The sequence below is a fragment of the Thermobia domestica genome, chromosome 6 (genome assembly GCF_964235325.1).
Source record: "Thermobia domestica chromosome 6, izTheDome1.hap1.1, whole genome shotgun sequence".
NCBI classification, from domain to species: Eukaryota; Metazoa; Arthropoda; class Insecta; order Zygentoma; family Lepismatidae; genus Thermobia; species Thermobia domestica.
The window spans coordinates 166,218,561-167,371,993 of record NC_137459.1 but is presented as its reverse complement, the minus strand read 5'-3'; the positions used below and the strand labels follow the sequence as shown (position 1 = coordinate 167,371,993).

The following is a 1,153,433-nucleotide window of genomic DNA, read 5'->3' as shown; positions in this document are numbered from 1 at the left end:
ACTATTGAAATGTGATTTCACATAGACATCATACACTTCATTTCTTACATTTTATTTGTCATAATGCACCAGGCTTCCGCCTCAAGCGTAAACGTGTTCACGAAAAGGCACATGTGTCCGAATTGATTAAAATAATTTAAGCTGAACTCTTGGCAAAGTAAAACGTTCTTTGCTTTCCAGTTTAAAACGCTGTCTTTAACGCACTTTTCATCTACAAAGTCACACTTCCACTTGCACCTTTTTCTTTAGAGTGCACAGATAAATCCAATGGAAACTTTTGGGGTGAAGTTGGAAAATCCAAAGGTGAAACACTTGCTGGTGGAGTGTTCGGTTTGCAATCATCTAGCTCATTGAATAAATTACAAATTTCTTCTTCCTCTTCTTCATTAAATAAATCTGGGGAATGTGATATTTCTTCTTCTTCAACTATGGTCCACTTTATCGCTAGAACTTGAAGACTTTGTTGTAATGTTCCTGCTGCTGTTGCTGCAACTGCTAAAGATGATCGTGGTACTGGTGAGGATGTTCTTAATCCATCAGGTGATGTTCCTGCTGCTGTTGCTTCGACTGCTGAAGATGGTTGTGGTACTGGAGAGGATGTTCTTAATCCAACAGGTGACGTTCCTGCTGGTGCTACTGCAACTGCTAAAGATGATCGTGGTACTGGTAAGGATGATGGTGATCCTATTGGAGACGTAGGAATTAAAACTGTTTATTTTCTCAAATCTATGATTTCAGTACCTATGATGACATTTCGCGATGCTGGTGAACACTATGTGTGTTCTTCTTCTTCTATAAAAGGTCGGGAGAATCCCGTAAACCCTTAAACCTTTGGGGATATTATGGTACAATTTGTACCATACGCGTTTTTCATGGTACATTGCGTTATAACTCTCCTATTTGAGCTTTTTCTTCCGGCGTTTTTTTGGATTTCAAGTCCAGAGGCATTGTAGAAGACATTACGTGTGGACTCGCACCCTCCAGCGTCCAGACATAGGAGGTGATGACGTCATAAGTCTAAAATATATTTTTTCATTTATTATGCCTATGTTCAATATTTTTGGCGCGCTTGTTTTTGCACGTAGAAGATTCAAATTTTGCACAAACATTCAGTGCACCGAGTAGTATTTACCAGATATTTTTCAGATTTGTGAGTTAAAACAAGGGGGGATCCAGAGGCTCAAAAGTTTGAAAAAGGGATATTTTTTACCACCAAAGTCCCTTTCCTCCCACCTTATATACATGATGGAGACACGTGAGTCATACCGTCTGAAAGGCAATTTTATTCTGAGGAGAATGATGTGCGAAACATGACCTTAGGGTAATTATGGATGTCTCAGGGAACTTAAAAAACTCCCTCTGTATACGGGAATATGGTACATTGTCGGTATATATATTTTTGGTGGGCTTACTTTTTACCTAGAAGATTGAACTTGTGCATAAACATTCAACCTACCTAGCAGTATTTATCGGATTTTTTCAGATCTTTGCGTTAAAACAGGGGGGTCCGGAGGGGCTAAAAGTTGAAAAACGGGACATTATACCCAAAAAATCCTTTCTTCGGGATTTTCCCGCCTTATATACATGACGGAGACACGTGAGTCATACCGTTTGAAAGCCAGTTTTATTCTGAAGAGAATCATGTGCGATACATGACCCTAGGGTAATTAGGGATGTGTCAGGGATTTTTTATCAAAATGTACTTCTGTATAGGGGAATATGAGGCAATGTCGGGATATATATTTTATGGCGGACTTATTTTTGCACCTAGAAGATTGAAATTGTGCGCAAACATTCAGTCCACCGAGTAGTATTTAACAGATTTTTTCCGGATTTATACGTTAAAACAGGGGGTTCCAGAGGGGCTAAAAGTTGAATAAAGGGAGTTGAGTTGATTTTGAGTTTAACGTCCCGTTCAGTTGAAAAAAAGGATATTTAGAACCAAAAATCCTTTTTTTCGGGAATTTCCCGCCTTAGATACATGATGGAGACATGAGAATGGTACCGCGTGAGAAGCACTTCTATTCTGAGGAGAATGATGGGCGAAACATGACCCTAGGGTAATTCTGGATGTCTCAGGAATTTTTTCCCTGAGATCATAGTGTTTTGTGGTAATTTGGGGCATTGTGGGAATTCTTCATAAAATTTCTCCCGCCGTTACTATTGAAGATAGAAACTTGAAGTTTGGCACACACATTCAGTATACCAAGTACTATTTATCAGATTTTTATGGCTACGTTCAAACAGGGCCGTTCCAGAGGGGGGGGAATTGCGAGAAAAAAATCCCTCGAAATTTTCTCTTTGACCATTTTTCCCGCTCCTGGTATATGGTATGAGCATGCAAGTGGTACCAGTTGAAAGCAAGTTCTATTCTGAAGAGAATGAGGTATGAACCATGATCCTAGGATAAATAGTGACGATGCAGTAGCTGCTTGACTGAAAGTCTAAAAAAAATAGCCCAAAAAGCCGGAATCTGGAAAGGGTTAAACTTTTTCTTTGGAGATTCAAGAAAGTCAAACAGAGAAAACCAATCAATTTCAGACCAAAATGCTATCTCATGTTGTGTTTGACTGTAAAACTCCATGACGATTCTATGCTCATGTTCTCTTGAAACTACATATATATGTAAGAAAATTTTACCAACGATGTCACACCCAGTGATACTTTAAAAACTTATTTTTTTCCAACGGTTGCCTATTACTACTTTTAAACTAATTTTTCAAAAACAAACAAAACTTTCACTTTTCTAATTTTCATAACTATAAGGTATAAGGAGAAACATATATCATGTCATCATATGTTATTCACGTGATCATTTATTCTCTTAAAATAACATCATAGCCTCATGTTCTGGTCATTCACATCTTCTCAAAAAATAAATTCATGTTACAAAAAACTTTCCTTTATTGATGATATTCAGGTAATCACATCATATACCGTTCATTCACATCTACTTTCAACAAGAACAATATTTCATCAATAGTGTTATTCACCTTATCATTCGAATGCCATTCATTTGCAAATAAATGGTTTATATATTTTCAAAAAGGAAATGTACGATATTTTATTCCAACATTAATGTTGTTCAAGTACAATATAACACATATTTGCTATTCTAGGTCAGTATTCTCTAATGTCTACTCATCGTGGCATCGAAGTACTTTTCTATCATGTTGTCGGTTTCTGTGATTTTGAATTTGATTTTACTTCTCACCGGTATTTTCTGATGTCTACCCACCGTGGCGCCAAACTTGTTTTGTATTACGTTGTCGGTATTCTGTGATGTCTACTCAGCACAGCACCAAACTTGTTTGCTAATGCATCGGCGGTATTCTGTGATGTTACGTAGTAGTAATGTTAATAACCTACACCAACAGCTTTCACTTCCGCCCATCCATCCGGGTTCCAAAAGCGCACGAAAAACTCAGTTAGTCTCCTGACTTCGCCCAAGAAGGACCTATCTGAAGATTAGTGTGCATTGTGCTATAGCTGTGTTGTTCATCCAAAGAATAAAAAATATGCATACAAAGTAATAAATGTTCCTTCCTTATCCTGTATTCGATTCCTGTTGAATTCTCTTCCAACAATCACAAAATCCCAACGTCTTTCAGACGGAAAATGCACAATACTCCACCTCCTCCTTCTAATCCGACTTTCCACAGAAAATGCGATGGGAAAATGTTACTGTGCAGGGGTTTCACATAGGGGTCCCGGGTTCATTTCCTGCTTTTAGTACACTCACACAAACTGTTCGAATAATTATGAGGGAGTTAAAATATTTTAAATCCCAATCATTCACTGTTCGAGTATGCATTAGCACACAAACTATTAAAATTACAAGCTGGTTAAAATGTTAGTGTGCACGCCCGTAACCTGGTAGTACCAAGTTCAATTCCCATATTTTATTTCTAGGAAATTTAGTTTCTAATCTGATTTTCCATAGGAAAGGAGATGGCAAAAAGACACATATGGGTTCCTGGAAAGCCAGGGACTATAGGAAATCCGTGGAAAGTCAGGATATTATTTGAGGACAAAAAAGGGTCCTGGAACCATTGGAGGTGCCTGAAGCCATTTTACCAACGAGTTTTGTTACTACGCTAACACATATTTAACAACGAGCATGCCTTGCCATACGATCCAATTAAAAATCATTACGAGTTTTAGTATTTTCGGAATATAATTCCTCTAAATTTAAATATAAATACGGGGGCAATCTTCTCACAACCATTTTAAAGGCCCAGAGCAATACAGGATAATACAAACCAATACATAAAAGACGGACAAGTTCCTGGATGGCTCCTGGATAGGTCCTGCACAGGGACATATTTCAACATCAAGTATTTAAATTTTATTACATCACAATCAGAGATTTTTCATCTAGTAAATTACGAGGGTATTAAAAGATTCTCAAACCATAGGGGCCATGTTCGTGTGGGAACACATCAAAGGTCATTCAACTTTTTCCAGGAAACACTCAAACCGTTTAGAAATCATGACAACATACTTTCTTCTCATGTACCACTTAACGTTACACACTTTCTATACATTATAGTAATTAAGATAGCAACATTAACAACTCAATAGCAAGTACCGTTAAGGCGGCAAATTGCTTTTACGACCCAAGCTAAATCTTTGTACTTTAATGTTTGTACTTGAAATCCAAAAATATAGTTTGGCTACTACATATATTTAAAATTGTAGTACTTTCTTAGTTTCTTAATGTCTGAAAATTTTTAATTTAAGGTTACCGGTACTTATTATTAATAAACATATATAAATACACACACATGTATATATATATATATATATATATATATATATATATATATATATATATATAATGTGTATGTATTTTGTATGTATGTAGATAGATAAAAATATCACACAACTAGGTATACGTAAGCACAAAAATCCTGGCGATGCAAGTGTTTGATGGAGAAATGATCCCAATAAATTTCTTTAAATTGGAAGCATTTCATGTGTCAGTGAAATAAAAAAAAAAAAATCAGTAGTAGTGATCAGTCTTTGAAAAATATGAAATTCATGGGGTTAAATTCTGACTCATTAATCCCCTATTCCTCAACTGTTTCAAATTCAAGAATGTAATTATTCTAGTTGTTTATCTTCATTTTTAATATTCGCGCACAAACATCAACTTGTGTGTGTCTCTTTACTCCTCTCATTTTTCATATCTTTATTCTCACCGTCGTGATTAAACGATTGGGTAGAAAAACGTGATTAACTAACCAAACTCATCATCAAAAAGCTGAATATGTACGTATTTAACACTTTGACCGTTTCTGATTTTGAAAATGCTCTTGTGTACACTGTAAATCATTACTTGGCTGCATGTATGTCACATCGTCATTAAGAAATCATATATAATAGTTTTTTTTAAAGTAATGAGTAAAAACTTGATATGACTCTTATTGAAATGTTTGGATTACGAGCATAGCGAGCAAGAAATTCTTTTAAAACAAATATTTCTTTCCGTACCAACAACAATATTAATTTAATAGGGTGCCATTACTTTTTCGGGGCGACGCTCGTTTATTCATTTCCAATACTTTTGTTCTTGCTCGTTCGGCACCCTCTTGCTATCAGCGCCAGGCCAACCGCCCCCACCCTATCTACGGTTCTTATGGAAACTATTCTAAATATATAGTAATCTATTCTACAGTTGCTAAACGGGTAAGAGATAAAACAATCACTTATATATTTAAAAATTAGTTGTATTTAAAGTAAAGTATTTTTTATCTTAAAAAGATACTTTAACTTCCAAGCTACATATTAATATGAGGAAATGTACTGTCCAATGTAGTGTAGCATGGTGCATTAATATTGTCCGGGAAAGAAAACAGGAGAGTGCATTACTTGCCTCCTTTCATATCAGTAAAGTACAACAATACAATTGATATTATTTTCATTTGGTTATGTTGTACTTCAGATCAAGTGTTAATTCGTTTTTTATATATTAAATTTGAATTATTCTAGATATGCTTTTGTAACTTTTAAATAACTTGTCACACTTCTAAATTAAAACTTCGTTTGTTTGTACTTGGTGACGGTTGACTTTCCTTCTTTTTCTTGACTCTTTCATTAAGAACTAGATTCTACAGAGCAGCAGATGTGCTTAGCATATATTACCCACTAGCTGTGCGCGAATTAGGTTGTGTATATTCGAAGGGGGATAAAATAGTTCTTAACAGGAGATAGTTGGTTGCTTTGTGAGGAATCAATGTTTCAGTTTTTTGCTTTTGGAAGGGATTAACACAAAATAGAAGGAAATTTCGCCCCGGGATTCGCACCCCTCCCTAAAGACATGAGTGGCACAAGCTGGATGGAAGGCCCTGGTTCCATGAGATATGTTACGCCACAGAGAGTAGATTTATTTATTTCTTCGAGAAATAAAAAAATAGTGAGAAAATTTATTAAATTGAATTACTGCTTTCGCAAAATCGTGCATTTAGCTTTTGTTTTCTTTCTTTCTTTTTGTTTAAAAAAATATGTCTAATTTTACTTTGTTAAAACACTCTATGGGAATTTCACATTCCGATACTATGAAAAAGAAACAAAAAGTACTCCTTAATTTGAATATTACTTCATAGTCTAAATCTTTCTATTCTTTCGTTCTTTCTTTTTATTCGTTTCCTTGATAGCATAATGTTTATAGGACCTGCACTTAAAATATAGATGTGTCCTGTTCAAACAACTTGAGCAAACTGGAAAACGACTGCGTGCTCAAACAACAGGCAAGAATAAGAGCGAATAAAGATCACTTTTTCTTCTTTTTTTACGCTCCTATTTTTACGCTAGGTGTATGGGTAACCTTACGGGCCGAAATTTACGACATCATTTTATGCACCGAAATTACGCGCTTGAAAAATACGCTAGTGTATGTTGGCCTTAAGGATGGTCACGAAACACTCCAAGAAGTACCACCTGCCTGAAGACCAACATGTGTACAAAATTAACAACTCCAGGCAGCAATTGAGGCGAACAATGGCCAGACATGTGACGAGTTGGGACTAAAACCAGCCCGTCTTGATCCTCATCCATGCACATAAGGCCGAAAAACGAAATTACGGCGCCAAAAATAGAAAAAAATATTGTGATGAAACTAATCGGAAATGCCTTCAAAATAGTCCCTATATACCAGTCCATGATGTACCGTAAGAATTTGTTTAGTAAACGCAACACAGTAGCCAGTGTGTGTGCGCAAAGTTGGAGTTTATTTTGAACGGCCAACTGCAGTTAGTTTTGCCTGAGTTGCTGACGGAGAAACAGCTCGTGCTAAATTTTCCTAAAATGACAGTAACAAGATTTCAATACGAATATTGAAGAGTTAGATATATATAGTGTACATCTGAAATGACTGTGAACCTAACAAGTGAGCCTAGTGTAAATACAGTACAGGTAGTATGATGGACTAGTGCGGTATCGAAACAAGGAAGAAATATTTACTATACATAGAGTTATAAAAAAAGTTCCAAAGAGTACCGCGACTATTCTTGGACAATTCGACAATATATCTTATATTGAACATAAAACAGGAATACACACGTCCCCCCTTTTCCCCCTTTCCTGATTGGAGCGTATTGTTTACACACAGTTGTGGCAACGATCTGTGAAGAACATGAAAACTAAGAGAAGAGAACTCTTTATAGTGTTATTTAAAGAGCATTTTTACAATATGTCTTCATTAAAATGTAATGAACAATTATTACAGTATACACTAAACTAGTATGGTATCAGTGAACTTGCTGAACAACGTGGAAATAAACTGAAAACTGTAGTGAAAGTATTTGTGTCAAAGGTTTTGGCAAAATGGCGGGCATGTAATTACATGCACGAGTGGGAAATAAGCATATGGAGTTACTTGATCAGAACGTAACACTTCCGGTGTTACAACCATCACAGCGTCCCTCAACATCACGGCTTTCGGAGCAAATGAGAAGAGGGAGATCAAGAAAAGTGTTCGAAGAGAGTTCGCAACGAAGTAAGAAAAGATATGTGAAGGAAATTGTAAAGAATACCAGTTCTGAAAAGCTGTGCTTGTGTGTAGAATCAAGTTTGGTGAAATCTGGCAAGAGTACTGCAGCCGAAGTTGTAAAATTAGCGATCCAGTCTTCGCATAAGAGATTGAAAAATATGAAAGCGATCCATGATACATCATCTGCTACTATATGACCGTGTAGCCCTGACGAAGCTTTAGGCCTTCTAGTGGATCTTAGCTTGGCAAAGGAAGATTATAAAAGGATGAGACTTGGAGCAAAAGAAAGAGGAGCAAATATTTATCCCTCATATCATGTGCTAGCAAAGACAAAGAAGTGTTATCTGCAAATATTACGGTAACTGAAAACGAGGCTGTGGTCCCATTGCAAGATGAGCTCAATCGTACTACACTGCGTTTAGTACAAGTACAGAGTGATGTGATACTGCAGAACATTTCGGAGGACTGTGATATTATCGATAATTATAAATGGGGCGTAGATGGTAGCGGTGGCCACAGCATATATAAACAAACTTCCGCGAATAATTCCTAATACGTGGATTCCAACATACTTTTATGTACCATTGTGCCATTGTACGTGTTTCAATCTAATTGTAAGAACACAACAATATTTTGGAAGAACATGACTCCATCATCGACAAGGTAGTGCCGATCAATTGCTTCTAAGATAAAAAAAGGAAACGGTTCACAATGTGAAATCAGAGTATGACGAAGTACAAACACAAATATTGCAATTGCAGCTAATAATCGTTCTCGGCAATAAGACAATAAAATTTAATCATATTTCGCATATAGGCATATAGGCGTAGTCGTATCATGAGGATTTCTGAGCAGGATATCCAATAAAATCAACTTTTTTATTTTTGGCGTCGTAACTCGATACTTTGGCCCTATGTGCCATGTTACAAATTTGATCGAGATCAGTCGGGCGGTTCAGGAGATTTAGAGTCACAAACATAGTGAATTTCAATTTTATATGTAGAGACTAGCCTTTGGCTAGCTTGGTGCTCCGTCTCCAGACCCCCACGTTTGCTCCGCCTACGGCCTCGCATCTCTTAGGTATCAGCCTTTGCATCAAGAGTGAATTTTGTGCATTTGCTCTTTAATTACATTTCCTGAATTTGGCACAGCTGGAGGCTTCGACCTCTTAACCCTCACATTTACTAGGGATACGGACTTGCACCTCTTAAATGCACAATTCTACAAAATTTCAAGTTTTTGTTCCTATTTCGACTATCTAAAAGATAATATTTTGTATCACAAGAAAACACCCGTTTAAATAACATGGGAATTTCTTCATCCCCCCTTAGCCCCCTTAAAAACTAAAAATATTCACTTTTGGCAATTTTCCTGTCGGTTAGTCCCGGAAGGCTACAATCATGTGAAATTTCATCACTCTAATCCTGCCGGAAGCGCCTAAATATTTTGGGGTTTAGAAGATGTCCCATATAGATAACATCGGAAAGATTATTTAGTTCCCCATAAAACTACTCTACAGTTGAAATTTTTTATCTTTAGCAATTTACTTAGCTAACGCTAACGAAAGTGTATAAGCATACAGAATTTCAAGATTTTATTCCAATTCCAAGTACCTAAAATATGAGATTATAGGTCCATAAAAAGGCACTTTTAAATAACGAGGGATTTCTTCATCTCGTCTTTAGACCCCCTAAAAATTAAAAATATTCACTTTTGGCAATTTTTCTGTCGGTTAGTGCCAGAAAGCTACAATCATGTCAAATTTAATGATTGTAGCCCTACAGGAAGTGCCCAATAATTTGGAAGTGGAAAAGTTGTACCATATAAATGACATGGGAAAGATTTTTCAGTTCTTCATAAAACCACTCTACAGTTGGAAATTTTTACTTATTTAGTTAGTTAACGCTAACGAAAACGTACAAGCGTACCTAATTTCAAGTTTTTATTTCAAGAACCTAAAACATGAGATTATAGGTAAAAAAAACCGCCCGTTTAAATAACATGGGGAAATTTTTCATCCCTCCTTTAGACCCCCTAAAAATTAAAAAAAAAATATTCACTTTTTGGAATTTTTCTGTCGGTTAGTCTCGGAAAGCTACGATCATGCCAAACTTCAACTTTCCACGTCAACCGGAAGTACCCCATTAATTTATGTCAGCTCATGTGGCTTTATATGTAGTTAAGATTTAAAATAAATGTTTCTTGTTGAATCTTTACAGAATAACTGAATTAATTTTCACATAACGTAAACATGATTTTGGTTTACGACCTGCCGTTTGCTTTATTCACATAGATTGAAGTTGCTTATTGAAGATAGTCGGATGAAGTTGATTTTGCTCTAGCTAGCGTACAGCATGTAGTATATTCAACCATTCCGCTTCTGGGTTGTTTTTCCATATTATAGACATTACAGTGCTTCAGTGTTAATTAATAGATCTTTCGTGACAAACTGATAATTAATAGGCTTAAATATTTCAATTTCGCAATATGCTAAGAAAAAATGTGTCGAGAAGACTACCGGAAAAGAAAGTCTTAAAAGGAATGCAATATCCTGCAACAAAATGAGGTTTTGTGTATTTTAAGAAAAAATGAAAAAAACAAAACTGGAGAAGAAAACGCCAATATGATAATGCATTATACATAGACCTACCGAAAACGAAGTCGTGACAAATACTTTTAAAAGTAGACTCAGCAATATCGAAATTACTACCAGTATGGAGGCAGTAATGATGCTTCCTCCATACTTTGTACGTTAAGGTATCACAAACCAGCACGATATGTACAACCTGCCGAAAATACAGAATTATTAATCAACGAAAAGCAGCGAATAGTAGTAGCTGCCTTTCAGATTAACTGTCATTCTCATTACAATGTAACATGTCATAACATGTTACGATGTATTAAAATAGGGTCTCATATTGGACTGGAATGTTACTAGAAACAACATTTATTTCGTACAATGACCGCTAGATAGCAGGAAAAAGACAAACTTTATCTAATAATGATAGATTTGGGTAGGGAGAAAAGTGACCTGTTGTCGGGGAACATGTTATTTCTCCATAACGACAAGAGATTCTTTTTACGAAGTTTGTCCTTACCTCGTTTAATTGCGTTTCCATCGTATTTCTCGCTTCACAATTCATATTTAAACCCAAGGAACTGGTAGAAGACATATCAAGTATCATAATCAGTCAAGAAAAGAACATATATTTTGACCTATTCCTTTTAAAATATCTTCAGTTCATACTGAACTTTTTACTTCTCTGACAAGAGATCCCTTTTCACTTTCCACATCTCAAATATATTATCAAATAGTAGAAAAACACATTTACCCACATTTATCTTAGCATTTGTTTATTTCGTTTCATTAATAAAATAAGTATTTTAAATGGTTTCGTTTTAGAAATCTGAAATAATTAAATATTTTTGAACATGATATGGTAGACCCCACATAATATATTGTTAAGTGTATTTCTCAACACAGAAATGGGCATATGAATCTTGACATTTGGAAATTGTTTAAGAACAGATATTAGAATAATACGTTAAAAGAACTGAGTATTTATAATTTCATTTTACGTATAATTAGTTGGTCAAGTTAATTAGTATTTCTCTAGTTTAAACCAGTTGAGGATGCTCCAAGAGCATTGTGTAAAGGAATCTGTGTGTTTGTGCTGGCTCCCACATTAAAGACTAACAGTAATTAATTTATTATTAATTGATTTTGTAAATATATTTTTTCAGCAAACAATGATGTGGGTTGCCTAATTTTGTCTGTGCTGTTTGTGTTTATTGCGATTTAGTGTATTACAGAAAAGAACAGAGACCTTTGCAATATTATTATGTATTGATATTATATCGTAAAAAAGAAAAAAACGAGCAACATGTGGACTAATTCTCTAAATAAAAGCTAGTAACCAACTGTTCAGTGTTTTGCTAAATTAGCACTCTGAAATGTAATATGTTTTTATGTAATTGTTTTTATGTTTAACAATAAATGTGTGAGATACTTTTTCCCGTCTCCTCCCATTACCTTATAACACACCTCCCGTAACGTCTAAAATTCGCTTCTACACAGAGAAAAATTGTGACGTTCATTCACATGTTTGACTTATAAATAGACGTAACCGTAGAAAAAATATATGTAAAATGGAATGTGATGTATAAATATGGTTTGCTGGGAAAAATGGATGTAATTTTGTTACATTTAAACACCAAAAAGTAAAGTTTAAATGTAACAATCTCGCCTTAAGAGGGACGACAATCTAAGAATATTTTATGTGTCACGCCGTTGCATTAACGGTGACGTATAAATTTTTATAAATCACATGTCGTTACGTTGAAATGTTTGCGAAAATCCGAAAGAAGTCGATCGAACCCAAACGGGAGCCATTTGTATTTCATGAAATTATTTAATGTTGTTGTGTTGTTCAGGGAAATCTAGAGTTATTGTGTGAAAACAAGTCCGCATCATGGACTCCGACGTGGACGCAAGAGGTGTAAAAAGAGGTAGATGCAATGAAGAAACTTGTGACTGCGATTATTACACGAGAGAAGAATCTAAAGGATGGTGTGAATATTGTGACCACCCTCCAACAAAAGACGCGAGGATTGAACAAGGTACAGTATGTGGAAATAACGTATGATATACATTAAGTTGTTAGGAATAATGATGGAAAGGATGTAGGAATGCTCTTTTGATTCTTCCCAGAAGATGAATCATTACGTTCAATACATTATTTCGGAGTGCACACTTTTCACACTCTTTTGATGGATGACATTCTTGTATTATTTAAAAAAAATCTCTAATATAAGTTTTTAGATAATATTTAAACATAGCAAACAAGAATGGTTTTGGTTGCCCTGTAAGGGCAAGGTTCTAGATTACTGGTCCCCCTTCCCATGGAACTTTAATAAAGACATTAAACAAGGCGTAGAGGCTTACTTTTGGCGCACCACTAGAAAGACCGTGTTGGAAAGTTATAAGATGCTGGTTTACTCTTGGCACCCACATTGTGAAAGATTTACAGGCAAAATTCAAAACTTTGCATATTTATGTGAAACGCATATTCATAGAAAACATATTTATATAAAACAAATTTCTGCAGGCGATAAAATTAAATGCAAAGCCTCTTGTGTCTTGCGTCTTCTGTCTTTATTATAGCGACGCGAAAAATTCCATCAATTTCTCTGACAGTTTTTGATGCTCTATCGAATGAAGGACTCAAAGTTGAAAAAAAATCGCAAATAAGAGACAGACGGACAGACAGGCAGGCACACAGACATAGAAAATTTAGTAATGAACTTTTAAAGTTCGTTGAATATTTTAAGATGTAGGGTATTTTATCCTCTTTTCAGAAGCTAGGTGCAAAGGTAGATCCTTGGCAGAAATATACAATACAGCTAGGATTTCACAATCAGTACACTTCATTGTCGTTCACCTTGATTTGAAACGATGGGAGGAAATTGGTAGTCTTCCCTTCCAAGAAATCTACGAACGAAAGTGATTACTTTTAAGAAGAGTTTCTAACAACTAGTTAAGATCTCTTTGTAGTTTAGTGCTTTCGCTTCTAAATTTTCCTCAATTACATGAATCTGAATTACTATAAATAACAATCGATTATCACAGTTTGAATTTCCCATTCTCTCCTGTAGCAACAATACAAAATCATGTGCAGACTTTATACTCTTAAAATGTTTCCAAACAGACACACGCACAAACAGGAACAAAGAATTATACTTTTTGCCCCACTGGGAACAACTTTCATTGGGGACATTTTATTGCGTTTCCATTCGTTTAGCAGTAGCTACACTGACTTACATTTACTAAATTTCTCTGGGAATGTCTAATTTCGAACGGTACAAAATGGTCGTGGTGGCTCAGTGGAAGAGCTTTTACTTCTAGTGTGATCCTAGTTCGCGCCAAATGGTCTTTGTGGTGAAGAAATACCGTGGCTGTAGGTTTTCTCGGATTTTCCACTTTCTTCGTTACACTATATCATTCATTCTTACCATCACCATCTCATTAGCCTACACAGCATAACCATGGAACGTAAAACTGAAAATTTTCACTTTCTGAACCGTACAAGGAAACCATCTGTTGAGAAACGCATCTGCCAAACCTCATTCTCAGCATTCTAAACAATTATCGTGCTTGGGATCACGCTGGCTCAGTAGTAGAGTGCTATTTTCTGATTCAAAAAGTTTCTGTTCAACCCCAGGCTATGCAAGCTTGTGATGGTGGACAACATCGTGTCTGTGGATTCCCTCGAGATGATGCCGTTTTCTCCCACATTCTCATTCCACCCATCTTTTCATAATAATTCACTTTCATTAATCATCCCTCTCCTTTAACATAAAGAGCATAATTGCAGGACGTTAAACAAGCAATGTCATTTCTTCTCAATTGTGGCGGTCTACGAAAAAAGTTGAGTTGATTTTGAGTTTAACGTCCCGCTCAGCAGCGAGGCTATATGAGACGTGGACCTACTGATTAACGTGTAATCCGAACCACATGAGCTCCCACCGGGAATCTACGAAAAAAGAGCACGTAAGCTTATATACTTTTTTTTTTTTACACAGATTCCCTGTTTTTGTTTTTCTGTGTCTAATGTTTCAATGGTGCCAGTTTCTTGTCGACGTCTCAGAAAATGAGGTTGGTATACCTGTTTGAAGTCGACGATGTCAAATGCAGACATCATATCGTAACGAAATGCGTTTCTTGATGCTGACCTACAAATTGAAACAGCCGACTCTGCACTACATTGTTCTTCAGTGTGGTCAAAGTCGCTGAGAAGCCCAACAAAACTTAGTCACTAGCTACTCGTACAACAACATGAGTACTTCAATTTCGGGTGAGTATTGAACACGAAACATGCCAAAGCAGAGATAAAAATTAAATGAAATGAAATATTTCAGGAAATGAATGAAATAAATGTAATGAATGAAATAAATGTAATGAATGAAATAAATGAAATATTTAACGTCCCATGTCTGTGCCCTTTACGCTAAGGGACACAGGTGATTAATGACAGTGAATGATTATGAAAAGATTGGTAGAATGAGAATATGGGAGAAAAGGGGAGAACCTCGAGGGAACCCACAGGCACAATGTTGCCCACTATTTCAAGCATTGCATAGCATGAGGTTGAACCAGCAACTTCTTGCATGAGAAAATAAACCTCTACTATTGAAATCTTGTTTGAAATGGCTAGCTCTTTTATACCAAGTGTTGCCATATTTTTGTGCAGTCCCTAGTGTCATATTAAAGAATCTTTTAATTGGCAACTTTTGTGATGTTTCAGTGCATCAAAAGATGTGCTAAGGATCTCTTTACATTATGCAATTCCTGAAAACAATGAAAAACAGTTTGAAATTATCATGGTAAAAATTTTATTTTCATGCACCCGGCAACACTGCTATTCATTTATATGGGCTATTTAATAAAGCAAGAGGTATACAAGAACAATTCTCGAACTATTCAAGACCTGGAAACGAACATTAGCAGTGCCATTGAGAATATTAACACGTCTAATCTTCGTAAAGTTGCTGCCAACCTGGTGAAACGTGTGAACCAGTGTTTGAGTCAAAACACGGGACACTTCCAGCATCCTCTGTAGAGCTGGTAACTCATTTCTCATAGTAGCAGCGTTGCCGGGTGCATGTAAGTAAACGTTTTATTATGATAATTTCAAAGTTGGTTTTTCATTGTTTTCAGGAATTGCATAATGTAAACAGATCCTTAACACACCTTTTGATGCACTGAAACATCACAAAAGTTGCCAATTCACAGTGTTAATTTATGAAAACTACGATTTCCTTAGCTCCCCCTTACAGAGGTCTCATCCGATTAGTTATCGGTGGAAACGAAAAATTCTTTTTCCTGCTCTATTGTTTTCAAGCTACTTCAATTAAACAAACTGAAAATTAACAACAGAACATCCATACGTATGAGTTGTGAGTCAATTTACATGGTTTGCAAATATATATATATATACCTTCGGTTACATCTGGCAACACTGTGTGGTTCCTAGTGTACTTCAATCGCTGCTTTCTAGTTTAAAAATATATGAATGAACAAGGCTTCATTTTGGTATAAACATTATTCGTGTATCACTTAAATAATAAGATATCATGATCCAGTGCATCAAAAGCTTTACTGAAATCCGTGTATATTGCATCAACTTGATTTCCACTGCCAATTTGCTCCGCAATGAAGTGTATGAATTCAACGAAATTAGTTGTTGCAGATCTCTTCGGCAGAATGCCAGGCTGATATGAAGATATTAAAGGATGAATATGGTTAAAAATTCTTTGATAAACGATAGATTCAAATATCTTAGCTGGAGCAGATATTCAGACAATGGGCCGATAATTTTGAACGTCATGGTTGTTACAGTTGCTTTTTGGTATTGGTAAGATATTCGAAATTTTCCACTTAGATGGGAACAGGGATGGCGATAGCGATTTATTAAATATAGCTAGTAGTGGATATTTTAGGATTTCAGCACATCCTTTTATTACGTATGGAAGTACATCGTCCGGGCAAGGGGAGCTTCTAGGCTTGAGATTTTTAATTGCATTTTCTACTTCGGTCAGATGTATGGGATGAAAATTTAGGTTGTCAATTATTTCAGAAGTTTCAAGATTTGAAGTATTTTGTATGTCATAGGTAGGTGACGAGTTGCTGATGATTTTTTGAAAGTGCTGTTTAAAAGCATTTGCAATTTCTAAGTTATCTTTTAAAATATTGTTTTCAAATCGAAGAGTGTTATGATCTGATTTTTTAGATTTGTATTTTACATATGACCAGAAAGCTTTTGGATTTTCTAGTATATTTTGTTCACAGTCGTGTACATATGTTTTATGAGCTTCGTTGATTTCTCTATTAAGGCAAGCTTTAATACTACAATTTTTTTCGTGATGATATTCTGAACAAACTCCTCCACGTTTCCATTTTTTATGGTGGTATTTCTTACTTTTCACAAGTTTAATAATATTTCGAGTTAACCATATGGGATAGTTACGAGAATATCTTTTTGATGGAACACATTTATCAAAGATTTAGTATAAAATGTTCTAGAACTCTTCTACCGCTAGGTTAACATTAGCGCAATCATTTACCCGTTTCTAGTCAGCAAGCGAAAGTTTATTATACAAGTCGAAACAATTTTCTTTGGAGAAATTGTAATGCGGTTTTATTTCAGAAGTTGAAGATTTGACTGTTGTGCTTGCCTAAATTCTATTAAGAGGAAAGGATGGTGGGGGTCTTCTGGGACTAAGGGGGGTTGTTCGTGAGAAACATTGACATTAGAGATATTGGTAAGGACTAAGTCTAATGTCTTACCGTAGAAATTGGTAATGTTATTAATACTATTCAAGTTGAATTCTGTCCAGTAGTCAACTTACCTTCAACATTGCATGAGTTACTAGTTGTACAGCAATTGAATTCCTCGTCTTTCTTGCTCAGCCTTCAGCTGAACTCCGTAGTTTTACTAATTACTGGAATCTACACGTAGGAAGGCTTACGGAGCTTGCTGCCCTACACTCTCCTCACTTTAATGCAATTAGTTGCCATTTATATATACCCCATCAGGAAGTCGCGGTCGGAAAGAGGGATTGCGCCATCGACCCGTCCGCTGCGGCACGACGATCTACTTGTTCAAAGTTGCCGACCTTTTGCCGAGGCGGCAAGCGGTCGAAAATCGTAAAATAAAATGCCCTTTGCCGACTCTTTTCCGATTGTTGCCGACCGTCAGAGTCGGCAAAACAATCGGAAATACATCTTTCCGACCCTCTGCCGACTCCTTTTGCCAGCCTCTTTTCGACTGCGGCGTCTGCGCATTTACTGCGCCTTTACGGCTGTTTGCCGACTGATCGGCAAGGCAATTATTGATCGCGGTCGAAAATCGCGTGGAAAGACGCCGGTGTCCGGCGCCGGCAAGCCAACCGCGGCATCTGGTCGACTTGGACAAAGAGTCCGACTATAGGCGGCAGATTCCAGATGGGGTATATATATATATATATATATATATATATATATATATATATATATATATATATATATATGAAATGAAATTTTTAAGTTTTACGTCCCACGGATATGACGGTGAGGCTAAAGGAGACGGTGATTATGAGAGATGAGTGAAATGGTGGAATGAAGATAGTGGGAGGAAACGGGAGAATCCCGAGAAAACCCACGAATATATATATATATATATATATATATATATATATATATATATATATATATATATATATATATATATATATATTAGGGAACTGACAGCATTGACGCTTTGACATATGTCTTCGTGAATAACTACATGGGAACCAAGAAGCTACATTAAGATCTATGCGCAGGACTAGTGCTGCGAGATTTAAGGATCAGTGTCTAGACCAGGCGCGGATTTTAATATAGGTCACACGGTCATGTGCCCACCCGTTATCTAAAAAGAGCAGAATTACAACAATAACATATAAACATAAATTGACACATTTTTCTAAATCTTGCACTTATAACTCCACAACCAAGCCAAGCCGTATTTCAAACTGAATAGACTGCTATATTGCTCACGTTCATGAATTAGACAAAACTTGGCAACATAGTGAAAGATGCATTCCGGCTGTAGACTTTGTCTCATGGCGTAATCATTGCCCCTACCTTCAGAGCTGTGGGAGTTGACGGGAATGTTGTGAATAATTCTATTGAGAATGGACACAGTAATACTGATACCTGAATGCTTGGCTCTGTTTGCTGTCTGACGGAACAGAGTTAAACCTTGCATCGAAGGAAACTAGGTATAGAAGTAGCTTCCATGGTTAGCTTTATCACAATAGTTGTGGCTTCTCTCAGCAGATGACATTAATGTCACATGGACTACGCATTCGCATAACGAGACTGAAATCTGCGTCTTATAAAATATAATGAAAACGTGTGGGAAAAGTGAGAATGGATGTAGAACCACAATGTAGTTAATGCACTCTTGCTTTACGATGCATGTACTTTACCTCTAAAGGTACATTTAAAAAAATATTTAAAATTAACTTCTGAATGTAATTTTGTCTTGATGTATAAAGCATATTATGTCCAAATAAGTAATTTTCTATTTCAGGCTGAAGAAGCAACATTAAAAACGGTGTCGCACTGGTAGAACGTTAACATCTGGTGCGTGGGGCCCTTGGTTCGATGTCAGCTTGCGCCAAATGGGCTTTGTAATAAACACCGTGTGCTTGGATTTTCTCGACAATCTCCCATTTCCTCCCATTTTCTTTACTCCAACATTTTCTTTCATTCTCATCACCACCGTCTTCTTTAACCTACACGGCATAACTTGGGAAGTAAAGCTGAAGAATTTCAATTAATTCGAATTTTAGTAATCATTAATTTGTGGTATTAAATCAAGGAAAAGGTATCTGAAAGATTATGTGGTTATTTTGAACTGTCCTACTGCACTCTTGGTAACTTAGTGGCAATGGTTCTAGAGCACTCAAATAAATAGGAGTAGAAAAATTCCAATTGAAACTCGGATGTCCAGCATGCGACAGACCACCATGAGAGGGGCGACGTGCGTGTTCAGAAATAAGGATTTCAATTTAACTTACATTGTTATGAACATCAAGAAAACTTTATTCTTCAGGTTGCGACATAGTCTTCTCCGTACATAGTTTATTATTATTATTATTATTATTATTATTATTATTATTATTATTATTATTATTATTATTATTATTATTATTATTATTATTTTAAGGATTAGCAAGACATGGAAAAAAAATTAACATCTTCAGAAAGAGTAGCAATGTAAAATGCAATAGATATTGCTCAACTGTCAGCATATTTTCACCTCTATACAATTAATACTGTTGTTGACCAAAAATATAATTTGTTTAAATATTTTCAGCAGGATAATTCCCACCGGAATAACTAAACAAAAAAAATCTTATATTGAAGCAACCGAAATTGATGATTTCAGAGAGGATTCCTCCTCATCCTGGAACATTTCTCTGATCGGACTCAATCAGAATTACTAGTATCTTCGCCGCTCTACTTTCAGCCCCGGTTTATTCAAAGTCCCCTCCCCACACCCGGGAAGACCTTCTGAAATCATCACTGATTTTAAGATCGTCACTTTATGTATAGACTTGGTTTTATCACAAAATCATGCCGCATGCTGCTATCTTCTTTGATTATATTCAAAAGAAACATATCGATGCTACATCGATCAGTAAATCTAGTGCTATAAACAGTGTTTGCAAATTGTATGAAAACGGTGTTTCATAAAATGGGGAGTGGAAGAAAAGACAATACATTGAACACGGAAATAGTAATATGATAGGTTGACAGCTCTAGAAGTTCTGTGATATGATTAGCATATGAGTGATTAGAGTATTAAATGTAAGTATGATTAGGACGTTAATGACAGGTTTCAGTTTTCAGTTACTGTTGTGACTCAGAGCTATTTTTCATTGACAAGTTTCATGGATACTTAACGAATTCTCTGACAGTGACTTTCAGACAACTTTGAAAATATATACGAGAATAAATGGCCCAAAATTTTTAATATGAATTAGAAGTACTACACAGATGAAATAGACCCTATTATGCATCTAGTGCAACTCCCTTTTCTGGAGTTTCTTTTTCATGATAAGAATATGCTTTGAATATTTTCAGAGCATGTAATGGTGATAATAATAATTGTCCAGCTATAGAAGTCGAAATATCCTTCTCTACACTCTCTAGAATAAACATATTCTTGCTCGGTATTATACGGAACGAGAATCTATACGCTCTGGGAGTACCGTCATTGGAGTAAAGCATAATAAACAGTTCCGGAGTTCATTAAACACGTAGCTAAGGAATTTGATGCGGCCGAAAATAGAATGCTTGCAATAATATATATAAAACGCAGAACTTTACTTAAGCGACTTCTACCATTATCCTAAAATTTAGATATTTTGGATGTATTCTACTCTTTTAAACTCCACAAGCCACCACTAGTCAAGAGACGCATATTATTTTAATTTTTCTCTCGACTACTTACAGATTTCCACCTTTTGTAAACCAGGCTTTTGCTCAGATGGCTTAGAAGATTTTATCCACTCCAGAATTACACGTTTATACTACTGGGAAAAATGCATAATTTCTATTTGGCAGTACTGTCTTGATAATTATTTGTTTTTAAAGTTGCAGTAGTTTGAACTTGCAGGTCAAAATCCTGTATCAACTTTGCAACAATCAAATTGAATTTCCAATAGTGAAAGAATTTATCTAAAAACAGGAGTAATTGAAGAAAATTAAGAGTAAAGTAGAAAAGTAATGTGAAGATTAAATTATAATATTCAATTATTTTTATAGTAATTTAATCATGCTAAGAAGAACATTAGTCGAGCGACAAGTCATTGAAGGCTAAAGAAACATTAGCCCCATTAAAATATGTTGTGGTATGAAGTTTGATTTCTTTTCCTAAACTTTCACTTTTTGGAGTTTTATTGTTTTTCTGCTTCAAGTTTCCTAAATTATAAGGGTACTAGTTGACGACCTTGCTAACGTTTCTAGGGTAAAACCTAAAAAGTTGTAGCTCTTTTACACAGCAGATCATATACTGCTTAGTTTAATTCATTAGAACCACTTATGGCAAAATCCAGAGAGAGAGAAAAAACTGAAACATGGATGCAATAAGCTACTAGGTATTCAATTACTTTTAATGAAGTATTTGTATGCTGAGTATCATCTCCCTAACCTGAGGAGTTCCTGAGATACTCTATCTTTGGCCTAAATTTTGAGCATATTCCTTAGGAGACACATTTTTAAAAAACGCTGGGGCACTTTGTATTGGAAATTAGTTTATATACCCAGTTACATATCTCTGACTTGAGGGGGCTCTGAGATACTTTAATTTCGGCATAAATTATGAAAACCTCCTTAGGAGACATTTTTTTTCAAATCCGATGTGGCATGTGCCCAATTATTTGTAATGACGATTTTATATAAGAAGTTAAAGTGTTCCTGAGACACATCTTGTTTTTTCACATAAAGTTTGAATTCCATCCTCCTCAGCAGACACAGTTTAATCAAAGTGTAATAATGAAAAACCCAGCTGTAGATGAGTACTAACTACGTTGCAAAATTCGTTTCAATCGGTTCAACGGTGTGAATTTGTATAGCAGAAAAATACACACACACACACACACACACACACACGCACACACATACATACATACATACATACATATATATACAAATAATTGGGCACATGCCACATGGGATTTGAACAAGAAATGTCTCCTAAGGAGGTTTTCATAATTTATGCCGAAATTAAAGTATCTCAGGGGCCCCTCAAGTCAGAGATATGTAACTAGGTATATAAACTAATTTCCAATACAAAGTACCCCAGCATTTTTTTTTAATGTGTCTCCTAAGGAATAAGCTCAAAATTTAGGCCGATAATAGAGTATCTCATGAACTTCTTAGGTTAGGGAGATGATACTCGGCATACAAACACTTCATTGAAAGTAATTGAATACCTAGTAGCTTATTGCATCCATGTTTCAGTTTTTTTCTCTCTCTCGATTTTGTCATAATTGGTTCTAATGAATTAAACTAACAAGGAACATCATCTTAGTGATCCAAGCCGATTTTGATATATATATATACAGTGGCGGATCCAGGATATAATCAAGGGAGGGGCTAAACCATATTTTGCCGTTTTATCCAGTGTATATCTGAGCGTCAAGGGGGTTTATATAGCCCCTATATCCCTCCCCTTGGATCCGCCACTATATATATATATATATATATATATATATATGTATGTGTGTGTGTGTGTGTGTGTGTCTGTGTGTGTATAGATATAGATATAGATATATAGATACATAATTATACACGTGTATCTTCCAATCTAGTACACAAACTGTTAAAACACAATGCATTTTCCATATTTAAAATGTTTCTTATTCATGATGCCATGACACTACTAAAGGCTTCTCAATGAATCAAGAAGTAACTTATAAATAAGAACTTTCTTTTCTTTTTTATCGATATCTTGAAAATTGTTAACATGACGAACGCTTGCTCCTATAGAATTTGCCACTGTAACAACTAATACATATCACAGTTCAATAATATTCAATTTGTTTTCCATAAAAAAATGAAAAATCACATGAACTTGCACAAAATGTATGAAGAGATACTCTTATTCACTAAGGAAAATTTCGCATCATCTTTTATTTTTTTTTTCTTTTCAAGAAGACAAAAGAAAAGCTTCGTTTCCTCTACAACCACCTGCAAGTCAACGAGCTTTCATCGTCATTGAAGAGCGAGCGGTTGCCCCTAGCAACAGGCATCACTAATCCGTCGTTCGCTTCGTCTTCACCAACGAGAAAACGACGAAAATAAGAATATTTTCATCTCTTCTTTCAGAACTTGTGAACTATATAGCTCACATAGCTCGCAGTTTTCATCACATTGTCGGTATGTATCTGTGTTCTTCATGTAAAATAATCCTTTCAATCTCCGTGAGAGCTGAATCAACAACACAATGCATGCTTTTTTTCACAGCAAGCAAATCCCCAAGACAGCTACTGCTTACTTCATGAGATTTCAAGGGAAATGGGGAAAAAACGAAGAAAGAAAAAGAATAAGAAAATAGAAAAAAAGGACATAACCATTCTTCAAGTCGTAGAACATTGGTTTCAAGACAAGAAATTTCTGCAACTACACAGTGTTGATCGTAATATATTGAAGTTTTAGAAGAAAAGTATGTAATCTTTGCTAAATATAGTGTTGCCAACAGAAGAAACAAGATGACGCGTTCGCGTCTCGTTTTTTTTCCGTAGAAGTCACGTCTCAGCTCCATTATTGAAAAGCCTTTCTCGTCTCCTTTAATAAATGTATCTAGGAATCTTATACAGTAAACCCTCCTTAACACGAACTCGCTTAAGCCGAACACCCGGTTAACATTAACAAAATTTCGGTCCCGCTAGCGATGTACGTTATCTTATAGGAAGTTTTATCCGTTAACACGAATTTCGGTTAGTATGAATTATGAACTCACTTTTAGTCCGTTGTGTCATTACAGGTTTTCATTTAATATATCAATATTTCTTCATTTTTTTCTCCAAATCTGTTTTTTTTTTCAGACTTTATTTCAGATCAGTTTTTACAATACAGTATTTATGCAGAAGAATATTGCCTAGTAAATAAGATAGAAACAAGAACACCCTGAAATTAGGTTTGAGGAGTTTGTTAGTGAAGATGATGATGTTGACGTGTGCGCTGCAGTCAGGGGTGGATCCAGGGGGGGGGGCGATCACCCCCCAAGAAGAGGAAAATTTCTTGTTTTATATATATAAATAAAATCCATCCCAGAGTTTGGAGCCCTTAAAAGTAGCATTATGACAACCCACTGTCACCCCCAGAAGCCTGTCCTGGATCCGCCCCTGGCTGCAGTGGAGTCTGGTGTACAAGCAGTTGTGTTTGAGGTGCAAAAAATGTCATCAGAATAAAATGAGGAAGATAATATCCTCATTATTATCTTATATATAATATAATATATATATATATAATATATATAATATATATATATATATATATATATATATATATATATATATATATATATATATATATATATATATATATATATATATATATAATATATATATATATATATATATATATATATATATATATATATATATATATATATATATATATATATATTGGACAGGGCGCTTAAGAAGTAAAACGTTTTATACGAGGCTAAAACTAAAATTTAAGGCATTAATAAATACTTTAAAACGTTTCTTAGATTCATCCATTGCTCATTTGTACTTTTAAGACCTTCTTTCGTGCATTATATGTAATTTCTGCAGCTTCCTTGCTATTCTCACAACGATTTGCTTTGGATTTTGGTATGATGTTCCTCGAAGAAGCAATATGTCTACCTGTGGTCTACTAAGTTGCAGGATAAAATTATCTTTGAAGTATTTCTGATGGAAGCGAGAAGTAATAGTAGTACCAGGATATTTAGCTTTAAACAATGCGTGCATATAGTTCCAACAAAGAAAGCGCATCTGAAAGATACCTGACCACAACGGAAGAGCAACACATCTCTTTTTACAAGGAATTAACTGATACGAAGATGAACTTCCAAAAGTTCCTCCTTGGTTTCTTTAAAGGATAGGGTTGCTTTAAGGGGCGTCATCTAGAGGGGGTAGGAGGGGGCAATTGGCCCCCAAGAGTTTGAGGAATACATATACTTTAATCGATTGTCTACTAATATACTAGTAAAAATCGTGAAAGTCTTATGCCGGTGGTGCTCTTGCCCCCCTCAAGCGAAGTCTGAAATGACGCCCCTGGTTGCTTTCCGCGAGTAGGTCCTGTGAAATCTAACTTGCTACAATGGCTTTTATAAACCCGTATGAAGATAAATGTCAGTGCATAGTTTTCTAGAAAATCGTTAGAAAATCTTTTTATGGCTCTTTATTGAACTTTAATTCGACTTCAAGTAAAATAAATAAAAAGTATAAGTCGGTGCATTAAAATTTTCCGCTCCTATTACTTACGCTAAATCAGGTTATGTTGCAGTTATTAACTAAGATTTTCTTGTCAAATAAGAAATTAAATTATAAAACATTTCCGTGAACCTTCATGCGAAAAAAAAAAAATCCTCGAAACTAAACTACCTCGTTTGGACTTCTCATAAGGAATGACTTATACCATTTGTTAGAATTTTTAAGGAAATATTTGTTTATGTAATACTAACCCTCGCACTATCAACGGGGGTATTTTGTGCCCACCATAGTATGTTTTTTTTTCTTTTTTTTTGTAATTACTATCCTAATCGTTTCTTTAAAATTGTAAAAAAAAATATTGCTGAAAATTTACGGTGGTGCCAATTGAACGTTAGTGTGTCTCATAAATTTGCTATTTTAAGTTGGTGGGCACAAAGTATCCGCCCGTTGATAGGAGATGTGACTGACATTTAGAAGTGTTACTCCTAGATGACAGTATAATAAATAACTGTTAGTCTTATCCCGTATACTGTTCACTTCAGTCAGTGTAGATTTTTGTGAGAGTTTCTTATTTGTTTCCTTTTACATATATATTTAATTTTAACAGGTGGGTACAAAATGACCATTTTTGGTACTCTGCATTACAAAAGGTAACTAGGTAGTGTGAGGGTTAACAAATTTACATGAGTCATATTTGAGAAATCTGTCAGAGAAGAAACACTCAATTTGAAGATTACACTACCCATTGTGAACATTCTTGTATGAAGTAAATTTAATCATCATTATAGAGTTGTTAGTGAAATATTTATTTATGACAGATAAAAAAAAATGCTAAGTCGTTTCTGACGAAATCGTCCAAAAGAATCTCACCACCAAGAATAAAATATCTCACCTGGATTTTTTTTTTCTGGGACAAGCGAATTATGTCGTATTGTCAGGGTGTTAATCAAAGATTTATTTATGAAATATGACCAAAGGGTATTAATCAAAGATTTATTTATGAAATATGAACAAAATTACCTGATAAGGTGTGAGTGATTTTTGAGAAAATATTCCGATAGCACTCGTAGGTTTGTACAGAACTAATATATTATACATTTTGAGGTTTAAATATTCCTTTATGAAAAATAAACTAAGTTATCGGAACATTTTCCAAGAAAATCGTTCGAAAAGTATTCACCGCCGTAAATAAACTACTACTCTTAGACTTTTTCACCAAAAAAAAAAAGACATAACAATATGGAGCTTTTAATGCAATATTTGCAAAATATAAATAAAATCGTTAGAGCCGTTCTCGAGAAAATATGATCGGGTCATCTTCACCCCTCAGTAAACTATCATTTTGGGGATCTAGGATGAAAATTCGAGAAAGTCTCCCAGAGTTTAAAATTTGGTGCAGATTCGTTGAATGGTATGATTACTAGGCGAACGAATAAGTTAAATTGGGAAGGACGAAGCGAATATGTTAAAACTGAAAATCACTGTTTTCGGTACCGTACTCGATGCCATTAAACGTGTAAATCTGCTGAAGTTCCATATTCGAATCTTTTCACGATCCCAACACTTTCTTCTCTTCTGTTTCACACTAGATTTTCTCAGTCGGACGCGACTGAGTTTGCAGTGAATAATCGGAGTTATAGCTCTTGCAACATATAAACATCTCATACCTGATACATTTTATTTTTCGTCACAATAAGTTATGCACAACAGAATCTGTGAACTAATGGAGGTCTGGAGTGGTCATTAATACTACTACTACTAATAATAATATCATAAATAATTGCCAATAGCAATTACCTAAATGATAATATTTGATTGAAGAATTAATAGACACTACAGAACTCTAACCCGTGTCTCCCGACGATACCACGACGCTACAAATCCTTCGTGTGAAGGTGACAAAATAGAGTACTAGTTACGCAGGTAATATGTTTGTTGAAGATATTTTACTCTAAAATATCTCGAAACCTCACTAATATTGTTGAACATCTTGATGCAATTTAAATAATTTCAAAATAACACATGGCATCTTTTCTTCTTTCTAGGCTGCAGAACCAACATTAAAACTTCAACCTCACCTTGAGGAATGTTTTGAGACATTTTCCTCCATGAGAGAGGTCTGTTTGACCTGTTTCTGATTTGAAAAAGGAAATGAAAAGTAACTCAACTAATGATCCTCTCTTCATACAGGTCTTAGTACGTAGACTACTCTTGAATGGAAAGTTTTCAACTAACTAACTTCTTTTAGCAACTCCAATTAACTAGTATGCGCAGGCAAGCCGTAATAGCATCAGTTTTCTACCAAAATGTTCCGGGTTCGAACTGCCGCAAGTCTGAAATTTTTAATATGCTCCAATTTCGATTTCAATCCATACTATGTGAGATATGCATGAAGAAGAAAAGAAATGTTCGAGTGACGGGAAATTGGAGTAGGTCCATGAATAAAGACAAAAATTCACAAACTTATTTCCTTCGATCGTTCCAGATTTGATATTTTCAGTTAATTTCACCCATTTTCTAACTCATGTGTGATCAGTGTTGTTTCTTCTTTCTTCTTGTATGCAGAGTGTACCGAAAAATACATTACGGAGATAACGAATTATGCGCACAAGGGTTTGAGAGTGTTGTTCAATCAATGGTGTATAACACTCATTGGACAACACGCTCCAAACAATAGAGATTAATCTCAAAATGGCGAAATTTCTTCATATATCAAATTCACAGCGATAGCCCCTTTCAGTGCTCTACATGCTTCCCAACTGGCATCTGATGGTTGAAACGTTACGTGTAAATTGGGATGCATCTGTTGAGGCGTGTGTGATAGCAGCAAAAATACTGGACCCGACCTAATGGAGCTATAGTGGTCAGGGGGAGATACTTTTGCTGTTGAATGTATATGAAAACAGTGATTTAGTTTAATACTATTTCTTCTTTATCATTTTGAAGTATCCATTCTAATGTACATAAAATAATGCAAACTGTAAATGTTATAGTGTCAAACGTGTTTCAGTGAAACATTAATTGATAGACTCCTATTCTATTTTCTTCAGTTTCTAGGTGGATAGAGTGCTCATAGAATTTAGGTCTAGAAATAATGCACCATTGTGAAAATGAAATTGAGCCTATTGGGTTAACTGATTTTGAACATATTTCAGTCTGGTTTGTTGTGATGCTGAATTAATCTTCCAAGGCACTACGAAATAAGATAGATTCTGGAGTTCTATCTTCTCTGAAGCAGTACAAAATATACATACACGATATTGAATTTTCTTCAATTACTTCGTACGAGGTAGTAATATTTCTTTTATGTTTTTTTTCTCCCATGAACTAAATGGGAGAAATTACTTTTAATAAAATTCAACAATGTGAACCAATAAATCTAGATAAGTTTGGTGGCCAGACCAATTTTAGAAAGAAACCAAACCTTCAAGTAGGAGGTGTAAAGGACACATATCACCCACAAAGACGTGGATGGACCTCTCTTTACATGTCTATGACAAAATTTCATTGTTTAGTAAGAGTTCTTATGGAAAGCTTGTAAATCTTGCTTGCTCTTATGGAATAAACGCAATCTCCATCTCTTTGACCACCCTTAACTTTTTGCTCGTTCGAACGCTAGCTTTTCGTATTATCTTCAATAGTTGTATATATCGCATATCCCGTATAACACATGTATATCTTATAAATAGTAAAGGTCGTGTGTTTATATGTTTATTCGAATTAATCTCCGAAATCACTTAACCAATTTTGATAATTATTTTGCTATTGCAAAATATGCTTTATTCCGGATGGTAAAATATTACGTATTATAACTCCTGAACTCCACAGGACTAAGCTAAATTTTCATATCCATCACGTTACTGTATTTATGCCAGTAATTTTTGTTTAGACATGAGTAGAGATCAGTTGATTAGCCATAGAGAGAAAGAATGATCAAACATGAACGTTTAGGCGTATGTAATATTTAGTGTAATAAATATGATCCTATTGTTCCAATTTATTTAATTATGTTACTATTACTCTTAATATTGCAACTTTTGTATTGGGAAATGTTGACTGACTGACATTAATATCAAGTCAGGTTTGTTCTTAACTGATTATACTATTTAAATAAAATGGGTGTGCTAAAGTGGAACTGATCAACTGGTATAAAAATACTTTAAAGTTCTACGTCTCTAAATTAATAGACCCTACTATAAGTAAAATAAAATAATGTTGGCAGATAAAATGTTTTTAATGAGATGAATATTACTGGTAGTATCTTGCCGACAGGAGAGGATGAGAACAGAATTCTTGTGAAGTGACAGAAGAAAAGACAGATATCTTCTAATAGAAACATACATACTTATCGAGACTATATAAGGTGCACTTTCCTGACACCTTTCCGAGACAAGAAAGTCCCAAATATGATATCGTGGACAGCAGTAATTATAAATAACATGGAATAATAACACAGCCACATACATACACACATAAATAAATAATAATATTAAAAATCGCTCAAATTTTTCGCCCATATAAAATTGACACGGTCAATCGTCCTGAGTTTTCGAAAGTTAGATTCTGTATAACAAAATACATCGAATACATGTCCTGGGGTCCGCTGCACAGAACTTGTCTTTTGTATTGCTGTGTTACGTGTATACTCCCTGTCCAAAATCGCTCAAATTTTTCGCCCATAAAAAGGAATTGACACGGTGAATAGTTTTGGGATTTTGAAATTTGGATTCTGTGTAACAAAATGCATCAAATGCATATCCGGTCCGGTGCACATAACTTTTATTGTGTGTATATGTGTGTGACTCTGTAATAATATACAGGGTCGTAGGAAACTCCTCCGACAAAATTCGGGAGATGATTCCCGACACCGAAACAAGAAAAAAGTCCTTTCGCACTTTTCTCTAGGACACACAGTTTCGTAGCTACATGATGCCGAAAACGGGGCAAAATACACTTTAGAGCGCTATATCTTCTCTACTTCGAAAGATACAGGCAAGGCGGCATGGTCACCTCAAAGTAACGAAACCTGCTCTATTCAAAGATGGGTATGTCGCAAACGTGAAATCAGTGCACAAGGGATTCCCCAAAGGAGCGTAGGGACTCCCGGATAAACTGTTAGGTAAAGATACGTCAAAATAGGCGTGAATGGATAGGTTTCCCACCTGCTAACCATAATTAGTTGTAACCATGTTGAGATCTCAGAGACGAATTGATGGACACGTCATATTAGGTATGTGTGGTTGCATAACCACCAGGTACTGATGGTGACCAACAATGAAGTTGTGGATATGAAGTGTGGGTGAATACACTTCGGGAGGTGACTCCACAACTGGAAACAAGGAAACAAGTCATGAACAGAAGTCGAAAGAGGCATCGTGTTCCAGCAGGAACCGAGCAAAAGATCGCTCACACACCGTGGGTAAAGTAGAATATCTCCCGAACGAATTAAGATAGTGACGTCGGTCCACAAAATGAGAAAGAAAATCATACTCAAGGGAACTGATAGTGCCAACTGAATGGTGCAGATGGAACTGCGCAATGTGAGTCCATACAGGAAGAAGGGGATTCCGCAAAGCAGACATGGTAAGGGCAGTGAAAAGTGAAACAGACGTACTGTATCCATTATGACGTGTTACGTATGGCTTACGTACGAACTGTGGGGTGAGAGCTGTAAAAGTGGGGATTCCCCATTGCAGCGTCGGGGACCAATTCAAGGGAACACCGTCGGACATAAGTGTTGGTGCAGCGGTTCCGCAACAAGCAGAGTACGCAGACATTGCAGGGCAGAGAATCGCTGTAGGCTCTACCGAGTAGGCAACTGAGACATGGAAGACATGGACAAAAGTAAGCATGCGTACAAGCAAACATGGACTGTATTTTCAAGGATGATACACTACAGCTCGTACTGGTGTCCGTGATGAATAAGTATCACAAAGAATGACACCAAAGGTTTCAGAAGTCTTACAACAGTCTTACCTGTGACAACACTAAAGAATATGCTCAAAATTACATCCACCACTCTGAACACAGGCATTCAGACGTCATCGCACAGACCGGTGTACACGTCGAAACATGTCTGGTTCTTCCCGCAAAGCGTCACAAGCGGCTCGGACGCGTTGTTCCAACGTTTGGATATCAGGTACCGGAGTAGCATAAACAACAGTTTTGAGATGCTTCCATAAATAGAAATCCAGAGGGTTTAAATCCGGCGACCGGGCAGGCCATGACATAGGACCGCCACGGCCGATCCACTTGCCCGGGAAAACAGTGTTCAAATAATCACGCACGTGGCGACAGAAATGCACCAGAGCACCATCGTTCATATAGCACATACGTTGTCGTAAGACCAACGGCACATCCTCCAGAAGTGTAGGAAGTATCTCGCGCAAGAAGTTCAAATAGATAGGCCCAGTGAGTCGTTGTGGAAGAACAACTGGTCCAATGAGGTGGTCACCCAGAATCCCTGCCCAAACGTTGATACGAAACTGGTGCTGGTGGAGGGCCTGCACCATTCCATGTGGATTATCCACAGACCACAGATGACTATTATGAAAATTCTGGATACCATCCCTTCCAAATTGGGCTTCATCTGTGAACAAAATGGGGGAGAGAAAACCGACAGTTGTTGCCACCAAATGGAGAACCTGATTACAAAAGTCCAGCCTGTGTGGAAAATCCCCTGGCGATAGACCCTGTACCCGTTGCAAATGATAGGGATAAAAATTGTTGACATGAAGGGTCGACAACACCCTCTCATAACTGACATTATGCTGACGGGCAAGCTTCCTGGAACTTACACTCGGGTCATCGAGCACATGTCGTAAAATAAGTTCTTCGGCATGCACAGTGCGTTCCTCACGTGGTCTTCCCGTGTCATACATGGCAGGGTGAAACGTTCCGGTGTCTTACACAAACGACGAAACAGCGTTGCTAATGTTGTATGATGCGGTTGGCGTCTATTGGGATATCGTTCGTTGTATAATCGGGCTGCGTGCCTACCATTTCCATGTGCTTCTCCATACACAAAAATCATTTCGGCCTGTTCCTGATTGGTGTAATGGGCCATTGTCACAACACACTACACTATGAACGTGATTCACAACACACAACGTAGTAGTAGCCCACTTCAACTTCACGGATGACTTTGACAGACAAGGTGGTCTGCTCAATGGTGATGTATTGTTTGTTGGTTGTGCATTCAGTGTTTCTTCAGTGCTAACTCCTTGTGCATCGGAATGACGTGGACTGGCAACTTGCGGGTCCTCTCGAGACAAATCAACGAAGTACGTATGTAGTGTGGTTTAGCCGTATGGTAGCTATGGCCCTCTGTTTGTGACCGTGCAATGTTCCCGAAAACAGTCAACGGTTTGCTGTCAGCAGTGTTCGAATAAACAAGGGGATGCAGGGGAAATCAACTTGACGTAAAAGCTTATCTCCGGCTTATATCATGAAAACAACATAGTATTCCTTGCATGAATAATTAATACCACTGCATTGTTCGTTACCATCAGTACCTGGTGCTTATGAATCTTCACCACAACGAAATGAAACTACCGCTAATTTTAAAGTTTTTTTTTTAATAATATCTTGAAAAGAAATAACATTATTAGAAAAAAAAACATAGCGCACTAGATAATATTCTGCATGTGATACCGTTATCAAAATTCACCTATCTTCTTTGGGTGTGCCGCTATTTACAAAACCCGCAAAAATGCTAAATCTCTCGGCAGTTGCAAATGGAAAGCAGATAAGTGAGTTGTGATGAAGGTATCACATGCAAAATCATAATATCTAGCGCACTATGTTTTTGCTTTCCCAATATTTGTATTTATTTTGAACATGTTACAGAAAAAATCATAAAATTAGCGGTAGTTTAATTTTCGCTGTGGTGAAGACCCTTATGCAACCACATATAGCGAATATGACATGTCCATCATTTCGTCTCTGTTTGAGATCTCGGCATGGTACAACTAATTATGGTTACCAGGTGGGAAACCTATCCATTCACGCCTATTTTGACGTATCTTTACCTAACAGTTTATCCGGGAGTCCCTACGCTCCTTTGGGGAATCCCTTGTGCACTGATTTCACGATTGCGACATACCCATCTTTGAATAGATCAGGTTTCGTTCCTTTGAGGTGACCATGCCACCTTGCCTCTATCTTTCGAAGTAGAGAAGATATAGCGCTCTAAATGTATTTTGCCCCGTTTTCGGCATCATGTAGCTACGAAACTGTGTGTCCTAGAGAAAAGTGCGAAAGGACTTTTTTTCTTGTTTCGGTGTCGGGAATCACCTCCCGAATTTTGTCGGAGGAGTTTCCTACCACCCTGTACATATATATATATATATATATATATATATATATATATAACGCGCTGTTTACATATATATCACCGTACCTATATTTATACTTTTTTTCAGAAATCATATTTTTTATAATTCTCCCAGTTTCTGAAGATGGCAAACTTACATCGGTGAATTTGTATAAATCCTGTGGATTTATATGTGCTAAAATAATGATAATTCTAAATTGTTAGTTTAGCAGACCTTGAAATAATATATAAAAATCAAGTGTATCTGAAACAAAGCAATTTCAAGTATTGGGTAAATAATTGATACTAAAATACCCTCAAATCTAAATATCCCATTATGAAACGTTAGGAGGAACAGGAATTTAAGTTTTGACTACAGATAAGATTAGAACAAAAATGTGTTACAAAGGACTGGTGACTTACTAAGCAGAATGGGAATTAGGCAGAACAGGGAGGCACCACTTTCAGTTTACCTTCCTCAAAATGTCCCTTTCGTAAATAAAGATCAGTGAAATATGAAGTATATACATGCGTGTGCGAGTTTCACCTACACAGAAGAAATTTTTAGAAAAAAAAAAAGTGTATCAGTTTGCTACCAGATAATGCTCAAGTGTTCAGAATTTAATTTTATGTTCTATTTGAAACACCATCAGCAGTATTTGTACTAAAATATATGTACTTGGGAACAATATATAAATAGCAAATACAATAAGACGGGATTAAATTACATAAGATTTAAGTAATTTTAAAGAAATTGCATTTACCTTACAAACATAATAATTTAGAACACTGTATTTCGAACATATAACAGATAGATATATAGGGGGAACATTCGTGCAAGTTCATTAGTAAATATTCATTATGAACATCTTCTTTCTCACCTCAACCATGGGTTTGTGGGCAACATGGAAATTTTTAAAAATTCTCTTTCTTGAGAGAGTTGTTTCATACTCTGATAAGGCCTCTTCTTCATAACTACATTTAGATATCCTTGGTCTTTCTCTTCCCGGCTTTCCTTCTGCTTTTCCCTCTATCTACATGGTGATCCAATCGGAGTGCTGAATAAGATGGCCAAGCATGATGTTTCTTCTTTTCTTCCTATTTTCTTCATGATCTATCGCCCTTCATTAGCTTCTTTATTAGTAAGACCATAGTTATTGAAATATAAACTTTGGTGTAAAGTTACCCCATAAGTGGGGATACTTGGCACAACATACAAAAAAAAAAAGTGTGTTTAACGTACGAACATAATGTTTCTATGCAATGTTTTCTCTTCAGTATTTATACATGTCCCTCCCTACACAAAGCTGCACGCAGTCTACAAGTATTAGAATGATGGTACCAGTATCAGTACTTCGTATGAATAATCAATATTTGTAAAGAAAATTATGTATTTTCTGGTACTGGCACATGAACCGCATTCTGATAGTTTAGCATATGCCCCATAAAAATGTCAACTCAGGAACAGAAAAAAAATCCCCGGGAACTGATTTCTCTTGATTGTTCTTTATGTCCAAAAATATCATCTCAAACGTAATTAGTGGAATATTTACGGGGTTTGGGGCTTTCAGGCTGAAGCCCACCCAAATTGCAAGATTTCCTTTTTAATAAATCTAATGTTAGTCATTCCTATGCGTGTAAGCTTCAACCCCCCTCCCAAAAAGTAGTGATTTCTTAAAAAAAAACTAAGCTTTCCTGAGTAGTGAAGCCCCTATCAAACAATTTTCTGGATCCGCCACTGTTGGTAGTCTATATTCCAACAAGAAACCCATTCCAGCATCTACCTAAATAGGAAATTTACCTAAACTTAGAAGGCAGGAGGTACCAGCAGTAGCAATTTCCTATTTAAAGAACCGGTGCAAAGTAACTCTGATTAGAGACTGAAACCTCCTTCTCCCAGTTTTATTACTTTTATAACTCAAACGTTTCGCACTTCAATTTAACTACTGCTTCAAAGTCCCATTATACATAGTAGTATTCTACGAAACTGACTTTGACGGAATTTCTTTCAAATTTTGTCAGCCTTTACAGTGACTACTTACCATACGTCTACAACAACAAACCCGCCGGGTAATTAGAACTGATGTTAACCGCAAAAATTATAGCCACAATACAGTTAGGTGTTCTATCTTGCGGTAGCAGTTGAAACTTTTTCTGTACAGTTCACGAGACAAGGCGAGACTTTATACAGTATCGGCCTCGTCTCGGTTGATAAGTAGCGGTCTCGGTCTTGATCTCGTCTTGAATCAAAAATCGCCGTCTCGGTCTCGTCTCGATCAACAGATGCTTGTCTCGATCTCGGTCTCGGTCTCGAAGGCTAAGTCTCGGTCTCGTCTCGAAAGTCTCGAAATATATAGTGTGAAATTAAAATTGTGAAAGTATTATTATCGTACAGTTTGTCGTTTCCGCTTCTTATTATTCGCCTTCATTCTTGACTTAGAATTATGGTATGATGTACCTCTTCGTAGCTAATTTGCTAGCGCTAATGCTTCCTATGTGTGTGTTCTAGGTTCAATGATCAGTGGGTATAACATAGCCGAGATAAAACCCTAATAGTAACTCATATTTCACTTTCAGCAATAGACTTTTTCTCATATAGCTTCAGTACTGCCTCTATTAAATTAACCCCAGTTCTATACAGTAGTTTATTTTCTTTCTTTGAATCAGAATTGTTCAATACCTCCTAACGGATAACGCAACACATAGCAGCACGAATGTATTTAATCGTACCGAAATTAAAATTTTACAATTTTTCAGTTATTATCCAATACATTCTGCTTTGACTGTCATTTTAAAAGCAGAATATAATATTCATGATCTTAACAAATAGAGTAAATTATTACTACAATATATTTTGTTTCAAATTGGTCAAATGCTTTATTACCGTTTCACATCTCAGTCAGTGTTTAATTGACACTTTAAAACGGAACTTCCTTAACCTTGTTGTGGGAGCTATGGCACTCATCTTTGCTATCAGTGGTCTCGGGTTGGATCACCAAAAATGTTAGATTCAAAGTCCGATGTTTCATACAGTAGTTCGCATTTCACTTTAAGTACATGATGTTTCTTATACAAGTTCATAAGGTCGTAATGTATTACATAAGCATATATCCAGTGCCGTAACATAGATTAAGCTCATTCCTGAGCTCTCATCGTTGTATGTGATCTTTATTCGAGAAAACTAATCGTGCGTTCATTATGTTGAAATTTTATATTGATTGAAAATTATTTGCGAAACATGGACACACATACTATATAAGTATATAGGTAATTCGAGCTATATGTGTCAATTTTCTCTGTCTCGGCAATACGAGTGATGCTTAACTTTCTAGCTTTCTTTTCTATTAATTTTCCTAGTTTTGCTGAAATATGAATAGTGAAATATATATATATATATATATATATATATATATATATATATATATATATATATATATATATATATATATATATATGTATATATATATATATATATATATATATATATATATATGTATATATATATTCTTTTTTTTTTTTTGCTGTACGAATTTCGTTAAATTTTGGATCCGTTTTTACCCTACTTACCCAGTAAAAATATTTATATATATATATATATATATATATATATATATATATATATATATATATATATATATATATATATATATATATATATGAACTAGAGGTAGACAATGCTAAGTCACTTTTTGGTCGAAATTGATTTAACAATACTTTTTTAATAGACTATGCTCTTTCTAGTGGTGTAATAATATGTCTAAAAGCATCCTATTACTTTGTAACTGCTTAGTATAGTTTGAAAAACAGTACTATAGGTCTTATTTAAGGAACCGGTTTTTCGCTTCTCCTGTAAAATTACGAAATTATAACTTGGTTTAGTTTATCTCTGAGGTCCAGACATAATAAAATTATAACCATAATCGCAATCAACCATTATCAACCCACTGCTGGATGAAGGTCTTTCCAAGTCTTCTTTACAACTATTTATCTTGAGCAATTCTTTCTCAGGTTACTCCCCAATTATTCTTGATTTCGTCAAACCTTCTTGTACAAGAACGTTTTCTAGACTGTTTGTATCTCGTGGTATCCTGTCCAGAATGTTTTTGTTCATCGATCATAATTTCTTGCAATATGTTCAGCACATTTTCCAGTCCACATTAAAAATCATTTCATTAGTACCAGTCATTAGTTGCCAAATAATTAATTTCTACTGTATATATTTGTCCTACAAATAGGTCAAATCCGATACTTTTGGAGCACAGACAGGCTAGTTTTTGATCTTCGAATCTGACAACACTGACTCAATGATTTAAATCAACACAATGTGAGGACTCCATTTGGTCTAGTCGCTAGCACGCTTTACTTCGGTTCACATGGTCCCGAATTCGATTTCCGGTGGGAGTACAGTTGAACGACCGAAGTGGTTCGGATTCCATTATAATCATTAGCTCCACGTCTCCTTTAGACGCCCTAGCATAATCGTGGGACATTAAACTAAAACAAACCAACCCAAAGATCAACACAATGTGTATTACTAACTGTAAGTCCTTGAATAACTGCATACAGCTATGGTATGGATCGAGTTTGAGGTGGTCGGTGGCCAAACTAAAACAAGTGAAATGTAACTAGGGCGTAATTAGAACTTTTAATTAACCATGTTTTTTTGTACATCACGTTTAAGGCTTAGGGGAACAACTATTGTTACTGAAAAGTTATCAGTTACATTTAATTTCAGTTACAATTTGCATTTACATGTATTGCTGAAACCAAAACTTTGATATTAATATTAACATTATACAGACTACGAAAAGCATCGTCTTATGAAAACATTCTTGCACCGTAAAACAAATTACGAGCAATTTTAAAACATTTTGCAGTTTAGCTACGTTATTTGCACTATATTTAGAATAATATTTAGCAATTTATTTAAGTCGGCAACACTACTTAAAATAATGGAACTCCGACTTGTAATTAAAATCACTAAAAACTGTTGTTGTAATGTTATAGAAGCAAACTAAAGCAATAATCATTATAAAAATTTAACACAAATACGTTATTTTAAGCAGTACAACAATCACTATCCATGTGTATGGTATCTCTGAAACGGTTTGAAATAACAATTGTTGTAAATGATATTATGATCACTTAAGTCTTTTGGAAGCATCTACATGATGATACGAGATATGTCAGCACGTTTTCGAATTGAAGTCTTTAGAAAAAGTTAAATTTTTCATTTCTTGTAACTTTGATTCTTCATTCATTCGAAATACATTATACCATGATCATAGTATTTGACGCTAAGATACAAATGATGAGCATTGCACCCTCTAGGCCATTTGAGTTATTATAGATCTCTAAAATGTTGATGTTGGTGATACTGTATTGTCCTTTGTTAGACTCAATAATGTATGTGGTATTGTGGTTTTATTTAATATCTAAATTATAAATAAGGAATACATTACATAGTGCAATTTGAGAAAATACAACTTTGTTTTGCGTTGGCAACACTGCTTGTTTATCTAGTGGTATTGTAGAGTATTTAGAAGAATTTGCCCTTCAATATTTCACACAACATGGTACAAATTTTCAGTATTTTAAATATATATATATATATATATACATATATATATATATACAGGGTGGGCCATTTTAATTAATCCACGGAAATATCTGAAAAATGATAAAACATAGAAGAAATTTTTGAAGTATACGTTATATATTGCTAAGGGGGAAAACCAATTTCGCCAAAAGTACCCCTCCCCGCCCCCCGTAAATGAGGGGAACGGGGGGTAACTTTGAAATGTTAAATGGGAACATGGGTCGAGTAATACCTCGTTCGAAAGGTCTTGGAAAACTAAGTAACGCTGTATCAAAAGATGTTTCATATTGTGCACCAGTTTCAAAATGGCCGCCATGATATGGTTCGGAAACTCCAGTACCGGTACCCGTAGTATGAAAACCATGGAAGGTAAATGAATGGAACAAAATTGAAATACGTAAATATCATAGGGCATATCGAATGATGTAATCCCTGTGATCCCAGTGGCCTCCCTGAAGGGGTCTTGTGGGCTAACTTCAAAATTTCAATGTCTGACCGGACAACGGTTCGGGCGTACGCTTGACCTACCCAATGCTATTTGGAAGGCAGACTTCATGCATAGAGAATTGGTGCACTAAGTTAACGCGGATGGCCACAGTTACATTTTGATTAACTATTAGCATTCATGTCATATTGTGAGCTTGAGGGACGAAACGGTGTGTACGTATATCCCCGAAATGCTTTCTGAATAACCAGCACGCATTACCTAAAAATTTCTCTTTTTTTAGTCACTACAGCGTCATCCTTACAAACAAATGTTTCAACCACACCATACCTATTTGTAAGGTTAGCCTTAATTTACGAATTAAAGTAGAGTTCTCGTTTGAACTTTCACTTTACTTTCCACCCCACTCACATACAGAGCGCAGGGAGAGATTATTTTGCAGGACTTGGATTTCTCTCTATACCGGTACATTATGGCAATTTTACTCTAATATTTTTATCTCTATTGTATTATTCTCGAGCCTTGGAACGCCTCCGTGGTTTTCCTATTTAATTTTCGTTATTTTCATTTATGTCTAACCGTATTCATACTATGGGCACTAGACGTTTTCTTAGACACAGTCACCATGTCTTTGCGATCATTTTGAAAACGGTGTCTCATGTCGAAAATTTTCTTGCAGAAGCTGTTTGATATTAATTTGTCTATGTAACGTGATGTTACTCGCTTCAAGCTGCTATTTGAAATTTTCAAGTTGGCCCTGGATACCTTTCAGTTGGCTCTTGGAGTCACCCCGACAACACCTCTCGATGTGCCTTACGTCAGTTAGCTACTCCAGTTTTTCTTTTGTTGATTTATCTCAAATCGCTTTCATACTACGGGTACTAAACATTTTCTCTGACACGGATACAATGTTTCGGCGGCCTTTTGAGAACACTGCCATTTCACATCAATCGTTTTCTCCTGCAATATGTTAGATTTTGCAAGATTTATCGAACGAGGTACCAGTCGGCTCATGTTACTATTTGAAATTTTGAAGTTAGCCCCCAAGACCCCTTTAGGGAGGCCACTGGAATCACAGACACCACACCGTTCGATATGCCCTATGATATTTACGTATTTCAATTTTGTTCCATTCATTTACCTTCCATGGTTTTCACACTACGGGTACTGGAGTTTCCGAACCATATTATGGCGGCCATTTTGAAACCGGTGCACAATATGGAGCATCTTTTGGTACAGCGTTACTTAGTTTTCCAAGACCTTTCGAACGAGGTATTACTCGACCCATATTCCCATTTAACATTTCAAAGTTACCCCCCGTTACCCCCATTTACGGGGGGCGAGGAGGGGTACTTTTGGCGGAATTGGGTTTCTCCCTTAGCAGTATATAACATGTACTTGAAACATTTCTTCTATGTTTTATCATTTTTCAGATATTTCCGTGGATTAATTAAAATGGCCCACCCTGTATATATATATATATATATATATATATATATATATATATATATATATATATATATATATATATGCGTGGATCCAAGGGAAGGGCTATAGGGGCCATATCCCCCCTTAACGCTCAGGTATACACTGCATAAAATGAACTTCAATTCTGCTTTACACTGGATAAAGAGGCAAAATATGGTTTAGCCCCTCCCTTGATCATACCCTGGATACGCGGCTGTGTATATATATATATATATATATATATATATATATATATATATATATATATAGAGAGAGAGAGAGAGAGAGAGAGAGAGAGAGACAGACAGACAGACAGACAGACAGACAGACAGAGAAACACACAGAGAGAGAAGATTATATACAACAGCAGTGGATTTTGTTAATGATCACAAATTTATTTCGGGAGGGGCTTGAGCCCGACACCTACCCCCTAAATACGCCACTGTACATCAGTCAACCGTTCCCATATTATCTCACACAGCAGCGAAACAAATTTTGAGTAAAGGCAAAATAGCTGTTAATATTCGAGGCGAGACCGAGACTTTCGAGACTGACCAAGGTCTCGTTTCGGTCTCGTCTCGATTTATAGAGATCTGTCTCGGTCTCGTCTTGGTATGTAAAAGTCCGTCTCGATCTCGTCTCGGTATATAAAAGTCCGTCTCAGTCTCGGTACCATCCCTACAGTTCATGGTTTTACCGACAGAGGACTGTGCACTCTTTTCATATTTTGTACAAAGTTACCCCTGAGGTACAAAGTAACCTTGTCTTACGGTATATGAAAATGGAATGATGCAGTATGAACGTATGTCCACATGCAATAAAGTAACTTTTATTGTTATTATTTATTAGCCTATTTCCTTTCGAGATAGCTTACAAGATAGGATGAATTCTCATGCAAGCATTACGATTGTCAAATTCAAATACATACATATATAACATATATATATATATATATATATATATATATATATATATATATATATATATATATATATATATATATATATATATATATATATAAAACTCTTGTTAAGTAGCAGAAATAAATAGCAACATAGTCTCTAACTGGAATACATACTCTAATATGAGGTATCCAACAGATTATAAAAAAGTGACATTTACTCTATGTTAAGCAATCACAACGAACTACAGCTTCCCCAAATGTATATATTACCATCTCCCCACTCAAAGATTCTAAAAATTCTGTGGTAGAACAGTAACATTTTACAACCAGTAGGTTAAGCAACTTCTTACGAAAAACAATTACATTTGTCATATTTTTCAAATACATAAGAAGTTTATTATACAACCTAACAGAATTCATATATACAGTTTCACTTAGCAAATACAGTATATATACAGTAAACGAATATATTATTTTATCTTGTAACATTAGTATTATAAGTAAAAGGATGGTTTTATTACAGTGAAAAATAATACTTTTTAAACATATAAACTGTGAGGTGTTAAATGCTTTGCACCAATAAAAGCCGTTTACATGTCGATTTAATGAGTAAAAAAAAAAAAAAAAAAAAAAAAAAAGTTCTAATAGCTTTCTTTCGAAATCGCAAAAATAGACTCGCTTTTCTGCACTATTACCCAATATATTATTCCAAAACAAAATAATGAATTAAATTTGGCCCTTTATAAATGTATTGCTCGGTTAAATGTTAATACAATGTATGAAATGTTTTTTTTTTTTTTTTTTTTTTTAAGTGTCAATGTCAGCTGAAGTATAAAAGCGAAATAAACAACAGTACACGTCTGCAAAATCGGTCTGCGTATTGAATAACCTACAGAAAACAGTTAACATTGTAGGGAGGATTCGAATTGCATGTCATGGGCACACAATGGCAATAAACGAGAAAAAAAGACAGCGAGAGACAGTGGGAGGTACACCGGATATAAATACGAAGGCCAAATTTTCTAACCGTAAATAACGTTAGAAATGCGATACAAAATAGAATAAACCACTGTAATGGACAATATAAGTAGGATAAGGGAAACGAACAAGTATAATGGTGAATTATAATGGAACGTCATTAGTGATTTGCAATTATAAGACGAGATACTCTTTGTAGAATTCGAGACAAGGGGAGAGAAATGTCTAGATCGACTCGAATTTTTTATCGAGACGGTTCGTGAAAAGTCTCGTCCTATCTCAAATATCTCAAAAACCTTGAAATAATTTTTAAAATTATTTCGAGAGAAATATTCACTCAGAAACAATTATCTGCTTTGTAACCAATTACTGCCATTATTTGTTACTTTAGAATGGTAGGGAATACCAAAATTTAATAATTAACCTTTCGAAAACAAACTTTAATCTCCATCCCACTCCATTTAATTAAAACTAAAAATTGTGTTGTGGTACATGATAGTAATTACTTCAAATATATTGGTAATCTTCTATCAAGTTATCTAGTTTTATTATAAAAATAGTGATAAACTGTAGTTCATAAGTTCTCAGAATGAGCAATTCGTAGTCTGTAGAAATTTAGAACTGTTATTCTCTTTCCGTTCCCATGAGAGCAATAGTTCTAAATAATATTTTCTGAACCAACGGCGCCGAGTTTCCAAAATTTATATGGGAGCAGTGGTGGGACGTGTTATCTTATATGTTTACAGGGAAGTATCGATGTTTGATTCATTTATTTTTAGGTAAAATCTTTTATGAACACTGTCATAAAGGGCTGTGCTATGGTAAGGTAAAATATGGCGGTACTATAAGAATAAGTTGGAGAAGCCCTAGCTCAGTCGGTAACACAGCCGACTTAAACGCAAGAGAAATGGGTTCAAACTTGGGTCCAAACTAAAAATCTTGTGGGTGCGGTGCACCCACAAGATTATTTGTGTGAGTGCCGGAGCCGTTGTGCACCCACGTAGTCATCGCCCGTGTTCTGAACTATTCCCTTCCCCAGCAAGTTTGAGATTTTGATATGTTGCAGCGAGTTATGGGGAGATAAATTTATGTATAATAAAACATTTCTTGTACATGATACATTATGACATGGATATATGAATATTTTACATAGATAAAATACTATAAGATAGTTATTTATACTTCAGTAGATACTATAAGATAGTACTCGTATGACATCCTCATTACACTCTAGAGTCATAGTTTGCTGAAAGACCTAGTGATGCTACATCTTCTCAAACAAAAGCTGAACGACTTACTGATAAATGCTGACTACAAAGAAATATTAACGTCACTTAAATAGGTTATCAACTTCTTCCGTCACACACTCAGTATCATTTTTCACGCCTTCTCCACTCCCTCAAATAAGTAAGCATGTATTTAAAGGATGTGTCATACACACATTTGCAGTTTCCTAATGTCTGTAACGTTTCTATATAGATAAATTTTTGTCCTTATTCACTTGATAACAATTCCTTGCATTGCTGGGAGATGGATGGATTAAGTCATTTCTTGTTTCCAGAAATTCAGGTCTTGTCAGAAGCAGTATTTCATTTACTGTGCTAATCTGATCGCTGGTATTTTCTATCTTTTTTTTTTTCATATCGAAGTTCAGATGATTTTGTTTTCTTCTGGCAGGCATGCTTTATATTGACCTAAGAAAATTAACTTGTTATTTTGTAATCAATTCTAAATTTTCAGAAGCTGTCACAACCACATTAAACTGTGCTAATTGTTCAATGCGTTTCAAAAGCTTTTGTCTCTACGCATTTTATTAAGGAAAATACTCTTTCATAATACAGTGAAACCTGCCTATGTTGAACACCATCAGTTTTGTTAAGAACTAGAAAATGAGAGTTAGCGAGTTGTTTTAGACCAGAAAAACACCGTGTACGTGGGTTTTCTCGGGGTTCTCCTGTTTCTCCCACTTTCTTCATTCCACCACTAGATTCATTTCTCATAATCACCATCTCCTTTAGCCTAGCCGGCATAAACGTGGGACGTAAAACCAAAAGATTTCATTTCATTTAGACCAGGACTTCTAATATTGCTTGATAGTAAACATATTTTCCTTTAACTTATCACTTCTTCGTCCATATAATATTTCCTTTCCTTTTCGAAGCTGAATTTTACCTGAGTCTGATTTGAAGCTAATAGTTTCCTAGTTTTCACATTTTGCATCAGCCTTTTAGCTAATATGATCTTAAGTCTTTCTAACAAATTTTATGATGACTCTTTTCTCATTTTGTTACAAATTCCTAATATTTATCGTTTCTATTTCTTATCTTATACTATTAATACATTAAACTGCCTCTTTACTCTTCATTTTGCTACATTCATTCGAACCTATCCCTTGCTATCGCAAATCTTTTGGCATTCTTGTTTACTTTACTTTCCTTTTTAAAGTCTAAAATGTATAGTTCGTTCTTGCTGTCACACAACTTAACTACGTATCCTTTTTATCTGCCTCAAAATGGTTATCGGTCATTAAAATCATTTATATTCTTAGTTTCTATATCATCTTAGTTGTTCTATCTTGATCCCTTCCAGTTCCATTGAATTTAACTCTTCAAAATTGTATTTAAACTACCCTATCATTTTAAATTCTTCTAGCTATTGCACTTACATTTTTTTAATATTCACTGACTTTCTTGACTTTCCTTCTTAATTCTTTGGCCATACATTATTATCCCTTCTTCAGTGCAATGTTGTTTCCATCCTTCTCTATCTCTAAGTTTTCAGTGTTTTTTTTTTTTTCTAGAACCCAAACTTCTTAACTCAGTTCCCTGTATAATATTGCTACGTTGCCTGACGTTCCCTAGGTTCGAAATGCTCCCACAACAAGTTAGTTCTTGTATCTGTCTATTCTCAAGTTATAAATTACATTTTCCTGAAATATCAAACGAGTGATGTTACTTTCACACCTTTAACCTTGGTGTACGGGGTCTCGTGTTCGATCCCAGTGGTACATTCTTGAACTTTAAACGCATCAGTTCTATCCCCATTTTTCAAAGTAGTTCAAAGTGAAATAATAAAATTTTAATTTATTTGTGAACTATCTACAGAACAGCCTCCTAGATGGCACATATTTCTAGTGAATACATATTACTAAACTAACCAATGATATTATTGGCCTTATTTCTTGCTTAGTTCCTCATCTAAACCAATAAAATCATACCTGAATTGAAGACTTGTTCTTTTCAAATGGGGAACATATTGATAACACATACTACTTCGTGGTGGTGATGGCTCAGTGGTCGAGAGCGAACCTCTGGTGGTGGGCTCCCTGGTTCGATCGAATATCGATCCAAATGGGCTTTGTGGTAGACCAACACCCTGTGTATGGATATTCTTGGTGTTTTCCCGTTTCTTCTCACTTTCTTTACCCACTATTTCGTTCATCATCATCATTACCATCTCCTGAGTCTCGGAACATCATCGTGGGACGTTGAAGTAAAGAAATCTATTCCAGCAAGTGAGGTTTTCTAAGTAATAAATAATTATAAAGACAAATTGTAGGATTATCTTTTTTTCACTTTTTCGATATTTTGAAAAAAAAATGTGGGAAAAAATGGGGCGCAACTAAGAAGCAACCAACTATAAACATTTCATAAGACTAAAAACATGTTGATTTCAAATTTGGGCAGCTGAAAAAGACAGAAAAAATATTCCTTCGTCGATTATCCATTCATCGTTCTTGAATTATCCAATTGTCACTTCCCTCCGTCATAATTTGTGAGAGTTGATACATGATGATCAGAATGTTACCAATTTCTGATACTAAATTTTTGATATGTGTTTCATCTCATATTATTTTAGTTTCGACTCGGAAACGAGACGTCTTGTCTTGAAATTCGAGAAGAGTCGAGACAGAACCTTTGGAAACAAGACACGAGTCGAGAGAAACCTCTATTTTCGAGGCGGGACATTAGTCGAGACAGCCTTAAATCTCGACTCATCTTGTGTGCATCCTTCACAGTAATGAATTAATTACTGCCTTTAAAAAAGTATATCGGTAATAATAGGTGCTACTACTTTATCGTCACTATCTCTTTAGCATATGAGGTATAATAGTGGGACGTAAAAAAAACTTAAATATTTTAAGCGTACCGTAATTTATGCCTCTTTTTTTACAACTTGTAATTGGATTTGATTCCTTTGCGGTTTTAAAGATTCGTTATAACTAAGAGAAAAAAAATCATCAGCGCACTGTACTCATTAGTTAGCCCTATATCAAGCAGTAAAGAAGTGTATCGTAATATGAGTTTACTCGCAAGACATGAAAACTAAAGTGCAAAATTTTGTTCTCACTCCATAAAGTTACAAACAAACCAAAAGTATAGTCCTACTGCGATAACTAATGCAATTACCACAGAGTACCTGCGACAATCAAGTGAGATAGGTTTATACGAAAGCGAAAGGAATTTGATTGCCCATGACACAGAACACGTTTTAGGCCAGTTTTCTTTCAACTACGGGAGAGACAGATGCTTTGTTGTGTTTTTTAGTTATATCAGTATATAGACTATATATAATATACACATATAGTATATCAGCTACTTTAAACAGAAAAGCTATGCTTATATTCATGAATACTTAAATACAAAGATGTTACTTAACATGTCTTGTCATTACACAGTTAATGTGCCGTGATTATAGCAGTATAACCTTGAACACCAAATACGTGCTGAACAGCACTAGTATCGGATGCCCCACAAAGTCGTACAATACGTTAGAAACATCAACGCGTAACGGGATTTTTGGGGGGCAGTTAAACTAACTAGTACTACTGTAAAACACAGGTTGACATGAGCGTAACTGGGAAGGGTAAGAATGAAGATTTCCTCCTAAACCATGTCAATAACTAAAAACACTTAACCAGCACTAAAACCAGCAACAAAAGCGAGAGATGCTAAGTTAGTCTAAAATTCGTTTCGTAATTTCTTATGTGTAGCAACTCACACTACTATCCACAGCTTTAATAAGTTATTCTGTTATTAAAGCTTCATATATGTTGTTAACTCGTGCCCACGAGTTGATTTTGAGTTTGTTCCGTTCAGCAGTGAGGCTGTATGAGACGTGGACCTGATTAACGTGGAATCCGAACGACATGAGCTCCCGCCGGAAATCGAATCCGCTCTCCCACGCCAAAGGCGCGTACGGTAACCACATAGCCACGGATGAGCTCCGCCTATGATTATGTATATATTATTAGAATTCTATATATTATGACAAATATCTACTCACGAACAATTGAAGAACACCCCCCTCAAACAAAAGAAAGAACAAATGAAATAATATTTATCATCTGTTTATGTATCTGGGAAGCCATCACACTTTAAACTCTATTTTTCTGAGAAAGATAAATAAATTATGCAAGGCATAAGGATGCGAATTTCAAATGGCAATATTAATAATCCTTGTTAGTAACCAAAGAGTTTCGTTTCACAGTGTGAAACTAGGGTAGACTTCCAAACTATAGGAAATCAATACTCAAATCTGAAGTAGTACATCTATAACTAACTACTGTTTCTATTAAATTAATAAGATCAAAAATAGAAACTGTTCCTTAGCGCTGAATCCTTATGAGGAAGTCATTATTTGGTATGCTTGCTGTTTTCGTTCTGTAGTGATACAGACTGAAACTAGAAATTGTTAATTTGAACAACTTTCGGAATGAATAGATGATAAATGGAGGAAATATGATCTATTCTTGGGAAGCTGGATTGATTGCAAAAAAAAAAAAAAAAAAAATGCATATTGAAATCTCTTATAGTTTTTCCTCTATGGAAATCAGTATTGAAACCGGAAGTTACAATAAATTTCAACTCCTTCCGCTTTGAGTAGATTGTTCTGGGTCGTAATAGTACGTACTCTTGAAACCCTGAATCGTTTCCAGAAAATGGTTTGTCATCATCTATTTTGTCCCATGGCGGTAATTTTAACCACTTACAGTTTGAGTTGAGTTGAGTTGAGTTTGAGTTTAACGTCCCGTTCAGCAGCGAGGCTATATGAGACGTGGACCTACTGATTAACGTGGAATCCGAACCACATGAGCTCCCGCCGGGAATCGAACCCGGGTCTCCCACGCCAAAGGCGCGTACGCTAACCGCTTAGCCACGGAGGAGCTCCACTTACGGTTTGAATACAGCTTCAACGGAGGAAGTGAAATATATTCTTGGGACGCCAAATCGATTGCACAAAACCGCACCTTGATAGCATTTATTGTTTTTCGCTCTACAGAAATCAACACTGAAACCGGAAGTACTAGTAAATTTGAACTATTTCAAGTTTCGGCACAATGTTGTGGATAGTCATGATATGTTGTCTTAAGACGTTGAATTGTTTGCAAAACAAGGCTTATCGTTACAATTTTCGATACCAAAATATTCTTGCAGAAAAATGGTTTTGATCTATTGTTTCGTTTTTACTTCGGCAAGATGCACTTATATGAAATTATAAACACACAAAACATTACTTCTTTCCTGTCTAACGTTTGCAAATTTCTGACAATCAAACTGCAAAAGATATCGAAATCGTCATAAAATGTTTAACAGTCCAATATATTTGAGTGATCCTTCCGTGCCTTTCAGAATTGCAAGCATGATATCGCTGTGGCGGAACAAAACTTAAATTTTGATAAAAGCATAATTCACCATTTACTCATTTCTAATGACCTAAGCACACTGAGCTTCGTTTTTCAAATATGATGGCAAAGTAGTGGGAGAAATTTTATCATAATACTCGACATTATGGAGAGATCACATATTATTTAAAAGAAAATTACCCAAAACTTAATATCAAAGTCATCGTTATAATTCATGAACATAGCTTCTTTGCATAATTTCTGCTTTGGTATTCACATAGTTGGTAATAGTTGAATTTTTCAATATTTTTACTGATTTAATAAGTCCTTCATCATGGAATAATACTTTATGAATAGTAATTACTGAATAATATCAATTGAATCTGCTTCTGTTTAAAAGGGCATATGTAACATTTTTCACGATTCTAACTTTTTTCTAAAAAAAAAAAAAAAAAAAAAAAAAAAAAAAGTACTTCAGAGGTAAATGTAGCAATTTGTGTTAAAAGCATGTGTGTTTCTTGAAACGTGTTATGAATATAAGGCATTTTTCATTTTTTCATAAACCAAACCATCTCGTAAGGAAACAGTTTTTGTCATTTCTCGACAACTTTTTTTCATTGCACATACGCCTTTTTAACAAGAAAGATTCAATTGTGTTTTTATAATGTTTCCTTCGTCTCGAGTGTAACATATTCTTTAATAAGGAAACGTGCCTATGTGACTTTTTTTTTTTTACGAAACTCGGTTTGATCAAGAAATATGAAAAGTATACAAATAACAATTCTTGTATCATCACTGTTTCAGAGTTAAACAAAATAAGGACTTCTTTCCCTTGAGTACGTTGAACAATATCCTCACAGAGAACAGAAATGGTAGTAACAGTGTCATATACCGGTACTTGACTAAAACGTGAAAACTATTGGCGACTTAAGTAAAACTATATTCCAACATGTCTAGGTTATTATTTAAGTCATCTCGTGTAACAAAAATAAAATATTTTCTATTTCGCTCCTCTTTCATACAAAGAAACGCATAAACTTGAGGGGCTAATTTTCAAAACGGAACAATTTCATTTATATTTCGTTCCTAAATTGACATTTAATGGTTTCTGAATCTATGGGATGAACACCCACATAGTACACGGACATCAACGGGAAGTCCGACACTGATCCGCAATGGACAACAGGACATTCCGGGATCATCCGAATTTGCTGCCGGGACAACTATAGGACCTCCGCAGATATCCAGATGTCCGCTAATATCCCGGAAAACGGAATATTCAACGTAACCTCAAAGGTATGTCTATACCTACTGGTAAATCGTGGGATAATGTGGTCCTAGATACGTAAGGCGTGGGATTTCCCTGGGATTTCCTGTCCCCTGCGGGTTGTCCTGTGAACATTCTACGTGGAAATCCTTTAGGACGTCCCATGCAGGACATTCACGGGATATCTACTCATTGTCCCTATAATTCCAGAAACTATATGGGATAATTGGGATCAAAATGGGACGTCCTAGGGGCTTCGCGTACTATGTGGCACTGTCTTACGCGACAGGCTTTATTCAAATGGGAAGGTTTTTGGTAGAAATCACAATCTAAAGTTAGTCGTCTATAAAAGAGGAATTTATCCACTTCTACCGTAAAATTAGCAATTGTGGAACATTTCATTGTAAAGATTGAAAAACTGTTAAAGGTCATTCAGTTTAACGCCCCACAATTATGTCCTTCAGGCTAAGAAAGGCAATGATTAAGGCAAGTGGGTGATGATTGAAGAATCGATGGAATGAGAAAGTGGGAGGAAATGGAAGCACTCGGAGAAAACCCACGGACATGATGTTGTCCATTGCAAGTTTACTTGGCCGGGGATCGAACCAGGAACCCCACGCACCAGAAGGAAGCCCTTCACTACTAGGACACCGTGCAAAGATCAATTTAGAAAATAACTGGATAATAAAGTGTTTTCTATTCAGAAAATAAGCTCCTCACTTGATCACTTGATCTCAGAACAAAAGCATCAAAACTGCTAAATATAAGCCTATTCTAGTGTTCATTTATTTTCGTTTATGTTTATCACCCATAGATTTAAAATTATATATATATATATATATATATATATATATATATATATATATATATATATATATATATATATATATATATCAGGTGTTCTAAAAATGGCGCCCACGGACAACAGAGCCCTATTGTTCAGGTCAAAATGAAGCGAAAATATTACATAATGGTATACTCTCCGGAGCCTCCTTCAGCTGCTATGGGGAATCAAAATTTCAACATGTGGCAGCGTCGCAGATTAACTTGGAACCATTAGCATTGTTCTACGAATCCATCAAGCAATTACATCGATTGCTATGCTAATAACAATAACTGATGCTAGAATAGTGTCAACGTCTATCGACTTTAAGTGCCATCTGGAAGGAATCGGTGTAACTATTTGAAGGATTAGTATATGTTTTCTGTGATTCTTTATCTGCGACGTTGCCACGTAGTGTATTTTACGTCTCCAAACGAGGACCTGAAAGGTATATAATTATATATATCGCTTTGCTCTCACTTCTAGAATAGTGATCTGTAGTACGTGAGTGCCATTTTTGAACACCTTTAATACCAAACTACCACTTGTGACTTACTATATAGATCCGCGGCATCACGTGGGGGCATATGTTAGTATATATATATATATATATATATATATATATATATATATATATATATATATATACTAACATATGCCCCCACGTGATGCCGCGGACAATGCTTTTAATTTGTCCCTCTCCCTGCGTCTTACTGCTCTTCGTCTTCGATACTGAACGCACGTGAATGGCTCATACACCAATTTTGTGTTCTGCACTCAATCGTGTCAAAATTTAAATGTTCTACGTTTAATAGTTTGTGAAATCTGGCGAATGGTTAAATATCATTAAATTCCTCTTAGTAACTGTAATTCAAGAAATCTCGCCTGATCTACAGTCTAGAATATGAGGAAAACATTTATGCAAAATTTAGAGATTCTACGCCTAATACTTCTAGAGATCTGACGGACAGTAAATATTATTGAATGCCTCTTATTCTTTCTTATTTTCCCTTAGGAACCTTATTTCACAAAATACTGTCTTATCTGCAGCTTAAAGTGCAAGAAAAACATTTGTACGAATTATAAATATTCTATGCATAGTAGTGTCGGAGATCTGGCTCACGGCAGAACGTGATTCAAGCCCTTTATCCTCTCTTAGGGTTCCATTTAAAACATAACCTTACCTAGAGCTTAGAGTCCAAGGAAAAACAATTATATAACTTTTTCAAGGTTTTACACTTAAGTTTTGCAGATCTGTCCAATGGCAAGAAACAATTCAAGCCTCCTTATTCTCTCTTAGGGGCCACATTTTGCGAAAGAGATGATCTAGTCATATACAGAGCCTAGAGTTTAGAGAGAACATTTATACAAAATTTCAAGATTCTGCGCTTAATAATTTTAGAGAACTGGCGAACGGAAAAAAAATCATTCAGGCCTATTATCCCCTTTTGGTATTTAATAGATGCATTTCAAAAAAGTCCGTCTTATGTAAAGTCTAGGCTCTAGGGACAAGGTTCTGCGCTTAATAGGTATGAAGCTGTTTATAAATGAATCAGTGAGTCAGTCAGTGGTATATACAGGGTGTTAATGAACTATACCGACAAACTGTAAGAGGTGATTCCGCATATCAAATTAAGAGAAAAAGTTCATATGGACCTATGGCGAAAAGTGTATATATTTCAGAGCTAGAAATGTCCAAAATCTCGAAAAAGCTAAATTTCAATATTCCCTGTTTCGAATTCCAGAAACTGTGGATGGCGGTTCTTATCAGCGTAAAGGAAGTCACGCATACACAATCCAAAAATGCATATTTCATCAATTGTCAATAGGTGTAGAGGGTATACCCTACAGAGTGTAATTCTCAGATATGTTCTCAATAGAGTTTTCAGACTCCTGATTTCAAAGAGGGCCCGAAGTAGGCAGGAGGTAACCCTTGGCAACAATGGACATCCAGTGCTTTGGAGGGAAGTCGGAAGTATTAGAAGCCGGTAGCTCCATGTTTTTTTGTGTTCATAATAACGTGTGATGTGATGTATTTTGTCACGGTATATTTCACGTTTTCTTCACTTATAAGCGTGAAATAAAACATCGCAGCATGCGTTTTCCCGAGTACGTGAGACCGTGTTGCTGACGATCCTTAAGACTTCCGATATTGCGCCAAAGGATTACGTGTTCACTGCTATCAAGGCTTATCGTTTACCTACTTTGGACCAACCATCAAGTCAGAGCATATCTCAAAATTCGGTTGATGGCATGTCTGGGAATTTTACCCTGCATGGAATACTCTGTACACCCACCGAACATTAATGAAATATGCAGTTTTGGATTGCGTATACGTGACTTCCTTTACGCTGATAAAGACCACCACACAGTTTCTCGAATTCGAAATAGGGCCTCTTCAAATTTGGCTTTTTCGCGACTTTGGACAACCCTAGCTCTGAAATTATGCACTTTTCCCCACAGGTCTATATGAACCTTTTTTCTTATTTCGGTGTGACGAATCACCTCTTGCAGTTTGTCGGTATGGTTCATTAACAACCTGCATATATATTGTAATGAACAAAATTGCCTGAGTTGTTTTTGAGACAATCGTTCGCGAAAAACTCACCCCCAAAAGTGAGTTACCCGTTGTGATTCTTTTCAGAACAAATTACTTATAATAGATTTTCAGCTTATAAATGTAGTATTTACTTATTAGATATGAAAAAAAAAATAATAACTTGAGTCGTTTTGAGAGTCTTGTCTGAAGAAACCTCACCCCAAGAGCAAAATACTTCTTCTTATTTTTCCCCCAAAGGAACAATTTATACCACAATATGTGGTTGTTAATGAAATGTTGATATATGAAATATAAACAAAACCGTTAGATATCACTCCCAGAAAGCAGAAAGGTGCTAAGCGCCAAGCGCCAAATGCAAATTTCTCAGGGGCTGAATAAAAAAGAATGAAACACTAATTAATTCCGATTCTTTCTTCTAGAATTCAGTTTCCACTGCAGACCTTTCATATTATCTCCTGCCACTTGTCTCCTTTCTGCACAACATTAAACATGAAATGGGTAGATCATATTATGCACTTAGTTGGAAATCAAGGAAAATGGTGCTTAGCACCTTTCTACTTTCTGGGGGCGATTTGTTTTGCAAAAAAATATTTTTGTTGTTGTTGTTGTTGTTGTTGTTTTTTTTTGTTTACTTTTATCCTTTAGTAAACCACTCTTAATTTTTGTGGTAGAAAAAAAAATCGAAACTCACCCTGGAGAATCTTACGAAAGAAACTTAAGTTTAAAATTTCGTGGCGATACGTTGAACGCTACAACGTCTAGACTGTAAACACATTTACAGGAGAGGAACAGTTGAACAAATGGACGTACATCCATAAATCACTTTTTTGTAGGAGCCATGAAATGTGCAAATCTGTTTAAATCTTAAATTCGGTTTTACTCACAATCACGATAATTTCCTCTCTTTTATTGCTCAAAAGTAAATATATTGATTTTGTGATATCATTGCCTTCGTGGGCACCATTATATCGAACCGAGAGAGAGTAGAGGCCGAACAGAGAGTAGGGTATGTAAGTGATGTAGTAGTGTAGTGATGTTGAAGTGATAAGCAAAAATACCCATTTTAAAGAAGTTGGGTGAATCTCAGATCCTCATGGAAACAAGAGTATATTCTAAAAAAATGTAACCAGCAGAGATCGAACCCGTGCCGTGTAGTTGGCACGCAGACACCTTACGAACTACGTTATCACAGATAAGTTACATGTATGTACAAGACTCTGTCAAATGCTTCCTAATTAATTTTGTATCGCGCCAAGAGATGGCAGCATGACGTTCTCTAGCAGTTTTACTCATCTTCAATCTTGATAAGGCAGAATAAGAAACATCGTTGTTCTGGTGGAGTTTTGTGAGTGCGTGTGACTGACCGTCTCCAATAATATCATGGACAAAAAGTTGGAATAACAAGGAAATGTGAAGCTGAGTTAAACTGAGCAAATCAAAAATAGGAACTGTGAACATGCTGCGGCAAAATTTTAGTGTTGATACAATGAGTCGTTCTCAATGTTTCGAGTGGTACAGATATTGCGAAGGTGAAAGGACGTCCTTTGAAGACAGTGAACGGTTTGGACGATCAACCACAACCATCACCTCCGAAAATGTGAAACGAATTTCGGAGCTTGTGTATGAGTACGGTATCGTCAAAGGACGATCAAGAAGATAGCAGATATTGCTGTTGTGTTGTAAGGGTCACTGGAGGCAATCCTAATGTCGGAATTTAACATGAGACAAGTCTCCCTCAAGTGTGTACCCCGATTGATAATTCCCAAACACAAGGAACATCACGTCGAACTGTATCAATACCTCCTGGAGTGTGCCGAGGATGCTTCATTGTTTACGTCCAGGATCATTACTGGTTAGAGTCTGAGGTCTACGGATATGATCCTGAGACAAAGTGGCAGTAGTCGAGATGGAAAAGCCATTATTTCCACGACTGAAGAAGATGAGAATGAGCCTCACCCCAAAGAGGACCTTGGTCATTGTATTTTTCGACATTCATGGCATTGTTAATCACTAATTTTCCCCTCTCCCGGGCTAGATCCTTTATTAGCGATGATGTCAGAAGATTTCCAACGAGAGTAATTTCAGTACTCAACGCGTTAAAGGGTATTGCGAAAATATTAGTAACTTACATTGGATGCACGATCGGAAATTCGCCCACGATGGTAAATTCGTCGCTCCGGTATAAGTGTCTCCCGTGACAATCCATGAAATCAACACTGCCGTCATAGATATACACAATTTTATTCCAACGTTTTAAAACGTTTAACAAGAAATAATTATGCAAAAGAAACCGAATCCGTGGCACACGAAGAATTGAATTCTCCACAACAACAATGCACTCTTTCACCAAACACTCCTCTTTCGTAAAGTATTTGTCAATCATCACTTCCGCACCCGCCCTACTCTCCAGATTCCAGCTCTGAAATAGAGCTGAAAAATCGCCATTTTCATGCATTCCGTTATCAAAGTCAAACACAAATAGTCCTAGTTTCGATCCCAGCTCGCGCCAAGTGAGCATCCTGGTGGAAAAACACCGTGTGTGTGGGTTTTCTCGGGGTTCTCCCGTTTCCTACCACTTTCTCCATTCCACCATTTCATACATTTCCCATCATAACAGTTTCCTTTAGCCTAGCCGGCATAAAAGTAGCACGTAAAACTTAAATATTTCATTTCAAACACAAATCGCACTAGGTTATGGACTCGCTTACACAAAATGTCTTCCAGAACGTATTCCAGTATTGGTTGGAACGTTTGACGGGTGCATTGGTGTACAAGGTGATTACTCTGAGGAAGATACTGATCAACCTTAGATAGATAACGTATATTTGGGTATCACAAAATTACCCTCGTCGGAATCAAGCTCATTGATGGCGAAGTGTGCCCATAGGTGGATAATAAGGCGCATGTTACGCCCATTTTGGGGAAGGCGTATTTTTGTATTGCAAATAACACAAGGAAAAGCAAATATTCAGATAGGTAGCTACAAGTCTACGTCTACAATGAAAAAAAAAGTTTCGAAACTGAATAAAATTTAGTTTACAGAGCAAACTATTTTGGTTTTCCACAAGTAACTTCGGTCGCCTGTACTAATTTTTGGATACTGGGGAGAATTGTAAATTTGGAGGGATTGCACCCAAGCACTTTGGGGGATGCTAATGTGAGGGAGCATGTTTATTTGTGAGTTAAGTGTTAGTCATTTTTTAACAACAAACGATAGCTACAGCAGTAGGTTTTATGGTGTATGGGTTACAACAAATAGTGAGTCACACTGGGTCACGTACGGTTGACTCACAACCCACCTCATCTCTGCTCAGCCCCTTGCAAATATTGGATGATCCCACTGTGGAATTACGGATTTATCAACGACAAAGGTGGTTAAAAATTCCAACAGTTTTGAATTAGAAATGGTATGCACAATTATTCCATTATTGAAATTTATATTCTTATAACTTAAATGACAAATATTTCAAAAGTTTTGCCCTTTGAGATTACTGCGTTCTGCTGTGTAGGCCGCGATCACGGTAGGGTTGAATAAAAGCAATGACAGAAAGCAGCGTGGATAGGTATCTTACTTTTAGAAGTAAGTTTTGGGACCATTATTCTTCAAGGCATTGTTGATCACAGATACCTTGTCCTTTATGTCCAATGTTATTGTCGAAAGAGTTCGAAAATAGTGACTTCTTCAGTTTCCAAGTTATACAATAAGTGGTAAACAAGACGCCAACACAACTAGGGATGAGCAAATGCAAGACCAAGACCAAGACCGGGGTGGTCTTGGTCTTGCACATCCAATCTTGGTCTTGGTCTTGCATTGGAACGCTTGGTCTTCGTCTTGGTCTTGGTCTTGCACACACAGTCTTGGTCTTGGTCTTGGTCTTGGTCTTGCTTGCAAGAGTCTTGCAAGTCTTGCTTTTAAAAGATCTTATACTTTTCATAGGTAAATTTTACTCTGGACATAAGGGATAAAACAATTCTACAATATGTCAATAATAACAGAAATACAATGTATGTTTCTAAATGTAACATAGTTTACATTCGTGTAAGTATGATGATATTGTACAACATAGACGATGACTTATTCTTTTAATGGGTGTCCACGCTTCACTACTTATAAGATAAATCACAAGGTTTCCTAATTTGTTTTACATTTTTTTTAACAGATCCTACTCTCCACTGGTTCCCAAACTGGAGAGGCTACCCCTAACACACATGAAAGAAAATCAAGACGGCACAGATAATTGAGATACCATGAGCTGCAAAATTATTTTTACACTCTAAAGGCGTTAGACTTTTCTTTTCAACCACGATTAACTAACTCTTGTATTAAACAAACTTCCAATTAAATACTGAGATTTTGTTTTACTGATTCCAATATGTACTCTATGGGGCAGATACATCGACATTATGCAAAAGCGATGAAAAAATTGCAGACTTTCGAAAGGTAAACATGGAAAAAAAAGGAAAGAATTGGCTGTACTGAACGGGAAACGAATGACGAGGTGTTAGAAATATTAGCAATAGGGGGTGGGGGAAAGAAGAATTTTAGATATTGATAAGAGGAGAAAGAGGAACTGGTTGGGATATTGGCTGAAGAGGTCGTGCTAGAGGGTATGGTGGAAGGAAAGAGAGGGAAGGAGTGAAGGAGACTGTTGTTGAAGGAAGATACAGTATTAAAACAGAATATTGCCCGTTGAGACTAAGAGACTAGCTGAGGACCACCGTACATCGAAGTTTCTCAGCTGTAGCAAGTAACCTGCCAATAATGTCAGAATAGCTAGGATGATGATAATGATATGTTTAGCAATATTCACCACAAAAAAGAGAGAGAAAAATAAAATAATAAATATTATAATCAAAAGTCTTAATATTTTAGAATAATTTGAGTGAAAACTGAAAACGACTCAACTGTCTATATCTTTTTTTGTAAACTAAATTTCTATAAATACTTTTGACCTATATTAGAAATGCAAGATAACGGCATCAAACTACAAGTTATTTGAAATAACTGCATATAATCAGTCTCATTTGTGAATATGGATCAATTACCCACTTCATTGGGTTATTTTTTTTAAAAAAAAGTAACAATATGTTTCGTTAGTCAGTCACATTTTACTATTACTAAAACGCTCTCTGATATCCATCATTTTTGGTGATTTTTATATTTCTCTCGCCTCCTGCTCCCCAAGTTGCAGGGCTGAATTTGGATTTAAACGGCATCAGAAGTGTCACTGTTTATCTTAGAGACCTCGAAAACTATGGATTCAGCACTAATATCGTTCATTTTCAATAAATTTATATATCTCCTCCTCCCCATGTTGCAAGGCACGGTATAGGAAGTGTCACTGTTCATCTCAATGATCTCGAAAACCATGGATTCAACATTGCTAACAATAGTCATTTTCGATAATTTTTATATATCTCCTTCCTCCCCCTCCTCAAGTTGCGGTGCTGAATTTGCATATAAACAGGATCGGAATTATTATTGTTCACCTTAGCGACTCCAAAAAGTATGGACTCGGCACTAATATTTGGTCATTTTTTGATCACTTTTATGCATCTTCCCCCTTCCCCCCAAGTTACGGGCTGAATTTGGTCGTAAATGATATCTGGAATGTCAGTATTCACCAAGAGACCTCGAAGACTACGAATTCAACAATACTAGTAATATTCGTCATTTTCAATCATTTTTATATATCTCCTCTTCCCTCCGCCAAGCTATGGAGCTGAACTTGGATTTAAACAGCATCGGAAGTGTCACTGTTTATCTCAGTAGCCCCCAATACTATAGATTCCACTCTAATATCGGTCATTTTCGATCATTTTTAAATATCTCTCCCCTCCCCCTCTCCTAAGCTGCACCGTCAAAGTGATGTGACAGAAACGATCTCAGGTCCGAACCTCATCTATGCTGAAAATATAATCGAGATCGAGAGTTATTAAGTTTTATTTATTTTTGTTCAATTCTCCTCCCCTCCTCCTACTCTAAGTTCTACCGTCAAAGTAATATGTCAAAAAAAAAAAAACCCACCTAAAGTCCGAACCTCACCTAGGTTGAAAATTCGATTGATATCGATCGGATGGTTCAAGAGTAATGAAGTCACTTATATTTTTATGTTTTGCACACACACACACACACACACACACACACACATATATATATATATATATATATATATATATATATATATATATATATCCTTCCCCTCCCCTACGTTGCACCGCCAAAGTAAAATGATAAAAATCGTTCCAGGCCTGAACTTCATCCATGTCGAAAATTTGATCGAGATCAGTCAGATGTCTCAAGAGTTATTAAGTTTTATTTATTTTTACATATACATCTCCCTCCCTAGGTTCTACCATCAAAGTGAATATATATAACTCTTCTTATATATACCTTTCCAGTTCTGAACCTCAGAGGTGTTAAAAATTTGATTAAGATCAGTTGGGTGGTTCAAGAGCTATTAAGTCTCAAATTTAGCCACTTTTGTTTATATTGATTTTTATGTATCTCCCCCTCCTCCTCCCATACGTTGCTCCGTCAAACTGAACTGACAAATAACATTCCAGGCTTGAACCTCGTCTATGTTAAAAATTTGATTGAGTTTTATTTATTATTTTATAACTCGCCTCCTCCCACTGCCCTAAGTTTTATCGTCAAAGTAAAACGATGAAAACACTCCCTGGCTTAAACCTCATCTATGTTGAAAATTTGGTCGAGATCGAGCGGGTAGTTCGAGAGATTAGGAGTCACAAACATAGTCACTTTCAATTTTATAATATAGAGTACCCTTTGGCTAGTTGGGGGCTCTTCCCCCAGATCACCGAGTTCGCTTGGCCTACGGCCTCGCATTTCTTATCAATTGGCCTTTGAATCAACAGTGAATTTCGTGAACTTGCTCTTCATATTTCCTGAATCTGCCCATCCCGGGCCTTCGCTCCCACACACTGTCTTTGCTGGGCCTACGGACTCGCACCTCTTGAACCCACAATTCTATCGTTTTTTTTCCCTATTTCAACTGTCTAGAAGATAAAATTTTGTATCCCAAGAAAATGCCCATTTAAATAACATGGGAATTTCTTCATCCCTCTTTAGACCCCTAAAAAGTTAAAAATATTCACTTTTGGCAATTTTCCTGTCGGTTAGTCCTGGAAGGCTACAATCATGCTAAATTTCATGATTGTAACCCTGCCGAAAGTGCCTAAACATTTTGGGGGTGTAGAAGACGTCCCATATAAATAACATGGTAAAGATTTTTCAGTTCTCCATAAAACCACACTACGCTTATTTTTTTCCTAATGATTCACTTAGGTAACGCTAACAAAAACGTACAAGCATACCGAATTTCAATTTTTTTTAATTCCAATTCTAAGTACCTAAAATATGAGATTATAAGTAAAAAAAAAAAAAAAAGGACCATTTAAATAACATGCGGAAATTCTTCATCCTCTCTTTAGACCCTTAAAAATTAAAAATATTCACTTTTGGCAATTTTCCTGTCGGTTAGTTCCGGAAAACTACAATCATGCCAAATTTAATCATTGTAGCTCTACAGGAAGTGCTCAATAATTTATGTCAACTCTTGCAGTTTTATATATAGTTAAGATTTACTGTTGTAGTGTAATGTTATAATGTCCTCGGTGTGCCGTATACCTAAGGAGGCTAAAAGTTATATTGATAAACAATTATTCAAAGTATAAACATCCTCCCATGAAATCAAACTTCCGGTCACATGCAATAATTTTTTTGTCAATGTCATGAGAATGTTATTTCAATATTAATCTTATGAGCACACATTAAAAATTTCCAACGGTTGTTTGAGTCTCGGAGCCAAGGCCATACCTATGTAGTCGGCACCTATGATTTACGGAATTACCGATGTTCAATACTACATTTCTCTTTAGTTTTGGAAAAAGAACACCACTAATATGCTTTGAAAAGAAATGAAATATCTAGTTTAACGTCCCACGTTTATGCACCAAGGCTAAGCGAGACAGTGATGATGAGAATTACTAAAATAGTGGAATGAAGAAAGTCTGAGAAAACGAAAGAAACCTGAGAAAGCCAACGCACACGCTGTTTGTTCACCAAAATAGCTCACATGGTGCTAGATGGCACCTGTGTCTCTTGAAAATGAGCAATATCTACAGAAAACGCGAAGAAAACGACATACTGTAGCTGTATACTACAGGGGCAGATTGACTTACACTGATTGCATAATCTACTGAGAACACATTCACTCGAACTGCATTTTTATTAAAGCCAAGAAATTCAAGTGAAAGATGTAATGATTTTTCCCTTCCTTTTTACATTCTAAATAAATTCATGTAGTACCGGTACTTGTGCAAGACTTGCGCAAGAGTCTTGGTCTTGGTCTTGGTCTTGGTCTTGCAAGTAAGATTTTGGTCTTGGTCTTGGTCTTGCAACGGGATTCCTGGTCTTGCAAGGCAGGGTACCCAGGTGTAACACGTCGATTGTGATAAGATTGAACAGACATCAAGAACATTGAAGAAGTGACACGTATTTTTTTTTATATCGGCCAACAAGCACATTGAAAGGGTCAAATAGGGGCATAAAAATGGGTCAAAATGAGATTATGTGGAATATAGCGAGAACGAGAAGAGATATCGGAAAAGTTTAAATCTGCGAAATACTACCGATAGTCAACGCAATTCAATGAGGTGGAATGCACCCATGAGAAGAGAGCTGAACATCCGAAAATGGACCATTCACGTGTACAACATTGTCACAATGTGTTACGGAAATGAGCGAAAATGGTGATAAGGAGCAGGAAGAAAGAAGAAACGAAAACAGAAAATACGTGGTTTTGCTTTGGGTGTGTATGCTGCCCGTATGCGAAAGAGACGCAGATTTATCTCAATGTCTGAAGATGGGATATCACGCAGGAAGGATGCAAACGCCGTTCGTATAGGCAGCCAGCGTGACAGTACTGCGCAGTGGGTTGCATATATCGGATAATGGGGACAAAAATTCATAGCTCAGTAGAATATAATAGCAGGTGGTCCACGTACTTGAGATAAACAGCAACATTAATATCAGTACCACACATGAGTAACAACATTATATCACTACAAAACTACGCGTACAACATAACAGTAATAGTAGCATTTTTTTGTGTGTGTATTACTACTGCCTACACACATTTTCGTTTCCAACACCCATCTCATCGTTCTTCTCATTATATAAAAAAAGAATACGTGTCGCTTCTTTTTCGATGTTCTTTATGTCTGTGCAATCTTATCACAATCGGCGTGTTACACCTGGGTACCCTGCCTTGTTGGTCTTGGTCTTGCATGCAAGACTCTCAAAAACTGCAAGACCAAGAGTCTTACGCTCATCACTAAACACAGCTAAGCACTTTAATCGTTCAGCTCAAAAATTAAGTATAACTTACTCAAATTAACTTACCTTTCTCTGCAAAATGTTGAAGTAACATTGAGTTTAAAAACAATATTATTATTAAATTCTCGTTCAGATTGGTACGTTGGATTTTTTTTTTTTTTTTTTTTTAATTTAGCATCTCATACAGCACCAAGGTTATATGAGATATAGGTCTTCAGCTTAGAATGGGATTCGAACAGAGGCGGATCTAGAAGGTAAAAACTGGGGGTAATCAAAACCTGAACTATAATGGGTATATCGGGTCTTATGCAGAGTCGTTCTGACGCGTGATTAGAGCCATACTAAAAAGTTCGACTAACGTGTTTTCTGCTGTAGTCAGGCCATTAATATGGCGCTAATCATACGTCAAAACGACTCTGCATAAGGCACATCATGTTTATTATAAACTTTAAAAAATATATAGTCTACATTATGGCTTAAATTATTTTTATCACTCAGAAAACAGTAGGCATAGCCCCCCCCTGGCCTCGCTAGATCCGCCACTAGATTAGAAACCATATAAGCTCCCGCCGGTAATCGAACGTGTATCTACAATGTCAAAGGCGCGTACGCTAACCATATAGCTACGAGAGAACTCTTCTCATTCAGAGGTAGGCTTATTAATTATTTCTAAAAACAAGAAATTTTTTACTCACAAAGAAAAGAAAAATGTTTATATAATATTAAATGAATGTATGCACAGAAAAAGAAATTGGCGTGGATGTACAAAAACAAGAATCATCACTAGAAATATTTCTTTTTTAAAAAAAGTAAATATATCCTTATTTCAGCATCTTAGGAACATTTGAATTCTCAATAAATTCCCATATAACTTATGGAATATACGATCATATAAAAACTTATATATATATATATATATATATATATATATATATATATATATATATATATATATATATATATATATATATATATATATGTGTGTGTGTGTGTGTGTGTGTGTGTGTGTGTGTGTGTGTGTGTGAATCAAGTGGTCCCTTTACCAGATCAAAATTAAAGTAAAAAAGAAATTAAATATGATCGTCTGACTATATATATGCCTTTTTATTCAGCGACCATTAGGAGAAAATACCATTAGTATTTCTGCATGTAATAAATTCAATGCATTTCCACACAATGATAAGCTTAACTTTAATATTTACAACCCGAAGCATTCCAACAGGTGTCAGTTAGTCTCCCGCTCTTAAGCCAATAACAATCCAACACGAAAACCTCCCATTTTACGAGTTGTTAAGTACGCGATATGACATAGGAAGTGCTAAAGTTTTGTATCTACTTCCTATCATCTCTGAAGCTCGTATAATTAAACGTATGTTTGTGAATGTTGATTTCAACTACCACAATAATTATGTTTGTATTAAGACCTTATGAGTGCAAGTGACTACTATCATTACACGAGAGAATTGCCCCTCTCTTCCCAGCAGCGTGATCAGCAAATCTGAATGGACTACGGATGCAGACGACGTGACGTGTTAAAAGTATCTGAATATTGTTGTAACGCTCTACTTTCTCAACATCATTATAGTGTGGAAATAAACGTGAAAGATATTGTGCTATTCTCTCCGTGTACACGTAAAACATCTGAATAAAACAAGTAAGAAAAATACTTACAATAGCATCTCTGTAGCTTGCGCTTGTTCTTCATCTTTCTCATCTCCGGAATTATTAGCCTTGGCAGGCTCCATTGGAGAAAGTAAATTGAACAATTTCTTAAATCAGAATGTAACACGTGAATGAACTTCCTTTACCGAACACACGCTATAATTTACACCACCTGAGGTGTACAACAGACTGGTGTAGTATTTGTTGATACCCAAGCATCTTATGTCAAGCCATTTCCCGCCCCTTTGTGACGTCACGTAAACAACAACAGGTTTCTGCGTCAGTGATTGCACAGTTCAGAGCCAATTGGGTTCCGGTGATCACATGATGGTAACCATAGAAACGCTTGACGCCATTCTTCTAACGATTGATTTGAATGTTAATTCAAGAAAGGATACTCAACGTAATAGGACCAACATCTCAGAACAAAAGAAACGATACGATCTGTGTCACTGGATCATCTTCAATTTCTCCATAAGTGTAAAATTGACTCTCGCTCCGCCAAGTCAGGCAACTTACCGTAATACTGCCAATTTTTCAATTAGCCGAGCTGTTAACATGTTTGCCTTTGGGCGCGCATAGCTCTGGCTTATTTCTTGTGAAAATTCAATTTATTTTGGTCCAAGTAACATATTCATGAGACCAGTGGCGGATCCAGGGGGGATCGCCCCTCCCCCAGAAGAGGAAACTTTCTTACTTTATATATATAAATAAAAGTCATCCCAGAGTTTGAAGCTCTTAAAAGTAGCTCAAAGTAGTAGTATGACAACTCACCGCCCCACCCCCAAGAAGTCCGTCCCGGATCCGCCACTGCATGAGACAAATTATATCTATATTCTTATCTTCTACTATCATAATTACGGACGTGGAACACTACACGAAACATATTATTTGTCTAGGCAATACTTATGATGCCGACACATATAGTTAAATATTCATCATTCGTGTCATCATCATCATCATCATATATACTATGCCATTATTGGCAGGTCACTTGCAGGAAAGTGAGAAGCTGCCATGCATCTCGGTCTTTAAAAAATCTCTTTCTGTTCATTCTCTGTTTAATACCGACCATCAACTGCAGCCTTTCACCTTCTCTATTTATCGTGTCACCATACCTCCTAGCATGTCTCTCATGATACAGTTTCTTCGAGCCAATACACCAACTAGTTTGTGCCCTTTTTAATCTAGTAGACAATATAAAAATGAAACTGATATTATGGATGATCCGCATGGGAAAACAGTGAATCGTTTGGAGTTAATTTTTGGAAAATATTAAATGAAATGAAATTTTTCTGTTTAACATCCCACAATTATGGCCATTAGACTAACGGAGACGATGATAAAGCAAGTGAATGATAATGTAAGAACTGGTGGAATTAGAAAGTGAGAGGAAACAGGAGTACTCCGAGAAAACAGCACTGTTAAAAATGGTTTCTTAAATTCGAGAAAAAAAATCCTCGTATTTGAGAACATCCTCTTTTTACCTGTGCACCGAGTAATGCATTCTTAAAAGTGAAATTTCGATTTTCTCAAATCATTTTGAGAAATAATGACTCAAATGCGAGGAATTATGTCTCATTTCTGAGGGTGCAAATTCTTTCTCAAATTTGAGAAAAAATGTATTTTTTCTTAAAATTGAGGAGACGTATAACCCCAATTTTGAGAAATACATTTCTCAAAAAGATTTGAGAAATATCTTCCTCAAAACAGAGAAACGGTGCACAGAAAGGGGGTTCTCAAATATGAGAAGAGGTAAAATGATATAAAGAAAACATAAACATAAAAAGAAAAAAAATCAAACTACTAGTACACCCAGAATTTATATTAAATAAACACAGTTATAGATATTGTTTAAAACATAACACATTTAAATCTTCACTTCAACTCAAGAAAATTCCACGAATACCACGACGACTTGTACTTTAGGTGCGTTACTTATTCCTACTGCATCATACCGTTGAACATTTTCCTTTTTATCACTGTTCACTTTCTCAAGTTTTCTTTTTTATCGACGTGGTTTACTCAAGATTCTCCCGTTTCCTCCAACATTATACCAGAGATGGAGTGGGTTAGTGGGTCAAATGGGTCAAGTTTTCTGAGTGGGTCAATGGGTCGTGGGTCAACAGCATGTGACCCACTGTGACCCACCACACACCGTGACCCACCACCCACCATGACCCACTGTGACCCACCACCCACCGTGACCCACTGTGACCCACCACCCACCATGACCCACTGCGACCCACCGACTCAGTATGATCTACCGACCCTCTCTGCTCACTGCATGGTAGAGAGTATCTTCTGAAGACTGGTAAATTTGTCTTCGTTTTACTTTCAAGACCTTCATTTCCCTTCCTTTTCCACTTGTTTCTGTCTACTTACCTCAGGTGAGTATATCTAACCAAGTGAAAAAAGAACTTCAGGCACTTTTGGATATTGATATTTTTAATTGTAATAATAGCAATAGGACATATTGCTACTTGGCTTTCGAGATCTGTGAGTTTTTAGAGGAGCTAACTACTGAAAAAAATACATTTTTGAATCACGGTAATATATAAATTATTATATAAAAAAATTGAATGTAACTATGTGTGCCTGATCATCATGGTCAAATTGCAAAGCAGGGTTGATATGTTTAAAACAAAATGTTTAAAACGGGTGTTTAAAACATGTTTAAAATGAGGGCTGTTGTTTTATTCAGTTTGTTTTAAACGTTTTAAACAAATTGTTTTAAACGTGTTTTTTTTTTCGATGCTGGTTGGACATGTTTAAAACAACTAAAATATCAGATTGAAGAAGCTAATTTAATTTTCTAACAAACAACCCATCCTCCGCAGGATTTGTGTATGGAGTAAATTACAAGCAGAGTTATATTCTTATTATAACAGCAATTACTGAACGAAATTCTGTACATCAGTGTGCGTATAACCATAGGCGCCTACTTGAAGAAAATATTAGAGGGTCCAATCAATGAATAAATATATCATCATCGTATTCAACCGTTTTCAATTAACTGCTTGGTGAAGGTCCCCTCCCCCTTAATCTTGATCCGCTACTCCGCTGCAAAATTCAGACTGCATTGATCTTCACTTGTCAGGTCAGTGTTGCCAGAGTGTTGGTTGAAGCTTCAGTGCTCTATTCAACACCAGTCTGAAAACCGCATTTTCTATCGAATAAGAAGGCTGTAGGGATGGCCACGAGTGACTTCGAGCGAGTTTTCTTTGAAACTCGACTCGACTCGAAACAGACATATTTAAGCTCGACTTGACAACTCGGCTCGAAAACTTTCCTCCAACTCGACTCGAATTCAGGTCGAGTTTCGAGTCGAGTCGAGCCAGAACGAGCCAGATGGAGCTAATATTTATGTAGTTTCAAGTACTCTCTTCAACTATCCTACATAGACAGTGTAATTATTATCAATGATACTACTGTTACTACAAATTATTATTATTATTATTATTATTATTATTATTATTATTATTATTATTATTATTATTATTATTATTATTATTATTATTATAACAATACCGTGTATAAACATGAAATATAGGTGGTTTCTATCTGAATACTAAAAACTAATTGACTGCCGACCTCGGTAGTCGTGAAGTCTAGGAGGCATGGCCATCGTTCACGAGATTCTGGATTTGAGTTCCGGAGAAGCAAGGATTGGCTAAGGCCAAATATTGTTAAAAGTTATAGGGCGCTGGCCAAACATGTTCAAAACTGCTCGGCTCGGGCTTAGGGTTGTTGGCCTGGGTGAGCCGATCTAAGTCGATGGCTCACCCAAACCTAGTCGAACAGAGCTGATAGCTCAGTTTGGGCGAATCGATGGCTCATCCCAACCATGCCGGTTCGAGCATTTCACTCCGTTGAACTGAGCCGAGGAAGTTTACATCACTACCCGGGTTGAGCTTCTGTTTGGGCTCAAAAAATCGACCGTGCGGGTGTCAGCCTTGATGGTAATAAGTAAAGTATATACTTAAATTGGTGCTAACGACATTTGAGACCTCGTTATAAAATCCTTTGTCGTCTCGTTATCGAGGCGAAACGAGATACAAGCAGTGTCCCCTCTCGTGAACAATACTAAAAGTATTCCACTTTATCGCTTACATTTCTCATGGCTTTCGCTTTCCAGTCTAATCATGCTGTGATTTTAAAACTAGTTAAAACGAGCTGGACGAGCGAGCCATTTATCAAGCTCGACTCAACTTGAAACTCGACCTAAAAAACAGCGACTTGGTTCGGTACTCGATTAGAATTCGAGTCGAGTGGAGCTTTAGCTCGACTCGTACCCAAACCTAGAAGGCTATTCCTAACGTTGAATTTAAGGAATGACGAAGTTTACACCAGAAATTCTTGCTCCTCTTTGTTAATTCTTCCTCGGCCGGATTATATTGGAGGGGCGAGGACCCTACCTCTAAAAATTGGGGGGGGGGGGGGGAAAGTGTGCATATAACTAAACCAACAGAAATTCAAGTGAAGTATTTGAACATTTCTTAATTTCCAAGAATAACGGAGGTTAAACACACTATACACTATTCTAAGATCCAAATTCACAAATTCAAAACTTGGGTATTTTTTGATCTCTATCATTTCCATAATAATGAACAGTTCTCACATCATAAACTAGAAGAATTGCTCTGACAAATACCATTCAACTCATAGAAAAGAGCAGTGACTAGCCTACAAGGAGCAAATGACATATTTTAACTAAACAGTTTTCAAGATACATCTCTATCTGCAATTGGGTAGCTAATAATGATTAGTGTCTACGGCATAACAACTATGCACAATTAACTCTAGACACCTGCCAGGGATTTTAACAAAATTGTAGACTCTCACGTTCGGGGCTCTGGTGACCCCCCTAATTAGCACAGAGTCATGAGTTATACACATTGGAAAGCTTATAGACCACAAATTCCAACGGGGTAACATTAGTGAAATTCCCGCCGTATTCGTAGAAAAAGAACAGACATAAACAATCATTAAAAATATGAAAATATTCACTTTGCTGGGCCCTGGCAACCCTTACAATCACCATACGCTGACAAAATGATGCTAATGTGTAGGCCACATACTTGTGACAATAATATAAAAAAATGGCAGCCATTGCGTAATGAATTCGTTTTATATAGGAAATATTTTTAAAAAAATATGCACAGAAAAACATTCATTGAATTAGACATTCTCTCCCCTCCCCCACTATTGTACCACATCCATATGCAAATCATTTTTGCTGCACACATCATGTATACGAACAAGAATTATGCTTCTAGACCACTTCAGTGAAATATATCTTGTGTTATATGGGACCGTCCCGAAAATAAATGTAAATTAACCAAATTTGACCCCCTTTTCCTCTATAAACAACAAGTACACATACAGGTTACTATCATGTAGGGGACTACTTCATTGCTTCACATACTAATTTTTATGGATGTACCACAAAGGGAGGATGAATACCCGCCAAAACTTGATGAAAATTTTTAAAAAATCAACTTCATCCTCCCTCTCTCGGCCGTACATACTTACCCCCTATATACATAAAATGCAACTGACGGAAAGCTTCATCCCTCAAAAATACTTTGATACCAAATCATCTTTCTAGCTTAATTAAGGACTGAACTATTGATGTTTGTTGTAAAAATAAATGTAATTTACGTCAAAAAACTTAAACTCCAAAAATTGGCTAACTTTGTCCCTCCCTGATACCCCATATAAGCAAGAAGTACAAATACACGATATTACCATGTAGTGGCCTACTTCATTGCTTGACGTAACAATTTTTATGAATCTATTCCCCAAGAGGGGAATGGCCACCAATATAACTGTTGAAAAAAAAACACGATATATACCCTCCTCCCACATACATAAAATGCACACCAGCAAAGCTGCATCTTTCAGAAATAAATTGATACCAAAACCATCTTCCAGCCTTAATTTGAGGTTTAAAGCCATGACACAGCAGTTGCGTCAATGGGCGTTTGAAGATTAAGAATGCAGACGACCAGTAGAACGTAACACAAAGAAACTAAACTACATATTCTGTGAACGGAGATCGGGAAAATCCCGATTTCTTTCTCCGGGATTGAACATTTGGGCGGATCGAGATTAGGAAGTTCCCGAAATTTGATCTAGCGGTTGAATATAGATGGCAAGCAATACCTATGAGTGTAAAAATGTAATATATATATATATGCCTATTTAGATTATTGTTTTAAACAAAATAAACATTTTAAACATGTTTTTTTTTGTTTAAAACAAAGTACTTTGTTTTAAACGTTTAAAACGTTTTAAACAAAAAAGCATGTTTTAAACATAAAAAACATTCTTTTTTTTAAAAAAAAAACATGTTTTTTTTCAACCCTGTTGCAAAGTCAAATGAAATTACTTTTGGTATATAGTTAGGCCTTAATCCAAACTGGGATGTTATATTGCTTTCATTATAATACATAATATCCTAAGGAGGTAGTGAGGATCCGAATTCTTAAGAAAAAAATGAGTATCTCGCAAGCCGTTAAACTTACGGAGCTAAAATTCAGTGTATTAACTCTGTATTGAAAATAAACAGAATATGTCCTAGCATTTTTTTTAAATTCTCCTTTATGTGGGGGGTGGGCACTTTCTATATATGGAAAATTGGTAGTGAGTTGGTTTGTAAAAATGATCGAAAACGATCGATGTTATTTAAGAAAAAAAAATCAGAAACAAAAAATACAGTGCTTGGCTTCATATATCCATTGCTTTCTACTATAATAATTGCTGAAGCTTATGTTTATTATATGGAGCGCTTACAGCACAGGGCAATCAACCCAAAAACTTGTGACTAAAATAGGCATAAAATTTGTACTGTAAGCTTAATTACACGGAATTTAAGTTTGGATTATACGTATAATTATATGGAAAATTTTACACTTTTTTCCCTTTACGTTGGTCTACTTACCTTGATTTGGAACTTTCAAATTTCATCCTTTTTTTCACTGAAAAGTATTGATAATTCAACAAGGAAATAATTATACTACGATAATTTAAGTTCATCGTAATTTGGCACATGGCAAACAGCAGTGTGGTAATTGAAGAGGAAGAAGGAGGGAAATTCCCATTCACCTCTGAACACTTTCTAGGAACCTCGTTCCCTTTCGCTTTCTAGACGGGGGAGGAAACTTGGTAATGGCATCAAACCTTCATGTGTAATTACAAAAATTAAATTTATAAACAAATAAGAAATCATCAGTTTATCAGGCTTTAATTGATAATTTATTCACAAGATTCCCTATCAAAGACGTGGTAGATGAAGTTTCTGTTCTACATGGGTCGACATTGCCAACTGACATGGCCGATATGGAAAAGATGTTGTATGGTGATAGAGAGATGATAATTCTTGCTGAGTATTTCAAAACTGACCAAGAAAAATCGTTAGCAGAGTTAAGTCGAACGAGCAGATTGTCGATGAGGAGTTGCAGAAATCGGGTAGAAATATTGTCAATTTCCATGACAGAGTTCGAACGGGGATTTCTCCTTATGAATTTACAGATGACTGATATTAGAAGTAGACTAACAAGTAAGTGCTCAAACATTGTCTAATTTGTTGTTCATCAATGTTAATGGACCACCGCTAGACAAGCTCAAAGTAGACGAGCTAGTTATTTCTTGGCTGAAGGATGGACATCATTCCGCTGCGGATGGTTTACCACGTAAAAGTTACCAACAGGAAATAAACCCGATTTCAGGTTTGTTTTAAGGTGGAAAATTACGAGTTATAAAAAATGTATTCTTGTATTACTAATGGCTTATTTGTGTTATTCAACTTTGAACCTATTTTTTAGTAAGTCTCTTCTTTGCTTTAGATAAACTACTTTGAATAAATATTCATAATAATTCCAATTATGCATATTTGTAACTTAAATTAACGTGGTGTTTTAGTGATTACACAAATTACAATTATGAGCAAACTTTATGAAGATGCTCTCACATAGGGTATCCAAGCACCTTTATATACTATGAAAAACTGATTTTTCAAGTTTTTTTGTGAGAAAAATACTGTGAATTGAGAAACCATAACCTTTTCCATATTGTACAGAGGTATTTTCCTGCGAATAGAAGTTTCTTTTGGAATGCGTTCAGAAAGTAACACTTGCAAGAATACTCTCTTAGTACAAGTATATTTTAGGCACACACCCCCACCTCGAACTGTTTCAATTTCCTCACTGACAAACACTTTACCATTTTATATCATAAAGGTCAGATCCACCGTTATTGTAACAGAGTGGTGCTTGAGCGATTGACTAGAAATTCGAACTCCGATTAGTGACAATTTCACAGTCTTGTTTTATTACAGGTGTAAACTCTTTAGTCAGTACAGAAGAGGCCGTGGATCCTGTTCAGAGTTGATGACGATGGATTTTGGTGAGTCAGAATAGGTCACAGTGGATGATAGTGGGTCACCGTGGGTGGTGGGTCAGAGTGGGTCACCGTGGGTGGTGGGTCAGAGTGTGTCATGGTGGGTAGTGGGTCACAGTGGGTCACGGTGGGTGGTGAGTCAGTGGGTCGTGGGTCAAGTTTTCATTGACCCACGCCAACTCTGCATCATACCAACTTCTTGATAATTCAGATTCAAGAATTATCCGTCTACTTCAGAATAACGGCAACAATTTCTGCTGGAGTGTAACATCCCACGCTTATGCTACGAAGCTCAGGGAGACGGTTATGATGATAATGAGCGAAAATGCTGTAATGAAGAAAGTGAAGGAATACCGAGAAAACACACATAAGATGTTTACTCACACTGCACACTTGACGGAGGTGGAAACGAACTAGGGACCTTATGCATCGGAGGCTAGTTCTACCACTGAGTCATCGCAGTCCAATATACCTACTTCTCTATCATAAGAAAGACTTGCCTACATGAGAAAACACCGTGTTTGTGGGCTTTTCCAGGATTCTTCAGTTTCCTCCTACAAGAAAAGTATACAGGAATTTATTTCGGAGGGGTTCCAAGTTCAATACGAGGACAAATTGTATTAAAAATATGTAAAATTGCCCCAAAAATTAGATAAAATTTACATAAAAGTAGCGATTTCGGGTAAGGTCCGGAGTTCCAGGACTCAGCCCCTACCTTCCACCTTCTTCATTAGGGCAGGGGCATGCGACAGTTTCTGCCCCTCATAAATATGCTGAAACTCCACGGCTAGGGATTCAATTCAGATTGGAAAAAAGGTCACAACGCCATGCAAAAACTGCCAAGAAACGTACGTTCACATTTTCATTACACCGCTGTTATCCATCTCTATAACTGTCTCTCTTAGCCTTAGAGTACAATCGTGGGACGTGAGATTAGAAAATAAATGAAATCTTTGAGTTTTACTTCCCACAGTTCTGTTGGGTAGGCTAAAGAAGACGATGATGATGAGAATGAAAAGATAGTGGAATGAAGAAAGTGAGAAGAATGGGAGAACCCTGAGAAAACCCATGCTCACTGTGTTTATCCACCAGAAATCCCCTTGCCGCGAGCTGAGAATCCTGCAAGGGCCTCATCGCACCAGAGGTGATCGCTTTACCAGTGAGCTACCGCAGGCTCTACGTTAAATTAAGAACAAATGCGTACAGTAGTATGCCTTAAAATAACCTGCAAACGTGTGTCATTAAAACGATTACAGGTGGTGAAAAAAGGAAGCACCAATCTATGCTCGGTGATCAGTACAAAGTGCCTTTGTATTACAATTCTATAATAATAAATCATACGTTGTTTTGCAACGCTGTTTCTAATTACACAGATGACTTATGTATTCTTTGTTTCCGTACATCAGCTATTTTGCACATTATAACGAATGGCGAAGGGTGTAAAACATTGACATGCCTCCCTGCTCAATTGTAACATAGAAAACAACGTGCCCTACGGGGCTGTAACCCGCCTTCACTTGTAATTGCTGCACTCGTTATTATGTGAATTGAGTACTGAGCTTTGATACATAAAGGAGCCAACCTGACTGCTATAGCCTATATAACCTGTATGAAGGGGGGTCAGCGTTCTACACCCCAACGAATGTACTACAGTAACTTTTAGTCTATGGTAGTATGTTTACAATTCACCCAAACTTACTTTCGAATGTTGATATATATGCTGCTCCTCGCCGCTGTCACATGACACGTATCCATACGCCACTCAGCTGGATCACCTACTGCGTATTCGTATCCATTCGCCCTCTGCTACAGCTGAAATCCTTTATCTCGTTTCCTGAATAGTAATTCAGCCCTAGCAATATTACTCCCTAGTAAAATATAGTAATATTATTTCGGTAAGATTGTTACCGTTATTTTTTAATCGTCTATGATATTGCAAGTCACGCACTATTCCATTCTCATTTTTAAGAACTGACAAAATCTCATAAATGGGAACCTGAAAATTTGCCTTGACCTCACAAATGAAAACACATTTGGAAATAATGAAAAATTTTCCCTCAAATATGAGTAAATATTACTTATTTTTTTGAACTTGCATTTTTCTCATTTCTGAGCAAGGAAATTTTTAAGAGTGCAACGGACATAATATTGTCCACTACAAACTTACTTGGCCGGATATATATACAGGGTGTTTCAAAACAACACCGTCAACATTCGGGAAGTGATACCTGACACCAAGATAAGACGAAAAGTATAGACCAATCTGCGTGTACAAATGCTTCCTTTCGGAGTTATAGGCTGCCGAAAATGAACTTTCAAGGTCTATAGCTCCAATACTATGGGACCTAGCGTAGTCGGGCCAAGACTTCACCTAAGAACTAATATGTGCCCTATCTAAATGGCCGTGTTTCAGAATCCTTCGATGCTTCCGCAACAATTTTTATAGAAGTAGTTGGTGAGTACTTCAAATTATACGCCCATAGCCTAACTGCCTCCATAAAATGGTTGCATGAGTACCTTAGGATTCTGAAACATGTATATTTGGTTAGCACGCATATTAGTTCCAATATATATATTGCACACACACATATATATATATATTGCTACATTCAAAGATGTGTTGTCTGCTGTTTATCTGCGTATCACGGAAATACGGCAAAACAGTTTGAACTGAATTTTGAAACACAGCGGATTTCACTAACTCACTAACTCACACACTTATAATGTAACTTTAATTAAAGGACTACCTTATTTGCGTAGGGGTTTGAAAAAGGAATACCAGAAACGCATTATCTTACGAATTTTTCTTATTACGCTTTCATTGAAATCCGTATCCTAAGGGTAGAAGGAGTTCAAACATTTTCTATGAACCTGTTATCCCAGTGCATGAACAGGTATTTCAACTAGTTACATCTAAAATTATTACTTTCTCCCCACTATTTTTAACATTTCCTCGCTCGTTTCCTTTCAGTCCCAGCAAATTCTCTCCATTTTTCTCCACATCCATATCTCAAGAAGCTTCCACTCGTTTCTCATAGCGTTTGCGTAATGTTAATTAAATTATTCGTATGTTTCACTCTTATTAGGAAGAAAAGAATGACGCACAGAAAAAAGAAGTACAAGAATAATGAAACAGAATGAAATGAAATCTTTAAGTTTTAAGTCCCACGATTATGCCGGCTAGGCTAAAAGAGACGGTGATAATGACAAATGAAGAAAGTGGGGGAAACGGGAGAACTCCGAGAAAACACACGCGCAAGGTGTTTTTCCACCACGAAGTTCATTTGGCGCGAGCTTGGGTCGTACCAAGGACATGATATACCAGAGGTAAAAGAATAATGGAATTATGAGTAAAATCTGAATTTATTTAGGGCACTGTAAAAGTCAGAGGTAAATTTGTGAGTTGGTGATCTCGTCATTTCTTATCCATGGTCAATTTCAATTTCTGCTAGCAGGTGTAGCTCACGAGCCACAAAGATAGCTCAACCAAAATTTCACGAAATTATTATTATTTACGAAACCTTTCTGCGGCCACAGTGCTTTAGCTAGGGATGGTACCGAGACCGAGACGGACTTTTATATACCGAGACGAGACGGATTTTTAAATACCGAGACGAGACCGAGACCGAGACAGACCTCTATAAATCGAGACGAGACCGAGACAAGACTTAGGTCAGTCTCGAAAGTCTCGGTCTCGTCTCGAATATTGATATTGATAGATACTAAAATTGCCTTCACACAAAATTTGTTTCGTTGCTGTGTTAGATAATATGAGAACAGTTGACTGATGTACAGTGGCGTATTTACGGGGGGTTATCGGGTTCAAACCCCTCCCGAAATAAATTTGTGATAATTTTTTGCATTGCATATACAACGCAAATGTTTCTTACTCGTTCCTCAAGCATCTCCCGAAACAAAATCCACTGCTGATGCAAATAGAATTCTCTCTCTCTCTCTCTCTCTCTCTCTATATATATATATATATATATATATATATATATATATATATATATATATATACACTTTTGGAGGTGGTTCCATATACGAAATGAAAGAAAACAGTTCTAATAAACATGGGTTGAAAAACGTCTCCTTTCAGAGTTATGAACTACCGAAAATTCGAAATGTCACGTTTCAAAACATCCTGGCTTAGAAACTATAGAGCCTATCCCAAGCGGTTTAAGGAATTACACAGGAACTGGTATACGCTTTATCTAAATATCCATGTTTCAGAATTCACCGGTTCCAGCGAAACGAACGCACCATTAGTACTTAAAGGAGTATCCCTATACTTCAACTTCCTTTTCACAGTTCCTTTCACCGATAACGGAAGATGGTAAAACAGGATATTTAGATAGAAAACATACTAGTTCCTGTGTAATTCCTTAAACCGCTTAGGATAGGTCCTATAGTTTCTAAGTTAGGGAGTTTTGAAAAATTAATTTTCGAATTTTCAATGGATCATAACTCTGAAAGGAGGCATTTCTCCGCCCATGCTTATTAGAACTTTCTTCTTTCATTTCGTATAAGGAATCGCGTCACAAAGTTTGTCGGTGGAGTTACCTACCACCCTGTATATATATATCAACTATTCATTGATTTTAGAAAGGCGTACGACTCGGTTAGGAGAGAAACATTATACAACGTTCTTACAGAACTTCGAATACCGAGAAAGCTAACTAGATTAATTAAGATATGTTTAAATGAATCCCAAAGTAAAGTCCGGGTAGGAAAATTTTTGTCCACGAGCTTTCACGTCGAAAATGGCCTGAAACAAGGAGATGCGTTGTCGCCATTATTATTTAACTTCGTTCTGGAACACGCTATAAGGAAAATCAAAGATAGCAACCAGGGGCTACAGTTGAACGGTATTCACCAGGTTATGGCATATGCTGATGATGTAAATTTAATAGGTGACGATAGGAGAACAATAGAAAGAAATGCAGAGATCTTATTAAACGCTTGCTGGGACATGGGTTTAGAAGTAAATGCAGATAAAACTAAATACATGGAAGTGCGTCGGGACCGGAATACAGTAAATTATGGATGCGTTAAAATATTAAATAATACTTTTGATAAAGTGGATAGTTTCAAATATCTAGGATCAATATTAACAGAGGAAAGTCATATTCACGAAGTAATTAAATGTCGTCTAAAAGCATGGAATTCGTGTTACTATTCGGTTCAAAATCTCTTGTCGTCGCGAATTCTGTCGAGGAATTTGAAGCTTAAAATATACAAAACGGTAATCATGCCTGTTGTTTTGTATGGCTGCGAAACATGGTCCCTTACTCTGAAGGAAGAACATAGACTGAAAGTATTTGAGAACAAGATTCTGAGACGAATATTCGGACCCAAGAGGAACGGGAATGGGGAATGGCGGAAACTTCATAACGACGAACTACATAATTTATATGGTTTACCCAACATTGTTAGGGTCGTCAAGTCTAGGAGGCTTAGGTGGGCGGGTCATGTAGCTAGAATGGAAGAAAGTAGAAACGCTTTCAAAGTCTTGACTGGAAGACCAATCGGAAAACGACCATTCGGAAGACCTAGGCGCAGATGGGAGGACAATATTAAGATGGATCTCGCAGAGTTTGGAATACAAAGTAGAAACTGGATGCAGTTAGCTAAGGATAGAAGTCGGTTGAGAGCTTTTGTGAACGCGGCATTGAACCTCCGGGTTCCATAGGCCATAGAGTTATATATATATATATATATATATATATATATATATATATATATATATATATATATATATATATATATATATAATATGGTCGCAGTGCCACCCAAGTCCGCCCTGTATGGGTTGCCGGAGCCCGACTTTAATTTTAAATGGAAGCAAGGGGGAGTGGTACCTCGTTCGATAGATCTTGAAAAACTAAAAAGCATTGTGGCAAAAGATCTTTCATATCGGGCACTGTATTCAAAATGGCCGCCAAGACATGTTGCCTCTATCAGATACAGTAAAACGTGCAGTACCACTAATATGAAAACGGTTGAACATAAATGAACCGAACAAAATCTCAAATAGAAAATGTCATGTGGCACATCTATTGATATTGTCGCGGAGACTCCCAGGACCACCCTTCATGGGGGCCCAGGACGCAACTTCATAATTGTAAACGTCGGGTGAGTGATACCTCGTTTGACATATCTTTAAAAACTAAAGAGTGCTGTTGCAAAAGATTGTTCATATGGGTTACCGTTTACAAAATGACCACCAAGACATGGTACCTGCATCAGGTAAAACGTCCAGTATCACTAATATGAAAACACCAGAACAAATATTCGAATAGGAAATCACAGAGGGTATTTATCATTTTATAGCTCGGGAATGTTGCAACAGTCGAAAAGATGATTAGAGTGAAAGTGTGATAATGGAGAGAAAGAAATCTAACTTCTAGAAAATTATCGCTCCAACCTCACTCTGTACGTGAGTGAAGGTGAAATTGCAAATGGGAGCCTTAGTTTTTGCAAATTGTATCTACGAAACAAAGTTATTTGAAATGTGTTTTTATAAGAGATAAATGTCTCTGTAATGGGATAAAGTATGTAAAATTCTTGTTAAATGGTACCTTCCATTTTGATTGCGGGCAATGGTTTGATGCAAAAATAAATCAACTGAAATGCGAAACCAATTTGTCGAACAATGCAATTTTAGAACAATGTTTACAAACGTTGGTTTAGTTCAACATTCGTCTGCATGACATTGGTTCGCTTCTTTTCCTTCTATGTCTTCTTGCATGTGATAGAATATGAGTTTCACTGAGATGTCCACAGTTACATTCCGAATAACTTTCAACGGTAATTTCAGTTGTGATCTTTAGTAACGAAACGGTACATACTGATGCAGATATGTCGCAAAAATCTTGCACGCAATGCGTTGAATTATCAGGGGCGAAGAGTCGGATCTTATTTCACTTTACGTTTATTCATTATCATCAAGTGTGTCAGACAAATCATATCTATTGCAAATAAAACTGAGGTTCTCATTTGAGATTTTACCATTCATTCCCGCTTCACCTACTTACAGACAAAGATCGGAAAGATAATTTTCTATCATTTCCCCTTTTGCATCATGTCAATTATACTTTAATAATCTTTTTCTCCGTTGCATTGTACTCGAGCCGTGGAATGATAAATACCCTCTGTGCTTTCCTATACGAGTTTAATTCTGTTCATTTATCTCCAACTATTTTCATATTAGGGATGTAATTGTACTGGACGTTTTATCTGATACAGGCACCATGTCTTGGCGGCCATTTTGAAAACGGTGACCCATATGAAAAATCTTTTGCAACAACACTGTTTAGTGTTTCAAGATTTATCCAACGACGTATCACTTGACCCATATTTCGGTTTAAAATTTCCAACTTTGGCCCCCTTAAAAGGCAGCCATGGGAGCACTGCGAGAACATTACTCGACAGGCCCCATGCCTCTCCCGTTTCACTTTCTGACTGTTAGTTTATCTCCAACTGTTTTCATATTAATGGTACTGGACGTTTTATCAGATACAGGCACCATGTCTTGGCGGCCATCTTGAATACGGTGACCGATATGAAAAATATTTTACCACAACGCTTTTTACTTTTAAAGATCTATGGAACGAGGTATTACTCGCCCCATCTTTCCATTTAAAATTTTAAAGTTTGGCCCTGGTACCCCATGAAAGGCGGCCACGGAAGGTGCCGCGACAACACCATTCAGTGTGCCCCATGGCATTTCCTATTTGAGTTTGAGTTTTTGTTCGGTTCATTTATGTTCAACCGTTTTCGAGATATCTCCGTGGAAAGATTAAAATGGGCCATCCTGGGTATATATATATATATATATATATATATATATATATATATATATATATATATATATATATATATATACATATACATATATATATATACAGTAAAACCTGTGAACTTGGCCACCTCTCTGAGTTGGCCACCTGCTTATCTTGGCCTGGTTCATCTTGAACCTGCATTTTCCCATAAGACATTCGTTACTTATTACTCTCTAAGTTGGCCACCTGTCTATCTTGGAAGTTGGCCACACTGAAGCAATGTTTACCCTATGATGATAATGATAAATTTACCTGCGTATCTTGGCCACGCAAAATACCGTTTTGTTATTTTTCTTAACTTTTTCGTATTCCCATACGAGAGGCAGATGTTATGTATTTGTGACTGGACACAAAGAAGCATAGATTCGCACGATTTGTTCTTGGAAGTCAATGACCAGAACACTACCCTAATAAAGGGGTGGTGAAGGAAGGTGTGAATATGAAAAAGCACGTACAGGAATTCAGGAAATGGCTGTACGTATTTGCTTACCCTGCCTGTTTTGGTATAACCATTAGCTATATCAGCTCCTTTCATCAGTGGGAAGCTTTAGTAATTCCGGAAAATTTTCAAGGTTAAAGCTAATCATGTCAATTGCCAACTATTGGCACCTGACGGCCAGTCGAAACTGATTTACTATTTTTTTTCGAAAGGTATCTACAGAAAATATTTGTTACTGTAAAAAAAAAAAAAAAAAAAAAAAAAAAAGTCATATAAACTGCGCATAAATTGTTCAATTAATAATTTTGCTTTTCTGTTTTCAATCTGAATACCTCAGTGTGCTATAATATCAATTTCAATAAACTGCCTACATATGTTTTTATTTTTATGGTTGTTTGTGTTATTGAGTTTTCAATCTGAATAACTAAGTGTACCAGACTAGTTTTCAGGAAGGTAAAAGTACATATATTAAACATACTGTAGTAATTTTTTCTAGTACTGTACTATATTGTTATGATTACTCTTTATTTAAAACTAGCTGTCGTGCCATTGCTTATTAAAATTTTACAATCAAGTAATACTAGAAATTCTATTCTAAAAATACACCAATCACACTTATTTTCTGTAAGTTGGCCACCTGTCTAAGTTGGCCACTTTTCAATGGAACCGATGGTGGCCAACATAGACAGGTTTCACTGTATATATATATATAGCCACGGACCAGTATATGATCAAAGGAGGGGCTAAACCATGGTTTGCCGCTTTATCCAGTGTAAAGAAAGTAGGATTGAAGCCCATTTTATCCAGTGCATACCTGAGTGTTAAGGGGGGCTATAGTCCCTATAGCCCTCCCCTAGAATCTGCGATATATATATATATATATATATATATATATATATATATATATATATATATATATATATATATATTAACATGCTGAAATTTTGTACCAAGTTGGGAAATTTTTCTTGATACTCTGCAATATGACTAGATAAACAAGCAATGTTGCTAAAGCAAAATAAAGCTGTATTTTCTCAAATTGCGCAATGTCAAGTATTACATATTTCTAATTTAGTTATTTTACAAAAACACAATAGCCCATACATTATTTAGTGTAGCTTGGAAATCTCTACAGTAATAACGCAAATGAGATGGACGGTGCAATGTGCATCAACTGTACCTTAACGTCAAATACTGTGATCATGGCAGAGTTGACGTGGGTCAGTGAAAAATTGACCCACGACCCACTGACCCACCACCACCGTGACCCACTCTGACCCACGACCCACCACCCATCGTGACCCACTCTGATCCACCACCCACCATAACCCACTCTGACCCACCATGACCCACCACCCACGGTGACCCACTCTGACCCACCACCCACCGTGACCCACAACCCACGGTGACCCACTCTGACCCATCACCCACCATGAACTACTCTCATCCACTTTGACCTACTCTGACTCACCAAAATCCTTCGTCACCAACTCTGAACACGATCCACGGCCTCTTCTGAACTGACTAAAGAGTTTACACTTGTAATAAAACAAGAGTGCGAAATTATCACTAATCGGAGTTTGAATTTCTAGTCAATCGCTCAAGCACAACTCTGTTACAATAACGGTGGATCTGACCTTTACGATATAAAATGGGAAAGTGTTTGTCAGTGAGGAAATTGAAACAGTTCGGAGTGGGGGGAAATTAGTGTGTGCCTAAAATATACTTGTACTAAGAGAGTATTCTTGCAAGTGTTAATTTCTGAACGCATTCCAAAAGAAACTTCTATTCGCAGGAAAATATCCCTATACAATATGGAAAAGGTTATGGTTTCTCAGTTCACAGTATTTTTCTCACAAAAAACTTGAAAAATCAGTTTTTCATAGTGTATAAAGGTGGTCTGGTACCCTATGTGGGAGCATTTCCATAAAGCATGCTCATAATTGTAATTTGTTCAATCACTAAAACACCACGTTAAATATAAGTTACAAATATGCATAATTGCAATTATTATGAATATTTATTCAAAGTAGTTTACCTAAAGCAAAGAGACGACTTACTAAAAATTAGGTACAAAGTTGAATAACATAAGTAATTAGCCATTAGTAATACAAGTATACATTTTCTATAACTCGTAATTTTCCACCTTAAAACAAATCTGAAATCGGATTTATTTCCTGTTGGTAACTTTTTCGTGGTAAATCGTCCGCAGCGGAATGATGTCCATCCTTCAACCAAGAAATAACTAGCTCGTCTATTTCGAGCTTGTCTAGCGGTGGGTCATTAACATTGATGAGCAACAAGTTAGACAATGTTTGAGCACTTAGTCTATTTCTAATATGTCATCTGTAAATTCATAAGGAGAAATCCCCGTTTGCACTCTGTCGTGGAAATTGATAATACTTCTACCCGATTTCTGCAACTTCTCATCGACAATCTACTTGTTAGACTCAAGTCTGATAACGATTTTTCTTGGTCAGATTTGAAATACTCAGCAAGAAGTATCATATCTCCATCACCATACAACATCTTTTCCATATCGACCACGTCAGTTGGCAATGTCGACCCATGTAGAACAGAAACTTCATCTACCACACCTTTGATAGGGAATCTTGTGAATAAATTATCAATTAAAGCCTGATAAACTGATGATTTCTTATTTGTTTATAAATTTAATTTTTGTAGTTACACACGAAGGTTTGATACCATTACCAAGTTTCCTCCCCCGTCTAGAAAGCGAAAGGGAACAAGGTTCCTGGAAAGTGTTCAGAGGTGAATGGGAATTTCCCTCCTTCCCCTTCAATTACCACACTGCTCTTTGCAATGTGCCAAATTACGATGAATTTCAATTAAATTATCATAATATAATTATTTCCTTGTTGAATTATCAATACTTTTCAGTGGAAAAAAGAATGAAATTTCAAAGTTCCAAATCAAAGTAAGTAGACCAACATAAAGGGAAAAAAGTGTAAAATTTTCCATATAATTATGCGTACAATCCAAACTTCAAATTTCCGTGTAATTAAGCTTACAGTACAAATTTTATGCCTATTTTTCTCACTACTTTATGGGTTGATTGCCCTGTGCTGTAAGCGCTCCATATAATAAACATAAGCTTCAGCAATTATTATAACAGAAAGCAATGGATATATGAAGCCAAGAACTGTATTTTTTGTTTCTGATTTTTTTTTCTTAAATAACATCGATCGTTTTCGATCATTTTTACTAGAGGTGAGCACGAGTCGAGCTGAAACTCGACTCGACTCGAAACTCGACTCGAATTCGAGTCTAGTTTTGAGCTGTGTGGAAGGTTGTTTTCTCGAGTCGAGTTTCGAGCTGAGTTACTATCTTTGAGATCGAGTTTCGAGTCGAGTCAAGTTTGGTACACGGCTTGCTCGTTTAGCTCGTTTCAGCTCGATTTGAAATCATGGCCTGACTAAACTGTAAAGCGAAAGTCATGAGAAATGTAAGCCGTACTGTGGGATACTTTTAGTGTTGCTCACGAGAGGGGACACTGCTTGCATCTCATCTCGTCTCGATAACGAGAGCACAATAGATTTTTTTTTTTAAATAAAAGGACAGCCTCAAATGTCGTGAGCACCAATATATGTATATACTGTAGTTTTTACCATCAAGGATGAGACCTGCACGGTCGTATTTCTGAACCTAAGCAGAAGCCCAACCCGGGTAGTGATGTCAACGGGCTCGGCTCGGTTCAACTGAGCAAACTCGGTTGGAATGAGCCATCGGCTCGGCTCAATTGAGCCGATGGCCTGAGCCGACTCGTTCGGGATGAGCCACCGAATCGGTTCGGTTCGGCCCTGGTGAGCCATCGGTTTTTGCCGTCTCGGTTAGGTGAGGTGTTGACTCGGTTCATTTCTCGGTTCGGCTCGATAGTTAATGAGCTGTGAGCCGAGCCACTCGATCCGTTGACAACCCTAAATACGGGCGGAGCACCGCGGTGATTCAGATAACTGCTAACTCCAGAACAGAAAAAAAAAACAAGGTTGCCGGGGTATTCTAAGATGGATATAGGCCTATACATGATGTGTCTCATGTAACCCCTCTTTAATCAAATTGATGTGGGCATCAATTTATCTCCTGGTATACACCTTTATGCTATAGCCGTGTTGAAGCAGCTCTCACGTTATGAATACTCGTAATTAATTAATTAATACATAAAATTTACCATATTTTCCAATATTTTATCATATATATCTCAAATAACCCCTCCAACCATAATTATCGACATTAAATCTCCTTGTCTTTATATATGTGACTGTGTATAGCTGTGTTGAAATGGCTCCCATTATGAATGATTAATAAAAGGGATAATTCAAAATTGATCACTTTTCTGAATATCTTATCATAGGCTATGTGGAGAAATTACTAATTTTTCAGTATTAACATATTGGTTTATTAGTCTGTTTTTCTGTTAGTATCAATCATTATAAAGAATTCTAGTGACAGAAGAAATCATACTTAACTTTAAATTATCTTCGTAATACACTTTAGTAACATTCCTATATTGTCTTTAGCTTTATAATTTTCCTATGGTATTTTTAAATTCCTTATATTTAGAATTTCTTGCGAGAAGAATAATCGTCATCTAGTTTCTACATATTATTATTATTATTATTATTATTATTATTATTATTATTATTATTATTATTATTATTATTAACAATATTATAAAAAGCCTATTCCGGATAACAATGTTGTTATTTGTATAATATGGGCAGCTCGTGGAAATATAATTGTATGCCACATTTTCTGACTTTCGAGTAAGTATGAAAAGAAAGTTCATCATTCCTATGCAATTCGATACAATGACACATACCAAACAAGTTTCCCTTGTGGTTTAATACCAATCCGGTCCACCTAATAACTTAATTTTACCAGAAGTGACAATTATCATGATGTTCGCTAAATCCTCTCGTATCATGGTAAAAACCAAAATGAATCTTTAAGTTTTATGTCCCACGGTTTTGCCGGTTAGGCTAAAGGAGATGGTGATGATGAGAGATGAGTGAAATGGTGGAATGAAGAAAGTGTGAGGAAATGGGAGAATCCCGAGAAAACCCACGAGCACGGTGTTTGTCCAAAACAAAGTCCACACGGCGCGAGCTGTCATCGAACTAGGGACCCCAAGCACCGGAGGTGAACGCTCTACTACTGAGCTACCGCACCCCCCTTCCCCCACACACATCATGGTAAATAAAGTGATGACTTCGCTTCTTCATATTTTGTATGGCCGGAAATTCTCTTTTATCTTATTCATTGGAGGCAAACGTTCTTACAGATTTAGACTGGACTGCAACTGAACACGTGTGGTTTATTGTTCAACAGCCCTGCAACTCTGCAAGTAAACAAGTTACCACCAAACGGAATCTGTAATCAGAGGTCCCTCCGTACAGAGGTTCAGACTTTTTCTTTACTGAATAGTTTTAAGCTCTTTCCTTTTTTATAGGAGGCAATAAAAATAGGAGAAGAACAATATTACTTTTCTGCGGCAGTGTGTCATTTATTTGAGCAAAGCTATGGTAGTCAAAATTTGCAGACACTCCTCAAATAACAGGGAGAATCGCACAGCTATTTACAAAGGCAATCGGAAAAACAAGTTCATTTCTCTGCTTTCACGAAAATATTTACATGTGTGACACTTTGCGTGCTGAAATTATTATTATTATTAATAATAATAATAATAATAATAATAATAATAATAATAATAATAATAATAATAATAATAATAATAATAATAAGTAGTAGTAGTAGTAGTAGTAGTAGTGTCATTGATAATAATTGTATTGTGTGTGTATAATACTTGAAGAGAGTACTTGAACTACACACACGATTAGGCTCGATTTGGCTCAACTCGAAACTCGAACCAAATTCGAGTCGAGTTTCGAGTCGAGTTGGAGGAAATTTTCGAGCCGAGTTCTCGAGTCGAGTTCAAACATGTCTGTTTCGAGTCGAGTCGAGTTTCAAAGAAAACTCGCTCGAACTCGCTCGTGCCCATCCCTAATTTTTACAAACCAACTCACTACCAATTTTCCATATATAGAAAAGTGCCCCTCCCCCAAATAAAGGAGAATTTTAAAAATGCTAGGACACATTCTGTTTATTTTCAATAAAGAGTTAATACACTGAATTTCAGCTCCGTAAGTTTAACGGGTTGCAAGATACTCATTTTTTTTCGCAAAAATTTGAATCCTCACTACCTCCTTAGGATATTATGCATTATAATAAAAGCAATATAACATCCCAATTTGGATTAAGGCCGAACTATATACCAAAAGTAATTTCATTTGACTTGGCAATTTGACCGTGATGATCAGGCACACGTAGTTACATGCATTTTTTTTATATATTACAGTGATTCAAAAATGTATTTTTTTCCAGTAGTTAGCTCTAAAAACTCACACGTCTCGAAAGCCAAGTTGTAGTGTAAGTCCTATTGCTATTATTACAATTAAAAATATCAATATCCAAAAGTGCCTGAGTAGTGAATATGTACAAACGTCACCATTTTTGACCTTGAAAGTACTTATACTCTAGGTACATACTGTCGTTGAAGTAATGAATATTGTAATTACTCTAAGTACTCTCATTGAAGTACAAAGGTTTAATTAATTGTAATTGAATTATTACGGCTTTTTTACCGGTACTTTAGGTACAATTACTGACATGTAATTATGCTGTACCGGACCGTAGTCTCATTACTCCGTTGTTGCCTTTTTGCGTATGTAACATTGAAAGTACTTAGTTTTTGTACTTATACTCATTACCTGTAACTAGTATTACTATGTGTACTTACTGTATTGCCCTTTGAACATATGTAACCTCCAAAGTACTTACACTTTCATTGCTTGTATGCAACTTACCTTTTCACGTATGTAGTTTTATTGCCGAACTATAATTAAAGTTCATAAGTACCCGTAATGTACCTTTTATTTGAATTAAACTTGTGATAGTATGCTAATTACTAACCTTTTGCCATTAATATTAACATACGGCTCAAGGACAATTACTCACCCTCCATACTCACCCTTCCAGGACAGCAGGAAACATTATTTCTTCTTTGAAGACCATTAACTTCCAAGGTCAAAACCTGGTCGGTTTAACTGCTTCGTACTCTCTTATATTCATATACGGAGTTGATTTGTATGTAAGAAATATAATTAGTGATCTTTTGTAATTGTTTGGTAGGGATTATTATATTTCTACTTTTACATAAGTTCAGAATAATTTTGTTGCGTGTAATGACAACATTTAAGTACATAGGGTATGTATAAAGAATTAGTAATAAATTAATTTAATATTTAATTGTATTACATGGATGTGATACAGCATAGTAATTCTCTTTACTTGGTTGGAAGAGAGGCGAAAAAAAAACGTGAATGAATTCTTTAGCGATTAGCACGCGGAAAGACGGAACGGAAAAAAAAGGATGAAAAAATCATTTTTTTCTTTGGCGCAACTGAATAAGGTCGCCGAGGGTTTATGTTAATTTATTTTTTGTTTCGTATTGTCTGAGAGGAAACTTACATCTTTGAAATGTCTGCAGAATGTAATTTATATGAATTCATGTGAATGTACCACCATAGTCGCTTAGTTATATCTATTAAGAAAACGATTATACAGGTACAATAGCAGGGACAGCTGATTGTGTTTTCTGTAACAGGTAGCAAGAGTTTTATTCACTTTTTGTTTTTCACTCTCTCTTTCTTTCACTCTCTCTTTCTTTCACTCTCTCTTTCTCTCTGTATGTGTATGTGTGTGTGTGTGTGTTTGACCTTCAGAACTCTCACACAAAGAATTTTTATATTTTTTTTTTACCCGTTAGGAAATATATGTTGTATATTAGCTGGAGTAGTTGGGATATTTTGATTAAAATATATTTCATTATTTAACTGTACATAAACGCACAAATAGTTAATAAGACATATTATGAAGAATGAAAACACACTTATTTCTTACTGATTGTGTATTATTGTTTGACGTAAAGATATGTACGTGTTTGTATTTCGAAAGTGGAATGAAATATTTCAAGTTTTACGTTTAACGAATATACCGGCTAAACTAAAGGAGATGGCGATGGTGAGAAATTAATGAAATAGTGGAATGGAGAAAGTGAGAGGAAACAGGAGAACCCCGAGAAAACCCACGAGCACGGTGTTTGTCCACCACAAAGTCCACACGACGCGAGTTGGGATTGAACCAAGTACCCCTGCACCAGAGACGAAATTTACCACTGAGTATTGCAGCTCTTGCTTGTATTTGAGTTTACTTTTTTACGATTATATTTTCGGATAAATTAGAGGAATTAATAAAGTACACATTTATAATTTGGTGGAACGAGAATGTAGGAGGACATGGGAGAACTATTGGCACAATATTTTGTACTAGAAATACACTCGAAATAAACGAAAGCATTTCGTTTCAGAAGTGACTTAGTTTATGGACAGTATTATTTACTGCTTACGAAGCTTTGGTACCAAACATTTCATAAGGAAAGAAACGTATTGTAGGTAAATAATGTTGCAAGCGTAATATGGCACAGTTAGCGGATAAAATTCTGAATATGGAATTAGATTTTTATGTATGTGTATACATAATACAGTAAGTTCAAAGAAATGGATAGAAAATAATAAATTTTGTTATATTATTGAAGTTGAATTGAATTTCAGTTTAGCGTCCGTTTTAACAGCGAGGCTATATGAGACGTAGACCTACTGATTAACGTGGAATTTGAACCACATGAGCCCACAGGGAATCGAATCCTGGTTTTTGTATGCTTACCGCTTAGCCACGGAAGAGCTTATTATTGAAGTTGATTGCTTGACTGAAGGATATTGCTTTTAACACTGAAAACCCACCATTATTTTCCACTGAGAGTTCAATAGCGACTATATGTATTTAAAAAATAGATTAGTAAAGGAGCTATATGTAATGCACGTTAGGACAACTTTGGTATAATCTAATTAGTGTAGGTAGCGACATTAATAGTGTGTTTGTTTTTATTAGGATTAGCTTTGTATACAAATTGAAATATTCAATTTACAATAAGGGATACCAGTTGGAACACTATAGTTTAGTGAAATTGTTTTACAGCGTCAGGTAGAAGGCAAACAGCAGCACAATTGGCGACTACTATTAGCATGACTAAATTATAGGATATAGTATGAATGAGAGACGGGGATGCCTTGTGTATGTAATAATAATAATAATAATTATTGGGTAATTTTACATCTAGAAAATTATGCAATTAACATTTCATAACTGTTTTGAGGGTTGCATATGATATTCACAGACAGCCTGATACGTTTTTAGTTGAGAAGTGTGCTTAAGTACTGAATGTGTTTTTTTCGTGCTTTTGAATTAAGAATAGAATATGTTAGATAAACTAGAAATATTTTCACCCATTGCTATGCTGTTGGAATGAAATACTGAATTTAATTATTTCAGGAAATTGTTGAGTTACTGTTTTTACTGGTTCTTTGAATGACTAAAATTTAAGATCAAGGCTACATGAGAAGGGTACTGTTGTTTAAAGTGTAATTTGAGCTATTACTGTGATTTATAACCGAGGAACGTATTCCATTTAGAAATAGGAAGAGGTGGACTTAATTCCAAGCAAATGAGAAGTGGCTTGTATTAAGATAGTACTGGATAAAGCATACCCTTTAACTGGCCTACACACCGTCTACATGATGTAACTAGCTCTATTAAGAGTTAGGATGGGTTGCATTTTAGATATAACGAAAGCTTTACGCAGTATACTTAACATTTATGCTACGTAAAAATAACGTATTTTTAAATAATGTTTCATAAGTTTTTTTTTGTAAGTTTGTGATTTTTGTTAAAAATATGCATCAGGAACTGTGCTGCAATCTATTTTGTATTTATATAATTATATTTGCTATACTTCAAACAAAATCGAGACTTAGGCCTAATAAATGACTGCTTAATATTTTTAACAAAACATGTTGCATTTAAATTGTTTTGTTTGAAATATAATTGTGTTCATATATATTTTATATTGAGGAATTTCCGGCTGTACTATGATCATAAGACTTCTAAGAAGGAAGTGAAGAATAGCAAGCGAAACGAAAATGGCCCCAAATGTGTGTAAATCAGCAATTCACAACTTTTAATGCAAGTTGGCTACTAGTATGTAACTGACAGATTGTTAGAATCTAGCAGATGCTCGCTTGCTACTAACTTAGAGATCAGAAAACTTTTAAAAGTTCCGCAAGTCTAGTGCAAGTGAAGCGCAAACTTATGCTATGTAGGTTGTGACATACTCTGCAATGAAGCAGAAACGGAACTGGTGGGTCACATACCTAGAACAGATAGAAGATGGACGAGAAATAACATACATTGGATTTTTTAGAGATAAGGAGCGATGTACATAGAAGACAATCGAATACAAAATGTATAGATATAACCTGCCCTTTAGCAGAAACCGTACAAATGGAAAAGATCAGCTGATGGAAACATGTAGAAGAAAATGATGGAGACCTTTGTTCACCAGATGATTGATATCATTTGAATACATATGAAAGTTACACTTTTATATTTAAGCTGAACGTTACAATTTTTCTACAGCGATAGGAAAATGATCTATCAGTTGGCAACACTGAAAACAACGTTAGAAGCACAAACGGTGGATGGTTTAAATTATTTATTTTTACGTCCTAATAGTTTTTAGTCTCACATACATTAATTGTATTTTCGTTTCTTTATTATAAACATGAACATGCAAAGCATTTTGTTTATACGGTTAGTTTTAATTATTTGGTATTTGATACTGTACTGATTGGTATATTATTTCAATTACTAGAAGATAGTTGAAAAGTTTTGTGTAGCTAGACGACTATGGAAACCTTAGAGTATTGTGATATGAACATGTTTTAAGTTACAGAAGAAGGGTGAAACAGAATTATGATGAAGGAGAATGTGTAAGGAAATAAGAGAATCGTGAATTTAGAGAGACAATTGAAATCATATTTAGTTATTAAACTAAAATATTTGATAAAGATTTTTAAAATTTTCTATAATTTTATCTGGCATATCCAGTTAAAAATGCGTACGTTATTCACAAGTAATGTAGTTAGACACATATTTGAAGACATTTAGTGGTACTTTGATACATTTTTAAAGATATGCCTGAATATTATTTTAATGATATATAATTGTTTGACTACATAGCTGAAAATCAATCATACTGATATGTATTTTGGTTATATGTTTTGTTTTCCAAGGCCCTAATACGTGATATAAGCTATTCAGCATTTTATGAACTTATTTTGTGCATCCACTACTAAATTACATCCATCAGTTGCACATTTAAATAAGTTCATAAAATGCCGATCACTTTCGAGTGTACCTTAAGAATGTATTAAACAGTGCACATATCTACAGTGTTTAAAACTAAGCCATACTATTTGACTACAATTGATATGGAAATTAACAATTGAAATCATTTAGTTTTTTTTTCAGAGTGCTAACGGTCACTCATATAAGATGAACTAAGTGGACATCTTTTAAAATCCCCAACAGTTAATATGGGGAAGCATTTACAATTGAGTATGGCAGTGAAACACGTAAAGTGAAACATCTCTAGTTGAGAGATTTGAAAGGCCTGTAACGTCTTGTAAACAGTGCCTTCCTTGGACTTTTGTACAAGGTTACAAGCATATGTATTTGCTTGTGTTCATGGACATACTATATGTCCACTTCGAGAAACATTATTATCCAGCCTATTAACATTGTGAAGAACACTTAACCCCTGCAGTGAAATGGGAATGTGGAAGGACCTAGTGACGTGGAACTAGAACAGTGCGCTTGAACCCTTGGTCAACAACAGGAACTGTGCCATGAAATAACTATGCTATTTAATCAGTAAATTTTGTGTTTTTTTTTAATAACGTGTTGTTAACATATGGCAATTTGTTTTGATATTATTTACTCCTCTCTGAGACTGTCAGAGACCATAAACTCATCGAAATGAGGAGTTAAAGAAATCTGTATACCATTTTTTTTATGTTTATTTTTCTAAAGGTCAACCAGACCTAAATAATCAAGTTTTCGTCCTCCCCTCTTTTGTTGTTTTTTTCTAATATAGAAGTGCTATATATATCTATATATATATAAATATCTAAATCGTGTATGTGTTTTAGTAGTGCACTACATAGTGAAGTTAAGGTGTTAGTGTATTGGAGTGTAAATATAAATCGACAGCTCCATCTTAATGTGTCATCATATTGGAAATAAACCAACATCTCTACCAGAATTTACCTTGAACTCAATTTGCTGCAGGGTGAGTACCTACTACTAATGAGAATGCTTGTTTTTCAGGAGTGTGAGACAAGGAAACATTTTCCCTTGTTGTGTGTATGTCTGACCGGCTCTCTGAATGGGGCCCGGAGAGAGTATTAATGCCCAGAGAATCATTAATAACAGTCATGAGTATAGTGAGTTCAAAAACAGGCTGCTACCTGTTAACTTAAAAATTATATTTTTTTTTCTTTTTAACCTTTTTTGGTATTTCAAAAACAACTCACTATAGTAGCATCTTGACCATGACTGTTACACAGATAACCCTGAGATCTGTTGTTCTCATTAACTAGAAATTTTTCATGCTCTACCGAATCACTTGTGGCAGTGGCGGCTCTTACAGGAGAGTACCCTTATCTCCAAGAAGAGAAGTAGTTATGCAGATGCCTGCAATTTGCATTTTATGTAAATTTCACTGTGTACTTTGAATATTCCCAGCCACTCCACCTTATTTATTTTAATTTTATTTGTGTTGGTGTTTCTTGGTAACCTTAGTTTCAGCTCTGGCTACCTGCACCTCACAAAAACTTGGCGCCAGCAGCGTTAAGGGCATAGAGTATACTTCATATACTCACTGGTCAGAATACAGTTTAAGTAAAATTTTCGGTATATGTTTTTTTTATTATACCCTGAAATTTCCAAGAACGGCGGTGTCTTGTGTTTTGAATTTATTTTGTGTTTGAATATTTCGTATTATCAACTTTGTGTTAGAGAATTCAGGCTTTTAAAGTTAGGGGGGAAGAAACTTTTGTAACATTTCTTTTCTATTGTAAATGGTCTTAACACGAGCACAGGCTCGAAAAGTTGAAATCATGGACAAGGAGTTCGTGAATGAAGATTTCGCGCAGAGAGCTGGCGAGCTCTCAGATGAGAGTAGTGTTGTAGAAGCGCAGAGCGCTAACGAGCGCACCATCAGCGTAGTGGGAGACGCTGACGTGGTGGATACGGTTCCGCCAGTCACCGGTAGGGAACCGGAAGTGCCGTTACGGGAGGAAAGGGGCGAAACTACTGAAACTCCGGAACAAATTGTTAGCCCCGCCGTTAATGAAGGTAGCTCCCTGGGAAACATAAGTAATGAAAATATAGCAGCCATGCTAATCGAACTTTTGCAAGGTCAAAGGAAATTTGATAAGAAACTTGAAGAAAGTAATAGGAGACTAGAAGAAAGTTCAAAGGGTTTGGAGAAGTTAGAGAGGAAAATGGATGAAAGTAACTGCAATTTAGAAACAAGTTGTCATAGGCTAGAACAGACTATAGAGTCTAGCAATGCTCGTCTTGAACTCCAGCTGGAGTCCGTGAGCTCAAGACTTGAGCAAAGTGAGCGTCAACTCACGGAGCGTTTGGAGCTCACCACTGCTGAGTTAAGGGGGAGATAAATAGTACCCGTGAAGAACTGTCAACTCGTGTAGCAGAAACATCAAGTAGGCTAGACGAAGTGCAGGAGAATGCTAGCAGTGTTGCAAGACAGCTAGAAGAAAATTATACTGACCTCACTGAAAGTATACAACAGGTCTCGTCTCGTGTCGAACAGACCACTATCCAACTCAATAATCAGGTCAGGAGAGTGGAAGTGAGTTTCGCTTCCCAACTAGCCAGGCTCAGGGGGGAAATCGAGCAGGAAACGCCACTCGAGGAAATTCGTTCAGAGTGCAACGGTAGCATCCAGCAGATGCAAGATACCGTACAGGATGTATGCACTCAATTAGAAAAGAAGATGGAGGAGTGGAAGAACTCCATACAGAAGGAGACAAGTGAGGTGATTGAGGGGAGACTCGCAAACATCTCTGTCTCCGCCACCCAAGAACGTCCTCCATCACCAAACAACACCTCGAGTCGCGACTTGCCCGGTTCTCAACCTGAGAACCTCGCTAAAGCCCACGAGACAGACCCTGTTCCGTCGACGTCTCGCTCATGTAATCATGAGACGAGACAAAATCTTGAAACTGCATTAGGTCTCATACACAGAGATGTCACCCTGCCTGTGTATACGGGAAACGAGACAGAAACCGAGACCTATAATTTTCTTCAAGATCTCGACCGGTACTTCGAGGTCACGGGAGTACCGGATGAGATGAGATTAAGTTTCATCCCTCGAGCTGTCCGGAACACCTGTTACCAATGGTTCCAGATGAACCGAAGCAAAATTCAAACCTATGACGATTTCGTGTATGAATTTAGGAATTGCTATCTAAGCGAAGAGCGGTTGGCTAACTTAAGGGCAAACATTCTGACATCTCACTTTGACAGTCGTGTGCACAAATCCCCTGCAGAATATCTGCTGGATTTGCTGCACAAAAACAGCATTTTGGAGCCACGCATGTCAGATGCGACGTTATTGAAGGTACTCCCGCGGCACTTTCCCAATTGGCTATTTAGGGCAATAGTCTCGTCTCGCCCTAAAACCATTGCAGAACTCCTGAATTTGGTCCAAGAACTGCAGTCGTCGATGACGAATCGCGACCAGTTCTACCAACGAAACCCGAGGAAAGGGGTCAACATGCTCCAGGTGAGCATAGACGGCGAGGATAATAACCCCTCTGGCCTTAGCGGTAAGCACGTGGTTCGTAAGAAAAACCGAACTCGAGAGAACCAGCGTCCTTACCAGAGACGGAGACAAAACAACACGAACCAAAACAACCACCAGCGCTCCCCGCCTCGAAACCAGAGCAGCGGAAGTGGGTCGTCTGGCTGGTCACGTGGGGGGAACTCCCACTCCACCCACAACAACGGTCGTGTAGCCCGCGGTAGGAGGGGCGGAATGCGCAGTAAGGATGGACAACGAGGAAATTCCTTCCGTCGAGAAGACGAAGAGATACAATTACTCGAACGTTATGACCGTGCGCCCCCTCCTCCCACTCAGAATACAAACAATACCAGGAGTAACCAATCCTCATCTGCTTCGTCAAGGGAATGAGGATTGTCCGCATATGCTGGGAACAACGGTAGGATGGTCACGGAGAGAACTTGTACACCCGAGTTGACGAAATTAAATTCCAAGTATGTGCGAAATACAGACAATATTTTAGAACCTGAAAATTATGATAACTCTTGCGAAACCGCAGTGAAAGAAATTTTTGTAACTGAAGATGAAAAGGAAGAAGAAAATTGTAATTTATGTTTAGAGATAAAATCCAAGAAGCATTTTAGTGAAGGCATGTTTGAAAATAAATTAACATTACTTAGTAGGAACGGAGAACATATTGACCTAGATAGGGAAATTTACGAAGAAGCGAATGGCATATTTAAGAACTTGTTTGATTCCTGTAATGATGAATTACCTACGAATAACGTCATCTCGCTACCAGAGATAAAAGTTTGTTTGTTTGGGAAAGAAGTAAATTGTTTATTGGACACAGGGGCAACTTGCTCTGCAATTTCGAAAGAAATTTGGGACACTGTCTCAAATAGCCACCCCCCACCCGCATTTTTGAGTGCGAAGAATATACGGGTTACGTCTGCTTTTGGTAGTAAATCAGCGACAATCATTGGCCAAACGCTGTTAGTCATTGAGATACACGGGAAGGAATTTCATACTCTAGGTATTATAATTTCAGGCCTGAACAGGTCTCTGATATTAGGATCCAACTTCTTTACTGAATCTCGTGCCGTGTTAGACTATGACACCGGCCTTCTACATCTCAAACATCCTTATGATGTAGAAGTGGTGTTTAGATCAGTAGATTGCGAGACTGAGGATCTAGTAGTTCGTTGTTTGGAGTTAAATGGAGAGTGCCAGAAACCATTTAGTATTATGGATGAAGTAGATAATTTTGATTGTAATTTTTCCCCGTCAGACGAAAAACGGAAGGCCAAACGGGTTAGTGCACAGAATGAGCCTAAGACCTGCAGAGAAAAGGCAGCTCGTGCCCCAAACTTGGACGATGGAAGATTCCCAAGTGCCCAAGAAATGGCAGTTCACGTATTCCCACCAGAAGAGTGGATGAAAGTGAAAACTCGCGCCTCCCATTCCGAGATAGAGGAGTTTGTATCGAACTACTCAGATCTCTCAGCCTCCCAAAGAGAAAGTTTGAAAGCTGTGCTTCTCAAACATCAAGCACTTTTTGATGTCAAGCCAGGTTGCATAGCTAACTACGTGCATGAGATTGGAGTAACGGACGAACGTCCAATCAAGACAAAACTCTATCCTTACCCGAAGAGATTTAGGAATTTGGTATCCAATGAAATTTCGCGATGGTTGGCCTGGGGGGTGATCAAGAAACAGCCTACGGCGTATATTAACCCTCTGGTAGTGACACCGAAGAGTGATGGACGTATTCGGGTCTGTATCGATGGCCGAGCTCTGGCCAAAATATCTGGTGATCTTTCTGACAGACCAATGCCACCCCTATCTGTTCTCCAGGACATTTGTGACAATTCTTGGTTTAGCTGTGTCGATGCAACCGAAATGTTCTTACAAATCAAAGTTAAGGAAAGCGACCAGAAATACTTAGGATTCCTACATGAAGGCATTTCTTATGTCTTTCAGAAACTTCCGTTTGGGACGAAACCAAGCCTTGCTTCTTGCGTCAGAGCTTTAGATATGCTGATTGGAACTGAAGCTAGAGAGTACTGCGGCGCTTATGTTGATGACCTGATTTTAGCCGACAGGAGCTTCAATGATCATATAGTACACCTCGACAGAGTGTTGGGTTTACTCACTGCGGGCGGCCTAACTCTCAGGCTGAAAAAGTGCAATTTCGCAAGGAAAAGCCTAAACATACTTGGTTTCCATCTTTCTCAATCCGGTATCGGTAAAGATCCGGAGAAAGTGAAGTCGGTGTTGGATTTTAGAACACCCCGGAACGTGAAGGAACTGCGTTCCTTCATTGGCTACTGCCAGTACTATAGATGTTTTAGTAGGAAGTACTCGGAAGTTCTCCATCCGTTGTTCCAACTACTAAAGAAAAACGTGAGGTTCAAGTGGGAACCAGAACATCAGGCAGCGATGGAGAAGATCAAGCAGATCTTCCAGGAAGAAGTAGTGCTGAAGACCGTCCTGCCTGACAAACAGCTGATTTTAGAGTCAGATGCGTGTGACATTGCGTGTTCATCTCTATTGTACCAGCGTGATGATAATAATGACATTAGGGTCATTGCATTCACATCACGTGTGTTTAATGCGGCACAGAAAAACTACTCTATAACAGAGAAGGAATTTTTTGGACTGATAGATGGGATTGTTAAATTTAAACAATATTTAGTAGGAACTAAATTCATAGTTCGCAGCGACCACATTGCTCTTAAGTTCATTCTATACTGTAGGCTTACAAACCAGCGCATCACCCGGTGGGCGATGCTGCTCTCGAATTTCAATTTTGAATTTCAGTTTGTTAAGTCCAACGAGAATTTGAGTGATTATCACTCTAGGTACCCTCCTCACACAGAAGAAGACCTCAGTGTTGCACGGAAGCCTATCCTCCAGGAGTCGCTGATGTCCATCCTGACGGAAATTCCATGTGAGTTGAGGAAGATGATAGTCATACTACCGGAGATGCAGTCTTCAGATCCTGTCTACGGCAAGATCAAGCGAGATGTAGAAGAGAAGACGGACTCACCAAAGGTGAATAGTGCTTGTCACCGTTTTGAAGTATTGAACGGACGCTTATGCAAGCGTGACCGGGAAGGAGTCCGAATATGCATCCCAGAAGTGCTAGTAGTTCCACTGCTCGATTATTACCATACAGATCGAGGGCACTTGTCGGCTAGTAAACTACTACCACTTCTATCAGAATTCTTCGTATGGCCGAAGATGAGAGCAAGTGTGAGGAAATTTTGTTATTCCTGCGAATTATGCCAGAAAAGCAACCCTCCCCAATGTTATCGTCCGGGACCACTGAATCCCGTCGTTGTTGAGAAGCCAGGCTACTTGGCCTGCGCTGACTGGTTAAAACCCTTAACCAAGGGAATTGGGGGAGTCCACTATATCTTAGTGTTCTACGATGCATTTTCGAAACTCATTGGTTTGTATGCGTGTAGGAAAGCCAACACTACCACTGCAATTAGGAAACTTAAAGAGTACTTAAAAGTGAACCCTAGTGTGGAACTAGTCTTGACAGACAGAGGGTCACCTTTCCAGTCTAACCGCTGGAAAAATGAGTTAGCAGACCTTGGTATCAGGCACATCACTTCTACTCCATATTATCCGCAGGTGAGATGGCAGAAGTGGCTGTCAAGGCGACAGTACGTTTACTACGTAAATTGTGCCATGATAACCAAAGATTGTGGCCCAAATACTTGGATAAAATTGAGAAGTGTTTAAATTCGGCGAAACACCTGACCACTGGCGTGTCAGCCTTTGAATGTCACTTTGGACAGTCTATGTCTAGAGACATAGCCAGGCTATTTGAGATCCCAGAAGTGGACCAGCGCCATGACGTGCAGTACTACATTGAGATTGCAAGAAAGAACCACAAAAAGAATGCTGCTGCACGAAAACGAAACTTCGACAAGTCACACCGTACTGTAGAGTACAATGTGGGTGACCTTGTTCTATCTAGAGTTTTCCCCAAGTCGGATGCTCTAGCAGGTGTTTCGAAAAAGCTCTTACTCTTATACTGTGGCCCGTGGCAAATTGTCGCTACCACCGGCCGAAATATATACACACTAGCAGATCCAGCGACAAAAGAGGTCAAGATGACCAGGAATGCCTTCCTCTTAAAGCCGTATATTGCTAGAGAAGACACAACTCACAGTGGTACTGGTGCAATAGAGATGCAATAGATCACACATTGAAGCATCAGACCCCGGATTTGACACAAGTGTACACCTTGTCTCAAAAAGGTTGAGCGCATTCTTTATTGGTGTTTTGAGGCAAAAATTTTCAAAGTCCAGCTTCGGGTATCTTCGGGAAAAAGTAAGCCAGGTTCGAACCTCCAAGCCAGCCTTTGCAAAAGGGTAAAAGTTTGCAGATGTGTTTTTCTTCTTTTAAATATAATAAGACTTGTTACCAAGTGTTTAAAAAAGCAACATTGATTGAAATACTAAATGATACAATATTTCGAAACGTTTTTATTAATGTGAGCACATGCTTGTTTGTCATTTAGCTCTCTATACGTAATGGAACATTTAAATACGTTAAAGAATCTTTCCATATGTAAAAGAATGCTCAAAATTAAGAAATAGAACATAATTATCGCCTGAGTACTAAAATAAAACTCAAAGTAGAGCAGAAACTGCGTTTGTAATGGATATGAATGTCATAATCATCTTGAGATCCGTTATACGTTGCTAGAAGCTTAGTTTTAGAAGTCCTTGTGTTAGCTCATGGGTAAGCTGTCGGATTTCAAATCATATGGTTGAGAGTTCGATTCTCGTCTGGGCCAATACTTTTTTTAAAATTGCATTTTCCGCAATGCATGAAAAATTATATAAAATAATTACATTAAAATACATAAGTTGTTTATATATAACATAATAATTGCAGAACATAGTAATTATTATGTTTAAAATATAACATCTGAGATAATTTTCACAGTAGGTCGGTATTATATATGAGGATGTAAATACAAGTTAAGAAACTCGTTCAATAGCAATAAATAAATCATGTAGTGTATTTATTTGCAGCTATTTGTCATATAGAGAGTAATTCTCAACATTCATAATACAGAATGTCATTTATGTTCTTGAAAAGTTATTCGATGCATAAACAGAGGGTATAAACAGAGAATCCAAAGTCGGAACGCTCGCAAAAAAAATTCATGAACCCCAATGGTCACGTGAGCAGACTGGAATTGTGCTTATGAAGCATGCCACAGCAGAAAGTCTTTACATAGATTTTCAATTCAATTCCTGATATATGCTTTTGCAATGTGGAAGTGGTGATGCCTTGAGTCGCCTCTCTCTCGCTCGCTCGCTCGCTCACTCTCTATTTATACAGAATATAAAAGTGGATTTATGTGTGTGTTTCAACATAATTCTAATATATCTAGAGCAATTTTAACTATATTTCTTACAGTCTGGAAAAAGAGTACTGTCGGGATACATATCAAAAATGCTAGAAACGGTTCGATATTAGTATCGAATCCATAGTTTCGTGGTCGCTTAGGTGAATAGCTCTACTTTCAATTCAAGTCCAATTAAGCTCCCATTAGCACCCAGGGTGGTTACGTAGCGACATAAAGATATCGAAATCAACCGATATTAGAATCGAATCGTAAGTTTTCAGCGCCGCTAACAGTGTAGCATTTCCCATTAGTCCACATTAGTCCCATTGCCTAGAGGGCAACATATTTGCAGAGTGCAAATTTTAAAACTTGAATAATATTTTAATTTTTTCCGTATGAAAAAGTTAAAAATCATGAGCAAATATACTATTTCACGAACAATCCTCTTTTACTATTCTAATATGTTTAATAATTGCGTAAGAAATGTAATAGTAATTCAGAACATGTTTCACAGTTGTTATTTTTGTTACATAGTTGTAGCTATAGCATGTAGTGAGTGGAATTTAACTGTAATAAATTCAGTAATTAACCATATTCGAATTAAGTTTTATTTTTAAGTTCGGAATGAAGGGGCGGAGAAATATGCAGTTATTGGCGGCACCGAGCTTTTCTACATTTTACTTTCAAGATCTCCATTTTTCTTTTGTCATTTGTTCCTAATAAAAAAAGTTCAGTCACTTTTGGATTGTCATAGGATAGTAGGAGTTGGATTTTGGGATGCAGCCTGTGAGATTCTAGAGGAGCTAACTGCTTGAAAAAATATTTTTGAATCATCTGTAACATATGAAATAAGGATATGTATCATAAAAAATTGAAAGTAACTATGTCTGCGTAATCATCACGGTCAAATTGCAAAGTCAAATGAATTGACGTTTGGTATATAATCAGGCTCCAATCCCAACTGGGAAGTTATCATACGCGTGTCACTTTCATTATAATACATATCCTTAGGGGGAGTTGAAGTCCGAATTTTTGCGAAAAATTTGGTATCTCACAAGCCGTTCAACTGAGAGCTGAAATTCAGCATACAACTCTTTATTAAAAATAAAGAGAATATGCCCTGGCATTTTTTAAAATTGTCTTTTATGAGCGGGGGGACGGGGGTGCCTTTTCTATATAGTGGAAATTAATAGTGGGTTGATTTGTAAAAATAATCGAAAACGATTGATATTAGTTGAGAAAAAAATTGAGTAATGCAAACTAAAGTTCTTTTTGAATTTTATACCCACTGCTTTCTATTTATAATTGCTGAAGCTGGTGTTTAATATATGGAGCGTTCCGAGCATAAGGCAATCAAGCCATAAAGTTAGAGAAAATGGCCATAAAATTTGTATTCTAAACGTAATTACATGGGCATTTTCAATTTTTTTTTTTTTTTTTACGTTGGTCTACTTTTCCTTGATTCGAAACTTTTAAATTTCACCCTATTTTCTACTGAATGTGTCTGTAAGGCAACAAAGAAATAATTACATATGATAAATTTAAATTCATTTTAATTCGGAAAATGAGAAACACTTTGCCATTATATATCGTAAAGGTCAGACCCACCAGTATTGTAACAAAGAGGTGCTTGAGCCAATGACGGTAGAAATTCAAACTCCGATAAGTGATAATTTCACAGTCTTGTTTTATTACAAGTGTAATCTCTTTAGTCAATGGAGAGGAGGACGTGGGTCATCGGTCAGAGTAGATGTCGATGGGTTTTGGTGGGTCGGAGTTGGTCGCAATGGTTCAGAGTGGTTCATAGTTGGTGGTGGGTCAGAGTGGATCACGATGGTTGATGGGTCAGAGTGGGCCAATGGGTCATTTGGGTGGTGGGTGATAGTGGGTCATGGTGGGTCGTGGATCAAATTTTCATTGACCCACACCATCTCTGGTTAAAATTGTACTAAAGATAAGAGGCACCGAAGATGCATGTCGGCTATTATGCTCAAATTTTGCGCATGGATAGTACTTTACCAGAAAGCAATAAATCTGAAACGGTTCACGGTATCACCTCCTAGAACTCGAGATGTAGGGGTTTGTCTGATTGGCTAAATTAAGACGTCAATGATTTATCCTTCAACAACCAAGCTTTTTATAATCGTTTCCGTGGGGAAGTCAGAAGAACACGTGCCTAGTAATCGTAATATTGATAGTTCGCGTCCACCCCGGCGTATTTGTTTTGTGTTTTTTTGATTCACCTAAATATAAACAAATCACACATATAGGCATTTTAACATATTTTGGGAGAGTAATTTTTGTGGTTCGTTGGCGTTTCATCGCGTCTCTGCCACTGGTAGTAAAGTTTTCAAAATTGAACTTGGGCCATCACGGATCGTCGCTGCGGGGCCACCAATTTCTGGCGAGAGGTTAATAGTTGACCATCTGTACTCCACCGACGCTTACAGCTTAGGGTAATGAACGATGTCCTTGCCTTGTAGACTTCATGACTACCGACGTCGGCAGTCAACTAGCTTTTAGTATTCCTTTATTAACCATCTATCGTTCATGTTTGTACACGGTGTTGTAATAATAATAATAATAATAATAATAATAATAATAATAATAATAATAATAATAATAATAATAATAATAATTATTATTATTATTATTATTATTATTATTATTATTATTATTATTATTATTATTATTATTATTATTATTATTTGTAGTAACAGTAGTATAATTGATGATAGAATAATTATTGTCTATGTATTGTCTAGGTAGGACTACACACAGGATTTGGCTCGTTTTGGTTCGACTTGACTCTAATCCGAGTCGAGTTGGAAGATATTTTTCGCGCCGAGTCCAAGAGTAGACCTCAAAGATGTCTGTTTCGAGTCGAGTCGAGTTTCAAAGAAAAGTCGTTCGTGCCCATCCCTACTAATGAGAGCTTAATCGGAGTTAAGCGAAATTGAAAGTCTCACTATTTATCTAAGCGACCCCGAAAACTATGAATCTAATATCGATCATTTTCTAGCAATCTTTTATATGTATCCCCCTCCCATTCACCATAGGTAACCCGACAGCACTCTTTTTGAAACTATAAGAAATGTGGTTAAAATTACTCTAGGCCAGTGGTTCTCAATCTAATTCCTATCACGATCCCCTTTTATCACACGCTCTTGCCAGCGACCCTTTTATAATTTGTTTTATAATAAGCTTGTGTGGGATTTTTAACATACCTACTTCTATAATAGTAGAATCCATTTTTTTGGTTTATAGTGAACAGTGCCATGGAAAATCATTGCCCGGGGCGAGAGTATAGTACGATGTCACCGTATATATGAGTGACGTCGACAGACTAGCTACGAAGCGCCACCATGGTTGGCACGAAGCTCAATAACATTTTCAAAATAAACCCTACCTTTCCTTAATTTTGAGCACATTTTATTACGTTTTCCTTCTATTTTACACATGTGCACATGCACTTTCCTAACATGAGTAACACACTTCCTCCGAAATGTGTGGCCCCTTTTTTAGGCGTCCGGCACTGACAGTGGATACAGTAACTGTAATATCTATATTCCCAACGACGAAGGTGATGGTTCAAGATGGATGTTAAACTCCTTCATTGAAGAGGCCATTAACGTATCCGATCTAAGCCCACAACTTCTTGACCAAATAATAGAATGATCATGCGACAAGTCTTTGCAACTGGTTTTCTGTAACGAAGACTTGGACAAGTTCTGCCTGATGAGGAGAGAAGAATATCCTGGTCTGGTGATTGCTGCTTTAAAAGTAATAATTCCATTTGCTATATCGTACTTGTGCGAAAGTGTTTTTTTTATGGTAAACATTAAAACAAAGATAAGAAATCGCTTATCAGTTGAAAATGGCTTGATAATGTTCGTCATGAAGATTGAACCGGGCATTGCTGCACTAGTGAAATTACACCATGCTTAGGTATCTCATTAGGTTTTAATTTTAATTGTATTTCAATGTGCAGGTTTTGTTTCATGTGTATTTTTCTAGTATTTCTATATACAGTTCTCATTAGTTTTATATCATACCTCTTTGATTTAAATTCATTTTTAAACAATTCTACTAACTAACTAACTCTATGGCCTATGGAACCCGGAGGTTCAATGCCGCGTTCACAAAAGCTCTACACTGACTTCTATCCTTAGCCAATTGGATCCAGTTTCTAATTTGTATTCTTATCTCAGCGAGATCCATCTTAATATTCTACTCCCATCTGCGCCTAGGTCTTCCTAATGGTCGTTTTCCGTTTGGTCTTCCTGTCAAGACTTTGAAAGCGTTTCTACTTTCTTCCATTCTAGCTACATGACCTGCCCACCTAAGCCTCCTAGACTTGACGACCCTAACAATGTTGGGTAACCGTATAAATTATGTAGTTCCTCGTTATGAAGTTTCCGCCATTCCCCATTCCCGTTCCTCTTGGGTCCGAATATTCGTCTAAGGATCTTGTTCTCAAATACTTTCAGTCTATGTTCTTCCCTCAGAGTAAGTGACCATGTTTCGCAACCATACAGAACAACAGGCATGATTATCGTTTTGTATATTTTAAGCTTCAAATTTCTCGACAGAATTCGCGACGACAAGATACTTTGAACCGAATAGTAACACGAATTCTACACCCTTTGAAAATGTTCAGTAGACTTATTTTTTATTGTTCTTTACAGTGTGTATAAAAAATAAAAGTATGCCTATCAGAACAAAATTAAAAATAATATTTAAAAATAATTTCTGGTATTAGATTCTAACTATATTTATCTCTTCCGCCTATCTTCGCGATCCCCTAGGGGCCGCGACTCCCAGGTTGAGAAACCCTGCTCTAGGCACACATGAGTTATGATGGAACATACATACATACACTTTTATATGTATAAATGCAGATAAGAGAGAGTTGAGAGAGAGCGATTAAGGAATTACCGCTCTCAATCTCTTCACTTTACTTTTGCGATTCGTGAATTTCTTACGTGACAGTTTGGGGCTAGCTAGTTTTTTTTTTGTCTTGAACCACGATCCGATTTTCGATATGCTCGACCTAAATGCTGTAATGCGAATATTGAGAAGTTATCTGCGATGAAAGTAGCTGCAAATAAATACATTACATAACTTATTTATTGCTATTACACGATTTTTTAAATTTGTATTCAATATTCACACATAACACACCGACGTTCTGTGAATACCTCAGATGTTATATTTTAAAGATAAGAATTACTTATGTCGTGAAATGATATGAATATATATATTCAACTCATATATACAAGTGATGGTATGAAAATATATATACAACTGATGAATTGTAATGTAACTATTTTACATAATTTTCATGCATTGAGGAAAGTAGAATATCATAAAATAATCTCACCTGAACGGGTATCGAACTCACGATTTAAACACTCGGTGGTGTACCACTGAGCTAACATGACCGCTTTTCGGAATCTGCTTCTGAAATATAACTGAGCTCATACGTAAATGCTCTTTTCCGTATGGAAATCACAATGACGAAACGAGAGTGTGAATACATAGTCTCGAAATATTGTATCATTAAGTATTTCAATCAATGTTACTTTTTTCTACACTTAATACCATTTCAACATGTCTTATTATATTTAACAGAAGGAAAAACATATCTGTACATCTTTTCCCGATTACTAAGGTTGGCTTTGGAGGTTCGAACCAACAGCTTTAGTTTACTGTTTTCCGAAGATACCCGAAGTTGGACTTCGAAAGTGTTCGTCTCAAAACAGCTATCATCATATCGCTCAATCTGTTTGGTATATGGTATATGTTTTTATACGTGTAAAGTCAGTATAACAATTCATTCTTTAAACAGCTTTTCGTATGTATTAATATTTCTTTATAAAAACTGTTTTTAATATTATTATTACGGCGCACCATTTTCAGATTTCTTTCGCGAGTCGTTGATCAAGTCGTTCGCCACCAGCGTTGCCAGACTCACAGCTCGGAATTATTCCAAAACCTGATCGAACTTATGCTAGATTCGGTCAAATTATGCTAGATCCTCATAATTACTAATTCAGGAGTTTTAAAAAAAGGAAGTTGAGATACGATAACGTAACTTAAAATACACAGAGAGCAAGAATGCATGGATAGAACTCAATACTTCACGCACCAAAATTTTAACTCAACTAAATTACTGCAGTCGTTGTCAGACTCAATGGCGTATATATCGTATAAATGAATGCAAAGTTTTTCTTTACATATTTTGAAAGAAAATTACTTCGCAGCATAAGCGGAGTTGGGAATCATCTGCTGGGGGGGGGGGCAGATTTTTGGTCGGTCTCGGAGCTGTCATTTCAGGAATAAATATGATCATGAAGTCAGAAATAAAGATGGTGAAGTTGCCGAAAAGTTGGGGAGAATGGCCCCCATAGCTCCGCCCATGCCTCGGAGTTAAAGGATTAGAAAACCCTGGGTGGAGCCACAAAAAAAAAGCCCAAAGCCGTTCCGAACTTACTTCGGAAAATAAGACTGCCTGTATGGTTTACCGAGTGTATGAATCAATGGAAGAGGATACATTTCTGCCGTTCTTTTTCTTCCCACGACCAACTTCTTTCTCATCTCCAGGTTTTACGGCTTTTTGATAACTTGCTGAAATTGTGCTAGATTTGGGCAGGATGCTAAAAGCAAGATGCTAGATGCTAGAGACATGCAAATTATGCTAGATCTAGCATCATTATGCTAGATCTGGCAACGCTGTTCCCCACAATAGGCGTGTCGTGCAAGTAACCAATCACACGCCAGGTACTAGCTTTTACCTTATGCTTCCTTCTCACAGCTCAGAACATTAGTAACTATGGATAGACGTACAGCAGTAATTACTTTATGGGAGTTGGAAGGTTATTCTGCAACTGCAGCTAGCAGGCGAGTAGGTGTCCCGGCCTCTACAGGAAGGCGATGGATTCGGAAATATGGTGTTACAGGTCAGACTGGTAATTTACGATCTCCTGGTCGTCCGCATGTGTCAACCGAAGCCCAAGATGCGAGATTAGTAAACGAAGCCCGGTTAGACCCACTAAGGACGTCTGGACAGCTAAGGGAAGCTTCTCTCTTTCCTGGTAGTAAGCATACAGCTCTGCGAAGGCTTCGTCATGCTGGGTTACGTGGCCGTGTTGCTGCCGTGAAAGAAAAACTCTCAGACGACCACAAAATTTACCGTCTCGCGTTTGCACAGGCGAATGTGGGTCTCAATTGGGAAAACGTAGTTTTCTCAGATGAATCCATATTCACAACATCAAAGGAGGGACGCCGTTTTGTGTATCGTCCGAGAGGCACCCGATATGACCATGGATATGTGGCTGCTTGCAATCGCAGTGGCCATGTATCTATTTTATGTTGGGGTTGGATTTCCAGTCGCGGAGCAGGACAGCTTCATAGAATTGAAGGACATCTGGACAATGCTCAGTACTTAGACATTATCAGTAATATCATGGTGCCATCTGTACGAGTATTTCAGCCTGATGGTGTAATTCAGTTCCAGCAATACCAGTCGCCAATACATACTTCCCATGTGGTTCATGAATGGTTCGCAGGGCACCCTGAGATTGATTTAATCGACTGGCCGCCTCGTGGAGCAGACCTCAATCTCATGGAAAATATGTGGGCAGAAGTGAAGCGTACTCTAAGGGAAAGTTGGCCTGAGGCAGATCCACCAAGAACTCAGGATGACCTGTGGCATCTTGTTTCCGAAGCATGGCTGGAGGTAGGGGAAGGAGATAGATTTGTCACCCATGTAATAGATTCCATGCCCAGAAGAATGGGGCGTGTAATAAATTCAGAAGGGTCTTGGACACAATATTAATGCCCCCCCTTAACTCGCGAAAAAAGCCCTTTTCAAGGCTACCTAAACGCTTCTGAAAATATTTCTAGAAGTAAACCACTCCTTGTATCCGATTTCTGTGCAATCCTACTAACAAAAGAATGATAATTAGCTGTAGGCTTTGAACTCAATACCTCTTCAGTGGCAAGTCCGTACTCTACCAGTGAACTAACATGAACACGCAAACCCAACCTGAAGAAACACGACTTTCAATTTCTGGTATTCGATGACAATGATGCTCATATACTTTGCAAATGTTGTATTCAACTTGGGATATTCCGCAACACACACACACACACATAAACAAAGCGAAAGAGAGAGAGAGAGAGAGAGATGAATACACAAAAGCATATTCAACGTATTCGAATGAGACTCTAAGTAACGACATTCCGTTCTAAAGAGAATTTGTGTTTCTTCCCGTGACGTTAAGGGGATCGGGAAAAGTTGTGTCTTGAAGCAGGATACGACTTTGGATACTCTGTTTATACACTTTCTATATCCGTAGGAATATACTGTATTTCACGAATATAAATAACATACTGTAATGAGAATATTGAGAAGTTAAATCTGTATGACAAATAGCTGCAAATAAATACACTACATAACTTATTTATTGCTATTAAACGATTTTCCTAACTTGTATTTAACATTATCATATATAATACCGACCTACTGTGAAAATTATCTCAGATGTTATATTTTAAACATAATACTTACTATGTTCTGCAATTATTATGTTATATATAAACAACTTGTGTATTTTAATGTAATTATTTTATATAATTTTTCATGCATTGCGGAAAATATAATTTTAAAAAAAAGTATTGGCCCAGACGAGAATCGAACTCTCAACCGTATGATTTGAAAGCCGACAGCTTACCAATGAGCTAACACAAGGACTTCTAGAACTAAGCTTCTAGCGATGTATAACGGATCTCATGATAATTATGACATTCATATCCATTACAAACGCAGTTTCTGTTCTACTTTGAGTTTTATTTTAGTACTCAGGCGATAATTATGTTCTATTTCTTCATTTTGAGCATTCTTTTACATATGGAAAGATTCTTTAACGTATTTAAATGTTCCATTACGTATAGAGAGCTAAATGACAAACAAGCATGTGCTCACATTAATAAAAACGTTTCGAAATATTGTATCATTTAGTATTTCAATCAATGTTGCTTTTTTAAACACTTGGTAACAAGTCTTATTATATTTAAAAGAAGAAAAACACATCTGCAAACTTTTACCCTTTTGCAAAGGCTGGCTTGGAGGTTCGAACCTGGCTTACTTTTTCCCGAAGATACCCGAAGCTGGACTTTGAAAATTTTTGCCTCAAAACACCAATAAAGAATGCGCTCAACCTTTTTGACACAAGGTGTACATATTGATAGTGCTATAGTGTTTAGTTAGTGAACTAGTGTATTAGTGTATTTGTGTATGTATGGGAATTTATGTGATTCATGTTTACGTAAAGTTAGGGAATACTGAATTCTCTGTATTTAGCTTTTGTGTATTGGTATTTCAGTTATGATGTTTACTATGCGATCTACTTTGTTTTTTTTTAACCTTAGATATTTTGTGTAATTATATTTTCAGGAACAAAAATGTGCCCTCTTTATGATCTACGTCCTGTACTAGCAAGTACAGCACCTAGAATCATAGGGGGGAAAACTGTAGAAGGCCTATGTCCTTCTCCATCATCTGCATATCAAAATGCAGATGAGGGGCACATTTACATATCAATATGTAAATAGATTCTCTTGTGATATAATTAATTGCTTGAATATTAGCATACTTATTGAATATTATCTAGGTATTATGATCAAAGATGTTTAAAACACCGAGCGTAGTACGGAAATATTAATACAATATTGTATTATATTGTATTTATTCATTTGTGTTATTTCCTTTATAGGCTAGTTACATTGTATTTACCGCTTGCATCTAATTACTGGGTTATTGTATAATATATAACATACATGGGGATGAAGGAAGAATGATATTAAAAGCCTCTACGATGGATTAATTATTGAAGAAATAGGCAGATTCTATGGGAATCTTGCATTGATTTTTGAATGCTGGAAGACAGAGGGAGCGCTGACAGAAGTTTTTTTTTCTTTCCGACTTCTTGTCGCCTCGACTTCGATATGTGAGGACCTCACAACTCACCATGTAAAGAAATCACTAGATGAGGGACTAAATAAGACTCATTTATACACAGGAAGGATCCTACAAAAATTCCTTAGTGAAACCACGCTGATTTGGAAACTGTGGGCAAACACACTCAACTTCTATTGTTTAAAAAGTTGTAAAAATTTTAGCTTCTACATGTGAGATTTTAGATTTCTATAGGTGTGAGTTTCTATGCAGCAAGCTCAAGCGTCTCTTCCGCCCCCTCTTCACTCATCACCGGTAGGGTCTACGAGCGGACCTATAATATTTTCCCAAAATGCAATATCAGTTTGAAATGTTTTACTCTGTTTTGACTCATTTTCTATGTATAATATTAATATTAACGTATTACGCTCAAATCGTTCTTGGAAATACCGTACAAAATTTCTCATTTATTTTATCAGCGTGTATCCTTTTCGTACAAGACATTTGGATCTTGTATTTGTCAAAAGTATTAATAAACAAAGATGTGTCCTCTATCCCTCTCCATACAAACATGGATTCCATTTGTAGCAGAATGCTTGAAGGACAGCCGCAGGAAATTGGGCTTACTTCTGCTTCTCAGAGAGATGACAGTTTATGTATAGCATAACAATGTATTGTATGATTATTATTCTTTATGTCTGTGTATCATAACGGGTATTTCTCCTATTTATCAGTGTGTTATAAGTGAAAATAATCATAGTGTTTTAAAAACTCTCATAGACTTTTGCTGGGAGCACAAGGTTACAAGGTTGACCGTCATTTACAAAGAGCAGCACCTGTCAAAGGGGTGAAGGGTTGAATTTGCAACTAGATGCGGCTGAACTGGTGTTTTTGCAGAAAGGACCACCCAGAAGATTGCCGCAAGGCACAAAACCTTTTGTTAGAGACTCAAAAGGGAGCGAGTTTCTTCCTTTCTTGGGTTTTGTGCGATACATATACTCGTTTTGGTGGAGAAAAAAAGTTCGTTCTTGTATCCGGGAGTGAGAACACGTTGAAAATATCGTCGTAAGGAAGTCGTCTTGACTTCTCTTACCTATCAGTTACTGCTAACCCAGGGAGACGTGTGGACATTTTTGTCCCCGTGGATATTCCTGTGAAATTCCAGAAACTCGCATGTGTAGTGAACTGTGCTTTTACATATCACTTTCGAGTGTACCTTAAGAATGTATTAAACAGTGCACATATCTACAGTGTTTAAAACTAAGCCATACTATTTGACTACAATTGATATGGAAATTAACAATTGAAATCATTTAGTTTTTTTTTCAGAGTGCTAACGGTCACTCATATAAGATGAACTAAGTGGACATCTTTTAAAATCCCCAACAGTTAATATGGGGAAGCATTTACAATTGAGTATGGCAGTGAAACACGTAAAGTGAAACATCTCTAGTTGAGTGATTTGAAAGGCCTGTAACGTCTTGTAAACAGTGCCTTCCTTGGACTTTTGTACAAGGTTACAAGCATATGTATTTGCTTGTGTTCATGGACATACTATATGTCCACTTCGAGAAACATTATTATCCAGCCTATTAACATTGTGAAGAACACTTAACCCCTGCAGTGAAATGGGAATGTGGAAGGACCTAGTGACGTGGAACTAGAACAGTGCGCTTGAACCCTTGGTCAACAACAGGAACTGTGCCATGAAATAACTATGCTATTTAATCAGTAAATTTTGTGTTTTTTTTAATAACGTGTTGTTAACATATGGCAATTTGTTTTGATATTATTTACTCCTCTCTGAGACTGTCAGAGACCATAAACTCATCGAAATGAGGAGTTAAAGAAATCTGTATACCATTTTTTTATGTTTATTTTTCTAAAGGTCAACCAGACCTAAATAATCAAGTTTTCGTCCTCCCCTCTTTTGTTGTTTTTTCTAATATAGAAGTGCTATATATATCTGTATATATAAATATCTAAATCGTGTATGTGTTTTAGTAGTGCACTACATAGTGAAGTTAAGGTGTTAGTGTATTGGAGTGTAAATATAAATCGACAGCTCCATCTTAATGTGTCATCATATTGGAAATAAACCAACATCTCTACCAGAATTTGCCTTGAACTCAATTTGCTGCAGGGTGAGTACCTACTACTAATGAGAATGCTTGTTTTTCAGGAGTGTGAGACAAGGAAACATTTTCCCTTGTTGTGTGTATGTCTGACCGGCTCTCTGAATGGGGCCCGGAGAGAGTATTAATGCCCAGAGAACCATTAATAACAGTCATGAGTATAGTGAGTTCAAAAACAGGCTGCTACCTGTTAACTTAAAAATTATATTTTTTTTCTTTTTAACCTTTTTTGGTATTTCAAAAACAACTCACTATAGTAGCATCTTGACCATGACTGTTACACAGATAACCCTGAGATCTGTTGTTCTCATTAACTAGAAATTTTTCATGCTCTACCGAATCACTTGTGGCAGTGGCGGCTCTTACAGGAGAGTACCCTTATCTCCAAGAAGGGAAGTAGTTATGCAGATGCCTGCAATTTGCATTTTATGTAAATTTCACTGTGTACTTTGAATATTCCCAGCCACTCCACCTTATTTATTTTAATTTTATTTGTGTTGGTGTTTCTTGGTAACCTTAGTTTCAGCTCTGGCTACCTGCACCTCACACGTGGCTAAGCGGTAAGCATACAAAAAACAGGATTCGATTCCCTGTGGGCTCATGTGGTTCAAATTCCACGTTAATCAGTAGGTCTACGTCTCATATAGCCTCGCTGTTAAAACGGACGCTAAACTGAAATTCAATTCAACTTCAATAATATAACAAAATTTATTATTTTCTATCCATTTCTTTGAACTTACTGTATTATGTATACACATACCTAAAAATCTAATTCCATATTCAGAATTTTATCCGCTAACTGTGGCATATTACGCTTGCAAAATTATTTACCTACAATACGTTTCTTTCCTTATAAAATGTTTGGTACCAAAGCTTCGTAAGCAGTAAATAATACTGTCCATAAACTAAGTCACTTCTGAAACGAAATGCTTTCGTTTATTTCGAGTGTATTTCTAGTACAAAATATTGTGCCAATAGTTCTCCCATGTCCTCCTACATTCTCGTTCCACCAAATTATAAATGTGTACTTTATTAATTCCTCTAATTTATCCGAAAATATAATCGTAAAAAAGTAAACTCAAATACAAACAAGAGCTGCAATACTCAGTGGTAAATTTCGTCTCTGGTGCAGGGGTACTTGGTTCAATTCCAACTCGCGTCGTGTGGACTTTGTGGTGGACAAACACCGTGCTCGTGGGTTTTCTCGGGGTTCTCCTGTTTCCTCTCACTTTCTCCATTCCACTATTTCATTCATTTCTCATCATCGCCATCTCCTTTAGTTTAGCCGGTATATTCGTTAAACGTAAAACTTGAAATATTTCATTCCACTTTCGAAATACAAACACGTACATATCTTTACGTCAAACAATAATACACAATCAGTAAGAAATAAGTGTGTTTTCATTCTTCATAATATGTCTTATTAACTATTTGTGCGTTTATGTACAGTTAAATAATGAAATATATTTTAATCAAAATATCCCAACTACTCCAGCTAATATACAACATATATTTCCTAACGGGTAAAAAAAAATATAAAAATTCTTTGTGTGAGAGTTCTGAAGGTCAAACACACATATACACACATACACATACAGAGAGAAAGAGAGAGTGAAAGAAAGAGAGAGTGAAAAACAAAAAGTGAATAAAACCCTTGCTACCTGTTACAGAAAACACAATCAGCTGTCCCTGCTATTGTACCTGTATAATCGTTTTCTTAATAGATATAACTAAGCGACTATAGTGGTACATTCACATGAATTCATATAAATTACATTCTGCAGACATTTCAAAGATGTAAGTTTCCTCTCAGACAATACGAAACAAAAAATAAATTAACATAAACCCTCGGCGACCTTATTCAGTTGCCCCAAAGAAAAAAATGATTTTTTCATCCTTTTTTTTTCCGTTCCGTCTTTCCGCGTGCTAATCGCTAAAGAATTCATTCACGTTTTTTTTTTCGCCTCTCTTCCAACCAAGTAAAGAGAATTACTATGCTGTATCACATCCATGTAATACAATTAAATATTAAATTAATTTATTACTAATTCTTTATACATACCCTATGTACTTAAATGTTGTCATTACACGCAACAAAATTATTCTGAACTTATGTAAAAGTAGAAATATAATAATCCCTACCAAACAATTACAAAAGATCACTAATTATATTTCTTACATACAAATCAACTCCGTATATGAATATAAGAGAGTACGAAGCAGTTAAACCGACCAGGTTTTGACCTTGGAAGTTAATGGTCTTCAAAGAAGAAATAATGCTTCCTGCTGTCCTGGAAGGGTGAGTATGGAGGGTGAGTAATTGTCCTTGAGCCGTATGTTAATATTAATGGCAAAAGGTTAGTAATTAGCATACTATCACAAGTTTAATTCAAATAAAAGGTACATTACGGGTACTTATGAACTTTAATTATAGTTCGGCAATAAAACTACATACGTGAAAAGGTAAGTTGCATACAAGTAATGAAAGTGTAAGTACTTTGGAGGTTACATATGTTCAAAGGGCAATACAGTAAGTACACATAGTAATACTAGTTACAGGTAATGAGTATAAGTACAAAAACTAAGTACTTTCAATGTTACATACGCAAAAAGGCAACAACGGAGTAATGAGACTACGGTCCGGTACAGCATAATTACATGTCAGTAATTGTACCTAAAGTACCGGTAGAAAAAGCCGTAATAATTCAATTACAATTAAACCTTTGTACTTCAATGAGAGTACTTAGAGTAATTACAATATTAATTACTTCAACGACAGTATGTACCTAGAGTATAAGTACTTTCAAGGTCAAAAATGGTGACGTTTGTACATATTCACTACTTGCCTGAAGTTCTTTTTTCACTTGGTTAGATATACTCACCTCAGGTAGGTAGACAGAAACAAGTGGAAAAGAAAGGGAAATGAAGGTCTTGAAAGTAAAACAGAAACAAATTTACCAGTCTTCAGAAGATACTGTCTACAATGCAGTGAGCAGAGAGGGTCGGTAGACCATACTGAGTCGGTGGGTCACAGTGGGTCACGGTGGGTGGTGAGTCACAATGGGTCACGGTGGGTGGTGGGTCACAGTGGGTCATGGTGGGTGGTGGGTCGCAGTGGGTCACGGTGGGTGGTGGGTCACATGCTGTTGACCCACGACCCACTGACCCACTCAGAAAACTTGACCCACTTGACCCACTGACCCACCGACCCACTGACCCACTCCAACTCTGGATCATGGTATAATATATTTCGAATGAATGAAGGAACAAAGTTACAAGAAACGGAAAAAAAATGAAATGAAATCTTTGAGTTTTACGTCCCACGGTTATGCCGGTTAGGCTAAAGGAGACGGTGATGATGAGTAATGAATGAAATGGTGGAATGAAGAAAGTGGGAGGAAACGGGAGAACCCCGAGAAAACCCACGCACACGGTGTTTGTCCACCACAAAGTTCACTTGGCGGGGGCTGGGATCGAACCCGGGACCCCAAGCACCAGAGGTGAACGCTCTACCACCGAGACACTACAAGAAACGGAAAACCTAATGTTTCTAAAGACTTTACTTCGAAAACGCGCTGACATATCACTTCTCATCATGCAGATGCTTCCAAAAGACTTAAATGATTATAACGCCATTTACAACAATTGTTATTTCAAATCGTTTCAGAGATACCAAACACATTGGTAGTGATTGTTATACTGCTTAAAATGACGTATTTGTATTAAATTTTTATAATGATTATTGCTTTCCTTTGCTTCTATAACATTACAACAATAGTTTTTGGTGGTTTTAATTACAAGTCGCAGTTTCATTATTTTAAGCAGTGTTGCCAACTTAAATAAATTGCTAAATATTATTCTAAATATGTGCAAATAACGTAGATAAACTGCAAAATATTTTAAAATTGCTCGTAATTTGTTTCATGGTGCAAGAATGCTTTCAAGAGACGACGTTTTTCATAGTCTTTGGGCTACTTACGATGTTAATGTTTAAGTCTTCGTTCCAGCAACACATGTAAATGCAAATTGTAACTGAAATTAAATGTAACTGATACATTTTCAGTAACAGTAGTTGTTCCCCCTAAACCTTAGGCCTGGTGTACACTTTAGATTAAGACCGTGCTTAATTAAAAGTTCTAATTACACCCTAATTACATTTCACTTGCTTTAGTTTGACCACCGACCACCTCAAACTCGATCCATACCATATAGCTATATGCAATTATTCAAGGACTTACAGTTAGTAATACACAGTGTTCCCTTTTGTTTTGTTTTGTTTTAGTTTAATGTCCCAAAGTTATGCTAGGGCGGCTAAAGGAGACGTGGAGCTAATGATTATAGTGGAATCCGAACCACTTCAGTCGTTCAACTTTACCTTTACCAGAAATCGAACTCGGGACCACGCGAACCGAAATCAAGAGTGCTAGCCGCTAGACCAAATGGGGGTCCTCACTTGTGTTGATTTAAATCATTCAGTCAGTGTTGCCAGATCTGAAGATTAAAAAGTAGCGTGTCTGTTCTCCGAAAGTAGCGAATTCGAACTATTTCTAGCCCAAATATATAGAAATGAATACTGATAGTGCAAATGAAATAATTTAATATGAGCTGGAAAGTGTGCTGGTCGTATTGCAAGAAGAAATTATGATCGACGGACGAAAACAATTCTAGACTGGATCCCACGAGACAAAAACAGCCTAGAAAACCTCCCCATGCAAGAAGGTGTGACGAAATCAAGAACCACGGAGGAGTAACCTGGAAAAGAATTGCCCAAGTTAGATAGTTGTGGAGAAGACTTGGAAAGACCTTCATCTAGCAATGGATTGATAATGGTTGATTATGATGATGGTGATGATTTTATTATATGTGGACCGCGGAGGTAAACTAAACCAAGTCATAATTTCGTAATTTTACAGAAGCGAAAAACCGGTTCCTCAACTAAGACTAAATATATAACTTTTACTAGGTAAGGTAGGGTAAAAATGGATCCAAAATTTAATGAAAGTCATAGAGCGAAAAAAATATTGTTGACTATTCAATCCATCATGTTGCAGCAAAACTACGAAAATTAATACAAAAGAAAACTAGAAAGTTAAGAATCACTTGTTTTGGCGAGTGAGAAAAAATAGATACAGATAACTCGAATTACCTATTTAATCAATATAAAATTTCAACGTAATGAACGCAAGATTAGTTTTCTCGAATAAAGATTGCATGCACCGTTGAGAGCTCAGGAATAAGATTAATCTATGTTTCGGCACTGGATATGTGTTTACGTAATGCATTACGACCTTATGAACTTGTATAAGAAACAGAATGCACTTAAAATGAGACGCGAACTATACGAAACATCGGACTTTGAATCTAACATGTTTCGTGATCCAACTCGAGACCTCACATAGCAAAGATGAGTGTAGTAGCTTCCACCTCAAGGTTCAGGACGTTCGTGTTATAAAGTGTCAATTAAACACGGATATGTGAAACGGTAATATAGCATTTCATCAATTTCAAACAAAATACGTATATTGTAGTAATTTTACCCTATTTGTTAAGATAATGAACGTTATATTCTCTTTTTAAAATGACAGTCAAAACAGAATGTATTGGATAATAACTGAGAAATTGTAAAATTTCAATTTTGGTACGATTAAATACATTCGTGCTGCTATGTGTTGCGTTATCCGTTAGGAAGTATTGAAGAATTCTTATTCAAAGGAAGGAAATAAACTACTTTATAGTACTGGAGTTAATTTAATAGAGTTTAATTGCATACGCAATTCTGAGGTTATATGAGACAAAGTCTATTGCTGAAAGTGAAATATGGGTTATATTAGAATTTTAGCGTGACATACCCACTGACCATTGAACCTGGAATACGCGTATGGAAAGCATTAACACTAGCAAATTAGCTACGAAGAGGTACACCATACCATAATTCTAAGTCAAAATGAAAGGAAAAAATAACCGGAAACGACAGACTGTACGAGAATAACACTTTCACTATTTTAATTTCACAGTATTTATTTCGAGACTTTCGAGACGAAACCGAGATTTGGTACTCGAGACCGAAACCGAGATCGAGACAAGCATCTGTTGACCGAGATGATACCGAGACCGAGACGGTGATTTTTTACTCGAGACAAGACCGAGACCGTTATTTAACAACCGAGACGAGACCGAGACTGTACAAAGTATCGTCTCGTCTCGATACCATTCCTAGCTTTAGCGGAAGAGATTTACCTCCGGTGCACGGGTTTCTGGTTCCATTTTAATTCCCGTAAAATAGGTTTGTGGTGAACAAACACCGTATCCGTTTTTTTCTTGTTATCCCGTTTCTCCCATTTTCTTCATTCTGTCATTATCATCCACCCCATTATCACTTTCTCTCTTACCCTCGGTGTACAATGGTGGGACGTTAGCCCAAAATCAGTAGTTTAATGATTTTTTTCTTATAATTGGGGGAGGGTTGAATTACCACCTAATCCGCGACCCCAATATGAAGCAATAGGTAATGGCAAATAAAAACATTTTCGTGCAAGTTTCTAGAATAGGTCCATTTAAGGTATATATATATATATATATATATATATATATATATATATATATATATATATATATATATATATATACCAGAGTAGTTCGGTAAGTCCTTATTAAAAGATAAAAACAAAAAATTGTGGATCTTTTTTATTTTTCAATATAATCTCTTTTTAGTTCGACATAATTTTTCCAGCGTTTCACCAACATTTTTGAGCCGTCCAAATAGTAGAATTTCGAAAGGTCCTTAAAATAGCATCTCCTTGAGCGATGATCTCGTTCGTCGTAAATTGTTTTCCATTGAGCCATTTTTTTAAGTTCGTAAATAAAATTCGCTGGGAGCCAAATATGGTGAATACGGTGGATATTGAAAAAATTCTAATTTTGATCCCACAATTTTCGCCTTCAAAACTTGTTTTAGAGGGAGAGATGTTTTTCTTTGCCAAATAAGAACGGTTTTTTTTCTTGATTCCTTCTGTTAACCGGTGCAATAAAGACGCACAATACTCTCCAATTATCGTTTGTCCTTTTTCAAGTAATCGATGTAGATGATTCCCCATACATCGTTAAAAAAGAAAAAACTGTGCCCATCATCATGTTGCTGCTCGATTTTACCGTCTTCGCCTTCTTCGGAGCTGGATCGCCTTTAAAAACACACTATTTCGGCTATTCCTTTTTTTCTGGAGTGCAGTAGTGTATCCATGTCTCAGTCACTGTATGTATCAACACATAAACTCGTCGGGATTGAGACTAAAAAGCGCCAAACCAGCCTCCAAATCGATCACACAATTGCGTTTATTCTTCACTGAGAGTAAAGGCGGCACCCATCTTGCCGAGATTTTTTACAAACACAATTTTTGTGTAAAATTGACAACATTGTACCTTGTAGTTTGCCTGTGCTCTCAACTATTTCGCGCACTTTTATTCGTCGATCACTCAAAACCATATCGTGGATTTTATCAATCATTTCGGAAGAAGTCACTTCCACTGGACGTATCGAATGATGTTCATCATTTGTGGATGTACGATTACGTTTAAACTTATTTACCTAATTGTAAACAGTCGCAAACACAGGAGCAGATGTGCCATGAACTTCATCCAACTCAACTTTGATCTTTTTCGGTGTTAAACCTTTTAAATAGAAGTGTTTAATAACTAACTAACTATCTCTATGGCATATGAAACCCAGAGGTTCTACATTTACCTTTATCGTTGGTCAACTGGATCCAGTTTCTACTTTGTATTCTATTTCTGTGAGATCCATGATAATATTGTCCTCCCATCTACGCCTAGGTCTTCCTAATGATCTATTACCGATTGGTCTTCAGTTTGAAGGCGTTTGAAAGCGAAGACTTTGAAAGCGTTGATACTTTCTTACATCCTGGCTACCTGATCTGCCCAACTGAACCTCCTGGAATTGATGACCCTAACAATATTTGGTAAATCGTATAAATTATGTAGTTCCTCGTTATGAAGATCCGTAATTCTCAATTCCCGTTCCTCTTGGGTTCGAATATTTGTCTCAGGATATTGTTCTCAAACACTTCCAGTTTACATTCTTCCCTCAGTATAACCGATCATGTTTTGCAACCATATAGAACAAAAGACATGATTATAGTTTTATATATTTTAATCTTCGAATTCCTCGACAGAATTTGCAACGACAAGAAATTTTGCAATTATAATAAAACGAATTCCCTACTCTTAGTCGACATTTAATTTCTTTGTGAATATGTTTTTTTCTCTTAATATTAATCCTAGATATTTGAAAGTATCTACTTTGTCAAAAGTATTATTTGCTATTTTAACACATCCATAATTTGCCATGAGCTTCTTCGTGGCTAAGTGGTTAGCGTACGCGCCTTTGGCGTGGGAGACCCGGGTTCGATTCCCGGCGGGACCTCACGTCGTTTGGATTCCACATTAATCAGTAGGTCCACGTCTCATATAGCCTCGCTACTGAACGGGACGTTAAACTCAAAATGAACTCAACCCATAATTTGCCATATTACGATCCCAATGAACTTTCATGTATTTATTTTTCTCTGCATTTACTTCTAAACCCATGCCCCCGCAAGCGTTTAATAAGACCTCTGCATTTCTTCTTCTATTGTTCTTCTATCATCCCGTGGGGTCGCGGTGGATCAGTGGTAGAGTGTTCACCTCTGGTGCTTGGGGTCCCGGCTTCGATCCCAGCCTCCACCAAGTGAGCTTTGCGGTGGGCAAACACTGTGTGCGTGGGTTTCCTAGGGGTTCCCCCGTTTCCACCCACTTTATTCATTCCACCAAAGTGTTTTAATTATAACGCACGAAACTAATCTGTTTCCATTTTCAATCAACTTTGACATTGAAACTGTCACGAATATAGCTGCAACAGTCTAGTGAGGAATGATGCTTACTAAAAGAAAATATTTTTCTATACTACGAGTGTCATCTTTCAGATTTTCTAAGGACTTATTAAACGACTCTCATGTATAATACAGGGTGCATTTACTTCTTGTCTGTGACTAATTTCAACTTCAAACAACAGATTAATTCCTGAGTTTAAAAATATAACAGACTATGTTTCGTGAAAAAAGAACATATTATTATTATTATTATTATTATTATTATTATTATTATTATTATTATTATTATTAATAATAATAATAATAATAATAATAATAATATTGTTGTATGTAATATTTATCGTGAAATACTTCTTTAACTCTAAACTACTAACGCCTCACACGTGTTCCATGGAAAAGTGTAAATAACTTTTTCTTTTCTTTTTAGTTCTTAAAGAAGCTGTTGTCCCATCGGTTCATGTATGACCAGGAGACTATTTACTTTCCAAAACTGACTCTATATATATGTAACATTCTAGCACATTGACAAAAACAGGTAGTCTAAGGATAGGATAGGAATATTAAAAATGTATATACATATATTTAAATTTAATAGACCTAATAATCCTATTTCGCCATTAATGCTCACATACTAAATCTAAATAGCACAATCATTGTACCGCTCGTTTTAGACTGCTTGCTTTTCAGCCTTAAAAGTTCAAGTTCAATCCAGGGTACCAGCTATGTTGAATATTTTTCAACATTTTATTATATCTCGTCATGATGGGGATTGTGTCAACACTTATTTGAAAAGCTTATGTAGACTCAAAACAGAACATACCTAACACCAAAATTGAAATGACACCCATTTGCAGGAAATAGGATTACACTCATAATAGTTCATGTTAATTTGTAGTATGTGATTAAAGCATTTCTCTACCTTTGTGGTGTGGTTACTATCAATTCTTCCCAGATAAACGTTAACGTAAGGTCTATTACCACAAAATATTAAATAACAATGAATATCTGACACTTAAATAATTTCTTTCTCGAACAACTCAATCATTTTACTGAGCTCCTCTGTGGCTAAACGGTTAGCGTACGTGTCTTTGGCGTGGGAGATCCGGGTTCGCTTCCCGGTGAGAGCTCATGTGGTTTGGATTCCACGTTAATCAGTAGGTCTCGTCTCGTATAGCCTCGCTGCTGAAAGGGACGTTAAACTCAAAATCAACTCAATCGGTTTATTATTTTTATAAGTAGCATGTCCATCACTGTCAGGAGAATTTATATAATAATTGACGCAACTTCTTACTTAATAGTGTTATTTTAGTGTCTTTTTACTACTAGAGCTTCGAAATTAATTGATATTTAATTGTTTTCAGTTTCGTATAAAATACAAGTTTGTTTACATTTTTTCTTTTTACTTTCTGCTTAATTCCTTATAACTACGCTTTCTTACAATGAAATATGCCTTATGTAATGAATATAAAAACTATGAGTACTAAAAACATACAATTCGACGGGATCTTTACACTGAGAAAAATGAAAATTTAAAATAAAACAAATCTGTTTATTTTCTGAACCAGTAAATGGAAACTCTTTCGACTTAGATTGCTTCAAATCATTGGTTCATAAGTTGTGAAACAAATGTAATAATAATAATAATAATAATAATAATAATAATAATAATAATAATAATAATAATAATAATAATAATAATAATAATAATAATAATAATAATAATAATAAATTTAAACGAACGAATGGATTTAGTTCAAAGTGTTTTTAATGAGTTAACAGTTTAAACTTCATTTGAAAAAAAGTCTGAACTAAGCTCTCAGGTAATTTTAATAAACAGTTGGATGTTTGTACCAACATGTAGTAAAATTTAAACAAACCAGTCATTCAGAATAGTTTAACTTTGTTTGAAAATAACCTAATCTGAGTTGAATTGGAGAATAGAGACTTGTGAATAGCTTATGTTTGGACCGAATTTGACTACTATAAGTTCGAAACTAAATAAATTAAGGTCTATATTATGGTAAAGCTTCGTGATAATTTGCAAAATATCATAGCTACGCCAAATTCATGAAATAGCTACAATCATTTGTAACAACTCCATATTTTATTATTCGCAGTTTCTTATGTTCCCATATAACATACACGTGCAAACATTTTTTTAGACAAATTTAATATTTAGTATACTAAATAACTATAATAATTTTAATAAAGCGTTAAATTTATCTTACTTTCCGTAATCAATTGTAGTTGCGCAAAAGCGCAGATCTATTCGCTTGTTATGGAAAGTACCAGTGACGCCAATGGGGTACGAACGCTAAAAAGGGGGACAAAACACTACTAATAGTAAGGGGGCATGTAATTAGGTTATAGTGTAAAGCCTAACAAGTGGGGGCAGCAATTACTTCCCTAACCGCCGATGGACAGCACACTTGTTAATAATATTCCCAATTTAAGTGTTGGGGAATAATTTTAGTAGTATTTAATTAGATCTATACGCTTTTATTTGAATCACTTCACTTCAGATCTACAATTAGTTTCAGTATATTTTCATTAACTGTTAAAACTAACGATGCGTTCAAACCTAGAATATTCACTAGTAGTCATTACATTGGCCAACAACTTAAATTAATTTGTTTACAATTAACTAAATGATTAAAAAAAACTCCAAATTTGTTATATTTAATTTGAACATGTGGTTTGGTCCAGTCATTAGAATCAATCTTTTTTTATATATAAATTTAAAAGTTGGTTCCATCGATCAAAAGTGTCTGCTTACTGTGTCACAAGGTTTTCAGTACACCCTACATTGAATGCTGTAAATTTCTTATATCTTATACATTAACATTAGAGGCAGACAGAGGGCGTATTGTGAAATTATACACTGAGAAAAATGTATGTGGAGTACCTAAAAACGTAGGTTACATGTGTAAATCACGTAGTTTTTAGGACTTAACATACAGCAAATGTATAACTGAAAAAAGTACATTTTATACATACTCTCCGCATACATGTTTCCAATAAACGTACTTTCTGTACGAACGAAAGAACTGCATATAGGTGGTCAGGATCTCACATACAGATATACGCATGTAACATACAACTGGCGTATGTAACATACGTATACGTATGTGATATATGGAAAACTGTTAGATGTCATACATCCTGCAACGGCATAATGTAACATGTAAGCAGGGAAAGTCTGAAGTATATGGATAACGTATATTCCGTGCAGATGTCTGTAGTAAACATAATGATTCCGTATATTTGTACAATATACCGCTGTCCGGATAACGGACTTTCTCGGTGTATTAATTAATAAGAATTTGCTTCCGGTGAAAGGGAATATTAAAAGTTCGAAAAATTTTCTCTCTTTCTTTCTCTCTCTCTCGATATATATATATTACAACAATGAGGAGTATCACAGTTGAATCGATAAGTATTAGTAAACAATACTAATGTTTAGAAGGTGGATGAAAAACAGAGCCGTAGCTAGAGATTTCGGCGCCAGGGGCGATGTAGAATTCGGCGCACCTACACTCACCTTATCAAGCTTCCTTTTTTTCTTTCTTTTTTTTTTTTTTTTTTTTTTTTTTACAAGAGAAACAGCTCTTGTTGTTATGCTACGCTGAATTTTTATCATGCTGCTTGCACAGACTATTGTAACAGCCAAAAATGATCATTCTCTATTCTTTTACGAATAAAAGCTGTTTTCAAGAGGCTTATTTTGGACTTTTTGTTAAACTTATAAAACTGCCTTTGCTGTACTCAAATCCACTTTGAGAACAGTTATGAAAATTTACAATTATTTACGTTTCATACTATATATAAGAAATGATATTTTAATACGTTAGAAACTGTGATTCAAAAAATGTTCGAAATGGGCAACAGCATCAATTTCCAGTAATAATTGTAAACTTTTGTAATTTTATTCTGTATGTGACCACACAAAGAAGATTTTAATTTTGATTGTTTTATGGTTAAAAAATATATATATATTTTGTGAAATGTAACCGAAACTCTGAAGGGACTTTCTTTGAGAATTTCTTAATATTGATCGATGGAGGTAAAGAATATGTTTAATGTTTGTACTTGAAATCCAAAATGTAGTTTGGCTACTACATACACTATGTGTGCGTCCACTTCCCAAAACATACGTTTTTCATATTAGGTACATTGTGCTGCTACCTACTGCTAGGTACTCATTATCAGCGACCTCAGTAGTCATTAGACATCGTGAGAAAGCAGAATGGAGCGCTCCGGGGACTCACGGACTTCGAACGTGGTCAGGTGATTGGGTGCCACTTGTGTCAGAAGTCTCTACGCGAGATTTCCACACTCTTAAGCACCCCTAGGTCCACTGTGTCTGATGTGATAGTGAAGTAGAAACGTGAAGGGACACGTATAGCACAGGCCAACCTCGTCTGTTGACTGACAGAGACCGTCGACAGTTGAAGAGAGTCGTAAAGGGTAATAGGCAGTCATCTATCCAGACCATCACACAGGAATTCCAAGCTCCATCAGGATCCATTCCAAGTATTATGACAGTTAGGCGTGAGGTGAGAAAACTTGGATTTCATGGTCGAGTGGCTGCTCATAAGCCACACACCAGGGATGGTAAATACCTCGCTTGATGTAAGGAGCGTAAACATTGGACGATTGAACAATGGAAAAACGTTGTGTGGAGTGACGAATCACGGTACACAATGTGGCCATCCGATGGCAGAGCGTAGGTATGGCGAATGCCCGGTAAACGTCATCTGTCAGCATGTGTAGTGCCAAGAGTAAAATTCGGAGGTGGTGATGTTATTGTGCGGTCGTGTTTTTCTTAGAGGGGACTTGCACCCCTTGTTGTTTTGCGTGGCACTCTCCCAGCGCAGGCCTACATTGATGTTTTAAGCACCTTCTTCCTTCCCACTGTTGAAGGGCAATTCGGGGATGGCGATTGCATCTTTCAACACGATCGAGCACCTGTTCATACTGCATGGCCTGTGGCGGAGTGGTTACCCGACCACAACATCCCTGTCATTGACTGGCCTGCACAGAGTCCTGACTTGAATCTTATCGAACACCTTTGGGATATTTTGGAACGCCGACTTCGTGCCAGGCCTCACCAACCTACATTGATACCTCTCCTTAGTTCACCACTCCGTGAAGAATGGGCTGCCATTCCCCAAGAAATAACCTTCCAGTACCTGATTGAAAGTATGCCTGTAGAGGGAAAGCTGTCATCAAGGCTAAGGGTGGACCAACACCATATTGGATTCCAGCAGTACCGATGGAGGGCGCCACGAACATGTAAGTCATTTTCAGCCGGGTGTCCGGATACTTTTGATCACATAGTGTGTTTAAAATTATAGTACTTACTTAATTTCTTAATGACTGAAAATTTTGAATTTAAAGTTACTTTTTTAATAAACATATTAAAATACACACACACACACACACACACACATATATATATATATATATATATATATATATATATATATATATAATGTGAGTGTGTATTTTGTACGTATGTAGATAAATAAACAACTAGATACGTAAGCACAAATAAGAATCCTGGCGATACAAGTAGTTAATGGAGAAATGATCCCAATACAATAAATTCCTTTAAATTGGAAGCATTTCATATGTCAATGAAATTAAAAAAAAAAACACTGGTAGCGATCAGTCTTTGAAAAAGACGAAATTCGTGGAGTAAAGTTCTGGCCCTATTCTACAACTGTTTCAAATTCAAGAACGTTATTATTCCCCTTGTTTACCTTCATTTTTAATATTCCCGCGCAAACAGCAACTTGTGTGTCTCTTCACTCCTTTCATTTTTCATACCTTTATTCTCACCGTCGTGATTAAAACAATTGGGTAGAAAAACGTGATTAACTAACCAAACTCATCATCATCAAAATGCTGAATACGTACGCATTTAAGTCTGTGACCGTTTCTGATTTTGAAAACGCTCTTGTTTACACTATAAGTCATTATTTGGCAGCATGTCACATCGTCATTAAAAAATCATATATAATAGCTTTTTTTAAAGTAATAAGTAAAAACTTGTTCTGACTCTTATTGAAGCGTTTGGATTGGGCGCAGCGAGGAAGAAAATTTTTAACAAATCTATTTTAATTTCCAATACTTTCTTTTCTTCTTGCTCCTTCGGCACCCTCTTGCTATCAGCGCCCGGGGCAACCGCCCCGCTGGGCTCCAAACTTAGCTACGACTCTGATGAGAACTATTCTAAATATAAAGCATTCTATTCACAGTTGCTAAACGGATAAGAGATAACACAAGCACTTATATATTTAAAAATTAGTTGTATTTAAGGTAAAGTATTTTTTATCTTAAAAAGATATTTTAAGTTCCAAGCAACTTATTATGAGCAAATGTACTATCGAATGTAATGTAGCATGCTGCATTAATATCATCACTGTTAGAACAAATGCTATGCTTCAAAGATCGTGAAAGAAAACAGGAGAGTGAATTAGTTGCCGCCTTTCATATTAGTAAAGTAAAACAATACAATTGATATTGTTTTCATTTGGTTATGTTGTACCTCAGGTCAAGTGTTAATTCCTTTTCTAAATATTAAATTTTAATTATTCTAGATATTCTTTGTAACTTTTAAATAGCTTGTCAATTCACACTTCGAAATTAAAACTTGGTTTGTTTGTACTTGGAGATGGTTTATTTTCCTTCTTTTTCTTGACCCTTTCATTAAGGACTAGATTCTACAAGAGCAGCAGATATGCTGAGCATATATTACCCAAAAGCAGTACGAAAATTAGGTTGTGTATATTTGAAGGGAAATAAAATAGTTCCTAACAGGAGATAGTTGATTGCTTTGTGAGGGATCAATGTTTCAATTTGTTGCTTTTGGAATGGATTAAAACAAAATAGAAGGAAATTCCGCCCCGGGATTCGCACCCTGCCCTAAAGACATGAGTGGAACAAGCTGGATGGTAGGTCCTGGTTCCATGAGATATGCTACGCCACAGAGAGTAGATTTATTTATTTGTTCGAGAAATCTAACAAAGGAGGGGTGGCGAAAAGGACCAAAGTCGGCCCCCTTGATTTTTCAATTCATTTATGCTATAATGGTAGTACTAGAGCAGATATATATGAAAAACAGAATGTTAACCAAATATATTTTGTGATTAAAGTTTTACACAGCACCATTTGTTAACAAAAAATGCACAAGCGTATTATATTGTAGGTAACATGGACAAGAAACTAACATTACTGATGAAAACGAAACAAAATGAATATTAAAAAGACAAAACGTATCCTTCTTTATGTTGTCAAAACACTATTTGAGATATTCCCTATTAGAACTTCGTGATATAGGCCTACTACAGTATGACAATATCACAATACTCATTTTATTAGTTTGTTCTTCACAGACCACTCAGTGCCGTAATACAACATGTAGAGAGACACACGGTTCTATTTTCACTTTCCTGTCAAACTGAGTCTCCTGCTTTGTCATCATCAGCATCTTCGTCATCAGACCAGCAGACTGCAGCATCTTGTATAAAATCTTGATAATGTGCGGAGTGTATTTCTTGTTGGTGATGAAGCTGTCGATAGTAACCAAGAAACCACAACACAGAAGCAATGTGAGCACAGAATCCAACAACACGTGCTCCAACTTTACACTGGCAATACCAAGATCCAACTGTAGCTATATTATACTGTATCTATAGAGTGTGTATCTAGGACGATGTGTGTCGGCTCTGAATTAAAACTCTTATTACATCTGAACATTCTCTGTGTGAGAACTTGTAAAGGCCTAGTTCATCTGTATGTTCAGCTGTATAGAGGTCGCCTGTTTCAGCTGATATATGCCCAAGGTCAGTTGTTTAAGTTCTTCAAGTGTTAAACGAGGGAAGTCGGTCAAAGCGTCAGCAGTCATTTCTTGCCAAATAACCCTTTATCTTAACCATTTTTCTTCAGTCACACGGTTGGGATGGAAGTGCAATGCTAACATTCTTTCTCCAATTAGTTTTGCACTTTCATCATCTTCCATTATTCAAGGAGGCCTAAATGCATTGCAGATGCTACTTACAATTTTGACATAGTCTCCTATGTATGGCACTTGAGAATTGAGCATGACGTGGGCTAGTGCTTGAAAAGTTTTTAGTAAACCATTTGAGGCTTCTACTACCCATCTCACTGATGTAACTAATCTCGACTCAATAGCCTCTTGTGTAGTATGTTGACTTTGTTTCTGTAGGAAATGTGGCATCTTTACTATTAGATTCAAGTCTTCCAAAAGATTCACACTGTCTCTGAATCCTCTATCTACGATGATGATATCATCCTCATTAAGCCAACGTCTTAAACCCTCTGTTTGTTGTCGCATATGCGCTGTGATAATAGAGGCATCGTTGTTCTTCCCATCTGCAAAATATGGATCTAAGACATCCAAAATGTACCCTGCGGTGCTCACAATCAACATGGGCTTAACCAGGGGTCTACCTTTATGGATTGAATATGTCCTCCTCTGAAACTGGTAGTTCGAGATCTTCTCTATATAAATGTAAGTTCCATCCACAACTATTACAGCTTTATCCTATCCTTGTGTGAAGATGGTCTTCGCAAATGCTCTGGTGTGTTTCTAAATAAAATCATCTCTAGTAATATGATTGAAACCGAGATGTTTCGGAACGAATTTAGACATGAGGGCCTTACGAACAGTGTGAATACATTGTTTTATGACATCTTTTGATAAGGCAAAAATTGTAGATAGGATATTATAGGACAAACCACAGCGAAGTTTGGTTAAAAATACCGCTAAACTAGTTCGGGCACTTCTGTTGACGTGTGTTTTACGTGACTACTTATGCTTTCAAGAAGAACATTGAACTGCTCAATTGTGGTCACGGTTAGTCTCCAATAGTCGTCATTATTCAAAACATCAGGAGTGTCAAAGTCTAATCCCTTCTTAGATGCAATGTTACGCAGTCCTTCAATCAGATCTTTTATTGCGGTTTTGTTGAAATTGGTCTGATCATACATTTTCGCGATCACTTCATTACTTCTGAGAAAATCACCAACTAAATGCCGTGAGCAACACCGCACTCCTTTAGGAATAATAACACCATTTTCAACAAAGAACTTGCACCGAGCTCTTGGAGGTATCAGTTTAAGGTTTTTGTCACTGTTGCAAATGATGCAATTTTTATGCGTATTAGCAGTCCGACCCAAATCAAGGCAAATATTTTTGGTGACTCAGGACAGGACGTAAGTATTTCCTGCGATGCGGCAGTAGGCATCTCTTGTGCTGCGGCCGATGTCGATGCGGACGGAGTTTGCGAGGAGCGGTCCTCCGAACGCGAACGTAATCTGCTTCGTCGTTTGTTCTTGTATCCCTCAGTGTAACACTTGCCACAAACTCTCGTATTAACAACCAAATGTTTGTTTTTCGTTTTCAAATACTCTAATATTTCCAAGTTGCGTAACACTTTTAAAGCACGTAATGTCTTTCGAGATCCACAACAGTCACAATTGTACTGTTTAGGCATCTTCGAACAACTGTTCTTTACACTAAACAACACGAACCATTCCCATCCGACCTTCACTCGACATACAACAGCACGACCTGGAAGCAAAGCTGTTACTGAGTAGTTACGATACAGAGTGGCCTCGTCAGCTGTGTTCTCAGTGTGCTGTAGTGGTTGAGGGGGGGAAGGGGATGGGTTTCATTTTCACTATGAGCGCTGTGGAGTACTGTGGCCATTTTTACAAATGTTAACGCTTATCCACTCCTACACAACATACTTAAAAAAATCATTTTCGTACTCCGTTGCGCTATATACGTAATAACTTAGTAAATGTTGAAAAAACAGCCCCTTTTCAAGGATTTTTTTTTTTTTTTTTTTTTTTTTTGCAACAAGCCTCCTTCCACAAATATTTTCCTACAAACCACTCCACACGGTATGAAAATGCTTATTATTTTTTGACGTTTTATATCTTATAGATTGCTCATATAGGTCAAATTCAGTCCGTACCGCTACTTTAAAAACGACCCCCGCGGGGCCAATTTTGGCCCTTTTCGCCACCCCTCCTTTAGTGAGAAAATGTATTAAATTGAATTACTGCTTTCTCAAAATCATGCATCTTTTTTAAATTTGTCTGATATAACTTTGTTAAAACATTCTATGGAAATTTCACATTCCCATACTACGAAAAAGAAACAAAAAGTACTCCTACATTTGAATATCACTTCCTATCCAAATCTTTTCTGTTCTTTCTTTTTATTCGTTTCCTTAATAGCATAATGTTTGTAGGACCTGCACTTAAAAGATAGATCCGTCCTCTTCAAACAACTTGAGCAAAACGACCGCTTGTTCAAACAACAGGCAAGAGGAAGAGCGAAAAATTATCGCTTCTTTTTCTTCTTCTTTTACGCGCTTATTTTTACGCTAGATGTATGGGCCAACTTACGGACCGAAATTTACGACATCATTTTACGGACCGAAATTATGCGCCGAAAATACGCCAGTGTATGTTGGCCTTTATACTTTGTAGCATGAGTATTAGCTGCTATGTAAGGAAATTATCTATAAGTTAAATTTAATTTGGAAATCGATATAGTTGCTATTAGAACAAGTTTATGAAAATAAAATGTATAATAATAGTTGTATTTGAAATAAAATTTGCGCAATGGTGTAAATATTTACACCGCCAGCCTTGCTATACTGTGCAGTTTAAATTGTCAATCTCATCCTTTTTACTTATTTCACTTCAATGTTTATGGAATTTAGTATATGAATTTAGTATTGGAATTTATTACGAAACATTCAACAACTGATCTCTCCTTGATGAACAGAGATGTTCATCCTCGCGAGAGTGGTCCTCTTGAGGGCATCATCACCCTAAAAATCCGTCGCCCACAATGACGCGAGGGCGACGGACAATACCCTTCGAGAGAGCGAGGGAGAACAAAGGCGAAAGTCAACTGCCATTGCGAAGGTGAGGGTGCGCGAGGTGATAGACAACTCCCTTCACGATGGCGAGGGTGAACGAGGGAGGGGATTACCTGTAAGGCCTACCGCTCACTGGCAACATTTTGTCGGGCAACTATCTTGTTGCTCTGGCTAAATGCATTGAGTCTTACGGGAATCCGCTCACTGAGGCGACGACGACAGAAAAGTTGCCGAGGTACCTCCAAATAGAAAGGTAAAAAATAAATGTTTTCTACAAGTTTTTTTCACGTAACACTTCGTTCCGTGTATAGCGCGTGAAAAGAAGTGTTCGCAATGGAAACTAATACATTCTTTGATTAGTGACTAGCATGTCTTTAGTGATAAAGACTATGAAAAATTAATTGAGGATATAGAGAAACGCTCAGCGATAAAGAAGAAATATATATAAAGAAGAAATTATGGAAGGAAGTGTGTTTCCCTGTTATAAGAAACTAGAATGAGCTTTCCAGCCAAGAAAAAACAACACAGGTAGGTACATTTTTTGATAATGACATATCGCTGTCATACTACACACTACTACTTTCATTAATTTCCCACAACTAGAAAAAAATACAGATAAAATTATCATTTTCAAGTTTCTTTCCATTTCAAATATAAAAAAGAAAAAAACTGTACTGTATAAAAATGGCCGATTTTAAAACGTGAAGAATACGCGGGAAGAACGAAGAAAGCCAATTTTTATTTTATGGCTATACGTAGAACATTGAGAGTACAGTTACTGTACAGTGTTGTCGGATTGCCGCTTTTGTTAGTTTCGTTCTGTTAGTTATTTCCAGTCGTTTTATATTTTCGTTGTTATTGTTATCTTTTGATTCGTATAATTGTTCCCGTTCGTATTAGCTTACACAATACTGTTACTTTTGTCACTCATTGACGTTCAGGGACGTCATTTAGGGGGGGGGGGGGCAGGAGGTGCAATTGCTCCCCAAGAGTTTGAGGAATATATATACTTTAAACAATTGTCTACTAACATACTAGTATAAAACGTGAAAGTCTTATGTCGGTGGTGCTCTTGCCCCCTTAAGTAAAGTCTGAAATAACGCCCCTGTTGACGCTACCTTCGATAGTTTATTTAAATTTATTTTTTTAACCATTGGAATGGGCGGTAGTTTTTCTTTATGTCCGAAACCAGCGATTATGTGAACTGTTCCGGTTGCCGATTATGTAAATTGTGATATCAAATGTTCGGCAACTTTTCTGTTGCCGTCGCCAGTGAGCGAGGGTATGGCAACAAAACTGTTTTGTCTCCGTGAAGTTGCTGACTGCAGGCGACAGCGACGAGATAGTTGCGCAACTGTTTTGTCGCCAGTGAGCGGTAGGCCTAACTGCGAGAGTGACAAGCAGTGGCGGCGATAAGGGCCCCGCAGACCCCGCGGCACGGGGGGCGGACCTGAGGGGACCCCTAGGAAGTACGCTCACCAAGGCACTTATACATGCCATTTAGCCTATAATTTTAATACATTTTGAAAGTGTTTCTCCACAGCCTATAACTAATTCTAACAGTTTCACTAAATTAAATAATGAAGTAATCATTAAAATTAAATAATAAGGTAAATAATAAGGAGTATGAACATGAATGTCAGGTTGATCTTTTTTTATTTTCCATTGTAACATTTGTATATTGAAATGTTTTGTAGGTAGAGACAAATAGCGGTCCGGCCGTGTCTGTTCCCTTTCACCAATTTTATTAAAAAAATTCTAAGTACAATGTCTTTAATTTTCAAAGAGTGATTAATAGTGCATTTTCTCCTATTGACCAGATGAAGAAGATTGTGTTTTGCAGTTGCCCCTTCAGCTCATGGCAGCGGGAAAATCCCTCGGCTCATGGCAGCCTCGTGAGTTTTTTAGTTGTAGTTACGATCTGATCCATACTCCAGTGCGACATAGGGCTTAGGAAAGGTGTACCCCTATTCCAGTGCGACCTCGGAGCAGGTAATGGTTAGTCGGTCAGTGGTCAAACTGATGCCAGGCCCCTCTTTATTTGTCCTCTTCGGGTGGTTCGTCCTCCTTGGGATCCTTTCGTTGGTCCGTCTCCTTTCGATTTCCTTCGTGTCTTCCTCTTTAGTGTATCGTCTGCTTTTGTAAATAATGGCACGAGTCGTTATACATGTGCTTTTGTTGTAATGTGGGAATCCTTACAATATTATTTATATTAATCTATTATGCCATATTTTTGTTATCGTGTATCTTAGACTACAATTACCGTGTTTTACAATGAATTATCGCGTATTTCAATAAATTATTGTGTTCGCTGGAAATATCTACCAAGAAAACAATTCAAGACATTGTAACTTGTTAATTGAAGAAGACAGTTGCTTCTTGAGTAGTTTGTCGGATTTGACTATTGACTTACAACTGTACCTCACACTCCTTGTCAAAATTGCTGCAGCAGACAGAAGTTTTTCAAAATTAAAATTTATCAAGAATAATTTACGGAGTACCGTAACAGAAAGTAGATTGCGTGCGCTTGCCATTTTGAAAATCGAACATGAAAAAAAAAAAAACGGATAAAATTATAAACAAATTCTTGCTCCTGAAGAACCGAAGGTTATCGTGTAAACAGTTCTTTAAAAAAAAGTAGTGTTCTATTCCATTCCAAGTGAAATATAGTGATAATGATGCTTACAATACTTCTCCTTAGTTTTATTATGTGTGTTTCTGTGTTTCGTGTTCCGGTGTGACGATACAAGAAGAGTTTCCACTCCGTTTTATTCTAGGCAATGAAAGTACTATATTTTACGCTAGTGGACAAAAATATTATACATTAATTTTTCCTCTGTGGAATGTCATTACAACATAATACCGGATAACCGAAACCCGAATTATCCAAAATCCAAAAAAAACATGTACTGTACAGCACGGGAATAATCTAGAGGACGGGGGCGCGCTAGGCTATGCCTAATCCATATGCTATAAAGATAAACTATTACAGTACTAACTACATATAGATGTACTGTAGTCCTAAAAATGTTCATTTAACCTACAAAAACTAAAACCTGAACCACTGGCGTAACAGACCTTAAGTCCTGAGCCGGCGTCAACGCCATATGTTAACGACTGGTGGACCTACGACCACCTGAATGACGAACATATGGTCAGGCCATTGCGTATCCCTCCCCAGTTTTCCTCACGACACTGGGCAGATGCCAAAAATTTGGAGTACTCCAGCGGAGGATTGAACCCGGGATTACGTGGATATGAATTCAACGCTCTAACCACTAGACTATTGAGCTCCTTAAATTTAATAAACAACATAAGTGTAGCCTACAAAGAGAGCTTTCAAGTTATTTGATCTTCAAAACATTTCAGATAAATAAAAAAATACTGTAATACAGGCCGTTAATAGATGTCCATGACTCAACAAACAAACAAATAAATATATCCGAAATAAGGCCCCTACTTTAGTTCGGTTAATCCTGGTTATACTGTATTATATTATTATTATTATTATTATTATTATTATCATTATTATCATTCGTAGTAGTTGTAATCATAGTCGTAATACTGTTAACAATGTAAAATGGTACAATAGTACCCATATAGAAATTGTAAATGAAGTTCGAGTAACACATGGCCTTTTGATCAGTTTTTGCGGTGGGGGGGGGGCGAAGCCAGTATCGCCGCCACTGGTGACAAGTTCCCAGTATGAGGGCGATGGACAACTCCCTTCGCGAGGGCGAGGACACGTTTCCTGCAAGAGGGCGAGGGACAACTTCCTTCGCGAGGGCGACGGTGAACGATGCCGAGGGTGAGTGATGTCGAAATACAATTAACATCTATGGTGCTGAGAAGTCAAATTTAACATATTTAATAAGATTACCTTGTAGATCGTGTTCGTGTCACACTCCGAACTCCTCCCAGCTTTGCGAGCACTTGATAATATTTTATTATTATATGAGGTATAATATTATGGGGAAAAGCTAATTAAAAATAAAATATTTTTTTTTATTTTTATAAGCCCTATGCAATTGAATAATGTACGTAAGAAACTTAATGTTCATCAAACTTCTTTTTCTTGAAGCTTTTGTAATTAATGTCATAAATCGTCCGATGTTTTGTAATGTCTGTCAAAGAAATAAATGTATGTTTATCGGATAGTAACGTCTATCCCTTGCTGCTATTCATGGTATAAAAATAGTGTTGAATTGATTTTGAGTTCAACGTCCCTTTCAGCAGCAAGGCTACAGGGGACGTGGACCTACTGATTAATGTGGAATTCGAATCACATGAGCTTACACCGGGAATCGACCCGGGTCTCCCACGCCAAAGGCGCGTACGCTAACAGCTTACCACGAAAGAGCTTGGTATAAAAAAAATACCACACATTATCCCATATCACTTCACCGACATATATCTGTTTTTGATTAGCTAAGTACTATTCCTCGAGCAGAGATGGAGTGGGTCAGTGGATCGGCAGGAAGTGATCCACTCTGACTCACTGACCCCCTCTTCTTAGTACATTGTACTCATGAATACTGGTGAATTTGTCCACATTTTACTTTCAAGGCCCCCATTTTCCTTTCTTTTTCATTTGTTTCTATTTACTTACCCGAGATGAGTCAAGGGGAAACCAGACTTTGGTAAATTAACTTAGGGTCCATCTTTCGGGAGGTAGTAGTGCACATTTAAAGTGTTAACATTACAAACTGGGAGAGCGCAGTAGCCACAAATAGCGGCGAAGAAGTTTCCGACTCGCCACATATGATACAACGCGTTATCAAGTGAAGATGTGGCAGAGTAAGGAGCATCTACACCTACCGTGCAAAAAGTCACAGGTTCGATTCCCACTAGAGTCGTTTTTTTTTTTACTTTAACCAATAAAGTAGTCATTTATAACTACAAGAAAAATATTAATTCACCATGTGTTTATAATGCATAAAGCAGTAGAAATGTTCAAATCAAATCTTTCAATGTTCCATCTTAACTAGCAACAAAATGTAACCTATTCCGTATATATATATATATATATATATATATATATATATATATATATATATATATATATATATATATATATATATTGTATCAGTCATTGTAGTCATTACAGTCATTGTGTAAAAAATGTTCTTGACGCTTCGTGTCTATATATGTGGACAGTGTGCAAATTAAGAGAGTGATGAGAGAAAATCCCCCTTGGTAATACTGAATATATGCTATAACCAGAGGCGTCATTTCAGACGACAATAGCATGGGAAAGTATGACAGATGTAGTCAGGGGCATTATTTATTGGAGCAAGTTGTACTCTGGAGTAACAATTGCCCCCAGAGTTTACAAAACTTGAGTCCTATGTCGGTGGTGCTCTTGCCATCCCTGAAGACAAGTATGAAATGACGCCCCTGGTTATAGCATGCATCCAGCATTACCAAATGGGATTTCCTCCTTATACCCCTTGTAATTCGCACATTGTCCACCGATATATAAATAAAGCGTTAAGAATATGTTTTACACAACGGGTGTGGTAACCACTCGCGTCTCTGGCATGTAAAATTTTGGGGGACATCAAAGAAATGTATTCCATTTGTTACATTTCTGTTACCTTCACAGACCCCTGAGGTGTATCAAGAACTCTGTTATAATCGTTTCACAGTCTGGATATTATATTCCAAATAAGTATAATTATTGTTGTTTATATGTTATTCTGTCGTTAGTAACTAAATTAAATTAGAATAAAGTATTGAATATTTTGAATTTCAAACTATTGGGAGGACGCCCCCCCCCCCCGCCAGAGACGCCCGTGGTGCTAACCATGATATAACTCGCGATATCAATATATTTACGGAAAAGGTTACATCTTATTGATAGTTAACATGGAACATCGAAAGATTTTACACAAATTTTACATTTCTATTTTTATGCGATATAAACATATGGTAATTTAATATTTTACTTGTAGTTACAAATGGCTACTTTATTGGTTAAAGCAAAAAACACAAAAGTAGACTAAAGGGGGAATCAAACCCGGGACCGTTTGCACGTGAGTCGAAAATGCTCCTTAGTTTGGCGCGGTGCCATGTGATAACTTTACGCGTCGTATCATATATGTCCGAGTCGGAAATTTTACGACGCTTTTCTTCGTTATTTCTGGCTATTGCACTTTCTTAGATTGTAATATTTACACTTTCAATGTGTACTACTACCTCTCGAAATATGACCCCAAAATTCATTTACCAAAGTTCGCTTTCCCGTGGTGTGATAGATGGTCTTACCCCTACTGGAGGCTGAACTTAAAGATCATCGGAACTAGTATCAAGTCCGAAAGTAATGGATTCGATACTAACATCTGTGATTTTCAATTAATTTTACATGTCACAATTTGACACTCCCCTTTAGGGTGCTATTAGAGGCTGCACTTGAAGTTAAATGACATCTGGAGTGTCACTCCTTATCTAAGCGTCCCCGAAAACTATGGATTCGATACTAATATCGGTCGTCTATTATCATTTTTATGTCTGCCTCTCCCGCTTCCCTCAGGAAGCCTAAGAGGGATCCTGCCATCCCTGGTTGTTGAACTTAGACTCAAACGGCATCAGAACCGCCAGCAATTGTAGCGACCCTGAAAACTGATGATTCGACACTAATATCGGTCGAATTCGATAATTGCGTCACTATGTCACCTCCTCGAGTGCAAATGGGAGCTTAAATCACAGTTAAACGGCATCGGGAGTGTCGCTATTTATCTAAGCGACACCGGAAACTATGGATGTACTTATACATATGGAATGATAAATCCACCATGTGCTCACCTGTATATGTACATAGTTTCAAAATGCTGCATCCTTAAGTATTCCAACGAATGTTACCTTTTTCACATTTAATAAAATTTCAACATATCTTATTACCAGTGGCTTCTCCTGGCGTGAATGTTAGGGCGTTGGCAATAAAGGGATAAAAATTTATTAATTTTCACAACCAAAGGCGAAACTAGAATGTACCCTGTCTCCCCAGGAGCAAAACTTACCCCACCCCCATTTCTTTTACTGATCGAATATAATGGGATAAGTTTACCTCAATTTACGCATAACTGTTTTAGTGGCGTTTGCGTTCAACATATTTAATAATGACTATACCTTGTCCACCCGTCGATTTCTTGATTACAATCTGACGTGAGTCTGAAAGTTCTTGCAATTTTCGGAAGTAAGGAACCATTGCCAAAATGTTCGTTACACCAATGTCTACAGCATATAAATAGCAACTTTGTTCTAACAATTTTGTCTGCAAATTATAAAGATGAATCAAGGAGGAAGTTGTTGCGTAAGCAATACATTTAATTACAATAATTATATAAGTACAATATACCCTCTCAATATGAAACTGAAAATAAACATTCAACTATTTACTTACAATTACTTGAATTTCAGCTCACTGTCATTATAAGAAACTAATGAAAAATGACTTTTCAATAGTTTTTTAACCTTTTCAGGACGGGCAGGGATTTCAAGAAAATCGTAGACCTTTACTTTGGCGGCCCTAGCACCCCTCCTAATTCTTCCATGGGTATGAATTATACCTTGTTGGAAAGCTTATGAAACAAAGATTATAGTAAGATAGCCTTTGAGGCTACCGTACCCAACCTGTAGAAGAAGAAGAAAGAAAGAGAAAAGTGAAAAAAATATTTTTTCGAAATTTGTGAGAGTCTGGCAACACTGTTTCTAGTCGTACGCTAGAAAAAATATTCTGATCTGTAGGCCAGACATTGATAATAATTATACCAAAAAATGAAGGGCAAAGGTACAATAGCTAGGTAAAAAAAAATCGGAAGACAGAATCTAGGTGAATCATCCTGTTCCTATTTTCCCGAGAAATTTTCGTCTACTCTTACGTTGGCAGGTTTGGCGACGCCCCTAAATGTCACACATAAACAAACCATATCTCGTTGGAAACCTAATAGAACAGACATTTCAGCTCGTGTCTCTCGGACCAAATTAGTAAAAGAAGAAGAAGACGAAAATCTTTTTTTTTTTTTTCAAAAATACAATTCTTCAGATTTTGTCAGACTGTGGCAACGCTGATATATACCGTACACAAGCCAAAAAATCTCAGATTTACGCCAGACACTGGAAACAATGATATTAAAAAATGAAGGGTTTAGATTCAATAGGAATGGAGGGAAAAATTCTGAACACCGAGCCTACGTGAATCATTCTGTATTTTTTCGATAGATTGTGGTATGCGCTAACATTGGCAAGTCTGGTGATGCCCCTAATTTATTTATTTATTTATTTATTTATTTGCCTGTTTTGCATACAAATGAGAGTATTCTCGAGCACGCATACAGTTGTCAAAATTACAAAATAATTACATATATGGTATAGAAAAAATTTAGATAAAATAATACATACATAACTATGACTTTTATAAGCTTATACAATCATAATATAATTAACAAAGGAAAAAAACATTTATACATTATCTTCAAAAAACTCATTTACCGAGTAGTAACATTTATGTACTAAGAACTCGTGAAGATCCGATTTAAACATAGAATATGATTTGATTTGTTTTGTTTTAGAAAGTCAGGTAACTTATTGAAAATTTTTGTACAGTTAATATATACACTTTTTTGAAAAAACGAGAAATTTTGGGGGATAACATGCAAATTATTAACGAATCGAGTATTGTATTTATGGACGTTACTGTTTTCAATAAATAAGTGTTTGTTACTTACGGTAAACAAGATAACTTTATATAGATACGCACAAGGTAATGGCAATATTTTTTGTCCTCGAAAGATGAGGCTTGCAAGATGATTTTGGTGACAATCCAAACACAACCCTTAGTGCTTTCTCTTGTAAGCGAAACGTGCTAATACATTCAGTAGAATAACCCCAAAAAATAATACCGTAAGTTATTAAAGAATGGAATTTTGCATAGTACACCGAAACTAAGGCCTCTGTTGTGACATTACCTCTTAGTCTACGGAGGCCGAAACAAATACTACTTAATTTTTTGTTGAGTTGAGAAATATGCTCATTCCAAGTTAGTTTCGAACTTATGGTGACACCAAGAAATTTAGTTGAAATAGAAAAGTCGACTTTTTTGTTATTTACCATTACGTAAGGAATAAATTTATTTTGAAGAGGATAATAAAAATTTAGCAAGGAAGTATTATCATTGTTTAGAACTAACTTATTGTTACTTAACCAGTTACTTAATCGTGAAAACGCAGTGTTTAGATTATATTCACATAGATATAATTGTCACAAGCATATCAGCTATATCTCGTTGGAAACCTTATGAGACACCCATTTCAACAGGGTAACTTTCGTGTCTCTCGGATCAAACTAGTAAAAGAAGAAGAAGACGAAATCAAAATTTTTGCGAAAAAATCTATTTTTTCCAAATTTGTCCGACTATGACAACACTGGTATCTGTCGTACGCAAGGAAAAAAATTCTTACATTTACGCCAGACATTGGGAACAATGATATTAAAAAATGAAGGGTTTAGGTACAATAGGAATGGAGGAAAAAATTCGGAACCCCGAACCTACGTGAATCATCCTGTATTTTGTTCGAGAGATTGTGGTATACGCTAACATTGGCAGGCTTGGCCACTCTCCTAATTGTCACAAACATATCAGCTATACCTCGTTGGAATCCGTATAACACACATATTGCAACAAGGTAAGTTTCGTGTCTCTTGGGCTAAATTAGTAAAAGAAGAAGAAGACAAAAATCAAAATTTTGGTTGGAAAATCATTTTTTTTTTAAATTTGTCGTACTATGGCAACGCTATTATTTCTCGTACGCAAGAAAAAAATCTCACATTTACGCCAGACATTGGGGACAATGATATAAAAAAATGAATGGTGTAGGTGCAATAGAAATGGAGGAAAAAATTCGGAGCACCGAATCTGCGTGGATCATCCTGTATTTTTTCCGATAGATTGTGGTATACGCTAATATTGGCAGGCTTGGCCACGCTTTTAATTGCCACAAACATATCAGCTGAACCTCGTTGGAAAGCTTATGGAACAAACATTCCAACAAAATAACTTTCGTGTCTGTTGGGCCAAACTAGTAAAAGAAAAAGAAGACAAAAATGAAAATTTTGGGTGGAAAATCAAGTTTTTCGAAATTTGTCGTACTATGGCAACACTATTTTTGTCGTATGCAAGAAAAATAATTCTCACATTTACTCCCGTTATTGTGAACAATTGTGCAAAAAATAAACCGTGTAAGTGCAGTAGAAATGCACTCTTACTAACGGCAGAGAATAAACTCGCATTGGTTCACCTAATATTGTTCGTTGCAAGATCATTGCTTTTCTTTCCTTTTGCTTCGTCAGGAAGATTTTTTTCTAAAACTAAATAACTTGTCAAAGGAGGGAGTTGAAATAAATGCATATTTACGACCCTTAGATTCAACTGATAGCTACAGCTGACTCTGATCAGGCTAAAAATAGAACGGTGCGTTCTGAGGTGATAACTGTTTTCCTTTCGCTCTCTCTCTCTCTCTCTCTCTCTCTCTCTCTCTCTCTCTCTCTCTGTGTGTGTGTGTGTGTGTTTGTCTGTTCAATAAGTTATCTTGTTGGAATGTCTGTTCTATAAGCTTTCCAACGAGGTATAGCTGATATGTTTTTGACAATTAGGAGCGTGGCCAAGTCTGCCAATGTTAGCTTATACTACAATCTCTCGAAAACATACAGGATGATTCACGTAGGGTCGGCGTTCCGAATTTTTTTCTTCACTCCTATTCCACCTAAACCCTTCATTTTTCTACATCCTTGTTTCCAATGTCTGGCGCAAATGTGAGAATTATTTTCCTTGCGTACGACAAATAACAGTGTTGCCATAGTCCGACAAATTTCGAAAAATTTTAATTTCCCCCCAAAATTTTGACTTTCGTCTTTTTCTTTTACTGGTTTGGCCCGAGACACACAAAAGTTACCTTGTTGGAATGTTTGTTCCATAAGCTTTCCAACGAGGTATAGCTGAAATGCTTGTCACAATTAGGAGCGTGGCCAAGCCTGCCGATATTAGCGTATACCACAATCTATCGAAAAAATACAGGATGATTCACGTATGTTCGAGGTTCCGAATTTTTTTGTTCACTCCTATTGCACCTACACCATTCATTTTTTATATCATTGTTCCCAATGTCTGGCGTAAATGTGAGATTTTTTTCCCTGCGTACGAAAAATAACAGCGTTGTCATTGACAAATTTCGAAAAATTTGATTTTCCACCCAAAATTTTGATTTTCGTCTTCTTCTTCTTTTACTGGTTTGGCCCGAGGCACACAAAAGTTACATTGTTGGAATGGCTGATTTATAAGGTTTTCAACGAGGTATGGTTTGTGTGTCTGTGATAATTAGGAATGTCGCTAGGGCTGTCAACGTTAGAGTACATTACAGTGGATATTGAATAATATACAGGATGTGTCACGTAGGTGTGGGGTTCTGAATTTCTTTTTCCATTTGAATTGAAGCGATGGGTTTGACTTTTGTGTATCATTGTCTCAAATATCTGTCGTAAATGTGAGATTTTTTTCTTGCGTACGATGAATAACAATGTTGCCAGAGTTCCTCAAATTTGAAATATATTTTTTTTGTCTTCATAAGAAAATATACAATAAGAAAAAGGGTAAATTCAACACCCCTCCTATTCACCCCTCTCAAGCCCAAAAGTCATGGACTGGGTATGGCTAGTTAGTATGTTCATTTGTCTCTATGGATGCCATATTTTATCCTTGTAGCTCCATTAGGGGGGTACCTCCCCCAAATTCTGAAGGGAGAGAGGGAAAACTATAAACACCAAAATTTGCCCCCCTTCCCCTTCACGGAGGTACCCATTACATGAATGATATACACAGGATTAGAAAGTTCCATCCTTTCTGAAGAGATACATACTAAAATCATATCTCTAGGTTAATTAAGAGCTGAGCTAGAGAGGTTTGAATTGCTGGCTCAAGGGTTGAGCCGTTCGTCCTGAAAAGGTTAAATTACACTTTCACTAGTCATTCAAAAAGCTGAAACCACTACAACCGTAAACGCAAAAGACAAGGGGACACCCAGCATTGCCAAATTAGAAAGCCAAAATATCTACAATATAGTGGGGCTAAATTCGTGTTTGAAAAAACTGTAATTATTTTTCTGTATCTGAACTCTTCTCAGCTGCCTACTAATTTCAATACAATAGGCCTATTTAATAGATAATCTCAAAATGAAGACAGTGAAAAAATTGCTTTTTGCAGCATTCAGAGGCAACACAGAAAGCGATGTCTTAAAGAAGGAAAAAAATATGGAGAAATTGTACGAGGGCCCGAAACCGTAAATCTTGAGGATGGCCCACTTGCGACAAAGTAAATGAAAATTTGGGAAAGAAAAAGCAGAATGGAAAACCGTTCTGTAGTTCAACGTCCATACATTTTTTATTTATATATTTTTTGTATCAACTGACACTTTGAACACAACTTGGATCGAGAAAAAAATATGTTTCTTTTTACTGAATGTCTTACACGTATTTTAGGAAGAAGTCGATTGTACCCTTAACTTCTAAATTGAAAGAAATGTTCAGCAATAAAAAAGGTCCGTAGATCATACCAAAAATTTGTATTTCGCTACAATTATATTGTATAAATCTACAGACTTGGGAGCGCTTAAAACAAGCAGAAAACTAAAGATGTTAACTTCTTAAACAACTCCTTGGATAACAGAAACACGAAGCGAATGCGTAATCTTCAGTCTTGTAAACCAGTGATAATGCAGCCAAAGCATTACCAACACGACTCCTCCGGAAAAGTAATACTCCTGGAAGTAGGAACTAAACACACGGTTCTGACTGGTTGGCGTAATTCATTCCTCGCTACGTAACAAATACAGCAGAAAGCAAACGCAATATACTGTTGACCCTCGTAGTCGAGTGTGCTAGTAAGGGAAGTCGCTTTTGGCGTAGGTTCAAACCGAAAGTTATATAATTTTCATAACGTTTTGTTTCATCAAAATAAGATGAAATTAATTTACTTACGTTACGAAACATAGCTGAGCAAGCGGCAAAGAACGAAGGGGGTTAGAGGCCCGCATGGCTCATTTTGTTCCACTTTGACCCCCATGATAATACGTCACACTCTACAGGTGGCTAGGATAGCGAGCAGAAAATAGATTCGGGGATATTACTTCTCGAAAAGGGTCGTTTGCCAACGATACTCGCATAGATGCCTCCTCAAAACATAACGGAGATCGCGTAGCACTATCCGTTCTTCCGCACTCCAACAGTTGATTGTCTCGTTGAAAATAAAGGGAAAAATCCTAGTTCTGACAATCCGTTTAATTAAATTAAAATATGTTTCTTTTTTCTATTTTCGTTTGGCGTTAACACACGACTTTAGGAAAATGAGTAATTTTTATTTTGGACGTGCGGTTTCAGGTATTCATCTCCTAAATCTGTTCTCAATATAACGTGTTAACGTTTCTCATATTAGCGTTTTCGTATTTAAATGGTGGACATGGCGATTACATGTAACTGAGCTTTGAAACGTGACAGATCATCTGATTTTGTTTTCCCAAGCACTTCAAGTAGAAATTTGCATTTAAAAAAAAAAAAATCCGCACTCAGGTTCGAACTGCCGCCCTTCGATTCAAAAATTTCAACAGCACTACTAAACGCACTTGACCACCGCGGCAACTTACCAAAGGGCACATCGTAATATTGCAAGAAGATTGCTCAAAGCACACACAGGCTCACGCTTGAAGTTTTTAGTCGTCATCGTCGTCGGTTTTTTTTTTTTTTTTTTTTTTTTTTGTAATTTCAACTGAAGCTATTGATTGATTTTGCATATCGGGACTGTGCATGAGGTGTGAATTGTATCTTAATGGCAGAAATACATAGCTTTTGATCATCTTTACTTCACAGCTTTACATCTTTGTGAGTGTTCCTAATATCTGTGCACTGTGCCGAGTCACTTTCCCTCTAATTTTCCCCAGAAAATTCTTCGCGTAATTATTTGGCTGACTAAGGTTTTATAACAATAAAGGTTTTTTGCTTATAGTTTTCTTATTTTGCTTTATTTTTGTCTAAAAAAACGTAAATATTCATTGCTACACTGCTTTGTTAAAGAAAGCACTAAGAAGCAATAATAAATGAAGAAAACCGAGTTATTAATGAAAATGTGGAAGTTACAGCATATGTGAACTTTTTTTTTTTTTTTTTTGGTGGATAACGGTACATCAAAGGTGCACCGTGCTGGCCACTAGACCAGCAGTAGGGCCTTTTCTCCTTGGAGACATCATTTAATAATAATATTTGGAATGATTGTCTGTTTTCAATCTGTGGGATTACAGTGAATTGAAAGACTATTGGATTTGAAGCTGAAAATGCCCTGAAAATAGACATTTCCTTTTTGTGAGTGGTAAGAGTTTATTTCGAGGTAGGAAAAAAGAACGAACCGTGATTACAGCACTAGATATATCTGCTATTTTCAAACTTCATTTGATTTATTATTCATTCTGTACATCATATTACATGATCTTTGACTATTGAGTTTTTCTTATTTCAGTTCTTAACTGTAACAAAGACCTAAATGGGAAAATTTGGTGAAGAAAGTAAGGAACCGATTAAGTATAAAAAGAATATGTAGACTTCTGTACATAGTAAGATTATTTCCTAGATTATAAGTTACTTGGGATCCCTGGTTCGATCCCAGCTCGCGTCAAGTGGGCATTGTGGAAGGAAAACACCGTGTATGTGAGTTTTCTTGGGGTTTCCCTCTTTTCTCCTACTTTCTTCATTCCACCATTTCGTTGATTCTCACCATCTCCTTTAGCGTACACGATATAACCATGAGATATAAAACTGAAAAATTTCATTTCATACAAGTTATTTATACGGCAATGAAAAAATACTGACGAGAGACTGTCAATTAATTGGGTTGAATTGGAAGAAATATGGCAAATATTAAGTTTTATTACAGTTTTGTGCACCGTTAGCTGCATTTATACTTGTTTCTCATTAGATCTTCACCCTGGTATTCCATGTTGGAATCTCCTGATTTCATGGCTGGAAGTATGGTAATACCAAAGAATGGAAAACATCTTGCTTGAGCCGACATTAGGCAGGTTTTGAGGATGTGACGATTCTTAAAAACTGCGCCGACATGAGCACAAAATTAAAATACGAATTTCATTTTATATCTTAACAATTTCTGTTTTACCCATAATGAATATTTTGGACCAGAAACGCCCGCAGGATTTTCCCCATCCGCAAGAGGAGCGAGAAGGAAAAAGACTGATACACAAGGAAAGTTGCGAATATATACATCTTGATACAAACAATATTCTTCATGCAATACAGTTATTATTGACGCATCTTGCATAACTTTATTAATTGGGTGACTAAAGTAAATATATTAAATACTATAGGGAATGAGTAAGCAAATCTTAAATGTTTGGGCATGTATTTCGAAGAACCGAATCTCTTTCGAAAATCCACCACGGGGTTTCCACCTCTTTACTCACCGCTGTCGGCGTCTACTTTTAGGACTGTACTATAAAATTACCCCAATACATAATTGGCATCTTTCAACCAGAAAAGGACGAAGTCTGCGGCCATTAAACCAAGACGAGCCTGCCTGCATTACTGGCCCGGAAGTTATTTAGCTGCTTTATATATATATATATATATATATATATATATATATATATATATATATATATATATATATATATATATATATATATATAACTATCCAAGTTTCCTTCCAGAAGCTTTTCGAAAGGCTGGATGAAAATATAAAGGGGCTGGACTGGATAGCAACTTAATTTTTCTTAGCTCCGGCGGGAGCGGGGTGTTGTCCAACTCCGGGAGGACACAGCACCCCCCCCCAAAAAAAAAGAAAAATGCCTGGAAGAAACACTATTACAATCAGACGTGTATTTGTTTTTTGCGAGTTTGTGTTTCGTGAATCAGTCTTCTCTTTTTCCTACCGAGTCAAGTGCTGCCAAATGGAGGAATTCATAACTATTACAGAAGCTAACTATTTACCCACTGGCGAAGTAGCTGCAACTGCTAGGGGCAACACGGAAAGACAGAAGAGATGAGGTACAGATACAGTCACCAATGTTAAGAAATAGGAGTTTTCTGCCATATGTTCAGTTACTGAATCTAGTGGCAACGCTCGTCGTAACTGGAAACGTAAACCTTTCTCTTTTTTTCAGTTTTTTAAGTGATGTTTTTAGAGACGAACTATTAGTGTATTGTGCTCAAAAGCAAAGGTTTATTTTTATTCTGAAACTCTACAATAATTCTTTAAAAAAATCTTTAGTGTTAAAAAAATATCCGGTTGCACAACCATGCAACATACAATACATGTCGTTCTGCATACCTGCCGCTTGAATGGGTCGTGACGTGGGTCCATCAGTGATGTACACAATGGGAAGTAAGAGGGTTCTAGTAGCATTACTACTTCGCAATGCAAGAATAGAAGATTTGTTCGGTCCAACCTGACAGCACGCTAATGCCAGTGCAATCTGAGTGACCATGGCCTTGTATGAGCATACAAACACTACAGCAGATTTCAGATGGGAAGCGGCATGGCCTTGAGTTGGCTTTACGCGGCGTCCAATTGGCTTTGAGCGGTGTTGACAATTCGCGACAAGCAGTTCTGCACGCTGACTTCTCGCGCTACTGCGAATCTTGACAATAGCAGAGGCGCTTATTAGAAATATTGTATTAGCACATTAACTGCTCACTTTACGAAGTAGAGAAAAGAATTACGAACACATACGTGAAAACTACATCTTTTTATGACAACTGGTTGTCATGATACACGCTTTGAAAGGTTTCCATATAAAACAATTAGTAAAACGAGCGTTGAGTCCCGTCTAATTTCCAGTGGATTTTTCTTCGATTTGGAAATGGAATTCAACTTTTATTAAAGGATAATCAGGGGTGTAACCAACAGGTTGTTCTAGAAGAACATTACTTTCAGGGGGAGGAAAGCTTTTCACACATTAAAAACAGAACAAATGACCTCTTTCAGAATATGAAAGCATTTTTAACTCACCATGTATACTATACACATATTATGTTTTCTCGATGCTACCTTAACAAAAGACGGATCTTGACAGTACTGAAGTTGAAAAGCGGATTGTAAGAGATAAATCAATAAGCTATTCATAAGAAAACAAATGCTGTTTCTAGGAGTCTGTTTATCCGACTTTGTGTTTATGTAGGTTAAAATACTAAAAGGAAAAAACTCGAAAAAATATCAACTCAGATATTATTATGCAATAATATAGTAGTGAGAGATCCTGGGGGGACTGAGGGAGCCAGGGCCCCTCATTTTATTTGTAAATGTGCAATATTAGGCATAATTTGAACGCAATTTGTCTTAAAATCATCATATATGCTTTCTGCATCTGAATGCACCCCTCCCCAATTTACAGAGAAATCAGCGTCCTTGTAATTAGGTACAGAAACTGTATTGATGATGTTTTCTTTTTTCTTTTTTTCAAATCTTATTTTATTATAAACGTTCCTAATTTGCATTAACTATTAAATAAAGTTTACTAAACATATACTAGATGAACCTCATTTCGGGGCTGGAAATAGTTTGGAAAGTCAAGGCCCTCTTTTCCCCCGTTTCTACACCCTTGAGAATAGTAAGCGATCGAATTAAATAACAAGCCTCTGCAATTTGATTCATATATATATATATATATATATATATATATATATATATATATATATATATATATATATATATATATATATATATATATATATATATATATATATTGATTCCCGGCGGGAGCTCATGTGGAAGAACAGAAGGTATGGGACATTCGTAATATTGTTTTGAAATTGCCTTCATGCAAGATTCTTCCCTATTCGACAGAAGAAACGCAGTATGATTTTTTTTTTCTTCGTTTCAATACCTTACGTATGTGTGGCCAATTACGTACTCCTTCTTTACTCCTCTAGCAGGGATGCAAAAGCACCAGGCGTCTGAGTGGTGTCATAAATTATTGTAACCCAAAACAAACTCGACCATATCGTGCTGCTTACGAATCAGATGGATTGTTGTTGTGAGACCTACATCAAGTATAAGAATATGTTATTATAGGAATAGACATGGAAGCAAAGGAGCTGATTGTGTGTGTAGGAACGCAACTTCTCTTCTTCTAGCATAAACAGAATTCATCAGTGTCTAGGTTGCTTTCTTTCGTGGTAGTTCATTTGTTCTCCAAAATTATAGTTGACAATGTCTTTAAGGAAACCGAGTACAAGTGCGGAATTTTCTTTAAAAAAAAAAAAGTGCTACGAAGTGAAGCTCGAAGAATTATTTTTTGTGTTTACAATTTTTGGAACTCATAATAAAAAATTTACAAGAGTCAGATTCAGACAATGGCGAAATATTAATTGACATAGACGATAATGAAAGTAGTGTTGAAGACGAACGTTTAGCAGTTCCACTGGAATAAGTTAATAGGTAGGTTATTCAGTTGCTATATATACTTCTAGGATACACAGCCAAAATCTTTGAGTTTGCTGGAATAGTATATTTACATTGTGAATAATGTTGCCAATGTATGTGTAATAATCTCAACTAGAGGAAGAGCGAGAAGGGAAAGGGGAGTCCGAAATCCGGCAACACCGCGCGGAATATCGCACAGCATTGGCTACTGCCCGTGATGCTTTACATCTGAAAAACACAATAAACCAATTGGCTGTTGTAGACAGGTACTGATTCCTTATTGTTCCCACACCAGTATCTTTGGCACTTTCTCATTTCCAAGACAGTATTCGGTACCATGGACAGTGGGTGCAGTCACAGTGTCCATGCAGATGGACGGCAGTGGTGTCCACTGATTAGTTAACTGCTGCTTTGGATGCAGTGACGTCTGCGTGTTTACGCACACATATAGGCGAGAAAGAAAAAAACTTATCACTCACCATACAGGACACATATTTAATATTTTGATATGGAGGAAAAATAAGGTATACATTATGCACGTTACTCGTTTTCATATGGGGGATGCGGCACAGGATCGACACGGCACAGGATCGACACGGCATACGACCGACAATTTAGCTCAGAAACCTGTTTCGGTCCTGTGCCGTGTCGATCCTGTGCCGTTTCGGTCCTATGCCGTGTCGATCCTATGCCGTGTCGATCCTGTGCCGTTTTACTCTCACGCCGCTGCTCTGAAATAATTTAACTTTTAATCATGTGCCTAAAAAAATAATATTTTTATTATCTGTTTAATCTTTGCTCTTACAAATTATAAACTCCTGTCGATTCTATGCCTGTGCAAGTTATATGCATAGAATAGGTACGATCGAAACGGCATAGAGCCGACACGGCATAGGACCGAAACGGCACAGGATCGACACGGCATAGGACCGAAACGGCACAGGATCGACACGGCACAGGATCGACACGGCACAGGATCGACACGGCGCAGGACCGAAACGGCATAGGACCGAAACGACGCACGATCATCCCCACTGCGTAGTATCTATAAAACCAAATATTTATTTCTCATAAAAGCAATCAGAGACTGTCAATTGATTTTAAAATATAAGAATTATAAGATATTTACTATATGAATATTAATAATTGTGAGTGACAAAAGAATGATAGTGCTAAATGGACAAAATATAATTTCTTGTGTGCTTGGTCAAAAGCATTTCTATATGTATGGAATACTTATATTTATTATTATTATTATTATTATTATTATTATTATTATTATTATTATTATTATTATTATTATTATTATTACGTTTTAACTCGTTTTGAAATCATGGCCTGATTCCACTAGAAAGCGAAAGCCATGAGAAATGTAAGCTAAGTAGTAATATGGAATACTTTTAATGTTGCTCACTAGAGGAAACATGCTCGCATGTCTTCTCGTCTCGATATCGAGACCACAAGAGACTTTTTTAATAAGAAGCTCAGTTGGGAAGTAATAACTGAGCCGATGGCTCGAGCCGGCTCGCTTAAGGTGAACCATCGGCTCGAACTGGCTTGGTTGGATGAACCATCTGCTCGGTTCGGCTCATCTGGGCCGAAGGCTCTTGCTGACACGGTTCGGTGAGCTGTTGGCTCGGCTCACTTCTCGGTTCGGGTCCATAGTGAGTGAGCTGTGAGCCCAGCTGCTCAAGTTGTTTACAATTGTAAACCTGGGCCGAACAGTTTTGAAGATATTTGGTCAGTGCCCTATAACTTTTAACAATGTTTGGCTCGAGCCCGAATACTCAACCTAAACCCTCAACCCAAATTCACAAGCTCGTGAACAATATCCTTGGCTCCTAGAATTCACGACTACAGAGGTTAGCAATCAACTAGTTTTTTAGTATTCAAACACAGACCGCGTTTCTTTCATGTTTAAACACAGTGTTGTTATAATTATAATTATAATTATTATTTATTATTAATAATAATAATAATAAAAGTTGTACTAGTAGTAGTACTAGTATCATTGATAACCTATATTGTCTATGCAAGATACTTGAAGAAAATACTCGAAACTACAAACCAGATTTGGTTCGACTCGACCCGAATTCGAGTCGAGTTGGAGGAAATTTTTCGAATCGCGTTCAAAGATGTCTGTTTTTAGTCGAATCGAGTTTCAAAGAATACTCGCTCGTACTCACTCGTGCCCATCGTAGGATGACCACATTCTAACAATCGAAAAGTAGGACACAAGTATAATAGTACTGTATATGATATCTTACTGCGTCGGCAATACGCATATCATTATTTCAATTAATGTTAACCTTAAGTTAATGAACATTTTTGTTAAGAAGAAGCACTGAACAAAATTATTAAAGGAATTAAACACAACTCCAAATGCTTTGATGAATAACAAATTGGTTTATTTTATGAACGTACAGTCAAAGTTCGTGTTGGGCTAAATAATAATAATAATAATAATAATAATAATAAATTTCGAAGCGTGGTATTATTTTAAGAAATGAAAGAAAATTTGGACCGGCACAAAGGAACTTCTATATAACTTGGTTACACTGAGAAAAAAAAATGTAGGTGGCATACTTAAAAACGTAGGTTACATTCGTAATTCCTGTAGTTTCTGGACTTAACGTACAACCGTATATAGCATCCTGCAGCAAACGTATAGCTGAAAAAGTATGTATTATACGTACTGTCTACATAAGTGCAATGACGTCATTCATGTGACGTCATCTACAGTAACAAGTATATACGGAGGTAATATCTAGCTTTGTGACGTCAGGATCGTATGTAGCATGTGGGTTAATAATGACGACACTCACTGACTATCAGGACGGAGCGTAATTTCAAGAAGTATGCAATATACGTTCTGTACGTGTGTTTCTTGCGTTCAATCCCGAGACAGCATCTATATTGTACTTGTGCCCCGTACGTACGACTAGATACAGTGTACGTATTGTACCTATGTATTATACAGATTTTCCTTATGTCGCACACAGCTTGTCCCGATACAGCATACAGAATATCCGTATGCACCATACAGAGTGCACATATGCAGCTTACAGACTGTCTGCATGCGGCATATAGATTACACGTATGTCGCGTACAGGCTGGCCATATGTAATGTATGGACTGGATGTATGTAGCTTGTAGATTGTCCATATGAAATATACGGATTTTACCTGTATCGCATACGTATTGCCTTGTTGTAATATATGAATTGGACATATTCAGGATCTAGATTGTACGTATAGTGCACCATTATTGAAGTGCTGCAACATACTGAGAAATGCATGATACATTCTTACTGTAATGTTGCCACATATTGTTTTTCTCTGTATGGAAACAAAAATAGCTTAAAATATGTCTCCTTTGTGCCAATAATAATAAAATTAAAAATACTACACTTTTCAAATTTTAGTTTGGAGCAGTGAAACTGTCCAGAGAAATGTATTTATCTGCAGGGTGTAAGTTTGGACTTCCTGCTAATTCTTTGGAAAGCTACTGCAAAGCCAAGTGTTGAAAAGTGGCAGAAGAGTTAATTTTAAAATTATTGGCACAAAGGAGGGTAACCATATGTTAAACTATTTTAGTTTTCATACAGAGTAAATCAATATGTGACAATATTACTGTAAGAATTTATCATACCTTTTGCAATAACTTAGTTGCAGCACTTCAATAATAATGCAAAATTCACAGCCATGTACAATCCTATGTTCAAACTCAAAAAAGACTTACGTACAGTCATTTATTAAGCCGTTATCATCCATTGCTTGTACAGTCACGAAAGAAAATATTCTTCAGTTGACAAAATTTGTTTTCCTAAAAACTCAACAATAAATTAACCTATCAGAGTACCGACTTTGGCAGGTTGTCAAGTTATAACTATTCGAAGAATAACAACAAAAAGATCCAAGTTAATTAATTTGTTGCCGACCTATTGGCAAAAGAAAATTTGTCAACTGTCAAATACTTTCTTTTCCGTGTGTACTATATACAGACGACTTTACCTCATTCTTTTCCTTAATAATATCCTCTTCCAAAATGCAGTTGTTACCACAAGAGGCGTGAATAGGATTTTCCAGAAATAACTTCTATGAACATTTTAATTAACAGATAAGTTATTTTTTAAATGAAGCTATAATTAAAAACATGGTGTCAGCTGAAAACGTTTTCCCTCACAAGATGATTCCTAAACAGTACTCCCCATTAAAAATGCAACTTCAAGGAGACAGGGTAGCTACGCCAAAGTTCCCAAGCCGATATCTAATAGTAAGTGTCGAATATGCTTAACCCTTAACATACCAAGCGGGGTACTCTAGGGACCCCAGAGAGTGATATTTGGTGATACTGCCGCAATTATAAGAATCAATTTATTCTCGATTTTTATATGTATCCTGCAACCCTTTGAGATATCAATTACATGATTAGATCAACGATGCGTTTCTTTAAAAAATACAAAAAATAAAAACACACTTCAAAATGTAAAAACTTCATTGTTAAACCTGTGTTTCAGATTTACGAACACACAAGTATGAAATTGTATGAAGAACTGAATAGTGTTCAAATATACATAATATTTGACGTCAACAATGTTCATTTAACTTAAGTATGCTTCTAGACATCCAAAAAATAATAGTTGGAGTAACCCTCTGCAATACTATGTTGAGAAATTAAAATAATACTTGGGGTCCCCAGAAGACTCCAGCTTGGTAAACAACTTTGACGACTTAGGCTTGCTACGTTAAGGGTTAAACTTACCGCTGTATTCGCTGTGTGACAACGTGGTGATAGCAGAGCAGAACTGACCCAACATTGACAACCAGAACGACTGTAACACAGCGAGACATCGAGAGGATGTTCTCTTCTGGTATGGTAAGCCATGCGTCTTACGATCCAATGCCACAGCTCATCAACTGTAGCTGGCGGAGTTCACAGGTATGAGAAGCTGTGCAGCCATCGACCAAACATACTTATCCTTCCCTGCTCTACACATTCTGCAAATTTGGACTTTCCTGGATGTATCCTTCTTAGTTCAACATTTTAAGTAACGAGCAGTGTAATAGTCTCATACATTATTTAAAGAAAGAGCGATGATTCTCAGAATTACTCGGAAGTTTCTAGTTTACAATTATATACATATATATATATATATATATATATATATATATATATATATAGCTATATAGATAGATAGATGTACAATAATTTAAAACGGTTATATCAAAGTTTGCATTCAGAGCACAAAAAGAAGTATAGCTCTCGGAACATTGATTTTAGCCAGATAATACCACTAGTAAACTCAACCACACTCAGTACCGTTAGTTGCTTGGTATTGTCTATGAGGCAGAGATCATCGTATCTCATTGCGTGTAGATTTTTGTATTTGTTTAACACTAAAAATTGTTTGTCGCTAACCGAACCCAGTAACATATATATACCGACAGGACGTATGTTAGTCACAAGGTTACATGAGTGAAACACTAAATTATTCGATTGACACTTGCGGCCTTGTCAACACTAGAGAAAGGTACAAAGTGATTAAATAAATACGAAACATAGTACATACAAAATATAGCGATGTATGAAGTCTCCTTTTCATACGATTTGGAGAAAGGATACATCTGTAGAGAGCAACATAAATGATTTCTCTGGATAATTTGGATTAGTCCAGAATTCGAACAAAAATAATTTTGAAATTCGTTAAGTCCAACATTTTTTCTTTCTTTCTTCGGATTCTCAATAAAGTTGACTACTGAAAAGCTGAGTTACAGATTTTATGTTAAAACATATTCACTATACCATTGCCTTATTCACAGAACAATACATTAGTTATTAATGTATGACTGAAATAATAGTGCTTCGTGCAGATTTACTTTATCCAATCGGAATTGCACAATGATAAAAAAATGTTGCAAGGTATAATGTTCTTATTTACAGAGAAAAAGAGTTGAAAAGACCTTTAACTAACAAACATTTTCTTTAAACAGACATACATTTATTCTAATTTATGGAAGAAAGAAATAATTTTCGGAGCAGTATATTTATTAAGGTTACATATTTGTACAAAAGAATGTAAATACAATCGGGTCTGTCTTCAGAAAGGACGTGCTTTTAGCCACAAATTACACTGCTTCTTTTCGCTGTCTTTCATGCAGAATCCTGGTTTTGTTTTGATACATGAAATACCTGAAACAAAAATCCAAAAATATTTAAAATGTTACATTTTAAAATATTTAACATTTTTTAGATTAAATGGACAAAATCTGTTCGGTCAGGTATGGACTTTTGGGTTTCTGGTAGAAAAATGATGAATTAAAAAAAAGTGTTTGTTGATGCTGAACAACTCGAAATGTATTACTATGCAAAAGTAAGTGGGTACCCACTGGCGTTCGAGGTACCATGGGGTACCTAATATGTCTGCATTTTTAGATATGTGGAAATATATGTCTCTAAAATGTAAAGAACTGATATCTGTTTAGTACAGAAAACCGCAACTCGGTAAGCCTTATGGATACCGAGGTATGGGAAAATAAAGGACAACACCATAGAAGTGTGAGTTTTGCGTACTAGATTGTGCAGTTTCGAAAACGTAATTACTGAGGGCTATCAACAACCTCAAAAGTAGTTTCAATTCAATACACTACACACACGTCCTTATGGGGGTTTTCGGGTACTATGGCATTCGCAGACCTCCCATTTCTAAACATTCTAAAATATATCTTAATAAACTTATAAAGAACGTTACAGGTGTGTGTTTACCGAAACCGCAAGTCGGTATGTTTAACAGTTACCGAAATATGGTGAAATAAATAGGAACACCATAGGTATGTGGGGCTTCCATACTTGACAGTAGTTTAGAAAATTAATGAAAATATGACTAATGGCTATCAAGATATTGTCAAATAAAGGGAGGACCCACACAGTTATGGGGTTTTCGTGTTAGGTGGTGAAATTTCCGAAATCGATCATGAAATCTGAATAAGCACCAGTAGCAATTTCATCCTAAAGTAACTGGGTATTTCCATGGGGTTTTAGAACATCATGGGTCTAAAAAGATTAAGTTTTAAAAGCTTTGGAAAATATAATTTGACATTTGTAAAGAGTATTAGAAAAGAGAATAGAGTTACCCAAAACTTCCAGCCAGTACATCTTACAGCTAGAGAGACACCGTGAAATAAAAGAGTATTAGATCTTGAAATTTCATAAAACAACTTTTGATCTTAATAAAAGTTAAATAAGATGGTACTTATATGGGTTAAGTGAGTACCTCACACTCGTCAGGGCAATTCCGATCGAAAGATTAATTCAGCTCGAAGTTTTCTTCGGGTAAATCCAAGCGTGATAATTCCTAGCGTACAAAAAGAATGAAAATTCTTTGTCAATATCTAATATAGCAACCGAGATATAAGTAATTATGTATTTTACGAGGTCGTAAAAATGGAGACCCACATGGATTTGTACTGTTGAGTCTTTGCTGTAAGAAGAAGAAATTTCAGAAAACTACCGTATACACCTTAATAGACAATTAAATGGGTGGAGGCACGGTGGCTTAGTGGTAGAGTGCGTACCTTTGGTGTATTGGGTCCCTGGTTTGATCCGTGTCCAAGTCAGTTTGTAGTCGACATTGTATTCGTGGGTATTCTCGGTGTACTCCTTTCCTCCCACCTTTACACTCCATCAATTCTATCATCAACATTCACTTGCCTTAATTTCATTTTAAAATTAAATGGGCAGTTAAGTGTGATCGTATCTCTGTGGATTAAGAGAATACTCCAGTGTAGTTTCTGCAAAACATACTACGTACACACCCCACCACTAAGTTACTGTGTCCTCACTGATTTAATTGCATATTAAGGTATATACAGTAGGTTTTTGAATTTCTTTCTTATAGCAAAGACCCAGAAGTACAAATCCTTAAAGATCTCTATTTTTACGTCATAAAATAAATGACTCGTTATATTTTGGTTACTATATTAGATATTCACAGGGAATTTTCACTCTTTTACACAGCTCGATGAACCTTTGGAACTGCCTGAAGAAAACCTAGAACTAATCTTTCCATCGAAATTGTACTGAGGTACTTACTTAACCCATAGAAATACCATCTTATTTTAATTTTGTTGGGACCAATAATTTTTCCGAAGTTTCAACATCTCATACTCTTTTATTTCACGGTGTTTCTCTATATGTTAGATGTACTAGCTGCAAGTTTTAGGTAAATACATATTTCTAATACTCTTTACAAATGTCAAGTTATATTTTCAAAAGCTTTTAAAATTTAATCTTGGTAGACTGTAAGATGTTCTAACACCCCATGGAAATATCTAATTACTTGAAGATGGAATTGCTACTGGTGTTTATTAACTTTCCATGACCGGTTTCGGAAATTTTATCATCTAATACGAAAATCCCATACCTGTATTGGTCCTCTCTTTATTTGACAATATCTTGATAGCCGTTAGTCATATTTGAATTCATTTTCCAAATTGTACCTTCAAGTATGCAAGCCCCACATACATATCGTGTCGCTCTTTATTTTCCCATGTCTCGGTATCCGTAAGGCTTACCGAGTTGCAGTTTTCGGTAAACAAATATCAGTTCTTTACATTTTAGACACATGTATTTCCATATATCTAAAATGCAGAAATTAGGTACCGCATAGTACCCCTCTTACCCCATTGGGGTACCCACTTACTTTTGCATACCAGGGTAAAAACACCAGTGGTCGTTACTTTAAGGTTGAAAACATACTCTTTTGTCTCTTCTGTGAGCACCGTGAATCGGTCGGAGCTGTACCATAGTTGGAAAGAGACACTGATCCTTCCTATATATGACCATGTAGTCAGAATTCAAAATCGAATAGCCGTTGAAGGAAAAACAATATTTTAAAATCCCTTGTATTGCACCGGTAGTAGTCATCTCAAAATCGAAATGTTCCAGTGGTAGTTAGGGTTTTATACCAGTGTTCGTCACTCAAATAACTTGACATAATTTATTCAGAAACGCACTGTTTATCAGTTTAAAATTAAGAATAGAGTATAAAGTACTAATCTTAATAACTGTGCATCACTTTTGGCACTCAAGAAAGAAAATAAAAAAGTTTTTACATACTTTTTAAAGCAATTTCAGTAAGAAAAATGTTAACTGAATTCAAAAGTTAACTGTATATTATTTTAACGTTAAGAGTACAATATTAATTACTATGTTTAATAACTATAGTGACTTTAAGCACTCAAGAATGAAAATAAACATGTTTGTACATACATTTTTAATACAATTTGAGAAACAAAATAAGTTAACCGAATTCAAAACTTAATTATATATCACCTTAAGATTAAGAATGGACAATAAAATACTGAGGTTAATAATAATGCATTAGTGAAGAATGAAAACAAAAATGTTTTTAACTACCTATATTGTATTTACATGTTGTTATTTCTCATTAACATGCTTTTTGATAACGCACGATATGGGCTAGGGGTACGCACGAGAAATGATTTGAGACTGTCACCTCTCGCAAAGGTGTCGCGAAAGTTGTCTCGTCTCGAAAACTGTATCTGTTTCTATTGGAAGAGCTATGTCTCGTCTCGAATTTCGTAACAAAAATTCGTTACACATGCAGTTTTGTGTAAAAAGTGAAATGTATAAATACAGGAGAGAAAACATTGCAGACAAACATTATGTTAGTATATTGAACATACTTTTTTGTATGTGGTGCAAAATATCTTCATCTATGGGGTTACTTTGCACCAAAGTTTATATGAAATGAAATCTTTGAGTTTTACGTTCCACGATTTTGCCGGGTATGCTAAAGGAGACTATAATCATGAGAATGAATGAAATAGTAGAAGGAAAACTGTGAGAGAAAACGGGAAAACCCCGAGAAAACCACACACAGAGTTTGTCCAACACAAAGCCCATTTGGCACGTGCTGGGATCGATCCAGGAACTCCACGCAGGAGAGGTGAACGCTCCATCACTGAGCTACCACGTCCCCAAAAACACAACCTCAGAATATACTTCATATAGAGTAGAAATGAAATGAAATCTTTGAGTTTTACGTCCCACGATTATGCCGGTTAGGCTAAAGGAGACGGTGATGATGAGTAATGAATGAAATGGTGGAATGAAGAAAGTGGGAGGAAACGGGACAACCCCGAGAAAACCCACGCACACGGTGTTTGTCCACCACAAAGTTCACTTGGCGGGGATTGGGATCGAACCCAGGACCCCAAGCACCAGAGGTGAACGCTCCACCACTGAGCTACCGCGACCCCTCATATAGAGTAGAAGTAACAAGATGTATATAAAAAAAAAAAAAAAAAAATTGGCCCGTCTGGAGGACATGTAAGCTAAACACCAATACAATTGTTACAGATTTATTTACTTGCACTGTTTAGGCTGAACATCGCAACACCAATATCATTATGTCACATCCTTTCAAAAGTATGCTAACTGCAACGTAGACCTGCTTTGCTTCGTAATGTCCAAATAGTTGATTACTGTGCTCGAAAGCAGGCAAGTAGCATACAAATTTATGATGTTGAAGTCGTTATTTTTCACAGCTATGGAGAAAAGACATGAAAACGAAAAATAAAAATAAATCTTTGTTTTACTTCCTACGGTTATGCTATGTATGCTGACAGTCACAAATGAGTATTGAAAATTGATGATCTTGGAATACGATTTGGTGGAATAATGAGGGGGGGGGGGGAAATAGACATTGATTAAATATAAAATTGAAAAGAAATAAGGGCCTGACGCTCAAATATTTATCTATCTGGCAGCCATCTTGATCCCTCTAAAATATCATGAAGTACTTGATTGATTCTAAACCCAATAATAGTAATAGTAATTATAACAATAAACACAGAATATACCTAGATATAATTTACGCACCTTGAAGTGTAGAAATTAATGATTGCAATCCTCAGCATTCCAATAGTTCTTTGGTTTCTCCAAATGAAGATTCGGACATCGGTTTTCTTCTCAAGCAATAATGGGGTACAATAATCAGTTGCAGTCCAAAGCCAAGTCACTAAGTTAAGCATGAATATAAAAGATTTTGTGTTAAATATTTCAATGTAAATTTCATGAAATAGAATTCATTAGTTAGTTACATACAAACTCTTACGCATGTAAGTCAGAATCTACTTGTAATAACTTGTAAATTTAAACAAACTAAATTATACTACAGTTATAGGGACATCAAACATATATTCCATAAGATATATAGGGTGTCTCAAAAGTCCCCTGACATTAAGTAACTCGATTATTATCAGAGTTACAACAAAATGTAATTGGGAAACCGTCTCCAAATATGATGTTTCCAATGTAAGTTGAAGGAATTTTCAAAATCGGATGAGCCGTTTGGCTGTACACTCTTTATGCGTCCAATGTTAAATGAAAATGCAACGTTGCCATTTACCTGGACCCACAACATAAGTGAATGAAGTTACTGATTTTTACGCTAACATGTCGATGGCTAGCCCCCATTTCAAACAGTAACTTCATTCACATATGTTGTGTGTCCAGGTAAATGGTAACATTGCATTTTCATTCCACATTGGGCGCATAAAGAGTACAGCCCAAACGGCTCCTCCGATTTAAAAAGTGTTCACTTTAGAATGAAAACAACATATTTAGAAATGGTTTTTCCTCTTACGTTTTGTTGTAACGTCAGAGGACTTTCGAAACACCCTGTATACATCATACGAAGTTCCTTTCTAAATTCTACACGGGTGTAGTTTAATTGAATGTGAGATGGGTGATACACATTAGGCCGTTTGGAAATACTCTCACAGACGGCCGCCATTTTGGATTAAATTTGTTTGTTATAAACTGGTGGGTAATGTGATATATATATGGCCACAGGCTAGAATTTTCTCAGTATGTCAAATATGCAATCAGATTCCATGGAGCTTAATTTGGTGAAAAGTTATTGCCAATTGAACGTTGTATTTACATCTTTCTTCTAGATGTAGAACCATACCGTTAGCACGTGAGGAATGCATCGAAATATTCAAACTGTGGAGCGGGAGGAGTGCCTGTACAGTGGTTACCGATTGCAAACAGAATCATCCACAATGTGACTGTGTTACATGTTGCAGTGTCACAGTAATTAACTAAATTTGAGGAGACGGGCACATTCGTGAACATACGTCGTAGCGGACGATCGTAGAGAGCTACAGATGAAGCAACGCCTACGACAGTGCTGACTTCTTTCTGGATGTGGCCCCAGAGGAGCACACGTCATTTATTAATGCAATGTGGGTTGAGTCATAGGGTCTGCGCGTGTATAAGTGCATCCGTACAAGGTGCAAATGAAGCAACATCTCCACGAGAACGATGTTGATCGCCAAGTGCAGTGAGTAATTATGGTTAACATTTTTATGCAAATACTCTTTTCAGATGAAGCTGACCTCTACGTAAATGGGAAGGTTAATAGGCAGAACATGCACAATTGGTCACCTGACAACCCCGCGTGCAAGACCCCTCCAACATGACCAGCGCAAAGAAAATTAATTATGTTGTTGGCAGACAAATGAGGAATACGTCTAATCAGTCACTTTTTCATTCCATAAAATTAACTGCGGAATAATACCTCACGCTCGTACAGGGATAGATATTGCGAGCTGCGATGCCCGAGGATGGTACATTCTCGCAGTTTTTTCAACACCATGGCGCTTTCTTCATTATGGATTCGTATTGCGTCACTACTTGAACAATTTTCTAGAACATGGGTTGATCGACGAGAGGCAGATGAATGGCTGCTCGATCACCGGACCTAACGCTGTTCAATTTCTAGCTAAGTGGAAAAGTTAAGGCTATGGTTTGTGCAGTAAATATTCATAATTTTTATCATCTAGAACAAAGTATCGCCATCGTCTGTGCACAAATTTGACCCTATATCCTACTTTGTGTCCACAGCAATTGGAAGAAGCTTCTGCAAATGTTTATTGCTCAGTAGGAACATGTAGAACATATACTATAACCAGGGGTAAAAGTGGACCTGAAAAGGTGGGGGGACGGTAGGTAGCGGCATCACTCCACGCCGTTCCTCCTGCCTATCTCTGCCCATTGTACCATTTTAGGATCTGGGGGACGTCCTACATATTTTTCGAGGTGGGGAACTGCGTCCCCCGCGTTCCCCCTCGCTTTTACCCCTGACTATAACAGGGAAATGTGTTCGAAGTGGGAAAAATCAGAGGCGGTGTGTTTTATTACGATTTTGACTCGACATATCGGCTATCTAAATGTTCAAATGCAGTGAGGTGTGAAGCCTACAAGATTGCATTTCTATTTACATAATGTCTGAAAACCACTGGAAAGCTTCTTTTAGTTACGGAGAAAAAACGGAGAGACTGATCGTGAACAACTTTCTGGAAAAAAATAAATAAAAATAAATAAAAATAGCCCTTACCTTGTATCAGAGAATTATACACGAAAGTGCTCAAAAACCGACTTTCAATATTAACAATTTCCAGCGGGAAAACTCCTGGACCACACACTCGAATGAGGGGTATTTCAAACTCCCGTAAGATCTGCCCCCACAGCAATCCCCTAAATCCGCCCATGATCAAAATACGACGCTTATAAGAATTCAGACAAGACGACACATACATACATACGAAAGAAACAATTCAATACGGCACATCAAAATATAAACTAGATGAACTTCTTTGAAAACACCTCATTTTACAAACAAAAGGTAGAAAAAGGTAAAAATGTCAGTATTGTCAACTTAGAATCTACATAAGAAATAAAATCTTTTTATGTGCAAAGCTATTCGTCAATACGTATAAAAAAGGGATTTATTAATGGTATTTAGCATTTATTCTTCCGTGAAGGTTTATCTTGATCACTGAAAAACCAGAAACGGTATGTCTCTATCACTGGAAAAAAAAAAAGAAGGGTATGACATACCACTACATATAGTCTCACTTGGTTCACTGCCAATAACATTTCACCAGAATAAGTTACATGATATCTGATTGCATATTTGACATCCTCAGAACATTTTAGTGCATGGCCATGTATCACACTACCCACTTATCGTCCGTATTACAATTTCGAATCTAAGATGGCGACCGTCCGCGTGATGTAATCCGAAAGTATCCCTCTGGGCCTAATGTGTATCTCTTATCTCGCAATCAATGTAACTACATCCCTGTAGTTTTCAGAAAGGATGACAAGGGACTTCTGATGCATCCTGTATATAATAGTTGTATCAATAATGACGGGTATACCGGCTAGGCTAAAGGAGACGCTGATGATGATATAATGAATGAAATGGTGGAATGAAGAAAGTGGGAGGAAACGGGAGAACCCCGAGAAAACCCACTCACACGGTGTTTGTCCACCACAAAGTTTACTTGGCGCGAGCTGGGATCAAACCAAAGACCCCAAACACCAGAGGTGAACGCTCTACCACTGAGCCATCGAGGCCCGACAGGAATATTTGTTGAAGTCTACTGTCTTCTTCAGTACCAAGGTTACACAAAAATGAGCCTATGGTTTTGATGGAATTCGAACCAACATTATATGTATACTCTCTCAGCGAGAATCAAAGCTGGCACCAAGTTTACATATGCGCGCGCATTGTATTTTACTTATATAGCTCACAGAGCTATGGGCGAGCAAGCAAGGCACGTGCCCCGGGCGTGTGGTTGGAGGGGCTACTAAAAGAGAGGTTATATATTAGTACTTTTCCATTTTGGTGTTTAATACTTTTCATCAGAGTGCGAAATCATGAAATCAAAGTGGGGAAGACTGAAGGACTGAAGAGAGCGAGAGAGAGGGGAAAAAAAAGCTGCGCAGTCTTACACTTCAAAGAATTGTAGTGAAATGAGGTCAGAATTCAAGATGACATTCGGATGCTTGGCACGAAGAAAAACATTGCAAGCAATTTTGAAAAAAAAAAAAAAAGAAAGAAAAAAACTTAAATAATGTGATATATTTTGTAGGCTTTGGATATGTATGTTTTAGTTGGCATCAACAATTATTGGTGTGTTTTGTCACAATTGACAGTTTAGCGAGAGACTAGGCTAACTGACAATTTTAACTTTCTGAAAGAAAAGGAAACAAATGAAAACAGCATGTTTCAAAGGATACGACTGATATTCATAGTTTGGTTTAGTATACAACAGGGGTGGATCCAGGATGGACTACTGGGGGCGGTGGGTTGTAATGCCACTACTTACAAGATAGAGCTACTTTTAAGAGATTCAACTCTGGGTGGGTTTTATTTTATATTAAAATACACAAAGTTTCCTCTTCTTGGGGGAGATAGACCCTCCCTGGATCCGCCCCTGTCTCAGGACAAGCCACACAGACAAGTGGTTGAGGCAAAGGTCAATTAATGACATTAGTATGCTGTTCCGTCAAAATCTCAATCTTGACCTGGATGTAAGTTAGCCTGGTCTCTCACTGAACCCCTCAATTGAATGTTTAATATGTAAATTAGGCACTTCTACATCACAAACAGTAAATATAACCTACCTTATTCTACGTTTTTAAATGCATTTCTACAACTGATTGTAACTTTAAAGGTTCTCGTGAAGATTAGCTGGCGGAGGTTACCTAACATAGCCATGAGTTATCAAATTAACAGTTGTGCTTCGTGGGTGATGATAATGATCCTGAGGTTAGATGTTAAATTGGACTCGAGAGCGGAACAAGGGCTGATCTTATTCGTGTCTCAGACGGGGGGCATGGAATGGAACGAATATGAAAATAAGGTTGCTGTAATAGTTTTTCATAGGGTTTGTAAGATTTTCGAAACACTTGGCATTTTTTTTTATCAAGACTTGACATTTTTTTAAGATAAAAATCAAGACTTGGCAATTTCAAGTTTCATCCCCCTCCCAATCTTGTAATGCTCGCTACGCCGCTGTAAGCAATGCATATTTTCAACAATATTCGTTGTTCATCTGTTTCCGCTGGGTTCCAACGTGGTGAGCTGCATATGGGACTTTTAATAGTGTTATTATAATGAGAAAGAATTGTAAATTATGTTGATGTTCCTAAAAGAGGGAAATTGAAAGAGAAATTAAATTAAAAATAAATAAGGGAGAGAAAAGTAATTACTTGAAAATAAAAATAAAGTCTTTGAGTTTAATGTCCCACTATTATGCTGTTAGGCTAAGGGAGTCGGTGATTAAAGCAAGTTAATGATTATGGAATATTTGGTGAAATGAGAAAGTGGGAGGAAACCAAGTCCCCGAGAAAACCTACGAGCACGTATATGAAAATGAAGTAAAACATACACTGGACTATGCTTTCTTTGTCTAGCAGAGTCATAGTTTGGAATCGAAAATGTGTTTTGAATCCTTGTATTTAGAGATTAAGAGTGTAAGTAACGAAATCACTTAATACATCCATTAAGATTTCGGAAAGCGAAATCTAAATTTAGGTAAGCTAACTCCATGTACTAACTGCTTGCATCCGCTTCGTACATTGTTCGAAGGGTCACGAAGCAAATCACCTCATTTAGTCTACACATACCTAGTACTAGCGTTAATTACCTGCTTCGTTGGGTGAAAATAAGAAAACCAGTAATACATGTATGTTACGTTAGTCAGTCACTTTTTTTACTATTACGAAACGCTCTCTCATATCGGTTATTTTCGATCATTTGTAAGATCCGTCTCCCCTCTTTCCCTCCCCAAGTTGCTTGGCTGAATTTTGATTTAAATAGTATCGGAAGTGTCACTGTCCATTTCTGCGCCCCCGAAAACAATGGATTTAGATTAGGATCAGTTCACTTAACTTAGTAAGCCTACAGCTTTGGCGCGGCTCGACTTGTTGGAAAGCAATCCAAAATCTAAACAAATATATCGATGTCATTGGGGTTTACTAAAGTGTGTCGTAAGTCAAGAAGATTGAGAATCACTGCCTCGATTATTCACTTCAATTAATCATCAAACTCCTTTAACCTGAAGTATATAATCGTGGAATGTTCAATTAAAATTATAATTTTATGGCATCTAGAAAATGCACATATCGCACATTACGTTACATTACCATTCAATCGCAATAGGTTATTACAGACATGTGGTTGGCTTGAAGCTTAGCGTCCTATTCAGCGCCAAGACTGTGTACTACCTACACCTACAGCATAATATGGAATCCTACTCGCATGATCTTCGATCAAGATTTGAATCAACGGGAGGATGAAGATTTTCCCTCTCGTCAAGTAATTTCCCCAACTCGCCAAAGAATTTCTCCCTTGCCGGGAAAATATGTTCCCTCATTTCATATTTTACATATTATATACTATATATTATATCTTGCATCACTGAGAAATAAAAGGCTTGGATTGTATATCTGAAAAGTCGCCCCCTCCCCGCAGGCACGTAGCCACGATTTCGCAATACGGGAGGTCTGTGACGAAATACTGTGGTTATCACACCAGGGGTTCGATCAATCTAAACTATTTTACTGACAACATATCCATATTGATTTGTTAGGACAATAAAATGAGGATATGTTAGTAAGTATTTTAATTAAAGAATTATGAAGAAATCTTGCGTAAAAGAAAAGAAAAAAGTATTGACAAAGACATAGTCTTCCAAGGTCATTCGAACTCGGTTCTTCTCGTCTTCTTTCTATTTCTCTTATCTTAGTTCAATGCCGTCAAGGATAGCAACGAGATCTCTTTCTGGAGTAAAGACATCCTATAAAATGGATTAGTGTTGCCGCGAAATTCAAAATGGTTCATATTATTGGTAATTCTGGGCATTGCTTAAGTTCTGACAGGCTATCTGAAAGAACCGGTTTATCGATCGTCATTCGTAGTCCATAGGGTTACTGGCGCAAGTCCCGGGGGGATGAGGACATGTCCCCTCCAATCTTAGAACTGGGGGGGGGGACTTTCCCCTCAATAATCCGATTTGAAATGCGTTTTTTGGAGAGAAATGTGATGATTTGTGTCCGATTGCCACAAAGGAAAGTAAGATGAAATTGATGTCCCCACCCCAGAATAAGCCTTAAATCTGCCCACCTCACAATTTTGAAGACAACTCTGCTCCCCTGATCCTCCGCAGCATTGTTTTTCAACTTCATAATTTGAACATCCTTAAAAAAATTATGAGAACTGTCTTACCCGTCCCTCCCAATGTTGAAGACAGATTTGCGCCGCTGCATACGGTTAACATGGAGCTAGATGGAATTCGGAATGTTCCGTTATAATAATATCCAATTTCAACTTGATCCTCCCCCCCCCCCTCCCGTTTCCTCCACACAAAGCTCCTCGTAAGAAAGAGTAACCAAAACGCTTATTGTAGCTTTATATTTTTGAGGCTGATTCATCTGTTTCTTTCTGTTTCATCTTTCCTTAATATTTTTCATTTCTGGATCCGAAGGGGGGGGGGGGGGGTCTGGACCCACCCCTTGGCTACGTGCCTGCTTCCCGTAAAAAGCTTCATTCGAACCCTGAATCAAACAACTCCATCTGTAAAGCAGTGCTGAGTTGATTTTAATATCCTTTTCTGCAACGAGGCTGTATGAGACGTGGACTTACTGATTAACATGGACTCCGAACCACTCCCGCCGGGAATCGAACGCGGGTTTCCCACACCAAAGGCGCGTACGCTAACCGCTTAGCCATGAAGGAGCTCATATCTATAGCAGTGTAAGCAACAACAACAACAACAAAAAGAAACACACATACATACTAGAACAACAACAACAACAACAAAAAGAAACACACATACATATTAGAAGTTTGCGCAATTGGGGATCAAAACATTCTCAATGAAGTATGAGAAATAGTAAACGTCAAAGTGGGCTTCTGCTTATTCTTTACTTCGTTAATACTTAATTCCTTCTAGAAATAGTGAAACAATACTATGAAGACACAGTACTTAAACATAATCGAAAGAATAAGACAAGGAAACAGAGTAATTTCCGACTAATTAAACTAGTCATATATACTATACCTAACTGTTACATTGTATTTCTTACCATATTACGAAAGCGATATAACTTTTTTTACCAGCCATAGAAGCTGGACGCAATCCAATACTGCAATTTAGACGCTGTAACGAAAGCTGCAAGTCAAACGCATGACACTCAACTGTGTAATAGCTGTTTCAAGCGGCCTACAACTTATGACCTTGAAACTATGTGCTAGTAACCAAATTAATGCCAAGGTACGATACAAACACCCCAACTTGCCACAATGACGTCAACACAAGGAAAAAAGAAAAACATCTAATTTTTGGTTCGAAAATTATGAAACAATAATAATAATAATGTAATTCTCAGGAACTCAAACATTAGTTAACTAGAGAACATAACAAGCAAAACAAAACAAAACAAAACAAAACAAAAAGAATCTTAAACGTGAGCTCTCCCTGACTGCTGTTTTTAAATTTCAGTGAGGCTGTAAAATATGTTTTGTTTTATTGTTAAAAAACAAAAAGAAAAAGAAAAATAAAGAAAGAAAGGAAATAAATTTTGTTGCAAATATCCTAGTAAAAATAGGTTTCCTAGACACAAGTGGCTCCGCGTAGCGTAGTTGCTAACGCTCTCGCCTTCGGTACGAGCGGACCCAGGTTCGATTCCGGTAGGGGCACTCGGTCGAAAAAGTATCAAAAGCTTTTAAGTCCAGACATCCTGAATGAGGCTTTCTTGGGTTTTCCTCATTTCATACCAGGCAAATGCCGGGTAGTACCCAACATATAGGTCCCAGGCCGTTTGCTTCCTTCCCTTTCCCCGGATAGTGTGCTCACCGAGGGACGTCATAACTCACATGTGACGGGCTAACAAGGTCATTGATGCCGAAAGCCCAGAAATCTAAATCCTAAATCTTCACTACACAAGAAAATGTTCGCGCTGAAAACGGTTTCTTAGCAATTATGTTAAGCAGTCCTGTAGTAAATCTCCATCAAGTAATAAACCGTCACATATAAAAAGGAAAGAATAAACACATAACATTCATTTTGCGTACCTTGAAATGTAAAAAGTTACAGAACATTAATATTCAAAGATTTCTCAAAATTCAGATTAAACCATTTCTTTCTCCTCAACCATTAACGAGTTACAATAGTAAGAATTGTGGTCATAAATCACATTACTTGTTTAGTACTATATTAAAGCAAGTTATACTAAAGGAATATATAATTAATGGAATATTTAACTAAAGTGATAATTTACTATTGCACTTACCCAGGCTTTCCTTCCGCTCTTCTTTTCCGTTTGTAAACAACCTCGTTTATAAACCAGCTCGCAAGCATACGACAGTTGTTTCATGACGTCATCTATGGTGCAAGAAAGAGGTGTCTATAGGCGGTCAGGACCTCACACACAGATGGACGTATATAACATATAGCTGAAGTATTTAACATACGTATACGTATATAAAATACGGAAGATTGTTAGATATCAGACATCCTGCAGCGACATGATATAACATCCAAGCGCGTTAAAGGCAGTAGCTGTGTAGCATATGGATAAAGTACGCTCCGTACAGATTTCCTTAGTAAACATAACGAATCCTTGTATTTGTACAATATACCGCTGTCCGGATAATGGATTTTTCTCAGTGTAGCATCACTGTCATAAGTTCAATAAGAAACCTTTCCTACTTTACCGATATCTCAACAAGGCCTTCTCAGTAAAAGCGATGTATTGTAAAAAATGGTTTGTTGATTGTTCTCCATCCCTAGTCTTCTGAGGAGTGTTAAAAAACACAGCGGTTCATCATTCAGGAAAAGAGTGTGTTTGATTCAAAATATTGTGAATAAAGAATGAAGCATTAAGATATTGCAAATAAATTAACTCTGGACATTTCGCAGGACATTTTAAAGAAGAAGGATATTTCTCGATTTCCTAGACATCTTCGCAACACGCAGGACAGCTCTTTGAAAAACAGTACTGTACTGCGAAAATCAGTACGTCTGGTTACCCTAGCCCATCCCTACGAGTAACGCAGTATGGCATTTTAGCCAATGTTACCTTATATGAAAATATTCATAACTTATAGCTGTCAAGTAAAAATGTGTCCTTGCATTTACATAAAGCAATTCAGAAAGGGCAATAATAATAATAATAATAATAATAATAATAATAATAATAATAATAATAATAATAATAATAATAATAATAATAATAATAATAATAATAATAATAATAATAACAACATTTATAAGACTAACATTAGTGCATCACGCTAACTCCTAATAGTAAATCACGTTGATGCTCATTGCAATAATATAATACAATAATTTAGATTTGAGCATTTATATTTATGTATCCTCAAGTTCGTTGGTCGGCTACCTAAAAAAAAGAAAGAAAAAAGTGAATGCAAACAATTAGAGCTCTTAAGTATTGACTTTAACCTATAATTAGTGCTTGAACTTTTCGGGTAAACTGTATCCGCCCGATACCCATTGCGTTTGGTATACTCGATCCTTAGACCTGATAAACCCGTTTGACCCGTGTTTGTCCTGTTTGGACCGTTTGTACCGATAGACTCGTTATGAGTTCGTACATGATAATTAGAACAATTTGTGTTATGATAATAAAGTGAAACAACACATCATTTACCATAATGACAGACTAAGCTTGCTTTCATAAAAACGGGATTATCAGGTCATCCCTATTCATACGGTTCAATCGGGCAAACCCGATTCATACGGGTAAAAATATAATATCGGTCCAACGTGCGGTCCAGTTTCTATTCTATTTTCCGAGCATTACCGCAAATGCACAGTACCCGAAATGGCTCGGACGTAAAAACTATCATATTATTATTATTATTATTATTATAGGACAACAGTGATGGCTTATTGCTTGCAGTGCCTAGTAGTAGTTGTTTCCTTTCATCTTCTCAGTTAAAACTTCAGACTGCAGGTCAAAGTGAGCTTCATGGATCACCTGCAAATGCATCTAAGAAGATAGTGTAGAATCCTTCAGACGATCTCCTGAACATGTATGGTTCTATCCAAAATCTGGAACTAGAAAACTGACAGCTCGGAAAAGGAAGAGATGTGCTATTCTCACAGACACTCTAGAAAAAAGTACTTTCGAAATGAAAAAGAAGCATCTAAAAGCAACCGAAAACATAAAATCATCAGCTGAGAAGAATTTATTCTCAAGTCGTCTGTTTGGTTTCTGAAGAACCGTACGAAGAACAGGATACAGAAGAAGACTGGGTACAGTGTTTATGTTGTGAGAAGTGGTCTCATTGGTCGTGTTCCGAGAGAAATCCGTACTACATCTGTATAGATTATAGACATTGATTGCCACAGTGAAAATGAGTGAAGCGATGTTCAAGCTGTAGATTTGATAGCATTAAATTTCTGAATCAAGTACGATTGTTGCAACTTACCCCAGATGATGTTGCAATTTACCCCATGGGTGGGGCAAGTGTCAACAGTCGGACTTAGTTCAAAAAGTGGATGCTATCAAAACTGCCGTTCGATGTTTTGCACTTCTCTTTTTTTGGTATGTAGTTAAGGCATGTACCTTTTAGTACACTCAATATAGTTTTTATATCTATAATAATTTTCGAGTAAAAAAACAGACCTGAAAATTGTTGCAACTAGCCCCATCTTCCCCTACAATCACCTTTTCAAAAAAAATGTATAAAGCCAGTAAAGCAATTAACATGTAGGTCTATTTTCGAAGATAATATAGGAATTTTTCGTGCTGCTAATTATTTATTTTTAAAAAATCAGATGCTGAAACCAATCGATATAGCGCAGTTTAAGCAATTCAGTTTGTTTTATTTAAAAAGAAAACTCTCTATTTACAAATTTGATTGTTCCTATGTATTAGAGCAGTCTTCGAAAAATCAGTGCCTATTGTATTTCTAAAATATAGCTGGAGCCGCGGTGGGTCAGTGGTAGAGCGTTCATCCCTGGTGCATGGGGTCTCGGGTTCAAACCCTGCTCCCGCCAAGTGAACTTTGTGGTCGATAAACGCCGTGTGCGTGGATATTCTCGGGGTTCTCCCGTTTCCTCCCACTTTCTTCATTCCACCATTTCATTCATTTCTCATAATCACCGTCTCCTTCAGCCTAACCGGCATAACCGTGGGACGTAAAACTCAAAGATTTCATTTCATTTTCTAAAATATAGCTGTATTGATTTATTGGTATATATTTACCTTCAGTTTGTTTGAGAGAAAATATTACAAGAACTAAAAAGTGTTTCTCTAGTAAATACGTTTTCATAGTTTAGCTATTTACGTTACTAAACAAATTTGTTTTTTTTAATACATAAAATGGCGCCCGTATATATATAGGGTGTAACTTAATTAATATAACAAACGTCGTTAGGTGATTCCTGACACCGAAATAAAACAAAAACTATACAACAACCTGGGTGTAACACCCGAAAATTTGTTGGAAAAATGTATAAACCGCCATAACTCATGAACAAAACGTCGGATTGAAGTCGGGCAAAAGAATGTCCATTGTTTTTAGTCGTAGATTCGATTAGTGTACAGTGACGATGCAAGGATGACTTCCAAAGAAAGTGGAGTATTCCTTTGAGTATTTTATCAAACGTTGAATGAAGAAATGATCAATCAAGTACAAGATTTAACATTAAAAAATAATAGTGCATCGTTCAAGTTAGAAGAACACTCAGAATTCGAAAGAAAGAGAGATACACATGTGTGATTCATCTATTTTGTCTCAGTACATAATGACGTCTCGGAAGAAGATTTTAAATGGAACGAAGTCTTTAACGTATCACACTTATATCTTCTAGGCTAATGGTAACGGATGATAAATGAACGGCTTCCTGTCCAAGAGTGTGTGAAAAAGGAAAAATAACTTTGATCCAGATTAGGTTTAAAACGACTGTGCATAGGACAGTCAGGCGGCATGTAAATAAATATAACATCGAAAAATGCAAAGATCATATGTGATGAACGAGTGTACAAGGAATTCTCCACATGACCCAGGGATTCCAAATATTGTGTGAATAGATATAGGGCAAAAGTAAGCTGCATTAAACGGTTTCTTCCTCGTAATATGTAATTCCGTGGAATATGGTACTTCTGTGCACAGAAGCAACAAAAGTGGAGAAACAAGGGATGTTGTACACGTTGCATAACGATACCAAGAAGTGCGCTGGAATAGTATACTTGATTTATCCGTTAGATGAATCTTCTCCCAGGAATACTTTTGATGGCGTTTTCCCCTTCCTTCGAGTTGGCAAACCTCAACTTTTCCCTGAGCTATGAAAAACTTCATTGCTATTGTGAATATACCAAAATACTATCCTAGTGTAGACCACTTACATTTTGATTTTATCATTGCCGGAGAAATTTTCTCAAAGGAAGCTCGTTGAAAGTACATTTTAAAAAAAGGATAGTCTTTTTTCGACATTCTAATGTACATACCTTAGAGCTGTATGGAATACCTACACGGAGGAATACCTACGGAACTATCGTCCCTTGTGTGCCAATTGCGAGTGGCTTACAGAAGGCTGTCTTGAAGTTTTATTGTGGAATGGCTTCAGTTAGCATGGCTGAGTTGTAATAAGCATCTACGCAACTTGTGAGTGATATACATAGTCAGATGCTCTACTGTTACACGTGTAATTGCTGTATAACAGGATGGGAAATGTTGTGTTCAACGGTAGAGGGTTGTGTCCAGGTATTTAAGGTCGTGCAAAAGTGTAGACGTTGGTGTTTAACGGGATGATCTACCTTTTCTCGGCACAAAAATTTTTATATTGGACCTTATGGGGAGAACATGGCTACCGAATTTCCTCAGTTTCTAAGGAACTAGGTATCTCTAATGGGAAAGAAAAATTTTGCAGCATTCTACACAAGTTTATTAACGGGTTGAAATACTTAAATCGTATATTTGTTTGCTAGTTTAGCAGAAATAAATTATTAAAAAATAAATAAATTAGTATCTTTTTATACAAATTATAATGTCTAACTTTGGAACCAATTATGGTAGAAAGATCAACTTTTTTTTGTTTTATTCCTTGAGAAGAAACGACTCTAATAGTTTTAATCACAACCATATCTGATACGCCAATTAAAAAATAGTATTTTAATATAAGTATTAAAGTCCACCTGTCAAAGTTTGACGAGGGTAAGTCACGCCCCACTCTAAGCTTGGCCGCGGAAAGGGCGGGGTTGGTGAAATGGAGGGGGAAGGGGGTGGATGTCTGAATGAAACAGGTTCTCGACCAGTTTCTGAGATTACCTGTCAGCTGCCAAATACTGTTAGCTTTATAAGCGCGCCATGTATTACCAACATGTATGAAAGGTTTCTTTCATCATGCATCTTGAAAGATTTTTTTGACCACACACGTACCAACGTGCTGTCCAACATACTGAAAGTAGTTTGAGAAATGTGGAGGACGAGGAAACGCGTGCTTTTTCTTTCTGCAACTGCACGACCTTGGCATGCGACGGAGGAGAGACTCACGTGATTTCTTCCGCTGTCGTGATTGGCGGACCTAAATATAAAACAGCCACCTTGCATGAACGAGCCCATACACGGTAAACATGCATGCAGAACGGCAAAAACATCAAACATGTTTTCAGAAGATTTTGAAAACTTTCAACATGAATGAACGAGGCCATACACGATCAACTTGCCTGTGGTTTTATCATTTTTCATACAAGTCGGGCTGTTTCTTCAGGCATGTGTTTACGTGTATGGGCCGCTATAGAGTTTGTCTCCCTCAATGGTTCCATACTAAGAGACTGGAGGATGTGGTGTGAAGTATCCTCTTTTCTCCGTTACCTCTGGAAGTTCATCAAGATGCATTCTAGAGTGCGCGGGAAGAACAGTATATATCAGAAAACGCTGTTATTTTGGGATTTTTTTTCCCTTCCGGACAAATATTACAGCATACAGTAGTGGCGAAGGGAAGGGGGGCAGAGGGGTGCCCCCACAGGATTCCGACAATGTAAAGTCCTGGTCCCCATATATAGGTGTCCGTAAAAAAATGTCCTCTAAGTTCTTTTTAAAATAATGTCTTGGGAATATATTTCAAATTTGAGGTGTTTTTCTGGTAGCCGTCATTTTCCAATATGGCCGCCGCCCTACGTAAATCTCTCTCTCTCTCTCTATATATATATATATATATATATATATATATATATATATATATATATATATATATATATATATATATTATATATATATATATATATATATATTATATATATATATATATATATATATATATATATATATATATATATATATATATATATATATATATATATATATAAAGAGAGATCGTGAACCAAGCCACTTAGAAAGATAATTTTGGTGTCAAACTATAGGTTGCTGAAGCTGATGAATTTAAATATGGCATTGTTTATTGGCACTTAGAAACCTTACAACCTGGCAACACTGTTGTCTAACGATTAACTGTACAAAGTTACAAATGCGTATATGCACGCATTACTCTAGGATGTAGCGTACTTCCTTAGGAGTAAACGAAACCTACTTTTTTTGGTAGCTTTCATCACGACAAGACATATTTTACATGGTAGCATGAGAGAACATTTGTCTAAATCCAATATGGCAGCCAATATGATTGCTAATTACTAGGCAACCAAGTAATGGACTTATTCAAATGCCTGCCAGTCCGAATTGGCCTAGAGCCTAGAGAATGAGAGAAAGAGGCAGGATACGGTCTCATTGAAGAAGCGTCTTCTGAGGTGGCGAGGGAAATTTAAAATACTCCATTTTTTAATGAAAAACACGGTTTTGCCTCCTTGTCCGCAGACAACACTGCACACCAAATGCTCTATAAGACGTTCTCTAAATAGCCCTGTTAGATCCAACCTGTATTGTGTGTAAACCATGCATTTTCACGGGGGAACAGCGGAGCAAAAGCCCTGTTTTTTGTGATATTTCTGGTTTCTCGTGCTCACTTCGCTAAGACTAAGCACTGTAAGCCAATCTCCAATTATCCTATAGCAATGATAATTTCAGATCATTTCCTCCGGAGGCACCACGCACAGAGGGGAAAGCGACTAAAAATTGCGTGCTCCACAGATATTTCTGCGAAGATCTCAAGCACCCGAGGGTGAATTTCGTAGCTCTTGGGAGAATTCCCCCCCCCCTCAGAATCACCCATGAAATCATCACTGTCCTAGGGAGTTGAAACAAGAAGCAGGATACGCAAAAAAGAACAAACTTTCAAAGCATTTAAAGTTTAGGCTCGTTGCGCTAAGCGCCTTCTTAGGACGAGGATATGGGAATTGAAAAATGCACGTTTTCTTTTATTTATTTATTTATTTATTTATTTCTTGAAAAACATGTTTGCCCTTTTTTGTCCCCAGACAACCATGCAGACGACACACACCAATTGTCTTATACAAAAATGTTGCCATGATAGCTACTATAAGACCCATTTGGAACGGTGTCCATACTGTGCATTGTTATATGGGGACAAGGGAGCAAAGCCCTGTTTTCTTTGACTTTTTCGTTTTCCGCGCTTACCCCGCTAAGACTACGCACTGTCAGTTAGTCTCGATTTATCCTAAAGAGTTGAAAATCAGATGTTTGATAAATGTTAACATGGGGCCTTCAGTGTACGAGGGATTCAATTTATTTACTTCTTATTTATTTGTGAACGAGAAGGACACTAGGAAGGGGTCGAGCCTCCAATTTCGAGGTCACATCGGCCCTTTAGGGAAAGCTAGATTTGAAAAGGAAGTGGTCGTGGTCCTGACCGTTTTAGAGAAGGTACCATCCCGGCATTCGCCTGGTGAAACTGAGAAAAACCTCAGCAAGGATGATCAGCATAAGGGGGATTTGAACCCACACTCAACCTACTCAGTGCCGCGTAGCAGGCGGCCGCTTTTCCCCTACATCACCGACTGGGTTAACCACCGGCAGAGAGTTTGCACTATCTTCGTATTAAAAAGAGACATATTTCAATGCTTTTTCATGACACTTGTTTCAAAAAAATAAAAATATGGGATTTGAATTCCTTGTGCACTCACGCCCCCATATATCAAATATGATTTTTTCTTGTGAACGAGCTACCTGCCTTGATTTTAATGGAAAGAAACCAACTTGGTACACAAACTGATTTGTACAATGGTCTTGGATGAGTTCGTTAACCTGAATGACCAAATTGAAAATTTGAAAAGACGCCGTTTGAACCTCTCAAAAATTCTTAATTCCTACAACTGAATCGTTTCATGCTAAAAGAGTGTTAGTCCATAATCAATGTTTATTTTAGTTTATCAAGCCTGGGAGGCATGCAACTATAGTGGTCCTTATGTAAGTTGAATGGTATAACTTCTAGCTACCCTATGGCCACATACCATAAGTAATACATTTAGAGTAGAGGACGGAGGGCATTTGAACAATAAATTTCCCGAAATTCTTATTTTCTCCTTCACACTCAGCAAATTTTCTTATACAAGTGCATCAATGTGCTGAATATGATATACCAAAGTGACCAGAGAATTGAGAAGTTTTTTAAATTTTCGATGAGAAGTAAGCCCATAAGGGATATCGTTCAAACATACTCCCTTGGGAGGTAGATTTAAACAAGGGTAGGGAAGGTTTGAACAAACAATAATATGAACCGAAGGATAATTATGGTGGTCCGCTTCAGAGGGCTACTTTTTACGGTAGAGAACTAATTGCTAATATATATCACTCAATGTGGTTGAAAACAATATGCTATCAAGTCTGAATTATTAGAATTCGATTTTTAGTTTGGTTTGCCCGGAAACTGCCTGAAGTTAATGTTCTGGACTCGGTCTGAAGGACCCTCAAATCTCAATAAATAGACCAAATATCATTCAGTTCGCTAATTTTGATTCAGTTCATCTTATAGACACCGATTTAACCAATTTAAACCTTGCTTAAAATGTGTCCCGCACTCTTCATTCGAAACTGTCCCAATACGTATGACACACACACACACACACATACACCATAAAAGTCAGAAATGAAACCAAATTTGGTTCAAAATTGCCTTACTTCAATGTGAACGCCAGCATGATCCAGAAAAAAGTACAAACGACAGCCTTTTCAATTTTTCAAGGAAAGCTGTCTCTTGTTGCCCTGTGCCAAAAGTTTTCTTTTTAACTCTTTGATTTACTAATGTACTCTCGAAAATATTCATCCTTTCTTTACATACAACATATTTTCTGAGGCAGAACTAGAAATATTTCCTGAGATGACAAAAACAAACAGTAATGAAAAATATTTTCTTTGAAATGTCAAACGAAGTGATACAGGGGAGCGAGGTGGGGGGAGTCTCAATTGAAGTCTCATCAGATCACACAATAACTAACTCGTTAAATTTCATTACAAAAGGTTCTTTTGCAAGTCAAAATAATTTTGCACAATGTACATAAACTTTTTAGTTGTCATTAGAAATAAACAAAATAATAATGTCCTAAATAACTTCATTTCTTCACTACAGCTGTAAAAATTGTTCAAAACTTTGATACTTTTGAGACATCTTTTTGGAATATTATCCTGTTGCTGTTCTTGAGATGATAATAATAATAATATTATAATAATAATAATAATAATAATAATAATAATAGGGTCTAATAATAATAATAATAATATAAATTTTGCCTCCTGAAAATAACCAGATGGTAAAGTTATGGTCAATACATTTTTGGAATTCGAAGGCATTTTAGAATGCTTGTCTATCATCTGGCTATCAGAAATAATTGATCACCATTTTCTCTACATATCTATAATTTTCTTACAGGGTAGAAACACCTCCTCGGAAGAGAGAGAGAAAAAAAAGAGAGAGAAAGTGGCCGAACTTGGGCTATTGAACGTGAGGACAGGATGTTTACATTCGCATTGACGCCTGCTGTGAAAACGGTCCCTTCATATCTCTCGGGACGAAAACAAAAGAAAAGGGTGGGCGCGGATGCCTTACCCTCGTCAAACTTCTTGACAGGTGAACTTTAATACTTATATTAAAATACTATTTTTTAATTTGCGTATCAGATATGGTTGTGATTAAAACTATTAGAGTCGTTTCTTCTCAAGGAATAAAACAAAAAAAAGTTGATCTTTCTACCTTAATTGGTTCCAAAGTTAGACATATTATAACTTGTATAAAAAGAAACTATTTTATTTATTTTTTAATAATTTATTTCTGCTAAACTAGCAGACAAATATACAATTTAAGTATTTCAACCCGTTAGTAAACTTGTGTAGAATGCTGCAAAATTTTTCTTTCCCATTAGAGATACCTAGTTCCTTAGAAACTGAGGAAATTCGGTAGCCATGTTCTCCCCATAAGGTCCAATATAAAAATTTTTGTGCCGAGAAAAGGTAGATCATCCCGTTAAGTAAAATTGATTGTGTTAACCTGTACACGCCTGCGCGATGGAAGATTACCCTGTCCACGAGCTGGCAGATATGCAACTCATTTATGGAGTAGCAAAGGGCAATAGCCCAGAAGTGAGGCGTTTATATCGTGACCGTCGCCCTCAAAAGAGAGTAACTTTCCTTGTATTTTTCCACGCCTCCATATTCGACTTCGAGAGAGGGGTCCCTTCGGTTTCTCGTACGTGAAATCGGAGGAAATAGCCCCATATGGACAGCTGAACTTGAAGACAGCGTACGTCGAATGATCAAAACCGTCTTGAAACTATCATGTGTATGGCGTAAAAACCCACATGCAACTCTAGTAAACGATCAGCAGCAGAAATTTGGTGTGGTGTGGTGGATAATTTTGTGGTAGGATCTTATTATCGGTCTGCCTGTGTGGGAGTACGTATCTTTTATTTTTACGTAATTTTCTCCCAAAATTGATAGAACATGTGCCCTTGAACATAAGACAGCAGATGTGATTTCAGTATGATAGTACACCTGCACATTTTGACAAGAATATGCAGACTTACCTAAATGAAACATTCCCAGATTGGGAGAGAAAAACCTGTGTTATGACAACCTCGTTCATTCTACCTCACGCTGCGTGATTTTTTATTTCGGGGATACGTATGAAACTCCGGCCACGACAGTCGAAGAACTTGTAGCTCGATGTAATATAGCTGCGGCAATCATCTACGAAATTTCAGATGTGCTTGATCACACGCGAAAAAATTTGCTTCGCCGATGTCATCTTTGCAATGTGGTCAACGGTCGACAATATCAGACTGTGAACTGTTATTCTTCATAGCTGTCTCGTGTACACATACTGCATTGCACAAATACTGTACAAGGTACCTCTGAGTATTTCAGTTATCCTACCTTCTCCGAAACAGAATAAATCGATAATTTGAAATTGTATTTCTTTCTTTCCTTGTGCAACACGCGCAAAACCTTGAGTATCGTCGAGTTTCATTCCTTCTGTACTCGTAGTTATTATCTTCCACGAATTTACGCATTACGGGGAGGAAATCTTTTAATCTAGCTTACTTTGGCTCAAATTATATTCACATAATTTGTGGGAATCACTGTTGTTATGTGAAGAATCCCTTATACTCTAGTTCATCGTACATGATCTTTTGCCCCTGACTGTCTTATGCACAGTCGTTATAAACCTACTCTGGATCAAAGTTATTTTTTTCTCACTTTTACACACTCTTAAGTTGAACAGGAAGCCGTTGATTGATCATCCGTTACCATTGGCATAGAAGTTATAATTATGATAAGCTAAAGACTTCGTTTCATTTAAATTCTTCTTCCGAGTCCAGGAATCACCTCCAGACGTTCATTACATTAATGAAGTTACACACTATATATATAATGATAAAAAATAATACCGATATTAGTGTCGATGAAATAGTATTTGGAGTCACTCAGACGAACAATAACACTCCCGATGCAGTTTAAATCCATACTCAGATTCCATTGCCCTTTATGCTCAAAATGAAACTATTCTCCCCGTGCGAAGAACGGGTATTCTGTTAACAGTTTATTATTAAACATCACACCATAAAATACAAAGTGTATCACGTAATGTACACGTTATACTGTTACTTGCTTAATGTATAAATGGAGGATGAAGGACTATTATTGGATCAAAAGATCCAATATATTTCAGACAATAAATTTCTTGTAGGCTTTATATCTGGAGAACAACATATAGTGTACCCAAACCTAAACTATGACTGAACTCAGTATGATGTGCTTAGTGCCTGAATAAAACGAAAGCTCGATTTAGGGGCAATTCAAAAATTCTGTTGCCCTTGATCCAAAAAATCTAATATATTTCATTCAATAAAAAAAAAATCTTGTACGTCTTATATCTGAAGAACTACATATAGTGCAGCCAAACCAAAACTATCACTTAACTCAGCATGATGTGCTTATTCCGAAAGTAATACGAAACCTTGATTTAGGGACCGTCCAAACGTTTGTAGCCCCTGATCCAAAAAGTCCAATATATTTCATTCAATCAATAATTTTATTGTATGTCTTATATATGGAGAACTACATATAGTGTAACCCAACCCAAGATATCACTTAACTCAGTGTGATATGCTTATTGCGTAAAAAATATGAAAAGTCGATTTAGGGACCGTCCAAAAATTTTGTGGCCCGTTATAAAAAAATCCAAAATATTTAATTAATCGAAATTTTTCTTGTACTCCTTATACCTGGAGAACTACATATCTGGAGAAAACTCGATTTAGAGACCGTTCGAATATTTTATGGTAACTGATCCAAAAATTAATATTAGCCAAGATCATAATACTTTGATCCATTTTTTAGATCATTCCTAAAATTCTTGTTTTTATCCAATCTTTCTTTTAAACAGTATCACTCTCTTTGTTCTCAATTTGAAATTTATCAAGCAATTATAAAGCATTGCTTATTATCCAATTTGTATTCGGTGTAGAGCTTCAATTTTCTCAAAGTTTCAAATAAGATAATGAAATATGATTTACTATCGGAATTCGTGTCAGGTATTATTACTTTTATTGGTGTTTTCCTTTCTTTCAATTGTTAAAACAAGAAACTACCTTGCACTGTCATAAAATATGTGCTCTTTTCCAATAGCATAATAAGTGCTCATATAATTTTAAACTTTGAAATTAAGAATTGAATCAGTACAAGAAGTACAATTTGGATAACAAATGATTTATAATTGATATTTAGTGGCTTACTGAAGGAAAGGGATTAAGGACTTTGAAACCCCCCTTGAGCAAGGTATTATGCAAAATTAAGCACGTTTATCATATTAGCACGTTTTTATATATATAAACACTTGATATTATATAAATTTGTGTTCCTAAAGCCCCTGAACCCCCTAAACATTTGCGTAGAGTACCGGTACTGATTGTGTTTCTCTTATTATTTTAACCGTTTTATGCTTTGAACGAAATTTGAAGTGCAGGAACCCTGTGAAGGTGACCACCTTTACTATAAAAATTTCTTTAATGGTTCTTAGTTTTTCTTCAAAACAATCAATAACGAACGAAAAATAAATGATTGAGTTTGATTTTAAATCGAAATTTGAAATACCACCAAAAAGTTGGCCCACCCAACCTTATTTTGTAAATGACTCTTAATAATTTTCAAAACAAACTATTTCCTCTTCAAACCAATCAATAAGAAAGGAAAACATGTTATTAGCTTGAGTATTGAATCGATATTTAAAAGCAGAAAAAACAGTATGAAGTTGACCACCAAATGTATCCTGGAAATAGATATATTTTACTGGTTGTTTTGAAACAAGTGATTTTTTCTTCAAAATAAGCAAACCGCCCCGAAATAAATCATCTTCATCAACATTATTTCTTAATTATATTCTTATGTTTTTCGAATCAAATTACTTTTCTTCCAAACAAGCAACAACAAATCCATATCAAACGATTGATTTTGGTCTTGAATCGAAATTTGTAAGTAAAGGAATCAGATTGAATTTGAGCACATTCTAAATTTATTTTGTAAATCTCTTTCTCTATTTTTTCGAAACAAGCGATTTGCTCTTAAAAACAACCAATAAGAAACGCTTCGCTTCGGTTTTGATTCGAGACTTTAAAGTGGAGCCAATATGAAATTCCATCACCCATTTCTCTTGAAAAGACTCTTTATGTTTTTCGAAACAGACTATTCTTTTTCAAAATAATTAGTAGCATACGCATATCAAACAATTGATTTTGATTTTCAATCAAAATTTTAAGTGGAGGAACAAGGGTAAATTTGGCCATATACCAACTTTTTTTTGTAAACATCTCTTTATGTTTTAAGAAAGATACGATTTTTACTATTTTTCTTCAAAAAAGTCAATAACAAACGAAAAACAAACGATTGGCTTCCGATTTCAATTCGAAATTTGAAAGGAGGCAACTTAACATAGGTGCATTGCTTCGCTTAAAAAAAAAATCCAAACGCAAATTCTAAGCCTACAGTTTTAAAATTGCAGTTACATGTACATACTTCAACTTAGTATACATAAAAAATTACAGCATTATAAAAATATCAGACAAATAATATTATTTATTCGGTATTGAAAACCTCGAATCAACTATTGGAGTTATTTAGCGTATTTTTTTTAATATCACAAAATTAAAGGTGTATTTATTACGGTATGGATATATTACGCACAATATTTTTATAAAATTTGTATATATATATATATATATATATATATATATATATATATATATATATATATATATATATATATATATATAATTTTTTTTTTAAAAAAATAGACCATTTAGAATTATTTATCCTTACAATTTTTTATATCCACAAATTCAAGGTGAGGGATATGCGATATTGATATTTTCAGAAAGTGTTGACCACCCTACAGAATGTCGATCCTGTGCCGTGTCGATCCTATGCCGTTTCGGTCCTGTGCCGTGTCGATCCTGTGCCGTTTCGGTCCTATGCCGTGTCGGCCCTGTGCCGTTTCGGTCCTATGCCGTGTCGATCCTACGCCGTTTCGTTCCTATGCCGTTTCGATCGTATGACGGTTCTCTCCTATATATCCTTGAGAAAATAATTGTTACTTAATATTGCGTAATTATAAAATAATGTATTTTTTATTATTTCGATCGTATGAAAGTTCTGCTGTCGATCCTATGCCGTGTCGATCCTGTGCCGTTTCGGTTCTGTGCCGTGTCGATCCTATGCCGTGTCGATCCTATGCCGTGTCGATCCTACGCCGTGTCGGTCCTGTGCATGTAACCCTTCATATGTTCGTGACAACATGTCTAATGTCCGACTTCACCTAGACAATTTGAGGGACTCATCTTCCAGCAGAATAGTGCAGGTCCTCGTAGTACCAGGGCAATCCGGAGTGCTCTACTCCGTGTACAACATCTTCAGCGTGGGTTACTAGTTCTCCGGATCTAATCCTTATAGAGCACGTATTGGACATAGTGGAAAGAATCCTATCGGTCAGCCTGCCTTAGGTAGCCCATCGCCTAGCTACTCCAACATCTGTAGCGAGCGTGGGAAACCATACTCCAGACATACATTCAACGTATGTACAAACTATTACCTACCCGCGCAGCTGCTTGTATGGTTACACGTCGTAGTTATAGCTGTTATTAATGTGAGTATTGTTTATTAACACCAGTGTAATACTTACGATTTCTAATGGACGCCGATATCAGCTAACACTGCCTTGTTCGCGTGTATTAACTTTGGTTCAAATTCATGATTTTCTGCTGGGTGTGCCAGAGGAACTCTCGTTAGTATATATTCCATATATACGGGAAAATAAAATACATTAGAAGATGGCAACATTGTACAACGTTGGTTTTATCGCGAAACGGAATTGTAATTTCAGACATCGATTCTTGCAAAACACAGGTAGAGTTATAGGGAAAAAATAGATGAAATTGAGTTTTACGTCCCACGGTTGCGCCGGTTAGGCTAAAGGAGACGGTGATGATGAGTAATGAATGAAATGGTGGAATGAAGAAAGTGGGAGGAAACGCGAGAACCAAAAAAAAACACGCACACAGTGTTTGTCCACCACAAAGAGAGTTAGGCTAGTCAGAATAGCATTGAATGGGATGATGAAGAAGCCGTATTAGAGAAGAGACGTGTGTTGCTAAGCATTATTCCCGCTTATACGGAAACAGTAGCAAACATCGTAAGACATGCCTTTAACTTGGTCGAATAAATGCGCAATAAGTCACCTTCCGTCAAGGCATTAATGACAAAATTTCATCAAATTGGACCACGGCTGTGCCAACGCAAACATCGCTCTGGGGCGAAATCGGCTACAGACAATGAACATGTAGGGATACTGCTGGGAAAGAGCATGTAATCATCGAAGGAAAATAGATGACGTATTACTAAAGAACTGAGTATGAAAAGGAGTTCATTACAGATATGTGTCTTGAATTGGAAGCATTTTAATATAGCATCCAAATGTGCCATTAAATATGAGAAGTGAATAAGAAAGGTGTTGTGTGCTTGCATTTCGACCAATCTGTGCAACAACTAAGATTTTCTCTTGAGTATGTATTTTATACGAGTATGCATACGGTTAGATACAAGTATTTACAGATATTTACCAATTTATTGGATACACCTGAAGTTGGAAACATGTTAAGATGCCTGGATTACTAATACTTAGCTGGCACCCACAGCGCCGAGTTGTTGGTGTATTAGGGCTAGAGATGCAAAAAAGCCGGCTTTTTTGAATCGATAGTTTTTTTCACATAAAAAGCCGGCTTTTTTGAAAAAAAAAACGAGAATTTTGGAAATTTTGGCTTTTTTCATTTTCATGATTTTTCTATCCAAATAGCTTTCTTATAGTATATTCTATAGTTAGATAAGATTTCCACGACCTGAATGCCATATTTAGCTCTGTAATTCACCATCATAATGGATGGAGCACATATTTTACGAATTAAAGCTAACATGAAGAATGTAGTATTTGAGGGCAATTTTACAGGTTATTTAACTTTATTTTAACTTTTGAGTTATCGACATTTTTTTTCCTTCTCTAGATCATTTTAGTTTGTCATCCGTGTTTCATTTCTAAGAGCTTAGTACTCCAGCTTCTAGCACGAAAGATAAACTTACGTTTTTCTATATATCCGTCAAAGCATACGTTTTTCAATATGTCCGTCAAACCGTATTTCCACATTTCTGTTATACTGTAGTTGTGCAATGATTTAGCAATAATTTTCCAGATACAACCTTGAATACCAGTTTATACAAATAATCAATAGCGGATTTAGAAAAGTACTTTGGGAGGGGTTTCTTTGATTGTTTCGTTTTCTAAAAAGTCCTAATTTTATTTGGGAGCAGCTTGAAGTTTATGAGTACAGGCATAACTAATATTTCGTTTCGTTTATATGTTTAGCAATAATCTTCCGGATACAACCTTGAAGATCATTTTATACTGAGAATCAGTGGCGAATTTAAAAAAGTGTTTTGGGAGGGGTTTTCTTACTACTAATGTTTAGTTTTTCTAAACATTCGTAATTTTTATTTGACGGGAGCTTAAAGTTTATGAGTAAAGGCATAACTAATAGATATTTCGTTCGTTTTAGACATTCCACAACTTTGGAGAACGGGCTTCAGTCCGAAAGACCGATCCTCTAACCTTCGCAAAACCGTCACTGCTGGTAATTAGTAATAATAACGATTTAAAAACAATAAGAAAGGAAGTCGGCCAACTCCTACACTCCTAGTCGGCCAGTACACGCACTATTTCTACATTCTCAGATGGAATGAAGGAAGGCTTTGTCAGAATTGTCGAATGCTGGGTTGAATCCCGGACTTCCCGATAGAAGCGCAAAAGCCAACCACTCAGTCACGTTTGTTGTGCAGTTGTATTTAGCTTAACTTAAATATATTCCGTAGTCTTTTTTTTTTTTTTTTTTGGTTCCGTAATGATATGTTGAATCCCTCTTGTTAAAAATTCAGAAACCTTGAGGACTGGGTAAACCGTGATGGTGGTCAAGGGCGCCCATGTTGTGGTTTCCAAGGAGGGGCAAGTATAAGCGACGTTTCAAAAATAGTTTCAAATTTTGCTGTAACTAATGTAAAAATCCTATTGGATTTTCAATATTCTGAAGTACATTTTCCTCTAGGGGGGGGGGCAAGCGCCCCCTTAACCCCCCTGATGGGCGCCCTTGATGGGGGTTATAAAAAACTTGACTGTAGAATTTCAAGAATATACAGAACCATGTGCAGCCTTTAATTGTATCATACAAATCTAAGTATTTCTCTTATGTTCTATTTTAATTTTATTTTGTTTCAAAAAGAGGGTATGGAATATTTTGAAGTAAAAATACTACATTCAATTTTGCTAGTTATTTGTGTATTTTTTGAAAGAAGTTTTTACTCTTAGGGTTGGCTCGTTTACACCAGCTTTTTTTTTAAATAACTGGTTTAAACTAAAAAAAAAAATTAAAAGAACAAAAATGCGAATCGTGTGAACTTCATGGTGACGTTTCACATGTCAAACCATCTGCATTAGTCTTATTTCCTTTTCACCTTTTAATCAAGGTGTCCCATGTTCAATTCTCGGTCGAACCACAACCCTTTTTACATGTGTAAACCAAGTTCTCTTTCGGATGTCACTTTAAGCGAAAGTCTTCTCCTTGATAACCTCGGTATTACGTAAGGATGTTAAGCCTAAACATACAAAACGAAACCAAATTATATATTTCTGCATGTCTGTTGTTTTATAAAGAAGCGAAGGTTGCTTAAATATACTGATTAAAATTGGTAAAATTTATCGATTGCCTACTTAGCTTCCAACATTAGCTTGGATTGGACTTTCAATGATACCTATATACTAAATTTGTAATTTAATACCCCAGTTTTAGAAAAATAAACACACTGCTGAACAAGACTGCACTTATTTAATATAAAAACACATTTACACGTGACGTTTCGATCTTCTATCCAAGATCCTCATCAGACGTACACTCACGTCTGATGAGGATCTTGGATAGAAGATCGAAACGTCACGTGTAAATGTGTTTTTATATTAAATAAGTGCAGTCTTGTTCAGCAGTGTGTTTATTTTTCTGATTTTATTCGTAAGACGTTGACTATGATTGTGTGTCTCTCAGTTTTAGCGTACTGATTATAATACGTTGACCTTTAAATTTTACATGCAAATTAAATTTTACAGGATTTTCCTGTTATTGTTTTACATTTAAAAGAATGACGGGATTTTCCCGATGGCTAGGGCGGGAGTTTCTCAATTTAAGAAATTTACTGACCGGACTTCTTTAAGCTTATGGGACCTCTTCCAGCATAACCCCGTTGTTGAATAATAACACCAAGGCGAAACAAACTTATTTCTGTGAATATGTAATATAAATACATAAAGCAAAATATCTAAATCAAAAAACCTGGTTTAAACCCCAAAAAGCCTGGTTTAAACAGCCCCCCCCCCCCAATAAAAAGCGGGTTTTTGGCATTTTCAGAAACAACCATGGTTCTTGCCAGCTCTGCTTACTTTTGTATATAGGAGGTTAAGATGTGTTTATTATATACATTGGTTAATCCTTTGGAATTCATAATGTAAAAATGTTGAAATAAAATTGTTTAAAATATCTTTTCGAAATTTATGGTTTACTTTCGAGGTTTTATATTATTATCGGCATCAACCACTAATTAAATGACTTTCTGTGTCATAGAGAAGCGAAACAAAGTCTGCTTTATCGATTTAAAGCACAATTTTGAAAAAAGCCCAAAATTTCCCAAGCAAAAAAGCAAAGCAGAAAAAACCGAGTTTTTTTTTCAAAAAAGCCGTTTTTTTTTCCGAGCCCTTGCATCTCTAATTAGGGCACATTATGTAGTACATAAGTAGCACTGGAACGGCAGTATGTATGGAGCTGAAGAGACGGTGGTAAAGTAAAATGGGCGAACTATGATATTCAAGGAGGGCAAATTGCCAGTGCTCAGTTATATGTTGCGAGCGTGACAAAGTGTTTAGTGTGTCACGAGGGAGAGTACAAAATGTGATAATGACCTGCAAAACTCCCGGAAGAACCACATCGGCGAAGAATAGTGGTCGAAAAGAAATCCTTGGATGACTAGTTCTGACAAGCATTAAAGTGGATTGTCATCAGAACTGTCGTGCGACCGAGGTGCAAGTAACGCAGGAATTCAATCAGCAATATCCCCCGCAAAGCCTGTGTCGACAATCACAGTCCGCCGCACGTTTTGTCACATGGAAATACGGGGTCGAGTTGCACGAGTGAAGCCGCTTATAAGAGGCTATCACACATTAGCACGACGCCAAGGGTGCCGCGAACATTCAACATGGGGGCCACTAATGACTGAAAAGTGAGACATGATCGGATTAGTTTTCTTTCATCTTATTTGAAACCAAGGACCATGCTTGTGTGTGGCGGATGCCCACAGTAGTATATGATCCGTAGCCTCTCCGCCCCACCGTGAAACATGGCAGCGAGTGTAATGTTGTGGGTCGCAATATCATTATTTTCAGTGTGTCCTATACTGACGTTTACAGGTCGTGTCACTGTCAGTAATTACGTTGTCATTTTAGGGTACAATATACGCCCTATACATCAAATAGTATTTCCGAGCAATGGCTTTATTCCGGAGTGATAATCAACCCATTCACACAGCCAGAGGTATTGTGTCATGGTTTGGGAAACAATGCGATTAAACACCCTCTGCGGTCCGTCCAATCCCCGGTTCTGAACATACATGAACATCTCTAGTCCATTTTGAAGGCATGATTCTGGCGGTTTTCACCCCCGTCCTCTCTCAGGAATCGAGTGATGAACTGCACGCGGAATGGTATAATATTACACTTGCTACCATTTACAAACTCAATGAATTCATTTCACATAGCATCAGAGCTATTATGACGTAAGATAGTCCAGTCAATGTACACATTAACCCGGAAAAAAATCATAAATTTGAATTTTGCACACCTTTAGGAAAGTGTATATAACAACATACTAAAAGTCCTGAAATATCCGGTGACGGGTTTGGCCGCCATATTGAAAAATGGCCGTCAAACTGTATTTTTTTAAGGTAATATCTGGTTCTCACTATAATAGCTATAACTCACGTTGAGTTTGTATTATTGATGTTATTTTTACTTCATTCGAATAACAAAAGATTTTGCTTACAGACCATGCATCACACTTACCAGTCACTGCACATGCGGGAAGTAATGGAGGGATTTCCTTTTCAAAAATCCCCAAAATTTCCCTTCTTTCGATTAGTGTTCTTATACATTAACCCAGAAAAAAAAACAGCTAAAATTTTTGTAAATACCCTGAGAAAAGTGTACTATATAACATACTGAAAGTCCTGAAGTGTCCGGTGACGGGTTTCGCCGCCATATTGGAAAATAGCCGCCAAACTGGTGTTTTTTTAAAAGGTAATAACTGGTTCTCACTTTAATAGCTATAACTCACGTTCTGTTTGGCACTATTGGTGTTATTTTTACTTCATTCGAATAACGAAGGGCTACACATACAGACTATGCATTATACTTACAAAGTTCATTCCACATGCGGGAAGTAACGGAGGGATTTCTTTTTTTAAAAAGTCCCTTTTCTGATTAGTTTTCTTATACAATAACCCAGAAAAAAATATAAGCTAAAATTTTGTACATACCTTGAGAAAGGTTGTATATAACAACATACTAAAAGATCTGAAATATCCAGTAACGGGTTTGGCCGTCATATTGGAAAAAGTTCGCCAAACTGTGGTATTTAAAGGTAATAACTGGTTCTCACTGTAACAACTATAACTCACGTTGTATTTGCACTATTGATGGTACTTTTAGTTTGTTCAAACAACAAAGGACTACGCTTGCAGGCACTTACCAGTCTGCTACACATACGCGGGAAGTAAGGAAGGGATTTTAAAAATATATCCCCAAAATTTCCCCTTCTTCCGTTTAGTTTTTCTTAATCAGTAGACAATCTCGCCCTTTGTGAGTAGTAATTGAACTTACATTAACCCTTATCCGGGCAACCGGGGCCTCCCAGGCCCAGTAGCTTCATTTTTCTAAAATTTCTCAATAACCATACACATTCGAAGACATAAAATACTGAATTCTTTTATCTTTCGTCGAAGTTAAAATCATTGAACATATCGAGTTGGTAAAGCTAATGTTTCTTTTTCTTTTTTTAATTTGAAAATCTTTTCCTGACGTAACCGGGCAACCGGGGCCTAGGAGGCCCCGTATAACTTTAGTGAAATTCCTGTCAAATATTAAATCAAATTGTCACATAATTATATATTGAACACGTGACTATTGTAACCTTTAGTCGGAACAGTATGCGGCAACATACATTGAATTTTGAGTGTTCTGCACTTAAAATATATACTGGGCCTGACAGGCCCCGGTTGCCCGTTTACGTTACAAAAATGTCTGGACCGGATTTGCTATTCTGCTTGGCTTACAAAAGCGTGACACGAAGTTTCGCTACTTGACAAAAATATATACCGGTACATTCTAGACTAGTCTAAACAGTAAGTGACAATAGGCATTGATTTTGTGTATATATACTGGGCCTCAAAGGCCCCAGTTGCCCGTTTACGTTACAAAAAAATGTCTTGCCCGGATAAGGGTTAAATACACCATAATACGCAAAATATGGCCTCCAAGTTTCATTTAGATCATAAAGATAGGAAGGAAATAACAAATATTTATACAACTGGTGTAGCAGGGTTCTATCGGGGGACAGCTTACTCCTAATCTTAGGCAAATCATCTACGAGTCACTAAATTCTCTCTAATTTATCAATAGTAACACTTATGAGAAATAAACAATTCTGATAACGTGTAGTCTAATATAGTTCCAATTAAAGAGGCTTTTACAATGTTTTTATGTATTCGAAATGAAAGGCAATAACAACTGCAGAATTCGTTAACACTTTTTTTCTTCAGTACACAGTGCTTCTAAATGCAATCTGCATTTTCAATACCGATTATTACGTTTCAATAGTGTCCACATTCGTGTTTTCATCGGGATTAATTTCCTCATAATAGGAACTGGTGCAACCACTGCCATTACAATGTCCGACAACGAGGTACATATCAGTCCTGATCTTCTGCACTTAAATAAGCGTTCAGATCCCATCATGCTGATACAATATATAAGTTAAAATAGAGAGTCCGAAGCTCGAGCTTTCACTGTCATGATTGATTCCAAACACGTTTCAGTCCTCTGCGATCCCCAGGAAGTAGGGGATAGCCTGTTACACTTCCTGAGTTGTACCTGGTGGTAAACCCGAAATAGTGCTGCTGCACTGACTTCAAGCTATTTTCACTTGTGACGAGATATTTCGCAAGGGCTTTCATGAATGCTCGATAACGTAGCTCATCTAACGCAAGCACTGACCTTTCAGCACAAAGTAAGAACAATCAATTCAGTAATGACGGATTCAGGTGTCGCATTCGCATCATTGAAAATACCGACTTTTTTTGCAGGTTATTTTGTTTCTTCAGCAAACTGTATGCCTTTTACTTTCCTTGGCAGTAAGGAACTGATGTTGCACCTGTGACAGCATGTAAAAATGGAAAAAGTATCTTCATGTCGTGAGTTTTTTTTTTTTAATTTTCTTGAACTGAAGACTTTAGAAGGAACTTTTCCCCTGCCAGGTTTAATGAATATCACATCTATTTCCTCACTTTCTAATGTGGCCAAAAGTACAAGAAGATCAATATCTTCCCCAATAATTGATACTGGATCTGGCAGTTTGAGAGGGAGTTCTATTGCTGTACGCACAATCTGACAAGTAAACCTTACGTTTGGGTGAATCGAGTTGCTGACTGAGACACATATGAGAAAGTAGTACTAAATGTGATCAGTATTTCAGTGAAGTTGTAGGTGCGAAGCTCCAGGGGTTTAGGAGATACAGCTACCAGAACATCACATGGAAGTACAGAATAGTCTTCATACAGTTGGAGGTAAAAGCTCTGTAAGACCTCTTGTAACGTCAAAAGGTGAATAACAAATATATGGGTACATATTAGGACTAGGGGGAAGTCATATAGTAAGGGTATACCTGACGGCGGCCATCTTGAAATCCGCCATTTTGAATTAGGGTTAAGTTTTTAAAATAGGAATAGGGTCATGTGATACATGATTTAAGGCGCAAATTTAATCAGAAGTACAATGGTGACGTTAATTTTGATTTACGCTCATTTGGATAAAAGTTACAGGGAAATTAAATATTGTTGCAGCGTATCTATTAGTCCTTTACCCCAACCTCGTAAATTTTGTGTTAATGATAATAATTAAATAAAAAGCAGATGGATAAATATTAGGTCTATGGTAAGAGTTGCCTTAATGGCGGCCATGTTCAAACCCGCCATTTTGAATCAGACAAAAGTTTTAAACAAAACGCATAACAGTGACACCTTATTAATAGCAAATTTTACCATAACTCCAACGGTATAACCATTTTTGCTTTATCATTAACCAGCACAAAATTAAATGGATCGCTCCTTACGACTACTGCTTTGACGGAATTGTTAACGACAAATGTGTCAAGTTTAACTCGATTGCCTTTGTCAGGTGTGCTCACTGTGAGCAGAGCATTTGTGCAAGTCATGCACTCTTTTCTGAACTACATATTGATCGTACTAATTGAGGACTTTTCTGGAAGAAAGACCCAAGTTCAATTATGACTCAATTCCATTTTGGTCATTTTTCCTTAAATTAGCAACTTGTTTATGCGATAACAAATGCTGGTTAACGATAAAGCAAAAATGGTTATACCGTTGGATTTATGGTAAAATTTGCTATTAATAAGGTGTCACTGTTATGCGTTTTGTTTAAAACTTTTGTCTGATTCAAAATGGCGGATTTGAACATGGCCGCCGTCAAGGCATCTCTTACCATAGACCTAATATTTATCCACCTGCTTTTTATTTAATTATTATCATTAACACAAAATTTACAAGGTGAAGTAAAGGACTAATACATAAGCTGCAACAATATTTAATTTCCCTGTAACTTTTTACCAATTGCGCGTAAATGAAAATTAACGTCACCATTGTTCTTCTGATTAAATTTGCGCCTTAGATCATGTATCACATGACCCTATTCCTATTTTAAAAACTTAACCCTAATTCAAAATGGCGGATTCCAAGATGGCCGCCGTCAGGTATACCCTTACTATATGACTTCCCCCTAGTCCTAATATGTACCCATATATTTGTTATTCACGTTTTGTCGTTACAAGAGGTCTTACAGAGCTTTTACCTCCAACTGTATGAAGACTATTCTGTACTTCCATGTGATGTTCTGGTAGCTGTATCTCCTAAACCCCTGGAGCTTCGCACCTAAAACTTCACTGAAATACTGACCACATTTAGTACTACTTTCTCATATGTGTGTCAGTCAGCAACTCGATTCACCCAAACGTGAGGTTTACTTGTGAGTATCTGCATCTCCAGAGGCTTGAAGAATACTGGTTCCAGCAGCCTTGAGATGTGACAACTGGCGTTGAAGAAGTAAACATTTTAACACGTTCACTGCCACGTGTATACTTAAGTATACACACGGCGTAGGTAAGTACAGGCCACGTGTATACTTAAGTATACACACACTAAGTTTCCTTCTTGGTCATGTGTGTTCTTAACTATTGACCATCCTACTTTGCCCTTAGGAGATATATCACATGTGGCCTGAGTGTCTTTTATTTTGCTGTCAGTTTATGGAATTTGTTTCCTGGGGAAGAGGGATCAAGTTTTGAATCCAGTACCTAATTTTCTTTTATATTGAAACCTGCTTGTTGGTACAATATCTATATGTATCATTTAAAAACAACAACAACAACAACAACAAAAAATAAACAGCAAGCAAAACTAACTTATAGATATATGTGTATGCTGTTTTCTTTTTACATTTTGTTTGAACAATGTATATAATGTAATGTATTTTTGCACTACAGTACATAAAACATTATTTCCTAAATTGTAATACATGGAGAAAACGCACATAAATCTGATAATTGTCAAACAATTAAAGCTTTCCTGAATTGTAATTACAAAGAAATATGAATTAGTGATTTCCTTCTCATATCTAATATCTGATATGATCACTAATCACTAATATCTAATATGATTTCCTTCTAATATCTAATTCCTGTTATTAGAAGGAAATATGACAAATCTAATGAATCTCATTGAAGCAGTCTCTACACATATATGGACTCTTAGGGCGGGTGCCACAATAGGTCACAACTTGAGGTGCACGCTTCAGTTTGCTATTTATTAGCTGACCACTTCTTCCATACTTTTTAAACACAAAACACATCGCCCCTTTTTGGATTTTTCCCAGAACTTTCTGTCAACCAAATAGTGAGAGTTCTCCTTTCTTGCCGTTGGGGTTGTTTCATGATGTTGGGGTTGGTTGCTTGACGACGGTTGGTTGACGACAGGATAACTTCTTCTCTAAAATCTTTTATACTAAGAGATTTCTCTGGAATAATAGGCGAAGGTGTCATAATGAGCAAGTGGAAAGACATGAGGGAAATATTGATGTCGTCAACAAAGCACTGCAGAACTGTCTGCATCCAAACAAATAGGAGAGGTGAAGGTAAAGCAAAAGCTCAATACATTGTCGACTACAATATAGGGAAGTCTTCAATGGATATATATATATATATATATATATATATATATATATATATATATATATATATATATATATATAATCAAATGGCCTTGCATGATACGTTTTCTGGCGCTGTAGCAAGTGACAGAAAAATCATTATTGTTGGAAACAAGATTAGTAATATTCCTTTCAACAATATATTATGCCAGCAATAAAAAGATAGTATAAAAAAACAACCTACCCATGAAAACTATATTATACATTGTATCATGCTAAAGACACAATAAAAACGTTGAATAAGAGTGAACGAAACAATATATTATCCGTGTATACTTTAGTATACACGTGGCTTGGAAAGGACTATGAACCGTCCCAGGCCATGTGTATACTAAAGTATACACGGCTGAAGACATCTCAAAACATCAAAAACAACACTGAAACCATTAAAAACTGAAAAATCAAATTAAAAATGTCATAAAAGTTAAAAAGTAAAAAAAATGAACCTTTGGCCTGAATCCACCCATAATCCGAAATTACGCTTGGCAGTCAACGTGTTAACAGTTGGGGAATGTAGCTTGACAGAACGCCTTATTCGCTCTATGCGTAAGGAGTAGTACTTAATGAAGTTTTGTTTGTTATTCCAATTTTATCACTATGATTTAAATGAAACTTGGATGTTATATTGTGTGTATTATGGTGTATTTAACGAATATTTAATTGCTACTCTCAGAGAAAGAGATTATCAACTGATTAAGAAAAAGCAATCGGAAGAAGGGAAATTTTGAGATTTTTTTTAAAATCCCTCCGTTACTTCCCCATGTGAGAAGTAGTCTGGTAAGTGTTTGCAAGCGTAGTCCTTTGGTGTTCAAATGAACTAAAAGTAACATCAATAGGCAAATACAAGTGGGTTATAGCTATTAAAGTGAGAATCAGTTATTACCTTTAAAAAATAGTTTGGCGCCCATTTTCTAATATGGCGGCCATACCTGTCACTGGATATTTCAGGACTTTCAGTATGTTGTTATATATACCTTGTGAAAGGTGTGTGCAAAATTTCAGCTTATGATTTTTTTCCGGGATTATTTTTTTTGTCTAATTTGACTGGACTGAGAGTGAATGGTGGTCTATTGCCCATATTAACCTGATAAGTTGCATTCTATTTAAGCATTTCCATTAAATTCACAAGTATATATATATATATATACAGGGTGGGCCATTTTAATTAATCCACGGAAATATCTGAAAAATGATAAAACATAGAAGAAATGTTTCAAGTACACGTTATATATTGCTAAGGGGGAAACCCAATTCCGCCCAAAGTACCCCTCCCCGCCCCCCCTAAATGGGGGTAACGGAGGGTAACTTTGAAATGTCAAATGGGAACATGGGTCGAGTAATACCTCGTTCGAAAGGTCTTGGAAAACTAAGTAACGCTGTACCAAAAGATGTTCCATATTGTGCACCGGTTTCAAAATGGCCGCCATAATATGGTTCGGGAACTCCAGTACCCGTAGTGTGAAAACCATGGAAGTAAGTGAATGGAACAAAATTGAAATACGTAAATATCGTAGGGCATATCGAACGGTGTGGTCCCTGTGATCCCAGTGGCCTCCCTAAAGGGGTCTTGGGGGCTAACTTCAAAATTTCAAATAGTAACACGAGTCGAGTGGTACCTCGTTCGATAAATCTTGCAAAATCTAACATATTGCAGGAGAAAACGATTGATGTGAAATGGCAGTGTTCTCAAAAGGCCGCCGAAACATAGTATCCGTGTCAGAGAAAAGGTTTAGTACCCGTAGTGTGAAAGCGATTGGAGATAAATCAACAAAAGAAAAACTGGAGTAGCTAACTGACGTAAGGCACATCGAGAGGTGTTGTCGGGGTGACTCCAAGGGCCAACTGAAAGGTATCCGGGGCCAACTTGAAAATGTCAAATAGCAGCTTGAAGCGAGTAACATCACGTTACATAGACAAATTAATATCAAACAGCTTCTGTAAGAAAATTTTCGACATGAGACACCGTTTTCAAAATGATCGCAAAGACATGGTGACTGTGTCTAAGAAAACGTCTAGTGCCCATAGTATGAATACGGTTAGACATAAATGAAAATAACGAAAATTAAGTAGGAAAACCACGGAGGCGTTCCAAGGCTCGAGAATAATACAACAGAGATAAAAATATTAGAGTAAAATTGCCATAATGTATAGAGAGAAATCCAAGTCCTGCAAAATAATCTCACCCTGCGCTCTGTATGTGAGTCGGGTGGAAAGTAAAGTGAAAGTTCAAACGAGAAATCTACTTTAATTCGTAAATTAAGGCTAACCTTACAAATAGGTATGGTGTGGTTGAAACATTTGTTTGTAAGGATGACGCTGAAGTGACTAAAAAAAGAGAAACTTTTATGCAATGCGTGCTGGTGTGGCTATTCGGAAAGCATTTCGGGGATATACGTACATACCGTTTCGTCCCTCAAGCTCACAATATGACATGAATGCTAATAGTTAATCAAAATGTAACTGTGGCCATCCGCGTTAACTTGGTGCACCAATTCTCTATGCATGAAGTCTGCCTCCCAAACAGCATTGGGTAGGTCAAGCGTACGCCCGAACCGTTGTCCGGTCGGACATTGAAATTTTGAAGTTAGCCCACAAGACCCCTTCAGGGAGGCCACTGGGATTACAGGGATTACATCATTCGATAGGCCCTATGATATTTACGTATTTCAATTTTGTTCCATTCCTTTACCTTCCATGGTTTTCACACTACGGGTACTGGAATTTCCGAACCATATTATGGCAGCCATTTTGAAACCGGTGCACAATATGGAACATCTTTTGGTACAGCGTTACTTAGTTTTCCAAGACCTTTCGAACGAGGTATTACTCGACCCATGTTCCCATTTGACATTTCACAGTTACCCCCCGTTACCCCCATTTAGGGGGGGCGGGGAGGGGTACTTTTGGCGGAATTAGGTTTCCCCTTTAGCAATATATAACGTGTACTTGAAACACTTCTTCTATGTTTTATCATTTTTCAGATATTTCCGTGGATTAATTAAAATGGCCCACCCTGTATATATATATATATATATATATATATATATATATATATATATATATATATATATATATATACAGTTACAATGGACAATTATATTAATGAAGAGATTAGCTCGACTCCAATGATTTCAGCGAACTGCTGAGGTAATAATAGGATCTTTATACCACAAAAGTTACTGTATGATGTGTCATAACTAATATGAGGCTATCTATGATTGATCAGAAATGGTACAAATGATTGTTGTCATACTGTCTGTCTTTTTTAGATTATCTTAAGGGTCGGATTCGAAATGTGTTTCAGAAGACAGTGGCTTCAGCAAGGCAGAACAACACCGTACCGAAACTTTTATACCTGAAACACCACTTTGACCAATGTGTGATCTCCGAGAGAAAAGACTAACGATACGCTACAAACTTACCTTTCTTACACCAACCAATTCTTATTTGTGAGGAATGTATCTTAATAAAGGAGCGTCTACGAGGATCCAGTGTCTCATCATGATATTTATCAGCTTAAAATGAACATACGAATATTGCATTAAATTACTCGAGACATAATCTTGGACATTTTCAGCAATTTGCTGGATATCTATGAAAAAAGTATTTAGCGTTGAATGGAAGTCACTTGGAACATATTTGGGCTTATGCAGAGTCGTTCTGATGTGTGATTAATGCCATACTAAAGAGATCGGCTAACATGTTTCCTGCAGGAGTCAGGCCGTTAGTATGACTCTAATAATGTGTCCAAAGGGCTCTGCATAAGGCGGATTATGTTTAAATATTGTATGTGTAAGGGTAAAATTAAGAATTTCATACTAAGAGATCATAAGGGCATCAACGTGCATTCAGTTCATAATCGATCCCATATATTCAAAACAAAATACACACAATGTAAAACAAGACGATGTACACCACCCAGCAACCAAGTCCATTTTGCTCTACGTCTGTTCGTGTTAATTGAAGCGAAATCACTCCTTTGTTTTGTTTTTCTTCTCATTAAAATGAATTGTTTACGCCGAAGATTTTTGTTTTATTTTATATAGTCCCTTTCAACACAAGGTTCATATGAAATGTAGACTTACAGCTGACCACGAAAACCAGACAAGCTCTTATTGGGAGTCAAATCCGAGTCTTCTACGTTAAAGGTGTGTACGCTACTCGTATATCCGCGAAGGAGCTCGGAAAATGTCAATAATGATTTATTAATGTTAAAATGCAATGATTTGTTTGTTTGTTTATTCATTTGAAAATGATTACATTTAATAATGGAACGTTGTTTCTAATTTTGCTTTCATTCATTGATTTGACTTTTTTAACGAACACCATCTTAATTTTCTCAGGGACTCTGCCTATAACGTTATCGATTGTGACCTACTAAACAAAAATGAAGTGAAATATTTTAATTTAATGTCCCACAATTATGCATTTTAAACTAAAAAATACGAATGATTAGAGAAAGTGAATGATGGATGAATTGGTGGAATTAGAATGTGGGAGGAAACTGTAGTACTCCAAGAAAACCCATTACAAACTTCCTTGAGCGGGGATCAAACCAAAAACCCTACGCTTACTTCTATCGCTGAGCCACCTTGCCAACCCTGTGATTCACTGGACAGGCTCATGTCTTGTTCTAAAGCTTATGGAGATTAAACGAAAAAATAAAAAAGAAAAAGAAAGAAATGAGATCTTAATTCACATTTGAAAGCACGGTCTCCTAACTGTTTTTAAAGAATGACATGGGCATTTCTGTATTAGATCTTCATATGTCGCGTCGACATGAATTTATCTGAAAGTTTTAAATAACACGCTATTTTTTCCAGGTTAAACGATACTATGCTCATCACAAATATTCAACGTAATACTGCTCTACAACTAAAACGTATCCACACATTCTGAACCCTGGCATTAATAAGTTCCCTATAAAGAGTGTAAATGCGTAACTTTGAAGTAATTAATAGGATATTAGAATGCTTTAGAAATCTACGGTTCTTACGATTAACAAGTATACATTGAGACTGATTGCATTACCCTCTGAAACAGCGCTCTCTTTAAGGTGAAAATATGCAATAGGAATTAGCCTGTCATGTGGGTAGTGATATTGGTGATAACTGTCCTTGTAATATTGGTGATAATTATACATATGTCAACTGCGCCAAATTGAATCTTACTGTGGTTCGGAAGAGTACACAAACATAGGATATCAAGTTCTTCATAATCTGAGCGTTGTATCACGTAAGTGAATAACTAATTCTTCAATATCAAGCTTATGACGACGCGAAATGCCCATGGTTTTATTTCCGGTGGTTATACAAATTGTTGGTGAAAACCTGAGAAGTGGCTAGTGTTTTACTTTAAGCAGTAGGTTTTGTCTCAAACACACACAAATTATTCTTAAACTCCAATAAATGAGTGAATCAACCGAAGTCAAACTCATAGGTGCTCACACTGGTACCTTCACGGAAAGTACACCACTGAAATTTTTGGATGGTTCAGAAATGTAGTCGAAATTAATAAATTTAAATGACTGCATTAAAAATATGTAACTTATAAACAACACATTTTAATCAACACTGTACACAGAGTTAATCAACACTGTACACAGTGTAGGAGAGGAAGTTAGAACCACTGACAAGAGTAATTTTAAAAGATTACAATGAGTTTTTAGTGGGTTTCCTTTTCTTCTATTTAACGTTCCCTGTGCTCAGAAAGCAGATAGTAAACTGAATATTACTGATAACGTATTTTCGTAACACTGTATTTTCCATTATAATGATTAATTGGTTTGTTTCACATCTCATTTAGTACCAAGGTTAAATAACTGAATTCCAACGCACACTACCGTTGGATCAAATTACATTTAGCTCCCACCGGAAAATGAAATGAAAGCTTTGAGTTATACGTCCCACGGTTATGCCGGTTAGGCTAAAGGAGACGGTGATGATGAGTAATGAATGAAATGCTGAAATGAAGAAAGTGGGAGGAAACGGGAGAACCCCGAGAAAACCCACGCACACGGTGTTTGTCCACCACAAAGTTCACTTGGTGGGGACTGGGATCGAACCCGGAACCCCTAGCACCAGAGGTGAATGCTCTACCACTGAGCCACCGTGGCCCCCAGCTCCCACCGGAAATCAAACCTGGGACCACGCACTTTTGCCACTTAAGCACAAAGAGGAATACGCAGTTTTTCGTATTGATTTTGTTACAATATTGCGAATAGGTGTAACATTTAAAATATATTATTTTTAAAAATACGCACCGCCACCGCCGTGAGGGTCTATTACAAAAGAAAGTTAACAAAATATGTTTAATCTGTTCTCATCACATAAAAAGAATGCATGCTTAACGCATGTTTGTTGTAGCCTTTAATATCAGCTTTTTTTTTCAGCATATTGTCTGTAGATACGATTCTGGTTATGTTTTCAAAATACTGGCGTTTCACATATATATATATTGTTACGAAAAAATCCTTCATCTCTCAGCTCATCTGGCAAGATCTCGCCCACCTTGCCTGAGTAGTAATCGGTTTACATAATGCTCTCACGAAGAAAACATGTTTCTAGATGTACTGATCAGTTAAAAAACTCCTCTACCATAATATACCTTCCGCTGATTTGATATCAATGATATTTTCTATTTAATTTACTGTTTATCACATTTGGTTAGTCTGTTTTTATGCTAAGCTTGTATACGTTTCCGTACGGTGCGTGAATGTTTGTCTCGCTCCCTTTCTGGTTGTTCAAGTTTTAAGCTGACAACTGTACAGAAAAGGTAGGAGGAAACATGCATGAGCAAGAAGCGCTGCTGTCGATAGTAGGTTCTCTGATTTAGAATAGACACGCTTAACACTAGAGAGAATTGAACATCTGCTGCATTAATATAAGTAAGTTTTCATTATATTGCATTATACTTACATCATTTCTTTCTTCTTCTTTTTTTTTAATACATACTTATTTCGGCATACTTTATTTCCGGTTATCCGGACAGTTATCAAAGTAAGGTGCTCCTAAGGTACTCATACACTGCAACACGTAATCCTGAACAATTATGCTTTGCAACTGTCTTGTGTTACTGCTGAGTAATACGGATTCGTGCATGTAGTAAAACATACGGCACTGACATGAATGGGTGACCCTTGTTTTCAAGGAGGTCAAATTTTGGGGGTGCGGTCATTTGGACCAACTATATTCAAAACTGCCAGTGCTTTTAGTGTACCAAAGGCAAGTATCCAATGTGATGAAAGCGTACAAAATTCTCTCCAAGACACCATCAGGGGAACAGAAGAATGAACGGAAACAAAGCCTAGATGAAAGGAATCTCCAAACATTGACAAGGATTTTCACAAATACCTAATGTGGCACAATTGACTATAGAGATTTCAACCAGCATTTGGAACGACCTGTTTCTACAATTATAAACCAAAGAGTCACGTAACCTCAACACCCGTGATGTCAGAATACAAAGACATGAACCTACTATGACTGGATGGGTAATATAGTCCGATGAAAAATTATACTTGTTTACAAAAACAGGCCAGACTAACGCACGATGAACGCTCAGGAAAGAATGTACGCCAGGCTGTCTACTTCCTGCCATTAAACATGACGGCAGCCCTGTGTTGGTGTGGACCTCAATTTCATGGTATTCTGTTGGTCCTATTGTTACTCTCAAAAGACCAACTACTGCCAGTGATTTTGTAGACACTTTACGTTTTCACATCCATATTATAGTATAGAGGTCACTTCCTGTACAATAACCCAATCTTCCAATATAACCATATATCAATTACATGGCTAGATCTGTTCAAGAGCGGTTTAAAAGAACATCAGAGTAAATTTCAACATCTTCGTTGGAGCGCTTAATCGTCTGACCATTATTGAAAAGTTACTGTCAGTTTTAGAGCAGCAAATCCAGCACATTTTTTTTTTTCTTTCAGCACCGCTAGCAACTGACTGCATGACGAATGGTCCAAAATTGTTTTGGAAACACTTCGAGTTTTATGCTCGAATTTTGGAAAGAATACAAGTTGTACTACAGGCTAAAAGTGGTCCAATGTCGTAAGAGGTAAAGCGAACTTTGCTATAGTATTTTCTATTACTTTGATAATTATCTGTCTGTATATAAAGAGTGTGATGGACTATAACCTAAGATTTCGAGACCTTAAGAAAAAAAGTTATAATAAACACTGGTCTAGAACGACCCCTTTCAGAGCTGTCTAAGATAACGACAGTTTTAGAAACAGTTTTGAAGAGCTTAGCTTGAACAGGATAGTTCAAATGGTTTGAAATATTATAGAGAAACTAGTACGCCTCCTACATAGTTATCATCACTATTTGCTGCTTTTTTTCTTTTGGTTTGATTTGAATTTTAACACATTTAAGAAGGTAAGCCGTACATAAGAAGGGTTTTCAGCAGTTACTCAATTACTCTTCGTTTGTTTTGTGCATTCTGTAAATACTACAAGGTTTCCAAACGTCGATATTTAGACGAACTTGCGCTAGTACCTGTGTACTTCAACGAACCGTCTGAGTTAAGTTTCATAGTTTTCAAGCAATGGTTCCTCAAAATCTAGCTTTCTGGACTTTCAAGACCTTGTGCCCATATATACTAGAAAGGAGTAGTTTTTCTACCCGTATGTACTAGAACTTCCTTCTTCCATTTTGCATAAGAAATCACCTATAGAAGCTTTTTTCTTTGTATTTTCTTAGCATATATTAAACCAACAAATTTTCATTTATTATGCGCTGTACACTTTAAATTCCACGTAAATAACTCATTCGCAAATTAAATGCATTATAAGACTAACTCGACACATTTCTATCAGACAAAAAAACATAATTCATCGGTCTTTGTAAGAAAGGTGTGAAATTACAATTGGTTTGTGGTCCCAAAATTAAGTTGTTTATTGTACAATATCTTAAGAACATGTGAAATTAGAGAGGGACTCTACAGCATGCAATATCACTTGAATGCACGTATATTTTACAATAATCCAAACGCAGTATGAAAAGGAGAATTATTTAACAACTAATTAACAAGATAAATTACAGACTTCTCTTTCATTGCTTTTATGTTTCTTTTATAATCACTCTTCTTCTGCTGCTATAAAAAGTGTTTCTTCTTTTGAAAATGAAGAAAGTGTCATTTTCATATAATAATTTTCCCACATCTAGCTTACCTATTTAACAAAAAAGATGATCTTCTTACAAATTTCTCTCGCGCATTTTTTAAATAATCTTTTTTTACAATTTCTTCTTTCGATCTAATCTACATATTGAGGAGATATGAGACAGAATTTTAGGTTTTCAATTATTCCATCACTGCAGATAAGAGCTGAAAAGGTGGGGAAGGGACAATACAATTCATGGAAAGAAACAATGAGAGAGTAAGAAAAGGTTGGTAGTTACTACAAAGGATACCAGGAACTGGATAAAAGGAAGTACATTTCAAGACGGTGTGTACAGCCAGATATGACTAAAAGTTCGGTCATTACTATGAAATAAATAAATAACAAGGAACATATTACAAAAAGAATGTATTTTATTTTTTCTTTGCCCTCACATTTGGCTGTACACATGTAAATGTGGTAATATATTTAGATAATACGAAAGTAAAACAGTGATTTTGCACCAGCCTTATTTTTACTCAAAAGTTTTCTACACAACATGTTGCAATACTCTATATGACTACTTTACATAAGGTTGCCTAGGTCTACTCCACCAACAAAAATGGTACAAGAGGCCAAATTCTGTGTTTTTCTTATTTTTTTTTTTTTTTTTAAATTTAAACTTTCTTCGAAACTGACAAAGGAGAGGAATAATAATATACTGTGCTTCGTTCAGAAAGTATCTACTATGTTATGAAGAAAAAAAAACTTGTAAAAATTTATTTTTCTCTTTCTTTCCTTTTTTGTCATGTATATTATTTCTTGCACTGTGTAATATTTGGGTGTAACAAAGAAGTAACAGCCTTTCCAAATATACCTTGTAATGAATTTTGGTTCAGGTAGTGAATGCACAACTCCGATATTTTAGCGATTTAAAACCATATTTGCTATTGCGCATAACAAAATAAAATCGGTAATTAAATAATATCTAGTGCCAAGCTACTCAGAACTTATATTAACATAAAAAATAAACTTAAATTCTTGCTAGAACATATAGTGTGTTTTCGGGTGAAATATTCTGTGATATAGAACTTCGAAGTCATTATTGTCACAAAACAGTTTATTTTTAAATAATGTCCAAATTGTAACTGCCATTCCAAACTCCTCTTTTGTAAGAAAATGCAACTATTTAATAACCACGCTGCTAGCCACGTCTAATGCTCTGAGGTGACACTTTATATACAAAGATACATGTGGCATTTTATATATATATATATATATTTATATTTATTTATATATTTATACTTCTATTTATATATTCCTTTCTTATCTTTCGCCAACCTGAACTTTTATCGCTCGTTCATTTATGATAAACTTGGAAGGACTGACGAACAAGTTTATAGGCGCATTAATAAAGGTACTAAAAAAATAAATAATGAAAGAAAAAACATTCGATCATATTACAAAACAAAAACAAAAACCTCAAATAATACTTGACAATGGTTTATATACACATATACGCTTTTATAATCTACTATATTTTTCAGTACGATTTGTTTTTACGTGATGATGCTCGAATTCTATGCAGTCGACTGCATAATCGAAAGAGAAAGAATAAGGCCATTACTTATTATTTTTTCCAGTGCAGAGAAGTACGTACGAATACAAATCTCTAGTGGAGTTGGGGTCTGGATGTCGAGCTGATATGGCAAGACAAACTGATCAACCATTGATCTGCCTACAACCAGTGGCTGAAAATTGAAAAATACAATTCCTATGAGTCCGAATCCGTTTGCCCTGTACAGAAACTTCCCTGTTCAGAAGGCAGAGCTGCCCACATCTTCCTATGGCAGGAGGTAAGGATACTACAGTAGTGTAGGCAGTGCTGCTATCTATAGAGAAATAAAATATTTACAACGTCGTAAGACCTGGATTCCAAACACATAGGAATTCGATATATATATATTTTTTTTTTTTCTTCCCTTAGGAAATTTCTGTCACAATTTACATTTAGTATTATGTACATAATTAGGATTAAGTTTCCTGAATCACGTAAAATGACAACTGGGCAAGGTGGAATGGCAGGGTTTTACATGTGTTACTTTTAGTTACATGTGTCGTTATTTTTCATATTCCCTACCCTACTTAAAAACTTTATTTTATCAAATACAAAGATCTTAACTGTAAAATTATTACCGAAAATCAATTATATCCTGTCATTCCACTTAACTGCAATGAAATGGGTATGAGAGTCTCTGACGTGTAAAACACCCTTTGTAGTTTATGTCCCGTCCTCAATGAGTTTGTGTACTGCAACTGTTCATGCAAAATAAATTTATCAAGTTCCTACGAAGATATTATATATATATATATATATATATATATATATATATATATATATATATATATATATATGCATGCTTGAAAAGAATGTACTGTAAAATGATTTTGATAATAAAATTAACCAGAAAATAAAATTATATTGTAAGAAAGCATGAACAGTGCCCAGTCAAAGATACGAATATTCTTGTCCTGAGAATTTACATGAGAAGTTTGTAGAAGCAACAAGGCAGAACCATAATTTAAATTAGAAATTCTGAAACCTATCATCTAAGCAAAGGGAATGGACCAATGGTTCAACCGCATTACTTCTAACTTAGGGTGTTCTACATTTTCCTGAATAGTGTATTTAGAGAGAGGAATCTAGAATGCTTTCTAAACTAACAGAAAGAAGTACCTGATAGCGAAAGGGTCGAAAGACAGAAATGGGAAATATACACCAAAAGGTACACATACATGTTGCACAAAAGGTACACAACAGTATTCAGAACATGGATGTATAAACAAGCCTAAAATGTAAAGCGAATTATGTTTCCTCAGTAGACAGAAATATCAGTTTAAATAGGACATTTTTAAAACTTTGATATAAATAATATAAAATTTGATGTAAATCCCTTGAACCCGAAATGCGGCAGAATTCCTGGATTCAAATATTGTGAAATACATCACCTTTTTTTAATAAGGAAGAGACCAAGCAACTTGATAGTTTATGATGACGAAGCTAGTCCAGCTGACTGACACATAGACTATTTATGCTCCACCAACTCTTGAAGTCCAGTTCTGTTTGTTTGATGATTAGAAGTGTTTTGAGTCTAGCACTACAGGGCACCTAATGACCTTTTGATTCCTTCACATGGGCAAATAAGCTCCTCATTTTGTTTTGTCTCCACATTGAAGAACTTTTTTTTTCTTTTTCTTTTTTTTTAACAGTCCTGTTCATTGTCTACCTAACACTTATTTCTACAACTGAATGAGGGTTAAATTGCACTGATACTCCAAGTCACTGAAACCACTTTGAAGGCATTCATCTGTCACTCACACATATAGAATATTTAAAGGAATCAGATTGCGAGCCTGATACTATTTATAGGAACATTGAAAAAAAAATCACGCCATTGAAATAACTGAAAGATTTTAGTGCCAATAAGGAAAGATTTCTTCGTCTTCCACACAGCAAATTTCTTCAAAGGTTGCATTACGCATCGGTTTTCATGATGAAGGGATCATCTGCAAGAACAGAAAAACACTTTGACTAGCCAATATTATGATTGAAATAGAATAGCAGATGAACCCTACTAGAACTAAATACAGACTGCAATCTGATTTTACAACAATCTGATTCTCTCTTACAGGGCACAGGGAGGATTCCATAACATACATGGAGGTAACTTGGGGTTGGAAGGATCTTGGGAGGAAAGGGGGTGTTATTGCATGAAATAGTCCGGATGGTCGGAGTCTTTTTCAAACCTCTTGGCTTCTTCCTGCATGCTTTCCTTAATTTTCAGAATGGCTGCTGATTCAGTTTGGTCCTGGAAGGAAGAAAGTGTTCACTGCAAAGTCTAAACTTCCTACTGGGAAACAGTTTTGCATCTATCTATTGAATCTGTCTTGAAACTAAGTCACCAAATCTATCACAAAAGAGTCTTGAATTCAACCAAAGATCTAATTTCTCTTTTAGAAATTATTCATGCAACACACCCTTCCATTATGTGAGTGTGACGGACATGTTAATTTTGTGACGAAGGCAGCAGGGAGGGTGAGTTTAATTACTATCTTGAGCATTTAAAGCTCTAGATTGCAAAATGTACGAACAAAATGTACAACAGAGTGAGTGCATAAACAACGAAGTCAGTGTGTTACAAGGACTTCCATGATTCGTTTTGTTTTCACAGTTCAACAACCAGTCTTCGAAATAGTGCACTCATGCAACTAGAACCCGAAGAACTGCCTAGAGATTAAAAAAAAAAAAAAATCTCTTTTCTTGAAAAGCTCATAAGCTACAGATAAAGGCATCCTCCCTACTCCCCTGTTTACACAACAACCGAACTACATCCATTACGAAAAGTCCTAATTGTGTGGAGTGATTGTCCATCTATTTGCACAAACTAACTGTATACCCTTCAATGTGACATTATAAGATGTTACAGCATATGTGTTTGGAATGCCAAGCATGCAAACTTTACTATTATTCTTTTTAAAAGAAAAAAATCAACGTGAATTTATTTGCTTAAAAAATCCAGTTCACAATGAAAATGTGATGTAACGAACAAAATCCAAAACAATATAGTCTCCAAAACTTCGTTTAACGACAACTACTATGCAATTATCTAAATGCTACTGTGCACCACCAACAATTTTAGGAATTATTTTACAAATGGTGCTTACATTTAGTACCCATCCCACATCCAACAGATGTTCTACACTTCAAAAAAATCATTTTTTTAAAATACGCTTACTCCTACCCACACAATTGCGAAGAGATTCAGTGATTAAAAAAAATATTTAATAGGTTTTCTTATATATATATATTATGTATTTTTGCTTTTATAAAATCTATTTCATTTTTCTGAAAAGAACACACAATGACTCCTTCACTCCACCTCTGCAGGACTACGATTCAGAGAAGTAGTTTCCACCGGTGTTCATACTCACATTTTCCCCAGGTCCCCCAAATCCCCCCAAGTTGTAGTCTCCCATCCCACTCCCACTGTCTTCTCGGGGAGTGCCTGGGCCACCATTGGCCGGGGAATTCTTCATTCCATCCAGACCATCTCCATTCATGACTGGACCCATTGTGCTTGGACCCATTGGTCCCATTGGCCCACCTTCAGGGCCCCCGCCCATTGGAAAATCCTGTTGAGAAAAAGAGAAAGATGATTAGTTAACACGTAACTCAATTACTTACCTTCTAGACATCGTTATTAAACTCTAGATTTATCCTACTATATTTTAAGATTGAAAAGTCTACATGTTGTTAGCCACTGGTTCAATTTAGTTATAAGATTAATCCTGCAAGATAATGGAAAAGTAATTTTTTACTCTATTTGCACACAAAGTGCTAATTTTATGAGACTATCAAATTCGTAGCAATGAACACTAAAAGAAATTCATTGGAAACATATTTAAAACAGAGTTACCAATATCAGATCTTTCCCAATACAAGAGAGTTAAAAAAAAAAAAAAAAAAAAGCTTCATAAAATCTTGCTTTATCATAATTATCATTATTATTGTTTATGATTCAAAAAACACACATCTTAGAGCAGTGATTTATTACCCATTGTATAAGATATAAAACAATAGGAAAATTATAGAAATGAAGCGTTCCAAGTAGTAGGGGCAAACTCAATAAAAGTTGGATACAGATTGAACGCTAGGAATTTACATTTGAGGTGTTCGAGTAGTAATAATAACTTGCTCTGTGGCAGTCAGTTCTAGAGTTTGTATGTATAGTTTGAGGAAGCAATTCCTCTTTTCTTTGCAAAATACAGTTTGAAAATAAACGGACGATCAATTTGAGAGTTCAGCTTGCATTTTAAGAGACCACGTCTTGAGTTCGCCCTTACTACAGTGAAACCTCTGAATAACGGACACTAATGGGACGGGAATTTTTGTCCGTTACTGAGAGGTTACAAAAATTTAATTTTCTCAACGGTAATTGTATGCAGTAATATACAGTAAATGCATTATGTATGAGCATAAATACGTAAAATTCAATATGAAAATACTCTATTTAGTACGTATTTGAATTACTGGGACGGATGAAGGAGAAAAATGAAATGAAATCTTTAAGTTTTACGTCCCACGGTTATGCCGGTTAGGCTAAAGGAGACGGTGATGATGAGAGATGAGTGAAGTGGTGGAATGAAGAAAGTGGGAGGAAACGGGAGAACCCCGAGAAAACCCACGAGCACGGTGTTTGTCCACCACAAAGTCCACACGGCGCGAGCTGGGATCGAACCAGAGACCCCAAGCACCGGAGGTGAACGCTCTACCACTGAGCCACCGCGCCCCCCATACGGATGAAGGAGAAATTCATTTCTGTTAAATAATATTATTGTTGGGGAATTTGCTAATATGTTCGTATACTGCAAACGATAATGCGTGTATGGTAATTTTCTTAAGGACATGTCATCATCCTGTAAAAAATCCATTAATTCACTTACCGCCTATATTAAATGTAAAAATAGCTTTAAAAAGCATGCAATATTATTATTAAATACTGAAATTGTGGAGAAGAAACTCACCAAATTTCTTGGGGAAAAGTCTGAAGTAGTTGTCTGTCGTGTATATCCTACGGACACTAGTTTATGTTCGAAATTTGCTTGCAACTGTTGGATCAATTGGAGAACTTCTATTTCACCGCGATTAATGGTAAATTTCTTTAATTGTTCAACTGTTTGACACACCAATTTGTACAAAAGAAAAATTTTGCTTTCCAAAAAAGAGGGTGTTGAGTGGCAGACCGTACACAGGGTGGGAGATAAGTGAGGGCAAAGTTCGAACATAGAACGTAGAAAATGTCTAAAAATGCAATGTTAATTGAGGTCAAATGTTAGATATGAAGAATGCATGTAGAGCTCCACTGAATATCCGTAATGTGAATCATGGGGGACATCTGAAAAGCCGCCACGTTGGAATTACCGCAAGAAGAATATACAGGAAAGGGGGGGGGGGGCACAAGGCTCTTGATGCACACAGTCTATTGAAATCAATAGTGGCAAATCCGGTTTGAGACCTTTGTTTAATTGCAACTGTTATGGACCTTAAAAATGATTGATTGTGTGGTTGATGCAAAAATTGAGACAACAGTGGGCGCATTTGAAAGAAAGAAAAAAAAAAAAAAAAGATAAAGATGGACAATCGGGCTCGGCACAGCAGTCGCAGATATTGAAATTGAAGCAGTAGTCGGCAGGTGTCATGAATGCGCCAGGTGTTGTTTGCAACTATCCAGTTTTGTAGGAAGCATATCTAATCATAGCTTGGAACCTTGGCGCTGTAAACTGGAAGTTAATGAAGTTGTCCCGTTGTCATATTTTGAAGTCAGATGACAGGAAAACGGTATACATTATACATGTTACGAAATTCTTTTACGGACGGAAGAACAACACATCCAACGGTTGTGTGAATGACGTGCAACCATATGTGAGGAATAAGGAGTCGGGTAATTTCAACATTATCCGGTTTCTGCGCCAAATCTTCATTTTTATTGGTTCTCCATGAATCAACGAGGAACAACAGTTTTATCTGCTCTGTAGAAGGCCAGAAAACGTCAGTCATGATCTCTTTCAGGTTGTTCTTGGTAATATTTGCACTTTTACCTGGATACCAACGAATATTAGGAGGATCGGGACGTTTGTTGGCTGGAAAGTAGCCCTCATTCATGTCACCTTTACGATAGTATTGCTACATTATCACAGCGCGGAACACCTCCTGTTACGTAGGTCTCGAACTGTAATGTGGGTTCCTGTCACCACGGCATGATGTATTCTCAGATTGCGGATCGAGATGAAGCCCTCAATATGAAAGTTAGCTGCGTATATTTGAATAAGCTGTCGCGGAGAGATGATAAGGGGTTGTCCTCCAACTTGGGGGTAACAACTTTGTAAGAAAGGCATCTGTTGAAAAACATCCACGGAAGCTTCGAATGAGTGGCAACTTGCCATCACCTCAGCAAAGTAAAAGGGGCATGAGATTTGAAACTTAGAAGTCTTTATAGGACCGGCGCATTGAAATCTGAACAACTGAGCTAGAGAAATATACAATACCCTGATAGTTCAGAAAATTAGATAGGAAGGAAAGGTTGTGATGTAGACCAGGAATTTTGCGTTCTTTTATACGAAAGGAAATGAAAATCAACTCGCTACAGTTTTTCGTTCACAAGCTAATAACATAACCAATGAAACGTACTGAATTTGTTAATGATAGACATTTTTATCATTCCTAAAAGGTATTATTGTTCTAAATGTGCATGCGATATTATTGTTCTAAATGTCCATGCTCCAACAGAACACAAAGGATGACGATATAAACGACAGTTTTTACGAAGGAACGTGATCCGACTAACTCCCACAATGCCATATGAAAATTATATTATGGAATTTCAATACGACGGCAGGACGAGAAGACATTTTCAAACCGATTATAGGGAGTGGAAGTATATAATATATATATATATATATATATATATATATATATATATATATATATATATATATATATATATATATATATACGGTGTATATATACACACACACACACACACACAAAAATGATGGCGACGGCGTTAGACAAGCAAGCTTTACAACATCCAGAAACCTTATCGTAAAGAGTACAAAATTTTAACATCGCGATATTCATAAATATACTTGGACCTTACCAGATAGAAAAAAAAAAAAAAATAAATAACACAACAAAATTGATCACGTTTTAGTGGATAGAAGAAGACAGTGTAGCATAATTTATATTCGTTAGTTTACAGGAGCACACTTTCATACTGATAACTACCTGATGGCAGCGAAGAAAGAGGTTATGTTGAAAAGGAGAGAATCTTACAATGCAGAAGTTTAATTTAAAGAAATGAGAGAAAAATCAGACAAGAGGGGGATACCAGACTGAAGTGTGGAAAGCGGATTCTCGGTTTTAGAATATACGAAATCCACTCGTATGGAGAATACTTGGATTAAAATTAGAAATATTGTTAAAATTTCAGGAAAAAAAAAAAAAAAAAAAACTAGGACACGCGGAAATATACAGGAACAAACTATGGTTCAAACAGAGATGAAATTTAAAAAAGCAGAGTGGAGTAAACATTCACAACTACGTTGGATACAAAATCGGAACGATATAACTGTACACAATTTCACTGACATCAGGCGGGACACTTCCAAGACACAAAGAACGTTATGTTTATGAGTACTAAAGTTACTAAACTTGAAGTTAACACTAAAAACAAAAATATTCGGTACATGTATAAAGGCATCAACGAGTTTAAAAAAGGTTATGAACCTCGCGCATATGTATTAAAGAAAGTGGACGGTACAATTCTCACTGGCACGAATAGTATTTTAAATAGGTGTAAATATATATTTAAAAATCTGCTAACGGTGCAGCCAAAACAATATCCACGTAGAAAGTGCAATTCATGCACCAGAACCGTATATTCTAGAACCTAACTGAACAGAGAAAAATTCCTATAAAGATTTTTTTTTTTTTTTTTAATCTCAAGGTATAGGCGAAATTCCCGTGGGGTTTATTTTAGCTGGAGGAGAAAAATTACGAAACGAGATATTACGAAACAAGAAGGAATTGTCACAAGAGTGGAATAAATAAATCATTGTTCTAATCCACAAGAGGGGCACAAAGCTAATTGCAATAATTGTCAAAACACCTCTTTTTTTGTCACAATCCTATAAAATTACCTGAAGCAAGAATGACCCCATACATAGGAGAAATAATTGATAATTATCAGTGCGTAGGCAAAATCAATCGATTATCGACTAGATATTTACCAGTCACCAAACACTCGAAAAGAAATGGAATACAACATTCTGGTACATCAATTATTTATTAATTTCAGAAAGGCCTAAGACTCGGCTCGGAAGAAAACAATGAATAATATTCTTACCGAATTTGATATACCGAGAATCCTGGTTACCTTAATACAGGTATGTTTAAATGATACCCAAAGAAAAGGTCCATGTAAGGAAATACTTGCCCATGAGCTTTCATGTCGAAAATGGCCTGAAACAAGGATATGCGTTGTCATCATTATTATTCAACATTGTTTTGGAATATGCTATAAGGAAAATTGATAAGAAGCCATGGCCTAGGGGTGAGTGGCACTCATCAGGATAGGGTTTATTCTGACTATGTTAACCTGAAAGGGAATGATATGAGGGTAACAGAAAGAAGTGCAGATGTTTTATTAAACGTCTGCAGGGACATAGGTTTAGAAGTAAATGCAGAGAAAACTAAATAGCCTATATGGAAGTTCGCCGTGTCCATAATACTTCAAGCCAAATCCAGAAGAAATTAAATGTCAACTGAAAGCTTGGAATTCGTGTAAAACATTGAATTAAATCTTTCAATTTTACATCACACGGTTATGGAGGCTATGTTAAAGGATATGGTGAAGATGAGAAATGAATGCAATAGTGAAATGAATGAAGTGGGAGGAAACAGGAGAACCCCGAGAAAACCCACGCGCACTGTTTGTCCACTATAAAGCCCACTTAGCGTAAGCTGGAATCAAACCAGGGACCCCATGCACCAGAAGTAACACAGAATTAGTGTTATTGTCCAGTTCAAATTCTTTTGTTATCGCGAATTATGTCGAAGAATTTTAAGCTTGAAATATATAAAACGACAATTACGCATGCTGTGAATTTTGCGAAATAGGGTCGCCTACTTCGAGTTAAGAACGCAGGTTGAAAGTGCGAGAAAACAAAATCCTAAGGCGAATATTCGGATCCAAGAAGGACGGGAATGACGAAAACTTCATAACGAGGAACTGCATAATTTATACGGTTTGCCTAACATTGTTACATTCATTAAGTGTAGGAGACTCAGGTGGACAGGCCATGTAACCAGAATGGAAGACGCTTCCACATTTTAACTGGAAATCCAATCGCAAAGGACCATTAGGAAGACTTAGGCGCAGGTGGAACGAAAATATTAACATGGATGCAAAGTAGAAACCAGATCCAGTTGACTGAGGACAGGAATCAATTGAGAGCTTTTGTAGATGTGACACTCAACTTCCCGGTTGCATAGGAGATAAAGTAAGTTAGACATGCTTAAAATAGTAAAACCTGTTGCTACCAAACTCGATGAAATTTGTGACAATCGAAACTTCTTGATTACTGTGATGTTCAGTGACAAAGTAACATTTTGGACGATTGGTACAGAAAACCACCGTAAATGCAGAATTTAGGGGTTTATACCACCTCGTGAATTAGCAGAATACGAACGCGTTTCACCGAAAATGAATGTGAAGTGTGGACTGATTCATGAACATTTGTTTTCCTTCCAAGAGAACAAAATATGGAAAACTACTCAAGCAATATGACGGAGTACCGTCCCATTTTAGTTCTCGCGTTTGTGTAGCTATGGACAGACGGTTTCCTGGCAGATTAATCAGCCGAGGAGAACGAATTGCTTAACCTCTTCGCAGCCCTCATCTAACGCCTTTGGGCCTTTTCCTTTGGGAGGGCGTAAACATATTTGGTGTATGCTCTTCAAATTCAAGACTTAAATCACGTTAAACAACGAATAGCAAAAATAATTGCATCCTCCCACTAGACAGGCTGACACGAACATGACAGGAGATAGAATATCGGTTGGACGTATGCAAGGTCACCAGAGATGTACACTCATGTCCAAAATTATTGTCACATGTCTATAAATATATTGTTCTAGGAATGTAATTTGATAACGAATTCGCCCGGTATTTCTTATAACGTTAATATGTGTATAATTGACAAAGACATATATGTGGGAAATTTCAAGTCAAAAGAGCAGTAACAAACAAAAACAAAACGAAACAAAATTTTCTTGTCCATTTTGCAACATTTTATTATACTCATCATAACTGTCGTATTTATAATTCTTTTTCTATGAAATTTACCACAAATATACATTTTCCGATTATGCGCATAGTATCAGTATTAAAAGTACCCTGTAAAGTCATTATCCAATTATATTTTTAAAAAAAGACAGTTATAGATATGCGACAATAATTTTGGACATGAGTGTACATATCGAAATATACTAGATTTTTTTTTGTTCTTTCGTCGCATTAGTTTCATAATCCAATGTTTCTCATGTGGACTGTGAGATGAGTGCATGAAGCTTCAGATATATCTTGGGCAGACCCTGTGTTTTGTTAAGACATGTTAATAAGGAAACTATAAAAAGTGGTATATTTCCCTCAACTTTATACTTATTAGCATCTCATGCTTTTAGTGTTGTATGCTTTCAACCATAAAAGAGGCAAATCCCGTTTCTAAAATATAGGAATCTAATACTGAAACAGAAAAATCTGCACTTCTGGTTTCAATAGAGGATATGAGTGAATGGAAACTATCTTTACACATTGAATTTTAAATCACACACATATATATATATATATATATATATATATATATATATATATATATATATATATTACCAGTTTTGCTCTAGTCCCTCTCGACCAGTGGCTGCATTGGACGTTAAAAGTGGGGAGGTGGAAGACATGATCTGAATATTTGTATATCAATGTTAGTTTTCCAGGTTGTTTCTAACACCTTGTTTGACGAAAGGTTATATAATTAATAGAATACTATATTTTTCAGTTAAAATGCCGTATGTTGTATTTCATATTTTATGAAGCAAATTGACAAGAGCAGCAAGTAGGTACTAGCTCTTTGTACTCTCAAACAAGGAAAGTGTAAGAAGAGATTTGATTCCTTGATCATAAACATCTTAAAATTATGTCTGGAAACTTGTATGATCAGATTATTTAATAACAAATTTGCAAACATATAAATAGAAAGGATAATATTAATCATAGTAACGAATAATGAGGCTTGTTTTGAACTGGAAGTTATATTGAAACTGGAGATTAATGAGCAACTTATATTTTTAATTCCACACATACCATTAAGTGTATGTTATTACCCTTAAAAAATGAAAAACAGTAAATACTACAAGCATATGCTACGACATTTAACCTTTATTTTACCGTTTGTCAGTACACTGCCAGAATAGTAAATCCGTTCTTTCCCGCGTGTCACTGTAGTGACACAGGCGAAAGGTCTACTTTGACCCGCGAGCACACCGGTTGAGAACCAACGTTTTTGGTTCCTTTCACTATGGACTATCTCTTCATACAATAAGGCACATCATTTAAAAAAAAATATGTGTGCTCGCGGGTCAAAGTAAACCTTTCGCCTGTGTCAGTACAGTGACACGCGGGAAAGAACGGATTTACTATTTTGGCAGTGTAGTGACAGCCGTAAAATAAAGGTTAAAGAAATACGCAATTCCTGTAGCTTTCTTAACTCCACGAGAAGACAAATAACATATACGTACTCACGCAGTGGCAAATATTATATGGCACCATTTTTTATATGAACCAGTAATACATACAAAAACTTTACATCTCCAAATGAAACTATTTGTATATACTCATTAAGGGATCACTTCAAAAAAAAGTGCGGAAAATTGCCCCTCTTACCCCCTAATCGCCGCCCCTGCTCTCGACTGACGGAAGAACAGACTTCCCATACTTATGCATACCATAGTTTGAGTCTAAAGTTACAGGCTTTATAGAACACCGACCTATTTCGACCACTGCACTCACCTTATTCAGCAAAAATAGTGTGTATTTAATTAACTATCCAATAAGATACTTCACAGTTACTTTGCCTACTGAAGGTATGATTCATGAATCTAGAAGCCGGGGATGCTAAAATATCTGCATTTCAAAGTACCTGACCAATTAAATATTTATACTACGCTCACTCATGTTCAAAATAAATTATGATAAATTTACTCTTGTTAACACTTTGTGAAATGAGTAGTCCCCTGTAAACTAAAAAGGATGTACTACACCTTAAGTGTATTGAAATCTTCATCCAATTTTAAGATGTTTTACATATTACAAGACACAAAACGATAAAAAATGTTCTGCTCACTTTTCTAGTAATAACAACATACTAGTGAGTAGGACAGATGGTCAGGGTTGTCAACATATTTTCTGTTGAGAGAAATGCGTACTCCGCTCAATTATGATGACATTAGCTTTGGTAGGCCAACGAAGTACAACTAACAATTTCATTTTACTAAAAGTTTTATGTGGTAGAACATTATTAATTACTGAATTTAGCAATAGTTTGAAGAAACAGTAAAAATGTGCGCTGACGACTAACGAACACTCTTTAGACATGGAACAATGCAACTAAATTGTGAAATGAAATATTTCAATTTAACGTTCCACGATTATATGTTTTAAGTTAAGCGATTAAGTGAATGATGATGGAAGAATTGGTGGAGAAAGAGCCGCGCACTGCCCGAGAAAACCCACGGACATGATATTGTCCACCACAAACTTACCTGTCCGAGGATCGAACCAGGGACCCCACACACCAGAGAGTAAGCACTCTACCACTGAGCCACCGTGCCCCCAACTAAATGATTGAATCATTAATAGACAAAAATGCATTAAACGCAAGGGGAACATTCGCATCAAAATTAACTGCACATTATTAACCTCGAAAACATTGTAATAAGAGTTCCGACTAAACTACAAATATATATGGCAGCCAGTACGAGATTATATACTACGTCAGAGGTTCCCAACCTTTACCGACCGACGATACATTTTACTGAACGCCCTTGGTATAACGACATACCTATTTCTTTTTGTTTGATAATAATAATAATAATAATAATAATAATAATAATAATAATAATAATAATGGTTGCAATAATAAATAACATCTATCATCTAAGTATCAGCCATCTTGTGTACATAGGCCTATGTTAATACACAGACAGTGTGTTCTTCTATTTACTTTTTTTTTTATACATACTTCTGTGCATTACCGGCATCTTCGACCATATGCGCGTCATGTATGATGGATGACCTCTCTGGGTGAACACAATATTCGGGGAAGAGAAAGGAAGAAATTACCGAGGAAGGAAGCGGCCTGGGACTTGTACGTTAGGTGCCATTACGGTATTCGCCTGGTGTGGACGAAGAAAGCTCGGGAAAATCTCACTCAGAATGGCTGTTCTGAAAACGCTGTTACACTTTTTCGATCGAATGTCCCATCTAAATACAAACAGTCTGTCAGGAGCATCAGACGAAAACAAAACATAAATGCTTGGAATACCAACCAATCTATACGAGAAGTAAGACTTATATACATTATTAACAAAATCAATGTGAAATCTACGCTTGGGTTTTTCACAGTATGTGTGCACATGGCGTTACGGTTGACAGACCAACAAACAAACCATCTTTAACATATATCAATCTGTTCTTCTCTTTACATTTTATTATTTTTTATTGGAGAAAAATGCTGACTAACACAAGTATGACGTTGGAAACTGAAGCAAAAATCCTAATCTCATTTGTGGGACGTTGACATCGCTCAAAAATCCAAACATATTGTGCTGGAACGTCTGGAAATTTTATTTACATGGTAGAATTGCACGACAAGTCGAACAATTCATTCTTTTCATTGACAGATCGTTTTACATGCTAATCTCACCAGATGTATCAAAAGAATAAATTACTTATTACGCCCGTTTCTCTCAAGAAATGTTTTAAGAAATATAACAGAATTAATGTTATACTGGATACTTTTTGCTTTCAGTTGGTTTTATCGCAGTTCTTATATACAAACTTACTCCATTTTAACACGAAACTGGTTTCCAGTAACGAACAGGAAAAAAAAGTTCCCTTTGTCTTCTGAACAATATAAAAAAGTAAGAAGAAAAAAGTAGTTTTCCATCTACGCTTATTTAACTGTAAATCACGTCCAGTTTTTACTCAAACATGAAATACTTCGTTCCTTTAAAATTTAGATGTATTTGTTTCATCTTGTAACTTGTGATTTGAGAAAAATATACATATATCAATCTACATGTCTGATGATTACTTTTAAGCCGCAAACACATTGTGATCGCGAGTTCGGTTCAAATAATGTATTTTATTCTCTTTACTTTATTACATGTATCTTTCCCAAATTTTTACATGATAAATGCTACTTCACGCTTCATTGTATAGATACATTCTGAATAGCATATTATATATATATATATATATATATATATATATATATATATATATATATATATATATATATATATATATATATATATATATATATATATAGGAGTGGGACAAAAAAATCTAAAACATTTGTAAAAGTGTGAAAATCATACCTAGTATGGTTCGGGGCCTCCTTTTGCGTCCAAACCAGCTTGGATCCGACGTGGAATGGACGTATACAGCTCCTGAATCATGGTGTGTGGAATTTTGTACTATTGTTCCTCCAAAACCTGCTCCAGTTCCTTAAGGGATGCTGGTGGAGGGTAATGAGAGCGAACACGCCTTTCTAACTCACACCATAATGGCTCAATAATGTTCAGATCTGGTGATTGTGGGACCCAGGGAAGGTGAGATAGCTCCTGGTCATGCTCCTCAAACCATGATTTCACCGTTTTTGCAGCGTGATAGGGTGCCAAATCATCTTGGTAAATGCCATCACCATCAGGGAACAATATTTGGCCCATGGGTAGAACCTGGTCCCGCAAAATGGCCCCATACGCCTTAGCATTCATCATTCCATGCAGGGCTATGATCGGTTCTGCAGAAAACCACGATATCACTACCCATACTGTAACAGAACCACCTCCATGCTTTACAGTTGGGAGCAGACAGTCTGTATCATAGGCCTGCGACGGTGTTCTCCATACGTAAACATGACCGGTTGTTGGAAACAAGGTGAAGGTTGATTCATCGGACCACATTACGTGTTTCCACTGCTCATGAGTCCACGCCTTGTGGTCCTTGCACCACTGGATACGCCTCTTCGCATTTACTGCTGTGACCAGGGGTATGGCTATAGCGGCCCTGCCATGAATTTTCATTTTATGAAGTTCCCGTCGTACTGTTTTCGATGAAACCGAGTTCTGTAGGCCGGAATTGAGTTCAGACATAATTTTCATTGCAGTGGTCTTCTTTTTAGCTGCTACAATCCGTTTTAATGCCCTCCGGTTATATCTGACAGGATTGTCTTTCGACCACTATTGTGCTTTGCAGATGTCGTATGCCCTCGTGACATTGGACACAGTGCCTTTCGATACTCCCACAATGTTCGCCACTGTTGCCACTGAGGCTCCAACCAGACGGGCACCAACGATCATGCCTCTTTGGAAGTCTGTCAGGTTGCCCATTTACCTCACCACTTTCACACCACGACACTCACAGGTGAACTGGTTACTGCTGACGGAAGAGGAAGGTCCACATGACACATTGAAAACAAAACAAAACGATCGCCAACCGTAACACGTGTTGTACTGTGGAGGGCCAAACGTACGTGTCCTGTATGAAGTGTTTTTAGATTTTTTGTCTTTCCCCTGTATATACATACCAGGGCGCAAAATATTCGGTCGCCAGGTCGCCATTGGTGACTAGACATTTAGAGCTGGTGACCAGTATCTAGTAGTAATGTTTTCTACTTAAACTCACAGGGTTGCGCAGTTTCTGTTTCGTACGATAATAATTGTCACTGAGTGAAAGAAAACACGGAATGTGAAGTCTTCACAACGTTGTAATTCGTCCCTCCTTTCCCACACTCGTTCGAAATGGTTTGCGTCCTGGTGCATCAACGCGAGAGATCGTTTCCCTCGCTGTTTGAAGCTAGAGTAGCTGTGGTACAGCTCACTATCTAGAACAGATCAGCCACTCACCTCACGATGTCAGTGATAGATAAATAACGAAATAAGTAAATACATAATATATTATATATATATATATATATATATATATATATATATATATATATAATAGATATTTGCATGAAATAACGTTATCACTGGTCACCTACGGTAACTGCCTTCTCTTTCTAGCCAATCAATCAGTCAATAAATAAATGAAAATGTAGGGAGAAAATACTAGCCGTGAAATTCATCGACAACTTTGCCTCTAAGCGAATAGTGAAGAACTAATTAAACAAACGCAAATTGAAATAGCAATTCGTGCAACGATTGGAGAAGCACGACATTCTTTGTCATTGTATCGACGCGGTAGTCTATTTCTTTGTCAAACCAAAGGCCGTGGTAGTGGGATCTCATAATTTGTACGTGATAGAAACTGGCGACCATCATTTTTGGATTGGCGAGTGCGTCTGACTGAAATTTTGCGCCCTGATATATACAGTATGCGGCAAAACAAACAGTACTGAAATTCGCGTACGGATGGGGCTCAGATGCTATGTGGTATGAGCTGTGAGTGCCACATGTGTGCTCAGTTGTGTGTGGACTAACGTAGTGTGCAATTGGTGCGAAGATAATGTTACAACAGAGAAGGAGGTACTTATTGTCGAGCAATATTTCCGCTCATACGGTGTGGGGCAGAGTCTCACTGCAGGAGATTAGCGTAGACGTCTACTGTATTGCTCTGGAGTGTTAGCTATAGCATATGAAAATGAAGATTTCATCAGTAACATATGGTTCAGTAATGAAAAGCCATGTGTACTTTGATCATCACAGCAATCGACAGATGATTATTGACCCTGTCTTGCATGATTTGTGCGGCTTTTACCGCATGAAAAATCTGTCGTTATAACAACAATGGATGCAGCAAGACGGAGCTATTGCCCACACTCCAAGTGAGTCACTTACCCTTCTGCTCACAAGAGTTTGGACATCGCTTGATTTCCTGTGGAACAGATTTTTCATATCCTTCCTACTCCCCTCACCTCATGACTCCAGATGCCTACTTACGGGATATGCTGAAGGAAGCAATTTTCCGAACAGATAACTTCCTACCACTATACTGGAGTTAAGAGAAAAAGATTCGGTCATTTGCTTTGTATTCCAGCAAACCGTGTTCACTAACATATTCATCGATCTACAGGACCACTACGAAGAATATGTGCGACATAATGTTCAACATTTTGAACACATAATGTACAGGAATTATTTCTTGTAAATTTACAATATGTGTTGAAACATTTAGTTAACATCCATTTGACAATCTTTCTTGTGTTTCGGTATGTTGTACAACAAATAAATAAATGTCAACGATGTGATTTCAGTACTGTTTGTTTTGTCGCATACTGTATAACTTAAACTCTTAAAATCTCGCGACACACTGGTTGGGAACCAATGTACTACGTAACAATCATGTAAATGGCATAGAAAGCTAAGTAGTTACAACATTCAATATTAACTACATAAACATGTAAACATATGTAGCCTAAAATATTAAAAATTCCTGAGCTTTGTCAGTTATGAGATGAGAAATGAATGAAAATGGTGGAATGAAGAAAATGGGAGGAAACGGGAGAAAACCTACGCACACGGTGTTTGTTCACTCCGAAGTTCACTTGGCGTGAGCTGAGATTGAACTAAGGACCCCATTCCCCAGAGGTGAGTGTTCTACCACTGAGCCACCGCGGCCCCTCAAATTTTTTATTTGTGTTTTCGGTAACTGATTAATCCGGGAAAGTGCAAAGCATGCCGCCACGCACTATCAATGGTGCTTGGCTGTTTAGCTCTAATTTATTATTATTATTATTATTATTATTATTAGTCAATTTTTATCTTATTGTAGGAAATTGCTTAAATTTATTCAACATCTCCTTACTTTAAATTTTACACGTCATTTAACACTAGAAGCATTAAATTCCCAGAAAGTGCCAAGCAGTCAATTTGACCTCTACTTCACTTTTGTATATGATGAAATTCATTTTCGATTTATTTGAAACTGTTACGTATATTTTTATGTTCTTTTATTTATTGACTAGTTACTAAGAAGTTATAATGCATAATTGTATAAAAGGTACCTATCTTACATACTATTTGTAATATACAATCTGCTATATTTTACATATGCATGGTGCATAGCACATCCGTGTTTATTACACTGTCTATATGGACAATATCACGTGGTTCGGATTCCATGTTAATCAGTAGGTCCCGTCTCATATAGCTTCGCTGCTGAAAGAGACATTAAATTCAAAATCAACTCAACTCAATGGGCAATGTGTAACACAATTCTAAATTCTACAAAAAAAAAAAAAAAAAAAAAAAAACGTGAGATGCAATAGTGAATGGTTTTGAATATACAGTTTATTTTTTTCTTTACTATAAAAGCATTATTACTCAGACAAATATTATTCTTTACAAAACACGAAATGCAAATTGCGTAGCAGACCATGCATATCTCATTCACGGCCATGTTATGACAATAAGAGCTACTTTTTGGGCACATTTCTTACAAACTACTTGTTTCTTAAACTTCCTGATACATTTACAACTAACTTTTTTTTTTTTTTTGTATCTTTTACGAACACTTGTTTTGTTGCTTTTGCACAAGAAATTTGACACTGCTTTCGTTTCTTGCATGGCAGCGGCTGTTGCTCGTCCTCCGTGAGGCTGTCACTCACTACTACTATTTTTTCAAGTTCTCGTCCGGTTATCTTCCTTTATGTAGTTTCCTTGCACAATTCCGGATTTAGACACGCTGAACAGCACGTTATACACTACATGCACAGGTCATCTCCTACTAGGTGTTTTTTTACCGTGTATTTGCAAAGTATTTGGTCAACGATGTCAACGATGAATTTAGTTCTACAAAATATGACAGTCTCTGGTTTATTCTTTTTCGTGTCTTGTCAAATTCTCGTTGACTTCTGCATACTGTTGAAAATAACTAAACATTTGTTTCGTTTACATTTGTACATTGTAAGTGTGTTATCACTAGTGTCGTTCTAAACATAATGCACCTTCTCGAGAAAAGTGACACAAGTCAAAAAACCTTGTGGTCCAAGTTCGTATCCCTCGCGAGAAAAGTGACATAACACGAAATTTGTCATTTTTGTTCTAATACACTCTGATTTTTGAATAATTTTAAAGCTTTCTTACAAAACTTTTACACATAAAAAAAAAAAAAAACATTGTGATTATAAAATAACTTTAAAACAAGTTACGAGTTATGTCATTTTTCTCGCGAGGGATACGAGCCTGGGCCTTAAGGTTTTTTGACTTGTGTCACTTTTCTCGAGAAGGTGCGAACAGTTCCTTACTTTTTATCCAGACATGTAACCTTTATTGGGTTCTTTTCGGTACATTGTCGTACCAAATAAGGAAGTATTTATTCTTCAAATACTTTCCTAAGCGCCTTCCCTATATTCACACACACAGTGTATTATATACAGGGTGTCTCAAAAGTATCCAGACAGAGGGTAATGCTGTTGTTATCAGAGTTACAACAAAATGTAAGAGGGAAAACAGTCTCAAAATATGATGTTTTCAATCTAAAGTGAAGGATTTTCTTTTTATTAAATCGAACGAGCCGTTTGGATTGTGCACTCTTTACACGCCTAATGTTAAATGAAAATGCAACGTTGCCACTTACCTGGACCCATAGCATAAGTGAATGAAGTTACTGTCTTGTACACTAACGTGTCGATGGCCAGCCCCCATTTACTTTTGTTCTCGTTCCAGGTAAAGGGCAACGTTGCATTTTCATTTAACACTGGGCGCATAAAGAGTGTACAGCCCAAATGGCTCGTCAGATTCCTTTACTTCAGATTGAAAACATCGGTTTCCCCTCTTACATGTTGTAACTCTGATAATAACAGAGTTACCCTATGTCAGAGCACTTTTGAAACACCCTATATATACACGCCGCAAGTGACACCAACACCTTTTTTCTCCTTCAAAAAAAAAAAAAAAAAAAAAAAAAATCTCCATCAATTTTATCACTGCAAATTCTCTTAGTTGTAAGTGATTTTGGGCGAGTAACACCCTTACCCATGTAAGAGCATCTATTCACAATGCATTTGGATGCAATAAATGTCAGCAACAAACATTTTATTAGAAATATATCTGACTTGTTTCGTATATACTGCATATCGGATCCACTTTGGTGGGGGAAAGCTGCTTGTCAATATAGTTTTTTATTTATTTTTTTTTTTTTTTTTAACTTTAGATTAACCTGTTCCACAACTCAAGCCAGGGCAAATTTGTTGATTTCTAGTCTTTTTGCACCATTTGCAAGACTATCGGTAACTACCGTGCATTACCTGCTAATTATTTCACACGCCTTTCCGGTATACAAGTGTCATTCCACGGTCAAAGTGACAGCTTGATTCTTCTAGAGATATACATGTGTCCGTGGCATCCCATCCCCGCAATACTTACACGCTCGAATTTCAACTCACTTAAGAAAAAAAAAATCAGATTTCTATTTAAAAAAAAAATAAATAAATAAATAAGAAAAGCAATCAAATACTAAATGTGTTAAGTAAACATTTAATGGCTGTCTAATAAGCATTCATTTACAAAACCTATTTTCTACAAAAATGAGATGTTTATTTTAGTTTAATATTAATTGAATGCGACACGTTGTCTTTATAGTTTGCAAAATTCTCTTTAATTTTATAAATATCTTCTGGGTTATTTCCTTAACAACAGCTAATGTACTGTTACTTGTTTTGTATTGTAACTTGTGTGATCTCTTACATTAGAAAATGACCTACACAGATACTTATGTTAGTTCTCTCATGATGAATCCATCAATAATGCATAATAAGTTAGAATAATGGGAAATTAGCAATCATAAAAACATTATTATCATGAAAAGCATTGTTCATACATGAAAAGTAACAATGATTTTGAGGATTTACGATACGACAGATTTGCACTGCAACTCGGAACTTCAAACGATTTACAGATTAAACGTTTGCAAGCAAATAGATACAGCGTTTTCTAAGAAAACGTTATTAATTCAATGTTCCACAGAATATTTTCTATAAAAACACATCTTAGAGGACAAAATCTGCAGAAGAATGATAAATGTGTACTAAACGTATTACTACATTCTTAAGTTGTCCTTGCTTACGAAGAAAGCAAATTCGAGAAATACCTCCTGTTCAGTAGAACTACTTACTTTGGCAGAACACCTCACCTGCGAACACTTCCAAAACATGACGTTTTAAAATACCTCAATATCAACCTTCCCTAGTGAGAAACAAAATTCCTGACCTAATATTTTTTGCAAAAAATTGTAAATGGCCATATATCAGATCAATTTTCGCGTACCCGCTAGAACAATACGGTCTAGTGATCTCTTTTACACTCGAACGTAGAGTGTTATTTTATCCAAAGGTCCCTTCTAAACCGAATTGTCAGTACTTGACAAACAGCTGCCAGAAACTGTAGACGTTTTTTTCAAAGGAGTATACTTTCAGATCATCTATAAGTAAGCAAATTTTGTAATTTTGCTGTTGTGCTGTACCGTCTTGAGCTCAAATTGTTATTCAATTGCTATGTTATCGAAATGTTAAAATGTTTCAGTGTAAAATGACTTAGTGCTGTGTCTGAAACCAATTATAAATAAATAAATAAATAAACATATTTCAAAACACAAACAGAAACATTACTTTCAATAATAATTTTACAAGCCGTGTTAGAAAAAGAATTATTTTGAAAATCGACTAAATAATGTTTAAACAGAAATAGAAGAAAAACCTTTTATATGAACAACTTCCGAAGAATCATTGTCATGAATTATACATATTCTTCATTTTCTGATAATTTTCTTCTAATTTTGTGTCTTCCAGGCGAAAGGAAAGTTGTCAGTGTCTTATCGATTATGCACAATTCATCCTTCTGAAAGCATTGTATGTTTTATGTGTACACAGTAAGTCTATCTTGAACAAAAAGGAATGCGTACTGGGTAATCTCGACTCTGGGAAACTAAAGAGCAGCATTATTTTATTTATATTTTGTTATATGCTATGTATTATGGAATAACAGTCTCTCAATATCAAATTAGGATTTCTTTTCAATAGCTTTTAGGGTTAAATGACGGCAGGCTCCAAAAGTAGTTTCCCCTCTCGCCGAATGATATTAAAAATTTACACCTGTTAAATAACTGTAATATAATTAAACTTTCTTACATAATATGTCGCCATATAATCAAATAGAGAAATTAATAGATGAAAGTAGTATGAAGGTCCAGCCATTTACGTAAAGCCAGACTGAGATTGCTTTTAACGCTTTCGGATCTGATTTTATCTTAATCGTTACGATACATATTTCTGTACTTCGTAGAATCAAGAAGCAAATCGTCAGATGGTAGGTTATCCAATTAATAGTACAACAACCTAACATCCATCTAAGATACTAAATGTTCTTAACTAAAGCGTATAATCATAAAAATAACGTGATAAACTACATGTCCAGTGGAATGGTCATTGGGATAGAAAGGGTTAAATTTCAGGCGCGGGCATTAATTTTAATTCTGACTGCAAATGATTAACTCATCTTCTCCCTCGTGAAACAGAGGACAAAGCGTCGAAGTACGGTGCTATATATAGGTTTCTTTAAAAAAAAAAAAAAAAAAAAGTCCTTGCTCGATATATTTTTATTCTTGTGAAAAATGTGAACCATTCAAATCCCACAAATGTTCTTTAATTTTTTTTTTTTTTTTTTTTGAAAATATTTGCATTTCCTGAATTAAGACAGCACGAAAGTCGAGCAGATACCAAGTATTCTTACGTAACAATTACAAGCCTACAAATTAGCATCAATTATTTTTTATCTTAATGCATAGACAAACTTAAGACACGAATAAAACATCACCACAATCGGAAAACAGTTTACACTCATTCTACAGCAAACTATATGTTATTCAACAACACTCTCAAAAAAAGTTTTTCAATCACCACAAAAGCACTTTACCAAAAGCCTACATTCAAACGAGTAAAAGTGCTGACAACTACTAGGGTCGTAAGAGCAAACAAGAAAATTAGGTGCTCAAAGTATGTTGTTTAGAATAGCTTTGTTAATTTCTCCCACGGGTTTTCTAACCATGTCCAGGGGCAGATAGATGATCTTAAAATCTCAAATCAGGTTGGTTAGCAATAGGATGATCAGACTTATTTATACCTTCAAATCTGATGGACTGAGGGTTATGTGAAGACTCCTTTCATGCGAACAAGAAAATAATAAATCTACAGGAATCTACAAAACAACGTTCTTTCTGCTGACTCAATGGCTGTAGTTGAAAGAGGAGGAACCTTTATACTGTAAAAGAAAGATAACTTTGATGAACAGAATTGAGAGAAGATTACGAAGAGACAAACAAAAATTACAATTTTAATATTATTTTTAAAAAAAAGAAAGAAAGAAAAAAAATTAGAAAAATAAAGCACCCTGTAACAACAAGTTACAGACACGAATAAAACTTTCATTACAATCTAATGATTGTAATTAAACTTCCTATAGCAAAGATAAACTCGGAACTTGTAAGCATGCACATTAAAAATGAATGTATTAATGAACAACAAACGCAGAGTACGAGTTAACATCTTGGATACTTTAAAGTATCACAGTACTTGAATACTGACTATGAATATCGTAAAAAATCAAATTCGTACAATTGTAATTTGAAAATACCAATATCGATGTAGATCATAGATAATACTACCTAGAGCAACAATGTATTACATTGTAATTTGCCACTAGTCACAGATATAGCAAGAACAAATGAATAAATAAACTTTGACGGAACTACTACGAAAGCTCTCAGATTCAAATTGACACTATTTACAACACGTTTTGAAATTTACATGTAACCTCACTTCTAGCATCTTACAGGGTAAATGGTACAGGGTAATAAAGTACCCTGTATCTTCAAGCAGAATTGTATATAAAACAACATCTCTGTTTTACTTTTCCAATCTATTTAACTTTCTTTACTTTACGGTAAACATTCTATTTGAGATGATTATTTTTAAGGCACTTTTACTTGATCAACTTTTGTTGGTTCAGTTAAGATGCACGATATTAAGGTGTATATTCATTTTCTATGAATTGACAATACCCAGAAACTATTAATCTAATTTTAGGTTTCATCGTATAGTGTTTCTTCCAGATTTTTCCGTGGAATTTTTATTCCCCCTTTCCCTGAGCTAAAGTAAATTAAATTACTGTATTCAATATACAAAAGATCGTGTCCTAGTATAGCCATTCACATTTTAAACTCCCCCTCCCCCCTGACAAAACTTGCTGGAACAAAGCCCAATAGGTAGTACTTCTTTAACGTTATAACATATAAATTCACATGCCTATGTGTAAGCTCTTATTGAATTACTTTCTTGTGTGTTTAATTTCTTTCAACTTTTACATCGTCTTTCTACATTCCGTCACACATTTAGTATCAGTTTATTGCACAGAAGTCTAAGCCATTTTCCCGTATGATGAAATTTAGTACAATGATACATTTTACATAGCTCGAATTTATGACACCCAGTTGTCGTTCGAATACGAGTTATTTAAAACAAATAACCAAAAACTGCCACCAATTTTAAAATAACACATGATTAAAGTAATAGCTAACACTTCAAAAGAGAAAGAATTACGATACGGATGTGCTAGATAAAATAAAACCATGAACAAAACTGAATCAAGATAAATTTTGAAAGACACGTATTTTACGTTGTGCTAGTACAACATGACATTTAATGATATAAACTATTCATATGTGTCAAAAATTCCACTTAATACTCCCAGTAGCACAACTCTACTATTACTAGCAAAGTGACACTCAAGGAAATCTACATCAACATATCAATACAAATGTACATAAATAAATTAAATCAATCTTGAACGTCTTTGACAATGCCCTGTAAATTATAGGAGACGTTCGACAATGCAAGCAAATGATGAAAGAGTTTGTGACATTAAAATGGTGGAAGAAAACGAGAGAATCAGCCCTATGTTGTCCACCACAAACTTATCTCAAAGCTAAGCATTCTAACATGTTGTCGCAAAGGAAGTAAGACCTATTCTTCATAATGAAATTTAAGCAAAGGGGATCTTCAAAAGACTAGAGAAAGAGGAGGAAAAAAAAAAAAACAAGCATTGAGCAAGTTAGATAACACTGTTCAATATTAAACATGTTATAGGAATAAGACTAGCTAAACTTTACTAACTGGCGGCCACTGAATTCGAAAACTAAATTAATAATAAAATCTGAAGATAAGCTCTGGTTTACAGCCTTAATCAGTAGTTGTGTTTTCTGAATTAAATGTTAGGTTTTCCACACACAATCAGTTGGCAACATTGCAAAAATGTATTATATTTTTCATAATACGATTTTCACGATTCACGATTTTCACGATTTTCACGTAATATTTAATATACCATGCTGTCTTGTGATAAGGATTGTTAGTTCTTATGAATTGTAGGAAAATTGCATAATTGTGGTTTATGGCGTGCTTTGATGATAATTGCATTGCAATAGCTTCGGTTTCCATTTGTGCGTTATAGACAACTAGAAAATGTATTGGAAGCGCGTCAATATACCGAATAACTTTCTACTATATTTACGGTAAGTAGTATTTATTTCAAAGAAGAGTTAAATTACATTTACACCAAAAACTCAACGCGTGAATGGATCGAAAAGAACTTTGAATGTCATCTGCAATACGCATGACTTATCACTCACACTACTGATTAAGTTTATCCTATTAAGAAACGAATGTATGTGAAGAGAAAATAATAATTTTGTACTCTAATACACTTTCTGCAATTCAACCTGTGTATCATGACAAAGGACTTCTTGCTCCCAAATATCCATTTAATGTTTATATGAACTCTACGACAATAAATTTTTCACCAAATAGCGAAGAACAACATAAAGCAAACTAGTTGCAAAGCATAGACTACTCGAATCATACCACAAGGAGAACTCAATGATCTTATCAAAAATCTAGAATTACCTAAATTTAAAACAACATTTTAGGCACCATGGTTACAACTGACTTATCTATACCACCCAGTGAAAGTGAGTATTTTGCAGTAGCAATACAGCATTTAAACATTTATTTTTAAAATTGAAGATGATTTGAACACTCATTGGAAACACATTGAGGGCCTAGTGAGTGAGTTATTCAATATATATCCTCAGTAATTGACTGTCTCACCTAAACATCATGCAAATTGAAGAAAGTAAGGATTCGTCTTATATAGAGAAAGGAGTATTTATAGTCCTAAACTTCTAGTGCACATATGTATATATTATATACCTTGCAAGTTATTGACGTATGAAGAACGGACAAATTTGCAAGCAAAATTTTGAAAATTTGTAATTACTTCATAGCTATAATGAACAATTTACAAACATAGTGAGACAAAAGTAACGAATTACAAGGAATCTGTAATGACGTACACTTTCACTTAATGCTAGTCATATGCTTTTCAGTATATGATATAAAACCAGTTCTCAGAAATTAAAATACCAAAAAAGAAAGAGAAAAGCTTTAAATGCTGACAAATAAATGCAACTAAAATTAATAGCAGACAATTAAGAGTTTGTCTCAATGATAAACTACAAAATAAAACATCTTCAAAGCCATACCAGAATGCGGCTGGTTACATGGACCTGATCCAATATCCTTTTCAAGTTCAACGTATTTAGCGTAGATGTTGCTTACATGCCAAAGTTTAATTCTGAGTTTGTTTTGTGAATACACGAAAGTCGCTAATTCATTAGTCTATTCAACTCATTCTATATGGCATCAATATTATTTACTTCTTGCTCATGGGACTGCATGTTCAATCGAAACCTTCTTTGGATATTCTTATGATTATTTTCTCACCATTCATTTGTCTCTCTCTAATCTCCATTGGTTTAACAGGACACAATAATGAAATATTATTAACATTAAAACAAAAATCCTAACCACGAAATAACGAAAAATCAAAACTAAGAACAAGCAAGAAAGGAAAGAAGTCCATATTAAGGGAGCTAAGAAGATGAAAGCAAAGCTAGTATCGACTTTCGTAAATCAGCTTTGAATCAAAACCACCAAATTTCTCAAAAGGGTAGAGTGAATTTTAATTTGAGAAACAACGTGTACCAAACTTCTCTTTAACATTTTTACATTGATTACACAACGAGGAAAAAATGATAAAAAGGTACCGGCCATCACACTGAGTATCTCGTCCAAATTTCTTATATATTGAATAATATAGATCTGTAATTATTTCGGAAACATTTATTTATGAAACATTAATATCATAAAAGTCATTTTTGCAGAACTTCGTTAAGAACTCACCCTCAAACGTAAAGCACTACTTGTGGATTTCTTCACGAAAAATTACCTATGACTAATGAAACAAACAATTCTTTATGAAATACGAAGAATCGCCTGAACCGTTTTAGAAAATAAAAAAAATCGTCCTAAGAGAACTCACCCTCAAAAGCAACCATACCTATATATAAATGAAAGTGACTAGGTTTGTGACTGATAACTCTTGAACCATCCGATCGGTCTCAATCAGATTTTCAACATAGATTAGGTTCGGGCCTCGGATTGTTTCAGTCATTTCACTTGGACGGTGCAACTTAGGAGATAGGAAGGGGGAGATTTAAAAATTGTCGAAAATTACTGATAATAGTGTCGAATCATTAGTTTTCGGAGTTACTGAGATAAACAGTGACTTTCCAATGCCGCTTAAATCCAAATTCAGCCCACTACAGTAATATTTCATTTCTATTTATATAGATTACTTATTATTTTCTGATTTTTATTAATTTTTTTTTCTACTATTTGAAAGCACTTCAATACTAGTAAAAAGTGACAAACGAAACGTATTACTATTTTTTCTTATTTCAATTCAACAAAGCGGGTAATTGATGCTAGTTAGTGAATATATTATGTCATGTCACATGATTGTTAATGAAACTGTTATTTCTGAAATATGAAGAAAATCACTCGAATTGCTTTGAAGAAAATCATGCGAAAATAACTCAACTTCCAAGAGCAACGATGGTTTCAAGATAAGTGGATACTGTCATAATAATGCACGAATATTAATGAAATATTTACTTATGAAACACGAACAAAACTGCCTGAGTCGTTCTTTAGGAAACGCGTAATTCATTCCCAAGAGTAAACTACTCTTTTTGAATTTTTCATGATTAATAAACTATGCCACAGTTTAGGGTTGTTAATAACATTTATTTATAAAAAAATGAATGAAATCGCCTAAAGCGTATTTAAGAAGACTGTCCGAAAAAAACATCCTGTGGGCATTTTTAACAGAAATCTTATGTCGTATTGTAGATTTGTTAATTAAACATTTATTATTAATATTTAATATTTATTGTTAATATTTAACAAAATCGTCCACAAAGTACAGTGCTCATTTGCCAGAGTAAACTGTCCTTTCTCTAATTTTTCCCAGAAAGACGAGTTATATCATATTACGGGGGTTGTCACTGTAATATTTATTTATGCAAAACAAATAAATAAATTTAGAAAAAATCATTAGAAGCCGTTTTCGAGAAAATACCAATTTTTGACTTTTACTCTCCAATAAACTATCTTCACATTTGGGTGAGAAAATTCAGGGAAAGTTCAAAAATTTAGTTCGGTTACGTTGAACAGTATGGTCTATAGGTGTATACACACATCGGGAAGAACGGACGGAGAGAGAGATCTAAAAATCACTTTCTCGCTATGTTGTGGTCACGAACCTGTAAATCGGTTGAAATCTTTTTTTCTTTTCTTCTACAATTACCATTTTTTCCTCTCTTATCATTGCTCTAAAGTAAAAGGTTTTATCTAAGGTAGAAATAAACCTATTACGTAAGCGTTTGCTATGTACACGCTAGATAAAAGTAGTGGCAACATTACTGATATGTGAGAAACGCAAGGATGCAACAGATATTCGATAGATAACGTAACGTCACAGGGGTAAATGTGATAAATGGGTATGGTTACGTCTTACACAGTCAAATACTGTAGTGTGGTGTGGAAAAGGTGGAGATTTCAATGGCTCTAACAAGAGTCCAAAAATTCTAATGAGATGTTTCGGAAAGTGCAATCACCTGCGTAGATCAAAATTGAGATGGTAAGTGTTGGAGTGCGTAAAAGGATGTGTTGGAGTGCCTCCAAGTGCTATGTAAAAGCATGTGGCGACGAAGCGTTGTTATCGAACAGCGTGTAATTCGAAAATATGTCCTAAGCTACGAATGCTATCCAGGACGACTCCACACTCACATAATGTAATTCAGCTCTTTTTCTTCCTGATGGAAGCGGATTGCATCCTGAACAACGTTCCTAGGTTCAGCATAATTGCAGCGCGGTAAAATCGCCATCAAATTACACAGGTATGAAAATGTCAACGTTGTTGAATTACATATGACTTGCTGCAATCTTACAAGAGGGAAGGTGGCAACTTCGCTGGACAGATAGTACGTATATAAGAATACCCTGACTCACTCGTATGACAATGTTTGAAGCAACAATCCAATGGATGGAAACATTCTGGATCTTCTCGTCCAAAGACGATGCTTCTTGCGCAGTCCGTTGGTGTGAATGTAATGCTCATTGTGGTATACACCATCAGTAGGGTAATCCTGCACCATTTTATCTTCATGGTCAGACAGTCAATGCAGCCTGCTGCTGCAATTTCTTGCAACATGACCTTCGTCCTTTTCATGGACAAGAATTGGTACTTGCTGACAACAATGGGCATCTTCTTGTATGATAATGCCACTTATCACACTTCAAGAATAGTATTAAGGCACGAGAGAAACAAATCATCATTACTACCACATAACGGTCCTCGAGAAGCACAGACAAAGATGGACGTGCTGACAGTGTACGTCGCTTCTCACAGGCATGGAAGAGGTTCTAGAGATGGTGAGAGATTATACTGAAGCAATGCAATTGATATTTACTCTGCCCATAAAGCTAGGAACAATTACAGCAGTGTTTCCAGTACTTTTTATCCAGCTTTCGAATTATAATAATTTTTATTTCATACAAAACAATCTCTGTACTTCTGAGTTACCTTACGATATATCACATTAACTATGAAATATTCTTCCCCTATCCTTAAAATATTAAATAGAACTATCTACATTTTATGAAATAAATGAATAATTACAGACATTAACTGAAGGATGAAATAATAATAATAATAATAATAATAATAATAATAATAAAGGGCTGATTTTGCTTTACTTCAAATCAGAAAGAAAAAGACGAAAATACTCACTCCTGGTATATTTCCTCCTGGTACAGGCTTCATCATGGTGTACATATTATCACCACCTGAATTAGAGGAGTCTGCAAGAAGAAACAAAAGTACCCAATGAAGTGAGAAGTTACATAATTATATTACAATTAAAGCATTTGAGAAATAAACGACATGTGTATATTATTATTCGCATTATAGTGTGGAAAACTATATTATACTTCTATTACAAACAATTAATTTACTAAAATTAACGAAGATTAATTTTTATCCCGTTTGTTTTTTCAGTGTTGACGGTAAGAAACTGTAGTTTACTAGCAATAAAGCTTAACAAAACCACTCCTCAGATAAAAATTTACTACTTATAAAGATGCTGTGCTCTATTATAAGTATTATTATTAATGAAAAACCGAAAGATATAAGCATCACATTTTCTTTCGATTTTATAAATCAGTCAACAAAACATATCAGTAAAATTTGAAATAATTGCCAACTAAAATACATGGATAATATTACTAATTTCTAGATTACTGAATTACATGTGACATTTGAGAGAAGCGCATTCATGTCTGCTATACTTCTTATTGGTCACTTCTTTGAGTCGTATTTTATGAAGACTCTTGTTCAAAAAATTCTGATCATCAACTTCTTTTAAAAAGCCGTATTCTCCCAACCGTACACAGGAAACTGTAATGATTTAGTAGGAATAAAGATTGAAAAATTTCAATTAAAAAAAAAAAGAAAAGAAAAAGAAACCCTAATGGCTAAGAATGTGTGTGTTTGAAAGCGAAGTGGGTGGCTAGGATTCTTTTGAACAACACTCTACCTACATTTCATATTCTCGAGTCCCACATATTATCCTAATGGTACCAGCAACATTACTTTATCCATGGCACCTAGATCAATTGGCCGATAGCATTATTTAAAATATGAGTTCTTAACAGTCAAACAACACAAAATTATCTTCCTTAACGCAAGGCTAACTAACTAACTAACTCTATGGGCTATGGAACCCGGAGGTTCAATGCCGCGTTCACAAAAGGCTCTCCCCTGACTTCTATCCTTAGCCGATTGGATTCCAGTTTCTACTTTGTATTCCTATTTCTGCGAGATCCATCTTAATATTGTCCTATTGTCTAGGTCTTCCTAATGGTCGTTTTCCGATTGGTCTTCCAGTCAATACTGAAAGCGTTTGTACTTTCTTCCATTCTAGCTACATGACCTGCCCACCTAAGCCTCCTAGACTTGACGACCCTAACAATGTTGGGTAAACCGTATAAATTATGTAGTTCCTCGTTATGAAGTTTCCGCCATTCCTCATTCCCGTTCCTCTTGGGTCCGAATATTCGTCTCAGGATCTTGTTCTCAAATACTTTCAGTCTATGTTCTTCCCTCAGAGTAAGCGACCATGTTTCTCAACCATATAGAACAGGCATGATTATCGTTTTATATATTTTAAGCTTCAAATTCCTCGACAGAATTCGCGACGACAAGAGATTTTGAACCGAATAGTAACACGAATTCCCTGCTTTTATACGACATTTAATTTCTTCGTGAATATGATTTTCGTCTATTAATATTGATCCTAAATATTTGAAAGCATCCACTTTATCAAAAGCATTATTTAATATTTTAACGCATCCATAATTTGCCGTATTACGGTCCCGGCGCACTTCCATGTATTTAGTTTTCTCTGCATTTACTTCTAAGCCCATCTCCCTGCAAGCGTTTAATAAGATCTATGCATTTATTTCTACTGTTCTCCTATCCTCCCCTATTAAATTTACATCATCAGCATATGCCATAACCTGGTGAATACCGTTCAACTCTAGGCCCTGGTTGCTATCTTTGATTTTTCTTATAACGTATTCCAGCACAAAGTTAAATAATAATGGCGACAACGCATCTGCTTGTTTCAGGCCATTTTCGACGTGAAAGCTCGTGGACAAAAATTTTCCTACCCGGACTTTACTTTGGGATTCATTTAAAAATAACTTAATTAATCTAATTAGCTTTCTCGGTATTCTAAGTTCTATAAGAACGTTGTATAATGTTTCTCTCCAAACCGAGTCGTACACCTTTCTAAAAGCAATAAATAGTTGATGTACCGGGGTATTCTATTCCCACTTTTTTTTTTCGAGTATTTGGCGAATGGTAAATATTTGGTCGATAGTTGATCGATTTCGTCTAAATCCGCACTGATAATCTCCAATAATTTAATCTGCATAGGGGTCAATCTTGCTAATAGAATATTTGAAAGGATTTTATAGGATGTTGACAGAAGAGAAATGCCTCGATAATTATTACAGTCAGTTTTGTCGCCTTTCTTGTGAATTGGAACAATAATTGATTCTTTCCACCCTTGTGGCAATTCTTCCTTGTTCCAGATAAGGAGAATGAGTTTGTGTATCTTGTTCCACAATTTTTCGCCTCCAGCTAAAATTAACTCAGCCGGGATTTCATCTACACCCGGAGATTTGTGTTTCTTTAATTTCTTTATAGCGGTTTCTACTTCTATTCGGTTTGGTTCTGGAATATACGTTTCTGCGGTGTGTATCTCTTTTCCTCCACGCACATTAGTTTTTGGCTGCGTGTTCAGCAAATCGTCAAAGTAGTCTTTCTATTTAAGATGCTATCCGTATCAGTGAGAACTGTCCCGTCAGCTTTCTTTAATATATAAGCACGAGGTTGATAGCCTTTCTTAAATTCGCTGATCCCCTTATAAATGTCCCGAATATTTTTATTTTTACTATTATCTTCAAGTTCCTTAATTTTAGCTTTCAAAAAATCGCGTTTTTTTTTCTTCTAAAAGTTTTGGAAGCTTCCCGCCTGATATCTGCGAAATTTTGTGTAGTTATTTCATTCGGAGTTTGTAACAAGCGTAATTTTGCCTGTTTTCTCTTCTCTGCTACTTTAATGCATTCCTGGTCGAACCATGGTTTGTTCCTACGTATTTCCGCGTGTCCCAATTTTTCTTTTGCTGAACTTTTAATGCTATCTCTAATTTCAATCCAAGTATCCTCAACACTAGTGCACTTCGAATCTTCTAAAACCGAGAATCTATTCGAAACTTCAATCTGGTATTCCTCCCTTACCTGGCTCTCTTCTAATTTCTTTAGTATTTAAATTTATGTGATAGATGAATGATGGTAATACCTGTGAGTTTTAAAACAATCTAAACATATAACGTCTTAGAATTTTTGATTTTTGAAATTATTTTCGTTTGTCACCTCTTTTATCAGCAAATTCTACCACAGTTCTACAAACGGAATTGTTTTTTTAAGATTTTTGCGAGAACAGAAATAAACATTTTACCATATTATGAAAGTTCTTCACATTTGGTCTAAAAAAAAAGTAGCGTAGTTTGAACCCTCACATATTATTAAGGTATTGTAAGAAGTAAGGACATAACGATTCATAATTAGTTTCAACAATAGTTAACAAGCATAAGTTTACAGCATCCCCAGAAAGAAAAACAGCACAACGTTTTACCTATAGTAACTGTCTTATTACACTCTTTTCGTACAGGTTTTATCATGAGCAAATGTGACAAGTAAAAAGTGTTGGGTAGCAGATATTAGTTAAGTTTTATTCAAAATAGACAAATCAAACTTACAACTGGCACAGAATTTTGACAAATTTTATGTAAATTTTAAACTAAAAAAATGAAATATTTTAAGAATTACACGTTAATTAATGGGAAGAAATACTCTTACTCTGATATTTACTTTTTCAATTTCATGAAAGCAAGACGTATGGAGCAACTTTGCCTACATTTCTCTTTAGAGACAAATGTAATAAATGAAGAGAGGAATTTATTTAAGTACAATCATATTATATATATTATATATATATATATATTGTACCGTGAATTTTCGTTGATCTCTAAGAAAAAAAAATGTAAATGTTTTTGGAAAGATATTGTATGCCAGCTATTGTGACGGTAAATGCTCGCTTTGATTAAGTGATTCGCGTTTTTAACGCTAGGGTGAGCTGAGTCTAAGCCTTGACAGAAATCTCACTGTTTGACCTGACATCTAGTGGCCAAATCATAAACCTGTTCGACTGGACGTTTCCTCTTCAGTTCTTCGGACAGGTAAGGGTAGAGGAAGATGTGCCTTCCTTTAGCTCCGTTAGATTACATATAGAATGAGTTAAATTGAAAAGTAAAGAATGAGTCAAGTGTAATTAACGATATTCACTATCTTAGGAGGCTACTTATTTAGACTAAAGTCTACGAAATCGTAACCTATTATTTTTCTCCTTCGATTAGTGGATATTCGTAGTTTTGGAAGTTAAATCGTGGAATGAATATTGATATTTTTTGGCTACTTTAACTAGAAATTGATAGTACGTAGTAGTAAATGACTTTCAGAATTTCATTATATTTTTTGCAATGTATATATATTTTTTCTTCGTGTTTGTTGGTTAGATTCCATTTAGTACGTACGATAATACCATTTTAATCAAAACGTGCAATTACTGCAAAATTAAATTTCTTGTTTGTGTCATATTATATAAAATTCTTGCTCCTATAGTCAGTTATATTGAGCTGTCAAAGTTTTTCTCCTTTAGAGCCAGTAACATTGAGCTTTAATCTATTGTTGTTATTTGTTAGTTGTTTGGCTTTACATTATTCGTTTATATTCAGAGATATTCATATTTATAGTTGTTGATCAAATTTGCAGTTTGGAAAAAAAAAGTAAAAATAAAAAGTTTAATAGCATGTATTTCATGGAGTCTCAATGAAACGAACCGAGGTCCCTATGTATGCTGGTAAATTACGCTACAATATATATATATATATATATATATATATATATATATATATATATATATATACAAAATTCATACAGGAAAAAAAAGGAAGTAATATTCGAATACATAAAAGAAATAAATAACGAGAGAACAAAAAGCATTTAAAGAAAAGTGACATTAACAATTAAAAAGTAAGAAAGAAATTTGCGAGGATAACAGTAAGTGTATGAGATCCTGATTGAACGTAGTGAGATGGACATTTTGGATAGTTAAAACCACGGGCGGTATTATACATTGCTTTCACACTTTTATAACCTTCAAATCAACATTAAATATCGATGCTATTCTTCGATATAGATTTTCCTCTTACTGTAGACAAACTGCAGAATTTCGCTGATTAAACTTCAAACAGAATTTTCCACGAAATACATTCAAATTTTACAGGTATGCTTGTTTAACGAAAGAACGTAGGAAAAGCCAAGAAACCTTTAAAAAACATACACAAAAAATAGAAATGTGAATGAAGATAGGAAGTACAAAAAATAAAAAGAATTGTATAAATATTTCACAAATGCGGAATATAATCACTATTACAAGAAGCAAACGTAAATGCTGTTCAAACAACATACAACAAAAACGTTTATTCTCATTTGCGACTGCATTAATATTTATTGAAATAATAATAACTTAAATATTGGTTAATGTACTGATTTCTAAATCTAGAAATTTCTAAGCGTGCATTGTATACTAAGGCTTCAGGTTCCGTGAACTACCATAATTCTACATTTTAAATAGCTCAATTTTCAATAAATTTTATATAAATAAATTTGTTGGAGTTCACTCCAATGGAGATATTTTGGTCTACATTGTTGAAAAGGTATCTACTACAGCAGACAAGAGGATAAAAGACGTTATTTTTATTTATTTATTTATTTATTTTATCCGCTACAAGCTGCGGACACACTTACCTGCAATTTTAGCTATTACACATTTTTTTTTCATGCAATCATGCACACAATCTTACACATAATAACTACAATTCAATCACTTATTTTTACTAAATTAATGTAACACAATAATAATTCACTAACTAAAGTCAGTAAAATATTCTGCTAAGATTCCATGCATCAAATTTAAATCTTCCTAAATATTTACTTTAAAGAAATAATGCTAATGTTTAAATCACAAATAGAAACAAAACAAAACTGCTATAGGTCAAATGGAGAAATCACCCTTACATGAAGTGCCCTGCCCAGTAATAAATAAAAGTATAAATTGTAAATATAATGCCAATGGATGACAATGTGATGCACGAGTATGTTCTGCTCAGGGGTTTATTTCTGAAAACAGCACAAAATTGGGCATGTCATGTAAGCTTGGTTTGTCCTTTTTTTCTCTCTCTTAAAGGGCTCTGTTTTCTATTCACCTTGTCTTGTGACAGGACTGGGAGTAGGCATTCTGTGACTAGCAGGGGAATAGGGGCCCACAGAACCTAGAAAGAAATGAACATGAGTTCTACGAATTTGAGCAAACCAAGCTCTTGTGGGACTAAAAATTTTCTGTTCTTCCTATGTTTCACAGAACACAAACTGTCAACACAGATTTCTTTTCAAGCTCCACAGACACAAAGTACCGTGCATGTTGACAATGAAGCAAGTCTGATTACCACATAACCGTATACAAAGCTAATAATCATTTCAATAAAGCAACAGATCACAAGAGTGAGTGAAAGCTTTTAATAACATACGCATGCTTCAAAAAATAAAGACTTGAAAAAATTGTAACTTAATTTATAATAAAACCGTGAGGTTTATCACAGAAAAAAAAAAGCAAACAATATATATTTTTCAAAGTAATACTGCTATGTAGTAAACAATTAGTGTAAAAGTGAGTGCTTTAGAAGAAAGACAAAAATATTTCACTATATTCTTTAAGTATTATGGTTTTATCGTCATTTGGATGCTTTACGTAATCCTAAATTCAAAGTCAATCCTATATTTATATAATTACACCTTGCGAAACACTTTTGGGTGCTACCTACATTTTACAGTGATTAATCTGGATGAAGGAATCTAGAAAGTTGCTTAGAACTAGTCATATATTTTATAGATTTGAAAAACCAGTAGTACTACAGATAACCCAGATAAACGACGTCTATTTGGTCAGTGTTATATACAAGATTTAACTATTGTATAGCATTGTGAGACAGATGACATCCTAATTACAAGAATGAAACGTCTCATGACTGTGTGTCACGCTAATTCTTAACAGTAAACAGTGACGCTAATGTGTATCGCGATCTGTCTGACGGCAAAAGATGTTGCTACCGTGCAGGTAATTTGCCGATTTAAAACTATTGTAAGGATTTAATTGTAACTGAAAATCTGCATTGTTTCAACTTCATTATTTCAAAATAGGATAATTGCCGTCATTTTTAGATTTGAGCATTAATATTTATGTATTTTTAAAATAATATATAGTGAGTATTTAATTGCGACTGAAACGGTATTGCTTCAATTTAGTTATTTTAAAACATATAGTGATTACACCTAACGTTAATATGGTTTGCTGCTTATTATTTATTAGGACAAGACTAGTAACCACATTTAGATTTGAGTATCAATAATTGTGTAACCGCAAGTTAGTGGTCAGACTAAGAAAAAAAAAAAGTAAGGAATCAGAGCTGTAAATTAACCACGAATTTAACTTACAGTGCACACCGGGTCGAAGGTCCAGGCGCAGGGACGGATTAAGGCTCTTGAGGCTCTGGAGCCGACTATTTTAGGAGGACCCTATTTTACGAATAATTTCAGCGCATAAATTTCCTTTGCTGTCTTCCACAGCCTCATAGGCTTATCGAAACAGCGAGAACTATGCTTTTTAAAGGCCAGACGAGAAATCAATTTTATCCTAGAGGAAATTTTCATAATTATTAGTTTCAAACATCTTTGTCTAGAAACAATTATCAGAAATTTCCGAATAAGGCACAAACACATCACATTTGCTCTTTTTGTGGTCATGGTTTTCATACAGAAGATGCGTGTGTGTTGCGTAAACAGTCTAAACGCATAATGTCTGTAAATGTGGGAAGTACATTTACAGATAACACTATTAGGAAATAAGGGTCATGTAAAATTCTCCTTTACTACACGAAATAATAATATCTTCATGGCATTATTGATTGAAAATAAGAATGCTGATGCTGTATTAGATTCTGCTTCGCAGATATCATTAATTAGGGAGGATTTGGTTTCACCTAATATTGAACATCGACATATGAATAAAAGGAATTCTCTTTTGATAAACAAGATAGCAATTTTACGTTTCAAAATTAATGGGACAATATTTCATCATGCTTTTCGCTTGTTAAGTACCGGTAATTGTTCCCAAGACATGTTGTTAGGGAATCACTTTTTAGTATCTCAGAGCCCAAATTCATTTGAATAGGAATATTTTATTGTTAAGGAGATCTGGAAAACCTCCTAGATTTACTCTAAGTAATGACAGAGATATTTCAAAGGAACTGTCACCAGAAGGTAATAATCTGGTTTGTAATAGAGCCAGAACTAGCTCACTCCCTCACAAAATAAGTATCGTGAAGACACTAGTGGAAGAAGACTTAACTCTAGCGATACCGCGAAGGTAGCGAGCGGGAAAAAAATAGCATAATCCTATAATATAATAAACTGATTGCTATATTTTAGTGTCAGAGGGATTTTTAGGGCCCCCCTGAGCCTCTCGTCCTCGTAATTTAACAAATTATAAATGACTTTTTTTAATACATCGTATTCAGAAGAAAAGAAATAAAGGCACTTTTCATAAAGTGAAGATGTTTGTGTTAGAAATGACTAACATGTCACTGCACAGTTCTTTCATATCATCCATACCACAATTATATCGAATATTTGAATTTTGTATTACAATGTCCAAATATAAGTTTATCTAGGATTACCTGTGGTAACACTCGCTATTGTATATTTGCTGACGTTTCCTTCTAGCAGCAATGCTACTGCAGATGATGACCTACAGTTTAATGCATAATAAACCACCGGAAATTGAACCGATCTCTTGGACCAAAGGCGAGAAAGCTAAATTCATTATACAATTAAGAAAGAAGATACGACGATTACAGAAATTAAAAATACAAATGTTAAAGTAGAACAACGGTTATTTAGCATTTATTAAGCTTGAGAGATGCCTATGTATGAATTGTCCATTTGTAGAGAAAAATGTTCTAAGTAATTTACTGAATGTTGAATGAAACCTTTCAAACTGCACTTCAATAGCCACTTACTTATCAAATACAAGACACTCACTGTATATTTCGGGTGATTACGTATTAGTATTTATAATAAAAATCATAGTTAAACAGGTTACCGTACGCCTCTTGACACAGCACTGAGCTGAGATAGTAAATACGCGTTTTCTTTTCTCAGGTGGCATTTCGAACTACGTAAGTGTTTGAACTATTCTGAACAAGATACGGCAAAATGAAAGAAAAGGCATGTTTTACAAGTGTCAATGGAAGTATTTGCAAAATCTCGTCTAACCATGAAGGGACTACTACACTTTGATTTCGCTATTTCATCTGAAACATTGTACAGAATTTTAATATACTAAGAAAACATGTAATATTAAATAGTGTAGTTAGCTTAGCATTTAAACTGAGTTACTCTCCAATAAATATCCTAATAGTGTAAGCTTGGTGTACAAGTAACTAAACATATTTACCTTGTGGACTTGGCATAATTGGTGTACCAGGACCTGGAGGCCCTGTAGACCCAGGAGGACCCTGTAAAATAAACATAATATTTAAACTATTATTCCATTTTCAGCATAGTTAAAACGATGCAAAACCACACAATGCGTAATTCCAACGTAGAAGACAAATATCGTATTACAGTTTATATGTACAAGGGTTTTATATATTTAACTTAAAACGTTCGGCTGATTCTTTGCAATACGTAGTACGTACATTTCAAATCACGCCGGATTCAAAACAAACAAACAAACAAAATCGATCTTTTTCATATTAAGAGCATTTCTGAAGTAGATTTCAATCACATGCATCCAGTAGTGTTATTCAGCTGGTTCATCCGAATCCATTGTTAAGTCTCTCTCTTCACCTCTTGATCCAGTACTTACGATACTACTACTACTACTACTACTACTACTAATAATAATAATAATAATAATAATGCTCTAGTACTATTCTTGAAAATCAGTATCCAAAATATTAATATAAAGATGCTATATGACTTAAACCTAGTCACTGTTGCTAGCACCAATGGAATAAATAATAATAAAAAAATCATGCAACAATAATATTAATACTAAGCTAACTTACTTTACTAATTATAGAACCGGTTGTTAAATGATTTGAATGTCACCACTGCCTGTATCTATGAGCAAATATTCATAATAGTTGATAAACTTGTTTCTAAATGTTAAAAAGTAATGAGTGCATATTTGGAATGATCACAAACTGCTGAATAATAATAATAATAATAATAATAATAATAATAATAATAATAATAATAATAATAATAATAATAATAAACAAGTTACTGTGTATTTTCTTAGGCCTGAGAACATTTCTATTTAAATCTTGTACAGCTATTTGTACAGGACGACAGATCATGAAGATAACAGGAAAAAAAGAAACGAAGCCAGAGTTACTTAGCCATCTTACTCGGCACTCCGATTGGATCACTGTGTTGATAGAGGGAAAGACAGAAGGAAAACTAGGAAGAGGAAAACCAAGGATAGAAGATCTAGATGCAGTTATGAAAAAGAGACCTTAACAAAGTATAAAACAGCTCTCCCAAGGGAGAGAAAAGTGTTAAAATTTCTATGTTGCCCACCAACCTATGGTTAAGGAGAGAAAAAAGAAGACAGCTTCGTATGAAAATGTACATTCCTACTTTTTTTGGTAATAGCTTCAGAAGAAGAAAGCTAAGCTGGGAATAGTTTTAGGTAAGTTTCACTTGTACGCTGAACAATACTAGAATTTACATAAATTCATTGTTACTTTCATTTTCACCATATATTTTATTTGTTATAGAAACACTCATAACCAAGCATCTAATTATAAAGTTCTAATAAAATAATAAAATGGAATGATTCTAAAAATGATATTAACAGAAGTTAGTAGGAAAAAAAATAACTGTCAGTAGGCAATGCCACAGGTGATCATCCTGAGCGCTGATTGAATTTCTAGATCATAAATGCACAGAGCATCCAATAAGTTAATTAAAAAATAAAAAGGAACGCGCCATAAATGCACTAGAGCTCTTTCAGACTTCCTTTTATTTAATATTTAAAAATTATTCCTATAAAAATCTAAATATTATCGCATTATTATTATTATTTCTTGATTAATAAAATTCAAAATAACTTTGCTGCATATTACTTCTATTCGATTCTTACAAATATTTCTAAAACGAAACTGTGCATTTCCCTCAACCAGCCTTCAGTAGGTTTTTTTTTTAAGGTTGGCCTAAATAACATTTCTGCTGAACATTCTTAACTATTGACAATAATGGAGTTGTAGTTGATTGTAGAGGCAGATGCAAGTATGGATTTTAAAACAAAAAGCATATATGTTACACTTCAAAATTATTTTTTAAAGTGTATAAAAAAGTAATGGACTTTAAATATTTCATTAGGTCGATGCGAATGAAATGTCTGCTTTCAGATCTGTCGGGAAACTTACCTCAACGACACAACACACGGGCGAATTAAAGTCACGCGTCCTAAGACATTCTCCAAAGCAAACCGAAAAAAAAAAAAAAAAAAAAAAAAAAAGAATAGTGCATTTGGACCAGAAATGATGAATGAACGTACTCTTAGACACTGATTTGCCAACTTTGTTCTTGCAACATAGTTTTGCAAATTGAGCTCCGTGGGCACAGAAACATGTTACAATTGGCTCCTCAGCAACACTAAGGAAGCGAAAGTTCGGAGAAGTATTCGTGCCTATGTAAACGAGTTAGACATTCACTACATCACTGTTGTTCGGCGGATCTGCGCAATCGGTAAAGTAGAGAAGTTGAACTCACGCTGTTTCATGAGTTGACGCCAGCCAAGAAGAATCGCCGCCTTGAATTATTTGCAAGGAATAACCAGGAAGTTTTAGGTATCACATTGTCATTTCAGATGAAAAATGAATCTGCTATGACAATCGTAAACGGTCAGGACACTGGTTGGAACGGTTTCCTAAGCCACCTTTTCATGTACAGAAGATGTTACTGCAAAGGTGATCTGTGAAGGAGCAATCCATCATATCTTGCTCAGGCATAATGAGACAATCAGCGTAACCGTTGTACTGCTGAACTCCATGAAATGCATTGCAAACTTGTCAGTAAGCATCCAGCAATGGTCGACAGACAGTGTCCTTATCTTGAACAACACTGCACGCCCACACGTCACTTAAAGGATCGTGCAGACTTTTCATGAATTACAGCATGAAACCCTTCTTCCTCACCGTATTCTGCTGACCTCTCTCCCTTCAACTACCACCTCTTCTGGCATCTTAGTTACTTCTTGCGAGGGAAGACCTTCCCTGATGCTGGTCAGTACAACGTGTGGTCGAGGACCTCTTCGTCTTGCATACTTCTTTCCACACCTCTTTCACCATGGAATCGAATCGCTGATTGAGCGATGACAAATGGTTCCAGATGACGACTATTTTGATTAACCAGAGTATCGTAGTTTCCTATTTTTGGTCTTTGGAAATGAAGCGCCTATTGTAGACATTTTATTCGCACCGTCCTAATATTTCGGTAGGAGGAGGCTAACGCTAAATGTTATAAATTGCTCTTTTTACCTTTATTAAAAATGTCAAATTCTCTACAACCGTAATATTCCACAACGTTATTAGACTGAAATAAGAGCATCCATATCATTCTTTCTTGAAGTCTCACGTACATAAGAAAGAATATCTGCCATTAATGATTAAGTTATCCAATACTACTACTTTGTAGAAAGCGGTCTTCATTACATTCATACTGACACTCGAAACATTCAGACACTTAATTTTTCTTTTGGAAGTAAGTAATTTTAAAAATCAAGAATGCGGTTTTTAGTCACAAACATTCACAAAATATAAAGTTAAAGAAATAAGAAGATTAAATTTCCTTCAACTATGTTGAAAATAGAGTTAACTAAATAAGGACAGTGAGATTGCTCAGGCCTTCGCGCATTACTTTCAATCTGTTTATAACAATGTCTCAGCAAAATATGACGTAGACAGTTTTATATCTAACAAGACGGAATGCATTAGCCTGTTGGACAACTTTCAACTTGGAGAATTACAACTGCGATAAACTGAAGTGGCTATAAAGGCACTCAAACCAAAAGCGTCATTTGGACCGGATGGTATTCCTCCGTATGTTGTCAAAGGCTGTATTGATATATTCAAACATCCGCTCCATACTATATTCAATATGGCCATAAGAACAGGCACTTTTCCTGACTTACGGAAAGAAAGTTTAGTGTGTCCAGTGCCAAAGTCTGGAAATAAAAACGAAATACAAAATTTCAGACCTATAGCTATATTATCACCTTTTGCCAAAATTCTTGAGAGTATTTTATATACACGAATTCTGAATCACGTAAAGCCAGTTATATCTATACATCAACGTGGTGTCTTACACAATAGATCTACTGCAACATACCTAGCAGTTGTGACATTTTATAGCAACGGAGTTAGACAAAGGCGGCCAGGTAGACTTATTTATACCGATTTCAGTAAGGCATTCGATGTCGTGGATCATGATGTTCTCGTGGCGAAATTAGCAAGCCTAAACTTTTCAAAGTCGGCAACAGAATATATTGTATCGTATTTATGTAAAAGGAAACAATCTATTCTATACAAGGAGCACGTCACCGAAAAGTTAGTTACTCTGTCTGGGGTTTCTCAAGGATCTCATCTGGGTCCTCTGCTATTTATCCTACATATTAATGAAATTCCACTTTTTATTTAAAACTCCGAGATTCTCCTATTCGCTGATGATCTCAAATTATATTCTAGAATTAATTCAACTGAAGACTGCATACAACTACAACAAGACCTACAGCGGGTTCAAACATGGTGCGATGACAACAAATTAGTAATAAATGTATCCAAGTGTAAATCCCTGTCTTTTACGAGAAAAAGAAATCCTATCACCTTTGACTATACACTGAAAGAAACTAAATTGTCTAAACCAAGTACTGTCAAAGATTTAGGCGTTCTTTTTGATCCTGAACTAAATTTCAATCAACACATAGATACAACAACAAACAGCGCATATAGAAACTTAGGTTTAATTTACAGAAAAGGGCAAGATTTCTTCAGTGACGAAATTAGGACCTTGATGATCATTACATTTCAGAACTTCCAGGAGACATTCATTTCATGATTTGCTGGATCGTGCAAAGCTGTAAACTTGTACATTGAATAATCAAGGTAAGTTGATTTCACTTGCTATTCATTTATTTTTTACAGACTTACTCTCGTTTCCTAATTGTCATATCGTGTGCCACCTAAGTAGTACCGTGTACACACAAGTAAACAGTAAAATTCACTACAAATATAATAGCTAAGTTCTTCACTCCTTTAGCTAGATCCATAAGACTTTCCGAATAAAATATTTATTGTTTTCCATTTAAAGTAGAAAACAGAAAACAATGTTTGGGAAACGTATCTACTTATTATGCATTTAACTAAAGCATTTACTAAAAAAAACTAATATATATATATGAAAGAATAAACCCACTGATTCACTCATTGCTAGATATTCAAAATTGTTTGGTATAGACACTCACAAATGTTATCCCTATATCCTAGGCTATGAGTAAGACATTATTTTGAGAAACTTCACTTCGAATGCGTGTCGGAAAGAGTTTATATTAACTACTATTACATATTCATATTGAAATGCTATCACATAGGCACGACATTTGGTACGCAAAAACTTCGCTATACAAAGAATATGAGTATCTCAATTACTTGCACGCCAGGAAATGAGGAATGTTATAATTATTACATGATTATTTTGAACCGTAATGTAATTACCAGAGTTGGAACGTAAAGACATGAACTTACGTATATACAAGTTTCTGCGTAACAGTAACAATAGAAACTACTGTAAAATGGAAGTGTAATTCAATTCTCGAATTTAACCCTACTATGAAAGTATATTTTTTTTTTATTTTCTGTCAGAAAAAAAAAGTTTTGCAAGAGAAAACAAAAATGAGTAATTGAAGTACCAGTACGCTAAATAGTGCCATCTATGCGGAAACTTTGAGATTAGAACTACCTTCGAACGTTTTCAATCTGGTTCAACATGCATTAGCAACTACATAACGTTATGCATGAAAGTACAAATTATTTACCACTATGACCCATATCTGTCCCACAATGTATTGCAGGGTTAATGAAAGCCTGAGCATCTTTACCTAGGTAGATCTATCAGTCATAACTTTTGAAATTTGAATGATACGGCACTAAATTTGATATCACCTGGTTTTGCGTTTCATATCATACGAATCTACCATTTATGGGAAGTAGTCTTCAACGTGGACGTTAACGCCCCTCAGGATATGTTCTTGTTTCCAAAGCATGCGCTGGATCAAAAAGGGGAGATTGGGGAAGATAAATTATTCAGGAGGCGTTTGAGATTTCATGACTGCTAGACTTTTGTTCTTATTATTGGACGAAAGCCATTTTGCATTTTAAAATTACCAAAATGTCAAGACTATTTTACAATTATTCTTATTATTCAATTATAACAGCCACCAGGTTATATAAATATTTTTGTGGACGCTCTGTATATTTCGTAAAGACAGTGACTATTATTTTCGATTTGTACTTTATTCTGCGACGCATATAAGTTCTTTCTTCGGTGGGAATTGCTTCTTTCCCACACAATTGGACAAAGAAGTCTTTCATCGCTTTTTCATATATATTTAAAACATTGCTTTTGGTGAGAACGTTTCAGTTAGTGACGAACCATTTCAGTGTTTCGCCCTGACTTATTATATGCACAGTATATATTCTATAGTTATTGGGAACTGAATTAAGTGTTTTCTTTAATCGCTTATGAAACATTGCAATAGATTAGAGAAATACGGGCTGACCAGATGTTCAAGTGACCAAAGTGGCACCAATTGCGTTGTTTTGCAGCTCGTTATCTGTAATTTCTCACGCCAGAGTTATCGCCGTGTCTAGTGCATTGTAGGCAGTTGACTAAAATTAACATAAATTATTTTCCGTATTCTGTTTGCATGTGCACACAGGTGATTTAACTGACTGGTTTTCGGAATGAACTGACAACACTCTTGAGTCGACCATTGCAGCCCGTACCTTGAGCTTTGGTGCTCAGGGAGTTTGACTACGGTACTGTATGCAGCCACCACGCACGTTGGGTTGGGAATCAGGTATTAATTTGTGTTAAGGGGCACAAGCTATTAGCCGGTGAAGGACGTTTTCTTACGGCTAGCCCACAACTAGTGAAGTCCCAGGTTCACAAACCTTGTGCGTTGAAAATGTTATATACGCGCCTTCCAACATCAGCATTCTACTTTGGAGAATTTCTTGTTTAATTTGCTGAATATTCATCTTAACGCTTCAGGATTATTTGGCGCAGCAACTGGATTCCTCGTGGAATTGTCCTAACAACTTTTACCCAGTGCTAATCCCCCAAGTGCGTCAATGGTGTGAGAGAAGCATTTGAAGTGAAATCTGTATTATAATCATATATATATATATATATATATATATATATATATATATATATATATATATATATATATATATATATATATATATATATATATATATATATAAAGGGCTACATTGCATAAAAAGGCAAAGTGATTTCAGTGATGAAAATTATTACACATTCTGTGTTCAGTGTTGTGTTACTTCCTCTTCGTTATTTTTTATATATAAAATAGTGTTCTAATAAATAAGTATAGTGTTATTTAATCCAGTGTGTTTTCGTTGTTTGTATGAGTGATGTTTGTGTGCGTTGTGGTCTGGATGACCGTCTGATCGTCCGTGAGGTTTTCGAGACGAGACACCCGAACCTCTCGGCGCCTAATGCTCATCTCATCATTGAGACCGACGAGCGATTTGGAAACAATTTGTAACGCTTCTTGGAGAGGTCCTTCGTCCTCCTGTCCAGGTAAGTTCCAGTCTCAGGAGAATACTTATTGGTAGGATCACGAATCACGAACAGCGACCAGATCACACGAGTTGGTTACAAATAAATGTTCACACAAATAGAGACCTCGAATTGAAACGGTTACAAATAAATGGCAGCCCGAACAGCGACCCGACCTCCAGCTGGTTACAAATAAATGGCGCCCGAACAGGGACCCGACACTCGGGCGATTACACAATCAGCAGCTAAAGATTTAATGATTCTGACCAAAGAAAAAAGTCACAAAACCTAATTCTTTGCTGCATTTGTATCCTCAGTTTTATATCAATTTCGTAATGACGAAATATACCTAACTGTCATAAAAATTTATTTATTATAGGTTTAACGAAGTCGGTCAAAGCACGCTAGACTCTTTCTTTTGGGAAGTGAGAAGACAAAGCATATTAAAAATAATAAATAAAAGAGAAAAATTGAGAGAAACGACAAATTACAGAAACAAATTTCCTTTCACAGGTATACATATAAACGGGTGTATCAAAAGCCCAGCATCATGCACCAATTCCATTACGTAAACAAACGACAAAAATGTAAAAAGATGAACGTTGTTTGAAATAGGTGGATTTCAATCTACAATAAAGTGGATTATATTTCTAATCGCAGCAGCCATTTGAACTCCATACCGGTAAGGTCCTGTATTAAATGAAAAATAACGTTGCCAGTTCAGCAGGCTGCTCCCTTGGGCCCTTATATAACAACAACACAGCATTGTTAGGAAAGTGATTTTAGATGTTCAAAGTTCTTCTCCCATAACAATATGTATGTTCTCCGTGCCATTTTAGCATGCCCTTACGTTCCGTTCGAACAGCCTGTTGAACTAGAAACGTCAGTTCTTTTTTCAAAAAATATGTTTTACCATTGGAAAAATTCCACCCTCTTAGACTGAAAATCGTGTATTTCCAACAACTTTCCTCTATTTCCAGTTTTACGTATCTTTACTCAAGACTAATTTGGATTATGATCCATGACTTTTGAAACACCCCGTACAATTTTCAATGCTGTTCTCTTATAGATCAATTGTTTTTTCTTGTTCTCAGCCTGCTTAACATCAAATTCGTGAAAATTCATTTCTTACAGTGATGTGTAGGAATGTCATTTAAATACAAATTGTGTTTGGCGATTTAAACGGAATGTTATGAATCTACTGCTTTTACGAGTGAAAAAGTGACAGTTAAGTTTCAAGCTTGGGTTAGGACATTTGGGAAAGTTCATTTCGCACATTCTCATTGGGCAAGAAATTTGATCACAACTTCCACTAAGTGGGAGAATCTTTCGCATCGGGTACGGAAATCGATTTAACTAGGTCTCAAAAATTAAGAAAATTGATTTAGAAGTGATTTTAGGAAAATTTATTCTAGGGGAGGAAGGAGGTAAAGATTTTGCTTATCCATTTTAATCAAACGAGAGAGTTTATAGTTTTCAGATGCGAAAAAGTCATTTAGCTAGGTCTCGACATTATCAAGTCATAGAAGTACGAACTAAGGAAAAATTAATTTCAAGATGGAGCTACTAACACTATCCACGGAAATTAGAAAAAAAATCTCGGCTTTCACAAAATTCATTTCCAAATGCAAATGACTTTTGTTAAGAATTTATGTTAAAATGAGGTGAATCTATCATCTCTGGGCGCCAGAAATCAGTGGCAGTTTTAGCGGGTAAGCCGGATAGACACAGGCCTATCCAAAAATTTTGAAAAATATATAAACGCTAAAAGATACAATAACGAGTAAATATATTTTCCACTATTTATATTAATGGTAGACAATTATTTAACAAATAGCATCAACCACTGCTGTAAAAGTAATTTCCCACTGTAATTAATCAATCAAATGTGTACATGTATCCATAACCGAGGAAGGGGACCTACCCAAACTTAAAATTCTAAAGTCGCCCCTGCCAAAACCAACTGACTACATATCAACGTTGGAAAAAATCATTTAGGGGCAACTGTGTAAAACGTTAAAAAACTTGAGGAAATTTCAAATTGGGCCAACTTGTATCCTGAAACCACACTGTGCATTGTTCCCAAACAACCTCCACCGATCTCTTGTATCTTACAAGGTAATGTAATTATCTCTTTCAAAGAATAGGTAACAAAAATTATACACTTCAAGCACTAATAAATAAATAAACTACAAAACAAATAAAATTATACTATGGCAATCAGGGAGAAAAAACACCTGCGTTTGTGTGTTCAAGTCTCAAGTAGTGGGAGCGTAGTAGGTGGTTGTACTCTACACACTAGACAATACTTATCATTGTTGGTTCTTAATGAATTATTAAGCTTAATTCTAATTCTTTAACTATGTTTCAATGTATGTTTTATTCTTATATCGTTAGTCTAGTTCAATATTTTAAAAAAAAATTATATATATTTCTGTGCCTTGGGTCTAAAAGGACCAGTGTCACATTTTAGCAAAGGTATTTCTCAATTTTAACGTCTATAAATGGATGTTTTCTTGTAGAAGAAGAGCACATAACATGAAATAGTTTGGAATATATCATTCATATTAACATTTGCTTTTCTTGCACAAGAAAGTATCCATTTATTGAGGGTATATATAGATATATAATGTTCCAAACATGTTTCCATTTCTCTAAACGTTTCGAAAACTCCGAGAAACGGTTAGCAAACAATCAATGTAACTAACATGTAATACTTCGCAAGGGTAACACTCCAATCTTGATAAAATTTAACAGGTAGATACTACACATGAAATAAACAAATACGAGCTTTTTTATTTTCTGCGGAAAAACGATTTTAGGGGGCAAGAGCCTCCACACAAAATTTTAAAAATTGACTCCCGAAAGGCAAAATGTGGACCGAAGTGAATGAAATTGTGCATAGATATTGCAGGCGTAAAATGAGGGAATATGCGTTTCGCATTTTCTTGGAAAAACAGTTGCGTTGAGCATGGACCCCTCCAGACCTTTGACCATGAAATGCTAATAACAATACGTCTGTAGTGCTTAAAGAACATGGAGAATTACAACCAAATTTTGTGTAGGGACAATACGCAAAAAATAAACGAATATTTTTTTCAACGGAAAAATGGTTTTAGAGGCAAAAACACCCACACAAAAGTTTGAAAGTTGACGCCCGAAAGGCAAGAAGTGGACCGAAGTGAATGAAATTGTGCACAGATAATGTAGACGTAAGATTAGGGAATAGGTGATTCGTATTTTCCTTCATATATATAAACGGCTGGGTGAACCGAAGTGTTGGGTGGCGGAAAGGGTGGACCTAAGCGAATGAAACTGTAGTTAGATAGTGTATATGTAAAATAAGGGTTTTCGTGTTCAACAAGTGTCTCCATTCGATTTCATCAAATTTGGCACATCAACAGTAAGCACAAACAGTATAGTGTATTGGGAGGCGCCTTTAAGGCTTACAATGTTTTTCCGCATCAACAAAAACACGTGTCAATTTCCTGTTTACTGTTGATATGCCAATTTGAAGCAAATAGGATGCAGACACTTGGGAAACACGAGAGGCCTTATTTTATATTCACAATATCTACACACAATTTCATTTGTTTCGGCCCACTCCTTCCTGCGCTACTACGGTAATATTTACTATTTTCGGAGGGGGCCTTAGCCCCAACACTGTTAATCCGGATAAACTAAAAAACACGTGTTTATTTATTTTTTACGAATTGTCCCTACACCAAGTTTCTTTGCTATTCTTCGTATCCTTTGGGAACTTCTGACGTATACTTATTTGCACTTTTGATGTTTCCTATTCAACGGTGGATCTGTGCCCACCCAACGTACTTTTTTAAAATGATAATTAATAATAATAATAATAATAATAATAATAATAATAATAATATTTTTGTAAAGGAAAATACAAAACACGTATTCCCTCATTTTACGTCTACAATATCTGTGAACAGTTTCATTCACTTCGGTCCACTTCTTGTTGCCTATCAGCAGTCAACTTTGGGAGGGTGCTTTTGCCCCCCTAAAACGTTTTTCTCCGCAGAAAAAACATATTCATTTATTTTATGTGTAGTATCTACTAGTGGTGGGCACAAAAACCGGTTTTTCGGTAAAGAAAAAGAAAAAAACGGACCGTTTTTTAAAAGAAAACCGAAATCGGTTTTCGGATTTCGATTTTTCTAGAAGCCGGTCCCCGGTTTTTATAAAAGCTGGTTTTGCCCATCCCTAGTATATACCTACCAAATTTTATCAACATCGGAGTGTTACGCTTGGGAAGTGTTACATGTAAAAAACAATTTGCTTAAAGTTTTAATATAGAGATACTGATCACTCTCAAGATTTCAATGAGTATTTATACGCTATAATGGATCTGAAGCCACAGTTTATCTCAAGAAAAAGAGAAGTTATATGCCGACTTCAAAAATAAAAACATCGTTATCATCATGCAAGCAATCGCCATTTGCATTGCGCGATTGTACCGAAACTATCGCCTCGCAAGCAAATGGTTAACTTGATGGTGGAACGTCATCAAATTGACGGAACAACTGGTCTGTGTGTAAGAACACAACGCAATTCTTTATCAATGCGAACATTATTTCTAGACAAATTACTCAATGTGCAATGTACACCACCACCATAAGTATGAGATTTTAGCACTATATATTAGTTATGGTGACTCAAGAAACTGTTTTTTTTTTTCTTCGAATACCAATACTTAAAACTCTCACGTTAATAGAAGGTCCCAAAATATCTACATTTTGCACAAAACAGCTTTGATTACTTACACCGTAATTCCCAGGAGACGACGATGAGTAATTCATGGGCTGCAGAGAGAATAAAAAGTATCACTTATTACAAGAATATTTCTATATTTTGACCGATAAAGTTTTAAGACTTTACACAAACGAGTACATGTATTGCATTGTTAAATCTGGACAATGAAAAGAACACTGAAAATGCATTAATAAACAATTATCTCTCTAACTAACTACCACTGAGAAAATTACAATGTAGAAGCAATAACACTCTTTCATCATCCGCCATCAAATATAACTAAATAACAAGAATCATTTATTTTTCGGACATGTATAAATCACGAATTTATGCAAGAACTCAATAAAGCAGTCTTAAATAACAACATTACTAAAAGAAAAAGAAAAGGAACAGTAAAATTCAAAATACTCCATATTTTTTTTTTCCTTCTCCAGTAAAATATCATTTGTCTTCAACAGGAATGAAACGACTAATTTAAGTTCCTTCATCGTTATTTATATCTAGAGATGACACTCTCTTGTCATTAAATCAAAGTAGAAACCATTCACTTCTCAAATACACCGTAGCTTTTCTAGAATCAGAGAGATTACCACAAAAGCAAAACAGTGGCCTGACAAAATATATTATTTACGCAACAGTAACCATACAAATGAGAATTTTGCATACTATCTACATACACTGGAAGCGGAAAATGCTAGAAAAAGTAATAGAAAAAAATGAAAAGAGGATAAACAATCCTCAACAGTAGGTTCAACAGTAGGTACAGTTTTAGTCTTGGGAAAGGATCGATTGAGAAAAAATAGGGTTTCCAATAATACGTAGTATTGTACCAACTGCGAAACCTACTTAATTTTCGAAGATAAATATATTCTATGCTAACTTGGTGTCGTAACAGCAAGTGCTTTGTTAATCAATGCAAATACTTATTTAGAGCAACAGTGTCGAAAAAGATGGTAGCACACATACATACACACACCAAAATTAAAGACCATCTGACGAACGAAGCACAGCCAAAAGCTAATCGGTTAGTAATTTTGGAAAAGCATAATCGCACGGTTAAGCCCTTTAGGTTAAAGGAGACTAATGGTTAATAGAAATGAGTGGCCATGCAAGCATTGGAGGAATGTGAATGTAGGAAGAAACAGGAGAACCTCGCGAAAACCACAGACACAACGCTGTCCACAATATTCAATAATCGTGATCAGCCAACATAATGAGTCGCAGGATGTAGTCATTGTGCCGCAGGTTTCTGTAGAACTGTGAGTGGGAGAGAAGGGCATTTGAATATGATAGTATGGTTGTTAAATATATCTAACAAAAACAACAAGATATTTAATACAAAAGCCCAAGGAAACTCTGAGGGCAAGAACCCTCGACCTCACAAGATCAGTACAAGTGCTTATTACTGCTCGAGCTAATATCGAATTTATTTTCCTATTTCGACGAGATAGTATCAAATCTGATTCCATATTTAAGCTTTACATAACAAGTAGTCGTCAATACGAAACAATAAAAACATATACTGATTCACAATAGTAAGTTGTAAGGCGATTAAGTGTGTCAAAAATATATTTGAAGAATCGGATGTATAACAATTGAAAATGTGTAATATGATTGGATGAAATACTGTCTACAGGAGGGAATGTAAGCCAGAGTACTTAAAAGCTTATTATTCGGATTGTCTGGTTTCAACTAGCGAAATATTGCAACGAGTTCACTGTGCTTTGAGGAGCATCCGAATGAAGTCTTGTATCTATAACGGCCAGAACAATTGCCTAATATCAGTATCATCAAGGACGTAATTTAGATGCACACTGCACGATTTCGTGTGTTCCATATCTCCGGCAGCTTGGAGATGCTCTTCGTAATGAATAGAATGGAATATCATCGATAGCATACAAGGCTGTATATACATTGCTTAAAAGAATACTATTCTTCCCATATTCTCATTCCTACAATATTTCCATAAAGCAAAACTAACTAGGAAATGGTAAATAGTGATGTATACTTCCCAATTATTTAACACATATATAGATTAACGATGGATTACAGGTATCATTGAGCTAGGTATGAAGTCAAAATGATACAAAACGTAGTAGAATGTCTACAGTGCACAAGTAGATTGGCTAGTGTAGTAGGATGTTGAATAGAACCAATGCACGCACAGAACGAACCGGAAGAATATGCAGTGTGGAAATTCATAGGAGAAACAGAAACTGGAAGGTGAAGAGGCCCTTGGTGCATCGCACAATGTAAAACATTCACGTCCATGTATTAAGAGGATAAAAAGATCCACGAACATCAATAATAAGGGACGATCGTTCTTAGGACCTTTACACACTACGCGACGATCAATGTGTTACCAGCAAATAGATGGCGAGATCATTTTCGAGCTAGTATTCCTTTCTTGCTATCCAGTATGCCACAAACAATATCTCAATCACCGAAATAGAGTGGCAGCAGTAGCTATCGTTGTTGTTGTCCTGTCTTGGTTACGTAGTACACAACGATTAATAAAATGATGTGCATACTATGTAAAACTTTTTGGATTTATTCTTCTCCACACATGTGGCTTCATATTTGCTCATATACAGACGGTGATCAGAAAAAATGGAAACACCTGAACGAAATTGCAACTTACCAGATTAATATGGTGTCGGGCCACCTTTCGCCTTCAGAACAGCCTTGATGCGACGTGGGATGGAGACATAGAGCTCGTGAATGGTAGCAAGTGGAATTTTTAACCATTCCTCGTGCAGGGCATCGGCCAGTTCTGTGAGAGAGGATGGAGGTGGAAATGGTCGCCGGAGTCGTGTTTCCAAGACGGACCACAGATGTTCAATTATGTTGAGATCTGGAAATTGGGCGGGTCAGGGGAGGTGTTGAACTTCATCCCGATATTCCTCAAACCACGCTGCAACAACGCCAGCTGTGTGAACTGGTGCATTATCATCCTGGAAGATGGCGTCATTGTCCGGGAACAACATCCGGACTATAGGATGCAAGTGGTCTCCTAAAATTGCGATATAATCGTTGGCAGTGATTCGTCCGCTAAGTGTGACCACAGGACCCAATGAAAACCATGATATGGCGGCCCACAGCATCACCGAGCCGCCGCCATGTTTCACAGTTGGGCGGAGACACTGCAGATCATAAGCTTCTTTGGGCGTTCCCCACACATAAACACGGTCCGTGGTTGGGAATAGGGTGAAGGATGACTCATCCGACCATATCACACGTTTTCAGTTCTCAACGGTCCAAGTTTCATGGTCGCGGTACCACATGTGGCGTGCGAAAGCGTTATGGTTCCTGATGAGCGGTTTGGCCCGTGCAACACGACCCCGTAAGTTTATGTCATGTAATTCGCGGCGGACTGTTATTGTCGAAACAAGGTGGGGGAGGTGCTGATTGAGTTCCTCCGTCACTTGCTCCGCAGTGGCACGACGGTTCTGCGTGACAATGCGCTTTAATACCAGGCGTGACCTGTCACTCATGATTTTTTTCCGCCCACTGTTCCGCTTCCCCGATGTGGTTTTCCCGTGTGTTGTGTAGGCCGTCATGACCTTCGACACTGTCCCACGCGACACACCTAACACGGTAGCCACTGCCGTCACACTCACTCCACATAACCGCGCACCAACAATTTGCTTTCTTTGAAAATCTGAGAGGTCTCCCATTTTACAATACCTCCGTCTGCTGCAGCCACTGGACACTGCTGTTCCACTGTGCCTGACGTAGTATGGAGACCGACCTAACACACCACCACCAGCGGTCCGGCGCTGCGGGCGCCACGACACCACTGCCAACCCATACATCTGACGTGTTGCCAACTACAGGTGTTTCCATTTTTCTGATCACCATCTGTATATATTCACAAGCTCTTCTTCAAGTCCCTGTTTGATTTTTTTTTTCAGCTTTGTTTGATAACGAAGATCTTGTCTGAATTTCGATTAATAATTCTTCACTATCGAAATCCGTATTATACGCCTTAATTTCAGTCACAAAGAAAGCTTCTGAATACTGCGATAAAACTTATGATATTTCTCTATTCTCTTTCATTTTCTCTTTTAATTTATTCGGTCACACCATCATATGCATGACCTGTGTGAAAGATTATCCTTGCAAACTTGCAAATGTGTGTATATGAAGCAACATCAATCAATTGTGTCGTGTATAAAGGCATCGTAGCAGGATGTCAAACTAACCCGCGCTTCAGACTGCAGCCAAGCAACTGATGCGTACTCACTCGATTCGGTAAAGTAGAACTTAATTTTATTCAGCTTATGTGTGTGATTTAGTATTCCAATATAGTACCCGTGGGATTAAGGCGTGGGAAAAATACGCTGATGAACTACGTACTGCCTGCATGTCGTCCGGAGTGGTATGTTGACAATACATCGATGTAAAGGTGAACTCGGAACTACGTATATCTGGTTTTGATCCCAGTGATTGATAGGTCGTTTATCTTTAGGGACGATAATGTTCACATTCACAGAGCGCAGATTGTGTACTGGTTGAGGAGGGGACAGCCAGACTATAATCAAACCTTATGTACTCTCATGAAACTGAGTGTTGCACAAGACGTGAAAAGGTGTATTATTACACTTACTACCATTCATGACCTCTACGACTCCACTCCATGTCACATGTGAGCTGTTCTGAGGAACACAGGTGGTTCAACGTCATATTAGTTTTGTATATTAGGTGCGCAGTTTTAGCTGTTTCTATTAAATTAGTATTTGTTCCTATTTCTTATCAGTAAAAATGAAATGCAAAGATACAAATTAAAAGCAAGAAGAGAAAGGATGAAAAGTCATTAAGAAAAAGTACAATGCATTTTGTGGGTCTTTAGAAAAAACAAACTTAAGGAAAGCGTTTGGAATACCATACTCTACAGAAAAACTGCATGTAGTGTACATCGCACCACGAATTCTTGATACCACATACACGTTGTGAGAAACAACTAGAAGCTTTCGAAATGCAGGTGAGACAAGATATGAAAAAAAGAAAAGCCTGGTCGGCCAGAAAGACAATGATGGCATGCTATGAATAGTAATAACATTGGAGGCAATTAAAAAGAGGGAAAAAATGGTTACCATATTGCTTAAAAAAATTTTTTTTCGAAGATACATGATATAATACATGGTGGAAGGAATAAAATGAAGAGAAAATATTATATTCATAGACGGCTGGTATTAACGCCGGCCAGAATGAAGAGATTGGATGAGAAGCTTGTCAATCTAGGGCAAGTAACCTGGAAATAATGGCGGAAAATATATGATGCTGATCGCAGATTCCGTTCTGTTTTTCCATTTTCCTTACACTAGTGATGGACAACTTTGCGCAGGAATTTTTTATTCATGAGACAGCGAAATTATAATCTGATAGTCTTCGCATATTTTGCACCTTTCTTTAAAACCCACATTATATTATCATACTATCTATTATTATTATAATAAACTATACATTTCATAAAGTAATTTAAACATTTCCTCTTTATCTTAACGCTTTATTAGTTCAACTAGTACACTATCTATAGTATATTATCTATTCCTGGCTCTTTCCTTTGCTTCATTTCCTGCATTCATTTCCCAGTTACAATTGGACGTCAACCATCTTCTCTGTCTTAATTTATTTTTCAACCTATTCCCTAACTGTTTCCTTTGTAAAGTTCGTATGTGTATTCCTTTCATCGCTGAGTAATTTAACTGAAATAAGGCGAAAGTGAATAAGACCACGTGGTTTCCTATTACCCCGTAATGTTGTCGCCAAATTAGCTCTGTTGCTTCTAGAAAACATAAGATGATTGTGGATTCGGCAAATATAGTCCAAATTGTTCACATGAGTAACATTTGCTGGTAATACTTTGTTTTGCTAGAATAAATAAACAAACCACAATACTGACCTGACTACAGTCCGTTTGGGACTAATCCTTCAAATACTGTCCGTAAGAATAATATTATGCTGTGTGTAAAATCTGGGACACACAAATTGCGGTTCCCGTGTTGATTGGTAGCACTATACAGTAAATGGGCATCATGAGTGACCAAGTGCTTTTGTAATTTGTGAATTCTAGGGTCCTTTACCACATTATTTCTAATATGTCAGTGGAAACGATCGCTTTGTTGGTGATGACCATAAATGATTATACGAATCACTTTCCCTACTGTGGATCGACCAGCGAGGATTCAGAATGATTCCCTAGATCTCCAGGTCTGATCTACTTTGGATTTAACAGTAGGATACCCGAGAAAAAGAATTACCTAAAATCTCCAGGGAGTAATTTTGACTCCCTCGACAATTCGTTATTTTCAGGTGGCATCTTGTCTTTGGTAGTTTTTAGTAAACAAATACAAATTTCTAAATTTACCTCGTTTCAAGTACTTCGAATAATACCGCCATTTCGGATTTTGCCGGGGGAACGAGGGAGGGCAAGATTGTACAGCGACATAAAAATTTCAAGTTTTCATTAGTTTAGTAAAATGCAATTTATTAAAAACATATGTTTATTTAACTCAAAGGGGACGCAATTATCCCTCCCCCTCCCAAAAGATGCAGTTGATTTAGATATAAATTTTATAGTTTTAATTTTTGATTTGGGACTATACGGCCAACAAAAGTGTGATATCTTGATATATATTTTTTAAAACATGTGAATATAGAAACAACCCTACTTGTTATTATTAATCATTGCTACGCATCTGAGCTAGAACTTAATGAAATGAAGTACTTCGCAGAGCGTTTCATGAACTACTACTAATAATAAGCAATAATATATATATATATATATATATATATATATATATATATATATATATATATATATATATAGTACAGTCAAATTAGGTTTTAACCCAGACATTTAAAGTAGCGAAACGAAACTTGCTGGAATATGTAGTACTAATTATGCTGTACTTCTGGCAAAAAAAAAAAAAAAAAAAAAAATCCCCAAGAATCCTGTGACGGGTTTAGGAGCTATGACGTCATCAATATGGCTGCCGCCAAATTTATAGTGAAATATTTGAATGCGTACAACTTTTCATGTAATAAAGCCAAGACATTCATTTTTGTGATAAACTGAAGAAAGCTAATTGGAAAATTTGTAGAACAAACTAAAGTGGTTAAATCGAAGGTTTCCTTTGAAATATTTCCACATAAACTGAAAAAATTCACGTTTTTTAATACTTGTTTTGGAGTTTATACGTAAATATATCTTTGACTATAGAATACTAATACGTTTTTTTGCATAATATTATAGGCCATTTTCTTAGCTTTAAAACGACACCAGTTGAATTTCTTTATCGCAAAAATTAAAGGAGCTAAGTGAATTTATGTTGTGCAGCATGCTATCCGCAACGTGTGCTGGATGAGCATAAAGCCCAATTCTATTTACCGATTCATAGCAAATGGTCAGAGGTATTGCAGATTTATTTTACGAAGTACTTGGTTAGAGTGGATAGAGAAGTTACGTACCTGCTATGACAGGTGTTTTGAATTCTATCATTTGGAGTTTCAATAAATTTTTAAACAAGGTTTTGCACTACTTAAATATTTAAACTACTGTTATGAATAACGTACGAAATACTATTGAAGATTAAAATCCATATATTAGCACTTGTGTAGCAATACGTGGAGCTAAAGTGAATGAAAACAGTGTTTAATAATAAAAAGGACTCTAAAGATGATAATACTGTATAAATTAGCGTAGGCAATGGAATACTCTAAATATATATAAGATTACATTACATACAACTTCTGTTGTTTCACATTTAGTTCGGACGCTTACGTTGCGCTGGTGGAGAACTTAACTCGTTCCTAACCTCAATGCCATTTTCATTAGCACGTATTAAATTTATTATGTTTGTCTCGTCATACTCACATTCTTCAATCCCATTTGGAATGTTACTATAATCATAACACGCACACTGGCCGCACATAGATGAACAATCCAGTCTATTGCTTTTACACTCACATTTTTTTTTTCGCATGAAATTTTACAGTTACACATAACTAGCTTCAGAAGGCTTTCAGGAACGGCTGGTTCAAGTGTTGTAACTGGTACAAGTTTGTTGTTTCGTGCTTTCCAACCCCATTCTGTAGGAGGTAGTTCATGTTTCCACTGTTGCAATTGTAAATAAACAGGCAACGAATGATTATGTGTTGTATATGCGATCTTCTTTCCCAGTCCTTCCAAGCAAAATCATAAATACTTGATCTGTCTCATGCGCGATTAACAGTACAAGGAGATTTGTATCTTCTCCAACAAGTACTGATGGACCTCTAACAGCTACTTCCATGGCTTTTGCTACAATAAGTGCATTTGCGTCAGCATCTGCTTGATACATCTGGCACAAAGCGGATGTCAGATGGCGCTTTGAAATATTTGTGAACCTTCTTTGTTGATGTGATTTGAGAGGAAATTCTCGTAAGACATGGAAATCTTAACGTCATCTTCGACCTTCACCTCAACATTAGTACGTAACTATGTTCTTCGTGAGTGGGTCACATCTTTTATGCTGGGTCCTCCTTCATAGCCATCAAACACTATGTGGCAACTTCCGTAATGCTCCATAATGTATGTCACATATTGCGTGCAGATATTTCTGTAAGTTGCTACATGCTACCAAATAACTCCTTGCAACAAATAATCACTGTCAATTGTGTACGTTGCATTGCTTGGGATCTAAAAATAGATATTGTATTAACAATTTGAAGGAGAGAAGATTCATATTTCTTACTCATCGAGATATCGTCAAACAGTGATGGTGGTTGGGATGCTATTTCATAAGACAAGAAGTTTTCCAGATCTTTCTCACTACGCATAATGCAAAACACAGGCCGGTAGCTAGCCCAAAAATGATCCAACCATATTATAGTTCATTTAAAAGCCTATTGTGAAAATTTTAGGAGGGGGCAGTAAAAGTTTGGCGGGGGGGCTAGACCTCGCAGGTACGGGCCTGACACAACATTCTGTAAACAAGCTGATTTGAATTCACTAGTGTCTTCGTTGTTTATTTGGACAATTTTGTTCGATGTAGACAACGACCTGATCATATTCTTCCGCCGGAAATGAACTTCGTTGAAGAGCTTACTAACATTATTCTTGAGAGAAGTCCAATTTCGTTAGCTCGATCGCAATTTAGGCAGTTGTCACCAATAATTACGCTGGAAAGTTCAGTTGAAGCTTTCTTGAAGGGGTAGTGGGCACAAAGATTCACTAGCACTTGTTTGTATGTTACGTTTCGCTCCTGTCTTGACAATCTTAGATCGATGTGTATGTTCTGAAAATGTATGAACTCTGCCGACTTCTTCAATAGCCTCTACTACTAGAGATCCTATTGGCATTGTGTGACAGATACCACAGCAGCTTAGGGGTCCCGGGTTCGACACCAGCCCCCGCCAAGTGAGCTTTGTGGTGAACAAGCACCGTGTGGGGGTTTCCTCGGGGTTCTCCCGTTTCCTCCCACCTTCTTCATTCCACCATTTCATTCATTACTCATCATCATCATTTCATTTAGCCTAACCGGCATAACCGTGGTACGTAAAACTCAAGATTTCATTTTTTTTTACCACACCATCTCAAAATTTGCTTCATCGGCGAATTGTAAAAATAAATTAAAAAAAAAAAAACTTCGCAAATGATCCATTTCCTTCCGTAATCTAGTGACCTACGTTGCATCACATTACTTTTCCTGTACATGGAAACGATATTCCTGGCTTATATGTGTTTGTTTCGATTCATGTAGCTCCCTTACTTTGTGCGATAGAGAAATAAAACTGGTGTCGTTTTAAAGCTAATAAAATGGCCTATAGTATTATGCAAAAAATTTAAAAATGTATTAGTATTCTATAGTCTGAGATATATATTTACGTGTAAACTCCAAAACAAGTATTCAAAAAAGTGAATGTTTACAGTTTATGTGGAAATATTTCAAAGGAAACCTTCGATTTAACCATTTTAGTTTGTTCTACAAATTTTCTAATTAGTTCTTTTTAGTTTATCACAAAAATGAACATCTTGACTTTATTACGTGAAAAGTTATACGCATTCAAATATTTCACTATGAATTTTGACGGCAGCCATATTGATGACGTCATGTCTCCTAAACCCGTAACAGGATTATTGTTTTTTTTTATTTTTTTGCCAGAAGTACAACATAATTAGTACTACATATTCCAGCAAGTTTCGTTTTGTTATTTTAAATGCCTGGATTTGGTACCAAAAATGCCTAATTTGACTGGACTAATATACACAATATAAAATAATAACTTTGCTAAAATACTGACTTGCCATAACGCTCTTCAATTATTATTATTATTATTATTTGTAAATAATGCAGCAACCATAACCCACTTCCCAATTTTGGGCATATCAAAAATTAATACTTGTACTAAACAACATTAGTAACTGAATAGCTATTTTCAAGAGCTCGCAGAGCTCCCTATGTCTAAACGGTTAACGTATGCGCCTTTGGCGCGAGTTACCCGGGTTTGATTCCTGGCGGGAGCTCATGTGGTTCGGATCCCACGTTAAGCTGTAGGTCCGCGTTGCTGAAAGAAACGCTAAACTCAAATCAAATCAAGAACTTGAATATAACGCAGACAAAAAGTTATGTTGATGTCCAGATATATTTAGGTTTGGAAAAAAAAAAAATGAACTAGGTAGTGGCTTGTTTATTTCTAGATTCTCAATAATGTAACTTCTTGTTGCATTACTCAAAAAAAATTCAGAGAAAATTTGCTGGGAGAATGAAAAAGAACCTCAATATTTTTCTCGTTTTATGCTATTTCATATGCATATACTTACTGTTGATGTGTTTGGTTGCCACTGTGGTCGACCACCTGCCATAGACATGGGAGGCATTCCTGGTCCTCCAGGTCCCGCAGGTCCTGCTGGGCCACCAGGGCCACCTGGACCTAATGTACTATTTGGAGGGGGACCGCGCATTCCGGGAGCGTATGTTCCTGGACCCATAGGGCCCATGGTAGGTCCTCTTGGTGGATTCATACGTGGGTTCATGGGACTCATTCCTGGAGGCCCTGAAAATAAAGATCGTGTAGTATTACATACCTATGGGACATATCTTTGTAGCATAGGTTTGTTTCTTAACAGAGTAATACAAACAGCCCTTTATATAACATGCTATAACCCTGAATACTCAAAGGAGCTCCATGATGGTAAGTCAATCAAGTCTTTAATCATTAATGTGAGATGTTTCACATCACATATGTCATAAACACTGATCACTAAAAGAAACAATACAATTGACAGTTATATTACAGACTCTTGTATTTAAACTCAATGACATCTAATGTTTAAAAATTGTATACACCTAATGTATTGTCTTGTTTCAAAGCGGCCACAACGATAATGTAGAAACAACACTATTATTATTCAACTGAGTGTAAATTTATACGTGCAAAAGAAAAGAAAGAAAAAGGGATTTAAAAAGAAAAATCATGAACATACAGTATTCTTCTCGTCGACAAACAGGGTCGCTGTACTGCTATTCAAGAAATGTAGCACACTAATCCAATGGTATTTACTCCTCAATTACAGTTCGAAAATAATTACAATGTTTCTGCTTTTTTTTTTTTTTTTTTTTTTTTTTTTTTTGACAACGGCTCTATTATACAGTAAGAGGTTTGTTGTAATTACAGACGACCTATTGAGATTGCCCTATAAAACCTTTTCAAGAGTAGAAGATAAATCGTTTTCTGGCACCCACAATTAGAATATTAACTAGAAATGTATGGTTCTTCTGACATCACATCTAAATTGCCTTCCTCAAAATCAAGGCCTAAATCGCTTTCTCGCACCTTAAATCTATTTTATGAAAATTGATTGGTGAAGTAATCCTTCTTGCATTCTGTTTTCCTGCAAATGTCCGAACTTAAAAGACAGGTAATTTTCGCATCGATTCATTTCATCCAAATATTTGAAGAAAATCAGATAATCCTTACAAGTTTCATTGCAGAAAATATCTTCGCATTCATTACTCACTGTATCATCCATACTGAATTTTTCAAATGAAAATGAAATGAAATATTTAAGTTTTACGTCCCACAGTTATATCTGCTAGGCTAAAGGAGACGGTAATGATGAGAGATGAATGAAATGATTGAATGAAGAAAGTGGGAGGAAACGGGAGAACCCCGAGAAAACCCACGAGCACGGTGTTTGTCCACCACAAAGTCCACACGGCGCGAGCAGGGATAGAACCAGGGACCCCAAGCACAATTTTTCAAATGAATCAGAGATTCGTATTTTTTGAAACGAAAAGTCTCCAGATACCAAATTTTCGTGTCGTTACGTCATGTTACTTATAGCTATCCATGTCTTTTTACTATTTTATAAACTTCCTACCAACCTAATAAAAATTTTTGAACTCCTGTAATAGAAATTACTTCGCTAAACATTAATATTGGGTAATTAATACAGAAAGCTTTTTCAAAGAGTTAAAATATCGCGCATATTCATGCCTGGACTGAGTATATGATGTAACACTCCCTACGTAATAAGCAAATCAGTCGCAGTTTTTTCAAGTGTAGGAGTAAAATTACAACGATACTGTATATCTGACATCTGTGAATTACTTTCATTTCTAATTGTAGCTATTTTGGACAACGCATCGGTGCTTAAAAGTGCACAATATGTTAAGAAGAAGAAGAAATGTAAATATATGTTGAGATAGATTGATATTCATGTAATGGTAATTGTTTGTTTCGTGTTGCTTTGATAACAGAAAGATTATTATTCATGGAATTTTGAAAATAAAAAAGTTAGTTGTGCTATGCATTTGATGTGTCTAATTTCCAAGGTATGCAATTGTTAGTTTTTGGAATTAAGTGTAAAAATTAAGGTACTCAATCTTGTTGACTTATCTAGTTATCGAACTGTGAGCAATATATGTAACAAAAGGAATAATAAATAACGTTTTAAAATGGTGTGCATGAAAGGTAGCCCTTCACAAAACAAAATCAGATTGTTTTTGTGCATATTTCTGTGCAATTTTTCAATGGTGTTCAGCAATATTCTACTATAACATGTTTTACATTGATCTATTGATCAATAAGATTCCTCATAAATCATAACTGTAGAAAAAGAGACAGGTAGCCCAAGGACAGAAAACGGCAGTCTCACAAACTGACCAAGTTCTCATTGGTCAACCAACTCAATTACCAACGTAACCCCTAAGAAGAAAGTAAAACTAAGGTTAAATGTGCAAGATGAAAGCTGTTGGGTAGATGGCGGGAAATTGTTGGCCAACAAATATTTAAACCACATTGGGTCAACGTATTTTTCAACTTTGCTATTATAATTACAAATTCCCAACCATGCAAACCACTAGCCTAGCGGGGAGGGCAAGGATTATAATCTGATTCATCTTATGCTTGTCATTCTTTTTCTAGAAGGATGGACTTTCCCACTAAGTAAAAACAGAAACAGCTTCGGATGGTCTACTCACCATAACCGCCTCCTTGTGGCGTGGCTACAATTAGCATATGCGCCTTCGGCGCAGAAGATCCAAGTTCAATTCCCTATTGGGGCTCATATGGTTCGGATCCCACGTTAAGCTGTAAGTTCATGTATCAGCCTCGGTGCTGAACAGGGTGCTAAAACTACAAAGTAACCAACAATTTACTTTCCGTGCACGTCACTCAAATATAGAATTATATATTTAATAGGATATCGGTGAAGTTTCGAGCTTTAATACACCTTCAAACACTACAGTGCTCGAGGAACGTAGAAACGATTTCTATTATTCGTCAATCTAGAATAATAATAATAATAATAATAATAATAATGTGTGTCATCAGCTTTTCGTATAGTAAGGGGTCATTCAGAGCCAACATGTTTTGTCCAGATCTAATCACAAATAAATCAGTTTTCCCGATATTGAGCAAGGGGGAGGATTGTCGGGGGTCAAAATTCATGGACGTTTTTGTTGTTTTTTTTTTCTAAGAACGCCTTGACCGCATACATCGTATTCGTTATGAGGGTTTAGATAAGAAGAGAATAAGTATCTGGGCAATAAAGTGGTTGTGCAGACATTCCTTTATGCACATCCTTCTTCCCCTATTTTTATCCAGTTTCTGCATCAAAACCTGCCAACGACGAGTGCTTATAGTAGTTCAAAGTGAAGTACAGAACGGGAGTAACGAATACACTATTTCCCTTCAACTCTTCTACTGCAATTAGGGTTACTTGTCACTGTATAACCCCATTTGAGGTGTTGCCATACTTATGCATTATTTATGTAATGACTCTCATATTTCGAAAACTTTGATGAAGGCTGCAAGAAATTAATGGGGGTTTTAGGACGAGATCAGAGCACACACTTTTCTAGGTCCACTGACAGGAATTTTATTCCGGAAGGTTGTCGTACGACATGCATGTATTCAGTACCAGACGACTTTGTGAAGATGAAATTGGGCTGAAAATAATGAAAATTAGCATTTCTAGTAGCTTATGGATCGAGTGAGACCAGTGCTACGTCCTCATTATTTGGATCATTTAGGAGTTGCACTCATTACAATTATTGTTCCAAAATGAAATAGAAGTTGTACTTTTAACTTCCCACAATTTATCTTTAAGGTTAAGAGAGACGATTCATTAATGAAAGGGAATTATTATGTCTTTTTATTTATTTATTTATTTTTGAATGATAGTGTAGTAGAAATGAAAGAAGCTGGACGATACCATGGCAATAGTATCTACCGCTAACTCACATGGCCTGAGATCAAAGTAGGGATCCCTCATACTGAACGCTTTACCACAGAGTCACCGTGGCCCACAATTACGATTTCAAACTTACGTGAATAATACTGTAACATTAAAGTTTATAGAGTAAATATGTGGGCTTATTTAATTATTGGATCAAAAGATCCGATATATTTCAGGCAAAAAAAAAAAAAAAAATATTGTAGGCCTTACATCTGGATAACTACATATACAGTTCGCGCGGAAAGTATTGACGCGACACAAGTGAAAGCTACAACCACAAATAAAAAGACACCGAACATATTACAAAATAAAAGTTAAAATATTTAGCGAATAGTCAGTATTTTGTTGAACCTCCTTTCCTCTTCTTGCATACTTTCAGTCGTTGTGGAACACTCAAGGCGAGATTTTGGAGGGTAACGAGTGGAAAATTGTCCCAAACCTGCCTGATGGCAGCTTTCAGCAGAGGCAATGTAAATATGTCCCTACCCTGTAAACGTCTCTTCATGATAGACCATACGTTTTCTATGGGGTTTAAGTCTGGACTTTGTTCTGGCCAATCTTCAAAAAATGGGACAGAAGCATCTTTAAGCCAAGATGCCACACTTTTGGCTGTATGACAAGGAGCTCCATCTTGCATAAAAAATACGCTCCACTTTTTGCAAAAGACGATTCCAATACATTGTTTAATAGCTCGAAATAGACAAACTGATTCATGGTCTGGTTTCTAGGGAAAATAACTAACTCCCCTACATCGCCATAATTAAAGGAACCCAAGACCATGATACTGGCAGGGTGTTTTACAGATGGACAGGTGTACTGACAAAGGGTGGGATCAGCACCAGGAGGATGGTACATACGCTGGCAACCACTGCCAGACAAAAAATGTGGCTTCATCAGTCCACAACATCTTTTTTCAGTTATTAACAGTCCAGGTACCACACACACACACACACACACACACACACACACACACACACACATATATATATATATATATATATATATATATATATATATTACAAAAAGCCAGTCAATTTTTATTTTATGATTCTCTGTAAGAATGGGTTTCCGGCGAGCTCTGTAACTTCGTAGCCTTAACTCGTCATGAATTTTCTCCTGCACCATGTGAAGGGACACATTACCAAGCAATGCAGAATTGTTTTCTTTTAATTCCCTAGCTGATAAAGAAGGTTGGTTCTGGAGCTGCCTTTTCATGATTTTTAGCGTCCTTTGAGACACTTTCCTACGCCTACCAGACTTTGGTCTTGAACGGGGCATTTTGACTTTTTCTTCGTCCTTAAAGCGTTTCATGGAACGTTGTACTGTTCTCAACTTCAGACCCGTTTGCCTAGAGATATCTTTGGATTTTTGTACCAGCTTTAAACAGGGTAATCAGCGCCTCAGTTTCACCAGGCTTCAGCACGTAGTAAGGCATTTTGTCACAAAGAAATTAGATAACAAAAAACACATAGTAGGAACTAAATTACACGAAATACCAAGAGTACGTGCACACGCCAAGTAATCCTGTCGAACAACCAAAGCAAGTTAAAACTCGTCACTCCACAGTAAGCAACATAACAAGTGAGTGTTTCTTGCCAGCGAGTGACAACAGTTTACGCGGCGTCATTAAGGAAATACAAGAGTGATGTGTAAAAGTGCGAAAAATATTGACGCTAAGCTTTAGGCGTCAATACTTTCCGTGCGAACTGTAGTTTAGCCAAACCCAAGCTATCACTTAAATCAGTATTATGTGCTTATTCCGTAAAGAATACTAAAACTCAATTTAGGGTCCGTTCAAAAATTTTGTGGTTCCTGATCCAGGAACTAATTATTGGCCAAGATCAATCTTTTAATTAATTTTTGGATCCTTCCTAAAATTCTTGTTTTTAATAAATTTCTCAGTTATTTTTATTTTTTATCAGAGTCCGTGTCTATTCAGTTTTAACATCAAGCCTTTTACAGTTTTATTTGCGTTATGACGATTAATTTATCTGCAAGTAAAAATTTGAAATATACCAAGATCAAGGTACTAAACCTAAATTTCTTTAACCACTACGCCCACTAAAATCTCCAGGTAATTCCTTTCTTAAATATCTGTTAAAGAATGATTCTTCTTCACTAATATCAAACAATTATATTAGAAAATGTGTAGAAGCAACCTTTTATTGAACTAACGTCTTAGAATCTATGTGAAGCACTAACAGACTGGACGTCATAAGGTATCTAATGCCCAAACAATTCAAATATTTAGTTTCACAATGTGTGTATGCATTCTAGAATAAAGAAATTGGAACCGGCATGCATCTGTCTATAATGCAAAATACGATAACTACATACCGAACACTTCTGGCGCAACTTTTTTTTTCGTATCTAATCTACCGGTAGAGTATATCACGAGGCATGATAATTTCTCTCGAGTTCGATAAAAGTAGTTTAAATCTCAAGTGTCTGTCAAAAAATAAATTATTGTTAAGATAGTTGTGTGCAAAGTATAACAAATATATTTCCTTACAACATATATCGTTCATACAGCTCTTACTGACACATCTTATCGCCTGATATTACTACAGCACTTACACTCAGCAACTTTCAAGAATACTATTAGGAACTGTCACATTAAAAATCCCCCCAATCCCCCGCCCCCTCCCAAAAAAACGATGTTATAATAGTAAAGCAAACGACAGAGTTAAAATTTTCACCAGCTCGTGTCAAGATGTATATTCCTACTTGAACACACAATCGTAGCGAAAAGTAAATCAGCACAGTTAAAAACAAACACACACACACACAAAAATAAGTAATTTCGAAGTTACTTTTAATATCTGTAAGTTTATAAATATATCGCCGCATGAGAACCAGAGGAATGTAACTCCAAAAATGCGTTTTTCTTCATGTTTGGACATAATTTTGAAAGCCCAACTTGGTGTAAAAAGAACGTAACGCCATTTGTTCACCTTATCGATCATCTGTTGTAATGTAGCTCAATTATCTATCTATTAAAATGCTACAATAGCAATTAAAAGCGCCTGAGCTCCAACTTATAACTTTAGCTTTCAAATCTCTCATTTACGGTTATGTGTGATTTCACGTTTAACAAAGACAAACATTTTAAATATTTCTACTTTAATTAGTCTAAATTAGTTAACTATATCTTTTTCACAAAGTTTATGATATAAATTATTGTTCAAAGCCTTTGTATTTTTATAAGCCTTCTCCAAAATCAATGCAAATGAACTGTGCTGTCATCTTCGGAGTTCTTTTAAACTATACTAGCTGAACCTGTGCTCTCTACACAGCGCATCATTCGCATATGGGCATAAATCTCCTTATTCCTTACAACATCTGTACATTTCCCTTTACAGACACAAGTGAAAAACGTATTGATTTAAAAAAAAGCCAAGGGGTATGATAAAGGGGAGACTTTTTTCGATTATTTTTTCTCAATATCTCGCACCGTTTGCAAGATTTGAGCCTACTTCCGGTTGGAATTTCTAATTCATATATGACCAGTGTTTTCTTTCTTCTTGCATGCAGTATGTAATAAGCAAATACATTACATAGGCAATTAACTATAATGTCAGTTATACATGGTGTTCATTGGGCAAAACACTCCCCCCCCCCAAAAAAAAGTTCATCTTAGATTGGAGAAATGGTTATCCTTCCTTTTTCATTATTATTTGGCCATGAAACAAACGCCTGAGACATATGAAACCCCTATATCCAACAGTGTGGTGTTGGAATGTATAATGCTTAGGATGTGATGCTTTATTTATTTATTTTTTTTTAATTTCAACACTTCCAATGTACCCGTAAAAATGTAATAAAGAAATAGTGCTCATGGTTTTTTAAATATTCAATTAGAACTGGACAATCTACATGAAATTTGTAATCGATCAGTGAAAACGTCATCTTTCTAGAGCCTGTAGTTTCCGAGATCTCATTGTCGAAAGGATGGGCCACAAACATATAAACGTAGTTTAAAAGAGCTCCAAAGATGGCAGCACAATTCATTTGCATTAATTTCGGAGAAGGCTTATTAAAGGCAAAGGCATTTGAACAATAATTTAAAAGGATAAACTTTATGAAAAATATTAATTTAAGTAATTTATTTAAAGTACACTCTTTTAAAAATATTTGTTTTTGTTATAAACGTGAAATCACAAATAACCGTAAATCAAAAGTTTGAAAGCTAAGGTTATAGGTTAGAGCTCGGTCGCTGTTAATTGGTACTGTAGCATTTTAATAGATAGATGTTTCTGGAAATTTATATGTTTGTGGCCAATCTTTCGACAATGAGATCTCGAAAACTACAGGCTCTAGAAAGATGACGTTTTCACTGATCGATTGCAAATTTTGCATAGATTGTCCAGTTCTAATTGAATATTTAAAAAGCATGGCCATTATTTCTTTATTACATTTTTAAGGGTACACTGCAAGGGTAAGGGTTGAAATTAAAAAAAAAAAAAAAATCTAAAGCATCATATCCTATGCGTTATACATTCCAACACCACATTGTTGTATATTGGGGTTGTATGTGTCTCAGGCGTTTGCTTCATGGCCAAATAATAATGAAAAAGGAAGGATAACCATTTCTCGAGTCTAAGATAAATCTTTATTTTTTGTGTTTTGCCCAATGAACACCATTTATAACTGACATTATAATTAATTGTCTATGTAATGTATTTGATTATTACATATTGCATGCAAGAAGAAAGAAAACACTGGTTATACATGAATTGGAAACTCCAGCCAGAAGTAGGCTCAAATCTTGCAAACGGTGCGAGATATTGAGAAAAAATAATCGAAAAAATCTCCCCTTTATGATACCCCTTGCCGATTTTTTTAATCAAGACGTCTTTTACTTGTGTCAGTAAAGGGACATGTACATATGTTGTGAGGAATGAGGAGATTTATGCTCATATGCGAATGATGCGCTGTGTAGAGAGCGCAGGTTCAGCTAGTCATCTTATTAAAAACACATCTTTCCAAGAAAATAATATTTTTCTCCTCTTGCCTGTAAACCTACAAAAATGGAGTTACGTTCCTCTGGTTCTCATGCGACAATATAAAGTATACTTCATATTAAAATGATAATTATTTGCAGCAGTGCTAAGAGACCCAAACTCGATGTAGGAAGCTAGAAATATTGAGAAGTACGACAAAACATTTTAGACTCGACATTGTAAAACAATATTAAATTCCAACCTAAGGTCCTTTGAGGATTGCAAGAATGGACAAGTATATTACTTGCGTGAGCGCGTGTGTTGCTGGATCTTTGAACTCTTAAAAGGCAGTTTCGGGCGATTGTATTCTAAAATGCTCAAGGTATGTATTCTTTGAATTTACATAAAATGAGATTTGAACAGTTTGTAATAATTCTAACAGCTTTTGGTGTGACCCTTGTAACCCAGAAACCAGATGTACTAACCATGTATAACCGAACTAAAAAGTTTGAAAACTGCAGCAAAGACGACTTTCAGGAAAGCAATGATTTCAAATCGTGCTGATGAATGACAATCTCTCCAATAATATAGATCTAATACACAGGCGATCTCATAGCATACTTTCGCTCACCTCTCCTTACCACTTGAGAACACGTTATAATGTAGCTTCTCTCTCTCTCTCTCTCTGCTACTTGAAAGCATTCCTCACTTAAGTAGCGAGAATGCAAAAGCGTGTTCTAATATGAAAATAATTTTAAAAACACATGGTCAGCGTGTCACGTCTAGAAAAATACCTAAGGTACTTTGTTTCTGAGAATGCTGGTCTGATATGTATGTTAGATCGCGTCTGGCTTTGATAGGCATTACGAATTCTACAAGCAACGAAATGGCAGATAATCTAAACTACGTAATTCATTTATCCTCCTTTTAGACTTTCAAGCTATGCTATGAATAAGTATCGGCAGTTTTACAAAGAAGCTTCGTCCATCCGTTGATCCGTATGTCGATAGATATGAGAGAAAAACGGTAAGCTATATCGAGATGCGATTGATATCGAGATATCGATTCAGCATTCCAAAAATAGATTTTATTTCCTCCGTTAGCTGTCTAAATAGACAATTGGATGTGGTTCAAATCGGTCATTTCCGGTCTCAAGGTTCATCACCATAAAACGATTTTTTTTTTTTTTTTTTTTGCAAACGATGCAACGTCTCAAGACATATCATGACTATCCCGAACATTCTACCAAACCGGAAGTGGTTCGAATTTAACATTTCTTCCAGTTCAATTACTAATTTCCACAGAAGCATTATATTATATATATATATATATATATATATATATATATATATATATATATATATATATATGTGTGTGTGTGTGTGTGTGTGTGTGTGTGTGTTCCGCCTTCTTCATTAACCCTATATTCAAAACAAAAGTGGTTCAAATTAGCCATTCTCGGTTCCAATATTGATTTCCATACAGCAAAACAGGAAGTTATATCGACATGTGGTTCTTCACAATTGATATAGCTTCCCAAGAATAATTTCGCTTTCTTCGTCAAACTTTCATTTAAACCGGAAGTAGTTCAAATTATTTCCATTTTCAACATTTATTGCCATAGAACGAAAATGGTAATTTATATTTACGATGGTTGGTCAATTTCATTTGTTCCATGTGCAAAAGTGATACGAGGTAAAGCCGTGCAATTTGGTCTAACTTTAGACGAAGGACGTAAGTTTTGTTTTGCCATAAAATCATGTCACTTGTACGAAAAATTGAAGAGATATAGGGTCAAAGGTCGCTTCGTTTTTTTTTTTTCCTTATGAGACTACAATGCTAAATTCTGAAAGAGCCTGAAAAAAAAAAAAAAAAACGTAAATCGAAGTGATAACAAAGAAAAAGTTGTATGGTATGATTCTACGTTGCAAGCCGACAAAATATGCGTCAATCAAGTGTCAAGGTCAGAGGTCACGGTCAGATCAAGGTCACAGGTCACCTTGAGAACCCATTTGAATACACTGAAAACAATGCAATGTCTGTATCAAATCATGTTAAACATCAAAATGAATCAGCAGAACAAGCAAGGGACACTCAATAGTAGTAGTAGGTCAAAGGTCACAGGCAAATACAAAGGTCAACAACAAAAATCAAATAGTCGCTGGGAAAACAGCAGTTGTTATAATAAAAGGGCATGTTGAAAGACTAAATAAAACTGTTGAACAATTAAGTCCAGCATCTGCATTTGGCGTACGGTAAAGTTGCAAGCCTGATGAACGAGCTACAAGCAGGATGGCACCACGGGGGACCTTGACAATAGTAGGCGTGGCTGCCTCAGCCGCTGATAGAGAACATCATTTATGCATAGTCTTAGAGACGCCACTCGTGTTAATATTAATCAGTCAAATGCAGTTAAAGTCGAATAAGGACATAATACGAGACACACATTTTGTGTCTACACTCCAAGTGTATCGGCTTATTAATTGGTTTGGTCGTAACTCTGACAAGGTGCATATTCAGAATGAATTCTTTATCGGCAGAAAAACGAGCAGATTTAGTGGAGTGGTATATTCAGTGTGGTAAATCTGCATCAGCTACACGACGAAGAGCTCACGCAGAGTGGAACGTTGTCATAAGGAACATCCAGATATATTGTCTCTATAAACAGTTTCGTAGTAACTGCTTCCATACAAAGCACCTATTGATCGGAAAAGGGCTCGTAGACACGCAACAGTAACGACTCCAAGGAAGAAAAGGGAAGTAGCTGTATTTATTCTTCAATCCCTTCGAGAGTCTCTGACCCGTTGTAGTCTTGCAGTTGGTCTTAATAAGTCAACCTTAAGTAAAATGTTAAAAAGAATGGAATTAAAACCGTACAAAATAAGGGAAGTTCAAGAGCTTCGAGAAGACGACTGCGGTGAGCGTGTGTTGTTTTGTAATTGGTTCATTGATAAGTTGAACGAAAACCCCATGTTCTTATTCCAATTACTTGTAACAGATGAAGCATTTTTTAAATGGTTCCGTTTCGTCTTCTCATGCTCGATATTGTACTCTTTCTCAGTCACGTGTTCGCAGTGAACATTCCATTGACCAGACTGGTGTAATGGTGTGTTTGGGTATCACAGCAATGCAAATCATTGGTCCCTTCTTCTTCGACGCAAAAGTAACACAAGAATCTTATCAGCGTATATTACGTGAGTTTTTTTTCCCAGAGTTGGATCGTGTGAACATGAATGAGGATGATGAAATTTGGTATCAGCAAGATGGTGCTCCTGCGCATCGTACAAATGAACTATGGCTGTTCTGAGGTAACGGTTTTTACAGCGTGTGATCTCTATGGGAAGTGAAGTGCAATGGCTACCAAGAAGTTCCGACTTGTCGCCGTGTGACTTTTTGTCTTTGGAGGTTTCTGAAACAGGGGTGTATAGAAACAAACTCACATCTGTTGAACAACTAAGGCAAGAAATCGAACGTAGTGTTGAGTACATCACAACTACCACGCTTGGGAAAGTGTTCACTAAGCAGTTGATTCACAGAATCAATCTGTGCTTAGCCCATGGTGGCGAACATAAAGAATAAGTGAACTACTGTTTAGTCAAGTGACACTAAATCCTCAAGAAGGATTATTGTCGTTCATGCTAGATAAACCTAGTGCATTTCCGATGACATACACAACGCAGTGTTAACCACACCCACAATGTGCTCACGTTTCGTTTAGAAATAAATTTGAATTTTGTGGTTGACTTTTGCCCTTGTATTTGCCTGTGACCTTTGACCTCTGCGTAGTACGGATTGTTCCTTGATTGTTCAACTGCCTTATTTCGTCTTTCAACATGTCCTTTTATTATAAAAACTGCTGTTTTCCCAGCGACTATTTGATTTTTGTGGTTGACCTTTGTATTTGCCTGTGACCTTTGACTTCCTACTACTATTGAGTATTCCTTGCTTGTTCCGCTGCTTCATTTTGATGTTTAACATGATTTGATACAGACATTGCATTGTTTTCAGTGTATTCAAATGGGTTCTCAAGGTGACCTGTGACCTTGATCTGACCGTGACCTCTGACCTTGACACATGATTGACGCATATTTTGTCGGCTCGCAACGTAGAATCATGCCATACAGCTTTATCTTTGTTATCACTTCGATTTACGTTTTTTTTTCAGGCTCCTCCAGAATTTACCATTGCAGTCTCATAAGGAAAAAAAAAAACGAAGCGACCTTTGACCCTATATCTCTTCAATTTTTCGTACAAGTGACATGATTTTATGGCAAAACAAAACTTACGTCCTTCGTCTAAACTTAGACCAAATTGCACAGCTTTACCTCGTACCACTTTTGCACAGTGAACAAAGGAAATTGACGCACGAATTAATCAACCCTCTGTATATATGCAATCAGTTTTCTGCACTCGATTCAAGCTTTCAAAGGAACATACTATCACAATCTGCAACACCCTACCAAAAGCAGAAGTGGTTGAAATTTACATTTGACTTCCGCGAAGCAGAAACTGTAAGAGACTGACAGTGAGATGAAATTATTATTATTATTATTATTATTATTATTATTATTATTCACTTTTTTATAATGGATTCAGCTTCCCAAGAGTAGGTACTATTATCTCCTCCCTCAACCCTCTATTCAAAGTGGTTAAAATTTATGTCCATGAACCTGACCCTACTCACATCGACATTCATTTTAAAATATATGCCGAAAATTAGTGTCCAATTAGTGCTGACGACCTGTAATGTTTAAAAAAATGTGCCGTTAAACAAACATAAAAAAGAAACAAACAATAAAAAGATTCTGGGTGGGGCTAGGTTCACGCTAGTCCCACCCACTCAACTGATTGGGATGAAACCTATACATAACACTAATTTTCTTTCTATTTGGAATCGTCTGCACTAAGTTTTGGATGTTTGTGTTAACAGCACTAATTATGTAAACTATGCCAAAAATAGTGCTGACGATACCACATACAAAGATAATTAGTGATATGTATATTATCATAAAATGAGGGATGGATTGTTTTCTTTGATGATGCTGTCATTAAATATTTTTGAATATATTTTGGCCTTCTGATAATAGTACTAATTTTTTTTTAATGCGGTATCGTCAGCACTACTTTAACACTAACTCTGTGTATAGGTCTCATCTCAATCGATTGAGTGGGTGAGGCGAGCGTGAGCCCATTTCCATAGTTTGAAAATCTACCGCAGTTTCACACTGTGAAACGTAACTCACTTCTTTAAACAGGAAAACAAGCTCGTTATGCTTTTGATTTTTTGTTGTCTAGTAGCGACTGAGTTACTGAATCTACAAGTTTTTGTTTCTATATGTAAATTATTGTTTTTATAATAATAATAATAATAATAATAATAATAATAATAATAATAATAATAATAATAATAATAATGCATTACTAAAATTTTTGTATTTTAATTTTTATTGATAACTGTTAACATGATTTGTCAAACCTGAATTTTGATAAATGGTGCTCATTTATTTGATCTGCGGTATACTGTCGGTGTATAACAGTAGAAACCAATGCTTTTATCACGAACTACCATGTCTTCACATAGTCTCCTGTGGTATGTCCAAGCGAATGTACAGATAGCCAAATAACGGTACAAACAAAAACGTTTTAGTTTCACGGCCAACAATAATCGATGTACTACAAACGAAAGTGATCATAAATGCAAATAACTGAGTGAGAATTGGTAGACAATGGAAGAAAATGTGAGAACTCTATAAAATCACAGACTCTACGTCCAACACCATGTAATGTAATCAGAGATCAAACCTTCCATACCACATATAGGTGTTCACCACTAACATTGAATAATAATGTTGGTAGATTTTTTTTTTCTAATTTAGAAGTAGGGCAGATTATGATGTGCTTCATTCCGTACCAGTTTTCGAAAAAAAAATGCGTAGCGTAAAGTAACACATATAATGCAAAAAAATCAATTATAACTGCTAAGCCTATTATCATAAACTGTAAAACGGAGATTTTATGTTGCGTTGACGCAAATCATTACAAAATGGGACTCTATGACTGGTTAGTGGGAATAATCATAACTGAGTCTATGAGTATACTTGTATCACGATATTCGACTATGTCATTCGAAATTGAAAGTATCACAGTAGAAATGTATTATTTTAAACATGTTCTACTAAATGATATCTAGCATCACTAACTAAAGATATGATAATAAAATTTGTTATTACAGAATCAAAGTTTGAAAGTCGATGTTGCATAATTAAATAAATAAATAAAATGATTTAACGTTCAACGTTACTCACTAAGTTATGGCAAAAACAACGATGGATGCATTTTTCCTAGTAGTTAGGCTCATTTTACTTCTAAGGATTGCAGCTAGGTAGATTGTATAAACAGGCACATCAGAAGAATTACAAAAAGAAATTTAAAACTGCGTAACACGAAACTTTGATAAGAGGAAACGGCTATTCTGAATGTCTTTGATTATTTTGCTACGGAAGTTAATGTATCTAATGCTACCAGAGAAACCAATCTTCAACAGCATGGTCCAAAATAACCACATATGATATTCAAAAAAAGGACATAAGTAAAAATGCAGGACAATTAGTTCCATGGATAAAAATAAATCCTACAAGAGATGACAATGGTAATTTTCAATAAAATTACATATTATGCAAAAGTGACCTATCCGCGTTATCGACTCCTGACTTCAGTACTGATCAGTTTAAATTTACTTGTCTTAATATTAACATTAGTTATTTAACAAAAGCAGCATTCAAAACAAAGAACAAAAAGAAAAGGGTGTATACTAATTCATTTACAGCATGTACTACAGAGACTTGTAAATATAAAAATAAAATGGTGAGTAAATTATATTTATGACTTGAGCTTACTGCCCAGATTTGCATAACAAAAATGTTACCAAGAAATGTGACGTGCATGGTTCGGAAATAAGATTGTGGTATTGGCTGGATATATTAATCCAAGTAGTACACTTCTTGAAATCTTCCCAACTGACTATATTTTTCAAAACAAATATTTTGATATTTTTCTAATGCTTTCTATAATATTTTTGATATTTAAGCACAAACAAACTAGAATAAAGGTGGTTTTGAATTATTCGCCAAATTGTGCAGAAAGTAAATACATAAATAAAATGATCGGCAATTTTTCATACCCTACGAAATTAGATCTTTCCTGAATATACATACATTTTATACAAGTAAAATCTTTACATTTTTTCCTCATAGTGATTAGCAGTTTTGCTTTAGTTCTTATGGAATATTTGGTTATGAACAACGAGACCTAGAGATCTTAAGCAAAGCGTCATACTCTCTGTAAAGTTTGAAACTGCAACTACGCGCGCAACAGCGGACACTCTAGCTACGAAGCGAAAGAAAGCTTTTTCCTTCCATAGTTTCGTACATTTTCGTGACGCAGAAACTATATTGTATTATATAAATTTACAGATCCAAAACTTTAGATTTTATCCGCTAATTATGCCACTATTTTTAAACAAGTAGCTAGTTTAAAGTTAGGACGCCCTAAAATTTTGCCACAATACTTTCCGTCTGGCAAGAACATAAATTCATTGTTTACTGGTATGAAAATTAATATCGCCTCTATAGGGGAGCCATAGACGCACACACTTACATGACCAACATGCATGAAATATTTGTTTCATCATGCATGTTGGAAGAATATTTTGCCCCAACACGTAAAAACTTGCTGTCCAACTTACTAGAAGAATGAATCGAAGGAAAGTCACGTGATTTCTTCCGCTGTCGTGATTGGAGGATCTAAATATAAAACAACCAACTTGCATGAACGAGCACATACACGGTAAACATGCATGAAGAACGGCAAAACTATCATGCATGTTTACAGAAGATTTTGAAAACTTTCAATATGCATGAACGAGGCCATACACGATCAACCTGCCTGTGGTTTTACCATTTTTCAAGCATGTGGGAAGGTTTCTTCATGCATATGTTTCCGTGTATGGGTCCTTTATCACAGAAACAACATATGTGACACATCTGATTATTTCTAGGTGAGTTAAACTTTGGCCTTTTGTACTAGCAACGATTTAATGTTCGAAATTTATATATTAAAGTTCACATTAATATTCCTTACCTTCTGGAAACGCAAAGTGTTTCAGGAATATCACTGTGAATGAAGAGATTATCTTTACTGAATCGGAACAATGGTTATGTTTCGTGCATATCAATTGCCTAGCTTACTTGTTATACTTATGGTTCCCTATAATGTAATGAATGCAATCTACCTCATCATAACAGTCGATATAAAGTATCAATTGTCTAAATAGTTGAAGTACGATCTTATTTCGGGGCAATTACGAATCACTTTGCTATTGCTGCCAGGTAACGATTTATAAAACTATGCTAATGCATTATATATTTTTAAATAGAAATTTGCGTGCATTTTCTCTGCAACACCCACGTTTCCTCTATTCCACTAATTTTGGCATTATTACCATTAGTTTGTATTACATGTATTTTCAACTGACACACCGGACAAGCATTATTATTCATCCAATTAAGTAAGATGCTCGAACCACTATGCACTATTCGCGATTGACAAATTCTACTAAGAAGCTATCACCTAGCTTCATCAATTTTTTCTTCTATTCAGTCGGATATTGACCACAAATTACAGGTGTTTCTAGTTTACATCGTTGTTCTTATCTATGCACAATTTTGGCAAAATGATAGGTAAACAGAAGAGACTCTTGCATCTTCACTATTTATTTCAGTAGTTCAAAGCGACATTTGCTATAGTGTACATATATCAGAATTATTGCATCATGATACATAAATAAATTATATGACTAGTCACAACCAGGTGTTACTGTTTCACATGTATACGACCTGGTATCCAGATGGAATACAACATGCATATTTTGCTTCATGTTCTAATATTTATACACGTCTTACGTTACGAACAAATAGCTTTTCCATTTCATATTAGATGTATATTACAGGGTGTTAATGAACTATAACGACAAACTGTACGAGCTGATTCCTCACATCAAAATGTTCGTATGTACCTATGGCGGAAAGTGCATAGTTTCAGAGCTAGGGCTGTCCAAAATCGCGAAAAAATCAAACTTCAACAGGCCCTATTTCGAATTCCAGAATCTGTGGATGGTGGTCCTTACTAGTATAAAGGATGAAACGCATACACAATCCAGAAGTGCATATGTCGTCAATTTTCAATAGATGTACAGGGCATTCCCTACAGGGTGTCATTCTCAGATATGATCTCAATAGAGTTTTCAGATATATTCTGATTTCAAGGAGGGTCCAAAGTAGGCAGAAGGTGAGCTTTGATAACAGTAGACATTGAATGCTTCGGAGGGAAGTCGTAAGTGTTAGGAACGGACAGCTCCATTTCTTTTATTTTGTGTGTGTGTGTGTTCGGAATAACGTGTGACGTGATGTATTTCGTCACGGTATATTTCACGTTTTCTTCATTTATGAGCGTGAAAGAAAACACTGGGGTATGCGTTTTCCCGAGTACGAGAGACCGTACTGCTGACGATCCTTAATACTTCTGACACTGTGCCAAAGGATTCCGTGTTCACTGCTATCAAGGCTTATCGTTTGCCTGCTTTGGACCAATCATAAAGTCAGAGCATTTCTCAAAATTTGGTTGATGGCATGTCTGGGAATTTCACCCTGCAGGGAATAATCCGTACAACCATTGAACATTAATGAAATATGCATTTTTCGATTGCGTATGCGTGACTTCCTTTACGCTGATAAGGGCCACCGTCCACAGTTTCTAGAGTTCAAAATAGGGCCTCTTGAAATTTGGGTTTTTCGCGATTTTGGACAGCCCTAGCTCTGAAACTATGCACTTTTCTCCACAGGTCCATATGAACTATTTCTCTTATTTTGATGTAAGGAATCACCTCTTACAGTTTGTCAGTATAGTTCATTAACACCCTATATTACATATATATATAGAAATGCTAAGTTTATATGTCTGTCCCCAATCCTTTCAACAATGAGATCTAGAAAACCACAAGTACTTGAAACCTGCCGTTTTCACTGGTCGATTCCAAATTGTGTGTAGATTCCAGTTCTAATTTAATATCTAAAACAATAAAAAAACAGCTATTATTACATTTTTAGGGGTACACTGGAAGTGCCGAAATTTATTTAAAAAAAAAACATATCCTACGATTTATACTTTCCAACACCACATCATTGCATATATGGGTTGTATATCTCTCAGGCGTATTTGATGACCAAATTATAATTAAAAACGAACAACCTAATATGAATCTTCATTGTTTGTAGTGTTTTGCTCAATGAACACCATATATCACTGACATTATCAATTAATTGTATATGTAATGTATTTGTTTATTACATACTGCATGCAAGAAGAAAGGAAACGCTGGTCATACATGAATTAGAAACTTCAACTGGAAGTAGGTTCAATCTTGCAAATGGTGCAAGATATTGAAAGAATAATCGAGAAAATCTCGCCTATCACCCTATCTCGATTTTTTATGAAGACGTCCTTCACTTGTGTCTGTTAAGGAACATGTACAGATGATGTGAGGAATGACATGCAGATTCATGTTTATATCTGAATGATGTGCTGTGTAGAGAGCGCGGGTTCAGCTAGTAGGTCTATATTATAAAATGGAATGTGACAATCTTTGAACCGCCCGACCGATCTCGATCAAAATTTTGACGTAGAAGTAGTTCTGGCCTGGGAATCTTTGAGCTATTCACTTTGACGGTAGAACTTACGGGAGGGGGAGTTATAAACAATAAATAAAACTTAAATCTTGAAACAAACGACCAATCTTGATCAAATTTTCAACACAGACAAGGCTCAGGCCTGGAAAGTTATATATTCACTTTGAGGGTAGAATGTAGAGAAGGGGGACGGGAGGGAGATATTTAAATATAAAAATAAATAAAACTTAACTCTTGAACCACCCAACCAATCTCGATCAAAGATGACGTTCGGACCTGGGATATTTTTTGTTATTTATCTTTGACGATGCAACGTAGGGGAGGGGGAGATATATTTAAAAATAGAAATGAAAGTGAACTATCTTTGTGACTTCATCACTCTTGAACCACCTGACCGATCTCGATCAAATTTTCAACATGGTTTCAGATTAGGTTTGGGCCTGGGATGGTTTATCTATTCACTTTGACGATAGAAGTTATGGGAGAGGGCAGGGAGGAGTTAAAAATAAATTAAACTTAATAACTCTTGAACCAAACGATCAATCTCGATCAAATTTTAACACAGATGAAGTTTGGGTCTGAGCTATTTTTTTTTCCACTTTGACAGTAGAGCTTAGGGGTGGGATTAGGAGGGGGAGATATATAAAATAATGAAAACTTAATAACTCTTGAACCACCGACCGATATCGATCAAATTTATAACCTAGATTAAGTTTAAACCTGAGATGGTTTTTGTCATATCGCTTTGACATTGTAACTTGAAGGTGAGGAAGGAAAGATAGATTTAAAACTGATCGAAAATATCCCATATTAGTGTCAAATCCATAGTTTTCGAGTCTCTGAGATGAACAATGACAGTTCTGAAGCCGTTTAAATCAAAATTCAGCCCCGCAACTTGAGGAGGGGAGGGAGTATATATAAAAATGATCGAAATGACTAATACCAATGTCGAATCCATAGTTTTCGGGGTCGCTGAGATGAACATTAACCCTTCCGGTACCGTTTCTCGCAACATGGGAAAGGGAGGGGGAATATATGAAAATGATCGAAAATGACCGATATGAGAGAGAGCTTTAGTAATAGTAAAAAGTGACTGACTAACGGAACACATTACTATTTTTCTTCATTTAACCCAGCGAAGCGGATAATTGATGCTAGTATATATATATATATATATATATATATATATATATATATATATATGTGTGTGTGTGTGTGTGTGTGTGTGTGTGTGCATATTGTGAATGGATGTAAATGATACGAGAAACCCTTACAGAACTTAAAAATTTCTGTTGCAATTTAACAGCTCCTACGAGCAAGCATTTCAATAATGTATTAGTACTCTGCAGGTAAGGTATATCTAGTTTGAGGTATATCTATTAGTGTATAAATACATTTCAACAAATCATTCACAATTACTAACAATGAGAACCTATGTTATTCTCTGTAGATGAAAAATGTATACCTATCTTAAATTGTATTAATTTTATTTATTTATTTATTTAAAATCCTGACTGCATTATACTTATAGCAAATACAGTGAAACCTCTACTAACAGACACCTCTGTAAAGCGGACACCTCTCATAACGGACATACTTTGTAATCCCCAAACACTGTAATAGGAAAAACCATGTTGACAAACCTCTCTAAAGCGGACACACTCTAGTACGGACACGGACAGTCTTTTCTGTCTCTTATAGGTATTATTTACCTCCATATTACGGACATTTTCTCTAGAAACAAGTTGAAAAGTACAGAAAAAGTACATTTTCAGTAATGCATACATGTATCACCAAGGAAGCATTGTAATAACATTCTTCCTCGTCAACTGGCTGTTCAGAAACTCAGATGAAGCGTCTTAGTTTAATAACAACCTCATATCCTTTGCTTGCATTCCACTTCCACCCAACCTGTTTTAGAATCAAAAGTGATTGATAGTTGCCTGCCATTTGGGATGACACGTCATTCTACTGTTCCGCTGGAATCAAGCAGAATACATGTTTGGTATTTTTTGTCCGCATATACGCATATTGTCTTACTGCCTCTATTTGTATAAGGAAATCTTTTTAAGTCATTCTGCATCGAATAAGCATTAAGGTGTAAGTTGTTGTGAGCTTTTGAAATGCCACGAGAAGCGCTAATGTTAAAATCGAATTGATTGAATTTTCGAAGAATACTGAGGTGTGTGAAGGATAGCTGAAATTTTTTGTATCAGTAAAACACAAGCACCTGACATAATATAAAACCAAGACAAATTAATAAAGTTGTGGTGTGAAAGTGACAATGAAAATAGTGTATCATTGCTTTGAACGAAGTTGGTGTGCAAGTGAATGGTTTTGTAGAATGCGGAATGAAAAAAATCATGTGTTAGGGTCGATGCTAAAAGCTAAGAATTTGGAGGTAGCAACAAAAATGGATGTTTCAGATTTCAAGGTCTCGGACGAGTGGTTAGAGAAGTTTCGGATTTGACACAAAATTTCTTTCAAAGTGATTTGTGGAGAATCCGCAGATGTCGACATGCCCACAGTCATAGAATGGTTTGGTAAATTACCTTCAAATTTGTAATTACATATCACCTTGTTTACCAATTTACGTAAGAAAATATCGAAACCTCTCTAAGACGGACACCTCTCCATAGCGGACAATTTTTGATTCCCCACGGCTGTCCGCTTTAGAGAGGTTTCACTGTAGCATATTTATTGACTAAAGTTTCAGATAAAACCATAGACCCATTTAGCAAGGAGAACGTTCATAAGGGAGGAGGGAAGAAAATCTCAGTAGTTAAGCCACGGTCTATAAAGTTATAATACCCTCATAAAAATACTGGAAGAACATCAGTAAGAATGGCCAAGTACGAGACCAAAATCCAATAATTTCGACTGCAAAGCAAGAAATGCTAACTGTTTGTGTGTGCTCGATTTCGTACAGGCATGTCAAACAAGTCGTTGTTACTCCATCTTCAATTCTTCCTACTGTCGAAACGTAAACAAATTTACGTTAATTTCTTAAAATACATTTAAAAGCCGATAATACTTTCTTACTAAAATTTTCCCAACATCCTCCCCTCCTAAAACAAGTCTGTATTGGCATAATGATGAAAATTTGCACTATAAAGAAAAAAATGAAAATAGAACGGGTTATTTGTGGTCACAAAAAGGAACGTAGTTTTCTAACAGTTACAGTAGAAAAGATAAGCATTAATTATGCTATTAAAGCTTAACTCCGATGCTATTTTTCTTGTAATACTCATTGTGTAAATATTTCTCACTGGAAAATATGAACACTTAGATCACATACAGTATACGGTTGGTGTATAAACCAATTAACCGAATTTTGTAAAGACCCATCGACTTAGAGCTACCTTGCTTTAATTTTCTTGTACTTCCGACATTCTGGTCCTTATGCAGAGTAGTTCTGACGCACGATTAGTGTCATACTAAAGAGTTCGACTAACATTTTGTTTCTTGCAGTAGTCAGGCCTTTAATATGAGCTAATCAGGTCGTCAAAATGACTCTGTATAAGGCCTTCTGTGTCTAGTACACGACGCATTTTCTTCTGACTTTTTAAAAACATTTTACTCATTCTTGCTACTTTCGAGATTTACCACATGCCAGCAAACCTTAGGTTAGCATTTTTTAAAACCTTTTTCACTGGAAGCAAAAAAAAGTCTGTCAGTTAACGGAGTCAGGTAACATTTGCAATTTGCTAGCATCCACTGATGTAAAACAATGTCACCTTTAGCTGAACCTGATACTTTTTTCCTTTGAATGATAAAAATAAATAAATACATAAAACTGTTAAGGAATACGTAGTTTCAAAACTAAGTCATATTTAAGCTGTCATAAGACCAGGATACTGAAGGCTAATTCTTTATCGACAATTGAACTCGGGATCTCGTCCATTAAAGGTAAGCATTTAACCACACGACTACTCGAGGACCTATTATAAGTGGAACTCGAATTTAAAAGCAATTATAGTGTTATAATAAGATACGTGTAGAAAAATTAATAATAACGTTTCTGTTTAGAAGAAAATGTCTAACTCACAAGACAACTGCTCGCGAAAAAACAATGAATAAATCTCATAACAGTTTTTACAAAAGCATATGACTACTGCTGTTACACGAACTGAAAGTGGAGGAATACATCAGGACAATATTTTATTCCGACATATTAGGAACGGGAATTCCCCATACGTTCTAGAATTCCCCCATTTTTTGAAGTAGTTGTAAGCGATAAATACAATCTCTCCCTAACAATGGCGGCGCAAGCCAAACTGGGGCCCGGGGCCGCCGAAGTAGATCGGGGACCCTTCTCCAACAATCATGATTTATACATTGCTATTTTTGACATTCATTTGCATAATCATTCTTCCTAATAATACATTTAGATACAAATTTACGCACAAAATGTAAGAATGAGCTGATATTGAAAAAACTGCAAATAATTTAACCGATGCGATTTCTAAATGAAAGCTCTAAGTTTTCTAGAATTTTCTTGTTCGGTTCTCGCCTGTGGTGATTTTCCTGTTCAATTTCTCATATGGTTGTCTTATTCATGGTTTCTCATCTGTCTGAGTTTACGCCAAATGGGTTTTATTTGATTAGATTTTTCTCCTACAATTAGCCCCATTCACTTTAACATTTGGTTTCTCTCCAATGATCATACACGATACTTAAACACTTTTTTATTTTTTATTTTTTTTTACCGAACTATTAGTAAATAGTGGCTAGAATACATTTCTCTCTTGCGTGTCTTTTTCATTTATCTTTCACTAGGTTTCTCTGCAGTCATAATATACAATCTATTTAGTCCCACTGCTTTAGTCGAAATATCAATGAACAATTAAGCACTAGAATGTTCCTCTCCAGCTTGTCTTTTTGGATCAAAAGATTCGATATATTTCAATCAAAAATTTTCTTGTACGCCTTATATCTGGCAAACTACATATAGTGTATCCTAACCCAAACTATTACTTAAACTCAGTATGGTGTGCTTGTTCCGTTAAAAAAAAATAAAAAAAAAAAATCAAACAACCAATTTAGATGCCGTTCAAAAATTTTGTGGCCCCTGATCCAAAACTAATTATTTGCCAAGATCTCAATCTTTTGATGCATTTTTGGATCATTCCTAAAATTCTTGTTTACTACTGTTTCCAGATTTCACACTTGATTTATGATTACATAACTTTGTATTTAATAATCCAATCATATTTAAATTCTGTCACTTATCACTGTTTCCATTACCACTTACTAACACACTTAGTATTAAAAAATATTATAACAAGAAAACATAAATGTGATCAGTGTGTGTTTGTGTCTGATGAAGAGGACGTTAGGTCCTTGAAACTGTAACACATTGTAAGTATAGTTTTTAATATATTTCATTCTGCTCTGGTCAGAACTGTTTTATTTGTTACTCTACTTATTCAGAGCCATGGAGTTTGTTCATTAAACATAGCTTGTACTGATTTGTCTACAATTGCTCGAATCGCGTTCAGAAACTTCTTTTTTATCATTTTTTGCAGCTTACAAGTAAATAAGTTTTCTATCCGTGTTAATGAGAACTTTTTTCCTCTCTTCTCCAAAATATAGGTTGATGGTTTTATTTTTTGTATATAATGTGACGTCATTCCCAAATACTTAATAGATTAGAAATTGCACAATATTCGTAGTTCAAGCGTAATACGTGATTTAACGAACGAAATCAATGCAAATAATGCTACGAAATATGAAATTAGTACCGGTATATTATATGTATGAAGGAAAATAGAGCTAGCGGTATTTGATATTTGAATATTAGATTTTGTATAAACATGCAGTTCTACTAAATATCTACATTATTTTAAGACACAAAATTCACTGACGGATTCAGAGTTCACGTTCTCAGTTCTTCTTTGTCCTAGTACGTATAATACTTACTACATAATAGCTGAAATGGTTAGTGCACACAAATGGAATTTAAAACAGTTTATTACACGAAGAAGCAAACTGTCGTGTGACAAATTCTATTGTTGTGTCTTCATTAGGCAGACTTTCATATAAGTCAGGTCAGCATATGAACTACAAACATGTCCACAAACAATTACTTGTATGCGGGAATTTACAAGGACAATGAGACAACATAATACGAAGATAAGGTTAAGGATTGAGGGCACACTGTGAACACTGTGGAAACTATTCTAATCGTGCCCTACGGTGAAAACCCAATTATGTGCATAGGAAAGACGGTACAATATGCTGTGTTACGGGGTATTTTGACACACAGTGAAACATTAACACATGGGTACCATGCAGAATGGGGTTACCAAAACCATACTTTTCGGGACGGTGATAAGCAAAGCAGAGAGCACGAAGACACCAAGAAAACTGGGTAAGAGGAATCAGGAAAAAAGGATAACAGCAACAGAAACTCGTTTAAAAAAGAAGTTCCACTTGTCTCGTGATCCAACGCCATAAAAACCGAAATGTGGAGGGCGAACCGTGAAGACTTACCACAGGAGCAAGTAAACGTCAACTCAGTATCATGAAGCAACAAAGCATCAACTTCATGACATTGTGTTACGAAACAAGGTGAACCTCTGACGAACGTAAATTAAAACGCAAGCATAAAAATCAACACGTTTACTGTCAGCATCTCCTGTGATGAAGTGTCACGACCCACACTAGATAGTGCTAACAGTGAGGGGAGAAACATTGAGGACGAGCAAAAGCGCATACAACAGTGAACAGGCAAAGGACACAGAAGCGGCACATAAAAAAGAACTAAAAAAATAAACTCATATGAAGATAGAAATGTTCGACTCCCTACCTTGCCAACCTACAAAATCTCCTCCTTCACCTGAAGAAGACAAAAGAAAACAACAGGGAATGAATCATTAGTATTTATGTCAACACAATGAGAATACAAAAATGAATCTGATAAGACATTGATTTTGTAAGTAAAACTTAAAAAAAAAGAATAATAAATAAATAAACAACATTACTTCATAAACTGTCACACTGTTTTTGGTATATGTAAGTACTATCACGTCTCTTTCTATATTGAGGGCTTCAAAACGGACAGTATTCAGAGGAAGTAGAAGATATGGGATATGAAGTTGATATTTCTTTTAGAACAAATGAATGCAATATGTGAAATGTCTCAATTGTGCTATACTTTTTAAAAGGAGATACACTATTTTACTCAGCAACAAGGCAACTATTTTGGAAATAAAATTCTTCACTGAACGTTCAAACTACATCCCTCAATCAATGAACTAAACAGTAGAAACAAGTATACATATGTATTACCAACAGCAAAACCTAGAATTGGTTTATGACATTCCAAATCAGTACTACACGGTGAACTGTCCAAACTTTTCATCATCACTGTTTCATAGTACATCTGTGTTCTTCTATGGTATCACAACTGAAAAACATGCTGCCTCTTATGATATTTTATACGTTTTGTTAACTATCGGTAATCTTACGAATATCGAAGACTACCTCTTTTAAAACTAAATTAGATTTAACTGTACAGTCACAAAAAAAAAAAAAAAAAAAAGTTTATACGCAGACTGTAACTGCACACTATATATTTGCAGCAGATTATGCAAATGCTTCGTAAGTCAACAAAGTCAACAGGCTGAACAGTAATAATCACTAAGCTTTCTTCATTGCTTTTATCCAGGCAAAAACACTTCTAAATGTACTCAGATTGATAAACCGACTGAAGTCTGCTCTCCCGTAAAAATACAGAAAGAATCCCGTTTATTTGACACTGTTAAAAAAATAATTAACTAATTAACATTGTGCGACATACATAGTTCGTATAATTAAATACCTGGAAAATAAAAGAATATTCAGAACAATTATTCCCAAGAATAGAAACAAATTAGTATTTTCCATTTAACTAATAATAAACAATGGATAACACGATAGTTTTAAATAGCGAATCTTCAAACACAAAAACGCAACATTTAATTTTGCAGCAAGTGTTAGGATAAAATGAACTAGATGCGTTAGTGTGTTTTGAAATTATTGTGCCTAATGTTTATACAATATTATTTTATAAACGTGCGTAGTCTCGTTTCACGTGCGTAGTCTCGTTTTTCTGCGTGCGTAGTCTCGTTTCACCAGGAGCCCGCTTGTGGCTATACTGCTAGCATACACGCTTCCAGCGGAGAAGACTGACGTCCGATTCCAGGTGGGAGATAGTAGTACTCCCCGGCGTATATTGCGTCGAGTCAGCAAAAATTTTTGTGACGTCATAGGTCAAAGGTCAATGACCTTGGCCCGGGGTCAATGACCTAGGGGTACATAGGACCACCCCCTCTAAATTTTGGCAGGGGTACCATGGCCCACCCCCTAAATTTTGGCAGGGTACATAGGACCACCCCCCTTAAATTTTGGAAATTGCCAAATCTAAAAATTTGGTATGGTAGCCTAGGACCATAGTATGTACCTCTATTAGTATTGGGTGTCTATGTCGTTCCCTTTCATGGGTAAAAAATTGCCAAAAATTCAAATTTCGGGGGTTTTTGACCTAATTTATCCTCTTGGATGAGGTGTTATTACCCTATATGGTTATATGGGTGTATACAGGGGTCCATTCCCTTTCATAAGACATGGGTATATTAATGTACCCCTTGAAAAATTTGGGAGGGGTACCTTGGCCCACCCCTTAAATTTTGGAAATTGTCCAATTTAAACATTTGGTATTATAGTATAGGACCCTAATATGTATTATGATAAATTTGGATGGTCCACCTCGTTCCCTTTTAGGGGTACCAAATTGCCAAAATATAAACGTAAGCAATACGTAGTACCACGTGTTTGGTTTTGACCTAATTTATCCCCTTTGATGAGGTGTTATTATCCTATATAGTTATATGGTCATGTATAGGGGTCCATTACCTATCATAAGACATGGGTATATTAATGCACCCCTTGAAAAATTTGGGAGGGGTACCTTGGCCCACCCCTTAAATTTTGGAAATTGTCCAATTTAAACATTTGGTATTATAGTATAGGACCCTAATATGTATTATGATAAATTTGGATGGTCCACCTCGTTCCCTTTTAGGGGTACCAAATTGCCAAAATATAAACGTAAGCAATACGTAGTACCACGTGTTTGGTTTTGACCTAATTTATCCCCTTTGATGAGGTGTTATTATCCTATATAGTTATATGGTCATGTATAGGGGTCCATTACCTATCATAAGACATGGGTATATTAATGCACCCCTTGAAAAATTTGGGAGGGGTACCTTGGCCCACCCCTTCAATTTTGGAAATTGCCAAATCTAAAAATTTGGTGTGGTAGCCTAGGACCATAGTATGTACCTCTATCAGTATTGGGTGTCTATGTCGTTCCCTTTCATGGGTAAAAAATTGCCAAAAATTTAAATTTCGGGGTTTTTTGACCTAATTTATCCCCTTTGATGAGGTATTATTACCCTATATAGTTATATGGACGTATACAGGGGTCCATTACTTTTCATAACATATGGGTATATTAATGCACCCCTTGAAAAATTTGGGGGGGGTACCTTGGCCCACCCCTTAAATTTTGGAAATTGACCAATTTAAACATTGGGTATTATAGTACAGGACCCTAATATGTATCATGATAAATTTGGATGGTCCACATCGTTCCCTTTTAGGGGTGCAAAAATTGCCAAAATATAAACGTTGTACCACGTGTTTATTTTTTTGGTCCATTTTATCCCCTTTGATGAGATTCTATGATTACAGGGGTTCATTTCTTATCATAAGACATGGGCACCCTTCTTAAATTTTGGCAATGGGGGTCCACTGAAATTGTCCAATTGAAGCATAGTACAGGACCTCAATATGTTTCGGTGGTCCTATTACCAAATTTGTTTAGTACAACCACGTGTTCGGTTACTGACTCAATTAAGGTTATAAGGTATGGATGGGTATCCCCTTTCAATTTGGTAGGACCCTTCGGTTGTAGTACAGTCACGTGATCAATGATTTGGTTTTGATGCGCGACGAGGTCCCTGGTCAATGTTCTCTAGGAATTAGCTGGAAACTTTGAACAAGATTCTTGGCATTTAAAACTTTTTTTTTCAACTTTTCAAACTAAAAAAAAATCAAAACAAAAACTGAAACGAAAACTTTTAAACAAAAATCTTGAAACTAAAAATTTTTCAAAACAAAAATTTGAAACGAAAAATTTAAAACAAAAATTTCGAAACAAAAATTTTCAACAAAAAAATTTGAAACGAAAAATTTTCAAACAAAAAATTTTGAAACAATAAATTTACAAACAAAAAAATTTTGAAACGAAAAAATTTTTAAACAAAATTTGAAACAAAAATTTTGAAACAAAAAAAAATTTTAAACAAAATTTTTGAAACAAAAATTTCAAAACAAATTTGAAACGAAAAATTTTCAAATAGAATTTAAATCAAACAGTGATCAGCTTTCACGGTTAACCGTTAAACTTTATCCGGTTTTTAACTATTCGATTAACAAATAAACGGTTTTCAACTATTCGATTAACAAATAAACGGTTTTCAACTATTCGATAAACACATGAACGGATTTTTCCTTTTCACACCAGTGAGTGCAAGAATTGTTGTACTCGCTTTAAATACGCATCATTTTTGAAACAAGGTGTTAGTGTTCATCATGGATACACAGTGGAAACATCCATTTACCTGTATTCTCGCAGGGCCTAGTGGGTGTGGAAAAACGTATTTTGTGAAGCGATTACTGTCACATCTCCCAACCATGATCAATGCAAAATTTCGTAAGATATACTGGTATTATGCAGAATGGCAAGACGTGTATGCAACAATGCCAGTTCCAGTAGAATTTCACGAAGGACTTCCACGAATGAAAGATTTTCAGCCTCAAGATGGACCACATTTGATTATTATTGATGACCATATGCGAGAAGTGAATAGTGATATTGTTGATATGTTCACAAAAGGATCACATCATCGAAATATTAGTGTGATTTTTATAACACAAAATGTATTTCATCAAAGTAAAGCAAATAGAAATATGAGTTTAAATTGTTCGTATTTGGTGTTGTTTAAAAATCCACGTGACAAGTCACAAATCAAGCATATGAGTTATCAAATCATGCCTGAGCATCCACTGTTTCTACAAGAAAGTTATGCAGACGCAACAAGAAATCCACATGGCTATTTACTGCTGGATCTTAAACAAGATACACCCGATGAAATGCGATTTCGTACAAATATTTTTCCCGACGATTTGCATCATTATGTTTACGTACCAACAAAACATGTTTAAATTATTGTGCATGTGAAAAGAATGACTTAGTCTGTCACGATGTCTCCTACAGTGAAACACGCTGATCTGCTACGTGCTCTGCACAAAGCTAAACCAAGATTGCGTAAAGCTATTATTGCCAATGCAGACGCTTCATTAATTCATAGTATTTGTGAATGTTGTTATAATGTCTTAAAAGGCAATGTTCCACTGACAAGTGCGCAGAAGTCAAGATTAAAGCGTTACAAGAACACGCTCCGCTATCTCGTAGACAATACAAAATCATTGGATAAAAAGAAGAAACATTTAGCCGTACAACAAGGAGGATTCTTACCTGCATTACTTGCACCTATTGTAGGAAGTGTGTTATCCAGTATTTTGTTTAAACAATAAACATCATGGAACATAGCAAGAAGATGGTTTTAGTCCCACCAGAAATGCTTCAACGAATGCATGCATCATCATCCCGTGTGAGTGAAAATCGAGAATCTAATCTTGATCGTGAAATGCAATCCATATTGAATACATCGTATCCAAGTGATGAAGAAAAATGGAATCAGTACAATAGAATATTACAGAAATATCTTTATGTGATACGTAAACAAGAAGAACCAATACCACTTACAATTACATCAATGAAACCTGATGGTGACGTCCCGAATGTTGACGATAGCACGAAACAAGAAATTTTAGCCGCAATACCACAAATGTATCGTAAGAAAGCCGAACTACTATTCCGTCGTTTAAAACAAGATGACGCAATTACGTGGGATCATAAAGGAACAGTGTACATCAACGATAATAAACTACATGGATCCAATATTGTAGATTTAATGTGCGATGTGACTCGACCGAGGAAACATTCTAATCCTCAAGGCTGGGAATTGTTTTGCAACTACCTTGCATCGTCAAACACACCGCAAGAATTGATTGGTAATCCACGAAGATTAAACTATATTGTCAAGCATAATAGTACAACAGCATCTGAAGGATCTGCACCACCAAAACCGGCACCTGAATTATTTTCTTCCGGAGAAGAAGAAGAAGAAGAAGACGATGATGATGTTTTAGAAGTCCGACCAAAAAGAAAACGTATCATTCCACAATGGTCAACGTACAAACCATGAACAAAAAGTTGAAATCCATTTATTACAATCCAGCACATCCTGCATCGTTTTCTACTGCAAAGAAATTATGGCAAGCCACAGGAAAATCTATACCTCTAACCAAAATAAAACTTTGGTTAAACAAACAACCTACCTACACGTTACATCGTCCTGTACGTCGTCGTTTCCGTAGAGATTTTTATCTTGTCAACAATATTGATGATCAATGGGAATGTGATTTAAATGATTTACAATCACTTCAAAACTATAATGACAATTACCGCTATATTCTTACAGTGATTGATGTGTTTAGTCGGTACGGGTGGGCTGTACCACTAAAATCAAAAAGTGCCGAGGATATAGTGAATGCATTTGAAATGATTTTCCAGGAGAGGAAACCAATTGTACTACGTAGTGATCAAGGAACTGAATTTACCAACAAGACAGTACAAAAGTTTCTCAGAAAACACAACGTGCAACATGTTACAACAAAGGATCCAGATATTAAAGCCAGCATCGCAGAAAGATTTAATCAGACATTGAAACATCGTATGTGGAAATACTTTACCAAATATCAAACATACAATTACATCAAAGTATTGCCTTTACTTGTAAAAGCATACAATGAAAGTCGACATTCCAGTATTAAAATGGCACCTGCAAACGTTTCTCAGGACAATTTACTGGAGGTGTGGCATAACTTATACGACAAAAAGCTACAACGTTCAAAACAAGATACGGATTTATCTGTTGGTGATACTGTTCGTATAAGTAAAACAAAACGTATCTTTGACAAGGGTTACCTCGAGAACTGGACTTGGGAAATATTCAGAGTAAAAGCCATTGTTCCAAGAAACCCACCAGTGTATCGACTAGAGGATTTAAATCATCAACTTATCGATGGTGTTTTCTACAGAGAAGAATTACAACCAGTACCGCTCCCTTCGACGTTCCTCATCGATAAAATATTACGTACAAGAACAAAAGGTCGCAGAAAGGAGTATCTCGTCCAGTGGAAAGGATATCCTTCCTCATTCAATTCGTGGATCCCTGCAACTTCATTGAAAAAGAAGAAGAATGGAACCTGATCAAGATTTTTACGTTACACTTCCCAGTAATAGTTCCATGGATTATTTTCCAGAAAATACATTGACTTCATATATTACGAAATTACAACGACGTGTCGAGTTTCGCCAGAAATGGGATGTGGCAATTGTAGAGATTCATTATCCACATTCTTTGCTGAACATTAACAGTAAAAACAATAAAATATATTACAAATCATCAAGTAGTAATGATCAAGAACCGTGGAAGGTTGTAACGATCCCTGTACGCTATTATAACAATATACGGGATCTTATTCATGCAATTAATATACATCATAAAGAAACCAATTTATTTATATCTCATGACGCAACTAATAATATATGCCTCATAAGACATCCCAAAAAGGAAATCCATACTTCTGTACAATTGTCACCAAGTGTTAGTTTAATGCTTGGATTTGACCCGAAAAGTGATTTAAAAGATATGGAAAAGGGACAATATACACCGGATGTACGATTAGGCTTACCATCACAAATGTACGTCTATTGTGACATTATTGAATCTGTCATTGTTGGAGATACAATGGTACCCTTGCTACGAATTGTCAACATGGATCCTGTGAATCATACTTTTGGAAGTCATGCAGTACAAATCTTTAATCCTGCACATTATGTTCCGGTGGAAAAAATGAATTTTGAGCAAATACAAATCGATATAAGGGATAGCACAGGTCATCGGATGCCATTCACCTTTGGAACGGTGTGTACAAAACTACATTTCCGTCGTCGTCGTCATGACTGATCCGTATTTGCAATACTACCAAAAACAAGCGTTATCCGGTATCGGCAACGTCTATGTGGGAAGTCCCTATCAAGCAGGACATGGCATTGGAAGTTTCCTTGGTGGCTTATTTCGTTCAGTGTTACCACTTGTGAAGCAAGGCGCTAAAACTGTGGGAAAAGAATTATTAAAATCAGGTGCCAATATGATTAATGATGTTGTGATCTCGAATCAACCGCTGGAAGAATCGTTTCATCAACGTATGCAAGAGGCAAAATCGAATTTACAAGAAAAAGCTAAAAACAAGTTGAAAACTATGCTGGGAAGTGGATATCATAAACGAAAATGGGATGACTGCTCTCAGTTTGAGGTTGACCTTCCAACGATCAACAACACCATCAATCCTACAAAGAGACGTAAATTATCACATAAGAAGAAGAAGAGATCATTGGCATCGTCACCAGATATTTTTGATTAATTCAACGATGGCTTTCTTACATCATCAATCCTGTGAATGTGTAAAAAGTGAATTGGACATTTTTTCAACGTTGCCCACGCAAACCAGTGTTCTGGACAATCGTATTATAGGCTACAAACCAATTAGTTCAATAGCTGAAAATTCACCAATAGAATTTGTAGTGAGTGGTAGCAGTGATGAATATATTGATTTACCACAAACCTTATTATACATCCAAGCACAAATTGTGAAACCAGATGGTTCCTCCTTCATCAATACGGATAAAGCAATTGCACCTGTCAATGATTTTCTAAATGCTATGTTTAGTGAAGTACAAATCTACTTGAACAATAAACTGATTTCATTTCCGTCACATAATCATCCATATCGTTCGTACATGGAAAAACTACTCAATTATAGTGATGGAGCTAAAAATACACATTTACAAACAGCAATGTGGTTTCAAGATACGGCTGGTCATATGAACGCAACCACAAGTGAGAACAAAGGATTTCAACAACGCTATGAACTGACAAAACAAAGTATGAAATTCGATATGATTGGACATCTTCATTGTGACATTTTTAATCAAGATAAATTTTTAATTCATGGAGTGGAATTACGTGTGAAACTTATTCCTGCAAAACCAAACTTTTGTCTCATGGCCGGTGAAAGTGGTGTCAGTGCAAAAATCAATATTCTAGATGCATCGTTGCAGGTGAAAAAAGTCAGCATCAGCCCTAGTGTCAAATTGGCACACAATAAAATTTTACAATCTACACCGGCAAAGTATCCTCTGACAAGGGTTCAAATGAAATCATTTACCATCCCGAAGGATATACAATCCAAAACTATTGATAACCTGTTTATGGGAACATTGCCAAATCGTATTATTGTAGGATTTACATCGAATGAAGCATCCAGTGGAACTATTACCACCAATCCATTTGAATTTCAACATCTAAACATTAATTTCTTTACATTGTACGTGGATGGAAAAGCTGTACCTCCAAAACCATTGCAACCCAACTTTGAAGAAAATCTCTACATTTCATCGTACCACACATTGTTCTCAGGCTCTGGCATACATTTTACCAATACTGGAAATACAATTTCAAGAGCCGACTACAAGAATGGATATACACTGTTTGTATTTGACCTAACTCCCGATTCTTCTGCTGGAGATTGTCACTATTGGAATTTACAACGACATGGAGCCATCCGATTGGAAGTTCATTTCCAAGAGAAATTAGCAGCACCTGCAAACTGTATTGTGTATGGAGAGTTTTCCTCACTCCTAGAGATAGACCACCAGCGCAACATTATCCTGGACTTTTAAATTACAAGGTACGTATACGTTATGTATCATTTCCATTCACGATGTTGAATACATTACAATTAGCTAGTGCTTTACACGGTAGTCCATTATTCAGAAATCATTTTACCGGGGTATTTGCAAGCGATGAGTTGCCCTCACGGATTTCTCTTCCTCTGGCAATGATTGTAAATACAGATCCACCCACAAAACTAGGAAGTCATTGGATTGCAATTTATATTGATCATCGCGGTGTTGGAGAATATTTTGACAGCTATGGCCTTCCTCCTTATGTACCACAACATGTTGCATTCTTAAAACTTCATTGTATATACTATAAATATAATAATAGCCAAATGCAAAGTCTTGGTTCATCCGTATGTGGCTATTATGCTTATTTTTATTTGTGCTGTAAAGCCCAAGGAAAATCTCTGCGTGAAATTCAATATTTGTTCACAACAGTACCCACGGTTAATGATCGTAGACTGTTGCAATATACCTTCCAGGTAATTTTATCATATTTATCATTGTAAGTGTATTTGTTTTATCATCATCTATTTCTATACTAATCATCTTTTTCCTCGTTCTTTTTTACAGAATTCACAATACGAAGCTTTGCAAACGGGTGCTATGCTGCAAAACATGGAAACAAATCATCGCAATTAAGAAGAGGAGGCAGTCTAATGAAGAAACCCAGCTCAATATACAAACATTGTCAATAAGAAAGAAAAAGAAGAAACCAGAAAAATGAATAAAATAATTTATACTTATTTATGTGTTTTTATTGTCCATTCCATATACAACGTTATCAGATTCTCCTAAAGAACTGTGCGATATAAGACGAGAACCCTGTGCAAAGTTTCCACCTAATTCCTAGAGAACATTGACCAGGGACCTCGTCGCGCATTAAAACCAAATCATCGATCACGTGACTGTACTACACCGAAGGGTCCTACCAAATTGAAAGGAGATACCCATCCATACCTTATAACCTTAATTGAGTCAGTAACCGAACACGTGGTTGTACTAAACAAATTTGGTAATAGGACCACCGAAACATATTGAGGTCCTGTACTATGCTTCAATTGGACAATTTCAGTGGACCCCCATTGCCAAAATTTAAGAAGGGTGCCCATGTCTTATGATAAGAAATGAACCCCTGTAATCATAGAATCTCATCAAAGGGGATAAAATGGACCAAAAAAACAAACACGTGGTACAACGTTTATATTTTGGCAATTTTTGTACCCCTAAAAGGGAACGATGTGGACCATCCAAATTTATCATGATACATATTAGGGTCCTGTACTATAATACCCAATGTTTAAATTGGTCAATTTCCAAAATTTAAGGGGTGGGCCAAGGTACCCCCCCCAAATTTTTCAAGGGGTGCATTAATATACCCATATGTTATGAAAAGTAATGGACCCCTGTATACGTCCATATAACTATATAGGGTAATAATACCTCATCAAAGGGGATAAATTAGGTCAAAAAACCCCGAAATTTAAATTTTTGGCAATTTTTTACCCATGAAAGGGAACGACATAGACACCCAATACTGATAGAGGTACATACTATGGTCCTAGGCTACCACACCAAATTTTTAGATTTGGCAATTTCCAAAATTGAAGGGGTGGGCCAAGGTACCCCTCCCAAATTTTTCAAGGGGTGCATTAATATACCCATGTCTTATGATAGGTAATGGACCCCTATACATGACCATATAACTATATAGGATAATAACACCTCATCAAAGGGGATAAATTAGGTCAAAACCAAACACGTGGTACTACGTATTGCTTACGTTTATATTTTGGCAATTTGGTACCCCTAAAAGGGAACGAGGTGGACCATCCAAATTTATCATAATACATATTAGGGTCCTATACTATAATACCAAATGTTTAAATTGGACAATTTCCAAAATTTAAGGGGTGGGCCAAGGTACCCCTCCCAAATTTTTCAAGGGGTACATTAATATACCCATGTCTTATGAAAGGGAATGGACCCCTGTATACACCCATATAACCATATAGGGTAATAACACCTCATCCAAGAGGATAAATTAGGTCAAAAACCCCCGAAATTTGAATTTTTGGCAATTTTTTACCCATGAAAGGGAACGACATAGACACCCAATACTAATAGAGGTACATACTATGGTCCTAGGCTACCATACCAAATTTTTAGATTTGGCAATTTCCAAAATTTAAGGGGGGTGGTCCTATGTACCCCTGCCAAAATTTAGGGGGTGGGCCATGGTACCCCTGCCAAAATTTAGAGGGGGTGGTCCTATGTACCCCTAGGTCATTGACCCCGGGCCAAGGTCATTGACCTTTGACCTATGACGTCACAAAAATTTTTGCTGACTCGATGCAATATACGCCGGGGAGTACTACTGAGATCATATGGCTCGAGTCACAGGCGTTCAGATTCTACATCTCATGTAGCTTTGGTGCTAAAAAAGGATACTGAAGTTCAAACAAATCAGGTTAAGATTCCAATTTAAACAGTAATTCTCGTCTCATATTGCCTAAATAATAGAATTAACATTACGCAATTAATTAACAATACCTCGTCACACATTTAAGCTATTTCTTCTGATCTACTAAACGTTCGTTTAATGTATACTTATACATAAAATAATGTATGTGCCTGTGATCAAATTTTCACGTAGAAACGAATAGACCTGGAACCACTAGGTTTTATACACGGATGGACCTTTACCAGATCTAATTATATACAAAGCCGTTTTTTTCGACTCGGAAGGTCGGGTTTATGGGGTGAAATGCAGGCATAAAATGAGATGATAAATATCCGGGACAACGGATATAATTGGTGGTAGACTGAAGTTTAGCGTTTCTTTCCAACAACAAGGCCACATGTAGTGGACCTACAGCTTTTCACGCGATTCTAAGCACATGATCTGCTATCGGGAATCGAAACTCTCTCTCGCCCCAAAGGCGCATACACTACCATATAAGTACGAGGGAGCTTCAGACGGATATGAGTGACAACTCCATAGTTTCCTGGATCGGTGAGATGAATAGTGACAATCTCGACGTCATTAAGGTCCGTCACCATCGTCACCGAGAGAGAGAGAGAACGGGGGGGGGGGTTGGAGTATAAATAACGTATCCAAAATCACCAATTCTAATGCTGAATTTTTTTTTTTGTGTGTGTGTGTGTGTGTGTGTGTGTGTGTGATCGTCAAGCTGATTGCTGACAGTCCGGATGATATTTTAGCCTCAATTTATGCAAAACTGGACATGTCAGCTAGCATGAGAATTGACAGGGATAATGCCGAAGGTGTTAATCTTCGTTATTTATTTACTGATTGTATGTATTGTTAGGACGCTTAATTGATTACAGAAATCCACTTATCGCTATCTGTTATCCTTTTCAATCTGTAAAAACTTCAAAACAATTTACCAATTCCGGTTTGAATAGGGAATTTGAGAAGGAATATTATACCTATCCTTACCATGTTAAATCTTTTCCATAAATGCTCCCGCCAAGTGAACTTTGTGGTGGACAAACACCGTGTGCGTGGGTTTTCTCGGGGTTCTCCCGTTTCCTCCCACTATCTTCATTCCACCATTTCATTCATTTCTCATCTTCGCAGTCTCCTTTAGCCTCACCGGCATAATCGTGGGACGTAAAACTCAAAGATTTCATTTCATTTTCTTTTCCATAAAATCGTTTTGCTATCTCTTAGTGTTTTTTTTTTCTCATTCTAAGTATATCAATATTAAAACCGCAAGTCTTAATGGATTTCTACAACTTCCGCTTTTAGTAAAGGTATTGAGTGAAAGTGCAATATATTCTTGGGACGCTTAATTAATTACAGAAAACTACTTCTCGCTATATATTACAGTCTTTTTAATCAATGGCGTTCTACGTTGAAACGGAAGTGATTGATTTATGCCTCTTCCGGTTTCAATAGGTTAAGAGAGAAGACAGTATCTATTCTTAGAACGCTAATAAATTGATTACAAAACAAAAGTTTATCCTTATTTGTTATTGTTTTTGCTGTATGTAAATCAATACTGAAACCGGAAACAGTAATGGATTTCTACCATTTCTATTTTTAGTAGAGGGTTAAGAATAGGTACGTAGTGTATTGTTGGAACGCCTAACCAGTTGCAGAAAACCGCATTTATCTACTCGTATCTATTCCCATTTTTGCTCTATAGCCATCAATGTTAAAAATACAAATGATTAATTTCTAGAACTTCCGGCTTGAATATCGGCTAGAAAAATGAACTCGATTCGTAACTTTCGACCCTCTAGACTCTGATTCAATTTAGTGAGACTGATCAAGTAGTTCTTGAGATATTTGTCTCCCAGAGGGACGAACAAGGTAAAGATATACGGAAGTTTTGGTAAACGCAGCTCCATAAAAACATATATATATCTCGATAAACGGTTGAGGAACTAACCTTAAGGTATGAAGTAACATTCTGTCTATCGTTCGACATAATTATGAAATGTCTGGGATATAGGAAGTACATGCCAACAGGGCAACTTTTCAGTACATATAATTAATTTTCCACCCTTACTACACCTCATAGCAAGTTCTGCTTCTCGAACTACAACGATAGAAACAATCAACTTCCTTACCGTAACTGCTAAACCAAATGCACAAATTCGGCATTATGGTGTTCTGCGTATGTTTCTTCTCAAAACTTATTTCCTTAAATATAGATCAATATTTAAATAAAATGTGAAACACAACACAAAAAAACTGTCAAATAGGTGACCACCCTTTTCGTCCAAAAATATTTTGTCCAAATTACAATTCGTCCAATGGACATTTCGTCCAAAAGACAATTGGTCCAAATGACATTTCGTTCAAAAGACAATTGGTCCAAAAGACATTTCGTCCAAAAGACAATTGGTCCAAATGACATTTCGTCCAAAAGACAATTGGTCCAAAGGATATTTCGTCCAAAGACATTTGGTCCAAATAACATTTCGTCCAAAAGACAATTGGCCAAAGGATATTTCGTCCAAAGACATTTGGTCCAAAAGACAATTGGTGTAAGTGACATTTCGTCCAAGGATATTTAGTTCAAAGCACACTTCGTCCAAAGGACATTGGGGTCCGGTAACACTTAAGGGTACGGAGTTTGTTTCTATTAGAAGAGTAAAAATGTCATGCCTATAACATTATGACTCAGTAGCTTCTTATTTTTAAAGGAAATTTGAAATAGAGATTTATTCCGCAATTTTCATTTCGATAGAACAAGTATATGCTGAGATATTCAGAAAAACGCAAACGTCTGAAAACAAAATGGCCGAACAACAGGAATGAGGAAAAGGTTGGTGTGTGAAGTATGTTGCTGCAATAACTGCTAACGTGACATCTAAAATTTTCATGTTGTAAATGAAATAGTTTTAAAATAAGTATCGGTAACTAAAGCTAATGGAGTTTAAATTTGAATACGTTAAATATTAGGTATTCAAACCCTTGTGTTAGAAAAGTAAAAAAATAATATGTCAAGTGTCTTTGAAGAAATACTGACTAGTGATAATAGAAAAATACCATGTGTGAAATATATTCTTTTTAGCGTTAATAATACTCTTAAACAGTCACATTCTTGGTTGCAACATTGTGATAAGTGATTGACACATATAAAATGAAAGTTGGAACATTTCATGTAGAATATAGGTATCTTTTCAGGTTAACCACAAGTCTGCTTTCTATTCGTAGATTATTCATAGTGTGTAACTTCGGCAGATGTTTCTACATAATTAGTGAGTTATATGAGAAACCAGAATTGTTCTCTTTTCTTGTATTTTTATTTCAGTGTTACTCTTCATGCAAATACAGTATATACTTTGGCTTTCATATTAATTTTCTCGGTACAATACAGTACATTTAAGATATCCATCACAGAGACTCAAACCAAATAGAAGATTGACATGACCATGCTGAGGCAATGTTGTCCTCAAATGAAGAGGGAGTTTGCTCTTCAAAGGGTTGCTTATCATTTCAGGACGAGGTGAATTCCTTAACGAACGAACCTACAACTGTATTTCTGCGAAGCTACAACTATATTTTTGTAAAATTATTAATGAAAGCAAAAAAAGGCGACCATTTGATTTTCAGGCGTTTACGTTTTTCTCAATATCTCAGCATATAATTGTTCTATCGAAATGAAAATTGCGGAATAAATCTCTATCTCACATTTCCTTTAAAAATAAGAAGCTACTGAGTCATAATGTTATAGGCATCACTTTTTTACTCTTCTAATAGAAACAAACCCCGGACCCCCAAGCGTTACCGGACCAAATGTCTTTTGAACGAAATGTGCTTTGAACTAAACATTCCTGGACGGAATGTTTCTTGGACCAACTGTCTTTTAGACGAAATGTCCTTTGGACAGAATGTCCCGGGATCAAATATGTTTGGACTAAATGTCTCTGGACCAAACGACTCCCAACCGTCAAATAATATACCTATTTCATAATGAGATCGTTATTTTTAAAATACTTTACACATACAAATGAATATTTCACAAAACTGAGCACAGACCTAGTAAGATCTAACAGTACGTGCCATCTTGTGTGTTCATTGTAGAATGAATCAAGTTCTTTATTTTATTTGTTACCTTTCTCAATAGCAGAATACAACCAAATTAATCAGTATCCCGTGTTGAAGCTGAAACATAATTCTATTTTATAGTGTAATATTTATAATATGTAACGTTTCATTACATTGTAGTTAAGAGAATAAATTAAAATCTGTAGTGACTTCCGGATGGTGATCCGCCTTGACCTATACTGATAGGGCAAAGTCAAGGAGATTACTCTACTTTATTTAATTATTACACTCACAAGTAAACCTTACGTTTGGGTGAATCGAGTTGCTGACTGAGACACATATGAGAAAGTAGTACTAAATGTGGTCAGTATTTCAGTGAAGTTGTAGGTGCGAAGCTCCAGGGGTTTAGGAGATACAGCTACCAGAACATCACATGGAAGTACAGAATAGTCTTCATACAATTGGAGGTAAAAGCTCTGTAAGACCTCTTGTAACTACAAAAGGTGAATAAAAATATATGGGTACATATTAGGACTAGGGGGAAGTCATATAGTAAGGATATACCTGACGGCGGCCATCTTGAAATCCGCCATTTTGAATTAAGGTTAAGTTTTTAAAATAGGAATAGGGTAATGTGATACATGATTTAAGGCGCAAATTTAATCAGAAGAACAATGGTGACGTTAATTTTGATTTACGCGCAATTGGTAAAAAGTTACAGGGGAATTAAATATTGTTGCCGCATATGTATTAGTCCTTTACCCTACCTTGTAAATTTTGTGTTAATGATAATAATTAAATAAATAACAGGTGGATAAATATTAGGTCTATGTAAGAGTTGCCTTGATGGCACAGACAAGGTGAGCAATAGTACAGTGAGGACAAGAGCGAGCGAGAAATAGATGTGAGCAGGATACAAGAAAAACAACGAAATGGCGTGCAAGTACAGCATCAAACAACTAACATTGTAACGCCACCATTGTATTTCTGATTAACTTCTAGCCCGAAGTCATCTATTGCATTACTCTATTCCCATTTAATTTTGTGCTGGTTAATGATAAAGCAAAAATGGTTATACCGTTGGATTTATGGTAGAGTTTGCTATTAATAAGGTGTCACTGTTATGCGTTTTGTTTAAAACTTTTGTCTGATTCAAAATGGCGGATTTGAACATAGCCGCCATCAAGGCAACTCTTACCATAGACCTAATATTTATCCACCTCCTTTTTATTTAATTATTATCATTAACACAAAATTTACAAGGTGGGATAAAGGACTAATACATATGCTGCAACAATATTTAATTCCCCTGTAACTTTTTACCAATTGCGCGTAAATCAAAATTAACGTCACCATTGTTCTTCTGATTAAATTTGCGCCTTAAATCATGTATCACATGACCCTATTCCTATTTTAAAAACTTAACCTTAATTCAAAATGGCGGATTTCAAGATGGCCGCCGTCAAGTATATAGTTACTATATGACTTCCCCCTAGTCCTAATATGTACCCATATATTTGTTATTCACCTTTTGTCGTTACAAGAGGTCTTACAGAGCTTTTACCTCCAATTGTATGAAGACTATTCTGTACTTTCATGTGATGTTCTGGTAGCTGTATCTCCTAAACCCCTGGAGCTTCGCACCTACAACTTCACTGAAATACTAACCACATTTAGTACTACTTTCTCATATGTGTCTCAGTCAGCAACTCGATTCACCCAAACGTAAGGTTTACTTGTCAGTTCTTTACTTACTTTCAAATATGATATATTCCATCAACATTATCTTCCCCATGCGAAGAAAAACTATACTGCTTTCATTTCTCAAATCAAGAATTCCAATATTCATTCTTAAGAGCGTAGTCAATATTCTCTCTACCTATCTATGGCAAAAAGATGTTAACATTAAATGGGTTTTCTTTTTGGTTTTGTTTTGAAGGCCAAATTATGGCGTGCCGATATTCCATTTAGGAACAAGAAAAATAGCTGCCTGGATGGAGCTTTTTCAGTCCCCGAACATCGTAAAAGAAAAATTCACGGACTGGACCGGGCGGGGTGCACCTTCGCGCCTGACAATTGGTACGATCTATAGTAAGTTTTTGAGGATGGCATTAGTTCAAGATCATTGCAAGGGAAACGGTGGTAGAAAGAGATCCGTCCGAATTGAAAAGAATATCATCCTCATCCAGGGAGCGATGGTGGCCAGTACAACCAAGTTATCGTGCAGATATTCTTTAGAGACTAACATTTCTCAAAGGTCAGTGGTTAAAATTTTACACCGTGATTTAGGAATGAAGCCATAGCACTTGCAGATTGTGCAGCATCTCAAACTCAGAAAAGCAAGCACGTGTGAATGCTGAACAAATTATCTTGGAATTGGTGCGTATGGAGCCGAACATTCTGTTCATGTTTTCTGACGAAGCAACATTCCACATCAGCGGTCGTGTGAACAAACAACTATGCCATCTAGGCGACCGAGTATCCGCAGGAAGTTCGCGAGCACATGCAGGATTCCCCCAAGGTGAACATTTGGTGTACAGTAACCAAATCTGGAATGATTGGACCCTTCTTTCTTGAAGAAGAGACCAACAGGGGAGAGAATTATCTTGCGATGTTCAGCATGTTCATGGAGAAGAACGCGTCATTTGCCATTCTCCAGTGAGGGTGCAATCAGCAAGACGGCGCCCCTGCTTATTACAATCAGATAGTTTGGGATTACCTGAATGACAGGTTCGGTAAATGTTGGATTGCTAGAGGTGGTCCTCTTCCATGGCCAGCACGTTCCCCCGACCTGACACCATGTGATTTTTGGTTGTGGGGCATGGTCAAATAGTATGTATGCCAGCAAACCTAGCAACTTGTACAACCTGAAGCACAGCATCACTCAGGTCATCACTGCTATCCCTGGCCAAATGGTCATACAATCAACAACGGACAGACTCCAGAAGGGCATAGAGCAGGATGGGTTCCAAATTAAAATCTTGTAACCAAATTGTTACCTTGTAATTTCGCGTGAGTAAATCCCCCGTTTTAATGTCGACATCTTTTTGCCCACCCTATTATATATATATATATATATATATATATATATATATATATATATATATATATCCAGGTTGTTAATGAACTATACCGACAAACTGTAAAAGGTGATTCCTTACATTAAAATACGTCAATATGTTCCTATGGGCCTGTGAGGAAAATGCATGGTTTCAGAGCTAGGGCTGTCCAAAATCGCGAAAAAGTTTCAAGAGGCTCTATTTCGAATTCGAAAAATTGTGAGGTGGTGGCCCTTAACGGCGTAAAGGAAGTTACCATACACAATCCAAAAATGCATATTTCATCAATGTTCAATGAGTGTGCAGAGTATACCCTGAATTTTGAGATATGCTCTGAATTTATGATTCGTTCCAAGTAGGCGAACGATAAGCCTTGACACAGTGAACACTGAATTCTTTGGCGCGATCTTGGAAGTGTTAAGGCTCGTCAAAGCATGGCATCTCGTACTCGGGAAAAAGCATGCTGCGATGTTTTCTTTCACGCTTGTAAATGAAGGAAACGTGAAATATACCGTAACGAAATACATATCACACATTATTCCGAACACAAAAAAGATGGAGCTGCCGGTTCCTAACACTTCCGACTTCCCTCCAAAGCACTGGGTGTCGATTTTCGTCAAGCCTTACCAAAAAGTATTTGAGAGCATATTTGAGAATTATATCCTGTACAGAATAACTCCGCACGCCCATTGGAAATTGATGTAATATGCATTTTTGGATTGAGCATGCGTGACTTCCTTTACGCTGATAAGGACCACCCTCCACAGTTTCTGGAATTCGAAATAGAGCCTGTTGAAATTTAGCTTTTTCGCGATTTTAGACAGCCCTAGATCAAAATATGCACTTTTCGGAATAGGTCCATATTATTATTATTATTATTTTTTTTTTTTTTTTGCTTATTTTGATATGAGAAATCACCTCTTACAGTTTGTCGGTATGTCATTAACACACGCTGTATATACACACACATATATATATATATAAATATGTGCAATTTTTAAACTTGAGACTGCAACATATTTGCAGGAATATGTATCAGATGAAATAGTTCGAAATAAAAAGTTAATATTTTTGAGGATAAATTCACCTGTGATAAAGTTAGTCTTTTTCGCCCCCTTGGGGGTGGGAAGTAACTTTGAAAACGTAATTGTGGACCCCATTTTATCACAGATTCGAATTGTACAGGAAAAATAGGTAAATTTTATTAAAAGATTTTTTTTTTTTTTTGAATTGTGCTAAATTGCTCTCTAATCAGTGAAAACTAGTCTCACTATTGTTTCTTCAATTGGGAGCTTCCATCTTTCAAACCAGAATAAATATGCGACAAAAAGTGAGGTTCCCTAATTAAGTTTTCAAACGGTGAGGAAGGCTAATTTTATCACATGCGAATTAAAAACTCCAAAATATGAACTCTTTATTCCTAACATTCTTTCCTCCAGATTGTTTGCAGTCACAAGCTAAAAATCTCACTATACGAAGAAAATAGTTAATCACATATGCACTATTATTCCTCAAAAAAGCTGAAGTTGCATAGAATTTGTCGAGGTTTGAGTTGGTAGGTTGGTTAAATACACCACTTCTATATTCCAAAGCAAAATCCAATTATGTTAGAATTGAACTAGATTCTATAAAAGGTGGTGAAACGGAAATCATTATACCTGTATCTGTTTTAACCTAATGCATTCTTCGCCATGTGTTTAAGATTCTGCATTATTTATGCATATTTATAGTCACGTATTAACTAGGGCAAACTCAAGTAGTGACACAACTGTGTTAAACAAACAAAATGACTTCAATCATATTAATATTATAATGAAATAGTTGCAACGATTAACATTAGCACAACATACATATATTTAAGAAAAAAGTTCGACAATTTAATATGTAACTAATGTTCATTTTATAATGGTATTTTATTCCCTTAAGCCTATTATACATCGTGATACTTTTCCATCAAATATTATATCAAACTTTTCTTTGACGATAATTTGTTCAAATAAGTTGGCTAAAACTTTCGCACCCATTATAAATGATCAAATGCAAAGGTGAATATCATTGCTCAATTGTTTATATTTCTTGATTCAGTTGTTAGGTTACTTAAACGTATATGTGAGTTTTATGGTGGCGCCTGTTGGTGTAACTATAATCAATAAGATTGTAGAAATGAATGGACTGACTATTCACAGTTACTTCTGTCTCACTTCTCTCCTTTATTTCTATTCCCAAATACATCTTACCCTCGTGCTTTCTTTCTTGTTCACTAAATACGTATGAATTTATATTGTATTAGCTAGTCTGATGCTCAAATTTCATCTAATTCAGTTAATTTCCGAGTAACTTTTGTAGCTTTGGGACATTGGTTAGGAATAAATAGTCACTCATAAAAAAAATATTAGGTTTTACAGTTAAAATGAGAGAGTACATATTAAAGAGAATTCTGCAGGACATTAATTTCCGAAGGAATTTTTCACAGAGTAGGAAACTATTAATTTATATTTGGAAATGCGAAAATATTAATGCTCTGACCTATGTGATTTTATGCAACATCAAGTGTTTCTCACACTATCCTTATTTACGCACCCACTCTCAGTCACTCATGTCCTTGCCTCTTGCGAACCCAACCTTGTGCTAAGTCGTGGGTCCCCTGCTGTGCTCCTGCTTTGAACCGGTTAAATATCATCCCCCCTTTTAATGGCCACCTAACGTAAGTTGTTTTTTCTGCAGCTTTTTTAAAATTGTATTCGTCCGACGCGTATTTATAAATTAAAGTCCTCGTAAAGTGAATCTGCACTCATGAATGCAACTCCTATCCTAAAAATATTTTTAAAGACATTACCAATGAATTTCGTGAAGAAATAATTACATATAGTAAGATAGCACATAATCATTCCAAACACATCATATGCATGCATATTGTCATTCTGTACACAATAATCTGAGCATACGATAAAGTAATAACATACCAGAACGTAATAAGAAATCATTTAAATGAAGCAAGGTGAAAGAAAATGCTTTTTTTTTAATTTCATGGAATATTCTCAACCTACACCAATTTTGGGAAGCCACCTGCGGTACTTAGTCATAATATTCTTTAATTTTATAGTTATACAAACAGATTACTGCTAGTATGCATCGAAAGAATGTCAACTGCTTTCCATGTCCACATCATACTCGATTATAGTGCAACCGCATAGCGATTTTCTTTTGTTTTCGTTGATACAATGTTGGATAGAAATAGAATAAGTTCTAATTTAGAACAGTTGTATCAAGTGTTGTAACCAACCCAAGAGTTGCGTACAACTTGGTATCGTACAACGTTCAAATTCCACTTTGATAAAATATTTGATACAATATATGATGGAATATTTGTTCGTCTATAACGGGCTTTAGAGACTGAAATAAAGAAAATGATAGAGGATTAAATATTTAGATCTTTAGTTTACTTCCAACACTTCCGGTGCAAGTACAAGCAATTAAAAGAAAATTAGGTGAATATAATCAAGAGAGATTTAAAAAGTTTACCTGATTCTATTTCTGAAAACATATAGTAATTGAAATAAATTTACTAGAAATCTCTCTACGTACCTATAGTATTTACAATGTATAATAAATAAATAAATAACAGCAAGGAAAATTGGTGTACAACCAGATGGTTTGTATAATAGTTGTAGCTAGTGTTAATCTTTCACCTTTTTCGTGTTCATAGTGTTCTGTTTGCATTAGGCAAATCAAGGGAACGCTCAATTCACAATGGGCGGTATTGGATGGATAAAATCCATGGTATTTCAACTAAAGGAGCACATGTTAGCTACTAACCATACCTTACTTAAAATTAACAAAAACAGAGAATGCTTCCAGCTTACAGAAAAATGGAATGTGGGACTGGACTAAAAAAAATACCGAAAATTTAAAACGCGAAGGAATCGAACAGCTAAACATTTACATCTAATGTTAATTACGTCCAGTTGTTCTAATATTAGAGTTATCTTCAAATCCACATCTAATCTCGCAAATTCTCACTGCGTGTTTCTATATACAATACTTTGTGTTCCTAACCACGTAATCACCGTATTGGATTTGGTTAGTGAATTATACACTTGTACTCTAAAATTAAAAAAAAAAAACATCCATATATTAAGCGCCATATCTTAACACACAACGACTCAAAATAATACTAATGCTAGAATTTATCCCTCTTACTACATTGCTGGGGTGGTATTTGCAAATTCGTTAAAGTCAACGAGCTCTTCGTACATTTTTTTCCTTTTCTACAAAGCGATAAATAGTCTAATATACGCTGCTCTTTATTTAAAAATTCAACACTTAGGAGACAAGATAGCAGCACTAAAGTCGGCAGGGAGAGACCTGATGATATAAGTAGTAAAATATTAAAATCACCACTCTGTGCAACGTGTAACAATGTACCGACAGCGAAGCAGGACTGTGATAAGCAGCAGCTTGTGGGCCCACTCGCAGCAACACGGCCAGGCACTAACAGTGAGCCCTTGGATGTCATTCTGGAGTATGGCATGCCACGCGTCTTCAACACGATGCCACAGTTTATCAACGGTTTGCAGGTATGAGAACCGTTGGGCAACTATCGACGTGTTCAATCGGCGAGAAATGTGGAAACGTACCGCACAAGGAAGCAGAAGAACAGTGTCCAGCCAGGAAGTATAGGACAGTGCGTGCAGCATGAGGACTCGCGTTTTCCTTCTGGAATGTAGTCCTTAGCATGATCTATACTAAAGAAACCATAATCTTGTCCAAATGTACACTTGGCGGAAAAAAATGCGTAAATGCGTAGAAGGCACAATAGCCCACAACATAACACCCGGTGCTACTCCACATAGTGGTGCAAAGTGCAGACGTCGCCCAACCTAGTGAGATGGATGCGGCCATCATGATGTCTCAGACAGAAGCGGAGTTCGCCTGGAAAGATGATGTGTTGCCACTCGTCTCTCCATGAGCGACACAACTGTATTCTCCCATATCTATGTTGTACAGTCAGTGGAAACCTCTCCCAGATACCGTAAAACTGCTCGTGAGGACATTGGGTTCGGTGTAACAGCTTTCAGTATTTGTGCTAATGTGTGGCATGTGGTTGTTCAATCCGCCAGAGTCATGCGCACGAAAACAGCCTGTCCTTAAAGCTCGTGGTCTGGTGCGGTCGTTGGGATTCGCTGTGTAGTGTCTTCATGGAGCCATAGAGCCAATATGCTCTGCATTTCACTATGGTCGTATTCCATCCAATGCGAGCATCAATGTCACAGAAGGGTAAACCAGACTCACGATAGGATATGTCGAAATCTAATGGAAGGACTGCCGCATTGGACGACGATGCATCTAATGACCGTGTGCGCAGCACATACGTCACATGTTTTGTCTAGTACTCAATTGTGCTTCTCTTCCTGGTCTCCGCTTGTTTCACTGAATAGCATATTCGGCGACTCTGTTGTGGACTAGTTAATTGCTGATTCTCCTAAGCTCCACATATTCTACAAATTTAGACTTCTAACGATCTCCTTCTTGCTAATGCATTTGCGATGGCGGGCAATATAAAAGTTCGTCCATGCGTGTTTAACACTATTTTAAAAAATCTCTTCCATTACGACCTACATATGTACCGTGTATCCCTTTCTCTGCCCTTTAGGCTTAGAATTTCCAAAATTCATAAAAAAAGAAGAGATCTTCCTATTGTGTCACATGGTCTCCTTACACCAAATTGTCAAGTCTGTATGTATTTTGTTTTTTTTTTAAAAAAAAAAACAGTTACAACAATAAAAGCTATATCCATCTCTCTGAAACTAGGACATGAAATTTGTACACGTGAATGTATATGTGATACTCTGTGATGCAGGAAGCCCCTCACACCAAATTTCGTTGAATTATGCCCAATAGTTGAAAAGAAAAAAAATGAAATTAAATCTTTGAGTTTTACGTCCCACGCTTATGCCGGTTAGGCTAAAGGAGACGGTGATGATGAGTTATGAATGAAATGGTGGAATGAAGAAAGTGGGAGGAAACGGGAGAACCCCGAAAAAAACCCACGCACACGGTGTTTGTCCACCACAAGGTTCACATGGCGGGGGCTGGGATCGAACCCGGGACCCCAAGCACCAGAGGTGAACGCTCTACCACTGAGCCACCACGGCCCCCAATAGTTGAAAAGAAACAGCAGATAATAGTAAAATGTTTCACTAGATATTTTTTGTATATCTTTAAAGTTGTTGATCTACTCAATGGATTCAAAGCTAGATAGTAGCCTATATTTATTCAGAAGGTATGCATTTTCATTAGCAAAATAATTATTTGTGTACTATTTAAGTATTAGTTGAGTACTTTCGGAAATTATTTCGAACATAATCTCTCACTTTGCGAATAGTATGGACAATCCTAACGGGATGAGATGATTTACCAAGAACTATTAAATCATGGTGTACATAAATGCAAAGATGCAACCAAATTATAGTCCGATCACAGATTTTGTCGCTTTCTCTCTTAAAAATAACTGTATATCAGAGGCGATGGGATGGGAGGGTCGAATGAAGTAGAGAGCATGAGAGAAGTCGTTATTTACTCTATTGTATTCATACTGAAGTGTCTGTCTACTACATTACCAACATCCATCAGAAAGATAAAAATAACTCTCAACATCTATTGCATGAAGTTCTATTTTCAATGTTCTTTCGGGAATTGATTGGAATGGACTTGAATGATACCTGTCCGATTTGAAAACCATTTTTCTTGATCAGGCATGAAACCGTCGGTGATCTCTCTGGGTTACGATTTTTAGCGAACGGTTCTGGTGCCGTTTTGTGTTCATATGCATGTTAGTCGACACACTGGATAATTCACTTTGATACGCCAAAAAATAATCGGAAAATTTTGTTTACTGTGTACCCATAGACATACCTAAAAACAATGATCTTACTTGATACTACTACAGGGGCCGCGGTGGCTACCTGGTAGAGCGTTCACTTCTGGTGCTTGGGGTCCCGGGTTCAATCCCAAGCCCCCGCCAAGTGAACTTTGTGGTGGACAAACACCGCGTGCGTGGGTTTCCTCGGGGTTCTCCCGTTTCCTCCCACTTTCTTCATTCCACTATTTCGTTCATTAATCATCACCGTCTCTTTTAGCCTAACCGGCATAACCGTGGGATGTAAAACTCAAAGATTTCATTTCATTTTTTTTCATTTTTGATACTACTACATATTTGCTTTGATTAATCTCGAGTTATATATATATAACCTGTGTGGAAATTGAAGCACTTCGAGGTGGAGAGAAGTTAGTGTGGACCTAAAATATACTTGTATTAAGAGAGTACTATTGCAGCAGTGGCGTATACTGGTTTGATGGCTTGGTCTACCACTAACCTTTATGACACCTGGACTTTAGTTTCCACGTTATTGTTCAATTTTCAAAATAAGAAAAAAAACACCATCCTTTTATCAAGTAGATAAATATTATTTTCTCTTGACTAGAAAAACTTATATTCTTAGTATTACGGAAAAAGGATAGTACATTTCTACCTTTATTTGTTGCATGAAGTATCACTAAATTTCGCATTGGATAGGTGGTAACCCTCCTCACCAGAGCAAATAGAAGCTGCCCGAGTAATAATGAGCGCTGAAATAGGCAATTAGGAAAGGAGTCTCTCAGTCTGTAAGAGCTACGCAAAAAAAAAAAAAAAAAAACTGTAAAACACAAAGGTCCTTATGCAGAGTCGTTGTGACGCGAGAGTAGTGTCATATTAAAGAGTTCGACTAACATATGTTTCCTGCAGAAGTCAGGCCTTTAGTATGACGCTAATCATACTTCAAAACGACTCTGAATAAAGACCAATATTTTCGTTGCGTTAAACCAAAGCGCTACAGAATGAGGCTTGTGATGTCCAAAACAATTCCCAGAGATCCCAAAAATGCACTGTCATTACTCGTATAATTTCCTTTTACTCTTCATTCACGCCCAAGAAACTAATTTCGCTAGAGGCAACTGCTTTTACCTGGCGGTCCGTTCGTACGCTGTGGTCGGAGGTGGAGTGAGGGGAATGTTCTGATACGATTCCTACTGTAGTAGCTAGAGAGTGGTTTCTGTTGCGTTGTCATATTGAAAACCTCTTAAGTTCGCGAGACAGGTTGCGTGCGAAGACCTATGCAAACTACTGTAAAACACAAAATTTTTGCTGCGTTAACGCAAATCGCTACGAAAACGATACTCATGATGTCCAAAACAATTCCCAGAGTCCCCGAAAATGCACTGTCATTCCTCGTATAATTTTCTTTCTAAATACATAGATATAAGTGGATCATTATAAATACATCCAATTCTCAGAAACTTTTATCATTGAAAGAAGATACTAAAGTATAAAATTATTAATATAATTTAGTTCATATAGCTTTATTTTGTAATATGCTAGGGCTGCTGCCGATAGGCCCGGTTGTCCACAAAATACGCCACTGTCGTGCAGACTGTGTTAATTTCTCAACACATTCCAAAAGAAACTTGTACTCGCAGGAAAATACCCCTGTACAATACGGAAAAGGTTATAATTTCTCAGTTCACAGTATTTTTCTCACAAAAGACTTGAAAAATCAGTTTTTTTTTTTTCAAATGTACATAGTGTATAAAGGATCTTGGGTATCCTCTGTGAAAGCGTCTCCACAAAGTGTACTCGTAATTTGTGTAATCACTAGAACACTACGTTAAATTTAAGTTACAAATATGCGTAACCGCAATTATTATGAATATTCATTCAAAGTAGTTAACCTTCTAGTTTAAAAGAGGTGTATTATACAAAAAAGGTAGAACAGATATTTGTTAAAAACTGTCTTATATCCATTGTTCACAGTAAAATAACTTCAACGAAACATAGAACTTGAGAGACTGAAACATATCTCACTCTGTTCACTGTTCAGAAGGTGTTACTGTTCAGCGTTTCGGATAAACTTGCTTAAAACTTCTCGGAGTAGATTCTATTTCGACACAGATTCTTTATTAGAGAGTTGGAAAACTTATCATTTTTATTTGCATATAAATTTAATTTTTGTAATTACACATGGAGGTCATTGCCAAGTCCCCCCCTACAAAGCACAAAGGGAACGAGGTTCAGGGGAAGTGTTCAGGTGCCTGGGAATTTCTCCCTTCCCCCTTCAATTACCACACTGTATACAACCGAGTTTGCTGCAATTTTTCTGCGTAAGCGGTGGTGGCTCATTCTATCCCGTGTTACCAGCGAAACGACATCTATAATGGTATAATCAAACCGCTAGTGTATAAATCAAACCACATGTGTTTACCAAGATGTTTAAGATTCGCACGTTTGGTGAAGTGCTTTACTTATTTCCGATAATTTCAATTTTCGTTCGATGGTTCCTAACTGGAAAAGCTATCGTGGCAGAGTGGGAATCCAAAGGGTCAGTCAACCGACTGGAAATAGCTACTTTTGTCTTCAAGATAGAAACAGGAAAATAAAACATGCGCGCACAAAATATCCTTTGACACTTTTACTGTTAACAGAAAATGATGGAAAAGGGCAACTTATATAGGAATCTATAAAAGTATAATTCTTCCCGTTGTATCTTACGGATGTTAAAGTTGGTCCATCACGGGGTTATTGAGAAAGCTATGAATGAAATGTTTTGCGAAAAGAAATACAAATAAATGAGTTCAGGTGACACCAGTATAATCTGACCTATGTGAAATGCAATAATAAAAGCATCATGTATCCTTGGGTTACAGAATGCATTGGAACTATTCAGGATCGGCGCAAGACCCTTGTAAAAGATGAGGCCGCATGTGGTGCCGACGCACAGTGGGGCGAAAACGCAAAAAGCTAGCCAAAAGGAAAAAAACGAAAGTTATTAATATAGGATTTTTTATGTAGTTGGCTAGAGTAATGTTAGAAGGGCACAAATCCATAAATAGAATAGGGTTTTTATTATATTCCGACTACCTGAGCCACTCTTAAATAGACCCTTCAGCAGGTCAAATGCGTAGAGAACAATAGAAGAATTGTGACGCGTCCGTTGAAACGGTTGTAACTTTCGAACGCGTTCATAGTTTTTAAATCTGTAAAGTTTTCCTATATCGTACTGGTAAGTAGAATAAGTGTATGAAGTGAAAAATTAATAATAATGATGTAATAATTTATAATTTGAATCGCAAGTCAGGCAAATTTTTCACATTGTTTATATATTTTATTAACTTAAAGCGTTGAAAACATTATGTGCACCCTCGTGCACCACATTCATATTTTGTAGAATGGTAGTCTGAATATTAATTAATGCTGTCGACAAAAACATAGCTGCCAAAACGTGCCAATTACGAAGCGTGTTGATGTTAATTATTGTTCATTTAATATTACAGTGACAAGCCGTTGCAATTATCATAACCGAATCAAATACCAATAATTTGTGTCATTTAAGTAATAATACATTTCTAATAAATAAGAACGTAAGTAACAAGTAATTGTTCATCAAAATATGTGAAAAAAGTGAATGTTGTTAAAGATACATTGTGAAAATTACGAAGTATGTTGACATTCTTTTTATTCCTCCATTTTGGATCCGCATTTTTTTCAACTTTAGTTGCAGAATTGTGATCAGCAACCTCAATAACCCTTTTATGGCCATTTTTGAGAACATTTCTACGACTTTTTCGACTTTTGCAAATTTTATTCCGCCATTTTGGATCCACCATTTTGTTTTTTCTCCTTTAGTTGCAGAATCGTAACCAGCAACCTCAATAACCCCTTAATACTAAATTTCATTCAATTTGAATATAGTTATCATATTTTGGCCAGCTTTTTGCGTTTTCGCCCCAGTGTGCGACGTTAAAGGACCGGTCAAACAGGCGGTCGCAATTCGTATCCTTGTATTTTTTTTTTAAATACAGTACTATTTTTACGTTACTTTTATTATGAATAATTTAGGTCTACAATATATGCACTAACCAGCATTTCTGTAATAACCTCAGTAAAAGTATGAAAACTGGTGAAGATATTTAATAGTTTTCTCTTATTGATGTAAATCTGATGCCGCGGATGAGAACAAAGACAAGCCAGTCTCAGTCTCCACGGAATCATTGATAGGTTGGCTTATACACGTAGTTACGAGGATAGCCAAGTATGTCTAGAATCTAACATAATTTTCCCTCGGTCCGTCGCTGGAACTACTCCGCATCACGAAAGCATCCTGGTAGCGAGATACGTGATGCTGCCAGTCATAACAATGTTAAATAAAACCTGACAAACACAATATAGCTAATAAGTTGTAATACAGTTTCGGCAATTTAGAACAATTGCCTTGAACAAGACGCATTATAAAAGTACAATCTCTACATCATTTCTACAAGTTTTATTTTAAGTTCTATGTATTTACAAAGCTCAAATGAGCAACATTCAGCTAACGATGTTACCAGATTGTAACTCATTATCTATTGAATAGCAAATATCCAAGCACATACACTTTCCTCCCCCGATACTAGGCTGTCATACACGGAAAATGAATTTCTGGCGGTTCTGTCTCTAAACCTGGATTTTTTTTAAAAAAATCTCGACGTCGTTTAAAAAAAATGCACCGTAGATATCGCATGATTGTGAATCATGAATATTTAAATGCATAGACTAGTTTTGCATTCATTCCTTTATAGTCGTACACATTTTCTGTAACTTTTAATATTGCACCTTGAATTGATAACATTATGGATTTTAACACGTATAGAACACTGAAATATTTATACTTCAAGTGCTATTTTTAGAAACATCAGATATACATACGATCATTTAATATTAAATATACACACTTAGTTATGCACAATAAACTATAAAATACCTTACTCTTCATGAGCTCCGAAAGTTCTGAATTTGGAAACTAATGGCAACACTGTTGTTATTTACAGAGAAACGCATTTCAATTTTGTTTCCCGCCTGTGCGAAATTTTCTAGTGACGCCAATATCCATTAACAAATACCAACTAATTTGCATATGTACTATCAGCTAGGACTGTAAAATATAAGCTACAAAAATTTACTCAATGAATATAAAAGTTTTGGATGTTGCTACACTACAAAAATGACAGACACTGGGTACTTACCTTGCCTTGTTGGATCCATACTATTCGGTATCATTTGTTGTCCAGGAGGCTAGAAGAAGAGAGAGATATACAAATAAGTTGCTTATTATTATAATTATTTCACATAAGAAAGACACTATATACACTATACCAGTAGTTCTCAAGGTGGGGTTCGCGGACCCCTGAGGTCCGTGGGACCTAGCCAGGGGGTCCGCGATCCCTAAAAATTAAAATGTGTTGTAATGAAATGGAACTCACATCTGTTAAGCAAGAAGTATTTTTCAGTTACTAAAAAGAAAGCAATTAGAAATTATGCCTACGTTTGTAAATTTAAATGTTTTCCTACTTTACTAAATTTCTGGTCAACCGTTATATAGAACTACTTCAAGTGAGAGAAATTTCTTCTTCTTTGTTAGTGTAGTTTTTCTAAAGCAGTTGTACGTTAACTGCACGACACCTCGGAATTTCATAGGTTTCATCTTCAATTGGCGGAAAACTCCCACCAATTTCAGATTTTTTAAAAAGTAAATGTTAGTAATTTATATGCTTATAAACATCAAGTCTCCCACCAATTCTGATATTAAAAAAAAAAAAAAAAAAAAAAACTATATGAGAAACCCCGCCCAAAATATGTTCCTAGATCCGCCACTGCGAGTAACTCTTGACTCAAATTAGTTTACGTGTGCGCGGCCAGTACGAAGAGTTGTCCAAAAAGGCATTACAACATTTGATGCTATTCCCTACCACTTACTTATGTGAGAATACCTTTCCTACTCTTTGCAATATTAAAATTTTAACCCACAAACGCCCCTTGTGCCACCAGTGACCCACTTTATTTTTCACTACGTTACATGGACTATATCATTCATTTAGCCAAAAGCCCGTTGTTCCACTTCAGGCACACTACCCGTTCTCTTGTTGTACGAATTTCGTTCAGTTTTCTTCTCAGGTTTTCGATGTAACACGGTATTGTTCAATGCAGTTGCTAACGAATAAAACTGGTCTTGGGCGTTGCGAAATCGTCTTAATGTGGAATCGGACCTAAGATTGATAGTGACGAAAAATATTTCAATTTCAATGCAATTATGAAAAAAAAAATCATTTAATTCCTCATGTTTAGCGACCCCATATTTCAGAACGTTGTTTATCTAGTGAACTTCCTTTTTCAAAAAATGATTTTTAGTCTTGAAAGATACTGCATTTTCAATTGAAATTTCCTTCACTAGGAAACAATCTATCTCTAGAGTAAATTACTCACTGCATTATTTTTCTTGATCTTTTTCTTGTCAGTAATAATTCTAATTAGTATGTTTTTAATACCATGTGAAATTTCAAATTAGCATTGCAAGGGAGTCCGCATATCACTTTCCGAATGAACAGGGGGTCCACGTTATCGGAAAGTTTGAGAACCAGTCCATTATACCAAGTGTGGTTCCACAATTTGGTCAATGGGGGAGCTTAACATGTACATGTTACATTCTATCCATTGTAAATTACGATCGAATGCCGTACTATTTTGTCCAGTGTGAACTTTAGGCATCAAGAGGAGGGAGGTTATATACCCCTTTTAGCTTTACCTTGATCTCCCGACGACAATACCCTAACATTGGCGAAAAGACACTCAAAAACTGCACTTCTGTTATTAATACGTACCACTGCATACAATGGAACCATCCTTAAGGATATAATTAACACTTGGTGGAGTCCCTTTAGTGCACAAAAAGCTGCAATTGTACGTTAAAGTTGCATCTCGGAATGCCGTGGAAATTAGAGGATAACACTTAAGCGTCTTCGTGTTTAGTACCCAGTTTCCAGAAAAAAAATACTTAATAAAATAGTAGTAAATCAAATAAAGCGTCATATTATTAGATGATAATCTGAGAATAAAACAACACTATATAAAAAACTGGCTAATTTACTAAGTGGTCTTTCGTTATGCACCTAGAAAATTACGCAGATAAGGGTCAAAACTGAAGATCACTTTTACATGAATCTCTTTCCTTCAAAACTGAAGATCACCTTTACATGAATGTCTTTCCTTACGTAACAACATCCGACAGTTGCTTCTACTCTATAACGGCAAAGCTGCTGGAACGCAACAACATAATATTAGCAGCTGAATAGGCGATTCGAAGACTCTACTCTGTTGATATCGTGAAATCCTTCATACTCAATGTAAAACACTACTAGCTTCATGAGAAGACATTATGTCTGTAACCAACATAATTCTTAAGACATCTCTCATTATCAAAGCGGCCGAAACTGCACATGAAATTCTGAATATCACTGGTAAATAACCTCAGCAAATTAATATAGGTCATTTCAGTAAGATAAATATTACTGAGTCCCTAGTCAAATATATCGAATAAAATAACAAAAGTAGACATCTTATTTGACCAAAGGATGCCGAACCAACAACATCCGAGAAAACGAAGTGATACAGTTCAAACGTTGGTCGAACCCGGTCTAGCCCCTCTGGAATCCTACATTCTCAAATTGTGAATTTTTAACTTACATCTTCATGCTACACCAAGGTTATGAAGGAGAGAATCTATCAATATTAGTATGAGGTCCGAAATTCTGATCGGTTTGTATCCGATGCAATATTTTTCAAAAATAATTAAAACTTGTCATCACATATACCGAAAGTGTTCCAGCTATGAGGCTATGGTAAAGTCCTGATGCAATCTGTTCTAAGATGAAAATAACTTCTGATTAAAACCAGAAAGTGAAGAGAAAGAATGCGTAAAAATTCTGTATTATATATGTTACTGACACAAAGTTCCTATCATGGTCCTGGAAACAATGAAGAATTTGGGTCATATAACGCTACCGAAGTTAATTCCAGTGAATTTTTTGATCAATACTATAAGCTTACATCCAGATGCTGGTGAAACGAAGTACCCCGAGAAAACCCACGAACACGATGTTGTACACCATTAACTTATTTGGAGTACTCCAATTTAAGAAACAATCAATAAACAATATTATATATATATGTAGGTTTCAGAGATGGAGTGGGTCGGTGGGTCAAGTTTTGAGTGGGTCAATGGGTCGTGGGTCAACAGCATGTGACCCACCACCCACCGTGACCCATTGCGACCCACCACTCATCATGACCCACTGCGACCCACCGACTCAGTCTGATCTACCGACCCACTCTACTCACTGCATTGCAGACAGTATCTTCTGAAGACTGGTAAATTTGTCTTCGTTTTACTTTCAAGACCTTCATTTCCCTTCCTTTTCCATTTGTTTATGTCTACTTACCTGAGTTGTGTATATCTAACCAAGTGAAAAAAGAACTTGAGGCACTTTTGGATATTGATATTTGTAACTGTAATAATAGCAATAGGGCTTACACTACTACTTCGCTTTCGAGACCTGTGAGTTTTCAGAGGAGCTAACTATTGGAAGAAAATACATTTTTGAATCACTGTAATATATAAATTATTATATAAAAAATTGAATGTAACTATGTGTGCCTGATCATCACGATCAAATTGCAAAGTCAAATGAAATTACTTTTGGTATATCGTTAGGCATTAATCCAAACTGGGATTTACATTGTTTCCATTATAATATATAATATCCTAAGGAAGTAGTGAGAATCCGAATTTTTGCGAAAAAAAAAATGAGTATCTCACAAGCCGTTCAACTTACGGTGCTGAAATTCACTGTATTAACCCTTTCTTGAAAATAAACAGAATGTGTTCTACTATTTTTTTAAATCTCTTTCTATGAAGGGGGACACTTTCTATATATGGAAAATTGATAGTGAGTTGGTTTGTAAAAATGAACGAAAACGGTCCATATTAGTTAACAAAAAATCAGAAACAAAAATTACAGTGCTTTGCTTCATATATCCATTGCTTTCTACTATAATAATTGCTGAAGCTTATGTCTATTATGGAGCGCTTACACCACAGGACAATCAATCCGTAAAGTTGTGAGAAAAATAAAGTTGTAAAGTTGTGAGACATAAAATTTGTACTGTAAGCTTAATAACACGGAAACTTTAAGTTTGGATTGTACGCACAATTATATGGAAAATTTTACTCTTCTTTTTTTCCTTTACGTTGGTCTACTTACCTTGATTTGGGACTTTCAAATTTCATCCTTTTTTCCACTGAAAAGTATCGATAAGTCATCAAGGAAATAATTATACTATGATAATTTAATTGAAGTTCATCGTAATTTGGCCCATGTCGAACAGCAGTGTGGTAATTGAAGGGGAAGAAGGAGGGAAATTCCCATTCACCTCTGAACACTTTCCAGGAACCTCGTTCCCCTTCGCTTTCTAGAGGGAGAGGAAACTTGGTAATGGCATCAAACCTTCATGTCTAATTACAAAAAATAAATTTATAAACAAATAAGAAATCATCAGTTTATCAGGCTTTAATTGATAATTTATGCACAAGATTCTCTATCGAAGGTGTGGTAGATGAAGTTTCTGTTCTACATGGGTCGACATTGCCAACTGACATGGTCGATATGGAAAAGATGTTGTATGGTGATAGAGAGTTGGTACTTCTTGCTGATTATTTCAAAACTGACCGAGAAAAATCGTTATCAGTCTTAAGTCTAACAACCAGGTTGTCGATGAGGAGTTGCAGAATTGAGTAGAAGTATTATCAATTTCCATTACGGAGTGCGAACGGGAATTTCCCCTTATGAATTTACAGATGACTGATATTAGAAACAGACTAAGTGCTCAAACATTGTCTAACTTGTTGCTCATCAATGTTAATGGCCCACCGCTAGCCAAGCTCAAAGTAGCTAGTTATTTCTTGGCTGAAGGATGGACACCATTCCGCTGCGGATGATTTACCACGAAAAAGTTCTGGAGGTCAACAGGAAATAAACCCGATTTCAGATTTGTTTTAAGGTGGCAAACTACGAGTTATGGAAAATGTAGACTTGTATTACTAATGGCTTATTTGTGTTATTCAACTTTGAACCTAATTTTTAATATGTCTCTTCTTTGCTTTGGGTAAACTACTTTGAATAAGCATTTATAATAATTGCAATTGTGCATATTTGTAACTTAAATTTAACGTGGTGTTCTAGTGATTACACAAATTACAATTATGAGCATACTTTATGGAGATGCTCTCACAGAGGGTACCCGAGCACCTTTATACACTATGAAAAACTGATTTTTCAAGATTTTTGTGAGAAAAATACTGTGAACTGACAAACCATAACCTTTTCCATATTGTACAGGGGTATTTTCCTGTGAATAGAAGTTTCTTTTGGAATGCGTTGAGAAATTAACACTTGCAAGAATACTCTCTTAGTACAAGTATATTTTAGAAACACACTAATTCCCCCCCCCTCACCTCGAAGTGCTTCAATTTCCTCACTGATAAACACTTTACCATTTTACATTGTAAAGGTCAGATCCACCGTTATTGTAACAGAGTGGTGCTTGAGCGATTGACTAGAAATTCAACTCTGATTAGTGGCAATTTCACAGTCTTGTTTTATTACAAGTGTAAACTCTTTAGTCAGTACAGGAGAGGCCGTGGATTGTGTTCAGAGTTGATGACGATGGATTTTGGTGAGTCAGAGTAGGTCACAGTGGATGAGAGTTGTTCATGGTGGGTGATGGGTCAGAGTGGGTCACGGTTGGTAGTGGGTCAGTGGGTCACGGTGGGTGGTGGGTCAAGTTTACATTGACCCACGCCAACTCTGGTACGTATATCAGGCGTCGTGATGGATAGAAACATATTTATGAAAGAAGTATCAATGATGTTGTTAACTGAAAATTGGATGAGTGAGAATGCTACGCCTCAAGGGTAGTTCATAGGGATAATTCCAACTATGAAAATTATCAATATCACAAATTTGAAATATTATGGGATTTTAACATATTTGTACCAATTATTTTAAACTGCAACAATTTTATTCAGTTCTTGAATGAAAGTTATGATTGTACAATCAGACAATATACTTTAAGTGTCTCATGTTTCTCCTTTTAAACTCCCATGATAATAGGTCAAGGGGCAAAAATAGCGAGCGAGAGTATTCAGTGAATGTAATTTGCAACGAACAAACAGTGATTGGGAAAGTAACTGCAAATTTTCTCGTCCAACTCTGAGATTTTGATGATCAATGCCTAAGTTTTATCTATACGGTTTTAATCAAAATTGAACATTCCTGGAGATAAATGACTTACCGAATAAGCAAACGAGACGGAAATGTCCTGTATAAATGCTTACTACCTTCGTCCATCAGAAGTTCTGCGTCATACGAACAAGGACGGGACTCAAAACCTCGTGCTCACGGTTTAGTGTTCTACCCTATGAAATTTAGTTTACACACTTCCTTGTCAGTAGCGTCATTTCAGATTTGGCTTGGGGGGCAAGACCCCTTGATATATATAAAATTTCCCGTTTTTCACTGACTTACTACTATTCTATTGATAAAATCTACATAAATCTCAAACTCAGGGGGGGAATGCCACTCCCTTCCCCCTAAATGACGCCCCTGTTCCTTGTGCACATTTCCAAAATGACCTCGTAAAATTATCTTTTTTTTTTTTTTTTTTTTTTGGTCTCAGAAGGGTTGCTGCAAATTATTAACTGGTTCTAGCAGCCAAATTGTCCATTAACCTCTACTAGGTTACCGCTCATTTTTCTTAGTGTACAGTACACAATTTTATTCTATAAATTTTTACTTTCATTTTCATATATTAATTTTCATTAGAAATGAACAGCTTAAAAGAACGGAGGGAAATGTTGGGAATGGACTATTCGGATAAATCAGCCGAGATGATCTCGTGGAAACTTTGCCTGAGGAAGATCATTAAAAAAATTAGAAGCGAGTGAACACGAAAGGTGAAGTGAGGAGTCTGCGAGCGAGTCTGAAGATCTTAAACCCAGAAATGACCAGCGATTCTCCGAATTTAGTCAGAGCAGGAGAAGACGAAATAAGTGACGACGAAGTGTAGAACAGTGTAAATTTGAAGATAACATAAAATAATTCAATGTAGTGTTGTATAGGTGAAGTTTCAAAATAACAGGACCGTAAAATAATTCAATGTAAATTTGATTAGATTTGATTTCAATTTAGCGCCCATTTCAGCATCAAGGCTATATAAGACGTGGACCTACTGCTTAACATGGGATCCGAAACACATGAGCTCCCACCGGGAATTGAACCCGGAAGTCTCACGCCAAAGGCGCGTATGCTAACCGCTTAGCTACGAGTGAGCTCTAATTGAATGTAAAATGCGCTGCGAAGCTTTGTTTTTTTATGTTTATATAGTATTATAGTTTATATTTATTTTACTAATTCACTATTGCATTTCTAATTTTAGACGAACCAAAGAGTTGCCAAAAACAAAAGATCGTCATCAGATTTAAAATTTTCAATGCAACCAGTGCGTAGTTTTCTATCTAAAGAAATATGTAACGAAAGAAAAAATCATTTTGTTCCAAAGAATTCCATTTTATTCCAAGAAATAAAAAAGATTACATGTCTAATAGTTATTACTGCAAAACTTATTATTATAATAAAAAAAAATATTCCCTCTTAATCAGGAAATATACAATATTACGTTTCTAATACAAGAAAAATGTTTAAAACGATATTTGCAACACATTATGTTCGCGCGGTCCTTTTGACCGCGCGCGACTACCCACGTTACTTTTTCAGCGCGACTTCTCGATTAATTCAAGAAATGTTATTTTTTATTATTTATTTATTTGGAAACACTGGCCCATAAAGAAGGATATTTACTGTACTGGAATGAGTCTGGATGGTTGCATAGAAAAACGATGCGATTTTGCGGCTATGATAACATTATTATACTTCTCAAAAAATATAAATAAATAAATAAATAAATAAAAATAAAAAATAAAATCGACTAATATTAACGAAACTGCGCATTATGTGTGTATGTTCCGGTAGTTTTAATATTTTCCAATGCAAGTTAACTTCTCAAGTCACAAGGTATAGAAAGCGTGTGGTTTGTGGTAGTTTCAGCGCCTTCTCAAACAGAATCAAACTGAAATTGCATGGTTCACATTGAAATTCTAATGAGAATCGTACGGGAATGGTCAATATTCTTTTCAAGGTTACTCGAAAGTTAGAAAATGTGAAATACCATTATCTTTACTGGAGCCGTTTGTATTATAGTGTGGGCGGAAAGTAACACTCTTATTTGAATTGTGAATTTCTATTCATGTTATGTGTACATAGCAATGAAAGTTACCTTGTATTATAGAGTATGACTATGTTCTGACCGTCTGAATTTTCTGTACATTGGTTTATCACACACAGTTACTAGACTGGTACATACGTCAGAATCATATAGAGGTAACCAAACAAAGTTATGTCGCTTTTTGTGGAGGTCTGTGTACCATTGGCTCTCACACGATTAGTTCAATGCGAAAGGAGATAAGGCGTAGGCCAGTTGTTGGTGTCGGTATATCCAACATACTACCTGGTTGCGGCAGTTCAGTTATACCGTGAACTTGCGTAAGGACAGATTGAACATGGGACCTCCGCAAAGCGTTATAAGGGCGTATATGCTGTACTAGTTTAAACTGGGGTCAAACGCCGCTACAGCGGAACGGAAGATATGCCACGCCTTTGGTGAAGGTGTCGTAACTACGCGGACAGCGCAGCGCTGGTTTAACAAGTTTAACGACGGTGACGAAACACTCGAAGACGCACCACGTGCCTGAAGACCAACACATGCACAAAATGAAGGTCTTCAGGCAACGATGATCTTGAAATTTTGCTGGCGTCTATTATTAATCCAATATTCTCGGGATTGCTGCCAGAGTGAACGTTGGTGTGCTAAGCTTTTGTAACCATACAGCGGTAACATCTTCAGAGCTATGCCTTGGAGTAGGAAATAGGAAATAAATTTAGGGATAAAGAGGGCCCCTTAGCAAGAAAGCTCGCCCCCTTGAGTGATGCACCAACCTACGAGGGAGGATCCAAAAGAAACCGGATTGAAGAGCGCTGCCGTTCCTAGACGTAGTAGAGAGTTCTCCTGCTAAGTGGGTCTAGCAGAGACCTTCCCAGTTCAGTTGGCCAAGCGGCGTCTGCGTAGGAGGTTAACGTTTAATCGTATTATTGTTTTTCTCAACTGTTCTCGTTTGCCGCCTGCGAAATCGTTATGGCAGATTCAAAGGAACTAAGAGTGTGTTTGCTTCCTACTTGGAAAATCGGAAACAAAAACTTTCCAAATGCTTCAACAGGCTTTCAAGAAGGATACTATGAACCGCACACAATTTTGAGTGGTTTGGGCGCTTTAAGTGTGGTGGGATGAGTATTGAAGATCATGCTCGTTCTGGGTGCTCTTCATCATTTCAAAACGACAAAAACATCGAACAAATCTGCCCCAAAATCAGCGAGGATTGTAGTTTCATGATCGATGATATTTCAAAATAGTCAGGAGTGAGTTGGAGCTCGTGCCAGCGTGAGGTTTTGCAAATGAGACATGTTGCCGCTAAGTTTGATTCTCGCCTGCTCACACAGGATCAAATCATTCGTCTGAATTTGAGTCAGGATTTGAAAAATCAGACTGAAAGTGATCTAAACTTTTTGACCAACATTATGACATTTTTCAAGAATTAAACAAAATCTAAAAGGAAAATGTTTTGATGGTGTAGGGGCTGTAAAAAAAAAAAAAACAGAGTGCATTGGACAATATAAAAGTTCCAGAGTTCCAGAGGTGCTTCAAATAGTGGGAAAGAAGATGGGAGAAATGAATCGCATTTAATGGAGAGTACTTTGAAGGAGACTGAGAGAATTTTGTAAAAAAAAAAAAAAAAAAAGTAATAAATTATTTTATTTTTAGAACGAAAGCCCGGCTTCTTTTGGGTCCTCTCTCGTATATCTACGTGCACCTCCTACATGCAGCTAGAAATCTAAATCAGCACGTCGAATGTTGTGTCGCGTCACGGTTTTCATCCAGAGACATTTACCGGACGGTGTGCACTAGAGAAAGAAAGAAGGGCAAAATAGAAGATAAGAAAGCGAGTGAAGATTTTTCGCCTTATCATTGTCTTGGGTAGTAGGAGGAAAATCCCCTTTATCTGTCATGTACGTGCTCAAGTATTTACATGGCAAAACCACACTTAGAAGAGGTGGCAAAATCCATGTAAAATCATCTTTACTGTCTGTATTGATTCCGTAACTAAAAAGTTGAGTGTGAGTTAAACTATTGTGTTAAGTTTGTTTGCAGTTTGCTGGACAAGTTTTGTTAGTGGGATTTTTTCCATGCCAATCGGTCGTCTTCTTCATCCTTGGACTGCGTCAGTCTAAAATGAGTTGAGTGGATATGGAATTTAACATCCCGTTTAACAGCGGGGCTATATGAGACGTGGAGTTACTGATTAACGTGGAATCCGAACTACATGAGCTCCCACCGGGAATCGAAACCTGGTCTCCCATCAGTCTGAAATTATATAATTATGTGGTATTTAGGTACATTATACTATCTGTGATAAGTTTAATATTAGTATCCTATTGGACTTGTCAATTTTGTTAATATGTATGAGATTTCAATAATTTGAATAAGATATTCCTGCATAACAGGGCACGTCATACCTTTTTATTGACATATTTACGTTCTTTTTTTCTAATTTTTGTCAGAAGTATTTTTGAATGGATTTTTATTTTAGCGCATGAAGCGGCCGTTTGTATTTGTAGTAGCTTTCTGGAATTATATAGCTACCCAGAGAGTTTACAAGGTCGTTGTCTAATGCTTTCACAGACTGGTAGAAATTCTTTACTAAGCATTGTATGTGGTCTTCTATCAGAGTCAACCCTAGACGTTGCTGTAGGCACAGAACAAGCAAATACCGGGGAGAATTTGTTATGTGCACAGAATTGTTTTGATGTCTCTGCAAAGCCCGCGCATAACAAGGTGCGGAGAATGCCCATGCTGGCGCGGCATAACTTATATGACTATTGGTCTAACAAGCATTTTGTAGAATGTAAATTTGCTCTTCGTGTTGAGGGCAGGTGAGCGGAAAAGTCCTGCTAGGGTTGGTAGTCTAGCTCTAGCTTTATTTCTTTGTGAGTTCATGTAATATTTAAGGGTAAGCATTTTATCTAGTATAACTCCCAAATATTTACCTTTCCATTCTATTGGTGTGTTATATAAAGTTAGTTGGTTATCTGGTTTTCGATTGTATTTCTTAGTAAACTGTATGGCTTCACATTTTTCAGCAATGACTTTGATTTTCCAACGCTTAAACCAGATGGGGCAATTGCCCCCTCCAAGGGTTTGAAGAATACATATAATTTAATCAATTGTCTACTAATATACTAGTACAAAACGTGAATGTCTTATATCCGTGATAATCTTGCCCCTCAAGCGAAGTTTGAAATGACGCCCCTGGAGTTAGATAATCGGGAATCTTATATTGTATCATTTTGTATAGGATTCCCGGGAACCAACACCTATCGAATGCTTTCTCCACGTCTAGCAGGGCCGCACCTGTTATTTGTCTCTTATTATATTTGTCTGTGATATATTCTATTTCACGCACAAGTTGGTGTATCGTAGAATGTTGTGCTCTAAATCCTAATTTTTCATGAGTTATTATATTGTGTGTTGAGAGAAAGCTTCTGAATCTTCTGAATACTATACTTTCGGCTGCTTTGGCCATTGTATTCAGGAGACTGATAGGTCTATGGTTGAGGAAATTTAGCATTGTTATTGGGTTTAGTAATGCTTATCACCTTGGCTATTTCCCACGCATTTGGAAAATAGCAAAGTTTAATTAGGCCTGTATTGTTAATGATACAACCTAAGTATGATATACATGCGTTAGGGAGGTGTTTTAAAATTATATTCTGTATTTGGTCAAGACCTGGGGCCTTTAGTGGCCGAAGTCGTTTTGTGATACTATTTAACTCTGTAGTGTTAGTTTTCCTAATTTTATCTAGTGGGGATGTTTTAGGAATTCTCTTACTGTCCGTTCGACTATTACATCATGCCTACGATCTTCGAGTTCATGATTCGTGTAACGTTCCTCTTTGAGCGTTACATTTTCTCAAAGAGATTATTCGTAGGAATGTTTAATCAGCTCTTAGTTAGTGTTATTTTCTTTTATATTTTCTCAATTCTCGACCCTCGTGAAGGATTTAAGATGGTCGACAATTGGACTAGTGTATGTAATCAGAATATGCTACTTTTCTTTGTATGTCTATGTCTTGCGTTGAGCGGCTTCTGAGAATAGCGCTGACTGTTTGAAATAATTTGAAATTTTGTTTCGTGTAAACAGAGGGATTATTATAAACATACATATATGAACGTTTACTTATATAAATTTTATTTTTATTTAGTCATATATATTTCATTATTCAAATTGTTGTTCCGGTACTACGCTCTAATACGTAGTAAGGAGCGACCAATCAGGAGCGAGCGGGCTGGGGAAGCCTGCTCCCCTTTGTCTCAGCTCTTTGTACTGAAACATGGCGGCAGTTGAGAGGGAGGCGTAGTTTTGCTCATGTCTTTGGACATGAAATTACCGCGAATCGTGCAGTGAGTGATCGTCTTTTTTTATTTTATCACAAATGTCTTTCTAAGAGCTGCCATAGTCGAACAGTATGCTGGACTAGTGTACGTGCAGTGAATTACAAGAAAATTCACCCATAAACACTCAGCTTGTGCGTGTCCAGAATATTGCTGGGATTGGTGTAACACCCGCTAATCACTGCCGTGATGAAAGCTAAAGTTCAATAGTCTTTCTCTAAATTTGTCTCTAGATCCACATTCGATTGTGTATGGCCTCGTCCTCTTGACGTAGTGATTCCTCGTCCTCTGTTTTCCTTAATAAGGGACTCTGTCCTCTGTTACTTGTCGTCAGTTCCGCCTGCTTCTGTGGGACTTAAATGTGCCTGACTGCGGTCGCTGTTGCGAACGTGAGCGTTGCAGCAGCTTTGCAGTGAGAATCTTGTCTACCTGGTGAAAGTAGTAGTGAAATGTACGTTTTTGCTATTAACCAAGAAGAGGTCACCGTTTGATCAACCTGCGCCGAGGTTATGGTTACGATTGCTACATGGTGAGATGTCGAGGAAGTCATCGGAACCGATTGCCACCCTAGGACGCTGTCCCGAATGGAGCCCTATGCACTGGTCCTGGGGGGGCCAATGTTGTCTACTCGTAAAGCGGAAAAATGGTTGGGTGAGCTTTGGTCACTGTTCCAGGTAACTATGTCTTATTATTCTCTATTCCATCTTGTGAAAGAAGTAATGTCGTCCAGGAAGTTGTGAAGGAATTTGTCCACCGTTCATAAATTCATCCAAGTTGTCTCTGTTTACAATATCTAAATGTTATATTATTACTACCGTGTGTTTACTCTACTGCTTCAAGTCGTTTTATAAAGCAAAACAATATACATACATTATTAATCATTGGTTCCTCAGTGTATTTACATACTATGTGCATCAATTCTACAATGTCTATAATATTGTCTAAAGTAAATATTGTCCGTAACATGTCCGAGTAAACGAAAGTGAGTCTCTATCCAGTAAGTCGAATCATACGCCAGAGGGGTAGTCTGATATCAACACCGTTTCTCTCTTGCTTTGAATGGAATCATTTTCCCAGTTGTGTAGATTTATAATATATTACTCGCTACCATCTAGCTCATGTTCGTCCAGTAGCGGGCATTCCGTATTGTTTAATTTCTCAAATATTTCGTTTGATAAAGTAAAGATTGATTAGCGATGGCTAGCTCATGTGTGTCCAGTAGCGGGTATTCCGTATTGTCTATTATACTATATATATATATATATATATATATATATATATATATATATATATATATATATATATATATATATATATATATATAGTTCGGAATTCAAGTATTAAGTCGCCACACAGAAATCTATGTAAATCCTCGAGTTGTCTTTATATTATATCTTGAGCTATAATGCACTAGTTCAGTGAGGCTCGTCAAGACGGTGGGTATACGAAAATACTCGCACTTTGACGCGATGGTGTCAGGGGTAGAGTCTAACTTACTGGCTGGTCTTGTACTTCCTATAATGTTTCTGCAGTGTGTATTGTTATTACCGCCGCTGTTAATGTGTAAGTTATGTCGAGGGAAATGCCCTCTTAACAGTTGGTTGCGGAAGTAGTGGAGACGTTATGTGTTTAGGGAGGAAGGTTAATCGACACAGCCGCATGTTTACTCCCTCTGCGATGAGATGTTTTTTGAACAGTAATGTAATTGGTAATTTCCTCTCTGTAAAGTAGTCCACTGAAGATTTTGTTCTAATATTTAGTCGAAGAATGTAAACAACTCTCTCACTGTTATTAAGGATACTGTTTAAACGTTGTTGTTACTCATCTTTGAGTTGTGTTGGCGCTAGAAGTTTATAACGACTCTATAGAAAAGCGTCGTCAACCTGGTTCGTCTTGTAAAATATCAGTTACGAAGCGATAATTACTTTTCTTTATGCAAAAATCAAATCAGATATTCAAAGATTATTAGTCTCACCTTTATTGCTTGATATGTCTTAAATATTCTTTTTAAGACCGTAAAATACATAAATTCACTTGACTAGGTCAACACATAACATGTACATAGCCACAACTATCCCATAATAATCTCTTACATATATTAAAAACATTCTTCTTTTCTGTTAATTTAAAATGAACATTCTACTAAGTATATTACATATTTATGAGCACTTTTTGCCCACGGTACAGGTAAATATTATACAAACTAAAGTATTTCGTTATAGAAAATGTCGCCCGACAAAGGGACTGTATATAAAAGTCATGAGTAGGCTTGGCTTTTATATTCAAGAACCACTGGTCTGATTAGATTAATGTTCGTACATTACATATGTTCTTTATATTTTGATCACACCTCGTATATATCTTCATTACTTTTTGGTTAACCCTCATATATATAAAATATTTATTATCATTCACATAAATACATTTACAATAAATCTTTGATTTCATTAATATTTCTCTTTTATTACATTATTATTTATTCTTTATCATTAAAAACATCGTCGCTTAGAAATATAATTAACGAGGGTGAAACACAAATTATCAAGATTACTAGTTTCGATCATTATTACAAACGATGATGTGACAAATAATATTTGTTCTTTTCGGGCGCATTGTATAACAAATAAGTTAGATGTTGCAATTGTAATGTATACATAGTAGCACTAAGATGTCCAAAATAAAGAAGAATTTCACTCAAGGTAGTCATTGAATAATTGATTTTATAGAATGGATCTTATTCTTAACATAATCTTTGATAATTAAACACAAATCAATCTGATATAAAATAATTTTTGCCTTTAACTAATTATAAATTGAATTATGATTCTTCACATTAATAAGAAAGAATAAAAATTAAACATAACCTACGTTTGAATAATCAAATGGAAGTAAATAAATTTATTTTACAGAAACAAAAGACACCTTTTTGTTATTAAATAAACACATTTTTCATTACTATTGTTATTTTTCATTCTTATTTATTTGATCAAGAATGTTGGGTGTTACTAACTCTTTAACTAGATGCATTTCAAATATTTATAACCATCGTTTTCATTATTAATGTTAACACAAACTTTAAAACGAAAATTCACAAGAATCTATAACCAACATGGGTTTAACCTAATTTCGTTAACGGTAATCATGTTACATTCGCACTGGCATATGAATCTAATAAAGTGCATTGTACCGCACAATCGTGGTTAGGTTCTACATTAGGTGGTACATGTCTTTCATCGTGATTTGAATTTGGATACGAAGTACCATCTCGTGAACAATGATTATGTCTATACATAGGATTGGTAGCATCTCTAGGATTTCGACATGTATTTCTATTATTTTTGTGTCTACTTCGGTTGATTAGGTTAGGCGGATTCCCTACATAACCTTGTCTATTTTGTTCATTTTGATTGCTAGAGTATACTCGTCTTAGGTTCGGTTCATTATTATTCACACTTCGGATATTCAAATTCCGAACAGGGACCAAATGATCTGAATTATTCTTATTTTTACCCATTCCTGATTGTGTTAGATTCATAGCATGGTATTGAGTTTCGTAGCATTGTACAAGCATTAATAAATGACTGAAACTCATACACTGTGTGGAAAATAAGATCTGCTGTAATTTGAATGGAAGCAAATTGCGAATCGATGCAATTATTCTTGATTCCGATTGCAAGGGATTAACAACCTTTAATTCATTATAGACATTTACAACAAACTCTACAATAGATTTGTGCAATCGAGGATTGAAATGTTGATTTCTAAGAGTGGCATCTCTGTTTGCCAGCAAAAAGTCATTTTCGTAATTCGCGATCAATGCCGCTTTAAATCCTTCATACTGCTTGCTAGCTTCGTTGAATTTCAGTTCTATCTTCTGTTCCATAGTCTGGCTAACTTCGTTAAATTTCAGTTCTATCTTCATTTCCATGGTCTGGTTAGATTCGTTTAACTTCTGTTCCATGGTCTTGTTAGCTTCGTTGAATTTCAATTCTATCTTCTGTTCCATGGCCTGGTTAGCTTCATAGAACTTCTGTTCCATGATCTGGTTATATTCGTTGAACTTCTGTTCTATGGTTTGTTTTATCTCAGTCGTCATTTGCATAATTTGTCGCTGCACCGCTAACAAAAGTCGATCCTCAAATGACAAACTTGGTGTTGCACTAATTTCACCTGGATTACTGGTATTAGATTCCTGTTGCACTATTTCACTATCCATTTTTCTTTTGATGACCTTACCGCTTCGTAATACGGTTAAGTTCGTATTCATAAATGGTAATATCCAAGTAAATTCAGCCCTACTTTCCTTCTTCGGGAACTGAATTTTCAAAAGTCCCGGGTTTGGTAAACCAAATTTTTATAACGACTCTATAGAAAAGCGTCGTCAACCTGGTTCGTCTTGTAAAATATCAGTTACGAAGCGATAATTACTTTTCTTTATGCAAAAATCAAATCAGATATTCAAAGATTATTAGTCTCACCTTTATTGCTTGATATGTCTTAAATATTCTTTTTAAGACCGTAAAATACATAAATTCACTTGACTAGGTCAACACATAACATGTACATAGCCACAACTATCCCATAATAATCTCTTACATATATTAAAAACATTCTTCTTTTCTGTTAATTTAAAATGAACATTCTACTAAGTATATTACATATTTATGAGCACTTTTTGCCCACGGTACAGGTAAATATTATACAAACTAAAGTATTTCGTTATAAGTTTCTGGAATCTTTTAAGGCTGAATACATATATATATATTATATATTTTACAACTGAGTCTAGCTGTCCATGATCATTAATGTTAACGATAATTCCGATATTATACGTTATTACAAGAAAGTTAAATAAATAGAGTTGCAAGATATGTGTTGTCCTGAATGATTTTTTTTCTTTCCATCTCTTCTTCCTCAGCGTCGACGATGCCATTAGTGTGCAAGAGTCTAGCGTTGTGCTTACTGGTCTATAATTACAGCGTAAGAAAGGAATAATATCGGCGACCCAATTTTTTTTCTTTCTTTTCCTTTGGGTCCTTTCCCTTAGCGTCAGCTACGGATACAATTTAAGGTAAATTGTTATGTTTCAAGTTGGCTTCCCGTAGCCTAGGATTGTTTCGCCTCATTCGATTGGAGTGATCCCTCCAGGAAGTTAGTCAAAGCTTCGGCTTTCTCTTCTGAGGAGTAGACCAAGCCATTTTTGCCATGTATACATGGCGTGTTAATATTTCTTGTAGTAAATTTTTTGGTATATTTCCAGAAGCTTCCGTCTTTTAGTGACATTTTTGGAATTTTGTTTTCAAAGATTCGGTTTTTATACGTGGACATTTATTCTTTTATGCATACTCTATACGGTTTAAGGTCGCTTTATATAGTGGGCCTTGAGTTTTATTTTTTGTGAAGTCGGTTCCGCATTCTTATCATTTCTAATATTTTCGGAGGTAGTGTTTTTAAATCCACCTTAATAGTTGTAGGAGGTATAGTCTTTTCCGATGCAGTTTTAATAAGTGTGGTGTGGAAATTAACAGCAGTATCTATATCTTCTTTTGTTTCTATTTCGATCTTTCTATTTAATCCGTCTAGTATTAATTGCTGGAATCTGGTAAAGTCAGCATTCTTGTAATTTAGTCTCTTCAGTGGTATCTTTTTGTCTTGTTCTGAGTTTACTGTCACAACAATTACTGTGTGATCAGAAAGTAGATCATCATCAGCAATTATCGACAGCGATAACTGAATATTTCTATATATTGCAAAGTCGAGGATATCTGGATTATTGTTGCAATTATACGGATAACAAGTTGGTTCATTTTACGTGAATATTTCAATGCTTGAGGTTTCAAGATAATTTTGCAACTTTTTGCTGTTCTCCTTAGCTCTCTTTGATTTGAAAACAGAATGCTTGATGTTTTGCTGGTCGTACAATTTATCTTTTAGTCTTAAGAAATTGTTCTGTTCCTATTGGTTGTTGTTATTCGCCAGTAGCGTGCTCTGATGTTGCCAATGGAAAGTGTTCTCTGATTGCTGTTGGCTCTTTTCCTACTGAGAAGCGGAAGCCAGATGCCAGGTAGAAGATAACCTTCGTTTCTGTTGACGGCGGACTTGTGTGTACGAATGAATAAAACTTCATGTATTCTCCTGTCCCAGAACACTTTTTTTTTTTTTTTTGTACGACCAGCACACTCCAACCCATAGCTCTGAAGATGTTACCGCTCGGCACAGCAACATTGACTCTGGCAGCAATCCCGAGAATATTGGATTAATCTTCACGCAGCAATTGAGGCGAAAAGTGGCCAGACATATGAGGAACTGGGACTACAATTCAGTGTGAGTAGAGAAACCATTCGGCAGTATCAATCAACTTGGGAAGAACTACAAGAGGAGTCGATGATTTGACTCCGGGCCAAAAGGCAACGCAAGCAGACACATGTGTTTCTTTGCTGTCTCGTCTGAGGAAGGAGCCATTTCTGAACAGGGTGTAGACATGTGATGAGAACTGGATCTTGTACGAAGCTCCGCGGCGAGGTAATCATTGGTTAGCATCCCATGAACCGGTTCCAATACAACCGAAACCATAACTGCACCAGAAGGTCATCCTGTGTGTTTGGTGGACTGCTCGCGGCATGGTGCATCGGAAACTGCAACTATATACTCGCAGCAGTTGATCCGTTTTCAAGAAAATCTCAAAACTCTGGAGCTAACACTTCTGAATCGCAAAGGGGTCCTCCTGTTACAGAACAACGCTAAGCCCCACGTGGCTAGGATGACCCGGGACACCATTCTACGCCTTGGATGGAAACACTTATGCATCCGCCTTGCTCCCCGGACATTGCACCGTTCGGTTATCACCTGTTCTATTCCTTGGACAAGCACTTAAGAGGACGCCAGTTCAAATCTTTATTAGAGGTGCAAAATGCACTTGATACCTTTTTCGCTTTACGACCCACTAAGTTCTACCGCGATGGAATCCATGTCCTTCCAGAACGTTGGCGGAAGGTCGTCGATGCTGATGGGGACTATTTTGATCCTCCAGGTACGTCTTAGGTGACACATCGATGTTCGAAGGTGGTGGGTGAAAGGGACAGAATTTACTTGGTTACCTTTATTGTTCCTCCTCCAAAGTGAGGGCACGTTGGCTTAGTGATAGAATGTGCACTTCTAGTTCGACCCCAGACCATAAAAAAAAAAATATGCTGGACATCTCGGGATTATCCAATTTTTAAAACATTCTCATTTCACGATTTTTTCGCAATAATTATTTTTCCCTATTGAATCCGGTTTTCATTATTGAATCGGATTTGTGTTGAGCATCCTTTCGGTAGCAAAGCTATATGAGACATAGAGCTACAGTTTAACGTGGGATACGAACCGAAGGCACACCCGCCGAGAATCAAAGCCGGGTCTCCCATGTAAAAATTGCGTAACCTACCCACATAGCCGTGGGTGATTTCCCTGTCTTCGTCAGTCCAGAAGGCATAAAAGTTAAACGTTATACACTTCATATAACTTCAATGTTTTCTCAATATCTAATTCAGTACAAAATCAAATATGTGTACTTTTTTCCTTTTTCTCGAATTCTAACCATGTTCTAACTTGGATGACATGCTGCGATCTTCGTTGAAATATCGATTTCATTGTAGCTAATTTACCTCACTCAACGTTCGATAAAATATCCCAGGAAAACTTCAGTTTCTTTGAGAGTCACCCTTGCGTCGCCCATAGACAACATCGAATTTTGCATTAATCGAATCTACGGCTAAAAAGAAAGTACATTCCCTTTCACCCCGATTTCAATCCGACATTTAGTTTGCAAGCTATGGCTGTTATTGCCGACAAATTTTCGGCTCGTCATTGCGCCGAAAGGAAGCATTTGTGCATCCAGATTGGTCTACACTTCTTGTTCTATCTTCATGTCACGAATCACCTCCTAAACGTTGCAGGTGTTGTTTTACATAAAGTGGTTTTGAGCAATGGACAAATATTTTAACAATTTATTTTGTTTGATTATAATACCTTTCAACTTCTTCTTTAACAGAAAAGCAACTCAAAAGGCAAATTAAAGACTACGATTGTGTTATATGTAAATTGCATAATTCTGTTATTGACTCTACATAGCAAAGCAGGGTGCATATTTACGTCAATTATTCATTAAAAAAAGTAAAGAAAAATTCCCATTAATATTTCATTACTAAACGGAAAAAAGACGAGTGCATGCCTATTTAATATTGTTTGTACAGCGGGGGACACTTCTAAATGGTACAGCCATATGGAGATTTACGGCTAAAGTGTACCATTTAGAAGTGTCCCCCGCTGTACAACTAGTTATCAAAATAATGGAAATGCGTTAACAAACTGCAATTTCTTTATTAATAATGGCGTTAGACCACATTTAACCTGCCTCTAATACACTTTATATTCGTCACAAACTTCAGGCATATAACTTCTGTATCATGTCACGAGAAACAGCAGACTATTCTTAATACAGTGCAATACTTAGCTGTATCATTATGATGGAACAGGGAAGTTTGCTTGACTTCTTACTCTGAAACTGCCAGTAAAGGCTCAATAGTGTTCAAGTCATGAAATTGGAATGGTCAGGGTGTCTTCTTTACACCATCTTTCAACAAAATTTGGCTATGTTTATTGACCTACTGTCATCTTGGAAGACCGCGTCGTTGTTCGGAAACATTCCTACTATAGGATATAACTGGTCATCTAAAATGTCCACAAAATCACTGGCAATTCATCCTTTGAGAATAATAGGACAAACAGAATATGATAAAATTGCGTTTCATAACACCACATAACAACCGCCATGCTAACGGTAGGAAGTAAGCAGTTCGGAACAAACGTCTCTTACATAAATATGTTCTGTCGTTGCAAATAACGATAAAAGTATCTCATTGGTTATTTTCTTCCGATCGCTGTCGGTTCATGTATGCTCTCGGTACGATATTCTGCACTACTACACATGGTGTGTAATTGCAACCTGGCCACGAATGATGTGGTTATGCAGTTATCAACGGACTTGATTGAAAAACACGCAATTCCGAAAGCAAATCTAGTTCTTACAGTCAGCTATGCTGCACATTAGCTCTACGGCGGTGCTTTATAAATATCCTCTTCAATGTTTGACAATTTCTCTTATATAGCTTTGGTTTCCATCCAATATTATTCTTCTCTGATAATGTACCGTCACAAATTATGTATAATTACGGCCATTACTTCTGATATTATTGCTCCTGATACACAGACACACTGGTAGTGTTGGATACACTTGCTCCAGCTAACCAACCACCCAAAATTTGCTCTCCGGGGAAGTCAAAGAGGACTCGTATTTTGCATCAATGAGATATTCTGGCATATGTTACACGCATCCGTACTACAGTTTCTCGTGTATTACTCACTATATCAACAATACAAAATGGTCACAGTACACTAATGTTCAGCATTAGTTACAAAAATTACGTACCCTATAGTATATGGTAGTTTCCATTAATTTAGTAACTACATACAAATATGCAGGGTGGACTATTTATCTTGTCACACTCTTCTAACTTCTGAACTAATGGACGAAAAACTCTGAAATTTTATCCTGTGCAAATATTGGCATGTTTGGTATATCCTGTGATACCACCTAAGGTTAATGGTGTTTCCAACCAAACAAAAAGTTGTACTTTTAAGTAACACTACGCCACGTTACTATATACTTCAAATCTACATATAAAACGAAAACTTACAATACCGAGTTTGTTCCTCAAGGTTGGAAACTGAGGACGCTACAGTATCACAAAAATCGAAAAAAAAAAAAAAAACGAATTTTGGAGGGTTCTACAACAGTAATAACTCAGGTGAGATAGACAGGATAATTCACATACAAACTACCTTAATGTCGAATACTACGGCAATTATACAACGTTTTTAGGAAATTAGAAACAATTTTACTTTTTTCAAAGAATTTCATCAGCAAAAAATGTTGAGACAAATATCAGATCAAACTGTACACATGGTTTCTAATAGACATAAAGATCATAATCATTTTACAGTAATTTGATACCTCAAACCATTTCAGAGACACGAGAAAATGGTAAATTTCATATATTGCTTAAAATGGTGGATTTGTGGGAACTTCCAAAATCAAATTTTGATTTACGTTGCTTCTATTGCATTACAACAATATTTCTGGTAGGTGTAATTAAAAGTTCTCGGGATTGCGTAATTTTTAGTAGTGTTGCAAACTTTAATTTCTATCGTATCTCCAGAACGGTTATAGGTACCAAATTGCTGGAAACGACATTGTGATCTTCACGTGTATTGAAAACCATCTATGTAATTAGATGAGGTACGTACATAAGCTGTTCTGCGAAACGATGGATTTTGAAAAAAAGTCAAATTTTCAATCAATTGTAACTTGGTTCGAATTCATTCGAAATTAAGCATATTACGATCATGATCTTAGACACTAAAGTACTTTGAATGTGCATTTGTGTTATTACTGTTATAAACGCCACCAAAATTTAAGATTCGTGATACTGTAGTGTCCTTAGACTACAACTCTGCGTAACAAGCGTACTCTTGTAACTTTTCATTTTAAATATGTTTAATAATCTGACGTAATACTATCTACAAAATATGTTGAGCTGGTAAATCTGCTAACCTTGTGGTATTACAGAGTATGTCAAACAATGTTCCTCTGCCGGTATTTGCATGGTACAAAATTTCAATGTTTTTATCCATTAGCTTAAAAGTTACAAGGGCATGTCCACCTATATTATATATAAGCAAAAATAAGTAAGAACTGAAAACTGAAAAATATGTAGTTATGAATTTGTTTAGAGAAATTTACATGATATTCTAGAAGATTTTTTTTTCAATGTGTTCAGGAAAGTATGTATTTATAGACCTAGACCCTATTATTCGATAACATTGTACTTTTCATCCAGAATAAACTCAGTGAACGATATGGTGCAATTTCATATACAAAACACCCAAAATTTGTTTTTGCTTTGCTTTGTTATGGGAAATTGGAAATACAGACAGCTTTAAAGTTAATATATTTTGTTTAGTATTATACATTTACTATTTGACGTATTTCAAATTTCAATCGACGACGTCATGTAACAGATGATGATATTCATCACAAAGTGTCTCAAGTAATGTGTGTTTAGCGGGTCCATGCGGTCGTTTGTGCAGATCTAACTGTAAGGCGTACCAAATATTTCCTACGGAATCCTAGGGAATTGTCCGGGGCACGACAGAATTTGAACTAATTTTGCCTCTTCCAGCGAGCAGTCAGCTTTGCCTTATGACATAGTGCTCCATCATTCTATGAATCCCTTGGCGTTCTGAGACAGTTTTCCTAGTTTAAAGAAGGGTGGGAATTCACATTGTAATACTTCAATCTCTCTCTCAGCATTGGTGTGCCCATCACACGCAAAAAGCGGAGGTTTTTACGAGCATTCTTGCAAACTGCACCCTGCAACACTACACTTACTCCGTTGTATTTCATCGTAGGATGGTAGTGTAGCAAATGGTGATTGCAATGAATCAATTGTTTCCACACCCACTGTAGACGGCTGTCCGAGAATTGGAAAAGTCGTCTTTTATAGAAGAATTATTTTTTTTTAAAAATAATAAAAGTGTTGCAGTTTGTTGTATAGGACAGTGATTCAATTGTCTCTCCGCATCATTTAAGGATTTGTGAACAGAAACTTTGTTTTTTTGGTATATACCACCACTCTGCCAATATTGCTGGACGGTTCGAACTGAATATAATCCCGTAAGAAGTTGTTAACGGTACACATAAGACAGCACTTACACTTTACTGACTTTCGCAACACTCTTAATGCCCAATTATATTACAGGGTTCTCAGCCAAAACCACATAATCGAATTTACAGTTTCTTAGGATTTTCACGGTAGGAAAGTTTATAAAAAATAAACTTTATTAACCGCACAACAACAAACCCCGCCCAATTCGGGACCGAAGCGTTGGCAGAACCCAAGATGCAGCATTACGGTTGGTACGTTGCGGTGGAATAATTGAAATTGCACTAGTTCAACTTTTCGGTATTAACTATACATACAAGAAACGGGTAACACTAAGCAATTAAAATTTATTTTTGAAGTATTTTACCTGTTTTATAATTGGAATCTATTTTGCCTTCTCCCGTCAACCATATACTATCACAATGTGTCGAATTATCCAAAAAAATAAGATATTTTCTAGAGTTTTGACGATCTGATAACGAAATTCATGGCTTATGAATTTTTTACACGGTATACGAAATCTACGGCTAATTCACGGTGGAGAACCTGTATCAGGTATATCACATAAATTCCGTCAGTTCCTTACTGCCACGTCCAAACGCCATTGTGTCACTTACTGCACTGCATGCTCGCACTAACAGTTACATAATACAAGTCGGACATTCACACTTGGGAGTTTACATGAACTAGTGACGTGGGTATCCATATACTTACATCAATATAATGTTAGCGTAGTTACGTGACATCTAAATCACATGATCTCTTATCTGGATTCGAATCTAGTCTCCTGAACACAAAACGGAGACGCTAACGATCTAGAAAGAACTGCTATGATATTATTCTCAAGGGCGGCTTTAGGATTTTAATTTTGAATAGGCCCGCTCCCCCGCTTATAGATACATATACACATTTGATTGATTAATAATGGTAGGAAATTACTTTTACAGAGCTACTTGTTAAATAATTTTATCTACCATTAATATATGTAGTGAAAAATATATTTACTCCTTATTGTATCTTTCAGCATTATTATATTTTTGAAAAATTTTGGGTAGGCATGTGCCTACCCCACCTTCCCGCTAGAGCCGCCACTGATTATTCTGTACGATTACTTCCAACATATGCATTTTAGGTTTCAATTACGCGCACAGTTAAAAAGTCAGAACAAAGGTTTTTAGATTGGCCGATGATTTTGATTCAAGAATTATCTGAATCTCCTGGAATGCTTCTGAATAGTTCCCTTAAACTAATGAGTTTGTGTGTAAATTTTCTGCCTAAAAACAGTTTCTAGAGCAGCGTATATCAGTTGAGCTGCCGGGTTAATGAATCAAATCAAAACTGGTAAATATTTCTGAATTAATTGCCCTTACAACGTAAGTTGTAACACAACACATACTTCTGGAGCAGTGAAACAAAATAAACCATCCAAACACACATACTCACCCCGTTAAATTCGTTCCCGATTTGTGGCATTCTTACACCAGGCCTAGGACCCGCTGGATATCTAGGTCCCATGAACGGCTGAAAACAAAAGAAACAAAAATATATTTATTAGTGAAGTAGTAAAGATTGCTGATCGAAATACATATATAAGAAAATTTCAGTAACATGCCTAGTATTAGGGCCTTAGAAAGAATAAGAAAGAAAGAATGAATGAAGTGTTTAAAGTTGTGTCCACTGGTGCTATTCTAATTTTTTAACAACCGATTCTCTCTCTCTCTCTCTCTCTCTCTCTCTCTCTCTACACACACACACACACACACATATATATATATATATATATATATATATATATATATAGGGTGTTTCAAAACAACACCGACAACGTTTGGGAGGTGGTTCCTGATATTAAAATAAGTCGAGAAGTATAGACCAACTTGGGTGCACAAATGCTTCCTTTCCGAGTTATAGGCTGCCGCGAACATGAAAAAATGAATTTGAAAGGTCCATCGTTTCAAAACTATGGTGCCTACCGTAGTCGAGTCAAGACTTTACTAAGGAACTAATATGTGATTTATCCAAAAATACATGTTTCAGAATTCTAAGGTACTCACGCAACAATTTTTGTACAGGAAGTTTGGTTACGGGCATATAATCTAAAGTGCTCATTAACTTCCTCTATAAAAATTGTTGCGGAAGTACTGAAGGATTCTGAAGCATGCATTTTTGGATAGAGCACATATTAGTTCCTTAGCAAAAAGTCTTGTCCCGACTCGGTAGGCCCCATAGTTTTGAAGAGATGGACCTTTAAAGTTCATTTTTTTCACGCTTTCGGTAGCATGTAACTCCGAAATGAAGCATTTGTGTACCCAAGTTGGTCTATACTTTTTGTCTTATATTGGTGTCAGGAATCACCTCCCAAACGTTGTCTTGAAACACCCTGTATATATATATATATAAGAGATATAGTAACCGGATAGGAAGATACATAGATATAATTCGTTTGTGACGTGTAGCGACCTACACAGCATACAAATTGTGTGACGAAATTATGTACTTCGAATATCTTGGAACAGGGTGCGAAATCATTTGAAAATGGTGGGGGGAAGAAGTTCAGCGATCCACACTAATGCTTCGCGGAGCCTCCAAAAAGTTGAAATTTTAATGGATTATTATTATTATTATTTGACTGTAAGTTATTGATGTTTTTCATTCACTGCCTTTAAGTTTTAAAATAACACTTTTAAACAATCATCAATAAAACACGTGACTGTGTTGGATGATGATGTTACCAATTTTTTTAAAAAAAAATCATTTAATCTCTGACAGATTATTGTAATTTTTTTTAAATCACCAATCAAGGTCGGAAAAGGCAAGTCAAACACAATCTGGAGATTCTACTAATATAACGTGCCAGCTAAGTATGCAGAAACAGAACACTCAAATTTATCGTTGTCGAAATGTTTTTCAACCTATGAATGCGATTTTTAAAAATACATTTGAGTGCGTTTACGTAGAGATCCATGTGTCCAAGCGCGTGCATTGAGGGAAAAAAATGACAAGCCTGCAAAACGTACAGTTTACTGGGCAGGGTTTCTTCACACGTATTAATTTCCTTTCATTATGTGAAACAATATTAATTCCTCTTAATACTTGCCCTAACACTGAACCCAGAATATAAATAAGTCCACTAGATTTTAAGTATTAAATGGGGAGTTACAGAGAGTGATCAGTCACAAGAGATAAAATTGCTTTACAATGCAAAAGATAGTGTTTTAAGTACTGCTTTCGGTAAGCAGAATAAAATGGAACGCAAGAGACGAGGTATAACAAAGAAGTTCCGACACAGGGAATCGGTCATGGATTTTAATTGAATACTGTTGCAGCAATTGCTTGAAAGCAATGAATAACTGATAAAACGGCTGCTGTGGTTTTAAGAATCACGCACTTGTTTGCGTTTATATACGATCACCCGTGCATATGCGGAAGAAATGAATCATAAATTAAGCGTTAAATGCAATTTCAATATCAATCTCTAATTTCATTCGCTACTAAATTGACTTTGTAAAACGTATTCCGACTTTAAACCTTGTACTTTTTAAAAAATGTTCCTATCATAACGTTAATTAATGCAACAGGAGCAAAATAGCGCCATAAAATTCTACAACATCGGATAACTCGTTTTGGCCACATCATATTTGAAATGCATTTAGATAACTTTATCCAGCTTGACGACGGATGACAGTGATTTTAGTATAGTAACCGAAATCTGGACTACTGAATCCAAAAAAATCTCAAAATAGAGGGTAAGAGATATTAAAATATCTTGTGGCAAACGTTCTGAACAAATTGTTAAGAACTAGGAGATACGAGTGAAATAACTTAAAAAGAAAATGTCCTAAAAACTTAATTATTATTACCTGAAATTCCCTTTCTTCGCACTAGAAGAATAGGTTTATGGAAAGTATGTAAAAACCCATTCCGCCTTAGGATAAACTTTTCAATGAAAGTTAATGATAAAATCCGTGGGTATTCACCTCTTTCCACTCATCACCCCTTCTCACTCTCATACCGATGGAGACTGGATTTGGACAGAAGTGGGATTGAGAGTTTCACTACTTATCTCAGCGTCCCCGAAAAATATTTCACACACTAATATCGGTCATTTTTGATTAGTTTTAAGTCATCCCATCCTACTACTTCATTCCCTATGTCTATGTGTGTGTGTGGGCGAGGGAGGGTGAATCTGGATAGGAACAGCATCGGGTGGGTCACTATTGATCTCACGACCCCGAAACCTACGGATTAGACACTAGTGTCGGCTGTTTTTTTTTTAATTATTTTTGTTTGTCCCCTTTCCCATTCCACACCTTCTCGCACACCATGCCAATAATGTGAAAAAAGCTTAAGTTAAGCCATGGCCCACGGGCGTACCAAAAATAAAAAAAAATAAAGAAAAAGAAAAAAAACATCAAATTCAGTATAACAGTCTCGGAGGAGTTGGCTCTCAAACACATACATTTCATTTTCAGTTATATAGAAAATGATCTCCCTTTTCATTCCATCTTAAAACGGAAATTTCCGAAAAGGCTAGGACATGTTTTCCCTTATTTTCAATATGGAGTTTGAATACAGAGTTTCATCTTTCTAACTTCACGGGTTTGTGAAATACTGTATTTTGGTACATATTTTTGGACCTTCTAACCTTCCTTTAGAATATGGCCTTCCGGAAAACTAATGTACAAAGGTCCGCTAAGTAGGAAAGAATCCGCTCATGTACCGAAAGTAATCAAAATCGATCCTGTGGTGTAGCAGGAGTTAACCGTTACAACCGTTTCACTCACAACAAAGTGGACAATGCCAAGAGACTTTTGTCGTGCCATATATACAATTATTCTGAGCCTTATGGCCACACACATAACAGCCATCTTCCCTACAAGTAAAACCATACCAGCAATAACATCTCGGCAATGCTCACGCGTGTTGCTAACTTGCGATCAAATTCATTATAATAAACTTGAAATTATTTTCTGTAACGATATACTGGACGGTATGATCAAGCACATCATTAGCTTCTTTACTAGGGTTATGAGACGTCTCTTTTATCCGAATGAATCTTCTATTTCGGACCCCTAACAATTACCCGGTTGGGTCTTTACCAAAAAGGAAAAATGCCACATTTTGGCGGAAAGCAGAGAACGTCTTCAATTCGAACATAATTGTTAATGTTGCTGCAATGTTCGATTTGTGATTAGATACAATACATCCAGCCTTACGCGCGAAGGAAAGAAACAATATTCCCGTAGTTGACATTATGAAAGTTTAGTTCTATAAATTATATGAAGAATTCTATAAGGGTAAATTCAACAAAAGTTTGTGTCCTGAAAATGCACCTTTAATTGGCAAAATAATCGTCCATTTATTTTGAAACTATTTACTAAGGGAAAGGGGTACGAACGGTTTCTACATATTATAAAATAGGCACAAGAACTAGCTACCAGTGAGCACTTTGTTGTTACTATTTCAACTCCTCATATGCAGTTTCCGAGCATTCAGGTTGCACGCAACCTTTATTTGCCATTATTATCCGAAACACCTCATATTTTCTTGCTATTCGAGATTTGTTAAGTCTGTGGCGTACACACGATACCATCAAGGAGGAGGGGTTCAAGTTCCCAAGTTACTCAATGGCAAATATTTTTTTTCGTAGCAGTTTGTTTAAGGGGGTGGTTAAAACTTGGAAACCACCATTGTATACGCCACTGTGTCGAGTAATTCTTGTGAAATATAACAGTTTTCTTTTTTTCAACTCTGAACTCTGAGAGCTTGTGCTTCGTATTTAGCTTTCCTCTCGAAAAAGAAAACATCACTATATTTAAAATAATTAATAAAAATAACAAGTAAGAAAATATCTGGGGAGAGAGCACAACCCACCCTTTAATAACCCATGAAATTATCACAATGGCAATTTTGTACAAATTTAACTAAATTGTTGTTATATAAATACTATAGATTTATATTCTTCTAATCAGTGTATTCTTTCTAATCAGTTTTCAGTGTTGAGAAATACAGGTCAGGTATTTACATAAACTAAGATCGGACAAGTCCTTTGTTTTATTTTATTTCACATAGAACAATGTGAAACTATGATACCAATACTCAGATAGCAAATTGATAAGCAGAGAGGCTACTATAAAATAAATTGCAGTAAGCATCATGATCGTTTTTCTTCTCTTTTGAAAATGTTATGGTAAGCAGCCAGGAAAGATTACTTATTGAAAATCAAAATACTGATACTATGTCTACAATACAATACAATACAATACAGTGTCTACAGTACAGAAAACAAACGAACTTCTATGCTGTCGATAACATTCAGACATCGACTTACATTTTACTATTTCTTTCTTCCAAAACAGCAAATACGGTTAATTCATAGTCTGATTTATGTTACTTTCTGGAACATGCATAATAGTTTCTGTACTAAGCGGTTTAGTTAGTTGTGTTTTATTAGTTTTCTCTTTCCAAATGAACCACATTTACCATGAATTGTAACTGTTCTCTCGAAAAAGAAAAACGGTCAATTACTTGAACGTTTGAAAATTGAAATTTTCTAGCCGTAAAAATTATATTCTCGTGTTTTAAAAATTTCATTTTATCTTTGTATATCAGAAGACACTAGTAGGAATTGTCAACATATCCTATTCGGCTGCAGATATTTTAGAATTTCGATCTTATGTTGAACATCCGATAACGAGCTGTGATTAGGTTTCTTCTGACAAAAACGGTACATGAAGATGTGACAGTTGTGTATAGTAAAAAAAATACCCATTTCATGGCATGGTGAAACACTGGAAGAGAGAATTCAAATGTGGCTACACAAGCATACAGGAGACCGAAAAGAATGCACTTCTTCAACACTACACACTCAAAGTTTGATGAAAAAAAGCATTTACTGTTTGATGTGTGACTATTAATTGTTTAGATAGGGAGGTGAACATTAGTAGGAGATCCGTTCAAACCATATTACATGACGTTCTGCATGAGCAAAGTAGGTTCTCTAATTACACTGGTCGGAATGAAAATCTTGCCACGAGCATAAAAGGATGTTTATATACTGTATATATATATATATATATATATATATATATATATATATATATATATATATATATATATATATATATATATTTCGTAATCGGCAGACTGCGAATGTGCTATCCAAAAAGTTAATGAAAGTGTGTTCACAGGCCCTCAGAGATATTTTGGAAGACAGTAAGTTTATTTCTACATTGATTGAAGTGGGAAGTGTGAAGTTGCACTCTCATCTTGACTTCTTTGCTGAACATTATAACTTGGAATAAACTTCCGACGAACAGTGATAGTTTTATCAGTAAATTGCAAATATGCGGTAATTCTATATATATTGACAGCGTTTAAATTACATAAAATGAAATTCCCATCTTTGTCGTAGGCAATTACAATATAAAATACTCCCTCTTCAAAAATGTCATGCGTTGGAGGAAAACTGATTTAAGATTTTAACTCAGCGGTGGGCAACAGGAAAATAAATTAGGGATGGCCACAAAGTTCCGGTTGCGGCGGAACCGGTTCCGCGAGAAACCGGTTCTCGGAGATCCGGTTTTCAGAACCGGTTCCGGACCTGGATTCGAAAACCCGGTTCCAGAACCGGATCTTAGGAACCGGTTCCAGGCCTGGATCCGAAAACCCAGTTCCAGAACCGGATCTTAAGAACCGGTTCCAGATCTGGATCTGAAAACCCGGTTCCAGAACCGGATCTTAGGAACCGGTTCCACATCTGGTTCTGAAAACCCGATTCCAGAACCGGATCTTAGGAACCGGTTCCAGACCTGGATCCGAAAGCCCCCAAAGACCCGTAAAGGAGGCATAAAGTTCACCTTCAAAAATAATGCAAAGAGGACCATGCGCTTGTGTCTTCCCCGCCCAGACCCGTTTGTGCCCCCAGAAAAAAAAATTTGGTCCACCAGTGGGTGTTTAGCCAAATGAGTTGGCCAGTTTGCCTGTTTAACCAATGAGTTTGCCAGTTACCCAGTTTATTTAGCCAAATGAGACAAGCTGCCGCCGCCTGGGCGCCTGCCAGTCGCTTCTACCATTTCATCTAGCATACTGTTCACAGCTTGCCAGCAGCTCGGGTTTAGCGTAGGGATGGTCATAAAGTTTCGGTTCCAGCGGAACCGGTTCCAGACCTGGATCCGAAGAACCGGTTCTAGACCTGGATCCGAAGAGCCGGTTCCAGACCTGGATCCGAAAACCGGTTCCGGAACCGGATCTGTTCAGACCCGAAAACCGGTTCCACCAGGAACCGGTTCTGGCCATCTCTAAAAGAAATTGCATATTGCAGGTCAGTGTTATTGACACTTTTCGATAAAACAGCACCGTGTGCTATGTACACAAAGTATTTCGGACCTATGAGACAAGAACAAGAATGCTTTTGTAGACTAATTAGTAACTATGATGAATGCTGGGTGTATTTATTTGACCGTGAAACCAAATAAATGAGTAAACATACCTATTCTACTCCCCGCCAAAAAAAAAAAAAAAAAACATTTATTCAGCAAGGTCATCTTGTCTGCATTTTAGTACCATAAAGGTGTGATATTGACTAATTATTTACAAAAATAGGGCACAATCACAAGAATATATTACAGAAGCATGTTACCAAAGTTACAGGATACTATCAAAAGGAAGATATTGGATTTGCTCTCAAAGGATGTGTTGCTGCAGGCGCACATGGCCCGGCACACAAAACAGCAGAAACACACAAATTTGTGCGCCAATGTGTCTACGCACTTTGCCCCCAGCCACCATATTCACCTAACCTGGCTCCGTCCGACTATTTCCTCTTCCGAAACATTCTCGTAGTAAAAGAGAAGTAAATCATAAGTGTTTATATAGTCCAGAAATACGACTTACTTGATCCTCATTCGAATTTTCAAATAAGTAAAGACGGTTTTTGTTTGATTAACGTCATCCTACATTGTGGATGGCTTACAGGGTTAATAAAACAATATAAAAACCATTGGTCTATAGTAACTTATTCCAAAATCAATAAACAACAAACATACTTGAAATTAAGCTTCTTTAGTAGTCGTCCTGTGAATAGCTCGAAATCAACAAAACCGAAAATTCGTCGATTTAGTGGTCCATATTAAAACTCAGCACTCCAAGAGCTCTAGTGGCAGTTTTGACCCCACGGCACTCATTTGTTATATTAAAGACTGGATTTCAGGAGTGTCCGATCCCCTAGATCCCACCCTCTGCGCACGCCCATGGTAATAATGTTAAATTTAACGTTTCATCTGTACTTCGAAACATTGAAACCTTTCACCCTATTCCTTCTACAATATATTTCTAGATCTTGTTACTATAAGCAAAGGAAATTTTATTTTGAACCATTTCGTATCATATAGTTCTCATAAACAAATGAAAGCTAGTGAAGAATGGTAATCTGCTAAATAGTACGAAGATATAAACTTGAGTAAGAATGTACACAGTACTCGTTCCCTTTGATGATCTTCCGAACTTATTAAACAAGAAGATATTTCACGTGTTTAATGCTACACACACTATTACTTGCAGACAATGCTGTATATTCGGTCAATTGACAAAGGCCAGGGGCCTTGTTTACAAACATCTCATCTTTGTCAACATCTACATTATAACATCAGCAGAAGCCATTCGCAGTTACTGAATAATGTTACCATAAAAAATCCTGAAATATTGTAATATGTTAGTATTTAGATGGCTGTCCTATCCAAAGAAGTGCGATAATTCACCCGTATCGTATTGATTGTACATACTAGAGTAGTTTAAAGAATGTTCACCAAATACCAATAAATTACGAAAAACAATATTTAATGATAATAACGACTGCTCCTGTCTTATGCTTACAATTTCCAAGTATATAAGTACAAAAATAAGTTTTAGCAATCGCAAACCAATATATGAGAATTTTATAATAATTCGGAGTCAAAATATAAAGTCCCTACGAAACGAAAACAAAGCGAAACACAATGTTTAGTGGCAGTTAAGAAGGTAAATCTCTACAACAATTTAATATAATGTGATACTGCAAACTCGTTTATCTCTACTGATTACTCTTTTGTTATCCCATTCCCGATATATTTTGTTTTACAAACATAATTAACATTTATAAACCACGTCTGCAGTTATTATTTTTATTATTAATTATAAAATTTGAGTTGCAAATTAGCTGAGGTGAAACAAAACGTAAGTAAAACTTATATCAAAAATATTGCATATAGCTGAACACTGGAGAAAAATCGTAGCTTGGTAAAGTGTCAGAAAGCGTTAAATTCAAAAATTCAACTTATTTTAGCACGAAAATCCTTTTCTATAGCAATATGTTGCACACACAAATGATTCAGCCCCCAAAACATTTTTGTGATACTAACTAAAGCTCTCTCACTATAAAGCAAATAAACTTGCCCCCAAAACCCTGAGGTTGACTGAAATAATGATGCATATCAGGAGAATTGACTGCAAAATTATTTCTTACACATAACGTTGCCCTCGAAACGAGACGAGACATAAATGTTTTCTCCTCTGGTTTCGTAATACTTTGTAGAACTTTTATTGTATCGATTCTCAGAAAGTCTTTCTTGTCCCACTTTGAAAATTTTCGCGTTTAGCTTTGTAAATTTATGTACAAAACATATGCGTTATTATTGAGTTGAGTTGATTTTAGTTTAGCGTCCCTTTCAGCAGCGAGACTATATGAGACGTATGCGTTATTATTGTTTCGTTATCTAGACGCTATCAGAACTGAACCCAATAGTTACCTGGATCCTTCAGCGTCACCAAAAGTCCGCAAAGAGTGTGATGTAGAATATTTCAACCATATTTTAGAGTTAATATAGGTGTACTATGAATCATGTAACACAAATAGTGTTTTGGGATTTAAGATTTAGGTAAACCAGTGTTGCCCATGAGGCTCGGGGAATGTCTCCTTTTCGGGACGAGAAGTGTCATAATTCTCGTCCCTTCCTGACTTTAAAAATGTACTTCTCGTCTCGTCGGCAACACTATGTTTCATCCAGGTCACGCGCTGGTGAAAATAAAATGAAGTATCCATTTCAAAACAAGTGTTTCGTTTCACATTGTGAAAATATGATAGACTCCTAACCTATAATAATCCAATAGTCTAACCGGAAGAAATATAACCATCATTTATGATTTCCATAAATGTACAATTGCGGAGGCAGAACCTATCCTTGAGGTGCGTACTCTGTATCAAGAAACAATTCAGCGCTTCATGTTTGTTAATTGAAGTTTAGGGTCCCTTTTCAGCACCGAAGCTAAATGAGACATTTAAAAAGGTAGAATCAGAACCACTGTAATCTGTTCGAATTTCAATGCTCTCCCACTGGCAGTCAAACTCGGAACTATATGCACCAAAGGTGTGCGGGCTTACCACTAGACCGACGGGAAAGACGAACTCCTCGCTACCTGTTACCGTTTCTCTAAGGAGATCCAAACTGAAATCGGAAATGGGGTATATGTATGATTTCCGTTTTTAATAGAGTGATACGGGTGAATATGAAATAACTTTGAAACACCGAACTCCTAGATACTAAATTTTAGGTTTCAACTGCGGATATTGGATCTGCTCTTGAAACATTGGCATCACTTTAGAAGAATACATTACTGCTTTGTTCTGTGTGAATTTAATAGATGTGAAATCAATTCTTGGGACCAATTAAAAAAAACCCTTACGGTTTTGTTCGATAGGGATCATATACTGAAACCAAAGAGATAAAGGTGGTATTTAGTCTTCAGACAATCAATCCACTGAAAAACGGATATATATATTACTGACTTTCTCAGTAGGGATCTATCCATAGATTTGTAGCTATATGGTTAGGTTAGGCGCTTTCAGCACTGGAGAGCAGAGTTTTGTTTCCACTGGGAGCTCATGTGGTTACAAATCCACGTTAAATTTGTTTGTTCTCGTCTCATATAGTCTTGGTGCTGAACAGACATATGCAACTGCAAATCAAACAATCAATGTATAGGGATTCGAAGCTGAAATGCGAAGTCTTCAGGTTTCAATGGAGATATAAATGTGGTAATGGGACTTATTCTTGTAAAGCTGAATCAAAATAATAACTCTCCTTAACTTTTTTTTTTAATGTTCAAAATTGATATGATAAGTGGCAGTAAATTTTAACACTTTCTGTTTGAACAGAAGGACTGCGCATTGAATATATTATTCAGATGTTGAATTCATATCAAAAACAGTATCCCATCATTACCATTTTGCTCTAAGGGAAGCATATTAAAATCGAAAGTGTTCGTAGGTTTCAGTAACTTCCGGTTGCAACGTATAAACAACGACGGGATGAAATCTTTTGTTCAGACGTTCATTCTGTTTCTGCTTTAAGGTGATCAACATTTATAAACTTGCTCGATATCTCCTACTTTATTTGCTCTTGTACCTTTGACCAACAAATGGACAGTATAGTCTTGTAACATATTTCATACTTGTGCATGAAAGAGTTTTTAAGTCTAAAAATATTATGTATGAATTAGCCATTTATTTTGCTTTCGCAATATTTATATTGCACCTCTGAAGCCATTTTTAATCGACCTCTACGAATGACATCTATGAACATCCTGGACAGGACGTATCTACGAATTCCTAACTCCGCCTGTGTTAAAGCTCACTTTCGTATTTTCAGTTTCAGAACGGATTAATTTTCGCGCAAAATATTACGTTTCGCTCCTCGCATTCAGCTCAAAATGATTATTTAAACTTCTAATTTTTATAACATTATTTTGCAACATTATGCGGTCTAGCAAACCTAAAAACAAGGCGCACACAACGTATAATTCAACAATTGGTTGCAAATCAACTATTTAGAACAAAAATGTTTTTATTATTGCATTCATGACATATTACGTCTCCAATCAAGCAACTACTTATCCCATGTCACGTAGTCTTTCTGATGAAGTATTCAAACCACAAAAAACATACAGTATATCATATACGTACACTCAACTCCAAAATTATTGTCGCATGTCTATAAATATGTTGCTGTAGGAATATAATTTCATAACGAATTCGCCCGGTATTTCTTATAATGTTAGTATCTCTATAATCGGAAGAGACATGTGGAAAATTTCATGTCAAAAGAACAGTAAATAAGAACAATAAAACGAAAATAAAACTTTCTTGTCCATTTAGCACCATTTTGTTTTACTCATTCTAATTTTCGTATCTTTAGTTCTTTCCTATGAAATTTACCACAAATATACATTTCCCGATTATACACATAGTATCAGTATTAAAAGTATCATGCAAAATCATTATGAAATTATATTCTTACAAGAAGACAGTTATAGATATGCGACAATCATTTTGGACATGAGTGTACATCCATGTTCCTCACTTGAATCTTTTACTTCACGCAAATATTTGGGGAAATCATTTTCCAACCATTTCAACCTCTCATCATCGATACTGAATTAATGCGTCCTATCTGGATTTCTTTGGTTGTATTTTGAACTGCACACATCATGAATATCAAACCACTTTTTTATGTTTCTCATGAATTTTAAAGTTGCACCAGCACTTGAGAAAGTGTGCGCCTTAGAATGAACGGAGTTATCTTTGACGAATTCCACTGCGGCAATCACTTCGTTTGAAAATATTTGCTTAGCCCTTTTAACATTCATTTTCTCCAAATTTGTTTGTGAAACATGTTTTCGAGACAGAAATCGGACAAGTTTCACAATATCTTTGGATTGGAATTCGTACAAATTTTTCACGTGAGTGCCACTAATTTGTTCCCCTCCATCATACATTGTTCTCTCTAAAAACATTGTTCGAACATTTTTAAGTATGTGGCATTGGTCGAAAGCTATGTAGAGTGGTCTGCTTGAATCTTCGGAATCTTATGTCATGTCTTTCTACCCTACGCAGCAATTCGCCGCCGCCGCACGCGGCAGTTTGCTGCCAAATGAGAAAGGGCTGTAAGACCACAACTTACACTTCTTCTTGCCGATTGATCCTACTTTTTACCTGCAATGATATGTTGCACAATACGGTATGTGGAATAAACGAAGGTCAAACAAGCGAGACCATGGCGTACTGGTGTTTCATGCACCTATACCTGTAAAATATTTGTGCAGAAAACATCCTTCACTCACTAGCTAAATTTGTGGATATGATCGCAAATCTTACCTTATGGTCTTGTAAAGAAACTATATATATATATATATATATATATATATATATATATATATATATAAAATTACAGCATGCTGAAAACCGTAGACCAACTTCAATAATTTTCTACAGCTTTCTTTCTTAATAACGGGAAACTTGTTTATTTCATCACGATAAATCACGTTTGGTACTAGGATGTCTGTTTCTGTCCATTTATTTTTAAACTCTTTATTGGAGACAGAATTGTTCTTTTTCCAAAAAAAGAGGATGAGAGAAGAAAATATACAATAGCATAAACTGAAAACAATCGCTATTACTAATAGTACAATTATTCTGAATAAATACATCAGAGAAAACAAAAAATTAATTCATTATTATATTGTTTCGATTACGCTTTCTATAATGTTTTCTAAAAAAAATAAAATGGATGGGATGAGATTCGATCTGGGGTCAAAACAGTATAAGAACTAACAGTCCGCCACTCTAACCACTTGACCACAGAGACTACGTTTTGTTTGTTGCTTGTCTTTTTTTTTAACAAATAAATGCTCATGGCTATAGAGTCTATCACTTCCAAACTTAAGAAAACAGTTTTCCTCTTTGTTTCTATATCTCTGTACATCTTGGTTACAGAAGCTAATTTATATTTAGCAGACAATTTAAACCTTAGATTTAAGCCAATAAATGCAATATTATACTCCCCTTTCCAGTTCCTTGATTCAGTTCCCTGGGCTCTCCCCCTACCAATCGTGTTATTCCCTCTGCAATCGTGCTCTGCTACTGCAAAATTCCTCGGAATAGTAATGCCAGTATACACAAGACCGAGCATAATTTTGTTTTTTGCTTATATTTTTTATTATTTTATCATTTTTTTTTTTGGAAATATATTCTCAGATGAATTACTTTCTATTATCTCCACTTACTAATAACTGAATTTTACCCATAATCTTAAGGAAAATGAAATAATTGCAAAAAATCGTAGGTTACAGTATACGCGCTCTTTTTTTTTTTTTTTTTTTTGCGTGAGGGTAAACACTGTGGTTTGACGTAACTCAAATATCAATAACGGCACGCGCAGGTGGAACAAATTTATACCACAGATTTCTTAGATGGTTATATAAGAAATGATTGCAATTTCAGAACTGTACAGTATTTTAAAATTAAGAAATCAATACTATGCAGTTTCTATATGTTATGGCAACAAATCGAAAAGGCTATAAGAGTTCCTTCGTGGATAAGTAGTTAGCGTACGCGTCTTTGGTGTGGGACCCAGTTCGATTCCCGGCGGGAGCTAATGTGGTTCGAATTCCACTCTGTCAATAGGTCCACGTCTCAGATAGCTTCGGTGCTGAAAGGGACCAACTAAAAATCAACTCAACTCGACTCGAAAAGGCTATGGAAGTGTTTCTGAAAACTGACAAGACGCTTGACATGAGAGTCTACCAGATAGATAGTGTATGCTGGATGACAATGATAAAATGATGAACAAAGTATATATGGAATACCTCACTCACTCGTATGAATATTGAGAACTCCATTCCGAAGAAGTAGGAAAAGCATTTAATATGATTGATGATGAAAATTTTATTTTAAACCACTGGGTCCAAAGGCAGAAAATTTTGCACATAAAATGTTTCTGAAACACAGAACACATATATTAAATTCATTCAGAATATGATTATATATACAGTGAAACCTCTCTAAAGCGGACAGCCACGGGGAATCAAAAATTGTCCGCTATAGAGAGGTGTCCGCCTTCAAGAGGTTTCAGTATTTTGTTATGTAAATTAGTGAGCAAGGTAATATACAAGTAAAAAAAATATTTTTGCATGAATCACGTATTTACGAATATTACATGCATTATCCTCTGTCATCCAATACTCTATGTTCGAGGCACAACATGGAAATAACATGTTATAGTTCTCTGCACTTTACACTTATCAGTACTTCCTTCGTTTTCAGTATGGCGCTATAATTTGTGGGGTAACTGCAGTCCTGAAGTGTCCTTTTTGAGACAATATATTTACCTGAGGGCAAAAAATATTAAACTTGTCTTCTGGTTGGTTAGAGACTCTAATGAGACAGTAGCATAACGTGTCATCCCTAACGGCGGGCTACTGTCAATCACTTTTGTGTCTAGAACAGCTTGGGTGGGAGCGGGATGCGACATAAGAGTGTTGTTAAACAGAGACCCTTCGTCTGGGTTGTTGAGCAGACAGTTGAGGAGGCAAAATGTTGTCACAATGCTTCCTTGGTGACACATGTATGAATTACTAAAAATGTATTTTTACTACATTTTCAACTTATTTCTAGAGAAAGTGTCCGTAATACGGAGGTAAATAATACCTATAAAAGACAGAAAACACTGTCCGCGTCCGTACTAGAGAGTGTCCGCTTTAGAGAGGTTTGCCAATATGTTTTTTCCTATTCCAGTGTTTGGGGATTACAAAATATGTCCGTTAAGGGAGGTGTCCGCTTTATAGAGGTGTCCGTTAGTAGAGGTTTCACTGTATATACACCGTACGTATTTAACCGAACTCATCTAATCGGGACAAAACTTGACATGGCAGTAGACCTTAATATGCAATATCAGCATGTGAAATACAATATATTGAAAAGGCTTTTTGGCGCGAGTTGTGGCCGACCATTTGGGGGGGGGGGAGAGGAGGTAGTCAATACTACAAGCAACTACCTCTATGTAAAATTGAACAGGTATTATTCTGCACCCGAAAATATAATAATAAATTGTAAAATAATTTACCTATATTTTCAGGGGAAGATGATAAATTAGATTGTTTTATACGAGTACAGATGAAGCGTAAGATCAAATTTTCGTGTTACATCAATTATTTCCCTGTTAAACAAGTATAGTTTTACCTGAGAGTGCACGAATGTATGTTGAGTTAGAAAGTTTTTGGAAGCTCTGAATATAGTGAACCCCTGTGGGTGCGCCCCTGTTTTTGATACATATTTACTTGAATTTAATTTTGAAACCCAATTAAAAGGCAATTCGTTACAGAGCATACACATATCTCATTAAGATGCACGAGCAATGGCGACTCTTGGGGAAGTCACATCAGAAAAAAAAACGCAATATAAGGGAAGAAAACGTACTTGCTGTTCTAATTATTATGTACAAAAATAAAACAATACATGAGTTAATTTCTTCATTACGAAATAATACAATTTATTTATTATCTTTTTTATCTATGTGACTTCTTCCTGACCTGCTACTATTTACGAATGTGTGTGTGTGATTCGTTCTTAAATTTTTAACAACTAACAATTTTCTCTAACTAAAAGTAAATCCTAAGATACGAGAGAAAATTTTGCGGCAAATAATATTTACATGTTGTTTGTCAGTTGCTTACTAACCATTCTCTTAGCAAATCAACGTTTAACAATTCAAGCCACGTGTCGCGTTTTATTATTTCACTGGCAACACTGACTTTGAGGGGCGTAGTCAGTTGTCGAGAAACAGCCGACGATGACTGAAGGAGCAACACACTGCTGCTTCAGACCTGTGTGATCTCACGACAATCTCGGAGGATGTGCAAACTATCAACTGTGTATTGTAGTTTAGTATGCACAAGTTCATTCAACATTGAACAGTGATAAAAAAAAAGAAAGAAAGAAAACGCCATTCATTGCTTTCCTGCTTTGGTGAGTTACTTTATTTTCTCACTAATAATTATTACATGCTTGCTTAAAATAGTTTTCTTTTTCTTTTTTTAGTAAAATGTGTGATTATTTGTAAGTGATCAAAGATTTAAGAGAAAACATATTTAATGGGCAATGAATATAGTCGCAAATCGAGGGATGGTCAGCTTAAGCCCAGGTGTCATGAAATTTGATCTTAGAATCGAATCATAAAATGCAAATTGCTTAGAAAAGGATCATTTTTGAGAAGTGAAAAATAAGTGCCAACCACAGTATATTAAATCATTACAAGAAAATTTTCTGAATAAAAAAAAATAACTGTTCCAATAGATCGTTTCCAAAGTCAAGGTTGTCACTTCAGATGACGCTTCCATTACAATTTTTCACGCTTTCGAATTACGATATCAATTACGGACTGGATTGTTTCTGTCAAATTTTGCATCGTTTTAGAGTAATAAAAGCATACGTATACTCAGTCCTTGGTATTCAAATCAAACTGTCAATACTTTTTTTTTTTTTTTTTTTTCACAATGCATATCTAACAAAAATGTTATATTTTGTTCTTGGGAATTTTTTTTCCTACCAAAGAGCGTAAAATATCGTGTCCCTTAAATTTGTGCCAAGAATATGAAAGATTATACTTGCTAGGTTCACTTAATAGATGATGTGAACGAACATCTTTCTTCGTTAAGCATAGTTTCATTAGAACTATGGCCCTGTGAACCATAAACGAATCCACATTCTAAAAGCATCAAGGTAAAATTATACATACAACGACTGAGTGGTTTTTAATATGCTCAACTGTAAATTAAAATGAAGTAAGATACTCTTTTCTAGATAATCTTTATGCATGTAATACCAAAACTCAGAGCGTCGCAACATTTCTTTTTCTTTTTTTCCTACACAGACTTTACTGAAGGCTCACGACATCGCGATATAATTTAGCTTACATTAAGTTCGAATTGGGGCATGTTACAATGACCAGTGTAGTCTCTCTCAAATAGGCTTTAATTTATTGTTCAAGGTTTCATCCTCAAAATGACGTGTCATATAAAGTCTAAGCTTACAGGCCTTCTGGATTAAATTTTAAATTCTAAAATTTCGCAACATATTCCACAGGGAAGCGCGACTTTCATTCTAGGTCTAAAAAGTCTCGAAGGTTCATTGCCACATTAAAAAAAAAAAAAAAAAAAAAAAAAAAAAAATGGCCAGTGGATAATACGTGTTTAAACACTATTCATTTTCCTAAAACATGTTCTACAATATTAGCCTCTTATCTTTCCAAGTTACCCAAAGACATTTTTTTTAAGAGACTATGCATGTAACACTATGCACTGGCGTATATTCCATATACAAGCGACTGTCCCACGACGTTAAATATTTTTTTTTTTAATGATAATAGTACTAAATTAGTGAAAGATAAGGCAAACACACTTGCAGAGGAAGGATGGTAATCATTTTATATATAATTCAACATAGAGTTTCAATCTCAATACATCAGTTTGCTATTCCACTGTAACTACCTCTTTTATCTTTATTTTCTTGGTTTTCCTTCTTCACCTATTATTATTATTATTATTATTATTATTATTATTATTATTATTATTATTATTATTATTATTATTAAAGAAATCCGCCTTCAATCAGAAGCTTGTTCGTGACAAAGACAAGAGTAGTTTTCATATCAAAACTGTGATAACTAACTTACTCAATGGAACAGGTGTTCGCTACTATCGAGACGTCCCACGTCTATGCCGGTTAGGCTAAAGGAGACGGTGATTATGACAAATGAATGAAATGGTGGAATGAAGAAAGTAGGAGGAAACGGGAGAACCCCGAGGAAACCCACGCACACGGTGTTTGTTCGCCACAAAGTTCACTTGGCGGGGGTGGGATCGAACCCGGGACCCCAAGCACCAGAGGTGAACGCTCTACCACTGAGCCATCGCGGCCCCTATCGAGAATTGACTTTTTGCATTTGTCAACAATCAAGCAATTCATGCTGGGATTTGTTATACCATTGCCCATGTGACAAACTAATGAGATCTCAACATGGTTTATGAATGTAGTATTCAAATCGGTCAGCTTAGCATTGGCGTAACTAGGATACTTTCCTACGGGGGAACATGGCTCCTTAGTGCTGAAAATTAGAAGAATCTTATAAAAGACCTTGTTATAGTGCTTATGAATATAATTCTCTGAGTCCCCCATTCCCCGCACTCATTGTAAGCTCTTCAAGTTATTTAGTTCTCCTAACACGAGACTGTCATGTAACAGTTCAGTGAAAACATATTACATCATACATTTGGTTAAAATTGTATATTTCTTATATTCAGTTGCTACTTAATAACTACCTAAAATCTACTCTAATTATGAAAACTCAATTTTTTTATTACTGTTTTACTCCTGCAATTCTGAGCGAAAGTACATTATTCGTAAACGTTAACTATCATGTTGTCACAAGGAAGGGACATGAACCTGTCATCCCGACATGGGAATCAAACCCATTCCATTCGATAAACATAACAAAAATACGTTTATGCACAAAAAAATTAAAGTAAGTCCCTGGGTATCATTAACTCTGTTAGTATATTTAAAAAAAATCGTGGACTCGTAGTGAAATAGGTATTGTGTCAACACTGTTTATTGGAAAGTCGTGGTTTATACTTCATTCTCTTCAGCATGAAACAAGCTTTCCACAGGTGCTATGTATTGGGGTCCATAATGTACTTTAACAGAGAAAATTGGTAGAATGTGGGGAAAATTACCTCCAGAAATTTCTCCCATTGAATTTGGAGTTTTCTGGAGTGGCTCCGGGTAAAAGCACTCAATCCAAATGTATCTCGAGAAATACTATAGAGAATAAGTAATGACTGTACCAAGTTTTATATTGATAGACGGGATAGATATGAGGAAAAAGCTTATATACCAATACACGCTTTCACCTCATACCTATTGTGTCTATGAATGCAAAACTTGCTACAGTAATTTCTTATACTCTATACCATTTTTCGAGATACATTTGGATTGAGTGCTTTTACCCAGGGTCACTCCAGATTGGTCCAAAGTTGATGGGAGGTATTTCTGGAGGGTATTTTCCCCACATTCTCCTAATTTTCCTTATTCAAGTACATTATGGACCCCAATACATAGCACCTCTGGAAAGCTTGTTTCATGCTGAAGAGAATGATGAAGTATAAACCACGACTTTCCAATGAACAGTGTTGACACAATTGGGTCATTCTGTATCAATTCAACACATCGACTTAACCGCACAATTCTCAGATTTTAAAGAAACTTGGCATATACATGTCGTATACAAAGACGAAGAAAAAACCAAATTTCAACTTTATACTATATATCAACCGGTATTGAAGATAGGGTTATGTAAAGTTTGAAAAAATCCCCAAAATAGCATGTTTAATGAATTTTGAAATTGGAATTGCAGCTCTCGTAATTGAGCTAAAGGGATGATTGTCATTTTACAGAATTTTTCATGCCCTTTCCTGTGGTATACATCATATAGGCTAATACAGAATCTGTTTTTTTTTTCTTCTTCAAAATAAAAATAAAAATTTTCTTCCAAAAGTACATATTTTAAAATTTTAAAATTAATTCCATGAATAGATAGTATTGTTGTAAAGTGCCTAGCAAAATATGAATTTGGGATGTTAATGGCTTAATTGTTAAAAATTCAAAACTAACACTTGATTTTTTTTTTTCAAGAATACTCTGTACGTAGGGTAATAACACAAGAATGCTTAGTTTTATAGTTCCATGAAAATAAAAATGAACAGTTACTTGAAGAAAGAGTATAGATGAGTCAATAGTAAAGTTTTTCAATGAGTAGTAGGATATGTTTATCATTTGAAATTTGAAAAAGTCGCATTTTTTTCTTTAGACATCACTTTCAAGAAGAACGTAACTTCTTCCAGTGGGAGCTACAAGATTCACTTTTATTAGAACGTCTACTACAGACATCCAAGAATATCAGCATTTCTTGGATATGAGAATGATGGAGATGGCCTTTTACTTCATTGAGTTCTTCAATTTTCTGTAAAATATACCCGAGCCACCAATTTCCTTCATAGACAGCGGTGACAAAGCCTGATATGTCTTCTAATTGAAGTTTATTTGGAGATTTTGACACTTCCTTTTCCCAACCCTACAAACCACCTGGAAAGTTTAACACAATTTGCCACATATTGAATTTGAACCCTCCCTGAAAAGTTATGTATCCCCCGAAATAAATTCCTGCGTAGGTCCCTGATAACCAGTGCGCTGAAACGGCGTATAGACAAACAACGAATGCTGAAATTTTAAAGTTAAAAATTTAGTATGAGATATCACTCAAGAAAATTTAAGTCTATTTGATAAGCTAGAGATGTAGTAGAAAAAGTCTGCCTACTTCTTATAGATATATTTAAGCAAAGTTAGAAATATTGATAACTATGAAACAGACATTCAGGAAAGGAGATAGATAATATATAATTTGTTTCGTTAGCAAGGGTGGCTTCAAGATTTTAATTCTGAGTAAACCAATCTATTTTAATTTTATTTTTTTTAAATATATAGTATTTGTTCCTTTGCAGTAAATATATATTTATCACTTTTAGTAGTTTATATTTTTCAAAATTTTTGGGTAGGTACTGGCCTACTTCCTGAAGCTGTTTCAGCTCGTTTGGTTTGTTTAGGCTTAACGTCCTTATGTAACAACGAGGTTATGAAGGATTGGAGTTATTACTTGAAGTGGCATCTGAACCGCTACTCGGTTCCTAGCTGGGGGAAATTTTGTGGGCTCATCGGGACCCCTTAATTACAAGGGGAAAATTAGATTCAACTAACACAGATGATTCGAGATACGTGAAAATGTCACTATGAAATTCACACGACTTGTGGCATTTTTTGTTTACACCATTTAAAAAAATCACCTGGTTTAAAACAGCCTACCACCAGTGCTAGATGTATACTTTTTACAAACCACGTTTTTATACAGTAAACATTTTCAATTGTGAAACTTGTATTAGTATTATTTTATCAACTTTTATAAATTAAACTCCAAAATTATGAGCACTTTAACTTAGCTTCAAGTTGAAATTTTTAGAATATGAGCTAATAAGTGTTGCCAGCCGATTAGAGGTCTGAATGAAATATTTTAAACCCATTACTCTACTAAACCCTTTAATTCATATTTATTCCCACAAGTATAAAAAAAAAAACTTGTATACTTGTATTTTTCAGCCATATACAGGGTATTAATGAAAACTCCAGTGTTTGTTTTGACTTTTTTTCAACAATGAACCCATTATCACCCCAAATTCGTGTTTTGAAAGGTCCTTCACAACAATACTATCTATTAATGGAATTAATTTCAAAATTTTAAAATATCTACTTTTTGCAAAATTTTGAAGTACTCTTGCTTTTGATAAAATAATTATGTATTAGCCTATATGTTGATGTACACTCATGTCCAAAATTACTGTCGCATGTCTATAAATATGTTGTTTTAGGATTGTAATTTGATAACGAATTCGCCCGGTATTTCTTATAATGTTAGTATGTGTATAATTGGCAAAGACATGTATGTGGCAAATTTCATGTCAAAAGAGCAGTAAATAAGAACAATAAAACGAAAACAAAACTTTCTTCTCCATTTAGCAAGATTTTGTTTTGGTCATTCGTATTTTCGTATTTACAATTCTTTCCCTATGAAATTTACCACAAATACACATTTTCCTGATTGTACACATAGTATCAGTATTAAAAGTGTCCTGCAACATCATTATCAAATTATATTCTTACAAGAAGACAGTTACAGATATGCGACAATCATTTTGGACATGGGTGTGCGCCACAGGAAAGGGCATGAAAAATGCTGTAAAATGACACCTCAACCAGCTCTCTAGCTGAAGTACGAGAGCTGCAATTCCAATTTCAAAATACAATGAACATATTATTTTGAGCATTTTTTTAAAATTTATATGGTCTTATTACAAATAAAACTCTAACTGACCAAAGCAGTATAAATATATTTTAAGATTATATATTTGTGTTACAGTTTCGGCCAACAACCTTCCTCAGACACATTATCCGATCAGACACATTAGCCGAAACTGTAATGCAAATATACAATATTATATATATATACACTGCTCTGGGCAGTTGGAGTTCTATTAGTATTCTTGTATATAGTCTTATCTACAATACTGGTTAATATATAATAATGAATTTTGGTACTTTTCTTAGTCTATACGAATAGTACCCTTGTGCAAAATTTCATGACAATCTGAGGTGGTAAGATAAATTTTGTCTTCAAATTGTGTTGATTTGACCTGGGATGGCTTAATAGCTATTTCGTTACAACTCTACGATTTTCTTTATGCTAACAGGGTTAATTGGACCCAAGGACTTACAATGGCACCTCATGTTTCGTGAATGAACATATTTTTGTTATGTTTATCTTATGGACTAGGCTTGATTCCCATGTCGGGATGACAGGTTCATGTCCCCTCCTTGTGAGAACATGATAACTAACGTTTACGAATAATGTACTTTCGCTCAGAATTGCACGAGCAAAACAGTAATAAACAATTGAGTTTTCATAAATAAGTAGATTTTAGGTAGTTATTTAGTAGCAACTGAATATAAGAAATATACAATTTTAAGCAAATTTATGATGTAATATATTTTCACTGTACTGTTACATGACAGTCTCGTGTTAGAAGAACTAAATAATTTGAAGTTATAATGAGTGTTGGGAAATGGGGACTCAGAATTTTACTTCAGAAATATATATACACTTCCAATTTTCAAAACTAAGGGGCCATGCACCCCTAGGAAAATAGTTACACCAATTCGGGACGAGTATAGCCACTATTAAATATATCGAATGCAAGCATCACTAAAATTTTTATGCGTAAATTGAGGTAAATTAATAACATTATTTTCGTTCGGTAGCAAAATTCTGGGAAGGGCCAGCCTTGCTTCTAGGGAGCTGGCCCTCCCTGGCCCCCCTCTAGTTCCGCCTATGCAGCTTAGTAAGTTCAACTACTATCACCATGAAGTCTGTTTCCAATAAGAAATATTTATTTTAAATAGTATAGCTGTGACAGATTTTGCCGCCCCGTGCAAATGCCCGTGATGCCCATATGGTAAAGCCAGCCCTGGGCATGCATGTGTACACTTCTTGAATAAACTTAGTTGAGTCCGTCTAGATAAATGTGGTGTAATTTTTCTTTTACAAAGTAACTGAGGAAAAAAAATTACAGAATACAGTGTCCTAGAATTAAAAAGTAGCACAAATCGACTGATAGCAGATTTGTACATGCACACACACACACACACACACACACACACTTGTTCTATATTGCTGCCGTAATGCAATCATGAAAAGCATTTGGCTACAGGTTTTAAAAGCCTTAGTATTCCCTAATTCAGGATAAGACAGATGGGCCTCTTTATTCAAAGACATACATAGCTTTATCCCCTTAATAGTGGTATTTATGATACTGGAAATGTTCATTCCGGAACGCAATAATCTCAATAATTCTGATAAAAAATTCACAAGGTCGGAACTCCGGAATCTCCGAACATTGGTCCGGTATTTTGGAATCTCGAAAATTGCGAATTCTGTAATATCGGCAATTTAGTTCTAAATTTCGGAGATCGGAATTCCAGAATATTGGAATTTCGCTATTTTCTGATACTCGAATTTCGGAATATACAGTGGTAGATTGTAAGCTATTAAAACTGCGGCACCAATGAATAATGGAATTTTAGAACTTCTTAATAGATAACTATACAATTTTATCATATTTTATCTTAAATGAATATAATTAAATGTTCCAAGGCTGGTTCTATCATTTTTACGTTTTGTAAATAGTCCACTACAGAAGTATGGAGGTTGAGCAGTTATCGATTTCTTACATATTTACTTGCACACGCCAACTGATATTACTCCGCAATTGTACTTCTCATTATGTTCAACAGCCAGCAGATTTGAGACATATCTTAATGTAACAAAGCACAAAATCTTTTCCATCATGCTTTCCTTACCCTTATATATATATATATATATATATATATATATATATATATATATATATATATATATATATATATATATATATAGATAGATAGATAGATAGATAATGTGCTTCACCTTTTCAGTAAAACAATGCTTGCTCTGAAACCCATGTAAATAGTATCCCCAAGTAACCTTGGTGTTGCATAAAGACGTAACACACACAAATTGTACTTTACTCAATTGTGCAAATTCATGTGTTTTTCTTTTTCTTGCCTCGACACAAATTAATGACTAGTGCTATTGGAGCTCTCTCGTGGCCATATGGCAACACGACGTTCAACTCAAATAAAAGCTAAATAATAACAATAATGCCTTTAGATTCTAACCATGAAATATTATCTAAATTTTTGAACACAAGAATAAATGTTTTAAATATTAGAAACAAAATGAAATGAAATACCGGTTATACCGGTTAGGCTAAAGGATACGGTAACGATGAGAAATGAATGCAATGGTGGAACGTAGTGGGAGGAACCGAGAAAACCCCGCCAAATCCCACAAGCACGGTGTTTGTCCACCACAAAGTCCACACGGCGCGAGCTGCGATCGAACCAGAGACAACAAGCACCGAAGGTGAACGCTCTACCACTGAGCCACCGCGCCCCCACAATACTAGAAACAGTACCACAAATAATAATGGTGACGTTAATAATATATGGAAATTATTATTAACTAGAAAATCACAGTTGCTTTTGAAAATTTATCTTGTATTTTACACATTAGATTGTATCAATTACTTTACTTTTTTTTTTTTTTTTGAAGCAATAGATAGAGTACAATAAAAATGTGTACCAACTACTCGTTAATTAAAATAAAATAAATACTCCCGGTACGAAATCTAATAAATCTTTTCTAAAACAGCTTTTAGGGTAGTATAGTGTACCAAAAACACTTTGCTAGTTAAGAATTTTTATCGCGATACATACAAAAGACCCCTATGTATACACTACAAGTTAGAAAATTCAGACTGTACCCATACAAAAGGAAAATGTTTACTAGTGCGCCTTTTTAAAATTTTCGGTACTACGTACCGGTGCGTACCTCAACATCATCATCTATTATCTTTGTCAACTAAAAGTTGTGTTCGGTTTTATGCATGAGGTGAACACATTTCAGTTCTTGCAGCGCCTGCAAAGTCAGTGAAAGTGCATCACCTACCATCTTCGGGCAAACTTAGGTAAATTCGCTACATATCTGGCAAATTAGTTAATATTTGAGTATTTATTTCAAGATCTTCGTTTCAAAGAGAGAATTTACTACGATTTAGTCAGCAAAACGGTGGTTTATACAGCTTAGCCAGTGACTTCACACAGCAGTCACTTACACTTTTAAGAAGAATAGTAGCAAATGAGCCTTTGATGCAACACCGTAGATTTCAAGATGGTCCCCAATTCATCAATGCAACATTTCTAAACGCTCAGGAATTCATATATTATCTGTAATTCCTTAATTTCCAAATATTTCATAGTTACAAACTACTTCCACAGTTTCGAAATATCCCAAAACTGCGGCAACAGGAATCATTCAATTCGGTAACGTTACAAATTTCTGACACTATGATTTTGAACACTCCAAAATTCAGAATCACGATATATCTCAAAACTCCGCAAATAACAAAAGTGTGCCACATTCCGCTCTTACAAAATTTTCCGAAATTTCATGGAATTTCAAAATTACGACACATTCCGGAATCCAGAAAAAATCTTCATTACTGGAATTCTGGAATTGAAAGTCGCAATTCCGAATACCCCTACTACTGATCCAGGTTTCATTTCGGGGGAAGTTTATGTGCTTCGGATCTCAGATTAAACTGTTGGCTTGCATCTCATGTAGCTTTGCTGCTGAAAGGAAAGCTATACTCAAACTTAAGTCCTTAACATGAGCTAAAGAGAACATCTGAAACAAACGAAACCTTCTGTTTTCTTAATGGAAACAGTTGTTTCCCAGAATTAAATGTAACAGAATAATTTATAATAATCATAGTGATGGGAATCAACTGAGAATATTTGAAAACTAGAGTTGCTCAATAGAAGAGACAATTTTCGTGTCGAGATTCGAGACGGCACACAGCTCTTCTAATATAAACCGTACACTTTCTGAGAAGCGATATGTTCAACTCTAGTCTCGTAGCCAACCCTACTGGAAGCATTATTATTATTATTATTATTATTATTATTATTATTATTATTATTATTATTATTATTATTATTATTATTGTTGTTGTTGTTTTAGACAAAAGAGGCGACCAAACCAGTGAATAAAGAAAATTACGTAACGGGGAAATTTGCAATGTATACGCATATTCGGATTTCACTGTAGTCTATAGATCCATTGTTTGCAGCAGAAATTTGCCAAGTTATTTAGTTCTTTTTAGAAAGCCTTTCAGTACGCCTAGAATAAAATCGTGCATAACACAGAATAGGCTCTTAGACAGTAGGATATATCAGTTTTGGGTGAACTGTTTCGGCACAGGATAAATACAGTTGCTTCTTTTGTATCTGCAGTGATGAATCCCGCCTTTGTTACGTCATATAGTAGTAGTGAAACATTGCAAAAATACAGAAAATCGGATTAAATTTAGTAATACAGGGTGGTTCACATAAAAGCAGAGATGTGTGCAATTCTCTGAGTAATTCTGACTAACAAACTATAACCAAAGGATTGTGGCCCCCTTGTTACCCGGATTTTTTCTTCTGTTACTGTTATCTCCAGAGATGCTTAAACCAGAATGTGTACGCACAAAACTCCATACCCTGGCTGAACTGCAGCCAAACCCATTCCATCCGGACCGCCATCCGTGAAGAATTGCAAGCGGTGTCAGCTAATAAACTGCGACGTGTGCAGAAGTGTCCCGACGTTAACGTAAATCACTTGCAGCATCTCCTCTAACATGCAGATAAGCCAGTGTATATATTTCCCTGCCTTTTGGTCGATATCCGATATTACCAAGCCGGGTTATTTCCATGTGGTATAACGCTCACGCCTGGTGAACAATATTCCTAGCTCTATTGCACGCTACATAAATTTCTGCCAGGTAACGTATTTTCAATCGTTCAAAGGAGGAGAACTTAAAGTCTTGCTTCTATACTACCTAATTAAAAAAAAGTCTTCCAAATTCATTGGATAAGTATTCGTATCGCATTCCCTGGGCTCCTCTCCTCCCCACAAAAGACCCGTAGCTATAATATCAAGTGAGTTTTAAATCAAGTACACACATTTCCTTACTTCTCCATGAAAAATTTAAAAAAAAAAAAAAACGCATCATCAGTATCCAGTTACTCTACGCAATTTTTCGTTATTTTCAAAGCGAGTGAGTACAGTTTTTGGCATCTCAAACAGACATACGAAATGCATTCAAAATGTGACTACTCATTGGAGTTACTGCGAAGCTAAATGATGGGAACATCTATTTTTGTAAGATAAACATATTTGACAGTAAATTCACTGCATACATAAAATGAAACAGTGAGGTCTAATCAGTAACTTCTGTCCTCACCAACCTGACGTTACGGATTCGATCTTTGGTAGGAGTGAGATTTATTTCTCCGTTCTACCCTCGTTCAAAAACTGACTCAAGGGTTCACCCAACCTCTGCAAAATCAGTACCAGAGACGGTTAAAGACAGTTGAAGCGTGGTACTAACTGCATCACCTTCTGTATGTACCAAAGTCAAGAAAATGTAGAGCTTTACCTCCACAGGCACTGCCCAAAATGAAGACACCTTTATAGTATATAAATGCACATTCAGCAATAATTAACTCATTTGATTTTACGCATAGATAAATGAGAAATTAATTTTTCAAGTAATACATGTGTCACAGTTATGAAAACAGAAATGGCAATCTGCTGGTTAACAGTGTATTTTGTTACGTATACAGCATTTTTTTTTCAGCAAAATAGAAAGTATCACCTATTTTTGGCAACAAACAATACATACTTTTTATCACCACAAAAGTTAGTTTTCTTTTCATTTTCTTCAAAATTACACTTGAAAATTTACCCTCGAGCATACTATCTTGTTCAGCTTGATCTGATTTATCGATTGATGTGTGTCTTATATTTGGAGGATATTTTAGTTAAACGGAATTTTAGGAGTTAAATATAATTCAGGCTATATCTCATTAAACATTCTACATACTGCCATCTTGCTAGTGTCATAGTTCTTGTCTGACACATCACTTTTTAAATTTACATTTTATCTCATCCATTTTCATGAAAACTGTGTGTCATTTTCTTCAGTTCAATATCATCTATTGATTGGTACAAAGTATGTCAGGTCTCTGAATATTTTTCTCGTTAAACGCTAATACTATTGAAGAATTTTCTTCTATAATGATAAATCAGGTTGGATTTTTTATGCAAATTTCCGTATACAAATTACCCCCTTTCTTCTCTTCGGTCTTCCTCTTTCCGGAGAGTGTTTAATTTGCAGGATTACCTTAGCCATATATATTATATACAGTTTAATGTGGCAGTGGGTCATTTGAAAAGGAGATATGGCTTGAAAATAAATTTTGGTAGTAGAAAGGTAGGAAGAAACTAAAACAAGCCAAACTTAACTGTTAATATGTAATTATTGATTCACTATTTCCACACATGTAAGCAATATATATATTTCATAGTATTATTGCCAATACTTCCCTCACAACATTTCTACCATTAAAATTTCCATGATAAATGGACAAATTCCATTACAGTTTGATGTAACTTCGATTTTCTTTTTGTCGTTAGGTTATAGTTTTTCTGTATTTGCAGATGCTAAAATATTTCAATATTTGAACACTCGCTGTAGAAAACAATGTAAGCGCCAAAAACAATAGTTACTGTAGCAATAGAGACAAAAGACAGTAAATTGTGCCCAAGCGTCACAAAATAGAAAATACTATTGCAGTACAACCTAGCTTATAACGAAGTGAAGCTATGTATACAAATCTAAGGGATAAACGTATTTAAGAGAAATAACGTAAGTGAAGCAATTTCAAGGTGGCACTTACATTGTTTTCTACAGCGAGTCTTCATTTAAGGAATTGTTTGCAAAATAAATTTGGCGTAGGCTAACGGCTCTTCCGAATCACTACAAATAATTTACGACTGAACTAAAATACAGATTAGAATTGTTGGATCAAACAGGAGTGCCAATGAGGGATTATAACAAAAAGCACGCCATTGCAATTTTAGGGTGCTATACAGCAAATAGTTGAAGCTAATGAGGAATTTTAAAGTGTAGAACAACACTTTTGATTAGGACTGTAAGAACGATTGTATGAGAGGGAGGACAATTGAAGGTAAGAACAATTAAGTAAGTCCAAAAGTAGATAACAATACACGTTTGTGGAACATGTTAGATGAATTTATGGGGATGCGTCATGGATAAAGTTAGAGGAGTCTTCCTGAGCAAACAAAATTAATCCGGAGAATTTCACTGATGTAATGAAGTGGGTCTGTGTTTCTCCAAGACCTAACAGAACGCCATGAAACTGTCTTCATAACAAAGTTAGTTCGTTAGCATCAGTTATTAGTCCCAATAGGCTTTTCATTATCCTCATGTTCTGTATTTTTGCCTTGTATAATAATACTAAAAAAAGTCGATAACCGAGTAGTTAGTAGACGTGATTGGGTTCACGATTCCCAGTGGGAACGAAAGTTCGGTTAACCAGCTCGTGTAAATTTTCGGTACCAATGTCATTAACTATAGGACAACATTAAGTTGGAAATAAATTACTACCACGATACATAGATGTATCTTAGGTATTACTTCAATATGAGAGAGAGAGAGAGAGAGAGAGAGAGCTGTTTTTTATTTTTTTACAGTTGGTATGATTTCCGGCATCTTTGTTTACAGCCAGTACGCCATACTGGCAGTATGTCATTTCCGATTTTGCCAGGGGAGGAAGGTTGTCCACTGACGTATGTGTCTCAAGCTGTTTGTTAGTATATTAGTAAAAAAATTATTAAAAAGTGTCCCCTTCTCCTGTTCTTCCCAAATGACGTTCCTGAATACCGGCGCAATTCGATCACCGGAATCATCTAAAAACAAGCATATCAAAAGGTACACGGTCAGGTACTTTTTGCCCGAAGACTACAAGTCTACTACTTGACAACTAACACAACTCTAAATTTGGTTTACGCAAACATAACAAAAGCCGTAATCAGTAGTCTATCTTCACAATTCACACAGCCACATGATAAGCTAAGAGAAGACTTGCCCTATATATTGATTCGCTTTTCATTATCAATCGTTTTATAATACATAAAACATCATATTACAAATACTAACATCCGATTGAGCATTATAGATTACAGGTATATCGAATTTAACAACATGATAAGCTGCTTCGCTACATGTTAATGTTTAGTACAACTTTTGAGATTACGTTAAATTTTATTTGATAAAAAAAAGCAAAACTGCGTTGTGGATTTCAGTGCACCATCAGTCATTCTATCTACACCTTCAGCATGATCATGTTATCTCCAATCCTTGTCTTCACGAAGTCTTTATCAAATAGTGGATATCAGTTATGTTTTTTTTATTATTTATTTCAAACGTATTGTATCGTCTTATCCTGCCAGTGTGTCTGTATGATACAATTTCTTCAGTAAATACATAAATTTCAATAATCAATCAATTTCATGTTTATTTTATTTTGAACGAATTGGCAACTAATATACTTCAAAACGACGTCATTGTTCAACCTGTATGTAATTCAGAACACGTCATTACAATGCATGAATAATAAAGTAATTTCATTTTCGCGGCCTCAGACATGACAGCCAAACACTGGACCAAATATTTTACATCAGAGGGAGAGATCATCTGAACTTTTAGAAATGTTTTTTATAGAATTAGTATGTAGGAATACATAATGTACTCTGTTGTGCTACTACCTATAAGCATTCACTATTGAGAATATTACTAAGGGGTATTTGTACACTTTTATTATATTATTATTATTATTATTATTATTATTATTATTATTATTACAGAAATACATGCCGCTCTAAACCTTTGCAGCATACAATGTCCCAGTATAGTTTTCCACATCCTAGTAACATTGAAACCACCCTTGAGACAAATGGTGGTTCATAGCACGTGCGATCACGATTGTTGTAAGGGACTCTGATTAGATTTGATTTTAACCCATCTAAACTTGCAGTAAATATTGGAGTTTCACTTCATTTCATTTTAGCATTTTTACAATTATTTGCTTTCAGCTAGTCTCGAACTCCTTTAGCCTAAATGGCATGATACGAAGTATTTCGTTTCACTTACACTACTCAGTGACAGAATGTCTCGTGAGGGTTTAGAAATCGCTATATTTAAAAATCTAGATCATTTGAAACTGATTTTTTTTTCCTTTGAAATATAATTGTTTGAATAAAGTTTGTTCATCAACTAATGAATGTTGGAGATCTGCAATCTCTTCCACTGCGCCTGCGTAATGTATCTGCATAACAGGTTCATATGATTTATTAAAAGAAATATATACAACTATATAAATTACCGTAACGTTTGTGACTTCCTAAGAAATAATATAAAAGTTTCACATGCTAGCTTTCCCTCGTCCAACTTTATGTTCCACGATACCTTCCATGGTCATCTGCCTCATTCTTGAAGTACAACGTCCCTTTCTTAGCACCGAGTCTATACGAGACTTGTAATCAAAATTACAGTAATGCGACAAAATTTCAAGACTCTCCCACAGGCATGGGGACCCGCCGAAAATTTTCTAGGGGGGCATCTCCCTGAATGCTATATTCCTTTTGGTATTTTTTATTTGTATTAAGAAAACCTTAAGAAATTTAATACATTTTCGTGAGCCAAGGTGGCATTTCTCCTTTGGGCGCATATGTCCACAGGGAATCGATAGTGGGACTCTGTACACAAAAATTGCTCTCAGTAGCCAATAGATCAAGCGAAAGCACAATAAACTTGGGACTTACGAATCATCACTAGGTAAGTTAGGTTTGACAACTGCTAGAAAGAAAGGTGCGAATGTTTCGAATTTTTCTTATTATTGATGTTTTCAGTCTACATGGCAACATTATAAACAAAATTGTTCCACTTTCTCCCTAATATACAGTATATCCATTTTTCCCCACGTACCAATAATTTTACTTTCGTCTCTATAACAGCACTTCAATAATTCTGAAAATACAGAAAATCAATCCCTTACTTGCATGAATGATAAAAATATGGCTTTCTTCAACAAAACCAGAATAAATTAACACATCATTATGCGTTGGTTCTCAGTAACTATAAACAATTCAATAACTGACACTAAACTAATTTTGCCATAACAAGCGCGTAATATGTATGATGAACGAATTACTTCTTTCCTAGGCAAGAACCACTTTTTTATATTCTTGTGTGTCATCTTCTATCACTATAATATCAACAGATTTGGAGTAGCTCTCCTCGTTGTCTACTGGCATCCTTTGGTATATGGTGTCCCATGTTTGGTTCTCGGTGGAAACTGAAAACTGAATATATTACAGTGGTTCGAATTACACCCAACTGTAGGTCATATAGTCTCGACGCTGAAACAGGACGCTAAATTCCAACCAATAAATAGTACAGAGATTCAAAAGACGCAAAGCAATACTGTAAATCAGAAACGGAGACGAAACAGTGGAACAATTTATATCATTAACTCAAGACAGTTTACGATGGGCCTTTCATTTATACGCAAGGAAAGAAATACAAAATGTGTTTACCGTAGAGATTGTATATACCTATTTCCGACGGAGTAAACTTTTCTGAAAACTGAAATTTTCACTTTTTTGACTTGTTACAAATTCCACTCTGTTTCCTTGTGGTGGATTCTATAATTAAATACATGCGTTTTCATCATCCAATATTTGTGAGTCCTATTTTCAGTCCGGGTCTAGCTGTTTTGAATAATTTTCAAACTGGCATTGCATTAGTTTCCAGCTAGTGCACGTTATGCAACCACCATACACCAAGTGTCGTTTTGGTTGCCTAATCATCTTACCAGTTTATAGAAGTTATACATCTTGATTTTAGAATTTTACTGGTTGCCTAGATGTAATGGGAGAGACAAGAAAAAAATACCATAATGAAAAAAAAAAAAAAACTTTTTTAAACAAAAATTTAGTTTCATGAAATTTACTACAATTTCAGGACAGTTATTGCTAACACTGTTAGAACTTTTTTAAGTAGATTTTTGTCTGTGAACGTTTATCTAATGGTTTCATGAACAGTTCATTGGAACTGGAGTATGTCCGCTGATTTGGACACTTTGTCGTACCGAATATCCGATTTTCATTGATTCTTAATTTTTTTCAGGATATTCTTTTTATCGTCCATTTTCTCGCTGTATCTTATCACTTTTGATCTATGAAGATCAAATATTAAAACAGGAATTGTTCAATTCTACCACTTCCAGCTTCTGCAGACGGATATGTGCGAAAATTGAATTTACTCTCGAAACATTTATTCATTGTTAAAAAATATTTTAACAGCTGTTTTGGATTCTTCAATATTGAAACCAGAAGTGGTACAAGGTATCGATAGAATATACTCTTGAGACGTTTTATCTATTTTTAAACTATATTTTCCGCTACCTTTTATTGCCTCTGGCCTATGGGAATCTAACATTGAAACCAGAGTTGTTTATATGCACCATTTCTGGCTTAAATGTGGAGTTAGTATATACACTTCGAATACTGATTCACTTCATAAAACCACTGCTCAGTATAAGTGTATAACTTACTGTTTTTCTTTATTCTCGGGCAGTCATGTACAGTGTGCCTCAATGGAATCAGTGCTGTGTCACGAGAAAATTGAGATATTTAAACTAAAATGCACGATTTATAAAACAGTTTATCATTTATATCTTTCAAAAGGGTATTTTTTATAGATGGTTGCAGTTCAATATGTAAATCAAAAATAAAAGTTTATAGGTGAACCGTAGGTTTTTAAATTACACAATAAACCAAATGCTGAAGAAAGAATAAAAAACACTGCTATAGGGGAACCCGCGGTTGATTCCTAAAATTCAAGGGGATAGGATGCAACCAAGAGCACCGATCCTGGGGGGCCCGGCCCCCCAATGCTCTTATGGCCCCCTCATTGTATTTGTGAATATGCAATATTTGGCATAATTTGAATTCAATTTGTCCTAAAATCCTCATACATATGCCGTTTGCATCTGAATGGGCCCCCAAATTTACAGAGAAATCGGCGCCCTTGGATGGAACCTACTTTTGCGACATTGAAATGTCTTTAAATCATTTTTCACTCTTCCTACCGTTTTTGCTCTGAGGCAACCAGTACTGAAACCGGAAATTATAGTAAACTTATGCCACTTCAGGTTTCAGCAATACTAATCTACATTACCATCATTATTGGCTAATTAATATATTATAGCAGTAGTTCCCAATCGGTGCTGCGACACACCGCGTAGCCCCATAGCGTGTGCCACGCTCAATTTCAGAATCTTAAAAAATCACGAAGCACTTATTAGTTAGTTAAAACCAATTTTGAGACAGAGTACACCAGTTAGCGCTTATATATTCATGATCTCAGGTAAAAATTTCCTGAGACATTCTATTTACCCTAGGATCATGTTTCGTTCATCATTCTCTTTAGAATAGGACTGCGTTTCAAACGGTACTATTGACATGTCTCCATCATGTATCTGAGGAGGGAAAATCGCGAGAAAGGGAAATTTTGGTTAAAATACCACTTTTGTTTATCTTTTTTGCCCCTCTGGACCCCTGTGTTAACGTAAAGATCTAAAAAAAAAAAAAAAAAAAAAAAAAACTATTTTAAGTACTACTCGGCTGACGGAATGTTTGTGCAAAGTTTTAATCTTATAGGTGCAAAAGTAGGCCCGCAAAGAAGAATATACCCACAATATCCTAAATTGTCGTATAAAACAGGATCTTAGATCAAAAATTTCCTGAAATATCCCTGTGCTAGGATCACCGCTCGTGCATCATTCTGTTCAGAATAGAACAGCCTTTCAAACGGTACCATTCGCATGTATCCATCATATAACTGAGGCGTAAAAATTGCTAAAAATGTATTTTTTTGTAAATTATATATATATATATATATATATAGGGTGGCAACGAAAATTCACTTTTGCATTTTTAATGGTCTCAGGGTCAAATTTTATTTCTTTTTATCTCAAATGTTTACTACAAAAAAATTGAAACAAAAAATACTTAGTGATCGCTCAATACATCCACAAATTCACTTAAAACCACTAAAATGTGAAAATTCACGTAAATCAGGTATGGAAAAAAACGTGTATTTTTGAAAAAAAAAAACCCACTTGGGCCCATGTGGGTATTTTCGGGTTTAATTGTTTTTTTCGAAATATTTTAATGACTTTCGGACAAAAATGTTAAAATATGATTTACATTTCAAGATTGTCATTGCCACAACTTGGAACAATTTTTTATTCATTGCTGTTTTGAGAAAATGGCCGTCATTTTGAACTTTTATATTGGATAGCAGAAAAATCTATACAGCAAATTTAGAATGTCTTTTGCTTCTGCCATCAAAATTTCAACTTAAAAAGTCCTGTAGCATGGATACCCACTATTTTGAATGGCCGCCATTTTAAAATTTTATGTCGCCAAATTATATACAGCTAATTTAATCTCCCTTGCTTCTACTTTGAAAATTTTAACTTGAAATACCGAAAACTGGCCCTTGTAGCGTGGATATCCGTTATTTAAAAAAAGAAAAGAAAAGAAAAGAAAGAAAGAAAGGACGCCACTTTGTAATTTTACGTTGGTATGCCGAAAAAAAATCTATACAGAAAATTTAGTGTCTCCAGCTTGTATCCTGAAATTTAAAAGACCAAAAGTTGAACGCTATGTGGTACAGGCACACAAAAGAACAAATGCAGATCGAGTCATCCCAGGAGCCTGTGACGTTCGCCAAATATGAATACCAAATAGCTATATTAATTCATGACGTAATTCATCAAAATGCCTTATATGAAATAAATATTTTTCAACGTTAAATAAATGGTTTTATTGTTGAAGTTCACTTTCGATGCTTTGCGCGTTCAATTACGGGAATTTCCCGAGCACTTGTTGCAAAACGGTTCTTTCCTGAAAATTAATTTAAAACAATTAACAAAGATAGGCCTGTAATTCATATTTTACTAAAGTAAATGTTTCAAAATGATATAATGAAATTAAATATCTTCCAGCGTAAAATAAATAGTTTTATTGTTGAAGTATCCACTTCCGATGCCTTGTGGGTTCAATTGCGGGAATTTCCCGAACACTTCTTTCACGACGGGTTTTCCTTGAAAATGCAGCTTGCTTTACTGTACATCGAAACTTACATTAATACTGAAGTTTGAATCCAGCACTTAAAATAGTAAGCGTTACGTAGTCTTGGGAGCTCCGAGCATTGAGCTTCTTAATTTTGACAAGAATTTTTACGCTATTGCTGGTATTGATTCTACAGAATGCTTATTTGAAGGGTAGCAACAAATGACTGAACTGAACTGTTGTTGGAAAGCCAAATTTTACTGAATACTTTTGTTATCGTGAAAGGTAAGAAATAATACTAATAGTTTTACTAATGCATTTATATATATGCTGTTAGTACCGGCACCTATGGTCTTAAACCTGTCAACGTATGAGGGATAACGTCCCTCGGCGGCGCTGAGTCAGGAAGCACACTATTCACGGGAAGTATTTTCTAAAATACGAAATTGCTTATTTTACTTCAAATAGGCTATAAGCAAATCCACACATTAATTTGTTCTATAATTATCTCAAGCTGAGTTTTTAAAATTCATTCATTCAGTGCATTCAGATCTCAAGTTGAATTTTTAAAATTCATTCATTCAGTGCATTCAGAACTTCATAAATGTCTTATGTTGAATGTTGTTGACTACCTTAACATAAAAGCATATAATTCGCCCAAAGAAAGTTCAAAATCTTAAAAATAACTTTCAATGTGATCACCTTAGTTGTACCAATAATATACTAAGAGAAAAGTCAAAAACCCAGGTGGTTTATTTCAGGTGGGTCCAACCCGAAAAAAACGCTGTTTTTTTTTTCGGACTGGGCCCACTTGGGCAAACCGTGACGTAAATACTATGAAATTCAAAAATATCTTTGGGAACATCCTTTAGTAATATTTATGTTTCACGAATGTATATTATTTTCAGTATTTAAGTTTGCGAAAGTATATTCAACACGAAAAACAAAACAAAAATGCTCTAACAGAAAGAATTTACTTAGGATGAGGAAATTTATTTCTGCTATGCTCTACAACTTGGAGAAGAAATTGGACCTGAACTTCCTGATAAGTCAATTTTTCATTGAACTTGTAAATCAATGCAATTTCTCGTTCTGCCAGATCATTTAGAACATGCAGAGAATTTCCACGCTCTCGAGCCTGAAGGAAACTATGGTCCCCCCCCCCCCCCCATGTTTCAGAGTTTTCTAATAAAAAATTCGTAGAGATTTCCAGTGTTTCAACCAGCTTTGTGGTGTTCCTGGAAACTAAGGGCTTTTCTCCTTCGTGGTCTCCTCATATCTTAAGCACACGAGTTTTTCTCCTTCACTTCCATCCTTAAATAACGCTGTAACCATGTCTTTCATCACTGTTGTGGGGACTTCAGGATCAAAGAAACTGATTCCTATAAATGGTTCACTCAAATACCACAGAAGTCGTGAGAAACTATGCATTGCTGCTTCTGCAACTTTTGCATTATCATTCTTGTAGGAGTGAATGTGCCTTAAGATTTTTAGGTCATTTCTTCCAGCTGAAAGCGCAAGAGGAAAAGAATATCATGCCTCCAAATACGATGCGATGACAAATATGTTGAAGTCGCAAAGCCCGTTCAGCTTATGAGATGTAAAGTGAAGCTGTGACCGAAAAAGATATATCTTCAATTTTTTCATCCATTGTGCACGATGGTAGTCTCCAAGAACGTAGAATGTGATACTTCCTGGAAGAACTTCGCCAAGAAATATGAGCCCAAGTTGTAACATTTCTGCGTAATTATCTCTAGGCTGATAGTGCATCAGTTGCTGCTAGAAGAAAGATATCAGTTCCTTCTTTACTAGGGTCAAAACTTCTACGACAACTTCATCCTGGATTCCGGTGTCGAAATTCAGCTTATCAATTGAGTTCCATGCCTCAGTGAAACGTTGAAAGAGTTTTATGTGTGGACCCATTGAAGCACCGAAAACCATGTCGAACATCCTCAACATAACTAGTTCCAATATGTGATGCCTGCTAGGGACTCTGATCAGATCCTTCTGTATTTTCTGTTTCAGCAGGGTATAAGCTCCATTTTGTGACTCCCTGTTAGATGGTGATGTTGTCAAAGCACATGAAATGCACACATGTGTTTAAGTTCCAATCCTTCAGCAATTTGAAAACATCTTCAGACTGGGAGGCACCACTTCCATTTGGAATAGCAGGCACTCCTAATAGTTTCGTGTCACCGTTCCCAGAAACGAGAACCGCTATGCGATTAATTGATTCCTTCGAAATGAGAGCAGTAACAACTTCTCAGACCAATGCACTGTAAATGGACAACCAGATGTAAAAGACGAACAAATTTCACTGACGATTTCCTTGTGGTTCCCTCTGCGTGCTCTTATAATCAATTCCTTATTAACACACATTTCACGTGAACTGTGGCATAAAGCTCCTGCTGCAGAACTAGAACATCAGTGGCATTTCTGTAGTTGATTTTAACACGATCCAGTGCTGAAGACAGCTGATATAATGGTGTTGAATAGTCGACACAATTTTGGCTTATTTGTAACGGACAACCTTCGGGAAATAGGATCTGCATAATATACTCACAAGCGCCCAATGTAATATACTCGTCACACACTCTATATATGATACCTCTAAATATAACCTCCAAACTTTACGATGCGTGGTGAACACACACGGAGGTCATATACTGTAAGTGTGAAAACTGTACCTCTAAGAAAGTTGGGCTGACCCAGGTTACGACACACTGAGATGTGCATGTAATGCTTAAGTAATGTAAACGTAGCTATAAGTTTGAGCGCGTTGAGCGACCTTTAAATATTAAAATATTTTCATAAAATTTTGCGCACAAGTTTAAGTAACCAAAAGGAATAAATTTAGGGGGTGAGATTCTGTTAAAATAAATTTCGAAATTTTCCCATATAACTGGTTGCTACGCTAGCATATATTAAATGTTATGACGTCATTATTTCCTACTTCTCAACGCAGAGAGGCATGAAACCATACATAACATACTCTATAATACCTGTAGACTTGAAAAAACAAAGAAAACCTAAAGTAAAATGTTTTATTACTTCTTTTTCAATCAAATAATGAAAACACTACTTTACTATCTAAAAATAAGTACTAGAACTCCAAAACAGTATTAGGTTTTGAGGGAGCACGGTATCGTGTATTAGCTATTTTGTGTCGAGCGTTCGAAGATATTTACTCAACGCTGGAGTGGTAGTACGCACGCCGTTGGGTGGCTTCATTTAACCTAGAACAATATTATCCCTCAGACTAAAATAGCCGCGGGCATACTGTCGTTGACATGCTGAGTAGCAGACGGTCGTGTTTTAGGGCAAGTCCCGTCTCAATCTGTCAAATAATGAAGGCTACATACATGTCAGACATTATCTTGAGTGCAATCTTGTAGTGTGCGTTGTTGGATACCACTGTGGCCGAAAGATGGTACAGTAAAACCTGCTATCTTGGCATGGTTCGTCTTGTAACTTAGCTGCATTTTCTCATAAGACATTCATTGGCCACCTGCCTATCTTGGAAGTTAGCCGCGTTGAAGCAATCTTTACCCTATGACGATAATGATAAATTTACCTGCGTATCTTGGCCGTGCAAAATACCGTCTTGTTGTTTTTCTTAACTCTTTCGTATTCCCATATGAGAGGCAGTTATTCTGTATTTGTGACTGCAGACAAAGAAGCATGGATTCCTATGATTTGTTCCTGAAGGTCAATAGCCAGAATACTACCCTGAAAAGGGGCAGTGAAGGAAGATGTGAATAAGGAAAAGTACGTACAGGAATTCAGGAACTTGTGGCACTTATTTGTTTACCCTCTCTGTTTTGTTAACACCATTAGCTATATCGGCTCCTTTCATCAGTGAGGAGCTTTAGTAATTCCGGAAATTTCTCAAGGTTACTGGTAAAGTTAACCATGTCAATTGTCAACTAAGTTACTGGCATCTGACGGTTTGTCGAAAGGTAGCGGAGGTTTTGAGATGTGAATTCCCTTAAGATTTCGTCAAAACGTCTCTTGCTCCGAGGGAAACACTTGTAGCTCATTAACAAGAGGTAGACAAAAGTATACGAGAGCTACCAAATTAGAATGTACATATGCGGCAAAAAGATCGTATTTTGCAATAGAAAAGAACAGTAACAACTAAAAAAAATGTCATATAAACTGCATATAAATTGTTCAATTTATTATTTTGTTTTTCTTGTTTTTAATCTGAATAACACAGTGTGCTACAACACCAATTTCAATAAACTGCGTACATATTTTATAGTTGTTTATGCTAATTCGGTGTACCACAGAAGTTTCCAGGACAAAAGTATGAACATATATTAAACATACTGTAGTAATTTTTCTCGTACTCTATATTGTTATGATTACTCTATATACATTATTTAAAAGTAGGTGTTGTGCCTTTGCTAATTATAATGTTACAATCAAGTAATACTACAAATCTTAGTCTAAAAATACATCAATCACAATTATTTTCTGCAAGTTGGCCAATTTTCAGTGGAACCGACGGCGTCCAACATAGACAAGTTTCACTGTATGAGATACCATTAGGTACATCATGCGATCTCGAATGCCGTGCACTGTAGGTACACTCAACTATGGCAGCTATATTAGGAAAACAAAAAGCAAGTTATATATGTCCTTCCGACAACTCCAGGGGTCATATTTTGGTAGAACAATGCCCGGTCATACAGTATATATACTGAAATGGGTAAGTTTTCTTCGAATAACGAAAAGTACACCGATTTTTCCTCCTGGCCTACAAGGTCGCCTGCATGATACCCATTGAACATGTATGGGTTATTTGTGGTCATCCTTTTGTTCATTACAGTCTTCCACCAGACACTGTCGATGTGAGGACTCATAGACGCGACAGATAATTCGTAATGAGCACATTCAGTGTCTCATTCGATGTCACGACGTATAAAGGGCCTGATTGCAGCACGTGGAGGATTTATGACACACTGATTCCTCAATAATATAGATTGTACAGCTCCAAAATTGTAACAATTTCTATATAATTTTATAATAAATTTCTGTTATACATTTCTTTTTACTCACAATGTATTTCTTAACATTACAATTTTCACAAACAGCAGTGAACATTTTCTTCAAGTAGTAAAAGAATCGAAGCTCACTAAATAATAACATAAAAAAAAAATAATAGTAAGATGCAACAAGTCTAGTGTCACAATACATTTTCTTTCAGAATTAATTATTTAAAACTGCAACTGCTGATTTAACTTCGTTACACGAATGCATTTGTATGGCATACTTTAAACGTACATTTCGAAGTATAAGTCACGTAATGAAATACGCTTGCTATTGAATAGCGACACGATCTGAATTAAAACTTTCGTTGACTTTGCAGGTAATTTCTCTAGTGTGCTGCATCTATACTGAGGTATGATTTCAGAGTAGTTACTTTCGCATTTCAGCGTTAAAAGGTAAGTGACCACTGTAATTACTATATTGCAGAATTTATCAATTTATCTTAGACATAACATTGACAATGTCAAGCATTACTGAAAAAATACATATTCAGCTCCATAGTAATGATTGTTATGCTTCAAATTGTTGACTTTATTGCTATTGCACATATTAAACATATTGTTTACAATTCAGTCTCTGTACAACACACAGACACACAAATATTATGTCATAAATTCCTTGATTTTTGTACAGTTTTCTGCAAAAGAAGAAAGTGCAATACAAGAACTACGTACACCGTACGTTGTAAAGAAGTATCCCCTTACTTTCGCAAAAGTCATGTACTGATACATATTTGGGAACGCAGTGGGGAAAGATCTACAATTAGAATGTTTTCCGAATTGTCAAAATTTTCCTTGAAGAAGATATCTCTGATAAAAAAAAAAGTTATAAATTAAACAGACGCAAATTCTATTCATTAAATCTGAAGTAAATACTAAGTCAGTTCATTCAAAAAAGGAAATTCAAATCTGCTTTGAACTTAATCCAACTAGATAGAAAGCGTAACTCAAAAACAAATTTTATTGTAAACAAAATTTAAAAAAAAAATATTCTGTTGATAACATCATAGTTTTTTGATGATTATAAAAACAACACTGCGCTTTTTTTTTTAACTAAACGCATTATGATATGAAACTCTGATATTCGTTTCATTGTGCTATAAGTAATGTCCGGATTTGTATGTAATTACGTATTTTTTCCTTCATATGTAAGTTCGTCAAATCCTTAAATGTTTGTGATTCACACCTGTAGGGTGTTTCAACTCAAGTTCCATATTACATATTTTGACAAATATTACATATTTCTATGGTTTCTACGTATTTTTTTTTTTTTTTACATAAAACTGTCTTAAAATTTTGCGTTCACTAAAATTTTAATTTAATTAAAAAAAAAAAACCTCCAAATGTGCAAGGCTTGCATCTAGATTCAATTTTGTCATGTCTATATTTTCGTTTCTTTACCGAAAGAGAAATATCTCTTCTTCTTCTTCTTTTTTTTTATTTGTCAAACCATGTTTCGCAGAATTTTTGCCGATAACAAAAGAAATATACGAAGAAATAAGTAAAAATCCTCCCTCCGGGTACATTAACAGCGCCCTATGTTCTCAATTCTGGAGGAAGACAGATCACGTGCCTGACAGGCGACTGGCCAGGAAATTCCTGAAATGAAGTCTATTTGATTGTTATTGGAGGTCGGACGGGTAAAAAGATGAAAGCAAATCCTGCAATTCAAGTTAAAACTGTATGCTAGTGTGCTTCCAAGAATTTACTGCAAGAGTTCGTTCCAAGAAGCTGGCGACAATGGCAATATAGCTGGTAACCTAAGCTTTTAAACAACTTCATTTGTTCAACTGAACGACAGAAGAGCAGTACTCTAGTATTGCAGTTGCAAAACGCACGTGTTCTGCATTAACCGTCGAAGTCAGAAATGGCTCCGGTTGCATCAACTTTATCCGCGAAATTGAGGTTGTGGGTAACTATCGATGATGAGTTTACTACGGACGGTAAAGTGGTGTTGTGCCAAGTGTGTGATAAAAACAAAATTGGATGTTCAATGAAATCTCAGTTAGAACAACATGTACGAAGTGCACTCCATGCAATAAATAAAAATTTGCGAACTGCAAGAAAACGAGTCCTCTTGACACAAATGCATCAGGATACTTCAGTGAGTGAGTTTTTCAAAGTCTTGTGCCGAGCAATTATAGCAGCAAACATTCCTTGGAATAAAATTCAAGTGCCAAAATGCCGTGCTTTTCTGGAGAAGTACTGCGGGCGTCGTATTCCTGACGAATCCACTCTTCGAAAGTGTTATCTCGAAGTTTGTTATAGGGAAGCTATAAATACCGTTAGAGCAGAAATAGGTAGTTCATATATTTCGATTTCTGTGGACGAAACAACAGACGTTTCGGGACGTTACGTAACAAATTTAGTAATTGGAAAGTTAAGTGCTATCCTATCTTATTGCGAGTAAATTGCTGGAACGCATGAATCATTCCACGATTGCTCACTTTGTAAACGATGGTCTTAAAGTGTTGTGGAGGTGAGGAGTTCAGGAAGAGAAAGTCCTTGTCCTCTATACAGACAGTGCAGCGTACATGTTAAGGGGGCAGACTACTGAATATTTTTGAAAAACTAATAATTTTTCTTTTGCCCGTTTTTCGTAAGTGGAAAGAGGTAATAAAATGTAACTTACCACAATAATAGATAATGCTATTTTACACCCGAAAATATGGGTCGAAAGAATTTTCAGTGTTGCCATCCATAGAAATAACAGTGTGACCAGAATTTGAATTACTCAAAAATCTAGGTAAAGGCAGCGACTAGAAAAATAAACTCAACGGTAATTGATGACTTATCATGCTCTCTATCCTTCTTGTTTACTATTTTTTAAATAATATTTCTATTTATTTTATAAACCTTACTTAAATTCTTACAAAATAAATAAGTCATTACAAAATAAATAGAAACATTATTTAAAAAGTAGTAAACAAGAAGGATAGACAGCATGATAAGTCATCATTTACCGTTGAATTCATTTTTCTAGTTGCTGCCTTTACCTAGATTTTTGAGTAATTCAAATTCTGGTCACACTGTAATTTCTATGGATGGCAACACTGAAAATTCTTCCGATTTGTATTTTCAGGTGTAGAATAACATTATCTATTATTGTGGTAAGTTACATTTTATTACCTCTTTCCACTTACGAGAAACGGGCAAAAGAAAAATTATTAGTTTTTCAAAAATATTTAGTAGTCTGCAGCCTTAAAAGCGGCTAGAGCACTTAGTTTTTTATCTTCCTTAATTCATTTCACCTGTATGGCCCATGCTCTTCAGCGTGTTGCTGAAGTGGTGAGAGACAACTTTTGCGAAGTAAATCAACTAGTTTCTTCCACGAAAAAAAATGTTTGTTAAGGCGCCACAACGTGTTCAAGTTTACAGATATCAATTGCCAGACGTGCCACTTCCTCCGCAGCCTTTGCTAACGCGATGGAGCGCTTGGATAAAGGCAGTACATTTCTACAATAAACATTTTCAAAAAAATAAGCCTGTTGTTCATTCATTTCCATCGGAGTCTGCTGTGTCAGTTGGCATTGCTCAGAAATTCTTTAATGACTCAAAAGAAGCGTGTGATGTCGCATACATAGACAGCAATTTGGTTGGCTATCTACAAGCGTTAAAAAGCTAGAGAGTGTTGGGCGGCCTCTTCCGGAATCCATGGAAATCATAGAGGATGCAGAGTGAGTGTTGCAAGGTGTGTGTGTGTGTGTGTGTGTGTGTGTGTGTGGAGATGTAGGAGAAAAAGTTCGAAAGAAACTAAATGCAATGCTGGAAAGAAACCCGGATTACGACAGCCTATTGGCAGTATATGCGATTCTCAGTGGTGAAATAAGATATTTCCTCCAACTACATCCCCCTGTTGAAATACGCTCCTGTTACCTCATGTAATGTGGAGAGATCATTCTCTGTATACAAGAAAATTTTGTCCGATCGCCGACAAAATTTTACTTCTGATCATTTGGATATGTACCTTGTAACCCATTGTGCAACAACACACAGTTGAACTGCAGGCGTATCTTTTGTAAGTACTTTATTTCAAATTAAAAATGTTCATCAGTGGGAATATCCTTCAATCTTAGTTCAGCTGGTATTGTTTAAAAGATATAGGACTGCTTTTCCCTGCATGAAATAAATATAAATAAAACAATACATTTCGTTGCTTTTCATATTTAAATTTGTATATTGCGTATAATTCATTTCAAGATTGGGCCGTGGTGACGGATGCGCATTTAGTGTAAAATGTTCTAGATTTGAAACGGGACCACACCACATGACATTTCTGACGTACAAATCCGTTATGCATTGCTTTTCTCGGGGCTTTCCTGTTTCTCTCTAACCGATTCACAACTTTCTTCATTCAAATCTGATTTTTATTATCCTGCAATCAGTCACGTCAGTGACGTATGGTTGTCTCAGCTGTTCAAGCATTTCACTTCATTGGCGGACTTAAATTAAGCAGAATGAAGTGTAGTAGATTTTCTTTTTTATTTTTCGTTTATTTATTTATTTATTTATTTATGCATTTGTAATTTATGTTTCTCTTTAGCAGTGTCAAATCTTTTCAGGTTCCCATTATCTTAGGTTTCGATTTTCACTTTTCACGTACTAGTATTATATTGCCTCTTGCAACTCGGATTGATAAGGGAGCCAATTCGTGAGCTTTCCCTTCTCCCTGCGTCATTTTTTTTTCTACTGAAGATTTCGTTTTCAGCTAATATATATATATATATATATATATATATATATATATATATATATATATATATATATATATATATATATATATATATATATATCACTATTTTTATTCGTATCTATCACGTTTGGGAGGTGATTCCTGACACCAAGATGAGACAAAAAGTGCAGGCCAACCTGGGTGCACAAATGCTTCCTTTCAGAGATATAGGCTGCCGAAAACATGAAAAAAATACATTTAAAGGTCCATAGCTCCAAAGCTATGGGACCTACTGTGGTCAGGTCAAGACTTCACTTAGGAACTCATGTGTGCACTATCCAAAAATACATGTTTGAGAATCCTAAGGTACGTATGCAGCAATTTCTATAGAGGGAGTTTGGCTACGGGCATATAATTTGAAGTACTCACCTCTATAAAGATTGTTGACTAGGAACCGCAGGATTCCGGAACTTGGATAGGGTACATACTAGTTCCTAAGTGAAGTCTTGACCCGACTACGGTAGGTCCCATAGTTTTGGAGATATGGACCTTTAAATTTATTTTTCTTGAATATTTTTAGACAGTCTATAACTTCGAAAGAAAGCATTTGTGCACCCAGCTTGGTTTATACCTTTTATCTTATTTTGGTGTAAGGACCCCTCCCAAATGTAGTTGTTGTTTGTTGTTTTGAAACACACTCTCTCTCTCTCTCTCTCTCTCTATATATATATATATATATATATATATATATATATATATATATATATATATATGCACTGTAGTGTACGCAGATTCGCAAATTATTTTTTGCTTTATTTTTTCTTTTTTTTTTTTTGGCATTTTTTAAAATTGCAACATAATTCGTATTTCATTTACTTCTTTTAAAATACAAATTCGTGTTGTTATTTTCTCTTAGTTAGAACGAAAGACTTTTTCGTCTTCCCGTTCCGAAGCAAAATTATTCTGTACGACAAATTTTCTTTTCAGAGTTGGAGCATTTATTTCCGAAATATATAAAAATGTGCAACAAAATGTGTTAGGCTACCGTGGCCGTGAGGCATTTGGCGTATGAAATTGCCAAGAACAACAATATATCGATACCCGCTTCGTGGAAAAAAAAAAGCAAAATTTCAGGTCTAGAGTGAATCGTTATAAAGATCTAAGTATTAGAAATCCCGAGCATGTGTTGGAAAGCGTCAATCTTGGACTATCAAGATTGTTCTTATTCAACAAACACAATGTTTAGGCATTCTTTAGTAATTTATGTAACTTATCTACGAAATATCCCAAATTCTGTAGCCTTTCACGTATTTCCAACTTAGACATGAACTAGGGCAGTTCAGACATTCAAGGAAGTAATAGCAGAGAAAAAAGCCAAGCAATTAAATATATGCATGAGTGGCAAAAATGGGGTCCTCGTTATGACGTATGTGACTGTGAGCATCGGGTATATTTTTGTCACCAGCTGTGGTTTATCCTAGGAAATATTTTGAACAGCATATGATCAATGAGGCAACGCCTAACCCACTTAGTTTGAGAACTCCATCAGGATGGATGAATGAAAAATTGTTACCACATTCTAGCAATAAAATACAATCAGTTGGATGTGCCTGTTTTCGTACCATTGAAAGCACATTTAAATTCAGCTGTGGATACTGGATTGTTACAAAACCCAAGAGTGCCCATTTTAATATACGAAGCAGCTCAATCTTGGGAATAGTATTTGCACGAGCAGTGATTCCAGCTAACATCAAAGCAGGCTTTAGAAAGACAGGAATGTCTCCTTATGATCAAAATGTATTTACAGACAATGGTTCCTTTCTACGCTGTATGTACGCAAAAACAGATAGAAGACCAAATCAATATACCTTCCTCAAGCAACAATCCTTTAATTCAAGAAGTAGAGAATGTAGATGCAGATTCGAAAGAAAATGCTTCCCAGAAAGAAGAACTTACACAGTGTTTTTGTGTCACCTCAAGAAACATCGTAGAAAGGAAGGCAGAAGCCTTTTCCGGAAAGAGCCAAACGTTTTGAAGCCAAAGTCAGTAAATAAGGGGAGTCCAAATTCAGCAGCAATCTGAAACAAAAAGGATAAAAGAAAGACGATCTGTCCCGAAGAAAGGGGAAGAAAATGGTAGTTCAACGGATAATGACGATTTTCAGCCAATTGTATTATAAGATTTTTCAGATGATGATGATACTTTAGAAAACGAAATCTTTTAGTTTGTCACACTATTATGTCCCTCAGGCTAAGGAAGACGGTCGATGTTACTTTAGAGACAGAAACTACTACTTATGATGATTTGAAACAGAGTCAAAAAGAAGTTCAACCTGGTGATTACGTTCTTGTAAGATTTCTTTCACGGACACATCACATTGGTCAAATCACGACTAGGAAAAACAATGAAAATGACTTTAGATTTCGTTTCTACGAAGCGAGAAAATATCTGCAAGTTTTATCCAACCAAATAATCCAGATATTTCACTCACATACAATACTTGAATAGTAAGAGGGCTTCCAAAACCTCTTGTCAAATCATCTGCATAATCAGACAAATTGAATCCAGTACAGAAAGTTAAATTCTCCATTCTCATAACAAATTGCTTATGCTATTGTGCATAATTACTTAAACTTCTAAATTTACTAATCCGAAACCAATGATTCTCTGTACAAAATATCAATTTAATTGTCTAAAACGTTTATTTATTTTATAACACTCGTTTGTATTATTTATTTTGGTAATCAATTCCTGAAATTAATAGTATGCTATTAAGATCTTGTAATACTTCAATTCGAACTTTTATTTAGAATTTTAATTTTATTTTTTTTATTTTTATTTATTTTTTTTGTATTGTGAGTAATAGTACAGATTTTGACAATAATGCTTACAATTTTATGTAGATTTGGAGATTTTTAAATGATGGGCCCCTTTATCATACGTTTCTATTCATTACTTTCATTACATTGTTCCTTTGATCCACTGTGTACGCATATATGATCCACTGTGTACGATGGTGGTACACAGTGAATCACTTTACAAGCATTAGCGTTAACTTAACTGTAAGATACAGAGCAGCGATACAAATTAATAAATTACGAATGTAGTGGAGACATGTGCCCATGTTCTACACTAAACAAATTCCAGTAATACTTACATTAAACGGATTTATACTGAAAGTCTTAAAAATTGATCCACTGTGTACTACCTTCTCCTATATTATATATTATATTCGGGTGGATCGAAAAAAAAAAACTTTTTTTCGATATCGATAACTGCTCACACGGGAGAAGTTGCCCACCGATAACAATAGTTCACTCATTTTTTTAACATTTTTCGGACAATGTCTTCTGGTGCCGCAATCGACCTAAAGTTTTGGAAGTCAACATAGGCAACACGCATTACACAGTATGTAGATAATCTGTTTTATCTTCCAATACGGTTTGGAAGTAACATTTTTCTACGTGATTGATGTTCAACTTTATGTGCTGTACTGACATCACCAATATGTGCAGTTCTTTGCCGATTTTAACCATAAAATGGCTTAAAATAACCCAGAGCTCAAACGAACAGGTGACTGCACATCGTGCTCCGCCCACCCAGCACGAGGTGCTAACGATAAGGCATAAAAGGAAAATCACTGCCATTATCAGAAGGACAAATATATTCGAAATCTAATATGGTGGCATCATCAAAGAAAATAATAACATTGTTTCCTTTGATGGTGTCGCCATTAAATATTTTCTAATATATTTCGCCTTCTGATAATGGCACTAATTTTCTTTTTATGAGGTATTGTCAGCACTAATTAAACACTAACTTTGTATACAGGTTTCATCTCAATCGGTTGAGTGGGTGGGGCTAGGTTCACGCTAGCCCCACCCAGATTTTTCTTGTTTTTTCGACGTAACAGCACTAATTTTGTAAATTATGCTAAAAAAATTAGTGCTAAATTAGTGCTGACAATCCCGCATACAAACATAATTAGTGTTATGTTCAGTATCATAATAGTGAGGATCGATTGTTTTCTATGATGGTGCCGCCATATTAGATTTTCGCATATATTTGAATCATTTCCATTAGCTGACGGCGACATGCCGCATCCTGCGCCTTTGCATAAGCGAAGAGTCGCCTAGTCTAGTGATGGGACGAATCGAATTCTTCAGCGAATTGAATACGTATTCGAATACTATGAAAACGAATCCAGTTCGAACTCGAATACTACGAATACACCCTATTATGCTGAATATATATAGTTATTGCTTCACGATTTATCTTTATCGATTTTCACCGCTGATTTGCTAAATACCTAAAAAGTAGGTGCAACAGTATTTATCGAGCTTATTAAAGACAAGATGAGATTGAAACTACACATTCTCACTCTACAAGCTCCCATTTCACACTGAGAACTCGAACTCAGACAGTAGTACTCACAATCAGAACTCGAAGAATTCGAATTCACGGAAAGAAATGGGGATGGCCAAAGACTATTTCAGGAAGAGGGTTCATTCACACGCGAAGTGGATTGGTTGGACGTTGAACTGTTGTTCCTTGTGCTGCACGAGAGTAAACATTACTGCCTTGACAATAAGGGATAATTTTGCAAACAGTAGGAGACGCTGACAAGTACAGGGCGGATGGGAACACATGGTTAAACCGAGTTCTTACTTCTGCTATTGTTGAGGCACAACGCCAGTATTCGGTGTATTCGATTCAAGAAGTGAATTCTTTACCCGAATTCGCACTCTTGCGCAGGCGCAACAGGAACAATATTGCCAACGACAGCTGAATGAAAAAAAAAGTGAAATTAAAAAAAAAAATATTTTCTATTGTATGTTGGCGATCGTTTCTTTCGCTTTTGTGTTCAGAGAAAATGAGGTCTAGAAAGTCAGTAAAAGGATAAATGTCATCACTTCTAGTAGCTAAACTGTGTGGAAAAATAGATAACCTAAAATATGACTGAATTGGTAACATTACAGGTGAATTCGAGTCTGCTTTGCAGGTTGCTTTCATTGCACTCAACTAACATCAGAAGTCTGTTGCTTGCTCGGGATAGAGGCAAGGAAATGAGATGAATAGCCATATAATTCTTTGATATTTGTAATATTCTCATGATAAGGTTTTAGCGTGGTACGGAATATTCAACAACATTTTTTCTTTCGAAAATAAACTGTGAAACTGCAGCAGAAGTAACAAATGCGAATACAAAAAATAAATCGAATACTTTTTCGTACTACTCGAGGTATCTGAATTCTTGGGAGAATCGAATGAATCGAACTCGCTGTTTTCGTTTCGGCCCATCACTAGCCTCGTCCTTCTTTAGTCTGGATTGTCAAATTCATTGTGAAGGTCTACGCAACGATGTGGTTCGCGATTCGACGGCATCCTTCTTGCAGTGACGGGACGCGACACGTGTGGATGATCGACCAGCTTTCATCAGCAATTTTACCGGATAACCTGAAGCAAATAGTCTTTTCGGTGCTCCAAACAAATGGCTTTTTCGCACATCCTGAAAATACGTTGCTGGCGATGATCAAAGACTCTTCTCCAGTTATTCGGATTCTTGGATGGAGACGAATAAAAAAGGCCTGCCCCATTGCACCCAAAAAATCCATTCGAGAGTTTGTCATGCCTGACATTAACCTTGAAACTGAAAACTAGTATGGTATGATAAGCTGGTCCTCCGTGAAAGTCGCCGAACCGCCCTTGGCTAAAGCACTTGCATCGTAAATAGTAGTAGAAAACATCAAAAGTGCAGTAGTCGCAGCTAAGTTGATAACGGAATTTCCATTTCGTACCCAGGCCGTGGAAAGAATGGTACAGGAAGTTACTGTAGCGTCCGAGAAGAAATATGGATTTGAAGAAAGAGACTACTTCATTTGGGCAAGACTGCTGTCCAGGAAAAACATTCCCACTTTTCAGTCGAAACAATACTTCGTCATCTAAACTTTAGGCCTTAACAACATGTCTGTTGTCTACTAGGTAGGTCGGTGAGCGGAGCAGGACATGCAGTCACCTCCACGTTTGAGCTCTGGGTTATTTTAAACCATTTTATGGTTAAAATAAGCTAAGAACTGCACATATTCGTGATGTCAATACAGCACATAAAATTGCAGAACAATTACGTAGAGAAATATGCTACTTCTGCAAAAGCGTCGTCCTTTACGAGTGATGAGTGTGGGAAATTTGTCGGCAAGGAACTTTGGCATGTTATAGCACAAAGACGAATGACCTTGACACAGTCGGCGTGGAACCGGAATGAAATGAAATGAAATTGTGAGTTTTACGTCCCACGATTATACCGGTGAGGCTAAAGGTGACGGTGATGATGAGTAATGAATGAAATGGTGGAATGAAGAAAGTTGGAGGAAACGGAAGAACCCTGAGGAAACCCACGCACACGGCGCGGGGGCTGGGATCGAACCCCGGACCCCAAGCACCAGAGGTGAACGCTCTACCACTGAGCCACCGCGGCCCCGGCGTGGAACTGCACATAGGAAGGTATCGGAGTAGTGTCCAACAATATCAAAAACTTTCAAAACAAAAAAATGAAATCTTTAAGTTTTACGTCCCACGGCTATGCCGGTTAGGCTAAAGGAGACGGTGATAATGAGAAATGAGTGAAATGGTGGAATGAAGAAAGTGGGAGGAAACGGGAGAACCCCGAGAAAACCCACGAGCACGATGTTTGTCCACCACAAAGTCCACACGGCGCGAGCTGGGATCGAACTAGGGACCCCAAGCACCGGAGGTGAACGCTCTACCACTGAGCCACCGTGCCCCCCAACTTTCAAAACAATTGCGCAAAGGATTCTCCAAAGAATGTAGTGGATTCCCTCTTACGTTTGCAAATAAAGGTCGGTCAAAATGAGCTGCAAAGGAAAGAATATGTAATATTAACGCAGAATTCGTCTGTGCTATGTCGACAGAGGAAACAGTCAAAGATGCAATGCAGTATAGAGAATTGTGAGTTGCTTTATGAGTGGTTGCATAACTACCAATAAACACGTTTCAACCATACCCGAAACATTAGTGTATTATTTAAGTTTAGATTAATTTGTTATCAATGTATGCAACGTTGCACTCTCCATTGGTAGAACCACAAACAAGTACGGAGTCTTTTCCGTAACACTTTGTTTATGAACCCGGAAAACAGTATGTTCTACGTTCTGTATTAATGTATTATCAAACCTGTCGTCTACAAAATATGCAGATTATCATGTGTACTGACGCACCCTACAGTGGAAATGATATACCTTGTTTGAATGTTTGCACTAACACAAAACTGCATGAATTGCTAGGTGAAAAAAGTTAAGACGTCTGAAGGACTATTCACTGTGTGTTCGTGCGTCCTGCAAAGGTATGCTGAAGATATGGCCTAACAAAATAGTATACTACAAAGCAAGACGCATAATATGGCATATGGTATATCTTAAGTACTCTAGTATATCTAGTGCGCTTCTAAAGTACTTTCGTATCTAACACTATGATCAAGATATGACGGATTTCGTATGAACACGAACCAAATTACAAAGAACTGAAAATTTGACTTTTCTCAAAAGCGTTTATTTCGAAAAAAAAAACTGGTTAGGTAAATCATGACCGCAGTATTCAACATTAAGGTACTTTGGATGTGCGTTACTCCGTTTGTTTCGCTTGCGTTATTATCGTCTAGGTTCCCTTCAAAATTTGGTTGATTTTCGATGTTCGTGACACTGTAGTGTTCTTAGTTTCCAACACTGCACAAGTGTCGTATTGTATGTTTTAGTTTTGTATGTAGATTAGAAGTATGTAATAACTTGACAAAGCACCGTTTGAAAAGCTACAACTTTGCTGGGTTGGAAACACTATTAACCTTGTGATGACATGGTATGCCAAAAATGTCCCCCTTCCGATATTTGTATAGTACAAAATGTCAGCGTTTTTTGTCAATTAGTTTAAAAGTTACAGGAGATATCAAGATAAATAGTCCACCCCGTACATAAGTAATTTCACTGCCTAACTTACTGATTCATTTAACCATTTACGAAACAATTAGACGTAGAAGCTTGGCATTCTGTATAAGTGTTATTCTTGCACCCTAGGCTGTAGAGAAGATGGTGTTTGGAAAATACGTAACATAAGTGAAGATGAGAGGGGTTTTAATGATCTTTTGCCGTTCGCCGAATCTCCAAAACTATAAGAAGTTGAATCTTGAAAGCTGTGTAAGCGTTCCCCTTTCATCCTAAGCTGCAAATAAGGTAGGATTTTAGGAATTGCACATCCTAAAGAGGGATGGGGCTTATTTATTTATTTACATATTGTTTTTATGTTACTATTTTGTTATTATTATTTATGCAAACTATTATGTAAAATCTTGAAATTTTGGGTAAATATTCTTCTTGGATTCTGGGGTCTGAATAAAGCGAGGTTTGGGGAAAGCGTATTCTAAAGGGGGGCGGATGGGAGCTTAACTAGTTTCTTTCCCGTTCACCAAAAACAACTGCGAAACTATTAGACGCAGAAACTTAAAATTTTGTATAAATGTTCTAACACACTATAGTTAGACTGTAAAGAGGACAAAGTTTCAAGAATTGCATGTCCTACGAGACATGGGGGCTAAAATTGTTGCCACTCACCAGATCTTCGAAACCCTAAGGCAAAGAACCTTCAATTTTGTATATTCACCTTGCATCTGAGACTAAATAACATGAAGTTTTGACAATTGCATATCCGTAGGAGAGATGGAGGTTAAGTATATTGTAGTCCAAAAGTGTATAAAGAATCTAGTACGTGGTAAACGCTGCAAAATATAACCAAAGTAACAATATAAGTGAGGAATAGCGATGGAGAAAAATGTTCGACACATCACAGTGACATCCACCATCTTGAACGTTATGCAATTGTCTTAAATGGAAATCATAGTATGTGATATGCCATTTTAATAGCAAATTTTTGTACAATTTGAATGGCACTGTTGTCTGTGCTCCAGCACTGTCCATTACGAAGATATGATTGTTTCTTAGTGTCGTTGAAGGTGACTTACTAGCAGACGATGACCTTGAGGCATGCAGAGCTGATCTCTGGAGACCGAAACACCAGGTTGATTGTAGACAATTTCAACCGCCATTACTTAGATAGGACTTTCATTAGCAATTGTACTCTATTCAAAGTGCTGAAGAAATCCTAAGAAAAAGGACCTGCGGCAGATTGACCCAAGACTGGTATAGAACACGTACGGCCGCAGATGATGTAATAACTATGGTAGTGTTGGCGTCATTCAGTAAAAGCTCCACGAGAAGTACGCATAGTGAAGCCTGTGAAAGTTGTGTTAGTCGCATCTCAAGTATGCACAATGTCAGTGAATAAGTAGAGCTTTTATAAACTGCAACTTCACTAACATTTAACAGATGATGATCCAGAGTGTTGTCTGGAATTTGCCCAACAGACCAGGGAGCAGCCACGACAAAACTCCACATTTACCTCTGACAGTTTGCTTAGTGATTAGATAAACTCTTGCGTGTTAGGCGAGGTTAACAAACAGAACTTGCGGTACTAGTCGGAGAGTAATCCGCTTGGTCTGACATTCCCTGCAAAGTGATGCTGTGGTGTGGCGAGTGGGGTACTCACGTTGTGGCTCCATTTTTCATCGACAGGACCCTAATGGTCATTGGTTATGAGGCCATGTTTAGAAGACATTTTGCCATTACTACAGTCGGAGGATAGGTCATTCCGTAAGTTTTCTGAGCATCATTAGTGTCCCACCCATTAAGGTAACTGTGTCTGTGAGTACCTTGATTGGGAGTTCTCTAATCATGGATTAGTCGACAGGGTCCAGTGGAATGGCCCACTCATTCCCCTGACCTAAGACAACTGGATTACTACCTGTATCGAATGAATATACATATAAAATCTTACTCTCTTTACTACATAGGTGGTTGTTCTGGTTACACGCAAATATCTGACGCAGTACTCACTTCAAGAAATGCCATTTCACCACCACCATTGTGCGTAATCAATAAACACCTTGAATTCTATTGTAATAAACAGTTCTGGAGAACGAGCATGGGTATTATTTTCCACTCTACTCTACAAGCTTTATTGAGACAACTTATAGTTCGGACCTAGTTCCATGGCAATATTTCAGACATTGTTTTAAGAGTCAAAAGGCACATGCATTGTTGCCATCAGGGTTATTCGCTGGAATTTCAATAAACTGTATAAACATGGATGGTTGTTCCTGCTTCATTTGACAGTAAAATCGAAACTAAGTTAGAGCGTTTTGAGTTGGTGCCATTATTTAGGGTCCCTGTAAGTTTAAACATGGGACATCTGCACGAAAGATGGGATCATACTGTTTGTACGGCATTTACTTTATTTTAAATCTTATAGATCGCTAACTTTTCAAATATATGAAAATATTGCAACAGTGAACATCTCTGAGAAAGCTGCCCTGCAGCAGAGGACAAGGTCGCTAAAGTCATTTTGCATCGTTAGGGTGGTAAGCAATGGAGCATATTTGAGGTTTGCTGGAAAGAGAAATAAATGCCTGTCTAGTGAGGTTACACGTTTGTACTTCTCACCGAGTTCATACATTTACCGGCAGTTTGTCTTTAGTTTGCCGATGTGCCAAGGTTGGAAATGGTACACACGACCCTTACGTTAGGACTGCAAATAGTGATTGATGGGTTTTGTTGACGTCTCTATCTTCCAGACTATCATCCTTTGTGGAATGATTTTTCTTCGCAAGCTGTCCGGCGTATGCCACGCGACACCTAATTCGTGACTTCCATTGAAGCCCCTTGCGGATGCCTTGTATGTGAATGTTTCCCTAGGAACATTTATTGAGTGTAAATAAAGGGTTATTACGGCATGAACACATTCTTCAGACGATCAAACTTTCGCCTAGAAATTATTTAATTCTGCTAAGTTATTTTTCTTTCTGGAAAAGGAGGGGCTGCAGTGGCTCAGCGCTCATTCAAGGCGTGTCGAGTCCCTGGTTGAATCCAATTTCACATCAAGTGGGTTTTGCGGTGCGCAAACGCCGTGTACGTGGGTTTCTCGGGGTTCTCTGGTTTCTACCTATTTTCTTCATTCTCCAGTTTTCATTAATCTCTCTTAGCCTCCTTGCATAACCGTGGGAGGTTAAACTAGAAATTTCACTTCATTTTTCCTGGAAAGGGGCTATGATAAAGCCTTTTCAAAAACTATTTAGCTTCAGTGGCTATATTTTGTTCTGGATCCTGATATAGAAAGCCACAGGCACAAGCAAAGTTCGATCCTTTGCTACAGCTCAATTTTGCAGAAGGTAGTGGGACTTCAACTTATTAACTTTCGTCTGGATCAACTTCAGTATCATGACTTGGATTAGAGAAAAACATATCCATCTCAATATACTGTTAACATGTAAGAGGTAATCTCATTTTCATTTGTACTTAAAGTCACACAGTCAACTATATTATGTCTATAGAATTTTAAAAACTAGGTGAAATGTGTTTATTTCTTGTCTGAATTATGTCATTACATATTGTACTCAGGATAATTCAAATGTATATTTTAATGATTTGCATCACCTCGCGTCTAATGAAATATTGCACCATTAAGCTAAGCACATTCGTACCTTGTTGATCCAGTTCTGAAATCAAGTTAACGATTTGGCAGGTTACCATAGTTCTACAATTTCAGGTAGAACATATCCTCAAAATCTAAAATTATATAATATCTTTCATGTTTGGTATGCACTCAGACGCAAGACAGAATTCTGAGTAGCGAGTGGTCCCGGGTTAGATTCCCGGTGAGGGCACTCGGTCGAAAAAGTGTAAAAAAGCTTTATTCAGGTTAGCTATCTTCCTGGGTTTTCCTCATTGATACCAGGCAAATGCCAGAGTGGTACCAAACATATACGTCCCAGACCGCTTTCCTCTTTCCCAATTCTTTCTTTCTTCCCTTTCCCCGGATAGTGTGCTCGCAGAGACGGGCTAAAATGGCCATAGAAGCCGAAAGCCCAGGAATCTCAATCATAAGAATTCTGAGTAGTGAGGACGACTGTCAGGAAGTCACGTGACAATAAGGCAGGCACTGTGATAGTATGGTCTGTATGTGGCAGAATCCTTTGCTTCCCATGTTTACGCATGATTGCTCAATTTGACATTTAGATGAAGCTACCCTAGCATAATTCCCGGTCAAATCTTTAAGTGCAGCAATAAAGAACCGAATTTAAGATCGAAATCTCGAAATTTATTTCAAGATGCTTTCTTGTACTCAACTCGGTCGTAATTTGTAATAACTGCCCTTCTCGAATTTAAAACAGCGAGTAATAATATTACGAAAACAAAATAGTCATTAACATTTTCTTATCAATTACTGTAATATTTTAAAATTTATGTGGGAAATTACAATATTATATATGGGGAGAGAGTGGACTATTTATCTTGATATACCATTGCAACTTTTAGACCAATGAAAAATGAAATGAAATTTTGTACCAAGCAAATATCAGCAAGGGATATTGCTCGGTATATTCTGCGATACCACAAAATTAACAGTGTACCCAACCCAGCTTAATGCTGTATTTTTCTTTGTGCCACGTTACTACATATTTCAAATCTACGTATAAGCGAAATACATACAATACAAAAAAAATCTATTCAATGGGCTTATGCACTTATCTAAGCAGGTTTTCGAAATAAAGGCTTTTGAAAAAAAAAAGTCAAATTTTCAGTCTTTGTAACTTTGTTCGTATTAAATCGAAATCCATATTATGATCACACTGAAGTCTTTAGATATGTATTGCCTCGTATGTCTGCGTTATTATATGTATATTTGCGTTATTACTGCTGTAGAGGTCACTCAAATTTGGATGTGTTTATCCCTGTAGTGTCCTTAGTTTGCAACACTGCATAAGTATGGTACTGTATGTTTTCATTTTACATGTATATTTGAAATGTGTAATAATCTGGAAGTAATTATCACCGAACCGACCAATGTTTTCCTGCCGATATTTGCATAGTACATTTTTTTTTGTCTTAGTTTAAAATTTAGAAGCGCATCTAAAGATATATTCCGGTATATAGGGTGTTCCAGGAGGAAACCAACAAACTTCGCACATATATTCCTCACATGAGAACAAGATAAAATTTTATGTGGCACTTTGCCCAGAAGTGCCTATTTCGCCGATACAGACAGTTTTATATAATATAGTGATAATGCGTGTAAAGAAGAAAAATGGGAGTATTTAACTCTAGCTCATCTACGATCATCATCACTAAATTGCTCAAAAGTGTATCTGCGAAACTAGGCACTTGGTCTCTTTTTTGATTTGAAGAAAATGTATACCAAGTTTATAGAATTCCTCTTGGAACACCTTGTATATATTGAAACAATCTGGTCGAAACTATGTACATACAGCTGCGCTATGAAGTACTATTATACAATATGATATTTTTTCTTATCTTTTGAGTACGATGCCTAACCGCCTGACTCTCCAAGAGCCAACGCAGGCTGCAGCACGCTATGAGATGCGGAATTCCATGGTTGCTGTGTAGAGACAATGGCATACAGTGAAGGGAAAGAAGTGCAAAAATTTCCCCAGAGACAACCAAGAACTGTCAAAGAAAGCTTACCAGAAAGGCTGACCATCAACACGTGAGGAGAGAGAGTATGACATTGGTGTATGAGATGTTCAACAGTCAGCAGAAATCCACACGGTAGGTTGCTGCCTGTGCTATACTGAAGCCTCAGCTATCACATATGTAATTATAAAGGAAACAAAGAAAGTTCTTCCGCTTTTTGTGGAGGTATGTGTTCCATTGGCCCTCACATGGTGAATTGAAGGCGAATGTTAGTTGTTGGTGTGGATATATCCAAGATACCACCTGGTTTTGGCAGTTCAGTTACATTGTGAACTTGCGTAAGGATACAGTGAATATGAGACCTACACAGAATGTCATAAGGGTGTGTATGCTGTACGAGTTCAAACCGGGGGCAAACGCCGCTGCAGCGGGGCGGAAGATATGCCAGGTCTTTGGTTAGAATGTCATGACTACTCGGACAGTGCACCGGCGGTTTAACAAGCGTAAGGACGGTAACAAAACACTCAAAGATGCACCATGTGCCGGAAGACAAACACATGTACAAAATGAATATCTTCAGACAGCAATTAAGGCTAACAGTGGCAAGACATGTGAGGAACTGGGACTGCAATTCAGTGTGAGTGAAGAAACCATTCCAAAGCACCTCCATCAACATAAGTAGGAAAAAATGAAATTAAATCTGAGTTTTACATCCCACGATTATGCCGGTTAGGCTAAAGGAGGTGGTGATTATAAGAAATGAATGAAATGGTGGAATGAAGAAAGTGGGAGGAAAGGGGAGAACCCCCAGAGAACCCAAGAGCACGGTGTTTGTCCATGACAAAGTCCACACGGCGCGAGCTGGGATCGAACCAGGGACCCTAAGCACCGGTGGTGAACGCTCTACCACTGAGCACCGCGCCCTCACACTACAAGTTGGGTCGATGTATCCGACATGATTTGAATCCGGGCCAAAAGGCAATGCTAGCAGTTCTTTGCTGTCCTGTCTGAGGGAGGAGCCATTTTTGGGCAGGGTGTTGACATGTGATAACAAGTGGGTCCTGTACGAAGCTCCACGGCGCCGTCATCATTGGTTAATAGCCCATGAACCGGTTCCAAAACAGCCGAAACCAGCACTGCACAAGAAAGTCCTCCTGTGTGTTTGGTGGGCTGCTCGCGACATCTTGCATCCGGAACTACTACCAGCTGGTCAGAGAATCAGTGTAACTGTGTGTTGTCAACAGTTGAGCCGTGTTCACGAAAATTCAAACTCTGGAGCCAGTACTTGCGAATCGCCAAGGGGTCCTCCTGTTACAGGACACACTAAGCCCCACGTGGCTAGGATGACCCGGGACACCATTCTACGCCTTGGATGGGAAACACTCTTGCAACCGCCATACTGCCAGACCTTGCACAGTTCGATTATTACCTGGTCCATTCCTAGGACAATCACCTTAGAGGACACTAGTTCAAATCCCTAGTAGGGGTGCAAAATGCAATTGATACCTATTTCGCTTCATGGCCCACCAAGTTCTACCGTGATGGAATCCGTTGTCTTCCAGAACGTTGGCAGAAGGTCGCCGATGCTGTAGGGACTAGTTTTGATATTCCAGGTACGTCTTAGGTAAAATTCGATGTTGGAAGTTGGTGGGTGAAAAAGCGACAAAACTTTCTTGGTTACCTTTATATGTTGCATAATGTATATGTACACAAAGTTGTATTAAGAGTGTTCGTGTGTATTATCTATATCCATCTAAAAGAATTTGCATTGAATTGATGTTTCAAAATACTACAGTGGGATATTAGCCCATTTTGTTTTCAGCTCCTGAATATCTGGTACAATTCTTTACCAGGCACTATTTTCCCCTCTACTACTCACTCTCTGTGATTATGAATCAAAACGTTCTGTTCCCAGCGCTCAAAATCGACTGGTATCAGTCGGTATAACGCAGAAGTAGAAAATTGAGATGTCAAAAAATCACAACACGCGCACACACATTCATAGTTGATGCTATACTAAGTAATTTGAATAATGTTACTTTTAACTGGTTTATGCTCGGAGGTACGTTTTCGAACCACTTCCTATCGTTCATAAACTTTGGTAAATTCGCTTGTTTCCGAGAGTCCATACAATATTATCTATCTATCTATCTATCTATATATATATATATATATATATATATATATATATATATATATATATATATATTATATGTGTGTGTGTGTGTGTGTGTGTTGGATATGATCGATTCTTGTCGACTGTGACATACCTGAATACAGCTTCCAAAATTAGAGGAGAAAATCGGTGGAGTAAAAGGTTAGTTTAATTCATATAGTTTGCAATATGTTATATTTCCTGACAATATGAATAAAATTGTTCATATTAGCTTGACAAAAAATACATTGCCTATTTAAGAATATTTGTTTGGTCTTTCACTTCCGTAATTGTGGGTGTTGGATTTTCCCACCATAGGGTGCGCACAAACTCAAATTTGTTGAATTTTTCAAATGTGTGTACAAATTTGTGTCATTTATAATTGGAGTGTATAGTTGGTGCTCTACTTGACAAAATTATTTCCAAGAACTGATCTTATGGGTTAGGAGTGAAGGTAGCCGCTTCCCCGTGTATCTCGTGCAAGACTGTGTATGAATACAAGCTCGATAATACAAGGGTAAAAATGTTAGAATTAACATGTAAGATGTAAGCAGTATTCGTGACTGGCTATTGCTTCAGTCATCACTTGTACTGTAGCTATACTGTCTTATAACCTGCAAGATTAGGCTAGGTTAAAATCTAACCTAACCTGGGGGACGGGATACCATTGCTGTTACATTTCATAGGGTTTCCTAAAATAGTTACCTGCTTTACCATTACTTACGATATGCATTGTTAGGAACAGGGAATGTTACGTGTTGAAGCAACAATTTTTGCTTACGGTTATAACACTGCATATTGCTATCTAATTTGTTACTACGGAAGATTATTTATACTTATTTTTATGGAACTTATCTTTGGAAAAAGATGCTGAATTTGATATCAATGAATTAAGTGCAATGGATGTGTTTATCACTCTGCCCAGTGTTCGTGAGGACACAGACGAAGACCGTGGAGATTAGGATATTAAAAATTACGTGTAATCGATCCGGTAGGCAACTTACAGCTGAAAGATAACTCGTTTTGATGTGCGGCTCGAAAACAAGATAATTGGGAATGGAGACAGTGTTTGTCATGAAAAGAGAAAGTGTGACTGAAGATGGTTCTACTACTGACACGAAACGGACATGAAGTTGTCAACCGGACATCCGAATCAAACCTGGTCCATTCGATAAACATAACAAACATATATTCATTCACAAAAAGTTAGGTGCCACGGACAACGGAGTAAGCCATGTTAGTATAAAGAAATTCGTAGACTCGCAGTGAAATACCTATTGCATCAACAATGTTTGTTAGAAAGTCAGGTCTATAGTTCATTCTCTTCAGCATGAAACAAGCTTTCCAGAGGCGATATGTACTGGTTCCATAACATACTTGAACAGGGAAAACTGGGAGAATGTCGGGAAAATTTCTTCCAAAAATCCCTCCCAACAACTTCGCCCTCCTAGAGTGGCCCCGGGTAAAAGCACACAATCCAAATGTGCTTCGAAATATACTACAGGGGGATAACAAATGTGTATACCAAGTTTTGTATCAATAAACGGAATAGATATGAGGGAAAAGCTTGTGTATCCATGAAGTTTATTTGAAATGGGGGCTGGCCATCGACATGTCAGCGTAAAATACATTGACTTCATTCACTTATGTTGTGGGTCCAGGTAAGTGGCAACGTTGCATTTTCATTTAACATTGGACGCATAAAGAGTGTTCTGCCCAAACGGCTCGTCCAATTAAAAAAATAATCCTTCACTTCAGATTGAAAACATATTTGGAGCTGGTTTTTCCTCTTACATTTTGTTGTAACTCTGATAATAACAGTTATCCTATGTGATGGGACTCTTCAGACACCCTGTGTAACAAATTTAACCATTTTTTATATCTTCGGTATGCTTTGAAATACCCAATTGCTGCAAATGGTATTATGATATATTTATGCCTATTGAAAACAATTTGCGTAGTTAGATGCCATACCTATAAACACACTTTTCCAAATTGAAGTCATTTGAAAGTCAGATTTTCAATTCCTTGTAATTCTCTTTCTACCGGTTCGGAATAAACATAATGGTGACCGTAGAATTCGACATTACTATATTTTGGCTATGTATTTCCCCGTTCATGTCACTTGTTTAATTACTATTGTAGAACGCTCCAAAAATTCGTTTTTTTTTATGCTTAATAATATAGTGTCCCTATTTTGCAACACTGTATAATAATTGTGAAATTTTAAGTTCCCTTTTAACACGTAGATTTAACATATGTAATAAACTGATTATCAGATATCTGAAAACTACAGCTTTAGGTTAGGCAACAGTGTTAATCTGGTGGTATTGAAGAATATATTAATTTCTGTCAGTTTAAAAGATACCCGGGTGTATCAAGATAAATGGTCCATCCTGTATATATATATATAGGGTGGTCCGGAAGTGGGCGTACTCCCTTAGTTTCAACAATAGTGTGTCAGTTATAGTAGAATGTCTGTACACAGTTACCTTGAAGTCTTAAGAGTCATAAGCATCGGTATGATCACCATCCATGTCGTAACACAGCTGAATTCTGGGACAAGTTCTTGCAGATGTTTTGCGGAGATACGTTGGAGTCACGGGGATGAAGGCGTGTTCCACAGCTGCTCGTAATTCCTGCGTTGTGTGATATCGAATGTGTCTTACTTGTTGCTTTATGAAACCCCAGAGAGCATTGTGTGGTGTAGTTAGATCGGGACTTCTTGGTGGCCTAGCAAAGGGAGCTGGTGAAGATGCAATTAGGGGTACGCCCACTGCCGGACCACGCTGTACAATATGTACGGGTGTGCATACGTTTGTTTATTTAAAAAAAATACTTCTAGGAGAAAACAAAGAACTCAGTGACTATTGTGATTCCTTTGCTAGCGCATTAAGTTCTTTTTTTTTTTTCATTAGAATACTTTAAAATTATACTGCGCATAGATATGGAAGTAGACATAATTTTACTGATATTATATCGTAGGATTCGCGAAATTGTAAGTATTTACAATTGTTACAGTAGAAATTTTGGAATTGTGATTGTCATACAAGAAATTAGAACTATAGTGTTATCTCATTATCTGCGGATCAGAGTGCGGATGCAGATCGATATATTGTGGATGTGATACGGATGTAGATGCGATTTTTTTATATTTGTGCAGACCTTTATTTATATGATATAGATTCAGCATCCCAAGGTTGTGTTGCATTACAGAAATTATCACCCTATCTTCAGAATTCATCATGCAATAATATTTAGAAATTTATTGGATTCTCACAATTTGGAAGGTCTATCGTAGTTTCAGAATGTGTAAGAAAACCGCCTTCTTTCATTTGAAAGGGTAAAACATAACGAGATAAGTATGGTTTTGCTTTCGGTTTATCCATCTATCCTTTTGTAGTGTATCTCTAAACCACTTGATTTTATTGATTTTGAATTTACAGTCCCTTTCTGCAATGAGCTATATGAAACATGGACCTACAGTTTAACATGGGATTCGAACCACGTAAACTTCTGCCGGAAATCGAGCACGGGTCTCCCACGCTAAAGGCGCGTACACTAACCACTTTGCAACGAGGGAGCTCCTATCTCAAATACCCAAATGAGCATCGGCGAACAGATTCGACACTTGAAATAATAATATTGACTCATCCGTCCGTTTTTGAGGTCGTGACCTAACTGCTTGTTTGCCAGTGTGGGTGTCTGCTTGTCTGTACATAGCAACAATGTAGATGAAGAACAGAAATATATCAAAAAATAGACTGTGGATTCGGAAGCAGCATTCTCAATTTACCTGAAAATTTGGAATGTTACGGCATGATGACTGCTCTTCTGAATGCATGTATGTATGCTCTCTATTTCGAGAACGATAAAGTTATCGGAAACAGTGTTCAGATGTGAAATCAACTCTTTTGTTTTGTCTGGCCGGTGTTCATGTCGTGACCATCTTGTCCTGAGATTTGTCGGAACTCTGTACCTGATCCTCTACGGCGTGTTCAATATCAATGAAACCTCCCCCCACACAAAAGTAGTACTCTTAAAATTAGCAACTGCGATGAAACAATAATTTCAAACTCGAGACTCTGTCATATTATAGGTCTTCATAGAGAGAGCAGAGGAGATATCTAGTATTGGGGAAGGCACTGGTAACAGGCAAACGGAAAAATCGATGACTGAGTTGATGGTTTTGCAGTCACAAATATTCCTGAATCCATATCTACTCATATACTCGCAACACTTACCAACTTGTTTCACACATCTCGTCCTTCCTTCGTTCTATCTGTTTCTCTTTGTTGCTACTCAGTGTGAAAGTGTGTACTTCGACATCAAATACCGGCATACATTGGAAATCACAATAATAAAGTTTTATATTTCAGTATAAAAATTCTGAAACACACGTGAGTCAATCCATTCTTAAGTGATCAAGCATGTGCCGCTAGACCATCTCCAAAAAACTTTTTTTTTTTCATGAATGTTTATCCTGTATCAGGGTACTTCAAAAGCACAGTTAATTATTTTTTTACATCCCATGGCGACACAGCGGCTGCCGCTATTTTGTGTTCTTTTCGATGTTAGGCGTTTATGTTGTTTTGAATATCAGCATGCATTTGTCCTACCAAATTGAAAATTGCTGGACGTCCTCAACTCGTCCAGAGCGAAAACTCTGATCTCTTTAATATTTTTGCCTAAAACAACTTGAAGGGGTTAAATCAGGGTTTACAGTAGTAACAATTTTGGACATTGAAGACGTTTGGGAAGACGAAACAACTGACGTAGAGGTCTGAGTTTGTGTGTGCATGTAGTCCGGGGTCGTAAGTTAATACACAAAAATTTACAAATCTGTAGCTGCTCCCAAAGGCCTGAAAAAATCGTAAAGTTGGGGAATTATGCCAATTTGGAATATTTCACTGCCCAATATCTCCAATGGGCCTGGATAAAAAAAAATTGGGAATAGTTAGTCCTATAGTATACCATAAAACACAACAAAGCGTGTTTTATGTTTTTAAGAAGAACGGGGTCAAAGCATTGAGTAATGACATACTGTAGGAGGTGTTTTGTTCATAAATTCAACTAGAAATTTGTTGTTGTGAAGTAAAATAACGTAAGATGAATAGTTAGTCCAGTCAAGGCTCTCAAGCTCGTTTCTTTCCTCTAGTTGTAACACCTAATTCGAGTCCAATGATATTACATACAAGAAGAATAGCATACTTCAATTACAAGTTTGAACTAATCAATAGTTTTAGTTCGTTTCACAATATTTGTTTTCTTCCACCGAGATGAATATTTTGTTTCCGTTATATTGCCGTACGCTGAAATATTACCTATTCAACATAAAGTAATACTAGTCGAACTATAACATTTGAATCTAGTGCGTGGGATCCCCGATTCGATCGCAGTCCGCGCTAAATGAAGTTTGTTCTCGATAAACGTCGTAAGTGTGGGTTCTCTGGGGATCCTTCGTTTCCTTCCGGTTCATGCGATCGTTATTATGCATCTAATCGTCTCCATCTCCCTTCGCTTAAAAATAATAAATAACGAAAAGTCTTAAACTAATATGCTATTTTACTTTTTTTTAAAAATAAATCTCTTTTAACTTCTTTCACACTATTTTTAAATGTTTTAGTTCTCTGAAAATCAATGCTTCAGGACATCTTATTTTATTATTTGTACTAGCATCAATTATCCGCTTCGCTGAGTTAAATTAAGAAAAAATAGTGATATGTTTCGTTAGTCAGTCACTTTTTACTATTACTAAAGCGCTCCTTGATATTGGTCATTTTAGATGATTTTTATATATCCCCTCTCCTCCCCATGCTGCGAACCATGGCATCAGAAGTGTCACTGTTCATCTCATCGAACTCAGAAACGATAGACTCGACACTAATATCGGTCATTTTCGATCATTTGTGAATGTGTTTCCCCTATAAGTTGCATCGTCAAAGTGATATAACAAAAATCATCTCATGTTCGAACTTCATCTACGTTGAAAATTAGATCGAGATCGGTCCGGTGGTTCAAGAGTTATTAAGTTTTATTTATTTTTATATATCTGTCTTCCCCCTACCATAAGGTCTACCATCAGAGTGATGATGATGATAACCAACCCAGGTCCGAACTTAATCCTTATTGAAAATTTCATTAAGATCGGTCCTGTGGTTAAAGCGTGATGAAGTCACAAAGACAGTCACTTTTACTTTTATTCTTTTTACATATATCTCCCCTTCCCTAGGTTACACAGTAAAAGTGAAATTACGAAAACATCCCAGGCTCGAACCTTATCTATGTTGAAAGTTTGATCAAGATAGGTCTGGTGGTTCAAGAGTTATTTTTATTTATTTTTATAGATTTCTCCCCTCCCAACCCCCTCCCCTTAGTTCTACCGTTAAAGTGATATGATAAAATACACCTCAGGTCCGAACCTCATCTATGTTGAATTTTTTTTAAAGATCGGTCGGGTGGTTTAAGCGTGATGAAGTCACAAAGACAGTCACTTTTATTTTTACATATCTCTCCCCCTCTCCCTACCCTTCGTTGCACTGTAAAAGTGAAATGAAGAAAACATCCCAGGCCCAAACCTTACCTATGTTGAAAGTTTGATCGAGTTCGGTCGTGCGGTTCAAGAGGTTAAGAGTCACAAACATTGTCACTTTCAATTTTATAATATAGATTATCGAAGTTTTTCTTTAATCTGAAACAGTTAGCAAGTTTCCTTACTAATCAACTATTGCCAGTTCTAGCCTTATACTTATTTCCTTCACAGTGTAAAGTTATTTTGGTTCTCGCTTCGTACATCACACGTTTATGCTTCTTATTTAAAAGCACCTTTCATACTCCTTGTACCTTGAGAACTCTTCTCTACAATGCGAACCGTATCATCGATACAGTTATAAACAAAGCGTACATGAACAAATTAATTGAAATGCAAAGCATGCAAAATTTCTACGATGGAAAAAACATCGTTTTACAACCAGGACATAAACATACATTCTTCCTGGCTTCTCCCGATAAATGAGCCCTGTAACAAATTTTTATCCAAATCCAATAACGGATTTTACAAAACTGAATATGCTTCGCTCTTAATATATTTATAATACCTTCTTATTGTTGTTTTTATTCCTCTTAGTCATTCAAGCAAGTTTAATAAGAAAAAAATGGAGAAAATAATAGTAACTACTAATTATACTGTACTAGGTAGTATAGTGCTCTTCATCTGTACAAGGAATAATACGTTCCTGTTTCCTTTTCAGGAGATTGTAAAGAAACTCCTTAAGACAATGAAGGGAAAAAACACAGTGAAACAAGATGCTATCGATTTATAGCAGAAATGTTTATTATGGTGATCGTAAATATTATTTCTTGATTTGCTTCATTAAGCAATACTAATAATTATTACATCATTATTTGCATTTCAAATTAGAATGACCGAAATCTTATTTAATATAATGATTTAGTCGAACAGTTGAAGACAGGGATAACACTAGCTGCATCCTTTATATCATGACAATCTAATGATTTATTTCTGATATCAAAACAAAGACAACAGTTGTTTTATGTCAATATAGTTCTCGCTGCATAATAATTACAGTCTTAACACACAGCTCTGTCCCAATACAAAAAGTAAGTATGTGTGACAAAGGAAACGATTAAATTGTAAAGCTAAATATATGCATTTAAATACAAATGTTTGTTCATTTGATGCAATACATATAACCATTTCAACAGAAATACTTCAAATTTGGGATACAGCAATTAACCGTAAGCTAGCAATAAAGGCTTCGATGAACAATTCATATGCACAGTCATTTTACTATTCATTACACATGAATATCAATAATATGTTCCCGATCAATAACAAGCTCAAATAACTTATATTTCTTTGTAACTGTCACTACAAATAACGACTAGTTTTATTAGACTTCGCACAAAATCTTTCATGTATTCCAATGTGAATATATGCAATTTCTATGAAAAAAATCAATAATATAGGAGCGACCAGAACATGTGTACACTACAAAATTACTTGTGAAGAAATATATACTGGAAACTCATAACGTTACTACTTCAACACCTTTTTATTATTATTATTTAATAACATTCCTTCTCATCTTACCAACACTATAAACTAGTTATATATGGCTCCTTTGACGTTGTTACGTTAATGCTGAAAGTCACTGAAATTTAAAGACAACTTTATTACGCTGTTAGTATAAAGCTGGAGTCTACCACAGCTGTGAAAAATCTGTTATTCAAATGTCAGAAGTTCAAAGACAAGCTAGACCACATATTGCTCTTGAAATACATGAGTAAAGAATGTGCAACATACACAGTGCAATAGTGAGTGAACTGTTAATTGTGCTTCTTGTGATAAAGTGTGTACTTAATAACGCACTCAGCCAACGAGATACAAACTAAATTTGTTCCTTTTACACACTGCAAGCGGGAATCCGCTCTTACTACAACTCTTCAATACCACAACCAAACACCACTAAATCCAATTCTACAAAATGTTGACATACATACACATGTTTATTAATAATTAAACACAATACCAGCATTCACAGGAATATCGCGAGCAATTGTTTGAAATCCTAACTACTTTTATTTTTCTTTAGAACCACACACGTTAGTTCAGAACAGGCACACACATTCTTTGCCAAACATGCATTTCTACAAACCACACCCGCGAGCACCTAAAAAAGCATGCACCTCTGGAGGATAACAGGGGGTGAACTCACCTGATTGGACATCATTTGACTATGCGGGGGTGGGGGCTGGGGGTGTGGGGACGGCTGTGAAGATGGATGCGTCGGCGGTGATGGCCTCATTGTCGAGTTCTGGAACAAAGCAGCGCAAGAACGTCAACAAACCAAGTCCTTCATTCTGATAAAAGTCTTTTTAATTAACATTTCCAAGTTTTGGTTCAGCAATAACTGATCGTGAAGATAACCTATATACCAGGAAAGTATATACGCATTACTACTTTTAATCTTTTCAGTAAACCTAATACTACTTAATTTTGCTTAACCTTGGCTGTATATAATTCAGAACTGGTCTCAAAAATAACAAAATAAATTCGAGTTTTGTACTTCTGTATGCAATGACCAAGCTGAATGTGGTTCAGGAAATGAGGGAAAAAGGATAACGGTTGTTGGAGTAGCAATGTTTGTGTAAATGTGGCCTATATATAAATAATTTGGCATAATAAATTAACACTGCGCTACTTAACATATTTCAGAAATATTTTAACAATCAAAATAGGCAAATACACGTAAATTTAAAATACTGGTCTCGTATTCCCTCGCAAGGAAATCATTTTTGAACTGAACCATAGATCATTATCACTATGCCCCGTTTCCATCGTTTTTGGACTGACTAATACCGTATTTCAGATACAATTTGAGTGACGTCACGAACTAACGTTAAGATAATCATTTAAACAATTTGCAGGCTCAGCTGCACGTCGTAACTTAGGCTATCCGTTCATTCCTAATGCTGGTTTTAAATGTGTGTATCATCAAGGTCTTGAATCAATTTCGAGACAAATGTTTAACTGGATGTAAACATTGTCTTACATATATTTACGCTGCTTTGGCCAATGCAGAAGAGGGCAAATAATTTGCAAAGGATGAAGAGGTCTGAAATGGAAGGATGCACTTGCAGTTTTAAGAACAAAAGCACAAACTCAAATATTTTTTTCTTTAAAAGTATTAAAGGAAATGGATGGACAAAGAAAAAGAAACACCATAGTCAAGGCGATTATTTTCCTAATTTATTTATGAGAATTGTAAGTTTGAAGTATAAAACATTTCCGTAAGATGCGAATGTTAAGATCTTGATAAAACGTACTAAATCCATTATTTAGCTCATTCTGAATATCTATACCCCATATCGCTTTAACTGAACAAGGATAAATAAACAACTAATTTGTACGAATTACGTAAAATAGAAAAAAAAAAGTTATTGTGGTTGCAATGCCCATCAATTTATATATAAAATATAAATTTAATATAGATATATGTATAAAAATTCAAACCTGACTATGGTTTTTCGATCCCATCTTGGTGAAGGGAATAAATATCAGGATAAAATCTGAGGCTAAAAATTTCATGTTATCACTAGATTTATATTTAACTATCTTTAATCCCTAAAAGAAATAAAACAAAAGCACATCTAGTTCTTGCACTGTAGTCAAAATAGGGCAAATATATCATGTATGCACTTCACATTTATAACATATACATGCATGAATGTAAACAATTTATAATTCAGCAGGGAGAGCTAAATTCCAGAAAGAACAGGTCAATACCAAGTCAATGTTGTCTGAATAATCTTTATAATGCAAACAAACTGTAAGAACAAATTTGTGGAAATCATTCCTTAACTCATTTACATGCTCTACATGACATGTAACAATTGCAAATTGTGTTTCAAGTGCATACAAATAGGGGAGTATACAGACACACCAATCGTCAAAGTTGATTGTTTTAATAATTTCGTTAGTTATAACAATAAAACTGACCGAAGACGACACCGAAATTAATTTGCGGTAATCATTAGGCACTTTTATTCGACTTGAAACTATTTTTCATCATTTAAATAGGACACAATTTCCGTAGCCAAGTATGCACTAGGAAGAACAATGCATTCAATCTGTGAATATCAAGATTAGCTTATTGTCAAAGTAATTTACTGATAATTATTTCAATTTGATTTCAACAGACAAGACTGGCCACGGAAAGCACACTGACAAAGGACAAAAGGCGGCACACAAGAAGCTTATAATATACTTCTCTAAAAAAATCCACCACCACAACATCAAGAACAACAACAACAACAATTGCAAATTTTGAAGTCTTACACATAATTCATAGCATCGCTGAAAATAAGAATGAGATTATTTTGAAATCGAAAACTGTAAAATCGTACGGCCATGACGTGCCATTTATTTATATATATATATATATATATATATATATATATATATATATATATATATATATATATATATAAAATGCTCATATAGGGAAAAAATTGCGATTTTTTAAAATTAAATAAAGGAAGGACGCTTTGTGTAACAAACGGAATGTACTAACATTGACAAGTTAAATAGCAACAATTGTGTTGATTTAAATAGGCCTATGTTAACTGTTAAATATTTTAAATACTTTCTTAAATGATTAAGACTACCAAACTTAGATATAACACTTCACATTACTGCTTCACTATCTTTCCTAGGACGAGTGGCTAACGTGTGTGCTTTCTGAGAGTGTGACCCCAAATTAAACTATCGGTGGTGGTACTTGCCTCAGATATAAAATCGAGTAGGGCTCGGATCCAACCTTAAACGGTAAGTTCCGTTTCATGTAAGATCGGTGTTGAAAGGCAACTTTAAACTCCAATCTACTAACAGTTCTATACTCTACATGAATACTTATTTCATTTAATACACAATTCTCTATTTAAAAAAAAAAAAAAAAAAAAAAAAAACATATGAACTGTAGAAGTTTCTGAGAAGTCAAAAGCCGCCTATATGTGTGAATTCACACTCATAACGCTAATAAAATTCAGGATCTCCATGAAGAAAACTACTGATCACCTTTAAATAACTTGTTTATAAACATCAGAAATGCAAACCTGAGCTAAGATGTCCTTGTCTAGATCGATGTTAAGTAAACCCCTTCCGGAAAGTCGCCCTGAATGACGTCTCAAAGTTGCAAACTAAGTATATTGCTGCCGTCTTACACAGAGAAGATTGCCTTTCATTATATCCAGAAATTCATCTGCATTTATAAGCCACTAGGATTAGCAGAAAACTTTTTTCGATTTAATATTTCTCGGCCCGAATTTGGATAGCCTATGAATCGAAGAAAACAAAATTCCAGAAAATTCATCCTGATGCAGAGTAACTGTTTCAGTGTGCCTATTAGCAGTAAATTATAACCAAATAAGCAATGACACTAGAAATGACATAATTCTAGTAACTTAGTCACTAAAGAAAGTATAACGTACTGAATCTGTGAATACTAAGATATATCACAAATTTCCATCTCGCCTTGAAACAGTCTACATGGTATCCTCTAAACACAGCGCAGTTTGCTCACCGTGGTCAATTTTAAAACGATTTGCCAAGTTCTGCTCAAACCGCTTTGAATAAGTTCTATCAGCGAAGAGCACAATACAGTTCTTAAGACAACAATCTCAAGGATATGACTGATCAGGGCTATCTGACTTCAAATCTATTTATACTACGACCACCATCAACGTACAAAGTTTAGTTATTCTATCTCAAACAGTCCTGAATAAAACAATACAGCAAGAAACTCAATACGGACATATAAGAACTTCAATTTGCACTGCTTAATAATAATCACATAAATAAACTCCAAGAACAACGTCACCTCAAATTTTGCTTGCTTGTGTACTTTCAAGTACATACGGGGATCATAAAAAATATAATAAATAAATAAAATAAAAATAAAAATGAAATTTGTTATATTAACCGATTTACACGCTTCATGGCCCCTATATGCCGACTAAGTTATTTCTTAATGTGCGTTTGTCTATCCATTTTGCTAGTGTAAGTCTGCCTGAAAGCCATATTGTTCAGACCAAATAGTAAAGTTTTCGTAAGTTTTCACATTTTTTATGTGTTACCGAGTGAGCTCCCCCCTCTTAACTCGAGACCGTAAAATATATGAAAAAATAAGCATCGAACGAAAGACAACTATTTGAAATAAAATGTTAGTATTTTAGAGGGGGGAAATTCCCTTGATAAAATTAGACCTTCTCGTCCCTTGAGGGTGGGGTGAGTTGCCAACCGTCCCAATTCTGTCGGAACTGTACCGACTTTTGACTTACTTGTCCCGCGTCCCCACCAGACACTCGTCGTGGCGTATATTATCCCGATTTATCGATTTTGAAAGTTAATTAATATTTTGCTGGACCATTGTTAGAAAGGAATAACTTATTCTTTTACAGGCACACTTTTATATATAGGATCATTTTAACAAATTCTATATAATGTTCTCTGTAAATTGTTGTTCATATTAAATTGCAGTTGTTTTGCTTTGAATTTGTTGCATATATTGCTTATATCTAGTGATGAACACTGGGTGGGAAAATAAGGTGCCGCATTCATTCAGGTTCGTGTTACTCAGGTGATTATTTACATTATTCTCAACGACTCGCCGTACGTGTATAGTCACCTCCGGGCAAGGGGGGGATGTAGGAAGAGTGCTCCAACACCGATTGTCCTGTCTCGATTTTTCTTCAGAAAAGTGGCAAACTTGGGTGGGAGACAACTTTGAAAACTGATTTGGAGATTCCCATTTTTTTTTTTCAGATTTGGATTATGCATGGAAAAGCAGGTAAATTTAATTAGTTTTTTTTTCGATTCATGGTACAGTCCGCATAAAAAAACTGCAACATGAGCATGTAAGTTTATTGTGAAACTACACCTAACAGCGCAGGGAATCAACATAATGTCTAGGTGGCACGAATCACGCCAGAGAAACCTCGGCGTCCTCCCCTGCAAACTTATTTTGGAGCAAAAGACTTCGTCGTTTCACAATAAACTTACATCTTCATGTTGCAGGTTTTTTGCTGCGCACTGTACGTGGTACTCTAAAAAGGAAGGTTCGAATTCAGATAATTCAAATGTGGTACCATAATTAAGTGCAGCGTATGGTGGTAATCGTAACTGCTGCCAAGCACTTTATCGAATGCATATTATAAGCTGCATCTCTCCGTAGTCAACGCCCGTATTCTATATTATAACATTGAAAGTGGCTATGTGACTCTTAATATCTTCAGCCACCCGACTGATCTTGATCAAGTTTTGAATATTGATGAGGTTCTGACCTGGGAGTGTTTTTATCTATTCATTTTGCCGGTGTAACTTAGGACTGGAGGAGCAGGGGGAGATATCAAAACTAAATAAATAAAATAAAATAAAATAAACTATTGAACCAAACGACCAAATTTTCAACACAGATGAGGATCATGCTTGGTTGTTTTCTATCATTTCACTTTGACGGAGCAACGTAAGGGAGGGGAAGGAGGAAAGATATAAAAAATCAATATGTATAAAAATAAAAGTGACTATGTCCGTGTATTTATAACTCTTGAAATACACGACGGTTCTCAATCAAATTTTCAACATAAATGAGGTCCGAACCTGTGATTTTCTTTTTATAATTTCACTTTGGCGGTTGAACGTACAAAGAGGAAGGGAGGAGGGGAAATATATAAAAATAAATAAAACTTAGTACTGCTTGAACCAACCGACCGATCTCGATCAAATGTTCAACATAAATGAGGTTCAAACCTAGAATGTTTCTTTATATCACTTTGACGGTGCAACTTAGGGAAGGGGGAGGAGGAGAGATATTTGAAAATGATCAAAAATGACCCATATTAGTGTCGAATCTATAGTTTTCGGGGTCACTGAGAAGAACAGCGACACTTTCGACGCTGTTTAAATCCAAATTCAGCCGTGTAACTTTGGGGAGTGAGAGTGAGATACATAAAAACGATCAAAATGACCAATATTAGTGAAGAATCTGTAGTTTTCTTGTCGATAAATTGAAGAGTGGCACCTTCCATCCCGATTAGATACAAATTCATTCCCGCATCTTGGGGAGGGGGGAGGAGAGATATAAAAATACACACACACATATATATATATATATATATATATATATATATATATATATATATATATATATATATATATGTGTGTGTGTGTGTGTGTGTGTGTGTGTGTGTGTGTGTGTGTGTGTGTGTTTCAAAACAACACCGACAACGTTTTCGAGGTGATTCCTGACATCAAGATAAGACAAAAAAGTACAGACCGCCCTGGGATCACAAATGCTTCCTCTCCGACTTATAGATTGCCGAAAACCTAGGAAAATGAATTTTTTAAAGGTCATAACTCCAAGACTATGGAACCTAAACTAGTCGGATCAACACTTCACTTAGAAACTAGTATGTGCCCTATCCAAATATCCAAGTTTCAGAATCCCGCGGTACTTCCGCAACAATTTTTATAAAGTTTGTTGGTGAGTACCTCAAATTATATGCCCGTAGCGAAACTTCCTCTATAAAAAATGTTGCGTGAATACCTTAGGATTCTGAAACATGGATATTTAGACAGGGCACATACTAGTTCCTAAATAAAGTCTTGACCCGACTGAAAAGGTCAGGAATCATCTCCCAAATGTTATCGGTGTTGTTTTGAAACACCCTATATATATATTTGAACTGTGTTCATTTGTTAGTTTTGAACTAGTTTTACCCAGTTTCATGACTAGACAGAGGCGCATGAGAGAAAATGTTTGGTAATCAACTAAGATTACTATCGAAGACGGCACCAAAATCCATGGCCGTATTTGTATTATCTTAATTCCTGCCGAATGCAGAGCCATTTTTTACCACACCTTCCATGAGTCAAGAAAACGTTTAAGATAAACGACTGATAGTTTATTGCTGATTATTTGGGAATGGAATGTGGGAGCTCCCAATTGAAAAAAAACTTTAGTGACACTTGTGTTTTATTGTTTACGACGGTATATATCACGAATAATAATAATAATAATAATAATAATAATAATAATAATAATAATAATAATAATAATAATAATAATAATAATAAAGTTAACACAATTCTTTCTCGAAAAATCCGAATCTGTTATTTAAAAAACGTGGGTCCCCATTTAATTTAACAGAATCGCTATACCCACAGGGGCTCAAAGAGGAGTAATTTTATCACGGACATTATTCTCCCTGATGCTCGTCATTCAGATATTTTGTAGCATCATGTTAAAAGGAAACACATCAATATTCCCACTTCAAAAATAGAAAAAAGAAAGAAAGGTAGTTTACTGAAAGGTGAAGATCCACATATTTATTTTAAAATAGGTTGTAACAGTTTTGTTCACAATTTTAAAATCAATATGTGATTAATAATCCTATAATACAGGTAAGTCATTTTTCCGCAATATATATTCAGAGGAGTACCTTACTCTTGAAGGTAAGTTATTTTCCTACAACCTTCTGAAGAATGTCTCAGGCGATTTTGTTCTTATCTCTATTTATTTAATCTTGTGATGAATTTTGTATGAATGAAGATTTCCTAAAAGATTATTAAAATTTTGTTCACAGCTGCAGTATATATGATTTATTCAGGAAATGGGATAAAGAAATTTTAATGCAGTTGCCCGTACTTTTTTATTTCTGGTTATATACCGGAAAAATCTGGCTGGTTTTAGATGCATGACACATTTGAAAAGCCCGGTAGAAGAACGTTCAAGGAATCTACTGGTAGTAACATCATATTGAACCAAAAATTAGCAAGAAGGTACTAGTAATAATTTTAGAACTTCTTTTCTGCTTTATGCATTTCGTCAAAATGGGTAAGTATATTTCTTCACCGTACGTCCAAAACATGCATAAGATGCTTTCCGTACGTGAATAACTTCTTGAGTTACCTCTTGCAGTACTGGTTGTAGAGTATAACTAACGCATTTGGTTTTATAAGAAGTTTCTAATTTAAGGTATAACTGAATATATGATTGCAGCAAGGATCTGGATCCATTTTGCATAGCTTTGGGGTATTAAATAAAAACTGCTTAAACATCTTCAATGGCCATCTTTCTGCACTCAACCTATCATTCAACAACATTGCATTTGAGACCTTGGACTCCCGTCTTTTCTATACTGAAAATAGCATATAGGGGAGAGAGGGGTGGCCCCGGTCAGTTCGATACAGCATGAAAAAAACTTGTCGTAAATAGAAGCAAATGATGGCGCCTTACTGGCAGCTGTCAGATAAAGTAATTTTGAGAGCGACGCCATTGTAGGAGTGATAGGTATTAAATGAAGGCGTGTTGTTTTTTTCGCTGCCTTTGATGTAATATTAGGCAAAATATTCGACACTGTAAACACTATTCCGTTTGATATTTTTATTAAGTGACTTTTTAGGTAGACATTATGCTTACGTAGTTCTAAAGCAATCTATACGTTAATCCATTCATTTATTTGTATGTTGGTGTTGACCGTGTTTTGCTCAAAACATGTGATTTGGGTAGCCCAGGTCGAACGGATGGGGTAGTGGCAGTCAGTGACCGCGGCTCCCCGACATTAAAATAAACGATAATAAATAAGTCTTGACAGTCAACCCCCAAACAAAGCTCTTCAAGTGTAATCTAACTCACAGGCCAGAGATCATGACGTTGAACAAGAAACTTCCACTGGATCCAGACGTATATATTCATTTGATGATTTTTCACCAATACCAATAGATTTATATTTCAAATCTATAAAGGTTTTGACGAAAAATATCTCAGGAAAGGGAAGGAAGGAAGCGGCCTGGGAGGATGTTAGGTACCATCCGGACAGTTGTCTGATGTGAATGAGGAAAACCTCTCTCAGAATGATTGGCCTGGAAAAGCTTCTACACTTTTCCGACCGAGTGTCCCCACTGGGAATCGAACCCGGACCACTCGCACCAAAGACGAGGGCGTAGCAACTACGCTACGCGGGGCCCTTATTTTTAGTGGAACTTAATACTGCTCTCAGGGCAATTTGTTTGCAAAAATAACATTAAGGGACTATCGTCTTTAATACATAAGGCATTCAAGTAAATATACTGTACTTGCACAATATTACGTGACCGAAAGGAACAAAAGGAACATCGAGACAAAAGACGTCAAGACGAGTACACGAACTTACATAAACCTCTGTCTACGTAAATAGTATTTTAACTACATTTCATATTACAGATACCCATTGTTCAGAAAACTGGCTGGTTATATATACAGACGGTGATCAGAAAAATGGAAACACCTGTAGTTGGCAACAAGTCAGGTGTATGGGTTGGCAGTGGTGTCGTGGCGCCCGCAGCGCCGGACCGCTGGTGGTGGTGTGTTAGGTCGGTCTCCATACTACGTCAGGCGCAGTGGAACAGCAGTGTCCACTGGCTGCAGCAGACGGAGGTAGTGTAAAATGGGAGACCTCTCAGAATTTCAAAGAGGGCAAATTGTTGGTGCGCGGTTATGTGGAGTGAGTGTTACGGCAGTGGCTACTGTGTTAGGTGTGTCGCGTGGAACAGTGTCGAAGGTGATGACGGCCTACACACAACACACGGGAAAACCACATCGGGGAAGCGGAACAGTGGGCGGAAGAAAATCATGAGTGACAGGTTACGCCGGGTATTAAAGCACATTGTCATGCGGAACCGTCGTGCCACTGCGGAGCAAGTGACGGAGGAACTCAATCAGCACCTCCCCCACCGTGTTTCGACAATCACAGTTCGCCGCGAATTACATGACATGAACTTACGGGGTTGTGTTGCATGGGCCAAACCGTTCATCAGGGACCATAACGCTTTCGCACGCCGCAAATGGTGCCGCGACCATGCAACTTGGACCGTTGAGAACTGGAAACGTGTGATATGGTTGGATGAGTCATCCTTCACCCTATTCCCAACCACGGGTCGTGTTTTTGTGTGGAGAACGCCCAAAGAAGCTTATGATCTGCAGTGTCTCCGCCCAACTGTGAAACATGGCGGCGGCTCGGTAATGCTGTGGGCCGCCATATCATGGTTTTCATTGGGTCCTATGGTCACACTTAGCGGACGAATCACTGCCACCGATTATGTAGCAATTTTAGGAGACCACTTGCATCATATGGTCCGGATGTTGTTCCCGGACAATGACGCCATCTTCCAGGATGATAATGCACCAGTTCACACAGCTGGCATTGTTGCAGCGTGGTTTGAGGAATATCGGGATGAAGTTCAACACCTCCCCTGACCCGCCCAATTTCCAGATCTCAACATAATTGAACATCTGTGGTCCGTCTTGGAAACACGACTCCGGCGACGATTCCCACCCCCATCCTCTCTCACAGAACTGGCTGATGTCCTGCACGAGGAATGGTGTAAAATTCCACTTGCTACCATTCACGACCTCTATGCCTCCATCCCACGTCGCATCAAGGCTGTTCTGAAGGCGAAAGGTGGCTCGACACCATAATTATCTGGTAAGTTGCAATTTCGTTCAGGTGTTTCCATTTTTCTGATCACCATCTGTATATATATATATATATATATATATATATATATATATATATATATATATATATATATATATGTGTGTGTGTGTATGTGTGTGTGTGTGTGTGTGTGTGTGTGTGTGTGTGTGTGTGTGTGTAAAAGAGTTCGAATTCTTTGGAGTTCAAAACTCCCGAAATGTTGCGTATAAATACTTTTTTTTTTTCTAAAGTCGAGATACACTTAAATCACTTTCTTGTTCCCAATAATGGTAGTCTTCCTTCGCGTTTGATGAAAGTATTTGGCAATGAAGGAGTTTATTTTATAAGAAGATGCCCCTAATAATGTTTCTTCGAGTTCATACTTAGCTAAATCGCTTTCAGCTACTGAAAAACAGTATATATATATATTCATGCAAATCGTTAGCCGAACTCATAATTTTCCGGCGTTTAGCTGTAGTCAATACTTCATGGCTCTGTGCCTCAGTTATATTAAATTAAACCAAAAACAAATAAATCACGCACTCATATTCCGAAAGCATAATATCATAGGACAAAATTTTACAAATAACGTCCAGCAGTTCAAGAAATGACTTGTAACTTTTCTACTATTGCGTAAATCGTAATTTCTTCTTCTTTCGGACCTCCATAAATCTATGGTGCAAGTAGTATCATAACTGTGGATATTTCTGCAGACTCTTTACATGCAATAGTGTTCAGCACAAAACTTATGAACCGTTCAGTTTATGCCATTCCGAAATACAGACCCTTTAAAAGTGTAATTTTCTGTAGTTTTTCTGGTGATATCATGTATTGGTTTGCAACCCTGCATATTTATTTAGACGCGAAAGTTTTTATTGCCCGTGTACCTCAGTCTCTCCTGTAAACATTCGTTTGTGTTTGGTATTCTTCTGATTTGTACGTCCTGAGCAACTGTAGTTTTCGTAAACGCTTGCAAATGCAAAAATTGGCACTTCACCGACAACAAAGATGGCCGCCATTTAGGAACTCTTGTACATACGAAAACGTGAATGACGTTATTGACCTTCCCATACACAAGGTTCATCACACTCAAAATTTTTAAAATTTTCGGAGATGGTCGAGCAACCATTTTCACCATTTTTGGACCACTTCAGATTGACTGACCCAGAAATAGTCTTAGGTTCAGAAGCTGCAAGTGAATTTCAAAATTTCTTCCCTTGCTGAGATTATCAATCGCCTAGATCATATTTAGTTAGTGCAATAATCCTAATCATCGCCCCAGTCTGTGCATCACAGAAATTCCTAATCGTAAACACTAACAAAAACAGATGTCACTATCTGTGCTATCGCGTGCCTTCATGGTGTTAAACAATGTTGCTACCTATGCTATTGGGTGACAAACTCTACAAACAATACGCTGATTTAAAACAAGTGTTATGTGTAACGAAGTTCTTGAATAATTCACAAATATGTTACGGAATTTGCCGTGGCTGACAAACAAACTAAAAATAAACATATCTATTAGCCTCTATAAATGCGAATGAGAGTTTGTCTCGTCGGATCACGCAATAACTACTGAACTGATTAAAAAAAAAAAAAAAAATACTTGGCATGATTATCAATGTTAGACCTTCCAAGGATCTTATGCTATTAAACTGAATAAAATGCATATATTAAAGGGATATCGGAGGTCATAATTTATGCGAAAAAGTGTAGTACTATAGTCCACGAAAAAAAATAGTGGAGTAATAATAATAATAATAATAATAATAATAATAATAATAAAGACTACAGATATTAATATCCAATCCATAATTTTCGGGGTCGCTGAGATGAATATTGCCATCCCCGACACAGTGTAAGCGGAAATTAATTCCCCATCAGCACAGGGGATGACATTATGGATTTTATCATTACACTGTCATTATAATGCCTATCCCAAGATGGGGGCTCAAGATTGTGGAGGTGCGAAATGATTCAAAGGGGCTCGAGAGATGGTATTGGAAGAAGTAACATCAAACATAATGGAAAACGACATATATTAGTGCCCCATCTATAGTTTTTGGGGTCACTGTTATGAATAGTGACACATCCGATTCCGTTTAAATCCAAATTCATCCCACAACCATTACATTTTCATTGTAATGCATATTGTAATGAACGACCTACTTGTGTTTACAAACATTTTACACGTGTCCCTGTTTATAAACAACAACACGTATACTTTACAATGGAGCATTACATTTCACGTTGGAGTACTGCAAGCTGCAGACATCAGCAACACCTATATTTAATAAAATAAAATAAAATAGCATATAAACACTTTCAGTACAGATGTTGAGGGGGAGAAAGGTATATCAAGTGTATGTTTATAAAGTGTGCCTCGCGTGTTCAAAAGCGTTCATTCTCCGAAAACAATTTCTAGTACGACATATGTAAAACACTTCTTCTCGGCAAACAGTTCGAAAACAAAATGATGATATACATTTTGTACATACATCTGGGACATACTTGGACAACACAGTATCTACAAGGGGTGAATATGTCATCTGGAGGTGTTCAAAAAGTGTCGGTAATGTGTACAGTGTCCTATTGTGTCTAAAACTAGTTTGTATTTTTTGCAGTGTTACATGATGACAAAGGAAGAGCAGCGCCACCGCTTCGCGGAGTGCCTATATACCGGGAAAATTTTATGAGCAGTTACTAATTTGCAACTGGTTACTTTTCTTTTAATTTGCTTAGAGTTTTAAGAAATAACCAACCCAAAGCCTTCAGTTTGAAACTCTAGGCTTTCCTCCTTTTTTTTTCTTCCGCTTAGTTTGCTTTAAAGCTTTGTTATGATTTTTAACCTCAGCTACTTAGTTTGACTTTCAAACCCCTTTTCGCTATCTTTGGAGCACTGGAAATTTAAAATTTATTTTACCTAGTTTACTGTGAAAATTTTGTTTGTGGCTGCTCGGGCCTTGTCTTTTTTTATTATTATTTTTGTATTATAAAAATTACATTGTGTTATTTTTTTATAAAATACTATTTATAGTAAATTTTATAATAAACTAGTAATAAAAAAAGTCGAACATAATTTACTATACTAAGCTCTACCTACCCCTTTACAGGGAAAATTTACATGGGTGGAAGAGGTCCAAATATTTCCATAGGTCTATTTCTCCTGTTCGAAGGGAAAGTTTACTTTAAACAGTTAGAGAGTTTTTAATTAAGTACAATTTTAACTTATAATATACAGCAATTCGAAAGCTTAGGAGCAACAACCAGTTTATTTTAATGGTAAATGAAAATGCATTATCTTACTATAGGATAACTTCGTATATGGCATTTTAAATTCAATGTACTTATGTCGTAATAAATTTCAATTCATGTTCATAAATTATTAGTTCATACACAATCCGATTTCTTTTATTTTTTCGATAATAGGTTGATTAAAATATGCATTTGTATTAGTAATGTCGTTCAATATACTTTGAAAGAAAACATCGTTTTCATGTACCGTGTTGAGTTACGATATTTTTTATGTATTGCGGGGGGGGGGGGGGCTGTTGCGGAATATTGACCTAAGGGGATATCCAGTCTTCCAAGTAAACAACGTTGTCTATACTTTGGGTGTTTAATATTGCAATTAGAAGTGTTAGGCACGGTGGCTCAGTGGTAGAGCGCTTACCTCTGGTATCTACAAAGGATCTTGGTTCGATCCCCGGCCAAGTAAGTCTGTGGTGGACAACATTATGTCCGCGGGTTTCCTCGGCGTATTCTCGTTTCCTCCCACTCTTCCATCATCATTCACTTGGTCTAATCATCGTCTCCCTTAGACTAAAGGGCATAATCGTGGGGTGCTGAAATATTTCATTAAAAAAAAATATAGAAATACGCGTCTACAGTGACATTGTCCTCTTCCAAAAAGGGTAGGCTTCTTAAAAGTTGCATAGAAATGGGAAATCACACACGTCTTGAAAATGTCTCACTCACACGTTTTAAACTTATGCGTATGGTCCTATTCCCATAACCCATGGCAATATGTCTATTCACTCATCGGCACATGGAAAGGAACCTCATCTAGAAACAAATCCATCAGTGGAGTATAGTGTATCATATCGTAAAATTTAATGCGACTGTCGGTAATCTTCCTCGCTAAGATTATCATTCTTGCCTTACACGGTTTAGCTGTGTCATTTGCACATTATTTTGTTTCCAAAGTCTTTCTTATGACATTTTCGTACTTAATTACACTTATCCTCACCAACACTACCACATCCATGTTGGCTGTAGAACTATCACTACGCTATAGTTTCTAAACCATCTTTTAATAGTATCATAGATATTAGTTGAATTTGCAACACTGGTTAAATTTATATAATTGTGAAAACCTGAACCATAAATACGTACAAAGTAGCATCAACACATTACGCGGATGGAGTTGTGATTTCGCGAAGTTTGTTCTTCAGCATTCCAATCACAAATGCTTTGAAGATTGCTTCAGTTTATCAGTAATGTATTTACTAGCGTATGTAATTGACGTATTTAGACCGTATTCGTCAAAATCACACTCTCTTTGCTACCATAGAGGCCAAAGTCAGCCTGTTCTATCTACTAATGTACGATATGTAGTAGTGTCTGCTCTTTGGTAACAGTTTTTGTACATTGTAATAAAGTGGCGCTACTTGGTGTAACTATGTCCCTCTTCCTTTTGCCCTTCATGTCACTATAGAGTCGACACCAGTAAGTTTAGGACCCAAAGCTGAGCCGTGATCTTCACTAAACCAAAATAAAACAATATGAATTAGGAAACTTTCGACTAACGCAATGCAACATTGGTGTCCTAATTTCAATCTAAAATATGTTCTACACTTTTGAGACGCGAAGTAGTGCTTCCGTCACATGCCATTACGAAAAGAGCGAAAACCTTCATTGGAGTCTCAAGATACAGTGCAATCCCAGTAAAATCGAGCACAACGAAAATATCTGGTTTGGTCAGTTGAAAGTAGAAATATGCTCACGCTACTAAATTTATTAATGGACATACACATTTATATTCTTAGTAGCTAACGTTTCCTTTAGGACATAGATGCGAGCGCTCTTGGCTTCAATAACCGGTAGGAACATATTGACAGGAAGTTGTACAACACAATATTGTGTCTGAGTTAGTTTCCTGGTCTCCGTTTGTTACATAAAGCACATACTGAGTGAGACGTTATTTTCCCTCGATACCAGGGAGCTTCCTCATCCAGACAATAGGACATTATGTTAGTTACAAAATGTCTCCCTGACAAGTAAACCTTACGTTTGGGTGAATCGAGTTGCTGACTGAGACACATATGAGAAAGTAGTACTAAATGTGGTCAATATTTCAGTGAAATTGTAGGTGCGAAGCTCCAGGGGTTTAGGAGATACAGCTACCAGAACATCATACGGAAGTACAGAATAGTCTTTATACAGTTAGAGGTAAAAGATCTGTAAAACCTCTTGTAAGGACAAAAGGTGAATAACAAATATATGGGTACACATTAGGACTAGGGGGAAGTCATATAGTAAGGGTATACCTGACGGCGGCCATCTTGAAATCTGTCATTTTGAATTAAGGTCAAGTTTTTTAAAATAGGAATAGGGCCATGCGATACATGATTTAAGGCGCAAATTTAATCAGAAAAACAATGGTGACGTTAATTTTGATTTACGCGCAATTGGTAAAAAGTTACAGGGAAATTAAATATTGTTGCAGCATATGTATTAGTCCCTTACCCCACCTTGTAAATTTTGGGTTAATGATAATAATTACATAAAAAGCAGGTGGATAAATATTAGGTCTATGCTAAGAGTTGCCTTGATGGAGGCCATGTTAATGATAAAGCAAAATTTGCTATTAATAAGGTGTCAATATTATGCGTTTTGTTTCAAACTTTTGTCTGATTCAAAATGGCGGATTTGAACATGGCCATGTTAATGATAAAGCAAAAATGGTTATACCGTCGGATTTATGGTAAAATTTGCTATTAATAAGGTGTCAATGTTATGCGTTTTGTTTCAAACTTGTCTGATTCAAAATGGCGGATTTGAACATGGCCGCCATTAATGCAACTCTTACCATAGACCTAATATTTATCCACCAGCTTTTTATCTAATTATTATCATTAACACAAAATTTACAAGGTGGGGTAAAGGACTAATACATATGCTGCAACAATATTTAATTTCCCTGTAACTTTTTACCAATTGCGCGTAAATCAAAATTAACGTCGCCATTGTTTTTCTGATTAAATTTGCGCCTTATATCATGTATCACATGACCCTATTCCTATTTTACAAACTTAACCTTAATTCAAAATGGCGGATTTCAACATGGCCGCCGTCAGGTATACCCTTACTATATGACTTCCCCCTAGTCCTAATATGTACCCATATATTTGTTATTCACCTTTTGTCGTTACAAGAGGTCTTACAGAGCTTTTATCTCCAACTGTATGAAGACTATTCTGTACTTCCATGTAATGTTCTGGTAGCTGTATATCCTAAACCCCTGGAGCTTCGCACCTACAACTTCACTGAAATACTGAACACATTTAGTACTACTGTCTCATGTGTGTCTCAGTCAGCAACTCGATTCACCCAAACGTAAGGTTTACTTGTGAGACGTCTGACGACCTGAAGTAGTCGACGCGTGCAAAATCCTATTTTGCAAACTTTTTATCACAACACACACTTGTGCAAGAGTGCTTACCTATTTTGGGCGAAGAATGTTCTACAGATTTTCGCATGCGTACTTCAGTATAGCATACATCACCCTGTCGTATTTAGTTGTCTTTTTAATCCGTTACGTCAAAATAATATATTTAAACGAAATCTTTATAGTTTACCATCCTGTGCTATGTCCTTTATCCAAAATAAGGCGCATGGTTAATGAAAGTGAATGACTATGAAAGGACTAACAGAATGAGAATGTGGTACAAAAGGAATAAATTCACAAAAACCACAAACAAGATATTGTCCACCACAAATTCTCAGAGACATGGAATCGAAACCAACGCACTAAGTGACACTTGAATCATCGATCCCCAACAATAGAAATTTGTTACATGCATACATATTATCGATTTGTCACTAATGCGCATCTCCAGTCGTTTTAACTACTAACTCATATTACTCATATTATTAGTAAATATTTTTATTTCGAACACTTCAAATTAGGGACGGCCAATTCGATTATTTTTTTGATTTCGGTCTTTTTCTGAAATTCGGAATTGTTTTCCAAATTTTTAAAGCTTTTCCGAATTTCGATTTTTTCCGAAATTCGGAAAGTGAAATTTCAAATCACGGAAAATTTTGGACATTCCTACTTCAAATTAACTATTTCGGATTTATCATCTTGCTTGAAGAATACATCAGTTTTTGTATCTGAGGTTAACCTTTGCGCCGCTCCCGTTCTACATCAACTGGCACATTAGAGGAACACAAGGGTGAAAACATCTTTTTAAGCCTTTAACGGGCACTTCCTTCTCGAGCAATGGTCCTTTCCAGAATCAACCATCAAATTTTTGGCAGGCTGCAACTACAAATTGACGCATTTGTGCACCTATGATGCTCCATACTTTTTATTTTATTTATTTATTTTTTGTATGTTCGTGTAGGAAATCATTTCCCAAAGTTTCTCCGAATACACTCTTTTGTATATACCGAGTCCCTTTTTTCATTTTTAAGTGGGGAATCATTTGCATCCAGAATTTGGACCTCATATGGCCTCTCACATCATGGATTGGAGTGCTTTTTATTAATAATGTTAATATCAAATGATACCCCAAGCGACCTAAAGTTCTAAACCATTTATAGTAAGCTGAATGAGTCAAAGACAAGAGGGAGTGAGACCATATCTTCGATAGGGGTTATGAAGGCAGTCTAGGCTGTGTAGTATCTTCTTGGCAGCTATCTTCAAATCAGTCATTTTGGATTCAAGTAAAGAAGGCATAATTCACATATCGTTTTGGGGTAGCTTGCCACCAATAACTGGAATTTGACCTTATTTCTAACATAATTATTTAATATTTATTACGTTCATAATATATGTTCAATGTATTCAAACCAGCGAACGAGTGCAAATGGCCGATTTTGTACCTAAAATGTAAACATAAGTGTGGCCAACCGGTTAACTTGCAATTAATATATCAGTTCGTGTTGTTCTGTTTGTAACAAACCACCTCACAAATAAGTTGAAGACCAATACAGTTAAAAAGATTCGGAAATTTTTGACATTTTAAGTCATACACTTTATAAGTATACACACCATTTATATTCATTTGGTAAAAATAACTTACAAATAAAATGACATCAATGTTGCATACACGACTCCAAAAGTGCATTACCATCTGCAATTCTCCTTTTCCTGCAATAGCAGGCAACCCCGAAAACTCGGAGGTTGGGCTGGTTGCGAATTCGAAAGGCGTTGAACCAAACGTTAATTTCGTAACAAATATATCAGTGTGGCAAACTGCAAAAGAGAGAATAAAACATTGTTAAGAATGATAATTTTATTGTCGTGACGGAGTTGGATGACATCAAAAGCTACAAAATGATCTTACTTAAGCAGTTCAAACAAGATGAATGGCAAGAAACAGATATTAGACGAAAGCATTTCTCTTATCCCCCCCCCAAAAAAAAACAATGAAGCCCATAAAAAAGAAAAAAAGTTACATAATGTAAAGGTTTAATGTAAAATTCCCACCCAAAATTTAGAAAGTTGACACCCGAAAGGCAAGAAAAACTGAAACGAAGTGAATGAAATTGTGCACATATATTGCAGACGTAAAGCGAAAGAATACGGGTTTCGTATTTTCCTCGAAAAAAATGGTTGGGTGGGGCACGGGCCCCTCCAAAGATTTGATCACGAAATACAGTATCAAAATTGCTAGTATGTCAGATGTGTGTAAGTGACATGCAGAACTGCAACGAAACTTCACGTATGGACAATACGAAAAAAATTAACGAATACAGGTTTTATATTTTCTGCGGAAAAAACTGTTTTAGGTGGCAAAAGCCCCCAAATAAAGTTTTAAAAGGTAACGCCCAAAAGGCAAAAAGAAGTGAACGAAATTGTGCACAGATCTTGTAGTAAAATGAGGGAATAGGGTTTCGTATTTTCCTGAAAAAAAAAACGGCTGGGTGGGGAACGGACCAAACAAAACTTAGATCATGAAATATCAAAAGTGCTAGTAATAGTATGTCAGATGTGCGTAAAAGACATGAAGAATTGCAACGAAACTTTTTGTATGGTCAACACGCAAAAATACACGAATACTTTTTTTTTTTTAATTTTCTGCGGAAAAACAGTTTTAGGGGGCAAAAGACCCACCCAAAATTTGGAAGTTAACGCCCGAATAGTAAGAACAAGTGAACCGGAGTGAATGAAATTGTGCGCAGATATTTACATATAAAATGGGGGAATACAAGTTGCCTATTTTCCTGGAAAAAGGGTTAGGAAGGGCACAGACCCTTCCAAACTTTTGACCACAAAATATCAAAAGTACTAGTAACAGTATGTCAGATGTGTGTAAAGGACATGAACTGCAACGAAACTTCGTGTATGGACAATAGGCAACTTTCGCATAGGAGACCCGCCTTCGATCGCGGCTGGAGCGCAAGAAGTTCGGATCTCATGTTAATCCGTTGCTTCATGTCTCATGTAGTTTTGCTACCGAACGGATGCTAAACTGAAATCCGATCCAATAAAACAGAGATATAATGGATGGAAGCTAATTTTGGGGAAATAATTCATGAAATGAGAATGGAGAAGAAAACAGGATAATCCCGAGAAATCTCAGAGGTACGATGGTATCCACTGCAAACTTTTAGTCTGGGATCGAAGGAGGTCCATTCCGCACCAGAAGTAAGCGCTCTATTGCTAAGTCATCCTGCCCCTATCTTGGAGGAAACACTATGATTCTGACAGATGTATCGATATACTAAATGTTATGTGTGATAAACCAACATACAAGTACAAACGGTCAGAATGTGGGATACGTGGAGTATCCTTCGTGTGAAAACGGAAAGTACGTTTTTCTGTCAGTTATTCTTAACTGGATGCCCGCGACTCTTAGGGATTGGGGGAGGACACGGTGACTAAGTGGTAAACAGCTTGCCTCTGGTATGTGGGGCCTCTGGTTCGATCCTAAGCCAAGAAACTTTATGGTGGACACAATCGTATCGTGTGTGGGTTTTCTCGGGATATTTCAATTTCCTTCCACATTCTCATTCCATCATATCTTTCTTCAACATTCACTTGCCTTAATCATTGTCCCCCTTAGCCTACGAGCATAATCGTGTTCGTTAAAATGAAGTAATTCATTTTATTTTACAGGGGTTGCTTACAGTTTGTCGCTGGGTTACCGTTAAGATTTTATTATTGGTACTATTACTTGTAAAGAAGAAGGACTTTATGGGGCTCATAATTTTCGAAAGGCTGAGGACTACAATTGTACGTTCATTGTAAGAAATGCTAGAGGTACGAAATAAATTCGATTTGTGAGTCTTTTACCATTATTAGTCGTATCATAGAGAAAAAATAGCTCACATATTTACAAACGAAGAAAACTAAGAGTGAAATTTGATATTCGACAGTGAAATGTAATAATATACAACTTGGAAATCAAATTTCGCGGTTAGTTTTCTTGGCTTTGGATATGTTCAACTTACATGTGTTTTCGTTGTAGTCCAAACTTTCATATTACGAGTATCAAGTTCCTAGATTTTCGTAATTAACTATGAAGATCATCCTATATCTTCCAAATAAGTACAGATAAGGATCACTAAAGCTCATGGTTGACTTTTGAGAACATGCTGGCCCTAACTGATATATCACATCACTGCCTTTCCATTTCCAAAATTATCAGATTTCAAAATGGCGGGTTTCAAGATGGCGCCGGAGGTTCCTATTCTACTCTGTCCATTCTTCTTTTGCCAATATGTGAAACTACCACCGTTTGCATTGTCTATCTTTCACTTTTTTTCAGCATTCAACAGTTTATTTGGTGTATTTCAATAACATAGCATAGCCCTTCTCCCATCAACTTTGACATCCTCCGTTTCTTATGAAGTTCAACCCTTATAACTTTGCACATATACATATTTCCACATCCTCTATCAGTCGCACTACATCTCATCCCGCAACTCGATTCATCCATTTTGACCCTTTACTTGTCAGACAATTTCTTATTGATGGAGGAACAGGGAAAATAATTCTACAATGACTGACAAGTAACACTTCCCAATTGTAACACACCATTTTGATAAAATTTGGGAGATACACATAAAATAAACCAATACGTGCTTCTTTTGTTTTCTGCGGAAAAACTGTTTAGAGGGCAAAAGCACCCACACAAAATTTTGAAAGTTGACGCGCGAAAGGCAAAAACAAGTGGACCGAAGTGAAGGAAATTGTGCAGATACTGAAAACATAAAACGAAGGAATACGGGTTTCGTATTCCCCCCCCAAAAAAAAGGTTAGATGGGGCACGGCCCCCTCCAAAACTTTCATCACGAAATATTAAAGGTGCTAATAGCAGTATATCAGATATGTGTAAAGGACATGACGAATTGCAACGAAATTGTGTATGAACAATTCGCAAAAAATAAAGGAATACGTTTTTATTTCTGCGGAAAAAAACAGTTTTGGGGGCAAAAGCCCCCACCGAAAATTTTGAAATTTTAGGCCCAAAAGGCAAGAAGTGCACAGAATTGAATGACATTGTGCACAGATATTGCAGATGTAAAATGAAACAGTTTCGTATTTTTCTGGAAAAAGCGGTTCAGTGAGGCACTTACCTTCTAAACCGTTGATTACGAAATATGGAAAGTGCAAATAAACATGTCAAAAGTTCGTAAAAAATATGGAGAATTGCAACGAAACTTCGTATAGGGACAATTTGCAAATCAATAAATGATACGTGTTCTAATATTTGCGGAAAAACAGTGCTGGGGCCTACGCCCCATCCGAAAAAAAATAAATATTACCGTAATAGCGCAGGAAGGAGTAGACCGAAGCAAATGAAATTGTGTGTAGATATTATATAGACCCTATGAAAAATAAGGTCTCAAGTGCCCCAGATAAACTGCAAACTGGAAATAAATCGGCAAGTGTTTTTGGTTATGCGCATAACCATTGTAAGGGTTAAAAGGTGTCTCCTGAAATACTATAAAATACGCTATACTGTTTCTGCTTGTAGTTGATATGCCAAATTTCAAGAAATCGGATGGAGACACGACACCTGTGAAACACGAAAGGCCAACATATCCAATATATACATACAATTTCATTCGCTTCGGTCCACTCCTCCCACCACTCAATCCATCGGTCCACTTTTTTTCTTTCAGGAAAATACGAAACACGTATTCCCTCATTTTATGTCTACGAAATCTGTTCACAATTTCATTCCCTTCGGTTCACTTCCTCTGGCCTTTCGGGCGTCAAGTTTCACAATTTTCGGGGTAGCTTTTGCCCCCTAAAACAGTTTCTCCGCAGAAAAAGCAGTATTCCTTTATTTTTTTACGTATTGTCCATACAGAAAATTACGTTGCAATTCTTCATGTCCTTTACGCACATCTAACATACTATTACTAGTACTTTTGACATTTCATGATCAAAGGTTTGGAGGGGTCGGTGCCCCACCCAACCATTTTCTTCTGGAAAATACAAAACCTGTATCCTCATTTTGCGTCTGAAATGTCTCTGTACAATTTCATTCAGTTCGGTTCCCCTCTTCTTGAATTTTGGGGCGTCAACTTTCAAAATTTTGGGTGGGTGCTTTTGCCCCCTAAAGCAGTTTTTCAGCAAAAGATAAAAACCCGTATTCGTTCATTTTTCCGTATTGTCCATACACCAAGTTATGTTGCAATTTTTCGTGTCTTTTACACACATCTGACATACTATTACTAGCACTTTTGATTTTTCGTGACCAAATGTTTGTAGTCTTCCGTGCTTCACCCAACCCATTTTTCCAGGAAAATATGAAACCCGTATTCCCTCATTTTACGTCCACAATATCTGTGTACAATTTCATTCACTTCGGTTCACTTTTTTGCCTTTCGGGCGACAAAATTCAAAATTTTATGTGGGGGTTTTCCCCCTCAAACAGTTTTTTTTTTGCAGAAAATAAAAAAATTATTGATTTACTTTTTTCGTATTGTCCATGCACAAAATTTCTTTGCAATTCTTCATGTCCTTTACGCACAACTGACATACTATTACTAGCAATTTTGATTTTTCGTAATCAAAGGTTTGGAGAGGTCGGTGCCCCACCCAACCATTTTCTTCTGGAAAATACAAAACCTGTATCCTCATTTTGCGACTGAAATATCTCTGCACAATTTCATTCAGTTCGGTTCCCCTCTTCTTGGATTTCTGGCGTCAATTTTCAAAATTTTGGGTGGGTGCTTTTGCCTCCTAAAACCGTTTTTCCGCAGAATATAAAAAAATTGTATTCGTTTATTTTTTCCCTATTATCCATACACCAATTTATGTTGCAATTCTTCATGTCCTTTACACACATCTGACATACTGTTACTAGTAGTTTTGATGTTTCGTAATCAAATGTTTCGAGGCTTCCGTACCCCACCCAACCAGTTTTTTGAGGAAAATACGAAAGCCGTATTCCCTCATTTTACGTCTACAATATCTGTAAACAATTTCATTCACTTCAGTTGACTTATTTTTGCCTTTCGGGCGTGAAAATTAAAAACTATATTTGGGAGCTTTTGTACCCTAAAACCGTTTCTCCGCAGAAAGTAAAAACCAGTATTCGTTTATTTTTTCGTATTGTTCATGAGCAAAGTTTCGTTGCAATTCGGCATGTCCTTTACACACATCTGACATACATTTACTAGCATTTTTGATATTTCGTGATCAAAGGTTTGGAGGGGTCCGTACCCCACCTAACCGTCTTTTCCAATAAAATACGAAACCCGTATTCCCTCATTTTGTGTCTACAATATCTGTGCAAAATTTCATTCACGTCGGTTCACTTCTTACCTTTCGGGTTTCAACTTTCAAAATTTTGGAGTGCGTTATTTTGCCCTTGAAACCGTTTTCCGCGGAAAATAAAAAAAAACGTATTCGTTTATTTTTTGCGTACTGTCCATACGTAAAGTTTCGTTGCAATTCTTCATGTCTCTTACACACATCTGACATACTAGCAATTTTGGTACTGTATTTCGTGATTAAATGTTTGGAGGGGTCCGTGCCTCATCCAACCGTTTTTTCCAGGAAAATATGAAACCCGTATTCCCTCATTTTACGTCTTCAATATATGTTCACAATTTCATTCACTTCGATTCAGTTGTTCTTGCCTTTCGGGTGCCAACGTTCTAAATTTTTGGTGGTGCTTTTATATTAAACCTTTACATTATGAAACTTTTCTTTTCTATGAGATTATTTTTGGGAGGGGTAGGAGAGAAATGGTTTCCTCTGATCTCTTTCTTGCCATTCATCTTGTTTGAACTGCTTAAGTAAGATCATTTTGTAACTTTTGATGTCACCCAACTCCAAGAGAATAAAATTATCATTCTTAACAATTTGTTTTATTCTCTTATTTGCAGTTTGCTACACTGATTCGCAACCAACCCAACCGCCGAGCTTTTTGGGTTGCCTGCTATTGCAGAAAAAGGAGAACTTAAGGTGGTAATGCACTTTTGGAGTCGTGTATACAAAGAGTCAGGTTATCTCCATGACAAAGAAAATTGAACTAAAATTAGTCGATTCGACTCGTTCCAAAGTTATTGACGAGAGAACGTGTAGGGTGTGTGTTATTTCAATACTCGAAGATTGCAGTGATAAAACAATTGGTCCAAAATAACGCGATCGCTTATTCTTCTAATGACAAATACGTAAGTACAGTATCATTAAGAAATAAAAAAAAGAGCCTAATTTTCTTGAAACCGTATGTTGCGCATTTTAATACTTACCAGAACTGATTATAGATTATTTGCCTTTGATTGAATTGTATTCGTACATAACAATACAGGACTTTTTTAAAGAGGGAGGCGGGAGAAGGCAGGTTTCATTAAACAAAACCGTACATCTAATACATTTACGCTATAGACACCTTGTGCTTCCAGGCTTTACCCAGTCATTTTGAGATAATCCACAAATGCGAATACCATTATTTTGTAGCTTCGCTTTCGAAATACAAGTTGCCCATTACGACGCACTATTGACTTTCGAAAATGTTAAATACAATACTGGGCCGCAATAGTTATAATGTATTGCAGCAAGGTGTTGTGTATACAGTTAGTAAAATAGAATACATGAAATGTCAGTGACACGGAGGTGACAGCGTTGCAAACCGTGAATAACATTAAATTGTTACAAAAAAAGAAAAGAAAGAAGTCACTCTGTTACGTTATTTCGTATTTAGTGTTATTTGGTACTGCTGAACAAAGTATGGGAAGGCAATAATTCTGTGTTGCTAACTATCAGGAAAAAAGACATGATCACTGCTTTGCACTTTAACGTGAGTTTTGAAACATGTCGTACTGATCGGTTTCAGCATTAAATTTTGGGCTTCCGAAAGCAGCATCAAAAGACAACAATGAGGGCAAAAACATTTGAACATAAATGACAAAATGCATGTGTTCAACGATGGCACCAATGTTAAGAATATGCACTCGTTCGGGAGCTCAAGAAATATTGCAATGAAAATAAATATTAAAAATGTGAGTTGCACATTGTGTAGAAATTGTGGGTATACACATACACAAAACGATGGGAAGCGGCGACAGAAAATTAGAACAAAATGTCTAGAGCTAGACGGACAGATATAACGCAAGTCAAAGCGGTACAATTTTCCAATTTTCTGAACTATATTGTGATTTGCCGAGGTATATTAGAGCCCACGTATACACAAGTGCAATAAAATGCAAAATAAATATAATTACAATTCTAACCATGTGTTCGAGAAATTGACATTTTTACGATACTTCCAGTATTTCTAATAGATGTGCGATACGCTATATACTGTATCTTGAAAATATTTTCCAATTATTCCTATTCTAATGAGTAAGCAGTTTTCCATGATAAAATCAAACAAAAAGACCTTATTTTTAAATAAGATTGTTTATACAATGAATTTCACACATTTCATCAATCATATCCTTACAGAAAGCACTTCTTTTGGGGGCGGGGGAAATGATGGGAAATTTTAAAACTTACAATAATTGACCCATGGCTACCTTTCCTCCGTTAGAGGTAGAGTTTTCGAAACCACTGAAACACATACCGTATTTTTAATTAAGAGTTTATATGCCATCTTCACTTAAGTGAAGTTTTACATTGGACACTGTCTCAATAAAAATTAAAAGAAAAGAACAAATTTGATATTCTAGAAACGACTCTCTTTTACCTCCTAGGAGAGTAATTTTGAAAACACGTGTTCCACTATTTGAAAAGCTTATATACACAATTTCACATCTGCACCTTAACCATATTTCCACATTTGGGACTTTATGAATAAATAAAGGGGAAATTTCAACATTTATAGGAATTGTCAAGCTTATATGAACATCCGTGAAGTATTCATTGGAAAGGGGTGGATGCATATACAATCTTTAACCCTACGAGCTGGGAGTTAAATACTCATCAGCTGCTGCGAGAAGTGGTAATTTTAAATCACCAAAACACTAGTTTCATGATGTCACAAAACTGAACATATCCCCAAAAAAATACTCAATTGCAATGAAATTTTCAAGATTTCTAAACGAAATTTCACACTACAAAAAAAATTATATAATAATGACATTTACACTATAACAATAATAATAATAATAGAATAAATACTTAAATGTTGACGCTTACAAAGTACTTCTGCGAATTTGTGTGTGTGTGTGTGTGTGTGTGTGTGTGTGTTAGTTTTAAGTTCAACTTTATGTGGTGCAGTTTGCAACATGCTTCGAAATACAGTCCTAGCTCATAATCTGGACAATAATAAATGAAGGGTACACGGGAATAACGATTTTTTTTTTTTTTTTTTGCAAATTTGAGCTATCATCTTATACAACGAATAGTGGTCTTACATATAGTAAACTGTGTATTTCGAAAATGTGACCAATATCACTGGAATTTAGCTTTGGAATTATCGTGTACTTTGGAAAAACAATCAAAGTCCACAGTTCTATCAGAAAAACGATCGAAGTCCTCAGTTTTATAGTTCCACTGATTAAATGCAATGACGAATTCATACACTGGATACACTGGTTCACCTTCGAAAGTCGTATTTTGGTCCATATGAAACATACAAAATAATAGAAACCTCTCAACTTCGAGAACTGAAAGCAGACCCATTGCCTCCAGTAAAGCAGAAACAGTCGATTGAAATTTCCCGTACGAAATTTGAAGAGTTGCAATTTTTGAAGCAATTTTGTGGGCGCGCAACACTACTTCAGTTCATTGAGAGCACGCGAAAATGAGGTGGACGAAGACAGTAAGTAAGTTTCAGTAACCCCCTCCCACAAACAAGAGACAAGGTGAAATATTATCTCTATGCATGTATTGTTTATTCAAGAAAGATTCAGTTATTTTTTATTTGTAAGTTAACAATTTTAATTTAAATGACTGTAGAAATCAATAAAAATGTGCATTACTTAAGAACAGAATAACACAAGTAATAATTTTCGAGAACAAACTGAAAATAGGCCTTACATTTTTAAATCGCTTTTTCTCACAAAGTTTAAAAATGGAGTTAGATCGTTATTCCCGTGTACCCTTCAAATGGTTTCCTTTCTTTTCCCATACTTTGTACCATAGGTGCCGACTTTGAGAGGGCAGGAAATTTTGGCCCCCCAATATTTAAAAGTGAGGTCCTCGCCCCCCAAAATATAATTCAGTCAAGGAAGGATTAACAAAGAGGGCAGGCATTTCTGTCGTCAATGAAGCTTGAACCAACACTCTGGCAGCATTGATATGACAAGTGAAGTTCAATGTAGCGTGAACTTTGCAGCGGAGTAGTAGACTGAGATCTGGGGGTGAGCGGGCCTTCATCAAGCAAACAGCTGAATATGGTGATATATTTATTCATTGTTTGGACCCCCCCCCCAATATTTTGTTCCAGTCGGCGTCTATGCTTTGTACTCCTTACGCATCGTCTTTGAGGCTAAGATTTTATTTCCTGTAGAAGGAATATTTTCAACGAAATTGCCTTTCCAAAGGACGTTGTGCAGGAGATGATGCTACCGCACATAATTTCATTTAATAAGAAGGAAACGTAACAGATGACAGCACATTGCAGTCTGATCTTGAGTGGCATGCGTTTTCGTTCATGTGGGAAAACAACAGGTGGCATAATATGCATCATTTCGTCTCTACTATGCATGACGTATACGTGTACGCTGCATCGCTTCTAGAAGTACTATCAGGTTTTGAAGAGTTAACAAAGACCGACACACACCTCTTTGGAAAGTCTTGCCATCTCACCTACTGTTGGAATTAAATTTGGATTCTCTTTGGTAAACTGCGATCTTTATTTAGAGCCAAAGTATTACATTTTCATTCGTACGGTTGGCGGGATATGGCCTTTAAATCGGAGAGGGTGGCAAAGATTTCTGAACAATACTGTACATAAAACTAGCTGCGGTATATTAACGACACATCTTTAGAGAAAAAAATCAATAGTATTCCAGAGTTTCTTTACTTCTTCAAATGCTTTTCTCTCTCTCTCTCTCTCTCTCTCTCATCAATATGGCGCACATCCTCCGTTATTTCAGTCTTCTTAGCTTCAAGCTCGTTCAGAAGGATAATGTTTATTTTCCTGTCTTCAGCTTTTTCTTTTCTTCGTCTCTCTCCGTTTATTTGTTGCTTCTGGAAAACAAGTACAGGCATTTCGTGCATAATGAATCATAGGTGGATAGTTTCTCAAGGCCAACGAAATAAGCTACTCAGTCTCCGTGCTACTAAAGTTTGTTCTTTTAAATTGTCTACTATGTATTCCGCGTTAATTGAAAATCCTCTTTCTAGATCAGAATTTTCATGAGAGAAAATTAAGACAATTTTAACACATTCTCTTGAGTCACTGCACTCTGAAGTATTCAAATTGTTCAGCTAAAAGTCATCCAAACGCTGACTAGTTCTAGAATACACTCATAAAATAGTTTTACAATTTGGAATTGAACAAAACTCTGTGAACTGCCTCACAACTCTCTGTCTACCCTATTGACATATAACGAATTATTTTCAGCTAGTTCAGGTAAAATATACTTCATGTGATTCACTCCAACATCATTATCATGGAGAAACATTACAATCTAAACGCGAAAGAGCTATTGATAATTTAAAGGTGACTTCTCCAGAAGTTGAATTACAAATTTCTGTAGACATTTTCTGCAATTTCGGCAACAACTCAAAATGCCAAAATCAAATATTAGTTGTCAGCTTTTATTATTATTATTATTTACAGAAATACTTTCTTCATTTTCCCACATCAATTCGTACGCATGAACACCTAAAACTTGTAGTTTTAAGAACTTTTACATCACACTTTTATCAACAGATGAAGTGTTGTAAAGAATTGTACTGATGGGAATGCCAGTCTGAAATTCAGTTAGGAAAGGTTCTACTACTGAAGCAAGTGATTTTTTTAAATGTAAGTTTCGAAATAAACACTTTGCGTTATTCAAACATACTTGACACAATCTGATAGCTTGAAGAGCTGGGAACTTTCTTATCATTTCTTACATCTTAAACATAAAAGATAAGATACGATGAAGGCCAATGTCTTGCTGAGTAACATTACTATTTTCAGGCAAACACAGAATAAAATTTTATTGGAAATTTCTTTTGACTTCTATAGTAAGTGCACTCGGTACGGTGTGCTGGAATATATGTAAATTATTTATGCAGAGCTCCTAGAAACTCAACGATTCTCTACTCGCTTATCTCAATTGCAACCTTAAATGTACCAAGTAACCACAAATGACCAACAGATTCCTATAGTATTACAGTGATTTGGCGACGTCTTGATATCTGACTTGAAGGTATGCAAGTGTTGAGTTTACATTAGGGCCATTCATTGAAATGTGAATGTTCTTTTGTAGGTTCTAGAATGAAAGCGCCTTTTCTGAAGGCGATCAAAACATCAACAGATGTATAATGCCTGAAAACGACGATGTCAAGTAACACATGAACACTTGCCATTACACGTTACTCTAGAATCACACATTTACGTGCACTTGCTTCTTTTGCAAAACTTCGTTAAGAGATTCATCGGTTCAAGAACTGAATTAGTTCACTTCTTAAGTATGATAATAACCCATAAACTAAAGTGTATGCTATTTGCCACGTTGAAGCTGCATTTTCCCGGAAATCTCAGTATCTGTGAACACAAGTTTGAATAATTTGCCATATTTGGCACTGAAGTGTGACTCTGAAAACATCATAGATTTTGTAATACTATATTTCACTAAGAGTCCCTCTGAACTACTTTGTTCCGCCCCCGAACTCGAACCCACTTCCATCAAATAATCCACTTTGAATACATATTACCAGAAACTTGTTTAAAGTTCTGTACTGATAACGTACCAACAAGATTACATTCCAAGTCAAAAAGTAACAAAAAGTGCTATTATAACTTGCTTCCTAAATTCAAGGTGGTACTAATTGTTCCTGATATTGAAATAGACATGGTCATCTGTATATGCTATTTACAGTGGCGTATCTACAAACTCTGAACATGTTTATCGCAGCTTATATCGGATACAATGTTTACAATACAACAGCATTTCTCGATAGCTCAAGTGTTGCATTATGATATTTTATAATACATGCACAAACACTGCTCTCGTAATAATCATGTATCTGCTATAAGTGAAACGTATACCTGAAGCTTCCAAGACCGATCTCGGAACAAATTCTGAAGGGATGCATCTTAATTCTTTTTTTTTTTTTTTTTTTTAATGGAAAACAGAAATGAAACTGACTTAGAATGAAGTTTTATACAATGTAAGTTTGAAATGTACTTTTCCCCTCTCGTAACATCTCTTGATAGGCCTCGGATACTCGAAAACCGTTTTTTTTTTCCTCCCATCTTCTGAATAACATATAAGAAATAACGTTACATTTTGAACATACGCACACTGACGCAAAGAGGCTTGAACTTGGCATTTCAACTTGAGCACACGAATAAAATGGATATTTAAAATCACAATGTACAATCACAAAATTGCAGTCAAAATTGTCTTGTGCAAACTTATTTTTTCGTTTCTTACACAAGTAAAGGGTCCAAATGGATGTATCTAGATGAGGGATGAGGCATAGTGCGTCTGATAGAGGATGTGGAAATATGTATATGTGCAAAACTATAGCGGCTGAGCGCCATAAGAAACGGAGAGGGAGTGGGTCAAAGTTGGTGGGGAAGGCCTATGCTATGTTATAGAAATACATCAAATAAGGTGTTGAGTCGTAAAAATAGTGAAAGATAGACAATACAAACAGTAGTAGTTTCACATATTGGCAAGAGAAGAATGAGCAGAGTAGACCATGAACCTCCGCCGCCATCTTGAAATCCGCCATTTCGAAATCTGTGATATTGTTTGGAATGGAAAGGTAGTCATGTGATATATCAGTTAGGGCCAGCATGTTCTCAAAAAGTCAATTATGAAATTTAGTGATCATTATCTGTACTCATTTGGAAGATTTAGGATCAACTTTATAGTTGGATGTTTTTTTACAAAAATCTAGGAGCCTGATACTTGTATGTTGAAAGTTTGGATTATCACGGAAACAAATTTAAGTTAAACATAGCTCCAAGCCAAGAAAACTAACACTGAAATTTGATATCCAAGGTGTATATTAGTGCATTATTATTTATGACATTACTTCCGATTTGCTTCATATAGTGCCGAAGAGAATTGTTCGGAACTGTCTGGAAGAACCGTTTCCGCTTTGTTTTTCGCTTTTGATTGAAAAGAATGTGGAGTTTATACAGCTACCTTTTGTTAAATGACATACTTACTAATATAGACCATAACACAATAACATAATGATAAATTGAGATGCAGTTATTACGTACCGTATGTAGACCACTATTTTTTTTTCACAACTTGCTATATTTTAACTTTACTTTCTTTCTCCATCTTCGTAAGCAAAAGTAACTTGGGACGAGCGTAGCATGTGATATCTGGATGAAAAGTGGGCTACTCCAGTCGAATGTATTTTCGTAATAATCCAAACTTTCATCATATGAATCAGTCTCCTAAATTTTCGTAAATTACTGTAACAATGATCCTAAATCTTCCAAGTAAGTACAGGTAACGATCACTAAAGTTCATAATTGACTTTTTGAGAACATGCTGACCCTAACTGATATATCACATGACTACCTTTCCATTTAAAGAAATCACAATATCAAAATGGCTGCAAAGGTTCATGATCTACTCTGTCCATTCTTCTCTAGCCAATATGTGAAACCACTACTGTTTTTATTATCTATCTTTCACTATTTTTACGACTCAACACTTTATTTGATGCATTTTATATAACACTAGCTGAACCTGTGCTGCCTACGCAGCGCCTCATTCGCATATGAGCATAAATTTCCTTATCATTCCTTACAACATCTGTACACGCCCTTTTACAGACACAAGTGAAAGACGTATTGATTTAAAAAAAGCCAAGGGGTATCATAAAGGGGAGACTTTTTTCGATTATTTTTTCTCAACATCTCGCACCGTTTGCAAGATTTGAGCCTGCTTCCGGTTGGAGTTTCTAATTCATGTATGACATGTGTTTTCTTTCTTCTTGCATGGAGTATGTAATAAGCAAATACATTACATACACAATTAATTATAATGTCAGTTATATATGGGGTTCATGGGGCAAAACACTCACCCCCCCCCAAAAAAAAAGGTTCATCTTAGACTGGAGAAATGGTTATCCTTCCTTTTCCATTATTATTTGGCCATGAAACAAACACCTGGGGCATATACAACCCCAATATACAACAGTGTGGTGTTGGAATGTATAATGCTTAGGATGTGATGCTTTAGTTTTTTTTTTTTTTTTTTTTTTTAATTTCAACACTTCCAATGCACCTGTAAAAATGTAATAAAGAAATAGTGCCCATGTTTTTTAAATATTCAATGAGAACTGGACAATCTACATGAAATTTGCAATCGATCAGTGGAAACGTCATCTTTCTAGAGCCTGTAGTTTCCGAGATCTCATTGTCGAAAGGATTGCCCATAAACATATAAATGTAGTTTAAAAGAGCTCCAAAGATGGCAGCAAAATTCATTTGCATTTATTTCGGAGAAGGCTTATTAAAAGCAAAGACCTTTGAACAATAATTTAAAAGGATAAACTTTGTGAAAAATATTTCTTTAAGTAATGTATTTAAAGTACACTCTTTTAAAAAATATATGTCTTTGTTATAAACCTGAAATCACAAATAACCGTAAATCAAAAGGTTGAAATCTAAGGTTATAAGTTAGAGCTCGGTCGCTCTTAATTGGTACTGAAGCATTTTAATAGATATATAGCATCGGCCTTCCCCACCAACTCTGACCCCCATCCCTCTCTGTTTCTTATAGCGCTCAGCTGCTATAACTTTGCACATGCACATATTTTCACATCCTCTATAAGATACACTATGTCTCATCCCGCAACTCGATTCATCCATTTGGACCCTTTACTTGTTAGTTTTCTTCTTAGTGTAGTGGTCATCGGGTCCCATATCAAACGCACTACAGTTGTCAGGATCCATTTCATATTCAAACCTTGTCTTCCATTTTATACGCAATTCACCTGCTATATGGGACGTGTTGTATTTCCTCAACACTTTTCCGCGCTTTATATGTTGGTATGTATAGAATGGTTGCTTGCCCTACTGTAGCGTTATACTTGAATGATTTTATTATCCGCTAGATGGCGCAGGTTCTTTTTGGTTTAGATTAAAGCACAGAGGACATCATGAAAGCAAGAAGGATATCTTAAAATTGTATTTTGAAGAGTTTCCACACTAAATTCCTTTGTCTGTTTACCAGAGGCAAACGTGGCAACAAAGAAATCGCCACTAGCTTGTCAACTTTCATGTGATTTGTTGCTACTTGCCTTCGCATGAAACAGCGAAAACACTCTCCGGCAAATGTTGCAGTGAGAACAAAAATTTGTCAACTGGTACTTCCAGATTCAATGTTAAGGAATTGTCTAACAACCAGGAAGGATTGAGCACTCCACACAAGAACACTGGATACATTGAACACCACAACTGTAGTACTTCTTTACTTTCGGTTCGGTCTCTGCAACTTGAACAATGACGCTAAACTACCAGTGTTATTTAAAACAATATTATAACACATCAAAAAGCTTCTACTATGCATCTCCTGCTTCTCAACCGCCTTCTGCACAAGAAGATACCGAGTAAATAAAAGCCTGTTGTTCATGACTGTATAAAAGATGTTTATTTTGCCATGTACGCCGCTTCAATCCATTGCATCAAATCAACTAGCATTTGCTATTTCTTTTCATTTTCGACAAGCCAGTTTTGGTGTTTGTTTGAGCATTTAAGCATTGATAAGTTTCTGAGAAAATAAATAAAAATGATAAACCACGTAAACACTGAAATGATCAACGTAACGCTAGGAGGGCGGAGGTTTTATTATACCTAGAAAAACGTAAGTTGTATAGTGATTAGTAATACGTACTGTGTACTACCTTTAACAATAGTAATATTAGTACGTCTACTTTTACTACTGCTACTACTAGGATGAGTTGAAAGAAACTCTCAGCATTAAATGTTTGTTTTTAACGTGTATAGTGATTAGAATACGCAAACTTATTATTATTATTATTATTATTATTATTATTATTATTATTATTATTATTATTATTATTATTACCGTAATAATAATTGCAGTAGCTTAGATTCTACACCTGAATATAGAATCTTTATTTTCCAGTAATAGATTCATATTGAAGGCTACGTCTTTGAAAAAAAAATGATGACAAAACTACTCGTACACGAATTCTTTGAATATGTTATATCTCCTTTTTCTTGTAATATTTGAACATGATTGCAATACAATTATTCAATTATTGACACTTGTAATATCTAATATTTTTAGCACAGCACTGGAAACTTTTGATCCGTTGACGTCTTAGTGTCTTTGTGACAAGTGTTAGACACAATCATCTTAGCAGAACACTTTCTACACCCATACTGTTCAAATTTGCGCATCTCTTTGCAAAAATATTTGTGCATTTTCTGAAGATTTTACGTTTTCTCTTTGAAGTTCGCTTCTGCATCCTTTAATTTCTTGAACGATCTCCTGCTATGTTTCTGCTCTGCTATCTCCTCCATCTAATCCACAATAAAGATTTTCTACTATTGCGTTTTCCTATGATAGCTCTATACAATAATCGGGAATTTACAGCTTCTAGATCAAAGATGATGTATAGTAGGGGAGAGCGGGGCACATTTGCCAACTTTTTTTAATTGCATGTATGGTATTTTATCTTAAACCATTTAGAGGTAAACAGGATATCATTTTCTTCCTTATACCTTTATAAACGAAGTGAAATAGTATTTTTTCACAAAATGAATATTGAGTTTCACTACCAATGGTTAAGTGTGACCATGTGAAGTTGGGAAATGTGCCCCGTATGCGCGGCAAGTTGGCCAACCTACCAAAACTTTACAGGGCCAAGTGTTCCAACTACTTCACATGCTAAAACACAGGTAATAAATCGTTGCCTTTACTGAAAATGTACCTTTTGTTTATTGTTTGGACAGTATAGAGAAGTGAGATTATGGTAGAACTAATCAACAAGTTAACAAAAGTCATCATTGTAGGAATCACAATGAACGCGAACAAAAAATACATCTCCCTTTGTACAGTTTTCGTGTGCCCAGTTGTTGCATTTTGTGTACCTGACCCACTTCTCCTTTGCCTGAGAGTTGGAGAAAGGTTCAAAGCAATAAATGCATAAACAATCTTTATGATCTTCATCACTCGAATTAACGTTTTTTTACACAATAGACTATATAGTCAATGGCAAGCTCTTATTCAGTATTGTTTTTTGGGGGGAGGGATACGGCCATAGCCGCTTCGATATTTCGAGAGGGTTGTTCGGACGTCATTTTGCAAAAAAAAAGAAAGAAAGAAAAGAAAAAAAGAAAAAATCTCAGCATTGAATAACATTAGCTTTTCTTACGTTCCCCCAGGCTGCGTATCTGGTCACGGGCTACGTATTTTGTACCATACATTGTTATTTTGGAGATTTCCTTACACAGCAGGCCCTAAATGCATTTGTTATAGTCCTACTAAAATTAGAGAAACTGACTGAGACCAGAAAAATATTGGAATACGTGCCCCGTATGTTGTTGAAAAACCTGCCCCTTCGCCAATTTTGAACTTCAACATAACATTGACGAGTAATGGTGTATATTATTTGCAAAACAAACACATCATTACGTAAAGGAAGAACACCATCTTTAGTACATGCAATGTCAAAGCAGTACGTTTAACACTAGTACATTTATTTTGTTTTAATGCAGACCTACTACTTTAATCATTTTCAAACAAAAAAAAATGATTTCACAAGATCTCCTGCTTACGTCAACACGGCTACTCAACCGAAACTTGCGAAGATGGCGTGCCAAGCATTGCTGCTTCAGCCAGTCCACCCGCAGGAGCGATCTACCTGATCTTTTCAGAACTAAAGCCAGTTGGAAAACGTTCCCCAGTCTCCCCTACGTGCACTGGCCAGTTGTACCTGTCCAAACGGAGTACCTTCGACCCATCTGGGCGAGTACGTTAGCACAAACTTTGTTCTTGTTGTACACTCATGTCCAAAATTATTGTCGCATGTCTATAAATATGTTGTTGGAATATAATTTGATAACGAATGGGCCCGGTATTTCTTATAATGTTAGTATGTATATAATCGGCAAAGACATGTATGTGGCAAATTTCATGTCAAAAGGGCAGTCAATAAGAACAACAAAGCGAAGGTAAATCTTTCTTTTCCATTTAGCAACATTTTGTTTTACTCATTACAATTTTCGCATTTATGATTCTTTTCAAATGCAATTTACCACAAATATACATTCCCCGATTATACACATAGTATCAGTATTAAAAGTACATTGCAAAATCATTATAAATTATATTCCTACAAGACGACAGTTATAGATATGCAACAATCATTTTGGACATGAGTGTACCATAACACAGTATATGGTTTCCTCCCTCCTTCAGATTGCAGAAGTGAATCCTAATGTAGAGTGCTATGCAGTAGCACATTACCTTTTTTATTTTGGCAAACTGTTAGTGTGTGACCGAATTAATTTTTGCACACCACAGTTGTGTACAATCCCTTTTCTGACTTTTGTCTTTCCTTTATGTTGATAGGTCTCAGATTTATCCTTTTTTCAACAATACTAATGTCTTCTTTCTTAAACTTTTCAGCAAGGGATTCTGATGTAAAATAACTTTCGGATATTATATTTACACTCGTATTCTTATGTGGTCCCATGGTTCGCAAGACCACATTCTCCGAAAGTGACTGGCCTTGAGGCCATGTCTCATCTTTCCCGACGTAAGGAAAACATTTTGAGATGAACTTACTTTTTACATATACAGAAAAATTACATCACGGAATGACCCGCTGTTTCCCAATAATAATAATAATAATAATAATAATAATAATAATAATAATAATAATAATAATAATAATAATAATAATAATAATAATAATAATAATAATAATAATAATAATAATAAACTTTGTTGTTATAACTGCTGTTGCAATACTAAATATAAGATGAACGATGGAAATCCCATGTACGATTTCCCTACAACAACGATATGTATATGTCAAAACAGGAATTGCACATTTCGCTATTTCCACACTATACTGAAAACATTATTATTTCAGGATAGTTTGAATCACGAATTCTTAACGACCATTTCTCTTTTCTTTCATTTCACTATACATTGCTAAATATATAAATTCAGTTTTTGTTACGTATTTTAGAAGTGGTCTACTAGCATGGGTACCCCTTTGGCGCTACACTTTCTAACCCGTGAAAAGTTTTTACGCCTGTTCTCAACACCTGCATTCTAATGAAATTTTTGAGTTTTACGTCCCATGATTATGCCGGTTAGGTTGAAGGAGACGGTGGTTATGAGAAATGAATGAAATGATGAAATGAAGAAAGTGAGAGGAAACGGAAGAACCCAAGGAAACCCACGCACACGGTGTTTGTCCACCATAAAATTCACTTGGCGGGAGCACGGTTAGAACCCGGAACCCCATGCACCAGAGGTGAACGCTCTACCACAGCCATCGCAGCCCCCACCTGCATTCAAATTACAACATATTTTTATACGTCTTTTCTGAAATAATCTTGTGTTATAAAACTTTGGACATTTCGTATTGGCACTGAACTCTTGAGAAAGTACAAAAAAAAAAAAAAAATAAATAAATAAAAAAAAAAGGTGAAGAGGGATTTAGAGAGAGCGAGAGAGAATGACATTTTATTTGAACTCATGTACCGCAAAGGGGGACGAGTGGTAGATGGATTACTTCTGGTGCGTGGGTCCCCGGTTCGATTTCCGATCAAATAAGTTTGTGATGGACAACATCACCTCTGTTGGTTTTCTCCGGGTACTATTGTTTCCTCGCACATTCTTATTCCATCATTTTCCCGTCATCTTTCACTTGCCTTAATCATCCGTCTCCCTTAGCCTAACGGGCATAACGTGGGACGTTAAATTGAAAGATTTCATTTCATGTACCATGAATATTGCTTGCAAATTTCTGCATCATTTTTAATGTCAGAATAATTTTAAAACAAGAAAAAATATTTTATATAACTTATGAGACGCATCATTATTAATAAATCATTACAAATATACACTACCGGTGGAGAATAATTATGTACCTACAAATACATAATTAATAAAACTGCGTTATAAGGACCAAGTATAAAGTACGCTTTGATGTGTGTAGACTATCCCATATTTAAGAATTAAGAATTCGATTAAATTTGTCCAGCTATGCAGTGAGTATTGACCCAGTACATACACTGATGTACAAATGTATCAGCAATTTTCGTAAAAAAAACTAGAAACTTTCGAAACAAACCACCTTGAGAATTAAAATACATTACACTTAAAACAGAAGCTCAAATACAAGTTACCGTATTCCAAAATCCTATCATCATTTGCGTTAATAGCTACCTACACTTAATGCCGGACTAGGAATTCGGAAGGACAACATCGAATACTAGTAGCAAAGAAAAAGATTACAATAAGCGTGCTTTGAAAAGGAATTTACTACGGAATCATTCATAAAATTGCGTTTTGTGAATGATTCACCAACGCGATATCCCACAGCACATGCCGAACAGCAAAAGGTGATGCTCACACAGTCTTGTGAAGTCATGTAACGCAAGTAACGCGTTACTTTTTAAGTAAAGTTTCCTAGTAACGCGTTACTTTTTAAGTAAAGTTTCCTAGTAACGCGTTAATTTTTTCCAAAGTAACTATAACGGTAACGTGTTACAAATTTTTAAGTAACGTACTAGTTTGCATTACTTTTTTCGCGTTACATTTAGAATGAGTAACTACAATATATACGTAGTATATATATTCGTAAACAAAAGTTTCTTTCCTGTAAGTGAATTTCTCAGAACGAAACAATCGAGCATGAACTACGTATGTTAGTGACCGACAGCCACAGACACACAGAGAAACAGGTAAGTTCGTAGTGCCACTTGCTGTTTCTAAAGATGAGGACAGCCTTAGGGAAATCACGTGTACTGATTGCAAGCACCTGGAAGATTTTGACAGCTCCAAATCAATACATTCAGTGAGTGAACTAGGAGTGCAATGATACCGGTAGTCTATTTTACTTTGATTTGTGTTGTTTTTATAAAGATGGAGAACGAAAATATTTTACCGTTCGAACATTTGAAAGAATACTTTTTTCTTTCTTAAGAACTGAGGATGATGAACAGAATTGAAAAGTAAAGTGTCTGAAGTGCCCCGGCGGAAAATATTTAACAACTAGGGTGCCATAATTAACGATTTACAGTAAGGGGTTAATATAAATAAACTGTGTTCTGATAAGCAGGCCTACTTTATTATTAGAAAATAGTTTGCTGATGGTATGTAATATTGGAGTTATTTCAGATCAGTTTGCTTATCCTAGAGTCCCGTTGATTATAGAGTTTGAAACTAGCTTTAAAAAGCATGTATCGATTTTAGAGTTACTGTCAAGCTTTGATTCACTTCCAGTTCATGTGTTCTCATTTTATTAGTTGTAGTGTAATATTTCTCTATATTCTGTATTTTAAATTTTACATAACATTGTTGTTGTTATATAATTTGTTTAGAAAAATAATAATAAGCAACCATTTTTTCTAACGCATAGGGATGAGCACGAGTCAAGCTAAAACTCGACTTGACTCCAATTTAAGTCGAGTTTCGAGTCAAGTCAAAGGTAATATCCTTGAGTCGAGTTCCGAGCCGATTCAGTTTTTCGCGTCGAGTCCAGTCGAGTTTGATAAATGACTCGTTCGTTTTAACTCGTCTTGAAATCATGGCCTGATTACACTGGAAAACGAAAGCCATGAGAAATGTAAGCTAAACAATAATATAAAATACTTTTAGTGTTGCTCACGAGAGGAGAGACTGATCACATCTCGTCTCGTCTCGATAGCAAGACCACAAGAGATTTTTTTTATAACAAGCTCAGCTCGGCTCGGCTCAACTGAGAAGATGGCTCACTTGGGGTGAACCATCAGCTCGAGCTGGCTTGGTAGGGATGAGCCATATGCTCGATTCGGCTCAAGTGAGCCGAGTCGATTGGGTGAGCTGCTGGTTCAGCTCACTTCTCGGTTCGGGTCGATAGTGAATGAGCTGTGAGCCGAGCTGCTCGAGTCGTTGATAATTCTAAACCCGGGCCGAGCAGTTTTGAAGATATTTGTCACTTGCCCTATAAATTTTAACAGTGTTTGGCTCGAGCCCGAATACTCAATCTAAACCCTCAACCCAAATTCAGAAGCTCGTGAACAATGTCTTTGACTACTCGACTTCACGACTACCGAGGTTGGCAATCAACTAGCTTTTTAGTATTCAAATACAAACTGCCTATCTTTCATTTTTATATACAGTGCTGTTATAATTAATTAATAATAATAATAATAATAATAATAATAATAATAATAATAATAATAATAATAATAATAATAGTAGTAGTACGGAAATTGAAGTCATATTTTTTTCACATTTGTAAAGTTTCGGACCTAGAAGTAACGCGTTACTTTCGAAGTAAAGTAACAGTTACTTGTTTGGGGCAAGTAACGCGTTACATTTCTACAAGTAACTTACCCAACACTGTGCTCACATAAGCAGAACGCAAGTTTGTTGCGCTTTATTAGTAGAAAAACGATAAGTTTCTACAATCAACTACAACTGCATTTGTCCTAAGTTTCCTTATTTATGGTTTTAAAATCTCATTGTTTGCAAATTGAAATTCCGTTACTTTTAGCAGAATTCTCTTACTTTTCCCTGTTTCCTCAAATTCATTGGCATTTCCTAGTTTTCCGAGTTCATCGCTACTTTATAATTATATGATACTTCTACTGTTTCTGCCAAATGTGATTTAACTTCGGAGGGAATCTTAAAGGTTTCAAAGGAAATCATGATTCCATCTCACAACCCTTCCTGACAGTACTATACAAAATCCCAAACAATATATCTGTCACTTTTCGTACCAAGATCTGTTCTGTTACTCGTCAGAACATTATCACCAACTTGACTTTCACGTTCAATTGAAAAAAGAAAAAAAGAAAAGAAAGAAAGAAAGAAAGAAAAGAAAAAAAACACTCCCTCTCCGCTGTATACAAACAAAAGTATATACCATTAATTTGTGGAAATTTCAATTTAAACTTTGCCTTTTTTTTTTTTTTTTTTTTTGTAACAATTCATTTCCACTCAGTCTGTCAACAGCACTTAGTAGTAGCATCTTCTTTTGAATTTTTGCTCAAATTGATACAAGGCTATCACTTGCGTCTTTTATTTGTACCCAAATGATGTAAAAATCATTTGATTTTCTAGGACCAGTGACAGATTGTAGTAATTTGATAGATGTCACTAATAGTAGTAACAAATGCAAACATCAAGGCTATGAAAGTTCTTTGTTCGCACGATATATCAAGTAAGGCAACATAAATAATTTATGTACCCAAGAACTGCAACAACCTACGATTATGCACATACATCCGAGGGCAAACTGGAATGTAAAACATTTTTAACGTATCTGCATATACTCTCACAAATCTAACGAATATGTTTCTTCTCAACAGATACGAATGTGTTTTGGTCAATTAATAGCGGTAGATCCTACATCAGAAAGATTAATGGGAAATCGGAATATACTGAACTTTTAATTTAACACATGTAGCTGACAGAAAACAAAATAATTGTTGATTAAGAGTATCACTTGTGTGAAAATATGTTTACAGTTAAGCAACTGACTTGCGATACAAAGTATCGGTCTGCAGACAGCTATTAAGTCTTCTGTCGATTCGCCTAATCACATTTTGTCATTTGGATAAGGGTATCGACATAACACGGCTGTCATTCGTGAATTTTAGTACAAGTATGTGTGCACACAGTCTGGATGAAACAATGAGTGTCTGCTTACTCACACTTACGTACTGGGGAACAAATTCGAATCAACAACACCCCCTTGAGAAGACAAGACACATTCGGATCTAGTGAGAAAAAACATCCAAATCAAAGGAACTTTATTGGACGAGCACACAGGAAATTGTCCACCAATATCATAGGAAGAAATCCTAAATGTGAATGAACGACTACTAGCGTCTCTCAAGAAATCACTGTGCCGTATTTTACAGGAATCAGTGTTGTCCAGAAGCACTTTGTTTTTGGGCTACGAAAAAAAAAATCAAAGCTTCGTGCGTGTCTCGGTGGACCACGAATGTAAGAGTTGTTCCATGGTTTTGGACATTCTGGACTATACTTGGCTCTCGGGCAAGGGGCGATTTCACCTGTCGAGATACGCCAACTTGCAAAATTCCCATATCTGCGTAAGTAAAAATCCCAACGTGACACATGAAGAACTCCTTCATTCCAAGAAGATTGAGGTTTTGTGTTAGAATATTCCGGGGTGCGTAATTAATCTCATCATCTTCTATCCAACAGTTGCACCTATAGAAATATTCAGCACCTTTGTGAATCGATATGCCAAAGGATTATAGGATATTTCCAGCAGAATGAAGCGACACCACCTACTAGCATGGCCGAAATTTAGTTATTTTTAGGTGATTGCGTCATTCGAAGAAACTCGGCCACTGTGGTTGCCTGATCTGTAGCCACATTGCTTTTATAATATCAGCAGGATAAATTTTACGCAAACCAACCACGAATCGTAGGCACCTTGAAAGAAAACATCAACGAAGCAATCCTGGCAGTGGCAAAGCTAAGTACTGCAGAGGATATTAAAAAAAATAGGTGGCAGGTTTTATTAAAAAATTGGTATTGTCTGGACGCAAACGGTGACTACTTACACCAAATGTTATATCATCACAATCTTTAAAAATGAGGTAAACCTACTTTAAATCTCTTTGTAATACGCTCATTAGTGACAATGTGATATCGGATGCGGTAGCGAGTAGGATACCTCGTATTTTTGTGTATTTTTATGGAATGAATTATATATGATTTTTCCTTCCTAACACTTCTTGGTGTATTGTGTGCGTGTGTACAGACAAGCAATTATTAAAATCAACATTCGAACCTCACTGATTTGAATGTTTACTATAAGTTACCACGAACTACTTTTGTGTATTCATCATATGATGCAAATTCGTAATTTAAATCTTTCGTGGTATTTATGGAATGGTGTTCATTAATAATCCGCAATGCTTGAACTTCTAAATATTACATCTGAAGATGTAACTAACGCTTGCAAAGAGATCTTTTGAATACCAAGCAAACTTCTCGTCAGAAAACTAGTAAATATAACAGCATGTAAGAACAACCAACTAAATAACAGCACTGTTGTGTGATTATCTACACTTGAAACTCATAATATTTCTTTTCTTGTGGGAAGGTTACTTGGCAACAAGAAAGATCTCTTAAATTACAGGATTATTTTCGTCAACAGAGTTGAAGAAACGAACGATTGACAATATAATGACTTCAAAACAATTCGGAAACTCTCAAAAATACCTATACTTACAGGAAAAAAGCCAGGGGGCATTGGTCCACCAGGCATCCCGTCGTTTGGTGGCATCTGACCCAGTGGACTGGGCGCTGGCCCAGCATTCTAGAAACAAGAAATTAACCGACATTAGAATTCTAACTTGAAATCGGGACTAGTTTTACAAGATAATTCTGTAATATAACAACAGTATTTACCGTTCATGCTTTACTTTTCTTTATCCTTTAAGAATTCATTTTTAGTCTATGTTCGGTTCTTACACTATTCTTTTGTCAAGAACCAATAAATTTCTACCATTTGAACACTGGTATACGATCTAAAATAACGTAATTTGCTTAGAACAATGGAAAAGAATGAACACATTGAGGGGATGGCAAGTATATATGCATACTAAAAGTTGTTCGGTTTATACTGGACCGAATTAAAACGCAACTGTCTCATGGGAAATAATAATAGAAAGACAAGTCGTTAGTAGTAGTGTGTCGGAAGTTGCAGGTGGGTGAGTACTGTAAAACGACAGTAAATTAAAGCGTGGGGAGTGGTATAACATGGATCTTTCCATGCACGTTTAATATCAGGAGAATGAGTTCATGCTCGTGGTGACTACTGGAAAATCTGTTGTGGCCCGTTACACAAACCAGAAGTCCATGAAAAACCAGTAGCCGACAAAAAGCACCATGAAGAGCGATCACAAAGAAACTGACACCCGCTGCACTGTATGGGATCTGCCGATTGGCGTGTCAGGAAAATCCACCGACCAAACCTACAATGAGCTAAGACAGACCTGGATCAATGGCTACGATGAATAGGATGGTGCCTCTGGTAGCATAGTTGACTCGCACTCCGCTGCATCATATACATATATAAAATGAAATAAAATAGTGTGCCAAAAAAATCCTATGGGCGTTTCTGTATTGCATACTATAATATGACCTTCGTTTCTTTAGTGGTCCTGCTAAAAATGTGTATTCAACAATATTTTGTCTAGCCGTGCCTGAATCCACTGTCAACGACAATTTTGTCATATTAATTTACAACACAAGAAATAAATATTTTCGGAAGGAGGAGGACAATCCAGAACTACAGCCTAGGACGCCATAGTATATTAATTCGACCCTAGGCGAGGAATTCAATCTAGTACCTTCAACTGTGAACGGAAGTCTTTCGTAAGTTACTTCGACTGAGATACGTCTGTAAGGCTCAAGTACACCACGTGCTCCCGCACCATATTGCAGAATGTAGCTCTCTCGTGGCTATATTATTAGTGTATGTACCTACGGCGTGGAAGAACCGGGCTCGATTCCTGGTAGGAATTTATGTGGCTCGGATACCTTGCTAGGCTATAAACCTAGTTTCACACAGCCTCGCTGCTGAACGGTACGCAAAATCCCGAACTGAAAATCACAGCGTAGAATGGAAAACTAACTTAAAAAATTGTATGAAAATCACCTGACGGAGTCCAAATGACAGTCATCATAGTGGATAAAGCATACACCGATCTCACTGCCTGTGTTCACATTCTGACCCTAAAACTATGACAGCAATGCCAAGAATCGCTGCAACTTTGTTCGCCACTGCAAGAAAAGTTTTCCCAGATCGCTTTATGGTTGTTACAGAATTCAGTTACGCAGGGAAGTTGCTAATACACAAAGTTGACTAACACGTGAAACTGACTGCAAATTACTTCCAGTGATTCATTATTACGCCTATCTTTCGAATCAACATGCCAAAATTAAACAGTACAGACACCAACCAAGTGAAGTCCACATGGGCAAAGCCAACGTTTTCATCAGGAAATGGGACAGGAACTAGACATTCGTGTCATTCCGTTTCAACGCATTTCTGTGAAGAGCAATCATACCAGCCCAATGCATTTCTGAGCTTTGATATGCTGAAATGACGTTTCCAACATGGAGAACCTTGCACCTTCGTTGTTCTCTGGAAAGGCTGCGGGGAAGAGTGAGCTCGAATTTCCTTACCCGTGCCTCATGGTAGTTTGTTCCAATGGAAACTTCGTTCGTTGTTGAGTGATAATCCACAGTGCTGGGTATCCACTGAAACAGTGGTTTATCAGTTGGTGGTCCGCAGACCTATGCCGATTCATATGACATGGTGCCGTATGTTTCATTCAACTACGTACAAATACAGGGTCGTATCCAGAAGTACTAGGACTGATTTTTTTCCCGTGCGCGTGGAGCAATGTAGGGGGGCTGCAAGGCCGGATGTTGTGGAGGGGAGCCTTGGGAACAGGTGTCGACCGGCAGCAGTCGCCTGCGTGCGTTAGTTGAGTGTGGACCACTGTGTTAGTGACCTCCTGTTGTGACGCCTCGTCGTCAGTTGCGATGGAGCATAATTTGGAGCAGCGGTACGCCATCCAAGATTTGCGTCAAACTGGAAAAATCAGCGACCGAAACCAAGGACATACTTACGCAGGCCTACAAGGATGATACCATGAGCCACACAATCACCCCGTAAAAAGAAACTAGAATGTCGAAATCGAAAGTGAAATCGATGTTGATTGCATTTTTTGACCATCGTGGCATTGTCCATAAGGAGTTTGTGCCTTCTGGACAGAGTGTAAATGCAAGATTTTATGTGGAAGTGCTCACACGGCTGCGAAATCGGATTACACGAGTGCAACCAGACCTGGTGGGGAAATGGAAGCTCCACCATGTCAACACGCCGTGCTACGGCGCGTGGATTGTGGGGGATCTCCTGACCAAATTCGGCGTTTCCACGTTGCCTCACACCCCCTACAGCCCTGATGTGGCACCACCGGGCTTCTTCCTGTTCCCCCGTATCAAGACGCAGCTCAAGAGGCATCATTTCGATTCGGTGGAAGCGGTCCAAGTGGCGACGATGAGGGCGCTGAACGGCATCCCGGAGGACGACTTCCAGAAGGCCTTCGCGACCTGGAAGGTTCGCTAGCAGAAGTGTGTGAATGCCCAAGGGGCCTATTTTGAAGAGTATGAAGTCGATGTAGCAAAATGTTCAAAATTAAAAAAAAAAAAAACAGTTCTACTACTTCTGGATACGACCCTGTATTTATGTGAAACAAAATATTCTGCTGTTAGTGCAATTATGATAAAATACAGGAATCGACTGACCGTTCATACTGGTCTACGTCTTGCAGTTTCAACGCTGGATTCTCGAATCAAAATTATTTTGGAAATAAACAACTGTCAATATTACACTGAGTCCACAAAAAGACAAAACGGATTAAATATGGCAGCGGTGCAACTTCAAAATTTCTAATCCAAATGTATAATGTAGTTGTGGGACTAAAACTGGTACTTTTGTATCCATTTTTCAATAATAAATAAATAATAATTAATTTATACTAGAATTAAGGGCTTTCTATATGTCGGTTCCCAATATTTGTCCCTTCCACTGCTGGTCCGCGAGTATCTAAACACTGCCTTAGAACACCATCGGCGGTGGTGGCGAGGTTTTTCGTAAGGTAGGTACCTTCCAAAATCGGTCCGATGTAGACCAAACTACCTTCCGTAGATGTAACGATTCGATATAAAGTATTTGCAATATTACATTCAAATGTTACATTAATATCTGGACCCTTTGTTTTTATCAAACGAGAATTGTAACCTACAATGTACACAAAAGACATACCAATCCAGGTCCAAGCAGTACTATAGGCCTATACAATGAAGTACCTTTGTTAAATACAACACACCTCGAAATACGTTTTCGGAGTTCATATAGCGTACACTTAGCAACTGTAGTGGTGCATGGAAGAAATGTTAGCAGCTACAGAATGTTATTAAATTATATGGGAAAACATGTGGTAACGACATTATCATGTCGGAAGATGGTTCGATGGATTACAGGGTTTTATCGAAACAGTGATAATGTAAGTGGTATGCGTTCATTCGGCTGCCATGCAAGCTCCACTCTGCCTAGTTGGTGGAGGTTGATCAACAATAGGCTCTGAAACAGTTTAACAGACATACGAAGATTTAACACAATTTAAAACGACGGCCTAATGGATATCTGGATACATCGTCTTCCCACCCCTCCAAAAAATATAATACTAGTGTCACGAACAAACAATATAAAATATGTTACTATCGGCATGCCATGTACAGAATGTGATATTCTATTACTCAGTTGATCAGCAGCAGGATCCTATCATTTTCTAGACCCTCCTCCTCGTTCTTCTCTATGCAGAAAAAGGAAATATTTTCAAATATAAATTCATACTCTTCCATAGCAATACTATGACCTACTACTGCTTGTGTGCTGAATCTGTTAGCACGCCACCGGTGAGAGATACATGAACATAAACCATTTTTCCAACATAAACAGCCTTACCAGTTCAAACTGAGAAACCTCTGCTCTGAAAATTAATGGAAATACAATTAAGCTGGAAACTTGAATCAATAACAACTTTTCTACTGGGAGTTGCCGCATAGTTGTTTACAGTTGCTCAGCCAGAAATTTCAGCCATACTAAAACAACGTATTAAAGAAAATAATCATAATGATTGCATATTTCTCTTTAAGAGAATGTAGGATTTCAAAGCATCGAATGTACATAGAACCCTCTGAAGACCAGAAAGCATACAAATCCATCTTGTTTTATTATACAAAATGGCACTAAAACTTTTTTTTTTTTTTTTGCTTAAATATATTCAAGATTAAAAGTAAATATTTTTAAAAAGCCGAGACATTTAGATAACCCGAAAAAAAATATATGGAAACAACTCGCAGAAAAGCTGGAAACATATTGGTAAATCCGGGACGACTGGTCAGCCTGAGCATAAGCCCATTTATTACAAAAAAAAAAAAAAAAAGGTTTTTAAGACCTTAGATCGCTTCCACTCAGGCATTACAAAAGGTTAAGATATTAATTGCTAGCAACTTTCAGATCTAGTAAAATGTTATAATTTGGCCGTTTCAAGAAGTACCTAGCAGCTCGCGTCCTAGTGGGAATATCAATAATTTACATCTGGCCTCATAACACAGATCATAAGCGCTGACGCGCAGAAAACGATAGGGGGAGGGATCGGGATTGCCCAAGTGACGAGATAAGACAAAGGTCTTCCAATAGAAACAGATGCACTTTCTAAGATAAATCTCTTTCACCACACTTTTCCGAGACGATATAGCCTCACCTCGAGTCTCGTAGTGTTGCGGGAATACAATAGTCTGCCAAGTGTTCTCGTATTGCGCAATTCAGTTGCTGCAGCTAGAAAAATTTATGCTTATGGATTTAGGAGAATCAGTTATGTTTGAAGACGGGAGCAAACAGACTCGTGTATGTGTAGGTTCAACTTATACATGACTGGTTTGTTCCACAAGTTAATGCGTAGTTAAAGTCTGTTAAAATTACCTTTGAGTAAAGTAAATTGCTGCTAGATTGAGTTGTGTTTAGTTCTGCTATTATTTTTTAGATACGTAACTAACATTACGTTTTAATTGATTGCGCCCTGTAAACAACACTTGACGCAGTTTAAATGTGAATTCACGTTTCCACACACGAGAAACAACTTATTGATGAAGTGGCATGGCTTTGCTTTCATCATTGGAACTCTTCGATGCTGAAGTTGGTGAAGTACAGTCGTGGTAGTTTCCAACAAATTTACATATAAACGGTCTCGCCATAATATGGAAAAGGGACAACTTTTTGTCAGTGAAAGGATCAACATCTAAACTATTTGTGTGCACTAGATATGTTCTATAATAAGAAATTCGAAGAGTTGATGTTTTTACATTTTGGTGTGGTTACAAAATAAATTTCGGACGTTTTCGCAATATTAAACACGAAAAAATGTCTGATCGTGGCACAGTTTGTGTGAACAATAAGAAAGCAGGCATCCGTACTGCAATGGGGAGCTTGCTTGGAACATGGCTTGTGGGATAAATTTATATTTGAGGCTCGTAACAAAACTCAAAGACAGATGCTAACTGCAGAAATGCTAACATTTCAGCAAGCAGTATGTCTGGTCAGTGCGGTAGAGCACACAAAATCTCAATTGAGTTCTTTAACAGCTACGCTTAAGATGTGTGCCGAATAGAGGTGGGAAAGCAAAAAAGCAAATGCCATAATCATAGAGATAATCAAGATCACTTTTTACAGCTTCATCAGAGTCTATCCAGTAGTTACAAACAGATATTACCAACATGCAAGAAATGTAGATAAGTTCATTTGGAAGGACAGGTGTCCAGCCGAGACAACCCATGTTTCTGCTGTTCAGCATAAAATCATTGTGCTTAAGCGTACAACGTCAAAAAATCAGAAAAACATCAAACATATACACAGAGTTCAACCAGATATGGAAGGTGCAAGGACGTCATGGGGATCCAAGTCGTCCACGATATGCTTAAATTACTACGATTAAATTCGACTGAATTCGTATTGAAGAAAGGTAAGTATTAAATATCTCACACGGATGAAGTACATCATTCGTATCTTTGGGGATGTTTGAATAAGTCGTCACCTGGTATTAGTCGCGGAGAGAACAGCTAGGTAAGAACAGTTAGAGGATCGGCAAATTAAAAGTGCTGGCCAGGAAAAAGATGGAAAGAGGAGAAATGTGAAAAGACATTCGAAGAAGAGGTCCGGCTGCAAGTTGTAGATGGTTTCTAATAGCAGTGAAGAAGAAGGGGGAAATAACCGTAAATAGGAGGGAGGAAACGTAGAAGTAAAGGATCAGCAGATAATTGTAAAATATGGCAGAAGGAATCGGAAATAGAAAATTCAGGAGACCGGAAAGGAAATGAATGTGGAACAAAGAACAAACAATATAGGGATGAAACAATGAACTAGTTGCTACAGGAAATGTGGTTCATGAGTATAATAACGGAGCATAGTAAGTTGTAGAAGTTGGTTTAGAAGAGGAGGAAGAAATGACTTCTTCATTTTGACATAGACCGAGGAGAGTGTTGAGGGACACAAATAATCTGCCTAAGGGTTTTGTAATTGTACGATTCAGTTGTTGTAACTCTGAGATTTACGGTATCCATTTACATTTGCTGATTCCGAAGAATCAAGTTTCTTTCTTTCTTTCTTTTTCTTTTTTTAATGAAGATTTGGAGCAAAGAGGCTTGAGTAATAACGAATAATAAATAATTTTAAGTTCAAATGACTTTTTATTTAACAATGTAAATACGTTACTGAATTCAAGTAAAGAGGATTGATCATGCTAGTTCTATAATTTGCTTAATTCGTAACAAACCCGCGCCTTTAATTCATAGGAAGCTCAGTCCATGTTAATTGAAGCAAGGAAACTTTTACTGCCAGGTTGGTTGATTGAAAACCAACTGATCTTAATAATCAGCGATGGACTTTGACATCTTGCGATCTTAGACAGTTCTTTGTCTAAGCCCCTTTCCTGGAAACAAAAATACCCTGCTTAACTCTGCCTATTCCTAAATTTCTTGACAGTTCTTTCATTAGTTCTCCCCGGTTCTTTTGCATTTCCGTTCCCCGCTCCTGCGCGTATAATAAGGACTGTATCGAAAAGTAACTATCAACATTGGTAGCGCTGGTAGGCACGGGCCAGGCAGCTGAAAGTGAGTCCACACAGTCTGTGGGTTAGTTCGCAAGTTGTACTTAGCTGCTGTACCATGTTGAATGCCGTGTGAGAAGTTGCATAGGCTATGGGACGAATTCCGAGGAAAGTGAGGTGCAAAATTCTGCACAAATGGTGTTCCCAAAAAGGAGCTACCTACAATCAGATAGCAAAACAGATGAAAGTGCAACATGCAAGTGAGAAAACTATTATTGAAAAATTTGGTAATCATTTTACTTTTACAGATTTGCCGAGATCGGGGCGAAAAAAGGGTGCAGGTTACCTAAAACTGGGCCAGAAAGTGGTGAGGTTAATTAAACAAAATCCATCATTATCTGTTCGCGATTTAGCGAAAAAGGCAGGTACTACGATCGCAATGGTTCAAGGAATTAAAACTAGGATTAATTTGAAAACCTACAGAAAACAAATATAGCCAAAGAATCGTCTAAGCAGAAATTGAGAGCACAATCACGAGTTCGCAAATTGTATGAACGATTTGTGAGCAGGGAAGGACAATGTGTTTTGATGGACGATAAAACTTACGTGAAGGAGGACTTTACAACACTTCCTGGCCCTCAATATTATACAAAAGTCAAAGATGAAGATGTGGATGACTCGGTCAAATGTGTTTCAGTTGACAAATGTGGACCAAAAGTGCTCGTGCGGCAAGTAATTTGTTCGTGCGCCTTACGATCTGGAATTTTCTATACACAGGGAACTATTAATGCCGAAATATTTGAAAAGGAATGTCTACAGAAAAGATTGCTCCCTTTGTATAAAAAGCACAGTGTTCCCCTATTGTTTTGGTCGCATTTGGCGACGGCCCACTACGCTAAATCTACGCTAAATTGGTACATTAAACACAAAGTGGATTTTGTTGCAAAACAGGTGAACCCACCAAACTGCCCTCACCTCCGACCTATTGAACGGTATTGGGTACTTGTGAAGAAAAATGTCAAACAGGGTGGTAAAGCTGCCAGGAACATGGCTGAATTCAGAAGATATTGGTCTGACGCAATGAGAAAATGCACCGCCAATATTGTGCAGAAACTATTGGGTGGTGTTCGACGAAAGCTTCGTTTATTCATCAGACACGAACTGTAAATGTATACTTTTTTTCTCTTTGTATTCAACAAGTACCGTAGTGTAACAAATTGTCTTTTTCCTTTGTACATCTCCTTCCATTTTTATTCCTGTTAATGATACATGTTGATAGTTACTTTTCGATACAGTCCTTAATAAACAACTGACAGCTTGGCAGAATGCAGTTGCAACAATGACGATAATTCATTCAACACTTTTTTCCTTCTCACAACGTGTTCATGATTCATGTTTCAGCACTTCACACTGTTCATCTTTGAAGAACCAAATACAAAACACTTCAGTCTTTTTTCAGAAATCAAAGCACGAGCAAATTTATCACAATAGCACCCTTCTTTCAAGTCTATTGTCAAAACGAAAAAAAAAAGTCAAAACAAGAAATCTTGAGTATAGTCTTTCGGAGGGAGAAACAAGTATTTCATTATAGCTTCCATATTAATAAATCGACCAAAATGATCACTAGTAAACAGTTGACGCTGAGAGCACACACACAAACACACAAACGCACACAAAAGCTGTAGAAACAATTTCTAAATCCTTTATCTCGCGTTGATGTATGTGGTTAACCAATCAATCTGTGTGTGTGTGTGTTTATATAAAAGTAAAACATACAATTAGAGTAGGATCGGATAGTATCGGACAGCGTATAGTATCGAACAGAAGATGCTATTCTGAAATTAATATAATTAGAATTTGCTAGCAGGCAAGAAGTGAACACCTGTTACCGTGTCGAAGTCTGGCAGTCATTTGCTTTGAGGCGCGTGAAGAAGATAAATGGAAGCGAGCGTCACTGCATTTCCTGAACGCTCTCTGTGTGTATTCAAGAAAATGTCGGAAGTATGAGCGTGAAACAGGTAAGAGCAGAGAGAGTATTGTACACATTATATAAAACGCACATTATGTGGGAGTAAGTTCATATATTAACCTTTTGTCCAAAACTAATATGTGCAACACAATTCATGAATAATTGAAAACGTGTGAATCGGATAGTATTGGATATTTCATTGGCGTGTAGTATCGGACAAATGTAAAATCATTAAATTCAGAGACAATAAGCTGCTCTTCATTCTCCAGATTGTGCTGTCGTTATAATATGAGAACCTTTTTTACAGTATGAGAAAGAAAATGGGAGGAAGCAAATATGAAAGCCGCTGTGGTCACATGTGTTGTACAAACGTATCATAACCAAAATATTTTCCCGTCCAACATCGTCCTAGAACTCGATGAAGCGACGAAAGGGATGTGTTGCGCAAAGTGAGATATTGACATCTAGTCATTATAAAGCAAGAAAGAAGGGCAACTAGAAGCAAGAGTCCGTCTTGCAACTACAAAGGCTCTAAACACAGAGAACGGCAGATCCAGGTCTATTTAAACCAAATAAGTAAATGTAAATAAGCAACGGATTAACCGACATGGATCCCAGGAAGAACCACAGGAATCAGCTCAAGACGACGAAGATGTGCGTTGCATACTATGCTTTTAATATAAGCTACCTAAATACACAAATATAAAGAAACAAAGGAAAATTCTAATTTGTAGGAAGCCATTTCAAGAAGATTTGATACAATGTTACCGTTGCAGTGGGTGGGCTCATGAAAACTGTACAAATTTAGAGTGTTGTCCAGAGCTTTACGTATACAACAACTGTGAATCAATGTCCTAGAAACGCATAGCTCTATGTTTTACAAACTTAACTGTAGGTAAGTATAGTGTCCGATACTACACGCCAAAAGTTTAGAAATACTTCAATTTTGCCTATTTTAGTTTTCCTTACTTGGCTGTGCAAATGAACGTTTTCCTTAACGAAATTGTATGTATTGTTAAAATAAAGTTTGCACTTGATATTCAACTAGTTGTTTTCAGTTTCTACTCCAAAGCCTATAAAATATATTTTGAAACACACTTAAGTGTCCGATACTACCCGACCCTACTCTATAATTTTAAATAATTTGCGTTTTCCGTTTCATGGCATCAAAAGCAAAATGTAAATGAATGTCATATAATTCTGTTGACATTGCATAAATCTGTTCTGGCAACGAATGCATTATAATAATAAAATTTCTGCGAAAAGTGTTGCCATATTTCTTTATTCTAGACTCTTATTTTTTTTTCTAGGTTGTGAGAAAAAAATTAAGCAAAATTTTCAATCTATATCTTTTTAAACTTTCAAATCTTTTCAACAAGTACAATCATTTTTTACACTAAAACAATTAATTTAAAAAAATTCAGTACGTGCCAAAAATTTTCAAACTTGAAAAATGTAAATAAAGATGTTCAAACAAACAAAAAACAAGAACTAGGATTTTCAAACAAAATTTATAAATTAATATTTCAAATCAAACTTATTGAATTAAAAATTTTAAACCAATGATTTTTCGAACTATTTTTTTTTTCAAATAACTAAAAAAATATTGAAAGTTATCAGCCAATTATATTGCATCAATGATAACTTTTCAGTGACCAACCAATCAGACTGCACCAAGAATAACTTTCCACTAATGATCTTAGACTGTACGTTGACTAAAGTTCAAGGTATGAAATTATTGTATATCAACCGATTTTAATAATAACTTATCAGGTATCATATCTTAAAATTTTCACACCAAATACCTTAGACTATGAGTCGTAGTTACAGACTTAGGATTCAAAGTGTGAAATTGTTAGGCGCATGTTCAAAATTTGAAGTTTGAAATCGAGATCAACCAATGAGGTTTCACTAACGGTAACTTTCCACCAATGACCTTAGAGTATGAGTTGTGACTAAAGTTCAGAGTGTGAAATGTTTCATATTAATCGGGTTTCACTTCTCGAACTAAGTTTTACATCAATAACCTTAAACTATGAGTTGTCTGAAATTTTCAAAATGTTAAGATTATATATTAGTTCAACATATTCAAAATTTGATTTCTTTTTACCCATGAAAGGAAACAAATTAGATCATCCAAATTTACCAGTCCTAGAGAACAATAACAATTTTATATTTATTTTTTTGGCAATTCTAAAATATGAGGATGAATCAAGCTACTTTTCTCAGTCTCAAGGTGCTCATGTTCAATGAAAGATAATGAGACCTCGCATTCATCCATATGGTTATAGTTACAATCCACCTTCGTTAACATTAAACACATTACTCAAAATTTGTGTCTCATGGTAATTCATTTTCCCATCAAAATTTAAATTTCCCGCCAAATATACAGTGTTACTTTTGACAATACATTTTTTTGACAATTTTGTACACTCAAAAAGGGAAATAAGTAGAACAGAAGTGTGTGTGTACTTGAAAATTTCCACATTATTTAAGAGGTCCCAACCAAATTTAATGAGGAAAGCATCAATGTACTCATATCAAATTTAAAGGAACTGACCTCTGCATTCTCATCCATATAAACATATATAGAGAAACCTTATCTAAAAAGAAACAAAAGGTGAAAAACCTGTACATTTTATTTTTTAATATTTTTTTACTCTTAAAATGTAACAAACAATATTTAAAAAATACAGAAATATACATTCGAGTCCTATAGAAGATATACCAATATATATATTTGACAATTCCTAAATTTAAGCGGTGGTTCAACGTACCCATCCCAAAATTTAAGAGGATTGCATCAACGTACGTATTTTCCAAACTGTCTACTTAGTCGACTAACCATACGTGGATCCCTAACAATAGGTCCCTTAAATGAAATCTGCATGTAGCAAGAGACGAATCCATTAAGTTCTGCAATACGAAAAATGTATGAGAAAGCAATTATATTATTATTATTATTATTATTATTATTATTATTATTATTATTATTATTATTACATGTAAGGCCCGTAAGGTAACATTATTATACGACTGAATACAAAATCTAGCCGCAATCCCGCTATTTGTGTACAAACTATCCATCAGTTATCACAAACTCAGGTACCTTCAGTGTTGGAATGAAGCTGTTACAGAAACCATTGGCAATGAAGCAATTCTATAATTTATGTATTAATTTCAGTGTCAAGACGGTGTGAGAGTGGTTAAAGTTAGCTTTAGGAGACGCTCCAGTGCAAGAAAGCTTTTAGGTTGTGCTTGAAATTTAACATCACTACACAAAAATCGCAAAGGAAGACCACGCTATCCAACAACCCCACTAAACAATGAGACGGCTGTGCAAGACGTGATTTATTAAAGATTCAAGATTTGTCACATAGATTAAAAATTTATAAAGATAGATGAGGTCTTCAGATATTGAACTCTCGTCAGTGTCCGAAATTTTACATGAACTGCCTTGAAGAGGGTAAGGTGGTTTTGCGATAGTTCCCCAACAAATTTCAGATTAAAAAAAAAGGAGAGAGAGAGGGGGGGGGGAGAGAAATTAACCCATGGAACTAACAAATATGATTAAACATAAAACTCAGATAGCAATGAAATGACTACGTACGCTGTGTTCTTCCGTGACACTGATCTACTTGCACCTACAAGAACGAGACCGTTACGACTAACGGGTACACAACAAAATGTATGCCAAAGGCTGTCGTATTCAGAAACACTTTAGGCTTTTTTTCTTGATAATGCTTCTTCTTATACCGCAAAGTAGTCTCTAACTACGAAAATTAAGTTCTGAAAGTCACCGTACTTGTTTAATTTAGGGATGACATATTTTTCGAAAAATACTTTTTCGAAAAATGAACGATTTTTTTTTCGAAAAACGAAAAATCGAAAAAAAACGAAAAACGAATTTTATTCGAAAAAAACGAAAAACGAATTTTATTTGAAAAAAACGAAAAACGAATTTTATTTGAAAAAACGAAAAACGAAAAAAATTTTCGAAAAATGAAATTTTTGTTCGAAAAACAAAAAACTATTTTTTTTTTTTTTTTTTTTTTGTGAAACTGAAAACGGAAAACGAAAACTGCCAAGAAACGGAAAACGGATAACTCGTAAAAAAAACTGAATTCATTTCATCTGTTAGGACTTCCAAACTACAGTATGCTATGCATACGTATAGGAAGTCTTATAGAACGGCTATGTTCATCTATATGTCTATCCACCCGTTCATCCGTCAGCTGGCATCAGAGCAAGAGCGTTAAGAAATAGCGAGAAGCATACATAGTTTTGCAACACGAATAGATTCATCTAATCCATTCGACTTTTATTTAATCCGAAGTGGTAGAGATCTGTCGCTTTCTGTTGCATCGTTGATCACCACAGAACATAAACGGTAATATATAGAAAGACGCGGTTTTCCAGAACCAATTCAGTGTCCCAAGAATATATTCAATGTTCGCCGTTATTACACTTGCAGCTTAAGCTATGCATAAGTGTCGGAAGTCTTTAGAATGGCTTTGTCCGTCTGTCTGTAGACAGGTGTCAGAGCAAAAACAGTAACATATATTGAGAATTCGTTTCTTGTGGTCAATTTACAGCCTCAAAATAGGTTCCATCTCCTCCATTAACCCTTCATTCAAGCCGTAAGTGGTTCAAATTCCATTTTTTGGTTTCAACTTTTATCACTATAGAACGAAAAGGGTAATAGATCGCGAGAAGCGATTTATTGCAAACAATTTAGCGTCTTAAGACAACATATAACTATCCGCAACATTCAATCAAAACCAGAAATTGTTTATATTTATTATTATTTCTTATTTCCTATTTACTATTACTACTATTTTTTACTATTATTTTAATACTGAATTACGAGATATAGAGATGTAGATTTTTGCAATCGATTCAGCTTCCAAAAAAATAGGTCTATATTTTCCATTAATCCTCTATTCAGAACGGAAGTTGTTCAAATTAACCGATTTCGTTTTCAACATTAATCGATACAGACCAAAAATAGTAATAGATAGCCACAAGAGTTTTTTTTTTTTAAATCGAATCAATATAGCGTCTCAAGAGTATATAAGCCATATATATCATCACAACCCACACTACTATCGAAACCGAAAGTGGCCTAGTATTTGGTTTCAATACTGATTTTTATAAAGCAAAAACTAAGAGAAATCGTATACTGTTTTTCGTGATCGACTAAGTATCCCAAGAATTGGTTCTATCTTCTCCCTTGACCTTTATTCCTACCAGAAGTGGTTCAAATTAACGATTACAAGTTTCAACATTTATCGCCACAGAATAAAATTGGTAATAGATAGCGAGAAGTGGTTCACCTACAATCGATTCAGGGTCTCATGAGGAAATACCATTATAATCCGCAACACTCCACGAAGGCAGAAATGGTTGAAGTTTATTACTATTTTTGATTTTATAGGTAGTTATAATTTTCATAGAGATATGGGTTAGAGATATCGAGATGCATTTTTGAAAAAAAAATCAATCCAGCGACCCAAGAATAGATTCCACCTTCTTCGTTAACACATTATTTGAACCGACACTGTTCAAATTGACCATTTCCGGTTTTAACACTTGTCGCGATAAAACAAAAAATTTAATAGATAGCGACAAGTAATTTTCTGGAATCAATTCAGGGTTTTAAGACAACATATCGTCACAACCTGCTTCACTCTTTTGTAACCGGAAATGCTTGAAATTTACTACTACTTTAGGTTCCAATACTTATATTCATAGGGCAAAAACTATAAAAGATATACAGAAGATTTTTTTTTTTTTCTGAAATCAATTCAGCATCCTAATAATAGATTCCACCTCCTCCCTTAACCTTCTATTCAAGACGGAAGTGGTTCAAATTAACCATTTCGGCTTTCAATCTGTATCGCCATAGAACAAAAACGATAACTGATAGCTACTTTTTTTTTTTTTTTTTTGATACGTATTCAGCTTCCGAGGAACAGATTTTATCTTTGATCTTATTAATCTATTCTAACCAGGAGTTCTAGTTGTGCTTCTTGTTGTACTGAAGCTTTCAATTCGCATAGATTGGAAGTCTACCGTAGTTTTACACTGTAAAACGAAATTCACATGTTTCTCTACTAAAACAGGAAGTAGGAGAAATGTATCACAACCAGAGGCGGATCCAAGGGGGAGGGCGATCGAGGCAATCGCCCCCACTCAGAAGGACACCTTCTTATTTTATATTGTAATATTCCATGTGAAGTTGTTTATAAACAAATCCACGCATCAAGTGTTTATAAACACCACCATGTGCTTCATCAAGAGGAACTTCCACCAGGGGGACCTGCAATCACCTGCAGACGACATTTAGCCCCTCCCACGGAGCAGAAGACGAAATCGAAGCAGAAGCGCCACCGCCACCCAAGGGACGCTATAAATTAGACAGAAGAATCCAGCTCAGTACCAGTTCTCTGGTGACCCTCCTCTAGTCTGCTACGGGACTCTTGGAGTAACCTAACCCCAGGCCTCTAGTCTGATACGGGGCTCTGTCTGGGAATCCCAACCTCAGCCACTTAGCCTGCTACGGGGCTCTGTTGGAGATCCTGTCTGCGACCATTCGGTCAAAGACTACCTTTTACTTACCCTTTTAAATAGAGACCAAATTGTATAGTATTTTTGTACAAATACTCTTATAGTAGTGGGAGTCGATTCCGGACACACTTTTTATTAACAGCTCTACCTCTTCCTTATATGAGACGAAATCACACAAAGTTTTACAATATATAAATAAAACCCATCCCAGAATTTGGAGCTCTTAAAAGTAGCTCTAAGTAGCAGTATTACAATCCAGCGCCACCCCCCAGAAGTCCGTCCTGGATCCGCCCCTGATCACAACTCCCAGTTTCAGTATTGATCATCATAGAGCAAGCATGGTAATAGTTAGGGGGAAGCTTAAATTCAGTACCTTGGGAAAAGACTATCTTCAAGTTTTATCCTCTGGTAGAAATTTACTGCCACTTCTAATTTCAATAGTGATCACTATAGAGCAAAAATGATAAGTAGATATGTTCATATTATATATATATATATATATATATATATATATATATATATATATATATATATATATATATATATATATATATATATATATGAATCCAGAATTGGAAGATCATCATTTCGATCGCTATTCTTCTATGTAAACCGGAAAAGGTGAGAAGCTACCATTTCCAGTTTGATAGTAAAAGAAATAACGATAGCCGGAAGCAGTTTTTGATATGGATTCTGTGCCACAATGGTAGTTTCCATCTCTAAGTTTAATGCAACCGAAAGTGATAAATGCTTACTAAATCCCGGGTTACAATATTAATTCTCATAGAATGAGAGAGATACTGGGAAGCTACAAACGTTTCTTTTAAACACATAATTTCATAATTCCAAGAAAAGATTTCAAGCCCTGCCCATTGGTCTAGTGGCTAGCGCGTATTCCTTTGATGCATAGGGTCCCGAGTGGGAAAGCATTGAACGTGTTACGGTGGTTCGGAGTCCACTTTAAAATGTAGCTCCACGTCTTGTATAGTCTATCTCGATACTGAAAAGGGACGCTGAACTTCAACAAACAACCAAATAAAAAATATTTCATCTTAGTAGTTCTACTGAAGTTAGTAACAGCAAAAACCAATATGAAAACGAAGACCCACCTATTTAAAATTTGAATTCTCGTTTGATGAAATTATTATAGTCAGATACTTAGTTCTTTGTCCTACCGTATATAAAACATCTTTAGAACAAATAAACCACTCAATAATATTTTGTTAGTATTTAATTGCTCATTTTTCAAAGCAATCAAATTGTTTTTGATACTGACTTAGTTAGTTGTAGAAAATAAGAGAAATGAACGGGGGATCTTAGTGAGGAGTCTTTAGAATCAGTATCAGTACATATAATCACTTTATGATTCATATTTTGTTAAAACGAATTGTTAAAAGTCAATTTATTACAGAGTTGCCTGATACTATCACGATCAGTTTATACAGAATCCCTCTATTTTGTAATTTGTTAGTCTTTTTTTTTTTACATTATAAAATATATGGTCGATAAATTAACTAACACTATTGCTTATGGAACCTGGAGGTTCAATGCCGCGTTCACAAAAGCTCTCCACTGACTTCTATCCTTAGCCAACTGGATCCAGTTTCTACTTTGTATTCCCATCTCTACGACTTCCTACTTTCATATTGACCTTCCATCTGCTCCTAGGTCTTCCTAAGGGTCGTTTTCCGATTGGTCTTCCAGTCAAGACTTTGAAAGCAGTTGTACTTTCTTCAATCCTAGCTACATGACCTGCCCACCTAAACCTCCTAGACTTGAAGACCCTAACAATGTTTGGTAAATAGTATAAATTATGTATTTCCTCGTTATGAAGTTTCCGCCATTCCCCATTCCCGTTCCTCTTGGGTCCGAATATTCGTCTCAGAATATTGTTCTCAAATACTTTCAGTCTATGTTCATCTCTCAGAGTAAGCGACCATGTTTCGCAACTATATAGAACAACCGGCATCATTATCGTTTTATATATTTTAAGCTTCAAATTCCTCGACAGAATTCGCGACGGCAAGATATTTTGAACTGAATAATAACATGAATTCCCTGCTTTTAGTCGACATTTAATTTCTTCGTGAATATGATTTTCATCTGTTAATATTGATCCTAGATATTTGAAAGTATCCACTTTATCAAAAGTATTATTTAATACTTTAACGCATCCATAATTTGCTGCATTACGGTCCCGACGCACTTCCATGTATTTAGCTTTCTCTGCATTTACTTCTAAACCCATTTCCCTGCAAGCGTTTATTAAGATCTCTGCATTTCTTTCTATTATTCTCCTGTCATCCCCTATTAAATTTACATCAACAGCATATGCCATAACCTGGTGAATACCGTTCAACTCTAGGCCATGGTTGCTATCTTTGATTTTCCTTACAGTGTATTCCAGAACAAAGGTGAATAATAACGGCAACAACGCATCTCCTTGTTTCAGGTCATTTTCGACGTGAAAGCTTGTGGACAAAAGTTTCCCTACCCGGACTTTACTCTGGGATTCATTTAAACATATATTAATTAATGTAATTAGCTTTTTCGGTATTCCAAGTTCTGAAAGAATGTTGTATAATGTTTCACTTTTAACCGAGTCGAAAGCCTTTCTAAAATCAATAAATAGTTTATGTACCGGGGTATTGTATTCCCACTTCTTTTCGAGTATTTGGTGAATAGTAAATATTTGGTCGATAGTTGATCGATTTCGTCTAAATCCGCAATGATAATCTCCAATAATTTCATCTACGTATGGGGTCAATCTTGCTAATAGAATATTTGAAAGGATTTTATAGGATGTTGACAGAAGAGAAAACCCTCGATAGTTATTAATATATTGTCGATAACGCATTGATAATCACTACTAGTAAATAATTATATTTTAATATTCTGTAAAATATAAATTTTACACTGTTTACCTTTGTGAATTATTATTTCTAATTTATATCCCTCAAGAACCGAGAACCAAAGGTCTGTACATCACAATATTTTATGCTGAGCTCGCACGCGTACCAGACTCGTTAAAGTCTATGACCGTATCACTTTGGCCAATATCGGATGAGTTTAACGCGTTTTAATGAAATTTCTTGATTTTACTAAGTTCAAGTCCAAATTTTCTGGACAGTATTTTGAGAAAAAATACTGATACCAACTAGTAAGAATATCAATGCAACTGTGTACTGTCAGCAGTTGAGCCGTGTTCAAGACAAAAATCAAAACTCTAGGGCCAGCACTTCTGAATCACACAGTGGTCCTCCTGTTACAGGACAACGCTAAGCTCCACGTGGCTAGGATGACCCGGGACACCATTCTACACTTTGGATGGGAAACACTATTGCATCCGCCATACTCCCCGAATATTGCACCGTCCGATTATCACCTGTTTCATTCCTTGGACAATCAGCTTAGAGAACGCCAGTTCAAATCCCTAGTAGAGGTGCAAAATGCACTTGATTCCTTCTTCGCTTCACGGCCCACCAAATTCTACTGCGATGGAATACATGGGCTTCCAAAACGTTGGCAGAAGGTCGTCGATGCTGATGGAGACTATTTTTGATCTTCCAAGTACGTCTTAGGTTACATATCGATGTTCAAAGGTGTTGGGTGAAAAAGCAACAAATCCTTCTTCGTTACCTTTATAGTTGCTAAGCTCGTCAAGATCTACAACCATGCCAAGTTTGGTAAAAATTGGACGAGTTCCATCTTTCGCGCTTTAATGAAATTTCTTGATTTCACTGATTCTAAACCTAACATTGATAGCTAATAACTCAGGAACAAAAAGTCTGCACACCATAATATTTTATACTGAGCTTCCATGCATACCAAGCTCGTCAATATTACGTTCCTACCAACTTTCGTTAAGATCATTTGAGTTTAGTCAAATGCGTCTTAGTGAAATTTCTTGATATCACTAACTTAAAACACAAATTTGATTAGCAATAACTCTGAACCAAAGTCCCAAACACCATAATATTTAACGTGCGTACTAAATACATCGCAGTCTATACCCATACTAATTTTGGTCGTGATTGGATGACTTTCGTCAATAGTAGGCATTATAGCCTACACTATCCCTTCATTAAATCCAAATCCAAGGGGGTACGGTAGCTGTTAGAACGCTTACCTTTTGTGCATGGGATCCCAGGTCAAGTAAGTTAGTGGTAGGCAACATAGTGTCCGTAGATTTTCCCAGGGTACTCCCATTTCCTCCCACATTATCATTGAACGGATTCCGGAAACTTTTCGAGAAACGAAAAATCATCGAAAAACGAAAAACTAGAAATTTTTCGAAAATCGAAATTTTTTCGTAAAACGGAAAACGAAAAACTAAAAATTTTTCGAAAAAGAGAAAAACTAAAAAACGAAAAATGAAATTTCCGAAAATAGAAAAACAGATTTTTCGAAAAAGGCCATCCCTAGTTTGATCTGACCATGAATGAGTCTGGGTTGGTTTCGTTGGTTAATCTAAAATTTAACGCCTCGTTCAGCTCCGAGGCTATGCAGGACATGGACCTACAGCTTAACAACGGATTCGAACCACATGAACTCCCACTGGAAATATAATCTGGATACCCTACGCTGAGGGCAGATACGCTAACCACATAAGCACGAGGGAGCTACTTGGGTTGTTTTCTAACTTTAAAAAAAAAGAAGAAAAGAAAAAGAGAACAGCAGTTTTGGTCAGATTAAACTGAAATGCAAAAATGAAAATTGTAAATAGCATTCCCAGACGAGAGTGACATATAGTATCTCCACAAGTTAAAAACTAGGCAAATGTATTGTTGCTTAAGGCAATTACTTTGAAACATCCACAAAAGCAATTTCTTCAGAAGACACATATCATGATTATCCTATTGCAACTTCTGGTTGCTTGATTTGGGTCTTTAACTCCTTTTTAGCATCGAGAATATAAAGGTTCGAGTGGTATCGGTATATCCTGCTCGCTTCCCATAGTCAGCATACTTAAATGATTTTGCCTTCTTATACAACATCGAAGTTATGGAAGATATGCCAATACTATTTATGTGGACCGAACCCCACAGGGACTTTAAATTCATATCATTCTGTGGAAGCGGATGATAATTAAATACAATCACTCACGGGTTCATCCCCACTATATTACATAATCTTTACGACAGCGGGATTACAGACTCACGTCACAGGTCCCACCATTTTCTTTCTATATAAAGATATGCGGTATGTAACGCTTAGCCTTTGATTTCCACAGACAAGTGGTCAGTTTTCAAGAGACCAGCATACAAAATTACAATAAGAGAACACACTTTTCGTGTTATCTAAACAAATTAATCACGTACCATCTTAAGTTCAACTCTACTTCTGTATTTGTACCGATCCTCAATGCTAAGTTAAAATACCAATGAACTAATCAATTTCCTACCATCACGAACAGGGCCGTACCCAGGATTTTTTAAGGAGGGGCAGCGCCGTACTTAGAATATTTAAGGGAAAAATTATTAAGTATTCTGCCTTTTGGCAGGTCCTGGGACTAATTACGTTTATTTATTTATTTATTTAGGTTTGAGCCTGGAAATGTTTATTCCACGTTTCACGATCTTTAGCCTCCTCTTTTAACTCCCCATATTTCCTTCTATTCTAAAAATCATCAATCAGTTCTGTTCTTCTTCTTCCCATTCTTCGTCTTCCTTTCATCTTTCTTTCTATGGCGGTATGAAGAAGACAATTTCTTCGCAAGATACGCCCAATCCAATTGGCCTTTCTACGAACGATGATTACTAGAAGTATCCTCTTCTCTCCTGTCCGTTTTAAAACATCCTCGTTTGCTACTCTCTTTGTCCATTTTATCTTCTCCATTTTCCTCCACCGCCACATTTCGCCGCTCTCTAAATATTTCTTCTCTAACTCCCGTAATGTCCAAGTTTCTGAACCATAAATTCCAATACTCCATATATCACACTTGACCAACTTCTTCCTAAATCAAATATTAAGCCTGCTACTTAAGTAATCTTTTCTTGATGAATGCTTCTTTGGCTATGGCAATTCTTGCCCTGATTTCTTTGGTACAGTAAGCGTCTTTCGTCAAAATGCTTCCCAAATACTTGAAATTGTCAGCCTCTTCACGTTCTTTGTGTTCTATCCTGACCTGTAGGGGCGCGTTTCCATAGGATATTCTCATAACCTTTCGATGTTAATTTCCATATCTGCACTTTACGCAGTATCCTAAACAGACGATTCTAAGTGAATCCTTGAGATATTAATTATCACGTGACCACCAATGCTGTATCATTAGTAGCATTTTCCGAGTTTAACAATGAATAATTTTAGATTAAACAAAGAATGTTCGAATCTCAAATAGACATTTAACTTTACATAACATAAACGCTGAAATAAAACTACCTAAAAAGTCATGCGGGACTATAATAAAGGAAACAAAGTCCCTACTCACCTAAAGTTAACTGAGGAAGCCGAGCATTAGATTAACAACAAAAAAATAAAAAAAAAATCGCTCATGTTCACGTGCCGTATATATATAAAAGCTTTAGTCCAGTGAGTCTGTCCTTGCTGGTAGTGTTACCTTACCCGTGAGTACAGTGACAGTCGGCATATTACCGAAACGGCATACGAACGAATAAAAAATAAAATCTTATAATCGGCCAATATTAAGTAACAATCATTTCCTTGCAGATATGTACGGAAAGCTGTAATACGATCGAAACGGGACAGGAACGAAACGTCATACGATTGGAACAGTGTATGATCGACATTGTACGGTCAACACTGTTCGGAATATATCCATATCCCGCACCTTGACGAACTATGGCTTGCTAGATATTGTCGTTCAACTGGGTGGTATGTGCTCAGTATATCGGCTCCGATACACCGTTATTTTTGTCTTTCTGGGTCTGGGTTTGGTACCTATTTATTCAAGTAGCTTCCCCAGTTTCTTTATGATGCTAGGTCAACACCGTTAATTTTTAGTGCTCCGCCGAGAGTAGAGCCAGGAATCACACACTGAAGTCGCGCGCGCTAACAATCTCGACAAGCAGGAGCAAACACGCCTATCCTATCAAGAGAAATCTCAAAGAGATGAAAAATACAATATGTAACAGTGCTGGGCAAATTTTCAATTGAATTAACAATTAATATGTAAGTTTAATTGTTAATTTCAATTAAGTGAAATAAGTAATTCTCAACTCTTTATTTGCAGCTGGTCATTAATCAACGAGAATAAATTGCAATGAATCGATAAATTGTCGTATAAAACAACTGCAATTAAGTTCAGGAATTCAACTGCAACGAATATAGCTTACAACTAACTGAATTGCAATTAATTTCTACATCAATTACATTCAGTTGATAGATTAATTGCAAATGTTTTTGTTATTACTATTATATAATGGCTAACGACGTTGCTGTGTACTGTATATGCATATTGCATTGTACAGCTTTTTTTTTCATACAACAGCATTAATGAACGCTCGACTTATAAAAGAACAGAACCTCTTTCTGCAGTACAGTGCACCTGTATCATCAAGTGCCCCTGTGGAGAGAATGCTCTCTTATGCCACCGTTAAATTTTCCAAAATCAATTAAAGTTTCAGATCAATTGTTTCAACAACCTGTGCTACTTAACAATAATATCTAGCAATAAATGTGCAGGGATTAGGATGTCCATAAATTTGTGATGTCTTGTATTTTGTACGCTACTCGCACATTCACTTATTGTTTGTGCCAATTTTCTTCTACAAGTCATATTTCAGAAATATGATATTGCAAGTCATTTCCTTCACTTTTATAAATCACTTATTACACTTTCACGTATCTTAAAATATGCTATTACCGACTAACAGTAATAGCCTTTGTCCTTTTTACAGAAAAGTATTCATTTTCACGAGAAATATTTCATCTTACTGTTGTTCAGTTTTGGTGTCAGACTTCCATGTTAAGTACAATAAAGTATTAACAACTTCCAATCAGCAATATTCAATAACGAAAGGTCACTTATAACGATTATTTGCACCACACTTCATGTGGTAGGGAACATTTCAACCATTCAGAGGAAACTGTTGCGAAATTGAATTATCCGCTAATTTTATGAATTTTCGTATTGGTAGTCTATTTTGGTAGTCGTTGATCTGGTCGGTCGCTGTTTCAGCAGTTGATGTTTTGTTCGTAAACTGTGTGCAGACAGATAAAGGCCCACCGAAGAGGATAGAACTATAAACGTAATTTAATAATACATGATGGTTGCCCTCCCCACTTTTTCCCCAGAAGGGCGAGATGATGGTCGTTATCCACCACTCCACGTAAGTACCTTATTTCAGATCTGTGGATTAACGGTAAGTAGACAACGCAATATACACATATCTTATAATCTGCACTTTACTTGCAAAATTCAATTGTAATTAACACTAGCAATTAACAATTCAATTTCTCCTTTGCGATTAACAATTACAAGTTGTAATTCTCAATAAACAATTAACAATTCAGGTAATTGCAATTAAAAATTTTAGAACTGAACTCAATTGCAATTAATATTAATTGAAAATGACAAATTGAAATAAATAGCAATTCATTTACAAAACTACTTTGAATTGATTGATTGACTGCAACTGAACTTGGTTAATGCTGAGGATGGTCAATTTAGAAATTTTTATTTTCAAGAATTCAGAAAGTAATATCGGAAAAATTCGGAATCCGGATTCCGGAAAAGTTTGACCATCCCTAGTTAATGACAACACTATGTAATTAATTAGGTAAGTATTTTTCTTTTTTTAACCTGACTGGCAATACTTATTTTTCTATATCTAAGAACGTCGTAATATTGGAGTACACAAATTAATTATACTGCATGGAATCAGAATCCATTTTCGACATCATTGTACTAAAGAATGAGAGCTTGAGTGGGCTGCCTCTCACCATGCTACGCCACTAAGATCCGATTTCACAAAAGGCACATCAAAGATTTTCGGACTTACTATTGCTTATTCTAGTGAAATTATTTTTTCCAAATCACTTCTTGGTAAACTTTAAAACACTTATTTAAACTGGAAACATTTTAGATCACGTGCTCTAATGTATTCCAGTGTAGTTTTAACCTTTGCTTCAAAGGCGGTGTGACCACCCAGCAAAAATACTTCGTACTAACATATGTAGAAAAAAAAAAGTACTAGATCTGGGGAAAAGTACTAAAATTTTATCTGCTCCCGTTTCATCCTATTTATGACATTTTACGATATTAATATCTTATTAGGTTTCTGGCAGCCCCCTCTCCCCTGTGGGTAGGGAATTGATACCTACATTCTTGAAAGAACTCCAAATTTAAAATTGCTTACAGTTAAAATTCGATATAAACTTGCAAACTATTTACACGAACCCAATTTTGGATTTACACCCCCAAACTAAAAATCCTGATGGAATCCCTGCTTAATTATCGTATTAGAATTCACTGTAAAACCACCAAAGTAATAAAACTATGACAAGTATAGAGTATGTCGGGAGAAAACAAGGAATATAAAATGGGCTTGTTGAGCAAATTGTGTTTTAATTCCTTAATAACGTACTGTCTAAACGGATCACCAAAAATGTAATATTGTTTACTGTGGTCATTTGTTAGTTGAAGGAGGCGACCAGACGGTAACTATGTCCCAATTCCGCTCTTGAAAATATCACTTTTTTTTAAGGATTGAAAAAGTTACCAGGAACAGTGAAATTTTCGTACATTGAGAAATTTTCATGGGATTCTTTTTTCTCTCCGAAACGTATTTATGATAAAAGAAAAGGAGAAGAAAAGTACTAGATTTGTTAGTGAACGTACTAGAACACTAAAATATTATAAAATGTACTAGATCTAGTACGAAAGTACTAGCGTTGGTCACACTGTTCAAAGATCGTGCAAAACGCATACACTTCTGCCACCTGTTGGATATTTATAAAACGAGCTAAAAGCGAAGTTAAAAATTTCTCCGATAGATGGAAGAAGCTCCACTGCAATCACATTGCGTTCAGTGTTGCCGCTTCCGACTTCGCGCTGCCAACGAACTGGTCCACGGAGGGGGAGAGGGGTAGTTTGCAAAGTTCAGAAGCGTGGCTTGGCAACGTTACCTGTAGCGGAACGAAATGTTGTCATCTTTATACTGACCTTGGTAATTCACGATATCAGAACCGCGAGAAACACTGGTTGACTGTGGGAGGAAATAAAATACAAGGCTGCTTTTAATGCATTTTTTATGTGAAACCTTCTACCGTTTGTACTGCAACTTAAGCTTAATAATGTAGACTCCCACACCTCCTCTCGATGTTACTAATAGCATGCACTTTTCCCATATTGCAAACTTACAGATAACAAAATCTACTTCTATGGCGATATTACTGGGACACAATTTTCATAGTTTAAGTAAAAGCGTTATGTTTCAAAACAAATTCTGCATTATCGAACATTCTCCAGTTCCTTAAAGGATGCTGGTGGAGAGTAATGAGACCGAACACGCCTTTCTAACTCTCACCACAATGGCTCGAAGGTGTTCAGATCTGGTGATCGTGGGATCCAGGGGAGGTGTGATAGCTCCTGGTCATGCTCTTCAAACCATGATTTCACCGTTTTTGCAGCGTGACAGGGAGCCAAATCATCTTGGTAGATGCCATCACTATGAGGGAACAATATTTGTTGCCATGGGTAGAACGTGGTCCCCCAAAATGACATCATACGCCTTAGCATTCATCATTCCATGCAGAGCTATGGGACCTGCAAAAAACCACGACATCACTGCCCATAGTGTAACAGAACCACCCCCATGCTTTACATTTGGGAGTAGACAGTCTGTATCATAGGCCTGCGACGGTATTCTCCATACGTAAACAACACCGGTTGTTGGAAACAAGGTGAAGGTTGATTAATCGGACCACATTACGTTTCCACTGCTCATGAGTCCACGCCTTGTGGTCCTTGCACCACTGGATGGATACGCCTCTTCGCATTTACTGCTGTGGCCAGGGCTTTGGCGATCGCGGCCCTGCCATAATTTTCATTTTGGGAAGTTCCTGTCTCACTGTTTTCGATGAAACCGGGTTCTGTAGGCCGGAATTGAGTTCAGACGTAATTTACATTGCAGTAGTCTTCTTTTTAGCTGCTACAATCCGTTTTAATGCCCTCCTGTCCCTATCTGACAGGATTGACTTTCGAACACTGTTGTGCTTTGCAGAAGTCATTTGCCCATGAATTGTTGAATTGAGTTGATTTTGAGAGTTGAGTTGATTATGAGTTTAACGTCCCTTTTCAGCAGCGAGGCTATATGAGACGTGGACCTACTGATTAACGTGGAATCCGAACCCCATGTGCTCCAGCCGGAAATCGAACCCAGACCTCTCACGCCAAAGGCGCGTACGCTAACCGCTTAGCCACGGAGGAGCTCTGCCCATGAATTGTGTACGCCCTCGTGACATTGGACACAGTGCATTTCGATACCCCCACAATGTTCTGCAGTGTTGACACTGAAGCTCCAACCAGACGGGCACCAACGATCATGCCTCTTTGGAAGTCTTGTCAGGTCACTCATATTACCGCACCACTTTCACACCACGGCAGTCACAGGTGAAGTGCTTACTGCTGACGGAAGAGGAAGGTCAACATGACACATTGAAGACAAAAAACGGTCGGCAACCGCAACACGTGTTGAACAGTGGAGGGCCAAACTTACGTGTCCTGCATGAAGTTTTTTTTTAGATTTTTTTGTGTACCCCTGTATATATATATATATATATATATATATATAGGCCCCCCGCCCGCAAATAATTAAAAAGGTATACGGATTAAAATTTGAGCATTAGTACAATTTGTCAGACTGGGGTTAAACATGCATCTTTTGAATGTAAACTTTAAAAAAGAAAAAATGTCCCTTGAAAGTAAATTGAAAATATAGGATAATACACACCCATAATCGCCTTCACACTAAGGCGATCAGAATTTCAACTTGCGAAAACGGGAAGCATATGAATCTTTGGGAGGAGGGGAGTAAAAATCACAGATTGTATTTTGAGCGCCAGCACTGTTTTCAAAACAAGTAAGGGTGATACTGTAATGTTTCTTAAGTAATATCCAACAATTGCCAGTTTCAGGCACGGCCCGATAGTTCTCAATAAGCGTCTGTACCAAAATTAGCTCTATACGCAGTCATTTTAACGAAAGTGCTGCAGAATTTGTTCTAATCACTTACATTTTGAGTAACAATCACGGGACATTTTGTTTTCATTTGCCATGAAATAAAAAAGTGACATTTAGGCATCTTGTTTGAGAATCAGAAAAAAGTGGGACATTGGTTGGGAAAAAAAGGACTGCTCCGGCTAGACCGGGACGTCTGGTCACCTTAATTTACACTGGCCTTAAATAACGTTAAGAACCATAGTGTAACATAATCATAGCGTAACATAACTGCAGTACTTTCACGTTATTCCATCATTTGATACATAAATATCGTACTTGGATATAAGCAATTTTCGGTTTCGAAATTGTAAACTTCTGTGTTTATTTGCTCGTTTGTACCTGCATATTTGTGTAAAGAGCCCATCTGAATAAAGTTCACGTGCCTTCAGAAAACATATATTTGCTTGTTCGTTAAAACAGAAATTAATAAAACACTGCTCGAGTTCCTTTGAAACGAACGAATATTGTTTTAATATTGTAACTGAACAAGAGATAAAGCATAAAAAGTCAAGTAGCGAAATACTGTATGCATTACTACGACTGCGTTTACAGACGGATGAGCTCGTTCACAGTCTTTATCTTTTATCTGGACGAGTTAGATGAAATGACTCACACACGTGTCACTACCACAGCGGCGTATGTCACGTAGTTACTCTGGTTTCTAGATTGCCGGTGCATTTTTCCACTTGGGTGTGAAGTTTCAAAACATTTGTACGATTCCTAATCTCCTGCATAGCTCTAGTAAGATAATGAAGGAAAGTCTGATGGCTTATAAATACTGGTCATTTTGTACATATTTCATCTTTAAAATCTTTATATGAAGCTCCTTTCAGACCTTAAAACATTAATCTCCAGATATTGTAAAGGTTTGTGTTGTTATATATAAAAAATAACTTTTCCATATATTTAGACATATCCTATAAACTCTATGGGCCTTATTCAGAGTCGTTTAGAGTAAGAATAGCGCCATACTAAAGGCCTGACTACTTCATGAAACATATCAGTGGAAATCTTTAGTATGGCACTAATCTCGCGTCAAAACGACTCTGCATAAGGCCCTATGTATTTTCTCTTTTGGTCAAACTTTGGTAATTTGATTTGATTCTCTTGAAGTCCCATATGAATGCACATAAAAAAAAGTTCGTTGCTGCACGTGTATTGATCGATTAATTGCAAATATAATTGAAGCGTGGAAAATTCAACATATGTAGCCTACTATCATAAATCAAGATTGTGTAAATGAATAGTGAACGTTGCCATACATTGTTTCCGGAAAGCCGTTTGACTCTGTTGCCATATTCCTTCATAGGCAATAACGCCGATTTTTTTTTTTTTTTCCTTTCTTACTGCACTCATAAGAGGACTGCATATGCAGCAATAAATGAAGCCTTTTACCTTAATAGGGCTGTACAGGGAATGTATAAAGAGAAGGTAAATGTTTAATTGTTTTTTTATCTACTCTAGGAAGGGAACAATAATTCTTATATCAGTCCTTCTCGTTAATCCAGTGGTAAGCGCGAACGTCTTTAGTGCACAAGTTTCCGGGTTCCATTCCAAGTGGAATAGAATAGAACATACTATGGTGGTTCGGGTTGCACTCTAAACTGTAGACCCAGTCTCATGTAGCCTCGATGCTAAACTTCAACGAACAACAACAATTTGTAATCCTTCTGCATCTTCCAAGTCGTCCTCGACATAGTATAGCGTGTCAGGGAAGTCCATATAACTATCTCAAACCTTACTGGTGTTCTTGTATGATGGTAATTGTCTCTCCTGTGTGAGGATGTTCATGAACCCCAACACTCAACTAACCTGTGTCTGCTCAAGGGCGCCAATTTCTCTAACTTTGGAGAGGCTTATTCAGATGTGTGTGTGGTTGCAGGCAAGGGTCTAAGAAGGCACATACGACGATTGAATTCAAATTTGCCAAATATTGTATACTGATAAAAAAAATACATGTAACAATACATAATAAAAATACACATTAAAAAATACATGGAGGCCCAAATGAGCATTACGAGGATCGGTGCCCTTATGTCTGCCATTTCAACCCACAAAATGGCTGAATTTGACTAATTCGGACCAACAACAACAGAACTATAACAATAACAGTCACAACAATATCACAAACATCAACAAACATTAGTAATTAATAATAACATTAATGTTGTTAATAATACTAATAAACATAATATGATATCCTAATAAGAAACTAATAAGGTATAGGGCTACACCTACATCTCGGACGTACTGTACACATAAACACCAAACACATGAACTTTCCTTTAAGTTCGTGACCATCGCGCACTGGTCATTGGTTGAAACCCTCCTTAAAAAATAAAATAAAATGCAATGAAATGAAACTCGGATGTAAAATCAGTGTTACGCATATTACGTGTCGCATAAGGCCCTACAGAAATCTAATGTTTCTGCATAGTGTGCTGCTGTCACTGTCTTGCTTCACATATTATTATCACCATCGTTGAGAGTGTTAGTTCGATTTAGTATTTCAGTTACTGATTTGACACCAGTTGACTCGATGCATTACGTTATTGTTCCAGAAGATCGTAAAGCAAAATCACAAATTGCGATCACTTGTCCAACATAAAAACAGCAGAGGCTTTCTCAGGAGTCTGTATATTGCAAGAAGTAGACTGGAGAGAAGGAAGAAAGAAACCGACACTTTAAATGCAACAGTAACCCTTGGCTGAAAACTCTTGCGTGTGCTAGGCTTTCACATGACAAAGAAAACAGGAGAGAAAAACTGAATACATTTATACTCCCATATTTGTACACAATCCTATTATTTTTATCTTTAATAAGTGGAGATCATAGAAAAAACTTCCTTCACCGATATATTCATCATACTCACCATCGGTGCAGGAAGCAAAGATTTAACTCCCGGTGGGTGCTCATGTGATTCGGTTGATCCGGAATTGACCAAATCAATCGCATGTGCTATCGCTAGGAGGTAAATCTAGAGCCCCAACATACGTCTCATATAGCCTCGGCGCACAGAGACATTACACTTCAAAACAATCGCTCACGTATAGGGTAGATCAACTATATTGAGACTCTTAACGTCGCAGATGCATGGTGCTCGTCGTGTGTATGTTGACAAGATTCTCAAAACACGTCGGGAGCTGCTAAAAACCAGAAGGCACGCTTGGACTTACTGTAAACGTGGCCTAAATATCGTTTGCAGAGATAATAATGCAAAGTCGAGAAGCCAAAGGCAATAATAATAATAATAATAATAATAATAATAATATGTCGGTATGTCAATATAATGTAATTAATTAGTAATAAAATATAAATGATAAGATATGGCTCCGCACACAGAGAGAATCTAAAGATTTTGTTTTTCTGCGACGATGAAACTTCAGGTTCTTTAATCCATACAGTTAGTGGTATACTTGTAAGTGCTAAAGAAAGGAACAAAATAGATGGGCTAGAGAAGCATTCGGATATAGCATGCATATTATATATATATATATTAGTTTTAGTAAAAATTTTAAAAAATACCTAATTAAATGCAAATTAATTCTTAATCTTTTTCGACAGACGACACACTATACTGAACGCCCAGTACATCACAAACCATTGTTTGATTTTTTATTAATAATGGTATAAATTATAATAGTGTAAGCCTAGAAGCTTCTAATAAATAACAACTGATTGTTACTCCCGCTAGGGCGCACAGTCTGTCAGAAGAATAATTTTAGCTAATTACCTAATGTTTCCAACTTGTAAAATTTAGTGAAATATCCCATTGAGCTGTGCGACAAACCAGTGTGTCATGACAACGGTTGGGAGCCACTGACGTAGATGATTCTGAAACATGTATATAAACATCAGAAGATAACAGGGCAAGTTTAGCATAAATGCTCTGATAAATATGGATCCACCAATTCGGTTTTGGAGGTATAGCTTGATCTTCTGAATGTATGGATTTAACCGTTTGTTCGCTAAGGATGATAAATGATGGCTTATTGTCTGATAGCGGCACCTATTTATACTTAAAGCATACCTATAGTAGTCTAGGATCAATCTGATTACAGTCATGGAAGATTCGAACTCTGAAATGACTAAAATTATGTTAACCTGTGTGCAAATGCAGAAAAGAAGTACAAAAGAGAGAGCTATTCACGGCAGGATATCACTCTTGCATCGTAGACCGCAATTGACTACCTTTTAATGCAGAAGTAGCTTTGCCATTAGATGTACATGGTGGCCCAAAAGTAGGTATACGCCCCTTTATTGACCAAGTATAACATTCTAGTTTTTGGGTTTATTTGCTTCGGCTCTTCCGAGCTTCAGACATAAGTAAAAATACATTAAAAACAAATAATAAAGGAACTAAGTCTACCCGATGGATAACAATAACACATAATATAAAAGACAATGAGCTGATCAGTACGGTACTGTATACCTACTTTTGGGCCACGCTGTATAATCCACCTACAGTAAGTGTCCTATAAATCCTTGGTGATTTGGCCTAGTTGAATTTAAGCTTTTCAACACGAAGCAAACTAGATTTCGTATGTCAAATAATCTAACAGTGGTTACCAGGCCCGCAACCAGCCACAGAGGATTGGAGAAGCCATGAATATGTTAGGGGGGCCAAGTCATTAAACAATCTCTTACAAGTAGCTAAATTGTCTTTTTTGTATTAATAATATAGCATTTTTTGTTAAGATCTTCAGGGGCCACGAAAATTTTAGGGGGCAGCCCTCCTCTGGTTGCGGGCCTGGTGGTTACTTGAAATGAAATCTAAGTTTTACGTCCCACGGTTATGCCGGTTAGGCTAAAGGAGACGGTGATTATGAGAAATGAATGAAATGGTGGAATGAAGAAAGTGGGAGGACATGGGAGAACCCCGAAAAAAAAACACGAGCACGGTGTCTGTCCACCACAAATTCCACACGGCGCGAGCTGGAATCGAACCAGGGACCCCAAGCACCAGAGGTGAACGCTCATCACTGAGCCACCGCGCCCTGGTGGTTACTTGAATTATTTTTCTTTCGTAGTTTATTGTGACAAGGTTGGAAAATTTTAAGAACACTAATATCCAGACACATGCTTATAATTGTGGTAAGAAAAAAAAAACACTAGTATAGCGTTTACTTCTATTCTTATGAAGAGTTTCATTCTAGTTTACATCAAATACGTTACTAAGTGTAATCCGGACACACAATTTCTCAAATACACAGTTTTGTTTCACTTTCTCTCTTCCAGTGATGAAAATTTTCCGGAAAATTTTCCGATTCATAAAAACATACTCCACGTATTCCTATATCGTTGTTTAGCCGTGATGTGAGGTGGAAAATTTTCTTCTATATTTTTCCGGAAAATTTTCCGTTCTTAACAAATATCAGTGATCAAGTAACAGTTCCTCAGTACTCATAAGATTGATTGAAACCATGTCTAAAAATGTTCAAAAGTGAAAGATCATTTAAAGAATCTGAAAATTTTCTTGGCTCAGACAATTTTCAGTACTATGTAGGAACAAGTGAAACAATATTTCATAAATCGAAATATTTTGGGTCTTGTATGGAAAAATTGAAGAACTTTTTATGTCGGAAAATTTTCATCATTTTGAAGCAAAAAGTAAAAGCTTTTTGTTGCTCTGTAGAAACAAATGTAAGGATTTTTTTTATGAATCGGAAAATTTTCATCACGATGTAGGAACAAGTGAAAACACTTTTCATAATCCGGACAGTTTTGGATATTATGTATAGTGATGTTAGGTGGAAAATTTTCCACTATATTTAGCTGCACATTGAGATATACAATTCCTGTATAGGAAAATTAGACAGCAACAAATTATAATTTTCCAATTAGCTTTCGGGAACCAGAAAATTTTTCTAATATTTCAAGTTGTGAAGTAAATAATCTCTCTCTCTCTCTCTCTCTCTCTCTCTCTCTCTCTCTCTCTCACCCACTCACTCACTCACTCACTCACTCACTCACTCACTCACTCACTCACTCACTCACTCACTCACTCACTCACTCACTCACTCACTCACTCACTCACACACACACACACACACACACACACACACACACACACACACACACACACACACACACACACACCCCTGTTTGTGTACCCTACAAAAGGTGTATACAAGCTGGGCCATAGGAAAACCGAGTATGCACTCATATCTGCTTTACCAATGGAGCTATTTTCCTGATACGCTCTCAAAAGTTGCGCCAGCGATAAAGCTACATTTCCAGAGGCACCAGAATGATGTATCTCGACCTTTACTGGGTACGTACAAGTGAGCACCCAAAACAACTGGGCATTTGCAAAAGGAGTAATTGTAACAAACGAAGACACTAACAAACAAACAAATATATTGTGTGTAAAATGTGTAAAATGCGAGTTCAGTGAGTAAATATGAGCAATGCTATTAGAGCAATTACTTTAAACACTAGTTAACTTTGTAGCAAATGAATCGCATGGATATATGCTGTTGACTTTTTTGGGTCGTCCAATTTCTTTCCACATTTTCCTTTCCACCAATTATTTCATAATCATTCACTCTCATTAATCACCCGTCGATTATAAGCTATAGAGGATAACCAAGGGATATAAACCTAGAAATTTCATTTGAGTTTAAATGGAATAGTGCATTGATTCAATGCCCGGAGAAGTTAGTTTGTGGTGGACAACATCGTTTCCATGGGTTTTCTCGAAACTCTCATATTTCCTTCCACATTCTCATTCTACTAATTATTCCATCGTCATTCCCTTGCTTTAATCATCGCCTCCCTTAACCTAACAAGCATATTTGTGGGACGTTAAACTGTAAGATTTAATTTCATTTTGAAATGGAATGGCGAGACTAAAGTAGGGTTATATATGTTTGTTCGATGAAGGTTAGTGTTTCTTTTCAGCACCGAGGCTGTATGAGAGAGAGACTTATAAGTTAAGGTGGAATCCGAACCACTATAATAGTTCAGATTTTATTAATGCCTCCATGAGACCATGTGACCAAGAGGCACGTGCTAGTTACAAGGCCAGCGGGAGAACTATATTATATGCCTACAAGGAACACGAGACAAGAAACATTATTCATTCAGGTAGGAGACCCTAGTTCGATTCCCGGTGGAACCTCATGTGGTTCGATTTCATGTTAATCAGTAGTTCTGGTCTCATATAGCCTCGCTGCTGAAAGGGATGTTAAACTCAAAATCAACTTAACTCAACTCTTTGTACCACCGAATTTAATATTTTTGTTATAACGTTGAAAATGAAGTACTAAAGGGCAAGAATACTGCAAAACAAGATATAAAACAAGAATATAAAACAATAAGACGAAAAAGGCAGTAAGTTTAAAATTGACAAAGGGGGATTTTAAGAGGTTAAGAGATTATCATGTTACTTGCATTAACACTTAGCTACAACATACAAATGTACTATTATACTATTGAACGTCGTAATCTTGTATCACTTAAAATTTTTGTTTCTCTAGAATATTATAACATATTTGTCTAATCGAATCAATTTATCTATTTTACTGTTTTAGCCGTAGTAGCTATGAAACAAACCATAGCTTATGCTAATATGCAATGTTGTCAATTTTTGATGCGAATGGTTAGCAATAATCTGTGCCTTCACTTTTCTGATAACTTTTTTATCCATTTGTCTAACATATTTACAGTACTCTTACAGAATTTTTTTCTACTTCGATCTCTTCATGAAATCCATACATATGCTCTTAAAGGATTCAACTGTTAATTTAATGAGAGAATAGCGAGACCATTGGAATCCAAAATTAGTGACCAACAAAACTTGATTCGTGGCTTCTACATGTGCACCATTGTTCTCTCGGTTTTCTGTCTTACCGACATGCTCAGTGTTGCCACAGTCCTAGCTCTGGAGTGGGCTGAAAAATAGTACCAAATTGAAACAAAGAGGGCTGAATTCATTATTTTACCTTATACTAGTGTAATGCATGGCTCTATAACACAAAAGTAAAAGAGGTAAAGTTTTAGAACACCCATCCCTCTCCAGGAGTCGAAATCATGAAAGTGTTATTTTTAAAAATTGCTTTTTAAAAACATCCGAATAGGAGGACCCGAACAACCGTGGAAGAAAATGAAAATTTTCTCGCACGATAGTCTTCTTCAGGATATTCAAAATTTGATTCAACATGTGTGTTCTTTATTTTTTTAAAGATTTCAAGCTAAAATTTCCACTTCTCGTGTCCATGCGCGGCGCGGATGGCCCGTCTAGCGTCATTTGCTTACCGGTATAGTTCGAATTACGAATTTTCCACACAAAGTTCGTAGCGTTATGCGGTGCAACGTCACAGAATGAATGTTCAGCAGCATTTTGTAAGAGTCCAACATACAGTATAAGTAACATGAGATGTAGGAAAATTCTTACTGTCACTTACTGTTACTGAAAATGTAATAAATATTTGTTAAATGGTGGTGAATTGAGTAGAATTGTACCAAGATTTTCACAAAGGGGGCTGAAAATGTCAACGTGGTACCAACGGGCCGATGAATGACAAAAAAGGCTGAATTTGGTACAGTTGTACCAAGTGTGGCAACACTAGACTCACTGCCCTACGAAATATTACGCAACTCAAATGCTACACAATGCTTCATGTAAGCATTATATAACTACCTATGAGATTTCGTAGTTGACTTTCCCATCTTCAGGGAACAAAACCTAATTGCAAGTTTCTATTCAATAATAATAATAATAATAATAATAATAATAATAATAATAATAATAATAATAATAATAAGAAGAAGAAGAAGAAGAAGAAGAATAAGAATGTGTAACTGTTACTGCTCGACTACTGACATTTGTGCTAGCCACTTGATAGACATATACTTTCAGTTGAGTTGATTTTGAGTTTAACATCCCTTTCAGCAGCGAGGCTATATGAGAAGGGAACTACTGATTACCGTGGAATTCGAAACACATGAGATCCCGCCTGGAATCGAACCTGGGTCTCCCACTACAAAGTCGCGCACCATAACCGCTTAGCAACGAAGAAGCATATTTGCTTTCGGCGCAGTTTTCATTTCTCTATTGCAAAAAAAATTCGATAGGATAAAGTTAATGTCAATTTAGCAGTACCTATACAAAATTCTATTTTTCAATATAATCTTCTCTGCTATTGCATACTCCAATATCACCACCACAACTAGAGAAAGATCATAAGTCTAACCTCGACGTCATAGAATCTCGACACCAGGAGAAAACTACTGCTTAAAAATATTTTTCTTCCCTGGCCAATAAAATGGTAGAGCCGTATTTAATAGTTGCACAAACAAGTTTACATAACCAAAACACAAATGGGAATCAAGGGAATAATCGACGAAACAAAAAAGAAACTATGAACGGGGAGAAGTATAGAGGAATCAGGGTCACCACAAAACCTCCAACATAATCCACAACAGAAGATCAAATACTGGACTCCGCAATATGCAGAAGGAGTAGGCACTGTGCTTCTATCTACTTTAAACGCCCAAAAAGCAAGTAGGGCCAATCCTTGTCCTGGAGTCAAATATCAAGCAATTCTAATGACAGAACAAAGTCTATAAATAATCAGTAAATTACGCAACTAACAGTGCTAGTGAACACCGGATCGAGCATTTCCATCTGGCCTTTCAAATATTTACTTCCTGATGTTCAATTGATACAACATAAAACAGCGGTTAAAGGGATATGAAATAAAATTAACTTGAAATATGTAGCAATGATATCATTCAAAGTTGGGAAACGAAATTCTATCATTACTTTCGTATGATGAAGAAATCATGTTTTCCAGTTATTTTTTGTTTAGACTTGCTAAAACGCTTATATGTTACAATCGATTTAACAAAGAATCTTATCTCTCTATTTAAAAATCATAAAAAGCCAACATTACCGGAAAAGAACCAGGAAAACATTTTATCACAACACACGACTCATATACTTAGACAAAGAAAACCAGCTTGCTTTTTTTGTCGACAAACGCATTATTTTAGTTCCACTTTTCTACGCATTTATTCCGATGATAGCCAAAAGACAGATTGATCTTTCTTCGTATCGTTTCTCCACGGCTTCCTTGACATATACAAGCTATTACACGGAAACAACATGACTGGTAATTTCCAATCCAGTTATCCTGTAACTTTAAGGGAAAATACGCCAGTGGTGGAACTTGTGGCATGACAGGATTAATCTTTTGCAACACTGGAAGCGAGCTCAATAGAAGAAAATAAAAATTGTACAGGAAAAGAGATTGGCAAATCTTTGAAGTATAGATAAAAATTTTCAAAATTGATGTTTTTGATATTAATCCTAATTTAGACCAGCCGCAGAAACATGCCATTCAAGAGTTATTATACAAATATAAAAATATTTTTATTCACTTCGGACGGCGTTGGACATTATAGGGGCTACAATCATAAAATAAGAATCCCTAAATCGGCAGTGTTCCAGAACAAATGTCCCTGTTCCAATGCATGTTCGAGATCAGGCAGACAAACAAATTCAAGAACTTATTAATGCTAGAATTACAGGACCCACAGACAATAATAGCTTCGCCTCGCCACAAGTCATTGTCAAGAAACCAAATACGAACGCATTTACAATTGTTTTGAATTTACAGCAGTGTAAAACATACATAAAATACCTGTGGGTGCCATTCCAGTCAATCGAGTATGTGTTAAACACTTCGAAAGGCAAAAAATACATAACCACCTTAGATCTCTCCTCGAGCTACCACCAAATCTTCCTCCATCCGAAAAGCCGTTGATACATGATCTTACAAAATTCTCATATGGGTGATGGGTCATAAAACTAGCACACAAGCTCTATTAATTGCAACGAGAATAAGATCTTTTGCCGATGACATCGTACTGAGAGGCTACACTTTTCAATAATAGCTATCGGAATTTTATTTTAAAAATTAAGAAATTTTTGTGCTTCACCTAAGACAATTTTACTCAGAGTGAATGTTCTCGTATATTTAGTATCAGGCAATTCTGTTAAAATCTCTCCAAGAAAGCCAAAAATACAGAGTTCAAGATTCCACCCAAAGAGAATTTTGCAGTTTTACGGGCATATGTTCCTACTTACTGGCACATATCAAGGATTTTGCCATGAAGATAGAACTTTTTTAACAGATGTTTCCAGAGCAATATTTGTGTTTTTCAAATAATCTTGTGAATTCTGTTCCTGGTGTGGGGGCTGTAAGGTTCAGTATCCCAGGTGTACGCAACTACCATAAAGCATGCTTCATTCACGAGCACGTGTTTTCTATTCAAAACATAAACACCAACAGACGGTGGAAGAAGGATACCAGGAAGACGCGCAGTTGGTTCTGAAGGAAATTGAAAATGGTCAACCCTCTCTTCACCAACTTTGCCTTCAGACGACAGTCATAAAAGAGGACCTCAAGTGGACAGAAGAATAAGTTCCAGTTGCGATCGCTAACCTTCCTAAACTTTTTCTGAGATCGTTTTGTGTTACGGAGGTTTTGTTAAATGCAACTTTTGAAGCCGTAATAGCCAAAGGTGTATTTCTATAATTACCTGCCGTGGTGGTTGCAATAAGCAGAGATACAACTATACTGTCTCCTGAAACTACGATGAGTAAGAAACATATCCTTTAAATCACCAACCTAGACCGCTGTGGGATAGAAGATTTTACCTTTTAATCTTAAGTTACTTGTCACCATAGACTTTGGTAGAGACAAAAGAATTACTGCTAAGCCGCATGGTGTTGCTACTGTCGTTGCAACCATAACACTGATCTGAGAATAAGCTAGCAATTATTTATTCTAACTAATTTACGGCTTTAAACTTGTTTCAGAGGCATATTGAAACGTGTGTCGCATGGATACTGTTCTCAATAGATTAGCGTGCACCGGAATATATTCACTGAACCCTCAGATATTTACAGACCCGGCCATCTGTCCGCAAACTTGATTCGTGTTGCAAGATGATAAACTAGGTCAAACTAAAATGATAAAAGTCATTTCAGCTTCGAACTACATCCATGTTGAAAATTAGAATGAGATCGGTTCGGTGGTTCCAAATTATGAAGTTTTACCAGCATATATTTACCCGCTTCGCTGGATAAAATGAAAATTTAAATGCACAATTCCGTCTCTCATGTGTTTAGTAACCACGAAATATGCTGCTTTCGTTTTTAATGGCATCGAATTAAACGGCATCGGAAAGATCACTGATTATATCAGCGACCCCAAAAATCCTGAATTCGACATTAATAGTAATCGTTTTCGATCATTTTATTATCTCTCCCTCTCCCAAGTTGCTGGGCTGAATTTGGTTTTAAACGGGATCTGAAGTGTCATTCTTCATCTCAGCGGCCCTAAAAACTACGGATATATCGAAAAATTTTGACACTAATATCGAAAAATTTTACCACTTTTATATATATATCCCCTTCTTCTATGTTGCGCGGCAGGGCATCGGATGTGTCACGGGTCATCTCAGCGATCTCGGAAACCATGAATTTGATACTAATATTGCTTATTTTTTATCCGTTTGATTTATTTCTCTTCCCCTCTCCCAAGATGTGGGGCTGAATTTGGATTTTAACAGCATCAGAAGTGTCACTGTTCATCTCGGCGATCCGAAAAACTATAAATTCAAGACTAATATCGGTCATTTTCGACCATTATATCCCCCTCCGCCACGTTGCAGCCCATGTCATTGAAAGTGTCACCGTTCATCTCAGTGACCCCCAAAAATATGGACAGCACTAATATCGGTCATTTTCGATCATTTTAAACCTCTTCCTCCCCCAAGTTGAAGGTTCGAATTTGAATTTAAACGGATCGAAAGTATCACTGTTCATCTAAGCGACCCAGAAAACTACATTCGATACTGATAGTGGTCATTTTCGATCATTTTGATATAACTCTTTCTCCCCCTTCTACAACTTGTGAGGCTGATTTTTGATTTAAAATGGATTGGAAATGTTACTGTTCTTCTGAATGATCGCGAAAACTACGGAATAGACACAAATATTGTTCATTTTCGATCATTACTATATATAGCTCCCCCTCCCTCTCAACAGTGCTGCGGCACACGCCATTAAAATTGTTACCGTAAATCTCAGCTAATCCTAAAACTATGGATTCGACATGAATATTAGTCATTTCCAATCATTTTAATGTTTATTCCTCTACCCTACGTTGTTTTCTCCTCCTCCCCAACTATCAGGGTAAAACTTGGGTTGAAACAGCATCAGAAGTGTCACTGTTTCCCTCATCGACCCCGAAAACTATGGATTCAACGCTAATATCGCCCTAAAGTGAGTAGCCTAAAGCAATCCCTGCCCCAAAATTCATGTAGGTTGAAAATTTGATTGAGATTGGTTGGGTGGTTCAAAAGTTATTAGTTTTATTAATTTTTATTCATGCGTCCCCTTCCCCTCCCGCTTCTCTAGAATCTACCGTTAAAGTGAAATTACAAAAAAGTTTCCACATCCGAACCTCGTGTAAATCGAAAATTTGATTGAGATCGGTCGGATAGTTCAAGATTTATTAAGTTACAAAATTAGTCACTTTCATTCTTATATAAAATGATTTTTATATATCTCCCCTTCCTTCTCTTCCCATACATTGCTCCGTCAAATTTAAATCATAGAAACGATCCGAGGCCTGAACCTCATCTATGTTGAAAACTTGGTCAAGGTCGGTCGAGTTGTTCGGGAGTTATTAAGTTTTATTTATTTTTTACCCACTCCTCCTCCCCAACCCTCAGTTCTACCTTCAAACTGAATAGCCTAAAGCCAGCCCAGCCTCCAGCCTCAAACCTCATCCATGTTACAAATTTGATCGAGATCGGTCAGACGGTTCAGCAGATTTAGTCCAAACAGTGATCTTCAATTATATATATATATTACCCGATTTGCTGGGTTGAAATAAATAATTTAAATGCACACTGTTATTGCTCATTTTGGATCATTTTAATGTATGTCATCCCTTCTCATCCACCAAGTGTCAGGGCTGAAAATGGACTTAAACCGCATCAGAAGTGTCACTGTTCGTTTCGGCTACCGCAGGAACTATAGATTAATCAGTAGTATCTGTCATTTTTGACCATTTATATATATACATTTATATATTTCCCCCAGCCCCATGTTTGCGGGCCATGGCATCGGAAGTGTCACCGTTCATCTCAGTGATCTCAAAAAATGTGGATTTAGCACGAATATCGGTTATTTTCGATGATTTTTAAATATCTCATCCTCCCTTCCCGAAGTTGTGAGTTTAAATTTGGATTTAAACGGGATCGAAAGTACCACTGTTCATATAAGGGATCCAGAAAACTATAAATTCGATACTGATAGTGGCCATTTTCTATCATATTTATATATCTCTTTCTTCCCCTCCCCAAGTGGCGGGGCTAATTTTTGACTTAAACCGGATCGCAAATGTCACTGTTCATCTGAATGATCTCGAGAACTATGAATTAGACACTAATATTGGTGATTTTCGATAATTATTATATGTAGCTCCCCTCCCCCTCCTTCTTGCTGAGACACACGGCACAAGAATTGTCACTGTTAATCTCAGCTACTCGTAAAACTATGGATTCGACATTAATATTAGTCATTTTCGATCATTTTTAATTGTTTATTCCTCTCCACTACGTTGTACACTCCCCCTCCAACTATCAGGGCTGAACTTGGATTGAAACAGCATTGGAAGTTTCACTGTTTCTCTCATCGACCCCGAAAACTATGGATTCAACACTAATTTCGGTCATTTTGAATCATTTAGAAATTTCTCCCCTCCCCCTCTCTACGTTTTATTGTGAAACTGAATAGCCTAAAGCAATCCCTGCCCCAAAAGTCATGTATGTTGAAAATTTGATTGAGATCCGTAAGGTGGTTCAAGAGTGATGAAGTTACAAATGCAGTCATTTTTATTTTATTATTTTTACATATATCTCCCCTCCCCCTCCACTACGTTGGCTCGACAAAGTGAAACGATAAAAAATCTCAAGGCCCGACCCTCATATATGTTTAAAATTTGATCAAGATTGGTTGGGTGGTTCAAAAGTTATTATGTTTTATTAATTTTTATTTATACGTCCCCCTACCCTTGGATCTAGCGCTAAAGTGAAATTGCAAATATGTCTTCAGATCCGAACATCGTGTGTCTTGAAAATTTGATTGAGATCGATCGGATAGTTCAAGAGTTATTAAGTTACAAAAATAGTCACTTTTGGTCTTATATGAATTGATTTTTATATATCTCCTCCCTCCCCCTCCCCTAGGTTACACCGTAAAAATTAAATGACAAAACCATCCCATGCCCGAACCCTATCTATGTTGAAAGTTTGATCAAGGTCGGTTGAGTGGTTCAAGAGTTATTAAGTTTTATTTATTTTTATATATCTATCCCCTCCCCTCCCCTCCCCTTGTTTGTACTGTAAAAGTGAAATGAAGAAAACATCCCCACACCAAACCTTATCTATATTGAAAATTAGATCGAGATCGGTAGGGTGGTTCAAGAGCTGTTTTATTCGTTTTCATATATTTCCCTTTCCCCCTGTCCCTCCCCTACAATCTACTGTCAAAATGAAATGATAAAAAACTTCTCAGGTTTGAATTTCATATATGTTGAAAATCTGATTGAGATCGATAGGGTTGTTCAAAAGTTATTAATTCACAAACATGGTCACTTTTATTTTTATATTTATTGATTTCATAAATTTCCCCCTCCACCCCCTCCCCTAAGTTCTCCGTAAAATGAAATGTTGAAAGTTATCCCAGTCCCAAACCTCATCTACATTGAAAATTTGATCAAGATCGGTCATTTGGTTCAAGAGTTATTAAGTTTTATTTATTTTTCTGTCCCCGTCCTCCCCCGCCCTAAGTTCTACTGTCAAAGTAAACAGCTAAAAACATTTCCAGGCCAGAACCGCATCTATGTTAGAAATTTGATCGAGATTGGTCGGGCAGTTCAAGAGATTAAGTGTCACAAACATAGTCACATTCAATTTTATAATATAGATTTTTTATATACACACACCTCTCCCTCCCCTCAGTTCAAACAAAAACATTTTAGGCATAGGGTTATTTTTACGTGATATTCATATCCTAGTTCGTACTGTGAATAATTCCTCTGTTATAGCTGCTAATTTTCTTTAACATTTCAACAAATACTTGATTGGCAACAATGGTGAACGTTGCTGCAGGGAGTTAGAATTGCTCTAGTTCCTGCTTGGAACACACACGTAGATGGCACTGCGTCGGAATACACACCGATCGAGAAACGAAATTTTTCAGTCTGAACACACACTTTACACACTCAACCGGCTCTATCCGTATAAACGAGCGGAGTCAAAAGAACTCGCGGGGGGACCCCTATAAGGGTTCTGAACGAGTTAAAAGTAAAAAACATTTCGAGCAACCACTAAAAAATGCTCGCTTTGCAAAAATTGCTCACAGTGCTGCTGTGTAGACCGATCGACCTACAAAGATTGGCGGGTTCACCAACGCACACACACACACACACACACACACACACACACTCACTCACTCACTCTCTGTCTCTCTCTCTCTATTATATCTACTTATTTATAAATTATGCAGAATGTAAATCTATAAAAGTATAAAGCTATGAGAAATCCGTCTTATGCGTATTAAACTGATGAAATCTAATATTGTAAGATCAAAGGTGGATTCTGAGGGAAGAACACATTGAAATTTTTGAAACATTCTTGAAATGAAGAATCGTTAGATTTACACTTCACGAAACTTTTTAAAACAATATTTATTACCAATAAATTCTACGGCTAAACAACGATGTAGGAATAAGTGGAGTATGTTTTTATGAATCGGAAAACATTCATGACTTTTAATAAATTGAGATTTTGAGTTCAACGTCCCTTTCAGCAGCGAGACTATATAAGACGGGACCAACTGATTAACGTGAAATCCGAACTACATGAGCTCCCACTGGCAATCGAAGCCAGGTCTTCCATGCCAAAGGCGCTAATGCTAACCGCTTAGCAACGAAGGAGCTCGCAGATGAAGAGAGAGAGAGAAACACTGTGTAAAAGTTTACTTCCCAACTTGAAATATTAGAAAATCTTCCGGTTCCCGAAAGCTAATTGGAAAATTATAATTTGTTGCTGACTAACTTTCCTCTACAGAAATTAAATTTTGTAGCTGAATGTGCAGTTAAATATAGTGGAAAATTTTCCACCTAACCCACCATCACTATACATAATATCCAAAATTGTCCGCCTTATGAAAAATTTTTTCCACTTGTTTCTACATCGTGTTGAAAATTTTCCGATCTATGAAAATTCCTTTCACTTATTTCTACAGAGCAATAAAACTTTCTGATTCACAAAAATTGTTTTACCTTTTGCTTCGAAATAAAAATTTTCGACTCATAAAAAGTTCTTCAATTTTTCCATATAAGACAGAAAATATTCGATTCATGAAAAATTGTTTAACTTGTGCCTACATACTACTGAAAATTAATTGTCTGAGCCATGAAAATTTTCAGATTCTTTAAACGATCTTTCACCTTTTTACATTTCTGTACATGAATTCAATCAATTTTATGATTGCTGAGGAATTGTTACTTGATTACTGATATTTTCCGAAATGGAAAATTTTCTACCTCACATCACTAATCTCTTCACTACTATTCATTCATTCATTCATTTATGTACCATTAGCATATGTAATCCAAAAAGAATAATCTTGAGATAGAAGTGTGAAGTCTACTGTCCGTAATTGTTATCGACATTTGTTTGTTAACTTGTTTTGTCCTTTTGTTGAGAACTTCTGAAGTTCAAGTAAAGGGTAACGATTAAAAAAAAGGCCACGTCAATAAAAAAAATCGCACGTCCCTCTAATAATAACAATACAAACTTTCGTTCGTTTTTTTCTTTCTCAAGTTAAAAGAATTGCTTTGTTGTTTATAACGTCTGACTTTATTGTCTGCTTTACCTTGGATAAGGAAAGTGGCTTTAAACAAATAAAACAAACTCATTAAGTAGGTGAATTTCAAGAAAAAAATATCCAGAAAATGCTTCTTTCCTGGATTCTTTAAGTATCCTACTTTCTCGTTGCAGTATCTCTCGATCGCGAGTTTACTTTTACTGTGCTTTCTAGTTTCTCTCAACTCACCTATAGACAGTAATATTTGAGCAATAACAAAAACATACTATACATATTAGTACTAGTTACACTATTGTTCGTTTATGTTACTCAGGCGAAGCCCCACAAAATTTCGTCCAACAAATCAAACTTACCAACAATGTGTAAATTTAAAATGAACGAATCTTCCGTAGTACGTCTGGGTCTACGTGTACTGGTGGATCTTACCACTTTACCTTTGGTACACATACACATCTTCTTTTTTTATTTCGTATTCCATACCCGAAATAAAGCGCTAGTGTAGTAATTAAGGCGCCTAGGCTACATACCAATTAAGCAGTTCGGGTTCAATCTCCAGTCGAGCCAGCCAACATGGTTGCCCGCAGCGCGGCCAAGAGGGGCAGTTACCCCCATCCCTGTGGATTTTTGAAGGGTGGACAATTCTTCGAAGCACATGTCAAGACATAATAAGTACTCTTCCACTATTGGCAGGTCACTTGCCTCAGCTGAGAAGCTTACATGCTCCACGGTGTTCCGCTAACTTATTTGTCTTCACATACGATTTCTCTGTTTTGACATCGACCATTAACTGTAGTCACCTTCGCCCTCTCCTTTTTATTCCTGCCACCATACCCTCTGAAACGTTCCCCATAATACAGTTCTTTCTTAGCCAATGTCCCAACCAGTTTCTTTTTCTCTTCTAAATAATATCTAAAATTGTTCTTTTCTCCCCCCAACATTTATACTTATATTAAATAGTATAGTAGGCCTATATTTATATTAAATAGTATAGTTAATAAGAGTATATGCGTAAATTATAATAATTTTATATAATGTATTGTGAGTACGTGTGCACCAAAGTGTGTGTGTACTGGAGACTGCACTTGTGTGTCGATCTTTTCCTTCCAATTTCAAACTCAAATTTAACAAATATTTCGTACTATTAGCCATAAAAGAAAGATCTTGTAACCATAAAGGATACGCCAGCAAGTGTTGCTTTTGCACTTCGATTTTCAAAATGCCTATAAATCTTCCAGAAAAACAGAAAATTACCTCTAATTAAATCATAAAACCTTATGAAGTTGACTGTTTTCTTCTTTTTAATAAGTTGATTTATGAAGAAGGTTTCCTAACATTTTTTGATGTTCATCATATTTGAACATGAGAGTTTTGTAACGTTATTTTCTTGAGGGGAAACCAACGGCCGAAGAAAAAGTGAGTCAAGTACCGTGATTTTCACATGCTTTCTATTAACAAGTATATAAACGTACCATTTTACGATACAGATTTTAGAGTGAGTCTGTGGCGAACTTGGAGAAGTGATAAGATAATGCCAAACAAGTATTTTTTTTCTTATAAATACATACAGAGTTATGCCTCATTCGAGCTCTGCAGGCCTATGAGGTATAGACTAAAGTTAAGCGCCTGCAATGTCCGTGAACCCGCTACATGCAACTACTCTACTGGCTGCCTAACACAGGTCTGGAACCTGTTCCCAAGATCCGGTTCTGGAACCGGGTTTTCGGATCCATGTCTGGAACCGGTTCTGAAAACCGGATCTCCAAGAACCGGTTATTCGCGGAACCAAAACTTTGTGGATATCCCCACGCTAAACCCGAGCTGCTGGCAGGCTGTGAACAGTGTGCTAGATGAAATGGTGGAAGCGGCAGGCAGGCGCCGGCCGCTTGTCTCATTTGGCTAAACAAACTGGGTACCTGGCACACTCATTGGCTAAACAGGCAAACTGGCAAACTCATATAGTTAATACCCACTGGTGGACCATTTTTTTTTCTGGGGGCACAAGCGAGTTTGAGCGGGGAGGACACAAATGCATGGCCCTCTTTGCAGTGTTTTGAAAGTGAACTTTGTGCCTCCTTTACGTGTCTTTGGGGGCTTTCAGATCCAGGTCTGGAACCGGGTTTTCGGATCCAGGTCTCACACTTGCGAGGCTCACCCACTGTTCAACCTATTGAGCCATGTATTTGAAACGTACCCTGTATCGCTTTCACGAGACCTTTTGTCTCTTGACCATATTACCCATGTATCCATATTTACCCCACTTAAATCTACATACATATATTACCCCGAATGCCTCATCTCATATTACCCCATCTTGCCATATTTTATTTAGGTTAGCAACACTATTCGTACACGATTCTGCAGCGCGCGCAATGCCTTGTGATCAAAGGAAAACACCTTGGACTCTACACATCAGTAACCAAGTTTTCATAATTGTTTTATATATCCGGACAATATCTTGTTTTATAGGTGCAGAATAACAACATGCATTTTATGGGGCAAGAAAATCGTACATCACTTATCTTCAAACCATTAATATTCTCTTAAATTTCTGTTTCTACGTTTCATAAAACTTACAGTTGCAACGAAGACTCCAACAGTGCTTCCAACCCACGCAACAAGAAATTTCATGTACTTGCTGTGCTACGAGAAGGAAACCTAATTTCCGCGCATATTCCCCATATTTACCTTATATATATATATATATATATATATATATATATATATATATATATTGATTTTCAGTATTGAAGGTCACTCACTGCATTTTCAATTGAAATTACGTTCACTAGAAAACAAATCATTTATCTTTAGAATAAATTACTTATTGCATTTTTTTTAAATCTTTTTCTTGTCACTGGTAATTCTAATTAGTATATCTTTTAATACCATGTGAAATTTCAGATAGCATTGCGAAGGAGTGCGCAGATCACTTCCCGAATGAACAGGGGGTCCGCTATCGGAAAGTTTGAAAAGCACTGTTTTAAGCAATATACCATCACTGCATTTTAACATGTCAAAATCGTAATAAAGCATACCGTCTCTGCTTTTCCCCCCCACTTCGACACACATATTATATATATATATATATATATATATATATATATATATATATATATATATATATATATATATATATATATATATATATACCTTAGATTAGGATCTGAGAATCTTCCTTTCACATTCTTTCCTCCAACTCTCTATTTTTTTTCCCCTATTTTTCAAGTAATCGGTATAAATTGCATTCTTTCTTTTCTTCTTACCCCTCGCTTTCCTTTCACTTTACAGTCGATGGCGGTATTAAGAAGACAATTTTTCCTAAGATTTGTCCAACACAGTTGGCCTTTCTACGAAGGATACTGAATAAGAGCGTCCTCTTCTCTCTTACTTGTTTTAAAATATATTCATTTGTTACATTGAGAAAAATTCGTTCTCCGAACAGCAGTATATTGTACAAATATATGGAATCTTCTTGCTTACTACAGATATCAGTATGGAGCATACGTTATATACAAGGGTCATTCGGAAAGTAAAGAACGTTTTGCGCTAGAGCGTGCGCGTGTTCCCCCACCCCCGCTGCCGCTGGGTTATTGACCTGGGCATGCTTTAGCCTCAGTCTGGCACCAGCTGCGATCCGCTACGGTCCGTTATTGCTTCGCTGTGCGACTGTAAAATGTGCGATACAATTACTGATCCCGCCAAATGTGAGGTTCGTGGTGTGATAAGATTTTTGAATGCAAGAAAAGTGCGTCCGATAGAAATTTATAGACAAATCACTGAGGTGTATAGAAATGTAATGAATGAAGCATCAGTTCGTAAGTGGTGCATTATGTTTAATGACGGAAGGACGAATGTGCACGATGAGGAACGCTCGGGCCGGCCTTCTGTTGTAACTGACGAACTCAAAGGAAGAATTGAGCGGAAAATTCAAGAGAATAGGCGATTCACTATTGATGGGCTGCACGAATTCTTTCCTGAAATTTCAAGAACTTAAGGAAGCTGTTAGTGATTGGTTCAACAGTTTGGCGGCAACTGTGTATGCCGAAGGCATAGAAAAACTTGTACCACGGTATGACAAGTGTTTAAATTTACACGGCGACTATGTCGAAAAGTAACTTAAGTATCATATAGTATGTAACACAAATTTCGCCTTTGTATATCAGTTATTAAAGTGTTTATACAAAAACGTTCTTTACTTTCCGAATGACCCTCGTATATGCTACATACGCACTACCCTTAGATGTTACATCATGCCGTTGCAGGATGTCTGAAATGTAACAGTTTTCTGTATATACACGCATATACTTATGTTACTTTCGTCAGCTATATATTATATACGTCCATTTATATGAGAGATCCTGACCGCCTATATTGTTTCGTATGGAAAGTACGAATAGATGTAATAGTTATACGGAAAGTATTATAAAACATGCGTTTTCAGTTATACGTCTGCTGTACGTTAAGTCCAAACACTACAGGAAATACGCATGTGACCTACTTTTTTAAGTAGGTCACGTACATTTTCTTTCTCAGTGTACTCTTTGTCCATGTTATTTTTTTATTATTTTTTTTACATCTTTCTCCAACAACAGCTTTCGAAGCTCTCTAAATAGTTCTTCTCTACCGTAATGTTCAACTTTGTGAACTATACAATCCCATGCTCCATATGTAGCACTTGAACAGTTTTTCCCTTAGCCCAATATTAAGCCTGCTAATTAAGTGTTAGGAGTTATAATGCCTCTTTCGGTACAGTAATTCTAGACCTGGTATCTTTGATGCAGTTAACGTCTCTCGTCATAATACTTTCCACATATTTGGGTTGATCAATTTCTTTGTTTTGCTCTGATCCTTAAGGGCATGTTTCCACAGAATATTCTCATGACTTCCGACTTTTCATTCTTGATTTCCATTCCCTACTGTTTCCTAGTGTCAACAATTCTTTTCATTTTCTGTAATCTTTCCTGGAGAGATTTGAGAAAACCCTTCGGGTCTCATCCTAAACGAAGGGAAAATCCCAACCTACACCTCGCGGGAGAAAGCGGGCAATGTTTCTGACGACTAACGTCTATGGGGATCAACCGACTCCCGGGATAAGGAGTCAGCTTCTATCAAGTGCCAACGGCCTTCTGGGAGGACGGATGAGCGGGTAGTCAGGACACCTTTTTGCCCTTAAGAGGCGAAACTATCCTAAAAGGCGAATGAACCACAAGGTGGTCAACGGCATGGAGGTGTGGAAAGAAATTATAATACTACCACATTATCTTTTTCTCACAGGGAACGAAGGATGAGAATAAATGAATATGATGGTTCTACCTGAGATTTTAAAAAAAAAAAATCCGGAGGTAAAATAGTCCCCCGTTAGGATCTCTGTTGGGACTACTCCGGAAGAATCATCAAAGGAGAAAATAATAACTTTCATTTCAGCATGGGTATTTGAAACGTACGAACTCTTCGACATGTAGGTGAACTTGATAATTTATAAATGGAAATGAACAAATGTAAAATGGATATAGTGGGCTTGAGTGAGTGAGACTGCCAGGAAAAAGTGAGAGAGTGTCGGGAAATTACAAATATTCCATTCGGGTGTCCTTAAGCCCGAGAATGGTGACGCGATAGCAATGAAGAACAAAGTAGCAAGAAGTGTAACAAAAGTGGAATGTTGCAGTGACCGCTTGATGTTTCTAAAACTATATGCAAAACCAGTGGATACTGTGATAATGCAATTGTATATGCCAACAACCGACCATGATGAAAATGAAGTAGAAGTAATATTTGATGAGATTTGTGACACTTTGCATCAGGAAGGAAGAGGTAAGGTCAACGTAAGGTCATAGTAATGGGACACTTGAACCGCGTAGTAGGAGAAGGAGCTGTGAATAAGATAGTGGGGCCATTTGAAATAGGTAGAAGAAATGAACGGGATGAAATGGTTATTGATTTCTGCAGGCAACATGTTCTGCTGGTGGGGGGTGCGGTGGCTCAGTGGTAGAGCGTTCACCTCATGTGTTTGTCAGTATTTGGTTGAATTATTTGCTGATCGATGCATTGGTCGACGTGGGTCAGAGGATTGGCCTGCCAGACCACCTGACCTATCACCACTGGACTTTTACCTGTGGTGTCATCTAAACGCTATGGTGCACGGGATCTGATGGAACGGATATATAATGCATGTGAACAAATTACACCTGAGATGTTGCTCCACATTCATACAGCTTAAAAGATACATCCATACACATGCATAGCGCAACACCGCCAGCATATTGAACACATTTCATAAGAGATGATCTTTATAACTTCATAGTTATTACAATTGTGTTAAACTTAATTACACCATCGAGTTTCTCTCAAAATTCTAGTCGTATTTCATACATATATCACACAACCTTCTTCCTATTTATAATTTTTGAGCGAATATTCAAAATGATTGACAGCAAGATGGCGGCTGGTAACTTAATACGCAACATAAAGGTTCCCGCTCAGTCTAACGTGTCTTACAATTACCAATTCAGACTATCTACACTCCTTTCCATTTTATGAGGGGTGATATGGGATTTTGACTCACGCTGTATATTTTGTAAACGCACATACACATTATATTATATATATGCATAATATATCTAGAACTAGGCACTTGGAACAAATAATGACAAAATAAACCCACATATATTGGCTTTCAAGAACAGTAACACACAATTTATAAGATTAATCATGTCCCTCCAAATTACAAATAAAATATTGTCCTTATGGGGCACATTGTATTTTATTTCAACAGAAACTAAAAGTTTGTTCATGATCTTTTAAATGATTTATCACATTAAATGAAATAAATCTTTAAGTTTTACGTCCCACGCTTATGTCGGCTAGACTAAAGGAGACCGTGATGATGAGAAATAAATAAAATGGTGGAATGAATGAAGTGGGAGGAAACGGGAGAACTGCGAGAAAACCTACGCACACAGTGTTTGTCCTTCAAAAAGTTTACTTGGCGAAAGCTGAGATAGAACCAAGGACCCCGTGCACCAGAGGTGAACGCTCTACCACTGAGCCGCCGCGGCCTCCTTATCACATTAATTTAAGCATACTGCCTGCAGCGTCATATCGAATACGTTGATGAGAGTATATCTTAGTATCAGTTTCACTTCAATAGGTGGCTTGATTCTCGTACATCACTTTCTAGACTTAAAAAAATAAATAAATAAAAATCCTGATTTTCTTGGAAACTACACGCACGATCATTTTCTTTACCTCAATTATACCTATTGACTGGGATGTGTGTCGCCTTTGGACGTTTTTCTCCCCCCCCCCCATGTGAAATGCTAATGATATAGTAGAATTTATGATATCAGCCAGTATTACCCTAAGACTCAGGTAATTCGTTAATGAAGTTTTAAAAGGGACTGACAAACATTATGTTCGATTGCTACCTTTTAGCTTGTTGCACTTCAACCTTGAATTTTATTAATTTATTTTCTAAATCTTCATAAATCATTTTCATTCGTGCCTGAAGACTTACATTTCATTAAATGGCGCTCTTCTATTAAAGCAAACCTGCCTAGCGTTGATACATCTTCAAAGACTTGAGTATTACAATAAGCACTGCCTATACTCACAACACACAAAACTGCATGACTGGCCCACGGCAGCGACATTCAAATGGCACATGCCATGTTCTTTAACTGGTTTCTTAAGAACTACCAGGAAGAACATTCCAATTCATGACACAGTATGTGAGCCGCCAATACTAATGGCAACACACAGTACATTCTTGCTCATGACTGAATTGAATCACATCGGATAACCATGCATGGGATTAGAGCGAGCACGTGGACGATCCTGAACAGGGGGACAGGACAACACACAGCAGATAATGTTCAAGTGTTGCAATCTATTTCGTATATTGATTTCACCAGAGAATGCATTAAAATTAAATTATAACACGCACGTGTGTGCTGAAGAGGTGGGTTGAGTTTCTTGTCTTTAACGAATGAAGGCACACACACAAACTTTGGGTTGAAACATTTCTACGAACGACTACTAGAATGTTAAATGAAATTATGATATTTTAACGTGTATTATATAGGCCTAGGAAGATATTTCGAGTTATACGTTAAGATACCACTCACTCATTTGTTACATTACAGTATTTGTCTGTATTAGCCACACAAGTAAAAACCAGGAAAGGATTAATACTATTGGTGATCAACTGAGTGTAGGATCAATAGTATGGTCAGCTAACACTTTAACTTCTTACCCAATAAAACTATTTCTAAATGAAAATAATAAATATATTTATTCGTTTAATCGTGAAACGTACAGTCGAAAACTACTAACATTACTACCAACTACCCTCAATTACTAACGTCAGTATTAGATTTGCCTCTGCTAATAACGCCGGAATAAACAGATACATAGCAGTCTTGAATTTAATTTCCCATGTTTGTGTCTTAGGTAAAGGGGACGGATGATAAACGTGACTGACTGAAGAAGGTTTAGTGGAATGCAAATGCAGAATCTTGAGAACACTCACGGACATGGTGCTGTCCACCACAAACTCACACGGCCTAGGCCCGAACCAAAGACTCATCGCACCGGAAGAAAGCGTTCTACTACTGAACCAATGTACTCCCCGAAATTTAATAATTTAATTGACGTAGAAAATGTCATTGTGAATAGAATGGCTTGACTATTGTCAACAGATGGGAGCACGTTTTCCGTATCTACCCAATGTATTTTGTAAGGAACGACAATATTTACATTAATTCAACCAAATTCAAGAGATAAAAATTCAAACTTTGTTCAAAGGATTTAATTTTGCTCATCAGATATTTGTTTCCAATAATCCACAATGAAAGCAAAAAAAAAAAATGTATCAACGAATTGCATGGCTTACTCCCGTGGTTTAATTTGCATTGGGCCGAAGTTTCGAAACCGGTTTGTTCATTTTGACTGAGTTATGAATACTGTCGCTTCCTACCAAGTTCACTGAAATGGTACGAGAATACATACTAAATCTATTAGTGATAATCGATACTTTAAACTTCTTAACATTAATTCAAAAAAAAAAAAATAGTTTGTAGTAACTTCCCGAGAATATAATTTCATAATAAAGAAACAGACAGGCCTTACTGGTGAGTAAATTGTTACCTCTCTCGTATATCAGACCCAGGTCTTATTCCCAATTAAAGTAAAGTTGTACCCTCTATGTACACTTTTCACCCAGCCTAGGTAGCTAAATATATATTATAGAACCAATTCAGAAGTTGCATATATTTTTAATTTTCTTAAAATTGAAATAACTGGAACTAAAGAATGCTAATGTTAGTGATGTTAGATTAATGACGAGAGTAGATTTACTAAGGCTTCCGCATCTTAAAGACTACAAATGAACCATACCATTTTAGGCCTATAAGTGTTTCTAATTGGGACCGGGGATTCCCTGTATTAATGATCGCTAAAGGTGCCCCTTCCCGAAGTTGTTCACTGTTGACTCGTATGGATAACAACTACAGATGAATAGTTCTTCTCGGCATGTCTCTGCTACACAAAAATCTCATATGTGAATGAAATGCTACTGAATCTAGCAACACTACCAGTTCGTATTGATTTTAGTTCAGATTGCTGAGAGACGGCGCTGTAGATATCGGTGTTGCCACTGGCCGATCCTCTGCAGAATTTGGGTTGCTACATCATCAACTTCGAAAGAACTTTGCAGTTCAAAAGGGGGCAGTATTTCATTCATAAAGACGGCAACGTCAAGTTCATGGTTCGACAAACCGAGACTTACCATTGGTCCGCCCGCGTCTTAGATGTGGCAACTATGAGCTCCGTGCTTTCGACAGGAAGCGCACAAGTCCTTCACCGGGGCAACACGTTCCGCGGATCTCACATGGTTACTACCGGCACCAAGATTTTATTTATTTATTTTTTCAGTACAATCTACTTTGTATTTTCCGTGGGATAACCTCAACATGAAACAATCTCAGACATACCTCAGGTACAAGCAGCCTTCACGAGACATGCGACTGTTATTTTTTAAGTAGACCTAATGTGCTACTGTATACCATGCATTTTTTAATAATCTCTAGCTGTATATGAAATAATTTCAGGTTCTCCCTCTCTGTGAAGTCATGTGGTTTCTACCATGGAAATGTTAATTTTAAATTCCTTTTCAGGACTGGTTTCCCAAACCTCATTGTTTATAACTATTTCAGTTATCAATATGCATTTTTTTTTAAATTCACTATTTGAACTATTTAGTCTCAACACCCATCCTGAGAAATATTCTAACTTTCAACTCGATATTTCAAGCAACTTACTGTACTTTCCTGTTTCAAAGTTAAACAATCGATAGCCGGCTACTCCAAATAAGTATTTTACAAGTTTCTGAACAAAAGAAATATTTTTCCCATAGCATCTTAACCATGATTGCATTTACTTAACAAACGATACCACAACTTCGAGGCCATTATATTTAAAAGTTACTTCCGATAACTGCCTGGTAAAACCTGAAAACTCAGAAAGGCAACCACCAATAGTTTTTTTTTTTTTTTTTTTTTTTTTTAACAAAATTTTGTACGGAATCTGTGCATGAGAAAAACGTCTTGGATGTAAAGAATAATTTGAGTTCACTTATTTTGTGATTATGTTATGGACTTTTATTATGTGTATTACGTAGTGCGGTGATATGGACAGTGAGGTTAAATGTGAACACAGCTTTAAACCTCAAAATGAGGAAATTTGTTCTGCTTATTTTTGTAATGATGATTATAAGCTTCACATATGGCTTCCACAGTTAATATATACATGCATGTTCTGCCATAATTCTGGAACATCTTGAGCAATTTTAACTACATTTAGTACACATATTACTTGCATTCTGGACAAGAACACTGTCGGAATAGAATCCTCCTAGCACACATGGGGAAGTGTAAGAGCGGATATATATAAAAATGATCGAAAACGATTGATATAGTGTTAAATCCATAGTTTTTGAGGTCCATGAGTTAAATCCAAATTCATCCCCTATTAGCAACTCGGGGGAAAATTTTAAAATAAAAACAATGAAAATTACCAATATTAATGTCAAACAAATAGTTCCCAGGGTCACTGAGTTGATAGGTGATAATTTTATTGCCCGTAAGTTCAAGGTCACCTTCCAGATGGGATTAAAAAAATAGAACTCTTAGGGGAAGTGGAAAGGGGTAACAAATTTTTTTAAAAAAACGACATATTATAATCCGTAATTTCGGAGGTTGCTTAAATAAATAGTGGCACGCCCGATGTAATTTAAGTCCAAGTTCATCCCTCAGTGGGTCCAAGACCCCCTTACGTACTTCTACGGGGGAGTGGGATTAGGAGACATAAAAATGATAAAAAGAACGACCAAAATTACTGTCGAATTCATATTTTTCGGGGTCCCTAAATTGATTGGTGGTAATTCCGATAACCTTTTATGTTCAAGTTCAGCCACCAGTAAGATCCCTTAGCACACCTCGGGAGGGTAGCATAGAACACTATAGAAAACGATCGACATCAGTATAAAATATATAGTTTTGGAGGTCATTGAGAAGAATAGCAACACTCCCGTTGTCGTGTAACTCCAAATTCAGCCCTCGTTACTACCCCTGGGGGAGGACTATGACATGAAACAGAATAACCAAAGGCGACCGATGTTGGTATCGCTTCCATAGATTTCGTGGTCCTTACTCTGATTTGTAACGCACCCTATAACGTTTAAGTATAATCCCTATTAGCACACTAAGATAGTGGAAAAGGGTTGACATGTAAAACTAATCCGACATTAATGTTGAAACATAGTTCTCGACGTCCCTGAGATTAATAATTATACTCATGAAAACATCCAAATTCATGAAAAATAAAATGTCTCAAATTACTTAGATTAGTGTCGAATCCATAGTTTCGTTTCGTCAAATTATTAGGTTACGATCGTGATGACATTTATTCCGAAGTTTAGACATGAACGAGCAAGCCAGCTGGATTGCGAAGATACAGGGGCAACGGACGTCTTTATATATTTGAATGTATGTGTATGAATGTATGTTTCAGCGTAACTTCGACACGTCTGGAGCAATTTTAACCAAACGTGGTAAACAAATGATGTTCTATCTATCTATGTATTATATATATAGAAGGAATGAGATAACCCAACGGATGGGAGTTGGAAAGGGTGACATGTTTAAGTAATTGAAAACGACTGATATTAGTGTGCAATCCACGGTTTTGGAGTCGCTGAAATGAACAGTGAAGCTCCTAATGTCGTTTACGTCCAAGTTCATCCTCATTGGCAGAGGGAGGGGGTGAAAATTAAAATGTCAAAAATGACTTTTGTGGAATTCATAGTTTTCGGGGCGGAAAACATCTGATCCGTTTATAATAACGTTTGGAAGACAGACAGTACCCACTTCAAGCTGGGATATTTTTCAATGTCAATTTAATAAGTTCTCTGTGCGGGTAGGATATTTCAACATTTATGCCAAACACACCTTTTGCCTTTTCATCATTGCACTTTTATTGAAATAAATATTATAAAGGTAAAGGGGATTCAAAATGTTTACCATAAACTTATTCTCCCCGTGCGAAGAACGGGTATTTCAGTTAGTAAACAAATCCAGAAATATGTGCCCACACTCCGAGTTTGAGAAATACGTATTTTAAACAATTGTATACTAACTAATACAGCATATTATTAAAGAACGCGAAACTTTTATGTCGATGGGGAAACTCTGCTCCCTCCCCTTTCTCACGCAAACTCTGGAGTGAGCTACTGCAAGAAGCAAATAAATATGGTAGAAGTTACGTTCCTATATCATTTCGACAAAGGGCACAAGTTATAAAAACGCTGTCTGAATTGATATCGCGTATTTTAGTATAATCGAAATATTTGTCGACTGGAAACTATTATTAAAATTAAGGGTTATGCGTATTAACAATGCTACTTCATCAGATCGCCCTCAGTAAAGGAAAATGGAAAAGTTGTTCAAGTAATCATACAATTAAGCCTACATACCGATATAGCATCGAGGGTAAAAGTATGTTCCTGTTTTATCTTTCTCCAGTTGAAACTCCTGTTTTTAGATGAATATTTCTTTATTTTTATGTAGATATAATAATATGATTCAAATTTCTTCGAGATTTGTTAATTACTTTTCATTTACTCGTATGACAGGATATGAATAGAATTGTTTACATAAAGCAGTTGATGGAGGGAAATGTTCCCGTAACTGATCACTTTTCACCCAGTTCTTTAATAAAACAAAACTAAATGTGGCAAAATAAGTGGATATTGTTAAGTTACGAAATTCTACATAAGAAGTATTTTACTTTTTTCTAGTAATTATGTTTATTTAATCCAAATTATTTGTACTATATATTCTACATATTATAAAACAAAATTATTGCATTGGTGCAGGCGAGGAAAATGTCTACGACAAATTGTGCGGATCGGAGACTGTGGTGGGGATCTCCAGGATTTCTTGTAACTTCTCAACGCCATGAATACGTCGCAGATCACATGACAGAATTTAGACCCACCTCTTGTAGATTAACCGGAAATGAGACAGTATTTGTTAAAGGATAGGCCCTACACAAGAGTAACATGTAATCATATGTGTTTTAGCTATGGAAGAAACATTGGCCATGAGGTTTCAATTCAGAACCTCCCGACTGCAAGAGTACTAATTCCAGACTCTGTGTACTTGGTGAAATTTCAATTCCAACTATTTTATGCAAATGCTACACAAATGTAAATCCCTGGTTTATATTTATAGATCACGAAAAACTCCGGCTAACCAGATGGGTTTTTGTCAGATAAAGAGTGTGCGATCATACTATCTCACATTATTAAAGGTTTGAATGGATATAGGCCTATGATCCATAACACATCCGCAACACTTTTATTTGTGTCGTTGCGGTCTACATTTAAATAAACATGTATTTACAACTTAATAATTCTATGTATCCGCCTTTTATTTTTTCTACGAAAGATTCGACGAAACTATTTTTCTCTAGCAGTTATCTGTCCCTAAAGGATAATCACACTTTAATACAAGTGTTCAATAATTAAAATCTATGAAGAACGATAACGAATATTCCCTTTAACTACATCTGCAATTTTATCTGTCACCCGGAAATGGCATATTGATGCGGATATCCCGAATACACCTCTACCTACTGTCCTTATTTATGGTTTATAATGATACGTTCACTTACTGCTTGTATTGTTCTGTAGCTGTCTAAGGACTGCGCCGCAGCTACTAAAATAATGTACTTCAATCGGAAAACGAACCTTAGGATACGCATGCCAAAGGCATGCGCGTAACCATTTGGCTACCGCAACTGTGGCATAACAAATGAGCACACCAAAAGTGATAAAGGTGATCAGTTTTGGTATGATCAAGAGTTCGATTCTTCTGGAAGCCAATGGTTTCAACGTCAATGACAACAAAGCACGTGAAACAAACGTATTCTGTTACAAAATATAAAATTTGTTGTTACAAAATTATACTATTCTGGTCATAATTGTGTTTAAACTTGGATGCACTTAATGCTAAAACCAATTAGCGCATGACTTTGGTCTTCGCCGGAGTTTTCCAGAACTAGCTCAAAACCTTGGTAACCCAGTCCTTCATATCTCATCCCTTAGCAGACAACATTCACATAACTTAATTTCGTCCCGCGCACCTCGAATACACCAACTCAAACCAGTCTGCTCCCACACAGCAAGCAAAACTCGCCCTTCTAATCCATCACAACTTGCGCAGTGTACAATTCAATATCGCATTCCACACAGCACACCCCTCCGGGTCAATGAAAAGTGAGGCTACCGTCCGACGTTGCCACATCGTCACGGTTTATTTCAACATACTTTCCTCAACGAGGGAAATCAGTTTGAAAAATAACTTCTGAGCACGCTTTCCATTTATACCTCACATGAGTCACTTCTCCGACCAGCGGTACTGTTCCTAACATTGTGTTAATTAGAACATGTACAGGGAGAGCGCAATCGAATGATGAACTCTACAATAGACTCCTAGCGAAAATACCCGTAATTCCAGTGTAAAGTATGTAACCTAAATACACAAAACGCACTTAATGCAACATTATCTTAATGAACTATCAACAAGCCCTTTTAAAGAAAGAAAAAAGCGAAAGTTTATCACTGCAAACCAGAGATGCAAGGGCTCGGAAAAAAAACGGCTTTAAAAAAAACTAGTTTTTTTCTGCTTCGCTTTTTTGCTTCAGAAATTTTGGGCTTTTTTTCAAAATTTTGCTTTAAATTGATAAAGCAGACTTTGTTTCGCTTCTGTACAGCACAAGAACTCATTTGATTAGTGGTTGATGTAGATAATGATAATATAGAACCTCTAAAATAAACCATGAATTTCGAAAAGATTTTTTTTTTTTTAATTCTTAACATATTTACATTTTGAATTCCAAAGGATTAACCAATAAAAAATAAGTACTTTAAAAAAAGACAAATAACTAGCAAAATTGTATGTAGTATTTTTACTTCAAAATATCACACACCTTTTTGAAACTAAAAGTAAAACATGAGAGAAATACATTTATATGATAATCTTAAAAGCTGCACATCAAGAGTTTGGTTTCGGGTGGTTCTGTACATTACTGAAATGTTTAAGCTTTAACTTTCATATACATTGTATGAATATTTCGAACAAATTTTTCATTAATTGATCACATACGTAATAATGTTACCACCTATCAGTTGTTTGAAATCTGCAAAATCGGTAAAATTCCGAATTCTATAATGCACTGACTGTTCCTTAAGCTTGTTAAGAATCGGGAAAGTACCAAATCTTCTGTTAATGGATCATATGTGTAACAGACTGTTCATCTGATCGTGCGGTTTCCTAGATTTATAACCACCATCACGGTTTACCCAGTCCTGAAGGTTTCTGAATTGTTAACGACAGGGATTCAACATATTATTACGAAACTATTTTTTTAAAAAAAGAGAAAAACTATGGAATACATTTAAGAAGAGTGGAAAGAATCAATCACTGTTCCAATTCACAAGAATGGCGACAAAACTGAATGTAATAATTATCGAGGCATTTCTCTTAACATTCTATTAACAAGATTGATTCCATACGCAGGTGAAATTATTGGAGATTATCAGTGTAGATTTAGGGAAATCGATCAACTATCGACCAGAATTTACTATTCGATAAATACTCGAAAAGAAATGGGAATATATCACCCAGTACATCAGCTGTTTATTGGTTTTAAAAAGGCTTACGACTCGGCTAGGAGGGAAACATTATACAACATTCTTACAGAATTCGGAATACCGAAAAAGCTAGTTAGATTGATTAAAATGTTTTTAAATGAATCCCAAAGTGAAGTCCGAGCAGAAAAATTCTTGTCCATGAGCTTCCACGTCGAGAATGGCCTGAAACAAGGAGATGCGTTATCGCCATTATTGTTCAGCTTTGTTCCGGAGTACGCTATAAGGAAAATTAAAGATAGCAACCAGGCCCTAGAGCTGAATTTTATTCACCAGTTTACGGCGTAGGCTGATGATGTAAACTTAATAGATAGGAGAACAATATAAAGAAATGCAGAGATCTTATTAAACGCTTGCAGTGACATTGGTTTAGAAGTAAATGCAGAGAAAACTAAATACATGGAAGTTCACCGGGATCGTAATATGGCGAATTATGGATGCGTTAAAATATCAAATAATACTTTCGACAAAGTGGATACTTTCAAATATCTGGGATCAATATCACCGGACCAAAATTATATCCACAAAGAAATTAAATGTCGACTGAAATCAGGAAATATGTGTTATTATTCAAAATGAAAATGAAATCGTTGAGTTTTACGTCCCACGGTTATGCCGGTTAGGCTAAAGGAGACGGTGATTATGAGAAATGAATGAAATGGTGGAATGAAGAAAGTGGGAGGAAACGGGAGAACCCCGAGAAAGCCCACGCACACGGTGTTTGTCCAACACAAAGTTCACCTGGCGGGGGCTGGGATTGAACCCGGGACCCCAAACACCAGAGGTGAACGCTCTACCACTGAGCCACCGTGGCCTTATGTGTGTTATTCAGTTCAAAGTATTTTGTCGTTGCGAATTCTGTCGAGGAATTTAAAGCTTAAAATATATAAAACGATAATCATGCCTGTTGTGTTTTATGGCTATGAAACATGGCCGCTTGAGGGAAGAACGCATACTGAAAGTATTTGAAAATAAAATCCTGAGACGAATATTCGGACACAAGAGGAACGGGAATGGGGGAAACTTCATAACGAAGAACTGCATAATTTATACGGTTTACCAAACATCGTTACGGTCATCAAGTCTAGGAGGCTCAGGTGGGCAGATCATGCAGCCAGAATGGAAGAAGGTAGGAAGACTTTCAAAGTTTTAACTGGAAATCAAATGGGAAAACGTCCATTAGGAAGACTTAAGCGCAGATCGGAGGACAAAATTGAAATGGATCTGGCAGAAATAGGAATACAAAGTAAAAACTGGATCCAGTTGGCTAAGGATTGAAGTCAGTGGAGAGCTTTTGTGAACGCGGCATTGAACCTTCGGATTCCATAGCCCATAGAGAGAGATAATATATTTAAGTTAGGCACAACTACACAACAACCATGAGTGGGTGGTTAGCTTTTGTGCTTCCGTCGGGAAGTACGGGATTCAACCCCGCATTCAACCATTTTGACAAAAGTTTTTCTTAATTCTTTCTGTGAATGTAGAGATAATGCGTGTACTGTGAATTCTGGCAGAGTTCCTTTCTTATCGTTTTTAAATCGTTGTTATTACTAATTACCAGCAGTGACGGATTTGCGAAGGAGGTTAGGGTGGAGATGATTTACGGGTGAAGCTTGTACTCCGAAATTACAGAATTTCTAAAACAAACGAAATATTTGTTATGCCTTTTCTCATAAACTTCAAGCTCTTCTCAAATAAAAATTAGGTATTTTTAGAAAAACTAAACATTAATAAAGAAAAACCTCTCCCAAAATACTTTTCTAAATCCGTTATTGATTATCAGTATAAAGTGTTCTTCAAGGTTAAATCTGGAAGGTTATTGGTGAAAATACAAACAAAACGAAATAGTAGTTATGCTTGTACTCATATACTCCTAAATAAAAATTAGGAAATTTTAGAAAAAACAAACATTAAGCAGAGAAACACCTCCCAAAATACGTTTCTGAATCCGCTACTGATTATTTGTATAAAATGGTATTCAAGTTTGTACCCGGAAGATTATTGCTATATCATTGCACAGCTACAGTATAACAAGAATGAGAAAGTACGCTTTTACAGATATACTGACAAACGTACGCTCTGACGAATATATTGAAAAACAAAAATTTAACTTATGTGCTAAAAGCTAGAGTAGATATTCTAATCTCTGAGAAATTAAACGCGGATGACTAGAAAGAAATGATGTAAAAAAAAAAAAAATATCGATAACTCAGAAGTTAAAATAAAGTTAAATATCTTCTACAGTTGCCCTCAAATACTACGTACTTGATGTTTGCTTTAATTCATAAAACATGTGTTCCATCCATGATGGTGAATTCCAGACCGAAATATAGCATTTAGGTCATGAAACCTTATTTAACTTTAGAGTACACTATAAGAAAGCTATTTAAATAAAAAAAATCATGAAAATGAAAAAAGCCAAAATTTCCAAAATTCTCGTTTTTCCCCCAAAAAAGCCGGCTTTTTCTGTGCAAAAAAAAAAAAAAAAACATCGATTCAAAAAAGCCGGCTTTTTTGCATCTCTACTGCAAACCTTTGAACTGAAGTAGACCTACATTACGTACATAAACTTTTTGGAGGACCCATGACTATGAGTTTGGTGGTAATACTACTACTTTTTTTTCCTTTCGAGTGACCGAGTTCCACCAACTGTAATTATTATGGGAACAAGATATATATTCCCAGACAGCATGCTTGCTTGTCGCAAGCTTGCCTGTCGCTTTTATTTGATTTTATTTCGCTTTCGCTTATACAAAAAAAGCTTATTTTTGCTTAGTGTAAGCTGTAGTTCGCTTGCGAGACGCTTTTCTTTAAATTGTGTAAAAAGCCAGCGTGCGTTCGATTTTCAGTTGTTCTCAAAAACCAGGTGGCGCTGACCTCTTAACTTTCTGCGACAAGGTAGTATTCGCGTTGTTAGCATCTTTTTAGCATTCACCTTGAACAAAGGACAAAACTTAAATTATTTATTTTTAAAAATTATGCCGTCTAGTACTCTAGTCCCACGTACCTATAATGTCGCTACTTATTTCCTCATATTTCGGTTACCATGAGGCATAACGAATTGTGGTAGAAAAAAATATTTATGTACGTATAAAGCATAAATGTGAACAAAGAAGGCAGTAGATATGAGCCTACTTATTTCGCGAAAAAAATACAGAACTGTTGCAGATATTTTAATATGAACTTAAAGTTTAACTTACAGTATAAACTTTATCTGAATGGTGTGCTTAAAATATAAACATTTTTCTGCGTTTTTATATAAAAATATAGAAATCTCAAGTACTCGCGGCTAATATATCAAGATATTGGATATTGGCAAGAAACAACGTCGTGTAGCTTATCACAACAAAATTATGATTATTTTGATGTTTTGTCACTGGCGTCTCTGGCATGTAAAATTTGGGGACATCGAAGAAAGTGGTAAAATATTGCTACCTAGCCCAATCTACTTATTATCTTCGATTCCATTTGTTATCTTTCTGCTTACCTTCACGGATCCCCTAAGGTATATCAAGAACTCTGATATTTCTACAATCGTTCCACAGCCTGAATAATATATTCCAAATAATAATAATTACTGTTATTATTATTATTATTATTATGTTATTCTGTCGTTAGTAAATAAATTAGAATGAAATATTGAATATTTTGTACTTCAAAATATTGGGGGGACGCGACCCCCTCGCCTCCCCGCCAGCGACGCCTATGTGTTTCGTAGAAGCAGGTCTCAGACTTGGTTGTTTTCACGGCTGTGCATTTGCTTCAGTAATTGGAAAGGTGAAGGAACATTTATAGGTCATAGATGTTTTTGATGTGCTGAAGGACTGTAGCATGGATTTAGTCAGACGATCGATATATAGGGATTTCTTACTGTTTTATCTAAATTCGCCTCCCGCAAGCTTGCATATGGTTTGTTTGGCGTGCCTTTCGCTTGCAATAAGCTTAACAAGGCTTGTCGTTGATGAGTTATGCTTATACTTGGCTTGCGTTTGAGATAATTTGACTTGTGTTTCATTTGTGAAAACAAGCTTGCCGCAAGCCTTGTCCTGATGTAACTAACTAGCTTCCCACAAGCTTGCAGCAAGCCAATTGACCTGCAAAGGCAAGTTTGCCGCAACCTTGTTAGCCGCAGTTTGTTTAAATTGCTGTCTGGGATTAGAATATATAGATCGTCAAGGGGGCTTATAATCTATGTCCTGACGACCGCATTAAACTTCAACGAATCAATCAATATGTGTCATCAGCTGAAACAGGTGGATATTAGAATTTTTCGGATAGGCCTATAAATTATGCTCCCCATGGAGAGAATATTTTAATGCTCTTAATATAATGATGAAAGAATATAAATATACATACAGATCACTTGAGAGTTCATTAGAATATCGACTAAGCACTTCAAAATCTGATATGAAAATAGGCAACTATAACAGATTAATTATTACTAGCTGAACCTGCGCTATTTACACAGCGCATAGTTCTAATATGAATGTGAATCTCCTCACTTCTCACTATGTTTGCGCAAGTCCCATTTACAACCACAAGAAAAGTACAGGAAAACACAAAGTGAATGAATTGCTAAACAAATGCATGTAGTATTTTTTATATAGGATGTTGGGAGGAGTTTGTGGCAAACTTGGATAATTATAATTGATGATACCAAATGCATTTTTTCCCTTATAATTCCATATCCGAGTACGCTTCATTGTGTGTCCACAAGCATTCGAAATTGCCAGTTTGCAATAGGTTTTGTCACTCAGTTTAAAGCAAAGTGAATAAAATGTCCATCAATCCGCTATATGAAGCCCCTCTTCTGGTTGGCCTTTCACAAGCGTATCATCCCAATTGCAATATTAAACTATTAGGGACAAAACGACGCCTAAAATGTGGAATAGAAAATAAAGCTTTTTTTTAAACTTGAATAAGAATTGGAAAATCTACACAAAATTTGGAATTGACCAGCCAAAACGGCACGTTTCTAGCACATGTGATTTTCGAGATCTCATTGTCGAAAGGGTTTCACAAATATAAAACTTTTCTAGCATTTTATTATTAAATATATTCGTAGATGATTATCTATATTAAAAATGCTAGGTTCATATGTTTGTCCTCAATTCTTTCGACAATAAGATCTCGAAAATCACAAGTGCTAGAAACGTACCATTTTCACTGGTCGATTCCAAATTTTGTGTAACTGTCCAGTCCTCACAAATTTCCAAAAACCGTGTCGTTATTGTTCTATTCAACATTTTAGGGGCCGTTTTGAGCCCATAAGATTAAAACATTATTATATGCCGAAACTACGGTGTTAGACAACCAGTAGAGACGCTACGTATGGCGGATTGAAGGGCACTAGAGGTGCTTTGCTTTGTTAGTATCGTATTTCAGAAAACATCAAACTATTTCTCCCGGTCAGTATTTGGATCGTACAAAATGCCATCGTTACTTCAAATAATAAACGTCTGCCTAATGCATACGGCATCACACAATGGCAACATTGCCGAAGCTGTGACACAATTTAGTAAAACTAATTGTTTGCTTTGGTGAAATTTTACTTTCATTTAACTCGCCTTATTTAAGCGGTCTAGAAGCAAAGGCTATTATCACCGTACAATTTAAAGATTTACATACTGTACGAACGAGTGTAATTTAATCGAGCCCAGTTAGAAAAAAAAATCATGTATATGTATAAATTTTAAGATTCTAAGCTAAACTTGAATCGTATTCATCTGGAGGGGAACAGCGCTTTAAGCACCAGTAATTAGAAAAAGCATTTACGACTACTCTGCATAATACACTATAATCTAATAATACCACTTCGTTAAACATATCTCCAACAATCAACTTAAAGGACCATTGGAACTACAACAGATTATTACAACACTGACTGTATGATTAAAGTAAGTGTGAGCTAAATAAATATACGGTTAACAGTATAGTCCATAACAATGATATAACTAAATTATATTGGCCAGAAATTTGTTTTGAGCTGATATTTCTTTACTTCTTCACATCTGTTGTCTCCAAATAATTCCGTTCTGATCAATTTTATATATATATATATATATATATATATATATATATATATATATATATATATACGGTGCCTTCCATTTCAACTCAGGCAAAAAAATAAAAATAAATAGATAAATAAAATTGTATCATCGCCATGTAAGATATTATTGAAATTTTTTTTTTAAATAGCAACTAGACATGTTTTTAAGAGATCCATACTTTTTTTCTGTTTTGTCGAAAAAAAAATTCCCGACAAGTAATGGGCCATCAAAGACGGGGAGTACAATTTATAAATTGTAGAAGACATGGAAAATAGTAAATTTGGAGCCCCACCATTCAGCTATGGAGACAGATAGAGTTATAATTCTTGTTGTGGTATGTACATAGGTATATAAATAAACTATATTTTGTTATAGTTTGGTTTGCACATGCACACCTTTTTGTACATAAATCAACAAATGAACGTCAGTTCATCTGAAAAGTCGAAGTTTGCGAATTTTTTTCGAGCACTTTCGGTTCGAATTTTAAAATTCTGATTTCACGGTTGGTAAGAGCTAGTTACCCGCTTTCCGAAAAAAAAGTATCGCTTCCGTGTGTAACCGTTTTGTCGCAAAAAAAAAAATCGAGAAATTGCAAAATTTTCAAAAATCTCCATTTTTGGGCACCACTTTCTCGAAAACACCATCTTTTAAAATTCTGAAATTTTGTCAAATGGTTCAACTTTACATGAATAATAAACACACCTAATACCATTCTCGACCAATGCTTCATGAATTAACTACAGCTTTTTGTATTTAGCGAAGTTTCGTTAACTTAGATGTCACAGATAGCAACACTGAAAACAATAAAAGTGCAATGATTTCATGATGACATTTGTGGTTCGCATTCATTAAATGAAGCATAAAAAGTTTTCTTGACTGGTTTTTATTATTTTGATCAAAAAGGCTCTCTGAAACAGTAAAATGAGCCTCCCCCTACTCCTCTGTTTTCTTAAACAGAAGTAATTTCGATTTCGAAATTACGATTACGAAAAAAAACAAATTTGAACTTCACTTACTTAAAATGCTCTTCGGAAACAAAATTTAACTGATTTTTTTTTCACATGGACCAATCATTTGCTTGTTTGGTGACTTCTTCGCTAATAGCACGTAACCGAACAGATGCCCAATAGGTGTTGGTGAACTCACAACTCGTCCAAGATTGTATCCAGTGAGACGAATCCCCCCCCCAAAGAATAAACTTTATTTTTATATATATAAATAAAACCCATCCCAGAGTTTGGAGCTCTTAAAAGTAGCTCTAAGTAGCAGTATTGCAACCCCGCCCCCAGAAGTCCGTCCTGGATCCGCCCCTGCGTAGCACATTGTCGATAGTCACAAAACACTTATTTACACTACTTTTCTTATGCTATTCTGCAAACCTGTATCCTGGTGAAGGTCCATGTGGAAGGCTAAACAGCACTTCAAATTCACGTAATTCATGATTTAGAATATTCATAATATTTCTGCTACGCATCACTGGTTATCATATGTTTATGTATGTAACAAAAGTTCCTTTTTTTCAAACTCCTTAAGTCCACACTTTTAATTGCAGAAGTTCGGTTTTGGGGGAAGCATGAAGTTAGTTCATGGTGACCCATTACTGCCATAAAAACTTCGTCATTTTCCGAAAGCCAACGGAGACTTCGTTGAATACCAGTTATCGGTCGCACACTTTTCCCATTCTTGCTGTTTTTTTCTCTTCTTCTTCCGTAAGTTGTCAAGTTCAGTTCCAGGCAACAAAACGAGAGTTTGTACTTGCACTATACTCACGACTTCTTCTGCGGTTTTAATACTGTGTACCTATTTTCGACTAAGGCTATGACGCGTTGTCTCATTCTTTACACACACACACCCACTTCCAATACCGTCGCAAAGACCCTTGCATGGCCGGTTTCACTGGAAAAACACTGCTTTATAGGGCCTGTCTGCATCTCGATCATCTGAAAGCGATTTTTAAAGTGCGATGCAACACCATCAGAAATCACTTGACACGGTTTGGGAAATTGTAGACACTTATTTTTAAGTATTCGAACCTTTCTCTATAACCTATATTTTCGCTTTTCTTCGAGTATTTTTTAGAATCTTGCCTATGGCTATGAGTATATGAGCTGAATCGTGTGTTTTGTCGTCGCTTATTACAACAAAACCGTCAGTTGTTTCATATTCCGGTGAGGAACTGAATTTCACTTTGCAGATTAACAGTCCAGTTTTCAACAAAGTCAACACGAAGTAAAATAGAATTTGTATCTTGAAATTTTATACGATGCTTTTCGGTAGCAATTAATTCTCTTTGGATTTTCTTGATGTAGTAATGAATTACAATTCTTACAGTTAAACCAGCAATGTACGATACGAAAACAGAAAGTGGCACTTTTTTTTTTTTTTTTAACGAGAACATTGTTTTCCCATATGACATACGTAACACTCATTTTCATCAGGATCAATAATTAAAGACTCCACACTTATTCCTTCCACTCCAGGACATTCACCACATCAGGCCCGCAACCAGCCCAGAAGTTTGGGGGAGGCATGAATATGTTAGGTGGACAAATCATTAAAAATTCTCTTACAAATAGCTAAATTGTGTGTTTTTTTTTTTATTAATAATAGCAATTTGTGTTAAGGCCTGGACAGGCCAAGAAAAGTTTGGAGGGGGAGCTAGCCCCCCTCTGGTTGTGGGCCTGCACCACATTCCTGAAGAAGACAACTGCCATTTTCTACGGATCATACTACTAAAGGAAGGAACGGTAAAAAAATGTTTCGATTTTTTTTAACTTTTTGTCCTTTTTCGATCACTGAAATGAGACTTAATTGAGACTTTTTCTAGAGCATTCCAAATCATCACTGAGGTAATAGTTCAGGATTTTTACAGATCAGAATTTATTGGATGGCCATTTCAAGTAGACTTAAAATTTGTGTATTTTGTAACTGTAATTTCCATCTCAGATTACTTCGGTTTAAGAAAACAGAGGAGTAGGGGGAGGATCATCTTACTATTTCAGAGAGCCTTTTTGATCAAAATAATAATAAAAAAAACAGTCAAGAAAACCTTTTATTCTTCATTTAATGAATGTGAACCACAAACATCATCAAATCATTGCACTTTTACTGTTTCCAGTGTTGTTAACTGTGACATCAAAGTTAACGAAACTTCGCTAAATTCAAAAGGCTGTAGTTAATTCATGAAGTATTGGTCGAGAATGGTATTTGGTGTGTTTATTATTCATGTAAGGGTGAACCATCTAACAAAATTTCAGAATTTTAAAAGATGGTGTTTTCGAGAAAGTGGTGCCCAAAAATGGCGATTTTTGAAAATTTTGCAATTTCTCGATTTTTTTTTTTTTTTTTTCGAAAAGCGGGTAACTAGGTCTTACCAACCGTGGAAACACAATTTTAAAATTTGAGGCGGAAGTGTTCGAAAAAAAAAAATCGCAAACTTCGACTTTTCAGATGAACTGACGTTCATTTGTTAATTTATGTACAAAAAGATGCGCATGCGCAAACCAAACTATAATAAAATACACTTTATTTGTATGCCTATGTGCATATCAGAACAAGAATTACAACTCTACCTGTCTCCATAGCTGAATGGTGGGGCTCCGAAGTTGACCATTTTCTATGTCTTCTACAATTCATAAATTGTACTCCCCCTCTTTGATGGCCCATTACTTGTCGGGAAAATATTTTTCGACAAAACAAAAAAATATGGCTCTCTTAAAAACATGTCTAGTCGCTATAAAAAAAAAGTTTCAACAATATGTGAGATGGTGATGGTACATGCTCTGGCTGAATTGAAATGGAATGTATACTCTTCTCTGATGATTCTTCCCGGACCGCCATAGAAGGAAAGATGGAAGGGAAGCGAGGAACAGGAAGTAGAAGAACACAGCTGATCGATGATTTGAAAGATAGGAGAAAATATTGGGAGTTAAAAGAGGAAGCTGAAGATCGAGAAAATTGGAAGAAACATTTTCACGTCCAAAACTAATAATTCAATAATAATAATAATAATAATAATAATAATAATAATAATAATAATAATAATAATTAAAAATCCTCATTAGTCCTAAGACCTGCCGAAAGGCAGAATTATTATATGTATTATATTATATTATATTATATTATATTATATTATATTATATTATATATATAAAGCAACCTAGCTATTAATTCCCACAATTCATGATTTTTTTTCCATGGATGGGAAATTACGAAACACATTCAAAAACCTTTGGTCATGTTCTGAACATTTCAAACCCACAAATTACGTAAGAAAGCTATTGCATGGGAAACTAGTTTGACTAATGATGCAAACATATAGTAGAAAAAAAATCAGCCCATGTTCTCACGTAACCCGTGACTATACGTCAGCAAAACACTTCACATCCTCAGTTCCCTATTACATGAATGTCCATGAGATTTACCTTCCTTCTTGAATAGTAGCCATTCTCTTGGCTATTACAATTACATAACGGCCCGTTTGTTTTATTTCTTATAACAGTGACGAATCAAATAATGTTCTGATAATATTAAAATTAAGGAACAAAACCGTAAATAATAAATATTGAATAAAACTGGAAGCGAATTTAAGAAAATAAATGATTGATGGCAATTCATTACAGAATATCTTCCTAAACGAGATATGCAATTGAATGAAAGTGGCGCCCATAGATTCTCTATAGAACTACAATATTCATTTAAAAAAGTCTCAAAATGTCCTACTGGCTAGGAAGCGTGGGTTTGGTGTGCATGATACCCAGGTGAAAGAGTCTTCAAATTTGAAGACACTACGGTCAGTGATGGTTTCCAGGGTTGATCCAGAGTGAAATCACTCTTCCTCCAGAACTACGATATAACGCCATCATGCTCAACTTGGATTGCCAGTATAGTGTCCTCCCATCTCGCCCGATGGGAGCTTCTGATATCTCCAAGATAAAATTTTCCGCAATTTGAGTCGAGGTGAGTTTTGATTTTGCTTAAACCAATCTCGCCTAAAACCGTAACAAGGGAATTCGTGTACTAAAATGGTTATTTCTGTACTAACACACTAACCATTACCACTACATAATTGTGAAATCACAATCATTTATTGTTCTTCTGTAAGTATTGAAATGATTCCAGCACTTGCTGGAAGAATAAAATCATAATTAAATACCCTAAGCTTAAGGTGAATCCCTTTTGGGAGCTAGCCTTCGTGCTAGCATTATTATCATTATTCTAATAACTAAATACATTATATTCCCAGCCTACTTAAACAATACATTTTAATACAGTCACAAGAATGAATTCAAATGACAGTTTAAGAGTAATTACAGTTTCAGAAACTAATCACAACTGGAGATTTTAATCAAAGTTATTAGCTGTATAATGCAAACGCATACTATTAAAAGCTTATTGGCTATGGTTACTATCAGTCAAGGGGACAAATTCCTCCAAATTTTGAGGTTGCTTTATTTAAATACTAGCTGAAATACCCATTCTTCGCATGGGCGCTGCATTTGGAAGCCAACGATTGTGGCAGTATCACCATTCATCTCAGCGACTGCAAAAACTATGGACTTGACACTAATATCGGTCATTTGGGATTATTTTTACGCTTCGGTATCCCCCAGGTGACTCCCGGCTCACAGTCGAATGAGATGAATTTGGAAGTTAATGTGATCGAAGTTTCACCACTGATCTCAAGAAACCGCGAAAACTATGAATTCCACACTAGTATCACTCATTTTCTGCTGCTACTTTTATATGTCCCGGTAAACGCCCCCTCCCTCGGTTCGAAATTTAAAAAAAAAAAACGCTTCGTCTTGGTCTCGGCCTGGACCAAGGTACCTGTGACCCAAATTTGGTAACTATGGATCCACTCGTCTGGTCCCTACACTAAAAAATCGTTGTGTTATTTCAACGACATGCCTATGCGTTAAAAGGATTGTGTTAAAATATAAAACAAGCAGGTGGTTAGAACAACTCGGTCTCCATTTGCAGTTGTGTGTCAAATGCCGGTAGTTGAAATGACACACAGTCTGTGTGTTAAATTAACACAAGTGTAAAATCTTCGCTGTTGTTTTCTGCGTGATTGCCAAATATGTTGGCATCTAATTGTAAAGGCTAATGGACTGAAGCTACAGACAAATATAACCGCTACCAGGTTATAGAAGTACTTTTTGTTGACGCCCTGTATATTTCGTAAAGACTGATTATTATTTTCGATTTGTACTTTATTCTGCAACGCATATAAGTTCTTTCTCCGGTGGGAATTGTTTCTTTCCCACACAATTGGACAAAGAAGTCTTTCATTATTTTTTCATATATATTTCAGTTAGTGACGAACCATTTCAGTGTTTCTCCCTGACTTATTATTATGTACAGTATATATTCTGCAGTTATTTGGAACTAAATTAAGTGCTTTCTTTACTCGCTTATGGAAATATTGCAGTAGTTTAGAGAAATACTGGCTGACCAGATGTTCAAGTGACCAAAGTGGCACCAACTGCGTTGGTTTTGCAGTTCGTTATTCGTACTTTCTCACGCCCGAATTATTGCAGTGTCTCGTGCATCGTAGCCAGTAGCCTAAAATTAACATAAGTTGTTTTCTATATTCTGTTTGCATGTGCACACAGGCGTTTAACTGAGTGTTTTTTGGAATGAACTGCCAACACTCTTCGGTCGACCATTGCACCCCGTACCTTGAGTTTTGGTGCTCAGGGAGTTTGACTCCGGTATTGTACGCAGCCACCACGCACGTTGCGTCGGGAACCTAGTATGATTTTGTGTTAAGGGGCATAAGCTATTAGCCGGCGAAGAACGTTTTCTTACGGCTAGCCCCCAACTAGTGAAGTCCCAGGTCCGCAGACCTTGTGCGTACATGTCAGTTATATACGCGTCCTCCAACATCAGCATTCTACTTTGGAGGCTCTCTATTTTAATTTGCTGAAGACTCCTCTTTACGCTTCAGGATTGTTTGGCGCAGCAACTGGATATCTACGCGGGATTGTCTCCGCAATTTTTTCCCAGTGCTAATCCCCCAAGTGCGTCAATGGTGTGAGAGAAGCATTTGCAGTGAAATCTGAATTATAATCTTATAGTGCATTAGAAAGGCAAAGTGTGATTTTAGTGATGAAAATTATTATCCGTACTCTGTGTTAAGTTTTGTGTTCATTTCTCTTCGTTATTTTTTTATATATTAGTATTCTAATAAATAGGCATAGTGTTATTTAATCCTAGGTGTTTTCGTTGTTTGTGTGCGTTATGGTCTGGATGACCGTCTGATCGTCCGTGAGGTTTTCGAGACGAGACACTCGAATCTCTCGGCGCCTAATGCTCATCTCATCATTGAGACCGACGAGCGATTTGGAAACAATTTGTAACCTTTTCTTGGAGAGGTCCTTCATCGTCCTGTCCAGGTAAGTTCCAGTCTCAGGAGAATACTTATTGGTAGGACCACGAACAGCGACCAGATTACGGGGAGTGGTTACAAATAAATGGACGCCCAAACAGAGACCTCGAATTGAATTGGTTACACAAACACAGTAGAAAGAAATACTTAAACAAATACAGGTATACGTAAAATTTCAAAATGCTAACAGCGCGATGTGATTTCAATTGTTTTACATAATGTTTCTAAAGAAATATGTCAACAGCAAGAAACAACATCGTATTGCTGTGTCACTTCTACACTGCACTAGAGCTCAGCAGTCAAGACCGGGGACTGTGCGCCAAAAATGGCGGAAAACATGTAGAATCACGATTAAGAGGCGAACATATTATAAGGATATAGGTAAGAGTTCCCTATCATTCTTGAACAAGATGTTGGTAAAGGTTGTGTTTCGCACCATCAAGAAATACTTCACAATAAATGTTGGGGAGGACGACAAAAATTTTTATGAATATTTTCTATTTGAAGTGTTGTGTAGTTTACTATTCTTATTTTACAATTATAATCTACGGTAAGCGTAAGCATGCACACCACATGGTTTTCCAACTCAGAAAAATGGTTACATCAATACCACGCACGGAGTTATTTCAACACCGAAATAGGTGTCGTAGTAACACAGAAGTGGAGTCGAACTAACACCAAAAACGATGTTAATCTGGTGGTGTGACCTTCAATTATGGCAGACTGTGTGTTGAAATAACACAGGGACTGTGTTATATTGATACTTGACATGGTGTAATATTAACACAAAATAATTAACACTCTACACACTGTGTTTCTTCCTGTTGGTGCAACACCGCCACAAGTAACACTCAACACTTTTCTCTACGCCACCAACCCTGACATGGTGTCGAAACACACCGAAAATACTAACACAGATCCGAATTTAACATCGCTCAACACCAGTTGTGCGTTAAAGGCGTAACACCCCCTGTGTTGAACGCCAACACCACGGGATCTGTGTTGAACCAACACCGCATAGTGGTAGTCACGCTGGAACCACTGACCTGTGTTAAAATTGAGTTGAATTAACACAACCATTCTTTACTGTGTAGGCCGCACACAGACAGAGACACAGACACACAAACTCTTCATTTTATTTATATTAGATGATAAGAAATGTGATGATATATTAGATGATATATGAGACAATCACTTGCAGGGCAATTTTCAGTATATATAAATACACGGGGTGTTAGTGAACTATACCGACGAACTGTTAGAGGTGGTTTTTCATATCAAAATAAGACCCAAAAAAAAATGATAGGAGCCTGTGAGGAAGAGTGCATAACGCGTGCTGTAATATTTTTTTCACAGTATAGTTTTTTTACGTATAACCGCCAAAACACATCGCAGCACGCGTTCCTCCGAACACGATGAACCGTAGAACTCACCATTTAAATCCTAGCATATGTGGGGATTCAATTGGAAAAAAATGAAATCTTTAAGTTTTACGTCCCACGGTTATGCCGGTTAGGCTAAAGGAGACGGTGATGATGAGAGATGAGTGAAATGGTGGAATGAAGAAAGTGGGAGGAAACGGGAGAACCCCGAGAAAACCCACGAGCACGGTGTTTGTCCACCACAAAGTTCACTTGGCGGAGACTGGGATCGAACCCGGGACCCCAAGCACCAGAGGTGAACGCTCTACCACTGAGCCACCGCGCCCCCTAGGGATTCAATTGGAATCATGTCTGGGATTTATGTCCCGTGAGGTACCCGTTGCGCAGTTTTTGCGCATTTCTAACTTAAAATATGCGTCTTTTAATGGTACATATGTGACTTCCGTTACACTGATACAGTGTACTAATTTTACCTTCAAAAGTCTTGAAGGACACATTTCTTACTAGGGTGAATTTAGTTTGGATGATTTTCTCATGAAAGGCTCTAATGATTTTCATATTTCAGAAATATTTCGGAACAATCTTACACCACATCATTGGCAATACTTCTCTCAGAAGCGTTTCCTTATCTGGTGGTTATTTATTTTCTTTTTTAAATGAGATTTTGTGAAAAACCTACTGTTTTGTTCGTATTTCACAAATAACTATTCGATGACTAATCCTTGCTATAAAATCAAAGTTAGAAAAGATCGTTTACTGGTGTAGTGATATTAAACATATTAATATTTCATATACATATTTTAGTACTGTACGGTTCATTATTCAATTGGGTTTAGTGCGGTGACCTTCATGTATTACTTCGGTTGTTACGAGTTTTCTCTTGTATTACTTTTTCGAGACGGGCCAGAACAACACTTTGTCTCGTCCGTTTTGGATACGAGACGGAGGTAGAAACTCTTCGATATGAGAGTTTTTCTCCCCCCGTCTCGTGGTCAATCACATATGGTATTCTAAACGGAACAGGAAAGTTTACAGAAACTATCCAATTCATTCTCTTTTATCCCTGGTTCACAAGAAAAACGAGCTTCAAACAAAAAAAAGTTCTCGTTTAATACCTAGATTTGAACTATATCGTAACCTGTCATAGTGTCACTAAGTCTCTGCCTTAAAACAGGGGAAGGGGTCTACAGAGATCAAAATTTATAAAAGAAAAATATTTTTAACAGAAAATTCCTTTTTTTTTTTTTTTGTGATTTACCCACCCCAGATTCATGAAGGAGACATCTGAAAGGTACCGTTTAAAAATTTGTTTTATTCTGAAGAGAATAATGTACAAATCAGTGGCGTAGCAGCTGCCCCCGCAACCCCCGTAGTGCGGGGGAGGCCCCTAGGTATAGGGGGCCCCGAAGCCTTGCGATGAATAAAGATTTAAAGAAGTAGACCTCCAACCTTACTTCTATCGGCTTTACAACTAGGGCCCCTTCTCTATACTTTGCGGGAGGGCCCGCAAAAGTGTGCTACACGACTGGTACAAATCATGATCCTAGGATACATAGGGATGTCTGAGGATATTTTTATATTACATCCGGGTCATCTGGGGCATTGTGGGAATGTTCTTAGCTCATCGTTAAATAGTTTCCTCACCCTTACTACTCAAGATAGAAGCTTGAAATTTTGTACACACATTTAGTACACCCCTTAGTATTTCCCAGTTGATGTTGAGATCTGTGCCTTAACACAGGGGAATCCAGAGGGAATCATTTTAAAAAAAAGTTAAAAAATGCTGATTTCTCTCAAAATTTCCCGCTTCAGGGACATGATAGGGAAATGTGAATGTTACCGTTTCAAAAGCTGTTCTATTCTGAAGAGAGTGATATATGTACCATGATTATAGAATAAATAGGGATGATGCTGTAGCTGCTTGACCGAAAATCTGTAGTTTACCTTTAAAAAGAGCCATAATTTAAAAGGGTTAAGAAACATTGTTTGGGATTGATATAGGTTAACGATTGGGGATATTTCAAAATTCAACCCCAATACTTTCACTTAAATGGCATAATCAGCATTTAATACTAATTTCTAATGCTTTTTCTTCAGTTAGCGACTTGTATTATACGAGGAGCAAGATTTGATTTAAATCAAAAAAATCGATTTAAACCAAAAAAATCAACAAAATGATTTTTTTAAAAAAATCATGATTTTTTTCCCATCCTGGTAACAGATAGTTGTGTCGCAGGAAATGAAATTATAATGTTATATCCATTTAAAACACACTGACAATTTCTCCTGAAGTGTATGATTTGCACATCGATAATCTGCGTCAGAAGCAGTTAACTCAAGACATAAAGGACGCTACGGAAGAGCTAGATACTAAATAATCCACTCTAATGTGGAGTGCTGTGAATGCCATGATAACAGATTCAAATGTTCCCAAAAAACAAATTTGCTTTCTCCAAGTTCTGCCGTATCCAGTAACGGAATATGATAGTGTATACACAGCAATAAATAAATAAATAAATGAATAAATAAACAAAAGCTTCCAGGGCCTATTTGTACACTTTAACCAGTTTTCAATGCCCGTAGTGTGTGATGAAGGGGTGTATCACACTGCTGCCGAAATTCAACTTACGAGCAGTAAATTTCAAAACGTTGTCCTCATGCTAGAATCATTCCGTAAGTCAGAAATCCTTGCCTGCATACGAAAGTACATGTCTGGTAGTAGTGGTTTGGGGTCATTTTTAATATAAAACTCTATTTTTGGGCCCAAAGCACTTAAACGAATGTTAAGGTAGTGAGAGGCATGTTTATGATTGCAGATGTGCTTATGCTGAAGTGGAAAGCTTTCCTGCAAGAAGAAGGTGACTGTTGTACGTCTGTCATCCAGCAATTCGTTGACACTATGGCTATTATGAAAGAAAGACCAACTGAACGTGCTTCTTATCAGTTCATCAGTTCATGGAGGTGGTCAGTAATTCAGAAGAAATATCGAAGGTTTTGCCGAACTTTTCAGAGAAATTCAACGCAATTTCTGAGCAGTACCGCTACCTTGAACACTTTCTACTCCTAATATTTCTACTGAGAAGCCTTATAAGAGCTGACCAAGAAGGAGACTGACCGCTGTAACTATACACTGTACAGCATTTGCTTCCGGTATTCAGTGCATTTAATCGAGTCAATTACCTGCGGTATGTGTCCCTCTATCTTGAGCAAATGAGGAATTTGGAGATTCAACACCCAGAAATAAATGCTCAATTCATGAATGGTCATTTCGTAGTCAAAAGAACGAACAATGCATTTAGCTATATTGGTGCTGATATGGCATTTGAAGAGGCGATAAAAAGATATAAGAAATCATCGGGAGGAGTTGTGGATCAGACGGGCAAAAAGAACTATATTATGGAGTGGGAATTTTCGTACCAGGAAGTTCTTTCGATATGCCAAACCAATCAGATAATTGATATATCACAAATAGATTGAGACTTGCAAATTCATCATGAGTTCATTGGCAATGTAGGAGATGAAGTTCATAACTCTATTAACAGAATGGTAGAATTTATGGAGCACAGGGAAAACCCGTACAAAGTACACAGTCCTGTGAAGTTGCACCATTCATGTCGCATGAAGTTGTACTAGATACTAATGCAGAAGAAATATTGAATTGACTGATACGTGGCCATGTCGCTTATATGACATTCCGAAACGAACGATTTTTGTATAAAAACAGCTCCGTTGTCGAAGCCCATTCACACGCGAAAAGTTCCACTACTTCGCTAGAATATAAAGCAGTTTTATCTTCCACTTTTTCTAAGATGTCACTTGTCAAATTTTGGCTTCTGCGCAGAAACTGGTAGACATCACTAAGGAGAGAGGGCTACTGTTAGGTGACATATTACGATATGACCTGTGCCACTCCACCACATTGCTGGGCAATTTGAATGCAACCACCAAGTCAAACAAATCGGAACTAATGTCTACTTTACAGAAGTTGTTGGAACCGTCTGGGTACGTCCTCTAAGAACATTCATCAATGAATACAGCAATTATTGTTGTCATAAACCAACTTCCTAAAACTCGAGTGAAAGTCTTACAAACATTTGCTGATCTGTTTTATGTATTCTTCAGGAGCTGCAGCAGTGTTTACACATGTACCCGCGAGGATTTTGTGTGTGATAGTTATCTAACCACCTCAGTGAAAAATGTGGAAAAACAGCAAAGGGTAACCTCCTCACCTATACTAACAAATCTGCCACCTACCACATCGCAACCGGTGCAAATGGACAGATTTTGGTCTGTCTCTGAAAACAAAATTGAAATTCAAGATGTCTTAAAAAAATAGCTCTGCACAAAAGCAAAGTCTATCCCCTTTGAAATGTATCTAACTGGATTACAAAATGAAAATGGTGCAACTCCTGATATATCTGTTACTGCCTCTTCAATTGTTCCAAAATTACATGAAGAGATAAAAAGGCCAATAGAAGAAGCAGATTTGAGAATAATTCATTACATCGAGCATTGTGTCAGGAAAAATATTCAGTGTATTGTAGTGATTTTCAGTGACACAGAAGTTCTTGTACACCTGCTACATTATTTCTCAACCTTTGAAATCCACGAAGCTATGCATGAGAAAATGTGCATCAGAAATTATTTCTATCCATATAATTCTAAAATAGCAGGTCCTCTGAGCGAAATCATTATGCCACTCCTATCTCTGATGTAACAAGTAAAATAAGTACAAAATCAGCAGCTATAAAAGCAGATTCTGCTAAATTGCTTCAAGACTTCGGAAAACAGTGGTCTGAAGAGCCAGAAGACTTTGAGAATGCAGAAAGTACCTTGTTCAAGTTATCACATGTGGGAGGTCTTCGAAATAACTTGACGAACCTCAAAAAGAACAGATTACGCACTCAAAAACAACCAATTCGTTAACTATTCCGTCTACAAGCTCTTCTCTTAGGAATCACTTGCAAAGTTCATTCTTCATTGTACACAGTTATTTAACTGTGCTTGAAGGAAATGCCCCTCTCTCAATCCGTTGGAGTATGGCTGGTAGTTGGACGAAGACAGCTACTTCCTAGTGAAACACACAACTGTTTTCCAGAGAATGTTATAAGTGTATCTGGATGTAAAAGTTGCGGAACAAGAAGATATGCGTCAAAAACATTATGTAGATTGTGTTTCATATTGCAAATGCACTGGCTCGTGTGTGGATACGTCTTTAAGTTCATAGCAAAAGAATGTGATCTAAACAATTTAAGAACGTAGAACAATGGACCGTAGTATTCTATACTAAAATACGTAGAAATAAATAAAAATGTAGTGATTGGAAATATTACATAATAGTATAATTATTGTTTTCCCCATTTCCTATAGGTGATTAACTACAAAATACATTTTAGCATTATTTGTAAGTTATTTCATTATTGTTATTTTTAGGAGTATAGAAATATTCACATCCCCTTATTAGTTTGGGAGTTTGTGTGTCTAATTTTACTTTGTATTCCAAAACACAATATACATACAAAAAAAAATTACATTAAGATGCATTTCTTAAAAATAGCCCTTCATATTTTACGACTTTACGCTGTTGAATGTCAATAGTTTTACTTTATCCTGTAATTTCCCAACTTACAAATATTGATCTCAAGCACAACTAAAATATTTGGAAAATTTTAATTATTTTGAGTATTTCAAGTTGTCAGTAATTTTACATTATATTCTGAAATGACATATGTAAATATTCTCTAAAGCATAGCTAAAGTCATACGTTTGTAAAAAAAAAAAAAATGAACCTGTAAAAAAAAAGAAAAAAAATACGTTAAATGTTACTAGCTCTCACAAGCACACATTATGTTATCAACAAATTAAAGTAAATTCTCCTGACATCCGGGTCTGCAAAATAAAACGCTATAATAATTACATTACCTATATATTATATGAACAAACATGTTAATAATAGTACTTGACAAACGCAATAGCATTATTACTTCATTCCCTGGGACACATCAATCTATTACCTTTAATTTACCAATAAAATGAATGGACTATTTTAATTTGTTGAAATATAATAGCTTTGAAAGTTTAGCGCGTAGTCAATGCTTTGCCTTTAATTTATTAAACAGTCCAAACAAATCGCTACACACTGCGCCACTTAAACTTAAATAGCTCAATCATTTTTAAGATCTACTAAAAATATTAGTAACGAAGGAAATTTAAGAGTATGCTTCTTGAATTAGTTTGGATTGTGTTCTCATATCTGTAATGCTTTCATAGTTATTTGTCATGAAATGAAAAAGAGAGAAGCGGAAAAAAATAAAGTTTGGCTAAAATGACCGTTGCTTTTAAATATGGCGACAACATGTATACAATATACCCAGTTTTCTTACTTTTGCTATCAATTATCTTTAATCTTCTACAAGAACTAAGTTTCTAGCTTGTTACTGTGAGAAGATATTCTAGTTTAAATATGATTTGGTACTTGGCGCGCGGGTGCCATTTTGAATATTAAATTTCACAATGAAGGCCCTGGTTGAGGAAGTGTTACATTCGATTTTTTTTCATTGTTTGATAATCATCTAACAGGTTCTGAAGAATCTGCTGTCATCCCCTACTTTTCTACATGAAGATCTTATGGACAGAGCTTTGATTATTTATTTTTGTGGCATAAAGAGTATGACAATGTTCCCCTGTGGATAGTTATATGTTACAAAATGTAACTGAATTTTACTTTATATATTAGTGTAAAATGTTACATGGGCATTTCAACACAAATGGAACACCCTGTGTATCACAGCTGATCAACAAGTAACACACAGAAATTTATGAAGTAACACATGAAGAATATTTATCACACAATATAAAGGTTCATACTAACGCTACTTTTCAACATAGATATCAACTCTGGACACATTCTTCCCATTGAGGAACAAATTTCAAAATATCCTGTTCATGTAAGTCTGTCTTTTTGAAGTATAGCCATCTGCACACTTCAATCATCGAATTGACACGTTGACCGGACAAGACTCTCCACCGGGCCAAAAAATATTATAGTCTGAAGGTGTGAAACAAAAGTTTACGGCGTGTGTTAAGCACCTCTTGCTAAACTTTGAATTTCTCCAGAACAGAAGCAGCAACATGTCATAGTGTGTTATCCTGAAGGAGTTCGATATTTCCAGTATTAATGTTTGGCAAAGTTGTGTGCTGTGCTTCGTGACAAACGTGCTATGTTGTTTTGTACGATGCAGAGTTCACAATGAAAACACATGTTAGCAAATCCAACGGCGCTTTCTTCTCAGATTGAGTCAGTTTGGTATCCTTCTTTCGTAGAAAATCTGTGTGTTTCCATTCTACGGATGTCTGATTTGTTTCAACCGTTTAGTGGTACGTCCAAGGTATGTCACTTGTAACGATACCATCTAGAGAAGCATGTCCTTCAACGTATCGTGCCAGGTGAACAAGATATATCGTCACTTGCTGACCGCTATGGAATTGTGTGAGCTTCTTTCGCATCCATCGAATATTCGTTTGCCGAAATTTTCGTTTGTCATGCGCACCGTATCATACACTATATCGTATGAAATGTTGAACATGTTGGACAACGTTCGAGGATGGTGGATTCGTCGGTCATTACAAACTGCCTCTTCAATTTTCGTAATATTTCGTTCACTTGAAGCTCCTACTGGACGTCCGGCACTTGGTAAATCCACAAGGTTCACACGACACTTTTCAAAGAATTACCATCACTTGGAGCTGTTGTTACGGTCCATACGGTATTTCCTGTACACGCACACAATTTCCCTGTGTATTTCCTAAATTTTACGACTGTAACACACACGCCGTTACTGTTCAGTAGTTTACATTTATATTGCTAGAAGTCGACAAACTGTCAACTACAGTGTGAACTTAAAAAGTGTATCGTTTTTTGTGTTTATGTCCTCAATCAGTAGGAATACCACGCGGAAAAATAGTATGATTTATTTATCGGTTCTCCCTCGTATATAGACACAGTTAAACCTCCTTTAAAGAATCTCTCTCAACAGCGGACACCTGAATAACAAGGACATTATCTCCTCCCGGCAAATAAATAAATAAATATTATATATATATATATATATATATATATATATATATATATTACTACTTAAAATGCCTGTTCTTTGCATGAGGAGAATAGGTTTATGGAAAATATTTGAACCCCTTCTCCCTCAGGATACACATTTCAATGGAAATGTGATTCTACAAATTTGTATTATAATCTACTATCGTGTTTATCTACATGTGTGTAGGTGTAGATATGCATGTTCCGCCAAAACCCTGGAAATTCTAAAGCAATTTTAACTAAGCTTGGCACTCACATTACTTGCAGTCTGAAAAAAAGAACCCCTTTTGTACATCTAGGAGGAAGGGAGACATACAAATATTATCGAGAATGGCCAATATTAGTATCAAATACAGAGTTTTCGGGGTTCATGAGCTGAATGGTGAGTGTCGATGCCCTTTTCGCTCCAGTTCAGCCCGAGAACTCCCCTTGCACATCTAAGGGAAAGGAAAAAAGATGCATGTAAGAATGATTGAAAGTGGAATATATAATGTCGAATCTTCAGTTTTTGGAGTCGCTGAGATAAGCAGTGACACTTCCGATGCCGTTTAAATCCAAATTCAGCAGTCATTAGTACTTCTAAGGAGGGTAAAGGTGACATAAACATAACAAAATGGCAGATATTAGTGTCGAATCCATAGGTTTTGTGGTCACTATGTTGATTGATAATAGTTCCCATGATCTTCAAGTTCAGCATTCAGTAGGGTAAGATCTCTTAGCACACCTAGGGAGAGAGGAAGGGGGGAAATATTCGAAGTCGACCGGTATTAATATCGAATTCATGGTTTTCGGGGTCCTTGAGTTGATCAGTGACACTCAGCATAGCATCTAAGTTTAGCCACTATTAAAACCGCTAAGGTGACGGGAGAGAGACTGACAGGTAACAATAATGAAAACGAATGATATTAATCTTGAATCCATAGTTGTCGATATCCCTGAGATTAATAATTACACTCCTGATAGGGTTAAGGTCCAATTTCAGCCCCCAAAAGAATGGGGGTAAGAAGATGTGAAAAATGTTTCAAATTACTGAGATTAGTGTCGAATCCATAGTCTGAGTTCGCTATGGCATTTAATCCGAAGTTCAGGCATGAACGAGCACGCCAGTTGCATTGGGATAATATATAGGGCAACGCCGAAGGCGTTGGTCACCCATCAATACACGGATGTGTGTGTAAGAATGTATATTCCAGCATAATTTCGAGAAGTCTGGAGGAATTTTAACCAAATAAGATGGATAAATGATGTTCAATCTGGAAAAAAATGCTATGGAAATGAGACTCCCCATGGGGTGGGAGTTAGAAGGAATGGCATGTAAAAATAATGCAAAACGACTGATTTCTCAAATAGTGTAGTCATTTTGCCGATTATTATATCTAGTACTGTTGTCTATCCAAACTTGGCAATGTTTCCTTATATTATTATTATTATTATTATTATTATTATTATTATTATTATTATTATTATTATTATTATTATTGCTATTTCTCTTCATTCTTAATAATTCAAAACTGCAATACAAAATATGAGTTCGTTCAATACTACATATCCAGTGTTTTCAGGATGCATTTCATTGTTGAATAATATGTATTCAAGTTAATTTACTGTCATATATTTTGGTGACACGCTTTTCAACAATGAATGAACATTTGCATATACTAGTACAAACAAGCAACAAATAATTTCACTGTAGAATAATATGTCAAAACTGAATATAAAAAAGCTAACGCATATAAATTTGCTGAATCTCAGAAAATTATGTATAACACAAAATTCAATATAGAGTCGTGAGAATTACCTTGACACCAGCCCACTATTAGGAAGTGTGTAATCTAAAAACATGCGCCTAAAATACTATGACACTTTCTGAACAAAATCTGGAGTCATCTATTAAACTTTGACCAACACTGCCATAGTAGCAGGTCGAAAACAGAACTGGTCACAATCTTGAAAATCGTGTTATACACAGATACACAAATTTAATAACTTAGTAACACTATATAGAAGGAATCAACAAAGTAACCCTGGTTTATCCGTAAGCTGGAGAAAATTAATAATTTTGACAGAATAAAGAAATGATTGTACTAAGAAAATATATGCTAACTCTTGACATATATCAATCGAACTGTACATTGGATATTCACCAACACATTCGCTCCTGGGCTTATATAGCAAATTCCGCTACCTGTCAGTTTGGTACAGTTTAAAAGATGTGTATCGATAGGGCATTTCAAAAACGAAATACATGACTAATATATAACTCTGAACACTTTTTTAGACATACATTTATTGGTACCTTTCGGTTGAACTGCTACAATATTATTGAGCAGAACTTCGGCATTGTTTGATTGTATTAATACATTGCTCCAAATTCTACATGGAACTGGAAAAATGAAATGAAATCTTTGAGTTTTACGTCCCACAGTTATGCCGGTTACTCCAAAGGAGACGGTGATTATGAGAAATGAATGAAATGGTGGAATGAAGAAAGTGGGAGGAAACGGGGAACCCCGAGAAAACACGAGCACGGTGTTTGTCAACCACAAAGTCCACACGGTGCGAGCTGGTACATGGGATTGGAGTCAAAGCATTAAACCTTATCTAATTTTGTATAACTTCAACTTATTACTTCATATGAACGTTTGAGACAAATTCTCTGTGCTCACAAATATCCAAGGTATTGCTCACCACTCTGATATCTATCGCAACTTAATCAGCTCTGGAAAAAGTTGATATCTTGATATTTCTCTATTCACCTATAACTTTTTCTTTAATGCCGATAATGATCACAGAAGTGTATTAGCATTATTATTTATTATAACATTAGTGAGGCATTTAATTTTTAATTTCTTATTTTGTTTTCTACTGATTTCCCTGTAACTAGTTGTGTGATTTTTGTCATATTGTTAGGTACTTTATTCATCACTGCGCCTATTATCTGAAGTTTTATTTTTTACGTAGCGCAGTATTTAAACATACTTAGGATCCTGCACAATCTTTTACTTTTATTTTGCAACAGCATTGAACATTATACTTTTAAAAAAAAATCAAGAAAGCTATATGAAATATATCCAATAATTTAGATCATCTTTCGAATCTGCCTTAGTGATTTTTACAACTATATATATATATTCCATTTAAAGCTCAAGGTCGCTTTCCAGGACAAAGTGTGCACCGCATGGTCACGCTAAATATGGTGACACAGTATGTACACCTCATACACTCGAACGAAAGCGCATGACCACTTTCGATAAATGAAGGATCAATAAGACATCTGAACCATAGCAACCCATTGATTTACCAACGAAACAATACGTCATTACTTCTTTAAAATAAGAAAGAACTTCAAACAAAATTTTCAGGGAACCATGTGATATATAAGAAACGAAATAAAACTTACTTTAATCAATTCATCTTGAAATAAGTATTTACATATAGTACACGTGATACACCTTTTTAATCCATGATTACATCTAAACATTTTCTCAGAACAATCAGTATGTTGTCAAATTCCAAATCAGTAACAAATTTCCTTAGTACAGCATAAGAGTATAAATGCATTACTACATCATGTTCAATGTCATTTAAATGCTAAGGAGGTCCTTCATTAGAACATATTAGTTGTTCCGCCCAAGCCTTCGACCCACTATACTATAGGTTAAAATTTTGATTAATTGAAAGCTCTTATTGTTTACAATTACTAAACTGATTTATTTATTTATTTGAGCTTCCCACCTGTAGTAGAACCGTAGGTTCTTGAAGGATTTAAAGAAAGTACGTAGGATCTTTTCGCGGCAAATCCCAGATAGAGAAAGCCGTATTTATTGTTGAAAAAAATAAAAGTATTAATTACAGGATTCACATATCCAAGATTTCATAGAATAAAATAATGATATATATATATATTAAAAGATTATATCTTGAAGTGATGTTTTGAAGTATGTTAAGATTTAGAATTTCCAAAAAGACTTCAGGACGAAGAGTTAAATTTCTAGTTGAATTAATCGAAAGAATTAAGACTAAGCAGCCAGCCAGTAAGAACCGTAGTTCTTAAAATATAAGTATATGCTCTGGGTGGATGAGAAAAAGAGTCTTCTTCGGATGAATTCTCGCGGTAGTTACGCGTCTATGATTTTAACACTGAATAATCTATCTGTGAATTTTCATAGTTTATATATTTAACATTAATCTTGTTGTTCTCGCCTTTTGGTGTTAAGAGATTTCAAAAAGGAAACATTTAATCTCTCATGTGAGTGTCTTATCATTGAACTTCAAAACATCACGTACACATAGTCATAGTCATCCATTTGTTCATACATTAATAATACTTCTGGAACCAAGTATTGACTTTGAGTACATAAGATAGTTAACAGAACAGAAAAACAAAACTTTGAAGCTGACAAATTATCGATGTTAACTCAAGAAGTCATGATCATGTGCCTTAAGTAAACAAAAACGGCAACTAGAGAATTATCTACAAAAAGCAAATACAACGTGGATAGCTGAAAGATTATCTATAGCAGTTTAGTTCGAAGTCAACCTCAAGCAATGATTTCATCTTTAAGTCTTATCAGTTTAAAACCAAAAGTTCATTCTTTTAGAATCACTTAAATGAAAAGGAAAAATATACTTGCAATTATATCAGAAACTAAAATATACAATATTAAAAGAAAAAAAATAAAAATATACTCCTGGTACAGCCATATATTACACTTCCCCCCTTATCGAAAACAAAATTTTATATCGTAAAATTTTGTTTTAAGTTACTCTCTGCTTATCTAATTTTGTTTCTAGGACTTGGTACTTTTCTGTTCGTGAGAGGAATTTCTTCTGATTCAGTTACCTCCAATGAATTTGCTATTTTACTCATTATAACCACCTTATCAGCAACATCGTCTCGTTGTTGAATCTTATTTACAATAGTTGGCTTAAAACATATCTGTCTGCAACATGCATCATCTTTGTACCATTTGTAAAATAACTTCAAACATCCGCATCTTTTACAGCAACAACAAATTACAATAATAATAACTATTGCAGCACAGACATACGCAATAATAGATAAATTTGATACAGTATTAGTATGATTAAGTTTCCATTCTTCTTCAGATATTTGCTGTTGAATTTCATCAACCTTGTGACTTGCATATTTCAAGTCTTGGACAGTATTAATTACATGTTTCAAAGGTAAATCTATGGTTATATCTGAAAATGGAACTTTCTCACCCAATACTTCACAACAATCTAAAGAGAGGTTAAATTGAGGAATTATATCTTTGTGGGAAACATTAACTGACATAATACTTTGGGATTGGATTAAAGTACGAATACCATATGCTTTACAACCATTGTTTAAGTAAATTTTGCCAGATCCTTTCAAATTCACATCATAAGGTTCTTGTGATTTACAAACAATTGTTAGTTTTTCATTTTCTGGAGCGATATACAACCAATTATTATTACCTATAGGAACTAGCATTAGTTCTGTTAACTGTACAATTCTTTGATTGCAATCATTAGGTATATTTCGAACATATTGAAGCAATTTAGCTTCACAATCTTCATGCAAATGTGTCGAAAGAATAGGGAAGTTTTGTTTACAAATAAACCAATCATCTCTTAAAATTTTACATTTTTGAAACTCTATTTCACTTATTTTAAAATAGTGTTGTTTCGTGCTATCCATAAGTAACATTTCCTTTTCTGGCTGAATAAAAATGTATTTATCAGTTTCGTCTACTTTAAACGGAAATGGCATTACCTTATAAGTGAAATATTTCATATTTTCCGTGAGGGGTAATCGAATGACATAACCTAATATACCATCATTAATAAAGACATCTAAAGAAAGAAGTTTCAAAAGTAAATACCCATATGAAACGCTAAGGGGAATGGGTAATGATACACCATTATTTAAGTCAACTTGACTAATTTTAAAATGTTGAAGTATCTGAAATGGGGTTATTATGTGTGGTTGTAATATTCCATGTTGAGCATTTAGGATAGCTCGTAGGACTATATCATACTGTGCTTTCAGATCTCTACACAATTGATCTAATTTTTGAATGTGATCATTTAAGGCTACCTTTAGTTTTAAATTTAGAAATTCTTTATTTAACTGAGAAGCACGTTTATTCAGCTCATTCTTTAATAGTTCTATATTTTTACTTAATAACTCTTCATTATTTTCTACAGCATATAAAGTATTATTAATTGAATGTAATGTCGATTTGACCACTACCATTTGTTCTTTGCTCAGTTTCAGAAAATCTTTCTGATCAGTTACTAATTTATGAATCTGCTGTGTGTAATAATCAGCATCATGACTATCCAAAGTCCCAAATAGTACCTTTGAAATTTCACCTACAAAATTGAATATTCCTCGTTTATTTCTATGAGAGTCACTTGTGACTTTTGTAGTTTGATCTATGATTTTACGTAACTCTTGAATTCCTTGTAGTTTTTGAAGAATTTGATTCCCATTTATGTTATCACAACTTGTTTTGTTGGCTTGTACCATATTTAAATTACATATGTGTTTTGTGACAGAAAAATACTTATTAATTACATTATAATTAAAATCTAACATAGACAGATTCACAAACACAACCAGTCGCCATTCTACATTGTATATTTGTGTGAAACCCAAATTATTATAATATAGTCCAGGTGAATCATGGAATTTTTCCACTTCAACGCCAAGGAAAGCAAATCCCAACGGGAGAGAAATAGCCAAAAGCAGAAAGAGTAAACGAACCATACCTGAAAGAGGTATGTTATGATATTAGAATTTCTCAATAGTATAGTTTTAGTCTATTCGCATGCACAGTTGTTACCTTTCCTCCTCTTTTAATCTGACAATTTACACCTTTTGTGTTAATGACTGTATAGGGACCTACCCAATAAGAAGTTAGTTTTTTCGAACGTCCACGACGTACGGATTCATCAAAAAGTAAAACTTCATCACCAGGTTTGAAAAGAAATTCATTGCTATCTTGATCATAATATTCTTTGTTCTTTTCCTTGGATATCTGCAACTTTAATTTGGCTAGTTGATGAATTTCTTGCAGTTTCTGCTTTAACTCTTTGACATAGTCGTCGTAGTTATACAGAGGTTCAAGGGGTTTCTTTTGGAGAATGCCTGGAATATTAGCTTTCTTACCAAACAACAACTCATGAGGTTGAAAATTTGTACTTGTGTGAGGAGTTGTGTTATATACAAAAAGAGCATAAGGAATATAGGTGTCCCAATCTCTTTGATTTTCAGACACAAAATGTCGTAAAAATTCTTTCAGTGAACGATGAAAACGTTCTAGACTACCGTTTGATTGTGGGTGATAGCTAGAGGTATTTATCTTTTCAATTTGCAAAATTTTACATACTCTTTTCATGATATCTGACATGAAATTACTCCCTTGGTCTGTAAGAATTATCTGTGGAATACCGTATTTTAAAACTATATTTTCTACGAAAGCTCTGGCTATTGTATCAGCATCTTGTTGTGGTAGAGGGACTGCAAATGTATATTTCGAAAGTTCTTCTTGGACTGTTAACAAATACTTGTTACCTTTGTCTGTTGTTGTTAGGGGCCCTACAACGTCTAAACATACCTTTTCTAAAGTGGTACTAGGTGTAGTTGTAATTTCGAGAGGCATTTTTACTTTAGAGCAAATTTTGTTTCGTTGACAACTGTCACAGACCCGAATGAATTGTTCTATGTCTTCTCTTAACTTTGGCCAAAGAGATATTTCTAAATCATTTAATTTCATGTATTCTTTTACTTTTTCGTACGTACGACAAACACCTTGATGGCCTCCTATTGCAATTTCGTGAAATTCTTTTAATATGTGTCTTTTGGTATCTTCGTCTAAAAGATTTCTATCTGCTACATCTGCTTCTAATGCATACATTCTACTTAGAGCATCTGCATTTGTATTCCTTTTCCCTTGTTTGTAAACGATTTCATAATCTAGCTCTTCTAATTGAATTCTCCATCTAATTAATCTAGAGGTGGGATCCTTTACCGAAAAAACCCAAGTAAGTGGTTTACAATCCGTGACAAATGTTACTTTTCTGCCTAGAATGTAAGGTTTGTAAATTTTGGAAGCCCAAATTATCGCAAGTAATTCCTTTTCAGTTGCACTGTACCGAGTTTCCGCTTGATTCAATTTTCTACTTGAGTAAGCAATAGGTTTATCTTTTCCTATTTCACCTTGACTTAAAATAGCTCCAATGGCGTTGAGGCTAGCATCTGTGGTTACTATGAACGGTTTTGAAAAATCTGGGTATTCTAAAACAGGAGCTTGAGTTAGTTTTTCTTTCAAAGTTTCAAAAGCAAGTTGGTGATTAGCAGACCATTGAAATTCTGCGTCTTGTTTTAGGAGAGAGGTTAGAGAATATGCGATTTTGGCGTAATCTGGAATATGTCTTCTATAGTATCCTGTCAAGCCTAAAAATCCTTTTACTTGTTTCTTATCCTTGGGGACTGGAAATTCCATGACTTTTGAGATAAGCCGGGGATCTGGCTTCACTCCGTCAGCTGTAATGACATGGCCTAAATAAACTACTTCTGGTCTAAAGAATTCTGATTTGTCTGGTTGTAATTGCAAATTATTTTCTCTAAATCTTTGAAAAATCTCTCGGAGTTGTTTTTCATGTTTTTCTAGCGTGTCAGAATATATTACGCAATCATCCAAAAAAATGAAACATGAAGTACCTTGTAATCCTGATAGAACTGTATTCATCAAATATTGAAATGACGATGGCGCGTTTTTTAGCCCAAAAGGCATTCTAAGATAATGAAAATGACCTTTGTCTGTTGAAAAGGCAGTTTTCGGTCTGTCTTCTTCCTTAACTAACACCTGATTATAACCAGACGCAAGGTCTAAAGTGCTGAAGTGTTTGGCTTTTCCTAAACGGTCCAAAATGTCTACAATGTTTGGGAGCGGAAAACAATACCCAATAGTCAGATTATTTAAATTTCGAAAATCAATTACCACACGATATTTCTTTTTCCCGGAAGCATCCATCTTTTTTGGAATAACTAACATGGGAGAATTGAAAGGACTCGTAGAAGGGGTAATGATTTCATTTTCTAACATTTGTTCTACTTGTTTGTTGACTTCTTCGCGATAAATTTCTGGCAATCGGTAATTCTTTTGGTTTATGATACTACCTTGAAATTCTGGTTTGAACGGAATAGAGTGTTCAATAGCTGCTGTTGCAGTAAGTTTATCTCCAGGGAGATAAAATATATCATTATAGTCTATACAGAGCTGCCAAATTATTTCTTTCTCTTTTGAATCTAAATGTTCTAGTCTGACAAGAGATTTTAGTAGTTCTAATCTTTCACTAATACTACTATTTTTACTATTGTTTTTATCCTGTTCTATGTGAGCAACTAAAGTTTCGTCGACTTCCACAAATTCTTCTAATTCGACTGGAGCAATTTCAATAACCTTTTCTTCATCATTTATATTCATTACACAACTAATGCATTTATTATCTTTGGCTACAGTGAGGCTCTCCGCAAGAAAAATCCCTTCTCCTAAGGATTGTTTTGAAACTATCCCTACGCCATTATTCTTTGCTGGAATTTCAACTAATAGTTGACAGCGACCTGGAATAGTATATTTCGTACTACTTGTTTCAAATGATATGATGCATTCGTGTTTCTCTAAGAAATCTCTACCTATTATTCCTGAATAGGAGCTAGGTAATAATTTATCTACTACATGGAACAAAGCCGGAATAGATTTCTGATCAATTTCTAAATTCAAAGTTAAAGAACCACATGAATATAAAGGGGAACCTGATATACCCTTGATTTTCGTAACTTTACTATGATCAATTTTATTCACTAATTCAGGAGACAGAATGTCTTTATGAATGCATGTAATGTCTGATCCTGTATCTATCAAAAAATGTTTAGTACTTGGTCCTAATTCTTTTATTTGTACTTCAAGACTACCTGGAGGTTTTTCTTTACAGCCCTTTTTCAGAGGAGGAAAGTAAGCAGACTGCTGATTTACTCCCGTCGACCGTTTCCCGCATTCATTTTGATACACTTATTTTGATTCATACTTTTCTCTGTACCTTGTCCCTGTCTTCCTTCAGAAAGACACTTCGACCCACAGCTGTGGCCGGAACAACAATACTCGTACTTACTAGTAGAGTCTTCATGCATCTCCTGTGCATGGCAACACATATGGGATCCCTCTAAACTTTGGTTAGCACTATACCGCACATTTTTATTTTGTGTGCCTTTACTATGTTTTAGTCTACAATTGGCCTCAATGTGCCCAGGCTTCTTGCAAAAATAACAAGAAATGTTTTTCTTAAATTTCCTACTACCTTGTGATTGTGAGTTCTTCCCTTTCTCAGTTCTATCCTTATTAGACAATTGGTTAGATTCCTGTTCCAAACAAATTTCTACAGCCCCACCAAAATTCAACGTGTCACTGTCTTTACTGCGAGCTATCATTTGAATTTTGTCGTCTGAAAGACCTTGTATAAAAGATGCTTTAGCTAAATGCTGAATTAGCTCTACGGCTCCTGGAACATGGTTTTGATGTAATATTCTTACCGCTGCTTCTTTTAATTGACTCTGCAGGGAATCGATGCGCGAACCCCAATCTGCGATACTCTCTGTTTTGTTCTGCCTGGCACTAAACAATGAACAAGCGTAAAAATCGATAGTTCTCCTAATCGAATAATTTTCTTGTAAGACTTCTTTTACTTCGGCCCAAGTTCCAGTGGCACTTCTAACTAACAACTTTGACTTTGCGTCACCAATAATACGTGCTTTCACAAATTTCAATAACTTACTATGTTGGGACGGTTGAACTAGAGAAAAAGCTGCATCGCAGTTATCTATAAACTCAGGAAGAGCACGTTTGTCTCCATTGAATGGGTTATGTATTAACTTTAAAGCTTCCGAAATGGAACAATAATCTATTTCAGAATCGGCGTTACTGTTTGTTTGCGAATGTGCCATGTTTTACAGAAGTTTATGTAGTTATCAATTTACCTTACTAATCCTACAGACAAAAGTATTATTTAGCTTAAGATAACCTTATAATCCTTTCGGACACTCCCTTCTATCGAAGAACGTACAAAAGCGCGTGTACTGAAGTGGGTTTCCTTCTTCGTAAAGAACGCGTATTAATATTCTTTTGTCCTACTCTTAATAACTTGTATTTCTGGCCACGGAAAAAACAGTTATTCACACTTGAATTATTCCAACTGAATCTCGCAAGAAACCTAAGAAATTGTTTTGTACTCACTGTTTGTTGTGGAACTGTAAGTCCTGGGTAGATTGCCGCTAAGCGTGCTGAAACAGATGCTGGTCTCCGCTGAGAGATGAAATCTAGTTGTCCTGGGTACCCTTTGTTAGTTCTCTCCGCTGCAAAACCGGGGTCTTGTCTTCTTGTATACTGGCAACAAACTGTCACATGGGGTGTTCACAAAATGTCTCTGCTTGGCAGGATTCGGTTCTTGCTGTCCCTCAGGTTGCGCCTGCAACCTGGCACTCCGTAGTAAGGAAATTGAAACTTCACACTTCGAAAAATTTGTTAAAATGTTGGCTGCTATTTTTCTTCGTCCTGGCTTACATAGCCACCCAGATGCATATATATAATGAAAACCCTTAGTTTTCTTTTTCTTTTGAAGAAAGACTCAATTTCAATATAAAAATTGCAGAGACTGAGATTTACTACTCTCAGTTCCGCCACAAATTTTTGAAGTTTCCTGGTATAATGGGTTAGTTTGAGATCGAACTCAGGTCGATGTGTTACGGCTCCGCGAATTCCATCGCTGCCACCAATTTATCTGTAGTAGAACCGTAGGTTCTTGAAGGATTTAAAGAAAGTACGTAGGATCTTTTCGCGGCAAATCCCAGATAGAGAAAGCCGTATTTATTGTTGAAAAAAATAAAAGTATTAATTACAGGATTCACATATCCAAGATTTCATAGAATAAAATAATGATATATATATATATTAAAAGATTATATCTTGAAGTGATGTTTTGAAGTATGTTAAGATTTAGAATTTCCAAAAAGACTTCAGGACGAAGAGTTAAATTTCTAGTTGAATTAATCGAAAGAATTAAGACTAAGCAGCCAGCCAGTAAGAACCGTAGTTCTTAAAATATAAGTATATGCTCTGGGTGGATGAGAAAAAGAGTCTTCTTCGGATGAATTCTCGCGGTAGTTACGCGTCTATGATTTTAACACTGAATAATCTATCTGTGAATTTTCATAGTTTATATATTTAACATTAATCTTGTTGTTCTCGCCTTTTGGTGTTAAGAGATTTCAAAAAGGAAACATTTAATCTCTCATGTGAGTGTCTTATCATTGAACTTCAAAACATCACGTACACATAGTCATAGTCATCCATTTGTTCATACATTAATAATACTTCTGGAACCAAGTATTGACTTTGAGTACATAAGATAGTTAACAGAACAGAAAAACAAAACTTTGAAGCTGACAAATTATCGATGTTAACTCAAGAAGTCATGATCATGTGCCTTAAGTAAACAAAAACGGCAACTAGAGAATTATCTACAAAAAGCAAATACAACGTGGATAGCTGAAAGATTATCTATAGCAGTTTAGTTCGAAGTCAACCTCAAGCAATGATTTCATCTTTAAGTCTTATCAGTTTAAAACCAAAAGTTCATTCTTTTAGAATCACTTAAATGAAAAGGAAAAATATACTTGCAATTATATCAGAAACTAAAATATACAATATTAAAAGAAAAAAAATAAAAATATACTCCTGGTACAGCCATATATTACACACCGAACTACCTCAAATTCTGCAGTATATTTTCAATGCAATTATTTAAGAACTTCGTTATACACAACGATCTGGCTGATGTGTGACATTTATGATACCGCGGTACTTGTGGCATCGGCATTTGTGATACTGTTAAAAATAACTCAATATTTGCCGAGCTGAGAGAGGATACTTCAGACATTCCGTTACAGGAAAGGTCTCAACTGTTATCAAACATCAGGCCTTATCAAATATCAAAGTCAAAATTAACCTTCAATGAATTCGTAATTTACGTTAATGTTTTTAAGATAGTTCAATCGGTGCAATAGAAATAGTCAGTGAAAGTTTTGAAATAAAATACAATATCTGAAATTTATATACAGTATTACAAAGAGCTAATAATGAGTACCGTACAATAATTACACTTAAACTTATTAATATATAAAATAATGTGTGTTTGTCATCAGATTTTTGCACAGAAAGGAGTCACCTACAGCCACCAAATTATGTACACATATCTATCTACGCCACATCTGATGAGGCACGTATTTATTTTTCGATTTTCGACACGAAGGGAGATTGGGGGATAACATTTATATGCAAAAATTATACAGCGAAATCATAGTGCCTGTGAAATAGTAAACCCAACCGTGATTCCTGTCATCCATGTGCATACCTGTAAAAAATTCGATAGAGGCAATGCCAAGGAATTTCATATCGTTATATATTTCACTTATTTCTTTACTTTCAAAGATACTGCGTAAATATTATTTTTCCCATGTGAAGAACAAATATTTCTATACTAGTACTGAACAATAATACCTGGGCCCTTTATATAAGGAAAATACATACTCTACCAATAGAAACAGTACATTATACAAAATGCGTCTACCGACTTGTCACCACATTGCACAAGTACAAAACCATAGATACATAAATGCAATACATATACACTTGTGGATACAAATTACAAGTACAATAACCAAACAATCGATAATGCAGTTCCCCCCTAACAAAAAATTACTTCAACTTTTGAACGTGTCAATTTTTTCTCAAGAACTTCTTAACATCATTTGTGGTTACATGTTCAGTTAATGTGTTTATTATTATTTCGTCCAACCTCATGTGCTGATACCGCCTACGTTTCCCTTAAATGGTTTAAATTTTTCTTTCATATATGTAATTGTTGTACACAGCCTCAGTTTTATAGACACTTCACCACATAGTAAACATTAGCATTATCTTATCCATTAATGAATTGATTCTATGATCCCATCCTTCAGAAACATTACTCGTTCTGTGCTGTTGACGTGAGTTGTTCCGTAAGGTAAAGTCAAAAACGCAGTTGCTCAACAAACTGTTCTACAAAATTATAAATTTGAAAGTCTTTCGTGATTATGTGCTATCACCATAATACAAAACCAATCAGCGTCGACATCGTCTATAGGGAGAAGTGCTAAAGCAGAACACATTCTCACATAGAAACTCACCTCTGGAACTGATTAGTAGTCATTTATGAGAAATGGCGTACGCAGAAGTTTGTCATAGGGGGATTCACGCTCCCAAATTCATCTAACAAGGGAAGAGAGGGAGATTACATATTGAAGTGAAAGATGGCTTATACACCAATTGAAAGCACTAATGACGCCTATTAAGAAATTGTAATAAAAATTTTCCGAATGCATATACTGTTTGAGTTATATGAATATACATGGTGTCCAGAAAATCCGTTTCCACTCCTAGAAATCGCAAACGGTGAACCAGATGGCAAAACAGGAAAACACGTATTTGATCGTTTTAAAAGTACAAGGTATCAATGCAAAAAGTGTTGTCAAAGGGCCACCCGCAGGGTTCCAGGCAGGGTTAAACTCAAAAATTGAAAATGGTAAGGGGGTCTAGAAACATATCGTTGGAAACCTGTTGGAAAATGGAAGAAGATGGAACAAGCCTCGACTCTCTAGAATTATCATGTGCAAAATGGCGACCAGTCAAAGGGTAAGTAAAAGCGTCATTGTAAAATATATATATATATATATATATATATATATATATATATATATATATATATATATATATATATATATATATATAAACGGTGAGACATATGTCAAAAGAGGAAAACACATGTGTTATCATTTCAAAAGTACAGTGATTGCAAGTAAATCCTCCACACGGTCACAGATGGGGGTCCTACTCAAAATTTTCAAATGGCAGGGAGGTCAAGTAGCATATTGTTGGAAACCTGTTGGGAAATGAAAGAAGACGGAACAAGTCTTAACTCTCTCAAACTATCTTGTGCAAAATGGTGGCCGGTCAGAATATACATCCTCGTTCGATTCTCCAAACACATTCGCTTTTCATTTAGCAATCGGTACTTGTTGTCATTGTGACACGATTGCACGTATTCGCTGTTCCTGATGCAAGAAATTTCTTTTGTTTCAATCATTTTATACTTGATAATCTACACAACAAGCATAAGTACCACTATTGTACATTATATGTTAGCTAGTCAGTTCTATACTCAAATAAGTTAAATGTTATTTCTTTTCTTTTCTTTGTTTCTTAATTTTCTTTTCTTTATTTATTTAGATATTACTGGGCTCAAAGAGCAGAATCTCACAGTAGGGGCATTTCCTTTCTTTCCGTTGAATAAGAATTGAAGTGAAAACAAACTAAAACCCGACTACATAAAGAAGAACTAAAATGCAAGATGCTTGCACAGTGTTATTGTAGAGCGCCCACACTTTTTCCATCTGGTTTCATTTAACAACAGCTTTCAAACGATATCCTTCTTGAGCCCCCTTGCCATTTGAAAATTTTGAGTAGGACCCCGTCTAGAACCCTATGGAGGACCTGGGACAAATATTTTTACTTTCAATCATTGTACTTTTGAAATGATTACACATGTGTTTTCCTGTTTTGACATCTGTCTCACCGTTTCAGTATTTAAGGTGGCCATAGATTTTACAATGACGTTTTTGCTGACATTTTGACCGGTGGCCATTTTGCACAGGATAATTCTAGAGACCCGAGAGTTGTCCCGTCTTCTTTCATTTCGTTTCCCAACACGCTTCCAACGATATGCTACTTGACCCTCTCATCATTTGCAATTTTTGAGTTGGACTCCTCCTGGGACCTTGCGGGTGGCCCTGGGACAACACTTTTTTCTTTGATACGTTGCACTTTTAAAATAATCAAACACGTGTTTTCCTGTTTTGGTATCTGCTTCACTGTTTGCGATTTCTAAGGATGGAAACTGATTTTCTGGACACCCTGTATATTCATATAACTCGCACAGTATACACATTCGGAACATTTTTATTACAATTTCTTAATAGGCGTTATTAGTGCTTTCGATTGGTGCACAAGACATCTTCCACTTCGATATATAATCTCCCTCTCTTCCCTTGTAAGTTCAGGTGTTTGTATATTATATATGGTAGAAGCTTATTTTTGCAGAATATCTTACTCAATGGGAGTTAAAATCAAATCTCCTTCTGTACGCCATTGTTTGTGAGTCCTAATTTCTGAACCTTCTTCCACAAGAACTAATGAAAATGGAAATTACGTACTCTAATATGAGTTTTCAAAAACAATAGTGGGGCCGCGGTGGCTCAGTGGTAGAGCGTTCACCTCTGGTGCTAGGGGTCTCGGGTTGAAACCCTGCTCCCGCCAAGTGAACTTTGTGGTGGACAAACACCGTGTGCGTGGGTTTTCTCGGGGTTCTCCCGTTTCCTCCCACTTTCTTCATTCCACCATTTCATTCATTACTCATTATCACCGTTTCCTTTAGCCTAACCGGCATAACCATGGGATAGTGAAACTCAAAATTTCATTTCATTTTTCATTTCAAAACAATAGTCTTATTTAGAGGTGTTATTGTGACTTGCTCGAAATTCAATTTGGTTACATTCTGATTCCATTAATTAATATTAACCCTCAATAAGCCCGCAACTAGAGGGGGCTAGGGGGCATTCACCCCTAAACTTTTCATTGCCCCTCTAGACCTCAATACAAAATGTTATTATTAATACAAAAAAAAAAAAAACACTTTTAGACATTTGTAAGATAATTTTAATTACTTCCCCCCCCCCCCAATGCTATTCATGCTCCTCAAACCTCTGTGTCTGGTTGCGGACCTGACCCTCACCAAATTGATAAATTTCTCTTTGAGGAAGATACCTTCATGTTTTTAGCACATGTTGTACGCTCTGTACCAAAAATGGCCCATAAAAATTGGTTTCGTCGTTTTACTATAAATGTGCAGAAAAGCAAACATCCCGACGCGGGATCTTGCACATAGCAAAAATTAGTGTCAGGCAAACAAGTGGTAGAATATACCATCTATTAGCATGTCTGCTTACTACTACAAATTAGCGTGACGCACTGAAATGATTGCCTTTTATCAATATGATTCTCATTGTACCGTCTTTCTACAAGCAACATCACAAATAGCTTAAGCAAGAATGTGTAACATTTCAGAGAAGTGTGCGCACGGACTGACATGTTTGCCTTTTAGGATTAGGACTGACATTACTTGTTTAAGTGTTCTATGGATGAGCAGAGTTAGTTATGGAAACTAGAAATGAAAACTTCAAACAGTTCAATGATAGTAAGGCCCTTTTTAGACGTTATGATAAATCATCAAGGGTAGAGATTTTTTTATCATATGCAGGTGAGATATTTTCTATTTACACACAGCGATATTTTCCGTAGATATCTCTAGCACATGGTCAATAGGGTCTGACATCTTTCGGAGATTATGCGAACTACTTCAGAAACTTTGAGTGTCTCCTAGACAAACAAAAGATGACCACGCTGTTTGTGAGTTTGTGTGTGTGTGTGTGTGAGCACCGTGTCAGTCAGAAAAGGACAATTCCTGTTTCTCCCTAATTTGTTCCCGCCGTAGTGAGATAAAGACCTTGGAATGGAAGACAGGGATGCTGCAACTTTTAGCTTTATCACGTCTGTGGCAATGGTATCATTGTATTTATGTTTAAAAAAGAAAAGAAATCGAAAAGTCTGGGTAAAAGATTGGATTACAAGACGATTCGGACATGGGATTCATGCTAACCTCGTACAGGTAATCAGGACTGAAGACAGTATAATGTACACGAACTATTTTAGAATGCCGGATAAATTATTTGAAGAATTACTTGAAATGATAAAGCCAAAAATTGAAAAGAGAAACACGCTTATAAGAACCATGTGTCCGTAGTATACGATTTCCTGACGTGCTTACAAGTGCAGTATACGATTAAGCTACTGCGTGGAAAGCGGGATCATACAGTTATTGTGGAAGAAGTAGGGAAAATATATGCTTTTTTTTTTTATGAATAAAGAAAACATTATTGAAACTTAAAGGTCACCTATTACACTTTTAACTTTTAAAATATTACTTCTCATTAAGATTTTTTCATTCGTGATACCCGCGGCATTTTCCATTGTCATTTTGTGTTCGAGTTGGTTTGCTGAAGTGGGCAGAAAATATACAGGTAACTTGTATGTGTGATTTTATGCTATAAAAAGAGTCCAATTTGTTTTATAAAAACGCAAAAATCTTTGATTATATTCCGGTGATGACTAAACAACAAAGTTATATCCTCAATCTGGTACACTGACAGACGATATTCATTTACACTAGATTCAAGATTTAAAAAAAAAAAAAAATCAAAACATTCTTCTACAATAATGACAAATTCCACATTAATTGTAAAGCATATTTACCTTCTTCCCGTACGTCCCTGCGAAGAATATTTATCGTAAATTACATGAATTTTGAAAGGATGGCTGTAGCCCAGTATCAGTCACTGGTACATGCAAAAAGCATCGGAATATTAATTTTGTATCATTTGTGATTAATCTAACGCTTCCTGAAATTTCCAAAATAAAATTTGAAATTTTTATAAAGATCCACCAAATTATGCTTCGCCCCCTCTGTCCCTCTAAGATGGTGCGTTATCAAAATAACATTCCAGATTTCATAAACGCATATTTTTTTTTTTGCTACAATGCCGCGAAAGTTTTGATTAATTAACAAAGAAATACCTTCTTCTCGTATGTCCCTACTAAGGATATTTATGGTGTTTTTTTTATTTTTAAAAGGGGGCTATAGCCCCATATAAGTCACTGGCACATGTAAGGAGCATTGGAATATTAATTCTGTGACATTTGTGAATAATCTGACGCTTACTGGCATTTCCGAAACAAACTTTTGAATTGTTATAAAGATCCATCATCTGTTGATTCACCCCCTGTGCCCCCCTAAGACCTGCGAAGAATATTTATCGTAAATTACATGAATTTTGAAAGGGTGGCTGTAGCCCAATATCAGTCACTGGTACATGCAAAAAGCATCGGAATATTAATTTTGTATCATTTGTGATTAATCTAACGCTTCCTGAAATTTCCAAAATAAAATTTGAATTTTTTATAAAGATCCACCAAATTATGCTTCGCCCCCTCTGCCCCCCTAAGATGGTGCGTTACCAAAATATCATTCCAGATTTGAAAAACGCATACTCTTTTGCTACAGTGACGCCAAATTTCACATCAATTAACAAAAAATACCTTCTTGTCGTATGTCCCTACTAAGGCTATTTATGGAGTTTTTTTTTACATTTTTGAGAGGGGGCTATAGCCCCATATAAGTCCCTGGCATATGCAAGGAGCATTGAAGCATTAATTATGTGTCATTCGTGATTAACCTGACGCTTACTGGCACACCGAAAATAAATTTTGGGATTTTGGTAACACATCACCCACCACCTTTTTACGCCCCTTGCCCCCAAAAGGGGGCCTTCCCAAAATAATGTTTGAGACAGCTTTATTAGCTTTGTTAATGAGTGTTTTTGCATTTTGTAACAAATACAATTCACTTGCCCCAAAATCTTTACGAATAATTATTGGAGAAAACTGCTTCCAAAATTTAACATTGAATCTCCCATAAGGAAAATGAACTTTTGTGTTTACACCCCCGAAAGGGAGGCTAAACAGAAATTTTCTCTTATTTCCTTTAGAAATTCAAAAAATTAAGATATTTCTCAATAAGAGTGCCAAATTTTACATTAATAGTTTGAAAACTTCATATTCTCCCAGTGCTGTAGAAAATTGCATGAATTATGGAACAGTATATATATATATATATATATATATATATATATATATATATATATATATATATATATATTGCAAAATTTTTTTCCCGACCTTAATTTTCAAGATACAGGATTGAAATATTGCACACGTATTGTCTACATAACTACGTTTAAAAAAAAAAAAGAAAAAAAAAACATATCCCTACCTGAACCCAAGCCCGGGCCAGAAGGACGCAATAATTTCGAAAAAATCGAAAAATCTCCCGGTTTTCCTCGATTTTTTACAGTTTCTGGTGTATAATACGGACAAATGAGTGGTACTGTTGAAAATGATGCTCTATCAGTGGCGGATCCAGGATATGATAAAGAAAGGGACTAAATCGTAGTTCGTAGCTTTATCCAGTGTAAATCAGAATTGAACCCCATTTTATCCAGTGTATACCTGAGCGTCAAGGCTGGTCTAGAGCCCCTATAGCCCCTCCTTCCAGTGTGCGAATTAAATAATCTATATTCGGGGGAAATAAAATTAGGCCAAAGGACATAGTCTGAAGGTTCAAATTTCAAAATGAGACAATAAATGCCCTACCCCCCATATATATATATATGTCTGTGTGTGTGTGTGTGTGTGTGTGTGTGTGTGTGAGTGAGTGAGTGACATCTGTAATAAATAAGAGATTTATTAATTTAATAAATCTACCGACAATAACTATGCACATATATATTGTCTGACATACACACACCCCACTAAACCTTTCTGAACGTGTTTTAATGTTGTACTCACTCTTGTCCCCGTAGCTCTCTAAGGTTTATTTAGTTAATAATTCGGCTCGAGCGATAGCCATGATCACAAGCATATGCTAATTTTTCCACTCATATTGAAAGCTTCCACTTTGCATTAATACATACAGGTTGCGAAAAGAAATCTACTTCAGTCTTGTGAAAACCACTATAATTATCAGTTAAACCGGACATTTTTTTTTTTTTAAGAAAGTCTAGATATTAGCCTATCAAATAAATGGATTGTTGCTGGTCCCGATTTCTCACATCAAGGTCAAATCGAAGGCCAAATATTTAAAATCTCTCAATTCAAATTTCGAGCTTGTGCTTCTACTTCCAGCTAAAGCTGTGCTCATCACGACTTTTTTTTTCTCCAAATATCGATTCCGTGATGGGCACAGAAAGTCAACACTTAAAAATTACTTTACTGTTAGGTTGAAGATGAGTTGATTCACTATGGGCTACGTTACTCAAATAAAGTAAAACATTGAAGTTTTTCAGATAACATTATTAGCGTGGACAGCAAAATGTACAGCGAAAAGATGGAAAAATGAAGGTTTAACTTTAAAAAAAAAAAAACCGCTCCAGTTGAAATGCTTATACAGACACGGACAATGACACGAAGAACCAGTCGTATTAACAAATGCTGAAACAAATCTTGAATTATTCGCTTATTCACCTAAAAATCACCTTCATTAACATGTCTGCTCACTACGAGCGTATCCCCCAGCGTGTACGTTAACATATACTTACGAGAGAATACCTATATCTCAGATTTTGAGTACAGTTTCAAAAGTTCATTTCCGTAAACTGTAAAAGCAGTGATTATTATGCTAATTATCACAAATTAAATGCAACTTTTGAGTTGCATACACACAACCTACTAGGGAATGAAGACCATGTGCTAACAAAGAGTACACTGGAAAATGAAATAACATGTTATAACAAAAATTAAAATAAGATGATAATCGATACAAATATAGAGGATGAATATGACATATCCGAACTTCGCCAAGTATGGTAGAAGAAGCTATTTGTTTACTCCTTCTTGGCCAACCGCTAAGAACATTTATAAATCTATATGTGGCTTTGTTATACGCAATTAGTACATTCAAATTCACAAACGATGACGAACTGAAGAGTACGAAGGTACAGTTAGGGGTGTTCGATAAGGCTGAGGACCTATCGAACTTCGAGACTGAAAATTTATCGAGTTGTCATCGGTTACTCGAAACCTTTCGAGTATTTGAAATTATCGAAGTTTCGGGTATTATCGAAATTTCGAGTATTATCGAAGTTTCGGGTATTATCGAAATTTCGAGTATTATCGAAGTTTCGGGTATTATTGAAATTTCGAGTATTATCGAAGTTTCGGGTATTATCGAAATTTCGTGTATTATCGAAGTTTCGGGAATTATCGAAATTTCGAGTATTATCGAAGTTTCGGGTATTATCGAAATTTCGTGTATTATCGAAGTTTCGGGTATTATCGGAATTTCGAGTATTATCGAAGTTTCGAGTATTATCGACATTTAGAGTATTATCGAAGTTTCGGGTATTATCGAAATTTCGAGTATTATCGAAGTTTCGGGTATTATCAAAAGTAGTGATGGACAGTTCGGTTCCTTCACCTCTCCAATGATTCCTTCTTGCAGCCAAACTAGTCAAACAACTTTTTTTATCTGATAAGTTATTGCAAAGGAAAGCGAGTAGAAAGGAAAGCGTGCACAAAGGGATTGCTTTTTCGTCTCCTCCCCCCCCCCCACACACACACACAGAAAGGGTTCATTTTTCCCTAAATTTTATCTCTTGTTTGTTATTTGCTAACAGCTAGTGTATTAGTGTTGCCAGAGATACGGTCTTAAACGTACAAATATGGTAATTTGCTCTTGATACGATATAGTATACGCCCAATACCTCAACCATATTAATCACGCACGGTGTTGCTAAAATGTTATAGCAAAATTTTATTTTTAAGCCAAATGTATTATCTTCTGTCGTGTTTGCTTTCTCTTAATGGCCACTAGTTCACACATTGCCGCAATCAGATATGATGATGCTTTGGGCGCAAACTCCCCCTTTAGCCTTTCAGTAAAATAAATGTTAGTCAAATCAGTGGTGATTTCAGGGGTTGTCTAGGAGGAATATTTCCCCACAAACATATCTCTGATCATGTTCACCGTGGTTTACCAGTATTTTTGCTACTTTCACCCTCCGTGTATTCAAAATCTCCCTGGGTAGGATTACCATAATTTCTGGATATTTTTAAAAATGGTGTGTCTGTTTATTGAGAAGTTAAGAAAAGTCTAATCTTAACTTCCTAAAATGCTTATGTTCATTTTCTATACTTAAAAAATATTTTTTTTTATATTATTGTCTTAATTATTTTCCTGAGTAAAGTATTCTTGCGAAGAACATCTCATCGTTATTGATTTTTTCATAAATATCAGCACAAGACAGAATTGCAAGCCAAGCACTTGACCAAACACAGCGAAATTTCCCAGTCTTCCATTTTCCCTAAAATTTCGGGCATTAGTTAATCCCAGACAATTTTCCGGATCGGGCTTGAATCTAGAACGTATGATAAGACTACGCGGGGGAAACCTTGAAATCATCACTAAGTTTAATGAAGGTGAAAAACGGAAATAAATCTATTTCCTCGACAGTGAATATACAGTGTACCATGTTCTATACAGTTGGTTTGTACATTATGATGAATCCACACACTAGCGGATCCAGAAGCGTCGTTTGGCGTCGTTAGATTGCTTCCTGGACGAATAGGCCTAATGTAGGTTTTAAAAACGTAAGAGTTTTGCATCAATTTAGAATAACGTGGTGCATTATTTTATATAGAGTGTTTCCAAACAACACCGCCAACGTTTGGGTTGCCACATTACGTAATTTTAGCGGATATCACCAGATTTTCAGGTCTTATATTCGTCCCCCGCTTAATCATCTCTTAATCATGAAAAACCACCTGCTTTTTCGGATTGGAGGAAAATCTAAGACGACTTTGTTGATAAAGTGTTGTTATATTCAACGTAAACCGCTACATTTCTGTGTCAATTTCAATCGCGAATGGACAGATGACAGAAACAAGATGAACGCAAAAACTGTCAAATTATTACTACTGGTTTTGTACAATATAAAAGACGTATCATGCGTAGAACTTTATGATAAGATTTTATGCCATCGAGATTTTTTAAAGGAAGTTAAAGGGAATGAAAAATGTAAAAAAATTTAGCATAATCATACACATTTTGGTTCAACCCATGAATACTAATGTATGATCTCATGGGTGCGTATTTCTTTGATAACATTCTGTCCAGTTCAACTGAACACGTCTATGTTGTTACGTAATCTATATGTTTAACTAGTCTTTATATATTCAGAAATGATTGCAAATTGAACCTACGGATCCTTAGCATATTGTTTAGATTAGATTCATTATTAGTATTTTTTCTTTTAAAATGTTTATACTGTATTTCATGTATTGTGAAACTGTGGTATTTTCGTATTGTTAGTATGATTTCAAGTAGAAATCTTTGAAAATGATCAGAAATTTTATAAGAGATGGACCAAGACTCCTAAATATGTTTTAGCTTTCTTACGATAAAAGTTTAGAAATTATTTTGTATTCCTTAGAGAGAAAACCGTATGAACAACATCTGCCATATATCGTTTGCTTTTTTTTTTTTTTTTTTTTTTTTTTTTTGGAAACTTGTCTTAGAGAAATTCTTATTAGAGATATTTTACTGTAATACTTATTTAATACTTACTTTACAATTCGAGACTCACATTTGTTGAACTTAATAAAACATTAAAGGCAAAAACTAAATTTTCTTTACTTTAGTTTTGTTAGAAAAGTACATTGGAAGTGTCACTTAACAAAGAAATCACTAAATATATATATATATATATATATATATATATATATATATATATATATATATATATATATATATATATATATATATATAAGGATCGTCAGTATTTCTAATACACAAATTCACATCAGTACTTACGGTTTAGAATCCCCCGCTTTTCTTATTTCAAAATATGGCAACCCTATCCTGAGACCAAGATAATACAAAAAGGATAGACCAACCTGGATGCACAAATGCTTCCTTTTGGAGTTATAGGATGCCGAAGACATGAATAAATGAACTTTATAGGTCCATAGCTCCAATACTGTAGGATCTACCGTAGTCCGGTCAAGATTTTATTTAGAAACTAGTATGTTCCCTATCCAAATATCCAAGTTTCAGAATGATCCAAATATCCCATATGATCTTTTCGCTGACATTTTCACTTCAGTAACTTGAACACACTTTCCAGTACTGTTTCAGCTTGAATTAGCAGTATAACCTTGTTTCTCATAGAGAAATCTGATTACAACCGAAGTGCACTGTAATCGTAATCGGTTTTAAAGACATTGGCTTCTTGTTTCTTAAAAGAAAGAAACAATGATAAGTAGTCTATTGTATGCAGGACACAACTGGAGAGATAGGGTCTAATATTTCTTTCAACAACTGCAAAGCAAGTACAGTAGAGCGTCGATTATCCGAACGTCGGTCAACCGAACGACCGCTTAACCGAACTGTGTACTCGCTCGCACCTGTTACTCTCCCACCCTACCGTCCATCATCCCCCTCACTCCCAAACCAAGTTTCCCACAGTAGTCGCCGCACTGAGCCACCGCTGGCGGAACATTGCTTCTAATGGGGCCTTCATAAGGCGCTGCTGACCGGCCAAGCCGCCAGTCGCTGTGTTTCAATAATCAGCACACTTCTGTCGGTTTGGCCGATTATCCGAACAAACCAGTTTTCCGAACACCCATGTCCCCCAATTACTTCGGATAATCGACGCTCTACTGTAACTGCACGACCATCTTTCTTTGAAAGGCTGTTTGCAACAATATACGAAGCAGCTAAAGGAACTCTTGAGGAAATAATGTTTTCTATTTTTCCTTAAGAAGTGATTGGAAGTTATTTTAATTTGATATGGAAATTGAATCAGAGCCATTGAAATGTAAGTCAGAGGATGTGTGTTTTTCTCCCATTTCCCCTTCATCCCTTTTGTCCCTCCCTGGTTCGATCCCCGACCAAGTGAGTTTGTGGTGGACAACATCGTGTCCGTGGGTTTTCTCGGCGTACTCTCGTTTCCTTCCACATTCCCATTCCACCAATTATTCCATCATCATTCACTTGCCTTAATCATACTTCTCCCTTAGCCTAACAGACATAATAGTAGGTCATTAAACTGGAAGATTTCACTTCATTTCATTTTCCTTTAGTCTTCGTTCTGTCATATGTAAAGTTCTCCCTTGTGCATAGCATCATGCCATGAGGGCATGTAGGGAGTGTGCCTTCAGTCGTAGATGAATGTGGTGTTGTTGGCACCACGCTTCGGCCGCATCCCCTCCTCCCAGGTACGCATTGAATCTGAGGTTGGTAATACCCAGAGCCGCACAGCATCTTATGCACAAAATCAAATATCGTAAAGTAACCAAGAGCAACAGATACCTGACATATGCATTTAGACCAATCCTCTTTAAAATCGAATAATTCATTCGAAAGTTATCGTAGCTTTCACACGCCTACGCCCAAAGTAAGAACAAATACTTCAATTCGGGAAAAATCCCCTTGTGGTGTGGCAACCAAAACAATAGGTGTCTGGTGAAAGCAAAAGAGAGCATTTTAAAATGAGTTCCATCAAAATCGGACAATCCGTTCGAAAGTTATCGCCGGATGCCACATGCAAACAGACAGACAGGACGTCCTGTAATAGGGAGCTTCACACCCAAAATTCTCAATCAATTTGTTTCACGACAATCTGAAATACTCGAAGGCATTCGAGCGCCGGAGAGTAAATTTTCGAAACGGAAGTTTGATAAGTCTTCAGCCTTATCGACTTTCCTTACCTCTACCTATATCAGTACCTATCTCTATACAGAACTTTAAATTAAATCCTCGAAATCATATTAAAATTATTTTTCTGCCTGCCCCGTTATTGGCGCAATCGGCAAAGTGACTATTAGTAGACTAATGGATTCTTGGATTCCAATTCCATTCAGGTGATGCATGTTTTCTCTTTCTCTTTCTCTCTTCTGACAGACTGCTTAAACCTTATACAGATCTGTGGGGGAAAAACTTTTCCTTCACTTCATTGCTAAGGAGAGAAGTTTTAAAATAAATACTCTGCATATATGTAATACATATTATATACAACTATGATAACCTCGAATTCATTGTTTCTTCCGAACACTCAGATAATCCCGCACTTTTCAAAATATTCAAGCGACTCGACAAATGCGATCATATTGATATATTTCTGTATTCGCTGCTTTCAAACAATTCGAGACTCTCGAAGAGTTCGAGTGTCTCGAAGTTGTCTAATGTTTCTTACATTTCGAGTGTCTCGAACACTTCGAGAGTCTCGAACATTTCAAGTCTCGAACATTTCGGGAGTCTCGATCATTTCGGGAGTCTCGATCATTTCGGAAGTCTCGATCATTTCGGGAGTCTCGAACATTTCGGGAGTCTCGAACATTTCGAGAGTCTCGATCATTTCGAGAGTCTCGAACATTTCGGGAGTCTCGAAAGTTCGATAATTCGATAAAATTAAAATTCTTTATCGATGAAACGGTTTTGAAATTTTATCGAATTGTTATCGATTACTCGATTATCGGAACAGCCCTAGGTACAGTTGCAACTAACAACCGTAGTCATAATAATATAGTTCAACTAAACAACATTGAAAATAGTGGGTAATTAGGTGGTAAGTAGAAATTACCAAAACTGAACAGTTTACATCGATCATTTCGAAATACAGCTAGAAGATTAAATTTACAAGAAATAACAAAAAACAGTGAAATTTGGAGTTATACTAAGCATAGTTTGAGGGGGAAAGCGAGCATCCCCGGTGGGGATACTTCAGCTGACTTCTTTGGGGGGGAAACAAAATGTGATTGAGGGGGAAAATCTCCCCCCCCCGGTAATTCGCACCCTGTCTCCTTCGATCCGCCACTGTGCTGAAGAAAATGAAGTATAAACTATGATCCTACGATAAATAATCCCATGATCTTAACATATTTCAGATTCTATCGAGAATCAAATTCATGGTGTATATTTCAAGGCGAAGTTTCCCTATCTGATCAAGAAACTTGTATTTCAGCATATAGGGGCAAACATTTTTGTTAACTTCATATCACCTGCATTTCATTGCAGTTTTATTTTATTATAAATTATTGCTTAATTCCATTATAGAATTGTTCATAATATTTGTCTAATTATCTTCGACATTTTCAAGTATAAATGTACTTTTTTTTTTTCATTTCTTTATATAACGAAATGTAATGCCATAGTGACCTTTTGCACTATGCTCTCTGTTTCGTTCAGAGCTAAAGGTGACTATTTTATTTCTAAACGAAAAATAAAATTAGTTATATTTAGTTCCACAATTAAAGATGATGGATGCCAATGTGCGGACCACACACAAAACAACTTAAATCCATCTTCTTGACCATAGCTAATTATGGACTATAATTGAAGAGCATTCAATTTATTTTTGAGCTGTAAACTTATTAATAGTAAAATCTAGAACAGTTTTACGCTTGTAAAATTCTACTTCATTTTGTTCGCTTGACAATAAATATATAAATAAATACTAGCAGAATATCGAATCACACCTTTAACTGTAACAATATTTTCCTCTTTACTGGAGTCCTATCTGATCGATGAAAAAATAAAAATAAAAAAGTAGTAAAACGAAAACTCGAACACTGGTCGCGGGAATGGGAATTTGCACGGACTCAATGAGCTACGGAAAAAGACACAAATCATACTATATATATGGCAATAATCCTAAGCTTCACGCTGTGTAAGAACGTTGTCACTTTTTTTTTTTTTTTTTTTTTTTTTAAAGAAGGAATTCAAACCTTATAAAACGTTATGACAAGTGCCTCAATTTGAATGGTGAATATGTTGAAAAGTAATGTAATGTGATACTTTTCCTATGTGTATAATAAACATTTTGTATCTGCGAGTGTGTGCCATTGATATCAAACGGCAGTCCTTTTCCGAATTGACCTCATAGTATTTAGTACATTGATCTTAATTTCAATGTGATTGATTACTCAAGCGACTCTCCAAAACCAGCACTGGAAGTCAAATTTATCTTGACATAAATTTGATTTCTCCAGCCATACAAACAAATGGCACAACCGAACAGTGGCGTCTAAAAGCTTGGGCTCTCCCGTAGACAGCGTGGAGTGGGACCCCTTCTCTACGTCCCACTTCACAATTTTGAGCTCCCTGATGGTGTGGGCCCCCCACAATGCGGGGTCCGCGAACCCCTTATTTACGCCCCTGCAACCGAATACTGGAGCTACGATAAGCGCATTAATTAGATTAATAATGCTGTGAGTTATAATGTAGATAGATATAGATATAATCTATTTAAAACAAAACATTTTACTTGATTTTTCATTTCCGAAGTTTAGAATTTTGCAGTATTAGTTTCTCAATGAATAACTGCAAATTAGAACATTAACTTTGAGCATAGAAATGAACTATGACTATTCATTTCTATGAACTATGAACTATGTAAAGCTCTTCAAGCGTTGTGAGATAAAGTTGTAAAATAACCACCAGCAGTGTTTTGTCTAATTCTGTTAATTTTGAGGAGAATCTAACACTCTAGGGGATATTCATGACTTTTTAACTTTTGTTGCAGGTATTTTCAAAAATCTTTAGAGGAATTCTACAACTTGGGGGGGGGGGGACATTGCACTGTAATATATTTGCAAATTGGGTAGGCTATAAGCAATGGCAATAAATTTTTATTTATAAGTTATTTTATACTAGATGGAAAATCAATCTAACAACTCTGTTTAATTTGAATTATCTGTATTATCTGGGGAATCAAAAATATTATATAAAATCATGATAATTATTATTTGTTGTCAATCCAATGTTTGATAAAGATCTTTCAACATTTCTCCAGAACATTCCATCTTGGGCAACCCTCTTTCAAATCATTCCTCAGTGCTTCTTAATTTGACCATACCATACGGTATCAGCGCCTCTTCTAGGTCACTTCTTATCATTTACACAGAAAATAACAGAACATATTATTGAGAGTGGTCAAAAGAACAGGAAATATTTCAGCCCAAACTAATGGAGGAAGTGGCCAGTGGACATCTTGACAGAGGACGAAACGGCAGGTGGTTTATAATTACAAGTACATTGTTATTTAATTGAATTTTACATTATAAAATTTCTAATTTACTGTATGCGCTCATTTAATCATTGTATATATATCTATATCTATATCTATATCTATCTATCTATCTATCTATCTATCTATCTATCTATCTATATATATATATATATATATATATATATATATATATATATATATATATATATATTATGACATGAAATTGCATGAATTATGGAACAGTATATTATATAATGTTATTACATATAATCTTAGAAGTTCTAGGGAGAAGATTAACCCGACTAACATAATGGTTAACGCGGTGACTTTTGGTTCAAATATTTTAATACGATATTTAAAATAAAATACAATTTATATAGAAGTAAAGTAAGTATGAAATAACTATACATAAATTCAAAATTCAAAATTTTAATTATGAAGTATCTATATACAATTTTGGAATTCGAAATTGATTATAATAACATGTGATAAGCACTAAAGCGCTTGATTGACAAACCAGAGTAAGAACCGAAAATAAAACAATATTGAATAGGTTTACAACAGGGGTGGCTAGGCTTTCTAAGGTTTGAGGGCTACTTCTCATTTCCGAATTCTCTAGTGATCTACTAATCAAAATATAGATTAATAATGAGGACGTGATGGACAGTAAAGAAGAAGTAAATACGAACAATAAAATTAAGATTAAATATTTTTTTTAAAAAACCTAATTAATTCATTTTTATTTTCTCAGAAACGTTCATTTGTTATCAGAAACTAGAAATCAGTCCATCGAGACTGATTGATACAGATAGTGCGACACAGACCACCGCGGGCTACCTCTCACGATTGCCGGTAGGCTAGAGACCATGGTTGATGTGTTGGCCATCTCTGGTTGGTTATAATAGCTTGTTTCGAAGACATGAAAAGGGTTTCAATCAAGGACGTGTCGCTTCTGATGTATGTGGTCCAGGTTTCAATTCCCGGTGCTAGTCGGTTTTATCTCATTTTAAACTATGGATCTACCTTTGCTTTAGCCGAGGTTAAACTTCAGGTATCAAAGCAAACCAAATTGAAGCGGTTAATTTGTTGTAGCTTTCGTAGTTTGGAAGTCTCATCGCATTTCATAAACAGAAACCGGGGAAAAGATATTTCTTTCCTTTTTGTCAACAGAACAAACCACTGGACGACAGGTATAAGCAAATTCTTAACAAAACCTGTTTTTAACCAGATATTTCCCGCTTTCCTTCCAAGAAGCTGGCAGCCAAGGAGGGTTGGAAGCGGTGACCTATTCATTCCTTTGTTTCTCTACGGGGGGCTATACCTGGCTTGCATGCGATAAGTTGAACATGTCGAACTTATCGCATCGTATCATATGCAGGAGAGATATCATGAGATAAACTAATTTAGACGTTATGATTTCTGAAATTTATCTCTACCCTTGATGATTTATCATAACGTCTAAACGGCCTCTAAAGCGAACTAATAATAAACACAAAGCATACCAGGGAAGAAAGTATTATATGTTCACAATTGATTTCCCTTGTTCCTATTGTAAAATAAATGCACATTCATTAGCAAAATTACAAACTTTACAAGTTGTTTTGGTAATAGATCAGGAACACATTGAACAAATTTAATTCAGCTTCCTTTGGCACACGGACAACTTAATTATAGGTTCAATACTGGAATACATTTATCAAATTTGTGTGCCGAATGAAACACTCATTTTTGTTGATAACTAAGTGTCAATTTACCTTTTATAATGACCTCTCCTGAAGAAATACTAAACAGTCAAGCCTGGTTAGAACTTCAGGTGCAAAAAACCGATATCAGTTCTTGGGAGAGATTACAAGCGATTCAGATTTCCATATTAAAGTGAGAGCCAACTTCTCACATGTCCTCAGTTATGAACAAGATACAAACAAGCAAACAAACAAACAAAAGCTGAGATTAATGCAATTCTGAAGTTCTGCGAGAGAGTGACAGAAGCAAGATTGAGGAAAGACACCGAAATAACAGAGAGCCAGCTTTATTTCACGCCACGACAGTGGACAACGGATGCAACATTGGCACTTAAATGCAAATGGAAAGTACAGAAAATACCAGAAGGAGCTTCATTTGGTTTTCATCAACCTAGAGGAAGTATATGCTAAGATTGCCACGGGATAGTACTTGATAGGCACTGAAGAAGAAATATGTTCCGAACACACACAAATCGGTATAACTCAAGATATGTATGAAAAATGTTGAACACGAGTGAAGAGTGCGTGTGGATTAAGAGAACAGTTCACAGTTAAAGTGAGACTTCAAAGATCTAGTCTTCAGTCCATATCTTTTTGCAACTGCGATGGACTAGTTTACAAAGGATATCCATTTTGGAATATGCTACTTGCGAACATCCTGCTGACCAGTGGGACCAATGTAGCGGGGATGAAGATGCTGCGATGGATGTGTGGAATGGCAGGGAAAGGCAGAATTAAGAACGAAGTGATCTGGGAAACAGGCAAGGTGAGACCAGTAGTAGAAAGAAAAAGTAGACTGAGATGGTTTAAGCATGTAAGATCTTCGGAATATGTAACTTACTGAGTGGATGCTATTGAACGAATTGGGAAACGAGCGAGAGGCCAGCCAAACAAGAAGGGAGGAGATTGTGTACAGACCGATATGGTAGTGTGATCTCACAGTGAATATGACAAGATAGAAACAGGTGGAGGACGGCGATCCGAAAAGCCGACTCCAGTTAACTGAAAATAAAAATAAAAACTATTAGAAGAAGCTTAAAACAACTAAATCCCAACAATGGTATTTACAAATGTTCAAGTCTGGTAAATATCCTTGTCACTCTTCACACGGACTACGAAATGCATCTGCAACAGCAGCTTACAAAATCAGTCTACCACACCACGTTTCACGATATGAAGACTGATTGGAGCATAAGTTCTGTGGGTATTCACCATACATAAACGGAGTATACTGTTGAAACCAAAGTTAAAAAAAGACTCATCGAACCATAAAAAGGAGTTTCCAATAACCAACAATCCACTTTACAACTTGTTGGCACAATTTTCTTCACGCTAAAACGTTGTTGGCTTTGACCAATTGGTTCAACCTAGTCAAAGATGTTCAGGTTGTGCAAACGGTGTCGGACTGTAATTGTTTAATACTGATTGAGTTCCGTAATCACTTTCGCCGCACTTGGTTTACGATTTTTGGTGATACTTCTGTTCAATGCTCGACAATCTCTGCAATTAAGGGTTTCTCTTCCATCCACTTTACTATTCACCGATGCATTTCCTTCACTAGAGATTCGCAGACAGAAATTCGATCGAGTAATATCATATGGCACCTAGAAACGTCGATCATCTTTTTTGTATCCAGTCAGCTTTCTCCAAATGGTTTAATACAGTTCGGCAACTGATGCCTAAGTGCGATGCCATGACTGCTTCTATGTCGGTCTTCTTCGACTTTTACTAGAATATCATCCATTTTTTGCTCTGATTGGTCGGCCATTGAGAGAAGCATCTTGAACATCGTGATTTCCCTATAATGAATTAGACTGAACCATCTTTTACCTGTTGCTTTTGATCATATATCTTCCCCACAAACAGCACAAATTTCTTCACGAGCCTGCACAGCATTTGAGTCTTTATCCAAATAAAATTGTAAAACGTAGCACAGTTTTGCAGAAAGTTTACTCAACTTCATGAGGCAATACTTTATGTTTAATTATAAGAATTTCAACATTTTTGTACGTTTTATGACTTCGACTGCCAGCTGTCAAATCACGTTACGTTTGATCCGCTCCGACATATAAAGCTTAGGACACTAACGCCATCTTGTGCGCTAAAAAGCTAAATTCTTTTTACACTACCTGATATGTTTATATAGCATCACCGAAAGAGTAAACCAATTTGAATGCTACATGTTCCATGATGATTCTGAAATGTAGATATTTGTAGATATTTCAATGGAAAAGAGGTCCCTCACAAACTCTTTTATCTGTTCAATTTTCAAAATCGATTCCAAGAGAGAAAGGCCCTTTACTGTATATCCTGATTCGTGTACTGGACTCCACAAACATTCATGAAAATATACTATCATTCTTCTATTGAAAGTTCAACTACAATTCTTGTCACATTTCCTCGGTATCATCTGCTGGGGTTCAATGGCAATTGCTAAAGTGGCATTCTGATTAAATTCTTTATAAAGAAACATAGTTCCTAAAAAGGATGTTTATAATTTATATATCGTGGCTATTTAAGCATTCTCTGAAAACACACCACTAATTCACCTGTCAACAATTACTTTAACATATTAGTAAAAAGTTTGAATTACTTGAGACTTAATGCTGCCCACGCTAATGGTGGCTGTAAAAGACCTCAAGTGGCCAGCTGATGTTATTATTTTCAAGAGACAATGTCCTTCCAATTTTCTTCGTAGAACACAAAATCAAATAACCGGTTAAATACTAGGAAAAGTTTTGTCAGTTTTCTACGTGAGATCGCTGCACAAACTCCTTATACCTTTAGTTTATAGATGAAAAACAAAAGAGAAGGTAATATGTTAGCGAGTATTCCCCTTTAGTAGCTTGCTGGGTGTGGTAGCCACACTCAATGGAGTGATCCGTGAAATCAGGTAGAACAGACTTATACGGGTTTTATGCCTTACGAACTGAAAGCAAATGCTAGTAAAACTTGGAGGGGAAAAATGTTTCAAAATCGGTAGGGTATAGGAAATCAAACAACAGTACAGTTATTCAACAAATTTATGAACGACAATGATTTCGTTTCTGATACACAACATACACGACGAGCTAAAGCCATAGACAACAAAACACTCAGTTCATACATATGAAGCATTAGGAAACATTCAAATGAAATGAATAAACAATTCATCAACACCTCACATAGCTTGAGAAACAGTAATAGCTCACCAGCTTGAGAGGTAACTGATGCTCAGAAAGCGATACAAGCAAACTTATGTTTCTTTGTTTACCTCGTCTGGAAAGCTATCTTGTTTGCAGATATAGTGATGATGTAAAACTGATTATTTACGATTGTGCATGACTCCATTCTCACCGACTGGCAATACATAAATCAAACCTAAAGCATTAGAAACCACCTCTGCACCAAAAGGTTGTGCTCTGTTTTCCGTGGACTGTTTTGGTTATCGTGCATCACAAACTGCTGCCACTAAGCAAACAATTAATACAAGTGTATACTTGCAGCAATTGGATCGTGTGTATGAAAAAGTGTTTGTAAATCGCAAATGCTACTCTGCTTCTTGATTTCGTTGCCGAATGCTAATACATCGCGAGCTACAATGTAGCGGTTAGCGTGCTTTTATCGTGAGAGACCCGGATTTGATTATCGGTACGAGTTCATGTGGTTCAGATTCTACGTCAAGCTGTTGATCCAAGTATTACAAAGTATCGTTGATGAAAGAGACCCTAAACTGCAATCCAACCAATCAGTAAATACACTGCTCATATTCCCCGAACATTGCAACTTTGATTACAGATAGTACAGTAACATTACACAAAACCAGTTTGATTTGACTGAATCAGTACTTTTTAATTGACAAAGAGAGTCGAAAAGTAAACTGCCTCCCTCTGGTATGTTTTTAAAGCATCTATTACTGTAAAACTTGAAGTATTCTTTATATATATATATATATATATATATATATATATATATATATATATATATATATATATATATAATCTTGTAAATATTTTTTCACAGGTGTTTACTATATGCATTCAGTTTCTACATTCTCAGACCTTGGCTTGCATGTGTATTGTCAATGTTTTCACGAACTCCTAATCACGAACCAGCGAATGTGCGGAACTTGTAATTTGTTTCGACAGCCTGTGAAGCTTTCATCAAGTTTGTATCGAATGAATATATTTCAGTGATTCGTAGGTAATATAAAGTGTTTACGACTTTCAACGTAGCTTTTCTTCGACGAACGGCGTGACACTCATTAGTTTATCTACTCCCTGTCATCAGAATGTTTGAGCTGTAGCTGAAGATGCATTTTTTGGTTACTGTTATAAACACGCATAAAAGCAAGGTCCAAGACTATAGAAACTGACTGAGTACATACAGTAAACGATCTGGGAAAAAATATTTACAAGATATAATTTCCATCTGAATAATTATCATGTTTGAGGTCAAACATAACTGACGAATACCCATGCCAAAGAATTTACAATTAAATATTAAAAATCACCATCTTCAGATAAACTACCGAAAAAAAGTCCCAAGCGGATAAGAAGGGTGAAAACAAGCTGAATCTGCAAAATAATTCAGCATATGCAAATCAAACATAATTTCTTTAAAAACTATTTTAACACAATGAACATAAATAATAGCTTATTACTACATGCACATCACAGTACAATAGTTCCTTTTGTACTTGTTTCGATTAGATATACTACCTAACAGTACGCACAATCACTGATTTGACTGATCATTATTTTTGGATTATAAACGTAGTCGAAAACTATGAGATGAACTGCCCTATCCTGTACCTTTCCAAAGAGTCTATTCTATGTAACTGGAAATCCGAAATCCGATTTTTAATCGAATTTCATTATGTATATTGATACGATGTGATTTATCATTTTCGCCTATTCGTTAAAACAACAAAAAACTAGTTTAGCATTTCCTACCTTGCATGTTACATCATTTTAATGTAAAGCTCATGACTGCTGCATCTGATACTTACCTAGAAAGAGAGAAAAAAGTGTAGAGATTATCAAGGGAACTTAAGAAAAATAAATAAATTCAAAAATATATTTGCATTACACACATTATATACAGGGTGTTAATGAACCATACCGACAAACTGTAAGAGGTGATTCCTCACATCAAAATAAGAGAAAAAGTTCATATGGATCTATGGTCAAAAGTGCATAGTTTCAGAGCTACGGCTGTCCAAAATCACGGAAAAACTAAATTTCAACAAGCCTTAATTCGAATTCCAGAAACTGTGGATGGTGGTCCTGGTAGAGTCAGTCTCATGGGTGTTTGAAGTCAATACGATGCCTCTACTGACAACTTTGATGTTCACAATACTGGCATAGTGCTTTATTTTCTTGCTGGACTAGTGGATTTAAAAATAAAAATAAAATTCCAAGGTGACGAGATATTGTTTTAGTGAAGGACGTGGATGGTAAACACACGAGAATTACATAACTTTTGAAGTGAGAAACGAGAACGAAAAAAAAATACTACTTAAAGAAGAAAAAACACCTTATACTTGTAATGCGTCCATCACAAGCTCCGTGCGATACTAGAATAGTTATAACAATACTTAATCGTTACAAATCAATGTTCTGATAACTGGGCCACAGTTTTTGATACTGAAAAATTCCAGTAACTAAAAAGTAAATTATTAAAACTTAACCCTGCATTAGTCGCGCACGGAATTCTGTTCCGGATTATTATACTTTAATGAGTACTTTCTTAAAGTTTAAGAAGAAATATGTTAACGTTTGTCTAGCTGCCCTTTACACTTCCATTGTCATACATCATAATATAACTCCTTCCTTTTTCGAACTGAGGATATACAGATGGTGATCAGAAAAATGGAAACACCTGAACGAAATTCCAACTTACCAGATTAATATGGTGTCGGGCCACCTTTCGCCTTCAGAACAGCCTTGATGCGACGTGGGATGGAGGCACAGAGGTCGTGAATGGTAGCAAGTGGAATTTCACACCATTCCTCGTGCAGGGCATCGGCCAGTTCTGTGAGAGAGGATGGAGGTGGAAATCGTCGCTGGAGTCGGGTCTCCAAGACGGACCACACATGTTCAATTATGTTGAGATCTGGAAATTGGGCGGGTCAGGGGAGGTGTTGAACTTCATCCCGATGTTCCTCAAACCACGCTGCAACAACGCTAGCTGTGTGAATGGGTGCATTATCACCCTGGAAGATGGCGTCATTGTCCGGGAACAACATCCGGACCATAGGATGCAAGTGGTCTCCTAAAATTGCGACATAATCGTTGGCAGTGATTCGTTCGCTAAGTGTGACCACAGGACCCAATGAAAACCATGATATGGCGGCCCACAGTATCACCGAGCCGCCGCCATGTTTCACAGTTGAGCGGAGACACTGCAGATCATAAGCATCTTTGGGCGTTCTCCACACATAAACACGGCCTGTGGTTGGGAATAGGGTGAAGGATGACTCATCCGACCATATCACACGTTTCCAGTTCTCAACGGTCCAAGTTGCATGGTCGCGGCACCATTTGCGGCGTGCGAAAGCGTTATGGTCCCTGCTAAGCGGTTTGGCCCGTGCAACACGACCCCGTAAGTTCATGTCATGTAATTCGCGGCGGATTGTGATTGTCGAAACAGGGTGGGGGAGGTGCTGATTGAGTTCCTCCGTCACTTGCTCCGCAGTGGCACGACGTTTCTGCGTGACAATGCGCTTTAATACCCGGCGTGACCTGTCACTCATGATTTTCTTCCGCCCACTGATCCGCTTCCCTGATGTGGTTTTCCCGTGTGTTGTGTAGGCCGTCATCACCTTCGACACTGTCCCACGCGACACACCTAACACAGTAGCCACTGCCGTCACACTCACTTCACATAACCGCGCGCCAACAATTTGCCCTCTTTGAAAATCTGAGAGGTCTCCCATTTTACACTACCTCCGTCTGCTGCAGCCACTGGACACTGTTTTTACACTGCGCCTGACGTAGTATGGAGACCGACCTAACACACCACCACCAGCGGTCCGGGGCTGCGGGCGCCACGACACCACTGCCAACCCATACATCTGACGTGCTGCCAACTATAGGTGTTTTCATTTTTCTGATCACCATCTGTATTTATATATATTATATTCAGTAATGCATTTTGCGGAGAAAAAGATACGCACGCGACTAAATAAGGTTACATTTTTGAACTACACTATTCGGTGCATTATTTAAGTTCACCCGTTCGTGAAAAAACAATTCAGCAATTATTTTACTGCAGAAAGTTTGCTCAGTCACGCATTATTCAGTTCCGCATTCTAGACGTTGTGTTTTCTGCACCAAAAGAAAAATGGGAAGACCAAGTATTTCGTGCAAAATGTAAAAAAAAAAATTGTGTGCAGGTGGCCTAAGGAGAGTATAGCGTAGTGTTTTGTGTTCAGAAAGATTCGAAATACCCATATAAATATAATAATATGTAGGTTCTAAATCTACAGCAGCGTTTCCCAACCTTTCTCAACTTGCAGCACACTATGGGTATAACTTGAATTCTCGCAGCACGCTCACAGATAGTAGTATTGTTACTTGTAAATATAAAATACCGTGGTAATTTCTTTTCTTTGGTTACTGATCTTCTCACAGAGAAGAAACCTCGATCACTGATTCACTCCCTCCGGGTAAATTATTATGCTTATTTTTTCATACTATAAGACTCGGGTTTTTAAAAAATACATTTTGTTTTTTCAAAACAAAAATGCTTCGATTTCCTCGCGGCATACCGGTTGGGAAACGCTTGTCTACAGTTAAATAATATACCGGCTTCTGAATAATCAAAAATAATATATTTATTTTCCTTCTTCATACAAGTAACATTTCTCATGATAAGGAAACTTGAAATTTTGTGCTGCTTGAAAATTTGTTGTTTATTTAACATTTTGTATTTCTTATTTTTGGACCTGATGGTTTCGTATTAAAACTGTCAATAATCGATAAAGGAGCAAAGCACTTTTTTTAAAAAATATTATTTCATTTGTGTAACGTATTATTTTATTGTTGATACGTGTAAGAAATATGTTGTAAATAAATACGCACTCCTCTTACCTAATATTATAATCTATTATAAAATCAAAATTGGAAGAATATTAGCTATTAAAACAGTTCTACTTTATCTCCATTCTGCCGAATAAAATTCCGCACGTGGCCAAATTTGTAACTTTTGGAACACAACTTATGCCGGGTTAATAGTATTAGGTGAGGAAGAGGATCGAATTGATCGACTAATAAAAATATATTTGAATAATATACCAATTACCTACGGGATATTCTTTGTGGCTACAAGATTAGCGTACGCGCCTTTAGCACGGAACACCTGTGTTCAATTCCTGGTGGAAGCTCATGTGGTTCACGTTGCGCTGTAATTTCACGTCTCATTTAGCCTCGCTGCTCAAAGGGACGCTAAACTAAAATCAAAACAAAACCGAATGAAACAAATTACCTACAATTCTCCAAGAAACGCACCTAAGGTATACTTGCTTATGGTAGTTTCGCAATTTACCGAAAAAATGGCTAGAAATTAACATTTATATATAACAAGTAAGAATACCTTCCCGTGGATGCACTTTCTGTCAGTTCATGCCAAGATTCCACCAGGTGCAATGTGTAGTACTCTTTCCACTTTTAAAGGTCTATGTTGGAATTTGCATGGAGGAAATTTCGGAGCGCACACGATGCGTAAGTTCGATCCATGTATCATTCAAAGATTAGGATTACGGTAGTTTTCTTCAATTAGAAAGCTGAATAGAATATCATGTATCTTTCTCTCTCTCTCTCTCTCTCTCTCTCTCTCTCTCTCTCTATATATATATATATATATATATATATATATATATATATATATATATATATTATCGAGAATTGCAAAATAAGTGTTACAACTCTTGGGAGGTGACTCTTGCCACTGAGACAAGAAAAAAAAATCTTTTGAACTTTCGGATATCGGATATAGTTTCGTCTCTACAAGGTGCCGAAAACGTGGGAAAATGACTTTCGGACGTCAATAGTTCGGAAACTATTCAACGTAAAGAGGGCGGGTAAAAAATTCACTGAAGAAGTGATACCTGCTGTATTGAATTTTGCAGGTTTCACAATCCTACCATGCACGCGCAAGGGATTTGCCAAAGGAACGTAGGGAGTCCGGGATAATAAATTGGTCTAAATGGTTATGTATTGATAGGGTTTCTACCAGATAACAATGATTCGTTTGTATTAAGAGCCTGCCTTACTAAATATAATACAAAATTTACCATTTTTTTCTTTTGCTTGTTTATTCATCAGTGGAAGGAGATAATGGAATGCAACATACCGCAATCATAGATAATGTTATTCTATAACAGAAAATATGAACCTGAAGAATGTTCAGTGTTGCCATCCATAGAAATTACAGTGTTGCCAGAAAAACAATTTCCCTAAAATCTAAGTTGAGGCAGCGAGTAGAGGAACAAACTCAACTGCATTTGGTTACGTATCATATTGTTGTGGTTTCCTGTGAACTACTTTTTAAATAATAGTTGTATTTAGTTTATAATAAACAAAATAGTTTTAACATACAGTTATTAAAACTAAATAATAATGTTAATTAAAAAGTATTTCACAAGAAACCAAAACATGATACGTAATTAAATGTAGTTGAGTTCATTCCTCTACTCGCTGTCTTAACTTAGATTTTAGGGAAATCGTTTTTCTGGCAAAACTGTAATTTCTATGGATTGCAACACTGAACATTCTTCAAGTTCATATTTTCTGTTATAGAATAACATTATCTATGATTGCGGTATGTTGCATTATATTATCTCCTTCCACTGATGAATAATCAAGCAAAAGAAAATGGTAAATTTCGTATTATTGTTAGTAAGGCAGGATCTTAAGTCGATATATGGATCAAATACAAAATGGCGGACACCTACATGCCCGTTGGGTGTGGTTGCATAATCGTCAGGTACGGATGCTGTCCAACAGTGACGTTCTGAGTATTAAGTATAGCGAATTTGTACTCAAATGCTCTAGAAAGTCTTCTGGAGTGTCGGTAGAGCACAACAGATGAAGCAGAGTGATTCATATGTGTTGAAACACTTAACGAAAAATGTCCAGAAATGCATTCATACTCAGTAAACGTGAGTTCAAAGCGTCGGAAATGTAAAGATTAGCGTCAAGAACATGAAATCCATTGCCAATTCACCAATAATATTTCATCAATCGGATGCACTGCATGGTTGCATTCCAATAAGGATGCAACAACTGAGGCCAAGTTGAAATTGTGCAAGGGGACTCACTAAGAAACTGGGTAAACTAAATGAATGTCACTAGTGGGATCGCATGATCGATATTGAAATGTGGCCAATGTGTGTATTGATATCAACATGTAGCTAATGGACAAATGTCAACATGTTCCAGTACTGCTGGAACATCGTCCCACTTGCGAAAAATAGGAAAATAACTACTCGGGTCTTGAATCTGAGGCCGTGGGCTCCCGGTAGAATTGGAAACTGCAACCCCGCGAGCGAAAGTAAGCGCTCTAGCCCTGAGACTTCGAGGGAACCTCACTTTCTCTGTATTCATTTCTTTGAGGAGTACCCACATTGTTTGGCAAGCGCTCTTGTACAGCCTCCCGACATGTTTGTGTGTTTCATTTTGTTACTCTTACTGTACAGTTGTAAACAATCAGAGCTTTAAGACATTTGCTCCTATTTCTCATGTCGTTTAATTTTTCATATGTATCGCGTTCAAGCAGTAGTGTTACATATGCCAAATTGGTTAATTTTCGTCTTTGTCTTGGCATGTGCACTGTGTGTAAGATACGAATTTCTGGAGGTATTTTCCTATCTTTCGAGTACGTCATATGTCTCAGAAGACGTGGAACATGATACAAGTTTGTTATTTTCACGCTCTATCAGAATTTGAACCATGGATTAAGAGATTTCTTGTCATATGTGTCGACTGTGGGGCAATGTCCCAAACAGAGAGGGACATTGATACAATCGTGTTCTAGTTACGTTCTACCGAAAAGTGCACCAGATGTTATAGCAGAATGTACAACGTCATTTTCGTAGTTTTCGCACGTGGGACGGTGTCCCAGCAGTGGTGGGACATGTTGACATTTGTCCATTAGCTACATGTTGATATCAATACACCCATTCGACATATTTCAATATCGATCATGCAATCCCACTACTGGCATTCCTTGAGTTTACCCAGTTTCTCAGTGAGTCCCCTTGCACAACTTCAACTTGGCCTCAGTTGTTGCATCCTTATTGGAATGCAACCGTGCAGATCACATTGCATGCGATTGATGAAATATTATTGGTGAATTGGAAATGGATTTCATGTTCTTGATGCTATTCCTTACATTTCCGACGTTTTGAACTCACGTTTACTGACTTTGAGTGCATTTCTGGACATTTTTCGTTAAGTGTTTCCACACATGTGAATCACCCTGCTTCATCTGTTGTGATCTACAGACACTCCAGAAGTCTTTTTAGAGCATTTGAGTACAAATTCGCTATACGTAATACTCAGAACGTCACTGTTGGCCAGCATCCATGCCTGGTGATTATGCAACCACACACAACGTTTGAAGGTGTCCGCCATTTTGTATTTGTTCCATATATCGACCCAATACAAACGAATTATTCTTATCTGGTAGAAACCATATCAATTCATATCCATTTAGACCAATTTTCATTTGGCAGATTATCCAGGACTCGCTACATTCCTTTGGGGAATCCCTTGCGCGTGTATGGTAGGATTGTGAAACCTGCAAAATTCAATACAGCAGGTATCATATCTTAAGTGATTGTTTTACCCGCCCTCTTTACGTTGGATAGTTTCCGAACTATTGACGTCCGAAAGTCATTTTCCCACGATTTCAGCACCTTGTAGATACGAAACTATGTCCGATAGCCGGAACTTCAACTTTTTTTCTTGTCTCAGTGGCAGGAGTCACCTCCCAAAAGTTGTAACACTTATTTTGCAATTCCCGAGAAGTTCTTGAACACTTCTTGCGCCCCCTTTTTCCAAGTCCAAATCAAGAAACTGCTCTTTTTTAAAATTACTTTTTTTAAAAATCCAAATAGGAAGACCCCGAAAAATTGTGGAAGTAGATGAAACTTTTCTCGCACGTAGGAAGTATAACAGAGGCCACAAATTAAAAGGGAAAACAGTAAGGAAATCAAACGCGCCTCTATTTCAAAGTGACCAATAGACCAAAACGGTATTAGGGCCATATATGAAAGAAATATATAAAACAAGGAATAAATCAATCAATCAATCATGAGATGTAGGAAAAGTCTTACTGACACTTTTGAAAGTGTGCCAAGTATCTGTTAAATGGTGCTGAATTGGATAGAATTGTATCAACCTTTTTTCACAAAAGAGGCTGAATTTGATAATTGTACCAAGTGTGGCAACACTGTACGGGAAGAAAATACCCTTCTGGACGGGATCACTTTTTGGTATATTTTTCTTTCTCTGGCAGTTTTTTTTTAACAAAAATTAAATAAAATAAAAAATAAACATATGTTTAAAACAAGCCTTAAAAAATACACATGTTTAAAACGTACATAAAATTTGTTTTAAACAAAATCAATTGTTTAAAACGAGTTTTAATAATTTGTTTTAAACATTCTGTTTTAAACAAAACAACCCTGGTCGCTAGCTGCGCTGCTTCCTACCTGACGTTAAAAAATGTGGGCAGTGTGTAAGAAATCTGCAGACGAGCCAAGGCTTTGGGGATATAACTAGTGTTTAGAAACCAAATTTAACCTACTACTGAAGAAGTCACATTCAACTAAGACTTAAAATCAAACCTTTAAAATCCCTATTCAACACTTCTCCGTATAGGCCTAATCAATGGTCTAGAAAGCTAAGATGTAACGAGGGTTAGCATCTGTACACGGAGGTCTCAGTGTAACATAAGTACGACCTAATAAAATTATTAACACACTCTTCACAATTAATGCATAAAGAAATATCTGATAATAGAACATAATTTGTTTATGGACAAGAATAGTACATTTTCGGTTTGGAATGAAATTAGAATTTCAATCGTATTTTACTTCAAACATTTGAGATGTATATAGAATGACCGTTTCACGTGTTTATTTTTATTACTGCTGCAGTACGATACAACATATTTGTGTTCAAGAGCTATCATCAATGCCACAAAGGCACATCTTTGTATATTATGTATAGTAAAATATGATTTAATGTTTTAGTACTACAACTTTCTTGTTCATGGTTCTGTCAATATTTTCATGATTCATTTAATTTTCAAATAAACTCGCAAAGGCTATTTCTGCTTTAATAAATACTTCTAACTTTTTAAGGGCACAATCTGAATACACTTGTTTAGAACTAAGATGTATTGGTAACAATCAGATCAATCCTTTCATCATCCTCAACGATGGAATATAGTAGTAATATAATTATTTATATTCACCAATGGGATAATATTGGGTGATGCACATACATAGCGTAAAACCGTATACATAATGCACTTACACATCATTCAACAGACTTCCAGCGCCCCTCCACGCTAGTGACTGTGCCTGTCTTACAAACACGTTGTACTGTACTGACTGTCAAGTAATAATTGGCGGGTGGGAGTGTAAAGTGCGTTAAGTCAAAAATCAAGTGTTCTACAGGAATCGCATTTGAAAACTCAGACATAAATCCAAAATTCGGTTTTGGGTTTCAGGCATAAATCCAAACAACAGTCTTATTAACATGAAAAGCTACAATAGCTAATAATTTCATCAAAACCGGACTTTGGATTTATATCTGAACCCTCAAATCCGACTTCTCCAAAACACTACTTTTGAACTTATCGCATTTTACACACCCACCCGCCGATTATAAAACTATTCTTTCCAGTGTATACTAGGGATGAGTAAAACCTGTTTTTATAAAAACCGGAAACCGGTGTCTAGAAAAACCGAAATTGGAAAACCGACATTTCAATTTTCTCCAAAACCGGTTCGGTTTTCACCGAAACTAATTTCGGTTAAAACTTTTGGAAAGCACACAAAACTATTTCTGTGGAAACGGAAACGGTTTCCAGAGAACAACGAAACACTATTCTGATCAGAAATAGAACCATTTAAAAAAAAACGAACCGGTTTTGAAAAAAACCGGAACTAGTTTCGGTGAAAAAGATTTTTTTTTTAATTTTCAAAAACTGGTTTCGATCTTCGTAAAAGACGAGAAACCAGTTTTAGTGCCCACCACTAGTATATATATAAAATAATATACTATATATATATATAAAATGTAAACTAGCTGCCCTCCAAATTCTCTGCTTTCCCTTTTAACCCACCAACAAACTAAAGCTTGCGTCTTCACTTCCATCTACAGCAAATATATATGCTTGTAAACGAATTTTCTGATTCGTGTTGTGCAAAATTAAGCTGTAAATATTATGTATATGTTTGTTAATCTTTCTGCTGATATGTTGTTTTCTTCTATGTTACTGTTGTTACATGTTTCAGTGTAAAATAGCCAATATGCTGTATCTGGAACAGTACACAAACAAATAAATAAAATGTATATTTAGCCAATACCGCCCTCTGTTAAATACGAACTGTATATCAGTAGCATTCCTTGCCACAGCAAAGTATATCGTGCCTGCATTATCCTAGTATTCGCATGTGAAGAAATGAAAGGAGAGGAAAGAAAATGAAAGAAGCGGTGACATCAAATTCAAGGTACAGTTCACTCTGCCCCCTTCCCTTTTGTAAATTATCTAATAAAAATCAAACTTTTTAGAACAAAATATTAGTTAAACAAAGGAAAGCAACTAACTTTGCTGCTTTTCACTAGTAATACCAACAAAAATAATATCATTGAGAAGAGGAATTGTTGTATTGGCAACATCGCACACGATGGTGGGAGAATGTATCCTCAGGCTCACTCCTGTATCAGTCCTAAAGACAAGTTGGCATGGCAACGAGTTAGTTGTGTCTTGCCTCACTGAATTCTTAGAAGAGACGAGAGAAAATGCGGATACATTTTTAACTATACCATAAACTCGATAAACTCACTCGTCTATTATCAAACATATGAGTGAAATAGCGAAAGAGGGGTGGTTAATAATCTTTGGTGAAAGACGTACCTTCTTTAGTGTTCTATTTAGATCGCTGGAAAGTATGGAAATAAAAATAAATAAATAAATGCAAACTCTCATTAAATCAATTTCATATTACTCGCTAGACGGATGATTGTTTTCAAATAATTATTACTTTCCAAACTAGATACACTGATATCAACTAAAGTCTAAAAATTTTACGCGACAAAGATGCACAGTTTGGATGCCAAACTTCCTTAGAGAAAACTCACTTTTTAGGCTTCGATCAGTTCTATTCAACTTCGATTAATTTTCATCTTATTGTTCGAATATTCCCAATACGAATATATTGCTCATAGTCCAAGAAAGAAAGAAATAAAAAAAATCTTTCGGGAATCTCAGCTCCTGATTTCTCACCGCTCACTGAGTTCAGCTTACTCGAACGATAAAAAAAAAATCAATAGTGGGGTATCTATATGCTTTAAAACACGAAAAATGACGATTAAGTTTGTACCTGTAACATTAAGAGAATCAAAAAAGGAAAGAAAGACATCAAATGATGGGCATCATGTAGTGATACTAGAACACGTTATGGTTGCTTCTTCAGTTGAAATACCTAAGTCTGATTTTAAATTAAAATAACCAAATAAAATATAGTCAATTTAACGACTAAAACAAATACCTAGGTATAGCAAATTATTTAGCGTAAAATCCACCTTATTTTCCGCATATCGGCCTACTATATAGCATGGCGTGTTTTCACGACCTCTGTGTCACTGCAAATATACGGTAAAATGAAATAACACCTTTGTAAATCGTGTAATTATCATTTAGAATTAACAAACTGTATATGAAAAATCGGAAAGCGAACATCAGGGACAATTCTAGGAGGAGAAATTTCCTAGACACCCTGCCTGTTTTCGCCAAGATACAGATCGTAGAAAAAGTAACATGTTTAAAATATCATAAATCATTTTTTTAAAATATTACACACAAAAGTTAATTTCCGAAATATTTAATGGAAATGAAAACTATAGCTTTTCCCATTTATCTTACATGTGGCTGCAATACAGCACCACTTGTATTGACAACAAAAGTTCAAATCTTCTTTCTTTTCCTTGTAAATTATCATCTTATGAGACAATGTGTCTACTCCGGTGCAGTCTCGAGCATGTTGCCCAAGTCAGAACAGCAGCAATTAAAAAAAAAAAAAAAATATATATATATATATATATATATACCGAACCATACCAAAAATGACGAAAACGCCGAAACTTACAAAAAATGACTTAAATTAAAAAAAAACCTATCTGAACGCTGAAAATTGAAAAATATGCACTTCAAAGTTACATTTTTTAGTTTCAAACGAGGTGCAATATTATAGAGGAACTGTACCAAACCCGGGCCCGGGTCCATAAAGCGGGCCCCCTCAATTGCTGCTCCGGGTATTGGCGTAGAATGCTAGAAATAAGCTGAATTGTAGTTTACCGTTACTGTTGCATGCAGCGCTAGTTCCTGTGTTGATCAGTTAATCCTTTGCTCTGCAATAAACATCTGACGAGTTTTTATGCAGTGGAAAGTTTTGAAGCTCCGACGAGCAAGCATTGTTTTCCATAGTTAGTAAAGAGATAATTGAACCAACTATTTATTTATTTAATCTTAATGGTAAGAGGTATGTTCTATGTAATTAGCTAGTAATTTAGACGTAGGAGTGACAAATTATTTGCAGCGAAAGTAGAAACATGTATGGTCGTAAAGTGGGCCCCCTTGTCAATCCTAAAGCGAGCCCCTACTATGTTGTGCAAAATTAAAAGATATGTTTCATACCAAATTCTCATGATTCGTGCAATTTATTTACAATCTTCAAGAGGACCAAAATGCCCAAAACAAAGCCGAAACTAATAACTCAATATCGTGGTCGAGGACATGGTAGTGTCAAGTCATTATCAAGATCCTATGATCCAGGAAAGTAAAAGATACCGCTGAAGGTGAAAGGAAGAGCCAAGGAAGACGATTCTAATTGTGGCTCAATCTCTGATATAAGGAAGCATCAGCAATATTCTCAACTTTAAACGTTCCACCGGGGAAAACATCGTCCACGGACAACGATGCCACCTGCACGTTCTGCACTGAAACTTTTTTGAGTGATACGAGAGTTGAACTTTGGGTCCATTGTGTCATGTGCTTTTAGTGGGCCCATGTAGATTGTGAGGAGACTGCCAAAGTCGTTTATATTTGTGACTTTCGCCAGTAGAAGTCTTAACTTTGTGAAACATTTCATTTATCACGCTTAATTTGGAAGTTTTGGTTCTGAAGTTTGAGGATTTTTTATAATGCCAAATAAGTAGGTTGGAGAAAGAGAGATGTTTAGATTTCTTATTTCTACCAGTAGAATATTGAATGTTTCAGTTTTGAAAGTTTCAGTCTATTTGAAAGATTGTTCTAGAGCTTAAAAAAGGAAAAAAGACTTTTTGATCTGCTATTTCCGCCAGTAAAATGTGGAATATTTAAGTTTAGACATTTTCAGTTTACAAGTTTAATCTAGAGTGGAGGTTGTGCTGGAGTTAAGAAAAAGACTCTCAGATTGCATTTCGGCCACTAGAATGTAGAATATTTAAGTTTTAAGTTCAATTTTAGTGTGTTCTTTACTTTTCGGAGTTTGTTCCAATTTCTTCTAATAAAGTCTTTTAAACATTCATATTTCATTTTATTTCAATCCCCAGTGTTTAGGATGTTGTTTTTAGCTTAAATTCGTAACTCATTTAAGTAATACAAATTTTCGTTTTGTGTAATTTATCTAAATTTAAAGGGGCCCGGTTTTGGAACAGTTTTTTCGAATGCCGAAAATGCAGTCCATATGAAAATCTATTTTTTCTCAACCTATTTTTTTCTTGATTGTTATGGGAAGAAACACGCAAAGCAATTACATATCATATTATTTTCAGCCTGAATATTATTTTTTTCTGATCGATATTTTCTTAGATATATGGAAAAAACAAAATGGGGGCCCACTTTTGGTACAGTTCCTCTATATATTTAATGAGCATTGTGTTCGCAATAAAAAAAAAAAATCATATACTTCCTCTCCCTAACCATCAGCTTCTCGCATAAAAAGGAGACACCAAATTATGTACACGCACGATTCTACGCCAGACCTAATCGTGTAGGAAGATTGTTGTTTATTTATTTATTTATTTATTCGATATTCGGCTCGATAGAGGATTGCTGGAGTTGTCAAAAGTTATGCACATTTCTGGTTGAATTTCTACGAACGTCTTGCCGGTATGCATACGTGCAATGCTCTTTTACATAGCATGATAATAAGTTTTGCTCTTCCGTTATTTACTTATTTCAGTCATTTCTGTTCTTTCCGACATTTTGTACAAACATATCCTCCTCGTGTGACGAATTCACATTGCCGCTAGTGGTAAATAAAATAACTGGTGCCGTGGATCAGTGGACAGTTAAGACATATCCTTTCCATTCGTCATTACAAGGTGACTGGAAGAATGCGTTAAAACAAACTATGCTACGTATTGATCTCTCTTATTTAAATGGTTGTCATTTCTATCTTTTGCTAAGGAGAACCGCCATCGATCATAAATTGAAGTGTTTGCGCTTTTGACCTCACGTTAAATTGTTGTAAGTTCAAATTTCAAAGCAGTACTAGAACAAACAGAAGTATGAGGTATTCAACAAATTGGTTGGTTGGGTTCGAGTTTAGTGTTCCTTTTAGCATCGAGGCTATATGAAACGTGGACGTTAATTTCAAGCTCTCTCACTGGGAATCGAACCCAGATCCTACGCATCGAAGGGGCTCGTGCTAGCCAATAGACCAACGAAAAATAGTGTATTTAACAAATGTATGTTATAACAAACCTGCCATTCATAAATGACAACTCAAAGCATCAGAAGAAACACATTATTAAACTACTTACCTCTGTAGATGTTCAATAAATTTAAACGTTAATTATTTCTTGAACAGTTATCTTCGCTCACTCTTATGGGAGTTCAGATATGAAAAGTCCATGCTCCGATAAGAACATGAGGTATTCCGGGTAGTAAGGGCGAATTAAAAAAAAAAATCTGAACATTCGGAATAATTATAAATTTATGTTTAAACTGTATCTTCTACGGGAAAGAAGAAAGACTGCCACAAATTACACATATACTTACACATATAGGTGAGACTGGCTGTCACAGAACAGTATAGTATCATTGCTCTTAACACCTCGATTGTACCCTCCGAGTGTTTAGATTGCACGTCACTTTCGTTTGCTATCAACTTGTTTCTTTTAGAAAATGCCGCAGAAGAAGCGAATTATTTGGTGCATAGTTGAAATCCAAACCCATGTTTGCTTTAAGTTAACAGTGTTGTTTGCTTTAAATATATATAGCCATTTCTCACTCTACAGTTTAAAAAAATGTGAGCAATATGTAAGAGCTGTGTTATTAATTTATTGTGTTTCTCAGTTCTAGCTTCCTGCAAAGTGCAAATCACACTTCAATGATAAAAATGACTCAGTAAAATCTTGACGTTCTGATAATAGAGGTAATAGAGGCTACTGTAAATTTTCAATAACGTCTTCCTAACGCCAATGGCTAAAGCGCATGATCCTGGTTTCAATTCCCACGGGAAACATCGAATGTAAACAGTGGATTTGATTATACATTAATCCACCTATAAACTTAAGATACAGATCAAATCAATCTAAATATTTAGGAGGAAATATCCACAATATGTCTTAAGAGAAGAGTGTGCCAAATTCAAGTAGGCTTTTTGAAGATATGGTCTTATGAATCAGTGAGTTAACCAGTTAGTTATACGCCTTTTAAATGTAATACTATCTTAATTCAAAAGTCAAAACAACAGTACACTCTGCGACTTCGCCAGTTGGTACCACTTCAATCATTTTATGTGGAATTGTCTGAGAAATAAAGCGCTTTGTCATTCGTAAACACAGTTGTAACGAGTAAAAAAAAAATAATAATAAAACAAAAGTTTCCATTTTATAGATGACGTGTGATGTTGGCCTAACAGTCATTGTCAAAGTCGTTCGTTCGCCACAAAGACATTGGGAGTTTATTTACTATGTAAACAATAAAACAAAAGCGAGTGGGCCTAATAGAAGGAAACAATCAGACATAAAATGTAAAGCATTCTCTTAGTGTATTGCTACATATCAACGAACACAGTTCCAGCCAGGGTTTCTTGAAGTGAATTATCTGCGGCTACCCAACGTCACACTTGGCATAGGGATGGGGGAAGGAGGGAATGTGGAGCTCAGTGACCTTGTCCACTTCAAGGCCGCCCAGGGTGATGATAGCTCCCGGCGTGAAAGCGTGCGGCATGAGCCACGAGGAAAACATTACAAAAGGCAAGTTCCCACCCAATGCTCTTGCGTTCCAACTTGTTTGAAGTTCAACAAGCGTCATTGAAAATCCAATTTTTTCTTTTCTAATAGACACTTCTGGCCCGTGAACCAAGAAATATTGATAACACCCTCTGCTTCAAAGTAAACTGCCTCAATCTCAATAGACTCCCCCTCTTCACAAACACAGAGGAGAGAGAGAGAGAGAAGAACTATTACTATGTGTATGCATTATATCAGTGGTTCCCAATATTTGTTTTCTGAGGACCCCTTCATAGACTCGGCAACATGTCTGGGACCACGTAAAATCCCAAATCGATTTCGTTATAAATTAAAATTAATAAGCACTTACTGAACATCATTATTTACTTACTTAAACATAATCGTCATTTTTATTAATTTAGTGTGGTGTTTTGTGAATAGTAATGATGTTTTATTATACATACAATATTTAAAGCAGGACGCTAGGAATACAATTAGGAGGCATAAATTTATTTTATTTAAAAAAATCAGAGTTTTAATTCTTGGTGTGATAAGTGGAAGTACAAAAGTTAAAGTAAAAGAGGAAGTACAAAAGTTGATACCCTGAGGAATTGTATGTATGTCGACAATTACACAATACGTTCAGTACCACCCCTTGGAAACGGCCAGTTAATAATAAAAAGTCACAAGGTGAACCTTGACAGCAGCCATCTTGAAAGCCACCATCTTGATTTCAGGTCAAGTTTTGTAAATAGGGTACTATGATACATGATTTTGGGCTAGAATTTAAGCAGAAAAACAATGGTAGCAATAGTTTTAAGATACGTGCATTTGGTAAAAAGTTACAGGCATATTTATTGTGTATGTTTCCATGTGCACAACTCCCGAATGTTGTCATCAAAACTTAAGGCAGCCCTTGTAGGATCGCTTTTCTCCGGAGTTTGCTTTCTGCATTAGCGCGTGCTTTTTGCGTTAGCTATAGGTGCTACGCTTCAAACTTCTAACCCATCCACTGGATAAGAAAACTACTCAACGTCTCATTGTAATATCGGTACCTGAACAAGAAACTTCAGTTGCATTTGTATATAAGTCTGGTAATATCTTATCGTCTGTCGGGAAGCAATTTCTTCATAGTTTATTGATTTACCAAAAATGTTCCTCCTCTACCATCAATAGTGACGTGTATTGTTAGTGATCTGTTAGTCTACCATGCGCAATAATCAGAACACACTAACAATAAACAAAACTTTACATACAATCAGTGTCAAAGCCAGGGTTTCTATTCAGGGGGTCAGTGTCCTACTCTGGAAAACTTTTTTGTCAATGTGGAGATTGAAAGCGCAAATTTAGGTTTTATTCTAGCAACTTTTAAAAATGTTGGGGCTTGGGAGTCCAGATCCCCGGAAGCTCCCCTTGGATACGCCACTGCATACAATGGAAAAATTAGTACAATTTGATAGACAAAAGCAACTATTATGCTTCTGGCAAGGGACTTATATAAGTGAATAAATAAAGAAAAGCTGCTACTAAAATAAGCAAAATTGCAAATAATTAAATCAATCAAACTACATAATACTCATAAAGTTGCAATATGTTATATCTGACTTCATTGGAACAGTTAGAAGATTATCAGAACGTTAACTCCGCTACGAGCCACAATCTAAATCTATACTGAATCTATCCTCATATTTCTTCATTAAGGCTCGAGTTTAATGGACCGACTCGGTACCCAATGCTATACATTTTAAAAACTATCACTTGACTCACGGAAATAAAAAAAAACTAAAATAACATAATACAAGAACACAACCAGGGAAATGTCATATAATCTCAACACTTACTAAGTCTTAGTAATTATTAAAGAAAGTATGTGTACGAGTGCAATGGACCCACCTGGTAGTCCTAGGGTTAAAAGTGTATCCTTGTATAGATATTAGGTAGAGGAAATACTAGTTCTTGCCGAATTTCTTTTACTATTTGCCATATGTTCCATTATTTTCAAACTAGGGTTTAAAATGTGATTGATTGCGTTTAGGGCGGCTTATAACACTGAAAGGAGTCGTTTTATAACACATGTTTAGTAGAACATTTTATTTTCATTTGATATAAAGAACTACCCAGCAAATTTTGGCAATTGAATTTTTTGACACCCTGTATTTACGATAGGAAATGAAGTTATGCAATGTGCATAAATAATTGCTGTTTTCCATGCAGTAGTATTTGCATTAAGGTGTGTGTAATTATTATTATTTAAAACTATATAAATTTTAAATTTTAAAATAACACTGGCACATGAATTCACATCCATCTCATATGGTGATGCTCTTAAGTCGTAATTAAATTGTACGTAATTACAGATGTACATGAAAAGTCAGTGTGTTAGAGCTGACGGTGGTGAACAGAAGAGGAAGAAAATAACACATTTCTTTCAACTTGTCTACGGGGTTTTAAAAGTGACATGACAATTGTGCAGCAAGAATAGCAGGATCTTTCAAGTGAAAAATCTTTGCTCTTTAGTCATCAAAAGAGAGGGAATGGGGATAGATGATATAAGTACAAAATTACATTTATACATATAAACTAGTTTTCTCTTTGGTCAACCCTAGCACACTGATAAGCATCAAATATTTTCTGGGCGCTAAGTATACGATATTATATGTGGGCGCTAAATCTACGGGCGCTAAGTATACTCCACGGGTTTGATATGTGGAAAAGTCACCATGAAGTTCACACGATTTAAAGCATTTTTCGTTCTTTTTTTTCTTTTTGGTTTGAACCAGTTTTTTTAAAGAGCTGGTTTAAACCACCTTGGTTTAAACCAGCCAACCCTGATTTAAACATCGTCGAAAGTGTCACTGTTCATCTCAGCAACACCGAAACCTATAGATACAATACTAATACCGGTCATTTTCGATCATTTTTAATGTCATTCCTCTTCCGTAAGTTGCACTGTCAAAGTGATATGACAAAAATCCATCTCAGGTCCGAACCTCACCTATGTTTTGACAATATAATCAAGATCGGTCGACTCGTTCAAGAGATTGTGAGTCACAAACATAGTCACTTTCACTTTTTATAATCTAGATTAATTTTAGCGCTTGTTATTACAACTGCGCTCTCTTTCAAGTTCGCGAAGCAGTCCCGTTGTACATTTTGTTTAGGAGTATTTTTGCCTTTGATTCCTGTAACCTGATAGGAGGTGTCATCTTAGACTGTTATGAGGTCCAAAACTTCATCATCATATTTGGTTTCTCAATTATTTTCAAAGTTCTGAAGAAATTTCGAATGAACGGAGTGCTTTCCCTAAGCGCAAACGTGCAGTACCGTGAACAACTTTAGGTATATTGACACAGATCCACGAAAACCTACAATAAATAATAATAATAATAATAATAATAATAATAATAATAATAATAATAATAATAATAATAATAATAATAATAGTAATAATAATAATAATAATAATAATTGTCAATTCACTTTTTCTTCGAACATATACAGCATTGTTGTTTGTTTTCGTGACCAACAGCTAAGAAGTATATTTTCTGTGCGCTTGGTCCTGCGTTTGATATTATTTTGATGCACAAAAGCTTGAATAACACTCTACATAATGCTTTATATTCCACTTTTAAGCAGAAAGCCCCGTCTTACAAATTTTCCTCCATGTTGACAACATACATAAAAACTAATTTATCAAATACATAACCAATATTTATAGCAATAAACTAAAACTGGAAGTTATTTATTGAAATATTTCACTAAGGAAAGCAACTTAAAATTAAAAACATGGATATTTAATTCTGTATCAAAATCATAATTTTTCTTTACTTTTCAGAGTTGCTGATGTTAAGCTCAGATGAAGCCTTCTTGGAAATACAACGAAACAGAAATATCCTGCAAACACTAACTAAAAGAACAATTTTGTGGTCATAGACAGAATAATATTCGTCTGAATATACGTTCACAATTAGAATTTTTCGTTATAAAGTAAATCCAAGAACATGGTGCCTAACTTTCATTAATTGAAACGTAATGCTTTATTTCACAATTTAAATTTTATACTACAATAATAGTTCTTTTTTTTAAAAAAGTTATAGTGGAACATTTCGATGCCAGACAATAAAAGAAACAATTTTTCCTGTTAATTGTGATCCAATTATTGTACCAGCTAATTACATGACGTGTATATGAATCCCATAAGCAAGTACCACTTGTCCTCCCGCCCCCCCCCCTCTCTGTCTCAGCGGAAAGCACTTCAATGTTTCTGTGAGTACGCTTCCTGTAATATACAGGGTGTCCAATGTACAATGAAACCCGAAGTTTGGGATAGTAGAACTTTTGAACCGGAAGCGCTACACAAATAATAGTTATACCAAAATGAAGCCTTGTTCATGAATGTATTTTTAAATTAGGAAGCAACGATTGAAGTACACAGGGAACCACACAGTGTTACCAGATGCAACCGAACGTGAAAGTCATTTTCTTTTACAAAACACGTAAATTGACTCATAGCTCATATGTATGGATGTTCTCAAGGGCGGATCCAAGGGGGGGCTAAGGGGCTATAGCCCCCCTTGACGCTCAGGTTTACACTGGATAAAATGGGCTTCAATTCTGCTTTACACTGGATAAAACGGTAAATTATGGTTTAGCCCCTCCCTTGATCATATCCTGGATCCGCTACTGGATGTTCTGTCGTTCATTTTCAGTTTGAATGCTTGGAGTAGCTTGGAAACTATGGAATGGAAAAAAGAATTTTTCATTTCCACAGATACATGCACCCGGCAACATTGCTATTGATCATGAACTGAATTGTTAGTTCTACGGCAGATTCTGGAAGTGTCCCCGTTTTGATTCAGTTAATAACAGTGTTTGCCAGGTGCATGTAAGTAAAAGTTTTATCACGATAATTTCAAAGTTAGTTTTTCATTGTTTTCAGGAATTGCATAATCTATACAGATCCTTAACACACCTTTTGATGCACTGAAACATCACACCTGTTGCCAATTCAGAATGTTAATTTATGAAAACCACGTTTTCCCTAGCAACCACTTACAGAGGCCTCATCCGATTAGTTATGGGTGGAAATGATTTTTATTCCATTCCTTAGTTTCCAAGCTATTCCAACTATACAAACTGAAGATGAACGACAGAACATCCATACGTATGAGTTATGAGTCAATTTATGTGTTTTGTAAAATAAATAAATAAAATTTAAAAAAATTATTTACACCTTCGGTTACATCTGGCAGCACTGTGTGGTTCCTAGTGCAATTCAATCATTGCTTCTTAGTTTAAAAATATATGTATGAACAAGGCTTCATTTTGGTATAACCATTATTTGTGTACCGCTTCCGGTTCAAAAGTTCTACCATCCCAAACTCCGGGTTGCATTGTATATTGGACACCCTGTAGTACAGAAGTTAAACGGTAACGCGTAAACGGATTATTACATAAACTACATAAAATTTGATTCAAATTTGTTACTTCATTACGAAATGAAAGTTGAGTTATGTTAAATTGGTCTCAGCTTTATGAAACCATGTCGATATACCTACATCTTTACCATTACTCTATATGTTGATTACTTAAAACAAAATGTGAACATCTATTGTTGATAAGGAGGTGACCAATGTCAGTACATATTATATATATATATATATATATATATATATATATATATATATATATATATATATATATAATTGTATACCTTTCGTGTCTTTGACTGGAGACACGAACTGTACTATGTGGGAACGTCGCAAATAAAGAACCATAAAGTGCATCTACTAATATACCAAATACTTGCACTGATTCTTTCCACATGGCAGCTAAAGTCGATACCACCACCACTTATTAGTATAGCAAGCGATTTAACTGTTCCATGTGTTTGTAGAGTGATGCTAATGTTTGCAAGTTAATCTGCGTCCTCGCCACATTGTGAAATTTTGGTTTCCCATAGGGGCCCCGATTATATGAATGCCTTTTTTTTTTTTAAACTACGACAGATAGGTAATGTAGTGTGCCACACGCGCCATCTCAATTGGCGCCAAAATTTTTGCCACACTCCACAATTACTCAAACAATTAACGACAATTATTTTTCTAATTGCGTAGACAAGTTTATTTTTTCTAAAATCTTAAAACAAGGAAAAACGAGAGAACAGGGAAATAGTCATTCTCTTCGCGCATTCAAGTTCCTTCCAGCTGTCTTTATTTTTTTCTTGGATGAAATATTCTGTCTGCTTCATCCCTCCCAGCCAGCTGACTGTCTGCTCAAGAATCAGTTAAACCATAACCTTTCTCGTCTAGAGAAGATAATATTTCCGCCTACAGGAAAGTAATAGATTCCTACATTTGGTTATCACAACTCTTAAATAAATAGATACGACAGCATTAATCCGATTTTCATTTAGTTAACTTAAAGGTTAAAAAGGTTATTTTGCTAGCCAGTAATATATTCAATAACTCTGACACAGAGTCTCATCTTCCCGTAATACAACCACAAGTGTTCGATTATAAATTTGATTATTCACTCTGTTTTTGGACGTTTTAGTAATATAAATTGTCACAGACCTAAGTTATTATTTTTAAGCACACTTGCAAAGTTTGAACTTTTGAACTCTTGAAATTTTATTAGAAATATAATGTGTCTGGAGAGTCATTGTGTAATTAAAGTTGTCTTAGTAAATTGTACTATCTGTAACTAAAAGTGACTCTTTGTACACATGAGGTCAAATGTTAACCTTCTCAGGTTATCAGGGTTTTTGTATCAAGAAATTTTCCCATGTAAAGGAAGCTTTTAGGATACGCCCTCCGCCTGCTTGCGCAGTCGCAGAAACTTAAATTCGTTTCATAAATAATTAGAAATCCAATCAGGTAAAACCCTGACTTACCCCTGCCTTCACACGTCCCTAACCTAGTGCCGTGTGAGAATGATAAGGACAAACAAAAAGTGAGGACATCTCTCTTTAGAGTCATTAAGTGATTGGGAGATTGGGGGATTATTCCATAGTTTTTCGAAGAGGCGCGGGCCTCCGCCCGTTGCCCCCTTCGGGGGAATTCCGATCACCTTTAGGAGTGGCACAAGCTCCAGCTTGTTGCTTCCTTCAGTTAAAGTTCCATCAAACTCCACGACATGGACTTATCGTCCACAGTCTAACTTGGAACTACGCCGGAACGTTGACACTCTTGTTATAGCCCGTTCTTCGGTCGGGAGAAACTTTGTTACATCCCTCACCGACTTGTGCTATTGTGTCGGCAGTGACTGTTAACTTCCATCATACGGCGTAAGGACGGTATTCCTTCCACCACGGATATTTCATAAAGATTCATCATTGGAGATGAGCAGTGTGTGTTATCACTAATTCAATCCTAAGTGCTCAACTGGACAGTACCTCTGTTCTCACTGTGAGTATACAGTCAACCTACAAACTTAGTTACTACTACTCAGATTCTGCTTACCTAATCTGAGCACTGGCTCTACACGGATCTCTTCAGATCTCTCATTAACTCAACTTTTGTGTACCTAAATGCTTCCTAAAACAATACTCGTTAACCTGTGCTAACGCTGAGTTACGTATCTATCGAAGACCTCATGTAGGAAAGTCACCCTGTAATGTATCAAGTCCACGGACTTATTCGAGCCAGCTAATAAAATTCTTCCTAACTCGAACTTGCGTTGTTTACGTCATTCCAAAAACAATCTCAATACTTCCTTTTGGTGAACGTTTCGTAATCTTTCTCAATATCTATATTAACGCCTCGTATCGACGTGCCCATGTTGTAGTCTACTGGAGAAGGCAGATGACCTGTGGAATGAAATCCTGTTGGACGTAGTTCGAATCTGGGAACTGCATTCACCATTCGTCTCACCTCTATTCCATCATCCATCCAGGAGAAGACCAGCCTGTGCGAAGTCCCAAATTTCCGAAGACTTCTAATCCCGTACGAAGCTCAGTGACGACGTCGTCTTACATGAAGTCCTGATCGTCGTCCATCTATCCTGCTCTTGTATTTCAGCCGCTCGAAGTACAAGTAAGTTTTATCGTAATAGTGTTTTTAGTGCTTTTAAGTGATTGTGCTACCTGGTGCGTACGAAATGGCTACAGCTACGTCGAGATAACCCCGGAGTCTTCCCATCTCGACTTGGAGTGCCTGGAGGTAGGACCACGGACCTCAGGTGGGTTATCACTGTTTAATTAATATTTTCATGTAACTGTCATTTGCATTATCTTTTCATCAAGTCGCTTAACTGTAAAGGGGATCACCTCCCAAGTAGTTTCAAAATTACTTTGAAACCTTTTGTTGCTTAAATATCGTTTGTGTGAATTGCTAATTACTTTTGATTTCCTAGATCTCTTTTAATTCGAGCAGTAATCTCGTGTTTAATTATAACGATATAATATGTTTTGATATGCTAATTTGCTAAGTATTCAGAACCGGCTGATAGCAGTGGTATTCCAACTCGCTGACGCCTTCTCGCTAATATCTTAATACTCGTAATCATTCGTTCTCTTGTGTACTGACCACCCTCGTCCTCATTGTGACTAAAACCGCCTTGCTTTTGTTATTTGTATTGTTACGGGACCCTAAAGCTGTCCCCCTTGACGAGTGGTCATTCGATAGCCTATTTGCTTGAGATGGACATCTGCGCCTTTGCGCCCTCACTAGGTTGTTATTGAAATTGTATGTTACTTAACCATCTATCATCCGAGCTGCATAGCTTCTCCTTGACACGGACTAATTTGAAGTCCCAATATAAACAGCCTTTTTCAAGGCTACTTCTTGCTATTATTCATTATTATTGTGCTAATAACAACCTCCTCCACCTATACATACTTTGGCGACATTAAATGGTAGAATGTGCACGCGCGACAAAATTGTTGTCGGCCTGTGACATGCGATACCCCGCGTCACGCACATAATTTGATAACTGAATCGGAAGGATATGTCACCGCTGACATAAAATGGTGGCAAGCGGTAAGGATCTGTAACCATAAAATGGTGGCTACATTGAGATTCGAACCCTGGTCCACATAAATGGTGGCCCCGATGTGAATAAATCTTGTTGTGATATAATTATCCTCTGGCGGTATATAAATACTTGTTATTCTTGGCTATCGTTCTCTATATCGGTGTCTTCACACCCTGTCAGTACGCCCATAAATTAGTTAAGCGCTCGTGTATATAAAACCTATATTTTGACTTCTACCAGAGCTTACTTGGGAGCGTGAACAAACTATTCGTTGTTCTTTAAATGCAAATGATAGAATCGGTGTTTTACAACTTTCTAACACTGAGAATCCTACCAGTCCACCACGAAGGTCTAGTGTTCCCCTTGAGACCGTTCGTGGCCGCGACATTTCGCCACATTGTGAAATTTTGGTTTCCCATAGGGGCCCCGATTATATGAATGCCTTTTTTTTTTTTTAAACTACGACAGATAGGTAACCAACAGCCATACCAATTCTGACTTTGTGAAAATTACGTCAACTTTCTGTGAAGTAAAAAGAGAAATCTACCAAATGCTGAAATTACAATAGCTTTCTTTTAAAAATCAGTACGGTCAGATTAAACCTGAGCACCTCCCGAAGACAAAACCTAGTAAAGAGTATCACTTTAAGAGTCTCTCAACCACATACCATCATACATATTACGAACGTCATGAATTTCCCAAAAAGCTGATCCACTTAACCTGGGACAGTCTCTATTCAAAGTTTTTAATATAAAATACTAGCGACGCTACTGACGCACATACTTAACGTCACCGGCGTCTCTTCCGAGAAGATACATGGATATACATTTAACCAAATATCGCTATAAGCTGACGGAAGAAAGTTTCATACGGTTCTAGATAGCTCAATACAAGAATTGGTACAGTCCACAGCAAAATTCCTGCAACATGAGCATGTAAGTTTATTGTGAAACTACTCCTAACAGCGCAAGAATCAACATAACGTCTAAGTGGCACGAATCACGCCAGAAGAAACCTGGGCGTCATTCCCGAGAAAGATAACAATGAAATGTAAGGTGAAAAGTACAATAAAAACTTGTCCGAGGTGGGACTGGAACCGTAAATCCCTAACATGTCGGTTGTATAGCCTTCTAGACCACACGGCTATTCGGGCCGACTAAAAGCGAAATGAGGTAGCAATTAAATAATTACATTTCCAATGTGGATATGGTAATATTATAGTGTACAGACATAATCGTGTGGTATGTAGGAGAGGAAGTAAAAATATGTCACTTAACACAAAAGATATAAACCAAGAGAATACTCTTCCAAATATTGATACGATAATCTGGAGAACCAGTTTACAGAATTAGAAAACACGTGTTTCTTTCCTCGCGTGTATCATTTCCTTTTCGCGAGTTGTCTGCTTATTTACCGGAGCTACAGAAGTATAATACAAAACACTCACATTTTTTCTAATGCATTCCTTTATTACCGTCTCTCGCCAAATATCAGACTTCTCCATTGAACATTTTCAGCACAGGTAGCTCCAACGGTATGCAACACTGTACCATTATATTGCACAGATATACTTAGTGACAACATTGTATTTTAAATTTGGGCACAATTGTATATGGTGCTATTTTAAATAAAATATTTTATGCTGAGTTGGAAACACTATTTCACCTATAGCAACACTGTGGTTTTCGATAGGGTATTCTGTTCTCATTGCAATGTGCAACTTTTGTTTTGATTGCTTTAACGGTTTTCAAGTTATTTACTTTAAACGTACATATATATTTTGGATATTCAAATTTTGAAACCTCGTAGCTCCTATCCTTCTGGTCCATAACACCTCGAATTTTGCTCATTTTCATTTCTCATAATGTTCTGTCAGATGTGCTATGGATTTGAGTGACAACTTGTGGGACCTTCCCGTGTTAGATGAGTTTAATACTTGGATTAATTCCAGGGCTCATAGTGGTCTGGTCTCTTGTAAATAGTTCAAAAGTGATTAAAAAAAAAAAAAAACACGGAAAAGTGACCAAAAGCACACGAAAAAGTGACCAAAATATCATTATGCCCCTCTTTTCCTTTGTCAATTTCTCCATCACTCCTTTCTTTCTTTGTTATTTTGTTTCATCTTTTCTTTACTACTTCTTTTTGAGCTTCATCTTTTCTTAGGTTTTTTAAGTATGCTTTGTAGTTACGGTAAGCAGACTTAGAACATGTAAGAAGCTTCTGAATAAGTGGAACCACCAGGTTTGCTCTATTTCCGAATTTTTTCATCCCAGACATTATATTTAACTTGGCATTGAGAGTTCTCAAAGCCATGAAATATTCAAATTCATCACCTACTCTTAAGAAGAACATACAAGAAGCATAACACAAGACGAACATGATGAACCACACAAACAAACAAACACACAAACACAAACACACACACACACACACAACGTTGAGCGGAGCGTTAACTATCACGATAGAAATCTAAAAGACCATTATGATAGAAGAAAGAATAGACACAGAAGGGTTCTCAACCCCATCTTGAGAGCTTAAGCATCCACTGTGCTTTAGAAAGAATAAAAGCTGAACTGAGAATAAAGCTGACTGTTTCGCATGTGGCAGCAAGTACTGAAGCTTCCAGAAGAGTAATGAGTAACAAGTTTCTGCATTTTTCCATTTATTTTTATATTTTTCTTAGAAAACTGCCAATGCAAAACATAAATCACGTGAAAAAGTCGCTTTACCTCCCCAAAAAGTAACTTTTAGTGACAAATTTGAAAAAAAGTAACTTTTAGTGATCAACTTGAAAAAAGTAACTTTTAGTTTTTAAAAACAGTGACTCGTTATGAGCCCTGTAATTCTTGCGTAATAAGTATCATAAGTTTTTTGCATTGTATTTATTTATACAATGTTTGAGCATTTTCTAAATTTTACAAATAAATCAAATGAACGAACCATCACGATTATGTAAAACTGGTGACGTGCAGATACTTTTAGTAAGGCATATGCATAACCATACATACCATTATTATTTTTTACAATATCATCAATATGAACTTGGGTGCTTGAACTCCTTGCCCCTTGATGAAATGTGTACGCTACTGTCAGTTCGTTGTTATTTATTTTCGTTCTCAAAATACAGGGCGTTACGCACACACACTGGACAGAAAACAAATATCAAAGTAGATTTATTCTAATGGAACTTTTAAAAAGCTCGTACGTAAGCACGTATTAATATTACACATCTGCATTAAAACTAAATGTTCTTCCAGATTTATTGATTTAAAAAATAGTTGCATTAAGACAGTAAATTTGGAGTATCCTGGACATTTCTCTAATATTCACGGACAAGGTGCATCACCTTCGTCATATCCCATTATATCACTGATAATGCTGAAAAAGGAAAAGAGAGAACCAACTTTATAATTGTCTGTTAATATTGATATTATAAATTCATTGCAAATGCATTAAAGTAGAATTTGATACAAAAAATTAACGCTTTTAATTTTTTAAAATGCATTTATAACTAGGAATGATTTTGTCTATACGGAAACTGTTAATTAAGAGTTTTATGTGGAGTGTTAACTCTATGGATCGTTGCAACATATGGTGCTAGAGCAGAGCATTGGGCGTATCAGGACGGCAACGAAACAAAGAATTATATTAAAAGAAAAAAAAATGAGTGAATTTTGTTCTTTACTGTGGACACTACGGTACATTTCCAAGCTATATGGGAGTCTACATATTTGTTGCTGGAACACTGAATTCATAAGAGAAAAAGGTATCCGTGTCTCGCTCTCTCTTGCCGCTTTTCCTCTTATTAGGATAAATATTGAAACCAGAAGTTGTGTCTCTCATTTCTGGCTGCAAAAGACGAATTAGAGGGAGAATTGGCGTATGGCTATTTGAGAATGCGTTACCCCCCGCAGGAAACGCGGTCAAAGTGGCTATTCGGTAATTTTACTTTTGCCAGAGTTATAAACCATACTGTGAGCCAGTCAGGGTTTCCGGGTCTTTTTGCCAGGTCCAGGTCTATACTAGCAGAGTTCCAATACTCTGCAAAAAGCATCTTCCAAGCAGCTGTTTCTTTCTAAAATCCCCTTGCCTGACAACACGTCTTTCCTTTAGACATCTTTTAAACAGCAGGCGGTCTATTGCTCCGAAACGCACCAAATACGCTCAAGCTGACGTCTTCTCTGCGTTTTTATTGCTCTCGCGTTTGTGATTAGCCATCTACGGTAATAGTATACATGAGAACCCCCTGATCTGCGTTTCTTCTGTGTTAAATTACTACTTCTACATGAAATACCATAAATTTTCTACGTAGTGCAATAGTAAGAAGTATCCATGTGCACATGACATGCAATATGCGTTAAATCCCACACACACACACACACATAATCATAGATAAAGTTCAAGGGCACTACACATGCAGATATAAAGTACAGGTACGTTCTTTTTTTATTTTCGTATCAGTCAATAAGTAAATAAAAGTCGCTTTGTTACCCCCTTTGTAAGTTTGTACATACTCAATGAATAATCCCTAAAAGTATGAGCGTCCTGCTCCTTCGGGAACTGATGCAGCTTCATGTATACTATATCCCCATCTACATTTAAACACATAGTCAGCGTATTCCAAGCGTACGCATGAGCAATAAATACGCTTTGCAAACGCTACCAAATAGCCGGGTACTTGAGCCCAATTTGGTGACGCTTATTTTGTTTTAAGGGTAAAGATCATTACACCGACTTTCTCTATAGCAAATATTATGAACACAAACCGGAAACGGGAATTTATACCACTTCCAGCTGGTATAGACGTGTAATGATGGAGATGGAATCTATTTTTAAGACGCTAAATTCATATCGAAAACTGTTTCTAGTTATCTTCTACCCTTTTTGTTCTATGGCTATTGCCATTGAACCCGGAAGAGGCAGATTTTGATTATTTCTTATGCATGGAAATGTAACGACGAAGACAAAACATATTCTTGGGATACTAAATTTATACTTTAAAAAATCTCCAACTTATTACTTTTTTTGGGATCAATATTGAAATTGGAAATAGCAAATTTCTTTTATTGCAAAAATTATAAATATTTCATTCACTTGGACGATTTTAAAAATTCAATTCCGAGTGGTTCTGAATAGAGGAGGAGATTTAACTAATGCTATATATTCTGCCTGAACAGATGGGGCCTGAACAGATTTATGAAACTTCAAACAATTTTATACCATGTCTACAGCTTTTCGAGCCAAAATTCGGAGGCTTAAAGAATAAAGAATAGAGACTTTAGCTAACTATTATTATCATAACATATCTCTGATTACCATTCAGCAAATGTGGTTAGTTAAACCTAGTTTGGTACGAATTTGTTTTCATACAATACTATGCTTATGGAACAGTTTCAAATGATCTGACAGCATACAGAGGCAACGAAATACCTTACAGTCACTTGAAATTGAATCATTTACTGTTTCAAACGTACAATACGAAATAAACAAATAAATAAAAGAAGTTTAGTAAATTGAACATCGGAGGTTTGAGTACACATTAATTTAACATTAAAATTTCTCTGTGTTATCTTACCACTTGTACTGTATCTACCGCTACTTGAGGGCAAAATAATAATTGAGATCTTAAATTATTTCATTTTTGCGAGGCGCATCCAGAAAGTAAGTTTCCCACGCGTCCCATAGCTAGGAAACGGTATGTTGCGCGAAGCGACTACGTGTACGTGAGAGAGTAAGGTCATAGCATGGCACATGCACTAGCGGAACTTCCCTAGTGCTCTTAGTAGCGTCGTGGAAGTGGTTGAAGATGGACGTTCCTATTCTAGCTTTCGCTGCGTGTGAAGTGCGAGCAGTGATAAAGTTTTTGAATGCACAGGACATAGCACCAATCGAAATCCATCGTTAGCTGTGCCAGGCCCATGGGCCTAACGGCATGAGCAAGCAGTTCCTGCAGATTTCCCGCTCTTTATTGCACACCACTGTCACGGAGTGCCTGTTGATCACGAAGTTTTGTGTTGGAGCAACTGACCCTTGAGCACAAAGCAAGGTGCACAGGGTCAGCATTGACGTTTTTGCAACGATACAGCTGACGATGAATTTCAATCGGTGCTATGCCCTGTGCATTCAAAAACTTTATCACTGCTCGCATTCACACGCGGCGGGAGCTGGAATAGGAACGCCAATCTTCAATCACGCTACTGAGAGAATTAGGTAAGTTCTCCTGGCGCATGCGCCATGTTAGGATCTTACTCTCTCACGTATACATAGTAGCTTTGCGCAACATACGGTTTCCTAGCTATGGGACGCGTGGAAAACTTATTTTCTGGATGCACCTCGTACTTTCGAGCGAAGACAGGAGAGAAGAGAGTATTGTGATGACGAAAAAAGTACAATTCGAGATTTCAAGAGATTTAAACGTTCAATTGCCCCTACAAGCCGAAAGTTGTTTTTTGGATGTGTATCCCTCTGTTCGTCCATCAGTCCGTCCGTTCGTTCCTGAGTAAATGTGTACACACACCTGGGAGTACCGTTCAACGTATCTGCACCAAATTTTAACCCTAGAAAGACCAAGGGGAGTTCATTTCTTCCCGCGAGTTCCTTTTTTATTTAGTTTATATAGACTAGTATGTATTCAGGATTCTTACTATTTTTGTTATTGTTCCTTTCGATGAAAGGTTCATTTTTGCTATTTTTTCTCAACTGGAATAAACTGCATTTTTTATTTGTAAAAAAAAAAATAAAAATGTGTGGGCCGATTTGACCGTCCCCCTTGGACATAGGTGCTACCCATCTTCATTTTCCCCAAACTTTATTTATTTGTTTATTTCTATATCTAAAACTTACTTTTTAAAATTGTTACTTTTATCCTTTATATAAACACTTAGGCTTTCATAGAACTTGTCAAATGTTAGTTATAATACTGGTTTTCAGCATAGTATTATAAGAAATTTGTATAATATATAAGCTGTTCTACGCACTGTGTTTAGCCCGTTTTTTCTTCGCAAATAAAAAAAAATAATCTTGAACAGTTTCTTTTTTAAAATTCAATTCAGCACATTAACTCAAATTGAACGAATATACTCTGGAAGCTACTTAAAAACAGCTCGGGCAAATTTGGACCCCCCCCCCCCTCCGTTTCCTTCACGTAGCAGATGCGAGCACGGACTTTCTAAGGTAAAGTTGCTAAAGAACTGCTCAGAGGGATTTCTCGTATTTTCTTTCTATCCAAAATTAAGGGTAGTTTACAGAAGGGTGAAAATAAAAAGATGTGTTTCCTTGAATACGGCTCTGACAATTTTGTTTGTACTGCTTATCAATATTTCATTAGCAACCCTATAGTATAGTATAAGGCATTTCTACGAGGACTGGTTTATTCTTTGGCGTAACTTCCTTTCGGAAGATTAAAAAAAAGGCAATTTTGCTAATATTTCATTAATAACCTGACAATTTTGTATAACTTACTCTTGCTGAAGAAATCTACGAGAGTTTATTCTTGGTGGTGAATTTTTCTGGCGATTTTCTCTAGAACCACTAAGTCGACTTTGTTCGTGTTTCATAAATGAATATTTCATTAACAATTTGACAATATATTCATTAATAACTTAACCTAACAATGGGCGTAACTCGTTCGTTTCCGAGTTCTTCTCGGTTTTCTGGGATTTCATACAAATGGACGGGAGCCGTTTTGGAACTGCACGACTCATTTGCTCGTATTTCACAAGAAAATGTTTCATTAATAAAAGTGTTGTAAATTAAAAAAAAAACTAAAAAAAACGTTCGTATTTTTTCAGAAATGCACGTTTTTTTAAAGAAAAAATTATTGCCTCTCGTTTTTTTTTTCTAAATTTCGTTTTTATTTTTCAAATAGTCATTTGTAATATATCTAACTTCTATCTAAGTTTGAAGTATTTTTATGTAGGTGTAATTACCGTAAAATGTAACATAAATTAAACGTTAAATACTGATAGGTTACAAATATTTTACAACATATATGAGTAGCATACCTCCTCAGACAACAACCGAGAAATAGAAGTATAAAATAAAATTTGTATTTTTCGCGAAATTATTGTCTTCGAATGAATTTCGAATTGTCTTTTTTTTCTATTTTCCCTGTAGCTCCCTTCGTTGTACAGAGATATTCTTATGATTTGCCAGGTAGATACTTCGGATGGATTCCAAATCGTTGACATCAATTGGACGGGCCTACGCGCAGTGTTACCAACTAGGGAAATTAAAGTTTCCCTAAATTTAGGGGAAAATTCGAAATTTTTGTTTATAAATCCGTACTTATACGTTCGAGCGCAAGTCAACTTACGCCAGTCGAACATTGGTCCTTACTGAACAAAAGCGGGTACAGATAACGATATGTAATAAGTGTGCGCACGAAAAAATTCGTATTGGGGTTTTAACCCTTGATTTTTTTTTTTCTAGATTTTCCCAACTTTTCTGTTCCCCGTAATATATTTTTTGTAATTAGAAGCTTTGTTTCTTAAATATCGCCATGATACTTGTAGCATATATTAGCAGTGTACCAATGTTTCTTTTCAGATAGTTTGCGTCTGTCTGGCAGCCGTGTTGCCAGCTACAGAGAATTTTAATTCCCGACTTTAGAGGGAAATTTTGTAAAAATTCCGTTTTGTCTCCATTATTTCCCTCCTGTTAACTACGTCGGGACAAACGTACCAGTGTCTGAAAGAATAGTTTTTGCCCTACATAACACACTATAGGAAATGCAGTTGAGGTTTACAGCAGACTTTGTTCTCTGTGGGAAGATAACTGTGATTTTTATAGGTAGAACGAGATATATTTAAATGACACGCTTACTTTATAAGATACCGTCGATATCAAAGTTTATTTTAAGATATTTTTGTGTGTCTGGTAGTAGTGGTGCCAGCTACAGAAAATTTCAATTCCCGACTTTAGGGGAAATTTGGGGAAAAATCCCTTTTTATCTCCATTATTTTCCTCTTGTTTGGCAGATTCAAACAAACAAACCACGGTTTGGAAGTCTCGTTCTTAGCCTACACAAAACACCATAAAAAGTTTCAGTAGGATAATTAGGGGAAATACAGTTGAGGTTTATAACAAACCATGTTCTGGAAATTGTAAGAAAATAGTGAATTCCTGAGGTAGAATGAGTTATTTTTTAAATTTCATGTTTACTTCTTTAGATACCACCATGGTACTTGTAGGATACATTAGCGGGATTCCAAGGTTTATTTTCAGATAGCTTTCATCTGTCTGGTGGCAATGTTTCTAGCCGAAAAATTAATTTTTGATTTTAGGTGAAAAATTCGGAAAGTTCCCCCTCTTCCTCTCTGTTACTTCCCTCCTGCTGGCTACATTGGAACAAACGTACCACTATCTGAAAGCCTTCTTTTTGGCCTACAGGATGCACTATAAAAAGTTGTAATAGGATAATTAAGGAAGCTGTAGCTCCGGTACATCTGTTGATTTTTGCTCCTGAGGCATAAAAAGTGTCAAAATTTCATGTGTATGATAAGAGAGTTTTTTTTTTCTTTTTCTCTTTGTATTTAAGCCAGAAACTTCAGGTTTTCACTGTACCTTGTCAATAAACAAAAGAATGCTTTTAGGTGAGTTGGACCCATGTGACAACAGTGGTGCTGGATACAAAAAAATCTTGAAATTCGGTTATTGAATTTTTTGTAAATTTTCACCCTACATTTATCTCAATAATTTCCCTCCTGTTGGCAACAGTGCAATGTAGCTTAGATCAAAAAATAGTCACGTCCCCTTATTAAGAAACTAGGCCTTAACCATATCAATCGGGTAAACAGTTTTTGAGCAATAACTCACTAACTGAAAATGTAGGAAAAACGCCAAAAATGACCTGGATCCGAAAACGATAATCACACAATTTTGCTCGTATAGGTACAAAGAAATAAACGATATGTAAGTTACGAGGGCTTCGACTCAAGTTTTGCTGATTATTTTACTTATCTGCAACATAAATCAATAAATAATAGTTTCCAGGAGAAAAAAAGAACATGAAAAACAACGTTTTTTTATTGAAAAGAAAACTTCACAGAAAAAAAGCGTTTTTGTACAACAATAATTAATAATTAAGTGCAGTATAGCATGATCTAGCTTAAGGTACTGGAGTGAGAGACGGGATGGTCTGTACCTTTTATTACAACCTGCCGTGGGTCAGCGCTGAAAAATCTCGTATTACAGTGGCACGTAAGCTTCAGTTCAAGGCATCAATCACATATAGCTACACTGTACTATGGTAGTTGCATAATCCGTTTTTTTTTTTTTTTTTTTTAACTTGAAGTCAAAAGTGATATTGCTTAATCGCAATCACTAACAGAAAAAAAAAAGAAATGGCATTTGATCCAATAGAAAAAACAATACTGAAATGAAATAAAATCTTTCAGTTTAACGTCCTATGATTATGTCCTTCAGGGTAGGGAAGACGTATGATTAAGGCAAGTGAATGATGGAAGATTTGGTGGAATGATAATGTGGAGGGAAACCGGAGTTCCCAAGAAAACCCAGAGACAAGATCCTGTCCACCACAAACAATACGACGGTGGTCAAACCAGGGACCCACGCACGAGAGGTAAGCACACTACCACTGAGCCGCCGTACCCCCTTGAACAATACTGTTTATGCATAATCAATACTTAAAACTGTCCGAACTTCCACCGTAAAATCTCTTGTTGAAGTATCGTAGGATTCTGTAGCATGGCTACTTTATATAGAGCCCATATAAATTCATCAATAATTACTCAAATACTTAATATTCTAATTATTCCCAGTAAACTCTTGTATGTATCAAAACAGTTGCATTCTACCATTGCCGATCGTTGTCCTGGTTCAGCAATTCCTGAGAAGACTTCTTCCTAGATTCATTCTAAACTAACCTTGCAGTTGACAAGCGTAACGAGTTCATGAGTATCGAGTCCAACCTTCCTGAGCACGACATAAAACTTTTGTATTCAGGGATTTTCATCTAATTGCTTTACAACATTAAAATTACTGCAAACCAATAGTTTAAGGGATTCTACCTTGGCGCATGCATTGTTCAATATTCTTGAACCATAAATATTATTACATTCTCTTATTACTAGCTGAAATGTGAATCCTTCGAATGAGGAGAATAGGTTTATAAAAATATATTTGAACCTCTTCAGCCCTTAGGATACGTATTACAATAACGAGAAATTATGAAAATCTGTAAGACACTTATTTTTGGCATACATTTTGAACTTTCCTACCAATTTATTAAACGCTCGTTAATCAATATAGCATAATAGAAATGCTTGAGATATTATTATTATTATTATTATTATTATTATTATTATTATTATTATTTAAAAGGGTATATACTGAATTTCACACCTCCCTCGAACTTAATTGAATCGCCACATTGAATGCTATGAATAAATAAAATAAAATTTCCGTGTTATAGTTATTACTTCTTTCTCCAATTAGGAATTGTATTTTTGAAAATTATAAAAATGTATTACATTATCTCATTAACGGTTAAAATACAGAATTTAGCATGTTCGACTTTCGTAAATCCTCATAATGAGCACTTTCTCAATACATAAAAATAAATTTGGATATTATACCTAGGTAAACATAGCACTACCTTTCCTCTTACGAGCGGAAATTTCTACAAAAAAAAAAAAAAAAACGTATTTCATTATTTATTATTATTATTATTATTATTATTATTATTATTATTATTATTATTATTATTATTATTATTATTGTTATTATTACTATTATTTTAATGTTTACATACCGAAATTTCTAGTCTCTAACTTAAATGAATCCCCCACATCTGGCGCTCTATGAATAAATAAGGGGAAATTTTAGTATTATAGAAATTGCCCCTTTTCTCCTTTAGGTGTGTAAGTTTCAAAAAAGACTGGAACATTTGTTCCCCTATTCTATATGAGTTGACGAGATACTGAATTTTGTATCTCTAACTTACGCAAATTCCTACATTCGGCACTTGGCACTACGTGAATAAATAAACATAAATTTCGGTATTTCAGAAATTGTCTCTTCTCTCCTTAGGAGTGGAGTTGTTGAAAAGGACAGAACACTTATCCCCTTATTTGTATTTAGAAGTTATATACAATACTTGACCCCTCTAACTTAAGCGGCTCCTTACATTTGCTACTTTTTAGTAAAAACACCAATATTAGTGAAATTGCTCCACTCTCTTGCCCTTATTTAGAAGCAAAATTTTTAAAAACTCTGAAATACGTTTTACCTTATTTTGAATCAGAATTATATATACCGAATTTCAAATCTCCAACTTAAGTGAATTTTGATATTTGGCACTTTCCGATTAAATAAAGGAAAATTTGGGTACTTTAGAAATATCCCTGTTTCTTCCTTAGATGTCGAATTTTCAAAAACGTTGGAGCACGTGTTCCCTTTCAATGAACAGTTTATGTGATGAGCTTTACTTCTTTAACTTAAGAGATTCATGAGATAAATTATTTCTGAATTAACTCTCTTTACTCCCTTAGGATACCCAAAAATTATTCATAAACCCTTGATTTCGTGACAGATATATATTTACAAATTTCACATTTCTATTTATAGTAGTACGGTCAGGATGATGACGAATCAATCATTTTTACTCTTTTTATGATGATGCTAGCCGAAATGTCTTTCTTCGCACGGAGAGAACAGGTTTATGAAAAATATCTGAATGCTCTTCCTCCCATAGAATACGAATCTCAATGAAAGTGTAATTATAAAAGCTCACAATATACTCTTTTTCTTTTGGTATAAGATTTGAATTGCCTATCCCTTCCGATACGCCTACGAATCGCTGTGACCTGACAAAATTCCTTGAAGTAGGGGATAATTACGTTCTAATTCATTTCAAGCGGGTAAGCCGCATTCCGTGATACTACCTTATTCAAAAAGATAACATTGATTGCAATATGGCACAAGAAGTACAGAAATCATTAAAATCAGAATTCTAGAAAATGCTGGCCCACGTGTCTTTTTTAATGAAGAGTTTGTATACAGAGCTCTAATTATTATTATTATTATTATTATTATTATTATTATTATTATTATTATTATTATTATTATTATCCTACGTTGAAGGACTCGTAATATATTATACGTTTCGCATTAGTTCTGAACCCCATACCCTCTTAGGATACGACTTTAAATAATGAAAGTAATGATTGAAACCTAGCTAGAGGATGTACTAAGCAAGTTCCAAAATAAATTTTCAAGTTTTCGGTCGTCTTCCCGTGGTGCGACCACACAAACACTTCTTTCAATGGAGAGGGTGAAATGTCTCTTTCCCTTAAAACGGGAATTTTTAAAAACGCTGCGACATGTATCTGCATATTTTTAATGAGGAGTTCATATGCCGAGTTTTATATCCCTAACTTGAGAGAGATTCATAAGGTAGGTACTCTATTCTGGGTAAGACATTTGAATCCGCTTTATCTCCTGTACCATACGTATTTTACAAAATCCTTTCTTATTCATTACTCTCCCAGCACAAGGAGTTTTATGTCCAAATCTCAGGTTTCTCCATACATCACAATGGCATGACCGTAGTATGTGTGTGTGTGTGTGTGTGTGTGTGTGTGTGTGTGTGTGTGTGTGTGTGTGTGTGTGTGTCACCTTCACTTTTATATCGCGCTCCTTTCAGGATTTTTTTTAAACTCCGAAATAGGTGTTTCTTATTTTTAAATAAAAGCTTAGCCTATGTAACGAATCTCACACCTTCAATTTAAGCAAATATTAAACTTTTTCTGTATAAATATTAGGTAATCTTAAAATTATAGAACTTGTCACCCTTCCTCCTTTTAGAAAAGGAGTTCTTGCAGACACTGAAATATGTATTTCCTTATTTTTAATTTACGAGTTATATATATAAATTTTCACGCCTTCACCTTAGGTGTGACATACAGCATCTGGCAATAATGGGTACATACACACTCTATACGTTGGAACGAGTCAACCAATCCAGTATTTCACCTGCAAATAATGTTATTCTCTCTGCAGTACTGAACATTATGTTTCAATTGGTCAGTTGTAATTGAGAAGCATATATACCTTCGACTAAGCCAAGATGACGATGATGAAAGGCTAATCTAGAGTTGGACCTTAGGGAAGTTGGTACAATAACTGGGTTGCTTTAGCACAAAACAGGACAACAGTGACGCACTTAGTTTTTGCAGTGGTGGGAACAAAGTCTGTATAGTGAATTTGTGGGTAGTAAAATCACGCTACACGAAAAGTCCACAGTCCTAGTCAGGGACGAACCTTTGGAAAGACTATAAAGAAGCTAAGATATAATAATAAATATAGATCATTCCCTGAGAGAGATGGGTTATAGCCTAATCCAGATTGAATTGGCTTGGTTCGTTAACAGGATCCAATGGATAATTTACGTATGTCTGTGGCAATATATCTCGAGACGTTAAAGCCATACACATAGTTATATATACACCATACTATTTAAAAGTTTCGACAATTAACTCAGGGCAGACTATTAGAAAAAAAATAACTTTGTACACGACAATGAATCAAAAGACTTCTCATAACAACATATATAATCATCCTCTTACACATAAAGCACACTACCAGAGTTACGGTGCCCCCGAATTCTGTTCAGTTACACGTAAATTGGATGTACGCACGCTTGTTAAATTATTGTACCAACGTGAAAAATGTGTATTACAGTCGATGCGTAATCCTGCCTCGTGGCTTTGACCTTAGCAGCAAGTACACATACTCTACATAGGAAAGAATATGCTTCAGACTTTTCACACACATTTTTCTCCCCCATGTTCCATGTGAAGATGTCAAAGACCTTAGGTTAATACGCTTCACAACGTATTCCACCTAACACTCACTGGAAAGGAACAGCAAGCTTATGTAGCAAGGAGAGGGCAAGATACGAAAACTGCTCTAGTAACAATGTAATGAATTGACTAAGATTTTCTTTTTTTACTTGCCCTTTTCACGCACACCGCGCCGAACACAAATCCAGCCTCCTTAATGTGAATACTTACTTGCTTTGTGACTTCATCAGTGATGTGGAACAGTGCGTCGCTAGCATGTTCTCCTAATTCGCTTGGCTGCAAGTTCAAATCTCAATTATTCTTCTAAATTACGTTGGCTTAAGATGTCTTCGTTAATTTTTGTAAAAAGGTAATTGAATGCATGTTCCGTAAAGGAATTTTAAAATATATGCAAATGTATCAACACACATTACTTCAAATATTACAAATGGAAGAGTCAACTGAACACTAGATAATAAGACACGCAATAAAATATTGATTAAAGAAAAAAGTGAGTATACTAATATTATTGAAATTAATACAAAAAACACCCAAAACAAAGAACTAGATGAAATAATAAATTAAAGTCGCAACAAAATTGGGAAACCAAACACCAAGCGCAAAATTAAAAGCTTTTTTCCCAACATTACAAATAAGAAACGAAAAAGAAAGCATCCCAAGAGAGACTATGAAGTGCTTCTCGGGTCACACTTTCGAAAGTTGTCAAAAGATTAAACACCATTGTGGATGACCTATGTGATAATGAACAAAACCAAACACCGGAACATGTATTATGGAACTGTGAGGAACTAAGACAATAAGAAGAAATTATTACGGTGAGAAAAAAAAAAAAAAGAGAAATCTTAATATGCTAGAAATTCTAACAAATGAAGGAAACTTGAGTGATTTACAAGTTATTACTAAACACGTGATCGACGAACTCTGGAAGAAGATAAAATTAATTATGAAAAGATTAAATAAACCTAAAAAATTTTAAACAGCCTACTCAATTCTGACATTCAACTGAAATTACAACCACATATTAATTCTCAAATCCCAGGAACTATAATTATTTACTTTTTATGTTTTTATGTTATATGTGCATGTGAATATATATCGTAAAACACAGTGGAAATAACTGGTAATAAAAAAATCGGAAAATAAACCAATGGTAAGCAAAATAAGTAAACAAAAACACTGTATACTGTCTTCTATGAAAAGTATGTATCTTTTTTTCTTGTATAAAAAATTAAAATATATATAAACAAATAATAATAATAAAAAATGGGGAGGAAAGGTATGATGCGTATTTAAAAAGGAACCATACCAATAAAATTTGTCTTGTCCCCAAATGGGCTACCTAAGTAGAAAAAAAAGAGAGAGAGAGAGAGAGTTCTAAAATTTTCAACGAAAGTGTAGATAGGGACTTTAAAAAAAGCATGCACAGTCTGCTCTCAAACAAATAAGACCACGATAAGTGGCAACAGCAAGAGGAAGTGGATGACTTAAAAATGAGAAAAAGATACATTACTGACTGATCAAAACCTCAAATATATCTTCCATCTAAGTCATTAAAAACAAATCATGATAATGCCGGGGTTATCTAATTATTTTACAAAAATATATTCTGTAGTATTTGGATCCATATTTCAAATTAAATAAAACTGGAACCTCTGAGCTGCAAAGCGTTCATCTGAACAATGAGTAACATGTTTTACGAAAGAAAAAAATTTAATACCCCACGTTTGCGATGAACGAACTAGTAAGATAAAGATAGTGAAAGGAGACGGGAGAACCCACAACAAGTACACGAACATAGTTTGCCCACCACAAAGTCACACGGCAAGGATGGAACCAGACACTTTGTGTCAGAGGATAACGGGGTACAACGAAGTTGCCATACTCCCTCGATTGTCATGAAAACAAACAAGAACTTTCGTTAGGCTGGAGTCTTCATCTCTCGTAAAGTTTCTATATATAAAAAAAAAGGTTTGGAAGTTGTGAAAGAACGTAAGCGTTACTAAGAAACTTTCTCAGTAAACACATGTTCTCCATAAAAAAAAAAAAAAAAAAAAAGTTTGCCCTCATTTCCTTACACTAGGTCTGTGAATTTTGCATTGTGTTAACTACTCAAGTCTTAGAAAGTGTACCAATTGTTATTTAGAGTTTCTTGTAATTTCCCGTTATTGTACTGTAACTAATAATAATAATAATAATAATAATAATAATAATAATAATAATAATAAATTTTAAGCCTATAATACTTTACTTAACATAGACGTCTGTATTTATATCTTGAGTGATTAATGGGAACTTATGACAAAATGAAAGGTAAGTGGAGAGCAACAGTTATTTCACATCGATTCTTCGATGTTCTGGATATCTCAAAGAACAAGATTAGGATCTACTCGTTCAGTATGCAAGTTGCAATGTGTTACCGAACAACACTCCTTTATCAATTATCAAGCAGTCTTTATGGATTAAATAACAAGATAGTGAAACTCTCATAATATTTAACGCACAGTCAATTAACGAAGTTCTTTACAATGTGTGCTAATAATTTCTTATACCTAGGAATGTAATAATAACGAATGACTGAGGAAAGCAAAATATAGAAGTTCCGAGACATTCAAGAGATAGGTGTACTGTTTTCAGGGACACAAAATAATGTCAATTGGTTAACTGCTCCACTATGCGAGTTGTTTATAATATAACAGCAAAATTAAACAAGTTCACACTTGTGACACAGATGTTCAGATCTGAACTGGAAACAGAATCCAGTATTTTGCAATATTTGGGACAACACATTTTAAGTTTTTAGCATTTCTTTTCAAGTAATATATCAGATTAACGTATACCTTGCACAGAAAGCAAATAAAAAAATGAAATCTTTGAGGTTTACGTCCCACGGTTATGCGGCTAGGCTAAAGGAAACGGTGATGAGAAATGAATGAAATGGTGGAATGAAGGAAGTGGGAGGAAACGGAAGAACTCCGAGGAAACCTAGGCATTTGTCCACCACAAAGTTCACTTGGCGCGATCTGGGATCGAACCAGGGACCCCATGCACCAGAGGTGAAATCTCTACTTCTGAAGCACCGCGGCCCCTTTACACAGAAAGCGTAACGAAAAATGTTCATTGCTGTGTTCGAACCCAGTCTCTGAGAAAGGAGCGAAAATGCTACATCAGAGCCACAAACTTTTGGATAATTGATGTTAGATGCTGTTATTCCAAGAATCATTTATTTACCAACCTAGATGAAAAATGTGTATGGCTCTGAAACTAATCAGATCTGTGTGATAACAAAATGCAAGTCATCTGGGATTAAGAAGACAACTGTTGGTCCATACGCAAGTCCAATACCATACATAAGTTGAACACATGAATTATTAAGACACAGAACAGCTAATCTTCCTTCCCGTTTCTCGTTTCTTTTATATTTCACCTTTCTGTAAATATCTGCCTTGTTCGCCTTGTTTACAGAAGAAAGAGGAATACTTTTGAATAAGCGCCAATATACTATTCTATTTCTGGGCAACGAATACGCCATCAGTGCGCATCACGTCAGTTTTCCTAGCAGCCAAAAACAATAGATACGAGCAATGAAGTCCAAAGACTAAAGAAATACTCTTTCCGTTTAATAAAATGCACTGTAACTCGTAAGTATTTGCTCACCTCCACATTTTTTTCTTTTTTTTTATGATTATTCATTATATTTCCCGTTAGCGCCCATTCAGTTTGATGGGTCATGATGGTTTAGTGGGTTAAGATTCTAACTCACAACCGAATGCCTCGAATTTTATTCTCGAGATTAATTTATCTTTCAACTTTATTCAAAGAGGCGGAGGCTAATGGCGTTAAGATTAACTTTGCAGACCAACCTGCAAAAATAATTTTCAGGGCTCTAAAATTATAATAAACTTACAGGAACTAAAAGAGTTACAACTAGTTATGACATATTGTAGTAAACACAAAAGAAGTCCAAGTTAATGCACTGATTGCCACTACTAGGTTAATATATTATCTGTGGGAATTATTCAATTATTTAGCACATAAATTACTGATATTTTAATATTAATATGAAGGACACGTATTTAATTTTTAGTGACCCTGTACTTTTACCTGCTACTCTAATGCACACATAAATATTATTATTATTATTTATTCCATCAAGAAAATATTTCATAAATATTAACATTAGGAATGATTGTTTTTAAGCAATGGAAATTGCTGAGAGTTGTGAAATTACTGAATTTGGTACTGAAATTACTCGATTTCGGAGTATCTCTTTTATGTGTGATAAAATCATATTTCCAGGTAGAAAGAAAAATATGTACCTCGATTCCAAAATTATATATTTCTTGTATTACTTTTATGTATTCTTTTTTTATTTGGTGTCGATTGAGTCTTCCTTATTTCAGTACAGCATAACGTCTTGATTTTCTTTTTAATATATATATATATATATATATATATATATATATATATATATATATATATATATATATATATATATATATAAATGGGAATTTGAATTAAATAAAATTAAGGAAACGATTAAATGTGAAAACAATGGTGAATATCGAAAATGCTGAAGTCTATTTCTAGTTTTGTGTCTGTGTACGAGATAAAACAACCAATGCTTATAAATTATAAATGGCTGAAGGTTGAAAGACGAAACAAAAAAAAAAAAAAAAAAAAAAAAAGGTAGAAAAATATTAAAAGGTGTATTGAATCGACAGCACTATGTTTTCCACAGGGGACACTGGAGGATCACTCGAAAATTTTAAACAGGAAAGTATGTCATTTGATATATCATTGAAAAGGTCACGAAAAAAAATGTAGGAAAGAAATGTGTCATGTGGGGAACCATTTACGAAATGGCCATTTAATAGTTCTTGCACAGTCGCATAAAACACATTTAAATGATAGCCATTTCGGAAACTGTCCCCCACATGTTTTCTTTTTCATGGTATATTCAATGATATATCAAATAGCATACCTTCCTGTTTAAATTTTTTGGGTGACCCCCGGCCCCATAAGGGGCCCTGTGACAAAAACAATACTATACATTCAATGCGCCCTTTGACATTTCCCAATCTCACATTTTGTTTCATCTTTTTATCTTCAGTCGTTTTGTGGATTATGAACACTGACGTTTTCTCTGACTGTCCAGGAACTAACATTTAAATGATGATCATTTCGGAAATGGTGTCCCCTCCTCCCCCCACAAATCCTGAAGAAGTTGTTTCTTTTATTATGATCTTCTCAATGATGTGTCAAACAACATATCTTCCCATTTAAAATTTGAATGATTTCCAGTGGCCCATTACAGGATACCTCTAAGGAAACAGTATTGCTGCCGGGAGTAGAACCAGTGTATGACAGCCATCTGCAACTGTTCATTACTATCAAAATGCATATCTGACATTAATTTCTTGAGGTATAAGAAAACATGAAAATAGCTCGCAGAAAAATCCGGACTATGTGCCAAGTGACAAGTATTCTTCTTCAGTCGTTCCATTGGGGCGTGTCTATAGTAACCGCGACGACTCATGAAGCCTAGGCTCTATACGAATCATAGAGCTGGTTTCTCTTACGTATGTATCGGGAAAAAATCGGGACGATTCGTGGAGCTGCCTTCCGAAAGCACACTTGAGAAAAAGTAACAGCAAAAGTGCACCAACAACGCTGCCGAACTTAGAAGACTTGGCAAAGAAGTGACAAAAAACAACACTTAAAAAACTATAACATGAACATTAGCGGTTATTCCAATTAAATGGCAACAGTAAAAACAGCAAAAATATAAAATAGCAATAATAATAACAGCAAAACGAAACCTAGTGGGTATCCGACAACACTGTACCCTTAGGAGACGTTTTCCATATAGCGCGAGAGGCGACACTGGCAAAAATTTCATGGGTGGGTGGGGTGGACGACCGGGACATGACCTTGCGTTCTATAGGGTAGCGAAATTGGTAAATCTAGGTAAACCTTCAAGAGCTTTCGCGATTACTATAACTACCCATCACATAGCCAGGATATTCCTCCTAGCGATTTTCATGTCTTCTTACACAAGACATTCCTGTCCTGGATGCATTTTGATAGTTATGAACAATTGCAGACAGGCTAACGTACTGGTTTCACTCCCAGGCGTTGACTTATATGACATCAGAATACAAAAGTTGGTCCCAGTTTATGATAAGTGTCTGAATCACTGTGGTAAATATATTGAATAGTAGTGTTACTTGTATTGTTTCTGTGGCAATAAATGTTTCAAGACCACTGTCTTCTTTCTGTTTACCACCCAGGGGAAACTTACTTTCTGACTTGATGTTTTGAAAATTTCTATGTTCTACCCACAGCGACTGAAGTGTCACTCTTGTACGTGCGGAAGTAAAAAAAAAAAAAAAAAAAAAAAAAAAAAAAAAAAAAAAAAAAAACTATTACTATCTTCTGTGGACCGTTTCGGTCTGTCCCGAATTTGAGAGACTTTTATATTTGCTTTCTGGGCGTACATTTACTTCGAGAATGATTTCTTTGCAAGACACCAGAGGAATATTCGTGTTCTCCTGTACTTCTTCTATATAATATCCTGTCAGGACTTTGAACTGAAGACACTCAATAAGATAAACCATTTCAGTCACACGAACTAAGGAAACCATAGTTCTTAAATTTGCATAATGGGTATAAACACACAAAGCAAAGTATTTATATTCTCAGTGTTTTGAAAATAATATTATTCTAATTTTATTGCTGACATACATGCCAAATAAGAATTTAATCAGGAGACGTAGAACATACATACCGGACTAAATAAACGTTCAACATACAAACGTAGTTTCATATTATAAAGAACTTATTTTCTTAAGCTACTTACTACACATTTTGTGAGAGCAACAATTGGATTCATTATAATTTCATGTTGTCCAACATGAAGCCATACAATCATAGTGTGCAAACCTCTTTTATCTCACTACCATGAAGCAAACTTTTATAGCCTCATGCAGAGTTGGGGGGGTTTTGTTCCATATATGGGGATCAGAAGTTTCAGCTGCTAACGCTTGCCAGATGCAAACTGCCACTGGTTTGGATGGGGGAATACATTCAACTACTGTATTTCGAATCAACCCTTCAAGCATGAGCATTCAGTAGTGCCAACTTCCTCATCTCTATACTACACACATTATTCAAGATTTATACGTATCCTAATAATACTAGATGCAAACTGGGACATCTTCACATTACAAAATTATTATAATGTTCATAGTATCCAAATAACTTTCTACAAAGTATTGATGTCTCAAATAAGCTGTCAATTAATAAGCGTGCGTAAGACTGTTAACACAGTCACTTCCAATCAACTAACAATAGGACTAAATATAGTAATGCAACACAATTAGGCTATAAAAGACAGGAAAACATCGCTAACATACCCTAACACACAAGCCAGTTAGCGCTCTCTCTCTCTTTCTCTCTCTTACTCATTTTATTTTACATATCCATTAACTATCAATCTCTACGTTAAAGATCTCGAGTGGCTAGAACTTGGCTAATCTAGATCAGCTAATCGGAAAACAGGATGTGGTTAGTAAACTAAAATTTACAAAATATTATACTTCGAATGTCTTATCCTTTTACTAAACTTCGAACATTACTTACTCAGCCAATTTAGAATGTCAAATTCTGACAAACTCCAAATTGAATCAACAAACTACAATTTCCTAAAAATAATTAAATACATTCCTAACACTTCAACATTTTTAACATCAAAATGAAGCAATCTTCACGTGCGGACTGACGCTTTACGAAATATCATGCATTCCATTCAATTTATTAATTATACCGAAAATAACGTTCCAACCGTAATAAGAAAACATTGACAATTCTTTTTATATGGTAATTACATCACAGTCTTAAATCTTTCATATTATACCACGAAACCTCGATTAATATTTTCAATTTCACTCGAAATGCGTGTGAACACGGAAGCACGAGAGCAAACAACAATTTTAAGAATTTGCAATATTACCTCCGAATTATAATAAGACTATATCAAGTAGTTCAAATACATCCACCCAGATAGTGTTTTCAGAGATCTAGACAGAAGTACAAATGAAACCTACAATAAAACATGGGAAATGGGACATTTCTGAATCATCATTAAAATTTATAGCCCCAAATTTAGACTTACTCTATGTTATGATCATCAAATTTTAACATCATCCGATTGCAGTTGTGTCTTACACACTAAATCATTTCTCAATAAATAAATGATGATGATGAAATGGACAGAAAAATTATAGTAATCACAAATTAAGATACATAGCAACACACAATCAACCCATTCGCTCTACACCATTGGATAATGCCGGTGGCATCAAATACAGATGTGACTAATAGTATATTCAAAGATATACTCCTAAAATCTTACAATTTGAGGGGGAAGTCTCTATTAGAGATGATGCATATTTTGAAACTAAACTCGTGCAATAATTTTCAGAATTTTTCTTTACAAAATACTGTATAATTTTGATTACTATATCTGAAGCATTATATACATAGATCGATTGTCGGGTAATATTAACAAGTAGCCGTCAGTGTACACCACGTGAAAGCGTTTCGTTTCTATGGATTGATATTATCTCAATTAGTATTGAAACCGGAAGTGGTAGTATATTTCTACCACTTCAAGTTTCAGTAGAGATATTTAGTAGAAGATTCATGTGACGCTTAATTGTTTAAACAGAAAATTGCTTCAGGCTGTCTATTACCGTTTTCCCTTTATGGTGATCAACGTAAAAATAGGCAACTGTCGACCTCTACAGATTCTGCTCTATCAACGACCTTCATTCCTAGTATTTAATCCTCTACATTGCGAAGAAAATTGATGGTAGTCTCAACTATTATTAAGTAGTTTAGATTTATCTTATTTTCTATTTATTTTTTATTTATTTTTGCCTTCTGTACGGACACACAGAGTACAAAAGGAATTTTGGTAAACCAAACTCGTAATAACCTGACTCCTTCGGTGTTATAGTGGCTACAGCTCGTACCTTCGGTGCACACGTCCAGGATTCGATTAGTAATGGGGAAAGCATTAAGAGGTGAACTCACAACGGTGGTTCGGATTTGCTCACTGTGGCCCACTCCTCAAATTACGTGGGTGCTCAACAGCCACATTAACTTCAAACAATAAACAAACCTGCGATCTAGCTGAGCAGAACAGGATATAATTATGTAATAAACAAACTTAAAAGAAAACCGAAGTAAGACTTAAATGTTATTACGCATATGTATGTATCAGAAACAGCAAATGTTAGTTTTTTTTTTTTCATCCTTAAGATATTAATTGTATAGTTCTTAAAGTAAATCGAATTGCATTGTAACAAGCTCTTTTCTTTACACTACAAAGACAATAATAATAATTGTAAATGTGGGTTTTAAAAAAAAATACTGGAAAACAAAGTGAAATTCGAACAGTACGAGAAAGTTACGTGCACGCTGTTTACCTAGCATATCTCTTCCTCCCTATTATGCTTCTTATACCAATTACACCATCATCATCATTATAATGGGAAATATGCTAAGAAAATATAATTAACTATTTTTTTCAGTAAACGATTGCATATTTACGTTTACTAAAGCGATTACACATTAAACGTGTAATCTGAAAAACAGCTTTGAATTTAAAGTCATATTATGGAAAGAACATTTGGTGTTAATTATTACGTATTCTGCCTTTCGGCACGTCCTGAAACTAATGGGGATTTTTTTTATTATTTTTATTTGTATTTTCAATTTTTAGATTTGGGCCTAGAAATGTTTCTTCCACTTTTCTCGATCATCAGCTTCCTCTTTTAACTCCCAATATTTTCTCCTCTTTCAAATCATCAATCAGCTGTGTTGTTCTTCTACCTATTCCTCGCTTCCCTTCCATTTTTCCTTCTATGACGGTGTGAAGAAGACAATTTATTCGCAAGATATGTCCAATCCAATTGGCCTTTCTACGAAGGATGATGGCTAGAAGTGTCCTCTTCTCTCCTATCCGTTTTAAAACATCTTCGTTTGTTGCTCTCTCTGTCCATTTTATCTTCTCCATCTTCCTCCAACACCACATTTCGAATCTCTCTAAATATTTCTTCTCTAACTTCCGTAATGTCCAAGTCTCTGAACCACATAGTCCAATGCTCCATATATAGCACTTGACCAACTTCTTAAGTCCAATATTGAGCCTGCTAATTAAGAGTGATCTTTAATTGTTGAATTCTTCTTCAGCTATGGCATTTTTTTGGTGCAGTGGGAGTCGCTCGTCAAAATACTTCCTAGATACTTGAAATTATCGACCTCTTCAAGTTCTCTTTGTTCTTCTCTGATCCGCAAGGGAGTGTTTCCACGGGATATTTCCACGGCATGACTTTCGACTTTTCGATGTTAATTTCCATTCCATACAGTTTTCCAGTGTCAACTATTTTGTCAATCATCTCCTGTAGTCCTCGTTCGGTTTTAGCTATTATAACCGTATCATCTGCATACCTGATCTTGTTAATGATCTGCCCTCCAATTTTGAAATCCCAAATTCTCATTAATGCTTCCTTCATAAAACATTAAAAATTCACTGTAAATTGGTGCTAATATGCTTCCGAAATGTCTATATACTCTAACATTATGCTCACTTTCATCATCCCAAGTCATGGCTCCTCAGTGGCAGATAGTTCGCGTCTACAGACTGAGGTAGTAGATTCGGTCCCAGGACATTTGTACCTGTGCTGAATACTCGTGTCTTTGGGTTTTCTCGAGGTTATTCTCACAGCCTACTCCTTTCTTAGTTTCCATTTTATCAATATAGCTATAACTCACTTAAATTTACAATACTTTCTCTTTTTAGTCAATCGCTTAACTCTGGTGAGTGGGATTCCTAGTTTGATCCCAGCCTTTACCAAGCGCGCTTTGTTGTGTACAAACACCGTGTGCGTTTGCTTTCTCAGGGTTCCCCATTTCTTCCCACTTCCGTCATTTCACCATTTCGTTCACTACTATTATTACAGTCCCCCTTAGCCTCGGAGCACAAATGTTGGACGTTAAATTTTCAATAATAATAATAATAATAATAATAATAATAATAATAATAATAATAATAATAATAATAATAATAATAATAATAATAATAATAATAATAATAATAATAATAATAATAATAATAATTATTATTATTATTATTATTATTATTATTATTATTATTATTATTATTATTATTATTATTTCTGTGCCATGAACAGTTTGATGGCAAATATACAGCACCAGATCAGAGTAAATGAATATTGTATACAATGTAAATTTTCAACATACATATTTTCTACTGAAACAGAAAATAATAATAAAATAAAACAGTACTGGATTAAACAATAATTCCCTGTCAAGTTAATATCAAATATTATCAGTCTCAACATACGTACATCGTCAAAAATACTGCAATAATGAAGTTTGTCCAACTTGAAAATTTATGCTTGTGTACTGATTAGAAATGAATGTTTCAAAATGATTAAAAGCACTGGCCATTCTTCTAAAAATTACATATTTTGGATTTAAGGAAATTAGATGCTGATCCATTTCTGCTATTATACACTGATATCCTTATACCTATAATATGCAGGCAATGTTCATTACATCTATTGTCTAATATTTTCTGAATAAAATCTCTTTCAAGAAGTTTTCTCCTGTCACTTAATGCCTGCAATCCTCCAAATTGATTCCAGTATTTATAACTACGTGAGTGTTAATATCTAGTAAATTTACGACATAGTAGCCTAATAAAACATTTTTGGACTGTTTCAAATAACTACACCAAACTTTAGTCTTGTAAGAAGCTTGTATAAACACACAATATTTTAAAAATATACATTATAAATATACAATATATTGTTTGAAAATGAGCCTTATATTCTTCTAGTCTTTGGACTATATCATTAATATGATAGCTAAATTTCATATTTCTATCAAACACTAAATCGAAATCTTTAATATGTTCAGTTTTATGCAAAGTTACTCCATTAACTACATATTGCTCACGTAGTATTGGGTTTCCTAATAGATGATATTTAGTTTTCTTACAATTCATTTCTAATGTATTATTTTTACAGCATGTACTAACAAAATCTAAATATTTCTCTAGTAAATAATTGGCATCCCCACTATTTAGTATTGTAAGTAATTTTAAATCATCCTCACATAATAAAATATTTTAGTATTTAAGTTCTTCAAGCAGATAATTAATAAATAAGGGGAAAAAAGATGGGCGCCCAAAGGAGATCCCTGAGGTATGCCACTGTCTATAGACCATGATTAGGGGTTATCTAATCAATTTTTATTTGAATTTTCTGTTTACAAAGTAGTTCACAAATTACCGAATGCACACATGAGAACGACATGTGATCGTTAATTTATCAATAAGAACTCCATGCTTTACTAAAAACCTTTCATATATATATATATATAGTATCTATTTGTAATACTTACGTCCTAAATATGCAAAATCGGTAAAATGTACATTTGTTACAATCCATTTCCTTTTATAATACTCATGCTGAAATTCACTGTATTTTTTTTCATTGAAATGTAAATGTTTATATATTATAATTTCAAATATCTTGCAAAACTCACTAACATTATTTTCCTATTTTTTATTTCTACTATCACTTGTTTTGCATACTATTATTCTTATTAATCGCTTAAAAGCTTACAATTATCTATAAAATATTTTGAAGTCTGTGCCGAGTCTCACAAATTAATTTCTAATATAAAATCAGCTTGAATGGTATTTTTTTTTTTTTTTACGTTGCATTAATTTGTTTGGTATGCCACAAACTTCATTTTCTTTATAGATAATGGTAAATAATTATTTCCAGCTTCTAAGCGACTATTATTATTACTTTCGGCTTTAACTATTTTATTATTTTCTACTTTTAGTTATTTTGTTAAAAATCGTTTTTATGTATCTTTTATAATAATTTCAAAAAATAATGTTAGAAACTCCCGGAAGTACACATGACAAACGTTTGTAGTCCAATGTCAAAACAGAAATAGAGAAGAAAATATATTAGAACTCAGAACGTTTAGAATTGAAAACAGTCAGCATGTGCCTTTATTGATTAGATTAAATTTTAAAAAAAAAATGTTTAAAAAGTTACACAAACTCTACGTCTAATGAATGGCCATTCAACGATAAAAACACGAAAATTTTATGAAATCTCAATACATTATACAAGATAGCAACACTTCACAGCAGCTCCAACAGTACCACGGACATTCAAATAGAGACGCTACACGATGGATCCCTCACCCTGTCACCCTCAACATTCACGAACTTTGAGCCCTCTTTCTGAAACTCACCATGTGCTCATATAGCCCGTCATCAATAACAAATGCCTCAATAACAAAACGAAATAAAAATAAAACTGAACTGCATATGAATAACAATACAACTCCATCGCTTATATATATATATATATATATATATATATATATATATATATATATATATATATATATATCCAGCATTTCCACATTAACATTGACACAATTGTCTTGTGTCCACCGCAATCTTTTTTTTTTTTTTAACGCAATAAGAAGAGCGGATAGCAGATAGTTTGTAGTACGTATACGCATAATATTTCCCCGAGTTTTTTATGCATGCTCTGTTCTCAAATAACATTACAAGTCTACCGTTACTGACCAGACGTCAAACAACCTACAGATACCCTGTTGGGAGTCCCAGGCAGGAAAACAAAGCTTTATACTATTTTTACCATTTCAAATTCGATCCGTTGGTCTTTATTCATATACAGGTGTAAAGAATCTGTGTTACTGGTGTGCCTCTTCATGCCCAAGTGCTAACGTGCGTGTTTTTTCTGCGCGTGATTTCGGCTTCGATTCCCAGTGGGTAGAACAAATTTCGATAAAAACAAAGGTATTACTGTAATTCGGATTCCATTTAGAAAAAAAGGCGTTAAAATCCAATCGATCAATAAACACTGTACAAGAGGCGTCGGAAAGGAGTCTGGAATCAGGCGACAGAACTAGAAAACAAGTTATGTGCGAGCCGAATTTCATAACTTACGAGGCCCCTAACGTTCACCTCCTCCGCTTCTCAACACGGCGTTTATGGGGCCGTCGAAACCACTGACCATAACAGAGTCGTGTGTAAAACTTCGTCATGGGAGAGGTTAACACAATTTAACTTCCTTTCAGAACAAACATAATTTTTGTATATATCTCAATATAGTAAATATTTTTCCGTAACATCTTGCTGAAGGGGAGGTTAAACCCCGAACCCGCCTTGTGTAGTACGTCACTGACTCACACAAAAAATTACAAGATTTTCATTATTATTATTTCTTTATTATGATAAACGTGAGTAATATTGCATCATCTTCGAAACAGACTAACTTAAGTACAATATTAATACAGCATTACAAAACAATGACTGGACTTTGACGTTCGGTTTTATTTCTCTTTTTAAAATGCTTCATTGCCTTCTCAGGAAGAAACACATGCAACGTTCGTTTTAACCTTGAGGCATTGTAAATTCATTCATTTCTTATGCAGGTCCCGGAATGCAACTACTTTAAAAACAAATATGAAACTGCAATATACGACACATTCGTTCGTGTTATAACAGTGCTACGTAATCAAGAGTAAACTGACGACTTCATTTGTCGCCTACTCGCGGATCAATTGTGCGCCGCACTCGTCAAATACAAACCTAGTGGAACAATAGAGTGTAGTCGAGGACGCAACTTGTTTACACTGCCAAGAGGTCCATTGACTGAACAGCTGTAGCGAGTGTTGGCAACGCCTGACGCTATTTGGAACAAGATTAAGAGGGAGAACCAAAAATAACGTGGCAACTAAACTCTGTGTGCCTTATGCAGAGTCGTTTTGAAGCGTGATTACTGCCATACTAAAGAGTTCGACTGACGTATGTTTTCTGCACTAGCCAGTCCTTTAGTATCTTTCTAATCATACATCAAAACGACTCTGCATAAGGCCCTGTGTATTTGAGTTTTACCACATAATAAACACAAGCCGCCTTATGCAGAGTCGTTTTGACATATGATTAGCATCATACTAAAGGTCTGACTACTGCAGGAAACAAATGTTAGTCGAACTCTTTAGTATGGTACTAATCACGCGTCAGAAAGATTCTGCATAAGGCCCAATATGACTCAAAACCAGTCAGTATTTGACAGGAAAAAAAAATGTGCATTTCTTCCTGATCATCCAAATATGTTAGTTCCAGTTCATATTCCCTATGCACTGACATATGAAAGACTGATTTTAATTCTTCGCGTAAGAAATGTGACATTGAAAACACACTAAATAAATTTTAAGTTATTAAAATTTTCTAGGTATTTCCAAATAAGTAAAAATTAAAAATCACACATATGAGGAAAGATACGAATAAATGTACGAAATGAAATTGTATAGTCATTTCACATTTATTGAGTTGATTTTAACGAGCCTATATGAGACTAGAGCTACTGATTAACGTGGAATCCGAACCACATGAGCTCCCGCCGGGAATTGAGCCCAGATCCCCCACGCAAAAGGCATGTATGCTAACCGCCTAGCCATGGAGGAGCTCCTCATTTCACATTTGTATCTTTCATGTTAAAGACGGGCGATAAACACACATGAAGTGAATAATTAGGACCAAAAACCCAAGAAGACTAGACCGAGTTTCCAGTGCGTTTAACTGATGCAAATGATCAACTCAGATAACCGAATGTTGATTAATAATAATAATAATAATAATAATAATAATTCATCATAAAACGCACGTGATTTGGAGTTCCTCCGTTTCTTCCCACATTTCATTCCACCAATTATTCCATCTTCATTTACTTCCCTTCAACATCCGACTCCTTTAGCCTAACACACATAAACGTGGGACGATAAACTAAAAGATTTCATTTTTTCTTCAATCATCATTTACTTGCCTTAATCATCTATCTCTCTCAGTCTAAAGGAGATAACGTAGAACGTTACACAGTGAGATTTCATTTTCATTTCATTCTGAATCTGTTTATGTCACAAGGAAAGCTAAGTATTCCATCCAAGAAAGTTACTATTAAAAAGGCTAGTAGATATTCGATTGATATTACTGTGACTTGAATTTACATTTTTTTTTTTTTAAATATAAATTTTGTAACAACTTTCGATGCTATAGATCCAAATCCTTGAGTTTACTAAAATTATATAATTCGATTCAGTGCAGTGACGGGGTAACGGAGCCAATGTTTGAGAATAAATATTCTCTCATGTTGAAATACAAAATGTCCTCTGGAATTTGTAATCATGTTACGTAATACGCATGGAATACTCGAAATATTTTAAATATACAGAAAATAATTTAAAAAAAAGAAACTTCAAATTTTCAATGTAATAAGAGGATAGTATGAATGTTTTGTGGCATTTTATTAAGAAGAAATGATTATTCACATCTTTACATTACACATTGTATTAACACTCAGAAATAAATACGCATCCCACCGTCTAAGTACATAGAACGAAATATTTAAGTGTGTTCATCGGTTGTCAACTTTCATTTTAATGTCTCTCATTCATCATATACTGCAAAATCCAACTAATAATAATTAAATTTATATCTATAATGCACTTCTACCCAAAACCATTTTTGTTGAAATTATCAAACAAATTAGTATATATATCATTGATTGTTTTTTAACATTAAGCAGGATCTTGACAACAGTAAACTATTTCGCTAAGCGTAGTTTGGAACTACTACAAATTACCCAGAAACTTTAAACTATATATTTGAATCTTACAGTATTTTGAAGGAATTTGAAATGAAAAATGAAATGAAATCTTTGAGTTTTACGTCCCACGGTTATGCCGGCTAGGCTAAAGGAGACGGTGATTATGAGAAATGAAATGGTGGAATGAAGAAATTGGGAGGAAACGGGAGAACCCCGAGAAAACCCACGCACACGGTGTTTGTCCACCACAAAGTTCATTTGGCGGGGGTTGGGATCGAACCCGGGACCCCAAGCACCAGAGGTGAACGCTCTACCACTGAGCCACCGCGGCCCAGCTAAAGGAATTTGAAAAATGAGTGGAATACTAATACCTAAACAACAATATGTACAAAGCATAAGTAACAATAGGCGAACATGAATTACGCAAAAGCCTGTAAATAATAAGAGTCAGTGGTAGTAACAGTGATGAGCAAATTCGTTTCATAAGATTATAGAAGCAGCACGATGCACATAAAAAATGGTAACACTGTAGGTTGCGATGCAATAGTGTAATCAAAGCACAAGCGAAGTACATATTGCGTTCACTATTAACCATTCAGAAAGTACTACCTTACCAACACCACTTTACTAATTTATGATATGCCTTTTACAGAAGCAGTGAGTGTTTAAAAAATTACATAATGTTAAAACTAACACTTTATATATATATATAAAAACTAAAAGTACTCACGTGTGCTATTCCATTTACACCATACCCGGAATTTACAAAACCCTGGAAGAAGGAGACAGAATAAGTGTATGGAAAGAAACACATGCAAAAAGCATGCCAATTAGAAAAACAATCTCACTTCACCAACAGTGCACCATTATGTACAAACTTACATATTTGTTCTGCTCTTGTTTAGTAGTTAGAGACAGATGATAAATGCAAATACTATACAATGTATTATTTTACATATTTACTACTATTTAAACATTGCCTGGGTGGAATAATAGTTTATAGAATGTTTTGCATTTGCTACTCTATGTACACCAAGATACAACCTATAATTGTTAAGATGAAAGAGTTTCACCGGCAAACTGAACTAGCATGTTTCCTAAAGATTATTTATACACGTTTGTTACAACAAAGAAAGTACCAGTCATTAATTGCATGTACAAATAAATTATATACGCTATGTGATCAAAAGTATCCGGACACCTGGCTGAAAATGACTTACAAGTTCGAGACGACCTCCTTCGGTACTGCTGAAATTCAATATGGCGTTGGCCCACTCTTATCCTTGATGACAGCTTCCACTGTCGCAGGCATACTTTCAATCAGGTGCTGGAAGGATTCTTGGGGAATGGCAGCCCATTCTTCACGGAGTGCTGAACTGAGGAGAGGTATCGATGCTGGTTGGTGAGACCTATCACGAAGTCGGCGTTCCAACACATCCCACAGGTGTTTTATAGGATTCAATTCAGGACTCTGTGCAGACCAGTCCATTACAGCGATGTTATGGTTGTGTAACCACTCCGCCACAGCCGTGCAGTATGAACAGGTGTTCGATCGTGTTGAAAGATGCAATCGCCATCCCCGAATTGCTCTTCAACAGTGGGAAGCAAGAAGGTGCTTAAAACATCAATGTAGACCTGCGCTGTGAGAGTGCCACGCAAAACAACAAGGGGTGCAAGAACCTCCAAGAAACACACGACCACACTTTAACGCCACCACCTCCGAATTTTACTGTTGGCACTACACACGCTGACAGATGACGTTCGACGGGCATTCACTATACCCACACCCTGCCATCGGATCGCCACATTCTGCACCGTGATTCGTCACTCCACACAACGTTTTTCCATTGTTCTATCGTCCAATGTTTACGCTCCTCACACCAAGCGAGGCGTCATTTGGCATTTACCTGAGTGATGTGTGGCTTATGAGCAGCCGCTCGACAATGAAATCCAAGTTTTCTCACCTCACGCCTAACTGTCATAGTACTTGAAGTGTACCCTGATGCAGTTTGGAATTCCTGTCTGGAAAGATGTCTGCCTATTACACCTTACGACTCTCTTCAACTGTCGGCGGTCTCTGTCAGTCAACAGACGAGGCTAGCCTGTATGCTTTTGTGCTGAACGTGTCCTTTCACGTTTCCACTTCACTATCACATCACACACAGTGGACCTAAGGATATTTAGGAGTGTGGAAATCTTGCGTACAGACTTCTGACCCAAGTGACACCCAATCACTTGACCACGTTCGAAGTCCGTGAGTTCCGCGGAGCGCCCCATCCTGCTTTCTCACGATGTCTAATGACTACTGAGGTCGCTGGTAATGAGTACTTGGCAGTAGGTGGCAACACAATGCACCTAATATGAAAAACGTATGTTTTTGAGGTGTCCGGATACTTTTGATCACATAGTATATTATATATATATATATATATATATATATATATATATATATATATATATATATATATATATATAGGGTGTTTCAAAAGAACACCGACAACGTTTGGGAGGTGATTCATGGCACCAAGATAAGACAAAAAGTAGGGATGCGCACGAGACAAGATTCGTGGCTGTCTCGTCTCGAAAATATGCTGTAAAAGTGATGTCTCAACTCGAGAACTATATACTTCTCTATTGGAAGAGCCTTGTCTCGACTCGTCTCGTGCGCATCCCTAACAAAAAGTATAGACCAACCTGGGTGCACCAATGCTTCCTTTCGGAGTTACAGGCTGCCGAAAACATGAAAAAATCAATTTTAAAAGTTCATAGCTCCAAAACTATGGAACCTACCGTAGTCGGGTCAAGACTTCACTTAGGAACTATTATGCGCCCCTTCCAAAAGTGGGTGTTTCCCTTCCAAACAATTTTTATAGAAAGTGTTTACCTTCGGGCATCTAATTTCAAGTCTCCAACTACCTCCATAATAATTGTTGCGGAAGTACCACAGGATTCTGAAACTTGGATATTTGGATAGGGCACATATCAGTTCCTAAGTGAAGGCTTGACCCGACTACGGTAGGTACCATAGTTTTGGAGCTATGCATCTTCAAAATTGATTTTTTCTTGTTTTCGGCAGCCTATAACTCCGAAAGGAAGCATTTTCCAGCACGGGATGGTCTATACTTTTTGTCTCATGTTGATGTCAGGAATCTTTTCCCAAACGTTGCCGGTGTAGTATTGAAACACCCTGTATGTATGTATGTATGTATATATATATATATATATATATATATATATATATATATATATATATATATATATATTATATCGCTTTGCTTTTATGTCCTATTTTACCATGGGATACAGGAACATATTAAAACTCTCAACCAACAATGTCACAATAAAAATATTTTGCCCATTTGTAAAATCCTGTGTAAACAAATATCCTTACCACTCCAACTCCACTTAAAATATCGCAGACCCATATTCTCAACTTGTTGAATTTCATTGACTACACTGAGAAAAATCCGTTCTCCGGACAGCAGTATATTGTAAAAATATACGAAATCGTCTTCCTTACTACAGCATGTTAGTTATGCATATGCTACATACGCACTGCCCTTAGGTGTTGCATGATATCTGACATCTAACAGTTTTTCGTATATCACATACATATACTTATGTTACATTCCTCGGCTACATGTTATATACATCCATTTGTATGTCAGATCCTGTCTGTCTACATTGTTTTACATGGAAAGTACGTATAGATGGAACACTTATACGGAAATTATTATAAAACATGCGTTTTTAGTTATACGTCTGCTGTAGGTTGTCCAAAAACTACAGGAATTATGCACGTAACCTATCTTTTTAAGTACGCCATCTACATTTTTTTTTTCTCTCAAGGTATTTGATTGGGTGTTCATATCCAGTTTATGCAGCATTATCTATCACAAGTTTCGTTATAAACAATTTTCAGAAAAAAATGAGAGATTAGTTAGTAATCAAACCACAACAAAAATAGTGCCTTCCCATTAATAGTCGCTAATTACTTTCCACCAGTGTTCGATCTCCGGTGAGGTATTTGCCTCAAATAAATCGTTCGGATCCACACGGAAGTAATAAATACCGTTCCATATAGTTTGGGCACTGAAAGCTGATATTATTAATCAATCTATTATTTTTCAGTATACTTCATTATTATTTTTTGTTTAGATTGTACCAAAACCAATTGCATCACACTATTATTTGTTTTCATTCTCCTAAAAATAAATAAATAAATAAATAAATAAATAAATAAATAAATAAAAATAAAAGATCGCATGACGTAGACCTTGTATATATGAAACTTACTCGACTTATGATGTTCTTTCCTCAACAAGCTCCATAAAGAATTGCTAACAATTTTATTACTCTAATGTATTTATTTCTTTTAATTAAAATTCTGATATACTTTTAATATAAGTTATCAGCAAGGGAAAAAGAAGACTTCGAGAGTTTGTTATAAACAGAACATTACTGGGATACCAATAACATTCAGCTTACTTATATTTCTTAGCTTGTGCACAGCTTCTGCATAATTTGTATAGCCCATTATAGCGCGCGCGCGCGCGCGCGCACACACACACACACACACACACACACAGAGAGAGAGAGAGAGAGAGAGAGAGAACTTCATCAGTTATATTAAGGTCAAAAATCATTGTGTCCCTTCCTAGGTTCACACGAGAACATTTTCTTTCTTTTTTAAAAAGAAAAATAATAATAATGGTCCACAGAGGCTGAGAGAGACGGTGCTGATGATTATAAATGAAGGAAATGGAAGGAAACGGAACAAACGCGAAGAAAACAACGCACAACATGTCTATCCATCACAAAGATCACTTGGCGCGAGATGGAATTGAACCACAGTCCCAACGCATCAGAAATGAGCGCTCTATTAGTGAGCCACCGCTACTCCCAGAGAACGAATTCCTACGTAATATTAAATTTGGGTTGACTGTGAGTTGGAAATGTATGCACTTCTACCAGCAGGGAAACAGCGATGGCTCTGTTGTAGAGATCACTTTTGGTGAGCTAGGTGGCAGGTTTGATTACAGCTCGCTTTGTGATGGACAAACTTCTTATGTGTGGGTTTCCTCGGGATCCTCTAGTCTCCTTCCACTTCCTTTGTTTCACCATTCCATCCGTTATCATCCTCAGCTTCTTCTTCTTTAGCCTCAAGCATAATCGTGAAACGTTAAACTAGATACTATATGTACAAAATTTGCCCACTTTAAGTGATTACTTTCTATGAGAAAAATCTTATAACAGCTTTTTCCATGATTATTTTGCCTGGGAAATTTTGAGCTTTTATGAACATTTGAACTTTAATGAAGAACTATTAGTACGTTCCACCTCTCCCTTCCAAGAAGAAGCATTTAATTATTGTTTTCTGAGAAAGAAAATATAAGTAGTTCAATATTCAGGCAATAGATCACACGAGAAAAAAAAAAAAAAAAAAAAAAAAGCAAATAAGTGGACGCAATGGATTTCGTAGTTCGAACAATTTGTATGTGGAGCTATTTGGGTAGTGTTGTACGCCAAAAAATGTTTTAGAGAAAATTTAATAGTGTTAGTATACATCATAACTGTTCTGAAAATCTAACACTTGGACTTACTGGGGCAAAATTATCATTTAGAAATCATACATAAATTAAAACTCCAAAGAAACTTCACTTTTTTTAAAGCTACGTAGAACAAGTGTGTCTACTTGTAAACATAACATTTTCGAGGCCACCAAAGTCTGAGCGGGAGAAAGTTATCCCTAAGTTCCCTAAGTTATCCCTAAGTTTCGTACTTCAAATGTATTAACACAATATAAAACCAAAAATAATAAATTACGTAAACAATAAACTTTTATTATCGTTCAACTACCTAACACCACACACAAAATGACCACTTGTAGATTTAATTTTGTAAACATAGCTTATATTAGGTTTTAATAGAATATCTGAAGCTCAGAATAAAGTGTTTCCCGTACGGTAAACGAGGTGTAAGCAATAAAGTTCGTATAGGTGCCTTCCATTTCAACTCAGGCAAAAAATAAATAAATAAATAAATAAATAAATAAATAAATAAAAATAAAATAAATAAATAAATAAATAAAATTGTACCATCACCATCTCAGATATTGTTGAAACTTTTTTATAGCAACTAGACATGTTTTTAAGAGACCCAAATTTTTTTCGTTTTGCCGAAAAAAGTTTTCCCGACAAGTAATAGGCCATCAAAGGTGGGGAGTACAATGTATGAATTGCAAAAGACATGGAAAATAGTCAACTTCGGAGTCCCCCCCCCTCATTCAGCTACGGAGACAGGTAGAGTTACAATTCTTGTTGTGGTATGTACATAGGTATATAAATAAACTATATTTTATTATAGTTTGGTTTGCGCATGCGCATCTTTTTGTACATAAATTAACAAATGAAGGTCAGTTTATCTGAAAACTCGAAGTTTGCGAATTATTTTCGAGCACTTGCGGTTCGAATTTTAAAATTCTGTTTTCACGGTTAGTAAGACCTAGTTACCTGCTTTCCGAAAAAAAAAAAAAATGTATCGCTTCTGTGTGCTACCGTTTCGTCGCAAAAAAAAAAAAATCGAGAAATTATAAAATTTTCAAAAATCGCCATTTTTGGGCACCATTTTCTCAAAAACACCATCTTTTAAAATTCTGAAATTTTGTCAGGTGGTTCAACTTTACATGAATAATAAAGTGCCATTCTCGACCAATGCTTCATGGATTAACTACAGCCTTTTGAACTTAGCGAAGTTTCGTTAACTTTGATGTCACAGTTAGCAACACTGGAAGCAACAAAAATTCAATGATTTGATAATGTTTGTGGTTCACATTCATTAAATGAATAATAAAGGCTTTCCTGACTGTTTTTTTTTAATCAAAAAGGAAAAAAAAATGAAATCTTTAGTTTTACGTCCCACGGTTATGCCGGTTAGGCTAAAGGAGACGGTGATGGTGAGAGATGAGTGAAATGGTGGAATGAAGAAAGTGGGAGGAAACGGGAGAACCCCGAGAAAACCCACGAGCACGGTGTTTGTCCACCACAAAGTCCACACGGCGCGAGCTGGGATCGAACCAGGGACCCCAAGCACCGGAGGTGAGCGCTCTACCACTGAGCCACCGCGCCCCCCTTAATCAAAAAGGCTCTCTGAAATAGTAAAATGAGCCTCCCCCTTTCTTCTCCGTTTTTTTTTAACGAAGTAATCTGAGATGGAAATTACGATTACGAAAAAAACAAATTTTAAGTTTACTTACTTAAAATGGTCTTCGGAAACAAAATTTCACTGATTTTTTTTTTTCCACATGGACCAACCATTTGCTTGCTTGGTGTCTTCTTCGCTAATAGCATGTAACCATGCAGATGCTCCAATAGGTGTTGGTACACTCACAACTCCTCCATAGGTGGATCCAGGGAGGCGATTGCCCTCCCAGAAGAAGAAACTTTCTTATTTTACATATAAATAAAACCCATCCCAGAGTTTGGAGCTCTTAAAAGTAGCTCTAAGTAGCAGTATTACACCCCCCCAGAAGTCCGTCCTGGATCCGCCCCTTCGTAGCACATTGTCGATAATCATAAAACACTTATTTTCTCTCCTCTTATGCTCTTCTGGAAACCTGTACCCTGCTGAAGGTCCATGTGGAAGCATAAACAGCACTTCAAGTTTACGTACTTAATGATTTATTCATAATTCTGCTACGCACCACTGGTTATCATACGTATATGCAAGGGCGTCGATCCTGGAGAGACCTGCGCCCCCTATTGTACTTTTGAATATACAATATTTGGCATAATTTGAATGCCCCCCAATTTAGAGAGAAATAGGCGCCTTTGCGCATATGTATTTAACAAAAGTTCCTTTTTGCAGACTTCTTAAATCTGCACTTTGAATTGCGGAAGCTTGATTTTCGGGGAAGCATGAAGTTAGTTCATGGTGACCAGGGCCGGATTTGGCATTTTGGCGCCCCTAGGCCCAATAATTCTTTCCGCTCCCTAGTCTGGTTAAAGTTACTTTCCTAAAAACCTTTATTAAGTAATTATATCAGGCCTATATGTTAATTGCTTAAACACCACTCCACGGTGCAATTTTATCATTGCAAGTTTTTTAAGGAATTTACTTGGTTCTGGACTTAACAAAATACCGTTAATGTATTAACAAAAGATTGGTGAATAACTTTGGTTTTGTTCAATTTAGCCATTTGGGCAAATAAATATAAAAAGCTAGTAAAAAAATAAGTAAATAAGCAAAAAAAAAAAAAGCCAGTCCTCCCGTGCTTGAGATCAATGTTGTAACGAAGTTGATGCATAATGCTGAAAAATAGTTCAACTTTACCAACAATTATTTGTTCCAATGAACTTCAAAATCAGAATGCTTTATTAGCCTGATCTTTTTTAATCAATTAAAAAGATGTTAAGTTATAGCTATTTATTTTTATTTCTAGATATCTTTTATTTTTTTTTTCTTTCGGCCGTGCGCCCTCCGGGAGCTTGCGCCCATAGGCCCGGGCCCACCGGGCCTATTGGGAAATCCGGCCCTGATGGTGACCCGTTACCAAAGGTGACTTCGTTTAATACCAGTTACCGGACGCATACTTTCCCATTCTTGCTTTCTTTCTTCCGGAAGTTGTCGAATTCAGTTCCAGGCAACAAAACGAGAGTACTTGCCTGGAGTTTGTACTTGCACTATACTCACGAATTTTTCTGCGGTTTTAATACTGTGTATCTGTTTTCGCCTAAGATTATGCCGCGTTGCCCCATTATTTACTTCCCCCCCCCCCCCCAATACCATCGCTGACACCCTAGCATGGCCGGTTTCACTGCAAAACCACTGCTTTATCGGACCTGTCTGCATCTCGAACATCTCAAAGCGATTTTCTTAAGTGGGATGCATCACCATCAGAAATCACTGACACTGTTTGGGAAATTGTAGACACTTATCTTCACGTATTGGAACCTTTCTCTATAACCTATATTTTCGCTTATCTCCCAGTATTTTTTTTAGAATCTTGTCTATGGCTATGGGTGCATGAGCCGAATCGTGTGTTTTGTCGTCGCTTATTACAAAATAAATAAATAAATAAATAAATAAATAAAATAAAAATAAAAAAAATGTCAGTTGTTTCATATTCCGGTCATAACTCTGAATTTCACTTTGCAGAATAACAGTCCAGTTTTCAACGAAGTCCACATGAAGTAAAATAGAATATGTATCTTGAAATTTTATACGATGCTTTTCGGTAGCAATTAATTCTCTTTGGATTTTCTTGATGTAGTAATGAATTACAATTCTTACGGTTAAACCAGCAATGTACGATACGAAAACAGAAAGTTGTACAGTTTCTTTTAACGAGATCATTGTTTTCCCATATGGCATACACTGAGAAAAAAAAATTGTAGGTGGCGTACTTAAAAAGATAGGTTACATGCGTAATTCCTGTAGTTTTTGGACTTAACGTACAGCAGACGTATAACTGAAAACGCATGTTTTATAACACTTTCTGTATAAGTGTTCCGTCTATACGTACTTTCTGTATGAAACAATGTAGGCGGTCAGGATCTCACATACAACTGGGCGTATATAACATATAGCTGACGACGGTAACATAAGTATATGTATGTGATATGCGGAAAACTGTTAGATGTCAGACATCCTGCAACGGCATGATGTAACATCTAAGGGGAGTGCCTATGTAGCATACGGATAACGTATGCTCCGTACTTATTTCTATAGTAAGCAAGAGGATACTGTATATTTGTACAATGCCGCTGTCCGGAGAACGGATTTTTTTCAGTGTACGTAACACTTTAATTTTCAATAGGATCAATAATTAAAGACTCCACACATTCTTCCACTCCAGGACATTCACCACATTCTTGAAGAAGACAGCTGTCATTTTCTACGGATCATACCACTAAAGGAAATAGGTCACTCATGACAACTTCAATACAGGTTGCACTTTTGATTTGTTGCAACGCAGTAGCAGTAAACTTAAAATTTGCACAATACACACACACTCACACACACATCCCTCGCAGGTTGCGGACTGACCCACTTTAGTCGAATACTATAAAATTCCGAGTGATCCATTCTTATGCTGGGATTGTTCTGTTTAAAAAGTCCGTAAATTTCTTTGATGGAACGCGTAAGAAAATGTTTCGATTTTTTTTTTTTTTTTTTTTTTTAACTTTTTGTCCTTTTCGATCACTGTAATGACATCGAACTTAATTGAGACTTTGTCTGGAGCATTTCAAATCATCACTGAGGTAATAGTTCAGGATTTTTATGTATCAGAATTTATTGGATGGCCATTTTAACTAAACTTAAAATTTGTGTGTTTCGTAATCATAATTTCCATTTTAGATTACTTCGGTTTAAAAAAACGGAGGAGTAGGAGGGAGGCTCATTTTCTATTCCAGAGAGCTTTTTTGATCAAAACAATAAAAAAATCAGTCAGGAAAACCTTTATTATTCACCTAATTAATGTGAATCACAAACATAATCAAATCATTGCATTTTTATTGTTTCCAGTGTTACTAACTGTGACATCAAAGTTAACGAAACTTCGCTAACTTCAAAAGGCTGTAGTTAATCCATGAAGCATTGGTCGAGAATGGTACTACTAGGTGTGTTTATTATTCATGTAAAGTTGAACCATCTGACAAAATTTCAGAATTTTAAAAGATGGCGTTTTCGAGAAAATGGTGCCCAAAAATGGCGATTTTTGAGAATTTTACAATTTCTCGAACTTTTTGCGACAAAACGGTAGCACACAGAAGCGATACTTTTTTTTTCTTCGGAAAGCGGGTAACTAGGTCTTACCAACCGTGAAAACAGAATTTTAAAATTCGAAACAGAATTGCTCGAAAATAATTCGCAAACTTAGACTTTCCAGGTAAACTGACGTTCATTTGTTAATGTATGTACAAAAAGATACGCATGCGCAAACCAAACTATAATAAAATATAGTTTATTTATATCCTTATGTACATACTACAACAAGAATTATAACTACCTGTCTCCACAGCTGAATGGTGGGGCTCTGAAGTTGAACATTTCCCAAGTATTCTACACTTCATAAATTGTACTCCCCGTCTTTGATAGCCCATTACTTGTAGGGAAAATTTTTTTTCGACAAAACAAAAAAATATGGGTCTCTTAAAAACACGTCTAGTTGCTATAAAAAGGTTTCAACAATATCTGAGATGGTGATGGTACATGCTCTGCCTGAATTGAGATGGAAGGCACCTATAATATTTTTTTTTCTTCCAGTTTGAATTAAGTCAATCCGTACAACGCACACGACTAGAACCAATACAAGCCTTGTACTATGCTGGGTTTCACAACATACACTTTTTCCACCAATGGAATACCAGTTCGAAAACCGAAACCAATGAAGGCAACCATCCACAGATTGAACATAGGCCTCATAAACAGTGAATGTTGAAAAGATGCTTTTTTTTAATTGTAGAATCTACTACAGGAAAGCAAATGTGACACGTGACTAAGAAAATCATATAAAGTCAGAAAAGTGAAGATGTCAGTTTTTCCCGGCATTTCAGGGGGGAGGCGTCATCTTAAAAAGTCGCTTTTTCTACATCTCTATGACACATACACACGATATTTCATATATTAATAAGGATAATGAATGATTAATATACCCAGAACTTGCTGGTGATGCAAATTTATTGAATGATGGTTTTGTTAAGACACCTTGCTTAAAGAACTGCTAAAATAATTATTCACATTTTGTAGAAATACCAAACACAAAATAACATACACTGGTGAAGGAAACTATCTGGTTTCTGACATAAATGATGAAATTCTAAAATCTCACATACAGTAATAGTCTTTATAGAGAATTGCGTTTTATACTAAGAAGCGGACTAATACACAGGCAATAAAGAATATGTTAACCACGTCACACATTATTTAAGGCTCAGATATGAACCGAATTATTAAACAATTGTTTAGAGAACGAATCTTGTTTTTTTTTTTTTTTTTCTTCCTTAAATTATCATCCTCTTAAGTATTCCAATTGTGTTGGTATATTATTATTGTTATTATTTCGAAGCACTGTGCACAAAATCCATATTTTCACGTGCGCAGCTAGCAGGCAAGAAAAAAAGAAAGAAAGAAAGAATATATTTCACTAAGAAGAAGAATCTTCTACTGTCCAGCAAGGGTTTACTAGGTCAAGAAGTGGCGCAACTGTATTTTCTTTCCCTTCAATGTTAGTAACTAACAGTACTGCGAACGCTGAATTACCGTTACGTATAACCCTTGCTAGAACCGAAATCACATGAACGAGATGAAGCACAATAGCACTAAGCATAGAAAATATGAGGCTATGAATAAACAGTAGCGATCCGTGAAAGTGGGTGATTTCCACAATAACCACGTTCATTGGAATATTAAGATCGTATTATTTTCTTTTACTTATATGCTTTTCACCAATGAAGAAGCGAAAAGATGAATCTCTAATACAATGTTAGGTAATTTAACAAATGTTTAAGTTCTATGTATACATTAATATCGACTTTATCGTCGCTTATATGATGTAGAGACGTAAGCGCCATTTTTTAAAATGATATATTTCAACTGAAGACTCTTCAAACCTTACTCTATGATCTGACGAAGTGGCGTAACTCAATCTCTAATAGTTTTTTCTTCAGTAAGACATGTTCAACTGACATAAACAACACTCTTGTATTGATTGTTATTTTACGTAAAGACGTAAGCGCCATTTGTGTTGCTTACGTCTTTCCGTCATGTAAAATGTGTAATATAATTGGTTGTTTCGTTCCCTGGCACTATACAATAAATGCTACTAAGATTGAATTTTATTCAGTGACAATGCCGCTTTTTATGCGGTATCATTTGTTAGCCGGCTATTACAAACAAAATAATAATATAATAATCCGGGAACACTTGAAAGTTGAAGATTTTAGAGATTATAAGAGTATTTCGGAAAGTATATGTATTAAATCTCTGAGAGAATTTGATTCTGGCATTAAAGTGGATTGTTCGATGATACGGGAGGTAATGATAACCAAATAAGGCTTATCAGGGATTTTCGTAAAAACAAGTCACCTCAGTCAATATTATAAGAAGCAATCACTAAGAAGGAATACATTTGGTGCACTGAAACACACACTGCCACAACTTAATGTATCCACAAATATCGGTCGAGAAATACAATGATTTAATGCACATGTATTGAGGACAAACGCCTGTCAACCGTGACAAAAATAGTTACGGTTGTCAAAAATTTCGTCAAGACCTTCCCTATTTATAAAGGAAGGCAAAGGCATCTGATCAATATTTTAACATTATTATTTTCATTTACAATTTTTCAAAACTAATAATAAAATTTGTAATACACTTATTTAAAAACAGTCAACTCAATTTGTACTTTGATTACATAATCAAAACGTAATATTGTAGTTGTTAGTAATGTAGACTATTTTACATCAATTCTTAAATTCCTTCACTGAGAAAAAATATGTATATGGCATACGTAAAATCGCATGTTACATTTATAAATCCTGTAGTTTCTGGACTTAACGTACAGCAAACGTATAAATGAAAATGCATGTTTTATAATATTTCTGTGTAAGTGTTCTATCTGTACGTACTTTCCGTATGAAACAACATAAGCGGTCAGGATCTAACATACAAATGGACGTATATAACATACAGCTGACGAACATATATATATATATATATATATATATATATATATATATATATATATATATATATATATATATATATGTATGTATGTATGTATGTAGCATATATATTTACTATTCGGCATTTTCGAAGTTTCTCGTCAACTCCTTTTTTAAGACAGAAGAGGAAATATTCCGTTCTCATTAAAAAGGTGTCGGTATGCCATACTGTTGCGTACCACCAAAAATAAAACACTATATGATATTTTATTTATATATATACCAACTTAGGTGTACAAACGCTTCCTTCTGGTGCTATGGCCAGCCGAAAATTAGTACAAAAATGCAAAAACAGCCAACTCCAGAAGAAAATGTCGGATCGAAGTCGGGTGAAAGGTAATGTCTATTATTTTTAGCCGTAATTTCATTAATAAACAATTCGATGTGGTGCAGAGGCGGCACAAGGTTGACTTCCAAAGAAATAAAAGAATTCCTGGGATATTTTATCAAACATTGACAGGTAAATTAACTACAATTAAATATGATATTTCTACGAACAAAGGTCGCAGGATGTAGTCCAACTTAGAAGAACATCGTCCGAGTTCGAAAGAAGAAAGAGAGAAATACGCATATTTGACTAATCTGTTTCGTCTCAGTACAGAATTGGCTGTAAGAGAAAGGACTGAAATGACAGGAAATCCATAACATTCAATTTTTATGCCTTCTAGGCTAAGGAAGACAGACCACTTACTGCTATGTGGGTAGCGTATACGACTTTGGCATAGGAGACTCGATTTCAATTCCCGGCGGGGGGCATGAGATTCGGATCCCAAAGCTGTAGCTCCACATATCATATAGCCTCGCTATCAAAAAGACGTTAAACTCACATCCGACGCAATAACGCATGAAACTAATTATTGCGAAAAGTCATTAAATGAAAATGTAGGAGAAAACAGGATTATCTTAATAAAACTCACGTGTACGATGTTCATCACGAATCACGAACTTTTATGGCCTGGGATCGAACGAAGTTCTCCCTACACTCCGAGTGCTCTATCACTAAGCCACTGTGCCCCCACTTTGGACGAACATTATGATTCTGATGGGCGTACTGGTCTAGTAAATACTGTGTATTTTAAACCAATGTACAAAATGTTCAGACGGTCAGAATATGAAATTCGTAGAGATTCCTTCATCAGAAAACGGTAAACAGAGCTCTTCTAAGCCAGCTATTCTTAACTGGTGAGAGGCATCTCTCCAGAGGCGGGGCACGGTGGCTCAGTGGCAGAGCGCATACCTCTGGTACGTGGGGTCCCTGGTTCGATTCTCGGCCAAGTTAGTTTGTAATTTATCCTGGTAAGCCTTCTCGGGGTAATCTCGTTTCCTCCCACTTTCTAGTTCTACCAATTATACCTCTATTCTACCAATTAGATGACTTTCAATTCTACCTCTATATTAGTTTTCGGCTAGCTGTCCACAGACTTTCGCATTTGCTCGGTCTACGGCCTCGCATCTCTTATGTACCAGCCTTTGCATCAACAGTGAATTTCGTGCATTTGCTCTTCATATTTCCTGAATTAAACCAGATGAGGGCTTCGCCTCATATCCCCGCGTTTGCTCGGCCTACAGCCTCGCACCTCTCAAACCCACAATTTTACAGAATTTCAAGCTTATTTTCTTATTTCAACTGTCTAAAAGTCAAAATTTTGAATCCCCGCCTTTTAAATAGCATGGGAAATTCTTCATCCCCTTTAGACACCTTAAAAAATAAAAATATTCATTTTTGGCAATTTTTCTGTGGGTTAGTCCCGGAAGGCTACAATCATGTCAAACTTCATCATTCTAATCCTGCTGGAAGTGCCAAAACATTTTGGGGTAGATTATCCCCATAAGTATTTTTTTTTCATTTCCCATAAAACCACTCTAAAGTTGGAAATTTTTATTTTTGGTGATTTACTTGGGTAATGCTAACCAAAACGTAAAGCATGCCGAATTTCTAGTTTATATTCTAAGTATCTAAAATATGAGATTATAGATTTAAAAAAAAAAAAAAAGATACATTTAAATATCATGGAGAATTTCTTCATCTTCCCTTTAGATCCCCAAAGATTTTTTTTTTTTTTTTTTAATATTCGCTTTTGGCAAAGGCTACAATCATGCCAAATTTCAACTCTCCACGTCAACCGGAAGTACCGCTTTATTTAATGTCAGTCAGTTCATGTAATTTTATACATAGGGTGTAACAGAAACGTACGACAAAATTTCACAACTGGATTTCTTATGGATAGACAAGCAAAACAGTTTATATGTCAGAAAATGCATCGTTACAGAATTATGGCCATTGAGCCTTTGATGCTGGGAAATAGTCATATTCTGGTTACCCCTTAATGTGACTCAATTTAAACCTCAAGCGCCCACCCCTAATTAAACTAGGAAGATAATTTTGTTATCAATGTATTTCTGATGGATGAACCTTTCAGAATTTGGAGGGTACCGCGGTGGACGGGGGACGGTAACTACGTGTTTTTTTTTCTTCATCAGGACTTTGGGGATGATATTCCTTCTCCCTTGGGTGTACACTTATAAAATGTGGTATGTTAAGCAATAAAGTATTCCACTATATGGTACCCCCAAGGGTGTGTCGTAATCATACCTACTTGCATTCTTGGCTCTGCTGATGCACAACATTGTGTTCGTGGTTGTACCGATTTGAACAAAATCGTAGACTCTCACATTGCGGGCCCAGGTGACACCCTTAATTATCACAGTCATGATTCATACATCGTTGAAAAGCTTATGGAACACAGATCCCAACAAAGTCACATTTGCGCAATTCCCTTTATATTCGTAGAAGAAGTCTTATGTGAAGCCGCTCTGAAAGTAAATGTAATTCACATCAAAAACTTGTCCAAAATTGCTCTCCACCCTCCTCCTCCATATAAGCAACAAGTACACATACAGGGGTATTAGCATATAGTGGACTACTTCATTGATTCACATACAAATTTTTACGGTGTGAGTGTACCCCCAAGGGGGAAGGAATTCTATCCCCAAAATCCTGATGCAAAAAAAAAAAAAAAAAAAAAAAAAAAAAAAAAAACACGTAGTTACCCTTCTCTGTCCGCCGTGGTACCTCCCACATACATGGAATACATATCAACGGAAAACCTTATATTTCGGGAACACATTAATACGAAAATTATTTTCCTACCTTAACTAGGGAGTGACCTATTGTTTAAATTGAGTCACATTAAGGGGCTACCAGAATATGACTATTTCACAGCATCAGAAGCTCAATGGCCGTAATTCTGTAACGATGCATTTTTGACATGTGACTATTTCACAGCATCAGACCAGTGGTCGAAGTGAGACGAGACGGTATGCAGTGGTATGCCATACCGCCTCTGGTTTCTCAATGACGAAAGCACCGTTTCTGGTTTTCCAATGATTAAAACACACCGTCACTGGAAAGTAGATATTCCTTTAACAAATTCATTTTTATATACAGTAATTGACGAATAAATTTGCACGTAAAAAGGATTTTACTTCATATGTAGAAATAATTTCTAAGTTAATAACGTCGATATTTTTATCCTTTTCCTACCTTTTGTTTTTAAAATGAGGTGTCTTTAAAGAAATTAATCTATATTACATTTTGGTGTGCCATATTGAATTTTCTTTCTTATGTATGTGTATCGTCTTGCCTGAATGCATATAAATGTGTTTTGAGCATAGGTGGATTTAGGGGTAAGTCGAGTGAGGGGGTCCGGGAGTTTTCCAGCAGGAAATTGTTTAATATAAAAACTCTGTTTTTAAGCGTTTTCGTGCATAATTCTCTATAATACAACATAAGGGGATTTTTTAAAAATATTTTTTAGAGAAAGTTGTCGGCGGGGATCAAAGTCTCTCCATATCCTTAAAATGGTTTTCAGTCATTATGTAAATGGAAATGCAATCTTTCAGGCAACATACCCTCACCGTATTTCAACATTTAGATAGTCTTATGTCGAGTCAAAATCGTAATAAAACATACCACCTGTGCTTACACGGGCGGATCCAGGGCGGGCTATAGGGGCTATAGTCCCCCCTTGACCCTCACTCAGGTATGCACGGGATAAAATGGACTTCAACACTGTTTTACACTGCGTAAAGCGGCAAACTATGGTTTAGCCCCTCCCTTGATCATATCCTGGATCCGCCACTGTATATATATTCGAACACTGCATCAGACCGCTCAATGGCCGTAACTCCGTAGCGATGCATTTCCAGACATATGATCATATGAACTTTTCTGTTTGTCAACCCATAAGGAATCCACCCCTGAAATTTTCTCGACCTTTTTCTTACACCCTGTATATATGTTGCAGCGGGTAAAGTACCCTTACCACTCCCTAGAACTTCCCTAGGAATGAACTGTAAGCGTAATCGGAAACGACCAATATTAATATTGAATTTACATTTTTCGGGGTGAATGGGACGAATAGTGACATTCCAGATACCATGGTCCAGATACCGAAGTCCAAGTTCAGTCCCAGCGGGAGCAAGACCTTTCTAGGGGAACGACATGACATGTAAAAATAATCGGAAACGACCCATATTAATGTAGAATCCATATTTTCTTCTGATCGCTGATATGAATAATGACGCTCTGAATACCATCTGAATTCGAATACAACCTCCACTGATTGGTGAGATACTCGTAGAACCCTTCACTTTGGAGGTAGGGAGGGTGGGGTAAAGTAATCGAGAATGACCGATGTTAGTGTCAAATCCACAGTTTACTTACCGTTGAAATGAATAGTGACACCCCAAATGCCTTTAAATAAAGTTCGGCATAGGGAGTAAGGAAGAGAGGGAAATTAAATGGCCAAAATTACCGATAATGGTGTCGAATCCACGGTTCTCGGGTTCGCTGAAGATACTGGTCACAGTTCCGATTATATTTGTCCGAGCTTTAAGCAAGAACGGGTATGCCACCTGGTCCATAACAGCACCGAAGTCGTTTCTCGTACATCTCTCTATGTAAAGTTGTATGTGTATCTATATATGCATATTCCACCATAACTCTGGAACGCTTGGAGAAATGTCAACCAATTTTAGTATAGATCTGATTTGCAATGTGATGCAGAGTAAGACACGTAAAAAAGAAAGAGGTAGCATGTAAAAATAATCGAAAACGATAGATATTATTGTCGAATTCATAATTTTCGGGATCACTGATATGAATATTGATAATCGCAGTGTTGTTTTAAGTCCACGTTAATCCTCTGTCGGCATGGTGAATGAGAAGGAGTGAAAAATAAAATATCCAAAATTACCGAGAACAGTAATTTGGATACAATCAACAGTACCAAAATTGAATCCATAGTTTTCGGCATCGGGAAAAAGTCTGACCCGTTTAAGTAATTTGTGGCGCACAGTACCAACCGCAAGGTGGATTTTTTTTTTTCATGCCACTTAAATACAAGTTTGTATTCTAAGGGGAAGGGAGTTTAAAAATGTTATACTAAACGTAGCGAGTATCTTACGGATTCTTATTACAATTTTAGTGAATGCGTATCTTAAGGAGGAGGTGTATTGAAATATTTACCATAAAATACAGGGTGGCTCGAAAGTAGGTATACACCGCTGCATTGGTCAAGTATAATATTCTAGTTTAGAAATGTATTTGCTTTAACTGTTCCGGGCTTAGGTTATAGTACTTTAAGAACTAATAATAAAAAACTAGGTCCACCTGTTTGATAACAATAAGAAATGGCATAAAATACGGGACGGGACTGTATGCCTACCTTTGGGCTACCCTGTATGTCCGTGCGAATAACGGACATTTCATCTAGTCTTTTACGTAATTATGAATTGAAAGTTCCCTCTCTGTTTACACTTATCACATATATAATGAGACGATAGTTTTAGAAACTACTTCCTTTTTTATCCTGTACTTATAGGCAGTATTGTTCGCTTCTCCACAACATCTAATAGCATTTTCATATTGTTTCCTTATTAGTTCCATCCAATTCATATTTCTATTCTTCATATAAAAGTTGTTTTGAAAATGATACGATAGGCGCCTTCCACATTAAAACTTCATATGCAATTCAACACTAAAACTATAACTTCATACTGAAGCGTAAATGTTTATACAGGAAACACTGAAAATAATTTTTTACATCAAACATGACTGCATTGTAACTGAACTACATATTATACAGTGTTCATTACAGGAAATCACATCAGCGTTCAGATAACTTTTAAAAATAATGTACTCCGATTGTTTTAAAGATAAAGTTCGTAAGAAATTGACTCATTACTTGAAAATAATAATAGTAATAATACAAGAGCAATAAAAGTGACTACGAATCATACTTTTGAGCAAGTCGTTTTCTGTGACTTGTAAATTTCCCCACAGCAAAACAGAAAAGAGAAACCAACACAAGAAAACTCAAAATGTATACTGTATATGTTTAAACATTACGTTTTGATTTAGCCACTGACTAACATTTCAACGCGAAGTGCTGTAATAATAATAATAATAATAATAATAAAAACTCTCAAATTGCCAATCAAAATCCCCATTTTATTTAAACATTCATCTTTCCGTCCCTGTATAATGTAAGTTTTTGGAAGTTTGTTGTTGATCTGACACTCCATCGAGTCGAAATAAAATTAGTTGGCGGGTTGGCCGTCTACGCAACGTAATTTATCGCAACTTTTGTGTGTGTGAACTGCACCTGCATTTGATTCCAAATAGATGAAAAACTGCGTGACAAAGACGGGAACAGAAGCCCCAAGGCTTTTCCTGAGCTGATTTGGCTCACCTGTGCCTACAATCGCAACTTCTCCCAAACCTCGAGCTCATTTCTCTCTCTCTCTCTCTCTCTCTCTGCTACAACGTCAATTCCCCTCCTACCAAAACAGTTCCAACCATCATCCGCGTGCGCTGTTGCCATGTTGAAGCTGGGTCGAATCTCTCCTCGTATTGATCGGGATCGGCACACAATGAGACGGACCGAGAGTCAGTCACGTGACTTAAGCAAAACATCCCAAGGGAGCAGGACGCACCACTGTCTTCCTTGGCTCTGTTCGTTCGGATTGAATCTCACCCCAATACTACCACTACTTCACATTTCACTACTTTGGTTACAAGATCTGTGGGGATACGGACATCTCCAATCACAGGTCCCATCGTCGAGTTAAAAGACCATTCGTCTCGTTTACGCAAAATACTTCAAGAATAGTAGCGGAAGATGCAGTTTACATTCGAAATGACGCAAACCACTCTTGACACGTCTCCGCATTTTTTTTTTTTTTTTTTAATCTCTGTTAGCGTAACAGAAGTCTTATCCACATACAATGTCTTGACTCAACACGTACAGTTTATGAAGGTCAACACTACGCGGACATGTGAACAGTGTGTGTGAAGATTGTAAATTCCATACAAGAGATTTCATAAAGTTAGTTGTAATCTGAAATTTTAATACTGATAATTGCATTTGACCGCTCAATTTATGAATGAACATGCTTTGGTATTTCACTGTTCAAGTTTTAATGAACCCATGCAATAAGTGTTTGCGATATTTAATACTTAATCCATCTTACTATCATGGAAATAATCTGCCACTTTGGCAGGTCACTGGCCGCGCAAATTTAGATGCTACTATATGCAGTAGTTATACCAAATTCTTCGTCTTGCTTCTATTCACATTTTTTTAAGCCCTTTGATTTTCTTCCACAAGTAATGCAGACATTCCTATCTTAAACTTCCAAACTCTTACATCCCTAGAAGAATGTTTTGATATTACGTAAGCAAGTTCTACTTTGTTTTTACTGAGATAATAATCTAAACCAAAGTTTGTAGTATGCTTACATGTTACAAGAAACAACAATACTCGCAAAAAAGACGGGAGAGGGAAGGGACGACATTTTATATTGATACTGATCATGACAGTGCATACAGGGAAATGTTGGCTGGTTGGAGATTTGCGTTCCTTCAGAGCATCGAGACTACAAGTATATGAGCCATGGACACAGCTTAACGTGGGATACAAGCCACAGTCTCCCAGTGAGAATCAAACCCGTCTCTCCAGCGGCAAGGGCACGTAGATGTGCTAAGTATATAGCCACGAGGAAACTTACAAAAATGTAGTGTTCGGAGGACTGAAGGTGGTTCTTCAATTATTTCAGGAAGTAATATTATAGCAAATTCCTTGGCATGTATTTCCTTTCTGTTGCTACAGTTCGCTTCTAAAGGTCAATATTTGCTAAGAAAAATGGCAACACTGAATTATTTTGAACTGAAAAGTAATAATAACAATAATAAAGGTGTATTCCTACACATGTTAAAGAACACCAATCTTATTCTTAGGACAGCAACAAGCGAACTTTGCAATCATACATAAACGTCAGTTACGGTCGGTGCTAACGACTTACGGCTCACGTGCAGGTTTGTCACGTGGAAACCGTGCCATTCATGCTTTCAAACAGGGGCGTTATTTAGGGGGAAGGGAGGGGCATTTGCTTCCCCCTGAATTTGAGATTTATATAATTTTATCAATAGAATAGTAGTAAGTCAGTGAAAAACGCAAAATTTTACGCTACTGCTTTCAAACTGCGATCAACCAAGACCCTGCATGGTAGAGGATGAACATTCATCTGATCGTAGTTAAATTTAATCTAAACATTATTTATTTATGTATTATTATTGTTATTGTTATTATTATTAGAGTGCCTGTTGCTCTCGATTCTTATGGCGTAAGCAATCATGGATTTAGAGCAACATATCTATAGTAGCTACGCAGGGGCTAGAACAGACAACTTCTACTTTATGTAAAACAACGCTCTAGAACTGGGTTTCTCACCCTGTGGTACGTGAGCCGCTTTTGGTGGTACAATCAGCTTATAGTGGTATCAATAATGAATGCCTGTGGAAAAAGTTGAGAAGCCCTGCCTGCTCTTGAGAATTAACCCAGAACTCAACAGATAAATAAAAACTTTCAATTTTAACAACAGTATGTGTACGTTGCCATAATTTTTTGATCCAGAATACGGACAAGCCTTAAAATGGCGACCCACCAAAGATACGGTTCCCAAACACAGAACAGATATTTTGAAACGTTTTACATAAAAATCACCTTTTGGGGTTGTAATGCTGAAAACACTATTGGAAACTGTTTTATACTCTTTATCATTAACGCAAATATAATCATGACATTAAATTACGTATATTAAATCTAACCAAAAGAACCCTGGAATAGAAAAAATGAGCCACTTTTTAAAAACAACCCATTTGATTAATAGTAGCTAAAATATATGATGAAAAAAACAATTCTTTTCGCCCGAGATTTTAGCGATTTCCGACTCGAAAATTTTCGGGCAGTTCCAAAAACTGTCAAATACGGAAATTTTCCTATTTTATGCTTTGTACGATACGGACACGGGTCCAAAAATACAGTCTGTACAACATGCGGACATATGGCAACCTAATTGTGTGTTCCCATAAGCAGAACAACAAACAACAATATAAGATGTTGCGTAAGTGTTTTTTTTTTTGTTGTTGTTGTTTTGTTTTGTGCTTACTTACGTAGTACTTGAATAAAAAATGTTCTAGCAGAATAAAACCTATCGATTATTATTGACAACGAATGACACTTTTTAGAGCCAAAAAAGTTCGTTTCTCTCGGAAGCTACGAGCGCGCGGGAATTTATCTTGAAGTAGGCCTATGCAATCTTGTCCAGCACCATGCCTACTATCGATAGATATGCATCTCATATATGAATATTAAACGAAGTTGAAGACTAGATTATAACTTTGGTTTACACCTCGATAACTACACAGTGCACTAGCGTTCTGCTAATGTAAGAAAGATAATCTTGACGGGGTTATATTTATGTCAGTTTCATCTTAATAGCGAAACGTGGCTATCGCATATCATCAATTTGTAAGTCTACCAAAAAAAAAAAAAAAAAAAAACTCGATTAGAAAATTACGCATGCAAATTTACACTCCCCTACATAATTTTGTTGAACTCAGTGAGATCCATTGATTGGTACTGTCCCACCTTTGAACTTTTTTAAAAAAAAAAAAAAACTATTCTTTCTAAAAGTAGTCACAACTCTGCTACAAATTCCATAAATAATAAATACACGATTTTCTTTGAATATCTGTACTTCCACCCCACTATTCACTTCTCCCATCCCCTAAGAAATGGAGAATAAGTAAAAGCCAAGCCGAGTTGAACCGAAATCAGTAGCTCCCGGCATGCGAACCTGTGGAACATGGCCTCTATCGTCGAACCGAATTTGCTTCTGTCCGAACCCGGCCACCAAATATAATGATTTTTATTTCTTACATGATGGGCTACTTGCGCATTGAATTCCGTTACATCCGGCTAGTAGCTACCGAGAAATAAAGCACCACATGAAGAGCGAGTTGCGCCGAGCTAAGCCGATCCTATCCCTGGCCGAGCCTGGCCACCATATAACTTTTTTTTATTATTATTAACTTGGACATGGTCTGTTTCTCTAGCAAATTCGGTTTAGATCAGACCAATGATTGCCGAGAAATAATATACCACATATGCATACACTTGGAGTGAAACTGTAAGTTCCCGTATGCTTAAGTTAGGAGCTAACAAGAGTAATAACAACGGTATGAGATTTTAGTGACTGATTTTTTGCATTCTAATCTGACGAATTCCAAGTTGGAATGACAAACAGAAAACACTTACCAGTTACAACATTTTTTTTTTTTTTTTTTTTTTTTTGCGTTTTCTGCTCATCATCAAATTAACATTAGTTTGCCGGAAATCCATGGGGAACACTCCAAACTATTGTCTCAAACTGCATCACATTTTATAACCGATATTCGTGTCTCATAACACGTGTTTATGGATAACTGAAATTAAAATTATAATTTTACGTCTTTATGATTCTGAATGAAATGATGGAATGAAGAAACAGGGGGGGAACGAGAGACCCCCCTACATGGTACTTGTCGACCACTTGATATGAGCTGGGATTGAGAAAGGGGCCCCAAGCACCAGAAGCGCTTTATTACCGACTCACTGCGGTTCACTCCTTATGGACAATTACTAGGATGCTTCATTATTTAGTCTTCAGTCGCTAAATATCTGTTTTTGTGAGTGTCCAGGTTTCCAATCCATACGTCAAAACAGGTACAACACATGCAAAGAAAGTATTACGCTTTATGTATATTCGCACTTGGCTTTGCACTATGAACGTGCTCCTTCTGAATGCTGATTGATTTTGAGTTTTACGTCCCGTTCAGCAGCGAGGCTATATGAGACGTGGGCCTACTGATTAACGTGGAATCCGAACCACATGAGCTCCCGCCTCCTTCTGAATGCATTCCAGCCGAACTTAATTTGGTTAATTTCTTCTTTATTGGTGCCATCTACAAATATAATTTGTCCCAGACATACGGATTCACTTCTTCTAATTTTGTATTTTCAAATTCAATATTTAACTTCTGCAAAATTGTTGAAGATTACCTTTATCTTTTCCATATTTATTTTCAACCCGACTTGCTTGCTCATATACGAAGAAGACTGAACAGTTTTGAGCCTAACACAAACAAATACACAAGAATACAAAAATCACGTTTCATAATAGTACAACCTTCGTTAGTAACGTGAACATGGTTCTAAGGAATCCATTTTGTCTTTGACAGGTCCTTGACTGAAGTTAAGTCAGATGTCATAAGCTGGCAAAATATATAAAAGTCGAGTACGGAAATGTCAACGTCCGATATTCACCAGGATATGATCAATCTTTTAGGTAAATCTGACCTCCTGGATATGAAAACGATGAATGCAAGAAATTAAGCATGGCAGGAAGAGCGCTGAAGATGAACAGATGTCAAGGAGACCATTGAGTACTTCCACCACGGAAAACATTGCCACCTTACTTGATATCATCATGCAAAATCGGCGATTGTCAACTCGTCAGATAGCAGATAAGCTGAGCATATCAGAGGAGGAAGCAAATCACATTCTGAAATGTGAACTTGGTTTATCAAAGATTTCACAGCTCGATGAGTTCCACATCCTCTGACTCCCTAGACAAAACGCATTCGGTATATACACATCAAGTCACTGAAAATACTGGAATTGTTTGAACGTGGTGTGGACAATTGTCTGTCGCGATATGGACAGACGCGGACAACTATGGACAACTATGGACGCATGTTGGCTGCAACACTATCAACTCAAAACCAAACAATCCAAACAGTGGAAGCACCATTCATCCTCTATAGCACGAAAAGGGAAATCACCCTTCAGCTGGAAAAGTGTTGGATCAGATTTTTTGGTGGGGAGGGATTCCCAACAAGCGGTATTAATTGATTACATTTAAAGGGGTCAGACCACCACAGAGCAATATTATGCTGACCCTCGAAGAAAGAATATAAGTTCAAGGAGCTGAAATTCAAGATAGAAAGAAAACTTCTGACCAAAGAAGTCCTCTATCACCAAGACAAAGTCCCAGACCACACATCTCAGCAACTGCTGCGACAACTATTAGTGAGTGTGCATTTGAACTTGTTCCTTGTCCAGTATATTTAACATATTTGACCCTCCGGACTCCCACATGTTCCCGAATCTAGTTTAAAAAAAGACAGACAGAAAGAAAAAAATATGTACCTGTATTACGTTTTACGAGTGATACTGCCATCACTAGAGGTCTGCGCGGATGCGGATACATATCTCTTTTCTGTGCGGATAGCGGATAAAGTTGCGGATAATTTTTCCTACCTAGAAAAATGCTGTTAATTTTCTGATAATAGTGGAAAGAGCACTAGAAACTTTCGTTTTCAATTAAAAGTTTTAAAACGAGTTGAAAAATACTAAAATCAAAATACAAGTGTGTTTGAAGCTTGTGAATCAGTGACAGCAAAAGGACAAAAAAATGACACGAGAGAGTTGTCCTTTAATTGCTGTTTTCAAAATTTTAGCAGCCGTTTTGTAGGTGAATGACATCTCACCTAAACAGAAATAAACGACAGGCCCCATCGCTACTCCTCAAGTACCGCTATTTGCTGTAAAAAAAATATTTAAAAAAATAAAAAAAAATAAAAATAATTGCCGCCAAAGCCCCTCTGATAAAGCTGAAAATTTTCAGATCATTGCATTGAAAAGGAAGACATGTCTTCAAATAAAGTTTTTTCTAGCCTGAGAAGTCAGGAACCAAAACTCTAATTTAAAACACCGCATCCCCTTCCATAAACTGAAAACTGGTCAGCAGAATTATCTTTGCCTTTTGTGACAAACTGAAGAAGTGCGTAGGTCACCGAAATAGTAAACAATTCACATAATACGCTCATCTTTCTCCCTCCCTCTCTCTTAAAAAAAAGAAAGAAAGAAAGAAGAGAAAAATCTTCTTCACTGTTTCCTTTGAAGTACAGCAGACACTGAATTCACATTTGCGACCCCACAGATTTCTTCTCTCTTCGGAGAGGTGCCACGGAACTCAATGAACACTACGAGGGATTAGAGTTTTATAACAGGAATTGTTTCTCTCTCTCTCTCTCTCTGTCTCTCTCTCTCTCTCTCTTTCTTTCTTTCTTTCTTATGTATATGTATGTATGTTCTGGGCCTCTGGTAAAGAAAGAAAGAACAACCAATGCGTTGTTTCTCCTACCCTAAATGTGCCCAGCAATGAGTGGGGGCTGCAATGAAAAGCAGTAAATTTTAAACTTCCTCTATTGCTTCTTCCCGAAATTAAAGGCATAGACTTCCTAACTGTATTCGAAGTTATTTTCACTTCTAGTTTCAATAAAAGCGTGGTCGTGAAAGCTTGAGTTGATTTTGAGTTTAACGTCCCGTTCAGCAGCGAGGCTATATGAGACGTGGACCTACTGATTAACGTGGAATCCGAACCACATGAGCTCCGGCCGTGAATTGAACCCGGATCTCCCACGCCAAAGGCGCGTATGCTAACCGCTTAGCCACGAAGGAGCTTGGTCGTGAAAGCATGCATTGTATTGCGTTGTTGGTTTCGTCACTTATTTTTTTTTAATTTAGTGCAATTACTGGTGCTAGTGTCAGTTCGGGATATGTGCATGTGTTTGCGGTCCTGTGATTAATTTTTATTTATTAATAACGATCATTTCTATTTCGCCATTGTGTTTAGAACAAATGCCCCTTTTTTATGACTAATGATGAAGTTTAAAAACTTAGTGACGTGCTCTAAAATTAGTTGATTGAGGGGATATTACCTACGTGGCATTATTTTGGTCCGATATCTGCATTTGAAGATCTTCGGTAAGTACAAAAATCGTTCATTAATTTCTAATTTGTATCTGCACGGTTTATATTGCATTTTATTTATCGTAGTTGGTATTTGATCACGAGGAAACTGATATAATATATTGTTTCGTTTGATTCAGAAAACTACGTGTATTATAGAATATGTAAGTTGTATGTATTTGCTACCTCATTATCTGCGGATGCGGATAGAGATGGTACGGATGCGATATTTTGTATCCGCGCAGACCTCTAGCCATCATTATAGCCGTGCTGAAATCTTGCGGTCAAAGCAAGATTTGTTTTCTACTGGAATAAAGGAAATTCAGCACCGCTGAGCAAGATTATGATAATGTTAACTGAAGGCATTATCAAATCTGTTAGCTCTTCTTGAAGGTTAAAACATTTTCAGTAATCTCTCAAATACATATCCTGCTGAATGACTAATCTCTGTATCTTCAAACTCCAAGACAAATCATTATTAAATCTTAGCTTCTCACAACAACGGTTTTACCGTACGACAATTTTGTATTACGACTCACCGGATAAATCTGTGGAATCACTGTGTAAAGACACAAATTTTGGTTTACGATATAATTTTGATTCACAAAATAGGAATATGTTATTGACTTGCATACATTAATTATATTGGACGCGGGGGAATGTAACAATTTTTTCAACACATTTTGTATACTGTGAGTGGAAAAATATTTGTGAATGACAATCGTTTTTCTCAAGTCGTAATAGATTGTGCGATGTTATTTATACTCATACTCAAAAATTAAGCTTCTTTGCAGGATGACGAGGGAGCGAAAAAAATACTAAGAACAAACTATATCATTAAAAGAAAATGTATCGAATTGGCATAATAACGGATCAGCAGAGCAGATTTTCAGTTTTCTGGTTTTAAGTTATGCTCCTAAAGCATAAATTTTACACTACGTTTGTTTTTAAACACTAGACGTTCCAACACGAAGTTTAGTTAACTGAGACTTTTTAGTACATAGAATATGAACTCGTTCATATGCACGAAAGTGTATTTTTAGTATCTGGAAAATGAAATGAAATCTTTCAGTTTTACGTCCCACGATTATGCCGGCTAGGCTAAAGGAAACTGCTTTCCCATTGAGCCACTGCGGACCCGTTTAGAATGTGGAATAAATAACGTAATGGGATTTTAATATAGCAAGTTTCACAACTGTGACATACATAATGTGCAACCCCTAGGACTTACGACAGATACGAAGGTCAACTAGTTTAATTCCAAGCAAACTATTGCCATAATTTCAAACACACAACTGTTTAGAACACGTACATACATAGTAACTAATGATTAGGCGTATTCAATGAACTTCTGAAAAGATAATGCAATTACTATTGGATTCTGTGGCAAAGGATCTCTCAGTAAACGTGTTATGTACTGTATCTTATTTAAGCTAAAAGTATGTTTAAGTAGATATATTTGAAATGTTCTCAACTAATTACCAAAATCACTTATATTACAAGTAACTACAACAGGAAATGGTTGATTAAAATAGATCACAGGGTACGGAACCGATTACAGTATTATACAGTGAAGATACAGCTCTATACTCACAAGCAAATATTGTATAATGCCAGAAAAAAGTTGATGCCCAACTATGCACACTCACGCAAGACGATGACTCCTGTTTGCTGTAACTTAAATAAAACAATGTTCTTTTTAAACGACAGATGTATGTACCAAAAGAATGGCCATCAATTTGATAAGAACAACCAGCAGTGTCACGTGTATATCAGTGAATTATTTTTTATGTTGTGGTATTCTATCAATATTGAAACCGGAAATGATGGTAGATTTTACTACTACTCGTTTATTTCTGAAATTTCCGGCTTCAGTAGGGGTTAAGAGTAAGTATGAAGCTCTTTCTTAGAACGCTAAATCCCCTTCTATCTCTCATCGTTTTCGTTCCATGTAGATTACTGAAACTACAAGTTTTAGTGGATTTTCACCACTTCCGGTTTAGTAAAGAGTAAGAGTTGGTAGGAAATGTCTAATTTGGATGCTTACTCGATTGTATGAAAACAACATTCTCGCTACGTATTACAGCTTTTCCTCTATAATGATTGACGTTAAAACCATAAATAAATGAATTATTCAACTTTCGGTTTGAATATCGGCTCGAGAGACGAATTCGATTTCTAAGTTTTCATTTTCTACATTTTGAACAAATCTGGTGGTGATCCATTAATTAGTTCTTGAGTTTTTTCTTCTTCTTTTCAAATGTACGGACAAATACAAGGATACTGGAAACATATACGTGTAGTCTATAATTTTGGATATATGACGACAATTGAGTGATATTCAAAGCTTTGCGAAGCATATAATCAAACGATAAAATAGCTCTTACACACAATAATTACGATTTTGTTTGTTTATTGTCAGTTCACTCAAAACAAATTGGACTTTATTGGAAATAGCATAATACATCTAATTTCCTTGCTTATCCTTCCCACATTTGATACACCATAATCCTGCAATTTTATATTTATATATTAGTAAAAAGTAATTTGAATATTGTTTGATTTCGTTAGAAGAAGTGCAATTTTACATGATTAGGACTGCATTTAGAAGCTCTTCACACAATAAGCTTGATTGGATTCGTAAAGGAAGATTTACAGTCCCTGCCATATAGCATGAAATCATGATTACTAGGAGAATATGTTATTAAAAAAAAATTACCAAGTACAAGTCAGAAGATCATAGTCGTAATTTACTTCACAATATAAAGTAATGTCTATCATTTCTAGTTTGAGATCTCTTCAGAACGAAGTACATTATAAAGGTAACCAAGCAAGTTCTGTTGCTTTCTCACCCACCATCTTTGAACATCGATATGTCAAATAAGACATACCTGGGGGATCAAAATTAGTCACCATCAGCATTGACGACCTTCTGCCAACGTTTCGGAAGGCCGTGGATTCCATCGCGGTAGAACTTGGTAGGCCGTGAAGTGAAGAAAGTGCTCACTTCAAGTGATTTTGCACCTTTACTAGGGAGTTGAACTGGCGTTGTCCAAGGAATGTAACAGGTGGTAATTGGACGGTGCAATGTCCGGGGAGTATGGCGGATACAATAGTGTTTCCGATCCAAGGCGTAGAATGGTATCCTGGGTCATCCTAGCCACGTGGGGCATAGTGTTGTCCTGTAACAGGAGATCCCCTTTTGCGATTCAGAAGTACTGGCTCCAGAGTTCCAGTTTTTCTTTAACATGACCCAACTGCTGACAGTACATAGTTGCATTGATGCTCTGACTCGCTGGTAGCAGTTCCCGATGCACGATGCCACGAGCAGTCCACCAAACACGCAGGACCTTCTGGTGCAGTGCTGGTTTCGGTTGTTTTGGAACCGGTTCATGAAATGCTAACCAATGATGACGGTGCCGTGAAGCTTCGTACAGGACCCACTTCTCATCCCATGTCAACCCCAAGTCTAGAAATTGCTCCTTCCTCGGACGAGACAGCAAAGTATCACAGGTGTCTGCTCGCGTTGCCTTCTGGCTCGGAGTCACATCATGTGGGACTCATCGACCCAAGTTGTAGTGCTTCCGAAGTTGATGGAGGTGCTGCCGAATGGTTTCTCCACTCACACTGAATTGTATTTCCAGTTCCTCATATGTCTGGCCACTGTTCGCCTTAATTGCTGCCTGAAGATCTTCAGTTTGTGCATGTGTTCGTCTTCCGACATGTGGTACGTCTTCGAGTTCGTCACCGTCCTTAAGCTTGTTAAACCACCGCTGGACTGTCCGCGTAGTCACGATACCCTTGCCTGGTGTCTTCCGCCCCGCCGTAGCGGCGTTTGTCCCCAGTTTGAACCTGTACAGCATACACGCTCTTATAATGCTATATAGAAGTCCCATGTTCACTCTGTCCTTACGCAACTTCACGGTGTTACTGAACTGCAACAACCACGTAGTAGGTTGGTTATACCCACACCAACAACTGACCTTCGCCTTATCGCACTTCGTATTCAACTCCCGGTGTGAGAACCAATTGAGTACAGATCTCCACAAGAAGCGACAGAACTTTCTTCGTTACCTTTATAATAGTAGACGAGTTCTACAGATTAACTTCGAAAGGTAATCCATGTTTCTACATGAAACGATTCGTCATAGATGTAAATCTCTGTCAGTGGATGTTGACGGTTATTCAGGGAATAGCTGACCCACTTGAAACGAATTTTTGAGCACAGTTACTACTCACTTTGATCCGGGTTTCTATCATGCCATATTGATTAAAATACTAGTCAAGAAGATGAGGTTCAAAATGGATTCTAAAAATATGATATATATATATATATATATAAAGCCTTTCAATTTACACAGAGACGAAATTCGGCATACAAACTCTTCATTAATAGAACTCACATAGTGCTTGTAAAAATCCTGCTTCTAAGAGATGGGCAAGAAATACTTTCTATATTATGTTTATTTTCGATTTTGTAGTCAAAGTTTCGAACGTGGGAAACGGTAGAACAGTCTGAAATGTATTTTAAAATATATGTTGTTGGATTTGGGTCGAGCTGCGATTTCAGCTTCACTTTGATTCAGATATACATCCTAATGGGGAAATGGGGTTAAAGTATGTTTTTTTAAAAAAATATATTCCGGAAACCTTATACTTCTCATTTAAAAAAAAAAAAAAAAAAAATAAGCTTGTAAATAATAAAAGCAGCCCATTTCGAAGATGGAGGCCTCGAAATATATTAATGATACTTTTGAAAAGTTTGAATTTTGGTGGTAATACACGCGTTCATTTATTCGTAACCAGTTTAAAATCATAACTTCCTTATTAGCAGTGATTCCCGGCATATCTTAAAATCTGAGATTCTCAAGCAGATTCATCTTGACTCTACAAATATCAGTACTCTCGTCTAATGTTGAAATATTATTAACGGTCTGATTCGTTACGAGATTACAGTGAATTCTCAATAAGGTTATAATACATTAAGGTCACGTTTGCAGTATCTAAATCAATTTAATTTATATGGTTATATTACGAGCATGTTACAGTAGTAAAACACTTTTATATTAATAACCAAATGTACTAAAATATGAAATTAAAGTCAATGAAGTAGCACCATCGTCACCTACAAGAAAAAAACGATGGCCTAAACACGCGCAAATGTGTATGAGTGTGTGTGTGTGTGTGTGTGTGTGTGTGTGTGATAGAGTATCATTACTATGCACACAACACAGACAATAGAATGCTCCTTATTAGTTATATAAACTTTCTCCTGCAGTAAGATCCTTTAAAAATTCATATACGATTAAATAAAATAAGCGCCACCACACTAAACTTTCTCGATCCAACTTCTTAAACAAAACGCCACGTTACCGTTATTACTGAAGGACCTGTTTTCGAAACGCGGACAAAATTACAAAGCATTTTTGAGAACTTCGTCCAAAGAACCCTTATACCCAAAAGTAAACCACCCCTTGTTTTTCTTTCTTTCTTTAAGATGAATTACTTACGTCATATATTAAGGTTGTTAAATAAATATTTATATATGGCATATCAACAAAATAGCGTAAGATGTAGTTGAAGAAGTTGTACAAAAAACTGACTTCCAAGAGTAGTGAATCTTCTCAGGACAAATTAATTATGCCGTATTGTCGGGCTAGTAATGAAACATTATGCACAAAAAAAAAAACCGTAAATTACCCCTTTTAGATCTTTTCGAAAATAAAAGTAGTTATGGTGTTCTGTCAGGTTATTAAAACATACATTTATGAAAAATAAACACAATCATCCGACTAGCCATTAAGAAAGACATTAAAAAAAAAAAAAAAAAAAAAAAAACAACAGAAGATTAAACTAGCCTTGTAGACTTTTTTCTGGCCAAACGGTTTTACCGTATTGTTAGGTTATTAACGGAATCTTTATTTATGAAATTTGAACAAAATCGCCTAATGCGTTCCTGAGAAAATCGCCCGAAAACTCATCTCCAATAGTAAACTTGACTCTTCTTACCCACCTTCTGTCCCCTCTAAATTTTCCCAGAGAAATTATTTACATCACACTATAGAGTTGCTAATGAAATAAAACCGTGAGCAAGCTTTCCTATTTTAGAAGGTAGTATGACGAAAATGCGAAAGTCGCCCACCCCTTCTCGGATAAACCTATAAAAATCTTAAGTTTAAAATTTGGTGTGGTTACGTTAAATTGGTCAGATGGACCCTAGGTGAGTATACATACATAGGGAACAAACAGTTGGATGGACACGCATGCAAAAGTATTTTCTTCGGTATGTAGGGGCCATGAAGACTCGAATTCGATTTTTTCACTATCATGTTTACCTCTCTTATCAAAAACTAAATAAACAACTAGCTGTACCTGCGCTGTTTACACAGCGCATAGTTCTCATATGAAAGTGAATCTCCTTCCCGCATTTCACTATATATGTAGAAATCCATTTAAAGACACGAATAAACGACAATAATACTCTCAAAAGGAGTGAATTGATATAGACAAACACAAACGTAGTATTTTAATATACAGAATGTTAAGGGGAGTTTGTATCAAACATGGATAAGTGATAGATGATACCAAATGCAAATATTTTTTTTTCTTATAATTCCATATCCAAGTATGCCTCATTGTGGGTTTACAAGCCTTCGAAGTTGCTAGCTTGTAATAGGTCATCATTCAGATTACAGCATAGAGCCTGAAATGTCCGTCAATCCGCTATACGTAACTCTTCTACTGGTTGCCGTTCACAAGGGTATCAACATTAACATCCTAGAGAGAGAGAGAGAGAGTTAGAACTCGCAAATCGAAACAAAATATTCACTCGACCAGCGAAAACGGCAAGTTTCTAGAGCTTATGGTTTTCGAAATCTCATTGTCGAAATGAATTGGCTCCTTTTCTTGACCACAAACATATACACGTAGCATTTTAGTATGTAGATATTCAACCCATTAACTCCTCGATTTCGTTAGTTACAAAACCTTATAGTTTATTTACACAGTGTTATATATCTACCCTGACGAGGACAAAGAACCTTCTTGTTGATGTGCTTAGTCAACTTTGACCAATCGATGTGAAATGCCCATTCTTTGCATGTGGACAATAGAGTTATGTAAAATGCCTGAACTCCTTCTCCCCTATGGGATACGCATTTCAATGAAAGTGTAATTATAAAAATCCATAAAATACTCTACTTTTGGCACAACTTAGGAATCTTAGGTTAAGTACTTCCCTACCAGTACTTAGGGTAACGAATGTGGTATGAAAAAAAAATCTTGAAGTAGATGCCAGGTTCCAAAATTCACTTTAAACGAGTCAGCTGCTTTCCGTGATCCGATTACAAACAAGAGACGTATATTCGAATGTAGCAAAAAAAGCTTCCCTTTCTTTAAAACCAGGATTTTGAAAAATGCTAGGCTGCGTGCCTGCTTATTTGTAATGAAGATTTTATATACAAAATGTTATCATCTTGAGAGACTCGTGTAATTCAGAATTTGCATTAATTCTGAATCTCATAGTCTCTTAGGATAAACCCTTCAGTGAAAGTGATTACTGAAACCTAGTTCGAAGTAGGTACACATTATGTACCAAAATTCATTTCACAGTTCTCGGGTGTCTTCTCTTGATGGGGTCACAAACAACATACGACTTTGCTTTCAACGTGTGGAAGGAGACATTTTTTTTAAATCCCCTTTTTCCTTAAAACGCGAATATTGAAAAATACACCTGATTATTTTTAACGAAGAATATGTATGTTGAGTTTCATCTCCCTAACTTGTGGATTCATATGGTCTAAGCACACATTTTTTTAAATGCCCTTCTTATTCATTGTTCTCGTAATAAAAAGTTTACGTCCACATTTCACATTTTTAGACTTATCACTATGACTTGTGTGTCTATCAGTGAGTCAATTTTACTCTTTTATACTATAATAGTGGAGATTGTTCCTTCCCCTTTCATCTTTCAGGAGCGGAACTTTGGGAAAAAGAGAAATGTGCTCCCTATGTTTAAGTAAGAGTTTATACAACGAACATCCACCTCAACCTTACGTGAATCCTTAAATTAGGCACTTTCTTCAATACAGAAAGGGAAATCGAGGTACCTATTATGGACACTGTTTCTCTTTCCCCTTTAGAAGTGGATTTTTTGCAAACACTGAAATATGTATTCCCTTAGTTTCGTTTACGAAGTTATATAGTAAGTTTCACAACCCAAAATTCAGTGAATCTTAATATTAGTCACTTTCTACGGTAATTAAAGAAAAATCTCCATACCGAAGAAATGACCCCTTTTACGCACTTAGAGGCGGAATTTTCGAAAAGACACACGTGTTACGTTATTTTCACTTTTAAACAAATACCAAATTATGCACCTCCAACTTCAACGATTTCTCACATTCGGCTCTATCTGTTTAAACAAAGGGGAATCTGAGTATTTCAAAGAAGTCCCCGTTACCCCTCTTCTGAGTAGAATTGTCAAAAACGCTGTAACAAATTTGTCCTTATTTTTAATAAAGAATATGCTGAGTATTGTCTCTAAGTTAGGGAATTCGTAGGATGCACTATTCTTGGGGGAAAATCTAACCTCCTCATTTACCCTTCTTAGGATATGTACAGTATTTCGAAAAATGACTCCTTATCCCTTGTTTTCGAAACAAAGTCTATTCTGTCTAAATTTAACATGTCTACCGATTGTACTATAGGCTGGGCGATAATGATTGTCATTACTTCTCTTTCACGTAAGAGTATATATAAATTGTTAATGTGCTAAGTAGAGATATTTCTTGGTTTATTGATGTTAAAAGCCTTTTCGATCAATTAATTCAAGTTCACAAACTTAACCGAATAAAGCAACATATGAAAAGTCGGATCTTGATTTAGTCTGCCGTGAACATTATTGTGTAGTTCTGATTGTATAGCATGGTTTCGCTCCTGGGCTGATTAATTATGCCTATTTTATTCAAACTTTTAGTCCTCCCTACTTATTTGTCCTTTTACTAAATATTTTGCCTTCACACTCCTCGAACGCAATAGACAACCAGATGTTTGATATATACTTGAACCATATTCACCATAAAATAAGTGTTCCAGTTTCGAAATATTAGCACGACATTGGCTATTTATGGCAGCGGTATTATGATAAATTCGTCGTGAAATTCCGTCTCCACAACTGAAAGTGTATGAGGCATGATATTGACGGTAGCCAGTATGTGCACTGCTACAATAGTACAACTGTGAATGCAGTGAAGATCGAGAAAAACAGTGTATTATTATCACAACTACTTAAAAAAGAACTAACTTGTTGTTGGTATCAAGTAGCCACTTTCTTTGTATTTGTTGTTATTTTTTAAACATGGTTGTACCGTTAGTTTCGATCCATCTGTTGTAAGCAGCAAAAACCGTTACACCATGCAGAGCTAAGTTAAAGCAATGTGATCTAAAGTATTACCTCACATCTAAACAGTAACGTTTTATGACACATTGTCATGGAATAAACTTTGTACAGCCGTTCCTCTGGTCAGTATCTGGAACACAGGTTGAGATAACGTTTTCTACTTTCTTTTTAGTTTTTTTTTCTATACACACAAACTTCCACCATAATGCAGTACTTTCAGCGCATTTACTATATTATGCCGTTTTTCGTGATCCCATATTTACACAACACCGTAATCATAAAGGAATGAGGTCGCTATTAAAATGGAACTTAAACTTCTACTTGAGTTTCAATCCAAGGCGATGTACTCGAGCAAGATTTGAACCCGTGCACACCGACAGTAAATATTGTAATGATAATATAAAGAAACCAATATATCTCCAACCTTGCTTAACAAAAGCTTTAACGTTTTCACTATGATATCCTGGTAGCACTCGCTTTTATAATAATAATAATAATAATAATAATAATAATAATAATAATAATAATAATAATAATAATAATAATAATAATAATAATATAGTTTTGATTCAATACTTGCTCTGATATTTTATGATTCTGATTTATGAGTTTTTTCTGGCAAATACAAAAACACCAGCCATGTCTCAAGAACTTGTAGCTCAGTGACTAGAATTTAAAAAAAAACTCTCACTATTTGATTACGTGGAATCTTTAAAATCCAAGACTTCGAAGACATCAAGATGAACGGATATCCTGACTGTGCTGTAAATCCATTACACTTCGTATGATTTCCATACCTTACTCTCCTGAGATTAACGAAAAGGATTTACAATAACGCTACCAAGGTTATGTGTAGCACCGGAGATGAAGGTCACCCATACGATTATTTTTTATTTGTCATGTTTATTTATTTATTTATTTATTTCCGTAACACAGCAATGATCTAAATTACAATTACTAGAGCAGATAGTTATGATAATACTAATGAGTACGATAAATGGCTTCAAACTATTGTCAAAAGTCTTGCTAGATTACCAGTTTTCCCCGATATATTAAATGAACAATGGGATAGATCCCAATACAATTAGTTTCACAGAATGGTTAGTTACTCCCTAGAAATGCCTGTTATGATCATACCAGCCTGGCGGGAATTTACTTTAAAACAAAATATCGCACAAACTCAAATATCTTTCTTTAAGTTGCTGAATTCGAGGCTGTCTATATTTATAAACTGACGACAAACTCCCTGGCGTTACAATCTGCAAAGGGCTATGGCAGATAAGCTTTTGCGATAGGTAGATGACACATAGATATGCACCAATACCATTTTCTGTTGTTTTGTCCTTCATCTGATTTTTCTCCCTCGGGACACGTATTTTAATTAAAATAAAAAGCGTTGTATAAAAGTTTGAGATCAATGATAACTAGAACTAATAATTTTACGTGTAACATCTTAGTTTAAAAGATGCAAAATTTTCGTTAAACGTGGTGCAAATTTCAAACTTAAATATTAAATCAGTGCAAACAATACCAAACCAATTACATCACAAATAAGGACTCGAAATTCGCAGATGAAGTAAAAAAAAAAAAAAAAACTGTCTAATACAATTTCCAGAACACAATGTTATTCAAGTCATAATACCAGAAAACTGTTAAAACAGACTCCGTTTAACATTTCACTATTTTACGTTTGAGGGACGATAAGACGGTGCAACGACATTGCGCAATTTTTTTCTAAGGATTAGATCGTTGATAATCTATGTAATCTATGACTTATTAACGAGGACCGGAAAGTACTGAAATTGCGCAAATTTCCACCGCGACGTTGCCAACAACAGGCAAAAATTAAATGAAACCTAAGTTTTACGCCCCACGGTTATGCCGGTTAGGCTAAACGAGACGGTGATGATGAGAGATGAGTGAAATGGTGGAATGATGAAAGTGGGATGAAACGGGAGAACATCGAGGAAACCCACGCACACGGTGTTTGTCCACCACAAAGTTCACTTGGCGGGGGCTGGGATCGAACCCGGGACCCCAAGCACCAGAAGTGAACGCTCTACCACTGAGCCACCGCGTCCCCACTTGCCATCAACAGGATTCAGGAACTTGTGTAAAATTTTGCTCTGAAATAAAATGTATAAACGCCTATTTACAAAACAAAATATATATTTACAGAACATTTCACGTATACATCTTGAATCCTTAGAATTTAAATCCTACAGCTTTTAAAAATCTCATACGTGCCTTCTCATGGTTTACCTGTAAATTTCTAAATTCAGCGTCAATTTCCTCATGACGAACTCGCTTCTTTTGACTTCTGCTGGTCTTTGAGTCTTTGAAATTCCCTTCACTATGGACGTCATTTTCATGGAAGTTTCCATCCTGGAAGTTTCACTAATGATTCTCCAGTTTATTGTTTCTTGTTTATATTACCCTCCTCACTAAAATTTGCTATCAATTCACGATCCTGACTGGCTCGTTGTGATTCTCGTTCCTCATTGTATTGCTATATTATTGTCTTATTATATCCGCAACCAGCACACTGACCACTCATTCTTGTAACAATATCGGAAGAAGGTACCTCATTCCATAAAGATTCGGCAAAGATTCAAAGGTTCAATGAATTACTGTGAAGTGTTAAGGATTATAGCAAAAAGCAAACAGCTATAACATAAATGAAGGTGGAATATACACTTCTAAATGGAGATTGGATAATTACGGAAACGAGTCAAGTAAAAATGAGAATTGTATTGTTCCAAAACCAACTGAACGCTTAAAAAAAATGGAACTAAAATAAATCGGAGGATAAAGCTACTACATTATACTTTACTGGTTTTAACTCTTTGAAGATGGGATGATTTGGAAGACTCAAAGAAAATGTATGACATATTACTCTAAAATGTATTTTTTATATTATATATATAACGAAAATCAGTATGAAAAATATTTTGGAAATTAAGGGGAGGAGGAGATTCACTTCTTTATTCTTGGCAGATTTTAATCCTAAACTGTATGAATAAAAATAGTACAAAGGAACGCTAATCCATCTACTCACATACTCTTCATAAGCCCCAAATACTACTTAACGATATATCAACATCAAAATTGTTAGTGATATCGTCTGTAAGTATACAGTATAAGCTGATTTGTGGTACTGGACATATTAAGTTACCTTATTTTGAATTATTTTCTTATTTTTCAAGTATCAATAATCGAAACAAAAGTGAAGTTACACCTGGACTATGATGCACCAAAATTTCTTAGACCAGCAAGATAGCATTTCAGATTAGATAATCATTCCGCGAAACCATGATCACACGCGTCAATGCACAAAATCTATTCATGATACAGTGTAGGCTACCAGTGCACTGAGATATATCTTAAAGTAAGTACTAGGCAAATTTAGCATTTAACAACTGGAAGATGCAAAGTGATTACGGTGACTTGCCATGTATAAATTTATCTACTTCATATCACAATGAACAGTATTCACTCATAAGCAGCCATGTCTAACCTGTAACAGACAACGGCAGGTGGAATGGGTAAAAATTAGTTGGTCAGCTCAACGCCTACGGTAATATACCCACCCAGACACCATGCGTATCTCCTCTAACAGCGTTGCCATATTTAACGAAAGACTTCACCCAAACAGGACCTGCAATTTAGCAGTACAGTCTCAAGACGACTCAGGTGTGATTCCACCTGCTTCTCCCTTTCCCTCCAAGCATACTAATACACAGGCAGCAGTGGTCGCCACATACACAGAAATAATGTCCGGTATGACCAAATAATTCTGTCCACACACATTTTTTTACTACATTACGTAACAATTCCACAGTCTTTTTTTTTTCTTTTTCACCTGACGCATATCTTTGTTGTTCTTTGATCAAAATGTACTTCGAACAAATTGACTTGACAAACTTCAATAATTCTCACAACTCATCACATTCGATCTTTAGTTTTGGGGGCAATATAAATAACAAAATAACTTCGAATCTGGACGCGGATTTGAACTGATTTAGACATAGTTAAATTCTGCATTATCTCCCATCCTTTTGCTTTGTCCTAACTAGTGAGCGAATCTGTGAAGTAGAGAAAATCAACTCTGATACAAGTAAGTATTCTATTATTCGATGGATGTTTATACAATTGACATGAACATATCAAATTTCCAGAATTCACTCATCAATTATACTTCAATCACGAGCACGAACAACAGCTGTCTTAGTCTAGACTAATAGTTGATATATGCCAGGATAAAAAAAAAAAAAAAAAAAAAAAACTGAAAAATACTGTATTTCACATTAGACTATTCCTGATGTTTAACATCTTTTTACGTCCTACTTAATCATGTACACCAACTCGTATCTACTAAATATTGCTGGTCACGGAGCAATTGTATTGGATGAGGCAAAGAGTTCAAGGTTCAAAAATTGTAGACCGTATTTTAAGGTATCAAAGCCTAATTTCTTTCTACGTAAACTAGAAGTATAAAACACTGCTTAGTTCGTATGTCACATTCCAAGATAATTTTCATTCTTGTTCAGTTCATCGTTGACTTGCTTTGATTTATTTGAGCTTAGTGTCCTTTCACGTGTGAGGTCACCTTTAAGACGGTTGACCTACAGTTTGACGTAGAATTTGAACCACTGGGAAATCGAAATTCGGGTTTCCCATCCCAAACGTGCACACATTAAGGTTAGTCTAAAGGGATGAAATAGTGTCGTCAGAAAGAAGTACAATTTTACGTTCGCAGGGGGCATAGCTTTCAGTTTTTACGAAACTTACAAAAATAGATGGCAGTGTTGTCGAACCCAATTTGGAAGATTGAGTTAGAAGTTTACCTCCCCTTCTTTATTTTTTTCTTCGCGAAGGATGGGGCAGAGGGTGTGGGATGTCGTTTGTCTGCGACCTTCGTAGGAATTTTCTTTTTCGATATTTCCATCCCTCTAAGTAACCTGACACCACTGACCACTGTCCAGTAATCTGCAGCTTGTACGGAAGAGGAGTTTGAAGCTATAATCGTTCCATTTCTGGTAAAGAACGCTGAAGAGCGAAAATGCCGATTGCTGAGAACACTTTTTTTTTTTCGGTATTTGCAGTATATTGCTTGTCTTTTTTCACTTGATACTGGACTTGCAATGAAATATATTTGCTCAGCACAGATTTAATCAAAGATGTCATGACAACTCAAATTGAACACAAGAACCTCCAGTGGCGTACACACAACGTTATAAAGAGGAGTTCAGGCACACAAGTTCATATCGTATACCATTGATCTGTACAATATATTAACGGGTAAAGTACAAAAATTTGAATTCTTTATCCAGCATAGGAGTTTTGAAATGCGTTACTCCTTTAATCCTTCATGTACTATCGGTGTGGAGTCATAACGCTATTTAGCGATGAAGACAATATAAGAAAAAGAGAGAGAAATGGAAAATAATTTTAACGACAAGATTAGCAAGAGAGAGTAGTGTTGTATTTACGAAGATACAATAATTATTATCAAATATTTGGAATTAATGAAAGAAGTGGCTGAATTATTAGTCCATTTTAGAGTGGCATCTTATTTACGAAATATCAATATATAAATTATAGCAAATCACTTCGTAGATAAATATTTTATTAGCTTCCCCACAATATTACGTTATTTTCCATGGAAAGGAGTAGTATACACTTTGGGGTGAGTTTTCTTCTGACGTATTAATAGTTTTCCGAAAACGTTTATTATGATTTTGTTCATATTTTGTACGTAATATTCCAGTATTAAATGCAGCATGTCCTTATTTAATTTTAAAAATCGATTTGGGTTTGAAGTTTTGTGTTTTTCGTTCTTATGCAACAATGCAACTTAGAAATTATAAAGGACGGAACAAACTATTAATTCCGAAATACAAGCGGGGCTTGAGTGCTGCGTACGCACTACTAGTGCAGTAGTTCTCAAAGTGGGGTCCACGGACCTCTGGGGGTCAGTGGGATCTAGCCAGGGGGTCCGCGACGCCTAAAAATTGAAACGTGTTGTAATAAAATGGAACTCACACCTGTTGGGCAAGAAGTATTTTTTTCATTCACTAAAACAGTTACTAAAAAGAAAGCAATTAGAAATTATACCTACCTGTGTAAGTTTAAATGTTTTCCTACTTTACTAAATTTCTGCCCTGAGGCTGGTCAACGGTTATATAGGACTACTTCAAGTGGGAGAAATTTCTTCTTTGTTAGGGCACTTTTTCAAGAGCAGTTGTACATTAACTGTACGATGCTTCGGAATTTCATGGATTTCATCTTCAAGTGGCGGAAGGTTCGCAGCACTACCACCAATTCCAGAAATTTTTTTAAAAAAAGTAAATGTTAGTCATTTCTATGCTTATACACATCAATCCTCCCCCAATTCAGGTATTAAAAAAAACTACGAGAAACCTCTCCCAAAATATGTTCCTACATCCGCCACTGCGAGTAACTTTTGACTCACATTGGTTTGTGTGTGCGCTGTCAGTATGAAGAGTTGTCTGAAAAGGCATTGCAACATTTGATGCCTTTCCCTAACACTTACTTATGCAAGCAGATCTTTTAACTTATTTGCAGTATCAAAACTTTAAAGCGAAATCGTCTTAATGTGGAATCGGACCTAAGATTGGTGGTGACAAAAATCATTCCACATAGTGAGGTGGAAAATTTTCTGCTATATTTTTCCGGAAAATTTTCCGTTCTTAACAAATATCAGTGATCAAGTAACAATTCCTCAGTATTCATTGAATTCATGTATAGAAATGTTAAAAAGTGAAAGATTGTTTAAAAAATCTGAAAATTTTTATGGCTCAGACAATTTTCAGTACTATGTAGGAACAAGTGAAACAATTTTTCATGAATCGAAATATTTTCTGTCTTATATTGAAAACTTGAAGAAATTTATGTCGGAAAATTTTCATCATTTTGAAGCAAAAAGTAAAACAATTTTTTGTCAATCGGAAAGTTTTATTGTTCTGTAGAAACAGGTGAAAGGAATTTTCATAGATCGGAAAATTTTTTTCACCATGTAGAAACAAGTGGAAAAAACTTTTCTTAAGCCAGATAATTTTGAATATTATGTATAGTGATGTTAGGTGGAAAACTTTCCACTATATTTAAGTGCACATAGAGCTACAAAATTGAATTTCAGTAGAGGAAAGGTAGTCAGCAACAAATTATAATTTTAAAATTAGCTTTTGGGAACCGGAAAATTTGCTAATATTTCAAGTTGGAAGTAAAATTTTACACACTGTTTCTCTCTCTCTCTCTCTCTCTTCCTCTGCGAGCTAATTCGTTTAGCATACACGGCTTTGGCATGGACGCTGGGCTTCGATTCCCAGCGGGAGCTCATGTAGTTCGGATTCTACGTTAGTCAGTTGGTCTCGTCTTATATAGTCTCCCTGCTGAAAGGAAAGTTAAACTCAAAATCAACTCAATTCAACTCCTCTCTCTGTCTCTCTCTTTGTGTGTGTGTGTGTGTGTGTATGTGTGGGTGTGTGGGTGTGTGTGTGTGTGCGAAGTGCAGAGAACATACATCGAGTTCGTAGAGTACAAATATCCCATTTTATTATTTAAAATTCCAATTTATTAAAAGTCATGAATATTTTCCGATTCATAAAAATATACTGCACTTATTCCTACTTCGTTGTTTAGCCGTAAAATTTATTAGTAATAAATATTGTCTTAAAAAGTTTCATGAAGTGAAAATCTAACGATTTTTCATTTCAAGAATGTTTCAAAAACTTCAATGCGTTCTTCCCTCAAAATCCACCTTTGATCTTACAATATTAGATTTCGTCAGTTTAATACCCATAAGATGGTATTCTCATAGCTTTACTACTTTTATAGATCTACATGCTGCAACATTTAGAAATAAGTAGAAATAATATAAAGTGCCTATTGTAAATTTTTGACTACCCGAAATTCGAGTATAAGTAACTCATGAAAACAAATACTGACTATTTTCTGGAAATAAACATTTATTTATTCATATATTCATTCAGAACAGAAAGTGAAATATAACTAATAAGGAAGCTGATTTGTGTAGATGTTCTTCCAATAAAATAATAAAAGAAACATGAAACGCTATCCAAAATTGTCCCGATTATGAAAAGTTTTTTCACTTGTTTCTACAGAACAATAAAACTTTCCGATTCACAAAAAGTTATTTTACTTTTTGCTTCAAAATTATGAAAATTTTCTGACTCATAAAAAGTTCTTCAATTTTTCCATACAAGACAGAAAATATTTCGATTCATGAAAAATTGTTTCACTTGTTCCTACATAGTACTGAAAATTGTCTGAGCCATAAAAATTTTCAGGTTCTTTAAACAATCTTTCACTTTTTAACATTTCTATACATGAATTCAATGAATACTGAGGAATTGTTACTTGATCACTGATATTTGTTAAGAACGGAAAATTTTCCGAAAAAATATAGAAGAAAAATTTCCACCTCACATCACGGCTAAACAACGATGTAGGAATAAGTGGAGTATGTTTTTATGAATCGGAAAATTTTCATCACTGATTCCACATTTCAATGCAATTACGGAAAAAAAACACAAAGAATTTCATTTCTCACATTAGTGACCCCAAAGATTTGAGAACGTTGTTTATCAAGTGAATTCCCTTTTAAAAAATGATTTTTAGTCTTGAAAGTTACTGTATTTTCAATTGAAATTTCCTTCACTAGGAAACAATCTTGTATCTTTAGAATAAATTACTTATTGCATTATTTTTCTTGATCTTTTTCTTGTCAGTAATAATTCTAATTAGTATATTTTTAATAGCATGTGAAATTTCAAATTAGCATTGCAAGGGGGTCCGCAGATCACTTCCCGAATGAACAGGGGGTCCGCGTTATCGGAAAGTTTGAGATTCTGGCCTAGTGCATAGATCAACATGAAAGATCGATCATCACAGTGTATTCCATTACCCAACATAATCTCACGTCCAGGAAATATACGGGGAACGAGACCCGTACTTTTTATTATTTTTTTTCTTCGGATGAAGAAAACAAGTATAGTGAGATTATATTGCTAAGTTTATTGTTATATATAAAAACTGTACTCTTACATGTTAGAGAGTATATTTTTATATATGAACTTCCTTCCTATGCATTATGAGATGCAGAAAAAGATCAAAGGTGTAAATTCGATTTTTTTGTTTGTTTGTTTGTTTGTTAAGAAAGCATGTAACGTAAATACATGCAATGAAGCAATAGCGGTGGGCGTCAGTGTTGTATTTATGGAGAAAAGAACTGTTACAGTGTATCCATTTTTTTTTTCAAAGTAGAAATTTAGATACTATATATCTAAGCTATGTAAACACAAAATAGTCTATAAGCTATTGCCTATATGCTTAGCATAAGCGTCTTCGGCGCAGGAGACTCGAATTTGATTCCCGGTGGGAGCTCATATGGTTTGGATTCCACTTAAGCCGTAGATTAACGCCCCCTTTAAAAAACTATGAGAAACCTTTCCCAAAATATGTACCTACATCCGCCACTGCGAGTAACTTTTGACTCAAGCATCGGTATACGATTCACCTAGTTGCGTAAAATGGAGTAATTTTTCATTTTACTCGCAATTTTGAATATATGTATGCACAGAGTGAAAATGCTGTTGCACGACTGTATAAAAATAAATGCATCAAAAACAATATATCGGTATTTTGATATGTGTATGGAGCCTCTCCCTTTTTAAATTTCGATTCAAAACCAAAATCAATTCTTTGTTATTGACAGCTTTGAAAAAAAAATAGCTCGTTTCGAAACAATTCAATATATATTTACAAAATTAATTTGGCCAACTTCACACTGATCCCTCTTTTAGACTTCCAAACTATGCTGTGCATAAGATACGCTGTCGGTCCCTTGACAAGCATCAGAGCAAAAACGGCAAGAGATATCGTGATGCGAATTTTTGCAATCGATTCAGAATACCAAGGATAGTTGCCATCTCCTCCGTTAACTCTCTATTCAATCCGAAAGTGGTTGAAATAAACGATTTTTAGTTTCAACCTTTATCGACATAGAATAAAAACCATAAGTGACAGCGACTAATGGATTTTTGATATGAATTCAGCGTCCGAGTAACAGGTTCTATCTTTGATCTTATTACTCTATTGCAACAAGTTCTTACAGGTGCACTACTTCATGTTTGAGTATTCAATTCACATAGTTTGGAAGTCTTAGTTCCACACTGTGAAACGATATTCACTTATTTTCAAAATTTCGATTCAAGGCCCAAGCATATCTTTATATATATAATGTGTGTTTGTGTGTCTGTATAAATTATCTATATACACATGTATTATGTAAAAATTTATTTATATATTTTTCAAACAAACGATGGCTTTAGATTTTGAATTCGCCGAGTCGAGACAGCATTTTCTTCATACGAGTAGAGACAGACTTAAATTTCGACTCGTATTGTGCGCGTTCCTAATTTTGAATCAAATTTTGAAAATTGAGGATAGGGTGAAGTATGAACTTTATTTTTTAAATATTTTGTTTTTGTTTGTGAAATAAATTATTATTTCTTCAAAAGAATCAATCACAAATAGAATACAAATGATTGATTTTGGCTTTGAATCGAAATTTAGAAGGGGACAATTTCACACATGTGCATCTGACGTATTTCTAATTGTTTTGAGTGATTTAACATATTTTAATGTATTATAAAATTTGCTAGGGATGCGCACGAGACAAGATTTCTCTCTGTCTCGTCTCGAAAATGTGCTGTAAAAGTGATGTTTCGACTCGAAAAATGTATATTTTTCTATTGAAAGAATCGTGTCTCGACTCGTCTCGTGTGCATCCCTAAAATTTGCACTGCCTATTGACTTTTGTCAGTCACCAACCGTTGTCAAACTACTTCTGTTAACTACCGACAGTTAGTTTCGACAATGCTGTATAACAGCGTTTCCCAACCTTTTTCAACTTGCGGCACACTACGGGTCTAACTTAAATTCTCGCGGCACACTCATAGGTATTATTATTATTATTATTATTATTATTATTATTATTATTATTATTATTATTATTATTTGTAAATAGAAAATACCGTCGTATTTGTTTTCTTTCATTACTGACCTCCTTCTCACAAAGAAGAAAGCTCGATCAATGGTTTTCCTCATCGTAAATCATTATACTTATTTTTCATTCAAATTAAAAAATAGAAAACAATTCCAATGAAATATAGAACTCAGTCTTTCAAAAAAAATACACTTTCTTTTTCGAAGAATGTATCCAACCTTTCACAAGGAAGATAACTAAATTACGAACGAACAAACAAATCTCTTGTACTTTTAAAACATAATTGCGGTAATTTGTATGAGTGTTTGCTTTGTCGGAAGGATAGAATGAGATTTTAAAATTTCAAATTACGAAATAATCTGTAACAATAAAGAAACAGTCATAACAATGATAATTAATACTTTTTTCAACATTAAAAATGAACAGATAAGTAACACAGTGTGAAACTTATAATTTATTAACATGGTCACAATTTTAAATAAGTCACAATTTTAAATATTAATAACATTCTGTTTTCGAAATACAATCTATGTAGTAGTAATGTATGTACAATAATATATTACAATTACAGTATTTTTTCATTGTAGAGGTTCATAGTAATGTGAAATTTAAATACACATATTTTTTGTCTTGCAATTAGGTTCCTAATAATTAATAATTTTGTTTTCATTTCCTCGTGGCACACCAGCGGCCCATTCGCGGCACACCAGTGTGCCGCGGCACACCGGTTGGGAAACGCTGCTGTATAATATGGCCAGTTTCTACAATGCTGTTGTATAATCGTTATTTCAAAATGATGAATCAACATACTTGAAGCAGCATATGATATGAAGAAGTGCCATAATTTTAGTAAGGTCGGCAACATATAACGCACCCTAATTTTTCAGAATTGAAATGGTAACAAAATGTTCGGCTTATGTTACGGCCAATACGGTATTTGGTATATCATAATGCGAGCTTGAGTTGTATATGATGAAAAAGCGAAGATCAGGTAGAGAACGTCACTTGTTTTCCATATTTAATAACAAAGGTAATTATTGACAGCACGCAAATTTGATTATTGCGGGTTCAGAAACCACAATAATTCTGTGGTAGAAATTCTACTTTGAAGACCAAGCCAAATAACGAGTTTGATACCAGACAGTGTATTTAAACATAGTTTGTTTTGAGAATGTGAGAACGAGTCTATATGAGACGTGTGGCTACATGCTTATCTGCATCCTAACTAGGACTGTGCGATATTTCGATATATTGATCCATCCATAAGATATTTTCGAATATCTAAACATCAATACCGAAATATTTACGAATCGATGTTTTCGGTATTTCATATTTTCAATATTCAATGTTTTCGATTTTTTATATATATATAATATTTCAATATCTTTCCATATTTCTGTTTTTCGTTTTTCTTATAACATGTTTGATGTTGCCATATAGATAGTCCACCACTGATGGAATAGGTCACGAATTTCGTGTAACATGACCCGGAAGACACACTGCAATCAGACCCAGAAAGATCCATGACTGAGAAACCACGACCAATCATCCGGAATGACCCGATGATTCGATAGAACCCAGAGATGGAATGTTGTCATATACATGAGAAGTTTGTGTGAGGCTACTAATGCAGTTCTAACAAACCTGATTCTCTCCTCTCTCATCGCCTTTTCACTAAATATAATTTTATTTTTCGCTTGTTTGCTTCCTTGTATCAAGCGTTGCACTGAAAGATAACTACAACGCTTATAAGGGTACCAACATTCAAAATTGCAAAGAAAAGATAAGTCACATGTTTCTCTTATGAGAGATCGTTATTGTTTAATCGACCTGTAAAGCTTCTTGTTTAGAACATAAAAAATACCGCTGAGGTTAATCAGTTTTTGTTAATTCTTTTTTGTATAGGCTATAATCAAAAACCACATGCTTGAAGACGAATAAACATGAAATTATATTTGAAACATTCAAAACATGGTATATTGATTAAAAAATGACACATCAAGAATCGGGCAAATGAATGTTCTAGCCCAAGCAGTGAACATCATTAATGAAGTATAAATAAAATTTTTGCAGTAATTCTGCAGAGCTATTTCGGTTGATTCTCAGTCACCAGGTGTATCCGAGTTTCCGGATATGATTGGGTCTCCGGGTTCGTTCAGTCACCGAATCAGACCGAGTCTGAGAAGCGAACCCGGACCCGGATGACTCAGACAAAAGTCGAGACCCAAGTGGTCCATGTCCCATTCCATCACTGCTATATGCATAATCGAATAGTCCGATTTCTCAGTAATGCTTTAATTCAACGTTTGGTTGCTTTCTGGATAATTTTTACTTTCCAGTAACGATAAGAGAAGAAACCATGGTGACTGTAATGGAAGTGAATGATCATGATAGAATTGGCGAAATGAGAATGCTTTTGGAAATGGAAAAGCCCCGAGAAAAATGCGGCTACAGTGTTTTCCACCACAAATTTGCGTTGGCGGGATCAAACCAGGGATGCCTTACACTAGAGGTGAGCGCTCTACCAGTGACCCATCGTATCGTCCTCCAAGCGACAAAGATTGATTGAAATTGGAAGTGATTACTTATCTTATTAAAATCTTATGATCTCAGTCTCTAAGCGTCTATATAGTTGGGAAAGTGTACAGATTCTTATATGAACAATACTCGAACAAAGAAAGGGCTTGGAAATTCAAAAGTGGAGAAGAGTAAAACATTTATTTTAGTTTGTCTTTTGATAGTAAATGCACAAATTTGACATGTGTCCTCAAACGAGCACATACAGCGCACAAAGGGACTACGATAAAAAGAACCGATTAAAAAAAAAGTTGATGAGGCTAAGTACACTTCGAGAAATAAATGCATTTCATTCATTGTCAATTGCGAGTAATCTTGGGAAGATTAATAAATTAACTGATGATGCTTTTGAATACAAATAATCGTGTTTGAGGAAATTTCAGAAATATAATTAACTTTTTTAATTAAAGATAACAAGCAAGTGTAAACAATCCTTGGTTTAGTTTTATGTATTTATTTAGTTAAATAATTTTACATAATTTCATAAGATCAGTATAGTGGTGTAAAGACAAAATAACTCGAAGGTTTTTTTGCTGTCAGCGGTGAGCGTTTTATCCAATCTAATCCAGTCCATTTACATGAGTTTTATGGATGCAGTAATAAGACATTGAAACAATATTGTTTCCCCTCAACAACACGCGGCGAGTTGTCATAGCATGTAGCTGCATTTGCTCGCTTGAAAACCGTTGAAACCAAAATTTTCTAATCGCAGTTTCAGAGTTACATAATTATTCTAAATTGTTCATAAATGTTCCTGAGAAACCTTTGAGTGGTTGGTATTTGTTTCCACATATAATGTGTAACAGAAAGATGCGTGTGAATGTATAGTTAGTTATATTGTGTGTGTGTGTGTGTATGTGTGTGTGTGTGTGTGTTTGGTGTTTAGAGAGAAACTCACAAGACGGTCGTGTCCAGTGTCTTCAGAAGGATGTTATCCCTCCCCTCAAGGACACTGAAACGAATTGGAGGGAGAAACGAAATTGGACACTTGGAAAGAAAACAGATGTGAAAGAAAGCAGGGGAAAACTGTGGGTTCGGTTAAACTGAATATGTCTATTATAATACCCAGAATAACCAAAACATTTTGCATAAATTAAGTTGGTTCACAACAATGGTTGGTTTACAAACTTACAACAATGGAAAGAATAAATTGTAGTAAAATTTTCATCTAAAAACTCATAGATCACTTGGTCCTGTACTAAATGACAGAATTTCAGAGACCTAGAACAAGCGATGACGCGAGAGGTATCTAATTCCTCTACAACAATTAAAAGCTTACAACAATGGAAAGAACAAAATATCGAAAAATGATTACCTTATGAATCATACACTACATTACGGTAAACCAAATGCCGAAATTTCAGAATCTTAGAATAAACGATAACGGGAAAAGCATTGGATTCCTTCAACAATCAAAAGCTTACAACAATGGAAAGAACAAAATGCTGTAAAATTTTCGCCTTGAGGTTCATACATTACTTCATTGTGTTCTCAGTGACAGAATTTCATTGTCCTTGTGAAAACAATAACGGGAAAGGGATCAGATTTCTCCACAACAATTAAAAGGTTACAACAATGGGAACGAAAATACATAAAATTTTCGCCTTTATATTCATATATTACTACATTCTTTGCTAAATGCCAGAATTTCAAAGTCCTAGAACAAGCAGTTACTCGAGAAGCATTGGATTACTCTCCAACAATTAGAAGCTTACAACAATGGAAAGAACAAAATTTTTTAAAAATGTCAACTTGTGATTCATACATTACATCACGCTATACTAAATGCCAGAATTGCAGTGTCCTAGAACAAATGGTAACGGGAGAAATATAGGATTTCTCTGCAACAATTAAAAGCTTGCAACAATGGAAAGAACAAAATGTCGAAAAATTGTCACCGTGGAACCTATAGACTACATCATGCTGTACTAAATACCAAAATTCCAGAGTCCTAGAACAAATGGTAAGGGAAGAGGCATTGAATTCCTCTGCAACAATTAGTTGAACTCAACAATGAACAAGTCAACAATTCGAAAATCTGCACGGAACAATTGCTGCGTATAGTCATTATCTTCAAACAGACTGACAGTGAAGAACATAGTTCAGTATTTGTAAAAGTTATTAGACATTTTTGTGAATATTAATTAACATTGAAAAGATAGGGCGATAGCAACGCCATCTCTTATCACAGAAACAAACTTTTTGTGGCTTTAGACCATCCTTAACCGCTTAGCCATGAGGAAACTCTTCGGTTTGTCGTCTAAGTCCTCGACATCATAGCTCAATCTAAGAATTATCCTTTGTACTGTTGCTCCCAATTATCGAACTACTACAGTAACAAATATTTTCTAAATATCAAATAATTACGGAGAAAAAGAATTCTCCGATCTCCACAATAGTTCGAAAAGATGTGAATGGAAAATGAAATCAGAACTGGAGAGCAACCTTAACTATTTCTCATGTATCTTCATCATCATAACGAAACAACGATACACAAGTAATCCTGCTTTTACTAATCGGTGTCACTCATTACATTATCTCAATATCTATTTTTCTAAAACATTTAATGACTTTTTTCTTTTATTAGAAAAGTAGGTCTACTTCTTTACGTTGTTTACTGTAATAAGAATTGAAGCTTATTATGCTTATCAATATTATGTTGTTCAGTTTAGATAAAGAAATACGTTAAAGGATAATTCAGTTGTCCCTGTATATATAAAATGAATTATTATTATTATTATTATTATTATTATTATTTTGATAATTGCGGAATAGTGTTGGTATATTACTGATTACATATCTACAGAGTAGAGAAAAGAACTGTAACATGCGTGTCTTCCAAAAAGAGCTGAAATTAGTATCATAATATCATAAACGCTTTGAAATAACAAAATGCTAGGATACGTTATGACAGTTAAGGTTAGGTTAAGTAACTAGAAAATACGTAGTTTCCATTTCAATAAAAACGAAAATTTTCACAACTTCAGCCCTTATATACGTTTCCTGCTTGTTTGCGTAAATCCCGTTTCGCCGAATGGTCTAGAAGCAAAATTCCATCACGATACTGCTTTTTGGCCAAACGGAAATTAACGTTTCGCCGAATTTAGTTAGTGCGGGAAATTTATTTCACCAGAGATGTATTTTCTCTATGGCGATGAAACAAACGCAGGAGAGACATACTAACTCCGTATACAAATATGTGGTATTAGAATGTATACCTCGCACGATATGATGTTTTCCTTTTTAAAATTTCAATACTTTCAGTGCACCATAAAAAAGTAATCAAGAAATAATGGCAATTTAAAATATTCAATTAGAACTTTACACAAAATTTGCAATCGATCAGTAAAACCGGCATCTTTCTAGAGCTTGTGGTTTCCGAGATATCATTGCCAAAAGAATTATATATCAACTTGTCTTGACCACAAACATACAAACCTAGCATTTTCATATAAAGACTAGCTGAACCTGCGCCCTCTACACAGCGCATCATTCACATATGAGCACGATTCTCCTTGTCATTCCTCATATCTGTACACGTCCCTTTACAGACACATATGAAAGACGTGTTGATAAAAATCGGCAAGGGGTATCATAAAGGGAAGATTTTTTCGATTATTTTTTTAATATCTCACACCGTTTCCAAGATTTGAGCCTACTTCCGGTTGCAATTTCTAATTCATGTATGATCAGTTTTCTTGTATTTCTTTTGGCATGCAATATGCAGTAAGCAAATACATTACATGCACAATGTCAGTGATATATGGTGTTCATTGGGCAAAAGACTCCAAACAATGAAGAGCTCCTCCGTGGCTGAGCGGTTGGCGTGCGCGCCTTTGGCGTGGGAGACCCGGGTTCGATTCCCGGCGGGAGCTCGTGTGGTTCGGATTCCACGTTAATCAGTAGGTCCACGTCTCATATAGCCTCGCTGCTAAAAGGGACGCTAAACTAAAATCACCTCACCTCCAAACAATGAAGATTCAACTTAGAGTGGAGAAATAGTTATCCTTCGTTTTTCATTATAATTAGGCCATGAAACCAACGCCTGAGAGTTTTGCAACCCCCGTATACAATTGTGTTAGTTGGAATGTATAATGCGTAGGATATGATGATGTATTTTTTTTTCTAATGTCAACACTTCCAGTGTACCCGTAAAAATGTAATAAAGAAATAATGGCCGTGTTTTTTTTTAAAATATTCAATTAGAACTGGATAATATACATAAAATTTGCAATCGATCAGTGAAAACGTCATCTTTCTAGAGCCTGTAGTTTTCGAGATCTCACTGTCGAAAGGATTGGCCAAAAACACATAAACGTCCAAACACATATAGTTTAAAAGAAATCCAAAGATGGCAGCAAAATTTCATTTGCATTGATTCTGGAGAAGGCTTACTAAAATACAAAGGCTTTGAACAGTAATCTTAAAACAAACTTCATAAAAAAATGTATTTAAATAATTTATTTAAAGTAAACATAGTTTAAAATACTTGTCTTTGTAAACGTGAAATCACAAATAACCGTAAATCAATGTCTGAAATCCAAATTTAGAGGTAGGAGTTCAGGCGTTTTCATTGCTATTGTAGCATTTTAATAGATAGGTAGCAAGTATCAAAAGTATTGATTTTGTTCATTATATATGTTATCCTCCTATAGTGGAGGATTATATTTTATAATGCTTTATATTTTATAATGCTATATACATATGCATTTCTGTTTACCAAGGGTGTACGTTGAAGCAGCAGTTCGAGGATCTATAATCTTGGCTGGAGTGTTATTAAAACTGGGAGGGTATGATTATTATTCGTTATGTATTGTATGGAAAACGTTGCTGTGATGATAAGTTTAGTTTGATTTGGCATAAGATACTTGTGGGGATTTGGGCTGTTGGATTAATTTATTTTCGTCTCTGAGATAATGTTTAGTGCTTGTCACTAGTTGCAAATGGGGTATCTGGAAAAGCAGTACTGAACTCAAACATAGTATGTTGTTATGTGTGGGTTAATTCGTAACATTTCGGAGCAAGACAATTCGTTTGGACTGTATTTTAAATAGTATTTAGAGACATTTGTGAGCCTTTCTTGGTCGAGTACATGTTCTACGAGAATAATGTAATTGTGTAATATCAGACATAGGCGTTCGTAATCTACATAAAGAGTTACCAGGTAGCCTAATTGAACAATATATCAACTAATAGCTATTGGTAAAGGCATGGCTGAGACTTGTTAGTTGAAAGTCTCTATAGTTAAATATATCAAGTTGTGGGTTAATATAACACACATAAATATTATTACATATTATTATCAATATTAATCATGCATTACATATTTCTAAACAGAACTTTTACAATGTCAAGCTCATGTGAAAGCTTTGACTGCATATTTTTCACTATTACATACATAATTTATTTGAATGGGGTTAATGACACTACCAATATGGGGATTTAGAGAGAAGTACAGGGTAGCCAGAAAGTCTCTTTACGTAACTAAATTCGTGTAACAATGTCAGATGTTAAGGTATTTAAATCTCCCATTCTAATCATTGTTATGGCAACAGTGCTTCTCACATGAATTGCCACGTGATTGCTGCGTAACTGCAACGTGACTGCGTGGGAGGGAGGAAAATAAAGTTTGTGAGTTTTTCAATATATTGATTCCCTTTCCATCAGTTTTGTTCACATGGGAAGCTTTTCGCCTGCGAAGTGTTTTGGACGCTCATCGTTCTGGCCGTCCATCAACTCGAAAGGAAACGTGTGCAGAAGTTAGTACGTCAGTGATGCATTCATCCTGCAAATCAACCAGAAAACGTTCTGTAGAATTTGGAATTGCAAGGATCGCAAAGCAGCTCCACATGTAAAAGGACTTAGGCCAGCATGCATTCTGGTCAATGGCCATCAATGCATGGTCTTGTTGGAGGCCTTCCCCACCATTGCTTCTCGAAGTACGTTCTTTTCTCGATAGGTGTAAAAGGACTTTCTGGCCACCCTGTAGGTTGCACATTTTGTCACTTTGATATTTTCTTAATACAGGTAAATCACTCCTGAAATAAATTTATCTCACTATCTAGATTCCTCAAAACAGCACTCGGCCAAACGCTGTATACTGTTGTAATGATTATGGTACAAAGTTACATTTACTTTGTTCCCTGAAAAATGCGTACTGTATGTAGTAACCATGTTATCCTTCTTGTTAGATAGTGGTAAGCTCTAAAACTTGGTAAAGCAAAGGTTACAAATGTCATGCATTTATTCTCGTATCTAGAACATATTCTAAATGCTTGGAAATAACCTACAGTGAAATAAATTATTATAAACTGGTACAGTTTTATTTTGAATTGTTATCAGTCAATCTCAAAATTATGAGCATGCATAAGGAAATATCCAACCCTTGAAATTAGAAAAAAAAAACGCTGCCACTCATCTTTTTACTTTTTTTTTCTTGGTGATCCTAATAAATTATGCAAGACCAAGCTGGCAACATCTACGCACAATACCGGCAACGTGGCAACCCTGAGGGTCAGGCTAACCCTCTCATCCTACCTCCCGCTCACAAACGCCTGAGGTCATCACGACGTGTTCTTTTCTTATTGTAGAGCGACTCCACCTTCAGGGCCATGTTTACCTGGAATATCACCTCGGCAATCGACACATGTATGCAGAGCTAATACAGTGAACTTGCGGCAGAAAAATATGCAGTTACAATAGCATAAATATTATGACAAGTTAAATGGCAACGATTCATGTCATACTTACACCCATGGTAAGTCTGCTACATTTCGAACACTATAAACGACAGGCGATCATAAATGTTAACAATGGCTTTCTATCTCGCTCGCTGTTATGAGAATATAAATAGAGAACGGAAGCATCAGAAATTATGCAATCCCGTGCCTGAAAACTGTTCACCACTATATAATTTTGGTCGATTCACATTTGTTAGTAATTCACTAAAGTACGCATGATATTGATATTCAAAGATTCCTTTATCCGTTAATACACCAACATGGTAACACACATTTATCACACGTTATAATCAATGATACTCCTGTAGTTAAAAGAAAAATGAAATGGAATCTTTAGTTTTACGTCCCACGGTTATGCCAGTTAGGCTAAAGGTGACGGTGATTATGTGAAATGAATGAAATGGTGGAATGAAGAAAGTGGGACGAAACGGGAGAACCCCGAGAAAACTCACTTTCGTGGTGTTTGTCCACCACAAAATCCCCACGGCGCGAGTTGGGATCGAACCAAGAACCCAAAGCACCAGCTCTACCACTGAGCCACCGCGCCCCCCTAGTTTAAAGATGTCTTGACACAGATACAAATGTTTATGCATAGGCTATTGCATTTTCGATTTGTCTCACTAGCCACAAGAAATATTGCTTCGATTATATGCAAAAATTACTCCCTCTCCCCCTGCTCGACTGTACTATTCGTTTTTATGTTGGATCTAAATTCGAATATATTGGGAAAAGGAGTGAAAAGTTACTATTGCAAGGAAGTCAATTGCAATTTGTAAAACAAAATTTCTCACGACGTGCTACACCAAATGCAAATAAATTATTATTTCATTTCTTTAAGATAATCGAAAGTATTTCAAACAACAGATCACATAATCCACTAAATTCTATGTAAGATAGTGACATGTTCTAGAACTAGACCATACGGTTACATTTTACACACTTTTATGTCCAAATCTGTCTGTAGAAAATCATGTTTAAAATAATGGAATGTCCTTTCAAGTAATTAATCTTGCGTATTTTATCAAATATATGATAGCTTACAAAAAGTCATACATTTTTAAAAAGATCATTTTACCAATTAGTCACACACACACAAAGATGTATGAAAATGCATCAATATTAGTTTGCATGGTTGAAGAAAATTATTCACGGGTGCTCCTTATATTTATATTCAAGGATAATGCACTTCCAACAGAAACTTGCGTACGTTGCTCCAGAAATTTTTAACTTTCTCCAACAGCGTGTCACTACTAGAAGAACCGAATCAGGGAAGTGTAGACGAAGATTGCTATGAACGAACACTTCCGGGCGGCCTTTCACTTTATGTTCTACATAAAAGCAATTCTTCCACAACAGACTTGTTGCACTTTGCTCAAGTCATTCAGTGTGCAGTAGTCTAAAGTACAAACACATAAAACGCATACGACGGATCTTTTGGTTGTTGTTACCTAACTATCAATTAACATTCTTTTATTCGTTATTAGTTTAAATTTTCATAATCAAAGCCACGCGACACTAGAACCTTGTTATTTAATGTGGCTCTCTGAACCACGTGTCCTTCGGCGGGAGTAATCCTAGAACACACTCATGGTCACAGAACTTTGCATGAATTGTTTTCTTCATTTCACAGAACTTTGCATGATTTATTTTCTTCATTTCAACAAACTTTGGTTTTTAATTTACCAAAGAAAAAAAATGTAAATATTAACCCTACATAAAGTCCTTGTATTGTGCAGGGATTATTATGGGAGCCGAAACAGGACATATGTTAATTTAAGATGGCTATTTTTTGCACATCGAAATTAATTTTACAAATCTGTTGAGACTATTATAGTGGAACAGACATGACTAGCAGATGTTTTCGCCACTTCCCTCTCCCACATTCTGAAGTAATTACTGATATGCACTAAAACACGGGGAGTTAAATAACCTTAATTTTAGCAGAAGTTGAAGATAATTTTATAGATATTGAGCTTTAAAAAATTTACTTCAATTAGAGCTTATGTTCGTTTGTATCGCACGAGCATGTCTGTAAAACGCATTATAATATATATATATATATATATATATATATATATATATATATATATATATATATATATATATATATATATATATATTTCAAACCACGGAAACATTTTAACAAGATGTAATTTGCCTAGTTCATAAGGCGTTAGACCATTTTTAGCCTTTAGTACAACTTTTATTCATTGTAAAATTGGAATATATAGACCGTAAATTGTTTCCAAGAAGCTAGTAGAACATTTTTTTTTCATTCTATGCAGTATTCCGTTGCAATATTGACGATGGAAGAGGAAATCGCGGGATAGGATGCTTGGAAAATGATCATAAATGTTGAGTTGGGGGGATTAAGTGGGCTGTGGGAGGTTTAGAAGTTCGTCTTGATATTCGTTAAACCACACGTAAATGGGTTTGAGTATATTCGCGATTGCCATGTTGGAAAACAGCGTCGTTACTAGGAAGTATCTGTATTGCAAGATTCATTTATTCACCTGTCGGTGACAGTAATTCGACTTTTAAATAATAATAATAATAATAATAATAGACCAATATAATGTCGTAAAATTCCAGCGCACTCGAGAACAGAATCGCCACCACTTTCTTAATGATAAGATGTACAAAACCCGAAGCAAACTCATCTTTAGGCATACGCCAGATATCAACCATGCCTATTTGTTGAAGACAAAGCTAATTCATGGGATCATACTCTACCGTTCAAATCATTGTGGTTCATGTTTCATGTTCTCGGAACTATCTTGTTCGTGCTACTGTTCTGGCGGCAGTGGTCAGGGGTTTCAAAATTTCAACCAGACTACCTATCTTGAAATTATACAGCTCTCGTAGGACAATCGTAGTTAAACTTCGATGATCTGACTTAAACGTTGAATTCGTGATGTTTACTCATTACTTGCAAACTTTCACTACTGACACTACTCAGGTCCACTGCTATGCAGTATTTGTGTGCTCGTTGTCATCAAAAACTCACGTGACACAAAGTCAAATTCACTATTTGGAGGGATGGATATAACTCGAAAGATACGATATAACTATAATTCGGTAGAATTATATGAAGAACTATTCCGTAATTTGTCTATAGGACTAAAAACTACGCCAGACAGTATAACTGATCATGAGACTAGAACCCAAAACCTACTGAAAACGAAGAGAGAGTGGCAATTTATCTACGTAGGTAATAACTAACATTATATAGGACTGTAATGGTGCAACAAAGTTTAGTATTACTAGTGTGCATGTTTTTGTTAATGAAAAATTTATATTTTGTAAAAGATAAAAAAAAATAGTAACAGTGAAGTAGGTTTCAAAAATTTACTTTCTTCCGAATATTTTAAGAAACTATGATGCTGTTACAATACGTCTGTTTACTTCAACACACGAATATATGCCGCGGCACTGAAAGATATGCGGCGTATTCTACAAATATCTAATTTTATTTCTTCAACATGGACGATACTGTGGTCATTCAATTATTAACACTCGTGATAAGAACCTAAATGCCATAGATATAACTTGTGCTGCATGTCGTTCCTTTTCTTCCCCCCCCCCCCCGTCTCTCTCTTTTATACATACAGAAGTGCACGTGGCAACTTTGACATAATCCTTGAGTCTTGCTTTTTCATATTGCAATAATACTAGTTGGATACTATCTAGTTTTGGACATGACAACTAAAGACGCTCTGCACATTACGGAAGAAAGAAACAATTCACTGTTGCTAGTGGGTGTTCGGAGAAGAAAAAAATACTGACAACAGGGAAAGAGTAACACGTTATTGAATCCTCAAGAATCATTTATTTTTTATTTTTATTTTCTGAGTACCTTGTCAATATTATACAACTGCATATTGATGCATTGTAATGTTTTCTTGGCAGCACTTCCTGCCATTTCTACCGTTGATAATTGCGGCTGAGGCTTGTTTTCTAAGTTTTATACACACACTTCAATATTGTCAGTTACATAACAATTACAAATTATCAATTGCTTTTAAACCTTCTTCACTTTATAACTGTGATTCAAATGGATGACTAAATGAGAAAAGATAAATCTAATAACATTTCTAGTTCACTGCTTATTCGATCACGTGGGAAGGAAACTTAACTAGTCAAACTGCAATACTGAAATTACTCATAGAAGAGTTTATCAACTTCATGCTCATCACCTGAATGCAACCAATCTCAAAATTATAGTATAACAATATTAAGACTATTCAATTTTCTAAAAATGTCTGTCTGAGCCAGTCGCGTGATCCTATAATCCAACTCTCTGGAGGCGAGAGAGCCAGTGACGTAACCTGGAGGAAGCAAACGGGGCTTGTGCTCCGGGAGCCGGATTCGGGGGATGGAACTGGGAAAATATATGTTCACATAATGCAAGGAAATGAGTTTTGCCAACTAAAGATCGTTAAAAAATTACTTCAGTAACAGGATAACAACGACTCACCAACCTTAGGATCATAACCACAGAGCATAATTTAGTTTCAAAGTTCTTTCGAGGATATTGCAAAAACTTCTGCAGCTAAAAGAGCCCAAAAAGTTAAATTTTAGTTCTAGCTTTTTGTGCGGTCATTTAAGAGATTTGTAAAATGTCCGAGTATAATGCTCGAGACATCAGCTTGACTGTTTGTCATAATTAAATATTCTTATTCTAAAGCAACAGTCTGTTGATTTAATCTACATATACAGTATACACATCCCAATGTAATTCCAAAACCATTGTGGTTTGCAGTTATTGTGATAAGACTATAAGAATATATCAGACATGCTACTCTCAGATTATTTGGTCATCAAATACTAATTAGTGTGATGTTTTATCTGGTACTGAAATTTAAATTATGTACTGTAATTTTGAAATCAAGCTTTACCACTTGAGAAAAATGGAATACGAGAATTACTGTGTGATGCCATATTTGGAGTAGTCGGGGAACGTTTTGGTCTGGTTGGTCACGGATCCGGAAGGAGGGCACTAAGGCGAGTTATTGACCCTGGCGACAACTAGCCTAGTTGCGTCGATAAGAAAGCGTGGTAGGAAATACTTATACGGTGAGGGCTGATCTTGTATGATGGTCTGTGTAACTACTTACTGCACTGGGCAGAGATGTTCATCCTCGCGAGGATGGCCCTCTCGAGGGCATTCTCACCCTCAAAATCCCTCACCCACAATGACGTGAGGGCGAGAACAAGTTTCGACAGCGTGGGCGACGGACAACTCCCTTCGCGAGAGCGAGGGTAAACGAGGGGGTCAACTGTCACTGCGAGAGCGATGGACAACCCCTTTCGTGAGAGCAAGGGCCAACTTTTACTGCAAAGGCGAGAGTACGTGACGGCGAGGACAAGCTTCCAGCACAAGGGCGAGTGATGGCGATGGCGACTCTCTTCGTGAGGGTGAACGAGGGCGAGGGCCAACTTCCACTGCGAGGGAGAGGATGAGTGAGTCTGCGTATGGCACTGTGAGAAAGCCCAGTCGCAGTTCTGAACTTACATTAATAGTAGGTATCATCTTCTATAACTTCACTGCTGCATAAATACACAACACAGAAACTAACCTAAATTTCTATGTATACAAGCTCAAAACTGAATCTTCTCAGTTCGTCGTAAATTTGTACTTGAATGCTGATATCACACTTTCACTTTCCAACAGTGATAATTTTAATTAATGCAAGTACTTCCGGAAACATTGTTGAAATATACTTAGATGTCCAGTTCATTCACTTCCAAGTCCAATACATTAAATTCTGAAAATGTGCCATTTCTGAACTATTTTCCTGCAGTCTTCGCAATTACGAAGGTAGTCGGACAAGTAAAAACGACCATCCTATCTACGAAGAAGTATACACACAGGTTCCTAAGATTTCACAATTTATCTGTTAGGTATACGAGGTATTCTCATTTCATTATCTTTTACACTTAAATAATAATATCTGACCACTCCACATTCTGGCATCAACCGTTGTTTCATTTCAGGAAGAAGTGGAAATCAGAAACTCGAAGTTACAACTGCACTGTCGCGACTCACCGCCATTTCTTCCTTTTTCGTACGGTAATGGCTATTTTTCCTCCTCCTTTTCTTTATTTCTCTAAAAATAAAGTTTATTATTATTATTATTATTTGCTATTGTGCCTGTGGTATAATTCCTGCAGGAAGTAAAACAGATTCAGAATTTCCAAAAGACATTGGTTTTAAGTCAGGAACTTATGAATAGCAACTATGTCTCCCTAATACACTTCTAGTCATTAGCCACGTATCTCAGGAGTTACGGGTCTGAAGATTGTACAAAATTCTGCCTCATCTCATCAACAACCCTACCTGGAAGCTAAGACGTATTAAGTACGATATGAAACTACATGCTACCACAGTGAACCAAATTTGGGTGTTCCCATAACCTGAAAATGGAGTAATATGATCCTTTCACATCTGAAGATTATTCGAAATCATTCCCACTTGAAAACAAAATAGAACGATGCAAAATTCCTAGGAGATTATTTGTGCTTGAAGTATAGTTTGCGATTTAGAACTATGTGCTGTGAGTTCTATGATTCAACCAAAACTTATTTCAATACACAACTATGGAGGGAATTTTTATGTTAAGTAGCAGAAGAGTGGAATTGATACCAATTAGAAATCTCCAGGTCATATGGATTAATTTGTGTAAAACCGAAGATAGATACATCATCAATTTTACAAACAATAAAATGGTTATATCAAAGCACTTGCATATACTTTGTAAATACGAGACTTAAACAACAAATGCTAGGAGACTCCAAAACAAGAAGAAAATAAATACAGCATGCTTTCTGAATTTGTAAATACTATTCTTCCAACCGAACACTCCGAAATTATTTCCGCTGCTTTCTACTATCATCATCTACAGAAGAGAAATTGTCGGGTCATCCACCCAAGAATGATGCAAATACACGAACATTCTCCTGCTGGAGGTCAAAAGGAATGCTGCTAGTCTCTCTGTAGAAGAAATAAAGCTAAGGAGGTGAAGTATCAAAGTTGTAAACGTTTTTTTTCTTTCTTTCTTTCTTTCTTCTGGAAACAGTTACTTATCTCATTCTGTTTTAATTCTCAACACCGAACGTGTTATAAAATCAGCAGAATCCAGAAAAAAGTTACGCTACATCACGACCGTGCCCCAAAACGAGAAAAGTCTTCAACGCAAAATATACTATGCCTTGCCGTTGTTATGTTAGAATTCGAACAATCTAAGTGGCAATTCCACAATCATTGATGACAAAATCAGCTGAAAATTACTCGTAGGTGCCTCTGTAAGTGTTCTCTTAATGTATTGATATTAAACTAACCAGGGACTATATAAATTAATGTATCCAAAGGTAATCACTACAGAAATGAAACCCAGACATTGTATCTTATTTCTGTTTCAAGCAAATCTTGACTGTTGTAACGCACCTCCTGAAGACACTGTTTTATATGTATTATCTTCCTAACTACTCAAAGGTCCCTTAAGTAACGTGTCCTGTGGATCTTAGAAGTTGCAATTTAATTACACGAACGATTTCAACTTTTTACCAATTGAAGTGAAACAGATTATTAAAATACATTATACGCACTGTTTTAAAGAAATAATTACTCAAATTCAGAGATTTTTTTTTTTATATGGATGCTACAAATATTAAAAAAATGGCATAAATCGCAGCAACAGAATGATTATATGACAACGATGGATGTTCAAAATTTGGCTTATGCCTATAGCAGCAAATGTTATGTTAACTTGGAAACAAATATCAGTTGAATACAGTGTTCTTCGTTTTAAAGTAAACTACATTCATTTAGTCACAGAAAATTGAGCTGAGAAAGTTATATGCAGTCAACAGTTTCCAATAATGGACAATTATTAGAATTTCAGCGTGACTCTGAATATTAAGACTCTTCTATTCGGGAATCTTTCTAGTTCGTATTCAATGGTACGATACGTTGTTGCATAAGCTCGAAACGAATATTACTAATGGACTGTTTGCCTCAAACCCACACAGAATAAAGATATCACAATTCAGATTGGTAATTTTAGTAACTGTACAAACTGAGACACTTGTGATACACTTTAGTGCTTCTGTACATTAGATTTAAAGTAAGCGTTTGTTCTTAGGAAACTACTAATCTCTGAAATCATTAATAATCGCTTGAGTTCACAATCCAGAATATTTCCGTATCGAACAGACAGGAATATTTTGCAAGTTAAAAAGAAAAAAAATGACGAATTCTTAATACTCCAAATGTATTACGGATTTTTACATGCAAATAACGCTTTACAAGACAGAAGGTGCTAACTTGTAGTAGGTCGTCCTATGACTGAATACCATGTCGTTTATTTATTTACTTATTTTTTAAACTTTTTTTTAGTTATCTTGTAAAATAAATGTTTCACTCTTTTGGGCTCTTTAGTACACAATTGTAAGTATATACATGCTACATTTTTTCCCCCTAAGACGTGTGATAAATTGTAAGAACTAGCAAATTAGTAAATTTTTACAATGTGTATCAAGCTGCTGTTATATGTGAAAAATGAATTAATAATACTTACGTAGTCGTGGAAGGCTTTTGCTTCACTCGAGTGTTCACACGTATCCCTCCTTTCAGGCGCCGCACAATATAAATCCCAAAATACGCTGAAAAAAAAAATAAATAGAAAAGTCTTTATTTTCTTCTAATCATTAGAATTCTTTAAAAGAGAAAAAGAAAAAAATAATGTTTTCAAATGCAACTCAACTTACAAGTTTTAGAACGCAGAAGTAAATATTAGAACATATAACAAAACTGAAACAACATGTATACATAGCCTAAATAACTAAATGAATGAATAACATTTTAGCATGGGGACTCATTCTTATCCAATTAGTATTTCAGGAAGAAGAAAAAGAAAATGGAAGTTGGTGATCGTAGAAGAGTAATATTAGAGTAGCTTTGTTATTTGCAGAAAATAGTTGTAACAAATTAATACTTTCAGTATTTAAAAAACAGAAAGGAGACCACTGAACACCCTCAACTATCCAATCAATATCGACAACTGAGTGGGTATATATATATATATATATATCAATAATATTCCAGCATAATAATAACAGCGAAAACTATTTTCTTTATGCAATAACTTCATACTTTATCGTAGTCCATGTATTTTTTTTAAAATCATATTTTCATGTTATAGACATTTCTCAACCTCATCCTTGGTGGGGAAGGGAAATCTATTAAAAAAAAAAACAACGTAAAAACAATTTCGTTAGTATTACAGCCAGTTCCCCGTTAGCACCTAGACAGAGTAGGTTGAAGCCTGGGGTGCCTTTTCTTTCTTTCTTATTATACACTACAGAATAAATTAATGCACGGTTTTAGAAATTTCCCATATGGGCGTTGCTTATTACATACTGAAGTTGGGACAAACTGTGATCCAGTGGTAGAATTTTCATCTCTGGTGTGAGAGTTCCCTGGTTCAATCCAGGCAATGGGAGTTTGTGCTGGATATTTTTTTGTACGTGAGTTCTCTCGAGGTTCCCCCAAATTTCCATTCAACTTATTTTAAAATCATTCACTTTCATTATATATATATATATATATATATATATATATATATATATATATATATATATATATATATATATATATATTAAAAAGCTCACAGGGCATATTCGCGGAACGTAAAACTAAAAATTTAAACTAGTTTAATTTTTAATTGCATTACATATTCTAACGTATGTTTCCCCTTTCATGTGTTCCGGATATTGTAAGCACGTATTGAACAACGGAACTCTGTGTAGCCATGACTGAGTGTTAAATCCATTAGACCACAACTTGGTGGTTGTAATTTACAACAAATCTAAACGCTCAACCGAAATATAAAATGTTCATATATTAAAACAGAATGGACAACAACAACATCACCTTCAAAAATTCGGCATATATATATATATATACGCTGTATCAAAAGTCTGGGGCCATAGGTAAACTCTGTTATGATTAAATATAAGAAAAAAGTGTAAAGTTGTCGCAAATAAGTGATTTTCAATCTAAAATAGTGGAATTTTTACAATCGTGCCAGCCACTTGGGCTCCACATAGTAAGGTACCGTGTGTTACATGAAATATCTATCTATCTATATTATAATATTATATATATATATATATATATATATATATATATATATATATATATATATATATATATATATATATATATATATATATATATATATATATGTGTGTGTGTGTGTGTGTGTGTGTGTGTGTGTGTGTCTGTGTCTGTCTGTGTTTCAAATGCAGAAGCTGTTAGACCGGAACGTAGGAGTATGCGAAAATGGCGTGAAGAACGTTCATTGTCCTGCGAGGGAACCTAGAAGACCTCGAATCAATTTTCCAACAATGCTGTATTGTTGATATGGTAAGAGCCCAAAAAAACAGCCTGCTGAACTGGCAACGATACATTTGCATTTAACATAGAGCGCTTTACCCGTGTTAGTGCGTTTGCACACGGCAACGATAATATCGGTGGAAGCGCCGATAATGTCGGCGGTGGAATCGACTTCAATGTACTCAAATCGTAGCTTGCACACGTCACCGACATTATCGGCCGATCCTCCGACACGCAGATGCTGTCGGCCAAGCCCCCGATGTTGTCGGCGACATCGCCGACACCAGTTTTGGGGGGGCAATGTTTTTTTATTATTTTTTTATTTTTTTTATGATTGATCCACATGCGACCGATAATGTCGGCCGGCCAGTGGTTTAGGTGAAGAGAGCGACAAGGAGTTAAGTATTCTTGTCTCTGGAATTTTGTTTCCATTTTTCCTATTACAATTGTATATTATTATTATTATTATTATTATTATTATTGTTATTATTATTATTATTATTTACAGTCTCTGTTTTGGAGTAGCTAATACCTTGTATTAAATAAAGTATAAAATGTGGGAAATGTAAAGAGTACTGGTTTCCCTCTAAATAGCTATCACATAGAATGTGGGAAATTTAGAATGTTAGATAACCAAATTTCCTTGATTATTGTTTACTCCCTTTTTGTTTTTGTTCTCTCTCTCTCTCTCTCCCTCTTTGATTGTATTTTTTAATCTATTAACGCATTTAAATTTTATTACATTCTGGAAATTAATTTAAGCGTAATTTTCAAAGTTTGATACACTGTGAACATAAGCATATAGAAAAAAATCCTGATTATTATACTATTACTTCCTTTTATTTTCATCAGAATTGTGTGCAGATCACTTTTCCCGGTCCCACTCAATAAGCAATGATTGAATAGAATAGTTGTTGACAAGTTAAAGTAGAATTATTATTTTGAAACGAAACCAGCACAATCAAACACTCTTTGCAAAGCTCCCAAGGACAAGTGACTCATTTTGCATTTAATTGATTGTGATCTCAACAACAGGGATGTGACTCCATGCTTCACATGTTGCAGATCTTTTCTCTCACTTCCAAAAGTATCCCCTCCTCCCATTTTTTTAAAAAGAATTTGTGGAATGGTAATTGAAAACAAATACCAAAGCTATTGGGGGGATTTAGGAATTAGATTTCTGAGCTGTCGGCAACTAAGGCCATTTAGCCCGTCATGTTTGAGGGATGATGTCCCTAGGCGAGCACACTATCTGGGGAAAGGAAAGGAAGAAAAGATTGGGGAAGGAAGGAAGCGGCCTGGGATCTGTAAGTTAGGTACCACCCCGGCATTTGCCTAGTGTGAATGAGGAAAACTCAGGAAAACCTCATTCAGGATGGCTGGCCTGAAAAAGCGTTTTATACTTTTTCGACCGAGTGCTCCCAGCGGGAATCGAACCCGGGACCGCTCAGACTAAAGATATGTATCCAAGTTTGCCCTCTCCCCATTGTACCAGGATCGACCTCCTGATAAGAATTCTGCAGTTTAGCTACGGTGACTGGATGAAAGGGTTGTGTATTATTGCATTCTTACATTTCTAGTTTTGCTTAGAATTTTAGAGATGGCAAGAATTTTTCCATTCGATAGTTTAACCCTTATTGAACTTGTGTAATGTAGACCTTGCATATGGGATTCTATGAAAAACAGAATTGAAAAGCAAAAATCATGGCGAGAAGTTTATGCAAGCCTTGCCGAGGATTTTGAGTTCATGGACAAAAAGAAACGAGAAACGACACGTATGTATGGAGCAATATAAAACAAAATTACTAATTCGAATCTTAACATTTAATCTGCTACAACATTAGTGTTAATTGCATGAAAACTAAATGATATACATGTACACAGTGTTTCAACAAGAAAATAAAACTATTCGAGTTTGCAATGTACCGCGGCATCTTCTCATCGAAACGAAAATAATAGTCTATGTTTACGAAAACTATTTAAAACGGCACTGTTAAATCTAAACATGTTTAGGCATAGACCTATTTTTCCTAAGGTTTGTACCGTCCTCCACATCTCTTCAGAACAGTTTTTGTAGTTATTGCTTTAAAAAATAATTTCCCCGATTATTATTACTTTTATTTGTTTTCATAAATGGAGAAGATTTTCAGAAATACAGTGCAGAATATATTGTGTGTCGATTACTTCGCTCATCACCGGCAACGATATTGTCGGGACTGCCTCCGATTTTGTCGGTATCGTGTGCAAACACACTAAGGCCCAAACTGATGGTGTGTTTCGTAAAATTCTATTATTTTATGTTAAAAAAACATCCAACCACTTTCTCTCTGTCCATTTTTTTTAATTATATTTACTGATAACGGAGTTGGCCTGTGACCCGAACTTTTAATACATCGGAGATATTTAAAATTGCACTACAAACATATCCGAGGGGCGGTGTCGGGTATTCAGGCACACGAGTGTGTTCATCCTGCCCTGATTAAAGCAACCAATGAAACATAACTAGCCTAATTTAGTTCAAAAGAACGCAAATGTTCGTGTGTCCGTAATTAAGAAACAAACTTCGTAACAACTTTATTCAAAAGCTACAAAAATAGAATAATGATCAAATATAGTTAGTAAGGAAATTATTATTGATTTCTTATATAAGTTTATGTTCAAATGTAGGTGACGCCAGCTACCGGACAAGCTGCAACTAAATCCAAAATCTCATTGGCACCAATTCGCGAGGACTTAAATCGACCAGTTGGTGATATGAAATTGGGTACTGCGCAGGGAATAAAAGTGGATTTTAAAAGGTGGGGGACGGTACGTAGCGGCACCACGCCGTTCCCCTGCCTATCTTTGCCCGTTATGTTTTTTTTTTTTTTTTTTTTTTTTTAGGAATTGGGGGACGCTGTACATACCTTTTCGGTGGGGGGACGGCGTCTCCCGCGCTTTTAACCCCTGGTACTGTGTAGTGCACAGTGCTAGTCCAAACATGGTTCTTGCTTATATTATTGACCAGAGTCAATTATCTATTTGATGTAGCTCCCTAATTGTTCCCGCGAAACTCGTGAACGTCAGATTACCAAGATTATCTAGTTTCCCCAACATCATCCATCCAGGTACTGGTCAAACCAGGCACCATTTGACCTCTGTGATCTTATGGAAAACCCAGCAAACCAACACGCGTAAGTTATATTCAACTATATAAGAGAATTCACTTGGACACTCAAAATGTACGGGATGAAGAAATTTTCAATTATATTCTCTTAATCACAACACCAGATACGGCATGACATGTGGTCGGTGAAAACGTGGACCGCCACCTACGTGGACCATTTCTACAGATAAACCGTTCGAGGTGTAGATTCCAGAGTTCGAATCATCAATGCACGAAGTAAATTTTGTAGAAAACTAATAGGCTTATATCGAATTAGTTTTCTCGATGTTCCTCTGTTCACTCTTATTTTATCATTCTACCAAATGTTTCACTTGCATTTCATAATGACGCTCTTGGTTATATGTTCAAATTGATCAAAACAATGTGTGTACGCATTTGGCTATACTTCAGCGATGAATGAACTTCCTGTGTAACAGACCGTCATATAGACAAAACTAAATTTCTTCTTCATTTGTTTTTAGGAAAATGGAAAAAATAGCAAAACACAGACACACACACATGAAAAAAGAAAGAAAATCCTGTTTTTTTTTTTAACTAATGTTGAAGTAAAAACAATCACATTTTTTCTCATTGATTTGGAATATTTCGGTGTGCGATTTGATTACCGTAGAATAGAAAGTAAAATTTTAACTTATTATTTGTGTATTCTATTATTTTGCTGCCAAGATAAAACGAAACAAGGTGGCTCCGTGTAGCGTAACCGCTAACGCTCTCGCCTTTGGTCCGAGCGGTCCTGGGTTCGATTCCCAGTGGGGGCACTCGTCGAAAAAGTGTAAAAAGCTTTTTCAGGCCAGCCATGCTGAGTGAGTTTTTTCCTGGGGTTTCCTTATTCGCACCAGGCAAATGCCGGAATGGCACCTAACTTATGGGTCCCAGGCCGCTTCCTTCCTTCCTCAATCCTTTCTTTCTTTCCTTTTCCCGGATTGTGTACTCGCCGAGGTTTGCCACCCCACATACATGACGGACTAAATGGCCATAGATGCCGATGGCCCAATAATCTAAAACAAAACAAGGTCCCACATGATCGAGCTTCACATAACATGCGCATTTCCTACAAAAGCACAATATTCAACAAACATATGTTTGCTCTCACCCATCTAACCCTTCGTTTGTTTAATAAATGATTTAAACAAAGATCCATGTGTTTAACAAAATTTAAGATAACGTCGGAAGCCTGAGATGAACCAACGAAACAAATTATTAAAAAAAAAAAATCAAAACATTATACAGCCGACTCTAGTATAGTAAATTTTATTTCTTTAAATGTAATCACGAAATGACTGAATACTAAATCAGAAAACACAGCATGTCAATACATTCCAAAATTATCTGAATGCTTATGAATGTGTATAGTTGATACTCTTCACGACTACCTATAACAGTTAGTTCTTACATAAACGGAAAGAGAATCAGTTCTGTCTCTACGCTGTTGCACTACGTATGCGTGCGGTACTGACTAAATGTCAAAGGTGAAATCAAACAGCAATACGGATGCAAACGTTGGAATAACGTATCTTGCAGTCAATTTTCGTTCTTATCTTACGTTATTGTAGCGTAACAGCAGAGTGATTTATGTTGCAGTGCACCAAATACAAATTATTGTAATACTTATTCAAATTATTACTCTTTGAATAAAAGAAATGAAATTAATGGCTTCCATTTTTAATTTCCAAATTAATACAACACATCGTGACCCCTACCTAAATTACGGTACTTGTTACTGAATATATATAAATTGTCCTGTTAATTCATTTTGCTTATGTAAGATTTCTACTTTATAGAACTTCAGATTGGTAGCACACTTCTGTTGATCACCTGTCCCGTTATTAATGACAAAAATGCTCAAAAATTAAAAATAAATAAATACATAATAAAACGATTACAACAACTTGTTTTGTACAATGCATGCATTTTTCACATAACCAGCTAAGGCTGGGTCCTTTATGCAGACCAACAAAAGAGACTGTGAAAGTTATTATAGTGATAATATTTTTCAACATTATTTTCTAAACGCGTTAACAAATCAGAATAACCAATCAATACAACTGACAATGGCTCTCGCTTTTTTTAATTCATTAAGCCAAAACCAAATTTACAGACAAGACTTCGACAACATTAATTTATTCTTATCTGCTAACTAGTTGACAATATTTAATATTGCTCGAATGTTTTTGGAATGTGCAAAAGGGTAAGGGAGAAATCCATGTTTAGTTAATAACTGAAGATTTATTCTACACCCCCAATTATGTATGTAACGAGTTATTATAAATTGCACGTATCCAAAGGTGTAGCGAACGCAAAATGTGATACCTGAAGCTATCAAGCTGTTGGTCTGCACCCATTACATCGCTGACGAACAAAATTTTCAAAAATATTTGAGGGAATAACGAACAGTAATATTTAAAGCAAGAAAAAATAGTAAGAGAATGGGACGGAGATCACAGCTTGGAAATCTGTGCATAGGAACCCACTCTCGTTGATCCACTAGGGCAGTATTCAGAAAAGCTTAAGACAGAGGCAAAACAACCTTAGCCTTACCGATATTTTCATATTTCATTGCAGAATTGGACACACGTGTGTAATGTATATAGAATATAAATTTTAAAACTGAATCAATTTACTTTCGTTGTTGGAACGTCCTCACATATTAGGACAAACCGCTACTGATTCAAATTGACAATTTTCTTCACAAGCCATATATAAATTATGTGTTTCAATTATTTTCCGTTAATCTTATATTCTACCTTGGAGAAGAATGGGCATTTTAGCTAGTAGTAGTATTACGAAGATAAAACTATACCTAAGTATATCACCAAATAAGCTCAATTATATGTAGACAATACCAATCGATCTATAGCGTTCAACAACTCCACATAACTGCACTTGATCCTACGTGATCGAAAACTAATATACTATAAATACATATACGTAGATATTCATTCACATCTCCTCTCGCTGTTCACAATCGCACAACTCTGAGTCATTTGTTTATAAGGTAGAAAGAAAGTGGGTCCTTGTTGAATTTAAATTCTTTTATGAACGAGTTTTAAGTGCATATTAATACGAAAAAAAAAATCATCGTATATACATGAAGGAACACTTTGGTTATTGATAAGATGCAACGTTAAACTTAAGACGCAAAGTGTAAAGTTAAACTGTGATTCCATCTCTCGTGTAGCTTCGGTGGTGAAAAGGAAAAAGCTCCACAGTAATATGTACCACAAGACGGAACACTACTGTTAATAGCATGAACACGTTTTCTACTGTCCTTGAAAAGATTCTGAAGTTATAATTTATATATACTGGCAATAAGAGACATATTTACTTCTTGTACGATCCTAATTAAAAGCTCATACCTGTGCATCTTTTTTTTTATCGTGTTACGTGTAAACTGGCCTATTTTACAAACTAAAATACATTAATTAGAAATACTAAAGTATTTTACGTCGGCACTGCTTAATGTATGCATAACTTCCAGCTCCAGAAATAGTGATATCTACTCAGTGTGTTCTCTACCAACCTATAAGTTTTACTATTGGAAGTAACCCGAGATGGCACAGGAAACAATGAAAACACACATACATATATACAAGTATTCTAAACCGTAAGATAAATATCAATTTAAACAAAACAAAACAAAAAAAAATTCATTAAACAAAGCACAATACTGTTTGAGCTTCAGCGATTAAACCACATTTAAGAATGAAACTGAGGGGGAGTAGCAACGGTGTAAGAATCCATCTAAGAAATCTACGTATTTTCTGATTTATCCCTTTTAATTTATTTTACCTCTACAGAAGATGCGTTCATATTGGCCGCATAATAATCCGGTTAAGATAAATGTAAAAGCAATACTATCGCCAACAGCTAGCAGACGTATCCTCTATTTTCAAATGTATTTATAGGGGGTATATATATTTAAAACAACTTCAAGAGATGGACTATTGATTTATTGTTCAAATCGCCCTTCTGTAGATTAAAATTAAGTGTCCTCAACAATGAATAAAGCAAAATAACCAAAACGTGCACGAATCTACAAGTTAGTTTAGCTACTGTGAACACTGTTGTACCCTACAAAATACATTAGAAACAATGGATACATTGCTGCCATCTGTTGGTGATTAGCGTTCCATTGCCTTACTTTAAGTCGCACAGATGCCCAAACTCCCTAGTTTGGTTACCAGATTCAATGATGAGCGCAAACCCATGCAAGCAGAAGTTATAAATGAATTAGAGCCAGAGCCCGAATGCTAGCCCCAACGAGGCTAATGAATGCAAGCACGAAAGAATATGAGCCTTATATAAGATAACTAGCACAAACAATTAGTTGAGTGCGAGCCCGAGCTCATCGAATGTGAGCCTCAGCTTAGCGTAAGCTTCATTAAGATAAGTGAGCGAGAAAACCATTGAGGATAATAAGCCCAAGTCCCACCTGCAATTGACCAGTACTGATTCCTACAAATCTTTACATAACGAGGAGGATTTAACGTTTTACAGTCAATCTGATCTTCTGTAGGAGGAAACGAAATCCTTACATATTTATTTGCTTCTTTATATAACAATCACCAGATACAGCTCAGAGACCATTTTATACTGGATATTTAACAACAACGACGACGACAATGAAAGGATTTGGGAAGGTATCGACCAGGGCCTGACTTAGTACGTATCATCTCGGCATTTGCCTGGTAGAACAGAGGGAAACTGGACAACCCCAATCAGGATGGTCAGCAGCGGTAATCGAATCCACGACCTCCCGAATGCGAAGCCAACGCTCTACAACTTGATCTATTTAGCTTGGTATAATATATATATATATATACACCATGTGATCAAAAGTATCCTACACCCCCAAAAACATAGGTTTTTCATATTAGGTGCATTGTGCTGCCACCTACTGCCAGGTACTCATTACCAGTGACCTCAGTAGTCATTAGACATCGTGAGAAAGCAGGATGGGGCGCTCCGCGGAACTCCCGGACTTCGAACGTGGTCAGGTGATTGGGTGTCACTTCTGTCAGAAGTCTGAACGCGAGTTTGCACACCCCTAAACATCCCTAGGTCCACTGTGTCTGATGTGATAGTAAAGTGGAAACGTGAAGGGACACGTACAGCACAATAGCGTACAGACCGACCTCGTCTGTTGACTGACAGAGACCGCCGACAGTTGAAGAGAGTCGTAAAGGGTAATAGGCAGACATCTATCCAGACCATCACACAGGAATTCCAAACTGCATCACGATCCATTCTAAGTACTATGGCAGTTAGGTGTGAGGTGAGAAAACTTGGATTTCATTGTCGAGCGGCTGCTCATAAGCCACACACCAGACAGGTAAACGCCAAACGACGCCTCGTTTGGTGTAATGAGCGTAAACATTCGACAATTGAACAGTGGAAAAACGTGCGGAGTGACGAATCACGGTACACAATGTGGCGATCTGATGGCAGGGTGTGGGTATGGCGAATGCTTGGTGAACGTCATCTGTCAGCGTGTGTAGTGCCAACAGTAAAATTCGGAGGTGGTGGTGTTATGGTGTGGTCGTATTTTTCTTGGGAGGTTCTTGCACCCTTGTTGTTTTGCGTGGCACTCTCACAGCGCAGGTCTACATTGATGTTTTAAAGCACCCTCTTGGTTCCCACCGTTGAAGAGCAATTCGAGGATGGCGATTGCATATTTCAACACGATCGAGCACCTGTTCATACTGCACGGCCTGTGGCGGAGTGGTTACAGGACCATAACATCCTTGTAATGGACTGGCCTGCACAGAGTCCTGACTTGAATCCTACAGAACACCTTTCGGATGTTTTGGAACGCCGACTTCGTGCCAGGCCTCACCGACCTACATTGATACCTCTCCTCAGTTCAACACTCCGTGAAGAATGGGCTACCATTCCCCAAGAAACCTTCCAGCACCTAATTGAAAGTATACCTGCGAGAGTGGAAGCTATCATCAAGGCTAAGGGTGGACCAACACCATATTGAATTCTAGCAGTACCGATGGAGGGCTCCACGAACTTACGAACTTGTAAGTCATTTTTAGCCAGGTGTCCGGATACTTTTGATCATATATATATATATATATATATATATATATATATATATATATATATATATATATATATAGTGGTCGAAGTGAGACGGTATTTGGTGATATGCCATACGTCTCTGTTTTTTTGTGATCAAGACATAACGTCACGGAGGGGTAGATGCTAAGTACCTTTAATAAATCCATTTTTATACACAGTAATCGACGAATAGCTTTGCACGTAAAAACATAATTTTAAGTTGACAACACCGACATTTTTATTATATTTTTCCTATCTTTTGTTTTTAAAACGGGATTTCTTCAAAGAAGGTCATCTAGTCTATATTTTGATCTGCCATATAGAATTGTTTCTTTCGTATGTTTCTGTGTGTGTTTTCTTGCCTTAATTCATAATTCTGAGCATGAGCGGATTTACGGATTATCTGCTGTGGGGGCGATTCTTCCGGAGATTTGGAATACCCCTCAGTCGAGTGAGGATCCGGGAGCTTTCCCGTAGGAAATTGTTAATATAAATCTCGTTTTTGAGAATTTTCGTGTATAATTCTCTATAATACATCTTAAAGGGACATTTTATTTATTATTATTATTATTATTATTATTATTATTATTATTATTATTATTATTATTATTATTATTATTTACAGAAAGTTGTTGGCGCGCGATCAAAGTCTCTCCATGGCTTCCCCCCCCTCATCCATAACTAAAGAAAAGCTCACCAATAGTTTTCAATCATTATATAAATAGAAATGTAATCTTTTAGACAACATACGGTCACTGTGTTTCGACATTTAGATAGCCGGTATGTCGAGTCAAAATCGTAATAAAACATACCGCTTCTGCTTTTTTCCACTTGGAACACTGTTGTCCTCATTTAGGACAGGTCATGAAGACCCATGAACTGTGTGTGGGCAGTAAAAGCTCCAACAGTTTGTTGACTTCGGCACTCATGAAAGTGATGTCAGCATAATGTTGTGGCCCCTTTACTTGCCCAGGTTGTTCCAGGTAGCCTTTTTAAAGAGACTAAAATAACCTTACAGCCGTATTGGAACAAGGATAGAACTCCGTTGTGGCTAAGCGGTTAGCGTACGCGCCTTTGATGTGGGAGACCATGTTCGATTTCTGGAGGGAACTTATGTAATTCGGATCCCACATTAAGTTATAGGTCCACGTTTCATATAGCCCTGCTGGCCAAAGGGAAGTTAAACTGAAAATAAAGTCCAAAACGGGAGTAGAAAGAAAAGAAAACTTTCCCGCTCATCGGGGATCGAACTCATGTCCCTAGCACGCAGATAGACGTTTTACTACGCTACTACAGCTGAACTACAACTAGCCTATTACTAAAAAAGAAAAAAAAATAAATAAAATAAAATAAATAAATACGCACGACATTAAGACAAATCTACTGTTTTCTAAGATTAATAATAATAATAATAATAATAATAATAATAATAATAATAATAATAATAATCTTATACAAAAGAATAATCTCATTTACTTGGTACAACTTACAGTTAGAATTTGTAGAAAGAAATTATTGTGTTTTGTACTGTGTAAGAATAATATTTTAACTGATTATCCTGATTCATCAACACAACATACTATTCACAAATGACTTATTGCGACCAGTCTTGGATCCCTTCCTTGACTCTGGTATATCAAGTGACATGAAGAGGCGGCGTTGATGGATGCATCGTAAGCTAGCAGGAAATCTCGGATTTAATTCCCTACTAACAAAGATGTTAACGTCATAGTAATCTGTTAACAACCAACAAACAAGCGAGTTAAGGGAGAATGGTTTGACGGCAATTAACGACCACCAATAACTTGTCTTAGTTCTTAAGTAATATACATTCCACTCACGATACCACTTCATTGAATGCATACATTTTACACGCCGCATTATGATAAATTGTTGTGGCGCTATTATCAGTCTTCACTTATAGAATGATAAATCGCTACAGGAACAAATACTACTATTCTTGCATAAATACTCATTATCGTAGTTCGTACGCGTCATGTTAGGCTTAGAAAATGGTTTTTAATATTTAATTTTCAGGTTATATCATACACTACAGCATACAATACAGTCAAATTCACTAGAGAATACATGACAAGAAAGAAAAAAAAACTTGCAACTCTCAAACCCTTCGTAATAACTGATTCACTGCCTCAATGGAAAATAATTTACCTTCAAATACAAAAGATCTCTGATTGGGTCCTTCAGCACCGAGTTTGTAGTGTAAAACAACATAGGTAAGTCACAGCATTACACTAATTTTCCTACTGTATTGCTGTTTTTACTTCATAACATTCGTCGAGCTGTAATGGGCACTTCCACATATTTTTACAGTTGCAGTAGCCACTTTCTCGCAAAAATAAAGCTGTAGATTCTAACAGAATGAAAATTGCTATTCTCATGGTAAATGTACACAATATGAAATATAGTCTGAACATATAAATTAATGTGTGATACAATTATCCTATTTATAATTAATAAAAGCCAGTCCGTGAGCAACACTAACTCGTAAGAGTACACGGTGAAGTTAATAGGTGTCGCTATTTGGGTTACTTGCCTGCTTGGTGCTAATAAATAACGTTACGGTGCAGGTAAGTAGCAATAAAAACTATTGTATCAATTTAATTCTGTTTTAAGAACTATATTGTTTCAATGTAATTATTTGAAAATAAGACAAGGACCAGTAACAATATTTAGATCTGAGCATTAACATTTATGTATTTCTAAAGTAATTACATTATGATGTTTCAACGGCAACTGCAAATGTATCGTTTCAATTTAATAATTCGAAAACGGATAATTATCATACCGGACATAAAAGTGTTTTGTTGTTTATTATTAGGACAAATGATGAACTAGAGTTCATATTTAAGCACGATTTTTTTTCTTTGCAACCACTACTAGCCAATCTTTGTATTGAACAAACCTCCAATTAAATACTGAGATTTTGTTTTACTTATTCCAATATGTACACTATGGGGCAGAAACATGAATATTAAGCAAAAGCGATAAAAATAAATGGAGGCTTTCAAAACGTGGACATGAAGAAAAAAGGAGAGAATTAGCTGGGTTCAACGGAAAGCGAATGGAGTGTTAGAAATAGTAGTAGTAAGAAGAAAAGAAGAATTTTAGACGTAATTAAGAGGAGGAAGAGGAACTGATTGGGATATTGGCTGAGGAGGAACTGTATTATGAGGGGAGTGCTAGAGAGTTCGGTGGAAGCAAAGAGAGGGAAAGGGCAAAGAAGACTTAGTTGAAGGAAGGTATTAAAACAGAAAATTGCTGCGTCAAGACGAAAAGCCTAACTGAAGACAACCGTACATCGAAACATCTCAGTTACTGCAAGTCACCTGGCATTAATGCCAGAATAGCTGTGATGATTATGCTTATAATATGTTAAGCAATATTGGTCAAAATAGAGAAAAAAATAAAATAATAATGATTATAATGAAACTTCTTAATAGTTTAGAATAATTTGAGTGAAAACTGGAAACGACTCACTGTCTGTGTCTTTTATGTAAACTCAATTTAGATAAATAATTTTGACCTATATTAGAAATACAAAGTAACCGACTCAAACTCCAAGTTATTTGAAATAACTGTACAAAATCACTCTTACTTGTGAACATGGATTATTTATTATCGCTCAATGTTATATAGCTCAATCCTCGATACGCCGTATACCTAAGGAGGCTAAACGTTCATTGATAAACAATTATTCAACACAGAAGCATCCAGCCACGAAATCAAGCTTATGGAATATGCATTAAGCTTTTGTCAATGTCATGAAATTGTTATTAATTTTATAAGCACACGGAATTACCGATATTTCTCTTTAGTTTTGGAAGAAGAACACCACTAATATGTTTCGAAATTAAATGAAATATTTAGTTTAAAGCCCCACGGTTATGCACTGAGGCTAAAGGAGACTGTGATGATGATGTATAAAGGTAGAATGAATAAAAGGTAGAATGAAGAAAGTAGAAGGAAACGGGAAAAACTCGAGAAAATCCACGCACACGGTGTTTGCCCACCAAAAAACCTCACATGGCGCAAGCTGGGATCGAATCAGGGATCCCATGCACTACAGGTGAACGCTATACCACTAGTCGGTACTTGTGCAAGACTCTTGGTTTTGGACTTGTAGGTAGGGTCTTGGTCTTGCACCGGGATTTCTGGTCTTGGTCTTGGTTTTGCATGCAAAACTCTTGCACAAACTGCAAGACCACGACTCTCGTGCTTATCACTAACTAACAAGGAGAAGGCAGACTTTGGTAAGTGAACTCGGGGCCATTTTTTGCGAGGAGGTAGTGCACATTTAAAGAGTTAATATTACAAACTGGGAGAGCGCAATGATCAAAAATAAGGGAGAAGAACCGTCTTCGAAAGTTTTCTGCTCGCCACATACACTGTTCGACGCGCAAATTTATCAAGTGACGGCGTGGCAGAGTGAGTAAAGTGTACAACTCATATGCAAAAGGTCCCGGGTTCGATTCCCGCTCGAGTCAATCCTTATTTTCTTTGCTTCAACTAATAAAGTAACCATTTGTATCTATAAATAAAATATTAATTCACTATATGTTTAATGCGAATGAAACAATATAAATTTTAAAATCACTTGTAAACTCTTTCAATGTTAAATGTTAACTATCGTGAAATGGAGACGCTTGCACTTTCATTATTACTATTATTAGGATTGTTATCCGCTACTGTACATACAAGTACAGTTTAGTTTCCAGTAATACTGCGAACCAAATTGTATTGTTAAAAGGTGAAATCACGTCAGCTGCTTCTTTAAAGAGCCAAAGCATTAGGACATTCAGGGGGCAGACTACTAAAAATGATACAAAAGCTTTTTTTTTTTTTTTTGCGTGCTTTTCGTAAGTGAAGAGAGGGATATTGAAATGTAACTTACCATAATAATAAATAATAATATTCTACACCCGAAAATACGAATCAGAAGAATTTTCAATGTTGCTGTCCATAGAAATTACAGTGTGGCCAGAATATTAATTACCCAAAAACCTACGTTAAGGCACCGACTAGAAAAATGAATTCAACGGTAATTGATGACTTACCATGTTTCCTTGGTTCCTTGTTAAATACTTTTTCAATAATATTTGTATTTATTTTGTAACAAAAGGTACAAAATAAATAATTTTCTTTGAAACAGTACAAAATAAATACAATTATTATTTAAAAAGTAGTTAACAATGAACAAAGACAACAAGGTAAGTCATCAATTACTGTTGAGTTCATTCTTCTAGTCTCTGCCTTAACCTAGATTTTTGGGTAATTCATATTCTGGTCACACTGTAATTGCTATGGATGGCAACACTGAAAATTCTTCCGATTCGTGTTTTCGGGTGTAGAATGGCATTATTTATTATTATAATAAGTTACACTTCATTATCTATTTTCACTTACGAAAAAAACAGACAAAAGAAAAAGGTTTAGATTTTGTATCGTTTTTAGCAGTCCGCCCCCTTAACGTACTTGTGTATTTCTTGCAGATATCTACGACGATGAAAATATACTACAAACGCCCCCCTCCCCACACACAAACACACACAATACGCTCTGGCATCACAGAGAAAAGATTAGGATTCCGTTTATTACAAACAGCAGGCCACGCTGTTCCTGACTTCATCGTAAAAATGAACAAAAGTGATGTTGCACAACTTTTGTTCCTTTTAAGGTGCGTCACTGCTTCATTTCTTTTGTAACAGTATTCATATTTAACACAATCAATGAACGCAGGCAGTATTAAATATTAAAACAAAGCTTAAAATTATTCAACGTTTGTAGGAGCACTGCTGGAATTCAATTTTATATTGTTTTAACGAAAACTTTGTAACTGGTAATCATCACGGTTCCAAACTCGCACTTAGACATATTTGCTCAATCATAGCAGAAGATAATCAGTAACATAGAATGGGGCATAATTAAAACAGTCATCTCGTCTTCGAACAGTTGTTTTCTGGTAAACACTCCGGGTTAAGCATTTGTTTTTCTTTCTTTCTTTTTTTTTTTTTTTTCCTTATCTTAACAATGAAACAGCAACACTTACGAAATATACAATTGTTCCCTTTCCTTACTTATTCCCACAGGAAAAAACACAATAAGAATTCCGGAATTAGTTGAGTACATTTAGCTCAGTTGCTCTTCGTGCATGGAAAGCTCTAGATTAATTATAATCCATTAATCGAGTATTACATAAAACTGAATTTTCAAGACACATAAAACAGCGAGTTAACAGACAATCTTTCAATGTTTTCGCAATCAGTCTTAATTCCCAGCTACCAAATATAGTATTGTGTCACTGATACACAGCCAGAAGAACAGGTACACCTATGATTTCTTTAACAAGTTATAAATTCATGTGTGCCATAATATTTAAAATATGTAAAACTCATAAGCAGGATGAATTGCGTAAAACAATGTAATTTTCAAAGTATATTCAACGTCACTTAATAACGACTTAAAATAACTAATAACAATAATAGCACTGAACCAGCATAGATCTAATATACTAAAAAGCTATCAGGGACTTGAGAGTTTTCTCTTGACTGGAAAATTGGAATCTAGCATTCATATTAAACATTTAAGTTCTATGAAGGGAGAGGTACGATTAAATGCACTATCCAAAAAAATTTGAAGCTCTAAATTGACTCAAACCGGATCACGCGTGAAGAAATAACGTTTGCTAAGAAGTAAGGTTTTTGGGGCAGGCTATAAAATTTATGCGTGATGTGCTGAAAGTTCTCCAGTGGAGCATTCGTTTTATAAACAAGAGTCTGAAGTTCAATTCTCTCTAGTATACCAACCATTTTTTTTTTTCTGAGTATCTGTTTGTCAAAGATATTTTCTATTAAATTCGGATAAATTTTACAATCAGAGCTCCGCGATCATTGTTTTTTAAAATATAAGTTCTTAGGAAAAAAAAACTAAGTCCAAATATGTATTTATTATGTGCATTTTCGAAGAACTGTCAGTTCTTTTTTGTCAAATTTGCGAGAAAAAGAGCAAAATAAAATAAATATGTTTTTTGAGAACAGTTACGTTTGTCGTGCTAGTGTGTGATCAAATTTATCCTGATGACGCCATATGTTTACATTACTTTCACACATTATTCAGTCGAGTTGTTCACTGCATCGCACATTTCGCTAGCGGTTTTATACCAAGCGCAATCCTTGGAAAACATGTCGCTGGAAAGGGAGATTTTGAGGTCTATTTTGCTTTGAGTACCAATTAGGAAACAAAACCCTAGAGGCCGTTAAAAGAATATGCTCCGTGTTTGGCGAGACGTCAGTAATGTACAGACTGCTCAAAAGTGGTTTTGCAACTTTTCTTCCGGAAACGAGAGCATTATGTTGATCTTCGATCCACACTCAACAAAGTAAAGTTGGAGGAGGAAATCAAATTGAATCCTCACCAAACCTGCCAGGAGCTTGCACGCAAGTTTGGCGTATGTGATGAAAATATTCGATCACATTTTATAACCTTAGGATGACATAAAACCTAAGATATAAGCTTCAACGGTTGAACATTTGCTTTTCGTTGCTGTTGTGACATAATAAAGTCTCGATCCTGGACCAATTTTGACATGTGACGAAAAATGGATAATGTATGATAATCGGAAGAGGAAACACATTGATCGACTTCTGGTTCGGTCACATTGGCCGCTAAACCGTGCACTTACCAAAAGAAGGTATGCTGTACCTTTGGTGGATCTGTGCTGCCACAGTCCACTATAAATATGTAGAAAGCGGGAAAACCATAACAGTTGTAGTATACTCATCACAACTGCAACAAGTTTCTGCTGCACTACTTCGGAATCAACCAACACTGGTCAACAGAAGAGGAATTCTCCTCCTCCGAGATTCTGCCAAATCTCATACGGCAAAAGCGACCAAAGAGGTGATCAAAACACTAGGCTGAAACGTTCTGCCACATCCATCTTATTTCCATACGTCGCCCCATCGGACTATTACCTGCTTTTGCCCATGGATAACCACCTGCACAAACAGCAGTTCCGAAAACGCGATGTCACAAAGGTTGTATCACAATTTTTGGATTCCAAAGGAAAGGATTTATTCAAAAGGGGCATTTATAACATTTTATCTCGTTCGGAACATGTCACTGAAGCAAATTATGATTATTTCGAATAATGAAATAACTGTTTAAGATTTTGTGGGTGACGGAAACTGCACAAACTTTGTTGGTTACCTGATATAAAACTGTACAGTGCATATAAAATAAGAATAATATACAAATCAGATATAAAATAGGGATGGCCAAAGTTCCGGCGGAACCGGTTCTCGGAGATCCGGTTTTCAGAACCGGTTCCAGACCTGGATCCGAAAGACCCGTAAAAGAGGCACAAATTTCACCTTCAAAACACTGCAAAGAGGAGCATGCGCTTGTGCCCTCCCCGCCCAGACTCGCTTGTGCCCCAAGAAAAAAAATGGGCCACCAGTGTTTTTTTTTTTTTAATTTTATTTTGGTACACCAGTGGGTGTTTAGCGAAATGAGTTGGCCAGTTTGCCTGTTTAACCATTGAGTTTGGCAGTTACCCAGTTTATTTAGCCAAATGAGACAAGCGGCCGCCGCCTGGGCGCCTACCTGTCGCTTCCATCATTTCATCTAGCCCCCACAGCCTTCCAGCAGCTAGGGTTTAGCGTAGGGATCGTCACAAAGTTTCGGTTCCAGACCTGGATCTGAAGAACCGGTTCCAGACCCAGATCCGAAAAACCGGTTCCGGAACCAGATCCGTTCAGACCCGAAAACAGGAACCGGTTCTGGCCATCCCTAATATAAAATGAAGGAATGTTAAATCTATGTCAATTTTTAAAATTCTTTGAGAAATAAAATAAAATAAAATGTAGTTTTAAGTCATACAGTAACTATATTTTTCATGAGTCCGGAGATTAAAGCATGTCTCCCTTCACTCGGCTAAACACTGTTTTATTCCTTGTACCAAAGAATGAAGTGAAATAAGTAATGGAATACCTATCTAATAGCATGTGAGTTATCCTTGAGCATGAAGAAGTGAAGCAACTTGGCTTGGCTGGGACGCAAAAAATCGCTGGTAGTCTGCTGGAGGATGTCCAGCATTGCAGATTCGATTGTTTATAGAATTCGTTGGTTATTGCAGGTAGAGCTTCGATGGTACCCCACATTTGCTCGATAGGGAGTCATTTCCAGAGATCTAGGAGGGGGAGGGAATCATGTGCTGGAAGTGGACAGAATGTTCCTCAAGGAAGTCACTGACCATTGCGGACCGGAGAATGGTGATTTTCATCCTGGATAGTTCCATTGTTGGCCGAGTACCTCAGTCAATAATAGGTTGTATGTGGCCACCTCGTAGCTGAACATGACGATGTCTTGTCATTGGTTGGTTCAATGGGATTAGAGAACTCAAACCATGATATGTAAGCATACCATAAATCTTTACAGATGTGCCAGCAGCATGAAGAAAGTATTATTGAAAACTTCTATTAATGGCGTCATTGGGTCTGCGCCACAAACAGAATCTTTCATCCGTGCGTGCCAACTAGATCGTGACTTATGTTTGCCCGGATGAATCTGTCCAGACGTCGCTGGTTGCGGTCATTCAACAAATATGGACGGCCACTCCATTGTTTCTGATGGATCATAATGTCACTAATGTCTTACTCATGGTTCCTCCGTGACATTGAGGAACGAGAAAAGTGCAATGTTCGGGCGGCTTTCAGAATCGCAACCCTATTCTTCTCACATCAATCATCGTTCTATGCTCATATTCCAATAATTTTTGTCGTGCTGCCATCACCACAGTGCACGTCTCACTACATTCATAAAAGTTCAACTGATAGCACAAACTTCTTCGCGCGTTTGACCGGTTTCTGCGATGTTTTTGTGCTGTCAACTAGTTTTCTACAATTATCCCATGACTTTTGACACTTCAGTGTATTTGGAACTTTAAATTCAAGGCGACTTTTTTTTTTAAATATATAGTCTGTATAGCAGCGGTTGTAAAGAATCTCTTCCACAAAATCCGAGCCAAGTAATGTTATTATCTATAATGGTCCAAGTTTAAAATATCCAGTACTCTAATGTCTTGCAATACACCTACCTAAAATAGCATTATAATGACACATTTTTGAAACATTTCAAATTCTGTTCACAAGTGTATGTATGTTAAATTGTTCCAAATAATTTATGGATATTCTAATTTTGATCTAACCGTTTGAGTTGAGTTGATTTTAGTTCAGCGTCCCGTTCAGCAGCGAGGCTATATGAGACGTGGACCTACTGATTAACGTGGAATCCGAACCACATGAGCTCCCGCCGGGAATCGAACCCGGGTCTACCACGCCAAAGGCGCGTACGCTAACCGCTTAGCCACGAGGGAGCTCAATCTAACCGTTTGATCTGATCTAGATGTGTTAATACAAATTTTATATGCATCACCATATCTACATTAGACATTTGAAATGAAAAATGTTGTTATAATTTAAGCACTTCCATTACAAACACTGATACTGTGTATTGCAAGGATACTATACGAGGTGTGCTTAAAAAGTATCGAACCTTTTTTTTTTCGCGTAAACCAATGAAGCGCAGTACACTTTCTTCAGTGTAGACGTAGAGGGGATACTCATGCGCAGTTGTGAATCACCCCCTCCCCACAGAAAGCGTCAGTCACTGGCAGTCGGCCATCGAGTAAAAACCTGTAGCGAGCGGTCGTCGGATTTTAGCTTTGACAGAAAAGCTTTAGCAGCGATATTGTATCAAATTTTTTCCCAAAACTTGGCGATACCCAAGCGGAAACCATTCACAAGACTCAACAGGCTTTCGGGAACAATGACATGATCACATCACGCATAATAGAGTAGTACAACTGCTTGGAAGATGGCCACCCGTTAGTGGACAGTGAACCACGTTCAGGTAGGCCCTCAGCAAGCCGGAATGACAATGTCATTGAGTAACTGCGGGCTGTGGTCTTGCAGGACCGTCGCATCAGAGCCCGAGAAAATACGAACGATATAGGAGTAAGCACCGGATCGGTACTCAATTTTGAACGACAATTTGGATATAAGAAGAGCGTCCGCGAAATTTGTACCGAAGCTACTAACAACGAAGCTGAAGCAATGGTGTCTGGACATCGCACAGGGCATACTAGGCAATGCAAACAGTTACCCAAACTTTCTGAACACCATGATAGAGGCGATGAAACATGGGTTTATGGGTACGACTTGATTTGAGTCAAGAGAAGACATCATACGGAATGCGACGGCACGGTTTCTTATCATTCCAAAATCTGCGTTCCCGAAGTGTTTCCTACAATGGCGGGAGCACTGGGAGAAGTGTGTGCATTACCAATGAGCCTACTTTGAAGGAAATTAGTGTTTCGAATTTCCAAATCAATGAATGTATTTTTGCCAAAAAAAAGGGGGTTTGATACTTTTTGAACACACCTCGTATAATGTGTGCGCATTTTTTTAAGAACAGAAATAACTGCACCCACTCAAAAGTAAAAAAATAAATAAATAAAACGTTTGTGTATAATACTCTCGAATTAAACTTGGAACAGAAAATAGTTTCACATCACTGGCATAACCATGTCCACACGTGACATCCATCAACGATCAGGCGCCTTGAGATTAATATATCGGAATGCGTAATTGATATGTAAAAGTTAATATATGGCTTATGAAGCCGTAATTACATCCAATCTCTGACTTTGAATTTCCAATATAATAATAATAATAATAATAATAATAATAATAATAATAAGTATGAGACGAACTGTTAACCCTGTCTCTCTTGCTCTTTCAGATACAAGAGTGAATCACAAAACTTGCAATGTTCTGGTACGCAACACATTTGTATTTATTATAGTACAATTAACACAAACTAGAAAAGTATAGTTAATTGTGTTGGACGGGCTGCAGCCATTTTCCTGCAAGTTCATCGATTCCAAGTCAATATTATACCTATATTGTCCTTAGAGTCAGATAAGTCAGTCACTGCTGTTTCTACCTCCTACTGGTTGATGAACCATCGTAATTTCAGAAGTGCGCCATGAACTAGGACATGTAGTAGGCCAGGGCCAGGACAATATATCGAAAATGCCATCTAGTTCCTTATTTATTTATTTTTTTATTTGTTTATTTTTTGTTGCATTATCCGATCCGGATGTGGTTTTGCGTTATCCTATTTCAGAACGTGCGCCTTTAGTTCACCAATCCAGAATATTTTCGGCGTAGTGTTCAGTACAAAGGTTGGCACTGACGGTACGACAGTTAGGAATAAGCTCGAAGTGAATTACTCCCTCCTTGTTTCACCACACGAAGACCATGCCTTTATGCTAGAAACGGTCTGGTTTGACAACCGCTTCTGGAAGTTGGCTGCTGCTCGACCACTGCTTTCGCACATTTGGATTCAAGTAAAATACACACACTCTTCGTCGCATGTGCCGATCCGTTTCAGGAGACGCAGCAGTTGTCATTCGCACACATTCACTCTTTTCTGGCCTGAGCTGCGGTTGATCATGTTGCACAATGAGACAGCTCGGGTTTGTGGAGGTGACGTACGCGCACTAAAGTGGACTGAGGCATGCCGAGTTGGTTTGAAACTCGTGTGCTGGTGGATGATTTTTCTTAATGGCGTGTCATATCACCAACTGGGGCGGCTGGACGTAGACTGATCTTCAACACTTTTGCAAACTGTACGAAATTTTGGGAACCAATGAGCTGCTATGCTGTGGTTCACTACACATTGCCCTCTTGGATGATAAATGTTTGAAGTTGCTACCATAACGTTATGCTCCAATTTCGAACGTGAACAATAACATTTCATATATCAGACCTTGTTGACTACTCACCAGTTATAACTAAAAACAGACAGAAGATCCTGACGAAGTGGCAGCCTCCGTGTTACATAGCCTGCTTGCTACACTACCAATTCGACGAGTTTGATCTTACGATCGATCACGGCGTATACACGCGCCTGCTGTTTGGGTTGTGGAAATATTACAAAGATGAGTCATAAACCTTGCACAAAGGGTGCATGAGCTAAAATTGAACAAAGGGTAGCCCAGTGTAACACGCCGATTGTGATAAGTTGAACAGACACAGAGAACATTGAAAAAAATATACGTATCTTTTCCTTATCGGCCAACAAGCGCATTGAAAGCGTCAAATAGGAGCATAAACATGGGGTCAAAATGAGATTATGTGAAATATAGCAAGAACGAGAAGAAATGGACAAATCAACATTGTCCTACAGAAATGAGCGAAGAGTGTGGCAAGGAGCAGGAAGAAAGAAGAAACGAAAACGGAAAATACGTGTTTTTGCTTTGGGTGCATACGTCGCTTGTAGGTGAAAGAGACGCGGATTCATCTCAATGCACGAAGATGAGAAAACACACAGGAAAGATGCAAACGCCGTTCGTATACGTAAGCAGCCACCGAGGCAGTACTGCACAGTTGATTGTATATATCATAACCAAGTTGAGTGATAGAAAGGGCTAATTAGACGAAGCAGTGCAAGGTCAGATGACGTAATACATCACCATACGTGCAGGTACTTAATGAGACAAAGAGCATGTTGACATTGAATACAAAACCAGTTGTAAACAGTGAGAGTATGGGACGCAGCGCATGCTATACGAGCTGGTTTGGGCATGCAAAGTTGCCAAACGCGAGGTGTATAGCCAGTTAAATCTGTGCGCATTTGCATGTTTCACAGTTACATTCAACCTTAACAAGTTAAACAATGTGAACATTGGACGGTATGGTAGCTAGAATGGTATTTGATTGTTGTGCAACTGGTGGTGGTGGTGTGTGTGTGTGTGTCTGTATGTGTGCGTGTGTAACAAATTGGGGTGAGGTGCAAGTGAACGTGTGACGTTTGTGGTTGCAAGATGGTCTATGTGAACCCCCTGAATATGATGCTTTGCTGGTGGAGGCGTATCAGACAACACAATGTGTCCGGACACTACGAACGGTAACGGAATGTAGTCCAAGGACTATATTTTCCACATCCTGGGAAGTTACAAGACGAATAAGCACATTTATGTTGACACTGAAGACGGCCTATTATGGAGAAATAGATCAAACATATCAAGTATGCCCAGTGAAGATGAGATGGATGAGTGGAATGGCCCAACGACTTCCAACGTACTCACCACCCGGCTCAACAGCAGTCACACTGTGGACAAGCGTTGCAAGATCCGAAAAATCAAAAAGCAGCAGCTATGCTCTAAAAAGTAGTGGATTTTAACTAATTGTAGCCCAGACATAAAATTATTTTGCAGCTATGTTCTTTACATAGATTTAACAAACAGCTGGAGTTAAAAACAGGGAAGTTGTCAGGGTTGGCAACGGTCAGCAGGCGATCACAGTTTTGCACTGCTGGCAATGTGTTAGTGCAAACTCCATACTACATCAAGAGCAGAATTGCAATATGGGATAAACTGTGTAGATGGTGATAGTACACAGTGGTCGACCTTTCTGATTTTAAGGAGATTTGTTCGCTCAAGTCCGTTTTGTTGGTTTTTAAATGCACTTTTCAACGTTTATAGTATGATTTTCACTGATATCCCTCATTTCCTTAATTCATTCACGAACATTGTTAATCAGCAAGCTGCGAACTTTCAACGATTTTACTGTAGCTTCACTTTCTCATTATTTTAATATGGATAGCACAGTAACACAATTAAATTCGCGGTGTTCACGTTTACACAGCTCCGTACAACTATTAGGCCTAGGCAACACTGAAACATCAGCACGATCAGTGATACTGCAACAGCACAAACAACAAAAGTCTAGTGTTGTCAGATCTGGAGATTAAAATGTATTAAAACTAAACTGAACTAGTATTGAACACGTTAGTTGTACTAAAACTATTGTTCGTTGTGAATAGCATATTCAGCAAACCAAATTGCATTGTATTACATAAAACTAATAATTTGAGATTTCATATACGAAAATTAGAAAGTAGTGCATTCTTATGAGTTATAACCAGCAGATAATTAAAACTAGTCCAAAAGTAGCATGTTGCCTAATTTGAAATTTTGGTAGCGAGGATAGTTAAAATATCGCCCAATCCTCTACTTGGGGCCCAACCTCGAAACACGGTTGTGGACATGGAAATATAATCGGAAGGTAGTATCGTTTTGGAAACTTGGGAAGATGTCATGGAAAGCTGTACAGAACACTTCAAGCGTGTCAAATGCAGAAAAGATTTATATAGATGGGATAAACAGACCACAGAAGGTGGAACCAAACGTGAAAAGCTAGCCGTGGTGGACCGAACTGTGTGAGAAATTTGCGACAGCAAAACAGCGGCATCTATCTGTCCATGACACAGACATGCAACGTTAAGACATTAGAAACAAACCAAACAAGAGTCAATGCTAATTTCAAAGTTTCGAAGAAATGTTTATGGTGCGCTAAAACACATCACAATATCGTGTTACGCAAACTTAAAAGAAAATCACACACAGTATTACAGTAAAGGTCATGTAAGTGTACGAAAGCGCTAACACCATCCAAAACGTGTTTGCTCATTACTGTTCATGGCGATGATAACGTATATAACACAGATCAGAGCGGCTTTACTTTGGAATTTCACCCTGGACGCTGTCTGGCTCTGCGAGGGGAGAAGCATATTAGAGCAACAATGCAATCTCTACCAGCCATCACAGCTAGCTACACAATACAGCCTATTATATCTGCCAATGGAAAGCTGCTGTCGTCCATACTCATAGTCTTGAAGGAGCTCCATGGTACGTTTGGGCCACGAATTCAACAATGTTAAGCCCACAAAACTTCTACATTTATGCATCGTCACCTGGGTAAGCGGCAAAACATAATGGTGGTTCCAATCGGCTTTCCTTCCACAAGTCAACGAGCGAACAGTACTGTTAATCAACTCGTGGACAGGTTATGATCGAGCCGACTTGGCAACATTATGACGATATCTACGCACACAACTGGGTTAATACAACCTCTGGACGTGTATGGTTTCAAAATTTGGAACAACTTCGTACGTCAGAATTTGGAAAGTATGATGCGGTACGTCTTCAACAATTCAACCTCAATCTGCACAGCAGACGCAATATCCTCATACTTCAATTTGTTGTGCATAATCAGCTGTCGTCTCCACGGTACATACATCTATTCCAATACGCGTAGTTTCGTTCTAGATATATTTCAACACTAACAGATTACTTTCCAAATCTAGGGGTTCTGTTCTCAACAGTTGACGTCATTGATCTGCGAAGCAGAGTGCAAGAACATATCCATCATCAAGTATTCGTGATGCCAACACTGTTTTTGTTTAGAAGATTTCTTGCTGAAATATTTTTGTGCTACTTATCACGAGTAAGCGTCTTGTTTCCAGCACACACGCCCTGTTCAGTATTATGTTATTACTAGGCTTCGGATTTTTAGGTCCCAAAAAATTCAAATTAGGATTTTAAGCGTTATATTACTACACTTTAAACACTTTGTTAGCTATTGCATACTTAAATGGTAACCTTAATTTAGTAAGCTTTATGCTAACCAGTCTTTTTCGTAATAAAAAAAATAAATCTCTTCTTACCTTGGACTTTTTTTGATAGCTGAAATATAGTTTAACATATGTATGGCCTGTCGTACTATAGTAGTATAGTAGTAGTAGTAGTTTTGTCAGTTTTCTTATATTTGAAATTTTATACAACACCACAAATATCACTTCACTTTTTTAACGATACACTGAGGAAATACGAATGTTCAAATATTGTTTCTCCGGCACTTTTCATGTTTTCTATAGCGCAAAAAGTGATCACTTCACTCTCTGTAATGGCACTGAACAACAAAATATTTGGCAAGATTTTTCTGTTGTGAACTTTTTCCTGTCGTCTGACAAAATTCTCTTGAATGCAGAAAAACTGCGTTCCACATCACACGATGTAAGAGGCGCATATTTCATACTGGCTAATTCCTCGGGATTCAATAGCAAATTTTCTTGGACATTGTCTCCACGAAGAATTTGGCCCGCTAGTTGTATCTGTGTGAAATCACTATAAAAATAACTAAAAAGAATCATTTAGGACGTTATAGGTTCTAAAAGCTAATTTAGGATCTTTTAGGTCCTAACCCCCAATTAGGACATTTTAGGTCTTATAAAACTACTACAGTTCTACTTAAAGCAACTTGAAATGTAAAGAAAACACGAATTTTTGCATTCACTGTACAGGAATAAAATAGGTTCGAACCTAAAAATCCGGAGCCTAGTTATTACGTACATATGTACGCGTAGTTCTGTAGTGATGTAACGTTAATACTCATGCGTGGTATTGATATTACTGTTGACGGTTACCTTACATATGTGGACCTCCTGCTATTACATTCTACTGTGCAATGCATTTTTGTTCTTGTGTTACTACTGCCTACACACAAATTTTCGTTTCCAACATCTCATCGTTGTTCCCATTACGTGATATGTACTATCAACTGCGCAGTACTGGATCGTTGGTTGCCTATACGAACGGCGTTTGCATCTTTCTTGCATTTTCTCCCATCTTCGTGTATTGAGATGAATCTGTCTCCCTTTCGCATGCGAGGGACGGACACAAAGCAAACACACGTATTTTCAGTTTTCGTTTCTTCTTTCTTCCTTCCCGGGTTCGATTCCCGGTGGGGGGCACTCGGTCGAAAAAGTGTAAAACGCTTTTTCAGGCCAGCCACCCTGAATGAGGTTTTCCTGGGTTTTCCTCATTCACACCAGGCAAATGCCGGGGTGTTACCTAACTTGTAGGTCCCAGGCCGCTTCCTTCCTTCCCCAATCCTTTCTTCCTTCCCTTTCCCCGGATTGTGTGCTCGCCGAGGGACGTCATCCCTCAAAAACGTGAAGGGCTAAATGGCCTTAGATGCTGAAAGCCCAGAAATCAAAATCCCATCCCCATCTTCTTTCTTCCTGCTCCTTGCCACCCTCTTTGCTAATTTTAGCAGGACATTGTGACATTGTTGTACAGCGGGAGACACTTCTAAATGGTACACCTTAGCCGTAAATCTCCATATGGCTGTACCATTTAGAAGTGTCCCCCGCTGTACATGTGATTGGACCATTTCCAGATCCAACACATGAGAGGTGATCAGTCGAGAAAGCACACAAAATAGTATAGTAAACAGTCGAAATCGACAGGAGGTATAAACCTCTGAAAGTGTAGGAACATAAACTATTGAGATAAATAGCGGCAAGACTTCCAACAAAACCGGCAATGTGCACCAGTATATTTTAATGAAATGTTAGGAACCTTCTAAATCAAATATCTGGAGAGCATTGGCAAGGACATCGGCTGATTTCTCCGTGGGGGATGAGTTGAACATTTCATATAGAGATAATTACCTTCGAGACAGGAGTTGAGGCTGCTCTTTCTCCGAAAGGTGTCATAAATGTGATCCTTTGTTTCGTATCGTGGGCAGCCCTAGTCTTATCTACCAAATCTCTATTGTAACTAGGGATGGGCAAAACCGGTTTCTATAAAAACCGATATTTCAGTTTTCTCCAAAACCGGTTCGGTTTTCTCCAAAACCCGTTTCGATTTTCTCCAAAACCGGTTTCGGTGAAAACTTTACGAAAACACACAAAACTATTTCTGTGGAAATGGATTCGGTTTCCGGAGAACAACGAAACACCATTCTGGTCAGAAATAGAACAAATTTAAAAAAAAAAAACCGGAATCGGTTTTGAAGAAAATCGAAACCGGATCAGGTGAAAACCGAACCGGTTTTGAAAAAAACGAACCGGTTTTTGGAGGAAACCGATAACCGGTTTTGAAGAAAACCGGTTTTTGTACCCACCACTAATTGTAACACCCAAGAACTGTTCCCCATGTAATTTGTAGTTGGTGCGTTGATATCGAAAATATTAGACGTGTTTGATTGCTGTCCAGATACACCAGCATTAGATAGATACACCGATGAGACCTATGTAATGCAACTAATGGTGAACAGCTTCAACACCGTCTCTGATGTTCCTCACTCCGCCCCTTTCGTATACTAAACACGTTTACAATACTATTCAGGGGCATATCCCGAGGGGAGTCACAGGGATTCGGTTAATGTTAACAGTCAGACACTGGTTTGTTTGGTTAAGCACAGCGTCCTTTCTCAGAGCCGATGCTATGTGAGACATGCACTTACAGTTAAAAGTAGAATTCGTACCAGCGTAATGCGTTCAATTTTTTTATGCTATCATACCTGGAACCCTATACAGCAAAGATGAATACATTGGCAGCTATGCCAGTGGCAAGGACTAATTCAGGCTACCGTGCGTCCCTTGGAAATTGGACATTCGTCGTTTACAGCTGCGTAGCCTGGTCTGACTATTAGTGACAGATCACACTTTCTAGTCTTCCGCGTTGATCATCATGTAACATATATGACGACGGCCACATGAAGCCATGTGTCCATTGTGTGAGTTAAGGTGGTCATGTTTCAGCAATGGGTTGGGATATGTTTTGCTGTAATAATCAGAGGCTCTTAATGAGACTACAACATAACTTGACAGGCTTGACATACACAAATTTTCTGGTGAACCTTTAGTCCTTGCTATATTTCGCGGTGGTACTAGCAGATAAGTTCATTCATTCTCTGCAAAGAACAGTGGCACTAGATGTGTTTCTTGATATAGTTTTAAGTATTCTCTTATTTAACGTACAATAATACGATTTCCTTCTGGATTCTAATTATGTGCTGTCATAAAATAATTCTGTATCTTTTAATGTAAGATATTGCTATACAGAATTGACATTGTGCTTACGTTACTGATTGTCATGTGAAACTATCCCCAACATATAATGGATTTAATGTAAAATAGCAAAAAAAGGGTATTATATTACCATTTATTTTCAGGTATTTGGCAAATGGTAAATGCTTGGTCGAAAGTTCATCGATCTCGTCTAAATCCACACTGATAATCTCCAATAATTTCATCTGCGTATGGAGCCAATCTCTCTAACAATGTTTGAGAAGATTTTGTAGGCTGTTGATAAAAGAGATATGCCTCAATAATCATTACAGTTTTGTTGCTTATCTTGTGAATTACAAGGACGGTTGATTCTTTCCATTCCTGTGGTAATTCCTCCTTACTCTACATGATGAGAATGAGTTTAAGTAAGTTATCATTTCCACCTGAAATTAACAGCGAGAATTTAGTTTCTCCAGGAGAATTATGTTTCTCTAATTTCGTTACAGTAAGTTCTATTTTTGTTCGGTTAGGTTCTGAATATACGGTTATGCTGTATGCATTTCAGTTTATCCACGAATATGACTTTTTAGCTGCGTGTTTAACAAATTATCATATAAATCTCACCTATTCAAAATACTATTCGTACCCATGAGAACTGTTCCGTCCGTTTTCTTTAACATACATAAGCACAAGGTTGATGGTATTTCTTAAATTCATTGATGTCTTTATATCTTCCGAATATTTTTATTTTATTGTTTTCTTCAAGTTCTATCAAAAAATCATGTTTCTTTGTTCTAAAAGTTTTGGAAGTTTCCCGCCTGATGTCAACGAAATTCTGAGCAGCTCTATCGTTTAAATTTTGTGTCCAACTCAGGTTTGTCTGTTTCCTCTTCTCTGCTAGTTTTCTATATTTCAAGCTTTGTTCCTAAGCATTTCCACATGTCTCAGCTTTTCCTTTGCTAAAATGTTAATACTATCCATACTCTAACCTAAGTATCTTTAACTAGTGCATAAAGAACCTTCTAAAAGCCAGAATCTCAACACTTGAATCTGGGCCCTCTCGATTGACCCTCTAAGTTCTTTAAACTTCCGTCAAATTAAGATTATTTCCTTTATTTCGGCAATAATCTCTTGTAATATTGCTGCTACCAGGTACTGATCAGTATCACAGCCAGATCCTTTAAACGACCGAATATCAATTATGCTAGATTGTCTTCTATCTCCTAAAACCTGATAAATGTAATTGCATGCTTTGGTAAAGTTCATCTGGTGAGGTCTAAGTATATTTGTGAATGCCGCGATTTGGGAATTTTATTTTTATACTCTTCACAATAAGGCTTTAGATGTTACAAAAATTGTAACTCCGCTGCCACTACTTTCCTTACAGGGAACGTATTTCCTTATAGGGAACGTATTTCCCATTACGTTCGCTATAATTGGTCTGAAAATACCATCCCGTCTAGTTTTGCACTGAAATCCCCTAATAGAATGATCATATTGTACCGCGGGAGTGAATCAAATATACATTGTACTTTATCATAAATTAGTCATTTGTATCATCATTCTTATACCTTGCGTGGTACGCACCTTCAGAAGAATAATACTATATCATCGGTCCTTTAATGAAAGAACAACTAACACGAACGAATTGAAACACGTTTAACTGCTAATATTATTAGTTTGTGAACTGAAAATCTTGTTCCAGTTTGTGGTTTTTATTTCCTTCCCCTCAAAAAACCGTAAATCTCCAGTCTGCAGCCTCGTTTCCTTCCCATATAATTTCCTGAGCTCCTATCAGGTCCATCATATGTTTCCCTAACTCAGTCCTTACTGATTTTAATATGCCTACTCTACAAAAACTTCTTACATTCCATGTTCCAAATCTCATGTTCATTTTACTTTGCCAAATTATGTCCTGGTCCGAAGCTTCTTAGAACCATGATATGTATACAGGATGCGGTTGTTACCCCACACATCAAACCTCCAAGCTAAAGGACCACCTCCTGTCTTTACGCGACTACTTATGCGATATATTGGAAACTAACCTCCATATCTAGAGACATTCTCTTAGAGCAGAACCTTGAGGATGTGCCATGCCGTGGTGACAAAGCCTGTGTTAGTTATACTGTAGGTGTTCAGTATAACTAACATAAATAATGTAGGTGTCTAATTTTGCTTACAAGTCTCATTTGAGATGAGGTGCAGATTTGAGAAACGCAGTGTTCTTATTGCCTCATAGATTGTAACTTAGTTTTTGAAAATGCTGGACAACTGAAGAAAATTCGCGATAAAAACACACTGCAACTGGAAAATGAAATGAAATATTTAAGTTTTACGTCCCAAACTATGATGGCTAGGCAAAAGAAGAAATGCATGAAATCGTGGAATGAAGAGAGGGAGGAAACGGGAAAACTCCGAGAAAACCCACTTAGATGGTATTTACTTTGTAACTGGAGTTCATAGTTAATATGTATCAGTCACTTTTAGGTTTAAAAAATATGTCGTATCGAACATTAACATATTCGATCGCATAATACACGTGTATCACATAATATACATGTGCATGTGTTAATACTGTCAGTAAAAATAATTAGAGTTTCATTTTTTTTTTTTAAATATTACTTTTCAACATTAGAATTATATTGAGCATACATCTACAGTTCAATAGATCCTACTCAGATTACCATTCATTGGGAACCAAAGAAGCTAACAATAATCTGCAACATCTAAACCAAAGAAGCGGAAGTTACGATTTTGCTAAGAATGAAGCAAGACATGGTGACTCAGTGGAAGAACACTCGCCTATGTTGCAAGTGGTCCCTGATTCGATCTCAGCCCATATCAGTTTATGGTGGGGTAGATGATTTTCTCAAGTTCTTCTCTTTTCTTCCATATTCCCATTCTCTTTGATAAATCATCACTCACTTTTATACTATAAGACAATCATAGGACGTACAATTAGAAATGAATTTTATTTTCTTTTTTAGGGGTGAAATTGAAGTTAGATTAGGTTACCAACATTAAGCTAATCACGTTTTACATATAATCATTTCACATTTGTATTTTAAGCTGTCTGCTTGTCACGTTTGGGACTGCTATTGTTGCCAACGACTGTATTGTTGCCAACATAGTTATGCAGAACTTCCCTTACTAACAAACTTCTAAGGTGGCAGATAAGTGCATTGGGTCTAAGTCCCAAATATAAGAGTAATCGTCTTCCTTATTTTTAATATCAAACGGTGCATATATATATTCACAACTTCTCTGATCATTCATATAATTTTGCCTTTAGTCTCACATGCTACTGTGTTTGTATTGGTGCTTAGTTATTATTCTCAAACTATGAAATTAAGTGTAGAACTCCTGAATATACAACAAAGAAGACTTTTTTTCTTCTCTAAATACTCATCTGTTGATTTATAACAAGTTATACAACTTAGTCGTCACGATTCGCGCACCAAATATTATTTTCACATTCGTAACAAAATTAATTTTATGTACGTTCTATGGATGAAGAAAAACTATTATGATTAGTGAAGTTGCGCGAAATACACACTTTAAAAAAGGATAAAAAGTATGTGTAAATCAAGTGGTATTTATTTTTCCACGAAATAATGTATCATTCTTAAATTAATCATCTGTGTTATGGAAAGGAACCCACAGATTCAACGTTGCCAAGTCGAAGTCACCAAAAAGTCAAACCAGTAAAATTACCACTCCACACCATCCTCAAATCATGATTTATATTATGTTCACATTGTCTTTTCAATCTACCTGAATTCCCCTTTTCTTTCCCTCTCTCCATAGGCTTTCCAACTAAAATGTGTGTGTTCACCGCGAGTATTTTCCATGACAGTACTTTTATGGGAATGTCCTATGGACCACAGTACTCTTGTTCAACACCAATGGAAACGTGCAATTTATCTTTATCTTTTGGGTGCATGTTAAATACTAAACGGCGTGACAAACATCTTGGCATTTAAGGCTGTTGCTACCTCTTTGTCAAGTCGAGTTTTCCCCTATCTAATAACATTGGAACTTTTTTCGAATTTTTCTCAGTAAGCAATGAACAAATCCCTACAAAAATTTGCATGAAGTCAGGTCAATAATAAAGTATTCCTTATATGAGCTTATAATTTTACTAAAAGCCTCCAATTAAGTTATTCATTCCCCCCTTTTTTATCATGTGAAGATTTGCAACAACGCATTGACGACACTCGGTTCTCTCTTCTAGCAGGTTGCGGAGGGTTACTTTGAGGTTGAACATTGTCCACAGCTGCGAGGGGACCCTTTTCAAGAATGACATATTTATGGCATTTCAGTGAGGAGGTGTTGGAGTACGTTTTCTTTGCTGAAAGCAGAAAAAAAGAAATAAAAACAATGAGAACAAATCCATTCTTCTTTTACATTAGCTTTTCCCCCGTTCATGGATAGACAGTTGTAAGCAATTAGAAGCGAACTGTCTCTATTGAATAAAGATACTTTTAGTGTATACGAAAGCGAATATCACTTTATTATTATAACTTTTTTGAATAAAGTGACATACAAAACATATAAAAATAATACAAAGGCCATAATATGCGTGGCTTTGAAAAATGTGCAGAATTTGTGAAGTTCCCACATGAAAGTCGGAAAAATACATAAACCTTCCATTATTTCCATTTCCTCCCTTTTCTCTGTAACATCAAAACAAGAAACCCTTTTGCCATTTTCGTCTTCAGCACCCTTATCCAATAATGTCTGCTTATGTCTCCGTTACACAATACCTACTAAAGTTTGGAGAATAGTGTAATTTTTAGATTCACCCTTTTCTCCGCGACAATTCAAAACAAAAACTAATCTCGCTTTTTCAGTGCTATTTTCGTGTTTAGCACTCTAAAATTGTCCAAAAATTGTCCAAAAATCTATATTGAACAACGTTATTTACTAAAGCGTTTCTAGGAGCAGATATTTATGTATAAACACTATATCTGTATCCGGTAACTGTTCTTTGTCTTTTCTTTCCACCTGAAACAAATTTCAAATGCATTATCATCATATTTCATGCATAATATAAATTACTACATATGTATAAATAACTGCCTTTGCAGGTATAGTCACAACTTCGTTTACTATTTTAAAAGGAAAAAAAATGTTCCGCACTTTTATACTAATTAAACTCCAAGAAACTTAATGGAAACTACCACAGATTTCATATTACAGAAATAAAACTGTTAATTTGCCCACATCTCTAAGTACGTTGGTTAAGGTTATTATACATTAGCATTTTTACAGACATGTCCGCATTTTGAGAGTTAAAATTTCCATCCACATACATTTCCTAACCAAATTGTTTCGTTGTCTTGAACATGGCTAACTCTAGTCACACCAGGACTCTACTTCTTACTACCGTGGGACGTAAAACTGAAAGATTTCATTTCATTTCATTTCTACTTCTTACTATTGTGTTTAGTATAAGCTTTCTGCATATTACCCAGGTAAGGAGGGGAGTACACGTAGAAGTATGCTCACATTTTGACATTTCAGAATATGGTAACCCTAAAATTGGCCATTTGCCCAACTTGACCTTAGTTTTGTAGAAGTTTCATTTTCTCATTGATCAAGACATGCATTACATGCTACCGTGTAAATTGATTATCTATCTATCTTGGAATTCGGCCGCATTGAAGCAGTCTCATTTTTGGGTGTTCCTTACCTTTGGGCTCCTATTTACGTTTATATTGGGCACACGGTATAATATTTTCTTCATCTCTTAAAAACCTTGTACGAGAAGAACATCTATTACTGTTGTTTTCAAAGGTCAATAAATCAAAGGTAGAAAGAGGGAAAAGCTGCTCATTAAAACTAATTCTCCCAAAAATACGACAGACGCTAGTAGTGTTCCTTGGTTTCTATGTCAACTGTAAGTGATTTTTGAACATAACGTTACCAATATTATACGACATTGCAAATAATTTTGTATTCCAGTTGAAATGGATTTATTGAGCTTTAGATAACCTATTATTTTCTTATTGGAGGACAATTCCGTCTGGAAAACTCAGGAAATTTATAACAAATAAGGGCCAGTTCATATTGCAAAACGAAATAAAAAAATTAACAGCATAGCTCCTTGTTGATTATCTATCAAAAGTTTAAATGTTTCACAGTAGGGATCGCTGCTTTACGTACTTTGCTACTTAGATGGTGTTTCGAATTTTCCTTGAACCAGAGATCTTATTTGCATGTAGCGTTATACGCGGAAGAAATGAAACTTTGAAAAAAGGATGTACCATAGATGTGATTTCTGGGTAATAGCATGTTATATACTTGCCACGTTCAAATCATCCCCAACGGGCTTCCTTGTACTTAAGCAGAAAGTTTACCCTAACTGTATTCATAAATAACACTCGAAACAAGCTATAAACGGCACTAGCTAGGGATGCGCACAAGTCGAGACATGTCTCGAATTTCGACTCGAATTCGAGTCGAGACACACTTTGTAAAATTCGAGACGAGTCGAGACAAACTTATTTCTCGACTCGAATTTTCGATTCGAGACACTAGTCGAGTCGAGACTGCTCGTAAAAATCTCGACTCGACTCTAATGTCGCGAAAATCTTTCTATAATTTGTAATATTATTTTGAAGAAAGTATTCACTCAGAAACAGTTTTGAAACTAATTTCTGGGTGCATCCATGTGTCTAGTGGAGCTCGAGCAAGGCACCACAACGGCCCAGGCGTCACACTGTTTGCAGACTACGTACACCTCTTCATGACGACCATGTTTCCCAACGGTAGTGGCACTTTTCGACAAGATAATGCACCATGCCACAAGGCCGGGAGTGGGATAGAGTGGTTCGAAGATCACAGGGGCGAGGTTCCAAGTGATGTGCTAGCCGCCCAACTCGCCGGATCTGAATCCAATCGAACACATCTAGGATGTGATTGAACGTGACGTCAGAGCGCATCGCTCCTTCCCCGGAATTTACGGGAATCAGGTGACCTCTGTGCATATGTGGTACCAACTTTCTCCAGTGATCTACCAAGGACCATTGCGTCCATATCAAGACGTGTCGCCGTTGTTATCCGTGCCAAAGGTGGACATGCTGACAATTAGGTAGATAGTCATAATATTCTCGCTGATGTGTGTATATATTTTAACTTGTATATTTTTTGTCTCGACTCGAATTTCATTAATGTGGTAGCTTGATGAAACAGTATTCTATCACATATTTTTTATACTTATGCGAAAATGTTTTAGTTGAATAAGTATGACATTGACAAACGGGTGTACTTCAATAAAAAGTAAGGCCTGTATTTTAAAATAAAGCATCAAAAGATAATGTATAAAATTAAAATTATTCTGTTAATAATATATGTTGTACTATTTGTATAATACTGTATGTGTTGTAGCCATATATAAAATTTCACTTCCATCATTTGGAAATAAATATTCCATGTGTAGAATGCGTAAGTTTCAAGGTTATTATTATCAGGTTACACTATATCCTGTAACCAAGAAATAAATCCCTATTCATATTTCGAAAAGTTATAATAATAGAAAATGATATTTGTATCTATATTAAAAGTACCTATTTCATTATGTATAGATGTCTCTCTTGTGTAATAAAAGAATCCCTGATACTACAGTTCACTTTCTCCTACAAATGCGCTCTGTAAGAAGGGTAATGTGTGGTCAGTTTCTCAATTTCCCAATTGATTCGCGATACTGAATCAATACCGAAAAATTTGTCATCACTAGTAATAGAATTCGACAGCATTCACGCTAAGAACAAATTTGTGTAACAAAAGGAGGTTTATTTCTAAATTTTCTTCGCATGTGGTAAAAAAAAAATGATTACTATTTAGCATAAAAATTCTATAATAGTATTCAAAGCTGTTAAAGCGATACATATTATAATTATAATTATTAGTCCAAAATGCTACCTTAACTGGTTTACCTGTTTCTGTGAGGTTACAAAAGTGAAAGAGCGCTAGTGTATTCAATGTGAAAACCCAGCTGGTGTCGGCACGAAAACAATGAATTGATTTTAACGTCCCTTTCAGCAGCGAGGCTATATGAAACGAGACTACTGATTAACGTGGATTCCGAACCACATGAGCTCCCGCCGGGAATCGAATAAGGATCTCCCACGCTAAAGGCAGAAGGAAACGAGCATAACCGGCAAGGGAGAACCGATGTGGTGACCTCACATTTTAACTAGGTTACTAGTGTCAAAGCCGCACCGAGATTCCCTGCTCCTTACAGGCTGTTGTTCCACGGATTCCCTATAATAATAATAATAATAATAATAATAATAATAATAATAATAATAATAATAATAATAATAATAATAATATTTCACACCGGAGATTGATCTGGTATCACAGCCGTCTGTTAATTTATATTTGTATAACCAATCACTAAATCTAAGACTTTGAAATACACGAGATGCAAGAGTCACCTTGCTAGGTTTGAAAGTAACCACAAAATCTTCCAATAAGACTGGACGAATATACTAAAAGCAATAGGTTCAGCAAAGAAAATAAAGAGCTCCCACTCTTCCTGAGTGCCATAAATCTGTCCTCGAAAAAGGCGACAGGGCTAGAAACATTCATACCGCAGATGCGTTATGGACAGAGTTTTAAAACCTGTTTTAAATGGCTAGCCCGAATTTCTCGCACGCTGCTAACACAAACAGGACGAAAGAGAGATCGCACTGTTGCAAATCTTCACATGAAAAAAAGGGGGGAATGAATAACTTAATTGGAGGCTTTTAGTAAAATTATAAGTTCATATAAGGAATCCTTTATTATTGACCTGACTCCATGCAAATTTTTGTAGGGATTTGTTCATTGCTTACTGAGAAAAATTCGAAAAAAGTTCCAATGTTATTAGATAGGGGAAAACTCTACTTGACAAAGAGGTAGCAACAGCCTTAAAGGCGGTGCTCCAAGTTTCCTTTAAATGCTGCTAGCAAATGAGAGGCCAGCAGTATTGCGACGTTTATTTTGTACACATCCACGTCTATCCTCTGCTACCTGATCGCGGTATAGTTCGTCCGCTTATCCATAGCCACACCCATTAGCACTCAGCAACATCGCGTCAGAGCTCGCGTTTTATTCGTTTAGCTAAAATGCCAAGATGTTTGTCAGAGGCTTTAGTATAATACTTATAGTTTTAAAGTGGTATTAACATAATAAAAAATGAAATAATAACTTTAACGTCCCGCGATTATACCCTTTAGGCTAATGGAGACGGATGATTAAAGCAAGTGAATGATCATGAAAGAATATGTGGAATGATAATGCGGGAGTAAACAGAAGTACTCTGAAAAAACTCATGGAGACGATGTTGACCACCACAAATTTACTTGACCGAGATCGAATCAGAGACTCCGTGCACCACAGGTAAACACTCTACCACTGAGCCTCCGGTATTAATAGAAGAAAATACATATTAGTAACTGAAGTCTACCAAGATATTTTATAGAGTATATAGGGTAATAAACTTCATAAAATGTCAATCCTTGGAAAGTGAAAGTAGTCTGCTTATGTAATGTAAAATTTAGTTTTCGAGATTATCACGGAATGTGCAAAATACGGAATTCAATTGAATTTGTATTGAACAATTGTTTTTTTTTTCTAATGTTCAATCTAAGACGACCAAAACGATAGGCTACGATGACCAGGCTGTTCCATACAAACAATGTATGCCATCCATTTGGGTCGTTTCAATTTAATTTTTCACCCTATATTCAGTGGAAAGTAGATACCATAATTTTGTATTATGTAAATTTTTTCACTGTCGTTTGTTCATCTCTGCTTCCAAAGTATACTTCAAGACAGGGGTCAAGAACGTTTAGCTCGTCTGTCTATAACTTACCGAAGAAAAGCAATGATGCCGAATGGAAGGGTTTCCCTTCATATTCATGTCACAGTTTTATAAAACAACAATTTACTGGACAAAAAAAGAAAAAAAAAATGAAAAAGCACACTGATCTATTAAAATATCAATATAATACATACAGCAATAACACAAACCACAGCATACATTCAAAATTAAATTTCACACGTATGTCATACTGGGTTCAAGAAAAATATTACTTAGTTTCGAAATGGTTACACATATAATCAAATACGACAAGACGTGTTTGCATTTAAAATAAAGGATACAGGCCAATGCACTAATCTTTCTTGCTCTCACTTCTTAAATTGACTCATATTACGCTGTATTTATTACGAAAACGTTTATTTGTGAAATATACACAAATTATAATTACAGTCGCTTTCGACAAGATACCAAAAATAAAATCTCCAAGAACAAACTACCCTTTGTGGATGTATTATTTTTATTTCATGAGAAAATTATTCATGTTGTACCGTAGGGCTGTTAGAAAAATGTTTATTTACGAAATATGAACAAAATTGTCTCAGTCGTTTTTGAGAAATCATCCGGGAAAATCTCACCCGCCAGAATTAAGAGATACCCCTTGCGATTTGAACACGGAATAAAATGCAATTAACTGTATACTTGCATCCAACATTACCCTTAAGTACAGAGTGCGTGCTTGATGCAACAATGAAAACAAAATGTACCTTTTCAGACATTATTCTTCACAGACATGATTAACGAGCAATATATTTATACACAACCTTGTCAAATATCCACTAGCCAGTTTTTTCTACTAAAGCCGTTGTTCGTGAAATAACAACGTAATACAGGATTATGCAGTCTTTGGACCACTCTTCCCAAAGATTATTCATCAGAAATGTCTTTACTTACAAATCTTATTAAAAAATGTGTTCTCTTACTCTACAAAATTTGGATATTAAATAAATGGAGACTAGATTACCTTAGCAAAACATACTGAAAATATTCACACAATAAACCTGAAACAATCTCGATAGTCTATTTTATTTTTATTTATTTATTAATTTTTTTTAATTTTCTGTAGGAGTAAACGTATACTTAACGATCGATCGAATTGCTCGCGTGATTATTCACACTGCAGACAAGCACAAAACTTTGCACTAATTAGTCTGTACCACTTCTACTGTGGAACGGATTTCACACGAAATCCTTACTGCATATTGTTATGTATGTCATCTCGAACAACAACAATGGCTCAGTGCAAACGCGCTTAGCCATATCCCATTCGACTCAAACCAAAAACCAAATACAGATTTCCGTAGGATTACTTTTATTTTTATATATTTTTTTTATAACTCGCTACTTCCCACTCTTCCCTGTCCCTTGGCACAGTGCCCTGTTATTTTATTCAATCTAATGGGTAGAAGAAAGAAGGCAAAAGAATAGCAACACCATCGACGCTGTCATTCTCAATAAATAAATGCCCAAGGCCAATGCCTAGCGTTTGCTCTGTCAATTTCCAGACCAACTGACATGTCCCTTCTCCCCCAGACTTGGGTTCAAATACATTCGGGGATTTCATCAATCAGCTTAGCGAACCGAAAAATACGGATTCGACACTAATATAAACCATTTTGAACACGTTATTCCGCTACCATTTCCATGACGACTGGGCTGAACTTGGACTTCAATGTTGTCTGGAGTATCACTATTCATCTCTGCAATCCCGAAAACAATAGATTTGACACTAATATCGGTCATTTTGGACATGCTACATTCACGTCCTAACTTCCCATTACAATGGGTACCAAAGTTGGACTTGAATTTGGGAGTGTTAATATTCATCTCAGCGACCCCAAAAACTATAAATTTGACCACGCGTCTTGGGTATTTACCATATCCTTCTATGTATATATTTTGACCTCCCATAACCTTTCCTCCGGCAAAATTAAAAAAAAAAAAAAAAAAGATTCATAGGAACTAGGACTGGTGAAATTTGTGTACAAAATTTGGTAGCTCTAGGTCACTCCTTTCTATGTGAAAATCTACTAACAGACACACTTATTATTATTATTATTATTATTATTATTATTATTATTATTATTATTATTGTATATGGCAGGAAACAAATTTGGCAGTCATATAAATAATACAGTACAAAGAGCAAGAAGAGTAATATAATTTATATTTGATCAATGGTCTGATTTTGAAGATGGTATTGGTTCAGTCATATAGAACAGTATCTGTAACATGCTAATAAACAAAACAGAAGCTGTTCAAAAATTTTTGCAGGCTATTTTTTTTCTTTTTTCTCTTTTTCTTTTTACAAAATGAAAAATAATTACCACTCTCATAATCATGAATGTTAGCTAAATTATTGGAGATTCCAAATTCTAATTGACAGAACAAATCCTCTATAAGTCAATTATTCAAATTGTATTAAAAAATTAGTACTGTAACAAATATCATCTACAAAATGTAGGTGTGAGACTATTAAATTATAGAATAAGGAATCAACCGACAGTCCAGTTACATAATTCGAAATCTGAGATATCAAAGAGAGTTACATGTTATAATTTAAACTAACAATAATCATAGATTTTGATAATCTTACAGAACATCCCACGTACATGAATGAATATATAATTAATTTGTGGCAAATATTTATCTGTCAATATTTGATTTAAAAAGAAGTTATATTTACATCCGTACATTTTAACCAATCTGATCTGATTTTGAGTTTAGTATCCCTTTTAGCAGCGACGTAGACGTAAACAGCTTAACGTGAGTAACGAACCACATAAGCTTCCACCGGGAATCGAACCCGGGTTTCACCACGCCAAATTTAATCAACATTATATATATATATATATATATATATATAGTGGCGGATCCAGGATATGATCAAGGGAGGGGCTAAACCATAGTTTGCCGCTTTATCCAGCGTAAAGCAGGATCGTAGCCCATTTTATTCAGTGTATAGCTGAGCGTCAAGGGGGGCTATAGCCCCCCTTGAATCCGTGCCTATATATATATATATATATATACATAGTTTAACGGGCACTAACATTTACAAAACAATACTAACTTATTTTAATGAAACTTTAACTACATTCTTTACGAAGTGCTATTTTAGTACATTACCCGTTTTTTATTACATCTTGATTTTGAAAAAAAAAATAAATTAAACAATTTGTGTATTCTTACTTTCTGAAAAGAGTCCTAACCTACTGAAGAGTTTATAATTAACTTATAATTCATTATGGTTATTATTTTACTTATAGCCTGTCAGGTGCTATTTGCAATACTTTTGCAAGTGCTGTATTTTTCCTTAGGAGTTGTTCGAAGCACTCATAATAATAATAATAATAATAATAATAATAATAATAATAATAATAATAATAATAATAATAATAAGAAGAAGAAGAAGAAGAAGAAGAAGAAGAAATAAAGAAGGGTTTCCGAGTGTTTCGATGTGCTACTTACGCTTTCAGTATACACAGTCGTGAGTTGTAATCCTGGGAAGAACATAGTCAACAGAGAGATTGTGAATCTATACTAATCTATGGTCCCGTTTACGTAATCTAGTTGGTGGAAAGGGTATAAAGAATTAAAAATATTTAAAAAAAAAAAGGCTTGCATGAACGGGAAGGAGTTTTATTTATTTATTTATCTGAAGTATTCGAGAAAAAATTATAACGTTATGTACCTTGCGTAGTGTAAAGACGCTCTTGTTGCCCTTCCTGGTGGTTTAGTGGCTAGAGTGTCTGCCTTTGGTGTACGTGTTTCCGGGTTCGACTCGCAATGAGAGAGAATTGAATGCATCGTGGTGATTCGAATTCAACCTTAACTGTAGGTTCATGCGTCAACATAGCTTCAGCGTTAAAGAGAGACGCTAAATGTCAGTAAATAAACAAGTTGGTCTTTATTTTCTTCAAGTTGTTGTGTTAAGTCTCGAATGAAATTTCTAGTTTAACCTCCCATGATTTTCTCTGAGGATGAGAGAGGTGATGGTTATTATAGATGAACGAAATGATGAAATAAAGAAAGTTCAGAAAATGAAATGGTGAAATAAAGAAAATGGAGAAACTGGAAAACCCCAAGAGCACTAACGTGCATGGTGTTTGTCCACCACAAAGCTCACTTGGTGCGAGCTGGAATTAAAACCATGGACCCCACACACTAGAGGTTACGCTCTACCACTGAGCTACCACGGCCTTCATTTACATTCTGAAAAGTAACCACATATGCCAGTCTATGGATTAATATTAAGCAATTTTGACCATTAGACTGAACAGTGGGAACTCTGGTTCAGATTTCAGGACAAATAATATATTTATAAAAAAAAAAAAATGTAATTGTGAGTATATATAACGTTTTACAATTTTCTAATTTAAGAAAAAATTACAAAATTAAATCTTTTAAATCTTGCTATTACTTTTTGTACAGAAACCTAATTGCGTTGAACTAATTATCTACTAAGACGACTATCAGTAGTACAAAGGAACATCTCAAAACTCCTAGAAACTCCCTCGCGCCCTTATCCTATGCACCTTCGGCACAGAAGACACGGATTCGATTTCGGATAAGAACTCAGGTAGTTCGAATCTTACGTTAAACTGCAGTTGGCCCACGTTTCATACAGTCACGGTGTTGAACAGGACGCTAAGTTCCAAATCAACAAATAAAAACTCCTAGAACGATCTGTAGAAAGATTTCGCACTGATTTTATGAAAAGGAGCTTTTAAACGATAAGTAGTTCCTCAAGCAATGACATTAGTGTTACCAATAAGACGGGACGAGAAATAATGTCTCGTCTGGATTTTGTTTTTGTTTTAAAAAATCGTCTTGATTCCCAGGGAACGTTTGTTTTATTGTCTCGATTTGTAAGTGTTTGTTCAAAATTTATGTTCTGATATTTTTATTCACTTCATCAAGTACAGAGGGTCACAATCTTTTCCCATTGGCGTACCACTAAATCATCCTCATTATTAATACCTCCATAAGCTGCGCGTATTACTAACTGGGACTCATGTATCAGAGGTTGAGAAACACTGATCTAGAAGTTATCACAATCTTCACGCGTAACGAGAGGTCCACGAAGGAAGTGTTTTAACATAATTTACAGCATATCTATTACTGAATAAAATTTTGTAATTACTTGCGTATCTTTCAAAGTTGATACATCATCTTCATTACGTTCGTCCAATCACCTTAGCAATTAATATATTTATATTATGTATCATGTAAGACTAGAACACTGTTTGAGATCTGGACTTGGGTGAACTAGTGTTGCCCACGACACCCGAGAAATTACTCTCCTTCGTCTCGGTTTCGAGATGAGATGAGATGAGAAGATTGTCTCGTCTCGTGGGCAATACTAAGTATAATCAAACGTGTCTGAGTAGCTGAAGGGTTTACACGAAACAATCATGACTTCAGTGATATATATTGTAACTCAGTGACGTAAAATCAAAATATACGTTCACGATCTGAGGCATATTGTGCTTGCACCATTCATTTCTTGTGTTTTCCGTGTAGTTCAACTCTGATTCACAGAGATAAGACATCTTTCTAACATTGCAACTTACAAACACCATACGCCCGTGTTTTGTACAGAAATCTGCCACTTTTCCAATTGTATAATTCCATCTAATATTTTATTATCATTCACTTTCGTGTCATTCATCTTTTCAAAAATCACTTATATCATACTCTGTTGTTGACTAAGTTTCCAACTGATACACAATGACAATTGTGACATTGTTCTTTTTTTCCTGTCAGCTTTGTACATGCATTTGCAGCAGGGGTAATTAGTACCTTTCCCTAAATGGTACGAAATTGATAAATACCTCTAAAAAAAAAAAAAAAAAAAAAAAAGAAAAGAAAAAAATGTAAATTATCATCCAAGTTTATTACTACTAACATTTGTACTCTCTCCCCATTGTCTCACTGTTATTACTCCTTTTATATTTCGTAAAGGAATATTCTGGAACGATTATTTACAAATTCCACAATGAAAGTAAGACTATGAGTGTAGTCATAAAATGATATACTTAGCTGGAGTTATCAGCCACGAACAATAAATACTATTTCAGTGAACAGCTCCAACGAAAAAAAAATGTCAACAAGAAAAAACAACCGTATTGCTTGAAATACTTGCTCAAATCGATCTTTTAAAACGTCTCAATCTCGATCTTTTAAAACATCTTTTAAATCGATCTTTTAAGACGTTCCGATCTTTTAAAACGTCTTACTTATTGTGAACGGTACTCTTTTAATGCTTTTTTTTTAATGTTCAACATTTTTGTGTTACAACTTTAATAATAATACTGATGACTCAAATAAAATTATCTAACAACATTTTATTTTGTCACGAAATATGTACATTACTAAATAATGTCCTACCTGCTAGTACAATGGCTTATAAATCTGCGCCTTTGGTGCACGTGGTTCCGAGTTCAATTTCCAGTAGGAAAATATTGGAAAAATGGAACGCACTGCGCTGGTTTGGATTCTACCTTAAAGTGTAGTTGCACTTCTCATATAGAGCCGGTGCTGAAAAGGAAAGCTGAACTTCGACAAGTAAACCTACTACAAGATAATGTAACGCAATTTGACATTCTTCCAAGAATTATCAGAGAAATTATTACTTTTACTCCACAGAAAAAATGTATAGATAGATTCGACTTTCACTGTCGTCATATTAGAACATTATAATGAGTGCACACTATAAACAATAGCTGGACACTATATATATATAAAAAAAAATGCTGTCCTGTTTACTATTGCACATGAAAATAATGAAAACAAACTCAATAGACATAGTCAATCTACTGCTGCTGTATGTTCATTTCTTCCCCCTTTTCTAATTCATGGTGATGGTGTTCCCGCAGGAATATATAACTTCCGTATCTTACTCTCTATTTTATAGCTATCCAAGCTTCTCAATATGCTGCATAGCAACATATAAGAAATCCCGTTAAATAGTAAATAGTCGAAAACAAAGTTACATTTTGTGGCCGACTTGGACAACGATAAGCTAAACTCGGCTCGACTTATATGTAGTACTTTATATCGCAGTAACTTCTGGTAAGATCTAAATCAAATTTGTGAGCAAGTAGTCCATTGTCTAAGAAACGAAAGATCACTATATTTAGTTGTCGGGCTCGGCTTGTCTTGTATATGGTATCTACTAGTCAAATCCGAACGAAATTCTGTGAGCAAGTAGTCCATGGTTTTGAAATTAGAGATCATTATAGTTATTTGCTAGGCGTGGTCAGGCAGAGGCTCGCCTCAACAGAAGCTGTATTCCACAACTCTGTACGCCGGAGCTTCTGACTTCGGTTCATCTAGACTTCTTAATGTACTAGCACATGTTCCCGAGTGTAAGTGTATGGCTATCGGAGAATGCGTTACCACCCCCCCCCCTTACACACACAGCGAACGCGACTACTCGATAAATTTACTTTCGCCTTTTTTTTTTTTTTTTTTTTTTTTTGTGCAAGGCCCAGGTCTATAATAGCTGAGTTCCAATACTCTGTAAAAAGCATCTTCCAAGCAGTTGTTTCTTGCTAAAATCCCCTTGCCTGGCAACGTCTTTCCACTTTTTTCCCCCTTCATTTAGACATCTTTTAAACAGCTGGTGGTCTATTGTTCCGAAACGCACCATATACACTCGAGGCAACGTTTTCTGGGCGTTTTTATTGCTTTCGCGTTTGCGTTTAAATACATGGTCAGCGTATTTCAATCGTACGCATGAGCAATAGAAACGCGTTGCGAACGCTTCAAATAGTCATTCACTTACTGTGGACAATATATTTAATCCCTTTCGAAGATTTGTTGAACGAAAAAAAAAAAAATGATATCAACGTTCCCTTCTTAGGAGTCGAATGTTGCAAAGTCCTGTCTAATCTAGAGCCTAGGATTCGAAGAAAACATTTATAGAACGTTTGTGTATATATATATATATATATATATATATATATATATATATATATAAGTTCTACGTCTGATAGTTTGAAAAATACACCAAACGGCAAAACAAAACAACCGTCTTATCTGCAACCTAGTATGAAAAAAAAATCACAAAACATCCTCGCATGCTAGTTTCGGAGATCAGGCGAATGATAAAAGAAATCAGTTAAATACCTGCTTCTTCCCTTAGAATATGCATTTCATAAAATCATTTGCTATTAACAATCTAGGTTGACAGGGAAACACACACGCAAAATGTCAAAGTTTTGCGCATAATTTTGGAGATTTGGTGAACGGCAACAACTCACTGAAGCCCTCCAACTTCCCTTAACACAGCCATTTCTCAAAATCATGTTTCATCTGCACCTCATTTAGAAAAGTTTGTCGTGAAATAAAAAGGAAAAAAGAAAAGGACTGTACACCACCACATAAAGCCGTTCGTCAATTCGTATTACGAAGTTCCGAATTTGGTGGATTGAGAGGAATCGTAACGCAATGCCATTCCAATATTATTACGGTTGATTATTTTATTTGGATACACTTTAAACAACGGGTTTGCCAGTTTTCGATATCAAACACCTGCAAGGTAACGGTAACAGAAGACTAAGAAGGCGAAACGTTAATTAAACTATTGCCTAGATAGTCACGACGCAATAAATGGATTACATGCTGAAGAATGCCAATAACCCTTACTCGTTTATTTACTTTTGGTGACAACATTTTTGAAACAATGAAAACACTTCCGCTTATAATTAGGCCTCTCCTGAGGTTTCTCTCATCTCTGGCTCTTCTTTCCATACCCTTTTGAAGTTATTTTCAACTACGTATAGGAAATATATGTACGTGCTATACTTAATACGTAAATCTCTAACATTTACAGTGGTTTCTAAAGTTTAATTTTCGTCCTTCGTTCGCTATTTTCTTAGAAAAAAAGACATGAAATCTTAAGATTTACGACCCACGTTTATGCCGGCTAGGCTAAAAGAAGCGGTGATGATGATAAATGGATGAAATGGTGGAATTAATAAAGTGGGAGGAAATGGGAGAACCCTGAGAAAACCCACGAACACTGTGCTTCTCATCACAAAGTTCATTTGGCGTAAGTTGGGATCGAACCAAGGACCTCACGCATCAGAGTTGAAAGCTCTACCACTACCAAGGTCGCGAGGTGTTACTCTTACTTCATATCGATACTATACTCAAGCGACTCGTTTTTGCATATGAAACAATTACGCAAACAGACTAATCCTCAATCACAGGCTTCTTTGAATCACGAGCATTAAAATTTCAAAATTGATCATATTTTGCAGAAAGTTTGAAGCAACCATTTCTTGAGATAGACTCTTCGTTTTTGGTATTGGGGGATTTTCTTGGGTTCCCAGCATAGTGACGACGTCAAAATATATGCAGATTGCAAGATAATGGCACTTCTTGGAGACGGTGTGAAGAGTAATGGCGTCTTACAACTTGCAAGTTGAGTCCTGTTTGGCACATTGGTCGATATATTACTACCGCTAATAAAATATATATAATATATTACTACCCCTATTCGACTGTATTGCCATTCAAATATCCTTGTGTGGTCACCTTCAGATTGAAAAATGACATTTGCCTCCAAAACCCTTTTCCGGGCGTGCAAAATTCAATGAAGAACGTCGTGTTATTCATAATTAATCTTGCGATAATTATAATCTATATTGCGATGTTCTTGCCTTTAGTGGGTAGGAATGAGACCGACATTTTCTCAGAAGACTGTCACCAATGTGTTGATTGCCCAGATCAGCTGTCTAGCAAAAATTTTGAACTTTTCTCACTACAACATAGTACCAATATGTGGAAAACAAAAATCAGTTTATTGCTAAAATGAAAAACTAAATAAATTATTCACCACAGGGTGGCACTAATAGTGAATACGAATATCAATTTACACCACCGGCATTTCATTTGTAGTCAATCGTGCGGAAGTTGTGTTTCAAGCAGATCGAGCAGCGCCAGGGCGTTACTATCCTGAGAGGTACTCCGAACCCATCGACCTATGCTTATGCACTGCGAAAGACGGTTTCAATATTTATTTATTTATTTATTTATTTATTTTTTGTAAATTGAAATGCCGATTACGGGAAAATATTGGTCAAACTCCAGGAAATATTTGAAGCTATTCAGCGACAAAATAGGCCAAAATTAAATAATAATAATAATAATAATAATAATAATAATAATAATAATAATAATAATAATAATAATAATAATTAGCGGGAATGTGTGCTCAAAGCTGTGAACAACGTAGCTTTTATTCTGGAGAAATCCGATGTTTGCATACACCATTGCTAGCCAATAGTTTATTTTTGGGGGGCACATTTATCGCCGAATAGCGTAAAATATTCCCTGAAGTTTGATCACTATTTTCCAGCCATCGTTTCTTATTATTTATTTATTTATTAATGCTAGCGATGAGATATTGAAACGCCGTCTTTCACAATGCATAAGCAGAGGCTGATTGGGTTTGGAATCCCGTTCACGTTAGTTCAAGGCCAAGCGTTTCGGAGACAAATGTCATCGTTCAATTTGAAGGTGCCCACACAGGAAAATGACATTTGAATGAAATACAGTCGAATAGTGGTGGCAAATACATGTTATTAGGCTATCGACCCGGTGTGAAAAACAGGAGGCAATTTTGGAAGTTGTAAGACGCTATTACCTTTTACCTCCTTAATAAATACCCTTACCTTCAAAATGAAAATCCCTCGATAGCAAAAATGAAGCGTGTACCTCAAAAAATACTTATTCAAACTCTTTAAAAAATCTGTTCAATTTTGAACTTTTATCGCTCGTAATTCAAACACGCTTGCGATTGAGGATTTCTCCGTTTGCATAATTGTTTCATATGTAGTTGATTGAACATGGTATTGATATGAAGTCAAGAGTAACATCTCGCGATCTTCCCTAGTGAGTGACCGCGGCCCCACTCTATTTCGAAATCAAAACTAATGGTATAGTATATATCATATACGTAATCAATGAAACTCATCCGATGTCGACCAAAATTGGCATAGTTGCAGACCTTAATGAACTTCATACACATATGAAATATTATGTGCGTTTTTTTTTCCCACTGCCTATCAAAATCGTGACCGATGAAACTCATGTGATATTGACCGGACTTGGTATGCAGATAGACTTTGACGAACCCAGTACGTATGCGTGCTTAGTATAAAACCATAACAGTGTGCAGATATTTTGTCTCCGAGTTATCGATCATCAAACTGGGTCTGGGCTTATGCAAATCAAGAAATTCACAACAAACGAAAGATGAAACTCATCATATTTTGATAAAACTGGTATGGTCATAGACAATGCGGAGACTGATATGCGCATGAAATATTATGACGTGGAGAGCTTTCGTTCCCAAATCATTGGCCATCAAAGTTGTTAATTAGCTTTACTACACTGCATGCTCAAAATAAATATTTTGCTATAATTTTAAAGCAACGCTTGTTTTAAAACTACTCCTCGTTTTAATAGACCTATCTATCATAAGCATATGATTACAACAAATAGGAGGCAAATAGAACAAATTACAATTTTGAGGGAGTCTACTGTTAAGATGAGATCAAAACCACTACTTGGGGCATCCACGGCAAATATATTCACAGAGAACGGAACCCATGACTACATGCGTTGGCTACTCTATCACGAAGAGGCATGGTTAGAACTCGTTAACAAGGTATATATGAAGTCTAATTTCTCGTACATGAATAACAGCTGCCAGCCAACATCAATTAACTAGGAGATATAGTTTTTTATTACGAAGTAGTAGCTGCCTTAATCACTCTCTTTAAACCAATGAACGTCACAAGTGTTACATTTCCTTTATATAAAGCATTTTTTTTTTCTGTTCAAAAGAATTACTTCCGAATTCTCTCCACTTCATATCGCATAGAACAAACTGGTTGCAAATTCAAGTAACGCAACTATAGTGTTGTTGTAGAGTACAACATAATTAGTATATAAACTTAATTGCACAATTTTGTGATTTGTATGAATTTTGTGTACATGGTTTTACACATTCAACATCTGAATACTGATTCGAACCAGAGTGTTCTGTACGCTTCTCGCGCACTACTCTAGCCTGAAATCAACCCTAGTGACAGATTTTATTGATTTTCTAGAGCGTCACCCCACACCGCTCCCGGATTCCCAGAACACCCTCAAAATACGTTTACCCTACCTCCACTACGTTCTCAGCGTTTTGCATTCTTCTTGGCATCAATGCATTAGAAATTACTTTTATTTCCCATAATTGAGTGGTGGAAAAAAAAGGGGTCTATGAGTTCGACATGTTTCAATTACTAACAACAGCGAGATAAGAATTCTGACACATTTGAATACATAAATGCTGAGAATTTTCGTGTACACTAGTAGATTCCAATTCATATGACTGGACAATAGTGTCTAGTTCCAAACTGGGCTTTTAAAGAAACGGAACGAACAATAGCTTCAAATTTTCTATTTTTGCTTGTGGTTTAAATTTTACAAAGTATCTATCACTGGCGGCTCCTGAGGGAAGTCTCATCAATAATTTATATTACAGCTACAAGCTCACGAGAAAAAGCTTCATACAGCTTCCTAAAAGAAAAAGAGTATTAGGTAAGCTTTCTTCATTTAGCTTGTTGAATTATTATTATTATTATTATTATTATTTTATTTTTATTTTTATTTTTATTTATTTTTTTTTTTTTTTACCAACAGAGTTCCTCAAGACTCAATTTAGTATCCATGTACCTACACGAGATCATCTACTGGTCTGAAAAACGGGTCTCATTTAGAGACGGTAGGGGCAATTCCCCTCTAAGTTTGAAAACGAAATATTTCAGTTTAACGTCCAACTATTATGCCCCTTAGGCATAAGGGAGAAAGACAATTAACGCACGTAAATGGTGATGGAAGAATTAGTGTAATGAGAATGTGAGAGGAAACGGGAGTACCCCTAGAAAACCCACGGACATGATGATGTTTACCCAAACTTACTTGGCTGGGGGATTGAAACAGGAACCATCCTGAGTTTGAGAAAATATAGATTAAAATAAACAGTTTACTAATATACTATTAAAAATCACGAATCTCCGATGTCGATGGACATTCGTACCTCCCCTAGGAAAAGCTGACATGACGCTTCTGATCTAGAAGAGCCCGATTTGGAGATTACTAAATCACAATAAAACAGCCATATTTACAATACAGGAATACACATTTCGTTGACGGTGTTAACAACGTGATACAACATGACATTAAATGAATGTTCTATCTGTTATGATGCTCAAAAATAAGTAGCGGGTATACCTAAACTTGGTATCGAAAGATAAGACTAGCATGCATCAACCACACCTGATTCAACAATAAACGACAATGTTACAGCTTTAACAACAGTAGAATGTCTCATTAACTACCTCACAATTTTGTTTTAAGATTACCCCACCCGACCCTCGAGCATACTTGAAAATAAATTTTGAACATTCCACATTATGTCTTATTCTACTACTAGGTACTTAAAATTATGAATCTCCATTTGAAATAAAATAATGCGCCCCATGCTTTGATTTTAAACTTCCGCTCCTATAGCAATCGAGGCATTTAACAGCGTACATTATAACCTACATCAGCTCAATGACATAATAGTGAATTACAAAATTGAAAGTACCCCGATAATCTGCTGAATGGCTCGCATGCCTACTTTATGAATGTGGTTCCTGGTATATTTTTGATGAAAACAAATCGGCTGACCCATCATCTCGTGAACTCCAGGTTTGAGAGATGGTTCAAGGCGCTATGGAATACATGTGAGTGGGATCCGATATTGTGTGTATTCATCAGTCTCGGCCAAACATTCTTTTATTTTCTTTTTTTAATATTGTAAATTTCAAACAGCAATTATATATAATGTGCCTATACAGTATTACATAATACGCAGAAGGTATGTTTAATGAATGTTACAGTCGTTAAGATGTTACTCATTGTTATAAAGTCATCAAATGAATTACATTTATACGATTCGGTTATTAAGAAACTTCTGTTACAATTATATGGATTATTAATTCAATCCACATTGATGATATAGGAAGGATTGTAGTCAAAACGTATACTAGAGACCACGATTTATGACTGACACACACACATATTATATATATATATATATATATATATATATATATATATATATATATATATATATATATATATATACGGGGTGGATCCAGGACATGATCAAGGGAGGGGCTAAACCCTATTTTGCCGTTTTATCCAGTGTAAAGCAGGAATGAAGCCCATTTTATCGAGTGTATACCTGAGCGTCAAGGGGGTGGGGCTATATCCCCCCTTGGATCCACCACTTGGTCGGGTGAAGACTTCACTTAGGAACTAACATGTGCTCTATCCAAAAATGCATGTTTCAGAATTCTAAGGTACCCACGCATTGGTTACGGGCATAAAAATTGTTGCGCCAGTACTGCAGAATTCTGAAGCATGTATTTTTGGATAGACCACATATTAGTTTCTTAGTAATGTATTGACCCGATTACAGTAGATCCCATAGTTTTGGAGCTATGGGCCTTTAAATATCATTTTTTCACGTTTTCGGCAGCCTATAACTCCGAAAGGAAGCATTTGTGCGCCCAGGTTGGTCTATACTTTTTGTCTTATCTTGTATCAGGAATCACCTCCCAAACGTTGTCGGTGCTGTTTTGAAACACCCTGTATATATCTGGTATTGTTCTTTCGCCTTTGGGCGGCTGGATTGGATGTTGGTTGGTTGTTTTGCAGTTTTAAAGACCTTTTAACAGCAAGACTATATGAGACGTGGACCTACAGCCACATGGGATCCGAACCACATTGTCTTCCATCTGCAATTTAGCTCGGATCTCCCACGCCAAAAGCGCGTGTGATAACGATATGGCTACAAGGAAGCTAGTTTCCCGCTTTCGGAAGGCATTTAGCTATATACAGCATGTCCGGAGAATCGCACAGCCCGAACTTTGGAGCGTAAGAACTTGTTTCAAAACGGCACATTCCCTCACAGTTTATCTATTAACATTTCCATTTGTCTATAAACAACACCACGTCTGTCTTTAATTTGTGTTTTCTTTTTTTTAATTTTGTAAAACAAAAGGAAGAAAATATAAAAGAAAATTCATCACCTTCGTATGTTTCTGACATTTCTGAGGAGAAATGTGGAACCCTTCCCCATCGTTTAAATCTTAAAAACGTCTACATAGACAGATTTTCTCTGTGTAACAGCTTCATTTCATTCACTCTTACGGTGCGAAAGTTCTGATGCTCCAAAGTTCGGGTTGCACGATTTCCTGACACCTTATAGTCTTTTGCATGACACAAATTATCAAGGTAATATTAGGACTTGACTTTTTTTCTGATACCTTTAATATAGAATATAAACTCGGATGCCTAACGATTATGACGCTATAAATTATGTGCTCAAATTTGTGGTCGTGGTGGACAATATCGTGTCCGTAGGTTTTGCGTGGGGTATTCCTGTTTCCTACCACATTATCATTCCACCAATTTTTCCATCATCATTCACCTGCCTTAATCATCCGTCTCCCTTAGCTTAACGGGAATAATCTCATTTTTTTTAAATTTTTGGTCTGCAAGAAAAGTTCCGGAAAGGATTGAAAAAATGAAACATTTCAATTTAATATGCAACGAATATGCCCTTAGGCTAAGGGAGACGGATTAAGGCAAGTGAATGATGATGGATACTTGACCGGGGATCGAACCAGGGATCCCACTCACCTGAGTTAAGCGCTCTACCACTGAACCACCGTGTCCATATACAGGATGGCCCAAAAGTAGGTATACACTCCTGCATTGATCAAGTATAACATTCTAGCTTATGGATTTCTTTGCTTCGGCTCTTCCGAACTTAATATATAAGTAAAAAGACACTAAGAGCAAATAATAAAGAAACTACAAGTCTACCTGATGGATAACAATAAGAAATTATAAAAAAAAGCAATTAGCTCACCAGTATGAGACTGTATACCTACTTTTGGGCCACCCTATATATTTTTAATAATACTACATATGAATTCTTGTAAAGAATAATAGAATACTGACCACTGAAGCGGTCACGTTCGCACAATTCTATTGGTAACTTTATGATTGTTACCAGCCCTTATTCACTTAAGCCGGTATTAACCACGTGGTTGCGCAGCAGTTGCTTTTTCTGACTATAACGAGTCAAATGATTATTTTCTTATGCGGATAGTGATGCGGATCTCTAACCACTGTGGTCTTAAGATATGACTGCTGGTAGTTACGATCCGTGGCGGCTGGTCGGTTTATATTTACATTATGTCATATGGAGTTTTATCCAAAGAGGCTCAGTTCGCCAACCGTCCACAGGACTGCCAACCCTGCAGTCACAGCCACAGTTCCTTGTTACTGTTTGGAGTGGACGAACCTAAACATGAGCGACTTCAATACAGGACGTTACAAGACTCCACTGAGTATATTGGTAACGGTGTCTTTGACGTAGGCTACTGTCTCCTCACTATTGTCAATTGCGTTCGCAAGCACAATCACAAACTAAAATACCACTAGCGTATCCGCGGCGGTCTAACTACCGCTACTGTAATAACGTGGATAAAATCAGCCTTAACGTGACAAATTTCGTAAGCTGCAATTTGTAAAGACGCGGTAGATATATGACATTTGCGTCATTTTATCCTCGTGGTTGCAGCAGCGATTACTACAATGACGCGTTTTCTAACTGCATTGAGTAAAATGAGTCCTCTTATATATGGCCAAGCGGATCTCCAACCGCCGCGTTCTGAAAACAACCGTTAGTGATTAGATCCGCGGCACTTGGGCAGTTTTTAATTACTGCTTCATATGGGATCTTTTACCCACAGCGGTTTGTTCCGCTGACCACTAGCAGCTCTGCAAACTTCTATTTACAGCTACATATTTACTTGCTTGTTATGTGAAGTGGAATAATCGAAACATGGGTAACTTCCATATAGAACGTTACATAAATCCACTGAGTAGGTATGCAACTGTAACGTTGGCTATGGCGTACTGCCTCCCCACCATTGCCAGTAGCGTCCGCAGTCACAAGTGAGAAGAGCTCTAGTGGATCAGCGGCGACCGAGAAACCGCCACTTCAACCACGAGGATAAAAGGACCTTTACATGATGAACAAAATGACAACTCTGACCGTGTTCTTAGGCGTGACTTCTCTGCTTGAAAAATTTTCCATTTGCTGCGTAATATGCCAGTAATAGCAGAGCATACTGATAATCAATCCCTACCATTGATTCACTGAAACAAGTTTCGTTATTTAAACAACAAACTTGCACTCAAATTTTACCTGAGGCTCTGCCTCATGATTTGTGGTCTAAACTCTAAAAAGCTTCTAGAAAAACGAAATGGATAACAAGTATTTGTATAAAATACCCATCCAGTTGTGACACAAAAAGCTCCAGAGAAGTAGTAAAAAAATGGTTAACAATGCTCCAAGAACATTGCCAGAACGAACAAAATAATGGAGAGATGAACGGGAAGGACAACTGTCATTATTCCTAGATATAAAAGTGAATCTTTTTACCCGCACCTTCTCTTTCTCGCAAAAATTAGCAAAATATCATATCTTTATGAATTACAGTTCTCGAGATATGGCTGCTTAAATACCTAGAAATTTGAACTTTTTTGGTCAATATCTGGAGAACGGTGGTCTGTTGGCTAGTAGACAGTTAATCTATGGCCACCGGTTACTATTTGGTACGAAAATGTTCACCATCCTCTTAGGTATTGATCAACACCAATATCATCTCTACAACTTATGGTTCCCGAGGTATGGCTCCTTAAATATCTAGAAATTGGCTATGTTTTTGGCCAATATCACGGGGACATTAAGTCATAGAGAGATTATGTTGGTGTTAATCAATATCTAAGAGGATGGTAAACATTTTGGTACCGATATTAATTGGCAACCACTGGACAGTGGCCACCGGTTACTATTTGGTACCAAAATATTTACCATCCTTTTAGATATTGATCAACACCAATATGATCTCTCTATGGCTTACGGTTCCCGAGATATGCCTCCTTAAATCACTGGAAATTGGCCACTTTTTGGCCAATATCTCGGGAATGAAATGAGTGACGCGAAAAAAAAATCACTTTCTCTGATAGTTTTTGATGTTCTATCGAATGCAGGGTTCAAAATTGAAAAAAATCGCAAATAACAGACACACAGACATAAAAAATTCAGTAACGAACTTCTTAAGTTCGTTGAAAATACTCTGAACATATACTCACGTATTTGACTTGGAAATTCCAAAACTAGATGTTTACATTTCAAACTCGAAACGAAGTGCACCAAACTAAACTTTACAAACTGATACGCGTTACACAACACGATTTCAATATATATTCTACGTTTCACGAAAGTTATCGCGTTAAAGAATTCACACTTTATTTATACATATTTCTGAGCATTAAAGGCACCTATGGCCTTAAGCCCGTCACGCAGGAAGAATGACGTTCCTCAAAGAGCGGGGGAAAAAAGATGAAGAAATAAACAAATGGGGAAGGAAGGAAGCGGCTTGGGGCATGTATGCTAGGTATCATTCCGGCATTTGCCTGGTGTGAATGAGGAAAGCCCAAAAGAAACCTCACTCAGATTGGTTGGCTTCCTTTCCGACCGATTATCCCCAACGTAAATCGAAAAAAGATTTTTGTTTTAGTTTTACATCCCACAATTATGCCGTATAGGCTGAAGGAGACGGTGATGAAATAATGAATTAAATGGTGGAATGAAGAATGTGGGAGGAAACGGGAGAACCCCAAGAAAACCCACGCACACAGCGTTTGTCCACCCAACGTAAATCGAATCCAGGAACGCTCGCAGTTTGATAACGTTAGCAACTACGCTATGCGGATCCACAATGAACCTACAAATGTTATGTGTGCGGTAGGGATCTATACCTTACTTTGAAAAATTATTGTATTCTAACTGCTGGAATTCCAAATACCTATATTATGAATGATGTAAACTATAGCAAGTGATATGTCGACTGAATAAATTGACCGGTTTTCTTACGTTTTAATTAGAACCTTTACGATACAAAAATATTTTCTAAAGCTACTACCTCAACTTTAAAGATTTTTTTAAAAAGATGTTTATGTTTTAATTGACGTTAGTAACTATTTCACATATTGCGATACGAAGAACCGCTACTCATTGTTTAACTTGCAGAAACTATGTCACTTCAATAGCTTTCTTTCGTGGAGATAAATACGATTTTTTTTTCTACCCATTATCCTCACTTGGTCATACAGCAAAGCACGCACGATACGATGTTGAAAGTTTGAGACAAGAGATGTAGGGAGTAACTTGGAACTTGTTAAGATCGTAGAAACTAATTAATCCTCCCCAAGCAAGCATTAAACTATTTGAGAAGTCTTTTAACTGCCCTTTAATGTCACTATCAACATTTTCAACAGCATATATCATTTACATTTCCGCTGTTATATATACCAGAGAATTTATAGAATTGTAAATGTAAGAAATTCAATCCCCAGAGCACAGCTCACGTAGCGAATACAGAAACATTTATTATTTTTCGACAACCGTATTAATAAAATATTTACCACACTAAACACACTTTACTCAACAGTGACATTGATGAGTAAATCTAACACATTACATTTCCTGAATAAGTCTATTATTTTCTGAATGCCGTTGCCGCAGGCCTGGTCTTATAATCCAGATATCTTACAAGGGGATATGATGTAGTGGGAAACGGCCTATGCTTTGAGCGTTGATTTTACATTAGTGGACGGTTATTCGAAGCGTTCGTAACGAGTTTTTTGTTGCTCATGCATACGCTTGGAATACGCTGACCACGTATTTAAATGCGGGTGGCTAATTACAATGCGCTGTAAATGCAAAAGCAATAAAAACGCCTAGAAAACGTTGGCTCGAGCGTATTTGATGCGTTTCGAAACAATGGACCGTCTGCTGTTTAAAATATGTCTAAAGGAAGGGGAAAAAGGACAGACGTGTTGCCAGGCAAGGGGATTTTAGCAAGAAACAGCTGCTTGGAAGATGTGTGGAACTCTGCTATTACAGATTTGGACCTGGCAAAAAAAGATCTGGAAACCGTGACTGGCTCACAATATGATTTATATCTCTGGCGAAAGTAACATTACCGAGCAGCCACCTAGGTCGCGTTCGCTGCGGGGGGTAACGCATCGGAAACGCATTCTCGAAATACTTCTGGAGTTTGGGATGCTAAATTGTAAACACAATTGAGAAAAATAATCAGGACCCGCAGAAATCAGTACCTAGGGGGGGGGGGGAAGCTATACGGTGAAGTAAATGTGCTTACCAAAGTAAATAACTTTTGAGTACAAAAATAAGTCAATACACCCTACAATCTTCTTCCGGGTATGGACTGGTCATGCTTTCTAAGTTCTATTAGTACTGGTATTGGGTTGTTGTTTTGTTTGTATTACCATACCACACTTTCAGGCTCCAAACCTGAGATCAAATATTGCATTATTACGTGTCTTTTGCATTATATTTTCGCCAGATTTAATTTATCCTTAAAAAAGAAGGTTCTAAGCAACATCTAAGTCGTTTGGTGAATGGAGCTGGTTTCAAGTTTTTTTTTTTTTTTTTTTTTTATCTTTTTTCTATCGGCTGCTATTATTCTTGTGCTTGCTCTCAAATAAATGTTTACCCCAACTCATACAGTCAATGCACTTAGGAATTAGAACGCCACTGCATTATAAAATGTGTCAAACTAAACCAGTCAGAATTGGTAAACTTTTCTTTGTCCCATACTATGCTCTACTTATCGAGGGCTCTTGTGTATTACCTTCCCACCCTCTTCTAGGCGTATCGAAATGTTTCCTGCTACTTGCTTTCTAAACTAGATATACATTTTACGTAGTTTTCTTATACTAGCGATGTGTTCTCTCAATCTTAGGCGTTTTGATCTAGTAAAGTTGGATAATATCCTGTGATGTGCACATACTGTGAAGTTATGAGTTATTTTTCTCTATTTACTAGTTGGCACGTATACTCTACCTTCAAACACTTTTATCATTACTCTTTCCAAAACCCTGAATTGTTGATAATTTCTTCGTGCTAATTACCAACGATATAGTCACGACGGCAAGAGTTCTATGCCAAATAGTGACACATTTCCAGTCGAAACTAGACTTTCATTTTTTTTTTTTCTTGTTTCAATTGATTTTCGCTAACAAATAGACAAATAAATCAGGGGTACAACCTAGGTTTATATTTTATGAGTTCAATCGAACTATCCGGTCAGAATCAAACTTGGCATGGTGCTAGGCTTTGAACTGTTGTGACAGTTGGAATACTATATTGTGCTAACTTTTGGTTTCCAAGTTATGGATGGTCAAATTCTAAGTCATATTTTTGAAAACTAATACACTGAACTCATCCTACGGAGATGAAGCTCAAAATGGAGATCAACCTTAACCTGCAATATAAGCATGTGAAATATTACGTTGTCCATGCTTTCAGTTTACGAGTTACGGCAGTCAAATTTTGAGTCATCCTTTTGAAATTTGTTATTGGGATCAAACATCACACATAGTGTAGATGTAGATCTTGACCTGCTATACAAGCGTGTGAATATAATAATGTGGAGGCTTCCAGTTCCTAATTTTTTGCATAATCGAAGTTCCAAATCAATTCATTGGACATGACATAAATCTAATATATACTGTTTAAATAACAATTAAAAGTCAGTCCTGCACAGATTTTTTTTTTCAAGTCTATGCCTATATAATTTGTCTCCCTAACTGACTTCTTATGGGGTTCAACAACTGCAGGTAAGTATTAAAGTTTGTCAATGATTCCCACTTTACACCTGTCGATTACAGTGCTTCTGTCACTTCTATAAACGTGATTGTACGTATTTCCCATCATATAAAGAGTGGCTCAAAAGTAGGTATACAGTCCAGTACTGATCGGTCATGACATTTTATATCATTTACTTATTGTTATCCATACATGTATTGACTTAGTTTCTTCCTTATCTATTCTTAATTTATTTTCAGTTATACCTTAAGCTAGGAACAAACCAAAACAAGCAAATTCATTTTCTTAATAGTCATGATGTTGGTTTGTATACCTACTTTTGGGTCACTCTGTACTTCGTCTTTTCTACGTTTGCTTCCTTTCCGTTTTCTTAACATGTTGATAACCGCTTTGTTTTCCTGTATTGATCTTACATAATCTCTACGTCAACTACGTATACAAACAATTGATTACGGCCATTTTTAACGTTAGTTCCTTGTTCCTATCTTTAATCTTCCTGATCGTTTATTTTAAAGCAGAGTATTGGTGATAAGGAGTCTCCCGTTTCAGGCTGTTATGAATGCTGAAACAATCCTATTCACACCTTGCTCCTAGTTCTGCTAAGACAAGCCTTTACTAATTTTACATCCTTCTTAGGAATTCCAATTTCTCTACAATTGTATGAAGCATTTTTCCTTTAAACTTAATCATATTTTCGTAAACTGTATTAACATTGCCGATCTCCAATTCAATCACTCACCATCAGAAATTAACATTGTTACAAGAATATTCGTAAAAATTTGTAGTAGGTTCAGAGTAATGAAATTCCACAGTAATTATTGCTATCCGCTTTGCCTAATTCCTTACCTATCGGTACTGTAATAGTGTCATCCCTTAGCTTTTTTCCCCCACATCAGTCAGATTCGTGTATATACTTGTCTGATAGGTGGGTACATTCCACTTAAGAAGTTCAACTGAAATTAAATCACCTCTTAGTGAGTTGTTTTCTTCAACTTCTATATTTTAATTACTGTTTAGATCCGTAAAAGGAAAGGTTCCCCAACTAAAGGTTCTATATTTCATTGTCTTTTTCCTTACTTTTCAGTGAACACATTTTCCATTTTTCTAGAACATGCCCAGGATCAACTAGAATGTTTTCACGTTCATCCTCCACTATGTAAATCTGGGTTGATATTCGTTCCTGAATCTGTTTATTTCCTTACACAACTCCCATATCTTATGTATTTTGTTATTTTTCTCTATTTCTGCAACTCGAACTTTCATGCACCGTTTTCTCTTGTGCCTAAAATGCGGGTAGATAATTTTTGAATGTTATTTTATTTAAAACAATTTAGTTTGCTTCATCTGTTCCTTTATGTTTCCCCATATTTCGTCTAAACTGGTTCCGAAGATGATATTGCTTTCATCCTCTCCCATTGCTGAAACCTGGATAACTTCAAACCTGTTTCCAACCCTAACTTAAAATTCGTGCTTAATGTTTGAGTGCTTGAGTCTTTCAACATCAAAAATTCCATCGTTTACAGTTTCTGCATTACGATGAATGTAGTTGCTAGCAAGCTTTATCGTATCTTTACGATAACGACGTTTTGCTTTGACCTGCAGCCCATGCAACTGTTACATATGGGCTTCAGATGCTTGTGTATCTCATTTGGTCAATTATCACTTCGAATTCTCGTGCCACGATGTAAAGTAGTACATATTATATAGGGTGTTACAAAAATGTGTCACAATATTTTGGGAACAGATTCCTCACATCAACATCAGAAAAAAAAAGTTCATGTGGACCTGTGCTCAAAAGCGGATAGTTTCGGAGTATTAGAGTACTGAAAACATGAAACAAGTGAACTTTAAGAAGTTCGTAGCTCCATTACTACAGGACCTATCATAGTCTGGTAGACATCACTGAGGAACTAGCATGTGAACTCTCCAAATATCCACATTTAAGAATGATCAGATACTTGCACACTAATTTTTAGAGATGTAGGTGGACAGTGATCAAGTACTCCCAAACAGCCTCTCCCAAACGATGGACAGTGATCAGGTACTCCCAAACAATCAATTGCAAAAATGATTGTGCAAGCACCAGAGTTTCTGGAAGATGGATAGTTCACACACTACTTCCTCAGTGATGTCTTGGTCCGATTACGACCAGTTCTATAGTAATGGAACCACGGAACTACGTTCATTTTTCACGTTTTCGGCACCATATAACTACGAAATTATGCACTTCCGACCACGGGTCCATATGAACTTTACTTATTTAGATCTGAGGAATCTATTCCCAAAATATTGTGACAAATTTTGTAACTCACTGTATATGCATTATAATATATCGATCTGACGATTATATACTCGTACAAGACGTTGCAAAGTTTCAGTGTCATTGTCAAATTGTTCTCATGTAGTTTTTTCTTACCAACTATCAGTAGAAACCTATTTTTTGAAGTAATTGATTTTCGTTCTAGTTATTCATACTCACACTATCACCTTACTAACAGAATGTACGGTATTATATCATTCAAGAATTCAACTTTCTTAAATGTTAGCAGCATAGTAGTAATCGATAACGCAATTTCTAGGTAGAAAGCTTTGGCTTACCGTAGAAACACTTAAGAAAAAAGAAGTAAAATGAAGTGTTGAATTTGAAGCCTCATGGTCATGCTCTGTAAACTACAGAAGACAGTTGATTATGAAAGGAATGATTCTGGAGGACCCGATTAATTGAGAATGTGGGTGGAAACGGCAGATAAGAGAAAATCCACTACCACGGCACTGTCTAATACAAACTCACTTAACCTTGGATCGAACCAAGAATCCTTCTTACTAGAGGAGAGTGCTCCTACTACTGAGCCACAATGCCCTAGTTGAGTGGAGACTTGGGAAGATTGTGTTTCTCCATGCTTCTAATATCTGAAACTCCGTTGACCTACGCAAACCCGTCCCATTTTCAACCTGATTTATTTTCTAATTTATATCTGCTAGATTTAGATCTCTTGCAGCAATCGTGTGTAATAGGAGCCCTCCCTCGTGGCTAAGCGGTTAGCGTACATGCGTTTGCATGGGAGACCCGGGTTCGCTTCCCAGCGGGACTTCATGTGGTTCGGATCTCACGATTAACTGTAGGTCCACGTCTCATAAAGCTTCGCTACTGAAAGGGACGCTAACCTCAAAATCCATCAACCGTTCTTCACAAGTCCGACAGGGAATTACTTTACCACAGAAAAATCTACTGAATTACAATTCTGTTCTATTTATTTACATTTTTTTGTTTTTTTCGAGATGGAGTTGTCAGCCCTCGTCGATGCACCAATATGAACAGAGGACTGGATCTGCGTTCAATGAGTTTGTTAAAATCTAGCCAGGAGGACCGACACTTTCCACATTCACTACCCGTGGAGCAATCCATAGCAGGATAACTACATTTATTTCTTTTCAGTGTTTAGTGTCACTTTCAGCCTCGAGGTTACATGATACATAGACTACAGCTAAGATGGAACTAAACCACCGTAATGCATTAAATTTTTAAGATTATCCCACCGGTAACCACACCTGGGACCTCGTGTGCCAAAGGCGCGTGTACGCGCCAGCCACTAAACCAACTAACCACCCATAAACCCACCTAATACCTGGTATGTCTACTTTTGACTCGCAGGACAGCAGCAATGCGGCTTGGGATGGAAGCAATGAGACCTTGCTGGGTAACTGCATGCACGGCACACTACATCTGCAAACAAGTTCTGTAAATTCCGTGGAGAAAGGTGATAAACTCGGATCTCACGTTATGACATTCCGAAGGTGTTCAATTGAGATACGACTGGATGAGTTTGGAAGTTACTGCAACACTTGAAATTCAACACCATGCTCATCGAACCACTATAGACACACACTGGATTCGTGACAAGGAGCGTTGTCTTGCTGCAAGATGCTATTGCTAGCTTGAAACATTGTCAACATGAATGGGTTTACATGATCAGCAATGACCTGCCGATAAAACACGAGCCAATATGGTACCATTCACACACACGACTAGGCGCATGAATGACCATGTGAATATTCCCCGAATCATAACAGACACACCAATGGCCTCTTGTCGTCCTATTGCACACGCCTCAAGCAGTTGTTCACCTAGAAGACGAAGAATTCCGACCCTGTTATCGACAAAATGAAAATAGTATCATAGCTGACTGGACCATTTAACAGTGTGCTATTGCCCGGCTGTTAAATGATTATTGGAATGTGCATATTCCAGTCATAATCAACGATGCCATGGGATTAACGTAGGTACGTGCGTGGAACATCGGCTGCGAAGGCCCATATCTAACTGTACGGTGAACTGTGTACCCGGTCACATGTGTATTTCGCCCTCTGTTAAAGTATGCTGTTAATTGTGGCATAGTTTGTGCTGATGTATAAACCTCGGCAGCCAACGACGTCTAGCATTCTTAATGAAGTGTGGACGCCCTACGTCTTGGGGTTTAGTGATGATTTAACCGTCCTTCTCCTACCTCTGGAAGATACTATGCAGAGCAGCTCGCGAATACCGCTGTTTCCAAGATGCCTGTTCCCAGCCGTCTGGCTGATACAATCTGTACAAAATCAAGCGCTGATATATATATATATATATATCCTCGGCCTTCCCCGCACTACGCACAAGCATCACACTGACTAATCGAATGAGATTCCTGGTACCATCTAGCGTGTGGTTGCGTTGTGCCTCGTGTGTCTTACGTCAGCATAACGACTTCGTTCAAAAAGTAGCGAGTGGTCATAATGTTCTGGCTAGTGAGTGTAGTTTTAACTTACAGCCAAGTAAGAACCCTGCCCCTAAACTGAAAGCTTTGGTTTCCCCGTAGAAGGATTTCAAAAGAAAAAGAAAAAAAATGTCCCATGGTTATGCTATGTAGGCTAAAAGACGGATGATCATGGAAAAAATTAATAAATATACGGGAGAATATAGAAAAGTATGTATATATATATATATATATATATATATATATATATATATATATATATAAAGGTTACTACATTGTCCACCCCAAACTGATATGACCTAGGATCAAATCAGAGGATCTAACAGTTCTATTTACTTAATATACCACTCAGAAATTCGACTGGTATGCCTGAAATAATAATATCCTAGAAACTTGACTCAAGATTCATTAACAGAAGACCGAGAGAGAAAAAACTCATATGCACTACCCACAGAACACACTTTTCTCGTGTGAGGATTTATTGCGCGTGAAAACTGGACTCCATCTATGACTAAACGACATTTCGGTGACATTTTTTAAACAATTTTAAGCTGAACACTTTATTTTAAAGAGTAAACTTCCAGACTTTTTAAACAGTCATATTATTATTATTATATACGAGAACATTGATTTAAATTACACACTGAAGTAGCAGTCCAACGTATGCATCTTATACAAAAATTCGATTTATAAAAACTTTCGCCAGCTGAAGAAGGCATGGAACTTAAAAACTGAAGTCTTATTGTTTAAACAAACAACAGTGTTGTGGAATAAGGAAATAGTCTAGATATTTATAATTCCAAGTAGTATTAACCGGGCGATTCACACTACTATCATCAATACTTTCTACTATGACTCACAGAAAGTATACACTTCTATGTCAAGCTTAATGTAAGCTCATACATGTTATCGGACGCTACAAAATTAATTATATTATTTAATAAATTACCGATATGCAGCATTTTTATGTCAGGAACCATAAAATTATTAAACTAAATCATGTGAAAAGGCATTTCTGACTACGAAGCTATTTCTTGAATACATTTCTTGATTTAATTGAAATTCACTTACAAGGGAACACGTCTACCCTATGTTCACAAGCAAACCTCTTGCGTCACTCCGTAATGTGAACATTCACAATACAGTTTCTGGTCCACTAATATTATATCCTGAAACTGCAACAAACTTGAGTTGCTTATAGTACATTTATAACTCAAGCTACATGTGAACTTCACTTCTACGCCGGTATTCGCATTTACAATACAAACCCCAAAATACTTACCGTTATTCCTTCCCTCCTGTTTTCATGACGCAGGAAAGCAGTTATACAATCTCGCAATTATGAAAGGAAGAGTTCCTACTAGGAAAATATCAGACAACAAGTTTAATTTGCAACACAAACTTATGGTGGTATTTCTCAATTGTATTACTACTGTAATTAAAGTTTGGAAATCAACGGAAGAGGATTTTTCACTAGTATAGGCAAAATTACTTGAATACGGAACTTAAATAAATTTCATACATACACACATACACATGCAAGAATTTCCGGCAATATGTATGTCTTGATCTATTACAACATAACCACACTCGCCAACTTGGGACAAATATGCAAAACAATCTAGTGTGACTGAACAAAACCTGCATATGTTGGACTGTTATTATTTATGACTACTTTTGATTTATTTTAAATCGAACTACTAGATGACCTTATATTTTTCTCATTTCAACTGACATTTCTCGTTACACTGTCAAGTATAGTTTAAGTGATTTATATTATGTACTTACCACCACCACGAATGTAGGAATCCAGGCGGCTCCCCTAACGTTATATTTTTCTCCCATCTTATCTGAAATTTGGAAAAATAAAAAACACGTATTAACAAACTGTATCTAAAGAGAAAAAAAAAACTCATTATTTCATGATGAAATGTCCATGAAATCGGTGTACTTGGAGACTGAAATTTTACTCTACCGGTAAGTATCGCAAAATGTCGACTATATAAATTTCTACTCCAGAGTTTTTATTTATTTATTATTTTTTTTTTTTTTTTTTGTCTCGCTTCCTAAAATGGTTCTTTATCATAAAGCAATCCGTGAGAAAAATTGGTTCAACTGAATAATACTCAATTGTGCTCCAAGTGACCTCAAGTATTGAATGCATTTACAATATGAGGCAAAGGGACCTTGTAAGTCAATAAATAGATATTATGATAATAGTAGTTATTAAATGATTAGAGGCAAGTTGGATATGTGTTTGTGGTAAAAGCTATTCCAAACCCATACATCGTAAGAAAGGAGAAACATGAATCTGAACCCAAGATGTCCGGCATGAGATACTATAGAGTAATCAAGAACTTTCTTATTTACTTCAATTACTCCTATCTAAGATCGAGTCCTCATATCTTATTAGTTCCGAACTTACAAGGTCCATCTGCCTCATATTGCATACTGTAAGTGCGCTCAAAAGTGAGGTCGCTTGAGGGAGCATTTAATATTATTCAATTGAGCTAATATTTTTAGTGGGTTACTTTGGACTGATATAGAACCATTTTTGACGGTGAGACAAAAAAAATGTAAGGCGAAAAATAAGGACCACCGTGATATTCTCTCTCTCTCTCTCTCTCTCATATTATATATATATGAGAGAGAAAAAGATCTTGAATGAACACACACACACACACACACACACATCACATTGATGAACACATGGAACATTCACATTAATATTTTGCTACCGAGTTCTCTATTTTCTATATGGTATGCATTTACCATTGTTCGCCAAATTTACTTCCAACTAAAATCTTCAAATGACAGGTTGAATGTTGTCCCCTTCGTCCCACGCTAAAACACGTATTGATTTTTGTGCAGGATTTCACAGACTTCGAAACCACTGCTATAAAGTTAACAGATAAGGCTATGCTAGCAATATTTCGTAATTTCCATACGTGTGATTTTTTCTTCCATGTGTTAACATAGTGGCAATGTCTCAGAGGACTTTTAAAAGAAAGCAATATTCGTGTAATATTTTCAGTAAGAAAAAAAAAATACTACAACATAACAATTTCAAATATTGAAAAAAATACAAGGATGTAAGCTGGAATGAAGTTAGTTTTGTGTTAGTCCGACGGTCTGGATGCTGAAGCTACTTCGTACGCCATGGTTCCTCTCTCGCCTCCCCCCTGTTCGTGCTTCATTATACAACTTGGCAACGCCGGGCTATAAAGTGAGCTCAGGCGGCAACACGATTTTTCTCTAGCTTCGAAGGGATGGAATGCTTGCTTCGGCTGAACCTGAGCACAGCTTTCCCCCCCACTGGGGCCTCTCCGAATCCTGCAAATAAACGTGAGAAACACATAGTAACCCGCTTTCACAATTAAAAATATGCATAGATATGTAAAAGTTACGGGTTATCGGAAATTTTATATATATTCTTAATACTTTGCATTGAAGTTCTATTTTTTTCTCAAAACAATATAAAAATTATTTCCACAACAATTGAATTTAGTTTGTTTTATTTATTTCTTTAATAGCAAGTAAACAAATGATCTGGCGAAAGCATTTCTACGCCTCCAGTTTGGCATCACTGAAAGGAACTACCAGTATGTCCTGTCCGTCGCTCAATCTTGTCTCACGCTGTGACGGTTGAAGAACACTACTTCACGAAACACATGATGCACATGGTCACTTGAGTACAGCGACACGACGTACGCAAAAATGTAGGCAACAGTAACATTTGGTGATGGTTCAATGGTTAGCATTCTCGCTTCACAATCGGATGGCCCCGCGTACGAACCCCGTAAAAGATGACCATTCTGATTAAAGTCTCCCCCCCCTCTTCTCATGCTGGTCCTCGCAGTCTCACAAGATAAATGTCGGAAGGGTATTGTCAAACATGTCCTGACAGTCTCTATTCAGAAAATAACTAATTTCATTGTAAAATGATTTCAATGTTATATCTATAGTTTGTAAATAAACAAAAGTATTTACAATTTTGGATGTTTAAACGTAGTTTCATCACTAGCACTAAGTTAAAACAAATTTCTTTTACCTTTCTCCTTCCGGTAAAAGTTTTATCTTTTTTTTTTTATTATTTATTGTTAGTAGCCCTTTCAACGAAAGGTAATGTTCTCCTACTGTGACACTAGAACTACGGGAAAAATAATGAAAACATGATCTTAATAGGTATATGTGAAGTTTTACACTCTGTTGAGCCATAAAGTAAAACTTCAGCTATTGTGCCATAAGTGTTAGTTGAGATCTTATTACTGAAAGCGCTGCAAATAATGATATACTAATATTTGCGTCTTGATTCTCTAGTGTTTACAAACATATAGCTCTCCTCGCTGTTTGAGTGGCTGGTGCCTTTGGTACAGAGAGGCCCCCGTTCAATTCACCGTGAAAAAGTTTTTAACGCATACAGTGGTTAGATTCACGTCTCATATAGCCTCGGTACTGATAAACTTTAATTGAACCAGATACGTGCAATTTAAACACAACTATTTTTAAGAAGTTTCTTATCAATGAATGTCTAGAAGTTAACTGTGCTGTTTTTGGTGTACTGGTTAAGTAATGAAAAACCTGTCGAAAACAATGTCTACTTAAGATTATAGCATTTCATATGTACTAAAATAAAAAATAAAATAAAATAAAACTAACAACTGATCCATTCCAAGTAGTAAGCGTTAAACAAATGCACGTTTCATCAAAATTTTATGAAGAGTCGAAATATTCATGTATTTAAACTGTGTTTTCTAGAGGGAAAGGGAACGATTTCCCGTACAGACACGAGAACTGGTTGCTATGGAGCATTTTTGTATTACCGCTCAACATGAAATTTAATTTTCGAGCATTCATTTCTCATGTTAACTTTTGTTTACTTTGCCCCCTACTACCCGGAACTATTTAATGTTTTAATTCTTGTAGTAGAAGAATACATACAAGTTAAATGCTCAATTCCACCTGCAGTAGTCACGTTCTGTAGGCAAATGTAAATGTACACATTCTTTTCAAAACAGATTGTAGCACATATTCCTAACTGAGCTCCGTTATGTCACTAACAGAGTAATAGTAAAATGGCCAGTTCTTTTCTTAGTGGTTTAAACAGAACGAAGAAAATTAATGAGGGGAATAGTGATGGTTGAGAAACAACATTAGGAATCACATGCCGGGTGGTGAGATAATTCAGTGGCAAGCCGAAGGTGATAGTAGACTTGAATTTAACAAAACATGTTGAATGAATGTGAGTCAAAAGTAGTTTAGTTTGCATGTAAGAGGTGTTCACAAAAGCGGTGTTGATGTAACGTCAAATTGGCCTATCACATGAGCACGGAAAGATGTCGCCATTAGGACAAAATATTACACAGAAACACACGTACCCGACAAATGACGTAAAGACGGAAGCAGAGCGGTCGCTGCACAACAGGGATAACTACAGACGGATAGAGGATCCACGCATGCATTCGAAATATGTAGAGATCACCGTATTGCCGCGACAAATCAGCTTTGATCTGTACATCACTGCATTTGTCGCGTGTGACTTTGTGTAATATTTGACGCAACAGCAGCGTTGACAACTAATTCAAGGTGTATTGTGATAGTTGTGGCACATAATTATGCTATTTGCCAGGTAAAAAATGCTAAGCTTAATAGTTTTATAAACTACGCGTAATAATAATGAAATTCATTTACTAAACTATTGATTTCCTGTATCCAAAGAAAATACTTTACTCAATGATTATTTCAGAGGTGGACCGGGAAAACCCAGGTTCCATTCCCGGGGAGAGCTCATGTGTTTTCGGTCCTCCGTTAAGCTGTAGGTCCACGTTTCATATAGATTCAGTGCTGAAATGAGATTCTGAACTCCAATCCAAAGAACCAACAAAATAATCCGATCGAGCTTAATGTGGATTATCAATATTTTCTTAGTATTACTTTCACCTTATGTGAATTGAAAGTTTCCTTTGGGAAAGAGATTCTAAAATTACTGATTCTTTTATCTTGTCCAATAATAATAATAATAATAATAATAATAATAATAATAATAATAATAATAATAATAATAATAATAATAATAAAAAATTATTATTATTATTATTATTATTATTATTATTATTATTATTATTATTATTATTATTATTATTATTATAAAACTTTCATTGGAATTAATTTCTGATATTTTTCTAAAGTTTTCAGACTAATTAGCATTGAATCACTCAACTATCTATGCTTTACCACAAGGAAACAAATATAAAAACAAAATTATGGTAGGCATTTTTCTTATTATTGTGCCTACATCAAGATGCTAGTGCTAGTGTGCCCGGAAACATGCTAGGTCTAGCACAACTATGCTAGTAATCGGTGCCCAGCAGCGATATCTTTCCGTGTTCATGAAATATTCGATACTTTCGCTACGTTTCCAACACTATCACTTTCTCCTGTTTATCTATTATCACCGGGAAGACAATAAGTCAAACATGAAGGCCGCACTACCCACATAGAAATTTGCACAGTTTTATTTGTATACGATAAACGTCTCAGTGTTTTATGCTAATTCATAACAGTAAACAGTGACGCTAATATATGTCATTAGCGCTGGGAATTAGTCGATCTAAAACTATCATGACGATTTGATTGCTACTTATATCTTGTATTAATTCAATTTAATTATTTCAAAGTAAGCACAAAGATCATTACGATTTAATTTCAACTTCAGGGCCGTAACCATATTTAGATTTGAGTACTTGGTTTGATCTGAGTATAGCGTTCCTTTCAGCAGCGAGGCTATATGAGACGTGGATCTACAGCTTAAAATGGGATGGATGAATGAATTTAACTTAGCATCTCTTTCAGCATCAAAGCTATATGAGACATGAACCTAAAACTTATCGTTGTATCGGAACCACAAAAGCCCCCGCCGGGAATCAGATAACGCAAGCGCTAACCATATGGCAACGAGGGAGCTCACCTTAACGTGTAATTCGAGTCACACGAGCTCCCACGGAAAGTCGGATCCGAGTATCCTGCGTCAAACGCACGTACGCTAACCAGATAGTTAAGAGGGAGCTTTCGTTAATATTTGTGCAATCCCATGTTGATTGAAGGACAAAATCATACATTTGTTGAAGTAAACAAACTAGTGTTCTCAAGCATGATTTTAACTAACAGTGCACAGGGTTGAAGGCTCGGGCGCGATAATTAATATCCCTAACGTATAAAGGTTCTGTATTCTTTTACAGCCACGAAGTCTCATCCTTAAGAAAGGTACCGTATACTGAAAAATACAGAGTATGTAAGTGAATTATGTTCGAAAACTTGTACAATGACAGAGCAAGATTAAACGGGAAAAAACTTGAGGAAATCCTCAAAATGATGCTCTCTACAAACAAACTCACATTAGGCGGACACCATGTACGCAACATTTAATATTATTTACTGAACTGTAAATACTGAAAAAGAAAGTCAAATGTCAAGAATGAACTAAATATTCAATATTCAAAGACAAATCAATCCTTTGATAAATTACAGTATGTTCAACATTATACGATGCCTGCAGATCGTTAACCGAATATTCACTCATTGCCTCTAAGCAGTCAGTGCAGACCAGGGATTGTTAACTACACTACGGAAATCGCACATATATACACCAGCTAGCCCTTGTTGGCAGGAAGAAGTAGTTTTTTTTCCCTGTACATACTAACAAAAGTTCCACAGCTTCTTGCATAGACAGAACAACGTTTAATGAATACAGAACTGGATATTTAATATGTTATAGATACTGTTCTCCTTCCCTGTAGAATAAAAGTTTTCCAAACGCTCCAACTCGTGTTTGCTCATTTTTAATGAAAAGTCTATGCTATGTGCAAAATTTCACGACTCTGACTTAAGTAAATTCTGATATTCAAGTGTTTTCTGATCCAAGAATATGAAATTAATTGCTATACCTCTTCTTATCTCTATTAACCCTTTAGGAGAGAATTTTTTTTGAAATCGACAAAACACGTATTTTCTTATTTTCAATTAACACTTTAACGGATTTTTTAACTTCAGCTTAAGTAAATCCTTACATTGCAAATCGAATAAAGAACACGGAAAATTTGTTATACAAACTGCCCCCCTCCAATAACGACATTTTTGAAAACGTTAAGATATGTATTCAGTTCTTTACGATGAGTTCATCTCCTTAATTTCAGGGATTCCTGAGATAAGCCTACTCCACCAGTACTCTAAAAAACACTAGAATCTTAAGATAACTTATAAAGAAAAAAAACTTGTTTTCGTGACAAGGCGAGCTTTTCGATTAAATTTCATGTCTCTAGCTACAGTACTATAGCCTGTGTGCCCCAGGCGTTGATAAACGAGTCACTTTTAGTTTTTACTAGCAGATTGCCCGTTCTTCGCACGCGGAGAATATTTATTTTCGATATAAAGTACAACGGGGTAGGGATGCGTTCGAGTCGAGTCGAGACAGGATTTTCCTGACAAAATTCGAGTCGAGACACAGCTCTTCCAATAGAAAAATATATACTTTTCGAGTCGAGACATCACTTTTACAGCACATTTTCGAGACGAGACAGTCTCAAATCTTGTCTCGTGCGTATCCCTACAACGGGGGCTGAATTTGGATTTAAACGGCATCAGAAGTGTCACTGTTCGTCTTAGTGGCCCAGAAAACTATGGATTCGGCATTAATATCGGTTATTTTCCAACATTTTTAAATATTTCCCCTTCCTCTATTTTGCGCCGTTGAAGTAAAATGATAAAAATCATCCCAGACTCGAACCTCATCTATGTTGAAAATTTGGTAGAGATTGGTCGAGTGGTTCAAAAATTATGAAGTCACAGTCACTTTCAATGTTATATATTAGAATAATAACCTTCAGGCTAGGCCCTGTGTTTGCTCAGCCCAAGGTATCACACCTTTAAACCCCACAATTTTACCGAATTTCAAGTTTCCTTTCCTATTCCAAGTATCTAAAAAGATAAGATTTTGTAGCCCAAGAAAACGCTGATTTAAACATGGGAATTTATTCGTTTCCCCATTAGAATTCTTAAAAACTAAAAACATTAACTTTTAGTAATTTCCCTGTGGGTTTCCCGCAAGGCTACAATCATGCCAAGTTTCATCATTCTAATCCTGCCGGAAGTGCCTAAACATCTTGGGATGTAGATGATGTCACATATAAAAAACATGAAAAAAGATTTTTCAGTTCCACAAAGAAACATTCCCCTACAAAGTTAATTTCAAGTCTTATTCCAAGCATCTAAAACGTAAGATAAGTAAAGACAAAGCCCAATTAAATAACATGGAGAAATTTTCATCCCCCTTTAGACCCCCTAAAATTAAAAATATTAACTTTTGGCAATTTTCCTGTGAGTTAGTCACGAAAACTACAATCACGTCAAATTTCAACTTCCACGTCAACCGGGAGTACTCGTTATTTTATGTCAGGGAGTTCATGTAGTTATATATATAGTTAGGGTTATCAGGTAGTCTAAAAAATCGAATTGAGTCTTTTGCACACCAAATGGCGTTAGCGTCCCAAATCTCAGGGTGTATGAGTCGCAGTAACTCGGAACCAACATCATTTGACAGCAGATAATTGAAGCGAGTAGATACACAAAATGTGGTAGAAATCTTGCAACACTATGCAACACTCATTTTGTCCTTGTATTATAATAGTGATTTTCTGTCTTTCTACCTTGAAAGTAAGTAGAAAAGATGTATTTTTTTACATCAAACTTCGCTTATGTAGGTAGTAGTATCAAAAATATGGATTCTGGCTATATTAATGAATTTATATGTGCATGTTAAAACGTCGGTTGGGTTAAGTTGCATTTAAATTTGATTGAAGAACCTGCCAACAGTGATCGAGAGATTCGTGGTAGAAGCAAAACGTGTCACACTGAGCAGAATGTTTTAATCCTATTTATAAGGATTTAAAGGTATATATATTTATAACAATAAAATATCCTGTCATATTGGAATTGTGTCACCGCATGTCTTTCTTGTTAAAATTTTTCGTAAAACGTAGTGCATTCAGCCGATTGAGCAAATAAAAGATAGTGAAGACATACAGTATTGGGGAACACAACCTTTTCCCAACAGTGTAACCAACCTATGTTAATTTTCCCTTGACAAATAATTTACTTCACTGTTTTACTTTATAAAATATGAATACGAGTAATACAATCGCCCCATAAATTTTACATGTTTCAAATGTTAACAAAATCTATATCCGCAACAACATCTATATCATAATTTGTAATATTTCAGTCATGTCGAGGTCCATCCATTCTGTTATGTCTGTAGAGCAGCGTTTCCCAACCGGTGTGCCGCGGCACACTGGTGTGCCGCGAATGGGCCGCTGGTGTGCCGCGAAAAAATCGAAACAAATTATTAATTCTATAAGAACCAAATTGCAAGACAGGGGAAAATGTATATTTATATTTCACATTACTATGAACCTCTACTATAAATCTACAATTTTAAATTTCATACTGTGTTACTTTTCTGTACATTTTTAATGTTGAAAAACGTATTTATCATTGTCATGACCATTATTACTTCTTTGTTGTTGCAGACTATTTCGTAACTTGAAATTTTAACATATCATTCAATAAATTCAACAAAGCAAGCATGCATACAAATTACCTACATTTGTGTTTTAAAAGTATAGGAGATTTGTTTATTTGTTCGTTATTTAGTGATCTTCCCTTTTAGTTAGAGGTTAGATACAGTTTTCGAAAGAGAAAGTGGATTTTTAAAAACCCGAGTCCTATATTATTTCATTGCTATTGTTTTCTATTTTAAAATTAGAATTAAAAATAAGTATAATTATTTAGCACGAGGGAAAATCAGTGATCGAGCTTTCTTCTCTGTAAGAAGGAAATTAGTAATCACATTAAAATACCACGGTAATTATATATATATATATATATATATATATATGGGTGTGCCGCGAGAATTCAAGTTACACCTGTAGTGTGCCGTAAGTTGAAAAAGGTTGGGAAACGCTGCTGTAGAGAGTTCATAAGGACAAGAGCAAAAAGTTATTTACTGCAAACGTCCTTGAAATTTTGTGATATATAAAGTCTACTTTGGAATGGCAGTGAATGACCAAGATAGACTAAATCATGGGTACTTCAATGCTTCAGGTAACTGGAAAAGAAGGAAATAAAAGTATAAATTGTCACATTTAAGTCAAAAGAGAAAATATTTTCCAAACACATATGTCAACCACATCGTACACAATGGAATAAATTAAACCAATGAGAATAAATCAGAGGAGAAACGAGTGCTTGCACAATTATGAGTATTTTAACTAGTTCAGCCTGCGCTATCTACTGAGCGTACCATTCTAATATGAGTATGGGCCACGGTGGCTCAGTAGTAGACCTCTGGTGCATTGCTCTCGTGGTTCGATCCCAGGTCGCGCCAAGTGAACTTTGTGGTGGACAAACACCGTGAGCGTGGGTTTCCTCGGGGTTCTCACGTTCCCTCCCATCCATTACTTCATTTATTTCTCATAATCACAGTCTCATTTACCCTACCCGGCATAACTGTGGGACGTAAAAACCAAAGCTTTCATTTCATTTTCTAAAAAGCCAAAAAACCAAAGCCTTCATCCAACTTCCTCATATTTCCTAATATCTGTGCATGTCCCTTTCCAAAAACAACTGACAGACAGGAGTCAAAAAGCAAGCGAATTGCTATAGACAAACATATAAACGTGTTATTTCAATATAAGGACGTAGGAGGAAAAGTGATATACGATGTCAAACGTAAATGTCTTTTTTCTTGTAAATCCGTATCATGAGTAATCTTTGCTGCGGCTCTACAGGTCTTTGAATTTACCAGCATGCAGTAAGTTTGCCAATCAAATGAAATCAAAATATCTGCAATGTCCGTCAACCTGGTATGCATAGCTCTTCTACCGGTTGGTTAACGTACGTATATTAACCTTACAAGGGACATCACCCAATTGTCCGGCTCCGATTACAATGAAATTGTTCTAGCTGATAGAGGACGTATATGTATTATTTGTGATGACAGAAACTTTGCCATTGTGCATGTTTTATATATTTTTATAATTTTTAAGAGTTGGGATGTGGTTATTAGAGATTACTGCAGAAGTCCCTTAACTTACTAACCTTTGTAAACGGAGCGTTAATGAAGGAACAACCCTGTAGATACATATAATGCCTAGGGGGAAGTTGTATGGTAGGTATGGCCTTGACGGCAGCTATCTTGAAATCCACCATTTTGAATTAAGATCAAGTTTTTTAAATAAGAATAGGGCAATATGATACATAATTTCGGTCTAGAATTTAATCAGGAAGACAATGGTGAAGCTAGTTTCCCCTACATCCATTTGGGGAAAAGTTACAGGCATTTAATTGTTCACTTACTACGTGCGAAAGTCCTTTACTTCCGCTTCTAACCCGCGTATTAATGATAAGTGGATAAAAGGTTCGGTAATACATGTTACGCCTAGAGGGAAGTGATTCGGTAAGGGTATCATTGACGGCAGTCATCTTGAAATCCGCCATTTTGAATTAAAGTGAAGTTTGAAAAATGAAAACCATAGCATGTGACACCTCATTTTAATAGCAATTTTTTTTTCCAAAAAGCCAATGGTATGCTTATTTTTGTTCTATAGTTAACCAGTATGAATTTACGACTGCTTCTAATTTGCATCAAACTTCCATTATTCGATCTTTCAAATTGGCAACACAGAATTTTCACCGCATGTTTTAAGATATCAACTGGCACTTTGCAATTGTTACCATGGCTCATGTTTTCTAAATTCATTACATGTTTTTTTTAAGAGATGCGATTTGTCAGTTCGTGAATAGTGTTGCATCCAGCAATCTTTCTGAATTTTGAAGACTTGCAATGTAATTATTTCTTTTAAACGAGAATACATAAAGAACCTATATGGACCTATGTGACGTAAAGAAATACAAATGAAATTATAACAAACTGGTGTTATACGAACACAAAATTATCAGGAAATGTAGCCTGCACGTTGCGCAAACGACAAACAATAAAATATTTTTAATATATACAACTTCAAAAGAACAGCACCAATGATATAAATATCAAAGTGGCATAATATTACTGTTCCCAAAACATTGTACTATGAACATAACATGAAAACAGGTAATTTGTTTATAAAGACGTGTAACTTAATTGAGTTCCCGATCAATACTGATTATAAATCTTACAAACATGAATCATCGACAACAATCGCTAGAAAACGAATGACTTCTTTTGTCTGGCTAGCTAAAAAATTGCCATAGAAAATAAATAAATATACAATAAAGAAATAAATATAAAACAAAAGATACTTGATTTACACAACAATCTAATTTCGTTTTTGTTTTTTGAAGTGAATTTTCATTTGATTTTTCGTCTCATCTACTATACAAGCTACGTCTTCGGTATTACCTGAATGCAAATTTGGAGTTGTTTCGTTAAGCGATGATTCATGTCAGTAAACGAGTTTTTGAAGAGCAGGTATAGGAAATAAATAATTACATGGCAAGTCTTCAAAATTCAGAAAGTTTGCTGGATGCTTATCCCAACACTATTCATGAACTGACAAATCGCAACTGATAAAAAAAAATGTAATAAATTTAGAAAACATGAGCCATGGTAACAATTGCAAAGTGCCAGTTGATATCTTAAAACATGCGGTGAAAATTCTGAGTGTTGCCAATTTGAAAGATCGAATAAGGGACGTTTGGTACACATTAAAAGCAGTCCTAAATTCATACTGGTTAACTATAGAACAAAAATAAGCATACCATTGGCTTTTTGGGAAAATTCTCTATTAAAATAAGGTGTAACATGCTATGGTTTTCATTTTTCAAACTTCACTTTAATTCAAAATGGCGGGTTTCAAGATGGCTGCCGCCAAGGTCATACCTACCATACAACTTCCCCCTAGGCCTTATATGTATCTACAGGGTTGTTCTTTCATTAACGCTCCGTTTACAAAGGATAGTAAGGGACTTCTGCAGTAATCTCTTATAACCACATCCAACTCAAAAATTATATATATAAAAAATAGAAAACATGCACCATGGCAAAAATTTCTGTCATCACAAATAATACATAATGTCCTCTATCAACTAGAAAAAATTCATTGAAATCGGAGCCGGACAATTGGGTGATGTCCCTTGTTAGCAACGCCATAGAAACAATGCTCGTATCTTATGGACTCAAAACGACCTCTAAAACGTTGAGCACACAGGTAATTGTACGCATCTTGACACGTACAATTTGGAATCGACAAGCAACAAAGGCGGATTTCTACAGCTGGTGATTTCCCGATAAACGTAGCATTTTAACACAGAGTAGGACAGAAGTCTTAGGACAGTCGATAAAATAAAGTACACGACAGACAGTGATGAGATGTTCCTACACATGCTATAGGTGAGGGTAAAATAGTAGATCATACCGTGCATCCGGCAACCTCCTGAAATCCGCCATTTTGGATTCAACTTTAAACTTTCTCTCTCTCTCTCTCTCTCTCTCTCTGTATATATATAGTGAAACCTCCCTTAACGGACACCTCTATAATACGGACAGATTTTTTTGTTCCGGCAAAAATATGTGTTCTCTTACGGAAAAAAAACCCTCCCTTTTACGGACACTCTCAGATACGGACGCGGACAGTCCTTTTTTACCCCCAAACGTTTCAATAACCTCTTCATAACGGACAGGAATTATTCTCGGTTCTGCGATATATGACAGTAGACAGAAAAGTTTTTTTTTCCCCACAAGTGTATCTATAATCAAACAGAACAACTTCAAGCTGAACTTGAAATGCTTCTTTTTTTTTTCTGCCCGCAATAAACTGCTTTCTGGTGGAAATCCTAGAAAATATTCAATAAGCACTAACACTCATGCAGGGTTAGTCGTATGGTCAAGAATTCTATGCGGATCTTCCCTTCCCTAACAAATTTAGTGCTTTTTCTCTGGGCCTTACATCTTTCCCGACAATTTCATAGATAACTAGATAACAAAAGAAACACTGTTTATTTTGCAATATTTTTTCAACGAGCAATGTTTTCTCTCTCACTTTTTTGGAAAAGCAAAATTTTTCTTTTGTACAAATTGGTCTGTCAAACAGTTGAACAATTAAAGAAATTTGCCATTAATCGCAGTGAAACAGAAGTTCTCAAATTGATCCAACAGTTGCAAGCAAATTTCGAACTGAAACTAGTGTCCGTAGGATGTAAACGGCAGACAACTACTACAGACTTTTTCCCAAGAAATTTGGTGAGTTTCTTCTTCACATTTTCAGTATTAAATAATAATATTGCATACTTTTTAAAGCTATTTTTTACTTTTAGTATTGGCAGTATGTGAATTAATGTATTTTTTTACAGGGTGATGACATGTCCTTAAGAAAATTACCATACAGGCATTATCATTTGCAGTATACGAACATATTAACACATTCCGCAACAATTAATATTGTTTAACAGAAATGAATTTCTCCTTCATCCGTACCAGTAATTCAAATACATACTAAATAGAGTATTTTCATACTGAATATTACGTAATTACGCTCATACATAATGTATTTACTGTATATTACTGCATACAATTACCGTTGAGAGAAATTAAATTTTTGTAACCTCTGTAACGGACAAAAATTTCCGTCCCATTGGTGTCCGTTATTCAGAGGTTTCACTATATATATATATATATATATATATATATATATATATATATATATATATATATATATATATATATATATATATATATATATATATATATTCTGAGTAAATTTTAGTGCTATAGGATATTATATCGTGTGTGTAGATGATTTATGTCTAGTTCTAGTACATTTTCGAGATTTTTTTTTACTGTTTTTCCGTTATTTTTCGTTTCAGATTCACTAAACAATGATGGTCCTTTCGTAAGCTGAACGCATGCAGATTGTTCTGGTGTAGGATGAACGAAGTGTGAGAGTCGGGTCGCAGATGATTTCAACCAGGGATAGCCAATTCCAGATTTTTTTCTGAATTCTGGAACTTTCTAAATTCCGGATTTTTTTCCGAAATCCGGAAAGTGAAATTTTCGATTCCGGAAAAATAACTTTGGCCATCTCTAATTTCAACTATTGCCATACCAAAAAGGAATCATATCTCACCTAACACAGGTGCTATTCTCCTATCCAAAATACTGATGTCGACCGGCTCGGTTCGGCACGGCTCAGATGAGCCATCGGCTCGTTCCAACTCGACTCAGGTGAGCCATCGGCTCGAGCCAGCTTGGTTGCGATGAGCCACCGGTTCGGTTCGGCTCAGCTCAGGTGAGCCAACGGCTCGAGCTGGCTCGGTTGCGATGAGCCATCGGCTCGGCTCAGGTGAGCCATAGGCTCGGTTCGACCCAAATGAGCCGAGGGCTCCAGCCGGCTCGGTTTGGTGAGCTATTGGCTCGGCTCGGTGGTGACTGAGCAGTGAGCTGAGCCGCTCGAGCCGTTAACAACACTAATCCAATATCAGGAATACAGGAGCTGTTGACTGGCCCCAGACGGTAGAACTAAAATGGCTTAAGGACGAAGCAACAAAAATAGCAGTATCGGCGTCCGTTCGGATAAGCACTCAAGAAGCACACGGCCTGTGTCCATAGGAGGTGGTATGAAGCATACCTCCATATAGGTAATCTCGAAAACAAAGTTGCAATTATTGAAGCAAATGAATGATGGATGATGATTTGTGAATGGACGCTAAAACTGGTTGCTATATTGTTGTTACTTCGTCCGTAATTCAAGGTAACACTTCTGAATGTTATACTGTACATGTAAACTACAGAATATTTCTCGTCGCGTAACAAACATAATAGGATATACAAGATGAACACCCGTAAGTACGTGCCGCTTTGTTCTTAAATCCACATATTTTGTCATTTCAGGAAACAACTGCGTCGTCGATCTCCATTCTTCGTCTGTAAGCAGTGTAGGTTTTGTTTACTAGGTGGCAGCAGTTGAGTCACAGTACCTGAACGAGTAAGGTGATTCTCATACTGCTCAGGGACATGAAGACTAACGAGTAATTATGAAATTCCTCACCGCAGTTGGATGTTGTATAGCCGATACTCAGTCAATTAAAAAGTGTGAGTGGTGAGGGTCCCCTACCAAAAACTGTTAGAAAGTGTGTGTGTGTGTGTGTGTGTGTTCAAAGCAGGGCGAATGAGTGTGAAAGATGAGCAGAGATCTGGACGTCCAAAAACAGCTTCAAGAGACGCTAATATTGTCCGTGTCACAACGGAGATTTGCGATATACTAGGGGTACCAATGGGAACAGTAGGACGAATAATTAAAAACGAACTAGAACTAAGGATTTTTTTTCCTCGTTGGGCTCCACGAATCCTTGATGACGAGTCAACGAATCGATCAAATTGAAAATTTAACACGTTTCAGAAGAGGGACGCAAATTATTGGAGTGTTGTGACAATGGATGAATCACAGATTGCATTATTCAACCCAGAAACAAAAAGGCAGTTGATGCAGTGGGAAAAAATGTCAAGTGGTGTCCAGTAAGAAGGTGTTGTATGTTATCTTCTGGGATTCTCAAGGAATGATATTATCCCACCCCGTTCCGAGAGGTCATACAATTACGGGTGAGTATTTTTGTATACTTTTGGATACAGAATTTTTCCCAAAATTGACTGAGAAATGACCACAAATGGCAAATGAAATTTTATCCTCCACACCCTGATAATGTTGTGATCACATTCGTAGCAGACCATGGTAACGAACGTCTGCTACACCCACACTATTCATCAGATTTAGCTCAGAGTGACTTCTGGTTAATCCCAAACCTGAAGCTTTCTTTGCGTGGATGGCATTTTGCCAGATCATCAATGGGAAGTTCTATTTTTCAGTATCTGAAACATACCCCAAAGATTACTATGTCACATGCCACACAAAACGAACGGAGCGATGACAAGTGTGTATCAACAGAGAGTGAGTGAATGTTGAAAAATAAACCAGTTCCCTGCATCTACTTGTTCTTGGAAATTAGAACGAAACGGTACGTACTTTTGCTGTGCACCTCGCATAAGATATGATTCTTAGATAGTTACGCAGGAGATTTAATTATTCCGTTTTCATTACTCAGGGAATCGTAATCTGTGTTGCATGTACGAAATGCAGATAATTTTGTGACCCGTAAAAGTTGAATAGCAAACTAACGGTACATCTAATGTAAGTAAAATCAAGAGTTTGTTTGTATGTATGTGTCTGTCTGTCTCTGTGTGTGTGGCCTGGTGACCAGGGTTGAAAAAAAACATGTTTTTTTTAAAAAAAATCATAAAAAACGTTTTTTTATGTTTAAAACATGTTTTTTTTTGTTTAAAACGTTTTTAACGTTTAAAACAAAGTACTTTGTTTTAAACAAGAAAAAAACATGTTTAAAACGTTTATTTTGTTTAAAACAATAATCTACATAAGCATATATATTACATTTTTACACTCTTAGGTACTGCTTGCCATCTATATTCAACCGCTGGATCAAATTTCGGGAACTTCCCTAATCTCGATCCGCCCAAATGTTCAATTCCGGAGAAAAAATCGGGATTTTCCCGATCTCCGTTCACAGAATATGTAGTTTAGTTTCTTTGTGTTACGTTCTACTGGTCGTCTGCATTCTTCATCTTTAAACTCCCATTGACGCAACTGCTGTGTCAGGGCTTTAAACTTCAATGGCTCAGTCTTAAACCTCAAATTAAGGCTGGAAGATGGTTTTGGTACTAATTTATTCCTCAAAGATGCAACTTTCCTGGTGTGCATTTTATGTATGTGGGAGGAGGGTAAATATCGTTGTTTTTTTTTTTTTTTTTTGATTTGTTTTCAACAGTTTTTTGGGGGCCGTTCCCCCTCTTGGGGGATAGATTCATAAAAATTGTTACATGAAGCAATGAAGTAGGTTACTACATGGTAATATCGTGTATTTGTACCAGGGTTGGCTGGTTTAAACCAAAAAACGAAAAATGTTCCTAAAAGTGTATGTGTTTGTAAAATCTTGATGAACACACGTTTGTGGGTTATCACGTTTCACTCCCGTATATTATTCGTATTATATTCAGACCTAAATTCCCCATTCATTACTCAAAAAGATTATACTGCATAAGCAACTTTATATATATATATATATATATATATATATATATATATATATATATATATATATATATATATATATATATAAGTTTATAAATGTTTGTTTTGTGATTTTTTTGTAGTTGTTATTATTGTTTTTATTTAATTGCAATCAAAGAAAAATTCTAAATATTGTTTCGTTTCAATGTTTACTATTGATAAAATACATCGAAATACCGTACTTTTTGTGTGTGGGGGGAGGGGGGGTCAGACCCCACGAGAGACATTTAGTGAAATGAGAAGTCTCTTTGGTATTTATTTATGTATAAATGAGTCTGAGCCAAAGTGGACTCAAATAATTCGTATCTTTATTCACTTTTCTTACTAATATGCAAATTAAGTCGTTGTATTTCTTTAATTTGGACCAATAAAAGTTGCTGTTAACTAACTCGAACTAAATTAGTTCTTCTGTACTCCGTAGTACTTTGAAATTGTCCATATGTAATTCTGTATAATGGTTTCACTTGTGCAACTGTTTATCTTTTTGTCCTTCTGAAATGACTCTTGACAGTTATATTAAGAAGCATGTAAAGATCAGTACAACGTATTTTTATCAGGATTCCTTCGTGAGTGAGTCGGCAGACGTATCGTATTTGTGGCCAATTAGTCCTGGTTCCGAGTTCAAATGGAGGACAATTTCTCTCGGATGTAACTCGAGAAACGATTTTTATTCCGCTTTAAGCTTATGTGATCCCTTCCAGCATAACCCGGTAGTTGCATAATAACATCAAGGCGAAACAAACTTATTTCTGTCCATATATGATATGAATATATAGAGCAAATTATTTAAACCAAAAGAACCTGGTTTAAACCAAAAAAACGTTTTTTTTTTTGTTTTTTCAATAAAAACCATGGTTTTTGCCAACCCTGATTTGTACTTCTTGCTTATTATGGGGAGCAGGGAGGGGACAAAGTTAGCCAATTTTTGGAGTTTCAGTTTTTTGACGTAAATTACATTTATTTTTACAACAAACATCAATAGCTCAGTCCTTACTTAAGCTAGAAAGGTGATTTGGTACCAAAGTATTTTTGAGAGATAAAGAAAGCTTTCCGTCACTTGCATTTTATGTATATACGGGGTACGTATGTACGGCCGAGAGAGGGAGGATGAAGTTTTTTTTTCATCAATTTTTTTTCATCAGGTTTTGGCGGGTATTCCTTCCCTCTGTGTGGTACATTCATAAAAATTGGTATGTGAAGCAATGAAGTAGTCCCCTACATGATAGTAACCTGTATGTGTACTTGTTGTTTATAGAGGAAGAGGGGTCAAATTTGGTTAATTTACATTTATTTTCGGGACGGTCCCGTATAACACAAGATATATTTCACTGAAGTGGTCTAGAAGCATAATTCTTGTTCGTATACATGATGTGTGCAGCAAAAATGATTTGCATATGGACGTGGTACTATAGTGGGGGAGGGGAGAGAATGACTAATTCAATGAATGTTTTTCTGCGCATATTTTTTTTTTTTTTTAAATATTTCCTACATAAAACGAATTCATTACGCAATGGCAGCAATGGCTACCATTTCTTATATTATTGTCACAAGTATGTGACCTACACATTAGCATCATTTTGTCAGCGCAGGTAACTGCAGGGGTTGCCAGGGCCCCGCAAAGTCAATATTTTCATATTTTTAATGATTTTTTATGTCTGTTCTTTTTCTACGAATACGGCGGGAATTTCACGCATATTATCTCGTTGGAATTTGTGGTTTATAAGCTTTTCAATGGTGTATATCTCATGAAATGTTCAAATACTTCACTTGAACTTCTGTTGGTTTAGTTATAAGCACACTGATGTGCAGAATTTCGTTCAGTAATTGCTGTTATAATAAGAATATAACTCTGCTTGTAATTTACTCCATGCACAAATCCTGCGGAGGATGGGTTGTTTGTTAGAAAATTAAATTAGCTTCTTCAATCTGATATTTTAGTTGTTTTAAACATGTCCAACCAGCATCGAAAAAAATCACGTTTAAAACAATTTGTTTAAAACGTTTAAAACAAACTGAATAAAACAACAGCCCTCGTTTTAAACATGTTTTAAACACTTGTTTTAAACATTTTGTTTTAAACATATCAACCCTGCTGGTGACCAGACGAGTGGACCGAGTTACCAAATTTTGGTCAGGGGTACGCCAGGCCCCAGACTAAGAAGAAGCGATTAAAAAAACATCGAACCAAGGGGGTCTCAGGGGGGACATTTCGACATGTGAAAGAAGCTGAAAATGACCGATATTAGTGCCGAATTCATAGTTTTCGCGGTCGCTGAGATCAATGGTGAAACTCCGATCGCATTAACTTTCAAATAATCCAAAATGACCAACACTAGTGTCAAGTCCATTGTTTTCACGGTCGCGGAGATCAATCGCATTAACTTATAAATTCACTCTATTCGGCTGCGGGCCGGGGATTACTTGTGGGAGGGATACGGGGCCATGTAAAAATAGTTGAAAGTGACCGATATTAGTGCCAAAATTCATAGTTTTTGCGGTCGCTACGATCAATGGTGACACTTCAATTAGCGATGACTTTGAAATTCAGCTTTCATTGATGCGGGTCGAGGGTCACCTAGAGGAATACCGAGACATGTAAAAATAATCCAAAATGACCGATATTAGTGTCAAATCTATAGTTTTCACGATCATGAAATGACTGGTGCTACTCTCACAGGCGCTGACTTCCAATATGGTCCCCATCGGCTGGGAAACGGGGAGGGGGTCAGTGGGCGTTTAGCAGACATGTAATAGTAGTAGAAAATGACCGATATTAGTGTCGAATTCATAGTTTTCGCGGTCGCTGAAATCAATTGCATTAATTTCCAAATTCATCCCATTCGGCTGCGGGCCGAGGGCCACCGGGGGCGATACCAAGACATGTAAAAGAATTCGGAATCGACTAGTAGAAACGGCACATTTCTAGAGTTTGTAGTTTCCACGATCTCGTTGTCGAAATGAATTGACCAGAAACATATAAATGTAACATTTTAATCTATAGACTAGCTGAACCTGCTCTTTCTACTCAGCGCATCGTTCTATTATGAACATAAATCTCCTTCCCACTGTGCGTCTCCTTACTCACACAAGTAAAGGATAAGAGACTAACGAAGGAAGTGAATTGCCATGTATAGATGTTGGAGTGAGTTTGTAGCAAATTTGTAGAAGTAACACGATATCAAGTGGGTTTTTTTTTTCTAATAAATCCATATCCGTCCAAGTACACCTCATTGCGTTTCTTGAAGCCTTTGAAGTTGTCAGCATGAATAAGTTTCCGTACTCACATTCAAGCAAAGCGCCTGCAATGTCCGTCAACCCGCCATACATAACTTCTCTATTGGTTGTCTAACACCATAGTTACGGCTGGAACAATGTTAATCTTATGAGCTCAAAACGTCCCCTAAAATGTTTAATAGAAATAACGACACAAGTTTTGAAAATTTGAATGAGAACTGGACAATCTACACAAAATTTGGAATCTACCAGCAAAAACGGCATGATTCTAGCACGTGTGGTTGTTGAGATTTCATTGTCGAAAGGATTGGAGACAAACATATCGTTGCATGAGAACCAGATGAATGAAACTCCATTTTTGTAGGTTTACAGGCGAGAGGATATAAATATTATTTTCTTAGAAAGATGTGTTTTTAATAAGATTGTAATTGAGCTACATTACAACAGATGATCGACAAGGAGAACAGATGGCGTTACGTTCCATTTGCACCAAGTGGGGCTTTCAAAATTGACCAAACATGAAGAGAACGAAAACCACATATTTGGAGTTACGTTCCTCTGGTTCTCATGCGACGATATAAATTTAACATTTTGATCTATGTATAAATAGGAAACGACAGATAGGTAGAACATAATTCGTAAATACCTGTATAATTCAGGAGAAATGTGTGAGAGACGACAAGGAGAGATGAAGTTTCTTTCTTCTTTTTAGATCAAATTCACTAAAAACAGAAAACACTTTGTTCACCTATAAAAAAAATTCTTCTGACAAAAAAAATCAATTATCAGAGGTTTCCGTCTAGTGCTGTTAAAATAATTTAAATAACTGGCTGCTATTCAAATATCCGGATATTTGTTTCCAAAATTCGAATAATTATATGTTACCTGAATAATGAATATGTGAAGAATCCATTAGTCGGGTAAGAGCTCCTTCATGGCTAAGAGGTTAGCGTACGCGCCTTTAGCGTCGGAGACCCGGGTCCGATTTCTGGCGGGAGCTTATGTGGTTCGGACTACACGTTAATCAGTAGCTCTCATCTCATATAACCTCGCTGCTGAAAGGTACAAACTCAAAATCAGTAATCAACAACATTATTCGGATATTAGAATAATTCATTATATAAATGCCCTAGCTGAACCTGCGCTCTTTACACAGCGCATCATCCATATATGAGCATGAATCTCCTTGTTATTCTTCACATCTGCACATGTCCCTTTACAGACACAAGTGAAAGACGTCTTGATAAAAAATGGCAAGAGAGACCATAAAGGGGAGATTTTGTCGATTACTCTCTCAATAAATCGCACCGTTTGCAATATTTGAGCCTACTTCCGGTTGGAGTTTTAATTCATGTCTGATCAGTTCTTCTTGTATGCAGTATGTAATAAACAAATACATTACACACACAATTAATTATAATGTGGGTGATATATGGTGTTCACAGTGTTGGGTAAGTTACTTGTAAAAATGTAACGCGTTACAAGTTACTTTACTTTCTCTTAAAATGTAACGCGTTAGTAACGCGTTACTTGCCTCAAAAAGTAACTAACTTTACTTCGAAAGTAACGCGTTACTAACGCGTTACTTTTAGGTCCGAAACTTTGAATATGTGAACAAATCTTATTACTTCAGTTGTCCGTACTGCTATTACTACCGCTATTATTATTATTATTATTATTATTATTATTATTATTATTATTATTGCACGTTTTCAATCTATTTATATATAGGCAAGGACAAATTTTTACTTGACAACTATATGAACGTTTTAATGTAATGTAACATTGACTAAAATGCCGTACTGCGTTACTCGTAGGGATGGGCACGAGTGAATTCGAGCAAGTTCTCTTTGAAACTCGATTCGATTAGAAACAGACATCTTTGAGCTCGACCCGAAAACTCGGCTTGAAAAATTTCCTCCAACTCGACTCGAATTCGGGTCGAGTTTCGAGTCGAGTCGAGCCAAACCTGGTATATAGTTTCGAGTACTCTCTTCAAGTATCTTACATAGACAATATAATTATTATCAATGGTACTACTACTACTACTACTACTACTACTACTACAACTTATTATTATTATTATTATTATTATTATTATTATTATAACAACACTGTGTATAAACATGAAAGATAGGCGGTTTATATATGAATACTAAAAAAGTAGTTGATTGCCAACCTCGGTAGTCGTGAAGTCTTGGAGTCAAAGACATTGTTCACGAGCTTCGAAATTTTGGTTGAGGGTCTAGGTTGAGTATTCGGGCTCGAGCCAAACGTTGTTAAAAGTTAAAGGGCACTGGCCAAATATCTTCAAAACTGCTCGGCCCGGGTTTAGAATTGTCAACGACTCGAGCAAATCGGCTCACAGCTCATTCACTATCGACTCAAACCGAAAAGTGAGCTGAACCAACAACTCACCCAACCGATTCGGCTAGAGCCCTTCGCTCAGTTGAGTCGAACCGAGCAGATGGCTTATCCCAACCAAGCCAGCTCGAGCTGATTGTTCACCCCAAGCGAGGCGGCTCGAGCCATCGGCTTAGTTAAGCCGAGCCGAGCTAAGCTTGTTATAAAAAATCTCTTGTAGTCTCGCTATCGAGACGAGACGAGATGCGAGCAGTGTCCCCTCTCGTGAGCAACACTAAAAGTATTCCATATTACTGCATAGCTTAATTTCTCATGGCTTTTGCTTTCCAGTGACTCAGGCCATGATTTTAAAACTAGTTATAACGAGCGAGCCATTTATCAAACTCGACTCGACTCGAAACTCGACGCCAAAAACAGTGAATCGGTTCGGAACTCGACTCGAGAATATTACTTTCGACTCAACTCGAAACTCGACTTGGATTCGAGTCGAGTTTTAGCTTGACTCGTGCCCATCCTCGTGCGTTAGAAAAAATGGTTGCTTATTATTATTCTGCTAAACTAATTATATAATAATAACAATGTTGCTGTGTAAAATTAAAAATACAGAATATAGAGAAACATTATACTACAACTGACAAAATGAGAACACATGAACTGGGGGTGAATCAAAATTTGCCAATAACTCTAAAATCGATACATGCTTTTTAAAGCTAGTTGTTCCAAACTCTATAACCAACGGGACTTTAGGATATGCAAACTGATCTAAAAGAACCCTAATATTACATACCATCAACATTACATCAATAAAGTAGGCCTGCTCATCAGAACACAGTTTATTCATATTAAACCCTTACTGAATGTCGTTAATTATGGCACCCTAGTTGTTGATAAATATTTCCCGCCGGGGCACCAGTTTTACTTTTAAATTCTGTTTACCAGTGGCGTATTTACGATTTTGTTTCGGGAGACTTTGCTAACTTTCGGGGGTGGGGTTTGCCTGAAAATGTGAAAATTCTGCAAGATATTTTATATATTTACTATAGTAAGTAAGATTTCGGGGGGGGGGGGCTTAAGCCCGGAAGCTCCACCCCTAGATACGCCATTACTGTTCACCATCATCTTCAGCTTTAAGAAAAAGTATTCTTTCAAATGTTCGAACGATAAAATAGTTTCGTTCTCCATCTTTATAAAAACAACACCGATCAAAGTAAAATAGACTACCAGTACTATTGCACTCGTAGTTCACTCACTGAATGTATTGATTTGGAGGTGTCAAAATCTAAGACAAAATCTTCCAGGTGCTTGCAATCAGTACACGTGATTTCCCTGAGGCTGTCCTCATCTTCCAAAAACAGCAAGTGGCACTATATTTTGTTATGTAAATAAACAAATCAAATTGTATCTATGAATGTATTTGCAAGCCTACCAACGTAAAGTTCGTAAGGAGAAACGGGAAAATGCACATCGAGATTTCCCGTTCCGCCTCACATTAAGATGAAAAGTGATAACAGGTTTTACATGCAAATTTCATTGCTAGAGGTCATAAGGCGAAACGGGAAAAGGCGAACAGTGCAGGAATTGTCGGTCACTGACATCGTTCATGCTCCATTGATCCATTCTGATAAATTCACGTACAGGAAAGAAACATTTGTTTCCGAAAAAAATATAAATATATTGTAGTTACTCATCCGAAATGTAACGCGAAAAAAGTAACGCAAACTAGGTACGTTACTTAAAAATTTATAACGCGTTACCGTTAGAGTTACTTTAGAAAAAATGTAACGCGTTACTAGGAAACGTTACTCAAAAAGTAACGCGTTACTTGCGTTACGTTACTTCCCAATACTGGGTGTTCATTGGGTAAAACACTCCAAACAATAGAAATTCAACTTACTGTTAGAGTGGAGAAATGATTATCCTTCGTTTTTCATTATTATTTGGCCATGAAACAAATGCCTGAGAGGTATGCAGCCCCTGTATACAACTTTGTGGTGTTGGAATGTATGTGTAGGATATGATGCTTTAGTTTTCTCTTTTTTAATTTCAACACTTCCAGTGTACCCGTAAATATGTAATAAAGAAATAACGGTCATGTGTGTGTGTGTGTGTTTTTTTTTTTTTTTAATATTCAATTAGAACTGGACAATCTACATAAAATTTGCAATCGAACAGTACAAACGTCATCTTTCAAGAGCCTGTAGTTTCCGACATATTGTCGAAATGATTGGCCACAAACATATAAACGCCCACAAACGTATAGTTTAAAAGAACTCCTAAGATGGCAGCACAACTCCTTTGCATTGATTCTGGAAAAGGCTTATTAAAATACAAAAGCTTTGAACAATATTTTTTTTTTTTTAAAAAAATAAACTTTATATGGAAAAAGGTCTACTTAAATAATTTATTTAAAGCACACACAGTTTAAAATATTTGTTTCTGTTAAACGTGAAATCACAAATAAACGTAAATCAAAGGTTTGAAATCAAAGTTTGTAGATTGGAGCTCAGGCGCTTTGGCTGCCATTGTAGCATTTTAATAGATAGATAGAAAATGAGACAAATGAAGAACGGGAACAGATTAAGCAGGGAGAATAGGGTATCGGATTAGATCAGAGATAGGAGCCATGTGTTATAAAAATATTGAAGCAAACTATTGTTGAGGGCGGAAACAAAAGCTTCAGAAAAAGGTATGACGAAGAACTATAAAGTTTGCACTGTCTAAGCCTGATTAGCTCTCTTTCCATCTATAGTAGAACCAACTGTCAACATCTACTATTTGAGAATTTTTGACTGTACTATAATAATGACTACAGTTGGGCCCATGAACATCTTGCTTTCATCGATGCACAAGAACATTCGATTACTTTACCTCAAACTTGGGAGCTATCATTGTGCAATTCCTCAATTAAGCTTTCATTTTTCATTGCAGAGGTTACTGCAGTTGTGTCGCCATGCTGACAGATTTTCTTCGGTAAGACCACCAAATACTCACTTGCGGTTCCCGGAATTATTGCAAAGTGCAAATTGTAGACGGCATGCTTGGAGAATACAGAATCGAGCGGTTCGTACGCCAAGTTATGCTTTAACCTCATATACGTAATGAGATCTTTTTCATAAGCATACTAAAAGCTCCTATTGATCCCACGACGTGTTAAGATCACAGACTTGAAAAAAAATGAAGAAAGATGTTCCTTCATTTTTTTAAGCGAATTTCTCAAATAATGACAAACTTAAGAAATAAAATAAACTGGACTAATAAAAAAAAAAAGAAAGAAAAAGAAAATTTCGAATCAGACAGTTTTAGATTTTTCACAAGACTCACCATTCTTTAGAAATGATATTCCTTTCCCTAAAAATTATATTTAACAAAAAAAAAAAAAAAAAGTCTGTTGTATCCTAATATTAAATGCGTTTTAGGTCTTTTTATTATGGAATGTGTCTTTTGGATATTTCTTGTTTCTTGACGATTGGCAAAATGCTCTTCTCTGCTTTCTCGAACTACCTCTACTACTAACGCGATTCTTTATTTCATATTTATTATCAATTTCAACGGAAAACACGAATGTTATTAGTTTCGTTGATCAAAATATTCGTACGGTTCTATCGTTCATATTAAAGTTTGAAAATGTGGCAATTTTTGGGGGGTATCTTCCTTATGGGTAGACAAGCAAAAAAAGTTCATATGATCATATGTCGGGAAGTGCATCGTTATAGAGTTACGGCCATTGAGGGGCCTGACGGTGTGAAATAATCACATTTTGGTCGCTCCTTAATGTGACTCAATTTAAACCTCAATAACTCAGCCCCTAATTAAGCTAGGAAAATAATTTTTGTAGCAATGTGCTCCTGAAGGATGAAGCTCTCCGACGATATGCATTTTATGAGTGTACCCCCAAGAGCAAAAGAATGCTATCCCCAAAATTTTGAGGCAAAAAAAAAACGCATGATTACTCTCCTCCGTTGCCGTGATACCCCCACATACATAAAATACATCGGCGGAAAGCGTCGTTCTTCAGAAATGCATATATACTAAAATTATCTTCATAGACTAATTAGGGGCTGAGTTACTGATGTTTAAATTGAGCCATATTAAGGAGCGACCAGAATGCGTCTATTTTAGACAGGCGGCTCAATGGGCGTAGCTCTGTAATGATGCATTTCCTGACATATGAACATTTTGCTTGTCTACCCATAAGGAATTCATCTCTGAAATTTTGCCGTACGCTTTTGTTACACCCTGTATGGTAAGAAACTATTTGAACAAATTTCGGGAACTGATTCCTGACACCGAAACAAGTAAAGAAGTAATCTGAAATTTTGGTCAGTGAGGGATATTTTCGGCGATATAAGGTGCCGAAAGCGTGGGAAAATGAACTTCAAAGGGCTGTAATTCATAAACAACACAACGTAGAGAGAGCGGTTTAGAAATGACACTCGAAGCTCGATTGAAAAATGTACGCTTCAAACCTCCGCAAAATGTGTATGAGGGATTCTCTACAGGAACGTACTGTAGAGATTACCTGCCAGGTTATGCCGGATCCCTTCTATATACAATAGTTGCGTAGGGTGCCGAGTCCCTATTATGTAATCCTGAATAACGCCAAGTGGAATTGTAAGTTTATTCTTATTATTATTGTATAAATGCAATGTAATAATGTGACACAGAATTTATTATGGATTGGCCACACTGCATATTTCGTAGTATGTAAGAGAATGCCAAACAATTTCCTTATGACGCATGCACTACAAAATTTTCGCTTTTTTTTTTTTATCTATTAGTTTGTAAGTAGAAAGAACATATCAAGATAAACGATCCACTTTTTATTATATAGCCGGTCATTTATTTCTATGTTCGCAGTGTAATCACTTCAAAACATGCAATAGAATATTTTAACAAAATAAACCAAATTTGAAATTAATTATTAGTTTCCGGTGCACATCCACCAAACCACAAAACCGAGACTGGTTTTATCTGAGTAAATGCCTTTCAATACAGAGAGTGCTGAAAGTCCTCTAAGTAGGAAAATTAGTGCAATACGAAAAAGCACGGATGAACACAGTCAGCGCGCAATTCTGGGTTTCAGCAAAAGACTGCAACAGATTTTGGACATAAATGGTGTCCAATTGGAAGTTGGCGATGAAACTTAAAAGCCAGAAAAATAGCCTTACGGTGTAAATACTAAGTACACGCATTTTTCCTTAGGTTTATAAACAATAGTTTTCATGTTGCGAGTTTTAATTTCCTGCGGTACTCCCTGTATAACGCACGCTCTAATTTTGACCAGTTCATAATACTTCTGAGCTACTGTGTATAAACATGATCTGTAATATATTTATCAGTACAGTAGTCAAAAATTCTAGAAACTAGTCGCAATATGTACCTCAGCTTCACTATCTGTGCACGTAGTTCAGCGTGTTAGAAGTTACGATCCTCGTTTAGTACCATAAATACGTAATAAGACCACTCACTACTTTAAGAGATTTATTACAACTATATTGTAACACGACGCAAAATATTTAACTGAGAGTACACAACATCCATTTTAACGACCAAGCTCAGTTGTTATATGAACCATTTGTGCTTGCTCCTTCCTATTTCATTATAACGGCGGCTGCTCCATACACCACAGTTATTATATCGTTTCGAGCTTCTTACTCTGTAAGTGTTTCAGTTTAGTGATGTATAAAATCAAGTCTGAATGTGTGCTTTGCACCTAATAACTACTTATACTGCACGTTTTCAATCAAAATACTGGTATAAATTTATATCTATCATTCGCTATAGCAATGAAGAAGAAAAAACGGAACTGATTTTAAACAGTAACACAAAAGGGGAGTAATATACAGGGTGGTCCAGAAGTGTAGAAAGATTCAAATAAAACTGGAACCATGTGGATCATATACAGGTACAATTAAACCCTTGAGGGTAATATGGAAAGAGGACAAGCATGACACGCATTTAGAACTCTGCGGCCATCTTGAGAGCCGTCACAATGGATTTATGTGAAAACTCTTCATCACGAGTCATAAAGTTTGATATCGGACAGTCCCTAGGGCCGGCTCTAGGCACGTTCTATGCAATAGCATCATTTGCACTCCTCCTTTAGAAAGGAAATCACAAAAGACATTCTTTAAGCACGTTACCCGAACATAATTTTAGTAGCGTTAATGAAAATATAGTATTCACGAATACTGTATATAGGGTGTTTCGAAGCACCGACAACGTTTGGGAGGTGATTCCTGACACCAAGACGAGACAAAAAGTATAGATCTACCTGGGTGCACAAATTATATATAGGGTGCCTTTTGGAGTTATAAGCTGCCTAAAACACGAAAGAAAATGAAATTTAAAGGTTTATAACTATGAGACCTACCGTAGTCGGGTGAGGACTTCACTTAGAAACTAATATGCAGGGTTGCCAACCATCCCAATTCTGTCCGGACTGTACCGATTTCTAACTTACTTGTCCTGCGTCCCGACTGGACACTCGCCGGGATGCATATTGTCCTGATTTATCGAGTTTCAAAGTTAATATATATATTACTGGGCCATTTTTGCAAAAGAATAGCTTACTCTTTTACACGTACAGCTTATCTATAGAATCAATTTGACAAATTTCTGTTTTGTTTATGTTAAAAAAAAATTGCAGTTGTTTTGGTTTGAATTTGTTATGATAGCCAAAGAATAAGACTTGATTTTAGTAATACTTTTTTGTAGATAATTCCTTAACAATGTTCTGCACTCATTTCTGACTGTTAAAAAAAAAAAAAAAAAAAAAAAAAAAAAAAAAAAAAAAAAACTAAACTAAACTTTGTTTATATTAAATAAATTGCAGTTGTTTTGACTTTAATTTGTTGCATGTATTGCTTATACCTAATGATGAGCAGTGGGCGGGAAAATAATAAAAAAAAGTGCCGCATTCATTCAGGTCCGTGTTATTAAGCTGATTATTAACATTGTTTTCAACTACTCGCCGCGGGTAGTTGTCTCTGGGCAGGGAGAAGGCGGCTCCAACACCGACTGCCCCTTCCCGATTTTTCTTAAGAAAGGTTGGCAACCCTGCTAGTATGTGTCCTATGTAAATTTCCATGTTTCAGAATCCTGCAGTACTTCCGCAACATTTTTTTTTATAAAGGTACTTTGTGAGCACTTCAAATTATATGTTCATAGCCAAACTACTAGTATAAAAATGTTGCTTGAGTACCTTAGGATTCTGAAACACAGATTTTTGGATAGGGCACATATTAGTTCCTAACTTAAGTCTTGAGCTGACTACGATAGGTCTCATAGTTTTGGAGCTTTGAAGTTCATTTTTCCATGTTTTCGGCAGCATATAGCTCCGAAAGAAAGCATTTTGCACCCTGGTTGGTCCACAATTTTTGTCTTATCTTAGTGTCAGGAATAATCTCTCAAACGTTGTCGGTGTTTTGCAACAACCTGTATATAGTTCACGTGTATGAAGGTTCCGTGAATACCTACCATTAAGACTGCGTGAAAAGAAAAAAGTCGGTTGCTGGTCTCTTTAGCGGACCTTTCCGTACTATTTCCATAACTTCGGCATCAGTCTAAGATGGATTCCACCGTGCCAGATCAATAAGAATTTAAAATACTTAAAAAAAAAAAAGTCGCATTTATTCATTTATCGTCCTCACTTATTTTATTTATCGTCCCCTAATTTCGATATTGATGGGTCTACTATTAAAAGTATTTGCCACGACTTTATTTCCGGCAGTTTTGCATATGTTGTATTATCAGGTAATGCGTTTCATTATCCAGTTTACAAATATTTACAACACTTACACTTAGTTGCACAATATTGTGTTCTTTTCGGACTTCCTTTTCCGATATTCGGTACCTGTTAATTTGTTCCTAACATGTTACAAGGTTCAAAACATTTGAGCCCATTGTCAGTTCGTTACAAAAATCTATTGATTTTGAATATATTAAACATATTTTACTTTAATATGTAAATGTTATAAATAATATGGGCTGTCCACCATAAAATCGTACGGAATAGAATCAAACTTCTCCATCAGGTATGAGCGCTTTACTCTAAGCCACTATATCCCTATAGAAAAGAAACGGAAATTGGCCATAAATTTGTTACTGACAAATATAGAGCACCCCACCATCCATAAAGCTGCGACAGAGATATTCAACACCATTACTGTTCAGGACTTTTCATAAGTTATTCCATGACTTGCTGGATGGTACAAAGTTGTGTGTAGACAAAGAAGGTTCGTACTTTAAATAAACCGAGATAAGTTGATTACTTTTTTTTTTTATTCATTTACTTTTAGAGATATCATCATTGTTACGCTGTATATGTTAATCAATGTTCACCGAACTCATGAAATACATGATACTGTCGAATAGTTTGTGAAGTCATACAATAGTATCATTTGTTATGTTAGATTTCTAATTAATTCTGTGGCGGTGTGAGATTTGAAAGAGCTTTGAGCCTCCAGACGCTTGAAATGTTTGGCCAGATTGGTTTTAATTATTTCAAAAGCATTGATAAACGATATGGAGTGCTTTATCCTTTTGGTACCTCATGCTATTCCAATAGCAATAACTCAATCCCTAACCCCTGCAGGTACCCTCATGCGAAAAAAAAAAAAAAGCACGTATACTGTAACCTAAGATTTTTCGCAATTAGTCCATTTCCCTTACGTTTGTGGGTAAAATTCAGCTATTAGTAAGTGGAGATAATAAAAAGCAATGCATCTAAGAATATATTTCCAAAAAAGAAAAGAAAATAATAAAAATATAAGCAAAAAACAAAATTATGCTCGGTTTTGTGTATACTGGCAATACGGATTCCGAGGGATTTTGCAGTAGCAGAGCACGATTAAAGAGGGAATAACACGATTGGTAGGGGGAGAGCTGAATCAAGGAACTGGAAACTGGAGTAAAATATTGTATTTATTAATTTAAATCTAAGGTTTAAATTGCCTCCCAAATATAAATTAGCTTTTGTAACCAAGGTGTTGTACAGAAATATAGAAACAAAGAGGAAAACTGTTTTCGTAAGCTTGGAAGTGACAGCCTCTATAGCCATGAGCATTTATTTATTTATTTATTTTTTTTTTTAAGAAAAAGACACGCAACAAAACGTAGTCTCTATGGTCAAGTGGGCAGAGTGGCGGACTGGTGGTTCTTACACTGTTTCGACACCAGATCGAAAAATTTCCCGTTATTAAGAAAGAAAGCTATAGAAAATTGTTGTTGTTCTTTAGGTTTTCAGCATGATATATATATATATATATATTATAAGACTAAAGTAAGATGTGCGATCATTCCCACAAATTTAGCTAGTGAGTGAAAGATGTTTTCTGCACAAATATGTTACAGGTTAAGTGCATGAAACACCAATACGCCATGGTCTCGCATATCTGCCCTTCGTTTATTCCACATACCGTATTATCCGATATATCATTGCAGGTAAAAAGTAGGATCAATCGGCAAGAAGAACTGCAAGTTGTGGTCTTAGTCTGTTTTTGATCCTCTGGATTCTATCGCCTAGCACGCCCGTCTACACCACGATTCATACGTCTATCATTCAGTGCAGGCACGTATCCAGGTTTTCTTTTCGGAGGGGGCCCAACACGAATCCTCGTACGCACGTAAATCTAAGGTTTCAAAAATATCAATAATAATAATAATAATGCAGTTTTGTATTTCTCTTTAACTTTTCCTTACTTTTCAGTTATGATCCTGTTTGCTTTAAACAAACTGCACTGTACCACAAACGAAATCAAAAAAATATTTTTGATGTAAGGAAAACTGTCTGCTATGTACTGTATATCACATAACAAAAATAGCAAATGGCAATGAGTGTAGCGCTCTAATACATTAACGTTATAAACAGAACGGAATCGAAATTGTAATCCCATTTAAGTGTTCTTTAATTCCACCTGGTATCAATGGCATTACGGTATGTTCTTAGAATTATAACAACAACGTATTGTTCACAGTTTGGACACTGCCTTAAAGTAATCTGATAAAAGAACCTCAAAAGGGAAAAAGGTTTATGAAGAAGTGCTTGAGTTTTGGAAGGGGACAGCTTCCAGGACCTCACGCTCGATACGTCCCTGATTCAATGCATTATATTTATTTCTTACAAAACATGATTATTAGATACGTAATATGTAAAATTATATCATAGTTTGACTTTTAATAGGTCTTTTCTTAACACATCCATAAATTCCGCGTTCTGCCTGCCTGCCTTATGTCGGATAAGCGAAACTCTACTGTATTTACAAAGATAGTATATACACAAGGACTAGAGGTCTGCACGGGCCGGAATTTTTAGCCTGGCCCCTTGAATCTATAAGCGTTAGCGGATTATGGGCGGAGCGGACCTAAACGAATTATAGTATGACAGTGGCAAATTCAAGGTATACGGTGGATGCACTGAAGCCTTCCTACCGAGTTTTCGTAATTTTTGACAAGTAGTTGAAGGTGCATGCGGTCTGCTTTGTCAGCGTGGTATAAGGCGCGCTTTCTGTTCACCAGTTCCGACCTTTCCTTTTGAATTGCTACAAGCACTCGCAATAATTGCTGACAGTAACTTTCTCTTATGGCTCGAAGAGACGCTTTATGAATGGAAAATACGAATGCATTTTCAAAATGTGGGCTAATTAAGCAGAGGCAGTGTGTCATAAACTATACTATTACAAGCCACATTTCAAATAAGATTTTTTAAAAAAAAATCGCGGATCGAGTCTCATTCCGTTTCCTCCATATATTCCTTTCATAAAATAAGAATACCTGTAACTTTAAAATTTATAACTACCGAAACAGTGCAAAACTGAATATTTTGTTATTTAATTTTCTTCTTAAACGTAACAAATTTGTTGATGTAAGGCATGGTACCCATGGTTCATCATCAACGTCCAATCCTATTTCGTCTTTTGAATGAAGACTTACGATATGAGTTATCATGGCTTCTGGAGTGGGAATAGAGAATCAACCGCAACTTTAACACTGTGATTTTATTAACAAATCATTAAACAAGCATTTTATTATAATTTGATATTTTTTTCACTTTACAGTTTACCAGTCACCATTCCAACGAACAGTAGGAATTCTTTACATTCAGGAAAACATATTTTTTTTCTTTCTTTTGTAAAGAGGTGCAATAGCATAGTCAAGAAGATAACAGATTTTCAACTAGGCGGAAGGGTTCGATTCCTGGTATGGATAAGAGCATGTTTGGAAAGTACATTCTATATTTCTTCTAATGAGTTTGTTAAGCTCAGGAAGCGTGTCAGAAAAAACATGTTGACTACATAAGTTTTGAAGTCTGGAACAATGATGTCCGTCTGGCCGACGTATGGCGCAGCAGTCGACTTTTCTTAACCAGGACAAAGCAGCGTAATGAGCTGAATAAAACGTGAAGAAAAAGTACTATAGTTACTCATAAAAGCTGTATAAGTAAATACAAACTGTATTGGCATTCAACTGTTCCCCCACCTAAACAAATCTAATACGGGGAATACAATGCATAGTACGAAGATGAGAACTAAAGGAGGCCATAGACGCACACACTTGCGTGACCAACATGCATGAAAGATATCATGCATGCTGGATTTTTTTCCCTACACACGTCCATCGTTAACGACCTTGGCATTACGGAGGAAAGAGTCACGTGATTTCTTCCATTGTCCTGATTGGCGGGCCTAAATATAAAATAACCAACTTGCATGAACAAGGCCATACACGATCAACTTGCCTGTGGTTTTATCATTTTACATGTCTGCGTGTATGGGTTACTTAACGTTAAGGTGTCATTAAATGTTTTATAAAGTTTCAGATTCATCCATTGGTCGCTTGAAACCCTCCTTTTGTGGATCTGCAGCTGAAGCTGTCTTGCTACACTAACGATGGAAATGAAATTAAATGAATCTTTCAGTTTTACATCCCATGAATATGCCGTGTAGGCTAAAGGAGACGGTGATGATGAGAAATGAGTGAAATGGTGGAATAAAGAAAAGAGAACGGGAGGATAACGAGGAAATCCACTCACATGGTGTTTGTTCACCACAAAGTTCATTTGGCGCGAGATGGATTGAACCAGGGACCCACCAGAGGTGGACGCTATATTACTAAGCCACCGAGCCCCGAGTTTATGCAATCCACTTGAGTCGATCTGCCCCTATAGCATATAGCTACAGTATGTCGTTTTCTGAATTGGTTGTTCGCGTTTTCTGTAGATATTGCTTGTTCCCAAGAGACACAGCTGTCATCTTGCGCCATGTGAACTATTTTGGTGAACAAACACCGTGTGCGTGGGTTTTCTAAGTTTTTTCGTTTCCTCCGACTTTCTTCATTCCACCATCTCATTCATTTCTCATCATTACCCTCTCCCTTAGCCTTGATGCATAAACATGGAACGTTAAACTATACATTTCATTTCATTTCCAAACATGATGGTGTTCTTCCAAAACTAAAGAGAAATGTAGTAATAAACGTCGGTTATTCCGTACACCATAGGTGCCGACTACATGGATATGGCCTTCGCTCAGAGACTCCGTTGGAAATTTTTAACGTGCGTTTATAAAATTAATATCGGAATAAAATTTTCCTGACATTGACAAAAACTTAGTACATGTGACCGCAAATTTGATTTCATGGGCGGATGCTTATACATTGAATAATTATTTATAACTTTTAGCCTCCTTAGGTATACGGTACATCGAGTATTGGGCAATTTAACATTATACTACAGTAAATCTTATCTTAACTATATATAAAACTACATGAGCTGACATAAATTATTGCGCACTTCCTGTAGGGTTACACTGATCAAATTTAGCATAGTTGTAGCTTTCCGGAACTAACCCACAGGAAAATTACCAAAAGTGAATGTTTTTAATTTTTAAGGGGTCTAAAGAGGGGATAAAAAATTTCCCCATGCTACTTAAATGAGCCCTTTTTTGGACTTATAATCTCATATTTTAGGTACTTGGAATTGGAATAAAAACTTGAAATTCGGTATGCTTGTACATTTTCGTTAGCTTTACTTAAATAAATCATTGGAAATAAACATTTCCAGGCGTAGAGTGGTTTTATGGGGAACTGAAAAATCTTTCCCATGTTATTTATAGCGAACGTCTTCTACACCCCAAAATATTTAGGCACTTCCGGCAGGATTAAAATGATGAAATTGTAGCCTTCCAGGACTAATCGACAGAAAAAATGCCAAAAGTGCATATTTTTAATTTTTAAGGTGTCTAAAGGGGGATGAAGTAATTCCCATGTTATTTAAATAGGTGTTTTCTTGGGATACAAAATGTTACCTTTTAGATAGTTGAAATAGGAAAGAAACGATAGAATTGTTGGTTCAAGAGGTGCGAGGCTGTAGGCCGAGCAAATACAGTGTGTGGGGGCGAAGCCCCCGGATGGGCAGATTCGGGAAATATGAAAACAAATTCACGAAATTCACTGTTGATGCAAAGGCCGACACATAACAAATGCGAGGCCGTAGGGCGAGCAAACTTGGGATCTGGGGGCGGAGCCCCCAGCTAGCAAATGGCTAGTCTATATTATAAGTGACTAGGTTTGTGACTCCTAATCTCTTTAACCACCCGCTCGATCTCGATCAAATTTTCAACATAGATGAGTTTTGGGCCAGAGAATGCACTCATTTCACTTTGACCATAAAACTTAGGTGAGGGTGAGTTATAAAATAATACATAAAACTTTAGTAACTCTTGAACCAAACCAATCTTGATCAAATTTTTAACAGATGAGGTTCAAGTCTGGAATGTTATTTGTCAGTTCACTTTGACGGAGAGACGTATGGGAGGAGGAGGGGAAGATATACAAAAAACAATATAAATAAAAATAAAAGTGACTAAGTTTATGCCTTAATAACTCTTGAACTACCCAACCGATCTTAATCAAAGTTTTAACATGTATGAGGTTCGGAACTAGAAAGTTATTTTATAGTTTCATTTTGATGGTAGATCCCGGGGGAGGTATATAATAAAACTTAATAAGCCTTGAATCACCCGACTGATCTCGATCAAATATTTAACATAGATGAAGTTCAGGCCTGGAACGATTTTTATAATTTTATTTTGACCGTGCAACATAGAGGAGGGAGATATATGTAAAAAATAAAAATATACGTGACTTTTTGTGACTTCATCACTCTTGAATTAGCCAATCGATCTCAATAAAATTTTCAACATAGACGAGGTTCGGACTTGGGGTGTTTTTTTAACAAATTACTTTGGTGGTAGAACTTAGAGGAGGAGTGTAAAAACATAAATAAAACTTATTAACTCTTGAACAACCCAACCGATCTCGATCACATTTTCAACATAGACGAGGTTCGGACCTGAGATGGCTTCTGTCATATCAATTTGACGGTGAAGCTTAGGGGAGGGGAGAGATATTTAAAAATGATCAAAAAAAAAAAAAAACGATATTAGAGTGGAATCTATAGTATTGGGGGTCGCTGAGAAACAGTGACAGTTCCGATGCTGTTTAAATCCAAATTTAGCCCCGTGGCTTAGCGAAGGGGAGAGGAAATATATAAGAATGATCGAAAATGAATATTAGTGTCGAATTCATAGTTTTCGAGATCGCTGAGTGAATACTGACACTTCAGATACCGTTTACGACCAAAGTAAGCCCCGTAACTTGGGGGAGGGGGAAATTATATAAAAACGATCAAAAATGACTACATATTAGTGTCGAATCCATAATTTTTGGGGTCGCTAAGGTGAACAGTGATACTTCCGATCACGTTTAAATGCAAATTCAGCACCGCAGCTTGGCGGCGGAGGAGGAAGGAGCTATATAAAAATATCGAAAATGACCATTATTATCAATGTCGAATCCATGGTTTTCGAGTGACACTTCCGATGCCGTGTCTTGCAACATGGGGAGGATGAGATATATATATGAATTTATTGAAAATGGCCGATATTAGTGCCGAATCCATAGTTTTCGGGGTCTCTGAGATGAACAGTAACATTTCTGATTCAGTTTAAATCCAAATTTAGCCCCGCAACTTGGGGACGAGGAGGGGAGAGAAATATAAAAATCATCCGATATCAGAGAGCGCTTTAGTAATAATAGAAAGCGACTGATTAACGAAACACATTTTTTTTTTAATTTAACCCAACGAAGTGGGTAATTGATGCTAGTAATCCATATTCACAAGTGAGACTGATTTTGTAGTTATTTCAAATATCTGAATTTGATTATGTTATTTTGTATTTCTGACATAGGTCAAAATAAATTGAGTTTACCGAAAATACATAGACAGTTGAGTTGTTTTCAGTTTTCACTCAAATTATTCTAAAATACTAAGAGTTTTGATTATAATAATTATTTCATTTTTTCTCTCTTTTTGGTCAATATTGCTAAACATATCATCATCATCATCATCATCATAGCTACTCTGCCATTATTGGCAGGTTCCTTGCTGCAACGGAGAAACTTCGATGTACGGTGGTCTTCAGCTAATCTCTTCGTCTTAACGTAGCGATTTTCCCTTTTAATATTTTACTTTCCTTCAACTACAGTCTCCTTCGCTCCTCCCTCTCTTTCCTTCCCCCATACCCGCTAGTACGTCCTCCTCAGCCAATATCCCAACCTGTTCCTCTTTCTTCTCTTATCAATATCTAAAATTATTTTTTCCCCTACTGCTAATATTTCTAACACATTCTCATTCATCTTCCGTTCAACACAGCTAATTCTCTCCTTTTTTTCTCCATGCCTACGTTTCGAAAGTCTGTAATTTTTTCATCGCTTTTGCCTAATGTCCTTGTTTCTGCTACATAGAGTACATATTGGAATCAGTAAAACAAAATCTCAATATTTGATTGGAAGTTTAATACAAAAATTACCTAATCTCGATTGAAAAGAAAAATCTGACGCCTTTAGAGTGTAAAAATAATTTTGCAGTTCATGGTATTTCAATAATCTGTGCCGTCTTGATTGTCTTTCATGCGTTTCAGGGGTAGCATCCCCAGTTTGGAAACAAGTGGAGTGTTGGATCTGTTAAAAATGTATAAATATTACGAAACGTTGTGATTTATCTTATAAGTAGTGAAGCGTGGACACCCATTAAAAAAAAGGGAGGGCATCATCTATGTTGTACACTATCATCATACTTACACGAAGTTAAAATATCTTACATTTAGAAACATATATTGTACTTCTGTTATTACTGGCGCATTGTAGAATTTATTATCCCTTATGTGAAGAGTAAAATTTACCTATAACAAGTATAAGATCTTTTAAAAGCAAGACTCTTGCACGCAAGACCACGAGTGGTTGTGCAAGAACAAGACCAAGACCACCCCAGCCTTGGTCTTGGTCTTGCATTTGCTCGTCACTAATTCTAACAATAGGGTGCATTGTCTTTTGTTATGTTTCAAACATAGTTTCAACACAATTCACTTATTTGAGCACCCCTTTGAATAAGCTAGGCTCCGTTTTACAATAATATTGAAGTTAAATCTGTATCTGTTGATAGTAGAATCGAATCATTGTGGACTAAATGATCATTTAAGTGCAAAAATGGCTTCATCCGTTTACGAGATATTAATTTTGGAACTCGTGCGTCTAGAACAATGGATAGCAAAAATAGATGGTAGTCTAAACAGTACTGAGCATGTTAGCACGATATGACGTAAGTGAATTAAAAGTCAGGGTATGAGTCGCAACTCAGGTCTGACATTTCACAGCTGTTAGTTGCAGGTAGTAAATATGCAAAACGTGTTGGAATTATGATCAGACGTAAGGTATTGCGCTAGGAAAATGTGCGGACTTTTCACAAAACTGCGCTACATTTTACAATTTCATTCTGATAGACACGCAAATGTTACACAGGGCAGTGAATAAATTTGTGCTGATTATGAAAAATGTGTATCAGAAAACCATCCGAAAGACAGTTCAGTCGAAAATTTTGATGTTCAAAGCTTTACTCGCAGTAGGCGAAAATCACAGAAAATGTGGATGATATTCTGGTAAAAGTCTAGCAAGACTACCGTGTGAAAGTCATGACACCACCAATGACCTAAACATCTATCACCAAATAACGATAAACAATATGGCGAAAAGTGGCTACAAAAAGAACCTCAACGTTTGACTGCAGCATAATCGGGCTCAAAAACAATTACTCAACCGAATTTCTATCTACGAATCTCTATTGGAACGTAAAGAATTCGAGGCATTTCTGAAGTAGTTCTTAATGGCTGAATGATAAAAAGCGGATAACCTACAAAAATGTGTGAAAAAGAAAGTAGTCCAAGTGAGAAGCTCCACGCTTAGTGGCAAAGCTCACACTGACGCCCAGGAAGTTGACGCCGCGTGTTTCGTGAGACTAGAAGGTCATCGTGTATTACGACCTCTTGCCACAGGTCGCATTTCTAATCGAGCTAGCAATTAAAAAAAAAAACGACCGGAAGAGGTCAGCGTAAGTGTGTCGCATACCACCCTGACAACGTCAGACCTCATACATTTTAACCACCTGTCAGAAATCGTGTGAGAGCTTGCTTGGGAGGTTCTAATGCATCCACCATATACCCAGAGCCTGTCGCCGTCAGAATATTGCTAGTGTCCGTCTCTCTTAAATTTTCTGAATTGTATTAAGTTGGCTTAAAACGAGGCCAGTAAAGAAACATGTGTCTCGATTTTTCACTTAAAAAACAAGAAAACGATAGAAGAAATTTATTGTGATAGATACACGAGTACATACCTTAGCTAACTTTTTATGTAGTCCCAAGAATCTCCAGACATTTATTGCAGTGGCACAAGCTTCCGTATACCCCTTATCTGCTGTAATTGTTGATCGTGGTTCCAAGAATTCTACAAGAATCACATCCTTTTGGTTACAAACCAAGATTACCATGATTGTGTGAACTGATGGTATTTGTTTGAAGTGTCCGATTTAGGAAAAAAAAAACAGTGCCGCCATTGCACTGATCGCTGCTTCGACTACCTGGTGGGGTACGATATTGAGGTTTTATCCCCTGTTACTACGTGAGAAAACAGGTCATCCCCGTTTTCCCAAAACGAACAAAAAATAACGTGCTGTTATTTTTTTGCTCTTTGTGAGCGTGTGTCAGCATTCTTGGCACCCACCTCGAAAACATTTTGTGATAACCCAGCTTGTCACTCACAATTCGATGCACTGTTTTTGCAGACACCTCTTGAAACTCTTATGCGAGTTCGGTTACTGTGAACCGGCTATTAGATTGCATTTTCTCGTTAACGAGTTCCACTAATCGTTCGTCTGAACACTAGGCCTTCTGCTATGCTCATCGTGAACATTTGAATACCCTTCCCGAACTCTCTATACCATTGACTGACCTTTCCTTCACTGATTACTGTCGATCTGTAAGTAATACACAATTCCTGATGGATGTCATCTATATGCCTTAAGAAATCGTTTGACAGATTTCACTTTACATTTAGCGTTTATGTATTACGACAGCAGTTATCTCTTACTGGTACGAGCACGTACGAAACTCCACTCGGGCGATTATATCCTCTGTTCAAGCAGAGAATACTAGAGCATGCTTAATTTCATAAATGTTGCCAGCCGTGTGTGTGTGTGTGTTTTTTTTAACTTCTTTTTTGATATGCACCTCGTATATAATGACGGGTTTATTTTGTTGCTAGAACAATGACAGGTCGTCATCGAATAAAATATTGCATATGTGGTTTCATAATGCCATTTTCAAATGACAACATAGTATATGTATATTTTCAATTTTCATCTGCAAACGATTTGCTCTCTTTAGACAAACTGGTATTACTAAATTCTATCTTGCTTATAATCAGTATTACTCTTATTTTTCTACGACCCTTCTGCTGTATTTGTTACTCTGTTAGGTTGATGAATTATTAATTAATTAATTAATTAATTAATTAATTGGAATTTAAGTACACCTTTCCAGTACTATTTTATATAACAGGATAGTTTAAAGTCCAACAGAAAAGAGTACTAGAGTTTTACTTCAAGTTAAACACCACCGAAATTCGTATTATACACACTAATTATAATAAGAGCAACAACATATTTCTACGATTTCTACGAGAATTACAATTGTCATTTCAAAATTCATAAAAGAAAAAAATGAACTATTCTATTTGTTAAGAAAACACTGCAGAATGATATGTTATGATCAGAAGATAGAAGTTGATTAATTAGAGTTTAGCGTCCCTTTCAGTAGTAGAGCTATTTGAAACGTGACCCATAGCTACTCCACGTAGGATCCAAACCACACTGAGTTTCTATCAAGAACCGAACCCTGGTCTCTCGTGCTCGAGAGGTTAATAAAAAAGCGAAGATACTTAATACACCGTTTTGGTCATAACATTTTGCATTTACAATTTTCATAATATTGATTCACAATCAAATTTTAAAAGGAAGAGAGTTGATGAAGTGTTATTCAAAGAAATGTCAGTCTCAGACTAAGGATAAAAAAAAATGACCTTCTCTAGAATTTGAACATACAGAATACTTAAACAAACAAGTAACGGATGTGACCAGTCCGAATCAAACCTAGTCCGTTCGATAAACATAAAAATATGTTCATGCACAAAAAATTAGGTGCCATGGACAACGAAGTAACTCCACGCAGTAGACTCGCAGTGAAATAGCTATTGTATCAATACTGTTCATTGGAAAGTCATTAAGTTCATTCTCTTCAGCATGAAACAAGTTTTCCAGAGGAGATATGTATTGGGAGTATGCCGTAAAAGAATGAAATAAAATCTTTGAGTTTTACGTCCCACGATTATGCCAGCTAGGCAAAAGGAGACGGTGATGATGATAAATGAAAGAAAAGATGGAATGAAGAAAGTGGGAGGAAACGGGAGAACCTCAAGGAAACCCACGTACACGGTGTTTGTCCACCACAAATTTCATTTGGTGGGAGCAGGGTTTGAACCCAAAGGGTCCATACCATATTTGAACATTGAAAACTGGGAGAATGTTGGGAAAATTCCCTCCAGAAATCCCTCCCATTAACTTTGGGAGTCCTCTGGAGTGGCCCCGGGTAAAAGAAGACAATCCACATGTATCTCGAAAAAAATACGGAAGAAAAGGGGGATAAGAAATGTGTGTACCAACTTCTGTATTGACAGGGGGAATAGATATGAGAGAGAACCTTGTATATCAATACACACTTTCCCCTCATACCTATTATGTCTAGCAATACAAAACTTGGTACAATCCGCGGCAAAAAACCTGCAACATGAGGATGTAAGTTTATTGTGAAACTACGCCTAACAGCACAGGGAATGAACATAACGTCTAAGTGGAACGAATCACGCCAGGATAAACCTCGGCCTCCTCCCGTGCACACTTATTTTGGAGCAAAAGACTTCGTCATTTCACAATAAACTTATATGCTCATGTTGCAGGTTTTTTGCCGCGGATTGTACATACATTTCTTATCCCCTACAGTATTTTTCGAGATAAATTTGGATTGTGTGCGTTTACCTGAGGCCACTCCTGGGGAATCCAAAGTTGATGGAACGGATTTCTGGAGGGAATTTTCCCGACATTCTCCCAATTTTCAATGTGCATGTATTGTATGGACCCAATGCATAGCTCCTCTGGAAAGCTTGTTTTATGCTGAAGTGAATGAACTACAAATCATTACCTTCCAATGAGCAGTGTTGATGCAATGGGTATTTCACTGCGAGTCTACGATTTTCTTTATACTAAAAGGATTAATGGGCCCCAGGAACTTACTCCGATGTCCATGATACCTAATTTTTTGTGCATGAACATATCTTTGTTATATTTATCGAATGGGCTAGGTTTGATTCGAATGCCCGGATCATAGGTTCCTTGTATAAAAAAGCTCTGTATACTACTTCAAATATGCTTTGTGTAGAGTAGTTTTCTGTTCCATACTAGGTTTTATTTACATTGATATATGACTGAGTTTGCGGTGAATAATTGGAAGTTACATGTGGCAATGCATGAATGTAATTTTAGCACAAGCCAGTTTTTTTACATCACATTAACTGATGTAAAACAGATGGAATACGTGAGTGGTGTGTGTCCAAATGATCGTTAATAATAATAAAGCTTATTAGAATTGTTATAACAATTATCTAAACAATAAAAGGGATAAAAACTCAAACAACGATCATTTGTTCCTGGAGCCTTAGTGATCGTCGAGAATTACATGAAAAAATTTTAACTAACGAATAGTTTTCATGTAAACCAGAGAAATTGATTAGCGTTGGGAACTGGTTACTGCATTCTATTTGCACTAGGAAGAGCAGAGTTCGAATCTCGGAAGGTCCGAACTTTTTAACATGCTTCGGTTTAAATGTATATCCATACTCAATGTGATAAGCAAAATAATCTCCTGTGGAGAAGGAAAGAATTGTTGGAATGACGGGGGACCAATTGGACCATGAGTGGACTCAATGATTTATAAACTAGTTTCCTTTAATTGCTCCACATTTTACATTTACAGATTACTTCAACCATTTCTAACTTTTGTAAGGTGTTTCTTTTTTCTATTTCTTCTCACATGTAACATGTAATAAAATAATACATATACACACAGCGAGTTGTTATGTTTTTGATATGTGGCATTCATGAGACAAGATGTAAGTAACAGATTAATCTTAAAGTGAAGAATTTTTCTTACGTCGACTCCACAGCAAAAGGGTGCTTCAATGCTCCTTTGGCTTACCAACTGTCGTCGTTTGTTTAAAAGATAAGGTAGAAGTTGTGTTGCATCTGTCCAAGGGTTTGTGATAGCAGCGAAAGTACTGGACCCGACCTAATGTACTTTAGTAGAAAAGGGTGCAAGTGCTAATGCAAACTGCACAAATGAATGATTTAATCGTACTCTCTGAAACAAACAAACAAAAAAAAAAAAAACGTAGTTACAAACTTCCGTGTCGTATGTCTTGTGATTTAGAATGTATATCCAGCTGAAGAAAGCCAATTTTCTCTATCCTTAGATGTATATTTCTTTCTTTAATTTTTTTAGTGTCCTTTTATATAAAGTTGCTATGCGCTAAGAGTAACACCAAATTTCACCACACAGGATTGCGACATTCCAAACCAGTTAGTTAGGCCAGTCAGTGGTATTTCGCTTTCATACGCATGTGTCACACGCAGTCAATATTTTGTGGTCTCTACATCCCCATCCCCCAACTTCACCCTTCTCCCTGCATCATCCATATCGAACTCATGGAAGTGAATGACATTCGTATTGTGCAAAGCAAAACGTTCCTGATACCAAATTTCGTGCACTTATGCTCAACGGTTTAAAATAACGAAATATTTGAAAAAATGTCTTTGCTATCTACACAATTCTGGATAGCATTTTAAAAAGTTAGGATAGGGTGTTAATAAAACAGATGTGTAAATTTTGAACTTCTTCCTCCGAACTGTTTCGGATATCTGATGAACACCTTCGAAACTCCTACCTCCCAGAAATTAATTTCGCAAAACTCAGTCTTATCCATAGTCTACGATTCATATTTATTATTGTAAACATTTTAAGTTTCTATGCCCGATGATTTTGGAGAACTAGTAGTGATGAAGATGATAAAGACTCGTTTACTGATTAGGATGAGTATTTTATATATATAGATATATATATATATATATATATATATATATATATATATATATATAAAATGTTAAGATTACTAGAATAATCATAGTGGCATAAATGTTTATGTATATACATACGATAGATCTGATAACTGATTTCCTTAGATACTGCGATGACAAACAATACTAACTAATCGAATAGAAACGGAATTCAACCCAGTTTAATTAATTACTTGAGATTTTGATGTCCCTTTTCAACGCAGGTTATACGAAACAGCTGTGTCTGGTAATGCGAACAACACCACTTCTACAGGGAATTGAAAGCAGGACACTTGTGTCTAATGTGCGCATGCTAACCACATAGACATAAGGGAACTCTAAACCTTACATTCTCGGGGTTCTCCCGTTTCCTCTCACTTTCTTCATTCCACCGTTTTATTCATTTCTCACTATCAGCGTCTTCTTTAGCCTAATTGACATGATCGTGGGACGTAAAACTTAAAGATTTCATTTCTAAACCTTACAAATGTTCTACCCGCTTGTATAACTGCAAGCGCGCCTTTGATGCACGGCACACCAGGTCTAATTCCTAGTGAGAAAGCCTTGGATTTTGATTGCATTTCAGTGGTTCAGATCAAATCTTAATCTGTAGGTCAACGGCTCATATAGCCTCGATGCTCAAAAGGAACGAGCTCCAACCAATAAATCTTGTAACGAAATATATCTACAGCAGTGCTAATGGTAGTAAAGAGTGCATTACCCTCAAGTGTCGTGAAAGCCGAAAAATCTATCAGTAGATTCAACTGAACTAATTCAATATGCTGAACTATTCAATATGCAAGTGCTACATAGATACTACTATACAGTAACAAATAAAATGTTTCCAAGCTTTATTTACAATCGGTATAGCCGGCTATGGGTGTTAAAAGTGACCTTGGACGTATTACTGTGATATTTATACCAACGGTACATCATATCAAAAGTCAACTTTGGCCAGATAATCAAAGTTATTGATGAAAATTGGAAAATCAAAAATTGTTCATATTTCGGAAACAATTTGAGTTACGAGGGTGAGAGAAAATATGAATGTATTTTGCTCGAGGCTTTACAGGAAATAAGAAGGAATGCATTTCACCTTTCAAATTTCTGGTGAAAAGCGTATCGAAAATATTCGAATTCAAATCTTTTTCCTTTATGTTTGAGTGATGACCTATTTTCCACCATAGAAGCAGCACCAATCTGTTTAGAATATATTTTGACCACTGTTTGACATTTGCGCTGCAACTTGGTGTAAAATGAGAAATACCAAAGTCGGGAACACTATTCTTTCGCCTACAAGATAGGCAACCCACGTGATGACATACATGTTTCGGCCAGCACGAATACTGTCGAAAGTCAAGATGGCCGAGTTCGAGTTTCTGACTCGTCATGAATGGCTCTGCATGACAGTATAATCTTCATAATCGTAACTCTTCCAGAAACCGTGATAGCGCTAATGCCTTTGATTTGCAATATGGCTTTGTAGAATACCAGAATTTTAAGTTGTAATTTACAGAAAACAGCGTTTTTGATTGTCCCTATATATAATGTATACCTATATACAGGGTGGTAAACTATTTGAACAAATTTCGGGATCTGATTCCCACACCGAAACTTAAAAAAAAAAAAAAAAAGTCCTTTGGAACTTTGGTGAGTGAAGGATAGTTTCGGTGATATAAGGTGCCGAAAGCGTAGAAAAATGAAATTCAGAGGGCTGTAATTCAAGAACAACGCAACGTATAGAGTGCGGTTTAGAACATGACACTCGAAGTCATCCCTGCTCGACTGAAAAACGTATGTTTCAAACCTCCGCAAGATGTGTGCGAGGGATTCCCCGAAGGAACGTAGTGATTCCCTGTAACTTGGCAAGTATTTCCTGCGTTCCTTTGGGGAATCCTTCGCACACATCTTGCGAAGGTTTGAAACACATTTTTCAATCGAGCAGGTATGACTTCGGGTGTCATGTTCTGAACCGCACTCTATACGTTGCGTTGTTTTTGAATTACAGCCCTCTGAAGTTCATTTTCTCACGCTTTCGGCACCTTATATTGACGAAACTATCCCTCACTGACCAAAGTTCCAAATGACTTTTTTTTTTTTTTGCTAATTTCAGTGTCAGGAATCAGAATCCCGAAGTTTGTTCAAACAGTTTATTATCACCCTGTATACTGTACCATATATTATAATACTCAAGATGATGATAATACAAAAATATATAAAATGAAGTTAGTGCAATGTCTTTCCTTTATTAGAAACCAGTTCAAGAAAAATGAAGGATATGGTATGTGGAACCTTTCATCTTCATCACTATGTGCGTTTATTACTGGAGTGACAGACCAGCATCACACAATTTGCTTAAAATCTCTGCTGTCCGAACAATCTTAGAAGGTATCAAGAGCGTGACAGGTAACAAATGATTGCAGCGACATGTGAACAACATCTAATTGTACGAGTCTCATTTGCATATTCGCAATAATGCCGCTTTAGACCCGAATATCCACTTGTATTTGGAACATACTCAATATAAAACCTGTATATCCTCCCACTAATACGTCGATATGGTACCTCAAATTTAACTATGTGGGTATTTCCTTTCAGAAAATGGAGATTGATGTTATCTTCGTTAATCATTTCAGCCAAGTAGGGAACTTCCTGAGACATCTGATAGAATCCTGTAAAAAGAATTTGTAGGTCTCTTTCTGTCATTTCCGTGAAGTCCAGGATGTCTGCAGATGTGACATTTGCGAAAGAGCGTGTACGCCTATTCCAGTTGTGCTCTTCTACTTCTAGTGTGTTCTCAGCTATGTGCTGTCGTTCCATGTGCTGAACTACCTCGTCAACGAAGCTGTCGTCAGAATTAAGATGATTACCAACAGTATTATGCCAAAAAGAAGCTATCCGGCATAACAATCCAACTTGAGGAAGTAACTTGTTGTCCAATTGATGAAGTAGAAGGCGGATCGAAGCACGGACCCCACGCACCAGAGAAAAGTGCTGTATCATTCAAACACAGTGCACCCAATGTAGCTCCCTAAAAATCACATTGATATTTTATATGAGGTGCACACCAAAAGTACATAAAGTTTCGTTCTCATTTCCAACAATAAGGAAGTGCAGGAAAGTAACCTGTGTCTATTTCTCATCACTCTCTCCCGCTTTATTGATACACAGTTGCCATCCCACGGTCCGTTCTATGTAGCACGTGGCATAGTTGTCTCTAAAAAATACCCTAGAGATTAGAAAACAACACTTCCCAGGGACGATCTACTGACAAATTGGCGTCCATGTAGAGAATCCTTGAGGTATAGAAATAACTAGAAGTCATTCGGGGTTAAATCTAAAAAGTAGAGAAGGTGTGGCATAAGTTGAATACTGTAGTCAGCTAAGAATGATGTCACGACATTACCAAAGTGTGGTGGTGCATTGTCCATATGGAGGATGAAATTGCCATTTCCCCATTTGTGGTCGTTTCTCAGTCAATTTTGGTTAAAAAAAAAAAAAAAAAAGTGTATCCAAAAGTATACGAAAATACTCTCTAGTAATTACATGACCTTCCGGAACATTGAGGGACAATAATCACTTCCTGAGAATTCCAGAAGATAGCGTACAACTTCTCATTGGATGCCACCTGTCGAAATTTTTTGGATGGTGGTTAATCTGTCCTTCCACTACATCGACTGCCTTTTAATTTCTGGGTTGAATAATGGAATATGTGATTCATGAATTGTCACACAGTTTCCAAGAAATTGCGCCCTTCTCTTCTGAAGCCTGTTAAATTTTCAACATTCGATCGAATCCTTGACCCTTTTTTAAAGTCTAGGCATTCGTGGAAGAACGCAGCCAGAAGAAACTTCCTTAGGTCCAGCTCGTCTGTAATTATTCGTTCTACTGTTCCCCAATATTCTGCATGGTGACACGCGTATGTATTTTCCATGATGAAATTTTCAACACTGGCAACGTTATGGTCAGTTAATGCTGCTTTTGGACGTCCAATTCTCTGCTCATCTTTCATATTTGTTCGCCCTGCTTTGAACTCACGCACAGGCTTCCTACCAATGTTTTCAGCAATAGCACTATTATTACATATACCGTGTAATTGGCGATTAATATCGGCTGTACAACGTGCAGCTGAGGTGAGGAATTTCACAATTCATACATTAAAATGCTACGTTTATATGCTTGACTCCAAAGAAAAGTTTATATGTTTGTCTTCAATCCTTCCGACAATGAGATTCGCTGGTCGATTTCAGGTTTTGTGTAGATTGTCCAGTTTTAATTGAATACTGAAAAATCGTGGTCGTTTCCTTTATTACAGTTTTAGAGGTACAATGGAAGTGTTGAAATTAAAAAAAAAAAAAATCATACCCTATGAATTATACATCCCGACAGAACATAGTTGTATGTAGAGGTTGTATATCTCCCAGGCGTTTGTTTCATGGCCAAATAATAATGGAAAACGACGGATAACAATTTTTTCAGGCTAAAATGAATATTTATATTTTGGAGTGTTTTGCCCAATGAACACCATATATAACTGACATTATAATTAATTGTGTATGTAATGTATTTGCTTATCACATACTGCATGCAAGAAGAAATAAAACATTGATCATACATGAATTAGATACTCCAACCGAAAGTAGGCTCAAACCTTGCAAATGGTGCGAGATATTGAAATAATCGAAAAAAAAAATATTCCCTTTATGCCACCTCTTGTCGATTTTTATCAAGATGTCAATCACCAGTGTCTACAAAGGGATATGTACAGATGTTGTGAGGAATGACAAGATGATTTATGCACATATGTGTGATGCGCTGTTACCTGTTCAGCTAGTTACCTGTTATTCATCCACCGAAAACTGCATGTCCACGGACGGTACCAGAAACAAGTCTTACTCGTTCAGGCACTGTGCCTCAACTGCTGCCACCCAGTAACAAAACCGACACTGTACAGGGAAAAACGATAGATCTCTCCCACGCCTCAGTTGCTTTTGTAAAATGACAAAAATGTGGAAGTTTAGAAAAAAACAGCACGTACTTTTGGTGTGCACCTCGTAAACAAAGCTGAAAACGAAGTTCTGGGTTCCTTTCCTGGTGCAAGATTTTTATTTGTTTATTGAAATATGGCGTCTGTTTACTGCACTGAGGATATAGTAAACGTCGAACTACAGTTTAAGGTAAAATCCGAACCACAATAATACATTCAAATTGTTAATCTCTCTCACTGGGAATCGAACCCATGCTCACGTGCAAAGAATCGTGCGCTAGCCACTAGACTAGCAGGGAGCGCTGCCAGTAAAAGAAAAAAAATAAAAAAAATGAAATTTTTTAAGCTTTACGTCCACGGTTATGCCGGTTAGGCTAAAGGAGACGATGATGAAGAGAGGAATAAAATGGTGGAATGAAGAAAGTGGGAGGAAACGGGAGAACCCCGAGAAAACCCACAAGCACGGTGTTTGTCCACCACAAAGTCCACAGGGAGCGAGCTGGGATCGAAGCAGGAACTCCAAGCACCGGAGGTGCACGCTCTACCACTGAGCCGGTAAAAGAGTCTGAAATTTAAACGCATTGCAGTTGTTTGTATTCCACCTTAGACTGTAGGTTCACGTCTTATATAGTGTGAGTGTTGAGAAACGACGCTGAACTCCAACCAACCAAATGAAAAAAAAAAAACGCAGGAATGACTTTCCCAAAGTAGTTATGCAATTCCCGCCGCGGTATTTTAACATGTCAATCCTATTCCGTCACATTTTCTCTGTAACGCGGAGTGCACATGTGAAGTAAGTTCTAGTAAGTGCTTAGATATATGACTTCCGAGTTCCGTCCACAATAATGATTAATACAGCATTATATATATACTATGTAAAGTGGGAAGATAATAAGTAATTTTATAGTCATTCCATTGCCATTGCGATATGCTGTTGATATTTTCACGACAGTTGTTTTTACTTTCGAGCGACGACATGAAAGATGAAAGCATGGTAGTCATGAAAAAAAATCAAATCGACACTTCAATTGATTCACATATTTCATGGTTCCTATAGGGTGTAAAGTGATTTTTTTAATATCTCTCCGTCCGTCCGTCCGTCTGTTTAAATTTTAATGTGTTCCCCTGAGTAGAAGCTGCATCGTTCTACGTATCCACACCAAATTTTAAGCTTAAGACTTTATATGTTTCCCAGGGAAAATGAGTTTTCTTCCTACCACCATGATTGAAATCTTTCAGTTTAAATTCCTACGATTAAAGGTTACAAGAGACGGATGATGTAAGAACAGATGGAATGAAAGAGGAACCCACGGAAACGATATTGTCCATCACAAGCTTGATCGTACCAGGGACCCCGTGCACTAAACGCTCGTGAACCCTCTTTCCACTCCCAAAATAAGAGAACCTTACTGAAGGGTAAAAATCAAAAAACTGATATTTTCTCTAAAATGGCTCTTATTTTGTTATATTTCATACATCAATATTTCATTAGCACCTTCATGGTATGTTATAAGTGGTTTCCTTGAGAGAAAATGCAGAAAGGGTATTTTAGTTTTTCTTGGGGGTAAGTTTTCCGAGACCATTTTCTTCGTATCTCGTTAATAATCTGATAATATGGCGTAAGTCATTTGTTCTAAAGAAAAAAAGGGGTACACAAGAAGTGGTTTATTCTCGCGGGTGTTTTTTTTTCTCGGACTGTTTTGTCAAAAATGAATCTGAAGATTTTCTTCGTATGTCATAAATAAATGTTTAACAGCCTGACAATATGATATAATTCATTTGATCCTTAAAAATCAATAAAGGGTAGTTTTCTCTTTGGGGTGAGTTATTTCCGGACAATTTACTAACAAAAAACGATATTTCATACATACATATTTCATTATTAAGAACAATATATGGCATATCATAGATCGAGTTGCCAGACGTCCGTATTTTGCACAGACAGTTTATATTTTAAGCCTTGTGTCCGTATCTGTGTCGTACACTTAAAAAGTGACGAAGTGTCAGTATTTATATTTTGCACTCGGAATAGACTAGTTAGTTACTGTTTTGTTATCACTGCACATATTGTAAGCTCATCAAGATAAATAGCGGGGTTTTGTACTGTTTCATTTTAAAGACAACTGAAAGTTCACGACTGTGGTCTGCGAGAGAATAACATCCGTTTATGGGGTGAATTTACGAATTGTGAGCAACGAGAAAAAATATCTAAGTGGAACTGGAAATACTCCATTATTTCGATCCCCAGATAAGAAGCTTTGCCTTGAAATTCTAATCGCAGGCATACACTTGACGCCCTTTAGCTCTTATGAATGTTATATTGCTTAACACATTTGAGAACGTAACATGTAGTGGACCAAATATCGTTTAATTTAAAAAGTAAAGAAAAAAGTAGAAGGAAAAAGGATATTAATATAATGTCTTTAAATAACACAAACATATTAGTCTAGCTATTTTAACTTCAATAATCATCTTATTATGTAGCAATGTACTGTAGTAGGTAGATTTCCTTTAATTAAATGATTTCAGCAATTTTCGGTAAAATCAGAAATGTGTTTCTTTTGTATCCAGGCATTCAACAATTCTACTCAAGTCCTTTCAAATGAAAAAAAAAAAAGAAAAAGAAAAGAATGCAATGATCGTGTTTTCTTTTGACAGTTTTCCGAAAACGTCTTATAATTTTGTTCGTATTCAACTAACAGATGTTTCAGTAATAGCTGTGTGATTTAGTTTAACAAATTGTAGCAAGAAAGTTCAGTGCGGTCGCCTGTACACTTTATAAGTATTCCCGTTTTTTATAAAGTATTTAAGTTATTTGAGGTTTATATATTTAAAAGTATTCATACGAGAAATAAAATCATCAGCTGAATGGTTGATCGATTAACTACTGATAGTTTAATGGGAACGTCCGCAGCGAGACTATCTGTCCCCGTCACGAATCTGCAAAACAGGTGAACGAAGAAAAATCTCTATTTATTTAGTGATACATATATCTGGTCAGTACCAGCATCTATGACCTCAAGTCCGCCACGTATGAGGGATGACTTCCCTCGGCGAGCACAGTATCCAGGAAACGGGGAAGAACATGTATGTTAGGTTCCGTCCCAGCATTTACATGGTGTGAATGAAGAAAACCAGGAAAAAAAAAATAAAACTCACTCAGGATGGCTGGCTTGAAAAAGCTCTTGCACATTTTCGACCGAATGTTCCCACTGCCATGGCGAAAAAGATGATGTACGTTCCAGTTTACAAGTTGACAAAATAGTGTGCCTCAAATTAATGTATCCAATGTTTCAATCTTAAAATCACAAGTACAAACGGAAGTTTTCTGATATAACACAGACAAATAAATTCGAACAATGAGTACACAAATGGAGAACAAATTTTCACTATTCACAAACCAATAAAATTTCATACACTTTTTTTAAAGTTATGTAATGTAAATGACCGTGGGAGTGACACAATAATCGTTTGGAGCAACGGGAATTGGTATTTAAGGATTTTTGGCAAATAAAAGAACGAGTGTGGAGTGCAATGATGTTGGAAATTCATATTTCACTTACCAGTACCGACATGAGTACCGGTGTGAAGAACCCACGACACGTTTGAGCAAGATGGAGCACTGCGAGATGTAAACAAGGCCCAGCGTGAATTGAAAAGAATATCGGCGGGCAATAAAACTGATAAGTGGTAATGTACGCATTTACAATCCCTCCCCCGTCCCCCCAAAAATCTAAAGCAATGTTTTCGTTAAACTAGTGTCAGAAGAACCAATGTCCATCGCATTTTGCGGGTAGTGTAAAGATGAAGCAATACATTCTAGATGCATTGTATTAAAATGTAGATTGGCGTGTGGAATTATATCAATTGTTTTTACACATACGTGAAACACACGATGATATCGAAGATAAAATCATTTGCTCTGATGAAGACATTTCTAACAATAATACTGATGAAATTGGACCGACTATTTGTAACATCTGCCCTGATGACAATAAGGCTTACTTTCAATACGGTGGTGCGCCACCACATTATCACATGCTCCACAGACATGAATATAATGAAGATCTACGCGATACCCACTCTGGGTTTCCAGATGAACATCCATGGGCTTCTACTTTTAGGATACATTATTTACGGGAAAGATACCCAGAAACCACGAAAATTGGTAGACATGAGAGAGAGAATTGAATGTGTCTGTGACTAAGGATACTAGAAAATGGAAAGTTGTTGGAAAAGTAAGTGGTGTTCAATCGAAAATGCCGATCTTTTCCAATCGAACTAGCCTTTTGAGCTCTATCCTCATTAGACATGTGTGTACCAAATTTGGGAAATTGCTCCAAGCATTGCACAGTTGTGCTTGACGCAATATATGTCTTGTGATTTAATAACCAATCCCTTAACCTATATTCAGTAGCGTCCTTTCAGATCTATCACTTCTCAGTCTCCTATGTACTAAATTTCAGCTTGAGCGCCTAAGTACTTTTTGGATCAAAAGATCTAATATATTTCAGACAAATATTTTCTTGTACGTTTTATATCTGGAGAACAGCATATAATGTAGCCAAACCCAAACTATCACTTAACTCAGTATGATGTTCTTATTCCGTAAAAAATTCGAAACTCGATTTAGGAGCCATTCAAAAATTTTGTCCCGTGATCCAAAAATTCAATATATTTCATTCAATCAAAACTTTTCTTGTACGCCTTATATCTGGAGAACAACATAGTGTAGCCAAACCCAAACTAAAAACTCGAATTAGTGACCGTTCAAAAATTTCGTGGCCCTTGATCTAAAAACTAATTATTGCCCAAGATCGCAATCTTTTGATGCATTTTTGGATCATTCCTAAAACTCCTTTCGCTGTAGAGAAGTGTAATAATTATCTACATCCATTCATTCCCTGGGAAGATTCTCTTTACAATTGAATCAATAACGAATTTTATGCATTCAACTTATCTTTGCATTAAACATTTCTGAATAAATAATAGAATATCTTAATTATACAGAAATGATAATTCCCCTATATTTGAAGCAGAATTTTCGGTGACGCTAAAAACGCATTTAATTGTTTTTATTTAAGAGTTTTCACATCTCCAACTTCAGCAAATCTTCACAATGGGCATTTGGAAACAGTACCGCCATTTTTTTCCCTTGAAATGGGGAGATGCCCATTGACATACGAGTTTCACTTTTCTCAAACTCGGGGGAGGGGGGTTATCGCTCCATGCCCTCCCCAAATGAGCCCCATGCTTAGAAAGGCAAATTTGGATATTCAAGTAATGACAACCTTTTCACTCCTAACAAGGGACATCACCCAATTGTCCGGCTCCGATTTCAATGAAATTTTTGTTGCTGATAGAGGACATGTATTCATTACTTGTGATGACAGAAATTTTTGCCATGGTGCATGTTTTCTATTTTTTAATAATTTTTAAAGGTTGTGATGTGGTTAATAGAGATTACTGCAGAAGTCCCTTACTACCCTTTGTAAACGGAGTGCTAATGAAAGAACAACCATGTATATACGTATAGGGCCTAGGGGAAAGTCGTATGGTACGTATGACCTTGACGGCAGCCATCTTGAAATCCGCCATTTTGAATTAAGGTCAAGTTTTTAAAATGAGAATAGGGTAATATGATACATAATTTCGGGCTAGAATTTAATCAGGAAGACAATGGTGAAGTTAGTTTTAAGATGCGCTCATTTGGTGAAAAGTTACAGGCATATTAATGGTTTATACTTACTATGTGCGTAAGTCCCTTACCTCCGCTTCTAACTCGCATATTAATGATAATAAGTGGATAAAGGTTTCGGTAATACATATTATGCCTAGAGGGAAGTGATACGATAAGGGTATCATTGACGGCAGCCATCTTGAAATTCGCCATTTTGAATTAAAGTGAAGTTTTGAAAACTGAAAACTATAGCATGTGGCACCAAATTTTAATAGTAAATTTTTCCCAAAAGCCAATGGTATGCTTATTTTTGTTCTATAGTTAACCAGTATGAATTTATGACTCTTCTAATGTGCACGAAACGTCCATTATTCGATCTTTCAAATTGGCAACACTCCTAATTTTCATCGCATGTTTTAAGATTCTAACTGGCACTTTGCAATTGTTTCCATGGCTCATGTTTTCTAAATTTATTACATTTTTTTAAGAGTTGCGATTTGTCAGTTCATGAATAGTGTTGGGATAAGCATCCAGTAATCTTTCTGAATCTTAAAATATGTGGTGAAAATTAAGAGTGTTGCCACTTTGAAAGATCGAATAATGGACGTTTCGTGCACATTAGAAGAGTCATAAATTCACACTGGTTAACTATAGAACAAAAATAAGTATACCATTGGCTTTTGGGGAAAATTTACTATTAAAATTTGGTGCCACATGCTATAGTTTTCAGTTTTCAAAACTTCACTTTAATTCAAAATGGTGAATTTCAAGATGGCTGCCGTCAATGATACCCTTATCGTATCACTTCCCTCTAAGCATAATATGTATTACCGAAACCTTTATCCACTTATTATCATTAATATGCGAGTTAGAAGCGGAGGTAAGGGACTTACGCACATAGTAAGTATAAACCATTAATATGCCTGTAACTTTTCACCAAATGAGCGCATCTTAAAACTAACTTCACCATTGTCTTCCTGATTAAATTCTAGCCCGAAATTATGTATCATATTACCCTATTCTCATTTTAAAAACTTGACCTTAATTCAAAATGGCGGATTTCAAGATGGCTGCCGTCAAGGTCATACGTACCATACGACTTTCTCCTAGGCCCTATACGTATATACATGGTTGTTCTTTCATTAGCACTCCGTTTACAAAGGGTAGTAAGGGACTTCTGCAGTAATCTCTATTAACCACATCACAACCTTTAAAAATTATTAAAAAATAGAAAACATGCACCATGGCAAAAATTTCTGTCATCACAAGTAATGAATACATGTCCTCTATCAGCAATAAAAATTTCATTGAAATCGGAGCCGGACAATTGGGTGATGTCCCTTGTAAGGAACGGTATTTCCCTATGAAGCACGACCCATTATTTGCATTTAAGAGCTTATATACAGAATTTCAAACGTTTCTTTCTTAAGCAAACCCCCACACATGACACTTCGTGAATAAATAAAGGGAAAACTCGACCTAATTGATACGCAAGTAAACTTCGAGAATTTCATGACATTTTTAACACAACTCTTTTTCATTTTTTATGTGTAACTATCCAATTGTAGTGTTGGGAAAATATGTATTTAGTAATTTTCCTTTCTTACTTTCGAGCGACGATAAGAGAGACGACAGTTGGTGGTCGTGAAAAGATCGAAATTTCAACCGATTTACAAGTTTCATGGCCCTTACGTGGTGAAAAACTGTCCGTCCGTCTGTTTCTCAGTAAAGATATTAAATATTGTCACTAGCCCAGAGCCTATACCGTTTGGTATTGAGGCTCAATTTTAAGCTTAAGTTCCTAAGATTCTTTAGAGAGGGATCTTCACATTTTCTTTCTATTCCCAAAAATAAAGATAGTTTACTGAAGGGTAAAAAATCAAAATTTGCGATTTTCTTAAAAATGGTTCTAACGATTTTGTTTTCATTTCGTAAATCAATGTTTCATTAACAACCCCATTAATATGGTATCAGTAATTATTCTTGGAAAAATCTACAAGATGTAGTTTGCTCTTGCGAGTAATTAATCCAAAATTAGCTTCTCAAAATCAATTCAGACCCTTTTCTTCATATTCATAAATAATGTTTGGTTAATAGGTGACAGTATGACATACCTAATCTGAACTAAAAAATATATAAGGTCTAGTTTATTCTTAAGGGTGAGTTTTTTCGGATGATTTTCTCAATGATTCAGGCGACTTATATATGTATATTTCATGAACAAATCTTTAATTAGTAGCATGGCAATACTGTCTAACTTACTTGTTCTGAAAGTAAGGTAGTTTACTTTTTGGGATGATTTTTTTTCTGGATGAGGGGCCGCAGTGGTTCAGTGGTACAGCGTTCACTTCTGATGCGTGTGGTCATTGGTTCGATCCCCGCTCACGTCATGTGAACTTTGTGGCGGACAAACACCGTGTGCGTGGGTTCCCTCGAGGTTCTCCTGTTTCGTCCCACTTTCTTTATTCCACCATTTCATTCAGTTCTCATTGTCGCCGCCTCCTTTAGCCTAGCTGGCATAATTGTGGGACCTAAAACTGAAGTATTTCAGTTTTTCTAGACAATTTTCTGAAGAAGCAATTTTATTCATATTTCACAAATCAATGTTTTATTAATTACCCTACGATACATTTCTCGTGAATAAATCCACAAGAAGTTGTTTAGTGATGGAGACAAACTTATTTTTCAGGTGATGTTCTCAAACGACTCAGGCGATTTTGATTATATTTTATCAATAACCCTACATTGTTATAAAAATAACTTTCCACGAAAGTATTCCCGAGGACAGTTTACCGTTTTCCAATTTCCTCAATTTCTTTATAATTTCACCAACAATGCGACTCAACAGTGCAATGTTGTTGATATTAACAATTTTTTCACTAATAAACGCAACACAAATATAAGTAACTTCTCATGATAAAAGTCCACAAACGGTAGTTTACTTTCGGCACTGAGTTTTCTTCGAACTGATTTTTTCGAAAACATAATTTTGTTTGCACTTCATAAATAAATGATTCACTAATAACTGCAGCATAACATCATTTAATAAACTGGAGCGAGAATGTTGTGTGTGCTGACCCGTACGATTAAAGTGAAGCGTTTGTAGTGTCTTGGATTCAAATTATGGTATTATATGTAAGTGATTTGTGCATTTGCAATCATAATAAAATTTTGTTTTCTTTTCAATGCAACCTTTTTCTCGTTTTATGTATGTAATTGTACGATCGAAGTGAGAAAATAATGGTATATATTTAGTAATCTCCCTTAAGTGAATAGTTTTAATCTTTAATTCACTGGAAGAGTAGGAAGATATTTTATTATTTGTTTGTACTAATATGCGAGTATGTAGTATGAAAACAAAGCGAATGTAACTGTATTGCTTTTCGTTCCAGATTACAGTTGAACACCGTTACAGTGTATTTCATCGAGTGAATAAGACTCGTCATGCCTTCAAAAACATATATTTCAATAGTATTCTGTTCTGAAAATCTCTTGATAAATACAACAAAAGTAAATTCCGAAACTGCGCGTGTGCTGAGAAGTACGACTGAACAAAGTTATTATAATGCGATTACAGTTATCATTTTAATCCACATGTTGAAGTATATTTTTGGAAGTGGCCATTTTAGGTATTATTGTAGGTTTCACCCCACCCCTAAAAAAACTGTATTTTTGGGCTCGGGAAAAAGCTAACAACTCTCCAGGTTAACGTTCAAGCCGAACAGGGACTCCCAATACAATCAAAAAAGAGTCTGCCACACCAAAGGCAACAATGCTAACCCTTTCAACATGATCAATGTGATTAGTGGCGTCTACTCAAGGGTGCTCTGGTGGTCAATCTCCAGGCAGAATTTTTGTGAGGGTGTTCAGCAACCAGAGAAAAAAAAAAGCAGAAAAGAGAAACAAGAAGAAAACGTCTAATATTTCACCGTATATCTTAAATGACAGTCGGGCTTATTTTTTTATAGAGTGGAGGGGGATACAAAATTTGGGTATATTTCACAAGGGATTCAAAAACGTAAAATTTCAGAATTAGGAATTAATTTCTGAGCTTTCAGCATCTATGGCCATGTTTGCCCGTTACGTATGAGGGAAGACGTCCCTCGGCGATCACACTATCCGAGGAAAGGGAAGAAAGAAAGGATTGGAGAGGGAAGGAAGCGGCCTGGGACCTGTACCTTAGGAACATCCCGGTATTTGCCTGGTGTGAATTAGGAAACCCAGGAAAACCTTAATCAAGATGGCTAGCCTGAGAAAGTTTTTACACTTTTTCAACCGAGTGACTCCTCCGGGAATCGTACCCGGGACCGCTCGCACCAAAGGCGAGAGCGTTAGTAACTACACAAAATTTTGGAGATGTGCCGCTGGGGACCAAATGTGGTAATATCCTTTTCACCGTGATATTATCTCAACGAAGAAATATTCCTTTTCAAATGATTAATTAAACGAGTGTTTATGCATGCAATGCTCAGCTGAAATTTTCCACACTTCTTCTATCACAAATCGTCGGCGTTGAGAATGGCCGGACGAGAACTGTGATCAGGAGGCTAGAACCCTGAAACCTCCCTGGTTACACTTTCATACTCTTATTCAAGAATAATTATTTTACACTACGAATAGAATCACACTCGAAAAAGTTTTCATTTTTTTTTTAATATACTTGAAACTGTATTTTCAGGAGTGTAAATTTTCAAAACTTCTCGGGGTAGGACCCGCACCCCTCTAAGCACTGGTGGTATTCCATATCCCAGTATGTACCGATTGTGAACACAGCACCACCAGTGATTTACAAACCTTGGCGCTCCTGATCCCGATTCCAGTCTCATGCACCATGGTTGATTAATAATAACGCCAGTTCTGCGATTGCCATCGAAATACGGAGCCTAACTTTTCTGCTAATCATCTATAGGTTTGCCCACGAGACGAGACGAAACTAAACAGATTTTTGGTGACGAGATCTTTTGGAGACAAAGAGATAAAAATACTTGGCAACCCTCTTTAAAGCCGCATACTTTTAATTCTAAAATAACGTGCTCAATTGGGCAAAGAAAGCCCTTTATTTGCACGATTTAATACCATCTACAAAATAAAAATAACGTGCTCCTCAACGCACTTTCTTGCATATAGAACACTGCAGCAGCAGCGGCTCCGAAATTCTACAAGAGTTCCACATCGGCAGTGTCAGTGGAATCGGATTTCTCTTTCTAACCCGCAGTATCCTGGCTCTGGGGCCTCTAGTGGTTTTCTACTTCGAGGGCATCTTTAAATTCTGATGTGACATACAAACATTAAAAAAAAATAAATAAATAACGAATTCAGCATTGCATCTCATATATCTAATACGTGTCTCACAAACTGAATTATTAAATTTAATTTCAAATATATTGCCCAACATAAAGAGTTCAATCTATTTAAGAAATGAATCAATTCAATCATACATACTTCTCCATGAGTATTCAGCCTTCAATCCAATGGTGAGCCGCTAAGCGGTTAGCGCACGAGCCTTTGGCTTGGGAGAACCGGGTTCGATTCCCGGAGGGAGCTTATGTGGTTCGGATTCCATGTTAATCACTAGGTCCACGTCTCATACACCTTTGCTGCTGAACAGGACGTTAAAATCAACTCAAACAATGGTGAGCCGAATTTATGGCTGAGGGACAAAGTTGGGCCGACAATGATCCAATACATTAGTATTATTATGGACTCATCGGGTATTTGAACGAATGCAATAATATATGCTAGTACTATGCTGATCAATATACAGGGTGTTTCAAAACAACACCGACAATGTTTGGGAGATGATTTTTGACACCAAGATAAGACGAGAAGTCCAACCTGGGTGCACCAATACTATGGGACCCACCGTAGTCAGTTCAAGACTTTATTTAGGAAATAATGTGTGATCTATCCAAATATATATGGTCTAGAATCATGCCGTACTTCCGCAACAGTCTTTATAGAGGTTGTTGGTGAGTACTTCAAATTATATTCCATACCCAAACTGCCTCTATAAAAATTGTTGAGTACCGAAGGATTCTGAAATATGTATTTTTGGATATCGCGAAGTGAAGTCGGTGTTCCTTTGAAACACCCTCTATATTATATATATATATATATATATATATATATATATATATATATATATATACAGGGTGTAACATAAATGCATGGCCAAAAGTGACTAGGTGATTGCGGACATCCAAATAAGTAAAAATGTTCCTATAGACATGGGTCCGATGCAGCTTTGTTTCCTAGAGGGTGTTCAAATGTTGACTCCCTACATTGGTTAACTATGGGAAAGTGAATGAAAATGTTCAATATTACAGGAAAAATACAATCAAGTGGAATTATGTCTGTGCAAATACATTTACACTAACATAGAGAATGAAACTAATCAACATTCGAGGTTATTGGGTTGTCAGTGCTGCCAATCTGGTACAAAGTTTTATGTTTTCAAATAGCACTAGACGTCCACACGTTAGCAGAGCGGAATCTGGCCCATGTTTAGGAACGTTTTGACTTCAGCAAACATATGTTACGAGTGGGCGTCTAATGCTCTAGAACTACGGGACCTACCGTAGTCGGGTCAAGACTTCATTCAGGAATTAGTATGTGCCCTATTCAAATATCCATGTTTCAGAATCCTGCGTTACTTCCGCAACAATATTTATAAATTTAGTTGGTGAGTACTTCAAATTATATGCCTGTATCCAAACACCATCCATAAAAAATATTGCGTGAGTAACGCAGGATTGTGAAATATGTATTTTTGGATACGACACATATTAGTTCTTAAGTGAAGTCTTAGCCCGACTACGGTAGATCTAATGGTATTGGAGATATCGACATTTAAATCTATTTTTTTCGTGTTTTTTGGCACTCCGAAAGGAAGCATTTGTTCTATATTTTTTTTGTCCTATCTTGGTGTGAACAATCACCTCCCAAACGTTCTCGGTGCTGTTTTGAAACATCCTGTATATATATCGGGTGTTCTAAAAATGGCGCCCACGGACCACAGAGCACTATTCTCAAAGTCAAAATATTGGCGGCGAAAAGTTAACTAGCTTCACTATATATATATATGAGAACCTAGCAGTGAAAAACAAACATTTTCCGAAATTGTCTGCTGTCATGTGTCGGTTTGAGGGTTAAAAGAAAGCTTAGTTTTGCAAAAGCTATAGTTTAAGTCGATTTTCTGAAGGTTGAAGGATAAGGATTTACTGAACAAAGTAATATTCATCATTCACACCACAGATGCCTAAAGGCATTTAAAAGCTTAAAAAGTTACATTAAATGTAGTGATAGTTATTGGTGCAACTCTCTTCCAGAAATCCTGGATCCGGCCCTATAATATTATATATATATATATATATATATATATATATATATATATAAACTTATGATACACTGAAATTCAAGTATGCATTTTATTTCGATACTTTCTAATGCAAATAAGTAGAAATCGAACAGTCCGCCCATCCCTTTTAAATATTACGACGTAGAATTACTGTTTAGCATACATTCTGAGTCACACGTACTCTTACAGTGAAACGAACGCTGGTATCTCATGGTGAAGACGCGTTTGCTCCACAGTACTGAGTTTCGCAAATCTAGTGGACACCAAATTTAATGAACCTAGGTTAGTGTTCCCCGACTTAAACTTACCCTACATGGTAATTTACTCAAAACCAGATAAATCTTAGATTTAGGCTAGTAAAAACAACAAATGTGTGTTTCTGTAGCCTATTACTTCGTAAAATTTGAAATTGATTTTCCGACATTTTGCCATCATAGGCCTATACTGTTTTCTACGTTACAACAATTCATCTGAAAATTACAATTGTAATTATGGCTTGGGAGACCTGGATTTGATTCCCGGTGGGAGCTCATGTAGTTTGGATTCCACGTTAATCAGTAGGTCCCGTCTCGCATAGCTTCGCTGCTGAAGGGGATGTTAAAATCAACTCAACAAATGTAATTAATACTTACATACATATATGCGGTTTCGAATGCATATTTTCACAGTAACATTTCAGAGGTAAATCTAACAAAATTTCTTCAAAAATTGTCATTCACTTCTTCAATATTTGAAAAAGTAAACGTACACATACTGTACATACATCACATGTTAATAAAGTTCGAAATCGTAAAGAATATTAAGAAATTATTTGATATTTTCTCCCTTCATAATGTACCGATGCGTACAATTACCCCAGCAATGTTGCAACGTGTGTTCAGGTGTACTCTCAAAGAGAGCAACTCTGGATATGGAGAGTGGTCATGTCGAACTGCCATGATTTTGTTGACTTAAGGTGTGTTCTTTAACATCATAAACACTTCATTTTAATTTAAGTGCTCTTTCCCAGAAATGTTAGGGACTTCTCAGGCACCCTGTATTTGGTAAAATAAAAGTGCCTGAGTCAATGTTCGGACAAAATCTCGCGCTCCTTCTCGCAATATAAAGCAATCCGAGAACGTCCGATGTTTTCAAACACTGAGGTGTTGTCAAATTCAATACATTTCACTTTACCACACCATGAAGTTTCAAGAAATCGAAGCTCAAGTTGTGATGTTCATTAACATTTTTCTCGATAACCAATTAAAGACACGTTTCAGAATTGCCCAAATATCTATACGTACAGGATTTAGAACTAAAATATCCAAACTGTGTTTTTCCACAAACAAGATGCTTTTCCCATCTTCCCACTCACCAATTTCAGTACTTTTGTTCATCAAAACTCCTAGTCCTAGTCACGACACTGACAATAGTCGGGGTACATTCGAGGGAGATTATATCGATTCTGAAAAAAAACTATCAATAACTTATCATTCTTTCTGAAGGATAAACCAAGTACAAAAGATGTTTCATTGCGAAACCGCTTAAAGCCCACACTCAGAAAGGTAAACTCAAAACGTTTCACAATTCAGCAGAGAATATCAACTCGATTTTGGTGACTCCAGCTATTATGAACAGAAATAATAAGCCACAAGAGGAATGTGCTAACATACAAGGTGGTGCAAAAATAAGTCACATTGTGAATCCATAAACAAGTTACTTGTTTCAGTAGTATTAATCAATCTACTCTTTTTTTTTTTTTTTTTTTTTTTTTTACAAGACACTTTATGCAAATAATTCAACTTTATCACTTAGCATGAACTGTAATTATATCATGTTATAATTTTTGAGAATAAACCATATAATTTTGGGGAATAAACTTACTTTTGTGCCACCTTGTATCTAAATAATATTAACTGTCTCTTTTACATGTGGAACATGTGTTAATATAGACGGAAAAAATTGAGAAAGTAGGTAAGAAGAACAAAATACCAAACGCTCGTTTCAAATCGCATTTCAGTAGATGATGTGAAATATGAACTGGTAGTTCCTTACTTATGCAAGTGAAAGAATCCGATAAAAATCAAGAGACCAGGGGCGCAACTACACGATGGTCACTTATGAGCTTGAAACTGCCAATTTCTAGCCATTTTTGTTTAGGTATAGTTATAGTATTTTCCAGTCAAAAATTCTTACAAATTATGAATAAACACAGAATAAAATATGACTTACTATTCATTAATTATCTTATTGTAGTAGTACTTGCCAAGGGCGCCGATTTCTCTGTAAATTGGGGGGGAATTCAGATGAAGAAGGCATATATATGAAAATTTTAAGACAAGTTGCATTCAACCGTATTCATAAATACAATGCGGGGGCCCACATCAGCTTTGAGGGGCCCCGGCCCCCCTCGGCCTCCCCCAGGATCTGCGCCCTTGGTACTTGCATTGTCACATTACAATATATCTTAGTATCTTATAGTTATTATTCTTTCTTACTTGCAGGGTCTCAGGCTATTAGGGGAGGATGGAAATTCCACTTTACTATCGCATAATAATCTTGCGAACAACACTTTTGAGCGAGAACGGTGTATTTTTAGTGTTGTCTTAGATTAATAGTACTACTGAGATATAGTGAAGAAAGGACTTCAGAGTATCTAGCACCTCGGCGGTAATATACGTAAAGCGTACTGTAAATATTCAACTCTGAGCTAAAGTTTAAAGTATTTTAATAGATCTAATACAATATCATTTCAATAGTTCGAGTTAAGTAATATCAAACTTTAGCGTGCTGAAACCTAAATCACTGTAAAATCTAAGTGACGCTTATCTACATAAAGCTGATGAGTTTGTAGGAAAACGTGAAACATAAGTCTTCAGCACTTTCACGAGAAATTTTAAATGTGTGGTTGGCATTAATAATGAGAATTCTTGAGAGTGAACAAAAAGTGAACTACCTTCTCTTCTTATAGGGGAAAACCACTTCGTTTCATCCACTTTTTTGCCTTTTGTGCAGCTTTGATACTGTTTCTGACCATTCCTGTCAAAACTGCGAGTACAGAGCGTTCATTCTCCGAACTATCTGATAAGCACGATGAGTCAAGAGAAAATGAAAGGATTAATAATATTTCATATGGCGCAGTCCTTGACTGAGAAGGTGGACTCACAAGGGAACCTTCCGAAAATGATAGTTGCAGTGAAAGATGTGACCTATGCCAATTGAAAGAGTTGTAACAGAGATGAGCATTCTCAAAAATTTAGCTGCCCATAGCAATAGGTTCAAGAAATATAAGGGGTGAAAGTTCGGGAAACAGCAAGGTTGGACAAGGAGGGAAAGTGCAAATTCCGCAAAAAAAAAAAAAAGGGGGGGGGGGCAAGGCAAAATACAATGCTGACAAGTGATGTATAGAAAGAGACTTGCCACAATAGGGAACAAATGAAGGCCACCATTGGGGTTAACAGTGTTGTCAACTGCAATGAAAAGTACATGTTTTGCAAAGAGCGCTATATGAAGTGAGTGCAATATTCAGTGTCAACCTGTCATGTAGAACATAAGAAAGATATGACGTGTATAATCAGTGGTACAATCTAACAAAATAAAATAGAAAAAACTTAAGAACGAAAAATACGGAAAAGACGGAGTTGGCCATAATACGCCACATTCGATCACGAGCTGTGCATATTAGAATGAACAAAACAAGAAAGCACCAACTATGCAGGAAACCGACGTACCTAGAGTCGAAAAGAAAAACACATTCCAAAGTTGGCAACACTGGCCATGAAAATCCAGATAATTCTAATATAGGTAGACTACTCGCTTCACAGAAAGAAAATTCCGGCAACAGGCATTAGCCTTCGCATCATTTGTGCATGCTCGTCAACATTGCACGTGTAATTGTTCGATGAGACAATGGTCCAAACAGAAGGTACATTTGCAGTGAGCACAGCAGAATACTGCCAATCCGTAAAAAACATGGTACATTGATCGCCTGTGAATGTCTCGAAACAGTACTATAGAGGTGTCGGAACCTTTGGTGGTCTTTCTATCACATATTCACACCTGTAGAAAGCAAACATAATCAAAGGCTGGAATAAACATGCCGTAAACTGGTAATGGGTTAAGGCTTGAAGTTTCAGAAAATTCTCGCGGGACCAAATGTTAAAGTATCTGATAACACAAGCTCTGTAACGTAGCGCACAAAGTTCTTGTATGGTCTAAAAAAAATAAACATCAAGTGGTTGTATCAGACCCGTACAACCAGGAGGGATCAGCTCAACTTTGAAATTCATTCCGGATGGTACATGATTGTAGAGCAAGTTGGTATCTTTGTTCGCTGTCCAAGAATCAACAAATAGCACAACATCAGTTAGGTTTCTTTCTGCCAAACTTGGCCAAAACACATTGGAATAAAACACGCTTAAATCACTCTTCCGCATGTTTGCGGTTGTATTTGGGAAGGCCTTAATATTCGTAAGAGTTGACAAAAAGTCTTTGGTCTTCTGTAGAAATGTTCCTTTGCCTTCTACCACTTGCACATACATCTATGCGCTTTTATCCTTCAAAGTTGAGTTTTCTGCACTTTTCCTCACCCATAACTTGGAAAGAACTCCGCTTTACCTAATATGCATTCACCTATTTTTTTCTTTTTTTGTTTCCTCGTTTCAAACCCAAACGATGACATTGAAATTACTGAACTCCTTGTATTGACTATGTGCATATGTTACACGAAGTTCAGTTTTCTCGTATTTCATCACTACAAATGTGTTTGTTGTACTACTCTTTACTACTAATCTAGAATGATCATTCGTACAGAGGTTAATGCTTACCTTTAGCAGCAGGTTATGAGCCACCTTGACCAGTTAATTGCAGGAAAGCAAGTGACTTACGAGTGTTTGCAGCGCACTCTTTTCCTTTCCTGTGGAAAGGAAACATTTGTCTGTTTTTTTCTAAATCTTCTCCCTCCCACTGATCTTATCATTCTTACTTGTTCATCATCCTCCTTTCAACACAAATGGAGTGACGTAGGAAACATCTTGTGCTGCTGTCTGCAGTACTATCACCGCCTATATAATATATCCAGAGTGTCCCACCTAACTCTACGACTGAAATAGTTTCAAAGCGAAAAAAATGTGACACATCCAGTTGAGGAGGAATGTACCTATGTCAGCGGGCGACAAACTTCTGTGAGACGCAAGTGCCCCCAAGTCCCCCATCATAGGGTCCCAGGGGCCAACTTCAAAATTTCAAATGGCACCATCGGTCGAGTTATATTTCTTTCGATAAATCTTGGAATATGCAACAAGGCATATCAAAAATATTTACTATATAGGATTTCAAAATGGCCGCCAAAAATACCTGCTCGGTGACAAGAACAACGTGCATTTTTGGCGGCCATTTTGAAACCCGTGCTTCATATAGCAAATGTTTCTTATAGGCGGTGTTGCATCTATCCAGAGAAATATCATCCGCCCCCTGTTCCCATTTGAAATGTTGCGGTTGACCCCTCGAGCCTTATGATGGTGGCCCTGGCGGACTTGCTTCTTACAACGTTTTCTATGCCCTCGACATGAGTACATTCCGTGCAATTGGATTTGCAACATCTCTTTTCGCTTCGCAGCAATTTGAGATCACAATGTTTGATGACATGTTAAGACACAACATATATTTGTGGCGGCCATTTTGAAAACCATGCTTCATATAGCAAGTGTTTCCTATAGGTGTTGTTGCACATTCCATGATCTATCAAAAGAGGTACCACTCGGTCCCTGTTGCCATTTGAAAGTTTGAAGTTGGCTCCTAGGGCCCTATGATGGGGATCCTGGGGGCACTTGCTTCTCACAGACTTTTATCACCCCCTGACATTGGCACATTCCTGCACAACTGGATCCGCCACATTTTTGTTCGTTTTGCAAATCTTTCAGGTTACAAAGTTTGGTAGGACACCCTTTATATTCCCACATACGACCCAATCATGACATAATGTTCACTCCTTCTATTATCGGTTGTTGGCTCAACCCAACCATTTCATGTTCCCCGACTTGACATTGCCTCAATCACTCCAGCATTGATGCATTCCGAGTGATGCCTGTTGCCGGAATTTTCTTTCTCTGAAGCGAGTGGCCTAACTATATTAGAATTGTCTGGATTTTCATGGCTAATGTTGCCAACTTTGAACTCGTTTTTCTTTTCGACTCTATGTATGTCGGTTTCCTGCATAGTTGGTGCTTTCTTGTTTTGTTCATTGTAATATGCACAGCTCGTGATCAAATGTGGCGCATTATGGCCAACTCCGTCTTTTTCGTATTTTTTGTACTTATGCTTTTTCTATTTTATTTTGTTAGATTGTACCACTGATTATACATGTCATATCTTATGTTCTACATGACAGGTTGACACTGAATATTGCACTCACTTCATATAGCGCTCTTTGCAAAACATGTACTTTTCATTGCAGTTGGCAACACTGTTAACCCCAATGGTGGCCTTCATTTGTTCCCTATTGTGGCAAGTCTCTTTCTATACATCACTTGTCAGCATTGTATTTTGCCTTGCCCCCCCCCCTTTTTTTTTTTTTTGCGGAATTTGCACTTTCCCCCCTTGTCCAACCTTGCTGTTTCCCGAACTTCCACCCCTTATATTTCTTGAACCTATTGCTATGGGCAGCTAATTTTTTGGGAATGTCCATCTCTGTTACAGCTCTTTCAATTGGCGTAGGTCACATCTTTCACTGCAACTATCATTTTCGGAAGGTTCCCTTGTCAGAAGTAATAAACAACTATGCTGAATCAGAGCAAGCAAGTGGGAATTTTAAAGTATAAAAAGAATGTTATAGAACAGTGTATTTACAAGTATATTTTAAAAAAAAAAAAAACAACTACCAATTTTGTATATAAATTATACTCAGATTTGCATATTTGTAATATGGGGTGTATAAAAATAACTTAATTACAAAATGCGTAAGGATGTCAACTGCCAGGGGTCTACACGCATCTAGTTACGCCAACGCATGGGGCCTGATAAGTCCAGCACAAACTCACAGGTCCTCCTAAGTCTGAACTGTAGCACCTTCAAACCAAAAGATGAAATGTCTACCAGTGAGCTACTGCGTCTCCCTGCAGAATTCCTACAGTCATTCTATTTCGTGTCAATATTTCAGAGCACGTATAAAGCTTAAATGGTCAATGCATACAGAAAAATGTCAAATGTATGTGTAAGTCGGTCCTTTTGTAGAAATTAAAAATAATATACGCGCATCAGACAAACTGTATATAGAGAACAAAAGAACAATTAACTATCATTACAACCATCTCACCGGATCAAACACAACGATCAAAAGTACTAAAATAGCAAAATGGGGAAAACAACGCTGCTGCTCCAGTGAACTGGAAAGAGAAGCCTGACAAGAATTCATATATGGACAGAACAGCCACAAACTGATCTTAAAAATAGCCTGAATGCCCCATATGCACGTGTTGTCTGCCTCCTGTGGCACAAGAGCATTCTCCACAAACTCCATTTACGTAACTCGAGTACTCTTTCAAGAGCACGAAGGGAAAGTATCTTACTGATTTATTTATAATCCCTTTCTACCTAGAAGACGAGGACAGAAAGTCCAACTGGTTGCACAATAGAAAACACGCACCTCGCACTGCCTCAATAATAATAATAATAATAATAATAATAATAATAATAATAATAATAATAATAATAATAATAATAATAATAATAATAGTTGTTGTTGTTGTTGTTGTTGTTTCGTTTCACAGTGTGAAACTACAGTAGGCTTCCGAACTATGCCAATTCAATACTCAAACTTGAAGCACTACATCTACAAGTCGCAAGAGGAACAAGATCAAAGATCGAGTATCTTCTTCCGACACTTAATCCATATCCAAAAGCCACTATTCGCTATTTCTTACTAGCTAAACATTGAAACCAGAAGTGTTAAATGATGTCTATCACTTCCTCTTGCAACCAAGGGATAAAATCAGAGATGACTTGTATTCTTGCAGTATTGAATTATATAAAGAAACTGCTTGTCTCTTGTCTATTTCCGTTTCGTCCATTATGCGATCAGTGTTGTAACCGAAAAATTGAAGATGTTCACCACTTCTAGTTTCAACAGGTATATATGGATTTGGAACGCTGAACCTGTAGAAAACCTTTTCGAAATATCTTACAATCTTCGCTCAATAAAAACAGGTATTGAAACCGGACGTACTAGTAAATCCCAACCACTTCCGGTTTCCGTAGTGTTATGGGTGGTGATGATACATCCTTGGGAAACACTGAATCGAGTTGAGTTGAATTTGAGTTTTACGTCCCGTTCAGCAGCGAGCCTGTATGAGACGTGGACCTACTGATTAACGTGGAATCCGAACCACATGAGCTCCCGCCGGGAATCGAACCCGGGTCTCCCACGCCAACACTGAATTGATTACAAAAAACGAACAAAACTTATCGCTATCTGTTACCGTCTTAGGACTATGAGAACAACGTTAAAACCGGGAATAGTTCATTTCTATCATTTCCGGTGTTAACAGAGGGTTAAGGATACGTCCACATATTACGTAAGGCAGTCAGGAGGGGGAGGGGTCCGGGAAGTGTGACAAGGGAGAGGAGGGGTTAACGTTTTTCTTACGTAACGTCTTTTTTTCTGTTATTTCAATTTTCGTTATCAGGTTTATATGCAATATTTTTAAACAAACTATTATAATATTTTTTTTAAAAATAAACAAAATAAATAAATATTTCTCACGTTTCGGGAAATTTTGAACATATAGTCTATGTAAAATGGATAATGCGGAAGGACTCGAAGACGCTACTAGACACCAGCATGACTGGTGACGAACCTTGTGTGTATTACAATACAATAAAACTACGTTTTATGGCTATCCGCATTACATTTACGGTACACGAAGCTATTCTGGAGTTCGTTGTTAGCGACTGTAACCACCGCTTAAAAATGCCCTCGCCACCCCACTCGTATCACTATTTCTGAGAATATGATTCAAAACTTTTGATTTGAATTTTCCTCGAGAAACCGAGTTTATTCGCATTCTGACACTGATTTAGGATAAGAAGAATATGAAAAGGGGTAAACTGAAGTCCAAAGAAACTACTCGAAAGCTGGTATACAAACGAGATGTCCCCGCTTCTCCACATGTGCAGCCAGGTCAAATCTGTTGTCGACGAGGAAGGTAACTTATTTCCATCGTCGACACTGACAAACTTCAAATACAGGAAGCATCATGGATCCCGGAAGAAAAAGTCAATATCAGTTCTTTGGATCCTGTTTCATCTGCAACTTCCGGCAGTACTTCAACCTTGACAATCATCGGTGATCTAAAAGAATGGGTTAGGTTAAGATTTAGATTTCTGAGCTTTCGGCATCGAAGGCCATTTAGCCCGTCACGTTTTGAGGAATGACGTCCCTCGGCGAGCACACTATGCGGGGAAAGGGAAGGAAGGAAGCGGCCTGGGACTTATAAGTTAGATACTACCCCGGCATTTGCCTGGTGTGAATGAGGAAAGCCCAGGAAAAACCTCATTCAGGATGGCTGACCTGAAAAAGTGTTTTGCACTTTTTCGACCGTGTGAATCTAACAGAATGGGTACCATCTCCTTGGGAAACAACAGTATGCAATTTCGAAGAATTAAGACTGTTCAAGGTTAATTAAACAACATTATGGGATTAAAATATGATTACGATACTATCATTATCTAATATTTTGATTTTTTGGTGAGAAAAAAACTACAAATTTACTCAGAATACAAGTATTTTGTAATAGAAACCGCTGCCATTAAAATTAGTTTATTTTATTGTAATAAGTCCCAAAATAAGCAATATTGGTGAAAAAATAAAGAGTTACGATACAAAGGAGGGAGTGGTTCGGTCCTGGGTTACAAAGTGTGACAAGTGGGAGGGAGGGGGTAAAAATTGGTCAAGAATAGTATTACATATGTGAAGAACCCGTAATGGAAGATATGAGACCTACTCTTCCGACACCGAATCGATTGAGAAAAAAGGAAGAAGCACTTCATATCTTTTACCATTCTTGTTCTATGGAATCAGGATTAAAACCGGAAATGGATGATTTCTACAACTTCCGGTTTGAACACAGAAGGCTGAGGGAACCGAATTCGAATTACAGTAAGTCCAAATTCACATCATTGAGTTTCCCTATGACTTGCATGATGAACTATGACGACTGAGTTCGGAATAGTAACCCAGATGACATCTGCATGTACCTCGTCCCCCTCCCTCTCTTGCGCTGCATAGAATTGCTCTGAGGTTTTCACTACCAAAGCCTGTAAAGTGAAGGAAATAAAAGGTAAGATTGGAAAATGATTGGAATTTTGTTTGTTTGTTGTTATTGAAGTTTAGTGCCCCTTTCCAGCACCTAAGCCGTAATACTTTCAAATTTGAATGTTTCTCGTTCGGGAATAGAACCAGGGACTGCGTGAACCAAAGACTACTGAGAGGTTATACATCAACGGGGAGAGACGGAAAATACCTCAAGTGCTTCGTGGATATATATACGAAGTTTCAGGGGGAAAAGGTAGTACTTACGGAAATTGTGATAGAGGTGATTATACCGGTGTGCCTGGTGGGATGACGAGGGGGACGCGTCCCCCAATATTTTGAAGTACAAAATATTCAATATTTTATTCTTATTTAATATATTTACTAACCACAGAATAACATAAATAATAACATTTATTTGGAATATAATATTAAGGCTGTGAAACGATTATAACAGTGTTCTTGATATACCTCAGGGGTCCGTGAAGGTAAACACAAAGGTAAGAAATGAAATCAAAGATAAACAGATTGGGCTAGGTAGTACCAATTAGATCTCTTTCTTTGATGCCCTTACCCCCAAATTTTGATTGAGACGCCAGTAATTCTAAGCAAAAAAGTTCACATGAAAATGGGCCCAATGTTGTGTATTGCCAGGGGTGAGATATAGGGCACTTGTAAGTTGATGAAATGGCTTTTCCAACGGCATGGAACATTCGCAGTGGCAGAGTTGGCTGGCTTAAAAAAAAAAAAAAAGAAAAAAAAAAGAAAAAGAAAGAAAGAAAAAATGTTCATAAAAGTGTAAATGTTCTTAAAATCTTGATGAACACAGATTTGTGGATTATCCCGTTTCCCTCCCGTATATTATTCGTATTATATTCAGACCTAAATTCCCCATTCATTACTCAGAGATTATACTACAAATATATATATATATATAATGTGTGTATGTAAGTTTATGAATGTTTATTTTGTGACTTTTTAATAGTTTATTATTATTGTTATGCAATTGCAAAGAAAAATTCTAAATATTGGTTCGTTTTAATAATGTTTACTATTGATAAAATACAACGAAATGAAGTACTTCTTTTTTGGGAGGGTCATATTAACCCCACGAGAGGAATTTATTGAAATCAGAAGTATCTTTGCAATGTATTTATGTATAAGTGAGTCAGAGCCAAAGTGGACTGAAATAATTCGTATCTTTATTCACTTTTCTTACTAATATGCAAATTAAGTCGTCGTATTTCTTTAACTTGGGTTAATAAAAGTCGTAGTGAACTAATTTGAATAAATTAGTTCTTCTGTACTCTGCATTACTTAGAAATTGTCCATATGTAATTCTGTATAATGGTTTCACTTGTGCAATTGTTTATATTTTTGTCCTTCTGAAATAACTCTTGACAATTATATTAACAAGTATGTGAAAATCAGTACAATATATTTTTATCAGGAGTCCTTCGTGAGTAAGTCGGCAGACGTATCGCATTTGTAACCAACCAGTCCCGGTTTCAAGTTCAAATGGAGGACATTTTCTCTCGGATGTAAGCCGAGAAGCGGTTTGTATTCCGATTCCAGCATAACTCGGTTTTTCCATATTAACAACAAGACGAAACAAACTTATTTCTATCCATATGTGATATAAATACAAAGCAAATTATTTAAATCAACAAAACCTGGCTTAAACCAAAAAGCCGGGTTTAAACAAAAAAAAAAAAAACTTTTTTTTTTGTTTTTCAATAAAAACCATGGTTTTTGCCAACCCTGGGCAGTGTCTTTGGGAGGGAAATTACTGAGGGAAATTTGAGAATTAGTGTTGACATCCAATTTCCTTACATAGGTTACTCTTAAATAATCTTGACTTTCTGAAATGCCACTCCAGAACTTCTCTTCCAAAGAGACCAGAGCTATCTAATCGATGAGGGAGGCACATGGCTTAGAGAATTTCTCTCTTTTTGCGTGGGGTCCTCGGTTCGATCCCCTGCCAAGTAAGCTTGTGGTGGACAATATCGTGACCATGGGTTTTCTCGGGGTATTCCGTTTCCTCTCACTCGCATTATCTTCCATCATCAGTCATTTTCCTTAATCATAATCTCCCTTAGTCTAAAAGGCATAGTCATAAGACGTTAAACAAAGATTTTCGAACCGTTGAAAATAGAACCAATTTTTACTTTTTTTTTTCTGGTTAGAATCACCCATACAGTACTACCATTTCCAAAAATATTGTCCTTTCTTCCTGAAACAGCGGGAAATATGTATCATTGATAGCAATGTTGCAATTTCAATTTTGTTTGTTCTTGTCAATGATATCTTGAAAATGAAATGCACGAAATATATATACACTATCACAGCTTAATATACACTTCTAGTTTCCTAATTCTGAGATGGCTGACTACCATATTGCTGTACATATCAAGAGATGTAAGCAATTAAAAAAAAATGTTTGTAATCGAATCACGAGAAAACGACTGAACAGTCTGAAAAGAATTTTGGAACAAAGTTAATACTTACCTCCAGCTGAACTTTTGTCATGTTACATTGTTTAAAATGGGGTACAGGGGGTTCAAAATTTATGCCAAAACACACAGTACATTATGAGCTATGTCAAATTATATGAAACTCCCTTATAAACGCATTAGAAATAACGGGGCATATGTTCCAGTGTGTGTGAAAACTTCCGTTCTAATTTTCTGTAATTTGCTTCATTACATTGAAAGCGACATTGACTGTTTTTTGATCGCATCACGGGTTGAACAGTTTGCAACAATTTTGGAACAAAGTACCTGCTCAAGCTAAGAGACTTCAAATTTATGCCGAAGATATATATCTTGCGGGTTTTTATTATTATACTTTGACTGAAATGTGTATCCTAAGGGAGGAGTAAAGACGTTCAAATGCTTTTCCCGTGCGAAGAACGAACATCTCAGCAAGCATTCTATAAGCAATATACTTGTTTTCAGTGTACCTTTTCTACAACTTCCGAAAGCTAAGCATATAATGCAAATTGCGTGAAAAAAAATTGTAAAAACGCTGAATATTCATATGCTTTGAAGATATATGAAATCTTTCAGCTGCAAGTATCTCCTACCGTATCATTAAATTAAATTAATTCGTTGTGAGAATTTGCGTGTGTTATTGTGATCTACCTAATATCAGGATCGAAAATCAAACTTTTCGATCCAGCACTTCAATTTAATAATTTGCAGCCTTATGAATACCTTGTTTCTAATTTTCAATTCTGGAGATATAAACGTTGCGAAATCATTTCAACACACTTTTTCTATTCTCTTACATAACATAAAAAATCAGTATACAGGGTGGCCCAAAAGTAGGTATACAGTCCTACAAAGTATGACATTTTAGTTTATTAAGATAATTAGTTTATTTGCTTCTGACTGTTCCAAGCTTAAGGTATGAGTGAAGAGAGATTAAGAACAAATAATAAAGAAATAAGTCAGTACCTGAATGGGTAACTGTAAGAAAATTATATAAAATGTCATGAGCCAGTCAGTACGGGATTGTATACCTACTTTTGGACCACCCCGTATATAGTTTCATAATTACAATAGTAGTTATTCGATATAACCAGGATAGTGAAGTATCTACATGAATAATTTGCATTTTATACAGAACATGCTGTTTGTGTACATCCACTTTTATTTTCCTAGGAGTCGAAGAAAATAATACAGGACACTGTACTTAATTAAGTCTTAACACTCCTTGCGAGCTGCATTCTCACATTGTATTATGTATCAGGCACTGTTTCGCACTTATACACTATTCTTCTATGCTCCTTGTAAGAATCATTTCTCTCAAACTAAAACGCGGTTTTATACTAATGTTGTTTCACATACCTCTGACAAAAAAGTCTGTGCTGCCTTTTGAGCTCCAACATGTAGCAAATATTCGTAAACATATAACGCTAGCCTGTAAAAGAAAAGAAACATACATTAGCAAATAACATGTAATTACAGCAGTAAGTATAATATTTATACCCCAACTATCTACTTTACTTATTATTAACATGTATGTATATGAAGCAAGTTTCATAACCACACAAGTTTGTTGGCGGTTAACTGTTTGACTTGGGTTACCATAAGCAAGGTGTGTTAGCTGGAATATCTGGCAATAAGAAACGTTTAGTTTCGGTCTGAAAAAGAAAAAAGAAGTTTCCTCTTCCTGGCCAAAGGTCCTTGTTAGCCACTGAAACATTGCTATTTCTACGCTTGTAATCAACACAAATATCTTTAATTTGTCCAATGGTAAAATTTCGTCATTTTGAAATTTACGATGCATATCCAATCACTTCATTACTGTTTTATCTGAGCATACTGGTGATTTCAGGCAAATGGTTGCACTCCGATTTCCTCTTTCTGAAAGTTCTTCTTGTCGTGCATCGTATGTATGCATTTTTCGTTTCTCCTTTGCCTCTTTTTCCCCTCAACTCAGACATTTTGAACTTGAAATCTATGCACACCTCTTTCAATATTTCTTTCTTGCGTCATATGCTGCTTAACCACATTTTGCCTCCCTGATTGCTATGGAATATTACTGAATTCCTTGTACTTTAGAATGAAAATTCGAGTGGCTTTTAGTTGAAATCTTCCATTTGTTGACGCACAAAAATAACCGCACCTCAAAGTTTTACCTTCACTACAATTTTATCTGAACAAACTAAACGATAAAGTTACAAATTATACGTGGAAACAGTCGAAAAAAAATCAACCACGTAATCAATTGCACCAAGATCGACCGCCTACTGCGCACAGCTGAACTAGGAAACGACCAAAAATTCAAGGAAATGTGATACATGGCAGACAAACCTTGAAGGGTACCACATTACAGCACTATTCTTCAAGCGCACCAACATATGAGAAGGCAATTATAACCGACAGAGAGAGGGGGTAAAATTACTTAACCGTATTCTGACAAGAAATGAAATACATTCAAGATGAAGTTTTTACGAACATTAGGTGAGGATTATCTGAAAAGCGTCAAATTATGCATGAACCAATGCCAGTTTAATCCCAATCTTTCGTTCATCATCTCTTTTATTAGCAAGGCAATCTATCCTACTGGAAAACTGAAATTAAGACAGACTTCCGAGGCACAAGTTAATGGTCGTACTCTGGCCTGATATAGCATATAGAGAGCTCATATTATAGATTATTTTCGGTAGTAGATTGTGACTGAATAGATATCACTGAAAATGATTCAGACGGAAGACTTTTCATCAGTCTTGTACCATAATCCAATGCACCACCAAAATACAAGGGAAAAAAATCGTATATGGCTGGACTTGCAACTTCCTAGTTACGGATTTGATCGATATCAGTTGAGTGAACCTCAAAACATTCAACTTGTAAGCCCTTAGATATTTACAAGTGAATTCACTTTGAATAATGATGTACAACAAAAAAATAAATGTAAAGTGTGATATTTCAAGTAAGGTGTCCCGTCATAATGTGCTCAAATCACTTTAGTCACCCTTCAAGTCCAGTGTCCCCGTCATATTATATACGCGTATATATATGCTTTGCGTAACAGTCAATGAAAAATTAAATTTATCATTTTTAAGTTTAATAACGTCCCACGGTTATGTCTGTAAGGTTAAAAGAGACGGGTGGTTACCCAACTGAATGATTGTGAAATTGTGTGTATTGTGCTCTCCATCGAGAATCGAACTCAGTCATTCCCAATATTAATTTCGACTAATAGGCACTATAGTATTTATAAATGATACCTACTATTATTCTGATAGTATTGGTTCCTCTTCAAAACCAGGATGGATGGATGTATTATATAAAGCAAGATTCAAACCACTACTGAATTTGTATTTGACGCTCAATACTTACACCGGGCATCGAAATCAGGACTATATGTAAATAAAGCACTTGTAAATTTTGATAACTGTCCACAGAGTGTTGAACATGGATGAGAAAGTTCACTATACGTTATTTCAATTGTTTTCTACAGGTTCTGACAAATTTTTGAGTCTCAACTGCTTTTGAAATTACTCTTTTCATAGCCATTTAAAATAAATAAAAGGAGTTATCATATTCCACTCTAAGGCACTTAATAATTTTGAAAATAAAAATCCAGAACTTAGAACTACAGAGCCGTCACGTGCTACTCGGAAACTTTTTCAGAAAATGAAACTCTCTTCAAATAGCACAGCCCTGTATTCCTCTTATTTCATAAACGAAAGGTATCGATTTACTGACCAATGCAGAAATAGGAACAAAATAATAATACTAAAGTAAACAGCTATTATTTAAGGTAGGATCTCGACATTATTCTGGTGTGGTAAACGACACAATCATTAATACATGGACCGGCGAACAAGTTCGTTAATTTCGGTGATATTTTATTTTCGATTATTTTTTCTCCGTGTCTTTTAAACTAAAGAAAACGAATAATACAAGATAATTGAATGAATTAGTGGAGCGGGAATGTGAGAGAAAACCGAACAACATGGCTAGAATCAAACATGTGAACACATCCATCAGAGACGAACCACACTCTATTACATAATGACTCATCGTATCCTCCGTTCCGAGAGCACTCAAGTTTGACACGATACATCACAACGCAAAGTAGTGGCCGGACCAATATCGCATGAGTTCTCTTTCTTGGTTTACTCCTAATATCTTTCAATGCATCATTTCACCATTTACTTAAGATAGGAAATGCCCAGGCCCGTATTTAAATAAGTGATATTCTGTGCTCGAGCATAGGGCAGCAAAATTTTGATTTTTTTTTAAATTCACAATAAAGTAATATTTACAAATTCCCGCAAAGGCTCGCGCAAGCGCGAGAAAATATGCTGCTTTGCTCTAATTACAGTAGTTACTAATTAGCTAGCTTATCTGATTATTTTTAAAAAAGTCGTCCTCACCCATCCTCACCCCAAGATGAGCATGAAAATTGATACCGTTAAACTCACTGACCTCGAAAACTATAAATACAACACTAATATTATGTTGTTTTTGATTAATTTTAAAATTTCGTCTTCTCCCTTGGAAATGGAGTATAACCTTGAAGTTGAATTTGGTTTAAAACTACCACTATTCATCTCAGCGACCCCAAAAGCGATGAACTCAACTCTAATATTGGTCGTTTTCGATTATTTTTAAAATTCCCATGCTATTCTTTAGCTGGTATGTTTACAAAATCATGGCTTGTTTCCTTGTTTGAAACATGAGTTTGTGCAGGGTGGTGGCAAATTATTTACAAGACAGGGGCACACAATACATAAATGTGGGTCTGTAAATGTCTACTTTGTTATACAATAATTACGATACGACGAGTAATAAATTCTGCATTCTTATTCAAATATTAAAAGTTATGTATGTGAATGTTCAACTTAGAGAATCAAATAGTTTATGCAGGCACTTTTTCAAACACAAAACTCATACCATATATTGGATCGCCAAGTTCACAACACTTCGCGTCTGTCTCAAGCATTCACTGTAAGAGTTAGTTTGATTAAAATCGTACTTCATAAAGACTGTCCAACAACTCGGATGCGCATTCGAACGGGATACTCAACCGCTCCTTCTCGACGTGTGTGTGGGGTATATGTTTGCTAAATTAACTAATGTGCAATCCGCAGTGGGCCGGAGTCTTGTCGAATAAGCTAGAATTTCTAATTTATTTATTTCTTTACATTTTCCTTTTCAGTAAAACCATATGAAATGTGGGTTTATAGTTTAACAAGATATACAGATCATATACACCATCGCCACTAGCCAAACTGGTCTTGCGCTCCCTACGAAATAATGCTAGATAGAAATAATTGAGATACTTCCGCTTACTCCCACATTATCATTCCACTAATTCTTCCATCATCATTCACTTGCCTTGATCATCCGTTTCCCTTAGCCGACAGGACATAATTGTGGGGCATTAAAGTGAAGTATTTAATTCCATATTTGCAAATACTTAAGCCAAAGCTTTTTTCAGGAGATACAAATTAGACTACTGAGACAAAAATTGTTAATTTGTTGAATATCTGCCCTATCTTAATTTCCCGGTCCATTGATTTACACAGAATCTTTTTTTCTTTCTTTCTTTGTAATGTACGGGAAATTTAGTGCTTTGATCTTACTGACATTTTACGTACTTTTGAGCTTCCTTGTGGCAATGTGGATAGCGTACGCTCCTTTTACGCTAGCGGCTACAGTTCGATTCCTAGCAGGAACTCATGTGGATCAAAATCCCACATTAAGATGTAAGTCCACGTCTCACATAACTTCACTACTGAAAGGGACACCAAGCTCTAAATCAACTTTTTACTCATTTTTATTCAAATGTCCTTACTTAGTGGAAATTAAATTTTGTGACACACGACAAATTCTAATAGTGAACGGCAAACATCTCAGCCTATGCGTCACACTCATAATAATAAAGGCAAGCTGACAGATGCCGTTAACTGCGCTATTGCTTGCCTGCCTGATGCTAATATAATTCGCTACCTGCGTTATCGCCTCCGTGTATAGCGAGGACGTTGAATTACTGCGTAACTATGGTATAGAGTTCGGAAAGGTTGGTTGAAAAACTAAAAGTATTTAAGTGTAAACGACTAGATCTTCTAATTAAGCACAATTTTAATCTATGGTCTACGGCGAACTTAGACGGAACAACTAGTATTTATAAATCAAATTTAAGAAATATTAAATCTGGATACAATGCAAACTTAATTTCACAAAACAAGGGGCATTTAAAGAGGATTTAAAATAATAAATCGAGAAAATCTGTGTTTAACGATGATGCCCTTTAGGCTAAGGAAGACTATGGTTAAAGCAAGTAGACTGAAGAATTGGTGGAATGAGAAAGTGGGAGGAATAAATCAACGAACTCAAACCATTAAAATCCCTGTTCATTCCAGGAATAACGTATTTCTATTAGAGTATTATCAGAGTTACTTCTACCAGAGTACGTTTTCCAGCACCAAGGAAAAAAAAAATGAAATTAAATCTTTGAGTTTTACGCCCCACGGATATGCCGGCTAGGTTAAAGGAGATGGTGATGATGAGAAATAAAGGAAATGGTGGAATGAAGAAAGTCGGAGGAAACGGAAGAATCCCGAGAAAACCCACGCATACGGTGTTTATCCACCGCAAAGTTCATTTGGCGCGAGCTGCGATCGAACCAAGGACCACATGCACCAGGTGAACGTTCTACCATTGAGCCACCGCAGCCTCTTCAGTATCAAGGTTATGCGACCGATCCTGGGGCATAGTTACCAAGACGTTTGCTAGTAGGCCATTACACTCCCTTCAAAAATCGAACTCTGTCTTTTACATTTAAATACAAACATCACACAATTACTTACAGGAGGCTCCAAGGGCAATGCAATTAAAGTGTAATCTAAACAATCCTTATTATTGGAACATTATTCATTAATATGTCGCATGATCGAATTATACTATGTGAAAATAATGACAGTAACTACTTTAATAGAATTTACTCTTGCTACATCTAAAATGAAATAATCGGCCCCATCCATATAACGCCACTCACTCTTTTAAGGAAGAAGACCAGAGGAAAAGAGAATGAAATACATGCATGTTATTCTTCATTCATACAAACTAATAACGCTGACACATCGCTTGCCAAAATCTCCCAGAAGTATATGATATTGTTCTATCTTACAGATAGAGTAAACAATCAAAACAAAATATTTGAGGAATATTCAAATTCAAGTTCAATCAGGATGGGGTAAATACTCCTTTCAAATCCTGAGTTCTTAAGTTTATCGTTAGGTAGGTGCTTCATAAACTTACATATATTTATATATTTCCCCGACTGCCACTGCATTTATTCAAGCACCTTTAAGCCACTCCCATTAAGCATCAAGACGTAGACCTACGGTTTAAGGTGAAATCTTTACTACTACGTAGGTATATGGCATTTTAGCTTTTTTTTTTTTTTCTCACGTCAGTAGCTCTCAACCTTTTTTCATTGACGACACATTTTACTGAGCGTCCAGGACATCGCGATACACTTGTTTGATATAATAATAATAATAATAATACATATAATAGTGTACAAGTTTCTGTAAGGTAGTGACTATATATAATATTGAACAGTGTTGCTCCCGCTACAAATATTGACTGGTATAGTCTATCTCGATTTTAACTAATTATTATTAAATTCTTCTTGATTTTTAAATTCTAAAATTTCGTGACATGCATTATGAGACTGCGTGACATACCAGTGTGTCGCGCCACAACGGTTGAGAACCAATGTTCTAGGCCAGAGGTTATCAAACTTGTTGATACCGCGACCCACGCTAAATATTAAAAAGTATTTCGTGGCCCACCTACTTTTATTCAAATACACATGTTATTCTACGTAATGATGGTGTATTTCAAACCAATTAAATTTTGTAAATCGTATTTCTAATTTTTCCACGCAATCCTACCCCGTGACAGATTTTGACTCATCCATTCTATTTCCATCCTAACCCAGCATCTCTACTGATGGTACAACAGGGCAGAGCTCTGAGTAATCACTTACTCTTCAATTCATTAACAAAACTTCCAATTTTCATTTCCTGTATTTTAATTTTCACTTACTTTACAACATATGTTTCTGCATCAAAATAAGTTTTTCATAATCATAAGGAAAAACTAGCGATCCACCAAAAAACTTTCCATGACCCACCAATGGGTCGCGACCCATACTTTGAGAAACACTGTTCTAGGCTATCCCACAGGGAATAGAACTTGGAACCCAGGCACTAGAAGTGCGCGCTACTCATTTACTCAAGGTGTTTCTCTATTAGGGCGAGTCAGAAAACTTTTTTATCTTTCGGATTTGCTTAGCTGATTTGTGTTTAGAACAACAACTCAGATGGTACTAATATTTTCGTCCTGTCCACTACTCACTCATATTTCGATAATATCGAAAACTATAAAACTCGGAGCTTTTCTTAGCGCAGATCGTTTGCATGTGAGTTCACGATAATGCAAGGCTGTTTATTGTTTAGTCTCTTTTCAGTACCAAGCTGGGATGCACTGAAGCAGGAGCAGCTTTTTTAAGGAAGGGTAACGGCTCCGGTACAGTATAGGGAAACACACTTGTTTTGGAAAATTCATTTTAACTTACATCAGAGGTGTTCAGTTATGTTTCAAATGTTTGTTCATTCATAAATAAACATTAATAAATATTCATACTTGGACTTAAGTTTTATGTTTATGCTTGAATTGCGTTTCTGGTTCTCTTATCCCCCATCAACTGCCTCGATACAGATGAATTTGGCCCTTCAACCCTGGTACCAAGACTATACAAGACATGCACCTAAGGTTAATTCGGGATCCAAATTATATGTAAATCTCATAGAGGATCGAACCAGCCTCCTACTTTAAGAGCGATAATGCTAATTAGCTACATTACTCAAAATGTCAGAAGCATTACTGAAAATGTCACCATCATAGGTGATCTCAAATAAGGTACATTTATAACCAGTTTCATTCAACGATGATTCATTAATACGTTATCTGTTAAAGTGGTATTGTGCATGAAATGAATTATTTACTCTAACGTCAATAAATGTGGTCTGTACACTGAGAGAGATTGGTAATGAAATAATGTTCGTGGAAGGAACAGAAAGGAATGAGGAAAAAACTACGAATACGACGTACAAGTTCACATGGCTTAGCGTCGAACTACGGATTATTTTCACAGAAAATGAGAATTCTGTGCCTGATAGTTCTATCTTGCATGTGTTGCATTTGGCAGAATTAGCAAATTGCGTACTTATACAGAGAGAATTTTAAAATATTTGATATTTTCAGGAATATCCTCCTCCACCTGTTAATGCTTCACTGAAACATAAGGTAAGGAAATGCTTCAAAGATTTGAATATTGTAACATTATGCGTAGAAAAAGTATAGCTAAAGGGTACACTCACAGAACTTTCTTTTAAGTACGTGGGATCCGAATAAAAGACACGACTTATGAATCAGAGTAAAAGAAAAATAAAATGAAAGTTTTATGTTCCACGGTTATGCCGGATAGGCTAAAGGATACAGTGAAGAAGAGAAATGAATTAAACGGTAGAATGAAGAAAGTGGGAGGAAACGGGAGAACCCGAGAAAATCCACGCACATGGCGTGTGTCCACCACAAAGTTCACTTCATGCGAATTGAGATCGAACCAAGGACTCCATGCACCAGAGGTGAGGGCTATACTGCTGAGCCACCGAGATCTCCATGAATCCGAGTAATGGATATACTCTTTGACAAACCCTGTGGTAGCCTATGACTTCCACACGATTTCTATTTGAAAGTATGATTGAAGTCAGAGCCGTAAGAATTAAGACGAAAAAGCCCTGTACTTGCTGTTTGAAGCTGAGTTAAATTGATTTTGAGTTTAACATCAACTTCTTTCAGCTCCTTTGTGGCGGGAGACTATATGAGACGTGGACCTACTGTTTAACGTGGATTTCAAAACACACAAGCTCTCGCCGGGAATCGAACCCGGGCCTCCCAAGCCAAAAGCGCGTATGCTAACCGCTTAGCCACAAAGGAGCTCGCTGTTTGAAGCTGTATTGACTGTTACTGAATACTTAAATTACCGCATTATGAATTTTGTCTATGTGAGATTTGTACAATATAAAATTCCAGGCTAGTAGCAAAATTGTGTTCATCCTTCATCTCCTCCCCAATTGTTTAAAAAGTAAAACATTTGAATAGCTATTAAAACCTTTAAAATAAGTTCCATCTCACAATACACTATATCCTACAGACAGACAGCTCAGACTGTACCCTTGAATGCAGAATAATAAGCCATTGCAAATAATGGTAAAATCGATAAGCAATATACTATTATAATAACTATCGAAACTTTGTTTGTAATATTTCTTTGTTGAAATAAAACGTCTAGTAGGTTGATTTGTTTTGTTTTAATAGTGCTACCCACTCATGGCCCTCACAAAGAGTGCCCCGAATAATCAACCGAGGAATAATATCAATAGTCATTTCGCATTTAGATACAAGGGGGGGATTCTTCACTCATATAAGAATTACACGTGTTTTATTAGCATATTACACTATACAATTGATTAAAACAATACAAACGGATAAAGCATCCGAGCTAAAGAGGACGCTAAGCTTTTACAAAGTTAATATATCTGTTGTCCTCCGCATACTCTGTTCGAACATGGGACACCTAGTGCGCCAATGGCACGAGCGCTAGGTTTTAGAGGGTAGAAAAACATGTCAAATGATAGAGAAAAGCACTATAAGGCAGGAACACTACATGCGCCGCTTATAAATGGGATCAAAGTGCGAAGATTATAGTTTGGAAACTTTAGAAAAGGAGTACTCAAAACTTATGATTCAAAACTCCAGCATCATTTACAATTCATGCATATGAAAGACTACAGTGTGTGTTTCAATAGGATATTTTTAAATAATTATAATAATAATAATAGTAGTAATAACGTAAACTACTTTTTTATTTAAATTATTTCACGAAAAGCTCAAGGATTCAACGAGAGAACATCACTCCCAACTGTCAGCCTTAGCATTGGACTAAAGAAGAAGCTGGTCACGTGCTATATATGAAGCATGGGATTGTACGATTCAGGAACTTGGACAATACGAAGTCAGATGAGAAATACTCAGAGATCTTCGAAATGTGGTGTTGGAGGAAGATGGAGAAAATAAAATAAACAGAGACAATAACAAATGAAGATGTTTCGAGATGTAGGAGAGAAAATACGCTTTCATCCTGCATGCTTCGCAGAAACGACAACTGGATTGGAAACACCTTTCGAAGAAATTGCCTTTTTCATACCACCATGGAGGGTACGATGGAAAGAAAGCGAGGAGTAGGAACAGGGTAAAACAGAAGGAAAGTGATAAGTAGGAAGAATAAGAATGAAACTTATCAATGACTTGAAAAATAGATGAACATATTGTTAGAAGATAAAGGAGGAAGCTGAAATCAAGAAACGTGAAAGAAGTATTTCGAGACCAAAACCTAAGGTGTGGAACTCCTATTAGTCCCAGGACCTGTCAACAGGCAGAATACTTAATAATAATAATAATAATAATAATAATAATAATAATAATAATAATAATAATAATAATAATAATAATAATAATGCTCAAGGAGTAATTGATTTGCACACACAGAAGTGAAAGAGCATTCATCGTTGCTATGAAGAATCCCTGATTGGACCCACGAGATCATGCAGCGCAGTAACACGATCGTAGCTTTCTCGGAGTGCTTCCATTCTCTTCCAGTATGGTTATTCCAACATCCCATTCATTATTGCATTTCATTCGAAATTATTATCGCCTCCTAAAGCACACAAAAAGTAACACGATGTTCAACTAAAGAATGAATGAATAATAAAAAAAAAAGGTACTTTATAAAAGCAACTTATTCATTGATTTTGGACGTATCAGTCAACTCTACTGAGGTTGCCTATCATGCTGATAGTTCTAAGTGATGGAACAGAACAGTTAGTGTTTTCGGCGTTATTGCGGAGACATGGCTATGATTTCTCCTCCCCATACTAACAAAATATACATTTGATACAGAGTTCATGTTAGGCTGAATATCTACATCTCATATAACCTCGATGATATAGGCTCGGCGCTAGTTACTAGCTAGCGGGGAGGACTGATCATTAAGAAAAAGGTGTATTCATGTTTCTTTTCGATGACTTAACAACTTCCAACAGATCTTCGTAGCCTGTCACTACACACTAAATGAAGAACAAACGGATGTCGAGTGTTGACTTAAATCACTGTTTGACACTGCCTGTTTTCCGTTTAACATTCAAAAAATGCAGGGGATGAAGGCACACGAACACAGGTGAAGTAACTGATTCTTTGGAGTCGACTTTCTGCACCAAGAACATTACACGTGGTGTAGAGTAATCAAGTTCAACGTTAAATCCAAATATCACGTACTTCCATAAAGAAGCGAACATAAAACATATGAATGGAAAGAAGTTACACAACACTATATTGCACACAAACCCTATTATCAAAAATATATATACACTGTGAGACGTCTACAGAATAGTATTACATCAAGTGGAATCGGCCGTGAAGGGCTACGACCTACCAGATGCTCTATGTTTCAATCGGGTCACGTCGCGAACACATCGAATACAGGATCACTCACGATAATCATTTGGCTATGCAAGAGTAGAACCTAAATACATACAACTACATTTCTAAACTCAGCAACAGAAATTACTTATAACAGGTTGATACAACAGTCAAGTGTTTTAGGATATAGGTAAAGGATGTTCTCTTCCCGTTCGGAACACTTCATACGAGACGTATGAGTCATTGAGCCATGCAGAGGTAAGTGGCCCTGTGCAGCGTACTAACGCTGTCACCTTTGATTCGAACGGTTGCGGGTTATATTCCCGGTAGGAAGACTACGTCGGAAAAAAAAGAAAGAAAAAAAAAACACTTTTCCAGACCAGTCATCCTGAGTGTGGTTTTCTTCATTCATACGAGATAAATGCTGTGATGATACTGAATAATGGTCCCAGGCCGCTCCCTTTTTTCCTTCCCAATTCCCAGGGCAGTGATATCGCCGATGGACGTCAACTGTGACGGGCTAACATAGTCATAACTGCCAGAAGCCCAGAAATCTAATCCTAATCGGGTGGAGAAAGTTCCTACAATTCTTAGACTTTGGCACATACATGGAGCGATATAATAAGCATCATGCTACTCCTGTTTTTACCCTTAAATTTTCCCCAGGTGCACATTTTATATAGGTTGAGTGAACCCTCAAATGATTAGAAAAAATCCCGCAGCAACCAGGAATCAAGCTTTGGCCGACAGTTTACTAAGATTCCCCGCGCCTATATTTTAAGACATATCTACTTTAAAAACAAAAACAAAAAGCGAAAATTAATTATTTAAATATAAACACTATCAACAAATTACGACAGTTTGTACTAACGCTTCCTTCAGTGAACCTCTCTTGTGCCTATGTGAATAAAATATGTGCCTTTGGCGCGGGAGACCAGGGTTAGATTTTCGGCTGGAGTTCATGTGGTTCAAATCTTACGTTAAGACGTGAGTCCACGTCTCACATACACTCGTGCTGACAGTGACCCTAAAAACTCAAGTCAAAATGAAAACTTTCATCACTGATCTATGACATTATCAACGATAGCTTTGTCTCTATATGATGTCTATAAAACAAGTCTTGACTGACTGATCAACGATCAGGTCAAATTGCTTAATCTAGAAACTTGAAATTTGGACAAGGTATAGGACCTGCCACGTAAGATACCACTACTGGAGGACTTTTGGAAATTAGGCGGGGCATAGATGGAAATGGGGTGGCAATTATTATAGTAAAATGTCCGTCTTGGAATCTTTAAAGGGTAGAAACAGGAAACGTAGTATGGACTTCCTACCCCCGCTCCCTAGAATGGGGAAAAATGTGGAGTTACAATTTTCATAATAGGATGTCCATATCTCGAAATCTTTTAAGGTAAGAGACATGAAATTAAGTATTTCGACTTTTTACTTAAAATAATTAACACATTTCGGATATTTTTTCTTCAACTACAAGGGAAGAAAAAGGCGGGAAGATAAATAGTGGGAGTTGAAATTGTTAAAATAAGACGGCCATATCTCAAAATCCTTTAGCCTATGTTTATATACTCGAAATTTGGTATTTGGACTTTTCATTTAAAATAATTAGACACGCTTAAACCTTTTTTGACGATTCGCTCACAAGGAAAGAACTGAAGTGGGGTTGCAACTGTTGTAATAAGATGGATGTATATCGAAATTTATTGACATAGATATGAAACTTGGTACATAAACTCAACAAGACTGGAATATAAGGTGCGAAGCTTTTGGCCGGGCAAACGCGGAGGTCCAGGAGTGAAGTCTCCAGCTAGCCGAAGGCTATTATTATTATTATTATACAGCTAGCTGCAAAACAATGTAACACAATTATTCGAGGAACACTGGTACGAATCTACAGGCTAAGAACACTGGATAATTAGTACAAGCAGATATAAAGTAAATAATCAGTAGTCAGATGTCTCATTCAATTAATTAGAACACAGTAGAAGCTAGGAAAGCAGTCATCATAATACTAATAACTACGCCATTTTCAGAATATCCGTACAAGATTGAGTCACATACGTAAGTGTTTTTGGTACCTCAAGACCAACCCTTTCCGTTCATTACAATTTCATTCCATTTCGTTCTGTACATTCCATTGAATAGCATTTAATCTACCATTAAAAAAAAAAAATAAAAAATAGTTCTCTCACAACTAGCTACGATCTTCTAGTTTTTTTTTTTTTTTTTTTTTTTTTTTATAAGGGACAAATGGTAAATCTGGGAGAATTGCGCCTAAGCATTTGGGGGACGGGTTCAACTGATCCCTGGAGTATTGTACTAATCAATTTTCAAATCCTTCATGAATATGCATACTTTTCTTCTCTACAATGCACTATTAATTTCATAAGAAGCCCTTGTAAGAGATCGACAACCTTAGCGTCTTAAATTAACAGATAACAAGTCAATGTATAAAAAGATGAACTGAATGCTTAGAATTATGAAAATAATAATAATAATAATAATAATAATAATAATAATAATAATAATAATAATAAAGCATTTTGGTCTAGTGATCAGCAGAATTTATTTGTAAGAAAAATGCAGAAGGCACGTTCCCCCTAAGCCCCCACTAACTATAAACTTGGGAAGGAAGTATCCAGTGTCAGCTGACAACACTCCAAATCTCGAAAGCAACCCAACTACAAACACCAACAGATTCTCTGCTTACAGCATTCGCTATTATAGATTTCTGATAAACAATGTGTGTGTGAAGTTATCAAGAGTTATTCTAATTTTATCACAATACTAATTAGTACAACTAATTTTATCCTTATTGCCTGGGAGGAGGCCATCACATTACAGTCACGTGCGTTGTTCTCAGCGACCTGGAAATCTATATATTCGGCATTAAAATCGGTTATTTTATATCTCTTCCCTCCTCCCCCTCTCAAACTGTGGAGCTGAATTTGGATTTAAACAGCATCGGAAGTGCCGCTATTCATCTCAGCGACCCCAAAAACTATAGATTCGATACTAATATCGGTCATTATTGATCATTTTTAAATCTCTCTCCCCCTCCCTTAAGTTTGACCGTCGAAGTGATATGACAAAAAACACCTCAGGTTCGAACTTTATCTAGGTTGAAAATTTGATCGAGATCGGTCCGGTGGTTCAAGAATTATTGTTTTATTTATTTTCATGTACCTTCCCCTCTCACCCCCCTCCTCTAAGTTATATCGTCAAAGTGAAATGATAAAAAAATCTCAGGCTTGAACCTTGTCTATGTTAACAATTTGATCGAGATTGATCTTTTGGTTCATGAGTTATAAACTTTTATTTTTCAGCTTTTCCTCTAAGTGCTACTGCTAAAGTGAAATAATAATAACTCTCAAACACGAACCTCAAAATGTTGAAAATTAGATCAAGATCGGTCGGGTGGTTCAGGAGATTAGGAGTCACAAAGACAGTCACTTTCAATTTTATAATATAGACTAGCCATTGGCTAGCTGGGGCTCCGACCCCAGGCCCCCAAGTTTGCTCGCCCTACGGCCTCGTATTTCTTATATATCGGCCTTTGCATCAACAGTGAATTTCGTGAATTTGCTCATCCGGGGGCTCCACACTCATACATTGTCTTTGCTCGGCTTACGGCCTCGTTCCTCTTGAACCCACAATTCTATAGTTTCTTTTCCTATTTCAACTATTTAAACATAAGATTTTGTATTCCAAGAAAACGCCCCTTAAAATAGCATGGAAAATTCTTCATTCTCCCTTTAGATCTCTAAAAAATTAAAAATATTCCTGTCGGTCAGTCCTGAAAGCCTAGAATCATGCGAAATTTCATCATTCTAATCCTGCCGGAAGTATCTAAATATTTTGGGGTGTAGAAGACGTCCCATATAAATAATATGGGAAAGATTTTTCAGTTCCTCGTAAAACCACAATACGATTGGATTTTTTTTATTTCTGATGATCCACTTTGGTAAAGCTAATGAAAACGTACAGCGGGGGACACTTCTAAATGGTACACCTTAGCCGTAAATCTCCATATGGCTGTACCATTTAGAAGTGTCCCCCACTGTACAAGCAAACCGAATTTCAAGTTTTTATTCCAATTCTAAGTACCTAAAACATGAGATTATATGATCGAAAAAAAGGCCCATTTAAATAACATGGGGAAATTCTTCATCCCCTCCTTAGACCCCCTAAAGAATAAAAACATTCATTTTTGGCCATTTTTGGCAAAACTACAATCATGCCAAATTTAATCATTGTAGCCCTACTGGAAGTGCTCAATAATTTATGTCAACTCATGTAGTTTTATATATAGTTAGGATAGGATAATATTACTTTATTAAACTACTGTGACATTCATTAAGTTTGTGTAACGTCTGAAATCATGTGAATTCATAAGCTATGCAACAGATGGTGATAAATATTATTACACGAAAACAACAACGAACTATTTTGTTTCTAACAAACACTGAGCCACGAGACAGTAATAATACGATGACTCAGAGTATAAAGGCGTTCTCTATGTATTACAGTACATAAACATCACGTCTGGGCACCAAACTTAACCCAATGCGATTTCTTGTTATGATTTGTGAGAAATACTGTCTTTATGCTGCCCCCACTCCATGTTTATCTTAAACTTTTCAACCTTGTTACCACGGAAGTGACACTAGTCAACTATGACAAGCCGACACGTGGGTGGGACGAAGTAAAATGTTTTAAGATGCCTTCTACATCTGCAAAGACGGAAACACAGAGAACAAAGTTATGTAAACAAAACCTGGACACCTGACCTTTTCAGTGTAATAAACATCACGCGCTGCGTACTCACACATGAATCATTCTTAAATGATATGTTTTTAAAAGCGTTTCACTAGACCTCAATATGAGTTGGAATGATGATTTTTTTAAAAACATCATAATGAGATTCGTTGAGAAGCCGAGCTTTTGATTGTCTCTTTTCAGTAGCTTATATATTACAGGAAAGCGGTGAAAATACTACTGATAAATGCAATATACAAATTCGGAATTCAATTACGGCATGTTTCTTTCATACACGCTTTTAAATGACCAAATTTCACTCTCAGTGTTGTTACTCCTTCCCATACTAAAACTATACGCATAATCTAATCGGTCATATATCTCCTGCTGAACAATCACCACACAATACGCCTTTTATTTATTAAAAAAGAAAAAAAAATACAATAGGGGGCCTGAGTCTGCACCCCCGTTCGCTACGAAAGCTTATACTGAACGCCCATGAAGTAAAAATGAAATTAAATCTTTCAGTTTAACGTCCCACGATTATCTCCTTTAGGCTATGATTAAAGAAAGTGAATGATGATGGAAGAATTAGTAGAACACGAAAGTGGAAAGAAACGGAAATACCCAGGGAAAACATACGGACACGATGTTGTCTCCTACAAAGTTACTTGTCCGGGGATCGAACCAGGGACCCCACGCATTAGACATAAGCGCTCTACTACTGAGCTACCGTACCCTCTGCCAATAATGTATTTATCACAGTTTGAACAAAAATATTTTGTGTTGTTTTTGCTTTTTGACTACTTCGTCCCCCCTCCACCATCTGTCCCTAACGGATATGGTTTTGAAACCTAGATATAAAGACGCTGCTACATCGTGAGAGTGGGTGTAAACTCTCTAATTGAGGCTTTCAAACCCGGAGATGAAACCTAAAATACGCGAATAAAAAAACTGTTATTAACCTGCCAAGCTTAGTGCAAGGGCAACAGGGGCGCGGATTCACAGAATTGATGTTGCCCAAGACACAAGATAGTACTTTCACGAGCAATTCCTTCCGGCCTAGGGATAGCGCGCGCGCCTTTGGTGGATGGGGCACTATGTTCGATTCCCAGTAGAAGCCATTAACATTTGAACGCATTATGCTGGTTGGGGTTTCACTGTAAACTGTAGATCCATTTCTTATATAACTTGGGTGCTGAAAAGAGACCCAAACAAGCATCTTCACGATTCCTATTCGCGACAAGGCGGCCTCAAATGTACCTAAAAGAGAGGCTAAAGATTGTTACCAGATTTTCTAGATTGTACATCCAATTCTCAGAAATAAGGTGCCATCCTATCAACCCCTACCAGCACAATCTAGTTGCGTCAATGGCACTGCACATCTAAGCATTTGTTCCTAGATTCCCAAACTTTTCTTGCAGTTAAATGTTTCAAAGTTGGTCAAATTCTTCAAAGTTTGGATTTATTTTCTTAAAAAAAAAAAGAAGTAAATACAAATTTTACGCCATTACATGAACATCGCTTCATGTTCTTATAATCAAATTACAAGACATTAAAAACTGAGCTTTTACCTATAATATTGCAAATGAAGCACCAACAGTAGTACTTCCTACTATTACGCATGAGTAATTTTAATACCTTAAATTCAATTTTTATATTAGCTGTTTATACAAAAAAGGCAGAAATGCAATTTCCAGTTTCGTATTAAGAATCTTTATCCCGGCGAAATTAAAATACCGCTAATTTTACCGTAATTATGTGATACCTTCAAATAGAAAAAAGATAATCGAAATGTGGAACAAGAGCTCCCTAGACAATATTATTTTACATGAGAAACCGTTATCACGACTCACTTATCTGCTTTCGATTTCGAGCCATTTTGAAAATCGGCATTTATTTTCGCGTTTCTAAACGGCTGAAAACAACAAAAATTCCGAGGACAGCCCCTCGTATTCTGTTGTTATTGTGAGTATGATTATTATTGTTGTGAAGCTATGTAGGCTACACCTTTCGGTGTACCAAATCCATATGTTAAACTTCATGATTCTTTACGAGATTCAGTATATATATTTCCTCCCACCTCAAAACTACGGGTAGTTTATTGAGGGAAGCCAATCGAAGACAGCGATTCACTCAGGAACGGATCTACTTGTGTGTCTTCCATAATGACTAGGATCACGCAAGTGGGACTTATACTTTTATAATATTGTAATGTTAGAATGTGCGTCCACTTCTGCACACGATAATTCTTCAACAAAAGCAATTTTTTGCAGTAGAAAGCTAGAGCCATTGTCTCGGTTGAGTTCGTTAATGGAGATAATCCACCAACTACAAGTTGTAGAAATCAACCATTTTAATGTTGATCACTATAGAGCAAAAACTGTAATAGATAGAAACGGTTCATCCAATCGAGCGTCTCAAGAATAGGCCTACATTCATCTCCATCCCTAATTCTTTACTAAAAACGGAATTAATAAAAACCCATTACAGCGTCTGGTTTTATTATTGACCTACATAATCAGAAACGATAAGAGAAACCGAGAAGCGATTTTGTTAGAATCGATTTAGTGTTCTAAGAATAGATACCATCTTCTCTCTGAACCTTACATTCAAACAGAAAGTGGCAGAAATCAACCACTTCCGGTTTTAACGTTGATCACTACAGAGTAAAAACGGTCAGATAGAAAGAAATGGTCTTCTATAGTCAATTAACCGTTCCAAGAATATATTCTCTACTCTAATCTCTCTACTAAAACTGGAAGGGTGGAAATCTAACATCACTTCCGTTTTCAATATTAACTGAGAAAATATCGCGTGATCCTCTTTACTGTCATTTCCAGAGTTTGTTTCTTCAATATAGCATGATTTCTTTCTGTCAAAAAATCAGTGGAATTTGGGTGACTTTTTTAGTGATTTTCTTGGAAATAGTACTCCTAATTTTATGAATAAATGCTAAAGAAATTGAATTTTTAGAATAAGTATATGTAGTATTTCATACTTGACCCTGTAATATGGCACAACTTTTATTTTTGTGAAGGACTCAGAAAGGATATTACACTGGTGAGGTAGGTAGTGTTGTCACGAGACGAGAAATGCCTCGTTTCGTCTAGAAAACGAGGCAAGAAGTCATTTTTTAAATTCGAGAAGTCTTGTTTTCGAGACCAGAATCGAAATGAGATGAGAAATTTCTCGAGTCTTGTGGGAAACAGTATTTCACTAAAATATTAGATCTAAAACACGTTTTAGTGTTACATAATACATAGTATAATCCTTACAAAGTCTATTACAATCACAATACATAAAATACGAAGCCATTTTTTCGGAAGCCGAGAGTACCATGTTCGTCTTCTTACCTTCGAACCTTCTATAACGCTCATGTTGCCGAATGTCAGTTAATATTTACGTAAACAATATGCACAAAAATCGATGCCACACACGTTGTTTTCTTTACGGAGACTTATAAAAGCAATAGGACTACTGGTGTAACAAAACTTGTCCGCGCACTTTAAAAATAACACCACAATCGTTTAGAATAAAAAAAAAATGATGATAAAAAGAAAGAAAAAAAAAAAGAGAAACATCGCAAATCAAGAGTGTGACTCATTCTTCGGTGGATTGTGAACAGCACAGAAGGCGACAGTATGTCTCCGAAACGAATTCTTAATACCTCCTAACACACAGTAAAGAAAGACTAAACCAAATTCAATTGAGCTGTTTTATGAAAGAAATACATTTCTTTCAGTCGATTGTTTTAGCAGAAGCATTTGTGAAACCAAAACCTACAGCTGTAGCTGGTGTGGATGAATTCTACAGCATAAAACATGAAACGAAAAGTGTTGAGAAGTATATAAATAAATATACACAGACCTTTGACACGTTTCTTGAGTTACAATGAACGTGATAAAAGACAGGAGAAAAATGCATCCGCTCGGGCTACCAGCGACGAGTCTCACTGCATGATTGTCAAATTTAATCGATCAAAATCAACTGCAAAACAAAATGGGATATCTACAAAACTGGCCAGTCATTTACTTGAGATTGACCATTGAAATACTTATCCAAAATTATAATGTCTTACGTACAATAGTTTCTGAAATAATCATGACCAAATTTTACATGCTTTTAGATAGAAACTCAGTGCGCTCCAAGGGTTAGAAACCGCCAGGGAAATAAATAATAGCGCCTTTAGTAATCCAAAAGCAAATGGGTATCCACGAAACAAGCAACGATAAATCAGCAGCCCATTGATTCTGCAATGGGAAATGCTTCTCTCGTCACATAGGTACGTAGATAAGGCGGCTCGCGAAAGAAGTCACACTGGTAAAAAGTAAAGTGTCATCGTTTCAAACTAATGGAATAAAAGTTATCCAATGTATTTGTTGTTCTATACAACAATAGTACATTTCGAAAAAGCTTTCGTCTTTTAGTTTTCCCCTCACGAACCGCATCTGATACGCGGTTCAAGATAAACGTTCCGACAGCTAGGTGTACTGTAAGACAAAGCAAGGCGATAAGATTATCGCTGTATCCATTGCAAAACGAGTTGCTCAATATTAAAAACTGACAGACTAGGTTTCTGATACCTATGGATTTCGCTGTGGTGCATAGGGAATCAAATAATCCAGTTTATTGATTTTAACATCAAATAATATAGTTTATTGATTTTATAAGTAGGATCTTTAGGTAAAAACCTATTTTTTTCCTCAGAATGAAAAATAACGTCGTATATGAAGGTTTAATGACAAACAAAAGCACTAACACCAAGTTTTATTTGCCTAAAAATGCCTAACTGAACATTAGATCCTATTTTTGCCTATTTTGCGACGTTACACAAGAACTATATGCAATCCATATACGACGAAGCAATATCCAGAGTAAGAAATGACATAGGAGATTCTTAAATTTCGTTATAGATGATGAAATCACTGACGATCTAGGACGATCCATTAACAACTTAGTTGTCGGGAAACTAAACTCTGAGGCACAATCAACCGCCAAACAACTTTCAACAACCAATTAGGAAACAATACCACACTTTGTGAACAATGAACAAAAGGTATTGTACCCAACAATCTTGATGCGAAGAAAGTGTTTCTTGCCTATACAGATGCTGCATCATACTTAGTTGGTGCAATGAAGTTGCTGAAGGTGTTCCATTTATCCCTTGTGCATGTGGCATGTCTCGCCAATGGTTCAAATCGTGTTGCCGACCAGATAAGAGTAGAATTTCCAAAGATCAACAAAATGATCTCTATTGTAAATAATGTTTTTCTTAAGGTTCCATCGAGAGTACGGTCCTTTAAAGACAAGCTTCCCGATACCTCTCTGCCACCTCAACCAGTGTTTACATGATAGGGTACCTGGATGAAAGCAGTTGAGTGCCATAGTGACCATTCTCCTGCAGTAATGCAAGTCGTTGAAAATTTAGTGAAGGATGCTTACAGCGTTACTGCTGCCAAAGAGTTGAACGATTCTTCCATTCCTACAGATTTGGCATACATCCGATGGCACTACACATTTCTTGTTCGAGTTATTGCAAAATTAGGAATACCACTTTCTAAGAATATTGAGCTTCTTCAGGAAATGAAGCAAAAGATCGTGGAAGTTCCCGGTGAAGTTAGAGAGAAAGCGAAGGTAAAACTTGAAAATGTATTGGGAAAGAACTTAAGACAAGAGTTTGTGTGCAGCAGCACATATTTTGACTGGGAAACAAAGTGAATACAAATGAGAAATACCAATCGAACATGTAACCAAGCTGAAGTTTGTCTCCATCACGTTAGTTGATGTGGAACGTTCATTTTCTGTGTACAAGCTCACCCTCATCAACAAACGCTACAGTTTCACCAAAGAAAACTTGGAAAAAGTGTTTGCTATTTACTGTGAAGCCAATTACGGCATATGTGGTGCAAAAATGTGAAAGTGTGTTTTGTACTGAAGATTTATCTATAAACATATATACTGAAGATTTATTAAAACTTCTTAATTTCAGCAATATTTCAATATTCAGCAGGTTAAAATGTAAGATAGCATGACGTGTGTGCGTGCATTTCTCTATCTTCAAGTTTGTATCCACATCGTAATGCATCATACCATTCAAACTGAGTATCTTGAATAAGAACCTCTTTTTCTTAATAAGAACCTCTAATGCCTAATTTAGCATTTTAGGCACCTAAAATATACTTTTTTAGAACCTAAATATCCGATGTCTCTTTATAAGATATGCCAAAACAAAATGTAGGTGTTATTACATGTTTCTTTTGAATAACTAACTACAAAAATAACTAGGCTGCCTGTCATAGATGCTAGAACAAGTGTAGAATATAGATATCTTGGCACTCCAGGTAGTACAACTTATACAAATAAGGCAGCATAATTTTAGTATGGCAAGCCCTTGCAAGAGTAGCTCTGTGCGTGATGTTTATGTATGTTTATGCTAAACTAACTTTTCCTGCCCATCTCCGATACCATGTGAAGGCAGAGATAGAAAAATGGATATCAACGCAGTTTTGCAATCGTTTTGTAGCGAGTTATGAAATAATTTTCCTAATCCTCAAACGCATCAAATGAAAATTCTCAACAAGCTCATCTAACAGAGGCCCTTTATTACGAGTAGCTCGAGTTTCATTTTGATAATAAATATATAAACAATTAAATATGGAAGTACAAACACATGGTGTAATAAACACCGACCGTTTGGAGTCTTATTCAGGATTGTTTTTCCTTTTCTTCCAAGTTGATAGCATTGCACTTTGAACTACAACTGCCTGCACGCGCGTGTGAATGAAAACTCCAAGTGGGGGGGAGAGAAAATAAATGTTTACCTTCTTAAGGCTGATTCCTACTAACAAACAAATAGCTGCCGTTAAACTATTTCCAACATATATATTCTTTAATGTATTTAGAACGTGTGTACACATACAGATGGCGACTATAGTCACGTGTACCACTGTCTAGAAGAAAATTTTACGATTGTAAAGTGGGTAGGCGAGTACGTGCTAAAAAGGCACAAGATCAGTATTGCCAGAGCTAAAAATTACCCTATACTGTAAGATAAATTTAGAAATATGTTGTAATGCTGGGAAAACTCATTCAGATACACTATACAATATTAATTCTAAAAGAAATAACTTATAAATAAACACAACAAAAAGAAAAAAATCGCAATTTTACACAAGAAATGTCGAAAAATTACTAAGGAAAGATATAATTTAGATGAAAATGTTCAATATCATTACTTATTGATTTATTATTATTTTCCATTAGTATTATTTTGCAGTTCATTTTTAAGAGCAGGAATGTATGAACTCTTGTTGTTAGACGATCTAAAAGTTTGGTCAGAATATAAATAGCTATGCTACGTTTCGTTTCAATGGTTTAGTTCGCTTGTCTTACCATAATTAGTGAAGTGCGAGCCCCGGCATGACTGTCTATAGAAACAGAAGTTTCAGTTAACTAACCTATTATGAGGCACATGGGAAGCCACTTGAAGTACCAAATCTAAGAAAACCAATAACGATCATTTAAGGTCATGGGGTCACGACACAAACATACACATTTTCAACTAAAAGCTGATATGACATAGCCCTTCGTGGAGTAGTAACTTCAGGGTTTTGAGTGTAGAGCTTGTCTTAAAAGTATTGAGCTCCTTGGTATATATTTTATTTAAGTCACATGTAAGTGTAAGAAGGGAGTTTGGGGGCCACGGTGGCTCAATGAAGCTCTTGCCTTTGTTGAGTGGAGTCCGTGGGTCGATCCCCGGCCATACACGTTTGTGGTTGGCATAACTGTGTTCGTGGGTTTTCTCAGGTATTCCGTATCCTACCACAATGTTATTCCATCGATTCTTCCATTCATCATTCACTTCCCTTAATCATTCGTCTCCCTTAGCCTAAAGAGCATAATCGTGGGATCTTTAACTGAAAGATTTCCTTTCATTCCTACAAGAGAGTTCCGTTTCACAGTGTGAAACTACGGTAGACTTCCAAATTAAGCGAATTCAATACTCAAACTTGACGTAGGACGTCAGCGAGTACTGAAACGAAAAGAAGTATTTGAGATTTGCATTCCAGAAACGGTGATGACAACAACGAATGGAATAGTGGCATGACAGGGAGAAAACAGGGAATGCCCCCCCCCCCCACACACACGGTGTTTGCCTATCACAAACACAACATGACATGAGCTAGGATCGAACCAGCGACCCCACACACTAGAGGTGAAGTATACGGCCCCATATGTAAGTACTTGTTGCAAAAGAGGAATTAGATCAAAGATAGAACCTGTTCCTCGAATGCTCAGTCCATATCACGCCATTATACTCATTATCTTTTACTTTTTTGCCCTATGGGACAAGCCTTAAAAAGGAAGTGGTTTACAATAAAAAGAAGAAATCAGAAACGAAACGTATCCTTGGTACTGAATTCATATAAAAGATTTGCTTGTTGCTAACTCTTTCCGTTTTATCCATTATGCGATCATTCATTACCGTTTTTGCTCTATAGAAATAAATCTTGACACGGGAAGTACTGTCACTTCCGGTTTTGGTAGATTCTAGCGAGTGGTGATGGTATATTCTATTGAGACGCTGAATTGACTGCTGAAACCCGCTTGTCGCTATCTATTACCGTCTTTGTCACATGACGATCACCGTTAAAGCCAGAAACGGGTGACTGCTACTTTCGATTTGAATACAGGCATAACGGAAGATTTAGGACCTATTCTTGGGATGCTGATTCGATTACAAAAAGGCACTTCTCGGTACAGCTTGCCGTTTCTGGTCTATGGAAATCAAAATTAGAACCGGAGGTTTCAATCACTTTCGTCTTTTGTTACAGTGCTGCAGGTAGTAATGTTATGTTCTCTTGAGAAGCTGAACAGTCTGTTACTATTACCGTTTCTGTTCTATAGTGGTTAACGTTGAAACCGGAAACTGTTGGTGTCTATCACTTCAAGTCTGAATAGAGAGCCTACGGAAGAGGTTGGATGTATTCTTGAGACGCTGAATCGATTCCAAAGAATCGCTTCTTGACATACCTTAGCTTTTGCTCTATAAAAATCAGTACTGAAACCGGAAGTGCAAGTAAATTTGACTCACTTCCGGTTTTGTAATATATTGCAGACGATGGTACATGTTCTCTTGAGACGCTGGACCGACTTTAAAAATGGCTCAATCAATTTCTTCCAGTTTCAGTAACATGTTAACCAATGAGATGGAACTTATTCTTCGGACGCTGAGTCGATTGCAATAATAATAATAACACTTTTTGATCTCTCTTATTGTTATGAATGATGTCTGTCGAGAGACAGACGGACGGATGGACACAGCTGTTCTTCTATATGACTTCCGACACTTATACATAGCATAATTTGGTACCCTAAAAATATGAAATGAACTTTAGTTTTAAGTCCCATGGATATGCCCTCTACGATAAAGAAGACACCTGAATCAGTGGGAAACCGAAATAAGATATAATTGGTAAAATGCGAAAGTGGGAAGAAACGAGAGAACCCACGGACGCGATGTTGTCCACTAGAAACTTGTAGGGTCCCTTACACCAACGGTGACCGCTGAGCCACCGTGACCCACCCACCCTCCGCTATGAAAGCATATCAGCCCGCATCATCACTGCAGTTCTCTAAAGCAGATTCTTTTAATCTAGAGTTCTCTAACCTATTGTTCAAGTAACTTCTCTATTCTCCCAAAATGGGAAGATCAATACTCAAAATTATGTTATTCCATTAAAAAAAAAATGACCAAGAACAAATCATTTCGCTACAAGGAACATGGATATATGTTAATGGAAACATTTTCGTGACTCAGCAACGTAACATTAGTACACTGCTGCTTATGTTATTGTTTTGGGTGATACTGTGTAGTACAGATTCGTGTGTGCAATACACCAGACTCGATGGTGCAAACTGAAAAACTCAAAGAGGACAAATTGCGAATGTGTGGTTAATCGGAGCCACTGTAACGAAATATGTGTGTTTAACTTGATGACACAAAACACTAGACGGAAAAAAAAGTAGAGAACGTAAACCCAAATTTCCATTACAAAGAACGCCCAAATGGAAGGGAATTGTCATAAACAACCACAGAACTAAAGCGGAACAACTTAATACAGAATTCAATCAAAATCCAGAATGACTGATTTTATGATCACAGCGTAACGGGAGGTGCATAAACTCAACATCCGCGGTCAGGTTGAAATTTCGAAACCCGTGATCAACGCGGTACTTATCTGATTCTATTATAACTATCCAAGGACGAAATACTGTCAGCAATTAAGTGGATATCTCTAACAACAGCAAAGTTTTCCAAGATGACAACGTTAATATGAAGTCAGGCCTATTTAAACGTGATTTGAGGAACAGTAACATGAACTTCCACTTCTCTCCTAGCCCACTCAATTCCCAGATTTGAACACTATTGAAAACTTATGACTCATTTCACAGTAGCGAACATCCTGTGTAATATCCTCCTCTATCATTAAAGATATGAGTGCTACACTGCATAAAGAACTGTCCAGTATTCCTCTAAGAACGATTCACGAATTTTACGACCCAATTCCGCGATGAATACAGATTGTACTTCAGCCAATGGGTGATCCAACACAGTACTAATAAGGTAAGCTGAAATATTGTAAGAAAAACAAAACTGTTAAGAATACGAGATGGAAATAATTGCTAGTGAAATCGTAGGGCAAAACAGATAAAATGAATTGAGAAAGAAGATACTCGGCCATCATGGCAGTGTTGTTATTGAATATCTGAAAGTAAAATGGAACTTGAAATAGAGGTAAGCATATCCAGAGAAGCTTTTTAGAAGAAGGGAATCGTATCTAGTATTTGGACAATACGGATATAAGAAACAAACATTTACTATGTGCTTTGTGCAGAATATTGTACGAACTTACGTGAAATATAAGCATAGGCAACGAGAAAGGTCTAAGAAGCCCTCGAAAAGTGGGTATGGAGGAGACTTGCGAAAATTGGATAGGTTGAACGAAAACCAAACGATGTGTTAAAAGGTTGGAGATAGTTACGAAAAAAGGATAAAAGATATTACTGATGAAGAAATCGTCTAATTCGAGATGCTATAGAAGATAAAATCGTGGTAAGAAAGGACTGTACGAACGGAGACGGGAAATGTTAAACCAAAACAGGTATTGTACACAAACTTAATTCTGTCAACTATGGAAGAGTCCTCAAGATAATGGCCGCACTTATCCATACTTTTATTTATTTATTTTTCTTTTGACATATTGCTCTTCAGCAGTGACCTCATATTGGTGAGAAATCATCAACCATAAGTTTATTAACTGAACGTTATCATTGTGTTTTTTTTCCTACTTCGACTTAAATATCGATTACCTCACTCCACGTCTGAGATCGTTTTATACCGGTATTTACTGATATTGATGAGGCGTTTTTTTTTTTTTTTTTTTTTTTTTTTTTTTTTTTTTTTTTTTTTTTTTTTTAATAGCCCGGGGTGGTAAAAGTTAAATATTACCCTGCTCATGACGACTATTATGAAAAGCTATTAAATTACCAACCAACATTTTCCACACTAAATTTCAATTTAAAAATTTAGCACATCAAGAATGAAATCGTGTGACTTACTTCCTTGTTAACGTTAAAATAAAAATCAATTTATTCCTTCAGAAGAAAACAAATTTGCTTTCTGTAGTTTACCATGAACATCCTAAATTTTAAAATTCCATCCTACTTTTCTCCCGCGGTATGTACCTGTAATTCGAAGGGGAAATTATTTCACATGAGAGCTAAGAAGTGACCCCACGACATACTATACCAAAAATAACGGCAACCAAACCAATAATGCAATTTTCAGAAGGTTTACATACATTTTTTTTTCATAGAACTGTTTGTATCTATCACAACAAACATGTCACCATATTTATAGTATAAGTCACCATTACTATGAAGAAAAACGCTCAAACCGTAAGGGTCTACTACACTCATAAAATGCATACAAGTATTCCAGGAAAAAGAAAAAAAACTGGCTGGCAACCCTGATGCAGCAAGCTAGAAGTCACATCTAATCTGTTTCCAATGTTTATGTAAGTAAGTCGACATATGATTCCTCGCAACCGGCCTCACGTTCCAAGTATCAAACAACCCAAACCCTTCACATATCACATAGCACGAGTTACAATATACAGATAAATGGCCTATTTCAAACATTACCCCTTTAGTGTACATCGTAGTTCAATAAATGATAGAATGTAATGTGGTGCGAAGGATTCAATGTCTGGTCTCACTCCACTAAATCCTTCTATCATTTAGTGGTTTTCTTTGGCCTCTGTAACCTGAGGCAAAACTATTAACCTTTAAACGCAAATCTCAAGAATCGAATTATATACTCTTGTGAAGTTTTCTTTTTCTTTTCTTTTGCCTCTTTCTCATTGCAAGATGTATCTCTTGCTTCAATGATATTAATAGCATAACACTGGATAAAATTCACCCAGCAGTAAGAGAATTAACAGTTTCATCTAGCGTACATCTGCTATTACTCAATTAACTACACGATTTCTTTTAAAACTTCCATCTTAGTATCACAGCAAACAAAGACACTGAACATTCAACCTTCTAACACAGGCTTTGAAACTGTAGGATTAACGAAGCATTAACACTAAAAGTTCAAATTAGGAACAAATTACATCCATGCCATCACATTGTTCGAAAGGCTATGAACGACCAGACGCGCATGTTCAACTGTGCGATCGGCAACCAGCACACCGTGTCGTGGTTTCGACATATGCATACCGGGAAACCCCTAGTTCAGGGTCGTGACGGGGATAAATAGCGTACCTTTTGACACCCCCATAAAACTTTAACCAACCAATCAATCTAGATCATTTTACTTTCAGCAAGACAAAACCACTAGCTGAAAGTTATAACCAATTAACGTATCAACTAAATGATGTGACTTTATGTCTAATTACTGAAAATAACAATTTCACTTAATCCTTTCGCAAACATCTTGGATATAATTACCATAATTTTCACTAGTTAGTATCGTATTCTTACTTTGCTACATCTGTATCAAAATGCACCTATATTCCTGAATTTCAGGAAAAAAATGCGTCACTAGGTAAATTCTATCATTTCCCAACGCTTAGAAGCAGAATGTCTAAAATTTGTGCAAATGAATGCGATGTACTAAAATTATCTCGCCCCTACTTGACTCTTCATAAAACTTGCCGTATTGGATTTTCCGCAATTCATGCAATGAATGAGACATTCAAATTCTGCATATGAAGAAACATATAGATTCTGCTCCTCAATCTTACTTCATAGGAGTGAGATGCTTAAAATTTGTACTACAGCACGTAATGTTTACGAGTACTTACTTATACAACGAAACTTCCTGCCCACATATCCTAAGTTTGTAACAAATTCTTGCGCTATGAGACGCTCAAGATTTTTTTATACACAACAATAAAATCGTGCAAGTAAACAATACGTTCGTGTTTCGCGTATCTAAAGTCCCTCACTTTTGTGTATTTACATCCAACGACTGAAAAACTAGACACAATAGTAACTTCTCAAACAATACACTTTTCGTACATTTCTTCGGTAATTTACGCCACTGGACAGTCAAATGGTGTCAGAGATTACAGAAACCCCACAATCATGATATTATGTGAGTTATGAGGACCTAAAGCTAACTTTGTCAACGATTGGCGTATTGCACCTACAAAATTACGTATTTTTGAATCAAATTTAATAGAATCGTCTAGGTGTTAAGCTTTCCTACGGGAAGGCACCTTACAAGCTACATCATTAACCAGTTGGCATTTTGATGAAAAGTCTCGATTTGATTTCTAAAAATAGCCACATTATTTTACATACAAGAAAATTATTAGATATACTGAACTGACAATCTCTGTCTTCAAATCCATTAAAAAAAGTGATGCTAAAACACATGCAGAAAAATCGAATAGAAAAATCCGTACAAAACAATCAGAGAAGTCCTAGTATATACCCACCCATATTTTGCTCAAATATTGCATCACACTAACATTTCACAACTCAATTCTTAGTACTTAAAAATACTTCACGATAAACATGGTTTTTCATTGATACGTGACCAAACCATAGTAGTGTCTGGACACACTCCTATTCAACCATACTATTCAAAATAAAGAAAATCGAAACTATTCAGACAATCCGAAACAAAATTTTGCGAGGGGAGGGAGCAATCGTGCAGCACATCACTCACCCTGTTAAAACCTTTATTATCAGTATCTACTGAACATGTCATACTATATGCAATGGCTTGATGGCTTGTTCTAGCCCCACCAGATAAATATCTTGATGGCCAACCTCCCCCGAAAACTTCTTGCAAAGTTCTATTGTTAGTATCTCCAATGTAAAACGGCACTCGGACATCAACTGAGACATTTATAGGTACTGTAAAATCAGTAATACTTTTCGCCTTTTAACCGTTAAAAAAAAAATAAATAAATAAAATAAATAAATAAAAATAAAATAAAAAAAATCTACGTTTGAAGAAGTTAACAGGGCGTAAATAACACAAAACCAAGTTACTTTGTTAAGAGCATCGTCTGGTGTCTATCTAGGATACTATATATTCTCAACTAAAATACTTCGTTATAAGGATAAAAGATAACGATAAGCTATATGTTCAATGGAATGAACATACAGATAATGAAAGGGCCAACAAGGGAACTGAAATCAAATTTGACACTGACCGCCTATAGTTCTGAGCAAGGGTGCAAAGCAGGAACTCAGGCAAAATCTGGAAGTGATTCAAAGTAGTGTATAAACAGAAAATATTAGAGAATAACAGACACGAGTGAAACTTCGAAACTATATATGACACAACAGTGAATCAAACTGTAATAATAAAAAAAAAAAATAAATAAAAAAAAAAACAGCAACGAATAAAAGAAAACAACTACACATATTAATGAACAATATGAAAATCAGGAAGAAGTTTAAAACAAATACACCCTCCTTCACAGTTCATTATTCACTAATAAATCAATAACAATAGTTTAAACACTAATAACCAAGGGACTGAACCAGTGAAAGACAGCCTTAATAAGAAAATAATCTTATCAACAAGCTCTTCCTTTCATCCTGTGTCGCATAATCTAATCAACTATTATTTATTTAAAAAAAAAAAAACAGCATATTGAAAGTTTGACTAACGCTACCGAAAGGAGAAAGAATGAACAGAAAATACAAATAAAACCTCAACATTCAAAATCTATTGCGAACTCTGTTGCATACGAAATATCAGGAAAATGAACGAACCTCCATTTAAAAACCTATCGGACATTATTTACACGCGTATGCACCACAAGACCAATCTAAACGTGCGAAGAATGAGCTTTGAAGTGAGTGGATTTTTTTTATCTTTTAGAACGGTAAGCTCTGTTTTATATTTAAGAAAAACAAACACCTATATTACTTTTTCTACCTGTAAATTGACAACTACAGCGTGCCCCACAAAAAAGCAGGAAATTTGGATTTTCTACATTAAGAGCGATTGTATGTACAATAATGTGTGTTATATGCAGTTGTATAGTTTTGTGCTGTTCCATTGTGTGTATTACGTATGTGCACCCAGATGTTCCAATACATTAACACAGTTATGGGTGATCACGAATGGACATGGCAACAAGACGGGGCGAAGGCCCATACAGCAATCGATACTGTGACATGGGTAAGAATTAATATCCCTGACTTCATCGAACTTAACGACTCGCCGTCTAAAAGTCCAGATCTCAACGTGATGGATTATTGCATTTGGGGTATACTGCTACAGAAAGTTCAAGAACACAGGAGAGACATCACAAACATTGATGGCCTGAAAGCTGTACTGACAGACGCCTGAAACAACGTTACCCTTCAAACTATCCAGAATGCCACCGGAAATTAGTATATATATATGTGAATTATGAATAATTATAACACAAATCAAGAGTATATAATTTTGCATGATACAATCCCACATACGAACAAGGAAAAGAAAGTACTCCAGAAAAAAATTGCGTATTAGCTCAAAATAATCCGCATTTGTAAAATGTAATGGATAAAATAAATAAATAAAAAGACAAAGAAAATATGCATCTTTCTCTTTCTCTCACTGAGTTCCTGGATTATGCAAATATGTCGTACATCAAATTTTGTCACTTGAAACACGGATAAGCAGTGAGATGTAATTTTGGTCGAAAATCTATGCCTACATGATTTGGGATATATTCTGTATGTAACAAAGAATAAAGCAAAGCTAGCCATTTGTTCATTATTCATAGATAAAAAGCTAATCAGAAAAGTTGTACAGAAATGCTCATTTGTAGTAACTTTACTAGATCTATTAACAGTCTTTACATCATAGGTGTAACTATATGTGGGGAGGAAACCCCAACAACTTTGCCTCCTCCTAGAATACGGTGGATCCCAAGTTGAAACTGTGATGTTTGAAAGGTTCTTCAAATTTTCAGAAATAAGGTGCCATGAACACAAACTAGCAAAATATCCTACTTATGCTAACACTACATTCAGGACAATCAAATAAACTAACCAATTAAAAATTGAAACGTACAAAACTGAGAATACTGCTATGCAAGTTACGAGCAATATCTTAGAACAACGAGTCAAAAACACCTTCATTACTATCCATAAAGTTTGTATCGTGCTTGGAAGGAAAGGAAAAAGAACAAGTAAGGTGATTTAAAATGAAATCTTACCAAGAACCTTGAGAATTCTGATTGTATCGACCATAATATTCCTTTCTATCAAATTACCGGGAACATCAAAATTATTTCCCAAAATAAGCAATTTTTGAACCAAAGCTCCTAGAAGTCAGGGTGAAACCGCGCCGAACTAAATGGTGGAACATGGAGATACAAGGGCGCACATTATTATTTACATTTAGTTTTTAAAGTTCTTCTTCAGCGTAAATATTGGAAGAATGCAAAATCTCATGCTCAACAGGAGATAAAATCAGCTGAATTGAAATTTGAAATTCATGAACCAAACCTTTTACTGCTGACTTGTCTCTTTTCAAGACCTTATAAGCAAAAGGTGGCAGTAGCAATTCGGTCAGAACTAGGTGAACAAATGTCAAAATAACAGTGGCAAAGAAGCGTAAGTAAAAATTTGTAGTTCGTCAATCATGGCATGATGCCTCAATAAAACTGCTCTTGAAAACTTACCGAGACAAGCTTTAATGTAATTTTTTATTGAAAACTGAAAAATAATATAGTAATACTTCGCAATTCTAAACTAGTATAACTCCACCCCTTACATGTGAGTTCTATATAGCTGTGTCCAAGATTATATGTACCCGACGACTTGAGAATTGAAGGAAAATCTCTTGCTAAGGAACTTCTCCAAATAAATCAGTGCATTATCCGCACTATACATAGCATCCAGAAGAAGCTACACCCCTATCCTATTAATAACTTATCGCACGAGGGATGATGACAAATAGAGCCTATGATATAAACTTCTAAGAACATGTGATATAAACTTCTTCAGGTAGATTGCCAAAGAATAGCCAATGAGTCTCACTTGAAAACACCTTACATCAGTGCAAAGTACGGGAATGTTGTACATTATTTAGCAAATGTACTTCTGAAACGATACCAATCACCATAACACCGTACTACATTCCGATACACAACTCGATGATATGTAATCCTCAACATATGTGGAAATACGAGGCACTGCTTTTACATAAATAATGCAAAACAGAACCTACTATGGGGGCAAAAAGGTTACGTACATCCACATGCTCATCAGCTTTGAGTATTACAAACACACTAGTGTCTATTAAAGGGATCAAAGAAACAAAAAAGCATCGGACACTAGCAGAGTTTAACGTGTAATGGGGAAAATACAAATACAATGAAAATAATTAGCAACTGCTGCTGGAGAAAATACACATCCTAAAAAATCAGCTTACCAGAAAATAAATAATAACGAAACGCGTAACGCTCTTAATATGACTGCTAATATTTCATTTAAGAATCATCCCAATCACAATTACCCTAAACTTACACGGAAACCAAATAATAATAATAATAATAATAATAATAATAATAATAATAATAATAATAATAATACAGCTAATGGAATTTTAAGACTTAAATCAATGAAAATCATGAGTGGTATGTTTCCAACAAACGAAACTATTACTGTGCAACACTTCAAAACTCAAATAGGAATAACCAATACTTGCATTGCGATTTAGTAACTGTCAGCTATACCTCCTGAAGTGAACGAGAAACTTCCCTTCCCATATGAACCAGAAAACAATAAGCAGTCTATCACAGCCATATTACCCAAAGAACTAACGAACACTCAAAATCAACTGTACCGAAAGAGAAAATTAATCTAATTAACCAAATTAAGATAAAATGTGTTGACAAACGCAAAACGCCTATGATAGGACTAAAGAAAGAAAAACTACTAAACGCAAATTCCAGCGAAAACATCCCATACCAGAAACTGATCATTCCCTCCACTAGACACGTGAAACACTGTCTCAAACCATCATTACAAAATTTTCTAATAATGTCAACACCAATATATATGAGACCTTTTTTTAACTACAACAATACCTTTCTTTAATTGTTTTGTTTTAAAAAATAACGAACACACTGGCAACAAATATATAGATTCAATTAGGAAATAAAAAGTGCATTTTCCTGATTTCTTAATATTTGATCTTCCAGAGGGCAGTGTCATAAACATCCTCTAGGAAAATTCATTAAAGCCTAAAAATAAATATTGATCTCGACAGGGAACCTACGCAAACCATATAAATATGTGTCACAAGAGGTAAAATTACGTCTTAACTAATTTCAGTGAAATATGAAATACACGAACCGACCCCCGGTCTTTGAAATATATATTCCTGGGGTCAGTGTACTGTTTTTCTGTTGCACGATAAAAACGAAAAGAAAAATGTCTGCATCACATCCTGTAATTACGGACATGAAATCTTCCACACAATTTCAAAGATACACCTAACAAATGCTGCCAACATTTTCTGGAAATTCTGCACCGAAAGAACAGAACGACATGAAGACATAATAAGACCGTACCATACTGCAAGGAAAATCCAACAGTCTGACATGCGCATAGATGAACACATCAGAACTATCAAAATAAACGTAAATAAATAAACTGCATTCCAGAAAAATGGCTCAATATAAAAATTAACCGAAAACAGAGCCCCTGCACACACATCTAGAGAAAAACAAAACACGAACTAAACCGATTTGAAGCAGATTGCACAGCAGTAATTATATTACTGCAGCTATTTTTAAAATATGGGGTACCCTCCTTCTTGTTTTCTTAACTTCAAGGAACATTCATAAGAATTGACGTTGTGCTGAGATAGAAAAAAAAAAGCTGTAATATTAAAAAGAAATGTATTCGTGAGTAAGAGACAGGCAGCCATCATAGCACCGCGATCATTGTTATTAGATAACTTATTAAGAAAAAAAAAAGAAAATAGAAAAAAAAATAAAAAACTTCCTAACGAATTCATTTGCTGACCCGATATCATATATATATGTATATATATAAAATAATTTTCCCATAGGAATTGCTAGATATTTACGTTCTTCTCACCCTATACAACTTCCTACAGTGCTGACATCTATGATGGCGTTTCAGACTCAACATGCAACATAAGAATAACAGTGAGCAGACTAGCGTCAGCCCGTATCTCTCCAGAACAAAAAACACGCCAAACCGCTGGTATAGAAAGGTGAGAAATTCTACAAAAAGAAATAAGAGAATGAAACTGATTTATGAAGATAAAACATGCCATTAACAAAGCAAAACATAATACGAGTGTTAATAGGTGAGAGCAAGTACATAGTACTGCCAATACGTTTCTTATAATATATAAACATGACGAAAAGAACTAATAAGACCCAAAATGCTGACTGAAACATTGCGACAACTAAAAACTAATACAACAGGCCGACACGAGAATACACACAAAATCGAATGAATTTGTCACGATCGCAATTGGAATCGAATATATATAATACAAGTTATATTCCCATAAGAAACATCAAATTTCTATTCGGTGTATAACCAAACCAATACAACCGTTTATATTCAATCCCTATTAAAGCGGACTAATACTATAACCAACATAACGAGGACTGCGCTACCCATGTTACTAAGATCAGAAAACTTTGTTTTGGAGATCATACGCATTTAACTAGCATATATCAACGAATGTAATGAAATCAATTCATGCCAATAACAACAAAACATTCGCAGCACTGATTTAGTCATACATGAAAATAAAGAGTCGCCACTGAAACATATTCCCACATTCTGAAGTGAGAAGTGAAATTCAGTTTTCACACACTTCCTTTCCTTTTCTTTTCCGTTGGGGTTCACCTTTCTATATTGATATTTTACCAACGTTACGACACCAGGACAACAGTAGCAACATATCAACAGACAGCCATGCGTTGCATGAAAACTTGTTTATTTACAAGTTTGGATAATATTTTCACGTCTTTCCTTGACACTTAAAGAAACTTCCTTCGGATACTTCAACTGTATTCGTGCACGAAGTTTTATATTTTGCAAACAATACTGAATCATTGGAAATAAACATCACAACATTCACTTGTTTCACACAACAGATGATCATGATGTATTGCGATTTTAACGCCATCTTGGGGGTGACACCGGACACCACAACAGCCACATTGGTTTAACTTGATCGAACACAAGACTTGGACGCACAAGGTCTCACTGCTTTTTCAAAGTATTTCACGCCACAGCCACAACGTGAAGATTTAACCACTAGAAAACAGAACACTTCATATAAACACACAATATTGTTCTTCGCGATGAACGCACTTGATCATACTTACTTTTCACGTGCTTGAGCATCAGAAGGTACCGTAGAGCTTTTCCCCTTCGCGTACATATTGTAGACTTCAACTGTCACGCACCTGTCAGACTACCAAGGCCGTCAGTGACCCCGTGACCATGGCAACGTCAAGGGACTTGTCAAACGCGCGCTGCTGATTGGCTCTGCTGCTCATTTGGCAGTAGGGAGCCTCACTACTACAGTTTGCGTAAGCAAGGAAGATAGATGAGGCGCTGCGATTGGCTGAACCATTATAGAGCTGCGCTGTTCCAGTTATTTAGCTTTCTCCCTAAACAATACTAAAACAAACACATCTATTTTGCATGAAAAAAAATATAATATTTTGCTTTCTCAAATGCTCATAATTATCAATGCATTGATAATAGCAAAATATTCTAATAAATGTGTTCTTTCCTATACTTTCAAGAAATACACAGCGAAACATGCAACGTAACCTAACGGAGATTGTATTAGAAACAATGAGGGGTGTAACCTAAATATACAACAGCTTCGTGTATAGCTGGAGGCAGTTGACGAGGGTTTAGCGCTTTAGTAGAAGTCAATATCAACCCATGCTAGGCAATACAATTTTCACTATGGTATAATTATTGTCACATTAATATTAGGATTGTGTACCAAAAGCCGGCAGGTTAATATTTGACAACTCTGCAATGATATTCCTTTAAGATTAAGAAACAGGAATGAGTGAGCCTGTGAAGTTCTGATTATTTTCTTTTTTTTTAATATCAGAAATCAAATGAAAATGAAATCTTTCAATATAGCATCCCATGTTTATTCTCTTTAGGCTAAGAGAAACAGATGTTTAACGCAAGTGAATGACGATGGAAGAATTGGTGGAATGATAATGTAGGAAGAAACGATAGTACCCCGAGAAAACGCACGGGCGCGATGTTCAGCAGAAACTCAGCGACCGGGGGTCGAATCAGGGACCCCATCCATCAGAGAAATCGCTCTTCCGGTGAACCAACATTTCCCTCATTCATACGAAAAATAGTTGAATGAGATCATGGTTCATATAGAATGAATTGAGTTTCAGTTTCTCTCCCCTCTATGTCTCTGTCGTTACTTTTCCACCTATTTCTCTATTTGAGTGAATGCTAGAGTAATAACTTGAGATCAGCAATTCGGCACATCTCGATTTTGAAATTGAAAGGAGCAAGTTGTATAGTGTCCTCTGTGAATTTCATACGGTAAAAATTGGGGTCCATCATGGCTCAGTGGTAGTGTTCACTTCTGGTGCATGGAGTCCTTCGTTCGATCCCAGCTCATGCCAAGTGAGTTTTGTGGTGGACAAACCGTGTGCATGGATTTTCTCGGGTGCTCCCGTTTCCTCCCACTTTATTTATTCCACTATTTCATTCATTTCTCATCATCACCCGTCTCCTTCAGCGTGGCCGGCATAATCGTGGGACGTAAAACTCAAAGATTTCATTTTTCTTTTTTTGGTAAAATGTGGATTAAAGTTGTTCTCGTAATTCGTACATTAAAAGAAAAAACAATGGATGACAATGTAGATGCATCCCACACAATATAAACATTTTAAAGAGTAGGCATCGCATATGATAGTGTGTAATGTTTGTGATTTCTTTAGAGTTACCAAGTTAAATCTCCGTAATTATAGATTAAACAAATATTTGGTCAAAGAGAACAACGAAAATTACTTGTTTACACATATACTATTGGTCTTAGGATACAAACACTTCTGCTAGATGTTTTGTCAATAAAACAAAATGGTTATATAAAAAGCTCATTATTTTTCAACTAGAAGCGGTTTATTTCAAAAAGTTTGGAATGCATGCTCCGATCGCTGCTGCACCGCAGTTTATGTGGCAACGTCGCGAGTACGAGGACCTTGGCCGAACCAGACTCAGAGGCCCTCAACCGCGGTTTTTTACATATAAGGGCGCTCACGCCGGCGTCAAACTCGCTTCGCTATCCTCGAACAAACTCTATGGATGCTCGATGAACTTTGCTAAACAACAAGCTTTCTAAACGGATATTAAGTGCATATATACTTGCTATGTAGGATTTATAAGAAAAACATATGTTCATATTTCTTCCTGCTCACCATCAAAATCTTTTCATCTTAAATCATTGTGTAGCCTTGTCAAAAACCAGAAAGAACTCTCAATGTATGAATGCTAGAAAGTATTCAAACTTAAGGGCGAAAGTTGCGTGTTCTATTTATTTTCAGTCCTGTCCGCTGGGTACACCATCGCTTGTCTCTTTTGTTTGATATAACCTGGTAATCTTGCTCCTACATTAAATATTATATTCAATTGTAATCACTGTATGCGTTTATTTGGGGAAGTTCAATTTCACATTTTTTTTTCCTATGCAATCCACTTGAGCTGGACACTACCACGTGCTGCTATTGTGCTTATAATACAAAGTAAGATTTTATATTACGCTAATACTTTTAAACTATTATTAAATACAAGGCAATGTTTTTGGTTAATTATATGATTTTTGAAAACATAACTTTTTGTGTAAAGTGAGAAGTATAAATTGCAACGGACAATAATTGAAGCAGGGATGCGAGCTTATTTACTGCATAACTTTGGATTACCAATAACAGTGCATCGCTCATTGAACGGCACTTGCAGCATGAGGGTGGGCACGTTGTATAAAGAGTAATGTGCGTTACGCATTATACGTAACATATCAGAAACACGTACTTTTGTTTAGAAAACACGCAACTCATAACAAAAATTTTACTATTTTACATCTCGTACAAGGAAAGAAATACAACTTTTAACATTATCATTGCATAATCCTGGTACGTTACTTAAATCGCGTGATACCGGATTTGGATCGATTTGCATTAGGATTTTTAGAAAGTACTGAGTGCAAAAAGGGGAGTGATGACAAGGAAATACACTATAACTACCAGTTTCAACTCTAATTAATGGTTTCGCGGAAGGCATTATTGAAACATATCAAGGTTGCAGCGAAATGCATTTTTCTTGTCAGTTTTACCGAAATAAATTTAAAATTGTAATTACAATTATTTTAAATAATAATATTAATAATAATGTAGTCTACTCTTTGCAGAAATATTACAACTTGTATCGGAAACTAAACATCGGAAGTCTTATTGAACGATGTCCATGTGTCTGTCTGGTTACAAACATCAGATGAGAAACGGATATATCTATCTATCTATATCTCTCTCTGTGTGTGTATGTGTGTGTGTGTGTGTGTGTAAGTATTTTTTTTAAAAAATCGATTTAGCTTCTCAAGAATAGGTTCCATTTCCTATGTTAATTATTTATGCAAACTAGAAGTGGTAAAAATTAACACTTTCAGGTTCCAGCATTGATAGCCACATAACGAAAAGAGGAACATATAACGACAAACAGTTTACTAGAATCAAATTTGCGTTTCAAGAAAATATATCACCTTTCCCCGTTATTCTGTAAAAACTGGAAGTGGTAAAATTTTAGTACCACTTCATGTTTCAATATTTATGCCCATATCGCAAAAACGGTAAAAATATAATGAGAATATGTTTGAATTGATTCAGCACCCCAAATATAGACCAAAATTACATATCCTCTATCCGATCTTGGTGGCTTAGTGTTAAAGCGTTCACCTCTGGTGCGTGGGGTCCCTGGTTTGATCTCAACACGCGCCAAGTGTACTTTCTGGTGGACAAACACCGTGTGTGTGGGTTTTCTCGGGGTTCTCCCACTTCATTCATTCCATCATTCGTTTTTCATCATCACCGTCTCCTTTAGCTTAGCCGCTTGGGGCGTAAAACTTAAAGCTTTCATTTCATTTTTCCATACCCGTTCGAAGTGGTAGAAGTTAATAATTTTCGGTTTCAATATTGATCTTCATAGAGAGAGAGAGAAAAAAAAACGATAAAATATAGCGAGAAACGGTTTCTTGGAGTCAATTCAGGTTCTAATAATAATTTCCATATCCTCCATTAACCAATACTCAGATCGGAAGTAGTACAAATTAACCACTTCCGGTTTCAACTTTGATTATCATAGAACAAAGACGGAAATATATAAGCAGTCTTTTGGAATCAATTCAACGTATAAGGAAAATATACCATATCCAGACGTATCCCTTTACTAAAACCAGAAGCACAAGAAATTGACCACTTCTTCCAGTTCCAATATTGACCTCCATAGTAAGAAACAATAAGAGAGGGTTCAGTTTTCGTCATTCCTCTATTGGAACCAAAAGTGGTAGAAAGCTACGCGGTTCTAATATTGACTTCGACAGTGCGAAAACGGCAATAGAAGGCCATTTTTTTTCTTTGTATGTAGGTCGAATTCTAAGAATATGTTTTATCTTAACTTTATTCTTCTACTCAAACCGAAAATGGTAAGAACTAGTGGAACTTCCGATTTCAATAATGATTCCTACATAGAAATTGTGAAAATAGCGAGAAACAGTTTTTAATGTGAATTCAGCGTCCGATGAACAAACTGTAACTTTCACATTATCGCTCTGTTGGAGTCGGAAGTTACATAGGTACTACTTCCGGTTCCTATGTTGAATTTGCACAGTTTAGAAGTTTACCAGTTTCATAACGCAAAAAGGAACTCGCTTGTTGGCGGAAAGAACAAAAAAAGAAAATAATTTTGTTTTATTTTCATATCCCACTCTTATAGTATGTGTTCCAATGAAAACGACTGATAATAATAATAATAATAATAATAATAATAATAATAATAATAATAATAATAATAATAATAATAATAATAATAATAATAATAATAAAGATTGATTGATTGTCTCAATAATCAATTAGAATGGAACGATACGAACTTTAGAACCTCTATGTACTCCTTCGAGTTCAAATGACAAATGTGCTTGCTTTCTTTGCGAGTGGCCTCTGGCTCAATCATTGGTTGGGGCTCAACGCCGGGGACACGAAGTTGGACAGCGTGTCAAGTCTCATTTTAAGTAATATGTTTCAACTCCAGAGGTACCTACAAAAGTTCATGTAGCGGTATCACTAAGGCAATCGTATTTGAGGATGTACCGAATGGAGTTGCCAATTTACCGTTGTAGCCATTGGAGCAGATAAAGTTACATTATAACATTTTGTCGAGTACTTTAAAACTTTCCAGACAGAATTGACAAGAGTTAGTATGCTTATTTTTTTTTTATCTTTTAACACTTTCACTCATTTTTGACTGTTCTTCAACTGGCAAAAATTCTACGTATTTTTTGTTGAGTTTCGCTACCCATGATTATGCACCGAAGCTAAATGAGACATTAATGGTGAAAATTAATGAAATGGTAGAATGGAGAACATGGGAGGAAATAGGAGAACAACGAGAAAATCACACACGCGGTGTTTGCTTATGTTCGATCGGGATTGAACCATGGGCTCCAGAGGAAAATGCTCTACCACCGAGCTATTGCGGCCCATGCCATGGCCAAATTACTGTCCCGCCGCAGCTAGGGAATGTAAGTGGTACAGAACATGTAATTCTCATTAACTGCTCTGGATGTTAGATTGTTAAAGTAATGAGATATGGTTTAAGTTCTATACAATGAGAAATTTTGCAACTTTAAATTCCATATTCAATCCTAAAATATGAAGGATGTTCAGATGATTTTGTGCCAAACTTTGACACATAACAACCGACGTCAAGCATACATACTTTTGATATGTACACTCACATCTGCTAACGCCTGTGGCTAGCGTGTGCGCCTTTGTGTGCGCATACAGTTCCAAGTTTGATTTGCGGTGTAGCAGCATTGAATTCGAACGCATTACATTCTTTCAGGTTCAACATGATTGTGTTCGGATCACCGCCCGCTGGACGGGAGGTTCGCTCGTTGCTGTCATTCACTGCCTGCTCAAAGACCCTTCTTCCTATTGTTTCCTCCGAACAAATTTCTTCGAAATTTGACGCTAGGGCGCAGCACAAGCACACCCTACCTCGAACTTCACAGCATATATCACCATACAGAGTGAGGAATATTTCTGTCGTGGTTTTACGATGTGTTGTTACCTGCTCGATATATTTTGAAAAATGGTATATTGCTGTGTTCCTTTTTGTAAATCAAAACAAGGAAAACCAGAGTTTCGTGGTGTATCTTTCCATGAAATACCTTCGGAAATTGAACTAAGGCAGAAGTGGTTGAAAGCAATATCAAGAGAGGGAACATCCAAAGGAAGCGCGTGGGTTCCTTCTGATCGTGCAGTAGTTTGTAGTTTACATTTTCAAACTAGCGATTATAGGGAAGATTGTAAAGTGAGAAAATTAAAACAGAATGCTGTTCCGAACATTTTCCCAAATTATCCAACTTACAAGCAACCTCCCAGGAAAAGAAGCAGAAAGGAAAGAGATTCTTTGTCAGTTGAGGATGTGTGCCAATCAAGACCTGTCAGGGTGGAAGAAGGTAAGTTCATATTTTTTATTTAACGATTGCATTTCGAATATATAGGATTGTTTCAGGCCTGTATCCACGGAAGGGCATGGGAGGGCAGGACCCCCTTAAATTTTCACTGATCTAAAAGTTTCACGGTAGGCTTGCAAATGAACTATAATATGGTTGGATTGGACCCCCTAACTTCTATCGCTACCCCCTTCCCAATTTTTGGGTTGGCTATAAGCCTAGATTGTTTAGTGATGAATAATTGTGGAAGTAAATACTACTACTACTACTACTAAATAATAATAATAATAATAATAATAATAATAATAATAATAATAATAATAATAGTGGTGGGCCAGTGGTTAAGCTCGTTGTTTCGTAAGCAAGGGGTTCGTTTCGAGTCATTTTAAATGGGTGCTTTAAAAATATATTTGATTTCTTAAAGAACGCAGGAAAGTAAACCTTAAAGCTCATATAAAATATGATCATAAATAATTTTAGACATTTAATCAAAAGCATTATTTATATTATTTATTTAGTTGTTATTATTATTATTTTGCGAATCTTTCTAATTTCATTCGTAACAGTCTTACTACATTTATTTTTCTGTATTTTGTTTTTCAGGAGTGGCAGCCATTCAGCAAGGTTTCCCAACGGACAATGATTGTAATGATAAAAAATCTTGTGATGCTGGTATTCAAGTGAAGATAGTGAGTGAAGCAGAACTACAAAGACTAAAGCGAAGATATAATAAACTTAGATGTAAAACCTTCAGGTTGGAAAATAAAGTGCGGGAACTACAAGAGACGTTAGTGCATATGAAAACAAAGCAAAACACGGACCCAGAATTAAAATATCTGAAAGCTCTCAAGACTGCGGCAGAAGAAGGCAATCCAACGGCCATCTATATTTTAGACCAAATTTATAATTTCGGGAAACAACGTCCACAGTGGTCAGAAACAACAATTCGTAATTGCATTGTTTGGCGTACAGTTTCCCCAAAAGGTTACGAACACGGAAGAGAGTCTAAATTAATTCTAGCCCCTTCGCGTTGCACTCTCGATAGATATTTAGGAAATACCAAATGTGAGGTTGGTGTCTCATCTCTCATAAAAGAAAGACTGAAAGCAGAAGCTTCAACTTTAAATTCGACGGACAAAGTGGTTTCTCTAATTTGCGATGAAATGGGAATCAAAGAAAGATTATTATATAACAAAGAAGAGGACAAGTTTTTTGGCTTAGTTGAAGCAGAAGATATTTACGATAATGATATCGGTGTAACGCCAGTTCTAGCCAACAAACTATTGTGCTTTGTGATCCATGGTTTATCTAAAAAGTATACGGTACCAGCTGCTTACTTTCTGGTTAAAGGTTTGCAAGGGACAGAACTTTTTTGTCTAGTTCAGAAAGTAATCAAAGAAATTGAGGACTGTGGGTTTTATATATTACGGCTTGTGACAGACAATCACAGGATAAATGTTTCTATGTTTAAGAAATTTGGGGAAGGAAGTTTGCGAACAGGGGTCGTACATCCTTGTGATCCAGATCGAAAACTGTACCTGAGTTTTGATTATTGTCACCTCATAAAAAATTTGAGATCACAGTTTTTGGAGCATGATATGGCAGATAAAGGAGGGGTTATTAGCTCAAAATATGTGAAGGAGATCTATCGGCTACAAAAGGATTTGGCTATCAAACCGGTTCGTCATTTAAGCAAAAAACACCTTGATCCAAATTCCTTCGAGAAAATGAATGTACTGCATGCCGTACAACTTTTTTCTTCTTCTGTCACTTCCACAATAGAGTACATCATGGGTAATAACCTGCTCTTCAACACACAAATCAATTTTTCTGAAGCAGCTTCCACAGTCAAATTCATGAAGAACGTATGCATGTTTTTCACCGTGCATGATGTCAGTGACACAACGAAACATGTAAGACACAACAATGAAAACGCTATGGAGTTTTATTCAGTTGCCGATCACCGCCTCAAATGGCTAAATGAAGAATTTTGTGCGTATTTAAAGGAAATTCAAGACGAATCTAAGAGAAACAATCTCAGGGGACTAACAAAAGAAACCTTTGAAGCTTTAATCTTCACTGCACAATCCACTGTGTCATGCATCGCTCATCTCTTAGACAACGGCTTTTACTACGTGTTGACGAGAAGGTTTTCTAGTGATCCCATAGAAGCGTTGTTTAGTGCTGTAAGGATGGGGGGTGGAAGCAATGACATGACTGATGCCAGAACAGCCCAAAATGCCATAAAAAGAATTGTAAGATCTGGACTTATTCTGGCATCAAAAGATGCAAATATTGCTTGCCAAAAAGACTGTGATTCTACCTCAGAATCCATCAATCTGAATTCGAGTAATATAATGTCGACAATACCTGAACTACCATGTTCGGTTCTGGTAATATTAGAAGAAATTCAGGAGCCAAGAACGCCCCTTTATGTAAATCTGGAAACTGCAGCGCAGGCGTTGGTTTCAGGATATTTGGTGCGCGTAGTTGAAGAAAAAGTAGGCTGCACTACGTGTGTCGAAAATATTTCGGTGCCACCAACAAGAACACCATTGATGGATTTGATACGCAGTCAGGATAGAGGAGGACTTCGTTATCCCACTCCTTACTTTTTGCGAATTGTGAAAAATATCCAGGCATTTGTTGAAGCGGCTTTACCATATTGCAGAAAGTCAAACTGCCTTTTCCAAACTATGAGTCATTATATAGCTCCAACGTTATGCCAATCAACTGCGTTCAGATGCCCAAAAGATCCAACCCACACATCTCAAGTTGCAACTATAGTGCTACAAAAGTTCGTAAAATCTCTTCTTACAAACATTGGCAAGAGACAGTCCGAGAAAGTGACACGAATTCGTTTCAGATCAAGGCCTCTTTCACGGAAAATATTAAAATTGTGATTTGTGAACTTCAGAATGAATTGACTCCCCCCTTCCAAAAAAAAAAAAAAACAATGGAAACAACAGAATATCAAGTGTTCAGTGTTGTTCTTCATAATGAAACTCTTATGTGAATTTTTGTGAATTTTATGTGAACTTTTGTGTAGATATTGTTTTACATTTGGTGTGTGAGAAGTGGATGAACGGTGAGCCTTATTACCGGAACAGTACCGCAAGAAGGTAAGTAATTAAGTGCTTCTTTGCTTAGATTTTATTAAAGAAAATAGAAACAAACACACAAAATGATAAATACTTCGTCAGATATTGCCTAACAATTTCACAGACATTTCTTTGAAGTGTACCTTTGAACAAACATTCAAGAAATAACTATACTCAAACATTTAGAAGCCAGAATTCTGGGGTGGTATAGTAGCGACGCCAAGCGGCGAAATCTGGCGCTACTCGTGTACGTGAAAACTCATGGAATGAACGGGCAGTAACGACGAGCGAACCTACCGTCTAGCGGGCGGTGGTTCGGATATTGATGGTACTTGCACTCTTGTCGTGAGAGGTATTTAATGAGACTTTGTAGGTCTGTGTATTTGTGGATTGTTTCTCTTCGATCTGTAACGTTTGCTTTCTCTTCGATTATACACAAGTAGCTCTTATAGTTATTACCGATGTAATAATGAGAAGTTAATGCTAAGGCTGTAAATACGTACTACCTGTGTCATAGTTGAAAAAAATGGACGAAACATTTAAGTGTTGTATTCGGCAGTTTGATTTCTAAAAGAACTGGAGAGGGCTTCGGGTCTCAACTTAGTGACTCAAATACTGTAGTGACTGATTGATGTTTGTAAAACAGGGTATCATGACAATACAAGTGTATATGCAAATAACCGAGCGTGATGATTATGAAGTATAATAAATATGTGACGAGATTAGTGTCATATTGCATACGGAAGGAAGATATAAAGTCAACGTCAGGGTACTTCAACCTCGCGGTGAGAGAAGCAATTGTGTGTAAGGCGATGGAATCAGAAGCAGAAGAATCGCACAGAGCCAAATGCTTATTGACTTTTGTAGCTAATAGCAAATGGTTGTGATGAATACGTGGTTTAAGAAAGGAAAAAGAAAGAAAAAAACTGTGCAGGTGGAAAAGGACAGGAAACAAGAAACGCTATCTAATTGGTTCAGACAACTTTTCAGGAATAATGCACTCAATATGAAGACACTACCAAAAGTGGACATCAATTTGAACCACAACCTTCTAGTGGCAGGTCTGGTTAAAATCAGTCAAGAAAAATGGGAACAGAAATCGAAAATGGAATTTCGAACAACTAACAAGTAAACCTTACGTTTGGGTGAATCGAGTTGCTGACTGAGACACATATGAAAAAGTAGTACTAAATGTAGTCAATATTTCAGTGAAGTTGTAGGTGCGAAGCTTCAGGGGTTTAGAAGATACACCTACCAGAACATCACATGGAAGTACAGAATAGTCTTCATACAGTTGGAGGTAAAAGCTCTGTAAGACCTCTTGTAACGACAAAAGGTGAATAACACATATATGGGTACATATTAGGACTAGGGGGAAGTCATATATTAAGGGTATACCTGACGGCGGCCATCTTGAAATCCGCCATTTTGAATTAAGTTTAAGTTTTTAAAATAGGAATAGGGTCATGTGATACATGATTTAAGGCGCAAATTTAATCAGAAAAAACAATTGTGATGTTAATTTTGATTTACGCGCAATTGGTAAAAAGTTACAGGGAAATTAAATATTGTTGCAGCATATGTATTAGTCCTTTACCCCACCTTGTAAATTTTGTGTTAATGATAATAATTAAACAAAAAGCAGGTGGATAAATATTAGGTCTATGGTAAGAGTTGCTTTGATGGCGGCCATGTTCAAATCCGCCATTTTGAATCAGACAAAAGTTTTAAACAAAACGCCTAACATTGACACCTTATTAATAGCAAATACAGTATTACCATAACTCCAACGGTATAACCATTTTTGCTTTATCATTAACCAGCACAAAATTAAATGGATCGCTCCTTACGACTACTGCTTTGACGGAATTGTTAACGACAAATGTGTCAAGTGTAATTCGATTGCTTTTGTCAGGTGTGCTCACTGTGAGCAGAACATTTGTGCAAGTCATGCACTCTTTTCTGAACTACATATTGATTGTACTAATTGAGGACTTTTCTGGAAGAAAGACCCAAGTTCAATTCTGACTCAATTCCACTTTGGTCATTTTTCCTTAAATTAGCAAATTGTTTATGCGATAACAAATGCTGGTTAATGATAAAGTAAAAATGGTTATACCGTTGGATTTATGGTAAAATTTGCTATTAATAAGGTGTCAATATTAGGCGTTTTGTTTGAAACTATTGTCTGATTCAAAATGACGGATTTGAACATGGCCGCCATCAAGGCAACTCTTACCATAGACCTAATATTTATCCACCTGCTTTTTGTTTAATTATTATCATTAACACAAAATTTACAAGGTGGGGTAAAGGACTAATACATATGCTGCAACAATATTTAATTTCCCTGTAACATTTTGCCAATTGCGCGTAAATCAAAATTAACGTCACAATTGTTCTTCTGATTAAATTTTGCGCCTTAAATCATGTATCACATGACCCTATTCCTATTTTAAAAACTTAAACTTAATTCAAAATGGCGGATTTCAAGATGGCCGCCGTCAGGTATACCCTTACTATATGACTTCTCCCTAGTCCTAATATGTACCCATATATTTGTTATTCACCTTTTGTCGTTACAAGAGGTCTTACAGAGCTTTTACCTCCAACTGTATGAAGACTATTCTGTACTTCCATGTGATGTTCTGGTAGGTGTATCTCCTAAACCCCTGGAGCTTCGCACCTACAACTTCACTGACATACTGACCACATTTAGTACTACTTTTTCATATGTGTCTCAGTCAGCAACTCGATTCACCCAAACGTAAGGTTTACTTGTAAGAAGCATATGAAAGAAGGTGTAGAAGGAAAATTATGTTCAATGGATAACATGGTAAGCAGCGTAGAAAATAACTGGCAAAAAGTTAAGCAATTTCTGCTTAAAGAAAAACACAGCCTTGTAAGAAAGTTGTTTTTTTTTTTTTTTTTTTGTTTATTCAAGATGGACACAAGACCATATTATCATAATTTCTGCTAGATACACTGAACAGCAATATTAGCAAGATATAGAAAGCACCAAAAAAAAAAAAAACTTGATTAACTGAAGCAATGCTTAAAAATATGGAGGAACACAGAAGGAAAAACCACGGATATAAGAGAATGCAGAAGGGTAAATAGTGAATTAGGAAGAGAAGCTGTTTAGAATCACGCGCGTTTAGAATCAAAGATCAACAAGGTTACGTTACTGTCACTGATATAGATCAACAAGTCACTGACCAACAACGCATCCCTAGAATCTGATAGGAATACATAAATGATCTATATGATCAGGAGAACTACCCAAGATAATTAGGATCGAATCAGAGGAAGAGGAAGAGGAATCAGAAAAGAACCTACCCAGTGTATTGACAAATGAAGTACTACAAGCCATCAAAGACATGCGAAGGATGAAGGCCACTAGAGACGACAATACACCAGCAGATTTGCTCAAGGGATTAGGAGACAATGCAATTAAAGTACTGACTTCACTTATTAACAAGATTTACCTGAGTGCAGAATGGCCATATAATTTTCTTGATGTTACTATGATTGCATTGCCCCCCCCCCCCAAAAAAAAAGCAAGCAAGAAAGTGCAGCTATCACAGAACCATTAGCCTTACTTACGACACTGGAAATATTATTGCGCGCATACTGAACAAGCAGCTTGAAAGTAAGGTAGAAGAGGCCTTGGGGGAAGATCAGTTTGGATTCCGGCAAGGAAAAGGCATTAGAGATGCTATTGGGCTGATGAGAATTATATCACAACGAGTTCTTGAAGTTTGTGCTTCATCGACGGTTAGAAAGCTTTCTACCTTCTTAATTGGAACAAACTTCTGAAGATACTTAAAGAAATTGTGGGTCAACTGGAGAGACCGATGACTCATTCGCAACCTGTACACAGGGCAATGACTGAAGATTGTGCTTGGATCAGGAGAAACCAATAGTGTGGTGATTGGGAGATGAGTTAGAAGAGGTAGTATGCCACCCTAATTATTCATCGTTTACAGTGAATGTTTAACAAATGAAGTATTAATAGAAATTGGAGATTTGAAGATTGAAGGGCAGATCATTAAAAATGTCAGATGTGGATGACTCGGCTTACTGCACCAAAGAGATCAGGTGGAGAGATTTCCATAGGCAAAGGGACATTCACTTAGAAAAGATCATTTCTAACTATAAGACTTAACATTAGGCTAAGGAAGAAGCTGGAATAGTGTTACATTGGAGTGACATTGTATGGTTCGGAGACTTTGACATTACGGAAGTTAAGAAGACATATTTGAGAGCTCTTTAAATGTGGCGTTAGAGTAAAATAGAGGAACGAAGAGTGCAACAAACGAACTGATAGAATAGAAGAGGACGTTTTTTTAGCCAGCGTCCTTCCAAGGAAGGGCAAGTGGATTGAACATATCTTGCGAAAAAGTTTTCTTCTTCATGGCGCTACAGAGGGAAAGCTGGAATGAAGACGAGGAGTAGGAATAAGAACCATCGGCGGATCTATAGGGGAGGTAGGGGCGATCGCGCCGCTAAAGGATTACCTTAAGCTATGTTGATTCTGCTATACATAGACTCACTTTCATTCTCATACACAGAGTACGAAGATTCCTGGGCGCCAGGTCACTACGAGGACTAAAAATGCGAGTATGGCATCTAGATAATTTAAATAAAAACATATGGGATTATATATAAAATTGGATTGTATTATTACGTCACCTGGTTTTCGGAACTGGTGCCTAAGTGAAAAGAAAGTTTTCTAGCATCTTCGATGTACAGGGTGTAACAAAATTCCTTTGGCATGAATGCAGATACTAAATAAAATTCGGGCCACCGCTAGGGATGCGCATGAGACGAGTCGAGACAGGATTTTCCTGACAAAATTCGAGTCGAGACACGGCTCTTCCAATAGAGAAATATACATTTTTCGAGTCGAGACATCACTTTTACGGCACATTTTCGAGTCGAGACAGCCACAAATTTTGTCTCGTGCGCATCCCTAGCCACCGCACTAAGCTTCCTAACTCCAATTCCTTAAACTAAATCATGTTATGCTGCAGTTATTAATGAAACATTTCCTTGTAAAATACGATTCAAATTGTAAATCGAGTGGTGGGCAAATTATGTATCAATCGGAGCAGTGTGCCTATGGAACGCGACTGTCGGTCCGTGCTGCATCTAATACTATACATGCGGAATAATTAAGTGACACGTGTTTGTGCGTGTGTGTGTGTTTGGGAGTGAAATGTATTCAATGCAGGGAAAAGCTGAAATAGTGCTCTTTCAAGCAACTGGAATAGGACAACGCTAAACGGAAATCAACAGCAGAGTATCACAGGCGTTATCCAAATCAGATAGCACCGTCCAACTATTTTGATACTCATGAAACGATTCAAGTTACAGGCTGCGTGGCGAACAGGTCTTGTAGTGGATGACAGCGAAGTAAACTTCTTGTGGCATGAACACTGATGTGGTTGCGAAAGCGAAGGTTAGTCCGGAACGATCAACACGGACGGTTGTACAAGAGGCTAGCGGAGTCATATGTATGTCTCCAATTTTGCACTTGAACAATGCCATACTTACAAGGTACATTTGAAACAAGAGTTACATGGGAATAGCACAGACAGAAGATCAGAGTTTTGTGAATGAGTACAACAGACACGAATGCCGCATCCTAATACAGAGGCTGACATTCTATTCAGCGATGAGACTTCTATCCATCTTAATGGTACAGTTAGCATACACAACACTGTATACTAAGTCTATTGATGATCACCACATAATCCTGGAAACTCATCATCAAACATCCTCAAGTGGATGTGTGGTGTGGGATACACGGCAATGCTTTATTAGGTCCTGGTTTTCTGTGTGACATACCTACCAATACCTACTTTATCTTGAGACCACACTGAAGACAGGCCCTTGACATCCAGGCGAATATTTTATTTTCAGCACGATTGAGCACCGCCACATTACGACCTACTATCTAACAGTCTAAACTAGGTGCATCCTGATCAATGTATTGATCGCCGGTAGAATGGCCACCCAGTGTGAACGCCTAATGTTGGAGCTGAAATTTAGGTGAACGCTCCTAGAATAAGTGCAACAAATTTTATGAAGTGCCTTGAAGAGGACATTAATTGTTAATTAGCAAGTGGGATGAGAAAAACTGTAATTTATCTAAATATGTTAAAGAGTATAGGATATATAGGCAAATTTAGTAATTAAAATAGAGAAAGAGAGAGAAAAAACTTTATCTTCTCTTGAAAATGTAAGACTGGTAATAAATACTCTTACAAGGTACATTCATGTCCAAAATTATTGTAGCATGTCTACAAATGTGTTGTTCTAGGAATATGATTTGATAAAGAATTCGCCCGGTATTTCTTATATTAGTATGCGTATAATCGGCAAACACATGTATGTGGCAAACTTCGTGTCAAAAGAGCACTAAATAAGAACAATAAAACGAAAACAAAACTTTCTTGTCCATTTAGCAACGTTTTGTTTTAGTCATTCTAATTTTTGTATTTATAAGTCTTTTCCTATGAAATTTTCCACAAATATACATTTTCCGATTATACACATAGTATCAGTATTAAAAGTACACTGCAAAATCATTATCAAATTATATTCTTACAAGAAGACAGTTATAGATATGCGACAATCATTTTGGACATGACTGTACATTCCAGGGTTGTTTTGTTTAAAACAAAATGTTTAAAACAAATTATTAAAACTTGTTTTAAACAAATGATTTTGTTTAAAACAAATTTTGCATACGTTTTAAACATTTTGTTTTAAACACGTGTATTTTTTAAAGACTTGTTTTAAACATATGTTTATTTTATTTTATTTTATTTTTGTAAAAAAATCTGTCAGAGAAAGAAAATTGTCGAAGGTGCTCTCCATTCAGAAGACTATTTTCTTCCCATGTGAATCTTTTGATTTTTCGTGGCTACAGCAGGTCAAAGTGATGATCTACAATTTGCCTTTTTTCCGCTCTTATTTTAGAGGTAGGCCTATATTGTATTGTTTAAATGCTTCTCTGTTAACTTGCGAGAATGTTGGACTACTTGCAGAACTGATATTAAAAAATAAATAAAATAATTATCATGGAAACAAATGTTTATGTTGTATTCAGAAAACAAACCGAAAATTCCTTCTGATGATTCTAATGTCAGTGATGTGGTTGAGATGCAACTGGGATCTTCAGCTAAGAATTAATTTTATATCAACAATATATTTTTCATTATATTCTGAAAATTTTATTTCGTCTCTCTTCCCCACCTCAGTTCTAAATTTTCTTAAAAACTTTACACCTTGGCATACCTTGTGTGAAGGGACCAGGCGAGAAAGCGCAAGGTATGGCAGTCGCCCGCGTAACTTACCATTAAAACGTGATACTTATTGTAACATCAGTACTGAACTTCAGTGTCTGGGACAATTTGATCTTAATTTGTTCGTCTGTCTGTATGTATGAACCACACTACAGGATGCAATTTTCGGTCTTTTAACTTAAATTTTGAGGATAGAGGCACGAGATGTCGGAATTTGCTGTATAGATATTGACTGGGATCCGACGTAAAATTTCAGAATTAGTGGTTCTGATCGTACTTTGAACATAAACCCTGTCTCATATAACCTTGCTACTGATGCAGGACTGTAATCAATCAAACTAAACAAACTAATTTTATGCGTTTCGAACAAACTTGGGTTGTAGGACAAATTTGGCTCCAACTCAGTTTTTGTAAAATATTTTTACATATGGGGCGTTCAGAGCACAAGTGATCCAAATCCATTTTCAGAAAGGTTTGCAAACGTAGCAACTTCGTAGTCAAAGGTACGAAATAAATGAAACAAAAGCCACGTGAAAGTGTGTGGACTAGAGTTTCATATTACAACCGTTAGACAAGGGCGTTGATGGAATGGGAGAGGAAAGCTAATTTCCCCCACTTTGCTCATAAATTTAAGATATTAACATTATATTGTGTACGTTGCAGGTGGGAATTTCTAACAAGTCAAACTACAAATGTCATAGTCAATGATGCATAATTAAGTTAAATAAACGCAGAGTGTGTCCAAAGGAATACATTGACTGAAAACGTCATATTTTCATAACCACGAATCCGAGATAAAAGAAAGAAAAACTACATGACAAGATGCAATTTAGAATTTTATATGATTGCCGTTAGAGAGGGGCATTCGTTTAGAGGTCATTCGCCCCTTACCCTGAATTTCAGATTTTGGGGACAGTAACGCAGATTTAGAAACCTTTTGCTGAGCAAAGTCCAACGTAAAAAAATTGAAGTTCTTACATCGAATAAATACGAATTTTGATCAGTTATAATCCATCGGCCGTAAGGAGCTATAGGCCTATATTGCTCTCTTGTATATTTTTTTGGGCCAAGGATTCCAAAGGTTTCTCTACTTTCGAGTTTCGGGCCTGCTTAAAATTCTGGAAATTGGGCCTAACCAACTTCCCAGTTTTAATCATCTGTATTTCCTCTGTATTTATTCGGTGTAAGGACTTCAAGTTTGTTCTGTTGGACTTCGCTTATCAAAATATTTTTAAAACTGCCTTACTGCCACCAAAATCTGAAATCCAAAGTGGAGATGGGGGCGGTTGCCCCCTGTCCCACTGAAGCCCCTGTCTATCGGCTGTCATATGGAACTATCCCGCGTCCTTTTGTATGGTTTTAGTTACATTTGTTTCGGATTCTTGATTGCGAAGATATTATGTTTTGAAATAGAATTCATTTGCTAAGCAAAACTGAACTTTATTGAAAATGGATTTGGATCCATTGTCCTCTGAACGCCCCAAATGTTACTTTTCTTCAAGAAATTATTGATTCAAAAAACAACAAATTAACCAATTACATAGGCTTGCAGAAAATATTTTAAAGCTAACACAAGATGAAGTGTGCTTCAAAAATTACTTTTTGAAAATTTATTATTTTAAGATAATTTTATTAGCATCAGTGTTCCGAAATAGTAAATGTTGCAACAAAAATCTCACCCGCTCCACGAAACGCAAGCTTAGCCCCTAAAGGCATAACTAGAAAACATTCAGAATCGGTAACTCGGAAATGACTTGCTTTAGGGCTAAAATAACCGCACAATCGTATTTCTGGTAAAATTCTAGCCTTAAAACATGTAACATGACTCCGTTTGCATTTGAAACTTCAAGTACCAATGAAGTAACATAAGTGCTACGAGAGTTTGCATAAATCATAAAATAAAATTAAACAAAGCACCAAGAATCAGTGTGAGCACACTTACGGTATATGAATGGACAGTGTACGCTTGACATCGAGCATGACATTAAAAATATTAACTTTTAATTAAGTTCAAATTTTTACCCCAGTATGTAGGGGTCTGAACCCAGGAAAAAATAGTAACTTAATGAAACTTGCAGGACAACTTCTTTTCATCAAGTATAGACATATCCTAAAAGTGCCCAGATATCCGCCTTAAACTCTAATCAATATGGCTCTCAAATCTAATATGGCCATCGCCGTCAATAGAATAAATATGTTTTCCTTGATTTCTTACCTTAGGTTCAATTATACGGTCTTGAAACTTATAACAAAATATTTTGTAGATAACATTTCCTTTCATTTGATATATAACACATTTCTGTAGATTAGGTAGATAGAAAGTAACAATTGATAGGGTAGGCTTGCGTCTCGTGACTTTGTATCTGATTCGAGTGTATTTCTCTGATTGTTTAAAACTCTTTCATAAAGAAGGCAAATTTCTTCAATCAACAGAAAAACGTTTAAATACATGAAAATACAGGAAGAAACATGGATGATGTGATACTCTTTTTCCATGAATTCTCAGGAAGTGACGCGACTTTGTTTCTGTTCCAGAAAGAGAAGAAAACTTGTTAGAAACTACTCGAGAGATAGACGGTTAATTGCAATAGGTTATGAGTATATTCAACAAATCTACTACGAATCATGAAGAACTAATAAAAGTGGGATAAATTTACAATTACACTTTTATGCATTGCATGATGATGACGCACTGGCTTTCTGCCGATATTTCACATAGAGAAGACTTATTTTACACCAGTTACTCATCCCTCAGAGTATTTGCAAGCAGACGACGCGTGTTGATGGTGTACCACCAAGAGCAAACGTGACTGAAGCAAGATATTCCAGCAATTGATTGCGGATCGGAGGAGAAAATGGAGAATGATGCCCAATTACTTGTTTGTACATACCAGTACCAAATTCTTTTCTGAAGCTGGTGTATTGTAAAAGTAAAACTCTCATGTACTTAGTCCAGCTGTTCATGTTCGAGATTGTTTTACTCAGATATGTGCATCAACTGTAGGGAAATCATCTCAACACTTTTTGAGGTTGACGAACTTGGCTGCACTTTTTGCACCTCTGGTGTTTTTGTTCAAATTTCACTTCTTTTTGTAGTTCACCATACCAATATTGTATATTGGGATTCTCAATTGAGACATATTGTTAAATTGAAATTTAGAATTGTACATTTTTAAAGGATCATAATGTGCCACATGCAACATTAGTTCACAAGGGCTCTCCCACCGGGAATTGAACCCTCGACCCCATAAAACAAAAGCGCAGATGCTAGCCACTAAAACAGGGAGAGTTTCTTCTATTAAATATCTGTCAGGGAACTATGTCCAAACGAGATTTTAATTCATTTACTCAAGTTACAAAATCACGATAACTAACATCTCATTTTTCATTACCTAAATACGAAAGGTATCAACAGGGCCCCAAAACTCTTGATACTGAATCCTCGATGCTACATTACTAGACGCGGCTGGTGTTTCAACTTACTTAGTTGTTCTCTGCTCTTCCGTATTACGAAATTACGGAGTTCATTACATGACGCGTATATTGCGCAGTTTCATATTGCTTCAAGTTTTCCTTCCAATGATATTCACCTTCAAATAGGGATGCGCTCGAGTCGAGACATGTCTCGAATCTCGACTCGACTCGACTCGAATTCGAGTCGAAAAATCTTTGTGTTTTACGTCCCACGGTTATGCCGGTTAGGCTAAAGGAGACGGTGATAATGACAAATGAATGAAATGGTGGAATGTAGAAAGTGGGAGGAAACGGGAGAACCCCGAGAAAACCCACGCACACGGTGTTTGTCCACCACAAAGTTCACTTGGCGGAGGCTGGGATCGAACCCGGGACCCCAAGCACCAGAGGTGAACGCTCTACCACTGAGCCACCGCGGCCCCTCGAATTCGAGTCGAGATTCGAGTCGAGACACACTTTGTAAAATTCGAGACGAGTCGAGACAAACGTATTTCTCGACTCGAATTTTCGAGTCGAGACAGCTGGTAAAAATCTCGACTCGACTCGAATGTCTCGAAAATTTTTCTATAATTTTTAATATTATTTTGAAGAAAGTGCTCGCTCAGAAACACTCGGCACGAGAATTTCGGAAACTGCAGGACTTGTCAGGTGTTCGAGGAGTGTTGTGGTGATTGTCTTCAGCAAGTGGCGAAACCAAGGGGAAAAGACGTCCAAATGTCGAGGGGTTGGGTGCCCCCACCTCATTATAGATGTCGAACGTCGTAGGCTGGGCAGACTGGTAAAACAGAACAGGCGGCGAACTGCGTCGGAACCAAGATCAGAGTTTAATGCTGGGCAAAGTACAAGTGTGTCTGAACTAGTGTTGTCAAATTTCCGGAAATTTTGAACCTGTTTTTTTTTTAAAACGTTTTTTTTTTCGTTTTTCCGGAAAAATTGAAAAAAATAAATATGTTTGTATTAGGTTAATTTTACTAGTAATGATATCTCTTTTTTTTCAAACACGCGAAAAATGTAAGTTCAAAAATTTCAATGTTGCGAATATTAAAAAATAGCACTCGAAAATATAACTATTCCAATTATTATCTATATATTAAAATACTAGATTTACGCGTATATGTTTCTCCTCACAGAAAAGTTTATATGTTTGTCTCCAATCCTTTCAATAATGAGATCTCGAATCCATAAGTGCTGGAAACGTGCCGTTTTCATTTGTCGATTCCAAATTTTATGTAAATTGCCCAATTCTAATTGAATATTTTTATTTAAAAAAAACATGGCCATTAGTTCTTTATTACATTTATAGGGGTACACAAGAAGTACTGCGGGAGCGCGGTGGCTCAGTGGTAGGGCGTTCACCTCCGGTGCTTGGGGTCCCCGGTTCGATCCCAAATCGCGCCGTGTGGACTTTGTGGTGGACAAACACCATGCTCGTGGGTTTTCTCGGGGTTCTCCCGTTTCCTCCCACTTTCTTCATTCCACCATTTCACACATTTCTCATCATCACCGTCTCCTTTAGCCTAACCGGCATAAGCGTGGGACGTAAAACTAAAGATTTCATTTCACTAGAAGTGCTGAAATTTTTGAAAAAGTAAAGCATCATACCCTATGAGTTATATATTCCAACATCACATAGTTGTATATAGGGGTTGTATATCTGTCAGGTGTTTGTTTCATGGCCAAATGATCATGAAAACGAAGGATAAAAATTTCTCCAGTCTAAGATTAATCTTCATTGTTTGGGGAGTTTTTTTTTTTTTAATAAACACCGTTTATCACTGGCATAACTAATTGTGTGTGTACTTTATTTACTTATTAAATAATGCATGCAAATGCATGCATACACGATATGGGCATTCAGTAAATGGATACTTGAATATTTTAATTCAATTATCTATACAAGCCGGCTACGGCTTGGTGCTAGATCTAGCATAATTCACTCCCGTTTAGCATCTTGACTTTAGCATCTTGGCAAAATCTCATTCTTCCCTCTGGAGAACAGAAAAAGAACGAAAATTTAAGTGGCTCACTGACCGCTGGGAATTATCCCTTGAAGCGATGGTTGGAGTAATAAAACCAGTTAGTATTTCCGCTATTGTATTGTTGAATTCACAGAAATGTTCAAAAATAAACAAAAAGTGACTCTGTACAAGATGTTTACTTACCAATAGTTTTATTATTGTCAACTGAACCCTGAGTGTCTGGGATGTTTCTGTCCCTTCTCACTTTACTACTTGAGAGGGGAGGGGGTATGACCGCTAAGAGAAATGCTTCAGTGCTGGTCGGAAGCGGCATCTTTTGTATATATTTCTTAAAATGTTATCCATTCATAAAGTATAAATTCCCCCTTCCTCCCCTGATGCTCTTTCCAATACAGAGAACCGACTCTTTAAATGAAGAAAGAACCCTTAACCCTCCCGAAAATGCAAAAATGAATGATGCGTACAAATAACAAATCTGTGGATGAATCAAATAATGAAGATACATGATAAGATGATGATGAAGATAACAGTGCTTGATGCAGCGCAGTCCACCACATGTAAATAGATTTGAAGTGTTCATATTTGTGTATGTGTTTGTTTCTGAATATTTATATGCGCGTGTCTTGTAATTGTTATACTGTATTAATATCCACTGGATCAAGTGAAATTATAAAATGGATTTGATGACTGCCAAATTGACGTCATTTTGATAAGTCATTATTTTTTAATATTTAGTAATATTAAATTAGATTATAGTTTAGCGTCGTTTTCAGGAGCAAAGCTCTACAAGATGTGAACGTACAGTTTAACGTCGGATTTGAAACGCATGAGCTCCTACCATGAATCAAACCTCGTTCGAGAAAGGCGCATACGCTAACCTCATAGCAACGGGGAGCTCAACATTTAGTGATATGTATATTAAGTTGTAAAATTATATTCGTTTAATTTTCACTAATATAATCTTCACAATGTAAAGCATGGGCTAGGCACGTTGTCTTGTTTAAAAACAAAAAGCCTATCTCTTATGTTTCCGTCTCGGGGTTGGACTGCGGGATGATAGAAATCCGAAAGAGATGTTTTTATTATATTTTGTACAGTAGATCTGCTCCTTCATAATCTCCGTGTTTGATAAGAATGAACCTCCCTGGCTCACGAAAATGTATACGTAATATAACAAACCATGCACATTAAATGCCAGACTAATATAGCAAATATTGAAGATGCCCTCCTAGAAAATTTTCTTCGGCCGCCCATGTCTGGAGGTACACAATTTCGCAACTCAGTGGATACGATGTGGATGTATTCAAAGTCTACTGATTTACCCATAAAATTTAAATTTTATAACAATATTCTCAGTGAATACTAACCTGAAGAGAACTATTTTTTTTTAATTCGATCGCTAAAGGATTTTTTTTCACCAGGTCTCGGTAATCGTCCGGCACGAAAACTGAACTTTCTACAAGTGTTTCCCCAGCAATTTTTTTGAGAAAGGGGTCCTCCAGGAGCGTTATTTAGGAGGTAATTTCCTGCGTTTGTTATATAAATATATAGATATAGATAGATAGAAATATAGATATACTGTGTATACATATAAAGATAAGTAGGAGCGGGTCTTTAAAATTAGTTCGGAAAGATAATATGAAAATCTGGCATAATTTGCAAGAATCTATCGTCTAATATAAATAAAATAAATAGTTTGTTTGTGTTTGTCTGTCTGTATGCGGCCTGGGGACCAGACGAGTGGACCGAGAGTTACCAAATTTTGGTCAGGGGTACCTTGGCTCAGGCCCCAGATCAAGGCAAATCTTTTTTTTTTTTTTCAAAATTCGAACCAGGGGGTCTCAGGGGGCGCTTATAGGGACATGAAAAAGTGGTAGAAAATGGCCGATATTACTGTCGAATTCATAGTAATCGCGGTCGCTGAAATCAATGGTGAAACTCTGATCACATTAACTTAAAAATTCACCCTATTCGGGCCGGGGGTCACCAGGGGGGGGTCGGATACCGAGACAAGTAAAAGTAATCCATAATGACCGATATTAGTGTCAAATCCATGCTTTTCGCCGTCGCTGAAATCAATGGTGACAATTCCATTAGCGATGATATACAAATTCAGCTACAATTGCATGCGGGCCGGGAGTCAACGGGAAGGGGGGGGGATACCGAGTCATGTAAAAGTAATCCAAAGTGACCGATATTAGTGTCAAATCCATAGTTTTCGCGGTCGCTAATATTGATGATGACACTTCCATTTGCGATGATTTGCAAATTGAGCTATAATTGTATGCAGGCCGGGAAAAAATCTTTAAGTTTTACGTCCCACGGTTATGCCGGTTAGGTTAAAGGAGACGGTGATGAGGAGAGATGAGTGAAAGGGTAGAATGAAGAAAGTGGGAGGAAACGGGAGAACCCCGAGGAAACCCACGCACACGGTTTTTGTCCACCACAAAGTTCACTTTGCAGGGGCTGGGATCGAACCCGGGGCCCCAAGCACCAGAGGTGAACGCTCTACCACTGCGGGCCGGGAGTCAGCAGGGGGATACTGAGACATGTAAAAATAATCCAAAATGACCGATATTAGTGTCAATTCCATAGTTTTCGACGTCATTGAGATCATTGGTGACTCTTTCAATAGCGAGGACTTGCAAATTCAGCTATAATTGTATGCGGGCCGGGAGTTAGCGGGGTCTCAGGGGGACGGTATCCGCCCCCGGTGACCCCCGGCCCGAATAGGATGAATTTGGAAGTTAATGCGATGAGAGTTTCACCATTGATTTCAGCGACCGCGAAAACTATGAATTCGACAGTAATATCGGCCATTTCCTACCACTTTTACATGTCCCTGTAAACGCCCCCCTGAGACCCCCTGGTTGGATTCCGAGACATGTAAAAGTAATCCAAAATGATCGATATTAGTGTCAGATTCATAGTTTTTGCGGTCGCAGAAATGGATGGTAATACTGCAACAGGCGTTGTCTTCCAAATACTGCCCCCATGCGAAGAATGGGTATATTCAACTGTCTAATATAAATAAAATAAAAGAGTTTGTTTGTGTGTTTGTCTGTCTGTGTGCGGCCTGGGGACCAGACGAGTGGACCGAGAGTTACCAAATTTTGGTCAGGGGTACCTTGGCCTAGGCCCCAATCAAGACGAAAAGTTGTTTTCAAATTTTGAACCAGGGGAGTCTCAGGGGGGGTTACCGGAACCAGCTTGGGAACCAGAAAAATTGACCGAGAGTTACCAAATTTTAGTCACGAATACCTTGGTCCAGGCTTCGGACCAGAGTTAAACGATTTTGTCAAAATTCGAACCAGGGGGGTCTCAGGGGTCGTTTACTGGGACATGTATAAGTAGTAGAAAATAACAGATATCTATTAGTGTTGAACCGCGGTCACTGAAATCAATGGTGAAACTCCAATCGCATTAACTTCCGAATTCATGCTATGCGGCACCGGGCCTGGGGTCACCGGGGGGAGGGAGTTGAGATATCGAGACATATAAAAGTAATCCACAATGACCGATATTAGTGTCAAATCCATAGTTTTCGCATCCGCTGAGATCAATAGTGGCACTTCCATTAGCGATGATTTGCAAATTCAGCTATAATGTATGTGGGCCGCAAGTCAGCGGGGGGGGGGGGGATACCGAGACAAGTAAAAGTGACAAATGACCGATATTAGTGTCAAATCCGTAGTTTTCGCAGTCGCTGAGATCAATGGTGACACTTTCATTAGTGATCACTTGCAAATTCAGGTATGCGGGCCATGAGTCAGCGGGGTGGGGGTGGGGGAGATACCGAAACATGTAAAAGTAATACAAAATGACCGATATTAGTGTCAAATCCATAATTTTCGCGGTCGCTCAGATGAATGGTGACACTTTCATTAGCGATCACTTGCAAATTCAGCTACCATTGTATGCGGGCCAGGAGTCAGCGGGGGGGGGGGGGGAGGATACCGAGACATCTAAAAGTAATCCAAAATGATCGATTTAGTCTCAGATCCATAGATTTCGCGGTCGCGGAAATGGAGGTAATATTTCCACAGGCCTTGACATTCATGCGAAGAATGGGTATATTTAGCTAATATATATATATATATGTATATATATACTGATCAAAAAATTAGGGAATCAGATGAAAACACACTTAAAACTTCTTACGAATAATGTGAGAACACTGTACCTTGTCCAGTTCAGATTAAAATCATGAAGGCCCAACGTGCAAACGAACCGTTTGGAACATCTGTGCACGTGATCAATGACGTGGCGCTAGCAGATATTATTTTGTAGTGTGGCGCTGCCAACACATTCCAGCTCCAGGATACCTTTGTTTTCATTGTGTTTAGTGCGTCACAAATCTACGTAGTGAAATTGCGCAACAACGTGATTTGCCAGAATTGTTGGCATGACGAGCTGTCGGCAGGTTTAAAGCTGGTCAGCCATGGCGGGAGGTGGCACATGCCACAGGAGTGGCACATGCCACAGGAGTGGCACAAAGTGTGATTTCCCGATTGTGAAATCGATTTCAAACAACTGGAAGTGTTCGAAGAAGACAAGGCAGGGCCGTCCACTAGCAACCAAAGCCAGAGACGATCGTTATCTCTTGTTAACAGCCAGTCGAAACCGGCGTCAGAATACAACTCTGCTCCCGCGAGCCTTCCGAACAACAACAGGACGCACAATATCTACTCAAACGGTCCGCAATCGCCTTCGAGAAGGTGGTCTTTACGCACGTAGGACTATGGTGTGTGTCCCATTAACTGCACGACACCGTGTTGATCGAAGAGCGTAGGCAGAGGAACATCGTGGGTGGGGACGCAATGAATGGGGCAATGTTTTGTTCCCTGACGAGTCTCGATTCAGTGTAGAGCCTGATAATCGACGTGTTTTCATTTGGAGCGTGTGGAACACGACACAATCCCATGTTTGTGCGGGAAAGATCCCAGTATCATTGTGGTGGACTGATGGTGTAGGCAGGAATCAGCATTGGTGGGCTCCACATCATCCGAAATGGCTCTTTGACGGCTCTCAGATATAAGGATGAGATCATGAAAACTCTTGTTCTTCCTTATGCTGGTGCCATTGGTGATTCGTTCCATTTTGTGGATGACAATACTCGTCCTCACAGAGCTCGGTTAGTGGATGAGATGCTAGATGCTGAAGGTATCGCTCGGATGAAGTGGCCAGCATGTTCTCCGGATCTCGTTCCAGTTGAGCATGTCTGGGATATGCTTGGCAGACGAACTGCCGCTAGGCCAGTAAATCCAACAACCATTCCAGAGCTGGAAGTCGCTCTTCTGGATGAGTGGCAAAACATCCCCCAAGAACTCGTCGATAATCTGATTGAATCCATGCCATGCAGGTGCGAGGCTCTGTTGGCTATTCGAAGTGATCACATGCCATATTAAAAAACAACCAGTGTTGTTGCCTTGCCTGTTTGTGAGCAGTTCGAGAGGTGCACACATAACCGTCTTGTGTCATGAGCCATGTGAACAAGGTTTTCCGTGCCCCAACACCAGTATGTGCCCCATTTTTCTAGTGTATCTTACGCCCAAGACCAGTTTTATTCGTTAGTAACTGCCTTGAACAATACCGTGTTACATCGAAAACCTGAGAGGAAAACTGAACAAAATTCGTATAACAAGAAGCCTGAAGTGGAACAACGGTGGTTTGGCTAAATGAATGATATAGCCCGTGTAACATAGTGAAAAATAAAGTGGGTCACTGGTGGCACAAGGGGCGTTTGTGGGTTAAAGCATTCCTTCTTGTATGATATATATGAGTCAAACACAAGCTTATTCATACACTATCTTAAGGTCTTGTGTGATATTTCAGTTGAACCCCTAATTTTTTGAGCATTATATACAGTATATATATATATAGTGGCGGATCCAGGATATGATCAAGGGAGGGGCTAAACCATAGTTTGCAGTTTTATCCAGTGTAAAGCAGGATTGAAGCCCATTTTATGCAGTGTATACTTGAGTGTGAAGGGGGGCTATAGCCCCCTTGGATCTGCCTCTGTATATATATATATATATATATATATATATATATATATATATATATACATGATCGAAAATGGCCTCGAATCCCTACTCGCTGAGATGAACAGAAGATGCTGTTTAAATCCACAAATTCAGCCCCATTAGTACTCTAAGGAGGATGGTGACATGTAAAGATAATTGAAAATTATCGATATTAATGTCAAATTCATAGTTTTGGGGCTCCACAAGTTCATTGGTGACAGTTTTGGTGCCGTTTGTGTTCAAAATGAAACGTATTCTCCCCGTGCGAAGAACGGATATTCTGCTAGTCTGTAAGAATAACTAACGGAAGTTTCACTTAATATATTTCTCGCTGCTCAAATTTACTCACTTGTGCGGTATATGTGTGTAAAGTAGAATTAAAACCTGTTGCTTTAAGTATTTTTTCCGTTAGCGAAATACATTGTATATACAGTAGGACGTCGATAATCCTTACGTCAAAAATCCGAACGCGATCCCTAGAAGCTTTTTACATTTTGTCTTAACGCTGGCCATTAACAAACAATAGCGTGTCCATCGACGTTATATGAAGTCAGGTTTTTACAAAAATTCATTTATATGTAATTGTTTGTCACGTATTTTTATTTTTATTTTTTCTTAGGCCTATAAGTTTTAAGTGTGACTTGCAAGAACAGTGTTATTTAGAGTACAAGCAGGTTCTTCAGAAACATTAAATGTAAGTAGCCTTACGTACGGTATTGTAATTACTGTATGTACTGAATAACCACTGTATCGATAGAAGAACATACCGTGCAGTATATGTAAGCCTAAATGGCATTTTCTTGGTCATTTTCGAAAATCCGAACAATTTGAAAATCCGAATAGCTGTGGTCCCAATTAGTTCGGATTTTCGACTTCCCACTGTATATGTTGCAGACATGTTACAGCAAGTAAGATTACTAGCATCAGGCCAAGAAATAGTTTTTAAACTTCATTTTCCTGTTTCTGCCAATATTTCCGAATAAATGATTTTTTCTAATGGTTTCAAAATTTCCGGAATTGTACATAGAACAATGAAGATATCTCTATGAAATATATGTTTGATTTAACATATTAACTAAAATGATTCTGCGATTAACAAAAATGATGATTCTGATAATACTCAAATTTTCCTTTCTTCCCCAGCTCGGGGAAACAGTAAAAAAAACTGTTTTTTACCGAAAATTTCCGTTTTTTTCACAGGCCTTCACAACACTAGTCTGAACACACAGTGCACCGAACGCTCCTAACGATGGCGAATGTTAACACCACGACATCGGCAACTATAACTGAAATGAACACGTGACCATCGCCACTAGACCTTGGCACAATGGCAGAGCGTTTCATTGTCTGATGAATCCCGATATCTTCTTCATCATGACGATTTGAGAGTGCGAATCCGTCGTGTTCCAAGGGAACAGCCCCTTGATATCTGTACTGCGGGACGGAGACAAACTGGCTGCAGCTTAATTATTATCTGGGGAATATTCAGGTGAGCATCCATGTGTCTAGTGGAGCTCGAGCAAGGCACCATGACGGCCGAGGCTTCGCACGCTGCTTGCAGATTACGTACACCCCTTTCATTACCGCCATGTTTCCCATCGGTAGTGGCATTTTTCGACAAGATAATGCACCATGTCACAAAGCCAGGAGTGTGATGGAGTGGTTCAAGGAACACAGGAGCGAGTTCCAAGTGATGTGCTGGCCCCCAAACTCTCCGGATCTGAACCCAATCGATCACATCTGGGATGTGATTGAACGTGACGTGAGGGCGCATCACCCCCTCCCCGGAATTTACGGGAATTAGATGGCCTTTATGTGCATATGTGGTGCCAACTCTCTCCAGCGACCCACCGAGGAACATTGCGACCATGCCAAGACGCGTTGCCGTTGTTATTCGTGCCAAAAGGTGGACATACTAACAATTAGGTAGGTAGTCATAACGGTCTGGCTGATGTGTGTGTATATTTTAACTCGTATATTTTGTCTCGACTCGAATTTCGAGACGTCTCGACTCGAATTCGAGTCGAGTCGAGACAGAAACTGTCGAGTCGAGACACGAGTCGAGACAGCAACATATTTTCGAGTCGAGACACGAGTCGAGACAACATTTTCTCGAGACGAGTCGAAACAGGCTTAAATCTCGACTCGACTCGACTCGTGCGCATCCCTACCTTCAAATAGCTTGTAAACTTAATTGTATTTGTCACCAACTTATCTCATATAAAAATCGAACAATTAGATTTCTTGCTTCTTGGAGAACTTCATTAATTCTAAATATCCCCACCTCTACATTCTCTTCCTTATCAATTTAATTTCAATATCTATTTAATACCAATGACTGCAATAAAGAAAAAAAATCTTCACCGAAAAAACAAACAAAAAAAAAATATTAGCTTTCTTTGTCTGTGTTTCCAACCACGAAATTTACGTCAATATGTAGGAGCCTTAGTCCACGTTTTATTTTATTTTATTTATTTATTTTAAAGATAATTGATTCACTGAACGCGTCTCATTAACTTGCTTAACTACTTATTACTAGGTTCCACTTGTTTCACTCGCACACTGAGGAGAAAAGTTTGTGGCGTACGTAAAAACGTAAGTTACGCATGTAAATCCTGTAGTTTTTGAACTTAACGTTCATTAAACGTGTAACTAAAAAAAAAAGCATATTTTATACATACTTTCCGTATGTGTCCCAATAAACGTTCATTCCGTACGAACGAAAGAACTGCATATAGGCGGTCAGGATCTCGCATACAGATGGACGTATGTAACTTATAGCTGACGTACGCAACATTTGTATACTATGAAATGTACGGAAGACTGTTATATGTCAGACATCCTGTAACAACATAGTGTAACATCTAAGCGGGAAATATGGCTGTACGTATGTAGCATATGTATAATGTATGCTAAGTACTGATTTCTGTTATAAACATAAGGATCCCGTGTATTTGTACAATATATGTTGTAAGGATAACTGATTTTTCTCAGTGAGCTAAGCTCTTTTTTTCTATGAACCTAGAACGACAGGGACGCGAACATAGAAATATCGAGGACAGTTAAAATTCCAAAGGCTCTTCCACCGGGAATCAAACCCGGGACCCCGACACCAAATTCGCACGTGATAGCCAATATAATAGCGGGGAGGGCACCCACTTGACCACTCGGACGATTGACGTCATTATGCACATAATGTGTTGAATAACGGAATCGTTCCCGATTTCTGATTTTAAGGACTTTTTTTTTGCCAATGAAAAATTTCCCATAGCAAATTCCTCAAATGTAATACTCAAGCCGTTATAAGGTAAATTTATAGAGAGTTTCACGTCCCACTAAGAAGTACCTAATGGCTACAGACAGTTTTCCGCTCATAAAAAAATCCCATAGTACATTAATTAAATTCGGAACGTTTTCCATACTCAAGTTATTACGTAAGGTAGGTACCATTATGCAGGTTTTACGTCTCTATTGAGAACTACCTAATCAATGATGAGTGAGTGAATGAACCGATCTCTGTTTGGGTAAGGACAGTATCTCAATCTCACCCATTTAAAAAAAATCCGTAGCACATTCCTTAAATTTCGGACATTTTTCATACTCATGTCGTTATAAGGTACACTTATGTAGAGTTTCACCTCTTATTTCATTGATAAGTACCAAGTCAATGCGATGAGTGAGTGAGTGAACCGATTTCTGCTTGGCTAAGGACAGTTTTCACCCATTAAAAAAAAATCCATAGCACATTCCTCATATTTCGGACATTTCCCATACTCAAACCATTATAAGTGCGTGATCAATGCTATGAGTGAGTGAGTCAGTGAGTGACTCGTTTTCTGCTTGATCATTTTTCACCCATAAAAAATTCCCATAGCACATTCCTTAAGTTTCAGACCTTTTCCATACTCAAGTCATTATAAGGTACCCATTTACAGAGTTTCACGTCTCTATCTCATTGGCAACTAGCTAATCAATGTGACGAGTGAGTGAGTGAACCATTTTCCGCTTGGCCAAGGACAGTTTTTTGCCCATAAAAATTCCCACAGCACATTTCTCACATTTCGGACTTTTTTCACATTCAAGTCATTATAAGGTACCTTTATGCAGAGTTTCACGTCTCTATCTCATTGGGAAACAGCTAATCAATATAATGAGTGAGCGAGTGAAACGATTTCTGCTTGGCTAAGGACAGTTTTTTTTCCACAAAAAATTCCCATAACAAATTCCTCACATTTCAGACTTTTTCCATATTCAAATCATTGTAAGATACCTTTATGCAGAGCTTCACTTCTGTATCTCATTGGCAACTAGCTAATCAATGTGATAAGTGAATGAGTGAACTATTTTCTGCTTGGACAAGGACAGTTTTTTGCCCATAAAAAAATTCCTATAGCATATTCCTCACATTTCGGACCTTTTCCATACTCTAGTCATTATAAGGTATCTTTATGCAGAGTTTCATGTCTCCATCTTGTTGGGAAGTACCTAATCAATGTGATGAGTGAGTGAGTAAAACGCTTTCTTGCTTGGCTACGGACAGTTTTTCGCCTATAAAAGTTTTCCGATAACACATTCCTCACTTTTCGGACTTTTCCCATACTCAAGTTATTATAGGGTACCTTTATGCAAAGTTTTACGTCTCTCTCTCATTGGAAAGTACCTAATCAATTTGATGACTGAGTCAGTGAATCAGCGAGCCTAAAAATGGCATACTTTAGGGGTCCAGTACTCAAACATGGTTGAAGTTAGGAATGTGAGATTCGGTATATGAGCACATATCTTGGATATCTCCTTAAATTATAAACCTCATATTTCTATCCTTAATAGAATCGTTTTTACAGAACCTCGAAATCGGCGATTTTACCCAAAAATCTTGTTCGTGTATAACATGCTTAGGGCAGTGCAAGCCAGTTTTCATTTTCTTCTTGGAACTTGGCTGCCATGTACTGCCGTGCATGTTGATTATATGAAACCTAAATTACTAAAATATAAACGCTTTCCTTAAACTTACTGTTTCGACTTTTCTGTATCTAGAGCAGCAGTGCGTCTGATCCAACCCAATCGTATCGTTTATGTCCCAACCATGGATGGGTTAATTTTTGTGTCTTTTATGTGTTATAAATTATGTCTATCGTTTATAAATAACTGGTTTTTACTTAAATAACGTTTTCTCTACGGATTATTTTACTAAATAAGTTCACAGAAACTTCCATACAATGCCCCATTATTCTCAAATGTATATACCATATTTTGTATATATTAATTGTAATTATGGAATATTGACATATTTTCTTTATATTTTACTTATATACTCTGTCTAATCTACAGAAATGAATTGTATATATCAAACAAACAAACAAACAAAAATACAAAACATATTGTTAAAAGTGTCAATACCATGGTAATGAATTGAACCCAAGGTAAGAAATCAAGGAAAACATGAATGTTCTATATACAGTGGCTGCCAAATTGTATATGACAACCATATTGGATGAAGATCAAGAGGGATATTCGGGAACTTTTAGGATATTACTATAGTTGATGAAAGGGAACTATCCTGGAAGTTCCATTAAGCTACTAATTTTTGCTGGGTTCTGTCAAAAGTTTCCCCTACGTACTGGATTATTTAATAAGAGCGCGATAATAGTTTCAAGAGGAAATGTCGACTATTAAGATGCAAGACTACAACGTATGGGAGTTAAACCAAGTTTATAAAAAATGTTCAAATTTCGCCTAATAAGAAAATGACCTCTGTGATATCATTTTGATTGACGTTTTATATCTAGAAGGTATTAGGCGAATAATGTATATGCGAAACTTGAAGCCCAGACATCAAATTCATGCATAATTTTCTCGAAAATTTACTGGTGTAGTGAATTTTACCGTAGCTAGTACCGTTTGGAAGGTATTACATATTAAATCCCTCCAAGCACTTTTCGAATAGACATTGCAGAGTAATATCAGTTACATTTATGGTTTTGATGTTGACAAATCAAAACAATTTCTAACAGAAAAAATCCTGTAGGTATAAACAAACTCTTTACAACATTGGTGTAATAATTTTATTACATTTCTGTGAGTGATTGTTGAGCTGAGCGAAGCGAAGCTCTTATACTCGGGTTAGCCGTTTGGTTGTCCGCGAACTCCTCCTAGACCGTTTGGCCGATCTCAACCAAACTTAGCACGCTGATAGAGTATGTCGTGCTGAGTGACAACATAGGTCGAAATCAAAAATCCGATGTACCATCGAGGAATAATGACCGAAAAACGCTTCCTCCTAGACCGTTTGGCCGATCTCAACCAAACTTAGCACGCTGATAGAGTATGTCGTGCTGAGTGACAACATAGGTCGAAATCAAAAATCCGATGTACCATCGAGGAATAATCACCGAAAAACGCTTGCATAGACTTAACATGGGGAAAAAGTTTTCACGCGATTTTTTTGTCAACAATTAAAAATGGCATTTATTATTGCATAATGGCCAGGAATGATTACGTAGTTTAAGCTCGCTCAGCTCATTTCATTGCAATCGGGTACATCCATTGCATTCCTAGTTATTACTTCAATGTTATGCTATAACAAGTATTGTATTACGGTCAAAATGCCAAATGTAAATCTAGACACGACCAGGTTTCGGTGAAGACCTACCATTTTAGCATTGACGTCTGTGTGTCTGTATATATGTACGTTCAGAGAATATTTCGTCAACTATAAATCATGTAAAAGCTTACATATACACACGGAGCCCTGCACAACTTTTTATTTGGTTCAATATTCGTGAAGTGCCTGACGTTTAACATGCAACACCATGCAGAGGATACAAGTTAAGGTAAAACTTACTACACCAATAAATTTCCGAGAAAATTGTACATGAATTTTGTGTATCACTTGCACCCATTTCCATTTAGAAAAAAAGTTGAATCAAATATGACAAATCCAAGATGACAGCCGGGGTGGCTAACATGTGTCAGAGAAGGAGTACTTGATCCAATTTGTTTTGCATATGCAGACATTCATGTCCAGTTACATCTAAAGGAACTAAAAGCAATTTTGTGTTCGAGCGTTATAGTAGCGTATGATTGAATTCTGGATATATGAAGGCTCATAAATATGCAAATTGCCGATATGGGCCTCTAAAATTAGTAGAACACATATTGGGCAACGAAGAAATTTGAATTTGAATCAATTTTACACGAATCTCGAGGAGACACTTCGCGAATGTACCTTGTTTAGCAAATTTTAGAAAATATTATTGATGCGACTCCGTAACTTGTCTCCTGTGTAACATAATTATTCATTCGTGAGTCCTAGTAGGGGGTAACATGGCTCAGTGGTAGAGCGTTTAAATCTGGCGCGTGGTGTCCCTGGTTCGATCTCCGGCCAAGTAAATTTGCAGTGGACAACATCGTGTCCGTGAGGTTTTACTTCATACTCCTGTCTCCTTCCACATTATCATTCCACCATTTTTCCATCATCACTCACTAGCCTTGAATCATCCGTCTCTTTTAGACTACAGGACAGAATCGTAGGACGTTAAACTGAAATATTTCATTTTGTGAGTTCTAGTATTTCTCATCCCCTTATCCCGTAGGAGATGTGCCATATGCTGCCGTAGATATGGCAGGTATGTATATACCAAGCATGAAACAATTGGCTGTTTCCTGTAAGAAAACCAGAAACTTACATTGACTGGACAGACAGGAACATCGAATTTCAAAACCACGGGATAAGTTGAAATATAAGTATATCGGTTCCTTCAAGCGGGAGAAGGTTAAAAATATCACATACAGGGTGTCTCAAAAAATCCCTGACATACGGTAACTGTTATTATCAGAGATACAACAAAATGTAAGAGGAAAAAGCATCTCCAAATATGTTTTCAATCTAAAGTGTAGGTTTTTTTTTTTTTTTTTTTTTTAATCGGACGAGCCGTTTGGGCTGTACACTTTATGTGCCCAGTGTTAAATGAAAATGTAACGTTGCCATTTACCTGGACCCACAACATAAGTGAATGAAGTTATTGTCTTTTAAGCTAACATGTTGATGGCCAACACCCATTTCAAACATGCCACCATTCACAATAATCTTACAGAAGTCATTCAGCTTCCAATAAATGACAACGTTGCATTTTCATTTAACATTGGGCGCATAAAGAGTGTACAGACCAAACAGCTCATCCGATTCAAAAAAATAATTCACTTTAGATTGAAAACATCATATTTGGAGACGGTTTTTCCTCTTACATTTCGTTGTAACTCTGATAATAACAGAGTTACCCTATGTCGCGAGACTTTTGAGACATCCTGTATACAGTATCCAATAAACTTTGCACACTTATTCACACATATTTTAAATTTATTATATGATCCAGTCAAGCGTTCACTCGATTAAAAAGTTAGCCAAAAAAAAAAAATAGTTGATATATTAACCAACTTGATTAATCATGTTCACGTGAATGTAGTAGAATTGGTATTGCCCTCCAGTCCGTAGTAATTCCAGTCTGTAGTATGTAGTTTCCTTTTCTATTGTTAGATCATTCCTATCCAATATTCGTCTCACTCTCTTCCCAGTGGATGTGAACCGACGTTCTCTGTACTTTTCTATCCAGAAACTGAAGACCCCACATTCGATAAGTTGATACCATAGAATACAGTGAAACCTCACTTAACGGACACCTCTCAATAACGGACATCTCTACAATACGGATACATTTTTTTGTCCTGGCAAAAATATATGTTCTTTTACGGAACAAAACCCTCCCTTTTACGGACACTCTCAGATACCGATGCAGACAGTCCTTTCTTTTCCCAAACCTTTCAATAACCTCCTCATAACGGACAGGAATTATTCTCGGTTCTGCAATATATTACAGTAGACAGGAAAGTGTTTTCCCTACAAGTGTATCTATTATGAGTCTAGACCTGGTGAACTATCATACGGAACAGCTTTCAAGCTGAACTTGAAATTCTTTTTTTTTTTTTTTTTTTTTTTGCCCACAATAAACTGCTTTCTGGTTGGAAATCCTAAAAAAAGCTTCAATATGCAATAACACTATGCAGGGCCAGTCGTATGGCTAAGAATTCTATGCGAAAGACTTACCCTTCCCTAAAAATCTAGTCCTTTTTCCTCTGGGCCTTGCATGTTTTCAGACAATTTCATAGATAAAAAAAATATTGTTTTACAATAACGTTTTCAACGAGCAATGTTTTCTCTTACGTTTTTAGAAAAGCAACATTTCTTTAAGTTATGATACTGGAACAAGTCCTGGTTGGGGATTGGAGTTTCCCCGGCTTCCTTTTTCACTTTCTCTAAGAGAATATTCACTGTGATTGGGGCTGGATCAATAAACATATGCGCTCCCAATAACTTACCTTTTCATTCATTCCACCAACAAAGATATCGCGTTGTTCTCCACATATTCAGTATTTAATAATACTATCGCATGCTCTTGTTAAGCTATATTTACGTTTAGTATAAGCAGTATGTGAATTAATGGATTTTTTTACAAGGTGGTAATATGTACTTAAGAAAATTACCATGCACGCATTATATTTTGCAGTATACGAATATGTTAACACACCCTCCAGCAATAATATTATTTAACAGAAATTAATTTCTCCTTCATCCCTTCCAGTAATTAAAATACGTACTAAATAGATTATTTTCATATTGAGTTTTACGTATTTGCGCTCTTACATAATATATTTACTGTATATCACTGCATACAATTACCGTTGTGAGAATTTAAATTTCTGTAACCTCTCTGTAATGGACACATCTCAGTAACAGACAAAAATACATGTCCCGTTAGTGTCCGTTATTCAGAGGTTTCACTGTATAGTTGAATCCTTCCGCTCTATCTCTTATTTTGGGTAACCTGAATATGGTATGGTGCTGGTAACCATACAATAGCACTATAGGCATAGTATAGTTTAAATAACAGGTACCGTTAATATGGCGAGGTACGAGCTATACAAATTCGCAAATGGAGTGAAATACGTTTCTCTGTAAGCAAGATAATTTTTTACCTATAACAGCTAGGGGGGTAAAATTTGATATAGAGGTACCTTAGGTCGATACCGAAATCCAATAATCAAACCAGCCATCTAGGGTTACTCTCAGGGTCAAAAGGTAAAATTATTGAAAAATTTTCTAAAATATATTTTACACGTTACAGTGACCTTAAAAAGGATATGTGTTATCAGATGACGCACACTTACCTGCACAAAACACAAACATCCATGGGTCACATTGATGATTAGGAAAATTATTTTTTCTAGGATATCACTATTTAGGCTTGAAAAGTTTATTATTATTATTATTATTATTATTTAGTGCCAAATATTTTTAACGGTTTATAACAATATAAAGACAACGGATGATTTTTCAAGTTAACAGATATTATATACACTCACTAAGGAACAAAAAGTCATCACACTAACAGTTGTATCGTACCACTACAAATTTGTCTCATTATTTGGAGACGATACTGATACATCTGGTTATCATTTAGTGAGAAAGGTATTTCGCGACCAGGGCCTACCTAAAAATGTTGCGGAAAGGAGACAATGTATCCCACAATCGATTGCATTATATTGCAATCTATGTTTGCAAGAGAGCTCACTGAGATGAGGGACAGGTACTACAGGTCTTGCTTGGGAGCACTCGGTCGAAAAAGTGTAAAAACGCTTTTTAAGGCCAGCCACCCTGAATGAGGTTTTCCTGTCTTTTCCTCATTCACACCAGGCAAATGCCGGGGTAGTAACTAATTTTAAAATCCCAGGCCACTTCTTTCCTTCCCCAATCCTTTCTTCCTTCCATTTCGCCGGATAGTGTGCTCGCCGAGGGACGTCGTCACTCAAACGTGACGGGCTAAATGACCATATATGCCGACAGCCCAGAAATCTAAAAATCCTAAATCCTAGATCCAGGACTTTGTGATACAATTTGTGAATTAGTTGTTTCAACCTTTCTATGCATGTGTTATCTGATATACCATATGAGTCGATTATTACAACTCTAACATGTTGATCCAAAAAACCCAAATAAAGGTGTCCATCATTGGCATAAAGAAAGATCAACTGTGACTGGAGCATCCTTTCATCACAATATTGATGTATGTCATCGTACTCGAATCTCGAAACATTGTACAGCTTCATCAACAAAAATTCGTCGAAGACAGTATAAGTATTATAAACTAGAGTGAAAACCGTCGGCCAATTATTCGAATGTCTGTTATCGTTTATGTATCTGTTCAACATATAAAAATAAATTTCTTTCACAGAAGTTGGCACGTCCCGGGTTGGACCCAGGAAAAGTAAAATCTCTGAAATTGGAGGAGCCGCTCTTACGTATCGTAAAAGTTGAATGCTCTATCAGATGTAATTACTGTGAGAATTGAGTAGTATTGAACAGTTTGTAACGGTATTGTGTAATTTTTATATAATAACTTGTATTTACGGGCAAAATGTGCTTTTAAAATATGCACAAGCTGTTCAAAAGGAGGAAGTAGAAAATATAAAGAGGAATAGATGTAATTTCTTTTCTGTTATTATGATTGATGTTCTGTTGTGATAATGATATGACATGTTTTGTAAGTCGTCATAGCAACGGAAAACATAATATATAGAGAATCCATCTTGTGATATATACATGTACAATATTTAAAAGTCTGTAAATGTTTAATTTATTACGTACTATAATAAAAATGGTAATATCTAAATGAAGTGTTTAGATGGATTTTGATTAAAGAGTAACGTAGATTATATAAATATACGGACTGAGGGCTATAACGACATATAAAATATGCAAAACAAGCATTGAGCTAATTACAAACTGGTGTTTTTCATAATAATACACATTTAGTGGTCGTTATAAATTGGTGGTTCCGCCCAGGAATTCAGGAGACTTGTGAGAAGATAAGTAAACAATCTCCTAAATAAATAACTGCAGATTGATTTTAAGGTTACGTAGTAATTTTATTAAATATATCAAAACGGAATATACCTTATTAAGGAGTGGGAGAAAAATTTTCAGAAATACTAAAATGAGTTTTCTTGGTAGTGAAAATACAATTGAAGCAACTGGTAATAGCAGCGTGCGCATTAGATAATCTATTTTTTGGGGGGGATAAAATTAGGCCAGCAGACTTTAGGTAAAGTCTAAAGATGCAATAATTCAAAATGAAACCTTACCCCCCACACACAACATAAATATGACATATGTAATAAATAAGAGAGTTATTAATTCAATAAATCTAGACAATAACTCTGTACGTATATATTTCTGACATGCACACACCACAGACCACACCTAACCTGTCTGAACGTCTTTAAATGTTGTAGTGCCCGTAGCTCTCTAAGGTTTATTTACTTAATAATTCGGTCTGAGCGATAGCCATGATCAGAAGCATATGTTAATTTTTCCACTCATATTGAAATCTTCCACTTCGCATTATTACACACAGTTTGCAAAATAAAACCTACTTCAGCATTATAAATACCACTAAAATTATCAGTCCAGTTAAATCGGACTTACTTTAAAAAAAAAATCTAGGTATTAGCCTATCATACGAGGAATGGATTGTTGCTAGTCCCGATTTCTTGCATCAAGGTCAAATCGAAGGCTAAATATTTAAGAAATCTCAATTCAAATTTCGAGCTTGCGCTTCTACTCCCGCTAAAGCTGAGATCTTTAAATATGTGTGTGTGTGTGTTTTTTTTTTTTTTTCAAATATTGATTCCGTGACGGAGCTCAGGAAGTCAACACTTACAATTACTTTACTGTTAGGTTACAGATGAGTTGATTCACTATGTGCTACGTTATTCAAACAAAGTATAAACAGTACACTGAAGTTTTCCAGACAACATTATTGGCGTGGACAGCAAACTGTACATCGAAAAGAAAGATGGAAAAATGAAAGGTTAACTTTAAAAAGACCACTCCAGTTGAAATGCTTATACAGACACAGATAATGACATGGAGAACCAATCGTTTTAGCAAATGCTGAAGCAAATCTTCCATTATGCGCTTACTCACTTTCACTAACATGTCTGCTAGGGAGTGCATCCCCAGCGTGTACGTTAACATATAGCCATGAGAGAATATATACAGGGTGTACATTTATTGTGTAGTCAAAATTCACTAGTGAAATCCTCACACCTGAACAATAAAAAAAGTCCATATGAACATAGGGCGAAAAACGCGTTATTTCAAAGTTACGGGATGCCGAAATCGAGAAAATTGTAACTTTGAGGCTGCCTAGCTCGAAAACTATGAGAGATATTAAAGGCGGTTAAACAAATATTAGAGAAACTAGTGCACTGTCTATCTAAATAACCATGTTTCAGAGTTGGGTTGTACCGTCGCATATGATTTTAGAGAGAGGGGATGAAGAGCGAAACCTATATCGCAGCTTCCTCTATAAAATCCGGTGCGCCGATACGTCTGAACTCTTAAACATGGTTATTTAGATAGAGAGCGTAATAGTTCCTCTAATATGTCTTTAACTGCTGTTGATATTTCTCATAGTTTTCAAGCTAGGCAGACTCAAAGTTACAATTTTCACGATTTCGGCATCCCATAACTTTGAAACAACGCGTTTTTCGCCCTATGTTCATATGGACTTTTTTATTGTTTAGATGTGAGGATTTCATCAGTGGATTTTGACTACATAATAAATGAACACCCTGTATATCTCAGAATTTGAGTACAGTTTCAAAAGTTCCATAAACAGTAAAAGGCAGTAATCATATGCTAATTACCACAAATTAAACGCAACTTTTGAGTTGTATATACGCAAACAACTAAGAAATGAAGACCATGCGCTAACAAGGAATATACTGGACAATGTAATACGACAACAATAAAAACGGGATGATAATCGATACAAATGTAGAGGATGAATATGGCATGTCCGACCTTCGTCAAGTATGTTGGAAGAAGTTATTCATTTACTTCTTCTTGGCCAACGTAAAGAGCATTTATAAATCCATATGTGACTTTGTTATGCGCAATTAGTATATTGAAATTCACGAATGACGACAAACTGGAGGGTATGAAGATGCAATTGCAAGTAACAACCGTAGTCATAACAATATAAATCAACTAAACAGTGATGAAAATAGTGGGGAAATTAGAAATGACCAAAAGCCAATTGTTTACATCGCTCATTTCGAAATATAGCTAGAAGATTAAACTTACAAGAAACGACAAAAATCAATGAAATTTGGCGTTATACTAAGCATAGTTTGGGCGGGAAAGCGAGCATCCCTGGTGGGGATACTTCAGCCGATTTCTTTGGGGGGAAACAAAATGTGATTGAGGGGGAAATTCGCCCTCATCCCCTCCGGTAATTCGCTCCCTGGGTAATAGGGAAATGTACACTTCATCTGACCTAGCTGATCTCATTAAACAGCAGATAGGACAATTGAAGCAAGATTTTGGTGAACAAATGAATAAGCAGATAGTACAATTGAAACAACAACTCGACAATAATAGTCAACATTTATCACAACAAATTGATAATACAAATCAGCGAATTGAACGGAGTGATCACAAAATGGAACAAATACTACGTAGATTCACTGAAGTGCAAAATTCAGTTGTAGTTGTAGAAACTATAATTAATGAACGCAGTAACCAAATAAGTGAACCTGAACTTTTGATGGAAACTATAGATAATGTAGATCCTAAATTTGCATCGACGAAGGAATATGACGTCATTGATTTAAATGTGTGGATGAAATTTGCTGAGTGTTCGCAAAAACATACTGCGGCATTGGTTGAATTAGATTATCCCGACTTCTCTCTTTATTCGAATGTTTTCGAATGTTTATCTTAGTGATGCTACGTGTAACGAAGATTTTAGTATGCATCAATATGCGAAAAGTTATGGTCATCTTCGTCTAGTAAATGCTAGTCGTTGCTTGTATTCACAGTATATTCAACATGATATTAATTCTGGAGATGAAGTAATTGAAATAGCATCCCCTAATTATATGTACACAACATTGGTTCATGTACAGGAAGAAAATTGATTCCAGTATTCGTGAAATTCAGAAAGAGAACGTGTGTTCCCACCAATGCTTGTAGTGATTGGTCGATTGAGTTGGAGCTTTTACAGAAAGTGATGTAATGCGTTGACTTCAATCATTTAGGTATGACATTGCAAACTTTTGAAAATCCATCAATGGTGCAATACAATAACCTGAACCAAACTAACCTTAATCGAAATATCCATGTGAGATTAAAGTGTGATTCCAATGTAAAAAGTAATGTTAAATTCACATGTACCGGTAAGGTAATTGAATCTAATCTTAGTAACAACAGTAATAGTAATCGTACTACACTTAGAAAGCATATCATCATTAGATCTAATTTCCCTCGAATTGGATTTTGTAGAAATTTCCTAGCTGGCAAACATTCTCGAAATAGGAAATAAAGAACTGTAGATGTAAATAACGCGCAAGATTGTATTCCGATTTATGATTTTCAATGCAATCTAAACGAATTCGTTGGTCTTGTAACTTACGCTAAATTTACGGCTTCTGATAAAACTATAAGCAATTTATTTTTGTTTATTTTCACTGTAAATATCGTTATGCTGTTGATGATCATGTTTTGTTCTAGATATTGTCGATATTTCATTTATAAATTGCATTTTGTTTGAATATATAATATATTTGATCCTTTTTCATTTAATAAAAAAATCATACAAACATAATAATAATATCTTTTTCGCAATCTTCTTAGTTTTAAAAGAAAATTACATAGATTTTGTTAACTTCCAACTTGTAACACGTATCGATGGCCTCGAAAGAAAAAAAAATGAAATGAGTTTTACGTCCCGCGGTTATGCCGGTGAGGCTAAAGGAGACGGTGATGATGAGTGAAAATGGTGGAATGAAGAAAGTGGGAGGAAACTGGAGAACCCCGAGAAAACCCACGCACACGGTGTCTGTCCACCACAAAGTTCAGTTGGCGGGGGCTGGGATCGAACCCGGGACCCCAAGCACCAGAGGTGAACGCTCTACCACTGAGACACCGCGGCCCACGACCTCGAAAGCACTTTAAATTAAACAACTTTTATAACGTTATTTGAATGTACCATCTATTGTCAATGTTGAATTGTATAAAATGAAATTAATTATAAGAATTACGACGAATATGAAAATAATATTGACATAAAAGTAAAATATGATATATGATTATATGAATTGTAATTATTGCATATACGAGGGTCATTCGAAAACTCAATTAACCAACATGTGATATCCAACGGTTCAGGATTTGTTTTTTTTATTTTTAAACAAAAAAGTCCCATTTTTCGGGCGATATTATTTAACGGTATTGTGTAATTTTTATATAATAACTTGTATTTACGGGCAAAATGTGCTTTTAAAATATGCACAAGCTGTTCAAAAGGAGGAAGAAAAAATATAAAGAGAAATAGATGTAATTTCATTTCTGTTATTATGATTGATGTTCTGTTGTGATAATGATATGACATGTTTTGTAAGTCGTCATAGCAACGGAAAACATAATAATATATAGAGAATCCATCTTGTGATATATACATGTACAATATTTAAAAGTCCGTAAATGTTTAATTTATTACGTACTACAATAAAAAAATGTAATATCTAAATGAGGTGTTTAGATGGGTTCTGATAAAACAGTAACATAGATTATATAAATATACGGACTGAGGGCTATAACGACATATAAAATATACAAAACAAGCATTAAGCTAATTACAAACTGGTGTTTTTCATAATAATACACATTTAGTGGTCGTTATAAGTTGTCCGGCGTCTTGTGTGGACGCCAGCTTTTTTCTAGATAAGAGTAGAAATTTTGTACTAATTTGTGTGTTACGGCGTTATATTCATTACTAATATCCATTTTTTTTTAAATAGAAGTTATTATATCTATATTTTTCTCAATTAGTTTATTTTTTTACTGGGTCGTAGTGTACGTTTTGTTTGTTTTTTCTTCGTTTTGAGGATGTTTGTCTGGATGTTTGCACCAGAAATCATATCTATCAGTCGGATAGAAGAGATTAAAAATCCTAAACTTTCTTCATATTTCCGACGCTGGTAAACAAATCTTTTCCATCGGTGTTCAGTGAACATTGGGTCGAATATGATGCCGGATAATGTTTTGCACCTACTTATAGCAGCATATGTTAATTCCAGGCTAGGTTCTCTGTTACCAATGTCTGTTAGAGCTCTGTCACGTGTGATGCCTTTAAGTTGTCTGATAGATCACGGAGGCAGAGGCAGTGGAGGCGAATGATCTTCAACCGACGTCGGGAGGCAGTTTTTTCTTCTCTATTCTCTTGGAGGATCAGTTGAGAAACACATTGAGAGAAGTGAATTGAACTAGGAAGTGAGAATGATTAAAATTTAATTGATGGGACTATCTTTCATTTTTATGTTTTCATTTTTGAAAATGTGATTTCTTTTTTTTTTCTTTTTTTCTTTTTTTTAACTACAATCATACTTTCTGCTATGGTTTTAATGAGGTTTAAATCTATCATAGGAACCTCGCCATTCTCGTTCCACGAGCGCTTAGTGCAGCTTCTGTTGCGCACGCATATTTTCGAAATACACTCAGCTAGTGTTGAAATAATCAACAGAACTGAAGTCGAAGGCCTCATAACTTACAAATCGTTTGTTTAACTTTGTACCTACACGAGCAAAATTGTGTAATTATTCCTTTCGGACCCAGGTCATTTTTCGCATTTTCCTATATTTTCAGTTAGTGACTTATTGCTCGAAAACCATTCATTCTATTGATATGGTTAAGGTTTTATTTTTTAGAAAATGGATGTGGCTATTTTTTTGTGTAAGTTGTATTGCAGTGTTTCCAACGGGTGGGAAATTTTTGAGGAAAATGTAGGGGTGAAAATTAAAAAAAAATCCCTAACCGAATTTCAATTTTTTTTGTATCTAGCACCACTGCTGCTATATGGGTTCAAGTCACCTAAAAATTGTTTGGTGTGTTGACAAGGTCCAGTGAAATCCTGAAGTCGTTGGCTTCCATTCAAAGAGAAAAAGAAAAAAATTCTCCGTCATCATACACATGAAATTTTGATACTTTTTACGCCTCAGAAGCAAAAATCAACAGATATGCCGGGGCTACATATTCTCTAATTATCCTATTGGAACTTTTTATGGTGCGCTGCGTAGACCAAAAAGGAGGCTTTCAGGTAGCGGTACGTTTGTTTCAAAGTAGCCAGTAAGAGGGTAATTATAGAGGGGAAAAGGAATTTTCCGAATTTTTCACCTAAAATCGGAAATTAATTGTTTTGGCTGAAAACACTACCATCAGACAGACAAAAACTATTCGAAAGTAAACCTTAGTGCTTCAAGAATATATCCTACAAGTATCACGGCGATATCTAACAAAGTAAGCATGGAATTAAAAAAATATCTCAATCTACCTCAGGAATTCACAATTTTCTTACCATTTCCAGAACATGGTTTATTGTAAACCTCAACTGTACTTCCCCTATTTATTCTAGTGAAACTTTTTATGGTGCGCTGTGTAGGCTAAGAACGAGGCTTTTAGACACTGGTAGTTTGTTTGAGTGTAGCCAAGAAGAGGAAAAAAATAGAAACAAAAAAGGGAATTTTTCCAAAATTCGCCCCTAAAATCTGGAATTAAAATTTTCTGTACCTGGCAACACTGCTATGAGGCACACACAAGCTATCTTAAAATAAGGTTTGGTATCCCTATGATATATTCTACAAGTATTGTGACGATATCTAATAAAGTAAGCATGTCAATAAAAAATATCTCATTCTACCTTTAAAAAATCAGTTATCTTTCAAATTAGAGAACAAGGTCTACTGTAAACCTCAACTGTACTTTCCCAAATTATCCTATTGAAGCTTTCTATAGTGCGTTGTGTAGGGCAAAAATGATACTTCCAGATACTTGTACGTTTGTTTCGATATAGCCAACAAAAGGGAAACAATAGAGACAAAATAGATAATTTTCCCAAAATTTCCCCCTAAAATCTGGAATTAAAATTTTCTGTATTTGTCAACACTGCTACCAGACAGACGCAAACTATCTCAAGTTAAACATTAGTACACCAATAATATATCCTACAAGTATTATGGCGATATTTAAAGAACAAAGCTCCTAATTATCAAAAATATATTACGGTAAACATAAAAGTAGGGAAAAACTAGAAAAATCAAGGGTTAGAGCCTAAATACGAATTTTTCCTGCTCCCCATAATTACCCCATTGTAATGATCTGTACTTGCGTTTGTTAAGTAAGAACAAATGTTCGAGTGGCGTAAGTTGACTTGCACTCGGACGCATAGGTACGGATTTATAAACAAAAATTTCGATTTTTTGCCCAAATTTAGGGAAATTTTAATTTCCCTAATTGGCAACACCACACACAGGCCCGTCCAGTTGATGTCAACAGTTAGGTATCTGTCCGAGATATCTACCTGGCAAGTCTTAAGGAGGTCTTTCTACAACGAAGGAAGCTACAAGGGAAAATAAGTAAAGAAAATTCGAAATTTGAAAATTCTCGAATTTTTGACTGGGGTGAAATTTGATAAGAAAATTCGACACCAGAAGAAAAAGAAATTAATATAATAAACTATGGTCCAACCATATTTGGCAAGAATAATATCCCGATATCTTAAATTAGTGCCCACACAGGAGCGGATTAAAAAAGTGACGCACGCACGCACCCGTGTGTACCATTTTGGTCACCTGGACCACCGAGTGTACATTTTATTACTTTTGTTGGCTAGTAACCCGTGTTGTTGTAGTTATAGTCTCGACTAATAATAATATCGTTGTTGTAAACAATAACTTTATAAGGAAAATTTTCTCTCCTTTTTACATCTTACAAGGAACCCTAGGTATCTATCAGAGCCCGATTTTCACGAAACTTTGTATATAGAAAGAGTACCTCGGGAAACTAGCACAGCCAAAATTGTAGCTGCAGAGTCCAAGACGTTGGGACACTAGGGCCCGAGAAAGATCAAAAGTGGAACGTCAGTACATTAAGGACATGGTGAGAAAATGCACGTTTTTCTTTAAAACTAATCATTGTAGCGACACGAAATGAGCATACATGAATACGAGAGGTTGATATGGTCAGTTGAAAGTTACGAAAAGAATATCCGCCATCTTGAAAGAGGCCATGTTGAAACTGGTGCGATTGGTGTAAATGAGAAGAGGTTCATGCGATGCATTAATTTGAACTAAATAGCCACAAAAAGCTGTTGGTGAAGTCTGTTGTGGGATTACATTATTCCTGTGCTTCTGGTAGAGTGGTTTATTTATTTATTTATTTAACGGCAGAGTTAAGGCTATGTTTGCCTTTTCTTACACTCAACCAACTCAAATGTATACAAGATATACGTACTACCATTGACGTCAAATCCATAAAAATTACAATTGCTACATTAATGCATATGCACATACACACATAAATATCCCTACACACGAATATGCTTCCTTACATACCCCCCTCCCCCGTCTTACCCTCACACTATTTATCATAAAAACACACACATAAAAACAAGAAAACTATACAAGATGAGCAAAGTGCATCTCATGACACTCGAGCAGATGCAGATTATGGAGCGCTATGAGTGGGATCAGTGGAACTAGAAAACCGAGCGAAATATAATTTTAGCACTACAACATTTGTGTCACAGTCAACATGTAATTGTTGTGGATATGCTGATATAATGGGTTCAATCTTCATAATAATGTCATGGTTGACATTAACTTTTAACTTTTTATTAGACTTAAATTAATTCGAACAGAAATCAAAACGTCATATTGGTCCACCTATAGCGCTCCATACTCTGCATCTGCTCGAGTGTCATGAGATACACTTTACTCATCTTGTACCTAAACCACTCTACCAGAAGCACATGAATAATGTAATCCCACAACAGACTTCACCAACAGCTTTTTGTTGCTATTTACGTTCAAATTAATGCATCGAATGACCCTCTTCTCATTTACACCAATCGCACCAGTTTCAACATGGCCTCTTTCAAGATGGCGGATATTCTTTTCATAACTTTTAACTGACCATATCGACCATCTCGTATCCATGTATGCTCATTTCGTGTCGCTACAATGATTAGTTTTAAAGAAAAACGTGCATTTTCTCACCATGTCCTTAATGTACTGACGTTCCACTTTTGATCTTTCTCGGGCCCTAGTGTCCCAACGTCTTGGACTCTGCAGCTACAATTTTGGCTGTACTAGTTTCCCAAGGTACTCTCTCTATATACAAAGTTTCATGAAAATCGGGCTCTGATAGATACCTAGGGTTCCTTGTTAGTTCCAACACTGTTGGTGAGAAATGCAGGGTGTTTTAAAATAAATATCAGAGTTTTAAGTCTTCGTAGTACTTATTACATTTTACGTACAATTATAAGCAATGCATCAAGTAAAAGAGCACCTCAAACAGCATTTGCTACAAGTGTTCGATGTGAGATTTATTCGTCACACGGCACACATCTAGTCGATAGGAGAGAAAGGCCCATAGACTTTCCGCCATATGGCACAAAACACATTTAATTTAGGGGAGTCGCGTTTCAACTGTACCATATTCTGAGGATTTGCTGACGGCCAGATGCAAACATTATGAGTGTTCACATTAGCTCTTAGGTGAAATGTCAATTATCACTGAAAACGACACGATCCAGAAAATCTTCATTGTTATGCAGCAATATTTCACTTGAAATTGGCACGTAAACCGTAGTTTGTAGGCTTTAGACCTGTAGCAACTGCAAACAATAAGGACGTAGTTGCAAGCGTCTCCTTACTATTCTTCACACAGACGGTTGCACTGTACAGATTCAGTTTTTATTAAAACACAAAAAGCTTTCTGCTCTCTAGTCTCCATTTTTGCTACTTGCTCTTTCTAACGGAGACAGAAGAAACAATGCATGTACATGCGTGTGTGCGAAACTGTTTGAGTTGATCTTTCATTTGATATAATATTTAAAATTGTAAGTTAATTGTAATAGATAATACAAAGTTTCAAATCTCTAATATTAATTTTGAAACACCCTACATTACTTCAAATTGTGTCATCCTATATTCATGTCTTGCATATACATATCATCAGGGCTGGCCCTAGGCAATTTTTCGCTCCGTGCAATGGCATAATTTGCCGCCTCACCTTTTCTTCAGAACAAACAAATCTTACAAGTCATGATTTTAAGTATGCTTTTCCAGTATGAACAAAGAAGGGAAGGAACAAAAATGCACTCGCACTCAGAAAGGCTTAAATACTTAATAAAAATGCAATCCCGTTGTGTCTGTTTTTTCTTTAAATATAATCTACTATGTTAGTGAAAGATAAAGCAAACACATCTGCAGAGGAAAGATGGTAATCTTTTTTTATAGGATTCAATATCGAGCTTCAATCTGAATGTATCAGTTTGCAATTCCAGTGCAACTAACTCTTTTATCTTTATTTCTGGATTTTTGTTCTACATCTGTTAACATTTCTTTAAAAACTTGTTTCTTCGATGATAAGGAACTTGTTTCTGACAAAAACAAGATTAATTGCCATATCAAAACTCTGATAACTTACTAAATGGAACAGATATTCGCTACCGTACTATTCGAGAATTGAATTCTTGCATTTGACAACAATCAAGTAATTTGTGATCTGATTTGTTCGACCATTTGCCTTAGCATTGTCCATGTGACCTTAAACTAATGCAACCTAAACATAATTTATGAATGTAGTATTCTAATAAGTCAGGTTGGTAAATGTAACTACCATCATCATGAAGTCTGTTTCCAACAAGAAATATTTAATTTAAATATTATTCTTATGACAGATTTTGCCGGATCCTCCAAACTTGCTGCTCCATGCAAATGCACGTGTTGCATATATGGTAGGGCCAGCTCTGCATATCATATAGAAAAATACTATTTGGCAAATTAGTATTAGTTTTTACTTTTAGACAAGTTATTTGAATTTTATACTGTTCGTGACATTATTTTCTTACTTATTAGAGGCCTGCGTTCACGAAAAAACAAAATTTCATTTCTACTTTTATTTCTTAGTTAATATTGATGAAAACTGCTGAAGCCGAATTGTTAGTAGATATGCTAGTCAAATAAATTGTAAAATATTTGTAGCGTATCAGTATCTAGCGTTTAATTTATGTTGCATTTTACAGTGATTACACCTACATAAAAATATTTCATACTTAAATAGACGTAAGATGCATTACAAATGACTATTTGAAAAAAAAAAAACGAAATTTAGAAAAAAAACGAGAGGCAATGTTTTTTTCTAAAAAAAACGTACATTTCTGAAAAAATACGAACGTTTTTTTCTATTTATAACACTACACTTAGCCCTAGTCAGAAGGCATTAGGTTTGGCAACATCGCACGGAAACAAATGAATGCTGAATTGCATTCTAACCCGTTCTTCTTCTTCTTCTTCTTCTTCTTCTTATTATTATTATTATTATTATTATTATTATTATTATTATTATTATTATTATTATTATTATTATGGATCTGTATATGTACAAGGGCAATCTTATTTTAATGAAAGAAGTTTAATGAAAATTTTAAAAAATAATCGTTAAATCACTTTTTGAATATTATTTTAATCTTATTTTAACGAAAGAAGTATTTAAAAAAAATAAAAATAATAAGAAAAACTTTCATCACGCAGGACTTGAACCCACTCCAACAACGATTTTTCTTACTAGCATGTTGCGCTAGCTCCCTTGGCTACTAGGGCCGACAGCATTTGGCATTTACTTTGTCCTATATGTAGGTCCTGACTCGTGATCGCGATATAAACGTCATTCATTTTCCCTACATTGTTGCCAAGCGTAACCCCGTTCACAATGCCTTATGGCTAGAGTTCAGTGTATTTCGAAAATACGCGTTGCGCACTATATCGTTTATGCTGTGTTACAAAATTCCAGTTCTTGAACGCGAAAGTAGGAATGTGACTGTATGATAAGAAGAATATGTTGGTTAAATGTCCACCACTGTATAGTTTGTTAATTTCAATTGCAGCTTATTGACAACTCATACTCCTAAGTGGATGCGGTAAATATCCCTATCGCGTCCTTTTCCTGGGATAAACATAACTCATAGTGACTAACTTTGTATGTAACGTCCATTCAGGAGAAAAATAAATATTTTGTTAATACTAGCAGGAGTGCAATTTCCATTGCAAGCGAATTGTAGGAAGAATGCCATAACACTTCTGTAGCACAACGAATATATTATTACGGCATTTTGCACACTAACTGTCTGAATACCTGCTGTTCGATGGTAGAACTTTAAAATCTCCGACTGTTGAAGTCTAACACAGAAGGCTTGCTCATTAAAGAAACACAGCGAATGTCCACCATAGACCGATCGACTACTGAATTGTCTCGTGGTTCACTTCCAATTCTCTCATTGTTCTACCGCAAATTGTCTAGTGTTTTTTTCCTACCTGTTTTGTTCAGCTTTTTTCGGCGACAAAGTCAAGTACTGGCTCCCAATGTATCCAAAGTCAAACGGACTCACTCCTCACAAGGGACTCCGTGGGCGGTCTTCCATTCAACTAATGTTGCATTTGTTCTTGTTTTTCCACCTAGGTCGTGGTTTTATAAGCGCAAATCTATGCTCTATACTAATCCAATCGCAGCAAGAACTTTCGATATTATATATTTCTTGTTCAATCATAGCACGATCATCCAAATATGTAGTGGTCTACTCTGACACGAACCTCCAAATGTGTAGTGGTAGTGGTGTTTTCTCTATACTTTTAAACACATACATAGTACCAAATTAGAATAGGGTTTGCTCTTTGTCTTGGCTCGGCTTGCACAGGGGTGAGACGTATTAATTATATACCACACATCATCATCATCATAGGTATTCTGCCATTATTGGCAGGCCATTTATTGCAACTGAGAAGCTTCCATGCTCCACGGTCTTCAGCTAACATCGTCTTCACGCACGATTTTTCTGTTTTGATATTGTCCATCAATTGTAACTTCTCTCGCCCTCTCCCTCTCTTTGCTGCCACAATACTCCCTATCACGTCCCTCATAATGCAGTTCCTTCTTAGCCATGTCCCAACCAGTTTCTCCTCCTCTTCTCAGTAATATTGTTATTTTCTTCCCCGCCTTTCCTAACACTCATTCGTTTTGAGTTCGACTTAGGAAATTCTCTCTATTCTTCTCCACACACACGTTTCGAAACCTTCCAGTTGTTTTTCAGCAATTTTGACTAATTTCCATATTTTTGTCCCGTACAGTTCTCCGGATGAAGGATTTTATACGTATTTTTCTCAACTCTTTATTCCGATCAACTCACTGTATGCTTGACAGGTGCTGCCTGAAGCGAGAAATAACGAAAACTGCTTTTGTCCGATACCAAACGATTTTCTCCTATTACTTGTAAATTACGATTTTCTGAACGTGTGGCAGATTGGGTCCTTCATCAAACATCTAAGTTGCAACTAACATAAAACCTATGTATGGTGTTTCTTTTCTTTATTTTTTTATTCATTAAAACATTTCATTTACACCTAACATTTATGTGCTGAAGGTCTGTGTGCCTATTACAGATATGCATACGGTTACCTTTCACATATTCATTTTGAGACCCGAACTAGTTGTTCATTCTGGCAAGTAATTAATAAATTTTTAGTGATTTCTTTAATGTGTTAATTTATTGTGTATTTGGCATAAATTATGGTATAGTTATTGAAACAATCTTTCATTTATGAAAGTAGTTAATCTTCATTTTTTTATTTTTGCCCACAGACCTTTCGTCCTCTATAATTTATGTATAAGCATAAGTATATAAACATTATCATATCTATTATATAGAGGGCATTTTTTTCTTTGATATAATTAAGGGATTAAGAATTAGGTCAAATACGAATTTGTGTTTTATCTGAAATGAAGGATGTGATTTTTATCTGTGAATAGCAGTTGAGAAAGTGGTATGTGAAATGAACAATAGACGAATTGACAAGTAAATCTTTAGAACAAGGTTAGAACAAATAATAAATTTAATTTTTATATACATATTAGAAATAAATATTATATTTTGTTTTATAGCTGACTGTGAAATCAAGTTTAAATATTTCCTGTGTACTGCATACGAACATTCAATGCGTGACCTACAGAAAACTTCTGACCTGATTATATCACGGCTCCAGGAGAATAGTTTTGAATATGGTCTCTTGCAATTCTGGTTGTGCACCGATTCGGAACGTTGAACCCTTATTCCGAAATCATATAGTAATAATAAAAATAAACGAATAACATAAGAAACCGTAATGAGCTCCTAAGAACGCTCATTAGAATTATTCACTCGAAACTTTCAGAACTAGAAAATTAGTAAAAAATAAATAAATAAATAAATAAATAAATAAATAAATAAAATAAAAAAAAAAATAAAACTGAAACGCATATTTATATAGTCACGTATAGAGATGCAATTGTTCCAAAAACATTTTATATATTCTCATGATTTCTCTGGTTTGGATTTTTCTTTTCTTTTCTTTTTTTTAATATTTCAACTGTAATGAATAAATAACAGTATGTTCTGGATTTATTTCCTCACTATAACATAACAAGGTATATGTTACTGCGTTCCGAAGAAAAAAATGAAAAACAATATATATGCGAAATACAATATTCCAGTTTAATCGACCACTTTGTAGGAAAGAAAGAGGATAAATAAGTAGCTGTAATTAATTTTCTAGTTCTAACGAATTGTTTGTAGAGCTATTAATTTTCTACGACAAAAACGTTTTATTAGGGTTAGCAATAATTATTCTGAAAATCTAGTTGTTAGACTTACATGAGCAGCATCATTATTTAAAATTTGTGTGTAAACTAAAACTTCAGTTAAAACTTCAGCTTTTGGGGTAAGGTTACCAACATTTGAAAATGGGAATAATGGACACCCTTCTGGAGCACGCATGCTTTTAATATTGTGACATCATCGCTGGCCAAATATATAAACAACCTGAAAGTGGTTATTTCAGATAAAATTGAGCGATTAGCAGTTCGAGTTTTGTAACTTTAGTTACTTTTGAAATATTTATTAAACTGACTTATTTCAGTTTTGGTTGAGTCAGCACGTGTAATTTTTGTAGTCTACCATCTATAATACATAGTATTTAAAGCAGAAAAGCAAACATAATTGGCAATATAATTATGACAAGTACAGAATATACTTGAAAAATAAGTCTTAGTAGCTTCATTGAGGTTGGTAATGCTCCATAATACCTACATAATTTTACTGGATCTGGCTGCATTATTTAATTGAAAGATGTAGCTGGGAATGAAGCATTGCTAGCTGCGCTATTGATAATGTACTTTTGTTGACCTTTAGCCAGGGTTTGAAAAAACCCGGGCTTTTTTGAAAAAGCCCAACCCACCTGGGCCCATATGGGTTTTCTCGGGTATTTTCGGGTTTAATTGGGTTTTTCGGGTTTAATCGTTTTTTTTTTTTTTTTTTTTGAAATATTTCAATGTCTTTGGGGTAAAAGTGTTAAAATGTGATTTATATTTCAAGATTGTCATTGTCACAACTTGCAACAATTTAGTACTCACTGCCGTTTTAAAAAAAATGTCCGCCATTTTGAAATTTTACATTCGATCGCCGAGAAAATCTACACAGCAAATTTAGCATATCTTGTGCTTCCACCGTCAAAATATCAAATTAAAAGACTGAAGATTGCGCTTCGTAGCATAGATACTCGCTGTTTTGAAAAAATGGCCACCATTTTGAAATTTTACGTTGGTATGCCGCCGAAATCTATACAAGAAATTTAGAATGTCTCGTGCTTGTACTCTGAAAATTTTAACTTAAAAGGCCGAAAGTTGTACCGTGTAGTGTGTGTGGTAGAGGTAGACAAACGAGTTGAGTTGATTTTGTGTTTAACGTCCCTTTCAGTAGCGAGGCTTTATGAGACGGGACCTACTGATTAAATTTGAATCTGAACCACATGAGTTCCCTCCCGGAAGCAAACCCGGGTCACCCACGCCGAAGACGCGTACACTAACCGCTTAGCCATGAAGGAGCTCGGCAAACAAACAATCAAATGTAGATCAAGTCATCCAGAAGCCTGACTGAGTTCGCCAAATATGAATACCAAAAGGGGCCTATTAATTTAAAACAAAGATATAATTCATGTTGTATGAGATAAATAAATGTTTCAAAATGTCTTATATGAAATTAACATCTTCCAGCGTAAATAAACCTGCCATCTTTTCTCCATGAGAGAACGGGACGCCTCAGATCCCCCCCTCAACATTCCAACACAATGAATTGAACTATAGTCTGGCTATGAACAAAATTATAATAGACCGCGGTGGCTCAATAGTAGAGCGTTCACCTCTGGTGCATGGGGCCCCTAGTTCGATCCCAGGTCGCGCCAAGTGAGCTTTGTGGTGGACAAACACCTTGTGCGTGGATTTTCTCGGGATTCTCACGTTTTCTCCCACTTTCTTCATTCCGTCATTTCATTCATTCCTCATCATCACCGTCACCTTGAGCATAGCAGGCATAACCGTGAGACTAAAAGATTTAATTTAATTTAATTTATTTTTTTTTCAAGAATATAATGGGCGAAAGTTCACTAAGCAGCAGCTGCTTTTCTCTCTTTCTACCCTGCAATTAATTGTATAGACTAAAGATGCCTAAAAACTTAAGATGTGCTATAAAAATGCTTTACAGGAAAACAATATGCACATTATTTAAATCAGTGGTACAATCTACCTTCAATAGTCTTCGCGTGTTTAGCAATATTTATTTACATGGCTGTGTTTGCCAAAATTACGTTCGTCAGTTTAATCTGATGAAAAGATGAGTTTTTTCCCCCTGTGTCGTGTGTAATTGTCAGAACCAGATTTACATTTTTCTAAGACCTGGACCAAAGCACAATTCTGTGTCCCTAGCCTCTGCAAAAGATTATAATTCTTGTTAACTTATCTAATGTGTTGCTGGAGAAAAGGTCAGCCATCTTTCCTGTGTTTGTAAATGTAGAAACACTCAAAGCCATCTTTTTTAATGTTCCGGAGAGTATCCGAGTTTCCATCAAGTTCACTGGAAAAAGTAGCATTGCAAATTTCGCTCGCTATCAAATCGAACAGAGTGATGTAATAACTTCCTCGAAACTGTTACATGCAACAGCGTACTGTTCATTCACTAATTACAGGATTCCCAGCCATTTTCACTTTTCGTATATGCTGATATTGATAGTAGAAATGGAACGGAGTTAAAATACGGGCGTTTCCCTGTTCCGACTAAATATACGGTGACGCGGGACGCTCGGGCCCTAAAATGTGACTGTCCCGGTTTTTTTTTTTTTTTTTTTTTTTTTTTTTTTTTTTTTTTTTTACGGGACGTATGGAAGGCTTCAGCGTAAAATAAATAGTTTTATTGTTGAAGTATTCATTTCCGATCCTTATGCTTTTAATTCGGGAATTTCCCGAGCACTTCTTTCACGGCGTGTACATCAAAACTTTCACTAGTACGGAAATTTGAACTGAGCACTTGAAATAGTAAGCGTTACATATTCTTCGGAACCCCGAGCATTAAGCTTCTTAAATTTGACAAGAATTTTTACGCTATTGCTGGTGTTGATTCTACAGAATGTTTGTTTGAAGAGTAGCAACAAATGGCTGAACTAAACTGTTATTGTTCAACCAAATTTTAGTTGGAAAAACTTGTGTTTTTCATCAAAGATAAGAAATAATACTAATAATTTTACTAATGTATTTACATATGTACTATTAGTACCGGCACCTATGACCTTAAACCCGTCAAACGTATGAGTGATAACGTCCCTCGGTGTTGCCGAGTCGACGAGCACACTATTCACGGAAAATATTTTCTAAAGTACAAAATTGTTCATTTTACTTCAAAAGGCTATAAGCATAATCCATACATTAATTTGTTCTATAACTATCTCAAGCTAAGGTAAGTTTTTTTTAAATTCATTTAGTGCATTCAGAGCTTTATAAAGGTCTTATATTAAATGTAACGTGTTATGCAAAAATTACCTAAGCGCCAAACTTTGAAAATCCACGTAAATGCGACGATTCGTTCCTGATACGCATTAGAACGTTTTGCACAATCGAAAAGAGAGGAAAACTAACACCTTTCCAAAAAAAGGAACATAATTTCACTTTTGATTACGGCTACATTAATGTTAGACATCAACTTTTATACGTAATTTTCTTAAAAGTATGAAAGTGGCGCTTAGTTCGTTTTCGCAGGACACGGTACAAATGTTGTTGTATACCTTAACGTGAAAGCCTCTAATTCGCCCAAGGAAAGTCTAAAATCTGATAAAAATCACTTACAATGTGATCACCTTAGTTGTATCAATAATATACTAACAAATAGGTCAAAAACCCAGGTGGGTTTTAAGGTGGTTTTTTTCAGGTTGTTCCAACCCGAAAAACCCACCGGGTTTTTTCGGGCTGGGCCCACTTGGACAAACCCTGCCTTTAGTACTTTTGATAAATTCAGTAAATTTCCCTGCCTTCAACTCTTCAGCAAATTCTGCGCACAACCGCGAAAGGTCGACATTGAAACGAATTATAAGCTCCGTTTTAACCATGTTCATCGACAAATGATTCCTTTCGTCATTTGTCAATAATCTGAATAGAACAGAGAATAGAGTTAGTAAGAGAAAAAAATACCGGACATTTAACGTCCGGTTTTGATGTCATACTGGACACTGAACAAGAAGGTCATAAACAAAACTATGTGATAAAATACCGGACGATTGGCGATCCTATTCTAGGTGGGAGATAAAAATACTCGAAACAATTATATCTATCTGTATACATAGCATTTATTGAGGCCATTAAATTTCGAGCAGTAGAATAAAGCCCTATACCATTCAAACATATCGACACGATATAAATAAAGAAAAGAAATAAATTCTGCGCCGTTAAAATAACGTCATACCTAAAATGGATTTTAACTTTAACCCTATTAGGTTGTAGTAGATTATCTGAAGCTCACAATATTGTGGCTTGCGAATAGAAAACGAAATGCAAACGTAATTCTATATAAAATAATAAGAAAAATAATAATCATAATAATAAATAAATAAAAGTGTAGGTTTGTATATGTTTCTTGGTTTGCGGTACTTTTTCTTGCCCGTACAGCAAGGACAAGATGTGTAACTTTTAGAAACTTGATAAGGTGTTTAGCAAACCAACATGACCCTTGTGATTGTATTGGGTTGTATAACTTGCACTTGCTGGCCACCAATGAAATGTCAATTCGAAAACCAATAAAGGCAGGCAGCCCCGAAATGAAATATGACTCATAAGTTGTAAATGTTGTAAAGGCCCTTGCTAGACTTTCAAATTATGCTATGCATAAGTGTCGGAAGTCTTAAGCCAATAGAACGGCTCTGTCCGTCCGTCAGTTCATCTTTATGTCTGTTGACAGGTATCTGATCATAAACGGTAAGATACATTGAAAAGCAGTTTTACGCAATTGATTCAGCGTCCCAACAATATGCCCTATTTACTGTGTTAACCGTCTATTCAAACTGGCGTGGCCCCGCGTAGCGTAGTCGCTAACGATTTCGCCTTCGGTGCGAGCGGTCCTAGGTTCGATTCCCGGTGGGGGCACTCGGTCGAAAAAGTGTAAAACGCTTTTTCAGGTCAGCCACCCTGAATGAGGTTTTCCTGGGTTTTCCTCATTCACACAAGGCAAATGCCGGGGTGGTACCTAACTTATAGGTGCCAGGCTTTCCCCGGATTGTGTGCTCGCCGAGGGACGTCATCCCTCAAAACGTGAAGGGCTAAATGGCCTTAGATGCCAAAAGCCCAGAAATATAAATCCTAACCTAATCTATTCAAACTGGAAGAGGTTGAATTTAGCTATTTCTGATTTCAATGTTTTTCGCTGTAGAACGAAAATGATAGCAGATAACGAGAAGCCAACCCCCCCCCTTTTTTTTAACGAATCAGACTCTCAAGACAACATGTCATGACTACTCGCGACCATCTTCGGAAGCCAGAACTGGTTCAAATTTACTATTACTTCTACTTTCAATAGTAATTTCCATAGAGCGAAAATTGTAACTATATATCGAGAAGTGTTTTTTGCAATCGATTCAACATCTCTAGAGTAAGCTTCATATTCACACTTAATCCCCTATTCAAATCGGAAGTCATGTTCAATCAACCATTTCATGTTTCAGTGCTCATCGTCGTAGGAAAAAAATGGAAAGATATCGAGACTTTTTTTTGCAATCAATTCGCCATCACAAGGGAGGGCACCACCTCCTACGTTAGCTCTATATTCAAAACAGAAGTGGTAGAAATCAACCATTTCCGGTTCTAATGTTTATTATCATAAAAAAAAGATAATATATAGCGCAAGATATTTTTTTTTTTTGGAATTCATTAAGCATCCTAATGTAGCATGTTATGCCAACACACGATACTCTATCAACAGCGGGAGTAGTTGAAATTTACTAGTACTTTCGGTTTCAATACTAATTTCCATAGAGCAATATATATATATCGGGTATTGCAAAATAAGTGTTACAACTCTTGGGAGGTGAATCCTGCCACTGAGACAAGAAAAAAAGTTCTCTTGAACTTTCGGCTATCGGACATAGTTTCAGATCTACAAGGTGCCGAAAGCGTGGGAAAATGACTTTCGTACGCCAATAGTTCGGAAACTATCCAACGTAAAGAGGGCGGATAAAAAATTCATTGAAGAAGTCATGCCTGCTGTATTGAATTTTGCATGTTTCACAATCCTACCATGCACGCGCAAGGGATTCCCCAAAGGAACGTAGGGAGTCCCGGATAATCTGCTAAATGAAAGTTGGTCTAAATGGATATGAATTGATGGGGTTTCTACTAGGTAACAATAATTAATTTGTATTAAGTCGATATCTGGAACAAATACAAAATGGCGGACACTTTCATGCCCGTTGTGTGTGGTTGCATAATCGCCAGGTACGGATGCTGGCCAGCAGTGAAGTTTTGAGTATTAAGTGTAGCGAATTTGTACTCAAATGCTCTAGAAAGACATCTGGAGTGTCGGTAGAGCACAACAGATGGAGCAGGGTGATGCACATGTGTGGAAACACGTAACTGAAAATGCCCAGAAATGCACTCATACTCAGTAAACGTGAGTTCAAAGCGTCGGAAATGTAAGGATTAGCGTCAAGAACATGAAAGTCAATTCACCAATAATATTCCCTCAAACCGACGCAATATGATGTGCACGGTTGCATACCAATAAGGATGCAACAACTGAGGCCAAGTTGAAATTGTGCAAGAGGACTCACTAAGAAACTGGGTAAACTAAATGAATGTCTAGTGGGATCACATGATCGATATTGAAATGCGGACAATTTGTGTGTTGATATCGATATGTAGCTAGTGGAGAAATGTCAACATGTGCCACTACTGCTGGGACACCGTCCCACGTGGGAAAAATAGGAAATAACTACTCGGGTCTTGAATCTGAGGCCGTGGGCTCCCAGTAGGATTGGAAACTGCGACCACGCGAGCGAAAGCGAGCGCTCTAGCCCTGAGGCTCGAGGGAGCCTCACTTTCTCTGTATACATTTCTTTGAGGAGTACCCACTTTGTTTGGCAAGCGCTCTTGTACAGCCTCCCGACATGCTTGTGTGTTACATTTTGTTACTCCTACTGCACAGTTGTAAACAATCAGAGCTTTAAGACGTTTCTTCTTATTTCTCATGTTTTATTTTCCATATGTATGGTGTTCCAGCTGTAGTGTTACATGTGCGAAATTAGTTCATTTTCGTCTTTGTCTTGGCATGTGTACTGTGTGAAAGATACAAATTTTTGGAGGTATTTTGATATCGAGTACGTCATATGTCCCAGAAGACGTGAGACATGATACAAGTTTGTTATTTTCACGCTCTATCACAATTTGAACCATGCATTAAGATATTTCTTTTCATATGTGTCGACTTTGGGACAATGTCCCAAACAAAGAGGGACATTGATACAATCGTGTCCTAGTTACGTTCTACCAAAAGGTGCACCAGATGTAATAGCAGAATGTACAACGTTATTTTCCTAGTTTTCGCACGTGAGATGGTGTCCCAGCAGTAGTGCGACATGTTGACATTTGTCCATTAGCAACATGTTGATATCAACACACATTGGCCACATTTCAATATCGATCATGCGATCCCACTAGTGACATTCCTTTAGTTTACCCAGTTTCTTACTGAGTCCATTGCACAATTTCAACTTGGCCTCAGTTGTTGCATCCTTATTGGTAAGCAACCGTGTACATCATATTGCATCGGTTTGAGGGAATATTATTGGTGAATTGGCAATGGCTTTCATGTTCTTGACGCTAATCCTTACATTTCCGACGCTTTGAACTCACGTTTACTGAGTATGAGTGCATTTCTGGGCATTTTCCGTTAAGTGTTTCCACACATGTGAATCGCTCTGCTTCATCTGTTATGCTCTACCGACACTCCGGATGTCTTTCTAGAGCATTTGAGTACTCATTCGCTACAATTAATACTCAGAACATCACTGTTGGACAGCATCCGTACCTGGCGATTATGCAACCACACACAACGGGCATAAAGGTGTCCGCCATTTTGTATTTGTTCCAGATATCGACTTAAGACAAACGAATTATTGTTACCTGGTAGAAAGCCTATCAATTCATATCCATTTAGACCAAGTTTCATTTGGAAGATTATCCGGGACTCCCTACGTTCCTTTGGGGAATCCCTTGCGCGTGCATGGTAGGATTGTGAAACATGCAAAATTCAATAGAACAGGTATGACTTGTTCAGTGATTTTTTTACCCGCCCTCTTTACGTTGGATAGTTTCCGAACTATTGGCCTTCGAAAGTCATTTTCCCACGCTTTCGGCACCTTGTAGATCTGAAACTATGTACCAAATTTCACAAAATTAAATCCCCACGTTAAGCGGGTTTGCATATCCAGGCTCCTAACTATGAAAACATTTACGTTCACTCCAACCTCAATCATTTCACGAATTCAACCTGTTTTACGTATGTTATTAGGACATAATATCGATTGTGATTTCTTCTAAAAACACTTTTATACATTGCAAGAGCTGTAACGTCCAAATATTTACTTAAAACTCATAGTCGTATCGGAATAAACAAAAGCGAGTATGGAACAGTAAACTGCTTTCACAAAAGGCAAAAGAACATGTGCAAAGGCATACAAAACGGTCGAGTGGTTTGGGTCGATACACTATCAATCGCATGTTTGTGTGTTCAAACCCGGTAGCAAGTTGTTTCTTTTTTCAGTGTTTTTTTTATTTTCATCCGGAGGCTGAAAATATTTCTCTGAGTAACTCATTGAAAACTTCTTTTGTTTCAAATTCGATTAGAACGGAACATTATATGAATTGCGAATCTTAAATCCAGAGCTTAAAAAAAAAAAAAAAAATGAAGTATACTCATTACTCCATTATCCTCTGATTTGTAACGAAAAACTATTTATAAACAGTGGTGACTTCAGAAAATTATCCTCGGGGGGAATTTCAATATGCGGGTGGAGGGCAAACATTGGTAGTCCACATTGAGCACGATCGAATATATGGTCCTGAAGGCGGAAATTTCTTAGCTCGAAAGGGGTCTCAAATTCTCCGTCAAATCACGTCCTGAAAGTATCATTGCTTAAAAGCTTTTCGTAGCAAATATAATATTACACTTGTTTCTCGTTTTACATTTAGAATTGGTAAAATCATAACTTACAGAGGATTATAATAAAGCATAAAAATTACAATACCAATCATGTATAAATTATCCTGTAAGTTACCAACTTTGGGTCAGATTAAAACTCAAATATTTGTTTTCGGATTGCACTTAGAAGTAAGTCCTCTCTATATAATCTTGATTGGAAAACCATGTATAACTCTAATTAATTAATCAATATTTATACAAATATTTTTTTTTATTTTACTATTTTTACTATTCAATATTATATACACTTCATTTCCAAAATCAAAATCTCGAAAATGTATATTGTACGAGTGCAGATTCGGAAATAAATGATTATTTATCATATATATTGGTCTCTATTCGAAATTCTATTTAATCGAATCCGACAAGAAAACAGACAGAAACATTGAGAACAGGTGAAAAAAAGAGAGAAAAAGGTACTATACTCGGCGGAGACTCGAAGTTAGTTCGAATAGTACTTTATAAGCCGAACGCCTTAGACCACTCGGCTATGGTAACAACTAGTGATTGTAGCAAAGGCTTCGAGTAGTAGTTCCTATTACAGAATAACGTTTTCTATTGCCTAAAATTTAAACCTAATTTACTTTGATATAATATACCTATTAATTTGTTTCATGAACACGTTTTCGTTACTTTGATGAATGATATATGTTGATGATATAGATTCTATTATACGTTCTTTCGTAAATATTATAGAAAGTATCAGTGTTATTTATGATCTTTCATGGAAATTGACTGGCGCATGCGCAGTACACAGACAGTTCAATTGGAAGGCGAGGAAGGAAACGCTAACACACTGTTAGAATGTTTCATCGCTGTGAAGTATAAAGAACGGCTAAAATGAATTTTGCGCTTGTCATTGCGTAAAGAATCACCAGGTTAATGTTTGTCCAAGTTCTCACTGAACAACTGGACTCATGAAAAATAATTAATATTGTCATTACTGCACAATATGAAGAATAAAGAAAGTAAATTAGGCTACACCACATTGTTCTCGAATTCGAACCTAGCTAAGGAAGGGACAATAAACAAAATGTGATTTATTCATTCGAATTGAGATAATTCAATGAAACTAGAAATTACACAATCAAAAGGAAAAACATCGTTAAAAAGACAATAATACTTTTATCCGAGGTGTGAAATAAAGTTATTAATTAACTGAAATGAAAGTAATATTGGGCATGATATAGAGTAAGAAAAAAAAGTAAATGTATTCTTAGAAACGTTCAAAGTAAATTCACAAATACTTTTTGAAGATATACTACTCTTCCTTAACGTTTTAACGAACTAATAAGTAAACAAGCAAAGGAAAAGAATGAAGAACGAAAGTATTGCTCTTGAAAAAATATAATAAATAAATGAAACTTAAATAAATGTTTACACAAAAAATAACACACTAGTACTTCGTGTAATCACCTCCAGAGTCAATAACTTCTTGAAGTCTGGAGGGGATACTAGATACAAGACTCGAGCAATACGACGGTGTGTCACGAAAATGTTGCCACAGTTCCATAACATGATTTTGAAGAAACGTTTGGTCTCTGTCTTCACGTCTCTCTTCCCATTCTTGCACCATGTAGGCCCAGAGATGTTCAATTGGGTTCAAATCTGGGGATAGAGGGGGCCACTAAATACAAATTAACTCTGGATGTTCACTTAGCCACTCTCGTGTTTGCCGGGAAGTGTGAACAGCACTGTTATCATGCATAAATATATATTCTTCCTGTTCGGGGAAGTTTCTTTCTAAGGACGGTAACAACGTATTTTCGAGGATATTAATGTAAACACTGCTGTTCATTCTCTCAGGCACCGCAACCAAATCTCCAGGACCAGCAGCCGTCATGTATCCCCAAAAGTGTGCTGATATTCGTCCTGAACAAGAAGTTCTGGTAATATTTTGTTCAGCATACCTGGTTCCGCGTGGTCTATACAATATAACTCTGCCTTGTTGGTTAGACTTGAAAACCTTCTCGTCGGTCCAGATGACTAAGTCCCAATATGACTGAGGTTGGGTTATGTGTTCTGTGCCCATTCCATTCGTCTGGCCTTGTGAGTTTCAGTCAGGAGAGTCTTCCTAGCGGGTCTTGAACAGTGTAGACCAGCCCCCAATAATCTTCTTCTTATTGTTTCGTGAGAACAATTATATTCTCGGGCGTTGTCCAAGAGGATTGACGTGTGGCGTAGAGGTCTGTTGATTACTTCTGCAACTAAAGCTTGATCTTGAGCTGCAGTTGTCACTTTTGGCCTTCCACTTTTTGACCGAGACCTGAACCATTCACCACCTTCTTTATGTCGCTGAACCCATTTTTTGACCGTTTTCTTGTCACATCCCAGATATCTAGCAATCTGAGGCACAGTTTGTCCCATTTTTGCTCGGCCTATGATTTCTCCTCTCAGAGCAACAGACGGTTCTCCACAACCTTTAGAGCGAGGCATTTTGAGAACCTGTTAGAAATTTGCGTTCTGGCGTGTATGACAAATGTCGGTAAAGTGCATCTTTCTGTTTCTACTGCGCATGCACCAGTCAGTTTTCATGAAAGATCATAAATAATCCTGACAATTGTTGTAATATTTATGAACGAATACGTAATATAACCTATATTAACAACATCATTCGTCAAAGTAAAGAATACCGTAAACATAAAACAATTTCAACAGACTATTACATCAGGCCAAAATAGGCTTAAACTTCAGGGAACACAAAATAAATGTCATACTGTAACAAAACATTGAACACGAAACACGCTTACTATATTTTCAACTTGTGACATTAGCCGAGTGGACTAAGGCATTCGGCTAGAGATTCTGAGGCACCATTCAAGAGTAGTTCGAATCCCACCACAGTACAATTTGGTTTTACCTCTTCTTGACGTTTCTGTTTGTGATCCTGCCGGATTCTATTAATTATAATTTCGTAATACGCTAAAATATACGTAATATTTGAAAATCTTAACCTCCCATGTTTACATTTTTCAAGCTCAGTTGAGAAGAAAGAGGGAAAATGAAAGTACAAACATTTACAATAATTACATAGCATTTACTGTCATTGTAATTGTATATATTTTATTTATGAAAATGTATAATGAACTAAAAATATATTTAGTAGGTCACATGTCTCCATTTTTCGATTCTAACTTGAAAGTTACAGTTTAGGCGGTGACATATCAAAGACCCCGGGAGGTTGTAACCCCTCCCATGGAAACTTTTATATTCTATTGAAATAAAAAGTGTTCTAGTTTATAATCTTGGAAAAGCAACAATCACTGTGTGTGGAGGACGATTTATTTATACTACGATTTATTACTTCCAAATGTGTAGAAGATGTGACTGTATATTGTGCATAATCATTCAAGAAATATAACACAACGAAGGGACTTCGTAAACCCTTCACGCCACCCCAGGAGGATGAAGTGCGTCCCGTCGTCCCTCGGTTGGGAACTACTGCTTGTGAGGGAAACATTCTAACAGTGTGTTAGCGATTTCTTCCTCGCCTTCCAATTGAACTGTCTGTACTGCGCATGTGCCAGTCAATTTCCATGAAAGATCATAAATAACACTGATACTTTCTATAATATTTACGAAAGAACGTATAATAGAATCTATATCAACAACATATATCATTCATCAAAGTAACGAAAACGTGTTCATGAAACAAATTAATAGATATATTATATCAAAGTAAATTAGGTTTAAATTTTAGGCAATAGAAAACGTTATTCTGTAATAAGAACTACTACTCGAAGCCTTTGCTACAATCACTAGTTGTTACCATAGCCGAGTGGTCTAAGGCGTTCGGCTTATAAAGTACTATTCGAACTAAGTTCGAGTCTCCGCCGAGTACAGCACCTTTTTCTCTCTTTTTTTTCACCTGTTCTCAATGTTTCTGTCTGTGTTCTTGTCGGATTCGATTAAATAGAATTTCGAATAGAGACCAATATATATGATAAATAATCATTTATTTCCGAATCTGCACTCGTACAATATACATTTTCGAGATTTTGATTTTGGAAATGAAGTGTATATAATATTGAATAGTAAAAATAGTAAAATAAAAAAAAATATTTGTATAAATATTGATTAATTAATTAGAGTTATACATGGCTTTCCAATCAAGATTATATAGAGAGGACTTACTTCTAAGTGCAATCCGAAAACAAATATTTGAGTTTTAATCTGACCCAAAGTTGGTAACTTACAGGATAATTTATACATGTTTGGTATTGTAATTTTTATGCTTTTATTATAATCCTCTGTAAGTTATGATTTTACCAATTCTAAATGTAGAACGAGAAACAAGTGTAATATTATATTTGCTACGAAAAGCTTTTAAGCAATGATACTTTCAGAACGTGATTTGACGGAGAATTTGAGACCCCTTTCGAGCTAAGAAATTTCCGCCTTCAGGACCATATATTCGATCGTGCTCAATGTGGACTACCAATGTTTGCCCTCCACCCGCATATTGAAATTCCCCCCGAGGATAATTTTCTGAAGTCACCACTGTTTATAAATAGTTTTTCGTTACAAATCAGAGGATAATGGAGTAATGAGTATACTTCATTTTTTTTTTTATTTAAGCTCTGGATTTAAGATTCGCAATTCATATAATGTTCCGTTCTAATCGAATTTGAAACAAAAGAAGTTTTCAATGAGTTACTCAGAGAAATATTTTCAGCCTCCGGATGAAAATAAAAAGACACTTAAAAAAGAAACAACATGCTACAGGGCTTGAACACACAAACATGTGATTGATAGTGTATCGACCCAAACCACTCGACCGTTTTGTATGCCTTTGCACATGTTCTTTTGCCTTTTGTGAAAGCAGTTTACTGTTCCATACTCGCTTTTGTTTATTCCGATACGACTATGAGTTTTAAGTAAATATTTGGACGTTACAGCTCTTGCAATGTATAAAAGTGTTTTTAGAAGAAATCACAATCGATATTATGTCCTAATAACATACGTAAAACAGGTTGAATTCGTGAAATGATTGAGGTTGGAGTGAGCGTAAATGTTTTCATAGTTAGGAGCCTGGATATGCAAACCCGCTTAACGTGGGGATTTAATTTTGTGAAATTTGGTACGATAGCCGAAAGTTCAAGAGAACTTTTTTTCTTGTCTCAGTGGCAGGATTCACCTCCCAAGAGTTGTAACACTTATTTTGCAACACCCGATATATATATATATATATATATATATATATATATATATATGTATGTATATGTATATGTATATTAGGGTGGTCCAGCATAGAATGGTAAAGAAAAAGATTTCTGATCTAAACGCATAGTTGCCAATTTTGATCCATGTGGTTTAAATATACTGAAGGAAAAATTTCATCGCAGTAAAAAAAAAAAAAAAAAGAAAATATTTAGAGGTCGCTCAAAGCCTTCAATTATGCTCCATAGCAGTTATTTGAAATATTGAACGTATTCGCATTTAAGCGCTGATGGACCTTTTCGTTGTTTTGTGCAATGCTTGTGAATTTCATCCAAAAACAACATTTAAAGTGGCCAGGATTTCGTAATGGGGGGAGAAAGGGTCCTTGACATGAAATAACCTCATTACAACAATATCCATTTTTAACTTACACCCCCCGTTTTTTCCACACAAAGCTGCTCATAAGAAAGAGTAACCAAACGCTTGCTGTAGCTTTTTATTTTTAACGCTGATTCTTCATTTTCTCGTTTCTTTTTGTTTAATCCTTCCTTAATTTTCCATTTTTTGGTTTCGAAGGGGGGTCCATACCCCCCTCCTTGGCTACGTGTGTGAAATGGCGTTTCTAGTGTAGGCATGAATATAATACATATAAGTCCACGACTGGAAGAGAAACGGAGTTATATTTATGATTGGTATCATCTAAAATACGGATGAATTTCAGTTAATTAATTATGCACCTCCCACAATTTTAGAGAACATACTAGAGATCCAAATATTCCACTGTTTCAACGTTTCCAAGAGTATTGACCAAACCTTAAGCATTATAATTTTAAGGCGCCGGAAGACGAACGCCTTTCCATGCCATATGTACGAACACTGAAAAATGAAGTTGTTATGTTTCTACAAAATTGTCTTGTACACCCAGCCACAAAAGTAATTCCCCCCTTAGCGCTCTAATTCCATTACTTGGGGTCCAGGTCATTTGCAGTTGTGATAACGCCTAGACAGATGCAACCCAACTTACACGTAACTTTTCTCGGCACTCACAGCAGTTGGTAGCACTGAATCAAGTCTGTATGGAAGTAAAATTGTGAGTCGATGACGCACGAAACATTTCTCCATTCTGAGATCAATCTCTCTGGTTCAGAGCGTGTTGTCCAATTAACATCATATCGGCCCTTTCCGGCATTAACGCAGTAAGCGACATTTTTTTTTTCGAAATTGACTTTTTTGCAGTTTTTGGCTCAGAATTTTAAGACGCATCGCATGGTCTAATCGCCGTTGCCGAGATAGCTATGTCGCTTACTCGGGTGTAATTATACTTACTGGAGGCAAAAATGTCGTATGTAACACTCAGTCGTTTGTATTTACTGTATAAATGTTTCCGATGAAAAGAAGAAACTGACTTGTAGTCTATATTGTTTCAAACACCAGATTATTTTCGTGCTTGGAGCAAATAAATGTGGTATGAACATGATTATTACAGCATTTCATGGCAAAAGTGTAGTAAGCGACAGCTTGAAGTTGGTTCTGAGTCGTTTGAAACAATTTTGATGTAATGATATCAATTATTTCCAGTATTTGTTGCAGTTCTACTTACTTGCTAAGAACAAATACTTTTCCTTACAGCAATTTTGCTATCTTAAAAATATACGTAAGAGGCTCTCAGCCTCACTTCTGAAGTAAACGGTAATATTGTTATAGCTACTTACTGCTGTTTTCTTGCAATAACAATGTGTAACGTCGAATAACAAATTTTAAAGTTTCATAGTTCGGTGCAGAAATCCTTCGGCGAAAACTTCCGAGCTGCACGAGCGTCCACTTTACACGACTTCAGAGCACCTATTAAAAAAAAAAAATGTGTGTTGTGAGCAAGCAAAGGGGTAGGAGTTAAGATGTTCTACACTTGACGTTTAATACATTTTCCCTAGTAGACTGAAAGTAACCATTGTATTTTAATCCATGCAAGAGGAAAACAACGGTAAGGTTTGAAGCAACTTTTATGAACTTTTCACAATGATTGTTTGCGTTCCCTTTACTGTATGGTTTCCCATATCAATTATCTAACATCATTTCACTAAATAGTAGGCAAAAATGTATAATTTCGTTTTCATTTATAATAAATTTAATAATTTCAAAACTTGTCAACAAAATACGAACAGACATTTCCTTATGGGGCTGGTGTGTATTAAATAGGCGGTATTATTTTAATTGTTTCAGGGAGAATGGTAAAATTATTGTATATACATATGCGTCCTTTTCAACAATAAGTGGGGAAAGCAAATTTTTGTTTACTTATTTATAAACCTTAGCACAACAACGTTTCTGCGAGTTTAATTAAAATTCTAAACAACAAGATATTCACAGACAGTACATGCAACGGCCTTCTTTGCGTGAATATAAGCCTAGCGATGGTAATTGTTGTCGGGCAGAAAAAAAGAACTTATAATCAGGTTTGTAAGAACTATTGCTGTAGTTTATTGCTCGGTTCTGCTAATTGTTCGTTTTTGTTCTCTGCCGGATCTTCCAATGACCGGAATCAACTAATGGCGCAAGCCTCATACTGGTTTTAGTATCGATAATTGATGATAGTTTGATAGATAAATTTTAATATTACTAACTAAATGTTGCTAAAAGAGACAAATGTCACAGAACTGACTTCCTACACAAAATATTTAGCGGAACGAACTTGCGGTGTTTTCCGGATTAAATAAGCCTCCCGAGTAGCACAAGTATGTTCCGTGAACGTTGATTTCTAGTTGTCAATCTTTAATCTACCTTGATCATCGAAAAATAATACGTTGGCAAGATAAACTAAAATCGCGGAAAGGTATTAAACGTTAAGTTCAGTTGTAGAGAGCTTTGTGTTTTTACAACTTAATTTATAATTCGTGCTATTATTGAAACAAGACGTAACATTTGTAAGAAATTTATGTTTTCCATCGTTAATTTTCTATTTGTTTATTTCGCACGTGCATCGTTAACTTTCTGTTTTTGTAGCTTAGGTGTAAATAGCTGGCCTAGGGGGCATAATCCTCACCTAAACCGAAGTCTAGAAAATCCCTAAAAAAATCAAAATTGATGAAAATAATTGATTTTCTGACATTAATTTCTACAAGTTGCATCCACTTCCACAAATATTTTCATTAAAGACAGAAATAGACATTTAAACTGACATTTTGTTTTTCCTATTGAGTAAGTTTATATTAAGAACTATTAGAAGTTGTTTATTCATTGGTTTACATTTAACTTAGTATGTTAATTATACGAGGACCCCTTTGATGGGGCATTCCATAGTCCCGGCATGACCGTATTCATCTTAGACTTGCCTGCTAGGATCGATACGCCTATGATCTGCGGGGAACTACTGTCAACATACATGGCTTGATATCCACCGCAGTAGACTGAAGATTTTTTGAAAGAATATCAATGGGTCTTAGAAGTTTAAACGTTGCATTTAAAACGTTGAGAATATCACTGTAAAGTCGGACATTTTTCGGCTTAACTTCCTGTGTACAACTGGATAAAAGTTAAGGTAAAATATGAACAATCACTAAAAGTGCGTTCTAAACATTCTATCACTTCCTTGCAAAGGTGGAGAACAATATCCCGGTTTCACGCACTGAAAATCACGTAGGATTTCAAATAATTCATTTTTTAAGGATGTCTCTATGTGTGCATGTAGTTTATGTTTCTCCAGTAATATCTCCGAAAATTCTGATCTCAGCGCAGCTTTTTGCATTAAGTAACACTGTTCAGCTTACGGAATTGTGAAGGAATCGTTAAAAATTCAGTAAAAATGTCATATAAAATATTCCTGTTGTTGACAAGTTATTAGGAATGATTATTTTATACATTAAGACTAAACGATCACTACATTAGGAACACTTACCTAATAGCGTGTTCGTTCACCTCTCTGGGTAATCAAAGCATTCAAAGGCTCATGAATAGATTCCTCAAGGTATACTCCTTGTATTCTGCAGGTTCAGTGCAAGCCATCTAAGCTGTAGCAGTTCCTGCAAGTGGTGTACATTTGGACAATGTGCAGCACACTGCACAGAACATCTCAGCATGTTCCATATATGCATAAGAGTGTTAAGTCTGGTAATTTTAGATGTTAGGGTAGTATTGAAAACCAGTTTTTATATTCATCCAACCATTATGTAATAAACGCAGTCCCATGACACCTTCCGTTCTCCTGCTAGAATATGGTGCTATCCTCTTGGACTTGGAGGTATGAGTTGCAATATCTTGCGCCATGAAAACTTTTATAGAGTAAGAAATACCTGTGCGTCGCTTCCCAGACCCAGACAATAAACGGCACCGCCACCGTCCTATTGAATTACCATGCAGCAGCCCGGAGACGTATACTCATTCTGTTTCCAACAATCTCATCGACATGGTTCAGTGAAAAGCGGGGCTTACCACTGCAGATAACCTTCTTCCATTGATCCATACTCCAATGATCCCTTTGCTTTTGTCCATGTTGGCCGTATGTTATTTCTGTGTTGCTGTAATAGTGTTGGTCTACAACTATGATACCCTAACCGATGTAAGGTATGTCACATGGTCATGGTTGAAATTTGTTGTAGGATTTATTGGCCCACATTGTACTGGTGCGTCAATTCCTCCATTGACATACGCCTATAGTGAGATACCATAGTGCTACTCGTTGTTCATTTTCTGACCACCGCACGTACCTGATCCAAGTGTGATCGCTTGGCGGATGACTGACCATTAAGAGCACTGTTGTAAAACCTTGACACTGTAGCACTTGAAGATCCCACAAGTACGACTGTCTCAGGTGCACTGGCAGCAGTTATTTGTGCCCCAACAATTTGCGCTAGTCGAAATTAACTCACATAATTTTGTTTGCCCATAACGGGCATCAGCTGTGTTCTATTATGTTCGGTAGCCATGCGCGTCTTCTATGTTACCTGTTCATGACGTGGAAGTTATATGTTATCGATGTTTGATGGCGATTACTCTTATTGTAATGATCGTTCTGTGCATATACAATCTAGCTGTTAAGAAAGGTTTCTTTTAGTAACTAATTAGCAATGTGAAGTAGTTGTGCCCTTTAGGAAACTAAGGATCAGGCCGGAGAAGTATCGAGGGCAAGGATGTAGAAAGCCAGCGGCTCTGGCCTTACAGAAGGTGCCGTCCCGGCATTCGCCTGTTAAGACTGAGGAATATCATGGGGATCCTCAGTTTGGATGACCGGCTAGAACAAGGTTCGTGCTTATGTTTGACCTATCCAATGCCGTTTAGCAGGTAGGCATGTTGCCCCTACCCCACCGACCAAGTAACAAGTTGTCAATGTTAATTATATACAAATTAAACCGATTTTTAAAGAGCAGAGTAATATTTTCCTAAAGCTTCAACTTACACTAACACGTGCCTACTACTTATAGCTAAAATTCCAAGTCAATGGAAATCAAAACTATCTAATTAATTTAATGGATATAAGATTTCTGCCAACTTCAAAAGTCAGCTTCATTTAGTAGGCAGGAGGTATTATTAGTCAAAGCTTTTAAAACTATTACTTTGCACTCTATTTACAAAAAATATTACTTTTATCACATTTAGGTCGGTTTATTTTTCTCCTTTTTTGCCATTTTCTGCTTTCAGTTTTCCCGTAGGAGGAAGATTTTAAATCTAACCAAACAGCAAGTTGAAAAACAAGTCATGAAGCTGAGGGTATCAAACGAGACATATTCCAATATAGTTAACTGTTCGAAGAAATCATGAAAAGTGGGACCTTACTCACAGCAGTGGAAGAGGCCCTGGATAAGGATGAGAAGAATGCTGAAGAAAGGAAGGAAAACCCAAATAAGCATCAGAAGAGAGTAGCAGTAGAAGATACCCTAAAGTCGGATGAGAAGAAGGCTGAAGCAGGGAAGAAAAACCCAAACAAGCATCAGGATACAGTAGCAGGATGAGGAGAAAACTGAGAAAGGGAAGGAGAAACCAAAGAAGAATCAGGGGACAGTAGCAGTGGAAGAGACTCTAAACCAGGATGAGGAGAATGAAAAAGGAAAGAAAAATCCAAACAAACATCAGGAGATAGTAGCAGTGGAAGAGACCGTAAACCAGGGTGAGAAGAAAACTGAAGTAGGGAAGGATAAACCAAAGAAGCATCAGAAGACAGTCGCAGTGGAAGAGACCCTAAACGAAGATGAGAAGACCGAAGAAATTAGGAAAAACCCCAACAAGCATCAGGAGACAGTAGTAGAGGAAGAGACCCTAACCCGAATGAAAAGGGAACTTCAGAAAAGAATCTAGAAAGAGAGATGAACATTATTTCGCTAAGAAGCGGAACTTGAGAAAAAGAACAAATTTGGAACTGAGCTATTTAGACTATTTCTCTGACAATGATATCATACTTAACCAGGTTGTCCTTCCGAAAACTGAACAGATTAATCGCATACAACACCAACCTCTTCAGATGAAGATATATTATATGTTAAGAGAAAAAGTGTTTCAGGAAATTCAGCTGCAAAATCGAATTCAAGTGATGATTACAACGAGGAAAGTGGTGGTAGGAAACGGAGGAAGATTGTAAGTAGAAATATTTCTTTTACACCAGAAAAGAACATCGTAGGGAAAAGGGGATTGAGAATTAAAAAGAAAACTCCTCAAAAAGAGAGAAAGAAACCGCTTAAAGCAAAGTGACCAAGCCTACAACAAAAACAGGCAAGAAAGAGTGGAGAAGAAACAAATACAACCAAACAAATGCAAATCTTGCCCAAATAAATGTTTTGATATTCCAGAAGAGAGGCGCTAATCCTTATTTAAACACTTTTGTTCTTTAAAACCGAATGATCAAAGGAATTGGATCTTAGGAGCAACCAGACAAGTTCCAGTGAATAGAAGGAGGATTCAAGAAGAGAGCCCACGGGCATCATTTTTTCAGTATTTTATTAACGAAGGTGAAGGCTATAGAAGAATTTGTCTTCAATTCTTGCTCTCAACATTAGATATCTTACAAAGGTTTGTGACACAACCTATTGAAGGCTCAGCAAAACCTGATGGTCGAGGACGCCACTCAGTTCGCCCCAATATGACATGCGAGCGAGATGTGAAGCTCGTTGTTGAATTCATTCAAAGACTTCCTGCAGTGGTTTCCCACTACTGTTGAAATAAAACAACACGACTAAATCATCCCGGGGATCTCAAAACCGTCGCTTATCTCCATATGATTTACTCACGTGCAATGAACGAAGAAGGAAATACTCCTGTGAGTAAAAGAGTTTTTCGGGATACATTTAACTCAAAATTGAACCTTGGGTTTCATAGACACAAAAAGAACAAGTGCCAGAAATGTATCGCATTTACCAACAAAACAGACGTAACCCAAGAAGAGAAGGCTGATTACACCCGACATATTGAAGATAAAGAAGCAACTAGACTCGTTTCAAAAAACAGCACAGTGTGAGTGGTAGTGAGGAAGGAACATTTACGCGAGTTTCGATTTGCAGAAAGTTTTGAGCGAACCTCATGGCGATTCCATTCTTTTATACTACACACGAAAATATTCCGAATACAATCTCTCGATATATGAATGAAAAAGCAGAAATGCATACAATTATGTATGGGGTGAGAGCGAAATTAAACGAGAGTCGAATGAAATCACTTCCATCCTTTCGAGATATATAGATGTAGTGGACGAACGAGGTAATGTTTCAACTCTAATCCTGTATTGCGATAACTGTGCTGGTCAAAAGAGAAATAGAAATATTTTGGCCATGTTGAAATATGAACTCGAAAAATCCAAAAACTTCCAACGAATCCAGATCAGTTATTTGGTACTGGGTCACAAATATATGCATGTGGACAGTGTGCAAAATCAAATTGAGAAAGCATATCATAATCAAAAAATTGAAAGTCCTTTCGAATGGGTTGCCGTCATGAAAATGGCGAGAACAAAGCCACATCCATATAATGTTGAATTATTGAAGCATGATTTTTTAGAAATTGGTCAACTTTGGCAGCCCAAATCTAAGAAACATGAGTCAGGGGAACCTTTCTTGCTGTCAAAAATGAGAATTGCCACTTTTTCAAAAAAATCGTAAATTTGCCAAAGTTAAGCATTCAATGACTAAGGACGCAGTGTATCTTACACTGAAACTTCGCCCACCAAGACAAAGCAGCCAACCAGACTTTATGCGGCAGCCATCCCTATCAGTAAGGCCAAGTACCAGGATCTTGTCAAATTGTGTAATCATAATATTCTACCAAAGCATCTACACGGGTTCTACCAGCAGTTGCTACACACAGGAGAAGTACAAGATACCCTCCCTAAGATAGATGAAGAGGACACCGAAGAAGAAACTTAAGATTGAAACATGTTGTCATCATTTTTTATTTTTTCTTTGCAATAGTTAAAAAATGATAAAAGTTACAGTTTTGTGAAGTTCCGACAATTTGCATTTATTTAGTAAATGTATGATGCAAATTTATCATTGCATCAGTATGCTTACCAAATCAGTAATAATTTGCAATATTCTAAGCTTTAAGAAATTAAAAAGCGCTAAAAATAAATGAGAAAACTAAATAATGGTGTCAGTTATTATTAACTTAACCATTCAAAAAATTAGATTAATTTTTACATATAAAGGTGAGGTAAGCCAAAGCATTTTTCTTGGCTAATTGATTTTAAGCAGTATTATTTCAACAAGCGTTCAGTATTTTACCAATCAGCAATTAACGAATTAGAAATTTATTACCACTTATTTTCCCCCTAAATCTCGCTTAACGCAATCTCACTATGATACCGTGTGCCTTAATGCATCAATACATTTGAATGAATGTCGTTGGAAGCATTGATTTGTTAAAAAAAATGTAAGCAAAAATGAATTAAGTGCCAAAATAAGTGAATATATTGAAGTTATTATATACGTCACTGTTCTATTTGACGGAGCTTCTTTAATTATATTAGCTGTGTTTTTCTCACGAAAATAGTCCAGAAAACTAAAAAGTTACACAAGAAAAAACATAAAACATTTCAGGTTTTCGGCTCTCCTGTAAAATTTTCAAAATGACGCTTACTGCATTAATGCCGGAAAGGGACGATATGTTAATTTCAATATTGTTGTGTATATAGTGTATTTTTCATTATATACTGTATATTCAAAGATATAAAAACACTGATCACACATGAATCAGAAAATGCTTGAAAGTAGCTGAAAATATCAAATCTAGAACAACTACTGGAAATAACTTTGTAAATAATTGCCTCCCTTGAGAGACCTTCTCCAATTCTCCTCATTCCAACATCTTTTTATTTCTGGAGAAGAGAAGATCTTGCATGTCACACTGAGTATGTATTGAAATTGAAATTGAAACAGACACTAGGAAAAGTTTCAGCCTCGCCGGGATTCGAACCCGGGTCACCCAAATATAACTTCACTCCGCTAACCACCCACCTACCGCGCCATTTAAACTTCCATCCGAACTAATACCTAGTTAAAGCCTTTTCATGGAAAAATATAAACAATATACTCAAATATAACAAAAACAAACAAATGTAAATAAAATATAAATATAAAAAAAATATAAACAAGAAAATATAAGCAATTTGTGTGTCTTAATGACTTACTCGAGATTTCCTTGTTTAACTCAAAAACAAGTTATATAGACGTTCCTCAACGAGGAAAATATCACGAAACGTTCTTTTAGTTGAGGCTACGACATCGGCAGAACCATAATTATGGGGGGCAGGGGGCACCTGCCCCCCCCCCCCGAGAAGCTCCCCGCCGTACGAGGGGCCCCATTTTCAGACAAAATTTTCTTACTCCATATAGGATAGGAACATGAAATTAGAAATGAAGCATCAAATAGAGTCGCCAATTACATAAACAAAACAGCGCACAAAAAGTAAGTAGAACAAAAATGAGTCGTGGACCCATTTCAGTAAAAATGTCTACTATTAGCGGCTCTAGAAATAATATTTATTTGTATGGCTTTGAGATTTATCAATATTGTCTCCTTAATAATTTTGTCATGTACGGAATGGGCCCAGGTAGTAACTAACGGAAGACCTTTTCTTCTTTGGAAATTAGAAGTTATATTAAAGACGAAATGTAATGTAAGTTGGGACCATCCATGCAACTGATGACCAGCGCCGTAACTTAGATTCTTTTCTGGGGGGACATTGGCGTGGAAGACTCGGGTTAGTTCCCGGCGGGAGCTCATGTGGTTACGGTTTCACGTTAATCAGTAGGTACACGTATCATATAGCATCGCTGTTGAACGGGACGTTAATCTCAAAATCAACTCAACTCTTTTCTAGGGGGCAAGCATTAATAAGCTTATTTGGGCCCCCAGGAAAAGTTGATTTCTAATTATTGGGCCCCCTCTCTCCAACTTTCTCTTAATCTTTATGAGCCCGACGGAGCCTGTGGGCCCTCCCGCACGGCAAGGTCTGCGGTTCCGTTAGGTACTCCCTGGGCGCATTCCATACATGGCAAAATTATAAAGGGGACAATATTGATAAATCTCAAATCCATACGAATAAATATTACTCAAATGGGTCCACGACTCATTTTTGTTCTATTTCCTTTTGTGTGCTGTTTTGTTTATGTAATGTAGCGACCCGATTTGATGCTTCATTTCTAATTTCATGTTCCTATCCTATATGGAGTAAGAAAATTTTGTCTGAAAATGGCCCCCCTCGAACGGAGAGGAGTTTCTCTGGGGCAGATGCCCCAAACAAGTTACGGCTCTGCCGATGACGTAGGCTCAACTTAAGAACATTTCGTGATACTTTCTTCATTTAGCAAGGTACATAAAACTTGTTTTTGAGTTAAACAAGTAAATCTCGAGTAAGTTATCAAGAGACACAAATTGCTTATAAATTTTTATTTATTTATATTTTTTGTTATATTTTAGTATTTTGTTAACATTTTTCCATGAAACGATTTTAACTAAGTGTTAGTTTGGGTGGAAATTTAAATGGCGCGTTAAGTGGGTGGTTAGCGTATTGAAATTCTATTTGGTGGACCCGGGTTGGAGCCCCGACTGGGCTGAAGCTTCTTCAAGTTTTCTTGTTTCAATTTCAATTTCAATGCATACTCAGTGATAAGCATGATCTGCTCTCTTACAGAAAGAAGAATATGTTGGAATGAGGAGAATTGGAGAAGGTCTCTCAATGGAGGCAATCATTTACAAAGTTATTTGAAGCAGTTGTTTTAGATTTGATATTTTCAGCTACTTTCAAGTATTTTCTGATTCATATGTGATCAGTGTTTTTTATTTCTTTGATTATACAGTATATAAAGAAAAATACATTACATACACGTCAATATTGAGATTAATATATGATGTTCATTGGACAACACGCTCTGAACCAGAGATTGATCTCAGAATGGAGAACTGTTTCGTTAGTCACCTACTTTACAATTTTACAAGCATAAACACCTGGATCAGGGCTACCAACTGCTGTGAGTGCCGAGAAAAGATACGTGTAAGTTGGGTTGCATCTGTCTAGGCGTTCTCACAACTGTAAATGACCTGGACCCCAAGTAATGGAATTAGAGCGCTTAGAGGGGGAATTACTTTTGTGGCTGGGTGTACATAAGGAAGATAATAACTATGTTCCCCGTGATGACTATAAAAAAATGATAGAGCTTTGCTTGTTGATACTTGGTGCATTTCCAAAGGAGTACCGTTTCAAGCCACCAGGTGCTTACCATACGGCTCGTTGCATGGGAAAGGTAATATGCTGCTTCAAGATATAAATTTTCCGCGAAATGTTTAAGCTTACAGTCAAAGAGGAAAAAATCTTCGGGAAGTGTGTTTATTTGCAAGTCTCATATACGTGAAAGCATGGATTTCGTGTCCCAAGACATGTTTTGCCCCCGCCAACGACTTAATTCTGTTCAAGCAGATCAAACAATACGCGATAGTGAATAAATCTGTGTCTGAATCTGCATTGAACAAGTTTCAAACTCACTTGTGGTATCTTGAAGCAGAGTTAGTTCCACTCTCACTGTTCTCTGAGAAGTTATCTTTCGAGAACAAGCGGAATATTATAAATCGTCTTAAGCCTTGTGAAGAAAATTGGAGTTCAAGAGGCATAAAACTCACAGACTGTAAGACTGCCATGGCTTAGAAACAAAGAATTTTCATGATTTGATTAATTCAGCCTCTCTTTGCGCCTTACGTTCTCTTCGAGTTGACATCAATTTCATGTTCCAATGTGATCACGAGCATTGGAGTAACCCGGACAAATTCCAAAAGGAAAAACGAATCGTCGAGTCACTTAAGGTTATCAACGATGCTGCTGAACGTTCAGTGCCCCTTATATCCGATTTCGATGGGTCAATCACAAAATAGAAAGTGAAATGCAAAGCCCAATTGAGGTTGTTGAGGACCACAGAAAGCGTGTTTCAGACGCTCGGAAGAGCACTTTGGAAAATTACCAACTTGGTTAATAACCTTATTTTTTCTGTTTAAAATGAGCAGCAACTGCATATTTAGAGGTATCTCACTTATTTTGAAATCAATAAATGGTAATTTTGGTAATAGCTATTTGCAAGTTTAGTAATAATAATAAGTAATTCATTTTGTAGATCAAAAAGCGCAATTTAGTTTATAAGGATTGAATTTTTAAACCTCCAATATGTCTCGTATACGACATTTTAATATGTATCCTATGGCACAATTTCATGTCACTTGAGCAACCCTTAAATATTATCCAATTGAGTTAATTTTTTGCAGTGAAATATCCTTGTAGGACAGAAACAATGTTAGCAACTATGCGAAATTAAATTCGAAAAAAAAAAAAAAAATTGGGACCACCCTTATATATATCGGGTGTTGCAAAATAAGTGTTACAATTCTTGGGAGTTGACTCCTCCCACTGATACAAGGAAAAAAGTTCTCTTGAACTTTCGGCTATCGGACATAGTTTTGGATCTACAACCTGCCGAAAGCGTGGGAAAATGACTTTCGGACGCCAATAGTTCGGAAACTATCCAATTTAAAGAGGGCGGGTAAAAAATTCACTGAAGAAGTCATACCTGCTGTATTGAATTTTGCATGTTTCACAATTCTACCATACACGCGCAAGGGATTCCCCAAAGGAACGTAAGAAGTTCCGGATAATCTGCCAAATGAAAATTGGTCTAAATGAATATGAATTGATAGGGTTTCTACCAGGTACGGATGCTGGCCAACAGTGACATTCAGAGTATTAAGTGTAGCGAATTTGTACTCAAATGCTCTAGAAAGACATCTGGAGTGTCGGTAGAACACAACAGATGAAGCAGGGTGATTCACATGTGTGGAAACATGTAACATAAAATGCCCAGAAATGCACTCATACTAAGGAAACGTGAGTTCAATGCGTCCGAAATGTGAGGATTAGCGTCAAGAACATGAAAGCCATTGCCAATTCACCAATAATATTCCATCAAACCGATGCAATATGATCTGCACGGTTGTATAGCAATAAGGATGCAAAACTGAGACCAAGTTGAAATTGTGTAAGGGGACTCATTCAGAAACTTGGTAAACTAAATGAATGTCACTAGTGGAATCGCATGATCGATATTGAAATATGGCCAATGTGTGTGTTGATATCGACATGTAGCTAATGGACAAATGTCAACATGTCCCACTACTGCTGGGACACCGTCCTACGTGCAGAAAATAGGAAAATAACTACTCGGGTCTTGAATCTGAGGTCGTGGGATCCCAGTAGGATTGGAAACTGCTACCACACGATCGAAAGCGAGTATGTAGTCCTGAGGCTTTGAGGGAGCCTCACTTTCTCTGTATTCATTTCTTTAAGGACTACCCACTTCGTTTGGCAAGCGCTCTTGTACAGCCTCGCGACATGCTTGTGTGTTTCATTTTGTTACTCCTACTGCACAGTTGTAAACAATCAGAGCTTTAAGACGTTACTTCCTATTTCTCATGTCGTTTTATTTTCCATATGTATGGTGTTCCACAGTAGTTACATGTGGCAAATTGGATCATTTTCGTCTTTGTCTTAGCATGTCCACTGTATGTAAGATACGAATTTCTGGAGGTATTTTCCTATATTTCGAGTTTCGTCATATGTCCCAGAAGACGTGGGACAAGATACAAGTTTGTTATTTTTAAGCTCTATCAGAATTTGAACCTGTTATAAGAGATTTCTTTTCATATGTGTCGACTGTGGGACAATGTCCTAAACAAATAGGGATATTCATATATCGTGTTCTAGTTACGTTCTACCAAAAAGTGCACCAGATATAATAGCAGAATGTACAACGTTATTTTCCTAGTTTTCGCACGTTGGATGGTGTCCCAGCAGTAGTGGAGCATGTTGACATTTGTCCATTAGCTACATGTTCATATCAACACACACATTGGCCACATTTCAATATCAATCATGCGATTCGACTAGTGACATTCATTTAGTTTACCAAGTTTCTTAGTGAGTCACCTTACACAATTTCAACTTGGTCTCAGTTCCTGCATCCTTATTGGTATGCAGCCGTGCAGATCATATTGGATCGGATTGATGGAATATTATTGGTGAATTGGCAATGGCTTTCATGTTCTTTGTGCTATTCCTTACATTTCGGACGCTTAGAACTCACGTTTCCTTAGTATGAGTGCATTTCTGGGCATTTTTCGTTACGTGTTTCTACACATGTGAATCACCCTGCTTCATCTGTTGTGTTCTACCGACACTCCAGAACTCTTTCTGGAGCATTTGAGTACAAATTCGCTACACTTAATAGTCACAGTCAGAACATCACTGTTGGCCAGCATCCGTACCTGGCAATTATGCAATCACACACAACGGACAAGACGATCTCCGCCATTTTGTATTTGCTCCAGATATCGACTTAATACAAACGAATTATTGTTACCTGGTAGAACTCCTATCAATTCATATCCATTTAGACCAATTTTCATTTGGCAGATTATCCGGGACTCCCTACGTTCCTTTGGGGAATCCCTTGCGCGTGTATGGTAGAATTGTGAAACATGCAAAATTCAATACAGCAGGTATGACTTCTTCAGTGATTTTTTTACCCGCCCTCTTTACGTTGGATAGTTTCCGAACTATTGGCCTTCGAAAGTCATTTTCCCACGCTTTCGGCACCTTGTAGATCCAAAACTATGTCCGATAGCCGAAAGTTCAAGAGAACGTTTTTCTTGTAATCACTGCAGGGTCTCAGGAACAGAATTCATCTTCTCTGTTAATCCTATATTCAAACCAAAAGTAGTAGAAATCAACCGTTTCCTTTTTCAGCTTTGGTCACCATAGAAAAAACGGTAACAAATAGCGAAAAGCGGTTTCCTGCAATCCATTCAGTGTTGAAAAAGTAGATTCCATCTCCTCAGTATACTCTATATTCAAATTGGATGTGGTTGAAATGAACCCTTTCTTGTTTCAACGTTTGTCGCAGTAGAACAAAATAATAATAATAATAATAATAATAATAATAATAATAATAATAATAATAATAATAATAATAATAATAATAATAATAATAATAATAATAGACAACAAGAATCTGTGTTTTGCAGTCGATTGAAGTCTTAAGAGAACATGCCACAACTCTGCAACAGACTACCAAAGCCAGAAGATTTTGAAATTTACTAGTACGAGGGCAAGTCAAAAAATATCCGCAATGTAGCTATACTTCTTATTGCATTGTTCACACTGATTTCTGTCCTCGTTAATCTTATTGTTATACTATTGTGGTCATTCTATGAAAGTTTGATCCTAATTCCTCCATTTTTATTCATTTAGTTGCAGATAAATCATGACCGCTCCATTAGAAGTTTGCACCAAAGAGGAATAACGAGCAGTGAACGTGACATTTTTCTGTTAGACAGGCGAGTGACTATTGATGAAGTGGCACCTCGTCAGGAAATCAGCTATGATTCTGCGTATGAAATCATCCATAACATACTTGGGCTTCATAAAGTCACTCAGTTATTTATTTATTTAATATACAACACAACAGGCTCAATGCCCAATTATACCATCATGCGCAAAAATATTGCGCGTATACCGTAACCCACGATTTTTCGCAATTATCCCATTTTCCTTACGTTTATGGGTAAAATTCAGTTATAAGTAAGTGGATATTATAGAAAGCAATCCATCTAAGAAGATACTTCTAAAAAAGACAATAAAATAATAAAAATATAAGCAAAAAAACAAAAAAAACAAAATTATGCTCGGTTTTGTGTATACTGGCAATAATGCTTTCGAGAAAATTTCGCAGTAGCTGAGCATGACTGCAGAGGGAATTTCACGATTGGTAGTATCATAGTATTCAGAAGTTGAATCAAGGAACTAGAAAGGGGAGTAAAATATTGCATTTATTGGTTCAAACCTAGGGTGTAAATTGTCTGCCAAATATAAATTACCTTCTGTAACCAAGGTGTTGTACGGAAGTATAGAAACAAAGAGGAAAACTGTTTTCTTAAGTTTGAAAGTGACATGCTCTATAGCCATGAGCATCTATTTATTAAAAAAAAAGACAGGCAACAAAACGTAGTGTCTGTGGTCAAGTGGGTAGAGTGGCGGACTGTTAGTTCTTATACTGTTTTGACACCAGATCGAATCCCATCCCATCCATTTTACTTTTTTTTTTACAAAATATTGTACATATTGTATAGTTTTTATGTTAATAAGAACCGAAACAATACAATAAGGAAATAACTTTTTGTTTCCTCTAATGATGTATTTATTCAGAATTAGTGTACTATTAGTAACACCGATTGTTTTCAGTTTATGGTATGGTATACCTATTCCTCCCCTCTCCGTTTTTGCACAGCAGAAGAAACTTCAACTCACGTCGAGTGTGTCTGCGAGTCAGGAACAGAAAAAAAAAATATTTGCGACCTCCAGCCTTACAGTCACAGCGAATGAAGTAGAATAGCTCGTTCTCATAAAAAAGCTGGTGTTAAATTATTGTTCTAGTGTTTGTGTTTGTTTGTTTGTTTGTGTGTGTTTGTCAGTGTGGCAATTGAAGGAGGGAAAGGAGGGAATTCCCAGGCACCTCTGAACATTTCCCTTGAACCTCGTTCTCTGTGTGTTTTCTAGAGGAAGAACTTGGTAATGATTCTAACCTTCATGTGTAATTACAAAAATTAAATTTATATACAAATAAAAATTATCAGTTTTTGAAATTACTAATAAGAAATCTGTGTCGAAATAGAATCTACTCCGAGAAAGTTTAGTACAGTGCAGTGGCGTATTTAGTGGAAGGTGTATCGGGCTCAAACTCCTCCCGAAATAAATTTTATGGTTTTTCGCATTCCACGAAGGGCTACAACATTAATCCTTCTCACCATTTCCAAGAATTTCATTGACTTTTCATTTTCTTTTGCTCTTTGTTCACAAATAATGCTGTATTTGTCCAATTTCATTCCATGTAAGAACTGTGTTCTTTTTTCTTCCTTTCTCTCCATTCTACTCTTCTGCTTCTTTTTCTTAGTTGTTACTTTCTTTCGTTTTTCCTATCATAGTTTCGACCGTTGTTGGTTGTGATTTGAGTCGGCCGTCGTCAGTAACACCAACACTAAGAGAAGCTGATAAGCCAAATTGATGTTCCCCACCAACTTGCACGGATATCAACATAACGGGAGTTTAGTTATTGTAGCAAAGGAATACTTATATCGTTTAGTTATAAAGAAAAGTAAATGTTTGAATTAAAGAAAATCAAGAGAGAGGAAATACGAAGCCCGGGAAGTTAAGTACGTCAAGAAGATAATTCTTTTTTCTTCTATGAATAGAATAAAAGGTTAGATTGTTAAATTTTTATGTGTATTATATCACATAAGATTGACCAGTCTATAATTATTGCCATTAAAACTGCAATCAATATATTTCAGCTTCAACTTGTCTCAACACTTTCTTTCAGGTAAAAACTTACACAGATAAAACTGAACATTTCCATTTTTTCTAAATTGAAATCAGTTATGTTGAAATGAGATTACAAATATTCAACGTGTGTTTGTAGGAGTGTCATTTGGGATTTGCATGGGAGGTAAGATCCTCCACCGACATGCGAGTTTCACGTTTTTTCCTAGTACAGAATTAGTAGACAATTGAATAAAATATTAATTCTCAAACTGGTGGACAAATGCCCCCTTCTTCCCGTATTGTTCATAGCCCTCCTCGAAACAAAATCCTAAATACGCTACTGCTAGAGTAAGTTATCCGAAACGCTGAAAAAAGCAACATCTCCTGAACAGTGAACAGATTGAGGTGTGTTTTAGTCTCTCAGGTTTAGTTCTGTTTCGTTGGAAGCTATTTTACTGCGAACAATGGATATAAGACAGTTTTTAACAAATATCTACGATTTTTGCATAATACACCTCTTTTAAACTAGATGGTTAACTACTTTGAATGAACATCATAATAATTGCGGTTATGCATATTTGTAACTTAAATATAACGTGGTGTTCTGGTGGTTACACAAGTTACAACTATGAGCACACTTTATGGAGACACTCTCACAGAGGATACCCAAGATCTTTTATACACTATGTACATTAGGAAAACTGATTTTTCAAGTCTTTTGTGAGAAAAAAACTGTGAACTGAGAAATTATAACCGATTGCATATTGTACAGAGTTATTTTCCTGCGAGTACAAGTTTCTTTTGGAATATGTTGAGGACTTAACACAGTCTGCAACATTTTGGCGTATTTTGTGGACTACAGGGCCTACCGGCAGCAGCAGTACAATATTATAAAATAAGGTTATAATATGAACTAAATTATATTAATAATTTTATACTTTAGTATCTTTTTCAATGGTAAAAGTTTCTGAGAATTGTATGTATTTAGAAAGATCCACTGAATTCTTTGCACGCAGCCTGTCTCGCGAATTTAAGAAGTCTTCAATATAACAACGAAGCAGAAACCACTCTCTAGCTTTTACAGTAGGAATTGTATCAGAGCATTCTCCTTTGCACCACCTTCTCGCACATTGTTCGAACGGGCCGCCAGGTAAAAGCAGTTGCCTCTAGAGAAATCGGTTTCTTGGGCGTGAGTGAAGAATAAAAGGAAATTTTACAAGTAATGACAGTGCATTTTGGTGGTCTCTCTGAATTGTTTTGGACATCACGAGCCTCGTTCCATAGCAATTTTCGTTAACACAACGAAAATTGTGTTTTACAGTGGTTTGCATAGCTCTCACAGACTGAGGCTCCTTCTTTCCTAATCGCCTATTTCAGAGTTCATTATTACAAGGACAGCTTTCATTTGCTCTGGTGAGTAGGGTTTCCATCTATCCAATGCGAAATGTAGTGATACTTCATGCAACAAGTAAAGGTAGAAATGTACGATCGTTTTTCCGTAATACTAATAAGATAATATGTCTTGCTAGTGGAGAGAAAATAATATTTATCTACTTGATAAAAGGATGGTGTTTTTTTCTTATTTTGAAAATTCTATAATAAAGAGGAAAAAAGTATAATAATAATAATAATAATGTTAATAATAATAATAATAATAATAATAATAATAATAATAATAATAATAATAATAATAATAATAATAATATACAAGTATTATAAAGGTTAGTGGTAGCCCAAGTCATCAAACCAGTATACGCCACTGCTGCAAGAGTACTCTCTTACTGTAGTACAAGTATATTTTTGGCTCACACTAACTCTTCCCATCTCGAAGTGCTTCAATTTTCACAATGGTGTGTGTGTTTCTTTTTAGAGTATTGACTCTCTCTGTCTCTCCTTTTTTTCATATCCACAAGTGCACGAAATGCAATCATAAGTCTGTGTAAGGAATAACGAATACTTTCTTTAAACAAAACTAAACTATAGAGCTATATTTGTGAGGATTACGAATGCTTCCAAAATATGCCAAAATTTGAACTGTAAGCTTAATTACACGGACATTTTATGTTTGGATTCTATGCATAATTATATGGAAAAGTTTATACTTTTTTCCTTTACGTTGGTCTACTTACCTCGATTTGGGACTTTCAAATTTCATCCCTTTTTCCACTGAAAAAGTATAGATAATTCAACAAGTTAATAATTATACTATGATAATTTAATTGAAATTCATCGTAATTTGGCCCATGACAAACACCAGTGTTGTAATTGAAGGGGAAGAAGTAGGGAAATTCAAAGGCACCTCTGAACATTTCCCTGGAAGCTCGATCCATTTTGCCTTCAAGGGGGGAAGGGAACTTGGTAATGACATTAAACCTTCATGTGTAATTACAAAAAGTAAATTTATAAACAAATAAGAACTCATCAGTTTATCAGGCTTTAATTGATAATTTATGCACAAGATTCCCTATCGAAGGTGTGGTAGATGAAGTTTCTGTTTTCCATGAGTCGACATTGCCAACTGACATGGTCGAAATGGAAAAGTTGTTGTATGGTGATAGAGAGTTGATACTTCTTGCTGACACGGGAGAGTCCCACAAGTTGTCACTAAAATCTGATTGCCATATAGCACATCTGATGGAGCATCATGATAAATGAAAATGAGCAAAATTTAAGGTGCTATGGACCAGAAGGATAGGAGCTACGAAGCTTCAAAATTGGAATATCCAAAAAATTATATCATGAAATCATGTATGTTTAACCCTTTGGGGATCCGATGGTACAATTTGTGCCATACAGGTGTTTCATGGTACATTGCATTATAACTCTCCTATTTGAGCTTTCTCGTCCGTTTTTTTTTTTTTTTTTTTTTTTTTTTTGGTTTCCAAGTCCAGAGGCATTATAGAAGACCTTACGTATGGTTTCACACTTTCTTGCGTCGAGACATACGAGGTGATGGCATAATTCTAAATTATATTTTCTTTTATTAAGCCTATGTTCATTTTTTGGCGGGATTACTTTTGCACGTAGAAGATTGAAATTTTGCACAAACAATCAGTCCACCGAGTAGTATTTACCAGCTTTTCAGATTTCTGCGTTAAAACAGGGGGATCCAGAGGGGCTGAAACTTAAAAAAAGGGATATTTAGACAAAAAATCCCCTTTTCGTTATTTTTCCGCCTTAAATACATGATGAAGACATGTGAATGGTACCGCCTTAAAGGCAGTTCTGTTATGAAGAAAATGATGTGCAAACCTTGATCCTAGGTTAATTCGGGATGTTTCAGGGAATTTTTACAAAATATCCTTCTGTATACAGGAATATGGTACATTGTCGGTATATATATTTTTTGGCGGGCTTACTTTTGCTCCTAGAAGATTGAAATTTTGTATAAACATTCAGCCCGCCTAGTAGCATTTATCAGATTTTTTCAGATCTCTGCGTTAAAACAGGGGGATCCAGAGGGGCAAAAATTTGAAAAAAGGATATTTTTATCAAAAAAATTCCTTTCTTCGGGATATTCCCGCCTTACATACATGATGGAGACATGTGAATGGTACCGCCTGAAAGGCAGTTCTATTCTAAAGAAAATGATGTGCAAACCATGATCCTAGGTTAATTAGGTATGTTTCTGGGAATTTTTACAAAATATCCTTCTGTATACGGGAATATGGTATATTGTCGGTATATATATTTTTTGGCGGGCTTACTTTTGCTCCTAGAAGATTGAAATTGTGCATAAACATTCAGCCCGCCTAGTAGCATTTATCAGATTTTTTCAGACCTCTGCGTTAAAACAGGGGAGTCCAGAGGGACTAAAATTTGAAAAAGGGATATTTAGACCAACAAATCCCTTTTTCGGGATTTTTCCGCCTTAGATACGTGATGGAGACAAGTTAGTCATACCGTCTGAAAGGCAGTTCTATTCTGAAGAGAATAATGGGCGAAACCTGACCCTAATGTAATTAGGGATGTGTCAGGGAATTTTTATCAAAATATACTTCTGTATAGAGTAATATGGGACATTTTCGGTATTTTTTGGCGAGCTTATTTTTGCACCTAGAAGATCGAAATTGTGCACAAACATTCAGTCCACCGAGTAGTATTTACCAGATTTTTTTAGATTTCTGCGTTAAAACAGGGGGTCCAGAGGGGCTGAAACTTGAAAAAAGGGATATTTAGACAAAAAATCCCTTTTCTCGGGATTTTTCCGCCTTAGATACATGATGGAGACATGTGTATGGTACCGCCTGAAAGGCAGTCATATTCTGAAGACAATGATTGGCGGATTATAGTCCTAGGGTAAATAGAGATGTCTCAGGAGTTTTTCTTACCTGAGATCATGGTGTTTTGCGGTAATTTGGGGCATTGTGAATATTCTTGATAAAATTTCTCCCGATCTTAGTATTCAAGATAGAAACTTGAAATTTGGCACATACTTTCAGTATACCAAGTACTATCTATAAGTTTTTTTTGAGATCTCTACGTGCACACAGGGCCGCTCCAGAAGGTCCCAAGTGTGAAAAAAATTCCCCCCGAAATTTTCCTTTTGACATCATTTTTCCCTCTCCTGGTATACGGTATGAGCATGCAAGTGTTACCATTTGAAAGCCTGCTCTATTTTGAAGAGAATGAGGTATGAACCATGATCCTAGGATAAAAAGTGATGATGCAGTAGCTGCTTGACTGAAAGTCTAAAAAATACCCCAAAAACCCCGAATCCCTTAAGGGTTAAAGTAAATATCTTGAAAACCGTTAAAGTAATCAAAGCAAAAGTTGCACAATGTAATGAGAACAAAATGCCCTATCGAAAGCCACAAACAGTGTTGCCATAGGTGAAGCAGTGTTGCCAAGTCAGCATAAAATATTTTGTTTCAAATACCAATATATACAAGTGTTCACTAAACACAAAGGTGAAGTGTAGTTGTACAGTGTTACACACTCTTGAAGCTGCGTGTGCTGAAAAGGTACAATGGAGAAGTCTGATATGTGACAACAGATTGTAATAATGGAATCTGGGTCCCATACTATGAATTTAGTTCAAATGCATTACATCGATAGTATAACATAGCAAACTGTCAGCAGTGTCACAAAATATTGATGCATTTGAAAAACGAAATTGAGTGATGCCATTTTAACATCCTGTGCCGGCTCCGAAGCTATATAGGACGGGGCCTATAGTGTAAAATAGGATCCGAACCACTATGATAAAGGAAGATAACAATGAAATGTAAGGTGAAAAGTACAACAAAAACATGTCCAAGGCAGAATTGGAACCCGCATCCCTAATAGGTTGGTTGTCAAACCTTCTAGACCACACGGCAGAGTAAAAACGAAACGAGATGGGGCATAGTAATAAAATAATTATGTTTCCAACCTGAATATGGTAATACAGTGTACAAACTTAATCATATGGTATGTAGGAAAGGAAGTAAAAGAATATGTCACTTAACATGGAAGACATACGCCAAGAAACTACTCTTCCAAATATTGATAAGATAATCTGGAAAATAATTTTACAGAGTTAGTAAACACGTGTTTCTTTCCAAGCGTGTATCATTTTGTTTTCGTGAGTTGTCTGCTTATTCACCGAGGCTACGGAAGTGTAATGCAGATCCGTCACTTTTTTCCAATGCATTCCTTTATTACCCTGTGTTGCCACCAGTATTCGAAGTGGAAAAAAGCAGAGGCGGTATGTTTTATTATGATTTTGACTCAACATACCTGTTATTTATATAATGTGTTGATCACTAAAAAAACAGAGACGGTATGTCCTCATTACTGAAAAACTAGAGGCGGTATGGCATACCACCGTATACCATCTCACTTCGACCACTGGTCGCCACATATCAGACTCCCCCATTACACATTTTCAACATACGCAGCTCCAACAGTGTCGAACATTGTACCACTACACTTCGCTGTTATGTTTAGTGATAATAGTGCGTTTTAAATCTGTGAACACTTGTATATTGTACTATTTGAAACAGAATATTTTTATGCTGAGTTGGCAACACTGCTTCACCTATGGCAACGCTGTTTGTGGTTTTCGATAGGGCGTTTTGTTTTCATTAAATTCTGCGACTTTTATTTTGATTGCTTTAACAGTTTTCAAGATATTTACTTTAAACGTACATAATTCCATGATATAATTTTTTGGATATTCAAATTTTGAAGCCCCGTAGTTCCTATCCTTCGGGTCCATAGCACCTTCAATTTTGCTCGTTTTCATTTCTCAGGGTGCTCTATCAGATGTACTATATGGCAATCAGATTTTAGCGACAACTTGTGGGACCCTCCCGTGTGAGTATTTCAAAACTGACCGAGAAAAATCGTTATCAGACTTAAGTCTAACAAGCAGATTGTCGACGAGGAGTTGCAGAAATTTCTACGTCGGGTAGAAGTATTACCAGTTTCCACGACAGAGTGCGAGCGGGGATTTCCCCTTATGAATTTACTGATGACTGATATTAGAAATAGACTAAGTGCTCAAACATTGTCTAACTTGTTCATCAATGTTACTGGCCCACCGCTAGACAAGCTCAAAGTAGACGAACTAGTTATTTCTTGGCTGAAGGATGGACTTCATTCCGCTGCGGATGATTTACCATGAAAAAGTCCTGGAGGCCAACAGGAAAGAAACTCGATTTCTGATTTGTTCTAAGGTGGCAAATTACGGGTTATGGAAAATGTATACTTGTATTACTAATAGCTTATTTGTGTTATTCAACTTTGAACCTAATTTTTAGTAAGTCTCTTCTTTCCTCTTTATAAACTAAAAGGTAAACTACTTTGAATAAATATTCATAATAATTGCAATTATGCATATTTGTAACTTAAATTTAACGTGGTGTTTTAGTGGTTGCACAAATTACAATTATGAACATACTTTATGGAGATGCTCTCACAGAAGGTACCCGAGCACCTTTATACGCTAGAAAAGCTGGGTTTTCAAGTCTTTTGTGAGAAAAATACTGTGAACTGAGAAATCATAACCTTTTCCATATTGTACAGGGGTATTTTTCTGCGAATAGAAGTTTCTTTGGAATGTGTTGAGAAATTAACACTTGCAAAAATACTCTCTTAGTACAAGTACATTTTAGGCACACACTAGTACAAGTACATTTTAGGCACACACTAATTTCCCTTCACCACGAAGAGCTTCAATTTCCTCACTGACAAACACATTACCATTTTATGTCGTAAAGGTCAGTTCCACCGTTATTGTAACAGAGTGGTGCTTGAGTGATTGACTAGAAATTCACACTCCGATTAGTGACAATTTCACAGTCTTGTTTTATTACAAGTGTAAACTCTTTAGTCAGTAGAGAAGAGGCCGTGGATCATGTGTCAGAGTTGATGACGATCATTTTGGTGAGTCGGAGTAGGTCACAGTGGATGAGAGTGGTTCATGGTGGGTGGTGGGTCAGAGTGGGTCACGGTGGGTGGTGGGTCATGGTGGGTGGTGGGTCAGAGTGGGTCATGGTTGGTGCTGGGTCAGTGGGTCGTGGGTCACGATGGGTGGATGGGTGCTGGGTCAGTGGGTCGTGGGTCAAGTTTTCATTGATTCACGCCAACTGTGGTTAGCGTACGCGCCTTTGGCGTGGGTGACTGCGAGAGCTCACGTGGTTCGGAGTCCACGTTAATCAGTAGGTCGACATCTCACATAGCTTCGTTGCTGAACGAGATGTTAAACTCAATGTCTTTGTTCATAAATTTATTTGTTTGTGGTTTTGTATATACGTGGCTTGGACATTAAATTTTGATTTCTACGCCATATGTATCTAATTACATACACACATATAGAATGAACAGAACAAACTTGGAATATCTATATTGTTTGTGTATGGAAAATCATCACGCGGCGCTGCATGGGAGAGCCGTGTGTATGGAATTCCATACGCATTGCAATCAACGTGTTAAGAAATGTATAATAATAATAATAATAATAATAATAATAATAATAATAATAATAATAAACAGAAAACTATAGATCACTTATATAATTTATAAACCTAAGTTAACATTTATTAAAGCACATAACTGCAATGGAACTAAGTTGTTTCTTTCTCTCCCTGAACGCAACAGCCCTTATTGTGCCAAGGCGTAGAAGAGAACTTGTAGCACTCATGACTTTGGGGCGGTGTGTGGTCAGAACATCGGATCCCTTTGTTGTTAGTCCTAACTTTCTAGACGGATGCAGTTATTCCCGGTAGAATATACAAGCAAACAGACTTGTCTATTACTATTAAAGTGAATAATTATACTTATTCCCTCAATATGATACTTGTGGTTGCTTAACTGTATACAGACAGCTGATTCATGGAAGAATCGTTGATAATAATAATAATAATAATAATAATAATAATAATAATAATAATAATAATAATAATAATAATAATAATAATAAATAACAGAAACTCGACAAATATTCTTGCAAATAATAGGAAAAACTTTGCGTCACACTGTTCACTTTGCTGGACATACCAGTGTGCCGCGTTATACCGATTGTGGCACTTTGGAATATAGGATACGGCTTTTTCATTTTTCCCAACTATTTCAACTGCTTCAATTGAAATGGATCTATAATAATAAGAGAGTGAATTTAGTGTTCTTACCCTTCAATTTAGAGATAAGGTTCGCGAGAATTTCATTTAAAAAATATTATACAAAGAATTTTATTTAGTAGTTTGTTTTATTCGAAATTACATACTTCCTGCAGCTGTTTTTTGATTGAAATTATTTGAAATGAAATCTTTAAGTTTTACGTCCCACGGATTCGCCGGCTAGGCTAAAGAAGACAGTGATGATGAGAAATGAATGAAATGGTAGAATGAGAAAAGTGGGAGAAAACGGGAGAACCCCGAGAAAACCCACTCACACGGTGTTTGTCCAGTACAAGGTTCACTTGGCGCGAGCAGAGATCGAACCAAGGACTCCATGCACCAGAGGTGAACGCTCTACCACTGAAACACCGCAGCCTCTGAAATTATTTAAAGGAGAAAGGGACTACTTTATGAAAACTTGATGACGAACCCATGTGTTAAAAAATACCAGCTTTTCGTGAAATATTGCTTATAGACAGGGGCGGATTAAGGCTTTTGGGGACCTGGAGCCGGCTATTTTAAGGGGGCCCTATGTTACGAATAGTTCCAGCGCATAAATTTTCTTTGCTGCCTTCCACTGCCTCATAGGCTTATCGAACCACCAAGACCTATGGTGTAATATTTTAATGTGCTCCAAGTTTACAATAATTAATTTAGTTACATTCATTATTCATAGTTAAATAATTATATTCATTATTGACAGTTAAATGCTGCTGATGGAAAGGCATAAATCTTGAGATACGGCGAGCGCAACGAGCCGAAAGAAATTTAGCATAGGTCTGAAGTCTATAATACAATAAGTTGATTGCTATATTTTAATATTAAACAGAGGGATTTTAAGGGGCTCCGTGAGCTTGGGGTCTCGAAGCCTGGGCTCCATTGGCTCCCCCCTAATCCGCTAATGCTTATAGATTCAAAGGGCCGGGCCGGGACCGAGCAAAAAATTCCGGCCCGTACAGACCTCTAGCCCGTGTGTATATGTTATCTTTTGTAATACAGAAGAGTTTCGCTTATCCGACATAAAACAGGCAGGCAGAACGCCGGAATTTGAGTTGGTTGATTTTAGTTTAGCGTCCCGTTTAGCAGTGAGGCTATATGAGACGTGGACCTACTGATTAACGTGGAATCCGAACCACATGAGCTCACGCCGGGAATCGAACCGAGGTCTCCCACGCCAAAGGCGCGTACGCTAACCGCTTAGCCACGAAGGAGCCCACGCCGGAATTTATGGATGTGTTATGAAAAGACCTATTAAAAATCAAACTATGATATAATTTTACATATTACGCATCTAATAATCATGTTTTGTAAGAAATAAATATAATGCATTGAATCAGGGACATATCGAGCGTGAGGTCCTGGAAGCTGTCCCCTTCCAAAACTCAAGCACTTTTTAATTAACCTTTTTCCCTTTTGAGGTTCTTTTATATCAGATTACTTTGAGGCAGTGTCCAAACTGTGGGCAATACGTTGTTGTTATCATTCTAAGAACATACCGTAATGCCATTGATACTGGGTGGAATTAAATAAATTATAATGGGATTACAATTTCGATTCCGTACTGTTTATAACGTTAATGTATTAGAACGTTACACTCATTGCCACTTGCTATTTTTGCTATGTGATATACGTAGAAGACAGTTTTGCTTACATGTGTCTCAAAAATATTTTTTGATTTCGTTTGTGGTTCAATGCAGTTTGTTTAAAGAGGATCATAACTGAAAAGTAAGAAAAAGTTTAAGAAAAATGCAAAACTGTTGCATTATTATTATTATTATTATTATTATTATTATTATTATTATTATTATTATTATTATTATATTCCGAAAAGAAAAGCTGGATACGTGCGTGCACTGAATGATAGACATATGAGTCATGGTGTAGATGGGCGTGCTAGGCAATAGAGTCCAGAGCATCAAAAACAGACTAACACGGAATGTACTTGAAACTGAAACCACAAAGTGGGGGTGATGCATATATTTCCTGAAAGCTCGGGTCAAGGTAAGATCAAAACCGGTTACCGAAATTGGGGGGGGGGGTCTCAAGCATTCCGCTTGAGGGCAGCATGTTACTCATTTTTATCAACACCTTTAAGTCAAGTCCCGGGACAGTCCCTTTTTTTCAACCGTTGTCCCATTTTTTTCTGATTCTCGAACGGGACACCCAAATGGCCCGTTTTTAAGTAAAAATGACCTAGTTGTCCCGTAATTATTATTCAAAATATAAATCGTCAATGCAAATTCTACTCTCTTCCGTACCAACACTCCTTGCCAAGGTTCACCCGTGTCTAGAACTTTTGAATTTTTAATGGGAATTAAGTGTTCTTGGTTCAAGTGGGAATTGAGTGGGAATTCTGAGTGTTCAACTAGTTAAAAGAATTGTTGGGTAGAACTTGCAATCGGGAACCATTATTTGTTGTGTGGTCACGTAAAGTTAAAAACGGTGTGTTATCAGTCTTACTTGTGTATTTTGTAAATTGAGAACACTGCTGAGTCCCAAGTCAGATATCTACCCCCCCCTCCCCCGTAGCCGATTCGTATGCGTCCCGTTTTCGCAAGTGAAAATACTGGTCACCTTGCTTTAAGAGTGTCTTAAGGTTCGTTGCAACCTCGAAAAATCTGAAACGGTGAGACAGATATGAAAACAGAAAAATGTCTTTCGTCATTTCAAAAGCATAAAGTATCAAAGTAAAATAAATTGTCCCAGGCCCTCCCCCCAAGGTCCCAGACGGGGTCCAACTTAAAATTTTTAAATGAAACGGGGGATTAACTTGCATATCGAATGAAAGTTGATGTTAAATATAGGAAGATAAATCAAATCGCGACTCTCTACGATAAGCCTGTGCAAAATAGCGGCGGGACAAAATATTAACACAATTTTTATTGCAAAGTCTATGGCCACTCGTGTGAATCTGAAATGGTGGAATATGTGTAGAATCAAAAACACGGATATGTCGTTATTTCAAAAGTATAATGATTCAAAGTAAAAAAAAAATGTTCCAGAGTCCCAGACAGGACCAACTCAAAATGTTGAAATGGATAGGGGTTCAAGTTGAGAATCGTATGAAATCTTATGTTAAGTGAAAGAAGAGAAAACAAGTCTCGACTCTTGATGAAAAAGTCTATTGCCACTCCTATTAATCTGAAGCGGTGAGACAGGTGCAAAAACGAAACAAAACAAAACAAAAACTAGAATGTATCAAAGGAAATGACTCATGCCATTTTGCAATGCTTATCGACAGTCGAGATTTGTCTAATGTCCAATTCTGTATCATTTAACACGAGATTTCACATGATGTGCTTATTTACCCCTTTTGGCACTTGAAACTTTTGAGTTGGGCCCCGTCTGGGATCCTGCATTTGAAACTGGGATATTTCGTTTTTTCCTTTGATACATTCTAGTTTTTTTTTTTTAACACCTGTGTCACCGTTTCAGATTAATAGGAGTAGCAATAGACTTTTTCATCAAGAGTCTAGACTTGTTTCCTCGTCTTTCACTTAAGATAAGATTTCATACGATACTCAATTTGAACCCCTTTCCATTTCAACATTTTGAGTTTGACCCCGTCTGGAACCGTGCGAAGGACCCTGGAACATTTTTTTTTTACTTTGGATCATTGTACATTTGAAATAGTGACATATCCGTGTTTTTGTTTCTACACCTATTCCACCATTTCAGATTCATACGAGTGGCCATATACTTTGCAAAAAAGATTATGTCGATATTTTGACCCACCGCTATTTTTCACAGGCATATCGTAGAGAATCGCGACTTGATTTATCTTCTTTTATTTAACATCAAATTTCATACGATGTGCAAGTTGATTCCCCTTTCCATTTAAAAATCTTTACTTGGACCCCGTCTGGGACCTTGCCGGGTACCCTGAGACAATTTATTTTACGTTGATATGTTATACTTTTGAAATGATGAAAGACGTGTTTTTCTGTTTTCATATCTGTCTCACCGTTTCAGATTTTTCGGGGTTGCAACTGACTTTAAGACACGCTTAAAGGTGTTAATGAAAATGAGTAACGTGCTACCTTCAAGGGAAATGCTTCAGACCTCTCCAATTTTGGTAACTGGTTTTGATCTTACCTTGATCCTAGCTTTCAGGAAATATATACATTATCACAACTTGCAATACATATACATATACATAAGACCACAACTTGCAATTCTTCTTGGCGACTGATCCTACTTTTTAGCTGCAATGATATGACGGATAATACGGTATGTGGAATAAACGACGGTCAGAATAAGCGAGACCATGGTGTATTGGTGTTTCATGCACCTAAACCTGTAAAATATTTGTGCAGAAAACATCTTTCACTCACTAGCTAAGTTTGTGGGTATGATCTCACATCTTGCCTTATAAAATATAGTGACGGTATGTTTTAATCATTGAAAAACCAGAGAGGGTATGCCTTCAATACTGAAAAAAACAGAGGAGGTATGGCATACCACCCCATACCGTCTCACTTTGACCACTGTTCGTAAGTAAAAAAGGAAAAAGAAAAATATGGCGAAAGTTTAGTGTTAAGTCTTCTATCTCCAATTTGTTGTAATGTCTGCAAAACTCAGCCAAACTGAACAATTGTTTTAGTCAAGCTCCAACTAATTGGTGTCAAATTACATAGTAATAATATAAGTGTGAATGAATCCAGTACTTCCAAAAATTAACTAGCGCCAAGTATTGCATACTAAATGCGTTATGACTGTTCGACAACCAAACACTATCCTGACCTCTAGTGTTGACGGACTTCCGTTCCATTTCATTGAGTGATGTTTGCTCACTTATTTCGTAGTTATTTCTATTATTCTGGATTTAAGTTTGCTATGTGCTAATCCAAGTAGGTGTACATTGTTTCACTATGCTAGGATTACGCAGACAAGTTCTGTATACTAACGATGCGTAAATTAAATGCGTTTATCAAAGTCAGAAGCGCAACACGATGATTCATATGAAAATATTAAATTTGACCTTAACGTTTCATTCTGGTTAATAGTACCAATTATATTCCTAATATTCAAAATAATTGTTTGTTATTGAAATGAAAGAAAACAAGATACACTTTAGATAAGTGTTGATTTGTGCGCTAAGCTGCTTGCATGTGGTGAAATTTTGAATTTCAGTTTTAATTTTAATATTACACATACATTATTTCTTCTATTTTATTTGAGCTTTTTAATATTTAAGAGTATAATTTATATCAAAGTTAGATTTAAATACACTAACAATTAAGAACCAAATGTTTTGATTATAGCTCAGTCGCCAGCAAAATAATCTCGTTATCACATACAACTTGTTTCGTACGCAACGTCTTAGAAATGGAACAGTTTGGTCTTCGACAGCGTGCATAGATTTAAAATGCGAGGAAAATATTTATATTCGGGTTTCTCTCTTCGTTATTTGTTTTTAGAAAAATATTTATGAGGTAACTTTGGCTGTGACTGTACACAACGATATTCGATGTAGATAGACGGCACACATTTTCAACAAGTACACATGAATTTAGTACATTTTATCATACAAACAAAATAATATATTTTAGGTAAATATATCATATGTCTGGCCCATGTCAGAGGAAGTAAACTTGTTTTAATGTCACAATTGTTTGAGTGCTACTTGCGTATATAGTTACGTTTGTGCATTTGTCAGTTGAGTTCTTGCTTTCTTCACGTTGAACGAATGTCTATTGAACTTTATGCTAGTATACCCCTGACTTGACTGCTAAAATATAAATTAAACATTAAGATTTGAAGCAGTTATTATAGTTTAACTTTTGGGGATAATGTAGTGATACATAAATCAAGCATAGATGCAAGTATTGCGAAATATTTTTCATCCTAACATATTTTTCTTTAATCTGGAAAGTTTTGGAATCTCACAAAGTGAGCGTCTTATCATCCAGGTATTCACAGCTAGTAATATCTGAATTGATCCACTAAATTTATAGAGTGTGCTATCTTGACATGAGACTTTAGCAGAGTAAAGAGCAGATGAACCAGAAACACGATGAACGGCCTTGAGACACGGAAACTATCAGTATTAAGTTTGATATAGTTTTTAAACCGAATCCAATGACTTTTGACTTTTTACTTAGCGGCTCCACCCTCCTTTGAATTCGAGAGTCAACTACCTCCCATTTCTTCTATGTCAGTAAAAGCATGAAATGCAAACATAAAATAAAATAAGAATAGGGGTGACGAAGAAAGAATTTACAAGAGGAAAAACGTGTATACACTATGTGATCAAAAGTACCCGGACACCCGCAAAACATACGTTTTTCATATTAGGGGCATTGTGCTGCCACCTACTGCCAGGTACTCATTACCAGCGACCTCAGTAGTCATTAGACATCGTGAGAAAGCAGAATGGGTCACTCCGCGGAACTCACGTACTTCGAACGTGGTCAGGTGATTGGATATCACTTGTGTCAGAAGTCTGAACGCGAGATTTCCACACTCCTAAACATCCCTAGGTCCACTGTGTCTGATATGATAGTGAAGTGGAAAGGTGAAGGGACACGTACAGCACAAAAGCGTACAGGCCGACCTTGTCTGTTGACTGACAGAGACCGCCGACAGTTGAAGAGGGTCGTAAAGTGTAATAGGCAGACATCTATCCAGACCGTCAAACAGGAATTCCAAACTGGATCAGGATCCACTCCAAGTATTATGACAGTTAGGCATGAGGTGAGAAAACTTGGATTTCATTGTCGAGCGACTGCTCATAAGCCACATATCACGCAGGTAAATGCCAAATGACGCCTCGCTTGATGTAAGGAGCGTAAACATTGGACGATTGAACAGTGGAAAAACGTGTGGAGTGACGAACCACGGTACCCAATGTGGTGATCCGATGGCAGGGTGTGGGTATGGCGAATGCCTGGTGAACGTCATCTGTTAGCATGTGTAGTGCTAAAAGTAAAATTCGGAGGTGGTGGTGTTGTCGTGTTTTCCTTGCAGCGGGCTTGCAGCCCTTGTTGTTTTGCGTGGCGCTCTCAAAGCCAAGGCCTACATTGATGTTTTAAGCACCTTCTTGCTTCCCACTGTTGAAGAGCAATTCGGAGACGGCGATTGCACCTTTCAACACGATCGAGCACCTGTTCATCTGCACGGCCTGTGGCGGAGTGGTTACACGACCATAACATCCCTGTAATGGACTGACCTGCACAGAGTCCTGAGTTGAATCCTATAGAACAGCTTCGGGATGTTTTGGAACGTCGACCTCGTGTCAGGCCTCACCGACCTACATCGATACTTCCCCTCAATTCAGCACTCCATAAAGAATGGGCTGCCATTCCCCAAGAAACCTTCCAGCACCTGATTTAAAGTATGCCTGCGAGAGTGGAAGCTTTCAGCAAGGCTAAGGGTGGGCCAACACCATATTGAGTTCCACCAGTACCGATGGAGGGCGTCTCGAACTTGTAAGTCATTTTCAGCCAGGTGTCCGGATACTTTTGATCACATAGTGTATATTCATCATAGTGTATAGTTTCAATTAACTCCCTAATTGAAACTTTTTTTATAGTTAACTTTTGAATATTTAACCAATTTTTATGAAATAATAACCATTTTGTTCCTTACAACGGTCAAATTTATTACATGATATCTCATTTATGTCATTGTAGTTATCAGTGGCGGAGCATGGTGCAATGTCTAAGTGTGAGTGAGCGGGTTCATCTGGCATTCCGATACAAGGTATGGCAGTTCGTGGTACAAATACAGAGAGGGTGGCGAAGTGTAAGAGGATCTTGTTCATCGGTAGATGCAAATACCATAACAGGTTCCCTATCAGATGTTAGGTGATGTGGTCGCCCCTCAACATCTACGACGGGGAAAAATGTATACATGATTCATCAAATGTTCGCTCGGAGTCCTCAGAAATCATAAAGACAGGCTTTTCCCGAAAAACCCGACGCACAATCTGAAGTGTTCTGAAGGAAGAGTTGAATTTCCGTTAAATTTTTATATTCGCTAATTTCTCACAAACATATCGCTGGAGTATATGCAGAAGTTCGTTGCAAAATCCCCAACCGATTATCAAAACTGGTGGTAGTGGCGGCGCTTATGTTAAATTTTAGTAATAAATGGCAATTCTACCATCGCAAGGATCATAATGGTTTGTGTGTCATGAAAAATGGTCAATGGTCAAATATTGAAGGAAATGTAATAAAAAACTTCCAATAGGAAGTTAATTCCCACGCACCCACCCTATATATATATATATATATATATATATATATATATATATATATATATATATATATATATATATATGTATATATATATATATATATATATATATCGGGTGTTTTAAAAATGGTGCCCACGGACCACAGAGTACTCTTCTTCACGTCAAAATAAAGGAAAAATGTTATGTGATAGAATGCCTTCCGGGGCCTCCTTCATCCGCCATGGGGAATCGAAATTTCACAATGTGGCAACGTCGCAGATTAACTTGGAGCCATTAGCGTTACTTTACGAATTCAACAAAGCAGTTGAATCGATTGCTACACTAATAAATGATGCTTAGTATCAATCAATATTAACTTTAGTTGCCATCTGGAAAGAATCGATATAACTATTTGATAGATCGGTATATCTAATCTATGGTTCTTTATTTGGGACGTTGCCACATAGTGCAATTTGTGTCTCCAGACGATGATTCGGAAGGTATACAAATATATATATATATATAGCTTTATTTTGACTTGTAGAATAACGATCTGTTGTCCGTGGGTGCCATTTTTAGAACACTCGATACATATATAATGTAAAAATGTCTGATAGTTAACTCCCCCTACACTGCTCGACCGAATTTAAAGATAAGAGTGGAATCGACTCCCGCCTAGCTTAGGTTGTTATCACTTGAGCTATTTGGAAGAGCTTATCCTAAGGGGTTCACAGATCTATGTCAAAAATAGAATATCTCACGAACATGTCAATTGAAAGACGAAGCTCAATATACAACCTCCTCATTAAAAATAAGGGGGCATATTTTTAATGCGTCCCAGTCTTTCTGGAAATATCAATTTTAACCCTTTTACACTTAAATATCGACCATGGCGTCCACCTTCGGAATTAGCTTTATAAATCTCTAGTAAAGCTTTTGACACTTTTTTTTTTTGCACTCATTCAAGCGTAGAAGCATCAAAGAACATGTTTCATTTGCATTTTGTAGTCACGCGTGCGATGCCTGGGATCAGTGACGTCACTAACATGCAAGAAGGAAAAATTTAAAAAAAGTAAATTTTACATTTTTTAAAAAACAATCCCAACATATCCCTATTTATTCTAGGATACAGGGATATGCTAGATATGCTTCATTACAAACATGTGCTAGATATGCTAGATATGCTTCATATGAAGGGATATGCTTCATTACAAACAAGCTTCGTTGTGTTTGTAATGAAGCAATGTTTCAAACTGTACCATTCAAATTTTCCTATTATGTATCAGAAGCTAGAAAATCTTGTCCAAATTGGGAAAACGGATTTTTTCAGAAGAAAGTTTTCCTTTTTCAGTAATTTCTCCCCTCAGGTACGCAATAGGGACATGCGAGTAGTACCGTTTGAAACCTAGCCCCATTTGAAACAAGAGAATATACTAATCATGATCCTAGGATAAATAGAGGTGTATCAAAAATTTTCGAAATTTAATATTTTTCCCCTATTTACGCATTTTTATTCAATTAGTTTAGTAAAGTATCCACAGTATTATCACTATTTATACTTAAATCATTAATCCTAACTTGTTCCCTTCTGAATTAATCTGTGTTTCAAACGGTTCCACTCGCATGTTGGTATAATGTACCAAAAGAGGGAAAATTCCTTTAAAAAATGATTTTTTAGATAAAAAAGAATCTCTGTTTTCAAAGTTTGAGCCCCTCTGGGCGCCCCGTGCAAAAAACGCTTGCATCTCAAAATCACCTGAGGCTTACAACATGTTGTATATAATACGTGTGCAGAATATCAATGTGATATCTTGAAAAGTGAGGCCAGGAAAATATTTCCCTACGTGTAACAAATATCCTACGTTCCCCTATATGATGACAGAAACACAAAATAAAATCTGACGCAACCCTATTTATCATATTGATGTTTTGTACAGATATTACATACACTATGTAGTATGTTTTAGATGATTTTGAGATACGAGCGTATACACATGGACGAGCAGAAGGGCCAAATATTTAAAAAAAAAAAAAAAAAGATTTTTCTCAAAAAATCCAATTTCTAGGAAATTTCTCTCCTCAGGTACATGGTACCAACAAGCGAGTTGTACCGTTCGAAAGCCTGATCCATTCCAAACTTAACGAGGCATAATTCATGGCCCTATGATTATTAGGGATGTCTCAGGAAATTTTTATGTAATATTTTGTTTTCTGTCATGATAAAATGGGCATGGGATATTCCTTACAAATAGGGAAAAAAATTTTCTGCTCTCAGTTTTCAAGATATAAGATTAAAATTTTTCTCAGGTATTTCACACATTATGTAGTATGTTTCAGATGATTTTTGGATCTGAGTGTTAACACAGGGGCGAACAGAGGAGCCAGAAATTCGGAAAAAATATATTTTCTAAAAAAATCCCGTTTTTACGGAATTTTCTTTCCTGGGGTACATAGTACTGATATGCGAGTGTTACTGTTCGAAAGGCTGATTCATTCCGAAAGAAATGAGTTACAATTAATGTTCCTATAATGAAGAGTCTTTATGCTGAAGCTGATTGAATAAAAATTGACTGAAAATGTGTTATCCAGGGAAAGTTGGTAAATCTTGTAGAGCGTCAAGACTATTTTTCTTGAACTATTCTTTGCACCTAGTTCTCTTTACAATGAAGGAAATTTTTTGGTACAACTTGCATGTTCGTGTCGTGTACCTGACGAGTAAACCTTACGTTTGGGTGAATCGAGTTGCTGACTGAGACACATATGAGAAAGTAGTACTAAATGTGGTCAGTATTTCAGTGAAGTTGTAGGTGCGAAGCTCCAGGGGTTTAGGAGATACAGCTACCAGAACATCACATGGAAGTACAGAATAGTCTTCATTCAGTTGGAGGTAAAAGCTCTGTAAGACCTCTTGTAACGACAAAAGGTGAACAACAAATATATGGGTACATATTAGGACTAGGGGGAAGTCATATAGTAAGGGTATACCTGACGGCGGCCATCTTGAAATCCGCCATTTTGAATTAAGGTTAAGTTTTTAAAATAGGAATAGAGTCATGTGATACATGCTTTCAGGCGCAAATTTAATCAGCAGAACAATGGTGACGTTAATTTTGATTTACGCGCAATTGGTAAACAGTTACAGGAAAATTAAATATTGTTGCAGCATATGTATTAGTCCTTTACCCCACCTTTTAAATTTTGTGTTAATGATAATAATTAAATAAAAAGCATGTGGGCACAAAAACCGGTTTTTCGGTTTTTCACTGAAACCGGTTTCGGTTTTCTTCAAAACCGGTTCGGTTTTTCACGAAACCGGTTATCGGTTTTCTCCAAAACCGGTTCGGTTTTTTACCTGGTCCGGTTTCGGTTTTCTCCAAAACCGATTCCGTTTTTTTTCAAAAATTTTTCTATTTCTGACCAGAATGGTGTTTCGTTGTTCTCCGGAAACCGAATCCATTTCCACAGAAATAGTTTTATGTGTTTTCGAATATTTTTCATCGAAACCAGTTTCGGTGAAAACCGAACCGGTTTTGGAGAAAACCGAAACCGGTTTCGATGAAAACCCGAACCGGTTTTGGAGAAAACCGAACTGGTTTTGGAGAAAACCGAAATGTCGGTTTTTCGAGTTTCGGTTTTTATAAAAACCGGTTTTCGGTTTTTTATAAAACCGGTTTTGCGCATCCCTAATTTCAACATGAAGTTAGGTGATCAGGACAATAATTTTGCACCTCAGGGCGTAAAAAAATCTGTGGCAATGGTACAAACGGTTCTTGCCATCAATGCCATTCGGAATCCCAATGATTTGGCGGGAACAAAGAAATCATTTTGACAACTGTTATTTCTGTGTATGCAAAGTGTCAGGTTTCGCTACGAAAAAAAAAAACACATTGTGTATCCGAGCGTTCCATCAGCCATAACCCTCGTACCACATGGACCTGATATTCCTGTCCCAAAACCACCAATACAGTTACCAGAGAGGGTGTCTTCGCCATCTTTAAGTGCGGAGAATGGTGATGATGATGACGACGATACTTTTATACTGGATGTTGAAGATAAAATTCCACGTCTTTATAATCAATGTGACTTAAATGATTTGGTCTGTAACCGAGTTAACTTTAACGATCAAGATTAAAAGAGAGAAGTCTCTTAGTCCCTGGGACAAATTCACATTGTTACAGAAATAGGGAGGTAGAATTGAGGCAGTTTTTGTTCAGGAAGAAGAACTTGTGTTTGCTGTGATAATCCTGCCTTGATTTGTCGTCTTGGAATAGTTTACCAAGCAAAAGACTGGCGTCTATTTATTGATTCGAGTATAAAAAATCTCAAAGGTGTTCTTCTGCACAATGTGAATAAACTTGTTTCAGTACCAGTTGCCAATTCAACATCTCTTCGTGAAGACTATCACAATTTATCTATGGTTTTAAAGAAACTTAAATATAATGAACACAGATGGTTACTGTGGTGTGATTTAAAAGTGTGCGATATCATATTGGGACAGCAAGCAAGTTATACAAATTCCCGGTGTTTTCTGTATGAGTGGGACTCTCGGAACAAGGATAGACACTGGTTTGTTTCCGAGTGGCTCAAGATGAAACAGTTCGTGCCAGGAACAAATAACATTGTTAATCTTCATTAATTGATCCTCAAAATGTGTTATTACCCCCTTTACATATAAAATTGGTAAATTATGAAGCAGTACGTTAAGAGCTTGGATCTAAGTAATCTCTGCTTTCGGCACCTTTGTCAGAAATTTCCAGGAGTGTCGGATGCCACAATTAAGGAAGAAATTTTTGACAGCCTCCAAATTCGGAAGCTTATGAGGGATCCTACGTTCACTACGACAAGGAACGAAACAGCTTCAGGGATGTTAATTATTCAACGATGTTTCCAGCAAATTCCTTGGTAATGTTAAAGATGACAACTACCAAAAATTGTCGAATTCATGCTGTGCAACTTTCAGAAATTAGGTTGCCACATGAGCTTAAAATTACATTTCCTGCACAGTCGTCTGGACTATTTTCCTGCAAACTTAGGAGCATTCACCGAGGAACATGGCGAGCGGTTCCATCAAGACATAAAAGAAATGGAACGAAGATTTCAGGGGCGATGGGACGTCTCCATGTTGCCAGATTAATGTGGGTGTCTATTGCGAGATAAACGTGCGTCACACTTATTCGATCCCGACGTCCCAGGCATGCAGCTCCAGTACGGCTTTTCAGACGCTAAAAACTCTTGGGTAGTCGTTTAGACAGCGCACCAATTCCTGGAGGTAGATATCATCGATCATGTTGAGTTCTTCAGCTGGGCAGAAGAAATCCACCTAAAACAGACAAAAGAGAAACAACTATTTTGAGTTATCAAATTCCCTTCAGTATTAATGTTTAAAGAAAAAAGATTCTAATCACTTATTTTCAAGTTAGAGTTAAATATTGTGTGTAAAAAAGAAAACTATAAATTATTTTCAAGCGACAGTTAAATGTTGTGTAAAAGAAAGATCAATCACTTATTTTTAAGCTTCCATTAAATAATAATAATATAAGTAAAAGAGAAAGACAGCGATGAAATTAGTTTATGGAGCAGAATGAATACAATTTAAAAAGAGACTAATCACTTATTTTCAAGCTACAGTTAAGTATTTTGTGTAGTAATTAAAGCAGTAAATTATTTTCAAACAGCAGTTAAATATTGTGTAAAAGAAAGAGCAATCACTTATTTTCAAGCTTAAATTATATAATAATAATAATAATAATAATAATAATAATAATAATAATAATAATAATAATAATAATAATAATAATAATAAATCTCAGTAAAAGTCTTATCTCATTTAAAATTCTGCATCAATATTTTTATTTAAAAACAACTACTTAAAAGGAAGAGGGAAGTTCTATTTGATGTTTTGCGTGTGACGCCGTAAAAGGAAACAATATCAAACCGGATAGATAGCTATTACATCACCTCGTATCATGTATGCCGACAATGGTGCTAGTAGCGACACTTGGTGTTAAATTTTTAAATTCCTGTACAGTTTACTGTGAAGTGTCATTCAGGTCGGATGTCCGTACGTATAATTCCCCTGCTAAGGTAAGTAAACTTGTTTTGTGTCTTGTAAATATATTGTAAATAAACGAGCATTTAAAACAAATACAGGGATATAATAGTAAATGGACCTTGCGTTAATTACATTGAGGGGCACCCTTAGTACATAATCTGAGGTTCCTTCGGGAAGCAGTCCGTAAATAATTAGTATGCTCACACTTTTTTTTTAGTATTTTCGAAACGTAGTTTCTCTTTAGAATATCAAATAATTTAATAGCATTTTCTTACTTCACTTATAGTATTTGACCCCTCTCATTTTCAATACACTCACACTGAGTGTTCGAGTAATTTATTACAAGATAAATATTGCATTTATTCATTTTCGCTCGTAAGATTCGGGGTAGACAGCGATTTTTAGTATGTTCACACTTATTAAGTGTTCTGTTAAAAGAAATAGTCTGAGATTCGTATCCAAGCAGTCCGTAGATAATTAGTATGCTGACACTCATGGTGAGTTGGAGTAAGTTACAAGTGAATAAAATATACAAAAGGAAACAAAAAGTGGTTAATATACACATTTTCTGCGAATTCGGTGCTTCGGCAAAAGCGTCTATCCATCGCGTCTTTGGCGTTAAAAGCCCAAGTTAGAATCCCGGCTGAAGCATCTATACCGTAAACCGGTCCCAGCGGCGACGGGGCGTGTTAAAACCCCGCCAATAGCGCGTATCGTTTGTGCCTCTACCGTAGGAAACCCAAGTTTAAGCCCGGGCAAAAGCGCCTATGCATCGCGTCTTTGCCTTAAAGGCCCGACTTGAAAACCAAAATTGGACTCCGGTGTAGTACCACAAGCAGTTCACGGTTTTAACGTTAAAATTTGCGTGCAGAAAACTTTCCGTGAATTACACTTCTGGTGTGAAATGACCTGAGTTCAAACCTTAAACAGTAAAAAAAATCTTGTTCGGTAAAATCGCTACGAACAAAATGTGAAGATGTAGCTTTTCTCACTTTTTGTTAACTATGTAGTTAGCTATTAACAAATTGAAAAAAATGGTCGGTAAAGAAGTGCAGGTCCGAGTCTCGTATATATGTGGTGTTGAACAACATATAACAATAATTCAACTTTTGGTTGCTAAATTCTACCCATTACTTTTTTCATAGAAGGTAAAATACAGGTAAATATAACACGGTTCTCATCAAGTTAGCTTTATACCATACAATGGGGTTGTCTCCGTGGGTTTCGTCGGAGTTTTCCCGTTTCCTTCTACATTCACATTACATAATTTTTCAAACACTGTAAAGTTCCTCTTAACACCGTTTCATAGAAAAGCAGAAAACCAAATAATTCTCAACAACCTAGGTTGTACAGCCAAAATTTTGTTACTCCATATACGATACGAACATGAAATTAGAAATGAAGCATCAAATAGGGTCGCTACTTTACATAAACAAAACAGCACACAAAAAGTAAATAGAACGAAAATGAGTCGTGGACCCATTTCAGTAGAAATGTCTACTATTAGGGGCTCTAGAAATAATTATTCGTATGGCTTTGAGATTTATCAATATTGTCCCCTTAATAATTTTGTCATTTATGGAATGGGCAAAGGGATTAACGAACGGAACCACAGACCTAGCTGTGCGGGAAGGTCCACAGGCTTCGGGGCATAAAGATTAAGAAAAAGTTGGAAGAGGGGACCCAAGAATTGAAAAAAAAAAACAACTTTTTCTAGGCGGCACAAATAAGCTTATTAATGCTTGCACCCCAGACATTTAAAATTTAAATCAGAAATGCTTATTAATCTAAGTTACGGCGCTGATCATCGGTTGCAGGGATGGTCCCGATTTACATTACATTTTGCCTTTAGTATAACTTCTAATTTCCAAAGAAGAAAAGACATTTTCACATTCTTTGAATTGTATCAACACGTCTAGGAATTGTAGCGACGCCAGACCCTCAGGGGCCGAGCCCTCAGCGAAACCATCGGTTAGACTTTTTGTTTAACTTTTGATATTAAGAATACTGCCTCTATCCTTGCGTGGAAGGTAAAAAGCTCCTCGAATAGTCACTTCCTCAATCTCACAATTAATTATGAGGTTTATAAGATAATACAAATGCAACAAACATAATAACCATGATTTAGATACTTTCTCTAAGAATTACACCGATACCAGTGGTCTAAACAAGGAGTGGAGTGATTTATGATTCTATGGTCAGAGGCTATGGCCTCAACAAAGATAGGTCGTTCAATCTGAGAGTGGCGCAATGAAGCATCGAACCCGGCGGAAGTCGTAACACAAGATTACCTAAAGGATATTTAGAAATTACTTGCCCGTTATATTGTCACATTATATCCGTTTATAGTAAGTTAAACACGCAATGAATTCTTATAATTGAAGTGGGCCACACAGGTGGCGATAGGAAACACCTCCAGGTCTCGTAAAATACAAGAGGGAGAGTTCAAACACATCGAAATATCACTAATTAAATCAAAAGGGCGGATGAAACAATAATGCATGAGTGTACCTCGCCATAATTGAGAGGGTTCAAGCAAATGGCCGTTGAAGGCTGGAAGGAAATTGAACGACCAAACAGAACAAAGGAACATTGTTAACGTAATTAAGTAAATTAAAAAGGCTTAAGGATTATTCATTTACACATCAAATAATAGACCAGTCGAGGAAGCAAGTCCGCTTAGACATTTGAAATATTAAATCACAAACACAACATCAATAATCACAAGGATAGGAAGACGGTAACGTTGTGATAAAAATGAGGACGACGAACACAGGATCTACAATAAGAGGCACTTTCCTACCAAAGCCCTCCTAAACTATTTACAGGTGGCACACACAACACAAACTTCCAATCGAATCACAACACTTTGTCATAGTTGACGAAGTTAAGTCACACAATAACAGTCGATTCTTAAAGAAGAAGACTATCATTAATTATTGGTAGCACGAGCGGTTTGGCTAAAGGATGTTTAGTTCTTACCTGTAGATGGGTGCAGAGGAGACGTCGACTGCATGCGTCTTAGTCGAGACAGAATGTCGGTGGAACTTACCAGGAGATGTCCCTCCACGACGAAAGATTCCCCGGAAGTCAACAAGAGTCTGAAACACCAGACAACTTGCAGAAATAACTCGTACGGCGGCCCACCATGAAGTGGCTTATCACTTAATTCGCAGCGAGTGACACCAGATGGAGGCTTTACTTAGTTACATAGTTACAATGAGGTTTGGGATTTTGATATAGAGATCTGTCATATCAACGAGGATATTAACAATAGAGCGACTGTGTTGCAAGAAGATTTATTAAAGAGTTCAATTTCTTGACAGACCGTACTACAGGAGAATTTACAAACAGCTGATAAATCATAAAATAAGGTCACAGTTCACAAGTTTCCAAGGAGAAGTTAATTTAGGCGTAGGTGTGGCATTCTGGAAGATATCAAAGTCGACATAATGAAAATGGTTCAATGCGCACAAAGAGTCGGCGGGGAGATAGATAACTTAATATAAGAAATAGTTCAGAATGTTTAGGGCGATAGTGAATAAATGTAAAACAGCCCACTGAGTGGACCAGAGAGAGATTAGTACTTACAGTCCAAACGTAAACAGAAGTCATATTTTCAGAGATGTGCGTGGTAGCGGCCATCTTGCACTTATAGAGTACGCACACACAATAAGCAAGGCGGAAGATGTCAAGGAGTTGAAATAAATACACCACTATAAATACTTGCCTAGACAATAGGCCAGCATCTTCTCTAAGTAAAATATAAAGTCTATGAACTCTGCAGGAGTAGCAGAGCCCTGCCTCCCGTGTAGGGAGAGGGCGAAGACGCGAGTAACACGCACATCGTGTGTGTCGACGGTAATGACTCCCGAAAGATCCCAATTTATGTCGATTGGGTTTAGGTGTGTCAGTATTGCAACAGATTGTGCAATAGTTAGAGATGATTCTTTACAAGTTGATTGGCTATTGATGATGTAATGGTTTCGACCACTTTGTGACTTCTGATTGGCTGGGGATGCTCTCATCTTACTTAAGGTAGACTCGCGGCGATTCTGGTGACTCTGATATGTTCCAATGCTCAGACCCTCACAAAGATAACGCATAGTAAAAAATAAATAGAATACAGACATGGGTTCCAGGTACAATCGGTTAATATTGCACAACATTATAACAGAAGAGATTACGCGCAGACACCAGCAATGTTCAGTTCAAAGGTCAGTTTAGCAGCTGTAAAAGTATATCAAATCAGTGCTAAATATAGGATCTTATTTAATACTCTGAGTAATATTCGAAGAGCGTTTGGTAACTTTAATATCAGGTATGGTGAGTAATACCGACACATTGGGGATAGACTAACCGAAGTGTTAAGGTCAGGAGGTCGCACCTACTGTTCTACATGGAAAGGTGATTCACAGTAAAACAGGGAAGTTATTTTAAAAGGGAGAAAATAAAAAGTAATCTTATCATATCATAATTCGTCGTAATGTTTGGGAAGTGTGTTTGCAACGGAAGGGAACCAAGCACTCTTAACATCTGTCGCCTTTTCAAGTTTGTTTTTAAGAAATAGAATTATTCCACAGAATACGTAAAGGGAGAAAAATTAAGAATAAGTCTTGGTGAGACCCGTATAACAATGATTTAAGTAGATTTTTGTAACGTATGTAGATGAGAACTTGTCGTTGGTGTACAAGAGGATTGCAAAAACCCCGCAAAAAATTTGGTCGAAATTTTAGCCACGACAAAACAGACAGTTATTATTTTGACATTCTTTGAAATTATTTTCACATTCTTTGAATTGTATCAACACTTGTGGAAATAGACAGTTCTATGTTTATGTATCATAATTTCTAGTTTATTTTCTTATATTCATACGAGGAATTTGTGACAAATTGAGCCGGTGGCACTAGCCAAGTGATCTTGGGCGTTCGGCTTCTGATCATGAGGCGCAATCCACTAGGGTTTCGAATTCCTCTGAAGAGCAAGGTCGGATTAACTGTCCTCAGTATTTCTGTGGTCGTGTCCCTTTAGTTTTTGCAATACGTCGAGAGGACATGAAGTGCCAGGGGCGATTTGTTTAAAAAAATTGCGAAAGCAGAAAACTCCCATTGCAGCTAATTGGGTTCAAATCCCGTCCAGGCAATTATTAAGTTTTCTGAATTTGAAGATAATGTTTATGTAATTGGTACTGTGGTTATGTTGTTCCTTTATTATTATTATTATTATTATTATTATTATTATTATTATTATTATTATTATTATTATTATTATTATTACCACCACAGAAGGAAAGAAAAAGTAACATAGTCGAACGTATTCATAGGAACAGAAAAGATACACAGTATGTCAGAGGTTTCTTAGGTTTACACATGAACGCAATAACATTATTTTGTTTATGGATTTAGAGATAGAACTCGCTAAAGCTCGCTGGGGGCTCCGCCCCCAGACCCCCGGTCAGGCCTATGCCATGAGGTGTCATGTTCTAGAAAACTATTCCTTCAGGAATTCACTTCCCTTTACAGTAGACACCGTTTACCAATACATACTTCAATTCAACCGGTATCATTCCTTCCATGTAACTTTGAAAAACAAGCGCATAATTTATTAGAAATAACTCTATTACTACTTCTACTCTGGCAATCATGTGCGTGGCTTATTATGTACACTTTGCGCACACCTATACATGTTAGAGACAATAACAGAATTTATTTTCTCAAACATAAACAGCGGACACTGTCTTCCAATAGCCTACCTATTAAACCTTGCATTTTGCGAAAACACTCACTGTTTACAAATGTAATTTTTGCAACCTTTCAAATATTCATTCGTAGCATTTTTTAATATTATGTTTTGCAGTGTAATTTAGTACAATGTATTATAATAGTGCCATTGTAGTTAATTGTACATATTACCTGCAGGAAAAGTAATTCATATCTGTGATATGAGGGTGGGAAAATATTTCAGGCTTCCTGCACATTTATTCTTGTATTTACAATGAAGACTACAATTTACTAGATAATTTACAAATATGAATATTGTTGGAGATTGTTTACATTTTTTCATAGCATTTGAGTGAAAACTACTTTTGTACTATAATGTAGTACTGTGGATTATAATGGAAACTTTGGGCATAGTTGTACATATTACCTCAGCAAGATTTCTTGAAAAGTTTCATATATACTGCACAAATTCTTGCAGTCTCCCTGTATATTTAATCTTGTATTTTCAATGAAGACTACAATTTGTAGGTGATTTACAAATATGATTATTGTTGGAGGCTTTTTAAACATTTGTTTGTAACATTTGAGAGAACACTACTTTTGCACTGTAATATAGAAAAGTCCCTTATAATGGAATCCTTCGGCATAGTAGTACATATTACCTGCAGCAAGACTTTTTGAAATATTTCATACTTACTGGACAATTTCTTGCAGTCTACCTGTATCTCTCGTCTTGTATTTTTATGAAGAATAAATTTGTTCGTAATTTACAAATATGAATTTTGTTAAGCCTTTTTAAACATTAGTTCATAACAATATTACGTTGAATTCTGCTTGTTCTATTCTCCTCAGTATACTACATAAGAGGCCAATGAAGGCAATTCAAAAATATGGCAATTTTGAATTCAAGATGGCGACTTCTCCAATGATTTGTTTCTTCACTTAAACTGAACTACGACCTTAATAACATAGCGAAACCTGGCTTACCTACCAAGAGCACAACTTACAATTTTCATGGTTACAAATTTTTGAGCCGCCATTTTGAATCGAAGATGACGACTTTTCCAACATGTCGGAATTTTCCCCTCACATGCGCTGTACTCTACACACTTGAACGCAATTTCGTGATTCCACCATATCTACAAGTTGTGTAGAATTAGACGCCCCCTTATAACATTCCTAGCACTTTCTTACACCGAACATGACTATTTTTTTCAAGTTTAAGGGCGGACGCATCAGAATAAACATCACCTCGAAATTTCTACCTCCTAGATACAGCCATTACAAATTTCACATTTTTTTGATTTGCGCCGCGAAACGAAAACGAATTTTAATTCTCTTTTTTCTATCATAAACTATGTTCCTAGCTTCACTGCCTGACAAAATATGACGTTTCTATGGTGTGCGGAACTACTCTAAAAACCAGCATTTCAAAACGACGAAAACTTTCGACACTTCATTTACATGGAAAATGTCGCCTTTTTCGTGATATCGGAATTTTCCCATTACTCACATCCCATGACGAACAAGTATGCAAAATTTGATGTTTGTATGTTTTGTGGAAGTATGCAAACAATTAAGTGTGTTTCCGACTTTAGAGGTATATAATTCCACAGACGCGGGCCCGCTACGTACCAGTACTATGTGAGCAATAGGTAGGAATTCCAAAATCTAAGGAATTGAGTAGTGTACGGGAACGACGTGAGCCTAGTAGGCGGGAGACCTGGGTTCGATTCCCAACAAGTTTTTATGTCCCTTTTTCTTTCTTTGAAAGTTTATTTTTATAGCATAGGTGATTGAAAATAAGCTTGACTCTATCATATACGGCATTTCATTCCAACCGGACCCGCAACTAAAACTATTAAATCGAAAGGGGCACTTTCCCACGTATCTTATATATTATAAATATGTACGCAGCCAACGAGACAATTTTCAAGAGGGGCCCATTTGTGTGTGTGTATGAGCGTGTGTTCGCAGTGGCGTACGCAGGAATTTATTTCGGGAGGGGTCCAAACTCAATATCAGTGTATTTTATATTGAAATTCCTAAACTTGTTCCAAAAATTAGGCTACATTTACACAAAAGTTGGAATTTCGGGGGTGGTCCGGACCCCCAGGAACCACCCCCTGCGTATGTCCCTGTATGTGTGTGTATTTCCTTAAAATTAATATTTTATACTTTCCATTTGTGGTATTCACTCCAAATTTGATATACGCAGGTATCTTAACGAGGGACATAAAAGGGGAGAGAGATATTTTGCAATCATTTCCGGTTGGAAGTAGACACTGTTGTCGCGAGACAAAATGTATTGTTGTCTTGTATGGACACTATATCGTGAAAAAGATGCCCATTGTTTCTTTCAGACTCTTTTTGGGGAACACTGGCTCCTCAGAGCGCCCCTGGCGAGATCAAAATAATACGTATATAATACAATAACAAATAGAATGTTATCAGCAGTGCCCCCGGGGTAATACTCCCCCCCCCGAACATTGCTTCCGATAGAGACACTGGTGATGCTCCATTTCCAATGCTACATATGTTTGATTTTGAATACTTCAGTATCGTCTCGAAACTTTACACGAACATATTGCCTAGTTTCGAGACCATCTCAACAGTTAGCGTATAAATATATCCTTTCCGTCTGTCTGTAATAACGAAAATATTTTGTTCACGCAATGCCAACAGAAATTATTTTGATAAAACAAAGCAACGTGATAAGAAAAAAAACGCAAGATAAAACAAGGTCGGCGGGGATTCGAACCCAGACCTGCTACTCAAAAACCAGACACTTTACCGCGGAACTAACTTACTACGTTGAATTCTGCTTGTTCTATTCTCCTCAATATACTAAATAAGAGGCCAATGAAGGCAATTCAAAAATATGGCAATTTTGAATTCAAGATGGCGACTTCTCCAATGATTTGTTCCTTCACTTAAACTGAACTACGTCCTTAATAACATAGCGAAACCTGGCTTACCTACCAAGAGCACAACTTACAATTTTCATGGTTACAAATTTTTGAGCCGCCATTTTGAATCGAAGATGACGACTTTTCCAACATGTCGGAATTTTCCCCTCACATGCGCTGTACTCTACACACTTGAACGCAATTTCGTGATTCCACCATATCTACAAGTTGTGTAGAATTAGACGCCCCCTTATAACATTCCTAACACTTTCTTACACCGAACATGACTATTTTTATCAAGTTTAAGGGCGGACGCATCAGAATAAACATCACCTCGAAATTTCTACCTCCTAGATACAGCCATTACAAATTTCACATTTTTTTGATTTGCGCCGCGAAACGAAAACGAATTTTAATTCTCTTTTTTCTATCATAAACTATGTTCCTAGCTTCACTGCCTGACAAAATATGACGTTTCTATGGTGTGCGGAACTACTATAAAAACCAGCATTTCAAAACGACGAAAACTTTCGACACTTCATTTACATGGAAAATGTCGCCTTTTTCGTGATATCGGAATTTTCCCATTACTCACATCCCATGACGAACAAGTATGCAAAATTTGATGTTTGTATGTTTTGTGGAAGTATGCAAACAATTAAGTGTGTTTCCGACTTTAGAGGTATATAATTATCATTTTGTGACAACAAGAATTGGAATATAAATATTTTTTAGCTGATAACAGTAATGCATTTTGTTTCGTCCTTCTTCTAGGTAGAAAGGTTAGGTGACATCTTAAATCTACTGAGCATCCTAAGAATTGATTCCATCTCCTCTGTTGACCCTCTATTCAAGCCGGAAATAGTAGAAATCAACAACTTCCAGTTTCAACGTCATCACTATAGAACAAACGATAATAGCGATAAGCGTTTTTTTTTCCAGGTCGGTTCAGCGTCTTAAGAGATCATACCATCATCGTTTGGAACACTACCAAAACCAGAAGTGGTTGAAATTTTGCTACTACTCTCGATTTCAATATTGATTTCCATAAAGCAAAAATGGTAAGATATATCGAGAAGTGGTTTTCTTCCAATCGATTTAGTGTACTTTCCAAATCTTTATTTAACTCTATTCAAATGAGAAGTGTAGAAATGAACCGTTTTCAGTTTTAACGTTGGTAGCAATAGAACAAAACAGAATATAGAGCGACACGAAGATCTCAGCAATTGATTCAGCGTCTCAATGAAAATGAAATGAAATCTTTGAGTTTTACGTCCTACGGTTATGCCGGTTAGGCTAAAGGAGACGGAGATTATGAGTGACGAATGAAATGGTGGAATGAAGAAAGTGGATGGAAACGGGAGAACCCTAAGAAAACCCATGCACACGGTGTTTGTCCACAACAAAGTTCACTTGGCGGGGGCTGGATCAGCGTCTTAAGAGAGCATACCATGACCATCCGCAACACTATACAAAAGCCGGAAGTTGCTGAAATATACTAGTTCCTCCGGTTTCAATACTTATTGCCATGGGGTAAAAACGGTAAGGAGTAAAAAAAAAGAAACGTTTTTGGCTCAGATTCAGCACCCCAAAAATGAGTTTTGACTGGACATCTATCTATCTTTTGAAACCTTAAGTCATGAATATATATGTCTATTCGATTACAAAACTGATCGCATAATAGATAAAATAGAAATAGTAGCGATAGACAGTTTTCTTTATATGGATTCAGTATCAAGAATGTATTTCCCTTATAATTTTCTTCCTTTATTGAAATCAGAAGTGATAGATATCAAGTAGCACTGTCGGTTTTAATGTTAATCTTAATACAGCAAAAAGAGTAAGATATAGCACATAATGTCTTTTTCACATGAATTCAGAGTCCGAGGAACAGGCTTTATCTTTGACCTTATTACTCTAATGCAACCAGTCGTTATATATGTACTTCAATTTTGAGTATTGAATTTGCATAATTTGGAAGTCTACTGTAGTTTAACACAGTGAAACTAAACTCACTTCTTTTTTCAAACACATTTAAAATTTATTTCTAGAAATTTGTCATTGATTATACCATAAGCTGCTGCAATTTCAATTCACCTCTAATAGTCTCTACAATTTTATCAACTAAGAAAGTAACAGTGGGTGGGTAGTTTTGCAAGCGAATTCAAGCGGAAATTATTGTGAAAATGGTAAATGCAGTTTTGCTTTTGTTGCTATGAAGATAGGTTGTGAAAACTCTACAATAATTTTTCTAGCTTCTAAATACAATATATTATGTTTAATTACAATATTAGTCTATTGGCTGTAATCATGAGTGTTTAGCAAAATAAGGTAGTCACCAATAAAGCAATTGTATAAGTAATATGTTGAATTATTAGATAGTGTATATTTCGTAAGGCAATATCGACATAAAACAAAACTGAAAACAGTTTATGTGGCTCAAACTGGCACTGGGCAAGATGACAACTACATCACTATCATCGAAATATATATCCTAGGAAAGAAAAGGAGAGTTCACACACCTGGCAGGAATATAACGGACGAAAAACGGACGTTTCAGCTAGTATTTGATGTGATGTGATTTTGAGTTTACTATGCCTTTCAGCAGCGAGGCTATATGAGACCTACAGCTTAACGTGTGATCCGAAATACATGATATCCCTGCAGAATCGAACCCGAGTATCCCATGGAAAAGGTGCATACGCCAAGCGCTTAGCCACGAGGGAATTCAGCCAGTATTTGAGTAATGAATTAAAAATGAACTGTCTGACGTTTCGTGTAGGATATTTTGCTTTACGGAGCAGAAATGTAAACTCTAGGCAAAGGAGATGAGAAATGAAACACAAATCTTCAGTTTAACGTCCCACGTTACGTCCTTTAGGCTAAGAGAGACAAATGATTAAGTCTTCATTCCGGCGAAATTAAAATACCGCTAATTTTACAGTAATTATGTGATATCTTCAAATAGATAAAAGATAATCGAAATGTGGAACAAGAGCGCCCTAGACAATATTATTTTACATAAGAAACCGTTATCACGACTCACTTATCTGCTTTCGATTCCGAGCCATTTTGAAAATTTTCATTTATTTTCGAGTTTCTAAACAGCTGAAAACGGAAAGCCACTAGATGACTTGTGATAACGGTACCTCACACAAAATAATATTGTCTAGGGCGCTCTTGTTCCATATTTCAATTATCTTTTATCTATTTGAAGATATCACACAATTACTGTAAAATTAGCGGTATTTTAATTTCGCCGGGATGAAGACTCTTAAGGCAAGTGAATGATATGTAAGAATTGGTGGAATGACAATGTTGGAGGAAACGGAGGTGCCCAAGAAAACCCATAGACACGATGTTGTCCACCCCGAACTTACTTGTTGGGGATCGAAATACCTACCCACGCATCAGAAGTAAGCGCTCTACCACTGACCCAACGTGCCCCCGAGATGAGAAATGAATTGATGCTTCTGGAATGTTAAGGCAGTGAAGAATGGAGACAATTAGCTTATGTTAGCCAAACGAAAAACAAATGAAGAAATCATAGGAATAATGGGATATAAAGAGAAGTAATGCAGGTAATTGGAAAGGGAAAGATGAGGCACATACTAATATTGTTTGAGAAGTGATTGCATTCTAAGTCATGTCATAGAAGATATAGCGGATGGAGAAAGAAGGACGGAAGAGCAAACTATAATTAATGAACGATATTTGAATGGATACATATTATGTTAAGATAAATATAGCAGCTAAGGACTAGCGCATGGAACTTATCAACCTACGATAAGTCATGTGTCAATGGTGGTATATCAGTTATGGAAGTGATAATAACTCCTATCATAATCTGTAGAATTTTAGAATTACAATATCAACGTGCTTGAAAGTATAACCAGGGTTTCAAACCTCTATTCATAGTATAGCAACATCCCCCTCACATTCGTCTCCTGTTCTTCGTGGTTACTTGTTATCGATCCAGTCACCTGCTGTTCGAGGTACGGGATTTTTTGGCAGTTGTTGGAACCTGGCACGCTTAATTCCCCAACACATGCAATAGTTCGATGCATCGAACGCAGACCTATTATTTCGAAATGCTGCATTCTGTTAGGAAAGTACGTTCTGTTGTTTTCTCCAAAGTAAGCACTTCTCTGTATCCAAAATCCCTTTCGGTCAGTTATCACAGCAAATATAGTATTGATTTACATCAAGAAGTAAATAGTATGGTTTGACCAATTGATAATTGTTATCTGGTTCAAACCAACTTTTTAGACTAACTTCCGGTAGATTATAATAAAAAAAAATCCTTCGTAGAGAAGTATAAAATGACAGTTTCAGAGGCGAACCGGCTACAACTCGCATTGCAAAGGTGGGCAATCTAGAAGAACACAGAAATAATCTTATCGAGATATATACTAAAAAAAAGTAAAATTAAGCCATTATTGCAAGTACAAAACATAATCTTATTGTTGATATATAATATAATGGAATAATCATGTCATACATCTTTAAATGCAAGTTATACAAATATGTATGCAAGTGCACTTGTGTGTGTGTGTGTGTGTTCCAGCATAACTTTAACCCTTAAACTACGGAGGTAAATCTTTAAACAAACTTGGTACACATATTGCTTGTGTAGTTAAAAACAGTACTGTGGGGGGAAGATCCGACCAGCTTACGTAGGAGGGGGTGTGATTTAGGATTTAAGATTTAGATTTCCGGGCTTTCGGTATCTATGGCCATTTAGTTCGTCAAGTTTGAGGGATGACGGCCCTCAGCGAGCACACTATCCGGGAAAAGGGAAGGAAGAAAGGATTGGGAAAGGAAGGAAGCGGCCTGGGACCACCTCGGTAGGTACTACCTCGGCATTTAGTTGGTCTGAATGAGGAAAACCAGGAAAACCTCATTCAGGATACCTGGCCTGAAAAAGCTTTTTACTAGGGATGGCCAGAACCGGTTCCTGGTGAAACCGGTTTTCTGGTCTGAACGGATCCGGTTCTAGAAGATCCGGTTCCGGAACCGGTTCTTCGGATCCAGGTCTAGAACCGGTTCTTCGGATCCAGAACCGGTTCTGAAAACCGGATCTCCAAGAACCGATTTCTTGTGGAACCCGTTTCGCTGGAACCGAAACTCCGAAACTTTGTGACCATCCCTACGCGAAACCCGAGCTGCTGGCAGGCTGTGAACAGTATGCTAGATGAAATGGTGGAAGCGACAGGCAGGCGCCCAGGCAGCGGCAGCTTGTCTCATTTGGCTAAATAAACTGGGTAACTGGCAAACTCTGGCTAAACAGGCAAATTTGGCTAAACACCCCCTGCTGGATCAAACTTTTTTTCTGGGGGCACAAGCGGGGCTGGGCGGGGAAGGCACAAGCGCATGGTCCTCTTTGCATTTTTTGAAGGTGAACTTTCCGCCTCCTTTACGGGTCTTTGGGGGCTTTCGGATCCAGGTCTGGAACCGGTTCCTAAGATCCGGTTCTGGAACCGGGTTTTCAGATCCAGATCTAGAACCAGTTCTTAAGATCCGGTTCTGGAACCGGGTTTTCGGATCCAGATCCGGAACCGGTTCCAGAACCGGTTCTGAAAACCGGATATCAGAGAACCGGTTTTACGCGGAACCGGTTCTGCCGGAACCGGAACTTTGTGGCCATCCCTACTTTTTACACTTTTTTTCGACCGAGTGCTAGGAGGGAGTGGAAGGGGACACATAAAACTGATCATTGAATAAGCAACATTAGTGTCTAATTCAGGATTTTCGGGATTATTGAGTTGAACAGTAGCACTTCCGATTCAATTTAAGTCCAGTTTAGCTCCCATTAGCATCCGGAGGAGGGGGTAAAATGGTGGCATGCAAAAGTCATAAATAACGACCGATATTTGTGTCGAATAAATAGTTTTCAGTGCCAATAATTTAATTGGTGCAATTTCGATACGGTTTAAGCCTAAATTCATCTCCTAGTGAGGGTAAAACCCCTCAAATATTCGTAGGGGAAGTGAGAAATATAATAATAATAATAATAATAATAATAATAATAATAATAATAATAATAATAATAATAATAATAATAATAATAATAATAATAATAAACATAATATTTTCGAATCCAAAGTTTTCGAGATCCTTGAGTTGATTGGCGACAGTTCCAGTGCATTTTAGTTCCAAGTTTAGTTCTCAATAGGAGTAAAGTTTAGGATATCTTAAGCCGAAGGTGTTGCTTATCTTTATTTATTCTACTCAGCTTCATATTTTGTGAGGAGGGCAACGCCAAAGGTGTTGCAACTCGTTACCTTTTATACTCACTCTCAGTTCTTCGGCGTTGTTCATACATCTGTATTGATCTATATAAAGCTTTATGCGTGTGTATATATTCCATCGTAATTCTGTAAAGCATGGAGCTATTTCAACCAAATTTGGTATGTTTGATCTACAATCTAAGGGGAAAAGTGTTGTGGAGTAATAACTTACTAGAGGTAGGTGTAGAAAGAGTGACGTAAAAAAGTCGAAAATAGCAGATATTAATGTCGAATAAATAGTTTTCGGAGCCAATGACACGAATACCAACACTGCCGATGCTGTTAAGTTTGAGTTCAGCCTCCAATGTGAGTACCACACGTCATCACTCCAAGATGGGATCGAAATGGGCTGTTATGTACAAGTAATCGAAATTTATTTATATTAGTGTCGAATAGCTTTCGGAGTCGCTAAGGTGAATACTGACACTCCAGATGCTATTGAAGTCCATGTTCAGTCCCCATCGGCATGATAAATGAGAAGGGTTTGAAAAATGAAATATCCAACATGACGAAGAATAGTATTGAATCCATAGTTTTCAGAGTCGCGATAGCGGCTGACCCGTTTGAAATAACTCATGGAAGATAGTATCTACGTCAATGTGGGATTTTATAATGTCACTTAGGTTAAAGTTTGTATTTTATTTGAGTAGGGAATTTCAATTGTTTTTGGCATAGAAATACATTAAGTGTTATTATTCTTACGTTTTAATTAAAATTGGTATCCTGAGGAGGAAGAGGATTCAAATATTCCCATATACCGAAGAACGAGTATTTCACCATATATACAGGTATGTATATATACACATGTTTTACCACACTTATTATGTTTTGTTGCAGACTAAAGATTTCTTATCACAAATATTCGAAAACAACCGAGTTTGTAGGATTCTACAACAGCAATAACGGAAGGGATATAGACGTGGTAATGCACATCCAAAGTATTTTAGTGTCAGATACTACGGTCATCGTAGGACGTATTTTGAACAAAAAGGAAGAAAGTTACAAAGATTTGAAAATTTCACTTTCTTCTAAAGACATTATTTCGAAAATAGCGTTTAGATATGTATTGAAGTGTTTAATTTTGTAGCTAGTTTTTAATAGACATAAATGTGTTAATGTCGTTTGCAACATCTTGATATCTCAACCAACTGAAGATATGAAAACAGATTGTCATATTGCTTAACATGTTGTAATAGTATATACTTTTGAAAACAATTTTTGATTTACTTTACTTCTACATCATTATAGAAAGCTTCTTTGGTAGGAGTAATTACAATAAGCTCTCGGAATTGCATAATTTTAAGCAATGTTGGAAACTTTACCCTTATTTGCCGTATCTCGTGTGCAGTTCGAGGAATCGATTGCTTTAGATGGGATTATGACATTGGCATCTACTAAAAACCATCCGTACAATTGGATGATGTACTTACTTAAGCACTTTCTAGAAACAAGGGTTTTTGAAAATGTCAAATATTCAATTTCTGGTATCTTTGTTCCTATTCTTTCAAAATCCATGTCTATAATACACTATGAAGTACTATGAATACGAATTACCCTGTTTATCTCATTTGGGTTATTACTGTTATAGTAGATACCAAAATTTGGAAGTTTGTGATACTATAGGGTCAATCCATGCAAAGTGATCGAGAAAAAAAGAAAAAAAATTGCCGCTCGACCTTTTCAAAAAAATCTAACTTTTTCATCAATGTTTAAAATACATCAGGGTACTTCAAAACCACAGTTAATTATTTTTTACAATATCCCATGGCGACACAGCGGCTGCCGCCATTTTGCGTTTGTTTATTTTAGGAGTTTACGTTGTTTTGAACAACTCAGCATGTATTTGTCCTGCCCAAAATCGTGGAAAAGTTAAATTTCAACACGCGCTATTTAGAATTCGAGAATTTTTTGAGTGGTGGTGCTTGGTGCATATCAGCGTAAAGCAGGTTATACATACGTAATGGTAAATATTTTCAGAAAAGTTTAGTTAGTTTTAGAAAGGGCTGCTTTGGGGTTTAGGATGGGGACACTGTGTTCATGACTCTTCTGCATTTCTTACACGTTTCATTCTTCTGGGCATAATATTTATTAAATGATCGACAAATCCATCTCCTCCTATCTCTAGATATGCCGGAAACAAGGCTTCACAGGTCATCCCGAGTTCTTGGTGGATCTGTCTCGGGCCAATTGTCCCCTAGAGTGCGCTTCACCTCTGTTCACATATTTTCCATGTGATTGAGGTTTACTCCAAGAGGCGGCAAGTCAATCAAATCAATCTCAGTCTTCCCTGCGAACTATTTCTGAACCACACGGGAAGTATGTATTGGCTGTCCTTCAATTCTATCAATCTGTCATGAATCGTGATTGGAAATCTAACCCCAACATGAACTAGATAAATGACCACGTCAATTGCAAGTATCCACATATCCCATGTCATATCTAGAGTCCCTCGGACGATACAGATAACGGGGCCCCTAATTTAATAAGTCGAATGTTTTACTGAAATTATATTTTTCATTTGTTAGAACAAAATTAGAATATGCGTCTATTATATGGAATCCCCACACGAAGAAAGATTCTATTAGAATAGAAAGAGTTCAAAATACATTTCTGCGGTTTCTGGTGTACAAGAGAACAGGCATCTTCCCCACATATGAAAGTAGTGCTTCTCTTAATGAAAATTTTAACACAATGTCTCTCAATCACAGAAGAGTGTTAAATGACATGATATTCTTGTACAAAATATTAAATAATAAATTAAATAGTAAGGATTTGGTCTCTGCCTTTCATCTAAGGGTACCCAATGGAAACATACGTGTGGGCAATGGGAATTTCTTTTATTGTAAGAAATCTCGAACAAATGCAACAAAACAGTCACCAACGTGGAGGATGGGTGCAGTGTACAACAAACTGATTAAATGTAAAAAAGTTCTGGATATATACAGTATGAGTCAGAATAGATTTCGCAAATATATTATAGATATTCTATGTAACTCTGATATGAACACTGTAATTGGGTAGAATAACCTGTTGTGTTCTTCTTCTTAAATAAATAAATAAATAAATAAATAAATAAATATAGATTCATCTGTGAAAGTTACGTTTCGCAGTTTGATCCACATTCGCATGTGCAAATGGGAGACGATAAAATTTGTGTTCGTCTGAGAGATTTTTCTTCACGGCAGCAATACGGCCACGTAATCGAGCATGACGAAGCCTTCGGAAGGCTGTTTGCATACTATCAGGAAAGTGGGAAGCTTCCCTTTGCTGCCCAGATATTCTTAGTGTGTCTAACTGGGTTTCGTTTACTAATCTCGGATCTTCTGTCTCGGTAGATACATGAGTACGAAAATTACCAGTCTTACCTGTCGTGCCACATTGCCGAATCCATTGCCTGGATGTAGAGGTCGGGATAACCATTCAGCTACCAGTTTCAGTTACAGTATAGCCATCTAATTCCCATTAGGCAATTATAGCTGAGCGTCTGCCCATGATCAACAATGCTCAGAGCTGTGAGCACCAGGAAACAAGTAACAGATAGTAATTGATATATGATTTGCTACTTGCAGGACACGCCCCTTCTGGGGGACACTTTGGTCATTATTCTCGAAAAGAATCTTAAAATGGTGCAAGAAATATAATAACAATAAAACCAGTTTCAACAAATGCATTTTCATACATAAGAAAAGCTGTTTTAACAAATTGAAATGTTAAACTGCCATACACATATTAAAACATCCAACAGAGTACTGCATGATCCTGGTAGGACTATCACATTTCGGCAACAGAGCACAAAACAACAGTCACAATGATGTTTGACTTTTACACCACTCAACACATTCAAGCCAGCACGATACAGTAAAATAAGTATTTCAGATGCAATGTTCTGGAATGAATTCCGCTACCAGGCAGGTTTACCAGACTGACATTGATTTTTGCACTACTGCATATGGATCACTAACATGCTTTCCATTTATGTTAGATTGTAAGCATTTATGTTACATGTCAGTTACTTATTGGTATTATAATATGTCTTATATAATGAACACATGTGTTGTAATTATAGACATCTATGTTACATGTAGTATTCGACTGTTTTTCATTATCTGAATATAGGCATATTGCACCTTTGATAACTCGGACAATACTGTGAACCACCAAATCATAAATGTTGTGCAAGAAGACATATAATAGCAGGTTATTTACTCAAATGCTACACAATTTTCTCCAGGTGCTTTTGCAGTATGGTTGCCCAAATATGGCCGATATTGGCAACATTGAGTTACAATCACATCCATACACAGGAAAAGGCAACATACCATCAGCTGGAATATATCGATATTCTGAGGAAGGTCGAAGGCTGTCAGTCACAAAATAAAGGTTAGTGGTTCTTTCCCCTTCTACTCAACAAAGATGACCAAATTTGGCTAACTTTTGCTTTAAGGACTTTTACCTTTGATCCACCATTGTGATGGCAACATTGGCGATATAGGTTTCTTACTTTGTGTATGTTGCTTTGCATGACTATATGTACTCTCACAAAGTTTCATGTTCCTCACATGCATCAAACTTTAACTACAAATATTTTAATATATGCATGTTTGAAACACTTTCATGTGTTCAGTGTCTATCGTGGAAACGGTGAACCATCAGCATCTGCCATTTTGCATTTCAACATTTCTCATGATATCTCATAACATACTAAAACATGAACAAAACAGAAGACGGTGCAAGTACACCCGTGTACTCATTTCGCTTGGAAAGCACCATTCAACATTCACCTATGGGGCAATCCAAATGAAATCGACAGTAGTAGGGGTCCCACTATATGCAACTGAGTCAGCAAAATTTTTGTGACGTTATAGGCCAAAGGTCAATGCTCTTGGCCCGGGGTCAATGACCTAGTGGTACTTAGGATTACCCCCTCTATATTTTGGTAGGGGTATCTTGGCCCACCCCCTACATTTTGGCAGGGATACCTACAACATCCCCTCAAAATTTAAAATTTGCCAAATCTAAAAATTCGGTATGGTAGCCTAGGACCATAGTATGTACCTCTATCAGTATTGGTGCTCTATCTCGTTCCCTTTTATAGGTAAAAAATTGCCAAAAAGTCATACTTCGGGTTTTTTGACCTAATTTATCCCTTTGATGAAGTCTAAATACCTTATATGATTATATGGCCATGTACATGATTCCATTCACTTTCACAAGACATGGGTACATTGATGCACCCCTTTAAAATTTTGGGAGGGGTACCATAGGCCACCCCTAAAATTTTGGAAATTGCCCAATTTCAACATTTGGTATAATAGTATAGGACCCCAATATATATTACCATGAATTTGGGTGTTCCACCTCGTTCCTTTTCATGGGTAAAAATTGCCAACATATAAACGTAAGCAATATGTTGTACCACATGATTGTCCTTGATGAAGTAGTGTACAGCGATTCATTTCCTTTTCAAAATTTGTTATGGTACTTCTTAAGTTTGGATACACACTTCTAGACAACAGTTGGTTCTGCTTATTTCCTTCTAGGTTACTGACCTCATTGAGCATATAATTATATGGTAAATTCTAAGACTTGCGTATATCGAGAGAGGTACGTAGGACCATTCTTTAAATTTGGAAATTGTGATAAACAAAATTTTAGTATGAGGCGCGAATTTTTAATGTTCACTGCCTGATTAATATGAGGCAATACTTTGAACTTGCTCATAGTCTAAGATCATTGGTGGTGGTTGATTTTTACCTTGAGCTTTAGAAATCTGATAGGTAACCTTATTGAATCTTAGAGTTGTAGTTAGAAAGACTCATAGTTTAAAAGGAATATGGTATCTGATATGCTACAACTCACTGTCTAAGGTTAATGAATCTGATCACTGCAAAGTTATTCTTGATGCAATTTGATTGGTTGATCACTATTTTTCATGCAACCTGATTGGTCGATTTTTACCTTGAGCTTTAGAAATCTGATAGGTAACCTTATTGAATCTTATGACTCATAGTCTAAAGGCAATACATGATACAAAACTTTGAAATTTAGTCACAAGGTGATGTAATCTGATCACTGGCAAAGTTATTGTTGATGCAATTTGATTGGCTGATCATTATCTTTCATGCAATCTGATTGGTTGATGACTTTCAAATCTTTGTGATTGGTTGATCACTATCTTTTACGTAATCTGATTTTTTGATGGTTTTCAAATATTTGCCTTTTAATTTTGTTTAACATTTATCGATTACTGTTTAAAAATCTTGGTTTGAACATTTTCGTTCATTTTGTTCTCACCGATAAATGATCAAAACCGTTTACTTGTTAATCGAATAGTTACAAACCGGATAAAGTTTGACGGTTAACCGTGAAATTTGAAATTCTTTTAGTTGAAATTTTTTGAAAAATTTTGTTTCAAAATTTTTAGTTTGAATTTTTTGTTTCAAAATTTTGTTTGAAAATGTTTAGTTTGAAATTTTTGTTTGAAAAATATTTTCGTTTGAAATTTGTTTGAAAATGTTTTGTTTGATTTTTTTTAAAATTTCGTTTAAAATCTTTGTTTGAAAAATTTTGTTTGAAATTTTTTTTGAAAATTATTTTTCATTTGAAATTTTTCTTTTATTTTTTTGTTTCAAAATTTTTGTTTGTTAAATTTTTGTTTAAAAATGTTGGTTTGATATTTTTAAGTTTGCACTTATTTTTAAAGAACCGTTTCGTAACTGTTTAGAACAAAAACCACTGGCGACATTGTTTATCATGATGCAATAATAAACGTCAGAACAGGGGTTGTATTTGAAATGAAAAACACAAATGACTAAAATTGATCATTTTATTACATTTCCCTGGTAAATCTCATACATCCATACCAGATATAGTATCTGGATATATTCGATACAATGTATTTTGAACTTCTTGTACTAATTTGTCTTTAGAATATAATTATAATTCCAATTGAAATCTTCTAAGGTCTATTGCAATATCGATAGGTGGAAACTCAATGTCCATTTGATCATAAATAAACTGTTTATCAATTCAGGTATGCACCCACGAACGGTGTTGACAACAATACATGTTGTACAATATACATAAGACATTTTTGAAAATAGTACTTTTTCAAGAATATAATTGTTTTGTTGCACACTTCCACTGAATGTTTTACACAGTGGAATCCATTGATGAATTTCTTCCATTCCGTTTGTGTTAGGTACACCATGTTGCGAGGGACATGCAATGTACTTTTGTTACGTAACAGCACCATCTTTTCCTCGAGGACTATACGCAACACCACTTCATGATTTGAGCCTAATGATTTGATGTCCGTTGTACACCAAAAATTGTTCTGCTTTGCCCAATCGAATCACAAGCTCAAATGTTGTAGCACTGATACCAATCATCACATGTTTTGTTTTAAATATATTTATCGGGCAATAGCTTGCGAAGAGGATTTCTTTATAGTTAGAACTACACATTTTTCCTCATGAACCGCACTTGCTCGAATGATTTCAAAGTTTATAGCTTACACGGTGACACGGAATTTGATGGCGTTTGCATTGATGATTCCATCACAAGTCATAGAGCTGTTACCGACGTCATTAGAAAGGAAAATTGTAACCAAATAAAAATCACAGATCGCATTGTGTGATTGAAGAGTTCATCACACAGATAGGGCTGACATCATTGAAAAGTATTCTTTTAACGTTTGAATTCATGATTTCATCACAATTGCTAACGTCATGTTGACAAAACCAAATTCACAGATCAGGCTGTATACTAACTTCAAATTGATGACTCCATCAAACGAGTCTTTTATAGCATAAAGATACAGATCCAGATATAAGAAACGTAACAGTTCTTCTTGTTTTGATGCTTGCATGGGTAAATATCTTGCTGATAAAATAATATTCTTATCTTTTTAAAGCTTCATTACGATTCTTAATCTAAACTTTGTAGGAATCATTTGGCTAGCTAAGACTCTATAAGGTACACTCTGTTGTAAATCGGTAATCTTGGTAAATGATTTCATCACATCACGTGAGTTTAGAAATTGCAGACAAGTAGCCATGATTACGTTATCGTGAATACTATCTCGAACGATACGTATATATGATGCAAAATTGATGACGTTGCATTTCCATGTTTTGACGTGTACTATTGCATCATGATAAACATTCTCGCCAGATGTTTCTGTTCTAAATAGTTACAAAACGGTTCTTTACCAATGAGTGCAAACAAAAAAAATTACAACCAAAATTTTGTAACAACATTAAACAAACAAAAATTTTGAAACAAAAATTCAAACAATTTTGAATCAAAAAAATAAAAATATCAAACAAAAATTTCAAACAAAAGTTCTCAAACACAAGTTTAAAACAAAATTTTCAAACAAAAAAAATAAACAAAAAATCGAACAAAAACTTCAAACGAAAAATTAAAAAGATAAAAAAATAAAAAAAAATCCAAATACTTTGTACAAAATTTTGAAAAAGAATAATTCAAACAAAAAATTTTCAAACAAAAGATTCAAACGAAAAATATTTCAACAAAAATTTGAAACAAAATTTTGAAACAAAAATAATTCAAACTAAAAATTTTGTTACTAAAAATTTTTAAAACAAAAATTTCAACTAAAATAATTTCACGTTTCACGTCAAACTTAACCGTCAAACTTTATCCGGTTTGTAATTATTCGATTAACAAATAAACGGTTTTGATAATTTATCAGTGAGTGCAAAATGAACGAAAATATTCAAACCAAGATTTTTAAACAGTAATCGATAAATGTTAAACAAAATTAAAAGGCAAATATTTGAAAACCATCAAAAAATCAGATTACGTAAAAGATAGTGATCAACCAATCACAAAGATTTGAAAGTCAACAACCAATCAGATTGCATGAAAGATAATGATCAGCCAATCAAATTGCATCAACAATAACTTTGCCAGTGATCAGATTACATCACCTTGTGACTAAATTTCAAAGTTTTGTATCATGTATTGCCTTTAGACTATGAGTCATAAGATTCAGTAAGGTTACCTATCAGATTTCTAAAGCTCAAGGTAAAAATCGACCAATCAGATTGCATGAAAAATAGTGATCAACCAATCAAATTGCATCAAGAATAACTTTGCAGTGATCAGATTCATTAACCTTGGACAGTGAGTTGTAGCATATCAGATACCATATTGCTTTTAAACTATGAGTCTTTCTAACTACAACTCTAAGATTCAATAAGGTTACCTATCAGATTTCTAAAACTCAAGGTAAAAATCAACTACCACCAACGGTCTTAGAGTATGAGCTGTGACTAATGTTCAAAGTATTGCTTCATATTAATCAGGTAGTGAACATTAAAAATTCGCGCCTCATACTAAAATTTTGTTTATCACAATTTCCAAATTTAAAGAATGGTCCTACGTACCTCTCTCGATATACGTAAGTCTTAAAATTAATTATATGTTCAATGAGGTCAGTAACCTAGAAGGAAATAAGCAGAACCAACTGTTGTCTAGAAGTGTGTATCCAAACTTAAGAAGTACCATAACAAATTTTGAAAAGGAAATTAATCGCTGTACACTACTTCATCAAGGACAATCACGTGGTACAACGTATTGCTTACGTTTATATGTTGGCAATTTTTACCCATGAAAAGGAACGAGGTGGACCATCCAAATTTATAGTAATATATATTGGGGTCCTATACTATTATACCAAATGTTGAAATTGGGCAATTTCCAAAATTTTAGGAAATTACTACTTCATCAAGGACAATCATGTAGAACAACGTATTGCTTACGTTTATATTTTGGCCCATAGGTGGGAATATTAAAGATCAATGACGTAATTTCATTTTGAGAATTTTCAGGTTATCCTACAAAGTTTCAATGTGCCAATGTCCTCGACCCATAATCTCATCATAGGTCAATATGTGACCATGTGATCATATTAATATTTGACAATGATTTAAGCATGAATGGGATACCACCCAATATTAAGAACAATTACCAATTATTGATTTTTAAAAAAGAAATGTACCCCTCGCAAAATTTAAAATTGGTGCACAAATACACCTTTGTCTTATGGAATGTAATAAACCCTGTACTCATTCAATAATAAAGCCTTATCAAAGAAAATAAAACAGGTCAAATACCCTCGAAATTTGAATATTTGGCCATAAGAGGGACATCAATATTTACAAAGGGTTCTAGAGAAAGTTTACTGAATTTTGTTATTTGGTAATTCTCAAATTTAAAAATGGTTCTATGTACCCAACAGATTAAAAAAAGTGATCATCAAAGTATAAAGGAAATAAATCCCGGTACACATCCACCCGTACCAAAAGGGTTCATTTACATTTTTCGTAACTTTTAGCCATGAAAGAAAACGAAATTTAGAATGATATTTGTTAGGGCTGGGTACTATTATACCAAATTGGACAACTTCTAAACTTTAGGGGGTGGGCCAATTTGCCTCTGCCAAATTTTAAGATGAAAGCATCAATGTACTCATGCCTTATAAAAGATTATACCCCTAAACACATTCATATATTCATATAAAATAATAAAGCCCATCATCAAAGAGAAAAATGGGACAATAGCCTCCGAAATTTAAAGTTTTGGCAACTTATTTATCAATAAAAGAAAACGAATGGACCATTAAAATTTATGGTGATACCTATTACCATCCTAAAGAACTATACTAAATGTTTAAATAGGACAATATCCAAAATATAATGTAATAAAACCTCATCAAGGGAGGGGTGTTAATAACATCCGAAATTTGTTTTTTCGGTAATTTTTTACCCATGAAAGGGAACGAGGTTAACCACCCACATATATAGTGGTACATACTGAGGTCCTGTACTATGATACCAAATGTTTAAATTGGGCAATTTCCAAAATTTAAGGGGTGGGCGAAGGTACTCATCCCAAATTTTTAAAGGGGTGCACCAAGGTGCAAATGTCTTATATAGAAGAATGGATCCCTATGCATATCCATATAATCATATAAGATAATAGGAAGTTATCAAAGGGGATAAATTGGGCCAAAACCAAACACGTGATCGTACTAATTTTCGTCAATTTTGTACCCATGAAAGGGAACGAGATGGATCACCCAAACTTATCATGATACATATTAAGGTCCTGTACTATGGTACCGAATGCTTAAATTGGAGAATACCAAAATTGAAGGGGTGGGTCAATCTACCCCTCCCAAAATTTTAAGGGGGTGCACCAATGTACCTATGTCTTATGATAGGAAATGGACCCCTATACATGACCATATAACCAAATAAGGTAATAGGACCTCATCAAAGGGGATAAATTGGGCCAAAAACGAAACACGTGTTACAACGTATTGCTTACGTTTATATTTTGGCATTTTTTACCCCTAAAAGGGAACGAGATGGACCATCCAAATTTATAGTAATATATATTGGGGTCCTATAGTATTATACCAAATGTTGAAATTGGGCTATTTCCAAAATTTAAAGGATGGCCCATTGTACCCCTCCCAAAATTTTAAAGGGGTGCATCAACGTACCCATGTCTTGTGAAAGGGAATGGAACCATGTACATGGCTATATAATCATGCAGGGTGTCCGAGAAGTCCTTCCCTGATTACAGAAATTGATAACTCAGGCTAGAAATAAGATAGAAATATGAAACTGGTGTTAAATTGTTTACAAACTATAAAATTTTTTGTCTGTGTTAGGTTTGTTCTGTTTTACCAAGTCTCAATTTTTTTTGTTTTAGGTTTGTAGTACGTAAGTAAGAAGCCCAAGAAGCCATGCCAACCAACCAGGAGAAGGCACAGTGTGTCATGTGGTACCATGAGACACGATCACCAACCACGGTGCAGAGACAGTTCCAGACAACATTTGGGAGGACTCCACCTGATGTCAAGAGCATTAAAGCCTGGTATGAGAAGTTCAAGAACACAGGGTCGGTTGCTGACCTTCCGAGGTCTGGTCGACCAAGACACGGTGGAGGCTGTGTGGCAGTCTTTTCTGAGAAGTCCTAAGAAATCGGTGCGCAGGGCCTCACGTGAATTACAGATGCCAAAAAGCTCTATCCATGACATTTTACACAAACGTTTATTGTTTCGTGCTTACAAAGTGCAACTCGTTCAGGCCTTGTTGCCCGACGATGGTACACGTCGATATGACTTTGCGGTCGAAATGCTATCACGTATTGAGGACGATAATGGTTATCTCATGGTGCTCATGTGTAAGTGTACTGATGTGACCAAAACTTTTATAGTTTGTAAACAATTCAACACCAGTTTCATATTTCTCTTATTTCTAGCCTGAGTTATCAATTTCTGTAATCAGGGAAGGACTCATCAAAGGGGATAAATAACGTCAGAAAATCTCGAAATTTACTTTTGGCAATTTTTTTACCCATAAAAGGGAACGAGACAGAGCCCCAATACTGATAGAGGTACATACTATGGTCCTGGCTACCATGCCGAATTTTTAGATTTGGCAAATTTTAAATTTTGAGGGGTGGTCCTAGGTACCCCTGCCAAAATTTAGGGGTTGGGCCAAGATGCCCCTACCAAAATATAGAGGGGGTGGTCCTGAGTACCTCTAGGTCATTGACCTGGGGCCAAGAGCATTGACTTTTGACCTATGGCGTCACAAAATTTTGCTGACTCAATTACATATAGTGGCACCCCTACTACTTCGACCAATTTCCAGGTTGAAAGTTAATGACAAAATTTATTTTTATTTTTTTTTAACCTAAGATCGTACCGCATTCAGAGAGTTGGAAACCTGTATTAATTTATTTTTTTTACCCGCGCAGGTTTGTTTGTAGCAGTCATTTTGTATAGGCGCGTGTGCGTATTTCCCACTTTTCAGTGGATTCCGTTGAACTCCGTAACTGTTTAGGTTTTAAAGATAATTAGTTCAATCCAAAACCATATAAAAGCTAATGGAATGGAGAACATTCTGTGTTCTGTGCACACTGTGACGTATTTTAGAACGTTGAAAGAAAAAAGCTCTCAACATTGCTGTTGGACACCTACAAATGGCTATTTCGGAATGTTCATTTTGAAACGAAATAAATGAGACTCATCTTCAATTTTTCTGTCTACATAGAGACTAGATAGCAAACAACGTCCCAAACAAGTTTCTTATTTGAGAACCATATACTTGATTTTCTGGATTTTTTAAGATTGCGAATTTTCGAAAATCGTGCATTTTTATCATCAAATATCTCAAGAAGGACACAAGTGAAAAATCTCTAATTTGCACAAAATAGACAATGGCTGGGCACTAACAAGTGCGTAAAATTGCATAACTGAAACTTGAATGGTTTCTGAGTTACTCCATCGCGGTAGGCGAGAGAGATTGCCGCCGTCGAGGGTGGCCGGTGGCCAATAGGCAGCCGCCACCCCTCCGCGGCGGCATGAGGATCTACTTGTTCAAAGTTGCTGACCTTTCGCCGAGGTGGCAAGCGGTCAAAAACCTTAAAAAAATGCCTTTTGCCGACACTTGCCATTCGTCAGAGTCGGCAAAACAGTCGGAAATACCTCTTTCTGACCCTCTGCCAACCCCTTATGCTGGCCTCTTTTCGACGATGGCGCCGACGCATTTTATGCATCTTTTCTGCTGTTTGCCGACTGCTCGAAAGGACCTGTTTTCGATGTCGGCTTCCCTATTCTCCCACATGTGGCATCCGACCTCTTGCTCCCGCCGGAAAGTGACCCTTTGCCGAATGGAAATAAACTTTTCAGGAAGGCAAAATTTTCATCACCTTTTACATTAGCCTTGCTTAAGTCTTCCCCATTGTGTGATTTCTCGACATGGAACACCCTTGCAAGTTCTTCAAGTATAATATTTGCATTTTTGTGCAACAATATAAAAGTTCATACTTTTTGCTTTTTTGCAGCACTCTCAGCCAAAAGAGAAGAAATTGAATTGGACATGCAATAATTGTATACTTTCTGAACTAGCGATCGTGCCTTTTCCGAGAAATGATAACACGGAGGCAGACTTAGGCAAAGCTAGTGTAAAAGGTGGTGAAAAGTTCCTGAAGGGTTGATTTCCAGTCGGCAAAGGGCCACTTTCGACGGCGGCAAGAGGTCGGATGTCCCCTGTGGGAGAATCGATTAGCCGACATGGAAAAGAGATCATTTCGAGCAGTCGGTAAACAGCCGGAAAAGCGCATAAAATGCCCCGGCGCTGCCGCTGGAAAGTAGCCATATAGAGAGAAAGTATCTGGGAATGACTTACAAATGGATGAAAGCGACCTAAAAGTAACAAGTAAGCAGCTAATAATCCTCGTTAATAATAATTCAATTAACATGTCTGAGGACCTAATGTGAAAAATTTATAACAGTCAGTACATTTTCCCCCTGAAAGTACATTTTTCACTATCAGGACCATTAGGAATAACACTGTTATATGCATTCAAATTTTGCCCGTTGCAAACGATTTTTTTCGGAGAAAATATGCCGTAGCAATCCGTCGGAATGATTATTTTTCAGGCTGTCAATTTCCCATCAACGATTTCAAAAAGGATTTTAAACTTCAATTTCAGTTTTTATTGGTGAGCATGGCCAAAAATTGGCGACTATAAACAAAAGGATAGTCATGGTTGAATTTATCAGATTTACTGTTCCACTAATTACTTGTCAAAAAAAAATCTTTGTAGTCGGTACGCCACCAGCGTTCCCCATTGACAATCCGCTGACGGGTCGAGAGCCCAAAATAAGAAAATACATAATTGTTCGATTATTTACATAACCAAACTTGTGCATTTATTGTTATTTGATGTTAAGGGTTTCTGCAAAATTGTACTCAAAAGGTTTGAAAAAGCGTTATTTTTAAAAGATATTTTCGTAATTGTTAACTTTATGATCTCGCCAGAGAACACGCACCACTCTTGGCGCGTTCTAGCGTGTAAATTGAAGGAAAGAGACGTGTGGCGAAAAGTGATTTTCTGAATTTTTTAATGTACAAGGGTTCCACTCCCTCTGGAAAACGAGATTTAAATAAACGTTAATGAAATAAAAATTATAAATAAAAAATATGTAATAAAATGTAAAGGTGGATTTGTGCTTGGAAATAGCGTTCTTTTGATTGTATTATAGTGGTGTAGCCTGTATACCGCCTCGCTTTATTAAGTATTTGTGCCATAATAAAACATTGCGGGTCGCTTTTTCTCTCTATTTTGCAACAACTATTCACAAACAAGAGAAAATCAAGTTATCACCTCTAGCAGTAAGCCAGAGCTCTTAATCTAAAAATTATCCGAACTAACCTAACCTAAATTTAGGGAATTGCTGCTGTATCGCAGGACCAATTTGAAAATCGAAGAAAAATGTAACAAAACGATCTCCAATCGGATCTATTTGGTTGGATTAGATTACGTTTCTTTCGATTACGTTACATTAGGTCAGGGAAATAAAAACTAAAGTGCAAAAAACGCAAAGCAACCTGTGCTAGTTGGCCACTAAAAGCATGAATACTATATAACTGAGTCAGGGCAGGGCGACGCTGGTGGGCCCGCGAGTGTGTGTGTCGAAGTGAGCTGGTGCGTCAGCGACGGTGGGTATACGCGTAAGCGAGTGTAGTGGAAACATGTGGGCTTTGGTAACCATACACATTTCAATATCACTTGTTATGGTTTCACACTAGTAACGGTTCAGTTGTAAACATAAAATACAGTTTCCGTACACTGTCAGAAATACATTGCCTTTGAGTTAAAAGCCATTTACCTTCACATCTAAGGCTTGTAAACTTTTGCAATTTCAAGAAGAAAATTGTGTACTGCAGTTTCTTAACTGTTGCTCGTTATTTTTTTAAATAAAAAATGAAATAAAATCTTTAAGTTTACATCCCACGTTTATGCCCGTTAGGCTAAAGGAGACGGTGATGATGATAATTGAATGAAATGTTTAATGAAGAAAGTGGGAGGAACCCCGAGAAAACCCACGGGCTCAGTGTTTGTCCACCACAAGTTCCACACGGCACGAGGTGGGATCGAACCAGTGACCCCAAACACCGGAGGTGAACGCTCTACCACTGAGCCACCGCGCCCATCTATTTTTTAATCGTTCTATACAACTCACACATGATATGTCATTCCCTTGACAAACACGCACCATTTCTACCCTGCCTTTTGCGTCACTATATCGTAACAAGTGTACCTCTTCGCGAAATAGTCTATCCGCCTCCACATACAGTGAAGCTTACATCGAAAACAACCACTTGTTTTTACTATTCCTATTACCTCACTTTCACTTATTCTTCCTCAGAAACCGAAACAAATACACTAATTGACCCGGTAAATTTCCTAAAATTGGTCCGGTGATACAGGAGTTAACATAAATTTAGTGCCTTGAGCAGTAGTTTTACTCACCTATTCTTATTGCGGGTCCTGTTCGGACGTAAAATCAACAACGCCCTTTGTTTGAAGCAGTCCACCCACACTGCATCACCATGTGACAAATGAAGAGCGCGAACCGAACATACAAGCAGCGGGACCAGACGACGATTTGTCGAATCAGGCTCTTCAGCGGTAATTTTGTTATCGTCGCTGACGTTTTGCCATCTGGAAAGAGCTGGGAAACGACATAAGTGGAAAATGCCTACATTCAACCTTGACACCGCCTGTGTTAGCGGCCTGGTCTCTGAAGTAGGAGGCGGTCCGCCATCGACGAGGGCAAATTTTCAATGAGGGAGGCATATAGAGAATTAACTGCGCTCTCTTTTCGTTCACTGTCTGCCGAACCTTTTCCGACTTGTTTTAAAAGGATTATCACCTTCCTGTATTAGCTGTGAAACTTACTTTCCATACACTGTTATGCTTGCAGGTCCTATAGTACAAGAATTATGTTACTAGTCGTCTAACCGACAGCATTTCAGCGGCTGTCCGAGCACCTATATCGTCCGCAATATCTGCGATTATCAAATCTATTTGGGAAACACTCCGCCACAATCCGGAAACGTTTTCTTTATGTGTTTCTTCCCATTTAGGTAGAAACCAGCAAACGCAATTTCTGCGATGATCAAATCTATCTCGGGAAACTACCCGCCGAAAGCTGTGACCGTTTTATTTATTTGTTTCTTCCTATCCATGTAGAAAATAACAAACGCAATGTTTGCGATGATCAAATCTATATCGGGAAACAGTCCGCCGCAAGCTGAAACTGTTTTCTTTATATTTACATTTTTTTAGTATAACAACACTTTTTCGAACACATTTAAAATACTTCTAAACATTTAATACTGATTGATTTTTCAAATTCCACACACTATATCTTTATTATAATTTATCTTTCTATTTACTCTTGTTATGTAAAGCAAGACAAAATTCAATCTTTCTGCTGAAGTTAATTGTTTTATACCACAATATTTACAACAGATGTGGTTGGGAAATTTGTCAGCTGTGTATCTGTTTTAAAGTGTTCTTTATGTGTAAAGAACTCATTTTCCGGAAAAACTTCCCAATATGGTCACACATTCTCAACAAGTAGTTCAGACAATGTTATAACATAGTATCCACATTATATTTAGTCAACATAGTATCTACAAACAATAAAAAAATTTTGGTATTACCCTATTACGTTTAATCTCACTTTCAGTAATATGTAAAAGCATTCAGTTTTAAAGATCACAAGAAATTCTACACTTGGTTCTGCACTAATCTGTGAACTATGAACTCTACTTAATTATAGTTTCCTTCAGTAACGGCTCTAAGGGACGTTACCAATTATTTCTAAAAAGATTGAGATTTTTTCGTAGGTAGATATTTTCGTGTAAATAAGACGGTAACTTTTTGAAGAACTATCATATGAAGTTCTGGATCCCCACATATCCTTAGTTATAGTAGGACAGATCACTATCCCCGTTCCCGTCCCCAATGTTCAATGTCTAGAAATAGACACATAAAATGTATAAACTAGTAATAATAATAATAACCATAGTTTCGACCTTTGATCTTTAATGTTAGGCTTGCCTATGAAACGATACGAAACAAACACACACTCATCAAACAACAGTTTGCTGCTTAAGTTGCCCACGAAACGAAACAAACACACACAGACTTTAGAGAAGAATTTGCTTGTCCATCAGACAATTTTCAATTCCGTTTACATTAGTTAATCACTTACAATCTTATAGTGTCTAAGTATATTATTTCAATTCATAATCAAATAAAATATTCACAAAGTTCAAGGGTGGCGGGGGCCCGCTAGCACCGTCAACCAATCTTTTCAAAAGTAAAGATCTCTAAATCGTGGTGGCATGCTAGTTCAGGGGTAATTTTCCTTAGTTTGAGAAACACAGTGGCTTGGTAAAACGGTTTCCTCTGGTGAATGGGGTTCCCGCTTCAATCCTTGGGGAAATAAATTTGTGGTAGACACACACAGTGTGTGTAAATTTCCTAGGGGATTCTCCCGTTCGCTCTCAGTACAAATATATCAAAGCAATAATAATAATAATGATAACAATGTAAAAAACTTACTTGGATTTGATGTCGTCACTTGAAAAACACAAGATAGACAAAAACAAGTTTAAAACAACTTGTTACACCATAATAGATAACGCCTTGATAGTAAAGTAAATTTTACAAATGTAGGTGCAAGGCATTTATATAATACTTATTTGTTAAGGTTATAGAGGGATATAGCGTACATGGGTTTTCATCTTTTATTTTCGTTTGTCCATGTGTAAATGCCGCTTAGGTAGTAATAAATATTATTGTACAAAGAGTAAAAGGAGGAATATTTCGTTTCCAGACAAAAACATCAGGCATCTTGTCGAATCTATAGTGATCAATAATATGACAGAATACATTCAATAACAACCAACGTGAACTCCCGTAATCAAAACAATTTTCTTTCTTTTTTGATACTTCCAGAGATCTCGCCAGGATACCTATGGAGGTACAAGCTTATTAAATGTAAATTTCTTCAAATAATATCCGTTATCAGACAAATTCATACTGTGCATAAAAACTCTATTAGCCAGTGTCTATTGCTAGTGTCTAAAATTGTGGCGAGCAAGACTATCAACACGAGACATTTTTTTCGGATTTAATAACACATGTCGCGCCACCAAACATTCAAACTAAAATCTACAAAGGGTAGCGAAAATTGCATTTTAAAATTTCAATTTACAGCTCGCTCCCTCATAGAGAGATACAAGAACAGCCGGTGAGAATTGTAACTTTCAAAGTATCATAAATTTATTGAACCATACATTTCAATGATAAATGTAAGCCGGTGCCAGGTTTATATTGATTTAAATTTATTGTTGGGGACAAGCGCATCTTGTATTCTTTCCAAAATGCAAAAGAGCAACCAATTCCATCTCTCCATACACAAATACCAATAAACCCATTCAGCAAAAGATAAAGCTGACCCACATACTGTTTAATGACCGGCAATTGGTCGCCCAAGAGGTAGGTGTTGAGAGGGCGAGCATCCATCGGGTGAAGGCATTGAGGACATAAAACTTCAACCCAAACAAAGACTTGTTGCCAAACAGCTTACAAGGAAAAAAGCATGAGGAAACTCGTCCAACCCTGTTCACGGCCAAGGGGTGGGCGGGGAGCTCCAACTCGCAGAAAAAGTTGTCCCCACAGACAGAAAGATCGCCAATCAGTGGAAAAAAGACAGAGAGAGAGAGTGGGGTAATCACCTGTACCCAAGAAGTAAGCCGTTGTCCTTCATCGCGCGGAAAGGAGAGAAGGGGTGTTTACCAGTTCACAACATGAAAACGTGACTATTAAGGGAAGAGGGTGGGGAGGAAAATGGAATCTTCCGTTCAGACACATCCAAAGGAAGTGATTGACAAGTGGCTACGTGACTATCTCCATGGTTCAGTAGAACACCTTAGTATGAGGTGATGGTGGGGCGTGGCTAAACTGCAATGCGTTAACAGCGAGGCATACGCACTCTGCGATCGGAGGAGTTGCGACAAAGCGCTCTATCAGTTGAGAGAGAACAGTGGTAGAAGGAAGATGTACCAAAACGAAGTTCGTTTCGCAGCAAAAATAAATGAAAAATAAATAAAAAAAATAAACACGCTCTACCTCACACTCCTTCTTCCCTTCCTCCCTTTCCTGCATATCTCATTCCTGTTTACACATTTTGGTACGCACACACATACTGCTCGAGTATTCATTACAAGCTTTTTACTAGGATCACAATTAATTTTTTCATATATTATTTTAAGGGGAAAGCTATTGCTAGCTATGGTACGCGTTTCAATGCTTATAACAGCCTTCTGATGGTCTGAGACTCATTTTAATGTTATTATATTATAATTAAAAGATATTTTTCGAATACATTGTGAGGAAAGAAGCTTGTAGGATCATGTTTCACACAGCAAAAAGTCATTCAACCTTCCGGGAATCCTTCCATCGCCCGGGTAATAAATCCTCCCCCACTCAGGGACCTGCCCAGGGATACTGGGTCTACAGACAAGGAAGAGGTACCTCAGCTCTATTGTCTACCACTTTACGCTTCCAATCTACTCAAGTATTCCCTCATTTTGCGTCTGCAATATCTGTGCACAATTTCGTTCATTTCAGTCCCCTTGTTTTTGCCTTTCGAGCGTCTACTTTCAAAATTTTGGGTGCGGACTTTTCCCTCCTAAGACCGTTTTTCCGCAGAAAAAAAAACACATATTCATTTCTTTTATATTCAGTATCTACATGCCAAAATTTATCAAAATCTGAGTGTTACACTTGGCAAGTTTTACTTCTTAGTTGCACCAGATGAATAAAAAGAGAAACACATCTTCAATGAAATTGTTTTTTTAATCACCTCCACCATTTGTGTCAATAACTTACTTGTTTTGGTTATTAGGGTTTAACACTGCATGTTAAAACTAGTGGTAGGTAAAAAACCGGTTTTTCGATTTCCGGATTTCGCTGAAACTTGTTTTTATTTTCCTCAAAACCGGTTGGATTTTTCACCGAATCCTGTTTTGTTTTTTTTAGATACCGGTTCCGATTTTCTTCAAAACCAGTTTCGGTTTTCTAACAAGAATAGTGTTTCTTTGTACTCCGGAAACGGATTCCGTTTCCACAGAAACAGTTGTTTAAAAAAAAACAGTTATGAATGTTTAGTTTCTGTGGAAACCGAACTGATTTTGGAGAAAACGAAACCGGTTTCATTGAAAATATCGAACCCGTTTTAGATAAAACCGAAACCGGTTTTGGAGAAAAACGAAATGTTTTTTTTTGGATTTTGTTTTTCTAGAACTCTGTATCCCTTTATATATATATATATATATATATATATATATATATATATATATATATATATATATATATATATATATATATATAAGTTTTGCCCATCCGTAGTCAAAACAAATATTATGTTCGAGACGTGGAGTTACAACTTAAGCCTAAATATGCACTAGATACACTCCCACTTGTTGCAGTCTTGGATACAGACATTTCGTATCTCAGTATCGAGCAATCCAATATATTATTGATGTCAAAATTTGAACACCAGTAATTTATCTTCTTGTCGATTATTTCCTTAGAGCTTGGCGAAATCTATTCAAGCATTTCTTCAACTATATCTAGAAGGGCATCAAGAAAATGAATAGTCTCAAAGGTCAAGAAAATGTTCTCAGGAAGTTGTAGTAATAGTTTTCGCAGTGACTAGTTTACCTTTCTTTAAAATAAACAAAGAAAAATGAAGTGATATACAGTTGTGAAGCTATTCAAACCATTTTTAAAACTATTACTGATTCATACCGTTAATATGTTTGTTAGCTTCAGAAGGTTGTGCCTTTCGTTTGAATTTAGTGTACTCTTCGTCTCTGAGAAGTGGCGAGATGTATTTGCTGCTACAGAACATTAAGTTCCCAAGTAAAGTATTCTATTGTGTTCTTGCTATAAAAATTACAATGTGAACTTAGATGTATTTAACGACTAAGTTTTCCCATATGGACATTAAAAACCGTCCACTTCTGCTGCGTGTAATTTTATGATTGTGATCCTATTTCGACTGCGTTTCACGACTTTCCACTTATATGGAACATTAAACGTAGGAGTGAAGAATTTTCTTTTTAAACAATCTTTAGATAAACCAAGATTTTCACGAAATATTAAGGTCTTTTGTCCTATTTCCTAAAATGATTGATTTTGATTATATAACGAATCCTAATGGAACAAAATTCTTACATTTTTCCTTGTTTAACATTTCTCAATTTTGTGTGGTTACAGTTATACTGGGTGAATGATATAGTCAGGTCTTAATGAAAATGACAGCGTCTTTCTTTATTCTGTTTATCAGGGCGATTGCAGTATGGTCAGTGATTAACCCTTGTCATGGCAATGAAAGAAAATATATATACTATGATAATGAATAAAGAAAAAAAATATTACAATTAGTTTTTAAATATGTTGGATATCTGAGAAGCTAGATATTACGTTATGAACATAGTGTGCTAGTCTTCCAAACCATGGTATATAAAACTTCAAAAGCCCATACTCTATTTCAGTTCCCTATAAATTTATAACGAACAATAATGTTTGTCTGCAGATCAGCCTGCCACCGTTGAGCGCTTAGAGCATCACACAACTGATAGTGATCATGTGGTTCAAATGAAGCGTCGAGTAAGAAGACTATGCAATGCATGCTGTGGTATAGAGATCTGAAATCGTATGTTCTCTTGCGCTGAAAGTTCAGCAGCATGCATAGAGAGAAAGGCTCCATACTTAAAAGGGAAACAAGATCGCCCCTCTCATCGTTTTCTGTCATAACCATACATATATGTTTTGGATCAGAATTTTGTGGCAGATAGATTGGCCGCTGATGAACCTCATCATGACATGACCCGCAAGATCGCCAGACCTGACACAAATTTTGTTTATGAATATGACGTATCAAAGTACAAGGACATTATGTGCACTTTTTGATCATTTTCGGTATATTTCATCTTTAAGATTCTTATCTGAAGCCGCCCCATTCAGAGCTCAAAATATTTTTTGCCCAGATGTTATAAATAGCTTATATACTGTAAAAGAAAAATGTTATATTTCCCACGTACTTAAACATCTATATATATAAAAGAGAACGCACAAAATCCTTTGTCCGCTCATCACGCTAATACGGCTGAACCGATTTCTTTCATTTTTGGGGGGTTGTTAGGATTTGGACCCTAGATGGTTTTTATCATATCACTTTAATTTTCAATTACCAGTGTCTTGAGATAATTGACCAATCAGGTGTCAATACGTACAAAAAATCCTTTGTCCGCTCATCACGCTAATACGGCTGAACCGATTTCTTTCATTTTTGGGGGGTTGTTAGGATGTGGACCCTAGATGGTTTTTATCATATCACTTTAATTTTCAATTACCAGTGTCTTGAGATAATTGACCATTCAGGTGTCCATACGTACAAATCCTTTGTTATTAGTTCATCATAGGTATAAAAATAAACGTATTTATATGCAACCCGCATGACCCTGTGACTCGGCGGGTTAACATAACTGACAGGCGCTATAAATCACTTGAAAGCGAAAAAGTAAAAATTATCTAAGTAACAAAGTTTATTGCGTTCCGGGATGACCGCAGCGAAGCGGGGCGGGTTGGGGTGACCGCAGCGAAGCGGGGCGGGTTAACATAAATGACAGGCGATATAATGTTAACATTAGTGCAATCTTCTATGGTTTTTATCATATCACTTGAAAGCGAAAAAGTAAAAATTATCTAAGTAACAAAGTTTATTGCGTTCCGGGGTGACCGCAGCGAAGCGGGGTGAACGCTGCTAGTACCGTATAAACTTTATGCCTCTTTTTCTCACAACTCTGGTAATTCAGCTTGATAATTCGTGCTCTGAATACCCCATAGGTGTCAAGACAAAAGTACACGTGGAAGGCCACAATGTCTGGGTGATGTCGAAACCAAAACATCTTCATTCGTCGGATGTATTTCGGATGAGCAGCGCCAACCCAACCCAACATTCTTTAACTTGATCAAAATACGTGGGGCATACTGAAAGTCGTAAAAAACAATTTTTCACAACCATAATCTGTACTTGTAAGTGAAACCAAATATATCGTCTGAATCTACAGTTCCTTCTTTCACTTTTCCACGTAGTATCCGTTTTTTTTTTGTTTTTTTTTGCACAAATTTCCCCCTTCGTTCTGCAAGTTTGAAAATACTATTGTGATATAATTACGTTCCAGCTGCCCTAGACACTGACGCACTGCTTGCCGAATATATCCAGTGTCTCGTAGAGATGGTATCGTATTTGCTCCTTCACAAAACAGAAAGGATGGTAGTCGGAGCGTGCCATGTCGGGGCTGTAGAGAGGATGTAAAAGTGTTTCCCACCCAAATTTCCTGATCTGCTCCATAGTGGCATGTACAGTATGCGAACTCGCATTATCCTTTTGGAGGATGATCTTCTTACCCGGCCGCTTGTCACGCAAGGCACGACAGAGCTTCAAAAGTGTCTGGATGTAGCAGGTAGAATTTATGGTTTGTCCAGGATCAAGATAGTCAACCAGAATGCAACCCTGTGCATTCCAGAAGATGCTTCCCAACTTCCCTACCGATTGCACTGTCTTTGCTTTCTTCTTCGATGGCGAATTCAAGTGGTGCCATTGCATAGTCTGTCGTTTTGTTTCTGGTTCATAATGATGGAACCAACTTTCATTTCCAGTCACAATATTCGTCAAAACGTCATAACCTTCATGTCGAAATCTCTGAAGGAGGGTTTGGACAATGGTTAGTCTCTGGCGTTTGTGGTCCTCGGTTAATAAAGGTGGGACCCAACGGGCACAAACTTTCCAATAACATGAGCTGTGAATCATTTCTTGGACCGCACTATGTCAAACACCAAGTTTTGCAGCAATTTCATTCACAGTGGTACACCTATCTCCCCTAATCAGCTCATCAATCCTAACCTTGCTTCGTTCTGTGGAGGCAGTTCGAGGACACCCACTACGAGATTCATCTTCGATACTCGTGTTTCCATCCTCGCGAGTTAACGAAACATCGCGGCCCAGCATTTTGAAAATCCTGACTGTGGTCACGTGCTAGCAAAAACAGCGTCAACGTCTGGAAAGAAAGGTCTGTAGATCGAGATGATATACTTGGTTTCACTTACAACTAAAGATTACGGTTGTGAAAACGTGTTATTCACGACTTTCAGTATGCCCCTCGTATATATATATTGTATACGACATCCTCGCTGTCTACGGGTCTGGGGTTCAATTCCTGGTTAGGGAGTTGCTTCTAGACAACAAGGTCACTCACCACGCCGTTTCCACTAGCTGATGGCTGAATCATCTGTCAAACACTTGATTCTGCTATAATATTGTAGTGTTTGTCTAATAGATGTTTGAGTATGTTCTATTTTAAGTGTTCTTTCCAAATTACTGGTTATTGTTCATTGTGAATAGGTCCAATGTGTTCTGTGTTTACAAAAGAAATATAAATATGACGACTTACAATATTCAATTAACAATCGATTAAAAGGTACAGGCCACTAGACTAAAACAACTTCTTTCAATTCCTTAAAGTAAATAATTTTGTGCTTTATTTATTATTGCAACATTTTCTTGTGAAATACGAATAAAATTCTAAGTCGTTTTCTGGAAACTTAACCTAGAAAAAAAAAACTCATCCCCCAGGCAGATGAGTTACGTTACACTATCAAGTCATTAATGAAATACTTATTTATGAAATATGACACAATCTCCTTAATCATTTTTGAGAAACATCCGAAAAGAACTCGCCCCGAAAATAACTATCCCTTTCATTTTTTTTCCCAATACAAATGAGTAATACCATATTTTCATGTTATCAGTTAAATAATTATTTCTGAATAAGGAACAAAATTGCCTGAGTCGTGTTTGAGAAAATTGCCCCCAACCTAAAAAAAAAAAAAAAAAAAAAAAAAAACTATCCCCAAGAATAAACTATCCCTTGTAGATTTTTTAAGAGACAAACAACTTACTCCGTATTGTCAGATTAGTAATGAAATGTAACCAAAATTGAAGGAGTTCTTTCTGAAAAAAAGTCAGAAAAAAAGAAAAAAAGTATCACCCAAAGGGTAAATTACTCCTCGATTTATCCTAGAGAAACAGTTTATAAAGGAGTATCGGATTGCTACTGGAACAATGATTTATAGAATATAAATAAAATCATTTGAGCTTCTTTTCAAGAAAATTACAACTTTTTTTATTTACACCCATTAGTAAACTACCGTCATTTGAGTTGAGTTGATTTTGAGGTTAACGTCCCTTTCAGCAGCGAGGCTATATGAGACGAGACCTACTGATTAATGTGGAATCCAAACCAAATGAACTCCCACCGTACCCATATTATTAGCAGTAGAAAAAGAAATTGAAAACACCCGTAGAAAATCACATAAAAATCTTAGGTGTAAAATTTGGTTGACATACATTGAACGGTACATAGTCTAGGCTCTGTCCATAAGAGCTGTAGAAAAATTGGGAATGACAGCAGATCTGTTCAGAATCTATTAGATAGTGATTAAACAAAAAAAAAAAAAAAAAAAAAATCGAAGGTAACACTTCCGCAACTGGGGCCTTCATTGCGAAATTCGATATTCAAGATGGTCCCCGCGCGCCAGGTACCAAATTATATTTAAACTGGGATATCTTCTCACAGAAACAAGCTAGAAACTTCGTTCTTGTATCAAATTAAAGAAAATGGATAGTAAAAGTAAGAAACCTGGATATATTGTTTACATGTTGGCGCAATACTTAAAAATAGCGGTCAATTGGGCCAAAAATCAGTTTTTCCCGCTTCTTTCTCTTCATTTCATGACAAATAGCTATAAATCTATTACAAACATGTAAACGCAACCCAAAATAATTAAAAGAGAATAATGTTAGCTTTCTATTGTTACTAATTTCTTTAGTATATCTTAAAAATGACGGAGCTAATTAAGTTTAAGTGGCGCAGGGTGTAGCGTTTTTGGACTGCTTAACAAATTACGAGAAAAACACTCACTCCGCGCAAAACTTTCGAAGTTATTACTTTTCAACAAATTAAAATAGTCCATTTATTTTATAAGTAAATTAAAGGTAATACGTTGCTGTGTCGTGAGAAATGAAATAATAATGTTATTGCATTTGTCAAGGATTATTATTTACATGTTTGTTTATATAGTATGTAGTTAATGTAATTATTATTCTGTTTTATTTTACAGACTCTGATCTCATGAGAATTTACTTTGATTTGATGATAGCATTATATGTTGTTGTGAGAGCCACTAGTATTTAACGTAAAGTTTTTTTTAGTTTCAATATTTTAACAAACCTATGAATTTAGGTGTGCTTTAGAGAATATTTACATATTTCTTTTCAGAATATAATGTAAAATTACTGACACAACATAAATACTCAAAATAATATTTAAATTTTCCAAATATTTTAGCTAGTGCTTGAGAGCAATATTTGTATATTTCTTGTAAATTGAGAAATTACAGGATAAAATAAAACTACTCACACTCAACGCCATAAAGTTATTAAAATAAGAAGAGATAATTTTCTAGAAATGAATCTTAATGTAATTATTTTAGATAATTTTCTAGAAATGAATCTTAATGTAATTATTTTTCATACGCCTAAACTGTTTTTTTTTTTTTTTTTTTGGAATACTAAATAAAATTACAGACAATAAATAAATTCTCAAACTAGTAAAAGGGTGTGAACATTTCTATACAACTAAAAGTAACAATAATGAAATAAGTTATATTGCAAATAATGCTAAAATGTGTTTTGTAGTTAATCACCTATGGAAACCAGGGAAAAAATATACTTTTGTGTAATATTTTCAATCACTTCCTTGGATGTTTTCTACGTATTTTAATATCGAATACTACGGTCCATTGTTCTACGTTCTCAATTTGTTTACATCACATTCTTTTGCTATGAACTTAAATACATATCATACATGAACCAGTACACTTGCAGTAGAAAACACAATCTACATCACGTTTTCGACACTTATCCCTTTGGGGATCCTATGGTACAATTTGTACTATACGGGGTGTTTCATGGTACATTGCGTTATAACTCTCCCATTTGAGCTTTTTCGTCCTTTTTTTTTTTTTTTGTTCTTCAAGTCCAGAGGCATTGCAGAAGACATTACGGACGGTTTCACACCTTCCTGTGTCGAGACATAGGAGGTGATGACGTCATAAGTCTAAAATTTATATTTTCGTGTAATACTTTTTGGGGGGGTTGATGTAAAGTATTTTTGGCGGGCTTATTTTTGCACGTAGAAGATTGAAATTTTGCACAAACATGCAGTCCACCGAGTAGTATTTACCAGATTTTTTCTTCAGATTTCTGCGTTAAAACAGGGGGGGATCCAGAGGGTCAAAAAGTTGAAAAAGGGATATTTTTACCCCAAAATCCCGTTTTTCCTCATTTTCCCGCCTTAAATACATGATGGAGACAAGTGGATGGTACCGCCTGAAAGGCAGTTCTATTCTGAAGAGAATGATGTGCGACACATGGCCCTAGGGTAATTAGGAAAGTGTCAGGGAATTTTTATCAAAATATACTTCTGTATAGGGGAATTTTGGACATTTTCGGTACTACTTTTGTGCTGGCTTATTTTTACACCTAGAAGATTGGAATTGTGCATAAACATTCAGCCCACTGAGAAGTATTTACCAGATTTTTTCAGATCTCTGCGTTAAAACAGGGGGGTCAAGGGGGGCTAAAAGTTGAAAAAATGATATTTAGACCCAAAAAATCCGTTTTTCCTCATTTTCCCGCCTTAAATACACGATGGAGACACGTGAGTCATACTGCCTGAAAGGCAGTTCTATTCTGAAGGGAATGATGGGCGAAACGTGACGCTAGGGTAATTAGGGATGTCTCAGGAAATTTTTTACCTGAGATCATGGTGTTTTACGGTAATTGGGGCATGGTGGGAATTCCTGATAAAATTTCTCCCCCCCTTGGTATTCAAGATAGAAACTTGAAATTTGGCACACACATTTAGTATACCAAGTACTATTTAGCAGATTTTTTAGATGGCTACGTTCACACAGGGCCGCTCCAGGGGGGCCCAAAGTGCGAGAAAAAATTTCCCTCCGAAATTTTCCCTTTGACATCATTTTCCCCGCTCCTGGTATATGGTATGAGCAAGCAAGTGGTATCATTTGAAAGCCAGCTCCATTCTGAAGAGAATGAGGTATAAACCATGATTCTAAGATAAATAGTGGCGATGCAGTAGCTGCTTGACTGAAAGTCTAAAAAATAGCCCCAAAACACCGGATCTCTTAAGGGTTATACCTTCTTGTTACGCAACTTTTACATCCACATACACTTATAACATGTTCTGGCAAACAGTTGAGTGTTGCACTAGGAACTAGTGAGTTGTCTTCGTCAAGCTGCCAGCCATACTCCAAAGGATTGAGAGAGGCACTTCCTTCAAGCACAGTTAAACAAGTGTGTACCATGAAGAATGACCTTTGCAAGTGACTCTAAGAGAAGAGCTTGTGGGCGGAATAGTTAACAAATTTGCCGGTTTTGAGTGCGTAATCTGTTCTTTTCGAAGTTCTTCAAATGATTTCGAAGAACTCCCGCATTTGATAACTTGAACAAGATACTTTTCTGCATTCTCAAAATCTTTGGGCTCTTCAGACTTCTGTTTTCCGAAGTTTTGAAGCAATTTAACAGGATCTGCTTTAATAGCTGCTGATTTTGTACCTATTTTACTTGTGACATCGGAGCCTGTAAGATAATGGGTGACAATAATGACTTCACTAAGAGGACCTGCTCTTTTAGAAAGTATATGGATAGGAATAATTTCTGATGCAGATTTTCTCATCCATAGTTCTGCCAATCCTTGGATTTCAAAGGTTGAGAAATAATGTAGCAGATATACAAGAACATCTGTGTCATTGGAAATCACTACAATACGTTGAATATTTTTCCTGACAATGCTCGATGTGATGAATTATTCTTAAATTTGCTTCTTCTATTGGCCTTTTAAACTCTTCGTGCATTTTTGGAACATTTGAAGAGGAAGTGACAGATATAGCAGGAGTTTCACCATTTTCAAGTAGTAAACCACTCATATACATTTCAAAGGGAATAGACTTTGCTTTTGTGCAGAGGTAGTCTTTTAAGACATCTTGAATTTCAATTTTGTTTTCCGAGGAAGCCCAAAATCTGTCCATTTGTACCGGTATGGATGTGGTAGGTGACAGATTTGTTTCTAGCATAGGTGAGGCAGTTACTCTTCTCTGTCTTTCCACATTTTTCACTGAGGTGGTTAGATAGCTATCAAACACAAAATCCTCGCGAGTGCATGTGCAAACACTGCTACAGCTCCTGAAGAATACATCAAACAGATCATCAAATGTTTGTAAACCTTTCACTCGAGTTTTACGAAGTTGGTTCATGACATCAACAATAATTGCTGCATTCATTGGTCTTCATTGGTCATTCATTGGTCTTCAAAGATGTACTCGGACGGTTCCAACAACTTCTGCAAAGTAGACATTAGTTCTGATTTGTTTGGCTTGGTGGTTGCACCCAAATTGTCCAGCAATGTGGTGGAGTGGCACAGGTCATATCGCAATATATCATCTAACACTAGCCCTCTCTCTTTAGCGATGTTTACCAGTCTCTGCGCAGAAGCCAGCGATTTGACAGGTGACATCTTGGAAGAAGTGGAAGATGACACTACTTTATTTTCTTGACAGAATTGTGTAAGTTTTCGTCTGTGAGTGGTCTTCGACAACGGAATTGTTTTGTACATAAAACGCTCATTTCGGAATGCCACATAAGCTCCATGACCACGTGTCAGCCAATTCAGGATTTCTTCTGCATCAGAATCTAGTACGACTTTATTCGACATGAAATGGTAAAACTTCACAGGACTGTGTACCTTGTACGGATTTTCTCTGCGCAGCATAAATTCTACCATCCTGTTAATACAGTTAGAAACTTCATCAGCTACTTTACCAAGGAACGCATGATGAATTTGCAAGTCATAGTCTGTTTGTGATATACCAAGAATCTGACTGAAGGTTTGACGTATTGAAAGAACTTCGTGGTATGACAGCTCCCACTCCGTAATATAGTTCTTTCTGCGCGTCTGACCCACAATTCCCCCCGATGATTTCTTAGGTCTATTTATAGTCTGTTCAAGTGCCATATCAGCTCCAATTGCGCTAAATACATTGTTCGTTCTTCTGACTACGAAGTGTCCATTCATGAACTGAGCATTTATTTCTGGGTGTTGAGTCCCCAAATTCTTCATTTGCTCAAGATAGAGGGACGCCCACCGCAGGTAATTAATTAGATTGAATGTCATGAATACCGGAAGCAACTGCTGTACAGTGTATAGATGCAGCGGCCAGTCTCCTTCTCGGTCAGCTCTTATAAGGCTTCTCAGCAGAAATACTAGATGTAGAAACTGTTAAAGGTAGCGACACTGCTCTGAAATCGAGCAAAGTTTCTCTGAAAAGTTCTGCAAAGCCTTCGATATTACTTCTGAATTACTGACCAACTCCATGAACTGATAGGAAGCACATTTAGCTTGCCTTTCTTTCATAATAGTCATAGTGTCAACGAACTGCTGGATGACAGACGTATAATATTCATCTTCTTCTTCCAGGAAAGCCTTCCACTTTAGCATAAACACAACATCTTCAAATATATTCATGCATCTCACTGGCCCTAACATAGTTAGTTCCATTTAGAATACTCTCCGTCGCTTTGGGCCCCAAAACTGAATTTTCTATGAAAAGAGACTCCAAACCACTACCAGAAATATACTTGCCTATGCAGGCCAGAAGGACTTTTGTCATGTGGAATGATCCTAGCATGAGGACAATGTTTGGAAATTCATTGCTCGTAAGTTGAATTTTGGCAGCAATGTGATATACCCCTTCGTCACATACTACGGGCATTGAAGACTGGTTTAAGTGTACAAGTAGGCTCTGGAAGTTTTTCATTGCTGTGTATACACGATGTTGTCTTACCGGAAGATTTGTCACAATTCTGGCAAATGATGCAGGCATTTTCGTCTAACATGGATACAGAGGAAGGGAACTCCCGGGATAGGGAGATGCCAAACAGGTTTTCTGTAGTCATTTTTAGGAGATAAGTGCCAATTGTGAATTTTTATTATTCCACTGTCCACATCAGAGTCTGTAAACTAAAACAGAATAATAATTACATGAACTACATACTATATGAACAAACATGTAAATAATAATACTTGATAAATGTAATAACATTTATTGTTTCATTTCCCGCGACACAGTAACCTATTACCTTTAATTTACCGATAAAATCAATGGATTATTTTAATTTGTTGAAAAGTAATAACTTCGAAAGTTTTGCGCGGAGTGAGTGTTTTTCCCGTAATTTGTTAAACAGTCCAAAAACGCTACACCCTGCGCCACTTAAACTTAAATACCTCCGTCATTTTTTGAGATATACTAAAGAAACTAGTAACAATAGAAAGCCAATATTATGCTCCTTTAATTATTTTGGGTTGCGTTTTCATGTTTGTAATAACTTTATAGCTATTTGTAATGAAACGAAGAGAAAGAAGCGGGAAAAACTGATTTTTGGCCCAATTGACCGCTATTTTTAAATACTGCGGCAACATGTAAACAATATATCCAGGTTTCTTACTTTTACTATCCATTTTCTTTAATTTGATACAAGAACGAAGTTTCTAACTTGTTTCTGTGAGAATATATCCCAGTTTAAATATAATTTGGTACTTGGCGCGCGGGGGCCATCTTGAATATCGAATTTCGCAATGAAGGCCCCAGTTGCGAAAGTGTTACCTTCGATTTTTTTATTGTTTAATCGCCATCTAACAGGTTCTGAAGAGATCTGCTGTCATCCCCAATTTTTCTACAGCTCTTATAGACAGAGCCTGGATTAACAGCCTTAGATGGGTGTACAGTGGGCCAAAGAAATTCTTGAAGTACAAAGGCAACCCAACTAACGCCTGCTCGAAGATTAACTACGCCTGGTACAGCACCTAGAACAGCATCATAAAGTTGTCCCCACCTGTTAACAGAACAAATCATAAAGAGTGTGTTTGTGCAGGAGTGAGGCAAAACGCTGGCTGACGAAGTGACGAAAGGGACTCTTTGCATACTTGTACTCACAGTACACACCACAATACCAGAAAAAAATATACGGACAGCAGAGGCGCCGATGAGACTTAAGTAATCTTTTAATTAACTCAAATGATGGATTATATAAACAATGCTTCTGAAATGTCTTAAAAATATGCTTCTGAACACTGGTGAATTCGTCGACGTTTTACTTTCAAGGCCTCCATTACCCTTCCTTTTTCATTTGTTTCTGTTTACTTACCTGTGATGCGTATTTCTAAGTGAAAAACTCTTCAGGCATTTTTGGATATTGATATTTGCAATTGCAATAATAGCAATAGGACTTATACTACTACTTGGCTTTCAAGAAACAAAGCCTGTGAGTTTTCAGAGGAGCTAACCACTAGAAACAATACATTTTTGAATCACTATAATACATAAATTATTATATAAAAATGGTTGTAACTGTATGTGCGTGATCATCACGGCCAAATTGCAAAATCAAATGAAATGACTTTTGGTATATAGTTAGGCCTTAATCTAAACTAGGATGTTATCATATCACTTTAATTATAATAATATCTTAAGAGGGTAGTGGGGATCCGAATTTTTGCGAAAAAGATGAGTATCTCACAAGCCGTTAAACTTATGGAGTTTTAATTCAGTATATTAACTCTTTATTGAAAATGAACAGAACGTCTCATAGCACTTTTTAAAAATTCTTTATGAGGGGGGGGGGGCTGCACTTTCTATATATGCTAAATTGATCGTGGGTTGGTTTGTAAAAATAATCGAAAACGATCGATATTATTTGAGAAACAAATTCACAAACAAATTGAGAAACAGAAACAATGAACTTTCTACTATAATAATTGCTGAATCTTATGTTTATTATATGGAGCGCTTAGGGCACAGGGAATCAAGCAGTAAAGTTGTGAGAAAAATAGACATAGAATTTGTAATGTACGCTTAATTACAAGGAAACTTTAAGTTTGGACTGTACGTTGGTCTACTTACCTTGATTTGGGACTTTTAAATTTCATCGTTTTTCCACTGAAAAGTATCGACAATTCAACAAGGAAATAATCACAGACCTTCTGTATACCATGATAATTTAATTGAAATTCATCGAAGTTTGGGCCATGAAAAACACTTTACCATTTTATATCGTAAAGGTCAGATCCATCGTTATTGTAACAGACGGGTGCTTGGGCGAGTGACCGTAAAAATTCAAACTCCGATTAGTTAGAATTTCACAACATGGTTTAATTACAAGTATAAACTCTTTAGTCAGTAGAGAAGGATCTTGCATCGTTTGGCCTAATCCTCGTTTCGCCTAACCAATTATCTGACATTTTTATGGCAGATGAATGATAAGATTTGTGCCCGCCATTTTAGGCGAAATAAGTATCCTCGTTTGGCCTAATCCTGTTTTGCCTCAAATGGCGGACTATAAAAAAATTCGCGGAAGTAAGAATGAAGGTAAATTTCGAAAGATTATTCCCTACTATATGAAGAACTGAGAAATATTTTATTTCCCCAAAACTAATTTGTAGTACGAGCATTTGCTTTAGGAAAAATGCTTCGATATTTGCGTTATGTTATTTTTCCTTTCCATTTTGAGAATATTAACATTCGATATACCATTCATTTAAACTTAACGCCCTCACAGCATCTATAGTGGCTATATTTCAGATGAGAAAAAAAACAAGTTACGCATACCTTAATCCCTATTATTAATTTCGTTTAAAGGTGAGTGTTTTAGTTTCCAAACATCTGATATTGTCAAATGGTACTGCTAATAAACATCTTAAAGGAAATATAGTTTGCATGAGTATTACGAAAATATGGATTTTATATTTGTTTCGTACTAATGTGGATGCAGAAGTTAGGTGTTGCTATTTTTTCAAAGGATTTCATTCCAATTTCAATGTTTTTTTTAAAACTATTAATCCATTATAAGAGATCCTATTGTGATTCTATATTATTTTAATTAATATGAAATTTGAAAGCGTTTCGAGCTAGATCTAACAAGAGATATCTAAATTAGCTCATAAAAATGGACAACTGTGATTGAAATGAGTGATTTGGACAAATCGCTCTACTGGCAAGTTGATCTTTGCATAATTCCACAATCCAAATATCTCAATGTGTTACTAGGGGGTGCGGTGGCTCAGTGGTAGAGCGTTCACCTCCGGTGCTCGGGGTCCCTGGTTCGATTCCGTGGACTTTGTGGTGGACAAACACCGTGCTCGTGGGTTTTCTCGGGGTTCTCCCGTTTCCTCCTACTTTCTTTATTCCACCATTTCACTCATCTCTCATCAGCACCGTCTCCTTTAGCCTAACCGGCATAACCGTGGGACGTAAAACTTAAAGATTTCAATGTGTTACTAATAAAGAAAAAAATAAAAATACATTTGAATTCTAAGTAACCATTAGCTAAGGAAATAAAATTGTATAAACAAAAAATATATATAAGTATTCCTAGACATTATGACCTATTATTTATTTTCTTATTTGGATGCATGTTTAAATGAATCCCAAGGTGAAGTCCGGGTAGGGAAATTTTTGTCCACGAGCTTTCACGTCGAAAATGACCTGAAACAAGGAGATGCTTTTTCGCCATTATCATTCAACTTTGTTCTGTTTTACTTGTTTACTTTTAATGCAAACTTTATTTTTTAGTTACTCATTTTACATAAAATTTTGGGAAATAAAAGTAACGTTCATTCTGAAAAAAAAAAATAGGTTTCTCATTTTCCTTTCAACATTTCTGAGAATTCACTATTGAAAATAAGTGTAATATTTTATTTCTTCTTTTGGTTTAAATCTCATTTTTATGCTCCAAGGCTAAGAGAGGCGGTGATGATGACAATGAATGAAACTGGTGGGGTGAAGAAAGTGGAAGAAAACGCATGAAGCCCTAGATAACCCTTACACAAAATTTGTAACGTGCACTTGAACATGGTATTTTATTCGATTCAAACATATCTGCTATTTGTGTAATTATTTAGTCATATGATGTTCCGTTAGATATTTTTCTTTGTAGCAAGTGAATTTCACATGACACTGGAATGTTTCCCAGTACAGTATTTGCTCAAATCTTAGAAATTCGAATGCAGGAAATGATTACAAAGCTCTTCCACTACTTTCAACATTTGTATTTTTTATTGCAAAATGTTCTGAAGTACAATAAGGTCAGATGTGCAAGAACACATCTGAAAGAAGCTCAATATAGACAAGTATTCTTTATACTCTAGCAGTTTTTTATACGTCTCTTGTTCATTTATAGTTTTGTTGTCCCAATACATTACAACTTGAATTTTCTCAAAGCACTTAATCAACTATTTTTTATTATTATTATTTGCATTGGTGAAATTATAACTTTTGAATTCAAATTTCACTCGTTTGACATAGGTACTACCGGAACGTCCATAGCATAAGTCTCTGATTAAGATTGCTATGTCTCGGAGATGATGTAAAAATTGATCAAATTTTAATGATACTATTTAAGGATAATCCGGAGTTGAAGACACGCATGATACAATCAAATTTAACTGGTCTGCATAATAGTGAATCTGACATCCTTATTGCATAGTAGTGATCTTTTTGTCTCCCTGCCGGACTCACTCTCTCTCTCATACAGATACGCACACACATTATATGTATGGACATGGTAAATAAATAAAGGAGTTTTGCTAATCCTAACTGCTTGAAAATACTGACCGCGGGTTAATATAATATCAATATTAATTAAAAAAATGCATTTCTTTCTAGGGAATTTTCTTCTGTAATTTCCCTCTTCTTGAATTTCCGTGATTTTTTTTATTGTCCGCCATTTTAGGCGTAACGAGGATTAGGCCAAACGAGGATCCTTTTTCGCCTAAAATGGCGGACTGAAATCTTATCACTTATCTGTCATAAAAGTGTCAGATAATTGGTTAGGCGAAACGAGGATTAGACAAAACGTGGCGACACGGTAGAGAAGAGGCTGTGTATCATGTATCTGTGTTCATGACGATATGTTGTGATAGGTGGTGGGTCGGAGCGGGGTCGGTAGGTAGTGGTTCAGAGTGGGTCAATGTAGTTGGTGGGTCCGAGTGGGTCAAAGCTAGTGGAGGGTCATGTCGGGTCATATTGGGTAATAGCGGGTGGTGGGTCAAGTTTTCATTGACCCACGCCGTCACTACCTCACACAGTTCAGTGCTCTCGGTCCCGTGTTCAATTCCCGGTGGGAGATCTTTGAAATTGTATATGTCCTCGATGTATCTGTGTTCGTGTCCCTGTCTTTAAGGTTAAAGAAAATAACTGAAACTAGTATTACTAAGTATAATAAAGACAAGCTACGGAGATACTTTCGGAAAATCATATAAGAAAGTGGTCCGAGGCACTATATGTCTATTTTTGGTTTTTAATTTAAATTTCAAGTCTCTCGATTATAGTATTTTATAACGACCGAAATCAGTGTGTTTCGTCGTTATCTTAAATGTGTGCAATTTTTCTCCGTACACTAGTGTTTTTTGACTTCTACTTTACAGAGTAGTAAGTGGCGTAGTGGTGTGAGCATTTGTTTCGGAATTCACGGGTCCTGGGTTCGATTCTCGCTACGGTAAGTTGTTTTTATCAACTACAATATCCATAATTCTGCAACTACCAAAATTTTAAACGAAAGCCTTCCGCTAAAGTTTCATGTAGAAAGTATTCTACTGTACGCTTTGAGGAAAATAACTGTAATAAAAGTACGTAACTGAATATCACTGAACAGTAAGGCATATAATAAACTAACTGTTAGGATATGCAGAAGTAATTATAAATTCTTTGCTACAAAAGTACCTACACAGTAGGGTGGAGTGAAAAACTTCTTTTTTTTTTTTCGGAAACGGTTACCCATAAATGACTGTGTATGAGACCTAGTAACAATTCCGTAAAATATTTTGATTTTTACGACATCTTGACTCTGCACATTTGGCTTAAAGTTTAAAAATTTTTGATTTTGTTTTTACATTTTTACCATTTTTAAAGAACTTGAAAAATAAAAAACTGACGGCTAGTCACTAAATATCAGAACAAGGCCTTAAATATATACAGGATTTTTTAAAGCATTTATAGGTGGTGGTTTCAATCTGCGCATTAGGCCTAAAATCGGCAAATTTTCCAATATTTCCGATATTTACTATCATTTATATAATTAGTAATATTTTAAAATAGCATGTATGTATCATCAAGTCACGTTCTTATAATGAATATACAAGCTTTTATTAAGCTTTTTGACGAAACTGGAAAGACATGTTAAAGGTGCTGTGTAGGTGTAGTACGCTAACCTGGTGTGAATCAGCTTGCAGCGCTTCATTCGTGAGCGTTGATCTTGGCAAGACAGACAAGTGGCGACTTGAGATTCCCTCCCTCTCTCGTCTCTCACTGCATTAGTCGTGTTCTGACAGAGAGAGTGATAGGTGGTGTATTATATCTAGTCGTCGAACTATATACGTACCTCTTCTAGTTCAGTGTTCTAGTGCTGTGTGTTACTATGCTTTGTGTGTTTATCATTGCGTTATGGCGTTCCCTAGGACTCGTGTCAAGGATTTACCTCATCCTATCATAGGTAATGGTCAAGATATGGGCGAGTATTTGCTTCCTACCCGTACAGATGTTTAAAATATTACATTTATGTTTGGAACAATGAAAAGATTAAGCAAAATGGCACAAACCCTAGTTTTTTAGAAGTGCCCAAGATTGTTGTTGACAAGTTAAACTTTTTGTTGGGAAAAGCTTCGATCGCATGCATAACCTCTAAAGCTATTAAAGGTTAGGGATTTGTTAAAAAAAGAAGTTGATTTAGTTCAAGCACTCAACAAAACATACAGACGTGACAAAGATAAGGACAGTTTCAAAAAAACTAGCCGACTTCAACAACAGAGTTTAGGCACTGTTCGATGTTAGTGCATGTAAATGTAAAGATTTTCATTTTTGTAAATGTGATCCCACTAAGAAGGTTCCAATACTTGAACGCAAATTCTTAACCGATCAAAGAACTGTTCGGAAAATGGTGATTGGACATGTTTATATTAAAGTGACGTCAGAAAATAAAAAGAAAATGAAGAAGAAATGTTGTGTAAGAAACGTTGTGAAGGATATGAAATTGGCTTGTATAGCAACAATGAGGACGCTATGGACTTAACTGTCCCACTTCAAAAAATGGGTTGTGTTCCAGAAGATTTGCAGGTTGTTTTAGAGGAACCATTTCCCGGCCCTTCCTCAGCTACTACCATAAATACTCAGACTAGACTAAAATACCATCGTTTTCCCGAGTATGTGATAGGTATGGCGCATCTGATTCTTGCAGCAGCAGCTTTAGCCTCTGCTCTTTTACACGATGTACAGTCCACTCATTCTTTCGATAATGTTAAAAATGACGTTGTGGTAGATAGGAGTAAAGTAAGGCGTGAGCGAATCAAATCTCGACATGAAGTTCTAAATAAGGAAACAAAGGTAGAAATACAGGGCTTATACTTTGACGGTAGAATTGACGACACTCTTCATATTCACGAGACAGACGATGGGAAAATGTACAGAACAACTGTTACAGAAGATCGCATTTCACTCATAGAGGAGCCTAAATCGAGATTCAGCGGTTACACAATTCCAAGGTCTGGGAAAGCCATTGACATTCCTAATTCTATCGTCGATTACTTTATGAGCACAATCTTACAATGTCGGAAATAGTTTGCCTTGGTTGTGATGGATGCCCTACAAACAGAGGAAAATATAATGGTGTAATTCGCTCGCTAGAAGAGAAACATGGTAGACCTCTGCAGTGGATTATTTGCCAATTGTAAACTAATGAACTTCCATTACGGCATTTAGCGGAAAAGCTGGATGAACCTACTAGCGGACCAAAAGAGTTTGTTGGATCTGTCGGTCAATGTTTGGCAACGTGTCATGCATTGAAAATAGTTCATTTTAAGTTCATAGAGTTTATTACTGATATAATCGATCGTGGTGATGAAAAAGGTTTTAGTACTGACCAGCAATACCTTTATGACCTATGTAAAGCTGTTTCGAGTGGAAAAATATCTTAAGAATTAGAAAACAGAAGTCCAGGAAAGATTTCCCATGCGAGATGGTTGACTACAGCTAATATAATTTTAAGATTGTACGTAGCTACAAAAACTCCATCGCAAACACTAAAAAGAATTGGCAACTTTTATCGTGAAAGTTTATGCATCTAGCTGGTTCAGGATCAAGTGTAATTCAAAAGTTTATAATGGAGCTCAAAACTTGTGGGAAACTATAATGATTTGCACTTACCTAGCTGAGGAAAGTCGGAAAATTGTACACAAATGTATCCAAGACAAAGGATACTTTGCTCTCCATGAAAACATGCTCAAAGCTATGTTGGTTCATAAGAGAGAGAGATCATATAAAGAAACTGGCTTTAAGACGTATCATCAAGGCTCAATCTAGAGAACAAGCCAGTAAACCATTAAGACAGTTTGAAATCCCGAAAATAAATTTTGGAGCATCAGAGTATGTCGATATGATTGATTGGAAGATGTGGAAGTGACAGAACTACCTCTCACAATGCATTTGAAAAATCAGAATTTGCAAAGGTTACTGGAAACCGAGAGTGTAAACATAGATTCTAGTGCACTCTTTTTGAACTCCCATCCCACACGCAAGCGGTAGAAAGAGCGGTCAAAGAAGTCACTGCTTCCTCAAAATTGGTCAGTGATAAAAACAAAAGAGAAAGCTTAATCAAAACTAGAATGTTTGATAGAAATATCCGTAGAATATTTGACTCAAAGAAGCAATTTACATGTTGAAGACTTTTCTTGCAGATGTAAAGACATGCTCTCATGGTTGGGTGGTTGGGAGGACATGGATGGGACTCGAAGTGCATCAACCTCCTCGCCGTGAGTCCTGGGTAGTTTAATATGAACTAGCGAAGAGTTGCACAATGCAAAGTTGATTAACGAAAGCTATATAGACAAGTTTTGATAACATTACAAGAGGATATCAGAAATTATAAAACGTTAAAAATATCGGAAATTTCGGACAATTTGGCGATTTTTAGGCCTAATGAAACCACCACCAAAAATGTTTTAAAACATTTTGTCTATATTTAAGGCCTTGATCTACTATTTAGTGATTACCTGTCATGTTTTCTTTTCCTTTCAAGTTCTTAAAAAATGTAAAAATGTAAAAAAAAAAAAAAAAAAAAATCAAAATTTTCAAACTTTAAGCCTAATTCGCAGTCTCAAGATAACGTCGTAAAAATTAAATATTTTACAGAATTGTTACTAGGTCTCATGCAGTCATTGAAGGGTACCCGTTTCCGAAAAACAAACAAACAAACAAACAAAAAAGACTCTTTTCTCTCCACCCTACTACAGAAACCATAATAATTTCAATGAGCTCCGAAATACAAATTAACAAAATAGCGTATAAGATCCAGTCTACCTAGCAATTGTTACTTAAGAATGGACATACACTATTTTGAGAATCGAGATAAAACGAGAAATGTTTACGATATTTTCCGTCTCTTCTTGATTTCCATCTCCAAATCTAGACGGTAATTTGTGTTAGCCTTGTCCTGTCTTGAATGTAAAATGTTAACTCTTGTCTCAATTTTGTTTGTTTTGTTTCGCAAACGGGACGATAAATTCCTATTCTTCACGCAGGCGAAAAATCATAGCACGCAGGCAGACTTAGGCAAAACTACTGTAAAAGGTGGTAAAAATTTTGCGTTCCTGAAGGGTTGATTTCCAGTCGGCAAAGGGCCACTTTTCGACGGCGGCAAGAGATCGGATTTCGCCTGTGGGAGAACACGAGAAGCCGACATGGAAATGAGGTCCTTTCGAGCGGTCGGCAAACAGCCGGAAAGTCGCATAAAATGCGCCGGCTCCGCCGCTGGAAAGTAGCTTTTCCGAGCAGTCGGCAAACAGCAGAAAAGGTACGTAGCAATGCAATGAAAATCATGGCAGATTACCATCAGTAATGTTGCACTCGGTACATACGCAGTACATTTCTACAATTCTTAGTACAATTTAAGTGCCATATAGAGGGAAAGTATCTGGGAGTGACTTACAAATGCTTGAAAGCGACCTAAAAATAACAAGTAAGTAGCTAATAATGCCCGTTAAGAATAATTCCATTAACACGTCTGTGGGTCTAATGTGAAGGATTTATAACAGTCAGTACATTTTCCCCCTCAAAGCACATTTTTCACTTTCAGGACCACTCGGAAACACATTGTTTACGCATTCAAAATTTGCTCGTTGCAAACGCTTTCTTCGGAGAAAAAAAAAGCCGCAGCAATCCGTCGCAATGCGGACTTTTCAGGCTGTCGTTTTCCCATCAACTATTTGAAAAAGGATTTTAAACGGCAATTTCCGTTTTTGTTGGCGAGCATGGCCAAAAATCGGCGAATATATACAAAAGAGTAGTCACGGTTTCATTTATCAAATATACTGTTCCACTAATTGCCTATCAAAAACAAATCTTTGTAGTCGGCGCGCCACCAGCGTTCCCCGTTGACAATCCGCTGGCGGGCCGAGAGCGGACCTACAATGGCCAAGAACGGCCAAATTGCGGGCCTCGCTCCAGTATCGAGAGCGGCCCGCCAACAACTTTACACTTTTCCGCCGTCAGCCCGCTTAGTTGTAACGTGTCTGCTGCCGCCAAAATGTCGCACGTGGGTTGGTCAGCGATTTGTGCTTTATACGACCACAAATCCGTACACAGGCAGCCGGATGAATAAATGCCTGAGACTTAAGGCCCAGGTGTCTGAGGAACCAAATTAAAGTACCGATAAATATGACCGTTTTTCCGTAATAAAACCGAAAAAAATGACTCGAAAAATTGCTTTGTAGGAACAGTAGTGTGCATGAGACAGTTATCACTAGTCTGCTAACTGCTTTTGTTAATGCGAATTCCACAGATTTCCGCTCAGCGAAAGCAGTTAGCCGACTAGTGATAACTCGTTATAAATACAAAAGGCCTTAAAGATTTAAAAAATAATAGCTGGGTTACCTTACTGAACACTAGGCTGAAAGAAGGAAAATAAATAAAATAAATTTGATGAACTTGATCTAAATAACCACATAAGAAAATACACAAATGTTTTATTCTTTACATAACCAAACTTGTGTATTTATTGTTTTTTGTGCAAAACGTTTTTGCAAAATTGTACTTAAAAAGTTCGGAAAACCATTATTTTTTAAAGATACTTTCGCAATTGATAACTTTATAATCTCGTCAGAGAACACGCACCACTGTTCGCGCGCTCTAAAGTGTAAATTGAAGGAAGGAGAAATGTGGCGAAAAGTAATTTTCTAAATTTTTTAAAGTACAAGGGTCCCACTCTTCCTGGAAAATGAGATTTAAATAAAAATTAATGAAGTAAAAGTTATAAATAAAAATATTGTACAAAAAGGTATGTAGTAACGGAGAGATTCAAACCGGGAGTGCCAGTTACCACGCTGACCTTTTTCCCCTGGAGTACGAATTTCTGCTCTGAAATAACGTTCTTTTGATTGTATTATAGGGGTGCAGCTTGTATACCGCCTCGCTTTATTAAGTATTTTTTGCCATAATAAAACGTTGTAGGTCACCTTTTCACTCCGAGAAAACCCACGAGCACAGTGTTTGTCTACCACGAAGTCGACACGGCGGGAAGTGGGATCGAACCACGGACCCCAAGCCCCTATTTTTAATAGTTCTATATAACTAATACATGATATGTTATTCTCTTGACATACACGCATCATTTCCACGTTGCCTTTCGCACCACTATATCGTACCATGTGTACCTCTTCGCGAAATAGTCTACCCTCCTCCACATACAGTGAAACTTTCATCGAAAACAACGACTTTCTTAACTTTTGCTATTCCCATTACCTGACTTTCACTCATTCTTCCTCACAAACTTAAACAAATTCTCCAATTGACACAGTAAATCCTAAAATTGGTCCGGCGATACAGCAATTAACATAAATTTAGTACCTTGAGTCGTAGTCTTACCCACTTATTCTTATTGCGTGTCTTGTTCGGGTGTAGCTGAGAGCGATTATGCAATAGTAACTCAACGTTCAATTGCGCGGGAACATGGGCATTTCTGGTGGGGGCGAGGGGGACCAGTTCCCCCAATATTTTGAAGTACAAAATATTCAATATTTTGTTCTAATTTAATTTATTTACTTACGGCAGAATATCATATAAATAATAATAATCATATTTATTTGGAATATAATATTCAGGCTGTGAAACGATTGCAATCGAGTTCTTGATATACTTTAGGGGGAACGTGAAGGTATGCAGAAAGGTAACAAATGAAATCGGAGTTAATAAACTGGTCGGGATAGGTAGTACCATTTAAAACACTTTCTTTGATGCCTCCCCAAATTTTACATGCTAGAGACGCCAGTGTGCGGGAACATACTATAACCGAATGTTTTTCATGCACAGGAACAATTAACATATTTAACACAACATGTAAAATTTATGACAATTAGAAGTATAACCCTTATATGCATAATATTAAATTAACTCACTACATGTATATAGGTCTTCCACTTTTTGCTCAGGCCACGATTCCTCAGGTTTCACATGGAATACTATTAGCCGGTTAATATTTAGTTTATTCGTCGTCTTTCCCACCAGGGGCACTTACACATCACGTTTTCTCTTATTTTATGTGAGGAACCACCTCTTATAGTTTGGCGATATAGTTCATTAACACCCTATATATAGTCTCTCTCTCTCTCTCTCGATATATATATATCAATGATGCAAATAAGAACAGAATTTTACTAGCCCAAGAAAAAAGCTACTAACCCACATTCCATATCCCAATCGTGATTCCTTTTGTCTTTACTGTTTAAAAACTCGGGCGAGTGGGTAAGTGGATATTTGCACCCCTGATATATATATATATATATATAGAGCGATTCTCTATAGGGTTTACACTTTCAATCAGTTTTAATTCTTTATTGGAACCACATACATATTTGGTTTATATGTTATATTATACTGCAAAATATTTCAAGTTTGGCTCACAGAATGCGTAATTGTGGCGTTGACCACACGCGGCGCCACCGGCTAGTCGTTGAAAATGGAGACTTTCACTGATACGGAAGGAGCTAAGTGCGTGTTTTGGTTTGAAGAAACGAAGTCAGCAACGAGTGTAGAGCGAAAGGTTTCGCACATAATACAAGGAACCACCCAGCAGACCAACAGTGTACAAGTGGCACGAGACATTTGTTGAAACAGGTTGTTCTGTGCGACACACAAAGGCTCGAAAGAGAACGTGTTTTGCGCTGTTCCAGAGCAAGGGTGTATGGACCATTCTTTGCTGAGAGCACCATCACTGACATCGCCTATCTTGATATGCTTCAGAACTTCCTTGTTCCTCAGTTAGATGAAGATGACCACGATGGCAGCTTATGGTGGCAACAAGATGGCGTCGCGCCGCACTACCTGATAGACGTAAGGGATTTTTTTTGATCAGCATTACTCAGATAAGTGGATAGGTCGTGGTAGACCAATTGACTGGCCGTCACGGTCTCCAGATTACACGCCACTTGATTTATTTCTGTGGGGGTTGTGAAAGACAAGGTTTACCCCCTCCTCTACCTGATAATGTTAATGAACTGAAACATAGCATCAAAACAGCCATCGCGAACGTTACCCCCGAAATGCTGCCTACTGTTTGGCAGGAAATTGACTTTCGTTGGGATGTGTACAAGATGACTGCAGGCGTATACATTGAGCCATAGTGGATTTGTCTCAAAAAAAAGAAAGAAAAAGAAATAAAAAGAAAAGAAAGAAAAGAAAAGTTGAAGTGTTTTGCAGCATAATGACATATAAACCAAGTCTGTATATGGTTCCAATAAAGAATTGAAGCGCTTATAGGATAAAAGTGTTATGTTACATTTTTTGAAACGTTGCATTCTGGCGGTTCATGCACGTGTTATATGTTAATCATGGTACTTAACACGTTATTTACTGAGTCCTTTTTTGAGTGCAGATATGTATGTTAACGGAAGGCGGTATGTTAATGAACAAAGTTGTGAAGGTCATTTTTTTCGTCATATTCAACTTGTTACATAATACCTTTATCCTCTAAGCGCTTCAATTATAACTGATTGAAGTTGTAAATCCTATAAAGAATCGCCCTGTGCAATATATATATATATATATATATATATATATATATATATATATATATATATATATATATATATATATATATTAGGGATGGCCAAAATTTTCTGGAATCCGGATTCCGGAAATTTTGTTTTCCGGAATCGGAAAATTTACTTTCCGGAATTCGGAAAAATTCCGGAATTGGGAAAAATTCCGGAATTGGGAAAAATTCCGGATTTCGGAAAAAAATACGGAATTCAGAAAAATCCGGATTTCGGAAAAATTCCGGAATTCAGAAAAATTCCGAATTTCGGAAAATTTCCGGATTTCGGAAAAAATCCGGAATTTAGAAAAATCGGAATTTTTCCGATTTTACTTTCCGGATTCCGGAAAGTAAAAATTCTGGAATTGCCCATCCTTAGCTAGTAGCTGTTAAAAGGAAACACAATAATGAATAGGCTATATATACTGTATTAATTTCTTGTAGTTGGATATGTCTTTATCATTTACGTAGACAATTGCTACTGCAGTTATTTACTACTTTATGAGAAAGGTCTTATTTTCACACACAAAAAAGTCGCCGGTATGTCTCAAACATTATCGCGTTCCCACCTGCAGCTGCTCCAAAGCACTGCAAACTACTTTTTAACCAGGCGAAAGGCAGTGAAGGAAAATAAATCTCAACAAATATTCTAATAACATTCGCTTATTGTCAACATACCTACAGTGAGCGCAGAAAGTGTTCGTACACCGTGCATACTTTATATTGAAAACAGCTAGCATGAGAACGGGAGGTGGAAAAATATATATATAACCAGAATTAAGACTACACATTCATACATTTTATTTCTATATACAAGAGAAAGGCCAAACAAACACAATCACTGTTTTGTTCAGAAGAAAAGAGAGAATTCCTTTTTTGTAAACGCAAAAAGTCACCGTACACTTCTGCTTGAATTAATGCTTATAAAGTATATTACGTTATTTAATATTTTGTGGGATTACCCTGTGCGTTAATGATTGTTTGTAGTCTTCGTGGCATTGATTTCACCTGTAGTAGTTCGTAGTTCTGTAGTTTCGGGACTGATTATGTCCCATTCTTCTTGAATAGCTTTTCTTAGGCCTTCTTTAGTAGACAAGCTGTGCCTTCTGATTCTTGTCTCCAGAACAGATCATAGATGTTCTATGGGGTTCATGTCTGGGGATTGGGGAGGTGTGCGAAGCTGTTTCAAGGTATTATAGAGTCAGGGGCGGATCCAGAGGGGGCGATCGGGGCCATCGCCCCTCCACAAGAGGAAACTTTCTTATTTTATATATAAATAAACCCATCCATAACAAGTTTGGAGCTCTTAAAAGTAGCAGTATTACCGCCGACCGCCCCCCCAGAAGTCCGTCCTGGATCCGCCCCTGGCAAACCTTGCAGACAGGCCTCGTTCAACAGTACAAACAATAATTGCGATGTATAATGTTTCTATCACTGTGCGAAACCATAAAAAAATAATTTAAAAAAATAATAATAAAAAAAAAAGAACTGGAAGACCAAGAGTGTTGAGTGAACAAGGTAAACGTTACATTATTAGGGAAAGAAAAAAGGTTCCAAAAAGTAGTGCTGTGCAATTGGCAACGGATCTGGAAACACGCGGTGTTAAAGTATCAGCCAGTACAGTGCGGAATATTTGCAGGGTATCATGGTCGGATAGCCAGGAAAATGTTCTGGGTGAACAAGACAAATCGTATAAAGAGACTAAAGTTTGAAATAGAGTATAAAGATAAGGGATCAGGCTTCTTTCTGGAATAGGGTCATATTTTCGGACGAAAGTAAATTTAATTTTATCGAGTCCAATGGGAGGCGTATGGTATGGCGCAAGGTGAATACAGAGATGAATCCACAAAATCTCGTCCCTAAAGTAAGACACGGAGGAGGGTCCGTGCTCGTCTGGGGTTGTATGAGTGCCTCAGGAGTGGGTCGTCTCCACCTTATCGATGGAGTGATGATCCACAAAGTGTATATTAACATATTAAAGGAATATTTCCATACTAGTGCGCAGAAGATGGTTCTTGAAAACAATTTATTGTTCAGCAAGACAACGACTCCAAACATACAGCGGAAAATACTCGATTGTGGCTACTCTATACAGGGGCGGATCCAGGACGGACTTCTGGGGAAGGGGCGGTCGGCAGTAATACTGCTACTTTTAAGAGCTCCAAACTTGTTATGGATGGGTTTATTTATATATAAAATAAGAAAGTTTCCTCTTGTGGGGGGGGGGGGCAATGGCCCCGATCGCCCCCCTCTGGATCTGCCCCTGAGGTTTGCTATCTTTCTCAAAGACTTACCCTTCTTATGCACTTTAATAATTACTTTTCTTGTCTCCTCATTTGTTTCTGTTCGGTTGCTTCCCATTTCGACAGCCCACCGTGCAGTTTTTTCACTCCTATTCACAACTAAACTCATTCTGTTGCTCGTCATGCTATACAGAGGTGTATACTCAGGTGAATACTAGTGAACCCCAGTTGTGGTATCTTTGTTTCGTATTCGTACGTCAGGTGTACGATCTCTTTTTGCGTCTACTCTATACACTTTCTACGGAATTTATTTACTTTCTGACCATTAAACTTGTCTTTGTGGTTCTTTATTGATATATTCATAAAGCTTAGTTTTCATTATTCATATTGTGTGTGTTATTACACTTCTTAAATTTTCTGTTTCTTTTTCGCAGGCATTCTCGTTTCAATAGCATAGGTGTACGAACACTTTCTGCGCTCACTGTATGTACAGTAAATACAAATTTATAATTTTTGACTTTACGAAGTATACAATGTCATCATCATAGGTATTCTGCCTTTATTGGCAGGTCACTTGCCGCAGCTGAGAACCTTCCATGCTCCACGGTCCTCCGCTAACCTTTTCGTCTTCGCGTATGATCTTTCTGTTTTAATATCATCCATTAATTGTAGTCTCCTTCGCCCCCTCCCTCTCTTTCCCGCCACCATACCCTCTAGGATGTCCCTCATGATACAATCTCTTCTTAGGCAATGTCCCAACCAGTTTCTCTTCCTCTTCCTAATAATATCTAGAAGTGTTCTTTTCTCACCCACCACTTCTAACACTCTCTCATTCGTTTTCCGCTCGACCCAACTAATTCTTTCCATTCTTCTCCACACCCACATTTCGAAGGCTTCCAGTCGATTTTCGTCACCTTTACGTAATGTCCACGTTTCCGCCCCATACAGTACAACACTCCACACGAAGCATTTTATGAGTCTTTTTCTCAACTCTTTGTTCAAGGTCCCACAAAACAGACTTTTCTTTCTTTTAAAGGCTTTTTTCGCCATTCCTATCCTTGCTTTTATTTCACGTTCGCATTTCATGTCATTACTAAGAATTCTACCCAGGTATCGAAAACTATTCACTTGTTCTATTTTCTCCTCTCCTACTTTTATATTTGACACAGACCCCTTCGTTCCAATCACCATGGCTTTTGTCTTTCTAACATTTATTTTCATCCCATATTCTTCAAAGTCCTTTCTCATTTTTTCTAACATTTTATTGATTTTCTTTTCAGATTCTGCAACAAGCGCCATATCGTCTGCAAATCTTATACATCTAATCATTCTACCTCCTACCGAAATGCCATCATCATCATGTAGGCTCTTTTTCACTATCTCTTCTAGATAGACATTAAATAGTGTTGGCGAGAGGCAGCATCCTTGTCGAATTCCCCTTCCAATTGCACTCTCTTCCGTCAGTTCTTCCCCTATCCTAACACTTACTTGTTGGTTCATGTATAAGTTTCTTATTAGTCTTCTATCTTTCCATTCCAACCCTATCTTTGTTAGAACTCCCAACAACAATTCCCAATTCACGCGGTCAAAAGCCTTTCCAAGATCAATAAATATAACATACACCTCTTTCCCTTTTTCTATAAATCTTTCACCGATCGCCCTTAATAATCCAATTGCATCTCTTGTGCCCTTGCCTCTTCTGAGCCCGACCTGCTCCTCCTCAACCTCTTTATTTGTTCTTTCATATAACCTTCTGTTCAGTATTCGGAGCAGAATTTTAGCTGCATGAGATATGAGACTAATAGTTCTATAATCCTCACATCTCTTTGGGTTCGATTTCTTAGCCATCGGTATCATGATCGTTTTTAGAAAGTCTCTTGGCCATTCTCCTGTTTCATATATTTCATTGCATAGTCGCCACAATTCTTTCTTTCCCTTGTCTCCTATATTTTTAATGAATTCTATTGGTATGTTATCTATTCCTGTTGCCTTTCCATTCCTAATCTCTGATGTAGCCTTTTCAAACTCATCCCGAAGAATACTAAATCCTTTATCATTATGTAATTGTTCAATAATTAACATAAGCAGGCATTCATTAATTTATATTAATATAATAATTAACAAAACTAATAAGCGGGTGATTGATGACTCAGTGGTAGAGTTTTCATCTATGGTATTCTAACCCAGGACATGTGGGTTTTCGATGGCTAATTTTGTGTTCGAAAATTTTCCCGGTGGTACTCTTGGTTCCCTTTCTTATATTTGTTCCATCATCACTCATTAACGAATTTAGTTTATCAAAACTCTATAGCCATATATTCATTCTGTCCGTCAGTGAAACAAACAGTCTCAAGAACTATTTGATGGATTACCAATCAATTTTGGCCATGATGTACAGAGTCAATAGTTAAGAATCGAGTTCCCTGATGAATGTAATATTCAAACCGGAAGGCCTTTGGCGTGGGAGACCCGGGTTCGATTCCCGGCGGGAGCTCATGTGGTTCGGATTCCACGTTAATCAGTAGGTCCACGTCTCATATAGCCTCGCTGCTGAACGGGACGTAAAACTCAAAGTCACAGTCAACTCAAACCGGAAGCGGTACAAATCAACCATTTCCGGTTTTAACGTTAATCATTATATAGTAAATATGGTAATATATAGCGAGAAGCGGTTTCCAGTAATCGACATATATAACATTCATGTAGATAGAATGTTACCCAGTTTGTGCATCTGCTGAAAATAATGAGCTTAGGTATTTAGAGAGCATTTTCCGCTTTAGAAAATGTGTGCTTGGTAAAGAATGTAGAGAATTAGCTGAGTTAGGCACGTAGCTAGAATATGGTAATAGGAAGGGGGGGGGTCTGTCACGAAATACTGTGGTTATTTACCAGGGGCTCAATCATTCTAAACTATTTTATTGGCAACATATATTGGTTCGTTTAGCCAAGATTTCTAATGGGGGCATGATATGAAATACTGTGGTTACACACCAGAGGCTCGATCAATCTAAATATTTTACTGACAACATACCCATATTGATTGGTTAGGACAATAAAATGAGGATATATTAGTAAGTATTTTAATAAGAAGCTATGAAGAAATCTCGAGTAAAAGAATATTAAAAAAAAGTATTGAAAAAGATATCGTCTTCCGAGGTCATTCGAACGGTGTCGAGAATTTTGCGTCTGGGAAATTTGCGCCCTACCTCAAGAACAGGGAAAATTGCGCCTGCGATGTACCTCCACCGGGAAGTTTGAGCCCTGCGAAATAAAAGAACCTATTGGAGCTTACGCATTTGCTCGGAGGGGCTGACATTACAGCATAAACAATCCTCCCCCCACAACCATGCCATTTGTGATTTATTTTCATTGTGGCTATATAAGGGGAGAATAAACTCAATATAAGCCAAAAGAACACAACGGATCAACGCAATCACTGCTTCTTCCAGAGATGATTTTGGGGGAACACTGGCCTCCCCAGAGCTCTCAGAGTGCCCCCTCGGAGGAGACCAAAATAATACGTCTATAATATAATAATAAATAGAATAGTACCAGCAGTGACCCCCCTCCGGAATACTAAATGTGCCCCCGGAACATTTTTCCTGAAAGAACGACTGAACGCAATTGTGTGTTTGAAGTGTAATTCCAGCAAGTAAACACACTGTACATAGTTTTCTTGATAATATTACTGAACTGATTTTACATTCACTTTACATTTTCTTTTCTATATTTTGTGTCCTGAAAAGCCAAACAACTCGCAAGGATTGTGAACAGAGATATCTGGGTAGAGCCAAACAGCCTTTTGTAGATTAAATTATACTCTTTGATTATATTAATAAATAATTATATATCAGTCATTTATACTTTTATTGTAAATTTTGTAGTATAATGAAAAATTGTATTTGTATGGATTGCCCTTTAGTGAACTAAAATTGTATTTTTTTCATTTGTTCGGAATATTATAACGGATGGAGTAACTCACTGAGACGATGAGAGACAAGCCTAGTTCAAGTGCGAGTGGAAGTTACTTTACACAATACAATAATAAGTTGAATTGTAGGGCGCTAACATCCCAGTGCAAATATATAGCCGGTGCATTTTCCCCTCTTTTTGGGGTAGAGCGCAAACATCCCAGTGCAAATATATTGCGAGCGCATTTTTTCCTATTTTTGTGGTAGGGCGCAAATTTCCCGGGCGCAAAATTCTCGCATTCAAGGAAAATATAATGTCCGTGAAGTTGACAAGCCACTTATGTCAGACTCCAATTTCGACTTTAAACGTCACTAGTGCTACGTTAGTGTTCGATAGTGACGCAAATCGTTAGTACTCCAACTGAATGCCAACACGCCCATTTCTAAGAATCATCTCAAAAATGAGGTTAACCGTTAGAGCAAGTAAGTGCTCATTGGTGCCATTAACATTAACGTTAATGCCTCCACCGTACGGCCCTTTGAGTAATAATAACACCACGTTTTTTGCTAGTCTCAATGCGTCCCTATATTCTCGCGAACATTCTGACGTGCCCAAGTTAGTTACTTTTTTGGGGGGGACTATTGTTTATCTGTTATTGTTTATTGTTTATTGCTAGTCTGCAGAGTAGTCCTTACATTAATATGCCATTGTCCTTGATAATCATTGCGTATTTACAAGCAATTTGTTATTACTGTTAGAAAATATCAAAAAACAACAGATAAAATCTACTACTTAACGGTTCATATTTTTCTTTTACAGTACATAAACGATTAATAATAATAATAATAATAATAATAATAATAATAATAATAATAATAATAATAATAATAATAATAATAATAATAATAATAATAATAATAAGACTATTCCAGCATAAAAGTTATCAATTGCATCACACTGGCAACAAGCGACGCATATTTTAACTTCATAAAAAATCGTTTCTCACGATTTTCTGGAAAACTACGTATGATAACATCTTCATTATGTCAAGTTGTTTATCTCAGTGTGATATATGTCTTACCTCTGGACAATATCACAGTAAAACAAAAATTAAATATTAGGAGTACATCGTGCTTTTGGACTACATCTCATTAACAATGGGAAGATTGAATAGTGTATACTTTAGGATGTAAGTTTCAGCTTAACTTGCATCATACATTCTTAGGATTACAAAAAGGAAATTTGTTCGTTTGCATTTGAACAAAATTCTTAGGATTACAAAAAGAAAAAATATTTTTTCCGAATTCCGGAATTTTTCCGAATTCCGGATTTTTTCCGAAATCCGGAATTTTTCCGAATTCCGGAATTTTTCCGAAATCCGGATTTTTTTCCAAAATCCGGAATATTTCCGAATTCCGGATTTTTTCCGAATTCCGGAATTTTTCTGAATTCCGGATTTTTTCCGAAATCCGGAATTTTTCCGAAACCCGGAATTTTTCCGAATTCCGGAATTTTTCTGAATTCCGGATTTTTTTCCGAAATCCGGAATTTTTCCGAATTCCGGAATTTTCCGATTTTACTTTCCGGATTCCGGAAAGTAAAAATTCCGGAATTGGCCATCCCTAATATATATATATATATATATATATATATATATATATATATATATATATATATATATATATATATATATATATATATATATATATATATAGTGGCGGCTTTGGTGAGTAGGCCGTTTAGGCACGGGCCTACCCAAATAGTCTGAAAAATATATAAACACTAAAAGATACAATAGTGAATATATTTTCCGTATTTATATTAATGGTAGATATTATTTAACAAATAGCATCAATCAGTGCTATAAGAGTAATTTCCTCCTGTCATTAATTAATCAAATGAATATATGTATCCATAAGCGAGGGAGCGGGCATTTCCAAAATTAAAATCCTAAAGGCGTCTCTATAGAGTGGGTGAGGGTGAGATGCCTATACGTCGAAGAGGCCTACAAATGTACTGCTTAGAACTTACGCAAAGAGATGGCAGGGGAATGCCCGCGGCAGAGAGATGATTGTATGTTTATTATTTTGTCAAGACCATAAAGTGATTGAAGTAGTGTGCGAACGAAGAGAAGAAAAAAAAGTGCGGTAAGTAGGCCTACCCTTTGTTATAGGTAAAAATAGTTGGTGAAGTGCACATAAGTCGTAGTTAATAAGTAGCTATTATTCTGAAACTGGGCAGGAAACATGAAGACAGATTATGCCATGAACTGATGTGAGTCAAATGCATTTGGAGGCACATGGCATGTAGATGAGGGAATAGGCATCTTGAACTGCTGAATGGGATAGATACGTAAAAAAGTGCTGTGCAAGATGCCTATAATGTTTGATTTGCATCCTGTAGTACAAGATGTCCAGGGCAGCAGAAGATGCAAGAGAAATGTGTGGATACCTGTAGGTTGATCAAATGTAAAAGCTAAGATAACAGTTGCTTTTCTCATTCGATATACATGATTGTACTGTCGTCACAGTGACTAAATATGCCCCTTTTTGTCGTTGCAGATAATTACTTCGATACATCAACGAATGTCTCAACGAGCGGAGTTGTCGAAAGAGAGCTTGCAACTCGCAGTATAACAAATACGAACAGAAGGGATGAAAGCATTCCAATCATCACAATTCTACCAAATTCCGTCGATGTCGATGAAACCGTCTCCATATGTACGAACATGTTGCACACGTCATTTATGTTAAAGTACCTCCAACGAACCAAGTTACGTCTGGCGAAAAAGGTGAAATTATTTCTGTCATCATATGTTGCAGAGCAGATGTCTTTCTGCCTCCTATATGCATTTTTGAATATAAGAACAAAAAACAGGCGTGGGCGGACTCTATGCCCAATGGTGCAACAATAATAAAAAATCAGTAATCTGCGTACGTCAATTCTGACATTTTCGTGACCTGGTTACAGGAGCACTTCATTCCACGTAGACCTGCGCAGACCGGGAAGGTATTACTCATTCTTGACGGCCATGCTTCCCACTGTACAAATCCAGATATGTTTAAAAAAAAAAGTCCCCTCTACTGCTACTGAATTGGAGCCGCAGCCGGACCTTCTCGCCTTCCTCAGCACGGAGGAAGAACTACAAACACACTTAAGTCTACGAAGTCATCGCCTAACCAGCTTTCACGTGAAGATACGCCAATAAGCTCTGCTTCTTCTGACCGGTCTTCGACAAATGTAGTTGATCGCTGCAGTCCAAACGTCTCCGCAAGTATCTTTCAGTGATATTTGTCCTGTATCAGCTCTCGTACCAAGATACGTCCAATATAAATGACAGGCGTCTGTATTGAATTTGGATGTTCCAAAGACGTCTGCGAAATTATTTTCCACCAAAACCACCAATACCGGGAAAAGATGGAAAAGTACTTATGCTGTACAATCGGATAGCAATTGCAGTGTTTGTGGGTTGTATTATTTTGATCTAGATAGCCCTAAAGTGGATTGAGTAAGGTGAATTGCCTGTCAAAAATGGTTTCATGCTACATGTTCTGAAGACCCTGCTAAGTGCTCTAGTTGTTTGTAACCGTGCAGACCAAGTAAATCTTAGACCCTACTTGTTTTTGCTTACAGGTTAACGAGCAGATAAGGTTGTGCTCATATCACACTATGTTCCAAAATAATACACCACATTACGTTTACAAGTGTCTGTTTATACGTTATGTGTTTTCTGAACATTTCTAGTGCCTAATGGTTTAACATTCTTGACATCGCATTCATTGTCCAAATGTTTATTGTACTTTCTGGTATTGCCTTAGTGTTTACTTAACCTAGTATAACTGTATCAAAATTACTTTGTTTTCGTAGTAAAGGTACCATTATCTTTATATTCGATGTTTTTTCCCTAGTGTGTTGACTATTGTATTATTTACACGCATTACATATAGTTTATTTGTGTACATTAGACTAAGACGCTGTCAGTATTGTATTGGTACATAATTTATTATACATCACAATAAACAGAAATCGTTCTATTTCACAATCTTACTGTAATTGCCATGCCAAAATGGTGTGGCATCTTACCCACAAGAAATATGCATCTTACATCGGCAGTGTGGGAGAGATGCCTAATTGGAAATGCTTACTTATCCGCCTCTCTATCACTTACCGTACCTAGTTCTTTCAAGTCTGTCACACAGGGTCTAGCAAAAGGACTAAGCTACTTATTCTGTAAGTTTCTGTTTTCAACTCGTAGTTTTCTGTTAGCTATTGTCTTATGATTAAAAACTATGACATCTTCCCCCACCCACCTTATATTAATTTCACTCTCAACGACCGATGAGAGTATGGACTAATGGATAGCATTCATACTTCGTAGTTGGAAGGTACAATGTTAAAATCACACTATTGACCACCTAAACTGATTTGCTTGCAGTTTTTCCTCTTAGTTAAACCAGGTGAATGTTGAGGTGGTGTCTTTAGTTATATGCCGTAGCGGATTCTCCCCTTTCCTATTGTTGTTCGGCTTTATTTGCAGTTTGTTAAGTACAGAAACTTAAACAGTTATTTAGTTCGTCTACCCAATTAGGATTCTTTACTTTTTCAACTTCGATTGAAAGAGGGCAGTCCTCAAGAACTAAGGATGAGAAATAAATTATGTGGGTGGATGCTGAATACCATTGGCTATCTGTCAAGTTTCTAGGTTAGGCAATGTATGTTCTGAGAAATAAATTAGGTTGGAAGGTGGCTCTCATCGATCACAGGAGGTTAAGTGTCTGATCCTTTTTCTACATGTGAACTGCATGCTTGTGTGTAGGTGTATATGTTCGTATACATATGTGTGTTTGTTGTAAGCGAAGGAAAAAAATGTACTGTAAACACCTCTTGCATTGCGCAGTCTCCATAACTGCTACAAATCACCGTTACCTCTGCGCTGTCTCAAACAAAAGTGGATTCTCTCTCAACCTTTGACTCTTTATGGATCGATTTTTGCAGAAATAAGGTCAGGTGTGTGGATTTACTATTGCGTGCGATTTGTGGTAACTAAACAAGTAATTTCGTTGTTTGTCAGGTAACATCACTGGAGACATGTGTTATAAAGTTCACACCCGCAGAAAATAGGGGAAAAATATATATCGACAATGGTTATACAAACTTTAGTGTTTACTACACAAGCACATATTATATTGGAATCTAGCACTGAATTATTAATTTGAATATGCTAAGGATCCCGAATATTAACAGCTAATGATGAGCTCTAGAGTATAATTTTTCAGGAAAAGTGGTGGCTTCATGTGGGCGGAGACCAATAAAGAAAATCATTAATTTCATATTGGGCTGCTAATACACTATTCTTGCAGTTGTTTCATAGATATATACATCTTGTTCTTTTTCGCAGTTGTAATCGTTTTATTTTAAAATGGGTATATACTCAGCCAGCCACTGTAGAATTCTTTTACAAACCCATTCCTTTATTTCAATGTGAATTTTTACATATATATAAACGTTGTTATTTGTTTCAATTAAGATTCCTCCTGAGGATTTTTTTTTCTTTGCAGGTTATCGAAGATGACGCATTTGAATAGCTATTAGCAAAATATATCAAACATGTTCGCTAATGTAGTGTAAATTCGAGAAGTTATGAGTTCCAATGCTATATTAGAAAACATATTCTTCGAATATTCAAAAACAATAATTATTCGAATAGTTGTTCGAGTAATTTATTCTAATAGACCAATAATAACTACTAGAACAGAGAAGTTAAAGAAAAGACTTGACTACTTACTCAAAAAAAAAAAAAAAAAAAATCTTCGACTAATTTTAAGAGGTAGACAAAAGAGTTTCGTTTCACATCGGGAAACTACGGTAGAAATCCAAACAAAGGCCTCCAACACTATAACAAAAGTTATAGATTAATGAGTTCCAGTTTTAATAGCTTGGTAAAGAGAAAGATAGGACATATTTTTGGGATTTATTACAATAAAATAAAAGTACTCAAATACAATAAAGTAAAATAAATTGTGCTGTTACAATTTTTGCTCTATGAATGTCTAATATATAAAAGTACATGAACTGACTGACTCTGTAACAAAATCATGAGTGTTTTCTGTTGACATGGAGAGTTGAAAATTGGCATGCTTATAACTTGAGAAAAGAAACCAACACGAAATTTCTTATATATATATATATATATATATATATATATATATATATATAGGGTGGTAGGTAACTCCACCGAAAACTTTCGGAGGTGATTCCTTATATTCTATGAAATAAAAAGAAAAAAAAACCTTATAAACATGGGTCGAAAAACGTCTCCTTTTAGAGTTATGAAACGGTGAAAATTCGAAATATCACGTTTCAAACACCCTGGTTTAGGAATTGTCGGACCTATCCCAAGTGGTTTAAGGACTAACACAGGAATTACTATGTGGTCTATCTAAATATCCATGTTTTACAATCCTCCGTTATCCGCAAAACGAACTGTAAAAAGGAATTTGAAGTGTAGGGATACTCCTTTAAGTACTAATGGTGCGTTCGTTTCCCTGTTACCAGTGAATTCTGGAACATGTATATTTAGACAGAACGCATAATAGTTCCTGTGTAATCCTTTAAACCACTTGGGATAGACCCTAAGCCAGACCGTTTTGAAACTTGATTTTTCGAATATTCGGCGTTTTATAACTCTGAAAGCAGACGTTTTTCGACCCATGTTTATTAGAATTTTCTCTTCCATTTTATATTAGAAATCACCTCCCAAAGTTTTTCGATGGAGTAACCTACCATCCTATATATATATATATATATATATATATATATCGGGTGTTGCAAAATAAGTGTTACAACTCTTGGGTGGTGACTCCTGCCACTGAGACAAGAAAAAAAGTTCTCTTCAACTTTCTGCTATCGGACATACTTTCAGATCTACAAGGTACCGAAAGCGTGGGAAAATGACTTTTGGACGCCGATAGTTCGGAAACTATCCAACATAAAGAGGGCGGGTAAAAAATTCACTGAAAAAGTCATACCTGCTCTACTGAATTTTGCATGTTTCACAATCCTACCGTGCACGCGCAAGGGATTCCCCAAAGGAACGTAGGGAGTCCCGGATAATCTGCCAAATGAAACTTGGTCTAAATGGATATGAATTGATAGGCTTTCTACCAGGTAACAATAATTCGTTTGTCTTAAGTCGATATCTGGAACAAATACAAGATGGCGGACACCTTTATGTCCGTTGTGTGTGGTTGCATAATCGCCAGGTACGGATGTTGGCCAACAGTGACGTTCTGAGTATTAATTGTAGCGAATTCGTACTCAAATGCTCTAGAAAGACATCTGAAGTGTCGGTAGAGCATAACAGATGAAGCAGGGTGATTCACATGTGGGGAAATACTTAACGAAAAATGCCCAGAAATGCACTCACACTTAGTAAACGTGAGTTCAAATCGTCGGAAATGTAAGGATTAGCGTCAAGACCATGAAAGCCATTGCCAATTCACCAATAATATTCCTTCAAACCGATGCAATATGATGTGCACGGTTGCATACCAATAAGGATGCAACAACTGAGTCCAAGTTGAAATTGTGCAATGGACTCAGTAAGAAACTGGGTAAACTAAATGAATGTCGCTAGTGGGATCGCATGATCGATATTGAAATGTGGCCAATGTGTGTGTGTTGATATCAACATGTAGCTAATGAACAAATGTCAACATGTCCCACTACTGCCGGGACATCGTCCCACGTGCGAAAAATAGGAAAATAACTACTCAGTCTTGAATCTGAGGCCGTGGGCTCCCAGTAGGATTGAAAACTGCGACCACGCGAGCAAAAGCGAGCGCTCTAGCCCTGAGGTTCGAAGGAGCCTCACTTTCTCTGTATTCATTTCTTTGAGGAGTACCCACTTTGTTTGGCAAGCCCTCTTGTACAGCTTCCAGACATACTGGTGTGTTTCATTTTGTTACTCCTATTGCACAGTTGTAAACAATCAGAGCTTTAAGACGTTTCTTCCTATTTCTCATGTCGTTTTATTTTCCACATGTATAGTGTTCCAGCTGTAGTGTTAAATATGCCAAATTGGTTTATTTTCGTCTTTGTCTTGGCATGTGCACTGTGTGTAAGATACGAATTTCTGGAGGTGTTTTCCTATATTTCGAGTACGTCATATGTCTCAGAAAACGTGGGACATGATACAAGTTTGTTATTTTCACGCTCTATCAGAATTTGAACCATGCATTAAGAGATTTCTTTTCATATGTGTCGACTGTGGGACAATGTCCCAAACAAATAGGGACATTGATACAATCGTGTTCTAGTTACGTTCTACCAAAAGGTGCACCTGATGTAATAGCAGAATGTACAACGTTATTTTCTTAGTTTTCGCACGTGAGATGGTGTCCCAGCAGTAGTGCGACATGTTTACATATTTCCATTAGCTGCATGTTGATATCAACACACACATTTGCCACATTTCAATATCGATCATGGATCCCACTAGTGACATTTCTTTAGTTTACCCAGTTTCTTACTGAGTCCATTGCACAATTTCAACTTGGCCTCAGTTGTTGCATCCTTATTGGTATGCAACCGTGCACATCATATTGCATCGGTTTGAAGGAATATTATTGGTGAATTGGCAATGGCTTTCATGGTCTTGACGCTAATCCTTACATTTCCGACGATTTGAACTCACGTTTACTGAGTATGAGTGCATTTCTGGGCATTTTTCGTTAAGTGTTTCCCCACATGTGAATCACCCTGCTTCATCTGTTATGCTCTACCGACACTTCAGATGTCTTTCTAGAGCATTTGAGTACGAATTCGCTACAATTAATACTCAGAACGTCATTGTTGGCCAACATCCGTACCTGGCGATTATGCAACCACACACAACGGGCATAAAGGTGTCCGCCATTTTGTATTTGTTCCAGATATCGACTTAAGACAAACGAATTATTGTTACCTGGTAGAAAGCCTATTAATTCATATCCATTTAGGCCAAGTTTCATTTGGCAGATTATCCGGGACTCCCTACGTTCCTTTGGGGAATCCCTTGCGCGTGCACGGTAGGGTTGTGAAACATGCAAAATTCAATAGAGCAGGTATGACTTCTTCAGTGAATTTTTTACCCGCCCTCTTTATGTTCGATAGTTTCCGAACTATTGGCGTCCGAAAATCATTTTCCCACGCTTTCGGTACCTTGTAGATCTGAAAGTATGTCCGATAGCAGAAAGTTGAAGAGAACTTTTTTTCTTGTCTCAGTGGCAGGATTCACCTCCCAAGAGTTGTAACACTTATTTTGCAACACCCGATATATACCAGGTTATCATAACATAAGTATCGCTGTTCAGAGAACTCTGGAGACGTAACCACTTGACAGAATGCAATCAAGGTTGGTAGAAGTGCATTTGGAAACATGCAGAAGCGATTGAAGTAGAAAACAAAATTAGTTCCAATATTCGCCACTAGAGGTATTTGTGGTGCTGTACAACGCCTAGTAAGTGCAGCAAGGAAGAAAAATGACACTAGTGATGCTAATTGATAAGAAAGGCTGTAATTACCTATCCTGCGGGTCTCGTGGCATTGATTATCAATGTAAATAATACTCTGTAGTCAGTGGCGGATTTACGTGGGCTTTTGGGCTGAAGCTCCTCTTAAAATTCCGGGACGAACATCGGTATCTGCGCAACGCAATTGATGTTTATTATTACCTTGTAAGTATACCGATGCAGCACTTTGCGAAGCATTTTCCACTCAGTTTCATAGAGCATGTTCAGATGTTTTTTCAACACTGCCTTCTCACTTACCATGCCACTGTTACTCACGGATTTCTCTACGAAAATTTTGAAATTCTTCCTGTCTTACACTCTTACGACCTCTTCCTGGTCTCAACACTAACATGCCGGTCTCCTCAAACTTTCTCGACATTCTTTTAAACGCACATTATATAGTGGGACCACGACGTAACCCCTATCACCGGAGATATTCATTATTGTTCAACGTATTGTAAAATTTTACTAACAATCATCTTGCTGGCAACTTCAATACCGTGGTTGCTCTCTTGGTACCCCATTCGTAATCTGGTCTTGAACTACACGGCAACTCAGGTGCCTACTCAAACCTGCATGTGTTTCAGTGATACGGGTTCGAGCCCCACTATGTGCCAGAAGTGAACTGCTCTGACCTTGTTAATGTCCGATATTTGCTTCTCTTTTCTTCCCACACTCTTTGCCTTGTGATCAAAGGGTCCCGGGATCGATTCCGGTGAAAACACCTGAGTCGGATCCTATGTTAACGTGTAGGTCCCGTCCTTAGAACGTCATCATCATCTTATACGGTACTAGTCGCCATGGGCTTTCCTTGCCCAGGGACCTTCAAATCAAAGACCTGCCTTCGGACAGAATTCCACATCACCATCATCGCCCGCAACACATCACTACGCCACGGGGTTATTAATAGTACAAATCAATTCCACGCGTCGCATGGAGCATAATTACGCCTTTCTTTCATTCAACATCAATAATATCATTTGTCTTCCATACTGCACTTAGCGTACTTAACACTCAACAGCAAAACAATAGTTTCTGGAAGTCAGATTTGACACTAATCTTTTCCAGGAATTTTGTGGGGATCTTGCAGTTTATGAGCATAGGAAAGACTAATATTTAACTTTGTTTTTGTAAGATATACAAGAATTTTAAGGGAACACTTCAGCCCAAAGGCCCCCATCCTGCAAATCCGCCACTGACCACAGAGTATTAATAGCATTGGTAATCAATACTACGAGAGCCACACGAGAGGTAATTTTAGCCTTTCTTATCATTTAGCATGACTAGTGTCGTTTTCCTTCCACACTGCACTTATTTGGCGTTGTACAGCGCCACAATTACCTCTGGTGGCGAAAATTGGAACTAATTTTGTTTTCTACACCAATCGCTTTTGCATGGGCTCAAATATGCTCCTACCAAGATAGGTTGCATCCTGTCAAATGGTTACGTCTCCAGAGTTTTCTGAACAGCGACACCTATTTTGTGATAACCTGGTGTATATATATATATATATATATATATATATATATATATATATATATATATATATATATATTACATTTTCAGGAGGTAAGAAAGGGGACGAAAATAATCCCCGTGTTTTTTTTTTTTAATTGGCGTTTTTTAGATGCAAAATATCAAGTTTTGTGTAGCTGGATTTGGTTGAGTTGATTTTTAGTTTAGCGTCCCTTTCAGCAGCGAGGCTATATGAGACGTGGACCTACTGATTAACGTGGAATCCGAACCACATGAGCTCCCGCCGGGAATCGAACCCGGGTCTCCCACGCCAAAGGCGCGTACGCTAACCGCTTACCCACGGAGGAGCTCTAGCTGGATTTGGAATGAAAATTTAAAAGTGGGTATGCTTGTAGAGCTTCGATAGCATTATCTACGTAAATTATCAATACCAATAATAATAATAATAATAATAATAATAATAATAATAATAATAATAATAATAATAATAATAATAATAATAATAACAACAACAACTTTTAAAATCCAAGTTTAGTGGGGTTTTATAAAGAGTTGGAAAAACTTTCCAACATTATTTAAATGGGACACCTTCTACATTCCAGAATTATTAGGCAATTTTGATAAGACTGCAATGATCAAATTTTAGCATGTTTTTACCCTCCCGGAACTAAATGACAGAAAAATTACCTAAGGTAATTTTAAATTTCCGGACAGTCTAACAAGTAAAGGGTCCCAATAGATGAATGGAGTTGCGGGATGAGACAGTGCGACTGATATAGAATATGGAAATATGTATATGTACAAATTTATAGTGGCTGAGCGCCATAAGAAACAGAGGGGGAGGGGGACAAAGTTGGTGGTAGAAGGACTATCCTATTTTATTGAAATACATAAAATAAACTGTTAAATCGTGAAAATTTTAAAAGATATACTACGCAAACGGTGGTAGTTTAACATATTGACAAACGAAGAATAGCAGAGTAGATTACGAGGCTCATCCGCCATCTTGAAATCCTCCATTTTGAAATACATGATATTTTTGAAATAGAAAGATAGTCATGTGATATGTCAATTAGGGCCAGCATGTTCTCATAAAGTCAATTATGAACTTTAGTGATCGTTATCTGTACTTATTTGGAAGATTTAGGATCATCTTCATAGTTATTTATGAAAATCTAGGGGACTGATACTCGCATATTGAAAGTTCGTTTTATCACAAAATCACATGTAAGTTGAACATATCCACAAGTCTAGAAAACTAACTGTGAAATTTGATATTCAAGTTGTATATTATTACATTATTATTATAATCACATTTCACTGTTGAATATCAAATTTCGCTGTTAGTTTTGTTTGCTTGTAGATATGTTTAACTTACATTTGTTTTCGTGATAATCCAAACTTTCAACATACGAGTATCAGTCTCCTAGATTTTCGTAAATAATTACACATATGATCCAATATCTTCCAAATAAGTACAGATAACGATCACTAAAGTTCATTTGGCTTTCCGAGAACATGCAGCCTTTAATTGATATATCACATGATTACGTCATAAAAAAATCTCAGATGGTGGCAGAGCTCCGTGATCTACTCTGCCTATTCTTCTTTTGCCAATATGTGAAACTACCGCCGTTTGCATAGTCTACCTTTCGCTATTTTCACGATTTAACAATTTAGTTGATGTATTTCAATAACATAAGATAGTCCATCTGATGGCGCTCAGCCTCTATAACTTTGCACATATACACATTATCACATCCTCTATCAGTCGCACTATGTCCGATTCCGCAACTCAATTCATCCATTTGGACCCTTTACTTGTAAGAAAGAGAAAAAAAATATCCCGTGTTATTTACACCCCCTAATAGCTTTTATACACACAAATCCTAACATTTTGGACTTCTCTTGTTGGTCCTCTCTTATGATACGCATTTAAATGAAGGTGTGATTAAGAATAATAACATAGTATACACTGTTTATAACATAAATACTGGTTTTCCCTATCCCTTTAGTGTATGCGCGCTAATCAATGTGACATGGTAAAATATATTGAGGCAGGAAGTAACTATGTTCCTAAATTCATTTCAACCGGGTAAACCATTTTATCGTGTGCAGTCGCAAGCAACAGATAACATCGCTTTCAACGCGGAGGAAATACAATAATAAAAATTGAAATGGAAATTTCAATGGAAATGGAAATTTTTGAAAACGCTGGGACACGAGTCACCTTACTCGAGGTACGAATGAGGAGCTTATATACCGAGTTTCATCAGAGATTTATGTGGTTCCCTATCCTGAGTAAAACATTTGAATTTCCTTTACCTTACGTAGCATACGTAATCCATTTAATATATATATATATATATATATATATATATATATATATATATATATATATATATATATATATATATATATATATATATATATATATATATATTCATTCCTCTTGTAACAAAAGTAAGTTTCTGTGTAAACCTTATGTTTCTAGATATTGCCTGAATTTTCAGTGAATCAAATTCACTCTTCCCTATAATCGTGCGTATTGCCCAGGAGCGAAATTTTTGAAAACACTGAAATGTTGTTTCCATTGTTTCTAATTGAGAGTTTATGTATAACGAATTTCGCACTTCCAATTCACAAGGACAGTCCTTAAATTAAACATTTTCTGAATGAATAATGTGAAATCTTAAAATTGCTCCATTACCGTCTTCAAAAGCAAAATTTTCGCAGATGCTGAAATGCATATTTAATTTTCGATTTTCACACGCTAAACTTAAGTGAGAGTGAGTACTTTGTCAATAAAGAAAACAAAATTTGAATATTTTAGTAATGAACCCTCCCTCCAAGAAACTGCAAAATAATTTTACAAAAGGTTGAAACGCGTGTTACATTACTTGTATTTAACATTTTTTTATATATATAGCGAATTTGACGTATCTAACTTAAGCAAAACTCACATATGAGATTTTCTGAACAAATAAAGGAACATTTCGATATTATATAAATAACCCTTCTTTTCCCTTAAGGAGTGGGATTTTGAAAACTGCTCAAACACATATTGCCTTACTTTTTGTTAAGAGTTTATAAACCGAATCGAGACGAGACGAAAAGTATCGTAAACATTTCTCGTCTTGTCTCGATTCTCGAAATAATGTATGTCCATTCTTTAACTAACAATTGCTCTGTAGACTGAATCTTATAGGCTTTTTGTTACTTTGTATTTCAGAGCTCATTGAATTATGGTCTGTGTAGGTATTTTTGTAGCAAAGTTTTCATAATTACCACTGCATATCCTAAAAATTAGTTTGTTTATTATATGCCTTACTGTTCAGTGATATTCAGTTATTTTTATTACAGTTATTTTCCTTAAAACATACAGTAGAATACTTTCTACATGAAACTTTAGTGGAAAGCTTTTGTTTAAAATGCGGGTAGTTGCAGAGGCAAGTCTTGAAGGTACGGAACCCGCTCTCCGAAATCTTTTCGTTTACGTAAGTTTTGCCAAATTGTAGGACAACTTTAAAACTTTTAATACCATTATTTATTTTATTATTATTATTATTATTATTATTATTATTATTATTATTATTATTATTATTATTATTATTATTATTATTATTATTATTATTATTATTATTATTGATAGTAGTAGCAGTAGTAGTATTACTGTATATTTGAGACCTTAATATTACGTCCTATTCCATTGCAAATTAGCATACTCAAGTTACGAAAAATAAAAAGAAATGTTTTGTATCTTCTATAAGGATGGATTGCCTTATAAATGATACTTTGGAAACAAAAGAGGGGGAAAAAGAATGTGTCAGCTACTGGACAATATGAAAATCGAGTCTTCGGAAACTTTAACAGAAACTAAATATGATTTGTCTTCATCACGATACATAGTAACACCCTTTCTTTGGGTAAAAGGCATTGGATTATGTTAGGGATGGTATCGAGACGAGACGAGACGAGACTTTGTACAGTCTCGGTCTCGTCTCGGTTGATAAATAACGGTCTCGGTCTCGGTCTCGTCTCGAGTAAAAAATCACAGTCTCGGTCTCGGTCTCGTCTCGGTCGACAGATGCTTGTCTCGATCTCGGTCTCGGTCTCGAGTACCAAATCTCGGTCTCGTCTCGAAAGTCTCGAAAGTCTCGAAATAAATATTGTGAAATTAAAATAGTGAAAGTATTATTCTCGTACAGTCTGTCGCTTCCGCTAATTTTTTCCTTTCATTTTGACTTAGAATTATGGTATGATGTACCTCTTCATAGCTAATTTGCTAGTGCTAATGCTTTTATTCCAGGTTCAATGATCAGTGTGTATATCACCCTAAAACCCTAATGAAACCCATATTTCACTTTCAGCAATAGACTTTGTCTCATATAGCCTCAGAACTGCCTATACAATTAAACTCTATTAAATTAACTCCAGTACTATACAGTAGTTTATTTCCTTCCTTTGAATCAGAATTGTTCAATACCTCCTAACGGATAACGCAACACATAGCAGCACGAATGTATTTAATCGTACCGAAATTGAAACTTTAGAATTTCTCATTATTCAATACATTCTGCTTTGACTGTAATTTTAAAAACAGAATATAACGTTCATTATCTTAACAAATAGGGTAAAGTATTACTACAATATACGTATTTTGTTTGAAATTGATGAAATGCTTTATTACCGTTTCACATCTCCGTGTTTAATTGACACTTTGTAACAGGAACGTCCTGAACCTTGTGGTGGGAGCTACTACACTCATCTTTGCTATGTGAGGTCTCGAGTTGGATCACAAAACAAGTTAGATTCAAAGTCCGATGTTTCGCATAGTTCGCGTCTCATTTTAAGTGCATTCTGTTCTTATACTAGTTCATAAGTTCGTAATGCATTACGTAAGCATATATCCAGCGCCGTAACATAGATTAATCTTATTCTTGAGCTCTCAACAGTGCATGCAATTTTTATTTGGGAAAACTAACCTTGCGTTTATTACGTTGAAATTTTATAATATATACATATTATATAAGTATATAGGTAATTCGAGTTATCTGTATCTATTTTTTCTCACTCGCCAAAACAAGTGATTCTTAACTTTCTAGTTTTCTTTTGTCCTAATTTTCGTAGTTTTGCTGCAACATGATGGATTGAATAGTCAAAAATACTTTTTTCGCTCTATGATTTTCATTAAATTTTGGATCCATTTTTACCCTACCTAGTAAAAGTTATATATTTAGTCTTAGTTGAGGAACCAGTTTTTCGCTTCTGTAAAATTACGAAATTATGACTTGGTTTAGTTTACCTCCGAGGTCCAGATATAACATTAATAAAATATGACCATCATCATAATCAACCATTATCAATCCATTGCTGGATGAAGGTCTTTCCAAGTCTTCTCCACAACTATCTAATGGGCAATTCTTTTCCAAGTTACTTCTCCAGTGGTTCTTGATTTCGTCACACCTTCTTGTATGCGGAGGTTTCCTAGGCTGTTTTTGTCTCGTGGTATCCAGTCTAGAATTGTTGTCGTCCGTCGATCATAATTTCTTCTTGCAATACGTTCAGCACACTTTCCAGCTCATATTAAATTATTTCATTAGCTACATCAGTATTCATTTCTATATATTTGGGCTACAAATAGTTCGACTTCGCTACTTTCGGAGTACAGACACAATACTTTTTAATCATCGGATGTGACAACACTGACTGAATGATTTAAATCAACACAATGTGAGGACCCCAATTTGGTCTAGCGGCTAGAACTCTTCATTTCGGTTCGCGTGGTCCCGAGTTCGATTTCCGATAGGGGTAAAGTTGGACGACCAAAGTGGTTCGGATTCCACTATTATCATTAGCTCCACGTCTCCTGTAGCCGCCCTAGCATAACTGTGGGACGTTAAACTAAAACAAAACAAAACAAAAGTGAACACTATTTATTACTAACTGTAAGTTCTTGAATAATTGCATATAGCTATATGGTATGGATCGAGTTTGAGGTGGTCGGTGGTCAAACTAAAGCAAGTGAAATGTAATTAGGGTGTAATTAGAACTTTTAATTAAGCACGATCTTAATCTAAAGTGTACACCAGGCCTAAGGCTTAAGGGGAACAACTAGTGTTACTGAAAATGTATGAGTTACATTTAATCTCAGTTACAATTTGAATTTACATGCATTGCTGGAACGAAGATTTAAACATTAACATTATAAGTAGCCCAAATACTATGAAAAACATCGTCTCTTGAAAGCATTCTTGAACCATAAAACAAATTACGAGTAATTTTAAAATATGTTGCAGTTTATCTACGTTATTTGCACATATTTAGAATAACATTTAGCTATCTATTTAAGTGGGCAACACTGCTTAAAATAATGTAACTGCGACTTGTAATTAAAACCACCAAAAACTGTTGTAACGTTATAGAAGCAAAGGACGAGTCCAGCGGTGACCTTGGCAGGGATAACATCTCCCGAAGTGTGATCAAGAAGAGGAAGTGGTTAAAGTGAAAAGTGCTCATTATATATACAATTCACATAATTACAGTTATTCATAAACACATTTACACTCACCCACAATAATCCTACTCATCAAAAATTCACGTATTTTCACTTTATACCAACACATCACACCCTGACAATCTGGGTAGCTGGCCCTCTTCGTCCCGTTGGACCCCCTTCTCGATTTAGACTACAATACTTACTGATTATGACAATCTCACATTTTTCCCGATTTTGACTTTATGCTTCTTAACTTACATGAACAGGTCACATTGAATTTAATTTTCTTATAACTTCTATCAATTAACTACTATACTACATGACAGGCACTTCGACTCTTAAGTCGGCCAATCATTGCAAATGGCGGTGTTAGCCATTTGTAAATTTTTTTTTAGTAAACATACAATTTTAAACACAGAACAATTTTACATAAGTAAGTCAATAAGTTTACATTTGTTGCACATAAAACCATAGATGTTGGTGTAGTGAAATTTTTAAAACACCAATTAAGGTGAAGAAGAAAGAAAGAAAGAAGCAAAGGACAGCAATAATCATTATAAAAATTTAATAAAAGTGCGTCATTTTAAGCAGTATAACAATCACTACCAATGTGTTTGGTATCTCTGAAACGATTTGAAATAACAATTGTTGTAAATGGCGTTATAAGCATTTTAAGTCTTTTGGAAGCATCTGCATGATGAGACGTGATATGTCAGCGCGTTTTCGAAGTAAAATCTTTAGAAACATTTAAATTCTCCGTTTCTTGTAACTTTGTTCCTTCATTCATTCGAAATATATTATACCATGATCACAGTATTTGACCAGGGTGTCTACTGGTCATGAAAGTCATGAAAGTCATGAAAAAGTCATATATTTTGCTTAGTGGTCATGAAAGTCATGACAAAGTCCTTTATTTACCCAACTGGTCATGAAAATCTGAAATCTCCGAGTATATTTTTATACTTCATACTTTTATACCTCATACTGCATGTACTGAAACAGTTGTATCAGGTCAGTAATTGTGAGAATTTCCCCCACCAGTTAGTGCTGGCTAACTGGTACTTTACTGTCTTCCTAGCTGCTCCCCATTTCATCTTCTAGTCTCTATAATATACTAACAACTTTTTACTGTCCAACTTTCTGATCTGCTATTTCTTTACTTCTAAGAAATGTAAATTGTGTATTTTTGGGCCTTTAGACTTATGCAAATAATATTATTCGTTTGAGTTTGCAGATTTTAAATTTGATGATCTATTTTTTTAAAACGAATTTCTTTTATAATTTGTTTTGTCTTTGGGCAGTTCTCTGAGTGCTTAATTTCAGACAAATTTCTGCTAGATGGATAATTATACTGAGAATTAAAACTTCAAATACAGTATAGAGTGATTCACTGGTAAGAGCAGGCCCGTATTTAGGTAAGTGCTATTCTGTGCTCGAGCACAAGGCCGCAGAATTTTAGATTCTTTCTTTAAGATTCACAATAAGTGATATTTAAGACTAGCAACCCGCATAGTTCCGTGCAAGCACGAGAAAATATGTTCATGTTTTTAATTCGCTCTAATTACAGTAGTTACTAATTAGCTATCTTATCTGAAAAAGTCATCTTCTACCCCCACCCCAAGGGGTGATGATGAACTTGAACATCATGAAAACTGATATCGTTAAACTCAGAGACCTCGAAAACTATGAATTTAACACTAATATCGGTCGTTTTTGATTACTTTTAAAATCTCGCCCCCCTCCCAACCTCACTCCTAGAGAGTGGAGTATGACCTTGAAGTTGAATTGGATTAAAATGTCACTATTTATCTCAGCGACCCCTAAAATTACGAATACTTTGGAAAGAGCTTAAAAGTATATGAAAGTATCCAGACTCTATGTAAACTAATATAATTTTTTACATATAAAGCTTTATGAAATGTTTTTTACTAAACTCACTATGATCTTTAATTATGTGATAAGTTCAAAATAAACAATGTCAAAAATACTGTTTGTTTCTTTTTTTTTTTTTAATTCCATATTTTACTATTACAATGATAAGAGTAAATATTGAAGAAATTCAAATGGCATAACGATTGATTAAGAATTAATAGTGTGCATTTTCTCGAGACAGTAAATTAAACCCTACTTGAATAAATTACATCCCAGTATTGAAAGAAAGTGCCCCCTGTGGATGAGTGGTTAAGCTCGTTGCCTTGTAATCAAGGGGTCTCGCGTTCGATTCCCGTTGGGGACAGAAGTGGTTCGGATCCCACGATAAGCTGTAGGTCCCGTCCTTAGTACGTCATCATCACCCCTTTTAAGGCAATGGCTAACTATCATGGGTTCATCATATCCAGGAACCATCGGATCAAACACCTGCCTATAGTTTTTCTTTTACTTTCAGATTGGAGTTTAATAATGCCTGGAAAGTGCAAATTTAGTGAGGCGTGGTTCAATGCTGACCCATTATGGAAATTGTGGCTACGACCAGTGACAGACGACAAATACAAAGCATCTTGTTCGGCCTGCAGTTCAACGTTTGATGTTAGTTGTAGTGGCATTGCTTCAGTTAAATTGCATGCTAAGGGCAAAAAGCACTGTGAACTTGCTTCTTCTTTGGTGACAGGCAAGCAGAGATTATTACCTTGTAAGGACCCTGCTGAAGCTGCAACCAGCAGCTCTGTTTCATTACCAGGAAGAGAATCATGTGATGTAGAACTGAGTACTGCATCTGCTGGTTGTGCAACTTCTATGCATAACTCAAGCATCAAGCAATTCATGATTGGTGATGAAGTAACAAAAGCTGAAATTTTGTGGGCATTATTCAAAGTTTCTAGTCATTCATCAGATCGCAGTGTAGCCGCTGCATCGGACTTGTTTTCTGTTATGTTTAGTGATAGCGCCATAGCTCAGAAATTCCATATGCAAAAAGATAAGCTAGCATACATGGTAACCTATGGTTTAGGTCCCTACTTCCAGAATTTGGTTGTTCGTGAAGTTAAAACTTCTTTATGGTACGCCGTATCATTTGATGAGAGTCTAAATAAAGTGGCTCAGCGAGGACAAATGGATATTGTTCTTCGGTATTGGAACAGTGACGCAAATTCTGTATCAACAAGCTATTTGACGTCTGCCTTTCTTGGACACTCAACGGCTGTGGATTTAAGTGAAGCATTTAGAATAGCTTTGGGGAATTTTGGACTTTCTCTCAACAACATAATCCAAATTTCTATGGATGGTCCAAATGTCAACCACCGATTTTTGACAGATATGAAGAACATGTTGAAGGATGAATTATCTCCAGACAATCCTGAAATGCTTGACACAGGGACTTGTACATTGCACACTGTACATGGTTCATATAAAACTGCTCATGAAAAAACTGGGTGGGAAATGCACACATTTTGTCGCTCAGCTTATTATCTCTTTAAGGACTTTCCCAGCAGAAGAGCTGATTTTATTCATTATTCTGGATCAACAAAGTTCCCGAAGAAATTCTGCGTAATCAGATGGACACAAAACTCTGATGTTTTCCAGCGAGCCATTGAAGTTCTTGGTGCATTAAAAAAGTATGTAGAAAGCGTAGAAAAAAAAATCCACCTGCATCAAAGAACTTTGAAAAGGTGAAAGAGTTCCTGAAAGATAAACTCCTTAGTGCGAAGCTAAATTTTTTACTGTCTGTGTCCGTTATGCTGGAACCATTTCTGACACTGTTTCAATCTAATGACTGTCTGCTACCATTCATGTACCAGGAACTCTTTTCCCTGTTGCGAAAGGTGGCTGATCGTTTTGTGAGGGAAAATATGATGGCAGAAATGACAAGTCCTCCAAAGTTAATGAAACTAGACATCTCCAAAGAAAGTAATTTGAAGTTGGCCCGTGATATTGATATTGGATTTGGAGCAAAAAATGCATGCAAAAATTTGAAAGAAGCTGATGTACTACAGTTCAGGAATGACTGCAGAACGTTTTTAGTTACTATGTTTACAAAGTTGAGTGTTAAATGTCCCCTCAAGATGAAGCTTGTTAGAGGCGCAACTTGCTTGGATCCTGAAGTGATGTTGAATGAGAACCTCCGTTCTTCACGTGTGAATTCAGCCCTGGAAGAATTTGTGGATAAGAAGTACATGGCTCCTGAAGTTGCTGATCTGGTAAAAAGCAACTACATTTGCTTCTGTGAAAAAAGCAAGGTGAAAGAAACTTTAAAAGCTTTCTCCAGGAAAGATTATAAACTTGACCAGTACTTAATGAAGCTGATCAGCGAAACCAGCCTTGTTGAACCAGCTACACTGAAATTCTTCAAGCAACTTCTGATCTTATTTCATGGTAATGCTGCAGTAGAAAGGTGCTTCTCTGTCAACAAGGAATGCCTTGTAGAGAATCTGGCAGAAGACTCTCTCATTGCTCAGCGGTCAGTGTATGGTGGAATCCAAGCAGCAGGTGGTGTGAAGGCCGTTGCAATCACAAAGCCTTTGATACTATCTGTGCGAAATGCATCGTCACGAAGACGAGAAGTCCTCAAAAGGCAAAAAGACACCTACGAAGAACAAGAGAAAGCAAAACGCACCATGTTAAAAGACTTAAAATGTTTGGAACTGAAACGTAAAGCTCTCAGTGACTCAGTAACTTCAGAACTTGATGGAATTGATGTTCAAATTAACTCATTAAAAAAGAAGTTGAACTTGTGATATTCAATCAAGATGTCCATTTTTGTGTTCACTTTTTTTTAAGTTTTGATGTGATACTAGTATGCAGACTGTGCGAAAAAAATATTTGTAAAAGTACCCTTGAAAAAAGAGAAGAAAGAAGGCATCAGACCCCATCCAGGATGAAGGTTCCATTATGAACAAATTCAGTAGGTCTTATCAGTATGTTTATGTACGCTAATTTCAAATATGACACGATGGAAAAGAATTGTATATTTACGTAATCAGTCTTTTCTTGTAAACGAAAATTATAAATTTAGAATTCAGAGTACATAAAATGCAGATAAAAAACCTAGCTGAATGTAACGGGACTGTTCACAAGATTTTTTTTAAATCTATAGAACCTGGTAAGCCTTAAACCCATACTTGAACCGCAATTAAAAATTTGTTTACTGCCTTTTAAATTGCTCTTGCATTTTAAAATTAGTTGTCAGCTAATCGACATTATGTACATTAGACAAATAAGAACATAATGTGATCTTCATCTTAACCGATGCACCACTGATGGTAGGGGTTTATTATTACTAATGGTAAATTTTTATCGCCATGGTCATGAAAATTTGAACAAAAAGGTCATGAAAAGTCATGAAAAAGTCATGAATTTACTTTCTGGTATTCCAGTAGACACCCTGTTGACGCTAAGGTAGGCCTACAGTTGAGTTGCGCATTGCACCGTCCATGCCATTTGAGTTATTAGAGATTTCCAAGCTACATTAATAATGTATGGGCTATTGTTGTTTTGTTAAATAACTAAATATGTAATACTTTACGTAGCGCAATTTGAGAAAATACAACTTTATTTTGCTTTAGCAACATTGCTTGTTTATCTAGTGATATTGCAGAGTATCAAGAAGAATTTCCCAACTTGGTACAAAATTTCAGCATTTTTAATATTTATATATATATAGCAGATCCTAGGGGAGGGCTATAGGGACTATAGCCGCCCTTAACGCTCAGGTATGCACTGGATAAAATGGGCTTCAATCCTACTTTCTTTACACTGGGTAAAGCGGCAAACCATGATTTAGCCCCTCCCTTGATCATATACTGTGTCCGCGGCTATATATATACAGGATGGCATAAAAACTCAAATAGGAAATGCCATGGGGCACACCGAATGGTGTTGTCGCGGCGCCTCCCGGGGCCGCCTTTCATGGGGTACCAGGGCCAAACTTTAAAATTTTAAATGGAAACATGGGGCGAGTAATACCTCGTTCCATAGATATTTAAAAAGTAAAACGTGTTGTAGCAAAAGATTTTTCACATCGGTCACCGTTTTCAAAATGGCCGCCAAGACATGGAGCCTGTATCAGATAAAACGTCCAGTACCACTAGACCCCTAATATGTAAATAGTTGGAGATAAATGAATAGAATAAAACTCGTATAGGAAAGCACAGAGGGTATTTATCATTCTACGGCTCCAATACAATGCAACGGAGAAAAAGATTATTAAAGTATAATTGACATAATGCAAAAGAGGAAATAATAGAAAATGATCTTTCCGACCTCTGTCCGTAAGTAAGTGAAGCGGGAATGAACGGTAAAATATCAAATGAGAACCTCACTTTTTATTTGCAATAGATATGGTTTGTCTGAAACACTTGTGTATACAAATGACTGGTGTAATAATGAATAAAAATAAAGTGAAATAAGGTGAATAAAAATAAGGTGAAATTCAAGTTTAACAACATTTTACCCGCCCCTTCGCCTCTGATAATTTAACACATTGCATGCAAGATTTTTGGGACATATCTGCATCAGTATGTACAGTTTCGTTACTAAGGATCACAACTGAAATTACCGTTGAAAGTTATTCGGCATGTAACTGTGGACATCTCAGTGAAACTCATATTCTATCACATGCAAGAAGACATAGAAGGAAAAGAAGCGAACCAATATCATGCAGACGACTGTTGAACAAAACCAACGTTTGTAAACATTGTTCTAAAATTGCATTGTTCGACAAATTGGTTTTGCATTTCAGTTGATTCATTTTTGCATCAAACTATTGCCTGCAATCAAAATGGAAGGTACCATTTAACAAGAATTTTACATACCTTATCCCATTACAGAGACATTTATCTCTTATAAAAACACATTTCAAATAACTTTGTTTCGTAGATACAATTTGCAAAAACTAAGGCTCTCATTTGCAATTTCACTGATCCTTCGCGCTTCACTCACTCACGGAGTGAGGTTGGAGCGATTATTTTCTAGGAGTTAGATTTGTTTCTTTCCATTATGGCACTTTCACTCTAATCATCTTTTCGACTGTTGCAACATTCCCGAGCTATAGAATGATAAATAACCTCTGTGGTTTCCTATTCGAATATTTGTTCTGGTGTTTTCATATTAGTGATACTGGACGTTTTACCTGATGCAGGTACCATGTCTTGGTGGTCATTTTGAAAACGGTGACCCATATGAACAATCTTTTGCAACAGCACTCTTTAATTTTAAAGATATGTCGAACGAGGTATCATTCACCTCATGTTTCCATTTACAATTTTGAAGTTGCGCCCTGGGCCCCCATGAAGGGTGGCCCTGAGAGTCTCCGCGACAATATCAATCGATGTGCCACATGACATTTTCTGTTTGAGTTTCTGTTCGGTTCATTTATGTTCAACCGTTTTCATATTAGTGGTACTGCACGTTTTACTGTATCTGATAGAAGCAACATGTCTTGGCGGCCATTTTGAATACACTGCCCGATATGAAAGATCTTTTGCCACAACGCTTTTTAGTTTTTCAAGATCTATCGAACGAGGTACCACTCACTCCTTGCTTCCATTTAAAATTAAAGTTGGGCCCCGGGAACCCATGCAGGGCGGACCTGGGTGGCACCGCGACCATATATATATATATATATATATATATATATATATATATATATATATATAGAGAGAGAGAGAGAGAGAGAGAGAGAGGGAGAGGGAGGGAAAGAGACAGAGAGAGAGAGAGAGAGAGAGAGAGTTTTATTCGCATCAGCAGTGGCTTGAGAAACGAGTGAGAAACATTTGCGTTGTACGTGCAATGCAAAAAATTATCACAAATTTATTTCGGGAGGGGTTTGAGCCCGATAACCACCCCCTAAATACGCCACTGTACATCAGTCAACCGTTCTCATATTATCTAACACAGCAACGAAACATTTTGAGTGAAGGAAATTTTAGTATTTATCTATATCAATATTCGAGACGAGACCGAGACTTTCGAGACTGACCTAAGTCTCGTCTCGGTCTCGTCTCGATTTATAGAGGTCTGTCTCGGTCTCGGTCTCGTCTCGGTATTTAAAAGTCTGTCTCGGTCTCGGTCTCGTCTCGGTATATAAAAGTCCGTCTCGGTCTCGGTCTCGTCTCGATAATTCGAGACGAGACCGAGACTAGTCTCGGTCTCGGTACCATCCCTAGATTATGTATGCGTTATATTGATATTTTAACAAAATATAGAAACAAATGTAAAAAAAGAATAGTTCCTATTTACCAATTTTTGTAACTTGTAAGAACGAGAGAAATTGACTATTTTTCATGTTATTATACTTCGGAAATATCTACATTCTAAATTACACACACACACACACAAAAAAAAAAAAAAATCATCGGAGGGACGCGAAACGGACCCTTAACTCAGAAACGAATGCTCAAGTCACTACCCTAAGATCGCTCTTCTAAGTAAGAGTCAAGAAACACTCGTCTATGTAGCAAATTGCAAACGTTTACGATTCTAATATTTTGTTAACGATGAAACACTGATTTCGGTCATGATAAAATTCTATAGTCCAGAGAATTCAAGTTTAAATTTAAAAAAAAAGACCCAGCGTATCTCCGTAACCTATCTCTATTATATTCGGTTATTCTCGTTTTATAGGTATTTCTAGTAACCTTGAAAGACAGGAACACGAATACAGATACAGCGAGGACATTTAATATTTCAAAGGCTCTCACACCGAGAATCGAAACCGCCTACCGGGGAGACCCGGCCTACTGAACTATCTGATGGGTGGGGTGCCTGGTTCGTTCCGAAGGCAACACACAAAAAGAAATTATTTTATATTCACACGAATATTAAATTGAAGTGACCGGTCGATAAAAAAATAATGAATTATTATTATTATTTTTAAATGAAAATTTGGCCATTATATATTTCTGTTCATAGTTCGTGCACGTATTGTTTTGACGTGTTCTTCATTGTCTTCTTCCTTCAGTCCTTTCCCTTCTCACTGAAGTTCACTCGGCATCCTAGAACCTCCTAATGATATCAATTGCTGCTACTGGTGACTGTTCTGGTTGTTTCTTCGCTGCACTGGTTTCTCTCTCTTAGTATCTCTGGATCCATTTGAAGACATCTGGTTTATGCAGTGTTACTGGATAATTCTCATCTGTATTGCCTCAAAAGTCTCTGGAAATGTACTGATTCTACGGTCCAATTTCAAAGTTCTCACTACAATGGCCACATATGACGCACTTTAAATTTTATTTTTCGAATTTTATATATATATCACACGGCAAACTACATACGAGAGCCATATGCTAGTATTCATTGTCCTAGCTGCAGATTCAAAACTCAGTCTCTGCATCTATATAAAAAATATTCTAACTCTCCTTTTTTATAACATCTCGTCTCGCAACATGTGTTTCCCGTAAAGCACAGTTAAGTTCTGAGATGACGTTAAGTTCTGGGACAGACTTACTACTGTTGATATTTTAGATCAAGAAAAAAACTTAATCTCGAGTAACGTCGCAATTCAGCTATTTCAAATGTGCCTATCTCACAAAACAGACCATTGTCACGATGAGTCTTGCACTAACTATTACAGATGATGACCTCTGTATATCGCGTCTTAACACCAACTAACTCACTCCTCCCCTGTAAAACAGTTTTCTTTCAGAGGAAACAACACGATTTTCAAAGGCTCGCTCCTGACCTACCCAAAATTCAATGTATAGTCCCTTTTTCGCGGACCCTAATGGTTTTGTCGCCAAAATGTCTGGGTAGTACACTTTCATGTAATCTTTCATTTATTCTTAAGTTATTATTGCTTGTCATCTGTATTGAGTTTGACCACCGAATAGAGGAAATACTAAGCTTTAAAACGGTGTATCACATACTTTGTTATTCAAATGTTAAATACTTGTTTTCGTATTGTTTTCCCCGGCGTCACTGTACATTTTCTTTGTAAACAACCTTCCTTGCCGAACCCAGTCCATGTGCGTTTGTTTACCTTGCCAGAGTACTCTAGCGGTGATCTCTCGCAACCTCCACACACACACTTGTTCTTGGTTTTTCACTTTTTTTCACAATAATTATCATGAATCAACAATATATTCTATATTACATTGTACCTAATATTCCTCTGATTATATTTACATAGGATTCCAGCAGTGACATTTAATTTAGAATTAATAATCAGTAAATATACACATATCGGCTGCTATAACATTCACGGTACTGCGTATCGCTGTCGTCTCAATTACAGCAATGTCAACACCAAGCACAGTAAAGTAATAAGCTTTTGTTTTAAAGTTAAGGTAACAACGAAAACATCTTTTCTGACCAAAATTACATCTTATCTTACATTTCTACAATTCTAAATATGTAACAATGCTAAGATATGACTGCATTCAAAATTTTCAATGGGGGGAAAACCCACTTGCAGGAAGAGCAGGAGCTCTTCACTGTCGAAACCGCGGTTTGAAGAAAAAAATATAGGCTGGTTTTGCTGTCGGGATCTAACCCAAGCTATCGAAGTTTCTAGTGTGAAAAATGGTCACTTGACGAAAATCTAACGCCTTATTGTTCCCAAGAATAATAACCCACTTGGTAAAATATCTGAGCAGAAATACACAAAGGTAATGGGGTAGGATCTATGTCGCCAGGGCACTATCTGCAGCAACGTTAGCAACTCTGCTCACTTCTAGCTAACTAAGTTAGAAGTATGATTTAAATATATGACCTAGATAAAATTTCTCTCATACCACAATTCTTCTTTAACTTTGGATAGCAATCCTGGGTGCACGTACCCAGCTTTTAACTGCTACGGAACATTTTCTTTTTTTCTTTTTTTTAGTCAGTGGTGCTTTTCCAAGTTAAGTTTTCTTTCCTACATATATTTTTATATTCCAAATGATAATATTTAATTCACCTATTCTATATACTAATTAACCTAACATTACACACAAACACACACACACACACACACACACACACACACACACATATATATATATATATATATATATATATATATATATATATATATATATATATATATATATATATATATATGCATAATCCTATGCATAATTCCAAGAATATGTGAAAAGAAAAATACTTCTATCCTAAACTAACTTATATACTCTTAATTAACATACAAATATGTAAATTATTCTAATATTATGCGAAAATTTCGCGTGAAATTAACATAAAAATGCTAAATAGAACATAGCTATATGTGTGCCTCCTATAACATCCCCCTTTGAAATTTTTAATGTATTCCTAAGTACATTTAAAATTTCAACACCTCTACATATTAAATAACCTGATATATCTACATACATATACAAGTAATTATTGCTACAAACAAATCTAACCTCTAAATAGTTAAATGTATACTAATAGAGTTATTTGAGTCTGAACGTGAATACATTTTTCTTCTTTTCTTTTCTTTTTTTTTCGAGAGTACCTCAAATTTGTATTGTTAACCGCACTACCTGTCTCAGATTTCCTGCGGTATCCTTGCCTTGTATCGTTTGATCAGGTAGGCGTTTCTCCTACATTTCTCTTCTTTTGTCACAGGGTCACCCAAAACATACACACTGTGTTCTGTCTTCTTCAGGATAGAAAATGGCCCTGAATATAAGAGCAACATTTTCCTTGTAATTCCTAAAAATGCATCAGATTTTGGGAATACCCTAGTTAAAACAAGTTCTCCTACCTCGTATTGCACTGTTGCATGCCGTTTACTAAACTCCCTCTTTCTCTTTTCTGCACCTTTCTTTAGATTTAGGGATGCTATCTCTACATAATACTTTATGTCCTTTCTATCTTCTATCTCTGGAATTTCAAATAATCATGCGATGTCTTTTGACATTGTTTGTCCAAAATGTACCTCATATGGACTAAGGTGTGTTGACAAGTGTTTTGCCGAATTCAAACACTTCTCCACTTTCGTTAAAAATTTTGGCCATTAAGTCTGTCTGTCGTGACAGTACTTTCTCAGCATTCACACTGTGGATTTGACACTCACTTCTGCCATATTTCCCTGGGGATAATAAGGCGTACTAGTAATGTGTTTTAGCCCTAATTCTCTCATCTAGTTTTTCCATCTCTGAGATTTAAACTGTGTACCATTATCAGTTAACACAAAATCCACATTCGGACATAGTTTTAGGAACTCTCTAAGCTTTCTAATGGCCGAACATGATGCAGCTGTCTTGCATGCATATAGGCCGATCAATTTCGAAAAAGCATCCATGCAGACTAATACATATTTTACATTACCAACCCCTCTTGGAAGTGGCCCTAGCCAATCTAAACAAATCAAGTGGTTTGGTCTCTCTACTAGCACTGGATTCAGTGGTCCAGGTTGGTAACACTGAGGCGGTGATGTCTTTTGACATATGTCACATGATGTATATTTTCTGATGATGTTCCTCATCTTAGGCCAAACGAAATATTCAGAAAGAAGCGGAAAAAGCTTGCTTGCAGATAAGTGACCTCTCTCGTCATGGTAGTACTGCAGCAAAGGTTCAACCAGCACTTCGGGAATACAAATGCGCAGACCGTTACAATCGCGTTTACACAATCTCCCGTTACTTATTTCGTAAGTGTGCTTATCACCTCTTATCTTCTTACTAACGTCTCCCCTCTCTATACACTTCATCTTTCCACAGAATGCATCAGATGATTGCATTTCAGGAAGGATAGTGATCAACTTGCGCAATTCCCCGGGAATCCCTGTCAAAATCGTCATTAATGACTCTTTTATCTCTAGTTTTCTATTTACATCGAACTCTTTTCCTGTGTTAGGGGGGTATCTCGAAAAATGATCACTTAAATTCTGTTTTGAAGGCACATACTCGAATTCGAAGTCTAGCATGCTTAACGCTAACACGAACCTTGCTATTCGTTGATTAGTTATTCTACACAACAAAATAAATTTTATCGATAAGTGGTCAGATCTAATCTTGAATCTGTTTCCTATCAAATAGTGCTTGAATTTGTTTACCCCATCTATTAGTCCAACAAATTATTTTTCACTTACGACATAGTTTCGTTGAGCAGCGTTAAAAATTCGCGATGTCATTTCGATAATCCTAATGTTTCCATCATCATCTATTTGATATAAGTGCGCAGAACAGCTGACGTCTGAAGCATCGCATTCAAGAATGAGTTGTTTATCCGGAAGGGGCTTCTTTAACACCACATCTTCCTGAAAGATTTCCCTTATTTTTCAAAATGCCTCCTCATGAATTTCAGTCCATTGAAATTTTGCTTCTTTTTTCAAAAGTTGAAATAAAGGAAAAAGGACTTCTGCATACTTTGTACTAAATATGCGATAAAACTGACTATACCCAATGAAACTACGCAATTCTTTCACATTTCTGGGCCTCCTAAGTGTCATTATCTTCTGAAGTTTCTCAGGGCACTTACCTATCCCATCTGGGGACAAGTTATATTCCAAGACGCTAATTTCTCGTCTCGCAAATTCACATTTCTTCAGGCGTAAAGTCATGCCTGCTGCTTTAATTTTGCCTAAAGCAATGTCTATATGACGTATATGTTCGTCAAAAGACGAACTTCCAAGGATGACGTCATCAACATAATAACCGAAAAACTCTCTGCACTCTGAGAGGATTGAATCGATCGCTCTTACACATGATGAAAGATATTGCTTGGTGCCGAAAGGTAACTTTTAGAATACGTAAGAAATTCCATTATGTAAAAATCCTAAGTATTTTTGACTGTCAGATTTTACTCGGATTTGCAGAAACGACTCTAAACAGTCAATTGAAGTTTTCCAACGTTTATCACATAGGTCTCTTAGTGTACTAAGTGCTGGGACTGGCTGATGTCTTTGACTAACAGAGACCCCTGCCAATCGTCTCGCGTCCAAACAAATACGAACAGTTCCGTCTTTTTTGGAACTACAACCAGCGGACTGGTGTAGCAAGTCTCAGATTTTCTAACTATTTTCCATGCTTCCCACCGATTAATGGTGTTAGTCACCTGATTCCTAAACTTCAATGCATACGGATATATTTTAGCTTTGAATTTCCCTTCTTCACGCAATTCTATACTGTGTTCATATCCCTTTATACACCCTGGTTTTAAATCGAACACTTCTCTATGCTTCATTAAAACTTCTCTTAATTTCTGCTTTTCGACCACACTGAGGTCAGTGTACCCTTCTACGAGGCTAGAAATCTCAGCTGGTGTGACATTGGTCTGTACTTTATTCCATTCATGCGGGCTGTACACTACATTGGCAAGTTCGCTAGCTGTCGGATATTTTCCATCATCCAGATGGGTTCTGAGAGAAGTCATCTCCTTACTATGCCCTTCTCTATTTCTTACATCTTCCATCTGAAGTGCATAGATGGGTTCTATAACCGTTTCGCCCATTTCGCCTATTTCGCCCATTTCGCCTATGGGAAATGAATATAAAAATCTCTCTTCATCTTCAAAATCTAAAGTCAAACTCCTGACCAATAACTCACTCTCTTCGATTTCTACATCTCGAAAACTAACCTGAACCTCAGTTGGTGAATTTAGTCTCAAAACTCCCATATTATAATCTAACACAGCCTTGCTCACAGCAAAGAACTGTGACCCAATAATCAAGGGACGATTTAATCCTTGTACAATTAATCCCACAGTATAGAATTCTTGATTACTGAATGTCAGTACTAGCATCACTTGTCCAATGATTTTAGCTATAGATTTTCCCAAAGCCGAACTAACCTTTATATTGTTTGCTTTTAGGAATGCAGGGGGTGGGGTGGTATTCTTTACCTGTACCCATAAGTCACTACTTATTGCACTAAAAGATGCTCCGCTGTCAAGAAGAGCACATACTTTTTTACCAAATAAACAAGTTCCTACTTCTGGTAACGTTATAACATTGTTGGTAGGTACATTCTCCCTTTCATCTGTTTCCAATAAATTTCGAAAAATGGCATTCGATTCAACAAAAAGACCTTTATTTAATTTAATCTCTTTTCCATTTCTCAAAAGAAAGCATAATTCTTTATCTTTACCTTTGGCACTTTTATCATCCGAAAAATATTGTTTATTAATAATTTTGTCAGATTGTATGCAATCTCGGCTATTACGTTCCAATCCCATGATTTCTAACGGTTTGACAAGAGTTTCGCATTCTCCCTTATTATGTTCAGCATGATAAGAACTATCCTCATTACGCACACTACTAGGTAAAAATTTAGCACTATCAGATAGAGAACAGTTATCTGTAGCTCCTAGACAGCGTGGGTACGTTTCTCACTGTCTAGAAACTGTTTGTCTCATATTCCGGGGGCTCTGTGACCTAGATCTTTGGTTTTCACTTTCATTATAAGAACCGCTACCCCTACTGAATTCCATATTGTTAGCCTGCTCTTCACCAGAATATGATCTCCTCCAACCTCTGTGATTATTCCTGCCCCTGAAGGAACCTCGGTTGTTTGAACGACCCTGAGACCTTTCATTATTATTCTCACCATTTCTATCCCTTGGTGACCATGTCGTTCCATGGTTGTCAAATTGCCTACTCGTGTTCCCTCTACCTCTCTGTGTATTTCCACCACGATTCTGATTATTGCGATTCTTTCGTGGGGAATATGGGCGGTGTCTATACGATGTACTGCTAGACCTTTCATTATCGTTTCTTCTATTGACATCATATTAATCCCCCTTCTAATGTTATTGTTTCCGCTATTATTTTGATACGGCAGTTGCAGTTCTGCCACAAGACCAACCAATTCTTCGATTGTTTTAGGTTTGGATGATATCAGAGACCTGTAAATCCAAGATGGCAGTTGTCTTGGCAGTATCTTTAGAAGTACTTGCGGTTCTAATGGTGGCGATAAAATACTATTTTTATGCAGCAAGTCTAAAAGGTACTCCGTGGGAAGCCTATTTGAGCGGCTATCAAACCGAGCCGTTAGAATAGTCGCACGTAAGTTCGCCAACTTCTCTTCGCTCAGATAGGTCCGTTTGAAATGCATGATAAAATCTTGATACGTCTTGCACTTAATTAGAGTTACTTGAGCCCATTGCAGTGATGTATTTCTAAAGCATTTCGAGACAAACTGTAGCTTTCGATCTTCCGGTACTCCCGTGAGATCAAAATAATTATCGAGCTCGACAAGAAAATTATGAGCCTGCAGTTCGCTTTCTAAACCAGTAAATATAGGAAGTGACAGATCACGATGCATCAGTCCGACAGCTGATGCTAGCTGGCACGTAGACAGGCGGCTGAGCGTTTGACGATGCGCGCGATTCTGTCTCGTCTCGAAAGACAAAACAAGGAGCGTCTCGAGAGGTACCGGGTTGGTTATTGTTTATTCTTTCACCTCTGTCATCAATTTCTCGAACCGATTTTTTTAAAGAAGCAAGTTCTTTCTCTAATTTGGTGCAAACAGAAGAAATATTCTGTTGTATCTCTTGCATACCATCCCGGTATTCACTCCGCACCTCTTCAAGCTGGTTTTCGTGACCAATTTCTTCGCGTAATCGACCCATTTCTTCTCTCCACTGTATTTCTACACGCCGCATATTATTCTCCGCTTGAGCAATTGAACCCTCAACGCTTTCCAACCTACTTGTCACCTGTTCTACACAAGTCTTGACGCTTTCTACCTGGTTGTCTACTCTCAGAATGTCTTGTCCTAAAGTTAACTGTATCTCATCTAATTTTCTATTGTTACTCGCCTCGAGCTGCTGTACCCTCTCATCATTCGCTCTTATTGAACCTCGTAACTCGTTGCATGTTCCAGCTAATCGCTCATTGCACGATTCAGCTGTTGCATCCAGCCGAGTACTCAGTTCAGCTATACTGTTCATTAATCTACTGCTATTTACTTCCTGTCTTTTCACTAATTCCTGTACTCAATTTTCCTGCTATTGTGCAATTTTTTCCTGCTTATCAACTAGTTCCTTTACTGACCTTTCCTGTTTGTCAACGAAAAATGAAAATGAAATGAAATCTTTGAGTTTTACGTCCCACGGTTATGCCGGTGAGGCTAAAGGAGACGGTGATTATGAGAAATGAATGAAATGGTGGAATGAAGAAAGTGGGAGGAAACGGGAGAACCCCGAAAAAACCCACGCACACGGTGTTTGTCCACCACAAAGTTCACTTGGCGGGGGCTGGGATCGAACCCGGAACCCCAAGCCTCTACCACTGAGCCACCGCGGCCCCTGTTTGTCAACGAGTTTTTCACAGTGTCCTTTACCAGCTGTTGTAACATTACAAACAGTGGATTCATAGATGGATCCATTGTCTCCATGTTCACAACACTGGATGGTCCAGGGATCGATTCCTTTTCGTTTTCCTGACTTCCCTGTTTTCCGTTTCCGTTACTAACTTCTCCCTGACTTTCTATATTCGCCATTCTCTCCTCAAACTCTAATTCGCCTTGCTGATTCTGTGGAAAGTTAACCAGGTCTTCTTCCATTTTCTCTTTCTGTAGTCTAGTGACAACCATCAACTTAATAGAAATACTCTAACTCTCTAACTTTCTAAGATATGCTAATTTCTGTATCTTATAAAAATAACACGCAAAATAAATGTTATTCCCCTCTTAAATTTTCCGACAGGCACACATGGAAAAACTCTAATCAATGGCTGTAATGTAATTTTGGCTGTTTTTTTTAATTAAACAAGAAAACAAAGAAACAAAATTCGTAAATAAAATGTTGCCGGACACAAAGCTTATTATTTCATTGTTGGTGTATGGCCCTGAACATTTCATTGACAGCAGCCACTTTTTTTATATTACAACCCGTGACACTGAAGTGATCTCGCCCCACGCTGGGCGCCAGATTTTGTGGTGGGCTAAAGTGAACGTGTGGGGCATAGCCAATTTTGAAATTAAAATACTTAAATATTTGCACCACGATGGTGGAGTGCCCTGAATGGACAGTCCCAAGAAGTATTTAAATTAAGTAATTAACAGAAGTTATGTAAATGAATTATATGAATTACTTGTGATTACTTAAAATATTAAAGATATAAAAGAAATATTCGGTAGAGCTTTAAAAAAAATTAACTGATTTGTAAATATACAAAATACTCTTTAACTCAGGTAATCAGTGGCTTTACTTCAACTCAGATGCTCCAATGAAATGGTCAGATTACAACCATACACCCTTCTCTGTACATGTTCTTGCCATGCTGTAAAAGAAAACATATGCGAAATATTGCACATACCTTAATTGATGTCTGGAATCCGTACAAGAAAGACTTCCATGTTATTTTGTCGAATTTTTAATGTTGATAAAATAGACACTCCACTCCTCCACAGAGATCATACAGATTTTAAACACTGATATTCACACACACAAAAAAGAAATTATTTTATATTCACACGAATATTAAATTGAAGTGACCGGTCATTAAAAAATAATGAATTATTATTTTTTTTAAACGAAAATTTGACCATTATATATTGCTGTTCATAGTTCGTGCACGTATTGTTTTGACGTGTTCTTCATTGTCTTCTTCCTTCAGTCCTTTCTCTTCTCACTGAAGTTCACTCGGCATCCTAGAACCTCCTAGATGATATCAATTGCTGCTACTGGTGACTGTTCTGGTTGTTTCTTCGCTGCACTGGTGTCTCTCTCTTAGTATCTCTGGATCCATTTGAAGATATCTGGTTTATGCAGTGTTACTGGATAATTCTCATCTGTATTGCCTCAAAAGTCTCTGGAAATGTACTGATTCTACAGTCCAGTTTCAAAGTTCTCACTACACTGGCCACATATGACGCACTTTAAATTTTATTTTTCGAATTTTATATATATATCACACGGCAAACTACATACGAGAGTTATATGCTAGTATTCATTGTCCTAGCTGCAGATTCAAAACTCAGTCTCTGCATCTATATAAAAAATATTCTAACTCTCCTTTTTTTAAATCTCGTCTCGCAACATGTGTTTCCCGTAAAGCACAGTTAAGTTCTGAGATGACGTTAAGTTCTGGGACAGACTTACTACTGTTGATATTTCAGATCAAGAAAAAAACTTAATCTCAAGTAACGTCGCAATTCAGCTATTTCAAATGTGCCTATCTCACAAAACAGACCATTGTCACGATGAGTCTTGCACTAACTATTACAGATGATGACCTCTGTATATCGCGTCTTAACACCAACTAACTCACTCCTCCCCTGTAAAACAGTTTTCTTTCAGAGGAAACAACACGATTTTCAAAGGCTCGCTCCTGACCTACCCAAAATTCAATGTATAGTCCCTTTTTCGCGGACCCTAATGGTTTTGTCGCCAAAATGTCTGGGTAGTACACTTTCATGTAATCTTTCATTTATTCTTAAGTTATTATTGCTTGTCATCTGTATTGAGTTTGACCACCGAATAGAGGAAATGCTAAGCTTTAAAACGGTGTATCACACACTTTGTTATTCAAATGTTAAATACTTGTTTTCGTATTGTTTTCCCCGGCGTCACTGTACATTTTCTTTGTAAACAACCTTCCTTGCCGAACCCAGTCCATGTGCGTTTGTTTACCTTGCCAGAGTACTCTAGCGGTGATCTCTCGCAACCTCCACACACTCACTTGTTCTTGGTTTTTCACTTTTTTCACAATAATTATCATGAATCAACAATATATTCTATATTACATTGTACCTAATATTCCTCTGATTATATTTACATAGGATTCCAGCAGTGACATTTAATTTAGAATTAATAATCAGTAAATATACACATATCGACTGCTATAACATTCACGGTACTGCGTATCGCTGACGTCTCAATTACAGCAATGTCAACACCAAGCACAGTATCTAACCCAAGCTATAGAAGTTTCTAGTGTGAAAAATGGTCACTTGGCGAAAATCTAACGCCTTATTGTTCCCAAGAATAATAACCCACTTGGTAAAATATCTGAGCAGAAATACACAAAGGTAATGGGATAGGATCTATGTCGCCAGGGCACTATCTGCAGCAACGTTAGCAACTCTGCTCACTTCTACCTAAGTTAGAAGTATGATTTAAATATATGACCTAGATAAAATTTCTCTCATACCACAATTCTTCTTTAACTTTAGATAGCAATCCTGGGTGCACGTACACAGCTTTTAACTGCTACGGAACATTTTCTTTTTTTTTCTTTTTTTTTACTCAGTGGTGCTTTTCCAAGTTAAGTTTTCTTTCCTACATATATTTTTATATTGCAAATGACTATGTTTAATTCACCTATTCTATATACTAATTAACCTAACATTACATATATATATATATATATATATATATATATATATATATATATATGCATAATCCTATGCATAATTCCAAGAATACGTGAAAAGAAAAATACTTCTATCCTAAACTAACTTATATACTCTTAATTAACATACAAATATGTAAATTATTCTAATATTATGCGAAAATTTCACGTGAAATCAACATAAAAATTCTAAATAGAACATAGCTATATCTGTGCCTCCTATAAAGCTGTTAACCCAAACCAATCCGAATCGAAAAACAGTTGTATTTTCTATTGCTCATTAACATTTTTTCACAAAAATGTAGAAAAAACATGGGGAATCGTAATTCCATTCAAAACTGAAACAGAAGAGTCATAATACTTTAACCTAAAACGAAACCATTACTTTTTGTTTGGAACTATTTCAAAATATATACGGATATTCAGAAAAGTGGCAATATAGTGTCTATTTTCAAACAAAATGGAATCAAATTACGGTTCGTTTTCTGAAATAAAGGGACACATTCTGTTTCAAGTTTAAAACGAATCCAAACCAGTTAACCCAGAAATGGCGTGGGTCAATGAAACCTTGACCCACAACCCACTGACTCAGCTCCCACCGTGACTCACAACCGACCACCCACCGTGACCCAGTCTGACCCATGACCCACGTGACCCACTATGACCCATCACCCACTATGACCCACTCCGACCCACATCAACCATGAACCACTGACTGACCAAAACACATCGTCATAAAGTCTGACATGATCCACGGCCTCTTTAGCGACTTAAGAGTTTACACTTGTAATATAATCAGGTTGTGAAATTCTAACTAATCAGAGTTTGAATTTCTACCTCAATCGCTCAAGCACTGCTCTTACAATAACGATGGATCTGACCTTTACGATATAAAATGGTAAAATGTTTGTCATGGGTAAAATTACGAAGAATTTTTCAATTAAATTATCATGGTTTAATTAGTTCCTTGTTGAATTATCGATACTTTTAAGTGGGAAAACGGATGACATTTTTAAATCCCAATTCAAGGTCAGTAAACCAAGGTACAGAAGCTTATATGTATTACAAATTTTATGTCCATTTTTCTCACAATAATAATAATAATAATAATAATAATAATAATAATAATAATAATAATAATAATAATAATAATAACAATAATATAGAAGACAACTTCTGTATGAGGACACATTGTATTAAAATCTGAAAAATCGCCCGTAGCGTTAGACAGAAGTTACAAAATAGCCGGGATTGGAGAGAAGTGTCAGGACCATCAGGACATACCCTCTGCATACGTCCCTACAACTAGCTAAATGTTATAACGGAAAGTTTCGAGGTAAATTTCATGTAGAAAGGAGGGATACAGACCTCACAAGAGCCGTAATAAACTTTGCTTTCAAGTAATAATTATTCCGGCTAACTACAGAAGACTTCGATGATGAGAATGGAAGAAATATCGGAATAAAGAAAGTGGGAGGAAGCGGAACCCGGAGAAAACCTACACACAGGGTGTTTGTTCAGCACAATGCTCACTAGGCGGGAGCTGGGTGGAAGAGGGTGAACAAATAAATTAAGAACACGTCAGTAATAATAATAATAATAATAATAATAATAATAATAATAATAATAATAATAAATAATAATGGTATTAAAAGTTTTAAAGTTACCCTGCAAATTGGCCAATCTTACGTAAACGTAGGGATTTCGGAGAGGGGGTTTCGTACCTTGAAGACACACCTCTGCAACTACCCACATTTTAAACAATAGCTTTCCACTAAAGTTTCATGTAGAAAGTGTTCTACTGTATGTTTTGAGGAAAATAACTGTAATAAAAATAACTGAATGTCACTCAACAGTAAGGCATATAATAAACTAATGTTTAGGATATGCAGAGGTAATTATAAAAGCTTTGCTACAAAAATACCTACACAGACCATAATTCAATGAGCTCTGAAATACAAAGTAACAAAAAGCCTGTAAGATTCAATCTACAGAGCAATTGTTACTTAAAGAATGGTCATGCAGTATTTCGAGAATCGAGACAAGACGAGAAGTCTTTACGATACCTTTTATCTCGTCTCGATTTTCAACTCCAAACTGAGACGATGATTTGAGTTAGCCTTGTCCCGCCTCGAATGTAAAATGTTAATTCTCATTTTTTTGTTTGTTTGAGAAACGAGATGAAAAATTCTTCTTCTCCTGGGCAACATTAAACAAAATCAAAATATTCTTGCCAAATGTAACGTTTCTGCTTGTAATGGTATGAACTGAGCGATAATTAGCTCCTAGTTTTTAATCTTCTACGAGATAATAATAATTATTATTAGTTTATTATTATTACTATTATTATTCATGAAGATTTGATAGTTCAAGTATTGAAAAATCCGAGTATTCAAATATCTGAATATAATAAAGCTTGTGTCTTCGTCGATCAACAGCCATCAAAAGTCCTAAAGTAATAAAAACGCCCGACATTGATTCAAACCACGAACCTGCAGATTACTGATCCAGCGCTTTGACCACTGAACCACGATCACTACGCGGTGAATGATTTGTCTTTAGTCTCGTTACTTTAGGTTTCTTTGCCTCCGCTTGCAAAGCTGTATTTCTTCGTTTCAGAACGTCTTTCGTATTTGTTTTATGATGATATAAGTGAATAATCTTCGGCAAAGTTTATATTAATAACTTGGGTTGTTCTTAAACCTTTGCTTCACAAGTTTGTTTCTTGTCCACACGAAACCACATATATGACTGATAAAAATGTCATATTCTGCATTTGTTTCAAAGCAGTCGCCATTACCTGATCAATGATTTATATCCGCCACGATACATTGTAACTAAGTTACAAGAGGTTGAGGTCCGACCTGAACGGCGCATCCACCGAGTCAACTTTTGGAATATCCCATTAAGTTAGCTTTCAACGTAGCTAAAGGAAACGTATGTAAACAAGTACGTAGAGTTGTCCGTAGCAGAACAGATAAAGCCATGGTTCGATAACTACAAGGTTCGTGGTTCGAAACCCGTCTCGGAATTTTCAGATTTTTGAAATTCTTAATTCCTCAGTTCTCAAGATCTTTCTCTGCCTTCGTAATCATCTGATGCTCTAGAAAGAGTTCTCCACCTTAATTCGACAACTGCCTAATGTGATCCTCGCAGTTCGAAATCTTCCCTTCTTCTGTTTCACAAAATTACAATTTTCGTCATAATACGAATGCTGTTCGATCATTTTCCCCAATACTAAATCTGTGTATATAAATCATCCCTCTTTGTCTCCATACTTGAATCTCTCTCTCTCCCTCTCTCTCAATGTCGCCCAGGAACTCATATGGCTTGAGATCAAACCTTCGACCCTTGAAACCAAATGTAAGCTCTCTAGCAATGTGCTATCGTAACTCTATAGGTTTTTTTTTTTTTTTTTTTGCTAAAAGCAGTGCCTTTTAAATTTTATTCGGTTGGATTCTCCGCCGACATAAGATTTTCACTTTTTTATTAGTGTATTACTATGCATTTGATCAAACAATACGTATTTATGAAGCTCAAGGGAGGGGAAATTACACCCTCCTGTCCTGACCAAATGACCCCCCTGGAACATTTGCTTGCAATTACTGAAAAGAAATTAAATGAATCATTGAATAACTCTCATTTCTGTCAGTAGATATTTTAAAGCTCTGTGCGTGCGTTACAGAGTTTAGGAAGCACAAAACCTACTGCCTTTATTGACAATTTCCATAGATTTCTTAGGGAGCATCTTACTAGCTTGCAGTATTTAAGGAAGGGAAAGAATAAAACTAAAAATCTATATGAAGTTCTGAGAACATTGGGTGACTTTTTTTTTAAATTTAGGCTCTTAAAAATATTTCAGATCAAACGAATGGAAAATACTCTTTTAAAGCTATAACGTTGTAAACTTGATTCCTGTTTATTTTTCAGCTGAATGGAAAGAGTGTACTACGTCACACTCACTGCTTTAGACAAGGAGAGGTGGAGGAGGGGGTGGAGTTGTATTGAATAGTAGAAGCAACTAATCGATTGAGACATGTATTTCTGGATGCATAAGAAAACGAGGCAAGAGTTTGTTATTAATTTGGACTTAGAATTTTTGTAACAATTTCTATGCCGCGAACTGTACATCTCCACAAAATTGCAACATTTGGATTTTAGCTGAGGGAACAAAATATCGCCATCAGCCTTCAAGAATATCCCTTGTATAGACCGAAATGGTTATTTTCAACAAGACATGACTGCCAGTGCCGGACTGCCACGTTGGCTACTTGGTGATCGCTAAGGCCCCGAGGCCCGAAGGGTCCCGCAGGAATCACGAGGCGCAGTATTTGTAGGCCTTGGTCAAATTCTCATGATCTCAAATGCTCTTTTGAGTCTTCCTACCAAAAAGATTGCGGAAGCCTAATTCGTCTTTCTGAATGAAGTCTTAAAAAAAGAAAAATGAAAATATAAACAATCGAAAGTGTTCTAAATGTCTATCAGGTCAGTAGACAGAACGAAAATGTATTTGGGCGGTAGAAGTTAGGGGGCACGATCCAACCATATTATAGTTAATTTGCAAGCCTACCGTAAAAAAATTAGGGAGCAGGGCGGACCCCTAGACCACATCCTGGACACGGGCCTGATGTCTATCTTGTACCTTTCTTTTCTGTTTCAGCTTTCGTAACAGAGTGATTTGTTGAGCAAATTGTACACTGGTTTCAAATTTATTCAAGTCAGGTGTGAGAGGACATTTTCTAAATTGAAAATTGTTAAAATTAGACTAAGATCTATGATAAGATAAAACCATTTGTTTTCTTTATGTTTTATGTTTACAGAAAGAGGTTTATTCCAGAATGTGAACAAAGATATGGTAATTGATTTGACTGACACATCAAGTGAAGAACTGCGTAATATATATATATATATATATATATATATATATATATATATATATATATATATATATATATATATATATATATATATCAAAGTAACTGAAGTAACTTCACGATTACGTTTGATTGTTTCAGTATTATTGTAACTTTTTTGCGATCTGCATACATATTTATTTAATACAGAAAATATGATTTTGTCAGTTACATTTTGCAACTGACGTGTTAAGTATATATATATGGGGGCCTTTAAGAAACCGCGGCAAGGGCCCTCAACTTGGCCAGTACGACACTGATGACAGCTGACTATAACTATATAAATGTCAGCCAAGTCTAATTGCTAACAGTTATTAACAGGTCTGTATTAGAGGGGGGACGGTCGCTCCAGTGCCGCACAACTAAGGGAGCCCAACAATTTTTTAAAACATATTTTCAAACCCTAAGGATATTCCCGCATATCGTATTTGTCTACCACAAAACCAACATAGTACGAGCCTAAATTAAACAAGGGACTCTCTGAGCCTAAATTGAACAAAGAACCATATCTCATTCACGAGAGGTGAGCTCTACCAGTGAGTCCCCATGGTTCCTCTGCTTATTAGTAATGAAATGCTTTACAAAACTACGAAACCTTAAGTACGGATATTCATGGGAGGTTGAGATATGAACCAGTAGAAATTACATTTATCGTGTAAACTGTGAAAGGGATCGAAATGGTCATTTTCAAGACATTACTGCTAACTAATGAAAAAAAAAGAACAACTGTTTAATATTTTCACGTTATCTTTTCCCACACTTACTGAAAATAATAATGTTCACTACTAACTAGAACACGATTATTTATACATTGATATTAGTAACATTTACCTATTCAGAAAATTCCAACATTTTGGGTACCACTGCTTGGAATAAAGAGAACCATCAATCACCCAGAGTACTTCTTTGGTAGAGTCGAAATAGAAAAAAATGTAAAACTGATCCACACAAAAATGAATTATACCTTGAAGTGAAGCTAATAGTCTTTCAATCAACATATTAAAAATATTTATAGTCATTGAAATATATTTCTCGGCTGCCGTCTTGAAGAAATGACTTCAAAATTTAAAATAAAAGTACAAAAAAGAAAAAAAAACTTGAGGAGTATCAGATTACAGGGAATTTAATGATGAACCCGAATGTCTTCTTTTTCTTAAAAAAAAGATCTTATCTTAAACTATTTAATGTAAAATATACTGAAGTAGCTATGTGCAATACATAAACCAGTTAAATAAAATTTACAAAAAAAAAAAAAAAAAAAAAAATTATCCCAATCCAAAACGCTCTGTATCAAGAATAAATCAAGTTCCGAACGAGTACAAAAGAACTAACAGTAAGGTATCAGACAGCTGAATTATTCAGTCAAGCTAAGTTATGATATATATTCTCCAAAATTCTTGAAATGCATTTCCTCATTCTGAAACAACTTGAAAAATTTGGTCAACTAGTTTAGGTTATCAATATAGTCAAACTTTTTAGCCAAAATAATTGTGATGTCCCAAATTGTTGAAATAAATTTCTTCATTCTGAAAATATTTGAATAACTTGGCCGGCTGGTTACAACAGTTCATAACTTACCTTGGCTGAAGTATTTGGCTGTTTGATAACTACTTTTTTATTCCCTAGTACAAAACTTAGGTTTTCTTATACAAAGCGTTTTGGTTTGGAATATCAGAACTTTTGGAAGATTTAATTTGACTGGCTGCTGTACTCAACATAGCTGCTACACCTCGGTATACTTTACAGCATATAGTTTAAGAAAATGTAAAATTTAAATTTAAAAAAGTTCAGTATTAAATTTCCCGTAATTTGGTATTCCACATGCCTTTTAGTATTTTTTAAAATCACCATTTCTTCAAAATGACAGCAATATATATATATATATATATATATATATATATATATATATATATATATGTGTGTGTGTGTGTGTGTGTGTGTTCTATGTTGACTGAAGAGTACTGGCTTCATTTTAGGGCAAAAATCATTTTGAGGGAATTAGTTCTACCTTTTTCTTTGTGTTTTGAATCTACTGAAGGAGCACTGTGGGAAGTTGCTTGTGCTTTTTTTCCGCCCTAGCAGTTGTTCACAAGCTAGGTTTCAAGAGGACATAAACCTAGATGTACACTCATGTTCAAAATTATTGTCGCATGCCTATAAATATGTTGTTGTTGGAATATAATTTGATAATGAATTAGCCCGGTATTTTTTATAATGTTAGTATGTGCATAATCGGCAAAGACAAGTATGTGGCAAATTTCATGTCAAAAGAGCAGTAAATAAAAACAATAAAACGAAAATCAAACTTTCTTGTCCATTTAGCAACATTTTGTTTTACTCAATCTAATTTTCGTATTTATTATTCTTTTCCTATGAAGTTTACTACAAATATACATTTCCCAATTATGCAAATAATATCAGTATTAAAAGTACCCTGCAAAATAATTACCAAATTACATTGTTGCAAGAAAACAGTTATAGATATGCGACAAACATTTTGGACAACAGTGTACAGGGTGCGGCCCCTATTTGAGAACGCATAGTATAAGTGACACACTATCCTCTATATCATTGTAACACATCTCTTTTTGTTGCAGGTAAACATGGGAAACCCTAGGCTAATCCACGAAATGAAGAGGCATACAGTCGTTGTCTCGTTGGCAGCAGGACACGCCGATTCCAACATCGCTGCCTTCTTGAAGGTCGTCCGGTCATTCGTCTTCAAAGTTCGGAGAGAACTGGAGACCGCCAGTAGTGATGTGGAAACTGTTTCCCACAGGAAACGACATTGTCAGCGCTCGGACAGGATCAGGACGCCCGAATTCATCGCTTCCGTCCAAGCTGTTGTCGAAGCGAACCCAGCAGAAGTTCATGAGGTCACTCGCAAGGGTGAAGCAGGTTGATGAGACCACCATTCGACTTTTGGTGCATGAGGACATGCGTTACACGTCGTACGTGATTTGGAGAGGTCAGTATATGTCCGCGAGAACCAGGGAGAATAGAATGTCTTATGCCAGGCGCCTTTTGAGCAAGCTGAAACATCCGGAGCAGCCAGAAATGCTGTGTTTCTCCTCGTATGAGAAAATATTTGTCCAAGACCAGAAGGTGAACAGCAGAAATGATCGGTAGCTGTGTAAAACGCCCGAGGAGGTTCCGACCGTTATGCGCACCAAGTTCCCGCCTCCGTGATGGTTCCGGGGGTTGTGAGCTGTAAGGGCGACATAATGTTTCCACATTTTTTAGGAAAGGTGCCAGAGTCAACTTTGTTGCTTACACCGATGTGTTGAAGACAGTTGTGTAGTCCTGGATTACTGCTGTAGCACATTGCAGGTCACATGTTTTTCAGCAGGACTCCGCTCCCGCCCATACTGCCTATTCAAACCAAGAATGATTGGCCACAATTTTTTACGACCACGTCATCCCAAACGTGTGGCACTAGCTCCTCTGATGTCAAACCGTTGGACGTTTATGTCTAGGGCGTGGTTGAGAGGGCCTCCAATAAGCATACACACAATACCGTTGCGGATCTCAAGGCAGCTGTTGTGGATGACATGACAAACGTTCCCATTACTCACCTCATCCATGCCTGCCGACGGTTTCGACACCGTTTAGAGTCTGTTATTGCTGCAAATGGCGGGTTTCATATAATGATATTCTGTATTGGGTCTATCTTCACGTGTACGTAACGTTCAATGATCATTAAATGCTCTATTTTCAGTCTTTGCTCTTTTATTCCGCGGGTGTTATTATGTCCTGAAATAGCTGCCACACCCTGTACATAATGAGCGACTCGTTGGAATCTATTGGTTAGCGATATATATATATATATATATATATATATATATATATATATATATATATATATATATATATATATATATATTAACTTTTGAGTAAACTGGAAAATAAAGTTCAATGCAACGACACATATCAAACAAGCTTCCCCTGATATCTACAGGCACATTTCCTACATACTGTTTTGAGGTTCGATCCGAACCTATTCCACTTAATAACTCAATTTCCCCGGAAGTGTCATGCACCATTATCTTCCCCCAGCCTTTCATATACGTACACCTAGGTTTGTGTATTCTTGAGGACGATCAAATGGAAATAAACTTTGACAGATATTTTTTTTAAGTAGTATTATAGATTAACGGCACAACTTTTGTCATTTGTTAACAATAACGGAAGCAAGAACGATGCTTCCAAATATGGATTTAACATTAATATATATACACCAAGATGACCTCATTTCATGTTTCCGGAACTTATTAAGAAAGGGAAATGTTACAGTTTCCGGTTGACACCTTTCATAACATGAAAACAACGAATATCATGGCTGTGCGCCAAATAGACATTCCAACAATATTTTTATTTGACAATTTCGCCTGTTTGGCAAGGCGCCTCATAGCAATTGATATTAATAGATATGGTAAAATAGCCAACAGGCTAATAAAAGCCCACACACTGAAGAAAATAGGAATATATATTGTAGATGAACATATTCAGATTTTATGAGGCTTTTATAACGACTGTATAGCCAAGCAATTACTTAGTTAAACATGAAGATGTGGCCCTTAAAATAATTTCTGCATCTTAACTTTTACAGACTATTTGTAGTGAACTAAAATTGTTCTCTTCAAACCTTTACAAGCGCTATCACCACATTAACTACAATAGTTACTGCTGCTAACAAACAAAACTAATGATGCAAGCTGGACCCAAATAGGAGAAAAAGTATGTCAATAAATAAAAGTATGGTAATAAATATACTTCACAATATAGGGTGATTTGGTGAGCAAGTATTATGTATTTAATTAAAAAAAAACAAGAACTGTAGATTGTACATTACAGAAAAAAAAAGAGATGAGTTTACCGGCGATGACTAACAATACTGTTAGGTATTGAATATATAGCTATAGGAATAGCTGAGGATGTTTCTGGAACCTGATTGCTACTTTTGATGAAAATGGATATGCTACGCCAATCGTATACTGTCAGGACGATGGTTGGATCGTGATCAGTCTGAAATTCCTGAGGATGTGCTGTTGCTAGTATGTCTATATAGGCAGTGGGGCAACGCATCATGTATTTCTCAGAGGAGATGAAAGGATCAATGCAAATTGTTTGAACGCTGAACTTCACAAAATGCACAGAAAACTTGTTTGTAAACAACTAACAATGATTAGCAGATACTGTGTTCTTATGTTTGGTGACAATCCTATCGTGCAAAAGATACTGCAGGCTCTGCATCAGTTCCAGTATGAAATATTTTCTCACCTACCATGTTCCCCCAATATATTTCTTACTGAGTACCGCCTGTTCCATCATCTGAATCACTTCTTGCGTGGGAAGATCTTCCGTGATAATTGGGCAGTGTTACGTGCGATTTATGTTTTTTTTTTTCTCAACGCAGACTCGAGACTTCTTTCGCTTAGGAATCTAATTTTTGGCTGAGGAAAGGTGTGGGTGTAGACTTCGACTACTTTGATTAACTAGGAATAGTAGTTTTTACATTTTTGCCCTTTGGCAATGATGCATCTTGGTCAAATATTTCACTCGTACCAACTTCATACATGTCTGGTTACAATATCATGTAGTAGGCTATTGCCAAGTATTTATTTTCGAAGAGCATTAGACTCTATCTCAAGAACATAAAAATCAATCGTAAAACGAACTTCAGATTTTGAAACTAAGTGTGATAGAGATTTAAATATCTGTTAGTGGCATCACAAGAGACAAATTTTAGAGGGTTTAGACTAGAGGTCTAGGGCAATGATTCTCAAACTTTTCGATAACATGGACCCCTTGTGCATTCGAAAAGTAATACACAGACCCCCTGTTCATTCGGAAAGTGATCCGCGGACCCACATGCAATGCTATCTGAAATTTCACCTATACTGATTAGAATTACCACACTGAAAAAAAGGACTTGGTCAGGAATACCAAATTTCTTTGATCAGGGCATTTGGTCACTTTATTTGGTTAGTGTAACCAAAATTTGGTTATTTATACCAAACCAGTTTGGTCATGAACACTATATTTTTTTGGTTAGAACATTGGGTTGATTAATTATGTTATGCGAACCAAATCTTAAGTGATTTAGTAAAGATTTGGTTTTCCTGACCAAAATGTTTAGTTACAAGGTCACGTGTATCCATTTGATATCTGGGTAAATATGGCGAGTATGAAAGTGTGGATCGCAATTTGAGCGTTGGGTGAAAGTACATAGTGTTTCCACCGGAAAGAAAGATACCACGTTTAACTAAGAATCACAAGTTTACACCGCTTGCAATACAAAAGACGTGTGTGAAACAGACTTTTATCTGCACTACAACACCAAAGTCCCAATGATGTGAAGTGACAAGTAATTGTGACTTGGCAGCAACATAATGGACCTCTGCGTGAGCAATACATTAAGAAGTTGGAATTTACCGCTGCTAGTCGACGTGTTTCGAGGTAAGCTTACTTTTCGTATGTATTACTTTACTGTTAGTTAATGTGTATTGGTTATTATATTGTCTGTAAATTTGGCGTAACAAATACACCTTGCGTAAACTTTAAAATACCCGCTCCAGCTGCGCATCGATATGTAGGGCATTTGGTGTAGTAGGGAAAGGAAAGGCTGTAGTAGGGAAAGGTAGGGTACAGTAGAGTAAAGATAGTGGTAAGTAGGGTAGAGGTAGAAACGGTTTAGCTTAAGGTTAGGAAAGTTTCTACTCATTTTCATAGAATTAATAGAGTGTAATTTCTATTTTTATTTTCAGTTTAGTATCTGTACTAACAGTATTTGGTAGTTGTTACCAAATGCTTTGGTCAAAATTTACTAAATGCAGGTTTAGTGTTTACAATCAAATTATTTCGTTCCAAGAACCAAACCTGGATAATTTTAACCAAATATTTGGCATTCCCATCCAAATCCTACTTATTTGGTCATTAATTGGTAATGGTAACCAAACACTAGGTTCCTGGAACCAAACAAATCGTAACCAAATGACTTCGTGCTGGTGACCAAACGTCTGGTTGGCGCTATATTGACCAAACGATTTGGTCACCAGCACCTGTTTTTTGATCAATTTGACCAAACCATTTTTTTAGTGCACTGGCATGAAAAAGACCAAGAAAAATATTGCAATAAGTAATTTATTCTAAAGATACATGATTGTTTCCTAGTGAACGAAATTTCAATTGGAAATACAGTAACTTTCAAGACTGAAAATCAATGTACTTTTTTAAAAAAGGAAATTCACTTGATAAACAGTGTTTTCAAATGTGGAGTCACTGACACGAGGAATTAAATTCTTTCTGTTTTTCCATGATTGCACTGAAATCCGGAATAAGTTTTGTCACCATTAATCTTAGGTCCGATTCCACGACGATTTCGTTTTCAGGCTTTAATACTGCAAAGAGCAGAAAAAGTCTGTTCACATAAGTGGTAGAGAAAGTTATCAAATGTTGCAATGCCTTTTTAGACAACTCTTCATACTCACAGGACAGCAATTTTGTAAAGTAGGAAATTATTTAAATTTACAAACGTAAGTGTAATTTCTAATTGCTTTCTTTTTAGTAACTGAAAAATATACTTCTTGCATAATGGCTGAGAGTTCCATTTTACTATAACATATTTTAATCTTTATGTGTCACGGACTCCCTGGCTACGTCCCACGGACCCCCAGAGGTCCGCGTACCCCACTTTGAGAACCACTGTTCTAGAGTATTAAAAAAAAAACTTTGCAGTAGCAGCTCAGGATTTTAATAGGATATATCCAAAACAGTTCTTTGTGCTGGCGAGTAAAGAACAGAGCTGAACTAGTTAATAGCTCAGAGTCTTGTTAATATACCTTATCAAACTCTTTTTTGGGAGGGGGGTCTAATTTGTAATTATGAGAAATCTGTGAAGAAAGTTCTCAGTAAATTAATAATACTAATCATTCAATTTGAAACTTATTTGATTTAATCTTAGTTTTGACATCTAAAATTTTGATTTTTTAAAATGATAATTAGTGATGAGATATAATATATTTTGATAATATTAACGGCTCTGAGCTGTAAAAATGATTCTACACTATTATCTTGCATTTTCAAGACATCGAAGTAGCAGAAGTAATTAATTAATAATTAGATTAATATGCCCTGTTATAATATATTTTCATTGCAATAGTTTGAATTTTGGTCCATATTTGCGACAAATTATTAAGACAATCTCAGTCATATTATCAAATCCAGTGAATACGAATTGAGGATCACATGTTCGTGTTTTGGGATGATGAATGATTAAGTATGCGAAGTTGTGTTACCATACGTTCATGATACTAGTTACTGGTTATAATTGCCAACATGAACACACACACGCAATAATTTTTCTTTCTAACTAACCTTCCTCCACCACCCGAAAATGTAAACTGGAAACGGAGCCATATGCAAGCAAGGAATAAGTTAATGAATGATTTCATCATTATTGATTTTCTGCGTTCGTCACCCTAGCCTTACTCGTTGCGCTGAATCATCGTCCTTTGGTAGCTTCTGTCTGAGACTCAGTCTTTGAAAGACAGGAACACACACAAACACACATACCCTCTTTCTCTCTTCCTTTTTTTTTTCATCTATCAACTTTGCGTATTTGCCTCTTTCCCTCCGATTTTTAAGTCTTAATTTTTGCTTGTCTACATGTTAGTACATTTATATTTTTTTTATTTTTATTATTTTACATTCTGAATAGTCTTTATAATTGCTATATAAATTGAGGAGTTCGATGTAATAAGGGCGTAAGCGAGTTTACGCCCTTTTTGCATCAAACGTATTTGTGGCTTTTGTCATGCTTGTTTAGCCTCCTGGTAACATTTCAATTCAATATCGGAATAAAATGCTGCATATCACATTGTTTTATGTAAGAAAGAAAAAAAAATCACTACTTAAATTTTCAATATCGTTTTTCTCAACGGCATGTTTGAGACTTACGCCCTTATTACATCAAACTCCTCTATTACTGATAGCTACAAATTTCAGAACGTTGGTTTGTAACTGATATTTTGTTTGAGTACAGTTTAATATTTCTTTTAAATTAAATAAACAATTAAAGTACGTGGTTTTAAGCGTAACTCACCTAAAATTTGTACCACAACTAAGACAACTTGTAAATCATTTTCTGAAATATTCATAAAAGTTTGAAAGTAAAATTATATATATATATATATATATATATATATATATATATATATATATATATATATATATATATATATATATATATATATACACCGGGTGCTTCAATAAGAACGTACCAGGCCTATATCGCAGCTATTACTGGACGTAGAGCCTTCAAACAAAAAATTGCATGAGCAAACCGTATATGTAGAATGCAATAAAAATAGTAGCGCGACCAGTGGCGTCTCGTGCATACCTGCAACGGGGGCCAACTTCAAAATTTGAAATTAAAAGTGGTATAACTGTTGGAATTGTTCGAAAGCACATTAAATGTCATGCAACTTTTACGGGACAAACTTTGTCATATCCTTTCCTATTTAGCCGCTAGAGGCGTTGTTGCAGACTTGTATCTGACTACCCGTAGCAGGCCTTTATCTCAGCTAATAATGCACATAGAGCCGTCAAACAAACAATTGAACTACCAAATCGTATGTGTAGAATGCAATAACAATAGTAGCGACACCAGTGGAGTATCGCGAATATCTCCAACAGGGGTCATCTGTGAAATTTGACATGGAAACAGGGGTTGGTTGTGCCTCCATTGAAACAAGCTCACAACGAGAGAAACGTCGAGAGGAAACAAGTTTTCATATTTCTTCCTCGTTGGCAGCAACACGGTCGCATTACTAGGTGAAAGTCGCATTACTAGGTGTTTCCTCTCGACGTTTCAACCATTTTGTGCTTGTTTAAATGGAGGCACAACCAACCCTTGTTTCCATGTGAAATTTTGCAGATGACCCCCGTTGGAGATATTCACGATACGCCACTGGTCTCCCTACTATTTTTATTGCATTCTACACATACGATTTGGTAATGCATTTTTTTGAAGGCTCTACGTGCAGTATTAGCTGCGATATAGGCCTGGTACGTTCTTATTGAATCGCCCGGTATATATATATATATATATATATATATATATATATATATATATATATATATGTGTGTGTGTGTGTGTGTGTGTGTGTGTGTGTGTTTAATATACAGTATGGCGCTAAATTCGTTGTACTGTACAAAAGCAGAGGAGTGATTCCCGAGAATAAAACAAACAAAAAAGTTCCAATAAATATAGGGCGAAAACCGCGTCGTTTACGTGTTATAGGCTGCCGAAAGCGTGGGAAAACAAATTTTAGAGTTAAATATTTCACAGGCTATTGAGCGTAGACGTGATGCGGCATGGTATCGTTAAAGGATCCTAACCTGCTCTATCCAAATTTGCAGTTTTCAGATTTGTGCAATGGTGGCGCAACGGATTCCACAGAGGACGTTAGAGATTCCCGGACATTTTATGACGTAAATTGAGTGGACAAGAGCATGTAAAAGACGTCTCATTGCCTAGAAATAATACTACGTGGCAGACCAGTACTCGTACACTCAGATTAAACGATGGCGGATGAGGTAGTAATCACTGTGCGTGGTTGCATACCTCCTCAAAAAGTACTAGTGAAAACGTTCTACAAGTATTCACTGGAAACGTAACGTCAGTGCAATGCAAAAAATACGTACAACACAAGCCGATAGGTAACAGAAAATAAAGAAATTCCGATTGCTTATCTGCTCATATTAATGATATCACAACGCTTTTGAGAACGCTTCCAATTATGCTACTACAAGAATTGAACAAGAACTACTATTAAAAGACAACTAAAGAACACGTAATAATAATAATAATACACATAACTGTTTGAGCACATTCATTTTGATCAGTATATCAAATAAATGCGACTACCATACTCCTTTTTTTTTTAAATCAATTTTCTAAACTGAAGGACGTGAAGCAAAACATTCGTTCCACTTGCGTTATTTGTTGTAACAGAGGCTGATGTTTCTGGCCCCAAATCGTAATGGGACTGCAAACTGAAGAGAGTTGTAGGGAACAAGGTACAGAGAAGGGACTTTGTTGGAATTAAAATAATATGGTTGTCAGAACTGTCACTACAAAAGGTGTTCAAAGTTTCGACCACCACTTCAATTTAAAGGTTACAGCAGCGGCGAAAGGACCTGCGGACTCGTTGATACACTCCTGGCGTTTCCCTAATGCTCCAGGCAGCACCAAAAATTCGAGCAGCAAAATTCTCCTCTGATTGTACAGGTGTCGCATAGACTAGTTGTTTCATATGACCCCAGAAAAAGAAATCTAAGGGATTAAGGTCTGGTGAGCGAGGTGACCAAGACACTCGTCCTTCTCCGTTAATCCATTTGTTCGGAAAGAGAGCGTTGAGAAGATTTCGCATCTCCGCTGTGAAATGTGATTTAGCACCGTCGTGCATAAACCACATGTTTTGACGAACAGCCAGTGACAGAATCTCTAATAGTTCAGGCAGAACCTCTTCCAAAAATATGCTATACTCCCACCCGGTCAAGCCTTGTGGTAGTAGGTATGGTCCGAAGAGATAATTAACAACGATTTCTGCCCACGCATTCACAGAACAAAGTTCCTTATGGGCAATAGTTGATATTCCGTGTGGGTTTGCCTCAGATCACGCGGGGTGAATTAGCATGACGTTCGCGTAGCCACTGGACAAACTGATTAACGTGGAATTCTAACCACATGAGCTCCCGCCGGGAATCGAACCCGGGTCTTCCATGCAAAATTCGCATACGCTAACCGTTTAGCCACGAAGGGACTGAAAAAGGTACTGGAGAGAATGACAGATGAGTATGTACAATACGAAACACAAATAAACTAAACGACAGTAGCATTAGTAACAGATCGCCATTAAAAGCGATGTAAGCTCATCAATATGAGCAGATCAACAATCGGAGTTTCTTTATTTTCTGTTACCTATCGGCTTGTGTTGTACGTATTTTTACGACGTGACGTTTCCAGTGAATTCTCGAACAACGTTTTTACTAGTATTTTTGAGAAGATATGCGCAACCTCGCACAGTGATTATTACCTAATCCGCCATCTTTAATCTGCGTGTATAAGTACTGATCTGCCATGTAGTATTATTTGTAGGCAATGAGACATCTTTTACATGCTCTTATCCACTCAATTTACATCATAAAATGTCCGGGAATCCCTAACGCCCTGTGGGGAATCCCTTGCGCCGTCATTGTACAAATCTGAAAACTGCAAATTTGGATAGAGCAGGTTAGGATCCTTTGACGATACCATGCCGCATCACGTCTACGGTCAATAGTCTGTGAAATATTTAACTCTAAAATTTGTTTTCCCACGCTTTCGGCAGTCTATAACACGTAAACGACGCGGTTTTTGCCCTATGTTTATTGGAACTTTTTTGTTTGTTTTACTGTCAAGAATCACTCCTCTGCTTTTGTACAACGAATTTAGCACCATACTTTATATGAATTTGTTAAGGTAATTCTTCTTTTTCATTTATTTGTGTGCGAATACTTGTGGAACTACCAGCTTTCCAATTATATATCTATATCTATCTATCTATCTATCTATCTATCTATCTATCTATCTATCTATCTATCTATATATATATATATATATATATATATATATATATATATATATATATATATATATATATATATATATATATATATATATATATATATACTTGCCGAAGTAAAATACAGAAAAAAATCTTGATTTTAGAAACACCCAAGCTATCCAGGTTGAATTTCTTCTCTGCTTCTATGAATTTGCGCTTGAACGGGACTTGAACTCTGAACCAGGTTGTTATCAATTGTTTCTTTAGGTACTATTTCAGGAGCCAGTACCCAAGAGAGACGGTAGGTAGTAAATACTACTACTACTACTACTACTACTACTACTACTACTACTACTACTACTACTACTACTAATAATAATAATAATAATAATAATAATAATAATAATAATAATAATAATAAAGAGAGACACACATGTACCAATTAAAATCTCAACTATGATCTTCAGTAATTCGATAAATAGAAGTATTATATTATAGGATAGGTACGTTGTACTTCGTTACAGTTGAAATTTCATTATTGGACATCTAAATTGAATTTCAAAATTTTAATGATAATAATAACTTGTAAATAAACATTGTTATTTTTTTTATTAAATAATGCTTCATTTACTTTAATATTGTGCTGTCAACAAACCAAGTCCTACACTGCATCTGATAAAATATGATAGTCGTATATAATTGTGTTAACGTGTTTCTAGTACTGATTTGAAAGTAAAATGCTTCGTCAAACACGGAACTCTTGTTGCTTGTACGCGCTTTTGTCTTAATACTGTGTCTCTGCGCTTGTGTATATCTCTCGAAGGATTGTCCACTCATTTGTATACGGATGCTGAAGTGATAATATTGCTTTATGGCTCCGCATAGACTAATACCTGTTAATGATGGTCAGAGCCTGTCAATGAAGCCAACACAAAAGACGAGAAGGAAAGATGCACTTTCGTTGCAGGGCGAGAGAAAGGAAGCAAGTAACTCCTCTTTAAAATGGAAATCATATCACGCAGATGCCTTTGGACTTCCATACAAATGAATCATCTAATGAATTTCAGCTTTCTTCTTTTTTCTTTCTTATTATTTGCCTTGTTCTTCAAAGAAAACAAGCCTTTTTCGTGCATGTTTCTTAGTTTTTTTTTTTTATTTTGCTATTATTCATCTTTGGTACCACATTAGTTTGAATGAGTGTTTTTCTAATTCTCCTATACAGCACGTGAATTCTTGTATCACACTTATTTGACACATCAATCAGAAAATTGTCAGGGTACTGGTTAGCGTTCTTGATTCGAGAAATTTGGAGGTTCTGATCGACCATCGTAACTCAGATTTTCCAAAGACGTTTACAGCACCATCAAGAATTTTAGGATGATACCTTTAAATGTAGATCTCAACTGACTTTCTTCCACTTCTTTTTTCCATTATAATTGTTGACTAACCTTTGGCCAGCTAAGGGCTTTGCCCCCAGACCTACGCACCTTATATTTCAGCCTTTGCTTCCGTTCTTCGCACGGTAAAGACACGTTTGTTTGATTATTCCTTGTTAATATATAAGGAGTTTCAAAACAACATTGAGAACGTTCGGAAGATGATTCCTGACACCAAGATAAGACAAAAAGTATAGACCAACCTGGGTGCACAAATGCTTCCTTTCAGTGTTATAGGCTGCCAAAAAACTTCAAAAAGTGAATTTTAAAGGTCCATAGCTCCAAAACTACGAGACCAACCGCAGTCAGGTCAAGACTTTACTTAGGAATTAGTATGTGCTTCATACAAATATTCATGTTTCAGATTCCTGCGCTACTTCGGCAACAGTTTTTATAAAGATAGTTGATGAGTTGATTTTGAGTTTTACGTCCCGTTCAGCAGCGAGGCTATATGAGACGTGGACCTACTGATTAACGTGGAATCCGAACCACATGAGCTCCCATCGGGAATCGAACCCGGGTCTCCCATTTTTATAAAGATAGTTGATGAGTTCTTCAAATTATATGTCCGTGGCCAAACTATCTCTATAAAAATTGTTGCGGTGGTACCGGAGGATTCTGAAACTTGGGTATTTAGATAGGTCATAGGGCAGCAACAGTGCGATTTGGCATGGGGACAATGAGACTTTAGTAGGTTGTTGGAAGTATGGCGCACCAGATCAGCACACACAAGCCAATTATTTTCTGCAAATTCCGCGGAAAGGATCGATGAGTTCGGATGTGACGTTCAATGACATCCCAAAGATGTTTAACTGTGTTAAGATCGGGCGAGTTTGGAACCACAGTGCTCCTCGAACCACTGTAGCTTAACGTTGACCTCGCCACAGAAAGCGTTGTCCTGCTGAAATATGCCATTCACAGCTGGAAATATGACTGACATGAATGGGGGTATGTAATCTGCAATGACCTGCCGATAGCTAAGGACAATCATAGTTACCTCCACACGTACTACCGAGTCCAAAGTGACCATGTGAATTTACCTAAATCATAACGGAGTCACCACCAGACTGTTGTCGTCCTACTATACAGGTTTCGAACAGTTGTTTTCCTGAAAGACGATGAATTCTGACCTGGCCATCGATGTGGTGAAGGCAACATCATGATTCATTGGACTGTTTAGCATTATGCCACTGCTCTACGGTTCAATGACGAGAGTACTTGCCCATTCCAGTCGTTATCGATAATGCCGTGCGTTTAGTATTGGTATAGTCTAAAACGTCGGCTGCGGAGGCCCATGTATAAATCGGCAAGGTAAATTGTGTGTCCATATCTCATGCTTCGTCCACTATTAAAGTCTGTTAAAATCTGCTGTTACTTGTGTCACAGTTTTGGCCCTATCTTTTGTACGAACCTGGACAGTGCATAACGTTCAACATCTTTAATGAGATGTGGTTGTCTTTTGTAAGACCCCAACCATGGCAGCTCGCGAACACCCAATAAGTCACAGTGTTTGTGGGATGCTCGTTCCCTGTGTTTGGCTATCAAAATCTGGCTCCTGCCAAACTCTAATATGTCACTAGCATTTCCAATTCTATGCATAAGCATCACGCTGATTGATCGAGTGAGATCCACGTTGGCATCTGTGCCTCTTACGTCAACATAAGAACTTCGTTCAAGAATTAGAGAGTGGTCATAATACTGGTTTGGTCAGTATATTTATTATTTTTGGGGCTTATTGTGACTGACTACTACTAAAGAAAAGAAACAATTTTAGGCAATCTTATCATGCTAGGGTATACTATGGCGTGCGCAAATGGAAGTTTCGAGTTTTTTTTTTTATCATATCCCATAAATTCCTTGTACTTATAATAGTGTTCTCACATTGCAAAGTTTGAAAGCTCTACTTCCGACGGTGAATTTTATTTATTTAATAGCTGAAATATTGGTCTTTACACAAGGGGAACAGGTGTATAAAGAATAATTGAATCTCCTTTCCGCCATGGATGCGTGTTTCAATGAAATTGTAATGATAATAATTCATAATATACTCTTATTTTGTCATACATTTTGAAACACTCTAGCCACACAGAATACAAACTTTAATAGAAATAACATGATAAAAATGCATTTGACGTAGATACTATTTTCGAAATATTATTTTAGACGGTTATTTTTAATTTCTTGACCCTAAAAACTATGGACTAGATACTATTCCCGGTCATTTGGGTTATTTTATTTTTCACCCTTTCTCACCTGCTGTGCTGATGAAGGTTGAACGTGTACTTAAACAGCCTAGAGACCAGACACCCTATTAGTATTCACCTTATCAATTCCGAAAACTATGGATTTCATACTGTCAGAAAGTAAATAACTGAGTAGAATAAATAAAAGGTACAACCTTTTCGGGGTTGCCCCTGTCACAAAATAAGAAACTGATGTGAGTAGAATAAATAATGACATGAAACGCTTCGACATTGCCCCTGTAAATTAATGAGCCAGTTGACGTGCCCGTTATTCCCTGAGCTTGGGCTTAAATGCAATCGGTGAGTTGATTTTGAGTTTAACGTCCCGTTCAGCAGCGAGGCTATATGAGTCATGGACCTACTGATTAACGTGGAATCCGAACCACATGAGCTCTCACCGGGAATCGAACCCGGGCCTCCCACGCCAAAGGCGCGTACGCTAACCGCTTAGCCACAGAGGAGCTCTTAAATGCAATCGAGTTTGACACCCAACAGCTAAGAGACCCCCAAAACACAACAATCAACAATGGACCCCGATAAATTCGACAATAATTGCGGCCATCTTAGGCACATTATTTTTCACCTCTTCTTGCCCTCCATACCAAGGGAACTGGATTTTGTATCTGGTGTATGACTATTCATCTCAACGACCCATAAAGCTATGAATTTCAAACTAACATAAGTTGCTTTCGATTATCGTTTCATATCACTGCCTTCCAACCAATAGGAAAGCTAATAGGGGCTGAACGTGAACTTAAATGGTATCGAAAGTATTACTGGTCATCTTAACGATCTTAAGGATTAAGCACGAATATTGATCATTTACAGCTTTAAAATACCTAATTCTTTTTTCTAATTAAAAAAAAAAATCCGTTATTTTTCCGACATACTGCGTATATATACTGGGTGAACCTGAAAGATGTGACGAACTCCGAAAGGTGATTCATGACATCAAGAGAAGAGAAAAAGTCCTCTTGCATGCAGTCGATTTCCGCGTTCTGTACAAGTAACAAGGGTGCCAACTTGGAACTGACAATCAATTTCTGACAGTTGGAAAGGAACAGAAAGATATGTACAAAGTGCTGGAAATGATTCGTGACATCAAAACTAGTTAAATGTGGCTATGAACATCAGCAAAATGATACATTAGCCAGTTCCGCAGAGATAATTTGTGCACATCTTTCCGTTCCGTTCCAATTGTCAGGATTCGATTGACGATTCCAAGTTGGCACCTTTGCCACTCATACACGACGCGAAATTCGACAACATGGAAGAGGATTTGTTGTCTTCTTTTTGTGTCACAAATCACCTTCCGCAGTTTGTGTACCCTGTATTATACACACACACACACACACACACACACATATATATATATATATATATATATATATATATATATATATATATATATATATATATATATATATATATATATAATGGCGATGAACGAAATACTTTTAGTGTCATAAAAATAGTGTTTTTCAAATTTTGTCGATAACTGCACATACTGATTTGTTCTCAATAACTTCATTTTTATTTGTTCATTCCAGTGTGTATTGTCGGTTGATTCGTGTATCATATTTGTATATACAATATTGTACTTAAATAAAGAAGAAAAAACTAAAGTTTAAGATTTGGTCATATATATATATATATATATATATATATATATATATATATATATATATATATATATATTTGCACAGTGTACTGTCATCCTAGTCTTGCCATAATGGAAACCATGTCAGAGATATACTTCAATATGAGATTCATAGATCTTTAACTGAGAAGGTGGAACCTATTCTTGGGATACGGAATCGATTGCAAAAAGCAGCTTCTTGATAACTTTGACCATTTTCACTCTAAAGAAATAAATGTTGAAACCGTAAGGAATAGTAAATTTGAACCACTTCCGGTTTTAGGTGGTGCTGTAGATAGTCATATGTTATCTTAATACGCTGAATTATTAAAAAAAAAATGATTCTCGCTTTTTGTTCCCGTTTTCGTTTAATGCCGATAAACTTGAAACTGGTATTGAAACAAGAAGTAATAGTAAATTTGAACCACTTCAGGCTTTGGTAAGTGTTGTAGGTGTTGTAGATAATCATGATATGTTGTCTTTAGGCGGTGAATTGTGTATGAAAAGACGCTTCTTGCGTTTTATCCGTTATCGTTTTTGTTATATAACAGTAGACATTGAAACCGGAAATTGCTAATTTTATCTACTTCTGATTTGAATGGAAGGCTAACGGAGCACAGAAAACCAATTTTTGGGACCGTGTACCGATTACAGCAAAACGCATCTTGATAGTGTTTACCGCCTTTGTTCTACGAAAATCAGCATTGAAATCGGAAGAATAGTTAATTTGTACGACTTCTGGTTTTGGTAGAGTGTTGTGCGTAATCGTGATATGTTGTGTCGAGACTCTGAATTGTTTTTAAAAAAAAAATAACAAAATAGCATTTATCGGTATCGTTTACCATTCCCCTTCTATGGCTACAAACATTGAAACCGATATTGAAAGGGAAAGTAACAGTAAATCTGAACCACTTTTGATTTTGGTAGGGTATTGTAGATAGCCATTAGATGTTGCCTTGAGATGCTGAGTCATTTACAAAAAATATTTTTCGTTATCTGTTACCGTTTTCATTCTATGCCCATAAACGTTGAAACCGGAAATGACTAATTTGAGCCACTTTTAGTTTGAACAGAAGGTCAAGGGAGGAGATACTATATATTCTTTGGACTCTTAATCGATTGCAAGAAACCGCTTCTCAATATATCTTGCCATTTTTACTCTGATATCTGTCAACAGAGGGACGCATGGATAAAGCCGTCCTATGACACTTCTGACACTAATGCATAGCATAGTTTGTAAATCTAAAAACTCTGCTGATATTAAGACCCAACATTTCAAGGCTAAGCCTGCAATTATACTAAAAGCAATTGACAAGTACAACATAATGGCAACATTGTATATTTGAAGTTGTTTCTTCAAAGACGATAGCTACATAAGTTTATAACTGTTCTAACAAGTTAAGAAAAGCAAAAAAAAAAAAAATGTATACTGTTATGTCATTCCAATACAACAAGTTGCATGTATGAATATTCTTGGACCTATAGTAAAACACTTTAGAACTGCATGTAACCGTATGTCACCAGAATTACTCAAGATTATACATACTTAAATGCATAGTTATAGTGTTACACTGCGAACAATAACAGTTATCGTGTTGCTCAACAGTTGCATTGCTTAGGAATAAACACATGGAATCGGAATATATCTTGCTAGAATGCAGAGTCGTCTATCTGGAATTTTCCTGAGTTTTCTTCAGTCTTACACAATACCCTTCTATATGTCCTGACCTATATCTTCTCAGATACTTACAATTCTTTATTGTTAAGTTTCAATTGTGAAAGCGCTTCTGGTTATATCTGCAAAATTACTAAATAATTAAAACGACTACTTTTAAATAAATAAGAAAATAACAATAGAATTAAGATTGAACCGTTTATGATTTTTTGAAATAGATTCAGTTTTCTTTTTGTTGTAATTTTCAGTTGCTATCAGCGCAAACTCTACCTAAGACTATACTCAAAATTACATCATTATTCTTTAAGATTGAGGATCGGCGCCTTTGATAGTGCAAACAAACATTTTGAAACATTGGCTATAATTATTTATCGCGATCTTCTATAATTATTATCTGAAGTTGTGACAAGCTCTACTTATTATCAAGAGTTCGTTATCACTTACCCAAGAGAAAGTTTTTTTTTTTAATTCAATTAATTGTTTCCTTCTTGCTGGTAAAGTAATGTGTGATCTTCGTCTACAATTGACTTTGAATGCGATTCTCTCTCTCTTTCCCTCACGCACATACAGAAAACACTTTGCCTTTTTTTCTCTCACACAACTTTGGTAATTTAGTCGAATTCCATGTGCTCTGACTAGTGAGTGCTCCATATCTTAGGCCTCGAAATAATCTTTTTATCTTCAAGAAACTCTTTTGTATCGTATTTCCCATTTATAAAGCAATATTTCTCGCCTTCATAGACTTAAATAACAAGTATTTCGGTTTAGTTCTTTTTTTCTTTTTTTCTTTTTTTGGTAGAAGGATGACCAAACCCAAGAACTTGTGTTGAACAAATAAACAAAATGAGAATTAAACATATTGTTCAAAGTTCTTTTATTGCATATTCTTTCTCCATTTTTACAGAAATTACCTTAGAAACTGAAACTTTATACGAGGTGTTACAAAACAATATCGACAACTTTTTGGAGGTGATTCCTGACACCAAGATAAGACGAAAAATATAGACGAAGCCGGATGCAAAAATGCCTCCTTTCGGAGTTATAGGCTGCCGGAAACAAGAAAACAATGAATTTTTAAGGTTCATAACTTCAAAACTATGGGGCCGACCGTAGTCGGCTCAAGACTACTTAGATACTACGCTATCCAAAAATACATGTTTCAGAATCCTGAAGCACTCACACAACAAATTTTATATCGGGAGTTTGGCTACGGGCATGTAATTTGAAGTACTCACCAACTACATCTATAAAAAATGTCGCGAATGCACCACAGGACTCTGAAATACGGATATTTGAATAGTGCGTATACTAGTTCCTAAATCAATTCTTCACCCGACTGTGGTACACCATAGTATTGGAGCTATGGACCTTCAAAGTTCATTTTTTCATGTTTTCGGCAGCCTATAACTCCGAAAGGAAGCATTTGTGCACCCAGGTTGGTCTATAGTTTTCATCTTATTTTGGTGTCAGGAATCACCTCCCAAACGTTGCTGGTGTTGTTTTGAAATACCCTGTATATAGCTGGCCAACCCCAGTTTTCAGTGATGAAAATAATTTAAGCTATTATGTATATATTTGTGAAAGTTTATAGTAAACTCGTGATGTAGCTACCTATCACACGCACCCCCAGTTTTTATCTTCTAGATCTGTCATTGTGTGTCCGTCCGTTCAGGAGACAAAAAGTCTCAAAATCTACCTGACGAATCACCATTATTATGGCCAATATGTGGAGGGCCTAAGTTGGTGATCCTACTGGATCCCAAGATATGGATAACGAAAAATAGGCTCACCATGTTTATACATAATATACAGGGCGTCCACTTATCACGTAGCCAAAATCCACTGGTAAAATCCTCTACCTAAATAAAAATGCCCATATAGTCATTGGACGAAAACCGCGTTATTTCAAAGTTAAGAGATGCCGAAAACGAGGAAAGTGTAACTTAAGTTAGCTCGAAAACTATAAGTCATATTAAAGGCGGTTAAAGAAATATCACACGAAGAAGTACACTCTCTATCTAAATATTCATGTCCCAGAGTTAGATCATAAGAGCGCAATTAATTCTATTGAGGGAGCTGGGGTATCGCAACTCTGATTAAGGAAAAAAAAAGAAGACATGTTTTCATAGAAAATGTCTAATTATCGGCTTATGAAGCTGTTATGTCATGCACATGAGTATTATCATTTGTAAATTTCACTTTATCACTAATTTTAATATCTGCAATTATGCAACCACAGACAAAATATTTTAACATAAAAAAGGTAGTTTATAGCAGTTGTAACACTAAATACCATTTGATAACGGTTTTCTAAACAAGATAAATGTCACACGAACAAAATACGATAAATAAATAATTGGAGAGATACAGAAATTCGAAATGCTGTGAAAACGAACATCAGGGCAAATGATTCGAAAGACTATTTAGCGAAGAGCTAGTGTAGCACTGTACCTTCACTGACATCTCACTTTTTCTATCCAACATTAGATACAGTAGATATTGGTATTGGGGTACTGGAATAAATTAGTCGAGAATTTATTTTGGTGTCTAGTAGGTAAATTTGCGTTAGTTTTTTTTTTCGTTCATTGGTGTTCGTTGTGGATGTAAATATGATTAATGAAGGAAACAGAGGCTTTTCCATATCGATTAAGTTACCACTCACAAAAGTGTTTTCGCGGAAAATAATCTCTTTCTTCTATTACTTGCATATGTCATAAGTGGTAGGGATGTGGTTGTTATTCGCAAAACACTTGCCACACGGTCTCTGGGAAACATCTACCATTGCTAGTCTTTTTGTACTGGTATAAGGATCTTCTTTAATAATCTTAAGAATTCTCTCTCCTCGATTATGAGTCAAGACTGTCCGAGAGCGCCCAACAGAAAAATATGTAGCATACACATGCCGTATCGATAGCAGCAATAGTACTACGGTTGAGAATAACACGATTTGTAAATCATTCATGATATAGTCGTTGTGCTTTATGTCAGTTCCCATAAGCACGACCATATATAAAATGCATAGCTGCCATTTCATTAAATGTGTACGTCTAGATTTGAGTAATACTACACACGAGCATACAGCAAAACATCACGCACTGCACCACGTGTTCTATTCTACTGAACTGCCTACGAGAATTACAGCAAAGTCGAACACGCCTGCTAGAGGACGACCAGGTTCTAGATGCGTCTATTCAGATGAAACAAGTGCAGGCGTGTGCACTAAATATAAAAATACCAGGTTTGTTTACCAATTATGTTTACTATGTTTATGATCCCTATACATAAATTGCTTAATGTAATTTTGTCTTGTTACTAAGAGTTCAATGAGGTTTCGTAACCCGCACGTCATTTTTTTATCTCGAAAGAAATAGTGTACAATCGAATGGTCTTAACGTATTCAAAATGTGTCCATTTAAAGAAATAAAACGTTAGAAAACGAGACAATGGGACTTTCCTCTAAAGGTGTTAATTTGCATTCAAACCTAACCTATCCCTCACAAAAGTACCAATAGCTCGTATTCACCTCATTTCACTTATTTCCTTTCCTCTTATTTTCCTTTTCACAGATTTTTCCGTAATTATTCACTTTCTACATTGACTTAACTCCTGAACCGTAAGGGTAGAAACTGCGATATTAAATGTAAGCTTTCACTTCTTTCCATTTACACCCTTCTGGATTGTGTATACATACTCATGTAAGTAGAACCAACTATCACTTTAATACGCTATTTTCGTTTTCGTTTTTAAGAATTTTCCACGCTAGTTTTGCTCCTCACGTACGTCATACATTGTGAACATAAACGTATCATTCTTCTGAACTAAATATCCTACGCTCTTCGCTAAGTAGTTTTTCGAATTCTTTGCCCTGATCTCCGTTTTGATAGCATTCCTGATTTCAGTATCTCGGAAATCATTTGTTTATGATTTTTTATTTTTATCACGTATTTCTTGCTTAGAAGACCGCCATCAATTGATATTTAACTCTGGAACTTAATTTACGGATGTTATCAACCATTTTTGTTTGATGTTAAACTGTGTTACGTGTGGTTGCGTAATTTCAGATCTTAAAATTAGTGATAATATGAAATTTACAAATAATAGTACTCGTGTGCACAACATAACAGCTTAATAAACCAATAATTAGACATTTTCTATCAAAATATATCTTTTTCTTCTATCCGTACTTGAATCAGGGTTCGGATACCGAAGCTCCCTCTATAAAATTCATAGCGTCGGTACGATGAAACTCTGAAGCATGGATATTTAGATAGAGAGTGTACTAGTTCAAGTGATATTTCTTTAACCGCGTTTAATACGTCTTATAGTATTCTAGCTAGGTAGCCTCAAAGTTATACTTTCCTCGTTTTCGGCATCGTCTAACTTTGAAACAACGTGGTTTTCGCCCTATGTCCATGTAGGAATTTTTATTTGTTTAGGTGAGAGAATTTGAGCACTGGATTTTGACTACATAATAAATTAACAACCTGCATATATATATATATATATATATATATATATATATATATATATATATATATATATATATATATAGAGAGAGAGAGAGAGAGAGAGAGAGAGCGAGAGAGAGAGAGAGAGCAAAAATTCCGTTACCCCTTGTCGCATGTCCACATACTCATAGATGGTCGCATTGTATTAGCGTCTGATTATGACAGAAGACAACTTAAGGTAATGTGACTATTCTTTACTTTTTATTTCCGACTGTCTGTGTGTATATCGTCGTTTTCATAACGAAGTATGATTCTTCTCCATGTACGATGTGAAATTCTCCTCAATATTGCTGGCATGATGGCAGTAAATATACGTCGAAAAACATCCTTTTAGTACGTCACCTGTCTCGTAAAGTGTCGCAGCAGTCTTTATGTGTAGTGAATCCCCATAGTGCATTATCGCAAGATTACAGATTAGGACTTCGAGATGGCCACTCCAGAGGTGCAGGCACACGGACAGAACCACATCCAGTAAATTTAAAAGAAAATACCTGATTGAGATATTCTCTAACGATAAGAAACCTCCAACCTGCAAGAATAAGAAACAACAATTCACCAACATCTATGTGATACATAAGGGTAACGGGTCTATACGTGTATCAGCTCCTGGAACAATAAGCAACAATTATTTATTAAAATATCTGTAATGCAGAGGGTAGGGGGAGTATGTGATATGTCTGTTTCTTCCTCTTCCTCCCCCCCCCTCTCTCTCTCTCTCTCTCTCTCTCTCTCTCTATATATATATATATATATATATATATATATATATATATATATATATATATATATACACTTGGGGCGTTCAGAAATGATTAGCACTACAATTAATTTGTTTCCACAGGAACCATTTATTGAACAAAGGATTACAGTTTATTTTATTGGTATTCCCCGGCAATGTCTATGCACCTTTGCCACCGTTCTAGAAGCTTTCTTATTTGTGTAGAAAACCATTTTTAGGGGTATCTCTTTGCCACTGGCGGACAAATGCGTGGAGTCCATCATTTGAGTTGAACATTTTACCTGTTATGCCCTCTTTCATTGTGTCGAATAAAGCATAATCGCTAGGAGCCAAAACCGGCGAATATGGAGGACGCGGCAGTACACTAAACCTTAGTTCATGCACTGTGGCAATTGTCTGGCGACTGACATGTGGCAGCGCATTATCGTGTTGGAGAAGAACGCCACGGCCCCATTTTCCTTGTTGGCGTTGTTGGATGAGTCGGCGGAGTCTATGCAGTGAACTGCAGTAGCTCTCACTGTCGATGGACGTATTGGGAGGGAGCCATTCCACCAGCAGTATCCCTCCCTGATCCCTTTCTAATCCCCGTTTGTTTCCGCACGAATAGTCCCATCCTTGCCTTCTTGGGACGAGGGCTTGCAGCATGCCTCCTTTGCATGGACTGGCGTTTGTTTTCTCGAGTCTCGTAGAGGAACCAAGTTTCGTCGACGGTGACCAGACGCTCAAAGAACTCGCTTTGATTATCACTGTGCTGTTGCATCAACTGCTGGCAAATCTCCACACGCTTTTGTTTCTGTGCAACGGTGAGGTCATGAGGCACCCATTGTGCACACAGTCTTTGCAGCTTGAAATCCTCATGAATGATAGTGTAGAGGGAACCCCGTGACAGACATGTTTCTGTCTCTAGTTCATCAAACGTGATTCTCCTGTGCTCCATTATCAAATCATTCACTTGCGGGGCATTGTTTGGTCTGCGTGCAGTTGCAGGACGCCCAGTGATTTTGTTTTTTGCAGCATTGTCTTTGCCTCCTTTGAAATCGGATACCCAACGAAACACGGATCTGCGACTTGGTGCTGTGTCCCCACATACGGCTAATAATCTGTTGTGGATGTGTGAAGTATTCACTCCTTCCCTCCAGAAAAACCACACTGTCCACCGTTGCCCATGTGTGTCTGCTTTCATGCTGTCTTTTCGCTGTCCACCAGCGTCCTGGCACGTTGGCATAACTGCTGCTACCTACGGAAAGAAGGAAAACCATTTGGTGGGGCTTGATAGTACTATAGTCTATTTTAATGCATACATCAACAAACATTTCAAAGTGCTACTTGGCACCAGTTAGAGGGGGGAGTGCCAATCATTATTGAACGAACTATATATATATATATATATATATATATATATATATATATATATATATATATATATATATATATATATATATATATATATATAGGGTTTCCAAGGAGAAAAGAACAATACTTCGGAAAATGGTAGTATGGGTGATTCTAAGCAAAAAGTTCATATGAATATGCTCCGTAATCTTAACGGTTTGAGAGCTACAGGTTGTGAACCATTTTTTACTTCATGTTGCTTGTTGCTCATCCTGTCTTTATTCTACAGAGGTACGGCACAGGAGGTACGGATTTAAAAAGGAGAAGGAATGGCCTTTCCAACAGTAATATGTCAGTGTTGTCTTTGGTAGAGAAGTTATTGAGAATCGGTGTTGCCATCCTATTTCTTTAAATAATCTTAGCTTTCCCAAGGTAATCTATGAGGATCTCCCCCCCGCCCCCCCAAAAAAAAACGGACAGCATGGCCTTTCCCCCTTTGCCTTTTGGGAGGTAGGAAATGCCTATGATTTCTGGTCTCCGGATCATAATGATATATCCATGTTATATCCATGGTTACCAGACGCCCGAAAAGTATCTCTTCATCCTCGTCTAACAGCGTCAATATCTGTTGGGAAAAGTAACGCCGTGCTTGCTTCTGAAAAGGTGTCAGCAAACGAGGAACCTAGTGCGCAGATACCTTAGACATGTTTAGTTCGTCATGGATGACTTTCCTCACACTGCTATAACTGAGACCAGTATTATTCATAATCGTTTGGATGGTTGCTCGTCTGTCTTCGAGGATTAAACACTCAACTTTCTTCACAGTGAAGCATCGTCCGTCTGGGATGGTCTTCCAGGTCTTGGGTCGTCTGTCAGAAACATATGACCTTTTTGGAATTCCCTTTTACATTCTACAATGGTGTCATGACCAGAGATGGAGTGGGTCAGTGGAACGGTGGGTCAGTGGGTCAAGTGGGTCAAGTTTTCTGAGTGGGTCAGTGGGTCGTGAGTCCACAGCATGTGATCCACTGTGACCCACCACCCACCATGACCCACTGCGACCCACCGATTCAGTATTATCTACCGACTCACTCTGTTCACTGCATTGTAGACAATATCTTCTGAAGACTGGTAAATTTGTCTTCGTTTTACTTTCAAAACCTTCATTTCCCTTCCTTTTCCATTTTTTTCTGTCTACTTACCTGAGGTGAGTATATCTAACCAAGTGCAGAAAAGAACTTCAGGCACTTTTGGATATTGATATTTTTAATTGTAATAATAGCAATAGGACTTACACTACAACTTGGCTTTCGAGACCTGTGAGTTTTTAGAGGAGCTAACTACTGGAAAAAATACATTTTTGGATCACTGTAATATATAAATTATTATATAAAAAATTGAATGTAACTATGTGTGCCTGATCATCACGGTCAAATTGCAAAGTCAAATGAAATTACTTTTGGTATATAGTTAGGCCTTAATCCAAACTGGGATGTTATATTGCTTTCATTATAATGCATAATATCCTAAGGAGGTAGTGAGGATCCGAATTTTTGAGAAAAAAAAATGAGTATCTCACAAACCGTTAAACTTACGGAGCTGGAATTCAGTGTATTAACTTTTTATTGAAAATAAACAGATGTGTCCTAGCATTTTTTAATTCTCCTTTATGTGCGGGGGGACTTTCTATATATGGAAAATTGGTAGTGAATTGGTTTGTAAAAATGATCGAAAACGATCGATGTTATTTAAGAAAAAAAATCAAACAAAAAAATACAGTGCTTGGATTAATATATCCATTGCTTTCTACTATAATAATTGCTGAAGCTTATGTTTATTATATGTAGCGTTTACACCACAGAGCAATCAACCCATGAAGTTGTGAGAAAAATAGGCATAAAATTTGTACCGCAAGCTTAATTACACGGAAATTTTAAATTTGGGTTGTACGCATAATTATATGAAAAGTTTTACACTTTTTCCCCCTTTACGTTGGTCTACTTACCTTGATTTCGAACTTCCAAATTTCATCCTTTTTTCCACTGAAAAGTATCAATAATTCAACATTATAATAATTTAATTGAAATTAATCGTAATTTGGCACATGGCAAACAGCAGTGTGGTAATTGAAGGGGAAGAAGGAGGGAAATTCCCATTCACCTCTGAACACTTTCCAGGAACCTCGTTCCCTTTCCCTTTCTAGACGGGGTAGGAAACTTGGTAATGGCATCAAACCTTCATGTGTAATTACAAAAAAAAAATTATAAACAAATAAGAAATCATCAGTTTATCAGGCTTTAATTGATAATTTTTTCACAAGATTCCCTATCGAAATCGTGGTAGATGAAGTTTCTGTTCTCCATGAATCGCCATTTCCAACTGACATGGTCGATATGGAAAAGATGTATGGTGATAGAGAGAGATACTTCTTGCTGAGTATTTCAAAACTTACCAAGAAAATGTCGATGAGAAGTTGCAGAAATCGTGTAGAAGTATTATCAACTTCCACGACAGAGTGCGAACAGGGATTTTCCCTTATGAATTTACAGATGACTGATATTAGAAATAGACTAAGTGCTTAAACAATCTCTAACTTATTGTTCATCAATGTTAATGGCCCACCGGTAGACAAGCTCGAAATAGGCGAGCTAGTTATTTCTTGTCTGAAGGATGGACATCATTCCGCTGCGGATGATTTACCACGAAAAAGTTACCAACAGGAAATAAACCCGATTTCAGATTTGTTTTAAGGTGGAAAATTACGAATTATGGGAAATGTATACTTGTATTACTAATGGCTTATTTGTATTATTCAACTTTGTACCTAATTTTTAGTAAGTCTCTTCTTTGCTTTAGGTAAATTAGTTTGAATAAATAATTGTAATTATGCATATTTGTAACTTAAATTTAACGTGGTGTTTTAGTGATTACACAAATTACAATTATGAGTATACTTTATAGAGATGCTTTCACATAGAGTACCCGAGCACCTTTATACGAGGGCCATCCGGAAAGTGGTACCCGTTTGTGCAATAAAGACACAGTAGAACATATTAACAAATATACGCATTTTTATTGGAAAGAGCATACTTTACACTACTTCTCCACATAGTCACCAAGCAAATTGAGGCATTTGTCATACCATATGACGAGTTTTTGTATTCCAGCGTCATAGTCCTCCTCCGCCAGCGTATTGAAATACGTATTCACGCCTCGTTTAAGTTCTTCATCGCTGTCAAATCTTTTTTTCCGCCAGAAAGTCAAAACACATTAGGAAAATGTTCACAGAGTTAATCAATTGTGACGCGCCGATCGTTCCTCACGCATTCGTCTACTGACCTCAGCAGTTCGTATGTAATGACAGATGGTCTCTCTGAACGCTCCTCGACGTGTGTACTCTCCTCCCCAGGTTGAAGTTGCGACACCAGCGCCGAACAGACGACTCGTCCATCACATTGTCTCCATACACCTCCTTTAATTGGCGATGAATTTCACAAGGCCGAACGCTGCGTACATTAGATTAATCACGGCCCTCACTTCACAACTGGCGGGGTTCTTAATTCGTTTAATCATTATAAACGAGCACAGACACAACGCAGGCACTGCTAGCATCACGCAACCTCGCACAGAGCAGGCAGACAAGCCACTGACGCGGGCTGACCTTGCCCAACGGCTCCCCGAGTCGTCAGCGCTTCATGCGGCGCAAGCGGGTACCACTTTCCGGATGGCCCTCGTACACTATGAAAAACTGATTGTTCAAGTCTTTTGTGAAAATAATACTTTGAATTGAGAAACCATAACCTTTTCCATATTGTACAGGGGTATTTTCCTGCAAATAGAAGTTTCTTTTGGAATGCGTTCATAAATTAACACTTGCAAGAATACTCTCTTAGTACAAGTATATTTTAGGCACACAATAATTTCCCCCCACCTCGAGCTGTTTCAATTTCCTCACTGACAAACACTTTACCATTTTATATAGTAAAGGTCAGATCCACCGTTATTGTAACAGAGTAGTGCTTGAGCGATTGACTAGAAATTCAAACTCCGATTAGTGACAATGTCAGTCTTCTTTTATTACAAGTGTGAGCTCTTTAGTCAGTACAGAAGAGGCCGTGGATCGTGTTTAGAGTTGATGACTTTGTTTTTTGGTGAGTCAGAGTAGGTCACAGTGGATGAGAGTGGTTCATGGTGGGTGGTGGGTCACGGTGGGTCAGAGTGGGTCACGGTGGGTGGTGGGTCAGTGGGTCGTGGTTCAAGTTTTCATTGACCCACGCCAACTCTGGTCATGACATGAACAATCATTGCCATACACAGCTTTCATTTCGTCATGCATTTATCTGGCTTTATTACCTTTCAAATTCAGGAACTTTATCACACTTCGCGCCTAAATCTTATCCATTTTCCACTTTGGTCACTTTTCGCACACCCTGTAAAAATACAATTATTAGGAGGTAATTTCCTTAACATCATGAACATAAAAAAGAAACATAACACGGACAAAATTTCATCATCGTATTTTAATAACTTCCTGGTAATGACTAAAACTTTACGATATCTCCTCGTACAGATGGCGATCAGAAAAATGGAAACACCTGAACGAAATTACAACTTACCAGATTAATATGGTGTCGGGCCACTTTTCGCCTTCAGAACAGCCTTAATGCGACGTGGGATGGAGGCATAGAGGTCGTGAATGGTAGCAAGTGGAATTTTAAACCATTCCTCGTGCAGGGCATCGGCCAGTTCTGTGAGAGAGGACGGAGGTGGAAATCGTCGCCGGAGTCGTGTTTCCAAGGTGGACCACAGATGTTCAATTATGTAGAGATCTGGGGTTTGGGCGGGCCAGGAGAGGTGTTGAACTTAATCCCGATGTTCCTCAAACCACGCTGCAACAACGCCAGCTGTCTGAATTGGTGCATTATCATCCTGGAAGATGGCGTCATTGTCCGGGAACAACATCCGGACCATAGGATGCAAGTGGTCTCCTAAAATTGCGACATAATCTTTGGCAGTGATTCGTCCGCTAAGCGTGACCATAGGACCCAATGAAACCATGATATGGCGGCCCACAGCATCACCGAGCTACCGCCATGTTTCACAGTTGGGCGGAGACACTGCAGATGATAAGCTTCTTTGGGCGTTCTACACACATAAACACGGCCAGTGGTTAGGAATAGGGTGAAGGATGACTCATCCGACCATATCACACGTTTCCAGTCCTCAACGGTACAAGTTGCATGTTCCCGGCACAATTTGCGGCGTGCGAAAAAGTTATGATCCCTGATGAGCGGTTTGGCCCGTGCAACACGACCTCGTAAGTTCATGTCATGTAATTCGCGGCGGACTGTGATTGTCGAAACAGGGTGGTGGATGTGCTGATTGAGTTCCTCTGTCACTTGCTCCGCAGTGGCACGACGGTTCTGCGTGACAATGCGCTTTAATAGCGCCCACTGTTCCGCTTCCCCGATGTGGTTTTCCCGTTTGTTATGTAGGCCGTCATCACCTTCGGCACTGTCCCACGCGACACATCTAACACAGTAGCCACTGCCGTCACACTCACTCCACATAACCGCGCACCAACAATTTGCCCTCTTTGAAAATCTGAGAGGTCTCCCATTTTACACAACCTCCGTCTGCTGCAGCCACTAGATACTGCTGTTCCACTGTGCCTGACGTAGTATGGAGACCGACCTAACACACCACCACCAGCAGTTCGGCGCTGCGGGCGCCACAACATCACTGCCAACCCATACATCTGACGTGTTGCCAACTACAGGTGTTTCCATTTTTCTGATCACCATCTGTATATATATATATATATATATATATATATATATATATATATATATATATATATATATATATATATATATATATATATATATATCCTCATTCCTTCTAGCCTCGTTTCAATGCCCACCCATCCTCTTTAGAATGGGTACCTGGGACAACCTTGGGAAGTAAAGAAAGAGGAACCGTGGGGCTTACTACATCACCTCTATGAATGATGAAGTCAAGATAGTATGATGCCTTTACCTCATCGAATAGAGCTTTAATATCAGAGCCTTAATATATATGCTTTTTAGTGGCGATTTCTCATAAGACCATACCAACCGAAAACATATGACACACTGATTATTATTAGTGGTGCTTACGAGACTAGGCATTGTCTCGTCTGGTTTCGTAAACTTACGTACTAAATTTATATCTTGATTTATCAACGGACTTAAAAAGTTCATTACTGAATTCTCTATGTTTGTGTGTCTGCCTGTCTGTCTGTCTGTTATTTGCGATTTTTTTTAAAAAAGAAAATGAACCTTGCATTCGATAGAGCATCAAAAACTATCTGATAAAGTGATTAAATTTTTCGCGTCACTCTTACCGTTCCCAAGATATTGGCCAAAAAATGGCCGACTTCCAGAAATTTAAGGAGACATATCTTGGGAACCGTATATTATAGATAGATCATTTGTGTTGATAAATATCTAAAAGGATAGTAACTATTTTGGTACCAGTGGCCACTGTCTAACACCAAAATGTTTGCCATCCTCTTAGGTATTGATTAACACAAATATAATCTCTTTATGGCTTACCGTTCTCGTGGCATTGGTCAAAAGATGGTCAATTTCTAGATATTTAACGAGCCATAGCTCGGGAACCGTAAGTTGTAGAGAGATGATATTGATGTTGATTAATACATAAAAAAATGGTAAATATTTTGGTACCAAATAGTAACGGTGGCCACTGGTTTGGCCAGTTTCCAGTTATATAGTGGCCATCAGTGAATATCGGTACGAAAATATTGAACATTCTGCAGGGTGTCCAATATACAATGCAACCCGGGGTTTGGGATAGTAGAACTTTTGAACCTGAAGTGATACACAAATAATGGTTATACCAAAATGAAGCATTGTTCATGCATATATTTTTTAAACTAAGAAGCAATGATTGAAGTACACTAGAAAGCATACAGTGTTGCCAAATGTAACTAAAGGTGTAAATCTTTTTTTTTTTCATAATATGTAAATTGACTTACAACTCATACCTATGGATGTTCTGTCATTAATTTTCAGTTTGTTTAGTTGGAGTAGCTTTGAAACTATGGAGCAGAAAAAAAAATCATTTGCACCCATAACTAATCGGATGAGGCCTCTGTAATGGGGAACTAGGGAAATCGAAGTTTTCATAAATTAACGCTCTGAATTGGCAAAGTTGCTGATGTTTCAGTGCATCAAAAGGTGTGTTAAGTATCCGTCTACATTATGCAATTACTGAAAACAATGTAAATGAAGCTTTAAAATTATCATGATAAAACTTTTACTTACATGCACCCGGCAGCACTACTACTATTATCAGATCTACAACGATGATGGAAGTGCTCCCTGTTTTGATTCGAACACTGGTTCACACATTTCATCATGTTAGCAGCAATTTTACGAAGAATAGAAGTGTTAATGTTCTCAATGGCACTGCGAATCTTCGTTTGCAGGTCTTGTATAGTTCCAGAATTATTCTTGTATACCTCTTGCTTTAATTAGTCCCATAGAAATGAATAGCAGTGTTGCCGGGTGCATATAAATAAAAGTTTTATCATGATAATAATAAAGGTTTTCTCGGGGTTCTCCCGTTTCCTCACACTTTCTTCATTCCACCATTTCATTCATTAATCATCATCACCGTCTCCTTTAGCTAAACCGGCATAAACGTGGGACGTAAAACTCAAAGATTTCATTTTATTTTTTCCAAATATACATCTTTGAGCTCCACTCAAAAACTCGGCTCGAAAAATTTCCTCCAACTCGACTCGAATTTGACTCGAGTTTCGAGACGAGTCAAGCCAAAACTAGCCAAATGCTATGTGTACTTTAATGTACATTTTTCAAGGATCCTACATAAACAATACAAGTATTATCAATAATACTTACTACTACTAATACAAATTATTATTATTATTATTATTATTATTATTATTATTATTATTATTATTATTATTATTATCATTATTATAACACAGTGTATAAACATGAAAGATAGGCAGTTTGTAGCTGAATGCTAGAAACTAGTTGACTAATGACCTCGGTATT

The 1,153,433-nt window shown here is 36.3% G+C and overlaps 5 protein-coding genes and 1 long non-coding RNA gene across 19 annotated transcripts in view; all 6 read right to left on the bottom strand.

The window, feature by feature from the left end:
• Positions 1-65,691, bottom strand: part of LOC145688308 (excitatory amino acid transporter 3-like) — an 885,785-nt gene extending 820,094 nt beyond the window's left edge. The window contains exon 1 of the mRNA XM_081762339.1: positions 65,525-65,691. Coding sequence (XP_081618465.1) covers positions 65,525-65,598 — 74 coding nt within the window. The 5' untranslated portion in view covers positions 65,599-65,691. The remainder of the gene's footprint in view (positions 1-65,524) is intronic.
• Positions 65,692-130,864: 65,173 nt separating this feature from the next.
• On the bottom strand, positions 130,865-131,862 carry LOC145687366 (uncharacterized). The gene is made up of 2 exons (XM_081760821.1): positions 131,470-131,862; positions 130,865-131,059 (listed from the first exon to the last, which is right to left on the bottom strand). The coding sequence occupies exons 1-2, from the start codon at positions 131,860-131,862 to the stop codon at positions 130,865-130,867; spliced, it is 588 nt and encodes a 195-aa protein (XP_081616947.1).
• Positions 131,863-158,843: 26,981 nt separating this feature from the next.
• Positions 158,844-171,912, bottom strand: LOC145687732 (uncharacterized). The gene is made up of 3 exons (XR_014131727.1): positions 171,777-171,912; positions 163,710-163,848; positions 158,844-158,996 (listed from the first exon to the last, which is right to left on the bottom strand). It is a non-coding gene; the product is annotated as an uncharacterized LOC145687732 (long non-coding RNA).
• Positions 171,913-208,832: 36,920 nt separating this feature from the next.
• Positions 208,833-899,536, bottom strand: Ssdp (Sequence-specific single-stranded DNA-binding protein). Of its 14 annotated transcripts, none has more exons than XM_081762329.1 (17): positions 899,346-899,536; positions 862,429-862,501; positions 784,663-784,724; positions 715,641-715,725; positions 650,091-650,132; positions 471,453-471,539; positions 426,910-427,008; positions 356,004-356,081; positions 330,309-330,357; positions 299,451-299,480; positions 273,034-273,266; positions 262,238-262,276; positions 250,033-250,093; positions 246,728-246,793; positions 240,565-240,635; positions 213,411-213,611; positions 208,833-211,985 (listed from the first exon to the last, which is right to left on the bottom strand). In XM_081762329.1, exons 1-17 carry the CDS (start codon positions 899,399-899,401, stop codon positions 211,968-211,970), a joined length of 1,350 nt encoding a protein of 449 aa, XP_081618455.1. In that variant the 5' UTR covers positions 899,402-899,536; the 3' UTR covers positions 208,833-211,967. The 14 variants fall into 14 exon arrangements, with proteins under 14 accessions (XP_081618455.1, XP_081618450.1, XP_081618453.1 ...); XM_081762324.1 differs by having other exon boundaries at positions 208,833-212,287; positions 899,346-899,534; XM_081762327.1 differs by lacking the exon at positions 650,091-650,132 and having other exon boundaries at positions 208,833-212,287.
• Positions 558,376-569,685, bottom strand: LOC145688306 (uncharacterized). Its single transcript, XM_081762323.1, has 2 exons — positions 568,021-569,685; positions 558,376-563,497 (listed from the first exon to the last, which is right to left on the bottom strand). The coding sequence occupies exon 2, from the start codon at positions 563,493-563,495 to the stop codon at positions 561,510-561,512; it is 1,986 nt and encodes a 661-aa protein (XP_081618449.1). The 5' UTR covers positions 563,496-563,497; positions 568,021-569,685; the 3' UTR covers positions 558,376-561,509.
• Positions 899,537-1,144,528: 244,992 nt separating the features above from the next.
• On the bottom strand, positions 1,144,529-1,145,239 carry LOC145687365 (histone-lysine N-methyltransferase SETMAR-like). The gene has a single exon (XM_081760820.1). It carries the CDS (start codon positions 1,145,237-1,145,239, stop codon positions 1,144,529-1,144,531), a length of 711 nt encoding a protein of 236 aa, XP_081616946.1.
• Between the last annotated feature and the right edge of the window lie 8,194 nt (positions 1,145,240-1,153,433).

Excerpts from the sequence above, each read along its gene's own strand:
- LOC145687366 (XM_081760821.1), bottom strand. The coding sequence starts at position 131,862 with ATGTTGATTGTGAGCACCGCAGGGTACATTTTGGATGTCTTAGATCCA. Across the intron at positions 131,060-131,469 it reads TAGGAGACTATGTCAAAATT|TGTAAAGTTGGAGCACGTGT; the intron begins GTAAGTAGCATC and ends TGGTATTGCCAG.
- Ssdp (XM_081762324.1), bottom strand. The coding sequence starts at position 899,401 with ATGTACGCGAAGGGGAAAAGCTCTACGGTACCTTCTGATGCTCAAGCA. Across the intron at positions 427,009-471,452 it reads TGCCCCCTGGCTTTTTTCCT|AACTCGACAATGAGGCCATC; the intron begins GTAAGTATAGGT and ends GCTTTGTTCCAG. Across the intron at positions 273,267-299,450 it reads AGATTTTGTAGGTTGGCAAG|GGCCTCCAGGAATGAGTCCC; the intron begins GTAGGGAGTCGA and ends CTTTATTTTCAG.
- LOC145688306 (XM_081762323.1), bottom strand. The coding sequence starts at position 563,495 with ATGGTTCGTTTACTCTTTCTGCTTTTGGCTATTTCTCTCCCGTTGGGA.
- LOC145687365 (XM_081760820.1), bottom strand. The coding sequence starts at position 1,145,239 with ATGCCAACGTGCCAGGACGCTGGTGGACAGCGAAAAGACAGCATGAAA.